This window comes from Ambystoma mexicanum, chromosome 12 (assembly GCF_040938575.1).
Source record: "Ambystoma mexicanum isolate Mex_15411 chromosome 12, UKY_AmexF1_1, whole genome shotgun sequence".
Lineage (NCBI taxonomy): Eukaryota > Metazoa > Chordata > Amphibia > Caudata > Ambystomatidae > Ambystoma > Ambystoma mexicanum.
Genome location: NC_090936.1, coordinates 1,188,011,168 through 1,189,164,600, shown reverse-complemented (window position 1 = coordinate 1,189,164,600; position 1,153,433 = coordinate 1,188,011,168). Strand labels below are relative to the sequence as shown.

The 1,153,433-nt window shown below is 47.4% G+C and overlaps 3 protein-coding genes and 1 long non-coding RNA gene across 4 annotated transcripts; 2 read left to right on the top strand and 2 right to left on the bottom strand.

Annotated features, from left to right (window-relative positions):
• Positions 1-114,255: 114,255 nt before the first annotated feature.
• Positions 114,256-116,922, bottom strand: LOC138514745 (uncharacterized). Its single transcript, XM_069630130.1, has one exon. The coding sequence runs from the start codon at positions 116,920-116,922 to the stop codon at positions 114,256-114,258; it is 2,667 nt and encodes an 888-aa protein (XP_069486231.1).
• A 104,452-nt stretch (positions 116,923-221,374) lies between these two features.
• PPM1H (protein phosphatase, Mg2+/Mn2+ dependent 1H) lies at positions 221,375-847,076 on the bottom strand. The gene is made up of 10 exons (XM_069629843.1): positions 846,641-847,076; positions 621,306-621,471; positions 499,424-499,768; positions 470,001-470,113; positions 456,892-456,976; positions 448,224-448,342; positions 351,885-351,948; positions 304,539-304,646; positions 287,118-287,269; positions 221,375-230,405 (listed from the first exon to the last, which is right to left on the bottom strand). The coding sequence occupies exons 1-10, from the start codon at positions 846,880-846,882 to the stop codon at positions 230,258-230,260; spliced, it is 1,542 nt and encodes a 513-aa protein (XP_069485944.1). The 5' UTR covers positions 846,883-847,076; the 3' UTR covers positions 221,375-230,257.
• On the top strand, positions 473,854-479,139 carry LOC138514374 (uncharacterized). Its single transcript, XR_011281917.1, has 2 exons — positions 473,854-474,003; positions 478,720-479,139. It is a non-coding gene; the product is annotated as an uncharacterized lncRNA (long non-coding RNA).
• Positions 847,077-1,074,674: 227,598 nt separating the features above from the next.
• LOC138513121 (prolactin-2-like) lies at positions 1,074,675-1,151,009 on the top strand. Its single transcript, XM_069627771.1, has 5 exons — positions 1,074,675-1,074,757; positions 1,074,922-1,075,103; positions 1,126,919-1,127,026; positions 1,143,484-1,143,663; positions 1,150,222-1,151,009. Exons 1-5 carry the CDS (start codon positions 1,074,748-1,074,750, stop codon positions 1,150,426-1,150,428), a joined length of 687 nt encoding a protein of 228 aa, XP_069483872.1. The 5' UTR covers positions 1,074,675-1,074,747; the 3' UTR covers positions 1,150,429-1,151,009.
• The last annotated feature ends 2,424 nt before the right edge of the window (positions 1,151,010-1,153,433 follow it).

Genomic DNA, 1,153,433 nt, shown 5'->3' with positions numbered 1-1,153,433 from the left:
CGGTGCTAGGAACCTGAATTTTGCAAAGATCTTTGTGTAGTGTTCTGTTGAATATTCTGGGGCTTTCACAGTACCCCTGGAGCAAACGACGGTGTTCATACCTCCTCCCCCCTAGTGTAAATGCTGTAAGGTACTGGGAGCTTGGGTCAAGGGGCACAGAGAAGAACTTGTTTTTCAGATCCACTACAGTGAAGTGGGTGGCCTGTTTTGGGATACTGCACAGAATTAATGCTTGGTTTGGAACTAACAGGATTTCCTTTTGGACAACATCATTGAGGGGGCAGAGGTCTTGTATCATATGCCATGCCCCCCCCCCCCTGTTGCTTTCTTGAGCGGATATGTGGCCGTGTTGCATGGGGAGTTGGAGGAGACAATTATCCCTTGTTCCAAGAGGGCACACAGTGTTTCCTGAATTCCTTCATCGACCTCCCTGGACAGGGGGTACTGCTTCACTCTGGGCAATATCGCTCCTGGTTTTAACGTAATTTTCACAGGGGTCACTTCTCTCAATAGCCGTACATCATGGGGGTTGGTGGTCCACAAATGAAGGTGCACTTGTTGCATATCGGTGTCATAAAAGGAAGATGGTGCATGACGACAGCCATGAGGGGACTGGGCACTTTCCTGTACTGTACCATCACTTCACATGGGATACTTATTCCCAGAATAATTTCCCTGTCATTGTTATCGTCCATGAACAGCTCCTCATCACTTACTTCACGTAATGGTATATTTGGGCCAATGGACAACACTGCGCCATTGACATCCATGAGTGTGCATTCCTATTGCTACAATCCTCTTAGCAGACACTTGCACCTCTTCAAGAACTAGGGACAGAATTGTGCCAGCAACCATCTCGGGGGTAGCTACGGGGCGCAATACAAAATCAGAAGGCACTCTCCATTCTTTTCGCGTAAGCTCAGGCACTGCTCTAGCCAATACCCTGATCTCATAGATGAACATGCCAGGGTGCACTGGGATCCCTCTTACTCTCAACTCGTTTGCCATTGTGTTTATTAATAGCATTGCTCTGAGGGAGCACATGCCAGGGATAGAAAAAACAATCCCTCTTTCGGTGAATGATATAGTCATACTGAGCTTGATGCGATAGTCCCGACCTAGCAAATTGACAGGGGAACTTTCGTAATAATGTAGGGGTGCCTGTACTCTTTTATCTCCTATTTTTACATCCAATTCTTCTGTAAAAGGAACGTTTACTACAGCCCCAGAGAATCCTTGCATTTCCAAATTTTTGCCAGACACCAGAAAATCACCTTCACTTATGCATGATTTTTTCGCCCACAAGTCCACCATAAGGATGAACTGTTATTCCCTATCTCTGCCCCCACCAATGGTTCCCCTTCTGGATGCAAGGTAGTTGATAGGACTGGACACGCAACTGCTCTCTGTGGGCTGTCCTAGTCGGGTGGATGTCTGTCCCTGGACAGGAAAAGATGTTCTCACCAAGCACCCATGTTCCTTTGTAAGGTGCTGGTGCACCATTTGTAGTGGTGGCGAAGGGGTTTGGTTTCATTAGACCTGCTGTGTGGGGCAGTTGTGTTGTGCTGACATTGTGTAGGTGGGGTGACGTAATGCACTTTACCCAGGTGGTGGTGTTTGCGATTGCTGTGGATGGTGTGGAGTTCCATCATACGATCCCTGGGGTAATCCGTATGGACTCCCTGGGTGCGGATGGCCGCATTGGGGAGGGGCAAATTGAGGTGGTGTGTAGTAAGGTTGGTTATATTGAGAGTTTCCACCCTGCCCACTGCAGCACTCTCGTGAAAAGTGACCCCATGTCCAGCATTGCCCTTGATTTCCTCCTCTGGGGCCTGGCTCTCTGTATACCCATTGTCCGCCATACCCTCCTCCTCTTGATCCCCTGAACCCAACTCATCCTCTTGCAGGCCTTCCTTACCATTGAGGTCCGATATATGGCTGTTGTCCTTCCCACTGCCGTGTCTGTTAGCCATTCTTGCCTGTCTGGCCACAGATACACCCCCGAAAAACTAATGGTGCCTCAGAAAACCCTGAGATGGTAACCTGGTCACTCCAAACGAGGACCAAGATCCTCTTCAATACAATATTATAACATGTAAAGATACTTAACGAAAATGTCCCTTTGTGATTATAAAGTACAATATTTTTCAAATAATATAATTAGAATTTTCATAAGAATCTCCTGTTTTACTTAATTGAATACTTCCCAGAATAAAACATAGTATAGAATACAACACGAAGCAATTTTGTTATGACGTAATTAGTTTGAAGATCATATATATACGTCAATTTATTTTCATGATTGATTCAAAAAAGCATTCAAAGAAATATATGTAACACAATCAAACAATCTTATGTTGATCTGACAATATTTCCTTCATATTGTTCATCAGCAAGTCGATCAACAGATCATACGACGCGTTTTGGGGTCCCTTGTCCCCTTCTTCAGGTATGGATGTTACTTTATAAATTCCCATGACTGATAGAAAAAGATAAAGGATTTCAATCAGTAATTTCTCATGTTATTACCCAGTCCAAGTCCATTTATGCGCATATAGAGAAAATACCTTCACTAACCTTGTTAATTTGGGTTAACTCAAAACCCCTCCTCCTGGAATCTGAATGGGACCATGTGTTACATATCGGCCCCGTTCTGTAGTACCTCCCGTTTCTTGTGGCACATACGGGGGCAAGCGCGTTCCAGAACTTCATTGTGGCTTCGGTATCGGTTGCCATGGCGTCTGGCCGTACGGCAGAGAACGTCGCATCAGCTGAGACGTCACGTGCGCAGAGAACGCCTAAGGAGGCTCCACCCCTGCACCATAAAAGCCAAAGGGACTCAGTGCCTTGTTGCTGCTAATTGTGGCGTTACGCTCCTACGGTTTCATCCCGTTCCAGTGCCTTAGTCCCTTTCCTCTTGATATTTGACTTCCTGGTTCTTCGACCCACCTTTGTCCACTTAGACTGTCCTTGCCTGTTCCTTCAACCTGATTTTTGAACTCGGTTGCTGACTTCGGATTGTCCTTGGATTGCATTTGCTTTTTCCTCCATTTTGATCAGTGAACCTGTTGCCGAACTCGGACTGTCCCTGGATTTCCACTATGCGTTCGACTGTCTGGTGAGATTACTTTTTCTTGCCGCTCTACGCAATTTGAACTATCTTCCTACACGAAGTACCACGCTGCATATTACAAGTCTGCCTCACCAAAATGGTCTGTGTTTGTGTAATTAAGGTAACCCATTCAATTCTCCTGTAACGCTATTAATGAGGAACAGCGCTCGGATCATGTTTTGCAGGCTCTGGCATGTGCAGCTCATGTCATTCAGCATCTCTGCACTATACATGGAAGACTTCAGGTACCACAATGCAATACGATGTTAACTTAAAGCAGTCACATGTTTATGTTTTTACACCACATTGGACAACTTTGGATTTGTGCAAGCTGCCCTATAGGTTGCGCTACCTTCAAGACATAGATACAACCTAGAAGGGACTGTGTGATGACGTCACTTACCTGAGAGAGTTGTTTGGCACAGACATGTATCTTGCAGGTATGCATAATGTGCAAAACATTTAATTTACACAAAAAAGTCCATGTTTTAAATCTTTTAAAAATAGGTTTACTTTGTGATTCAGTTTACTTAGGGCATAGGTACGGACTGATTATTAAACGTGGGGCTTTGAAGAGCAAATTGCCATTGGAAGTGCTAATGACCCAGACTTCAAAACTTAACCAAAAGCATATATTTACAGAGACAAGGTTACTAGAACATTCTTTGTGGTGTTAGCTGCTGCCATTTCAACCAAATACTGTGAACATTGTGATTTTCATGCCCTCTTGAGACGTGTCCACGTCAATCATGACGTCTCAGTCTCACACTGTGGCAAACTGCCCCGAAATGTAACAGGCAACACTGGCAGTATTGAGTGAAGGTACCGACTATCAAGCTGAAGGCTGGAAAAGGTGTGCAGCATCACAGGAGAAGGCGCAAGGCAAGTTTGGCTCCGGTGGTCATCTGAGGAAACTCTACCAGTGAGAGTAGGTATGAGGCTTAAACTTTCGACAGGAGCCCTTGGCTGCCTGACAGTGACAGCCAGCCCCTCTGAAGTCTGGTGTGGGCTTGGGGAGCTTTTTCCTTTGTGTTCTGCATGGAATGTGTGCACCACGTGCTTCAGTCGTCAGCGGCGCGGGCACTGGGGACACTTCGAGGCAGCGTTGGGGACAGCTGGCTGGAGTTGGAATAGGAGCTAGGATAGCGTTCCCTTCCTTCCTTATATCTCCCTTTTGACTTTTTTCTTCTCTCCTTGCCCTTTCCCCATAGTTTTGGTGCCTTCCTTTGTACGGTTTGCATATTATGTGTTTCATTTTCTATAATGTTGAAAATGTTGCATCAAAAAGCATTCCTCAATCCTCATCATACTTTGTTCTATTTATTTCCCATTCTCTTGCCCCACCTCCACTCTTCAGTGTTTCACATCTCGTGCAGAGTATCACTTCTGGCCTCTCCCTCTCAGAGTTACTAACATCATCTTCTGGGGGCCAAGCCACTCTATCACCATTCTTCTCCCCCTTTTTGCTTCCTTTCCTTACCACCTTCCCTTTCTCCTCTCACACGCCACCCTATATTTGCAAAATGGCTTCTGTCATGCTGCAGGGCCATGCGTTTGTTCGGTGTTCACTCCGACTAATGGAGCGGGACACCTGTGTTTGCATTTAATTCACAGATAATGTCCACCTGTAACTGTGAACCAGTCAGCAATGAATTGTGCACACTGGCTGTAATGTTACTCTAAATGCACGGTCGTCGTTTCCTGCACAATATAATATCCGGGTTAAGGAATTCGTCTATAGAAGAACGCCAAACTGACCAACCAGGTTCAAAACCCACTTACATATAAAAAAAGAGCTATAATTGTTTGTCATTGTAACTTTCATTTTTGATGTGGTTTCTCGCCATGTTCTTTAGGGCAGATTTGTGATTATATTTTGTTCCGCTTTTAGTGTGGGCGGGGTCTTTTCTTTCCTGGTTTCGTGGAGATGTAGTACTTACCGTGTTTACCTGGGGCCACAGAATCGAACATCTCCACCAGTGCTAAAAATTGGGCAAATGCTTAATACGGAATGGAGCAGACACGTTTTGTCACAATACGTATTATGTAAAAAGAAAAGTACTTTACATTAGAAGAAAAAGAATCCGACTGATGTGTGCACTAGTTTGTTACATGACATAAACGTGTATACTACATTTGAAGTTAGACAGCAAATATCTACAACAATACATTTTCTTTCATTTAACCCCAGTGAACATTTTTTTTAAATAGGGTTTGGGGCTAAACCTGTTTGCACCATGTCACTTTTTGTATACTTCATAAATGAGATCTATATTAATTTGCTCTATTTTCTTTGCACAAGAGCAAAGTTTTGATAATCTGGCACCAGATCTTTTCTTGGCAGTGCATATGATAAAACACATGGAGGGTGGTCGGGCCGCAGGCGGACAGCAGTACATACCATGATTTCAGGCAAAACTCCAAACGCAAAGTTGCACTCTCTAGAATTGTGGAAGATAAATGAGCACACAGCACCGTTTTCATGAGCCTTCACGGTGCTTCAAAATAATACTACGTCCGTCGTTAATTTTCCGGCAAAATGCAGCTAAGTAGAGCACGCATTAGGCAACAACTGAGACAAGCTGCAGGGAGTGCAAAGGATTACACGATTCTGGCTCGACAAGCTTCCTCTTACAACTGGTCTGAAGTGGGACTGCATGAACATCTCACTCTTTAGCAGGGCTTTCAAAGTTAGTTAAGGTTTTCTAGCCAAATTAAAGGATTTTATACTCTGAACTGCTTTTCCTTTTCTTAATTTTCTTGTTTTCTTTTCTTCTTTTCTCTTGTTTTATACAGTGATGATATATGTAATTTAATATGTACTGCTATTTTAATTTTGTGAAAAGTTGAGTTCTTTGACTAAAACACAATATATATATATATTTTTTTAAAAGCAAAGTCCCCAAGGTGTCCCCTGTCCCCTCCCACCCCCAGATTGTATGTGTCTCCTACGCCCCTGAGGGCATGGGCAGTTTAGGGGAGATGAATGGACACCTGGGCTTATGATTTGTCACTGTCTCACGCTCTCCACAGAGCACATTCTTTCGGAAATGATACTACGGAATTGTAACAAGGCATGGCTGGGCTTCCCTGGGAACAGGGTTTGTGCAGATCTGGCAAGGGGAGGTGACAGTGTGTGCTGTCTGTGCGAGGCGCTGAAGATGGGGAGCTGCATTTCTATACAGAGATAGATTTTCAGACTTAGTCAAAAAGGTGGCGTTGGGCCTAGTTCAAACTGGTGTCTTGCTAGGCGGATACAACTATATTCTGTATGCTGTTTGCTACGCTTTTTTGTAAGAAATAGACACGCGGGGTGGTTGCGCCTCCCCCCTTTTGCTACTATATACGTTATTCACCTGCAGTGACGTCGGAGGGGGGTGGGCAAGGATCGTTTCCTTCCCAACACTTCCCATGAAGGATAGCATCTTCTCATCAATGTCTGGTATATCCACTACACCATCTGGCACGAGGGGCCTGGGACATTCCATCAAGAGTTTGTTCCTGGCCTCCTTTGATAGGGGATTATGAATTCTCTTCTTAATATAGTTGGAAATTTTAGCAGGGGGCTCCCACTCCGCTGACCTTGGATGGATGAGAGAGTCTGGGTCGAACACCTTGCCCTTGCGTTGTGCTTTATTGAAGGGCTCTGGGAAGATGGCTTGCTCTAATCTAAGCTTTCCTCTGATGTTTCGTCCCACTCCCTGTCGTCCTGTTCTTCTGAACTGGACTCCTCATCAGTGTAATACTTGCTCATCTTATCCCAGGACTCACTCTCTTATAACCACTCCTCTTTCTCTGTGGCGTGCCCAAGGGGAGTCGGGCTGCTGCAAGCATACTGGCCTTTCTTTCTTCCACCTTACCCCGCATGACTCCTGTCTGGGATTTCCCCTCTCCCTTGGAGATATGTATTATTAAGATATGGTGGGTCACTGCAGGATTCCTGGGCCTGCCTCTGTTATTACACAGCTTTTAAGTGGGTCTGGGAATATTATTCTGTATTACAGGTTAACTTGGCTATGCGCCCGTCAGATGTGATATGTATATCCACTGTTGACTGTTTTCTGATACACACGTGTGCAATTATTCTTTGCCACTAGTTGGTGCTAGTTCGCCTCTCCTGGCTGTGCATGCTTCCCCTCATGGGCTCTTGGCCCCTCAGTGTGAGTTGTCCGTGCAGCGTTAGCTGTCTGGTCTGGAAACCGCAAGGCTAATTTCTTGTTTGACAAGTGTCCATCTAATTTGCCGCTCTTAACTCTCCTGACAGGACGTACCTCTCCACGGAAATGACACTGTTGTGGCGCCGGAATTGTAATCCCGCTGCTGTGTCTTCCATGTGAGAGCGCCCTCTAAACTGCCTAACTGCGGTGCTGGACCTCACTACTGATGAAATGTCCGCCTCTCACCTGCTTAGGCTCCTGTGGGAAAACCAAATTCAGGTAATTAAAGCACGCAATTCATTGCAAACACACTGAAGTTAAAGTAAGATAAATTAGTACTTGACTGCTGAACGAGCAGCAAAGAAAGAGGAAGGAAAGGGAAAGGATTTCTCTTACTGTGGCTACCATCTACTGGCCTCCTGGTCAAATCGCCTCATTTCTCTGTGAGTGGGCAGACCTTTCCTCCTCCCTCCTGGCCTCTAACACTCAGCTCCTCCTCGGTGACCTCAATATACATTTAGACTCTCCTTGTTCCTTCTCTGTACTCTTCCGTGACCTCTGCGACTCCCTCTCCCTGTCCATCCTCCCCTCTGGCCCGACTCACTCTGCAGGGCACCCACTCGATGTCTTGATCTCCTCTGACCTCCCCCTCTCCATCCCTCTGACCACTCCTCTCTCCTGGAGCAATCACTCCCTCCTCTCATCTCGCCCTCTTTTCCCCCCAACACTGCCACCTACCTTCTCGGACATCTGGCCCATGAAGCGTGTCTCAGTTGAGGATTTTACCGCCACTTTCTCTCCCACCCCCTCCACCTCTGGCTGTCTCACATCCTGACTCAGCCCTGTCTCCGCTCTACTCTTCAAATTCTGATACTCTTGATGCTCTTGCCCCTGTCATGAGGATCCGCTTGAAGTCCAAAGCCAAGTGCAATTCCTGGTATGACTCTGACCTAGCTACACTTAAACGTAAGTGTAGGGCGGAAGAGAGGAAATGGCAAACTGGTCTGTCACCTGCTACAAAGGCAATACTGACACTCTGTCCTCACCAAGAAGAGAGTCCACATTCAAGCCCGTGTCTCTGCGGAATCTAACAACTCGGCCAAACTCTTTAAAATCTGCAAGGAGCTGGCCAACCCTGCTGCAGTCTCTACCCCTCCTGTTGCCTCCCAGGCTCTTTGCAAAGCCCTTGCCTCTCACTTCCTCTCAAAAACCCAGGACATCCTGTCCACCCCCACCCCTCTTCTCCCCTCTCCATCTGTGCTTGCTGACCCTCCTTTAGCCACCCCCCCAACCATCCTTCTTGTCCTTTCCTCTTTTCTCCCCTGATGAGGTCGCTAGACAAGTCTGATCTATGAAAGCCTTGTCAAAAAGGGTTTATCCCTGTTCCTCTAAAACCATCAACGACCACATTTACACCCTCGCTTCGGCCCTTGCTGATTTTTGCAACCACTCCTTTGCCTCAGGATCCTTCTCCTCCCCTCTGAAGCACTCCCTTGTGTATCTGCTTCTCAAGAAACCCACAGCTTATCCTTGTTCAGCTAACTATCGCCCAGTTTCCTTTGCTCCCTTTCTGGGCAAACTCCTGGAAAAGTTGGCCACCTCTAAGCTTAACCTTCATTCCAATTCTGTTGGCTGTCTCCATGACCACCAGTCTGGCTTCAGTGCTGCCAGAAGCACAGAAACTGCTCTCCTGAACATCCGTGAAGATCTGCTCTCCAACCTTGACTCTAACATTCCCTCTGTCCTCATCCTCCTCGATCTCTCTTCTGCCTTTGACACGGTCAACCACCATCCTGCTCAACCGTCTCCGTGATAACCTGGGTATGATATATTATATGGCATTTATAACGCGCCTATACACAAGTGTTTCAAGGCGCGACGAGGCAAGGGAGGGGACAAAGGGAGGACGGACAACGATCCTACTAGGTCAGATGTCATTCAGATCGCACAAGTGCATGGGAAGGGGGGAAAGGAAAGTTCGCAGGGGGAGGGGAGAGGGGAAAGTGCAGTAAATGGGAAGTGGAATAAATAAGACACATAAAACAGCCAGCTAGTGGTAAGTGCAAAGGAAGTGCAGACGTAAGTGCTGGTAGGGGGACTGCAGGGATACAGAAAATGGTCCCCAAGTGTAGGGGTTGCCAGGGAAGCAGTGCAGGTGGGTAATTGACGGGGGCTGGGCCAGAGAACAGAAGGGTGGGCAGGTAACCAGTGCAATTGCAGTCAGGAGTTCAGCATGGGAGGGGAGAAAGCAGAAGCAAAGAGGAAGGTTTTGAGGTGTTTCCGGGAACCTGAGATGGTTCTCCACGAGTTTCAGGGAGGCAGGAAGGCTGTTCCAGAGAGATGCCCCTGCCGAAGAGAATGATCTGCCACCAACTTGTTGCTTGGAGAAGCGACTGACCCTAAGGGAGTTGGAGGCAGATGAGTGAAGAGCTCGTGAAGGAAGGTATTTAGGAAGAGAGTTGAAGGTATTATGGCCCCAGACCCCAGAATGTCTTGTGTACAATGCAGAGGGTTTTGAACTTAATCCTCGCAGCCACTGGGAGCCAGGGATTTCAGTCCTGGAGAGATACGATCCCTGGGCTTGAGGCCAAGGACAAGTCTCGCAGTCCTGTTCTGGATGAGTTGCAGAGGGCGGAGAGTGGAGGCAGGCAGGTTTAGATAGAGGCTGTTACAGTAGTCCAGCTTGGAGAGGACCAGGGCTCTGGAAACAGTGAGCTTCTGGGGGAAGGAGAGGAAAGGAAGAATACCTCTAAGGAAGTGCAGCTGGTAGTGTGACTTCTTAGAGACGTCAGAGATTTGAGGGGAGAAGGAGAGTGCAGAGTCGATAACCCCAAGGTTTTTTGCCTTGCAGGTGGGAGTGGGAGGAGGGCCAAGAGCGGCCGGCCAGAGTGCTGCATGGAAGGCGGGAGTGGGTGTGCTGATGAGTAGAATCTCAGTCATACTGGCATTAAGGCAGAGGTCGTTGGCGGCACACCATTCCTAAATGGCAGACAGGCAGTCAGAGATGAGGGAAGGAGAGGAGGAGGCTGAGGGTAGCCTGAAAATGAGCTGGGTATCATCTGCATAGCACTGAAAGTTGGGACAGAGTGCAGCAATGCGGTGGGCAATGAGTGCCAGGTATTGGTTGAACAGCCATGGAGAGAGGTTAGATCCCTGGGGGACACCACAGGTAGAGAAAAAGATGTCGGAGAGGAAGGACCCAAGTTGGACCTGGGAGGGACGGTTGGAGAGGAAAAAGGTCAGCCACGCCAGAGCCTGACCAGTGATACCCAGGTTATCACAGAGGCGGTTGAACAGGATGTCATGGTTGACAGTGTCAAAGGCAGGAGAGAGATCAAGCAAGATAAGAACGAAGGGGGTGTTAGAGTCGAGGTTAGTGAGCAGGTCTTCACGGATGTTCCGGAGAGCAGTTTCCGTGCTTCTGGCAGCTCTGAAGCCAGACTGATGGTCATGAAGACAACCAACAGATTCAGTGTGGAGATTGAGCTGGGAGATGGCCAGTTTCTCCAGGAGCTTGCCCAGGAAGGGAGTGATGGAGATTGGGCGGTAGTTAGCCGGGCAGGAGGGGTTGGGGGAGGGTTTCTTAAGAAGAGGGTGCACAAGGGAGTGCTTCAAGGGGGAGGGGGAAGACTGATCAGGCTCTGGCCTGGCTCACCTCCTTCCTCTCTCCTATCATCTATCTTCCTCTCTACCTGTGGTGTTTCCCAGAGGTCCAATCTCTCGCCCTGGCTTTTCAACCAATACCTGGCAACTCTCGCCCACTGCATTGCCATTTTCTGCTCAAATTTCCAGTGCTACGCTGACGACACTCAACTCATTTTCAGGCTGCCCTCGGCCACCTCCTCTCCCTCTCTCATCTCTGATTGCCTAACTGCCATTCAAGATTGGTGTGCCACCAATGATCTTTGTCTGAATGCTAGCAAGACGGAAATCCTCCTCATCGGCACACCTTCACCATCCTTTCCCCCCACTCTGTGGCTGGCCTCCCTTGGCCCTCCTTTTTTTTTTTTTTTTAAATTCAAGATTTATTGATTTTGTACAAGTTCAACAGTCACTTACATCCAAAATTCTTCAGTAAATAAGTAGAGGGAGCATGTAAGGCAAGTACCATCTTCATATATCATGTGCAGTAGTTCCTGAAAATTAAACAGTATAATGAATAAAATCAACAAAACCCAGTCTCGCCTCCCACCTTCCCCCCCCCCTCTCTAATATCTCCAAATACGTGATTGAGAAACACCATTAAACAATGAGACAACACCAGAAAGCTTCGAGTATAAATATGATATCCGACCAGGACACATAACATGACCCAAGGAGCCGCCACAACAAAAATCTTCGTTTGTTATCATTATTGGCACAAATCGCAACAATATACTGCACACATTGTCTTTACAAGGCATGCTTGGCTCTGAACTCAGACCAGGCACTTTCGACATCAGTAAGATCTCCGCGTAAAGCGGCGGTCAGGTAGTCCATTCTATAGAGATTCTGGGCAACCCCAAGCCATTCAGTTTTACTAGGGAGCTTGGGCCTCTTCCACACCATAGTGAGGCAGGCTCGTGCAGCCATCAGCAGACCCTGTACCATCCTAGGTGCTTTTACAACTTCGTCCCCTGTTTCGATCAGACCAAACAAGATAAACATTGGCTGCTTCACCCTTTCTTCATCGTCCAGATCCCTGATCCAGCTAAGAACCTCTGACCAGTAGGTCTGGACCATGGCACACCCCCACCACATATGCCAGTAACCAGCCCGCTTCCCACAGCCCCTCCAACAATATGGGCTAACCCCCTGATACATTTTGGCAAGCCTGGTCGGGTCGTACTGCCATCTATACAAAGGTTTTATAGCATGCAGTTTGTACTGGCAGGATATTGAGGATTTCGCAGTGCGTCTGCAGATATTTAGCCACAGCTTTTCGGAGATTTGTCTGCCCATATCTGCTTCCCATCTGCCCTTAAGCACCAATGAGGGGGAGATATCAGTCTCGATCAGGGCCGAATACATAGCGCTTATCAGACCACTGGAGCCCGTACATCGATCAAGGATCATTTCAAATGGGGTAAGATCCCTCTGCAGCTGGTCCTTCCAGATTGACCTTGTCATTACCCCTTTGAGTCTCAAATACAGGAAGACTGAGAGCGTGCCTATGCCAAGCGCCTCCTGGAGCTCTTGTATGGTTATAAAGGTTCCGTCGCGCCATAATTGGCCCGCTCTTTCCAGCCCCGCTTGGTACCACGTTTCATAGCTTCCCGGTTCTGGGATTGCGTCTCGGATCCCTGGTGACCAAAGGTGACCCAAGGGAGATGGCCACGTCGCGACTCCCATCATTTTCCTGCCTGGTTTCCAAATTGCCCATAACGTACCTAAGATAGGGTGGGATCTGACTCTTTCACGCAACTGGGATCTGGGGACCCATAACCATTCGGGCACAATAAAGGGACGAAGGTGATAATTATCCAGCGCTATCCACTGGGGTTCCGAACGTTGCCTAAAGTGTGGGACAAGAACTCTAAGTTGCGCCGCCCTGTAATATGTTTCCATGTCCGGGAGGCCTACTCCCGCGTTGTCTTTGCGGAGCTGGAGTAAGGGTCTTGGAATTCTAGGTCTCTGGCCCTGCCACAGGAAGGACAAAAACATTTTTCGCACATCCATGAAGTATTCCGGGGGCATCCTAACGGGGAGCATCTGGAACAAATATAATATCTTAGGGAGAAAGACCATCTTTATGGCATTTAAACGGCCCATCCAGGAGATTGTGAGCTTGGACCACCGTTGGCTATCTTTCTGTAGAGCGTGTGACAGTGGTGGGAAGTTAGCTCCATATAAGGAGTCAAGGTCGCGGGTGACATTAATGCCCAAGTAACGGAGGGTAGTAAGGCTGACTTGGACTCCTAGCGGGGCAAAGCGTACGATTTCGGAATCCCTACTCTTATCAATCGGGAGGAGGACTGACTTCCCTGTGTTGATTTTTAGGCCGGCCAATGCACCGTATTCCTCAATTATATCAAACGCAGCTGGGATCGAGTCTAAGGGGTCGGTCAGGTGAAGCAAGATATCATCCGCGTATAGCCCCAGTTTGTACTCCCTGTCTCCCACCGTGATGCCCTTAACTCTACCGTCACTTCTTAGTTTCTGCGCCAATGGTTCAAGGGACATCACAAACAATATTGCTGACAGTGGGCAACCCTGTCTCGTACCTCTTTCAAGGGGAAACCAGCGTGAATATCCTCCATTCACCGCCACCGATGTCGTGGGGGAGGTGTACAATGCTTTAATGGCGCGGCAGAGTTTCGGTCCCAACCCATATGACACCAACACTCTTTCTAGAAAGTCCCAAGACACTCTATCAAAAGCCTTCTCAGCATCCAACGACAAAAGAGATGGGTCCCCCTTCATTCCCTGTGCCTTGTGTAGTAAGTGGAGTGTTTTCCGCATGGTATCTGCGCCCTGCCTGCCAAGAACAAAGCCAACTTGGTCAGAGTGTACCAATCTAGGAAGATATGTTTCGAGCCGAGCCGCAATGACTCTAGCATACACCTTAGCGTTGATGTTAAGAAGCGAGATGGGTCGATAAGAACTACAGTATTTGGGGTCTCGACCTTCCTTAGGAATTACAGCCAGGAGGGCCTGAGAGAAGGACGGGGGGGCCTGTCCTGTATTGAGAATATGGTTAAACAAGGATGCTAGGAAGGGGGCAAGGAGGGTGGAAAATGCTTTATAGAAACCCGGTGTAAATCCATCATCCCCTGGGGCTCTCCCTATTTTCAGCCTCTTAATGGCACTCTCCACTTCTTCCTCAGTGACCGGGGTATCTAGGGATTCGGCCTCCGCACCTGTGAGGGTGGGAAGACGCGCTCCCTCAAGATATGCGTCTACGCTTCCTATAGGGGGAGGGGGGTCACACATATATAGATCTTCATAGAAGTAGGCAAATGCCTCCTGTATGTCCTTCGGGGACGTGACCGTCGTATCTATCAGAGTGCCATCAGTCCTCTCAATTCGATCGACCCATCTCTCCGCTCTCTGCGCACGGAGGCGAGCTGCTAACAGAGCATCTGCTTTGTCCCCCTTCTCGTAATATTTTTGCTTAAGGCACTGTAAGGTCTGGGCTGTTTTGCCAGCAATAAAAATCCTCAATTCTTCTCTGAGTTGTTTAGCTTCAGTTAAATACCTAGGTCTGTCAGACGGGGTGGTCTGCGCCACGTTCTGAGCCACGGCGAGCTTCTCCCTAATGCCCCTTTCTATCAGGGCATGTTCCCTTTTCCTTCGGGCCCCTTCCCTTATAAGGATTCCCCTCCAAGTAGCCTTGGCTGCTTCCCACACAGCTACCTTCCCTACCTCCCCTGTATCATTAGTGGGAAAGAATTGCTCGATCTCATTTTCAAAGGTCTCCTTAAAGACCGGGTCAGCCCAGAGGGATTCGTTACACCTCCATTTGGTATTGCGGGGTGACAGCTCATCCCAAGATATATCAATTGCAACCATGTCATGGTCTGACCATGCGGAGGGATATATAGTGGCAGCTTGCAGCACACGTAGAAGATCGTTGGAGAGAAAGATATAGTCGATGCGTGTGAGTGTGTCGTGGGGGAGGGAGTGAAAGGTAAAACCTCTGTCCAACGGGTGTAGATGTCGCCAGCTATCTACAAGGCCATAAAGATCAAGGGTAGACTTAATTTCAGCCTCAGTTCGAGTGTTGGGCGGGTCTAATGCGTCGGCCCTGGTCTGCCTGTCAATAGAGCTGTCCATCCATGTGTTAAAGTCGCCGCCCAGGACCGTGTGCCCCTTAGCCATGTTAAAGACCTTTTCAGAGATTTTGTGAAGAAAACGATTCTGCCCTTGATTGGGTGCGTAGAGCGTGGCCAGAGTGATTGTTATGCCCCCTATGTTACCCACAACCGTGATCGCCCTACCCTCAGTGTCCGTCCATATGTCAAGAATTGTCATTCGGAGGCATTTGCGAACCAGAATTCCCACCCCTGCCTTTTTCAATATACCCGAGCTCCAGTAGGCGAGCCCAATCTCCCGTGACGGGATGGCTCTCTCCTCACCCCTCCGGTATCTCGTTTCTTGAAGGAACAGGATATCTACATTCGATCTTCTGAATTCCCTGGCCACCATTGATCGTTTTGTGGGAGAGTTCAAGCCTTTGACGTTGAGTGTGCAAATGCGTAATGTGTCCCTACGGGGTGCGAGTGCCATCGTAGGTGTAGTTAGTGATCGTGGGCGGCCATTCCATCTGTGCCACGGCACATGTCCTGCCGGCCATCGTTATGCATGGGTCGTCATTATAAGAGTGGATCCCAGAAAATCCCACGGAGGCCAACAACCAAATCGTCTGATGCATACCATAGACCTCAGTGTGGCCAAGGTGCGTCTGCGTATCTGTTGGATCAAGATTGATGCAAAGTGTGTGTTCCTCAACCTCCCCCACCCCCACCCCATCCCCAACACATTCGGCGCCCGATTCGCCCAGGTTGACATCACCCAGCCGAACTCGGAGCACCAGTGGAGACCGCAAAACAGGCGGTCCTACCATAATAAAGTCACATATATCAGTGAGCCCCCAACTTTTGTGTGCACCTAACAATAATTCAATAACAGAGTCATCAACCCTCCCCCAGGAGCTAGCGCAATGTGAGTATTACGCCATATCACATTCCGAGCGTCTGAGACACACAGAGCTAAAGATACCTCACACTTGGAGAAAGTGACCTTTCACAATTTGGCCTGCAGGCCATCTATGGAAGTCTCATAGCAGGAGGTTGACTCTTATGCATGAGTTCGTAACCCCCTCGGCGGGGTAATTTGCCCAGTTTACCTTTTACCCAAGGGTATGCCAAAGCACTTCAGGCACCTTGTCAGTGTTCCATGTCCTGGGAGGTGTTCATCTTTCTGAATTTCCTAGAACCTGGGATCTTCCTCCGCCGTGAAGCCTTGATTTTCCACTCACCACCAGATGTTCCTTGATCCTCATGAGAGGGGGCACCTTCCGGTGAACCTATCAGATCCGAAGCACAGTCAACAATGTCCTTCTCCGTGACAAGTCTCAATGTCGAGCCTTCCCATTCGAAGGTGAGGGAGAATGGGTACCCCCATCGGTACCCGACGCCCTTGTCTTTCAACATTTTCGTGATCGGAGAGCACTTTTTCCTCATTGCTAGTGTGAGGGATGACAAGTCCTGGTAGAGAGAAATGGCGGAGTTCTCCAAGGACAATTGTGAGGCGTTTCTGGCCTTGTCCAAGATTCGTGCTCTGTCCGCATAGTTATGAAATCGAGCCAGGACCGATCTCGGGGCCCCCGGTCTACCTCCAGCCCTATGGATTCGGTCAATTTTAGGTGCGTCAATTGAGTCATCGTTGTAGAGGAGCTTCAGGATAGTGTGTAACAATTGCTTCAGGTCTAGTTCGGTTTCACCCTCTTTCTCAGGAAGACCAAAGACTCGAATATTGTTACGACGCTCCCTATTTTCGAGGTCGTCGACCTTAAGGCGCAATTCGTCTTCTCTGTTCGATATGTCTGCAATGCGGTGATCCATCTGTGCTTCCAGTACGTTCAGAGATGTTTGGTTGTGCTCAACCTGCTCGAGCCTGTCGTCCATTTTGTCCATCCTCTGCGTGATCTTATCTATCCTGTTACCAATATCTGCTCGCATGCCCCTCAGTTCGGCAAGCAAATCAGCTACATCCGCCTTGGTCGCGGCAGCCTCGGATCCTGCTGTCGACATTGTAGAAATCGAGGAGGGCCCTGGGGATCTGGCAATTGGTGAAAACGTGTATTTCGCCAACTTGGTCTTAGGGTCCATGAAGGGCGGCACCCCAAAGCACTTGGCGGGGTGAAAAATGTCCTAGCGGTCTCCTATTGATGTAACGTTAGCACCCGTAGTTGCGGGACAGCGCGAAGGACCAGCTCTTGATACGGACACAGGCCACCAGGGCCTCTCGAGTTTTGTTCCAATATGTACTCGTAGAGTCCTCCTTCACCCTCCTCACCGGCTGCGCAGCCAAAGCGTATCACCTCTCAGGCAGCGAGTGCCGTTCCCGCAACACCGGAGAGGGCCCCCCTGGAGGGTAGGTAGGGGGGAGGATGAGGCCCCACCGTGCCGTCAGGCCGAGGACAGGCCGGCAAAGACCAGCAGTGGAGGGGACAGCTGCCCCGCGATGCAGGGGGGACGAAGGATCCGCTTACCGTGCCGCGGCGGGGTTGTCAGCGAGCCCCAAGAGGGGGCTCCCAGCCGCACTGAGCAGTAGTGCACAGCAGGTTCCTCACGGAGCTCCAAGAGGTGCGCCGGGTCAGTCACAGAAGGCGGCTCTTCCCGCGTATACGCAGGCCTGGACTGGAAGTTCCGCGGGACGCACGCCGCGCCGAAGGCCTCAGAGCGCCGATGTTGATTTCACCACGATGCCGCCTCCGATTTTCTCCGGGTTTTCTCTCATGTGGGGGGGACACCGTCCCACGTCTCTCGCTCAAGAACCAACTCTGGGGGGGTCTCGAAGTGGGGGCTCACTGCCACTTTCCGGACCCTGTGTAGAGCGCTCACACGGAGAGGCGACTCATCCGTGCACCCCCTGGTGGCCAGTCCCTTGGCCCTCCTTTTACCCCCACCTGCGAGGCTAAGAACCTCGGGGTCATCTTTGACTCCACACTTTCCTTCTCCGCCCATATCTCTGAGGTCTCTAAAAAGTCAAACTTCCTACTGCACCTCCTCAGAGGTACTCTGCCTTTCCTCTCCTTTCCCCAGAAGCTCATGGTCTCCCAAGCTCTGGTTCTCTCTTAGGTTTGACAATTTTAACAGCCTCTTTCTAAATCTACCTGCCTCTAATCTCCACCCTCTGCAAATAATCCAGAACAGGACTGTGAGACTTGTCCTTGGCCTCAAGCCCTGGGATCGTATCTCTCCAGCTCTGAAATCTCTCCATTGGCTCCCAGTGGATGCAATGATTAAATTCAAAACCCCCTGCATTGTCCACAAGGCATTCTGGGGTCTGGGTCCAAAATACCTTCAACTATCCGCAAATACCTCCCCTCTCAAGCTCTTTTCTCCTCTACCTCTAACTCCCTCATGGTCAGTCGGTTTTCAAAGAAACGAGCTGGGGGTAGATCTCTGTCTTCGGCTGGGGCCTCCCTCTGCAACAGCCTTCCTGCCACTCTAAAACTTGAGGAGAACCATCTCCGGTTCCGGAAGCACCTCAAGACCTTCCTCTTTTCTTCTGCCTTCGCTCCCCCTCTCCCCTGCTGATCTGGTCTCTCTTGGCACCATGCACCTGGCCACCCTCTGTCCTCCGGGCCCAGGTACCTGCTCACCCTGCCACCCTCCCACATTGCCTCTGGGCCACCCCTTGCACTGGGGTCTGTATCTGTACCCATACAGCCCCCCCTTTTTCTTCCTGCACTTATCAGACCTACCCTGTCTGCTGCCATAAACCTAGCACTTGCAAATTGCTGGCTGCACTACCACTGTTTGTTGCCTTCATTATTTATTTATTTATTATTATTTATCTGTTTCTCCTTTGCTTCGCTCTTTCTACTTCTCCCCCTCTCCCATGCACTTGCACGTTCTCAATGTCACTGGGCCTAGTAAGATTGTTGTTTTGTTCTCCCCTGTTCCCCTGCCTTGCCTTGTCACGCTCTGAAACAATTGTGTACGATCGCGATAGAAATAAAATATCAATATCAAAAGGATGACTAGTGTGGTGTGTGGCCCATTTAACTGTGGGCCCGTTGTCCCTTTAAGAAAGAGTGTCATGACCACGTCATGACACTCCTCAATAAAAGGGCTCTGTTGGCACAAGAGGGGCAGTGTAGCAAAGACCCAGGAAATGGCAACTTGTGTTTGTCTCATTCTTTGGTCCTTGTCTGGCCTACGGTAACAGCCCTGGCCTGGGTGCCCCCGAGCTGAGGCTGCATTCTGCTGGGTGCCGCCCAGCCCTGGTATGAGCACCCAGTGTTCCGGGTCCTGCCAGGTGCCCCCCTGCCTCATGGTCGCTGCAAGCCCACAGTAACATTGTCCAGCCGGGTGCTGCAGGCATATGGTGCGGCCAGCCCTGGTGACCTGTGGTGGGCTACTAACATTGGCAATGAAGGTAGTCTGGGCCCCGCATGCGAGAGCGTGTGGGCTGCTGGAAGCCTGTTGGTCGTTCCGAGAAGCGTGTGAGGAAGCGGCATTGGCCGCTGCGGTTGGCCTAGGGCCCCATGCTGTGCATTTGCACGGGCCGCCTGGTGCCCGTGGGTGAGGTTGAGGCGCCACTGGGCCACCGAACAAAGGAAGAACAGCTGAGGCGGCCCTGAGTAGAAGCAGCGTCGGCCGCATGCATGGTGGAGTGGCGGCCGCGGAACAAAGGAAGTGGCCGTAGTCTGGGAGAGCCTGGGCCCGCAGCAGTGAAGGTGCGGAGAGCGGAGGACTGTTGGAGGCTCCCCGAGAGCCGGTAGGGAGGAGCAGCGGGTCCTTGTGTGCCCGCACAGTGAAGGAAGAGCCGCAAACATCGGGCCACAGCGGTGAATACAAAAATAACCTTTTGGCCGCAACAAAGGAAGGTGGGCGTGGCCCACGAACATCGGGCCATGGTGGGGATCCCAAAAATAAAATTTCAGCTGCAACAAAGGATGGTGGCCGTGGCCCATGAATATCGGGCTTTGGCCGTGAATTAATAAATAACGTTCAGCCTCAACAAAGGAATGTGGCCGTAGCCCATGGACACTGTGCCCAAGGCAGCACAAAAGAAGAAAAGTGCATGGTTTTCTTCGTCTGTGTTGAAACAAAGGTACTGGGGCTGGGGTGCCCATTTATCCCCGAAAGGAGGGGAAAACAGACATGAGGTTTACGAGGGGCAGGGGCCTGATCTGTTGGTAACACACGTGGAGGGTTCCCCTGTGGCTCGGCAAGGCTGTGGTGGGACTGGAAAGAGGGAAAATCAACCCCTCATGACATTTCTACCACTACAAAGATAACCCGGAAGGGTAGCGGCTCCACAAGGTGTGCTTGTGCACCCTCAGGGAATACTAGCTGCCTGAGGCAGGTCAGGTGCCCATCAGCAGTGAGAATAGACTGCGCCACGTCAAGAAACCATCATGGCGGATGAAGAAAATGAAGGAGCATATCGCCAGAATGTGCAGCTTGCGCCCTTCTTTCCATTTGATGTGGTGGGGGCTCTGGCCACTCTAGGACCCCGATGGACAGAAAGGGTGGAAAACCTTGAGCTGTATTTCGAGGCTGTCCAGATCAAGGACAGGGCAAAACACCCAACCCTCCTGGACTCAGCCGGCCAGGCTGTCCAGAGGCTGTTTAAGACCCTGCGGCCCCTAGACCAGTCATATGGCACCCCCATTGCAGCACTGAACAAGTACTTCATGCCCATAGTCAACAGGGATTATGAACGGTTCAGGATGAGGTGCATGAGGCAGAAGGAAGGTGAGCGCCTCGATGCGTTTCATGGAAAGCTGCGTTGCATCATGCTGTCCTGTGCGCTGGATAACTTCTAGGATGACGAGATCAGGGCCTAGATCATTGTAAAGGCCCACTCCCCATTTAACACGTGCAATACCAATAAAAGTGACACCCCCCAATGGGGAATGAGACTAAGAGAACAGGCTGCGAGAGTTAAGTTTCGTTTATGTAAAATTGGCATCCAGAGAACTCTGCTGCCCGAGATTGCTCTGGCAAACACACTTACAATTGATTAAGAAGGCAGAAAACGTCATCAGTGATGTCAGTTATGAATATTACAAAAGTTCATTGTGATTGGACACAAGATCATGATCTATAGGTGGATGTAGGCGCTGCTCCTTCATGGTTGGCTGCTTGGTTGGCAGGAGGGTGAGCGTGAGATACTACCATTAGACATGCACTTAATAATGGTCACGACAGTGCCTTTGAGTATATCATCATAGATCTGTAAATCATGCACATATAATCACAGCATTATTCATTGAGACTTATATGAAGTGCCGGGCTTAGGATCTTGGTCAGTAAGATAACATTGGCTGTGGGGCGGGTCCAGGTGCATTAAAGAGGCTATAAGGCATTCTGGCATTTGTTAGTTCTAGGGTGCAATATACTGCGACAGAGGTCTGGTGTTAGTTGGGGGCAAACTGGGGTGGGCTTCACAGTGGGGTCACATGTCTGGTACATCAAGAGAATACCTTGCAGGGACACAGGATTGTAATGGCAGTCATTTACCAAGAGTGGGGGTAAGAGGGCACAGGCAGGTTTGTGGAGATAGATAAGCTACAAGGCATGGTTCAAGCTCGTTTACACATAGGACAATGATCTCAGAGGAAGAGTGAGATGTTACATTGGTGTATTTGTTGCTATTATCTCCGGCTCATCCATGAGAATGGAGCTGCAAAGCTTTCAAACACAGTGAGATAAAGTGGGGGCCATGAGTACGATGTGCACGGCGCTGCAGTGGGGAGAGAAGACTTTTCGTATTATCGCAGTGAGGCCTAGTCCAAAGATGTAGTGGAGGGTACACAAAATGGAAGCCCAAGTGTCCTGCACAACAACCTTGCATCTGCCACTGCCAATGACACTCCTAGTGTGCATGCGAGCAATGGAAGCGTCCCCCATTATTGTACGAGCAAGTGGCTTACATCGTGCTGAATGTATGATGGGGGCCTAAATGACCCCTCACTCCCACACATTCCCCCCTTTCATTACATCTAAAGTAACAAACTACTTATTATTACTATTATTCTCATTTCGATAATACTCTGCTTCTGTCTCGTCCCATGCATGTGTACCGTTTATTGGCATCCAAGCCCTACATTCACCTCTCATGCTCTGCCCTCTTCTTGCGTACTCATCAGGCATGCATGTCATATATATTCCTCCATCCCCATCCAGGTCCACCCACACCTCCCTGTACCATTGCAGCTCCCGTGGTTCTTTAATTGTTGTGTGATATAGATTATCTACCCTGTCCCCATGTTGGCGAGAGACAGCTGTCATGCGGTACTTTGGTGTGTTTGAATCGCCAGTTTGTATTTGTGCATCTTTCATTGTTGCTACCGTTGTCTGTTTGCCCATTGTTACCATCATCATTTTTGAATTAGGCATAGATTTTGCACAGCATCGGATACCTAGTTTGCACACACAGAAAAATAGTAAAATAAAAACGATGACTGGAACAAAAGTTTTCATCATGATGCTGAACCAGGACAGTATCCAATTGAACATGTTGTCGAACCAGTTGCTCGGCTCTATTCCTCCTTCCTTCAGCATTCTCTCTCCCAGACTGTGTACTGCCGAGATGACGTGGGAAAGGGTCCCATTATCCGCGTCTTCGGACGGTACTAATGTACAGCATGAGCTCCCAATTTTTCAGCAAACACTGCCGTCCATTGCTGTGAGAAGGTCCAGGACGTACCGGTTCTGCATTGTCATCAGGCACAAGGCGCGAAGTTCCATCTTGATCACATTGAATCCCTCTTCAGTGTCGCTGGCCAGTAGGATCAGTTACCAGGGCACTATTAGCAGCCATTTGGCGTTCGTTCGTGCCTGAAGTCCTGGCATTAGGAGGGAGGCAAAGAAAGTTTCTGCTGAATTGAACAACTTGTATTTTGCAGGAATCTCGGCAAGAAGGTTGGATGACTTGCTGGAGATATAGTTTGACCTCTCTTTGCAGGACACTGGGCCTCATCACGACTTGGGCGGTAACGTTAACGCTATTAGCGCGGGGGCTATTAGCGCGACCGCCATAGCCCCCGGCGCTAATAGCGCGGGATCACGAGTTGGGCGGACTTGGAAGTCCCCATTCCCCACTGAGCCCATTCCCCGTTGGGCTCAATGGGGAAATTTCGCGCTCTTACCGCCGGCGGATTTCCCGCCGGCGGTAATAGCGCGAATTTTCAGCGGATTTCCCCCCAGCTCAGAGCTGGGAAGAAATCCGCCAAAGTCATGCTTTGGCGGACCCTTAAATCCGGCGGTATTAGCGCTACCGCCGGATTTAATGGTTACCGCCAAAGTCGTGATGAGGCCCACTGTCTTGTAGCTCATTTTCAGACAGAATGTCGTATGTGGAAGGCTCAGTGGTTGCTGGTTGGAGTGCTACCGATGTGTCAGCCGTATCTCCTGCTGCCGATTTGCCAGCCAAGTGCCATGCTGCCGATATGCCAGCCGAACCTCTCCCCCCCTTGGATACGGCTTTCTGGGATTACCATTAGCACTGAGTGCAGGGTGGCCAGGCTGCATGTACCCTTCCATGGTATCGGTAAATGCAGGTAAGCTTGTTTGCCACACACCCAGTACATGTCCATGAGCAGTAACCCACGTAAGTTTTGCAATGTGCTGGGACCAGACGGGAGTACACGTTTCTTTGATCCATTGAAAGTTTTCTTCAGTTAGTCCTCGTAGTGCCTCAGCTCTGCACGTGATCGTCTCGTCATGCCACTTATTCTCTGTTAACCTTGTCCCTTTGATGACAAAAAATGGTTCTTTGATACAAATCACTCGTTGCGGCTTGCTCGTGCAGGTTTTCTCGTTCTGCAGCATTTCTATTGTAACTGTGTGTGACTGGAAGGTGCTCCGAATTATACATAATACGAGATGAATTAAACATTGGGCCTCTGATAAGGGCACATCTTGAGGTACAAGTATTTTAGGTGTGCCTGATGCGTGCGGTGTGAGAGAGCAAACAGAGCAGCTCTCATTCGTAGCTTGTTTCGCTGTTGCACTCATGTCTGGGTACCATTTGTTTGATTGGTCTGGGTGGCGGGGGTCTTCAATTTCATCTAATCCCAGGCTATGGTACACATCATATCTTTTCCCCTCTGCCCCCCTTTTCTGTCTCCTCTTCCCCATCCCTGTTATTTATCATTTTCACCCTTCTATACTTCATGTTGTGTCACTGGGTTCACTAGCAGTTTGCCAAGCGTGTGTTTCTGGAGTTTCTTGTGTAATCGTAGTAGCAAGATTAAAGTGCATTATAGTGCCTTGTGAGGTAGGTTCTGTGGTTGGTTGCACATCAGTATTTGTGAGGTCCGGCTCACCCTCCCAGGAGTAATCCCCATCATACTGATTGGTCTCATTATCTTTACTTGGTTTAATAGCAGCAAAATAGAAGCGTGGGGCTGTGACAGTATGATTTTTTTGCAATGTAGTAAGATTACTATTTGCAGAGTGATTATGTTTCCACATAGTTTTAACTCCAGCCCATATGAGTGTTGAGCCCTTTCGTATCAGGTTTACCCTGCTCCCCCCCTCTTTCATATTGTTACGCTCACCTGGTATCCACAGGGACGCCACCCAGACGGGTTACTCGCTGGTATGCTTCTCAGCTTTACCCTGATGTGGTCTGCGGGGAAGGTTCTGCCTGAAAATACAGGAGGACTGTGTTCAAGACTGACCGACTGGGGTAAGTATCCTCCCTCCACCCCAGTATGATTTCAGTCCCTCTGGCGCCCTCTCCTCACCTTGTGGTAGAATTAGGCATGCTCTCCGTCCTGCCTTTTTTGCAGGGGCGCGTTGTTTTTCATGGGCGAGTGCGGTCCAGTTACTTCACTGACGCCGGCCTGTTTGATATTGTTCAGGTAGGTCTTATTGCTGTTCTTAAGTTTGGTTGCAATCCTGCATGCCTTTCTTTGTTTAAAATGTCTCTTTTTTTCTCCCTTAGGTATGCAGAGCTTCAGTGTGGCGAACTGGCTTGGTTGAGCCCCGCTGGTAAATGATGGCGCATTAAGGGCGCTATGATGCGGTAAATAAGAGCTATGCTCAGCGCTGCGAAGTCTTGCCTTTGCTAACCTGTGTTTTCCTTCGTTGTAGGTTGCGGTGTTCTTCAGCGCGAGTGGAATGTCCGGAGTGGTGCCAGCCGAGAGGCGACCAGCCAGGTAAGCCTTTTGAGCAGTTCGTAATTTGTAAATGTCTCTACTGCTTTCTTTAAAGTTGCCTCTATCTTCCTCTTTCAGGTCGTTCTGTCCGGGAGGCGTGCAGATTCGAGGAAGCTGTTCTCAGTAGCTGCGAGTGTTTAAAGATGAAGACTGCAGGTAAGATGCTGCTGCTAATGATGTTCTTTTGGTCTCCTTGCAGGTTCTGCTTCTCCGAGGTTCGAGGGAATAGCTGGACACAGTGAGCGTCACGTTGCAAGCTGCAAAATAACACGAAGCTTGTTGGCTTGCTCGGGTGTGGTTTAAATAGCCCCAACAAAATAGTCCAGGTAAAGAAGTTCCTAGGCTACCACACCCAAAACACTAGACCGCATAGCTTGGTTCTTAGGAACCAAGCTATGTGGATGCCTCCATGTTGGCTGACAATACAATAAAGTAGTTCCCAAGCACATTGTTTTTCATGGTGTATGAGCCTGGCGCCATAGGCACGAGGACTGGCCCCATGAGGGCTTTTGAAGAGGATGCCAGGCTCTAGAGGCCCGAGTCCTGACTCCACCTGGCCAATGGGTTTGCCAGAGGGGGTTTTGGCCGAGGGTCATGACACATATCCTTAATTATGAAAGCCACAGTCCAGTACCAGCCCGCAAAAAATAACATCACAGAAAACAATATTGCTGCAAATTTAAGGCCACACTCTACATTATAATATTTACTTATTCTCCGATCCACCCTATCACTATCTAAATCTGTGTTGTTGTCAGTAAGTGCCTTCCTTTCTGCCATTTTTCCACCTGGAGGGGCGATATAAAATTGTTAAGTGCCAAGCATACATTTCATTCTTACTTTCATACATTTCTCTATCCTTGTCATTACAATCATTTTTCACCTTAGTTAATATTTAATTCATTATTTTTTCAATATGCATACCTCTATTCTATTCAGCTACTGTCATTTTAAATTGCATCAACATAAACTCATTTAAATAATGATAGTCACTCTATCATGTACAATGTCTGTTATGAAAATACGAGAGACAGAGAGGAAGCGAGCGATAGGAAGAGAGAGAGAGAGAGAGGTGGGGAGAGAGAGTGAGAGAGATCCCTACTTCTTTTTTACATACACATCAATTATCGTTTGTACACTTCTCTTTTCATTTGTCATAAACTCTGTTATTCACCACTCTCACTTTTTGTTACATTTGTTTTTTGCACACCTGTCTTTTATCCACTTGCAACTTCGTTGCTGTTATTTTGTTGACATTGAGGGATTGCACTATTGCGTGCTCTTCTCACATCTGACGGATGCACCCAATATTTCAATCCCTTTACCTTAACAGCTGTGGGTGTGCAATAGATCACCTCATAAGGCCCATGAAATCTTGGAGAGTTCCATCGCAGCACAAAACTTTGCAAGTACACATTTTCACCTGCCATTAATTGACCTTTTGGGCTGTCTTGGGCTGGCATGGCAGTATCTGTCTCAGCATTTTGTGTGAAAGGTGGTGCGATCTGTCTCGCTATGCTACGTACTGCGCGTGTCATCTGGGAAAGGTTTTCCTTAAATTCATCCCCCAGTACTGTGGCAGCTCTGTGAGCGTCTGAGGCTCCTCTCACTGGGGAAAGTGGCGCATGGAGGCGCCGACCCGTCACTATTTCGTGCGGGCTCAAATGATGGTCTTTACTTGGTTGCGTTCTGAGTTGGAACAGGGCTAGGGGCAAGCAATACACCCAGTTCTTAAGCGTATTACACAGCTTGGATAGTTTGCTTTTGAGTAGGCCGTTGATTTTTTCTACCAATTCCGTTAGCCATTGGGTGATAAATCGAACATAATGTGTGCTTAACACCCAGTAAGGTGGTCACTTCTTTAAATAGATCGTTAACAAAATGAGTGCCATTGTCTAATCTTATTACATCACATATTCCCCACCTTGAGAAAACCTCCCGCACTAGGAACTTTGCGGCACACTTAGCGTCCGGGTGGGGGCATGGCCCAGCTTCCACCCACCTTGAGAATGGACAAACTATTACAATCAGATATCTCGCTCCATTACATCTTTCCCCCATATTTGTGTAGAAATGTGGAGCTCTCTGAATGGGTCCACAGGACGCGGTAACGTTCCTTGCAACGTCCTTAGCGTCATTCCTGAACTGTATGTCTGGCACATTGTGCATTCTACTGTGAATTTCAACAAATGTTCCTGCAAATTTGGAACAAACCAATGTTGCTGTATCTCAGCTGCAATGTGTTGTTTAGTCACATGTATTGGAAAGTGTAGTTGCTGAAATGCTATTTCTAATAACTCCACTGGCATTACTACCTTCCCTGTTAGTTCCTGTCTCCATATTAAATCAGTTGGGGACTGTTTGCAACCTCTCTTCCCCACAACTCTTGTTCTTCTGTCGGTGCACGTTTTTGGAGATCTATTATTTGGCCAATTGGTGTGTGGCTGTATCCCTCCTCTTGTGTATCTGTGCTGGGTGTTTTAACAATGCACTCTGTTGCTTGTGGGACATTGAAATACGCTGCTTCTTCCGCTGCAGCATCGGCTGCTGCGTTTCCCAATGAGATATCGTCTGTGTTGTTGGTATGTGCTTGGCACTTCACCAACGCTAACACTGACGGTTCTGCTAGTGCTTCTATTAGTTCATTTAGTAGTGCTGCATGTTGTGCTGGCGAACCATCTGCCCTTCGAAACCCTCTTCGTCGCCATTGTGACAATCCTGAATGCACTGTTGTTGTAGCATATGCTGAGTCAGAGTATATTGTGACTGCACATCCTTTGGCTGTGTGCAGCACTTCAATTAGTGCTGTCAGTTCTGCTGCTTGAGTCGAGTAATGAGAGGGGAGGCGTTTCTGCACAATAATCTCATACCCTTCTTCTTCCATCCTTACAACTGCTGCCCTCACGTGCTTTTCTCCTGTCTCACTGTCTATTGTTGCTGACCCATCTACAAAGTATATTTCCCCCTCCTGTAATGCATTTTCACTCACCTTGGGAATATCATCTTCCTCTTCCTCATATGTAGCACAATCATGTGTCTGCATGTCCTCAACTGTACATGTTTCAATAATGAATATAGCTGGGTTTACTGTCTTGCATCTCACTACATGAACATTTGGGCTGGATATTATCAATTCATAGGCTGTTGCCCTCTGTGTTTTTAATGTAGATTTTGAACGTTCCAAAATAGTAAAGAGTGAGTGTTCTGCGTATAGTGTCACTGAGCATCCCATCACGATGGTGGCGCTTTTTTCTATTGCGAAGGCTGCTGCATCGAGAGCTTGTTCGCATGCGAAATGGCCCTGCATTACTGAATCTAGTGTACCGCTGTAGTAGGCCAATGGCTTGTGACCTAATGATGTTTTCTGGGTCAAAACTGCAGTCATTAAAATGCCATTGCAGTTTGAAAACAGGTAAAATTCCCAATCATAATCAGGGTTTGCCAAAACGGGTGCATGTGCAATGAGGTCTTTCAACTTGAAATATTGTATCATCATCTCGTCTGTCCAATTTAATAGGACATTATTCGTTTGCGCTTCCTTTGGGGCCTGTAACAGTGGGTGAGTGTGTGCTGCATAATCGAGTATACAGGCACGGCAGTAATTGCAGATGCCAAGAAATGTTTGCATGTCTTTCCCTGTCTGTGGTATCGTCAGGTGGCATATTGCTGCTGCTCTGTCTGGTAAAATCCTTTTGCCATCTTTTGAAATCAACTGTCCTAAATAGAGCACCTCTGCTAGGCAATATTGCAGCTTACCTTTGTCCACCTTGTATCCCTTTGCAGCTAGTAAATTTAGTAAGGTAATCGAATCGGCCCTGCACTGTTCTTCACTTTTACTGCAGACGAGTAGATCGTCCACGTACTGTATTATCGTACTCTCTACATCAATGTTGCCAAGATCTTTGTGCAAGATTCTATTGAAAATGCTTGGGCTTTCACAATATCCCTGTGGTAACCTACAATGTTCATATCTGTTCCCCCCCTAGCGTGAACGCTGTGAGGTACTGACAGCTTGGGTCAAGTGGTATCGAGAAGAAGGCGTTTTTCAAATCCACTACTCTGAAACAAGTAGCATCTTTAGGTATTATACACGAAATGGACGCGGGTTTGGGCACTAATGGAAACTCCTTCTGTATGATGTCATTAAGTGGGCGTAGGTCCTGGATCATCATCCTCCAAGCCCCACCCTCACTTTCTTAATTGGAAAAATCATTGTGTTGCATGGTAAAGTGGATGGCACTATTATCCCTTGTTGCAGCAATGCATTTATTGTTTCTCTAATCCCTTCCTCTGCCTCCCTTGATAGTGGGCATTGTTTAACTCTTGGCGGTATCGCACCTGGTTTCAGTTTTATTTTGGTGGGCGTGACCTCTTGTAAGAGTTCTACGTCATGAGGGCCTGTGGTCCATATTACTGGCAGGACCTTTTCCATGTCTTCTTCAAATATGGTGGATGGCACATAAACACTTATTTCCATTATTATTTCCCCATCACTCTCATTGTCAGTGAACAATTCCTCATCAGGTAAATCGTGCAACAATATATTTGGGTCTATGCATAGTACTGTTCTCCATTCGCGTACATGTGTGTCCAGTCCTATCACTGCGATACGTTTACTTGAAACCTGTACCCCTTCTAGGTCTGTAGACAAAATGGTGCCTGGTACAACATCTGTATTCACAATTGGGCAGAAGACAAAATCTGAGGGAACTTTCCATTCTTTTCTTGTTATCTCTGGCACCACCCTGGCAAGTACCCGGATCCCATATACGAACATGTCCATGTCTATGGGCACCCCTCTTACTGCAATTTCGTTGGTCACGGTACTAATCATCAGCATTGCCCTTACTGGGAACACTCCTGGGGTGGAGCACACTATCCCTCGCTCAGTAAAGGAACTGGTCATGTTCAATTTACTCAGGAGGTCTCTTCCCAACAAATTTATTGGCGAGTCTTCATGATATAGTACAGGTGTTTGCACGTTTTCCCTCCCATCGTTATGTCAAGATCTTTTGTGAAAGGAACTTTTAAAATGGCCCCAGAGAACCCCCTGCAATTCCACATTTTTTCCCGAAGGCGGGAACTGGCCTTCCATGAGACACGGTTTTTCAGCTCCCAAGTCCACCATAAAGATGAACTGTTTGTTGCCTACCTCCACCCCCACTAGTGGTTCCTCTTCTGCATGTAGGGTAGTTGATAGGACTGGACACGTGTGATGCTGGAAATGCATCGGAGGGACAGGGCCTCCGTATCCTTGTCCTTTACTGTTTTTTATCGTGTTCTGTCGTGTTTTCCATGCAGGAGTTTGTGTGGGACTCCTGGCGGTGCAGCTCTCTCTCTTGGTTTGGTGAACAGACCCATGGGATACCCTTATGACACCCATGGGTAGGGGTTCAACCCTGTGCCCCTAGTGTATGTTTTTGGGCACCTGTGGGTGGCCCACAGAGCAGGGTACGGGCTGGTGGCAGCTCCGTGCTGAAATGACTGGTGCCCTGAGTGTCCTCCATTTTGGGATGCCCAGGCCCTGTCATTGGAATCGGTAGATTCCTGATGGGGACAAAATGGCCCCCATTGCCTCTTGCCTTCCATCGCCTGTTACCTTGATCTTCCCGAAGTCCCGGGAAGACCTGACTCTGTCCCTTCCCCCTGACTGGCTGTTGGGTGGAAGTTCCATATATGGTAGTGTGGGGGAAGTGCTGACCAGACTGGCTGGAGTCTTCCCAACGACCGTATGTTGTGGGTACGCCTGTGGGTGGGACCTGGCTGAATGGAGTGTGTGAAGAATACGCATTCTATGTTGCGAGTGTCTAGTATCTGGTGGTTGACACAATGACTGAGACAGCCCTGCCCGAAACCGGTATGAATGCAGTATGAAGTGTTGAATGGCTCGGTACTTGTCCCAATACACATAACTTGTTGTGAGTGTCTGGAAAGAAGTGAATGGCCTGAATGCACTGTGTGCCTGATTGGTTGCCTATCTGCATGAATGCCCTTCGTAGTGATTGGATGCTTCAGTGTGACCCAGCGGAATGAATGGGAGATCAACAGTATATCTGGGGACCTCTCACTGCTGGGAAGTGTATTCAGAAGTGTTCAGAGCTGAAGTCCAAACTACGAAGAGTAACTGGAGTGAAACTGACGCTTGACCTTGAAGCCCTGCTGGAAGAGAAGAATTGCTGTTGCTCTCCTTCGCAATCTGAAAGCTGCTGTGTCTCCAAGGACTAACCCAGAGAGGACCTGGTAAGGCGCCCTCTTCCCGAGCTATGAGGGACCATTGTGCACCAGCTGACCTTTGCCAAAGCTCGCTGGTAGACAGACCTTCAACAGGCTGCCGACCCAAAACGGGGACTGCTGTGGAACTCCAAAGAGAAGCGCCCGGACTGTTGTCTGCCACTGTCGACGTCCGCCGTCGCCGACCGGAGCCGCCGTGCTCCCATTTGCCTAAGAACTTCATTGATCCAAGGACGCACTCGTCTGCATCATTGCCGCTGTATCCTGCTGGAGAAGGCCTCACCGTCGACGTGCCGAGGAGCATCCGCCAGTGGGATTCCCGCCACCCAAAGACCACAGAGTCGCCGACGACTTGACGCCCTTGCTGGGCCACAGTTCTTCAAACTCTTTGCGGTCCAGAACTATCGACACTGAGGTGCCCCGCACGCGTCTTCCTTGCAGGACGGTTACGCTTCCCCCGCCAACGAGCACCTCTAGGAACAATGCGGCCACTTCAACATCGTAGCTCGACCTGCTCTCAGTCAGACGTTCGACGACCCGTGACTCCTGCCTTAAAGGGAGGGCACTCAAGAAGGGCCGTTGATTCCCCGGCGAGGAAGGCTACAACACCAAGGTACTTTGGGGTTGCAGAACTATTGGGAAGTCTAGTGTGAACAATATATGGACTGGGCTTGAATCTTTCTTCTACAGGTTGCCCAGGTGGGGTGGATCTCCACACAGAGCTGTGTCTAGGTATCGGGGCCAGTATTCTGCCAATTGTTCAGTCATCTTGCTTTCCATCCTCGCGCTACTGCTGGTTTCCTCTTTATTTGATCTGTGTGTCATTCTGACCGTATGCACCTTAATGAGATCTGATAGCGTTAGTGGTACCACTTTAGAACTGTATATATTTACCATTGCTTATTTTCGGAGTACAAAGTGAGTTATCGTGATATTGTATATACCTTTGAATATTAATTATATAAAGACTGTGTTGTAACCGATACAGTGTGCGGACATTCCTTTGTGGGTGCTTGGGGACTACACTGTACTTAAGAACCAGCCCGCATCACCTCCTGAGAAGCTAGGCCTTGATTGCTCGACCACGTTTACCAATAATAGAGAATCTTGGCTGGGGTCCTCTGTGTCTCTCCTCTACCATATAGAGAGCGGAAGTACAGACACCCCCCACCGGTGTCTTTACAACACGCAAGTGCTTTCTGTGGGCTGTCCTAGTCTGTATATGTCTCTGTTCCTGGAACAGAGAATACATTGTCCCCCCATTACCGCTGCACCGTGAAAAAGGGCTGGCACGCCATTTGCAGACGTTGCAAAAATGTCAGTGTTCTTCCTTGCCCTTTGTTGTTGCATACCCCTCTGCGGTGTTGGCTGTTGTGGTTACATTTGTGGTTCCCTCTGCTGTGGCTCATTATAGTATTGTTCGTTCTGCACATTGCCTCCCATAGGTAACCCATAGGGACTGCCTGGGTGTGTGGGTGACCATACTGCTGTTCGCTTCACATTGTGGGATGCCCTTGGTAATAGCCCATTGGTTGCATCCTGCACTCTTGAGAAATGTCCCTACCTCCCACAATTCCAACATGACACTTGTGGTCCTCCCCTCAGCCCTGACCCTCCAAATCCTCTATTTCCCATTCCTCCGAATCCCCCTCTCGATCCGCAGTACTCCTGTCCATTTGCAGCCCATGTTGCGGCCATCCTTGCTGGTGCATTTCCTACCCCCTCCTTGCCTTCCCCCTGTGTGTCAGCAGATGTTGTATTCATCGCTGCGACCTTCACGTATTTATTTTGGACTAACTTTGCTTCGTCTGCCAGTCTTCTCTGCACTATCTCTTTCTCTTTCTTTGATCCTCCTACAATGGTGTACTATTGTGCTCTGAATCTCTGGCCAGCCCTTCGCTTCTATCCCAGCTATTTTATCCAAGGCCTTCTGTACCTCCTTCGGAAGTCCTTTTTCAATTATAAAGTAGAACAAGGCGGTGGATTGGTCCCAAGCCGTACCCGTTTCAGATCTCCACAGGTCTTGCACCCGAAGGATGAATTGCATAGGCTCCTCCTCCTCTCACATATTCCATTGCATCACTAAGTGTAAATCTGGAGTGTCTGGAAAAGTTCTCTGCAATGCATCCCATACTTGTGCTCTGATGTTATTAAATCGTGACTCATCATGGCGGTCACAGCTCATTGTAACGCACTCCCACACATCATCTATGGCTGTAGCTCTACTAAGCTGCGGAAACAGGTCCTCAGAGAGCCAGGACTGGGACTTGACTGGATACTGGAGCTGGGCTGTGCCCAGGAATTGGTGAAGGTTCGTGCCTTGTCTATGGACCTCTCCCGGCAGCAGCTCAAGCTGGAAGCACCCATGCAACGGGTGAAGTTTGAGGAGGTGTCAGCCGTGAGCAAAGGGCAAGGAGGGAGGTCAATGAGAAGAGGGGATTGGCCAAGGAGAGAATCTGGCACCACAATATGCTATTAGTGTGAATGGGACCTCCCGAATGCGCAGTATAGCCCGGCCAAAGGACACGTGTGTGGGCGGGGCGGAAAAAAGGTGGATCACTTTGCATAGGTGTGCCCAGCCCTGGCCAACATGGTCGGGCCATTAGGAAGAAGTACGTCAAAGGAGGTCGCAGGGAGGAAGCCCCCAGAGTAGTGGCGGTCCAGGTGACAGAGGACCAAAGGAGGGGACTGTACGACTATGCGGAGGACAAAGAGGAGGAGAATGTGTTCTTTTTGTCCTGTAGCAGCTCAGGTGGTCAGTTTGATCTCGATGCCAGCCACTTGGCCTCTCCCTGGGTGCGCGGACTGGTATGCACCATAGTTTGCAGTGGTGAGTGTTCATGTTCATAGGAGTGGTGCACGGACTGGATTTCACCACAGTAGTGGACCCCTGTATAGGGTCATTGTTTTACGTGTGCTGCGGGTTTTCTTTTGTTATAATAAAGGAGGGATGTGGTGTGTGGCCCATTTAACTGTGGGCCTGTTAACCCTTTAAGAAAGAGTGGCATGACCATGTCATGACATTCCTCAATAAAAGGGGATTTTCTGGCATGAGAAGGACAGTGCAGCAGAGCCCCAGGAAGTGGCAACTCGTGTCTGTGTCATTATTTGTTCCTCGTCTGCCGTGTGCCCACGGCATAGCTCTCAACCATTTGTGTTGCAAAGCGGGTGAAATCACCCGATTTTGTTTTTGGCGGGTGAGACGCCCATTGCAATGAATAGGCGTGCAGGGGGCTTGGCGGGTGACACCCAGCAAAAGCATGTGAGTTGCGAGCTATGCCACGGCCTACTGTAGCAGCCCCAGCCTGGGTGCCCCCGAACCTGGGCTGCATTCTGCTGGTTGCCCCCAGCCACGGTACGAGCACCCAGTGTTCCTGGGTCCTGCAGGGTGACCCCTGCCTCATGGACGCTGCGAGCCCGCTGTAACATTGTCCAGCCGGGTGCTCCTGGCATCTGGTGCGGCCCTCCCTGGTGACCTGTGGCAGGCCGCTAACAACTATGTTATGGACTTGAGGAATGGTGAACAGATGAAGTAATCGCGTTTAAATTACAATCTATCATAAACTAACTACGAAAAAGTATTGGTCCAAGGGAAATGTAGTTTTTGTATTGGTTTATGTTAATTGCTGTTTGATATATGCTGCTTGAGTAAAGAAAGTAGAGCATAATCAAATCCCAGCATCCCGTTTTGACATAGAATCTGTTAGTGATGATTTGGATAGAAAGGTTGAACCTCATAACTTAATTTATCGAGTTAAACTGTTACTTCTGTTGAAAATACAACTTTTTGAACTGTGAACGTGCAATGAACGTTGTTGGTTGATTTCTTGATATGTGATAAATTGCCACAATAGAGATGATGTCAACGCCGCAGAGCACGAGACTACCGTCAACAGCGTGGGGGCACACTTAAAACAGGTGGGCCTGACCCAAGATGGCGACCGCTTTTGACCCTCCCTTTACCGACGAGAGGGTTAGCGGCCTAGTTTCATGCGCATTGCCATCCTGCGGTTACTAGGCTCGCGTCTGACGTGAGGCGGCCGCGCGACTGTCTCTAAGGCGGAGATTGGTGCTGCCCTGCGAACGTGCATGCGTGTGCGCGCTTGCGTCACGAGGCAACGTCCCTTTGGCTGAGCTATGCCGTTGCGGAAGGCGTGGGCGTCTGACGTTTCCCGCGACTTTTCTGGGAGAGACGGAGCGCCGCTGAGACGGGAGGGCGTCGCTGCCGGCATGTCCTTGCGGGGCCTCATTGCGGGAGACCGCCCGCAGGGTGCTGAGCGTGCGAGCTGGGGTTACCCCCATGGGGCCTTACTCGGAGAGCGCGGGGAGGGGGCATGCAGTGTGGGCGGTCGAACGGGGCAGGGACGCCGGGCCGCTTTCCTGTGACTCGAGCGCGGAAGGATTCGGGGCACCCTCGATATAGGGGAGATGCTATGCTCGACCCTGGGGGGGGGCTGTGAGGCGCATAGTCTGGTGGGGGAGATGCTGGGCTCGACGCTGGGGGGGCTTTGAGGCGCATAGTCTGGTGGGGGAGATGCTGGGCTCGTCCCTGGGGTGGAGGGGCTGTGAGTCGCATAGTCTGGTGGGGGAGATGCTGGGCTGGTCCCTGGGGTGGAGGGGCTGTGAGGCACATAGTCTGGTGGGGGAGATGCTGGGCTCGTCCCTGGGGGGGACTGAGGCGCATAGTCTGGCGGGGAGATGCTGGGCTCGTCCCTGGGGGGGCTGGGCTCGTCCCTGGGGGGGCTGTGAGGCGCATAGTCTGGCGGGGAAATGCTGGGCTCGTCCCTGGGGGGGCTGTGAGGCACATAGTCTGGTGGGGGAGATGCTGGGCTCGTCCCTGGGGGGGGGGCTGTGAGGCGCATAGTCTGGTGGGGGAGATGCTGGGCTCGTCCCTGGGGTGGAGGGGCTGTGAGTCGCATAGTCTGGTGGGGGAGATGCTGGGCTCGTCCCTGGGGGGGGAAGCTGTGAGGCGCATAGTCTGGTGGGGGAGATGCTGGGCTCGTCCCTTGGGGGGGGGGGCTGTGAGGCGCATAGTCTGGTGAGGGAGATGCTGGGCTCGTCCCTGGGGGGAAGCTGTGAGGCGCATAGTCTGGTGGGGGAGATGCTGGGCTCGTCCCTGGGGGGGGCTGTGAGTCGCATAGTCTGGTGGGGGAGATGCTGGGCTCGTCCCTTGGGGGGGGGGCTGTGAGGCGCATAGTCTGGTGGGGGAGATGCTGCGCTCGTCCCTGGGGTGGAGGGGCTGTGAGTCGCATAGTCTGGTGGGGGAGATGCTGGGCTCGTCCCTGGGGGGGGCTGTGAGGCGCATAGTCTGGCGGGGAGATGCTGGGCTCGTCCCTGGGGGGGGCTGGGCTCGTCCCTGGGGGGGGCTGGGCTCGTCCCTGGGGGGGCTGTGAGGCGCATAGTCTGGCGGGGAGATGCTGGGCTCGTCCCTGGGGGGGCTGTGAGGCACATAGTCTGGTGGGGGAGATGCTGGGCTCGTCCCTGGGGGGGGGGCTGTGAGGCGCATAGTCTGGTGGGGGAGATGCTGGGCTCGTCCCTGGGGTGGAGGGGCTGTGAGTCGCATAGTCTGGTGGGGGAGATGCTGGGCTCGTCCCTGGGGGGGGGCTGTGAGGCGCATAGTCTGGTGGGGGAGATGCTGGGATCGTCCCTGGGGTGGAGGGGCTGTGAGTCGCATAGTCTGGCGGGGAGATGCTGGGCTCATCCCTGGGGGGGCTGTGAGGCGCATAGTCTGGTGGGGGAGATGCTGGGATCGTCCCTGGGGGGGGGGCTGTGAGGCGCATAGTCTGGTGGGGGAGATGCTGGGCTCGTCCCTGGGGGGAAGCTGTGAGGCGCATAGTCTGGTGGGGGAGATGCTGGGCTCGGCCCTGGGGGGGGGGGGCTGTGAGGCGCATAGTCTGGTGGGGAAGATGCTGGGCTCGTCCCTGGGGGGGGGGCTGTGAGGCGCATAGTCTGGCGGGGAGATGCTGGGCTCGTCCCTGGGGGGGCTGTGAGGCGCATAGTCTGGCGGGGAGATGCTGGGCTCGTCCCTGGGGGGGCTGTGAGGCGCATAGTCTGGTGGGGGAGATGCTGGGCTCGTCCCTGGGGGGGGGGCTGTGAGGCGCATAGTCTGGTGGGGGAGATGCTGGGCTCGTCCCTGGGGGGGGGGCTGTGAGGCGCATAGTCTGGGGGGTGAAGCTGTGAGGCGCATAGTCTGGTGGGGGAGATGCTGGGCTCGTCCCTGGGGGGGGGGCTGTGAGGCGCATAGTCTGGTGGGGGAGATGCTGGGCTCGTCCCTGGGGGGGAAGCTGTGAGGCGCATAGTCTGGTGGGGGAGATGCTGGTCTCGTCCCTGGGGGGGGGAAGCTGTGAGGCGCATAGTCTGGTGGGGGAGATGCTGGGCTCGTCCCTGGGGGGGGGGGGCTGTGAGGCGCATAGTCTGGTGGGGGAGATGCTGGGCTCGTCCCTGGGGGGGAAGCTGTGAGGCGCATAGTCTGGTGGGGGAGATGCTGGGCTCGTCCCTGGGGGGGAAGCTGTGAGGCGCATAGTCTGGTGGGGGAGATGCTTGGCTCGTGGCTTTTGGGGGACATGCTGGACTCGTTCGGGGAGGTGGGGCTGTGAGGCGTAGCCTAGCCCTTATCCGCCAGTGGCTTGTGCCCGTGATATGGTCTTGGGTAGCGCGGTTGGTTGTACGCGGAGGAGGTGGCCCTGCGCGCAGCTCGGAGCCAGAACAGGATCCGCCCGCCTCCGTCAGGTGTCACGTTCGTGCCCTTTGTGGCACATCACATTGTTGGTGTCTGTGGTTCTGTTGGAGCGCCCCCTGCTGCTGAATATGTGGGTGCAGTGCCTGTCTGCGCGGTGTGGTGGACGAGTCAGTTTCCCTGCAGTGCAGACTGCTATTCACCCAGCCACCCACGCCCAGCGGTCTTTCCGATAAAATGCAGTGCTCGGGCCGGTAACGCTGGGTCTCATCGTCCCTGCTTGTCTCCCGTGTGGAGTTGGACCTGTCAATTATTGCATCTCCCCCTAAAAGTGCCGGGCGACCCTTGAAATATCACGTCTCTTTGGGACCTGACCACCCCCTCCCCATTTATCTTATTCTTTTGCAAATGGCGTGCAGCACCGTGTGAAAGATGTCCTTCGGGTGGTGGGCGTGCGCCCTGTTCTCCCTCCACGTGCATGCAGTTCTCAAGGGAGGAGGCCTTCGCGTCCCAGATCTCCTGTTTGGTCCACCGGACACAGGCCAGCCCCCCACCGGTGTATCTTGGATGCAATTACGGATCGGTGCATGCTGTCTGTCCTTACTTTGCGCGTCCTGGTTGCTGCTTCCCAGTCCGTACGTACTGCGAACTCCCAAAGACACGGATCAACGGTCTGACCTTGGAGGGAAAGCCTTCGCTCTTTTTCAAATCATTTTTTTTTTGGTGGAACGCCGTATTGGATGGCTGGGTCCCCACCTGCACACGGTGGCAGCATTTACGACTTGTTCCTGCCCCAGACCGAGTTTGTGTGTAAAGGTCTCTAGTTCTTGGCATTGGGTTGCCCCGATAATGAGCGACTGTCTCCCATGTTCTCTGAAACATGATCAGACGCGGCGAAGTGTTACCAGTGCGGGTGCTTATCTGAGCCCCCTTCATCGGCACTTGATTTCACGTGTTTTGGGTAGAGCGTGTAGCCTGCCTTCAGAACATGACGGTAGGGGGGTGGGTCACCCTTTGGTATTTTTGTCCATGGCATTACTCGGCCACTATGTAAACGGCAGCACTGAACCGAGTAAACGGTGGATGCCTTTGAGTGACACCTGGAGGGCGACCTATTCCTCTGGCAGTGGGTGGCTCGAATGATACCAGATGTTTTGTGGGTTCATGGTATGTTAGGTGTGCATGTATATAAAAGGTGTCACCTATACGTTTCATTCGTGCCTTTTCTCCCCGCCCTTTGGCATTTGTAGCTGTTAACATGTGTATTGGGCCATCAAGACACCAAGCCACCAGGGCTGTCGTGCATGTTTTTTTGTTTTTACTGCATATCTAAAATCGCATGTGGGGACACGAATGTGGCTGTTGCCCATGTTAGCGTTGGGCATATATATATTTTTTTTTTACTTGCTTTTAATCGGAAAGAAATTTAACGATTTTTACAAGAACCCTTCTACAGATGCGCCAAGGTGCTTTTCACGGTCGTTTTTATGATGACACTTCTGAGGTCGTAGTCGATTTCCGCCTTCTCTCTCGGGAATTACGCTGTTATTTAATTGTTCCTCGTATTTCGCTTTCAATGGGCGATTTCACTGTCCCGGCCACCTCTGCTGTTTTCATATGGGCCTGTGTGTTGGCAATCTTTTCGAAAGCAAGGTCTATCAATTTTACTGCCGCTATGGTCCATCTCGTTGTTTCTCCTGAGATTAGTCTATTCCAGACCGCCTCTTCATCTAGCGTCGTCGCCCCTTGCGGACATTATTGTAGATATCTGTCTCTATTTGTGCTGGTTTTTGGGCATCTTAGGACTAGATGTTGCAATGTTTCCACTTCTTTATTTTTGCATAGGCGGCAACTGTTATCCATTTTTGATGATCTAATGGCTAGGATTTGGTGGGTCATCAGCAGGTTTAATCTTGCCTTCAAAAATGTGCTCCTCATCTTCTTATTCGGAAACTTTTTGCAGTAATTCAGCGGCTCTTTCACCCTATTAAACGTAGGTGGAAGGTGGGTGAGTAGCTTATTTGCTCTCGCTGTGTCTACAGTTTGGATCCAATCCATGAGTTCAATTTTTATCTTTACTCGATCTGGATTTTTTTTTTAGCTCTTCTGTGCATGATATTTCGTTTAGTGTTTCTTGTATTGTTGCCCAATTGTTGAGCGCTTTGCAGGTGCCCATTTTCAATTCTTCTGCTATCACCGCACATATTGGTAATGAATCGGCCATTATGATTTTTCTATAAAGTCTCAGCTTGCTTAGCTTTACTGATGTAGCTAACGAGACCAGGCCCAATTCCCTTCTAATTGCGGGCATGGAGGTTGATTTGGGTAGGCCTAATACTGCCTTCCACACGTGACCTTCCAATTTTTGCCATATTGAGTTCGGTAAGTTGAGGGTGGCTTCCATACCATAGGTGATAGACGGCACAACCTTTGCCTTGTAAAATTTTATTGCTGGAACAATGGAAAATTTCCCAAATTTTTTGTCAACCAGTCTAGTTTGTGCCGTGAGTCTTTTGACCTTGTCCCATAACTGATCTTGTGTTGCGTTGTCGCCTGCTGATCTGTCTAAGGTTACCCCTAGGTATTTGAACTTGTCGACTACTTCCAATTTGGCGTTCTCCAAATGCCAATTTGGCTGCTTTGTATTTTTGTTTGCGATTTTTTCAAAGACCATCACTTTAGTTTTTGTTGTGTTGATTTCCAAATGATTTGTTAGTTTGCCAGATTGTTCAGTTTTCGTTGCAGCCCAATTGGTGTTTGGTCGATAATGATGGCGTCGTCTGCGTACCATAGTCTTGGTATCATTTCCAATTTTTGGTGGGAAAGCTCTTATTTTTTTTTCTTCGATCTGGTAATCCCCCAAGAAAGTAATGAACAGGGCTGGAGCTAATGGGCAGCCCTGTTTTACACCTCGCTGGATTGCAATCTCTTCCGACAAGATGCCTTGTTTATTCAGTTTTACTCTGATTTTTGTGTTTTCATGAAGCGCTTTTATTGGGGCTATGATGGACGTTGGGCATTCCCACTTGCTCAGTTTTAGCCATAGTTTTTCTCGATCAATGTTATCAAAAGCTTTTGATAGATCTACAAATGCCAGGTAGATTTTTGGGGCACCTTCTTTTACTTTCGCTTTCAAGATCTGTATGATCAATATATTTATTGTCGTGCCTCCCTTCTTCTGAAATCCTGTCTGAAAAATGTCGAAGCAGGGTGCAGTCTTTGCCCATGTCCCAAAGTGGGTCAACAGCTGGGTTGCATAGATTTTGCCCACAATGTCTAACAGTGCGATGGGCCTATAGCTTTCCGGGTCTAATCTTTCGCCTTTTTTGTACACTGGCACAATTATGGCCTTTAGCCATGTTTCCGGCACCATTTTTGTCTGGGCACAGTGTGAGAAGATTTTACTTATTAGCACTGCCCAAGCATTCGCCGATTGCTTTAGGTCGATATTTGACAACCCGTCCGGTCCTGGGGCCTTAATGTTTTTAAGTTTTTGATGGTTTTTTCAATGTCTGTGGTGCTAGCCACGTTCACCCAAATGGCTGTCATGTCTGGTAATCCTTTAGTTTGCGTTTTCGGTCGCTCAAATTGTGTCGTTAGATATGATTTCCAACTTGACTCGGGGACTTGATTTGTCAGTTCCGGTGGCTTCGAGGGATTTGTTGCTTTGATTATTCTCCAGAAATCACTTGTTTTCTTTGAGCCAAGGCTTTTCAACATTTTTTCCGCGTCTTGTTGGTACATACATAATCTATGTTGCTTTAGCCAATTATTATATTTCTTAGCCTCCCTCTGCCAGTTTTCCCAGTCTTCCTGCTAGTCTCTTTTTATTGCAATTTTTCTTAACCTCCTCACCACTTTTCTTCTTTCAACCACAAGTTTTTCATGTGTGCAATGCATTAGATGTTTTCTTCTGTTGACTCCTCGCTGGTTTTTTGTATGGTATTAGCAATGGTATGTAGTTCGGTCGAGTTTGTGGTGCTTTTTCTTGGGCTTCTTCTGGGAGTCTATCTTGCTGTTATCGTTTTTACATCTTCTGTTAGACGAATTCTAGATTGCTGGTTGTTTATTTCAAGATTGTGTTTGTACATGTGATTTTCTGTTTGTGATCCTGTCCATTTGCATGTCAGCAGATTGTGATCACTGTGTGTGGTTCTTTGAACTTCGTATTCTTCAATTCTAGGTAGGAATTCTGTCGACACAAAGATGTAATCTAGGGTAGCTTTTGCATTCCCACTCTCCCAAGTTGGGATGTTCTTTTGTTTCGGAAATAGAGCTGCGATGTTATGAAAATTTCTTGGTTTGATCAGGGTCTCCCATGCGGCACCTCTCTCGCGGGTCGTGTCTTGACACTTTCCCAACTTTGTTTCTTTGTTCCCCTCCCTGCAATCGGCGTTTAGGTCACCACATATGATGATGTCCGCATTCATGTGGACTGTTTTGATTTAGTCTATCACCTCTGCCATTTTTGCGCAGTACATTTTGTTTGTCATCTTTTGGGGGTTCCAATACGTGTTTATTATGATGACTTGGTTGCCATTTCTCTTGCTATTTGATTTTCCTTCGTCGGTCCATGTCGTCAGTATTACTAGCATCTCATATGATTCATGTAATTTTATCGGTGTTGCCAGGCCTACTCCCATTTTCGTTGCTGTCAACAGACCTGAGGATGGTCGGCCTAACAAGCCCTTGCTTGCAGGTGCTATTTCCACTACGTAGCCGTCTGGGCCGGGTTTTTCTTGTAGCCAAGTTTCTTGTAGACATATGATGTCTAGTGCGCCTAGGTCCACGTCGCCCGGTCTGGTTAAATGCATGTATCCTCTTGTGTTCATGACCCCAGGATGAAACATTTCTTGCTTTCTTTTTGGTCACCATTACTTTGTTCATCCCCCATAGGTGCCGATGACCCCGTTAATTGCTTGTTTTCTGTTTTGCCCATTAAGGCTGCTTTTAGCCATGCTAGCGGGCCCGTGTTTATTGACATCTCCTTTGTTTGTCTCGGAGGTGATTTCTTTGCTCTCTCGTTTCTACTGTGGCGGCTAGTTCTCTCTGGGCTAAAATGTCTATGAACGCGTCTTTGTTCCACTCTCCGGTGTAGGTTATGATGTACTGAGCCCATGTCCTGGTGCTCCGTCCTTGACTGCGTGTTTTGTTGTTGTTTTTCGTCCTTATGGTTTCTTCGGTTCTCTTTTCTGTCTTCCGTTCGTCCATACTCCAATTCCCAATCGATACCCCTTTCTTCTCTATATTTTCCTAGTCTGTTAGATCGATACCGCTCTTCTGTCCGTGAAGTAAAATGGTGTAGCCTTCTTTCTTTTTCATCGTGCTTAGGGTCTTTCTTTTCTTTTTGTGTTTCTCTTTTTATTTGTCAACCCAAACCCATTTTGGAACATTTCAGTAGCTGCGTTTACTTCCGTTTCTTGCCGGATTGGTTATTTCACGTGGATGTATGCCTTTGCGATCTTTCCTCTGATAAGGCTCTACTAACATAATATCTTCTGTTTTTATCATTTTCAGCGCGTTCATTTTGCTCATTAATTTCAAAATCGTCTTCCTATTTATGATCATGTATCCGCTTTTTGTGTCTAATTGCTCAAGTTTGAATATACGTTCTTGTTTTTCAGTTTTCGACATGTCAGTTTTTTTGTTATTCTCTGGACTTATCACCTGTTTTCGGTGTGTTGTTGCCTGCTCACTTATTCTTTGCTCTTTTGAGGGCTTTCTTTCTTCTTCTCTGTTCTTTTTGTGTCTCCCTTTCTCTCCTCATTTGGGTCTCACTTGCCTCTCGACTTCTTTTTGGTGTTTGCGGTTTCATGTTTTGTCTAATTTCTATTTCTTTCTCCTTTTTGCTTTTGTGTTTGCTGATCTGTGTTCACCTCCATCACAGAGTTGTTGGAGGCGGTCTCCCAATGCTGGGACAAATTCATCAAATCTGTCGCTCATCAAATCTTCAGCCGAGAAGGGGGAGCTGCTCTTTTTGTCTCTTTTCCTTTCTCTCTGACTTTTTTCTGAACTTTCCTCTCTGATTTTTTCTTTCTTTTTTTCTTTTAGTTTTTCTGCTTCCTGCTGCTCCGCCTTCTCTGTCGTCAGATCTTTGTCCGCCTTGTCATTTTTTTTTAGTTTCAATATCACTGGAACTTTTTTCTGGGGATGATTTTGGAGTCCCGATTTGATTGGGTATGTTTGTGGGGGTTTGGACCTTTCCTCCATCACTTCCTTTATCTCATGGTCTTCTTTATGTCTCTGTTGTTACCGCATTTTTACTTTCCCGCTCTGATTTTTTTTTGGTTTTCTGGTCCTCCTCCTTTGTCCCCCTTTTTAAGCATTCAATTTGTTTCTTTAAATCCTCCAATTCTTTTTCCCACCCTTTCTTGTAGGCGTCATTTCTTTCTTCTACAGCTGTGATGTATCCTTCTATATGTGTGATTTTTGTGGACATGGAGGCCAGAATTGATGTTTTATCTTGTATTCCTTCTTTTATTGTTTCATATAGTTTGCAATATGGCGCCAATGCTATCGTTATTGCAGACATGATTGTTAGTAGGTCCGGTTTTTTACTTGGGGACTCGTTTTGTATCGGCGTGTCTAATTCACTTATCCTTCTGTTTTTCAGCGATTTTGGTGTACTGGCTATTTTCCTTGGCGTTGCCATTTTTTCTGTGAATAGGCTATCGCTTAACCTCGTTCTGTGTGATTTTTCCTCCAACCTTATACACTTAGGTTTTTCTTTCTGTGTTTCTCTTTGTTGGTTCTCTCTATGTAGTTCTCTTACTTTCTCCGGGGTACGAAGTAGCTGGTCTGAATTCGGGTGTGCTTTTGCCCCATCTGGGCAATCCACGTTTTGTCGTTGATCTTTTGGTTGGAGCACCCTCTCCCGGGCCAGGGCCTGTCTTTGGTTGTCGTCTTCAAGCGTTACGCTATTTCCCCCTCCTTCAGAGGGCTCCTCCTGATGTTTTTTTAAGGTACTTTGCTTCCGTCTTTCTTCTATTTGTCGCCGGATTGCTTTTGCCGCATTCTTTTTTTCTTGCAGGAGTTGTGACAGACCTGTAGCTGGCGGTTCTTCTAGCCCCAAGGTGACCCCGGGGGTCTGTTGGCTGTCCCCTCCGGAATTTACCTCGACCGCTTCCAGCAATTCTGCGTCAGATAGATCGTTTTCCGGGTCTAATTTTCGTTTCTGCTGGTTAAAGAAAAATGCTTTCAATGTTCCTGACAAGGATACTGGCAATGTTCCTTTTTGCATTCCCTCATTTTTTTTTTGCGAGTTCTTTTTTATATTTTCTAATGTAGTTTTCGTTTTTCCTAGCTGTTCACATCCTCTTTCTTTAGTGTTCTTTGTTGTTTTCATTTCGTTCGTCTTTTCTTGTTTTTTTCTTTGCGTTGTTGGTTTATTGGTAATTATCCTTTTTTTCTGTTTTGCTTTTAAGGCTTTTTTCTCCTGTCCTGTTTCCGAATCTGAGTCTGACATCCCCGTTTCACTTTCACTCCAACTTTCTTCTGTGCTGCTTTCTTTCCCTTCGTTACTGATGGATTTGTTAATTGGCACTTGCGTCCGATTGTCTTCCCTTTGTTTTGTCTCTTCTCCTATTACATTCTCACTTATGCCCAATTCCTCATCAGTGTCAACAGACCCTGGTTTCCTGTGTAAACTTACTTGTACGCCTGTTTTGGGAACCTTCTCTATTGGCCAGTTTAGCCTTCTTCCTTCCTCATTTTTTTGTGGTAAACTGTCCACCTCCACACTTTCCCTTTCTTGAGTGGTGGTCAGCTTATTAGCCTGGCTCTTTGCTAATTCCGCTATCTGCGTCCCTTTAGTGTTTTCGTTTGGGCTCTCTGTTTGACCTCGTACTTTCTCACGGCGTTTCTCTAGACCACTTCTCTCCATGTTTCCCATCCGCGTGGGGCTCCTCCCAGCCCGCCCTGGGTCAGGCGAGGCAGGCAGGGCTGGCTGTCCTGCTCCGCGGTTTGTTGTCTTTTCCGATGATTTCTTCTCCCTTCGTTCCCTCCTGTCCTCGGCGTCACAGCGCTCCTGCTGAGGGTCCGTCAATGGCTGCCCTCCGGCTGGCATTTCCTGAAACCCATTGCCTTGAGAGCGGTATGCAGGGCACTGTGACCGGTGACCGGTAGGTCTTGCTTTCTTTCACCGCTTAGGTTTATTTGCGGGACTTGTGGTTCTGTTGTTACTTGTGCGTCTTTCTCCTCTGGTTCGCAGGCGCGCAACGCTGTCGTCTTGCCCACCTCTCTGAGCTCGTTGTTCATACTGTTGTAACGAGACCTCGGCGTATGTAGCTCTTTTTTTTCTTCGTGGGCGGTTTCTTCACCGCCTGGCTGGTGATTTCACGTTCCTTAGACGCCGTTTGCTGTTGTCAGTGTCTGAATCAGCTCCCACCTCGTCCGTTTTTTCATTTTTACTATTTTTTCGCCCTTGCTGTAACGATGGTCTCTCGTATTTCTGGGCTGCGTCCATATGGACTCCAGCAGACTCAACTCTCCTCACCCAACTCCGCGCTCCGCTCTGGTGCAGGGTTTTTAAGCCCTCCCACACGCTGTAGTCGACAGGGGAGAGAGACTCCAGCAGACTCAACTCTCCTCACCCAACTCTTTTTCGGCAGCCGAGGGCACTCCTGGTGAGTGTGGGTCGGGCTCCTGATCTGCTTTTGCGATGGGAATAGTTTCATTGCAAGTTGGGAAAGATGGTGGAAAAAATCCTACTGGGCTTGCATCATCTTTTGGTCACTTGTGCTTCATGCATTTGAACCGACTGGTATCAAAGTTCACCATTATAATTTGTGACGGGGACTGCCTCCGAAGCTCGCGCATGCGAGGGTGAAGTTTCTTGAACGTGTGGCAGAGAGGGTGGTGGTGTACCAAACATGTATAGATGGCGACCCCTAACCCATCGGGAGTAAGAACTGCACACATGAGCAATTTGATTTAATAACTCGTGTGCTTGTAATACTAGGACCGATAAGGTTAGTGGCACCGTTGGTTTGGGACTAAATCACATGTATGTAAAGAAGATAGCCCATTGAGGATTTATGGGCCTAATTAATGAGGGGAACGATGTGTAAATACTGAGACTGGGTGGGGTTTGAAGGTTGTGGTTTTGAGGTGTGATCAGTGATTGGAAACGGAATGTAATGCTTGATTAATATAACCTGTCATGTTTTAACTGTGTAAAAGGTCCGTGTAAACCGAGATCTGAACAGGGGTATTTGGAATAAAAAACGTCTTATTTGGATTTTTAAAACCAGCAGTGTTACAAACTGCCTAGGGCGATTATCCTAAATGGCTCTGTTAATCATCATGTATATCCTCTTCAGAACAGACCAACAGTAGATCTTCTCTGAGGCATGCACGGCTGATGGCCTCTGTTGAGCACATCAACACATTGCAGGCAACTACATCCATCCTTAACTGTTTCTCTCTGGTGTGTCTTTTGTGTGGGTGTGGTTACGACTACCCGGGGACGTGAGTTTGTATTCTCATCACTTTTTAAGATAATTATCTCTAGCATACGGCATAGACTTTCCAAGTTAATGATTTTACCCCATTGCTTAAAAGTCCATGGCAGAGGTCGATTAGCAACCGTGTAATGTGATGAATTGTGAGCGTGCACCCCCTAACCTCTGCCATCTTGTTCCCAGTGCACAGATATGGGAACTACGACGTGCCAGAAGCTGCTCGGCCACATCCCCGTCATTCTCATGTCCCTGTGCCATGCTTCGTCCATGGGAAGCAGGGCATGGGCTGAGCTGGGCAAACACCATTTCCTCCCTACACGGTCTGGTGGGTATATCATTGATGTCTGCAGGACAAGCAAGCTGCCTTCTCGTCGGTCTTAGCATCTAGATTTGGCAAACCTGTTTCACCGCAACTGTATGGAATGGTAGTTTTCCATCTGCTCTGACCACTTTAAATCCATTTTTCTAGACCGTGTCCTTTCAATGTTGGTGCTCCAATTGTGTGTGGTTTCAGCACTGTCCAAATTCAGTGCCTCTTTTTGTATGCTGCTGTCGTCTGTTTGCTTGCTTGTGACGTGGTTGGGTCGTCCATTCATGTTTTGGGAGTGGTTATAGACTTGTATGTCTGCTCATTCCATGGTGTAATATCCAACTTTTAAAGAACCAACATGTTGCACAGTTCACCCTGGTTACTGTCCTAATAAATGTGTGTGCGTTTTCCCCTTAAATCTATGGGCTGGGAATAGTGCAGTGTCCTGGGGTTCATGATATTTAATTCCGTTATGGATTTCTTAATTGAAAATAACAATGTGTTCATGCATGTATTGCCACTTCCTGAAGCGTTGGTGCTTGCTGTGGGGATGCCTGGTTGTGATTTCCTTTTTGTGTACTGGTTAACCACAACGGTATAGGGAACGTTCATCTCCCGTTGAGGTATGATTTGTCTGGTGTGTTCTTGCCTAGATTAAAATGTTATATTGTTTTCATGCATGCTCCCCCTTCTAGTTGGACCTTAATAATTCAGGTAGAATGTTATTGCCCTTATGTACCGGCCTCCAGCTGAGACACTGTATACTGTTATGCAGATCACGGTTGTAGGGTTTCCGTGGGGTAAATTAACAGTGCTTTCAGGAATGAGTTATTTGTTCTGGGTGTAGTGGCGTTGCCTTCATTTATGTACTGTATGTAATGTCGTTTTCTGCTCCTGGTTCAATTAGTCTTGTGTGCTCCAGGCCTAGGTGTGATGGCTTCCTTGAGAGACGCAACCAGTTTTCCATGCACAGCATGCATTTTTCGTACTCCGGGATGTCCTGGTCCTGGCTGAGGTAGTAGTTTGTGCTGTTGGTCGGGTTGTGATACTGCCCGCTGTGGAGATAACTGCGCAAGCTACTGCCTTGCCAGTGCTAGTGACCAAGCTGCAGCTGGAGAAGGCAACTGGGGTCACGGCATCACGATTGTGTCAGTGGTGACAAAACTGGTTTTGCCACAGTAAAACCTTTTCCCAACCGACGCACTACAGAAGATTCTAGGATCATCATTGAAACTTAATAATCTTTTTTTTTTTATTTGTAAAATGTTTAGTTGAATTAGTTTAAAGTCGGCAGGTTTATGGCCGTGAAGACCTGCCATTTGTCTTTTTGGTGCAGCAGTGTGCCAAAACGGATTTTTTTCTCTTCTTTCTCGAACCATTTTATTTTGCAATTGCTTATTTATATAGAGGCATATTATAAAATAAGGGTGATATATATTTAAAGTGTTTGTTTTCATTAAATACATCCGTGCAATAATGTTTTTTCTTCTTGCATACTCTTCCTTGTTTGCTTAAAATTTGTATTGTTTTGGAAGTCCTGGTGGCTTATTGGGTATGGCCTACATCCCAAGAAAAACTGCAATAGGAAAATTGAGGGCACATCTTTTCCCATTGTGTCTGAACTATTAAAACTGACGGTGAAGGATTAGGAGACACTACTTTGGGACAAATGAATGCATAAAGACCTCAATGCAGGGGGACTGGTTTGTAATCGTTGGAGGATTTACTTTACTACACTACTGTCCATCCTTCCTAGGAGACCATTTGGTGGTCAACCACTCTGTTGGCATGCCCTTAGTTTAAGTGTGAGTGTGTTCCAGTAATGGCGAATTAAGTGCCCAACTGGGGAGGCAGACCAGTTAGACATGGTCAAAGCCTTGTTGAGAGGAACAACATGCATTTTGTTTGAGTGGATGGGTGAGATCTTCAACAGACTGATTTGTGCTGCCACAGGACAGCAAGTGTTTTTGTGGAGAAATGGGTATGGGGACTAATGTTAACACTTTCAGTGGTTTAACCATGCAGTGATGATCTTCGTCTGAAAGATTCCCGGGCTCCGCCTTTTGCTTTTTTGGGGCAGCCCTACAGATAAGGGGCGTACCGGCCACTTTTACTCCCTAAAAATAGAGTAAAAATCCTCCAAACAAAAAAAATTCTGACTTTAGGACCGTGTGCTCCTACTTTCACTGAGACAACTCCATGGATATGATTGGGCCAGTAGTGCACATAGTAGCACAGTTACTGCCGGACGGAGAGAAGTAAACGTGTATCCTTTAATGAGTATGGATAACTAGGTGCAAAGGAATAATTATTATAAAGACGCGTCCTTTTTCCAGTTGAACATTTTTACTTGCGTATAAAAAAAAAACCTCTAAGGATTGGACTTATATTTGTACTCCCTGATACATAATTTTAATCACGTCTTTAAAAAAATACGGAGTGAAATACACTTCAAAATCTTATCTGGAGCACTGATTGGGGTATGTAGAAGTGATTTGGTATTGGTCAACATTAGTATTAATACCCCCTTTTTGGGGAAAGTGGTGTTGAATAACTGCTTCATAGCATTTATTGAAGGAATAATGCAGTCTTGAATAATTATAGGAGTATCTTTCTCAAATTAATAGAGGGTCTGAGTTTTCTGTGGGGAGTATAGAGTCGGTGGAAGAGTTGATAAAGGACAGACTGTTACAGACCCCCTTTTTGGGAATGGGTGAACTGAAGGATAGTTGGCCCTCTCGAAATGTAAAAGTTATGTTAATAACTGAATACATAAAATAAATATTGCCAGGAAAGGGATATGTGAACATCTTGGAAGTCACTCACATGTTGATGGTGCCTATCGAGCTATGGTGTGAAGCCAGAAGAGGGAGGAGGGGCAGGGTGCATGATAGACAGTGGTCGAGACATCCAGAAGCGTAGACGTCACTGGTGCCTTTCTCGAGTGTCTGAGGGCTAGGGTCCCTGGTGTTTGGTGGGGAGTTGCCCTTGGTTGGATTTTTTGGGGGGGATATCATCGGCACTTTTTGAGGAGGATATATCCCGCCTCCTTGCCAATAATACCAAAGACTCTTCACAAATACTAATACTGGGTGATTTTAACGATCCAGGGGACAAAAATGCTCAGGCACTAGGTACCAATCTCTCAGAACATGGACTGACCCAAAAAGTTTCACCGACCCATGTCAAAGGGAGGACCTTAGACTGGGTGGCTGACCTGAGCTGCAAAACTTCCATTACCAAGATAACCCCACAACTGTGGACTGACCACCATCTGATCGACTTCTCCTTGGCTAATAAACAATTAGCCAGAGAGAAAATCGTGGCACCACCCTTTCCAACCAAGAGCAAAAAAAGATATTACGTTAGGACAAGCTACTACCACACATCCATCCTTCTCTAAATTCACTCCCATATGATTCAGACCCTAACTTCCTTGTCGAGGTATTTAACAACACTGTGTCTTAAGACCTTACACTATTGCACCGGTCAAAGTAAACAGCAGGCACATCTCAATGCATGGTTTACACCCCAACTCAAAAACCTTGGACTACAAAAAAGAAACCTAGAATCTATGGCGCCACAATCCCTCAGAGGAAAATAAGCTGCAACTAACTGACATTGCAAATAACTATAAAAAGGAAATAATTCACACAAAAAAAGACCTATAACAAAAGAATATCTAATGCCAGTTCTAATATGAAAGAAGGGACTATCGGGATCTTAGGAGACACTATGGTGCACAAGCATTCAGAATGCACTAGCTAACAAAATAACATCACTCATAAAAAAGCCTCCTTGCCAACCCTGGAACCGGAATCCACCTGTCCAATTGTATCCTCCAGCACCTTAGAACCTTTCAGATTCACCAAGTATCCATCCAGGAAACTGACAAAAATGATCTCCTCCTTGAAACCATCCAATTGCCAGGGTGACAACTGCCCGCCCAAATTATCAAAGATGCAGCGAGAGACCTATCTTCATTCATTTCAAAATTAATCAATGCCTCTTTCATAACCAACACTGTCCCAAGCAACCTAGGAGAGCCCTGGGTCTTAACCTCTGCTATAAAAAAAATAAATAACTCTAGCCCCCTCCATCCCAACTAACTCTACAGGCCTATTACCATGGTGCCCTTCCTTCTCAAAATAATTGACAAAGTATCTTATCTGAAATACAGAGCTACCTTAAGACTAAGACTAACCACCTCCTAGGTTCCCGTCAATCCGGCTTTAGTCCACAACATGGTATGGCAACTGCATTAATTAAAACCTCAAATCAACAAGTTCAAGGACAAAGGGAAAACGGCCATGCTACTTCTCCTCGACCTGTCGGCTGCTTTTGACATGCTGGACCATGAAGTTCTGTGCAAACACCTGGCCTCGGCTGCCCACTTCTCGAGGGACGCAATAGCATGGGTCCAGTCCTTTTTAGACAATATAACGTTTTTCCCCAATCGGTATTGGCAGACCTCATTCAGACCACACGTGGTGTTCCACGAGGTTCTTGTGCATTGCCAACCATTTACACTATATTTACCAGGCCTCTATTTGACAAATTGGACAGACTGGGTGTCACCTACACAAACTATGCAGATGACTCCCAGATCCTCCTTCCCCTTTTGGGCAATTTCATTGAAGATACTGCCTTGATAAATAAAATGTACCTCCTCATTTAGACATGGATGGTATCCCATGGCCTCTGCCTGAATGACGAAAAAACCGAGCTCGGAATTCAAACTACTCTGCCTTCAACATAGACCGAAACACAGTTAAGGTTGTTAATTACCTTGATTCCACCCTAACCCAACTGGTAAATTCCTTGGTGTCATCATCCGCCTACACCTGCAAGCTAATCGGGGCCTGCAGGCCATTCTTATCCACAGCAAGCTGCATCATCCTCGCCAACACTAATGCTATCAAAATTGGATTATTGTAACGCCCTATACCTAGGTGCTAACAAATATATTCTAGACAAAATCCAAATCCTACAGAACGGCCCTGAACATACCCAACATGTCTCAGCACTCAGAAGAGAACACCACTGGCTGACAGTCTCCCAGACTTTCAAATGCCTAAACATTGCCACTCCCCCTTACCTAACAGAATTGTTAGAGAAATATCCATGCGTCCCTCAACAGAGGCTAACTCCTTCTGTCTGAACATACCCAGATTCAAGATAAAAAATCTAGAGGTAATAACTTCACTGTGAAAGCTGGCCAGTCCTGGAACGCACTATCCCTAGCTCTCAAAGTTGACCAATCCTACCTTAGCTTTAGGCACAATACCCTGAACTGTCTGTGCTCCAATGACTCATGATCTCTACTGTACCAACTGCCCTGCACATGTCTTACCTATCAGCTATGTGCTTTTCTGCTTTGTCACCTATTGTACAATTTTGCTGTATCTCCACTGTATACACTCTGGTGCCTCTTGCCTCACCATGTAACCTCTTCCTACTATGTAACCTAGGCTTTAAGTATTCTTGTACTCCTTGCGTCCAGTCACCTACGGGTTCGTTGCGCTCTACAAATGAATAAAAAAAAGATTAAGGTGGGAGTCTTATAAACCTTTATTATAAACTATTTAAAATCTCATCAGTTATTTTAATGTCATTGCTAAAACGTTGCCAATGTGCATTTCTCTCCCCATCGCTCACATCTAATTTTTTTTTAAACGGTAGACAAGAGCTAAAATTCAGCCCACTTTAATTCTCAATTGGCCATATATTGAAAAACAGTATACATAGCTCATCTGCAACACCTAAAAGTAGTTTACCTGTCAATGTTTTTAAATTATGGTATACTGATCTTTTCTGGCAAAAGATTTAAATGCAATTTCTCGGCTAAACGCACGTTTTCTTCATGGGTAAAATTCTAAATTATGAAGGGCCAGGATAGCATCTTCCTTTTATAAATTCATGTTTCAGGGCACACTTCAGTCACTATCTCTGGCTACTCTCTTAAGCTTCTTCCTGTTTGGCTTTAGTGGTTGGTGGGATACAAACACCTCTGGTGTGTCTTGTAGTGCTTATAGACAGTGCCGTGTGGCTGCCATGGACTGTAGATGGAAGTAGTAGAGTTCATTTTCAAGATTCACTCGGAGCCCACTGCATTGGCTCTTTCCATTTTCAGGGGTGGCTTTAAGGGGGCCGTTGCCACTGCCCTGTGTTGGGGTCCTGACCTCCCCATTTGCCATCGTCCTGCTCCTCTGCTGATTCTGCTCCTCCTTGAAGCCACATGCTTGTGCCTCCTTCCGCATTCTTACATTCCTAATCTTGCTAGCTTTAATCTAGCTGGGCTCCTATTTTTCTCCGCTTTCCCCCTGATGCTACCAACCAACCCCAACATGATCTATCCAATTTGCCTTCTGGTTTATCACCACTCTCCAAGCTTCCCTTCCCGCCTACTCTCCTGCTGCCAGTTCTTACTCGTGCACATAGACTGCTTGACTGAGTCTGGCTTTACATCGCTATGAACATCTCACCTGGGGTTAGTTTTCCTGTGGGAATTTCACCTGTGGGTAAGTGAGGTGCTCTGACTGGCTGTATTTAATGACATTATCTGGGTCTGCTTTTGGTACTCGTGGCCACTCTTTTGTCATCTTGGTTTTCTCTTTTAACCACTTGTAGGTATGCTACCTCCCTTTCCTGCAGAGAGCATTCACCTTCCTTGCTGGAGCATGTTTGTGCTCTAGGGAAGAACGCCTTGCTGGTAATTAATGGAAAGGCATCATTGAATGAGTTGATGTTTTCCTGTGAGTTCTCTGCTCCCAGTGCAGGGAACTTAGGGTGGCATTTGATTTATGCGGCAGGCACTTTAGTAATTGTTATAGGAGTGTGTGGTAGGTCTGTGATAGTGGGGTCAGCTTGCAAGAAAAATGATCTGTTCTCAAAGTGGGTGGTTGCTACTGGCGTGGCCTTACTGATGCCAAGGTATGAGTTGTCCACATTTGACTGTCTCCTGCCTTAGAATGCGCAGTACGTGTGGGTGGGCAGGGATGCTTCCCCATACCAGAATGGCTTGCTGCATGCCCCATTGCAGACGGAGGACAGTGGGTTCTGTGCACTTGAGTTGGAGCGTTTGTGTGCGTTTCTAGCTGCTGTATCAGAATCCAATTCTATTTAAGTCTGATCATTACAGGTAAGACCAGCCTAAACGAGCATTGCCAAAGAGAACAATTTTGGCATATACCTGGGCCCACCGTTTGAGGGCTGTATCCATGCAGGGTTTTCAGGATGCTCATTAATATTCATGAGTGATAATTTGCATACAATGATTCTCCATGTATACAAATATTTCCATGTGAATATTAATGAGGGAAAACTTGTTGGGATTCTCGGCCTTGAGTTGGACAACCCATAGGAACATTCTAAGACCTTGATTGTCCTGTAAGATTAAAGCTGACTGGGCCTTTGGGTACCAGGTTTGAAAATATGCACCCGGGGCTACCTTTGGACTTATACCAGCACAACTGGGATTCAGGGTCTCTCATTAAACAATCTGTATGAGCCTCCTCCAATCCCATCTCCACCTGTCTTTGCTACTTACCAGAGTTTCGGCTTATGGGTTGTACTAAAGCGCAATCTAATACTCAAAACTAAAAATGGATATGCTTTCATGGTTGGGCTTACTGCATGGACAAGCCATGGGGGATCTTTACCAACTGCCCATACGCATGTTTGTGCTTGGACGGATATTCAATCTTCAGGTGTACTGTGATGCATTTGTTCTATCATGCAGGGTTGCCCAACTCCAGGCCGCAGAGGCTAGATCCACGTCAGGTTTTTGGGACGCCTCTCATTAATATTCATGATATATTGCATTAATATTCAGGAGATACAATGATTCTGAATGTGTGTAAATGTTTTCCTCATGAATATTAATGAGGGATATTCTTAAAACCCATCAGGATCCCGGTCCCCGAGGCCTGGAGTTGGACAACGAAAGGCAGAGTGGGAGGCCAGGGATGGGAGTGGGGGTTATGTTAGCAGCCACCATACAGTCTGTAATACAGGTGCTAGGGTTGATATAAGGGGATTGACCCAGTCTCCTAACCTTGTGTGTAGGACCCCCTATTCTGCCATAGGAACCATATTGTGGCACGAGAATCGTGCAGGTGGATGAAAACGAAAAAATGAGATCAGCACTGCCACACCTTTGAGTGATCAGTCTTATTTCTTCCCTTATGCTGTTTTCTCCTCTTATCTTCTGTAATTAACCTTGTTACCTTCCTGTGCACACGTAGAGTGGTTGCTCAAACGATTCATTGCTAGTGGTTCAGCTGGTAATTTTTTTTTAATAGATTGTCTCTTGAGTAACTCGGGCCCTACACTCGCTAGTGTGGCCTCTCACCCTTCTAGCAGCACGTATTCATTCGCTGCTCGCTTGATGCCTATCTGTTTTTCTTACTAAATTTGTTCGTTGGTTAAATCGCACTTCTTCTCTTAGCGATTCAAAGATAGAATCGTGTTTGTGTACATTTATTACTCTAATCTTGGGCACTGGGACGTGTCAGGGCCTCTGCTCTGTTGCAATTGGCAACCTCAACTTCAGCCTAATGAATAGAAGCTGTGTTGACCGAGGTCTCACAGCCGGTGCAACAAGGACAATTTAAGTGTGGAAGAACAGGTCTTGGGTGAAATGTTCATTATTTAGCTGTCAAGAGCAGCACATGTAAATCTGAGCCACAGGCTTTTTGGGACATGTGTAGTAGCCATGTGCAGCTGGTTCCAAGTATTGTGTGTATCTAGCGGGGTCCCGTTCTAATGATGGGGCATTGGAATCCATGGACGCACATTAGTGCCGTGTGGGAGCCAGTTCGAAGTATTTTCATCCATGGGGTCAGAGTGGGGGTAGGTCTAAGTATGGACCATTTTTTTGCAGAAAGCCTTTTGGAAAACTGAACTCAGAACGCAATCTAGGTTTTCTGTGGAAACAAGAAGGGAGTGCTAGAGAGAGCAGTACAGAGAAACAATGCGCCTGAATACCCGCAAATTCACGTGCCGGGCCAATAAAAAGCGTTAATGACTCGTCGAGATCAGCAGTGATATCACATCCGTGCAATACATGTTGGGAGCAAGATGGCTAGCTAAGTTGCTTGAAATGTAGTTTGGACCTACTGAGGCAAGCCCTTCACTAAAGCTGATGCAGGAGATGGAATGACCAGGGAGAGAACAGCAGTGTGATGACCATGCTTGAGAGGGGATCTCGGACAGGAAAACTAAAAGCCCCCGTTACACACACATCGACCGAGGATACGTCCCTAAGCGTGAATCGGTTCACACTGCTGGGTGGATGGCTCAAGAGTTAAGTGCTTGTCTCGGACATGGAGCCGCCTGCACGTTCGTTACACGTCCTACAGGGCTGACTCGTGGCTTTCATCTGTCTTGGGTTGATCAATTGAGTAGCATTTAGTTGACAATAATCCAAGTAATTACAGCAGTTAGCAACGCATGGAATCCGCTGTGAACAATGAACTATTTATGATACAAAACTCCCAATTTGTCCTTCAGCGAACAGTCTTTGAGGCATGCGACTGTGGAGTCTGATTAGCTCAGCTGGGGGGTGTACACTAGGAGGTTTTCTCCATTCCATTTTTTTTGATCTGACTTATTGGAATTGCTTCATTGTTGAAATTAACATGTATTTGTTCACCCGAAATGGGGTTCTTTTTTTATTTATCGTGGCATAAAGACATGCCCGTGATTAGTGCATAGCAAAGTTCCACATTGCCACGTGCTTTTGTTTTATTTTGCCCAAATAGCCTGCACTTGATAATGCTTTTTCCATCAGAAGCCCATAACCATTCACCTGAAACGCAATTCACAATGAAACGAGCAGTGCAATGTTCTGTGGTCCCCACAGATACTGGGTTCAAGTGAGCAGTGCATTAGCTAAGTACTTCGTTTTGATGGTCTAATAACTGGTAATGAGGTTTTCCCTAAAGTGGTAGCAACCCCACGAGAGACTGGCGTGGCACTCACATCTTGCTTACCTATAACGTTACAGCTGCAACATTTTCTTTTGGCTTATTTGCATGGGCGCATAACACATGACAAAAATGTGCGCTTCGAGAGCGGTGGAATAAGAAACGTATGGATCTATAGGTGGGTACATCTGGGTGGGGCTGGGGAACCCATACTCATGAGAAGCTGTTAGAAAAAGGAGGTTTCTCCATTTCGAAGCGTGATTGCTATGGCGTTTTGCAGCTATGCCCCTTGTGCTGTAAATCGCGTGAACTCTGAGCTAAGGTTCATGGCTCACCTATGTATCTTGATGTAGCTGTGGGTAGCTTTGTGGATCACCAAGACTATCTTGAACTTGATGTAAGAGGTGATAGCAAGACGGGTGACATGCTTATCTGCTTGCTGTTTGAATATAAGCTGGGTGGCATGTTGGGTTCACTTGGGCTTTACCTAACATGGCCACTGTGTTTCTTCCAAGTTGACTAGTCGAGACAAAGTAAAGGCTTTGGTTGAAGTTACTGTATTAGGTGTGAAGTGATGTTTTAGCAAGTCTGATTTAGCAGAACTTGTCCTCAAAGAGGACTCCAAGATTGTTAGCAGATTTTCTTGGATATTGACACACATTGTTTCATGGTGATCTGTAACAGAAATCAGGTTTGTTGATTTGAAGTCTGATTCTCGAAGATTTGCACTGGAGCCAATTATGAGCTCCCCACGAGCATCTCACATTTGCACCTGCTCTGTTTTCCATGATTGTCAAAACTGGAGCAAATTCGAAGATGTAGGGACATTTCTGAGATGCCCGTGTGCAGATTTTGTGAATCACCTCTTCCCTTGAGCATTGGTTTCAACCTGTGACTTTCCAGGTGTTTTGGACTACAATTTCAACAATGTCCTCTTAATTGACGGCTTGCTGATGGGAGATGTAGTCCAAAATACCTAGCAAGCTAAAGGTTGCACACCTCTGCACTTGAGCATCTCAAAGATGTTCCAAACATCTACCGATCTGCTCCAGCTTTTGCTTTGAGAATCGGATGTAAGGGGAACAAGTGCAAATTAAAGATGCTCATGTGAATCTGCTCAGTTGCTCCCGTGCAAATCTAGACCCTTCGCATCGCTCCAACATGGTATCGCGCTTTAAGAGCTACACACTTGAGTTGAGGAACACCCATAGCAGGTGAGCACACAATTTTAATCACTTTTATGTATAACCCTTATGCCTTTGATTTGGAGGATTAAAGCAGTTGTTGCTGCTAGAGAAATTTGTGTTTTCTGCATCAAAATAGATTTAACCTCTTCCTCCCTCACACTCAACGTGATGCGGGAAGGCGCTATCGGCTCCTCCGCAGCACAATGCAGAGTAGTACAGTGGTGATACATTGCAGTACAGAAGTGGGATAATCTACAAGAATCGTTTGTCGGAAGGCGAGATGTGGAGCTAAATGAGGGTTTTTGTGGCAGAGAAATTGTGAATATCATGTAGGTTGTAGCTCCATGATAATGGGTACCCCCTACATGGCGAGCTCAGTCCAATGGTAATGGTAGGCATAAGGATAAATGATAGGATAAGACCAGCCTTTCTGTTTCATTAGTCAAGATAAAGAGAATTAAAGGTCCTCCAGAACAGAGAGAGGAACAACTTTGGAAAAGGAGGGTCAGATTCACCTTTGAGAATTGTCAGCAAATGTAGAAAGGCCATTCCCTGGAAATTATCCTTGCACAGAGAAGGAAGCTCCTGAGTTAAGACTACCATGATGGCGCCATAGTTTGGGTCTCCATTCACAGCAATCTTGTGACCCCATGTGTGTGCATATCCGTCGACTCCCAGGCGACTTTTGCAACATTGAAGAATGGTGGCTGGAAGGTTTTGAAGGAATCTACACCACTGGTAATTCTTTCCAGATCGTTTATTTTCAGCCTTCCGTTACAGAAACACAATATGCCAATCGGGCCTGGTCTACCCCTTTACTGTTGAGATCAGCTCAAACTGCCGAGTCATATCCCTTCTGCATGAGACCATGATCAACCGTTGGGCGTTATCAGTGAGGTGTAGTTTGGGTTACTTGTCTCAGCAGGCACACCTGTCCCATTTGAGGTGACTTGCAACCCTTCTAACTTGGCCTGTGCACTTTGCTGTGGGCACTTAAGAGTGGCCTCTATGTGGAGGTCCCTTCCAAAACTTCCCTTCAATTCACCAATACTCTCCTCTAGACACTTTCTAGTGCTATGTCACCCAACTTTGCTCTCTGCCCTCATTTCTCTCCAACCGCACTTGGGCTGGTCACACCGCTTCTTTCCCCTATGGTGTCCCACAATGCTCAGTGTTTGGCACTTATCTATCTACACCATTCTCATTTCCTCTTAAGTCTTTTAAAGTCTCAAGCCACTTTTACGCTAATGACTCCCAGATAATCATCTCTTTTCCTTCTTAGAGTTCTCGGGTCTCTACTCGTCAATCATGTACGTCATCCTACTTCGTACATCTCATCCCCTATAAAACAAATCCTCCTTTTCCTACATCCTTGCTCTCCTGTTACAAATTCCCCCCCTATGTTTTCTCTCCTTCCTTTCTACCTCGTTCTGCGTGTAAACTTGGAGTCCGCTTGAACTCCTCTTTCTTACTCGTCTCAGATTTCTGCAACTGCTCATGTCATGTCCACCTCTACACCCACTGTATTCTCCCCCTTTTCATTATTTCATGCACCTAAACTTCTAATTTCTTCTATCTTCTCGCTTTGACTTTCTCATCTGCCTACTCTTATCTTACTCTTCTTCACTCTGGCTTTAGTTATGCTATTTGCCTCATTTCCCCCACCTCCCCCTCAGTCTATTTCCCCATCTTTTCTGTCCATCTCACTCCTTCTCTATGGTGCCAGTCTCGTATTCCGATATCACTATATTTTCTTTAAATTCTGTAACGGACATTCACCCTCCATATCCGGCTGCTCTGCTTCCACCGTACTCCCCTTGCTCACAGCATCTTCATCCGTTATCGTCTGCGTAAGCATCTTGTGCCCCGTCCCTTCTTGCCCCTAAACTTTGGAACTCCCTTACTGACATTCGATCCTCCATATCCCTACATTTCTTTTGTTCTTGTTTAAAAGTTCACCAGCTTTCTTCCCTGATACTCTTGGTTTGTTAATTTGTTTCCCCATCATTATTTATTTTTTACTGCTAATGTAAAATGTGTTCAGATTAAGTTCTATATAAATGCCACTAAAACACCAAAATACAACACATCTCTGCCAGCAAAGAAAGACAAACTGAGAATCATACGCAGAAGTTGACACTACTAGGGTGGGTGCACCAGCGGTATTACCCAAATTGACCTTTTGCACAATTGACCTAATTATAGTGGTCCTAATTGACCTTCTGCACAATTGACCTTTATATTATTTTAGTTATTTTATATATGTATTGGGTTGGTTTTGGATTATAAATAATATAAGGGGATTGGGTGGGGTGTTGCAAGGGATTTTGGATTGGGTGTGGGGTTTGCGGGGGGTTTCCCCCTGCATATATGTCCTAATTGACCTTCTGAATTAGGTCAATTCTCACAAGGTCAATTCTCCCGAGGTCAATTGTGAAAAGGTCAATTAGTATACAACCGCACCAACAGCCAGCCAATGTACACCGTTGCATACTGTTTTAGCGCTGCAACCACCAGCAGCATGCATAATGCAAGCAACCGCCACCTATCTTACTTGTGCAAAAGTCTAAACCTGAAGCCTACCATTCACTCGGGGAAGCCGGTCCCCACACTAGGAAACTGGTCTGCCTCATGTACTCCTACTACATCCACCCAAGGTATGCCTAATCCAAGCAACCACCAGGCTTACTGTGCAATGGGCACCAAGGCGCACCAAAACAGACACTGGGGAGGGTGCTCTCACACACTGATGCATCTATGCTGTATCACAGTTGCACACTAGCAAACCTGCACACCGGGAATCAATGAGTCAGTGGCTGCACACCTGTCTTCCCTATTACCCATACAAACCTCACAGCCGCATGCCGCCTAAAACGTCACATTACAACCACCTCCACTCCAACCACTGAGCACATCCGGTTTTCCATGAGGAACTGCCATACACTTATGCTTCGTCTTTTCACTTCACTCACGACGCACATGCACGACATAGACTATGGGTGCACACTGGCACAACGCGTGAAAATAGAAGATGGAGACAACTGCTAAGACCAGAGGACTTACACAGGAAGGGGAAACCCAGTAGTAAATGTAGCCTCAGCGTGCAGCCCCTTCGTTATCCGTCCCCACCCCTGATCTTGCCAAGAAGTTAAATGTATCCAAAACTTAGTTTCTCAGCACTCCGTTTTAATACATTTAACATGTTGCTCAGGGAAGCTGCTGTTTAACACAATATACACAATGGGCGCGACTTTGAATAATTTGTCATATCATGGACCTAGGTAAGCATAATAGATCACGCTTGGGTTTGAATTTCATAAACTTTTGTTTAGTCTTGCATTTCACTTTGTATTCATATATATTTCATGAGAAAGCACTGCCCTCTAACACAAAGACAATTTCCTAGAGAAAAGGGTGTTTGGGCTAATTTGCAGACCCACAATGCCTTGCTGATGTGGATCAGAACTTGAGGTGAACTTCCAGCTATGGCTTATAGGTGGCATTGTGGAACGTGACTTGGCCCAAATGGACTATTTTACAGATATATGTACACCCACTCCCAAAATGTGGAACTTGGGCAGCACTCCAACCAATGGCCTACCCTTGAGTCTACCTTACTTTAAACCTCAGTAGTCGTTTTCTGTATACAAATGGCAAAAGAAAAATGTATCCAGTGAATCGTGGTGGAAATAACTTTGCATTGAAAATGTCACCAAGCAAAAAGTAGTCAAAAATGCATTTCTGCTCAGATAAGGGTGTGGGTTAGAGTAAAGATTTCAGTTAGAATTGGGGTGGTTGTGGGAGGGCTAGTGATGTTGGGGTTTGGTTGGGGTAGATTAAGTGTTGGGGCTTATGGTAAAGCTAGCGCTAGTAGAGCAGTGGTTTGGAATGCTTGGAAAGCTGTTGATGGGCTTGGAGTTAGGTTCACAGTATAGTTTCTTTTTGTTTATTGTGTCGTATAGAGTATGTGCAAATAAAATGCATTTGTGCGCTGATGGTTTAGTGTTGGGGAAAGCCCAAGGGTTAGAGTTAGGGATTATGGAGGGCTAGTAATATCTTGGTTTTATTAGGGGTTTGGGTCATTGTTAGGGTTACAGCCTTGTACGTTTTGTGTATTTAAAAACCTCTCTTTTGGCGACCTTTTCACTGGCAACATTTTCATACATTGCATTGCTTATATTGAATGACTACATTTTCCTGGTGACATTTTCACATAGAACCAAGAAAGCCATTTGTAAAGCACTTTTTAATGGTTCCTTTCACAGCGCAATAGATTTTCAACAATAGCAGAATCAAGTTTTGTTGTAGTGTGTCCCCCAGTAGCATAATTTCTAACAAAGTAAATAAATGCTTTCGTAGAAAATTCCCAAGGACTTGAGTAACTCCACTAAAGTATAACACGTACCAGCACACTGGCTCTTTCCAGTTCTATTACTTCAAAAGGTCTCCTTAAAACAAAGGTGTCAAGCCTTTTTGGTGTATCTTCCCTGGTACTTGCTCTCTCCCTTGCTGGTCTGAAGAGTATAGTCCATGCACAGATCTCTCAGTATAATGATGCGATCAGGTCTCGTCCCCTTTGAAAGATCTGTAGATATTGCTGTTTCTCTGCCACCAATTGCAGCAACAGCTGGACATTTGCTTCACGTGTTAGGCAGAACCACTCGGGCCTTCTGTCCTAGTTTCCAGAGAGTGGTTATCAGGTCTTGAACGCGACCTTCCTCAGCTCTTCCATAACTATCCTCTGAGCCATGCCACATACTCATTCCTCCTCCCATTGTGGGTGTAACCACTAGATTATGGTGATGCTTGGCCGCTGATTCTCACTGTACCCGTTAGATGTTAATTCCTACTTCTCCTCTTTCTCCTGCCACTAGCCTGAGTTCTTCTACCACCACCTGTTGTCCCCTCCTGCCAGCACCTTATATTCCCTTTCCAGCACCTACTGCTGTTCTCTAATTTGTCTCCCTGCCACCTTTTTCCCCCTTACACCATTAAGTTCTTCTGCCACCACCTTCTTCCCTTCCTTCCACCTTAAGTTATCCTGTCAACAAGCTGTTTCCCATCTTCCACATGCTTCTATCACAGCTCTGTTCCCCTGCCACCAGCTTCTCTCCACTTAATGCCACCGTAAGTTCTTCTCCTGCGACTACTGTTCTTCTGCCTCATGCTATTATTTCCTACTTCTGTTGTTCTCCTTCCACAACCTTCTGCTCTCCAGCTGCCTCCACTTATTCTCCATTCTCCCAGTCTTCCTTGAAGTCTCATCTGCTCACTCCTCCCTTCCTCCTATCTCTCACTCGTCTCTCCTTTTAATCGCCAACTCGCTCTGAATTCCCTTCTGGCTTTATTGCAAGCACCCAAACTGTGCGGCATCCCTTTGGGTTTTTATTTTCTGCTTCTCTCACATGGTGGGGTTTTGAGGAGTGTTTTCACCTGGGTGTTACTTTGAACTGCACTAGCGGATTCGCTCCTCGTTATTGCAGGTGCTCTAGTTTTCTGCAGTGACAGAAAAATTCAATGCTTCCAGAGCTGTCGGCTATCTTGGATTTGGAGATCACACGTTTGGTTGTCTAGCTCTGGGAGCGGAGCCACATACGCTCACTGTCCTGGCTGAGTGTCTAATGCAGCCTACTACTTAAATGCAATCATGAAATGTGTCTTCCTTGACCCCTGGCAGTTGCTGGATGATTGTTGTTCGGTTAAGTATATTGGGGAAGAACGCTGGAGTGTTTCTGCCTGAATTTCTGTGTGTTCAATAGCAAATAGCATTTTGTTAGCGCATGTGATGGTCCCGTGCCGGCTGGAGTGGAATAAGTAGGGGTGCCCTGGAGATCCTGCCCATGCCACCACCAGGTCCATCGTGCCCTGCCTCAGAGGCACACGATCGATCCCGAGCCTTAAGTTCAACATAAAACACAGGACTAGTTATGTCCAGTTCTTTGAATAATTTCAAATGAACATTTTAATGAAGAAGCAAGCGTTGATGTTGTTTTAATGTTTTGGGAAATTGACCCCTTCTTCAGCTCTGGGTTAAAGTCAGAAAAGGCTTTTATGTACTACTCAACAAATCACCCTTGAGTAAGCAGAATGTGCTTTAAAACTCCACAATTCCAAATGTTATTACCTTTTCTATTTTGTAGATCCTACGCTGGTCCTGGTTGCTGTCCATACAATGTCGATCTGTAAACCTCGTACATCTTTTTAAAACAAATTGTATGATTGCAGTTTTTTTTACTAATATTTTTTGGTTAATAAAACATTTTCAACCTTAACAATAACTCGTGTAATACACTAACATACACAAACATCAAGAACAATGCAGAGATACCCAAAGAAATCACTCTAAAATTCATATAAAATCAGCTCCCCAACTGGGCTAAACCCATCAATCACGGAGGACTTTTTATCATTAAGAAACATCTTTAGTTTCAGTTAAATCGATCTCCACGATAGCGGATGGAAGCAGGTACCCGAGAGGTAGAGAAACCTAGTAAACATGAATGCCCTAAATTTCCACTGTTAGTACGGTTGTAAACATACAGGATAAGCTGTCGAATGCGTCCATATAAGTTAGAACAAAAGACAACCAAGTGCTTCAGTGTTGCCAATTCACGAATCTACAGATCTTTAGATGCTCATTTCCCATGTGTCCTACTAATATTTCTCTCATAGGATGGATTCCATTTAAAATGCATGAAATCTATTTGAACACATGGGCAAGGAAACTACTTCAAATAAGGAGCACATTCTGCCAAACCTTGGTGTTCATGGCATAGGTGCTTTAGGGATTGAAAATCATCAAAGTGATTCACTGTCAAACATGAATCCTGGAGAAATAACACATTTTTTACTCTTCCAGGATGGTCCCCCAAGTCCATTCAGAACAAACCATGTTGTGATAGTACAAATTCACAGTAATCCCAAAAATAGTTAATTGCTTTTGAAGGCACACGCCCAGTACACGTGTTGCAATAATAATAAATAGCAGTAACACACCCTGTCGGGGAATGAAACCAAGAGATACGTTGTAAGGATAACGAAGTTTATATAATATAGAAAATGCCAACAAAGAACTCCGCTGCCTGAGAGCGCTCGGCCAAAAATTACACGGGCAGCCCATTATAAAACAAATGCTTCACTGATTATGATTTAGGCTAAGGGAGATGTCACATTGCTGGTTGATGGGAGACGTTATACCATGACCTGCTCTATAGGGGATGCCAGACCCCAATTGGTTGCTGCTTCTCAGTTGATCATGGTGCGTGTGGGTCAGCTGGGCTCATCTTGGCGGGTGTTAAATTCCTAACTAAGCTACACAACAGGAACTGATGAATCATGAATAATGGCAGATACTTGAACATCACATGCGAGGGGAGCCTTTGTAAAGAAGAAATAATCTTTTGGCATGCCAGCCTCCACATTCAGGGCTTCATTGATACCACACCACCTGCATCCAATGTCCCCCCTGGGGGCTTGATCTACTGCCTATCTACCTGGTGCCTCACAATATGAACAGACCTGTCGTTATTCGGAAGAATATATTGCTACCCAGGATTAGGCCTAGGGTGGATGTTCTGGAAAAGTGAAGGCGAGGGGGTTAGATGCTTATCATGGAAGGGACTGGGGGGGGGGGGGGGGTCTGGCCTGGTGATATTTTGGGCTGGCGGGGTGGATGCTGAGGGGGCACGGGCAGTTTAGTGGCGATGAATGGGCATTCGTGCTGTGGCCTGTTTCTGTCCCACACTTTGCAGAACGCATCTTGTGACAGAATGATACTAGAGATTTGCAACATTAAGAGGACAGGGAGCAAATGGGCTGCCGTGAAATAAGGCTTGTGTGGAGCTGGCTTGAGGTGCTAATAGCTTGGCTCCTTTGAGTGAGAGGCTGGGGATGCGGTTTCCGCAGCCCTGCAGAGTGGTAATGTCTTGTGCCTAGTCGAAAATGGCATCTGGGCCTAATGCAGAATGGAGTCTCTGTACCGGGACACAGGCGATGTTATGTCTACTTTTATATACTATGGGGTTTGTGCACGTACTGGGGAGGAGGGGTCTCCTCCCCTAGACCTGACCTTGGTTGTGCCTAGGGGTGGGAGGAAGACCACTTTTTCCCAACATGCCCCCTTTACGTTACTTGTACAGTAACGAATACCCTCCTCAGTACTTCTACATTCATTGGCCCTTTGTTCTGCCTCCTCCCATGCAGGACTGGTCTTTACGGGCATCCATGCTCTGCACACGCTTCTCAAGCTCTCCCCATGCCGTGCATATTCTTCAGGGGTACAGGTCATATATATACATCCCCTATCCCCATCTAAGTTCACCCACACCACTTTGTAATTTTCAAGATCCTGTGGTTGTGTAATAGAGGTGCGATAGTAATTGCCCACCTCAACCCCAGTGTGGAATATTGCCACCATACAGTATTTGGGCTCATTGCTCTCTCCTGTTTGTATCTGGGCTTCCTGTGTCTCATGAGGCACCTTTTTGTTGGTATTTCTATTGCCAATTGTCACCATCATTACACTATTAGGAACTGCCTTTGCGCAGCATCAGAGCCCCAACTGGCACACACACAAGAACAGCAAGATGAACACATTGATGGGGATTAGCATCTTCATAATTGTCCCTGGCCAAATGACACGCTACCCAATCATTTTCCTGCACTCTGGCTTCCTTCATTTGTGCGCCAAGTTTGTGCACTGCAGCTATCACGTGTGGTAATGTCTCGTTTTCAGCATCTGCAGAAGGACAAATGTGCAAGAACTCCTGATATATTTGTAAACCCCGCCCTCCGGTGCTGTAAGGAGGTCGAGTATGTGCCGGTTCTGCATCGTCATTAGCTGGAGTGCTGCGAGTTCCACCTTGATAAGATTGAATCCTGCTTCAGTGTCGTTCGACAGCTGGATCGGCTCCCACCCCATGATTTGCAGCCACTTGGCATTTGCTCTTGCTTGGATGCTGGGCATGAGTGATGCAAAGAATGTTTCGGCTGAATTGAAAAGTTTGTATTAATATAGAATCTGTGTGAGATCAGATGACTCTTGAGGTAGTTTGAGGAGTACCTTCTTCGTAACAGGTGATCATGCCGCTCATTCTCCGATAGTATGCAAAAGATGGGAAGGGGTGATGCTGTGGGTGGCGTTTCTGTCTGTGTCTGAGTCACTTGTCCATCTGCCGGCACAGTTCCCCTCTTAAGGGGCTCCTCAGGTACCACCAGCAGTGCAGAATGTAGTGATGCATCCGCACAATAGCCCCTCCGGGATGATGGGAGGTGCAAGTATGCCTTTTTGCCGCCAACCCAATAATTGTCCATTAGTGCCGCAGTGCCCTATCGAAGATCTGGGATGCTGGTCCTGTTGCAATGTTTATTAAACCCCGTGGATATTTTTTCCTCCACCATGGAAACCATTTTCTTCTTGCTGTACCTAGATTTGCTTTTCAAGAGCTGTGACCCACGTGAGCTTTGTGATATGCTCTGTCCATGTTTGTGTGCATGTTTTTTCTACAAAGTTGAGTTTCTCATCCGAGAGGCCACGCAACCCCTCAGCTTTGCACATAAATGTTGACTCTTGCCACTTATTGTCCACGAAGCTCGTACCATCTATGGCCAGGAATGGTTCTTTAAAGCAGTTAGTCCTTCAGTCCCTTTTTGCATTTCCTCTTGTGTGGTGGGAGAAGGTTTTTGGTCACTGCGTGCTTTAAAGGGGCTCTTTATCCTACATAGTGGAAGGTGGATGAGACATTGTGACTGTACTAGGGGTACCTCTTGGGGCTCTAGTACCTTTGGTGCCCCGGATGCATGTGGTATCAAGGAACACACGTAGCAACCCCCAGTGGTCGTTCGCCTTCCTGTTGCACTCATATCGGAGTACCAACTGTTAGATTACCCAGGATGGTGAAGGTCCTCCACTTTATCTAACCCTAAACAATGGTAGGCGTCATACTTGTACTCACGTGCTTGCCTTCTTTTTCTACTGCTATGCAAAAGTGATTCCCTGCCAAGCTTCTACACAATCTGTCATTGTTGCATAGTGACCGGTGTACATTCGATGGTAACAGCTGGACCATTAGGCTACTATATAATGTGGATTGGGAGCTGCTACATGTGGTGCTCATTGTTGGAGGCATTATGGATTGTTCACTGTACAATGGGGGAGCATCAGTGTTTACGCTTACTTGTTGGTATGCCATGGTGTGGTACACGGAACCTGGTCTTGCATTGGGGACTGGGGTGAGCAGGACGTCCAGCATTGAGGTAGACATCATGTTAGGCTGTGAGGTAATTTGCTTAACTGTAAACATGGTTGGGGTGGCAGCGTATTATTTGGTGCATCAGATATATTGTCAGTTCCGTCACTTGCAAGTAAGAAAACATTATAGGCTACTTTCCTTGCATTCTTATGTAACATAGTTAAGTTCAAAGACATATTACTGTTCCATACCCAGTTTACCCCCTCCTGCCTTCTTTTATATGGGAACCCCAGATAAAAGATGCTCCCCAATAAATTCCTAAACCAAACATTAAAATTGTGAATAATATGGCTCTAAAGTGCAACCAGCAATGATAAATGCGCAGGTTGCACTCACCTTATCCCTACTGCTACATATCTGAATATGTTCATTAAGTTGTGTGAACTCCAACATTGTTGCACCTATAGGAAAGGATAAAACAGGGCGGGCATTAATAAGGTATTAGACAGGATATAGAGAGAGAGACCTTTTCTTTTAATATTTACATCATTTATTATGTCTTTTCTTCCTTCATATTTTACATGTATTTGAAGCATAATCATTCACGGTCACCTTCTGAAGGTGCCGCAGTGGTCGTTTGCTTGTTGACTTCACTCTCTGGTGCTACACTATCATGTGATTTCCTGACGTCTGAGAGTTGGATCCAATACTGCAACTCCTTTACTTTTACAGCGAGCAGGGTGCAGTAGATAACCTCATAGGGCCCGTGGAATCTCAGAGTTCAGTTTCCGCACAAAACTCTGTATGTACACAAACTCTCCTGGCATCAGAGGATGGGCTGGGCTATCTTGGGCCGCAGTTCTTGTCTGTTTCACTTTCCGTGGTGAAGGGGGGGGGGGGGCTATTTGTTTTGCTATACATCTTTTCGCTCGTGTGAGCTGAGTGAGATACTCCTTGAACTCTTCCCCCAACTGTGTGCGTCGGAAGTCCTCACTGGTGACAATGGTGTTTGCATGTGTCTACCAGTAACTATTTAATGGGGGGACATGTGGTCCTTGCTAGGCTGTGTGCACAGCTGAAACAGTGCAAGGGGCAGACAGTAAACCCAGTTTTTCTTTAAGGAATGGCACAGTTTTGATAACCTCTTAAGGAGGCCGTTGATTTTTCTCCACAACCCCATTTGCTTACAGGTGGTGAATTGAACACATTTTGTGTTTAATTCCCAACAGTGATGTTACCTCTTTGAACAGGTCATTGACAAAATGAGTGCCATTGTCCGACTATATCACTTGACATATACCTCACCAGCGGACTACCTCTCTGACAAGGAACTTAGCTGCACACTTCGCATCTGGGTGGGCTCGGAGCCCTGCCTCCACCCATTGAGAGAAGAGACGCACGACCAGAATGTGATACCACCCTCTATTGCATCTTTCTCCCATGTCTGCGTAATCTATATGAAGCTCATGGACGGGCCCTACAGGGTGGGGCAGAGTGCCCAGATGTGTTCTTAGAGTCATCCCTGAGTTGTACACTTGGCATGTAGTGCACTCAACCGCCATTTTGCTGAGATATTCTTTAAGGTTCGGGATAAACCAATCTTCCTGGAGATCGGCCGCAACGTGTTGCTTTGAACTCAGGGCGGGGAAAGTGCAATTGTTCAAATGCAATGTACAATAATTCTACCGGCATGACAATCTTCCCTGTAGTATCCTGTTTCCATAATAAATCTGTGGGGGATTGCGGCACCCTCGATTGGTCCATAATTTCTTTTCTGTCATTGGTGCTCTACTCTGCAGCTCTATCACTTGTGCAATGGGCAGAGCATTGTAAATCTTGCTTTTTGTCTCTTCTCCTTTTCTTGTTGGGTTGCATTTTGCGCCCAGGGGTTTGGGAAGATAGGCTGCTTCTTTGGCTGCCATATCTGCGGCTGCGTTTCTTAATACATTTCGTCCACATTGTTTGTGTGCTTGGCATTTCACTAGTGCTACTACGGAAGGTTCTGCAAGGGCTTCAATTAGTTTTATTTCAATATTTCTGTATGTTGTACTTGGTTCTATCAGCTCTTCTAAATCCCCCTCCTTCTCCATCTGGAGATCCCATCATGTAATGTTGTTACGTATGCCGAGTCCGAATATATTATCACCCCACACCTTTGGCTGCGTGGAGGGCATCAATCAATGCTGTTAGTTTTGCTACTTGGGCAGAGTAGTGGATTGGCACCCGTTTTTTTAATTAGTTTCATATTCTCCATCCTCCGTACTGCTGCCCCTACGTTTTTCACCTGTTTCTTGGTTAATGGACACTGACCCATCAATGAAGAACACTTCTCCTTCCTGCCAGGCATGTTCCCGTGCTTTTGGAATGTCATCTCCTCTCATGTTGCACGATCATGTTCTTGCATAGTACATGGTTCTGTGAGGAACGTGGCTGGGTTTACGAATTCACATCTGACCACATTAATATTGGGGCTGGAGAGGGTGATCTCGTACACGGACGCCCTTTGTTTGGTAAGGGTGGATTTTGACCTTTCTAGGATTGCAAACAGTGTTCCACGTATAGGGTGATGAAGCACCCCATGACAATTTCGAGCTTTTTTCAATTGCAAAGGTGGCTGCTGCAAGAACCTGTTCGCAAGCAAAGTGGCCTTGCATTACTGAATTTAGTGTGCCACTGTAATAGGCCAGAGGTTTGTGACCCATGGAGCTTTTTGGTGTCAGAACTGCTGTCATCAGGGTGCCATTAGAGTGTGAGAAAAGGAAAAAAATTCTTGGTCATAGTCCGGTGTGGCTCGGACTGGGGCGGTACATATTAACTCTTAAATTGTTGAATGCTGTTTACATTTCTGTTATTCCAAGTGATGTGTTTTTCTTTCAAACCTTTCAAACCTTGCAAGAGTGGCCAGCATTTGCTGTGTAATCTAGGATGCATGCCCTACAGTAATGGCAGATTCCAAGGAACTTCTGCATGTCCTTTGCTTTGTTTGGTCTGGCCGAGGCGTGCACTGTTGCCCGCCTGTCTGGGATTATTCTTTTGCCATCTTTTGAAATCAGCTGGCCCAAGTACAGGACCTCTGTCAGACAGTACTGTCATTTTTTCTTGTCTTCCTTGTACCCTTTTTGTGCAAGTAGCTGGAGGAGGATAATAGTTTTTCAGACAGCTTTCTTCACTTTCGCTGCAGACTAAGATTGTCTACATATTGAATAATGGTACTCAGAACTTGAATATTGCCAAGATCTTTGTGCAATATCCTGTTGAATATGCTAGGACTCTCGTAGTACCCCTGGGGCAAACAATGGTGTTCATATAGTCTCCCACCTAGGGAAAATGCTGTGAGATATTGTGATTCTGGGTCAAGGGGCACTGAGAAGAATGCATTGTTAAGGTCTACCACAGTGAAATGGGTGGCTTGTTTTGGGATACTGCATAAAATGGAGGCAGGATTTGGGAAAAGATGAAATTCCTTTTGGACAATACCGTTAAGGGGGCAGAGGTCCTGGATAATACGCCAACTCCCCCCTGTCGCTTTCTTAATGACGTACACAGCCGTATTGCATGGAGAGTTCGAGGGGACAATTATCCCTTGCTGTCAGAGCGCATGCAGTGTCTCCTGAATCCCTTCCTCAGCCTCTCTGGACAATGGGTATTGTTTTACTCTGGGTAATATGGCTCCTGGCTTAAGTGTTATTTTTACAGGGGTCACTTCTCTCAATCCTTCATCATGGGGGTTAGTGGTCCACAAGTGGTGTGGCATTTGTTGCATATCTGCTTCGTAAAAAAGGGCGGTGGTCTGCTGACGATGGCCTTGAGGGGGCTCTGTACTTTACTGTATTGTATCGTAATATCACAAGGGATGCTTATTTCTTGTACAATCTCCCCCTCAGTGTCATTGTGAGTGAATAATTCTTCATCAGTCAATTCGCACAATGGTACATTGGTATCAGTACATAATATGATGTGCCACTTGCACCCATGAATGTCCGTGCCAATCACTACAATCCTCTTGGCAGATACTTGCACCCCTTCTAGATCTAAGGACAAGATTGTACCTGCAACCATCTCTCGGGTAGCTACGGGGTGGAACTCAAAATCTGATGGCATTCGCCATTCCTTTCTAGTAAATTCAGGTACTGCCTTTGCTAGCACTCGAATCCCGTAAATGAACATGTCTGGATTCACCGGTAGCCCTCTCACTTTTACGTCATTGGCCTTTGCATGTATGACCAGCATTGCTCTGAGGGAGCACATGCCAGGGGTGTAATGGACAATCACTCTTTCTGTGAATGATATGGTCATGTTTAATTTTCTCAGTAAATCTCTTCCCAAAAAGTTGACTGGGGAACTTTCGTAGCACAATAAGGGTGCCTGCACTACCCTCGCACTGCCCTACCTCCTATCCATGTCCAAATCTTCTGTGTACGGAACCTTTGCAGAAGCATGACTTCTCTGCCCCTGAGTCCACCATAAAGATGAACTTTTTGTTTCATATCGCTGCCCCCACCAGTGGATGCAAGGTAGTGGATAGTACTGGACACGCAAGTGCTCTCTGTGGGCTGTCCTAGTAAGGATAGGTGTCTGTGCCTGGGCAAGTGAGGGTGTCACTCTGAGCACACATGCTCCTAGATAAGGGGCAGGTGCGCCATTTGGGGCAGTGGCAAAAGGGTTATTATTGCACATTGCATGTTTAGGATGATTTTGGGGTGCCTGCATTGAGTGAGGGGGTTGCGGAGTGTGTTATAGCCAGGCATTGGAGGTGGTGACTGTGGGTACTGCAGGGTATTTTCGTACACCCCTTGTAGAAGCCTGTGCGGGCTTCCTGGGTCGGGTGCCTGTACTGGGGTGGGTTGTAATAAGGTTAGTTGTATTGATGGGTCCTCTGCCCGCTGTAGCATTGCCATGAAAAGTGCTCCCGCACGACCAGCATTGCCCTTGGTCCCCCCTTCCCCTCTGGGGCCTTGTCCTCTGAAGCCCCTACCCCTTGGTCCCCGGGATCCACCTCGTCCTCTTGCAGTTCTTCCTTGCCACTGGGGTCTCATGTATTGTTGCTTCCTCCTCACTGCTCTTGCCTGTTGTCTGCCCACACTGCTGCCATTCTCGCCTGTGTGGCTACAGAGACACCGCCTCCTCTCTCTGCTCCAAAGGTGGCGCTGCTGTTATTGCCCGACCTTCACTAACTTTGTATGAGTTTCACTTTCTCAGCTAACTGTCTCTGAATAGTTTCCTTTTCTCTTTCTTTGATCCTGATCCTCCTACAATGGTGCACTATGATGCTTTGCATCTTGAGCCAACCATTAGCTTCTGTTCCTGCTATCTTGTCAAAGGCCTTCTGTACTTCCTTTGGCAAACTTCTCTTTATAATAAAATAGAATAGAGAGATGGACTGGTCCCACCTGCTGCCTGTCTCTGCGTGCCATATCTCTTGTACCTGAAGAATGAAATGCGCAGCATCTTCCTCATCCCCCATAGTGCATTGCATTATATAGTGTAAGTCGGGGGCATCGGGAAAGGACCTTCACAGCGCATCCCAAACTTGTGCACAAACGTTATTAAATGATGCTCCATCATGTGTATCGTTGCTTATAGTTGCACCCGGATAACCCGCTTTGACCCATACTGATTCTGCCTGATCACCCACTGCTGACACCAAAAGGCTTCTAATATCTCCGATGGCAAGGGGCACCCCTGCAGTGTTTTTCTCAAATGCATAGAACAATTTTCCCGTGCCCGCCGTAAGTGGGGGAGAGACTTGAGGTTGTTTTTATCCATCTGTGCCCACGGGATAAAGTGGGGCTGCCCAGCTACTTTGTGGATAAGGGGCATTTGTAGTTTTGATTCCTGTTCCCTTCTTTTTAGCTAGGGCATCCTCCCCATCCTATTTCTGAGCCTTACCATGTGCCCTCCACTTTAGGGGTGGCCCACTGCACTTGCGGTCTCCCTCCTCCTGCACCCTCTTCCACTTTGTCAAAATTTCTCCAATATTCCTCGTCCCTCATGACCCCACATTCTTATACCCCAAATTATCACTTCCCCTTCTCGTTCTACTCGCACTGCCCATATGGGTTTGCTGTGAATCCTGAAAAGGAAATCTCCTGATTTCCATTTATCTTCTGGTATGGGAGGGGTGGCACTTTGGGGTCAGGGTCTTCCCCTCTGATCCTTGCGTTACTTCGCATACAGCTTGCAATCGAGCCAATTCTGTGCGGGTAGAGGTTAATGCTGCATCAAGGCCTCGAGTACTTACTCCAGTGTGGGCGGGGGTGGTGGTCGATGGATCGTAAGGTGGGGTGGGGTGGGGCTGTGCTTGGTGCACTTCCCCCCCCCCCCTGACACAAGTTGGATTTGAATCTCCTTCTGCTGGTCTTGTGTGCAAGGAATAGATTTTCTTGGGCTCCTCCTCCCCTTTCTCCCATGTTTTCTCCCACCATTGCTTCTGGTTCTGTCCCCCTGTTCCCTTTTATTGGGGGCTGGAGTCTCTTCGAACATCCGCCACAGATCGAACCCCTCCCTTGTATTTTGTAATTGTTTCCCTTTGTACTGTGCTGTTAGATACGTAGATACATGCTCTAATGTTCCCTTATCAAAAGACCCATCCTTTGGCCAGGCGTGTGATGGGGATGGCTGAGGGGGGCATGGGTAGTTTAGTGGTGATGGATGGGCATTTGTGGCCTGTTTCTGTCCAATGCTCTTCGCAGAGCACATCCTGTGACAGAATGATACTAGATATTTGCAACATTAAGAGGACAGGGAGCTTATGGACTGCCGTGAGAACAAGGCTTGTGTGGAGCTGGCCTGATGTGCTAATAGCTTGGCTCCTTTGATTGAGAGGCTGGGGATGCAGTTCCCATAGCCCTGCAGAGTGGTAATGTCTTGGGCTTAGTCGAAAATGCTGTCTGGGCCTAATGTAGTCTCTATACCAGGACACAGGCGATGTTATAAGTCTACTTTTATACACTGTGGGATTTGTGCACATACAGGGGAGGAGGTGCCTCCTCCCCCCCTTACCCTCAATGGGCCTATAGACCTTGGGTGTGCCTAGGGGCGTGGGGGGGGGGAGACCACTTCCTTCCCAACACTTTCTCACTTCTGAGGAAAGCCAGATCTTCATATAATGCATTCGGTAGTGGATTTCTGAGTTTAGCATAACATTGCAAGTACCTCCACAGCCCTCTAACTCTCATATACTTCAAACCAAATTCATAACGAATTACTGTAGAAGGTACTGCATTAGGAATAGCAAGAACCCTCTGCCATAGTATAATCTCCAATTTGTGTAAAAGAAAAAATCCAATACCCAACTTGCAAAATCTCTATTCCATGTAGAATTTCTGGTATCACTTTTACCTCGTAAAATTTCACTTTGTGAATAAGTGAAAATGTACAATATTTTTGTCTAATAAACTTCATCTGAGCCACTAGAATATATATTTCATGCCTTAGCTATATGATAATATGACTCCTAACCAGCTTGCAACTTTTGGGAAAGCCCAGACAAACAAAATTGTCTATCACCTCCAAGGAATCATTATTTACCCTCCAATGAAAGTAGACTTTTTTTTACAACAGCAGTCATATACAGAACCTTTGATTTATTAGAATTGATTTTCAAAATGTTAACTGGCAAATTCTGCAAAAAGCTAAAATGAGACGCTGGCGGCTGGCCAGGGTACAGTCCATTGAGATGAAATCATCTGCGTAGGCTAGCTAGGTCAGTCTCCAAGAGCCCAATTTCAGAGACACAAAAGAGGCCAGTTACAAATATTCGTCTACATCCGAAATGTACAGGCTCAATAGGCAGAGACCCAAAACGGATTCCTGCCTCCGTCCAGAGTTGGTAGCAATTTTGAGGAAAAAAAAATATCTTCTTGGTTAAGCCGTACTTATATGTTCGTGTTCTCATGGATTCCTACAGTAAGGCTCAAAAGTACTGATGTGTAATGCCCCAATCATGTAGCTTTGACCAAAGATTAGATCTATTAGCTAAATCAAAAGCTGCACTTAAATGTATGGCTGCAAAAAAATTCTCATACTTTTTAAAAACCAGACAAGCTGTTGCATTATTCCTATAATGAAACCGTTTAGGCTGGCGTTATGGGCTATTCCAGATTCCGTTTGAGCTTTTTAAAATTCTACTAGCCTCAACAGCCCACGATTCAAGATGTTGCAAAGGAATAGCTGCAAAGCCCTTGCTGTCGGCGTCCATAATAGATATGGGAAGGTAATTCTTCGGGTCACTTCGGAAGCCCTTTTTAAAAATGGGTATTCTAAATAAATGGGTCAAGAGGAGGAGAAAACGTTTTGGCCCTGATTCACAGAGCGTTTTTCCATTACAAAACGCTTCTGTGAATTACGCCTTTTTGTAGTCATTATTTCCATAAACAGAAAAGTTAGAATGACTGCCCAAGTAAACCATCTACTAGAAATCAGATTAGGGCCTGGTGCTTTAGAGTCGCTTATTTTACGAATGACCGGGTACACTTTTTAAATTTTATTTATTTGTAATGCGCCGGTAACCCACGAGTTTCGGGGCACAGAGACATGGACACAAAGACAAACAAGACTGTGACGAGACAGTTCCTAATGAAATTAAAGGGTTAGTGGGTCAAGGATGCCGAGGTCAATTAAAGAGATACGTTTTTACTAGCTTACGAAAGCGTAAGTAGTTAGGTTCTTTCCTTATGTGGACCGGTAGGTTGTTCCAAATACCTGCTGTAATAACTGGGAAGGATTTTCCCAGACCGGACCTACGTTTATGTGGCATCACTGCGATCCTGTTTTGATCCGTGGATCTTAAGGTGCGGCTTGGAACATAAAGACGTACTTTGGAATTTTGGTAGCCTGGTGCCTTCCCGTGGATGCATCTATAGGCTATTGTAAGTGCCTTGAAGTGTGTTCTACTCTCCACTTTGAGCCAGTGTAATTCCTTCCTGGAGTTACTGATGTGGCCTGATTTCGATTTGCCTTTGATTATCCTAACTGTGTTATTTTGGATAATCTGGAATGCCTGTATGCCTTTTTTTTGTTGGCTCCTAGCATAAGTGTGTTCCCGTAATCTAATCGAGAGAGGACGGTTGCTCTGGCCACTGTGGCACAGTTGTTCTCTGAAAGGTACGGTCTAATGGCTCTGAGGAGTCTTAAGTAATAATTGCATGTTTTTTTTATATACTGAGTCTGGGCTTCTGCTCCTAGGGATGCTTCCATCATCATCATCATGCCCAAGGTTTTTACCTTCTCAAGTACTTCGATGTTGGCGTCTTTGATCTTAAAGTTTGCGTAGTCATGGGGCAGTGAGTTTCTGGCTTGGGTGGATCCAAACACCATCAACTCGGTTTTGCTGCCGTTCAAGCACATCCAGTTGGAATCCATCCATTGTTCTATGATGTTATATATTCTGATTAGATTGTCGTTGTCCGTTTTATGGTCCCCGCTAAGTTCCATTACCAGCTGCGTATCATCCGCATAGTTGGTAAAGAATATATCTGCCCGATCTAAAATGTAGCATAGATATCTAATGTAGAGATTGAACAGCAATGGGGATATGCTGGCTCCCTGCGGAACCCCACAGAGGATCTCCCTTTCCATGGAGAATGTGTCTCCCCAGTGGACTCGAGATGTCCTGTTTTTTAGAAAGGACATTATCCATGTTTTTGCCGCTTGTGAGCAGTTTTTCCTGATCAACAGTAAACTCAATAGTTTTAGGATTTGTGTGAAATTGATGATACCCAAATGGATGCAGCTGGATCACAAGCATACAATGTGTTAAAGTGAAGTACCCAGTTAGCGTCGGATACCATCGTTAATTGCAACTCTGCCTGATCACCCGACTGTGCATTTACCAACTGCTAAAGCAAAATCTGTATCATTGCTTTTAAGTGAGGCAAGAATTAGCATCTTGTTGCAAAATGCAAGCAGGCTGGTTCTTTATCCAGTTCTTACATATCTGACAACTTTTCATCAACCTGTCTTGTTTCTCGCTTGCAATCTTGTAATTTAATTTTCCTGATTACATTCCTCAGTTCTTTTTTTTCTCTCAGCAAAATCCATGTCAAACACATGGAAGTGGCTTATTGCCCGATCCTTGGACTTGCCAAACTTGGAAAGCACATTTGTCTCATGGGAGAGAAATTTCTTGAAATTGTCTGCATCAAATCTGTGCAATTTCCATTCATAGTTGGTAGATTCTAGGATCACTGTAATCCTCTTATTAAATGTGGGCCAAGCCAAATGACCACAGTTAAAAGTACATCGTAACATGTTATGGTGACACCACAGAGTCGGGATTACCATGACTACTTCATGGAAACCTTTCCAATGTGAAGGCCTCCTTCAGATTATGCAGCATTAAATTTTTCAAATTGAAAATTCAAAACATTTCTCTCTAACATTCTGTAAGTCATTCTGGACCTGTTTGAATATACAATATTGCAACTGTGCTACTGTGCGGCCACAAATCAAACCAGTATTGCCAAATGGTTTAGCTTTTGCAGTGATTTATTGCATGTAGGTTATAGGTAAGAATGCAATACATATCAGGGCTCTACTTACCCAGGAACGTCAAACATGTCTGCCCGTTTGTGTTTGAAGATGCATAGAAATTGACAAAGTGGAAAGCCTTATCTTCACTGCAGCGTATGACAGTCGTTTTACCATGTATACTACTAATGCTATGTGCCAACAAACACTAACTTGGAGATATGTTTGGAACTTTAAAAGTAAGCAGGGTGAATTATGGTGAAAGTGAGAAGGAGTACTCTAGGTAGTACTTAGGAGTGAGCATGGGTCTGTTAGGCAGTAACACCGTTTGAAAATACCCAAACCATCTGACTGAGAGTATGGGTTTGTATAAGCAGGTAGCCCCTCTCCCTGGGTTGGACTCTCTGAAGTTTTCTACCTGTGATGGCAACTTGGTGGGAGAAACGATGCATTTAAATGGCTGATCCATCTTTTTGGATTTTATAATTGTAATCTCTGGTGTCACTGGGGAAAGAAGAACGTGTGCAGGAAATTCAAAGGCCCAACTTAATATGACCAAGAGGAATGAGTAACCACAGCAAAGAAGAATGCATCTCCCAGTCCTCCACTTTACCTGTAGTCAGGGATACCTTAGGCAGATTTAGAACCCAAAGCCCTGACTTGGTTACCCTTAAGTTTTCCTTAATTTGGTGACTTTTTACCACCCCGTGTTATGTCACTTATTAACGCGTTCACTTTGCAGCGATCGAGACATGGTCTACTTTCTGATCGCAGCCACCTTTGTAAAATTGGTTTGTATCTGTTTGACTAGTAATAAACTTTGTTCATAAAGTGTGTAGAATCTGTACTTGTGGAAGTTTATATAATACCGGAGTAGTCGGGAGCTGTACCTCTAGGGAACTTCTGTTGTGCAATCTGTTGTTCCAAATCATTTTCAATAATTCTATCAATTTTATTTTTCGATTGTGAAAGTTGAAATCCTGCGGTAGTTCTAAATAAGCTGCTGTAAGACTTCTTGTTCATAGCGGCTCCTGTCAATGTTCACTGCACCCCCAACTACATGAACAAACTCGCCAATCAAGTTGCTAAAAACCAACCAAGTATTCTCTTAACGTTTCATGTTATAGGATTGCATGCGAACATGGTTCCATAAGTGGTTAGAACTGTAAATCCGTGCACTGCCCAATATAAATGAATACAGTTGAAACATCCAACATATTATGCAATGATTTGATTCAGATCAGCCGACTCGTGTTTCAACCCTCCAGTCGTTCTCAAGGTTCCATGTGGCTGTTCGTTAAGTCTAAATGCTGTGCTCTTCGGACCTGTTCTCATGATTTCTAATAGGTTATGTATTGACTCTAGAAATGGATAAGTATCCTTAATGAATGACACAATGGGCCTCATTACGGGTACGGCGGTAGAGGGTTAATGGCACCGTAAGGATGCCGATGCCCCCCTACCGCCGCATTCCCAGGTCCCTTAGCGGGTCCCACTAGGGCAGGCTGGTTTTACCAGCCACCCTTAGCGGGACTCGCTAAGGGACCAGGGAGCTAAAAATGGGGAAGGAGTTAATAATGGGCCCGTTATTAGCTCCTTCCCCATTCCCATTGAGCCCTATAGGGGCTCAAATGGGAACGGGGAATGGTTTTCAGAATGGGGACATACCGGGTCCTCCAAGGTTGGAATGACCCGCTAAGTCCCCATTTTGACTACCCGGACCCAGACACTGGTTTGGAGGCAGCCATGGTGCTAGCACCATGGCTATGTCCAAACTCATAATGACCCCCAAAATATGGGATTGTTCCCGGGCGCCGCTGCTAGGCGCGGACCTGCAGTGCTAACCACTCTTATGGAACTATTTTACTTGGTGGCAGTTGGGGTCCTCCCACCCAGTACTGCTCCGCAGCCAGCCTCTGTTTGAGATTTAAGTGCACCAACACCCCCTTCACCCTGCTAAGTATCTAATCTTTGTATGCCAACATCCTTCTAAATGTCGTTAGGAGAAATCCCCTTTATCCACAGTTTGTCATGGTTTTTGGTTTTGCCCAATCTGTTATATCTGCTAGGCATGGCAGTTGGTGCAAATCTAGTGCCAAGTCTCTGAAACAGCTTCATGGAGCATTTGGAGAGGATCAGATTTTCATAAACGACATATGATAATCAGATGACAGATATTGAGCATGCTCAGTTGATGGCAATACATTCACTGTTAGCACACAATGGGCCTCATTACACGGACGGCGGTAGCCATGGCGCTATTAGTGCCATGGTTGCCGCTGGTATTTTACCGATTCCGCCTTGGTGAATGGGGGAATTACCGCCCCATTCCAAGGTTGGCGGGGCGGTAATTCCCCATTCACCAAGGCCCTTCCCCATTCTAGCCCCCATAGGGGTCAATGGGAATGGGGAAGGAGCAAATAACGGTACTGCTATTAGCGGTACCGTTATTTGCCCTAAAGTCCCTCAGTGGTTCCCTTCCTTAACGTGTGGTCTGGCCACACGTTTTGGACGGGACCCGCTGAGGGACCTCTTAGTATGGCACTAAGGGATTACCGGTAATCCCTTAGTACCATCCATGTAATGAGGCCCAATGTAATTTTAGACGTAGTCATGAAAAACAATAAATTGAAACATTGTCAATTTCTGAAACATATGGAAGGCAATATTTTGTCACCCAGAGTCACTCCTATTGTCTCTACAATATAGCCAGTATTACTTACACTCAGAAGTAAAGAGAGCATATACCTGCATTTGAATACTTGTCAAAGTAATTTAAAGATCAACAGCATTGACAGGATACTAAAACATGCCCTGGATTTAGCGAGAACTATATCGAACTGGCTTTATACATGCCACAAGATCTGAACAAACATTTAGTGTGTCTTCAAACAGAGTAATTTGTTTTTACCAATAGGACTTTATTGCACTATTACGGTTCACAGCATGAAGAGCTTGTTACCATTACTGAACAGGTACTGATATTTCTTCAGCATGGGCTCTGGCGTGGATTCACATGCTCATGAATATTCCCCATCGTCCGGCTGGGAATCCTCGGTAAAAAAGAGAAGCTGTTTGTCTTTCGCGTGAAAACTGCATGCCTACGCTATAACCAATCACTGTCCTTTTTAGTGAAAATGTCAGAATGATGGCTTTCAAATGTTAGTACTGTTAGAAATGTGATGTTTATCACACAAGAAAGACAGGCAGCGGAATTGAAATGTCATATTAGACTTGATAAATTAGTTGCACTTCAGCAGCTATTGTTGATGCAAAATGAAATTGTATGATTGATTTATGTCATTTCTTTTCATTTTCTTTGTATTTGTTGTACTGTTTTTCTTATTTTCTGTCTGTATAGTGGTATTTTAAAATCGGTTTTAAATTGTTCTTTTAAATCGTGTCATTCAAATTGCTAAATATTGTAAAGTTGATGTAAATCAGCTAAACCAATAAAACAAAAACGGTCCTTTGGGTTATAGTGTCCCCATCCAATGATAGTTGTCGCCCTAAGTTCCACCCCTGGTGGCCATATTGGGAGTCCTCTCATGTTGCTCTTTGAATATTTTGGCTTTTTGAGTTTTTTTCGAATCAAGTTTAGTGTTTTTGTCTGACTTTTTTCCATCGTGGACTGACTATCGATTACTGGCAGCGGGAACCCATTGTTGGCGAAGAAGCACTTTCATCACCGATTTTCTCTAGAGTTTTTTCAGAAGGCCCAGGCTTGAGCTTACTTCGCACATCAATAATGTTGGAGTAGAAGAAGAGTCTCTTCAAGCTCTGCACCAAGTGTGGACTACGGAATGTCTGTCGAGGATCGGTACCTCAGGTGCCTATATTGCCTGCATCCGGACCATAATGAGGAGGGATGTGAGGTTTGTGCAGATTTCCAACGAAGAAGGACCATTGCCATAGGTTAGCAGCGTGGATCAAGTTGGGGGAAGGCCCCTGAATCGGTCTCCAGGCACAATCGTGCCTCGTCCAGGACTGGCCAGTCCCATGAGCGTGAAAAGAGGTTGAGTTCCGTTGAGGATACCGCTTCTCAGAGAATCCAAAAGGAGGCCAAACACTGTGTTACAGATCCTGCATAGGTTGCTGTGGCCACAGGATCTGAATCGGGAAGAACCTGTTTCCCATCTTCCTCTCGTTCCACGGTTAGCCTGCTGGGGGGAGGAGGGTGACTATGCTTTGTGAGGAAGTTCCTGATCCCTTCAAAGCACAGATCCTCTTCCAAGGACAAGGGTGCGAAGGAGAGACTCAGGGCCCGGTCAACGATTGCTTCATTCAGGAACTCCCCTTCGTCGATGACTGCTTTGTCCTCAGCGATGGCGTCCTTGTCGACGACCATGACTCAGTTGATGACCTCCTCAGAGTCCACCCCGTTGATGATCATTGTTACTTTGGCAATGGGGTAGCCCATTACTTCTGTGGTGTCTATGGTGAGGACGACCGCAACCCCATGAGTGGCTCTGCCTCCACGACCTCCTGCTGCTCCGGCCATGATTACAGAGGATATGCCTGTTCATGAACAGGTACACATCATCTCATTCCCCAAAGGATGCATGGAGGTTGAGGGAGCTACTTCCTCCCAATGACTTTCTCTGCAGGCCAGTGAGGGTGTCCCCGGTCCTTGATGGAGGTTTTAGCCCCATGTCTCATGAGGAACCCCAAAGGGGGAAGCCGGCTCTACTGTTGGAACCACCAAGATGTTTTAGTCCAGAGCCGTTGCCCAGGTCGCACCTCAGCCAACGCCCAGGGACAGGTCACTGGACATTCTGACGGCCCTCCACACCTTGAAGTCGGAAATACAACAGAGGCTTCCAACTGCCTCGGCACTACGAAGCCCTACTAGGCCTCTGGTGAGGATCCCTTATAGGGCAAGGTGCCTGCCAAGCCCTACATGGCTGAAGCGGCAATCTAGCCTTTCAGAGCCGATGTGCTAGCTGGTGATTCCGCAGCCAGCACTGCCCCTGAGGCCAAAGTAAAACCTACACAGGCACATACACTATGGAACCGCTATGTGTGGATGAGGCCGCCAGTGCGTCGATCGCGGATGAGGTGGGCTCCTTTCATGGCATGTTTGATGGCCTTCACTCTCTTCAGTCTGGTTCTGAAGGAGGAGGGGTTCCTTTTTCAATGCTGGGAATCGTCACAGAAGTCTTTATGCCCATCCCTCTGCTAGATGATGTTTGAGAGGAAGATTTGACCTTGATGAAGACGCCAAGCACTGCGCGCCCCCAAGAGGGACAGGGTGGAGAAGCACAGGGTCCCAGACTCTGTGGTGTCTGTCGCCACCAGGAAGAGCTCAGGAACCCAACCTCCCGGTACATGGTGCCTCCGGACCAGGATGGGAGGAAGCTTGATGCAAAAGGAAAGCATATCATTTACACCGCGGCTTCTATCACCAATGCCGCCAAAATCCTGGCCATCCTGTCCTGATATGACCGGGAGAGCTGGTATAAACTAGGCTCAATCCTGAACTTCCTGCCGGATGACAAGAAGGCAGATTCCCTGACCCTGTTCCAGGAGGGTGAGGTAGCCTTGGACCATGGCATAATTGCATATTGCGGAATCCAGCTTTACCTGATGGGCAACGAGGGGACCCTTCGGCGCCAAGGTTGGCTGAACGCTACAGACTTCAGGGCAGCTGTGCAGTCCAAGGTGGTGGGCATGCCTTTAGATGGGGGCAATTTGTTTTGAAAGGCTGTGCACGAGACGCTCCAATTGATTGGGACACTGAGACAGAGGAGATCATAGTCCTTTTGGTCTTCAAGAGAGAAGTCTGGCAGGTCCTCCATGGGGGATTCACTGACTGGAGAGATATGGTCTATGGCCTTGAGGCCAAGGACAAGCCTTGCAGTCCTGTTCTGGATTAGTTATAGAGGGCGGAGAGTAGAGGAAGGCAGATTGAGAAGACAGATGCTGTTGCAGTAGTCTAGCCTAGAGAGAACCAGGGCTCTGGATACAGTTAGCTTCTGGGGGAAATTGAGAAAAGGAAAAATACCTTTGAGGAGGTGCAGCTGGTAGTAGGTCTTCTTGGCAAGGTCCGTGATGTGAGGCGAGAAGGAGAGAGTGGAGTCAAAGATGACACCAAGGATTTTTGTCTCACAGGAAGGTGAAGGAAGATGGTTCAAGTAGGATGGCCAGAGTGAAAGAGGGAAAGCGTGGGCAGGCGTCCCAATGAGAAGGATCTCAGTTTCGATGGCATGAAGTCAGGGGTCGTTGGAGGCACACCAATCCTGCATAGCGGATACAGTCAGGAATGAGTCAGGAGAGGAGGCTGAGGGGAGCCTGAAAGAGCGGCATGTCATCCGCATACAGCTGAAAGTTAGAGGTGACGGTAGAGACCAGGTGGGCCAAAGGGGCCAAGTAGACATTGAAGAGCCATGTTGAGAGGCTAGAGCCCTGGGGAACACCCCATGAGGAGAGAGGTGGTGGAGAGAAAGGACACAAGTGGACATGGGGGGGTTCGGTCCAGGAGGAAGGAGATCGACCACTCGAGGGCCTGATCCGTGATGCCCAGGTTGTAACGAGTCGATTGATAAGTATGGCATGATTGACCGTGTCAAAAGCAGAGGAAAGCTCCAGAAGAATGAGGACAGAAGGAGAGATCAGGAAGTGGGGAAGGGGGAGCAGGAGAGCCACACGCTGCAGCACAGGAGAAAGGAATGGTCCCAGGCACTTCCTGAGTAGAATTCCACTATCACCTTCTTCCTTGGGGTTCACACAGTGACTCCTCCATGCACACTCCTCCCATCCCTACACACTGCTTGAGTCCTCAATAATATTGCTGGTATGTTCTTCCAACACCCTTGGTGCTATTGCCAAACAATACAATATCTTCAGCACTGGGTCTGCTCCAACCTTTCAAGAATTTAACCTATTATAGACATTTCCAGAAATTTACTAAACTCACCTTCCAAAGCGCATCTCAAGTCATACTCTTGTTCCAACATGTGTTACACATGCACACGCCCTGTTCATTGCTTCTGAACAATGGCACCTTCGCCCTTGTAATTCGAAATGGATTTCCTGTTATAAATATAGTAGAATGGGCACGAAAGCACAGTGGAGAGACAACCAAGCTCTTGCACAATTTTGAAGTAAATGTTTAATTCCACCGTGAACACAGATAAGTTTAGAACTAAATTTAGTGACACAAGAGGTTTGTGGATACAAGAATGATTTGAAGCCCTGATGAAGAGCACCAAGATCTAAACACATGTTGGCACAAGACTATAGCTTGAAAAGTGCTATGAAAGATAAGTTTTAAATACATTTCTGGAAATGTTTACAATAGATTACATTCTTCATAGGCTGGCGCATATTCTACTATGCTGCATTATTTTGGTCTTGGAGAGAAGTGTTTCAATCTTGCCGTGTTTACAATACCTTTGATTGAAACTTGCCAAGAGGCTATGTACGTTCTTCTTTGACGTTCTACAGTTATGTTTGGTGGTATGTCTAGTGTGCTATCCCTCTAGTTCCAATTGTTTGGGAGGATGTGTATTGTCCACAAGGCCACTGTTTTGTCACAACACGAGGGATCCTTACCAATCATTCGAAGATAGCACTGCTCATGGTTGGGAAGGTTCCATATCATTACATCGTGGTAATTTACTACAAAGTAATGACTTTGACACATGCATAGCTTTTGTTTTTTAATTGGTGGGTGGGGCCGTATGCCTCCCTTCATGAGTACCCCAAACCCTCCCCAACCGCCTTAATTACCCATTTTGAAAATGTAATTTCGTAGTAATTACTTCATAGTAAATTATTAAGCAGTACTTACTATCGATGAATGAAAGCAATATCGGTCAGGAGTGTTTTCGGGGTGCTCTGACAATCCCACTTGCTGTAGACATCATTATTTGGCAATGTTGCACAATGACCCAATCGGAAGTCCAGTGCCCCCCTGCTATCGAGCAGTGTAGCACAGCTTTTGCTTGCACTCACTCTAGCTTGTCCAGGACCCTGCATAGGCCGCCTCCTGTGCCTCCAATGCACACCACTGCCAGGTCTAGCATGGGCTGCTTTACTAACGGCAGTAGTGGCCTCTTGACACATGCCCTGCTATCAATGTATACAGTAGAGGTGGAGCCAAGTACCCTCACCTAAAGCTCCTCCCCCATGCTGCCTATATGTTGGGAACCGTGCAGTACCGGTGAAAATACTGATACTGAAAAAGGATCTTGAAAGTAAGATTCCCATTGAGGAAGCCATACAAGCTTTCACGACATTGTGATGGCCATTTGAATGAAATCCCGGAAGAAGTGTGAAAACTGAGCAAAAGAGAAGCCTGGTGACGTCATACAGAGCAGAGCTGACGCACCCAGAAGAAGAGGCTGAAGAATATAGACATTCCATAGAAACAAAGGAGGAGCTGTTAAAGATGAGCAACATTTCGGGCTCGAGATGAAGATGCTCATGCTACAGAAATAATGAAGAAATCAAGTTATTTTTTATAAGTGTATAGATGCAGTAACGCAAGTAGACAAAGTATTCTTAAGGGCTGGCTATGTAGTGAATAGATTGCGGCGATGAGCCGACGTATATGCATAGGAATGTATGGACTATGGACGATTACACAACGCATTTTAGCAGAGCTGGATCAAGTAAAAAGAAAGGCTTTCCGTGTGTCGCAGTTTGAAAAGCAATCGACATTCAGAGGTGAAGTGAAGGGAGGCTTGGCTTGCCCAGCACCAGAAAGTCAAGGCCATTGTGAACCTGAATGATCATGCAGTAGTTACAGAACGTGTGAAAAGAACAAACTCCTGTCTTGGATGAGGAGCTAGAACATTGAAGATGTCAGAGGTTCATCATTTTAAAGTATTTTAAATGCAGAAAGACTCTGAAACATGGTCTGCAGTTACGTGGATGGATGAAAATAGATACTGCGTTGCGCTGTATCGAAACCAAGAGATAGAGGGTCTCATTACGATTGTGGCGGTACAGTGACAACAGCACCGGTAGTGCTGCCGGCGCCGTTGTTACTGTACCGCCGCATTATGAGTTCTGCTCGTGGGTGCCGCTCTGCACGCCTGGTCAGACCAGGATGGTAGCAACGGTACCGTTATGAACGGTACCGCTGCTACCCTCCTCCCCATTCCCATTTGAGCCCTATGGGGGCTCAAATGGGAATGGGGGCGTACTGGCTCCGGCTCCTGCGCAAGGGAAATTACCAGGCCCGCCGAGGTTGAAATGACCTGGTGATTCCCCTTTCGCCGGAGCCGTGTTTGGGGGTAGCCATGCCGGTATAACCGCATGGCTACATCCAACCTCGTAATGAGGCCCAGAGTATGCTAATACTCTCTCTTATTCTCAGGCGCAGAGAACATTTCCAAGGCCAAGTTCAAAGCCTTAATTGACTGGCAGACTGCAAGAGTGATGATTGATGACAGGCTAATTGGTGGGAAGCTATGGTTATGACCAGCCCACCAGCACCTGGATCTTAGACTACGTGCTGGTTGCATAGATGGAATATTACAGAGGGGTACAAGGGTGCCAACCAATTATAGAGGGACATGTAGTAGAGAGCCCTATAGTTTGTCTAACCAATGGACGTCGTGTATTTGACGTTCGTAGTGACCTACACTAGAGGAGGGCTTAGTTGTCCCACCTGATGATAGAGAGCCAATCACCTTCCCAACAAGTATGGAACGTATACCTAGAGGTTCCCTGTAATCCTATCACATCCTTTGCAACGTTGATTGACGTAAATGATGAAGAATCTTTGGTATATAAGTTATGTTTTTATGAAATGCATTGAGTGAGAAGATCGAGCGAGTTCGTTGATGTTCGTTATGCTCCCTGTTTTAGATAATTGATATTGAAATAGACGCACCATGCCAACTTCCTGAGTCTGTTTGATTATTGATGTTTGACTATGTTCTGCATCCCCATCTATCTCAAAGTATTGTTATCTCGTCTTAAAGGACTTGTGTAGGCACACAAGTTCAATACCTTTAGGCCTATAAGTGCAATGTGATTTGTGTCCAGCTCACTCTGCGATTATCACTTAGCGGCTCATACCAGCAACCCAACATGACCCTCTGAGCTTTTCTTTTAATTGGTGGTCATCAACTACCTACCTACCTGGGTGGGTGGGTGGCCTTCCTTGGGGCTGATGGGTCTCTGATGACTAATGTACCCTTCCACCCCTCTTGCACAGAGTCCATCCCATCACTAATGATGTAAATGCTGTCAAGGAGTACACAGGAGTCCAAGCAAGTTCCCAGTAAGTTCCCAGTAAGTCCTTTATTACTTCTAAACTAAGAGACTATGGGCCTCATTCCGAGTCCAGGGGTAGCCATGCCAGAAAAACCGACAGGCTGCCGCTGGACCCGGAATGAATTACCGCCTCCGGACTTGCAAGACTTACCGGGGCATTACAGCCTCGGTGGTCCGGTAATTCCAGAGGCGGAATAACGTTACTCCCCATTCCCATGGAGTCTGATCGGACTGGTGGCGTTACTCTCGCCAGGTCAGACCTGTACCTTTAGATCCCTCCTCTGTAGAGAACGACATTGTATTGGAGCAGACAGAATATACTCTTTTTTAGTAATCTTTTTAATTGCGCCGCATTTTAGAATTCCAGTGTTCTTTAAATCGAATTTGTCAGATAGATAAGATTTGTTTCTTTTGTCACGTATTCTACTAGTAAAATAACCGTGCTTAGTTGTATTTTGACCAGAACTAGACACTGAGTGACAGCAAGGCAGTCTATTACGTTGTATTGCAACAGAAGCAGTGCAAGTTGAAACAGACTCCTGATTGGACGTCTGCATGCACGTTCACTGTTGCATCGAACTACAATCCCCATAAGGATTGTAGTCTGGAAAGGATTTACTCTAGAAACCTGCCGCAAATGAGTTGGGGCCAGTCTGCGACAAGTACGCGACCAGTATATTTAGGCTAGCATGGGAATTGAGGATGTTCTGCGAGCTATCACGGCCGAAAAAGAAAAATCACTCAGCAGGACAATGGTCCACCACTTTGAAACCAAGGTAAGGGTACAGCAAATGTCATGTAATCATGTACACAAATCACTAGAAACCAAAGTTAGTGATCTGATTACTACTCAACATAAAGTTTCCGCACAGGTAAATCATAATGCCCAGGAGAATAACACGATAATTAGCGATTCCTCGTCTTTAACTGACAGTTAGAATACCAATGCTACTCTGTCCAGTAGCTTGAGTCTAAATAGTGCTAATATCAAACCAACTCAATATTCGCTGCCAGTCTCAGGAGTAGGACAACCAATAGTTAAAGGAAACATATCTCAGCGTGCCACACCTCTGTCTCAAGTCACTAATCCAGTGTCATAGTTACGTTGCTTGCTCCTAAACACAAGATCATTAGTAAAACACTCTACGGAGATCTCCAATTACATTGAGGCAAATAATCTTGATCTTTGTACCCTAACAAAGACCTGGGGTACTAGTGCATCCTCTCCATCTCTTAATCTAGCTATACCAATTGGATATGTAATGCTATGGAGGGATAGACCAGAAGGCAGAGAGGGAGGAGTAGCAATAATTGTGAAGGACTCTCTCACAGTCTGGGAAACACTGGGATTTATACTGGAAGGCATTGAATCAATACACTTGAAAATCAGCATGAATGCCGAGTCCACGATAAACATCTTGTTAATATATCGTCCACCTTCCTCAAAACTACATCTGGCAGAGGCGCTTTGTACTTATGTACTACCTCATTTGAAATCAGTATCCAGATTCTTAATCCTTGGTGATCTTAATTACTGGTTGGGAGTAGATACTGATCTCTTGGCCGCAGAACTTAAACAATCATTAGATAATTTGGGCTTCTCCCAACTTATGACAACTCCCACCCATGCATACGGACACCTTGGATTGGCTTGCTAGTCTTAATATTAATTGCAGCAATGTTGATGCCAGTCCATGTCCAGAGTCACTTGTTTGTGCACTTTACATTGCACGTGCCTTTTCCTATAAAACTTTTGATCAAGCAACCAAAATTATGGCTACGGAATCTTAAACGTATTACAGTTGATAACATTGACCCATTGCTAGATAACAAACTTCTCAACGTTCAAACAGAAATGTCTTCTCAGGACATGGCAGTAACCTTGATAAACAACTTGACCTGTATATCAGATGAGCTGGTGCCGCTAAAGCTAAAAAAGATAAAGGATACGGAACAAAAAAGCAAGGCATGGTTTTCTGCGGAACTCCAGTCAAGAAAACAGAGGTCAGCAAAGCATTCTTTGCGTGGAAAAATGAATGAAACCCAGTACTCTTAGCAAGGTATAAAAACTTAGTATGTGAGTATAAAAAGTCTATTTTTGAAGCTAAAAGAGAATTTCATAATGACTGCATCAATACGGCTAAACCAAATACAAGGAAAGTATTCAAGCTACTAAAGGGACAGGAGACAACTCCCACTCGATTAGACTCCCAAGTTAAAAATTATGCGAATTGGTGTCAACTAATACAAGAAGGCTTACACACTAAGCTACATAAAATTCGGACAACAATGTTAGAAAAAAAAGAATTCCTCTATTCATTTTAGTAATGATTCAAACAAAGGGTTCAGTCATGACCCTTCAGTCCATCAGTTCAACTTTCATCCCATAACGGTGAGTGAGCTAAAAAAAAATCATTGAGTAAATGAAACCCTCAGTGTAGTGGAGATGCTTGCTCTTCTATGATTATAAAAACATGTCCTCCGCGTGTCTTATTGACGCTCTGTGTACTTTCATAAACACCTCTCTGAAGGAAAGCAACATACCAGATGAGCTAAAATCTACGATGGTCACCCCAATTCTTAAGAAGCCGGGTCTGGCAATAGATAACCCACTTAACTTTCACCCCATTTCCAACACGTCCTTTTTACTTAAAATTCGGGATACGGTGGTTTATGGTCAGTTGGCGGAGCATTTGGAGTTATATCCAATTCTCCATCCTAACCAGTCAGGCTTTAGAAAAAAATATGGGACAGAAATCGCTCTTTTGGAGCTGAAAACTAAACTTTTGGGAGAAATGGACAGAAGCGGTTTGTCCTTGATTATTTCATTAGATCAATCAGCGGCATTTGATTTAATTGAACACTCCATCCTTATTCCCAGATTACAGGAGGTAGCTAACCTCTCTCACTCGGCAGCCCAGTGGGTTGCCTCATTCTTGGAGCACAGAAGTAGCAGAGTCTGCTCAGCCTCTGTGGAAGCCACTCCGCTATCAGTGCTGTATGGGGTTCCTCAAGGGGCAAGTATGTCGCCCTACCTCTATAATCTGTTTATGGCCCCCTTCTTCTTCATGCTAGAGGAAGAGAGGGTCGTATTCTCAAACTATGCAGATGACACCCAATGTGTCATCTCATTAACCGGACATCATGAGACGGGTAAGTCGGAGGTAAATAGAATCTTCACACTGATCGAAAGGGGGATGCTGGATAACTTCCTAGCCCTGAATCGAAGCAAGCGAGAGTTACTGATTGTAGTTAGTTCTAAGGCACTAAATAATCTAAATCAAGCGTATAGCTCTTTCAAATTGGGAGATGATCTCATCTCTCCTCTACCTAAAACAAAAATTCTAGGGGTAACTCTGGACCCGTCTCCGAGTATGAAGGCTCATGTCTCTACAGTAGTGGCGGGTGTAGTATACTACGTTAAACTACTGGCTCATTTGAGGTCCATGATTTCTCAAGAAAGTACAGAGACAATTGCCAGGGCAATAATCGGAGCAAAGCTGGATTATTGCTGCAGTCTATTGCTAGGCATTAGTCAGCAAGATCTACATAGGCTGCAGGTAGCTCAGAACTGGGCGGTCAGAGTAGTTCTCAGACTTCCCAGGCACAGCCATGTAACAGAGGCCAGGCGATCTCTTCACTGGCTTCCCATTGAATCTGGATCTCTTTTAGAGTATTGGTTATTACTTTTAAATGCAGGCAACAAGTAATGCCCACTTATCTACAAAACCATATCAAAGAGAAATGTAATCAACAAACCAAAATCTGCTAATACAGCCCAGATGTAAGACCTCAAAGGCAGAAAATGGGGCGATTTGTGTGAATGTGCCTTCCCTATGGAATACATTCCCTGCCAGCCTAAGGAGCCTTAATTCCCTCCAAGTCTTCAGGAAAGAACTGAAAACTCTCCTTTTTTCCTGATACCGCGCCGATCCGGTTTTTACCTGGACTCAGGAATTACACCACTCTGTCTCTTAGCTAATCAGTTTTGATGCAATGTCCTGCTTTGCTATCTAGCGGGGGACCCAGTTAATACCTCTTGGGGTTTCTACCTTTCTTGTCATTCCTTTGTCTTTGTGGTCTGTTTATATTTTATTTTTTATAGTCTGCGCCTTTATGCCTGAGGGCCAATAGTGCGCATAACTAATGTAATGCAATGTAACACCATCCGCCTGCAGAACTTGTAGTTAGCCGGTCCGGAAATGGTGCAACAATCGGATACTAGAGGACACTTTTCCAAGTTGAAGCAGTGTATCAGTACTCTCGTATTTGGGAACCAGCAGGGTGTAAACATTTCATTAAACTGAAGTGGAATGCAGGACAAAGCTCCATTGCTGTGGGATGCAGCTAGTGAGACTGACTGGGAGAGTGTCCAATAAAGGGACACAGATGAAGGGACACAAATGAAGGGACAGGGGTTTGCAGTAGATCTAACAAAGTGAGACTTTACAGAGTGCTGCAAATACATGGGAACACAAAGTTTGCGGGAAAGACAAATTGCTAGAGGGGGGTGGGAACCAGAAGAGCTGGAGCGTGAAACAAAGGGTAAGAAGGTGGAAAACAAGTTAAGGAAAGGAGGAGGAGAGGGACACATTGACAGCTAACCTGGGAAAGTGGCAAAACAGTGACCGAGAAAAATACACAAAAGGAGAGTGAGGGGAAGGAAGACAAAAGAAAAGGAGAGGAATTGTGAACATGGTGTGCATGCCTGAATATGATAAAAAGATATTGTGAAACAGCGACCAAAAGAGAAAAGTCAAGAAAGAACTTGAGTAACGGGTGAAAGAGAACTTGAGGAAACCCTTCAATTAGAAACAATTCACAAGCTAGACAGATAATCAGAGCGAAAGAGAGTCTAAACATAGTCAAAAAACCAGTGACCGACTTACCGAGAGGAAGCATGAAAGCTAGTCTCAGGAAAAAATAAAGAGCACAAGGCAATTACTGAGAAAAAGGGAGAGGATAACTGACCCCCAGAAACCCCCAGGGAGAGAATGAAAGAGACTAAGAGATGTGGGGAGGAGGGCATGTAGGGTATACCACCCGCTTTGTGATGTAAGGCCCAAAGAAGGGGAAAGGGAGGCTCTCGCAGGCTCCTGAACCCATCTCCAGCTATAATACAGCCAACCCTTCAGTGAATCCTAGAGTACACTGAGACAGGAAAGGACCGCGCCCTGCAGGCAATCGGGGGCCCCAGTACAAGGGTTGTCATGAATAGGGGTGATGGGTCCAAAGACCCAGTAGAGGGAGACCATCCAGTAGACACTGAGCTGTGGCTGACCTTAGAAGGGAGACCTACCACTGGGGGGGCTGGCACGGGAGGGGTAAACTACCCATTCTGCAAAGCCCCCAAGAAACCAACCCATTAACCCCTAGACAGACATGTAAAACCAATACTAACACTTTAGTCAAAAGAATATATGTTGCATAGATGTGCTATCCCAACCCACCTATTATTCAAATGTTGGCATATATTACTAGCTGGCATAAGTATACTTAAGTGTGAAAACTGCAGGACACAAGCCTGTACCAAAGAATATGGCAGCGGGACACCAAGCAACATCAACGTCTTCATATGTTAAACACCAGTGCTTTCAAGGAACCCACATGGGAAACAGTGAGTGTGTTATTTTTGTGCAAGGCGTACAGCCTGCCAACCTCTGGAGGCTGGGCGGTTGTGGAGTCCCGTGTGTGAGATTGCATCAGAGCGAACCTGCTGGCAAGACATCAAGAGACGCAGGGTGGGTATTGCGGCAACACAAAGACAAACCTGACAGGAGAGATGGTGGATTGCTGAGCCCGCAGCTGCATGCACAGCCACATATGATATGCCATTAATAACAAGCCTATACACAAGTGTTTCTAGGCGCGACAAGACAAGGGAGGGAAGACAGAGGGAGGAGAAGACAAACAATCTTATTGGCCTTGTGTCATTCAGATCGTGCAAGAACGAGAAGTGCAAGAACGAGAAGTTCAAGGGGAAAGGGAGGGGGCACGTGCCAGGGAGAGGGGAGGGGAAAACAGGGCATAAATGCTCTAAGTGCAGCCAGGGCACTGCAGTGCAGCTCTGGGTAGTGTAACGAGAACAAGGAACTGTAGGGTTACAGTTACAGCTCCTAAGTGCGTGGTAGGTCCGGAGGCAGTGCAAGGGTGACTGATCAAGAAATAGCATGGTACCCAGTGAGACTCTGAGGGTAGACAAGCAACCAGTCGGTACAGCATAGAGGTAGGTCAGCAAGGGAGATAGACAGAGAAAGCAGAGGAGAAGAGGAAAGATTTGAGCTGCTCTGGAGCTTCAGGTGGACCGGCTCCAGTTTGAAAGGGGCAGGGAGACCAATCCAGACGGAGGCACCTGCAGAGGAGAGAGAGAGAGTTCTACCCCCCCCCCCCACTTTACCCACTCGCTGCCTGGAGAAGCATCAAACCCTAAAGGAGTTGGAGGTAGCTGAGGGAAGGGCTTGTGAAGGAAGTTATTTTGGAAGAGAGCATTGGATGTAGTGCAGGCCCCAACCCCAGAAACCCTTGTGGACCATGTAAAGGGTCTTAAACTTGATCCTGCCGCCACCGGGAGCCAGTGGAGAGATTTCAAGGCTGGAGAGATTTCAAGGCTGCAGAGATACGATCTCTGGGCTTGAGGCCAAGGATAAGTCTTGCCGTCCTGTTCTGGATTAGTTGCAGAGAGTAGAGGGAGGACAATTGAGAAAAAGGCTGTTGTCCAGCCTAGAGAGAACCAGGGCTCTGGAGACAGTGAGCTTCTGGGGGAAAGTGAGAAAGGGAAGAGTCCCTTTGAGGAAGTGCAGCTGGTAGTGTGACTTCTTTGTGACATCCGAGATGTGAGGAGAGAAAGAGAGTGCAGTCGAAGATGACACCAAGGTTTTTTGCCTCGCAGCAAAGTGAAGGAAGAGGGTCCAAGGTGGCTGGCCAGAGTGAAAGAGGGAAAGCAGAGGGCAGGGCTTCCAATGAGAAGGATCTCTGGCATTAAGGCAGAGATCGTTGGAGGCACAGCAATCATTAATCGCAGATGGACAGTCAGGAATGAGCAAGAGAGGAGACAAGGCTTAGGGGAGTCTGAAGGAAAGCTCAGTGTCATCCGCAGAACAATGAACGTTCGAGGAGAAGATAGAGATCTGGTGGGCTAAAGGGGCAAAGTAGAGGTTAAAAAATCAGGGTGAGAGGATAGAGCTCTGGGGAACTCCACAGGTAGAGAGAGGGGCGGCAGAGAGAAAGGCTGAAAAATAAACAGCTTGAGGACATAAGAAGATTAGGAACCAATCCCTTTACTCAGTTCCATAGCTTTGGCCTGATAAGTATAAAAAGTATTGGCATCATTTGCTAAGCATGAGAGTTAGTTGTTGGAGTCAAAACGAGAGAGGGATGGTGGATCAGTGCAGGTAAGAAGTATTAAGAGGAAAGAGGAGTGAGGATAAGCAGGCGGCGAGAAGCAAATGAGAGAAAGTGCAAGGAAGAGGTTGAAAAGATCAGGGCGGTGGGGCAGAATGAGTTACAGGAGGGGACAAGCAAAGCAAGGAAGAGTGGAGGAAGTTGCAAATGAGTTATAACTGACGAAGTGGGGGAACAAAGTGGAAGTAAAAGCAGAGGATGATGGACAAAAATTGCAGGAGAAGGGGGAGAGAATAGCTGAGATGGATGGAGAGAGGCTGCTATATAAGAACAAGGAAGAGAAGATATGATGGAGTTGGATCATAAAACCAAAAGGGAGGTTGTACACAGGAGTCCACCATTTGGAGATGATGAAGGAGGAGGCAGGGCCCGATGATGGATTGCAGGGTTTTGAGGAGGAAAGGAGCAAGGGCGGTCAGGAGAAGGAGGATTTGCCTAAGCCAAGGGGCACCAGACAGGTAGAGTGTGTACCACCCCACTGTTAGTGGAGATTGCGGCAGAGTCTGTTAGTGGCAGCCTATGATTAAATTACTACTGCTCTGCATAAGTGCACAGGCGAGTAGAGAATAAGCCCAAAACTACCAGTAAACCAGCAGTTATTCCAATCGTAAAGGTGGAAAAGCTACAGCCGCAGGGGTATATACCCCCTTTGCCTTCTAGGGAAGCGCAGGTAAAGGACAACCTTCTGGAGGGGTGCAAGCTGGTACAGAAGCAAACCAAACAACACTAGTACTGTGGTCCCAAGACGACGTGCCCGGTGGTGACACTGTTGCTCCAGAAATATGGTGCTTTTAGCGGCCTGAAAGTAAACTGGTCCAAATCCACGCTATTTGCACTAAATGCTCTAGGTAGTGGGGTTCCTGAGCCTTGCCCATACAGAATAGCCCCTGATCACTTCCAATATCTAGGAATTAAGATCACGAGGAATCTAGATGATTACACACTGAACAATTTACAACCCATTACGGAGCGATTCACAGGGGATGTGCAGCACTGGATGACCCTGCCCTTGACCCTGTTAGGCCGAGCCGCACTGTTCAAAATGCTGACACTCCCCCGCTACCTGTATGTGCTCCAAAACGCCCCCCTACACATACCTGTGAAAGAATTCCGGAACATAGACAATATACTCAGAAAGCTCTTATGGGGGGGTGGACGCCCGAGAATTGCCCTACGAACACTACAAAGGTCAATATGGGAGGGTGGGATTGGCCTACCAAGGCTACAGACATACTACTGGGCCAGTCAGATGTCGGTAGTAAACGATGCAATGCACGCAGATCCAACACTGCCACATGTACGGGCATCGCCCCCCCTGGAACTGTACAAGGCAATGCTCAGAGCGACCGCCCGAAACATAGCGGCACAGACGCCCCGTATTTGGGCAGAATCACATACCTTCATGGGATGGGGAGACAGAGTCACGCCAATCCAACCATTATGGAATAATGGAAACCTCTACAAGGTAGCCAAATTACCGAGATGGCCAGTATGGACGGGGTGTGGTATAGAGAAGGTGGGCGACATTGTAACAAATGGCGCCATCAGATCCTATGAAGAACTGGCTATATCCTTTAACCTCCTAGAGACAGAAAGGTACCATTACACACAGTCTAACACGCACTCCAGCAGCATCTCCCCACACTAGCTGACATGCCAGATACCACGCCAATCGAACGTAACATACAGACTGCATTCAGGCTAAAGTCACCACAGTAATGTACAACGTCATCACCTCCTTTGCTTCAACGGAGCTGGTGCGGCTCAAGACAAAATGAGAAGCCGAAGTTGGGGAGATATTACCGGAAGACTGGGTGCAGATATTAATGTTCCCCCGGGAGGTGGCCATATCGACCAGACTGCGATTGGTGCAGCTAAAAATACTACATAGAATCTATTACCCGAGGGTAGCCTTATACCGCTGGGGTAAGATAGCGGAACCCAACTGCCTACGCTGCCATAGAGAAGAAGGAACTTTCTTTCACACGCTGTGGGAATGCTCAAATATCCACGATTAGTGGCGGCAATGCTGTGACATCCTTACTAGAGTGCTACACAAGACGATCGATCCCCAGTGACCCGAAATTGCTACTCCTTGGAGCGGACAGTGAAATAGACTTGTCAAGGTACGAAAAGCTCTGCTTCATGACAACAACTGCAATTGCTAAAAGGAATATAGCACAACTATGGGGTGCTGCAGAGACGCCGCAAATTAGCCAGTGGATCACTGATGTACAGGTTTGCATTGCCATAGAAAGGAGAGTGTATAAAGCCAGAGGATGTCCCGAAAAGGCGGACAAGATATGGCACCGATGGGAAGATGAGGTGTGAACTCTGCAACCAGGCTTGAGATGACACTCCTGAACGTAGATTGTGCAGGGCAATAGGGGATCCTTCTCACTAGCACAACAACTTTAATGTGACTTTGTATGATCTGCTTGTTTGAGTATTCCATTGTACGGTACTATTGTTTTAGTTTGTTTTGTGTCTTGGCCCGGTGAGGACCAAAGTTTGTATGTTACAAAACCAATAAAATGTAATATTAAAAAAAAAACAATAGTACTGTGATAACAAAATAAACTAATGTCCAACCAATGGTATTTACGGTTACGGTACTTTAAAAGAAGGATCCAAACAAAAACAAACCACTGTTAACCACCACTGTAGAGGAACACAGAGAATGCAGACTTTGAAATTCAGGGTGCACTCTGTGTTGAAGACAGACTTGCACATGCATTGATGTCTCCAGAAAATAATCAGTTTATTGAACATGACTTTAAAAGGGTAGAGTGTGGGGGTGTTACAAGTCTCTATTCACGTGTTAAGTCAGGCCAGGAGAATAGGGCCCCTCAAATACCTTTAGTTGCTTGTCTTTGGGGCTCAAGAGCATTTGACCACGCCTCTATGCGCTCTGCTGTAGTGCAAGACTGTCCGGACAGGCTGAGCCGTGCTTCCCAATGGTGATTCAGTGTTCAGATGAGAGCACCCGATGGATCAAGCTGCTTTTCGAGATGATGGTCTCCAGTGGGTGAGGTCCACGTTCAAGGCGGATCAAGAAGCGGTAGGTCCGCTGCTTCTACGGGATCGAGGTGATTGTCTTCAATAGGTCAAATTGGCCTCAAGATGGCTTGAAACGCAGTTAAGCCCTTAACAGTGCCAATGGCATCATCACAGCCAGCTCAAAAAAGCATCTAAAGGCAGGAAACAGGCTTTGGGTTGCTTCTCGGCTTCTGGGTGAGCCGGTTCTGTGTGTCTAGTTGCAAGGCAAGTCCTTCCTCCTGAACTTCTTAATCAGGAAGACGTATAGAGAGCACCTGCAGGGTTCTGTCACATTCAGTGAGCACGTCCTGGGTATAGTAGTGCCAGCTGCAGTAAGTCTTGTCCACCCAGTATTCACCCTACATTTTCCCTGGAGATGGTTTGGGGGGGGGGTGGAAGCTAGCCTCTTCCTTCAATCTCTTTGTCATCCCCTCTATAGAACAGGACTTTGTTGCAGACTGTACTCCCAACAGAGTTCCCGGTGAATCCTCCTTTCAGAGTCCAAATATAAGTCAACTAAGGAGAGGGACACTCCTTGCCCCCCCACCCCCAAGACCACAGTAGCTTGGTTCCCTTCTAGTCTTCTTTATGATGTGCAATCCTAAGTGATGTTTCAGAATCGTCTTTCCTGGGGATGTCATACCCAGAGTACTTTGTCTGCAGGGAAGGGGACATAACGTTTGGGAGCCTTGGGAGAATACAAGATGCGGGATCCCTTCTCTAATTGGAAGGTCCACTCCTGGGATACTCTGATCCACCCCCTTCCTCCATCTACCTACATGCTGGCTGCTGAGAGGTGCCAGTAGACAAGCTCATCAAAGTGACATGAGCATTATGGAAATGGTGTCCAATTAGCAAAACGATTGATCTGAGACAGAGCTAGATGCATGTTTTTATTAAGAAAAAAAATCAAATTCTTCGGCTATATCTACCCTCACAGATGGCATTCTGTCACACGCCCCCCTCCAACCGCAGCCAATAAGGATTTAGCTCCTCCCTTCTAAGGGTCTGGCTCATCATCAAGACAAAATTATCTACCAAGGCCATCAGCAGCAGAATGCTGAGATCATGGTTTGTGCTGGATAACCTGTTCAATCACTGTAAGGAAGTGGCCAAATGCAACCACTTTGGATTCTCTCCTTCTACGGCCATTTACCACGGCAGAGGCCTGTTTCGCCTTCATGATTGGGATCGCTGCTGGTTTAGTAGTAGTGTGGGGCTCAGTAGCGGTCTTAGTCACTACTCATACCTGCACTCCTGCAGAGCAGTAGATGTTTCATCGCACACCTGGGGACCCGAGTCTTGACATTCCCAGGTCCAGAAATCAGCGTGATCAGATTTCAAAGGGAATGAGAAACACTAGCTGTACGCAAGTGCTCTCTCTATTTCTTTGCCTCTCTCACTTTAGGCTGAGAGTCACATTGTCAGGTGCTCGTTTGCAAGAGCCTCCCCTGCAGTTGCTGATAGCAGCACAACCAGATAAAAGGGATATCCATGTAACCTGCACCTAAGTGAATATACTGTAACAGCGCCACGATGCCCTAGGGCAGTTGTGCGCTTTATAAATGGAAATAAATAAAAATAAATATCCAGGAGTGGGATGGTGGTGCTCTGTTTAAAATAATAATAATAATTTGGCATTTATATAGCGCTACGAACCCTCAGGTATCTGAGCGCTGCTTATTATTACCCACGGTGTGTGGTGCTCATTTATCGATCTCGGAAGGATGAAAGGCTGAGCGCTCTACTCGCTGTGCCACTTGACCGACTGATGTGGAATGAGAGCAGCAGAGGCACCCCCAAGGTGGGGCATGGTTTGGTATTTGAAGGCCTGTGCGTCCTGCAGGAATGTCTCCATCACAATGAGGGTTAATTGTCCACATTTCGGTGAGGTGAGGAGCACATAGGCGCGCTCATTGGTGGCTATGGTATCCCAGAAAACCTTGTAAGGGATCAGACATTAGAGTCTACAACTGCATTTGCTATTTTTCTTTTTTTTGTAAAAAAATGATTAGTGTTTGTGCAACCCAAGGCCAGCTCGCAAAATTAAACATTGCCTCAGAACTCACAGAACTAACCTATTAGTTTAAATTTGGGTAGAATGGTTTCCAGGAAAAAATTATATTTTGGGTGACAAACTTATGTATATTTATTTAAATGTACTAACATTGTAAACTGACGTTTTAAAATTGTACATTGTTCCTTTCTAATGTGTACTTTCTGTATATATTGTAGTTGTATTAAGAACAGTACACTTGTCTTACTGAGCAAAGCACATAAAAAACCAGAATAACCTTAGAAATTATTTTCAGATAGAAAGTTACCGTTCCAAGATGGACAGCCTCATAGAGGTGAAGCGAATAAATAGCACTAATGAAGGTTCTGGCCTGCTTTGCATAAAATCAAAAAGCATCTTGGGGACATAAGACTGATCACAGAGCATCGAATATGTAATGCAACCCCACTCTTAGAGTGCATGCACACCCACGAGTGGGTTCCTTGGCACTACAGGGGTCTTAATACATCAAATAACATCACCATAGGGCGGTAAAGGTCACATCAATGTCATTAAGGCTTGACAAAAGGCAGCAAAACGCCCAGTGAGTGCAGGACTCCTGAGGGTAGGTAAGGGTTCAAACGGAAAAAAGGAAACGCGTGAGTCTTGTTATGAAAGCAGTGATGTACAGTACATAGGCCTTTTGAAAAGATTCACTGGTTTCACTGGGAGTCAGTAAATTGCACTTAGTATAGGAGACGTGAGCTCGTCGATTAGAAAAAGGGGCATCATGTGGCAGGGATCCATGTGACAGCGACCCCCAGAATTACGACCCCCACATACATATGCGGGGGGAGACCTCCCGCACCCCCCCCCCATTACCATTATATCACATACCTCCCCATATATATGTGGTGTAAGGGGGATCTACCAATTATGGCCGTCGTAATTATGAGGGCGACATTTTGGCCCATTACCCACTTATAGTGTATCTATGGAACAAGAGTGCTTTCAGGTGGTATTATTTGTTCTGCTTTAACATGTACCCTCATTGGGATAGCAAGATGCTTGTCTGCTCTCAGAAAATCAATATGATGAATGAGTGGGTTTATTTTAACTGTAGTTGATATTGTTTCCAGGTTCTGTGTAGAAGATCATAACGCAATTGAAGGGAAAGAAAGACCAACAGGTGAAGGGGGAAACAATGTCTTCGTTAATAACATTATTTCACTTTCATAAATCTGTGGTAAAGTATGACCTTCCAGCACTCTGCCCCCCCACCCCCCTTCATATTGATCCTGCTTATTTATGGGCGGGCAGGCGATTATAGGTGGAGTGCCAGAGCAGCGAAAGGTTAAGCGGGGGGAGGGGAGGAGGGAGGCCTTGTTTCACAAGCATGCAAGTTCTGATGCTTTGGCAGCGCGCCAGGCTCTCAGCGCACCCACTGGCTGCCATCCCTGCGCGACAGTGGGTGGATCTTTAATGAAGGCATAATTAAAATCCCGCCTGAGAAATTGATTTCTTTTATTATCTGTATCCAGGCAGCATAGTAAGCGCCCAGCATGAGCAGACTGGTGCTTTCCCTGCACCTGGGGAGCCAGGCAGGAGATGGGTGGTGCAATTGACATTAATCACCTGGGCTGGGCGGGGACATTCAGTTTCCTGCTGGATCGTGATTCAGCACATTTCTGGCAGCCATGTTTTATTTTTGTAATTTTATTTCTTCAAGCATTTCACATGCGCTTCTGGAAGGGCTGCTTCTCTGCGGCTCTTGTAATGTACTAACCCAGTGCAAAGTAAACTGTAGACCTAATGTATGGCCATTGGTGTAATTGCTTGGGAAGGATTTATCTGGCAAGCCTCCAGAGGAGCAATCCATCCAAGAGGCCAACATCTCTCACTGGGCTGCAGGGGAGTTGCTAGGTCTGGAAAAGACCCGGGGCTACTCTGATGCCGGAACTGTTGGGACTGGGGGCTAGCTGGTCTTTTGGCTGTAGCTCCTGAGATTCTATCCAGGGCTACAACCAAAAGATCAGGGGCTATAGCCCCCTTAGCCCCCCCCCCCCCCTAGAAACGCCCCTGCTGGGCTGTCCCCTTAGATGGCCTGGGCCATGTTATCAAGTCTGGCTGCAAGATAAACTAAGGCCACCAAAGCTTGGCTCCTGAAATGGGGGCCGTGGCCATCGGACGCGACCGAGCTTGTGGCGGCAGAGGTGACATGTGCTTCCGGCTGCTCCCGCTTTGTGAAACATGAAACCGCATTGCCCCCCCAAACCCCTCTTAAGGAGTGTTTGTAAAAGTGCAAGTTTGCTGAACTTCCCCACACTGGGGGAATCCTCTTTAGAGGTTGGGTGTCGCTACTGTTTTCGACTAAAGAGCTGGGTGGAGGCGCTGGCGTGTGTTGTTTCACTAGTCATCATGCTGCCCCAGGTAGTGGCCCAAAATGTCGCCCTCATAATTACGACGGCTGAAAATGTCGACTTTTTTAGACTCCCCCTTACACCACATATAAATGGTGGTGGGGGTATGTTATATGGGGGGGGGGGGGTGCTGGGAGGGTCCTTCCTCCACATATGTATGTGGTGTAAAGGGGGTTTAAAAATAAAATAAAAAATGTAATTATGGGGATCGCAGTCACAGATCCTAACAAGTGTGTTGCCTCTTCCAGCCTTACCTCTGCTTGAACCTGCATCCCTGCTTCTTGAGGGCTAAAATATTAACAAGGGCACACACACCTCCTAATAGAGAATGTTTTGTTGATGTCAATTGGACGAAAGTACGATAGACCAGTTGTATTCACGATTGCAAAGATGGTAAAGCCACAGAGAGGCTTTGTCGGCAAAAAAAGACGGATCGCTAGAAGAAGTCCTCAAAGTAGCCAAGGAAGTAGAGCGCAAACGCATCCAACAGTTGGAAAGAGGGAATGATTCGAAAGAGAGCACCAGAGAGAGCACCACAATGAGAGAGTTCATGCAGCACAATCCAAACAAGGCAATAGGAGCCTGATATGATACGATAGGTTACTTATAACACGCTTAATACCCAGAGGTTTCTAAGCGCAGACCCGGGGATCGAACCTGTGTTGCTCTGTGTCGTCTTGCTTCCAAGGTGAGCACGTTGCCCCTGAGCTATCCTCCCGAGTAGAGGAACTAAGAAAGCCAACAACCAACGGCACCGAAATATCCTGCGGGATTAAAGAAGAAAGGGTTTCAGATGTGACGGTCCATACAACCTACCAAACAGCAGCATGTGCGAGCCATCAAACTGGTATGCAATGGAAGCAGGAGGAAGGCACAGTTCGGCAAATGTTGCAGGACAAGATCAAAGATGAACATGGTAGAGGAACTATGCGATGACCTTGAAGGGGAGCTGGTATGGAAGATAATGATGCAGACAGACCCACACCCATTGCAAAAGTCTGCCTAGCTGGTAAGGCATCGGACATGATGATATACTCAGGAGCAAAATACACCTTACTCCCCAGAAAGATATAAGTCCTGTTAGCGCCAGCAAAAACCTGAAGACGGACATCAATTCAGTCACCTATGGTGGGAGGTAGAGCTGATAGGATGGTTTCCCGGGGAACTATCCTATAAGGACAGAGGAGCAGAAGGCAAGGTGTACGCACAAGTTAAGGGCAGCACACCATTGTTAAGCTGCTCTCATCAGATGCTAGCCTTGCAACTGGACCCCATCAGAGGCTAGCCCTGCAACTGGAGACCATCAGAGGCTAGCCTTGCATCTGGACCCCATCAGAGGCTAGCCCTCAACTGGAGACCATCAGAGGCTAGCCCTGCAACTGGACCCCATCAGAGGCTAGCCCTGCAACTGGACCCCATCAGAGGCTAGCCCTGCAACTGGACCCCATCAGAGGCTAGCCCTGCAACTGGAGCCCATCAGAGGCTAGCCCTGCAACTGGAGCCCATCAGAGGCTAGCCCTGCAACTGGAGGCCATCAGAGGCTAGCCCTGCAACTGGAGACCATCAGAGGCTAGCCCTGCAACTGGACCCCATCAGAGGCTAGCCCTGCAACTGGACCCCATCAGAGGCTAGCCCTGCAACTGGACCCCATCAGAGGCTAGCCCTGCAACTGGACCCCATCAGAGGCTAGCCCTGCAACTGGAGACCATCAGAGGCTAGCCCTGTAACCGGACCCATCAGAGGCTAGCCCTGTAACTTGATCTGTGAAAGCACAAATAAACAGGTTTTGGATTCCATTCACTACAAAGATGTATTTAGAGATGGTGTAATGGTGCCTCAGGGGCTTTGCCCACCAAATCATGTTAAAAACGGACTGATTGCAGCTGTGCAGAAGGTTCGCACTATACCTAGATCGACGAGAGAGAAAGGAAAATCTGAACTCCGTTCCATAGAGGAGAAAAGTACCATAGAAAGAGTACATTGGGCCTCATAAGTTTGGTGGTATCTTGGAGGTAAATCCACCCAAATAACACCAAATTGTATTACCGTTACCCACACTTGGTCCGGCAGTATTCGCGCTAGATTGCAAGCGGCCGAAGGAGGTGTAAGTCCCCATTTATTTTGAGGCAAGAGGACCTCCGCCAAACTCTTTGTTGCACAGCAATGTAGCAGTATACAGTAACACCCTGCATTTTACCCACACCGCCCAACTTGTAATGAGCCCCATTCATCCAACTGGGTATCACCCCTCGTAGTATTTGGGTTACGAGATAGAAAGGTAAGACTGTGCATTGATTTAATAGCATTAAATAGATGAATCATACAACTCTGACAGCCACTACCTAATATTATGGAATTCCCTACATCCTTGGGGATGCCAGCTATTTCTCACCCTTCGATTTAAGGTCAGTATACCACCAAGTCGACCTCCATGCGCACTCATAGAATCTAACTACATCCATCACCTTGAAAGGCCCTTCCAAGGCATTTATATGCCTTTTGGGTTGTTGTCCGTTGCTGCTGTTTTTGAAGGGTTCTATGTGATCACTGCGCCGCCCATAACTGCGACGGCCGAAATGCCGTATCATATAGATCACTGTTCCCGCTCCCTGGCCTGATTGCCCCTTCCTACCCCTCAACCCCACCCCCCCAATTTACCGTTCACGGCAGCACACTTCTGTGTGTGCCGCCTGCACCCTACTATCCCCTCGGCATCAGCTCCTCCCACTAACGTGGGTTAGAGCTGACGCCGCAGGGTGCTTTTCTTTTTTTCGTGTCCCCCGCTTACCAAAATGGTAAGCGGGGGACACCCCCGCAGTCCCCGACTCCCGTTACGGCACCCAAGCAGAGCAGGGGACACCACTGCAACCCCCGACCCAAAAGTCGCAGTAACTGCGGGGGCGCACAAATGAGGGCGACATTTTTGTACAATTCCTTTTCGAAGGATCACGTGCTACCTATTTCAGGAGCAGCCCAGAGTACTTTGCTCCCAGGACAATCTATTGGTATTCAGAAGGGAGGGCAAAGTACAAGTGCAAGTTTGAGTATCTGGGACATGTCATTTCTGGAAATGGAGTAGAACCAAAACAAATCTGGTAGCTAAGATACAGAATACACCGGCACCGGGAAATAAGGATGAATTAAAGCCATTGTTGGAATGGATGAGTTTTATTATAGGTCCATTCCCAACTTTGCCAGATGTGTGGCATCTGTTGCCATAGGTAGACCCCTTCCCATTTTGGTCCCAACCGGCCCACACTAGCCTGCCACCTGTTGATGGAAAGGGAGATGTGCGGCATCCATAGTGTTGTTGTGGTGACATTCACACCATTTGTACAACATCACAGGAGAACATAAATGTGGATCATGTGGTGAATGAAAGGTGGTTGTGAGCGACAGAAGAGACCAAGTGGTGAGGCCCCATATTTCATGCCCCAGTTTCCTAGACACAGAAGAACATACCTGAATCTCAAGCTCTGCACCATGACATGATATGGCATTTATAATGCACCGATACACAAGTGTTTCAAGGTGCGACGAGGCAAGGAAGAGGGAACAGAGGGAGGACAGAGACAACAATCTTACTAGGCCAAGTGAAATTGAGATGGTGCAAGTGCAGGGGAGGGGGGAGAGGGAAAAGTGCGAAGGGGAAAGGGGAGGGGGCAGTGCAGTACATAGGATAACAATAAAAAACAAATACAATAAATAGGAAGTGCAGCCAAGTGGTGGCAAGTGCAAGGGTAAGTGCAGACATCAGGTGTCAAGTGCTGGTAGGGGGCTGTAGGGATACAGACACAGCCCTCGAGTGCAGGGGGCACCAGGGGGGGCGGTGCAGCTGTGCAACTGGCAGGGAGGGCACCTGGGACCGAGAACAGAGGGAAGGCAGGTGACTAGTGCAATTTCAGCTGCAGCCAGGAGGTTTGTTGAAGCAGACCTGCAGGCTCTCTCGAGTGGGGCGGGAGTGCCTTATCATCACTCTACAGATTGCTCCAAGAGTTTTGATCAGGGATTAGCCCTTTATGGCTCGTGCGCTCTAATGGGTTAGTAGGGTGGGGGGGAGCGACTGGACCCCTAGGACTAGCCTGGGATGAGGCCCTGTGATGGCCCCCTGCCAATGTGCCAGAAACCAAGACAAAGGGACCTGTGATCTTCCTTACACCTTCCCAAAGCCCAACCCCACTGGCTCAGGGAGGTACTCAGCCGCACCCCGAGTCACTGCCCGGGCGGTTTCCAAGACCAGGCAGGGACCTTCCTCATAGGACCTGTAGGAATATCTTAACACGCGTGCAGCTGACCCATGTTTCAAGCTTTGATATGCTGTGTGCAAACCAGAGGGCTGATCACACATGGGAACCCCTTCTGACTATATCCGGCCTTTGGAAGGAATACCCAATTAGTGGAGGTGACAATCCAAATGATGGCTCTGCCACAAAATCACTCGGCAGCCACATGTTATATGCTTCCAGCCCATCTAAAGGCACCTTGACATAAATGATGCCAGCAAGGCATGAAGCTTTCTGATGATCCATCAGTAAGACTATATTTGTAAGAAGCTTGCCAAACGTGCAAGCATCGCCTATATTCCTCAACACATGCAACATTGTACTTGTGCTTTAATATTGGCTTGGAGTTATACTTTACTTTGAGGAAGAAACAGCACCAAATAGTTAAGAAGTCAAACACTTGAGCCTTCATAAAGTGTGAGCACAGAACGCACGTCGGCTGTACTATCATGTAGTATCGACATAACTAACACAAGTTGTACTAATTCTAAGATACAGAGGTTAGTGAATCTAACAAATGGAACATCTAGTGAAAAAGTTTTATTTTAAAAAATATAGATTTTCCCCACACGATATTAAGTAGTTTGCTGTGTGACTCTACTCATGCCAACAAAAATCTTGGGGATTGGCACAAAGGCGAGGGCTTAACATTTATTTCTAGCTTTTAAGTGAGCGTTTGGCAAAAGCCCTCTGTTAAGCCATCTTGCAGCCAAATCAGTAGTACACATCTAAAAAGAACCTAAACTAGTGCACCAGTAGTAGACCTCTCAAAAGACCCTTTAGTAAAACTAGTGGAACATTGAGTCACGCGGGTTCATATTCTTACGAGAAATGTGGACTCTTTACTCAAAACATCCACGGCCTCTTTAATATTAGCACACGTGGCAAAGGAGCCAGCCAATCAGGTTACTTGGATCGCGGGCTGAATCCCACAACAGAAGCCCAAGTTGCAAACAACCAGATGGCTATTCCCCCGCCCCGCCGCCGCTTCCCACCCCAATCACTTTATTCTTTTGGTGGCGGCGCAACCACCACCGCTCCAAACTCCTAGGCCACCATGGAAATGGAAAAGGGCTCCATGTCTTCCAGCTCCACGGCAGCCATTTTAGGTATGTTTTTTTATGAATGAATGGGACTCCGCCAGCGCGTCCTGTTCATTCATACAAAATACATTGCTCTAAGCACCTGGGGTTTTGGATTGGAAACCCAGGGTGCTAATAGCAGGAACAATTGATCTGGCCTGCCGGCAGGGGTGTTGCTAGTTCTGGAAAAGATCAGGGGCTAAACTAATGTTGGGACTGGCGGGACTCGGGGCTAGCTAGCATTTTGGTTGTAGCACCTGAGCTTCTATCCGGGGCTACAACCAAAAGACCCGGGGCTATAGCCCACTAAGCCCCCCCCCAGCAACGCCTCTGCCTGCCGGATCGAGTGTTAATGGTGCCGGGCCCATTGTTGAGGCTCTTGCTACGCTCGGGCCTGTAACTTGGGCCCTGTGCCGTTACTAAGCTTCCATATACTTGTAACTGCTGCGCCCTGTTATTCCCGGGTATGACGCGCATTATAAATAACAAACAAACAAACTACCCGATCCGGCGGACCGGATCGGGTGTTTTTGCTTAATTATGACTCTTAATGCTGCCAGATTCTTTTCCCATTACTGCACGCGGTAAAGGGATGGGCGTGCATGATCAATAGCCATGCAGCCCCTCCAGTTATGCCCCATTTTGGAGTCCAATAAATAGGACTCTACTTGGTATTACATCTTACCGCAGGAGGCAGTTTGTAATTCTATATTTGGTGCACTTTCCTAGTGCACCGACAAACTCTTAAGGAGGTCCACGGTCCGAGGAGTCAACGGCTGCCAGACTCCTTGGATATCCGGATGGCGATTTGAGTTTTATTAGCGGAGACCTGCAAGCCAGCTGTGAGATTGGCCGGCATGGAAGCCAGGGAAGCCATGTACTAGTTGAGTAGGATTGGAGGGAGTGAAGGTGTACATGTGTCTCTATTTTACATTATTCGAAAAGTCCTACAGAAGGCTCATTTTACCTTGCACCTAGAATGAAACAAATGAACAGGTAGGCACATGCTGTACACAACACTGGCATTAAACACAGCCTCAACAGAGCCTACATCTTAATATCAAACCCAACGTAATGAACAGTTCATTAAACACAATCACCCGACTGGCTTAATTACACAACCTCTTCTGATCATATGGGTAGCGCCTGGACCCAATAGCATCATGTAAGCGCCAAAGCAGGCCCACTCGTTCAAGATGGCATCAGATCTGGTGATGCAACATGTAATCCACAAATTATGTGTTCTCAAAGTGAACAGTGCCACCCTCCCCGTATTCCCTGTTCCAATGGCCTCATGCCTCTTTCTGGCGTGGTCCACCTGATCGTGTTTTTCATCCAACCGCCCACGGTGAAAAGGCCAGGATGTTTCCATCGGTCTGCGATGTGACGTTTTGTCAACACTAAACCTAACCTAACTAAGTTAGCTAACACTGTGTTATTTTTCCTTAACAGGCGTTAGCCCAAGGTAACACAGTCTAATGTCTGGACCCTGTGTGCAGCTGAGAATTGACGAACCACCCTAAGCGTCTCCCTCCAGAAAGCTTGAACAAATGAGCTTTCCCAGGACACATTCAGGAAGGACACTGGGGTACCATCGCACCTTGGCCACCCACCACCTGTGTTAGGATCAGGTCTGTGCATAAGGGCAGGAGCTAGACATATTTATTTATTTGTATTTGTAAAGCGCACTACAGCCCAAGGGCATCAAGGCGCTGTTGTAAGAAGATGTTTTAGTTACATGAATATGTGGGCATGCTCATGGGTTACAAGGAGCAAGACCGACGCAGAGTAAAACAGAGGGCAGGTACATGGCGATGTAGAGCAATTAGTAATAAAATTAATACAGAGCAAGTTTACATTAAATGGGTGATGGGTTACAAAAGAGGGCGAAGAAGACAATTGTTCTAGGGGCCGGGTTATACAAACAGCCATGTTTTAAGGGCTTTCCTGAAAGCAGTGTGTGAGTCAATGCTTCTTAGGGGGTTTGGTAGGGAGATCCATTGTGAGGCGGCGATGAACGGGAAGCTGGAAACTCCTGCGCAGGCCCTCAAGGTTTTAGGAACAATGACCATGTTGGAGTAGGCAGCTCTTGCAGGTCTGTCCGAGTGGGATTTAACCAATCTGTGGGTGAGATACCGAGAAGCTGTGTTGTAGAGGCATTTGTGAGTGATGGCAAGAGTTTTGTAGGTTATGCGTTCCTTAATGGGGAGCCAGTGGACTAGTCTTCTGGTGGCAGAGATGTGTTCCTTCTTTGAGATGCCTGTGCCTGCCCAGAGGGCATTGTTCTGCATGGTTTGAAGTTTTTTGATGCTCTTTGCAGCAGTGCCAACTAGTAGGGCAGTACAGTAGTCTAATCGGGAGCTGATTATCACCCTGGCAATGGTGAAGCAGTTCTGTTTGGACGAAAAGGGCCTGGCTGCGTTGATCAGTTTTGAGTGGTAGGCCGCGGCAGATGCAATCGCATTTACTTGTTTGCTCATGGTGAGGTTGGAGCCTAGGAAGACCCCTAATATTTTTACTGCCTGAGACACGAGGATGGGAGTGTTATCAATGGTGAAAGCCTTGTAGTTATCGCTAAGTTTTCTCAAGGTAGCCGGGGAGTCAATGAGTAGCAGTTCCGTTTTCTCCCCATTCAGGCACAGCCAGTTTTCTGCCATCCAGGTTTGAATTTTGGTGTATATGGAGTTTAGATTTTCATTGTCAATGTCATAGTCTCCTGTGAGGGGGATGAGCACCTGCATGTCATCCGCATAATTGATGCATGTTATGCCTAGCTCATCAAGGTTTTTGAATAGGGGCTTCATGAAGAGGTTGTACAGAGTCGGAGAAATGCAGCAGCCCTGTGGAACCCCACATTTGATAGTATCTGGGTTGGCGCATGTTTGTTCCTGAAAAAACGTTCATGATTCTGTCCTGGAGGAAGGAAACAATCCATGCGGTGGCATTAGTGGAGAAGTTGGCCGAAAATGACAGGAGGTGGCAAAGGGTGCTGTGGTCCACGAGATCAAATGCTGCTGATAAGTCGAGTAGAAGGGGAAGGGCTGGTTTGCCAACATCCCTTAGGTCATCGATTCGATTTTTAAGATCTAGGAGGGCGGTTTCTGTCCCGTGGCCCGGACGGAATCCTGATTGCCGTAGACCTAGGGGATGATTTCCTTCCAGTAAGTTTTGGACCTGTAAGGAGGCTGCTTTATCCAAATGTTTTAATAGAAAGAGCTCTGTAGTGATGGGCCTGTAGTTTCCTGGGATAGTTTGGTCCAGTGTAGGTTTCTTCAATAGCGGGCGCACCCAGGCTTCTTTAAGGCGTGCAGGGACAAGACCAGAAGTGAAGGACGCACTCGGGAGGATAGCTCAGCGGCAACGAGCTCACCTTGGAAGCAAGACGACACGGAGCAACACAGGTTCGATCCCCGGGTCCGCGCTTAGAAGCCTCTGGGTATTAAGCGCGTTACAAATAACCAATCGTGTCATATCATTGATAAACGCTGTCAGGAACAGGGCTAGAGTGGATGCACAAACTTTGATGATTTGTGCCGAACAGGCATCCCTTTACAGTTAGATGGTTTTATTGATTTGAGGAGAGCAATTACCTCTTTTTTTCATCAACTTCCTTAAAGGAAAAGGAAGGGGATTCGTGGGAGGTTTCATATTGTAGGTAGGCCATTTGTTGGCTTAAGGCCGGTTGATGGGCGATGATTTTGCTTTGAAGAAGGTTGAGTGTGTCAATCACGGCCGATTGGATGGAATTACACCAATCTGTATTTTTGGGGATGGCCAGTGGCTAAGGCGCAGGTGATTTCAGCTCCCTAAAAATAGCAAAGATTTCTTTGGAACTTGATTTTGCATTGGCAATTCTTGTATTGAAAGAGTTACCCTTGGCCTTGATGATGGCTGCTTTGTACCCAATGATGAGGCAGGACCAAAAGCTTCATGAAGCCATGTTTCGCTGATGAATAGTAGGTCCAGGTTATGGCTCGTAATGAGGTCATGAATATCAAGGGCATGAGCTGGGATTGAGCGTGCATTGATAAGTGCACAAGTGAGGAGTAGTGCGGGGGAATAATTGAGAGTGCGGGTGGTAGTTGGCACAGTACTTGGCAGATTGGGGCTGACCTCTAGATTAGGGACAGCATGGGTGTTGGTAACAGGCACAACAGTGGGCAAATCCCTTGATGGCACCCACAAGCACAACAGTGGGCACAGCATGGGTGGCAGTCACAGGCACAACAGTGGGAACAGCATGAGTAGCAGTCACAGGCACAACAGTGGGCATAGCATGAGTGGCAGTACAGGCACAACAGTGGGCATGGCATGAGTGGCAGTCACAGGCACAACAGTGGGAACAGCGTGAGTAGCAGTCACAGGCACAACAGTGGGCATAGCATGAGTGGCAGTAACAGGCACAACAGTGGGCATGGCATGAGTGGCAGTCACAGGCACAACAGTGGGCACAGCATGAGTGGCAGTCACAGGCACAACAGTGGGCACGGCATGAGTGGCATGAGTGGCAGTAACAGGCACAACAGTGGGCACAGCATGAGTGGCAGTCACAGGCACAACAGTGGGCACAGCATGAGTGGCAGTCACAGGCACAACAGTGGGCACAGCATGAGTGGCATGAGTGGCAGTAACAGGCACAACAGTGGGCACAGCATGAGTGGCATGAGTGGCAGTCACAGGCACAACAGTGGGCATGGCATGAGTGGCAGTCACAGGCACAACAGTGGGAACAGCGTGAGTAGCAGTCACAGGCACAACAGTGGGCACAGCATGAGTGGCAGTCACAGGCACAACAGTGGGCACGGCATGAGTGGCATGAGTGGCAGTAACAGGGACAACAGTTGGCACAGCATGAATGGCATGAGTGGCAGTCACAGGCACAACAGTGGGCACAGCATGAGTGGCAGTCACAGGCACAACAGTGGGCACAGCATGAGTGGCAGTCACAGGCACAACCGTGGGCACAGCATGAGTGGCAGTCACAGGCACAACAGTGGGCACGGCATGAGTGGCATGAGTGGCAGTCACAGGCACAACAGTGGGCACAGCATGAGTGGCATGAGTGGCAGTAACCGGCACAACAGTGGGCACGGCATGAGTGGCAGTAACAGGCACAACAGTGGGCATGGCATGAGTGGCAGTCACAGGCACAACAGTGGGCACAGCATGAGTGGCATGAGTGGCAGTCACAGGCACAACAGTGGGCACGGCATGAGTGGCAGTCACAGGCACAACAGTGGGCACAGCATGAGTGGCATGAGTGGCAGTCACAGGCACAACAGTGGGCACGGCATGAGTGGCAGTCACAGGCACAACAGTGGGCACAGCATGGGTGGCAGTCACATGCACAACAGTGGGCACAGCATGAGTGGCATGAGTGGCAGTAACAGGCACAACGGTGGGCACGGCATGAGTGGCAGTCACAGGCACAATAGTATGAATAGCATGAATGGCATGAGTGGTAGTAACAGGCACAACAGTGGGCACGGCGTGAGTGGCAGTCACAGGCACAACAGTGGGCACAGCATGGGTGGCAGTCACAGGCACAACAGTGGGCACAGCATGAGTGGCATGAGTGGCAGTCACAGGCACAACGGTGGGCACGGCATGAGTGGCAGTCACAGGCACAACAGTGGGCATGGCATGAGTGGCAGTCACAGGCACAACAGTGGGCACAGCATGAGTGGCAGTCACAGGCACAACAGTGGGCACAGCATGAGTGGCATGAGTGGCAGTAACAGGCACAACGGTGGGCACGGCATGAGTGGCAGTCACAGGCACAATAGTATGAATAGCATGAGTGGCATGAGTGGCAGTAACAGGCACAACAGTGGGCATAGCATGAGTGGCAGTAACAGGCACAACAGTGGGCACAGCAGGAGTGGCAGTCACAGGCACAACAGTGGGCACAGCATGAGTGGCAGTCACAGGCACAACAGTGGGCACGGCATGAGTGCCAGTCACAGGCACAACAGTGAGCACAGCATGGGTGGCAGTCACAGGCCCAACAGTGGGCATGGCAGGAGTGGCAGTCACAGGCACAACAGTGGGCACAGTATGAGTGGCAGTCACAGGCACAACAGTGGGCACAGCATGAGTGGCATGAGTGGCAGTCACAGGCACAACAGTGGGCACGGCATGGGTGGCAGTCACAGGCACAACAGTGGGCACAGCATGGGTGGCATGAGTGGCAGTCACAGGCACAACAGTGGGCATGGCATGGGTGGCAGTCACAGGCACAACAGTGGGCATAGCATGAGTGGCAGTAACAGGCACAACGGTGGGCACGGCATGAGTGGCAGTAACAGGCACAACAGTGGGCACGGCATGAGTGCCAGTCACAGGCACAACAGTGGGCACAGCATGGGTGGCAGTCACAGCCACAATAGTATGAATAGTCTGAATGGCATGAGTGGTAGTAACAGGCACAACAGTGGGCACGGCGTGAGTGGCAGTCACAGGCACAACAGTGGGCATAGCATGAGTGGCAGTAACAGGCCCAACAGTGGGCATGGCATGAGTGGCAGTCACAGGCACAACAGTGGGCACAGCATGAGTGGTAGTCACAGGCACAACAGTGGGCACAGCATGAGTGGCAGTCACAGGCACAACAGTGGGCACGGCATGGGTGGCAGTCACAGGCACAATAGTATGAATAGCCTGAATGGCATGAGTGGTAGTAACAGGCACAACAGTGGGCATGGCGTGAGTGGCAGTCACAGGCACAACAGTGGGCATAGCATGAGTGGCAGTAACAGGCACAACAGTGGGCATGGCATGAGTGGCAGTCACAGGCACAACAGTGGGCACAGCATGAGTGGCAGTCACAGGCACAACAGTGGGCACGGCATGAGTGGCAGTCACAGGCACAACAGTGGGCACAGCATGGGTGGAAGTCACAGGCACAATAGTAGGCATAGTCTGTGTTAGGGAGAATTCTCATAATGTGCTAATTCCCTTCACCTTAGAGACCCCCAGCAACTTTGCTGGATTTTGAGGACTTGATTTTTTTACCTGGAGAGAGTATGAGCCTTTTTTTCCCACTCTCTCGTGTATTTTGAATGTGTTTTACTCTTGTGTTCTTTGATTATGAAGTTTTAGACAAACTCCATAGGCAGCATCTTTTCATGTGTGTCACACAGCACCCTCAGTGCAGTGGCACAGGGGAAGCCTTTTATGCTGTCTGTTTAAATACCTTCCCTGGGATAAACTACTGTTCCCCAGAGAAAGTAAAGGGAAATTGACTTTACTAGTCTCTTCAAATTCCTAGACCTGGCACACCCTATCTTACAATAGAGTGCTGGAGGGGTTACCTAGTATCCCCTATATCTAGAAACTCATGTAGCAGTCATGGCTGGTGGCAGTGGTTTTACAACAAACTACCATGATTTTTCCTGACCGCGAACATGGGTAGCGTTAAATCGCGGGTGCCATTTTGTTCAAGATGCCGTCTGAGCCCCCTTTGTTTAAACAGGTCCCGGCCTTTTTCTTTTTTTCGCCATTTCTTTTAGGAAAGGTCATTCTAGAGTTTGTCTCTGTGCGCCAAACCAGGTTTGATCCCTTTGTGCCTACGCCTCTGGCGCCCGAGTGTCTGGGGTGGGCAGGAAGTGAGGGAGGTGCCTCAAACTCCCTGTGCTTAGTCTCCTAAGAGACCCAAATGCACTCTGGTGTGATTGGCTAGCTGACTGGCTGACTGTCCGGCAAGGACAGCCACTCTGCTGGGTGAGTGGCAGCTAGGCTGGAATGAATGGGAGGAAAATGGATAAAAGGCCAGTCTTTTGGCTTGGAAGGCAGAGCCAAGCACTGGAACGAAAGAACCGAAGATGAGCTGGAAGAGGACGGCTGCTGCAACTCCTGGACTGTTGGTTTGCCCGGTGAAGCCCTTTTGCAGGCAGAATTGCCAAGTTCATCTCGACAGAGAAGCCCTTCAAGGAGGACTTTTCCCTTTGAGTTGATGGGACCAATCAACTCGACCCGTAAGCCACCTGGATACCATTCTCGGAGCTGGTTGTATTTTCCTCAGAGTGCTGCAGGAAACCGAATAACCAAGGAGAGCGACGCCATTTTGTGTGCTTGCCTACAGCTCCCGGAATTGAAGATTTGTCTTTGCCAGCTTTTTGACCAGTCCCAGTGGAGTGCAGGAGTCCCCCAACATCCTCCATCTTGTCCCCACGACTGAGGCTCAGGAACAGCGAGATCTGCAGGAACTGCCAGGAACAGAAGTCTTCAGCTGCATCTTTTTCTTCATTGTAAGGCACTGTGAAAACCCGACTGAGAGAACTTACCTCTCACTGCGAGAGTGCTTGAAACTTTGGCAATTTACAGGCCTAGTCAGCTTGTGACCCAACATATGAATCTTTCTTTTACAAACTACTTCTGAGAACTTTTGCAAAGTCTTTTCCATTTAACTACCAGAACTGCCTATCCTATACAAGACATTAGCCCATTGACTTTGGCCTAACCTATTGAGTGTAAGAGTTTATTTGAATACTTGCGATTGTTGACATCTGTGTAACATCCTTACAGCTCACATTCCCCTCTTGAGATAAGCCTGGCTAATCAGCAACGCTATCACAAAACTGTGTAGTACAGACTTATACCAAAGGTTGATTTCAAGGGGATTAGGTCCTCCGACGTATTCCATATCTATGACAGGTAATGTCCACAGCTGTGCTGCTTTGGAAAATCTTCGGCTCCTGCGTCGATGACGTTGATGCGCCATCCCCGAGGACCTCCTCTGACGGCCAACGTCACCCGATGTGATAAGTAGGACGCACGACGCCCATAGCCTCAGTTCTGTTTTTTTCCACGAACGTGTTCGCTTCGTGAATCTCGGTACGCCTCGACTCTTTGGAGTTTGCTGTTTTCTTCTCGGTTCGTTGAACCTGTTCGGTTTTTTGTGAAGACCTGTTTGTGGCGATGTCTACTTCGTCTTCAACCCCGCGTCCGGGCTTCAAGAAATGCAGGTACTGTGGGTCCAAGATGTCAGTCACGGACTCGCACAATGCCTGCCTCTGGTGCATCGGGGAGGCCCATGATACGGACGACTGTGTCGACTGCCAGTCGCTCATGGCAAAGGCCTTGCGGGAACGCAAGAAGAAGCTGTCGGTAGGTCGGGTGTCTCAGCCCCGGAAGTCGAGGTCTGCGGGGCTTTCGACGGATGACTTGAGGGGCGACTCTCCGCGTCATCGTCGGAAGTCCAGTGGGTTTCCTTCCAGGAGTCGGTCTCGCCACTCCTCCGCCTCTTCGAGGCATTCCCGGAAGCGCCGGCATCGGTCGCCTTCCCCGTCCTCTTCCGAGGACTCCGCCCGTCGCTGGGTCGCTTATCCCTCCATGCAAGCGACACTATAGGAATGGGCTTCCTTCGGGAAGCAGATGCTAGCGATTCTTGAATCGCAGGGCACCAGTCCGTCCGCGCCTCTGAGTAGGGTCAGTCGGCACCGGTCGAGAGACACCGCTCGTACGCCTTCGGGCTCGGTTGGTCGGCACGGCTCGCGGGAGAGGTCCTGCTCAGACAAGGGTAGCCTTTCTCGCCATGCCCGTTCCAGGTCCCGGTCCTCGACGCGTTTGAGACCGCGTGATCCTGTGCCGTCTTTGAAGAAGACATCGACGCCTGTGGCCGAGGTCGTCAACGATTTCTCTCGAGGCTCTGCCTCCGAGGGGGTCGTCGACGCTGTCGGTGCCTAGGTCGTCGAGAGACACACTCGGAGCTCTGGCTTCGAGGCCTGTGTCGACGCCGTCGATGCTGGCGGCGCTGCAGCTGACGTCGACGCCGATTCGCTCTACGTCGACGCCGATTCGCTCTACGTCGACGCTGTTTCTGTCGATGCCGGCGCTGACTCGTTCGGCACCCTCGACGCCTTTCGAGGCGGTGGTGTCGGAGGGGCCCCGTGGCACGGGGTTAGCCCCTAGAAAGGCTCTGGCTAAGGTCAGGCACTGCTTTGGTCCCCAGAGGTCTTCCTCTCCCCGCCTGGAGTACATTTCAGAGGGTGATGAAGGCGCTGATGACGGCTTGGTTCCGGTTACGGTTCCAGATGAGCTTATCTCGGGCCATAGCCAGTTTGATGACCTGAGGCAGTCACTGCATGATGCCAGTGGACTGGACACCTCTCCGGAGGTGGAGTTTTGTAGGCCGGAGCCTGGCACTCATGCCGATTCTTCATATCAGCGCCTTATGTCTCGGGTCACCGAGTACTTAGGTTGGTCAGCTCCCCCAGGGGAGTTCGTTCAGGGTGATCTCACGGACATCCTTGATCTTGGTCCCCCCACTGCCCGGTTTTGACGTTTCATATGGCTCTGCAGAGAAGGGTGGCGGCGGCTTGGACTGCACCGGAGAGTCTCCCGGCAGTGGGCAAGTCTTTGTCGCGGAAATACCATCCAGCCAGTAGCGACCCCTGCTACTTGTCCAGGCACCCCACTCTGGAGAGTTTGGTGGTGCAGGCGGCTACGGCCCCGGCAAAGCAGGCGTCGTATCCTACCATCCCTCCGGATAGGGACGACAAACGTTTTGACGGCTGGGCGAAGAAAGTGTTTTCTTCAGGGGGTATGGCGCTTCAGGCGGCCAATTCCATATGTCCCTTGTCTCGTTTCACACACACTCTGTGGAACTGTGTTGCATTAGCAGCTGAACATATTCCCGAAGGGGACGAACGGGATAGATTCCTTGCTATGGTTCAGGATGGCAAGGATGCCATGTGTGAGGCCGTTCAGTCGGGTTTGGACTTGGCAGATTGTGTCAGCCGGTCCATGGCGGCGAGCACTGTAATACGCAGGTTTGCGTGGTTGCGGAAGTCTGGGTTCGCTCCTGATGTGCAGTCCCGGCTCCTCAACATGCCCTTTGACGGAGAACATCTTTTTGGCAGCAAGGCTGACGAGAGCCTTGAGAGGTTGCAGACCTCCAAAGCTGCAGCAAAGTCGTTGGGCGCTGCAGTTCGCCAACCTCTGCCTTTTCGTCCTAGGGGACAGCAATGGAGGGGAGGTTCCTTTCGCTATTACTCGTCCTTCAGTAAAGCGAGAGGAGCTAGCAGTCAAAGAGGCCACCGTAAGAGTGCCAGAGGTGGAAACAAGGGTACTCGAGGTGCCAAGGCCGCTCGGGCAGTTGCCTCTTTGCCCTCAGGCAACGCTGCAGCTGCTACCACTCAGTCATGAGGCCAGGTCCCATGGTTCGCCGGTTGGGGGAAGGCTGGCGCAGCATCTTGTAGAGTGGCCAGCCATTACTTCAGATGTGTGGGTTCTGGAGATCATAACCCACGGCTATTGTCTTCCTTTTCGTCAGAGGCCTCACGACAATCCACCTGGGAACCTCTCTTTGAAGAGTCCGGATCCGCTCCTTGCGCAGGAAATTCAAGCTCTGCTGGAGAAAGGCGCCATAGAACTGGTGCCTGTAGCGGAGAGGAACAAGGGATGGTATTCCCCTTATTTTTTTATTTCAAAGAAAGACGGGGGATTGAGACCCATCATGTACTTGCGCGGTTTGAACAAACTCCTCAGGAAGGACAAGTTCAAGATGGTTACTCTCTCTCAAGTCCTCCAGGCCCTTCAACTTCAAGACTGGTTGGTGTCTCTCGACCTCAAGGATGTTTACTTCCATGTGCCGATCCATCCCAAGCACAAGAAGTACCTGAGGTCCGCGGTTGGCAACTCGCACGTTCAGTTTCGGGTCCTGCCGTTCGGATTGACCTCCGCCCTGAGGGTTTTCACCAAGCTCATGGTGGTGGTGGCAGCACATCTCAGGAAAGGGGGGATTCACGTCTACCCCTACCTGGACGATTGGTTGATCAGGGGGATCTCTCCCGAGCAAGTCCTGGATCATCTGTCCGTCACCTGCCACTCCCTTCACAAGCTGGGCTTCTCCCTCAATTTAAAGAAGTCCCATTTGACACCAACGCAGCGGCTTCAGTACATCGGAGCAGTGCTCGACACATCCCTGGGGCAGTGTTTTCCTCCCCAGGTGAGGGCTCTTCACATTCAGCAGATGGTGCACAAGTGTCAACTTGCCCAGAATCTCCCAGCGTCCGAGTTCTTGAGACTGCTCAGCCTCATGGCATCCTGCATTCTTCTGGTGCCAGAGGCTCGTCTGCGGATGAGATCTTTGCAGTGGGCACTCAAGCTCCAGTGGTCTCAGTCCTCCGGCAGGCTGTCGGACCCTGTTCAGGTGCCGCCCTCGGTCGCCCAGGACCTTCTGTGGTGGGCCGTCGAAGGCAATCTGATGAAGGGGGCCCCATTTTGGCTGCCCTGGCCGGAGGTGACGGTCGTGACGGACGCATCCCTCACGGGATGGGGAGCTCATGCCAACGAGTTGACAGTCAGCGGTCGTTGGTCTCCGTCGGAGTCCGGACTCCTCAATCTGTTGGAGCTGAGGGCCGTCAGGCTTGCCCTGAAGGCTTTTCTGCCGACTGTGCGACGAAAGAGTGTCCTGATTCTAACGGACAACACAGTGGCCATGCACTACCTCAACAAAAAGGGGGGGGGGCAGGGTCACTTCCTCTGTGCAGGGAGGCGATGCAGCTCGAGTTCTGGGCCATCCAGCAGGAAGTTTCGATCTCGGCTGTTCATCTGGCCGGAGACGACAACGAGACGGCGGATGCTCTGAGCAGGCAGAGCGCGATCTCTCACGAGTGGGAGTTGGCTCAGGAGATTCTCCTGGAGATCTTCGCCCTTTGGGGGACCCCTCAAGTAGATCTCTTCGCCTCCAGTGTCAACCGGAAGTGCGAAAGGTTTTGCCGCGGGAATTTCCTCCAAAAGGAGCCTTAGGAGACGTGTTCGTGGTGGAGTGGTCATTCCCACTGCTGTACGCTTTTCCTCCAGTCCCCGTCATCCCACAAGTACTGCGGAGGTTACGGAGGTTCGGTTCCTGGATGATCCTCATTGCTCCGGCGTGGGCCCGGAGGACGTGGTACCCGGACCTTCTCGACTTGTCCATCTGCCCTCAATGTCGTCTTCCCTACCGAGACGATCTGCTCTCACGGGAGGGGGGTCAGGTTCTCCATCCAGAGGTCAGGTCCCTCAACCTTCACGCTTGGCTTCTGAAAGGTTGAGGTATAAGGATTGGGACCTCCCTGAAGACATGATGGAGGTGTTGCTCTCGGCCAGGCGGCCGGCAACAAAGTCTCTGTACCGTTGCCGTTGGAGAAAGTTCTGCGACTGGTGCAGAGTTAAGAATGTGGATCCTTTTGAATGTGACATTCCCATGGTTCTGTCTTTTTTGCTTTCCTTGGCCCACAGGGGCTTGCAAGTAGGGACCATTAAAGGTTACCTGGCGGCGCTGTCCATATTTAAGCGCTCGTCTGAAGAATGTTCCTATTTTAAGATTCCTTTAATTTCTCAGTTTTTGAAAGGGCTCACTAATGTGTTCCCTCCGTCACCTTTTCTGGTGCCCGGTTGGGATTTGAACCTTGTTCTTAAGTTTCTTATGGGTGCTCCGTTTGAGCCTTTACATTCTTGCCTTTTGAGGCTGTTAACTCTGAAAACTGTGTTTTTGGTTGCGGTTACTTCCGCTCGCAGAGTGAGTGAGTTACAGGCACTTTCAGTTAAGCCACCCTTCACTGTGTTTCACAAGGACAGGGTTGTCCTTAGAGTTCGTCCTTCTTTTCTTCCGAAGGTGGTTTCGGAATTTCATTTGAGGCAGAAGGTTGTTCTTCTGGCGTTCTATCCTCCTCCACATCCTGGTAAGGAAGAGGAGAGGCTCCATAGGCTTGATCCTAGGAGAGCATTGAGCTTTTATATTTCGCGCATGTCCCGGGTCAGAGTGGACGATCAACTTTTCATTAGTTACGCTGGAAAGCGTTTGGGACAAGCTGTGACGAAACAGACTTTGTCTCATTGGATTATTTTATCTATCTCTGAGTGTTACCGCTTGGCGGGTAAGGACCCTCCGGCTGGCTTGCGGGCCCATTCTACCAGGGGAGTGGCTGCGTCTACTGCCCTGCAGAGGGGTGTTCCTATTTGTCACATCTGTGATGTAGCCACCTGGGCTTCAGTACATACTTTTGTACGTCACTACTCCCTCGATTCCATGAGAGGGCAGGATCTGGCCTTTGGCAAGGCAGTCCTATATTCCGCAATTTGATTGGGCATGCTAAATTTGTGTTCTAAATTCTTTTCCCACCTCCTTGCTTGGTACTGCTTTGGGAGTCTGTCATAGATATGGAATACGTCGGAGGACCCAATCCCCTCAAAGAACAAGTTACTTTCTTACCTGGTAAAGTTCTTTCGATGGGATGGTCCGACAACGTATTCCATATCGCTCCCTCCCTACCTTCCCCGCTGCAGAATTTCTTTTGCGATTGCAGCTTGCGTTCCGCAAGGCCTTGTGTGTCTGACTGGCAGAAAACTGGTGGCACATGTTCTGGGGGAAAAAACTATAACTGAGGCTATGGGCATCGTGCGTCCTACTTATCACATCGGGTGACATCGGCCGTTGGAGGAGGTCCTCGGGGACGGCGCATCGACGTCATCGACGCAGGACACAGACGCCGAAGATTTTCCGAAGCAGCACAGCTGTGGACATTACCTGTTATAGATATGGAATACGTCGTCGGACCATCCCATCGAAAGAACGTTACTAGGTAAGAAAGTAACTTGTTCTTTGCTTACACATGTAGTCCTAGGTGTGTGTAGTGGTCCCAAAGGTACTGCATACAAACTTTGCCTAACACTGGTGGCAGGCGGTGAGGATAAATTGTATAGTTGTTACATTGAGAGTTCTGCTTCACTTTTGTTCGAATAGGAATCTTCACAAGGCTACGCACCACTACAAAAGTAATTTTATCATGCCTGATGTGGATAACTTCAGGCAGGAAGCCCTGATCATTTTAACAGTAGATCAACTGAAAGATATGTGTAAGGTCATGAATCTCCCTGTTAAAGTAAAGAAAAATTAATTGATTGAAAGATTGTTGGATTTTCAAAGTCTGAGAAGTAAGTCTGTTACACCTACTCCTTCAGCAAATGTGGAAAATGTTGAAGAGGATGATTATTATTCAGAGTCTAACTCTAATGTTATTGAGGAGCAAGAAGAGTTAGAGGTGTCTCAGGATGTGAACCCATCTGCACCTCAACAAACTCTTAAGCCTCAACCTTTAGCCACAGAGTCCAGAATCTGTCTCTCTTGAATAAATGAGACTTGGTTTGAGTTCAAAAGACTCCAAATGCAAACTGAAAGTAAACATCAAGAAATCAAACTCAGAGAAATGGAAATGCATCATGCTCTTGAAATGAAGAAATTGTCTCTTGAAAATGGTTCTCTCCCAGGGTCTTCTAGATCTTCCAGTCCTAAGAGACCTTGCATGCCTAAGGAAACTGTGAGTATGTATGAGGAGAATTGGATGGCTGCTTTTGAGTATAACTATGGGATTCAGGGTTTCACAGGGAATCAGTAGATTCTTTGGCTTTTGTCTAGGCCCCCCCATGTTGCAACTGATGCTGTAATGGAGGTGGGGGAACTTGAAAGATTGGAGTATGGAAATGTGAAGCTAGCTTTGATAGCTAGATTTGGGAAAGCTCCTTCCCAGTACCTTAAGAGGTTTAGGACCCTCAAAAAGCATGATGGCACCCCTTGGCCTACCTGGGTGTGTGCATGTTTGAAGAACTTAAATGGTTGGGTAAAGGTTTCAGAGTTAACACTTATGAAGGAATGAGAAATATATTTTTGTTTGAATCTATTTTTGATGCCTGCTCTCCTGAGCTAAGACAGCACTTGGCTGACTCTGGAACTTGATCCCAAGAAGCTAGCAAAGTCTGCTGACTTCTGGGTTGCCAACAGGGCTACTCACAAGGATTCTGGGGCAACTCAGGAAAGGATGATGGGAAGCATCAGAAGAAAGATGGCAAAGAGAATTCTAATACCTCCAATCCAGAAGAGGGCTCTAAACAGAAAAAGGGTAAGCCACAAGGGAACCTGAATCAGGCTAGTGAAACCTCTGGTGCCAAACCAGAGGGAGGTCAGCAAAAGCCACCATTTGTCAAAACATTTGGAAAATGTTATGCTTGTGGGTCTACTGACCATGTGAAAGGGGATCCCAGATGTAAGGGTAAACCTTCAGGGGTCCACACTGCCTCCTTAGCCTTTTCCTCAGCGGGAGAAGTACATATGGCAAGTGGAAACTTTCAACTACTGGCTGAAGACCCCATTGGAGTCTCTGCCAGTGTTTCATTAGTGTCCAGCAGAATTTAGATGTCTATAATTCAATTCCAGATAACACAAAAGAATATTACAAGGACAGTGTACTTGTAAATGGTCAGGAGACCCCTGCCATTAGAGACACTGTGGCCAGCATTACAGTGGAGGATGAAACTTTTTTCAAACCCGAGGATGTTGCTAAGGTACCCAAAGGCCCCACTAAACTTGCTGGAGGCCCTGTCCAAATACCTCCAAGACTACCAGCTCTCATCCAGTGCAACAACATGACTGTAAGGATACCTCTTAGTGTACACAGTGAGGTGCCCGGGAGAGTCCTGCTGGGTGGGGAATGACTTAAAAACTCTTGGAGTTGTATCAAGCACCCCCAGGCCTCCCAGTAAAAGGAAATGGGAGCAGACAAAGAAGGCCAGAGAGAGTACCTTAACAGACTCTTAAGAGGTTGTTACAGAAGAAACTATAACACCCAGTCCACAGGAACAACTAACTACTATTTCCAAGAAGAAGGAGACAGAGAGGAAGCCCAAGGCCTCCAGGAAAAAGCCAGAGAACACTCCTGTGCAACCCACAAGGAAATCCCAGAGAGGACTGTCAAAGTCACACCTGTGACTGCTCCACCAGCTGAGACTGAGTGTGGGGAACAACCAGGAAAGGTTGAATCAGCTACTGAAAATTCAGAGCTGGAAGAAGACCTTCCCCCGGTTGGAGATCTGGATCCTAAAGACCATCCTGAGCTGCAGTCTCTACTGGCAGAAGGTGGCCTCTGTAGGGCAGACTTCAGCAGAGGTCAAAGAGAGTGTACTACTCTTGAAAGACTTCACCAACAGGCAGCTTCCCAGCTGGACGGGCAAGAGCTAGGGAAGCATAGGTTGTACTGGGAAGATGGCCTCTTCTACAGTGAACCTACTGAGTCTATCCCAGGGGACTACAGAAGACTTGTAGTACCTCTAGAGATAAGACAACAGTTCCTACAGTTAGCCCATGAGATTCCTTTAGCTGGTCACTTAAGCTTTAAGAAGACCAAGGAAAGGCTTTCTCTGTAATTCTACTGGCCTAAGTTGGGGTCTGATGTAGATACATTCTGTAGGAGCTGTCACACTTGTCAGACATCTGGCAAGAGTGGAGCCAAGAATGTGGCACCTTTGGTGCCTCTCCCATTGGTGGGAGTCCCTTTTGAGAGGGTAGGAATCAACATTGTTGGTCCCTTAGACCCTCCAACCTCTTCAGGCAATCAATTTATATAGAGCAACGCCACTGTGAGCACAGACGGAGAATCTTCGGGGGCAGTACATGACACGGCCATTAAACGGCATTTGTAGCACACTGGCTACTTATGAACACAGGAAAAGCTACTGGACAGCTGTCCTGGGTCCGGCTGATGTAAGCCCCAACGTTTCCAACGCAATGGGAAATGATAGTAGATGACTTTCTACACCGCGCGATTATGATTGCAAAAAGAATGAACAACCAAGGGTGTTCGCTGTAACTCTAGACTGCATAAATATAGAGTCATATATCAACCAACTCGGACGACTTTTTCTGCACTCCTTTTGTGAAGCTCCATTTTCTGATATATGGATTTCCTCCCCTGCTGTTGAGTCCTAAACACTTTTTTGGATAATTTACTGGACAAGAATAGAGTTTTTGTGGATTACCAATTCACATGTACATGTGCTTATAGCCACTGCATTTATTATTGTGGTTTTACCTGCTGGTATTTATAATAATCTGATTGTAATGATTATTTCATGTTATGTATCCTCACCAACATCAGTAATGGGTGATTTCTGGGTCTGGTAGACGGCAGACCACCCCTGAAGAATTTTGGTTTATTTTTGTTTACACACACATTCAGAAAGAAACATGTTGGGAAAATGATGAATGTATGAATGAGAATGTCTGAATTTGAATTAGAATGAATGTAGTGAGTGACTAGGCTGATTTGAGTGACATTTACACAACACTACCCTGGAGTGACCCCACTCTTTATTCACTCCTGGTTTTCACACGGTTTATTATTATAAATTTTTGGTATCAATGGTGATTATCCTATATATATTTTGTCTATCTGTTCTGCTGTTTTACCTCCAATTGTGAAGAGGTACATGCTACTAGCAGTTGCACTTTATACCAGCTATCTGGTTATTGTTGTTTTTAATGATGACGATGAATTAACTCAAAGTTTTTTAAGAATGATGACAATTAATAAATGACATATTTTTCATAAACGCGTCTGGAATCCAATCAATAATGGGTGACTAACGCCGCAAGCATTGGGACACAATTTGAAAAGGGACCAATTTAAGCCCCTTGGCACTGTTTTGTTTACCGATTTAGGTTTTTCCTAAAAATATAGAGGTTGTGCCAAAAAGAGGGATCCTAATCCTCTTACCTCCCCATAGGTGTTTGGTTGTGGTAGACCATACTACCAGGTATCCTGAAGCAATACCAATGAGGACTGTTACGGCACAGGCAGTTGCTAAGGCCCTACTTGGTGTTTTTACCAGGGTAGGTGTTCCTAAGGAAGTCATCTCTGACAGGGGATCAAACATTATGTCCCACTACATGCAGGCCATGTGGAAAAACTGTGGAGTGACTTACAAGTTCTCAACTGCCTACCATCCCCAGACAAATGGGTTGGTAGAGAGGTTTAATAGAACTATGAAGAACATGATGGGTGCTTTAGAAAACCCCCTTAGAATAAAGTGGGACCTTCTACTGCCATGCCTTCTCTTTGCTTATAGAGAAGTCCCTCAGGAGGGAGTTGGATTTAGTCCCTTTGAGCTTCTCTATGGTCATCCAGTTAGAGGTCCATTGGCCCAAATTAAGGAAGGGTTGGAGAGTGCTCCTTCTCCCAAGCCAGTGAGAGTCAATGACTATGTGCTAGGTCTCCAGAGGAGAATGACACACATGATGACCGAAGCATCTGATAACTTGAAAGCAGGTCAGGCTCTGGTGAAGCATTGGCATGACCAGAAGGCCAACATGGTTGAGTTTACTCAAGACCAGCAAGTTCTAGTTAGGGTACGTACAAGGCAGAGGGCCTTACAGGACACATGGATTGAACCCTTCAAGGTTGTGGGAAAACTTGGAGATCAATTATTTGGTAGACTTCGTAATCCTAAGGCGGCCCCCGGGATATTTCACACCAACCGCCTTAAAGCCTATGTCTCAAGACAAGAAGTGGGAGCTTTGCTTCTAGCTTCTGCTCAGGAGGAGGAGGAGAGTGAACCTATACCTGATCTCCTCAGGGGACAACCTTTAGATGCGAAGATAGGAGTTAATCTCTCTTCTAATCTGACACTGGAACAACAGGAGGAGTGTAAATCTCTCTTATATCAGTGTGCCCCTCTGTTTTCACTATCACCAGGCTTGACCCCTTGGGGCCAGCACAATATTCTCACTGGTGACTGTTTACCTGTTAAAAGCAGAAGTTACAGGATGTCAGACCATGTAAGAGCCCACATAAAGGAAGAGGTCAACAAGATGCTTGATCTCAGGGTAATAGAGCCATCTACCAGTCCATGGTCCAGTCCAGTTGTTCTAGTGCCAAAGGCAGGATCCAAGGAGTTGAGATTTTTTGTGGACTATAGAGCTCTAAATGCAGTCACAAAGACTGATGCCCATCCTTTACCTAGGACAGATGAGCAGGTGGACAAACCTGGTTCAGCCAAGTACCTCAGTACATTTGACCTAACATCAGGCTATTGGCAAATAGCCCTGACAGACGATGCCAAGGAGGAATCTGCATTTTCGACTCCAGCAGGCCTCTACCAGTTTAAGGTTATGCTTTTCGGATTAAAAAATGCACCTGCTACATTCCCAAGGATGGTTAATCAAGTTCTGAACGGGATGGAGGACTTCTGCGTGGCATACCTGGATGACATTGCAGTGTTCAGCCCTACTTGGAAAGAACATGTTGACCACTTAGGATATGTATTACAGGCTCTTGAGCAGGCCCATCTGACCATAAAGGCAAGTAAATTTCAAATTGGTCAGAGCAAAGTGGTCTACCTTGGACATGAGGTAGGAGAAGGTGAAATAAGGCCATTGCCTAGCAAGGTACAAGCTGTACAAGAATGGGCCACCCCTACTACTCAAACCCAAGTGAGAGCCTTTTTAGGTCTCACTGGTTATTATAGGAACTTCATAGAGAACTATGGGTCCATAGCTTCTCCCTTGAATGTGGTCTCCTCACCCAAATTCCCCAAGATGGTCGGGTGGAATGAGAAGTGCACTAAGGCATTTGAAGGACTTAAGAAAGCCCTTTGTCAAGCTCCAGTTTCAATAGCTCCTGACTATAACCAAACGGTCATTGTGCAAACAGATGCTTCCAATGCAGGTACAGGTGCAGTTCTGAGTCAGCTGGATGAGAAAGGTAGGGAACACCCCATCTGCTTCATCAGTAGGAAGCTGAAGGAACTTAAGACAAGGTGGGCAACCATAGAATGTGAGTGTTTTGCCATTGTGTGGTCTCTGAAAAAGTTTAGACCATACTTGTATGGATCTACTTTTGTGATTCATACTGACCACCAACCCTTCAGATGGTTAATGCAGTCTTTTCAAATTCCTAGACCCAGCACACCTTATCTTACAATAGAGTGCTGGAGGGGTTACTTAGTATCCCCTATGTCTAGAAACTCATGTAGCAGTCAAATGCTACCCTTTTCTCTCGAAATGGCTGGTGGCAGTGGTTTTACAACCAACTACCATGATTTTTACCACCGCGAACACCAGTAGCGTTAAATCGCAGCAGCCATGTTTTTCAAGATGGCGCCTGAGCCCCTTTTGTTTAAACAGATCCCGGTCTTCTTTTTTCGCCATTTCTTTTTGGAAAGGTCCTTATAGAGTTTGTCTCTGCGCGCCAAACCAGGTTTGGTCCCTTTGTTCCTATGCCTTTGGTGGGCTTCAGGACAGAAGAACGCCTCTGGTGCCCGAGTGTCTGGGGTCGCCAGGATGTGAGGGAGGTGCCCAAAACTCCCTGTGCTTAGTCTCCTAGGAGACCCAAATGCACTCTGGCGTGATTGGCTGGCTGACTGTCTGGCAAGGACAGCCACCTTGCTGGGTGAGTGGCATCTTGGCTGGAATGAATGGGAGGAAACTGGATAAAAGGCAAGTCTCTTGGCTTGGAAGGCAGAGTCAACCACTGGAACGAAAGAACCAAAGACGAGCTGGAAGAGGACGGCTGCTGCAACTCCTGGACCATTGGTTTGCCCGGTGAAGCCCTGCTGCAGGTCAGAATTGCCAAGTTCATCTCGACATAGAAGCCCTTCAAGGATGACTTCTCCCTTTGAGTTGGTGGGACCAATCAACTCGACCCGTAAGCCACCTGGATACCATTCTCAGAGCTGGTTGTATTTTCCTCAGAGTGCTGCAGGAAACCGAATAAACAGGGAGAGGGACACCAGTTTGTGTGCTTGTCTACAGCTATCGGAATTGAAGACTTGTCTTTGCCAGCTTTTTGACCAGTCCCAGTGCAGTGCAGGAGTCCCCCGAAGTCCTCCCTCTTGTGCCCATGACTGAGGCTCAGGAATAGCGAAATCTGCAGGAACTGCCAGGAACAGAAGCCTTCAGCTGCATCTTTTTCTTCTTCTAACTTACTGTGAAAACCCGACAGAGAGAACTTACCTCTCACTGCGAAAGTGCTTGAAACGTTGGCAATTTACAGGTCTAGTCAGCTTGTGACCCAACATATGAATCTTTCGTTTACAAACTACTTCTGAGAACTTTTGCAAAGACATTTCCGTTTAACTACCAGAACTGCCTATCCTATACAAGACATTAGCCCATTGACTTTGGCCTAACCTATTGCATTGAATTGACTCCTCTGGCAAACCCAAACTATTTGCCCTGTCTAAGAGTAACTAATCTTTTTATCAACCTATGCCTTTTTGCTCCTACTTCAAATGCTCTGAATGCCATTTTACTCCTCCTTCAAAGTAGTTTAAATGCCTCAGAAACTGATAGTGTGAAGTACTGAAGTATATTTTTGTGTGATATTGATTGCCTCCTTCTACCAAATGTTTTATAACTGACTGTGAAATAAATTAATAAGTGTTTTACCAAGAAACCTTGAATGTAAGAGTTTATTTGAATACTTACGATTGTAGACCTCTGTGTAACATCCTTACAGCTCACATTCCCCTCTTGAGATAAGCCTGGCTGCTCAGCAACGCTACCACAAAACTGTGTGGTACAGACTTATACCAAAGGTTGGTTTTGCTTACACCTGTAGTCCTAGTTGTGTGTAGTGGTCCCAAAGGGTACTGAATACAAACTTTGCCTAACATCCTGAATGGCATGAGTGGCAGTAACAGGCACAACAGTGGGCATGGCATGAGTGGCAGTCACAGACCCAACAGTGGGCACAGCATGGGTGGCAGTCACAGGCACAATAGTAGGAATAGCATGAGTGGCAGTAACAGTCACAAAAGCAGGCATAATTAACTGGACCCCTGCGGAATGCTGCTTTAGGTTTGAATGTCTGTGAAGGGGGGATCTTTTGGTAGCCTTGGTACACATACCCTGTGGGTCTCAGTGCCTCCAATAATGAGCTGTAGCGTCACTGCTAGTGCGGATGGGACTAGGAAATGGTGGAACCATAGGAAGGTTCAAACGGGTGGCGGTGAGGGGCGGACCCATGTTACTGCAGTTAGTACGTGGCTGAAGGACCAAGGGGGTGAGCGGTATGTAGAACAATCAAGAGCCTAGCCGCCAGCTCCTCGTGTGGGAGGATGGAGCTGCGGCGGCACACGGAGCACAGTAGGTGCATGCTCTGAGACACCCGGCCCTAACGGTAAGCAGCGGTTGAACGGGATAAGGGGCGGGTGGGCTATTAGGGTGAACCATATTTTAAGGAACACTCTTACCTTCCGCTAATCGTATTTTTGTTGGGCGGGCAGCATGCAGCTTCTCCAAGAAGCGGAGAGCTGCAGAGAGCTTCGGAGGCCTTACCCTCTGGCCTTCCCCGCACGGCTTTGCCTGCCGGCCTCCTCCCTCTCCCTTTAAGGCAGGAGGGGAGGGGCTGGCAGGCAAGGGGAAACAAATCCTGGCCCGGGCGGCCAACAGCAGACTTCGCAGGCATTCTGGTGTTGATTGTGGTATCCAGGGCGGCGGCCATCTTATTTCTGCATGATGCCTCGTGGATCGCGGCATCTTCTGAATGCGAGTGGGAACACTCCAGTGTCCTGAACTCCATTCTCACAGCTGATATGGGCAACAGCTGATTCAAGCCTTGCAGCAGAGCTGCAGAGAGCTTCAGAGGCCTTACCCTCCGGCCTTACCCGGACAGCTTCCTATGCCCACTATAAGCAATTAAACTGTATTAGTATCCAGTGGGGGCATGGCTTAGGCCTCCCAGCCAATGAGGAGGCTCGAAGACAGGTTATTACCATACAGTCATTCTGCAGTTCCGAGGCCCCTCACTGCGGGAGGCCGCCATCTTCCCTGCCGGGTTGCCAGAGTGCTCCCCTTTGCCCCACGCCCATCTTTCTCCATGTCGCCTTTTCCACAGCTTGTGCTCCCTCCCACCCCTTCCCACTTGCCTTCTTTTTCATTCTTTTGTTCCGGGAACACTACTGTTCTTGGCACGTCCCGCTGTGCAACTCGACGCCATAGAATGTGAGAAGGGACTACTTAGTCCCTTCCCACCGATCCACGGTGGCCATCTTAATTTAAGTTGCATAGGTTAAGGCCCCGGCAAATGGCCCCGGGGCATTACCTGAAGCGGTAATGACCCCCACCTCGGGAATTATTGCTTAATTTGTTTTTTTAAATGAATGCACACCCTCGGCCATTCTGCATCCTCAGGTGGGGCACCCAAATCAGCTTCCCACCTCCTGTTCACTTTAGTGATTGCCTTTACACTTTATCTAATTCAGATATACAGTTGCCCACAGTACCCATCGACACAATAGTGTTGTTCACAGCCTGAATCATGGGCTTCTCTGTGGGAACTCAGGCCAGTTCCTGTTGTAAAGAGCAGCCAGCCTGTCAGTCTAGAAAAATGGATACCTCTACTGTGTGACCGCAAACGTATTTTGATGGTCGTGGGCCAACCGTCTCATGCACGATATGACAGAATACAGGTTTCCGAGTTTGCCAATGAACGGCCATTTTGATGTAACAAGAATCGCCATTTTGTTTTCTAACCATTGCTCATTGCTTTCTTTTCTTATTGCTTCGCAGTACATTTTCTGCTTACACTGCTCGACTGTAAAACATTGTTGTCTGCACGTAAAAGGACAAGGCCGCAGGGCCGCGAGGATAACAAGAGTTCGTTGAAACACAACTTAGGCAGCGCCAGGAAGAATGCCCAGCTCCCTCCCGAATGTAGCCTTGAAGCAGAGCACCAAGGCCATTTAATCATTTCGCAGCTGCCAGCCAGTCTCGTTATATGGTAGAATGTGTTAGAATAAAGCAGCTAAAGGCTTGAATTATGCTCTTCTTACGGTCCCCCTTTTGCTGAGCCCCGTTAGAGCGTGTCGGCTCCCAGGACACGAATAGCACCTCATAGATAGCAAGGTCTGGAATGCAACTTCCCCCCCGTATGTAGCTCGCTTCCAAGAACAGAAGCGTTGTGTTCTGTTCAACAACTGAAAGATGCCTCTGCACTCATAAATTGCAAATTGTTACTAGAATAGATGTTTGAAGGTGTCATAGTTGTCGAAAATGTCCATCATCACACCAAGTTCAAAGAAACCCAATAAAGGGGGGTGTTAAACATGTCATAGCTGATTTTTTTATATGCATTTTGTATATATGTAACTGATGTACGTAATTCACTCTCTTGCGTCCCTCGAGGTCTAGAGATACACGTCGCGGGGCGTGAGACCGAGTTGGCCAACGGAGACTTTTGCTTTGCAATAAACCCTAGCTTTGGGAATACAACCTCGTGTCTGGCGTATCTATCGTGTGTGGTGACTCGCCTTGTTTCCATAGACGTAAGGGACCCCTAGGGGCCCCTTTCAAGCCCTACAATGATTAGAAAAAAGTTCTATCTACATACAGAAAGCATCAGAGCTCATATGTCTGCGTCACACTGCAACTGTTCCCAGCACTTCATTTCCAAACCTATGCCTTCTGATCTGCTCAGCGGTGCAGGTGGGTCAAGGCAAATGATGTTACTCCAAAGAGGGGGAGGGGGTGCTTTGTTTTATAGCCTTCTGCTTTCATGAATCTCTTCCAAGTGCTGCCCGCAAGGGTATCAAGTCATTATTTTGCCCAGAAAAAACATAATTGGATAAAAATGTACCCTAGTCTACAAACTGGAGTTTGCTTCTATAATTATACCAGTTCTAGAATATGTTGAGCTTGCTGATAAGTAGAAGAAAAAAATATTGTTGGTCGCAACTGTGTTTTTTCGGGAGATTTAATGACTTGCAAGTGCAGAGTAGGAGCACTAAGTAGGTTTGTCAGCGCAATCAGTGCCCTAATAAGGTTGGCCACTATATCACCACAATCCAATTATCATTTGTTTTCCTTTTCATGGTCATGTTTTGTTCCCTTCCCTTTTGCCTTGTGGGGCTTCAAAACACTATTCTAGCTGTGTAAGTGCCTTATAAATGCCCAATAGATAAGTGGCAGCTGGCAGAGCAAGCTTCCAAATCAAGTGACCCTCCTCATTCTTCGCCATAGGTCAAATTTAAAGTATCCAGGCCGATATTGGGCATCTTATGTTCCAAAAGATTTGTACGAGAAGCGCAATTCCGCTCACTAAGGAGATTGGAAACTTGAGCCAAAAATGTAGTAACGCCCTTACAACATTCCCATTGTAAATGACTTCCCATTCTGCATAAAATGTACAGGAACAGGTCATCAGCATAAAGTGTTGTTCTATGAATCTGTCTGGCTCTACAGAATCCCTCGCTGAAAACATCCCTCCCATACCCAAGGTTCCATAAATAATATTGCCAAAGGCAGTGGTGACAAAGGGCACACATATCGCGTTTCCCCGCCAACATGCCACCTAGATACTGGATTATAATACAATAATTGAACATAGCTCGTAAACGAGGAGTCGCGCCAAACCTTTTCAATATGTCAAACAAAGTTCCAATCAGCACAATCAAATGCTTTATGTACGACTCGATTGACTGTGGCCCAGACGTGTGGCAGAGATAATCCTCCTGATGTTTGTAGTGGGGTTTCTCTGGGGAATAAATCCTGCTCGGTCCTCATGTACAATTTTGGTCTTATTTGAGATAGCCTTTGTGCCAAGATGTTCACCAAACTCTTAATGTTCATACTAATGAATGCTAAGTAAGTGAATCTTCATTTGATCGATGCAAAAGAAATACAGTTTCTTGTAGAGTTTAAGGAAGAATGTCCTTCTCTATATCGTCCTCATAAAGCAACAGTACCTTGGGAGCCCGAAGATCGAAATATTGAGCATACATTTGAACAGGGAGACCATCTTTCTTCCTCCTCCCATACTGTGCCCTCCCCACTTCATTTCAGTCCAGCAGATCTTTCTCCTCAGCAGACACTGTGGGCAAGTTGGCCTCATCTAACAGGTTCTCAACTTGTTCTGGGTACACACTTACCTACTGCGGGTACACTTCTTTGTAGAACCTCATAAACTCCTTGTTAATTCCCACTTGCTCCTGAATAATGTTGCCCACTGTGTCCTTTCTAAGCCCTACCGTTCTGTAGACCATCTCTCTGCAAACAAATCAGACCAACATCTTGCCCACGTTATCCACCTCATCATGTCGTCTAGATACATCGCCTGATATTCGTGGTTACCCAATCATTCAGAAAATGTGAATAGTTCTTCTTGATGTGTCACAATCTCCTTCAGCAATTCTTCCAATTGATATATCTGCATGCTCCAACATTTTAAGGATGACACGTGGTACCAATTAATGTGCCCCGTATTGCAACTTTAAAGGCTTCCCATATCTGTCCTACATCCTTTACAGAACCTTTGTTAACATCAAAGAAATCTTGTATTGCCTTCTTGACAGTGGCATTATATGCCCAATTAGTCGGCAAGTTAACCTGCAACTTCCAAGTGGTAACTGGCATCCTGTCCACTTCGCTGTAAGCAGCAAGGGCTGCGGTCAGATAGTGACTTAGCTAAATCATTCAATTTGGCCGGAAAACCTTGCCGTTTTTGACAGAATCGTAGAAGCTTGTCCCTCGCTTTAACACCCCCATCTCATTTAAGATGCATCTAGCTCGTGGTGCAGAGTACAATCAAAATCCCAGGCCCACAGTTGCCAGTGATCCAAATATATTCTTAAAGGTATGGCTTACTTCATAAGGAATTGTGGATTATCAATGTCCAGGGCATATGTAGATAAGAGCAGCATCGGCAACCCACACAATATACACACTACCCAGCGTATCTACTATTCATGTCATGCATCATTTCCTCGAAAGTTTTGCTCTCCCTAACCCGCAATAGCACTCCCCTTGCAGAAGGCCGAAAAGATGAGCTTACCAATGCCGCCCACTCCATTTCTTACTTAGTTTACTGTGTACCATGGAGCATCATGATCTCAATAGGTCTTCTATGAATGCATGACCATGTTCCTGCTCATTCAATCATCCCAATAATACATTTGACGTTCCAGAAGAGCATTTCATGATCAACCATCAACATTTCTTTGCTAGCTTCTTAACAGATATGTTCACACTTGCATCCCAGCATGGTGAGCCATGAGAATGTAACACGCTCAATTATTTCATAAATTGTCTTGTGTATTGTTGCCTGCATGTGCCACTAACTCATCCCCTCCACCCGTAGAACCCCCTGAACCCTAACTGAGATTGCAACAACTCTGTATAAGAAGCAAGCACTGGGTGCCACTGCTTTCCGGACCACCCTGCCATGTATTACAAGAAATCAAAAATATTTTCACATCTAATAACACTGACCGCTTATGGCAGGTGAATGTCGACGTAACAATTTGGCTCGCAAAACTACCGGAGCCCAAAACCACCGGAGCCCAAGCATCTGGCCAGCTCCTCAACTGAACTCCAGATGTTTCATAGGCCAGGTACCATGGGCAAAAAACTCACTAATCTGAATACAGAAATATAGAAATAGTACGGCACAGCCTATAAGCCTGGCTGCCCCACCTTTTTAATGAAACATTGATTGGCCTTACAGTTAATTCCTATAAACATACTTCTCTTTTAAATTCCCTTCCAAGCCAAACTTTCCCCCTAGTATCAAGTCATGGTTTTAACAGAGTAACAAGCTTCTTTGGGATGTTCAAAGAAAATGGGCTTCCCGTCAATTTTGATGCATAATCATGTTGGCACTAACCATTTGTAGCGGATGCTTGTGGGTCATAATTTCTTCATCTCTTTAAAATACTCAGCCTTTCTGTTTCCGTACCAGAGTCTGGATAACAAGATGTTCTTCTCCGATTGTACTGCAACTGCCTTGCATTTGGGCCTTTGAAAGGAGTTTCATTTTGACCCGATACTGTGGAAACCTAATCATCACCATACCGGGGAGTGATCCCAATGGCCACCACTTAGTGGGGGTCCTGTGCGCCCTGTCCACCTTACTGCCTTTCAGGAGATCACAGTTTTCAAAAAGAGAGGGTATGAGTTGCTCCTGAAAGAATTGCATATTAACTTCATCAGTTGTCTCTGGCAGTCCCAGAATGCAGACATTATTTCTTCTAGAGCAGTCTTCTAAATCACTCCTTTTTGAAGCTTGTTTCTTGACTGTCTTTGCTGGAGTTCCAACAGTATTGCCTTATTGACACTTGGCATATTTTCCAGCATGGAAACTCTGTTCCACCTCTGTGGTTCTTCTGCTTAATAAATCTCAGTCCTAATGCCTCCTGCACCACCAATATGGATGGATAGTTTATGCACCACCAATATGGACAGATAGTCTATTATGAGATTTCTTTATTGCCTTGCAGAATTAACTTCTTCACAATTGTGTTTAAAGGCTTGTTCCTGTGTGCTCTCTCCACCTGCCTTATACCCGTCCACTGGGGCATCTTTAATGATCTGACCAACTCCTTAGCTAAGCTGTCTTCCAATGAGCCTTTGGAGAGTTTTCTTGTGGTGTCACTGCTTCCCCTTTGATATTTAGCACCACAGAAACCAACCACCAACTGCTCAGAGTTCAGTATTGGAACAATCCAAGGATTCCCTTAGAGTCAAAGGGGTAATAAGTAGATCAAGGTCCCTCGCACAGTTGTGTAAGTGAATATTTAAAAGGTAGGTAGTGCACGGCATGGCAATCTGTGCTGAGTGTGGCAGTTCAAGCGACACTGTGGAAGAGTCAACCAGCCAATCTGATGCAGTGAATGCAAATGTATGTCTTACAATCTGGGCAATAACTTTGTGACAACAAATTTAACTGACAAAACCCAACACCTTCTGCACTTTAGTGCAATGTACACCGTGTTCTACCACTTGGATTGTCAGCCACCCCAAGTAGCTTGATAATCTTCTAGAATGTGTATAGTAAGTTATGCACAGTTTTCCACTAAATGAAGGTCTCCTATAATTGCCATAAATAGCCTTTATAAAAACAAAATACAGCCGACTAATTCAAAGCCCCAAAGGCAGATAAGGTACATACGTATTATACATGTAATGCTATATGGTTGCAGCGCTCCAGTCTATACTGCAGCAAAGCTTCAGATCCTCCCAGCTCGCTGCAACGACAGCACTCGGCAGCCTCTACCACACGGTGTGTCATGCTGTGTCCCACAGCATACCGCAGCAGAGGGAGCAGACATCTGAACGTGTGCCCCTGGGAATGCAAGCCAACAGAGACAGGAGCCTGCTCTCAAAATCCAGCCCCTGCCACCGCACCAACCAGAGATGTAGACAGGGTAGGGCCTGAGCGGGCAAAGGACCATCCAAAATCTGTAAATGCCCACTCAGGAGCACTGTGTAGGCATTTACAGATGTTATTGAAACTGCGGTGGGCCCAACTACATTAGCTTCAGGCCCCAGCTGTTAGACAATCCTGGCTACGCCTCTGGCGTCAACCAAAATTCCAGCCGCCCAACACAAAGTATGTGCAATCTCAAGCAGGACAGTCAATGCATACTGAGGGGCACCAAGGTTCTAGTTAATGCCCCACAACTCATGTGGAGGGATCTCCTTAGAGGCCCTTGCCACTAGCTACACAGCAGTGGATTTTCGGAAGGCAGAAAGCACCAAGACTTCAAAGAAAAGTAGTAGGGTATGGCAGAGTCCAAAAAGGGCCTGTGGCATGGCGGAGCAGTGATGGAGTCATGTCATGCAGATACCATCTTGGTTCCTCCTCCACATGTGCATTCTGAGGACATGGAGAGGAAAGATCCCAATTGGACCTACTGAGTGCAATTGGACATGTAGAATGAACCAATGTGGCAGCAACCCTACAAATGAGCTATTTCTTTTTATACAATTGATGTTTGTGATGTAGTCTGCCATATCGAAAGCCACGGACAGGTCGAGAATTATCAGTGGGCCTGTGACCTTGGCCTTAGCAGTTATCTCAATGCTACGAATGGACTCACCAAATGTCGCATGGGGAATCAATGCTCAGCTAATCCAGACCCTCAGGCAGAATGGCACCTCGCAAACCAAGGAGGTTTAAGCCTACCCACAGGGTGGAACTACCGACAGGAAAGTCCTTGGAACAGAAGACAGGCAGCTAGCAACGGGCAAAAATAGATTGAGAGTCAGCAAGTTAGTGGGGCTGTGGAGAAAAGGGAACACTACTAGAGTCGACCCTACAGTGAGAGCACCCCCCTTTCATCCTGTAAAGACTGGAGGGGGGTCTGTACTTCTGCTCTCTATATGGTGGAGGAGAGGCACAGAGGACCCCAGTCAAGATTCTCTATTATTGGTAACGTAGTCAAGCAATCAAGGCCTAGCTTCTCAGGAGGTGATGTAGGCTGGTTCTCAAGTACAGTGTAGTCCCCAAGCACCCACAAAGGAATGTCCGCACACTGTATTAGTAAAAACAGTCTTTATATAATTAATATTCAAGGTTATGTACAATATCACGATAAATCACTTTGTACTTGGTTATCTAAAATGGCAAATCTATACAGTTCTACGTGGTACCACAATTACTATTCGATCACTTTAAAGTGCATCAAGTGTACGGTTAAATGTCATACAAATCAATTTGTAAAGGAAACCTACAATAGATATAAGAGGAAAGCAGTTGGTTAGAACAATAGGCAGAATACTGGCCCCGTTCACCTAGACACAGTTCTGTGTGTAGATCCCCCCACATGGGAAACCTGTAAAATAAAGATATATCACAAGCCCAGCCCATATATTGTTCACAAGAATCTTTCCAATAGTTCAGCAACCCCAAAGTACCTGGTGTTGTAGAGTTCTTCGTCGGCACTTCTCGAGTGCACTCCCTTTAATGCAGGAGCCACGGGTCGTCGAACGTCCAGCGATGAACACGGTGAACTACGGCGGTGAAGTGGCAGCTTCGTTCCTAGGGGTGCTCGTTGACGGGGAAGCGTAGACGTCCTGCAAGGAAGAGGCGTGCGGGGCACCTCGTTGTCGATAGTTTTGGACCGCAAAGAGATTGAAGAACTGTGGCCCAGCAAGGGCGTCGAGCCGTCGGTGTCTCTGTGGTCTTAGGGTGGCGGGAAACCCACCGGCGGATGCTCCTCGGTGCGTCGACAGCCTGGTCTTCTCTGGTGGGATAAGGCAGGCGGCGGTGCAGGCGATAGCGTCCTGGGATCAAATGAAGTTCTTAGGCAACGGAAGCACGGCGGCTCCGGTCGGTGACGGCGGTCGTCGAAGGTGGCAGACAACAGTCCGGGCGCTTCTCTTTGGGATTCTGCGGCAGTCCCCATCTCCGGTCGGCAGCCTATCGTAGGTCTGTCTACCAGGGAGCTTTGGCAAAGATCAGCTGGTGCACCATGGTCCCTCTTCCAACAGGGCTTCAAGGTCAAGCTTCAGTTTCACTCCAGTTACTCTTCAGCTTCTCAACACTTTCCAGTGGTGAGAGGTCCCCAGATATACTATTCTGTCTCTCATCCACACTGCTGGGTCACACTCAGCAGCCAATCATACAGAAGGGCATTCATGCAGTCAGTCAGCTAATCAAGCATACAGTGCATTCAGGCCATACTCCTCCCTCTCAGACACTCACAACAAGGAATGTGTATTGGGACAAGTACCCAGCCATTCAACACTAAACACTGCATTCATACCAGTTTCGGGCAGGGCTGTCTCAGTCATTGTGTCAAACACCAGAAACCAGACATCCACAACAAGAAGTGCATATTGGTCACACACTCCATTCAGCCAGGTCCCACCCACAGGGTGTACCCACAACATACAGTCACTGGGAAGACTCCAGCCAGTCTGGCCTGGACTTCACAACAATACCATATATGGAACTTCCACCCAACAGCCAGTCAGAGTCTGGGCTTCCCAGGACTTGGGGAAAAGAAGTTAACAGGCAATAAAAAGCAAGAGGCCACAGGGGCCATCTTGTTTCCTATTAGGAATCAACTGATTCCAATGGCAGGGCCTGGGTATCCCAAAATGGAGGATACTCCGAGCACCTGTCAAATTCAGCATGGAGCTGCCACCAGCCCATACCCTGCTCTGTGGGCCACACACAGGTGCCCAAAAACATACACTAGGGGCACAGGGTTGCACCCCCACCCATGGGTCCCATAAGGGTATCCCATGGGTCTGTACACCAAAACAAAAACAGGAAGAGCTGCACTGCCAGGAGTCCCAAATGGACTCCTGGGCAGAAAACAATACAGAACACAAATGAAAAAGGACTACAGGACAAGGGCAGGGAGACCCTGTCCCTCCAATGCATTTCCAGCATCACACATCCCTGAGCCTGGAAGAACAGCAATGCATTAACACTTACCCAAGTGGGTGGTTCCGTCCGGCAGCACCACTAAATGGAAGCGCATCAGGGTTGTCAACTGACTTCTGGTTCTGGGCAAGGAATAGAAAGCAGAGTACTGGAAAGACAGAGAAGAGAGGGAAAAGCAAAAAGACAAAGGAACTACCTGGGAAGAGGTGAGCAGAGGTTCTAGACCTCCTGGTTGGTGTTGTCATGGGTATCAGGCAGGTAGTTGGGGCAAGCTGGGTGGAGGTTTGGCAGGCCTGGCATAGGCACACAAAGAACTCATAACAAATCCCTCCTTTCATTCCTTCCTAGTGTTTGTAGTAACTTCCTGGTTACCACTTCCTGTTGCCAAACAGGAAGGGCATGATACCTCATGAGCTCTCTAGGGTTTGGGTGTGGCTGGCTATATAAGCCACACACAAGATTCTTCCAGTGCTTCGTGTTGCTTACTGTGAGCTGTATCAGCAACACACTTGCCGTGCTCTGGATCAGCCAGCATCTGCTTACCTGCTCCGGATCATCCTGTTTCTGCTTACCTGCTCCGGATCATCCTGCTTCTGCTTACCTGCTCCGGATCATCGTGCTTCTGCTTACCTGCTCTGGATCATTCAGCTTCAGCTTACCTGGTTCTTACTCCACGCCGCAGCTATCTCCAGTCAAGAGGGGACTTCTACACCGGCGCCTATAAAAACAAAGAAGAACAGCGTTAACAAGCGCACATCAGTAATGCTGTGCATACTCACCGAATCTTCCTGCGACGCTGGAATCCAGGTTAGTTGCACGAGCGCACAAACCCCTGTAAGAAAGAAGAGACATTATTCATTGCGCTCGCTCCAATAACGCAGACACTTATTTCACTGTGCTCTCTCTCTCTCTCTATGCGGTGCATACTTACCAAAAGCCTCAGTGCAAACTTACCTAACCACCAAGTCTCCAGTAGCGCTGAACCCAGACTCGAGGCGCTAATACCACATAATTTCTCCTGCAAGGGAAAGAGAGAGACATTACCAGGCGGGCGCTACACGCAGCGCTACTCACCCACAAAAATACCGGCAAACAAAGACAATACGGGCAATTTTAGACACTCAACATTCTCCGTGCAACGTTCACTTGTCGGAAGGACTTTCTAGCCAGTGAAGAAACTGGCGCCTTGAACTCTCTGCCTCGCTGTGAAGGCATAAAACAGCGTTTGGCATCTGAACTCAGCCTACAGACATTGGCACCAATCACATGAGTGAATCGCGTCCCTGCAAATGCAGGATGGAGTGAACACCCTACTAAAGATCAAGGTAAGCCCATAGGGGGACATCACAGCACACAGTAAAGAGAAGGGAAGGGCCCAGGGCAATCGGGTGAATTCAAGTCTGAGTGTATACCTTGTATTTGATAGGTATTCCTCTGGGTGAAACGGGGTATTGTAGACTCGGGGTCAAGGGAGGCTCGTCCATCGCTCCTGCAGATACACAGGTGAGTGCGACATGTGTTCTGGTAGACTCGCACCGAAGCAAGGTCATGGCTAGAGGGCTAGCACAACTGAGAAGGAGTCACACACCGCACCTCGCAAGCTTGCACATAGAGACACACAAATGGAATGTTTTGTAAAGGGATGAGGTAGCACTCCTGATGGCAGGAAGAAAAGGAACATGAAGAACAGAGTAGAAAGCAAAACAGAGCAGCAGCTATGTATGCCAGGAGCAGCTGCCAGGAGGAAGGAGGGAATGAAGGAGAGGGGCAGAGTAACACTCAAAATGGAAGTCACCTAAAATGTGGAGAATAAGAGAGGAAGAGGAACTTTGCTGATATTTCAGAATCAGCAGCCGCGTATGCCACGAGCAGCTGCCAAAACTGCAAATCCAGGACAGGGAGAAAAAGTATGGGACCTTGCAGGAAGAAGAGGCAGCCGCGAAACATAGAATGGCAGGAGGCAGCAGAGCAGGTCCTCTGCGTGGGGATGGGAACAAGCATGTTGCATGGCACTCATTTTCATGACCCTTTTGAGGCCACACACATGGAGCATCAGTGTGTCCCCGAGTGTGGAGCTGCCCACACGCTGGGTGTACCCGACAGTATTCCTGCCATTAGAAATGCAGAGGCTTCCACAGATGGCATGCATGGAGAAAAAATAAATCACACCAACCCCTCTACCATAATCAATGAGACATGTACCCAAGACCGCAGCCCTTCCAATGACCAAACAATTCCACTCCAGGACCTCTACATCTAGAGGCAATAATGTGCTGAACCACCCGGGTGCCAGAATCTCAGACAGGCGGTAACAGGCTGGCATGCACACAGGGAGTGTCGGCGTGTCCTCCCGTCCCCCCAGCCGCAGATTGCTCACAGGCTTGGGTGCCGGGAGTGCCCGACAGTTATGATACTGGATATTTCAATAGTGCCTACTGCCACTGTGGGGTGAATTGCCCTTCGGCAGGCTGTAGTCTGAACAAAAATGAGAATACAAGAGCATTACATTGCATGTGAATAGTATTCAGAATTTAGTCAACTGGTCTATAATTAGCAGATATTACTAGTTTAGAGACGTTATACTACCTTTCATAGTAACACGTGTAGTCCATGTTCGATGGTCAAACCAAGAGTCATATTAGTTTTAATTGTGGCCTTCTGTCTCACTAGACGCTCAATATTTCCTCCTCTTGGTGACTAGTGAATATTCGAGAATCCAATGAAGCAGATATCATTAATGTTGCCTATTTGATGGGTTTTGAGCCAATGTCCAGCCAACAGATATTCAGTGTCTGCATTTTTGATCGTTCGGAGATGCTCCATGGTTCTCGTCTTGGGTTCTCTTTTAATACTGCCTGTAGTGTGTTCCGCATATGCACTTCATCACATAGACCACAAATTTGCTTTTGCAGTTAATGAATTCTTCAATCTTGATTTCACAACCATGGATGTTGATCGTATTCACTTTGTCCATTGCTTTATGACATATTTTGCAATTTCCACATTTCAGAATGCTGCTAGGTTCTGATTTAGCCACATTTTGTTTCGCTTCTTTTTTAAAAAATGTCTTTATTTTTATTTGTTTAGTTGAATAATACAACTTTTCAAATACATATCTATATAAAATTCATACTGGTAAATACATTTAAATCTTTGTCAAAGTAAAAGATTTATCATAAAATCCTCTTGCTTCATACTTAACAAATTCTCATAAATAACACAGTTAAACATACTCATAAAATATCAAATTCAATTCATGCAATTAGTAAAACTTATTCACAAGGCCACATATGATGAAAGAGCGATGTGCTTTCTCATTAGATTACGTTCATAGATTCCCAGTGCTCTCCTCTATACACTCAATAGCAGGCAAAACAATATCTAAGAATTGTATAATTGCAATCTGTATTGTGATTCTTAGATTAGAAAACAACTGTTGCCAAATTTGGTACTGAGACATGTGATTCTGGAATAATAGTTTATCCTTAAAACATCTATTTCTCACCCTGCTCACAACTTCGCATTCTACTAATAGATGTTGCAATGTTTCAATCCGATTCACTTCCATACAGTAACGACAATAATTTTTCTCATCAGTAATCATTCCTCTCCTTCTTAGAATGTCTCGTGTAGGCCATAAATTCAGTCTGAATCTCAGTATTTCCTCCGCTGCATAGCGCAAGGGCATTTTTCCAAGTAGGAGGCTGTTATTCCATAACTTTTGAACCCGAACAAACATATGTCAAAGTCTTTGAGAAGCATACACTTTTGGATAGTTTCGGCCCAATCATGCTGTAATATCTTAGTTTTTGCACGCTCAGGATTCTCCATCAAGAGTTACATTGGCCATATACATAGCTTCCATGACATGCTCCCTCCACACCCGTGGAAAGTTATTTTCAGACAGGAAGAGATTAAAGGCTATAGTTTGCAAAACGCACAATTTGTCAACCCCTTCCAACACTTTCCGGAGGAAGGCATATTGCATATGAATAAAGGGACGATAATCCTATCTCATAGCGAATGAGTGCTAAAGAGACACCATTAGGCAACTGCAGCACTCTTTTCCAAAAGATGGATTCCATATTGTCCCAATGCTTGCGTCTAATCGGCATCATGGCTTCGGCCCCATACAACAAGATTGGTGTAACCTTCCTTTTGAAGAACAACATAACGTGTTTCGTTGAGAATTTACCAAATTCTTTGCACAATATCTTGGCTTGGGACACTAATGATGACAATTTGGCCTTCGCTTCACACATATACTAGATTTGTGATTTTCTCTGATGAATCACCACACCCAGATATCTATACTGGCATGTAACGTGCAATTGCTGTTGATGTAAATACCATCTCTGTTTATATATCTTAGACTTCCGACCTGGTCTGCATATCATTACTTGAGTCTTCTCTAAATTTATACTCAAATGATTTTTCTGAGCATACATGTCGAGTTGATTTAACATGTTTTGTAAACCTGTGGGAGTCTGTGATAAAAGCACTAGATCATCAGCATATAAAAGGTAGGGTATTCGTTGAATGCCAATCCGAGGCGGGTCACCTACACAACCTCTCAATGCAACACCAATGTCTAAAATGTAAAAATTGAATAAGAATGAAGGTAGGGCACAGCCCTGTTTCAACCCTCCCTGCGTAGCTATCACAGATGATAGTGTTCCATCAGTGGACACACATACCTGCATCGTTGTATTTGTGTGAAGCATAGATATTAAAGCTACTAACTTTTTGGGGCATTCATGTTCCTTTAGCTTCATTAACAACAGGGAGCGATCGACTGAGTCGAATGCGGCTCTGAAGTCCACGAAAGCCAAATATAACGGGCGCTTTTGCGACAATTGCTGCTCTTGAAGCATCGAGATTGTGAATATGTTGGGGATCGTACCAAGGCCCTTAACAAAACCAGATTGAAAACGATCTAACAAATTCATCTTTTCCGACCAACTCTTCAATTCATTCAAAATCAGCCTGCAATAAATTTTGCCCGGAGCATCAAGTAATGATATAGGGCGATAACTGGCCGGCAGTTGCCTGTCGCCCTTCTTATAAATCGGCACAGTTATTGCTTGAGTCCATGTCCGAGGCAATTTCAGTTCATTATTGATTGAAGTGAATATATGATACAGAATAGTAGCCCATAGCTCTGGGTGTTGGTGCATAACATAATTTGATATTCCATCGGGTCCAACTGCCTTCGATTTACTAGCAGTTTTTATAAGGTGTAATATATCGTCTTCATCAAAGGCTAAGTTGATCGTATCTGTTATGGTTGGCTCTATAGCTGTGCTGTTCACGGTAACAGCGTAAAGATTGTTAAAATGGGCCACCCACAGATGCGGTTCAACAGCGGAATTCTGTAGACTGAACTGCTGCCGACCCAATGCTTGATTCATCACAGCCCACATTTTGGATATATTTTTATTGGCCATGATCCCCAACATATTGACTCCATCAGGATGGTACAATTTCATTCTATGTCTTTTAACCCAATTGGTGTAGATGTTACGTAGTTTTTTACTTTCGGCAGCTCTAAGAGGGGGGAGCCTAATGAGTTTTCTTAATTCAGCGCAATGCGTAACTTTCTTCAACCGCATTGTATTATCGAAAACATGTAAGTGCTGTATCCCTTTGTTATTGGCCCAGGTCTTCTTACTCTGACAAAAGGCTTGTATAGCATTGCTATAAACAATGCCAACACTGCCTAATTTGTTATGATCCTGCGCATTTGATTCACTCAATAGATCCCTAAAGTGTATGAGTGCATCCTCCGTCCATCAGAGCCGATTACCACTTGTATTTACCACTAAGGATCCTTTTCCAGGTGGCTTCGCAATAGGACGGATAGTCTCTTGCACAGCCCATTCCATCGCCAGCATATTATGATCACTGGCCTCAGACTCAATTACCTTAAATTCTTGAACCACTGGCCACAAGGCCTGGTTCACATATATATAATCAATAATAGAGGTCAATTTGCCTTTGTGCCAAGTTGGGCGGGGAGGAATGTCTGAAGAAAAGGCCCCATTAAGCCTGATAAACCCTCTGAAATGCATCAGACTATTCCATTGTATCATTCTTTGATTATTTCAATCACTATTCTCGTCCAAACATTTCAGATTTAAATCACCAGCCAATGTGAAAAATTTGATCAGTTGGTCTTCCACCACGATATCAAGTAAAGTGTTTATATCTCTAAAGAAACATTCATCACTGAGAGCAACAGGATTCCAATAAATGTTTAAAATAGCATGGCTGACAGAATGAGAGATGACTTTAACTAACATCATGAATTTGTTCGGTGTTGCCCATAACGTGGAAATTAAACCCCGTTGTTTTTTGACAGCTACTAAGAGCCCCGCCATAGGTCTTCCCGCAGCTGTCTCAATAGCTGAATTTATATGCACATCATATCCTTCCCAAATCGGTCTCACCGACAACCATGTCTCTTGCAAGAGGACCACATCAAACCTATCTAAGTGATGTTGATTATTATTTAACAGATGCATGTGGCCTCTCGAGTTCCAACTAATCAAGGACAGGGTACAATTCGAAGATACTGGGTCTAGTTATCCCTGCTGTGCATTCCCATAGCAACAGCAGGGCTTATTTGTAGATGCCGATTTACTAACATTCCGAGACATTTTGGTATTTAATTCAGTGTTCTTGTGACGTGTTGAGGTCTCTTGCCTAGATACTTGGTCAATGCTTAAAACAAACCGCAGTTGAAATAGGGAATCCTTCGCCTTCCATATGAGGTTCTGGACAACCCTAGAATGCATCCAAATTTTTACTGCATTTAAATTGTCCTTATTGACAAATTCAACTAGTGTCAGATCTGATGACACACTATCTTCCAATTGCTGCACATCTGAAAAAATTGCCATCACCGCTCTACGGTTTAAATCATATTGTGTGCACGGTGCTGGCCTACAAGCTAAAACTAAGGAGAGTGGGGCAGGGTCTGGTTTATGTTTGACTAATGGAGTTTTTTTTGTTGTCCCTATTCGAGAATTTTCAGGATTACCCGATTTCAAATTGGGGCTGATATCAGCCTTAAATTTTCCCAAGGCACTCTCAATTAGATGCATGACCACTCCAGATAGATCGCTTGCTAAGAGCGAGTCCTCTACTATCGGGTTTCTAATGTCATCCTGAGAAGGTTTTTTACGACTCAATTGTGCAGAATCCGTTCGGGCATGTGTAACACGTCTCTTATTGCTGGGTCTCTTTTTGAATGGGCATCATCAGCCACCGTCTTCTCACTAATCGTATTCTCTTTTGGCGCACTACTAATCCCAGACGGTTGTGAGGCTGAAGTATCTACTGATTTTAAGGTCTCTAAAGGGGTTTGTGCTCTACCTGACATGTATGCATCAACCGCCTGCCTTATTGCTTCTTTACTCAGAGAATTTACAGGCATCTTGTTTGGGCTTTTACTTACAGCTTTTCCGTTTGGCACACATTCAGCGTTTACACCAACCCGAATTACGGTTGGTGTCTCCTCTGACTGTGAGACTATGTTAATTAGTTCATCTAGTGGAGGATAGCTCAACGCATGTTGGCCTGAAAATTCAAAGCCCCCATTCTCTTTTTCTCTAGCCTTTGCTTCTCATATTTATCTTTGATTGCCTTGGAAGCCATTACATTAATATTGGAGATGCTTTTGTTTTTAGGCAATGTAATCGATTTTATAAAACGTTTTGTTGCCGCACTTCCCGGGTGCTTTGTACTTGCTATGTTTTTTGTTAGTTTACCAATGTTGCTCTCCACTGCTTTTTTTGGGATCAATTTCACAGTACTTGGCCTACCCTTTAGTTGTTGGAAAGTATCTCTATCCAACAACTTTTCCTTATTGCAGCGATGTGCAGAAGCAGATGAAAACAAGGGATAATATATTTTTTGTGAGTCCACACATATATCTACTCGGGATTCCCTATTCAGCTTCTTAGGATCTGTTGAGCAGTTTGAAAAGGGATCATCAATTATAGAATCAATGCATGGCAAAACCTTCCACCTCTCATTTTGTTCTATTTGACTTGACCCACTTACATCATTCACTTTGTTTCTTATGTTTTGGTCAGTGCGACAGGAAACAGTGCACACGCTAATGTTAGATTGCTTAATGGATCCATGTACTTGTTGTACTTCCGACCTCAATGTGTCACAAACCGGTAACACCTGCCTTAATACTGCTTCCTGGGCCGTCATTCTTTTCTCCACTGTTTGGTATAAACTCCCCAATGTTTGTATGGCCAAATTCATTGCATGCATAGCAACATCTATCGAGGTATCTATGCGTTGTGAACCAGCCAAAGACTTTGTGCCATGTGTGTCAATTTGTGTTCTATTCCTATCTTGACCTGTCATGGGGGACACAGTTTGGATTGTAGAATGTGATTCTTCAGTAAACATCATAGGGGATTGAGACAGATTCTCAGATAACATTTGCTTAGAAAACACAGAATCATTAAGATCAAGATCGAGGTCAATCACAACAACATCCTTCGATGTTAAATCTATATTAGTACACTCCATGGTCTGTGTGGAAATAGATATAAAATCACGCAATGCAGTGTCCGTGATTGAATCATTACATGTTGTTGCTTTCGCAGCCTGCCCCAAGTTGGCACTTTCTTTAGAATGTACCAAGTCACTCAACGAATCTTGGGGAAAAGGCTGCGCCAGCACACCTACTAAGTTGTCAGATGAAGGCAAAGTCTGCTCCTTGACTAACTTGGTTCTGGCTCTATGCGCCGAGAGGGACCCACTGCAGAACATCCGTATGTCCACGCTGTGAGAACCTCCCTCGGCACCTTTGCTTCTTAGCGGTGTGCAGCCCGCTGATGATGGAGATTGCCGCTCCCCCTCTAACCGATCAGCTAAAAATGCGGGCATGCCTGCTTTCAATGAAATACTGCGCATGGTTCCGAGCTTAGCCTACTACCAGAGCGCGTGGCTTAGGGACGGAAAACTTCTCAGCCACGCCAACACCGAAGCTATCACACGAGACGAAGAAACCAGGAAGTGCAGCCCCACCTCCGCGCCGACAAGGCGAAGAGGCACTTCCTGGCACTTTGCTCGGTGCGCGCGCGCCGTCCAATATGTAGTAAACGTCCCAAGTGGGCGTGGTTTAGCTGTAGAAGGAGAAAAGGAACATTGTAAACATACGCTAGTGCTTAGAAAAGTACAAGCTAGCCTGCTCGGTGAATTACCGAAAGTTCGTACGTAAAACGTCCTTCAATGGAATGCTCCAACAACCAGTGTCTGGGCAGGAGCTCCAATGCAGAGTAGCAGCGAGACGAGGCGAAGAGGCACTTCCTGGCACTTCGCTTTTGCGGCTAGGGTTCACCGCAAAACTAATGTGAGCCCTTATTTTGCCCCTATCAGGTCATTGGAGTCCATCAAGTCCTTACTTGATTCTTTGCATTTTTGCAGGTGTAGATTTCTGTTTTCCTTATAAATTCAGGACTTGTGCTCATAGTGTGGGATACCAGTTTTCAAAAATTGGATCAATCACAGTCTTGGAAATGGTTAGACTTCCATCGGTGTTTGCAGGTATTCACATCACTATTGTGTGCAGAAGCACATAAGAGGTTCAAGATGATCTGCGGTATTATCGTTAAAGGCAGAAGAAGAGATGTGACAAGCTTTCCAGTTGTAATTAACGAGTCCTACAGATGGGCTGTAGTCAGTTCATAGTGTGCGCCACAAAAGTCGCGGGACCATATTTGTTTCGCTTCTCTATAGTACAAAGGTGGCTGGGACTGATTTTATTCTTGATAGTCTGGGCCTTTCTGAAAATTAATTTGGAGTACTTATCTATATATTGTGTAATCATAGGATCTGATCTTAATATGTGCATATGTTTCTTAAGACTTTTCCACACTAAGAAATTGTCTGTACAATATACTGTGATAAATTGGACCTTATCTAGGTTTTCTCCATTTAGCGGTTTTATTTCTAGGGTTGAGTAGCTCATTTCGATTTTTAGCATTTGCCTTTTCTAATGATTTATTTTAGGATTTTAGGTGTATATCCTTGATCTTTAAATCTTTTGGAAATACCCTGCGCTGCCTTACTGTATTTAGAGGTGTCACTACTTATTCTCTTGGCCCTAATGCATTCTTCAGTTGGGATGTTGTGGATGGTTGTTGTCACATGGCAGCTATCAGCATGTAAAATTTAGTTCACAAGACTGGTTTTGGTTTTCATGTCTTTGATGTGTATTTCCAAATCTAGAAATGCTACACTGGTTTGGCTCTAATTGCAAGAAAACAAGATGCCCAATGTATTGCTGTTTAAATATTCAATAGAATGGTTTAATTCATTTTCACCTCCTTGCGGGTTTGTTAGGATATCATCAATGTATCAGAACCATGACGCTGTGTGTTCCCTGTTTGCGTTGCGTGTACTGATGATGTATGCCACTTCTAAATATCCCATGAATAGGTTTGCCACTGAAGGGCGTATTTCACTCCCATGGCCACCCCTTTTCATTTTTTGTATACTTGGTCATTAAATGGAAAGGAGTTATTTGTCATTGCAAAGTCTAACATTTCCAAGTACATCATGCACTGCTCATAGTATCTGATGGCTTCTGGTGGAAATAGTAGTTGATGGCTGCCATATAGCGGTTTATAGGGTGTTGATCTCTAAGGTGACCGAGAAATAATAATCTTTCAGGTTATTTCTGTACATTTCTGAATGAGATGGGTAGAGCATATAATGTAAGAATCGAGATTGAGCAAGACCAGTTGTAGAAAAGAATCAATACATTCTTATAGGTCTTCAGTTAGTAAGCCATTTCCACTTAATATGGGCCTAACCTGTGGTGTCAACGATTTGTGTATATTTGGTAGAAAGTGGAATATGAGAGTTATTGGAGTTTCTTCAATCAACCTTTTTTTCTTCATAATTGAGAACGTGTTTCTAGTACCATTTGTTTACAAATAGATTGAGATGTTCTTTGGCTACAGTCAAGGTATCCGTGCTAGCTTGGGTGTGGCATTCTGGTGTCGAAAGATGTTCTTGGGCCATTTAATGTAGTCTGCTCTATTCATCACTACCAGTTTCCCTACTTTATCTGCTTCTTTGATTACTAGGTCTTTGTTAGTTAGGAGATTCATGAGTGCCTGAACAGGCTTTCCGATGAGGGAGTTGTTCTGATTAGGTTGTGTCATCAATTTGGTCCTTATATCTTTTGTAACTAATTGAAAAAAGGTATCAATATGATGTTCAGTTAGGAAATGTGGTAGGTGTGATGCTGGAAATGCATCAGAGGGACCGGGCCTTTTATTGTGTGTTCTGTCGTGTTTTCCGCGCAGGAGTTCATGTGGGACTCCTGGCGGTGCAGCTCTCTCTTTTGGTTTAGTGTACAGGCCCAGGGGGTACCCTTATGGCACCCATTGATATGTTTTTGGGCACCTGTGGCTGGCCCACAGAGCGGGGTATGAACTGGTGGCAGCTCCATGCTCAATTTACTGGTGCCCTGAGCGTCCTCCATTTTGGGATGCCCAGTCCCTGTCATTGGAATCGGTAGATTCCTGATGGAGACAAGATGGCCCCCATTGCCTCTAGCCTTCCATCACCTGTTACCTTGATCTTCCCGAAGTCCCAGGGAAGCCCCGACTCGGTCCCTTCCCCCTGACTGGCTGTTGGGTGCAAGATCCATATATGGTAGCGTGGGGAAGTGCCGACCAGACTGTCTGGAGCCTTCCCAAAGACCGTGTGTTGTGGGCACACCTGTGGGTGGGAGCTGGGCGAATAGAGTGTGAGACGAATATGCACTTCTTGTTGGGGATGTCTGGTTTCTGGTGTTTGACACAATGACTGAGACAGCCCTGCCCGAAACTGGTATGAATGCAGTGTGTAGTGTTGAATGGTGTGGTACTTGTCCGAATCCACATTCTGTGTTGTGAGTGTCTGGATGGAAAAGAATGGCCTGAATGCACCGTGCACCTGATTGGCTGACAGACTGCTGAATGCCCTTCGTAGTGATTGGATGCTTAAGTGTGACCCAGCAGAATGAATGGGAGATCAACTCTGGGGGCCTCTCACTGCTAGGAATCGTGTTCAGAAGTGTTCAGAGCTGAAGTCCAAACTACGAAGAGTAACTGGAGTGAAACTGATGCTTGACCTTGAAGCCCTGCTGGAAGAGAAGAATTGCTGTTGCTCTCCATCAATCTGAAAGCTGCTGTGTCTCCAAGGACTGACCCATAGAGGACCTGGTAAGGCACCCTCTACCCGAGCTACGAGGGACCATCATGCACCTGCTGATCTTTGCCAAAGCTCCCTGGTAGACAGACCTACGAAAGACTGCCGACCTGAGACGGGGACTGCCACGGAATCCCAAAGAGAAGCGCTCGGACTGTTGTCCGCCACTGTTGACGACCGCCATCGCCGACCAGAGCCGCGTGCTCCCGTTGCCTAAGAGCTCTTGATCGAAGGACACTTTCGTCTGCATCATCACCCGTCTTATCCCGCTGGAGAAGGCCAGGCCGTCAACGCGCCGAGGTGTATCACCCGGTGGGTTTCCCGCCACCCAAAGACCACAGAGATGACGACGACTTGATGCCCTTGCTGGGCCACAGTTCTTCAAACTCTTTGCGGTCCAGAACTATCAACATCGAGGTGCCCCGCACGGCTCTTCCTTGCAGGACGTTTACGCTTCCTCGTCGATAAGCACCGATAGGAAAGAAGCTGCCACTTCACCGCCATAGTTCACCCTGTTCTCCATCGGACATTCAACGACCTGTGACTCCTGCCTTAAAGGGAGGGCACTCAAGAAGGGCCGTTGATTCCCCGACGAGGAACGCTACAACGCCAGGTACTTTGGGGTTGCTGAACTATTGGAAAGATTCTGGTGAACAATACATGGACTGAGCTTGTGATATATATTTATTCTACAGGTTGCCCAGTTGGGGAGATCTCCACACAGAACTGTGTCTAGATTAACAGGGCCAGTATTCTGCCAATTGTTCTAACCAACTGCTTTCCTCTTATATCTATTGTTGGTTTCCTTTACAAACTGATTTGTGCGACATTTAAGTTGATGCACTTTAAAGAGATCTAATAGTAATTGTGGTATCACATAGAACTGTATATTTGCCATTATGGAAAACCGAGTACAAAGTGAGTTATCGTGATATTGTACATAACCTTGAATATTAATTATATAAAGACTGTTTTAACTAATACAGTGTGCGGACATTCCTTTGTGGGTGCTTGGGGACTACACTGTACTTAAGAACCAGCCTGCATCACCTCCTGAGAAGCTAGGCCTTGATTGCTCGACCATGTACCAATAGTAGAGAATCTTGGCTGGGGTCCTCTGTGCCTCTCCTCTGCCATATAGAGAGCAGAAGTACAGACGCCCCCTCCCGTCCTTTTCACTGGCGGCAGTGGTGGGATGCTTATGGTTTTAAGAATCAGTGTATAACCGTGCCACTTACAACGATATCTGCACTTTGTTAAATTGAGGTTTAGGTGTGTAAAAGATAACTGCATTGCAAGCAATGGAATCTATTGCGAATAGTAAATTGACTCGGATGAGCTTAGAGGCTCTCCAAAGTGCTTGTGAAGCCAGGGAGTTAGACTTTGTAGATAAGTCTAGGGCTGAGCTGATAGCTGCCCTGGTGGACTACCAGACTGATTGTGAAACTCTTGAAGGGGGAATGCAACCAATGAGGACTCTGCCCCGGGGGTTGTTGCTGAATCTGTTTCTGGGAATGCCACCATTCCTGCTGCCTCTGTTCCGAACCCCAGCAATTCCTTGGAACTTGAGTTGTTGAGGATGAAATTGGCCTTTGAATACCGCAAGTTGAAATTTGATGCTGAACTTAAGAAAGAGGAGCTGGCACAGCAAGTGGAACTCAAGAATAGGGATTTTGAACTCAAAGACAAGGACACTGAATGTCAGCGAATCCAGTTAGAGAAAGCTTGTGTGGAGACTTCAGCTAAACCAGTTGAGAGTGTCAGGTCCCCAGCAACCAAGTTTATGAAAGATTTGGTTGGTGTGTATGTGTAGGGTTCTGATATCCCCCAATGGATTGAAGCGTTTGAGATGGCTTGTGCAATTCATGATGTTGATAAAATAGATTGGGCTAAGTGTTTGTTAAGCAGAGTGCCTGAGACTGGATATGACTGTATTCTGAAACTGAGTGTGGAAGAAAGGGGTCCGTATGAGTGCATGAAGTCTGCTTGGCAAGACGCCTACCCAATACCTTAAGAGGTTCAGGGATTTTAAGAAACGAGAGACTGTGTCTTGGTTTGACTGAGTGAGTGCTGCGCACATGAACATGATGGGGTGGATTGATGGTTACAAAGTGAAAACGTTTGTTGAATTGTCCCATCTTTTGTTTTCTGAGCATTTTTCGGAAGCCTGTTTACCAGAACTGCCTCAGTATGTTGCTGACCAGAACATTTTGGACCACTTTAAGCTGGCTAGGTTGGCTGACAAGTGGGTCTCCCACCGGGTGTCCCCTAAGGACTCCAGTGGGAAGGACAAGGACAAATAAAAGGGGACCTCTCAGAAGGCTGTGGAGTCCCAGAAGCAATCACAGTTGGGTAAGCCAAAACCTTCCTCTCCTAAAACCCCAAAACATAGTGGGGATAAGTCTGTTGTGGGTGGGAGTAAGAGTAGTGGTCCGCCTGCTGCAAAGCAGATTTCCAGTACCGTACCCTGCACTCCCGGCACTTGTTGGGATTGTGGGGCTCTGGATCACCGAAGGGGTGACCCCAAGTGTAAGGGTAAGGCACTTGGAGTCCAGGCTGTCAGCCTGACCTACCCCTACTCTGTACCTGAGGTGGAGGCCACTGTCCTCCCCATCTCTACCGGGATCACATTAGGTGCCCCTGTAGAGATTTCCCTAGTGTCCCTTGGGGCCTGGGACCAGTACGCGGAAGTACTGGCGACTATCCCACAGAACACCCGTAGGTTTTTGAGTAGTGTTCTCTTGAATGGCCAGCCTTGTACTGGTTTGAGAGACACTGGGGCAAGCATGACAGTGGTGGACAGGACCCTGCTCAAGCCAGAGGACTATGTAGGTGCTCCTCTGAGAACCACCAGGTTAGCTGGTGGGCCTCCCAAATTATCACCTGTAGCCTTGGTCAACATTACGATTGGAGACAAGACAACAAAGCTTCCGGTCCTGGTTCAGGACAACGTGCCTGCAAACATATTGTTAGGCAACGATTTGGTGGCGTTGGGGATGATCACGGATGGTCTACCCATGGCTGCTGCGGCAGTCACCCGTTCGCAGGCCACACAGGATCTGGCTGCGAGCCCGGTATCTTCGCCGACGGGGGGAAATCCAAGGCATGAAGGAAACGGAAGAGTAAGAAGACCGCCTCTGTGGAGGGGACTCCTACTCTTCCTGCTGTTCTGAGAGCACCCATTGGGATCCATGCTCCGGACAGGCTGGGTCCAGTGGTGAGCCCCGTCTCAACTCCTGTGGGGGAAGAGCCAGAAGACTTTCCTGTGGGAGAGGTACTCAACCCGGAGGACCAACCCGACCTTCAATGCTTGTTAGCTGAAAGGAGACCCTCCCGGGCGGACTTCTGTAAGGGGCAGAGAGAGTGCCACTCTCTCGAGGGTCTGAGGAAACAGGCCCTGTCCCAGGCACAAGGAGAAGTGCCTAGGACATTCCAGATTTATTGGGAGGGTGAGCTCCTTCTTAGTAAGCCCACTAAGCCTGAACCTGGTGCCCTCAAGAGGTTGGTGGTACCCCAGATCTACAGGCCCTTCCTGCTGCTGTTGGCGCATGAGGTGCCCTTAGCTGGTCATCTTGGTACCAAGAAGACTAAGCAGAGGCTCTCTGCCCATTTCTACTGGCCCCGGATGGGAGTAGAAGTGGAGTCCCACTGCAGGACCTATCCAACTTGTCAGTTGTCTGGCAAGACTGGAGGTATTGTCATTGCCCCACTGCAACCATTGCCAGTGGTTGGCACACCTTTTGAGAGGGTGGGAATAGACATATTCGGTCCCCTTGACCCTCCCACTTCAGGTGGACATCGATTCATCCTGGTCTTGGTTGATCATGCCACCAGGTACCCTGAGGCTATACCCCTTCGGACTATTACTGCCAAGGTGGTTGCCATGGCTCTACTGCGCATTTTCACCCGTGTTGGATTCCCCATGGAGGTTGTCTCTGACAGAAGATCCAACTTCATGTCTAGTTACATAAAAACCATGTGGAAAGAGTGCGAGGTAACCTACAAGTTCTCCACCTCTTACCATCCCCACACCAATGGTCTGGTTGAGAGATTTCATAAAACTCTCAATGGCATGCTAGGCGCTTTGAAAGAGCCGCTAAGGGGGAAATGGGATCTCCTCCTGCCATGCTCGCTGTTTGCTTACAGAGAGGTACCTCAAGAGGGTGTTGGTTTCAGCCCCTTTGAGTTACTCTTTGGACATCCCGTGAGGGGGCCCCTTGCCTTGATCAGGGAAGGTTTGGAAGCCGCGTGCTTGGCGAGACCTGGAAGCCACCACTCCAGGTCCCGCCAAGCACGTGGGGGACTATGTATTAGGCCTCAGATGGAGGATGACACAGATAATGGGTCAGGCGACAGCAAATCTCAAGGCCAGCCAGGAACCGAATAAATACTGGCATGACCTTAAAGCCTCGCAAGTGGATTGGACTCCGGGACAGGAAATCCTTGTGATGGAGCCTACCAAGCCTAGAGCTTTGGCAGACAAGTGGACTGGACCCTTCAGGATCATCTCGAAGATGGGCGAAGTCAATTATCTGGGTAACATGGGAGTCCCTGGGGTAGCCCCTCGGGTATTCCATGTTAACAGGCTCAAGCCTATCCACAGGCGAGCAGTCTATTGCTAGCTTCAGAGCAAGAAGAGGATGAGAGTGGGCCCATTCCTGATTTGCTGCATAGCAACCCTCAGGATGGCTCAGTGGAGGGAGTGCGTCTCTCTCCCGATCTGACGACAGAGCAGCAGAAGGCCTGCATGGCTTTGCTCCGGCAGTATGCCTCTCTGTTTTCACTGACACCAGGCCTTACACCGTGGTGTAGGCACGAAATTGACACTGGTGACAGTGTGCCTGTCAAAAGCAGGTGCTACTCTATGTCAGATACAGTTAAGAACCACATCCAGGCTGAGGTCACCAAGATGTTGGATCTGGGTGTTATTGAACCCTCAACCAGTCCCTGGTCCAGTCCTGTGGTCCTTGTCCCCAAGGCAAGTTCCCAGGCAGGTACCAAGGATTGGAGGTTCTGTGTGGACTACCGAGGAGTCAATGGCGTCACCAAAACTGACACGCACCCATTGCCCAGGGCTGATGAGCTCGTGGACACCATAGTGGGCACCTTTGACCTTACCTCCGGTTATTGGCAAATAGCTCTGACGGACCATGCCAAGGATAAGACGCCATTCTCAACACCAGAGGGACTCTACCAGTTTAGGGTCATGCCTTTTGGGTTGAAGAATGCCCCTGCCACCTTCCAGAGATTGGTGAATCATGCACTCAGTTGGCTGGAGGCCTTTTGTGTGGCCTACTTAGACGACATTGCTCGTCTACAGTTGCACCTGGGAAGAGCATTTGACACATCTGGATAAGGTGTTGCAGGCCTTGAAAAGGGCTAACCTCACTATCAAGGCCACCAAGTGCCAGATAGCCCAGGGGAAAGTCACGTACCTTGGTCATGAAGTAGGATGGGGTCAAATCCAACCTCTCCCCAGTAAAGTACAGGATGTACATGACTGGGAGACTCCCACTACTCAAACCCAGGTGAGAGCCTTTTTGGGCCTCACTGGGTATTATTGCAATTTCATGGCGGACTATGGAACCATAGCTGCACCACTGACAGCTCTGACTTCACCCAAACAACCTAGGAAGGTTAATTGGACTGAAGACTGTCAGAGGGCCTTTGATGGCTTGAAAGAAACTCTGTGTAGGGCACCCGTGTTGTGTGCGCCTGATTACAGCAAGTCCTTTATTACCAGACTGACACCTGCGACACCGGAATTGGAGCTGCTGTCTTGTCCCAGTTAGATGACAAAGGAAGAGAACATCCGATCATATTCATCAGTAGGCAACTTAAGGGTAGAGAACTTAGGTGGGCTACGGTTGAAAAGGAATGTTTTAGTATCGTTTGGAGCCTTAGGCATTTTAGACCCTACCTTACCGGGTCTACCTTCAAGGTCCAACCCGATCATAAGCCCCTGAAGTGGCTTATGCAGATGAAGGGTGAAAACCCGAAACTGCTCAGGTGGTCCATTAGCCTGCAAGGGCTAGACTTCACCATATAGCGCAGACCAGGGAATAGTCACGATAATGCAGATGGCCTTTCCAGAAGGTATGTTGACCGTCTGGATGAGGGTGTCTATCTCGTGGGAGATTAGGCACCCTAACCTCAGTCTGGGGGGGGCGACTGTGATGCTGGAAATGCATTGGAGGAACAGGGCCTCCGTATCCTTGTCTTTTACTGCTTTTTATCGTGTGTTCTGTCATGTTTTCCTCACAGGAGTTCATGTGGGACTCCCGGTGGTGCCGCTCTCTCTTTTGGTTTGGTGCACAGGCCCATGGGATACCCTTATGGCACCCATGGGTGGTGGTACAACCCTGTGCCCCTAGTGTATGTTTTCGGGCACCTGTGGCTGGCCCACAGAGCAGGGTACGGGTTGGTGGCAGCTCTGTGCTGAAGTGAATGGTGCCCTGAGCGTCCTCCATTTTGGGATGCCCAGACGGTGTCATTGGAATCGGTAGATTCCTGATGGAGACAAGATGGCCCCCGTGGCCTCTTGCCTTCCATCGCCCGTTACCATGATCTTCCCGAAGTCCTGTGAAGCCCTGACTCTGTCCCTTCCCCCTGACTGGCTGTTGGGTGGAAGATCCATATATGGTAGTGTGGGGAAGGGCCGACCAGACTGGCTGGTGCCTTCCCAACGACCGTGTGTTGTGGGCACAACTGTGGGTGGGACCTGGGTGAATGAAGTGTGTGACGAATATGCACTTCTTGTTGTGGATGTCTGGTTTCTGGTGTTTGACACAATGACTGAGACAGCCCTGCCCGAAACTGGTATGAATGCAGTGTGTAGTGTTGAATGGCGTGGCACTTGTCCAAATCCACATTCTGTGTTGTGAGTGTCTGGATGCAGAAGAATCGCCTGAATGCACCGTGCTGAACTATTGGAAAGTTTCTGGTGAACAATATATGGACTGGGCTTGTGATATATCTTTATTCTACAGGTTGCCCAGGTGTGGGGGGGATCTCCACACAGAACTGTGTCTAGATAACTGGGCCTGTATTCTGCCAATTGTTTTAACCAACTGCTTTCCTCTTATATCTATTGTTGGTTTCCTTTACAAACTGATTTGTGTGACATTTAACCATACAGTTGATGCACTTTAAAGAGATCTACTAGTCATTGTGGGTCCACGTACAACTATTTGCCATTACAGATAACGGAGTACAAAGTGAGTTATCGTGATATTGTACATAATCTTGAATATTAATTATATAACGACTGTGTTTTAACTAATACAGTGTGCGGACATTCCTTTGTGGGTGCTTGGGGACTACACTGTACTTAAGAACCAGCCTGCATCACCTCCTGAGATGCTAGGCCTTGATTGCTCGACCACGTACCAATAATAGAGAATCTTGGCTGGGGTCCTCTGTGCCTCTCCTCTGCCCCATGGAGAGCAGAAGTACAGACCCCCCCTCCAGTCCTTTACAGTAGGAATTTAGAAGTTGGTTTGAAATGTGTATCTGCTAGTTTGTCAACGTTGATTGTTAACTCTCTCGCTATTATGCATTGGGGTACGCTGTCCTCCAGTTCTTGTTGCATGAGTGTCTGTGTGACCACAACATCTTGAATAGCAAAATCTGAGGTTTCCATGTACTGGTGTCTCTAGACAATAATGTTGTCTTTGTGACGACATTTAAGTTTAGAGATACTATACTAGCAACGAAATGTAGAGTGCTCGGGCGGAGAGAGGGATTGCTTTGCCAGTGACTATGTGAAACTATGTTTCATGTAAACAAAACATATAAATCCTGCATTTTCACAATATCGAAGTATCTTGGAACTAAAAAGGAGAAGGACACGCAACAATTCAAGTCCAAAGAAAAGGAATTAATGGACAAACATTTTTTAAGCATTTTTCAAAATTTGAGATAGTCCTCAATACAGTACAAGTTGGGTCACAGAGCATTCCATAAGGATGGGGCCAAATACGACAAAGAACAAATGTACAATTTTAGACTTTTGGATTTGGAATGATTAACACGTGGTCCTTACAAGATCCCAATGGCAAGAAAGTACCACATTACTGCAGAAAATTGTGAGCAATCGCATGCTGAGACCATCCAATTGTAAAGTTTATTCTATTTTCTACCGGAAGCAAGTGGAGCTGGTGGAGACCTGGTGCACTGATCTCTCCTTGCTAATTTAAGGAGAACCCCAATAGCCAAGTCTTGTATAGATCAAGGAGATCTACAGCGGGATGTACGGCTTTACTTCTTCTGCATGCTCCCCACCATAGATTCACTTTGCCACTTTGACCTCTTCCTACCTTCACTTCTTTTATTATTCACTTTGTCATTACAGGGGGAGACCAGACTCTCCCCGCTCACTGCTGCAAATGAAATTGCACAGAGGTTTTTTAGTTTTCAATTGCTATTAGCACCTGGAGGGTTTCCCTCTGTGTGCCAATAGCAATAATCCAGCGTTCTGTGGGCTTCACTGGCCCGGTAACGGCACTGAGGCCTGGTGTGAAGGCTCTTGCTTTGCTCGGGCCTGTAACTTGTAACCTGAAAACTGCAGAATGTGGGATTGTTGCTTAAAAAAGGCGGTATACCAGAATAATCTGTATTACCGTAGTCCAGCCATGAAGATAAAAAAGCATTCACCAGTGTAACCGTCTTTGAGAACCGAAAAAGGGGTAATAGTTTAATCAGCTGGTTTAACTGCAAGAATCAGGTCTGTCTGATTCTGTTTACCTGTGGATCAAGTGTCAGTGGGCTGTCGGGGTGGAAGCCTAGGTTCTTAAGCTGGTCTGTCAGCTGTGTGCATGTCCCCAGGCCAAAGGGCCGTACGTCTGGGCTACAACCAAAACTTGCTCTCCTACTCAGTTCTAGTCCATTTATTGAGCACTATCACGTAATTCTCCAATTGTGATGTTATAGGTTTCTGGCTCCCACACAAAGCGAGGAGGACCTGGATATCGTCTACATATATATATAGAAATAAGTTCAAGAAATATACAAACATTTTGACAGAGGATGGAGATGGAGGTTGAAGTGGTTAAGTGATAATCCATATTCTATTGGACCACCACAAAGGTTTGATAAAATTTAGATTTAAAGGGTCCAGTGCCAACATCTGGGAGCTAGTAGTTATATATAATCAAACCTAGTTAAAAGTGAATTCCTGGAAATGCATATAATGGACAGGTCCCAAGAGGATGGTGCAGTCACCGATGATACGTATAACAGGATCTGTGCCCTGACACCACCAACATCTACCATCCTCGTTATATCATCCAGCATGGTGATCACCGCAGTCTCTATTCCTCTTCCGCATCTGAAACCGGCCTGATGTGGATCAAGTAGAATCTCGGATTGGACAAGTGACTGGATTTAAGACATTGTTGACGAAAGCAGGACTTTACCTCCAAAATAGCAGTCACAATATCAGTCTAAAACTGGCAGGATCTTCGTGTTACAGAGTGGCCGTCTTCAGCAATGATAGAATCATGCCCATTACCAGATACATGGCACAACTACCTTGTGGAGTGATGTGTAGAGGACTCACAGTAGAGTCTTCTATCAAGTGGGTATTTCATCATTCTGAGCTGCGATTGAGGCAGCTCCCGAAAGATCCCAGACTTCAATTGAAATATGTAGCAATATCAGAGCATATTTCTTTCGATATTACAGGTAACTGAGTCAGTGCAGAGGTTGATTTTAAATTGTCCATAAAACGAAAACATTATTTTGCAACATTAGGAAAATTGTGTATGTAAAAAAGTCTGCTTAAGTGTAGTGTTCTTGCTGGTGAATAATCTTACTGCCAATAACACTCGTTATGTGATGGCTCATTTTTCTGTTTCTAATTCACCCATGTACCAAAGCCTAGATTTGCTGGGGTCTAAGGTTTCTTTTTTTGTCCAAGTAGGAGCAATGTTATGAAACGCTGCCAGAATAACAGTCTGAGGGTCAATTTCCAGACCCTTGTTAACTAACTGAAGCATCATGTCATGTCATTCATCCTGCCACCTCCCTGCTGCCTGCTCCTTTCTCCTGAAGACATTATGGAGACTTTCCACCTGCCTCACCATGCTGCCCTGCTTTCAAGATCACTTGGGGTAAGCTTGGCTGATTTATGGAGCGCTCGTTGGCGCGATAGCATCGCATTGGAAGAATAAAGTAAAAATGCTTTTAGATATGCTTTATTGATGCTGCTCGCCGACAAATCCATTTGTCCACAAGTGTTTTTACTTTGACTACCTTTGTTCTCTGTTTTTTGGGCATCTTGCAGCCCTGCCTCATGTACTTTTGCCATTACAAAATGGCCTCATTGTTCCCCACTGCATCTGCACTTGTGGCCTGGTCCTGCTCCCCCTCCCATTGGTTGAACTTGGCTTTTAAGCCAATCGAAGAACCGGGAGGTGGGAGCCAGCCACCACTACTGAAGGCCCACAACAAAGGCCCCGTCTGCCCCCTGGCCACCACTGATACGCTGCCACTGCCCCTTCTTGCCCCCATGAACATGTGTGTGCCCCCCACCCCTCCTCTTTCCCCCCGTGAGCCCCACCACACTTCTTAACTCTGTGATCATGTGTGTGCCCCCACCCATCCTCTTGCCCCCTGTGACCTTTTGTGTGCCCCTCACCCCTCCTCTTGCCCAGTGAGCTTTTGTGTGCCCCTAAACCCTCATCTTGCCCCCGTGAGCATGTGTGTGCCCCATCACACCTCTTGCCCCCATCAGCATGTGTGCCCCCCACCCCTCCACTTGCCCCGCAAGAGCATGCATGTGCCCCCACCCCACCTCTTGGCCCATGAGCATGTGAGTGATCCCACCCCTCCTCTTGCCCCTGTGAGCTTTTGTGTGCCCCCCACCACCCATCTGTTATTACTCTCGGAGTTTGTGTGGGACTCCTGACGGTGCAGGTCTCTCTTTTGGTATGGTGTACAGACCCATGGGATACCCTTATGGCACCCATGGGTGGGGGTACAACCCACAGAGCAGGGTACGGGCTGGTGGAAGCTCCATGCTGAAATGACCAGTGCCCTGAGCATCCTCCATTTTGGGACCTGTCATTGGGATCGGTAGATTCCAGATGGAGACAAGATGGCCCCCATGGCCTCTTGCCTTCCATCGCCTGTTACCTTGTTTTCCCGAAGTCCCTGGAAGCCCCGACTCTGTCCCTTCCCCCTGACTGGCTGATGGGTGGAAGTTCCATATATGGTAGCATGGGGAAGTGCAGACCAGACTGGCTGGAACCTTCCCAATGACATATGTTGTGGGTACACCTGTGGGTGGGACCTGGGTGAATGAAGTATGTGACAAATATACACTTCTTGTTGTGGATGTCTGGTATCTGGTGTTTGACACAAATGACTGAGACAGCCCTGCCCAAAACTGGTATGAATTCAGTGTGTAGTGTTGAATGGCGTGGTACTTGTCCGAATCCACATTCTGTGTTGCAAGTGTCTGGATGGAGAAGAATGGCCTGAATGCACTGTGTGCCTGATTGGCTGACTGACTGCTGTATGCCCTTCTGAGTGATTGGTTACCTGAGTGTGACCCAGCAGAATGAATGGGAGATCAACTAGTATATCTGGGGGCCTCTCACTGCTAGAAATCGTTCAGAAGCTGAAGAGAAACTGGAATTGAAACTGAAGCTTGACCTTGAAGCCCTGCTGGAAGAGAAGAATTGCTGTTGCTCTACTTTGCCGATCTGAAAGCGATTGTGTCTCCAATAACTGATCCAAGAGAGGACCTGGTAAGGAGACCTCTTCCCGAGCTACGAGGGACCATCGTGCACCAGCTGACCTTTGCCAAAGCTCCCTGGTAGACAGACCTACAAAAGGCTGCCGACCGGAGACAGGGACTGCCGCGCAATCCCAAGGAGAAGCGCCCGGACTGTTGTCTGTCACCGTCTGCTGTCGCTGACCAGAGCCGCAGTGCTCCCGTTGCCTGAGAATATTTGATCCAAGGACGCTCTCGTCTGCACCGTCGACCCCTTTGTCCCGCCGGAGAAAGGCCTGGCCGCCGGCGCACCGAGGAGCATCCGCCGGTGGGTTTCCCGCCACCTAAAGACCACAGAGGCGCCGACAACTCGATACCCTTGCTGGGCCACAGTTCTTCAAACTCTCTGCGGTCCTGAACTATCGACACCGGGGTGCCCCGCATGCCTCTTCCTTGCAGGACATCTACGCTCCATTGTCGACAAGCAGCCACAAGGAACGAAGATGCCACTTCACTGCCATAGTTCACCCTGTTCATCGCCGGACGTTCGACGACCTGTGGCTCCTGCCTTAAAGGGAGTGCACTCAAGAAGGACCATCAATTTCCCGACGAGGAACTCTACAACACCAGGTACTTTGGGGTTGCTGAACTATTGGAAAGACTCTTGTGAACAATATATAGACTGGGCTTGTGATATATCTTTATTCTACAAGTTGCCCAGGTGGGGGGATCTCCACACAGAACTGTGTCTAGTGGTAGGGACCAGTATTCTGCCAATTGTTCTAACCAACTGCTTTTCTCTTATATCTATTTTTGGTTTCCTTCATGAACTGATTTGTGTGACATTTAACCGTATAGTTGATGCACTTTAAAGAGATCGAGTAGTGATTGTGGTACCACGTAGAACGGTTTAGATTTGCCATTATAGATAACCGAGTACAAAGTGAGTTACCGTGATATTGTACATAACCGTGAACATTAATTATATAAAGACTGTATTTTAACTAATACAGTGTGCAGACATTCCTTTGTGGGTGCTTGGGGACTACATTGTACTTTAGAACCAGCCCGCATCACCTCCTGAGAAGCTAGGCCCTGATTGCTCGTCCATTGCTACCAACAATAGAGAATCTTGGCTGGGGTCCTCTGTGCCTCTCCTCTACCATATAGAGAGCAGGAGTACACACACCCCCCTCCGGTCTTTACCCTGGTGGCAGCGGTGGGATGCTTATGGTTTTAAGAATCAGTGTATAACTGTGCCACTTACAAAATATCTGCACTTTGTTAAATTGTGGTTTAGTTGTGTACAAGAAAATTGCATTACAAGCAATGGAATCTATTGTGAATGGTAAATTGACTTGGATGAGCTTAGAGGCTTTCCAGAGTGCTTGTGAAGCCAGGGAGTTAAACTTTGTGGATAAGTCTAGGGCTGAGCTGATAGCTGCCCTGGTGTACTACCAGACTGATGGTGAAACTCTTGAAGGGGGGATGCAACCAATGAGGACTCTGCCCCTAGGGTTGTTGCTGAATCTGATTCTGGGAATGCCACCATTCCTGCTGCCTCTTTTCCGAACCCCAGCACTGCTCTTCAGGGGGAAGCCCTGAAGATTGAACTTTTAAAATTGGAGCTACAATGAGAACAGTTATCCTTTCAATACAAAAAGTTGTAAACAAAAGCTGAATTGAAGAAAGAGGAGTTGGCACAGCAAGTGATACTCAAAGATAGGGACACTGAGCACCAGTGAATCCAGCTAGAGAAAGCCAGAGTGGAGACTTCAGCTAAACCAGTTGAGAGTGGCAGGTCCCCAGCCACCAAGTTTATGAAAGATTTGGTTGGTGTGTTTGTGGAGGGTTCTGATATCCTCCAGTGAATTGAAGCGTTTGAAATGCCTTGTGCAATTCATGATGTTGATAAGAGAGATTGGTTTAAGTGTTTGTTAAGCAGAGTGCCTCAGACTGCGTATGACTGTAATCTGAAACTGAGTGTGGAAGAACGGGGTCAGTATGAGTGTATGAAGTCTGCTTTGATTGCCAAGACACCTACCCAATACATTAAAAGGTTCAGGGTTTCTAAGAAAAGAGAGAATGTGTCTTGGATTGACTGGGTGAGTGCTGCACACATGAACATGATGGGGTGGATTGATGGTTACAAGGTGAAAACATTTGTTGAATTGTCCCACCTTTTATTTGTTGAGCATTTTTCTGAAGCCTGTTCACCAGAGCTGCATCAGTATGTTGCTGACCAGAACATTTTGGATCCCTTTAAGCTGGCTAGGTTGGCTGACAAGTGGGTCTCCCACCGGGTGTCCCCTAAGGACTCCAGTGGGAAGGACAAGGACAAAGAAAGGGGGACCTCTCAGAAAGCGGAAGAGTCCCAAAAGCAATCACAGTCGGGTAAACCAAAACCTTCCTCTCCTAAGACCCAAAAACCTAGTGGGGATAGGTCTGTTTTGGGTGGGAGTATGAGTAGTGGTCTGCCTGCTGCAAAGCAGGGTCCCAGTGGTTCCAGTACCGTACCCTGCACTCCCGACACTTGTTGGGATTGTGGGGCTCTGGATCACAGAAGGGGGGACCCCAAGTGTAAGGGTAAGGCACTTGGAGTCCAGGCTGTCAGCCTGACCTACCTCTACTCCGTACCTGAGGTGGAGGCCACTGTCCTCCCCATCTCTACCGGGATCACATTCGGTGCCCCTGCAGAGATTTCTCTAGTGTCCCTTGGGGCCTGGGACCAGTACGCAGAAGTAGTGGTAACTATCCCACACAACACCCGTAGGTTTTTAAGAAGTGTCCTCTTGAATGGCCAGCTTTCTACTGGTTTGAGAGACACTGGGGCAAGCATGACAGTGGTGGACAGGACCCTGCTCAAGCCAGAGGACTATGCAGGTGCTCCTCTGAGAACTACCTGGTTAGCTGGTGGGCCTCCCAAGTATTGCTGCATCAACCATCTACCTCGCGGAGAAACTCAGCATCTCCGGCAGACAGCGTACCACCAGAAGACAGGACACAAGCAGACTTGAAATCTGCTGCTGCAAAAAGGACCAGAAAACAAGCCTTCGCGCCAAGACTATGGAACCTCCTCCCTGTCGGCATCACTCGTCCCCACGCTCCTACAATTCAGAGAAGACCTTCCCCTTTAAGGAGTTTGTCCTCCTCAACGTGTCGCCCCTCGCTCCACCTGACTCACTAAACGCTGCCCGCCACCTCAACTCCCCGCCACCCGGTACAGCTGTACCCTTCTGTATCCTAACCCCTGCTGTGTATCTGGTCCGGTGTTACCACTGAAAAGCGCTCCGTTATACCTCTATATTGTCGTACACCTCTGTAATGCACTCTTATGTATCTGTATTGTTGTAAATCTCAGTAAAGTGCTCCGTTATACATCTGTAATACTGTACACCTCTGTAAAGCGCTCTGTTATACCTCTATATTGTTATACACCTCTGTAAAGCACTCCGTTATGTATCTGTATTGGTGTATAACTCTGTAAAGCGCTTTGTTGCTTCTCAGAGCTAGGTCAGCGCTCAATAAATACCATAATATTAAAGCAAAGGAAAGGAAAGGAGACAACGCGAGCTGCTGTGGGGCCCACAGCCAATTGAGAGAGACCGTCTCTCTACCTCCAGAGAAGGCGCACCACCCAGGGACTGTTAATACTGTTGTGTCGGAGTGCCCAGGAGTGGAGCACACAGGAAGTGTTGACGAGTCGGGGAGTGATATGGATTGTCATTATGGAGTGCACGATGGAGATATTGGATTGGTGGGGAACCCTGCAGAACCTACCAAGTGAATTTTACTGTAGGGGCCCTGCAGGAGCAACTGGCTGCTTTATCTCTCGCAACTCTTCCCAATGGTTTATCTCGGTGTTCTGGAATTGCTACATCATAGTGACGCACTGTTTCAGTGACGCCTTATATGTCATGAAACACTACAGCCAACACTTCCCCTAGAAGTTTGTTTGTTTGTTTATTTATTTGGTAATGCGCTCCAAGCCCGTGGGCATCTGGGCGCGGCAGTACAAGATGACTTGAAGCTTAGTTACAGTGCCTGACACAGGCTATTACAGAAAAACAATGGTTGCTTACAGTAGGTGATACAATGCATATAAAATATCAAGTTTAAGCGCATAAGAGCAACATTTTAACAGGTTGTAAGGACCTACAGCCCTCCCCACTTTTAAAGTCACTGCAGCCATTTTGTCTCTGTTCCCTCCTGGATCAAGTACGTCTTTGCTAACAAATGTGCTTTGGGGGGAGGCTTCCCTGGTCTTCCTTAGTGCTGGGCAGCTCCTGGCTAGTTTCAGCTTCTCCCCCTACTTCCAGCTTCTTCCCTACTTCTCTCCTATAGCGGGTTTGGTCCCCTATACAGCTTCTAAATTAGAAAGCTTAGTCCATTCCCATTTGCGTAACTCATCTGTTCTAGGGTGAGTCATGTCTGCTGGGCCCAGGTGCATTGTGGTTCTTGTAGTATTTCTCTGGACAGTGCTGCCTCCCAGGAAACATTATCCATCCCAGGGGTCTGAGGTCAGGTGCCTGTTGGCCATTGTAGTGGTTTTACGATGAATCTTAAAGAATAGAGAAAGCTACCTGGCCAGGACAGAGGTTGACGGGCAAAAGGGACAGAGAGAAAATCACCAATTTACATGCGCGGCCCCCATACATACTGGGATGCTGCGGCAGAGGTCTCCACTTATTTCCCCCACCTGACCTCTAGGTCTGCCTCTGGTGTTGCCTGCCTACCCATGGTAAGGGGGTCCATGCCCCTCTCCCCCAACAGGGTCAAACCCATGACCCTGTCTCAAACGTCAGATTCTATTTGGAGCAGTCCCTGTGTGCAAACTTTTTTTTCCCTCTTTTGTTCTCATAATACACTACAATGTGATTCTACATCATACTCGCACATGCAGATCAGTGATGGAATGACAAATCATTCTTTAGCAGGCAGGTCCCATGGTGTCAGTAGCTCCAGGGTGCTGTCACCTTATCGAATATGTATCATTCTCAGGAACAAGAAACAGCTGGATTCACTCTGGGTATACCAGGTACCCATAGGGTCGTCCGAACATTGTAATTCTCGACCAATTCATCAGCACCCAGGGATGCCAAATAACTGTACACAATATGTTAAAAGGGTCTACAAGCTCTGGGATAAGTGGCCCACAGAAATAATGCGACAGAAACCTGAAAAAAAATACACATGTACCCCTTATCTTGGTTGCGATAGCTCCTACCACCTACTAATCAGCTGGCTTAGGATATGGAAGACGCCTATTCAGGTTTTCATTAACACAGTAGGACCACTACGTATCCTAAGGCAACAGCTCCCTCTAGTGGTGACAACGGACCAATCAGGCAGCCTCTACTGCGCATGACTGCATCGGACAAACATACATATGACCTTTTATTATATTGTTAGATGGGATTTCTAAAGTGTGACTCTAGCTGCACGGAAGCGAAAGAGTGTTACACATAGAAGAGGCACTTAGATGCTTTATAGTGAGGCGGAGAAGTATCAGAGGAGCTAGGATGGGGTATCGGGGGCAGAGGGTGGTGTGCTCCAGAGGGGGAGTGTTGGGGGTGAGAGGAGCAATAAGCATTTGATGAGATTTCCGAGGTGGAACATTGGCCCAATATTAGTTACACCTAGAAATCTTCTATATACACCTTCTGCATGTGCATTTATGAAACGCGACTTAGCTGGCAAGTAATGGAGTGACTTACACTAGGAGCTACAAGTTGGAGTGCAGGGATAGCAGAGGTCCCTGGCTGGGCCGGGGGAGCAAGAGGAGGGTGGTGGACCAGACAGGGGAGCATTGGAGTTGACTGAAGTGATTGGCGGGATGCTCTTTGAAGAGTGTGGTAGTCAGGTCCTTCTTGAAGCATAAGACGGCGGGCCGGGTTTTCCCTGCATTGGAAACTTGTTCCAGAGACAGTAGTCATAGCCATTTAATACCCGTTTCCCGCTCTTCTCCTCTCTTGTAGTCTGTTTCCAGTCTGGCAATGTTGTGGTGGTCCGCCAGCCTCGGGTGAGGAGTTTCTTTGGCACATTTAGAAACACTGAGGACACCAACTTAGGGAGGGGGGGGGTTTGAAAAGATCCTGGAGGAAAGCCAGAGTGCACTTGAGTGCCCTTCCTGCAATATTCCTTGATTGCACTGTGAAGATGAACGCAAACGCAGGCGCACCCAGGTTTGCACGCATCATTTGCACTTTGCATTGGGAGCAGGTGTAAATGCCTCAGCGGGCCTTTCATATGGATTCCCATGGAATCCGCCGGCTTTTAGCAGTTGCTAAATGCTGGTGGATGAATCTATAAAATAAAGCAAAGCTCTAAATATGAAGCTGTTTAAACACTGGTGCTAAAAGAAGTTGCTCTGATGAGAATTCATTCCTCGCAAGTGTGGCAGGAGTGGGCTGCAGTGGTAGCCCCTTAATGTGAAATTCTGCCCAGGCATGGCACGCAAGGGGTTACACCTATACTGCAGGTATTATTGTTCACTTGCGCAGTCCCTTATATATTGTTAAAGCATTGAACAGTATATACACAAATACAGGGTTCAGAATTGAGGGGAGCTATTTAGCTGCTGCTTGTAGCCTACAGGAGCCTTGTTAGTGTAGAGAAGCCCCTCGGCGCTCACACCAGAGAAAATACAAGACCCAGCACACCTCTTGCAAGGAGAACAAGGTTTATTCTCATAAGAGCCAAGTACATGATAGCAAAGAACTCTGCTGCCACGGAGCGCTCTAATGAAACCAACATGGACGGCAGCTTGTAAAGGCGAAAAGTGTCACAACTGATGTACGTCACATAGAGTAGCTGGTTGGTGTGACCCTATACATATGCCGCCTGCTCTATGTGAGGTGCCAGGTCATTGCTCCCAGCCCCTCCTGTCCATCCTCTTCCACATGGGGCTCTTCCCGCTGCCTCATCAAGTGCCAGGCTCGAAAATTAGCAATTAAGTGTGCAACTCATAGCATGCCCTATGCCTAATGTGCACCTGGAACTGCAGACATGGGCGCAGAGGCTACATTCAAGGTCATCTTATCTTACACACCCCAACTCGATCCCAGATGCGCCAGCGTCGTTCCAGGTCTTTCCACCCTGAGCTTTAAATTAGTTACTTTTTCTCCCTGGCACCTTGTAGTACAAACTACAGGGGCCGTCAATATTCTGTTGTGATCTTTAGAACAAATGAGTGTTCAAATAGTTTTTTAGTCTGGGGTCTTGGGCCAGCTGTACTCTGGAATGTTAGGGTCTTGGGGTCGGGGCATCTGGTCACTGTAACTTAAGGTTTGGGCTGGACTGGGTCAGAGGCTTGTGCCCTCCTTCTCGTGGGATAACTGCTCACAGTGAGCTCACAGCCCCCTCATGACCTTGCTGGACGAATCCATTCTTGGTTACATGTGCTAACAGTATTAGACAATGAAAGTTTATGGAACCTTGTGAATTTGGCCTTCCCCACTACCGCCCAGGCTACAGCTTGTTCCCACATACACACGTATCTCTGTCTTGCGCTTGGGTCTACTCTCGTGGCTGCAGTTCAAAGCTAGGCCTCAATTTAAAGATGGCTGCTATTTTCAAAGATGGCGTTCTATGTCTAGTGCACTCTACACCCAGGTTCCCTGTGATCGATCCCCCTAATGCAACTTCTACTGACACTCCCTCCCCCCTATAATCTCCCCGGACACCTACAACACAGACTTGGGCCTCTGCCACATTCAAAGGCTCTACGGGGCCTGGGACAATCACCCCCACTTCCCAACATTAGCTTGATACCAACAACTACCAGGAGCTACTTTTGGCTCCCCAGGCCCACTGATGCTGAGCAAACACATCTATGTGAATTTAACTCTGTGCATTTGGGACAATTTATAAATACACATTAGGACAACATTTAAAGCAGAAGCGGTTCTAAATAATTGCCAAAATGTTATGTTTGCATCTTATGTGTAAATTACTGTTGCGGAACTAGCTTCTCGTTCCCCATTTTGTAGCTGCTGGTCACTGGCTAATGCTGGGTACCCAGGAGCTGCTTTTCCCCCCTGCTTTTGCAATCTTCATTTCAACCCCTGCAAATAAATGTCCTGACCCCTTTTTTCTTACTGAGCCACGTGCAGAGAGGCCTCCAAATCTGCCCGCATGGTGCCAAAATCAAGAGCACGTACATTACACACTACCTGACATACTCAGCACCCACTGTGGCAATATGGTGTTTCTTTTCTATTCATGTATTGGCATAACCTGGCCAACCTCCTAAGCCTTAACTATACATGTGTCTGTGATGTTCAGGTCAGGGCCAGGGTTTGCCACTTGCCACCCTCCAGATGTTTTAGAGTAATAATCACATGATGCCTGACTGTTGAACTAGGATGGCGGCTAAGGGCGATGGAGCAGTGGTTCAAAATGGTATCCAGTGTTTATTTAGGTGTCATTTTTAAAGTATGTCGTTATTTTGGGTGTCGTTGTAAAGACATGGAACCGTTCAAAATATCTGGCAAACTAGGATTACAGGCCTCTGGTCTACTCCAAGACGTTCCACTTCTGAAGCAGGGCGCTCTGGCTGCTACAGAGACAGACCTGAGCGGGGTAGGATATATATAGGACAGGTTGGTCCGTGCCAGGAGAAGAATGGAATTTGCTGGAAGGCGCTGTTCTTTCTCCTGAAACACTAGATCTGTTTTTTGTTAGGCAGCAGCAGATGGACTTTCTGGAAACGGATGTTGGGCCGTCCCGGACATTCATTGGTCTGCGTGAGCGGAGTGTTCCCCGCTGCCAAATGGGATTCTCCAGGAACATTGGACCGCAATCAAAGTCTTAACCACTTTGCTTTCAAGGATCTTTGCTTGAAAGGCAGGGATTTCTCCTCCTATGAAAAGTGTTACAAAAACAAGTATCCCTGTTCGACCGCGTGCACCAATGAATGACAACCGGCCACTGGGGCGACACGTTTCTGCACAAACTGCAATCAAGATTTTTCTAAATTGTATTTAAAGCATTTATTGAGTAGTGGGCATGTGTTTAAGATGGGCGCAACAGGACATGATGCAAGATACAAAGAGAAAAGAGAGGCGAGGCAGTTGGTAGATCTTCAGGAAAACTGTGATGAAAAGAGTCCAGGTTCCCATGGTGTGCCAAAGAAACCTATGAGAATCCACTGGAGAGTACCGCTACCCGAGATGAACTGGCCACACCTTAAACAAGGCACCTATTGCATGTTCTGAAATGTAGTCCACTTTTGCCACAATTACCCAATCAGCGACTGTCCCAAGTGGGTCAGTATCTCAATCTGACAAGGTGAATCTAAAAGTCCCATCTGACCAACTACCCAAGGCGGTTTGTGGAAAACAGTTGTCCGTCCTTCTCCTAGAATCGCACATAGGAGAATGATGTTCTGAGTATGGTTCCGCTCAAATGCTTTAGGGTGTGCCAACATAGAACCGAGCAGCCTGCAAGGGTCTGACCAACATGGTTGGTTTGTATGTAGCGTCACTGCAGGGCCTGAGCTGAAGGAACAAAGAGGCTGGTACATAAAGGTAGTTCTTAAACAACAAAGTTTTATGAAACAGAAATGAATGTGTAACTCCCCAAAGCAGCATTATGTACAAAAGTAAAGCTTCTTACAAATGTTTTAGTGTGGGTGCAACCAGGTCCCATTGTTTAATCCAAAGGAGTATTTTGTTTGTTGCCTTTGGGTTGCAGGTTTTGAAGTTCCTAAATCCTTTACAGTCCACCGCTAGGACCCACAAAGTACAAGATATTTCTGACCTGACTCAGTCTGAGATTCTCTCTGGTTGATTTCAGACAATGAAGTTTGTTCAGGGCATGATCCCTCTCCCAGGGTTTTTGGGGTGTATCAGTGTGGGGCTGTGTCCTTTGACCTCCTACCTTCACTAGGGTCTTGGTTTCCAGGCCAACATCCCCCAGTCTATCTCTGCAATAACCTCCCTGTCATTCGGGGAGATTGCACCATCTCAAATCTCTTCCCACCTATAGAATCTGTCTTGTACTAGACTGGCCTGCAGGAACCCTCCTGTTTTGGGGGAAAAGGAAGCCCCGTCTTCCTTGTGCATTAAGTGGCATAAGGGTATCTCCCAATCTGGTGTGATGGTCCATGCTCTACAGAGGCGAACCCTTCTGCTCCTCTAGACTTCCTTCCCATCTCCTCCTCATTAAAGATCTCCCCTTCCAGATAAAAACCCTCCTCTTCCTTCATTTATCTCTGAAACCTCCATTAATCTTCCTCTACCTCTCCTCTCAAAAGACCGCTCACTCACCAATCTCCTCCAAACATCTTCCGCCAGCACCTTCTCCAACTCCCCTCCCCCTGCACCCCAAACACTGCCAGACTGAGGGATCTGGCTTTTATATTCTTTTGCCCCTCCCCTTTGTTGGTGTGTGTAGTCATTGATGGCCCCTTTGTAGGGTAGATTGGGCTAGCCTGTGATTGGGAGTCATCTGGTTTGAGATTTGCAGAATGGTCTTGGAAATATAAGTGCTCTGCTCCCCTCCACTGGCCTGCTGCATACCCTGGTTTGCCGTTCGTCTCCCTGCCTCTCCAGCACGTGATTTGGACGAGAGAAAACTTTGGTAGGCAAGGGTTTACTATAACGCTTCTGCTATGGAGAGATGGCAAGTTTGTAACTCTTGTGGGGGTGCTGTCGAACAGCTGCCAAGATGGCTGCTCTCTGTTGGAGCTCTGGTGTGCCACCGTTATATCTTTTAACTATCCTTCTTCCTGGGCAGCGCCCGCCTGTAGGGTAGGACTGCTGCTCGAGTCGCAGGTGGCGGGGAACATTTTGTCCTAGTCTGGCGGTGGACAGAGATGCTGCAGCCGCAATCTCCAGCAGGACCCCAAGGCCTCGGTGGGACACTCTACTCCCCCCCTGGGCACAAACATAGGCTGTGCGCATCTGGAGGTGAACCCACATTGCCTGCGGCAAGGATGGCTGCTGGCAGCATGGGCTGGTTGCTGTGCGGTGGCCCTGGTGAGGATTGGTTTGCCCACTAAGCCCTCTCACGTGGGATCAAACTGTGAGAGGGATCTTTGCTGAACCAAATGTGGCCCTGTGGGGGATTGTGCCACGCCAGTGCGCCTGAACATGGGTGCGGCATGGGCACTCGGAGAGAGCATTTGAGTGGTGTGCTCTCGAGGCTGCCGTCTGCAGGATAGACACCCTGTATGCAAAAGTCGAAACTTCCAACACTAAGATTGATGAGCTACGTGGCATGTTATCTGAAGCAGAACAGAGAATCTGTAAAATCGAGGACCTTGAATCGGCAGTAAAATCTTTGTTCTGATCTCAAAATGGCACAGGTCAAGACAGACATCTTGGAGGATCATTCGCGCCGCAATAATGTCCAAATCCTGGGCATCCCGAAAATGTCAACCCTCGGACCACTGGAAGCATTTTTGGAGAAAGACTTGCCCTCGATCGGGGGCAACCCCGTCTTCTCTGCATTTTCGGAGTGAGCGCACAGATCATTGAACCCCAGGCTTGTGCCGGGTCAGCTGCCCAGACCCATTATGGCTAAAATCTTTGACTTCCATGATAGGGATTTTATCCTTGAGGTGGCCAGAGAAAAGGGCGCACTGCAATTCCAATCTGCCTCTCTTCAGATTTTTCCTGAGTTCCGTCCCGCTGTGCCATCTGTGACGATTCACTAGGTGTTGTCGCTTCTCCCGAGGGGAGAACCCTCTTCTATGGGGCTAGGGAGGTGAGATTCCTACCCAATTGTCCCCCTTTGGGTGGTCATATGTCAGAGGAACTCATAGGAGCTAACTCCCTTCCTGGGGACAAGGACGTACACTTGGGTCACAACCTCCCCAAACCATTCACACACAGAATATCCCTTACCCCATTTTTCATCCCTAGCAACAATTGGAAGAGCAGGTCAATGTGTTACTGCAACATCGTGAACAAGCCTTACCTTGAAAACATTGAGACGAACAAGATCTAAGAGCATATGAAGATTTACTGACTGTACTAGTACACAGTGGTTCAGAGCAGGCATAACGATCAAAGGAATTTGGCAATCTGCCAGGGAGGTACTGTCAACAATGTATAAGAGACGCTGGACTAAAGAAATTGCTAAGCCCAGCCGGGAGAGGAGACGTGTGGAAACCATCCAGTGTGGGAGTTTCAAATCCTGTCAGCAGAACGGTTAGATATTCCAACCTCACTCCAGGATTGGTCAATTGTTGGGCACGACCAAGTCATATGGATAAAGACAGCCCCTGTCTGCTTACATTTACGGCATACACCAGTCACTATGGCATCAAGTTTCTTAACTTTAAGTGGAGTGTAATACGTCTGGTATAATTCAGAAGGGGGCTGGGCCCAGATTCATTTGGTATGCACGGGTACCTTGCCTTCAGCTCCCCTTTCATTCAACTGTATAAGAAGGTGGTAGAACGAGATGGGGACAATGATTCTTGGAACCGCTCTCATGTAATCAACTTCCCCTCATAGAACAAATTGTCAAGTTTGGCGATTCCTGCCCTATGCAATTCGCGCACGATAACTTTCTCATTGGTAAATGGGATTGCATCAGTACTGCCCAGAAAAGCGAGCGGAGCGTAGAGGGGATAAAGCACGGTTTTGTTATGTAGCATGTGGTATGTCCACTTGGTATTGTCAGCCGGATCCATGGAGGAGCGGCGACATTCAGCTTCCAAAATGAGACTATTCTGTAAGGTTGTTGGTAGGGCCAGCATTTTTTCTAATTTGATTTGCTGTGGTGTCGGAGGGATTTGGTACCAGTACTCTGCATGATCCATCATACAGACCAGGGCATAGAAGTCCATATTTGGTACATTCAATCGTCCTTGGTTATATGGCGTATCCCACTTTATGCAGGGAGTTTCCCCACCCCAGACAAAACCGAATTGTCCCAAAAAAGTAGCAGAGAGGTGAATGGGTACGTTAGCAGGCAGATAAAAGCACTTAGGAAGTATCAACATTTTAAAGAGTGAAATCTTAGCCATAAAGGAAAGGAGTAGTGTCATTCACCACTTAACCTTGTGTTGAATTTCATGGAGCAGCGAATCATAGTTCAACGAGAATAATTGCGTAGTCGCGCGTGCTATATTTATTCCTAAATATTTAACTTGGTCAGTATATTGGTCGTTTGACACCATCCTTCCAAAAGGTTTATGAGGAAATTGCCCATTACCGCTGAGGTCGAATCAATGAGTGAAATAGGTCGATAACAGAAGTGGCTCAGCTGAGTTTGGGAGAATTATGGCTGTAGACCAGGATTTGGGAATCTGGTGATTAATTAGGATTGCTCTAATCAGATTTGCTGAAAGCGGCACCCACACATCTAAACAATATTTGAATAAGTCCATTATTAGCCAGTCTGGGCCAGGTGTTTTATCAATGTGTTGGTCCTTGATTATCTTTGCAATAGAATTAACATTGACTCTATTGGCTACCTCATATAATCGTTCATAGATTCTCCCCTCCTTCCTGTGAGGCTAAGAACCTTGGTGTCATCATCGACTCCACCATCTCCTTCTCGCCTCACATCTCAGACATCTCTGAGAAGTCAAACTATCAGCTGCACATCCTCAGAGGTATTCTACCTTTCCTCTCCTTCCCCCAGAAGCTCACAGTCTCTAGAGCTCTGGTTCCCTCTAGGCTGGACTATTGCAACAGCCTCTTTCTAAATCTTCCTGCCTCTACTCTTTGACCTCTGCAACTAATCCAGAACAGGACTGCGAGACTGTCCTTGGCCTCAAGCCCAGGGATTGCATCTCTCCAGTCCTGAAATCTCTTCATTGGCTTCCCAAGATTGCACGGCTCCACTTCAAGACCCTCTGCATTGTCCACAAGGCTTTCTGGGGCCTGGGACTGCTCTACTTCCAACTTTCTCTTCCAAAACATCTTCCTTCTCGAGTTCTCCGCTCATCCACCTCCAACTCTCTGAGGATCAGATGCTTCTCCAAGCAGAGATCTATCTCCTCTGCTGGGGCTTCCCCCTGGAACAGCCGCCCTGTCTCTCTCAAACTTGAACAGAACCACCTCTGGTTCCGGAGGCAACTGAAGACCTTCCTTTTCACTTCCGCTTTCTCTCTTCCTCTCCCCGGACTGCTCTGCACACTGGTCACCCTCTGAACTCGGGCCCAGACTCCTGCATGTCCAGTTGCCCTTGCACTGCCTCCGGGCTCCCCAGCACTTAAGGGTCTGTGACTGCAACCCTACAGTCCCTCCCTTCTCTGTGCACTTATGAGCCACCCACTGGCTGCACTTGTGAGTTAACTGCACTTCCCCTCCCCCGTGGCATTTCTCCCCTTCCCTCTTCCTCGCAATTGTACGATCTGAATGATAGAAGGCCTAGTAAGATTGTTATTTTGTCCTCCCTTGTTTCCCTCTCGTTGTCTTTTCATGCCTAGAAACATTTTTGTACAGGCGTATCATAAATGCCACATCATATATCATACAAGCGATAGTTCATTATAAAGAAGTGCAAAATGGCCTGTCCATTCCTCTTGATGAATGTTAGATGGTCGTTGGGCACCCAATTTGCCCTTGGAAGATCCTGCAGCTACAAAAAACAACAAAGAGTCCTACGCTGCTTAGCTAATGCAGTTGCCTCCATATCCCCCCAGATATGTTCTTTCTGGATTTGTTTTCCTTTCCTTGCCGACTCCTTAGCATCACCTCTGAGAGCCTTGAAAAGATGACCGTTACGGTTTGGATTATTAATTGGAAGAGCACAGCTGCCTGTTGGATCTGACATTCCTTGTTGTGACATCCAATACCTAAATCAAATTGATGTCCCCTATACCAACAGTGGTGGTACTTCCCCACCCCTCATCCTTTTCACCCGCACACAGACCAAAACCCTACTGGATCGGTCCAGTCCATCAACCACAGACAAAGGAGGCCTCAAGCGAATCCTACATTACCTCCCCCTCAACTAACCTACTCACCTGTTTAATTTTGTCACCTATATTACATCGACAAGCACCCATACATATTCCGGCCCTGCTAATACCTCTGTCACAATTACCACCCAACATTAAGCCATGGAGTGAGTTCTCTGCATGTCTCGTAACACCTATACTGCTATCACGCACCCCCTCCTGTGTCTCTGACCAGCGACTCTCCTATCAGCTAATTAATTTGGGTTCTCCAGCTGATCGTAAATAAGAATATGTGTTAGACCTCAGGTGGAGGATGACACAGATGATGGTTCAGGCAACAGTGAATCACAAGGCCAGCCAAGAATTGAATGAGTACTGGCATGACCTTAAAGCCTTGCACGTGGAATGGACTCCAGGACAGGAGATCCTTGTGATGGAGCCTACCAAGCCTCGAGCTTTTGCAGACAAATGGACTGGACCCTTGAGGATAATCTCCAAGATGGGCGAAGTCAATGATCTGGTTGACATGGGAGTCTCTGGGGTAGCCCCTCAAGTATTCCACGTCAACAGGCTCCAGCCTTTCCATAGGCGAGCGGAGGTGTCATGTCTCTTGCTAGCTTCAGAGCAAGAAGAGATTGAGAGTGAGCCCCTTCTTGATTTGTTGCATTGCAACCCTCAGGATGGCTCAGTGGAGGGAGTACATCTCTCTCCAGATATGACGTCAGAGCAACAAAAGGCCTGCAGGGCTTTTCTCCGGCAGTATGCCTCTCTGTTCTCACTGACAGCAGGCCTTACACCATGGTGTAGGCACGAAATTGACACTGGTGACAGTGTGCCTGTCAAAAGCAGGTGCTACCGTATGTCAGATACCGTTAAGAACCACATCCAGGCTGAGGTCGCCAAGATGTTGGATCTGGGTGTTATTGAACCTTCAACCAGTCCCTGGTCCAGTCCAATGGTCCTTGCCCCAAAGGCAAGTTCCCAGGCAGGTACCATGGATTGGAGGTTCTGTGTGGACTACTGAGGAGTCAATGCCGTCACCAAAACTGATGCGCACCCTTTGCCCAGGGCTGATGAGCTTGTGGACACCATAGGTGCTGCCAAATTTGTGAGCACCTTTGACCTTACATCAGGCTATTGGCAAATAGCTCTAACGGACCATGCCAAGGAAAAGACGGTGTTCTCAACACCCGAGGGACTCTACCAGTTTAGGGTTATGCCTTTTGGGTTGAAGAATGCCCCTGCCACCTTACAGAGACTGGTCAATCATGCGCTCAGTGGGCTGTAGGCCTTTTGTGTCACCTATTTAGACGACATCGCCGTCTACAGTTCCACTGTGAAGAGCATTTTACACATCTGGATAAGGTGTTGCAGGCTTTGAAAAGGGCGAACATCACTATAAAGGCCACCAAGTTCCAGATAGCTCAGGGAAAAGTCACGTATCTTGGTCATGAGGTGGGAGGGGGTCAAATCCAACCTCTCCCCAGTAAAGTACAGGATGTATATGACTGGGAGACTCCCACTACTCAAACCCAGGTGAGAGACTTTTTGTGCCTCACTGGTGTGATGCTGGAAATGCATTGGAGGAACAGGGCCTCCCTATCCTTGTCCTCTAGTCCTTTTTCATTAGTGTTTTGTATTGTTTTCTGCCCAGGAGTCCATGTGGGACTCCAGGCAGTGCAGCTCTTCCTGGTTTGGTGTACAGACCCATGGGATACCCTTATGGCACCCCTGGGTGGAAGTACAACCCTGTGCCCCTAGTGTATGTTTTTGGGCACCTGTGTGTGGCCCCCAGAGCAGGTTATGGTGGCATCTCCATGCTGAATTTGACAGGTGCTCTGAGTATCCTCCATTTTGGGATACCCAGGCCCTGCCGTTGGAATCAGTTGATTCTGATAGGAAACAAGATGGTCCCTGTGGCCTCTTGCTTTCTATTGCCTGTTACCTTGTTTTCCCAAAGACCTGGGAAGCCCTGGCTCTGTCCCTTCCCCCTGACTGGCTTTTGGGTGGAAGTTCCATATATGGTATTGTAGTGAAAACCAGGTCAGACTGGCTGGAGCCTTCACAGTGATTGTATGTTGTGGGTACACCCTTTGGGTGGGACCTAGGTGAATGGAGTGTGTGACCAATATGCACTTCTTGTTGTGGACTGGTTTCTAGTATGAAACACAATGACTGAGACAGCCCTGCCTGAAACTGGTATGAATGCAGTGTGTAGAGTTGAATGGCTGGGTACATGTCCCAATACACATTCCTTGTTGTGAGTGTCTGAGAGGGAGGGGAATGGCCTGAATGCACTGTATGCCTGATTGGCTGGCTGACTGACTGCTGAATGCCGTTCTGAGTGATTGGTTGCATGGGTGTGACCCAGCAGAATGAATGGGAGATCAGCTAGTATATCTGGGGGCCTCTCACTGCTAGAATTCGTTCAGAAGCTGAAGTAGAAACTGAAACTGAAGCTGAATCTCGAAGCTGAGCTGAGCCCGAAGAAGAAGGTTGACTGCTGTTACCTTCACCGCAATCTGAAAGCCGCCGTGACGTCGAGACTTAGCCAAGAGAGGACCTGGACAGGCACCCTCTTCCCGTGCTCCGAGGGACCATCGAGTACCGCTAACCGTCGCCAAAGCTCCATGGAAGTCAGACTGTCGACAGGCTGCCGACCGGAGACGGGGACCGCTGAGGAGAAAGAAGATAAGCACCGGACATTCCGTTCCCCATCGTCGACCAGGGTTCGCAAGTTTGCTATAACCGCTGGAGGTCCATCGAAGCTGTGTTGCCCAGCAGCGGGGACCGATTGACGCCATGCCATTGACGACCGGTGCCGCATGCTCCATTGATTAAGACATTTTGCTTCCCGGACGCACTCGTCTGCACCGCCGACCGCCTTATCTAGCCGGAGAAGGCCAGGCTGTCGACGCTGAGGAGCATCCACCGGTGGGTTTCCTGCCACCCAAAGACCGTAGAGACGGCGGATGACTCGACGCCCTTGCTGGGCTGCAGTTCTTCACAAACTCTTTGCGGTCGACATCGAGGTACCCCGCACGCCTCTTCCTTGCAGGACATCTTCGAACCATCATCAACCAACACTGCCGGGACCGAAGCTGCCGCCTCGACGCCAAGTTCACTTTCTTCGAGGGTTCTCGACGATCCGTGGCTCCTGCTTTAAAGGGAGCCGTTCAAGAAGGATCCGTCGACGGCCCGTCGTTGAAATCTGCTATTGCAGGTACATTGGGGTGGTAGAAACCTTTTAGAAGGGAATAAGACTAATTGAACAATATATGGACTGAGCTTGTGATATATCTTTATTTTACAAGTTGCCCAGGTGGGGGGGATCTCAACACAGAACTGTGTAGTGCTAGGGGCCAGTATTCTGCCAATTGTTCTAAACAACTCCTTTTCCTCCTATGTCTATTGTTGGTTACCCTTATTAATTGATTTGTTTGACATTTGACCAGAGTACAGTTGATACACATTAACAAAATCTGATAATAATTGTGGTACCTCTTAGAACTGTCTATATGTGCCATTGTAGATTAACTGAGCACAAAGTGAGTTATTGTGATTGTGTATATAACCTTGAACCCTAATTATATAAAGACTGTTTTCACTAATACAGTGTGTGGACATTCCTTTGTGGGTGCATCAGGACTACACTGTACTTAAGAACCAGCCTGCATCACCTCCTGAGAAGCTAGGCCTTGATTGCTCGCCAATAGCTACCGAATAGAGAATCTTGGCTGGGGTCCTCTGTGCCTCTCCTCTGCCATATAGAGAGCAGGATTACAGACACCCCCCTCCAGTCTTTACATATATGTTGGATCTTTTGCAGTGGCTGAAGAAGTGTAGCTTACTGGGCCCCAAATTTGACAGTATGAAAGTCAACTGGTTAGCGTATGCTGACGATATTGTGGTCTTAGACCACACACAAGTCGTACTGCAACGCTTACTATCAGCACTCTGAGTATGCTAAGGTAAACCCAAACAAATCAAAACGTATGGTTTTTCAAACACCCATTAAGGAAATTGAACCCATTTGTTTGGCAATTGGATAACTCGTCTATTCCTGTTTCTAAAGAGCTCATTTATTTATGCTCAAAATGAACAGCTTTTCCCACCAAGACCATAGATTTGAAAGTCCTTAATCTGGTAGCTCAAATGAAGAAACTTTGCTTCCAGTACTGTACATTTTCTTTTGTGCCCCTTATCAAATTTTACATTGGTAAGGTGATCCCAAATATTACATTTGGTATGGAATGTAGTTTTCCGGCCTTTGACATTGACCGGGGCAGGGTAGAAAGTAAAATTTGGAAACAAGCTCTTGCATTACGAAATTGTGTTCCCATTTCCTGTTTAAGGTTTGTGTTGGGGATTATGGAGGGAGTGGAAGTGGGTGTCAACCTATAGGCTTATTTTGGATACTCCGAAATCGTCTTTATATGATGAAATGGCTTTAGCTTTACATAGTTCCACCTATGCTTTCTTGAACAAGTTGAGATTTAGATGTAATGAGGCGTTGGCTGCTGCTGATGCGAACATCAATACTTTAATCTCAAACCCATTGAAAGCAAAGGAAGCACTGCATCGTATGGATTGGATCAGGACTTTAGACAAAATGAGATTATGTAAACTTTCGTCATCACCTATGTTAATTGATAAACCAAGATCATGTGTCCCTAAATATTTAAGGAAATTCTCTGACTCAACCGTACAAATGGATTTTCTGAGGTAAAGAGTCAATCTGGTACCAACTCGGGAAATGTTGCATGTTCGCTATGGTGAAACTTATCCGACAGACATCTGTGATAAATGTGATGCAAATGTAACGCAAACTATTCGTCATCTCTTGGTGGATTGCGCAGTAACTTGGCCGCTTAGAATATCAAAATTTCAATGATTTGTTCATGACCCTTACTTACTCGTCTCAGATATGTTATGTTATAATTTTTGCAACAGTTAAAACACTCCCATCTATTTTATTACAATCCACCCCTCACATCTGATTGGACAAACCCTATACAAAGAAACCCCATCTTTCTCCAATTCTTCCAGTCTCATAGGTCACCAATATCTTAACTACCATCTTCAGATCGTATTCATAGCACACCCCTTCATATTCGTCCGTGGTAGGTCGTGGTTACACATTCATATGCAAAGATAATTAATTTAAAAGTCACAAATTGAGCCATTCAACCCTAGCGTAATTGCACATGGTTCACATGGATACTTCAACAACATGAGGGAGAGCAGAATACACAGGTTCCCTTTGAACTATCGATAGTCATCTCATCCGCCCTGGTTTACTGGCTTCTGTGAACATTCTAATTTATACGACTACCAATTCAACATTCATGGCCTCTGCCACATAATTTTATAATAATTGGTTATTTATAACATGCTTAATACCCAGAGGTTGCTTAGCGTGGACTCAGGGATCAAACCTGTGCTGCTCCGTGTTGTCTTGCTTCCAAGGCGAACGTGTTGCCCCTGAGCTATCCTCCTGAGACTGAGTAAATTATCAAATCACAATGAAAATCGGTCACTTTGGCCTCAAACATCACTTTACCCCATATTTATTGTCGGCCAAAGCAAATGGCCAGACCCCTTCTACAAACTCCAATACACTTAAAAGAGATTAAATCTGCTGTCTGCAAAACTACCAAGCCATAAATACCCCGACTGGTTTTGTCGGCCGACCATCTGTGTGGTTAATTATTGCTTCTCCTTCGACCTCCAAGCCTGCAAAACTAGTTATTTTCAGATGCTCAGAATTCCTCTCATTAACTCCTAGCTGCAGAGTTTGAATACATTTATAAAGAAAATGTTTTAAGAACTGTCTTCTCTCCTCCACAATGACTCTTTTGTGACAGGCCCCTCTATCTCGCATGCGCATTATGAAACTCTGTTACCCAGATTCGAGGCACTTCATTGCACACCATGTCCGGATCGTGTTTATATTTATTTTGGCGGTTTTAGCATTTTATTTTTCTACATGCGTGCAAATCTAATATGTATCAATTTAAACACAAAGTAACACTAAAGTAACATATCCCATTCACACTTCACTATACTGGATACATATGGAATTGCAACATTGCGCCAATTACGCTGCACCCCATTCTCAAATATAGTGCACGCAAAATGAACCCCTTGTTACTGTTGGGACCTTTCTTGAGCCGTCCCCGCCCCCCAACAGTCCCCCATTTAGTTAATACTTTAACTAACAAATAATTTCCTGTTCTTTAAAATCATCTTCTCTGGAAACAATCCTAAAATCCACCTCTTACATTGGTCCCCACACAGGCATACTCCTTTGCTGAACAAATCCAACTCGTCCCCCCCACCATTTCCGCAATCTACCTGCTGCTACACACAATCATCACAACTTGGTGGAAGACACCAAACAGCTTCAGTCCGAGTACCCATGTGATATGAACTGGTAGTGGTGCTAGCTTTGGACAAGGCCACAGTCATCATGAGAGCTGCTTTCCGTCACTGGGCAGAACAACATCATAAGAGCATTTGACAGGAACAAAACATAATAAGAAAGGAAAGACAAATAGGTGGTAGAATCTTCACAGCGAGGCTCACCAAGATGGCACCAAAGAGAAAAGCAAATCTAGCCATAGATAATTTGTAATTCCTGCCTCATTTTGCATTATCACTCTGACCTTGTGTAATGCATTGTCAGACTGAGTCAGGGTCCCATTCTCCGAATCATTGGGGAGCACAAATGTGCAGCACATGCTCCCTATCTTCTGACAGTCCCCCTCCCTCTATAGCTGATAGGTCATCAAGGATATACCCATTTTGTAGGTTAATGAGCCTCAGTGCCTGCAGCTCTTCCTTAATGGTGCTGAACGTTAATTCAGACAAATTGATAAACAACAAGAGTTCGTACCTGGTCACGGGGAGCCGCTTGGCATTTGCTGTGGCTTGGATGCCAGGTGCCAGGAGGGATGTGAAGACAATCTGCGTGCGGCTAAACAGACGGTATTGTTCAGGAATGTACATTAAAGCTTTTGATGCCACTGAAATGTAATTGGACTGCTTGGTCCGTCGCAATAGTCCTCCTTTCCTGTGGTCGGATAGAGTTCTTGATATGTCCAAATACAAGGATGATGGGGGCGCAAGGGGCACAGGAAACAAAGAGGGCACAGATGTGACTTTAGGTATTGGGCATGCGAAGACCAAATGTTCTTCGAGAATGAAAAGAACTGGCACATGGAGTGTGGTGACACTGCACACACCTTGCCAGGCTGGAGGCAACTGCCTGTAGGTGTACAAACCACATGTCTAAAAGTGCGTCTGTACCTCCAGCCAGGTCGGCAATGTGAAGCGTGCGGTTGCAGTTCCCATTTGTGCCAACTGGCACTGTGCCATTGCCCTTAATACACAGAAAAATGGGTAAGCGTCTGTACCTTAACATGGTTTTTCTGGCTCTTTGAGCCATGTCAGGTGCTGCAGATAACCTTGCCACACATTACCACATTCTTGGCTTACTTGTGCCACGCCTTCTGAGAATCCCCTCATTCCTCCAGCTCTGCCACTCCTTACTCCCATCGATGTTTGGAAAAAATAGCCCCTTCTTAACACAATTTGACTCTCTGTGTACACCGAACATTCTTCTGCTCTGTATGATCTCTAGCTGAACATTCTTCGTCAACAGGTAAAATGGATGGTGTGACCGATTGCGCTTTAAACTGCTCTCGGACCCTGCACAAAGCCAGGTGCACTAGACACAGTGCGTCTGCTAACTTTACTTCATTCAGGATAAACACCCTCGGGACACCAGAAGCATGGGGGATGGGTGTAAAGAAGTAGCAAAATCCTACAGATCTCTCTCTCCCAACCCTCATGTTGCTTTACCATACATTATCTGCTGCAAAACCATGTGCATCTACTATTGGGCCTATATCTCCATCGTCCTCATTCATAAAATGAACATCAATATTTCTTTTTGATCAGCGTCACGTATATCATCCTGTGCAGCCCATGGAAATGCTGTACATTCCATCTTGTAGGAGGCTGCCTTCATGAACTGCAGTCCCCTTGCCAAAGAATGCCTGCGTCAGCCATCAACCCTCATTGGCCATTCCTTGCCCGTGTCCATATACTTCCTCCGGCAATAATCGAAGGATGTGCACGGTGCATTCCTGGGATGGTGACAGCACTCACCTCCAAAGCCCCCCCCACCCCAAGGAGAGCTATACCAGGCCCTGGTCGTTCTGGATAATTATGGTGATAACGGGCCACTGAACGTAATGCGTGTACATTAGCTGCTGGTTCCCAGGTCCTATCCAACACGCTGTACCCCTTCCAGTCAATCAGGTAATAATGTTTTTTTCTCACTACTTCGGAATCTAGGATATACCTGACCTCATTTTCAGACTCATCTTCTTGTGTCACTATCGGGGCAGGTTTTGTTGCGGAATCCCGGGTGCCACGTTGGACAGGTTTTAGTTACGATACATGAAAAACCGGGTGTATCCATAAAGTAGATGGCAATTATTATTATTTTTTTTCACTTTGTGTTTATTAAGTTTTACAAATGGCAACATACACATCAGTAAACGTCTAATGACAGAGCGAAACGAAAAACCTTCCCAACAAACTCCAAAGAAAAAAGACAAAGGAACATTATATATCCTCACCCTCCCTACCCATCCACCCGCCCCCCCCAATATTCCCCCCAAACAAGGAGCTACACAGGAAAAAACCAAACAAAGTGTGCACTGGAGATCGAGCCAAAGCCTTAACCGAAGGGCAACACCCTTATGTCCTCTCTCCGACGGTAATGTCCCTAAAAAAGGCCTCAGTACAACCACACTCGCCTTCAAGACCCATCCCAAGTCCAATTAAATTAAAGCTTCAAGGCTTTGCAATCTTCACTTAGCAACACAACATCCATTCCTGCAGGAAAGAAGACATGTTATTGTTGGCTATGGCTGCAGGTTTCTCATAGGTAAAAATTGCCAAAAGTTTATTCAACCATTCTGCTTTCGTGGGGACCTGGGGGCTTTTCCATTTCTGGGCTAGGGCCATTCTCCCAGCCCTCAACATAGCTCTCGTCACCTTGGAGAAGAGCAGCATCTCAGACCCAGGCCTAGGAGTATTCAGTAGAATCTCCAAAGGGTGAAGGGAGGGGGATGAACCCAAGATGTCCCTGATCCAACTGAGGACCTTCGCCAATAACCCTTAATGACCGGACACTCCCACCACATATGGAACCACATTCCTCTTCCTGTACATGCCCTAGGACACATGGGAGATACAGTAGGAAACATTCTAGCCAAAGAAACAGGGGGCCGATGCCAGGAATGCAGGAGCTTAAAATTATTCTCCATGGCTGCTGTGTAAAGATTCCCCTCAAAGGTTACCCTAAATACAGATTCCCAAACTCGATCATCTAAGGACTCACCCGCCCTCTCCTTCCATACTCTTTTAAACCCCTGCCTGCCCTCTAGATTAGTTGAAACCAAAACATTGTAGATCTTGCAAAGAGAGCTCTTCCTGGACCTAGCCTCCACAAACGTTTTCTCAAAAGGAGTCAAAGGACGAGAGAGGGGAGCCACCAAGTCCGCTCGAGTAAGAATGCCCTTGAGCCACAAATAGTCAAAAATAGAAATTAGCTTCTCCGGGAGAGCTTCAGATAACTGGGCAAAGTCAATAAAACGACCCTGAATAAACAGCTGCGCAGCCCTCTCCAGCCCCTGATCTGACCATGACTGCGTCCCGCGAAAGCCCCGGGTCCCCAAATTGAGCGCGGGGTCCCACAACGACGACAGGGGGGGAAGGCCATGAAGAGAGTAGCTTATTGTCCCTATTCGGCTTCCATAGTGCCCAAAGAACCGAAAGGATTGGGTGAGATTTAGCCACCGCTGGCACAGAGTGTGGGGGAGCTCAGAGCAAGTCTCTGAACTTATGTGGATGAACCTGCACATCTTCAACATATGACCAGTATGTCCGCATGCCATCCCTAAGATGTTCGAGCATCGGCCGCAACTGAGCTGCTTTGTAGTACAACTTAATATCTGGAAGGCCAAACCCCCCTGAGCGCCTTTGGAAGCGTCAAGATACCAAATTTCACTCTAGCTCTCTTACCACCCCAGACAAACCGAAGGAGATGGAAACGAAGGGATTCAAAAAAGGAATCGGGAATGATACAGGGGAGAGCCGATAAGAGGCAGAGCAGACGGGGAGGATATTCATTTTTACAGTAACCATCTGCCTGAACCAGGACAGCGTGAGGAGAGCCCATCTGACCAGGTCACTGGAAATCTTGGCTTGTAGGGGGGGGGGATTCAACTCATAGATCTTACCCAGCTCCCTAGGTATGTTAGTGCCCAGATACCTAGTAAAAGAGTGCTCCACTTTCATCCCCAACACCTCTGCCTTACCACTAGTCGCTTGGTCTAGCCTACCCACAGGCATAATGCAGGATTTGGATAGATTAATTTTGAGGCCAGAGAATACCCCAAAGCATCGAATTATATCCAACAAACACGGGAGAGAGTTATGAATCTCAGACATGTATACCAAGATATCGTCCGTGAAAAGAGATAATTTGAATTCGAAGTCCTCACATTTCACCCCAGCAACTCCTTCATCCTTTCTGAACGCAATGGCGAATGGCTCCAATGCCAAGGCATATAGGAGGGGGGAAAGAGGGCAACCCTGGTGAGTTCACCGAGATTCCCGCTTTTGAGGGGAAGCAGAGCCATTAGCGAGAACCCGCGCAGTTGGGCCATTATATAAGGCGGAGACCCACCCACAAAATCTGTCACCAAAACCCATCCTACGAAGAACCATCCCCATAAATGGCCATACCACGCGATCGAAGGCCTTTTCAGAATCCAGCGAGAGGAGATAAGCCTCCGACTCCTGCTCAGACACCTCATGCATCAGACCTAGCGTTTTCTTGATGTTGTCCGAGCCCTGACGCCCGGGGACAAATCCCACCTGATGTCCATGTACCAATGAGGGAAGGAATTCGGACAGCCTATTTGCTAAACGTTTGGCAAAAATTCTGATATCTACATTAAGGAGGGAGATAGGCCTGTAGGATTGACATAGTGAGGGATCGTTTCCCTCATTCGGAATAACCACAATCAGGGCCAACATCATTGAAGGGGGGAGAGACCCAGACTCGAGGGCATCATTATACACTCTAGCTAAGAAAGGGGCCAAAGCGGATCGAAACGTTTTAAAGAACCGGACCGAGAATCCATCGTCCCCTGGGGCTGTACCACTCTTCAGGGAAGTGATAGCATCTGCAACTTCCTGGGGCGATATGAAAAGGTCCAGGGAGGCAGAGCTCTCCTGAGCAAGACGTGGGATTGGGAGAGGGTCAAGGAACCGGTCTATTTCAGCTCCATCCCCACCATAACTCGACGTGTAAAGTTGTTTATAGTACATCTTAAACTGTTCCGCTATTTGAGAATCACCCAACAGCCTCTCACCCTCCGGACAAATAAGAGAATTAACACGCCTGCTCTGACGAAGTTCTCGCAGCCGCCAGGCAAGGATCTGGTCCGCTTTCTCCCCTTTCTCCATATAATGCTGCTTCAGAAACGCCAGTTTCCTCTCCGTCTGACCCACCATGAGTGCGGCCAACTTCGCTCTAAGCCGTTGTAGCCTCTCATGGTCATCAGGGCTCATCTGCGACTTCAATTTGCCCCCCTGGCACAATGGTATGAATCTGCTCCCTTAGTTTACGCTCATCCCTAGATCTTTCTTTCTTTCTCCTAGCTCCCATCTCCATTAGAATACCCCTAACCGTGGCCTTAAATGCATCCCATACACTTCTAATTCCCACTTCCCCCGTATTGTTTAAAAGAAAGAATTCCTCGATAGAAGCTAAAAGGGACTGCCTAAGCTCCTTATCCTGTAGCAAGGAATTGTTACATATCCATGGAGGATGGCGCTGTTCCACAGATGGCAGTCCGAGCACGACCCGAACCAGGTCATGATCAGACCAGGTGATAGTTTCAACACCAAAATCTGTAATACACTCCCGGGTCGCGGAGTCCACAAACACAATCTATCCTGGAGAAGGACTGGTGGACTGCAGAGAAAAAGGTGAACAAAGGTTCACGACCATCATCAGCCTGGTGCGCATCCATCAGGCCTAGATCTTCATTTACCTGACGGAAAGAGTCTGCTAGCCTCATCTGAGGTCCAAGGTCAGAACTGGGTTTAGAAGGTTTCCTGTCTCTATCAGGATGCAAGACCATGTTAAAGTCACCCCCGACTATCAACGCCCCCTCTGCAAATTCCCTGATTTTCTCTCCCAGCCCCTGCCAAAAAACATCTTGCCCTACATTCGGGGCGTATACTCCCACCAGAGTTAGAAGACGCCCCTTCACCTCTCCCTTAACCATAATGTAGCGACCTTCTGGGTCGACTCTCTGGGCTCTGGGAGAGAAATGGGCATCAGGGGAAACCAAAAGCACAACTCCTCGCCTCTTCGCCCCGTATGAGGACAGAAACATCTGCTGAATAGCTTTGGACTTAAAAGTGGGCTCCCTCCACTTTATCCAATGGGACACTTGCACAAAGAGAAAGTGAAGCTTCAGCCTCGCAAACTCCCTCAATACCAGGGACCTCTTGGTCGGAGAGTTCAGACCACGCCCGTTAAGGGACCCCACTGACATTGGCTGAACCAGGTCATCCATTAGGGAAGCCTGATTGTCTATTCAAGGCCCAATGGCGGCCCTCTTGCAGACCCAGCCCCAAGTCACCAGAGCACACACAGAAACCACCCATCAGTAGAAAGAGTCCTGTGAACAAAGTCGCTCCAACCTCCCCTTACCCCACAAACCCAACTCCCTCACCCCCACTCCCACCCACCCCCCAACATATGAGAGTCTGAAAGGACTGCATCAACAGATTGCCAAGCCCCCAGACCACCATGGATCGCCTCCACCTGGGCGATAAAACCCTTAACACACCACAAAATGCTGAGCCCCACCAGCCCCCAGCAAAAAAGACAAGAGTTTATACAACCATTCAAACATGGTTACATTCCAAAAAAAAGTATAGAAATCCGGCCAGCCAGCCGTAAGCTCCCTTCGGATACATTACAATCTCATTGAAGAGAAAGACAAAACTCTGATTCTCCCTCATGACATTGGCTGCCCCGGGAAGGGCGGAGCAATCTTTCTGTATTTCCTATGCCCCTGAACTTGTCTCCGCCCTTGAGCCTCCGAGGACTCCCTTTGACGATCCTGTGGACGCCCATCGCTCACTCCGGGGGAGGATCACCCAGCAACTCATTAATCGCCTTCCGAATGTCCACCTCTGAGGTAAGAGAGTACTTATCTCCATTGAACTCAAATGAAAGTGAGAACGGGTGTCCCCACCTGTAGCGCACTCCCCCGGCCCGCAGCCACTTCAAGGGCCCACAGAGCCTGCGGTGCGCAAGGGTGAGCGCTGAAAGATCTTGGTAGATGGAAGCATTGGCGCCATTCCAGTTGATCAGTCCCCTCTTGCGAGCCAAGGCAAGGATTTTAGCTTTTTCCACAAAATAGTGGAATTTCCCCAAGATAGAGCGAGAACCGTCTGCACGACCACCTGCCCTATGAGCTCTTGTCAATTGTAGGGGCGTTAGTATTGTCTCCACCAAACAAAATGCTAATGATTTCCTTGACCTTCCTCTCGATATCAGCCTGCGTCTCCCCCCTCCTGTTCCGGAACACCCATAAAACGCAGATTTGATAGTCGCTCCCGATTTTCAAGATCGTTCAACTTGAGCGTAATCCTCTCCTCCCTCCTCTCCAACTCTGCCAGCCTCATATCGAATTGAGTTTCAAAGAGGTCAGCTGAGGACTGGTTAGCTTCGAGGGCCTGGACACGGTCTTCAACATCATCCACCTTCTTATCAAGAGACCCAGCCTTTTACCTATGTCTGCCCAAAAACCTCGGATCTCCTCGAGCAGGGCTGCCATGCTGCGGCTCATAGCTTGACTGTCTGATACCTCCGACTGGATGCTGTCCTGCATAGTGAGCTCTGCCACAGGTCGCTGAGGCGAACGCCAAAACCTCTTTAGCACCTGTACTCCGTCCATCAAAAGTGAGGATAAACCAGGGCTCGGAGCAACAAAGGATACCTAGGGACGGGGCGGGAAAGGCAGGGTCACGGCACACTTCTCCTTCCCTCAGCTCCACAGGACTACTTCACAACTCGAGCAGAAACAGGCATAGCACGTGAGGAAGGGCGGCTCGCGGGCGCTAATATCAAGCAGGTCACCCCCTCCTCATAGCCAAGTGCAGGATACCGTCCCAGAGGAACTTCAAGGTCTAAAGCGAAAAACAGGCTGGAAATCCAGGTTACAGGCCAGGGGAACCCGCAACCTCCATAGACTCGACCCAGATCTCTACCCAAAGGCACTTCAGGAGGAAAAGAAAGCAGGCATGCTCAAACTGTCCAGACTGATTCCTCAGTTAGCGTGGGGTCCGTGTCACTACCACAGCACCATGGGACACAGACCCTAGGGAGCCCTACTCAAGCCGACTCTGCTTCACCAAGGTCTCTGGCTCTCCACCACTCCCCGAGTTGTCATTTTAAAAGGGGGCCTTTCCAGTTCTCACACGAGGAGCTGGGGGTGAGAGATCCGCTCAAGGCACAGGATCAAACTGCCTCCGTGCGCGCTCCCACCATCCAGAGGGGGGCTCAGTTCGTAGTAAGCATCAGGGGCCTCTCACGCCCCTCTGGGACCATAGGAAAGTGTCTCCAGCCTTTCCGCAGCCCACAATCCCCGGACAGCAACTCCGCCGAGCTCAGGCCTGAAACGGGAAGGTTCCTCCCCTCCCCTCTGCGGGAATCACACTATCCTCGCCCGCAGGAGCAGCTCCTCACCTGCGGCTCTGGAATGCAGAGTCCCCACACTCCGTGGGTCCTCCAACTCCCACGACCCACCAGACGGCCGCCTCGGAGGGGGGACTCAAGGCCGCAATACAGTTGCGGGGGTGCCCCAGCCCGGGCCCGAGTGCAGCAGCCGGAGCCTCCGCCCCTCCCCCACCGCTCGATGGTCAGCTTTGCGCGCCTCTCCTAGGTGGGCTCGGGCTCCCGGCTTCGGCCGTCCGCCACCCGGGAGGCTGCAAACTCCTGGATCACGGCACCTCCAATCCCCGGGGCTGCGCTCCCCGATATCACAACGCCACCATGGAGCCCCCGGGGGGGTTCGGAAGTGGCTCCAACAGGGCTGGGGGGCCCAGATTGCAAAATAAACGCCCTGGGGAGGAGATCAGCCGAGAAGCTGCATCACGTCTCGGCTTCCCCTGGCGGCTCCCGTAGATGGCAATTCTAATCTGACTGCTACCGGGTTCACTATGGAAACAATGGAATACGGACAAATATATTTTAGGTGAAATCTCTTTGGGCCTTTCAATTGGATATGTTTCGTGACCAAGCACACCTTATCCCGTATGTGGTATGTCGGGGGATCTGTTCTTCGTCCATCCAGCACGATTTAGATGAAGTAGTCAGGATAGAGGCTAAGAGTTGGCCAGAAGTTCAGGCACCTATTGTGAATTTTTGTAAAAGGAGGAAAGAAAAGGAAAAGGAAAGTACAGAGCTGTGACAAAAGGCAGAGGCCAAGCTTGTTCAGAAAAGGTTTGCAAAAATGTGTTTGGAAGGGGCAGTGATCACCAGCTCCATGAAGGGACAGCAACAGGGACACTGTGAATCAGGTATGGATGGTTATGCTGCCAGTCCAAGGCAAATGAGCGGGTTTCCGAAGGGTAGGGGACGATTTCCACGAGAAGAGGGTCATTTGATGGGTTTGGGGCAATGGGGCCCTGATTTAAGGGGCCAATAGGAAATAGCTATAGAGGGTTGTATGCCATTCACTGTTGGTCATGTGGAAGGATGGGCCACGTATCACGAGATTGACGAGACAGGTCACAGTATTTCAACATGGAAGCTCAGCAAATGCAATCCCCAGCCCTGCCATATGCCCCAGGCTCTGTGCAATCGCAGCAGGTACGGGTTGAACAGAACCCAAGGACTGGGGCTGCACAGATCTACGGGAACCCACAGACTATGCCAGCACAGGGACCAGTACAGTCATTCATTACACCAGAGCAGGTGTTTTTGGAGGGAGTCCTTTTTCTTCCCCGGGGCTAATATGTATCAAGAGTAGGATAGCCCACATGGATCTCTGATGTGTCCAGTCCTGTCCGTTACCACCAATCCGGCAAAGGAACCCCAGATAGGTATGCCACCAAGATGTTTGTCAGGTAGGGCCTCACTATGGAACACAAGATGGCCCCCAAGCAGCCCATTGCTGCAGTGACTTATTGGTCTAGGCTCAGGGTGCAGCCCAGGCCTACATAACCATGATTTGGGCCACACCCTGTGCTTAGCGTTTTTCCTGCTTCCCATGAAAGCAGTGCAACGCTTACTTGCGCTGCCCATTTCCTGATTCAACAGCCAGAATACTCTACTTACCTGATAACAGCAACGCGCTCTGGTCCTCAGAGCACTCTACTTACCTGATAACAGCAACGCGCTCCTGCCTTCAGATCTCTCTACTAACCGGACTACAGCAACGCGCTCCGGTCCTCAGAGCACTCCACCTACCCAGACTACAGAAACGCACCCGCTCCTCACGGCATTCAGCTTCTGCAAAGGAAAAACACATGAGTGAGTGGAACGTTTGGTTTACGAAATCGCTTCCATTAGAGTCAACTTACCCAATATCGCATTTCATCTCAGCACCTCGGTGGCTCCGCCGTGCCTCCGGTGCTTCAACTCTGCTCGTCTGGGTCATGGATCCATCTATAGCCATCAGCAGCCCGGTGCGGCACCTGCAGGGACACATGGAAAGAGAACATAATTGTGCAATCCACACCACGCTGAAGAACATTTACACCCTGCCTTACATCGCGCTGAGCCACCAGAGACATTTATTCATAGACTTACCAGAAGAAGCACTAGGTGTGTCGCAGCTGGACTGGACCACATCCCGCCAGTGACGGAACTGGACTGAGGGCCTTCCTTGCACCTTGGGGTGCAAAGCATCATTACAAAGGTGAGCCAGATCCCTCGCCAGTCAGCAAACCTCAGAGACAGAGAGGAGTGAGGAGGAGGTTGAAATAGTTACTAACTTCACCCCGTTGTTGACCCATAGATCCTAATTTTGGCCACAGCTCAGCCTAGCCAGTCATTGGGACAGCTTTGCCTATTCAGATCCAGGGGACCTTCCAAACCACTTTCGACCACGCCGTATGCAGGGCTACTTTGCCATTCTGTAATATTGTGGGGAAGTAGTGGTTTGGATTGTGCATCTGACACCAGAATGCCACACAAGCCACACAGATACCTGAAGGCCAGGTGCTCCCACAGGGCAACAGGTAAGCATTACATTATCATTGGTCCCCTCAATAGGCCAAGAATTGAGGATTTTACCCTTAGTTTCCCGCAGCCAATCCCAATGATATTTTAGAATCTTCACCTTATACCCAGGAAGCACCCAACACAAATGATTGAGCTGCGTCTTCATACTCCAACCCCAAAATATGTCCACAAAAAATAACAAAAATTTTACCTGTGGAACAAAATTTCCACTCAAGGAACCCCCTTTTTTTACCCTCCCTGGTTTCTTAGTCTACTCCCCTCACTCGCTTACACTGCAATCACCTTGGTTAGCTATAAACTTTAATTTAGACTTCTCACACTATTACACTAAAGACAGCATCTTATCCAAAAACACTCACGGGCCAATATCTCCGAGAAATTTCCTTCACTCAAGCATAGAAGGAGTGCAATGTTTTTCACTACAACACCACTGCTCTTACTCTATGGTCTTCTCCACTACGATACCGTCTTGCCCTACCTACAGGAAGTTTCCGCTTCACTACTTTGACTAACCAAGAAAAGCGAGGTGAGAGCTCTGCCTGCACACTCAATACACAACAAAGTATGCCAAGGGTATACTCCAGGAAGGTATCTACGGGTGGACGTATCCTAAGATGCCATCTCACCTCTAGGTGAGGGCTCCCGCCAACCAGACAAGCAAACTGAAGGTTATCAGGACAAACCTCACAATGGGTGTGCTGGTGGAAGATACCACCTCACACCTCTAAAATAACAAACTAGATAAAACATATATACAGTGGACTTGCAACATAAAACAGTTCACTCACTCCTACAAAAGCATTCGCCCTTTCGATCCCTGTAACCAAGACTAGCTTCACACACCAATTCTACCCTTATCAAACCCCTTAAATCAAAGAAACAACCCTCTTTCTCCCCTATTTCCATTCTTGCTTTACCTGCCCAAAAGTGCATTCACGTTAACCCGAAGCGCTCTGATGAGGAGCTCTGTCAAGTCCCCCTGCACAGCAGGACCACAGCACCACGTCCCCGGGGAACATACAGGCCTTTAACCAATATGGTGCCCGTAAACCTCTTTTTCACAGTGCACAGAAAACTGGTCTGGCAGAGAGGCGCTGCAGCATGGTTGTGTGAACAGGAGACCCTCCCCAACATCTTGGAAAGCCTGGGGCCCACCTAGAGACGCCAAATGTGCGGTTGGGACTATAATCACCTTAACCCAAAGCAAGCCCACCACTTGAGAAGCGAGTGCACATTTGTACGTAAAGCAAGTTTATTGTACAGTCGTCCATGGAGGAGCTAGATGACGCTGCAGAGTTAAACTAAACAAGTCTCCCTGAACCACACAAGTTGGCACATTATATACATTTTTCCAACTGTTAAAACACTCCCATCTATATAATTACAATCCACCCCCACATGGGATTGTACAAAACCTATGCAAAGAAATCCCACTTTTCTCCAATTTTTCCAGTCTCATTGGTCACCAATATCTTAACTACCATCTTCAGATCATATTCATAGCACACCTCTTCTTGGGATTCGTCTGTGGTAGGTCGTGACAAGGTTACACATTCATATACAAACATAATTCATTTACAAGTCACAGCTGGCCTGAGCCCTTTAACCCTAACGTAATTGCACAGGGTTTACATGGATACCACAACACGAGGGAGAGCAGAATAAACAGGTTCTCTTTGAACTATGGATAGTCATCTCATGCGCCCTGGTTTACTGGTGTCCCTGGAGCATTCTAATGTATACGACTACCAATTCAACACTCATGGCCTCTGGCCAAATCCTGAGTAAATAATCAAATCACAAGGAATATTGGTCACTTTGGCCTCGAGCATCACTTCACCCCATATTTACTACTAGTCAAAGCATATGGCTGGACCCCTTCTACAAACTCCCATGTTCTTAAGAGATTACATCAGTTCTCTGCAAAACTACCAAGCTATAAATACCCAGACTGGTTTTGTCAGCCGACCATCTGCGTGGTTAATCATTGCTTCTCCTTCGACCTCCAAGCCTGCAAAACTAGCTAATCCAAGACACTCAGAATTCCTTCCATGAACTCCTAGCTGCAGAGTTTTAATACATTTATAAAGAAAACACAGTACATTTATATTTATAAATTCCCCATGTATGTATCTCAGTGTGCATGTATGTTTAAGAACTGTGGTCTCTCCTCCACAATGACTCCTTCGTGACAGGCCCTCCTTCCGCACATGCGCATTATGAAACTCTTCATCACCCAGCTTCTAGCCACTTCATCGCACACCATGGCTGGACCGCGTTTATATTTCATTTTGTGGTTTTAGCATTTTCTCTTTCTATGCGCGTGCAAATCTAATATGTATCAATGTAAACACAAAGTAAAACTAAAGTTATATATACCACTCACACATTTATACTGGATACATATGAAATTGCAACATTGCACCAATTTCGCTGTACCCTCAGTCACAAATATGGCGCATGCAACATGAACCCCTCTTTATCTTTGGGACCTTTCCGGACCACCCAACACAGAGTAGAGGCAGGATAGTGCTGGGAGGAGTGAGATTTGGACGTAAGGGGATAGGATCAGGATGGAGTTGACGGGTTGAGACAGGAGAAGGGAGAGTGAGGGAGAGAGGGAATACCAATGGACTGAGTATAGCAAGACAGAAGAGACTAGGTGGGAGCGACAGGGTGGAGACACGAGATGTAGTATGACAAGAGATAAGACGGTAGGTGAAGGAGAGAGGAGGCAGGCGGATTCGCAGAAGGTTGAAACACTCATTTGGAGAACAAAACCTGAACCAGATTAGCCTGCTAAGTCACATAGGAAGCCAGAGAGATAAGATAAGGCCCCAGCCTTTCGTCCCACCTTGGACAGGGATAGAGACGACAGTAGGGGTTCCTTGGATCTAGTGATTTGGCACTGCAGTACAACCTGCTGCAGTAGGGAGGGTGAGCTGCAGAGTTTGGTGCTCACTCACAGGTTGAGGGAAACATGTAGAGGGATCTCACCTAGACTGTGATGCCCAATAGTCTGTTTTTCTAACACCATTTTTAGAACTAAAACGGTCTTGTGACTTATTGAGCACCTTATCACACTTTCATTCAGCATATGTTGAAAAAGGGGTCATGACATCATCAGACACATGACATTCCGGTGTCAGCTCAACTCTCACAAAGCTTTCTCACATCAGTACCCATCATGCTGCCTTATGTTAAGTGAAAGGACCGATGAGCTGGTCCAATGCAGACTATTAAATAGTCAATTACCAGTCTAAATTAAGAAATGCAGGGATCATGGAATTTAGCAAACACCATCACGAATGTTTAGAGGTTGGCTCAATTATTCCAGCCATTTCATTGGATAAGTAACAAGAGTGGAGGCGCAACACCACTGAACAGAAGAATCCAGATACTGGCGTTTCCCTGCTATGCACCCAGTCTCTGGGGACGTTTTCCAATGGAGATCAGACTGGCCGTTCCATCCAATACTTCAGGGAACACCTGAAGACAGTATTCTTCAAAGAACCGCAAGCCAAATGCTAATTGCTCCACTCAACCCTATCTGGCGAGGGCTGCTGCCTAAACTTTGGGACTGACAGGGAGGTGGGTGAAAGGTGCTGGACCTTGCCCTGAAGCCAGTGGTTGCAGTACTTGGAGGAGGTATATGGCAGATGTGTAGAACACCCCCACAGGAACCCTTCACTCTTAATATTGGGGTGTCTTGAGAGCTATCCCAAGCCCCTAGCCAAACACAAAAACACAGCATAGGAACGACTACCTTGCTCTTGAAGAAAATACAGTTGCTGTGTTTGGAATTCACTGGCAAGTGCAGAGATACAGGTCTACCCCGCCAGCTGCTGATGGAAACATTTACAAGGATCTGCCTGTCCCCCTGCAATCAATTATTCTCCTTCACAACAGCTTCCACTGCTTACCAAATTTGTTCCTGGGACTCAGTTGAAAGTAGGAAATGTAAGCAGGGCTCCAAAGGCAAGGGAAGGACACTTCCCATCCTTCCAATCTCATTTCACAATCCAAGATGGCAGCAGACCTGAATATAAGCACAGGCCAAATCCCTTGCGACCCACCTGACCACAGGCACATGGCCCACTCAGAAAACAGACCTACCTATACTACTCGCATGCAATCCATGCATCGGAGCACCGCCAAGGTGATGCACTAACAAGCTGTAAACGCCAGGTGGTTTAGTCAGAGAATGTGGGGTAATCGAGAAGGAGCTGGAGGTAGTGGTTTAGAGGAGAATGGCAACCGAGAGGTTTATTGTGAGGAGAGCTGGGAGGAGATCATTTTGAAGATTGGAGGAGAAAAGTTACGATCTGGTTATATGGAGGAGGTAGGAGGCACAGAGTTATCATCTGGAGAGGATGATTAGAAGAAGTGGGAAGGGGCGAAACCCCTTTCCAACTGGGGAAGAGGACAGGAAAAAGTTAGATTGGGAAGTAGGGTTGCCAGAGAAACCACAAAGGTTCTAGTGTAACAGGTCGGTCCAGGGAAGATTTTAAAGCTGGGCGCTTGTATGATGTGGTGCAACCTCAGAGGGACAGGGAACCTACGTGAGTGGTAGCCAGAAGGGGAGCATCCCATTGACCAGGACCTTAGAAAAGTGAGGTGGTGAGGTACCAGGGTTTCCCCTAGGCCTGTTCCTAGAATCTGGGTAGAGAGGACTTGCTGCTGGGAAAGCTCCGCCAAAACCTCTAAATTCGGGGAGAGACTTTAAGGGTTAACTCTGGAGCTGTGTGGCCTTTGCTACAGTCTGAGTAGCAACTGGTTCAATACCCCAAAAAATGCAACCAGAAGATAAACTTCATGGTGTTTGACTGTACATTGGGGTAGGGCCAGGACTGGCCCAGGCCAAGCAGTTTGCTCGGCTTTCTTTGGTGAAGAAACCAGACTCCATTGTGTTGTCTAAATAAATGTTACTTTCTTTAAAAACACATCCTGGTATCACACTGTTTGTCCTTCCCACTTGCGCTGCTCATTCTAGCTACGTCTTTGCCTTGAGGTTGTGCCCCCCCCTTCTTACCGTACCAGTCCCAACATCTGCTTCTAGCCTCGCACCTTACCTAGAAGTCCCTTGATGTGTATTTCAGATATATTTGTTATTTATATAGCGCCTTATGCCGAGGCGCTGTACAGACCAATTTTATAATACAATAAAATGAGCAAGTGAATGCAATTAAACAATATAACTTACAACAGGACTCAAAATACAGTTAAGGTTGAAGTAAGAAGGTTTTTTGGGCGGCATGGAAGATTAAGAAGGAATAGACCGCAGAAAGAGAGGGAGAGCATTCCAGTAAAGAGGAGCCGGTAGAGAAAAATAACGGAACCGAGACGAAGCCCATGGGGGACAAGGCACAGCTAAAAGAAAGAGGGTTTGGGACCCAAGAGTACGAGAAGGTACGTAGAAGGAAATAAGAGAGGCAAAGTAGATAGGAGCAAGTCCATAAAGAGAGTGTCCGCTATGTACAGCGCGCTGTTTCTCCCAAGCTAGGTTTGCACTTTATAAAAGCAATATATACATGTATGTAAGTCCCTGGATACACATAGGGCCTCATTCCGAGTACGGCGCTAACCAATGGCGCTATTAACGCCTTGGTTGACGCCGTACCCGGACCGGCAGCGCCTTGGTGGATGGCGGAATTACCGCCCCATTCCAAGGTTGGCGGGGCGGTAATTCCACAATCCCCATTTACCCTTCCCCATTCCCATTCTTGCCCCATAGGGCATAATGGGAGTGGGGAATGCGTTAATTACGCCACCGTAAATTACGGTGGCGTAATTAACATCAAGGGGCCTCATTAGGACCCTGGCGGAGAGGGTATTACGCCAGCGTAGTGCATGGCGTACCTCTCCGCCATACTACGAGTTCCCGTAGCGCCATGGAGGTTTTCTCCGCCTGGTTTTACCAGCCGGAGAAAACCATGGCGCTACGGGACCTCGTTGTTAATTACGCCACCGTATTTTACGGTGGCGTAATTAACTCCTTCCCCACTCCCATTATACCCTATGGGGCAAAAATGGGAATGGGGAAGGGCAGAATGGGGATTGGGGATTTACCGCTCCGCCGAGGTCGGAATGGGGCGGTAAATCCGCCAACCCCCATGGCGCTATCGGCGGCTTTCCGCCATGCTTCGCGGTGCATTTAGCACCGCGAAATCCGCCTGGGTCGTAATGAGGCCCAAGGTCCCTTAGCGCCATGGTTTTTAACACCTGCTAAAAGCAGGTGTTAAAACCTCCATGGCGCAAAGGGAACTCGGAGTATGGCGGTAAGGGATTACCGCCACCGCTCTCGTTAGCAGTGGCCGCTATCCCTTACCGCCATACTCGGAATGAGGCCCATAGACAATGCAAAAATAAATAAAAAAGACGTCCAACTAAAGGACAGCCAAGAAAGGGAAGCGAGAGGCGAATGAATGGAATTCCGAGGACTAAGACCAAATGGGACCCATACAGCAGAATTATAGACCAAGCAAAGAGGTTGTGTACATTCTGAAAGAATCCTTAAGGGTTGGCTGGAATACCAACCAGGGGCCAGATTACAGAAACAAAGTTGCACGCTATTAGCACTAGGGCAAAGTTTGCCCTATTTAAAAAAAAAACTGGGACATATTAGAAAATTATTGCACTATGACAAATGCACCTTGACATTGTATAAGCACCTGGGAAAAAATTGCCCTAGTGCAAGAAAGATACATTTTGGATGCATTTTTCCACCAGGGCAAAGTTTCCCCTAGTGCTAATACCATTCTGTATTAGCACTAGGGCAAACTTTGCCCTGTTGCAATAATGGAGTGAAAATCTATCTTTTTTGCCCAAGAGCAATTTTTTCCCTATGCTAAACCATACCAAATTGCACTTGTGCATGGTGCAATCGTTTTCCAATATGTCCCAGTGTTTTAAAAAAATAGGGCAAACTTTGCCCTGGTGCTAATACCGTGCAACTTTGCCCTTGCACCGGTGCAAAGTTTCTGTAATATGCCGCCAGGAGCGCTAGACAATAGCCAAGATGAGAACAAAAGTAACGCAGAGTTTAAAAGAACGCAGCACGAAAGGAGCACGCTCTGCAAAGGTTATATATGAATGGAAACGAGAGGAACAGGCAGTGGAAGAGAGATGAAGGGAAAAAGAAAGGGTGGGTCTGAAATTGAAACAGGCACTTAGGCCACTCCTTTTCTGCTAGATGTCTTGCCCACACTTGTCCCGCCTTTCGGCCTGATTTGTTTTGTCTGATCTGTCACCTGCGCTCTTATGCCTTTGGGCTTTGTCGATGCGCATTACAAATAAAATAAATAAATAAATAAATGCAGAGGTTGCAAAATGAACCTCTGAGGGTGTAAAGAAAACGTTGAGGTATAGGAGGGGGCGCAGAAGACACGGCAGAAAATAAATAACACCTTGGCATCAGAGGGCTTCCGATACCAAAAAAAATAAGAAGTCCTCCAAGACTGAGTGGCGAGACAACGGGAAGAAAGAGTGGAGGAGAGACTCGGAGAAGGAAGACAAAGAAAGATGTGGGATTCTTCAGTGTAAAAAGGACAGGAATGAGTGATAGGAGAAATAATGGTTTGAACAGAAAAAGGAAGGAGGCGTCTATGTTTTTACTCTGTGTTAATTCACTGCGATCCATTTTGAAATCTTTCTCGTTCTTTTTTTTTTTAATAATGGGGTCCCTCCACACACAACCCCATAAACACTACCCAATCACCCCCTACTTATACATTTGACCGCCAAATAGACATATTTTAATGACTTCTCCAGAAGGTGAATGCATCTTGCATTACTTTGTGGTAATTCACTTAGACAAAGCAACTGAACACCAGCTGGTCACTGAAGAGGCGAGGAAAAGCAGAGGACGACTGCCCAGACCAGGAGACTGTTCCACTGAACCACTATACCCCAGTGCCAGGCAAGCCTGAAGACACAGGGGGTAGCGAGAAGCGTCGAATGAGTCAGCATCAGAAGCTGCAGGAAGGGCAAGCAACGCAAGGGCTGAGGAAAGGGGAGCTTGGCAAGCAGGACTAAAGCATTGGCGACAGAGTAGAGCAGCTTCTGTAGAGTGCATAGATAGACTGATGGGGAGGAAGAAGCGACAGGTGGTGCACCTGGGCATAAACCACACGTCTATGCCATGTACGTGAAGCAACAGCACCACAGAAAGACCGGTGTGCGTGCGTGGACCCAGCGGTGAGTTTGTGGAAAGCTGTAAGCCAACTGCTTCCAAAGGCAAGATTGCCCGTGGTTGCACAGAACTCCTTTGCCCACACAGCCCCCAGGCTATGGAATGTCTCCCACCGGACCAGAGGGCTTGTAGCAGCTTTCTGAAATTCAATCTGGCACTTTAAGACACTCCTTTTCTGCTGGTTACCTTGGCCCACACCTGCCTCGCCTGGTCGTCCTTATCTGTTTTGTGCCTATATGTGTGTCCATGCGCTCTAATGCCTACGGGCCTCGTCAGTGCGCATTATAAATAAAAAAAATAAAGAAATGGATAGTTCACACCAGGAGACCAATTCATTGCGGCGTTAAGAGGGCCGTTCACAAGATGGCTCGACCCAATGGTTGTTCACTGGCCACTAGTCGCAGCCAACTACTGGACACAGGATGTGCTTGACCGGAAGCTTGTGGGCAATTGCTGGACTCTGGGGCAGTTTCGGGGGAAGCTGCGGTTTGACCGCTAGACTGAGGGGGCGATTTACAGGGAGGTAGCAATCTGTTATTTGACTCACTTGGCGGTTCACAGGAAGCTACCCGTTGATTACTCAACACAGGCAACAGTGCCCAGGAAGTCAGCAGGATTGCCGGATGCAAGCACAGTTTGAAGAAAGTGTTAAGTAAAATGCTGTTAGCAGACCGGTATTGTATCTTTCCCCCTTGCCCTCCCCCACCCCCCGTTGTTTTGTGGCGCCTAGAAACACCACGTGTTGTATAGGCACCTTAAAAATATCCAATAAATAATACAAATTAAATTAGTCAGAAAATGACATTTTGATATTTTTTCTGCATTCCTTTTCCTTTTTGGGTGGTCAGAGAGGTGTTTTAAATCCTACCTCCTCTTCCTCCTCCATTTGCCCCATCTCTAACCTCACCAAATCCCTCAACCCTTATATCCACCACTTCTACGTTTCCTAACCTTTATATACACCGAACTCACCGACTCAATTGTTAACATTAAATGTACTTATGTTTTTGGTTCCTTTTTCCCATAATGCGTAAAACATATAATTTATCAAAACATTTTCATCATTGAGGTAATTATTATTACAAATTCTTCCTAACAATTACATACGTTTTCTCACAGTTTTGGATTTTATTTACCAATGTGTTTGGGAACACAGCTAAACAACTGCCTTTCAAATATAAAGCGGAGTGGACTGCAGAGTGGTCTGCAGTCTTTGGTAATCCGTGGCTGTTCGGAATGGAGGACGAAATTCGGTTGCTCTGGAGCGGCCGCCCGCGAGGCACTAAAGGGGATCCGCGTCTGCCACTCACCAAACATTTGCCGACGAACGCGGCCGCTGACCCCACCACTCCCACCTCAGCTAAGCGTGTGCGCGCAAAGTCCGGGGCCGCGGAAAAAAGGCCGGTGGCGGCCAGTCAGCCTCCGTGCTTACATCCAATACACTCAAAACAGTTTACGAATTTGAAGAAAATAGAAATCGACCAACCGAGGAGTGCCTTTGTAAACAATGTGCCCATAGAAGCTGGTCTGAAATCCCCCGCGCCTCTTGTTTTAGCAGCGTCGGTGACTCCAATAGTCTTTCAGATTTCTTCGCAATCAACCCTCAGCCCACTTTAGAAGTCGGGACGGGCGGGGGGGCCTGCTCTAGCTAGTGAAAAGCTTACATCTGTTGAACCTAACACTCGGGGCCCTCCGACGGAGTCTTAACGACTCACATAATGTCCCAATAGAGGTTTTAGTGGCGCTACTTGGACGCTTTGCAGCAACCCTCCCTGCCCTCCATCAAACCACCTGCGCCCCGAGCTAATCAGACGATAAGTATTGAAGTGCATCCGAGGTTGGAAGTTGACGACATATTAACCCCACCGGGAGACCGCTCATACGCGGTATACTCGGATGAAGTCGGCGGGGAAGACGCCTCTGAAAAATTAAAACAACCAAGATGAAAAGGGGAAGCCCGGGGAACAAAGGAAGGTGAGGCTGGTTGATAAACCCCCGGAGGGGGAAGGGGCAAATCCAGGGCGTATAGAAAAGGAGAATGGGGTTCACTCACCTCACCAACTAGGGCTCGGAAGATCCTCCACTGCGAATGAGCAAGGTAAACTTCATCAAAAGAAAAAGAAGACAGATATGGGTGGCCACAAATCGCATAATGCGCAGCAACGTAAAGGAAAAAAGCCTAGCAAGAAAATAAGAAACGCTGCAAAGCGAGCAAAATGCCCTATGAGCAACTTCTAGCTAGTTTCTGCTGCGCTGAACAGGGATACATCAAATACGCTGCTAAACTTAAGTGAATGGAGGCTAGTGTATTGGATAACGAAATTACAGATGCCGAATAGATTGAAGGAGCTGAAGCCAGGATTGCCCCTTCATCGCCTAGCATATTGTCCATTATTGATCGTTCCTCAGAAAGTAAAGAAAATCGGGGGCAAATTACCGAAGAACTGTCAGTAATATATGACGAGAAGGGGGGCGAGGCGGCCTCCCTTGAAAAGACTCCTCTAGTGCAGAGATGGCATTTTGGGAAACCACAAACCAAACCCCATAGTGAGAAAAAGGCTCCATCTACTAGATCTAAGACAATTTCTTCATCAGAGCTGGAGGCCTCCCAAGGCTTGGTGCCCTCAATAGACCCGATAACATCAGAAGGCCAGGGCGTAAATGAATCATCGCCTAATTCTGTATCGGGACACACAATAAATACCTGAATTTAGGGAGCGGGATTACCGGCCTATCGAAAATGAGCAACACAAAGATATATGTGCAGTCAATCTATTTTTGAGGAATTAAATAGCCCCATGGGGTCAGCCCTTGCTCAGTAAATAGACCAAGGAAGGAGAAAAGTAAGTAACAGGCAAGAGAACAAGTGAAGAGGAAAAGTACGGAATTTGTTCTGCCTCGAGGGACATCACCTGAGAGAACTCCATTAAACAGACGCTTAATGAAATTGCCACGCCTACAACAAGAGAAACACCCTCTAAAAAGCCAGACCTCAGGTCTATAATGTCGACGGCCACAATAGCTTTGGCACCCTTTTGTAAGCTGTACGAGTCATTGAATGACACTTTGAAAGACCATACTTCACTTACGCCTTTAATGCATACAAAATCTTATCTTGAACGCTATGTGATGGCAAAAAAGGGGGAAATAATCACAGTATAGAGACGGATTAACTCCAATAACAAAGGATGCTCAAACTGAATATGTGGCCCCTGACATTATGAAAATGCCCAATTCAACTCAAACAGAAGGACAGAGTAGTAAGTCCGGCCCTGGAGGTCGTGGCAACAACCACATTGAGCGAAGCAAAGATCGGTACCTCTAAACGATAAAAGACCAGGCAATAAACAACGTGAAGAAATGAAGTTAAGAAGTCAAAAAAGAAAAACCCAGAATTACATCCCTCAGGAGATACATGACGCGGCGAAGAAATTTAAGACAAACGGTGCCGTTATTTGTCCGTCATCTACCCATTGTGACATAACTCCACTACCTCCGCATGAAGTTCCTAAAAGATTGTGCGGTGAGGCCAAATTTGGTGAATCAACCGCATCATATGGAATTCTTTCAAAGAGACTCTATGGCACCCAAGGCGTTACAGTGAGGAAAGATGCAATCACTAACTCCCACAGGGACCATAGAAAAGTTGACACCCCGCAAGGCCACAAGGGCGATCCCTCGGCGGTATTAAAGGTTTCCAGAACAGAAGTACAAATTATTCATAAGAAAATCCCGGATTCTATGACTAAGGGAAAGAAGGAAAAAAATAGCTGTGGTTTGAAGACGAAGAAGCGTCTGCAGACCTTATGAACATGAGTCTATACACGATTGAGGACTCGGAATCAAAGTTGATAACATCGCCTCAAATTAAAAGAAAAGCAGAGGCCCTGACGGAAGCAGATGCTATTGACGAACACAAAAAGAAAGTCTACGTCCGGGCTTTTCGGTCACCACCCTTCCTGACAATCGCTGATAGATGTAAACTGGTACATGGTGATCAGGCTCCTCTTGTTCGAGCAGAACATAGAGCTAGGATGGCCGAACGCCGGCACCTTCCTAAGTCTGAACAAATTCTGGAGCAGCGACGCAGTTGTGATGGGGAGAATTGCAGACCCTTGCCCAGGAAATCTTACGTGAGCGATAAAAAACGTTTCAAAATATCCCCTGATAATCTAAGGAAATGGAGAGGTGCGGAGGGTGGGCAAGGAAGAGATCCGTAAACATAATACTGATCCAACTTTAAAAGAAGTAAATAAGGAAGACCAAAGATCAAATGTTCCCATGAAAAAAGCGTGTGTGTGAGGAAAATCCAGGACACCAGAACGTTCAAGCTGGAAAGAATATCAAATAAAAAGGATAATCTAATCCTAAATCGTAGTACCTTGTTGAAACCAGGGACATCTCTATGGGGGGGGCAAACGGGGCACCCAGAAGGGCTGAAGTTAAGTTGTGTGTGTTTTTTAATTTTATTTCTGTGTGCATGCAGCCCCAGTCCCATCCCCAGTCCCTGAATCTTGACACACGGGCCGTGGTTTTGATTCCCAATGATGATTCTGACTGAACAACAACAGTGGGGGAGGGGGAGGAGAACGACACAGGACCATGAGGAAGAGTTGTTGACAACAACTATTGCTTGTGCGTTCCCCTCCCCCACCCCCAGGGAATACGGCACGTGCCAGCCCACTGGGCTGGAGTGCGCAGTGCACTGCTGCGCAGCTTGCAGCCGCCTCCTCACCTTTAGAACAAGCCAGCAGCAGCAGGCAACGCATGCTGTTAGGCTTCCGTGGCTCGGGAGTCAGACGACGGTGAGTGAGTCAGTGAGACACCCTATTTTGAAATCCTACTCTTAACATTCTATTTAAAACAGACAGTGAAATCCCCATTACAGGAATGCACGCTGACATTGCCACTTAAAAACAATCATTGGTAAAGAAATGGCTCCAACAATTTGACACCCGCCCCAGGGCCTCCACCCTTTCTGGTTTCAGGAGACGTTTACTGCGGAGCACTTGAAGCCCCCCCATTACGTGTCTAGCGGATGGAGTCAGAAAGGTGCATTTCCCGGTCCAACCGCGCCAACATTTTGACAGCGTTAAGTGTCGTTTCAACTAAGCTGTACTGTTGCAAGTCACGGTTAACTTCGGACAGCCTGAACAGAACAAAGCGCCCCGGCAGCACTCTGTCATAGAGTCTGTGCACCCATGTCTAAGCTGTGTGGGTGGCCCACACCATGCTCCTCTGCAGACCATGTGCCCAGGATGCACTGGCCTTTAGAGCTGTGCACCTGTCTGTGTAAACACCCTTTCCATACCAATGAGCAATGACAAGCTAGGCACCGGGTTTGCCCCTGCCACAGTTTGTTTATGCACAGCCACAGGCATTCCTGTGTGCCTAAGCGCTGTGAAAGGGCTACATTGTCTTGCTTCTCAGCCCTGGGACCCAGGTGGAGGGAAAGGAGCATCCAGGGTTGGAACCTAACCGGTTTTGTTTGATATCGCGCGGATTGCTGACGTTTGAGCGGTTTGTAAACTCTCAAAGTGTTTCCTTTTACACGAGTTGTGATTTAAGGCAGTACGACTGTCCAGACTTACGTAGTAGGCCCCATTTTATTTAAAAAAAATTAAATTGCATGGATGGGACCGCCTCTGTTGGACTGTATTTTGGGCGCCTCTGCGCAATTTTCATGATCTGCACTACGCATTTCTAAAAAGGGTGAAACGTGGCAAATAAAAGGTTAACGCGCTTGTTTGCCCTTCATAGAGCAACAAGTGTAAATGACTCCTGCCTTGAAGCCGCCAGGGAGGCATTTACAATGTATTCCTGAAACATCCAGCTTTTTAGCAGGTGCTAAAAACCGATGGATTCCTTAGTGATCCGATGATTTGCCGCTTGAAAATATCATGTCGTCGTAAAACCGTTCAGGTTTTGCAGGCAGGGCGTATGCACAGTGGAAACGGTTATTCGATTCCATGCCCCGCCCTGTCTCCGCCTGCAGAAATTCTGAACATTCTGTATAGCTTTAGATAGGTGTTAAACCACATGGTTTAGTGCTCATGGGTTTTAGGAAATGCGCCGCTTTGTGTTTGGATTAGGAAACCGGGATTAGACTGCTGGGATTATATGGCTGTTGTTTAGCTCCGTTTCATTTGAAAAGAAAAGAGAGGGTGCATGCTTGTGTTGCTGAAGCTCTTTGTCTGCTCGTGACATATACAATTCATGCAGGTAGGGTGTTGCTAGGTCTCCAAAAGATCCTGGGCTACTAACTTCGGGGCTGTCGGGAATTGGGGCTAGCTAGCCTTTTGGCTGTTGCCCCAGGGCTACAGCAAAGTACACGCCAGTTGGCATGCTCAAAGTATCTCACTCAAGCACCATATATTCGGCAAGCCAGAGGTTTATTTTTTATTTTATAACATTATCAAAGAGGAGGTGGGACTTTATTATTCTACACTGTACACGTTACTCAGGAGTTTGCACAGGCCCGTCACGTCGTATGTGTCTTATTTAGTTCTTGTAGAAATAATGGGGAAATGAAAGTGTGAATTGTCATTCTTATGTTAACAGTGTAGCTACTGGCCTGCGCACACGCAAACACACCAATGCATGCGTGTGCTAATGCGTTGTATCCGTTAAGCAAAACTATGTGCGTTCAGTGCGTGGCTATGCAGGCTTTGGAAAGTCGTGCCTCTGTGGGCGATGCCCCTTGGAGCTTGTAGGACTCTGCACATTAAATGGTGCCGCTTGTTTCATCACTTTAATCAGAGTACGTTCCCACTTCTAGCATGTGCCCCCATTCTCTCTGGCCGCCTCGCCCCCTATTCCCGCCCCGCTCACGGACAGATCCGTTGTAGGACAGACCTGCAATAAAATACTGCCAGCATCTCGGTAAAAACACTAAAAACGACTGCTGCCTGCGCAAATATGCATTTCTGCTTGTCGTTTATCTAGCTCTCCACCCATATCTGTCTGTCATGTATATATAATATTCAGAATGTAAATTCACCAAAGAATGTCCCATGTGATAAAGTATGGAGAGGCATGTACTGTACCCTGGTGCCCTGCAAATCACAACAAACAAGTATGAAAGTGTATGCCTAAATATATATACACTCATGACAGCTTGGCAGTGCACCAGCCCTCCCCTGCCGGCGGGGTGGGGGGTGAAAAGGAGGAGAGTCATCGCAGGCAGGCAGGTTACAGCGAGAAGTTGGGTTTCCTCAACTCTGATCCTAACTGCTCGTAGTTGACAGCAGGTCCAATAGCAGTGTGCAGGATAGAACCAGTGTCCACCGTTGGATATGTGTGATATCATTCCTGTTTGCTGATGGAGAGATAGGGCTGATGGGGTATTCCTCTGTCCCAACTACACTGCCCAATGGAAAAGCATTTTTGGAGCTGGGGAGCCAGGGAGTTCATGAGTGGGACCAAGGCTGGGGGGTGGGGAGGGGTTGTTGCCTAGCTCTAAGGGCTAAACACACGAAGAGCCGCGTAAACACCAGGGGGCTAATTATGCCAATCACACACGTATTTGTACAAACTAGAGCTAGTGTTGGGAAGATATAGGATAGCGTCTAAATCACAGACTGGGATCACAACCCGTGTTCACATTCAACCACAGTGTGTGATCCTGGGCAAATCATTTAAACTCACCATCTGATCTGACAAAATAGGGGGTCTCTAGAAGTGGTTCAGTTTGCAGCTCAGGTTATGAAAAAAACCTCGCTCATGGATTGTGGTGCTGCTGTGACAGTGCCAACCATCTATAAAACGGGGCCATTCTTACACTGCCCACCACAAAGTTGTGTTTCTTTGCAACTTCTTGCATGTTGCTTAATTGTTCACACATCTGGCAAGGGCGTGAGGAGATGGGGTATGAGCTGAGAAAAGAGGGGTGGTGGGACTGCAGGGCCAGAATTTGAATGGCAGCGCATGTGTAGGGAGTCCAACATCTCTGGGAGTGGGCGGGGGAGGCCTGGAAACCACAATGGCACTGCGAGAGTGGAGCACTGGCACCCGGTGGGGGAGCTTGGGATGGAGATGGGGCTGGAGGAGAAACAGGGCCGGAGAGAAACCGATTGTGTTCAGGCGCTGATCCGAATGGCGGAAAGGGGATAGAATGGAAGGGTGGGTCGGTGGAATGCTACAGAGGGCACCCACATATACTGCTTGCAAATCAAATGGCTGAAGATAAAGTGGATTAGTCATGTTTATTATGTGATTAATCCATTACCTGTCAGACGACTGCTTAGAAATAACAATGGTGTCCTCTAAAAAGCACAGAGCTAATTCAAAGCGGTCCCAGTGGAGGGAGTGTTTTGGGTACAGTGGGTCAGGAGTGCTTGCCCATTGCCATAGGGATTAGCATGACCATGGGCATTCAGTGGGTATAGGACAAATAAGATCCAAGGGCTGTGTGTCTCTCATCACATCCCATCTGTCTCGCATGTCCACTTGCCATGCCAATAGTTTTGCTTTATGTGCAGTGCATACAACACCACCTAATAGCCTTAGTGCTTTGACTAAAAAAACAATAAATAAATTAAAAAAGAAAAGTCCCAAGGTGTTCCCTGTGCGCCCCCCCCAAGGTTTTATGGGTCTCCGACGCCGCTGCAAATGGTGCAAAGGAATAGTTTGGAAATGTTTGCAGGTGTCATTTGGGCACGTTTGTCTATATAGTGTCGCTATCGGCACCATTACGCCATTTGTCAGAACAGTTTGTATGTCACATTTGTTAAATACCAAAGATATGCAAATGATCCGGTGATGTTAGAAAAGGTCAGCAGTGATGGAGCCTCTGTACCCTCCACCCTCAGCCCAAAATGCCTTTATGAAAGGATGAGTCCACATGATCACACTATGCTTATTGCAACTGCCCTGTGCTGTCATTTTGCACGTGCTTAATGGCTTAGTAAAACAAGCATTGGCAATGCCAACAGTTTGAGCTTTTTAGTAGTCACGGGAAAGACACATGCCAGGCACAGCTGGAATGGTATTAACTGGTCATTGAAGGTAGCAGGTGCAAAATGGTGTGAGTACCTCCGAGGTACTACCTCGGCATCTAATAGCAGTGCCTGGCAAATGCCTAATACTTACACACAAGCCATAATTAAGGATTTTGCAATACGCAAATCTAGAAGGAAACACATAGTTTAATGTTGGTGGTGTAGAAAGCATATCCTCACTGTCAGCTCATTCTTTCTAGGATTACTTGAATTTGTTTGCCGTGCGGGCATGAACTGAAATGCCAAGTGAATTCTGATGTTTTGTTACATGCTTTTGTCATTTCTGAACTGCCTTATTTATTTCATGTCTTTCCAAGTGCTTGTACTTTTGACACATTCATACAGGCAAACAGGTTCATGTTGAACTGTTAGGTTTTCATTTTGTTTAATAAATGCTTGCTTAAAATCCTTTTCCTTTATTTTTTTTACAAAATATATTTTTCGAAACAAAAACAAAGTGAAATGTCCTTAATATAGCATCCTCTTGGGGAAACAGATCGCTGATGTATAATGTTGATATTTTATTAACAACTAGATAATCCATTTAAAGCTTAGAGGAGTATCTGTTGGATTAGACTCGAGATATGGAGGGGGCATCGTGTCGTGTCGCGGGGGGCGACATGGGTTTGGAGGGGGGTGGGAGTAGGACATGGGTTTCGGGGGCAACATGGGTTTTGGGGGGGAGCCCAAGGCTGTCTGTGCCCCGGTCCCCCAAAACTGTTAAAATGGCCCTGGTTGAAACTATGCGACCACATACCAAGCCTAAGATGTCTACATTCTGACGACGAAGATAGTAGAGCATGCGTACGAAGATTGCAAAGAAGCCCAATTTCTCCACATTGTTCCACCAAAAGTAAAATATTTACTGAGAAAAGCTACAGAGAACTTTAGAACACTGGGTTATGACCTCACTGAAGTCTATCTAGAGGGGTCTACAAAATACCCAAAAAGGACCGACAATTGCGATCAAGGAAGGAGGGCCCCCCAGAGATCTCATCCCGTAAAGCAAATCAGTCAGCCTTCAAGATCTCCAAGCCCGAGATCATGACCACAGACAAGTGTTTGTCAAGAAACAGTCTGGAGAAGAGGTCTCCGACAAGAGAGCAATCCCCATTCGAGAGGATAAGACTTCGAGATGACTCAACAGAGGGTGGTGATCTCGATAATAGCAGCATAGAATTTGCGAGATATCCAAAAGGCCCTCTCCCCCAACTTAAAATAACTTGCGAACATGACATATCAGAAGTTACAAAATTGTCTCAGAATAATGTGGCACTGGAACATCAAGTTAAAAATACTGAAAAGGAGCAAATAAATTGGACATGGACCTCGAGAGTCCATCAAAACCAAAAAGCCAATTAGCCACTGAATAAATGCCATAAAGGAGAGGCAGGGGGGGTGATGTAGGAAATCTAAAACCACCACTGTTTAGGAAGTGATATATACAATGGGGTCTTGGAACACACGTGGTTTTTGGTCCTCTCACAGCTCACTCTGATGTGAAATTGGGAGTGGTTGATGTATTATGTCGACAAAAGACATGGCTGCTTTTTGAACCAAGGCTTGACGGATACGAACTGGCCTTTTCCTCTGCTATGAAAGGCCAAAAAGGCCACCCCTCAGCGGGTCTTCTCACAGCCATTCGATCTGGCAGTGGTCTACATTTGAAGGGTATCATATCAATGTCGGAGTTAACGCAAGCAACTCTAATCTCTTGGGAGATTCCAAAGAAGTCAAAAGAATTGCCAAAAGTAGAAACAATCCTTTTGATAAATACGTATTGGAACTCAGCTGCAACTTCCACTGAGAGTTACATAAAGAGAATAGAAAATCTCTTAGAATAAGCGCGAGAGGCCCATAAAATAGACCACATAATTATTACTGGGGACCTAAACACTGTATATATCGAAGACGGATCAAAATTCAGTCCCCATGGCATCCGCCTTCCACCGCAAATAAGAGAAAATAAATGTAATCTTTTGATGAATTCAAATGACCTCCACAGGCCTGAAACTAGATCATACTTGCGTCACACGCGAGTTTCTGGCCCAAATTGAGAGCTTTAAAGTGATCAGAACCATGAACAGTGATCATAACATTTCAGTCACAACTTGGAAATCAATCCGCTCCAGAACTATGTTTATGTCGGCAGAGGTTGAAAGTTGCAATGGTAACGTCCGCCTCAGATTAAATGAAAAAGCTGTTAAATCTCTTACTGAGAATTATCAGAAGAAAACTACTTATGAGAACTCTGTGAGGCCTGAAGAATTAGACTACAATCCACTACTTGTACTCTATAAAACAAAGAAGACACAACATGTCAACGCGACACAATCCAATCTTCACGTCTACAACAAAACCTTGGTAGAGAAGACGAGATTGGTGAGGCATGCAAAGAGGATGGCTAAGCAGTCAAGTAATCCAAAATGAATTGAGGAAGTTAAAATTATGCAGAAAACGTATAAAACATGGTTGCAGCATCGACATCACCAACTGTATCAAACTGATTCTGAAGAGATGCTTTGCATTTTGAGTGGGAAGAGATCAAGGGACTTCTGGACTTTGATAAGATCAAGTGCCAACGAGACAAACACGGCTTTGCAGAATAATGTGGCCGAACAGATCTGGGTAACCCAGTTTATAGAACTATACAAAAAACCTGTAAGTGAACCGCCCACTACCCTGCTAGACACTGAGATGAGCTGGAAAATTCCAACTGATATGGATCAAATTATTAAAAAAAGATCAAGAAATTAAACAACTCAAGAGTGGCGAGCCCTGACGGGATAACCAATTTTGATTTGAAAAAACAAACAGAAGACTGGGCTGCTTTTGTTAGCGCAGTCTTTCGTAATTGTACCGAAACAAGAGAGATCCAGTCATCAAGGAGGAAAGCACACGTAGTTCCCAAAAAAGGTGCTAAGAATGACCCCCGTCACTACTGGCCCATCGCACTATTGGACACAATTGGGAAACTCTTCAGGTCTTTCGCTTTAGATAATTTCCAGGAATGGATAATGCAATCAGAATACTATGACCCCTTGCAGGCGGGTTTCGTTAAAGGTATGGGTACCACAGCTAATATTCTACTGCTGAGCTCCCCGAAGGCTAACGTATTGGAGGGAAAACCACCTGTTTATTTAGTTTTTCGTTGACCTGGTCCAGGCTTAGGACCAGGTCAACAGGGAAACTTTGTGGAAAAAGCTGGTCCAGAGAAACTGCCCAGACTCCATCCTCGCACCCATAAAGACTTTATATTATTTTACATCAATTAGAGGGACTGAACAGAGCAGGTCTCCTATCAAGTGAGATATCCACTGCACGAGGAGTTAAGCAGCGCTGTCCTTTAGCCCCAGAACTGTACAACTCTTACATAGCAGACTTTATGGATTCCCAGGTGAGGATTAGAGCTTTTCTCCCCACGCTAGGAAATTCAAAACCTCCTAGACTACTTTACGCAGATGACATAATACTAATAGATCAAACATTGGTGGGCCTTCAGAGGCAGTTGAATAACTTGATGGCCTATCTGAAAGAAAACAACTTGGAACTGAACAAAGCCCAAACAAAAGTTATGTTGTTTGGTAAGAATGGGAATATTAAGAAATCTCAAAAACATTTTGCGGATGAGAGCCAGCTGGAGAAGGTGAGGAGCTTCAAATATTTAGGTATCATCTTAAATAACAGCAGAATTGAGCTCCCAATGCAAGAACATCTTGATGTCAAGATCATAACCATGGCAGTCCAAACAAAAGCGGTGAATAGAATGTTTGGCTATTTTTCCTTGCAACCTATATTAGATTTTTTTAAAGCAAAGGTTGTACCCACTCTAACCTATGGAATTGAGGCCATGCCTCTGATACTGGCCTCAATCTGGAAAAAACTGGAAGGCTGCTTTTGGGGGCGAGTTCTCGTCTTGCCACAATCAACCCTAATTGCTCTAATTCACAGTGAACTCAACTTAACCTCTGTTAAAGCGATAGTGGAGCGGAATGGCCCAATGCTTTACAGAAAAATCATTCTCCCCTCACCAAAGGCGATTTTTGAAATCATCAAAAGAGAAATGCAGGAGGAGCTGAATGTTATGCTCACTGATTGGAATTAAAAAATAGGCTGCTGCTGGACAGAGTAGGAAGTACAGAGGAAGAGCTGATTCAAAATATAAGAAAAGTCAACAAGAAGCTACTGGAGTTCGACTGGATTGAAACTCAGGATGAAGCCGCCGGCTACGCACGAACTAAAGATTTCCCAGTAAGACCTAAAAAACTGAATGAGGTTACTCCTTACCTAGCCAAATTTCCAGACCAACAAACTCGTCAAAGTTCTCTTTGGATCCGTCTGAACTTGATGAGTACACATGAGATTCTAGCAATAAGAGGTTTAGCGACCTCCAATAAATGTCGCTTTTGCGAGAATCCAAATCAGGTGGAGACCACAAGACATCTCCTCCTAACATGCCTAGGAGTGACTATCTCCTCAAGGATCTCCATGTCTACAGTGAACAAGAATGGTGGGTTTGCCTAATGAGCAGAGAAAAGACTCAATTGGTAATAGCAGTTGTGGGTTTCTTCAGACAAATTGGCTTGGATGGCCCAAAAGAAAAGGAACTTATACAGCTAAGTGATGCTGAGGAGGAATAACAAACATGAAAAATTGATATCAGCTGCAAGTGCTCCAGTATTCAGAGATCAACAGAAAAAGATATCTTTCCGGAAGTACACGAGATAAAGGGACTGGATTCCATATTTTATTAGTGCTAGGACTTGGTGTAAAGACTCAAGGCTCTGGAAGTTGCTTTCTCTTTGATGACTTTGTCATTTTTGTAAAAATAGTTTTGTACAATTCAATCAAATAAAACAATATATATAATGCTTCTTCATTTGTTTTGTTTAATAACTTGTTTTTTTAGACCTTGTTAAAACATACTGTCCAGTGTTCATGTGTCTAGTAACATGTTGCATTTTTTCGTCGCCGTTTCAAACCCTTTTCCCATTCTGATTTTTTTCCAACACGCATCTCTTTTTTTTTTTTAAATCAACCAGAGGCAGGATTTGCTGTAAAAAAAACACTTGAAAACATTAAGATGTAATATAGATCTTTATTTTTTAAAACATCCTTGAACATGTTCTTTTTCTTTTCTTCAACTGTTTTTCCTTTCGCAATTTACATGTAAAATAATTTTCAAAAACACAAAATATATCCCTCTGTCTAAACAATTGTTTTTGTCCTACGATTACGAAAAAAACAAAAAAAAGGTTTGCTTCCAGTCACACTGAACGATTTTAAACATTGGTCCAAAAACATTGTCATCCAAAAAGGTGCCATTTTCACTTTTTTCTCAGTTTATTTCATTAGGTAAATATGAAACATAAAATCATTGTACATTCTGAAAAACACTACACCCATTCCGTTTTGGCCACTTGAGGTCAATACCAGATTTTAAAATACAAACAAAAACAAAAAAAGGTAAACAACTACAAAAAGAAAAAGGGGAGACGGATTGGAAACCAATGGAAGAACCCAACATGTGGGGGTGCACAATGACCGTCTCCTTCAAGTACATGACTGGTATAACACAACTGGAACGTATACAGTAATGCTTCATCAACGACTAGAGGGTAGCATGTTACCAAAGAATCTTCATCTAGGACATATGTCAACACATACAGAACTATGTACCGGGTTACGGGAAAGACACTTGTCCAGGTTGCTGCAGCTCAAGTGTTCAAGCTGAATGGAGTCGAACGCAAACAGAGATCGAGATAATGAAATTTGGCTAGATCGTCCAGTGATCGTAACAAAATGGCACCTATTACAAGAAAGGAAACATAGCATTGTCCGGTCACATGTAACTCACACTATAAATTAAACAGAACACAATTTCAGTCATTGTGTATAAATATATATACATCTGCCACTTCAGCGTCCAGTGCTATGTCAGCATGATCTGTGATCACAGTCATTCGCTGCGGGTACTGATCATTCCGGGCCTTTGAGGATCACTGCAGCACTCTCCTCCCATACGCACTAGGGTGTAGCGCAAGCGCATTCTGACAATACACTCAGTGATGGAGTACATTTCCTGGCAGATAGGAAATGCACTTACTTATAGGTACCTTGACAATGTGCATTAACACATAGCGTACCGACGCGGGATCTACTCTTGATTCGCTTTCTATTACTAAAAGTTCTGTAAAGTAAGAAAGAAAATAGTATAGTCAACAAAAATACGAAGTACTTTGGTGGACCCCTGTAAGGGGGACTGTGCCTATAAAGAGAACAGGATTGCCTGCCATGTTGGAATAAGTGTACAGAAAGGCTGTGTTTGAACTCCAAGTACCATGGAAGTAGGTGGGCCAAGCAGGATGCCACTAAACACCATATTTCTGAGATATTTTGCTTCAGCTGTCAGTGCGCTGCTGTGGTTGTACCCCAAGACTTCAGCCATACCTTCCAAATGGGGAATAGGAAGGCTCCACCCGATTCATGCCCACAGTACGGGCACTGGCATCCGTTAACTAAACGTAGGTGGTGATGGCACAAGTTCTTCCAATGCCTGAGTCACAGACATGACGGAGCAAACTTTGAAAAGAATGGAGAAAATCAGGTGCTTGGCCACCCCCTTCCCCGACGCTGTACCAGTGAATCCACCGTGTCAGCGAAACTTTGTTGGCAACTCTTACCAATTACCAGTGGTCTAATCTAAACAGATGGACACTGTACATTACACAAAGATTTGTTTCCCAATGGGTGTTCGGCATGGCTGAGGGACTTAAGAGCGTGAAGGGGTCTTCATTGCAATGATGAGATTGTATAAAGAATAGAATGACCCTGATGAAGGTGGCAATATATTGAGGCACCTGGTCGAAACCAGTTGGTCTTCAGTGACGTCATATTTGAATTGATCCTGAATGTTCAAAGGCAGCTATTTTTAGTGTGGAAATTGGTGACTTGTACTATGCACACAGGAATCCTATTGTTTCCATGAAGTAAATTACTTACATTCAGTTTACTTTGAAAATACTTAGAATTTCATATGTATTTGTGGGGTAAGGTGTAAAGGGGGTGGGGAGTGGTTTGGATCGGGGGTGGTAGTGAAGGGAAAGGGGAGCTTTGGTCGGGGGGGAACCCCACCAAAAAATGTGAAGTATTTTTGTGTAAGTAATTTCAACTAAGTAAATTGCATTGAAGTAAATTAGTTTGTTGAAATGCATGGAACCGGCAGCTATACCATTTGAGTTCCGCAATTACTCTCCGAGTATGTAGAGATACATAATAGTGTGACGTTTTTTTTAAGCATTTACATAAATATGTATCATTTGCTTTAGTTGAAATATTTCCAGGCAGTATCATTTTTTGTATGTCTTTAGTATTACACCCCTAATCCTTTGGTTACAGTGGGGTTCTCCTTTCCTGACTGGGTGAGGTCACAGATATGATGGGCAAAGTTTAAAAAGAATGGAGAGAATACGGTGCTCGGCCCCACCACCCACGTTGCATGATGTCAACATAATTCGAGTACACCACAGGCTGACTTCTGACGCATGCCGGGAGCGAGGAGGAGTTGATCAAATTTGGAGTACAGAGGAAGGAGGGGTTCTTTCTTTCTTTCTTTCTTACTGGTGTGTTCCCCCACCCCATAAAGTGATAGGTCTACCTTCTTGGAGAATAATTCGGGTGGATAGTTGGAGCTTCTACGATAGACTGCACCTTTTCTGCCTTACGAACATGATGGCACAAAAACTCAGCGAACACAAAACACAGAGGACGGACTTCACCAATAGCTACGCAGCAAATACATTTAATTTCTGATTTTCTTAAAGGATCCCTGCAAGGAGCGCTCGATAAAGTGCAAATGGCCTGGACGGAGCGTTTGGGTACAGAATGGGGTTTTGCCAGGGTACCTGGAACCGTAAAGCTGGGGCGCACTTCGTAAAATCTAGTAGAGTCAAAAGGGAGCGCTGCTACCAGAGCAAACACATTCGTATTCATGTTTCACAGTCTTGCACCCCCATCCCGCATGGGTAATACCCTGATGTCCTTGGGGGCAACTACAGGTGGGATCGTAAAACCACCCTGAAAGTCCTGGAGAGCGCACAAAGACAGACAGACACACACCTTCAACTGCATCAAAGCGTACAACCCACACACTCCATGCAGTTATGCTCCCCGATGTCAGTGGTCCTCCTTGCCCAAACCCCTCTCTGGCAATCCTTGAGCGTTGCAAGCAGTTGCTTCATCTTACGCAAGTCCTGCCACCATCAGCCATCACCTCGGTGATGATGCAAGGTCAGAAAGGCTGATAATGGCCAACTATTTGCCCCAATGTGCCACGCCTGGAACCAGGTGTAACTTTAGAGTTCCCTTTGGCGGTGGTACGTTTGGCAGCAAACATCCGCAGACAGCGCATCCTCTTTAGTGGTGCGATCTGGAGGATCTCTTAGGGCAGCTCCTCTGGACCCCATTTAGCTTTCCCCCTTTCAACTTTGACAACACTGAGGTTTCCCTTGGCAGAACCACCTGATTTCTAGCGGTTCGACTGGTGGGGCACTCAAATTTAGAATTAAATTGCACAATGCATTCTGCAGCAGCGCCAAGCAACATCGGGGCAAATGTTGGCCTTCTGCGGGGCCTTTCGGTTTTTTCCACAGTGAGCTAGGAAGCTCAACCAGGCCCTGTGACCTTGATTTGGGTGGTACTGGCATAGTGTAGCTTAGGTTTACTTACACATTTACACAAAAAAAACAGGTTTGTATTATGTTGCTAGTAATCTTGTAGATTGAAGATTACTTTCCAAATCTCAGTAACTGGTAAACCAACATGTTTCCTCTTTCCTCACATGAACCCTGGCATCGGCAAGCCCTGCCGCAGGCAATTTCTAGATTTGGCTACTAGTAGCTTGAGCCCGGCCGTCAGATGCACTGCCAATGTATATGCAAAATATACTTTACAGGTTTTTTTTTTTGTCATCTTGTTTAGTGTGGTTCTAACTAATCAGGAGCTCAAGCCCCAAGAAAATGAAGTGACCGGTATCGTGGGGAACAACTGGTTGACTGGCCCCTAGTTCCACTGTTGTCAACCGCCTCCTCAGAGAAGGGGTATGCAACCCTTTGCTCTCCAGTGGTTTTGGACTACAACTCCCATCAGCACTATACAGATCTGTCAATGGGGAGGCATCATGGGAGCTGTAGTCCAGAGCATGGGGAGCGCCAAAGGTTCCAAGCTCCAGCATTAGAGCACACTGCTATCCCTGCGGATCCCGGGTGGAAAGCTTTACAAGGCTTAAGAAGAGTGGAGTGGTCAGAGAGCACAGAGCGAGCTATACAGAATCCGAAAAAGACGAAGAAAAGGAATTGAATGCAAGGTTACGTGGCACCTGGGCAGCCTGCCTGCTGGCGGCCTACACAGCATCCGCAGTTTGCAGCTTCAGAAGCTGCCGGCGCAAACACTGAGCAGAGGAGGCTGATGTGTCAGAAGGACGACCTCTGGAGAACATCAGACTGTGTCTATGATCAATCATGACCCCCCACACCCCCTCAGTCTCTCCTGTGAGTTATGGGCTCCTCCTCTGCCTCGTCCCGTCCATTTTCTTCATTCCTCTGCTTTGATATATCCACCTTCTCCTGCTCCTTCCAACCCAAATGGAAAAGTGATGAAAGAAGCTGCACAGGCCTGAACCCTGGCACGTGACAGACGTGATCTCGCGCCCTGTACAGAGCTGCATCTCGTCCGCGATTGACTAAGTAGCCAAGGAAACGGTCGGCCATCTTTAAGCGTGCAAGATGCTCACCGGCGTGTGGGGGAAGCGGGGCAAGGGCCAACCCAGGAACAATGGTGCTCCAGCTTTACAACTTAAAAGTTGTAATCCACTTTAAAGATACCAATTTCAAAATTAAGAAGGAGGAGGGGGAGTTGCTGGATCCAGGTGGGCCTTCAGTCACGCCTGTGGGCCTGGTCATAGGCAAAGCCGACAGTCCAGAGAACACTGATCCCTCAGGCTATTCCCTCCTTGAAGCATCACTGCCATGCAGAGGGGCTTGCTGGGTAATGTGAAAGTTTAGCAAGTGGCTGGCTACCCAAATGCTCAACAATGCTCTGCTCATGAAAAGGTTGTCCCAACTAGATAGAAATCCATGGTCTAATGGCGACTTGGGTCACATGGTGGCACGCTTCCAAGACATTTAGCGAGAGTGTCGGCTAAACAATGACGAGTGGACAAGCTGTGCCAATGCCAGGGTTTACAACTCTCTGCCCGCCAGGCACTGGGCATCACTTGTTGTTTGTGGGGGCATTCTGGCAACTTTGGACTGCACGCCAGGCAACGTTCTTGTGTTCCTGTGACCGGCACAGGCCCTGCTCACAATGATGAAAATCATAGTGCCCACAGCTGTCTTTGATGCCACCTTGGCAAGAGCCTGGCAACGAGAAGGCTGAGCTCAAATGCAATGCCCAGGCACCGTTGGCACGTCTCAGGAATGAGTCGCTTAAGAATTGGGTGCTCCAGCCTAAGACACTCCTTCCCGCCATGTAATGCATTTCTGTTAATATTACAAGTCACTACAACGCCGAGAGGGTGTGGGAGAGAAAAAGAGAGGAGGAAGAGAAAAATCGACAGACTTAGTAGGGGAGTGGGGGGAGGGGGCATTGAAAGGAGTGAGAGCGAGTGAAAGAGAGGGAGTGTCACTTTCTTTTCAACTCCATTATAAACAAACAGACACCCTTAATGCAAACATGCGAGACACACTGCATAATACACATTAACAAGCAGGTGTATTTCTCCTTGAAACTGACTCATTTCAAAGGGCACCTTTTAGCAGTAAATGGAGCTACACGGAGAAAGCCCTGTTTGCCCAGAAACACACAATGTGGTTCAGTGGAGGAGGTGGGAATTGAATCCGGGTCACCGGAGTCACCAGGGGCCTCTTAACACAGGCATACAGAAAAGGAGTGTCCTCAAAAGTGGAATGGACGGTCACTAGCAGGAGACGCATGTCTGCAGCGTTTTGTTCCCAGTGAATCCTCTTTTTGTGGGTAGCATTCTTGGTTCATGTGTGAAACTCTCCCAAAAGCCTGAAACTTCATGGTAACCTGGTTCTATGGCTACTAAGAGGTTCCTCTTTGGATCCTATCAAAGAAACCACAGAACAAGCCAGTGGAGCATAGGAGTAAACCCCTAGCTGTGTTATGTTTTGCCCATTACCGCCATTGACCCATTGGTAAACGGTGCACCTTTTGGGAAATAGGATAGCCCAGGTGTACAGACGTAAAGTGATCTGGCCGGGATCACACACTGGTAAAAAGTAGGCGGCATGATTTGGGCACAAGTCACATAGTCACTATTCTTCATCTGCTGTCCCCATAGAGGCTAAAAGGGAATTCAGGACACTTCTCCAGCAGGTTGGCACTCTTGAACAAGTTGGCACTTCTGGAAGACCTGTAGGCTTGGGCACAAACTGTCCAGAATTACAGCGGAAGCACACCAGCGCGTGCAATGCCACCTGGCCAAAAACCTGCCAGGACACCATGGAGCGGGAGTACATGGCATGACGGTTTGCCAACCGGGGCCTTTCTGAAGGCAAGCGTGTGGTGGGGGAGGGTAACTGCAGGGGTTAAGGGAGAGTGGGACATGGGAGGTCGGGGTTAAAAAAAACTCCCCTCCCCCCAGAAGTGAACAGTGCATCATGGCAGTGCCGTTGACAGAGCGACCCACCAGTGTTTTGCCATGCTGTGGACGGGATTGGCATCTACCATGCACACTTGATGGTACTGGCATTGATGGCCATTGTAACCTGGATTCAGAAACGTGCCCGTACTCTCGCTCTGCTGAACATTCCATGTGGACTAAATGCCATTGGAACGCTGCTGAGCAGGTCAATGGGGTCTTATAGAAGGTGCAGTGTAAGCCTGCACCCGCAGGCTAGGATTACCTCGACTGATCAGCCGGAACTGGCTCGTCCCTTTTATTGTTTTAGTCACATAGTCACTGACATGTGACATTGGCATGAGCCCTGGGAGATACCATGCTCCCAGGAGGGGTGACACACCACAGAAACCAAGATGAAGAGGGACCCTCAGTGCATGTTAAACGTGCACTTCGCTTCAGGCGAGTACGCGCAGCGGCTCCCATTCCATCAACAAAGCAGCTCTTGGGCCAATTCCTCATCTTTCTCTACAGAGAAGATTCATTGCAAAATTCAGGCCCAGCAGGAAAATGCATCCAACAAATTGGCTTGCCCCCTTGCTTGATCCTTCAAACAGGGGTCTGCAACCTGTGGTTCTCCAGATGTTTTGGACTCCAACTCCCATGATCCCGAGCTAGCAGTCAATGATCGGGGATCATCCTAGCACGAAGCATTGCGAGAGTCAAAGGTCTGTAAGGGCCTGAATGCGGAAGAACAGACATATCCCCACCGAACAATGACCAATACACCAGACAGGGCTGCAGCAGTGGCCGGAGCGCAGACGGAAGGCTCGGATCCGACTGTACACCGGAGATTCAAAGACAAAAGCAGGGAGAAAAACAGAAATGGGTCGAACGGGTCATGTAAAGAAAAACTCACCTTCTAGACCGTTTTGATGCCCCGCGTTCAGCCACGCAATGGACCTACATGGATTGAATAATGACCACCAAAAGCCCAAGACTGGAGGGGCATGGACCACAAATCCGGGAATAAGACAACTACCCTCTACCCATCAAACCCTGGGTTCATAAAACAAGAATGCAGAAGGACCAGGAGTGGGCTGCATATAGCACCCGCATTGAGTTGGAGCTAGGAATTGGGGTTTTGAAAGAGGGCATCATTTTGTATCCCTTGCTTGTATGCCATTTATGGCATGAGGAGTTTGCCCAGCTTCGCTCCGGAAACACTCAACACCAAAAGATGCGTTTGACAGAAATAAAGACAAATCTACTTCAATTTCCTCAGGAATGTCATATGCACATTGATTGGGGGGAGGGTGGAGAGCAGCTACGGGGATGAGGTAATCAACGTTGGAGACAATTCCCCTCCCCACTGCCACGATTGCGTGATGGCCGGATACAGCCGGAACCATTTGTTCTACAAAGTGTCTCTTGGTGTGACTAACTTGCATATTAAAACGCCCAATTCTCAACATGGATGCTTCTGCCCATTGCACGCTCTGCTCATTGCTGCAAATTGGCACATTGACCGGCAGAAAATTGAACGCGTGAATTTCCATTAATTTTTTTAGGCAATTAATGTCCCATCGCTGGCTGCAGAAACCAATATGTGAAGATAATGTAGAAAATCCGAATGCGTGGTTTAAATATTCAAAGTGCATGTACAAGACGTATGCAGTAAGGCCAACCCAGTGTGTGTGTGATTTAGCCGAAACATGTGTCGACCTTTTCAAAAGCTTAAGCCAACTTCAAGGCTGAATACGTGTAAGAAAAGTGTGCATAGAGAAACAGACTAGTTCTTTCCAATGAGAAGTAGTGTTATGTTTTGTCTCATCAATTTACCGGAGACCACAGGAGACCCCTCCCACGCACAAATATATATTAAATAAAATAGAGAAATTATTATAGCGATTTGTAACAAGACCTAAGACTTTCTGTACCCTTTACAAACCTAAAAACTATATATATATAGATATATATATATATATATATTTTTGTCCCTGCCACATTGAAAACCAAAGGAATCCTAGTCCTGGATCAGAATATAGAGCGGTGACAACGAAACAAGTCACTAATCCATGACGCACTAGCAGCATCGGCTCTTGACGAGCACCAAAACATGAATATACTACCGGGAAGCAGATACAACATGACGATACACCACTGAAGGTGCTTGTGCAAAGCTCCTCTACGTTCCCGCCAAAAAGCTCCCCATCCGGCACGTTTTGGGGTACAGGACACTGGGACGAAAGGACATTTCTGCATCATATCCACTGTCCGCAGCTTTCCAACGAGACCTCCGAAGGCCGCTCCTCCCGTTTCACGACAGCGAGTTCCCGTGGATTAAAGGGATGACGTAGACCGAGATATCATCCCCGGAGCCAAGTCGGTCGTTGGATATCCGCCAGCCTCGGTCCTTCAACACCCCACGGGCCCGCATCACCAGATCTTGAGCAGCCAGGGTATACCTGTGGGATGAGAGAAAGAGACCAGCTACCTGTTAGAACAGAACCTTCTAGTGTGTGTGTGTGTGTGTGTGTGTCTTGTGCAAAACTGCTCATCTTCCAATGCAGTAGACGCCATTTTGTACTTTATTTATCCCACTTGTCAATTGTTAAAACAAAACATTTCAAAGCCAAAACAATTCCTTTTGACAGTATAAATCATTTATTATCCGGTTCCACATGTTGCCACACATCCACCATTTAAAATCCTAAATACTACGACCACGATAGTGTAAAAAATACTTCATAAGTAACTGGCTGGTGATGGCTTGGTGGCCAAGTTATACCACATGCATTATTCCTGTTCGCATCCTTATCTGATTCCATGAGATTTAACCCACTTTCCCCTATGGGCTGGCACCTTCTCCCTGGGTGCTAATTTACATTTCATCAGAAGCCATAACTTTTGTGTTGGTTATATCAAACCTGTATACTAAACCTCATTAAATACATGTACAACAAAGTTAAAATGTCTAGTCTAATATAATTCGTTACAAATCTCATCATAAATCGCATTAACCTTTATAATTCACACATCACTACCAAGAAAAGAGAAGCCATTACTTGACAAAAATATTGAATGTTTCTGTATGATATATGGCATTTGTGATGCACCAGAATCGTACCAAAATGTCGACCTGACAATTGTGACAGCCAAAAATCCCGACTTAAAAAAAAAGTTGCCTTTTTCAGCCATCGCACTAATCACAGATCCTGACGCGCCTATACACAAGTGTTTCAAGGCGCGACGAGGCAAGGAAGAGGGAACAAAGGGAGGACAGAGACAACAATCTTACTAGGCCAAGTGCCATTGAGATCGCGCAAGTGCACGGGAGAGGGGAGGGAAAAAGTGCCAGGGGAAAGGGGAGGGGGCAGTGTTGTACAAAACAATAACAAGAAGTGCAGCCAGCAGGTGACAGGTGCAAGAGTAAGTGCAGACAGCAGGTGTCCAAAAGTGCAGGTAGGGGGACTGTAGGGTTACAGATACAGACCCAAGTGCAAGGATTGATAGGAGGCAGTGCGGGTTTGCAACTGGGCGGGTATGGACCTGGGCCTGAAATCGGAGGGTAGCCAGGTGGCCAGTGTAGTATCAGATAGGAAATCAGCAGGGGAGAGGAAGAGAGAAGGCAGACTTCTGGGGGCACACGGGTAAGTCTTTATTGCTCGCTGGTTACATCAAGTTATCTCATAGGAGCCCCCTGGCACCGATCACCCAGGCTTGATCTCTCGAACAGTCTGAGTGTAGACCCTTGACCCATAAACACTCTCTCACTCGTACGTACAACAACATTCTCACAGCATTCTCTCTGGCATCATAAGTTCCATGCATCCATCCAAGCAATATACAACAGTTTAATTAATGGGCATTTATTCAGAATTCGCTTTAAATTCTGCTAAATTGTTTCAAATATTTGATAGCGCACTAAGCAACCGCCTGTATGCGGAACAGAATCGATGGGCACGTGTAGCCAGCTCAGTTGACAGCATCAATGTGGGCCTTTGCATGCATAACTGGCAACCAAACATCACATGTGGCAGGGAGGGAGCAAGGGAAGAATTTTAAATGATTTATTTAATTGTGGGGGAATTTAAATAGTTTATTTATTGAATTGTTTGGGAATTTTTTTCAAATGCTTATGTTAGTCTGTAAGGCCAGGGAGCCAGGCTAGCGTTTTTTGTGAGCTCTGGCCTGTCACATTAAAGCGACCTTTTCCACTTACAAGCGAGTCTGGGTCAGCGCAAAAAGCGGTCTTGCCGTCCACCCATGACAAATCTGAGTGTTATGCGGCCCGGTCGCACCCACATGCAATCATGACCCAACGGGTAATGTCATTAAGTCAGATATAGTGTAGGCCCCACAACAAGCGATCCTGGTAGATGTGAGGTTGTGTTGCACTTTTCTCATCATTAATGGATTGTGATGGGGCAGGAACAGGACTGCAGCGAAAGAAGATTGTGATGGATGAACAGCAGCCTGTCCGATGGCATTCTCGAGCGACAAAATGAACACTCGACTAAGTTGACTTTCGGTGGTAACGAAATTCTTGCAAGACCATCTCATTTGTTCTGTGTTACCCTAGGGTCGGACTGTGGCCAGGTATCGCTTTTCCAAGGTTTTCTTTATTAGCCTCCAAGTACCAGCATGCACTGTATTTTTAGTTTCGGCAACACGATGGTGCTTTAGTGCCACTGATAAATCAACATTGTTGTATTGGAAGGCAGCCAGAAGGGAGCTGGGATGTAAGGTGAGGCACATAGCTTGTGTGTGTTTGGATTGGTATTGACCCATTGATTGCCCCTGTCCATGCTAATCCCTATGGCCATTCCACGCACTAGCTGCCCCTCCCCACCCAAAACAGACCATCCTGGGATATCTTTCAGCTAGCTCTCTTATGCCATAACCACCACCATTGGGCATTATGGGGCCTGCCAGTGTTATTTCTTGGCAGTTTCTGAGTTACTGGCTTAATTGTGTCTGTAAAGGAGCCCCCAGTGTAATACAAATTCCTTACCCAAGCGTGCCTTTAGTCACTTGATTTATAAACAGTATGTATGTGTTCTTGCATCTGTTCTTTGCACTGAAGTCCTGTTATAAACATGCAATCGCAAATCCAACAGTTTTGGCTTTGTGCTGGCATTAGACATTTGCCAGGCATTGGCATCATATGCCCAGATGCTCACCCCATTGTCCACCACTTACCCTCTTATGGCCAGGTAGTACCATTACCACAGTGCCTGGCAAATGCCTATTCCATGCCTTCAGAAAAGCGAAAACTCCTGGCTTTGACAATGCTGGTTTAGTGGATGTGCCTCAGGAGCTCTTAGAAGTTTGGATTCCCAATTTCAGCATAAACTGGCTTTCTTTGCAGTCTCCTTCTCACTCCAGGGGCTCAGGAGTTGGGACTTGGGGATCCACCATATGTAGGGGTCTTTGAAGCCCCCACCTTAGGAAGACTCCTAGTTTCCACATGGAGTATGAACGCTTAGTGATCCCTTTTCCAGACGGTTAGAAGTCCGGCCTCCACTTCAGCAGGTGCTGCCATCTTCTAATCAGTGCTGGACGTTGAGCTGGATTTTCCAGGATCCGGCAAAAAATGTCTCCCTGGATCTTGGATCCAGGAAAATCTTTTTGTAGCATTCAATTGGGTTAGTGTGGTTGGGGGCTGGGATGGGATCCCAGGAGCCGATAGCCCGTCCCCCTAACCTATCGCTGGTGGGGTCCCACAGTAAATCATTTCCATTTTCAGCCCTGCTTTTAAGGTAGGTTTCTCAAGTGGCCTCCTCTTCCTTCCCACCCCATCACATTTCCAGGTCCAGGACCACCTGAAGGTTTCTTCATTCTGGCTTTCTCAATGCCTTCTGGGAACCCATGCCCTGAGTCCCAACATGCATCATCGCGGTTTAGCCTTGGCTGCTACTGCTCGCCTGCTGGTCCTTCGCCACTCCTCTTCACTCTGGTGCCCCGAGTCCGTCTACCAGTCTCCACTTCTCCTTCCCCTGTTCTGTGTGCAGGTGTTGCCTCCTGGTCTCAAGGGCTGCTCTTGGATTTTGGTCCCTGCGCCCTGTGCCTCCTGCACCCGCCTGCTCTCTGCGTTGCCCCGCTGCGGTCCACTCTCACAGCGGATCCTCGTCTCATCCAGGCTAATGAGTGGCTCTGTGTCACACATTCCCAGATCCCACGCAGCACAAGCTTGTTGCCCTCTCTTTCCTGCTTGTCAGCATCCATCCGGTTCCTGGCTAATGAAGACCCCTTGCTCCTAAAGACGCTGATCTTCCCCTACAAGGCACTGAGCTTAGTGTCGCCCTGGAAACCACACTCTGGATGTGGTACTTGGTCAGTGCCTCTATAGCTCAGCAGTTGCCTCAGAGATGCAATAAGACTAAGGGCCTCGGTGCAATACTACCACTTTTCACCACAGTGCCAAATTATACGTTTTGGTGGAAATACCACCTGCGAAATTTCAGAGTGGTAACTACGTAGATTTTTGGAGGAAAAGTGGAGGCTTTACCACCAGTTGGAGGAAAATCGTAAACTTTTCATTCAAAAATACGCACTCAGTAAATCTGCCAGTGGTAATTCAGGAAAAAAAGGAGGGAGGGAGGCGGACTACGTACCTTGTTGCCCAGCGGGGAAGATGGCTGCCTCCAGCCGTGAGGAGGTTAGGAGCGGAGGGATTTCCATGTGGTAATCCTGCTGTTCCGAGCCTCCTCATTGGCTGGGAGGCTGCCACCAACCTCCCTCCCCCCAATCCCCGGCCGGGTACTAACAAATTAGAAGCATCATTGATAGGAAATTAAAATGGCTTGCTTTTGTAAAAACAGGACCTGGTGTTTAGAAACTGCTTCCTGAGGCACTTCTGTTTGGAGTGATCAGTTTCAACAGGGGGTGGGGAAGAGAGCTCTGCTTATAGCCAGGAAGTAACAAAGGCTGGCGGCCATTTTAAGACGTTCATAGCAACTAAGAAGCGTCCCCAGACCAGATGAATGGACCCAGGGAGGAGCGAGAATGTTTGATTGTAACTGCATCTATTAGGGTTTGGTTGCTCGGAAACGAAAAGCATCGATTTTGTCATAATGATCATATTATTAGGATATTTATTGAGCGCAGACCTAGATCCGGGAAGCAACAGAGTGCTTTACAAATCATAGGAGTAAGTACACAGTTTTGGCAGAGAACCAATGTCTGCCTTATATGCAAAGCAGCCAGGTGACTTGGGTGCTTGGAGGCGCAGGTGAGGGAGGGGCACAGCACGCCAGCAACTAGGCCGATACAAAGGCTGGTGTTGTTTTATGGGGTGAATACTGGCTAGGCAATATCCCCCAAGCCTCAGGTAAGGACTAAGGTAAATGACAGGCGTTAGAAATGTTTCACTGCAAACGCATCACTCTGTCCTGCTTGCATTGAACTGGGAACCGAACCACCGAATGAATGGTTCATATTGCAAATGGGAAGAAAAGAAATTCGGACTTGAAACCAGCCCCAGGAATCCTTGGGACAGACATGTCAGGCGGTGAAGCAGGCAGAGCGCGGACAGGGCTCCTTCTAATCAGGCTGGAACGAAGGATAGTATCCATTTAAAACTGCACATTTAGGCAAGATAATATCCGCAGGCACTAAGAAATGTTGAATGACAGCCAGAAATGAATATCCCTGTCCTAGTCACTATTGTGGCATCTCAGAAGGTTGCACAGCTTGACCATACTGAGACAACAGGCCTCGCTTGCCAAGATCTAAAAACAACCAACTCTCACCAACACCCACATGCAGGTGTGAGGTAAACCTGCTTAGCAAGCCCGACAGAAAACAAGCTACACCCAGGAACCTCCGAAGAGAACAGACTCACACCCTCATTCATATATCTCTGTGAGGCAAAGCTACCAAGCCAGACCACCATCAGAGAACAAGCTACACCCAGCAACCTCCACAGAGGACAGACTCACACCCTCATTCATATACCGCTGTGAGGCAAAGCACACCACCCTGAGAGAACTAGCGACACCCACCGACCTCCACAGAGAACAGACTCACACCCTCATTCATATACCGCTGTGAGGCAAAGCACACCACCCTGAGAGAACTAGCGACACGCACCAACCTCCACAGAGAACAGACTCGCACCCTCATTCATATACCGCTGTGAGGCAAAGCTGAGAAGCCACACCACCCTGAGAGAACTATCAACACCCACCAACCTCCACAGAGAACAGACTCACACCATCGTTCATATACCGCTGTGAGGCAAAGCGGAGAAGCCACACCACCCTGAGAGAACTAGCGACACCCACCAACCTCCACAGAGAACAGACTCGCACCCTCATTCATATACCGCTGTGAGGCAAAGCACACCACCCTAAGAGAACTAGCGACACGCACCAACCTCCACAGAGAACAGACTCGCACCCTCATTCATATACCTCTGTGAGGCAAAGCGGAGAAGCCACACCACCCTGAGAGAACTAGCGACACCCACCGACCTCCACAGAGAACAGACTCACACCCTCATTCATATACCGCTGTGAGGCAAAGCACACCACCCTGAGAGAACTAGCGACACGCACCAACCTCCACAGAGAACAGACTCGCACCCTCATTCATATACCTCTGTGAGGCAAAGCAGAGAAGCCACACCACCCTGAGAGAACTAGCGACACCCACCAACCTCCACAGGGAACAGACTCACACCATCATTCATATACCGCTGTGAGGCAAAGCACACCACCCTGAGAGAACTAGCGACACGCACCAACCTCCACAGAGAACAGACTCGCACCCTCATTCATATACCGCTGTGAGGCAAAGCGGAGAAGCCACACCACCCTGAGAGAACTATCGACACCCACCAACCTACACAGAGAACAGACTGACACCCTCATTCATATACCGCTGTGAGGCAAAGCTGAGAAGCCACACCACCCTGAGAGAACTATCGACACCCACCAACCTACACAGAGAACAGACTGACACCCTCATTCATATACCGCTGTGAGGCAAAGCTGAGAAGCCACACCACCCTGAGAGAACTAGCGCCACCCACCAACCTACACAGAGAACAGACTCACAGAGAGGCTTTTGTGCACACCAACTACCCAGACCCCACTGTACCTCCCCTCCCCTCCCATCAAAATGCCTGACTAATGGCCCATCATTAGCAGTTTCGTGGCTACACTCTAATGGGAGGGGCTGCTAGTTGCTAGGTCACTGCTCGCTTTGAGGTAAAAGGAGTATTGCCCTGTGATCTGCATACATTTGCCTCAGTGAGTGTCACAAATAACACCAGAAAATTGTCACTGCTTGCCTTAGATGGGGGGTGGGGGGTAGGGGGGGAAAGGGAGGGGGCACAGGACTTCAGGGGGGGCTGGCCCTCCAGGCCCCCCGCGTAGAGACGCCACTGGTGGTAAACTACACTTAGAATATGGCACTAAGCAGGAGACCCAGATAACAGGAACTAAGAAGCCCTCCGGTTTAAGGAGAGGGGAGGCGGAGGGGGGGTCCGGTGCCGCGAGATGGCATGTACCAAGTAGGCAACCGCCGAGTTTTATGGGAGATGAGATCCGCAATAAACAGGATCCTGGCGGAGTGGTTTCGCAAAGCGCAGTGTTCATCCTTCCCATGGCTTCTTGGCACCGAGTGGCACAGAGAAATGTTTGTATAAGCAATCTGCCCCAGAGGCGTAGACAGGGCATGGCCCACTCCGCAGCGCTGTGTGGGAATTTACAGATGTTAAGTACATTAGCTTCAGAGCTTCAGGCCCCACTTGCCAGACAATCCTGGCTACGCCCTGATCTGTGCAGAAACCTGCAAAGTGCCAATACAGGCAGGGGGGGGGGAGTCATTTTCCAAGTCCTGGAGCATAAAAATGAGGTGTACTAACTGTTGGGGGTCTATCATTGGCCCCCATGCGTGCCCGTGAGCCCCCAACCCGACAGAGCACACACACACACGTCTGTCGGCTTCAGGCTTCCCGGTCGCTCTACTGGCTTCCGGGAACGCCCCGTTTATTAAAGCTGTACACGGCGACGTGCAACGTCACGCCGCCGCGTGCGCAGCCCTTGTGGGCCAACGCCACACTCCTCCTTTTTCAGGAGGAAACACAACTGCAACATTAGTTAAACACGACACATCACACAACAAAACAAACTGCCTGTCCTGAGCCCATGCCCCTTTAATGTCAGCCACCCGGGTCCCATCACTCCGGATGACCCTCCAACTGTCCCAACACATACTCGCTGAGGTAAGCGGGTTTCCCTCGCCCAGCCCTCTGGGGGTACCTCCCGCTCACCTCCGGCACCGGCAGTCCATCAGCAGCAGCCCCTCGACTCGGAGAGGCCAGGGCACTGAGAGGGGGCCCATCATCCTCAGGTATCTCAGCGACACCAGGGTCCAGAGGGGGCTCCGTTCTTGAGTCCCCCAACTTCTTGAAGAAGCTGACGTTTCGGGTGACAGCCGATCGCCCATCTGAGGCCGTCACCATCGACCCCTTCACTGCGACCACATCCAGGGGCTCTGGTTCGTAAGGGAGGGACAGCTTCCCGTGTGGATGTCGGTTCCAGATGAGCACCTCATCCCCGGGTTCCAGCCGCTGGGGACGAAGACCCCGGCGCACGTTCTCTTGGCTGATCCTGGTCAGTCGGTCGGCCTCAACCTGCTGGTCGTTGATCACACCGGGTTCTTTCTCCTGTACCTCTGGCAGTAGCCCGCGGGGGCATCGCCGGAATAAAGCCTCCGCCGGGGCAACACCAGTGGATGCATGTGGAGTGGTGCGATACACTCTCAGGAATTGATACAAGGCCCGTTGGAGAGGCTGACCTTGTCCCTGCGCAATCCGAAATGTCTTGTTCAGCGTTCGCATCAACCGTTCTGCATCACTGTTGGCTCGGGGCCACAATGGGGATATCTTCCGATGTTTGACTCCACAGCTGGCTAGAAATTCTGAGAACCGCTCGCTTTGGAACGGCGACCCGTTGTCCGAGCATACCGTCAGGGGAAAACCATGGGTTGCAAATATCTTTTCCACGGCGACTACCACATGCTCGAATGCCACCGACTCCACAAACTCCACCTCGGGGTACCGGGAGTACTCATCAACTATGGCCAGAAAGTGGGTGCCCACGGACGTGGACCCAAAGTCCGCATGAACGACCTCCCAGGGCGTGGTCCCCCGAGGCATGGCTTCGATGGCCGGTTCTCTCGGCACCGGGGAGGCTGCCTGACACCATACGCACGCTGCCACAAAGTCATCGACCCTTTTCTCCAGCTCCGGGAACCAGACCTTCATCCGCAGCCTTGCCTTAGTCTTGGCGGCACCCTGATGCCCGTGATGGGCCAGAGTGATCACATCACCTACTTTGGAGTGGGGGACCACTATGCGATCCCCTCGGAGTAGGAGTCCCGACTCCGAGAATGATAGTTCGTCTTTCACTTTCCACAGTTGTTCAAGGGCGGTCTTCGCCTCCAGGGTCCGCCCCGCGAGAGCTTCCAAAACGAACTTCCAGGATCCGCTCTGCATCGACTGCTTCAGTATTTGGAAGCACCCATCCTCGGCCGCTGCAGCCTCCAGCTCCGACAGGGGCATCGCATTTGGTGTTGCTCCTTCCAATACCATCCGGACATGGTCGTCCGCCTCTTCCGCGCAGGTGTCTCCCACCACTCCCCCACGCACTCCGGGATGCCGGGAGAGGTAGTCCGCTGCATTGTTAGCTCCTGGCCGGTACACCAGCGTGACCCCGTACTCAAGCAATGCGAGCATCCATCTCTCAATTCTGGCCGGGGGCTTTGAGGACGAGCCCGCCAGGATCGGGAGCAGGGGCTTGTGGTCAGTCACCACAGTCACCGGGCGCCCCAGCACATAGAGGCGAAAATGTCTGCATCCCCACAGGACCGCCAGGGCCTCCCGCTCAATCTGGGGGTAACGCTGCTCCGTTTCCGAGAGCGCTTTGCTGGCATACGCTACGGGACGGAGGCTTCCATCCCGGCCCACCTGAGTCAAGACCGCCCCCAGGCCAAACGGACTGGCATCGACCACAATCTCCGAGGGAAGTGCTGGGTCGAAAAACGCCATGGTGTCCTCCGTTGTTAAGGCGTTCTTGATGTCCTCGAACGCCGACTGCTCCAGTGGACCCCAGTGCCAGGCCGTCTCTTTCTTAGTGAGAGCTCTGAGCGGCTCAGACCTTGAGGCCAGGTTTTGGATAAACCGACCGCAGTAGGTCACCATGCCCAGAAAACTTCTCACCTCCGACACCGATTCCGGGGGCTGTGCCTCCTTTATGTCCCGGACTTTCCGCGGGTCGGGTGACACCCCTCCATCCATAAACACGAACCCAAAGAATTCTATGGTGGGGCGCAGGAATTCACACTTGTCCCTATGGAGGGTAAGGCCCAATGACTGCAGTCTCTTGAAAGTCTTGGCCAGGCGTTTCAGGTGGATCACCTCCGTGGTGGCAAACACCAAAATATCGTCACTGATGTTGAGTACCCCTTCAAGATCAGCAAGGGTACCTCGGATGATGTTCTGAAAGACTTCCACAGCCGAGGACACCCCGAAGCTTAACCTCTTGTATCTGTAGAGTCCCCGGTGGGTGGTGAATGTTGTTATATACCGGGACTCCGGATGGAGGACAACTTGATGATACCCTGCTCTGAGGTCGAGCTTGGAGAAGAATCTGGCCCCTTGTACCTCAGCGATTATGTCATCAATGGTCGGAGTCAGGTGTCGCTCCCTTTTGATGGCCTTGTTGGGCAGCCTCATGTCCACACATATACGAACTGAGTCTGGCTGTTTTGGTTTTCTGGCCACGACAATGGGGGACACCCATGGTGTTGGGCCTTCCACCTTCTCGATGATGTCCAAGGCCACCAGGTTATCCAGCTCCTTGTCGACCTGCTCCCTCAGATGAAAGGGAACTCTCCGGTGTTTCAGGGCAGTGGGTTGTACTGAATTGTCAATGTGCAGCCTGACTGGATCACCGGTCATTCTCCCAATGCCGTTGAACAGGACCGCGTACTTGTCAAGTAGATCGTTAATGTCCTCCAGGTACACTGAGTACGCAAAACTGACTATCCCGAGTGCCTCCGTAGCCGCACAGCTCAGCAGGGTGTTGTTGCTTATAGGGGTCACGTAGAACCGAGCCCTGATCATCGAGCCTTCATGTTCCACCTTTGCTACGAACGCCCCGTCCAGCGGTATAGGCTCAAGTCCACCAAAGGCGAATATGCGAGCTCTTGGCACAGCCAGATTAGGTGGCGGGTCAAGGGCGTCATAATGTCCCCTCGCCATTACATTGACAGATGCCCCTGTGTCCACCAACACGGGAACAGGCGAGCGGTTCACCTCCACCACGCACCTTGGCTGCCTCCTGCTTTTGCCTTTCAGGACCCCCATGCTTGAGACGAAAAAGATGTTTTCCTCCTCTTCCTCAGCCACCTCCATCTGGGTCTCCTCTTCCGCTTGATCTACCTGGGCCACGTTGGACGGCCGGTTTTGGCGCGGAGTCCAGATCCGGGCAGGGCCTCTCGGTACCATGACAGGTAGAGCCGACTTGCACACTCTTGAGAAGTGATCAGGCAGTCCACATCGGCCACATGTTCTTCCTGCGGCTGGGCACTCTGTTGGGTGGGGGAGGTCATAGCCACACTTTTGACATGACTCCCCTGATCTTCCAGCTCTGTCTCGGGGACCTCCATTTGGCCTGCTTATTCCTCGGCCGCCCCGCCAAACAGCGCACACCTCTTCGGCCTTGATTGAGCGTGACCCCGCCTCCATTTTGTTTGCCCGTGCCTCAGCCACTTCGTGACATCGACCCAGTTCCAGTATGCGGGGGAGAGTGATTCCCGGCTCTCTGAGGACCTGTCTCCTCAGTTTGCCGGAGGAGCATGCTTGGATCAGCATTGTTCGTATCATATCATCCGCATCCCCCCACGCAAACCCTTGGGAAAGGCGGCGCAGGCGGCCGTAAAAAGTGTCCAGGGTCTCATCATCCTTTTGTTTGGCCGACAGCATGACAAACCTCTCGAAGTCCACGTTGGCGAGGGGAAGGAAATGTGCAAGGAGAGCCGCTTTGGCCTCACCATAAGTCTGGTCAACCGGTGTCAGCGACTCGAAGATCTCCTGAACCGCTGCTCCTGCCGAGTACAGCATGGTGGCTACCATGCTGTCGTCGTCCGTCACCCGAGAAGCCCTAAAGTACATGTCCAGGCGGGCCACCCACCTCCTCTATCGGGGCCCCAGGCTGGACGGGGGACCCGTTGGATCAAATTCTGGTATCGGTTGTAGGGCCGCCTGGGCTCTCGCTTGAGCCATGATGGGAGCCCCTTGTGGAGCGGCTGGCTGTGCCCCTAGTAGTGCCTGGGGTGCAGGCGCCTGACCTTCGTCCTGAGAGTCTTCCACAGGGTCCGCAGCGTCGCCGTCCTGGTCACTGTCGTACATGGGATTGAGCGCACAGGCACCCCCACTTTAAGTCCTGGGGCCGCAACTCAGATTCCCACCATCACCATGCAGGTGGATTCACCCCCACACCAGGCACAGCAATGGTCCAACTTGGAGAACAGAGACGACGGTGAGGTGTGTCCCCTTCACTGAGCACCACTAAAGAGTCTTGCACACAAAGAAGCACCAACTGCCACCACCTTGTGATGATGAAGAGGATCAAGAGAATGTGTCCTGATGATGAAGGGGCGAGGAAGTGCCTTGTCGCCACCCTGCAGCAATGCACCGCAAAGTAGAGGTCCCAAAAATTAAGCTATGTGGGTGGACTGGACTAAGTAGGCCCTGCCATAGTAGTCCTTGTCCTAGCTTGCACTCGACGTAACAGTCCCAAAATATGAGTAAAACACACAAATTAGGTATGGGCGTGCAGGTTATGCAGTCTGCTACCATGAAATCCAAAAATTAGACCCGGATCACCTTCTTGTTCCGAACCGGAGCCCCGAGAAGTTCCGCGGCCTTGTGTCCAAAATGGCTGCCAGCCGCGTGTGCGGTCCGCAGCCACGGCGTGAAACGAAACGTCCGTGAACGTTCCGTTATTAAGAAAAATTCCCGACGCCTTTCACCGCCGGGCCCGGGCATCCGTCACCACTCGTCGCCACTGTTGGGGGTCTATCATTGGCCCCCATGCGTGCCCGTGAGCCCCCAACCCGACAGAGCACACACACACACACGTCTGTCGGCTTCGGGCTCCCCGATCGCTCTGCTGGCTTCCTGGGACAAACCCCTTTATTAAAGCTGCACGCGGCGACATGCAACGTCACGCCGCCGCGTGCGCAGCCCTTGCGGGCCAACGCCACACTAACCAAGACAGGTGATTTAGGTCTTGTTTTTACACTCTGGGAGATTGTAAATCTATTTGGAGGTTTAGTGGGGGGCACAGGACGTGATAAATTCCCTGCTGCTCTGCGTTCACATGCTTTTGCCGGTAAGATAGCTCAGCGGGTTGAGCGCTTGCTGCTGCATTCTAATTGTGTTCTGCAGGTTCGAATCCCTGTAAGGCCAACACAGCCTTTCATCCTTCTAAGGTCAATAAAGGAGTACCAACTTCGGTTGGGATGACTAATGTGTGCAACTATGTTCTATGTACAGCGCTTCGGTGTAAGCGCTATATAAAATGACACATCACTATCATTTACGCCAGCATGACATTTAGGCGCAAAACCAGTGGATGCCTGTGGAATCTGCATGCTTCGTCCACGTGCTAAATGCAGGCGGTTTCCATAGGAACCCATCGCGAATGTGCTCCGCCATGTGGAAATAACAGGCAGCATTGACACTTTTGGCAAAAAAAGGTGTGCACAACCATGCCGTAAATGAGGCGTTGCCAGTGGTTATGCGTTTCTTGCACTACGTTTTGTTTTGCAAATGATTAAAAGTGCATGTCGGGGTCACCAGTGCACATAAGTGCCAATGGGGGGGTCCGCTCCCTGCAATTGCCCCTTTTTTTAAATGCTTCCTGCCCCACATATTGTTTGCCTATCAACAAATCAATTAAAACAAAATTAACTGAAAAATCACGATCAAGTTGATCACTCAGGGCACAGATCAGAGCCGCGCTTTACTAACCCCTGGTGACCCAACAGGACATGGCCACCTCCCCCATTTCCGACATGCAGTGGTCGACCCTGAAAACCAAAGCGTGTATAGTTATAAGGCAGCCCCCCGCCTCTGCACCTGCCTCCCGAAATATCTGAACCCCCAGAACATCCTACATTTGGGGGCCTAAGGGGGAAATTGACGACACATTGAGGTCATTTCCTTTGAATAGGGGGTTGCACGCGATAGAACACCTTCGTAATTGCAATTAGTCTTTTCGCCACGTGACCTCACGTGCTGCAACCCTGATATTGACTCATAGGAACATGCTCGTTACAGATGTAGTTCTCATTCGAACCCTGGCTCGTGATGTCATTCTTTACAAGCAAGTGACAGATTGTATGTAAAAGACACCGACATGCCCCGTCCTTGCCTGTTCCATGAAACACAGCAATGCTTTTCAGTTTCCAAACCCCATCTCGCATTATATCATTATCGGTAGGTAGTTCAGAGTTCCCAGTACAGAAACAGCTAAACTAGAGGAAAAGATGGATTTTTGAATTAGGGTAGTCCCCCACTTCAGTAAGGGATGGGCTTCGACATGCCCACCCCGCCCCCTACCATATGGCCACAGAGGCCAGTCTAAAGAGGCCAGTTTTTGTCTATTTTATAGCTGGAAAAGCAGTTAGGCAGGGTTCTTAGCAATTGGACAGGGGTGCCCCACCCCCAACACCTCTGTTAGGGCCGAGAGGGGAGTGGGGGGCCGAGAGAGGATTGGGGGGCATGCGGGTCGTGCTGCTGTTTTTGCTAATAACAGGCCCTTTCCTGAAGTGTTGAGCCTGGAGTACGTACGGGGTTTCCCCTTCCTGTGCTCCCGGGACTCCATTCTACGGGTATCACCTTTCTCAAGAGCTCAAGCTGTGTTCTATTTTTAGCCCCCCCCATCCCCACTATCACGCCAGGACCTGTGTCACTATCTGATTGTGAGGTCTAATTTTAGCCCCCGCCGCCACAACACCCAATTACTTTCACCTGCCACTCGGGCTATGAAAACATTTTCCATTTTAGGAATCTTTGCTCACAGACAGCATGCGACCCAGCTGCAGATCAACATCCCTGGTTATCCCACTACTGGCCAGCCCTGGTTATCCAGTACTTGCAGCCCTGGTTATCCCACTACTGGGCAGTCCTGGTTATCCCACTACTGGGCAGTCCTGGTTATCCCACTACTGGGCAGCCCTGGTTATCCAGTACTTGCAGCCCTGGTTATCCCACTACTGGGTAGCCCTGGTTACCCCACTACTGGGCAGCCCTGGTTATCCAGTACTTGCAGCCCTGGTTATCCAGTACTTGCAGCCCTGGTTATCCCACTACTGGGTAGCCCTGGTTATCCCACTACTGGGCAGTCCTGGTTATCCAGTACTTGCAGCCCTGGTTATCCAGTACTTGCAGCCCTGGTTATCCCACTACTGGGCAGCCCTTGTTATCCCACTACTGGGCAGTCCTGGTTATCCAGTACTTGCAGCCCTGGTTATCCCACTACTGGGCAGCCCTGGTTATCCAGTACTTACAGCCCTGGTTATCCCACTACTGGGCAGCCCTGGTTATCCCCCCACTACCGGGCAGCCCTGGTTATCCCACTACCGGGCAGCCCTGGTTATCCCACTACTGGGCAGCCCTGGTTATCCCACTACCGGGCAGCCCTGGTTATCCCACTACCGGGCAGCCCTGGTTATCCCACTACTGGGCAGCCCTGGTTATCCCACTACTGGGCAGCCCTGGTTATCCCACTACTGGGCAGCCCTGGTTATCCCACTACTGGGCTTCCCTGGTTATCCAGTACTTGCAGCCCTAGTTATCCCACTACTGGGCAGTCCTGGTTATCCCACTACTGGGCAGCCCTGGTTATCCCACTACTGGGCAGCCCTGGTTATCCCACTACTGGGCAGCCCTGGTTATCCCACTACTGGGCATCCCTGGGGATCCAGTACTTGCAGCCCTGGTTATCCCACTACCGGGCAGCCCTGGTTATCCCACTACTGGGCAGCCCTGGTTATCCAGTACTTGCAGCCCTGGTTATCCCACTACTGGGCAGTCCTGGTTATCCCACTACTGGGCAGTCCTGGTTATCCCACTACTGGGCAGCCCTGGTTATCCAGTACTAGCAGCCCTGGTTATCCCACTACTGGGCAATCCTGGTTATCCCACTACTGGGCAGCCCTGCTTATCCAGTACTTGCAGCCCTGGTTATCCCACTACTGGGCAGCCCTGGTTATCCCACTACTGGCCAGCCCTGGTTATCCCACTACTGGGCAGCCCTGGTTATCCCACTACTGGGCAGCCCTGGTTATCCAGTACTTGCAGCCCTGGTTATCCAGTACTTGCAGCCCTGGTTATCCCACTGCTGGGCAGCCCTGGTTATCCCACTACTGGGCAGCCCTGGTTATCCCACTACTGGGCAGCCCTGGTTATCCCACTACTGGGCAGCCCTGGTTATCCAGTACTTGCAGCCCTGGTTATCCCACTACTGGGCACCCCTGGTTATCCAGTACTTGCAGCCCTGGTTATCCAGTACTTGCAACCCTGGTTATCCCACTACTGGGCAGCCCTGGTTATCCCACTACTGGGCAGCCCTGGTTATCCAGTACTTGCAGCCCTGGTTATCCCACTACTGGGCAGCCCTGGTTATCCCACTACTGGGCAGCCCTGGTTATCCCACTACTGGGCAGTCCTGGTTATCCCACTAATGGGCAGTCCTGGTTATCCCACTACTGGGCAGCCCTGGTTATCCCACTACGGGGCAGCCCTGCTTATCCCACTACTGGGCAGTCCTGGTTATCCAGTACTTGCAGCCCTTGTTGTCCTAGTATTGTGTAGCACTGGTTGTTGTGAGGGGTCAGTAATGTGAGGCAGACAACTGCTTGTGGTTTTCTCAAAACTAAACATTTCATTAAGCAAACAATGTGAACATAAATCCTTGCCAGTCCTACCCCATCAGGGAATTCCCAGTCTAGTCTAAAGGCTAAGGGAATAACTCCTAACATAAACAAACTGGGCCTCACACATAACAACACATTCAAAGGAAACCATAAATAACATTTACAAAAAAGAGTGACCAACAAATAACCAGTATCTTGTATTACCATCACCTGTCCTGGGCAAATCCCTTCCCCAGGATTGTTCAAAGTCAATTTCCCCAAATGTTCAAAAGGAAAAGTAAAGACTTGAACCAGTTCTTCTAAGTGCCAAATAAAACAAAAGTTCACCAAACAAGAATCCACTGGTGACAGTTCTTCAGCTTTCAGTTGAAAGGCCCCCCTTCCAATGCCAGCCAAGAAAATAGCACCAATGGTAATCCTGGATGTCTTCCTTCCAAGATTGCTTTGCTACAGTTCAAAGAATAGGTTAACAACTTCTCCTTCTACAATTTTAGAGTGGTTCTGACCTCTGCAGAGTATTTGGTATAATGGTCAGGGTGCTTCTTCATGGCTTGTTGCTTTCCTCTTGAAAACCACCCTTCTACTACTGTTACTGTGGGAACAGACTCCTTTGTGCCACAGTGTGCCAATACGTCAACCAACTTCAATGTAACATCCACCGACAGTGTTATACACAAGCACAGTTCTGTCATTTCTGCTTCAACTTTGTACTTCAGGAGTTTTATGCATTTAAAGACAAGACTCTTCGACCTCTACAGGTAGGCAAGGCACTCTTCTTTCCTATGCTCCAAGAAAATGGCAGCCTCTTTGCCTCTTCAGTCTATCTTACTGCTACAAGTATAACCTGCCTCTGCTTCAAGACTGACTTTCTCTCAGTCTCAGCCTTACAGATTATTTGCTCAATCTTACAAGCACCCAGCTCCCTTCCCCAGCTTCATGCACACCTTCTTGGTTGCAGTAGCTGCCCCTGAAGCTGTATTGCCACTTCCAGGTTCAGATAACAAAGGCACACTTGTATCAGACGACACTGGACCTATAACAACTTTGCAGACCAGGTGGATGGGTATAAACAGGGTTTGCTTCACTATAGAAAGGGTTCACCTCCTGGCTTGGGTATTGCTTGTTCTTCTCTTTAGTACAACTTCTGGGTTCAAAGAATAATTGTTCCTAATGCTACACGGTTCAGTCTTCAAAGGAAAAACAGATGTAGGTATACGCGACCACCCTTTAAGGTAGATCTTTAACCTCAAATAACCAAGTGCTTGTATTACCATGTAAAATCACAGAGATGCTTTCTAACTCCTGTCGGGAATCACAATTGGTCACACACGACCTTCCTTTGATGCTGTCAGTACTTATAACAATTGTGAAAGTCAACATTAGGATTTTCAGAATGTTTTAGCAGGCGTTCCCTCTTTAATTGGAGATACGCGACCACTCCGGCAACAGTACGTTTTTCACAACGACAGTTTATACTTGCTTCTACTCTTACCAGCTCTAAAGTTACTTGCGTAACAGTTAACAGCCAGGTTTTCCGAGTGAACCTGAACGCAGAGCTCCACTCACCGGCTCCAGGAACACTGCAGTTGTGGGCTGCTTCTCCTTCCCTAATTCCTCCACTTCTACTACAGCTTTGGGCACACTTGTGATCCACACCCTTCTGCAGCACGGGTGTCTCTGGTCCGGCCACGCCAACTGGGAGTCTCCTTCATGCCTCTGTCCCTCGGCTTGCTTCTTACTACAGGCCTCTGGCTCCAGCACAGTCACAGCTCTGCAATTACAGCCACTAGGCGTACCTGGGAAAACCTCCACTCTCAGCAAGTCTTTCTCAGTGTCGCCACAGGAATGCAGGGTTTGTGAACACAGGACCCTCTCAGAAATTGCAGGTGAAATCTGCTGTCTCCACGTTCTGGCATCCTTTAAGTGATCACACGTCCTCTTGAATTGCCTGCCTCATGCACTTATACTCCTGCTACTCCTCCGGGTTAGGCGCGCGTTATAAATGAACAAACAAACATCTGCCAGCCTTCCAGCTCCTTCCGCTTCCCTCTCCTACTGCAGCCTTTTATGCCACATAGGTGGGGCAATTGGTTTCAGGTGTAAACCATTATCGTCAATTGCCTGACCCCTGTAAGTGCCACTAGGCCTAATTGCCTGTCTTCTACATCTACATGCTTCTCCAGTACTCTTCTTCGTCTCAGTCCCTACAGTATTCTGCGGCATGTAGTTTACTTCATCAAAGTTAGGTTTTTCTACTTCTTGTGAATTCTTTAAGGTTAGAGTTAATTCCCTTAGTATTTTTGACAGAGGGGCGATAGTTTTTAACCGTGATAGAGGAAGGTGATTTAGAGAAGACATTTCTGCCCTTCCTTGTACTGTACCATTGGTATTGAAGAGGAAATTCGATTTTAGGGATAAAAAAAGATACTTTCTTTTGGTATAATATACTTTGCTGTTACAACCTTAGAGTTTCCCACCTTAGATTTAATAGAAGGTTGAGACATTAAAATGACAAAAGCCATAACGTCATCTGGCATAACGGTAAGAATCTCCCCGTCAGAGGAAACATACGGTGGTCTCATTCCCTGGAACCTCCTCACTACGCTGGGCCCTGTTTCTACCCAGGTGATCCTCCGGCAGTACACCACCCCCAGGACTGGGACCAGGAAGCGTCTGCCTTCCCCTGGCCGCCTGCAAGGAGACATTAGGCAGGGTTTCACTGAGGGAATCTGCAGGATTCTTCACATTATCCAGCACTCTGCAGCTCTGGTTATCCAGTACATTGCAGCCCTGGTTATCCAGTACATTGCAGCCCTGGTTATCCAGTACATTGCAGCCCTGGTTATCCAGTACATTGCAGCTATGGTTATCTAGTAATGTGCAGTCCAGGATAGCCAGTCCTGGGCAGCCTGGGTTATCCAAGTATTCGCCTGCCTTGGTTATCCAAGCTCGGCAGCCTAACGTATCCCAATACTGGGCAGCCCTGGTTATCCAGTACATTGCAGACATGGTTGTCCACTACTCAGCTGCCCAGGTTATCCAAGTACTGTGCAGCCCTGGTTGTCAAAGTACTTGCCTGCACTGGTCATCCAAGTACTCGGCTGGCCATTTTATCCAGTAATGTGGAGCCCTGGTTACCCAGTACTGGGATGCCCGGATTATATATTACTCAGCAGCCCTGGTTATTCAGTATATTTTGCATTTGTATTTTATTGACTTTATAAAGCGCTTTTTGCCAAAGCGCCGTAAATGCAGAATTGGAACAAAATAAGTGAAATCAAATAAACAATTTGACGGAAAGTGTTGCTTGATATGTCAAGTGGGAGGAGGCAGTCTAAGTTAGGGGCTACATGATCCAATGTTTGGGAGCGAGGAGTGGAAAGGAGCGAAAGAAGGACCGGGCACAGGGAGGTTTAGGAACTGTTAAAAGGGATTGTCTGTAGAGAAAAGCAAGTGGAAAAGGTAGAAACTCTGTACTTAGCTGCCCTGGTTATCCAGTACTTGCAGTTCTCAGCATCCCGGCTATCCATTCCTCGGCAGCCCCCCCAGCTATCCAGCCCCCCCAGCTATCCAGCCCTCGGCAGCTCCCCCCAGCTATCCAGCCCTTGGCAGCCCCCCTCCCCCCCAGCTATCCAGCCCTCGGCAGGAGAGTATACCAGAAAAGTGAAACTCAAAAATGAAGACTTGGCAGGTGAGTACACCAGGCAATTGGCATTGCATAAAGAGTCCAGGCAGCAGAGTGCAGCAGGCAGCTGGCATTGCATAAAGGAACTTGGCAGGGGGTAAACCAGGCAATTTGTAAGCCCCAAGAAATGGTTAAACGAAAGATTGGCATTTATTTATTGAATCCTGGAAAGCTTGATGTTAAAGAAAGACATTGCTATCCAGACCGAGGAGAAAGTAGCCCTAAAGAAAGACTGTTAAAGACTTGGTTACCTAAACAGGAATCTGTGAGACCAAACAAGACCAAGCAACTGTTTACAAAAGTGATAATAATCTAGGGGAAGGGAGCCACCCTCTGGAACCAAGGGCTTCGGCCTGGGAAAACATTTTTGTTGGAATTCTACTTATTTCAGATGTGAAGATAATTTTCCTTGCACATTGTCATTTGTTTATAGTGTGAGGGTCAGGATCAAACGTTTTAGACGCAAGGATTTTTTTTCTTTCAGTTATTGACATTCTGACACAGACAGATCCTTAGTTTTGGTTTATAGGCATGGAAAATCCTCTTTAGTCTCGGGGCAGAGAGGCATTTTTCCAACCCCTTTTCTTTTCATAAATACCTTTGGTAAAAACATGATAACCTTGGGTCCGGCTCTCATTTTGACCCCTCACATGAGGCTGTGGCAATGCCCGCCCCCACAGCCAGCGGACGCAACAAATGCACTTGATATGAGGACATGGGTCCAGTCCACAGGCTTTGTTCCTTTTCAGGATGAACTGGGAATTACAAGACCATATGGCACACTACTACAGAATATCTTTATTCAACCATTAAACGTATGGAGCATGTTAGAAAGTATAACATTTACAATATCAATGAATAATGTGCTACTAAACCTCCGTCCCTCATAATGCACCAAGAGGATTTAAAAGGATTGTAGCATGCGTTGCTGAATAGGTGTGCGCAGATCCTGTACATAGCTGTTATTGTCACAGTCTGTGTTCAATAAAACCACAAAATCAATATAGAATAATAAACTATCCTGATAACTGAGGTCGTACGTTGTAGATGCATCACAGACGGTGGTCTGCTTTTAGCCTGGCTATCACTAGCAGAGTGCTTAGTTACTTTCCACTATCTGAACGTATCTTTATTTTGGTCACCCTTCACCAATGTGGTGTGTGTTATACTTGTGAACCTGTACTTCTCGATGTAAATAAGCCATTTCAGCTGACAAGCCACAGATGCCACAGCACCACCTGGTAGCCACCCCTCGAAGCTCACCACCATTTCAGCTGACAAGCCACACCACCACCCGGAAGCCACCCCTCGAAGCTCACTTCCATTTCAGCTGACAAGCCACACATGCCACAGCACCACCCGGTAGCCACCCCTCGAAGCTCACAGCCTTTTCAGCTGACAAGCTACAACACCACCCAGTAGCCACCCCTGGAAGCTCACTTCCATTTCAGCTAACAAGCCACAGCACCACCCGGTAGCCACCCCTCGAAGCTCACAGCCATTTCAGCTGACAAGCTACAACACCACCCAGTAGCCACCCCTCGAAGCTCACTTCCATTTCAGCTGACAAGCCACACATGCCACAGCACCACCCGGTAGCCACCCCTCGAAGCTCACAGCCATTTCAGCTGACAAGCCACACCACCACCCGGAAGCCACCCCTCGAAGCTCACTTCCATTTCAGCTGACAAGCCGCACATGCCACAGCACCACCTGGTAGCCACCCCTCGAAGCTCACAGCCATTTCAGCTGACAAGCTACAACACCACCCAGTAGCCACCCCTCGAAGCTCACTGCATTTTCAGCTGACAAGCCACACCACCACCCGGAAGCCACCCCTCGAAGCTCACTTCCATTTCAACTGAAAAGCCACACATGCCACTGCACCACCCGGTAGCCACCCCTCGAAGCTCACTGTCATTTCAGCTGACAAGCTACAACACCACTCAGTAGCCACCCCTCGAAGCTCACTTCCATTTCAGCTGACAAGCCACAAATGCCACAGCACCACCCGGTAGCCGCCCCTCGTAGCTCACTGCATTTTCAGCTGACAAGCCACACATGCCACAGCACCACCCGGTAGCCGTCCCTCGAAGCGCACCGCAATTTCAGCTGACAAGTCACACATGCCATTGCACCACCCAGTAGCCACCCCTCAAAGCTCACCGCCATTTCAGAGCCACAAAGCAATGAGTAGTTGGTATGCAAATTGGGTGGCAAGCTTGCATTCTTAGCTCCATTTGAGAGTACTGTCTTTACCTTACAGGGCAGTGCCATCACATCTTTACCAACCCAAGAGCGACCACTCTCAAGATTGCAGACAACCACATGCATGTTTCACCCTCATTGTGGATCGCCGCGGTGGTGCCGTCCGACATCCCTGTGAGTGGGCAAGTGTTCCAAACACCATCAATGTTAAGGTGGGTAAACACAAGATCAAAACCCTTCTGCTTCTAATCAGTGGTCGAAGTGGATGGGAACGGTGGCCCTCAACTTTTTAAAAAAATTATTATTTTAAAAAGAAACCGTTCCGGAATGTTTTAATTTTAAAATAAAAGTGTAGGAAGAAGTTAAAAGTGGCACTTTGAGTGCACTGCACTGAACATTCCCTTAAACAGCAGGCACATTTGTTTAGGGGTTTGTACTGCGCGTGGGAGGGGCGTGGCGATGGGGTTTGTGGGGAGCGGGGACCAGACAGCAGGGAACATAGTTCCATTTCTTTTCGTACACTTCGACCACTGCCTCTAATGTAAGGGTAGACTAGGCAGTTGGCCGGCATTATCCACAGACCGCCAGGCAGCACTTGGAATGCTCCTCTACCATTCAAAAACCTGTCTCGAGAGCCCAGTCCCCCTCCCACCTCTGGTGACCCTACATTTTAAACCTCAGGAAGACTTTGGCGCGTTAGGATTGCAGCCCAAGACTTCCTGTGCTCTGCAACGCTCGTTTATGGCACACTTCCTGGAAAAAGGTGCAGGGTGGGTCTCGCGCACGTGGCACGTTATGGTAAACATCCTGGGATCCACTTTAGGCGGAATATGCGGGCTGGGGTACTGTTAGACATTAACTGTTCATCTTTTTTTGGGTGCGAGGAAAGACCTTCCATGCAAAGCCACGCCTGAATAACGTGGCTCTCCGTGAAATGTAATGTCTGAGCGATGAGAGCTGCTTCCCCATGTCTGAGTTTGTGTCTGTCTCTTTCTAACTTTATGGCCCTGAAGATAAGGAGGCCAGGCAAGATCCTGGGCCGCATTACGAGTATGCAGGGACGTCATTTCACCAAAATGCCAGGGGTGGCGGAAGTGACATCACACGACCCTTGACCCCCTGGTGACATCACAGGAAGTGATGTCATTTGACCCCACCCCAAAGTGATATCGCGGGATGCGATGGAACGCAACCTTTCATCCGTTGACAAAACAGGAAGTGCTATCACATAGCATTGTACACTACAAAAAATATAGTTACGATAACCCTATAATGTGATGTACATTTCATACCTGAATGGCTCACCATATGTCTCCTTAAGATCAGTGTGTATAGGCCCATGTTACCAAATTACTGTGAATGCAAGCAGACGTCCATGACCAAATGATAATGATGTGTCATTATATAGCACTTACGCTTAAGCGCTTTATATAGAAAAAATATACACCCAATATCACCCAACCTGTGTTGATACTCATTTATCGACCTCAGAAGGATGAAAGGCTGAGTTGAGGCGTTTAAGAACAGACTAAATCAGTGACTCACCCCCTGAAGTGTGCCTGAAATAAACCTTTAATAAGTCTAGCAATTATTGTAAAGAATTCCAGAAACACAAATTATTTGTTATTCCTGTTCTTTCTTATTTAGGGTCAGTGCTGAGTGTTAGACTTGTGTCACTCCTTTTCTTCTTTTTTTTAAGGGGCCTGCACAAGAAAGCCGGCCACTCCAGAACTAAAGACCCACATGGTGCTGGCCGCAGCCCAGGAGCTGGCATTACAACAAAAGAAAAAGATTTTTTTTTTCTTTAGGTCGCAAGGGAGACCTCAGAGGTCGCAGTTGTGACCTCTGGCGACCCCTAAATGACGTCCCTGCGAGTATGGCGGTAAGTGGTAAAATTGGAGGTAACTTATGTTGAGTGGAGGATTTACCTCCAGCAAAACCCTGGAGGTGAATCTTCCCACTCAATGCCAAAAACCCATCGGAATTACCAGTTGTAATTCCACCGGCGGTAATTCTGCCAAAAATCCCCAATGGAGTCCTATTGACTCCAGAAAATGGGCATTTACAACGTCTACCCCCGCTCATAATCCCGTGGTAAATCCACAGGCCCAAGCGGTGGTAACTGTAAATCCGTTTGGTGGTACTTCAGAGGATTTACCTCCGAAATACCTCCAAACTCGTAATGAAGCGCACTGTCTCCTGCAGCCACCAGAGTTGACCATGGCAGAATCCCTGGTCTTTCTTCCTATGTAAAAGCGAGGTCCAGCTCTGTGTGCGATTTCCTTTGTTGCTCATTTAGCGTGCGACCTCCCCCCGATGGGACTTCGAAAGCTAATGCAACTACCATCTCAGAGTTATATGCTCAGTTAGTCCAATAAAAAGCTGTCAAAACTTGGATTTGGTTTAATGGATTTTTGTTAAATGTTGTTAGAATCGTATTAAACAATCTACAAGGGGAGAACATCAAACACTTCAAATGATGTTAGGGTATCGTTCTGGTTTTATTTTTCTGTCATTTTATTTTTTATTTATTTTTTACATTTATAAAGCGTCTAAACTCTCAGGCATCAGAACGTTGACTCATTTTAATGAGTTAATTCTACAGAGGGCTCCTGCCCTACAGGAAAAATTGCCACTTTTTAAAGTTTAAATAAATTAATATACACTGTTGCGCGCAGTGTGATCGATGCAGGTTCCTTAGTCGCGCGGGATCTCTACTCTATATTTAGTCTGAAATCTTTCTGGCAGAGTTCCATGTTTAGAAGCAGAAAAGCCCCCCCCCGCCCCCGACTTATTAACATTTCTGGCATTCCTGTCCATAGTCTGGGGTATTTCAAGCACCCACTCTGCCATGGCTCTTTCTAATCTCTTGTAAACGTCTGGACATTATTAACTGCAGGCATGGTTCCCTGATGGTGTCATGGGGAGGGGAACAGGCAAACTTCTCCTGCCCTGTAGCTGTGGTTAAGTTCAACTTCCCCACTGGAAGACAATTTTCCAAGACGCCCTTCCACGAAACTGCGCACATCTCATCAAGAAACATAAATCCAACTTTGAATGTTCAGGAATGTTTGGTCAAAGCGGGGAAAGTTTATTAGGGTGTGGGGGCGGTAAAATGAAATATTTTCCATTCAAATTTCCAAAGGTAAATTAGCAGGGTTTGTGTGGCACAAAAACTGGTGGAGGAATGGAAATCATCGTTGGACAAGGAGTGCCGCAGGAAGGGACACAGCGCGCACCCCGGACACAGTCTACACGTCTCGGGAGGATAGCTCAGCAGCAAAGTGCTCGCCTTGGAAGCAAGATGACACGGAGCAACACAGGTTCCATCCCCGGGTCCGCGCTTAGAAACCTCTGGGTAATAAGCACGTTATAAATGACCTATCATATCATATAATATAATTGTACTTCCGCCATCAGAGGTTTCAGGAAGTGGGGCTGTTGGACGTCCCAAGTCACTAGCAAGGGCTCACATTTGACCGCTGCCACGGTCCTCTCCACATCCTTTAACATGCACGAAACCAACACAACCACATTCTACCCACAATCTAGAGTCTGCGCGCAACCAGCCAAACCTCATCAGGGTTTGTAACAGTGTGCATTCCGGTCCACAAACTCCCAATATTGCTGTCGAGCAAAGATTCCTCTTCACTGGCTTAAACCCCAATTTACTGTGAGATGACTCCTCAGAACCACCCTCGGGCGACTCGGAATATGTGTTAGGGAGATTTTCTTTTTGCAAATCTTACCCTCTGCCCCGAGCCTCCCAGCACTACCGCTGGACTCACCCAGCACTACCTCTCTACCTCACGGAGAAATTCACTAAGAACAACCCGGTACGAACTACCAGGACCACCAACTACGGGTGCCTAAGAGTCCCTAGGTTTAAGCTAAGAAAAGCCGATGGCAGTAGCTTTCCAGTCATGGCTGCTCAACTTTAGAACTCCCTACCATCCTCCCTGAGAGTTACTCAATCCTTCCATAAATTCAGGGACAACACCAAACGTTGGCTCACTTCCAAAGACCTCTCACGTCGCTAGCACCCTCAAAACGGCCTATCAACCAACAACACAGCCATATATGTACATATGTATATTATTCCTGCACATGCTCTGCATATTTTACCTGTATTATGGACTCTTCTGTATTGTATCATCGCCTGTAATTCTTAGTAATGTAACTAAGAAATCGCATATTCTTGTAGCGCTCAGATACCTTTGGGTGAGGAGCGCTATAACAAACAACCAAACTGGGAGGGAGACTTCATCTCACTCTTCTCCCGCAATTAGTTTTGTTCTGGGAGTACTTATTTTTGATTCTCATGCTTTCCGGTGGCAGCTCCCCCCACTTTATGTGCTATGCTACCTGGGACCCCTTTTGTAATGTCATTTTGCGCTCACTGGTGAGTCCCCAGCCCTACCAGTGCAGGAGTGGTCGTCCCCCGCTTGTGTTTTACTGTTTGCAGCACACCCCATCTTCCACAGAGCGCTGAGGGGACACGTTCCCCCTCTCTTTATTCTATGTAGCGTGTTTGCTACTATCAGGAAGTGTGGTTGGACGCTGTGGAGATGGTGGAGGCATTAGACTCGCACCTCTTTCCCCGCTCTAGTCCTCACTCAATATGGCAGAGTCACGTATAAATCCAGACTCCGCCCATTGCTCGATGTGTTGTATCTGTGTTTTCTACCTTTGTACATCGCTCCGTGGTTACACTGTACTTTCCCTCTTGCAATCTTCCCGTTACAGCCCTCCTTGAAGTTCCATTTACTATTCCGCTTCTATTCTTTTGCTGCTTGTAGTTTACTTTCTCTCATTCCTACAGCCTTATTTTCGTTCTATCCTCTTTGGCGACACTCGCGCTAACCCTTTTACTTTTGGTTTCTCCTGGCGTTTCACCGCAGCCGACCGTGGCTAGAGCAGAGAGTTGCTTATCCTTCCGCCACCCTCTGCACCTTCCTTCCGACTGTCGGCTCTCTATAGCCATTGATTACCACTTTTTCTTATCTTTTCTTCAGGGTACCTTTTGTGATTTTTCCCCCCCGAATCACTGCTACCCTTCAGGCATCTATCGCCTTTCCTTCCTTGTCCCCTTTACTATTGTTCAGCTTAGACATCTAAAGACTGCCCCGTTTCTTTGCCTGTTATCCCTTAACTTGGCGGATTTCCTTTTCTGCCTAGACTATCTTTGTTTCATCAGCTCCACTCTAATTACTCTCTAGCTGTTCTCCTTCTTATTCTTTCTAAGTCTTTTTCCATTATACTGTGAACTGCAAGTCCTTACCTTTTTGTGTTCTGTTTACTTAACTTCATTCCCTGTTTTGGGGATCCATAACTTCTGCACGGAGAACTCGGAAGAGAGACTTGTTTTGGCTGATCCTCACTCCAGATCCTTCTTCCAGTCTATCCCATCCGGGCTACAGAATCTTCCTCAGCCCCACCGTTAATCCAGGGTTTTTTCTGCCTTTCGGCTTTTTCCCTGATTTTGGGGCTGGCTCCCCAGGGTCCTCCGAGGGCAGGGTTTTATCTCTGCCAAGGTGGCCTCCGGGGGAGCCAGACCCTATTTACACGACCAGAAGGACCACAAGCCCAAGGATAAGCTGCGGCAGAGAAAAGGCTAAGTCATAAGACCCCGGTCAAGGTTCCCACTGAAAGATCATCCGAAGAATCAGGTGAGGAGAATTGGGAGGGTGAGCCCGCATCTGACAGCTACTCTCTGGGCCTGCTATGAACAGGCTGCTGGCAGTAGTTACTTTCTGACCTATTTTTTCAAAACATTGTCCTGGGCTGCTTTTGCCACAGTGACAATACACTCAGGGGACCATATACTTAAAATGGCCTCTCAATGTTTTGAGTCCTGTTCATGATGGCCAGTCCTTTGTTGGTCGTCCTTCTATCTTGCCAGGTGGGGGGGGGGGGGGTGAAGGGTGTCCATTCTTCATGCACCTTGGCTGGCTTCTTTCAAGAAGCCTGCAAAGGCTCTCCTTTGTGTCTGCACGCCGGCAGAGAGTGAGGATGGGGATGTCTGCCCATAATCCACCTTCCTACAGGAGCTTGCATAGATTCTGAAAGCCTGGTTGTCAATTAGGGATTGTTGATGAAGGACTGCCTAAACTGATATATGTCATGAACTAACCCCTTTCTGTTGTAGGTTGTGGTTATTTTCTCCCCCCATCATCAGCCTTATGCTAATCGTATTATTGTATATATGTTACATAGTGAATAAGCGTGTATGGTAATTGTTTTCTTGATAACTGTGGTTTAATCAGGTTTTGTTATAAAGGCCTATAATAAATGTATTTTTGATATACAGCTGTCTAAGGGTAATATGTGGCGTTTTACTGTGTGTGGTCATTGTGGGCTTCTGATCACTCTCACCCCTCCTGAGACTTCGTCTTGACCGCCTGCCAAGCTACCCTAGATCGGTCTGGTTTGTCCAGAAAGTTCCCCTGTTCCACTAAACTAGGGTGGCCTCCTAAACCTCTGCCCACCAGGTCAGGGTTTAGAAATCCATTTTAACAATTTCCCATTAGAAACTGGAGTTTATAAATCTTAGAATGCAAAATAAACCACCATGACGGGATGATCGCCTTTTGTGGTAATGTGGGCAAAGGACAGGTTGTATGTACTCTCAGGAGGGGTGTGAAGTGTTACCAGTAGCAACCCAAACAGCAATATTACAAATGCTCCAAAATAAAAGAATAATCAATACAGGCTCTATTAATATACATATACATGTATATGTACTTTAATTAAACAATCAAAAATGCAAATTACTAACTACAAAACATAAACCAAAACCCACCCCTGTAAGAGAACACAGAAAATGCAGAACCTGAAGAAAACCGCACTCTGGGCACTGCACAGGGATGACCAGACATGAAATGACAGCAGTGCCACTTTAAAGGATATGTCCTTTCAGGAAAAGGTGCAAAAAGTGGCTTGTAAGTCACTGTGATCCCAGACAGTGGATTGGGGGACAGGGAATCTTCACGGTACCTTATTCCGGTCTTTGGAGGCTCAACAGCATTCAGCCATACTTCTAGAACCTTCTTGAGGTGGTGATGCACTTTGAGTTTGTGAGCTGCTTGTCTGGGTCCAACACATGATGTGGTCCAAGCAGCAATGGCACGTGGCACGAGTAAGGTGGGGATAGGCAGGCGAAGTCCAGGTCTGTGGAGTTCACAAGCAGTTCAATGTGGGAATCAGGAGCCAGAGGCATTTCGTGACTTTGGGTTGCTCAGAGGCCTAATCCAGTGTCTTCAGGGACAAGGTAAATCTTTCTGTTGTACTCCCACATCAGTGGGCTTGGCTGGCACATACAGGGGCTACTTTCACTGCCAGGGAGCTGGAAACCTTTTCCCAGGTTCAGTTCCCTCGCTGGCTACTCTGACTCTGCCACTTCCTACGCCTGCAACTTCAAAGGCCCTTTGGATTGTAAAGGCCTATTGTGAGTATGGCCTTTGTTTTGTGAGCGCTACTTTCAAAACAAGGTTCCCAGGAGATATTGTAAGGAGAGCTTCTTTGCCTGTGTGGAGACGTTACCGTCCTCCCAGGGGATCAAAGGAGGGCAGCATTTCGGCTATTATTGCACTGAAAACAGTACAGACTGCCATGTTATGAATACAAATTCCCTCACATAGCTAGTCTGAGTTAACAAGGTTGACACTTGTATGACATCAAATTGGCGTGGATTTATTAATTGGATGCATTTAACAGTCACTATACCATCACAAGGTAAAGCTTATTCTTCGAGTTAACCTGCCACCAAACCGATAAGGGAGACAATTATTATATTTTTGATCAGAGGTGAAAAGGTTAAATTGCAACCGCTGCCTGCAGTGATTGTCTGGTCAGAGCAGCTGTGATGAAAGCATATGTGATCTTTGAACCTGCCCTGTGCCACTGTAGAGCCTGCGCTGCAGTTGTCTGGAGACTGGGGCAGCAAAGGACCATGTACGCACCATGCTTTTGCCATGGAGCTTTATGAAAGGAGGTCTGATTAGCCCATTTTAGGGTCAGAAATACCCGTATTATTATTATTTACTTAATAAAAAGCAAAAAAAGCTTGGGCTAATTCACCCTCACCGGATGGCAGTCCGTCACTGTTTGATTACAGACATTATCTTAAAGGCGACACTACATAGCGTCATCGACCTCGCAAGGTTGCAGACAACCACCTACACGTTTCACCCCACACGATTCATTGTGGATCGCTAGTGTGGCGCAGGTCTCGCACCCTAGTGAATGAAGCATTGGGTTGGGTTTTCCAAACTGCATCAATGTTATGGTGATTTAAGAACATTCAAGGAAAAAAAACCCTCTACCTGTAACCTAAGAGTAGAATAGGCAAGTCAGTGGTTACTTACAGACCTCCCAGTAGGACATGGACCCTTATCTACAACTCAAAACTAGTGTGTCGAGAGCCCAGTGCATTTCTCCTACATCCTCACACCCCGGATGACCCTTCACTTGGCATTGTGAGATTGCAGGCGAGGACTATGGGCCTGATTCATGGATGTGTTTTATAATGGCACAATCCCATAGGAAAACGTTCCATGAATCAGGCCCTATGTGTTCTGTGCAGTGCCCATTTATGCCACATTTCCTGCAAAAAGCTGCAAGGTGACTCTTGTACACCCAAGTCTTGTCTGAAATATTCCAGTATCTACTTTATGGGAAATTTGGAGGCAGTTTTACAGTAATATTAAAAGTTCAGACATTCACTTGTAATCTTTTTTCAATGCACGCACCCACAAGGGTACACAAGTAAGCGCTTCTAATGTTGCTGTCGCATTTTCCTTCTTGATATTTGAGCTGCGTCAGTTTATTTTGATGACATTTTAATGAGTTTCTTCTACAAAAGGGCTGATGCCCTGCGGAAATAATAATGTGCCCTTTTGATTAAATGTTGAAATAAGTCTTTTGGAATGTAGATTCTATATTTAGTCTGAACTCTGCCTGTGTATAGTTCTCTCTTTAGGAGCACAAGGGCCTCCCTGATGACATATTAACATAGCTGGCATTCCTGTGCCTAGTCTGGGGTATTTCAAGCACCCACTTTGCCATGGCTACTTCTAATCTACTGTAAATGCCTTGCCAATTATTAACAGATGGCATGGTCCCCTGGTGGTGTCACGGGGAGCGGAATAGACACTCTGTAGCTTTTGCCAGGGCGCTGCTGGAAGGGCAGATTCTGACTGGGCGGATCGGCTCATGTTTCCTCTCTCTGAGGATCACTGCACGGGTTGCCACTGGAGGATCGCATTAAATTCAAGGTGGCTGGCCTGATTTTCAAGTGTATACACAGGTTGGCTCCTGAATACTTAAGTTCTAAAATCTGCCGCTACATTCCCCCCAAGATCGCTCCGTTCAAGTGATAACCTGCTACTGAGAGCCCCACGCTCGACAGGCGTCTCTAGAGGAGACAGACGATTTGCCGTCTTTGGCCCCAAATTATGGAGCAATTTACTGTCGGAGATAAGGGGTTGTCATACACTTGCCCAGTTTCGAAAGGTGCTAAAAACCTTCCTGTTTACATTGTTGCAGGATGGTTAATCAGGTGGTTTGTTCTCCTTCCTTACAACTGTGCTTTCCTTAGGTCCAACTGCCCTTTATACGGTTAAGTCCGTCCTGAGCGCGCGATAAATACTCAAAATCAACGATAACTCTGGCGACGGTCAATGAAACTGCACACAACTTTCCCCCAGAAATTATACATCCAGTTTTGAATTTTTGGGACAGTTTTGTAAAGGTCTGTAATAGTGGGGCAACGTTATAGGGGCGTGGGCTGTCAAACACTGTCACATTCAGGCAGATGGGAACCATTGGTGGGACAGCATTGGGCTAATGGAGCTCCAGCCCCCACCCCTCCTCATTCCCCATGAAACTCTAGCCCATTCCTCTGGGACCAAACACACATATCAAGAGGCAATCCCATCTAATTATTCCAAATATACAGAATAATGGGAATCAAACAAGAACACAAAAAAGGAATTCTATGCCTAATTCAACAGTTATTCAAATCCTGATCTATGCAATAGTGCAAACAATCACAACTGTGAATTGTTATAAAGTTTATTTAATTTGAAATACAATGAACAATTCATCTATTATTTACACACAGAAAATACATATTAAAACCAAAAATGAAAGGATCAATTGATTTATCTAAAATACAGACTGCACAAGAAAGCGTTTAATGACGAAAACAATAGCCGCAACCCCCCCTCTCAACCCAACATAACACGTGCATACATACTTGCATTCATACCACCCTACATATCACAACACATACAGCAAACATTAATGTGCAAAACAGCATAGTATTGTAGATCAACATACAAACGCCACCAATATGGGGATTTGCTTCCCTAGGTATCCAACAACTAAATTGCTGCTATTGGGGCATACAATATTGAATGAGGTTTAAAATGTTGAAGTGTTTGCCAAGGAGTGAGCCATCGTAATGCCAACTAGAGTTTCGGCTGTCGGGAGTTTGACTACCCAGCCTTCCTCAGGGCAAAACCAAATCCGTCGCAAGGGCAGACTGCCAGACTACAGAATAAACATAAACATCACTAAGAGACCAGCCTGTCTTGTGTGGAAACATCCACAATCTCAACAAATAACCCAAAATGTTGTAACCTGAACAATTAAAATCAAGCCAGATGCTAACTGCATTCCTCCAGATTCTCAAAGCTAGACATGCCTGATGCTGCTCCGCCACCTCCTGCGGCAACCAAAAGACAGAAGACAACACCACCCATTAGATGGTAAAATTCCCCAAATCTCTCGGGGGAAAAACACAAAATAATTCCTGCGCATCGAGCAGAGGTCAGCACACCTGATCATTTTCATATAAAATGAATTATAACACGATGGCGAACATTTCAAGGCGAACATTCCTATGGGACCTGCTGATCTTCTGAGCCAGTCATGAGCAGGACACAAAGCAGAGGAGTGTGGGTCTGCATATTTACTTTCCTTTTGTTCTCAGCAGTGCTGTTCTTAGGCGTGAACTGTTAGGCAACCGGCACTGCAATGGTGCATTTCCAACTGAAAGACCACCCCAACCCCCATTACAGCACCAATAAGCTAGCAATCCTGTGTCTGCTTCCAAGGCAAAGGCTGGAGTTAGAATATTATTTTTCAATGGGAAAAACGCTTTGTAAATCAGAGCCAATGTGTGCAAAACAAAAGCTACCTTTTAAGGATTAGTTACTATCCATAACGATGACATGCAATAAAGTGTTCGCTTTTATGTGGATATTAAAGGTTTTTAACCATATATTAGTTCATGACATATACCAAACGACCTTTTTACACATTTTCTTTTAAAGTGAGGTCCTGTTTACTATGACTAAGCATAACAAGCATGTATAAAACCTTTATGCATGATTTTTTCTGCTGTACCATATTTTAAATTATTTGTATGGTGGAGAGGGGGCACGGAACAAAAATGGGCTTTTCCGCAACCTCCATCCTCTGTCATAGGCCTTTCATAGGCCTTTACACCAGCAAGATGTTTTCATGCAGGCCGCAAATGCTTTGGATTCTTATGGAATCAGACTGCTTTTTACACCAGCTAAAAGCATGCACATTCCAAAGGAATCCATTGCAAAAACCGCCTGCCGTGCAGAAACGGCAAGTGGCATTTGCTCAACGTCCACTACATAGTGGAGATTACCAAAATGGCTTGCAGGGGAGCGGTTTGCATGTAAGGGCAAACGTAACTGGTCCCTTTCATGCAATTTACATTTTAAGTAAAGGGACCCCCTGTATTTTTTTAAAAGTTGAAAACACACTGCTGTGTATTCCTTTTGGAAAATGGGAATGGGGACCAATACAAGTAAATTTGCCCCGGCCACACAGTCTCTGAAGGTAACACGCCACAATTTATTTTTCTTCCCCCAGGTCTCACAATCTGGCAGCCCCCTACACCTCCCATTTAGTTATTGCTCGGTCCTGCTCTGGCACTCTTCACACTGGGCCTCCCATCGCCACCATTGCGAAAATAGAAATGGTAAAGGGACTTACTCCCGTTACCATGGCGGCCATCTTGTTTTTAAGTTTTATTTAGGGAAATTGAGCATGCGCAATACGTGCAAAGCGCATTCCGCGCTGCCCCCAGGGTGTAATCTATCGATACAATATGTCCACCATGATCACTCACGTAAACACAATATTTCAACCCTGTGTTAGCCATACGACCAATCGGGGCCATCGACTTTAAATATGCGTGTTCAGTAATGACGCCATCTCATTAACTTCTCAAGGGTTCCTTTGGATTCAGTGGCTTCGCGCCCACTTCATCCACCCACAGAGTCAGCTCCCTTTTTCAATGGCACGGAGTGCTTCCAGTTTGCTCAGGAATACTCTCTCAAGTCCCTTTCTCAAGTTAGCTGCAACTTCCAGAGTGCCACATTATACCTCACCCTGATTCTATTGCAATTCCTTCATGCTTTTACATCCAAGCAGGAAAGCGATTTACGGGAAAAATCATTTCCATGGGTCCTTCATGTAAACCACCAACTCATGTCTAAATGCATGCCAATATGCGCCATTCCACTCTGGAGTGCCCCAGAGGTTGCCATTGCATTCTGGGACTTGTAGTGCTAGATTTCCCCATTGGAAATGCAGGACTACAAGCATGCAAAAAAAAGAAGAAAAAAAACCTGGTCTGGTGGCAGGAAAGTGAAGTGAGGCAGAATTGTATAAGGGAGGCGGAGGTAACCCCCACGAAGGACGTAAAAGTGTGCGCCCTGATGTCTACGGGCTTCGGCGCAGTACAAATGTATACAAAAATAAATTTAAAAAAGACGTTTTTCGAAAAGATTGATGCGGGAGTTGTTCCAAATTAAATATTCACATTTGAAACTGGAGTCATCGCACAAAATCAACTGAAAACCCTTGGTTAGTTCACAGTGGCCTCCCTCTGTGAAAATACTGGGCGTAGTGGGAGTGACGTCACAGAATAGTCAATGACAGCACTGGAATTAACATCATGGATTCATAAAAAGAAAGCACAACTCGTTGGCATTCTGAGGATATTCTTGAAATCACTCAGTCCTATGTCTATCCTGGAGCCCTACAGGCCTCCCATCGACCTGCGGCCAACGACTTCAACCACAGGTGACCTGCTTTTTTTTACAAAATGATGGGCAGAGTATGACTCAGGGGCGGCCTCATGGAACTGAAGCAAACCCACTCCACCGCCTTCATGACTATGACGCGACCAAAGTTCATTTCTGGCGCAAGTCTTTCAGGCTTCCCATTAGCGCCAGTTTATACAATCTGACTATAACCTATGGAGCCAAAAGGTTCGTGACTGCCCCCTGCTTTCCTCAGAAACCACCAAATAACATTGTGTAACTGTTGGCAATAAAAGGCTGTGGTTTTTATTGTATTACATAATAATAACACACAATCATCATCATCATCATAACACATAATGTACACGTTTGGGCGCGGGGTATAGGGTTGTACCCCCTGGCCCGTGCCGCCTTCCTCTTCCCACGACGACGTGGGCCCTGTTCGTTGCCCTGCATCTCTCTTCTTCCCCTTCCTTGTTTTCTCGGGTGGGAGGGTTGTTGGGAAAGAAAACTGTATTTTGCTTACGCAGACTACTTGTTTGGTGCTCCTTGTGGAGTCCCAAACAGGACTGTACTTCCCTGCTGCTTCTGCAGCTCCTTATATTGTGGATTACTAGCCTAAGGCTAGGTCTGCTTGTGTGGGGGCTCCGACAAGCCCCCGGCCGGCTGGCATCTATAGCATTTCGCACCTTGCGGTTCTCTTCTGTTTCCTACCTGGGGGATTCCTGCCTCCTGCCTTTGGTGCTCGTCACCTTCTGTTATTATGCGTGGCCCTTGGTTTCCCTCATCCTACCTACCTGGCACCGTGTTGTCTGTAGGAAGGGCTGGGGAGAGGTGTTGTACTTCTCAGGAGCTACCAGGTTGTTGCTTGACAACCTGTGATCTGCCCCTCTCCCCATTTGTCCTAGTTTGACCCCCAGGTTAGTGGCCCCCGCTTCCTTATCTGCCGGGTGCCCCCTCCGCAGCGCTGTCTAGAACTAGGTATTACATCAATACACACATTGGCAAAAATAAGGAGCATATTGGTTGACCTAAAAATGCAATCGCAGACTGAGCTGCCCATTGGTACATTTAGATCCGATATCACGCCTTTATTTAGTGTCCATTTGTAAGGTGCTTATACAACAAGAAATTGTGTTTGAAAGCGCCCACAGGGCAAAGGGGGAAGGGACCATGGGAACAGCAGGCAAATAAAAAAAGTGATGGCAAGAAAAGAGGCGGTCCTACTAGGCCTTGTGAGCATACAGAATGGGCAAGCGCAGTCAGAACGCAGTGGCTGCATGCATGCATGCATGCAAACACACACGCATGCATGCCTGCATGCATAAATGCATAAGGCGCTGGCTTGATTAGGCATCGAATAACCGTGCTAAAGGGGAAAACTAGAGCTCTTAGAAACACTGGATTAATTAATTTGGTGTGCTTCACTAGCTTATTGAAAATGCCAAAGGATGGGACTAGGAGCAAAATCTTACAGAATGTCCAAAAAGGGAAAATATTCTAGGCTCAGTCATTGTCACCTACCATTGCAAATAGGCAGGAGAATATTTACTTCAATCGCCAAAGCTCAGGAGGACATTTCTATTGCCCTGTTTGGCGGCGATGGGGCCAGGATATGCTGTTCCGAGGGAGTTGCGCGTGGACACGCCTAGACATCTGCTGACCTCATGTGACACTTTGGTAGCTCTCTATCAAAGTTATGTATTTGTTTCTGTTCCTCCCACAGAGAAATCAGGTCTGATCTATTTTGGCTTCGCCGTTTGCCACCAAATAACGCCTATAATTGCTGTAATTAAATTGTGGCTCGCTAGTGACTAAATCCAGCTCAAGAAAGAAGGAAACTAATGGGCTCTTGTAGCTCAAGCACACAATGCATTGAAGTGACGTGATACGAGTGCAATGGAGGGGACGAATAGGACATTCTATAGCAATGACTGTTTCTGTGTAATGATGTATATTTGGTTTTCTATGTGGTTTTTCTGATCCATGGGTTTTAAATGTTATATGTATTTGATATGTACTGTTTTGTATGTGTGTGGAAAGTTTGTATGACTATATCACACCTCATAATAATTCTTTAAAAAACACATCATATAATCCTGGACCCTTGAGTCATGGCATTTAGAAAAAAAAGAAACCATTTTTTATTGAAAACTTGAAGTTGCATCATGCCAACAAACAGTGATTATTATTATTTTTTTTATTTTTTTTTATTTGTTTTGGCTCAACAAGCCTTTACAAAACAAGAAGCAAAATAAAACCTATATTACAATTTATACAAAAACATAAAATAAGTAACAAAAGCTACACTTCTTTTTCATCAACCCTGCCGAATTTTCTGTTTCCTGTATATGCATTGTCTAGGTGCATTTATCCTTAACCTTTGTATATTAGATGATTATTTCACTTTTAATTAGCACCTGGGCTGCTGCATACGACAATGCAGCGTTGGTACCTGAGATAATTCTGTCCCACAGGAAATCTGATACTATATCTTCTTCTCTGCGCACAAAATATCTGAAGAATCTTAAGCGGTTTGACCATGTACCTTCACAATCCATTAGTAAGTGTCTTAATGTTTGTTTGGCAGGGTTTAAACACATTGAGCACAGTTTCTTTGCCATGTCCCCTTGGTTGCTTTTTTCCAAGACCGCCCCACAATGGACGAGGTTTAGCCTCATTCTAAGAAAGTTTGAGCGCAACTTCCTATTGGGGAATTTCATTATATAGCGAGAGACACCAGAGTTCCTTTTCTCCCTTCAAGAAAGCATTTTGGATTGGGTCTGCTTTTTCTATTGTTTCGATCCAGTCCCAGTGTTCTAGTTTTCTTTTTACTTTGAAAGGATTTAGGACCAGAGTCTCTTCATCCAGATCTATTCTCATCAGTGTTTTCATTGTCTTTTCCCTTAGTGAGGTGAGAAGAGATGATTTGTTTTGCAGGTTTTGATGTCTTAAGTCTCCATAAAGCGTCGAGTTTTTACTTGTTGTTACTTCTCGCAACAGGGAAATAAGCTTCCATTCTGCCATACATTTCAACGACTTGAGGCCTAGCTCGAACCTCAAGCTTTTTAGGGAAGCGCAGTTTGGAAGGCCCAGGACTCTTTTCCATAAACGGCCCCCGAAGCTTTCCCAGTTTGTAAACCAAAGTTCTGGTTTAGCTTCCAGGCCGTATAGTAATACCGGGACCACTTTTGCTAGATAGAACTTCACCTGCGGAAGGATAGAGAATTTACAAAATTTGTAATTCAGTTTGATCATTTGTGACGTGGCTTGTGTTATTTTAGCCATGGGCTCAGATTATACCTTATATAGTGCCTGGTGGGCATGGATGTTGTATCCCAGATATTTTATAGTTTCTACAGTTCTTATACGTTCTCCTCCCAGGTTCCAGTTTTTGTATTTTGTTTTTGTCAGGGGATGTTTAAAGATCAGGATGTTTGACTTAGCAGGGTTAACTGTTCGCTTGTTTAACCCCACATACTCATTCAATTTTTCGAGTAAGTGTTGTAGGCCAATCGGTGTTCTGTCAAGTAATATTATGTCGTCTGCACACGCAAGCCAACAGATTTTTCTCCCATTCATAGTTGGACTTGTCATTGCAGACCGTTCTAGGAAAGGGCCCATATCTGCTAAGAACAGATTAAAAAATAGAGGAGCTCCCAAGCACCCTTGCCTGACCCCCCTGTTTACCTCAATTAACTTTGAGAGAAGTCCCATTACATCGAGCCGAACTCTCAAATTTGTTTCCCTGTGCAGTTCCACTAAGATGGATAATTGCGTTTCTGGCATTCCCCACTTTCGGAGTTTCTCCCAGAGGAGAGCTCGTTCTACTTGATCGAACGCTTTTGACAGATCTATCCAGGCTCCATACAATGGTTGCATTTTTCCCCCTTCTTTTCGTTCGTTCAGTATGTTTAAGATCAGGCCGTTTATGGATGTCGAGTGGCCTTTCTCAGAATCCCGTTTGAAAGCGTGATAAGATGTTAGAGTCTTCTACCCATTTCGAGATGTGATTTAGTAACAGTTTCATGAATATTTTGCTTTCAATATCCAGCAGCGCTATTGGTCTACAATTCGCTGCTAATCGGCGATCCCCATTTTTAAAGAAGATGAGAGCCGTTTTCCAGGATGTTGGAAAAGTCTGCTTTTTTAGAATTTCCTCGAAAAGAGCGGATAATAGTTTTGTCCAAAGTGCTGGTTCACTTTTCAGTGCCTGATCGGTCAGGCCATTCAGTCCCGAGGCTTTAGATGTAGAGGAGTTGACTATGATTTCATAGATTTCCTCCTCATTGAAATTGAGTTGCCAAGGAGTATCTGGTTTAATCCTAAATTGACAGTTACTCTCACTCTTGTAGATCTCTGTCAAATACTTGACCCAACCATCTTCAGACACTAGATTGCACAGAGAGTATCCTACTTCCCCCTCAAATTGATTCATTGCTTCCCAAAAGTTCTTACTATTATTTTCTCTAAGTGTGTTAAGTATATGCTCACCATCTGTTTGCATCCGGAATTCCTTCTGCGAGATTGACCAAGATTTATAGTTAGTTTTTTTCTCTTTTTATTTCAGTTTTCATTTTTTCAATCGAATATCCTGCTTTTTTGATGTCTCGCAGAGCTTTTCTATGCTCTCTTTCACATTTGCGTTGGTTCATCAAAGGCATGTAGATGTTTTTGTATGACTTTTCCCGTTAAATCTTCGGGCGCTACAGTTGCCCAGAGAAATTTTGTGAATTGGTGTGGGTCGCATTGCACTTTCCAAATATGTTCAGGGATCTCCTTTAGTCTTCTGTTTAATTTAACTCCCCCGTTTTTATATTTCACAACTCTGATTTTCCCTTTTTTTCCCCTCTAGAATCTGTGTTTCTCTTTCCATTTTTGTTACTAAGATATTTTCAAATGACAGTTCGAGTCTGCTGTGATCACTACCTCCTTCCTGTTTTAAAGTGAGGATGGAAGGTAAAGCGTGCAGGGCTTTTGAAACAAAGATGAAGTCCAAAGCAGAGGATGATTTCCCTCTATGCCATGTTGTATATGGTGCGTGTTCTCCCTCTTGTATGCCGTTGACCATATGAAGGTCCCATTGTTCCATAAACTCCTGCCACATTCTTCCCCTCCTTGCTTTCCCATTATTCGCTTGATGTGTCTCTCCTTTCTGTGGATGTAAACAGTTTGAGTTAAAGTCTCCTGCCACCACGATCTTACTGGAGGCCGAAGTTACTTTTACTTCTTCAAATAGTAAGGCCAAATCTTCTAAAAAGCAGTTCAGTTTAGAGCTTGCAGGGTTCCAGTATATGTTTACAAAGACCCAGGTTGTGGAAATTTCTTGTAAATGTATTTCTGCTCTACATGCATGAATACCAGAAGGATTTTTCCATATTTCTACTGCATTTTTGAAGGTTTGATTCTTCAGTGCTATCAGCAAACCTCCTGACGGACGACCTAATGATTTTTGTACAGCTGGTAAACAAAAAAATGTGTATCCTTCAATGTTTAAAGGGTTTACCAGCCAAGTTTCTTGTAATAGGACCACATCTCCCTGATTGAATGGGTGTGCCCGTGTTTCTTTTGCTCTAATAACGCTGGATCCCCTTGTGTTCCAGCTAAAAACATTTAGATCATTCCTTGTAAAGTTGCTGAGTTCCCAGTCCCAGCTTCTGCAGTACTTGTGTCAGTATTTCTGGAAGAAGCATGAGGATGTTATCTTATCTTTAAATCCTTCTCTAAGCTTCCCTTTTCCATATGATCTGATTCATTTGGAGTTACCTTTCCCTTGTTTTTTGAGCATAAGAGGTTCTGATGATTATCTATGATACTGCTTTCTGTATCATTACATGAGACTTCTAGCCCATAAGATTCCAGCTCTATCGATTCTTGTAACATAGCATTTTTTGTATGTTAGAGTTAATTCTACCATGAATGGGTCGTTGGACATTGGAAATTTAACACTCTCTATGTCTTCATATGCAAAAGATTGAAGAGTTTTTGTTTTTTTCGTTATGCCCAGTATTACTCCACGACTCAAAGATTTGTGATACCCTAGGTTTGAGCGCAATCTCAACCAAACTCTTTGAGTTATATATTTTTTTGATGTACTTTGATCCGGCTGATCACAAACTTTGGATGAGGTCTGTGTTGCTAAAAGGGCGTCATCTTGATATCCAAAACTGTCTAGCTTTACAGACTTCCCTTCACCATTTTGAACTTTGTTTTCATTTACTTTAGATGGCTTTTTTTCTGTCGTGAACATAGAGATGGTTGAGTTTGGAAGAAGTGTATTTGGATCCTTGACAGCCAGTTGTTTCTTGGTTAGAAAGATGGGAGCAATTTTCATGTTATCACACTGTGCTGTAGCTGTGTTTTTTTTTTTATAAATTCTTTTTTATTAGGCAGCATGGCAGCAAAACAACAGGCGAACAGCGCCCAGCAGGTACAGACTGACAATACAGATCATGGAACAGTCATACGGAGATTGCACATTAGATGACTCAAAGAAACGAAAACAGAATTACAAACGACATACGGGGAGGGGAGGCTGATCAAAATAAAATAAAATGGGGGGGAACTCTCAGACTAGTGAGAAAGAGCAGGTGGAGGGGAAGCAGCCGGAGTCATGTCAAGGTCGGACAAGTAGGAGCGGAATCTAAGCCAGATGTCCCTAGGCCTGGAGTGAGTAGGTTGCATGTGAGACCAAGTTTCCTCAGAGTCAGAGGCCCAAGTAACCGCCCTTAACCATTGGGCATGTGTGGGGGGAAAGGGGCGAAGCCAGCAGAGCAGGATGGACCGAACCGCTAAGAGCATGCAGAGGCCAGTCAGTTTTTTAGAGTTACGAGGGAGGCCGGGGAGATCATGGAAGAGACACAATGCTGGAGAAGGATCGATGGGGTGATCGAGCATAGCAGATACCGTCGCGCAAACCGCTCCCCAGAACTGTGTGAGGCGGGGGCAGGACCAGATCATGTGGATGTAGTCCGCGTCATCATGCCCGCATCGAGGGCAACTAGAAGGATGCTCACTGGACATGCGATGCAATCTAGCCGGAGTATAGTGGAACCTATGCAGCACTTTTAACTGAATGAGTTTGAATCGGGAATTAAAGGACACCCGGTGAGTGCGATCGCATATATGTGCCCAGCGGTCGTCCGATATTTCCTCCCCCAGGTCCCTCTCCCAAGACCCCCTGAGTTTAGAAAATTCTGGAGAGGATCTGGACTGCAGCATGGAGTATAACCTAGAGATTTTACCTTTCATGGGTGAGGGGGAAGTGAGTTCCTCAATGGCCGGGTCGTCTGGTGGTAACGCAGGGAATGTTGGATAATTACGCTTAAGGGTCTTACGGAGAGCCGCGTATTGAAGCCAGACACTCCGGTCACTCCTCAAGGGTAGGGGAAGATCAGTCCACTCGATGAATATGCCCTGGTCAAACACGTCCCGCAGCAGCTCATAGCCTGCCTCGGCCCAGCGACGAACAATAAGTTGTGTGACCTGGGGAACCCCCGGGAGGAAGTTCCAGAGGGGAAGGTTGCCGTGGAAGGCGCAGGCTATTCCAAGCAGCTTCCATGTTTTGGCTAATGCAAGGGATGTGCAGGCTAACGGGCTCTGTGAGTCCAGCACCTGAGGAGCGGGTTGTATAACCAAAGAGCGGATTTCGCGGTCACAGACCGCAAGTTTCTCGAGCCGGACGTGGGGGGGGGGGTCAGTTGTATTAAACCAATGGGAGATATATTGGATCTGGGATACTAGCCAATATTTGAGAAAATCAGGGGCACCAAAGCCCCCCCTGGCCATGGGGGTGGACAAGGTCTCATACTTAAGCCGGACCGCTCCCGAGTGCCAAAGGAAGGAGTTAATCGTACGAGTCAGGTCGCGAAAAAAGTCCGCGCCCGGCCACAAGGGTACGTTGGCAAACTTGTAAAGCAGCTGAGGTAACACCACCATTTTCAATAGACCCATTCTGCCCGCGAGAGAAATCGGGAGCTTGTCCCATGCTAAAACCTTAACAGACAGGAGTGTAAGGTATTTCCGGAAGTTCTCTTCGAGGGTTAGTGCCTGCTGGCGCGTTACTGCTATCCCCAGGTAAGTGAATGTGGATTGAGCCCATGTGAATCCCAGAGTGTCAGGGGGGGGGAGAGTGCATTCCGTGAGTGGGAAGAGGATGGATTTCGAGCAGTTCACCCTAAGGCCCGAGACCCGGCCAAAATAAATGATATCTTCCAGCACTGGAGGCAAGTTGAGGGATGGAGAGCGAATGAACAGCAACGCGTCATCCGCATATAGGGAAACTATGTCCGACCTCCCGGCAGTACGGAGGCCTCTGTGGGCGTGGCGATGGCGAAGCATGTCCGCGAAGGGCTCTATGGCTATTGCAAAAACCAAAGGAGAGAATGGGCACCCCTGCCTCGTCCCCCTGGCGATCCCAAAGGAAGGAGAGCAGTGGTCACCTGTACGGACCCTAGCCACGGGGGATGAATAGAGTAGCTTGACCCAAGAGAGAAAGGAGGGACCAAATTTACAGCTCTCGAGAACCCGCCAAAGGAATTGCCATGAAACCGAATCAAAGGCCTTTTGCATGTCCAGCGTAGCCGCTACAGCCTGAGTCTCTGGGCTAATCCTGTCAATTATATTAAATATACGCCGTAAGTTCAGGGAGGTGGACCGCCCCGGGACAAAGCCCGCTTGATCGGAATGAATGATGGACGGAAGGATGGGGGCCAACCTGAGAGCCAGGGCATTTGCGTATATTTTGGCGTCGCAGTTTATAAGGGAAAGCGGACGATACGATCCACAATGCGAGGGGGGTTTGCCAGCCTTTAGCAATACTGTAATCGTGGCCTCACGTAGTGAAGGGGGGAACACACCTGTCTCGACCGCCTCCTCCCACACAGCCAACAGGTGAGGAAGGAGAAGTGATTTATAGGACTTGTAAAATTCGACTGGGATACCATCGGAGCCGGGGGCTTTCCCAGAGGATAGGGAATCGATAGCGTCGGAGAGCTCTTCCAGTGTGAGTGGGGAATCGAGAGAGCCCGGGCCTCAGGGGATAAAGTTGACAAGGGAAGGGATTTGAGAAAGGAGTCGATTTCTTCCACTGATACTTCGTCCGCATTGGAGTATAGGGACTCGTAAAAATTAAAGAATTCCGTGTTGACGTCCCGGGAGGAGACAGCCAAAGAGCCGTCCGGTCTCTCAATCCCGAGAATGTGTGGGGAACCCGTCTCATGTGGGATCAACCTCGCGAGGAATCGGCCAGGGCGCTCGCCCTCCCTGTATTTCCGCGCGATACCTGGGTTGTCCAGAAACCTCTGTTCACGATCAGCCAGGGAGCGAAATGTATCCAGTTCCGTCCCAATGGCCGCTAGGTTACCCGGAGAAGAGTGAAGTGAACATGCAGCCTCCAGGGTCGACAGCTTGGATTCACTCTCGGCTAGGGCTCTCCTAATTGATTTGAGGACTCCGTTTTCCTTGGAAATTGCAATCCCTCTAATATAGGCCTTGAAAGACTCCCACAGTGTGGCTATTGATGGTACCGAGCCTGTGTTTAACTCGAAGAATTCTTCAATAGAGTCCTCGAGCTCGGAATGAAACTCTGGATCAAGAAGGGCAAGGGGTTTCAGTTTCCAGCAGCGGGACCGGCCAGGATCAGGGGCCCAATTCACGGTGATGGTCACTGGAGAGTGGTCAGACAAGGTTCTGGGTAAAATCATTAACTGTTTCACGTCTTTAACCAGGACATTGGAGATCACCCAGTGGTCAATTCGGGAGTACGAGTCATGGACTGAAGAATAAAATGAATAAACGCGAGAGTCAGGGTAAAAGAACCTCCATGCATCCACCATGGCCAACCGGGGCAGAGATGATAATGCAGCATAGGCTGCCCTGGAAAGATGACGGGGCTTGGTCCCAGATCTATCAAGGGCCACATCAAAGATAGTATTAAAGTCCCCCCCCCAGAGAATTGGAACAAGGGGGAAGCCATCTAGAAGGGACGTGACCTGTCTGTAGAACTCAGGGTCATCGAGGTTGGGGCCATAAATGTTCAGCAAAACCACTTCTTTCCCTTGAAGCGTGGCGTGTAATAGTACATACCTGCCCAGGGGGTCAATATGTGAAGAGATGAGGGTGAACCGGAGACTCTTGTGAATAAGGGTCATGACCCCACGACTTTGAGTAGAGAAGTCGGTAAAAAACCTATGGGGGCCCCAGGTTTTGGCGAAACGCACGCATTGTTCCATGCGAGCATGTGTCTCCTGCAAAAAGAGGATCTTGGACCCATGGCGCTCAGCCTGCAGCTGGAGCTGCCTCATCTTTCTATAGTTCCCCAACCCCCGCACATTCCAACTCATAAAGGTTAAGTCCCCCTCTGCCATGGATGTGGTAGTGGTATAGTCAAAAAAGGTGTCCAAGACCAATGGGTGAGTGCTGCACCCCAGTCCGCCCTCGCTGCCAGTGCCAATTTTCTGATAATAAAACCCCAAACATGTCCCACCCCCACCCACATCCCCCTCCCAAACAGAGGAATGACAATCCCAAACCCCCTAAACCAAAACCAAACTAGAGGCATCAGCGCCTGGGGGCCTGTAGGCCGGGCTGACCGCAGCGCTCCGGGCCGCAGCAGGACCAGTAGAGCTCAAGGTGCAACTTCAAACATTGAATGTAACTTAAGCAGGGTGTCTTGCACTTAGCAGTATGGCACATCATTGAAATGAAAGGAGAAACTTGAACAAGCCGAATCCGGGAGAGAGGATCAATGCGGCACCAGCGACGGGGAAGGGCCGGACCCGGCCTCCCCCCGCAGGGCCCAAGGGGGAAGCTGCAGAGTTGTGGACAAGAGAAGGAAGTCAGCCTGGGAAGTGTTCGTCCATAAACTTGGAGGCCTCTTCCGGGATCGTGAAGAAGAACACCTGATTAGCGTGTTCTATGCGCAGTTTGGTGGGGTAGAGCATGGCATATTTAATGGAGTGATCTCGCAGTCTCCGCTTCACAGCCTGGAAAGTCTTGCGTTCTCGTTGGACGGCGGTCGAGAAGTCGGGGTAAAGATGAATCCTCGCACCTCCCAATAAGAGCTCGCCCTTGACCCTTGCAGCTCTGAGTAGAGTATCACGATCCCGGTAGTTCAGGACCCGGGCGATGATGGGACGAGGCGGAGCCCCGGGTTTGGGTTTAGCGGTGAGAGCACGGTGCGCCCGCTCAATAGCGAAGTGGGGGGAGAGCTTGGGCGAATCCAGGAGTGACATTAATGTGTGCTCAACGAAGTCCTCCATTGGCTCGTGCACCTCGCTCTCAGGGACCCCGATGATGCGAAGGTTATTGCGCCTTGAGCGGGATTCCAAGTCCTCGTTCTTCTTCTCCACCTCGAGGACTCGGCTCGAGAGAGCGACAACCTCGGAGCGCAGTGCACCCAGTGCATCCTCGGCGGAGCCGACCCGTGTCTCGACCTCAGACACGCGGCTATCGGTCCTCTCGATGTGGGCCTTGATTGAGGAAATTGTGCCGTTCATATCGTCCAGTTTCGAGTGTAGGGCAGTGAAACCCTCCCTGATAAAGTCCATCATGCCCTGGGGCTCAGGTGCCACTGCGGACGACGACGCCACAGGGGCCCGTTCAATGGGGTCCTCCGGGGATCTAACAGCCGCCTTCGCAAACATGTTGATGGAGCTCTGTTTCCTCGCGCCCCCCTTGGTCATTTTGACAATGGTGATGGTTGAGTGGGGTAAAGGGGAGTCACCAGCAGCCCCAAGAGGGAGACGGGGGGGATCCCAGGCCGTGTAAGTCAATAATCCAGGTGGGGTGCGTGACAAGAGAGGGAGGCAGGAAATATCGTGGCCACGAGACTATGCCGTAGAAGTGTAGGCTGCAGGGCTCCCGCCCGATCAGGAAGGTGTGGAAGACAGCCAGAGATGGAAGAGTAGGGACCAGCGGTATTGACGGAGCCCTTCTGCAGAGTATCACTCCGGGTGGAGTGGCAGGAGCCTCCAGGGTACTGAGGCGGGGAGAGGCCAGCCCCCAGTGAACGATAGGGCCACACAGAACGAGGGATTCCAGCCAAGGTAAATGCAATATGAGGTTGGTGAAGGCCGAGTAGCCCCCCAAGGGGGGGGAGAGCTAGAGCTGGGCCCCAGAGCAGGAGAGCCAGGAAGGTCAGGGCTCACCAGGCGGAGCCGGTCGTCGTTGTTTGTGGGCCTCAGATACCCCACACCGCAGAGAGGGCGGCCCGCCAAGGAGGGGGGACCCCAGAGTCCCGAGGCAGGGTGGCGGCAGCTCCGGCGTGAAAAGTCAATGGAGCCTCCCCAGCACGCACCCAAAGGCCGCGTTGCCCCACCGGCACAGGGTGTGCAAGCAGGGGGGGGGAAGGTCCCCCCGTCCCCCCCGCTGGGTCCCAAGGAAGGAGGAGAGAAGACCACACGGCGACTCCCAAGCTGGGACAGGGGATCAGTCCAGGCGCCTCTCCAAGAATGATGGGGGCGGCGCGCTCCAGGCCACCCGGCACCAGGGGGAACGAAGCTCGGCCCCCCCCAGCAGATCGCAGGTGCTGGAAGGAATTCAGCAAGGCGGATCCGTCCACCCCCAGCCGGGGCCGGCCGCGGCTCACAGGATCACCCCAGGAGGGGGGGTCGGCCCAGCGGGGCCCGAGGGCTGCAGGAGCACCGAGGCGGCGGCCGCAGGATCGCCCCCGGAGGCAGCGAGACCCCCGCAGCACGTACCCGGGCGCGTGCCGTCGGGAGGGAGAGGCTCCGGCGACACCCCCACAGGTCGCGGAGATCCTCCGAAGAGGGCGAGGAGGGCCCAAGATGGAGTGTGCAGCAGGGGGGGGAGAGCGGGACGGCCGCGTCACAGGTCCAACGTCCCTCCAGGGACACGGGGGCAGCCGCCCCAGGCCGCACCGTCCCAGCAGAAGCCGCAGCCCCGCCGGCGGGCCACGATCCCGGGCCCCCGTCGGCCCCGCCGCCGGAAGGGATGAGGCACGCCGGCCCCCACCGATGCCCGGCAGATGTGGGAGGCAGCGCAGCAGGACCCCGGCGGGTACGACCACTCTCCGCCGGGGCCGAGTCTTCGGCGCGCAGGAGCGCCGCAGGCGGGGGGATGGGTGCCACGGAGTCGGGGAAAGCCCTTCCCGGCTCCGATTCACAGCAGGATTGGGTCCGCTGGATCCCCGAAGCCGTGGCAGCAGAATCGTGTACCCCGTACACGGCAGCAGATAGGAAAGGCGCCAAGGAACAGGATTATGAGGTCCGCTCGCCACGGAGCTCACGCATCAAGCGGCCATCTTGCTCGGCGCACAACAGCGCCCCCGTAGCTGTGTTTTTTACATTATTTTTCTTCTTTTCCAGGTGAAGATTTGTTTTCAGGAAAATCGGGTCCCATTTTAGTGTTTTTGTTATGGGATCTTTTTGAAGTAGACCATCTGGTTCGTTTGTTGTTTATCAAGTTTTGATTGTCCTTTCAGAGCATTTTCTGCCATTTTTATTTTTGGGCTATTACTTTGCTCTGTCTCCTCCTCAGTTTGCAGACCGATACTTGCTTTTATGACCACAGCAGTTCCTTCCATTTTATTGCTGTTGCCTGTTTTGATCTTTTCAGGCTTTTCCTTATTGAACTTCTGACTTTGCTTTCCTGCCGCAAACCTGATTTTTTCTGTGAGGCTTTGTAGGTCTTTGACATTACATGCAATGCTATCCTGTTCCTCACTATTGCCATTGGTTATTAGGTTCGTCTTCCGATTTATTTTTCCTTTTGCATTTCCAGTTGTATTTTTTTTCGGCCCTTTTTTTGTTTTTTTTCCACTTTGGGGTGTGTTGATTTTGACCTCTCTCTTCTTGTAAGATGTTTTCTCATTTTCCTTCTGCCTCTTGAGGTCTGTTCACCTGGTTTTTGCCAGTCTTGAATTTTCTCCATTTGACTCCCTTTTACCTTTTCTGGTTCCATTTTTTGTATGTCCTCTTCAGAGTCTATGTCTTCTTCTACTACATTGGCAAGCCTTCGGAATTCTTCCAGTATCGAGTCTGATAGTGGTGTGTCATCAAGCGAGTATTCTTGGATTTATTCTGTAGTTCTCTCTGCTTGGTTTATATTCGGATTTCCTTTCAGTACTGATAAAACCTCTTGCAATAGTCTGTTATTTTGGTTTCCAATCTCACTCTTTTCCTTCAATGATTGCTGAATAGAGGATATGTCAAGTCCTTGTTTTACCATTTCCAGGTTTAGAGCCTGGATCGGGAGGTTCAAGTTTGTGTTAGTTGCGGTCACCAGACCTACTAAAGAAGAGTCACAGAGTGCTATTTCTTTTGCCGTCTCTATAAGTGTCCCGTTTTGTGCTTGCACCTCCGTTTTTAACATCTCAACTCATTGGTCTCAGTCTTTGAGAACAAAGTTCAAAGCTTTCAATGTGTCTGTACTTAGATCTGTTTTTGTTTTCTCATCTTCAGTGTAAGCTAAATCTCTTTGGTCGTTTAAAAGTTGTGTCGCACTTTTTCGTGATTGTGGGTTTTGCGGCATTGGTGATACCACCTTGTCCCCCTCGTTTGGGATGGAGGCATCTTTCTCCAACATTGCTGGCGATATATGGATTTCTGTGCTAGAGGATGGAGTTCGGGGTTGCCTCGGGTTTTCCCAGAGGATGAGTGATTCTCCTTCAATATCACTGTGACTTTTATGTCGTTTTCTCCCAAAGTGATTTTCTATTTTCCATTGAATTCTTTTCGTCGTTGTAGTGTACTCCAAACCCCGCTTCCAGTTGTTTACTATTGCGACACTTGGGTTCTTTTTCTTGAGGCTGTCCGCTGGAGTGCTATGAAGTTCTTATGTGTGTGCCAGAACTTGGATTTGCTGGGGGGTGCTTGGGATTGCGTTCCCCTGGGTGTGTTGTTCCATGGGTATATTTACTTCATGGCTTTCATTTAAGTATGAACCATCCCCTTCGCCCCCCATGTCTTTTGTACTGCGAAGTTTCATTGGGCCCTTTTTTGATCGTGAGCACTTAGCAATAGCAGTATCAGGCAGCCACGAAGCGCTGCCTCGCACAACACAGCAGCTCAGTTAGGTGTTCAAGGCAATGAAGCTCCGATGAATTAGCCCCCCAACCAACGGGGGACTATATGCAAAAAGAACACTCACGTCTGATGATCATGGCGTTTCAAGACAGTTTTAGTTTTTTACTTGTCTCCTGTAGAGACTCTGATAGCCATATATATCCCAGCCGTATGAGACAGGGACCGCAAGATCAAAGGAGCAAGCTCCAACAGTCTCTCGCGGTTCCCAATCAAGTTAGAATCTGTATAGAAAGATGAGGATAAACCTTACCGGGTTTTTCTTGGGGATTAATGGCTAGGCGTTCTGGAATCTCTGCTGTTCCGTAGCTTTCAGTTGAGTGATTTTGTATCAGCAGCCCCTCCTCCACGCACTCCCAGCACAAACAGCAGAAACAGTATAGCAAGACGCGTTGCCCTTGACTCCGCGTTCAGGCTTAACAGTGACTAATAACATGCACAAACAGAGCTGATGCTACTAGAGCTGCAGACTAGGGGTAAGTGTCCCCTGGCTCTTGAGACCCCTCATTTCCCCATTGCATTTTTTACTTTCATTTTGTCAAAACGCAGCACTCTGAGGCGCTCTTGCCCTCTTCTCCACTCCCTTCCATTACCACTTCCTTGTTGTGCCTGGCCCCCTCCTCCCTTACCACCCACGACCCTCCGATTGGCCAGAGTGACCCAATGTTTATTGCACCGAGGTCCCCTGCTGCCTGCAGACTAGGGGTAAGTGCCCCCTGGCTTTAGAGACAGCCATTGCATGTTTTACTTTTATTTTGTAAAAATGCAGTGCTCAAAGGAGCTCTAGCCCCCTTCCCCACTCCCTTCCATTCCTGCTTCCTTGGTGTGCCTGGCCCCGTCCTCTCTTCCCGGCCACCAACCTCTGATTGGCCCTAGGACCTTTTTTTAGGATACCTACTCTGGGCAGCCTCTACTTGGGCAGCCCCTCGGCTAAGGGCCTGAGACAAAGGGCAGCTCCCGAAGAAGCAGAGCCAAACCTTGTTGAACCCTGCGTGTGCCTGTGTAGCCTGCAGCCGCCAACCAGCAGCAACTGACAAGGTAGGCGAGGTCTAGGCAGGGGGACCAGCAATTACTGCTTCCCTTCAGACTGTCTAACCCATCTTATTATCCTATTAACACATTATCCAAAAGACTGTAGTTTGTTGCACATTAATACATTAGCCATATCCAATGCCTTGGCCAATTGTCTTAGTCAGCCTTATCTGGCTTTTATAGAACTGTGAAAATTATCATGCATCACATGTAGACAGAATTATGAAGATTAGCATGTGCCACATCTAGATAGAATTGAGAAGATAACTTATATCACAAGTAACCAGAATTGTGAAGATTAGCCTGCATCACATCTGGACAGTACTGTGAAGATAAGCATTGCACCACATCGAGAGAGAACTGTGAACATTAGCCTCACATCACATCTAGATAGAATTTTACAGATTAACGTGCGTCACATGTAGACAGAATTGTGAAGATTAGCTCGCCTCACATCTAGTCAGAATTATGGAGATCAGCATGCGTCAGAGCTGGATAGTGATGCCACTAACCAACCCTACTAAACAACTAACCCCTCTGCATATACCTCTCAAACTCTAACTAAACACAACCATACCGCTAAACCAAAACAAACCGCACACACTTCACTACACCGCAACAACAAAACAAACCACACATCCTCGCACAACAGCACATGATGGCTACGAACCAAAAAGCACACCTAAGCTCAGCGAACGGTGTAAACCGAACCGAAGTTGCCAACACCACATCACAGCTCTCTTGCATTTTTCAAGCTCAGTCCTACTAACTCACCCTACCCTCCTCCTTTTCAGATCCACCAGAGTGCCAGGGGACCACTCCGGTGGTCATAGTATACGGTATAAATATCCTTTAACATTAACTAGCAAAGTGTGTTATTGCATATAGTAAATTGATATGGGGTCCGAGGGTTGCCTTTAGGAGCTTCATTGGAATAAACATCCTTTGTCGTCTATATGTCCAGTCCCGTTACTACAGTTTGGCGACGAGGTAGCCTAAACATGCTGTGGTGACGTAGATGTACCCGCGCCTGCGCGTAAGATCGTACTACATCACAAATGCAATAAAGGGGACTCTGCTCGACCACGACTGGGCACCTAGTGAGCGGGTAGTCGTGCCAGTAACTGCCCAGTGTCGGTGTGTGTTCATTGCCGCTGGTGAAGCTTCCCTACAGATTGTTCTGCCAAGAATACACAAGGTGAACAGGGTCCTACGTACATATGCAGCAGATCTGGCGGCAGGCTATTGCTGGTTTTGTCACCTTTGGAACAGTTGCTTTTCCTCGCTTTCCTCCAATCAGCAGTGGATGTTTTGTGCAATGCTGAGGATTTTTGTGGCAGGTGTCCCTATTGCAACGCCTTTAGATGCAACGGGTGTTAGCTACGGTTTTGGAACTTAGGGCGCCCAGAGTTGAGATGCACTGGCCACACTGGTAATCCTTTGTGTAAACACTGCACTTAGGTTCAGCTTAGAGCTTGAACACATCGAGAGCCTTGCATTTACTCTGAGCAGTAATTCAGAAGGTGTTCTCGTGAAAGACGTTTTTGAAAAAGATGTTTCCCACATAACACTTTCACCATGTTTACATAGCCATTGTGTTTGGAAACTACAGAATACACACCTTTGTGTATTGCTTCAGCAGGAAGCCATTAGAAACGAGTTCCCTTTCTGAATTAAGCTATCATTCTGGCATTCAGGGGCCTACAGGGTCGGTAATCACTCACAAGCCTGAGCCCAGGTAGGGGCCCCCCAAACAAGGGGGTGATAGCTATTTGGTGGCAGCTCCTGGTAAAGGGGCATGTGTGGCTGAGAGAACATGGGCAGACACTGGCAGCTTCCACCTGCTTTTCCAGCCACCTGATTGGCTGGGGACCCTTCCCCAGGTGTGAATGGACACTAGTAGAAATTGATGATGTTCCCAGACTGTCAACTAACCTCCATTTTGCATGTCCAGCATTCATTTACTGGATATATGATATGATAAGTCATTTATAATGCGCATTTACACAAGTGTTTCTAGGCGCGACAAGACAAGAGGGGGGGGCAGAAGGAGGCCAAAACAACAATTTTACTAGGCCTTGTGTTATTCAGATCACACCAGTGTGGGGAGGGGGAGAAATACCAGTGATGGGGGCAGAAGTGCAGGTAACTCAAAAAGTGCTGCCAGAGGGTGGCTCATAAGTGCAGAGAGAACTTGACAAGCAGGAGCCTGGGCCTGCGTTTCAGTGGGTGGCCAGTGTGCGGAGCAGGCACGGACATCAGTAAGGGAGAGGAAGAGAGAAAGCGGAAAGGAAGGTCTTCAGTTGCTTCCGAAACCGGAGGTGGTTCTGCTCAAGTTTGAGAGTGGAAGGGAGGCTGTTCCAGAGGGAGGCCCCAGCCGACGAAAGAGATCTACCCCCCACTCTGTTTGTAGAAGGGTCTGACCCTCAGAGTTGGAGGTGGATGAGCAGAGGGCTGGAGAAGGAAGATGTTTAGGAAGAGAAAGCTGGAGGTAGTGCCCAGAAAGCCTTGTGGACGATGCAAAGGGTCTTGAACTTGATCCTTGCAGCCACAGGGAGCCAGTAGCGAGATATCAGCGATGGAGAGATACGATCCCTGAGCTTGAGGCCAAGGACAAGGCACGCAGTCCTGTCTCTGGATAAGTTGTAAAGGTGGAAGAGTAGAGGTAGGCAGATTGAGAAAGAGGATGTTGCAGTAGTCCAGCCTAGAGAGCACCAGAGCTCTGGAGACAGTGAGCTTCTGGGGAAAGTAAGAAAGGGCAGAATACGTCTGAAGAGGTGCAGATAAGTGCGACTTCTTAGGGACGTCAGAGATGCGAGGAGAGAAGGAGTGGTTGGAGTCGAAGATGACACCAAAATTCTTAGCTTCACAGGAAGGAGCAGGTAGAGGGCCCAGGGTGGGCGGCCAGAGAGAGAGAGAGGAAAGGAGGGAGCAGGTGTCCCGATGAGAAGGATCTTAGTCTTTACTGGCATTGAGGCAAAGATTATTGGCGGCACGCCATTCCTGAATTGTGGCAAGGCAGTCTGGTATGAGAGAAGGAGCAGACGTGGCTGAGGGAGCCTGGAGGAGAGCTAGGTGTCATCGCATAACACTGAAAGCTAGAGCAGAGTGTAGCGATGCAGTGGGTAAGAGGTGCCAGGTAGTTATTAAAAAGCCAGGGAGAAAGGTTAGACCCCCCGGGGGACACCACAGGTAGAGAGCGAGATAGATGAGAGGAAAGACCCAAGTTGGACCTGGGAGGGTCGGTCAATGAGAAAGTAGCTCAACCAAGGATGATTGTTTTGGCAGTTGGAAATCCAGCCTTGACCATAATAGAAGTACCATTGAGGAAACTGGTTTGCTAGGTCTTCTTGAATAGTTTTGTAGAGAGCAGGTACATTTTTTTAGTGTTTGTCAATAAATCCAGACAGGTTATCACCCATCTCTGTGTAGATGTTCTGTGAGAGATTTGTGGCAAGCAGAACTCTTTTGAAGGGTCTAAGTGAACCCTGATAGTACATTGAGGAGACATGTACATTCAGCTCGGGGTAGCAGCTGTGGGCCATGGCAGGCTTTGTAGAGAGCCAACCTGTTTTCGAAGGTATTTGAACCCGATCAGGATGTCCTCCAGTGACTAACTTGTGATCATTTACTCACTTGAGTGCAACATGCTGAGTGAGGCTTCAGTCACAAAACTTATTGTCTATTTGTCTCTGTAAACCACATGAGGTAGGTCTCCTGCCTGCACTGTGACCTCTACAGACAACACAAGCTGAACTAGCCATTTGTACATGATCATGATCAAAGTGAACCTTTATCTTACTGGTGCCGGCAGCCACTATGGTGGGGAGTGACAACCACATTTCACTATATTTCTGACAGCCCCAGGTTAGCGTATCACCCCAAATGGCCTGTTTGACTTGCACTTTCAGCTAAGCAGCTGAAGCAAGACACGTGTTTACTTTCAAGCACCATCTTGCAAAGGTTGGACGGCTCTACCTACCTTTCACGCGGAGGAGACGGGTAAGTATGAAGTGATCCTTTGGGACAAAGTGACAATTGCTTAGTGGGCGGGCACTCCCCTCTTCATCCACTCCTCATGTCACACAGTGTAATGTTAATGTGTTCTGTGGGTGGGAGCCCCTTGGTATTACGCCCTGTGAACCACTCTGTTTTATACCTGGAACCCTTGCTCCCGATTCGTCTCATGGAATCGGCTGCAGAGAAGTTGGTCAGGAGGGAGGATGATGTGCCTGAAAAATTGTGAATAAACTGGATGAAGGACAAGTCACATTTCTCATCATCCTTGTCATAACAGCTCTACAACCATTTTGGACTCCTAGTGCACGTATGTAATAAATCAACAAAACATGCAAAATTGACCATCAAGCACCCCGTGTAGTTTGAAATCCCTACATGACACACAGGAGCCAACATTATGCGTTAAGATCACATCTCATTCCTCTTGCACTTTGACTTCCAGCTCATCTTTAAGAGATCTCTCGTCTGAAATCCTTTCCTCACTTCAATTCATTATAACCCCCAATCTATCAACTGTTTCCATTAAGCACGATCCCCAGACGCCGATCCAGTCAGAATCCCACCGCACACGTACGTCCTCCCGGCAACCAACCTCTACCTACACAACTATTTCAAGCGTGAATCGGCTTGATGGCTACACATGGAGGCGGACCTGCATTATCACCTTAGAATGAATTGCTGGCAACAATTAAGTTGACCACTTACTCTTCCGTCTCCCAACCACCATCTAGCTCCCTAGAAAAGCCAACCCTTCAGCAACCGTGTTGCAATATCATCACACACTTCTAAATTGGTTGACTGTGCCCACCCACCCCCTGACACTGCCGCAGACAACGGTTGTGTTCACCACCTAACGGGTAATATTGTTCATAATTATCTACAATCCTCAAAATATAGGAAGTTGGAAAAAATGGTTTCAACAACCTCCCAAACTATGATCTTTTATCCATTACCAACAAACCATTTTTGTTGGTTCTCCTTGCCGTGCCACACATTGTGCCTACCATTGATTTCATTAAAAGACAACGCGATGTAGGGTTGAAGGCATCTCATCTTGACACTTCTATACTTGGAAGTATAAATGGGTCTTTAAATAGCCATCATTACACAGCTGAACATTCACTATACGTCACAAACCTGTGAGCGTCGTCGGGATCGCAGTTGGCAAGGAAGTTTGTGGCGGCTTCGGATACTTCTTCATTGGATAACACATCCCAGAGGCCGTCGGTGGCCAGGATCAGCACGTCATCTGCAGCGTGCTCATACTGCAAAAGATTGTAGACTTTCACCTAGGACAAAAGTAGCCATCAGAGGTCTATAAATTAAGGGAAATGATAACATTTCAGCCCTACTTGAAGAACACTTCCATAATCCTCTTTGTATACAGCAGCTGTAACCATCGATGGTGTGGCACTGAACCATTGCTGAAGGCAAACAATGACATAGAAGCACAGTTCACAAAAGTCAGACATTTATAGCACACAACACACAGGTTTTCTAAAAGATTACGTTACTCATCAAAGCAACCAGGGTGGGTTATAAGGCAGAACATTGGTGAAGTAGTCCTAAGTTGACTTCCATCGCTCTACAATTACTTCTAGTCTCCGCTTCTGTTGTTCGGTAGACCAATTACGAGTTTTGAGGTAACGGACGGTAAAATGTGCAGTATTTCCAAATACCTCATGTTTTAGGGCTCCACAGTATTGTGGACTGAGTAAGCAATTTAGGAAAAATCAACCTCATTTTATGTAGAGATACTTACCTCCCTGCAAAAACACAACTGGATGCAATATTTCTCACGCAGTAACACTGCATTTCCCCCAAGAGTTCTACAGGATTAAATCATGGGGAATAACTAAAGGGTCTGCATGACGCCAAATCTTATGACCACTTCCTGTTACTGTATGCGATAACGCTATTTGCGTTTCTAGGTGAAATACCGCCAAACTCATGTGGCCCTCAGGTCAAGCAGATGACCTTCCCTGTCTCCAAAGTCACATTATGTGACACTCTCCAATCCCATTTGTGGGCAACCGGAAATTAGCTGGTCTTCAGGCAGATCTTGAGAAATGGTGGCCAAGCTCTTCTAGAAGACAGACATGAACAGGACCATGGACTGTTTTCACCGGCAGTACATCTCATCATTTCTGGGGGAAAGCGGGGATGGAAATCTAAAGGGCAAAATGAACCATCCATCTGTCCAACTCTCTTCTCTGAGCTTAGTCAGTACATTAACATAACACCACTTATCTGTATGATGGGGTGCTGGTTAAGCCATGTCCAACTCTGCATTTTCCCTTCAGTGGTCATGTCTTCAAAGGCGCGGTGGTGGCTAAGCAGAGATGGACAGGTATCCCACAGCAGTAACATACATCCAGACGTGTTCTAATGCACCAGTGCTTACTCTCAAAGAGTGGGATAGGGAGAACTAACTATCCTTGGAGAGATTGTCTCCTGTCCCTACACAGCAGTGATGAGCTGCCGATCTAAGACAGTGGATAGAAAGAGAAGAAAAACTCCGTTACATTATTGACCTTCATTGTCAGAAGCAAGCTACCAGGATTATTGATGACTGAAAGCGAGAGCACTGTTGAGAACAGTAGTGATGACACCAGAGGGTATGCGACCAAAATAAACAAAGATAACTCTATAGTCGGAGAGAGTTTTTATGTGTGTATAAAAAAGGAACCGCAATAAGGCATCTATCTTTTATTCACCCTTATCTGCAGTTCCTCTCGGGGTATGCAGACACCCATTTTAAAACAGGAAGGTCACTAGGCTTCCTGGGAAAGGAATAGGGGAATCACCCTTAATCGTAATAGCCCCCATAGGGGTCAACCGGTTTCAGCAACATATATTATTTGCCAGACGCATTCATCTGTACCAGATTCACAAAATAAAAGGATGCCCCTTTCCAGGCCCTGACCGAGGACTGGTCTCTACATACTCACAGCACTCATTAACTGACCTTTGAGTCCACCAGGAAACTATCTCTCTTTCTTTGGAACTGGTTTAAGATTAGAAATAGCTTATTTTTCAGGCTATAAGACTAAGAGCCTGTCTTATAAACCAGCTCGCAAGTGACTAGACTTCTGTGGGTGGCCAATTTACTTGTCTTCCTATACCACACATAACCATGGCAGAATAAGTCTGTCCCATTTAGCAGGTTTACAGAACTAGTATTGTAGTTCTAGGTGTGTGGTCATTTTGTATATTTTGCACATTTAGAAATGTATATTTGGAATGAATTGTATTCACAAATATTTGTTCTCTTTTTCATGATGTACGTGGCATTATTTGTGATACTTGTTTTTCTCATTTAGTACATGTATGAATTTGTATGTATGTACACCATTGGTTGGTAAAAATCTAAAATCTAATGTACACCATCTGTTAGTGACCTTCTGAAATTGTAATTAGTTTAATATTTTCTTTGAAAAAATGTTTGCCTTGTCAAAAAATGTCCTAAATTAAAATGGCTACCAAATCAGAATAGTAGTCTACTAGAGTTATTGCCGCCCGTTCCAGATCGGTGCCATTGCCTTTAAATGGGTTAGCCAAAGATATAAACTCATTGTTATATACAGAGCATTGTTTGGGTTCTACATTTACTGGCTTTGGAGGCTAACTCTTCATGAGCCTCACCTGTAGTAAAATAATCACACAGAAATTAGCAGTGTGCAAAACAACCCGTGAGAGTAGGTCAGCTCTCCTTTTGTATACCACTATTCAAGGCCCTGCCTATCGTACCCTGACCACCGGCAATAGGCTGTGACCCATGTGGCTTGGTCTACTGAACCCTTCCTCCTCCTCCAAGCCAAACAACATCAGGAGCGGGTTGCACAGTCTTTCTATCCCCTCTCTCAAGAATCCAAGAAAGAGCCTCCCTCCAATATGCCTGAATACATGGGCACAACACCACATGCAGGAGTCTGTTCGTGCCCAGGGCACCACATCCCCCTCCAACAATGCAGTTCATTCGCCGAATACATCTTGGCTAGCCTCACTGGGGGAAATTGCCACCTATGCAGCAGCCTGCAAGCCTGGAGCTTGTATTGAAGTGCCACAGAGACCCTCCTTACTGCTCTACACATTTCTTGACATCCCCCCGCCCCCTCCTCCGAAGTCCATCCCACATTGATTCCTGGCTCAGAGTGGTGACACAGGTTCTGCTGCGACAAAAGCCTGGTAGAGCTTTGAGGTCAAGCCATTCCCATATTCCCGACTGATTAAAATGTGCTCAAATTGGGCAAGATCTCTGGCTAGGTTACTGCCCAAGCACTTATCTGACCTAATCTCCTTCGTTTGTGAGCAACCCACCCTGAACATCACAATAGCGATGAGGAGTAGGTGGCGCGTGCCTGTAGGTACACGCTAGGAACCATATTGTGTGTAGATGGAAGATTGCTTCAAAGGCCAGGAAGGCAGGGGAGCTGCATCCTTCCAATGTTCTTTATAAAGTCAAGATACACCCCCGTTTGGTAAGAGTGTAGAAACCCTGGCCCTTTTGATTTTTATCAATAAAGCAATGCTGGTAATTCCATCTCCGATTGGTAATCTGCTGATCAGATTCCCCTTTCCTAAACTCCACGCCAAAAGCATAGCCTGCACCCGTGCCCTGCTGCATCAGTAGCCGGGTCTGCAGCACCTGCTCTACAGGTGGCTACAATACATTGCTCCTGCCGGCAATCTCAAAGAATCCGTTTATTCATGTACTTATTTCATGTAAACATTGAATATCTTTATTTCATGAGACAAAATTTAACAGGAATTATTTTTTAATGTATTTTTTAAACACAGAATAATTTGGTGTGCATAAAACAGGAATCGAGGCAATTCTTCACAGGTGCAAGCCACCCCCTCAGAGGCTAGGGAGGGAAGGCTGCTAAGCAAGACCCTCTCTAGGGGTCAGGGAAAGAAGGACCTTTCTGGGAGTGACGCCCCTCTGTGGGACAAGGACTCCTATTCCTTTAAGGAACTCCCTCCTAAGAATACGATATCTGCCAACATGCGAACAGAAGAAAATGATGTGGCGTCTAAATGGCCTGTAACCAAAACTGACAGTACTTTTCTATTATTGGCTGCAGGTAATGCTGGAGACCAGCCGAACTCAGCTGTGGCCATACAGCAACATGCCCCTTTAACGTAAGGGAGCGTGAATAAAGAGACGAAGAACCTTGAATGGAGAATAAAGAATCCTATGCAGAGGCGAGTCTCTGGCGTGCAGGCGTCTTAGAGGGGTGGAGCCGTGCTACATTAGAGGCAGCGGTAGCGTGGAGAGAAGCAGGCAAGCAGTGATGCCGGAAGGCCAGAGCTGAGAGAGGCAACACAGCCAAACGTGAGACAGGAGAACCGTCTTACCTGGCGGTGTGACCACGCTACAGCCGTGCTGGGTCGGGGATCCGCGAACTGATGCAGAGGTTAGGAGAGAACAAAGGAAAGAATCTGCCGTTATGGATACGAGGACTGAGGAGTCTGCCGTGCGGGGCGCATTCGAGAAGCGGACGCCTACGGGCTGACAACACAGAGAAGAGAGGCGAACAGCCACAACCCTGCTGGGACGTTACCATGCTGGAGCCCACCCAGAGATACTGAAGGTACCAGGGTTTCTCAGGGCAGATGGAAGCGCCGGGAATACCACGAACAGAAGGAAAGAAAGAAAGAGGGTTACAGGAGCCCCAGAAACCCGAAAGCTGAATATGTGCTAGAAATACTCAACCCTTCACAGCGCTTAAATAATCCAGGAAGCCAAAAGGGCCCTGGAGGTCCCTAGAGAAAGAAGAAACATTTGGGAAACCACAAAGAGAAGGGTAGCCGGAGGGTTCGAGCAAGTGGGTCAAGATGTAAAGCCAAGGAAGAGAAAGTGGCTCAGGTGGTGGAAAAGGAATAAGAAAATCACTCCTGCAAGTAAAGAACTAGAGACATTCAAATTAAACAGAGACTTGAAACTTTTCCCGAAGAGTTGACAAGGAGAGCGGAAACCCTTTTTGTTTTGACCTATTTGTGAAAAGAAAACCATCTCCAGAGCGAGACACCGAAAGCAATGGCCTGAGAAAGCCAGAGTTAAAATCTCATCGCTCGGGCTCATTTTTATGTTTTGAATACAGTGGCGGGGCTAGATAGCAGATAGGTTACAGGCTGAGGACTGCGTTTGTTTTTTGTTGACTGACGAGAACCCATAGTTTACTTCGTAGCAATTGGGACAGCGAGGCATTTTTCCTTTAGTTTACAATAAATATATTCAAAATGTCATTCCCAAGCCCGTCTCCTCCGCCTGGTTCGCCGCACCGCCCTCTTAAAGGAGCCGATACTACACAGTTGCGCAAAGGATTCTGGGACGTCCAGGTCTCCAAACAAAACCTTTGTAAGATTACAGCAGTCACCCCACCTCCCCCCACCGGCATTCCAGCTATCAAGCTGCTCTCCCTGCCCCTCCAACCTCAAACGTGGAGGACAGAGCTCTGCCAACCATGGGCGTATGCCAGCTCTTGGCTGTCATGGAAAAACCTGCGATAGACTTGCCACCGAAGCCAAGAAGAAATGTAGATTGTAATTTAAAATGTGGAAAGAGGGCACCTGGCCTGCGTGCCAGTCCCACAGACCTGCCTGGGCGTGCGCTGCGCCTGCCACAGTTGCACCTGTGTGGGAGTGGGTGGAACTGTTCCAGGTATGGCTAGACTGCCCTGTGTGCTGGATTGTGGGTCGTCTGCAGTTAGAGACAAGTGACTGAAGCCACTGCTAAACAACTGGTTTTGTGGAATTCACCAAAGAGCATATTTTAGCTGTCTTCCACCTCATGCAGAGCACAGAAGGCCGCCATTTTAAAGGCAAGCTGTACAACATGACAATGCATTTCTGTTCCTGCCTCTTATTTGCCATTATCGCGAGATGTGCAAATTAAAGCTAGTTAGATTTACACGTGGCTGAAATTCAACTGAGCTTTGTGGAAACGCACCATAGCTAGGAAGCGTTTCCTGGAGTATTGGTAGACCTGTCTCAGGATGACGGTTACGTTCCGTGCGAGCTGATATAAAGGACACGCTTCAAACTCTTCACCCCCCCCCCACATGACTGCCGCACAGTGGTCCAAGCCCTTGTGATCTCACACATCGATGGGGAAACGGCTCCCTCACTATGCGTCCGACCACACACCTGCCCCCCTCATGGTAGCTCCAAACGTGCCAGCCCGTCTCATTACAGGGGCACGTAACCTCTACCGTATCTCTCCAACACTGCGCACCCTTCACTAGCTCCCCACCCAGTCAGGATTAAAAACTGCCAGTATCACCTAAAAAAAAGGTTCCGTCATATTTCCACATTTTCAAGACTGAACCCATAAAAGACCGTTTTTTTTCTGCCATTTTTGTATCTGCTTTAAAAGGCCGAAATATGATATATTCCCCCCTGCCCCTTTCCCACCCTCTCCCCACTAGTTTTTTCTCAAAATCGGTAGGGGATTGGGGAGTTCATACCTCCAAACCACTGCTTTTACCACAACACACACTGACTAAACACACACACATACACACAGCCCCACATTCACTTACCGACACTCCTGCGCATGTCAGCCCCTCCGCCTGTGCGGCAGCGGACGTGGCAGTGTGATTTAGAAAGACCACTCTATGCGGTCATAGAGCGGTCTTTCTGAATCAAACTTCTTTTTCTTTTTTTAGAGGTCTTTTGACCTAATACCAAAAAAACAGTCTCAAACGGAACACCAACATGCCTGGCGGCTAAATTCAACACCTCTGGAGGCCTTTGCACCTGACATTGCGAGCTAGTTTAGCAACCTGTTGAAAGTTTTGCTAAGACAACTTGCAAGCAGTCCACCTGACACGCCCTGACCATCTGGAACTAATACCGACTTGCCTCGCCCTGACCATCTGGAACTAATACCGACCTGCCACGCCCTGACCATTTGGAACCAATACCGACCTGCCACGCCCTGACCATCTGGAACTAATACTGACCTGCCACGCTCTGACCACCTGGAACTAATACCGACTTGCCACGCCCTGACCACCTGGAACTAATACCAACCTGGCTCGCTGAAATAAAGAGGCACAAAGTATGGGAGAAGAGAAGAGCTTTATTTGAGGCCCCCAGGTAGCTGCAGTGGAAGCATCAACTGGCGAGGCACTCTAAAATGGAATCTCATATGGCCTCGTCGCCATATGAAATAAAGAGGCACAAAGTATGGGAGAAGAGAAGAGCTTTATTTGAGGCCTGGGTTAATTTGAAATTTGATTTCTTCGAATTCGTTCTTGCATTCAGTGGACCATATGAATTTGGTTGCCTTCTTCAAGATGTTTCTCATGTTTTTGGTCTTATCAGCATAGTTGCTTATAAACTTGGAGTAGTATTCCGTCATCCCGAGGAAACTCCTTAATTGGTCTTTATTTTGAGGCTCGGCGATATTCATTATGGTGTCCATGAGTTTCCTCTTGGGGCTGATGCCGTTGGCGTCAAGGGAATGGCCCAGGTATGAAACTCGGTCGCACTTTATGTTGCATTTCTCTAATTTGAGTGTGAGCCCACTTTTTTGTATGACCTGTAGGACACCCACAAGTTTTGCGTTGTGCTCTTCTTCTGTACTGGCTGATATGAGGATATCATCTTGGAAGCAGTGTATGCCATCAAGTCCTCCAAATAGATGTGACATGAGTCTCTGAAAGACTGCTGCAGCTGAAGCGAGTCCGAATGGCATTCTGTTAAACATGAATGCACCGAGAGGTGTGACAAAAGATGTTAGGTTCTTTGAGCTCTCTTCCAAAGCAATCTGGTGATAGGCTGAGGAGAGGTCCAGAGTTGTAAAGTATTTTGCAGATTTCATGGTCGATAGGAGTTCAGATATATTGGGAAGTGGGTGTCTGTCAACCCATATCAAGTCGACGCACATTCTTATGGAATCGTCCGTTTTTTTTACTAAGACAATTGGGGCAAGCCATTCTGAACTTTCGATGGGCTGTATGATATTTTCATCGCAGAGGCGCTTAAGTTCTTTCTTCAACGCCTCTTTTGTTCCAAAGGGAATACTGCGGACTCGGTGGGCCACTGGGACGGCACCTCTTTTGAGGATTATTCTGTGTTGGAAAACTTTTAGGAGTCTAATCTTGTCGCAGAACACCTTGGGGAATTGTTTTGCTAAATTAGATTTGATGTCCATATCATTATTGAGCACACTCAGCACGGGGATTTCTTCTCCAGGGTGTATTCTTACTCGAAGAGCGGCTTGTTCTTCCCATCCCACAACGGAGGAGCCATCTTTGGCTACAAAGAGTTTGCAATATGTTTCTCTGTCATGGAACTTGAGGTTCACCCACACATATCCCATTATCTCGATGGGCGTTTTTCCATAACCGGTAGCTCTTACACAAGTGCTTCGCAGGTCATGTATCTTGCCAGAGAGTACACTCAAAAAGGTCTTGAGATCCACGATGGTGTAGGGGGAGCCAGTGTCTACCATTACAGGTAATGATATGCCATTGATTTGCATTTTGACCCAGGGACCGTTGCTCTGTTGTTGGGATGTTACAGTGAGTATTTGTACCTTTTGTTGCATTGGACTGATAGATAACATGTCATTGTGCTCTTGGTTGCTTTCGATTACTCTCACAGAGGACGGTCTGATGAAAGGTCGCCTGGTGAGATTGCCATATCTGGTTGTCTTTCCCCGTGTGTTCTTGCAGACTTTGGCAAAGTGTCCAATCTGGCTGCACCTATAACACTCCACAGCGATGGCGGGGCATTCTTTGTCAGGCTTTGCATGCTTGTACCATCCGCACCTCTGGCAGCGCGTTGGATTCTGGGTGTTGTATGGCCTCGCACTGCTTGAGACAAATTTCGAACCCCTTGATGGCGGAGCCTTTCTTACTGCTGCTACTAGAGGCTCATAAGGCTCGGACTCAGGGCTGACACATTTGATTTCCACACTGGTCGTGTGGTCACGTCTTTCCCTCATGCATCGATCTCCCAATTCCATGCTCCTTGCTATCTCCGTGGCTTGGTCCAGGGTGGGATTTTTGGTTTGCCACAATTTTTGTTGGATGCGTGGATCAGCCACATTCAGCACCAATTGGTCTCTCAAATACTCATCACAGACACCTGTGAAACTGCAGGTTGACATAAGCGCCCTGAGGGACGCTATGTATGAATCAATAGACTCGCCTTTGAGCTGCTTTCTGGAAAAGAACCTGTATCTTTCCAGTACTACGTTGGTCTTGTTGCCAAAATGACTGGTGAGTTTGGCCAATGCTATGTCAAACTTGCGGTTGCCATCTCCTCCTATGTTGCCGGGTTCGGGAAGGGTCCTGAAAAGTCTCAGTGCTTCTGCCCCTATACAGTTCAAGAGGGTCGCCTCCTTGAGGTCATCATTGAATTTGCTGCCCCCAATGGCTCTGAGGTAGACGTGGAATCCATCGATCCATTGTTCCCATGGGCAGGTTGGGCTCCCAGGGCATGGAAGAAACTTGGTGGGAGGCGGAACGCCCTGCATGGTGGTGTGCCTGATTCTAGGTTGTAAGTGGTGAGGAATGGCGTTGGGTAGCACCCGTTGCTGTAGTGATAGGCAGAGGTTTGCAGTACTGTTGGCAGTTAGCAAGGAGGCGCTGAGATACAGTCTTTATAGAATTGCTTGCATGGCAGGGTGGGACCCCATTCAGAGAATGCCCAGGTGTATCTGTGCTGCAGAGTCTTTAGGCTTCAGTGATGGATGGTCCTTAGTACAGATTGTGACCTCACAATGGGCTGGGAGCACAGGTTGGCTGGTTCAGGGAAGACCTGATGGAATGTTCAGTTGTGATGTCACAATGGACCAAGATAGTGAGTGATTAGTCCCGGAAAGTCAGAGTAGCCATTGAGAGAATGAAGACTGCTAATGCTGTGTGTGTGTTGCTGGGCAACAGCTGGCAGCTTTTGAAAATGATGCAGGGTTCTGCTCAGGGCAGCAGTGAGGGTTTTACACAAAAAAAATGCCAATAAAAGGAAAGCGTAGGTTTCATTTTGTCCGTTTTACACATAAAATGCCAAATGAAAGGAAAGTGTAAGTTTCACTTCGTCCTCCCCCCTCCTCTGACCTGATAGATGGACAGCTCCTGCTGTCTGAAGCACTTTGGAGTAGGGCAGGAGTGCAATGTGCGCCGCTCTAAACTCCCAGCGTTGAGGAGCGGCACCCTTTACAGTGGAGAACTGAAAGGTGATGTCGAGGCCTCTCTTGGCTGTTCCTCTTGGCTGTCCACAGCTGACAGGCAGGCCGCTGCAGGCGCTGGCAGCAGAAGTCGGCGGCAGCGAAAAAAGGGGGGGGCAGCGCCCAATCAGGTGACCTAATACGCTCCCGGGGGCCTCGGGGTACAGTGCCTCGTCGCCATATGAAATAAAGAGGCACAAAGTATGGGAGAAGAGAAGAGCTTTATTTGAGGCCCCCAGGTAGCTGCAGTGGAAGCATCAACTGGCGAGGCACTCTCAAATGGAATCTACATGCACAAGGTTCTAAGGAGACCTGTGCATGTATTACCATAACACTCGCCCTGACCATCTGGAACTAATACCGACCTGCCACGCCCTGACCATCTGGAACTAATACCGACCTGCCACGCCCTGACCATCTGGAACTAATACCGACCTGCCACGCCCTGACCATCTGGAACTTATACCGACCTGCCACGCCCTGACCATCTGGAACCAATACCGACCTGCCACGCCCTGACCATCTGGAACTAATACCGACCTGCCATGCCCTGACCATCTGGAACTAATACCGACCTGCCACGCCCTGACCATCTGGAACTAATACCGACCTGCCACGCCCTGACCATCTGGAACTAATACCGACCTGCCACGCCCTGACCATCTGGAACTAATACCAGCAGAGACTGGAAAGGCCCTCACCATCCTCCAACTCCACAAAACACAAAAAAAGTGTCTCAACAATACCTGCTGGAAAAATTAAAATCCCTCTCTCGCTCCACCAACAGTACTGCACTACTGTATAACATGCCACGCCCGATGCTTGCACCCTCCCCCCTTTGCTACTCAAGGTTGGTTCACGCTATAAGCAATAGAAAATAAATAAAGCCGAGGAAGGAATAAACTCTGGTGGCTCACCACAACTGGCCATGTGCGACCGTCTTGCCACTACGTACACAAGTGCGAGCCATACCGCAAGAGGTTTCTGTATAAATAGGTGTACAGTCCCCCTCAAATGGGGTTAACGGTGCTGAGGTCCAGGTGCGAGCATAATTGCCAGGAAGAGTATATTATTAAGGAATGATTTCAGTTTTGGGGGGGATACACTTACTCATCACTACGCCGCCAGGTAGTGACCCTCGTTGCTCACTAGGAACCAGGATTCCCTGATTACAGGTCAAGTTCAGGATAACCTAACCTTGCTCTTCTCCCAGGTAAGTGTGCCCAAGATCACAAGCATTGAGCCCTGGAGAGAAATCCTGTGATAGTAACGGCACAGTCAAAGGTCTGCATATGTCAGATGAGTTTTGGTGAACTCGGCACCGCTCATGGTGCGCCCTCGCCCCGCCCCGTCTCCCCCCCCCCCAACCACAGAAATAGCAACACACCATTTCAGGGGCATCTGGTAAACTGATCTCTTGTGAAATTAGAGGGTGCTACGGGGTGACTCGGGCAGCAGGTAAGGTGGTTGAAATCTTTCATACTTTCCCTTTAGAGGGTCTCCACTTCATAGTAGAGACCTAGATATAGGTCAATTGCACTGCCACCGGGAAAGCAGAACAAATGTGCTCTCTGACTTTGGGGGGACTAATCTAGCTCCTCGTTTGGGGTTCAAGCACAAATAACTCATGGTCACCCTCAAATATTAAAGATAACATTGACCAACTGCATGCATATTAGGTCTATACCAACATGGCCAGCAATTAGAACTAATTAGGAGTAGCAATTGCTAGCGCCATGTGGCTGCTGCGCAGTTCTAGCTTTTAACCAAACCCAGTCCTAGTCCATTAAAAGTAAGTCCATCTTCAGTTTTTACTAGTTGTAATAGCAGGGTGTTTGTCCCGGTTACCACATGCTGCAGCCTCAAATTTTCAATGACTATCATTTACAAAAAACCGAGGACTTGATGCATTTGAGGGGGTCAAAGGTCGTATGAGGCCTTTTCTGCTACCCCTGAGATTTATTCAAAAGATGCAACCGAATAGCAATTTCCAAAAGCATGCACTGCTGCTTGTGCATTCATACTGCATAGTAATCGGCTCCTGGCTTGACTACTGTAACTTCCTCCTTGCTGGTACGACATAGCGTAACCTCAACAAACTACAAACTATTCAGAACAATGCCATCCGAGCTTCTATGAGTCTATCCCGACGGGACCATGCCATCCGAGCTTCTACGAGTCTATCCCGACGGGACCATGCCTCTACGCACAGAAAAGATGCCCACTGGCAACCAATTAGAGAACGGATGATAAAGTCCTCTCTATCCCTCATCCTTGCCTATCCAACTCAACTCCCCCTACCTCACGCAGAGAATTTGCCAGAGCAACTCACCCAGACCTAAAAGACTTTGCTACGGTTACAGACTTGCCACCCCGTGCTTCCGATGCACGAGAGCTGGAGGCTCCAGCTCTCCAGTAATTGCCGCTCGGCTGTGGAATAACCTTCCTCTCCACCTACATTCTGAGCCTTTGTACTGGCCTTTCAGAGAACAACTAAAAACTATTTTATTCAAGTGATCATTGTCATTGTACGCCACCCCCGCAACGATTCACCCTTCCCTACCTGCCTCATCCTCCCCTCCCCTCCCACCTATGCAACCAGTTCCTTGATGCCTGCAGGTTTTGCATACTTTATAAATGTAAAAATAAATAAATAGGAAAAAGGCGGTCCAGAATCAGAAAGGGATCGAGAACACAGCAATCAATTTGGATAATCGATCAGTAAACCAGTTGTTAACACTGCATACGTTTGTGCCACTTTTCAGGGCACATGGTCTCATAGTTGCCAACAGGTCGCTTGTTTACAGACACTGTTCACTTTTATCCCGAAATGGGTTTGTAGCCAACTATACTTTGCATGCTGGTCATTGTAGTCCAATACTTGCACAAGACAACGCAGAAACGTGCATTCCAGCATTCAAAGTGTTGTTGGCTATGAAAACAGGACTAGATTAGTGTGACCCCACGACATAGGGGGCCTTTAGTATTTGTTAATTAGGACAGGATGTGAAACATGTCTGTCGTAAGTTTGACCATTTTTTAAATTGTTGTGGTTATTGTGTCTTAGCCACTCATCGACTTTTCACAAATACAAAGTTCAAAATGTACAAAACAAATCCTCCACAATAGACTAGTTTAAAAGAAGAGCAGTTAGAAAAATACCACATTTTTAAGATCACATTTTCCCTAAAATAAAAAAGGAAGCAAAGTTGCAATACAATCAATAAGACTTGGGAGTAAGTGAGGTGCCCTCCCTGCTCTATATCTTCAAAAGACAATATGCTTGGAGAAACTGGATGCCATAGGTCGTTAACACCGCCTCATGGCCTGTTATTAACCTCTCCCAAACAATTTCAGATAACAACCATTCTTCCCTTTCGACAAATTGGCACAAGAATTTCACCCTCAAATCCCCGGTATCCCTACATTCGATGAAAATATGTCTAATCGTATGGGGGGGGGGGGAAGATTCACAATGTGGGCAAAACATTTGGAGTTCCCGATCTTTATCCTGGTAAAATATTACCTTCCCTGTTAGGAGAAGGTTCAATCGAACTCTTAAAAATGTGTGCCTTTTCCTCCAACTCGGGGAGTGCCTCAGGTACCTGAGCAGATAACCCACTTTTTTGGCATGAAGGGAAAGCGATTTAGAAAGAACCAGCGTACGCATACCATCGATTGTCACAATCCAATCTGTGCGTTTCAAGGCTTCCTTCGTCTTCAGTGTATTGGTCACGAGAGTCTAAATGGCACGTTTGCACGCTATTAGTAAATCCCCTACAAGAGATTTCAATTTTGAGAGGAACGATGATGAACACTGTGCCAAGTGCACACCCATGTCCTCATACAATGAGTTATTTAGGGGTCAATAGCAATCTGAGGAGGGAGGTCCTTCTCCATTCAGCGTGGGCCATAGGGACTGTAATCCCAACTTGTATCTGAGACTTGTCATTGGCAAAATGTGTGGGCTGCCCAGCACCCTTTTACATATTTGGCCATCCAGTCTCGACCAATCTAGTTCCCAGACTAATGGCTTAATCGCCACCCCGAAAAGGATCGCCAGGACAACTTTGCCAATTTAAAACCTAATGAGGGGCAGTATTGAGACCTTACAGAATGTGGCCAAAACCTTACGCATTTGAGCTGTTCATTGTGCAACCTTCCCTGTGAAGTTCATTTAAATTTTGGCACACAATGGAGAGGCATGCAGGACAAAGCGCCCAAGTACACCACCTTTGTGACAACCAGGAATATATGTTCACCCAGGGCCCACTTGAAGTTTACTACCCGGCATCCCGGCCTCCTAAAAAACATTATCTTTGACTTTGAATCTTGGTGTCTTAATTACTGCCTGTCATTCTCTGAAACCTAGGCCTTTTTCCAGTTATCCAGGTGTCCTAAATCTAGGTGTTTAATTATTGCTTGGCATTCTCCGATATTTAGATCCTTCTCCCACTCTCTAAGATCCTAAATTTAAGAGTACTCTCTCATTGTAAACCACTTTGTGAAATACGCGTGCCGACGCGGAGAAACTAAATAGGAGCAAACTGCTTTCCAAGCAGGTTGGAAACGGCAAACAAACAGGCAAGATAGTATAGAGTGTACACATGATATCTAGCTTAAATAGGGGAGGGAGTTCATTTGAGGACTGATGTAACTGGCGGTACCGGTTTGGAGTGGCATAAATTTGCATGTATTCTTTCAGAATGGAGGGATTATCCCGGAAATAAGAGGAATGCCCAGATTCAGAAATGATTTTAATTATGAAATATGAGAAGTAGCGGGGAGTACTAAATAAAAAAATACATTTGAAATGGAATGTATCAAAACAATTAGGTCATAGTTTAACCAAAGGAATATAAAACAGTACAGCCAATGCAGAAAGGAAGAGAATGAATTAAATGCACATATAATTTCATTGGTATGGATATAATGGTGAAAGGATTTTTGGAAAGTAAATTAAAACTGAAAAGACATAATTTGGCAAAAGAGGGTCAGAAATGCTAGTTAACAAGGAAGACAAAGAAGATGCATAATAAAGAGATATACACCGACATAATCAATTAAGAAGGACATCATGTATATGTTGTGTATTAAAGGAGAAAATGTAACCAATGAGGCAATGTCCTTCCTCTCCCCATCACCAACCCTTGATGTCGGTCTTATTTTTAATGCAATGAATATTAATTGTACAAACAAATTTAAATATTGGTTTTTGCATGTAATGTTTCATGATTTAGCCTGGTTTTGAGAAAGGCCACAGAGCCGAAAAGCGTGTCATCCTAGAAAGGCTACAAAAGTTCAAAATGAATTAAAAAAACACACCAACTAACATATTGTCTGGCACATCATTGGGAGGTTACTGAGCTTTTGCTTATATAACGGAGGGGTTTTACCCGAATTACTCGAGGGGTGCGACACATATAGAGGATCAAGTCGCGGGGGATCAGATGGAGTAATAAAACCCAAACAAGAGTTTTAATCATACTTGTGTTGATACTGGAGAAAACCAAGCGTTTTTGAAGAATTAGGCATTAGTTGATAAAATTGCAATGCTATAATTGAAGTGTATTGTGTTAGGTGGAAATCGCAATAGGAGTCGACGCGTGTGCAATGACAATAGTTAGATTCATGCAGGCAAGGCAATTTCTTTTTATTCATATGCTGTGTGTGGTTGAGTAATATTTTGGGGAATTCCTGGGCATAAAGCTGGAGACCATCATTGTTTCGATTTGATTTGAATTATTTTAAATAAATTTGAGTTTGCTTAAAAACGGCCGGTTCCTTTCCCATAATTGTGGGGTGGGAATTTGTGAATAGGGGACATGAGACTAGTCGTGTCACCCTAATGAGTGATTATAATTTAAATGTAAAATATAACTATCTTTACATAATCATCAGGCATCATACCAGCTGACCTTCATATCTAATCCCCCATGTTACATGCCTGTAAACTCTGCAAACACCCCGCCTATGGCATCCCTGTTCTGTGTTCCAATGTTTCCTCTCCTGAAACAGGTCACCTTGGCATTATGACTTTCTACACCGGTAGTACCCAAATTGATCGTTTCCAATTGACTGTATGGTAAATCTGGCCAGTACCATTCGATAGTTCTGAAACAATCAATTTGGGTAATCACTACCAAACATGGGGAGCCTGGGTTGCGGGGGTGTCCGCCACTCGCCACGTTTAGTAGTGATGTCCTTTGGGGGTAGCAAACCCGCTCGCTTCCAGAGCTTTGGAGGCAGGGGACACAAAAAAAAAGAAAAGCGGATCCTGGGGTGTCGGATCCAAGCCACGTAGGAGGGACGGATCCGAAGCTGCAGGGTCAGAAGATTAGCAGATGCCTAAAAGGTAAGAAGGGTGGGGTGGGGGGGTTGGTGGGGGAGTGTACGGGGGGGTTTCAGTTTGGCTGGATTTGGCCACAGCAAAATTGTCTTTGCAGCCGGATTGACCACAGTCTATTCGGCCGCAAACAATTGCGCCCTGGCCAAATCGTATACATCCTATACACCCATCCTTGTAAAATGCTTGTTTATAGTATGGCTGTGGTCCATGTGGCTGCTTTTGTACAGTGTTTCCAGGTGAAAGCACTATTCCCCTGTCTAATAAAAATAAATATGAAAATTATAAATAACCAAAAGAAAAAACTGTTAAGAGTATTCAGTCCACTTCTGAAGGCTATATCAAGAAAACATTGGAGAGAGATCAGAGGCAAGCTACCAAAATGATGTGCGATTAGCCCGTAGGTGCTATGAGACTTGAGTGCTATCTTGGGTGCTCAGCCATCAAAACATGCCAATAATCCAGGGGTCTGCAAACTTTGTTTCATTTTAGGCTGACTTCCATGATCCCTCAATATTGATTTTGGTGGTTACTGCTGATGGGAGCTGTAGTCCAAAACATCTGCCTAGTCGAAGGTTGCAGACCCCTGCAATATTGGGACGGCGCTGGGACCAGTGAATTATGACTCAAACAATCAAACAACAAAACAGAAGAAAGCTAGTACAAAAGTAAGAGTTGTGCCATGGAAGCACACTTCTGGAAGTAAATGGCACAATAGGACCTTGTAACATTGGCTGAACATCACAAACTATTCGTTTTAATGAACACATAGTGCATGCAACCTACTCCAAGCAAGAGATTTGGAACCAAAACTGTAAAATAAAAAATCCAATTCAGCGTTAGACATGGGGGAGCAAAAGTAATCGGGAGTTAATGGTAAAGCTGGGGACCATGTTTAATCTCTGTGTCAAGTGTACGCAGGAAAAGAGGCAAAGCGAATGGCTCTGAGAAATCTAACCCAATGTTTTCAAGTTACTTAATCGCAGGGCATGCATAATGAACTGGGAAAGACCGGCATCCAACCTACCTCCGGGACAGCCGACAGGAACGGCTTAATGTAGATATTGGAGTCATGAACCTTGAGGTCGTGATCCCCAAGTCCTCGCGTCACGCCAATTGTTGCCATCACACGAGCCTGTGGACAAAACGCACAAATTCGTAAAAAAGTAACCCCTCAAGGGTATGCAGAGATCCATCATGCATTGTACCCCAAATATGTTTAGCTTGCATCTTAACCTTTGACCTCGTCAAGGATATGCTTTACTAACTGTACCCATTTTGCCTAACTTTGCATTGCCAATGAAGCAATATTGACTAAGGGGTGGAGGAGGGGGCATTCCAATCCCAGTATGTCCCTTACTGGGGCAGGAGCAATACCAGTATGTCCCATACTGGGGCAGGAGCAATCCCAGTATGTCCCTTACTGGGGCAGGAGCAATACCAGTATGTCCCATACTGGGGCAGGAGCAATACCAGTATGTCCCTTACTGGGGCAGGAGTCGGAAGGCACGAGGTGAAGGCGATGATCCTCATTTCTTTACCCTCTTTTGTACAATGTGAAAGTAGCATGGTAATGGGTGCTAAAATCTAGTGGTCATTCTGATGCATCATTTTGTGAGAACGTGGAAGTCTCCGATATATGAAAGACACAAACATTTACCCGGTAATGCTTTGTCTGGTTAGAAACACATGCTGTGCATAGCATATTTTTTTATATCTAATGGTACGTCCAGAGAACTAGGCCTCAGCAATGGCGTTCCCGTCATACTATCCATATTCTACATATTTGCATGCGTTCACAACACCCGTGGGTGCCTGTTCACTTAGCAAACAGTTTGCCCTTGCATTGGAGGCAAGAACATCCATTAAGCGAGTCCTAAACTCTGAAGGACAGTTACTGCAGAGAGATTCAATAACACCCAACTCCACCCTTACCAGGAACTCTACGACAGTGACAGAACACTGGCAACTGTTAGCAGAAGAGATAGCCTACCTACTCTAAAAGGGGACATTAAAGGAGCACACCTCCCACATGAGCATAGGATGGGTCATTTACTCCACACACCTCTTGGTGCCCAAAACATTTCTTAACAATGCACCTGGTCCTCCATCTTCGCTCAGCGAACAAATTCGATATATGGAAGACTGCCACATTCGCACAAATGTATATAAAAACAATACACAATTATCAGGGTGTATTAGCACCAATCTTCTTTAAACGTATGTTGCATACAACAGAGAGTGGAATAATTCCAATATCCCGATCCAATACCCTCACCCCAATCCTTTCAGAAAAATAAAGACCTCCTTAGAGTTTCACCTGATCAGACGATTTCTCTACTAAATGTAGTTAAGTTATGTGCTAAAACACTGGTCAATATATGGCTCATCGAGTCTAACACCAACAACATGGATTTATGCCTGGTAGAGGCTACACCAGTCACATGAACCTAGACATTTCTAGGATAGACCCTGCAACATCCCATAACTTGGATCTCCCGGTGTGCTTTCTATATACAGAAAAGGCTTTTGATTGTGTTGATTAGGATTTTCCAAGGTAGTGCCTGTACAAATCCCTCTGAACACCAGCTCTTTTACATTGGGTAAGGGATCAGGCATTACAATACAAGTAAGATACACAGACAAGGCCAACCCTATTTCTCAGCCCGTCTCAGTCCCTACTCTCCCCCTCGCTCCTTATGAACATCCTCTGCTCACCTCTTGTGCCCCTTACGCTTCCTTTACTCTGGAATGCTCCCTGGCTCTGCACTTCTCCCGCTCTATCTGGATTGAAATCCTACCTTCTAGCTCTCCACCTTTTTGAAGAACCATGTCTCCCCGTTCTCCTCTCCCCCTGCCTCTCTACGACAACCCCAGAGCACTTATCCCTCACCCCTTCATCCTAAAACTAGCACTTCCTCCAGGATCCATTCCTATATCATGCACTAATGTCCTGGTCCCTGGTTCATGTTTCTACCTCCCTGCATCATCTGGTCTTATATTCACACCCTCTCACTCATTGAGGCCTCTGCTTTGTAAATCAATTTATAAAGATTTGGTAAGTATTTTTGTTCCAAAAATGCATTGCTTCCCCTGTAATTTTCATTAAATTAAAATAAAAACATTACGTGTCAATGTGACCCTCGATGACCCTTTTTCTATAGGGCGAAGTAACCAAAGTAGCTATCTGCACCCCCTTTACTATTTGTTCTTTGTATGGAACAATTTTTTTGCAAACTGTCAAAACGATACCAACATTTCCACAAGAATAATTTCAATAAATGTTTTTTTTAATAAATGCGTTGGTTTATACTGAAGCTAATGCAATCTTTATTAAAGAGTCCTCACTAGCCTTAACCTGCGTCAAGCAAATTACAAATCTGAAGGTTTCTGGCTGTAAACCTTTTCTAAGACACTCATAATCACAACTAAAAGAGACACTGCATTAGGTTCTTCAAATGAAGAACAGACAGACTACCTGAGCATTCAAATAAAGATACTGATGGTTAACTAGACAAAGCAGCCTGCCACAATGCATTCTTCTTCCCTAATGGTCATTGCAATGTAAATGGCCATCTTTCCAAGGTTTACTTATTTCACGCCCGTCCGTCATACATCTGGTTTCATTCTTCCAAAAATGTGATTCTGTATGTTCACACTGTATGTGGCAGATGTGACACGGTCACACGCGCCAGGTTAGTGGATGAGATTGGAAGACCCTGCGGGTGAGGGAACGCCACCTGCTCTAGGATGCTGATCCTGAAGGCATTAGCGTTACATTGGGGATTTCCCAGGGCCGCTACCCCATTCATAGCCTTGTGTGTCTCGTATCCACTGCCATCCCCAAGACCCCCGGTGTGGCCCATGGAAGCCGAATAAACCACTGGTGGACCTGTGATCATGGGGCTCCATGAACTGCATACGGACATTAGCGAGTCCCAATAAAAGGCTCCATGAACTGCATGCGGACATTAGCGAGTCTCAATAACGGGCTCCATGAACTGCATGCGGACATTAGCGAGCCTCAATAACGGGCTCCATGAACTGCATGCGGACATTAGCGAGTCCCAATAAAAGGCTCCATGAACTGCATGCGGACATTAGCGAGCCTCAATAACGGGCTCCATGAACTGCATGCGGACATTAGCGAGTCTCAATAACGGGCTCCATGAACTGCATGTGGACATTAGCGAGTCTCAATAACGGGCTCCATGAACTGCATGCGGACATTAGCAAGCCTCAATAACGGGCTCCATGAACTGCATGTGGACATTAGCGAGTCTCAATAACGGGCTCCATGAACTGCATGCGGACATTAGCGAGCCTCAATAACGGGCTCCATGAACTGCATGCGGACATTAGCGAGCCTCAATAACGGGCTCCATGAACTGCATGCGGACATTAGCGAGCCTCAATAACGGGCTCCCTGAACTGCATGCGGACATTAGCGAGTCCCAATAAAAGGCTCCATGAACTGCATGCGGACATTAGCGAGCCTCAATAACGGGCTCCATGAACTGCATGCGGACATTAGCGAGTCTCAATAACGGGCTCCATGAACTGCATGCGGACATTAGCGAGCCTCAATAACGGGCTCCATGAACTGCATGCGGACATTAGCGAGTCTCAATAACGGGCTCCATGAACTGCATGCGGACATTAGCGAGTCTCAATAACAGGCTCCATGAACTGCATGTGGACATTAGCGAGTTTCAATAACAGGCTCCATGAACTGCATGCGGACATTAGCGAGCCTCAATAACGGGCTCCATGAACTGCATGCGGACATTAGCGAGTCTCAATAATAGGCTCCACGAACTGCATGCGGACATGAGCAAGTCTCAATAACAGGAAGTAACATATTTGGTTAACTCATTTTGAGCGAGTTGACCAAATACACACAGGTATATATGTATTGTTGAGGTTTAGAAATGGTGGAGGGGCCTGGGGCAGTGAGGGTGGATTGTTGGAGGACTCTGCCCATACCAGAAAACAAGGGATGCCAACCAAGGTCATTTAAAAGGAGTCGACTGAATTTCCCACAACTTGATTTTCTTTTTATCACACAAACCAATTAACAAAAGCCATCATAGAATCTTCTTGACGGGAGATACTTTAATTGGATTTGCTATTAGTTGTAAATAATTCACATCTGATTTGACAACTCCAGTCATTGGCCCCAGATATCAGTGGATTTGACGATTTAGTTAATCACCAGGTGTATTTAGCCAATGCCTGCACCACTGATGGGTACAGACCATTCCAACATATATTTGCAGATTTTCAGGATGTGTTCCTTAAAGATCGCTTTGACTGTGGTTAGACCAACGTGCATGTCACTACTCCTCCTCCTACAGATCCAAACATGGAACGGGTACTTGTTAAACAATACCAGATACTGTTGGCATCTTTTCAATAGTTTGATGAGATCATTAGACATTCAGAAGATTGTCAAATTATTCACCTAATTCATAGGACCCATAACAAGCCCTAATGCTGGGGATCCTAAAACCAAATATAGAACGGAGACTGTGTGCAGACATGAGGAGGTTGAATAAAAGTTTTGAAGCCCATTAATTTTATAGACTAAGATGTTGCCCAAATTGGACAAGCCAGTACAAACTTTCCTCTTTCATTGGGGAAAAAAAACATAACTGGTAAAGTACTCATTTCTGGTACATGAGTAGCAGGTACGAGTTCAACATGTTCCTAGACAATGCCCTGCCGGGTGCCACAGAAAGTGGAAACTTAACTTATGTTGAAGAAGTTTCGATAAAGTCTCCCACTCATGTCAATCATTTGGTAGATAACCACCACGTGCTTACCAAACTGTGTGAGGCAAGGGCAAAATTAACTCTCCAAAAAGCTCCATGGCATAGGGCCCGGTTTAACTGTTTTGGACTTCAAATCACACCAGAAGGGCACAACCCAAAAATGAAAAAGGTGAAAGCTCTTCTGAAGTTGAAAGATTACATTACATTGAAGGAACTGAGTTTATTATAGCTAATACAAATCTGAAAGGTCAATGAACATTAATTATGCTAGGTTACGCAGATCCTGCTTAAATTGAGAAAATATGCCAAGTGGGAATGGGTGAGGTCCAACAGCGGCACTTAATTTACTTGAAAGTTTGTTTTATGTGATGCACCTTACCTGTCATGTCTAGAAAGGAATACTTCTAAAAACCGGACATTCAGACACCTGTCTAACAGCGGTTTAGTACAAAAAGCATGGTCAAACTAACAAGCTAACATCATATGCGAGTACAAATGAGTTTTGGGTACAACTGAGTTTTTGAAAGTGGTTCACTCGCTGCAAAAAGGCACTATTAGCTACAGCATGGTGAATTCAAAATGTGGGATGCTTCATACAGAGGGAGTAGATGGAATCATGGATAGTAATCGGTCAACTTCCTGAATTACTACTTTAAAAAATAAATTGTATTAATAACCTAGCAAAAAATGCCGTACTTCGTACAGGTTCAGTAGAACGGCATGATAACACTCATCACTTGTTGACAATCACGGAGCAGATGTGGAGGAGAGGTGAGAGTTGGCGTGCTGCAGCATAATGGGACCTTCTGTTTGCTCTTCCAACCGGTCGCCTCACCCTGACGCAGTGCAGTATGCATGGTGCATTGCAGATATCCCAGAAATGGTGCGTCCGAGGGCCTTGAAACATGGTTTTCAAATTCTGTGCCTCGCGTACACATGCTTGAAATGAGCCCACTCCGGCCCTTGTACAACCACCTTGAAGTTTTGCAGCTCCCAGGCAACCGTCTCATGTGTGCAGGGGCAGAAATCCAGGGAATGGGGTGGGGTGTCCACATGTAATGTAGCCAGTGACCACCGGAGGGCTCTAACAGGTAACTGTGCAACATTTGGTGCAGATTGCTGGAACAGTGTGGAATGGTATGAGGAACAAACAGATTTTTGTTATATATGTATATATATATATAGTTTAGCTAAAGTGGCAGCAGTAAAGACAGACAAGTGATCACAGTTCAAGGGTGTTTATTAAACTGTATAAATGGGTTGTAAAAAAGCCTAATCTAAGATGGGAGCAAGCTACAAACATCAAATAATAATAGGGTAGTCCTAGTGGCGTGGTTTCAAAATACAAGGGCTTATACTAAAAAAAAGCTATTGCCAATCCTTACAACTAAATACAGAAAAGTGTGGGGTAAGGTCAGAGCCGGACTGGGAACCAAAAGTGGCCCTGGAATATTTTTCAAAGTGGCCCCATAGTTCACTGAACGAGCGTGCACATGACGGGAGCTCAACCCTCCTTCTATGAGGGGATTTGAGTTTCCCCCAAGAAAATGTTGACTAGAATTAGTCGAAATGAGTGCATTTGAAGCATGTTTTAAACATATATGGATTGAAAAGTCATGTCTTGAATAAATTCATGATCTTTCAAAGTAGATGATAGAGGGACCAGGGACATTCCACATTTTGCAGATGAGAAAAATTAATTCATCTAGTTTAAAGGTACCCAGACAACATGCATCCCTAATCCATTTCATCCTATTCTCATGCTAGGAAGGGGATACAGATAAAAGGCACTATTAAATGAGCACTGGCAATGCCAACAGTGTTGGCTTTTGTGTAGGCATGGTGGGAGAGGAATTTGTCAGGCACTGCTGTAGTCGTACTAACTGGATTGTAGCAGGTGGAAAGTGGTGAGTGTACCTGGGCATATAACAGCAGTGCCTGGTGAATGCCTAATATTGATGCACAAGCTTAAACAGTTGGCTTTGTCAATGCTTGTTTTGAACAGGACTTCAGTGAAGGACATGTATAGTGCTTATAAATCGAGTGGCTGAAGGCAGACCTGGTTGACATTTTTATTACACCGGTAGTGCTTTTGCAGTTCCAATTAAGTCATTAACTCTCAGAAGACTGCTTTGAGAAAACACTGGCAGGCACTTTGAGCACACAGTTTGATGGTAAGGCTTGATAAAACTAGCTCAAAGAGATCACAGGAGGATGTGTTTTGGTTGGAGAGGGGCTGAAAGCAGGTGGAAATGGCCGTGGGGCTTATTATAGCCATGTACAGTCAATAGCTAAATAAATACCTAAACACTACAAGCTTTGTGTCCCACCTCGTGCTATTTCTTCCTAGCTATACTCTAATGCAATAGTTTCAGCTTCTGTGTGGCACTTTAGCCAATTCCAGTGGTCGAAGTGAGCGGGAGCCGTTGGGAGCAGTGCTCCTCTACTTTTTTAAATTAAGTTTTCCTGTTCTTATACTTTTATTTTAGAAAGAAACCGTTCTGGAAGTTTCATTTTAAAATAAAAGTGTAGGAAACAGTTGAAATATGCACTTCAGTGCACTGTACTGAACATTCCTTAAACAGTGGGCACTTTTGTTTGGGGGTTTGTATTGTGAGTAGGAGGGGCCATGGAGATGGGGTTCGTGGCGAGTGGTGCAGGCCAGTAGGGAACATAGTTCCACTACTTCTTTTCATGCACTTCGACCACTGGCCACTGACCACTGGCCAAAACCAATTTCCGGGCCGCCAAATTTCAAACCTTGTGAAGCTTTCTGCATATTGCTGTGGTTATGCCCAATACGTAGATACCAAGTCACTGCACAAGGACCTTCAACCGCACACTAAGAATCCGAAAGAAAGCCCATGTGAGCCAGTGTAGAGGTGACAGTTGACAACAGCTAATCTTGATTTATTCTTCCTCCTCTCCCGTGCAATCGCGCCTACCGATGGCTAATGCATCATCGTGCCATAAATGTGCTTAAAGCATACCATGTACGCATTGCAGTGGCAAATTATTTCACAGAGATGTGCTTTTTCTGGAAACTTTTAAAAAGCAAAGTTGGGAGGGGAACAACAAGAGAGATCCATATTACGAACCATGTTTCCGTGTTTAAATCAAATCCCATATCAATGCATCGGAAGTCGTCCTCCGCATGCACGTGCAGTGTGCACGTTAGGTTTCCTGCAGTGCCCACAATGTTCATCCAAATCTCAGTGCCAAGCACGTTGCTACCCCCTTATTAGAGTTCGCCCCTCTGTATCGCTCTTCTGTTTTCTAGCTAGGTTTGCGCTACACTAACGTATGCTACATACGCACATACTTATAGCGCTTCCCAGTGCAGCGGCGCCTAACTCCTCACTTGACCTTATGATTATGAACCATTTCAGACCCCAATGCCAGTCACATTTATATACTGTCGGGATGGAAAGGAACAAGGACGAATTTCTCATTACGTGCCTGCAGTCGCTCTCATAAACAGCATTTTGCAGCGCTGTGATAGACTTAAGTTGGTACTCATGCCGCCTTACCTTTCTGTGAAAGGAACGAGACCTGCTGCCCTGAGCCAGTGCCAAACAGTCAATGCAGATGGTGCAGGCCCACAGCCTGCCTCATCGTCGAGTCACCAAAACTGTAACTGGCATGCGTTGGGCCGCACATGCGCATGCGAACAGCACACTAGGAACGTGCAGTTTCAGTGATGTGCCTGGCCGATGACTCCCATAATTTGCAGACGCACAAGCCACGGGCAGAAAGGTCACCCAGGCAGCACGCCGCGCAAACTCCACCCAGCCCAGCCTGGCTGGATGCATGGGATTATGTCATGATTTCCCTTTGATTATGTATCCCTCCACCAAGAAAAGAGGCCCTACACCTCGAGGCCTACCGGGGAAACTCCCGGTGTCCCGGTGGGCCAGTCCAGGCCTGGGTAAGGTTCACAAATGAGAAGTCAGGATGAGAGCTTTTGTCAGCACAAGCCTGCAGTTCCATTCTCAGGTACCAGGACCTCTGGTTGTTAGTTCTTTTTCCTCAGAGGACCTGCTGCATGCAAAATAACAACCAAGAGTTCCTTTCCATCACTTGCTGGCCAAAGACTTGACTGTACAGCGGATTTTACTAGACCTCTGTATGACCACTTTGACACACTTCTCGTGGCCCTAGCACAGCCTTTTGGTATCAGTAGTTTCAACAAAAATGAGGAACCAACTAGAGTCTCTCGCCGTACACCCAAGTGGTGTCCGACCCTTTCAGCTGGCTTTCCCCTACGACTTTCACAGTTGTTTGAACTTTCTTTTACTTGCAATTTTTTCTTGTATCTGGAGTCAAGGACGGTACCACGGTAGCAAGTGCCTTCTGCGCTCCTGCTCATCAGTGTAGGCTCGCTGCATGTACCATAGAAATCTGCTGCAGCACACGTTAGCCTTTGTTCGCGGTCTTGCAATTTCTTCCACAGAGGTCTGGTTCGGAAAGGGCAAGGTTGCATCTCGCCTCGTCACGTTCTCGGAGCCTTTCTCCTCCTCCTCATCAACTGCCACCCTGGAATAGCTGTCTCGTCGTGCTGTCTGCCCTGCTCATAGTGTGCTCTCGTGCTCCACCTTTTTATCCCTGTGGGGAAGGGAAATGGCCGTCAGGTGCAAGTGATTCTGGTCAATTGCCTGTCCTTCATGTTGTGACATATCAGGTAAAGGGCCCCAACGTTAGTCTGTTGTGTCTCGTGGTGTGCGAGAGTATTCGTGTTAGGAAAGGGGCGGTACAGAGGTTGAGTATCCTATATAGTAGGATAGGGAAGAGGCGTTATGAGAAGGGAAATAACATGTCTCACTAGTCGTTGTTCCCGCTCCACTCCCCGAGGACGCCCATCCAGGTGATCCTCCCGCACTGGTCCACCCCCAGGAACTGGATCCAATAGCGATGGCCATGTCCTGGCCACCTGGATGACAGATCCCCAGGGACTAATTAGGGAGAAACCTTCTCACAATCCTTTCCTCCTTGTGATGTAGCCACATTTGTTTCACAGAGTAACCGGGAAAGAAAATCAACGTTTCCCTGGTCTTTTCCTTTTTGGTATTCCACAGTGAAACAATAGGGTTGTAGGTCTAGAAACCATTGCATGACCCAAGTATTGGATTCTTTGCATTGGCTAATCCAAACTAGGGGTGAATGATCTGTAACAAGTGTGAACTTTTGTCCTAATAGGTAGCATCTAAGATGGATGATGGCCCACTTGATGGCCAGGGCCTCTAGTTCCAACACAGAGTCGTTTTTTCTCATGGGAATAGCTGGCGATTAGTGAATAATATGGGATGTTCTAGTCCATTGCAAACCAAGGACAGAACGGCTCCTAACCATGTAAGGGAGGCATCTGTCTGTAAGACAAACTCTTTAGAAAAGTCAACTACCTTCAGGATTGGGTTCTGGCACAGAGTCTGTTTCAAGGTGTTATAACATATCTCATCTTCATCATTGCAATGAAGTTTCTGGGGTAAGGCATTTTTAAGTTTATCTGTCAGCCGGGGTGTTTTATCTGAAAAGTTGGGGATAAATCTACGATAATACCCTATTAACCTGAGAAAAGCTCTAAGATCTCTTTTGGTCTTGGGAGTTGGTGTGCCTAGGACGGCTTTTACTTTTTCATGTTGCGGTTGTACATTCCCTTTCCCTACGAAGAAGCCAAGTTATTTTACGGCTGACCTGGACAATCTATACTTAGCTGCAATAGCAGTTAGGCCAGCATTTCTGAGGAGTTTCATGATGGTATAAAGATGGAAGAGTTGGTCCTCCCATGTCTTACTATAAATGACAATATCTTAAATATAAGCCCCGCAGAAATCGGACTAGGGTTGTAGAATTTGATCCATGAGTCATTGGAAAGTGGCTGGTGTGCCGTGTAAGCTAAAAGGAAGAACTTTTAATTGGAACAGTCCCAACGTGTTGAGAATGCAGTCTTTTCCTTATCTGGCCCATGTACGGGAACTTGCCAGTACCCTTTGGTTAAATCTAGGGTAGATAGAAAGGTGGCTGATCAGAGTTTATCAATTAGGTCATCAATGCGTGGTAGAGGATAGGCATCGAAGTCCAAAATGGCACTGACTTGACGGAAATCTATTCAGAATCTCCAGGAATGGTCAGGTTTTGTAACCAACACGATAGGCGAGGACCATGAACTTAAGGATGGCTCGATGATATTGGCTTTCAACATTTTGTTGACTTCCTCAATCACTACCGGTTTGCGGGCTTCTGGGAGTCTGTACTGCTTTAAATTAACAATTTTACCTTCAGGTGTTCTAATATAGTGGTATGTGCATTTTGCTCTGCCGGGTTTTTCTGAGAATACATTGGGAAACGAGACAACGTCTTTTAGATCTTCTTGTTGGATAGATAACTCGGGAGGAATTAAGTCAAATATCTTCGGGACCCAGACAGGCTAGTATCTTGGCCTGGGTATTTGACGGGTTGTCTTTCCATTCTTTCAAGAGGTTTACATGATACAAGTGGATTTTCTGTTTCTGTCTGGTTGGGCTACTTTATAAGTACAGATTCCCGTCTGTTCTATTATCTCATAAGAGCCGTACCACTTGGAAGCCAGTTTATTCTCTGAGGTGGGTAAGAGGACTAGTACTTTTTGTCCTATAAAGAATGATCTTAGATTCACTTTTATGTGATAATCAGACTTTTGTTGGCTCTGGCCTTTTCCATATGAGTACAAACTAAGTCTCTTACTAATTTCATAGGTTCTCCCATTCTGGTGGCGGTCTGCGAGATGGGAATGGGGGCCTCTTCTCGTTCTTCCCAGGTTTCCCTGAGCATGTCCAGGACATCTCTGGGTTCACTACCATAGAGTAGTTAAAATGTAGAGAAGCCTGTGGATGCTCAAGGGGTTTTCCTTACTGCAAATAGTGCCCACAGGATCATTCGATCCCAATCTTTCCCGTCCATATTTACCAGTTTTTGTAAAATCAGCTTCAGGATTTTATTGAATCTTTCATCCAGACTACCGGTTTGGGGATGGTACACCGAAGTTCGCAAGGTAGTAATGTGTAATAGCTCTTTGACTTCAGCCATAAATTTACTCATAAAATTTGAACCCTGGTCTACTAGTATTTCCTTGGGAAAGCCGACTCTGGAGAAATACGGTAGAAGGTGTTTGAGGATCTGCTGGGTGGTATTATTCCGTGTTGGGAAAGCCTCTGGATATCGGGTCGAATAATCTACAATCACAAGGACATATTTATTGCCTAGTCTGTATGTCTCTAGCGGTCCAGTTATGTCCATACCAATTCTTGAAAAGAGGACTTCTATGATCAGCAACGGATTCAAAGGGGCAGGTAATGGGATATGTGTACTGGTCTTTTGACAGATCTCGCATGTTTGCATAAAGGTTGGTATATCAGAGTGAATACCTGGCCAGTAAAACTTTCCACTAATATGCATCTGTGTTTTAGATTGTCCTAAATGCCCTCCGGTAAGATGGGAATACACAATCTCTAGTACGACCTTCCAGTAGCTCTTGAGTATTACCAGCTGTGTTTTTACTAGGCCTTCTATAGACGTCTCTCGTCTATAAAGCAATCCTTGTTATAAGGAAAAAACAGACTTCCCTTATGTAAGGAACTCATGGTGGCAACAGTAAAGACAGATACAAGTGATCACAGTTCAAGTGATCACAGTTCAAGGGTTTTTACTAAACTGTATGCAGGTTGGAAAAATGCCTACTCTAAACCTAAATCTAAGATGGAGCAAGCGTCGACCATCAAATAAAGATAAGGTAGGCCTAGTGGTGTTGTGTCAAATAAAAAGGGCCTATAATGAGAAACCTATTGTCAAACCTTACAACTAATACAAAAAGGGTGCTGGACAGTTTTCAAGAAAGAAAGAACTGTTCTCAAATAATATGTCAGGATGTGGTAGCCTGGGTCTTCCTTCCCCATGTTTTGATCACAGGGTAAAGTGGGATCTTGGAGCACAGCACACACTCAAGCTTCCCCAGCACGTGTCGACAGTTCTGTTCCAGTCCATCAGGAGCCTTGATGGCCAAGTCTTGTTTACCTTGAAAGTCTCTTGCCCTCGAGGGCCTTACGCGCCCAAATACAAAAACAAAAGTTCCTTCAACAAAATGAAAGTTTGTTTCCTGGTTTCACTTATGGTGAGGATTCTTCACCCATGGGTGTCCCTCTTCCGGGCGTGGACCCTTTACAAATCGTATGCTATAAATCAATAACAGTTCCTTCTCTTAATAAACTTTGGGTGATGGCTGGATCTCCCTCGTTCGGCTCGTATCCCTCTCGACTGTTGACCTCCCCCCACCGGGCTCACTATGTCTTTCAACAAATGTTCCTTTATCGTTCTCATACAAAGGGTGCTATTGGCTCACCCCTGGGCCCCCCTCTTCTGGGTGCTGACCCTTCAGAACACTTTGGACGACAGCTTTACCCCCTGGATATCCCTTGGCCGGGCTCAGATCCCAAATGAGGAGAGGGCACTTCCCTTCCCCTTCTCTTGCAATACTTCTTGCTTCACAAATCTGAATGTCTTTTTTATTCCAATTTTTATTGAATTTTATAAGGATCACAGTTTACACATGAAATATTGGATCCGTTAGCTCAACAGCAGTACAACAAAGTACAAAGAAAACAACTGCAAGCGCGTCCTTTAACCTACCCACCGCCCCCCTTCCCCCCTCCACCTCCCCCACTCCACTTAAACGGCTCTTTCGTGTACACCAATGCTCCATTACACCTCTGGGGAATCCTTGGCCTTCCGCACAAATGACAGACCCAGTTTGTTTATTATAACCTCTATGATGGGAAATTCTGGCTTCATAACTCCCCTTCATTGTCATGTTGGGCAAGTACCAACGGTCTATTGAGTATATTTTACACAAAAATCTGACCATTCCATTTCCACGGACCCTGCTTCTCCGTGAATGGGTGCGGTTAAACGATCCATCCGGTATACGTTCCGGGCTGTAATGACCCATTTACTCTCTCGTGGGAAGCTCTCTTTTCCAGTATGTTGCTAGACATGCCCTCCCAGCAAGGAGCAAACTGTGAATCATCCTTGGCAATCTAGTAAATTCTCCTTCATGTTCTTGCAGGCCAAATAATATCAGCATCAGTGTGTTCCCCCTCGCAACACCATCCAGGTCTTTAATCCAACTAAGGAACTCGTCCCAATAAAACTGGACCTCCTTAGATCCCAATCATATATGCCAGTAATCGGCCCTCAATCCACGCTCATGCCAACACATGGGGCTCGCTCCTTGGTACATCTTGGAAAGCCCATCTTGGAAAGCCCATCTTGGAAAGCCTAACCGGGTCATGCTGCCATCTATGTAAAAGCTGATACTGTGTAGTTTGTACTGGCAGGATATTGATGTCTGTGATGCCCACCTACAGATCATCTGCCATGTCTGTGGGGAAAGTTGCCTCCCCAAATCCCCCTCCCAGCGCTGTCCCAACCTGTCTAATGACTTCCTTTTCGTCTCCACTAGGGCCCTGCATAATACACCAATTAATCTCCTCGGACCAAACCTGGTGTCCAAGATCTTCTCAAAAGGTGTCAGTTCCGTATGTAATTTCTCTTTCCAGGCCTCCCTCGTCATCACCGCCTTCAACTGTAGGTATAAAAAGACTGAGAGCAAGCCCAGCTCCAATGCCTCTTCTAACTCCTGTATCGTAATGAAGATGCCCTCTCTCCATAATTGTCCTGCCCTTTCCAGCCCAGCTTCGTACCAGATCTCAACCTCTCTGGGTTCGGAGTGGCGTCCCTGATTCCCGGGACCCAAAGATGACCCAGCAGGGATGGCCAAGTTTTAACTCCTGCCAATCCCGCTCCCGGTCGCCAGATGCTCCAAATGGTGCCCAAAATGGGATGTTCCCATATCCTATGGAGTAGTTTCGACCTGGTAACCCATAACCATTCCCTGACTGTCGCGGGCCTCAAGTAGTGGTTGTCAAGGCCCACCCATTGCAGGTCTTCCCGCTGTCTGAGATGTGGATAAGAACCATAAACTGAGTGGCTTTATAATACAGATGTATGTCCGGAAGTCCCCCCCCCCCACTGTCCTTTGGGTGACTCAATGTACTGAGTAAAAACGTACCGGGGCCCTGCTTGTACCGGGGTACTAAGAGCAATTTTTCTCGAGTTGAGAAACTGTGCTGGGAAAGTTTCTCGACTTGAGAAAAAAAGGAAAACAAAATAGCTGTCAGGGATCGGGGAGAAGACACTACACGTAGTCCATTCTCCCTCTCCATGGCAGCCATTAAAAGAATGAAAAAAAAGTAAACAAACAAAATGGCTGCCATGGAAGGGGCGAAAGGACTACATGTAGTCCCTTCTCCCTTTCTATGGCGGCCACTCGCGGGAAAGAACTCTGGGACGCTGCAGTGGAGCCTTGTCAGGCAGGTAAGGGCGGGCGAGGACCAATGAGCTTGCTTTTTACAAGATCATTGACCCTCGCCGGGTACTAATCAGAGATATAACAGACCATTTCTTCTCTTAACTGGGTCCCCTCTTCTGCAATTTACTATTAACAGTTAAACGATATAGGGGGTGCTAGAGGCTACAGACTACACGGTTGTATTGAACAGCTCACAGCAGCTGAGCACAGACAAGAAACAAAAGGTGGTTTCCAAGACTGTCACTAGACATTGCTGTCCTTTATAGCAAACGCCTCGTTTCCTTTCCTGTACGGCCGAGACATGGGACTTGGATTTTGACTGTGACTCATTCATCATTTACCCCCAAGGAATATGTTCCTTTGCCCCATTGGCTCCTCTGCTGGCCTCCAGTACTAGTTGACGCAGCTCAGTAGAAAGCCAGGAATGTCCCTCGAGGGATTGTAGCAGTAGAAACCCTGACTGGGATAGTTGCATACTTTGCTTGCAAAACAACCGATGCAAAAACCTCACCATAAAATTATGGGCAGTTTAAGAAAATGTCATGAATCTACATGCACACAATTATTTTCCAGTGGAAAAAAATATTATTTGCAACAACTCATGCCCCCTAATAGTCTTGGGTTGGCGCTCAGTAAAACAATTAATTTATAAGAGATCTACTCCTAATGAAGCCGTAAAAACTTATGAAGCATGCAAACTGCCTGAAAAGTATTGTAGATTTAATATATTTTCCCCAAATCCCATTGATGAGTAGCGTGAAGAATAGTTCCATACCCCTAATGGTATTGCAATGCTGCCCTCCCTTTATGAGGTCATGCTAATACTGCTAAAGCAGGAGAAACAGAAGATGACATTTGCGTCCCAGAATCCTTAGAGGGCAAATTAATAGGTCTGGAATTTCACCCTAGAATAGGGACTGGGCAAGTGCACATATGCACAGCTTACAATGAACAAAGATTTGGAGTGTTAGGGGATGTCAATGGGTGAAAATAGTAAAATCAAAGAGAAAACCCCACGAATTACATGTGGAGTGGAATGTTTGGGAAAATACGAGTCAGAACACAGTTCTACAATAATGTGCTGGTTATTGGCATTACAGCCCCATGCTTTCACTATCACACATGGCTAAAACCGCCCAGCGGAGAATGGCGATGTTTTAAGACCCTACCCTTAGAAGAAACAACGGGGAGTGGTACAGAAGGAAGGGAGCTATGCGAAAGTCCCATGTTGCAGACTAGGGGATGAGAGATGAGAAACCATGGGGGCTGGGAGAGTCCCACAGGTTTCCTAGCCTTGTAAACCCTGGTTGTCCCTTAGAACCCCAACATGTCTTAAGAAATGTGATCAGAGTAATGAAAACCAAAGCTGCTAGAGGTTTGAATACCCTACTGAATACCCTACTGAGCACTCATCGGGCTCAGTGGACCAAGTGACACCCAGGTTCGTTGGTGCCACTCTTCAGCATGCCGATGAATCCCTCTTACTTCAAACTGCAGGAGGCAACGGCCGCATGATGGGGGAATCGACATTTAGTACCTCAGCAATCATCAGGCAGAAAGAAAGCAGGAGCACAGACATCACCAAGCCAAGCTGTAGAGGAGGAGATGAATGGCTCCAAGATGGCTGCCGGCACTGCTATAGACTCTGAGGCAATCGAGTTCGCCCTTCAAGCTTGTAGTCCACCCGAGTTTTCACCAATCATTTAGCCTGCTTGGCACACAGCTGCTGTACCTTTCACACCTGATGCACCAATCCACACTCCAGAGAGGATATTATAGGGGTGTCAGTCACGCAAACCTCATGGGAGTTAGGAGTCGCACAGTAAATTTGCAAGACAGGGGAGCGCAGCGAGGAAGGAGAGAGTGGAGCAAGCGAGAGAAGAGGACAAGAGAAGGATTACAAAAAACATCTGTTATCCATCAATAGCGCCAAGATTCCCCTCTGGGGGTGAACATGCGCTCTTCAAATACACGTTATGTTAGGTTAAGGATAAAAACTGGAGAGGATAGAAGATGAAAGAGTGGAGGTGGGGGGGGTAGGGGGGAAGAGATGAAAACAAGACATGAGGGGAGGGATGCAACTAGGAGGAACAACATTTGAAGGAGAACAGGGCAGAGGGAAAACATCCAGAAAGAAAGAGGATGGAACGTGGCCATATTTAATGCCCAGAACAGAAAGTTGTTTCTGTGTCAGTGGAGAAAAGGCCAAGATAAAGGCCAGGACCAAACCGGCATGCTCAGCAAAATAGATCTGCTCAACAATAAAATACGCACCAACCAGAACAGACTGGGCTCACCCCATCACATAGCCGCAGCCCCGCCTCAAACATATCCACCCCATCTCTTCTCTTTCAAGGACGTCTCAGAACCTAAAGTCCTCTTCATCCTAAAAGACCTCAAACCCTCGTAATGCAAAGGCAAGGTGTGTCCTGCCACGATCATTAAGGAAGGCTCCGACATCCTGGCTTCCTTCATCACGGCCTTCAGCAACGCATACTTCGCCTCGGGACGTGTCCCATCAAGGATTAAAGAAGCCTGGGTACTCCCCCTCCTAAAAAAACCTCACTAGACCCCAAGGCCACCAATAACTATAGGCCCATCACGACAGTCCATCTACTAAAAATTATTGACAAAGCAGTCTATCTACAGGTCCAACACTTCTTAGAAGTAAACCACATACTGGGCATATGCAAATCGGGTTTCCGTCCCAGCCATGGCACTGAATCAGCATTGCTGGACTTAAAGAATCAGATGGACGAAATCAGAGACGGAGGCAAAGCAGCTATGCTCCTCCTTCTGGACCCATCGGCCTCATTCGACCCAGTGGATCACAAAATCCTCTGCCACCGCCTCACTACCTCAGCCCGCTTCTCAGGTGAGTCAACATCCTGAATCACCTAATTCCTTGAGGGTAGACTCAGAGTGTTTGTAGAGCATGCAGGCGCTGGTCCCTCCCCCATTCCATGCTGAGTCCCACCGGGCTCCTGCATCTCTCCCACACTATATAACACTCACCAGACCTCTATTTGACATCCTGGTTTCCATCGGCATCGCTTACACCAACTACTCCGATGATACTCAAATCCTCCTCCCCCCTCACAGGCATCTACGAAGCAGACCCCAAATACCTCAATATAGCCTACACCACCATCCAGGCCTGGATGGCAGCAGTCTATGCCTTAACGGGGACAAGACCAAAATCCTGTTAATAGGGCCCCCGGCGACACTAAAAAAAACCTCAACAGCCAATACTCTGATTTCCACATAGATAACATACATATCCCGGTCTCTTCCGCAGTTAAGACCCTAGGAGTGTACCTAGACGCCACTCTCTCTATGTCTCGACCAAGTCAGCTCCATGGTCTCCTCTGCAGCTTTCTCCACCAAATTACTGAAAGCAACTAAACCGTTCTTATCCACTGCGAGTTGACTCGCCATCGCCAGAGCCGCTATAGGCTCAAGGCTGGACCGCTGCATTGTCCTATTCACTGGCACATCCTCCAAAAACCTACAAAAAATACAAGTCATCCAAAATAATGCGCTGCGAGCAGCTCTCAGCATCACAAAGAGTGAACACATCATGACACATGACAGCAAGAAGGGAAGTCCACTGGTTGCACATCAGAGAGCGGGTTCTGTTCAAAACACTATCCATCACTCACAAATGCCTCGCCAACTCGGTATTGTACGATCGGCCCGAAAAAAAGGTCAGACCGTACAATACGACGGAAAAAGGCTACCACCAAAGGTTCGAACACCAAAAGTTCGAACCTTTGGTGGTAGCATTGCAGGGAAGTAAAAAAAGGCTGCGGGGGTGTCCCCCACAACACCCCACTCACTATACTGTGTGGTATAGTGAGCGGGGTGTTGCGGGAGACACCCCCGCAAGACACCCGCAAAAAAAAACAAAAAAAAAAACAGGGGCTGCAAGGGTGTCCTCCGCAACACCCCGCTCACTATACATTACAGTATAGTGAGCGGGGTGTTGCGGGGGACACCCCTGCAGCACCCATAGTATGCAAGTGTGTTCGCATGAGAAAGGTGCAAACTTTTGGTAGTTCGCACCTTTCTCATGCAAACTTTCCGGCTGCGGCAAAATCAGCCGCGGTCGGATCACTTTGAATTCGCCAACTCCCGATCTCTCCCAGAAAATAATCAGAGCCCACTCATCCAGACCCACTAGAACACAGTTCACCATGTGAGGAACTCATGGTGGCAACAGGTAAGACAGACACAAGTGATCACAGTTCAAGGGTGTTTATTGAACAATGAATTCTGTATGCAGGTTGGAAAAACGCCTAATCTAAGATGGCAGTAAGCTACAACCATCTAATGAAAAAATAAGGCAGTTATAGTAGTGCTATGTCAAATAAAAGGGCCTATACTAAGAAACCTATTGCCAAACCTTACAACTAATACAAAAAGGGTGTGGGATAGTTTTCAAGAAAAGAAATTAGTGTTCTCAAATAATATGTCAGGATGTGGTAGCCTGGGTCTTCCATCCCCATGTTTTGATCACATGGTAAAGTGGGATCTTGGAGCACAGCACACACTCAAGCACAGTACAGTCTTGGGCTTCTCTAGCATGAGACTACAGTTCTAATGGCAGCTCTCAGGACAGCTGATGGCCAAGTCTGGTTTCAATTGAAAGGTTATAGGTTCACCCCTGGATTCTTCTCTTCTGGGCGCTGACCCTTCTCAATTGTTTACCACAGTTCCACGTAGGGCAGCGGCTTCACCTTCTGGGTGCTGACCCTTCTTTCCTCTCTTTGGCGGGATTCACTTCCCTTGTTTTCTCAATGTCTTTTCAAACAGTTCCTAGAGGACATCCCTCTGTCAAGTTTTTTTTGTCTGTCAACACTATGTTTCTTGGGACTTTAGAGTTTGCCCCTCTTGGGATTTGCTTCTCTGGTTTCCTCTCACTCTTGGGATTTGCTACCCTTTCTTTCACTTAGTTTTGCAGATCAAAGTCTTTCGATTGTACAGGGATTTTGCTTGACTCTCAGTATGACCACTTTTCTGCTGGCTCTCCTATGGGCTGCTGGCTCTCCTATGGCCTGCTGGTATCAGTAGTTTCAATGCAAAATAAAGGGGTGGGAAATCGGCCAGAGTCTTTCACGCGAGCACCCACATGGTGTCGGAACTCTATGCAGCTGTTCTTGAAGGTTTGATTTGTGTCTTAAAGTTTCACCTCTGGGTCTCCCTCTGTCACACTCAGAACCTTCTTGAAGCTCCTCAAGGTTCTCTCTGGGTCAGGCTCGGACCCCTTTCCAGGTTCACAAAGGCCTCCCTCCTCCAGGATGGACCCTGCTCGCAAAAGTCACAATTTTAAACTTCCTTTGCTCCCCGAAATGGCACGTTGTCATTGGGAGCTGCAGGACCTAAAGGCGGATGTTTGTAGGAGGCCATGGTCTCTCCCTCTACACCTCAGAGACATGGGTTCTCCTGCCTTACCCAGGGGAAGAGTTTAACTGTTGATACCTCCAGGCCATCCCAGCTGCCCCTGGGCCTTGCATTCTGGAGGGATGGTTTCCTCCTCCACACTGCAATCTCCTCTCCGGTAGCAGGGCCCGTGTTTGGCGGTTTTCTCCTTCTCCTTTAAGCCTCCCAAGGTCTCTCCAGCTCACATGGGTGCTCTCCTGCTCTCATGCATCTTCCAGCATCCCGATTCGCTCACAATGCTGTTCTTGGCTGCTGCTTTTATACTCCCAGCTAGAGTTAATTGGAGTCAGGTGTGAATAGCTGTCCGTCCCCTGCCTGACTATCTGACCTCATTCTCGGGACAACATGGAGACTGCCCATAGGAATCCATTGCCCATTGATTTCTATGGGTAATCCTCATGACTCCCATCTGCCTCATCCTCACCCAGTGGATGTCAATGGGGAATGGAATTATGGGAGTTGTAGTATTGTGGAGAGGTAAAATGTGTTTTGGGTTTTAGAGGCAATTTAGATTTCCCCTCTTTTCTCCGTCTTTTCCGTAAGAGAAAATGCTGGTGGGGAGGGGATTTTGGTGACATCCAATAAAGACTTCTGGGATATCGGGTAGGGGTGCACTGCGTCTCGCCTAGGGTATTCCCATGAGAATGACCCCGGACTCCTCTACCCGGGTGACCCTCCCGCACTGGTCCACACCCAGGGTCTGGATGCCCTGGCCACCCAAATAGAGGGTTCTCAGGGTCCAAATGGGAGAATACCCCTAGGTTTCTCACAACCCACAGACTCCTACTTCCCAAAGTCAGACGTGCCAAAGCGTGGGGTGCAAGCTTCTCGTATATTGCAGCCTAACAATGGAACTCGCTGCCACCCTCACTCAGAGCAGAACCTTCCTACAGGGCATTCTGCAAAGCCCTCAAAGGGTGACTGTCCAAATAAGGCAAGCGTGTACTATTCCATGTAAACTGTATGTATATGCCCCTCCAAACGCATCACAGGTTTATGATTTACGTAACAGTGCCACAATGCCCTGGGGCTGCTGAGTTCATTCATTGAACCTTGCTAGAACCACCACCCACTAGCCGTAACTTGCTAGCTTCTATTTTAAAACAAGCATGCCCGGTCTAATAGGATGTTGAGACACGGCACATTGTGTACTGTTTGCAGGAAAAGTACAGCAAGGGCTGTCCTCAGCAACACAATTAGAAGTTAAGATGCACGTAACAAGCAGGTGTTCAAAGAACAAGCACAGATCAGGGAATCATTCCAAAGCCACGTGCCAGAATACAGTGCCTTTGGCACTTCTGTGTTGGTGCATAGAAGAGGGCCCGGCCTGTTCATTCACTTCCCCAAGGCACTCACTAAGGCTCCTGACCTGAGCCTGACCAGAGGCTGCCAGAGCCCATGCCCCAAATCTGTTTGAGTGCACCCTCGCCCCTGCCAAGACGAGTGCTGCTCGCAGGAACCCATTGCAAATACGACCACTTAGATGTCCTCTGTGCTGTGCAACTTGATAATACGATCTGTGAGCATTACGGATAATAGTATCACTCGAAAGACATGCGACTCTAAGATATGCATGCCTGATGGAACTGCATGGAACTTTCACTAGTCTCTAACGGCACACTTGTGATGTAAAAGCGCTTGAGCGACCGTTGGATACGTGTACCCTCACATTTCCCTACTCCCCAATCCTAGCCTTACTGTAGGTAATCTATATCTTAACATTACTATCACCGGCTCCCGCCAGACCCTATTGGCCACTATCCCGCCGGATACATAACCACAGTACACTATATAGCTGTGCTATTTTCCACATTGCTCGCCACCTGCACCTAATCCATGATGCCCCTCTCTAACCTATGGCCTAATATTCAAAGCCCGACTGGATATCTCCACCTTCCCGCCCCAGTTTCATCACAATGCCATAAAAGTCAGAAAGTGCCTCTGTCCTTTCCAGGTACCACCCATCTATATATTTTAGCCTAAATGTGCTGCCTCAATTCTAATTGTTGCTTCACTGCAGTTTAGCCTAAGAGTGTATTCTCAAATCTAGGTATTGCCTCACTGCATTTTAGCCTAAGAGTGTATTCTCAAATCTAGGTATTGCCCCACTGCATTTTAGCCTAAGAGTGTATTCTCAATCCTAGTTGTTGCCTCACTGCATTTTGGCCTAAGAGTGCAATCACAAATCCGGGTATTGCCCCACTGCATTTTAGACTAAGTGTATTCTCAATCCTAGTTGTTGCCTCACTGTATTTTAGCCTAAGAGTGTATTCTCAAATCCAGGTATTGCCCCACTGCATTTTAGCCTAAGAGTGTATTCTCAAATCCAGGTATTGCCCCACTGCATTTTAGCCTAAGAGTGTATTCTCAAATCCAGGTATTGCCCCACTGCATTTTAGCCTAAGAGTGTATTCTCAAATCCAAGTACTGCCCCACTGCATTTTAGCCTAAGAGTGTATTTTCAAATCCAGGTATTGCCCCACTGCATTTTAGCCTAAGAGTGCTGCCTCAAATCTAGTTGCTGCCTCATTATATCATTGCTCTTACTCTCTGTATCTTGGCCCAGATTAGCACCTTAAACCTAAGTGTTGCATCACTACAGGTACATGCCACTACTAGCCATAACTAAGATTTTTAAGCCCACACATCCGCCGGCAGGCGGAAGCCGGCGGCCACCCAAGGCCAACATAAGGCCGTCTGCCCTGTTTGCCCCTGTTCGCTCCAGGTAGCTACTGTTACTGATAGACCCCTGATTCCCCACGCAAAGTTCACAGGCAAACTCCGCATTAAGGAAAAACTTTTTTAATGCACTGAACGCGGATGATCGTATATATACTGGACATTAATCCACGTGAGTACTGTTACTGTTAAACTGCTATGCTATAACTAGCTACAGTAGTGCTCCCCTGTTACCCCTGTCACGTGCTATGCCCCATGCCCTGGATCAGACACCCATTGTCCTATGTTGTGCTTTTTGATCGTTATATGGTTCATGCTATGCCTGGTGTTGTGCCTCACGGTAACCCACAAGTGAATTGTGCCCCATGGTCGCCTACAGACCAGTTTAGAATTGTATTGTGCCCTATGGTCGCCCACAGACCACATTTCAGTTGTGTTGTGCCCCATGGTCGCCTACAGACCAGTTTAGAATTGCATTGTGCCCTATGGTCGCCCACAGACCACATTTCAGTTGTGTTGTGCCCCATGGTCGCCTACAGACCAGTTTAGAATTGTATTGTGCCCTATGGTCGCCCACAGACCACATTTCAGTAGTGTTGTGCCCCTTGGTCAAATTGCTCTTTTGTGATATTGACTGCCCCAAACTGCCCTGATTTACTTTGTGATCTGACCAACAGCGTTTTTGCCCACCTACCTGTACATCAGCCCCCTAGCCCACACCCCAAAGCACCTACATACCTCCCTTCCACTTTTTCCATCTTTCTCACATCCCTCTCCTTTCTGGCCACCTGCAACATGCTGCATGCGCACCCAGACCAACATGCCCACCTTTGCCCTACCCCACCATCTGATCTCATACACAACACACCGTCATATGCACTCCATCCCACATTCAACCTCCTTACCGATCCGGTCGGACACCACCCACTCCACCTCAGGCTCTGTAGACTAAGAACTCGCACCAAACACCTCCTTACTCTCCGCAGTACTCCACACTCCTTAGGAACTACAGACTCAGCTCTCGCACCCATACTTCAGCCGCCCAGACTTCCTTCCCTGACCACGCTCACTACCTTAGCTCGCATCACACTGCATGTGCCACGCCCAAGCCTCACACACCCAAATTCATACCGCCCTCCCCCAGCACCACCAACACACACACTCTACATCCAAACTTAAGATGTGCTCTCATCAACGCGCGCTCTGTCCATGCCCATGCCATTGAAATCAATGACCTTATCACCACCCACAATCTCGACATACTTGCCATTTCCGAAACCTGGCTCCATGAAGCCTCCAGTCCTTCCATTCACCTCGCTCTCCCTGAAAACTATACCATCCTTAGACAGGACCGTAAAAACTTAAAAATTGGTGGCGGCGTCGCCCTCATCTTTAAGGACACCCTCTCCATAAGAATGTGTAATCAACAATGGGACAATAACGCCGATCTCCTCACTGCCAAACTAGCCCTTTCACCTAATTGCACCATAAACTTCTTTATCACCTACAGACCACCAGGATCTCCCCTTGACTACCAAAAGCAACTCCTCCAAAACATAGGCAACAACCTCAAAAGCACCACCAAAAGCATTCTTCTAGGGGACATTAATCTTGGCTTAGCTGACCCGAAGGACAAAGCAGCCGCAAATTTAGCCAAAGAATTATCTAACATGGGGTTCGAACACAAAATTACTGCACCCACTCACAGCAAAGGCAGATCCATTGACTGGCTAGCTGATCACAACTGCTCATCTGCAATTACCTCCATCTCAGCCCTTCCTTGGACGGACCATCACCTCATCCAATTCACCATTCCTACCACGCCCACTCATAAAACCTTAACTCATGCCCCACCCGCTAAAGTAAGAAGCTCCAAAAAACTCACTGCTGCCAACCTCGCCCCTCTCCTTGATACCCCGCAACTCAAGCATCCATTCCCCCTTGACCCTACATCTCTAGCCAACATCTACTCCAGCACACTCACTCAAGCCATCGATTTCATTGCCCCGCTAGAAGAAAAAAAAGGGAAAAAATCAATACACTGCAATTCCTGGTTCACTGAAGAACTATCCGTCCTACGCACTAAGAAACGCAAAGCCCTATCCAGGTGGCAAGCAGCGCCTAACCAATCCTCGCTTAATGACTTTAAAGAGATCTCTCTGACCTACAAAAAAGCCATATTCCTTGCTAAATCCGAATCCTACAACCAGAGAATCACTAATGCCAGTTCCAAATCAAGAGAAATTTTCTCCATATTCAAAGAACTCACTACACCAGCCTCCAGCCCAGACGAAATCAAGGATGAAGCATGGTGTACAGGCATCCAGGCTGCTCTCCTCAACAAAGTTAAATTACTCCAAGACAAAATAGCCTCCCAACGCAAAGCTCTCAACACCCCCACCTGCCCGCCCATACCTCTCACCTACAACTCTCCTTCACAAACACCCCTTTTTGCCTTCAGAGAAGTCTCAGAGACGGAAGTCAAGGACCTCCTTAAAAAAATCAAACCCTCCACATGCAAAGGGGATATCTGCCCATCCTCCGTAATCAAAGAGTGTGCAGAATACCTCACCCCCATCATCACGGCTTTTATCAATGCCTCTTTCGCATCTGGAAGTGTACCACAATGCCTAAAAGAAGCCTGGGTCCGCCCGCTCCTAAAAAAAACCCTCTCTCGATCCTTCCTCCCCTAACAACTATCACCCCATCACCACCGTCCCCTTTCTCCTTAAAATCCTAGACAAAGCCGCACACAATCAAATCCAACACTACCTGGAAACCAACACCATCCTAGGCAAAAGACAGTCAGGTTTCCGCAAAGGCCATGGGACTGAATCTGCTATTCTAGATTTAAAAAATCAAATTACTAAAATAATGGACACAGGCAAACCTGCCCGCCTCCTCCTACTCGACCTTTCTGCAGCATTCGATCTGGTCGACCACAGCATTCTCACATCGCACCTCTCCAATGCTGCACACTTCTCTCACAAGGCTACCACGTGGATCACATCCTTCCTTGAAGGCAGGGCCATGAAAGTGTACTCTGACCAGGATAGCGCCCCCCCCCACCACTATCAATTGTGGAGTCCCACAAGGGTCCTGCACCGCACCGACCCTCTACAACCTATTCACCAAACCCCTCTTTGACTTACTGGACTCCCTCAACATAGCGTACACCAACTACGCTGATGACACGCAGGTCCTCCTCCCCCTCTCTGGAGACTACGACCTTGACTCAGAAGCCCTCCTCAAAATCTACTCGACTATCCAAACATGGATGGCTATCAATGGTCTCTGCCTAAACGGAGACAAAACCGAAATCATCATCCTAGCCCCTAACGAAACTCTAACCAAACTCAGCCCCGATTATTCGCACATGATCATCGACAGTATTAGCATTCCTGTCTCCTCTGCCGTCAAGACCTTAGGAGTCTACATTGACGCGACACTCTCAATGACAAGACAAACCAGCGTCATCGCCTCAGCTTCTGCTCTGACCACCAAACTCATTTACGCCATAAAACCCTACCTCACCACGCCCAACTGCCTCTCCATAGCCAGAGCTACTATAGGAGCCAGATTGGACTACCGTAACGCCCTCCTGGCAGGCACCTCGTCAAAAAACCTAAACAGGCTCCAAATAGTGCAAAACAATGCCCTCCGTGCTGCACTACACATTCCCAAAACTGACCATATCTCACAGGCCAGAAGACGCGTCCACTGGCTCCCAGTCAAGGAAAGGATCAACTTTAAAATCCTCACCCTCACACACAAATGCATCAACCACACAGCACCCGCCTACCTATCTGAAACTATAACCAAGAACTCCTCCATCCGCCCCAGAAGAAGTCATCACGCCAACCAACTCCAAGTACCCACTGTAAAAAGAGCCAAAGCCGGCGGCATTGGCTTCCCTCACATAGCACCTAAGCTCTGGAATGCCCTCCCCAACTCGCTCAGAGCAGAACCATCTCTGTATCTCTTTCGCAAATCCCTCAAAACCACGCTATTCAACTAACTCCACCTTCCCTTCACCCACTTCAGCTCGCACACATCTGATACGAAAAGTGTTCGACACGAAATGCTTCCTGTAATGAAAATTGCTTTGTAACCATCTTCCTTCCATTGTAACCAGACTATGTATGTATTCATGTAACAGCGCCACGATGCCCCCGGGCTGACGTGCGCTTTAAATAAATCCGAATAAATAAATAAATAAAAGATAACCTCATAGGCCTATTTCTAGCCCTAGTCTCTAGCCTGTAATATCCACCCCGAGAACTCGGCCAAAGTTATATCTACCATCATTAGCTCCACGACTCACACTGTGCAACCCTGTGGCCAGACCAGGATCACCTGGTTCACTCTCACCATGTTCCTCTTCTGCGTCATGCAGGATAATGTACCTTGTAGCGGTAACATCTTCATAGCCTTCAAGGATGGCCTAGCCAATCTCGGATGTCCTTGACACTACCCCATCCCTTGCCCCGGCCGCCCTTCCCACCGAGCTACTACTCTCACCATACCTCCTCCAAAGACAACAGCCTCCCAGCCAACACCATCTCTAATAAAACTCTCGATCACCGCAGACCCAGTGCTCCAGGCAGCGTCTCGCCCATTACTAAGCCCAACCACACCAAACGCTATACTAAGCCCCCCACACTGAAGTCCCCAGAACCCTTATGCTGAGCCAACCACAACCTTACAGCCTGTAACAATAGACTAGGCTCCCCCCTACAATTAGTAGGCACTCTGCCAAACTCAACACCAAAACCGATAAGAAACTGAAGGCCCTCAATAAGCCTGAACTACTCCCCCTAAAAGGAGCCTTACTCAATGTCAGATCCCTGGCTGCACACCCTACAGAAATTGCTGACACCATTCTAACTAAAGATCGCGACTTCCTCGCCTTAATGGAAACCTGGTTACATGAGGCGTCAGGACCATATTTATCGCTAGCTATCCTGGCCAACTACTCCATCCTCTGAGCTGACAGACCTAATAGTAGGGGAGAGGCGTAGCGATCATCTCTAAATCACTACTAGGTTGCAGATTAGTCTCCTCCTTATCACTTAAATCCTGTGAGCTACTCACAGTCAAGTTACAAACCTCTCCCATAAGTACGATCACACTTCACCTTATATACAGACACCCAGGCCCACCTGGAACCTTTCAAGAAGACATCACTTTGCTCATTGCTGAAAATTCCAAGCCTCTAGCACAAACTATTATCCTAGGAGATTTCAATCTTGGTTACAACGACCCCAATGACGCCCCAGCTACATCATTAGCCAACGTCCTAACTGAGCACGGCTTCGCTCAACTCAGTATTTTACCCACTCACCAAAAAGGCAGAATTATCGACTGGGTAGCGACTCTTAACTGCAACACCACCTGTAAGGACCCCCAACCTCTCACATGGACGGATCATTACCTCATCCCTCTCGAAATCAACATCAATCATGTAGCTCCTAAAAAGTGCCCCATGGCACCAGCCTGCCCGACCAGAAATAAACGTAATATTACTGCCGAGGCCCTATTACCCCTGGTCCTACCCACCCTAAATGCACTACCGGCTAATGCTGATCTAAACCTACTGGTTGACACTTTCAACGACTCCATGGCCAATGCCATTGATACCATTGCCCCTTTGAAACTACGCAAAAGTAAACAAACAGCCCACTTAAATTCGTGGTACACCCCCGAACTTAAACTACTCATGAGAAAGAAAGCCAAATTAGAACTCCTATGGAAAACAAACCCTTCAGCTGAAAATAAATCCAATCTTAGGAATACATCCACTTTATATAAAAGGGAGATAATTTGCACACAAAAAAGATGCCTATAACGTCAGGATAGATCAGGCAGGCTCCTCCACCAAAGAATTATTTAAAATACTAAAGGAACTAGAAAATCCCAATCCACCCTTAGACACCTGCACGAAAGACAAACCCTGGTGCACCAGCATCCAGAACGCCCTTAACATCAAAATCACAGGACTCCAAACCAAAATTGAGGACAAACGTCAACTCTTCAGCAAGTCTACCAGCCCAAACTCACCTACACCAATCGAAGCTAATGTAGGCTTCACCTTTAAGAAAGTAACAAGTTCAGAAGCCCAAAAAATCATCACCTCCTTAAAACCCTCTAACTGCAAAGGGGACAGCTGTCCTGCCGAGATAATAAAAGACGCAGCCAGAGATCTTTCCCCTTTTATCACTAAACTAATTAACCTATCCTTCGCCAATAACTCAGTCCCCAGCAACCTAAAACAATCCTGGGTTCTCCCACTCCTAAAAAAACAATCACTAGACCCAGCCACACCCACTAATTATAGACCCATCACAACAGTACCATTCCTGCTAAAAATCTTGGACAGAGTCGCTTACCTCCAAATTCAGGAGTATCTAGAATCCAACCAACTGCTAGGTATACGTCAATCTGGCTTTAGAGCTCAACATGGAACAAAAACCGCCCTTGTTGACCTCAAAAGTCAGATTGATGAAATCAAAGATAAAGGTAATGGCGCGATCCTACTTCTCTTAGACCTCTCAGCGGCCTTCGATTTAGTCGATCACGAAATCCTCTGCAGCCACCTATCTACCGCAGCCCACTTTTCCTCTTCCGCCACCTCATGGATACAATCCTTCCTGGCGAATAGAACTATGAGAGTTTTCTCCACAACAGCAGCAGCGGACCCTATCCCCATCACATGCGGAGTCCCACAAGGCTCCTGTGTCTCCCCCACTTTGTAGAACATCTTTACAAAGCCCCTATTCGACAAACCGGACCGACTGGGTGTCACCTACACCAACTATGCAGACGACACCCAGATACTCCTCTTCATCTCAGGCAATTACAGCACAGACGTCACCCGGATTAACAAAATCTTCTCTATCATTCAGGCATGGATGGCCACCCACGGCCTATGCCTGAATGATGAGAAGACGGAACTTCTCCTTGTCGGCTCTCCTAGCAACTTGTCAAAACTTAGCCCTTGCAACAACAACATCATCATCGATGGTAATACCATCCCCATTGTTAAAAGTGTGAAAACCCTAGGCTTTTACCTTGATGCCAACACTAACCTCACCAAACAACTAAACATGACCGCCTCAGCCACTGCCTGCTGGCAAGCTGATTAGGGCCAGCAGACCCTTCCTATCTTCTAATAGCTGCCTCACACTCGCCAGAGCCCTCATACAGTTTAAACTGGACTACTGTAACAGCCTGTACCTAGGAGCCAACCAATCAATAACTAACAAACTCCAGGTACTCCAAAACAATGCACTACATGCAGCACTTAACGTCCCAGGGCGAGAGCACATTTCCACAACTAGGAAAGCGTGTAAATGGCTCTCCATACAACAAAAGATTGCCCTACAAACCATTTGCCTCACATACAAGGCCTTAAACCACCTAGCCCCAGCGTATCTCACTAATAAATTCAGCATGAAATCCGCCACCAGAACCACTAGATCATCCAAATCCTTACGCCTGTTAGTGCCTAGATTCACCTTAAAAAGAGCAGGCGGCGCTAGCTTCACAGTGCTTGCCTCCCAACTCGAACACCTTACCACTCAACATTAAAACCATTGAGTCCTTTCAGATCTTTAGGAAACATGTTATTGGATGGTTACTGAATAAAGAGTAGCATTTACATCCTCTCTTAAATATCTGTGAACTTGCCGATTGCTTAAGTGTGCTTGTAAATTATGTAAATTGTTGTACAATGTAAATGTATATTTCATTCTTTGTAACTGCTTCCTTAAGCGCCCTTCTACCTCCGGGTCTGGAGCGCTATACAAATAAATAAAACAAACAAACTGTGCTTCCTACCAGCCTTTTAGAGACACCAGCCTTGTGTTCCAGCATCACAAACCTTACTTCTTGTCTAGAAGGCTTAGCTCATGAAACCGACTGGACAAAACCAGGGTGACAGGTCTGGTGGCAGCTGGGAATTGACTGAGGTATTTACTATTAATTAGCCAAGCCAATTTAACGACTTGAGTGGGTAACACCTCGGTATAGTGCTTCGCATAGAAATGAGGCGTTGCTTTGTGCTACATGGGCAGAACTAGGCGAGGCCGCTGGTTTAAGGTACCAAATTATGTGAGATCAAGACTTGGGAATATTCACATTCACATATTCACATTCTGGATAAATCATTAACTTGACGAACGCAATCATAATTTGTCCTTACGTTTGTGCGTTTTCATGACATGAATGAGTTAACGTAGCATTTCACTTAATGTCTTTATACATCATGTCACTCTGCAGCGTGTAAAGCTTGTGCTTTGCTTGCTGCCATCTTGAGTTCAAAGTCCTGAAGAAGCACAAATATACGAAACATGCATTGACCCGGAGGCTAGTACCTGATTAAATAGGTAAACATTTTATTGCAAAACTCCTAAGAATAGCAGTCGAATGGACAACTATGGGGGCACTCTTAAACATATCACCATCTACCTTGAAGAAAATCAACCCGATTGAACCTAAACACCCCTGTCTGCGGAACCCTTCATCCTTAATCACCCTTGCTCTGCCCATTTCCCAACAAAAAAAGAAAGGAAATGGAGCATTATCAACTGTAGCCGGATCAGAAATGTCCCCACACACACACAAATTAACGCCACACCCCAGGGTTGAAGCACTCCCTTCAATTCACCTAGTAATTACATTAATAATAGTTTTTTGTTGGGTGCTTCATGCTGGATTTCTCCAACTTCTATCTAAGTGCTGTAATTTTTAATGGTCACTATCGCCCAATCTAATGGTACTCAATGGATGGATCACAGAAGGATGAAGGTGTGAGGCAGCGATGGCTGTATCCGTACCTGTGCAGTGGTGCGGAGCCTGGCCCCAGCCCAGAGACGAGTGTGTGAGGACTTGTCCCTGCGAGATCTCAGCAAACCAAATCGCACGAGATCACATAAGAAAAGTGCGACGAGAGAACGGAAGAAGAGAGACACAGAGAGCAAGGGCTACGGTTGTGCGCAGCGCTCCTCCTGTAAGGAGGCCTGCAGCCGCCATAGTGCAGCCAGGCACCCTGTTGCTGTACACTTAAGAAAAGAGCGTCATTCCATGGTTGCCAACTGGAGCGTCATGGGGGCACATGCATATATATGTTGGGACATTTTGACAGAGACTGATCCATCAGTGCAGCAAAACCAACTGCGCTGATCAACTGAGAACCTAGCCGTGAGTAGTAAGTTCTGTTTGTTACAAGGTGGTAATAAACCACCTCCTCATCATCTTGGTGTTCTCTGTTCCTTCGGCCACCACGAAGGCGCTAGACCTGGACAAGGCAATTCAGAGAGCAAGAGCTGACGAAGAGACGTCGAGCAGAGGCAAGGAGATGGGGGGTCCACGCCAGCCCCGGAATTGGCAATTGTCTAATGGAGTGGACGCCGGGATAAACAGTGTCGAGATTCCAACAAAGAGAGAGGCCCCTAGTGGAGAGAACCCCCGAAATGCTATAGGTGCGCCTGCACCAGGCACTTAGGCAATGATAAAGACTGCCCCGTGAGGAACAAGGAGCGCTCAAGGTGTAGGAGAATCGGGCACATGGCCGTCACCTGCACGTGGGAAGAAAGGAAAGTTACATACATTAAGGGGGACAAAGGCACAAGCGATGAAAAGGAAGCGGAAGACAGATCCCAGTGGTCATGGCAAACTCGACTCGCGGCAGGAGGGAAAAACCCCATTGCACTGTGAAAGTGGTCGGCAATGAAACCAGAGTAATGGCTGACTCAGGGTCGGACCTGACGATCCTCCCCATACACACCTGCAAAAATATGGTAGAGCGTAATTTGGTAGAAATCGGAAGCACCAGACACAAGCCAACAGTCTTTGGGGAGCCACAGTGGACCTCTTGGGGTACATCAAACCAAAACTCGAGTTCAAGGACAGACATACCACGACGAAAGTATACTTCTCAACTGAAGGTTCAGCAGTGCTGGGATGGGATGGCCAGCATAAATTGAGCTTTCGATTGGACCCCAGCACCGATGACCAAGTGCTATTGGTAGTGTCTGTCTGTCTTAGTCTCTCTCTCCCCCATTCGGGATCTGACATGCAGCCCTCATGCTGAGCTGTGAATGCTTCATGACCTATTCCCAAGCGTCTCTCAGTCTCTCTCTCGGGTGCAGCAGGGATGATCGTGCAAGTGGAGAGACAAGCAATGGAGGGGAGGTCAAGGGGGAGAAGTGCACCCAGTGGAACAGTGCCCTGGGTTAAGTGCCGGAAAGCAGGCCCCAAGGGGAACATGCCCAGGAAGTGCAAAGCAGGCCAGATGGCAGTGCAGGAGGGCCCAACGGCAGGTTCTAGGGACTGGGCGGGTGAGGGGGGGGCATGTCTCCTATATGACTCATAGGAGCACCAGGCAATCCAACAGCAGTAGGAAGGGAAGGATAGCATAGGGAAGGTAGAGAGAAGGAAGAGGAGACAAGGAAGGTCTTGAGGAGCTTCTAGAACTTAAGGAAGTCCGTCTCAAGGTGGAGAGTGGAGAGTGGCAGGGAGGCCATTCCAGAGGGGGGCACCTGCAGAGGAAATAGATCTACCACCCAGTCTCTGCTTGGAGAAGCGACTCACCCGTAGAGAATTTGAGATGGATGAGGGGAGGGCTCTGGAAGGAAGGTTCTTAGGAAGAGAGCGTTGGAGATAGTGCGGGCCTCGGCCCCAGAAGGGCTTGTGGACAATGCAGAGGGTCTTGAACTTGATCCTTGCAGCCACCGGGAGCCATTCTAGGGATTTCAGAGCCAGAGAGATGCTGTCACTGGGCTTGAGGCCAAGGATAAGTCTTGCGGTCCTATTTTCGATGAGTTGTGGAGGGCGGAGGGTAGAGTTAGGTAGATTGAGAAAGAGGCTGTTGCAATAGTCCAGCCTAGAGAGAACCAGGATTCTGGAGACAGTGGGCTTCTGGGGGAAGGGAAGAAAAGGTAGAATACCTCTGAGGATGTACAGTTGGGAAATGGGACTTTTTATAGATGGCTGTGATGTGTGGAGAGAAAGAAAGGAGTCCAAGATGACCCCAAGTTTTTTGCCTCACAAGAGGTTGAGGGCGCAGGGCCAAAGGAGGTCGGCCAGAGTGAAAGGGGAAAAGCAGGAGCAGGGGTCCCGATGAGCAGGATCTCTGTCTTACTGGCATTAAGACAGAGATCATTAGAGGTGCACAATGCCTGAATAGGGATAGTGGAAAGACAGTCAGGTATGAGTGAGGAGGCGGCCGAGGGTAGTCTGAAGGAGAGCTACGTGTGGGATAGGGAGGTCAACACCCATTGTCACTGTTCATAATTATACACACATGCTCTAGTTTAAGACTAGGGAGGCCCCTCGGGAGAGCCTGGTCCATATATATATATGTATATATATATATATATATAACATATATATATATATATATATATATATATATATATATATATGTCACAGATTATGGTCTTGGTGTATGTGTTAAGAGGGGGCCAACAAGTTGCGGAGTGAGCTGGAGGGTGAGGAAAAGAGGTACGAGAAGAGCCCATAGAGGAGGTGGCCAGTGAGTGAGGAGATAAGATGGCAAGAGGCAGGGGAGAGGAGGGAGAAGGATAGGAAGGAGGAGGATGCAGGTTAAAGGGGTGAGGAGGGAGAAAAGGGATGCTGCAAGGAGAAGGGCGGTCGAAGAAAAATCAGAGCGAGCAAGGAAAGTGAAGGTGGAAGGAGTTAAAAAAAAGTAGAGGTGTCAAGAGACAAACAGAGGCAGAAGTAGAAAGAAAAGAAGGTGGAAGAGGAGAGGGGAAAGAAGGAAAAATGAGGAGTGAGAAGGAGCCCAAAGAGAGGTGGCTGAAGGGACAAGCAGGAAGTAAAGTGGCCCATACAGGAGGGAGAAAGGGGGGAGAAGGGGTCATGGAGGACCTAACAATGGGGAATGTGCTGGAGTTGGGGCGGAATATCCAGCAGGAAAGAGAGAAATCAATGAAAGGATTGGATAAAGATAAAAAGGGAATGAGGAAAGAGCCCAAGCAGGGAGTTATAGAAGAGAATCTACGGAAGGGGGCAAGGGATTGTCCATTGTCCTGGCTTTACATGAAAAGATCGAAATAAATCCCTGCGAATCCCATAACATTGAATTTGATTTTGAAGAATTCTAACAAATTTAATCGAAAATTACTGTTGGGGGGGGGATCCCACGCTGACCCCCTGCAATTAATCTTCCAACCCCTCCCCCCCATCTACTTTTTCGATCAAATGTGTTAAAATTCGTTCAATAAAATTTGTTGTGTGATTCGCAGTAATGGGAGTCGATGTTTGGGTATGCTACCATTGTCCTCAGGGGGCCAAGGAGGAGAACCCCAGGAAAGTGGAGGGAGGACTAACACGGAGCGGAACAGACGAAAAGGAGCAGAATGCTCACCTGGGGATGTCTATGAAGGCTGGGGGTACAAGAATAGGGCATAGCATCAAAGGGGTACAGGAAGACAGACATAGAGGAAAGACTGTGGAGAGCAGGCACGCGTAGGCACGAGGCCACTGTGACGTGTTAAGGAAGAGGTGTTTGGGAACCGAGCTACGGCCCTAGGACGGCGACGGAGAGAGACTCCGGACAACACACTTATAGATAATGAATGCCTCCTGCCAATTGAATACAGCTATGGGGGCTTGACCCTTACCTTAGCCCAGCCTCTACTGGAGAGTGACCTTACCGTGCTGGAGCAGACAGGCCCCCAAGAGAACCACAGGTAAGGCCTCCTACAACATTGAGGATGAGAAGCAGATGACCAACACCTACAAGGTGAGGAGACCAGGTGTGTGGGGCCCCTTTAGAACAATAGGATTGTGAGTGACCATGAACAGAGTCACCTTTCCTCCATGCCCTCTGGGTTCCGTAGTCTAATACACAGTGACAGATCGAGCACCTACCTGCTTCTTGGTTCTCAAGTACAGTCTCAAGGATATAGCACCCAGCTGCTGCTTTCCTCAATTCACAGGACCGTAGCCCCCAGATCGGTTCTTCGCCCTATTCGCAGTCACAGGGATATAGAGCCCAATTTGCCATGTGTTATCCTTCCAGTAGGATCGTCCCAGGCCCCCGTTCTTCCATCTCCGGGGATATAGTGGCCCAGCTCATATGCAATAGATTTAGTGCCCCTCTCACGTGTAAGGGATATAGTGCTCTCCTTGCAATGGTAAGCAGTCCCTCATGCCACTCAGCAGGGGTGTTGGTAGGTCTGGAAAAGACCCGGGGCTAAGCCAATGGCGGGACTGTCGGGACTCAGGGCTAGCTAGCTTTTTGGTTGTAGCCCCTGAGCTTCTATCCGGGGCTACAACCAAAATAGCCGGGACTAAAGCACCCCATGCCACCCTATCAAGACCTTTACCACTCAACTCTTTATGCATCAGCAGCTTTGCCAGCCCACCATACTTGGAGGGGACCTTAAAGTGGCTTGCTCTGCCAGGCTGCATCTGCAGTCAGGATTCCAGCTTTCCTGCTGTAGTCTTTGAGTTTCGATCTCTCGCTGCAGGTCTTTGTGGTCTGTTGGTTCCTGGAGAGCTGCTTCCCCTCTCCTTTCATTCCACCCTTATGCAGGCCTGTGCTTTCAACCAGCTGTCTCTTTCCTGCTTTCCCGTTGGTCGTCTCCTGTCCTACGTTATGTGGAGCCTTTAGAATGGTTCAATCTCAAACAGGTGATATGCCCCAGCTTTTCTAGGTCCTGGCAGCTATTTCAGGTGTCTGAAAGCTGTGTTTCTCTGTGATATTTTGGACTCCACCTACCTTCAGTCCTGGCCAGCATAGCCAATGGTGAGGGATCATGGGAGTTATAGTCACTGGTGTGGCAGGGAGGGGGGCGCAAAACCATGTACTCTGGGAGCCCTGACAAGCTTCAGAAAGAAATCCTTTCTTTCTGAAGTTGGAGTGTATGCACTCTTTACTGGGCATCTATGATAAGTAAGCATACGTGTTATTAAGCTGCTAGACTGGCATTGTGGTACAGCCAGTTTGGACAGGTTTTCTTATTGTGGCATGGCATTTTTATTGGCAAAACCAACAGGAGTATGTCTTTGCATGGGAATACTCCCATATATTGGCAGAGCCAGCCTGGACATGTTTTCAGCATGTGTGTGCTCTTATATAGGAATACTGGCATTAAATGCAGCCTTTATGAACATGTATGGGTACAACCAGTATGAAAATGTTTTTATTCTGGCATATATTGTGGGTAGGTAGCTGCATCTATTGGATTTTTTGAGTGACACCCTACAAAACCAATTGCAAATGATCAGGCTTTTTATCCATCTTTTCACAGAAGGTGTGCTGTATAATGCATCATTTGAACACAATACAACTATGTTCTCAGGCGGGAGGTGGGGGAAGTGAGGAGGAGAACTGTCCACCCAAACTCGCTTTGTAGGTTCGGGCTCCCTCACTGCGCTCGGTCGATCTGGCGTATTTGTGGGACATGGTTATGCCCCTCCAAATAAAAAAATTCACCAGCCGCTACTAGATGAGTGGCTGGTGGGCTAATGACTTTGAATGTGTGTATCTGTGCAAGGCTGGAGTCCAGAAAGGGGAGCATTGGATCATGGATGCTTTTTCATACACGTTTTACTGCTATTTCTGGGCAAGCCAGCATGATGAAAGTTATTACTTCAAGGAGGAGTTGGGGTGGGGGAATTTATAGTGCAATTGGACAGGCAGACTGGACACTTTCATTCTGTTCCACGGCATTTTATTACTCACATTAGGGGCAAGACCGTTATGATGCAAGTTTTTACAAGAGGAGGGTGGGAGCACTTGTGCAGTCAACAAGTAAATGTTTTCTTACAATGGCGTTGCATGCTTTACAGGTGTTAAGGGCAAAGTCAGCATGAGAAGTGATCTTACATGCTGGGTGAAGTCATTTGTGCAGCCAGTTAAGGAAATGGTTTCTAACTGCAGCATTGCATGTTTTACTGGCATTGAGGGAAAAGTCAGCATGAAGAGTATACTTACATGGCGGTGCAGGGATTGGGAGAGCATTTGTGCAACAGCAATAGAATGTTCTGCCTTTGACAGTTTGTTTTTTTACTGGCATTAAGGGCAAAGCCAACAAGAGAATGTTCGTACGTGGGGATATTGGCAGAGTGAGCAGGAACATGTCTTATGCTATTATTACTGTGCATATTATTACTGGCCTTGCACAGAGTTGGTTAGTAAATTTGGGTGTGAGGGCTCAGGAGCCAGGAACAGCCCCTCCCCCCTTTGTTTCTACGCTAGATGAAAGATTTAAAGTTTGAATCAAACACATAATTGCATTTTTCAGCTAATGCAGTGCGAAGCGTACTCCTGCCGCAGCAGGATTATCCTATGCTTCGTGCAGGCCAGCACAGAGTGGGACGCAATCTGTGCTTTTGTTGCCAAGCTTGGGGGCGAGGGAAGGGGCCCTCAGCATGGCTTGCAGGCCCCTCCCACATTTTGTGTTATGCCACTGGTTATAGCGGCATAACACAACTATAGTTGGCAACCTTCTCCACATTGCCACTCTTAACTCTCGCTCTGCCATCAAACATTCCTCTGATATCTGTCGCCTTCTTGAGGAACTGGACCTCAACGTCCTCAGTCTCACTGAGACATGGTTTCAAGGCCAGCTCTGTCACCAGCTTTGACACACTCCTACCTGACGGTTACAAGATCCTCTCCGTAACCCAGGCCCAACCGTGCTGGGGGGGTGTGGCCCTTATCTTCCCTGAGTGGATCCCTGTCACTCCTACGCAGACCTACTCCTCCTTTGAATGCCTTGTCTGCCGACTCTCTTTCTCTCCTAGCCATTCCCTTACCGTGGCTACTATCTATCGGCCACCTGGTCAAATTTCCTCCTTCCTCTCTGAGTGGGCTGACCTCTCCTCCTCACTCCTCTCCTCAACCACTCAACTCCTCTTTCTTGGAGACTTCAACATCCACCTGGATGCCTCCTGTCCCCCCTCTGGACTCTTTCGCGACCTCTGCAACTCTCTCTCACTCTCTATTCTCCCGTCTGGGCCGACTCATTCGGCAGGGCACACCCTTGATGCTCTGATCTCTTCTGACCTTCCCCTCTCCGTCCCTCTCTCCACTCCTCTCTCCTGGGGTGATCACTTTCTTCTATCCTCCCACCTCACCTTCCCTACCCCACAAGCAAAGCCACCCTCATCACTGCCACCCTCCTTCTCGGTCATCCGACCCATGAAGTGCGTGTCAGTTGAGGCTTTTCGCTGCCACCTACTCGCCCCCCCTTCCCCTGCAGCTGACTCCCACCCTGACACAGCCCTCTCTACGCTCCACTCTGCTATATCTGATACTCTTGATATCCTTGCCCCTGTCATGAGAATCCGCCTGAAGCCCAAAGCCAAATGTAACTCCTGGTATGACTCGGATCTCGTCACCCTAAAACGCAAGTGCAGGGTGGCAGAGAGGAAATGGCGTGCTTCATGTTCATCCTCTGACAAACTGGCCTGCCGCCTGCTCCAAAGGCAATACCGGCTCTCTGTTCTCACCAAGAAGAGAGCCCTTATCCAAGCCCCCATCTCTGCGGCATCTAACAATTCAGCCGAACTCTTTAAAATCTGCAAGGAGCTGGACAACCCTGCTGCAGTCTCTACCTCTCCTGTCCCCTCCCAGGCCCTCTGCATGGCGCTGGCCTCTCACTTCATCTCTAAAACTCAGGACATCCTGTCCTCACTCTCCTCCCACCACCTCCCTCCCTCCCTCCCTCTATTCTCTGCTCTTCCTCTGGCCCCTCTGCAGCCACCCCTCCTCCCTCCTTCTCTGCCTTTCCCCCTCTCTCCGCTGACGAGGTTTCCAGACAAGTCCGATCTATGAAAGTCTCGTCAAAACAGGATCACCCCTCTTCCTCCAAAACTATCAAGGACCACATCGATTCCCTGGCTCCTGAACTGGTTGACTTTTGCAACCACTCCTTCGCCTCTGGAGTCTTCCCATCCCCCCTTAAGCACTCCCTTGTGCACCCTCTTCTTAAGAAACCCTCTTCCGACCCCTCCTGCCCGGCCAACTATCGCTTAATCTCCATCACTCCCTTCCTGGGCAAGCTCCTGGAGAAACTAGCCATCTCCCAGCTTAATCTCCATGCTGAATCTGTTTATCTTCATGATCATCAGTCTGGCTTCAGAGCTGCCAGAAGCACGGAAACTGCTCTCCTGAACATCCGCGAAGAGTTGCTCACTAACCTCGACTCTAACACCCCCTGCGTTCTTATCTTGCTTGATCTCTCTTCTGCCTTTGACACTGTCAACTTTGCCATCCTGCTCAACCGTCTCCGTGATAACCTGGGTATCACTGGTCAGGCTCTGGCGTGGGTGACCTCTTTCCTCTCCAATCGACCCTCCCAGGTCCAACTGGGGTCCTTCCTCTCCGACATCTTTTTCTCTACCTGTGGTGTCCCCCAGGGATCTAACCTCTCTCCCTGGCTGTTCAACCAATATCTGGCACTGCTTGCCCACCGCATCGCCGGTCTCTGCCCCAACTTTCAGTGCTATGCGGATGATACCAAGCTCCTTTTCAGGCTACCCTCGGCCTCCTCCCCTCCCTCCCTCATCTCTGACTGTCTGTCTGCTATCCAGGAATGGAGTGCCGCCAATGACCTCTGCCTTAATGCCAGTAAGACTGAGATTTTACTCTTCGGCACACCCACTCCCTCCTTCCCTTCTACTCTCTGGCCGGCCTCTCTTGGCCCTCCTCCTTCCCCTACTTGCAAGGCAAAAAACCTCGGGGTCATCTTCGACTCCACACTCTCCTTCTCTCCTCACATATCTGACGTCTCTAAGAAGTCACACTACCAGCTGCACCTCCTCAGAGGTATTCTTCCTTTCCTCTCCTTCCCCCAGAAGCTCACTGTCTCCCGAGACCTGGTTCTCTCGAAGCTGGACTACTGCAACAGCCTCTATCTAAATCTGCCTGCCTCTACTCTCCGCTCTCTGCAACTTATCCAGAACAGGACTGCGAGACTGGTCCTTGGCCTCAAGCCCAGGGATCGTATCTCTCCAGGACTGAAATCTCTACACTGGCTCCCAGTGGCTGCGAGGATCAAGTTCAAACCCTCTGCATTGTCCACAAGGCCTTCTGGGGCCTGGGGCCTAAATACCTTCAACTCTCTCTTTCTAAATATCTTTCCTCTCTAGCTCTTCGCTCATCCGTCTCCAACTCCCTCAGGGTCAGCCACTTCTCCAAGAAACGAGTTGGGGGTAGATCTCTCTCCGCGGCAGGGGCCTCCCTCTGGAACAGCCTTCCTGCCTCCCTGAAACTTGAGGAGAACCATCTCCGGTTCCGGAAGCACCTCAAAACCTTCCTCTTTGCTTCTGCGTTCTCCCCCCTTTCCCCAGCTAAATTCTTGACTGTAACTGCATTCAACCTGCAACTGGGCCGCTCTCCACTTGCACTGCCTCCCTGTATTCTCAATTGTGTTGCCTCACTGCATTTTAGCCTAAGAGTGCATTCTCAAATCCAGGTATTGCCCCGCTGCATTTTAGACTAAGGGGATTCTCAATCCTAGTTGTTGCCTCACTGCATTTTAGCCTAAGAGTGTATTCTCAAATCCAGGTATTGCCCCGCTGCATTTTAGACAAAGTGTATTCTCAATCCTAGTTGTTGCCCCACTCCATTTTAGCCTAAGAGTGTATTCTCAAATCCAGGTATTGCCCCACTGCATTTTAGACTAAGGGGATTCTCAATCCTAGTTGTTGCCCCACTGCATTTTAGCCTAAGAGTGTATTCTCAAATCCAGGTATTGCCCCACTGCATTTTAGACTAAGGGGATTCTCAATCCTAGTTGTTGCCTCACTGCATTTTAGCCTAAGAGTGTATTCTCAAATCCAGGTATTGCCCCACTGCATTTTAGCACTGCACTGCGGGACTAACTCTGTATCCCTACAGCCCCCCTTTACCAGCACTTGTCTGCACTTACCTTGCACTTGCCACCAGTCTGGCCCTATTATTTATCTGTTGTTCCACTACGATGTACTGCACTTCCCCCTCCCTTTCCCCTTGCACTTTTTCCCTTCACCCCACCCAATGCCTTGCGCGATCTGAATGACACCTGGCCTAGTAGGATCATTGTCTGTCTTCCCTTGTTCCCCCCTCCCTGCCTCGTCGTGCCTTGAAACACTTGTGTATAGGCGCGTTACAAATGCATATATCATATCATATCATAGTCCAAAACATCTGGAGCGCCACAGGTTGCAGACCCCAGCGGAAGTGCCACTTCTTCCCTGCTTCGCTTAGCTCCGGAAGCGCTTCATGGGCTGAAGGGACGCAGTCAGGCACCTGACCTCGTCAGAGGTTGCAAGTAGGGGCTACGCTGGGCGCTCGCACAAAATGGTTCTCTGGGCTCAAGGCGAGTGGTGCATGCCCCCGGCTGTACCCGATGAATGCGCAGGTGTAGAGGGGTAGGGGCGGGTGATGCCAAGCTCTTACTGCTCACTTCTTCTCCGTCCAAGTGATATGATGTGATATGATAAGTCATGATAAGGCATTTATAACGCGCCTATACACAAGTGTTTCAAGGCGCAACGAGGCAAGGGGGGGCAAAGGGAGGACAGACAACGATCCTACTAGGCCAGGTGTCATTCAGATCGCTCAAGTACATGGGAAGCGGGGAAAAGAAAGTGCGCGGGGGGAAGGGAGAGGGGAAGTGCAGTACATGGGAAGTGGAATAAATAAGATAAATAAAACACATAAAACAGCCAGCTGGTGGCAAGTGCAAGGAAGTGCAGACATAAGTGCTGGAAGGGGGACTGAAGGGATACAGAAGAAACGGTCCCCAAGTGCAGGGGTTGCCAGGGAGGCAGTGCAGGTGGGCAGTTGACGGGGCCTGGGCCAGAGATCAGAAAAGGGTGGACAGTTAACCAGTGCAATTTCAGTCAGGAATCCAGCAGGGGAGGGGAGGAGAGAAAGCAGAAGTAAAGGGGAAGGTTTTGAGGTGTTTCTGGAACCGGCGATGGTTCTCCCCAAGTTTCAGGGAGGCAGGAAGGCTGTTCCAGAGAGAGGCCCCTGCCGAAGAGAGAGATCTACCACTAACTCGTTGCTTGGAGAAGTGACTGACCCTGAGGGAGTTGGAGGCAGAAGAGCGAAGAGCTCGAGAAGGAAGATATTTAGGAAGAGAGAGTTGAAGGTATTGCGGCCCCAGACCCTAGAAGGCCTTGTGTACATTGCAGAGGGTTTTGAATTTAATGCTCACAGCCACTGGGAGACAGTGCAGAGTGTCTCAGGTGTGCATCGAATGAGAGAAGGCGGCAGTGTTTAGCAGGCCAGACGTTAGCCAGGGCGGGGCTCTATCAGGAGTCGGTGCCTGCTCATCATTTAAACAAATAAAAAATACATACAATGTTTTTTTCAAAAAAAGACTGCTTCAGACTGAACTCTCAGCCGGTTAGATCGATACTGCTGGACAAGCTACAGGCTATGGAAGAAGCGCCCTGAAGCACTGTTCGTGTGCACTTTGACATTCTCGTCAAGTAGAACGCCTTGACTTTTAATTTTAAGTTTCACTGTTCCTATACTTTTATTTTTAAAAGAACCTGTTCTGGAATGAATTAGTTTTAAAATAAACGCGTTTGAAGAAGTTGAAACTTGCACTTCAGTGCACTGCACTCAACATTCCCTTAAACAGATTACAGAAACTTTACACCAGTGCAAGTGCAAAGTGGGCACGGTATTAGCACTAGGGTAAAGTTTGCCCTATTTTTAAAAACACTGGGACATATTAGAAAACTATTGCCCCATAACAAGTGCAGTTTGGTAGAGTATAAACACCAGGGCAAAAAAGATACATTTTCAATGCGTTTTCGCACCAGGGCATAGTGTGCCCACGTGCTAATACCATTCCGTATTAGCACTAGGGCAAACTTTGCCCTGATGAAAAAATGCTGTGAATATGTATCTTTTTTGCCCGCGGGCAATTTTTGCCCTGGTTCTTATACTCTGCCAAACTGCACTTGTTATGGTGTAATCGTTTTCTAATGTGGCCCAGAGTTTCTAAAGATAAGGCAAACTTTGTACTTGCTGCAGTGCAATGTTTCTGTAATCTGGCCCCAGGTGTGTGTTTGGGGGTTTGGGTTGCGTGTGGGAGTGGGTGGGGCGATGGGGTTTGTGGGGAGCGGGGGCAGCTCAGCAGGAAACCTAGTTCCACACTTCTTTGCGTACACTTCGACCCCTGAGCCTCACCACTTGTGAATAGTGTTATTCATGAAGAACCATGTGCCTAGTTGCACAGCGGGAAATTTAAGCCCGTGCACCCTGCCCAGGAGGATGGGAAAACAGAAAACTCGAGCACTCAGAAACAAATGTACAATCCGGTTTATTCAGAAGCAGACCGTGTACAGTAGCCAAACACTCGCCATACACCGTACAGGCCTGCCTGACACTAAGATGGCAGGACACGAAATCTGGAGTGGCCCCTGGCCCCATCACATGCTTTCCAACCACATATTGCTCCAGTCTAAGCCATCCAACCCTGTCCATAGCTCCAACTTCTTATCCACACCCTGTTTCCCTTAGCACTATCCACAATCGGTGGCTTTTTAAAAAAATTTGTGGCCATTAGGCGGTGCTTCAGAACCACTTATAAGCCACAGAACTATCGCATTGGACTACAGAAAAGAGGGATGGGAGGTGAGGAGGGGCACGCACCTTGTGGGAGAGAGGCTGATCACCCACCCACTACCTTGCCCATGGCCAAGCCAATCCTTATGTCCATTCCCACCCACGACCTGCCCCTCCTCGCCCAAAACACATGCCCCTGGGATCTCTTTGAGCTTGCCATGTCAAGAAGCAACATCAAACTTTCCACTGTAGATAGTCTGCCAATGTTATTTCTTTGCACTCTTCTGAGAGTTAATGGTACAACTGCACCCATAAAGGAGCACCTGGTGTAATACAAATGTGTTACCCAAGTGCATTTACAGCCACTTTATAATCAATATGTGTGTCCTCACATCTGCTCTTTGCACTGAAGTCCTGTTAAAATAAGCATTGGCAAATCCAGCAGAACAGTTGTATGTCCAGGTCATCAGACCATTTCCCAGCTCTTGCCGTTTTAGTGCCAGGTAGTACCATTATGCCAGAGCCTGCCCATGCCCACCCCCTGCCTACAACAGCGCCACAACTGTGGGCTACACTAATGGTTTTAAATGACACATGCAACTTTGCTATATCATAGCACAGCAAATAAAAGCTGCTCCCAATACCCGACTAAAAAATACATGGGAATGTTGAAAGGTTGAGTTGGCGCTGCTGGAACCAACACAGTTCTTCCTATTAACACACTCACTAGCCATCGGACGGTTGAAAGGCTGAGTTGGCCCTGCCGGAGTTGCATGGAGTTAGTGCAGAGATCTCAGGGACTTGCATATAGTGTGTACATGACCACGTAGGATGAAAGGAGGTACATGCAGTCAGTGCACAGATCTCAGGAACTTGCATATAGTGTGTACATGACCACGTAGGATGAAAGGAGGTACACGCAGTCAGTGCACAGATCTCAGGAACTTGCATATAGTGTGTACATGACCACGTAGGATGAAAGGAGGTACACGCAGTCAGTGCACAGATCTCAGAGACTTGCATATAGTGCGTACAAGACCACGTAGGATGAACCCATTCGATGTTCACTGGTACATGTGTTCTCCCCTCTCGCACAAGAGTACTCTGTATGAGTAACTATTGAGTAAGGACATTCTGGGCACCTTTACACCTGGTAATACTGGAAAAACATTGCCCACTTGTATCAACTCGGACCTCCCCCCGCCCCCCCGGCATGTTACAGGCTTTCGTCTCGTGAATCTGCAGAAACAGACCATTCAGACGTGCAACTCATCCCATGTCACGTGGGCTGTTTCATCAGCAGCTTTTACTTCTCCTGACATGCATGGAAGAGTAAACGAATGAAAAGTGACGTCAGCCTACCAAAATCTCCTCTAGGCGGGGCTGTTGTAGTTTCAAGGCTTACGATAAACGACAAAAGATACTGCGCGATAAGGCGCTGTGCTTGTAATCATTGTTTGACATGTGCATGATATGAAGAAAAGGTGAAGTTCCACAAAAACGGAAAAACCAAACATTTGTAGGGTGCTTAAGCAGACACTATGGAAGTAAACTCGACGCTTCAACAAAAGGAGAGGGTTACTTTGTGGGAGCCAGGGTTTGAAAATTCCGATGTGCTCATTCCCTACTCACTGAATGGGCCTCCTGCGCTGCTCAGAAGAAAGGCACGTGCACACAAAGTATTTTTCAAGGAAGCCCAAAGTCCTGAGGAAGGCTGGAGTAGCAATCTCTGGGACAGTGGTTACCACCGGCATCCATCTCATGGCGGATGTCAAGGGGATGTGCTGTAGGGCACACGGTCGAGGAAAGGGCTGCAAGGACCCGACACACGTAGGGTGCTGAGCTCCTGGAGAGGACCCCGGCCCAGATCTGCTCACAGGGGAGGCACAGTGACTAGAACACAACACTTTCAGAAGGTTTTCAATCTCACAGGGACTTCAAAATACTGAAACACTTTATAGATTTCAATAAAAAACACATGCCGATGTCCAGCAAAAGGATCTAAAACGAAAGGATCGAATGCCTTTTTTTCGACACCAAAAGGACCGAAAAAAGGGTCGAATGCTTATTTATTTATTTAGTTATATTTTTTAGTTTGGTATGCATAAAAAAAATGTTTAAAAGAAAACAGGGGGCTGAGGGGGGACCCCCCCATTAAAAAAAAAAACACCCTTTTTTTCGGTCCCTTTGGTTTCGAAAAAAAGGGCATTCGATCCTTTTTTTTCGATCCTTTCACCTAGAACCACACATTCCACCTGGAACACCTTTCATCCAAGTGTTGATAAGATGCCAGCTAAAATCAGAGGGAAGCCATACAGTAGATGCGTTGCTAACTAGCATCTAATTACCCAGAATGCTCCATTAGCCGCTAGTAAATAGTATGGTCCCTGCCCAGAACAGGCAGGATGAGAGCTTTCGGAGGCTGGCTACGAATTATCAGGCACCATTGGGCTCCCCTTGATGCCGGATGATGGAGCGCCCACCGTGCTGTGTACACATCATTTATTCTTGAAGGACCACAGGCTCACTGACCTTCTTGCCTTCTCCATATATGAGCGGGAACTTCAGGTCTTCGTCCTCAATGGTCTTGTAAGCCCTGTGGGTGGAGAGGGGACAAAATAAGTCTTTTAAACATGCACCCAAGGCACTTTCTGCTGCTTTGCTGCAAACAGGTAACCCTTTAATAGTCTTCACACAAAGAATTTCACCAAAAGAGTGATCAACACCTTTTCAATGGGCGCCATGTCTTTTCGAGAAGCGTTTGTCTAACAATGAACATGTTTACAAACATAATTAAGACATTTAAGCAAAGAACATGTACAGGACACAGCGATTCAGAACTAGGCTCTGCTTTCGACACAGAGAGCATTGGAGCGGTAATTGCCTGGCTATTAGAAAGGAGAGGGACAAGGCCTCTGTCTGCCATTAGGACACAAATATCACCGTGCCTAGTGCAATGTGTACAGCCGTGCCAGATCGTGGGGTAGCAGACACCATTAGATGGCCCGCCGGGGGGGGGGGCTCTGGGGGCCACCTTTGGGAACAGCCACTCATGATAGAGTGCACACAATGTTCTGGGGGCAATGAAGGCACATCTATATTGCTCCTAAACAATTGTGATGCCTGTGCAAAATATGTCATGCCATTCTTGCCTCTGTTAAACAAGTATGCCATATTGCCTTATATGGGGCGGATGTGTCAAATAGGCTGCCTTATCAGGGATAAACCTATGCTGCCTGGCCTGTTCAGCACCACATTTCTCGATCTGCAAATCCATTCAAATCATAACAATGTACACACTAATGTATATCTCAATAAAACTGTGGTAAGTGCGGTATTGCATGCCGGCAGCGGAAACCCACGGAATATCAAGAGCAACTTACCACATGAGTAAACTGAAGCAAGAACAATGGTCACAAAGAAGAGCCTTGTAATGTCAAACATTGGATGTTGGTTCATGGCTACAAGGCAGGCCTATTTCGGACAAGTTACGACTGAGCCTGTGCGGTGCTTAAGGGCACAGCTTCTTTCCCCAAAACAGCAATCAGGCTAAACCACAATTCGAAGGATCGCTCAGTCTAAACAGAACAGCCACAAGATACACCAAATACTTAGACAAATTGGCATATGAGGGATCATTCAAAACTGAAATTCACTGGAGCACCTACAGTTTTACTACAGCACACAGGGCTCCACCTCCATCTGCAGAAACCTCTACAAGTGCTCGCGCTTCGGTATGCCAAGCTTGCCCATTTCCTCTACAAGTGCTCGCGCTTCGGTATGCCAAGCTTGCCCATTTCCTCTACAAGTGCTCGCGCTTCGGTATGCCAAGCTTGCCCATTTCCTCTACAAGTGCTCGCGCTTCGGTATGCCAAGCTTGCCCATTTCCTCTACAAGTGCTCGCGCTTCGGTATGCCAAGCTTGCCCATTTCCTCTACAAGTGCTCGCGCTTCGGTATGCCAAGCTTGCCCATTTCCTCTACAAGTGCTCGCGCTTCGGTATGCCAAGCTTGCCCATTTCCTCTACAAGTGCTCGCGCTTCGGTATGCCAAGCTTGTCCATTTCCTCTACAAGTGCTCGCGCTTCGGTATGCCAAGCTTGCCCATTTCCTCTACAAGTGCTCGCGCTTCGGTATGCCAAGCTTGCCCATTTCCTCTACAAGTGCTCGCGCTTCGGTATGCCAAGCTTGCTCATTTCCTCTACAAGTGCTCGCGCTTCGGTATGCCAAGCTTGCCCATTTCCTCTACAAGTGCTCGCGCTTCGGTATGCCAAGCTTGCCCATTTCCTCTACAAGTGCTCGCGCTTCGGTATGCCAAGCTTGCCCATTTCCTCTACAAGTGCTCGCGCTTTGGTATGCCAAGCTTGCCCATTTCCTCTACTAGTGGCATCGAACCATACACATTGCCAGCCTTTCTAGGGGCGGAATTCACTTTGCAACACAGAGTAGAGTGATGGAACACCTTGCTTCAGCAACTTGCATTGGCCCAAAAGTGGAGCATGAAAATCAGGTGTTCAGTGAAACTGAAATAACATGTCAGTGTTGCAAAGTGGTCAGTATCCGGTCGAGTGGGCTTCGTTGCCACTTTGGCATCAGTGTTTTTCTATTTCGGGAGGTTTATAATGTTTTCACAATATGGGGTTCCTCAAACATTTATTTGCCAACTAACAGTGTAATTTTCAATGACAATTTGAGTGTCTTCTTCTCTCCCAGATGGGCCAAAAGTACTGAGGTAAAAATGCATGTCTGTGGTTTCCAGGACATGGGGCAGCACACACTATCACACTTCCTAATGCACTCAAATGAGTTAAGCATTACTGATATGTTGCCATTGTTTTTCATTTGTTTTATTTTCAATATATAGCACAGGGTTTTCTTTTTTTTTTTTACCGGTCTCATAGTTCTCATTTTAGGTTTGGATGATGGGGTCAGTCAGAAGAAGGAGGCGGACAAAGAGGTGGCATTTCTACTTGTGATTTCATTCAAATAATAAACAAAAGCTTATCTGTCCCCATCAAAAAGGGGGTTTCCCTACCCAACATAATTCTAACTAGGGTGCTCGTCATCAGTGAGGTAGTCCAAATCATTAGTCTGTCCTCTGTCCAAAATCTACCCTAGGCTGACCCTACCACTAAGGGTTGGATCAACCAGCAAAACAAAAAGGGGCTCCAGGAGAAGGACCCCCTTCTCCTGGACAAGTCTTCTCAGCCTTAATAGTCCATCTAAAGATATTTTTTTTAAAAAAGGTAGCGGGTGCCCCTCTCCAGAAAGAACATGGCATGATAACCTGTTCTGAGATGAGAGTTTGCAGCACACGCTTTTTGCTCGCTGTACCTTTCACAGATGGGAAATATACATTTGCATATCAGTCTTTGTCCTGCCCACATGGGCAGTCCAGCAACGAAATGTTATGGCAATTCCTCTCTGAACAAGAGTACCAACAGCAACCCCATACACGTGTTTCAGCCTTGTTGGGCCTCATCAGTGAGTGGAGTTATGCCTCTCTGAGCACAGTGAGAAGGATGTCCACGTCTGGTTCCCCCAGGTAACTCAGGGTGACCAACCCCAAGTTCCTTGGAAACATTTTTCAAAAAAGGTAGCAGGCGCCCCTCTCTAGAAAGAACATGGCATGATAACTTGTTCTGTGGTTTTTTTCCCCGCTTTGAGCATTCGCAGGCATTGTTTTTTGCTCACTGTACCTTTCACAGATGGGAAATATCCATTTGCATATCAGTCTATGTCCCGCCCACTTGGGCAGTCCAGCACCGAAATGCTGTGGCAATTCCCTTCTGAACAAAAGTACCAACAGCAAACAAAAACATTTGTTTCAGCCTTGTTGGGCCTCATCAGTGAGGTGGAGCTGTGCCTCTCTGAGGACAGTGAGCAGGGAGTCAACGTCTGGTTCCTCCAGGTAACTCAGGGTGACTGACGCTGGAAATGCATTGGAGGGACAGGGCCTCCATATCCTTGTCCTTTATTGCTTTATCATGCATGTTCTGTCTTGTTTTCTGTGCAGGGGTTCATGTGAGACTCCTGGCGGTGTGGCTCTTCCTGTATTTGGTTTGATGAACAGACCCTTGGGATACCCTTATGGCACCCATGGGTGGGAGTATGACCATGTACTCCTAGTGTATGTTTTAGGGCACCTGTGTGTGGCCCAAAGAGCAGGGCATGGGCTGGTGGCAGCTCCATGCTGAATTTGACAGGTGCTCCGAGTAGCCTCCATTTTGGGATACCCAGGCCCTGCCGTTGGAATCAGTTGCTTCCTGATAGGAAACAAGATGGCCCCTATGGCCTCTTGCTTTCTATCGCCCGTTACCGTGTCTTCCCGAAGTCCCGGGAAGCCCGGACTCCATCCCTTCCCCTGGCTGGCTGTTGGGAGGAAGTTCCATATATGGTAGTGTGGGGAAGTGCCGATCAGACTGGCTGGAGCCTTCCCAATGACCGTATGTTGTGGGTGGGACCTGGGTGAATGGAGTGTGTGACAAATACGCATTTCATATTGTGGGTGTCTAGTATCTGGTGGTTGACACAATGACCGAGACAACCCTGCCCGAAACTGGTATGAATGCAGTGTGTAGTGCTGAATGACAGAGCACTTGTCCGAATCCACATTCCGTGTTGTGAGTGTCTGGATGGAGAAGAATGGCCTGAATGCACAGTGTGCCTGACTGGCTGGCTGACTGCCTGAATGCCCTTCTGAACGATGTGGTCACCTGAGTGTGACCCAGAAGAATGAGAAGAATTGCTGTTGCTCTACTTCATCGATCTGAAAGCTGTTGTGTCTCCAAGGACTCATCCAAGAGAGAACCTGGTAAGGAGACCTCTCCCCGAGCTACGAGGGCATCGTGCACCAGCTGATCTTTGCCAAAGCTCCCTGGTAGAAAGACCTACGAAAGGCTGCCGACCGGAGACTGGGACCGCCACGGAATCACGAAGAGAAGCACTGGATGTTCCGTCCACCACCGTTGACGGCCACTGTCGCCAACCGGAGCTGCCGGGTCCCTTTGCCTAAGAACATTTGATCCAAGGACTCCCTTGTTCATCACCGTCGACCTCTTCCATCCTGCTGGAGAAAGTCCAGGCTGTCGATGACCGAGGAGAATCCGCTGGTGGGTTTCCCGGCACCCGAAGACCACAGAGATGCTGGATGACTCAACGCCCTTGCTGGGCCAAAGTTCTTCATTAACTCTCTGCCGCAACAACCCATCATCGCCGAGGTGCACAGCACACCTCATCTGCTGCAGGATGTTTGACTGTTCGTCAACGAGAACCGCAAGGACTAAAGCTGCTGCCTCAATGACAAAGTTCACCTTTTCTTCATCACTGGAAACGACCCGTGGCTGCTGTCTTAAAGGGAGTGCACTCAGGAAGGGTCCATCGATTCCCCAACAAAGAACTCTACAACACCAGTTACATTGGGGTTGCATGACTATAGAAGAAGATAAGTCTTTAATAGACAATATATGGACTGGGTTTGTAGTGCACCTTTATTTACAGGTTACCCAGGTGGGGGGGGGATCCTCATAAGGAACTTTGCCTAGTGGTAGGGGCTCAGTATTCCTCCAATTATCTAACCAACTTGTCTTCCTCCTAAGTCTATGGTTGATAATGTTTTGCTGTGTTGATTCGTATGCTATTCGAACGGAGTACAGCTGATGCATTTTAATGGAATCAGAGTAATCGTGGTACCACCTAGAACTGTATATATTTACCATTTTAGAATTGTCGGAGCACAAAGTGTATTATCGTGATTGTGTATATAACCCGTGTATATAACCTTGAACCTTATTTATAAAAAGACTGTGGGCCTCATTACGACCCTGGCGGTAAGGCAACAACGGCGCTGGTAGTGCTACCAGCGCCGTTGTTGACTCACTGCCGCATTACCAGTTCTGCTGGCGGGGCCGTCCTGTACGCCTGGTCAGACCAGCAGTGCAGAGCGGCACCCACTAGCAGAACAGGATGCTAACAACAGTCCCGTCATTAACGGGACCGTTGTTAGCATCCTCCCCATTCCCATTGAGCCCTACAAGGGCTCAAATGGGAATGGGGACATACCGTGTCTGGGTCCCGCAAATGGGAATTACCGGCCTGAAAAGGTCAGAATGGCCCGGCAATTCCCATTTTTCAGGACCCGGACCCAGACCCGAGTTTTGGGGTAGCCATGCCGCTAAAAACGGCATGGCTACTTCCAAACTCGTAATGAGGCCCAGTGGTTTAACTAATACAGTGTGTGGACATTCCTTTGTGGGTGCTTGGGGACTACACTGTACTTAAGAACCAGCCTGCATCACCTCCTGAGAAGCTAGGCCTTATTACTCGTCCATTGCTACCAACAATAGAGAATCTTGGCTGGGGTCCTCTGTGCTTCTCCTCTACCGTATAGAGAGCAGGAGTACAGACATCCCCCTTCGGTCCTTTACAGTGACCAACCCCAAGTTGTTCCTTGCAAACATTTTGTCAAAAAAGAGAGCTTGCGCCCCTCTCCAGAAAGAACATGCCATGATATCCTGTTCTGGGGTTTTTTCCCCACTGAGAGTTTGCAGCCATCGCTTTTTGCTCACTGTACCTTTCACAGATGGGAAATATACATTTGCATATCAGTCTTTGTTCTGCCCACATGGGCAGTCCAGCACCAACATGCTATGGCTCTTAAGATAGTTCCTTGTGATGTAGTTAATCAGTTCCTTTAATTCATCAAGGGGACACTACCACCTTCCCTCAGGTAGCCCCTGTTTTATCTCCAGTTAATTGTTTCCCCACTTCAGTGTCTTGGAATCCACTCCTCTGGATTTCTTTTGCATCAACATCTCTCTCACTTGTACTTGTTTCACAGTCTCTCATTCCACAGAGACCAGTGTCACCGCTCTTTTTTACCACTACGTTATCTACTAAGCACTTCCACTTACATGACCCAACATATAGGTTCTTCTGTTTCTCTTTACTGCTGACTTGCTCTTCCCAATCACTGAGACATGTATTTCACTTTCTTCACTCTTTTTACTGCTTTTGCAATCACTAGGATGAGGGTTGGGAGTCCCTCTGCATTCGTTATATACTCTGCTGCTTTTGCTGTTACTGGAACGAGTATGAGGAGTCCCTTGGTATTCGTTATACACTCTGCTGCTTTCACAGTTACTGGGAAAATGAGAGGAGTCCCTTTGTATTCGTTCTACTCTTTTCTGCTTTTACAGTAATTGGGACGAGTATGATTAATCTTTCGATACTTGCAATACCTATGCTGTTTAGTGCCTTTCTGTGACCCCTACGGGGTCTTCCATTATTCCTGTTGGCTCTTGATTTCGGGTTGGCGTCACTGGTTCTTGAGGATCCTACCAGAATACCCTGGCTTCTCTCTCACAGGATCAAACTTCCCGGGATTCATCTGCTCAGTGAACACGATTCCCTAATGCAGGTCTATCTTTGCATTTCATGCATTTGAACTGGGCCCTCCCTAGTAAAGGATCCTTGATCTTCTCTTCCCCCTTTTCCCCTACCTCCTCGCCTCATAAGCCCCTTCCCCCCAAGGTACTCTTTATTACTCTCTGAATCCCATTCTTTACAGTATTTTCTTTTTGCCATGGAGGACTGATCAGCATTACTCCTTCACTCTTCTTGTTCTCAGTAGATTTGTGTTGGATTCTACTACGGGAAGTGTTATTACAATAGCAAACAGCGATTTGTTCAGGTTGTGTCTTATGAAGTAGTGATGGTCCGAGGAAAGTGGGGCAGGGAGTTCCTGCACGGAACGGGAGTCCTTGTCCACAAGAGGGGAGTCTCTCCCTGTGAGGTCCCGCTTACCGACACCTCTAGGGGGATTGTTGCTTTGCAGTCTCGTCTCCCTAGCCTCACAGGGAAGGGCTCCACTCTGGGGAGAAGTGACAAGATCTTGTGAATCGTCACAATAGTTAGATCTCCTTTATATATTTCTATATTTCTGCTATTTTAAGCCATTAGTCGCTTTTGTGTTTATTATTTTCTGGCTCAACTTTAATATTTGTCATGAGAAAATATTCCCAGACGAATATCAGATGGAGACTATGCCAAGGCTTTGGCAGTAACAATCTCTGTTGACTGCAGCACAATCAACCACATTGTTGCCATTGTCAAAGTTATAAGTGGGTCAAGTTGCGCAGAAGAAATAAGTTGGCCTAAGCCCTCAAAAGTTACTGACTTGCACTCAGTACTGTTTTACTAATTTGTATTTTCCAGAGAGAGGAAGATTGAAGTAAATAGTAATTACTTAGTTTAACAACTGCATTGTCTAGGTAAAGGTGTGGGACATCACTCCCTGTGTGCTAAGCCGATCTGAGAGCCGGTGCAGAGTGAACTCTTCTGAAGCTGGGCACATGGTGGCTATACCAGGTTATTGTGACAGAGATCTAGACACATATAATGGTTATTTCTGTTATCTAATACGCAGATTAACTACAAAGAATTAAAGAGTTTGTACTGATAGACCAAGTCTATGGTGTTTGGAAACATCTGGGCCAGGTAATCTCTCATCAGATATAGAACCTTCTGTCTCTCGCATACAGAGTTCAGTAGAGTTTAGGGACTACTGTAGATAGACGAGTGTTGGTGAGCCATATAGCAACTAAGCCAGAAAAGGCAGCGTTTGGTACACTTTAGTGAATGCCTCACACGGAATGGCCAACTTTTGATTGCCTTTGTCTGCCGTCCAGGTCACGTCTCAATTTCGGAACTGTTCCTGAGGTGTGGTGCAACAGAAACAAGTAATGATGTTTCCAAAAAATAAGCAGGATTTGGGGTGAGAGGGAACAAATACTGGGCTTCATTACAAGTATGGTGGAGCTGGAAGGAATTGGTGGTAACGGAACTTGGCGTTCCAGCAGAGCTTTGGTTGTTGAGCAAGCTATGAGATATAGCAGATGGAACTGTTAAAAGATGATGGTTTTTTAAATGCATTTATTTATATACAGGAGGAACACTGTTCTTTTGATCACAAAAGAACGTACAATAGATAAGAAATCAGATTTGACGGGTAGCAGTGAGCTTCTTACAATGGGGTGAGTTTGAGGGACATTCTGACCAGGTTGTGGAGGAGAGTAAATGAGACAGTCACAAGGTGCCTGACATCCACAATCTTGTTGCCTCTAACAGCCCACGTGCATCAAACTGCATGCATATTTGGACTCCCTCACCCAGATCCACTGGAAAATACGAAGCAAACAACTTCTAAGATGGCCACCGCCCAGATTTGCTCATTTGCCTGACCCTGTATTGCTGTGTGCCTGTCCTCACTTGCACCGGATTGGCTGCTGTATTGGTTTTTACTTTAGCCCAATAGCCGACAGGCTTCTAGGCGGCCTATGAAGTCAGGCCTGTGCTGAGGGAGCTGATAGAGCGCCACAGGTGCCAGGTGCCATGATTCTTTGTGCATTTGAACTGCCTCCATTTACTACTTAGGTGAGTCTAGCCCATGCTCCCTACAGCGTAGATAACCATAAACATTATCACGCTAGGCCCATATAGACTACTGACTATTATCTTGCTGCTACATCTACCAGTCGCAGCGTAATGGACATTGATAACAAATTGCCTTTCTATGCCTAATTTACTACACTCATTGTTGACTGAGACCACCACGCTTAGCTTTGCACATAAGTGTGTGAGAATATGTGGTCCCCACAATGTCTATACGATTAGCACATGTACGACATCTTTAACCTGTTGCCTAGCCATTGATATTGAATGCCTGCATATACAAATCGCCATTGTTGATTATCAATACCATCGCCTATAGTGATAGCTGACTCCTTTAATACTTCCAGCCTTTACCTACACTATCTAGCATTACCATAATGTTCATTTTTGATAACTATACCCTGCTGCCCTAGACATTCTTTAATTCAACTGCAGCTGGCCTATGCACTGTTCAAGTGTCTGCTTAGTTTGATCAGCCTATTGACTTAACCTAGTCTGTACTATCGTGCATGCCTGAACCACTCATTTGGTCCATGTTTACAATGTTTACTATCTTCCTGCACCTGACTGCCCTTAGGTTGATAATGTATCCTATGGACACACACCCCATAGATATGTCCACTAAAAACCAGAAATGCACTCCTAGACTGGATGTGACCTCCCTAAGCACGCAACAGACCCCAGGAAATGAACCCACTCCTAAACTCATTATAACTAACATTCCATGTGACCTTACACAAAGGAACTCCAAGCTACGCTCGAGATTACCCAAGATATACGAACTGCCTGTTAGATACCTTATTACTTGTGCTCATAATAGGAATCATCACAAGGATACTGTAAAACTAAACTACTCCTCTGTAAACGCTGCTACCAACCACAAAGACAAAACAGACAAACACTACAAACGACACACCAGCCCAGCCAAACACAATAGATCTGCATTACCCAGCCCTACCCTTAAAGGAGCACTTATTAATGCCAGGTCATTAATAGCCCATGCCACAGAAATTGCCGACATCATAGAAACAGGCAACTATGACTTCTTAGCCATTACCGAAACTTGGTTACACCAAGCAGCCGGACCAGCCCTGATGCTCTCTGTGCCCACTAATTACACTATTTTCAGGGAAGACAGAACTAACTCCCATGGAGGAGGCTTGAACTCATTGCCAAAACTGATTTGTCAATCGGAATAGAAACATCCCTGCACACCAAATCTTGTGAGTCCCTAACTGTCAAGCATCTAACCTCCAACTCATAAACCATTAACATACACCTCATCTATAGGCCACCAGGACCCATTGGTTCTTTCGAAGAGGACATTTCTATGATACTCTCCGATAACTTCAAAAACGCATCTCAAGCCATTCTATTAGGAGACCTGAACTTGGGCTTTAATGATCCTAAAGACACACAAGCCACAACATTGCCAATGTCCTATCGTAGCTTGGCTATAACCAAAGAGTGACACAGCCTACCCATGAGAAAGGCCGAACACTTGACTGGGTGGCTGACCATAAATGCAACACAACTATTACCTCCATCAGTCCACAAGTTTGGACAGACCATGCGCTTAAAGCCTTCTCTATAGATATTAAAATCCCCCAACCCCAACAGAACAGTATAGCACCTCCAACGCTAACAAGGAACAAAAAAAAAACATAACCACAGACCGGTTATTACCGCTAATTCTACCTACCCGAAACTCACTGCCCGACAATCTTGATCCCTCATTGCTAGTCAACGAATTCAACACAATTATGGCCAATGCCCTTGACAATATTGCCCCGCTAATAAATAAGAAACAGCAAACCTAGAGCACAGCTAAATGCCTGGTTTACTCCCTATTTGAAATCACTAAGGCTAGAAAAGCGCAAGTGTGAACCCTCCTGGAGACTAGCCCCCTCAGAAGCGAATAAAGCTACCCTTACCGACATATCTACAATACAAATCTGAAATCAAGCGAGCTAAAAGAGAAAGCTTTGACATAAGAATAATGCAAGCCAAATCAGGAACTAGGGAACTCTTTACAATCCTAAAGGAACTAGAGAACCCCATCCCGGTACCTGATAACTGTGTCAAAAACAAGGTATGGTGTTCTGACATACAGAAAGCCCTTGGCGACAAAATTGCCACCCTCCAAGCTAAAATTGCTAAGAAAAAACTAAACCTACCTCCCACAACTACCCAAACTAACATACCTTGTACTTCGGCCAAACCTGAATTAAGATTCAACTTCACCAAAGTATCCATATTGGAGGTTGAAAAAAGAATCCTATCACTTAAACCATCAAACTGTCGAGGCGATAACTGCCCGGCGCAAATAATAAAAGATGCTGTAGAGACCTATCACCATTTATCTCAAAACTCATCAACTTCTCATTCTCATCAGGTATCATACCAAGTAATCTTAAGCAATCTTGGGTCCGCCCCCCTCCTCAAGAAGCAATCACTAGACCCGGCCATACCCACAAACTATAGGCCCATCACCACAGTGCCATTTTTACTAAAGATATTGGATAGAGTGGCCTACTTACAGATCCAGAAATTCTTGGAACTGCACCAGCTCCTAGGTTCGCGGCAATTAGTATTCCGACCACAGCACGGAACCGAAACAGCACTTATCTTAAGACACAGGTTGACGAGCTGAGAGACCAAGGAAAAACGGCCCTGCTTCTCCTTCTGGGTCTCTCTGCAGCTTTCGACCTGGTGGATCATAAAGTGCCTGCAACCACCTAGAGTCTGCAGCACATTTCTCAGCCCAGGCTATAGCATGGGTCAAATCTTTCCCAAGCGAAAGAACCATGAGGGTCTTCTCCACCTCAGCTGCTGCAGACCCTGCTCCTATCACGTGCGGTGTACCCCAAGGATCATGCATCTCCCCTACCATGTATAACATTTTTTACTAAGCCCCTGTTTGATGATTTGGACCTTCTAGTGTCACCTGCACTAACTATGCAGATGACACCCAGATTCTCATCCCACTTTCTGGGGATTACAATCAGGATTTGGCCTCGGTGAATAGGATATAGCTCATCATCCAGGCACGTCATGGTCTATGCCTGAATGATGACAAAATGGAACTCATCATTCTGGGGACTACACTGAACATCAAGAAACTTAGCCAAGACTACACAACTTTTGTCATAGACGGCCATACAATTAAAGTTGCCAAGGAGGTAAAAACACTAGGTTTTTTACCTCGACTCCTGCCTCACCTTGGCAAAGCAAGTAAACACTATGGCATCCTCCACAGCCTATTCTTGTAAATTGATCAGATCAGCTAGACCTCCTCTCTACAAATAGTTGCACCACATTGGCAAGAGCACTCGTGTTGTTCAAACTGGTTTATTGCAATGTCCTCTCTTTGGGGTCTAATAAATACATCACGCAAAAAATCCAAATACTGCAAAACAATGCCCTTAGAGCGGCACTAGGAATCTCCAAGAGAGCTCAGATATCAACGACAAGAAGACAATCTAACTGGCTCTCCACAGTCGACAAAATTAAACGCAAAACTGCTTCTATAACATTCAAGAGTCTCAACAACCTAGCACCAAGCTACATAATAGAGATTTAAAAGAAGAGTTGCATCTAGACCCACGAGAGCTGCCTATACGATCTGCCTATCAGTTCCCCCGTTAAAAATGACCACAACTGGTGGAAATAGTTTCCCCGTCAAAGCTGCCCAATTGTGGAACTCCCTCCCACCCACATTAAGGATGGACCAATCATACCCACATTTTACAACAAATGTGATTAAGTGGCTTAATGAAAATTGACCTATAGTCCAGCCTCATGACCCAGTTGACCTAGCAAACAAATTGGACTTTTGAACTTTGTGCGCGCCCGCATTGCATTTGGACTACTTACTGTATTGAATCCTCAGCTGTAATGTATATTTATTACCTGTTGTATTGTACTAATCTGCATTTTGTCTATGTAACCTGTAACCCATAAGCAACTTGTAAGCCTAAAGCCTTTTTGTTCCCGCGCCCTGATACCGTTGGGTCTGGTGCGTGCTACAAATAAACAAACAATACATAAGTGGACATACATAGTTTAAGGGCAATGAAAATTAGAAATGTTTAAGTGCAGGTCGGTGGTACGGCCAGCTAGGCTCGGGATGTGACCATGATGGGTGACGGCCTAGTCTAGAGAGGAGGCAGAGGAAGTAAGGAACAAATGCAGGTTAGAGGCGAGGGAAAATGTTAGCTAGCAGGCCGATGAGAGGTAGGTTAAGAGGATAACTCTGAGGCGAGGAGGTAGGTTTTTAGTTTGGTTTTAAACAAATCTGTGTGGGATGTTTCTCGGATGTCCAGGGGCAGAGAATTCCATGCAAGTGGAGCAAGAGGAGAGAAAGAGCAGAAGCGAGAGGAAGCACGGGGAGGTGAGGAGCCCCAAGGTTAGTCGAGGAGGCAGAGATTACGAGAAGGCTTGCAGAGTTGGATAGAGGAGAATGGATACTGTGCTACCTTACCGTGGATAGACTTGTGAACCAGGAGAAGAAATGTATGTTGTGCTCGCTTCAAGCCTGGGGGCCCCCCCATCAATGGAGTCTGGGTCACGACAAGCCAGATTCTGCCCAATATCTGGACAGGATGCACCTGGCAGTGTGTGACGCACCACAACGTATAGCCAGCAATTGTTACTGGATAACCTTCTCAGTGCCTCTGGGAATACCTAGATGTGTGGATAGGACTAGGAACAGACTGGTTGTTATGGCCTCTCAAACTGCCCCAACTGTAATATATGAGAAAATTAGAGATGGGACAGGTAATGTTGGTAGGTAATGGGATCTGTTGGGAAGGGTGGGCAACTTGGTCATCTTTACTCAGGACTGAATTTTTTGAGGCAAATGATATAGATTTCTTGGTTAAAACCAGCGCTAAGACACAATGGGCCTCCTTATGGGTCTGGCGGTAACCCTGCCGGTGTACCGGCGGGTTGCCGCCACACCCGTGAAAAATTACTGGTTCCGACTTCCCGGGCTTCCAAATCTGGCGGCCAGGAAGTCAGGTGCCGGCAATTCCGTTAATCCCCATTACCATAGAACTCTATGGGAATGGGGGACACAGAAACATCGGCACCGTTGTTAACGGTGCCGGTGCTTCCGTGACGGCTTTGCCTGCTGTGACCGCTGTGCCCCACAGTGTCAGACATGTCGGGCACAGCGGCTCCAGCAGGCAAACCCATCGTTTCCCGATCTGGAAACAGTGCCGGTAAGCTTACCGGCACCGTTGTTTCCGGACCAGCAAACTTAGAATGAGGCCCAAGGTCTTCTGGCCAATGATATGGTCTAGGTTTGTAATTTTGGAGTATGAGGTGCCAGTGAATTGCTCCCTTGTGCTCCTCCAAGTTGCTTAGAGATTTTACCGCAGGCTTAAAGATGACTGAAGTAAAGAAACAGTTGCATATTTGAAGGGCCAGAATTTGATGAGGAAAAAGAAGCATTTTAGGTCACTCACTGGAATGACACCCTGTGCACCACATTTTGAGATAGGTTTAGTACCTGAAGGTAGCAGAGGTACACCTGCGATCACATCAGCCATATTTGTACGAAGCCATTTAGTTCTCTTAGCCAGATTAGTTATTCGCTCGTGCAGACCTCATACCACTGTACCTCCAATAATGGCAGAAAGTAACTTCTTTCACTTCGAGTACCGTGAAGACAGACGTGCATAAATGTGATAGGGATTTAGATCAAGAAACAGATGCCCTGTGATTACCGACATTCGGATTGTCTTAAGGGGATTAAAGGCCTGTCCACGTAGACCCCAAGAAATCCTTAACATTGCAACAGAGCAGGGAATATCTTGGGTACTTATTGTACATGAAGTGCAACAATGCAACAAGGCAGATTTATTATTTTATATGCACTTTCATAGAGATCACTTGATCTGGTCTGTGGCACTCTGCATGTCATCTGCTCTGCTGTAGTCATGCATGGATGGAGCTCCTCTGCTGTGGATGTGCATTCTATGCATGGGTGGAGCTGCTCTGCTGTGGATGTGCATTCTATGCGTGGGTGGAGCTGCTCTGCTGTAGAGGTGCATTCTATGCGTGGGGGGAGCTGCTCTGCTGTAGAGGTGCATTCTATGCGTTGGGGGAGCTGCTCTGCTGTAGTCGTGCATCGATGGAGCTGCTCTGCTGTGGATGTGCATTCTGTGTGTGGGGGGAGCTGCTCTGCTGTAGATGTGCATTCTATGCGTGGGTGGAGCTGCTCTGCTGTGGATGTGCATTCTATGCGTGGGTGGAGCTGCTCTGCTGTGGATGTGCATTCTATGCGTGGGTGGAGCTGCTCTGCTATGGATGTGCATTCTATGCGTGGGTGGAGCTGCTCTGCTGTGGATGTGCATTCTATGCGTGGGTGGAGCTGCTCTGCTGTGGATGTGCATTCTATGTGTGGGTGGAGCTGCTCTGCTGTGGATGTGCATGCATGGAGCTGCTCTGCTGTAGCTGTCCATTCTATGCGTGGATGGCACTGCTCTGCTGTAGATGTGCATTCTATGCATGGGTGGAGCTGCTCTGCTGTGGATGTGCATTCTATGCGTGGGTGGAGCTGCTCGGCTATGGATGTGCATTCTATGTGTGGGTGGAGCTGCTCTGCTGTGGATGTGCATTCTATGCGTGGGTGGAGATGCTCTGCTGTAGTCATGCATGGATGGCGCTGCTCTGCTGTAGCTGTGCATTCTATGCATGGGTGGAGCTGCTCTGCTGTGGATGTGCATTCTATGCGTGGGTGGAGCTGCTCTGCTGTGGATGTGCATGGATGGAGCTGCTCTGCTGTAGCTGTGCATTCTATGCGTGGGTGGAGCTGCTCTGCTGTGGATGTGCATTCTATGCGTGGATGGAGCTGCTCTGCTGTAGCTGTGCATTCTATGCATGGGTGGAGCTGCTCTGCTATGGATGTGCATTCTATGCGTGGGTGAGCTGCTCTGCTGTAGATGTCCATTCTCTTCGTGGATTGAGCTCCTCTGCTGTGGATGTGCATTCTATGCGTGGGTGAGCTGCTCTGCTGTAGATGTCCATTCTCTTCGTGGATTGAGCTCCTCTGCTGTGGATGTGCGTTCTATGCGTGGGTGGAGCTGCTCTGCTGTAGTCGTGCATGGATGGAGCTGCTCTGCTGTAGATGTGCATTCTATGCGTGGGTGGAGCTGCTCTGCTGTAGATGTCCATTCTATGCGTGGGTGAGCTGCTCTGCTGTAGATATCTATTCTCTTCGTGGATTCAGCTCCTCTGCTGTGGATGTGCATTCTATGCGTTGGTGGAGCTGCTCTGCTGTAGTCGTGCATGGATGGAGCTGCTCTGCTGTAGATGTGCATTCTATGTGTGGGTGGAGCTGCTCTGCTGTGGATGTGCATTCTATGTGTGGTGGAGCTGCTCTGCTGTGGATGTGCATTCTATGCGTGGGTGGAGCTGCTCTGCTGTAGATGTGCATTCTATGCGTGGGTGGAGCTGCTCTGCTGTGGATGTGCATGGATGGAGCTGCTCTGCTGTAGCTGTGCATTCTATGCATGGGTGGAGCTGCTCTGCTGTGGATGTGCATTCTATGCGGGGGTGAGCTGCTCTGCTGTAGATGTCCATTCTCTTCGTGGATTGAGCTCCTCTGCTGTGGATGTGCATTCTATGTGTGGGTGGAGCTGCTCTGCTGTAGATGTCCATTCTCTTCGTGGATTGAGCTCCTCTGCTGTGGATGTGCATTCTATGCGTGGGTGGAGCTGCTCTGCTGTGGATGTGCATTCTATTCGTGGGTGGAGCTGCTCTGCTGTAGTCGTGCATGGATGGAGCTGCTCTGCTGTAGATGTGCATTCTATGCGTGGGTGGAGCTGCTCTGCTGTAGCTGTCCATTCTATGCGTGGGTGGAGATGCTCTGCTGTAGATGTCCATTCTATGCGTGGGTGGAGATTCTCTGCTGTAGTCGTGCATGGATGGAGCTGCTCTGCTGTAGATGTGCATTCTATGCGTGGGTGGAGCTGCTCTGCTGTAGCTGTCCATTCTATGCGTGGGTGGAGATGCTCTGCTGTAGATGTGCATTCTATGCGTGGGTGGAGATTCTCTGCTGTAGTCGTGCATGGATGGAGCTGCTCTGCTGTAGATGTGCATTCTATGCATGGATGGAGCTGCTCTGCTGTAGATGTGCATTCTATGCATGGATGGAGCTGCTCTGCTGTAGCTGTCCATTCTATGCGTGGGTGGAGATGCTCTGCTGTAGATGTGCATTCTATGCGTGGGTGGAGATTCTCTGCTGTAGTCGTGCATGGATGGAGCTGCTCTGCTGTAGATGTGCATTCTATGCATGGATGGAGCTGCTCTGCTGTAGCTGTCCATTCTATGCGTGGGTGGAGATGCTCTGCTGTAGATGTGCATTCTATGCGTGGGTGGAGATTATCTGCTGTAGTCGTGCATAGATGGAGCTGCTCTGCTGTAGATGTGCATTCTATGCATGGATGGAGCTGCTCTGCTGTAGCTGTCCATTCTATGCGTGGGTGGAGATGCTCTGCTGTAGTCGTGCATGGATGGAGCTGCTCTGCTGTAGCTGTGCATTCTATGCGTGGGTGGAGATGCTCTGCTGTAGAGGTGCATTCTGTGCTTGGGTGGAGCTGCTCTGCTGTAGATGTCCATTCTATGCATGGGCGAGCTGCTCTGCTGTAGATGTCCATTCTCTTCGTGGATTGAGCTCCTCTGCTGTGGAAGTGCATTCTATGCATGGGTGGAGCTGCTCTGCTGTAGATGTCCATTCTATGCATGCAGGTATCTTGTCTGCAGTAAGCTATGTATTTTCGTTTGCTCTTTGCTCTACTGAAGCTGGGCATTTGTTGCATCTGCTCTGCTGTAGTCATGCATGGATTGAGTTGCCCTGCTGCGGATGTGCATTTTTGGACATAACTGCTCTGTATGTGCATGTATCAAGCGCTACTAAGCAACACCTGGCGGTCTATTCTTTGGAAATTAAGACCAACGGCGGGATAGAAAGTTTTTACTGGCTGTGGCAACTAAATTGTTTCTCCAATTTATGGTGCAGAACCCCTAAACCCCTACTCCCGCCGCTGGTTATCCAACACACAAGTGGGGGATTTAAAAACGCGTGTGCTGTGGATGACGCAAAGCCATTGGGGGCCTAGGGTGTTGCTCCCCATCTTTGCATGCGCCCTTCAGAGATTTGCGGACTGTCTCCGCCTCTTCATCCGACATGGGATGCCCAAAGGTGGTTTCCACTTTCCTGAACTTATGGGTGTGGCGAGTGAGACATGGACTCCAGAAAATAGGTAGCACGTTTAATAGCGAGACTCAGGATGGTGGATCGTAGTGTGTGAGACGAGGTTCTGACATGTATTAGGAAGTGGTTTACCTTTACGTTTAGATTTGTAGCCGATGAATTTGGCATTTTACATTTTGTATTGTGTTTTTTATGTCCTTTTTGTAATTATGTATTTTTTTTTATATGTTTTTATTGGCATTCATATGGTTACAGCCGTGCACATCAATTTTCATTTTTCATGCCTACATTTAGGTTAATAACAACAAATAACTTAACAAACAACTTCCTAACGTACCATGTGTTACTTTATAACATCAGTTGGGTGCAAACTCTTCATTGTCTGGGGGTTAGCTCTTTTTGTACTCTTCATGTCCACCGTTTGGCCAATGTCAATTGGGTGCTGTGGAATGATCAACTGGGCGCACCGTGGGCGATTCCTTCATTAATTGGCGCACTCATGGGGGTTTGTCGTCAGACGGGTGAAACATGTCCCAGATCAACGCTTTCCATGCTAGACACTTGTCGTTACCATCATGTTCCGTTCTGTTCGCTCCCTCCACCCACACCTTGGTCTCTGCCTCGGCCCACCTTTCAAATTCCTTTTGCCATTTTCCATATTGTTGTTATTATGCATTGCTATAGTTTTATGTCTGTAATTACACTTTGCTAAGCAGTAGACTTGAAGGCTCATTAAAATAAACACCCAGCACACATGCCTATGCTTAAAGGATTGAACCCCTAAAGATGGGAGGGGAGCAAATGCAACCCATCACCTGAATCAGAAACTATAGAACCTGGAAACATGGGATCAAATCCCAGGTTCTCCAATTCACCAAATTGTTTGATCCTGGTCAAATCACGTTACAACACTGAGTTTTGTTAACTGCTAACATTGGGATTGCCTAGATTGAATTTTTAATCTATGCGGAAAAAAAAGGCTAAATAAAATGCACGCTTTAAGGGAGTCTGCATTGTGATGAACCAGCAATGATTCCCCCAGAAAACCTGGCTTGGGACCCTTTTCACGTGGCCAGGGAAAGGCAGGCGCTTTCTGATCCTGACCCTGGGGGTGGTGTTCTGCGGGATAATCACATGATGGCGGGAAGCAGGTAAGGAGGAATGGGAAACACCTTTATTCAACTTTCCCCAAAACCCCACTCTTCTAATGGCTTATTGTAAAACATCAGACATTTTGTCATTAGGGACCTCAAGTCCCATAATTCCCCAAGTACTGGGACGAAGAAGAGGGCTACAAAGGTACAATGTTGCAGCAGTGGTCAGATTGTTAATTCAGATGACCCACACCTGAGGGAGACAGAGTCTTAATAGGGCCCCTCAGCTGCCGGCCATAGAGAAGAGCACAGAATGCAAGAAGCATAGGGACTCGTGCAGGCAGCCCAGGCAGAAGCTGGAGGAGAGAGAAGACTCTGGGATCACTGTTCATAAGATATCAACTGCTGGTCCTGAGAGGCTCTGTGTCTCCTGAAACCTGAAGTGCAGAGGTCTTGCAGCAGGAAGCGTGCAAGAGGGAAGCTTTCCTTCCCAGGAGGCTGTCTGCGGTGGCTGGTGTGCACTCAAGGGACTTGAGGATGTCTCTGGTGGTGGGCGTGGACCAGAGGGTCTCAAGCGCAAGAGGCGCTCCAGTTGCGGGTGACGGCGGGCTAAGAGTAGCAGTTTGCTATGTCGTGAGCAGCCACAAAAGCAGAAGTTCGGCAAGCGGCATGGGGATCACAAGCACGCGCCTTACCCGGTGAGTCCACAGGCTGGTAGTGACCCCAGAGCACTCTGTACCCACTCGCATGTGTAAGGCAGGCGTTCAGCGAATAAGCAGCACTCTAGTATGAGTGAAAGTAGCTCTGAAAGTAATACTGAATATCAAACAATTGAAAAGCACCAAAAGCAGCACTCGCGTATGAGTGAAAGTGGTTTTCAAAGTAAACCTGAATACCGAACTATTGAAAAGCAGCCAAGACCATATGTAACAAAAGCAAATGACTAACTTTAAACATGCGAGTTAGAGGAATGCCCAGCAAACCGATGGGGCGGAATTATTAAGACTACCTACAAGCATTGCCCAAGCCAAGAGAGACTAATATACAATCTAGCAGATATTGACAATGGCAGAAGGGGGCTAATGAAAGGTCCATAAGGTATGAAACTTGCTGTCCATACTTTGTACAACATGTGCTAAAAGCTGGTATAAACTCACATTACCAAAGCCAGGGTAGAAGCAGGATCAGACCCTATCCCTGTCGGTATTTGGTAAACAAGAGTGGCAAAAAGGCTGCCCTTCTGGAAAAGGAAATTCAGAAGGAGAGGAGCATTATTTTAAGAAGAGTATTAAAGAGCATCAATGTGAATCTTGTTTTCACTGAAGAGTTGTTAGAAGTTTTAGAGCTGCAAACTGTTGAATACTGTGTAGTTGTTGTGAACCCCTTGCCAGCTGATCCTAACCACAGTGAAGTTGTTGTGAAATGCTGTTCGTACAGGGCAGTATATCCAGATGACAATCCTGTGGAGTCGTCGGCCTGGCATGGGAGTCAATCAGGTGTGAACTGAGGTAGTAGGCTTGATGTGGAAATAAACCAGGTAGAAGTTGATAAAGTGCTATAAAGTGGTCCCGACAGACAATGTAGAGTACACATCTATAGAGCTAATCCTCCTCACACTGTGAATGGCACCTGGTTTCATCCTAATACCACATTGAAGGTATGAGAGACGCTATGCACTCAGACAACCGTATCACATGTACCCTCGAACTGATGCGATACACGTCAGTCTGTAGACCCCACTGGACATAGAACTACAAGTGAATATGAAGGAAGGTTTTAATCTTATCCATTGTACAGTTAATAGAGCTGCAGGGTCAAGCTCTGCAAGAAGAACAGGATTCATGGAAAAGGCAGGTGTGTTCTTTATCCCCTACAGAGGCTATATGGAGACAAGATAGTAGCAGAAAAGCCAGTTATGCCTCTAGCATTATTGAGAGTTGCGCTGGATCAGCTTCACTATCCTGAGCATATAACCAGAGAGAATCTTGCTGCCATAGTTGCAGAAGAATGGTTTTCGTCAAATTTGTAGAGCACGTTGCACAGTTTATTGTGAATTGCATTGTCTTTCAGTAAATTCACAGCAGGTCATACCTTGCGAACAGTAAGAGGAGCAATACCCTGCATCAATGGTCCTTTTCAGCATCTGCTTATAGATTATGTGGATATGTTGCAAACATGCAATGGCCACAGATATATGTTGGTAGTAACGTGTCCTTTTTCCCCGATGGATTGAGGCAGGTCCATGCACGCACCCCGATACCACATGTGCTGCCACCTTTCTCGTACGTGAGGTGTTTCCTAGATGGGGGGCATACAATGTCCTTCGGTCTGATAATGGGCCGCATTTTGTAAATGAAATGTTAACTCAGATAACCTATTAGGCATGAAGCATAAGCATACGTTTTCATCTGCTTATCACCCACAGGCAGATGGTATTTGTGAGCGTTGTTAAATGGACTCCTTAAAGAGAGTATAGCCAAGATAAAGATGACTTTGAAGAAGGGAAGACTCTATTGTCTACCACTTGCTCTATTCGCATTGCAAAACCAGCCTGGCTCAGATCACCACCTGACTCCTCGTGAGTTGGTGACTGGACACTGCATGAGAGTGCTCCTTGCTCCACCTACTCGAATAGAAACGGCTCCCCATAGTATAGCAAAATAAATTAGGGGATGAGATGCATGATTATTTGACAAATATGACCGCTAGTGTTTCTTTTATTTCCCAACAGATCAAAAATCAGAGGGAAGAGTCGAAGAAGATTGATTGTTTGGCCATCTTCTTCAATCTGATCAAACTTTTAAAGCCACCTAGTTTGTCTCCAGGGGACCAAGTGCTTGTTAAGAGTTTTGTTCTGACTTAGAATAACCCCAGTTTTGAAGGGCCGCACCTAGTAGAGGGGGGGTCACCCCCACTACCGTGAAGATCCAAGGAAGATGAGCTTGACTACATCTGAATGACGAAAAGCCTTACAAAGAACAGAACCCTTCTGGCACCCGTTAACAGTGAAGCAAGAGAAAAAGTTCCACGAATGCAGACTAGATCGGATACCAAGAGCCAACAAGAACAAATGAAATAAAAACAATTCAAACTTTCGATCATTCCCAAGTTTAAAGGGATACAAATAACTTTACAGTGTTCACAGCACTATTCCTATTAGGTTAAAGAGACCATGTTTTGAAGCAAGAAAAAGTAGAGCACACAACACTTACCTATAATGTTACACACATTTCTGTATGCTGTTTTCACATATATTCTCCCGCCCTAGTGAGTCGCAATGTTGATAGAGACACCTTTTTTGGAAATCCTAAGACAGCCCCAATTATTCACAGGGTCATCATTGCAATAGTACAATTTCTGTTATATAAAGTGTGGTTATTATAAAAGTGACAGAAGCTAAACGTTGATAAAAGAAAATGGGAATCGTCCATTATATGAGGTGCACATTGCTAAAATACTGATTAACACATAAAGCACAGTACGGCATATGAATTTTTTTGCAGCTTTTCTTTTAGCCACGTTTTGTATAATGTGTAGTCTTTATTTACTTATTCTTATATCATTTTGTCAAATACTGTTTTACAATATAGATGAAGTGTCTAACAATGAGACAGCTGGTTGTATCCCTAACAAAAGCATGAGTGACATTTTCCCTGATATTTCCAGAACAATTAACCGAATTAAGAGGGATGCTGTAGAAGATCATCATGATATAAATACATACTTCGATAATTCAGCCCATTTAAAGAGGATGTGGCATCAGCACCTGAGAGATATGGAGAGGAGAACATCAGACGAGAGCTGCTTTGTGTGTCCTCTCATCCCTAATGCCATGAGCACAGCAAGAACATGTATAGCAAGAGAAATACCTACACAAGATGCAAAGTGTCTCAGTCATCTAGCAGCATGCATGACAAGAGGACAATTCAAAGGTAAATGGGCAACCTTACGATGGATGCCAAAGAGAAGGGTCCCCTATGAAGATGCTTACATAAAAATGCAGAAGATGATAAAAGACTTGAATTGGAAGAGCAGAAAGCTCTTGTACTCATTTAGTGGTCTGAGTGGAGGGGAGATGAGGATTGATGAACAAAGGAGACTGGATTGTACAGACACATGGAAAACACCAGGATTACCAGACCTCAGATATTGGTATATGGACAAGTAGCCACCAGTACAGGGTGGGAAGAAAGAATTATGGGATGCAGTGCACACTTATTGATGACAGCACCAGTGAAGATAGTGAAGATGGTAAATGATAGATGCCTTAAGGAATGGGCCAAGTATTCAAAGTTACTAACATGGGTTGAAAAGGAAGCAGGACCTGTATCCATAATACCGAATACTGCACTGTTTCAGAAACAGTGGTCTGACCAAAGTTGGAGAAAATAAAGGATGCAAGCAAATAATTGAGGTGCCAGGAATGAAAGGAGGAACTGCCGTGTTGATGAACCACTATTGGGCCTGTGGATCAAAAGCTTATATGAAGCTACCTATAAATTGGGTAGGAATATGTTATATAGTGATAATACATGTTCCTGCATTGGTGATCCTCCAAAGTGATCTCCACATAGCGGACTTTCCGAAAATGGTAGCACACCAAAGGAAGAAGAGGTTGCTCAACCACACCCGACAGAAGAGAGAGAACAATTTTTCAGCAAAATCAATAGAGGCTTATCACGACATTCCAGATGATCACAAATTGTTCGATAGGAAAGCAGTTATATTTACAGCTATAATCATGACAGGAATTCAGGCTGCAGTAAATGCCAAGTAGTTAAAAATCACCAGATGGGAGCTGCTACAATTTATTAATATGATGATAAAAGGATTTAATGAAATTAAAGACGAATTGAGGGCCATCAGACTCATGACTCTCCAAAACGGGTATGTCCTGGACTTTATTGCAGCAATGGAAGGAGGAGTGTGCGCCAAGATCGGAACTTCTTGCTGTACATACCAACCTGCCCATGATGGTGGAAATGAAACCCTGACGGAAGCAATAACTATGTAGTCAACCCTATATACTAAAATGGTGGAAGAAGTAGATGAGACCGAAGATTAAGATTGGTTTTCATTTCTATTCATGTGGGTTCCAACCTGGATGGCAAATGCCTTCAAAATGTTGGGAGCAATGCTAGTGTTAGTGTTGCTGGGATTCTGTCGTATGAGAATAAATATAGGACAATGTAAGAAGACAGCGAAGAAAGCTATTGGGGAGAAGATAATGATCGATGTGAATGCTGTGGCTGACAAGCACACATACCAAAAATACCACCCGTGAGCACCTGAAAGGAAGTGTCATTGCACCCCCAGCTACGAGGTTGAAGTATCCCAAGGATCATAAGAACTATGTGGGACGTTGGGTGTTCTGTTCACTGACTGGGAAGTGTTGCTATATGACCTGAAGTGTGGAACACAAAGAATGCAGGTGACCTGAGTTGGTGACAATGATATGGATTGTGAAGAAACCACAGTGTGAATAAAAGGTGAAGAAAATTGAGGAGGCGGTCAAATACTCGACCAGAGGGGGGCAATGTAGGGAAACAGATGTACATGTCCTCTATAGAGACCATCCCCCCACCTCCGTCATATTGGAAGAACAGCAAGAGAACACTGTGCATGGCACCTGATATCATCCCAATACCACATCAAAAGGTATGGGAGATGTTATGCACTCAGACAACCGTATCGAATGTACCCTCGAACTGATGCGGTAGACACGAGTCTGCAGACACCACTGGACATAGAAGTATAAGTGAAGTTTGACAGTTGAAAAGTGATGTCATGAAGAGAAGACACGTGGACGCACGAGCCATATATGAATATCAAAAGAATAAAGATGTGACTAAAGTGACAAAGTAAATCTATATATGCGAATGTGAAGAAAATCATATCATATACACTTAGAAGAGAAGTAATAAGAGATGCAGTAGATTTATATATGCAGAAATGCAAACTAGACCAGGCAACGTAGAAGCTTGCTAAAGTAGGAGTAAAGCAGCCATGTTGAGAAATGGATGTCAGCATCGTATAATAGTAAGTGAGAAACTTAGATAGGAGAAAGATCAAGGCTGCAGACCTGACAGGTGCTGCAATACAGCTTCACGCAAGAACAAAGGATATTGGATTGGCTCAGAATCAAGGATGCCGCAGCAAGAAGCAACTGCAAGTCACTAAAGGAATCAAAGAGGATAAGGTACATACGCAGGACATATTTCTGTTAAATTAGGTAAAGGAGTAAATAATTGTGAGTGCCAAGTATTGTAAATGAAAAATGCAAGAAGCACATGCAAGACGGAGCAACCAAGTCTCCAGAGTCCGAGGAGAGCAATAGCACCCAATATAATTGAATCAAATAGCACTAAATAGAAGGACAGAATGGACAAAATTATGTCTCCTCACAAGTGGTACAGGACCAGAAGACAAGGCCTATTCATAAAGCTCCAGACGAAGATAGTAGTGTACCTTCACTCCCTCCTTCAGCTATCCCTCCGCAAATACCTCCCCTCTCGAGCTCTTCGGTCCTCTACCTCCAACTCCCTCAGGGTCAGTCGTTTTTTAAATAAACGAGCTGGGGGTAGATCTCTGTCTTCGGCTGGGGCCTCCCTTTTGAACAGCCTCCCTGCCACTCTAAAACCTGAGGAGAACCATCTCGGGTTCCGGAAGATCCACAAGACCTTCCTCTTTTCTTCTGCCTTCACCCCCCCCCCCTCTCCCCTGCTGATCTGTTCCCTCCTGGCACCATGCACCTGGCCACCCTCTGTCATCTGGGCCCAGGTACCTGCTCACCCTGCCACCCCCCGCATTGCCTCCCGCCCACCCCTTGCACTGGGGTCTGTATCTGTACCCATACAGCCCCCCCTTTTTCTTCCCGCACTTATCAGACCTACCCCGTTTGCTGCCTTAAACCTAGCACTTGCAAATTGCTGGATTAACTAAAAATGTTTGTTGCCTTTATAATTTATTTATTGTTATTTAGCTGTTTCTCCTCTGCTTCGCACTTTCCACTTCTCCCCCCCTTCCATGCACTTGCGCGTTCTCAATGTCACTGGGCCTAGTAAGATCGCTGTTTTGTTCTCCCCTGTTCCCCTCCCTTGCCTTGTCGCGCTCTGAAACACTTGTGTACGAGCGCGATAGAAATAAAATATCAATATCATTATCAATTTAAAGTTCAGAGGAAGAGAACAGTTAGAAAGGTCAACTGAAGAGAAGAAGCCTTGGCTTGGGGCCTAACTGATGAGAGATGGTAGGCTAATTAGCTACGGAGGGCAGCATTCTGACGTTCCCTTCCACCTGAGTTTCGTTGCTTACGTGCAGCTAATGAGCCGAATATCCAAGGTTGGGGGAGAGTGCCCACAATCATGAGGGCCTATGTAATGGTAGACTATACATTGTCGTAGAAGCCTATCCTCTGCTGATGTTATGCTATTATCAGTATTTTACGTAGTTAGAGGTTGTTCAAGGCGTGCCTTCCAGATAAGGGACATTCAATGATGATACTAACACTTTTATATATAGTTATGGTTAAATTGCTATTTCCATAGGAAGAGCACTTTTTGGGCGGCTTATAACTCCCGCTACCCCTGGACGAATCCTCATTAAAATTTGCAAAAAAAGTATATGGCCCACTCTGAATATTTTTGCGAAGTTTGGTGATGTTAGGTCCAGTGGGGGAAAAGTTATAGGGGGGTCCCAAAACGTCTTTTTTTCCCCATAGACTGAATGGGGGAAAAACCTTGCGCACACCTACAGCCCAAACCACTGGACAGATTTTTACCAAATTTGCGGCAGGAGCTTGGTCCCGAAAGCGTGCTTTTGTAAATTTGGTGACAATCCGTCCAGTAGTTTTCTTTAAAACGACCAAAAGTATGTCTCAAAAAATTAGTGATATCTATGTCCGCTCCGCGGTCACACTTCCCTGTTCGCTCCGCGAACAAGAAATCGATTGGCTAATCCGTAGCGTCATGTCCGCGGACATGTTGTGCATTCACTGATTGGTTGTGGAACAGCGTGAAGTGCTTCAGATTCTTTCGCTGCGCCCGCCATCTTTTGTTCGTGTTTTGGTGTATGCGGACATCGCCGGTAACACATATAAAACAAGACACCATTGCACTTGTTACACTTATGAAATACTGTTTCGGAAGGTGAGCGTTAATGAGGCTGGGATGTGGCAGCAGGAAGTCAAAAAGTGGTGTTTTCTTGTCACCAAAGTCATACAGTAAATTGGAAGTTGGTGCTCAACATACGGTGAAGAATTACTGCGTCTGTGTTACAATGTATTTAGAATAATATTGCAGTCAGACTGGCATCCTAGAGTTTGAAATCTGAGGCAGCCACCTGCACTGTTTGATGGAAACAGCGGTTCTGCAAGTGTATGGGAGTAGCGGTTCTCATGAATGGATTCTCATATGTTGTTGCAAAGTGAGAATGTATTTGTATTCTGAATGAAGGTCACTTGCTTTGCTTTTTTGGTTGCGAGCTCAGTAGGCCCACGCATCCAACTGAACCCATAAGGGTCAATTGTTTTTTGACCTTGAGCGAAAGGGAAAACTCAGTAACAATGCAGGGAGTGAAAGTTTGCAAAAAATACCATTTGATAAGGTTATGTTTCAAAAATGTTTGTAATGCACATGAAATATCAGTTCACGAAGATTCTTTGGTGCAAATACATTGCTGTCTGACTTTACCGAAACCAATGGAGGCGGTAAATATCATGTAAGTTTAATTTTGATGACTCTACACCGGACCGAGTTTAAATTTGTTATTACCAGAACAATAATTTTGACAATATAACTGAAGTATTATCTTTCTGTGCAGTTGTCATTTTTTTTCACTTACTGAGAGTGCAGATTCTCCATGTTTGCAGGCTATGACTAGACTCACCCCTGTTCAACGCTAATATTTCTTCTTTAAAATGTCATGTTTGACCACATCGCTTTGTGTTTCACTTTGCACGTTCTTTTGGTCTTTTTTTAAATCATGAGATGTAATTTTTTAATACTTGAACATTCATTTTGGCTTTGTAACTGAAGTACCACCTTTCTGTGTAGCTGTCATTTTTTTTTTAACTTATGGAGAGTGCAGATTCTCGGCGTTTGTAGGCTGTCACTAGATTTACCCATGTTCAACGGTAATATTTCCTTAAAATGTCATGTATGACCACTTCGATTTTTGTATTAGTTCCCACGTTCTTTTTGTCTTTTTAGAAATTGTTTGCTAAAGGTTGGGTATTGATACATTTTCTCTTACGTTTTCCGACCAGCTACATCCTGCCTTACTGTGCTTGCCATGGATTCCAGATGCCGAGTGATGGCTTCTTTGGACGCCAGATGCAACTGCTCGTGACCGGCTGCCTGTCCGTCACAATTTTGTGGGATGATCGCGCCGGCCCCCTTTGTCCATACGCTGTAGTGGCCATTAGGAGTAACATAACATCTTTTATGGTGGTGTAGGCCAAAGGTCATGGCGACGTATTGGAAATCACTGTGTGACCAAAGCGGTTGCTTTATCGAAAACACATACTTTGTGTATGGGAAAAGAACAACGTGTGCCTCACCATTAACATTTTCGATGACGCCCATAGAAACAATGTTACAATTTGATTGAAAATGGGAATAGTCCGATGGTCTCGGACAGTTTATTGTGAAATGAAACTATTTAACAAATTCTAAAATGTTAATGTTTTCTTTTCAAAACCAGTGTATTATTTCAAAATGTAATGTGCTACATTGTACGTCGCTGTATGTTCATTTTCAGGTTCTGCGTCACGGCACGTAGGTGCTTATGGGCACATTTGGCTCCGGTGGAGAGGAACGTCATCCAAAAAAGGTGTAGAATATCATTAGGGTTGGTTATGTGACGAGATGTGAGAGTGTTTTCGTATTACACAAGTGTCGTGATGTCGTTAAAAACGTAGCGGTATACGTTTATTGACTGAAGGGTTGGCTGCAGCTACGGGGAGTGGGCAGAATGTCGGGGTCATGGTATAAGCTCATGATCCACACAATGTGGCTACTGGCCATGACCAGAAGGGAGAAAAGATAGGATTACAGTGGCCATGTCCACCTGGGACTGGCTTTGTGATAAAGTTGTTCAACATTAGGATACATTTGAAAGGGAAGAAAAAAGTGCTTGTGGTAATATGTTGACAGGGTTTCCTTTTTGCTTTTTGCAGGCTTCCATGGAAAGCAAAGAGGGGCCCTGAATGGAACAACCGCTTTCCCTTTCTATGGTGGCCATCTTGGAAAGGGATTTTGTTTTCTAATCCGGGATGCCCCAGGCGTCCCAGATTAGAACCAAAAATCCTCCTTTTTCAGTAGCGTGCGTTACTGCTTTGTAAATCTACATTGTTAATGGCATTCATTCCCCATTTTAGGGGTGGAAGTGTCCTTTACTGAGAAATACAAAGTAGATGGAGTCTATGCGTTTTTAAAAAAAATAATCTTTTTAAACTGTGAAAGGTGGTTCTTAAAGGAACATTTAGTCATTTAGTTTGTGTACGGATGGATTTTTTTTTGGAAGCACAGCTCAGAAGGAAAGGTGTGGACGGAAAGCAGCAAAGAGGCACAAAACAGTAATATGGGGGGTTACGTGGACGGGCCAAAATGTTGTGCGTTTGTTATTTAAAAGCTAGGGGCACTGTTTCTCATGTTCCTTCATTACAGCAGTGATGTTGTTTCTTGGGGAGGAGGGATGGCCTTAGCTCATGTCGTTTTCAGATAAATAGTACTTTTGCTAAAACTATGCACTGTGTACTGCATTGGCAATGGCTGCACACGAATAGGTGTTGGAGCTGTGCAAGGGAAATGTTGAAGTTGAAAGTTCCTACATCAGTAAAAAATGTATTTCCACACTGTCCACGAGGCATAGATCTTATTAAGTGTGTACAGATTCTCAGACACGTCACCATGCTGTGCGCAGGCATATGGTCATGTGGCATTCTCCACAAGGTGTGCAATGAAGTCAGATGTTCGTTTACATTATGGTTACGCAGCACTACTCGAAACCTATGAAATTCAGTAAAAAAAATGTGTTGAAGGGACATTATGGTTAAGTTGCGTTATTAAAAACCTATGAAATTCACTAAAGAAAAACCGAAAACCCCCTGAAATTTGCCATTGATGACATCACCGATGACATCACATGTGCATTTAGTTTTCATGCACAACCTCCACAAGGGATTGTCATTATAAGATTGGCAGAAATGTATATGCCAAACATTTCATTTCGCAATGCAGTTTTACCAGAAAGTGTCCATAACAAAAGAATTTTAACTTCATGCACACAAAATATTGTAGTGTTTCAGGATTCCTTCTTCTCCTATGTATATGAATCATATGATGTAACTGTGCCCTAAGGAAGGATTGTAGGAACACATGACAAGGGTAAGGTCTACAAATATAGTAATTTTACGTTTTTTAAATTCCTGACTGATAGTGAAGAAAGCCACCTGGCTTACATATGTTAGTAAACAAAAAAAGAGGGACCTAGACATGTGATGTCATCAATGACATTTGTGATGTCATCTTTGATGTCCTGGGTGTTAGTCTTAGCAGTGCACGGTGGTGGTGCGAGTTATGGTTGCTTAGCTTACAATTACTGGCGAATTTTAGGGGGTTTTTGGTTTTACTTGGAACCATAATGTCCCGTTAACAACTTTTTTTTGGTGAATTTCATAGGTTTATAATAGCGCAACTTAACCATAATGTCCCTTTAACAAAGTTTTTTTTTTTACTGAATATATATGTATATATGATCCCTTAACCAATCCTTATGCCCAATAGGTTTTTATTGTTTGCCACGTAGGATGACATCATAGTTGACGTACATCGAGGTATAAAACCCTTTGTGTAATGGAAATGCGTTGAGTGTGTGAGCTACAATCTGTTTGTTCGCCAGGTTACCCTTCTTTATTGAACTAATCATAAAGTCGTATTTTGCCATATTCTTTGAGTCCGTCTGGTTATTTGGGCCTGAGATCATTTATTTGTTTTACTGAAGAAAGAACTTTGTCAATCTGTTGTAAAAGGAGTTGTATTTCTTCATAACGTATCAGTTGTGGCAAATCATTCTGACCAAGACAACTATTGTCGCTTTTGTTGAACTGAAAAACTACCCTGTATCTAAGGAGGATAAATCCGACACTTGTTCAAGGAAGGAGAAGAACCTTCTATTTTCTTGTTGGATCAGTGGAGTGTTGGAACTTTCTGTTGACAAGTTGAAGTTGCAAAGAACTCTGTTGCAAAACAGGACTTCCTTATTTTCTTTTCTTGAACTGTGAAGCAGAATCCTGCTGAAATTTGGGGAAGGGGAATTCACCTAGGTTATAAGGAGAGACTGTCAGTACAATATGAATTCAATGATTATTGTTATGAACTGACATGCATTTCCTCATTTGTTTATTGTATGTATAAGTGTGAGAGACAGATATCCTTTGTTAGAGAGTTTCTTTAGTTTATTTTAGACAGGTAAATCCTCGTCAGGGTAGGCATAAGTGAGACATTTATCCAACCTTCTAATCTAATAAATTTGCACATGTTGAGAAAACCTCACAAAGTTGTCCACCTCACAGCATACAATGACGACGGCCATTTGTCCAATGCATTCATATAACGCAGATCACAGGCTAAATGCCTTAGTTCCCACTCATGGCAACGTCAACTGCAAGCCATTGTGTCCGCCTTGTAAGTAATTGACATAAATTATGCCATGTTTCGTGGGTGGCAAGTAACTATTTCCACCGTAAATGCTTTATGACTCCAGCAGTGTGAGTAATACTTTAGCAGTACTCCCTCAATGCTAAAGAGATGTCAGCAATGTGAGCCTCTTGTAGCCATGCTGCAGAAGTGTGTGCCTCCTCCCACAGAAGTGCTGTAGGATCCTATCAGTACCCTGCCCACGCTTGATGACTCCAGCAGGACGAGCCACCTTCAACAATGCTCCATCAAATGCAGAACCCTGGGGGGTTTTGCTTTCTCCAGCAGTGCTCGTCACTGCATTAGTACTTTGAGTGGTCTTCCTCCCCTCCAGAAGAACATGGACACTGCTGCTACAGGAGCAAGCATTGTACCCTTAGTAAGGAGGGGTTCCAGTTGGGCGATTCTTGTCTAGTAGTGTTGTCTCACTACTGTAAGATTTGGGCAGTGTGCGCTTTTTCCAGTACTGCACTGTAAGGTTACATTAATCCAGCAGTGTGAGTGTTATCTAGCAGTTCCATGGCATTGCTACCACATCCCACTAGTGTGAGCCTTCTTCAGGGCGAGCTTGCAACGCTCCTGGACTTCCTCTAGAAGAGCACTGCCAATGCCGTATGACCCCAGCAGTCCACGCAGTGTAAGGTCCCCAAGTAGTACCACAGCAGTGCTAGAGAACTCCAGCAGCCAGGGCCTTCGCCAGCAGTGCCCCGAGCATGCTACAGGACCCCAGTTGTGTGAGCATCCGGCAGTACCACATGGACACTGCTAAAGTACCCCAGCTATGTGAGCTTCCTCCAGAAGTACATGGCCACTGCTAGATGACCCCAGCACTGTGAGCTTCCCCCAAAAGTACATGGTCACTGATGGTGGAATCCAGCAGTGTGAGCTTCCACCAGAAATACATGATCACTTCTGGAGGACCTCAGCATGTGAGCTTCCCTTAGAAGTAAATGGTCACTGCTAGAGGAATCCAGCAGTGTAAGCTTGCCCATTAAGTACTTGGTCACTGTGGGAGGACTCCAGCGGTGTGAGCTTCCTCCAGAAGTACATGATCACTGCTACGGACATCGCCGGCGGCGCACACGAAGGCCATACAAAGGCCTGTTCCTGCGCCCTGGACCCCTCACTCCGTCCCCTTTGCCAAGGGAAGAGGGCAGGAGCCCCCTCCTCACTGCAGCAACCAGGAAAACAGCTGTTAAGCTGTGCGGCATCACCCGATGCACGCAACAAGGCCTGCCTGACCTTGTCTCGCTTCCCTGCCTGACCCCCACATGCCGGGCGCTTCGCGGCGCGAGAACGAGGCTGAGCCTCGCACTTGAATCTGCTTTCCCGCCGGCAGGCGGATCCGACGGCGGCGCACACGAAGGCCATACAAAGGCCTGTTCCTGCGCCTGTTACGCGCATGGAAGCGCGGCGTGGCCACCCCCCCTGCACAATTTTACTACTCTCCAACCGATAGACTACCACTCGGACAATGAAAACGTACTGTAAGTACATGCCAGCACCGGAGACACTACTGTATGTTTGTAATCTTAACCGCTTTACTGAAATGTGCTCCCGGTCTCAAATACTGGTCGCCTACAGACCACATTAGACTGCTGTATTGTGCCCTTTGGTCGCCTACAGACCACATTAGACTGCTGTATTGTGCCCTTCGGTCGCCTACAGACCACATTAGACTGCTGTATTGTGCCCTTTGGTCACCTACAGACCACATTAGACTGCTGTATTGTGCCCTTTGGTCGCCTACAGACCACATTAGACTGCTGTATTGTGCCCTTTGGTCGCCTACAGACCACATCAGACTGCCGTATTGTGCCCCAGGGTCACCTACAGACCACTTTGAGGAGCCAGCGCTGTGCCTTATGGTCGCAGCTTGCCCTGACACTAATCCAATATGCAAACCTGTTTGCCCCTCATCATGTTCCCGTTCTGCATTCTCCCCAACCACACACCCTGCTTGGGCCACTACTACTGGCCCCATAACAACGGTCTCAGCAAGCCGGCATGCCCCCGGCATCACCCTATCCCATGTCCTACACCGTTCCTTCCCTCTACTCCCCCATTCCCAAACAGCGCAAGTCTTACCCCTAGGACCTATCTGAATACCATCAAGCATCATGCTATCAGCCCTGATCCAATCTCACACCTATTGCCCACTGCAGAGTCACCTCACCACAGCCATACTGAAAAATTCTCTAACCCCGTGACAGGTGCAGCAAGACACTTCTGATTAAGGTCTCGTACTTTCAACCACCCCAACCCAGTCAAATATGAACACACACCTCCCAAACAAATTAGGCCCAGAGTACTTCCCCCTCATCAAAACCATACTCCTAGCCAGAAACCCAACACCACTTCCAAACCAGCCCCGGACACCCCCAATAAATTACTATCCACCTTTAAAGGAGCGCTTATCAATGCCCGCTCCTTAGGGGCGCATGCTATAGAAGTTCACGACCTCATTATGGAATCACAGCTCGACATACTAGTAGTCACAGAGTCCTGGCTCCATTAAAGCATCAGGTCCACTACTAACTCTGGCAATCCCATCCGACTACACCATATTTAGAACAGATAGGACCCACTCACAAGGAGGCGGTGTTGCTATAATAGTCAAGACTAAATTACAGCTTAGATCTTGTCCCAAAGAAAGTATTGAAGGGTATGAAACATTACTCGTAAAATTTCCCATAAATGCTAAAACTACGATTAATTTAATAGTAATTTATAGAGCACCTAGCCCCAACAACCACCCAGAGACTGAAATTCCGTTGCTATTAGCTCCACTAATAAAACCTAGCTCAAAATACATCATCCTGGGTGACCTTAACCTAGGTTTCAATGACAGCCAAGATGCCAAAGCAGAATCACTTCACTCCGCCCTGAAGGACATGGGCTTCAGCCAACTAGTTAATGCACCCACACATATCAAAGGCAGGACTCTTGACTGGATCCTCTCCCTTAATACCCCCATAACCATTGAGGCCATCTCCCCTCTTACTTGGACCGATCACCATAACATTGTATTTACAATCAATCCCTCCGAACCCACACAAAAGAAACCTAAAACCATGATTACCTATGAAACTAGAAACGCCCGTAAACTCACGCCAGAAAACCTCACGCCTCCTCTTTCAAAAATCCTAGATTCTACCTCGATCACTAGTGACAACCCCTGTCTCCTAGCAGACATATATCACAACTGCCTCACTGCAACCATTAATGCTATAGCACCGCTCACCACCAAGGCAAAACGCTCAGACAAGCGATCTAGCTTCTGGTTTAATGATGATCTTATCGCCCTCAGAAGAACCAAACGCGCGTGTGAACATGCCTACAGAAAGCATCCTACTGCAGAGGCAGAAAAAGCCTACCAAGAAATAAACAAAACCTATAAAACAGCTACTATTACCTACAAATCTAATGCGTATAATAATAGGATCAGCAATGCGACCTCAGATACCAAGGAACTATTTGCCATTCTAAAAGAATCGGAATACCCTACCCCAGCCATAAACCCAACCATCCCCAGCAAGGAATGGTGCACCACTATTCAAGACGCACTAACAGCCAAAATTGAACTACTCCAAATAAAAATCACATCCAAAAAACAATCACTAGCCAACAAACCTGCCCTCCTTAATCTAAATCGACCACATCAGGAATTCACCAGCTCCCCATTCCACTTCACACCAGTATCCCAAAATGTAGTGTTTGACACCATCGCCAAACTTAAAGCCTCCAACTGCAAAGGAGATTCTGTCCCCGCATCAGTAGTTAAATCCTGCGCCCACACACTCACCCCCATTATCACCAACTTCGTGAACGCATCCTTCAATACTAACCTAGTACCAGCTAGCATCAAAGAAACCTGGGTCACCCCTGTCTGAAAAAACCTACCCTAGACCCTACTGTGCCCACTAATTACAGGCCAATAACAACTGTCCCATTTCTCCTCAAAATATTGGATAAATTAGCATACAACCAAGTCCAAACTCACCTTGAACAAAACCACCTCCTTGGCACGAGGCAATCAGGCTTCCGCCCCAACCATAGCACAGAAACGGCACTCCTTGACTTAAAAATCCAGATGGATACCATCAGAGACTCAGGAAAACTCTGCATCCTCCTCCTACTCGATCTCTCCGCAGCGTTTGATTTAGTAGACCATAATAAACTGTGCGCCACACTAGCGAAAGACTTCAACTTCTCCACCGAAGCTACTACCTGGATCAAATCTTTTCTTGCTGACCGCACCTCCAGGGTCGCCATAGGTAAAGAAGCCGCCAACCCCATCATAGTACCCATTGGTGTCCCCCAAGGTTCCTGTCTCGCACCAACATTATACAATGCATACACTAAACTCCTCTTCTCAGCGCTAGACGACATGGGTGTCATCTACACCAACTTTGCAGACGACACCCAGATCCTCATCCCTTTATCGGGAGACTACACTCAAGACACCGACACTATCAACAAAATATATGCCATAATCCAAAATTGGATGGCACTAAATAGCCTCTGTCTCAATGATGAGAAGACTGAGGTTCTCATTGTGGGCTCCCAATCCAAAATAGAAGCATTACATGCTGATTACTCATCCATCAACATCGATGGCACAAACATATCAGTACTCAAACAAGTAAAAACACTAGGTGTCTACCTAGATGCCAACCTCACCATGACCAAGCACATTAACGCCCTCTCTTCCTCTACCTCCTACACCGCAAAACGTATTGCTCTCAGTCGCCAATTCTTGACACCCACCAACTGTATCACGCTGGCAAGAGCTTTAATCTTATCCAGGCTCGACTACTGCAACGTACTCTACCTGGGTACCTCAAAAGCCAATCTAAACAAACTACAGCTTATTCAAAATAAAGCCCTTCGGGCGGCCCTTGGATTAAGGAAGTCAGATAACATCTCAAATATTAGAAGAAACCATCACTGGCTCCCCATCAAAGCCAGGGTCACATTCAAATGCATCCACTCTTGTGTCCCCATCTACCTCAACCACGCCATCACCAAAAAAGTATCAAAGAGGCCCCTCAGATCTAACAGTCAACTACTCCTAGCTATCCCCCGCTACAAGACAACCAAGGCAGGAGGCAGTAGTTTCCAATACCTCGCACCCACATATTGGAACACTCTTCCCCTGCCCATCAAAAATGAGCAAACGTTCTCAGGCTTCAAGAAATCCCTGAAAACGTGGCTATTTAACCAAGACTAAAATCCCCTTCCATGCTTCAGGAAATATCACTGTACTGAAGCCCTGCATTAAATGTCTTTGTGTATGATTATTTTGTATTCACATGCACTGCGCTCGATTGGCAATTTCTAAGAAATGTTTTAACCAAGCTGTCTGTAACATCGCCGTGGTACCCAAGGGTTTGGGCGAGTAATAAATGCAATAAATAAAAATAAATAAATAAAATAAATCACTGCAGCAGCATGGCCCCAGAGCAGTGCATTCTAGGCATGTGTGATCTGATGTAGCGGTGCCTTCTATGCATGCATGTGCTCTGTACGTATCTGCTCTACTATAGCAGTGCATGCTATGCCTGTGAGCATCTTCGTCTGTAGCTGTGCATTATATGCCTGGTGGCATCTCATCGACTGTAGTTGTGCATTCTATGCATGGGCAGCACAGCAGCGGTAACAGTCCATCCTATGCATAGGGTATGTCATTGGCTGTAGCTGTACATTCTATACAAGCAAGCAGCATCCGATACAATGTAGTTATTCATTATATGCTTCGGGGCCTCTTCTCATCGACTGTATTTGTGTATTCTATGCATGGGGCATCTCATCTGCTGCAGCAGTGCATGCGATGAATGCAGCAAACTGTTCTGCAGTGTATTCTACTCATGCATGGATCTGCTCTGCTGTAGCAGTATCACGAAGCAGGACATTCCAAGTATGCCTGGTTTGCGGTAGCAGTGCATTCGATGCATGCATTTGCTCTGCTGTAGCAGTGCTTTCTCTGACCATGGGCATCTTTGGGTGTAGTTGTGCATGCTATACATGGGGTATCTCATTTGCTCCATCTTCTAAGCATGCATTTATCTGCTCTGCTGTGTAGCACAGCATTCTATACATGTGTGTATTCTGCTGCAGCAGTGCATTGCATGAATGTATATGCTTATCTGTACCGGTGCCCACTGTGCATGTGCCTGCTCTGCTGTGGCAGTGTCCCGGAACAATGCATTATAAGAATGCGTGTGATGTGCTGTAATGATACATTCTATGCGGGTGGGCTGTGCATTCTATACATGCATCTGTTATGCTCTGTCTTGTATGCATGCATGTATATGCTCTGCTGTAGCAGTAACTCAAACGCGCATGACCTATTGTAGTGGTGCATTCTATGACCATGCGCCCTTTTGGCTGCAGCTGTGCATTTTATGCATGCAGCATCTCAATGGCTGCTGAAGTGCATTTTGTCTGTGCCCGCATCTGCTGTGTTGCAGCAGTACATTCCTTGAATGTTGTCATCTGTTCTGCTCTTCTACATATGCATTTATCTACTCTGCTGCAGCAATGCCCCAGAGCACTGCATTCAATACATTTATGTGATCTGCTGTAGCGGTGCATTCTCCTCTACATGACATGCCTTTCTACAGCTGTACCCTCTATCCCTGTCTCTGCTGTGACAGTTGTAAAGACGGCATGGTATCAAACCGTAACACAGACACAGGTGATCACAGTTCAAGGGTGTTTATTGAACTTCAATTGGGTTTGAAAAACACCTATCAAATCCTAAATCTAAAGATGTGAGCAAGCTTGGACCATCAAATAATAATAACGCAGTCCTAGTGGTGTCTGCCAAAATAAAAGGGCCTATACTAATAAGCTTATTGGCAATGCTTACTTCTAAATACAAATAGTGTGGTAAACCATGTTGTGCGAAAGAAGTGTTCAAGAAATGATATGTCAGGCTAGTCAAGCCGTTGGCTTCCCTTCCCCAAATTTTCAGCACAGGACAAGGCGGCACACTCGAATTTAGCACACTCTCTGGCTTCTCTAGCACGAGGATGCAGTTCAAAACCTCAACATCAGGGCCTTCTGTTTGCCATTCAAAGTCTTATTTCAGAGAGCCTGATGCAACACTACAAGTTCCTTTCTTCTTAGAATTTCACATGTACAACTACTTGGGTGATATTCGATTCACCACGGGTACCCCTCCACCCGGCTCAGACCCACTTTAACATAAAGCTTTCAATTGATCTCCCTTCCGCTGGGCTCGGACCAACTTATTCTACTTTTTCAACCTTTCTTTACTTCAAAATCAAAGACTTTCGATTGGGCAGGGATTTTGCTCAACGCATCGCAGGACCACTTCGATTCACAATAACTCACTCTCTTCTTGATAGGATCTCTTTCTCACTTTCACTTTGCCCATTCTCAGCTGCATACCTTACAGAGACTTTCGACTGAGCACCCACGTGGTGTCGAACTACTCTGTCAGAGGTATTGTTTCTTGCTTCAAAAGTTCAATCACACATCAGAAGTTCATCTTTACTTGCGTCCTTTATAATAAGCGTTTTAACAATGTTCGTTCCAGCGCTCGCCATACAACGCTGCTGCTTGTAACCTTGGCTTCAACACAGACAGGTCTTGTATCGGACTCCCCAACTCACCGGCTGTGTTGATTTCTCTGATGCTGCTTTGTTCTTGGAGCCAAGGACAGTACCACGGCGGCTAGCATTTCTCCCCGCCTTGATTATTGATGCAGGCGGTCCCTGGGTACCTCAGACACACAATGCAGAATTCTTTAGCCTGGTTTCCTGGTCTTGCACTTTCTATTCTTGAGGTTTCCGGCAAGTAACGGTTCCTTGTCGAAAAGGTCAAGGGAACTTTCCTCCTTGCGATTCCCTTCTGTTTTGCCATCTTTCTTCTCTCATTAAACTACCATCTCTAAACTACAGTTTCCTCATGTGCCTTCCCTCACTCAGAGTGATATGATAGGTTATTTATAATGTGCTTAATACCCAGAGGTTTCTAAGCACGGACAGAGGGATCGAAACTGTGCTGCTCCAGGACGTCTTGCTTCCAAGGCGAGCAGGTTGCCCCTGAGCTATCCTCCCGTGTGCTCTCATGCTCCACCTTTTATCCGTGTAGGGAAGCTTAATGAAAGTCAGGTGTGTGTGATGGTCAGTACCGCCTGACCATTGTATTGGGACAAGTCAGGTATATGGCTCGGTTGTTAGTCTGTTTTGCCTCATGGTGGGCTGTCCATGAGAAAGTGTTTGTGTTGTGAAAGAGAGGGCGAGGGGTAGAGCTCCTAAATATCCTAATCGTAGCTGGAAGCATAGTGTAAAGGTGTTATAGGTAAGTGGATACTGCGCCTCACCATCCAGTGTTCCGCTCCCACTACCCTAAGTCTCCTCACCCAGGTGCCCCCCCCACACTTGTCCACCCTGAGGAACTTGATCCAAAAGCAATGGCTGTGTCCTGGCCACCTGGATGACAGATCCCTGGGGACTAGTGGGTGAGACACCTTCTCGTTTTTCACACAGTGTCCCGGAGCAGTGCATTCTAAGAATGTGTGTGATGTGCTGTAATGGTGCACTGTGTGCATGCAACTGTTCTGCATGAATCTGCTCTGCTGGAACAGTGACCCAGAGTATGATCCGCTAATGTGGTGCATTACATGCATGTACCTGATCTGCAAGTATCTGCTCTGCTGTTGCGATGCCTCTATGCATGCATCTGCTCTGCTGTGTTTTATATGCATTCATTTATATGGTCTGCTATATCAGTGACCCAGTAGTGTATGAGCTGCTGTAGTAGTGCATTCTACTCCACATGACAAGCTTTTTTGTAGCTGTGCCCTCCATTTGTCTGCTCTGCTGTGACAGTGCCGCAGAGTAGTGCATTCTAAGAATATGTGTAATGTGCTGTAGCAGCATTCTATAAATGCATGCATGTATCTGCATTGCTGTGTCTTTTATGCCTGCATGTGTATGTTGTGTTGTAGCAGGGTCCCAGAGCAGTTTATATGCTGTTGCAGGGGTTGCTCTATGCATGTATCTGCTCTGCTGTAGAAGTTTATTTTATAACTGGGGGTTGTGCATTCTATGCATGCACGTTTTGTCAGTCTAGAAATACGGATACCTCTACTTTGAGACCGCAAACGCATTTTGGTGGCCGTGGACCAACCGTTTTATGCACGATACGACAGAATATAGGTTTTCGAGTTTGCCAATGAACGGCCATTTTGATGTAGCAAGAATCGCCATTTTGTTTTCTAACCATTGCTCATTGCTTTCTGTTCCTATTGCTTCGCAGTATATTTTCTGCTTACACTGCTCGACTGTGGAACATTGTTGTCTCTATGTGAAAAGGACAAGGCCACAGGGCCGTGAGGATAACAAGAGTTCGCTGAAACACAAAGGTAGGCAGCGCTAGGAAGAATGCCCGGCTCCCTCCCGAATGTAGCCTTGAAGCAGAGCTGCAGGGCATTTAATCATTTCACAGCTGCCAGCCAGTCTCATTATATGGTAGAATATGTTATAATAATATCGCTAAAGGCTTGAATTATGCTGTTCTAACGGCCCCCCTTTGCTGAGCCCACTAGAGCATGTCGGCTCCCAGGACGCGAATAGCACCTGATAGATAGCAAAGTCCGGAATGCAACTCCCCCCCCATATGTAGTTCGCTTCCAAGAACAGAAGCGCTGTGTTATATTCAATAATCAAAAGATGCCTTCGCACTCACAAATTGCAAATTGTTACTAGAATAGATGTTTGAAGGTGTCATAGTGGTCGGAGTTGTCCATCATCACACCAAGTTCAAATAAACCCAATAAAGGGGGGGGGTGTTAAACATGTCATAGCTGATGGTTTGATATGCATTTTGTATATATGTAACTGATGTACGTAATTCACTCTTGCGTCCCTCGAGGTCTAGAGAGACACGTCGCGGGGCGTGAGACCGAGTTGGCCAACTGAGACTTTTGCTTTGCAATAAAACCCTAGCTTTGGGACTACAACCTCGTGTCTGGCGTCTCTATCGTGTGTGGTGACCCGCCTTGTTTCCATAGACGTCAGGGTCCCCTCGGGGCCCCTTTCAAGATGGTGCCCGTATAGGGACCCTCCCCCACCTGTTCCTTCGCGTAACGTTGTAATTGAGAAAGGCAGAGAACGGCAAGGACGGAACGATCGAGCCGGGATCAAGTGGTGTTCGGGGCACCCTGTAAAAGTGATGACTCCTTTGCAGATCCGCACACATCTGATCCCTGGTCGACGTGCCTGGCTAGAGAACAAGGAGGCGAGGGTCCCGAAACGATGCGGAAGCCAAGAAACGCAGCCACGACGTCCTTTGGTGCGTCAGTATACAGACGACTTGATTTATCAGGTGAGTCATTCCCCGATTCAAAGCATCCTGATATTGGTTGAGAGTTGACTTTGCAAAATCAAACGCCCTAGGTAAGGTTGATTAACCAGGGGGAAGGTTGAAACATGCCTGGGGTATTGTCCACCCTAGCTGGGTTTTTCCGCTGTGGTAGACTATCTTTGGAAGATGGCCAAATTGTACCACCTGGGGGAACGCCGGCGTATGACATGTATGTGAAGTATGGAGTGGGTGCGATAATATTCTGTGAGACTTGGCATAGGCAAACCAGAAAGCAACAAGACAATCAGTGGCCGATTAATGGTAGTTTTGAGATGGCGAGGATAGATAACTTGGAAAGGGTGTTGATAAGAAAGAAAGCGCATCCTGCAGCATTGGAGACTATTAAAGACTGGAGAAAGGAAGAAATGCTCCGATTTAAAAGCAGAGCAAAGCATGCGCGCAGGCATAAATCAAAAGGTGAGGTAGCGGAAGAAAAAGAAGAGGAGGAGTGGACTGAGAGTCTAAGAAGGGCAGGCAGGCGTGACCAGTTGAATATAGAAAAGATATACCCACAGCGAGAATTACACATGGCAGATGAATTGATAGAAACTAAATTGACCCATACAAAACAAGGCCCAAGATCAGAAGTAAGACCAGACACGTCCGTAGCTATTGCCCAAACCCCGCCTGTAGCCCAAGCTCCCCCTCCGGTAGCTTAAGCCCTCCCACAGCCACAGACCACACACGTAACACTTCCTATTAGCCAACCAGGCCCACAACAGACACTCGCTGTTCCCATTGTCCCATTCGCACCTCCCGCCTTAGACACAGACTTGGTACTGTCCGTTCCTCCCGGGGTTGAAGTTGAAACCGCGGGGGCAAGAGGTGGGACGGACCAAAGGGAGTGCACGAGGGTAACCCGCAGCGCAATCAGCAAAGAAAGGAAGGTGGAATTGCAGCAACAGGCAGAGATGTATATAGACAGGAATGATGGGACGGCAACATTGGTTTCGATATATGACTTTCGTAGAAGCAACGAAAGACAGGTAGTGTTTGAATGAATGGGTGAATATTTGGTGGAGAAATGGAAACAGCTAATTGGGAAATTACCACCACAGCGATTGTTAGATTTGAATGCATTAGCACGCTGTAGGGAGAGGGATGAAAAAGTGAGAGAACATGTGTATAGACTTTTTGAGGTTAAAGATGAATTAGATAATGACTATGTCGAAACACCTACTGCACCTGTCAAAGTGTTTACTACACCTGCGTACAGGAGTAGGGAAGTCTGGAGACCTGGGAAGGGGGAAAAGGGGTCGCATAATAAACGGCAGCAGTTACCATCGCCGGGGCAGAAGGAGATGGTGAACGAATTATTGTTGCTAAAACAGGTGGGGGCAGAATTGAAGGAATGTCTAATTAGAACACAGATACTATTGCAGCAAGTAACAGGACATACTAGAGGGCGAGGGACCGCACAAGGGAGGAGTAGTTTGAACATGCATGGGGGAACAGTGGGGCCGAATCAGTGTGCATATTGTAAAGAGGAAGGACATTGGCGAGCGCAATGCCCGCAATTACAGAATAGAAATGGGTCTGGTCAGAGGGGACAGCATAGAGGACACCCAGGAGCAAATGGACCAAATAGGAATAGTATGCAGAAGCATCATAATAACGGAGGTAATCAAAACCAAGGCCAAAACCAAAGTGCCCCAAACCAGAATCAGGGACAGCAAAATCAACAGTATGGAAATCAGATGGGGGAAATAGAGGGAAGAGTGGAAATGTTTTCGATACACAGCCAAACACGTATTACAGTAATAGTAATGATTACACATCGGACGATGTGTTATTTCCCCAATAGGACAGCCCAGGACAGGGGTCGGAACCAGTGTCTATTCCCGTGAATCAGAGAGGACCCTACGTAGAAATGAGAGTCGGGAAAGAGGAGCACCGCTTTCTTGTAGATACAGGAGCACAGAAGTGTTCAATAGACCATCACTTGGTTCCGAATATACCACTGTCAGGGCAAAAGAATATTTCCGTAGGGTTCGCAGGTACACCAGTCATAAACCCAGTGTCCAAACCAGTCCCAGTTACCATAGGATCATTTACCAAACATTGTCCTTTCCAGAAAATTGGGGAGAAAATTTGTTGGGATTAAATTTGTTGAAAAAACTAGGTTCTGTTATACATTGCACGGCAGAAGGAGTGTTTCTAACGATATGGCCACACGATGCCCCTGTGTCAGAATTCATGTCCGAAGCGTTACCAGGGGAACTAGGTAAAGCACCAACCTGTATATGGGCAATACATGACAACGATGTGGGATGTTTAAAGATAGAGCCAGTAAAGATTATTTTAAAAGAAGGTGTTACCCTACCGCGAATACCCCAATACAGAATTTTGGTTGAAGGTGAGAAAGGATTGAAGAGTATTGTTGCCGATTTAGTGAAATTAGGGGTAATAGAGGAAATCACAGGCAGTACATGCAACAGCCCGATTCTTCCGGTTCATAAAAAAGGAGGTAATGAGGTACCATACCGTTTCATAATTGATCTACGTGCATTGAATAAGGTAGTAGATCCGCAATTTCCCCTAGTGCCAGACGTCACTACAATATTGACAATGATACCTGTTTCAGCAGAATATTTTAGTGTAATAGATTTGAAAAATGCATTCTTTAGTATTCCAGTGGACAAGGACAGTAGATATTTGTTCGCGTTCGTATTTACAGTAGAACATTAAAAGAACAGTTAGACATGCTGGAATTACCCGTGGGTTGTGTACTTTTGCAATACATAGACGATTTATTGCTAGCTTCAGAAACAGAGGAGATTTGTAAAGAAAGCACTGTATTACTACTGTCACACTTAGCGGCACATGGCCATAAAGCTAGTTTGAAGAAATTTCAGTATAATCGAAAGGAGGTGGCCTATTTGGGCTAACTACTTTCGAAAAGGAGGGAGAAGACTAACGCCAGAACGCATAGAAAGTATTTCTTGTATGCCTATTCCAAAGACACAAAAAGGAGTCAGAGCCATAATAGGCATGGCTTCATATTGCCGACAACGGATTGGTAATTTTGCGTTAATTGTGAAACCATTAGTGAATTTAACTAGAAAAGATGCGGTTATGCCTTTGCAGTGGGATGAGGAATTTCAGAGAGAATTTGATGGATTGAAAACTGCATTATGCTCGGCTCCAGTTTTAGGTACGCCGAACTATGAGAACATTTTTAGACTATTTGTGTGTGAAAGTGAAGGATGTGCATTGGCAGTTTTGACACAGGAACAAGGTGGAAGAAATAGGCCGTGTGATTATTTTTCTTCTGCGCTGGACCTTGTAGCGCGCGCACTACCACGATGTTTGCGATCTGTCGGGCAGGCTGCTGCGTCAGTGAAACAAACGGAAGGGATGGTATTGGGGCACACTTTAATTCTGATGGTGCCACGTGCCATAGACGTTCTATTAAATAGGACACAGACGCAACACTTCACCTCTGCTAGATTGACAAGATATAAGATTATCTTGTTCACGCCCCATATCCAAATTATGAGGTGTAGCGCTTTGAATCCTGCAGAATTATTGCCACTAACCATAAAAGAAATTGGGAAGAATAAATCACCCCCCCACGATTGCTTAATGGTCACTGAGGAAGAAACCAAGGGAAGAGTTGATTTAAGTGATATTCCACAGAAAGAGCCGGATGGAGAGTTATTTTGTGACAGCTCATGTTTTAAATTACCAGATGGCACGACAACTGCTGCATACGCTATCACTACCCTAGAGAGTGTTGTAGAAAGTAAAAGAACCCCCTATAATTCAGCACAAGCCGCGGAAATAATAGCATTAACGAGAGCCTGCGAGATTTCTGAAAATTTGAATGTGAATATATATATACTGATAGTCAGTATGCTTTTGGAGTGGTTCATAACTTTGGTCGACTCTCGGCTGAGAGAGGGTTTCTGACATCACATGGTGCCAGAATTCAACATGGCCCTTTGATTGTACGATTGCTGTCTGCACTCACATTTCCAAAGCGCCTAGCAATAGTGAAATGCGAGGAACATAAAAAAGTAACATGCAAAATAGGAGAGGGAAACGCGTTTGCAGGCAGAATTGCGAAACAAACGGCCACTGATTTGAATACCAAGATGATGAGGGTTCAGACAGAGGAAGTACCCTGTATGATAGAAGACGGAGTTGCGACTGTCAAAGAAATGCAGGTCGAGGCTACGGCTGATGAAATACAGGGATGGGCAGAGGGATCTGCTGAGTTGGATTTGGAGGGTTGTTGGGTGGACAAGGGAACTAGAAACTGGATGTTGCCAAATTTGTATGTGACTGCAATGGTCACAATGGCCCACAGCCCTACGCACATCTGTGCCAAGAAAATGATACAGCACCTTTCTACAGTATGGCAGAATGTAAACATAAAAAAGAATGCAGAGAGGTTGGTGCAGAACTGTATCACGTGTTTACAACACAATGTAGGAAAGGGAACAGTGACTCCAACAGGCAGTTTTGGCCCGCCCTCCATGCCGTTTGAGGTAGTTCATTTTGATTTCATAGAGATGGAAAGGTGCCAAAACTTAAAATACGTCTTGGTGGTAATCTGTGCATTCAGTAAGTGGGTGGAGGCATATCCTTTGAAAGATTGCACAGCAAGGAGTACGGCAAAAGTAATGTTGAAGGAGTATTTTTCCAGATTTGGCTTGCCCCGGGTCCTATGGTCTGATAATGGACCGCATTTTGTGGGTGCAGTGGTATTAAAGATATGTGCTGGTCTCCAGATTGATAAGAGATTCCATAGTTCAAGGCATCCGAGTTCTGCCGGTCTTGTGGAGAGGCACAACGGGATTCTTAAATGAAAGATTAGCAAGATTTGTGCGGGAAGCAAGTTGAGTTGGGTGGATGCATTACCAATGGCACTATTATGCATGCGTACGTCTGTACAGGCTAAAACTGGGCTCTCCCCGTACGAAATCGTAATGGGGAGGCCGGCAACTGTTTGGTGCGCACATCAGCCAAAACGACTTAGTGAGATAGAACATCCTGTGCTTAGTACTTATTGTGGCCTTTTAAAGCAGAAATTGCATTTGATTCATCAGCAGGTGCAGGAGGCATTACCAGTAAGGTACACCGGTCCGGGGAACGCGCTGGAGCTAGGAGACTGGGTGCTGCTAAAAAACTTTGAAAGAAAGTCATCATTAGCGCCCAGGTGGCGCGGGCCCCATCAAGTACTTTTGGAGACGCAGACAGCAATAAGGGTGGATGGAAGGAAGTCATGGATCCATGCCACCCATGCCAAAAAGATTCCAACTGCACTGAAAGTCTTGCCTCACATTGATGACCGGAAAGAGACAGCGGTCCCAGAAACGAAAGAAACTGTTGCCAGTGAGCAGTCACCTAATCTGCCAAAACGAGAAGTGAAACTCGAAACAAAGCCTGAGACGATTGCCAAAAAGGGGGAAGGGCAAAGAGTGCCCCAATGTTGCCCAGCAGAATCGACACCACTGCTGACCGACGTGAAATCTGCCTTGCAGATACCAGCAAAACCAAATCGTGTACCCCTTTGGCGCCCACCAGCACTTGCCAGCATGCCAAAAAACGGATCTGCATCATTGGCGCGGCACACACCAGAACCTGCAGTAGTGCCACAGGCTGACTTCAAGCCTGAATCTGAAAGTGCACCGGCACTGTTCACGGATCATACGATACCAGGAGCAAGGCGATACAACCTGCGGCCTCGAAAGACAAAGTGATCCGCATTCTTTTCTTTGGTGTTTATGTCAACCTCTGGTTCAGCTCATCGACGGAGAAGGAACCAGGGGTGTAGAGGAGAGAAGCGTGAGAATTGTGCAAATCGGACAATTCAAGACTCGCGACTCCTCGGTGCGATCATAAAAAGTACATGTGTCCAGAACCAGAGCAGACGAGCTGGGCGCACATGATACTGAGGCGATAACTGATCAAAGGTCCTCTGAGCAGTATAAGAAGGGCCACGTGATCTCGCCTAAAAACGAATAATCGAATCCAGGCTGAAAAGGACATGCAAAACTGAACTGTGAGAATTCCATTGAACTTATAGACATCAGAGCAAGCGCGACGAAGGGAGATATCCACAACGAACTGTGATACGGAAGAAGAAGGACAACGAGAAACATGCGGGGACCGGTCCAGCCTCCTCCTGCACCACCACCGCTGAGAATGAGTCAGTTATAAAGACTATAAGTTTAAGAAAAACGCATGGTAAAACAAATTGTATTCTGGCACTAACGATAATAATGTGCTTTATGAGCGTGGTAGCACCAATATCGACAGCCCTAATATTATGGTGGGTAGAAACAATACACACATTAGAAATGTTTTTACCAATAATTAATATATCCACTACTGAAAGCCCAGTTCAGGTGATCACTTATACCCTACCCCCAATGGAAGAAAAATACAGGGAAGGTTTTGGAAATAACACCTTACTGCTAATAATGAACATGACGCATGCAATCCTGAAGAAAACAAACTGCTGGTTATGTGCCCATTTACCACAGCATGCCAGGAAAGGAATAGGGTGGTATGTGCAACCATTACCATTAAATTCTGCATGTAGTGCATCTTTAGGTGCAATGTTCTATGGGAAATGGAATGAGAGTAATAGGGGTCAATTAGACAGAACCAACATGAATGAGTTTGAGGAGATAATAATGAAGCCTGTGGGTTGTTCCATTTTCCATAAAGCACAAGTAATAGCCCCAGAGCCCACGAGGAAAAGTACATGGAAGATAACACGACAAAATAGACGAGATTGTCCCCGCCAGAAAAAACATCTGTAATGACGTTTCGTGTAAGAACAGAAGGGGACAAAGACGCAATTCCCCCCATCTTACACGGTGAATTATAGCCAAAAAACTTTTTTTGTCTAAGAAAGGAACATATACTGGTTGTATGAATACAGTGGTACTAAAATGGGAAATAGAACCAGTATACGTAGGTGATCCAGTTTATTTTAATGTGGAGAGAAAGCATACCCTTGGTTGCCCAGAAACTGGGGAGATATATGTTACCTAGGGCTACTGTTCCCAGGAGTATTCCTCTTAGAAACAGCAGCCATGGCCAGACTATCCAAAACTAGAGTCAAGAGGACTGACGAAGGAGTTTTAATAGCAACTGATGTAGCAAAATCATTCATTCCATTCTTAGGGCAGATAGTGAACTCCTATAATCTAAGGCAACTGTCCAGAATCCTAAAGAATACAATAAACACAACAACAGATATATTATTTAACATGACGTTGGAAGAAAGAGGAATAAGGTTAATGACACTGCAAAATAGAATGGCTCTCGATGTAATCCCGGTTGATCGTGGGGGAATTTGCAAAATAGTGGGATCAGCATGTTACGTTTATGTCGAGGACTATTCCCCCACGATCTTTGAAGCAATAAAGAAAATGTACGTTCTAAAGTCTGAACTGCCCACGGGAGAAGGGAGCTGGGGAATAGGATCTTGGTTTTGGGGAATACTACGATCTTGGGGATGGAAGTTGATCTCAATATTAGTAGTGGTGTTCGGAATATTCCTAACGGGCTGTTGTTGTATACATTGTTTACCCATAGTTTGCGCAGAGGTAACTGAGGGATGTACGGAAGGATGCATGCATATGATAAAGAAAAAACAACCTCATGATCGAACTAGCCCAGACCCAAATGAGATGAGAGCAGTGAAAGAGTTGATGGCAATAGATATTGATGAAGACAATAATGTCCACGATAGCATGCGAGACTCAGACATAAGTACTTCAGATTCATCATCACTAGAGGAGGTTTCAATAAATAGATGAGACGTTTGGCATACGTCCAAAGGAGGGTTTGTCAGTCTAGAAATACGGATACCTCTACTTTGAGACCGCAAACGCATTTTGGTGGCCGTGGACCAACCGTCTCATGCACAATACGACAGAATATAGGTTTTCGAGTTTGCCAATGAACGGCCATTTTGATGTAGCAAGAATCGCCATTTTGTTTTCTAACCATTGCTCATTGCTTTCTGTTCCTATTGCTTCGCAGTATATTTTCTGCTTACACTGCTCGACTGTGGAACATTGTTGTCTCTATGTGAAAAGGACAAGGCCACAGGGCCGTGAGGATAACAAGAGTTTGCTGAAACACAAAGGTAGGCAGCGCTAGGAAGAATGCCCGGCTCCCTCCCGAATGTAGCCTTGAAGCAGAGCTGCAGGGCATTTAATCATTTCACAGCTGCCAGCCAGTCTCGTTATATGGTACAATATGTTACAATAATACCGCTAAAGGCTTGAATTATGCTGTTCTAACGGCCCCCCTTTGCTGAGCCCGCTAGAGCATGTCGGCTCCCAGGACGCGAATAGCACCTGATAGATAGCAAGGTCCGGAATGCAACTCCCCCCCCCGTATGTAGTTCGCTTCCAAGAACAGAAGCGCCATGTTCTATTCAATAACCAAAAGATGCCTTCGCACTCACAAATTGCAAATTGTTACTAGAATAGATGTTTGAAGGTGTCATAGTGGTCGGAGATGTCCATCATCACACCAAGTTCAAAGAAACCCAATAAAGGGGGGGGTGTTAAACATGTCATAGCTGATGGTTTGATATGCATTTTGTATATATGTAACTGATGTACGTAATTCCCTCTCTTGCGTCCCTCGAGGTCTAGAGATACACGTCGCAGGGCGTGAGACCAAGTTGGCCAACTGAGACTTTTGCTTTGCAATAAAACCCTAGCTTTGGGAATACAACCTTGTGTCTGGCGTCTCTATCGTGTGTGGTGACCTGCCTTGTTTCCATAGACGTCAGGGTCCCCTAGGGGCCCCTTTCAGTATAAGCGCTGCTGCAGCAGTGACTCAGAGCAGTGGGTGAGCTGCTGTAGTGGTGCATTTCATGCATGGACCAGTTCTGCATGTATCTGCTCTGCTGTAGCAGTGCAATCTATACCGATTGGCTGTGCAATCTATGCATGCATGGATATGCTCTGCTGTAGCAATAACCCAGTGCAGTATATGAGCTGCTGCAGTTGTGCATTATATGCATGGATCTGCTTTGCCATAATGGTGCCATAATACATGCATCTGCTCTGCTGTAGCGGTGTATTTATTTGTATGCCTGTGTGCTGTGCATTCTATGCATGCATGTATGTATGTATGTATATGCTCTGCTGTAGCAGTGACACAGAGGAGTGTTTGAGCTGCTATAGTGATGCATAACATGAATGGACCTGCTTTTCAGCAGTGGTGCCAATATACATGCATCTGCTCTGCTGTAGCAGTGTATTCTATGCCTGTGGGCTGTACATGCTATGCATGCATGTATATACTCTGCTGTTGTTTCTATGCATGCATGCATATGCTCTGCTGTAGCAGAGACACAGGAGTGTATGTGCTGCTGTAGTGATGCATAACATGAATGGACCTGCTTTTCAGCAGTGGTGCCAATATACATGCATCTGCTCTGCTGTAGCAGTGTATTCTATGCCTGTGGGCTGTACATGCTATGCATGCATGTATATACTCTGCTGTTGTTTCTATGCATGCATGTATATGCTCTGCTGTAGCAGAGACACAGGAGTGTATGTGCTGCTGTAGTGATGCATAATATGCATGGACCTGCTCTGCAGCAGTGGTTCCACTATGCATGCATCTTCTCTGCCGTAGCAGTTCATTCTATGCATGCATGTATATACTCTGCTGTAGTAGTGCATTATATGCATGGACCTGCGCAGTGGTGCCACCATGCATGCATGCATCTGCGCTGAGGCATGAGTGCATTCTATGTATGCATTTATCTGCTCTGCTGTGGTTTCTGTGCATGCATTATATGCACGGCCCTGCTCTGCTGTAATGGTGCATTCTATGCGTGTGGGCTTCTTCGGCTGCAGCGGTGCATTCCTTGTCCAATGGTCGAGGAATGCCTGTACGCCTTCATTCCTCACAAGCACGTCCACACAGTGGAACAAAGCGCACTCCATCAATATCAGGAGACAGCAGGGGACGCGGTGCGCCCAGGGTCTCCTCTTCCCCCCTCTCCCCCGCTCCCCCAGGGGCGGAGACAGGCTTCAAATCTTTGAAAGAGGCAGAGTGTGCAGACTGCAAAGCTCCATTTATCAGGAGTGAGTCAGGCGCAGGAGGGGGCAGAAGGCAAAGAGCTCCTGGGCTGGTGGATGAGTCTGGATGGCGCGAGTGAGCTCTCACTTGCTGTCATAACCCGTTAAGTGCCAAGGACCTACATTTTCGATTGTATTCATAGGAAAAAGGTTAAGACTCCTAGTTCAGCTGGTTCTTTGCTCACCCCTTAATATACGTAAGCCAAGGCTGTCCTGTTAAGTTGGGGTGCAAAGTCAAAATTAACGGTGGTTTGAAAAGCTACCTTATTGCATTTCAATTAACTATTAATATTAGAAGCAAACCTTCCCCATCTGATCCTGCAAAACTTCATGGCGGATAAGTAACAAAAACGGGAAAAAAGGTAGTTCCCCTACACAGCCGACCTGTAGTCATTCACAGCATTTCCACCCAAACTCAAAGTACTAGAGGGAGGGGAGGGGTGCAAATTCCTACCGGGAAACACCGCCTTTTCATCCGTAGACTCATTTAGAGCGGCAGTGCAGGGAAAAAAGCTTGGCAATGCGGTGGTAACTGTTACCATGCATTACCGCCAGGGACGTCATTTCACCAAAATGCCTGGGGTAGCGGAAGTGACAGCCCACAACCCTTGCTTGACCTCTGATGACATCAGAGGAAGTGATGTTATTTGACCCCACCCCAAAGTGACATCACGGGAAGCAATGGAGCACAACCATTGGCCCCTTTACAAAACAGTAGTGGCATCACATAGCATTCTTCCGAAGTACTCTACGAAAAATATGGTTACGACATCACTGTAATGTGATATACATGTCATACAAAAAATGTTCGACTTTCCCCATCATTGCAGCTACCAATTGGAACTAGTTACCCCCCCCCACCCCCACCCCATCAACTCACACACAGCATTCAGGAAAGCAATTAAAACACTTCTGTTTGTATAGAACGGATCCCAATACTATCTGTGCCTGATCGAGCACACTAGCCTTTTCGTTCCCTTACCCTTCTTGCCTAAGTTGTAAAGTGAGTACTCTCAAACACCTGTATATCATGGATCACTGTATTCCACTACGATCTTGCTCCCTGAAACCATGAGCAAAGCCTCCTGTACATGTAACTAAGACATCTTCTTGAAACAGTGCCTCGATGCCTGAGGGCTGTAGCGCGTGTTACAAATCCAAAAAATAAATAAATAATAAATATGTATCATTAATATCAGTGTGCATAGGCCCATATTTCCGAATGACTGTGAATGCAAGCAGACGTCCATGACCAAATGATAATGATGTGTTGTTATATAGCATTTATGCTTATTTTATTTATTTATTGAGCATTTTTATGGTGCCTATATAGCAGAAAGTGTTTCCGGGTGCCACAAAAGAGAGTGGGGGAGGGGGGTACAACAGCCATCCAGTCACAGCGGCAGGAGAATACTAGCACGGGAGGGGGAGAGAGAAGGAGGAGGAAAAAAGGAAGGTCTTGAGGAGCTTCCGGAACTTAAGGAGATTCGGCTCAAGTCTGAGAGGGGCAGGGAGGCCGTTCCAGAGGGAGGATCCTGTCGAAGATTAAGATCTACCCCCCACTCTCTGTTTGGAGAAACGTCTGATCTGCAGAAAGTTGGAGCTAGATGAGTGAAGGTCTCTAGCAGGGAGGTATTTAAGCACTTTATATAGAAAGAATATACATACAATATCACCCAACACGTGTTGGTATTAATGTATCGACCACAGAAGGATGAAAGGCGGAGTTGGCCTACCGGGATTCGAATATGCAACCTGCAGAACACACACATCAAAGCAGCAAGCGCTCAACCCACTGAGCTATCTTAGCAACTATAGCTATCTTAGCAGCTATAGTAAAATGAGCAATTACATGTCTGAATTACACTCTGTAGTGGATACAATTAAACTGTTAACGCAGGCCAGTTCATCTCGAGGTATGGTGCAAAGTTGTACACGTTTTTAGGGAAACCCAATGGAACTACCTAAGTAGTCGTTCTACCTTATATTGGGGGTGGGTGAATATTTCAAAACATCAGGAGGTAGTTAACACATATCAACAGTTTACAGTTGTGTTCATTAAATCAAAGCTGTAAATGGTATATTTAAAGTCATATTTTAATTCAATAATTTGTAGAAAAAATACATTTTGAGTTAAGAAATGATGGGACAACCCCATTCATTTGGTACAATAAAACATACACACAATGTCTAAAAAGAGAAAGACTGTTTAGTCGTGACACATTAATTTGTATATTTTGATATCAAATATCTAGAAGCTTAAAATGGATATGTTGATCTATGCAGAAAAAAGATTTTACACTTACAAAAATCCTCGAGCCCTATTATGGGGCAATTATTTCGTCAAGCTAGTAATTGTTACACTAGATGGTTAGATAGAACTCGACATGTTTCAGTTCTCTGGTGATTCTGTGAACTTTCTTCAGGAGTAGTGTCACTGTATCTAAATCATTCTTTACAGTAAAAACAAACATCAGTAGGAGGTGTATTTAATACATTTATCATTCCTATTACTGGTATTGCATGGCGGGGTTGGATCTGCCTTCTGCAACTGTTGATATGAAACAAAAAACAGGAAAGAAAAGGATATAAATATTCCAATTGGTTCTGTAATAATTTCAATTTACAAGACAGAGCTAGAGTAATAATTTACCTAGTCCTGTCGGGAGCAAGTGGCTCTTGAGGAGGTAAGGATCCTGAGTTAAGCAGGTTTTCGATCTCCTAGGTCTATTAATAACTCCAGGTTGAATTATTACACGACCTGCAAAGTTAATATGCATAATTTGGTGAAATTTACTAACAGGTTGGCTCTGTTCATGTGGAGAAGTGCACTGAGGGAACAGTAGGACAAGGCTTACCTCATAAGATGAGAGTTTGGAACTTCAAAAGTTGTTCTTTATAGATAGGGGCTTCGAAAGTTCAAGCCACGTCTAATCGTTTATGTTAAGCGGGTGGGAACGGAATGTTCTCATTAGTTGAAATCGGTAGTAAGGGCCAGAGCCTAAAAAACACATGGGAATAGGATCTATTATAGCGTTTGAGTTTAGCTATAAATTAGTGGTTTGTTGATAGAAATAGAGAATTCCCTTCATATTAATGAGTCGCTTACCTGTATTGGTTATCAGGTGGTCTTTGGCTCGTGTATGACTTTAGGCAGGTATGTCCGTATTCTTTTTTTGTTTTCTGAATGCGGACAGTTCAATTTAAGGTCTGTGTAGACGAGATCCTTTATTGAATCTGTAGATAGGACGTGAATGGTCATTTTCATAGCTCTAAATGTTTCTAAAGCCGCTGGCATATTTCCATTGATATCACGTTTTTTTTAGTTTATATTGATTTTAAATAGATTATAAAAGGTTGGGAAACAGTGGGTTACCTGTTTTGGTTAATCTGTGCATTAGCGTCCTTCCTATTCCTGGATCCTCTGCCTGCCGCTTTCTCGATTGCGGTCGCCATCTTGGGTAGAGGGTTTTATATAGGCTTACTAGTCCTTTTTTAGTTTTTATTAATGCCGATAGTGTTTACTAATACCGGTTGTTTTAAATGTCTAAAACACACTTAGAGCAAAGGGTACAGAAGGCGGTGTTGTGTATAAAGAAATAGATTCCACTATACATTCTCTGAATATCTATCCTGATAACGATAAAACGTAAGCAAGAATGTAATCTAATTACATAGCTTCTTGTGTGTAAGTAGCCACCATGGGATGATAATTAGCTATTGAGGGGCACATTAAACCCTATATAGAAAATTGGTGTCTGGCGCTTAAATCTTGTGCCATCCTATGGCTTCATTTAGCCCTAGTTCATCACTTTTAGTTTGGAAAATAAGTCTCTGTTCTTTTTCTAGTAGAAGATGTTTCTTCTTTGTTATGTCGTTTCCTTTTAGTGTAAGTAGTACTGTCCATTTTATGTCGTCACTTGAATGGTTTTTATCTATAAAGTGTTTTACCATAGGGGCTAGGATGGTTTTATTGCGTATGCAGCTCCAGTGTTCTATAATGCGTGTTTTAATTTTTCGAGCGGTTTTTCCTATATACTTTAAGCCGCATGGGCAGGTTATCATATAGATAACAACTTCTGAATTGCAATTAGAGAATTGTAATTGTTTCCATGGAGTAGATAGCCCTATTTCAATTTCTTTAGATTTGTTAGTGTATTTACACACTGAACATCCCCCTAAAAATGTGTATTGGTTTATAGTGGCTATCGGTCACGGGAACTATTGACAAAGTGGCTATACTGACAGGTGGCTCAACTCTTGTTTTAAGGTTACACGAGGGAAATAGTAAACAGGTTTTTTCAAGAGAAACTAGAAGATTAACTCAACTTGACGATCTACATAAAAAGCCTAAACTCTAAAAAATGGCAGAAGAGAGAACATTAGGGTATAGCGATGATTACGCCGCAGCGCTTATGAACGCTATATCCATAATTAATAATAGTGAACTTGAAAATGCAAGCGAACAGAACAACGAATGGGACGAGATTGTACAATTACGAAAGAGATACATAAGAACAGAACTCCATGGCGCCATAATGGTAGAGTATTTTAAAAATAAGGCTTTACCACAATGCTTAACAGTCTTAAACGAACCACGTCTATTTCTAGATAATCCTAAATTCAAACTCCAATGGAGTTATATAGCCAACCGCTGCGGCCGTGATTGGCTCATTCTAATTATCGACACAGCAAAAGAAATGGCTCAAAAAATAGAAATAGATCTAACCAAAATAGAAGAAGATCTGAAAAAAACAAATTATGCATATTAACTTTGCAGGTCGTGTAATAATTCAACCTGGAGTTATTAATAGACCTAGGAGATCGAAAACCTGCTTAACTCAGGATCCTTACCTCCTCAAGAGCCACTTGCTCCCGACAGGACTAGGTAAATTGAAATTATTACAGAACCAATTGGAATATTTATATCCTTTTCTTTCCTGTTTTTTGTTTCATATCAACAGTTGCAGAAGGCAGATCCAACCCCGCCATGCAATACCAGTGATAGGAATTGATATCCGATGATAAATGTATTAAATACACCTCCTACTGATGTTTGTTTGTTTTTACTGTAAATAATGATTTAGATACAGTGACACTACTTCTGAAGAAAGTTCCCAGAATCACCAGAGAACTGAAACATGTCGAGTTCTATCTAACCATCTAGTGTAACAATTACTAGCTTGACGAAATAATTGCCCCATAATAGGGCTCGAGGATTTTTGCAAGTGTAAAATCTTTTTTCTGCATAGATCAACATATCCATTTTAAGCTTCTAGATATTTGATATCAAAATATACAAATTAATGTGTCACGACTAAACAGTCTTTCTCTTTTTAGACATTGTGTGTATGTTTTATTGTACCAAATGAATGGGGTTGTCCCATCATTTCTTAACTCAAAATGTATTTTTTCTACATATTATTGAATTAAAATATGACTTTAAATATACCATTTACAGCTTTGATTTAATGAACACAACTGTAAACTGTTGATATGTGTTAACTACCTCCTGATGTTTTGAAATGGTGCAAAGTTTGCCACATGTTAAGCCTGCATGCATCTACTTTGCAGGCTTCAGAGGTTGGCAAAATACATACCATTGAGAGGGTTTGTAACTGTGCATTAAAGAATTCAGAGTAGCGCAGGGAAAGCAGCGCTCTCCCACGGCATCCCCTACTCGTACTATTGTGAAACATATCTACACTTTACACAAGCTTTTAGGCACAAGGATTTTGTCAAGTGACCAAGTGCACCGAGATGGAATGTCTTGTGATCATCGTAACGGAGACAACGGCAGCAAGAAACATGCTATAACTGCAACTTGCTAAAAGCAAAATACAAAGCCCGAAATAGATGCTTATTCTAATCTAAATGCTTTTTGGGGGATTTTGTCTGCATTGTGAATTTGAGGTGTTTACGAACAGACTAAATCAGTGACTCACCCCCTGAAGTGTTTCTAATATAAACCTTTAATGAGCCTAGCAATTACTGTATAGAATTCCAGAAAGACCATATTTTTTTTATTCCTATTCTTTCTTATTTTGGGTCACTGCTCAAAGTGTTACACTTGTGGAACCCCCTGTTTCTTATAAAGAGTCCTGAACAAGAAAGCAAGCCACTCAAGAAACAAAGGGGTAGCAAGGGAGACCCCTGGCGTCCCCCAAATGACATCCATGGTTAATGCACCGCTGTACTACACCTTTGGTGGTAAGGTGCAACAAGCTGAGGTAAATCCTCCACCTTACCACCAAAAAATGGCAAGATCGGCGGAATTACCGCCAGCGTTAATCCCGGCGAAATCCGTATGGACTCCAACAAATGGGGACATATACCACCTACGATTAGTACACTGCCGGGCATTTTTTTTTTTTTAGAAGGCTCCCACCCAAATGATCATCTCTTTGTGAAATAAATCATGCTAAAACAGTGTGATCGTTTCTGCAAAGCACGGGCATGCCAGAATAGAGGTTTGGGTGGTATTTTTCCCCTTGCTTAATCAAAGGGGCCAGAGATAGCCTGCAGGAATGGGTGAGCCAGTCAAAATTACTTAAAACCCTGCCAAGCCCCTGTCATGTGTACCTCAGTATCCTATGTCCTGACAGTCTGAAGAAGGCATTTTCCCTGTAATGGAATGCATTTTCAAACAAGGTATTATTGTACCAGTTTGCAGCCCCTTCAATACTCAGATTTTGCCCACAAAGAAGCCATGTAAAGAGGTTTATCTTTTAATTCAGGACCTGCGTGCAGTGAATGCAGCCGTGCTACCGGCTTTTCCCGTTGTACCTATCCTCAGCTTCCATCCTGTTATGCAATCCCTACTTAGTCAAGCACTTAACTTTAGTAGATCTGTGGTCAGCATTTTTCTCCATAGCGATACATCCCGACAGCCAGTATCTGATCACATCTCCACATAAATCTACACAATATAGGTCTTTAAATAGTATACGTAGAAAGCTCTACACTCTTCTCCCAAAAGAAGATCTTGGGGAGAGGGGAAAGGTTATGGTATTTAGTCCAGTCATACTAAAATCAAAAAATCAGGATGGAAACTGGATGGGATTTTGCTGGAGGTGGTCCACGAGTACAAGTATCTTGTCATTAGCTTCAACCAAAATATATCTGGCTCTTACAACATGAATCATCTTAAATTCAAAGGTGCCCGGGTTATAGGAGCTTGAGTAACTTGGCGAAAAAAGGGTGGCAGGTATTCTGTGGGCATTTTGGCACAATTGTACTCTGCAAAACTATTAACCATCCTTATGTATGGAATGGAAAGCTGGGATATGGCCAATATAGCTATGCTAACCTGGAAGGCTTACTTCTGAAGAAACTGCTTCATCTTCTGACACGCACACCCATTGAAATGATATACTTGGAAATGGGTATGGTCTTGTGCATGGCAAAAGCCCAGCTTTCCAACCTGTACACCCATTGGAAACTGGCCAACGCCACTATTGGAAGTTTAAACCATCTTATTTTTGAAGCTGAGCGGACCAGAGGTCCATATAAGCCATGTAGCACTCTAATGAAAATTAGCTCTCCCTCCACTAGTTGGCATTCTATGTCTGTGGAGGACCCTCTGAAGCTTTGTTGTCGGCGTTAGAAAGCTGAGATTAAGAAGAAGGCTGTGGCTTTTCATCATGAGCTGCACATTTGCAAACTCCAGACTAAGAATAATGGCACTCAGGTTCTTGAATACATCATGCAAAGAGATGGGCAACCAGGTTATCTCCAGCAGTTTGTGGGTACCTCTCTGATATGGGACTACTTGAGGCGGAAAATGAACGTGGTTAACACCGCTGAAATCACAGGGGCATGGACCAACATCCCGCAAAACCACCGCTATTGCCGTTTGTGTGGCAAACCTGGTCTGGAAACAGTCAGACATCTTTTGATGAAGTGCGAGTCACTACTTGTATAGAGAGCGAGTGCCCTGAAGGCAGCTGCAATTTGCGATGGCAGAGGAGAAAGGGCGTTGGTTCCCGTTGATGAACCACAACAACGAACCCTGCATTATATTTTTTAGCGTGATGTGGAAAAAGGTAGCATTGATACTGAACGCCCCAGATGTGCACTGAGTGGAGTGGGATTTAGAGGGGATTGTGTGGGTGACCACCCTCTACTAAACTCGCAAACTTGGAGGAGAGATTGGCTGGCTGGGATCTGGCTGTGGGATTTTGAGGGTGAATTGGGTGGAAGCCTGGGCTGGTGAAACTGCATGGAGGGAGAAATGTTATGCCAACAACTGATTGCGAGGTGTGGAAATATCTTGTTGAGTACACGCTCAGGGGGATCAAAGAGAAGGGAGGGGGTGGACATAGCTGTTTGTTTTAATGTTGTGTTGAAAAGCTGTGCTTTCGCTCCTTTAACCTACTTTAATGTACTATTCTTCTCCCGAATGATCTGAAACTGGGTAGATGGCTCAGTGAGTCAAGCGCTCGCTGCAGACATCTGTTTGGCCTGCAGGTCACAGGTTTGAATGCTGCCCATCGTACAGAGGTCTATCAATTGAGAAACAAATTGGATTAGAAGATGTTTTTTTACAGCACCATAGAAAGAAAAAACTGAAACACAAGCAGGCAGACATAAAACAAGATATTATTACAATGAATACATTTGCAGACAGTGAGTGACTGTTTCCCTTTTGTGCCATCTCCAGTGCCAATTTAGGCCTGGGCACCTGGTGTAGCCCTACAGGCTCTTTCAGATCCTCATGCCGGTCTGTAAATTACAAGTCAAGACAGCTCAGGAGCTGGAAATACAGCTTTGAGGAACAATGTCAGTTCCAGGGTGCAGTGGGCCTGCCTCTGAAAAGCCTCTGGGGATTGGCTGATATTTGCCTTTCCAGCAATGACGCCAACTTGGGATTTCTGGCACCAGATCATCTTGGCTCAGGGGTTGACGCTCCAAGTAATTGCAAACAAGCTTGGATCCGCCTTCGAAATGCCGCCATTCCAGGGGAAAGCTTGGCAGCGATGGTGCAATTCTGGGTGCTGTCGAGACAGGAGGGCGCAGAAAGACAACAGAAAGGTGGCACCATCACTATGGCAGATAGCGAGACAGGTGCCAGGGTCCACGCTGCAGCATGCCCTCCTGCAATGCCCAGTGCAAAAACAGGGAAAGTGTTGAAAACTAATAGGTTTTAGGGGAAACAAGTCTAGGCTGCATTTGGCCTACGACTTAACCAGAACTTCACTTACAGCTTTATTGGCAAGACCAGTTTTAACAATATGTCAAATAAATGCTATAGGAGATGGAATTTATAAAGCACGCCCCTGCCATTTGCACGTCCTCACAGCATGGAAGACCGTGTCTACACTTGTTCGCCAGTGGCACGGATTCATGGCATAGGTGTCTAGGATCAGTGAAGAGAAGATTCGTAGCCAGGGCGGGAGGTCGGTACCTATAGGATTTTCTCATGCCCGCCACGATTGTTGGATGAGGCGATAGATACGAGCAACTGCGAGGTGGACGCCTGGTGCTGCCAGGACTGATGAACGACCCTAAGAAAGGCTAGCATACATAGGCTTGTACGGTGGGAGTGTTGGGAGTCACATTGAGGGATTTCGGGTCTGTGCAGGCCACAATTGTCTTTGCAACTTCCAATGACAGCAAGCATACTGTGATGAGTCTAGCAATGTTGCCACTATTTGCCCTGCGAGAGTCTCTCCCCATATGGCTAGTGTTAGGTGAAATTCATTTACTGCTATTTTACCTCTATATTTCTGGAAACCCCCCACTTTTTGCTTTTGTTTCACCCTACTGTCCTGACTTTCTGCTAGTGAAGCACGGCCTGCAGCTGCCCTCCACTGGGCTTTCGCTCATTGTTCTGGTGAAACTGACTTGTCCTTCTGACAGTCAGTACTGGGAAACATTGTTTGCCTTAGTCTTATGACTTTGTTGCCACTTTTGGCAACTGTATTTCAGTGAGCAAAGTACATTACAGTACCGAGCACTGGGGTCCTTGCGGTTTGGTCCCTAGACATCCCTTAAGGATGTTTTGGTAACTGGGCAATGTGCCTAGGAGTAGACTGGTGGCAGCAGAAGCTTTTTCATGATTTTGTATTAACTTTTACCGAGCTATACCACGCTTACCTCGTGTGGCTCATGACTGTGGCTGGAGTCTGTCATGGCCGTGCCACAAGGTGTTTTGTCTTCTCCTTTGGCCATTTTGTCTGTTGGCCATCCTCTTGCTCTTTGTGACCCGGGAGTCTTTATTTGGGCATGTATTCTCCCGTGAAATCCAGTGCTTTTTGCAGGCTAATGCAAGTCACATGTGTAGGTACCCAGGAAGTGAGCTGGGACTGTCTGGTCCCAATACACACTACTGGTGCTAGAATGTCTGGTGTGCACGAGAGCACGAGAGCTGCAGTGGTCCCTGAATGGACCACTGCTGGTGTCCATGAGTGGGGCCAGCTGGGTGCGAGCACTCACTGGACTTTAGCATACGAGTAGGGGCTCCGAGTGCAGACGCGCAGAGCACCTTTAGGTCTGAATTAGCCTCTACACCAAGCAGATCCAAGGACTGTCCGGAAACCGCGCAGAGAAGGTTTGGCACCTCGAGCCCGCTGTTGTCCCAGTAGAGCGCTGCTTTGCGCTTGATCTCCAAAGACCTGCAAAGGTGCTTCGTCTCTTTTGAGTGGTGGAACCAATCACTCTCAACACCTCCTTGGTGCCCTGTAAATGAGCCTTCTCGGAAGTGTCCCTGGGCCCACAAGTGGACTGACCGGCTTGTACCTTGGCACCCCGTGCTGGAGCGTTGCTACATCAAGTTTTGGCTTGAGCTTTGGGAGAACCCAATTCGCGCTGCAAAGCCTCTTCTTGCCAAATCTTGTTGTCCCTGCTGCTTTGGGCCGCGAGAGAGAAGCCTGCATCAGTCCATGAGACTTGTGTGCTCCTTTGTCACTGTGCAAAAGTGGCAGTCGCTACTGGTGACTTTCCTGCCTTTCTTCAAGTGTCCCGACACCAGCTCCATTGGTGCTTTCTTTGTCCTGCATTCGTGATTAGAGATCCACCTCCAGATGCAAATCGGACCTGCATCTGCACCCGCAGCGCCTGCGCTCTTTGAAGCGTAACCAAGGAGGGGATTTCGTAGTCCAGGTGACCTTCAAACCTGCCAAGTTTGAGCCCGAAGTGAGCTAAGGGCAGTGAGTAATCATACCACTGACATGTGGCCCCTAGTTCTTCCATACCTTTTTTTTTTTTTTTTTTTTTAACGCATGAAGGATCCCTGCCGGCCCTAGCTTCGACTTGGGTGGCTCTTGCTTCCTATAGTCGTCCGAAAATTGGGGACAGCTTTGTTCTCCGTAACAGACCCACCTCCAACTCTTTCCTCACACTCCTACGTCCTCTTCTAACTTTACCTTCCCATTGAAGTTCGCCCCTTGTGAGCTTTACGCAGCAACGGGCGCTTTTATGCACAAACATAACATTGAGCACAAGGCTCCAATCTTGGTACAGCTGTCCTTCTTAAGTTAGGGATTTCCATTTCTGGAGTTGGCTATTGTGATCAAGTTTGTTTACTTTCCCTCTTTACAGGTTTTGGCGTGAATCCGCTACCCTACCGCATTGACCAAAAAGTGACTATATATTTTACATAGTGTGTATTTAAGTTGTTGTATTACTGTGTTCTTCATTATTCACTTGTGTTTGTTCTCAGCCTAATAAATTGTATATTTCTGATATACTACTGTCTAAGGGAAATTTGTGTCGTCCTACTGTGTGTGCGCGCATCCAAGACCTCAGATCACCCCCACTACTCCTGAGATTTAGCCTTGACTGCTCTCCAAGCTACCTTGAATTGTCCTGGCTAACCTAGCAGAAGTGTTCCTTTTTTCACTATAAAAGGGTGGCTTCCTGATCATCTGTTCAGCAGAGCAGGGTTCGGAAATCCATTCTAACAGCCAGGAAAGGGCAGAAGTAGGAGGCTTGTTATGGGGGTGGGGGAGTCAGAAGATTCTGGGAGCCAGTAGAAGCCCTTGCTCTGCGATGCAATTCCTGGAATGGTGTTGAAGATCCATGGCGGTGGCTCATGCACCGAGGCATTGGGGAAATGCAAAGTGGAGGTCAAACAACACTTTGTGTTAACAGCTCATGAGCTTGCGAAAGTTAGTCTGAGGGATATGCAAACCGCATGAATACATGAAGTCAGGACAGAGCAGTTCACTGATTGCGTACAAGATTGAGATGCTGAGTTGTGCAGGTTCCATGCCCGTTAAGCCTGACCCCAAGATGGTGAAGGAGGTATTTAAGCCTTCGGCCCACAAGCTCATTGACAATCAAATATTTACTCAACACAGAGAAGAGGTAGCAACACCACACAGAGGAATTACAAGGAAGAGCATGAAACATGGTGGGGAAATGGAAAAGGAGATCCTGGTCATGCAGCTAATAGAAAATGGCTCAGCTAATTTGATGCATTATTGGGAAATTCTGAACAGGCAGAGCATTAAATAAGAAGGCAGATGGAGCCAGGGTAAGAGGGAGTAAAGATGGCCTTTCAGAGCGATGGTGAAGTAGGAGACAAAGCACAGGAGGGTTTGATGAGCCAGAGCTTACCCAGATGTACACCTCAATCCCTGACTGGTGTCAGAAAGCAAGAAGAGCACAGTGCAGAGAACCAACTGTGGGTCACCACCCAGGACCTGGCAAGGGATATAGACCAAAAAGGAAGGCTGGAAGGCTTGCTTCCAGCCCACCGAGGACTGTAACTCAGGTCCTGGCAGAAGCCGGTAGTTACTAGAAGATAAAGACTGTCCCAGGTCAGTTAGAGCCTAGACCTCAAGCTCTGGCAGGAACCAGTCATCCAGGGAGTGGGCGAGAGAGCCAGATTTGGACTCAAGTTCAGGAGCACGCCCCTGGCAGGTTTGTTAGAATAACGTCCGTCTGACAAGCACCCCTGCAAGGGCGGGGAGGATTCCTGGAGGTATGGCAGCAAACCCAAAGGGCAAGGGGAATAACAGTACTTGCTGATACGCGTGTGCGTCAGCGACCTTCAGGAGACTGGGAAGGTGACCCACAACCAAATGGTAACACTATCTGAATCAAGAAGCTCAGACGGAGTCCAAGCAGGCAGTTAAAGGTTCCTTCCTAGAAAACCTTTGAGACTAGGGGTCTTGGGGCTTGGACATTAGGTCCTGTCAGGAGACGCACAGGCGGGCACCCGCGGTAGGTTTGGGGGCTGATATGCTGATATAAAAGGGACGGGCAAGCACCTACAGAAGGAGAGGGAACAAGAAGGAAAAACAGTAAGCGTACAGGAGCAAAGGCAGGGTTGTTGGCATAAACTTGCTTTATTAATGCAAATAAAGAGAAAACCTAACTTTCCACAACTCTTAGAGGGGTCCCTGCCTCAACTAAAAAACCCAAGGGATTGTTTCAAGAGATCCATGTAAATCAATAGTCCACCGCCGGTGTCAAAAACCTACTACTCTCCCTCACACTTACAACTAAACTAAAGAGTTAATGGAACTTGGTCCAGAAGAATGGCTCCAATCTTCTGGACAGTGGATCACAGTTCCAGTTTTTAGGTGGGATCTTTACCTGAAGGAATGACTCCCTTCCCCGGGTCTCAATCCCTTTCCAAAGCACACAACAAAGTTCCAGGATGTAATGCTAAAACAGAAAAGGTCTCAATTCAAACTCAAAAGGTAAGGTTCAAGTTCAAGTTCAAACATCAACATTCCTTATTGCCCAAAGTTGCTTCTTCACTATTGGATTCCTGGAGAATGTCTCCCTTCTCCAAGTGTCTTGACACAAAGCCAGGTGGGAATGACTTCCCTTCCCCTGGCCTTCCTTGGAATTGTTCTCATACTCTTGTCTTTTACTTTCAGTGTTACCAATACCATGGGGAATGCCCCCCCTTCCATGGTCTTACTCCCTTCCCTTGGCCTTTCTTGGCTTTAGTTGCACAGTTCACAATATCAGGGAAAATGTCTCCCTTCCCATGGCCTTCCTTGGCTTTGTTCCCACACTCTTGTCTTTTACTTTCACAGTTCACAATACCAGAGGGGAATGCCTCCCCTCCGCTGGCCTTTCTTGGCTTTAGTTTCACAGTTCACAATACCAGGGATAATGACTCCCTTCCCCTGGCATTTCTCAGGATTAAGAAGGCTTCAGTTGTTGGTGCCATACCAATGTTTCTTTAGTGGCTTGTTCTGGGCAGACCTGCTTCACTACCCTGCCAGGTACTGCCACAAAGAGGAGCAATGAGGATATTCTCCTCAGGTTGCAAATCCCAGACCTGGCTTTCTTCGCTGGATTTCGTTCCCTTTTTACCCAGTTCACTATCCTGCCAGGTATTATAATGATTCCAGGTTGTCCGCATTATCATTTCTGGTTCCCAGACCCTTGTTATGGGGTTTATCTTGTTCCCCTCCAAGACCCAGGCGGCCCTGTACCTTCTGGGTTGCTGCCAGATCTTTTCCACCGCTCTCGGACTCTTCCGACGTCTTTCCTCGTTCTTCTCCTGCTTTCGTGGAGCTCGCAGTGGCTCTGTAGCATTTATTCTTGGGCAAGCTGCACATCTCTCAGTGACCGCATGGTTCAGCAGGTTCTCTCGGCCGGACCCCCATCCTTCTTGTTTTCCGGTTTGCTCCTGCACGATGGACCGGGTATAGATGCCTGGCTTGTTCCTCTTTTGTGTCCCGGTCAGCAACTTCATCTCCTTCCCCAAGCGAGATGTCCTCCTCACTTGTGGTACCTCCGGGGAAGGTCCGACTCCCATGTGAGTCCTTCTTTGCTGTTTAACTGTAATGGATGATGGAATCTAGACTGCTCTTTCCAAATCATTGGATGGCTCGGCATGCCTCCGTACGTCCTCCTCGTCTCAGTGTCTTCATTGGTGGTGTTAGTCCGGTCAGCGCTACTCTTCCTCATCTCAGTGACTGCTGCCTCATCAACCTCACTGACATATATGGGAGAGTGTAACATGGAGGTGTGTGGCGTCGGACAAGGGGGTGTGAAGGATGTCGGCCTCATGGACTGAGGGGAGGCAAAGTAAGTTGGTGGAGGGTGAGGGGTGTTGTACCGCATTCTCCTGAGATGACCTCCCTGATCCCCAGAGGGGGTCTCTCTCAACACGAAATGCTCCCGCTGAGTACCACCTACAGGGGGACTATCGGGTAGCAGCCTCACATCCCTGGCCGCATCGGGGAGAAGGGACGGCATTTTGGGTTAAATCACAACAGACAAGGTAACTCCGAACAATGGAACAGGAATAAAAGGCTGAACGCAATGGTGAACAAGTAAGGATGGCACCACACCCTGCACCCACATCTAAGGGGGCAGCAAGAAGGGCTTCTGTGTCTGGACCCTAAGGCACAAACAGGGAGTGTACTTACACTAGACAAGCCTGTGTGGGTCCAGTGTGAACATAAAATGGGTTCCCTTTGTGTGTGAAAAATGCAACACATTGTTACATGAAATACACTATAGACTGCAGATAGGATGAGACAAAAAAAAGGGCAGAAACTGCCTACTATTGAATGAAGCCAAACTCTGTACAAACTAATACACAGAGGCATGGGTGTGGATACCATAAAACACTATTTTTAGTGTTTGTATACGGTTAAAGAAACTTCAACCTTTATAAAATGTAACACATGAGATATATGAATTCAGCTATTTCAATTACAAATAAAGCATATTTCATATTTAAATTAATTATTACAATAATCAATAAAACATGAATCCTACAGAATTCCCATAATACTGCATTCACGTCTAAAATCACAAATCGGGGCCCATTCATCTGATACACAATCTTAAAAATCAAAAGAAACCTGTAACGGCAATGCACATTGAGGTGGGGAAGCCTTCCCAGGCACTTCCTCCGGAATGCGTCGCTGTCAATAAATACCACATTCTGTAGCGTCTTACTAAAACCTACAGCACATCGTGCAATTAGTGCTTCACAGAATATCAAGAAGTGCCTTAAGGAAACGACAGGCGGCTTCATCCTCCGAGATTAGATGGCGGCGTAGGAGAATTTCACCTTTAAGATATAAATTCCATCAGAAACGTGCAAAGTCCTCCCTGTAATCTAGGTTCGGAAAGCTATGCAGATAGGGGGCCACAATCCCAGGTGTTTTGTGCTCCCAATTAAGCTGTAATATAGATGGATACTCAGTCTGATTGTGGCACTCCAATCCCACTGATATAAGGGAAATCCTCAAGGTCCTTCTTGCTCTTCCCAATCTCCATAAGAATAGAGGAGCATAGATCTCCCAATACTACCGGGGCACACTCATTATTTCGAATCATTGCAGTTCCTAATTACTCATACAGTGTTTTACCGGCAGGATACAATATGTTTCGATACACAGCTAATAACCTCCATTTAACTGTTGACTGAAATGACCTCCGTCCTAGTTCATAATGAATTGCCGCCATGGGCGCAGCATTTGAAACTCTTAGAAACCTGTCCCAAGTTAAGGCCTTAACCTTCTCGAACATATTCAAAGTGTCCGGGGAGAGTAACTCCACCCCATAGATACATTGTGGAACCGATTTCCCCTCGTAAATGCTCACAGATGGCTTGATGGAATATCTATCAAACCTTTGGTTAATTGTACTCATTTGATTTGACAGGATTAGGGCCTTGTGTTTCAATATGTGTTCCGTTAATACCTTGCGAGGATTACTGCAAATAAGAAAACCCAGATGCACTAAATTGTTTTCGTGCGTCAGCATCACCTTCTCCAATCTCCATTTAAACGATGGAATCTTCCTTTTCTCAGAGAACTGATAGACTTTGGCCTTCCCTACGTAGAAAATCAACAAGTTAACCCTAGCAAAATCAGAAAAAGCTCAAAGAATCCTCTGGAGACCTATTGCGGTACGATCAAATAATAAAACATCCCCAGTGTAAGCCAACCAGTCTATGCTAAACAAGCAAGTGTTTGGAGGGGCAAATTAAACTAGGTCTAAATATTCATCCACATCAGAGACGTAGAGATTAAAGAGGCAGGGGGCCAAGATGCAACCCTGCCTCAAACCCGTCTGGGTCTCCATTTTCCTTGATAACAAGTCTTTTTGATCCAATCTAACCTGTATATTAGTATTTTCATGAATACCAATAATGAATCTTAATAAGCCATCAGGTATTTTCTATTTTGCCAGTTTAGACCTTAAGTGGTGACGGTGTACCTGAACAAACGCAGTGGATAAACTATTGACGCAGCATAAACAGAACTATATTTTCCAGATTAGACCGAGATGAAGGTTGGTACTAGGTAATATGGGCTTTTCTAAATCCTGTCTGGCATTTATTCAGCCTCCCCACTTTTGTAGCCCAGTTCTCTAGGTGTTAGTAGGAGGGATGCACAGACCTTACCATCCACTTCCAAGATGGTTATAGGCCGGTAATTCTTTGGATCGGTCTTCACACCCCTCTTAAACACAGGAATCACGTAAATCGTACTCCACGTCTCAGGGAGATGTTCAACGAGGGCAATTTCATTAAACCGAATAGAAAGCACCAAAGACCAAGTGATCTGATCTCGCTTAAACAATTTATTTGAACGCTGTTAGGTCGCGTAGCTCTAGAGTCACTCACTTGCAAGGTAACGTCCACGACCCTCTCCTGGTCAATCTCTAGCTCCTATTTTGCTAAACAGCCCTTAATATTGAAATCTGAAGTCTCCATTATCTTACTATCGGGAGAATAAAGTGCCTTAACATGGCTACCCAATCCGCTTCTACAACTGCATTAGTTTGACTTGCCTCTTGGTCTTGATCAAGCAAATTATTTCCCAAAAAGCAGCAAAATTTCTATCCTTCAGGATTTCGAGCATATGATCTGCATCTCTTTGTAACAATGTTACACAGTGATGTTCGGAAATATGAATATCTCATTTTGCCTGTAACCTCATTTTCGTCTCCATGTCAACAACAGTTTTATCAAATCCCCTTATTTCAAATCTCATTTGCTCTTTAGCCTGCGCAATGCCATTTTCATAGACATGCGAAAAAGCAACCTTACTCTTTCGAGTCAAATTTGCACATGTATTCCGGGGGGGAAACGGATTGTATAATATCTGCAATCGACTGCACGTAATTCCCTAGGTTAAAAGTCGTTAAGCTTCCATTCATATATTGGTCCTCCCAGCAAAGCAGACATTTCCTTATTAAAGCAGTCAATGAACCCGTTGTTCCACTTTGCATAATTTCTACCACAGTTTAGGCCTACTGGAGCCCCACCTCAACAATCGCCACCTCAAAATTAAATTCTAAACACAACATATGGTGGGCGTGCCATTCAATCGGGATCACAGTCAATACTCTTACATTGCTCAAACAAAAATTGGTCTGTGAAAAAAGAATCCAAAACAGATCCACTAGCCGCCCTATGCCATGTAGCCTGTCACGGGATATCCCCAGGTATGGCTCTGTTTAACATACGCAAGCCCAGGGATAACATCATGGAAGACCATTTTACACCACAGACATTTATAAATGGCATAACCATTTGCCATTTGCAAAGGATCTTCGTCAGACTCAATCATAGGGCAATGTGAGTTGAAGTCCCCTGCCAGCAAAACCAGTCTCTTTTCGTGGACATGCTTCCAATCTGAAATTGGCTGTGCCAAATCAACTAAAAATGCTTCCAACTCACCAATACCTTGGTGCCAATAAATATTGATCAAGAGGCTATGCTTAAATACTTTATTCCTACTCATCAATACCTCAACCAATAAAACGCCATGCATGGAGGAAGGTATATGTTTGCCTGCTAACCCTTGACATTGGGCCTCATTACAGGTTCAGCGGTAACCGTGCTGGTAAAACCGGTAGGTTTCCGCCAGACTTGTGAATTTTACCGGCGCCTGGCTTGCCGGAAACACTGGGGCATTACAGCTCCGGTGGTCCAGGAAGTCAGGCGCCAGTAAAATGTTAATTCCCATTCCCATAGAGCACTCTATGGGAGTGGGGAACACAGAAGCACTGGCACCGTTAATAACGGTGCTTCCGTGTAACTCTGCAGGCGGGTGCCGTTCCGCCCATCAGGTCTGACCCTGGCGGACAGGACGGCACCCGCCCGCAGCCTCACAGTGTGCCGGTCTGGTAACAACGGTGCCGGTAGGCTTACCGGCACCGTTGTTACCAGACCGGCACACTTGTAATGAGGCCCATTGTTTTATAGCCACCAGCAGGCCACCCCAAGCTCGACCACTGCTGATTTAATTGGCCAGTTCAACAAAATCAAAATAGTGATCTAAGGTGGGGCATTCAGTAGGCCACGTCTCCTGCAGGAAAATCAAACTAAAACCCCAACCGCTTCAATATTAGTTAAGAGGTGGGCATTGCCCCTTGTATTCAAGAAAATTACACTATAGTTAGGTGGCTCGCTAAAGGTTCTCTTTGTGCCTTGGGTGGTAGACTTTCCCGGATCTTGAATAGCCCCGCCGCCAAGACTAATCGTCCACAACGGATTTCTGGGTGCTTTTATGTTGGGGAAATTCCACTCGCCTGAGTCCCCCACCTCCATTACTCAAAGAAACTAGTCTTTACCCTTGTAGACATGGGAGGGTTGTCAAAATGAAACGTGGTTATATACATATTCAATTAACAGGAACCCCGATCGACATAGGGGCAATGACGCTCAATATAGTATCAAATGATTCTGGAGCCTATGTCTGAAACACTCAAATCCATTCTATATGGGTTACAGAACTCAACTCTTTCAATATCTCGGGTAGAGATCATTCTCAAACTGGAAATTGCCCCAAATATTGTCAAAATATTAGTTCTGTTTAGACATAGTTCCTTTTCGTCCCCAAAAAGACTAACAAGTTGCAACTTACAAGTCAGGTTGCCTGTCTGTAATCGATTAAGTAGTTCCCTTTTAGTCACACACATCTCAACATTTCTCTGACCCAAGCTATAGACTAAAAGCCCCAAAAGGGAAGCAGAAATTAAGAGCAGGAAAGCAGAAACTATGAACGCAGAAAACTGTAGCACAGAAATGGTTCATTGGTAACAGACAAGTGACTGGTATAAGGTAACTAGGGAAAAGAACTGGTAGAAGATAACAGGAACGGTATTGGCGCAAGGTAACAGAGGAAAGGTACTGGTACATGGTAACCGAATCTGGGTAGCAATAGCAATAGCAGTCTGGAAATTTGGACTGCAAACTCACGGAAAATTAGGACTAGAAAAAAGGGAAAAGGTGCAAACACAAGCAAGGGAAACAGTCAGACTTAGCAGGGTAAAGTTTGAGACTAAATAGACCTGGCAAAGCAAGAGACAGCAAGTAACAGAGGAGGCTGAAGGGAAACGGAACAAGTAACAGAGGCTGGAAGCTGTAGGAACACAGCACACGAAGCAGGGGCTGGGAGTTGCTAAAGTCAGCACAAGAAAGAGGGGTGAATGGCTGCAGGGACTATACACAAACGAAAGGAGAAAATAGACGGGCAGAGAAGGGAGGATTGAGCCGGCAGGGCTGAGGAAATTGGATCAAGGCAACAGGGGGGCAGGGTTCATTCACAGGCAAGGAACAAGACAGAATGGTCAGGGAATCAGACTGATTCCAAATAAAATATGGCTGCACGAGATTCACAGTTCAATGCACAAACAGGAATATTTGGCAGGGAAATTATTATCAATCTCCCCAAGAACAAGCAAGAGGAACTTGGCTGATGAAATCCCCTGCACCAAAAACAGAAGAGTCCAGCCATGTGACAAACATTTTACAGCTTTTATTCAAAAATCAACAACAGGTATTGAGACATGAACAATACTCTCTCCTCGATCTTGAGCCTGTCACCAGTTTTGATGCGGTGTGACATCACAAAAATAAATATACTCCCTAAAAACGTAATGTGAATCAGGATTGGTTAGTAAGGTAGACTACATATGCATTGTATAGGGAGTTAGTACATCAATTGGGTAAAACATATCTGGTGGCTCCTCCTGCGACCACCTCCTAAATGTTGCAACTACAAACATTTTGTTTGGTGCGCCATGATTGGGGGATGCAACAAAGTGTGAGCTTAACGTGGGAGGTGGCTAGGGATTCGGCAAAGTGGGTCTCCTTATCCTTGGAGCTTTGGAAAGTTACCAGGCCAAGTGCAACTATTCAAGGTGGTGCGAATGGCCCCCAAAGGTGCAGCATGTTCCCAACAAGTTAACATCTACGACCTCCCAGGCCTTGAGACAGAACATTCATCTTTGAACCTGGTATGATATGATGTCATTTATAACGCGCCTGGACACAAGTACAGGTATTATCTTTGTGTCATCCTACCTTCAGTTGTATGGCAAAATAGCCTGGCTCAAATGAATAGGCTCTGTCTTGCAGGATCAGATCCTGTGCGTAGGGACCACAAACTTGATTTTGTCTGGTTGCATTTATGAGGATTTTCAGCTTGTAACACACGCAGGTAAAATGACCTCCTCTCTGTGTCCTTGGCAAGGCTGTGCACAGTGGCTGCACTGGGAGCCTAGTCTGCATGCTGCAGCAAAGTCAGCAGGTCATGTCTCCCTCGGTGCTCTCAATCTCTTCCAATGCCTTTCCATTCATTTCAATGTGACCTTAGCTTCCATCAAGTGTCAGCAAGCAGTTCATATGTATTCTTGTGCAACTTGCAGTTTCTGCATAGCAAGAGTGTGTCTGTCCTCTATGTAAGTGAGTCATAAGCATGTTCTTCGTATCTGCCAGTAATTTAATCTAAAATGTCTGCGTAACTTCATGCAGCGATGCATATGTGCTTCATGTATAAAGTATCTATGCCATGATGTCAGTCGTGACGTCATCAGCTTTCTTGGAGGTTACAGTCAGTCGACTTTCTCCATCGATTGCAGGTGTATCTCCTCAATAACGTCATCCGGATAGGGTCTAAATGGCTTTGAGTGAATAGCGTTTCTCACATCTGCGATACATCAATGATGGGGATGAGGGACCCAGGAGCGATGCACATCTTTTGTTTCTCTGCCACCGAGATGAGAGTGGGATACGTGCAACGAGAGCCACGTTTAGGTCTCCCTCTTCAAAGTAAGACATTTATTTGACCAACAAAAAGAGGCTAGGATGAAGTGTCAGACGTTCTGATGCAGAAAACATGTAACTATTTAAAACAGACTGTTTAGGCCATATCAAATTAAACTACCAGTTATTCAAGATGGGCAGGCATGAGCCAGGAGAATGTGATAATGGCGGACAAGCAGAAACGACACAGCACTCGCTCATAAAATGTCCAGAGTATGATTCTCAAAGACAAAATGTGAAAAAAGGCCTTAGGAGGATAGGAATAGAGGTTGAGTCTATTAGATATATTTTGAGGGAGAATGGGAATGACAAACTGAATAAGAATTAGATGATACCATGATATGTGTTCGGGACAGGGGAGTGGGAGAAACTAATAGGAAGACCTAATAAACGGTCGGTACAAATTGTCAAAATACTGATGGGGAAACAAACCTAAGATCAAGGAGGAGTAGGAAGGTCAGGGAGGAGCTGTATGATTAGGCTGAACTCAAGCAGTCAAAAATCCTTGGCATTGCCTTTGGGAAAGGAGCCACTTCTGGCATATTCCAGGAGTTTTTGTATAGAAACAAAAGCACAGACATTGCCATGGCGGTTTGGGCATTGCGCTGCTTTGAAATGCATCTATTCTTCCAGTCCCCGTGAAACCAGTGGGCAGTCCAGAGGAGTTTCTGAATTAGGCAACTGGGTTTTCCATATATGTTGCAGGTGCATTATGGGAAAGGTATGACATGTTTCTGGAAATCCAGATTTGGTCAGGGAAGGTTAAATACTGATTCAGAGCGATCTCTGGTGATGGGCAACCAGGCTCCTCGAGTCTGAAGTCAGCCAGAAAACATGTCAGACGAGGGAACATGGGACTTGAACATTAGGTTCTGTTTGAGAACATGGGAACTGGACTTGGACCTATGGTTCTGTGCAGAGCAATCCCTTGAGACACATTTTGTTATACCTCTTTTCTGAGACTCGACTCCACAGAAAAATGCACAGCAGCAGAGAACAACAAACAGAATAACCGTATGCGTTAATGCACGTATGCTGACTGCAAACTTACCTGTAGCATTTTCAGACAGAATGGTGCATTGCTCGGCAGGCATGACACTGCTGCCTGATCCCAAGATGGCGGACCTGCTATTTGAGACCTCAAGTTGCGACAGCTGGGGCAATTGCCAAATTAGATTATCAGAACACACACAACACCTAGACATGAGTGAGAGCACAGGGCACATTAAATGGGCATTGGGATGGTGGTGGTGGAACCATTGGCAATGCGCCCATCATGTACCCAAAAACTGATGGGGAAACGGACCTGCCAACCAGCGCCATCCTTAGAACCATTAATGCCCAAGCCAAAGAATAAAAGAGGACTAAGCTCCAGATTGCGAGCGAGTTAGGACGTTGTCGCTGTGGGTTGGTGTTATTTTAGAGATAGGAGAAGCAGGGGGTGGCCAAGCTAACTAGGCCACACTTCACTAGAGCAAAGGAACATGAGCTGGCTAAGAGCTTGACCATACTATGAGAATGAGCAAAGAGCCTGCTTGGGCCTTACCCCACAAGCTTGCAGGAGCTGGGGAATACTTCAAAGAAAGAGTAAGTGAACCGCCTTCTGGGAGCATGGGACTAAGTTCCCGGCCTAGATACAGAGCCTCAGGCAGAGTTCACCCCTACATGTTTATATGTGTGGATCTGACTGACGGGGGGCCTATGGACTGTATTCCGGCCCCCACTCTACATGTACAGCAAGTGCGTACACATTAAGAATAAAAAAGACTAGCATTGTGACAGTCATTTCTTCAAATGTATTTTTATATGTTCTCTCCCCCCCCATACATACATACATACGGGTAGTGAAAACAAAACACTGAAAGGAAACATCCACCTCAGCAAAAAGTGTGAGGGCACTAGAATATGACGATCACTGCGCTTATCAATTTGACTGTGTGTGGACCCTGCCGCCAGTGAGGGGGTTCCAAGGAGAGCATGCGCCCTTCTATCCCAAAATTGGGTTGAACAGAAACTGTGCAGAACCCTGGTCACAAAGGCGCTAGGTCAATGGACCCTCTCTCATTGACTCCTGCGACGTCGCTGGCATCGGACGCCAGCAACTGAGCCCCTGCATGCACCACGAGCTAGCTAGGCCACCAGAAGGAATCCATCGCCGCAAAAGATACTAGATAAGCCCTTTTGGGCATCATTTTCAACTTCTGCAAAAATCAAAAAGGTAAAATGCCCAGCTGACCATCTTAATAGTTTCTTTGCTTCCACAAGCACTGGCATTGCATTTTACCCCGTGGTCTGTCTGGGCAGGTTTTCACCTAGGCCCATCCAACATTCCAAGATGGCCACCCAAAACACATGCACAGGAGCGCACTGTATCTACAGGCAGCCACCGCAGTGATTGGCTCCACTTTGTTTTACTCAATGGCCTATCAGGGAGCCGGCAGGCGAACGCTGGCCCCCCTACCGAAGGCCCTCACCCAAGGCCCTGTCAGGTCCAGTTCGGAGCTGGAGGGCGCCCCTTTCCATGCCACTACCCCATCATTCTGCCTCCAGGCAAGTCTCCCAAAAACAAAAGAAAACAAACTGCCTGTGACCCCTTACATGCTCCAAACATTGATATTGATATTTTATTTGTATCGCCCTCGTACACAACTCAAGTGTTTCAGAGTGCGACAAGGCAAGGGAGGGGAACAGGGGAGAACAAAACAACAATCTTACTAGGTCCAGTGACGACGTGAACACGCAAGTGCCAGGGAGAGGAATAATAAGGGGAAAAATTGCATGGAGGCGTGAGGGGTGCTGAGCAAAGAAAAAAATAAATAAAACAGTAAGTAAATAAATAGAAGTAACAAACAGATGCCCATTAAAAAACTCCTAGTTTTGGAATGCACCGGTAAGCAACCCGGGTTCTTTTTGATCTGGCCTACACACCTCCCTTGGTCCCTCTACCAATGGTTGCTTCGTTGTTTCAGTCCTTTTCCCCACTAGCCTACCAGTAAATTTGAATTTCTTTGCCAATTGCTATAGGTCTCTTGCTGTGCCTCTCATTGGATGCTTTACTGCTCTTAATGCCTTGCTAAAATCCTACTTTAGGTGTGCTTTACATCTGCGCCTCCTCAATAGTTTTACTGCACTGTTGTGCTTTTAGAATAATTCGAATCTTGGTGTGGTTTACATCTGCACATCTTGCGGCCTGCCCTCGGCTGCTAGGCTACCTGGTGAGGAGAGTTCCTTGGGCAGCCTCTTCTTCTGCCCCTAGCCCCTCCACCTCAATGGCACCCTCCATCTCACCCACCTATTCTAACTGTTACTCTAGCAACTATCCCTCCTCCCTCTCGAAGTCTGGAAGAAAAAGGTTTAAAAAAAAGAAGAACTCCTGGCCTCTAATCCTGGCCTACCTACCGGTGACATCACGTTTGTGCGACTTCCAGACAAACTATCACTGATATCCTGTTCTCTGGCCGCTCTTCAGGCTTATGGACCTCCCATCTGAGCTCTGCCCTATTGGCTCACGTCTCATCCTCTAGGCGCATCATTAACGTCCATCATAATGGCGCTGTCATGGCCCAGGGTGCGCAACCCAATCCGTTTTCTCTTTGACTGGCGCCTGCCGGCCCTCATCAATGAACTTCCTCCCTTCTCCTGCTACTCCTCCTTCCTCTCTCGATGCACCTCCTACACCACCTCCGATGGGTGTACCACCACCCCTGTACCTCTCCTCGGAAAACCTTCAAAGGTGGTGACCGGCTACACTTAGCCACTCTGAATGCTCGACCTGCTGTCAAACATTCCTCCGGCATCTGCCTCCTTCTTGAAGTCTTTGATCTCGAGACGTGGTTCAATGCCAGCTCAGTCACTGCTTTGGACTCCCTTCTCCCTAGCGGCTACAAGATCCTCTCCAAGCCCTGGGCTAACCGACTTGGTGGGGGAGTAGCCCTGATCTTCCCGGAGTGGGTCCCACCCTCTGTCATACAACCCAGCCCTACTCCTCCTTTTAAAGTATTTTCCGCAAGGTTGGTGTCTCGCTGACTCCCTCTCTCGACCTTGCCACCATCTACAGACCCCCCTGGCCCAGTGTCTGTCTTCCTCTCAGAATGGGCTGACTTCACCTCTGCCCTTCGACCTCTAAGCTCCTCGATATCATCCACTCTGACACCACTGTTCCTGCCTCTTCACTCTTCTATGAACTCTGTACCTCACTCTCCCTCCCTATTCTCACCTTCGGCCCTACCCACTCTGTCCGACACACTCTTGATGCCTTCATCCCTGCTGATCGCCCACTCTCCAATCCTCTCACTACCCCTCTATCCTGGTCTGACTACTCTCCTCTCTTCATTTTGGGCCCCCTGGCTCCCTGACCGACCATCCACCAGCACTGCCAGCCTCGTTTTGTGGTCATCCATCTGATGAAATGGGTGTTAACTGCTGCGTTTGCCTCCACCTTCATCCCTCCTCCTTCTCCTCCTCTTGATTCTCCCACTGACTCTGTCCTTGCCAATCTCCATCTTGCTATCACTAACATTCTAGATATTGTTGCCCCTGCCATGAGGATACACCTGAAACCTGCTTTCAAGCGTAACAGCTGGAACGACTCTGATCTAGCTGCTCTGAAACGCAAGTGCGGAATTGCTGAACGTAAGTGGCAGACCTCAATTCTTCCCCTGACAAACTGGCCTGTCGCCAACTCCAAAGGCAATACTGTCTCTCTATCCACTCCAAGAACAAGGCTTACATCCAGACCTGTATCCCTGAAGCCTCTAAACAAGATGGCTGAACTCTTCAAAATCTGCAAGGAACTTGCCAATACATCTGCAGTCTCTACCTCACCTCTTCCTTCTCAGGTGCTCTGTACTGCACTGGTCACCCATTTCTCCTCTAAACTTCAGGACATTCTGACCTCTCTTACTCGGCTCGTTCCATCCCTCCCCCCCTCTCTCTCTACCTCCCTTGGCCTCTTTTCCACCCCATCCACCCTCTCCTCCTATCACAATGGATGAGATCTCTAGAGTAGTCCGCTCTATGAAGGTCTCATCCAAACAGGTGTCCCTTGTTCTTCCAGAGCCATTAGGGCCAACATCTCCTCCCTCGTGCTGGCTCTTGCCGACATCTGTAACCACTCCTTAGCATCTTGCTCTTTCCCTTCTTTTCTCAAGCACTCCCTTGTGCATCCCATCCTAGAAAAGCCTTCTGCCGACTCCTCGTGTCCAGCCAACTAGCGCCCTATCTCTACTACACCCTTCCTTGGGAAACTCCTGGAGAAGTTGGTCATCCCCCAACTGACCCAACAAACTGCGCTCACTGTTTTTTTACATGACCATCAATCTGGATTCCGAGCATTAAGAGACACGGTAACTGCTGTCCTCAACACCCGTGAAGAACTGCTCGCAAATATTGACTAACTCCTGCTGTTCTCATTCTAGTCTACCTCTCTTCTGCCTTTGACACAGTTTACCATACTATCCTCATAAAGCAGCTCCAATATACACTCATCTACCTAGCACCTCTTTCTCACCAGATCTCTGCCTTCTCTCCTCATTTGCAGTGCTACGCCGATGACCTACAACTCTTCTTCAAGCTCCACTCTTCCTCCTCCTCCGCGTCTTCTCCATCATCCCTGGCTTGCTGTCTGCTAGTCAGTCTTGGTGCACCTCCAATGATCTCGGTCTTAATGCCAGTAAGCCTGAAATCCTGTCTATCAGGACACCTGTTCCCCATTTCCCTCCTGCACTTTGACTGTCCTTTATGGGCTCACCTCCCTCTCCTTCCACTGAGGCCAGAAATCTCAGGGTCATCTTCGACTCCTCCCTCTCCTTTACTCCTCACATCTTGGACCTTGCCAAGAAGGCCCACTTTCAACTTCACCTCCTTAGACGCATTCTCCCTTTCCTCACCTTCCCTTAGAAGCTCAATGACTCTAGAGCTCTGGTCATCTCCATGCTCGAGTACTGTAACAGCCTCTTCCTCAACCTGCCTTTCTTCGCTCTGTCCTCTTCAACTAATCCAGAACAGGGCTGCAAGACTTATCCTTGGCCTCATGCCCTGGGACTGTATCTCTCCAGCCCTATAATCTCTCCACTGGCTCCCGCTGGCTGCAAGGATCAAATTCAAGATCCTCTACATCATCCACAAGGCTGTCTGGGGCATGGGACCACACTACCTGCAACTCTCCTTTACTAAATACTCTCCTTCCAGATTCCTTCGATCTTCTGGCTCCTCCTCGCTGATGATCAAACGCTTCTCCAAAGAGAGAGCTGGGGGTAGATCTTTCTCCTCAGCTGGCTCCCTCCTATGGAACAGTCTTCCTCCCTTGCTCAGTCTTGAACCGGACCACCTCAATTTCCGCAAAAAACTCAAGACCTTTCTCTTCTCCTCCTCCCGTGCTAACCCGCCCTCTGTCTCTGAGATTGGCGGCCTGGTCCCTCGAGAGTCCAATAGGGTCCTGGCCTTCTGCCCAATCGCCCCCAGGTCCCACCTGCACTGCCCACTGGGCCCACACCGCCCGTCGGGTGGTTTCACCTCTGCCCGCACTTACTTGTTGGGCGGTAGACCTCTGTCTTTACATTGGTTGTCTCCGCCCATGCACATACCCGTTACCTCCCCAATGGGCACCTCCAGCACTTCCTCTCCTTGGGGAGCCTAATAGCACTTACCCTCACCCCACCCCCCCCTCTTTTCCTTTTTCTTTTCGCTGCACTGGCCCGCTCTGAATATCACAAGGCTTAGTAGGACCGCTGTTTCTTTCTATTTAATCATTGTTATTTCCATTGTTTATTTTCCTCCCTTGTGCCTTGCGGTGCTTTGAAACACTGTTTTGTTGTGCAAGTGCCTTATAAAGGACCAATAAATAAATAAAGAATGGTTCTGTTTTCAACCTCGACACCCGGCAGCACAACCACAGGAAAAAACATTTGCTTCATCATCCGTGGGAACCGTAAAGATGGGGCTTATCTTAAAATAACACATTTGTCCTTGATATAAATAATGGATAGGTGGGTCATATTTTGAAATATGGGGAATGTCAATTCTATCCAAGAAACTAATTAGGAGTAGAATAGGACATTTAATCTAGTGGGACATGCACACAACACAGCACTACCCAGCAGCCATTAGTGTAAATTCACCTCCAGATCTGAGCCACACAGCAATGCATCAGGTCTGGAACCGTATTTACTAAGCGCAAACATACACCTGCAAAAGGCATCACAGCGCTCAACAAATCCCAGAGAAGTCCTACCCCAAACTCAGCCAAGACCGACCCCCTGCCCGAATCCCAGAGGGCCCTATCAAGCCAGAAATAGAAAAGTCTTCAGCTTATTCATAAAGTCTAAGTGGTTCTCAATGGCCCGCAGAGTTGTGGGTAAGGCATTCCACAGGCGTGACGCTTGGACCAGAATGATCGACCATCTCACTTAACCAGTCTGAACTTTGGTACCGCTAATAGATGGATGGAAGTCAAATGTATTCTCCCAGGAACAAACTGGGCCAATTCAGCCCCAATAAAAGGCGGGGTCTGAGACTGCAGGGCTTTGGGAACCACACCTTAAATTGTATCCGCTCCTCCACTGGCAGCCAATGTAAAGCTTGCAGAGCTTGGGTTATAGGCTCTCTCCAACCCAGCATTAGAATAGCGCTAGCCGCTGCGTTCTGGATTCTATGGAGACGCTGAGCACTGTTTTGGGGAGGCCCAAATAGGTAGAATTGCAGAAATCGAGTCTACTGGAAATGTAAGCATTCGTTATCTGGATTTTGTGTGGAAAGGCAAAGAAGCCTAAAGGCCTTTTTAAAGCCTGAGATGGAAGAAACAAGAGCTGGAGACCTGAGAGCTTTGACTCTAAAGACAGACATTTGGCCAAACCCCCAGTTTCTTAACCTTCGGCAGTGGGACTGGGCAGTTTCCAAGTGCCGGAGGACAGAAAACGACTCGTCCAAGTTGCTGCTTCCTGCTCCTGGATATTACTACAGCCGAGACTGGCTGAGGGCGCACAACTGATCAACATTTCTGTTTTTTTAACATTGAATGTGATATATAGAGACACATCCACCTGCTGATCTGTTATAAAGACATCTTCACCTCCTCTCCGTGATATCTTCTCTCACGGTAAGCAAATTACCTGAAAAGCTTGCGCCAGGCAGGAAACGGTCATCGTCTTATAGGGCGGTGCTATTATATGCTTTCTCAACCCAAGACTGACCGCAACACATGTGGCGCAGATTGATAGCCTTCATCTTGTATCTTGTTAACCTTTGAGGGAGCCATCTTCTGTCATATTTGGCAACATCCTTCTCCTTTTTGGGTGGCTCCGTGCAACTAGAAGCCAGCGATTTCCAGCTTTAAAGATGATTCACGTCAGTGCCTCATCTGATGACGTAGTCTGATGCTCTAAATATCATCCCATTTCCCAGTCTCTGACGTTCTTAAGAATAATCCTACACTGATAATTCTGGGCCATCTTATTCGCTGTTAAAATGTACGCAGCACTTCGTACACTGATCTCAATATTGCCAATTCTATCCTCCAATAACACTCTCTGCTCTTTATATCTTTCACATAACGGAGCGGGAGGATAGCTCAGGGGGCAATGCGTTTGTCTTGGAAGCAAGACAAAGTGCAGCAACATGCTTTGGGACTATTTGACATTTTGATATTCGATCGAATTTATTTGACTTTTTCGGTATATATATTTAATTACATTTGATTGAAAAAAAGATTAACAAAATTTGATCAAATGTTTTAGGTCAAATGTGTTTAGGTCAATTATGCTACTACCCAGTAACAGGTCTGAATCCTGATCTCGTGCTAAGAGACTGGTCTCTGGTATTAGGCGCGTAATACAGGATTACATTAATAATGCTCAACCGTTTCTTGCTTTCCAAACTCTTCACAGTCCTCTGATGCAGATCTCCCCATCTTCAATTTCCCTCCCCTCAACCTTGCACGCCCTACACTTCACCTATTTAGAATTGACTCCTCGCTTCTTGAGATGTTATGTTAAAGAACATTTATACTGCACACTTCACCACCGGAGTGCTGCCCTGGTGCTCTGAAAGGCAAGATGCTAGTGTGGGTTAGTAGGGCATAGTGGGAGTAGGCTCAGACAGAGCTGTAGTGTACTGTTGACAGCTTCAGTAACAGAGTTCGTGGAACATACATGCTTTTTCTTGGTCAGTAGCCTGTCATGTGCTGATGTGCGAGCCTATGTGTGGCTTTTTTTGTTGTTGCAATGTAGTGAACTACGTGCGGTTTGCTGTGCAATAGATGTGGTTGCGTTTTGTTTAGAGTTTGAGAGGTGTATGCAGAGGGTTGAGATTTTTAGCAGTTGGGTTAGTAGGTTGCATCATCAAACCTCCTTGCTTCGTCCCTGCCTGTGTCGTTTTATCGTGGCGTTCCATGGAGGCTCACTCATGCAATATTACAATGACAACTCTTCATCACCCGAACCTTTCTTTGTAACACATCCTTCCGATTGGAAAACTGGACCATGTTTAGCCTACACCCTGAATGTTATGGTGGGTTTAAAAACAAAAGAAAGAAAAACTCCTACATTTAATGTGAGTAGAATAGGACATTTTGGTCACTAAGGCACACAATACAGCACCAGCAAGTAACCATCACTGTAAATATACCTCCAGATCTGAGACACGCCGCAATGCATCATGGGTATGCAAATTAGCTGAAAAGCTTGCCCTTTTGGCTCCAGGCAGATCATCATCGTTGTCTATAGGGTTGTGCTATTTTATACATAGATAAATCACTCCAGGAATGGCAGCTGTCAAGGATTCAACCACCAACCACACACGTGTTACTCCTTAATGGTGGATAATCAGTGTGGCCAGTTGATATGCTGGATATTGAAGCACTGGAGTATGTTTACCAAATGCCATCGATATTGTGACCGGCTTTAAAAAAGGAAGACATAATTAAAGGCCACTGTGCAGGCGCCTTGCTTAAAACGACTGCATACAGCGCTTCTAGGGTTATATGCCTTGTGGCGCTAGAATTTCGAGCATTATCCATGCTTGTGTGTAGGCCTCTAGAGCAGACAGAAGCCACGAGGAGGTCGGGAGATGGGTTGCAGGCTTCCAATGTCGCAACACTGTATTCGTCTTCCCACGGGCGATCTTTAGAGTGCCTTTTCAGGTCATGTTTTTTCTTAAATGACTAAACCGTTCCAGCAATTCTGCAGTCTGTCTTCCATGAATGATGACGCACCGTCAGAGTTTCCATGGGGATTCTTTTCATCTATAACAAGGGGCGGTACGAGTTTCTAGAACAATGAACCTAAAAGCAAGAGCGGAAACACATCTGGATCCCATGCAGGCCTCGTGGACAGAGGGTGGGGCATTTATTGCTGGGTAAAGGCCAAGCCCAAGTTATGGCCCGAACCTAGCACCTTGGGGAACTGCTATAACGCCCTCGCCTAAGGCCTACACAGCTGTTACGAAATGTATATAAAAAATACATTAAATACGATGTAAACATTTAAATGGTGTATATTTGAAAACGACTCTATTTAAGAGGTTAACATTGATTGAATAATTATATATGAATAGTGATTTGAGTATATGGGATGCACACCCGTAAGGAGTTTAGGGGGACCAGTTACACCTCTTCCCATTGCAGATTTGACGACTCAGGCTGTCAAAAGGCGTGTGTGTGGCGCAGTTACGTTGCGCAATGACGTACATGTTGCTATCTGGCGCAGTGTTTAGAGGCGGGGTCCAGGGCCCGCCGAAGAAAGGGGGTGCGAGGGAAAGAGCCTCTGGACACTTACCCGAATATGGTTCCCGGGGCACAGCTCCTGGAGATTATGTGGCGATCCAAATAACAGCGTCGACACAGGTTGGAGGTACTGTGTCAAAGCCACAGGCGAAAAGGCCACAAACAGGGGCGTTAGGAGCATGGGGGATGAGGCCAGTGGGGGACTGGATTACAGGGAACTCTGGAAATGTCCTGTGGGCCCATACAGCACGGTCCTCTTTATTGAAGATCCTTTTCCCCGCTCTCCCAGTCACAGCACCCCCTTTTCCAGATAGCTCAATGTGCACGCTTTTAGTTGGTATCACCCACCATGTAAGTCAGTTCACTCGCCTGCTAAGCTCCTTACACGTGCATACACTTCAAATGGGCACTTTAAAAAGAAAATCAGCTGTTTTCACCCACCCTGGGCATACAAAAAGTTGAGAGCTATGCCTTTTTTCCCCCATCGTTCCTCATCTCCAGCATACCTTTGAGGCAAACTATATAATAAAAGGCCAGATCTATGTTTGTCCGATGCTGTCATGCGCAGTAGAGGCTGTCCAAATGCATAGAATGCTCCACTAGAGGGAGCTGTTGCCTTAGGATATACAGTGGTCCAACTTGCATAGCTTTGCCTGTTACAGTGGTCCAATTGGCATAGATGTGCCTGCTGTCACCACTAGAGGGAGCTGTAGGCTTAGAATCTATAGTGGTCCTACTGTGTTAACTAGTCTGTCATAAAGCATCCAGTATATTAATGATCACTATTAACAAATGCATTGTTCCAGTTCATTGTTATGTTGAGCTACTGTTTAATCCATCAACAGGTACAATCTGAACTCAAATCCTTTCCACCATCTTTCCAGTTTTCCTTGGGTGGAGAACCGCCCCCAACTCCATATGGATTCAGATTGCTTGCATGCTGCAATAGGGTGCCACCATGAAAAACATTCCAAGGGTCACTTTTCTTTCCCAGACCACCCCTGGCCGGGGCAAGCCACTCATGCCTAGATGCTGTCCACAGGGCCTCTCACCTCTTCTTCCCAACCTCATCAACCGGGCCACCACCATCAACCCGGACACTTAGTCTCTGAAGATGATACACAACAATTGCAGTCTGGACAGCAAGCGCAGAGCAGGATGCCGGTGGGAGAGATTCCCAGAGAGTATGGACCACTGTTAAACCGCAGACCCAATCACGATCTTGCAGAGTATTCCCTGGAACAAGGCACAAAAGGGATCCATTGAAGATGGGGCAATAAGAGGCAGTAGTTTGGGGAAGCTACACTCACCAGGACCCCAGGGAAGGGAAACCATACCAGAAATCAGGTGGCCGCCATGCGGGTGCCGCCTGATTCCAAGATGGCGTTCACCCATTTGAAATTGTGTCTTGTTTAGCAGTGGGGGCAGGGAAAAGCAATCCAAACGTCATTAGGCATGTACTGTGACTGGGGTACCTGTACCCTGTTGTCAGTGGAAACCCAGGATTGGTGTTCGGCATTGGGCCCTCCTATTGCCCAACTCCATTCCTAGATTTCTACCACCAAAAGGGCCCAAAAGTCCCCCACTCGGAGCTACATTGTCCCAATCCCAGACTGAGGCTGGATATGAAAGGGGCAGGAGCAGACCCACAGGAAGGGAGCTTGGAGAAAGGTCAACAGAGAAATGGAGTGAGAAGAAAACTGGGAAGGAGGAGGGAGAGGGTGCACCAGGGAGAGGACGGCATTGGAAGAGAGCAAGCTCAGAGAAGAGGAGAAAATATGACGATAGCCAACAACTGTTAGGGATAATTCTCATTCTATGGCTAATTTCCCTTATCTAGTGAGTCCCTCAGCAGCTTTGCTGGGATTTCTGGGGTTTATTTTTTCCACTTGGTAAGAGTGTGAACCTTTTTCCCACTCTTACAGTGTAATTGTTGTGTGTGTTGTACTTTTTGTGCTCATGGGCTCTGGAGTCTCTCCCACTCCATAGGCATCATCTTTTTACTGTGTGTTACACAGCACCTTCAGTGCAGTGACACAGGGTTGTCTTTTAGACTTCCCACTGACTCCATTTTTCTGGGGGTGACTACTGTCCTCCAGAAAACAAATAAAGTTGCCATTAACTTTATATAGTCACATTTACCACAGATCCAGTACACCCCATTTTACATGGAGTATTGGAAAGGGTTAACTACTATGTCCCTTTTTATCTGTGCCTCTTGGAGCATTGTTTCGCTCCCTTAACATCAAGAATTGGCTGGTGGCAGTGGTATCTACGCTAACTTTTCTACCGCAGTTATATTATATAACGTGGTATGTTTTAGGCTAATATAGTAGCCTCGAACATGAAACCCGCTTGACCATATTGGTTTTAATTTGGCTCCGGTTGGGTTTCGTCACCATTTCTTCTTGTTAAAATCCTGTGTTTTACTTTGCACGGCAAAACCAGGTTTGCCTTCTTTGTTCACCGTCATTTGGCGGGCTTCTCTAGAGAAGCCCTCCTTTTGGCGCCTAGGTCGGCTGAATGTGAGGGAGGGATGTAGTCACCCCCTGCACAGGGTCTCCTTGAAGACCCACGTCGCACTTTGTATCCATTTGCTGAGGTGGTTGTCCGGGCTGGACAACCCCCCTGCTGTGTGATTGACAGCCAGGCTGTGTGAATGGGGGATTTTGGCATAAAAGGTAGGACTCTTCGGCTGGAAGTCAGAGTCGCCACTGGAACTGCAAGGAACCGAAGAGAAGCGGAGAAGAAGACGGCTGCTGAAACCCCGAGACCCGGTGAAGCCCTGCTGCAGTCCTGAGCTATCGACCCTTCAACGACAAGAGAAGATCCAGTCTGGAGTGTTCTTCCCTTGACCCTGGTGGGATTAACCAGCTCACCTTTCTCCAGCCAGAGAATCCTCTCCTGGGTCAAAATCACTGCACAGTGCTGTAGTGGTCCGGATACCCATCAGAAGAGCCATCTCCTGATTTAAAGGAGCGCACCTTTTATTCATTGTTGCTTTTGCTGCTGCTGGCCTCATCCCTGAGTAGCGCAGATCGCTCCAGACGTCGTCCTTCTTGTCCCCACGACTGAAGCAGCAGGAACCGTGAGTCTGCAGGAACTACCAGGAACAACTGCCGTGGCACCAGCTTTCTTCAGAGGAATAAGGTACTGTGCACATTTGGTCGTTCTCTCCGTCCGACCTTAAGGAATCGGGGTGAACCCTTTTCCTCCACAAAGGCTTGTCCTTTCTTTCTCCCTTCTTATAACCTTTTCTTCCTTTTGACAATATCCAAGTACTCCTGGCAACGTAAATCTCGAACTGTTCGTAACGTGTGATCCTCGGCAACTGAGCATCTGCTCCAGTGACACTGGCGCAGGCCTATTGACTTTTATCTACATATTTGAACAAGTCCTCTGATCCTATTGCTTTGACAAAAGTATTGCCTATCATTTTATTCACTTTTCCCTTGTTTTAATTCGAAAGTATTAAATGTGTTTTAACTTCGGGTGCATTTCTACTTGCGGGTACGCGTTAGTGTCGCAACACCGGTCTGTCAAATCCTCATGTACTTACCTTGAATTTGCTTGAACAAGTGGAATTGGTTGTGTGTAGTGTATTTTTAGTGTGGTTTGGATTGAATAGAAGTGAAGTGTTTTGTGAACAGATGGTTTAAAAATAAATGTACTTATATTTTTTACCTGAAACCTTGAGTCAGTGTTTGCTTGAGTCACAGTAATTGTGGTCATTTGTGTAATCTCTACTACTCCTCATTTGCTCTTGAGATACGCCTGGCTGCTCAGCCACTGCTACCACTTTTTCTGTGTAGTACAGGCTTATACCAAAGGTGAAATTGTACTGCCACTTGTAGTCCTAATCTTGTGTAGTGGTCCCTAAGGGCACTGCATAGGATTCTGCCTAACGACAACGGAGGACATAGCCAGATTGAGGGTGGTGGTGGTGAAGAGAAGTGCAGAGAGAAAGGGTGAGGTCATCCGAATCCGGGAGAGGTTTGATATGGATGAAGAAGGGTCACAGAGGCGGAGGGAATGGACAGAGGTCCAAATCATGAAAGCATCATTGGTCAAGCCAAGAGCTAGAAGGGGTCCGGAGGGGCAGACTGCAAGACCAGCGAGGCCTGAGCTGCGGCGTGGTGCCCGTACCTGTGCGAGAGCAGTAGAGAGCTTCTTGACCTGGGACCAGAGATTTGTAGATCCAAAAAGCCTATGGTCCTATCGGGAGGGCTGCTAAATGTTTTGTAGGTATGGTGGTAGTGACTTTGTGAAATGGTGTAATACTAGAATAGGCTTCACTTACTTTAGTGCGAGACCACCCAGCCATGTATACACCCTATCCACCAGTCAATAAGGTAGCTTTCTGGGGGGCTTCTGAAGTTCCTATCCAGGGGGGCTTGCAAGTTTTGCCAGTGATTTCTGGGCTTTTGGCATAGTCTTTCGGGGATCCCTGCCTTGCGCTTAGTGTAGAGGGTGATCCAATTGAATACTTGATACCAGGAAGGTGGGCCAATCCGCCTTGTCAACAAGAGAGATGTATTCCCCCAGTTTAATTGTTCCCGCACCACATTCCCTGCGACTCATTCAAAGTTAGTAAAACATGCATCTGGCTGTTCTCCCTCCTTACAACTTCTGGAATATGATATGACAGGTTATCTATAACACACTTAATACCCAGAGGTTTCTAAGCACGGACCTGGGGATCGAACCTGTGTTGCTCCGTGTCAACTTTCTTACAAGGCAAGCATGTTGCCCCCGAGCTATCCTCCCGAGACGGTGAGGGTCCGGGGGGGGGGGGTCATACTGCTGGGCTGCATCACTGCTACCTTTAATTCTATAATGACCTTCAGTTGGCCCTAGACACATTCTTACGAGAAGTTTCTTCAGGTTTGATCTTGCTCCAAAGGACCCTTTGGCTTGTGCAACTTTTCCGGCTATGGTGCCTAATTGGGTGGAAATCCATTGCCTGGACATATCATTGACAAGGTCGTCAGCGTGATGTTGCTCTTGAGGTGGTCGAGCAGCAAAAGAGGAACAGAAACCATGTTTGCACACAGTCTACCTCCTCACCAAATTAACTGCTTGGGCGCTTGACCTCCTCTTGACCTCTTTTGGACATACACCTTCACAGGAAACATAGTATAGGGGGATTCAGACGATGTTCTACGGAAAGGCCATCTTCCTGTTGGGTAGATGGATGGCTTGTTCCGCTTACCGCCTTTTCCTGGGCATCTGAGTGATGGGGGTTTTATTGTGCAGTAAACATTAGGCCATAAGTAAAACTGCAAACAATATAGGATAGGTCTTTGTAAACAAAGTGAAGGCCGTAAACTCTCAAGTGCAGTTCATGGTCACAAGGCTCGGTGCCAGTCAATAGTAGGTTCATTGCCCTGGATTGAAGTTCAATTAATATGTGTAGGGAAAGGGATCTACAATAAAAGTCACTCACAGTTCCTTTGGACTGGAGGATACCACGTCACTGAGAATGATGGAGATGGCGACCGCAGATTTCTTCCCTGTTGGTCACAGGCAGATTTTGAAGCCATCGTCATTTTGCCCCCGTCAGGAATTTGATCATCCGCACAGTGGGGTGCACTCACCTGGGCTTTTTTTTTTTTTAATTTGAAATTAAATTGAATGATGGTAGATTAACATCCAGAAAATGGTTGGGGCTAATCCGCACACGTTTTCCTATGCTCACCGCACGACATAGACATGTGTACTCTGGGAGGACACAGGTCCCCCCCCTGTCATATTTAGTTGGGATAGGACAGCAAGGATTACACCATTTCATCTCAGAAGGGGGAGGGCCAAAACTTCAAACTGCCATAGCCAACCTAATTAACTAACAGGCACCATGGATCCACCCTGTCCTTTTGTTTAGCCGTACAGATGGTGGTAGCAATTAACATACAAATAGAGTGCACTTCAAAATGTCCCACATGGGGCCTGGCTGCATAGGTTAACAAAGGAGACAAGAAATCCCAACAACCTGTAATATGCACTATGTGAACCTGAAGCCAGCTGCCACTATTAAATGGACAGTGAAATGAAATGTCTGGAACTGAGTGTATTACAGAAGTCATCCCCGCATGGCAACACCATTCAGAAGGTACGAGTATGTGGATTGATGGTGCCAGAAAGTCTGGTCACGCCGCAGCTTCAAGGGAGACCTGCCGCTTTAATCAGAAACCACAGAGAGCTCCATCGATCAGAGAGACCCTTTGGATCCACAACAGACCGGCAGAAGGGTGGGGCTTGGTATTGTTTTCACCCTTTTACCTTTTCTGTTGCAAAGCACTCTGGTTATGACTTCATGCATACAGGATATTGTTGGTGGGGACCCAGGATTAGTTCATTAAGGTAGGTTTAGCCTACACCAATCACTGTGGCACATTTGCCTTTAAAATAGGGCTATGCCCCTCTTTTGGGCAGATAATCTGCAGACTTCCCAAGGAGTAGCAAGAACCACCATTTGGACCCTGGCTGAAGGTACAGTCTGCCTTCTATCTTCCGCCAGTGGAGAAAGGCCAGGACCTCCAAGAGGGAAACAAGATCCCTCCCCTAAACATCTCCCAGGGAACAGAGGGAGATACTGAATCTATAGTACCCTCAAGCAGCTCCAGAACCGTAACTAGCCAGCACACAGCGTGCCCTTCTGAACTCTGCAGCAAGCTTCCTAGGTGGGAAGTGCCAGATAGTCTCTGAACCAAACCAATGACAAGGCAGCTGCCTGCAACACTCAGCTTTGGGCCGTCCGCCTTAAAGGACGACACATGCCCAGTGAAGAAGCTAGGAGGAGTCCATCGACAAGCATCTACCGACGTTCGCCTTAAAGGACATTTTCAAGCCAGTCGACCCCCTCGAGCTGCAACCGACTGCACCAATGACTGTTATGTCACAGTCACTAAAGTCATCCGAGACGTCTCGACTAGTGCTTCAGAACTGTCGACCAGCACTGAAACAACGAATTCTGACCCCGAGCCGGCGTCTAGGCCAGCATGCAGCAGTCAGTCCAGCTTTGCTCGCCGAACTGCTTGCTGCCTGATACTCGCAGCTGTCTCCCATCTTGAACTCTGTCACAGAAGCTGCAAATCACCCTGAAACAGACTTAAATCTGTCAAGCACAAAACTTCTACAGCACAAGGTACATTGTGGTTCTGTCCATCTGGTCCTCCTCCGAAGGCCCCTAGTAACATTTTACAACCCATTGCTCCTTTTGTTTTGAAACCAAGTATCCTTGAACTATTGTGATGAATTGCTATACCAGCTATCCTCCTGTCAGTATCCAGTATGACCCCATACTCTGTTTCTTGGCTTGGCAAGTGCTGGGTTTTCTTGGACCCCCCCAGTCCACTACTTCCGTTTCCCCACCCGCTCCAGACAGTAACTTTTCTTCTCCTCCACACCTCCTCCGCAGTCTCCTCAGGTGGTTTCCCTCCTTCCACCTGTTGCTTGCTCCATTCTCTAACTTGTTGTATTGAGGATGCGGGTATGAAGGACGAAACTGGAGTCAGCGTTGTAAGAATCAAGTTGAAAGTGTATTCTTCTTATATTCTTCAAGTCAAATGGATCAGGAACCGGGTCCTATCATGAAGCATAAGGAGACAGCACCCACCGGACAACCATTCGCCTGCGGCAGAACCCACAGACATACACAAAACAGTCACATTGCTGGCATGCCCAGGGTCCTAGGCATTATCCCATTTGTGGCATGCATTTACTCAGGAGACAGGCAACCCCTGCCTTACCAGGCTTGTGCCTTCCTCGTGATGATTCACTTCTCGCCGTCTTCCTACTTCTCTCCTCCTCTTCCCGTTGATGGATTACTACTCATTGCCTTCCTCCTCCAGACTTCTATCCCCTCAATCGTCTTGATGGCTCCCTTCTTGTTCCATTCCGCCACCTAACATGGTCTCACCTCCTTCCCCAATGGTTCCTCCTAAGTTCTTTCCTTCACCATCCTCCCGGTCTCTCCCTCGTTGCGCTCATTCCTCTGCCTGCCCAGTCTCATCCTCGCTTGCTCTTACCTCCTCCAATCTCCTAGGCTGATCCCAGCGTTTGACCTCTTTTTATATTCTGGGCTGTGGGTCATTAAGCTTGCTAAGGGTCCAAACGGGTGAACCTTTGGGGGATCATTGACTGGGCTTAGCGATTGGTCATTGAACCCCACCCCAGCTCCAACCCTGGCGAAGCTTCAGAACATTTCACTGATGCTAATTGACCAGTAGGCCAAGTGCATAATTAGCTGGGCTACGCTCCTGGAGTCAGGTGGCACCATCATGGCGGCTGCCCGATTCCGAATTGGTCCCCTTGTTTCCCCGTGTCGCTCTCCTGGCTCAATCGTCTGTTCCTGGGCAGAGCTGCAGCTTCTGTATTCTCAAGTTCGAGGTAGGTGATAAATTGTGGACCACAGCACATACTCCCAGCTGCTCTCTGTAATTGTGCAGCACAAGCCCTGCCAAGAGCTTGTAGAACGAGCTGGATACCCGACTCCTTCCGTGAAGTGTCTGTCTCCAGTAGCGCAGGGGCTTCCGGAAGGAGGAAGGACCTGGTGTATCCAACATGCACCACCTCCGGGATGACATCCTGTAGAAGTGGCCTTCCTCAGCCACATCTCTTTCCCCCCATTTGTGACACCTGATGTCTGCACTTACCCATGCACTTGCCACTTGCTGGCGGTTACTTACTTACTGTTATCATCTTTGCCATGTACTACACTGTCCCTTGCCCCCCTCCAATACACTTGCGCGATCTGAATGACACCTGGCCTAGTAGAATCATTGTCTGTCCCTCCCTTTGTTCCCCTCCCTTGCCTCGTCGCGCCTTGAAACACTTGTGTATAGGCGCGTTATAAATGCCATATCATATCGTTCCCTGGCTTCACACATGGCACTCCATCACAGGCCTTCTCGGGTGACCCACAGGCATGTTAAAATACTGAATCCTCGCGGGATCTTAGTGCGGAGGTAGGGGAGTCCGTTCTGGCACATGACACAGAGTTAAGCAGAGTGAACTCTGGGATATGGATGGACACATTGAGTCAGGAATGGTGCATTCTTTTTAAAAAAAAAACGTTCTTTATTGTGTGCTTGACGTTACAATAAAAAGTAAGGATAGCAGCGTCAATTAGTGCAGTGATACCCCATCAGACAGATCACTTACAGTTATAGCAAGGAGTATAACAAAAGGGGGGGGGGTGCTGACAACGACCAAACACACTGATATTTCAATTGGAACAGTAAAGGAATCAATGACAGTGTACTGGGTACTCAGACTCTGTTTCGTTTCTGTTCAGGGACAGCGAGTAGTTGCAGAAAGGGGGCCAGATGTCGAGTGGTCTACTGCCTGTCAGGGGTAACGAGGACCACAGCTCTTCCTGGTCACAGGGCCATGCTACACACCGCAGATAGTGGGTTACAGACGGGCGAGTAGCCTTCAACCACAGCAACAATCTCCACCGGGCAGCGAGCAGCATACAGAGACTAGCCAGTTTAGGAAAGCACTCGATGAAGTGACCTGAACAGATGGAAAAAACAGACCATGGGGTCTGGTTCGATAGTACACTCCAGTATCGTGGATACACTCTCACGAACACCCACCTAGAGGTCCCCCAGTCTAGGGTAGTTCCATAGCATATGAAGTTACCCTGCTCGTCCGAGTGGCATATTGGGCATAGGGGGTAGGGGTGAGGGAGTAGGTGAGAGGAGATGTAGTCTTGTGGGTGTGTAATGAAATCTGTGGAGGAGTTTGAACTACTGCCCCATAATGTCCTCCATGAACACTACTGCCCAATAATGTCTTCCATGAACACTACTGCCCCCTAATGTCCTCCATGAACACTACTGCCCCATAATGTCCTCCATGAACACTACTGTCCCCATAATGTCCTCCATGAACACTGTCCCATAATGTCCTCCATGAACACTACTGCCCCATAATGTCCTCCATGAACACTACTGTCCCCATAATGTCCTCCATGAACACTACTGTCCCATAATGTCCTCCATGAACGCTACTGTCCCATAATGTCTTCCATGCCCGCTACTGCCCCCTAATGTCCTCCATGAACACTACTGCCCCATAATGTCCTCCATGAACGCTACTGTCCCCATAATGTCCTCCATGAACGCTACTGTCCCATAATGTCCACCATGCCCGCTACTGCCCCCTAATGTCCTCCATGAACACTACTGCCCCATAATGTCCTCCATAAACACTACCGCCCCATAATGTCCTCCATGAACACTACCGCCCCATAATGTCCTCCATGAACACTACCGCCCCGTAATGTCTTCCATGAACACTACCGCCCCATAATGTCCTCCATGAACACTACCGCCCCATAATGTCCTCCATGAACACTACCGCCCCATAATGTCCTCCATGAACACTACCGCCCCATAATGTCTTCCATGAACACTACCGCCCCATAATGTCCTCCATGAACACTACCGCCCCATAATGTCCTCCATGAACACTACCGCCCCATGAACACTACCGCCCCATAATGTCTTCCATGAACACTACTGCCCAATAATGTCCTCCATGAACATTACTGCCCAATAATGTCCTCCATGAACATTACTGCTCAATAATGTCCTCCATGAACACTACCGCCGAATAATGTCTTCCATGAACACTACCGCCCCATAATGGTCTCCATGAACTCTGCCACCTAATGGCTTACACAAACTCTAGTGCCAGCTAATGGATTCTAGGAACTGTACTTCACCCTGATTGCTTCAGTGAACTAACTCTACTGCCCCAAAATAGCACCCATGAAGTCTATAGCTGCCTAATAGCTTCCAGGAGTTCTACTGTCGCCAGGAGAGGAGATCTACTGCACTCATTGGCCAAGCAGCTTCCAGGACTTTAATGCCACTAAATGGCTTACATGAGTTCTATTGCCAGCTACTAATTTCAAGAACTCACCTGACACTTGGTGGTTTCCCCAAAATGCTTTTCTCAAGTGCATCATTTTCTCTATAACTCACTCAACCTCTACTACAGGCTATGGGATTCTGTGAGGTCTACTGGCACCAAATGGTTTCATGAGTTATCCTGCCTCCTAGTGCTTTTCATAAAGTCTTTGGACTCAAATGAGTGCCATGTGATCCACTAAAACCTACTAGAAGTCAGGAGACCTCCCATTGGTACTTCTCTACTTGTTTGCTCTTCGCCCCAACCCTCGAGGTCCCCCCCAAACACCACGAGGTGGGTTCTTACCAGCCTGTCATGTTGAAGTCCCTGAAAAGCATCATCTTGCCGAGCTCCTTGCGCTGGACCCTTCGGGGGAACTCCAGATGTGTGAACTCATTCCCCAGTAAGTGTGGCTGCATGTAGGCCTAGAGTGGGAAAAGGAATTCAAAGGATTAAAACAATAATGCATTCAAGTCATAATTACTCACTCACTTCCTGTTCAAATGGTGGTGAACAGCTGTGTCTGTGAAGCTGGGTGTAAACTCCTTAAAACAAAGAAATAAGAATGGAATGCGTCCTGGACACTCCCATTTTAAATGTTCACCATCATATAGCACCTGGAGGACAACATAAATAATGGTATGGTCGATCTTTACGTATTTTCCTAGGCATAAACGTGATCTTAAACAAGGGTTAGGTACAAAAGTGGACTGGGAACCAAAAGAGGCACTGCAAATAGTTTTCAAAGTGGCTCATTAGTAAACATTTTCAGCAAGGCCAAACCCCTTTCCCATGGGAAATAAAATGGGTTACACACAAAAGAGGCCCATGGTGCAGAGGTCTTCTGGGAAATCTCCAGAGTTCCCTATAGACCAGTCGACCCCTGGTTAGGGTTAGGCCGGGCCCGGCGGAGCATGCGGGTCGTTTTGTTGCCAGGAGTAGAACCAAGCTGTGGGCAGCTTCAAGAAGAGAGAACCTTCCAGAAAGTAGAGCAGACGTAGTGGAAAGCGGGGAAGCTGAAGGCTGCCAGGGGTTGTTATATTGAGGGGGTGGCAGGAGGTAGAGGGTTAAAGGGGGTGGGGTCAGTGTGTGCCCAGAAAGCTAGAAATAGAAATGGGACAATTGCGGAGGGAGTCGGAGGCTGTGCCTCCATTTTCAGTGGCCATCCACACACAGCATACGCACACACAGAAATGAGGACTCCATTTTCTATGGGAAAGACTTATTAAAAAAGAAAAAAAAAAGTATTGCAAATCAATCGTGATTCCCTGATCAAGGGTGGTCCCTGCAGCTCACCTCAACCTGCAAGTGGGCACCCAGCACCCTAGCCCAGGCTTCCCCAGTGCCCACAATGATTCTAAAATAATCAGTGGACTATCGCTGGGTGACACCCTCCTATCTATATCCATCCCTTACCCCAAGGGCCCCATCAAACTCTCCCTTAGAGACTTCCAAAGGGACCTAATGCGTTGGCTGGGTGCCCAGTCTCCTTCCTTTCACAGATTCTCCAGCCTCCCGTTCCCTCCATCTTGGGCTCACCTCCCCCTCCATCTCACCTCCCCCTCTTGTGGGCGGTCAGAAGAAGGAGGTGGAATCTTATAAGGTGCTTTTAAACTGGTCTTTATTAAAGAAAAGAAAATGCCCATCTGTCCCGACTTTTATGGGGTGTTCCCTACCTAAGAAACTGTCTATGGTGCTCGTCAGTCAGTCAATGTCTTAAGGGTCCAAACTAACTGACTGACTGACCCTACCATTAGCAGAATAATTAAGGACAGGAGAATGACTCCCTTCTCCTGTGTTTGGCTTATTGCCAGTTTTTGTTCAGCAGCCGATTCAGAAACAGTCTCTCTTGACTTCTTTGATGAAGTGATATAGTTCTCGGAATACCTGTGTATTTTGGCTTTTCCTTTTTATAGAGTTTCTCTGATTCTTGACTTATGTCACTCTTCCTATGAGTGGTTTAATCACTCCTCTCTTAGAGCTGTACTCTTTTCCTTGCTGAGGCTTGGTTTACTTGGATTGTGATGAGTAGGATTAGTCGTATAACATTTATCCTTCACCTTCTTTGTTTTCTGTTATTGTCTAAAACAGATCTAAGGATCTCACTGTGATTCCCATTCACTTCGCTGGATTTCTTTGTCACAGTCTCTCTGTCCTGACTGAGAAGAGTATAAACATTCCTGTAATGATTCTCATCCACTTCTCTTGCTTTCTTCATTATCGTCTCTTTATCTTGACTGAGACGAGTAAGAACACTTTTGTAATGATTTTCCTTCAATTCACTTGCGCTCGCTGTTATCGTCTCTTTATCGTGACTGAGACTAGTATGAATACCGGATCGCCCGCTTCCCCAGTTACCCGTCAACTGCAGGGATAACATCACTTGGAGTTTTTTTGGTTGGGTTAACCTCTTCACTTGGTAGACCTCTTGTCTTCTTTCAGTCTCCCGTACTTCACAATATTGTCTAAGTTGGCTTTCCGGTGTCCCATGCACCAGGGAGTTACGCGTCTCCAGCCGCGTCGTGGTGTCGCCATCGTTGCAACGATGTTGGTCCACCACGGTCCCTCTGTGGTTACGACACCAGTCGCTCCTTACTCTCCAGGATGTGCCGTGTCCAGCACTTCTCTCTGAGCTCGCCAGCTGATTCGTAACTCTGCGGGTTCTATGGAGTTACCAGTCTCCTCCACTTCTTGCTAGGACGTGTCTTTGGCTTTCTCCAGCAAAACTTCTATCTTTCTCTCTCTGCATTTGGCAACCTCTCATTCACTTGCCTTCTCCTCCTCGTCCCAGTTAAGTGGTGTTTTTGATTTAAAGGGACATGCACATTTTTGGTTTCATAATAACCCATTCTTATTCCTTCTTCAGATCTATCTTGGGAGAATCTTTAGGGAGTTCCTCACTGGAACGGGAGTCCTTGTCCCCACAGGGGGAGACTCTCCCAGTGCTGTACCACTTGCCTTGACCCCTAGGGAGGGCGTTGCAGTGCAGGCTCACCTCCCTAGCCTCACTGAGAGGGCTTCCCGCTTGGGAACCAATTCTGGCGATTCGTCACACTCTCTACACTCCTTCCACTGATCTTAATGGTCTCCCCCAATTCTCCACCCTTCAAATAGTCTCTCCCCTCTTCCTATGCTTCGCTTCCTGGTCTTACCTCTATCCCTCTATTTCCCCACAGTTGGACCCTGATTCTTGAGACTGACACACACCGACCAACCCACCTCTTAACGTGCCCCTTCTCTCTATCCTTCCTTCCCTCTCAGACCCAACTCCTTACCTTCACACACTTTCTATATAATTCAACGGTCTCCTCTACACACTTATCCTCCTTGTACAACTTCCTCGCTCTTTTCCTGACACCCCCCCACCCTTCTCTCCGCCGAACACCTTTCACCCTCCTCTGCACCAACTGGCTTTTTAAAGCCCAGCCTTCGCTCTTGTGGAGTACCCATTGGCTTATTACGATGATCAAACGGATAATGCCTGCACTCCATGGCCTAAACGACGAATGCTAGCGACAGCCTGTTATAGTGTGACCGGCCTGGAACCACCTGGGAATCGTCCGTATATTCGTAAGGTGACAGAACTTTGGAGTAATAGTGTCTTTAAATGTGGAATGTATCTTTAAATATAGTTCATGGGACACAGTTCCTAATGAGAAGCAAGCAAGCATTGGCAAAGCCAACAGTTTTGGCTTTTGTGTAGGCATGGGATAGGCATTTGCCAGGCAGTAGTATAGTGATACTTCTTGGCCATAAGAGGGTAACAAATGCAAAATGGTGTGGGCCCCTAGGCATATGATAGCAGTCCCTAGCAAATGGCTATCTAATAGCTATATAAAACCAAACCAGTTAGCATTGCCAATACTGGTTTTCTTCTCGCCACATCAAGGTTAAGAAGGCATGTTGCCACATCGCATGACAGTAACAAAGCAAGCAAAGAACACAAGCAAGGGCACACATACTGTGTCAAGTGGCAGAAGGCACACTTGGTTAAGACATTTCATTACAGTAGTAGCACATTCACAGCGGAAATTAAGCCATTAAATCTCAGAAGACTGCTTCAAAATAATAACGTCAGGCCGTATACAGCACACATTTTGATGTTAGTGCTTGGTACACCTAGCTCAAAGAGATCCCAGGAGGATGCGGTTTGGGCATGGAGGGGCAGGTAGTGGGTGGGACTGGCCATAGGGATTAGTATGACCAGGGGGGATGAATGTGTGGGTAAATTACCACATAACACCCAGAATCTGTGTGTCCCTCCTCACATTACATTTCCCTCTTATCTTTACTCCAATTCAAAAGTGTTGGCTTATAGGTGGCACTTCAGAGACAAGCGGTACAGAGCACCTTTCCTTTGTTGTTAGCATATCGCTGCTCCGTGTTTATACTGTGGGGGTGTAATCCCATATTAACCTTATGCTCACCCCTTGTGGTCTTAGAATAAAACTATGAATACAGTATCCATTGGTTTACGAGTGACATGTTTCTCCGGCCTCATGACAGAGGGCTCTTATTAAAATTAGTACTCAGCGGGGGACAATCTGATTGGCCCTCGCCGGGGCTTTACCCGACCGGGAATCCCTCAACCGGGATTCCTTTCCTTTGTTCTCGGCGGGGTTTGTGGCAACCCCTCAGCCAAGGAGGAGGCTCAAAACGGGGCAATTCCCACTCCGAGCCTCCACACGGCTGGAGGCTGCTATCCTCCCCCATCGGGGATTCAGGTAAGTGTTCTCTTTCTCCCTCCCCGTTCCCCTGCAAACAATCCCCTCCCCACTCCCCTAACCACCTTCTTTTTTCTACTCTTTCAGGAGAGAACGCGCTGGGAACACTTCCGTCCCCAGCCAGTCTGCTCCCGATGACCGCTGTGGAAAGGGAAAACGGACTCCGTATTCCCCTTCCAGGCGGCCATTTTATTTACTTTTTTTTTCTTTGTGTTCAGAAACGCTACAGCATTTGGGAACAGAAAAACAATGCGTGCCGGGATACTAATAGCAATAAGCACCTCAACGCGGGAGCATAACCGAGTCAGGTAATGCCCCGGGGCCTTCGTCAAGGCCTATAACTATGGGCCCCGGGGCATTACCTGACTTGGTAATGCCCCCGCGGCCAGGGGCTTATTGCTTAAATAATTGCCTGGTGAAGATATTTCACGGTCTGCCGAATGCAGTGCAGATTTCGTTGGTTGATTAGATCCGAGAAGAAAGCGGACAACAGGTGGAACCAACTGATGCCTCTTCTCCCAACCCAGGGTGTTCTGCAAAGGCCCTCAAAGTCTTTTATGAACAGTGCCAGTCTAACAAAGAAGATGTGAACAATGTGGGCTTATGTGGTCTCGTAAAATAGCAAAAATCATATCCAGAAATAAAATGAGAGCGGTCTTTTGGTGCAAGCTCAGGAGGTCTCACACAGCCTACGTTTATAGGCAGAGAACACTGAGGGCATGAGTGGGAAGTCAGGGGTGGTCCTCAATTTTCAATCTCCTGCCCGACGTCCACATACTTGCAAACATGACTCATTCCAATCTGTAGGTGCTTATCCAGTGCTGTTTTTTTCCTTTGCATTCTGGGACTTGCAGTTCCACTTTACCCATTATAAAATTCAGACTACAAGTCCCAGAATGCAAAGGAAAAAAACAACCGGTGGGAACAGGTCATGTTGGCACCTATGGGTCCATACGAAGCTAAACGTAGACAGTTGCTGTTTTTGTATGAGCCCAGCCCCAAAGAAGTTGAATACAAAAGCAGCCACCTGTGTGAACTTCACACAGGCCAAGAGAACCGGAAGTAGCCTTACCACCAAGCCATCAGTGTGTGCATTACACATGTGTGGATACCATGGTGCTCATCTAGTGTCGTGTGCTTTAAGGTATCGGACATGCCAGGTGCCAGACTGCGCGGGGAGATTACATTTCAGAAGGAAACCAGATTCCCTAGTCTGATGTCATGCATGTGCCAGATGTGACAAACCATTTCAGGTGGAACCCCATGGAGAGGGCACATCAGACAAGAGCATCCCTACCCTGGGGGCCTGAGACATGACCAGGGGCTGTTAGTACAGCAACTCCAACTTAAGTGCACAGAGGCCCCAATCAGGTGGATCGGGGACCGCAGAGCTGCCAAGGTTCATACAAGCAAGACGGGCCCCTCAAAACCGTTACCAAACCACCCCAAGCAGACCCGCCACGAAACCCCAGGAAAGTAAATGAGTTTGACAAGTTCTGTTTACCTGCATTTATTGGAAATGATCCTTGCTTCCCGAGGGTTCCTACTGGCTGACAGTGTTGGGGGGCCTACTCCGGGTCACCGGGCAGGCCCCATACACATGTCGGGCTCACTCTGTGCGAGGATCACGCCGCGGTTGTATGGGTGGGGGTCACCCCACCCGCTCCGGATAACCGGAGCTACCCACGTGGCCGGGGGCACCCAGCACACGGCAGCCCCGGCTCTGGGGGCACTCAGGCCGGGGTCGCACCAGTGGCCATGTTCACATGGCCAGGGTATCACTCCGGAACGGCGTTGCCTAGCAGGGGCGCCGTCCTCGAGTCCTTGGGCCCGGCACATGCGGTGTGGCACCAGCATGGTGCTGGAACAAACACAATCACAGGAGTCGCAGTTGGTCCGACTGCCGAGACGGAAGCGGCTCAGAACTTTTATTAAGTTGGTCACGTGGCTACTGCCACGTGACCTAGTACAACATCCTGGGAGCTACCATGCTCCCAGGAGGGGTGCTATGCAACAGACAGTAAGTGCCAAAGATAAGAGCATGCTGCGGTAAGTCAGAATCAGGAGACGGACAACTCATGGTCAGATAAAGACAACCCTGTTCTAAAACCCTATCCATCTAGTCCCTATATTACAGAGAAATAACAAGCATCAAAAGGTTACAGAGTAAAGCTGTCCTCTATCCAAAAAACTATACAGCCTGATCCTAACCTACCACTAGAAAGAAATAGAATGATAAACAGAAGGGTTAAGGGCTTCTGACCCGACTGGCTGCCTTCCAGACCTCGACTGGCTGGCTTCCTGACCCCGACTGGCTGGCTTCCTGACCCCGACTGGCTGGCTTCCTGACCCCGACTGGCTGGCTTCCTGACCCCGACTGGCTGGCTTCCTGACCCCGACTGGCTGGCTTCCTGACCCCGACTGGCTGGCTTCTGACTTGACTGGCTGGCTTCTGACACATGCTATTGTCCCGACTGAATCTCAGGGCCTCTGCCTTTTTAACAGTTCCAGCGTGGATCACATCTCCAAGGGCTCCTCCCTGTGGTATATGGAGAAAAGCAACCTGAAATCGGCTCTCCTCCGCCATCATCTTCCCCACACCACTCCCTCATTCTCTTTCGTTCCCTTCCCCCTACCCCACTTACCCGATTTGGACGACTGCGCATCCCTGCGGGCATCCATGGACATTTCCATGGTGGCCTTCTTTAAGTATTTTGTTTGAATGAACAGGATGACGCGTTAGTGGTAGCACTCGTGGTAGCGCTCGGAAGGAGGATCAAGCTATACAAAGAAAGTGCTCTCAATGATTGGTGCCTCTCAAAGCAGGATTCATGGTATGCCTGGCTGTTTTGCTTGTTAGTGAGGCAGGAGGTCTTCTAGATGATTTGTGATTGGAATGGAAGATGGTTTAACAACCAAGTAGCGTGTGTCTCTGCCTTTGTGGCTGAAGACTAACCTAGCTTGTTCCAGATGGCTGGAGTTTGGCTGTGGATGTCACAGGGATTCTGTTTTGGAGGGAGGCGGCATAAACAAGCTGGGATAGAATCACAGCGCTGGTCGCGGATGTTCTCTGTTTGGAAAGGTGGGAGGGGCAGAGGCTGCAGGCCAGGTTAACATGTTCATTGCAGGTTTGATGACATTGTGTAATCACATTTACATCCATGTTTGTGGACTGGTTTCCCAGAAGATATCTCTTATAAGGACTCGGGCCGGTTGGACGAGATTCATCAAGTTCTCAATGCTTGTTCGGAGATGACACTGAGGAGCAGGCAAGGTTCATCTAAGACACTCATCAGGGATTGGGAGCTTTGTATCACAGGTGGCTTATCAGTGTACATTCGATACATAATGGTGAACATTTCCAGGACTAGCAGACCTGTATCAACGTTAACGAGAAAGAGACGGATGGAAGAACCGTGGTGGACACCCAGTGCAAAGGTACGCCATGAAGACAGAAGGGTCATGATTTGATTGTTCAGCGAGGTTTTGAGAGGATTTATTTGAACAAGGAAAGGAATCAAAAAGGGGCCGCGAAGTCAATTTCAAAACTTTCAAGGACGATGCCCCGGTCAAAAGCGTAGATTTCCAGTCTCATCAGCTACAATATATCTGTGCAGCACCTCGCATCAAGAGCCCCCAAGAAAGACATTCTAGTGCAGACGTGGAGGGCAGATGTAGAGTCATTCAGGGGCTTAAAGTCAGATTGCCGCTTGTTGAACAGGTGTGTATCGTCAATCTTTTTTGTGGTTGCTGAACTGTAAACTTCTACATAGCTTCTACATAAGTGTGCAGATGCAAATTTGTTGAACTAAGAGAGATTTCTGAATAGGCTAAAAAATAAATGTTTTTTAATAAATCATGCTATTTCTATTAAGATATCATGCAGGCTGCAACACAAAACTGACAAATGTAAGTGACTAGGAAAAGAAATATATAAACAAATACAAATATCAAGATCAAACTGCAAGGGCTAGGCTCTGGAGACGCACGGATTTAAAGGTTTTCTTTCTCAGGCATTAACAGTAGTTTAATTGAAGAATTACATAAGGTACTCTTTGGTCAAACTTGAAACAATGGAATAGAAATGATATTGAGCTTATAGTTAGGAGTTGAGATAAGATTTCAAAAGAGTATTTTACTCCTTTTTTGTTGGGGTTTTAGCCTGTATTTTAGGGAGTTAAAGTGGCTGCAATCCACAAGACTGTGGGGCTGTTTAATGCATAACGCAGCTGTTAGAAGAGGCTCCTTACCAAGAACTGGAGCCGCTGGCGTTCCGTCTCGGGCGTGAACTCTGAAGACATTGGATGGATTTCCCCATTTCTGAGGATTATGGCCCTGAAATAAACAGAAGATGCATCAAAATAACCCCTGGTGACCAGGACAGAAAGTAGTACGCTCCTAACACTGGGCCTACAGAAGACGCAGAAGCTGCTCCGCTACTACTGCTCGTCGCTGCGGCACGCAGACCACGGCGTCTTCATCAAGGGTCAAAGGCACACACATAATTTTGTTTGCATATTAAGTCATTACTTCAGTATGAAATACATTACCAGTGGATCAATCACACAGAATTCAGAAGTGATAAAAACAGATGCCATTAAGGAATCATTGAGCCGGTTTCATCACTGCCATTAAGAAAAAGCAAAGTGACCAGATACGCAGCAAGTGAGGTTGGTTAGTGTTTGAATAGTGTCCTCTCTCAGGTAGGCCCATTCCTCTGGATCTGCCCAGTGACACAGATAGTTTCATGAACCCCACCAACTCTCGAAGGAGGTTCAAGTGTCTTTATTAGATGGATTTTGAAGGGGCCTCAGTAAAATCTGTCTCTCGCTCTCCGTCTCTCGCTCTGTGTCTCTCGCTCTCTGTCTCTCTCCGTAGCCCAATCTACTCATAATCAAAAGGTGGTTATTAGCGAGACCTCTCTTGTTGCCCAGGGAATTTCTAGCTAGATCCTATCCTGGGGTGCCACAAGAAGAAAATATCTCAAGATGTGGTGCCTTTCAAGCCCCCCCCATGTCTCACCTGCTCTTAATTGCTCGTGCTCACTCTCCTTACTTTCCTTTCTGTCTACCTCTCACTCTTCTTCCCACTCTCCTCTTTCTCTCTCTCCCTTTGTCCCTTCAATGTTCTTCTGTCTACTGCTACTCTCCCTCACTCCCTACTACTCTCCCCTCTACTGCTCTCCCGTCTCCCCGCCACTGCTCTCCCATCTCCCCTCCACGCCTCTGCCCTCTACACTACACTCCTCTGTGCATAGTCAACCTCTTATTCACCTTTCTCAGTCAGCCTCACTCACACCCCTACCCCTCCCATTTACTCTCACCAACCCCACCATACATGTACTCTCACGACCTTGTACCACTTTCCCACACCAGCCAATACCTCACCTTGCACATGTTCACCATAATATGTCTCCACTCTCCACTGCACCTTCCTTCCTATGCTGTGTGTCTTGGTGCACCTTCTCCTCCCTTGGCCTCACCTGAACAATCCACACTGCCCTGTTTCCTGTGTCGCCCCTTTTCCATACCCCTAATCCCTGGGTCGTGTCATACAGGTATGAGGCTCTGAGCCTATGAACCTCCTCCTGAAACACAGATTCGCTGGAGTTCTGCAATGGCAGCCCCCGACAAACACAGCCAATATCCAAGTTCTTATGTGCAGGGTCTTCAAACGCGGGTATACCAGAGGTCTGCAATGACTGCCCACAAGAAACACAGTCAATCCCAACGTTTTTAAAATGGAATTCTAGAATCTAGCCTGGTAGACAGATTTTAGGAGGCCACCCTTTGCATAGTGAACAGGGAACTCATAGGTTAGCCAAAACCCAATCAAGGTAAGAATGCGTTGCAGTCAAGGTTATTCTCAGAAGTGTGTGAGTGGGGGTCAGGGTCCCTCAATGAGTCCCCACATAGCACACAATAATTCAATTTCGACAGGTAAGTATAACAATACAGCTATTTGTGCTAGGCCTTTAGCACATTGAAAAATTAACTAACAGGTAATACTCAATAATAAACATATATACATTCACCATAGGTTCATAGATGCATTAAAAGTCACTCAACCAGCAGGCATGTATGTGAAATGCGGTAATGATGGAACAAGTGAATTTCCCAAACTTCAGAAGTCCAATCCCCAAGAAGAATGGGACCTTGTGCCCAATCCCCAAGAAGATTGGGACCTTGTGCCAAATCCCCAAGAACAATGGAACCCTGTGCCCAATCCCCAAGAAGAATGGGACCTTGTGCCCAATCCCCAAGAAGAATGGAACCCTGTGCCCAATCCCCAAGAAGAATGGGCCCTTGTGCCCAATCCCCAAGAAGAATGGGACCTTGTGCCCAATCCCCAAGAAGAATGGGCTCTTGGGCCCAATCCCCAAGAAGAATGGGCTCTTGGACCCAATCCCCAAGAAGAATGAGCGCTTGGGCCCAATCCCCAAGAAGAATGGGACTTTGGGCCCAATCCCTAGGAAGAAGAATAGGACTTTGTGCCCAATCCCTAGGAAGAAAAATAGGACCTTGTGCCCAATCCCTAGGAAGAACGGGACCTTGTGCCCATCTCCCAAGGAAGAACAGGACCTTGTGCCCAATCCCCAAGAAGAAGAACGGGGCCTTGTGCCCAATCCCCAAGAAGAAGAACGGGGCCTTGTGCCCAATCCCCAAGAAGAACGGGGCCTTGTGCCCAATCCCCAAGAAGAATTTTTTTTTGTTCCTGGTCACTTTCGCATGATGTCCTTCACCACACTGTGTCCCATAGTTGTGGTAAACTTGGTTTTTTCCCCCTCGCAGGATTCTCAAACTTAGGTGGCATTTGTACCTAATAGGCACTCACTGTCTAAATGTGGTAAACCTGGGCTTGCCGCTCACTTCCTGCCTGCGTGCTCTTGCTTCGTCTGTCCCCCCCCCTTTCCCCCTACTCCATGGTGCTCTCTATCTCGCCTATCTTCTCTAACTGCTTCTCTATTGACTATCCTGCTCTCCTCACTAAATCTGGTAGGAAAAAGTTTAAAAAGGACATCCTGGTCTCCAACCCAGGCCTCTCTATCGCTGACACCTACACTAGTGCCTGCTCCAAGGAAACTCTTACTGACATCCTCTTTTTCGTGCCCTCGCCTGACCTATGGACCCTTCATATGGTCTCTGTGCTCTCTCCTTTCTCCTCTTCTCCCATTAATGGTGGCACCCGTTGGGATGTCCTCTTGGCCTCCTTCCTCTCCTCTAAGGCCATCATTAATGTCTACGCTAATGGGACTGTCCTGGTCCAAGGTCCTCAGGCCAACCTTCACCTCTTTGATAGACGCTTCCCACGCCTCATCAACTTCCTTTCCTCTCCTGCTGTCCCCCCTCATCTGTCCTCGGCTACCTTGCCTCTACCCTCCCTCCCTGCCCCCTCTCTTGCTCCTTCTTCACCTCCCTCTTCTACACCTCCGCAGGGCGTACCTCTGATCTGTACCCCTCCCCGGAAATCCTTCAAGGATGGCAACCTTCTCCACATTGCCACACTCAACGCACGCTCTGCCATCAGGCATTACTCTGATATCTGTCACCTTCTTGAGGAACTGGACCTTGACGTCCTCGGTCTTACTGAGACATGGTTCACGGCCAGCTCTGTCACCAGCTTTGACACACTCCTACCTGATGGCTACAAGATCCTCTCCGTGCCCAGGCCCAACCATGCTGGTGGGGGTGTGGCCCTTATCTTCCCTGAGTGGATTCCTGCCACTGTCACCCCTACGCAGATCTACTCCTCTTTTGAATGCCTCGTCTGCAGGCTCTCTCTCTCCCCTGGCCACTCCCTTACCGTGGCTACTATCTATCGGCCACCTGGTCAAATCTCCTCCTTCCTCTCTGAGTGGGCTGACCTCTCCTCCTCACTCCTGTCCTCAACCACTCAACTCCTCTTTCTTGGAGACTTCAATATCCACTTGGAGGCCTCCTGTCCCCCCACGGGACTCTTTCGTGACCTCTGCGACTCTCTCGCACTCTCTATTCTCCCATCTGGACCTACTCATTCTGCAGGGCACACCCTTGATGCTCTGATCTCTTCCAACCTTCCTCTCTCCATCCCTCTCTCCACTCCTCTTTCCTGGAGTGATCACTTTCTCCTATCCTCCCACCTCACCCTCCCTACCCCACAGGCAAAGCCACCCTCATCACTGCCACCCACCTTCTCGGACATCCGTCCTATGAAGCGCGTGTCAGTTGAGGCTTTCGCTGCCCCCTTCTCGCCCCCCCCCCCCTTCGGCTGACTCCCACCCTGACACAGCCCTCTCCACTCTCCACTCTGCTATATCTGATGCTCTTGATATCCTTGCCCCTGTCATGAGAATCCGCCTGAAGCCCAAAGCCAAATGTAACTCCTGGTATGACTCGGATCTCGTCACCCTTAAACGCAAGTGCAGGGTGGCAGAGAGGAAATGGCATGCCTCATGTATATCCTCTGACAAACTGGCCTGCCGCCTGCTCCAAAGGCAATACCGTCTCTCCGTTCTCACTAAGAAAAGATCCCTTATCCAAGACCGCATCTCTGCGGCATCTAACAACTCGGCCGAACTCTTTAAAATCTGCAAGGTGCTGGCCAACCCAGCTGCTGTCTCTACCTCTCCTATCCCCTCCCAGGCCCTCTGCACTGCACTGGCCTCTCACTTCATCTCTAAAACTCAGGACATCCTGTCCTCACTCTCCTCCTTTCACCTCCCTCCTTCTCTTCCCATCTCTTCTTCCGGCCCTTCTGCAGCCACCCCTCCTCCCTCCTTCTCTGCCTTTCCCCTTTTTTCTGCAGACGAGGTTGCCAGACAAGTCCAATCTATGAAAGTCTCGTCAAAACAGGTCCACCCCTGTTCCTCCAAAACTATCAAGGACCACATCGATGCCCTGGCTCCGGCCCTGGCTGACTTTTGCAACCACTCCTTCGCCTCTGGAGTCTTCCCATCCCCCCTTAAGCACTCCCTTGTGCACCCTCTTCTTAAGAAACCCTCTTCTGACCCCTCCTGCCCGGCTAACTATCGCCCAATCTCCATCACCCCCTTCCTTGGCAAGCTCCTGGAGAAACTGGCCATCTCCCCGCTTAACCTCCATGCTGAATCTGTTGGAAGTCTCCATGACCATCAATCTGGGTTCAGAGCTGCCAGAAGCATGGAAACTGCTCTCCTGAACATCCGTGAGGACCTGCTCTTGAATCTCGACTCCAACACTCCTTGTTTTCTCATCCTGCTTGATCTCTCCTCTGCCTTTGACACTGTCAACGATGCCATCCTGCTCAACCGTCTTCATGATAACCTGGGTATCACTGGTCAGGCTCTGGCATGGCTGACCTCTTTCCTTTCCAATCGACCCTCCCAGGTCCAACTGGGGTCCTTCCTCTCTGACATCTTTTTCTCCGCCTGGTGTCCCCCAGGGATCTAATCTTTCCCCCTGGCTGTTCAACCAGTATCTGGCACTCCTTGCCCACCGCATCGCTGCTCTCTGCCCCACCTTTCAATGTTATGCGGATGATACCCAGCTCATTTTCAGGCTACCCTCGGCCTCCTCCTCCTCTCCTTCCCTCATCTCTGACTGTCTGTCTGCTATCCAGGAATGGTGCGCCGCTAATGACCTCTGCCTTAATGCCAGTAAGACTGAGATTCTCCTCATCGGCACACCCACTCCCTCCTTCCCTGCAGCTCTCTGGCTGGCCTCTCTTGGCCCCCTTCCTGCTCCTACCTGCAATGCAAAAAACCTCGGGGTTATCTTCGACTCCACACTCTCCTTCTCTCCTCATATATCTGACGTCTCAAAGAAGTCACACTACGAGCTGCACCTCCTCAGAGGTATTCTTCCCTTCCTCTCCTTCCCCCAGAAGCTCACTGTCTCCCGGGCCCTGGTTCTCTCAAAGCTGGACTACTGTAACAGCCTCTATCTTAATCTGCCTCCCTCCACTCTCCGCCCTCTGCAACTTATCCAGAACAGAACTGCGAGACTTGTCCTTGGCCTCAAGCCCAGGGACCGTATCTCTCCAGGACTGAAATCTCTACACTGGCTCCCAGTGGCGGTGAGGATAAAGTTCAAAACCCTCTGCATTGTCCACAAGGCCTTCTGGGGACTGGGGCCTAAATACCTTCAACTCTCTCTTCCTAAATATCTTCCTTCCCGAGCCCTTCGCTCATCCGCCTCCAACTCCCTCAGGGTCAGCCGCTTCTCGAAGCAACGAGCTGGGGGTAGATCTCTCTCCGCGGCCTCCCTCTGGAACAGCCTTCCTGTCTCCCTGAAACTTGAGGAGGACCATCTCCGGTTCCGGAAGCACCTCAAAACCTTCCTCTTTGCCTCCGATTTCTCTCTCCCTCTCCCCTGCTAATTCTTGCTGAAACTGCACTGTATCTGCAACTGGGCCACTCTTACCGACCCCGATCCTGGGCCCTGCCACTCTCGACTTGCACTGCCTACTTGGCAACCCCTCCCTGGCAATCCCTGCACTGCGGGACTGTCTCTGTATCCCGACAGCCCCCTCTCCCCAGCACTTGTCTGCACTTACCTTGCGCTTGCCACCAGCTGGCCCTCTTTATTTATTATTTATTTATTTTTTATTCTACTTACCTCTTATTTATTTATTTTTATTCTACTTACCTTGTACTGCACTTCCCCCCCCTTCCCTTTGCACCTTCTCCCTTCCCCCTACCCCTGCACTTGCACGATCTGAATGACACCTGGCCTAGTAGGATCGTTGTCTGTCTTCCCTTTGTTCCCCCCTCCCTGCCTCGTCGCGCCTTGAAACACTTGTGTATAGGCGCGCTACAAATGCCATATCATATCATATCATGCAATAAAGGCAGGCAGGATGGTTACCCTGACCACAGAAAAGATCTTTGCTGCCCATGGACTGCTGGAGGAGGTGTGAACAGACGGGGCAAGAATTTGGTACGTTCATGGACCTACTAGCGATACATCATAGAAGTAGAATGCCAGTGTGATCAAGAATGAAGGACGGAGCTGAAAGGTTCATTTGAACGCAGAACAAGAGTTTTCCCATCGCCCAGTGTTAAGGAAAAAGTGTGAAGAGAGCCCTGTAGCATTCCTAGGAGCATATGGTACCACTCCTCCATCATCAACTGGGATTGCACTGACAGGCCGACTGATCATAGGAACTTTGCCAAGCCACCCCTACCAGTCCGTCCTGCGGCTGGCAAGTGACTGTATTTGGCTATACAGGTGGCTGCCAACGCAATGAAGAGTCAAAGACTGCATGCAAGACTACCATCCCAACATGTGAGAGATGACGGTCCTGTACAAAATAGACACCCTATGCAAATGTTGAGATTGCCCTACGGAAATACTCTTTGGTCTATAAAAGAAAGGATAGGATTGATGGTGGCAGTCAAATAAGTGACAAAAATGTTGACGAGGAACTGCAGTTTCTTCTAGAAATTGTCACCAACGAGACATCACCAGGAAAGAAGTCAAGGCGCGTCAGTGAGGGTGGAACCCGAGATGACGCAAAGATGAACGGGCAAGAGATACTCAACAGGGTTCAAAATCGCCAGGACCTGGGAGCTATTTAGCTCCCGTTTATTGCCAAGGGGAGCCTGCTTAGCTTGAAACCAAGAGTTACCAGGAGCTACTTGTAACTCTCCAGGCAAGTGGTGCCATACAAGCATCGCTACGTGATATTAACTGTGTAGTTTTGGGAATGTGTATAAAAGAGAAGAAAGGACACACTTAAAAGACATTTAAAGCATATTCAATAATATTTAACGGACCAAAAGTTCACGTTTTCATCTCGGGCACTATGTACTAGCCCCTGGTTCCCCAAACGTAGTTTCTACCTAAAGGGTAATACCCGATAACCAGGAGCTGGTTGTTTTTATACTGGTCAACAAATCCTAATTTCGACACCTGCTCAGTACCCACTTAGAACAGATCTCTGCAATCTTTGACTCTCCAGATGTTTGGGACTACATCTCCCATCATCCCTAACAAGCATAGTCACTAGCCAGATGACATGCGAAGTGAAGTCTCAAACATCTGGAGAGCCAAAGGTTGCAGACCCCCGAGGTAGAACATGGAGTAGGGGATCTCACAGATGCGCCAGTGCCAGCTCAATAGAATGTGGCACAAGAGGCACCAGCGTGCCCTCCACATACACGCAGATACCCACAGAGGGGTGGGTGATCCAGGCCTCCACCTCTCAGAGATGATGTAACCTATGGTACGCCAGTGTGGCAAACAGATACCGCCACTTTAAGAACTTACTTGGGCCCACCAGTTGATGTTGATAGTTGTGAGCCATCTCATTAAAAGAGGAGGAACATTCACGGGTAGTAGAGTGAACGCGATGATGCCATCTGCACCCTCGCGTTAGTTTAATAAATGGGCCTGGCTCGCGCATGGCGAGCAGATCCCAACTGCAATTGGTGGGCGTGTGTCGTCTTTGTGTCCACTCCCAGCCTTCATTTTCTGCGACTACACCTCGGGCTAGAGCGCTTTTGCCGATTGGCCTCATTCCAAGTCCGCTGGTGCGGAAATAAGGGTGGCAGTAGCAACTTACCGGCACCCTTTCTGGACTGCCAGACTACGAGATTGCCTGCAGGGGCTGGATCTCCCGGCAGGCCTTACCTGCCGGGTGTACCGGCCCCTGCAGGCATGGTTTTCACAGAAGCAACGGTGCTGGTGCTTCTGTGTCCCCAGTCCCGTGGAGTCCTATGGGAATGGAGACTTCCAGTTTCCGCCGCCCGACAGCCTGGCCCAGCAACACCTGTAATATCCCGGAGGCAACTGGATATCAGGCGGCAGAACGGTGTTACAAGGTCAGCAGCAACCGGCCAGTAGCACCAGTGGGTTACCGCCGACTTCGTAATGAGGCCCAATGTGTACCTATTTCCCTTTCCTGTAACTGAAAGGCTAATCCTTTTCCCAATTCCTCTGTTCTACTTAGTTTTCCTAGCCATGGTCCAGTCTGTCTTGAACACCTTTATCCCCCTCTCGCTACTCCGCTTTGGCCCCCTTTCCTGCATGTATCACTTTGTTCTGGCAAGGCCTTTAAATGGTGCAGTGTGAATGTTCTACCTCTAGCGGAAGTTACTTCTGGTTGGTCATCGTGTCTAGGAATACTTGTTCATTTTCTCCTGTAGAGATTGAATCTTTTTCTCTCTTTTTGTTTTCATGCCCGATTTATTCATTCAAATGCTTAATCAGAAAGTGAGCCATACTGTACGTACAGCACAACCAGAAATTGAGACATACTGCACGTACAGCACAACCAGAAAGTGAGCCATACTGTACGTACAGCACAACCAGAAGGTGAGCCATACGGGACATACAGCACATCCACAAATTGAGCCGTAATGCACGTACAGCACAATCAGAAAGTGAACCATACGGGGCGTACAGCACAACAAGAAAGTGAGCCATACTGCACGTACAGCACAAGCAGAAAGTAAGCCATACTGCATGTACAGCACAATCAGAAAGTGAACCATACTGCATGTACAGCACAAGCAGAAAGTGAGCCATACTGCACGTACAACACAACCAGAAAGTGAACCATACGGGACGTACAGCAGAACCAGAAATTGAGCCGTAATTGACGTATTGTACAATCAGAAAGTGGGCCATGCTGTGTATACAGCAGAACCAGAAAGTGAGCCATACTGCACGTACAGCACAAGCAGAAAGTGAGCCATACTGCACGTACAACACAACCAGAAAGTGAGCCATACATTGTACAGCAGAACCAGAAAGGGAACCATACTGCACATACAGCACAATCAGAAAGTAAACCATACGGGACGTACAGCACAACTAGAAATTGAGCCGTAATGCACGTACAGCACAAGCAGAACGTGAGCCATACAACACAACTAGAAAGTGAGCCATACAACACAAGCAGAAAGTGAGCCATACTGCCCGTACAGCACAATCGGAAAGTGAGCAATACAGCACAATGCGAAAGGAACCAGAAAGTGAGCCATACTGCATGCACCGAACCAGAAAGTGAGCCATACTGCATGCACGGAACCAGAAAGTGAGCCATACTGCATGCACGGAACCAGAAAGTGAGCCATACTGCATGCATGGAACCAGAAAGTGAGCCATACTGCATGCACTGTTGGGTGTCCTGACCCACGTTTGGACTATTAGGCTACAACATTTGGTGCTGTGGGCTTAGGAAATCCAAGATGGCCGAAAAAGCCCACATGTGCGCCAGAATCTATCAAAACCGCGCAGTTGTGCACACTAAAATGGTTGCCTAACTTGCCACCCACCAGTGTGAGCAGGATGGGCCGGGGTGCCATGAGTGAAATGTGTGCCAAAGGAAAAAACGCACTTTAAAATCACCTTTTGTTTCTCTGAATGCCAGCTCAAAATGCCTATTTGCAACACATCCAAAATTCTCACTGAACACCAGCGGACATCTGGCAGAATAAAGTCTTGTGGGCATACAAAATCTGGAAAGAGGATGAAAAGTTATATTCTGAAGTGACTTGAAGGTTTATAACAAGACTGGCTGAGCTGTGGATTTCAGCAGTTTAAGTAAATTTGGACTGAAAGACACTAAAAATCTAAATGTTTAAAAGAAATGAGTGACCTACTTTTGAGTGTCACATAGGCTGCAATTGTTTAAATGTCATAGTTTTAAACTTAGAATCAGCATTCTAGCTGCATATGTAAAAAATGTTAGTTATTTGAATGCAGAAAACTGGGGAACAGAAATGACATGTGGCTAAAAACTGGCTTAAAGAGATTCCAATTTTGCCTGGCAACTACCCCCATCAGGAGTGAAACTTGATTCACAAGTAACTTCCCAGGCCTGGCTGTTTCCTGCTGGCCACACTAAGGATAGGCCATCTCTCTGATAATTGAATTAAGGGGAGCCCCCACAGAATACAGGAGCTCTGAGCAATGCAACCCCCTTCACCCAGGCAGATGGTTTATTGCAGATGTCGTAAAACAGCTTCCTCTTGGCAGAAGCTGGGAGGGGCAGGGTCTCTGAGCTTGGCAGAAACTGGAAAGACTGGTTTCTGTACCATGTGACCTGAAAAAACCACACCCCTTTGGGGCCAGAACATAACTCTAAAAAGATGAATAACTCATAGTACGGACTTGTGAAAATTATTTAAATGACACCATAATTCTTGTGATTTTTCTGCCCACATTTTAAGAGGTTTTTAGAACCGGTGGCATGATCTGGGGGCAAGCTAGCAGTTAAGAGGGTATTACTTAAAATGTATGCATGTTAAAAATCTGACACTTCATCAACTAATGTCCATACTCCTTGCGCACATGTGTGTAAATTTGGGTTAATGTCCGAAATTGCAAAATCAGTTAAAAAGTGCAAATGTTGCCATTTCTGAATGCAAGCACCCAGGAAGAGCAGATTTGGACAGGGTATACCTCCTGTGATATGTGATGGGTGAGTGTAATTTTAAACAAATGTGTACCTGTGCAAATATGTTTTTTTTTATCAAATATAGATTGTGTGCAATTTGACAGGGGAGGATCCTCTGACCCATAAAACCTACAGCATCACTCTGACTCACAGTTCCTTCCCCAATCATGGGAGAGGGGAGAATTGGGCCAATGGGCAGTTGAGAGAGGGGCTGGCTAGTGATGCTGCACACACACCCATTTTCAAAACACATAAAAGCAGACAGTCAGGACAGATAGAGACATTCATTTCCATCTGCTGCGGGACGCTCTGCCGGGAAAATCCATACTTTACCTCCATCAATCTCTAGAGAAAGCTGCAGAAAGATCCAGACTTTAAATCCATCAATCTCCAGAATCCAGAGAGAGAGCAGACCCAGACCAGACCGCTGTTAGCAGAACCAGAGAGAGCTGACCCAGATCACTGTGAAGTGCAGAGACCAGACCAGAGTCCAGTCTAAAACCTGACCAGATCCGTGGCGAGGCCCATTTAATTCAAGAATATAGTGTGAGTACCTAGTAGAACTGTGCAGAACCAATCTCTTAGTTAAAATAATCTAATTCAATCTATTTAATCTAAGTAGAACTGCCTCCTAACTGTCACCTGTCATTTTCTAGTTGCTAGCTGTCACTTGTCTTTTTGAACTTTAAAATTTCAAATCTGAAAAACGACCTTTATTTAATCGCTCATATCTCCGTGACCGTTTGTGCTAGAGACTTGCAGTAACTTTCCTCTGAAAGCTGAGAATCGTGGCTTTCCTACGAACCTAGAACCGCATTCCCCCGATACGTTTGCTGTAATCGCAAAAAACGCACTCGCGAATTTGCCACGATTTGCAAATTTCTCCACGTGTGAAAACAGAAGCTTCTTGCTTTCATTTGCCAAAAATTCGTTTAACCTGCTAGTTACTCCTAGATCCTTGCTAAAGTAAGCCTGAACTCATCCCAAGTATATTTCACTCACCCTGAACCTCCTAGAGGGAATTAAAAGCATTTTAGTATATTTTTCACTTCATTGCCAGCACATATAAAAGCATTTTGGGCCTGTGTTTAAAACTCCGATCTGTAATCTAAGCTTGCTGGGGTGAACTGAATTACATTTGATTGCATTTCTGAGAACTGTGTGCTTTCCTTCCATTTCCTTGCATTGCATAAAAGGGGGGAGGGGATTGCCAGAGAAAAGTGATTACATTGTTTTGTTGAAATCATATTGAGTATTTTCTGTATTGCATTTTCATTCAACATTGCATCCATCTGAACTTATATAAAGCATTCTCTACCACCTTATTCTTCGGTTCCTATTCACAAGTGTGCTACTGCCAGACTATCCATTATTGATTACTGCTCATATTAAGTGTGATATCCAATTATTAATTTATTATAAAGTGTGATACATATCTATATTGTTTAAATTCTCAAATAAACCTTTGTAAATTGCAAAACAGAACTACTTCTTGGCTCAGTGGGGTCAGGGGGATTCCTAGAGAGGGGTGTTATATAGGGGTAGTCATCCAGAACGCATGAACTGGACATAAAGATATATCAATAAGGGTTTCCATTCAGTATCCCAGACTAGGCATTGACTTAGCTGTAGTGTTGAATTGAATCCTCTTACAGCACGAAACCAGAAAGTGAGCCATACTGCATGCACGGAACCAGAAAGTGAGCCATACTGCATGCACGGAACCAGAAAGTGAGCCATACTGCATGCACGGAACCAGAAAATGAGCCATACTGCATGCACAGAACCAGAAAGTGAGCCATACTGTATGTATAGCACAATCAGAAAGTGAGTTGTACAGCACAACCAAAAAGTGAGCCGTACTGCAAGTACAGTTGACAAACTGAAAACACATAGATAAGGCAAAGTGTGTACATACTGCAGCTCTAGTGGAGTAGACTGGGGTGACAGTGCTCGAAGCCATTTTAAGCAATGCACGTGTGTGTGTGTTGCTCACCTGCTGTCCCCAGCGTTGGCCACATAGAGCCTCCCCAGCAAACACACCACAGCCAGGGCCGTGCAGCCCCCGGAGATGCTGTACTTGCTTCTCTCGCGCTCGATCTGCAAGTCCTGAGGAGGGGAAGAGAAACACGAAAGTCAGAATTACTAACAGGCTGGGACAGCGCTTCCCCATCACTCGACTACGTACCACTAGTGCTTGCCGTGTCAAGGTCCCCCGCCTGGCTTTGCACCCCAGAGTGAGAGTGACTCAGGGGGTCCCCAGACCCAGTGTATGATGGGCCTGGGGGCGCAATGGGTGAATATCTTCGCGTCACTCTCCTGTGGTCACGTACGCCTGGCACTGGCCAGTCACATTGCCTTAATCCCAAAAAACTCCACCTCCCAGGCCCCTGAAATATAACCCTATAACCTCCCAAAAAGTCATACCAAAATCTGAAGACACCCAAGTCCCCAGCACAAGGACTGATCGATTTCCCTTTATGAGAAGCAGGTTCCGCCCCCAAAACGCTGAAATTCGCATCTTAACACGCCTTCCCAAAAAGACCCCTCGACGCACAGACCTAGTCTGCCCAAGAAATCACCTTCTCGCGACACCATTTTTTATTTTTTAGCTTTGAACTCGGCAAATTCTTAAAGTTAAAACGCAACTGGGTTGACTGTAAAGGTTTTCCACACCTGCTTAGCCCCCCACAGAGGCAGGGTTCGGCTGAGGACCACTCCCTTGGCTCACCAAGCATTTCTCTGACTTCTGTAGGAACTGGGAAGGAGTTGGGCAAGTTTGGTTGGCCCCGGGCACTGCCGAAGAGGGGATCCCGGGCCAGGCTATGGAGCAGTTTTGAGAATCGAAATGGCAGCTGCCCTTGATATAAACTTAGGCCCGTCCCCCTGTCCATCCAGCTGACCAATCAAGCACGTGGATCTATTGACGCTTAGCCCATGGTTCACTACACAGGGGCAGACACTAAAGGTAGGAAACCCCCCCCACCCCCCGAGGGCGGGTTACTAGCTCATACGAGCAAGGACTCTCATTGGTTGAAGGAGTCGGAGGCTCAGTTTTGGAGAAGGCTGGAGCCTGGAGATCGCTGAAAGGGGAGCAGATCCGGAGGAAGCAGAAGAGATAGGAACATCAGGAGGGGAGATTACCCAGGAAGCAGTGGTGCAGCGGAACGAGTTGGCAGCATTGAGAGGAGACGGTAGCCGTAAGGAGGAGGTGAAGAAGGAAGGAACATTGGGAGGGGAGGATAAACAGGAGGCGATGGTGGCAAGGTAGGAGAAGTGGTGGTGGAAGTAAGGAAGGGTGCGGCAACCTCAAGAGGTGATAAAGAAAGATGGGAAGAAGGAAGGTGTGGGGGCTCGACAAAGCCAGGATGTGAAAGGAAGAAGAGACAGTGATGAAGATCTTGAGCTGGGCAAGGTCTCCCTAGAAGCAGCAAATAAAACAGGGGAGTCTAGAGGCACAGATGCAAGGGGCGGAGGAGAGAGAGAACTCCAGCATGAAAAAGATGCAGACCTCATGGCCTGGTAGTTCTAGCAAAGCAATTGCCACAAAGGAAGAGCGTGGCACTGAGGAGGTGTGAGGGATGCAGGAGTGATCAGGAAGGTAGGATGAGAAAGCAGGAGGCCTGGCTTAGCCAGAATAGTCGGGTACCAGTGGGCCAGGCCGGCTTTAAGAAGGACCAGATGCGGTCCCAGAGGTCGGGTAGAGCAGGGGAAGGACTACGAGATCCACCTAGTCTACCCTAGGGATCCCGCTCCAGCTCTCCCTGCTGACCACGATCAACCATCCGTCTGCAAGATCTGGTATCAATGGTATTTGAGGGGCACTGGGCCCTGGAAAGTCTGTACATAGTGCAATCCAAAAAGGAGGGTTTAGGAATCCTGCAAGGGCGCAACTCCGGAGACTAGGAAGGTGGAACAGCATTAGTAAGAAGGACACCATCGTATCAAGAGCGCCCCGAGACCACCAGGCGATGGTAGTGGGATTCTTTTATTTTGTATTTATAGTTTTATAAGCGCCAAAGCCTGCGGGCATCATGGCGCCAACATGGGAACAATAGACTAAACAAAAGTGACACAGGAAACACAGAAAGAGGAAAAACCAGCCGTCTAGCCGAGTGATTACTTAAAGAGCAGTTTGTACAGCACGGCGGAACTTCAGGTTATTTTATTCCAGTCTTTGGGTACTTGGGAGTTTGTTCCAGATTTCGGCCGCTCTCACAGGGAAGGATCTTAGACCGTTTGCGGGTAATGCTGTTGATCTGGCCCTGGTTTCCTGAACGCAGGGATCTGCTAGGCACATATGAACAGATTAGTGTTTTCATGTAGAGAGGAGCTGTGCCAAAGAGGCAACGGTGTACCAGTGCGCTGGCTTTGAAAGCAATCCGGTCTTCCACCTTCAGCCAGGGTAGATCCCTTCTACTGGCCTGAGATGTGTTCTCCTCTCGGTATGTTTTTCATAATGTACACATCGCTGTTCTAGATTGTCCGTCATTTGGTCAGACAAGCTGTGTATGCCCCTATTAGCAGCGCATTGCCGTAGTCTGGCCTTGAAACTATAGTGGCGCAATTATTTTCGTTGATCAAAGGCCTGATGTGTCTGACCAGGCGTAGATGACACTGCCTCCCGTGTGATACAAGGTCGCCTTTATGACGTATTGTGGGTCGAAAAGAGACCAGGACCTGCTGCCCCTTGTCAAAGATGGTCTGAACTTGATATTTTTGCAGGTTATGCAATAGTTGATGGCATGGCAGATTAGTCCTCCAGGTCCACGCACCTGCAGGGTGCTCCACACGGAGGCCCAACACGTCCAAGAGAATCCGCGGACTGCCACGGTCTCCAGCTCCATCGACGAGCACACTTGGCACGAAAGGTAGTCTAGAATAAAGGGCAGTGTAGCAATTGCTCAGGCAGTCGCTCTACCGGTGGGCATTTCCAGGCTAAGATGTGGGAGAGGGGGCCTCCTGTAGGCTTAGGAGACAAACTGATCCCTCTCCTAAATGGAGGGTACATTCAGAGCCAAGGTGTCAGAGCTGGGGGTACCTATTTCAACATGACAACGCCCGCCCCCGCTTGCCTAACAGCTGGGAAGAACAGTCAGGGAAAGGTGCAAGTGGGTTGCTTAGGTTATGGTAAAGTCAAAAGAATGTCTCAAAGGGAATAGCTGCAGGCTATCGTGTGACAGGCTGTCATCAGAGAGCTGAAACACTAAATGTCCACTGAAAAGCTATTAATCAGTCTTTGGCAGTTGGGCACTAATTTCGGGGAAACCTGAATAAAAAGTCAATGACTCGAGAAGGTGATTGATGGAGATAGCAAGAGGGAGCCCCTCCCCTGACCTGCCCTTTCAACACCGAGAGCCCCATTTCAAATGAATGGTTGAAAGACTCAAACGCCGTCCCTGGGTACATTTCTTCCACATTGAGACTGTGAATTTCAGGTACTAAATGACATTTTTTTTCCACTCTACGGAAATCAAAAAAGGTTGCTTTAGAAAGACTGCTCTAAGCGGTCTCTCTAAAGCAGCCTGGCACGCCCCTTGCAATACACGAGTGCGCGCAGGGGCTGACAGGCATGGCCAGAAGCCGCAGGCATCTCGGGTAACTGTTATATATGTGTCTGTGGGGGCTGAGGGGGCAGGAAGTGTTGAGGGAGAGAAGGTTAATTCTATGACAAGACAGGAGGCTCATATTATGCATTACAATCTTTACTCTGAAACCACAGCAGCAAAGAAAAAACTTTTACAAACAAAAAAGTTTCAACAACAGAACTAGATAAAGTTCAATGTCAATGCATGGGGAACTCCCCAAACCATCATGGAGGATAGGTCATACCCTGCAGGGGACCAATGAGCAGGGACCCTCCTTTATATATGTCCATTACTCTAACGCCAACCCCTCTTTCTTTGCTGCTGACACCACAGAGCTAAGTCACCCCTTTCAGTTGTGTCTTACATTGTTTGTCAGTAGTAGGCTTTATTAGTTTGAATATGGCATATATGGTAAATATGTGTTAATTACCTTTTATTATAAAGGAATTTGTGTATTTGATACAATGTATCTGGATAGCCGCGTGCGGCCGTTGGTTTCATTTTGGTGTCTTTCAAAAAGAAAATATGTATTATGCTCATACATCCTGTTTCAGCTGAAGCAGTGGTGCAATGGTTGAATTTCGGACTACAGTCCATGAGGTTGTGAGTTCGAGGGAGCTCTCTAATTTATTTCTTCTTTAAAAATTTCTCGCGCTTGTAAACTCAGGTGTTTCTAGTGCATTAATCAACTCGCTCCCGGCGTGCGCGAGAGCAGTGTTGTTTACACTGTTCCCTCTTCATTTCGCCTGTTTGAATTCGTGCCCCTTGACAGATTTATGGTCACCTGGGGATTCCAGGTGCTGCAGGCTTTGGGTTCGGCCTGCCCCTGTGGCTTATGTTTGTAACAAAAGCCTCTGTTTCAGTACTGAGCCAAGTTAGCTCAAATATAGAGCTGCAGGTCTCCCATGCAGGAAGACCCCGACCAGCGCATGTTTATTTGTATATTTTAAGATTAGATATTTTAATTGTTATATTTTAAATAATTGTATTTTACAGTGGAGGTATTTGATTGTCACCTTTTTTGCTCAGTTGAGCAGGGATTTCCTAATGGGCATTTGGTTGGTTCATGACTTCTTCAGAAAGATTATAGCACAAACATTTTAATAGTAAAAATGTGGTTTTGTTAAATGTTTGTAATTTCGTATCCCTGGTGACACAACACATTTCCTTACCTTTAGTGCTGGAAAGAAAGAATGTTTACTGATAGACTGTGGGTTTGTTAGGTCAAAGTCTGACCATCCAGCGCAAGAGCCCGATGCACTGCCAGTCTGCAGTTTTATTTTATTTTCTTTGTTTATTTATTCATTTACTTATTTCTTAAGTATGTGCTTTGCCTTCACTGTAGGTGCCATAAGTTCGGTTTCAGGTTCAGCCTGATTCTATTGCGAGGTTACCCCCTCGTGTACTGCTGATTATCACACCCTGCTCGGGCGAGCAGTTGGAGGTGCACTTGCTCAGTGTATCCTACCTTCAACTTGACAGTTTTCTTTTGTTTGGGTTATCTTCCCTGGAAAGGTGCAGTCACCTGCTCGGTGGCAAGGTTGCCTGGGGTTTCTGCGAGGGGTCCCCTTGTATACGGCTGTGTCCACACCCTGCTAGGGTGAGCAGTTGAGGTACACTTGCTCAGTGTTTCCTCCCTTAAAGTGGGCAACTTGGGTAATTACCTTAACTGGCATGCACCATAACCTGCTCGGTTTCAGGCTCTGCCTGAGTTCTAATGCGAGGTTACCCCCTCGTGTACTGCTGATTATCACGCCCTGCTCGGGCGAGCAGTTGGAGGTGCACTTGCTCAGTGTATTCCTTCCTTAAGGTCGGCAGCTTTGTTTAGGTGCTGCATATGGCTGACGCCATTGTTTGGTCTTGTAGGCGTGCAGTAACCTGCTCGGTTTCAGGCTTTGCCTTGTTCCTACTGCGAGGTGCTCCCTCGTGTACTATTGGTTGCCTCACCCTGCTGGGGTGAGCAGTTGAGGTGCACTTGCTCAGTGTACGCTTTGATAAACAATATGTTTAAGTGTTGACTGGAACACATTTGCGTTTTTTCAGAATTGTCAGTGGCCCAGAAAGCTCAGTGAGTATCAGCTTATATAAGGGCCGGGGATTCGGTCCCCTGTGAGGGCGTAACCCCTCTTCTTTGGATATTTTATATATATTTCATATATTATATATTCTTTATTTATTAAGTGCTTTAAAGAAAAGAGTGTGGAAGTGGTTGTAAACAGACCCATATGGGGTTGTACCTTCCTCTCTAACCATCTCTCTGGTGTTATCATTCATCTTTTAGTTAAAAATTCTGTCACCCTTTACCTTAGTTAGTTTCAGGACAACTCAGTCCTTTCCTTAGGTTTTGATTCCCGACCCCAATTGCTCCACCCAATACCTGTGCTGATTAAGCTACAGTATTTTCTCTCAACATGAGGAAGAATAAAGATGATGCGTTATGCCTCTATTGAGGTCTGTAGGGCTTAAGGCTCTCTTTAGTGGGGACGTTTGTTCTCCCCTACTTTTGTCCCATTGGACATTCCTTATTCTTTTGGTTTCTGGTGGAGACAGGGTCAGCTCGAGGGTAACCGTTCAGTTTTTTACATGACAAATTGAGCAACCATGTTTTACTTGGATGGAGTGTTTGGAAACACTTGATGGTATCAGTTAGACGAGTTGCCAAATAATAACTTGCTGGCGCCTGCCTCATGTTTTTCCTCCCAAAGCTTGGCCTATGGTTCAGCTAACCGTCTAACAGTGTGTTGCAACTTCTCCTCTGCTCGAGGAGTACACGCAGGCTTCTGTACCCTCATGAGCGTTGCTTAACCTCTTTAGAGTGCTGTTTTCATATCCGTGCTGACCGTTCTGATACAGGTTCCTAATTTTGGAAAGGTCTACATCAGTCTTTTATCCTGCTGAGATCGATAAGTGAACACCTCACACCACACAACGCTCGTAGTAGTGTTAAGCACCACTCATATACCTGAGGGTTCGTAGTACTGTATAAGTACTGTTTTGCTATGGACAATGTGCTTAGTTTTTCCTTCCCCTGATTCCCTTAGTGGCCAGTCAGCCTCACATGAATACAGTGACTCAGACCTCAGGGTTTGAGGGGACAGTGGTCCCAGATTTCTTCTCAACCTTGCATTTACAGGGCATTGGTAATTATCCAGAGTTCTTTCCCCCTCATTCCCCTTCCTGCCATCCTTGGGGGAGATTGCATCATAATATTACACCTCTGGGAGTATCCAATGGTTTCAGTTTTTTCCTTTTTACAGGAGTTCTGGCGGGTGACCAGTGCAGACTCGCACTGAGCATTTCCCTCCCGTCTGTTACTTTCCTTTGTGCTAATCTCTGGTATTTCAATAAGTTAACTGGAGTCTGTCCAGTCAGGGGATTGGTTAGAGGCGCTAGTGGGTATTTATTTCTCTTAACGGTGTAAAGCGGGGCTTTAATGTGGTCCTCAGGGTAGTTTTCTTTCTGGATTGCAAGGTTTTTCCTTTGGATAAGTGGGGGAGGTTTCTCCTCTTTTGGGAAGGCTCAATATCCCTTGGTGGGATAGAGGGGTCTGGGAGTGATACTATCCCCCATCCACGTTATGACCCTCTATCACGATGCGTTCCAGAGTCTATACATTAACCTTCAGACGGTGTCTGCCGCTACGATTACCAGAGTGCTGGGATATATATTTGGTTGATGACTTGATTATCATAGTCACCTGCATGGCAGGTGGACCTTTGGGGTTTTCACAAGAGTTTGTTTGCAGTAAGGTGCCAGCTCAGGGTGCTGTGAGCTTCAAAGATCTGCAAATTGGCTGAAATATAGGTTGGACCTCTTCTGGTGTACACCTTCAGTTTAACCATTTAGTGATCAGTTCTTTGCAGTTTAGAGTCTTGCTAAGATTTTGGAAATTTGGTGTCCTCCTTCGGTTACTTTTGATCCGCTAGGGGATTTATCACCAGGGAGGAGGGATCAAGGTTCAAGCACCGGGCATACCTACAAAGGAGTTTAGATATCACTATAATGGTAGTGATTGGATGTCGGATACATTTTTTCTTCTTGCCAAGTTTGGCCTCTTAAGGATCAGGTTTATAATATCTGCCTTTTGTCATTGTAGCAGAGTCCTTCTTCAAGAGTTCGGGAGGTCTGAGGGTCTCCGTGTTGGCGGTTTGACGGGTTTAGCTTCTCAGGTGGGGCCCTCTCTTCCATTCTGCTTCTGCCTCCAGAAGACTTCCCTCCTTAGTATACACATATGTCTGAAGACAATTGTAGATTAATTCTATTGCTTTTCAGCTCCGCTCAGGATGGATTGTCCTATTACAAAATTTATAAAAATGATTTTTTACTCCCATTTTACACTTTTGAAGATTTGTCTTTCCCTCTTGGTTCCCCAGTGTAGTTCTGTGACATGCCCTGTTTCTAATGCGATATCTTCCTTTAATGCATGGGATGGAACCTATAAGACTTTCACCCCTATGGGGTACTTTTCTTTATCTCCAGGAGAGCTAGGTGTTTGTTTTCATTGGTTTGCTTTCTAGGTCCCCAAAAATGGTACGAATTTAAGTGTTTTGAATATTTGATTGAACAACATAGGTGTTTATTTCAGATGGTTTTGTCCTAACCTATTAGTATAGGAAAACTTGGTTCAATGTTTTCCCCTCTTTTAACCAGTTGGTTTTGGTGGCCTGTAAGGAACGCTGGATTTGGCACATTCCTGTTTTTCTTGCAGTGGATTTGACTTTGCCTTATAAGACAGCTTTTCGGGCAACCTAGTCTTGGGCAATTCTCTGATTGGTCAACAGATTGATTTAATGAAAGCATTTAAAAAATTTTTCCTTTCCTATTATTTTATTATATTATCTATTATATTGGATCATTTTGTACGTACTAATGAGATGCAAGGGCTTTGAACTTGCATAATATGAGCCTCCTGTCTTGTCATAGAATGACTAATCCCCCACACTAACGTGAGATGGGGGTTTAGATTCTATTAAAGACAAGGAGGCGATTATTATCCCTCCCACCCACCCTGGATATGATATGATATGACAATTGTGATACGCATGTACACAGGTGGTTCAAGTGAGAACATTCTTTGGTTTGTTGTTCTTCCCAACCACCCACCCTTCTTGCTTGTTGTTCTTACAGGTACGAGTTGAGGTTCTGCTCAGGAGTGTGGATCGCAGTTACAAGTTCTGGAGTGCGTGATTTCGGGTGAGAAATCCTATCCAGAAGAACTTCTTCATTGCTTCAGGCTGCGGAAAGGTTGAGATCTCCGGTTTCGCTGGATCCTTTTTCTCTGCGCTACGCAGTTCAACCGTTCCATTGGGCGTCTGGTGCAAGTCAGCTGCAGAAAGAGGGGTTGGCGTTAGAGTAATGGACATATATAAAGGAGGGTCCCTGCTCATTGGTCCCCTGCAGGGTATGACCTATCCTCCATGATGGTTTGGGGAGTTCCCCATGCATTGACATTGAACTTTATCTAGTTCTGTTGTTGAAACTTTTTTGTTTGTAAAAGTTTTTTCTTTGCTGCTGTGGTTTCAGAGTAAAGATTGTAATGCATAATAATCGCCTCCTTGTCTTTAATAGAATCTAAACCCCCATCTCACGTTAGTGTGGGGGATTAGTCAGTGTTTTGTGTTGGTCGACAAATCTTGTTTGTTGTGTGGGAGAGGGCACGGGTGTGCACATAAGTGTGTGTGATCCTGTTTGCATGTGTATGTCTGCATGTGAGGGGAGGGGCGGTTTGTTTGGAAATGTGTATGGCACAGAAGGGGTGGTTCAATTTAAAGAGTAGGGAGGGGGTTCGGATTCCAGTGTCATTTGGGGATTGAGGGAAACACCAAATAGGCCGCCTTCAATATTCAAAAATGTCACATGGAACCGAATTTCTCAAAGGGGGGAACCTTTTATGTAATTTGAGTTTAAATGCGCGTTTTCCTTTGAACGGTCAAGCACGTGGAACAGAAGTCCAGCGTGAGTTTCAGCTTCGGGTCCGTTTCAGGGGATCCAGTTGGAGGATTTTCAGGGCCAAGGTTCCCTCTCCAGGCCCAGTTCCAGGAAGTGCAGCAGCCGCCATCTTGGATGTGGGGAGCTTGAGTGGCTTGCACAAGGACACTGCGAAACCAGTCCCAGGCGTTCACACAGCGCCTTCTGCCAGATTCCCCAGCTGCCAAGCACTGTGCTGATGGGTGCAGAAGGCCTGAGCGGACACTGAGCCCACAATGACAGCAGGCCCCGAGACACCAAAGGCCCCAGGTTTGGGTTGGGCCTTTGGGGACATGTTGCTCGCATCTGCATATTTTCAATGTCCTGAGAAAATACTCCTTGTTCATTTCTTTTACAGTTCAAAACCTTGAGACACACGGATGGTAAACAGTGGAGACTTCATGAAAAGCATTAATTCCCCCCATAACTTCCTTTAATGTTTTATAAAAGTGAAGATTCCACGAAACTGCCTGCAAGCACCTTAGTTTCTTCCGAAATTCAAACTTTTCTAAATTAGCCACCGTCTATCGTGGAAACGAGGCCCAAGAAATCATGACACTGCCCGATGCCGCCCCCTGGTGGCTGCTACTTCTAACAGCAGCGAGCGTTCATTCTTCGGATCCATTTCAAATGTGTATTCTTTCTACCTGTGCGAGTAACTTCTTGGCTTGAAGTCCTAGGTTGAAGAAAATATATTGTTTTAATATCTGTATTAGATTTAAATTTTGAGGTCTAACTCAAGGGGCCCCTCTTCCCGTTCACAGCTTCAAAAAGACCCCAAAAAAGGAAAAAAAAACGGAGGCAACGCGTTTGTCTTGGAAGCAAGCCAGCGGGTTTGAATCGGTCTCCGGCATTAAGCGGGATAGACCAGATTAATTCACTATATGTACTGGTTTTAGGTCATTGCATTGCCTGAATAAACATCGCTGGGAACAGTGGGATTTATTTCTCATACTGAAAAGCCACCCAGCATATTTTAGGACAGGGGTGATTATATAACAAACTGTAGTCCTAGAATTTGTGGGGAAAGTACTGGGCAGTGGGAGAGGAAAATAAAATCATTGATTGCCCAACGATGAGTTTTACTGGTAACATCGGGGATGGGCCTACAGGGGTACAGACACCCAAAGAAGCGAATTCTGAAAACCCAGATGGACAGAAGGTCTAAATCACAAGCCCTACACTGGGGGGATGGGAGTGGGGTCTGGGGCTCGTCCTCACACGCAACAGAGCCTTCAATCTACACAGATGGGTCCTTGCAGGGCCCTTAGTGCCCTTGGACATGACGGCTAACGTAGGGCGACTAGATTTCAAAAGTAAAAAACCGGGACAGGGCAGCTAACATGAAAGTAGGACTAACTCTTGAAAGTGGCTGTCGAGGCACTACACTTCAGTAGAGTTTGGAGGAGAAGGATGTTTAAGTGTTACTGTTCAAAGAAACACATATTCTAATTAATTTATCTCAAACTAACACTATCTTAAATGGTAAAGTGCAGCATTTCTTCTGTGCAAGAATTTGCATTCCTGGTTGCCAGACGTGTAGGCCTACTACAAAAAACCGGGACCACTGCAGTTTCCAATGGGAATATAATCTTGAGAAAGGGGGACAGAGCACCAAATACCGGGACAGTACCGGCAAAACCAGGATGTCTGGTTACCCTATGCTAACTGCCCCCATGCCACCAGGAGCAGATTTTTGCGTTCCGGGCTTTTCATCCACGATCACTCTGTATGCAGGAACATTGGGGAGGGGGAGCGATGTTGGCTAATCCGTCAGGACTCAATAAAGGTGCTTCTGATGACATGGGACCAGTAGACAACTCTGCAAACAAAAAATACATTTTGTTCACTAACAAGTTGTGCACATGACCAGGCCCTCCTGCGGTAGTAAACTCTAACTCTGGCAAGTGTGCCCATCCTGCGGCCCAACCAGAGGCCCATCGTAGACTAGACTAACCAGTGGCACGGGGTAAATGAAGGTCTGCGTCCTATGGCTCACATGATAATTGGGACTACAACTCCCACCAGCCATTGCAAGCATAGTCAATGATGAGCCATCATGGGAGTCATGGTACAAAACATATGTGGAGCCCGAGGTGGCAAATCCCTGGGCAAGAGAATGATCAATCTCTGGTTGTCCTTGGGTGGGGGGGCTAGAGGTGGGCGTCCAGGTCAAGTTTTTAATATAACCAAAGAAAAAGTGAATGACCGCCATGTAGATTCCCTCTATGGAAATTCATCTCATGAATATTCACAATGGGAAATCTGAATGAGCAACAGAGTTTGTCCCTCGAGAATGGTCAGTGCGCACCCATGGCCACAAGCGCTCACAGAGCAAAATGGGGGCAATCCCTGACTCACTTTATAGTGATGAAGAGCTAATGCTAGATTGTATGCAGGTGTGGCGGCTCCGTCAAACGGAGCTCAATGCAGAGAGAGGGATGAGACTATTGAGATACCTCCTGAAGTAACTGGCATAGAAAGTACTGGGGTTCCTCCAGGAGTAAAGTCCTGCACCTGGCTCCCTGGAAGACCTTCAGGCCTCTTAGGAACTAAATGGGGTTAGGTATACTGGTGTGGGAGGCTGGATTGTCCTTGGGCTGAGACTGGGTTCTTCTGTGAGCTGGATCGACATGGTTTGGCCGTGGCAGAATTGTTTGCGGCAGAATTGACCGTAGTCACCAATTTTGCTGCAGCCAAACCCTGCAAATCTTTGCCCCTCCACTCCTCAATACATCCCCTCCACCCACTTACCTTTTGCACATTCACTTCCCTCTGACCCTGCAGCATCAGTTCCGTCCCTCTAATGCGGGTCAGGTCTGATGCTGCAGGGTCCCCTTTTCCCTCTTTTTTCCCCCCAGTCCGCCGCCTCCAATCCTCAGGAAGCGGAAGACACCCCAGCCACCCCCCCGCCCCCAAGGCTAGCAATACACCCCTGCTTCCCATGTTCAGTATTGATTACTTAATTTTAATCGATCAAATGGTACTGGCCAAATTCGGCCAGATCTACCATTCAATCAATTAAAATCGATCACATTGGGCAATACCCTGTGAATTGGCTGCACAGTCGAGCCTCGACTACTCTTCTCTTCCTGGGCTGAATTGACCTTGTCCTGTATAGATGGCAGACTGCGTACCTTGGGTTCAACATCGGTGTAGAGTCAGCTGACCAGCTTACATTTTCCCCACTCTTCACAAACGATGTCCAGTACTGTTTGGGGTTTATGACCAAATAACAACTCGAATGGAGACAAACCCATTGATGACTGGGGCATGTCACGTAATATGAGAATCCAAGGTAGGTCGCAATTTGCACCATTTGGGATCCTAACTTACTTCAGCATTTGTTTTATTTTTTTGTTGCAACGCTCTACCAACCAGTCAGTCTGGGGATGGTAGACCGATGTTCCGATTTGTTTGATCTTCAGTTGCTGACAAACAGTTTTCATAATAGTCAAAACGAAATTCTGTCCTTAGTCGGTGATAATTTCAATGGGGTGTTCCAACGCTGGCAAAACAAGGGATCAGGTGATTGCACACCTGAATCACACTGGTTCCTCGCAGAGGGAAGGTGTCTGGATAGCAGGTTGTGTAATCTACTACTACCAGGAGATATTGATAAACATTACTGGTGGGTTCCAGGGGTCCTACAATGTCCATGCCGATCCGGAGGAAAGGTTCTCCGATTAGAGGCATTAGCTGCATGGGTGCTCGTGGAGGGATGTATGGGCTGACCTTCTGGCAAGTAGAGCATTCCTTGCAATACTTGGTTACATCTCGGAATATTCCAGGCCAGTAAAACCTATTCAAGAGTTTCTCTTGTGTTTTCTCAGCAGCCAAATGCCCCCCTGTGGCTTCGTCATGGGCCAACCTAAGGACCATATCGCGGAGCTCCTTTGGTACTAACAGTTGTTCCGTTTCCTTGCTTACTCACTTTGTCTAATGCCACTCTACAAAGAAACCGGTTTCTCATCTTGAAACAAGGGGAAGTGGACCCTTTCTGTCAATCATGGAGGACTTGTTCCCGGGCTCTCTGTAAAGTAGGATCCTTGAGGGTCTCAATTCTGAATATGCCTCCTTACCATCACTAAACCAGTCTGAGACAACCAATGGCTCTAGATTCGGCCCATTTCCTTTTGAAGAGTTTCACCTCCCGCCAGCTTTTTTAAGGGTGTCTTGGGTTGGGGTTAGTCAAATCGATTTCGGAAAAAGTAGCATCGTCAAGCCACACCAAGTCCTGGACACACTACCTAAATGAGGGAAGGTCAGTCCCCAAGAGAACAGGTTATGGTAGCAAAGGCATTATGGCAACTCTTACATAGAACTAGTGTTATTCACTCATGTTCACCACCTTAGTGGGAGAACTCTTTATGTCCCCCTGAACACATTTCACTGGGATAAGTGGGCCAACACCATGCTTCCACCCACTTACATCTGATCTGATGGCGGTTTGCTGGTTGCTGCCGTTTCCCCGTCAACCATTACGTCCACCAGATATGGGTCCCTATGTGTTCAGTATTACTGGCTTTGCAAGACTCTGACTTCCGTAGGTTCTCGTTTGAGCTTTCAGGGACAGAAACGGCAATATGTCCCCATTCATCACAGTTAAACACTGTGGTTGCCTTGGTGCACTGGGCCATGGGAAACATCTATCTTCTGTACGCAGAGGCTTGGATTCGAGAGGTGGTTTACAGACCCCTCCTGTCTTGGGACCTTCAACAGCCGAGACTCCCTGGTTTGGTTTGGCGGAACCAGCTTTCTGGAAGGCTGATGCGATATCAATGGCCTCTGCTAATGCGGGTCGGTGGTGTTGCCTAACCCAGTGTTGCAGGGGTCCCGGCAGAGCCTCAACTAATTGCTCCAATCATATCTCTTCCATAAGTTCGGCCATGGTACTGCCACTGGGTTTCAGCCATTTATCAGTTAAGTCCTGCATCCGATAATAAAGTTGACTTGGGGTTTCTCTGGCCCGTAGCCGCCTGTCCCTCAAGCGCAATCTATAGGCTTCGTCATCCATTCCAAGACACTCCAATATGGTCCTTTTAATTTCTGGGTAGGCGGTGTCTCTGGAGGGGTAGGCGGCCTGATAAGCCCCCCGCATGGCTCATGTTAGCAGTGGGGCTATGTAATGTCCCCAGCGTTCTACAGGCCACTGAGCATTTTGAGCGACCCTATCGAATTTGCTGAAGAAGAATCCAGGGCCCTGGTACTTTTGCAGGACAGAAGCAACGGGGGTGGCCTCTGGAGGCTCCCAGGACGTCAGTAATGTGTTTGAGTTTCCTGATTTTTCTCTTGGGTTGCAGCTTGGATCTGTATAGCCTGCTGGAAGGCCTGGCGGTCTGCCTCTGCCTGGTGGCTTTGCACTTGAAGTTGTTGGGAGTTGTTGCTGGCCCTCAGTGAGGGTTTTGATGACTCCTTCCATCGCGCGTCCAAATGCCACCTCTGCCACCACTTTGTGAAAGGACGAAAGAACAAGGTTTGGTTTCCCTGAACAAGAGGAGATATAGTGGTCTGCGTAGGAAACGTGCTTCTGTCTCCTGCTTTCCATTCCTCTCTCTATCTAGAATGGTCTCTCCTGTCAGTCCTTTTAATCCTCATATGTCCAGCGGTACGAGTTCTGCATCTCCATCGAAGTTACATCTGTCCTGTAAGGAGTAGAACGTTTCTCGCTTAGTCCAGAGTCAAGTACTGGTTTTATGGTGGGGCCGGGGGTGGGGGGGCATTGACAGCCATTCACAAGTGTTCTTGTTCACGCCTCTACAAACACCCCTACAAGCCCCACCCCTTTCCCCCCTCGCAACCATGCATATCCCTGCGAGTGACTCAGGCTCTCACGCACCGTGGCCTGGGGACCAGAGGTCCTGGGTCGGCTGACAAGCTTGTAAGGAATGGCCGCCGGAACATGACAGGGCATTGTGGTAGTTAGCCGAAAGCAGCAATGAAGTGGGTGTTCTCTGGACGCTGTTGGGAGGTAAGCGCCGACAATGCCCCTCTTCTTCCAGCCTTTCGGGACTGGGCCAGACGTCTCCCAAGGGGCTTGTGCTCCACTGTCTATATGTCCCATAGCTCCGGGAGGCGGCTCTCTGGTGACAAGGCACTTCAACAGTCCTCTTTAAGCATTTGGGGGGCTGCAGGTAACCAGTTAGACCTTACACTTATCAATCCAGGATAGTTGCGAGCACAGTTCACCAGCCAGCAAAGACTCACCCAGGGACAGCGGGGGCCACTTCGGCTGCAGTGCCTGGATGGTGGGGCAGGCAGTGAGACACTGGTGGCAGGGCGTCTGGGCTGTGCCATTTATTTCGCTCCCCCAGGCAGGAGTATCCCCTTACTGGAGTGGCTCCAGCCACTACATCCCCTCACTCACTCGGCTCACCAGCTCAGATCTCAAATCTACATGTCCTGTGCCTGCACCTCACAGATTCCCCAGGCCGGGTGCCACCTCGCAGGTGAAGGGATGAGCCTGGGCTCACCTGTATTTGCACAGGTCTGCCTGCAGCTCAGGAACTCAGCGTCCCCTGCGCGCAGAGAGCAGGAGCCAACCTTCTCCACCATCGCATCGCTCACGGTGCAAGCACCTCCTTTCCTTTCCGGACAGGAGTGCTGCCAAATATGCAACTTGGCTGCAAATGGCACTGGGGCTGCAGGCCTTTATTGATCCTGTCCGCACGAGTGCCCTCTTAGCTGAGGGCCGCGGCCGGGGTGACGTTCCCCTCTATCTCAGGCAGGAGATGGTTTATAAGATGATATCGTCCGGGATCCAACACTTCTTTCTCCCCTGGGGCGGGAGTTTGCCCGATACTGTGCGGGGCGGGTGCGGCCACTTCTCTCCGGGCAGAGGAAACACGCCAACGTGGGGCAACAGCTCCGAAGGCGCAGCACAGGAGCTCCCCTGGGCTTATGCGGAGTGGCAGGTGCCTTGCCAACACTCCGATCCCAGAGCCCAGACAGGTAACCACCATGAAACACCACGAAGAGCGGTCTCGGCACCGAGCGAGGTGGCATGGTGGAGCCACCTGGCAACCAGACAGCAGCTGCAATGCTCCAGGACTCGCCGGGCACCCTCACCTCACTGCAGGGATTCCTACTCCATCGCCACTGTTGTAGCTCGAACTATGGTCACACAGGCCAGCCCCGATCAGTGCTGGCTCACGGGCCATCCCGAGGGTTGCCGGGGGCACCCAGCAGGCACTTACAGTTGCTGTGGTTGCACAGCTGACATCAGTTGCCGGGGCCTACCGGGCTAGCAAATGTGCTGTGGCCACACAGCAGGACAGTGGCCTGGGGGGGCCGCAGTACTGTGGTCACACGGCATCATTACATTACATTCATTTGCACTGCGCACCAAAGGGCCCAGAGGCATACGGGCGCAAACTCTAAAGTAGAAGGTAAACACAACAATAACAAACAGATACACAGAGGTGGACAGGCCGCACGTGCACCAACCAGCTCTGCTCACATGCATTTATCTAAACAGAAAGGGTTTCGGTTTCTTGTTAAACCGGTCCAGTGATTTTATTTCTCTCAGACCTGGCAGAATGGTGTGCCACGCTCTAGGAGCCGCCAGAAAGCAGTCGCCTTTGCTGACCTAGGCAACCTTAGCTCTTGGCACCACCGCAAGTTGGTGCCATTTGGTCCGAGTGCTCTCAGCACCGGTTTTCTCCTTAGTGCTTCTGCGGGCTCATTCCAACCAGGCATGTGTGTGTCGTTAGCAGTCGGCAATACTCTATTCTGGCATCAATGGGGAGCCAGTGCCATTTTTTTCTTGCTTCTCATATATATGATCTCTTCTTTTCAGACCCGCTATAACCCTCACTGCGCTATTTTGAATTACTTGCAATCTCGCACAGTCGCATTTGCATTTGCATATCAGAAGACTACTGCAATAGTCGATTTTTGTACCGATAATAGCCCTGGCTACGGTCTCAACGTTTTTTCGTAAGATACAGTCGTATCTGTGAACGTCCCTTGAAATAGTAGACCGATGCAGAGACAAGGCTTTTCACCTGGGCACGTGCATTTGAATTTGGACCCAGCTATATCCCTAAAGTTTGAACGTTCTGTTTTGTGGCGATCCTGCAGCCTGCCACCTGAAAGTGCAGATCCTCAGGACTAAGCGTCTGTATTTTATTTTCTGTGCCCACCACCATTGGCTCCGTTTTTCCTTCATTTAAGGCTAAGCTGCTTTTGACCATCCAGGATTGGAACATCCCATACACTTTGTTAACGGTGCTTGCATCCTCCTTCTGATAGGGCAAGAACGCATTCCTCATCATTTGTGTTGCCTATTCCCCCCCCCCATCTTCAAGCATCTGAAAAATAGGGACAGTAAAAATATTGTACAAAGACGGCGAAAGGCATGCACCCTGTTCAACTCCAGATCGCAAATAAGCTGAAGTTGCCTCTGCACTGTTGCTACAGGCCCTTATCAATCTGTTGTCCAAAAGGATTGTATCCCTGCTGCTGCCACGTCAACGAAAACGCAGCCACTTCCTTCAATCTCTTAATTAGTAGCGAGTGGTCCACCAAATCAAAAGCGGCAGATAAATCCAGCAGCAGCAGCAGCAGCAGCAGCAGCAGCAGGAGGAGTATCCGATGCCTTTAATCGATTACTTGCCGCATGCTGGATGTTAAATCCAGCACAGCTGTTTCTGTACCATAACCTGGTCTGAAACCTGATTGCCGTGGCAGTCAAATGCTCTAGGATCTGATTATAGATCACGCAATTTAGTATTTTAATCAAGGAAAGTATTAGTGATGGTCCAATAGTTGGATGGCATTAAAGGGTCTAGGCCTGGTTTCTTTAAAGGTGGTGTAATCCATGCACTTTTTAAATCGTCTGGCATGTGATTTTCTTCAAAGAACGCATTCACAAACTTTGTGAGGATCCCTATGAGCGGGCAGGGCAGGGTAGCAGGGCCACGTTCACACAGCGTCAGCCTGCAGGCCAGGGTCGCAGGGACGTGTTCACACAGTGTCAGCCTGCAGGCTAGGGTAGCAGGGCCGTGTTCACACAGCGTCAGCCTGCAGGCCAGGGTAGCAGGGCCGTGTTCACACAGCGTCAGCCTGCAGGTCACGGTAGCAGGGCCGTGTTCACACAGCGTCAGCCTGCAGGCCAGGGTAGCAGGGCCGTGTTCACACAACGTCAGCCTGCAGGCCAGGGTCGCAGGGACGTGTTCACACAGCGTCAGCCTGCAGGCCAGGGTAGCAGGGCCATGTTTACACGGCATCAGCCTGCAGGCCAGGGTAGCAGGGCCGTGTTCACACAGCGTCAGCCTGCAGGCCAGGGTAGCAGGGCCGTGTTCACACAGCGTCAGCCTGCACACAGTGTCAGCCTGCAGGCCAGGGTGGCAGGGACGTGTTCACATGGAGTCAGCCTGCAGGCCAGGGTAGCAGGGCCATGTTCACACAGCGTCAGCCTGCACACAGCGTCAGCCTGCAGGCCAGGGTAGCAGGGCCATGTTTACACGGCATCAGCCTGCAGGCCAGGGTAGCAGGGCCGTGTTCACACAGCGTCAGCCTGCAGGCCAGGGTAGCAGGGCCGTGTTCACACAGCGTCAGCCTGCACACAGTGTCAGCCTGCAGGCCAGGGTGGCAGGGACGTGTTCACATGGAGTCAGCCTGCAGGCCAGGGTAGCAGGGCCATGTTCACACAGCGTCAGCCTGCACACAGCGTCAGCCTGCAGGCCAGGGTAGCAGGGCCGTGTTCACACAGCGTCAGCCTGCAGGCCAGGGTCGCAGGGCCGTGTTCACACAGCGTCAGCCTGCAGCAGGCCAGGGTAGGAGGGCCGTGTTCACATAGCGTCAGCCTGCAGCAGGCCAGGGTAGGAGGGCCGTGTTCACATGGCGTCAGCCTGCAGGGCAGGGTCGCAGGGACATGTTCACACGGCATCAGCCTGCCGGGCAGGATTGTAGGGACGTGGTCACATGGCGTCAACCTGCAGGCCAGGGTAGCAGGGCCATGTTCACACAGCATCAGCCTGCAGGCCCGAGTAGCTGCGCCATGTTCACCTGGCATCAGACTGCAGGTCATGGTAGCAATGCCCGGTTCACACAGCGTCAGCCTGCAGGCCAGGGTAGCAGGGCTGTGTTCACATGGCATCAGCCTGCAGGCCAGGGTCACAGGGACGTGTTCACACGGCATCAGCCTGCCGGGCAGGATCATAGGGACGTGTTCACACAGCATCAGCCTGCAGGCCAGGGTAGCAGGGCTGTGTTCACATGGCATCAGCCTGCAAGCCAGGGTAGCAGGGCCGTGTTCACACGCTGTCTGCCCTGCTACCCTGGCCTGCAGGCCAGGGGAGCAGCGCCATGTTCACATGGCGTCAGCTTGCAGGCCAGGGTAGGAGGGCTGTGTTCACACAGCGTCAGACGCAAACCAGGGTATCAGGGCCATGTTCACACGCCGTCAGCCTGCAGGCCAGGGTAGGGTGGGGTCGCAGGGATGTGTTTGGCATCAGCCTGCAGGCCAGGGTTGCTGGGACGCATTCACACGGTATCAGCCTGCAGGCCAGGGTCACAAGGACCTGTTCACACGGCATCAGACTGCAAGCCAGGGTAGCAGGGCCGTGTTCACACAGCGTCAGACTACAGGCCTGGGTAGCAAGGTCATGTTCACACGGCAGCAGCCTACAGGCGCAATAATGAGATACAACAGAAGTGCCATTCATGGAGTCCGCCGCCGTTCTGGCGAACGTCCCGGCTGAGGCTCATTTTATCGACCGTCAGTGTTGCATGTTAACCCCTCCTGGGAGCATGGTAGCTCCCAGGATGTTGTAATGGGTCACGTGGCACTAGCCACGTGACCAACATAAAAGAAGCGAGCCGCTTCCGGCTCGCCAGTCACTCCCATCGAGGCTCCAGCGTCGTTCTTGGTGCACCATGCTGGTGCTGTGCTGCAGGCGCTGGGCCGTAGGATGGGGCCCAGCTTGAGGACGGTGCCTCTGCTGGGCAACGCCGTTCGGACGGTGCCCCTGTGGGCAACGCCGTCCTTGTGTGTCCCCCAGCCATGTGAGGTGGGCTGGGGCGGCGACCCCGGCCTGGGTGCCCCCAGAGCCGGGGCCGCGGTGCGCCGGGTGCCCCCGGCCACGTGTGGAGCTCCGGTGGTCCGGAGCGGGTGGGGTCACTCCCCACCCATGAGTCCACGGCAGGATCGCCGCACCTGTGAGTCCCGTCGGGTGCCCCACCCCGACATGAGTATCGGGCTGTCCGGTGACCCGGAGCAGCCCCCAACAATGGCGACGAGGGCACGGGCCCCGCGTGCCCGTAAGAAGAATAACGGGGAGGAGTGAGTGTTCGCGGCGTCGGCCGCAAAGGAGGTGCTGCCCCTCCCCCACCCGCCTGCCGCGGAGGGGAGGAGCGGCAAACAAACAAAGGATGGCGGGCCCGACTCCAACGGGGCCCGCGGAGAAGTGACGGTTGTCGGCCACTGCCCCCCACCATGTGGGGGAGGTGTGATCTGTGGAGCCGGCCGCGTGGGCTGCTGCCCCCCCAACGGATTGGGAAGGATGCGGGCCCCGCCGAACTCCCCACTGTGAGGAGGAAGCTGCGTCCACCTCCGCAGCATGGAGATTGCGGGTTGTCACCCGCGGTGGGGAGAGAGGTGCGCAGCCGGTCATGTGGCGAGACCAAGGAAAAGGGCGGGCCCAACTCCAACTGGGCCCGCATGGACATCAGGAGGGGGGAGAGTCGCTTCCCCGTCCCTGTTGGTGATCTGTGGCGTCGACCGCATACGTGTGGGGTGAGCTGCCCCTTTTCTCGCCTGGGGGGATGAATGCCCTGCAGCTTCGGCTGCAGTGAATGGAGGAATAGGCAGCGCCGACTGCATCATGGTGCCCGGCGCCTCCACGGAGTGGACCTGCCCCTCCCCCCAAACATGCGGCGGGCCCACTGTCACCTGAGCCCATGAGGGCAAAGGTGAGCTCCGGGCCGGAGCGGAACTGAAAGGAGGCGGACCCACCACCATCTGGGCCCGCCACTAGAGAGATGTGCTCCGGAGCGGAACAAGGAACAAGAACGAACAATGATGCGGGCCCAAATCCATCTGGGCCGCAAAGACAGTAAGGAGGAGCCGCTGTTTTCCCCCGTGTGGAGAGGGATTGCCAGCTGTGTCGGCCGCATTGAGAGGTGAGCGGCCCCTCCCCCAGCATGACCGCTGGCCGCGCACCACAGCGCTGCAACCCCCCCGTCAGGCCCGAACAGGACAAAGGGAAGGGGCGTGGCCTAAACAACCCGGGGCCGCGGCGGTTAAGAAATAAAAAAAATCATCACAACGCGCTGCACATCAGTGATAAGCGCGGCTGTCGCCGCATGAGAAAATATGTGCGGGTGTGCTCGCTGCCAGCGCCATCCTGCCATAAGGGGTCCCCCAGCCATGGGAAGAGGTGAGCTGTCAATCCCCACCTACAAACCGCGCAGCTGAGGCGCCCCCATCGGTCACGGGCCCAATTCCCACTGGCCTGCAGAATTTGTCATGGTAATCTGTGGACAGATAGGGGGGGGGGAATGCAGCCCAAGCAACCAAGAAAGGGGCAGAATGACCATCCGGCCGGGACGAAGAATACAGGGACCAGCCCCTAGCGGAGAAGGGATGGATGGCTGCTTTTGTGGGGGTTTTGGGTGCCTTCCCAGTCTTGCGGCTCGGACAACCTGCCACCGGGAGTGTGCTCACATCGGCCCTACAAGGGAGGGGAAACAATATGCCTGTCGTCAGGGTGCCAGGATGCCATCACTGACGCCTCCAGACTATAGACTAGGCCGATGTGGACCCTGGGCCTCCCCAGGTGCGGCTTTGCTGGCCCTCGTCTGACTTTAGCGAGTGTCCAGGGTGAACGGTGGTGAAGACCATAACTGGTCTCCTGCGGCTCCACCAGTGCAGAAGAGGGACATCATGATCGACATCCCCATGAGGTCCGAAAGCCTGCCGACACAGCTGCGCTCCAAATGGCCCAGCTGGCGGACAATGTTATGGGGTGTAAATCCGCACGCCTAGAATGCTTTCTGTGGTGCCAGTGGCTCGCACTGGTGTTTGGTGTGTTAGTTGAACCACTCACCAAGGTTAATAAAGTGGTGAACTATTAGTAGAGTGGTCCTAGGAGTAGTAGAATGCAGTGCTAAACTATTAGTAGAGTGGTCCTAGGAGTAGTAGAATGAAGTGCTAAACTATTAGTAGAGTGGTCCTAGGAGTAGTAGAATGAAGTGCTAAACTATTAGTAGAGTGGTCCTGGGAGTAGTAGAATGCAGTGCTATACATTTTGTTTTTTTTGTTATTAAAAAATGGAGTGGTGTTGCATGTTAACCCCTCCTGGGAGCATGGTAGCTCCCAGGATGTTGTAATGGGTCACGTGGCTAGTACACAGTAAAAGAAGCGAGCCGCTTCCGGCTCGCCAGTCACTCCCATCGAGGCTCCAGCGTCGTTCTTGGAGCGCCATGCTGGTGCTGCGCTGCAGGCGCTGGGCCCTAGGACGGGGCCCAGCTTGAGGACGGTGCCCCTGCCGGGCAACGCCGTCCGGACGGTGCCCCTGCCGGGCAACGCCGCCCTTGTGTGTCCACCAGCCATGTGAGGCGGGCTGGGGTGGCGACCCTGGCCTGGGTGCCCCTGGAGCCGGGGCCGCTGTGAGCCGGGTGCCCCCGGCCACGTGTGGAGCTCCGGTGGTCCGGAGCGGGTGGGGTCACTCCCCACCCATAAGTCCACGGCAGGATCGCCGCACCTGTGAGTCCCGTCGGGTGCCCCCCCCCCACATGAGTATGGGGCTGCCCGGTGACCCGGAGCAGCCCCCAACAGTCAGTCACACATTTGTAAAGGGGCAACACCATACTGTTCTGCCCTCCCAACTACAAAAAGCTGAAAATGATGGACTAGACAGAAGTAAAAGGTCATCGAGATCACAGCAGGAAGCTTTGATGAATGAAGCCCAGTCATGACCTTTGTGTATGTGAACTCAGCACCTGCTTAAAAACCGGAGCCTCCTCAGCAGACACCAAGGGAGTAACTGTGCCGGAACGATGCAGAGTTGCACTCCGGCAAAATCGTTCTTGCTGGAGCGCCGTCCCCTCTGCCGCCAAACTCCACCACCCAGAGGCAGTGCACACAGCATCAGCCTGCAGGCCAGGGTAGGATGAAGGAGGCGTGTGCGCCAGGAGATTTGCGGTGAGCACAGGAGACAGTTTCCAGCTCACATCTCGAGCAGAAAATCCCAAAATCGCATCCAGGCGCTCCGAGTACGCGGGAGCGCCGGGGCTCGGGCACAGCCCGGGAAAGGCTATTTTCGTCAACGCCCCTACACTTCTAATCGTTTTGTTTTTTTTAGCCGCCTGAAAGGCACTTTGCTTTTATGCAAATCCCCAAGAGCGACTCCCAAGTGCCCGCCAGTTGCACTTGATTTGGTGCCTTGAGGAGATCTGCTGTTCAATTTGGGCTATGGCCCTTCCCCGCCCACATCTCTATGGCCACTCCCCTCATGATGAAATGTGGGGGATTTTCCACAGAGTAAATGTTATCCATTTCCTGCACTGGCTGCTGCCAGGGTACACAAAAGCACATTATAAGTCCAGGGTGCCAAGACTCTCCGTTGCGCAGCCGTGAAGGAAGAAAGGAGGGCTGCGAAAGTTGGGCAGATGACCAAAAGGCACCTTTAATAATTTGAGGAGGGGTAGGGGGCTTACGTTTCATGGCCGTGGCTTAGCTTCCGCCTCTGTCAGGAGAAATAAAGATTCCATAAGTAAGAACACATGCTCTCTGCACACAGCAGAGGGCGTCAATGCTCTACAAACGAGCCACAAAATGGAAAGCAAGACTTTTGCACCTTGAATTGATTTCTCGGTCATGCTGAGCAGGTCTAACAAACCCGAGACTAAACAGGTGACTTTGCCTACCTCCGTGGGATGCGAAATCGAGGAGGACGTGGGAATATCTAATAGGGGGGTCTGGCCTAATCACTGCGCGTGGTATGGAGAGATCTGGGAGTAGCCCAGACCACGAGACCCTGCAACATGAATTGAGGGTCACACAATATGGTCTTGATTACATGCAGTCTGCATAATGAAAATACACCTCGCTGTCTGTAAATAAACCAATCTCAGTATATAGCAATTCAAAAAGTGAGTAAATCACTCTTACTTTGTAAATAAATCACCTACGAGAAAGGGGTGGAAGACAAATAGCACCATGGTGGAAAACGGGATGCTTTGCATAAAATCAAAGAGCATTTTGGGAACATAACTACAGATTTCTGTCTGTATACTGGTCTTTCTGTTTATTTCATGGATCACAGCACTCACTCCGATAGTACAAGGTCTGGAAACCGCTGCTGTGTCCTCATGTTGCCACTGGGAGATGTGAATGGCGGTGGCCAGTGCACCCTACTTCTACTTTACATCTGGGTCCACTGGGGGATGAGGGGGCGACACGTGACTTGTTGCAGGTTGCTGCGGTCCGCTTGCGCCCACTCTGGTCGGCACTCTCGGTAAAGGATGCTCGTGCTGACCGTGCTTATGCCACCCCTTCGGTCAGGCAGCACTAGAGCGGCTAGTGAGGAGGAGAGTCCTGGCCGCTCCTATTCACGACTGTCTGCAGGCTGCGAGGCAGCATTTTGGCCTTCCTCTGTGTCCAACGGAGGAGTTTGATGTTCCGGGAGCTCCTGGACACAAGGCTACTGGTGGGCCCTAGGCTTGGAATGGCTGGCAATGCACCTTTGTGGCTGTGAGGGAGACTTGTGATGTGGCAAAGGAATCATTGCTCCACTACTCAGAGGGAGAGAGGGAGGTAACAGGATATTTAAGACACGCCACTGCCACTTTATGCTCCTGCGGCATAGTTCGGCGCGCCCAAAGATCTGCGCATACATGGCTGCCACCATGCAAGGCTTAGACCCAGGGGGCTTCCGTGCCCACCGATTCTCCCCCGCAGGTGGGTTATCGCCCCCAGTTTAGGGGGCGAGGGGGAGGATGGTAGTCACCGAATCCGCCCCCCACCCCCGATTATTTTTTTAAAAATAATGGGTGAAAAAGGTGCATCTTAGAGCACACTATTTTGAAAAATTGGCCAAACAGTTTGCAATTGGGTTTTGTTGGGTAACTCATGAAAAAATCCAGTAGATGCAAGTCACCAACAGTGCACAGGAGCATTTCCCAACGCATTTTCATGATGCCTTTGCCCAAAATATGTGCCAGTATAATACATTTTCACCCTGGCTGTGCCCATACATTTCCATGCTGACTGCAACATTATGGTGTATACAAGGGGCTTGGCCTGTCCTCAAAACATTGGTAATGCAATACATTCTGGCAACCATTATTTGAACCTTCAAAAGCATCCAGAAAACCACCTGTCGAGTTTGTGTCACTGGGAAAAGAACCATCCAAGCACTGAGATGTATCTACAGCTGGCCTTTTTTATTTATTTATTTAGGTTGGTGTCATGTGATTTTTAGCGAAGGCAAGTTTGGCTCATTACACAAGGAGTGCTTAGATAGTTATACGAACACTATTCTCTGAATAATACATACAATCAGCAGCAAGAAAAGAGGGCCATAAACATTCCTTTGTTTTATGCCTAATCACATACCCACATAGGTAAGACTGGACTAAATATTACTTCATATCAGTCAAATCATGTGCGATAATTACCAGTTCCTTGGGTACTCTTTGCATAATGTATCCATTGCAACTAACATTTCAAATGCAACATTTTATACAAAATTAATAAAACATTGTGAATGCATATATTACAAACTGACACACCTAGGACACGTGATATATTCTACGTGGAGGTCCCACCACAGGCACCTAAACCAAGAAGAGTGAATTTGGGTTTGTGGCTGGGTGCCAAGTGTCAGGAGTCTGGTGTATTGGTCCACTGTGTGTGGAGCGAAGACCGGAAAGTGGGGTCTACTAAAGCCTGGCGTTTGAGGGATGTCCAAGAAACTGCAACATTATACCCTGTTATTCCCATATAAGAACATACTCGTGTTTGGTTTGCTCATAATGCCAGTAATGATACTATAGGAAAACATGTCCATGTCTGTTCTGCCAATATATGGCAGTACCCTCACATAAAAACATACTCCAGTTGGCTTTACCATTACAAATGCATGCCAAAGTATGAAAACATGTCCAAACTGGCTGCACTAAAATGCCAATTGAGCTACATAACACTTATCATGCTTACTTGCTTTATTAAAGAGGCCCAATACAAAATGTCATACCACAATAAGAAATGGCTAGCCTGGCCGCATTGAAATACCAGTCTAGCTACATATTAACACGTATCATGCTTGCTTTACCAAAGATGCCCAATACAAAATGTTATGCCACAGAAAGAATAATACCACTGATCACAATTGCATTATCAAAGCTGCCCAATCTAAAATGTCATACCACAATAAAAAATGGCTAGAGTGGCTGCTTTAAAATACAAGTCTAGCTACATAATAACACTTTGCTTTATCAACCATGCGCAGTAAAACATGCCATGCCTGCTCCATGGCATGCCAGCACCTTGCAGTCTGACATAATCACAATAATGATGAATTGGATTAAGTGTGATTGCGAGGTGCTGGGGGGCCCAGTGGGCAGATGTGTGTCAGGAGCTGGGGCCCCAGGGTACAGTCTATTGGGCGTAGATGCCAAGGAAAAACTGCCATGCCCGCCCCCTGAGGCCTTGAGCGCCTCTCAGACGCACACTGTGTGCATGGGGTCCAGTCATGGTATGTTTTACGGGGCATCTATCAGATGCCCATTAATAAATGGCATTCCTTCCCTCATTGCCCTCCAGCGCCTCACATGCACATATAATCAATTAAGTGTACATGCGTGGCGCTGGAGGGCTTAGGGGTCAGGCTTGACATTGTATGTGAGGCGTTAGGAATCCTAGCGGACTGGGCTGGCTTTCTTTTATGGGCATGCCAAGAAAGAATGCCAAGCCTGACCGCTAGGCCTCAGTGCCTCACACGATGAATGTGATTGTGTGTATGCAAGGCGCTGGGGGCGCTGCCGTAAGGCATGTTTTTTTTGACTGGACATCTTAACAGATGCCAAGTAAAAAATGACACGCCCGTCGCCTTGGTCCTGAGCTCTCCTGGCACGCACACAATGTGTGTGTGTATGCAGGGCACTGGGGAACCAGGGGGCAGGATGGTATTTTTTTACTTGACATCTAGCATAGATGTTAATTAAGAAAATACCATCCCTGTCCCCTGGGCCCCACAGCACCTCAGACGGAGAGCCGATTTTGGCCAGTGGGGGGTTGTGCAAAATGCTTTTGTTGTACAAACCTCCTACCCCGACTCACCAAAATCCTCTAGGATCAGTACACACGGACACGCACACGCACGCGCACACACACACACACACACACACACACGCTATCTCCTTCACAGTCACGAGCACCCCTCGTGCACTTACTCATGACACAAGCATAAATGCATCCATGCACACATTTAAATAATTTAAAAAATAACACAAATATTTACGCAACATACACAAAGCAAGCACTCAGTCATTAACACAAACACCCATCATGCACTGACTCGTAACATAAGCATACATCCATCCATACACACATTTAAATAATAACTACATGAAAATACACACACATTTACACAACATGCACACAGTAATCACGCTCCTGTGCACACCAGCATCCATCATCCTGCATTCCTTCACCAAACACAAGCATGCACGCATCCATACACAATTTTATTTATTTATTGGTCATTTGTTAGGCGCTTATACAATTAGCAAAATGGTTTCAAAGCCCCACAGGGCAAACAGGGTGGGGACAGGGAAGGTAGACAATTAATTACAGTAATGATAAACAATTGAATTAATAGTACAAACGAATGATGAGAATAAAAGGGAAGGGAGACAAACCTACTATGCTTTGAGTGTTCAGAACATGCACGTGCACGGGGGTGGAGGGGTGAGGGATAGGTGCTGCGATGATCATGGGGAAGTGCTCAGGGTAAGTGCTAAGAGGAGAAGAACTCAAGTGCAACTACTCATGGGTAGGGTGAGCCCAAGTAAGTGCAGTAAGAATAGACAGCGGAAGGGATGAAGGATGTTGGGGGTCAGAGCCCGAGGATACATAAGGGCCTTGCACATCAGACAAGCTACTGTAAACAGGGAAGAGAGGAGGAGAAGAAGAGATAAAGAGAAAGGTCTTGAGGCTTTTTCAGAACTTAAGGAGGTCCTGCTCAAGACGCAGAGGGAGAGGGAGGCTGTTCCCCAGAAGGGGGCCTGCCGAGGAAAGTGAACCACCACCAGCTCTCGGTTTAGCAAACTGCCTTACACGCAGGGAGTTGGTGCCAGAGGAACACAGGGGTATAGAAGGGGAGTATTTGGTTAGGAAGCCCCTCTCCGGGCCCACGTAGCCTTGTGGATGATAGAGGGATTTGAATTTAATCCGTGCTGAGATCGGGAGCCAGTGAGGGCCTTGTAGGGCAGTAGTGATGTAGTCCCTGGGCGTGAGGCCAAGGATAAGTCTCGCTGCCTCAGAAAGCAGTGAAGATAGAGTGGTCACTGGCCCCACAAATAAAAAAACAGAACATAAACAAGCTTACCTTCTGCCGTTGGTCTTTCCTCATGAGATCGAGATGGGGCACTTTATCGGGTATAATCTGCCTTTTAAGTTAATGTATCAAACAAACCGGATGAATATTAAGGAACATACTTGAATCCTATTCCGGTCGGTCTAAGCAGACCTTGGGCACTCTTAGGCACCCGCATAGAAGGTGCTGTGTAATCTGCACAGCACGCAGCCATCCAGTAAGAAAGCAGTTTTTAGACATGGAGCACAGTCCTGCAACGATTTCATCTACATACATCAAACGATACCAACCCACAGCCTTCCAATGGAAGTACCTACCATTTCTTTGAACGCGTTCTCAATGGCTCCGATAATGAGGCATTCGTGAGGAATCTTCTTCTCGGTGAAGAAGCGGGTCTGGGGAGTGCTGGGTGAGCCCGGAGTGCCCCCGGCTCCACGCAGGGAGGCCGCCCTGGTTAGAGTCTTGTTATTGGCCATCGCCGTTTCTGGCTCTTCGCCGAGACAGGTCGGAGGTGGTAACGCAGAGTTCTTCAGGATCTCCACAATGTCCTGCAGCTGTTCGACAATGTGGTGTTGGAGCAGCTTGGAGGCCACCACGGCCGCCCCGGCGCCAGCATGGCCATCAAACAGCGCCCAGTAATGGAAGGTGATGCCATCGGCGTCCTAGCAACAAGGAAAGAAAGAGAAGAGTCTATGACCAATGGGCACCAACCAAAGAAACGTAGCACTTCAGGTGGCAGGTACATGGCAACACTATATACATCAGTGGCCTGCAATCTTTGGATCTCCAGATGTTTTGAACTACAACTCCTGTCACCTATATGCAGCACTGTCAATGGCAAGGGATCATGGGAGATGCAATATCAACAAATCTGGAGAGTAGGTTTCAGACCCCTTCTTTACACGAAGAAAGCAGTTTCTACTCCTTAAGATCTCACCAGAGACATCGTTTTCCAGTGCTTTTATTGAGTGGCCATCAAGCGCAGCCAACTGACCGCCCCATATGCAAGGCTGGGGCTTGAGGGGTATTAAGTGGACAGAGCCATGAAATTAATTTATTGACAACATAAATTCAGCACTCTGCAAATATTGAGCCCTGGATATAATGGTTGCCTTGAAGCACTCGCGCTAGCCATAATTCACTCTTGGCGAGTAAGTGGTGCGCTGTGTATGTGTAGAATTAAGGTGGCAAGTGACTTTTTTGTTTAATTTCAAATTAGGAGAGTCACTGCACCTCCATGGACAACCAGCAGGGCTTCAAGTTGGGTGGGGGAGGGAGATGGCGGGATTTCAAATGCAGCCTGGAGAGGGGAGGGTCCTGCTGGGGGCCCAGAGAAGACCCTTCCTCGCTCCCTGCATGCTGCTGCAGTAGGGCTGAACTTTCCACGCCTGAAGCCATTTGAACACAAAAAGGAGCCCAGTGCAGGAACGAACCCCTGCAGGTCACTAGAAAGATAATCACATGTAAATGGGTCAAAAAAGGGTCTTCCAATTGTCAGAGAGCAGTCAACTTAAAAGGCTAATTCTGTGGACAGTAAATTGTAGAGTATATATATTTTTCAGTTGTTGGTGGCATGTACTAGAAATGGTGAGTGTGGGCCAGAGCCGTTCTGTTTTTAATTTTGTAATTATTTGAAAATGTTTTCTTTTTTTAAAGTGCTCACACAGCCCGCGGGCATTGAGGCGCTGTTGCAGGAATTTTTTTTTTTTAGTTGCGTAATTGTTTTTTCTGTCTTAGTTGCGTATTTATAATGCGCTTAAATACCCAGAGGTTTCTAAGCACGGACCCGGGGATCGAACCTGTGTTGCTTTGTGTCTTGCTTCCAAGGCGAGCATGTTGCCACTGAGCTATCCTCACGGGGGAGATTTCACCCCTTGCCCCCCTGCACATGGTATGCACAGATTGGGGCAGTCGGCACATTAATCCTGTTAATGGGATGGGACATTTTAACGTTTGGGGTACAAGCATAACTAACCAGCACTAAAACACACTGCGCTATCTTAAAGGGACTGCAACGTAACTGGCCTAGTTCGATTAGATTTTTTTCTTTACGTCAGTAGATGTTATTGACTGCTGATTAATTATGCTATTTTTAACCCACTTTTCTGTAGATTTCTCCTTTTCATGATGGGTGTATTTTGCAAAAGATGGAAAACGCGACTGCGTCGGTTGAGCTACCTCCTGAGCTGTAATGGCCACCACCCTCAAGATTCTCTATAAACCTGTTACTTACCCCATGGCAGACAGGGCTTACTTTTAGCCCCCAAACAGTGGTGCAGCACCATTGAGCTAATCGGTCTCCAGCGCCCCCACCCGCCCACACAAACTGTGAGCTGAGGGGCGGGGCTTCCACACGTATTTTGTTATGCATAGATGCTCTGATTACTTACCGGTAATCTTCATTACTCCTAGTCCTAGTCTTCCTCGTCCCAGTACCTACTTCATGAGGTATACCAAAGCAGCAACGGGGAAAAGGTCCCAATGAGACACAGAGCCAAAAGCAGTGCAGCAAAACACACCCACAATAACTCTTAAATCACATCCCCACAGACAAAACTCCAACCACGAAGGAACCAACCCCCGAGTGGGAGAAACTGAACCCATAGCGGTTGGTTGATGAAAATGCCTAGACCAGCCAAGGCGGCAGCCATACAAATCTCTTGCAGAGAAAAACCCTCCCTGCATCGGCCCAGGAAGCCGCCAAACCCCTGGCAGACCGCCCCCGATTGTGCGCAGGCACAGGCAGGCCAGAAGCCACATAGGCCCTAGAGATCACAACCCGGAACCACCGGAAAATGGAAACCACAGATGCGTTATGCCCAGCCCCAGCCGGACCACAAGCAATCAGAAGACTATCAGATTGGTGGAAAAGGCAAACCAAGCCAAATACTCCAACGCGTCCCGCCGGACATCAATGTTAAGCCGAGCCACCTCCTCAGGCGTTCTTGGATCATGAAAGAAGTCAGGGAGAACCAGACCCTGAGAGGTGTGAAAACCGAGAGACACTGAAGGGAGAAACATCGGACCACACCCCGGCACCACCGAGTCTGGCAGCACCCTCAGGAAAGGAGCGTGACATAAGAGAGCCCCAATCTCCCCAAGCCTACGGGCAGAAGTGAGGGCAATAAGAAAAGCAGATTTCAGTGTAAGATGTTTGATATCAATCTCGGAAATGGGCTCAAAAGGAGGCCCGTGAAGGAACCGTAATACAAGAGGGAGATCCCAAGAGGAAAGCCCTTTATCAGCACAAGGACGGGAAAAAGAAAAACCCTGGATCAATTTCCCCACCAACCCCTCCCCATCCAAGTGACCGTCAGAGTCCCCCAAAAGTAATTTCATGGAGGCCTACTGAGAGCGAAGCCTGGAAAAACTGCCAGGCCCCTGTCAAAACCCCTCCTGGAGGAACTGAAGGATAGCAGAGGCCAGAACGCAGGGGAGGGATCCCAGACCGCCCATACCAGTCTCGGAAATGGCCCCAGTGTCTGCCTAACACCTTCAGAGTGGAGGGTCTAAGAGCAACCATTTGGACCCAACTACAGGATCTGAGAACCCCTGAGATATCAACCTAGACTGAGCAATAGCCACACCGCCCATTGCATCTGGTGGAATTCCAACCGCAGATCCCCTTGAAGGGGACACGGCCACCTCGGAACCAGCCAAGGTTCCTAGGACCGAAGCTCCAACAGAGAGGGGAGCCAACTCCGGCGGGACCAGAACGGAGCTAACAACAACACAGTCACCCTGGACACTCTGATGCGCCAAACCACCCGGGGCAGAAGGGGAATAGGCGGAAAGGCATAAGGGAAAACCCCAAGGCCACTGTACAGAGAGGGCGTCCATCCCCCAATCCCCTCAGCCTGAAACCTAGAGCAGAAGAGGGGAACTTCTGCTGAGGCCGGGGATGCAAACAGGTCTAGAACCAGGGACCCTAATCTGACACAGGTCACCGCAAAGACCTGGGCCAACAGGACCAGTTCCCCAGAGGAGTGAAAACCGGCGTCTGAGAAGATCCGCTTGAACATTGTCCACCCTTCTGATACGTGAGGCCACCAGAGACACCAGATGAGAGTCCTCCCAGGTGCCTATCAGCGCTGCCAGAGCATTCAAGGAGTGGCCGGAACCCCTTTTGCAGTTGACATATGCCAAGGCCGTCGTATTGTCCGATCGGACCAAAAACCGCCGACCGTCCAGCAACTCCTCGAAGTACACCAGAGCTTGGACAATGGCACAACTCTTGCCAATTGGATGATCGCCGGCTCTCCCCAGATCTCACAACCCTTGAGCTGAGAGGACCCCCAATGTAGACCCTTTCTGCTGGTGTTGGTAGTAGGAGAGGCCACAGGAGGAAGGACCATGCACACCTCAGCCTGTAGACCTGAAACCCCCCGCCACCATAGCAGGGACACTCGCAGCGCTGCGGACACTGAAAACAAAACTACGAAAGCTGAGATGTCGGGAGCCAGTGGGAGAGAGTATAAGACACCAGGAGACGTAACCGAAGACGGGCTCAAGGAACTGGAAAACATGCAAGACGCCACGTGCCCCGTAACTTCAGCAACAGGCGAGCCGAGACATACTGCCTTCTGAGAACCCAGCCCAGAACAGCCAGCAAGCGCCCCCCCTGCACAGCATCCAGAGTACGCTCTCCCCAGACGTCCGGACAAGCAGTGCAGGGTCTTGAGACCCATAAGCAGGTGACACATCCTAGAAGGCATAGGGACCAGGAACACCCGCAAGTAGAAAACTTGACCCTGAACAGGGAGAGGAACGGGCAAGACGGTAACCCACAACAACCGTTCGGAGAGAACGGATCCCATGGCCAACTACTTGGACCGTGAGCTGGGTACCAAAGTCCTAACCATGCAAACCTGGACAGGAGGAGACAGGAACGGCAACTGATACCCCCTCCAGAAGGAGCCCATTACCCAGGAAGCCGAACCCCACCGGTCCCATACACCTCCGAGAAGATAGAGACGGGGAGCCAGGGAAAACCGCTAGTCACTGCACTTGCACCAGAGGGAAATCACAAGACGTTGAAACAGGCCTGCGCCACAATATAACAGCATGCTTGTCAGCCCACAAAAAGATCTGACCTATCAAAAGGAAGATACTGGACAGCCCAGAAGTCCAGCAGACTATGGCCCCCTCAGCTGACAGAGGAGCCACAAGGCTGGCGTCAAAAGGGCATAGTACTGTCACAAAGCGGGGCAAAGCAATCCATCCCGGGTAGCCGACATCAAAGGCAACCCCCTACCTGAGGTATGCCTATACTGGAAAACCCACTGAAGTGACATCCCCCTCCACCGGCACCAGGGGCTCTGAGAACCCTTCTAAGCACAGACATGTGCCACCATGTGCCCTATCACTTCCCACAAGTCTGAGAGGAGGCGTGAAAGCAACACGTCGGCACCGGGAGGACCTAGGCCCTAAAAGAAGAGACACTGGGAACCCCCTGCATGGCCGTTACTTCCATGATGCATTTTCCATAATCTCATGCCGGACAAGGGAAAAGCAAATCAACTCCTTCGACTTTCCCTCGCGCAGTTTAGAGGAAGAGGACAGGACAAGGAGTCTGCGTACATAGCTAGCACAGACCCAAACACACCACTAACACGCCACATGACTGAGAGGTGGCTTGAGCCCTGTATCCAGTAGCAGGTAGCCCCATGCTCTAGATCGTTCCAATGCGTCGGTCTAGGAAGGTTGAAGGACCGAGTCAGCACCGCTGATACTCGAACCCGAAGTGTAGACTATGCCAGGCCGGTACCCATCCGGCCGCTTGCAGACGTGTCCAAATCTGCGCCGTATTCACAGGCAGCACGCAAGGAATGCAGCTAACATCCGGTGCATCCTGGGCTGTGTGTCTCTGAGGAGCGGGTGGTATGTGACATGCCTGTGACAGTACAGAGCCCCCACACTTTGAAATACTCTGTCACAGACACCCCACGACAAGAAGCAGAGAGGCCTCACAACAAAAAGGGAAGGCTATCCCATACAGCCAAGTGCTTGCCATCATTTCCAATAAAGATGTGTACACAGAGCACGAGGTAACGGCCTTTCGAAGGAGTCAAGATGGCCATACCAGCAAGAGAGGGGAAAACATCAAGCACAGTCCTCCTCTCTCCTTACCTTCCCCCAGATAATGCAGCTAACATCCGGTGCATCCTGGGCCGTGTGTCTCTGAGGAGCGGGTGGTATGTGACATGCCTGCGACAGAACAGAGCCCCCGCACTTTCAAATACTCTGTCATAGTCACCCCAAGACAAGAAGCAGAGAGGCCTCACAACAAAAGGGAAGGCTTAGCCCATACTACCAAGTGCTTGCCATCATTTCCAATAAAGATGTGCACACAAGGCACAAGGAAAACGGCATGTTGAAGGAGTCAAGATGGCCATACCAGCAGGAGAGGGGAAAAATATCAAGCACAGTCCTCCCCTCTCCTTACCTTCCCCCAGATAATGCAGCTAACATCCGGTGCATCCTGGGCCGTGTGTGTGAGGAGCAGGTGGTATGTGACATGCCTGCGACAGAACAGAGCCCCCGCACTCCCAAAGACTCTCTGCCACTGTCACCCCACGACAAGAAGCAGAGAGGCCTCACAACAAAGGGAAGGCTAGCCCATACTGCCAAGTCGAATCAAGACGGCCAAAACAGGAGGAGAGGGGAAAAACATCAAGCCCAGTCCTCCCCTCTCCTTACCTTCCCGGGGCCGTGCAGGACACGGGACACAATGCTCACGCTGCGGTCCGGAGCCCAGCAAAGAACCGAGCGAGGCAATCCAGCTCAACTGTGACCCCAAGCCCCGCAGGGGGCCCAGGAGCAGCGCCGCACCTGAGGGAGCCGAGGGCCCCGCCACACAGCCCCCCCCAGGGGGCCAGCAATCGATGCTCCCTGGTGCCCCGCACTGGGAAGAAAAAGCCCAACCTGCCGGAGGCAGGAAAAATTAAACTGAGTGACATGGATGTGGGGGAGGAGTTATAGAGATTTAAAGAAAAAAAGAAGGTCCTGTGTCGGAGGCAGGTGCCTCATGAAGTAGGTACTGGGACGAGGAAGAGTGGACGTGGAGGTAATGGGAGGGAAGCCTTTCCTCACCTCTCTAACATAAAGCAATTGCACACATCAGCCCCCTTCCGATGTGAAAGAACACATGACATTGTTATATGTTGGCCGTCATCCGTGGGGAGGGGGCTGCTGATGTGCTCTGTTAAGCAGCGAGAGGAGGGAAGTCTTTCCCGAAACTGGTGGCGTTAAACTTGTACTGTGTTCGTGCACAAACGCTGCACAACTTTAAAGCTATTACTTTCAGTAAAGGCTTCCCGCCCACACTCTGCCTACCAAATGCAGACATCAGCCCCCTCCCCACGTATGCGAGCCATGACATTGTTATATGTTGGCCGTCATCCGTGGGGAGGGGGGCTGATGGGCGCACTTGCTTTTTGTTAAGCAGCGACAGGAGGGAAGCTTTGTTGTATGCAAGCTCAATGTGTATGTATGCACGTATGCAAGGAGTGTGTGTGTGTGTGTGTGAAGGATTGCATGAAGAATGGGAGAGTGGCGTGCGTGTAAATGAGCAAGTGTACAGTGAATGGGGCAAGGGTGAATGGTATGTTTAAATGAGTGAGTGAATATTGTGGAAATGTATGTGAGCGCGCGTATGTGGTGTAACGCTGGTCCGAGGAGCTGATTTTGGCGGGTAGGGGGTATGAGAGGGTGGGTGGGAGAGGAACGGTTGGCGGCACACTGTATTACTGCCTGGTCCCCTGGTGGGCGCTTATTCTTAAAGGGTGATACCTAGGCTTTAGTTTTAAAAAATGATCAAAGCAAGTAAATGTGTGTGTTATCTTTCAATCCAATCCCTTGGTTATTCTCACTGGCATATTGCACTTACTGGGGCCCCATGCCGGACAAACCCTGGGATGTAATAGAGGGGGCACAGCTTCCAGGTTTGCCCCAACCAGTTTCTGAAGTGGCTACTCCCATCACCAGTTATCCCCCCACCCCCTGGCGAAATTTAGTTTTGTTGGTCTCCTACCCCCAAATCTTAGCTTTGTGACTGGTAAGGACCTCCCCTTGATTGCTCACCCTGCATAGAGCATTGGTACCCAATCACTTCCACCAGTGATGCCCATGGCTCCTGAGCTGGCATTGGGTAGAGACCCAGCTTGCACCTCGCTGATGACACCCACTGAGCCCAAAACATGTCTGGGGTTGGGTGTGGTGTCATGCAGAAGGCCAGTGACCTTGCAGTTCACGCTGAACTGTCCCTTCAATTTATTTTTTTAAAGATAAGAACAACACTCTTTTTGATCACAAAAGAACAATAGATAAGATAACAGATTTGACGGGAAGCAGTGATCTTCTTCCAATGGGGTGAGTTTGAGGGACTTTCTGACCGGGTTGTGGAGGGGAGTAAATGGAACAGTCACCGGAGGCAATACATAAGTGGAATTACATAGATTAAGGGCAGCCAACATTAGACATTTTTAAGTGCAGGTAGGCAGTACGGGCAGCTGGGTTCGAGATGCGACCAGGATAGCCTGCTCACAATTTCCATTCGGTCTCCTCAAATACCCTTGTCGTTCCTCGCCCTCCCCGTGCTTCCTCTCGCTTCCGCTCTTTCTCTCGTCTTGCTCCACTTGCATGGAATTCTCCCTCCCCCCCCACCGGACATCCGAGAAACAGTCCACATGGATTTGTTTAAAACCAAACTAAAAGCCCACACCTCCTCGCCTCCAAGTTACTCTCTTAACCTATCTCTCATCTGCATGCTAGCCAAAAAACATTCCCTCGCCTCTAACCTGCCTCTGCGTCCACTCTAGACTAGACCGTCACCCATCACGGTCACATCCCGAGCACAACTGGCGTACTGCCTACCTGCACTTAAAAATGTCCAATGATGGTTGTCCTTTGTGTATGTCAACGTATGTTGTCCCTGGCGACTGTGTCCATTTACTCCCCTCCACAGCCTGGCCAGAATGTCCCTCAAACGCACCCCATTGTAATAGGATCACTGATCTATTGCGTGTTCTTTCGTGATCAAAACAACACTGTCCGTGCATGTATATATAAATTAATATTTGATTATGGAGAAAAAAAATAACACATTTTAAAATATAATCAAAGTCATTAGAGAAGTGATATGCCTGAATGCTGTCAACTGCAAACATGATAAGCAAAACATGTGTGTCCTATCTTTAATCAAACGCTGCCTCTGGAGCAATTGATACCATGGCTACTCGGGTAGCTGGTGAAATGGCACGAGATTGGACACCAAGCGGCAATGTGTGCACTGTGCGCACGCCACAGGCACACCGGAAGGCAGGGCGGAGGCACTTCCTCTTTCAGCCACACCACGTGCAGCCGCCCAGAGGCGGAAGTAGTTCTCTGCTCGAGCGAGAATGCCAGACCGCAGAATGTACTTGACCTACCACAGGCGCTGCCATGCAAATGGACCACCCCCGGTCCCGCAGTGAAAGCGTGTAAGGCACTACACCCCAATGAAAGCGCAACGGCACAATGTGTTACGCTATCAGGCTGTGCCAAACCACCACCGTAGTGAGCGCCTGGCTTGTTTGTGGATTGACATACTGCCCCCCCCTCAGGGGTGGAAATGGAAAAAATGTAGTGGAGGAAAACTCTCATCCTTGGAGGTGTGGGGAGGAGGGGCATGACCGAGGGGCATGGCTAGAGGGCAGGCCATGCAATACAGTATCTCTTCATAAAACCCAATCCTGGCGATTTGCATAAAGGCAAAGAGCATTATGGGAACATAAGAATGCCCACAATTTTAAATGTGAAACATGTCTTGTAGTGATTCAGTAAGAAACCCCTTTGAGCGAATAACGGAAGTTGTGCTCTGCAGTTTTATTAGGTTATACTACTCACCCTAACAAACAAAATGTCTGTACATTGCAGGACATATATACCAGTTTGGACAGCTGCAACAAGAGGCTTTGGCTGGTTCTGTATTCCGTTCCCAGTGCCGAGTCTACTGAAAGTGTCTGCTTGTTGAAACAAGGGTTGCTCTAACTCAGCTTCAGGACAGATCTTGCTGGGAGTATCCGGTTCTAAAGTCGAGTTATCACACGCACAACCAAGCCGCGTGGCATGTCCAGGCGACATTGCGGCTTCAGAGGAGATCTGTGAGTGTCCAAGTGCCTGGGTCTGGGGACATGGCAGCACTCCGTCTTGGTCCTGTGCTGGTCCAGCCCTTGCTTTGTGAAAGGAAAAATGAGAAGGTGGTGCAAAGAAAAGGAAGAGGGCGGGGACCGTCATGATAACATGGGTGCATGTTGGTCCTTAAGGTGGACAATCTAACAATAGAACAAAAGGCCAGATGTAGGTTTGTCCGATGCATCGCCTGTTGTCACCGCTAGAGGGAGGTGTTACCTTAGGATGTGTAGTGCTCCTACTCTTGTAGTTGATTAATAGGAAAGAAGGGCATGCCTTACAGTGCTTGTGATTATTGGATGGGGTTTCCAGGAACTGTCATGGGAATCTCAGCTGTCCCCCTGGTGCCATTAGTCACACATGAAATCCTAAACTAGTGCTAGGACGGGCGGGCCACTTTTTCAAAGCTCGTAGAACTCCCCAGCTCTTGCCTGGGATACTGGAGAGTTCTGCAGGGTTGGGACTGTGGAAGAGAAGGTCCGGCTCTTTCTCAAGCCTGGCTCGGTCCTGCGGTCCATGAACTGTCCACTACTGTCCCAATGACTTCTTCTCGCCCAGTCTGCCCATCACATCCTAGTTTCCAACTCGACCCAGCCCCCATACTCTTACACAGTACCGCCTCTCCTTGACACGTGCCTGCTGCAACATACACTGCCTGCAAAGAGCTAGGCTGCTCCATGGAATCAGGGCTTGGATGCATTTCATACTTTGGAAAAAGTCCCAAGTTTAGGTCTCTTGTTAACCCACGGGACCATTTGCGCACTCCTTTCATCCCGTGCAATGCGGTTTAATTTCCATGCTCCAGATGAAAGGCGAGGCTTCTCCAACACCTCCTTTTCTGAGCAGACCACAACATCACAACCAGTGCACAACACCTTGCGCACACACAGCAACGTCCAGGGCACCCTCGGGCAAAAGAACATTAAGTTCTGCAGTCACTGTAATCAAACAGTGTGAATGTTTGCATATGCATAGGTACGGCGAGTTCCTATTAACGATGAATTTGCTGGTTCTACCATGATCCTTTGACCCCCTCCACTCCCCCACACTCATAGCTATCATCGTTGTGCAGGTGATGTACGCTACTATTTTGTCTTGCAGTTGGATTTGTGCAGATTTAACCCCTTAAGTGCCAAGTACGAGTATGCTCGTCCTTTTTGCATAGACTTGCATAATAGTCTGGCCCTTACGTACACGCTGTGCAATATTAAAAAAAACAAGACCTGCACGAGGAGGCTTCAGGCAGAGTTAATAGAAGCGAGTACATGGTCTTGGGGAGGAGCGAGGGGGAATGGAAAGAGTAGGTGCAGCAAAGGCGCGGAGCAGTAACGTGTTCCAGAGCTTTGGTGCTAGAAGTGAGAAGGCGCGGACTCCAGACTGAGCGCCGTCAATAGAAAGTGGGAGGTAGATTGTAAAGAAACGGGGGCAAAGACCACTTAGAGTACCCGCCCCAGTAATCTTGAGGGGGAGGACAGACAAGCGGACAGAAGGCGAGGGACTCAGCAAGGAAGACTGAAGAGCGAGTGAGGGCGCATCAGTAGACACAGAAGAAAGGAGGGGGTGTGGCGGGCCAATCAAGACCGAGCAAAGTTAAGGAGAAGATCTTTGCTGGCACCAGCCAAGCTGCGACTATCTGCAACTCAGCGCGACCATGCGCTACTGTCTGCTCCTCAGCACTCTTGCCTGTTAATGTTACATTAGACCTGCTGCAGAGAGATTCACTGTCCCTGATCCAGGTGTGCACTATATAAATATAATAATAATAGAAGGCCAGGCAGGCAGATGCTGAGCATTACAGAGCGGCGGGGGTGGCACCAGTTTATGTGAGTGGACAAATACAGAGGGATTCACAATTCAAGAGACATTTCATGCAGAGGTCGAGAGTAGCTAAGGAGCCGCGGGGGACTGGGCAGATACAGGAGGTGAACTGAAGACAGGGACAGAAAGGAACATAGAAGACGACTAAGCATCCGTTGCTGAATGCAGGCCAAAGAGTTGGTGGAGAGGAACCTGGGTAGTGAAGACAGAGAAGCTGAAGCGTGACGGGAGAGACAAAGAAAAGAGATGGTAGAAGAAATCATGAAGAACACAAAGGGGGGGTAACGGACCTGTGGGGTACGCTACAGAGAGGGGACAGAGATGAGGTTTTCCCAGTACATGTAGATCAACAGGTGCACCTCAGCAGCTAGGGGGTGGCCTGTGAGTGCCCATTAACCCACGAGAAGAGAGGAGGGTGGTTGATTGCGTGGAAGGCCACCAACTGGTCAAGAAGGAGGGCGAGCGAAGGCTGGAGTTCCGTACATAAGCAAGCGAAGTAGAGAACTGACGAAGAGCGGCTTTGGCCAAGTAGCAGAGTCAAATCTCGACCCAAGTGGAAAGAAGAGCGAATCAGAGTGCAAGTGCTGAAAGTTTGGGGAGATACGGAGAGGCAGAAATTGGGCGGAGGAGAAGGATCCAAAGGAGTCTACTTTAGGGAAGGCAGTACAGACACATGCTTAAAAGGGTTCCACAATATCACAGGATGAGAAAGACTAATAAAAAGAAAAGTCCAAAAGAGACCGAGCCCATTTAAGTAACTTGCGATGTAGGGTGGGCGCGGTGGAGATGGAAGACAAGAAGGGTGCCGTGAGTTATGCAGGAAGCAGTTGGTGGAGAGAAGGAGCATGGCTGGTCAATCTGAGAAGAGCATAGTGTGACAAACCTGAAGGTGTCTCACCTTCTAGTCCCCAGGGATCTATCATCCAGGTGGCAGGACAGGCCCATCGCTTTTGGATCCAGTTCCTGGGGGTGGACCAGTGCGGGAGGATCACCTGGGCGAGGGGTCTTCGGGGAGTGGGATACTGGATGGCGAGATGCAGTATCCCCTTCCCTGTAACACCTTTACCCCATTCTACCAGGCAGGTCGCTCCCCCTTTCCCGACATGAAGACTTTCTCACGGACAGCTCACTATGAGAGAAAACGAACTAACAACTGAGCCGTACACCTAACATGTCCCAATACAATGGTCAGGCTGGGTCAGGCACTTACTGACCACTATACACACCCGACTTCCACTACACTTCCCCACGTGGATTAAAGGCGGGGCACGAGGGCACAATCTGAGCAAGGCAAAACACACAAGGATGCAGCAGTTCCAAGATGGCAGTTTAATACAAGACAAAAGATGGGAAAACCGAAGGGGATCTCAAGGAGGGAAATGCTGTTGGCCTTTTCAATGAAAGACCGTTACTTTCATGAACCTTGAGAATAGGAAACGTAAGACCAGGAATCAAGCCTGAAAAATCGTGCATTGTGTGTCAGAGGTACCCGGGGCTCTCACGTGTCCATAATCAAGGTGGAGAGAATTATTTGCTGCCGTGGTACTCTCCTTGGCTCCTACAACAAAGCAGCTCCAGTGAAGTCAGCACTGCTGGCGAGTTGTGGAGACAGATATCAGTGTTGAAGCCAAGGTCTCCAGCAGCAACATTGTATAGTGAAAGCTGAAGCGAACAGTGTATGAAGCTTATGTGGTAATCGACACAAGCAAAATTAAACAACTGATGAGTGATTGAACTTTGAAGCCGAAATACGATACCTTAGACAGAGTGGTCCGACACCACATGTCTGCTCAATCGAAAGTCTCTGTTACGTATCCAACTGAAAGGTGGCCAAAGCGAAAGAGTGATAAAGGATTGTGAAATTGAAGTGGTCCTGCAACGGGTCAAGCAAAACCCAGTGCACATTCAAAAGTCATCGGTGTTAATAGCATAAAGAAAGTTGATGACAAATGTAAGGAAGGCATAGCATAAACAGTGAAGACAGACACAAGTGACCACAGTTCAAGGGTGTTTATTGAGCTTCAAATAAGGCTGTGATAAATGCCTATCTAATCCTAAATATAAATATAGTCGTGTCTTGTCAAAATAAAAAGGAGCTGTACTAAAAAAAAACTATTGCCAATCCTTGACTCTAAATCGAAATAGTGTGGGAAACAAGGTTATGGAAAAGGAAAATAAGTGTTCAAAATGATATGTCCGGATGTTCAGGCCGTTTGCCTCCCTTGCCCACATTTTTAGCACGGGATAAGGCAGTTCACTCGAGTGTAGCACAATCTCTACCTTCTTTAGCACAAGGATATAGTTTAAGCAATGGCATCGGGGCCTTTGATGCACAAGTCTCCTTGTTCTTTAGATTCTCACAAGCATTCACTTTCAGTAATTCACTATCCACCCCGGATACCCCTCGTCCGGGCTTAGATCACTTTAGCACAATGTTTGTTACTTTGGGTCCCCCTCATCCGGGCTCAGATCCCTTCTATACAATGTTCATAGGATATAACTTTTTCGGGTGACTCAGGGTTCACCCCGGGCCCCCTCAGCTGGGCTCAGATCACTTTAACACAATTAATCTCCCTCTGCCGGGCACGGACCAATGTCAATTTTACATCAAGTCTTGAAGGCTTTCGAATGTGCTCAGGGTTTGGCTTGACTCGTAGCAGGACCACTTCGACTTCACAATTCCTCTTCTTTTAACATTCTTTACCTTTCAGTTGGATACCTAACAGACACTTTCGAATGAGCGCCCACCTGATACCGGACCACTCTGTCTACGGTATCGTATCTCAGCTTCAAAGTCCAGTCACACTTCTGCTGTTTAATTATATTTGCAATGCTTGCCACATATACTTCATACATTGTTCTCCTCAATTTTCTTTCTACAAAGTTGCTGCTTGCACCCTTGGTTTCCACACAGACCAGTCTGGTATCAGTCTCCCCAACTCACTTCACTGGTGCTGCTTTGTTGTAGGAGCCAAGGACCGTGGCAGGGCAGCAAAATCCTCTCCCCGCCTTGACTATCGATGCGGAAGAGCCCCAGGTACCTCCGACACACAATGCAGGATTCTTCAGCTTTGTTTCCAGGTCTTACGTTTCCTATTCTCGAAGGCCCATGAAAGGTTCATCTTTCAGTGAAAAGGTCAAGGGCACTTCCCTCCTTGCAATGCTCTTTGGTTTCACCATCTTCCGCCTTGTATTAAACTGCCATCTTGGAACTGCTGCTTCATTGTTACGCTCACCTGGCTCCCACAGGGGCGTCGGTCAGACCCGGACTGCTGCGGCCTCCACCCACGTGATGCGTAGTGCAGTGATGACTGACTGGATCTGCCCTCCAATTCTTGTCTGCTTGACCCGTAGAAATATTCTCCTACAAGTGGAGAGATGGATTTAGCCACTTGTGGATTTAAGTGATAGCACCCCCACTGTCCTCCCCACTAATCACCTCTGAAGTGCCCTCTCAGCAATCTCACCTTATATTCTTGAAGGATGAGCCCGCCATCCTGCGAAGTACGCAGGGGCGCATTGAAGACGTTGGAAGAGTTGTAGACGAATCCTGACTCCAAAAGGTCCTGGCGAAGAGCCGTAAGTATATAGTTCGTAAGAGTTCAAAATGTCTGGAATTCACTCCTGTCCATTCCTCTTTTATCTTGCAGCTTTGACCCAATAAGAAGATTGACAACTGAAAAGCGCTCCGGTAAAAGTCTGTGTTAGCCAACACTGTCCGGTAAATAATGCCAAGGGTTAAATTTGCTGCTTTCTCCTTTTCTCACAGGTGCGGCATAAGGAGATGTGGCGTGGTGATGAATAATACCTCTGGCGGTAAAATCAGGTAAGCATATGGTGGCTAAAGAGATTGTCTCTGTCTGTTCTCTCTGCTCACTTTGTTGTTTCTTGTCCCCCTTAGGTGCCAGAATTCGGCGATGTAAAGATGGAGACAGCGCCGGATCGAAGAGATGCTGCGTGGAACGGTGAGTATGGCGTGGCGCTGCTGCTGGCGATGCGACGCGTTTAAAACAAGGTCTTTCCTCAGGTTTGAAGATGCGATGAATCCGGGATCAGGTAAGAAATCAGGTAATACTCTTGTTCTAACCTTTGCTTCTTTCCTTCTTTCTAGGTGCTCCAGGTTCGAGGCGGGCGTGGCAGAAGGCTGGATGCTGCTGCTGGCACAGTGAACGTTACGCTGCTGGATGCAGAATAACACGAAGCGTGTGCTGCTCTTCGGGCGTGGTTTAAATAGCCTCCAAAGTAGTCCCAGGTAGGTATTCCTCCCCGACCACACCCGAGTAACAAAATAGTCCCTAAGGTAAAGTAGTCCCTTCCTGGCCTCACATGGGCTTGGATCTTCTTGCAGCATGGTCTGCATCAGGTAAGTGTGCACTTATGAGCCTGGCACCTATGGCGCCAGGACTGCTGTCCCATATGAGCCTGGCGCCATTGGCACCAGGACTGAACCCAGACAGCCCCTAGCAGGGGTTGCTGGGTTTTCTCAAGGCAACATGATGCCTGCTCCCGGGGCTGATGGACATGGTCTGGATGCCCGGGGGTATGCATCATGACATTCATCGTGTGCTTTGCCTTGCTCAGAGTGTGCTTTCGTGCTCCGCCTTTTATCTGTGTGGGGAAGTGTGATAGAAGTCAGGTATGTGTAATGATCAGTAATTGCCTGACCTTGCCTGGCCATTGTAGTTGGACATGTCAGATATGCAGCTCAGGTGTTAGTCCGTTTTCCCTCACAGTGAGTTGTCCGTGAGAAAGTGTTTGTGTCGGAAAAGGGGAGTTGGTGGGGGTTTGAGTCCTTACGTATCCTACCTGGTAGGATGCAGTAAAGGTGTGACATGGAAGGGGATACCGCATCTCGCCATCCAGTGTTCCACTTTTACTCCCCGAAGACTCCCCCATCCAGGTAATCCTCCCACACGGGCCCACGCCTAGGAAGTGGATCCAAAAGCGATGGCCGTGTTCTGGTCACCTGGATGACTGATCTCCGAGGACTAGTGGGTGAGACACCTTCAGATTTCTCACACAAAGTAGATGAAGTTGGTCCGAGCCCGGCGGAGGGAGATCATCTCAGAGCTTTTGGTTGAAGCAAGTTTGTGTTACAAGTTAAAATTGTTAATTGTAATTGGTCCGGCCCTGGGGATGGAGACTGATTGAACATTGGATGTATGAATAACCTGCGAACATCGTGTTAAGTGGATCTGAGCCCGGCTGAGTGGGATCCAAGCTGAATAGTGAATCACGTGAGAAATTTAGTAGGTGTGAAATCCTAAGAGAAAAAGAACGTATTGTTTGTCGCATCAGGCCCTCTGAAAGAAGAGACTTTGAAGGGCAAAGAGGCTTGGACACGGAATGCCCTGATGCTAATGTTTGATCTGCACCCTCGTGCTAGAGAAGCCAGAGACTGTGCTAAACCAGAGTGTGCCACCTTGTCCCGCTGAAAACATGGTGAAAGGAGGCCAACGGCCTGAACATTGTGACATATCATTTTGTGGACACTTGCTTCTTTTCATAACATTGTTTCCCACACTATTTGTATTTAGAGTAAGGATTGGCAATAGGGTTATTAGTAAAGGCTCCTTTTATTTGACAAGACACCACTAGGACTGCCTTATTATTATTTGATGGTCGTAGCTTGCTCCCATCTGTAGATTTAGGATTAGATAGGCGTTTATCTAACCCTTATTTGAAGTTCAATAAACACCCTTGAACTGTGGTTATTTGTGTCTGTCCTACTGTTGATACCATGCCTTCCTTACACTAGCCAAGCCCAATGCTGTGAGCAGGAAGACGGACCATACCCTGTTGGACATCCTTCCTTATTTCTAATCCCAGTGTCGGATCCTATTCTTTGATCCAACAGTTGGACTGCTCTTCAACGAAGGCCAAAACTTGTGTGCAGCAATTTTTATACGTCTTCAACCTGCGTCATCATTTTCCAGCAGATTCTTTCCATCCAGTGAACCACTAAAGCCATCACCTTTGATTGAGCAATAAAACACCTTGTGCGTGTGGGCATCTGTCCTGCACCTACCTCCAGGTGATGGTCATCCAGGCAGCAGGTTTATGGTGACCACTGTAACTTTTGCACATAACTTTACGTTGCAGTGCCCGACATCTTTGGGAAGACTGCCCGATGGAAACAAAGTGGACGGTTTTTGTAAATCCAGTAAAGAGCCCATCTCCGGGTTCGGCCGCTTAGGTCATGCTCGGTGTCTATTGATGAAGGTGCTGGTCCACGTCTTTTAATGTAGATTTCCTCTTTTATGGGGCACTAGAACCTTCCTGACAAATTGATGAAAATTTAAATATCTGAAATTTTCAAGGAACCTAAGGTCTCATCTTCCTTCTTCGTGGTCTAGGGAGGTTTTGCCGTAGCAGATTTAGCCAAATTCGATTTAATCAAATTTATTGTAATTAGTTTTGCTGCAAATATATATGGGGTGGGTTTAGGTGAATAAATAATGTATTGGACATATGAGGGGTCTCCACCCACATATATGCAGCAAGATCTTCCACAATTTCTTTTTAGATTAAATCGAATTCGATAAAATCCTTGACAAGATCACTTAGAACCCTTCTCCAAAGGAGTCCTGCAACAAACACCAAGCATCGCGATTAATAATAATTTGGGTCCTTACATAGCGCTTTATTCCAGCTTCCTCCAGCTTCGGAGCACTGCAATAGCCAGTGCTATTATACCATCTTATGCTACTGAATTTACTGACCACAGAAAGAGGAAAGTCGATGTCAGGCGTGCAGTGGCAGAGGAATGTGGGAAGGGCAGGCTGGCCCCAAGTGAGAGGCGAGCACTTAACTCGTGAGCTATTCACCCAGACAAAACAGAAGTCTATGTCATGTATGGCCCACACGCACTCACTGAAACAATCTATATTAAACCAGTCGTAGAGAGGGGTAACCTCTTATCCTAATGTACAGTCTTTTTACAAATATCGACTAGACATTCAATTAATTCAATCAGTAAAATCAATTTTATTGTGTCATACACATTTAGTAAAATAAACACAATATCAAAAATTGTTCCACACAGAATACATTTAAACAATTTTCAAAAAACACAATTCATTCTAAAAGAAAACCCTAAACTCACCCAACACATTCTACTACCACTCATTCATACTCATTCTCCAATCCATTCATACGCTCCATCTTTTTGTCTCTAACCCTCTTTGGTTAGATGTGAATTTAGCTGCTGGAATTTTGGGGTTTTAGGTCTATTGCTCAATTAACCCATCTGTGTAGATATAAATCTCACAGATCTCAATTGTCTACACGTGTTTCGGTTGTTCCCTCAACCCCAACTAGGGTCCTCTTCGTATGGCAACCTTCTTCAGGACGAACTGACAGCAGACCTTCTGTGTGCTGTCTTTTAGGGTAGGGTGAGCCCAGGTCCCTACACTTGTAAATCAGCGCAGGTGACTTAGATATTGGCCACAGTCCAGATTGTTGTATGGGTCTGTTATATCCCACAGAAATGGCACGACCTTCTGCAAAGGGCGTGCCCTTTATATAGCCACTGCGATGTGGGCTATCCTTTTCTCCAGAGTCTTTCAACTTCCCTGGTTCTTTTTCTATGGCCCCTCTCAACTGATTTAGTGACCTTTTAATTTAGTCTCTTTCTTTTGGCGTTCGTTCCAATTCTAGTGACGGCTCCGTGTGTCTGCGTTTACGCATATCCAAATGCTCTAAAAAACCACGCACTCGCCACAGGCGCTTAGAAGGCAGAGCACTGGTTAAACTGAACTATACACATCCACGTGCAGAACTTGAGAACCACAAATGCGATTGCCCACCCATTGGAGAACGAGAATGTCGATCGAAATTTATCTAGGAAAATGAATTGTGTCCAACAGAACCTTCTGGTCTTAGGATCACATTGTTTGAGATGCAGAACTGTCAGTATGGGTTGGGGTTCACCATTTCGTGGGTCATTATTCTGCGACTTCTTTTTTTCACCTGATCCCCTTTGGTGTTTGGGAGAATTTGCTTGTTACTCTTCCCACTCCTTGCACAGGCGACACTCCCATAATCCTTTTGTGTTTGGGCTATTAGCTGGTGCTTGCAGGTATAGATAGGGAGCAACGGCATACAAGGTCCGCCCAGCTTGTAGGTGTTTTGTTATTAGCCCACCCATCGACTGTCCATGGCCATGCTAATCCCTATGGCCTTTCCCACAGAGTTCCTGCCCCTCCCAAAACACCCCCTCATGGGAATTCTTTGAGCTTGATTTAATCAAGACATACCATCAAACCTTGCAATCAAAGTGCATGCCAGTTCTTTCCAAAGGAATCTTCTGATAGTTAATGACTTAACTGGAGTTGTAAACGTGCTACTGGTTTAATACATTCTTAGCCTGGTCTGCCTGCAGCCACTCAATTTATAAGCACTATGCATGTTCTTCAATGAAGTCCTGTTAAAAACAAGCATTCGCAAAGCCAACAGTGTTGGCTTGTGTATAAGTATTAGACATTTGCCAAATACTGCTGTTAGATGCCCAGGTACTTGCACCATGTTGCAGCTGCTACCATCAATGGCCTGTTAATATCATAATGGCAGTGCCTGGCAAGTGCCTTTCCCATGCCTAGGCAAAAGCCCACACTGTTGGCATTGCCAATGCTTGTTTTTTTCTTTAAATCAGGATGCAATATTCTTTACCCCAGAAATATTTCTGCAGTAAAATGGCACGATTCTGTCAGCAACCTATGACATCACTGCGAGAACATACATTCTGATGGTTAGTTGGCCGGCTAGGAGACCACTTTCCTTACATTTTCAATCTGAAATCAAAATGAAGCAAACATCTAATAAAGAAAGGATGGAGAAACATGGACGTCAACCAAAAACAGATTTCAAATAAGGAGTCATGTTGGGTCTATGTGATTACTGCATGCTCAGTAATGTCAGATACGAAAATACGGAATCCGAAAATGGAGAAAGACCACTCTTTCCCGATTTCCCCCATGTCAGCTGCCCCCTTTTCCCCAAACTTACTTGTCTGCCGCTCACTTACCTTCTTTTCTGCACCTCGATGTCCCTCCTTCTCTTCTAGACGTCAGTACCCTAACTTTGGCAGGAACTACCTCTGCTGCTTACATTTTCTTTGTAAGCGTTACTACACCCCGTGATCCATTTAATGGATTTGGGGAACACCCCCTAACACATGATCCATTTAATGGATTTGGGGGAACACCCCCAAACACATTTTACCATAAAGAGGGAGCAGGGGCCTCTCCCCCCTTGCTCGGTTTTATGGGATTTAGCAATTTCAGACCCAGCCAAATGCACAGTAAAAGCGTATTCAGCATTTTAGTTTCAACATTTTCTGTCAATACCGGGATGTTTATTGCTGAAAAGTACAATCATGCAGCACGAGTGCCAATGCAGTGGAGCAAACGTGCCCACCAGCACTTAGACGAAAGGATAAAGTACCACGCCCACTGGGATTGGACGTGGGTGGCCATTGGTGCATGTGAAACTCTTTTAGACAGAGCAGGATGCAGAGTGTTCCCCTGTTCTGAACCAATTGTTTAACAGCACCCTTCATTTCATTTCAAGGCATTCCAACAAGACAGCATGAGGCTGTAGAATTCAACAGAGCTGCCTAATGACAGATGAGGGCCACAATTAGGCACCTTATGCTGTTCCCCCATTCTGCAAATGCACTGCCACCATTCTGCTGGTAGGTGTGGGGGAGGAGGCGGAGCGCAGATTCCAATTCTTGTGTACATGCCCAAAACAGCAGATGCAAGTAACCTCATTACACTTTAAGAGCTTCTTCGTACATCCTGGTAGATAATCTATTTGATACATTATTTGTAGGTAGGACCGTTTTGCGGTTTCACAGGGCTGTAACGCGCAGGTGTTTTACATTTCTTTTGTAAACATCTTTTTATTAGGTTTCCCAGTATACTCCTAAAAAGAAATCACCAGAAAAGAAGTAAACAAAAATGCCTCCCGCCCCAAATCCTCTCCTCGCCAGTCTTCTCCTCGTAGCAACACAATGGCACAGAGTCTCAAACCTGTACATAAATTATCAATGTCCAACAGTTTCGGTCTCTGCAGAAAGAGCGGGGCTCTGAAATCATCCTTTAAATACTACAATACAGGTAGTGCGGAAGCCAACATTATTTTGCTGTATTGTGTACGTCACCCATTCCAATGCTATCGTAATCCACAATTTCCAAATCCAAACACATACAGTGGGAACCAGAACACCCTTTTGCCCCTCTGGACAATCACCAACAGTGCTGCCAGTCGCATAATCGCCAACGCTTTCCTACCTGGCCTGTCAGGAGGTCTCAACCCCGGCTGCCTAATACCCAGTAGGTAGGCACTCGGTGAGACATCAGATGGACCTTTATGAATCTTGTTGCAGGTGGAATGGCAGAGAACGACCTTAAAGGATGAATGACCTTAAGGATCAGACAGAAGGGGGCAGCACGGGGAGAAGGGAGAAAGAGGAGGGGCTAGAAGAGCCCGGTAAGGACTAGAAGGATGTAGATGAACAACGGAAGATGGGTCCACCTTTGCTCCAAGCAGTACACAGCGAAAGACATCCACCAACATTATACAATGAAGAGGACTCATCCAGGCGACAGCCCATGGAAATCAGCTCACCAGCCGACCACAGAAACAGAATAAGACACTACCGGGAAACAGGGCCACCATAACATAGCACTTGGAAGAAATACGGCCATGAAAGGGCAGTAGAAACACATCATACACACCAGAACATCTCCCAGGGACGGCACTGTAAAAGAGGAACCACCGTTGCCAAAGGAAGAGCTCCACATGAACAGGAGGAGCATGGCCCCTGCCGAATCTTGCGGAAAACCGAGATCAGCATTGGAAATTGGCCCCACGACAAAGAGGACAAACCAGCCCCTCAAAGTACATCTCAGAGGAAGGTGCATCAGACAGAACGTGGCAGCACAGGGAGAAGGAAGGAAGAGGAGGGGCTACTAGAGCCCGCGAAGGACTAGTATGATGTAGTGTAAAATAAAGGCAGGTCGCAACCTCACGTGGCTCTGTCTCGTTTATGATCCTAGGCCCAAGTTGTCAAAATGCAGAACTTGTGGCCCAATTACAGAAGGAAACGACAAATCTGTTTCATGGTTTCATGTATCGTGCCCCAAAACTCCCTTCTCTTTGGTCAGCTCCACCAAATGTGCAACCAAGCTGCACTCCCTCCACAGCCGCTCCAAACTCTATCTGAGGTGTGAGCGTATATACAGTGCAGTTCGGCTGAGGAGTAGTGCCAATGCATCATTGCTTTATACCACATTTCCCTTATCTGAATCGCCCGTGCAAGTTGGGGATGTTCCAACACAAGTATTCGCACTGGTCCCTATAGAAGCTTGGGTTCAGATCCCTCTGCCATTTGACCATATAGGTCCAGTCCTCCATTGGAAGGAACTATTTATAGAGGGCTGATGTTAATCCTTGCAACCCTGAATGGGATGTGAGAAACTGTCAAGAACGTGGTCTCTTAGGTGGATTATGAACCTCTGTCCCCAAGTACCAGTCAGAGAAGGAGAACAGACACTCCCTGACCAATCTTTGGGGCCACAGGTGGACTGGAACCGCAGCACCGGAAACGCAGGTAGCTGTAAAAGGGAAGCAGGTTAGATAACAGATATGCACCTACAATACAGTGGAATCATGCGTGTAAGGGACCTACCTAGTCAGTAGCCCAGGACGAGGACCGGAGAGGAGAGGAATTAGCCACGAGGTAAGTGTGACCTGTGCCCTTAGGATGTGAGGTGCCGCAGAAGACGGGGTCACAAACTCCGATGATGTTGTCCACCAAGAATCCTTGGGAAAACCCAAAGAGATCAGTTCACCAATAATCAGAAGGGAATTTCCAGAAGCAATCCAAAAGTCAAAGCCAAAGATCCAAAATACCACCGGGTCTAGTACAAATCCAAAAGGGGCAAGTTGATGCAGTCCAAAATCCAAAGTCCTAAATCCAAAGTCCAAAGTCCTAAATGCTGCCAATTCAGTAGCCAATCGAAGGGGTTGAGAAGCAATCCAGAAGTCCAAAGCCGAGGTCAAGAGCACAGGAAGACTGAAGAAAAAGAAACAAGTCCAAAACGCCACTCCAGAAGAACAGCTGAGAAGCAGGGGCGTGCAGGAGAGCTGGGCCTTTATAGTGGATTTCCTGGTTTCGTATGCTCAAGTGACCAAACGTTGATCACGTGAGCGGAAACCGCCATGGCTCCGTTGAGTGTCCCTGAGTCTCCATGGAAACCGCCATGGCGAGAAGACAGAGGAGCGTGACAGCGGGGAAAGGCCGCGGGGCCATGGAACCCCCCCGCCGGGACACTGCTGGAGCAACGGAGCGGCCCTTTGGCTGAAAGGAAGGTGGAGCAGCGATGCAGCCCCGGAGTCGACGGGCTTTGGTAAGTGTGCAGGGCCGCCGACTCCGGGAGCGCCCATGCGAGGAGGGCATGACAAACCTCTCAAAAGGAGCGAGTGTCTCAAGCACTGCTTCTTTGCTGGCAGTGGGGGGTGGGGTCCCAATGTCTCAACTGATAACATCTCAGTCGTTTCTTCTGGGTTAGACCAAATGCCTGCTGACAGTCAGCAAAGGGGTTCCCTCTTTGAAACAGGTCTCGTATCTACTTACACCCAGATTCCCTCCAAGCAGAGAAAGCCCCCCCTGTTCCATTCCCAGGGGAAATGTGGGTTCCCAAATATTGGGGTGAAGGGTGAGGGGAATGAAGTAGTGCCAAATTGTCTAGCCAAGGAGTCTCAAGTGTCCCCAAGTAACATTGGAATTTAGCTTTCATACATATTCATTGGCAATCGGGTTTAGGAAGCTGTAGAACATTGTATAGTGGCTGAGCTATCGCTGCTCCTTCTATCTTGGCCCAGACACCCCCCCCCCAGCCAAATCATTCTTTTATAAGCCTAAACCACGCTGCCTCATAATAGGCTCTAAAGTCTGGGAAGGCTACCCCTGTCCTGTCTCTAGAGGCCACAAAACGTTTGCGAGCAACCCTTGGTCTTCTCCCCTTGCATTCAAACTGTAGTGATCTCCTCAACAAAGTATCAAAGAGCTGGGTAGGTATCGGGCCTGGAATAAAAACATGACCCTGGGCAATATGACCAACTTGATCGCTGCTATTCTGCCCACCCATTATATCGAAAGCGGTGACCATTTGGAGAGATCTTCTTTCATTGTTCTTATAAAGGGCAGGGAAGTTGGCTTCATAAAGACTCCCAAGCGTTTTGGCTAATGTTACCCCAGTTATCCAATTTCTCTAGATGCCCAATGAAATTATGAATTGTCTGGGTGCTCTGTGCCTCATCCCCCCCTTAATGATAGATTAAGAATGACAGATTTTTCCAGATTAACCTTGTGTCCCGCTACTTTCTGGAACGTTCCCAATTCCCTCTGTATTGCCATCAATGACCCTGATGGATTTGTCAGTGTCAATAACATGTCATGTACTTTCCTGCCATATGGGATAGGGGATAGTGGCCATTCCTGTTTAGGGACCCTGTGGAGGGCGATCATTTCTGACAACTCTTCGTTTACTTATAGCCTAATTAAAGGGGAGACATAATTCGCCCGTATCCTTCATCTAAACTGTTTGCCATACCATAGGTGTTCGAGGACGCCAAACATGAAAGACCATTGGCGTGTCCTTTTTTCCTACATTTTCAATAAGGTGATCAACTCGCCTCACGTTATGAAGCCAGACTGCTCCATCACTATCGGCCCTGGCAGGAGAGGGTCCAATCTCTTGACCAAGATTTTGGGGTATTTCTTAGCATCTATGTTGGTTAGAGCTATGCGGCAGTATAATACGCACATGGATGGAGCTTTATTTGCGTTGGGAATAAGAACTACCTTAGCTTCTTCCAACTGGTGTCTTTCATTAGCCAAAAGGTGTATTTTACGGAAATGGATTCTCCCGAACGCCAGGAGTAAGGATCGGTGGCTGAAGGATTTGGTGTCGGAGTAACTTTGGGGCGCTAGTAATGGGTGATGTTAAGATTGAGACTTTTGGTCCCATTTCTGGTTACCCCCATCTCTGCCGAATCTGCCCCAGAACTAAGATGTGCTATTGCTCGGAATCGTACAAAAATGTCGACCTGGGAATTGCGACGGCCGAAAATGCCTACTTTTTTATTTTATCCCCCCTTACACCACATATATATGTGGGGGGGTCTAGAGTATGATATTAATATGCGGGGCTGCGGGGGGGTCTCCCCCCGCATATATATGTGGTGTAAAGGGTTAAAAAAAGAAAGTCTGCATTTTCGGCCGTAGCAGTGATCACATAGATCCCTATTGCTCCAGTCTACACTCAGTTTTGGTTGCCACCGCATGGCTTGCTACTGTGTTGCAGAGTCCAACGCTTCTTCAATATGATCGCAGAGGACAGGTCGCCGGACATGCATTGGAAATCTGTGCACACTCCAATGTCATACATGTACATATCCTGTGTCTGTATGTAATGCGAAAATACATAAAGTCTAAAAAAAAAAAAGAAGTTCTCCCTCCCCCCACCCCCGTCAGAATGATCTCCCCTTCTGCAAATCTTTCTATTTGGGTTAGGTGTTCTAGCACACACCTGTCTTAACCAGTATTAGGAGGGTATATCGTCTCCCACTGCAGCTCCCTTTGATCGCGAGAAAGTATCCCTCCTCATCGTTCAATACATATTTTCCTCTATTCAAGATCCTTCCCTGATTGCCAATAAGACTCCCGCTGATTTAGTTGGTGCCGTAGCAAGCTAGATGTGGGTTTGGTGTCTAAACCAAACTCTGGCCATGTCCCGCTTACGTAAATGGGTCTCTTGAGAAGCTGCCACATCTGGCTTCCTGTCTCCCAACATGAAGCCCAACTTTTTCCTCTTGATTGGGGAATTTAGTCCCCTTATATTTTGGTTAAGATCTGTGAATGCTGTATGTGACGTAGTATTGCGTTCGGTGGTCCTAAGTCCACGAAGTCTCGGGTAGACCTCTTCGATCCCCAGATACAATAGGGCATCCTAGGGCCCTAGGTGTAGATTTACCAGGTATCCATCGCTAGCCTCCACCCAAGCCACGTATGATACTCTTCACCCATTCCACCTGTCCCCTCCCTTCCCCCAACTGCCTTTTTATAAGTACCCCCCACCCTTCAGCGGCCCTCTCTCCCCACCTTCTGCCTTCAATTCCCCCTTCTCAAGTGAATTCAAGTGGGGGGGGGGCGGGTGGGGCCTGAAGGGCCCTTCTGCCAGTAACCGGGGCAATCATCGGCCATTCCCAGCGGCTTAGCTTCTGAGACGGATCACTGCTACATGCTTTATCACTCACTAGATCTTCCACTTCCAATTGCAAAAGGTTTGCACCTTCCTGAGATGTCATGCGTCGCTGAACCCCTCCCATGCAAACAGAAGGCCAAACAGAAAGGTGCACCTGTTCCAGACGTCCCTCCCCCTCAGATCCGTCACCAACGGGCGCATTTCTCAGAGTTTTCGGAGGGTGCTTGCCAGCAAATTCTGGTACAATTGGTCCTCTTTGTCATTCACCTGGACGGGGTCTCCTTTCCTCGCTGCCATGAAGATGGTCTCCTTTTGCGTATAGGAAGACAGTGCGGCTAGATCATCTCTCGGTCCGGATCGCTTTGGGCAGGTGCACTGTACTCTGTCAATTTGAATCTCCTCAAGGGTAATGTCCCTCAAAATCTCACTGAAGAGGGATTATCTGATAAATTTCAGGTCCAAGCCGGCAACGTCCTCGCGTAGGTTTGTGATTCGAATATTTGAGCAACGAGAACGGTTCTATAGATCCTCCGCCTGAATCTCTAACATTCTGCGGAGGTGCTCCAAGAGTTCGATATTTGTTTGGATGTCCCCTGACAGATGTTGTATGGCCGACTTGTTGGAGCCACCTCTATCCCAGAGCTGGGCCACTTCACCATTGATCTCGGCCAATGAGTGTGTGAGGTCCATCTTAAGTGAGTGAAATTCCTCCTGAAATGAAGCTATGCACGTTTCCTGAAAAGCGTGCAAGCCTTGTTTTAGGTCATCCTTAATTATCCAGCCTCTATTATATTTGGGGGAGGGGGTTTCTCCGCCGCTGCCATTTCGTCACTCCAAGGGATCTCCACCTGGACCTCCTGGGTCCTTCAGCACCTCTGCAGGGGCCTAGCGGGTGGTTTGCTTCTGCGACTCTGCAACAGGGGCACTCCTTTGGGTTTGCCCCTAAGAATCTGGCGTCTTTAATTCCAATCCGTTACCGCTCTGGAAGGACGTCCTACAGGCTACAACTCCAAACATCAGAAGTGGTTGTCGTGCCCCAGGGAGGTTGAGATCTAAGCACCTCATGGGAGGAGGACAGAGTTATGTGCCCCTTCCAATGCTTCGCCCCGTGCATGGTGGCAGATGTGGAGGAAGCAACTCCCCTTCAAAATCAGCCACTCAGGAGTTCAGGGCAGAGCCTCTGATCCCGTGCAACAGCCCGGAGCCCATCCAGGGGGTCTCTCTCTAGAGACAAGGCACCGAAACTAGCTGCGTCCATCACAGAGGCGTCAGGGGTTAGTCACTTCCATCAACCACCTCACTCCTCGCTTCCCTCTCCCCTCATGACAGCATGGCGAACATCACGGTGGGGCCTTGGCTTGCGTCTTGCACCCATCTACGTACCTTGCTTGGCAGCCTTCTTTCCCATTCAGCGCCCAGACGGAGGCTTTGTAGCAGTGGCCATCGCCATGTTGGGTTGCGACAATCTGGTGCAGCCCCCTCAGAAGTGTCTCTTTCCGCCCTACTATGGTCAGGAACAGTCACACTAAGGAGCGTACGGTTTCCCCTCCCTCAAAAACGTCTATCACGGTCAGGCTCCCGGCTTCTGTCCCGTGCTCGGGTGGAGGAGCGCTCAGCACATCTATTGTGTGCGCTGCGCCATCTTGGATCCGATTATTACACATTTTAATGTTGATCCATCTGGTGATGTCAGAAAGAAAGATGAAAGCCTCCACCCGGGTAGGATGTGAACCTGTAACTGAGAAGCGGGCACTTACCGCACACAACTATCTGACCCGTGTGTAATGGGTTACCCCTCCTGGGAGCATGGTATCTCCCAGGCTCGTGCTCCCTTCTCGTGGCAGTGACCACATGACCGTATTGAATAAAAAGAATGAGCGGCCTCCCGTTCATTAGTCTTGAGAGTAACCAAACATTGTGTGCTGTGTCGTTATTGTGCAGCACAATGTTGGTGCTGCGTAGCTGGCAGAGGGCCTGCCCTGCAGGGCCCTCCACCATGACAGTGCCCCTGCTGGGCAATGCTGTCCCTCATGGCTGTCTGCCATGTATGTAGAGCCCCTGCTGGGCAACTCTACCTTCGGAAGCCGGTGCCCCTGCTGGGCAACGCCGCCGTTTTCTGGCATTGTAGGCCTGGGTGCCCCCAGGCCATGGAGAAGCCCCGAGTGCCCCCGGGCTGACCAGGTCCCCCTGGTCCGGTGCCATTTGGGGGGTGCCCCCAGCCTTGAGGCCATGTCGGGTGATCCCGACATTAAGCAGGGTGATCCCTGCCTGCAATCCTGCTGCGTGACCACAGCCCGTATGTCTGCTGGCTGCCCCCAACATGTCGGCTGGGTGCCCCCAGCCTTGGTCAGCCTGGCCTCCGTGGAGTTGGTTCCGCTACAGGGATGCAACCTGATCGCACAGTTCCACTACAGGTCCTGGTCAATGGCCAGTGGTGGTCTTCATATCTCTTCATGCACTCCATGGCAGTAAAGCCCTGGCTGTACCATTAACACAACAAGCGGCAAAAAAACTGCGGCAAGAGGAAAGCTGATGAGCGCGGGGATTGGAGAGCTTGAATAGATCATTATGGTGCCAAAAGACTAGGAACTATGAAGCAAAACCAGAGAAAACATCCGTGGTTAGGCCAACATTTAGGGCACTCTGTTTTACAATGGGGGAAGGACAATGTACGGTATCTGGAAAATGTAGTGGAAGGTGTCATGTCTTGTGTACGAAAGAAGACGGTGTGGGTTTCCAGTGTAGAGACTCGGTCTTACACTAAGAGCTTGACTGGCGTGGCTAAATCATACAGAAGCGCCAGCCTTTTTTGATCAGATTAGATTGCAGTTGGCCTGTTCCTTTCTACAGCCAATTGATTTACACCAGGTCTGAGTGTCATACCCTTGGTATACACGAGCAGTAATTTTATATATTTCAATATATACATTTCCTATTGGTATATTAATTTTTTTAATGTATCTGGATTTGGCACACAATTATAATCTTTCAGACCACAATTCTTAGGGCCTCATCACGAGTTTGGCCTGAGCCCTTAAATATGGCGGTAATGGAATTACTGCCGCATTTAAGAGCTGGCCAAATCATGAGTTGGGCGGAAAATTACAATTTTCGTCCATTTTCGGTGCTATTACCGCCGCCGGTAATAGTACTCCCCAACTGGGATGTACTGCCCCCCGCAACTTGTGATCCAGATCAAATTGTGCTGGACCTAGTTGCAGTAGCGCTATTAGCGTTGGGCAGTATTACCGCCAGGATTCCGTCCAACTCGTGATGATGCCCTAGACCGTAAATATATCCATTTAAAAATCCATCCCAAAGCTGGCTGATAGTGTGTCAGTAACAACCCAGAAACAGGTAAATGTGGTTTCAAAAAAAGGGGTTGGGGATGGGACCAGACTAGTGGGTAACGTCTCACCCACTAGTCTACTCTTGCATCGATTTCCCGGGGACATGATATCCAGCGGGAAGAAAAGGAGAAACGTGGAGAAAGGTGGAACACCAGTTGTCAAAAGAATTGGCCAATATACTTCTTGTTCCAGATGCCCAACTCAACCTTATTTGACAAGAATTCTCTGAATCTACTTGACTGTCGGCGAGGAAAAATCTACCCGTATACTATATGATTGCCTTCTTCCTATAGACCCGATGTTGACCTTTGTGTGCAGGAAAATTAATATTCCCCATCTCTGATCGAACATATTGCCTGCAACATATTGCAGGACCTCTCCCAGACTTAATTAAAAATAAAAAACAAACGGCAAAGAGCACGACATGTACAGGACGTGCTATAAGAAATCGCTTTTGGGGATTTCAAGGGGAAGGGTTGGAAATCGGACCGGATAAAGCAGCGAGGAACTCAGAAAAACTCTTTGACTGGAAGTGGGATTTGTTCATAGACTCGAGCAATGACAAATATAAGCTTAAGGCTTAAACCCCAGTGCGCCCTTACTGTCACATAAGGGAGCCATGCCCAAAATGTCATGATAGGCTGAAAGCTACAAGCACAAAGGCATATCTTCCATGCTGCCCGGCTATGACACGCAAACTCTAGATGAAGCAGGCACACCATGCAGACTTACAGAGGTGGAAGATCACAGTGAGTAACACCAGTAGTTTTCTACTTCTTGCTGAAACAATGAAACCTAGACTTATGGCAGCTGTAGTTCTGGCATGACTAATGTGGCAAAATGAAATCACAAATTACATCGCATTCAACAAAACAAATCTGGAAAAATGTTTGAAGCACCCTGAAGAAGTCCTGGAAACATTAACGGGCCGAAACGGGTCGATTTGACTTGTATTTACATGTGGGGTAAAATATAGCCCTTGAATGTCAAAAATAACGAGGCCAGGCCAGTATTTAAGAGTGAAGCTGGCTGGTGTCATCCATTGGGAAAGGCAGGCCAGTCCAAAACACCTTTTTCTGACATAAGCCATAGTGCCATGGAAAGAAAGGGGCCTAGCTACATTATACTGCAATGGACAAGTGCACAAGGGGAGAATGACGTGGAAGCTAAAAAGGACGAACAAGGCCTTTGCAATTCATCAGGAGGAAAGAGACACAATTTCACAATATACAATGACAGCCTGGACAAATAAAGACCCATTTGGTTTGGTGTAGATTAGAATGCTGCTTCCTTATGTTACTATAACCTATCTGTGTGGATAAAGTCAACTTATTTCTGTTCATACAGTATGGCAGAAAATGGTGCGTAAAGGACAGAGAATTTAAAAACCCCTCACTACTGGAACCCAGGGGGAAGTAGAGATTGACCGATTATTATCACATACAATTTAACAACACCAAAAATATGTCACATAAAAATACATTGCAAAAGAACTCATTAGGACTAGAGACAAAATAGAGCAATCTAAGAGGGGAAAATATGTATAAATCTTATTTTATTGATAAATATTAAAAACAATATATATTCATACAATAGTGCATCACGGAAAAACACAAAGGACGGCTGTCTATGTAATAGGACATACAATAGGGAGAGTGGAGAATTTATCAGTCCTCCTTTCGCATTTAAAGAATTTGACTATAGCAGTTGTGCTTAAACGCTATTCGAGAAAGAGAGTGTCGACATGTTTCGGCCAGAAGTCAGATTAGATACGTTCTCGGGTATCCATTCGGGAATAAGTGAAATGGCCATCTTCAGGACAAACAATTTCTTTGTGATGAAGCTGATGTGTAGTTTAGATAAGACATCGTGATCTAAAAGAATGTATGCATAATTAGTTCATTGGACAAGATGCATAGTTTTTAAAGATTGCAGTTGTCTTCTATTGGTAATGTTCACATCGTTTGCAATGTATAAAAAGTATTTTAAAAAAGGCAGCACAAATAATCTATAGCCTATACAAAGTAAAACAGGTGTTGTACACTTCAAAAATAAGACGACATAAAACATACGGATAACTCATAGTTGAGTGACAAATAAATCAGAACAATCGCTTACTTGATTCCACATTGTCAAGTGTGCTGGAGTAGATGCAAACGTTCATCCGTCTCAGAGTTATTTTACGTACGTTTGGCGGCACAAATCGTAGGGCCTATGGCAAGGTGTACCACATCCTATTTTTTAAAAAAGAGAACATATAAGGTTATGTTCACATATTTTGTTAAATGTCAAGGGTTTGTAATCATTTAATACAAACAAAAGTCTCGCATAGTTTAGATGTTTGAGAGGGTTTCCATAAAATGAATTGAGGAATAACAAGTTAGTTAATAATGTTCAAAACTAAGCTTGAAGGGGACTTACAAATAGACCGGGCGTGTAGATGTCCAACTGACGGGTTAGTCAACACCCAAAGCGAACGACTGATCCCGGCTCCCTTGCTACCAAGGTAAAAATGCTTTTCTCTTACTAAACATTACTTTTATTAGACCTCTTTCTCGTGTCTGTCTTTCTAAACTAACATGGAGGCGACTTTGCTTCTGAATTTAATCCACTAGGCAGGCACTTTCTAATATCACACAGATTCATCAGCTGTTTCTTGCTTGCATATTTGTTAGATCTCGACGGACGTCGTACATTTGAATTAACCCGTCAGTTGGACATCTACACGCCCGGTGTCCCAATACGACTCATATAAGAGCTCTTTCCTGAGCCATTCATGGGAGTTTCTCGAGGTAATTCACTTAGTATGCGCTCCTTATGCATCTTCCCCCATTTAAAGTTGTTCTTGTGTTTTACATAAGCAATTTATTGGATCTTTCCCCATTTGTTTCCATCCACAGACGGATATATACCTGCAACTCGGGTTGCATCCATTTCTGACCCCCACATGCAGCTTCTTCGTACAATCAAAAGATGCAGTGTTAAAGTAAAGTGGAAGGAACGCTGGTGACTAAACTATTTGTAAGTCCCCTTCAAGTTTAGTTTTGAACATTATTAGCTAACTTGTTATTCCTCAATTCATTTTATGGAAACACTCTCAAACATCTAAACTATGCGAGCCTTTGTTTGTATTAAATGATTACAAACCCTTGACATTTAACAAAATATGTGAACATAACCTTATATGTTCTCTTTTTTAAAAAATAGGATGTGGTACACCTTGCCATAGGCACTATGATTTGTGCCGCTAGTGTGCCGCCAAACGTACGTAAAATAACTCTGAGACGGATGAACGTTTGCATCTACTCCAGCACACTTGACCCTGTGGAATTAAGTAAGCGATTGTTCTGATTTATTTGTCACTCAACTATGAGTTATCCGTATGTTTTATGTCGTCTTATTTTTGAAGTGTACAACACCTGTTTTACTTTGTATAGGCTATAGATTTGTACTGCCTTTTTTTAAATACTTTTTATACATTGCAAACGATGTGAACATTACCAATAGAAGACAACTGCAATCTTTAAAAATTATGCATCTTGTCCAATTTACTAATTATGCATACATTCTTTTAGATCACGATGTCTTATCTAAACTACACATCAGCTTCATCACAAAGAAATTTGTTGTCCTGAAGATGGCCATTTCACTTATTCCCGAATGGATACCTGAGAACGTATCTAATCTGACTTCTGGCCGAAACATGTCGACACTCTCTTTCTCGAACAGCGTTTAAGCACAACTGCTATAGTCAAATTCTTTAAATGCGAAAGGAGGACTGATAAATTCTCCACTCTCCCTATTGTATGTCCTATTACATAGACAGCCATCTTTTGTGTTTTTCCGTGATGCACTATTGTATGAATATATATTGTTTTTAATATTTATCAATAAAATAAGATTTATACATATTTTTCCCTCTTAGATTGCTCTATTTTGTCTCTAGTCCTAATGAGTTCTTTTGCAATGTATTTTTATGTGACATATTTTTGGTGTTGTTAAGTTGTATGTGATAATAATCGGCCAATCTCTACTTCCCCCTGGGTTCCAGTAGTAAGGGGTTTTTCAATTCTCTGTGCTTTACGCACCATTTTCTGCCTCTTGATTAACGTCCCTTCTTGAGAATTGGTTCCCCGTAAACAAAAACATTTTGGGACTTTGCCCCTTATATGCATATCTGTTCATACAGTATGTAAAGAGAAGATTATACTGTGCCTTTCAAATGTAAATATGCTGAATGTAACATGCTAGCCTTTCAGAATGGTAAACTGACCCTTGTTTTTCTGTTTAAGCTGAAATCCCCCATTGAACTGGGAACTGAATAAGGTGTCTGGATCCTGACCTCGCCTTTGGTTTGATGCATACCAAGAATGCAGGACTGGTTGCAAGTGCACGCTTAAATATACAGAGAAAGAGACAACCAATAGAAACCTTATGGTCAGGCTCCCCATAAAAGTGCATTTAGCTCTAAACAAAGACCCTTTGAAAATCTGAACTACAGACCTTTTGAGGTTGGGCCCACCAAGGAGAACGTCTAGTTGTCAATTTAAAGGCTAAGATATACAAAGGTCAAGCTTCCCATAAACTGTACATTAAGCTCCAGTGAAGGACCCTTTGAAGCCAAGCAGAAGAAAAAGTTAAGAAACACGGATAAACCACATGGCTGGTCACATGTTGTAACAAAAATGGAAACTTGAGGGAAATGAAACTTACTGACACGTGTAATGCATTGCCATTGATTAAACATTGAATACAGTTTTTCCTGAATAAAATGAGAATTGTGTGTCCTATCGAGCCCACCCCGGGTTCAAATTAAACAGAGGAAAAAGCCCATTGGGACCCTTTAAAAATGACATTTTTGTGATGTACATAATTTAAGTTATGTGGAAAATGATGATTCTGCTGTTTTCATACACCTGAGAAATGGGAATGTTGGCAAAGGGGTAGATCAAGAAAATAAGGTTTAAATTGGAAATGGTCCCATTTTTAGCTATTTCGGCGCAACAGAAAACCGTGAAAAAATGATAGCTCCGCTCAGGAAGGGCATGCCGAAATAAAATTAGTATGGTCTGAATCGCCTTAAAATATACAACCCAGATATATATCTTCATGGGGTTATCTGAAAGATTAAGGGAGACATCACACGATAGGATTTTTTCGGAACACGAATTTTAAAACTGTCTGTTTGAAATGATGTATCTTTTGCCCTCCCTCAGCCTACATCATGAACTCCTCTCAATGCCTGGTCCTTTCAGCAGGCATGGGGTGTGGTGGGGGAGGTGAAGCGAGCTGGCTAGCCAATCCTGACCGTGCTAATTATGCCCATGTTGCACTGTCAATAGTCCTATAAAAGGGCATGTTTGTAGCAAAACAGGCTTTTTGGACTTTATTCCGGGGGACCACCTGCTGCAGGACTATAGCGAGGAACCACTAGCAGAAAGGCAAGGAGAGCTACCAAGACCATCAGGGAACCCTTTTCTGGAAACTTGGGAGACCTGTTTGGAGGGACCTTGCTGTGGTGGAGACCTTTTGTGAGCTGCCTACCAAAAGATCGTCATGAAAATCTGTTGGGCTTCCTGAGCAAAGGGCAGAGCACCATGTAAGTAGATATTCCAAAGCCATCGAGTGCGTGGGGAGCCACCTGCCTTTATCCCTTTCCATTAGTGGCGGGTGAAACTGGGTTGTGTCACGCTTACCGGGAGACCGGGGTTCGCTGCTCGCGCTCTTCCTTCCTGGCGCCTCTATTCGCGCTTTCGCGCTTGGGGAGGCGCCAGGGGGAGAGCTACGGGGACATGGGCTGCAGCTCCTCGGCGCGTGCGCGTGCGCAGGAGACCGCGGTCACGGTCCCGCGCTTGCGCCGTGGAGCGGTTGCCCAGGATTGGAGCAGCTTGCTGCTCAAGCCTCGCTCTGGGTCCGCCAGCGCCTGGCGACAATCAGGCTTGCGTTCCAGGCCTCGCGGGCGCCGGCGGCCCAAAAAGGGAGAGAGAGGATCAGGAGCAGATCGCGTCTCAATGCGTTCTGTTCCGGATCGTGTACTCGCTCTCCCTTGTTTTGTCCAGCGTTTGCCTTGCCCTTGACTTCTGCCTCTGGATTCCCTTCTCCTCCTTCCTGCTGCCTTCTGGGTTTTCCCCTTGGGTTAGTTGTGGTTCTCTGCCAGCATTTCTCCTTCCCCATTGGTCCCAGTCAGATTTCCCTTCTCTTTCCTGGTTCCTCTCCCTTAGCCTGCCCAGTGCTCCTGCCTGCTTTACTCTCTCCTCTCCTCCCTGGCCAAGCCTGTACCTAGTGGTATACTACCAGTGCCTTTCTTGGGGCTTGCCCTCTCACCTTTGGACTCTCATCACCACAGCATCCAGTGCCAGCTACGGGAGTACGGCTCCCACTCTTTTGGACTCTCATTACCACAGCTTCCAGTGCCAGCTTCGGGAGTACGGCTCCCTCTCTTTTGGACTCTCAATCGCCACAGCATCCAGTGCCAGCTTCGGGAGTAAGGCTCCCTCTCCTTTGGACTCTCAACTTCTACAACACCCAGTGCCAGCTTCTGGAGTACTGCTCTCTCTTCTTTGGACTCTCAATCACCATAGCATCCAGTGCCATTCTTCTGGGTTTTCCCCTGATTACTTTGAACTCTGGAGCCTCGCCACCTCAAGGATTCGCTCCTTCAACTTCTCCTGTCTGTGCTTGCACAGTCCCGACGTCACTGAAACCAGGAGAGAGCAGCTTGTGGCGTTGGGAATCGGCCCATCTTCTACCTAGTACCCATTCTGGGTGGAGGAGAGGCTGGTTGCTAGTGTCACCAATTCTTCTCGTCAGTCTGGCTGCCCCGTCGAGATCAACCAGGAATTCAGGTACGCAACTCTCCCGTGATTCTCACCTTAACAGATTGGCCCGTAGCACAATTTATTAAATCTCTTTCAAATTATTTCCCCATAGAAAACCACCCCCTCTGTTGAAATTCCATTATGTTGGGAACTGCCTGCCTTAATCCTTTCCCTTACATTGTGGGGCAAGGGGGATACACTGTAGACCCTTAGCACGTTTGACTAAAATAAATCCATGAATACCCATATAGAAAATCACAGGATACATTTTCTTAGAGTTCAAAAAAACAAAGTTCATGCCTAGTGTGTTAGAGCTGGTATAGCTCATAAAGACTTGGTTGACTGTTTTCTGGAATCCTTGACTTCTATATAGAAAGGGGGATGGGGGGTCCATAACCCCAAAAGAGTAATCCACAAAACACCACCTTTCAAGTCCTCACAGTGCGGAGGGTGCAAAATGAAATTTCCCATTTATTTTAAATAAGAATTACAAAGCATTGCATCTCATCTGTAAGTGCGTTACAAAACTAAATTGCCCGCTTGTTCCCATTTTTCTCTGACCCCAAATTACCAAGTCCTGCCTTTTATTTTCATTCGTGTTGAAAAACGATTTCCATTTGAGTCCCTTTTTCCCAACCTTGCCTCTTAAATAAAAGTTGAAAAACTATTTTCCCACTGTATTCCTTTCACTAATGTTGCATTTCTAGTAACAAGCACAAAATGATTTTCCCATTGAAATCCCTTCCCACACAGCGCCTTTTTAAATGAGAATCCAAAACGATTTTTCCATTGTGTTTTCACTCCCCGCACCTTGCCTTTAAATTAAGGGGTCATATTTAATTGAGACCTGGAGGGTGGGGGTTGCCGGGAGAAAAGTATTTTTTCAAATTAAGTAATTCCTGTGGATCTTGTATTGTATTGCGAATGTTTTCTATTGGTTACATTGAAATTAAATCTGTTGTAAATTGTTATTGCAGGTTTCAAGATTTCACCTGTGTTTTTGAATAACAGAGCTATTGTTGTGATATTGTATGTGACACAGCATTGTTGGCTGATATTGGCTGTTAGCATTTTGTCAAATGTTAAATAAATATATTCTTCCGGAAACAATCTAAGTGCAACACATGTCGCTACTGCAGGAACACAGACTACATTGCGACAGTGCGACACCTTCTTGTACCATGTCCAGGGACCGCAAATCCCAGGCTCATTTCCCTTCGACCACACAGGCATAAACATCTTACATTAAATGGAGAAGCCTGGTGGAACTGGATGATGAGCGGCGACCACACGTCCCTGACAATAGCTACAGCCAAATTCTTACTGAGTCTGGACCTTGAAGGAAAAGTCTAAACCACAATCACACAAGAATAAAACCGAAAAGACAGATCACAAAGTCTAACCAAGACGTATACGGTCGTCCTATTTGTAAAAATTGTCTAGCTACAATTAAACACAAAACAAGAAAAAGAAAATGTATATATTCTTACTATACACCGGCTGGTTCCTAGTCCATTGGTGACACAGGGTATTTATTGGGGTTGGGTGCGAGAGGGGTTGGAGACCTCACCAAAATTGAATCTGTAATAGCCATCTATGTGTTTGCCAGTACAGTATTTTACAATCCAGTGTAAATTGATTTGACACTCCTCTATTACATTATGCTGACTGCCTAAAATAATGTAATATTTTTAGCAGATTGACAACATTTAAAAATACAAAAAGATCTAGTCTGGGATATTTGTGTGATCGAATTAAGCTTCATGTCAAGAAGTCTGGATGTCACTGAATGATTGGATGTTGGGAACCAGAGTGGTTTCTAAACTCAATATCAATCCTAGAACTCGGAGGGGCTCTGCGGCTTGTTTTGCATTGTCCATAAATACAATGGACGACGCATTTTGCGCGTACGTAGACTGTCGCATTAATGTTTATTTCACTATTTAGCATCACACATGGGTGATGCCAATTGCTATTAATTTCTATTACCCTGGGACCTGTAGGATTAACGTTTTTCATCATCTGGAGACCGTTCTTTGTAGGGTGAACTGAATACATTAAGTGCCAAAGTAGCACATTTATTAATAGATGTATTGACTACCATCTGACACAAATAAGAGCAATGGTTCAGGGTTTGATGAGAAAGATATTTGCTGATGACTAAAGAACTATTAATTACTCATGGGTCAGTGGTTGTGGGTTGAAGTGGACGGCTGCCAAATTGACGATGGGTAAACCTCATGGATGGCTTTCAGTCAAGATCGACAGAAGAACAGCTCGACGATGACTCTGAGGTAGGATGAGACTCACGAGGAAAGGATTATCGTAAACACATTTATTGGCCAAGGGATTCAGTTTCACACCGGAACTGCAGTGGGTGGTGAAATCGGTGGTCCTAAATGCTAAATGTGGTTTTGTCAGCCAGGGATTCCGTAGTGTTGCCTCCACCGGTGAGACGAGACAACTTCTCTCCGATGAGTAGGTTGATAAGACATTTTGGTCTGTACTACCCATCCACCAATAGCCTCTGTAAATACTCCTCAGTCACCTCTAGCCTGGGCTTCAGACTAAGTTGTTGCAGGCTTCCTTGCTCTTTAGCTCACAAAGACCATTCTTGATTTCGAAAAGGAAGGACTGTGGCATGTGTTGTAATGTGATCTTCTGCTCCAGCTTCATGCTCCATAGCTGTGGAACGTGATGGTGACATCACTGGTGGAATGTGTGGGGCTCTGCAGGTGGCCGTTGGGCTATTGGAGAACGGGTGTCAGTGGGGTGTGGGGCAAGCCCAGTGTTCCTCCTTGTCTTGTTATTGTGCCCCCCACCATCCCCGTGTATCTGTGATGGTACAGGACCTGGACAATAAAGCTGAAGTATTTTACCTGGAGTCCACGAGCTTCACTTTAGCACAGCATGTATCGGAACTGGGGGGGTAGGAGGGGGGAGATAATCTGTGACAAAAGATACTGGATTTTAAAAAGTGGTAATTTTGGTGCAAATACGTAGGGGTTACAAATTGATGTTGGTTTCAGAGTTGATGTATATTTGTATTTGCCTAGACAAATATCCTCATTTGGAATGAAAACGACCTTTTAATGTCCTAAAAAATATTTTTCTCTTACATTCTAAAAATGGGGATAAAAGTACTTGGAACTCACAATCTTATCAGGAGCCCTGTTTGGCTGTCCTTTTGAATTGCACCACAGTCAGGCCGGACTGCAATATACGACTAAAGTTGGCCTAGACGGTATTAGCATAATTGACCTAAAAACATTTGACCTAAAACATTTGATCGAATTTCTTTGACCTTTATTTGGTCAAATGTAATTGAATATATATATGGGGTGGGTAAGGATATAGATTAGGTTGAGGGGAAGTGGGGCGGGGTTGCGGGGCATCTCCCCCGCATTTTAGACCGAAAAAAAATTGTCAAATAAATTCGATCAAATGTGATTAGGTGAAACGTTTTAGGTCAAATAGACCCAAACCGGCAGAGACATGCGCAGGCCATAGAAGTGGGAAAAGGTGGTACGTTAAGAGCATATCATCGTTGGCAACGATGGGGGATGAATGAAGGAGTGAAGGAAACGAGCCACTATCAGGAAAGACTGATGAAGGAATGAGGACAGCCGCTCAGTAAGGGACAGCTTAGTTAGTGCGAGTGGGCGAGCGAGAGCCAAGGGCTAGAAGAGAGGCTGCTATGTCTTACGGTTGCAGTGATATGCCATGTTCGGATGGGGGGAAAGGGAGAAGTTGATTTCCAAAACTCTCTGGCCCCTTGATGGACTCCGAGTCGCCTTCGTGTTTGGTCGCGTACTGGGGCAGGTATAAGCTATGGAAGGACTCCTGCCATAGGGTGGAGTGCTGGAAGTTTAACAGATCTACCAGAGAGCTGCGAGGACAAGATGGCTAGAACTTAGACCCAGGCCCTGGAACATGGGAAGCTTAATGAGGGGCTGGGACAGAGGCAGGAACCCGGAATAAGAGGGCAAAAGGAACAAACCAGGTTTGGCAAGCTGCCCCACCACTTACTACTAACCTAGAAAAAAGACCTGGGCTTCTAGGACTGAAGCCCAGTAAACTTGTAGCTGAAATATCCCAAACTCAAGAAAGTGTATCCTCGAGGCAAAGGAAAGTGTGGCGCTTCTACAAAACCATGACAGAAGCGCGGCAAATCACTGTGGCGGAGCCAGCCAGCAACTCCAGGAAGCTCCAGAAAACTCGTGCAGGAAGGGAATAGCACCCAAGAATGGATGGGGAGGCCGCTTGGTTCAGGGCTGCGGGAGTTGCAGCAATAAATAGCGGTGTAAATAGCGGTGCAAGTGCACACGGAATCTTCCAGAAGCCCACAGGTACACAGTGCGTCAGGAAGATGCACGTGGGGTGCGTGCTTCTCTCCAGTGAAAACGTGTGCAGTGGCCACTCACAGCGCCTTCCACCCACAAGACATTTCTCAAGCCCTCGAGACAACTGCACGCAATGTCAATCCAAAGCCCTTCGCCTTTGGAGGAAGAGCCGACAACGCTGTTGCTCCCTATGCAGAGGAGGTGGGCAGAGCGGAATTCCCAAGCTCACAAGCAAAAGAGGGCAGATGTTTTCTTGGCCACTAATGACAGAAGAGGGCGGAGCCTTGATTCCCTCTTTATGGGAATTCACGACCATACTCGCCCTTATAGCTAGGCTGACCAGACGTTTGGTTCTCCCAGGACAGTCCTGGGAAAACGCCCTCTGTCCCAGGAGTTCTTTCATTTTATAAACCCCGTCCCGGCATGGGATGGGTGGATAGCTAAAGTTCCGGTTTTTGCTGGGAACCGATTCCGAAATCGGGCCCAGCGCGACTCTTTCTGCACGTGAGTACATTCACGCCCCCATTTCCTCCCTCTTCCCCTCCCTGGCCACTCTCCTCCAATGAGCACACTCCCACCTGCAATAGGCCACCGACATAGCAGTAGGACTATAGTTTTATCGGGGTCCTATTTGTGTTTACTGTAGTCCTACTTTTATGTCTATGGCCTGTCTCGGTTATTTTTATCTGGTCACCCTACCCTTAAGCACTCAGTAAAGCAAGCCAATGAGGAGTGCCATTTTAACACACTGAAATGTGTACTGTTGAGTTAGGGTTACTTGATTTGGATAAGAGAAAATATTTCATCAAGAGTTGGAGAAGTACTGCTGCCCCTCCCCCTGTACCTCCAACCTCTGGATATTTAGCTGTGTTGCCAAGGGGTAACGCTCTGTGTTGGGAACAGGACGTTGCCATGAAACAAAGGTTCTAGCCAGAGATGGCGTCAAGGCCTTTCAACCTTTCACTTGAAATGGGCCCAGACCCTCAAGAGGAGCCACTATCCACATGTTGGTGGTAGTCCTTTGAAGTAGCAACATACTCCTTTAATTCAAGAAATTCAATGTGCCGTTTACAGGCTGCCTGTGTGGGCACCCATAGGCCGTCACCGCCCGCGGGCTTCTCGCAGTGTCAAGCCACAGTCTACTCACCTTGCTGCTTTTTTACTCTGGTTTTGTCTACATTAGCCCCTTGCTGTCAAAGAACGATTAACAGCTTTTCAGTGAACATTTCGTGATTCAGCTGCCTGCCCCGTCAGAATGTGCAGCTGCCCCCCTCACTGCATTCCTCTGTCTCCATTACAATTTAAGCACCGACCGACTTCCTCAGACACAAACAGTTGTAGGCAAAGGGCCCGCCCAATAGTATGTTGAAATGGGCGCCCACTAACCCAGACCTATCTGACATGAGCGCCTAGAAGCTGGAGGAGTCCGGCATGAATTGCTATACAAATGGCGATGGGGAGAGAAAAGTTTTGAAGGATGAAAGGAAAGAGGGAGGGGGGGGGAGGAGAAAGAATGGCAGGAAAGTATAGAACCTCTCTTTTAGAAGAATTGAGGTCAATGGGAGGTCATCCAAGTCTGAATAGCAAGGGGATGCGCACAGAGTAGAATAATTGGGTTCTGAAAACGAGAAGGGAAGGAATGTGTGAGAATCATGAGCGTAGAAATGACATGAACGATTAAATGAAGTGATGGTGGCAGACAGAGGAACAACAGAGGCAGGGGAAGAGAGCCACCAGCAGAGTTCTGAGGAACCCCAAAGTGGAGAGGAATGGGGAGAGGATGTCGGGCCCACCCGGGGGACAGAAAAACTGCGACCAGACACACGAAGGACCTGGACCAGCCTCTACTACTGCACACGGATGGTTTCACAGAATCGCCACAAGGGGCGCTGTTCTTTAAATAGCTCTTTTAAGAACTGTATTATCTATCCCCTTTCAAGGCCTGTAGGGTTTGTATATTTATACTGCATTTGCTTTAAGTGAAATGGGCGGATGCACTCGAAAGACACTCCTTTATTTAGGCATTTCCGTATTCCTGTAGCTCTGCCAGGCCCTCATGCCCCAAGACTGTTGATGAACATCAGTGACACGTGTGAGCTGTTGGGTGTGTGGAAATGGGGCGACCTGTCAATGTCATGGGATAGGCAATGTGAGCCCATGTAGAAGCAAGGTCTGAGGCAGAGGCAGCGGCAGCATTGAACTGGGCTGCTCCAAGAAACACAAAAGGAGGGCAGTGTTGTAAGGATTGGCTAATTTTTGCAAGAGATTTATTGCCCATTATGGTCGGTTTCGCCATTCACGTGGTTGCCAAAAACAGGTGTGACGTTGGAGTGCAGCTTCTGGTTTTAGAAGCAACTTTTTGATCAATTCCTGTACAACAATCTCATATGTCATTACTGTACTTTTACCATGTTGTAACTAAGCTTGATGAATACTTGTAAACTGCAGTACGCAGCTACCTAGGAGTTTGGTGCGCGTTAGCAAATAAACAAACAAGATGTAACAAGTTCAATTTGGAAACCACATTTGTGGGATTTTGGTAGTGTTACTGACGTAGAACGCGGTCCCGCAGCCCCCGATGTGCGGGAGGGGGGACACCTATACGAGACCCCGGTTAATAGCTGCTTTCCCCAACGAATCCTCACTTGTGTCCAACAAAAGCCTTTGAGCGCGAAACGTTTTGCTGCTCAGCATCACACCCAAATGAATAGTTTTTATCTTATGTGATGTTTAAAGGTTCTTGTCCAACTGTTGCCACCTGCGCGCTCTCTTGGCGCTCTGCCGGATCTGCAATGCAAGGTGGGTGGCAGGGTTTGTTAGTCGGATTGAGAGGGAAGAGAGCTTTGATGTGCAGTTGGCAGCTTCGGTTCGAAGAAGAGCGTTGGCGCGTTTGCGGTCGGTAGCCGTTGTGTGGTGTTGAGGCCTGGTTGTCCATGGTTTGGCTCCATGCTGAATATATAGCTCAGTTCGCTTGCACCATGGTAGTCGAGGGTTGAATGGAAAGTTAGTTGATAACTTAATAAGACTAACAAACTCATTTATTTTGCATAAGTGGAGACTTTCCACAAACGCTCGCAAATATGCACAATAAATGACTTTGTGAGCCTAATTAAGATAGAAACTCGTTTTCTTCTTGATCAACATTCTATTCAATCCTTAGCCAACAGGTACAAGTGAACTGAAATATATATCAAATAAATACGACATCATTTCTGCAGACATTTGACTCTTAGGGGGGGGAAGTATTGTGACCAATTAAAAGAGCACCACATCCAGTGCGCATTGTGTGCTCAAAATAGTTACATGCTTACGTCATTATCACAGACGTGTGTTAAATATACAAATCTATGTCCATTTTTATGTTCCCAAAATGCCCTTTGATTTTATGCAAAGCAGCCAAGACCTAGGGCCTCATTACGACTCAGGCGGTAAGGGGTTTACGGCGGCGTAAACAGCGCCGACCCTTACCGCCTGAGTACGAGGTCCCTTAGCGCCATGGCGGATTTAACACCTGCTTTTAGCAGGTGTTAAAATCCATGGCGCTAAGGGACCATGGAGTTAATTACGCCACCGTAATTTACGGTGGCGTAATTAACGCCTTCCCCACTCCCATTATGCCCTATGGGGCAAAAATGGGAATGGGGAAGGGTAAATGGGGATTGGGGACTTACCGCCCCGCCGACCTCGGAATGGGGCGATAAGTCCGCCTACCACCATGGCGTAAACGTAGTTTACGCCATGGTGGTAAAGTCACGGCCCAGGCGGTAACTTACCGCCTGGGTCGTAATGAGGCCCCTATTGTGCGTTTTATCCCCATAGCCTTTCCCATAGGAGATATAGTCACAGATTTAGGGAGATTAACTCACTTATGTAATAGTTTAAATAGCGAGTGAGAATATTTCATTTATAAACAGTGCATTGTTTGCAAACTGAGCCAGAGAAATGTATTTACAATATGCAAACTGGATTCAACCAAGACCCTCCAAGATCACACAGCGTGACCCAAAAGACACATTTGCAGGGTCTCCCGATTATTAGTATAATTATCATGGGATTTATTAAGTGCTGACTTAGCTTCAGGAAACAACAAAGCGCTTCCCAGGTCAAAGGGTGAGTACACAATGAGAGAAGCAGATTGCAAAGGAATCAATACAAGAGTGTGGAGCTAAATACGGGGGCATGGCAGCAAAGTGCCTACTAGCAACCAGCAGAGGAAACAGGGGCGAGCAAATCGCCCATTCTCAGGTCAGGCGGAGAGTCGAGGGGCTGTGGGCCTAGGCATTGGGGAGAAGCCACACCTTGAAGGAGGGTCTTGAGCTCCATCTTGAAACGTAAAAGCGAGCGGGCACCTCTGGTGTTTACAGGGAGGAGGCTGCCGAGGCCACCGGCACAGACATAGAAGGCCCGTCTTCTGGTACTTTCCTTCCTAAACCGGCGGAGAACAAATGTGTGATAGCTTCATGCTTCAGATTGATTGTGCGAGTGAGAATTGTGTTGGGGGTTTGGGTGTGCACATGCATCCATGCGTTTGGCAGCAGGGGGCTGCGTCATGGGAATCATTGATAGTGACCATGCTGACTTGGTGCTTGTGAAAGATCATCCCGTCTGCCAAATTGAGAATTTTGGAATAGATTGTGGCTGCAGCTTCATCAATGCGATTTACAGTGACCTTACAAGCCCAGATGGTTTTCGCAGCTTCATAAAAAGTTAATTGCAGTTACCATAAGGGCATTGATTGCAGCTACAAATCTTAGTGATTTACACCGGCAATGCTGGGATAGATCGTGGGTGTAGCTGCATAAAAATGACTTACATGGTCAATACTGGCATACGTTGTTAACTCGGGCATTGTGAAAATGTCACATGCTCCTAGAGAATGGATTGTCAATGGTATAGCTTTCCAACCCATTGTTCCAAATTAATTTGCTGTATAATGCACCATTTCAACAGATTATTTAAAAAATGTTCTCGAGTGACCCGATTTCCTGAAATGAATTGGGGCTCCCTTACTACGCTTGCTCGCGTTCATTTGTTGAGTTTAATGCCCCTAAACAAAGGATATTCACCTGCCGCCACTGACCATAAATCATTAACAATATCCGTGCCTCTTGACTCAGGAGCTGCTCGACCCCCTGGCACTAAAAGCTGCCTCCACTACTGCCCTTTGTATAATATATGTTACTTGGCACACAAACTGGCATGTGTATCATTTGGGCGAAAGGTGCCACCCCCCCCCTTTGTTTATATGTTGGGTGTCAGGTGTAATATTTGATTCAGAGCCTCACATTTTCACCGAGTGTAGTGTGAAGGCAACATGAAGGACACAGACAACAGATTCAGAATTTAAAACAAACATTTTTATTAATTTAAAGGTCAGAATGGAAAAAGGCCTAACTTGCCATATGCTAAGGTGGGACTTCCCTACCTAAAACTAAGGAAAGTCTGAGTCACTGTTTAACTGAAGAATCTGTCTGTGTCGAAAACCTATCCTTGCCCTCACAACTAATCTATACAATGTGTAGGGATGTCAGCAACCAAAAGAAACAGAGTCCATTATAAAGTGCTCAACCTCTTCAGCTTGCATCTCCCTTCCAGCCCCCTTCCCCCAAGTAAAAAAACAATCCTAGCGAAAGTCTCAAAGCTACTGGAGTTCAGAATAATGTAGTTTTAACAAGCGCTCTGGGTTCCCTTCCCCAATTTCCAAATAACACAAATCCAAGCACCAACGAATTTTGGCACTTCGTCCTCAATAAATAGTCTTAGGGCTCCCTTCCCCAAGACTTAAGCTCAGCAACACAAAAATGTCTTTTGTCTCTGTAAAGGTCTTTGCCACTCGTGGGCCCTCTTTTTATGGTTGGTGATTTGTGCATAAATTGTAGTTATATTCAAAAGCAACTTCAAAGTCTTGATTAGTTCTGCTTCAAATGTACTTCTCTGATGCGCAGTTTTTGCCTTCACTTATATTTTAAATTCACCTTAGAGTTCAACACTTAATAGTTTTACTTCTGAACTCGATATGTAGGTTTTGCTTTCAGTAAAGTTTTCGCTCAGTTTGGCATTCAATAGATGTAGAATTATCCTAGTTAAGATTTCCTTCAGTTTAGTATCCATTAGGCATGCGCTGTCCACTCTGATACAAAGTATTCCTCTAGGAAAGTTCAAACACTCGCATACAGGGTTACTCCTTTGTTAGAAACACATCAGTTGTGTTTTTAAGGTGTCCCAGCAGCGCAGATCGCTCACCCCTCTGCTTTCCATATCGGGGTTCCAATTCCTGCCCCTCAGGCCCTCCTGTGTCCCCGGCTGAACACAGGGGAACGAGCACTTTGAGTTCAATGAAAAGGGACATCCTCTCGGCACGGCTCCCTTCCCAACGTTTGGTCTGCTCCATGGAGCCCCAGTTCCCACGCCACGCTTCCATAGTTCGACTCCCTCTGGAGACTTAAGCGTCTCAGCGTGCCTCTTCACCACGGTTCCCTGCTGCTTCTCTTGGCCTCTCTGCTTCGACTCCGCCTCTGCTTCCACCTTCCCCCCTCATACCTTGGATTGGGCTCCTTTTATAAACCTGCCGCCCTTTGACAGGCTGCAGGTGCGAATGTTCAATTAGCCCTGGCTGGCCACAATTACAGGGACATGCCTGACCCTTAGAACTCTCAGCAAGTATCTCTCTCTTCCCAGTACCATTGTGGTACAATAGCAAAGTCTTCATTGCTCTTAGTTGTCTCTTCCACGTCCCAGTACTCTCCATTGTCATATGTAAAGGAATAGGGGAAATGACTTGCAATAACCCATGAAGGTTGGTGAAGGGTTCGGCTGATCGTCAAGAGGAAAAGGGGGATATCATGTCTCAGCCAAGGGCACCCTCCTCCCAGTCCCCAAGGACCCCTACCCAGGTGATACTCCCTCGCTTGTGCACCCCCAGGGTCAGGATCCAAAAGCGATGGCCTTTCCCTGGGCACCTGCGTAGAGGACCTAAGGGGCCTAGGAGTGAGACTACCTTCAGGTTCCTCACAGTAGTTACACCGCACCGCGGCGGCATCGGGATTATAATCATTAGGCATGAATGGTGGCCCAGGCTGGCTGAGTGTCTGCCGTGCAGACTATGCTCCTTGGAGTAGCTTGGGTGGGGGTTATCTTCAGCAGTGCTTGCAGGGGAACCCCCTCATTTTCTGTTAGGACACTGGCTGGTGTCATGCTTTGATGATATGCCCAATGAGGCGTACAGTGAATGGGGGATCTTACAGACTTCCTTGTACTTTCTGAACATTGCCCCTCAAACAGCCCCTACAATGCCTTGCCAAAAGCCCCTTTCTTTGTGCAAGGCTTGAGGACGATGACCATACAATTCGAAAGGCAGGAATTTAAGCCCTTTATATACGGATGTCAAAATCTAGTTGTTTATAAATGGATGACTTGTGCAGCCCTGCGAGTGAGCTGTAGCCACGTCAGAGCACCTAGTAGGGAAACAACGGGAAAGCGGACCCTCTAAAAACTGCAGTTCCTTGCCCTACTTTTATTCTGGAAAAATCTCGAAACATCTTGTGGATTCTGCGGACAGTTGAGCCCAATGGAACAATTCTACCTTCAAAACATACATTAATGTGAAAGCGGGGTTGCAATCCGCTTATCACTAAGCCAACCTTCGAGGACCACATCCTTGAACCACCCCCGCAAGAAGATCTATGCTCATTTGTGTAAAGGTAGACAGGACAAGTTTTTGAATTTACTTAGCTAGCTTGGGCTCGTAAACTTCAACCAGTTAGAATTAAATCTGCATTCCAAGTTCACAGGGTGCTTTTCTTCTCATCGTGTCTTATTTATACACAATGTCCATGATTGTTCAAAGCTTTGGACTGCTGATGCTTAAATGAGTCAGAAATCCTATCGGCGGCCATGCACAAAGCTTGAGTGTGGTTGATGAGGAGATCTGTAGGCACAAATATCCACATTTGCAAATGATTTTACAGGAAAATGTCTTAGTCAACTCTCCCACCATATTTCCGAAATTGCAATGACTGGTTCACCCTCCTTTCCTTTCCCAACCTGATAAGTGCCTCACTTATACAAGGAAATACAGCATCTGCCTGCCAACAGCTGAAGTAGAAGGGGAAGTTCTCTTGCAGTAGTGACTGTAATCCAAGCTACAGTCCTGATGAAGCCCAGTAAGGCGAAACATGTATGAGATTGCTCAGGCTCTTACGCAGAGAGGATATGGGCAGCAGTTTTGCATAGACTGTTCCTTTTTGAAGGTGAGAGTTAAGGCTGATTTTCATATGGTTGGACTCGATCTGTAATGGTACAGAGGAGTTTGAGGAATTTAAAGACGATGGAAACATGGGCTCCAGTATTTGCACCACCACCAAGTTTTGCATTCCTGGTTGATGAGATTTTGCCAACATTCAATTAACTATACCAATCTATGCAAAACAACATTGGCCCTTCCATCAACCCCCCCTTCAAATAAGTTAATCTCTCCTCGCACCTACAATCCTCTCAATACCCTTTTCAAGCAGTCAGGGTTTCTGTTAATGAGAACCTGGCCAGTGAAGTTGCCTTCCAGCCACCACGTTCCCAATCCTAGTAGATCTCCTGATTTTGAGTTTCCAATGATGGGCCAACATTGCCGGGAAGCTTGCCCAATGGTGTTAAGACGACTATACAAGCACCTAATACTGCAGCCAAATTCTGGCACGTGAGGACATTGCTCAAAGGAAGAGGACATTAATTTGACCGGGATCACTGTGGGGAACTCGGGATTAGAACTTCCGAATCCTGGTTGTACTGTGGGCAAATGACCCACAAGACCACGTCCTCTCCTGTAGGCGGTCTAGTCGCTCCTGTATCAGTCCAACAGAATTAGGCAACGTCTTAAAATGGAAAAAGTAGTGCGGCAAGAGGAGAGATTAAGTGAGGATTAAAGAAACGTGTCAGTGTTCTGCTTTCCTGAGCAGTGGGTGCACAGCCGTGGACGTCATTTGGGGGTTACTAGGGGTCACAGCTGCGACCCCTGGCATCTACCCTGCGACATCTGGCTTAGCCTTTGCGAACACTGGAGTTTAGATTTAAATTGTTTGTTGTTTTCAACAAGGGACCCCTGTTGAAAATAAACTATTTTTTTAAAAGCGCAAGCCTGCCTAGTTGGCGCCACGGTGTCGAGTGTTCTCTGGTTGCTTAGCAACCATGAGCTGCACTCGTCAGACGCCCGTGGGCTTTACTGTTGAGGAGTGTGGGGCTGTTGTGTTGGCTTTGTCCTTGTCCGGTTAGGTGCGAGGGGGTTGGGAGGCTAGCCATAGCCCATTCTCAGCACTGTACAAAGATGGGCGGTGCAGACCTTCCCGTCCCTCTTTACCTGGGACTCGTGCAGAGAGCGAGGGATGCCTGGGAGTGGTACTTGAGCGGGCCACTGCAGAGAGACCGCTGCCAGAGCTAGCGGTAGATACGCAGTGACAGCACGTTTGCTTTGGGAAGGTGGGGGCTTGAAAGCTCCTCAGGAGATCGTTGATAAAGAGCAAATGGATTATTGTTATTTACGGGTGACCTGCGCCCTGGGGCACGATCAGACCATTGTTTGTGATGTAGGGAACTAAATGAGCAAAGGTGGTAAGCTGTGTTTGTGTGAAGACCCCTCAGAGAGGGTTCTCGTACTCTTTACCACCTGGCGACTGCGGACAGACTATGCGACATAGGTTTTGTGATCTCAACGAGCCCCCAGTGGGCATCTGCCTCTGCTGGCACACACAACCGCCCTTGTAATTTGGAACTCGTTTTCTCCCTGTTGGCAGTTTCAGCTGAGGCACCTGGTTAGTCTTGGGTCTGAATTAGCCTGTAGGTTCTGCTGCCACCCACCTAAACCAGGGACCCAAGGCGCTATGGAACGGCACGGCATCGCTGCTGTTCTGCCACTAACTTTCTCCTGGGATTGTGGATCGTGCACTCTCTCTGGCACTGTTTGGATTCTAATGTCTTTTGCCATCTCTGGCTGCCAATTAATTCCAATAAACGCACCAAAGTACACATTTTGGACCTGCAAGAGTTAGGATGCCTTAGAAATTGTTGAAATCCAGTTAGTGTTCAGCCTTGAAATGGGGCTTAACAAAAGGTGCAGGACTTGTTCCTAAACAGTTTCACAGAGAGGGACCTTGAGGCACAAGCAGGTAAAGTGATTTGTTCAGGATCACACAATGTTGCGTAAGGGGAGAAGTTGGGAGTTACACTACATTTTCAAGGTACCACAATATTTGGCTACTAGGCCACGTCCCCTCTCTGTGTGGCAAGTGAGTTTGCACAGCTTTTTAGGTTTTGATTCAAAGCAAGTTTAAAATCTAGAAAACCGGATCAAAAATCTTAAATGACATAACTTGGAATCACTGACATTTCTCAAGAGTTCTACATTTTTCCTCGCTTTTGCTGAACGCAGCTGTCCCACTGTCTGAGGCTCCGCTTCACAGCTTGGATTGCCTGCACGCCTCCTTTCTACACTCGCTACATGCCGTGTTTGTGTCCTCTTCTGAAGCCTGTTACTATAACTGCCTGCCCCTCCTTCGAAGCGCGGGCAAGTGCACGGTAAGTGCAGAGGGCTGGAGTCTTGCATTTGGTAAGATTGTTTTATTACCATTTACATCTTTCTGCCAATGTGTGTATTCATGGGAAAGCGGGGGGCTACCTCACGCAAAGTAAAGGGTTCAAAGGGGCTGGTCAGCTATTTATTCATTTGGATTTATAAAGCGCCTAGCGGCCCGAGGCATTGTGGCGCTGTTACAGAATATTCACTTAATACAAGATGGCAGATATTACAGAAGCAGTGATACAAATCCTAAATCCTCCTCTTTGTCCAGATGTGGCCAGAACCCCTTCAAATGGCCGATACTTTTTGCCAAGTGAACCTGTTATGGGGCAGCAAATGGCCAGCAAGAAGACAGCGTATTTTTCCTCTGTGCTTGCAAATGAGGGAAATTTGCAAGTGTCGTATCATGAAGTGTCTTGCCAAGCCGTGAAGGATTATATGTGGGGTGACTCGGTTAAAACCTTATCGGCCATTGAAAACAACTCGCTCCGAGTCCTTAACCCGTGCCACAGTTTGCAGAGGTTACGCACCCCCTGAGCTCGCAACGGACGGAGGCAGGGGCTTATTCACGCACATTAAAGGCGACCCCATCTATTCAGCCCTGGCCGGCTGACGTACTTTACTATGGTCGGCGTACTTTTCTAGTTCTCTTTATAAAACAGAGTATTGTTGAAAGCCAAACGTGGGGCTGAAAAGGGTAAGGATGCGAGAGCAAGTGTCATCGAAGCGTTTGGATTTTGTTTTCCTTGGAATATTTCATTATAAATTGTTGGATTTTAAAGGTGGGCACCTTTAATACTTTGCCAGCATAGTTATTGGAAATGCTCCTCACTCTGGTTCTTTTTCCAGTGGTGATTACTTTTTTTTTTTTTTACGGCAAATACCCATTTGTCTTGTGCACTTTCTTCTAAAGGGAAAGGTCAATTGAACTAAATGTGTATATTTCACTTTAAGATATGTTAACTTCCTGTGCATATATTAATGTGTGCCAGCTTTTGTTTTTTGGTGCAGGGGCAGAGATACCCACACTGAGTGACGCAAGGGAGCTGTACCCATCAACAGGTCGAAACAGCACATTTTGCAGCAGGCATAGAAAAAAGCCATATGATTTAAACTCTCTGAGCTATCCAATTGCGACACAATATGCTGTAGATACAATTGTGCAGTTTTTCTCCATTCTTTTGATATCTTTTTAAGCTTATATTGACAACTGTCTTCTGTTTGTCCGTTACTATGTTTATTGGCATTGTTTTAATGTATTTGGTTATGCTAAAATCCTAAATTGTGAACACCAACCTCACGAGTCCTTTGATATAATAATATATAGCACAGCTATGATCAGGTTGGTTGGCATTGGGTGGCATAGCTGGACATTTGAGGATGCACTCGGCATATGAAAGAAGCAACTGGATATGCAAAGCTGTAACTTAGATATGTTGACCATACCTAGGCTGCAAGGCAATAACAGACACGAGCCGGCTGTATCCTCAGAGGCTGCGTTAGTCGCACTGTATTATGGCTGTTGGCCATGCCTAGGCTGTAAGGCAATAACAGACATGAGACAGCCCTACCCTCAGAGCCTTAGTCACACTGTATTATGGCTGTTGGCCATGCCTAGGCTGTAAGCAATAACAGACATGAGACAGCCGTACCCTCAGGGGCTTAGTCACACTGTATTATGGCTGCTGGCCATGCCTAGGCTGTAAGGCAATAACAGGCACGAGCCGGCTGTACCCTCAGAGGCTGCATTAACCACCTTGTATTATGGCAGCGCCTGCGAATGTGGGGCTTTACTTGGCATAGGATTACCTGACCTGACATGTGCAGCAATAAGTGGTATAAATTAGCCATAAAGTGCCATATGAGGCTAAAGTAACATGTGCATGGCAGGGTCTCCGGTTTATGTTGTTTCCACTGTGTCTGCCCCCGTCATAACACGACCCCCCTTCCATGGCATATTAAGGCAGCTCCATTCTCAAAATGTGGCTGGCATCTAAACAAGTCTTATGTGTGCTTTAGTACTGGTTTGGTATTTCACGAAATGAAAACTTTTGCATATTTTTATACCCGTCTGTCACTTAAGGTGCCAAGAACGGGGTTAAATGTCAAGTGATGGCATCGAGTTCAAAGGTCATATGACATCACTTCCTGTGATGCCATCAGGTGTCCGATGTCACTACCGCTACCCCTCGCATTTTGGTGTATTGACGTCTCTGTGCACAGCTCCAGCCGGGGTAAAGTAGATCCCTCTTGTGAGCTTTAATGAGAGCAAAACGGTATTTCACCAATCCAAAATCTGTAAAACCGCCTGGAAAGTATTTTACAAATCTAATGCTAAAGATTTTGCCACAATGCAGGGGTGTGGGCTTGCAAAACAGGGTGACGTTGGTGTGACTGATCCGTCCCACTACAACGGGAACTTACCCAGAGTTCCTTTCGTGTTTTTGCATATTTCAAAGTTCACCCTATGTATGCTTTGTTTTCATAGGTGGTTGGGTCTCTCCTGTATCACACATGCATCTTAAGTCTCCTCTCAGAACTTTTCCCATACCTGGACTTCGGCCCCATCAAGCAATTGTGTTTCAAAGCGCCCAGAGGGCAAAGGGGAGGGAACAAGGGAACACAAGACAATGGGCTGAATTAACAATGATGGGCAAAAGGCAGAGGCGGTTCTACTAGGCCTTGTGAACATTCGTAATGTGCAAGTGCAGAGAGAAGGGACAGGGGAGAGGGGTAAGAGCTGGAGGTTACCCAGAGGAGAAAGTGCCAGAGATCCAGTTGCAGGGCAACAGGTAAGTACAAAGCAGTGAACACTTGTTAGGAGAGTGGTCAACTGCCAGTGCAATAAGTGCAGGCCTGTGAGATAACACAGGCCAGTGGGTGCTCAAAGGCAAGTGCAGGGGGGAGGGCAGAGGCTAAAGGCGATTGGACAGAAGGCCAGGACCCAGAAGGACACATAAGGGCCCAGGCCACCAATCTCGGCGACTGTGGGATTTAGCACAGGAGGGAGAGGGGGAAGGAGGAGGTGAAGAGGAAAGTCCAGAGGAACTTGTGGAATTTGTGGAATTTGAGAAGCTCCGGCTCAAGACGGAGAGGAAGGGGAGGCTGTTCCAGAGGAAGGAGCCAGTTGATTAAAGAGATTGGCCACCCGCTCGCTGCTTAGAGAAGCGCTCGACAAACTGAGTTCGAGCCAGAGAATCGGAGAGATCTGGAGGGAGAATATTTGGTGAGAGCAAGTTGTAGATAGCATGGTCCCCGCCCCCAGACAGCCTTGTGGATGATTCAAAGGGATTTGAATTTGATCCTTGCAGCGACCAGGAGCCAGTCAAGAACTTTGTAACAGTTTGTGCTATATTCCACTCCAGTGTTAACAACACATTACTCATCAAGCACATAGTCCTTCAGGCGTAACAGACGGCCTCAGGATTCCCTCTTTGGGTATTTCCTACCTGCATGCCCTCCGGGCCTAGTCCTCCTCATCTGGGCCCGGATCTGCTGCTCCTGCGAGCCCCCAGACGCAGTGGGGGTGCATATCAGCATCACTCCGCACGGGGCTTGGATTGACAGGATTGGCCGCCGAGCCTCTTGAAAAAGCTGGAGTTTCGAGTCTCTGTCTTGTTCCCATCAGATGCAGTCACTATGGACCCCTTGACCTCTACCACATCGAGTGGCTGTGGGTCATAGGACAGCGATATCTTTCCTTCCGGGTGGCGGTTCCTGACCAGTACCTCATCCCCCAGTGATATGTATGTCAAGCAGCCGCAGTTTCCTCCGGATGTTCTCCCTCTCATTCCTCCTCTGCCACTTGTTCTTCATCGATCACCCCCCGACTCTCTGTCGAGCCGTCAGGTAAGAGGCAGCGCGGGCACCTTTGGAACATAACCTCCAGGGGGCGAAACCAGTGGACCTGTGTGGAGTTGCCCTATATTCTCTCAGGAACTGATATAGGGCTTGCGACATAGATTGTCCCTGCCCATGAGCTACATGGAATACTTTGTTCAGCGTCCGCATGTAGTACTCGGCTTCCCCATTTGCGCTAGGCCATAGCAGAGAGATCTTCCGGTGTTTGACTCCACAATCTCTCAGAAATGCTGCAAAGCTCTCTCTTTGGAAGGACAGGTGTTGTATGTGCACAAATCCTCTGGGAACTCATGAGATGTGAACAATTTCTCCACTGCTGGTACGATGTTCTCAAACGATGTTGATTCAATGTACTCCACTTCCGGGTATCTGCTCCACTCATTAAATCGCCACTAGGAAGTGCGTCTCTCTCCCTACCAAGCCAAAATCCATGTGGACAACTTCCCACAGTTTGGTCCCTCTGTGCATTGACTGGATCTGGGGTTCCTTCTGCAAGGGCGTGGCAGCCTGGCACCACATGCAGTTCCTCACAAACTCATCCACAATCAGTTCCGGGTTGGGGAACTACACCTTAAACCTTAGTCAGGACTTTGTTTTGGCTGAACCCTGATGCGCCAGCGCTATGACCTTGTCCACCAACGCCGACGGCACCACCATTTTCTGGCCCCTCAACAGCATCCCTGACTTCGTAAAGGACAGCTCACGTCTCACCTTCCATAGTTGTTCTTGCGTACGCTTGTCCAGCCCCATCAGGGCCCACTTCCAGTCTCCTTTGTTGAGGGTTTCCTGGAGCAAACAGAAGCATTCGTCAGCTGAGTGGTCTGCCATCTCTTGCACTGACATGGAGTTGGGTACATTGGACTCCACCCCCTTTTTAACATACTCCTCGACATCCATGTCACATGCCCCTCTTTGGACTTCCCAGGGTGCCAGGAAAGATAGTCTGTGGCGTTGTTTGCCCCCGGGTAATACACCAGACAGACATATTCTAGAAGAGCCAGCATCTACCGCTCAATGAATGCGTGGGGCTTTGACGCACCTGCCAAGATGGGTAATAGTGACTTATGATCGGCCAGCACTATCACTGGCCGTCCCAGTATGTAGAGCCGGAAGTGCGTGCACCCCCAGAGTACTGCCAGGGCCTCTCGTTCTATTTGGGAGTATCGTTGTTCAGTGTCTCTTGCTTGCAAACGCCACTGGCAGGACACCACCTTTTGAATTCTGCTGGGTCAGTACCTCCCCCAGTATGAATGGGTTTGCATTGATTTCTATCTGATGCCATGACCGGGTTTTAAGAATGCCACAGTTCTCTCAGCTGCCAGGGCCGCCTTGATCTCCTCGAATGCATTCTGTTCGAGCCCCACTGCCATGTGCATTCCTTCCTGGTCAGGTTTCGCAGTGGCTCCGACAGCGTCGCTAGTTTCCTAATAAAGTGCTTGTAGTACGTTACCATGCCAAGGAAACTGCTTACTTTGGTGACTGATTCCACTGGTACGGCTTCCTTAATGTCCTTCACCTTCTTGGGTCTGGTGGCGCACTCCTTGCTGGAATACAAAACCAAAAAACTCAATCTTCTCCTTGAAAAACTAATTTCTTCTTGTGGAGAGTCAGTCCCAGTGACCGGATCCTTTCTAGCGTATTCTCTAACCTCTCCATGTGCTCACTTTCAGACTCAGCAAACACCAAAATGTCATCACTGATGTCACGACAGGTCGGCCAGTACCCTCCGCACAATCGGGCCGATTCATGGAATAAATGTGCGCCGAATAAGGGACCGCAAGTGGGAAAATCACAGCGCAAACGTGAAAATCGCAGCGCACGTGTGCCAAAGCCGCGCACATTGATTCATGGACTTCAGTGCGTGTGTAAATCCTGGGATGTGCGCAAAAATCGTGGTTGGCGCATGCGGGCACACATGTCATTAAAAGGGGTGTGCTATGCGCACAGGGAAAGCACACGCAGCGCACACAACAAAAGGGGGTGGAACGCGCGGAACGGGGAACAACGCGTGAAAATGTGGGCGTTACGGGGGAAGTACAGGAGGTAAATGCTTGCAACGCCCACACGCGTGCCAACAACACGTATTCATGGAATAGAACAGGGGAAAGGCATGCGCCAAAAAAGGCGCGCTAATCCGGAAACATGTACGCCAGCAGGAAGCAGGCGTAAGCGGCCCCGCACAGCATAAAAGTGCGCGCAAAGAACAAACAAGCTCAGACGCAGAGTATCCAGTGCAGCCCGTCGGTCCCTGTTGGACGCCAACATGTCCTCCCATGTCTGTTGTTTGCTGCTGGAGCTCCATCTGCCTTTCAGGGGGGAGAATGGAAGTGACCACCCTATCAATTGCCTGAGCCATCATTTCACACAATGCTCCCTGTTGTGCTGCTATAGTCTAAATGGAGTTCTCCCACACAGTATTGCCTGGTGGCGCACGGCCACCGCATTGGTGAGCACCACACCTGGTTGGGGCAAGGTGATGTGCACCTTGTTGTGCTGGCACTGCCTGAGGCTGCAGGACTGCATTCCCCCTCTGATCTGCTGGCCCAGGAACAGGATCAGATGCTGTGGAGTCTGACCCTGCATCCGTAACCGCCACAGGCGGACTTTCCAACACTGAAATCCTCATAGAGGGGTCTATCCCCGGTGCAGGTGGTTTGGACAGAACAGCATCCCTGCCAGAAACACTCACCTGCGATTGGCACATATGTCTCACTGTCGGATTCAGCACCTGATTCATAGAGGTCTGCGGAGGTGTACCCAGAGACACCCGTGGACAGTATGGTCTGCAGGAGGATTGGGTTTTCACCCACAACGACCCCACGTCCTCCACTGGTGCCCGGTCGTGGCTGAGATTCCTCCTGGGTCTGCACCATCTCCTCCTCCTCAACAGCATCAAGTGCCTCATCACCTGCAAAAACATGAAAGACAACAAATGGAAACAGGCATGAGCACAATAGCACACACATAGGCCTGACAAGGCAGAGATCCAGTACATGAATAACACATGTCCCACACGACTATAACCCTGGCATGCATGCACTGTCAATGAGTTGGAAGGGGAGGCAAAAAGCACACACTGAGGACTCCAAGATGGAAAAGCAACACATGTGCAGCATGCTGGATAGCACTGGCATTGCACATTAGCCTGTGAGTGGCATGTCCAATACACATACATGACACATGCCATCACACAGATGGCACGTAGCATAGCCATGGTACATTTGACAAGTACAGCCATATGGTAGGAAATCAGTACTGTCACCCATCGATGTGAGATGGACATGATGAGATAAAACATGCAAAATACTGTGACAAAACACGCATGTGCCACATGCTGCAACAGATCCAGTGTTCACTGATACAGTGATGACAGGCAGATGCATACATCAATGGTTGGTCACTTCAACATGACAGAAGACAAAAGTCATGTTCAACATTCAAACGGGGACAAAAAATGATTGCGTGCAGCCCATTACTCAATCAGCCTGAATGGTTAAATCATTCCCATAACCAGGTAATAAATGTGGGCCATTGTGGGGTGTAATCTATGACAGAAGTATGTCACATTTGTGGCAGTATGTCAAAAAATGTGTCCTAAAAATGGCAAGGATTGAAAAAATCAGGCTGAATGAACAGGAAAACATTTTGAACAATGTAGTTGCAAGATGACAGTTGAAGGGCAACTGCAGTAATCTGGTGCAAACTGGCAACTGTGGTCAGAAGGGATACTGTCATACCCAAACCCAAGGCCGGGGAATGGTTTGGAGGGACCACATGGGTGACCCATACCAGTCATGACTACACAGCCTCACCTGGCACTCAATCAGAACACATCACCCAAGCAACATACACATGGATTGCACACACATGCGTGGGCACTCACCGGACAATGCTTCAAAATCTGGTAGGTCTCCCACGCCTCGGATCTGTTCCTCTGTGATGAAGCCTCCAGCGACAGACTCATGTTCAGTGAGTTGGTCCTCCTCTGGTGGAGACCCACCGCCAGTCACCAGAGTAGAGGCATGATTGGAAGCCAGCTTGTTCTTTGCTCTGCGTTTCAGGTCATTCCACCGCTTATAGCAATCATCACCTGTGCGCCTCAGAAATCCAAGGGCACTAATGGGTCCGCGATGGTCTGCCAGTGGGCCCTACGTTGAGCAGGCGTAGTCTTTTACCCTGCAGTCACCACCATTTTGCAGCTATGTGCCAACACATAGGCCAAAAGTGCATCTAGTTCGGCGTCATTGAAGCTAGTGTGTAGCCGTGTCTGGGGTCCCAGCCTGTAGTGCAAGAGCACCCTTCATCTTGGAAGGTGGTGTGGATCCCGAGTGACTTACGCCGCTCTGGTTGGTAGGGGCAGAACCGCAGGTGGACTGGGTACTTGTTTCCAAAGGCACAATGACCAAAGGTCTCACTGCAGGCATTGGCTACAGGGTGATGTTGGCAGGACCAACCTTGGTGTGAAGGACTTGGACCGACACTGTTCCGGCTGGGAGACTCGGAGCTGAGGTGGATTGAGCTGCAGCTGCCCCTGCAGCCGCCTCACCCTGGCTACTTGGGGCAGCAGATGACATTGCTGCCCCAGATCCACGTGTCCTGGTGACAGCAACTTTCACCGCCACACGTGGCTTAGACTTGGTGACACGGAAGTCAGCCTGGGAGACATCCTGTGCCGGTTCAGTTGACAATATGGGCCGGTTTAACAAGGGCTGAGCTGGGATGGTGTCAGCTACATTTCCCACAACCATTGGGAGGGGGGTGGGGGCATAGGTGGCCCTTATTGGTGCTCCACACACTGGCCTCTTGGGCCACGCTGCACATCCTGGCCACGTTCCCCTACCGCGCCCACCTTTTGGAGGTCGGCCACCTTTGCCTCCCTTACTGCTTGGTCGCCTCCCAACCATGGCACTGATGATGTGCGTATGGGAGTTGCAGTAAACAATTGTCCTGGGCAATTGGGGTGAAAGGGGTAGGATACTAGATGGAATTCGTACCCTAGTGCTCTAGCAAGGCTGTCTGTGAGCCCTGGGGGAAGATGACGGGTCACGCAATGCACAGGCACCCCAAAAACAAAATTAAACGTGTCCACAAACCCTGGTAGACCACGTGCGTGGAAAAATGAACCCGCACTACGCTGTGGCACCCAGAAACACAAAAATAAGCGTACGCGTGATACACGCAGCCTACAATGACCTCTGAAGGGGTACGCGACACACGGGGCAACCACAGTTGGAAAATACCTGCGCGACTCACCGTCTGCCTGGAAAAAGAATGTGAAAAAGACAAGCGTGTGCGCGTTGGCAACACCCCCGCCAAAAGAAGAATTGAACGCTGTCTGAGTAAACAGGGAGTACGAACTGGAACCGTTGTGAAGTAATCGCGTGTGGACCGACAAGAAGTACAAGAATCACCCGCTCGCTCTCCACAAAAAGCACGTACAAGAAAATGGCATCCTATGTGTACCTTTTAAGCCAGCCCACACGTGCCACGTCACTTGCGCGCTTATGCGCTAAGGGTCTTTCCTCCAATTACACGCAGTGCCACCCGGACGTGCAGTTTTTTCACGTGTACAATCAACATGCACCTGTGTTGTGGGAAACGCCTGCGTAACGTCACAGACGCGCTTACACGCTAAGGACCTTTCCTTGAATTACACACTGACGTGTAGTTTTTTCACATGCCAAATCACTCCGTATCAAGCTGGCCACGCAACAACACACGGAAGACTACGCTCCTGCCCAAAATGCCATTTTCCTGCCCCCCAGAGCCCTGAGCACGGTCCCACCTGCCATCTGCTGCTGCCTGCCTGCCTGCCGCCCACGTGCCCTGCTATTTGGTGCCTGCACGTCAGCCATCTGCAGGGGTCCAGTTGCTGTGTCCACCCCTGCTGGAACAGAAGACTCCCGACTGGGATGCCATCGCTCCACAGCCCAGCCCCAGGTGTCAAGGAGTTCCCCCCTTCTCACCAGAGTCCGATCTTTGCTGGATTTCTTCGTTGATGCCTTCTTGAGGACTGATCGGGTCATCTGCTGCTGCCTGCCTGCCTGCCGCCCACGTGCCTTGCTATTTGGTGCCTGCACGTCAGCCATCTGCAGGGGTCCAGTTGCTGTGTCCACCCCTGCTGGAACAGAAGACTCCCGACTGGGATGCCATCGCTCCACAGCCCAGCCCCAGGTGTCAAGGAGTTCCCCCCTTCTCACCAGAGTCCGATCTTTGCTGGATTTCTTGGTTGATGCCTTCTTGAGGACTGATCGGGTCTTGATTAAGGCTGCACGAGTCTCTTCCGACTCCAGCGTGCGTTCAAAGTTCCGGGATGCAATGATCCAGGAATCCGGGAAATTAAGAAAGTGCACTACACAGCACACGAGTCCAGGAAGTAAGAAAGAAAGGAGAGGGACTAGGAATGGAGTTAGTAGGGACAGAATCGGGGAAACAATACCGCGAGCTACGGAGGACACGTCTGGTCGCTACTTCGCAATAGCATTGAGATGCGCAGAGCCGCGGGGGTCGTGGTCTATTAGTAGAACACGCTACGTCCAACGTGTAGAGCGAGGAAGGTGTTTCCGGCTGGACGGCCATGTTGGGAGTACCTGGGAGTGTAAGCCCCGTTGAGACAAGGACCAGGAAGTCCAAAAGGGGCGTGTTCTGTAGGTCATGACAGCATGCCTTCTCCGAAGACCCGTTCCTCCAGGTTTGCCCGGGTCTATGTGGTGAAATATTCTGAGCAGTCGAGGGGTCTTGAGATTAGAAAGTGGTTCCCAGGTTCTTTCACTAGGAGGGTATCCCTTCCATTCAACCAGGTATTGAAGCTGACCCCGTTTATACCTGAGTCGCATATTCGGAACACTTCATTTTCCAGTTGGTTGTCGACCAGCAGAGGAGGGGGGGCTACAGGATTTCCGGGAGGATTGGATGTAGGGTTTTAATAAGGATGTGTGAAAAACTGGGTGAATTTTCTTCCAGGAGTCTGGTAGTTTGATCCGGTATGAGACTGGATTTATAATGTCCTTGATGGGAAATGGACCATAGTACCGAGGGGCCAATTTGTTTGGCCGTAGATGTCGGGGTAGTAATTTCGAGGACAACCAGACTTGATCACCAATTGCATAAGGCGGCCCTGGTCTTCTTTTGGAATCTGCATACCTCTTAGTCTGTGTTCTGGCCTTCTCCAAGTTTTCTTTGGCCTCCTGGTGTACGTTGATGAGGGTTTCGATCCAGGAGTCGACAGTAGGTACCGGTGTGGGATGAGGGAGAACAGAGGGTAGAACCAATGGATGGAAACCTTGGCTACAATAAAAGGGACTGGTCTTAAGTGCTGAATGATCGGAATTTTTGTAGGCGAATTCAGCCATGGGTATCAGGAGCGACCAGTCATCCTGAACCTTGGTGGCGAAACATCGAAGATACTGTTACAGAGTCTGATTAGCACGTTCTGTGGCCCCGTTGGTTTGGGGATAATAACCTGATGAGAGGGCGCGTTGGATTCCTAAAATGCAACAGAGATGTTTCCAGAAAGTGAGACGTATTGAGGTCCTCGATCAGATATGATCTTGGAAGGAAGTCCATGTAGAGGGAATATGTGTTCCAGAAAGATTCCAGCAAGTTCGGACGAGGATGGTAGCTTACACAGGGGTGTAAAATGAGCCATATGAGTGAACAAGTCAATGGTAACCATGATGGACGTGTATCCTCGGGAAGGTGGTAATTCCACAATGAAGTCTGTAGCAATGAATTCCCATGGCCTTGTTGGCAGTGTAGGTTGCAGTAGAAGACCCGCTGGTCTCTTGTTATGTTTATTTTGACTACAGATAGCACACGCTTGGATGTACTGCTGTATGTCGGTCTTCATTCCAGGCCACCAAAACTGTCTTTGTATGAGGCGGAGGGTGTTGGTTATGCCACGATGTCCGGAGTGAAGGGTATCATGACAGAGGTTTATTATTCTTTATTGTAATTTCTGTGTGGGAATGACCAGTGCCATTGTCCTTGAATAAATATCCTTGCTTGACTCTTAGATTCTATCGATTCTTCCTTGAAATATCCTTCCACAGATCAGAGGATTGGGTTTGCACTTGATTTCTTCCAGGAGATTGACTGCTTGAGCTACAAAGATCGTGTGGGGAAACATCTTAGGGTAGGCCCTATCTTCAGTAGTTATATAGTCAGGACATCGAGATAAGGCGTCAGCAATCAGGTTTTGTGATCCGGGAACATAAGTGATGTGGAACTGGTACTGGGCAAAGAAGTAGGACAAACGCGCCTGACGACTGTTCCTACACTCCAATGACTGTAGAATTTGAAGATTCGGATTGTCCGTGCGGACCTGAACTGGATGTCTAGCACCCAGAAGTAGATGTCGCCACTCAGTGAAGGCTTGGCGGATGGTTAACAGTTCCTTTTCCAGGATGGAGTAGTGTGTCTAGCTGGGAGTCAGGGTTTGTGAAAGGTAAGCAATGGGGTGTTCCAGTTTATCCTCAAATTTCTACTTCAACACCGCTCCTATGGTGTAGTTAGAGGCATCCGTTTCCACTAGGAATGGTCGATTTATGTCGGGTTGTGCTAAGATGGGGGCTTGTGTGAACTCTGTCTTTAAACGTTGGACTGCCTTATCTTGCGGTGTAGACCAGATAAAGGGGGTGTCTTTCTTCAAGAGAGCAACGATCGGCTGAACAATCTCGGAAAAGGTGGATATGAACTTCCGGTAGAAATTGGCAAGCCCCAGGAAGGATTGAACTTGTTTCACGGACGTGGGAGCGGGCCATACCAGTATGGCCTTTACCTTTGAAGGGTCCATACCAATTCCTTCTGGGCTAAGAATGAATCCTAGGTAGTGAACAGAAGTAACGTGAAACAAGCATTTTTCGGGTTTGGCTAAAAGTTTGTGTTCATGGAGTCGTTGTAATACTGCCTTTACATGTTCTTCATGCTTTAGAAGGTGCTCGGAAAAGATCAATATGTCGTTCAGATAGACAATGACGAAGAGGAATAAAATGTCAGAGAACACCCTATCCATGAAATGTTGAAAAACTGCGGGGGCATTAGCTAGGCCAAAGGGCATGACTAGATAGATATTCATAGTGACCAAAGGATGTTCTAAAGGCTGTTTTCCATTCGTCTCCTTCCCGGACACGGATCAAATGGTAGGCACCCCGGAGATCCAACTTCGTGAATATTACAGCGCCTCTCACAGCTTCCAGGATATCCGAGATCAAGGGCAATGGGTACCGGTATTTGAGGGTGCATTTATTTAAGCCACGATAGTCGAGGCAAGGTCTGAGTTCCTTTGTGTCTTTCTTGGGAACAAAGAACAACGAAGCACCCGCTGGAGATTTAGAAGGTCTTATGGTGCCATTTTCAAGGTTGGTATCCAAGTATTCTCGGAGGGCCTTTTTCTCAGGTTCGGAAAGGATGAACATTCTGCCGAAGGGAATCACTGCTGAGGGATCTGTATCTATGGCGCAGTCTTCAGGTCTGTGAGGGGGTGAGGCCTGGATTATGGCAGTTGAAAATACATCAGCATATCCCTGATAGGCCTCAGGGACTTGTATGATATTGGAAACCATGAGTGGTGTTTGCTGGTCTCTTGGTGGTTCTTTAGGGGGTGTCAAGGAGGGATCCAGGAATAGACAGTGAGACATACAAAACTCTGAGCCTAGGAATAGTGATCCTGCTGTCCAATTGATGTACGGATTGTGCTTCTGTAACCAGGGCATATCCAATACCATAGGGTAATGAGCTGACTTAATAATGTCGAATCTAATCCGCTCTTGGTGATGGTTTATAGAAAGCTGAATCTCTTTAGTCTGCAGGCTTATGGGCCCTGAAGTGAGGGGTCTTCCGTCGATTGCTTCCACTGGCTGCATGGTGCTTCATGTCTCGTATGGAATATGATGACTAACAACCCAATCTTGATCAATGAAAATTCCCATAGATCCGCAGTCTACCAAGGCCAAAATGGAATAGGTCCTATTTTTGGAGGGCGATAGGAAGGCCTGCAGTATCACCAAATTGTTTTGTCCAGGAGAGTTCAAGGATGGAATTGATGTGGAGCAGACATCTCTCTCTTGAAGCTCTGCTCCATCTAAGATAGGGAGCTGGCGTTTCCCGAACGCCGAGGAGGGGCTAGAGGACACTCCCTAACCAAGTGTTTATCTGAGGCACAATACATGCACAACCCCATATGAATCCTTCTCATCCTTTCTTGCGGGGATATAGGTCCACGGAAGGCTCCTATCTGCATGGGTTCTGGTTCAGTGACTGAGCCTGGGTTTGTGTCCGTCTTGGTGGTACTCTCAAAGGACACTTTCAGAGGATGTCTGCCTTCCTTTCCTGGATTCGAAAGTCTATTTGCATGGCAAGGTCCATTAGTGCCTGGAATGAGTTTGGGCGAGCCACTCTGGCCAACTCATCCTTAATCTCCTCATTCAGTCCTCTCCTGAAAAGGGTAAAACTCGCCTCAGGGGACCAATCAGCTTCCTTGGCTAATTGCTTGAATAGGGTTACAAAGGTGAGCATATCCTGGGATCCCTGCTGAAAGTCTAACAGGCGTTCCTGGGCACTATAGCCCTGCTCTGGGCGATTAAACATGGTTTTAAGGGCCTGTATGAACCCATCATAGTCATCTAGGAGAGCATCGCCGGAATTAACGAGGGGTTAGCCCAGGTTAATGCATTTCCTGAAAGGTGAGAAATTATGAAACCCACTTTAGCCCTGGGAGTCGAAAAGTAGTAGGGCTTAAAAGTAAAGTGGACCAAACATGAATCCAGGAATCCATGAAGGGTTTTTGCCGACCCACTGTATTTGTCAACTATGCCGCCCAGCAACACACTTTCTTTTGTGGCAGAATCAAGGGATAGAACCAATTGTTTGAGAGCAGCGTTTTACGCCTTGAGATTCCATACCTCGGTTGATAGTTCTTGCATGCCACGCATCAGGTTCTGAACGTCCGCTTCCATGTCCATATCGAGTTCTGTCGGGTGGCGTCTCAAACTGTCAAGGAGTTCCCCCCTTCTCACCTGAGTCCGATCTTTGCTGGATTTCTTGGTCGATGCCTTCTTGCGGACGGATCGGGTCTTGAATAAGGCTGCACAAGTCTCTTCTGACTCCAGCGTGCGTTCAAAGTTCCGGGATGCAATGATCCAGGAATCTGGGAAATTAAGAAAGTGCACTACACAGCACACGAGTCCAGAAAGTATTAAAGAAAGGAGAGGGACTAGGAATGGAGTTAGTAGGGACAGAATCAGGGAAACAATACCGCGAGCTACGGAGCACACATCTGGTCGCTACTTCGCAATAGCATTGAGATGTGCGGAGCCGCAGGGGTGTGGTCCATTAGTAGAACATGCTATGTCCAACGTGTAGAGCGAGGAAGGTGTTTCAGGCTGGACGGCCATGTTCGGAGTACCAGGGAGTGTAAACCCCATTGAGACAAGGACCAGGAAGTCCAAATGTGGCACGTTCTGTAGGTCATGACACCAGGACCCAGTTGTCCACCCACACCTGCCTCAGGGGTTGCCATGTCGGGGCGAACACCATCAGAGACCACTGGCGACCCCCAGCCAGAGAGGCAGAGGGCTACCAGCTTCAGTGACAAGGAAGTTGGTATCCTGGTGGATCAAGTTCTGGGGCATTATGATGCCCTCTTCACACCATCGTGCGCCGACAAGGAAGGACGGGAGAGGATCTGGGAGGACGTAGTGGTTGCCATCAACGCGACATCAAGCACTTCCGGAAGCGCTGGGAGGACTTCAGGTCCAGGGACCCTCATCAAGGCCCGGCGCCTCTTGAAGGCAGAGGGTGCAGAGGGGTGCCGGGTCAGCCTGACCAACATCCAGATGAGGGTCCTGGAATGCATAAGCCCAGCGCTCCACGTCCAGATCCTTCGAAGGAAGATCCGTCTGGAGTGGAGCGGTAAGTGGCCCTGCATTGCTGTGTGAAACAGGGCATGTTGCAGTGTGCTGGTAGTCAGCTACGTGCCTGTATGTGTTACATAGGCCATGTATGGATGTGTGTGTGCAGGGACATCATGGTAATGCATGTGAGACCAGTAATGTGTGAACCACATGGATGGTGCATGTGTTCGAATGCAACATGGGGAGCTGCATGCGGAATGCACACATGAATGCATGCCTGTCTCTGTTCTTGGACATGGATGGGGGTGGGAGATGGGTGTACATGTCTGTGTGTCTGAGAAGCGTGTGTGGGACTTTGAAACGCCATGGATGCATGACACATGTCCGTGACGATGTGTTGATTCACTTATGCAGTCTAGTCACCGTTGTATCCACTGTGTCTGGTGTACAAGCCCTGATGCATGACCCTTCGGTGATGTGTGTGCATGGGATCAGTATGAGCCATGATGCATGTGAGTTTGAAGCCAAACCTTCATGTCAATAGAGGCCCTCGTACGTGGATGCTGATGTTGATTGCATGCGCCGTGCCTGTTTCTGCATGTGTTGCCTACATTGACCCATGTGTTGTGGAGGGACAGGATGGAAGTGACGTTTGCCAGTGCCACTCATGTGTTATTGCTTCCTGTCTAGGGGACTATTGTACATTACCCTGATGCTCGTGTTCTATGTCTCCCTCTACGCAGCGTCGAGTGAATAAGAGGGCGGAGATGGCGCTGTGGAGCAAAGCGGCGGGGATGCCTCCACCGGGCGGTGACGCAAGGCCCATCCACCCTCCCAGGAATTGCCATCATCCGGGAGCGAGGGGACTGGTGCCGCGTCTGTCACTACGGCTGTAGCGGAAGGGCCGGGTGACCACCCCACAGGGGCTTGCAATGGCGGAAGACGGTGCAGAGACATCCAGGTTGGTGGTCTCCACAGAGGAGGAGAAGCCCACTACTGAGTCGCACATGGGGCCTGGTGGGGGTAGTACCACTGGTGCAAGTGGTGCAGTCCACGGCCAGGGGCAGGAGGCAGCACAGGTCTCCGCAGGTGGGGCCTGTGCGTGTCGCTGTCCCTGTGACTGCACCACCATGCACCAGCAGGGATGCCCCGTCCCAGGCCCGTCGGCAGGTAGGGGGGAGGCCCACGTCATCTGGCACTCCACTACCTGCGGACGAGGAGTCCCATGACCATATGGGCTCCGTCCTGATTGGTGTCGCGTTGCGCATGCATGTCATTCGTGATGACTTGCGTGCTTCCTGGAGGCACCACGCACGCCATCACAACGTGGCACAGTTGGGAGAGGCCATGGTCGGAGGGTTCCTACATGTGTCGTGCACTCTGGCGGACCTCTCCTCCTCTGTGGAGACTATGCGCCAGTCGTTCTTCCTGCCGTCTTCCGGCACAGATTCCCCCTGTGGACCTGGCCCGACCAACATAGCCAGCTTGGTGGAGATCCCATCCCTGCCACAGTAGGGAGTCGGAGGTCCAGCAGGGGTGGACACCCCACCAACTGGAGACCAGCAGATGGAGGATGTGCAGGCATCATCGGACAGGGCACATGGACAGCAGCAGCAGCAGCAGGAGCAGGCTGTAGGTGGGAGCAATGATGGCTCGGGGCCTTCAACATCGGAGGGGCAGGCATCGGCCAGAGGGCAGCAGGACCCTGGAATGGGAGTGTCTTCTGTGTGGCTGCGGTTGGGCCAGCGGATAGATGCGGCGTGGTGGCGGGTGGAAGAGGCGCGGCTCACCATGGTCAGGGCGCCAGGCGTTGAGGCGGGCGTAGTGCCTCAAGGCAACTCGCAGGGAGTTGGAACAGGCCATGACTGCATCCCTGCGAGACCTTGGGGCCAGGGCAGAGGCCTGCCTCCGGGACATTGACATGGAGTTCGATGATGCCCTGGCCTGGAACATCAGAGAGTGAGCCGTTGGACTTGCCCGCCGCCATTGTATATAGTTAGTTAGTGTTAGGTTTCCTTTCTGTTTTTATTTGTTTTGGGATGCTTGGACAATACCCTACGTTTTTGTATATAGTTCTTCATTAGGTAGGTTTTTTTTGTATAGGTTTCATTTAATTTATTGGGCTCATGGACCCTGGATTGAATCGTCATACATAGATGAACTGTGGATTTATGAAAAATAATATTTTTTAAATCACCATGGATCAATGGATTTCACAATTTACGTTTCCTTTGGATTTGCTTTGGTGGATGGAGAGTTTGGACTAACTTTCTTTTGGATTACTTTGGATTGAGACTTCATTTCTTTTTTTCATTTTTGGACATGCATTTCTTTTCTTGTTTAAAATATTTTTCATGTTTTCATTACATTACCTTAATTTTGTGCAAAATACATTTTGATTTATTACTTCCATGTGTGGTATTCGCTCATTGGTTTACTGCATGTCACAATGTGGGTTTACACAATCACTGGCACCCAGTGTGTGTGTGTGTGTGTGTGACGGACATGTGTTGATGTACATAGTTGACTTTTGGTTTGTGTCATGAAATAGGCCTTTCAGTGTGGGGTGGATGGGAAACTTGATTGGGTCTCAAGACTGGGGTGGCGTGCAGTGGTATTTTGGTGGACATGAGGCCCATGAATGTGCATCTTTATGACATGTTGGGGGGGGACATGAGTCAGGGCCTGCTGGCAGGTGCCCATCAATGCTGGATGGGTGGGGGTGCAGGGGGACATGAGTCGGGGCCTGCTGGCAGGTGCCCGTCAATGCTGGATGGGTGGGGGTGCAGGGGGACATGAGTCGGGGCCTGCTGGCAGGTGCCCGTCAATGCTGGATGGGTGGGGGTGCAGGGGGACATGAGTCGGGGCCTGCTGGCAGGTGCCCGTCAATGCTGGATGGGTGGGGGTGTAAGGGGACATGAGTCGGGGCCTGCTGGTAGGTGCCCGTCAATGGTGGATGGGTGGGGGTGCAAGGGGACATGAGTCGGTGCTCACTAGTGCATGGTGACATGTGGGCTGGCTGGGGGGCATGCCCAGGGTGGATGGGCTGCCTATGGGACATAACCAGGGGTGCAGGGTAGTCCCCTGTGGCGTGGGCTGTCTGCAGGGGCTGGGGAGGGGGTAGAGGGCACACCTGGGAGGATCCACACTGCCAATTCGCGTGTGAAACTCCCCGCGCACCCCCAAATACACATACCCCACTCGCACAAGGCCTATCGCGTGTGATTCTCCACGCGCACCCCACAAATACATGTACCCCGCTGCACAAGGCCTATCGCGTGTGTTTCTCCACGCGCACCCCCCAAATACACGTACCCCGCTTGCACAGGGCCTATCGTGTGTGATTCTCTACGTGCACCCCCCAAATACACGTACTCCGCTGCACAAGGCCTATCGCGTGTGATTTTCCACGCGCACCCCCCAAATACACGTACCCCGCTCGCACAGGGCCTATTTCGTGTGATTCTCCAAGCGCACCCCCGAAATACACATACCCCGCTGAACAAGGCCTATCGCATGTGATTCTCCACGCGCACCCCCCAAATACACGTACCCCACTCGCACAAGGCCCATCGCGTGTGATTCTCCATGCGCACCCCTCAAATACACGTACCCCCGCTTGCACAGGGCCTATCACGTGTGATTCTCCATGCGCACCCCGAAATACACATACCCCGCTCGCACAAGGCCTATCGCGTGTGATTCTCCACACGCACCCCCAAATACACGTACCCTGCTCGCACAGGGCCTATCGCATGTGAAACTTCCCACACACCCCCCCCCAAATACACTCAGGCACCCCATCCACCCTAGGCATGCCCCACAGGCAGCCCGTGCCACAGGGGGGTGCTTTTTGGATGCAATTTACCTGGCACGAGTGGGGTACGTGTATTTGGAGTGGTGCGTGGGGCGTTTTACACGCGATTTTGCTACCGCGAGACGGGTACGTGTATTCTGAGGGGTGAGTGGGTCGTTTTAGACATTTTCGTGGTTGGGGGGCTGTATTCTGGTCCACTGGCCTGTGCGCCATGTACGGGATTTGTGCGCTGTTCATGGCGCATGGCGCGGGGTGGGGGCGTAACTGGCGCTGCTGCAGGGTCGCTGCACCACTCTGCACCACCGCTGGTTATGGATGTTAAAATCCATGAATACGCTGTGCGCGGAAATGGATTTTGGCGCACGTGGCTGGCGCAGACTGCCGCACGCGCACACTGTGCACCAGCCGCGTGCGCCACTTGTGCGCCGAATTCTATGAATTACCCTGAATGTTTTGGAATACTTCCGCAGCCGACATACACCAAAGCTGAGCCTCTTGTATCTATACAGGCCTCTGAGTCATAAATGTTGTGATGTATCACACCTCGGGGTGCAGGATCACCTGATGACCGCCGGCTCTCAAGTCCAATTTAGAGAAGAACTTGGCCCCTTTTAACTCTGCAGTGATCTCGTCCAGGCTGGGTGTGATGTGATGTTCTCGCTCGATGGCCTTGTTGGGAAGGCATATGTCCACGCAAATCCTGACTGAATCTGGTTGTTTTGGCTTCCGGGCCACCACAATCAGTGACAACCACGGGGTCGGCCCCTCCACCGTCTCGATGATGTCCACCTCCACCAGATGTTCTCCTTATCCACTTGGTCCCTGAGATTGAATGGGACCCTCCTGTGTTTGAGCACCGCAAGGCGGGTGGATTCATCAATGTGCAGCTTGTCAGGATCCCTTTTTAGTTTACCCATGCCGACAAACACTTCCTCTAACTTCCACAGCAACTCGTGTATTTATATTCTTCACGTACACCCTCATATGTGAAGCTGACAATCTTGAGGGCCTCAGCACAACTTAACAGTGTCCTTGCTGACGTCAGTTACAAAACTCACCTTGCTGGTGTTCGGCCCATGCCCCACTTTCGATACAAAGGCCCCTTTTAGAGGGAGACGTTGTTTGCTGCCAAAAGTGAAAATCCTTATTATGGCCTGTGCCGGGGGCGGTGGACCTGGTAGCTGTTAGGCAGAAACCTGTGCAGTTCCCTCTGGGACCACTGCAAAAGATTTAGGACTACAGGTGTTTGGCAGTAAACCCACTTGGTAGCAGTCTGTACCACACAGATTCACTTGGTAGCTGTGGCTGAGCAGTCAGACTTCCCTCAAGAAGAGTTAGGCAGTATACAGAGTATTCACAATAGGTCAAGAGAACACAATAGGGCAAATAAACACTGACCAGGGATTGGTGTAAAAGAGATATAATTATTTATTTAAAACCACATCTAGAAAAACACACAGGCACTAATAGTAAGCAATTCAAAAACACGGTCACTAAAAGATATAGGGCCTCATTACACGGAGGGCGGTGAGCCATTGCGCTATTAGCGCCATGGCTCATGCCGGTAAAATACCGGCACCGCCTTGGCGGAAAGGGGATTTACCGCCCCATTCCAAGGTTGGAGGGGCGGTAAATCCCCCTTCCACCATTGCCCTTCCCCATTCCCATTTCTGCCCCATAGGGCTCTATGGGAATGGGGAAGGCGCCAATTACGGCACTACAATTTTGCGGTGCTGTAATTAGCTCCGAGGTCCCTTAGCGGGTTGGATTTTAACGCCTGCAAAAAGCAGGCGTTAAATCCCCCAACCCGCAAAGGGACCTCGTAGTAAGGCGGTAAGGATTTACCGGTACCGGTATTTTACCGGTACTGGTAAATCCTTACCGCCATCCGTGTAATGAGGCCCATACACACCCTTAAAAGAATATTAGACAAGTCTTAAGTAAAGCCCCACTTATTTTTAGACAGCGGTGAGCGCTTAACGTAGATGGCACTCTAATAATTCGTTTTAAAAAAGGGAGAGAAAAGCAGAGAATAAATTGAAACAGATCCCAACACTTTTTCACGAACACAAGAGAGAAAGGCAAAGTAACACCGTGAATTCAGAGTCTGTAGGCCGGATCCGCTTTAAGAGGATCAAAACGAAATATGTCCAAGGTCACACGGTTGCAGTGCACAAAAGTCTTGTAATGGTTCAAAAAGGAGTTGGACCAAAGAAAGGGACCACTTAGAGGGTGAAGGCGGCCAGCCCAGTCTAGAAGGTTAAGGGGTTATTATTACCTTGTAGCAATCTTTAGAAAGGGAGGTCTGGTGGACACGGTACCTCAAAGTGGTGAGAACACTCCAGCGGGGGCAGTTGTTCCTGGCAGCGGATGCAAGTCGGTGCTTCGTCCGGGGGGAGGAGAGGATCTCGTCGGGGAGGAAGACAGGAGGCCGTTGCACTGCCAGGGAAGAAACCAGCCGCGGAGTTTCTCAGGTACAAGGAGCGGTCCGTTGATTCGCGGTCCAGTGGTAAGTGGCTATCCGGCTGCCAGGGTGCTTGGCACGGGCAGTTCGACCACAAACTGGTCTGGGGTGCGAAGAGAAGGTAAACTGGTTGTGCCCACCAGTCAGGGGAAGAAGCCTCTCCAGCCGGGCGATCTTCTCTGTCGTCGGGAAGTGGTGAGTTGGTTCCGCAGGGCTCCACCGGTGGTGTCGTCATGGTAGGTTGGCTCAGCTTCTCCCTCGTCGGATTCTCAGGTCCTGTGGCGACTTCTGAAGTTCCAGTCCTCAAAGCCCTGCTTTTATGCAGCATAACCCCATTCACTCAGCCTAGCTGTCAATCAAACATGCTAAGTGGTGAGCCGCACTTGGGCCAATCACACAAGAGTGCAACTTGAGTTACCAAGGTAACTCAGTCCAGGGTGCCTAAACCCCTTCCCACACCCCCTGTGGTACCCAGACAGAGAGGCACCACTTTTGGAGGCTTCTGTGGAGAAGCCCGCCAAAAAGTGGAACAAAGGGCTCGACTTGGGTTGGAATCACAGAAGAGAACACAAACGCCATTTTAGAATCGAGTCCTGGCAAAAAATACCAACCGGCAAATTAATATTAAATAAACCGGCGGTGTGTTCGAGGCTATGAGAATTAAATAATTAAAGTTGGTAGCCTCGAACAATGGGAAAATCCCAAAGGGATATATTCGCGGTCGAATATAAAAAGTAGGTTCCACTGCCAACAGCCAAAACTCGATCAGGGGGGACGGAGACGTGCCCCCTCGACTAACAGACCCCGGGGCAATCGAATTGCCCCGACCAGTACGTCCACAATATGATGGTTTGTACTGGTTTCTGTTAATAATTTGGGACTAGTAAAGCCAATGGTGACTTTACATGCCCTGGGAGACAGTAGTCAGTCCCAGGGTATGGAGTCTATGGTGGGGTGCCACTATGACACCCCTGTGTTACTGCATGGAGGGTGCTGTGTAACACACATAGTAAAAACACATGAAACCCTATGGAGTAAAGGACCCCATAGCCCATAAAACACATTAACAGTCAAAGGAACACCATAAATCATGTCCAAGAGTGGGAGAAAAAGAGTCTCACTCTTGGCAGGAGAAAAAAACAAACTCCAGAAATCCAGAAAAGCTGCTGGGGTACTCACTAGGTTAGGAAATTCAGCCTCAAGAGAGAATTCTCCCTAACAGTAGCCCCTCAGTGTTCCACAGCCATTACGCTCACAGAGGCGCCAGTGTATCAAAACTGGGATCTCGCACCCATACTGCACATCTCGGCTGTCTTTCTGTTACATCTCAAGTCACTGAGGCTGGATATGAGAAATACGTCGTCGTCCTCATCCTCCGGCTAATGCACTTGCTGATCCTTATCCTGGTCCACTTGGGCAAGCCTCAGGAACCGTCTCTCAACAAATGTTTTCATTTTGGCAGGACCTCTTGGTATGACAACCGGCCCCGGGGCTTTACACATGCGTGCAAAGTGGTCCACTAACCCCACATCTCCCACACCTGCGCCCGTTTACTGATCACTCATTCGTATGCGGGAGGTCCTACCCACACAGTGTGCATGGAGCCGGTGTTTCAGGCCCCCCGTCTCTCTGCGGACCCGTGCCTCGCCGACCACCCTGGTGCCTTGCTTGCGACCTATGGCACACACATCCTCCAGATTCACCATCTTCATGGCCTCATCCCTTTGGGAAGCTCTTGTGTCCACCAGCTCATAGGATCGTCCCATATCAAGGATCCACACTAGGGTGAGTCCCGGTTCCCTCAGGATTTGTCGCCTCAGTTTTCCTGAGGCGCATCCTTGAATTAGCTGGTTGCCCACCATCTCTTCCTCAGTAGCCCATGCGCACATGGTTGCTAGGTGTCTCATCCTGCATTTGAATGAGTCTAGCGACTCGTCATCCCTCTGTTTGGCCACACACACCACAAACCTCTTGTGATCAAAATTTACCAATGGGATGAAATGGTCCCTCAGAGTTCTTTGCAGCGTTATAGGAGCCATCCGCCCGTCTCAAGGTCTCAAATAGCATCAGCACAGCCGGCCCAGCCAGCCCAGCAGTGTACAGAAGTGTTGACTTCTTCGCCTAGTCATCCACCTCCCCAACCGCCAAGAAGTACATCTCCAGGCGCTTCAGCCACAAATTCGATTGAGGACGGAGGGCGGCAGGCGCCCCTGAAATGTCAAACTCTGGCATAGTAGCCAGTGCCCTTTGTTGGCGATGCACCTGCGCCATCGCCGGGGCAGCTGCTGCCAGTTTATCTGCCATGCTGGCACAGCACTGCGTCACACTGTGCGAACAGGTACCCCCTTTTGATCGTGCTGGAGGCGCACGTGCACTTCCTTAGCAGGGAAGCCACAACCTCCTTCCACACAGCAATACAGGGCCTGTCTCACATTCCCCTCGTGTGCCTACACAGCTGCGATCGAAGCAAGCGTTTAGAGCTCCTCCGTCAGAACAGCTGATCAAACACGTGGATCCAGGAAAGCAACCTCCTCGTCGCCATTGTTGCGAGGCCTTGCAGGATGGTTGCCCCCGGGTACCCACAGAGTAACAGCCACGCATGCGTTCCGTTTGGGCTCCGCCTGTACAGGGAAACCCCATTTATTCACTGCGACAGAGTTGCGTCATTCGTGGGCAACATGTTGCGTCACTTACGGGCAACACGTGGCTTGTAGGTGTGGTGTTAGGATAACCAAGCTCTTCTAATCTGCAAGCAGGAGTCAAACACCCCTGAAACATGCACGCAAAGTTCACAAAACTAAAGGCATGTTTCCTTCAATGGCAGCCATCCTTTCAAGCCGTTTTATTGCCCGTTTGCATCCGAATGACGAACCAACACTGCATCCTTTAACTAAGTAATTGTGGTACCACAGCGATGTTTTTAAAGTCTAGTGACCCCCATCAGCCATTTCCAATAAGAGTTCAATGCAAGTGATTTCATGGATTACAACCAAATGATATGATATGATATGGCATTTATAACGCGCCTATACACAAGTGTTTCAAGGCGCGACGAGGCAAGGGAGGGGGAACAAAGGGAAGACAGAACAACGATCCTACTAGGCCGGTATCATTCAGATCGTGCAAGTGCATGGGGAGGGAGAAGGGGAAAAGTGTGTGGGGAAGGGAGAGGGGAAAGTGCAGTACATGGGATAGTAGAATGAAAATAGATAAATAAAACGGCCACTGGTGGCAAGTGCAAGGAGGTGCAGACATAAGTGCTGGTAGGGGGACCGTAGGGATACAGAAAACAGTCCCCAGTGCTGGGGTTGCCAGGGAGGCAGTGCAGGTGGGCAACTGGTGGGGTCTGGGCCCAAGAGTCAGAAGGGTGGCCAGGTAACCAGTGCCGTTTCAGTCAGGAATTTAGCAGAGGAGAGGGGGGAGAGAAAGCAGAGGCAAAGAGGAAGGTTTTGATGCACTTCCGGAACCAGAGATGGTTCTCCTCAAGTATCAGTGAGGCAGGAAGCCTGTTCCAGAAGGAGGCCCCTGCCGAAGACAGAGATCTGCCCCCAACTCGCTGCTTGGAGAAGCGACTGACCCTGAGGGAGTTAGAGGCGGATGAGCGGAGAGCTCGAGAAGGAAGATATTTAGGAAGAGAGAGTTGAAGGTAATGCGGCCCCAAGCCCCAGAAGGACTTGTGGACAATACTGAGGGTTTTGAACTTAATCCCCATAGCCACTGGGAGCCATTGAAGAGATTTCAGTCCTGGGAGAGATACGATCCCTGGGCTTGAGGCCAAGGACAAGTCTCGCAGTCCTGTTCTGGATGAGTTGCAGAGGGCGGAGAGTAGAGGTAGGCAGATTTAGATAGAGGCTGTTACAATAGTCCAGTTTAGAGAGAACCAGGGCTCTGGAGAAAGTGAGCTTCTGGGGGAAGGAGACGAAAGGACGACTACCTCTGAGGAAGTGCAGCTGGTAGTGTGACTTCTTAGAGACATCAGTGATTGAGGAGAGAAGGAGAGTGTGGAGTCGAAGATGACTCCGAGGTTTGTTGGCTTCCTTCCTTCCTTCCTTCCTTCCTTAGTTATCTTTTCATTTCTCACACTTCCTCTTTCTACCTTTACTACTTCTCCCTTCCTTTCTTGTTTCTCTCTTTTGTCTTTTTTCTTCCTTCCCTTCTTTCTAAGTATTGGTAGGAATCCATGTGTTACTGTGTTTCTTGCACGGCATGAACTTTATATTTTACACACACATGTGTTTCAAATAAAAGTTAATGTCATTTTTATTTAAAGTAGTATTAATCTTTGCAGACAGTGTGTACTCCTCTGGGTGCCATTATATATCTGTGAGACTTTCATTACAGCTTGACTTTTGAGGTTCAGAAATGGGGTGGAGGGCCCATCACAATAAACCTGAGCAAACTCAAGAGCAAATCTAAGTGTTGGGGGGCTGGGAGGAAGTGGGCCTGGTCTTGGCTGGGAAATCAAGCGCAATAGATTCTGGAATCCTGGAGTTTTGACATAGTGACATAATGACATTGCTATGCAGAGGGCATCACATGGAAGCGTGGCCTAATGTTCACATGTACACCATGTACTGCATTGCAAGTATCTGTGGCCCACGTGTCCGGAGCAAGGTGTGGCTCTGCACCACTGGCGTATACAGGCGCGTCAGTGAAACTGGCGTATGTTTGCACATCCACAGATTGTTCTGATTGCAGAATACGGAGCAAGTTTAGTGTACGCCGGTGCCACACACACAAGCAACCTTAGCACAGACAGGTGGAAAATGCGGGTACGTGATTGCCCATATAACACATTTGCATTGCAAGTGCAACATGCGTTTAACATATGCACATACTGAGTGCGCATAAAATACACACGACTGTAAATACACATGCTAGGTAGGAAACAAAAAAACAGCGCGCAGTTTCGGTTTTTTAGACTGAATCTGTTCCTTGTGCCCAGGACTGGACTGGCCTATAGGTAACTCTGGAGATTTTCTGGTAGGCCGCTGCACCCTGTGCCTCTTGTGTGTGGTATTTCCAAATGTTCCCATAGGAAAAGGGTTGGGCTTGCTGAAAATGTGTAATATGGGGCCACTTTGAAAATAATTTCCAGGGCTTCTTTTGATTAGCAGTCCACCCCTGGCAAGGAGTGCCAGGTATTGGTTGAAATGCCAGGGAGAGAGGTTAGACCCCTGGGGGACACCACAGGTAGAGATAAAGATATCGGAGAGGAAGGACCCAAGTTGGTCCTGGCAGGGTCGCTCGGAGAAGAAAGAAGTCAGCCACGCCAGAGCCTGACCAGTGATACCCAGGTTATCACGGAGACGGTTGAGCAGGATGGCACGATCTGCCTTGTCAAAGGCAGAAGAGAGATCAAGCAGGATGAGGACGCAAGGGGTGTTGGAGTCAAGGTTGGAGAGCAGGTCTTGAAGAATGGCATTCTTCGTCACCCGTAAACAAAACAAGTGTCTGGCTAGTCCAGCAAAAGCTCTTGAGGGGCGTGGCCTGTGTACGGAAAAAATATGCATATTTTACTGCGGCCTATGACAAATGCAAAACGTACGCAAATTCACTTTACATGTTGTTTGCACTTTGCATTTTTCTTCGCGTTTGCTTTCTTGAGATGTGCCCAATTCTGTTGGAGGCTCGTTTTCCATCCAAGTCTCACCCTACGTTTCTACTGGGACCACATCTTACGCCTCAAGACATTTATAAAGCGGACAAAACCTGTGGCCATCAAGGCTCTGTTGAGGTACACGAAGTGGACAGAAGGTGTGGGGGGACGACTGAACCGGGTGGAGCCCAAGGCGAACAACCAGGTTTTCCGCTGTTTGCGGAATGACCAGTGCCAAGGGCAGGGGTACGAAGATGCCAAAAGAGGGGTGGAGGAGTTGAAGAATGAGGTTGTTTATAGTTGGAGAATACTCAGGCGTTCCTTCAAGAGCGGGGGCCTCATCACATTTCTCAAAAGCAGGAGCTGGGGGAGGTGACCGAACACGCGATAGACCACATACAATTTCAAGACTTCGTTTTTGGTAGCATGGGAAATGGGATAAACGCCTCTAGGCGCTTGGTTTTTTTTCTTCTACAGATGGGGTGTGGTCTTCTCTGAACAGTTAAAGGGAAAGGTGCATGGAAGGACAAAGGATCCCATTCTTGCTCTGAAGCCTGTTCAACTTCCCTCTCAGTTCCAAGATGATAGCACTTTGCAAGCTTCGTGACATCGCCAAGCACAGTATAGCACCCTACACGATTCTTGGGAACCCAACAAATCACACTCTGTGATATTGTGCTCATCACGCTTCATTCCACAAAAGACAGTCTCAGGGATGCAGCGCCCTGCATGCTTCTTGAGTCACTGCCAGGGGTATAGTGCCCATCTCCCTTCCAGGAATACAATGCCCACCTCACTTCAGATATACTTGAGGGATACAGTGCCCAGCTTTCTTTGAATCCTCCGCTCTTTCATGTAGGCCAGCAAAGGTTGGCTCCCTGGCCCCTCAAAGTTCTCAGTCTCTGGTTCCCTCAGTCTTGGTTTCGCCTCCTGCCCTGGGTGACAGTTCCGGTCTTCTTGATCGGGTAAGAACTTTCATATGTCTCACTGGGGTAAGGTATGTTTAATGTGGCTTAGTATTGGTGGAGCTCTGCTGCATATTTTCTTGAGCGCTCTGGATGTTTCAGCAAGTTTTCCAATTCACCAGACAGCTCTTCTCCTTCGCAGAGTTTTCAAAAGCCTCGATGGCCATTTTAGGATCAGGCGGGATTCCTACCGCTGGTTTGTGGCTCAACGACTGATCTTCACAGTCCCGTCAACTCTGGTTGCACCGCAGGCCTCTGCAGTTTTAGCATTCCTGGTTTTCTCTCAGGTGTGATACGGTTCTTTAAGTGTCCGAGCTGGTAAGAGGGACTGATGGGCAAAGTTGGCAAAGTACTTTTTTCGGTATTAGAGTTCCATGCAGCCTCGACCTGCAATGCAAGTGGTATTGGATAGCGCACCCCAGCCATTTTAGCAGACTTGTTGCATGCGGCTGCGTAAGAACAGAGAAGAGTTGGAAGTATTACTAGGTTAGAGGTGTGGGCAGATACAAAAAAGGAGGTCTTGAGTTGATGTAATGTGGTGTGTCGCGGAGACCATTTGGTATGTGTTTCATCTGGAGGGGAGAGCTCAAGATGAAGTCAAAGCCTGCTCTGCAAGACCGGGTCAGCTGCGGGCTTGCGGCTACAGATGCGAGGAGTGTCATTTCCCCATGAAGGTTAATGTGTTCTTTTGTTAATCGTCTGACTGAATCCATGAACATAAAAGACAGACTTAGGTACTTATGTTATTATGTTATTTATTGAGTGTGGTGCTAGCATTGAGAAGCAACAGAGCGCTTTACAGAGGTATACAGCAGTACAGATGCATAACGGAGCGCTTTTCAGAGGTATCAACAGAACAGATATACAGCGGGGAGTACGATACAGAGGCGTACAGCTGTATAGGGTAGCAGGGAGGAGAGGGATGGACGGCATCTAGCGAGTCGGGGGAGGCGGGCAGCGACGGGATGGCCTAGCTCTTGGTTTGCTTTCTGTGCGGGAGACTCGAGATGGTACGCCCCACGAGGGCGATTCATGACAGACTTTCTACAGATTTGTACATTAGGTAACAAATGAAAGAGCCTGACTCGCTGCACTAGGTAACAGTCTGGATACGAGTTCATGCCATTCATATGCCTCCAAACAAGTCACAGGTTACACATGTATGTAATTAAATCATGAAATGAACGAATTACATGAGTTTTGACAATAGTGTCATAGGCAGGCTGGGACTCGCCCAAAGGGCAATAAGGCACTGCCCGAACCAAAACCACAAAATGATAGTGTGGGCCAGTTTTTAAAAAAAAAATCAAAGTGGGCAACTTGTTAAGGTCCATTTGGACCAGTTTGATAAGTTACTTCCCCATATGGCTAGTAGTTTTGACCAGTGTTACTAAATGAATCTTCTTTAAACTGCACAATTTGCATCATATTTGATCAAAAACTCCCCATGGGTAATACTCAAACAGTCGGTCACAAAAGGAATGAATTGCCAATTGCAACGGTGGCCCACTTTTCCAATGGTGCCAGAGACAATGTTTTGCCCCCGTCCGACCCTGTTCAAGGGCCAACCAGCCGAATTAAACAATTTTCACTCGTTGTATCTTGCCTACTTGCGTGTTTCGACCCCGCAGGGGTCTGCAACCTTTGGCTCCCAGATGTGTTTGGACTACCATTCCCATGATCTCCTGACATTGACTATGCTGTACAGGCCGGATGGGAATGGTAGTCCAAACACATCTGGGAGCCAAAGGTTGCAGACCCCTGCGGCTGACTCTCCTCATTGGGTGAGTGCTCTGGGAAAACGTATCCAATGTCAATGTGTCATAAAAGTTAAGTGTTTCAACAAAACGTTCTGGTCGTTCTCCAAGTCCAGGGGCTGGATGTCCCCCAGCAAATCCACACAATACGCTTCCTCTCACAGCCCTGGGCTTTAAGGAGTTCCCGCACCCTATTTTTCACATTTCTTTGAGTCTCTTCTATGGAGTTCTCAAGCTTGTGTTCCATGGAGCCTGCACCTCATTTCCTACAGTGCCTCAGGGTCTTTTCTCCTGGACTCTCAGCGCTGTACTTGGAGCTTCTGGATGGATTCCATTCGTGGGCTTGTGAGATGCGAGTCTTCTAAGAAGGATTTGATCCAGAGGATGGCAGGAGACTGCCCCAACGCCGGGGCAGGGTCCTCACTACACACCCAGCTCTGTCATGGTTCGGCTCCTCCAGTCACCTGCTCCAATCTCTCTTTCCACAGCCTTCGGTCTCTCCTCCCAACTGCAGGATTCACTGTGGCTCGCTGCACAGTGGGTCGGGGGGTGGAGCAGGGTCGGACTGGGACAAGAAATAGGCCCGGTCATCCACAAAATAGTGGCCCACCCCTCGCCTCAAAAAAGTGACCCACCCCTCACCTCACGACCCTTGACCTCTGATGACATCACCGGAAGTGATGTCATTTGACCCCACCCCAAAGTGACATCCCGGGAAGCGATGAAACACAACCTTTCACCCCTTGACAAAACACGAAGTGGCATCAAATAACATTGCTCCTAAATACACTAAATTACTGTGAATCCAAGCAGGCGTCCAAGGCCAAATGATATGTTATTGTATAGCACTTACGCTTAAGCTCTTTTTTATAGAACACATATGCACACAATATCACCCAACCCGTGTTGGTGCTCATTTATCGACCTAAGAAGGATGAAAGGCTTTTTGAAAAGAAAATAAATTTGAAAAAAAATGTGTTTTTTCCCCAATTATTTTTCTTCCAAACTGGCTCAGGCATGGCCAGAAAAAGGCCCTCAGGCCCCAGGGATGATTTCGGCCCGACCCGATCCTGGGTCGAGGGGGGAATTTCCTTGTATTGGTTGCGTGGGCTTCACGCTCTGTTTGCCAATTACTTTGCCATCTTGAGTCGGCACACTGTCGGACAAGCCTTTTGTGTGCACAATGTGTATCAAAGTCGGCTCCAGATATCCAGAATCTGACCTATGTGACCTTTGTAGCTCTTGGTTCGGGAAGGGATCTGCAACACCCCTTTGAGGTGAAACCATATTTTGGTGGGGTTGGCAAGCCTGCAGCATCGCACTCATTGTTAGAACACAACCGCTGAAGGAACCGGCTGTTGGGCCATGTTGCAACTTGTAGAGATACGGTTGAGCAAGAACGACTCCATTTTCAGTTTGAGGTTTTCCATATTTTTGCGGTTAGTCAGCATGGACAAGACACCGGAGTGTAAAAAACGGTTTCCATGGTTACGAGTCTGTAATTGACGCGTATATCAAGACCACAATGACACGAAGCGTCAATCTTTCGGTTTAAACTGAAACGTGCTGCAATGTGGGAGTGTTTGTCCCACAGGAGGGCACATTCCGAATTAGTGAGCGATTACCTGGATTAGAACGCAGACAGGGAGAACCAAGGGTTCAGAGACTCAGAATAACAGCCAACGGTTATCAAACAAAATGGAAACCTTTGAAAACATTGCTTCCAAGACGCCCAAGTGCCACTGGTCAAAGGAAATGCCACAATACCCACAAAAAGCTCACAACAGCACTCCTCCCTCACGTGTCAAAGATTCCTTCACAAAGCCACTCGCTGGGTAACAACTCGAGCGCAGGAGACTCCAGTGGTAGAGAGGTCATAGTGGCGCAATCGCCTTGAAGCACAAGGATATTTCAGTGACTTTGATGGCGATACTCTCGGCAGCAGTTACACAAAAAAGGGGTCCCCAGACATTAAGAACCCGAAATGGCATCTATGAATACTCCAAAGTGCACTTTTTTTGGTTGTAGAGTATTGTCGGAAGCGGCTTCTAGCATTCCTACTAGCGTTCCTACCGGTGCGGCTTGACTTAACACATTTTGTGCGGCTTGACTTAACACATTGTGTGCGGCTTGACTTAACACATTTTGTTATGCTTCCGAGTGCTTTCCTCAACCCGGGCGGTGGCGATCTCCGTTTTCTACGCAGCTCCTGCATCCCCTTTTGGATTTGAATTTAGTAGTGATCCCTGGCATTCATGATTTTGTGGTATCCCACCCACCCAATTATTTATAGGGGGCAAGCACACTTCCTTCTTTCAGCTATTCCCAGACTCTTGGGACTCATAGATGTCGGCTGGACTGGAAGGGCTATAGGTTAAGTGCAGTCAGTGCCCTCTGGGACAGGTAAGGGCTATCTTTGCTTATAGCGCACAGTAGCACCATAATGCTTTAGCGCATATGCTGGTGCGCTGTACACAACAGTGGCTAGATTCACAACTGCTGTCAAGTGGAAACGGCTTGGCAGTGTGGCGGATTGGAGGTTGACCGACGACAGTAAGGCACTGGTGGGCGCTACTTGTTCTCTTTTAGAGGAAGCTAGCTCCTTCTTCGCCGCGATTTCATCTGCGGAGTGGTCCAAGTGCTCCAGCAGGTCAGGCTGAAATTGCTTCCCTAGAGCTAAATGCATCTTAGCGGGCTCCGGGAAGCTGGAAGCCCCGCCGAACATGCCTCCAGGGAAAATAACGAGCCATTTCCCGGTCATACACACATCAATTTCTGTGCCAGCGGCTGCAATGATTCTCTCTATCCTCATCTGCAAATTCTGGTTTAGCTTTGTCTAACGGCTCTAATATGATTTTATTTCCCCTTTGCGATACGACCTCTGGACGATGTCAAAAATGCATTCATACAACTATGCCATAGTCTAGAGAAAGAGGCAGGCTCTGTTAATGTAGGGGGTGGCGATTCCCTCTGGGCTATACCCTCATTAGTCAACTCTTTGATTGCCTGTTCCAATGCATCAGTGAACACAATTGTGAAGAATGAGGGTGACCAAATTGTAGGGGCTGCTAATAATAATACGGGTGACGAGTCCATGATGCCCAAACAGTCCCCTCTTCAGTTAAATTCCATGGCACATGATCCGGTTGGCACACCCTCAAGTACAGCGATATTTATCACCCTACTAACCCTTGTTCGGTTGTATGATCAAATGAAGGAGGGATTACTTGCCAACTCGAAGTTGCCAGCAAGAATTGGTGAACATTTAGACACAGCTAACAAGGGTAGGGCCGCACTTACTCCTCCCCCTGAATTAGAGGCTAATTTGGTCAATCCATCTTCATCGGAGTTTTCCTCAGGAGCAATTACTTCGGCGAAACCCTCATGTCCTGCAGCTCCAATTTTAATTTCTCCATCTTCGCCGCCATTGTCTGGTACTGAAAGAGCGAAAATTATATCGGTCACGCAACGCTCACCCTTAATGGATATAGATATATCAAGGCAAGTCTCTACACGGGTCAAAAATCAAAGGCGTGTTGAGACTGAAAACAAAACAAAATAAATCAAAGAAAACGATGCAAACTTGCACCCATAAAAGGAGACACTCAAGGACTTTTCTTCCGGACATAAATTTGGATAATCCCAAAATTGCGCTTTTATCAGGTGATCCTGAACCATTGAAATCACCTACTATTTGAGTAGGTATCCAGAAGAAAAAAAAACGCAAAAAAGGGAAAAATCCCTAATGATGATTCGGTGCCTCATTCTGGCTCCATCAGTATTGTTCCATAGCTCTTCCCTGCAGCCTGTTCTGGACCTCTGGTAGCAAAATAGGTGGCCGGGCCCTTGATGAGTACTTCCCAACTGAATGCCAACATTAGAATGGATTCCAATTTCAATTCTTCCAAGGATGTGTTGCCTGATGAGGTAGTGGGAAACGCCTATAGTAGAGTCAGATTCCCCCGTTTCTTCTGCGGCTTGTCGTATCAGATAGCCGCAGGTAGTTTGCCTTCATCGGGATCTCAAATTGGTGGCCCCACACAGGGTGCATCTGAACATCACAATTTACGGCCTACCTCCAGCTCCTTGTGTACTCCGATTACTTGATCCCTATCCGCCAGCAACTCCTTGGCACTTGTAGTGGAAGGGACCTTTATGGATGCTGTGGTCATTCCCTTAAATAGATCAGTAATCGTGTCCCTATTAAGATCCATACCGACAGACATTAAGGACGATTGAATCCTCGGATATCTATCTGGTGGAGTTTCCGGACGATAAAAGTCTGTACTTAGTGGCCTTGGATCTCAAATCCAAATTAATTCTAAATTTGGTTTATGAGGGGGATGACGTTTTATTGAAAATGGCGTGCAGTAGCACCTGGAGTGTTTCTAGTGCCAAATGGAATTACCAATAATGATCTCAGACCCAAATAACCAGACAAACTCAAAGAATATGGCAAAGGACTACTTTATTATCAGCTCAATAAATTAGGGAAACCTGGCAAACAAAGATTTATAGTCCACATACTCACACTAACAATCTGATTATACAAAAGCTTTACACCTCAATATGCATCAGCTATGACATCATCCTACGTGGCCAACTGGAAAACCTATTGAAGGGAGGGATTGGGTAAGGGAACATATGTACCTATATATTATATATGTTTTAGTGTCATTATTGGATGCCCCTTATCCGATAGGCACGCCTTGAACTACCTCGAAATAGGTATAATACAGATTATAGCAGAATAATAGCAGCGGATTGGCTTCTGCAACATATACCACACTGCTGAATAGACCCCTATGATTGGATGGCTTTCTCTCCCAACCTTGGACTTTCGGCTTGTTAGTAGCACAGAAGCAAAACGAAACTCGGGTGCAGAGAACAACGTCCGACTAGTACCCACTAGCCCAATTAGTCCATCATCTCTCGTCGGTCAAGGCCTAAACCAAGGCTTCTTCTTTGTAGTTGACCTTGCGGACTGTTCTCTGCTCTGGGACTTATCAAGGGAGTGTAGGTACACCATTATCTTCACCTGGAGCTTAAAGAATAGACCTTGTTTTCGAGTTCTGAATCACATGTGAGGAGACCACGATGTTGTCAATTTCGACCTTTTACTTAGTGCTATTTGATTCAATTAGGATGGATGTCATTACTCCTCTTGGCCTCTGGAGACGTGGTTGCTCTACCTCACAGAAGCTTTCTGCATCTTTAATTTTTCCAATACTTGGCACTTGTAGATGTTTTCTTCTTTGCTTAATCTAAGAGAAATAGGTCTTGCGTACATGGCTTATCCTCTCGACTCCCTCTGTGCCTTGTAATTAATCCTTGATGTGGCATTCTTGATCCCAGGCCAATAGATAGTCTCTGTTCCCCACACAAAGCTGTTTTTCCAGCGTCTCCTGACTCTGCAGCCCTGGTCTGTCTCTGAGTTAGCTTAATTGGTTTCAACACAAGTCCAGCGTCCATCTTTTCATCATGGCCGCTTTAGTCACTTTACATTTTCTTCTGCAGCAAGCTTCTATATGTCTCAACTACCTTGCGTTTCTGCGTATGTACATTCACTTCGTTTCTTCTCAATTATCTCTTTGGTGCGCATGATTTCTTCGTATTCGATTACATGTTTACTCTCCTTACTTCAGTTATATCTTTATTCTTTGAGTATTAGCAGATCGTTTCAGTGCGTCGTTATGTCTTCTCTTCATGACGTCACTTTTCAGCGGTCAGATTTCATTTACAGCTCTTCGAAGTTCCGTGGTTCCTGCAAATCTCCTACTACCCTTTCAGTTTCGAGGGTAGATTCGATACGGTTGCCTGAGCACATGTCGTCTCTCATACACTCGATGCAGTATTGGAATGATACCTGGTGTCATGCACAGTGTCTTCCTGTCCTTCATCTAATAGGTCTGAGGTGAGGGGGGCGGGTTCTATTAATGACGTACACGTCTGCTCCTCTACAATAGGTTTTGACATAGCCCCTCTTTCTAAATGGAAGTTGGCTCCTCCAGATTCTTCTTTGCTGCCGCGCACTTCTGCCTTGAACTGGGATTTAAAGTGTCACATTTTGCAAGATGGCTCTAGAATGCTGTCAAAATCGTCTTCCAATACGCCATTACCTTCATCAAATAAAGATTGGTCATGGTTAGCAGCCTCGCTTGCAAATGTGAAAACGCCCCGCACCCTAACAAATCTTTTGCAGAATTGCCTGTAGTCTATCGTCTTGGAACACTAGAGGCCGTTCGAGTTCTTGAAATTCCAAACCCACAGTACACACATTTTCATAGCTTGTCCCCCAGAAGGTATGGTTGGTGGATGTTCCGGTAGGAGATAGTTTTGAGATTCTTTTGGAAAAGGCGTCAAAGGGTCGCACAGGCTGCCCATCGGGTGGTCTTTTTATGGGTGCAAGAACCACCTTTTGTCAAATCAATAACACGTTGGGGGTGTTCCCCTTGAAATCCTACTGCCAATGAAGTTGACACGGAGGGAGTAAACTTACTCCATGACCCATATGCTGCTAATGAACATCTACTGGAACTCTCAGAGAATGGAACAATCAGCTTTCTTGTCCTCATCAGAGGACCTCTTACAGCAGTGACGGAGACGCACCAATTATCATAACGGGAGATATCATTTATCATATTGGGGATTGGTTGGACTCATCACCGAGGACACTCACATTTACTAAATCAAAGGGGAATGAGTTTAGGGAATTGCACTGGCACATGATGATGTCCGAGTGGAATATGCATAAATGAAACACAGGGGGGGGATGTCCCGGGTAATTCTACTTGGTAGTGGGGTAGTCGGTATTCTACGATCGACTTCATCTATGTATCTCAGTCTTTGGTACCGGACATCAAGTCACTGGTTACAAAGCATTTCCAGGCTAGTGACCATGCTTGCCTCTCTTCTGTTTTCCCTTTCATTACCAATGTTTTCTATCCCTATGGGACCGTGTAGGGTTATCCCTTCAAGAAGGAAAAATCGGATTATGTGGTCCAAAGGTACAATTGAAAAATGTAATAGTGCCCTTCTTGCTGCCATTCAATGTTTGGTCACTAAAATAGAACCTTTAACATGGATCATCTCCTCTTTCAACATCTAACTAGTTGGGTGCAGGCCTGTGTGTTTAAAACTGTAACCCACAAACATAAGCAAAAATGTGTTCGTAGAAATTCGTGCGTAGACATATCTATGATAAAACTGTTCAAGACAAAAAAGGTATTGCTCCGTAGAATCATCAAAAGTATCTATTCTGACATCTACCTAGAGCCTGGTGAGATGTGGTCAAGGGTAAGGAAGTGCAAACAGGTATTCAGAAATTGTGTCAAGTCATATAGAATTAATCTGGATATTAGGGACAGCCAAGAGATGCTAATTCTGGTTAGCAAGTTCAACCCGAAGCTTTTCTGGCACCATATTATCAGTGCTGATGTGAGGCACTCTTCGTTACCCTGTGCCTTAGATAATTACATTTAAGGTTCTAAATGGCCAGAGTTCCTGGTTGAAAGGTTTGGTGCCAAGAGTTCCACTTTGTTGGACCACGGCACCAGCACTTGAGGCCCCTGGTTGGGTTCTTTTACAGATCTGATATTGAGAGGAAAATAAAGAAGGGTAAGTCATGAAATGCCATGAGCACTGATAGTTTGCCAAATTGGTGACGAAAGATAACCCTACTCTTTGGCCGCCCATTTTGTCCCAACTTTTTCTGCAACATTGCGCTTCTAGGCATATTTCCTAAATCATGGAGTGCCTGTTCTATTGTGCCTATATCTTAAAAAGGAGACTGCTCAACCCCGGCAAATTATAGGTTAATTGCATTGTTGCATACAACCTCAAAGATTTTTGCGTCGCTTTTATTGGACAATTCTAATGATTGGGTGTCCAACCAAACTTCAAACAGGTTTTAGGAAAGGCTATGGAATCTCTCTTAATGGGCTTCTGGTTACATTGCTTCAAGGAAAAGCAAGGATTCTGAATCAGTCTCCGCTTTCAATGGCCACGGCAGACCTCTGGTGTGCTTTTGATTGTGTCGACTGTGCCAAACTTTGGAATATATTGTCGAAGTGGGGTATCCCAAGCAGTCTTATTTTTATTTTATTGCATACAGGAACATCAACAAAGACATCCCAAAGGGCCAGACTTGGTGAGGATCTGCAGTCCAGTCCAGTGGTCGAGTCCAGGTTGCCAGAAGACATCCAGAGGTCCGTGCTGTGGAACCAAAAATCCTAAAGGCAGTGAACCGCGAAATGTTGAGACTCGACACCTACTTCAGGCACTTCACCCGTCACCGCCAAAAGTCATCCCAGGTCCTCAAAAGTCTTATTTTCATCTACCAAGACTTTTTGGAATCCACAGCAAGTTTTCACCCTCCTAGGACTTCTACAGTCGTAGAAATCGTTGACCAACAGAGACCCCTGAGAAGACCAAAACTGCTGCCCTTCAGAGTGTGTGGTTCCCTTCTTCCTCTTGGACTCGACATCCCAGTGACTCCTTCCTGCAAAGGGGGTCCATCCTCGAGGGGTCCCGTCGAGTAAAGCCAAGACACTCTGCTGCTTCGCCCCCAAGGTACTGGGACGAGGAAGAGCCTCTTCTAGCCTCAGGAATCACCCAGGGGTCCCAGATCTGTCATGGATATCGTCCTCCTGTGGCATGTCGGGTACTTTGGGGGCAGTAGAGCCTGTGGGAGAAAGCAGAGCATTATTGCACATTTTTGGACTGGGCTGTAAAAGACAAGGTAAGGTACTCCCTGACCTTTCCCTTACAGGTTGTTGAGGTGGGGGGATGCTTACAAAGAATTGTCTATCTATCCTAAAGAAAGCATTGTGCCACTGTTATTAACTTCATATTCCTTACTTGATCTAAGCGGTTACACCCCACTTAATTCACATGCCTGTTTAAAACTGTCAGTGGTTGCATCTTTGCTGAGTTTAAGTATTGTGGGGTACCACAGAGAGTGTATATATTGCTGCCATAGTGTTGTCCAAGTGTATTATCTATACGTTTGCATTTTGCTGAACCTTATTTTGTATAGAGAAGCTGTGTTATCACCTAACCTACTGTGTGGACATTTCTTTGTGGGGGCCTGGGAATTCACTGTACCAGCTTGGATCACCTTCTGAGAGCTTAAGCCTTGGTTGCTCGTCCATAGCTACCATATAGAGAACCTTGGCTGGGGTGCTAAGTACAGGTACCCCCCTCCAGTCTTCACAATGCATTACCCCCAAGAAGATATACACATCTTTCTCCTTCATCCAAGACGATGCCATGCACCTGCTCCCTTCCCCCGCTCTATGTAGCACAGTTCCAAAGTAGGCGATTCTTCAAGACATCGGGCACTAGACTTGGAAGTGGCCTCGTCTTCAGTGATTCGGCTCCTACTTCTCGTTGGACCGCATGACACCTCGCCTACCTTGGATCACACTGCACCTTCACAATCCTTCGCGTATATCAGAGACTTAACAGGCCTTTTGACTGCCCATGCAACTACCGGAAACCTTCTGCCCAATATCCCTAAAAACTCAAGAACGGACACGTCCTCCAATGGCAATTCCAGAACGAGGATGGCAAGGGGTGATACGATTGGCGGCTCCAGCATGAGGATGGAAAGGGGCAATACGATTGGCGACTCCAGAATGAGGATGGAAAGGGGCGATACGATTGATGACTCCAGAATGAGGATGGGAAGGGGCAATACGATTGGCGGCTCCAGCATGAGGATGGAAAGGGGCGATACGATTGGCGGCTCCAGAATGAGGATGGAAAGGGGCGATACAATTGGCGACTCCAGAATGAGGATGGAAAGGGGCGATATGATTGGCGACTCCAGAATGAGGATGGAAAGGGGCGACACGATTGATGACTCCAGAATGAGGATGGCAAGGGGTGATACAAGGGGTGATACGATTGGCGGCTCCAGAATGAGGGTGGAAAGGGGTGATACGATTGGCGACTCCGGAATGAGGATGGCAATGGGTGATAGGATTGGCGACTCCAGAATGAGGATGGCAAGGGGTGATAGGATTGGCGACTCCGGAATGAGGATGGCAAGGGGTGATAGGATTGGTGACTCCGGAATGAGGATGGCAATGGGTGATAGGATTGGCGACTCCAGAATGAGGATGGCATGGGGTGATAGGATTGGCGACTCCAGAATGAGGATGGCAATGGGCGATAGGATTGGCGACTCCAGAATCAGGCTGGAAAGGGGCGATACGATTGATGACTCCAGAATGAGGATGGGAAGGGGTGATAAGATTGGCGGCTCCAGCATGAGGATGGAAAGGGGCGATACGATTGGCGACTCCAGAATGAGGATGGAAAGGGGCAATACAATTGGCGACTCCAGAATGAGGATGGAAAGGGGCGACACGATTGATGACTCCAGAATGAGGATGGCAAGGGGTGATAGGATTGGCGACTCCAGAATTAGGATGGCAAGGGGTGATAGGATTGGCGACTCCAGAATCAGGATGGAAAGGGGTGATAGGATTGGTGACTTCAGAATGAGGATGGCAAGGGGTGATAGGATTGGCGACTCCGGAATGAGGATGGCAATGGGTGATAGGATTGGCGACTGCAGAATGAGGATGGCAAGGGGTGATAGGATTGGCGAATCCAGAATGAGGATGGAAAGGGGTGACACGATTGATGACTCCAGAATGAGGATGGCAAGGGGTGATACGATTGGCGGCTCCGGAATGAGGATGGCAAGGGGTGATACGATTGGCGACTCCAGAATAAGGATGGCAAGGGGTGATAGGATTGGCGACTCCGGAATGAGGATGGCAATGGGTGATAGGATTGGCGACTCCAGAATGAGGATGGCAATAGGTGATGGGATTGGCGACTCCAGAATGAGGATGGCAAGGGGTGATAGGATTGGCGACTCCGGAATGAGGATGGCAATGGGTGATAGGATTGGTGACTCCAGAATGAGGATGGCAATGGGTGATAGGATTGGTGACTCCAGAATGAGGATGGCAATGGGTGATAGGATTGGCGACTCCAGAATCAGGATGGAAAGGGGTGATAGGATTGGAAGGGGTCTATTGGAGATTCCATAGAAGTGACCACCCTAACAGTACGGCTGGTAATGGACACTTAATTTCCCCATTTCCGATGGGCTTCTTGGCAGCATTTTTAGGGTGAGAAAGAAAACAGAGGAGGCCAAAGGTCCATAGAAACAGAGTGGGCTTGGGGGACAGATGAGATGCGTTATAGCACTATCGGGCCGCTGTCCTCAAGGGACATGGGATGTGGTAGAGGTTTGAATTTACTGCAGATCACCAAGGACTGCGCTCTGTGCCTGAATGGTCTCATTTCTATGACAGGGAATTGGGGTGGAGGCTGAAATGCAGGGGGTTGGTGGGGACAAGGGAGAGCTGACTGTCTTGTTTACCCCCTCATGTTATTTGTCAATATAGATCAGCATGGGTGAGGGGGGCAAGGGGATGCTGAATGGGGTTGGGTGTAGATGGAGCTGCGATCTATGGAGATGGCCTTCTGGACTTTCCCCTCCATGCTTCTCTTTCTGGATTGGAAACTGGGGCCAATTCTTTACTGTAGCATTTGATGTCTGGAGCTCTCGCTCTACAATTCCCACCAATGGGCGACTCCTCCAGGCAAGCTCAAGTCCTGACCCGGCAGGCAGAGAAGAAAGTCCATCTATCCATCCATCCATCCTGAAACATAGGCAGAAAGAGAGGGAGAGACGGAAGAGAAACCCTGCTGACACCGGGCAGTAAAGGCAGAGCAGAACTATCCCTTAGAAAATCTTGGAGGGAATTTGATAGAAAAGGTCATGGCCTTCGGGTTTTCCCTCCAAGAATATGGTTGCCAGCTGCATTACAATACGTTGGGAAACTTCTGCTGATCAGGGACGTCTGGGCTCGAGCTGCCGAGAGAGCCACAGGGGACAGCTCCTTCCAACTGTCCCTGCCTTCTGAAACCATTTTGATTAAGATACTAATAGAGCGCCTACAATCCATTGTCTTTGTCTGTGCATTGCTGAGGCCATCTCTGACAGCAAATGCACACACCAGTCCATAATCATTAGAAGGGGTTTCATTGTTATACACAAGTTTATGCGACAGGTTGGTTGGGTTTTTGATTGTTAATGCCCCCCCCCCCCCATGGACATGTGACGTTTCATGAAATGCGAGCTTGATCCAGGATTGCCCCCCCTCCCCCCGATGTCCTGGGAGTGTGATGACGTGATACACTCTTCCTGGGAGGATTAGAGTATTATGTGGATCCGACAGGTCAGATGTCGGATATGGTAACAGTATTAAGGAGAATCTGCAGCATCTGATACTCTAACAATCTCATCGATACGCGCATATCCTGTCCAGTCGCCATGTAGGTTATGTCATGAGTATTTTATACTGCACCAGTCACCACCTTATTGGCCCAACAGTGCTGAGGTTGGTTTAGAAAAGAGGGGTGTTGGGTGCTCATCACTAGGTATGGGGACTGTCAGGGCTTTAAGTGGGCCAGGGCTAGCCAGGGCCAAGCACCGGCAGTCTCCAGAAAGGGCTCCCGAGCCAGAGGTCCGCCCAGACCAGCCTCAGCCATGCCCTCCCCTCAGGCAGCCGTGTAGCCGAAGTGCTGCACAGTTACACAGACTACCTGCAGGTAGCAGCACTTTGGAAGTACTGACATCTGCAGACAGCCAGTGTAAAGGTAGTGTCAACTACACGGCTGCCAGATGACTCTGAACTGCTGGAAGGCCATGTCGCAGGGGCGTTGCTAGGGGGGGGCTTAGGGGGCTATAGCCCCTGATCTTTTGGTTGTAGCCCCGGATAGAATCTCAGGAGCTACAGCCAAAAGACTAGCTAGCCCCCAGTCCCAACAGTACCGACATCAGTTTAGCCCCGGGTCTTTTCCAGACCTAGCAACTCCCCTGCCATGTCGCTACTTTTGTTTCCATGTAAAGAGTCATCATGCAGCCGAAAGCCTTTTAAACGAAGCCTCATGATTATTCATTATAATTGTTCCTTTATAACTCGTTTAATACCAGCGAGGGGTCCAATTCAAACCTGTGTTGCTCTGCGTTTTCTTGCTTCCAAGACAAAAGCCTTGCCCATGAGCTCGGCCCTCTAGCCCGCCTCCTGTTTTGGAGTACAGAGTCATCACGCAGCCCTTTCATTCAAGGAGCCCTAGGGGCTGGGCGCAGCAAAGGTAATAATGTCAGCACGCCCCAGCTCCCCTGCTTTCACCAGCCTCCCTAACCCCAATGGTGAGGGGAGAGGGTGCTCTTGTTAGGGGGCGTGGCCTAAGCACACATACTAGCAAACGCTCCCTAATGAGAGCCCCTCCCTGATTTAGCATTCACCCGAATCCACTGGGGAGTGCAATAGTTTGCATGCATCGAGGGAGCGATCAAAGCAGATTGCTGATTGGATAAAGGGCGACTGCACGATAGCCCCGAGGGTTCGTGTATGCACTGCGAGGACAGTTTCTAGAGCTTCAAAGAAATACTGAAAGTAGTAAGTGGTCGAGCGCTGGTCATGAGCTGCGCTCCAGGGTTTGCCCATCCAGCTATCAGAAGTGATAATAACCCATAGTGGACCGTGTGGTGGGTGTGATGTGTGACCCTCCCATGTGTATTGCCCTTTTAAGTTGTGGGTCCCTCCAAATCCGTAATGCCTTTTTAAGATGGGCCGTGACTGTGCCTCATTCTGGGCCTGCACCGTACCGTGTGATCAAGGTCCTGCAGCCCTGTCCTGCAAGGCCCGCGCAGTGTGATCCTGGCCCTGTAGGTCCCCCACAATAGGGGTTGGGGGGGGATCAATCGGAGGGCTTGCCCCATCAAATAAATGGGGAAACGGCCGCCTCGATGAGATATGCTCAATCCATGCAGGACGTTTATAGGGATGTGTAATCTCACACGACTACAGCGCTACAAGGCCATGTTAATTTTATGTGAGAGCTATACAAATTCCAAGAATATAGAGTTACTGACAGCCACGTTGCTTCCATTCTACCATATCAGGGTGTCCAGGGAAGGATGGCGGGGGGGTCAAGGTTATTCTCACTTACGAGTTACACACAGCAGTAATCATGCCACGTGCAGCTATTTGTCTGGAACCAAGGTGGATAGCGCCTACGTCTTTCTGGCGGCCTTATTTGGTCTTTCCAAGAAAGGAGCTAATTAAGAACCAAGATTTTAAGTAGATCTGCGGGGGAAAGAAAGCCCCCCCCCTCGCCTCCAACCACGGAATTCTTTATGTAATCACCCCCCATTTCGAGGTAGGCAAAAACGTTAACAAAACAAATGATGTTTGCAATTTCGAATTGTTTTTCACATCTGTTTATCGTGGATAATGAGGGGTTCTTTTTCCCTAATGCGGTATTACAAGAAAAACGAATGTGGAAACTGATTCGGGATTACAGCGACCTCAAGACAGGGAGCTGGAGCCACAATGCGTTCACCCCACGCCCCGCCCCCCACAATGGTGAAGCGGCTTTCCCTCGTATTATCATGCGTAATGCACAGAAGGAACAGTACTGACTGCCTGAGCATTTTCATGCGTGCCCCCCTTCGGCCCCATATGCATTCCTATCCTTTTATAAACAGATGGTTTTACAAAACAAGTGGTATTTCAGAAATACCGTATGGGGAGTGATATTCTGCAGGTTAGCTTTGAGTTTAATACGGTGGTGCGGTCATAATCCCATATACACGCCCAGATGCCTCAGGGTCAGGTGCGCTTTATAAATGTCAAAATAAATAAATTAAACAAAGAAATCCCGGTCGATCATTAGGATTTCTGAATGCGGTAAAGGTCCTTATTGCACGGCAAGTGGAAATCAAGGTGGAATACCACTAAATTTCAATTAAGGGCTTGTTGCTCAATAAACCTGCCGAGACCGGCACTCGTCTATACCGGGCGACAAAGCGTCGACCCGCCATGCATTATGGACGAGCCGAACCCAGCCCAGTGAAACACCCGAGGGCTCCCTCAGCGGCACCAAGCAGCCAGCAAAGCACTTCTGCTCCAGCCATGTTGTAGGGGAAATGTTGCCCCGTAGTTTGAAATACCCCAATTGTGCACGCACAAGTGGAAATGCAGGGGTAGACGTGTTTTGCTTCCCCAGCCTTGCATGGTCCATTGGGCATGACGAGGGGGGAACCCCTATGCATCCACGCGATATACAAGGAGCAGCGAGGTCGTACCACTCCGTGCACACCAGGAACCAGGCCTCAGGGAGCAGTGTTGATTGACAGCTCCCACACCACCTTGTTTGCAGGGTGCACAGAGCAGGCCTCCTGGAGCATCAGAGTGTGCTAACAGTAGCCCAGATCAGAAGCGGTGGGGAGGTGGGGGCAAGTCAGTGAAGAAAACAAATATGGTGTATTTATACATGTGTGGGGGTGGTGTTTTTGTGTGTGGGTGTATTAAGCGCAGGGTGCATGTGCGTGCAGGAGCGAGTGCCGTCGCGTATATGTAATGAGTGTACAGGCAGGGGAAGGAGGTCCGGTGATTGCGTTGGGATGTGTGGGAGGGTAAAAAAGCTGTTGACAGTGAAACATTGGCCACTGGGCATCACCCAAGACAAATATAACAGGGAAATACTGCCATATATTGGCACAGTCAGCATAGCCATGTTTTTTTATAGTGCCATTATTGGGTACGGCCAGCATCGAAAATTGATTCTTACTGAATAGTTGCATATTCTCCGAGCAAATCCATCATGACAATGAATTGGGAAATGCTCCTGTGCACTGTTTGCAGCCTAGCATGTATTGGCTTTTGAGATGTGCTGCCCTACAAAAAAGTGGCTGTAAAATGAATAATTTCAACCCATTATTTAGCCACCGTTGCACGATCAAGGAGAAACCGCAGGATTAAAGCAGAGTTCTTCAGATCCCGCAAATGTGTGCACAGTGTGGGGCCAGAGGAACCACGTGCCAGCACAGTGCTCCCTCTCTCCCAATGGCTAGCCACTTTAGAAGCCCTCCCGGGGAATTAACACGAGACTCTGATCCTCAGAGGCTGGCCACAATGGCGATCAGCATGGTGGCAGAAAGTCTTCGATCCACCCTCGCCCGTTACAGTGTTCGATCCCACTCTCTGCCAAGCCCCGGCGCAAACCAGTGGAACCGCTTCTGCTGCCAGGTAACTGCAGACAGCGGCGAGATGGCGCTGTGTGAGCTCTCCATTGCACCAACAGTTTCAAACCCCTACATCACACCACTCGCATCCCCACCCAGGCCTAGCTGTGGCGAATGTCGGTGTGCAGACGCTGCAGGGGATCCCACATGTTCAAGGGACTCTTCCCTATGGGAGTTTCCCCAAAAACCAGGTCAGCCGAGTCACTGTTATGTAAATGTTTCATGCTGATGCCAATTCTTCTCCTCCCTTAGGGCTTGTAAACAAACAGTGGTTCTGGTTGTGCCAAGGGAGTGGATCTGGCTGTGCTTGGCTTCTCCTGTGTTGTAGAGAAGGACGGGCAGGGCTGCGGTCGAAGTGGGTGGGTGCTCCTCTACTTTTAAATTAAGTTTTACTGTTGCTTTATTTTTATTTTCATAAGAAACCTTTACGGAATGATTTTGTTTTAAAATAAAAGTGTAGGAAGAAGTTGAAAGGTACACTTCAGAGCACTGAACATTCCCTTAAACAGCAGGCGCGTTTCATTGGGAGGGTTTGAATTGCATGTGGGAGGGGCCAAGGTGATGGAGATGGGGTTTGTGGGGAGCGGAGGCAGGCCCGCAGGGAACATAGTTGCTCTACTTCTTTTCGTACACTTCGACCACTGGGGCAGGGGCTCTTTTGCCCCGCCTAGAGACACTCAATGGGACGGCATCCACCGGGCCCCACCAGCCAGACTTTGGTATCCTCCTCTACAGGAGGGACCCCATTCATCTATCAGCCTATGCCTGTAACCTGTAACCTGTAACCAGCGCCTTGATGCCTCTGGGTTTAGTGTGCTTAACAAATGCAAATAAATAAATAAGATAGCATGAGAAAGTTGAGTGCTCATTTAACTCACGTGAAGCAGGCATAACTGCCATCGGGCCCCAAGTCATGCGTGACACCTCGAGCCAGTCCTGGTGTTCGCTTTTTCTACGGTCTCTGGTGAGGGGTCTGACACCATCTGTCATAGGTGCATGGCAGGGTAACCACAAAGGCTGGTTCACACTCTCTCTTTAGGGGACATGAAAGGTCAGTCGCAGATACGCGCGGTGGGGGACAGAAGGCCGGTGGCTCGATACAGTTAGTCCCAATAGAGAAGGCTACACAGGTACACTGGCAAATGCACACTTTACACTACACGGTTGCACACAATCACTAGAAGTGCAAATAAGGATCTTGGGTTCCGACACCACACAAAGACACTGTGCAGATACAGAAACAGTAAAAGGGCCGTACTGGAGACCCCCGTCCCCCACTCCTAAAGCTAAATTTAAAGCCTACATGTGGTCGCGAACACTATACATTATGGCACTAAGAGGTGGTGTGGGGGGGTTGTCAAGGCTCCGGCCTCATGCATCCCAGTCCTGTTTGGAACCCCACTGCTATTTATTTATTTATTTATCGGTCATTTGTTAGGCGCTTATACAATTAGCAACAACTGTTTCAAAGCGCCAATTAAATGAACTGAGGCAGTGTTCCCCATAAACTCTAGTATACAAGGGAAACATGTCACTCACAGGTAAACCATATCCTTACGTGTAGGTCCTAGAGGGAGTGAAGGGGTTAAACAAGGTAAACATTGTCCAGAGGGCCACCAAATGCCAGATGCCAACCAGGCTTATAATGCCAGACCTACCTTGCCTCAAATACACTCCTACAAACAGGTGGATACAAAAACCCCGAAGTGAGACCCAGAAACCACCCCCCTCCCCCCATTTCCATAGACGGGGGTGCAGTGCAGGCATTTCTTTGTTACTGTACCTAATAAATCGCAGATGCCAGTTAAAAATCCTCTCTTGGGTGTGAAACTCCCGAGACTGAAGGGGGAGGGGGCAATGAAAAAAAAATGGGCAGGCTCAGCTAAGTAACGTTTTAGTCCGTTTAGGGGAAGCTTAAAATGTTTGCAAAGGTTCCCCATAGAAAACAACGAGCCAAGGTCCACAGACAAGCCACTGTAAACGGCGAAAGCAAGGTGGGCACCAGCTCTGCCCCAGAGGTGTAGCCAAAGGAGCCACCAGCCCCAGGCAGCACCAGAAGAGACCCTCCTTGGAGAGCTACAGCTCCAGGGGAGCCCCAGCCCGCCGGAGCAGGAAGGATGCCAAGCAGCGATCCAACCAATAGTAGTCAATGGACAATCACTGTGGAGGGGGCTAGCAAGCCCCCACTACTCTTGGACCCAGGCGACCCCAGAAACTGATTCCAAAGGGCACTCCAGGACCCTGGGATGTGTACTCTCGGTGCCAGTCGATGCGGATTCAACTAGTTCACCATGGTAGAACTGGATACATACAGGGCTAGCACGCCTTACCATACTCTGGGACTTGAGCCATGGACCAGCGATGAAACGAAGAAGACTCCGTGCACCCCCTGAGAGGACCCACCATGCAGGAGCAGCGCCACCACCACCATGGAATGAGGCACCAGGAAGACGGACAAACCTGACCAGCTCAAGGGGCAAGAGCGGGGTAGCCTAGATGGGGGTTATAGATGGTGGGGACCTGTTATGGCCCAAGAGGGAGCGGAGGAAGAGCGGTAGCGACCCGCCACTCATCTAGCCCAGGCAGCCTCCCCACACTTGGCCCAGAAGGATTTCGCAGTGAGCCAGCATAGCAACAGCCAGGAAACTGTACCAAGACGAACACGGGATAGCGAGCTTTTGCCGCAGTAGAAATAGTCGAAGTAGATTTCGTCGAAGAGGATTTTGGCGAATTCTTGTCTGATTTTGCAGCAAATATTTGTAGGGGGTGTGGTTAGGAGAATAATTAATGTAGCGGGTCTGAGGTGGTATGGGGGGGTGGACGCCCACGCATATATTTGCGACAAAATCGTCCCATTAAAAATAAAATAAAAAAGAAATAAAATAAAACAAAAATCAACCACCTACAAGGGCCACACGAAGATGATGGAAAGCCCAGGAGTGTCTTCCAACCGCCTTAAGAAGGAACGGGGGCCATGGGCCAAGCAGCCAGAGACCAGCCAATAGGATCAAGCCAGGTCCCCCAAAGCAGCAGCCAATGGGAGGCATGGACAGGGTCTCCCCTAGACTCAGGGGGCTGCGTTATCTTGCCCTCCAATCACACACCAGGCAGACACACAAAGGTTCAGCCCGATCAGGACCGCCTACAGACCACCAACCATTCAAGCACTCCCAGGCTGGCAGCCGCATGGGGTAGTAGAGCAGTCCATCACACAAGGGGTCGCAGTGGCAGCCCCTCAAGCCACACAAGTAATGTGGTGCCCAGATGCCCATGGGCCTTAGCTTTGCACTTTATAAATATCACACCAATGTCAAGAACACAGGGAAGCCAGGAAAGAGAAAGAACACGCGGGACATGAACTTCTGCCCCAACACCTGCTGAATCAGTTTGCATGCTAGGACTTGTAGTTCCCCCTTCTTCCCAGTACAAGCACGCGACCCTACGAGCCCCGCCATTGAAAGTGAAAAGCCAGGACTGGATCACAATGTAACGCATGACATGGAGCTACTTGGCAGCTAGGCTCCCCTTCTGCCGTCACAGGTTCTATTCCCTGCAGGGTTGACTCCGCCTTTCAACCTTTAGAAGTTAATAAACTGAGTACTAAATCCAACCACACCATTTACCAGAGGGAGAACTCGGGAATGAGCAGGTCTTATTTGCCCACTGGAGTAACCTCCGCTGGGGTCACCAACCTTGGCCTTCATTGCTACGGGATTCAGGTTGCCCAGCCCATCACGAGACCAGCCTCATGCGATGCGAGTGGCCAAGAAGGGTTCTTCTGCTCGCGTCCAAGATCAGCAAAGTGAGTCAGTTATGCCTACAGGTCTCGCAAAGATCAACACCGTGAGTGCTCAACCTGCTGAGCTAACTGAGCGCTAAATGCCATCCATGCACGTTTTTATAACATACCATCTCCTTCAGAGTGAGAGGAGAGAGGGGAGAGGGAATTTTGACATCAAATCACAGCTGAACAGCGCAAATTCCTGGAAAGCAAAAATAAATAAATAAAAAAGAACAACACTAAATGTAGTGTTAGGAAAATACAGAGGGGTGGAATGGCAGTTTTAGCAGGAACCCAATCTCTGGCCGTGGGCAACCTTGACGCCACACTTAGTATTATAATTATTACTGCCCATAGGCACAGCCCATGTGCCAGTTGCAGGTGTGTTGTATCTGCGTGTGACCTTACATGACCCGCATAGCATGTCCAGGGGGCGAGCACTATGGTTATGGGGCTTCAACTGGAGCAGAAACAGAGTTTATTTTTATTTTCTTATTTTATACGGTTTATTACAAACCTTTAAAATATGATTACATCATCGAATCCACACAACATAACAAACATTTTCATTCAACAGCTTGTTGCAGTTTTACTCAGCAGTTTTTTCCGGCCGTTTGCTTAAGCAGTTTCCTTTTCAAAGCTATTTAATTTAATGTCCACAATATCTATAAAAAAGGTAAGGGCAAAAGTTAATTTCCTGTCTGTCTCATCAAACAGGATTTGCCACCACTCGTCAGCATTTAGGAAGGGTCTTTTGTTGATCAAGTGTCCGAGACAGCTTGTTCCTTCCCTTGTGAGGGTTGTGCATAGCAAAGTAAGATGTGTTAACGTCTCCTCACATAGCCCACAGAATCTGCAGATCTTTGTCATGTTTTTATTTTTCTGCCATAAGCTTTTTCGCTCTTGTGTCTTAAATAGATTGAATTTGAATTTAAAGTATAAATCACACCGCCGCGTCTCTGGAAATAATTTTAGGTAGTTTGGGATTTCGTTGTATGCTCGTTTTTCATGTGGTACATTTTCCATCAATTTGTGCGTTCTTCTTTTCTCTTCTGTTGCGATCCAGTCACTTCTCCATAGGTATTTTTTCACCAAGTTTGGGTTACTGTGTAAGGTTTTGGTATCAGTATCAAGATTCTTTAAAATCATCTTGCAGCTCTCCACCTATGAGGTTAGCACATTTAGTTCCTTGGAGTTTTCAATGTTTTTTAAAATCTCAAATTGAATAGGAGTATTTATGTTGGTGATTCTCGAGTATAGATTTAGCGTGTTCCAGCAGATTCTGGCGTGAATTGATATTAGGCCGAGCTCATATCTGATGCACGCCGTCGGAGTACCTTGGGGCAGATGTAATACCTTGGTCCAAAAGGTATTTTCAAGGGAATTCCACAGCTCCCATGAGGCGCCAAATGCACATTCAGCTCCATATATGAGTGCTGGAACTGCTTTTTGTTTGTAAAACGCCAAGGCTGGGAGGAGTGAGTATTGTCCATATTTTTTATGGATAATGCATGCTTGATTTGCCAATTGTTGGCATTTAGATTTAACACTAGCAACCCAAGGTGTGTCATTAATGCTTGAGTTGATGATCATTCCCAAGTATCTTGTCGATGGTGTGCTTTGAAGGAAAGTCTTTTCTAATGACCAGCGGGATTTACTCACTCTGCCTTTGCTTTTGCTTCTAAGATTTTCTAGCACGAGAATTTCAGACTTTGCCATGTTAATGGTAAGTCCGTTAGTTTGAACATATCGCTCTAGTGCATTTAGTTTTCGTTGCAGGCCTATAGGAGTAAGATCTAATACAATTAGATCATCCGCGTAGAGAAGACGGCTTATTTGCTGACCATTTATTTTTGGTGGGAATGACTGGATCTGATCAAGAGTGACATCTATATCAGAGAGAAATAAATTGAAAATTATGGGTGCCAATGGACACCCCTGCTTGACTCCACAGTGGGTAGGTATGGCATCCGATAATTTACCAGCTCTGTCCAGTCTAATCTGTATATTAGTTTCAGTATGTAATTCGCGTATTGCCAATATAAGACTTATGGGACATTTCCAAGCATGTCATTTGGCCCATACCTTTTCTCGAGGAATACTATCAAAAGCTTGAGCAAAATCTATGACAGCGATGTATATTTTTTTGCCCGATCTTACCGTTTCCATTTTTAGAGTGTTGACAATTAGCAGATTCAAGGCACACCCGACTCCCTTAACGAATCCTGTCTGCCTTGGGTCCAGTTGGTTTGTAGTGTGGATCCATTGGTTTAATTTGTGTGTTAGCATTGTTGCGTATACCTTTCCAGAAACATCTAGAAGTGCTATTGGACGGTAGTCCTTCGGATTTCTTCTATCTCCCTTTTTGAATGTAGGGACTACAATAGCACTTTTCCAGGATTTCGGGGTACAGCGTGAGGTCGCAATTTTATGGAAGAGTACATGACAGAAGCTGGCCCATTCATCGGGATTCTGTTTTAATATGTGATTGCTCAGCCCATCTGGGCCCGGCGCTCGAGAGAGATTTAGATTCTTGATGATTGTTAGAATCTCATCATACTAAAAAGTTAAGTCCCACGATGTTACGGGTGGAAATTTTGGCTCTTTTGCATTCTCTTTCTTACAATATACATTTGTATAATGAGTTATCCAGTCTTTTTCCTTTACTGCATTTGTCATGGTTCCTTGTTGCGAGGTACCATGTTGGTTAATGACACTCCAGAAGTCTTGCGTGTTTGTTTTATCGAGCTTTGCTAACATCATTTCGGCATTGCGTTGCTTCACGATCGACTTATGGGACTTTAACCAGTTTTTATACATTTGCATAATGTGTTTTTTTTTGCTTTGTTTTTCTGGAGTATTCGTTATTTGTATAGCTCGTATTTGTGATCTCATTTTACGTTTTTGTTTAGAATCTCTAGATCAAATGTATGTTTTGGTACAAAGCCTGGTCTTTTAAGGCCATGATTTTTTACCTTGAATTGCGCGAGACTATGATCATATTCCAGTACATCTTTTTCAGAATTATACATAGCTGTAATGTCTTTAACATTCGAGTCCTCAAGTTTCAAACGGAGTCTTGACGAATCAATGACAACATCATGTTTCCAATAAGCTCGGGATTCTGATGTTATATTGGCCAGAGTTATTTCCACCAAGTTGTGGTCGCTTTCTTGCTTTTCGTGGACTTGCATGGTCTTTATTCTCCAGTGCAAAGTCTCAGATACAAAGAAGTAATCTAAAATGGATTTCTGGTTGTCTCTTCTCCAGGTCATGTTAGCTGGAATATCCCCAGGCGTATTTCCATTCAGCATATGCATCTTTCGTGCTTCCATCTCTATACACCATTGCTTAGCTGTGGTAGACTCGCTCATGTGCTCTGATGTATTATCTTCTATGCACTTGATGTTTAAGTCACCACAGAGTATAATGTTAGACGCATCAACTTGCTCATTGATTTCGTCGAGCAATTGCGTTATCATGTCAATAAAGCGCGTTGGTTTCATTGTTTTATGTTGCCATTAGATGTTAATTATATGGATTGAATCTGTAGCCCTTTGATCTTCATCTCGTTTGTACATGTGGATCACTTGTATGTACGCGTTTACATTTATATCTTCAGTTATCTTGTATCCTAGTTCTTTCTTGACCAGTGTAATTAATCCAGCCACAGAGTTTATAGCTTAAAATCGAGCTGTGCTTCTTATGCGACTTACATTGTTAGATCACCCTATGCCGGCACAGCTTTATAAATATAATAAATCTTTTTGAAAGTGGGCCTCTCTGTCTGCTATATAAATGAAGGGGAGCCGACTAGAGGGCTCCAGCAGGGGTATTATTTCACGAGGAATCTAACGGTGTGGCTAACGCTCGTTTTCCTTTATTTTAAGTTCTGATGTGGCGTCCCTGGTGATTGAACTTCAAACTGATGTACTTGGAACTGGAGTTTATTTTGCAACCCTTTGTTGTGACAGACAACCATAACAAAAGCTCACAATTTGCTCTACAAACGTGCATGATAAAAGCTGAAACTGCACCAAAGATTAGTACAGGAAATGTGGGGAAATTAAGACAAGAGACACTCAAGAAGCACAAATCCCCAGTGACAAAGGAACACACATTCAATCATCAAGCCACCAAAGGAATGATCTGCCTTTGCAGATCCAGAACAGATACAAGCCAGATAACAGGCTGTTGCAGCCAAAAAGACAGCCCAGGGGGCAGCAGGAGAGCCCAGAACAAAGGCCAACCAGCAGGCCGATGCATCCTGACAGACAGCAAGAGACCTCAGGCAGCACAGGGACAACAGGAGAACCCAGAACAAAGGCACACCAAAGAGGCTGCTGGAGCCAGAAAGACTGCACAGGGACGGCAGGAGACCCCAGAACAAAGGCACACCAAACAGGCTGCTGGAGCCAGAAAGACAGCACAGGGACGGCAGGAGACCCCAGAACAAAGGCACACCAAAGAGGCTGCTGGAGCCAGAAAGACTGCACAGGGACGGCAGGAGACCCCAGAACAAAGGCACACCAAACAGGCTGCTGGAGCCAGAAAGACAGCACAGGGATGGCAGGAGACCCCAGAACAAATGCACACCAAACAGGCTGATGGAGCCAGAAAGACAGCACAGGGACGGCAGGAGACCCCAGAACAAAGGCCAATAAACAGGCTGATGCAGCCAAATACGTAGCACAGGGCAGCAGGAGACTCCAGAATAAAGGCAAACCAAACGAGCTGTTGCAACCAGACAGGTAGCACAGGGGCAGCAGGAGACCCCAGAACAAAGGCCAATAAACAGGCTGATGCAGCCTGACAGGTAGCACAGGGGCAGCAGGAGACCCCAGAACAAAGGCAGACCAAACAGGCTCATGCAGCCAAGCAGGTAGCACGGGGGCAGCAGGAGACTCCAGAATAAAGGCCAACAAACAGGCTGATGAAGCAAGACAGGCAGCCCAGGGACAGCAGAAGAACCCAGAACAAAGGCAATCCAACCAGGCTGATGCAGCCAGATAGGTAGCACATGGGCAGCTGGAGACCCCAGAACAAAGGCCAAGAAACGGGCTGATGCAGCCTGACGGACAGCACAGGGACAGCAGAAGACTCCAGAACAAAGGCAAACCAAACAGGCTGATGCAGCCTGACAGGCAGCACAAGGACAGTTGGAGACCCCAAACAAATTAAAACCCGACAGGTTGATGCAGCACAGAGACAGTAGGAGACCCCAGAACAAAGTCAAACTAAACGGGCTGATGGAGCCAGGCAGGCAGCACAAATACACCAGGAGACCCCACAAGAAAGGCAAACCGGACAACAGCTTGATGCAGCTGGGCATAAAACACCCCAGATCAACATCACACAAGACTCCGGATGAAAAGGCCAGGCAAGTGGAGGCAACCTTTGTGTTTATGCCCTTGCTGCAAAGACATGCAACATTGTGTAAACTGAGGTGTTCTTTGACAATGCTAATCATTTCTAAGTATGCACATCTACAACTATGTATTAATGAAGATTACAGAACTATTTAGCCAATTCTTAGGTCTCTTTGGTCACAGGTGGAAAGCCATGTTGAACGTTTGGTTACTTTGTAGCCCAGGCAACACCCAGTATATCTGCTAGTAGCATGTAAAGGTCACGAGAAGCAATATTAATACGTGTTTGCAAAAGACATACTTAATGCATGATCTGAAGCAATACAAAAAGTGACATAAGCGAACCAAGGAATTTAGCATTTTCGACAAACTTCCAGAGAAGAGATCCAAAAAGAGACATCTAATCAAACAAATTGAGAACATATATATTGTGAGAATAACTAAGCGTGGCGTTTCCATGCCCCATGCGCCGTCCCGAAGGGTCACAACTGCGGATGATGAATGCCAATAGTTCCAACATCGATGATTTTCAGCTACTTTAACGATGTGTAAGTTAGTGAAGTTATGAGAATAAGCTGGTCACTTACGCCGTACACAGCTACTAAAGCCTTAAGCTCTCATCGCGCCACGCTCCAAGGATTTTCAAATTAATAAGGGTACCCGTTTCACACACAAGTGTTCACAGATTTGTACTTGTATTTCGGCTGCCTCTCCAGTGGAATAATATCTATCTGAGTCTTTATTGTGTTTTCAAATAATATAGTATGATTCTGTTTTTGGATTTTGTGCAGAACCTTGAAAAAGCATCATACAGGTGAGAAACACGTGTTGACTAGGTGAAAACAAAGTACAAAGCAATGTTTTTAAACCTTCCATTAAAGGAAAAAATCTTACATTGACTTTAACTTCTGTTTATGTCACTAGTAATGATCGCTTATGCACCCCAGAAGGACATTGTATAAAGAGGAATTCATGATCGGTGGTTTAAACTGGCATCAACAAAAGACCACACAGCAGGGAGCAGAAAGGCAGGGTCCTAAACCTGGGCTTTCATGGTATTATGTTTATTATTGTATTTACTGAGCATGGACCTAGCCTCTAGATGAAATGGAGCCTTCACAGGTCACAGGGGAAGTACACAGCGACCGAAGCAGCTCGCAAGGGGTCAATACAAGGGAGTGGGGAAAAACAGGGGATGGGGAGAGCGTGTAATTTGCCAGCAAGGGATCTACAAGGAACCTCGGGAGGAAACACAGGGGAGAAGATCGACCAGTCTCAAGTTGGGTGGGGAGTGGAGGGTCTATGGACCTAGGTGTAAGGTAGCAGTCAATCCTTGAAGAGGTTTAAGCTAAAACTTTTGAAGGAGAGTGTTATAATGTCTCTTGGGTGGAATTCTACTACCTGTAGAATTCCACCCATCCTATTATGTCATGTTTTCTTATGTTACTCTGTTAATGTTCTACATTCCAGAAAGACGGTTGAGACTTATCTGGAGAGCTGTAAGGTAGGCTTGATACTGCTGGGCTGAGGCTGGTTGCCAATAAAGAAGCTTTACCTACTGCCTGCCTGCTTCTTTTCTACAGAGAGCTCAGAGCACGCTGGGCCTATTCCTACAGCAGAAGTGTGGTGGTGTTGCGTTTCAACACTTTAATTTCTACTTCTCTATTGTGTAGAGAATACTTAAAAGCAAACAAGGGTTACAGTTGCCTGCTGCATTTGAAACATGAGAAATCTTTACCACGGAACACAGGGCCTTCACTCCATCTATAGATCGACATTTCTGAATCCATGACCAATGGGAAGGTTTTACCCGAGAGTCGAGTGAAGTGGAGGACGTTGCATCTTCAACAAGCTCGGCTTCGAGGAATTCAAGAGCTCTGATCCGAATGACCATGGACCTCACGCAGCTCTTAAGCCCACTCTGGAACAGCCTCCCTGACACTCTAAAACTTGAGGAGAACCCTCTCTGGTTCCGGAAGCACCTCAAGACCTTCCTCTCTGGTTCTGCCTCTCTCCCCCTCTGCCCTGCTGACCAGCTCTCTTGGCATTTTGCACCTGGCCACCCTCTGTCCCCTGGGCCCAGGTACCTGCTCACCCTGCCGCTCTCCTGCACTGCCTCCTGGCCACCCCATGCACTGGTGGACTGTATCTGTACCCATACAGCCCCCCCCACCTTTTTCTGCACTTATCAGACTTACCCAGTCTGCTGCCATAAACACAGCACTTGCCACTTGCTGGCTGCACTACCACTGTTTATTGCCTCCATTTTCTATTTATTATTTATTTAGTAATTTATTTTTTCATCTGCTCTGCACTTTCCACTCTCCCCCTTCTATTCACGTTTTCCCTTTTCCCTTTCCCATGCACTTGCACGGTCTCAATGTTACTGGGCCTAGTAAGATCGTTGTTGTTTTTGTGTTGTCCCCTGATCCCCTCCCTTGCCTAGTCGCTCTCTGAAACACTTGCGTACAAGCGCGATACAAATAAAATATATCATATCACCCTCCTCCATCTCCGTCTCAAAGGCACTTACACACATACAAAAGGACCACGTTCTAATGGAACTGGGGAGCAGAGGAGCATCCAGGGCCCCTCGAAGGTCAGCTCAAGCAAACCGTCCACACCAAGTTCCCCTCAAACATACTCGACTTTAACAGTCACAGAGGATTAGCTTGTATTCTACGGCCTCAGTTGTTTTTCCTCTGGTGGCATAGTTGTATAGTTTAAATCCTGCTTTAATATCTTTGCTATAATTTCGCCAAGCACAGATCTCGCCTCTGGCATAGATTTGGGTTGCAGCCATAGGCCTTTGGTCATAGCCAGTTCTACTAACTAGTGCAACATTGGCAGTGGCTACGGCAGAAGGCCATGGAGAAGATACAGAACAAAAAACAATACAACTTTAGTGGAAAATAAAATAATTGGTTAAGTGTCAGAGTTAAGATAAACCAAGTTATTGCATCAAAAAAATAATTCTGCGGTTGTTGGAAGTGATGACGAAAACCATAACACAAGAGTCGTCCCATTGCTAAGCCCCTAGGAACATGCATGAGCTCACATGACGGATCAAGAATGAGATCAAAACTATCATGTTAAACATATTCGGGAGTGATGCAGAGTTAGGATTTTTTGATACTTCCTAGACCCGCCAAATTTCATAGGTTTTTTAACTCTCTCAACTTTCTGGACTTTTGTTGCATTAAAGCGGCACCTTCACATCACTTCAACTAAGGTTTTTTCACAGAATTTACAGGGAGTTCTGTGACGAGGACGAGAGGTGGGCTAATGGAGTACTGGGACGAGGGTAGAGAGGTGGGCATAATGGAATGGACCGCTAATGGGGTACTGGGATGAGGAAGAGGGAGGTGCGAGCAATGCCATGGATTACTAGTGGGCTACTGGAGGAGGAAGGGGATGTTGGGATAATGCAATAGATTATTATTGGGGTACTGGGTCGAGGAGCCGGGAGGCTGGGGTAATAAAGTGCTGTGACGTACAAGAGGGCGGTGGATAACAGAATGGTTTACTAATGGGGTTCTGTGACAAGCAAGAGGGAGGTGGTGCTAATGTAATGGATTACTATTGGGGTACTGGGAAGAGGATGAAGTAGGGGGAATGGAGAGATCTTCATTGTTAGATCATAGGACAACGCTAGCCAATCAAAACACCAGCTCTTGAAAACCTGCATCGGCAACACTCGCGCTTCTGTTCAACACTTTGTTCAATGTCATTAACCAATATAATGCTTTTAAAGCTAATCCACCATTCCCAAAAAGTAAAAGCCCCCCTCATACATCCCTCCCACACATTTTAGGTCTGTTTACGAAGCAATTCAGGCATTTTCTTTTAGAAGACAAAAACAGGGATTGCTACCTAAATACACTCTTCTCCCTACTAGGATTTACTGAGCTTGCCACATGTCTCTATTTCATATTTGTAAAGTATTTACTCTTTTTCCACTCAAACAGAAACAGGCTTTAAAAACATTAACTATCCACAGGTCTCAAACCTTCACAAATCTTCCTGCATTGCCCTACCCACATACCCCCAAGCCTCAAAGCTACCCTAATCCCTCCACATGCATCACTGTAGGGCCGTTTAAAAAAAAAGAATCTAGATGCGAATTTCGATTTTCAAAATGGCGGCTTTTCCGAAATGGACCCAGCAATGCATCGTGGGAGAGAAAACTAACTTTTTGAGTGCACCTCCAATTTAAAAAAGATGACTGGTCGGACTGATGCCAAACCAACAGCGGATTTCTTTCGAGGGCTTTGTCACCAACTTGTTTCCTATTTGGTGAAAATCTGCCCAGCAGTTTGAGCTGTGTGCGTGATCAAAAGTTGCACATTTTCTCTACGGGAAAACCAATGCAAAATGTGGAGAAAAACCCACCTTTTGGACTCTTTATCTCTTTTGAACCATAATACAGATTTGTATGGATCCTTCCAGTTTCAGGGGACCTAGGCCAGACATCCCATTTTGAAAAGATCAGCGCTGATCTGCCCTACGGTTCAAAGGTGATTAAACATGGAATTTCATTTTTTATGGATAAGTTTCACTTTCAATGTAGGGAGACTATTGTTACCCTACAATATATGCTTATTTTGCAGGGTTGGAGATGTAGACTCTAGTTATGGTTAGGTTGCGCCCCTTCAGGAAGAGCACTTTTTGGGTGGCTTCTAACTTTCCCCAAAAATTAGGGGAAATTGATGTCATTTCATTTCCTCAAGGGATCTGAGGGGTGGGGGCAACATTTTTTAACCCTTGATTGACCAACATAGAAAAATATTTGTTGCACCTACTTTTCACCAAAACGTGCACGCGGAGCGGCCTGGTCCCAAAAAGGATGCTTTTGCAAATAGGGTGTTCATCTGTTTGGGAGATTTTAAAAACAGTAGGTACAAAATGAGCGATATCTCTGGCTGGTCCCCAGACTCACTTTCTGACTCGATGTCCACTCGCGCTTCCAGCCAAGGATTTCTGGCACTGTTGCCTTCAGGAGAGGATCTCAGTGGCTGCAGAGTCCCTGCCGGGTCTCTCCCCGTGATAGTGGACTAGATTTGCAGACACCTCTGGGACCCCAGCGATTTGAAGCTAGATCTCCAGATCTTTGCAAGGATCATGGCAGCGTGGGGCATTCTACGGCACCATTGGAGTCCAGGCTCAATGCTCAGTTGCCGTGATTTTTCAATTGGCGGCTGGGCCCTTTCGTTATAGCGAGCGTTTCTCCGCTCCTAGGGTCCGGAGAGACTACGCAATCCTCTGTTCTTCATGATAGGGAGGGTGCTTGCAAAGTCGAGGACACAGTGGGTTTCACTGTTGCCGACAACACTCTGCTGGACGACGCAAGCCTTTATTCTGGAACTTTCCTCTGATTTGCCAATCCAGAGATTTCTGACATAAGTCCTGGACAGGTTGTTGTTCCACACAGCGTGGAACATTGCAGAGCACATTGGAGTGTCCCAGTCTATTTAGCTTCCGCTGCTGGTTTCAGACACAAGGGCTCACCCTACTTCCAGGATTTGCCAAGCAGCCATTTTCTCATGGTGTCATTGCTGTGTGGAAAAGGATTGCAGTATGTGAGAAACCCGAAATTATTCTCACTCCTACTTCCCTTGAATCCTCTACGCAGGTGTCAATGGGAAGGCCATCACTTTTTGATCCTGACCCTGGGGGCCAAGGATCACCTGGATGGAGCGTCCTTGAGGACTGAGAGTGGAATGCCCTTTGGGCGAGACATGGTATCCCCTTTTCCCCTCTTTACCTAGTGAAGACCAACATAACCCTCTCCCAACATTTATGGGCTATTTTAAGCCTGTTCCCCTCAATCTGCCACATGTACACGTGCCAGTACTGGGACGAAGAAGAGACCATCAAGAGCAGTTAAGATGACCTCTTTACACCACTTTGGTACTGGGATGAGGAAGATGCCTACTAAGAGTTGTGAGGGTCAGGCATGTCCCTCTGATAGTGGTCAGTCAGGACTAATGAGTCAGCCGCACCTGCAGACTGGAAATCAAGCTTCCAGAGGAAGAGAGAAGGACGGTGAGACAGGGAGCAAAGTGTGAAGAGGCATCCGTGGCAAGACACTCAGCTGACTTATGGGACCCGCAGCAAGTGAGCTGTGTGACTTACCCAAGCCTGGGAGCTTCCAGACACCTTAGAGTGCAGCGGGAGCTGCCCTGAACCCAGAGCAGAGAGGACACTGCCCACAGACCGACCAAGGCACTGGAGCTGCCAGTGTGTGGAGAGAAGCACAAGGCCAGTGAATGGAGCTGAAGCCGGTAATGTACAGAAGGCCGGTGAGTGTCAGGAGGGCAGAGAGGCTTCGGGGCACTCCAACAAGAACGCAAAGGAACTCTGGTCTACAGTATACAAAACAACAATGTGGTTACTTTGAACAATTAAATGCTCATTGAATACCGAGCTAAAGAAAACCTTTACCTTGAACGAAAGGTTTATTGATTACCGACCAAAAGAGACAAATATTGAAATAAAAAGGTGCAAATCAAATCACGAACTGAATAGAACTTTAAAATGTTGAACAATTAAAGTGCACATTTGAAGGCAGTGCACCTTTTGTGAGTGAATGCAGAGTGACAAGACCACAGATTGGCAAGGGGGTGAGGAACACATGGTGGCAGGGCCACAAGGCTAATAAGGAGAAGACAAGGAAGTGCCAGGTTATCCCAGAAGCCAAGAGGCCAATAAAAGGAGCCAAGTGAAGGTGACTTGGTGCACAGGAGCCAGTGCAAAGTAAACCCGTGCGTGTGTGTGTTCCAAGGAGTCCTGGGCCCCTGGTTGCATGACCTGTAATGGGTGGACTGTGTGGTTTAACAACTGCGCCTACACCAGAGAGCCCTGCATGGTAAACGATAAGAACTCTGAACAACCGCCTTCGGAAACCACTGCATCCAAGCTGGCAAAGTGAGCCAGAAAGGAGGTCAGGTTGACCTGGTGTTTGGTTAAGACTTTTTCCTTATGAGAGACTATAACAAGGTGGCAGAATTGAAGTCTTGGGGAGGGGAACCCCTGAGGCTTACAAGAACCACCTTTGCCGTCTTGAGAGCAGCGTCTCAAGACCCCTTTTGCTTTTGGATTGCGTTACTTAAACTTTGGGGAAGGGAACCCCAAGGATTGGTTCGGAACTGTGCCGCCCTGAACTGGGAGAAGGTCACCTTTGAGACTTTTCCATGGAACTTTCTTGTACTTGGGGAAGGGGAGCTGAAAGTAAGCTGTGAGGTGAAAGAAGTTTGTAACTTTAAGTTGAACACTATTTCCTTCGACTGGGACATCCCTACACATTGGTTAACTGTAGTTGTGAGGGCATGGATAGGGTTTGGACATGGACAGACTTTGAAGTTGAACTCTTTGACTTAGGCTTTCCTTAAGCAACAGGTGATTGTTTTTGCTGCTCGTTTCTGGAGGGGCACCATGGTGTATTAAGCTTACTGCTTAGGTGGCAGGGTGGAGCAAACCATGAGATTGTCAGACTGGGGTGGGTAGTCTATTAAGAGTTCAATATTAAGCCGATTGAGAAGGTTGCACTATTAATGGCGGGTATGCTTGAACGAAGCATAATATACCCGCGTGTGTGTCTCGTCATAGACTACATATTCTGCATACAAAGTGCTATAAGGGAGTATTACAGACATGGAGGTGAGTATTATCCCACCCTAGGCACAACTAATGTCAAGTCACTTTATTCTGTATAGTGCTGTTATTTCTACCGCCAATTGCCTTAACATTAGTCCCTTCATAGGTGAAGAACTCAAGCCGTCCCGAGTTGCGATCAGGGGGAGCATCGCCTGTGACTGGAGAGAACTTGTGGGTACTCAGATGGCCATGCTGGACTTTTCCTTGGCAACATTTGTACTGCCTTTTTGCTCGTTTGGTTCTGCCTGGTGTAGAAAGAGGCCAGAGGTTTTGCTTTCCTCAGCACGGGATTTGATTATGAGGCAATGATTTTATGTTAGCACAATATTTCCAATGTATGTGAAACTACAATAAAAAACCTATGGGTTGCTGGGAAATGTAGTTTCTGTTGGTAAGATTTGGTTGCTGCTAAAAGTTTGAGAAAAGAAAGTGGAGCATAATACTCACCCCTGTCTTTAATAGCATTAGAACTCCCTTATTCTTCATATGGGGAATCTATACTAATTTCAGATTTAATGGAAAAGCTCTAGCATACCACACAACTACGAGTTACCATGTATATAGTTCACACCACACAAATTTGTCTTTTGGCACTCCCAAAAAGGGCTGGTCTTTCCCAGATGAAATGATACACGTTTAATAAACCTAGGAAAAATGAAAGGCTCGGGCAGAGCCGGAAGTTAAAGGGAATCTGTAGTAGGCACACTAACCCACTGAGCTATGTAACAAGCTTGCGAAATTGAACTAGTATTCAAAGTGGAGGAGGAGACTGGGAGCTCTGGGGCATCCAAAAGGACGGATTAGAAGGCCGACAGTCAAGTAGCCTGGGCTTGAAATAAGTCAAAAAAGCACTTGCAAATTGCTTACTTGCAGCGGGATGCCAGTAAGCAATGTGTGATATAAGGCATTAGAAACTAATAGCCGGTGCTGTAAAATAGGTCCAGGGGCCCAACCCCAGACAGACAGCAGCGGCACACATTAGGCACTGTGATTTGCGCACCACTGTCATTCAAAAAAGTGAGCACATGCCCCAGACTCTTCACATGGGCCAAACATACAGAGCACTGATAGTGACATTCTGTGCTCACTAACATTCTGTTTGTAGGAACTATATTAACCAGATGACAGGCTAAACGCCATCACTGTGCAAGGACTCAAACACAAACCAACTACCAACCAGTGACCTAGCAAAGCATATCATGGTCACTCAAATGAGAGATTTGACCTTTGAACTTCTATCTGGAGTTGTACGTTTTCATATGCCTATCACCTTACATTACAAAACCCGTGCTTTGCCAAACCGCTAATCTATTGCACAAATGCACGTTTGCAGGAACACTAAATGAGAAATGGCGTAGACATTTTATTTCTGTAAAATACAGGCTAGATATTTTTCGGTGCAAGGGAAGGCTTGGGGGTTGTGGATGTCCCGGGGTCAGTTTGCTGGAATGAATGGGCTTCTAGTGTTTTCCTGGACAGTCATCTCTGTCGGTGAACGACGACTGGGCCCTGCAGGCGCAACGATGCTGCCGAGGCCAAGGGCGCATCTCCAGGTCATGGAACCATTGACTTCCGCTCGGAGCTTTTAACAAAATCATTGCAGAAGAAGCTCAAGTACTTTCCATGGCAACAGCATCCAAATGTTGATATGACAGCAGACAGAAGATGGTCATTTCCAAAGGAACGACTAATGTGAAGAGTGGCCACCGTTTGAATTCCACTCAATGCTGAGAGGGCAATAATGTTAGTTGGTCCACTCCAGAACTCTCCTGCGCTAGAGAGTAACCAAATCTAAAAATGAGAATCTGTTAACCCTTCCAGAAAACTGTGTGAACACTAGTTTGCCTGATAATGTTAATGTTAATGTTAAAGGTCATTTGTACCGCGCACTATCACCACCGGAGTGGTCCCCTGGCGCTCTGGCGGCTCTGAAAGAGGGGGGGATGGTGGGTTAGTGGGTGGAGGCTGGAAAAGTGCAAGATTGCAGTGATGTGCTGTTGGCAGCCTCAGCCCGGTGGTTCCGTCGGCTGGGCCTGGGGTGTATGCGGCCGGTAGTCGTCGTGTGCTGATGTGCGAGTCTATGTGTTTTTTTGTTTTGTTGTTGCAGTGTAGTGAAGTTCGTGCGGTTTGCTGCGCTAGAGGTTTGTGGTTGTGTTTGGTTTGGAGTTTGAGAGGTGTATGCAGAGAAGGAAATAGTTAATGGTATTCGTTAGTCATCTCTATCCTGGACTGAAACCGGTTGGGCTCGTGTAATCTTACCCGACGGGATGCTTGTACACCCTGAGCCTCAGGAGGTAACGTGCCCGATTTTCCATTCGAGGCCGTTTGAGGATCTAGCTGTCCCCTCCGCCCGCTCCCTTAATAACCTTGCAAGCTCCTCCCCCCCTCCACATGACTAGCGCCGCTGCTATTGTCCATACACCCGGTTGTGTGGTGATTGGTGGTATCTTGTCTGTTCCACAGCCTCGTGGGACCTAGTTGTGGCTGTGAGGGCGGTGGGGGATGGTAAGGGTTGGCTGGAGTAGTTGTATCCGTTTCTCTGGGTCTCGCGGGTGGACCCCTGTGTCCAGCGTCAGCCCTGCTGGTGCCCAGGGTACTTCTGTCGGTTCTAGCGGTTTGTCACTGTCCTTTTTTGATGATTCGTTTGTCTTATTGTTGTTTCGGTTTTAGTCTCCGGTGTTGAAGAGGTAGGTTTTTAGTAATTTTCTGAATTTAAGGTGGTCTTTGGTGTTCCTTATCAATTTTGGGATGTTGTTCCAGGTTTTCGCGGCTAAGTGGTAGAAAGCGGTGCCTCCGAGTTTCTTCTTGATGTAAGGTTTTTGTTCCAGTGATAAGGACAACAGCCACGCTCCATTGGGAGTGTACTGCTGAAAAACCATCTCTACACAACATCTAGACAATGGCTAAAGACTTGGTTGAGACTCTCCCAGGGGCCACCCACCAAAGAACAAGTCAATGGGCTGTGTTCGTGCTGGTAGAGAGTTTCCCAGACCCCCCTCTGTTTTGCATACCAGGTAACTTTGGGTCTCACCCTAAGTTACCAGGAGACTCCAGACGTGGACCCCTTGCTCACTGCTCTTAGAGAGGCACAGCTTCACCTCACCGATGATGCCCAACTAGGCTGAAACAGGTGTATGGGGTTGCTGTGGTACCCTTGTTCAGAGGAGAATTGCCTAGCATTTCGGTGCTAACTGCCCCAGGTCAGGACAAAGAGTGATATGTGGGGATATTTCTTCTCTGTGAAAAGAGCAGTGAGCTAAAGACTTGGTTGAGACTCTCCCAGGGGCCGTCAACCCAAGAACAAGTCAATGGGCTGTGTTCGTGCTGGTAGAGAGTTTCCCAGACCCCCCTCTGTTATCTAGACAATGGTGTTTTCACACTTTGAAGAATTGGGTTTTCACCCAGGAATACACAATTTGGTATAAGGGGTGGTTAGGGATGCTTTCGGTTTTAGAGACGACACTGGGGTGCTTTCCCTCATCAGGGTGCAGTTCCAAATAGTATTTGCCTCTGTCAATAATTAAATAAATATACGTATTTTTAAAGAACCTTTTCTGGAGGGATTTTGCAGATTTTGAGATAGATTTGATTATTTGTTAATTATTTTTGTATCATAATTCGGAGAATTTCGATTTTTGCTCAACATTTCCCAAACTGTATTCATCTCACACTTGTCCCTCATGATTTCCCCTCTCTCTACCCAGAGCAGTCTTCCCAGAAAGTCCTCCACTGTGGTTGTATCAAAGAATGTGAGTGTCTATTACTGTCACATTTCTGCATCTCCGCCCCTAGGTGGCGCTGTCTGCAGATCTGCAGGATGTTTTCTACCATCTTCAGAGCTGACCCTAAATCATTATTTAATATTTCCTTTCACAAATCTGTACATCTAAAAACATGGACTTCAATTCCCATAATGCACATTGTGGCAGTTCTCATTTGCTGGTTTTTCCTATGTATCCGTCTTGGAACCACAATCCCTAGAAGCCCTAGGGATCAGTGCTGCTTTCACTTTCCCAGGACCACAGAGGGAGGAGGAAGATTACCTTCAGGTGTGCTGATCCAGGTGCAGGTTCAGCTCAGGGCACGGCAGTATTTAAGCAGCTGCCTGCATGGAGTTCGCTCCCAGCCCTTAGTGCCTTGATCCTCGGAATGTTGCGGTTTTCTGTTCCAGTGCCTTGTGCTCCCTTCCATCTGTTAAATCTGTGCTTTGGAAGTAGCCGACAGGTAAGCAGCAAGACCGGGCCAGAGATGCCGTCATTAGTGTCCCCAGCTGGCATCTCAACAATAGGCATGTTCACCCTATGGCAGCTCAGATAAATCCACCAGAGTTACTCCAATCAGCGGCTTGTTCCTTACACGGCAGCAGGCAAGAGATGAACGTAGAAGACGGTGGAGGTGTCCTAGGTCCTGCTCATGCATCTGCTTCGCTACCGGGGCCCGGACAGCCATTACGCTACCCGCTCTTTCCCAGGTGTCTGCATGCTGAGGCCCCATTGGCTGGACCAGCAAGGGCATAGAGGTGAATCCGGAGCTGCCGATGGGACCGGCTTCAACTTCTTCCACCACTGGGTAGAGAGTTTCCAGTTTCAGGAGTTCTAGTCACTTTCATTCATTATTGCCATTTAGCCCGATGCGTACCCCGATACTCCACCCGCTGCAGTTCGCCTCCTCACTCTGGTCTACTACAATTCAGGCTTTACAACTTTGGGTTAATACGAAAGGCATAACTTGGTCAACGTAGGTTTCTTTGCTATGATTGAATAAGAAAGGTCTCCCCCTCCCCTGCCCCCCCTTCTCCTGTAGTTTACAGTTGTCAAAACTAGAACCCAAAACTGTGATGGGTGGAAGGTTTTGAATTTGCCTCAATCACTAGCAGTGATCAGGACAACTTCCACATCGCTGCCGTGGGACCCTTGCTTGCCGCGCAACAGGAAACCAAGCTTCACCTCACTGATGTGGCCCAACAAGAGCAACACAAGCCTGGGCAGAGGGCATGTGGTGGGGGCGTGGCCTAGCACTTCTTCCAGTGGTGACGGAACCAATCCTGATTTGCTGATCTCGTTGGCCCCCTTAAGCGAGGGTTTGCCCAGTCATGGATCCCACGTCCGCTGCACCATAGGGGAGGCCCAACACAGCTGAAACATGTCTAGGGGCCCTGGTCTAATGGTTCAGGCTGGACTCCTCCCATTGGTGGTAGTGGCAGGTTGATTTGCATATGGATCGCCCCATTCAGCAATGGTGCTGATGAGCTAAAATAAAATCGCTCTGGAGACGATTAGCCATCAGAGCACTGCCATTGGTTAAGATTAATTAAAAAAATCTTCGACTCATTTTTTGGTACTAGTTTATAGCTGTCTGACATTTATATCTGCGCACCCCCTACTGGGGCTACGTGCATGCACTAGACATGGTATGGGCAAGCATGCTAGGCCACATCTTCACATTTGATGGAGGGACAGTTGCCCGAATGTTTATAGCTGTCTAACAGCACCTAGAGTAAAACAAAATTTAAAAAGAAATCAAACTGGTTTTGGGAAGTGAGATAAAGGGGCAATGGCGGCAGTGGAGGGCAGGAGGAATGGGAAATCTGTTTTAATTCATTTAAGAATTTCCTCTGAATTTATTGCAGAAGCTCTTAAAATGTATTCAAAGCCAATTATTTTTTTTTAAAGGCCCAGTGAAGCAATGGGCAAATTGGGCAGTGGAGTGCAGACAGGGAGAGTGAGATATGGTAGGAGTAACGGTGATGCAGAAAAGGAGGCGTTGGAGAAAAGTCAGAAACTTGACCAAGAGGATGTTTAAGAAAAAAAGAATTAGAGGCTGGACTTTGCTCCAAACGAGCTAAAGGTCAGGACTATTCCAAGTCTTAAAGGGCTTGCTTTAGGAAGACTTCCCTTAAGAAACTATTTTTAGGGAAACCAGATTAGCACAAGGCTTAGAACCCACCCCCAGTGGTCTCACCAGTAGCTCCTCTTCACCACGCGGGCATCGCCAACTTCGCAAGCTCCTGAAAACCCCTCTCTTTTGAGCTGGATTGTCTCCGAACAGTTCCCCAGACTTACTTGCTCATTTAGTTTGCTTAGTACTTAGATGCCCTTGGGCTGTAGTCTGCACTCTATAAATGTTATGCCATCCTACCTGTAGCCACCTGGTGCCGGGTAAGTTTGGAGTCTCCCTTCAGTTAATATTAACCTATATATAGACCAGAGGTTTTTGACTATATCAGGGTCTGGCTATAGGACAGTTAACGGTCAGAGAAATGGTGTGGGGTGGGGGTCTTCTCGGAAGGGCAGCTAAGGCCAAGGTATGTGCTATGGGCGAGATTGTGTTAACAGCAGTGCAATCCAGAGACACATCACCTGACCAGCAGTTCTCTGTTGCTAGTATGTAGCATTTGAAATGCCAATACAAATTACCACTAAAATAAATTAAAAAGAGACAATATATTTTTCCCCTCTAAAAATAAACCATGTATTATTTCAAATATGTTGTACCTTAGTGATAAACTAGTTAGAAGAGACACAAATACCTAAGATGGAAAAATATCCTCGCCACCACCTCCTAACGTCCATATTGTTAGGTTGGAGTTACCCTCAAAACCTCAAGTGTCCACCTACCGGGCTCTCCTTCAGCTGATGTCCCTCCCCATTGGGTAGCGATGACCTTCGCCTCGTGGAGGAGTTCTTGCTTGGCGTGGCCACGGCCCCACTTTTCTTCTTCACAAACATCACCTCGCAGCACGCCTGGTCCTCGTTGTGTGTGCTCTTGCCCGCGTTGATCACTCTAGAAATTAAACCAGACACAAGGTGTTAATGCCCGGCTGCTTCAGCATTGCCCGACCATGGGCTCAGAAAATCACCAGGATGTACCGGTGGGCGGTTTCTCAACATATGCATTTGTGGCCCTTGGCTCACAGTCACCGTCATTGTCCCATTAAGAATAAGGAAAACGGTCTACCAATAACATGCATTTCCCATGGTCAATACCAAACATTTAAATTCTAGAATTTCAATGGGAATGCTGATGGATTTATTTGGGCAAACAAGTGATGTTTCAACCTAGATTTCTGAAACACATGCACAAAAATGACATATGTAATCAATGATATATGATGTATGTCATTTATAACACGCCTATACGCAAGTGTTTCTAGGCGCGACAAGAGAGGAGACAGATGGAGGACAAAACAAACAATCTTACTAAGCCTTGTGTTATTCAGATCGTTCAAATGCGAGATGCAAAAGTGCATAGGGGGCGGGAGAGTGAAATGGCAAGGGGAGGGGGGGAAGTGCAGCTAGGGCAGCGCGGCTCTGGGTAAGTGCAAGGAGGCAGGGGAATTTAGGTCTCCAGATAAAGCCCATCAGTGTGCCGGTCGTGGGGAGCCTGGTATCGGTGAGACTCTGAGGGTAGCCAGGCAATCAGCACAGCAGAAAGGTCGGTCAACAAGGGAGAGAGGGAGGGAGACAGAAAGAGAGAGGGAGGGAGAGCAGAAGCGAAAGGGAAGGTCTTGAGCTACTTCCGGAACGTCAGGTGGGACAGCCATGAGAACTTGTTGTAATCCTTTGTGAGCTAGAAACCCCCCATCATTTCTTCTGCTCTAGTGGTAAAAGACAAACCCTGGTGAGGCAATGTCCAAGACACTTTCACTGGGAACATTACGCAGCCCCAAACCAAAATTACCATCAAGCGCACCCACACAACAGCAGCCCTGCCACTGTCCCCTCAACATGAAACACCAACAAACACCCCCCTCTTCCAATTCCAACCTATCTCAGTCACCATAATCAAGGGTCTCAAACCGTCCTGATGCAAATGGGACATCTGTCCAGCATCACTCTTAAAAGACTGCCCAAAACCCCTGCTTCCACTTTTCGCTGCCATCACCAATTCCCCCTTTGCCACATGCTCTGTCCCTACCACGCTTAAGGAAGCTTGGATCTCCCCTGTACTTAAAAAATCTTCCCTAGGCCCAACGATTCCCACCAACTACCGGACTATAACTATTGTCCCCTTCCTTCTGAAAATTCGAGTGGCCTACCTCCAAATTCGAGACTTCCCCGAATCCTACCACATTCTAGACACTTGGCAATCAGGCTTCCGCCCTAGACATGGAACTGAGACGGCCCGCTTGGACCTAAAAAAAACTAGATGATGCAAGCAATGCTGCAAAGCTCTCACTCCTCCTTCACCTCTCAGCGGCATTCGACGTGGTCGAACACCAGAGACTTTGCCTCCATCTCACAGCCTTTGCCCACTTCTCACCCGACGTGGCCAAATGGTCTTCATCCTTCCTATCAAACAGACCTTCCAGAGTCTTTGAGGGCATTGTGGTGGCCCCCCCACACCGATCTCCTGTGGAGTCCTCCCCCAAGGCTCTTGTGTCTCACCCACCCTTTACAATATCTACAACAAAGCACCGTGAGGGGTCAGTAATGCGAGGCAGACAATGCTTGTAGTTTCCTCATTATTTGACATTTTATTTCAGAGAAGAAGTGCAAATAAAAACTTTGCCTACTCTACCAGGAAGTTCCCTACCTTGTCTAGGATCTAAGGGAAAACCTAGCATATGCAAAACTGGCCCTCACTCTAAACAGATCAAAACAAAACTTAAAAATAAACATAAAACATAAAAGATTACCAAATAACTAGTGTCTAGGATGACTTTTACTTGTCCCGAGTAGATCACGTTCCACCAGGAATGTCCAAAGTCAATTTCATTTAAGGAAAAATAAAGTTCTAAGTCAGTTCAGGAAAAGTTCCAAAGAAACAAAAGTTTACCCAAACAAAAATCCACTGGTAACAAACAGTTCCTTCTATGCGAGTGTGAACTATGCTGGTTACAGTTGCCAGCAAGGTATTTTAAGTGAGTTGGAGTTTCACTCACCGGCTCTGAAATCAAAGGTTGCGGGCGGCTTCCACTTCCCGTCCTTCTGACTTCTGCTACGGCTACTACAGGCGCTCTTGGGACCCACACCCCTCCACAGTACGGGTGCCTCTGATCCGGCCTCGTTAAGGGAGAGTCTCCCTATCTCCTGCTTCCCTCGGCTTGCTTCTGCACACGGGCCTTGGGCAAAGGCACAGTTTAATGTCTGCATTCTATGGGAATCCTGAAGGTGTCTCCCTGGCTAGTACCCGGGGATCTGACGTCCAGGTGGCCAGGAAACGGCCATTGCTATTGGATCCAGTTCCTGGGGTGGGCCAGTGAAGGAGGATCACCTAGATGGGGGGTTCTCGGGGAGTGGAACTGGGACACGGATGGGTGAGACAGTTAAGACTGAAAGTACACTGCAGCAGATGTCAACGGTACACAGAGCATGTCGACGCTGATAAGTGGGAGCAAGGGAAACTCCTGCTACCGTGGTACGGGCCTTGACTCCAGTTGCAAGGAAAGCCAAGCGGTTCAGCACAGCCTGTAAATTGAAGGGGGAGCCGATAAGAGCCGGGCTGTGGTGAATGAAAGACGCAAAGTGGCAAGTTGAACCAAGTTCCAAGAACTGTAAAAGAGTTGAGGGGAGACCAGCTGCAGAGGGAAACGGCACCACGTGGGTGCTAACTTGAGAGACTCTGGTCGGTCCCAGTCTGAGTAAAACTACAAATACAAGAAGGCCATAAGAGAGCCGACAAAATAAAGTGGTCATACAGGAGGTTAAGCAAAAACCCATAGTCTAAAGCTTTTGACTTAAGAACTGTGAGAAAGCAAGGGAAGTGAATCCAGCAAACATTTGTGAATGTGAAGTTGGCAAGAGTAATGCTGATGAGAAGGGGGCAGGTCTAAAGTCCCAAGAAACAGTGTGTTAGCAAGGTTGAACCCGGCCGAGGGATGTCCACTGGAACTGTTCAAAAAAACATTAAAATTTGTGAAGGGAGGAAGGAAAAGCCATAGTGAACCCGGTGGAGGGAGGCTGAGAGTAAAGAGGGTTCAGCGCCCAGTAGAGGGGGACCCAAGGGTGAATAATCCTCACCCTAAGTGAAAGCAGGAACCAACTTTCATTTGTTGAAGAAGCTTTTGTTTTGTTGTTTGAATACATCAGGCCCTTGAAGGCAAGAGACTCAAGTGGAATGAGACTTGGCCATCGAGGCTCCTGATAAACTGGAACAGAACTGTCGGCTCATGTTAAAGCTCGAGTGCGTGCTGTGCTACAGGATCACGCCTTGCCCTGTGCTCAAAACCTGGGGAAGGGAGACCCAAGCTACTGCATCCTGACATATTATTTGTGAACACTTCTTTCTTTTCTTGAAAAGCATCCCACACCCTTTTTGTATTAGTTGTAAGGTTTGGCAATAGGTTTCTTAGCACAGGCCCTTATTTTCATTTGATGGTCGACGCTTGCTCCCATCTTAAACTTAGGTTTAGTTTAGGTGTTTTTCCACCCTGCAAACATTGTTCAATAAACACCCTTGAACTTTGATCACTTGTGTCGGTCTTTACTGTTGCCACCACGAGTTCCTTACAATTCACTGCAAGGAGGCGCACCTGGAAAGACTGTCAGTTTCTCCCGGTCTCTTCCAATGCAGCCACAGCCAAACAGGGTTTGTGAGCACAGGACCAACTCTGAGCGCTCCGTCGTCCCTTCTGTGGTCACACTTCCTGGTGAACTACCAGCCTCGTGTCCTGCTGCTTCTTCTGCTGCTGCTGCTGCTGCCGCCAACCTTTCAGCTCCTGCTCCCGCTTCTTTCTGCTGCTTCTTCTGCTGCAGCCTTTTATGTCCCTCAGGTGGGCTAATTGGCTTCCGGTGAATGCCCTTCATATTAATTACCGGACCCTGCCAGAGACTATTAGGCTTGCCTGATTGTTCTTCAACTCTACGTGCCTCTCCAGCACACTTCTTCGTCACACGTCTGATGGATTCTGGGACATGTAGTCCTTTTAAAGGAAATTAGATTCTCTGTTTTAGGCGGGCAAAAAGCCATCAGAAGGGCAGGGTCATTGGGAAAGTTAAAAAAAGGGGTTCCTCCCAATCTTGCTGATATGACTCCCCCTCCCACCCACCATGTGATCCTCCCGCAGTACAACACCCCCAGGGTCGCGACCAGAGAGCACCGGACTTGCCTGGCCACACGAGAAGGGTCCCAGACAGGTTCCTGCAGGGAATCCCATCAGTTTCTCCACAGCACTTATTCGACCTTCTTGACTCCCTTGGCACATTATATATAGACTATGCCGGCGATACTCAAATTCTCATCCCCTTCTCTGGTGACTGCACTCAAGACACTATTAAGGTAAATACCACTTACGAAATCATTCAATCATGGATGCTCTGCATAGCCTTTGCGTGAATGATGGACAAACAGTGCTACTGCTCATCGGCTCCCCAGCCCGCCTCGGCAAACTTGACAACACATTCAAATCCTTCATCATCGATGGGCACAAAATCCTGGCTTCTTCTGCAGTAAAAACGATGGGTGTCTATCTGGATGCCACCTTTAACACTCGCTACTATGCTCATCAATGCTTGTAAACCGTTCCTTTCCACAGAAAATCACCATCGCTCGAGCGCTCATCAGGTCCAAGCTGGACTATTGTAACTCACTACTCTGTCGCCCCACAGATAAAAAAAAAAGTAAAACCACAAGTCATACAGAACAATGCCCTTCGGGCAGCCATGGACCTGGGCAAACTCGCCCATATCTCTGAAGCCAGGAGATCAGCTCACTGGCTTCCGGTCAGAAAGAGAATCAAATTCAAGGCTCTATCACCCACTGTTGCTTATCCAACCATGCGCCGACGTACCTTACTGAAACTGAAAAGACAAACCTCCGCGAGGGCTCAGCGAGCCGCCTACATTGTCTGACTACACCTAGGGGCAGAAACTGAAAAGACAAACCTCCGCGAGGGCTCAGCGAGCCGCCTACATTGTCTGACTACACCTAGGGGCAGAAACTGAAAAGACAAACCTCTGCGAGGGCTCAGCGAGCCGCCTACATTGTCTGACTACACCCAGGGGCAGAAACTGAAAAGACAAACCTCTGCGAGGGCTCAGCGAGCCACCTACATTGTCTGACTACACCCAGGGGCAGAAACTGAAAAGACAAACCTCCGCGAGGGCTCAGCGAGCCGCCTACATTGTCTGACTACACCAAGAGGCAGAAGGCACTAAGACTGAAAAGACAAACCTCCGCGAGAGCTCAGCGAGCCGCCTACAAACATTGTCCAACTACACTAAGGGGCAGAAACTGAAAAGACAAACCTCCGCGAGGGCTCAGTGAGCCACCTACAAACATTGTCTGACTACACCAAGAGGCAGAAGGCTCCAGCTTCCCAGTCTGTGCCTCTGGAACAACTCCCCCCCCCCCCACACACTTGCGGGCAGAACCTTCCTACCTGGTATTCAGAAAGAAACTTAAAACGCACCCCTTCAATCAACGACGGCATTGTTTATATGCTCCCAACCTCAGTATGCAACTAGCGCCTAGATGCCTACAGGCTTTGCGGCTGCTAGAAATATATAAATAAATAGAAATAGATGCATTTGTACCACCCGCCTTAAAGCACCGGTGTGCCATTGGAAGCAGTTCACTCGATGCCAGGGGCCCCGGAGGCACTTCCTGCGCCTGCCCGGTGGCTGAGTAAACGTGCATTGTTACATTAACCAAGGAGGTGGCGTTCCGATTCCAGGAACGATAAAATCACAATTCAGTTTTCTTTGAATGTCAATGCCCCAAGGAGCGCGTCCCCGCTGGGATTTGCACGTTCACTCGCCCACGTGACAACATTCTCAGAAGCCACTTTAAAGGACGATTAGGATTCGAGCTGTGAAGTCATTTTGCTTTTTGCATCTTTGCAGTCCCTGGGAGCTGTTTGTGGAAAGACTACCTGGAATTCATTCAGTGAATGAAAATCACCATGGCAGGTTTAAAACAGCAGCCCCGCCGATCTTTACAGAGAACAATCTCCTAGTTCTCGTTTCTGAACCCCCCTTCAATGTCTTTTCCCTGATGCACGTTCATCAACTTCTATAGTCTTGTTAAAAACGTTGGGCAATGAAGTTAAAGAAACTGCAGCAATATTACTCTAGTGCAGGGATCTGCAACCTTGGCTCTCCAGTTGCTTTGTACTACAACTCCCATCAGCCCTAGCCGGCATAATTAATGTTGTGAGATCATGGGAGTCGCAGTCCAAAACATCTCGAGAGCCACAGGATGCAGACTCCTGCACTGGTGGCTTCACACAAACCTCAACACGTTATAGTTGATAACCTGTTCTACTTGAACTTCTGGAATGATAACTATTTACATGGTCTTTTGGGGGCCTCGGACCCCCCCCTTCCCCCGAGACCACTAGACAGTTGCTGCGGTCACGCAGCAGGTGCCGCAATCATGCGGCAAGTACATCTTAAGGGGGCACCCTGCTCTGACCGTCATGTCTGTAATCAGCCAGCTGGGGGGGTCTTATCTGGGATCACCCAGACACAACGGATGGAGTCCATGGGGGACACAGACCAGGCATGCATACAGGCCGTGATTACACGGCAGCTGCACAACATGTGAGGTGGACAGCAGTTGCCACGCAGGGAGTCTACTGCCGTACTGCCACACGTCGCGCTTCTTACTGATAGATTTTTATCCATCAGCTGTGATTTTTGGATACCAAGGCTTGAGCCTCATTACTCCATCTTCTCGGGTTGAGTATGTAGTCGTGGGTTAGAGTTCTTCTCGGTCTGTGTGGTCTTGTCACAGTAGGGCTGGTTTTACAGGGTCTTCGCAGTGATGGGTCGCGGGTAGCGGTCGAAGGGGTTTGCAATGGTGGCAGTGAGTCCTCTGATCAGAGGGTTCGGGTTCTCATCCAGTCCTTGGCAGAAATTCTTACACAGCTTTGCTAGATGTTCGCCCAACATCTCGATGTCAAGGTCTCTGTGAAAGTCTACTGCCGCACGTGCTGGCTCGAGCTCCTTTTATTCAGCGTGTTTCAGGACGGCATGACATCATCTTAAAGGGGACCACACCACACATGGGACAGTTACTTTACCTGTCCATATTGTTCATTAAAGTCTCAGAGCACAGGTCCCTTGTTGCGCAGGTATTTGGCCTGGACGGGGCCATCTCGTCAGGAGCAGCACTGGGGTGCATCCGCGTCCAGCCAACACTCGCACTGCTGGGCGCGCTCATCCTCTCTCGTGTGCACCGTGAAGTCTTGCGATGCTGCAGCCGATGTTGCATCACGTGAGACTTCATGGCTGCAATTACATGAAGTTCAAACGTTATGAGGGGGTGGGCAGTAAGTGAGCTCTCAATAGGAGACGGAAAGAAACAAGGGTGGGGCATATCGTAAAGCACCACCTGTTAGCCAACACTAGCAGGGATACAGTGTGGCTTTTGCACCCAGTGTTATTCGCAGGAGGTTTTATGGCGGGGCCAAAGCTCCCAGCAAAACACTTTCAAGGGGCTTTCTAAATTGAAACACATGGGCGAAATGGAGACCGTGGTTTTAGTGTGTGTGGGAGAAAGCTAAAAGTTTGGCCTGTAAAAATGAATGAGATGGGGCAAGGTGTCCTTATGGTGTGAGAAGAGAAGCCAAGACAAAATGAGTACGGCAAAGGGGTCAGAAATGAGGGTTACTGAGGAGGTTACAGGGAAACATAAGTAGCATAAGAACATCAACAGGATTTGGGGTGAAAAGGTGAGTGGGCCAAAAGGCTAACAAGGTGTGGGGCTATGGAGTGGGGGTGTCATGAGCATAAAGATAGCGGAAGCCTGAATTGGATACTGGCCCGCTCCACGTGGTAGATGGCCCAATGGCCAGCTCCATGTGGTAGATGGCCCAATGACCCGCTCCATGTGGTAGAAGGCCCAATGGCCCGCTCCACGTGGTAGAAGGCCCAATGGCCCACTCCACGTGGTAGAAGGCCCAATGGCCCGCTCCACGTGGTAGAAGGCCCAATGGCCCGCTCCACATGGTAGAAGGCCCAGAGGCCCGCTCCACGTGGTAGAAGGCCCAATGGCCCGCTCCACGTGGTAGAAGGCCCAATGGCCCGCTCCACGTGGTAGAAGGCCCAAAGGCCCGCTCCACGTGGTAGAAGGCCCAAAGGCCCGCTCCACGTGGTAGAAGGCCCAATGGCCCGCTCCACGTGGTAGAAGGCCCAATGGCCCGCTCCACTTGGTAGAAGGCCCAAAGGCTCTTCAATGAATTGCCAGAGACTTAAGCAAATCAGTGGTGCCACGGACCCGTCTCAAGAAGTTGTTTTGCTTCATTTCATTAAAGAGTTCTATTCAACATCCCACATAAAAACAACACAAGAACGCCGACCACGCGAGGCCCAATTCTGATGCCGGAGTCCCTTCGCAAAACGGCGGCAGATTCACTCAGTGTAGTTTTTTGCGCCAGATTATTCTCAAAGGTCGCGCGTGTACCGAATGTGCTCCACGTCTGCTAGAGGGAGGAATCCTTGGCTTGGGAATGAAGATCGCAATACGAAACAAATTTGTGAAGGTGTTTGGCACCGCAGATTCCAACGCTGGTCCGACGCTTATGATCTTTTTATACATGCATATAAAAAAAGGTAGGAAATGCAACTAATTTGCAGTTAGTTTATTAAAATGGGTCCGACAACTAATTGTGCCCCGTTATAGCCCTTGCGACACTGCAATGTCTGCGCCGCCATCAGAATCACAGCGGATCTAAGAAGTCACAAAATCACGCAATTATCAGCAGCTGATGACAGAGAAGGTGTGGTCAGTTCGGAATTGGACCCCGGAAACCCACAAAGGCAGCAGGCCTGGTGAGAACGGACTGCTTTGCACGCCACATACTCACTCAACGCAAGGAACTGCCAGGCAGATTTCCTGCAGCGGTGCCCCAGATACTGTCAAAGTGAGACTGCCCGCTGAAGCCGCGCAATGCATAAGCATTTCCATGGCGCATATAAACACATGTAGCTGTGCTCTGCTTTTAAAGAGCTCGGATAATAACGCGGAACACGGTGTCACAGATGGCACAAAAGTCCCTCTAAATCTCAGAGGTGGTTCAAGAGTTTTCATTGAAATGTCAGTGGGCCATATTGCCGTCCCTCTTTGTCGTCTCAGTGGACCTCCTCCCTGACCCAGATGTCCTTATCCCCCAGGTTAGTATATAGCGAGTGTTTCACCCTCAGTAAGAGGCCATTTTTGATAAAATAGTCAAGATTAAAGATAAGATCGAAATCACAAAGAAAAAGATCAGTCCTGAAAATATGGAGACCATGACCTCCACACAAAGACCATGGAAGTCTGAACAACAATTCTCTGAAGCCTGTGAGCAAATCAGAACTTTCCTTAATAACTGAAAAACAAAAGCCCACGAATTGTAAAGGAGACATTTGTCCTGCCTTGGCCATTAAAGCCTGTTCTCCGTATCAATTCCCACGCTCAGTAAGTTTATAAACGCCTCTTTTAAGGAGGGATGTGTCCATAACAGGAGTAAAAATATCTGGATTACGCCAACACTCAAGAAAACTGGCCTCTGTCCCAGGGACCCCCTAAACTATCGCCCAATATTGAACTCTCTTTCTTGCTCAAGATTCTCGATCGAGTTGTGTAGACTCAAGTCCTCACACATCTTCGATCCCATGACATTCTGAATAAGTGGCAGTCTGGGTTCAGAGAGAACTATGGGACTGAGACAGCATTATTGGATCTCAAGTCTAGGTTGCTTAATCACATGGATAAAGGACAGACCACAATGCTTATGCTGCTGGATCGCTCCTCTGCTTTTGACCTAGTAGATCATGCATTGCTAGTCTCTAGGTTGGAGCAGGTGGCAGGGTTTTCGAAATCAGCAGCTCAGTGGGCTAAATCTTTTCTGAGTAAGCGCCAATGTAGGGTAAGCAGCTCAATGGCAGAGGTAAAGCCGACTGAACTTCTGCAAGGTGTACCACAGGGGGCTTGCCTCTCCCCAGTTTTCATAATATTTTTACCATTCCTTTCTTCGACTATTTGGATAGCAAAACAATTGAGTTTATGAAATACGCTGACGACACGCAGTGTGTCGTCCCCCTAATGGGTAACTTTGAAGAAGAGGCGCGTACAATTAACAGAAAATATGGGTTAATCCAAAAATTGATGTGTTGCAATGGTCTTGCACTTAATACCAATAAAACTGAATTGATGTTGGTAGGCACAGAAAATAAAATCCAGAAAAGGGAGAGGGATTATGCATTTATGTTGATAGATGGATGCAAGATCAAAATAAAGCGCTAAGTAAAGACCCTAGGGGTCTATTTCGATCAAACTCTTAATATGAAGGCACAAGTCAGGAGCTTGGTCTCCTCATCTTCATATTGGCGAGAGCCCTGATGGCAGCCAGACTCGACTACTGTAGTAGCCTGTTGGTGGGGTTGCCTGTCACAGAGATTAATCGACTGCAAGTCGTACAGAATAATGCTGTCAGGAACATGATGGATTTGGGGAAGAGAGACCATGTCTCTGAGGCAAGGAGATCTCTTCACTGGCTTCCCATGAAATCCAGAATCACCTTCCGTCTCCTATTAATCACTCATAAATGTCTTAAGAACACAGCACCAGCATATTTAAAAGAAGTTCTGGTAGACAAACATAGCTCCCATAACTTAAGATCTAATAATACTGCCCAACTGTAAATTCCAGTCTGGAAACGTACACAAGTCAAGAAAGGAGCTTTTTATTGTGATAGCGCCTCTGACTTGCAACTCTATTCCCGTTAACTTAAGGGAGGACTCATCTGCATCCATTTTTAGGAAAAAATTAAAAACATTTGTTTAGCTGAAGCATGATCGCCACCTGGTAACCGTCCTCTGATTGCTAACTGGACGTTGTATCACCAAATACTTGCAGATCTGTCGTTTCTGTCAGCGCCCTTAAGCCCCTGGGTCAGTGGTGCGCAATACAAATTCTATAACAGAACAGTATGCTAATCAATACATTGACTGAGATGTTGACTGGAAGGGCCTTGGCTATATCTCACTTAACCTCCCTCAGGGACTTCCCGACTTTCCCTACTCTCACCAGTGGTTAGTAGTCTAGAGGAGTATTTGGAATCTGTGCCCTCTAGACACCCTGCTTGATTCAGTCTTCTTTCAAGCCCCTCTTTCCTCACTCGCTCCTGCACAGTCTTCTCCTCTCTTCCCTTCAGCTTTCCGCTCTCACCTTACTCCTCCCTCCACTTTCTAGGCATCTGACATCTTGTCCATCTCCACCCATGGATGTTACTACCTACTCTTTGCTGTCTCTACTCTTTCCGACTCCACTACTACCCCCTTGTTCCCACCACCACTACGCCCTCGTCCCCAACACTACCCCCCTCTTCCAACTATTATTCATCAGACATCATCCTGTCACTCCATACAGCAACTTTTCCAACCACGCGATCATGCTCACTCACACTGCAGTACCACTTTCATTCACTAATCAATACCTCACCACCTCCAGCAATTTCCTCCACACTCCACCACTCCTTCCTCCCGCCTGCTGGTCTCTTGGACTTCCACCTACTCCTGACTTCAGCCGAATAACTCACCCTTACATTTTCCTACAATCTCTTTTACTCCTTGCCCTCCTTGGCTCTCTGCTCTGGCCAACATGGCCCAGTCTTGCCCTGCTTGGATGTGTTGTAAGAAGCAAAAGCTGCAAATAGTGGTCTCCGCCCCATCCACTTCCTCCGCGCAGAGACTGTGGGTGCTCACCGCGGTTGTAGAGTACCACACGCACAGCTCCTTTGTCTGCCACATACTGGCAGCGCAACATTTCTCCTCTCGCTCTGGGGGTCTCTCTCCGCTGGCAAATCATAGAATGGTGTTCGGTTCGCGTCTGCTGCGGCTGGCGCGTGTCGTTGGATCACTGCTCTCAACCGGGTGCATCGTAGCGGTTCTTCGTTGGGTTGGAATGGCACTAGGAGACAAGAGAAGGGAGGTTTCATCGCAGGAGATTTGGTGCAACCCAAACCTATCACATTTTTTAGGTCGAATTTGGCTGCAAATATATGTGGGGGGGTGAGCAAGGGTAATAATTATGGTGGGGGTCAAACGGGGCCTGCTAGGGGGGGCTCTCCCCGCCCTCGCCTGCATATATTTGGGCCAAATGGCATAAAATAAAATGCGACGGATTTGGATTCGGCCAAACCTCATTGAGGAAATCCCATGGAACCCAAGAGAATCCTGGCAAGCACCTTGCCGAGGAGGTACGGCATGAGAAAAACGTGGACTGCTCAGAAATTGGACTGGCCGAGGGAAGGGTGGAGGGGCAGGAATCAGGCCCTCTCGACGGCCATCGGCAGCCTCTAGATTTCTCCCTGGTAGGCCTCCCACCTCAGGCTGAGAGGAGTTCCCGTCCCCTCTTGGCAAGGCCAGGGCACTGGCTGCATAAACTTTGCCACATCACGACCTCGTTCGCAGGTTCGCAGTCAGTCCGCATAACGTCTGCAAAATATACATGAACCTCCTTTGGAAGCAATCCCACTTTTGCCAAAACAAGTAACCGAGTCCCATGGGATTTACAGCATCCCTCCCAGGGTCACACAGTGTTTACAAGTGCTGGAGCCGGGATTATAACGCAATTCTCCAGGATTCACAGTCAACTAGGCCGCAAGCGCACATAGGGAGATGCTCTGATCTCCACGTGCCTTAAAGGGCCCAGGAAGTGCCGTGAGCTTCATTTAAAAGCCGCCTTTTCTGACAAGCTCCCCAAGCCGGCGGACTGACGGCTTTATCCGCTCACGGGGAATGGCAGCTAACACCAACAGGCTGAAAGACTTGGCGCCCCCGAGTTCCTTCATTCTAAAGCCCAATGCTTGCTGCATCTGAAATGGGGGGGGGGGAGGGGGTCTGTGAATGAAAAATAACAGGGTAGTACAACTTTCAGTTTAGTTATTTAGCAAGAAAGGCCAGTAATCCGAGCCACCGAAAGGAACTGGCCATACGCGAGAGATTACAGAAACGTGGGGTCAAAGGGCTCTTTCCCGGAACGTGAGATTGTTTTGTTATAAATGCAGTGCACCCCAACAGCGCCTAGAGGTGGATCAAGTGCACGTCAAACCCTTCATTAGAAATTCCATCAAACAGCTTAATGCAGGGGTATCCCAAATCCTGTAGTCCACAACCAAATCCACTCCATGTTTTCAGCATATCCACCCACAAAATTACTTTTGCATATAAGGAGTTCTTGATATGATCAGTGGTTACCTAGAAAACCTGGTGTGAGTCTGGTGGGCCGGCTTGGAGACTGCTGGCATAGGGAAAGCATTTTTGTACAAGCTGCAATACACCGCCTCAATTCCCTGTGGGATGTTGACTCATACAGCCATCCTCATATAATCAACCCCGCTATCACCCATCTAGCTAATGGCAACACCTGGCATTAACAGCTGCATCAATCTGCAACATGGTCATGTCAAGGGCTGATAAACAAGGCTACTAAAAAAAAAAAAAAAAAAAAAAATAAATAATAGGATTATCTATACTGATGCATGTACAAAAAGAAGCATGTGCAGGAACAGAGCGAACACGTAAGAAAAACTATGAAGAAGAAGCTGCCAAATTATCTATGCAGAGAAGAAAAAAAAGGCAGATGGAATTAAAAACCCTGCCAGTAAATGCAAAACAACGGCCATTACACAAACGCATAATGTCAATTTGTCCTGGAACACAAACAACGAATGTAATTATCCCTTGCCCCTTCCAGACAGGGGTTAGCTTGAGCTGAAACAGAGCCGCTTCCTAACAAACAACTTTGAGAGTCCACATTATGCTGAACCTGCAGAAAGTTCCAGGCTCTTCTTGAACTGAAACAGTTCGACAGCAGCCATCACTAGGAGGGAGACATTTTACAGACCCCCTTTGTTACACTTCAGGCAAAGCAGGGGGACAGTGGAGAGTTCTAGTGACGAGCAGACAGTATGAAGGACACCGCTGAAGGCAATTAGAAGACGTGTTCTGCTGTGGATCGAGAACACGCGCCTTCTAATACCAGCTTCTGAACCGGGCCAGAATATGTGATGCTGGGCCAATCAGTAGCGCTCCCTTTATCCAAATATCTGCATCGGCCAGAATTGGAGCTCTTACAGTAGTTTAAAAACACTATAAACTACAATATAAATATTGCCTTGCATATCCTCCCATTTTGAAGGTCAACAGGATGCTCTGGTGGTGCTCCATATCACACCACATCACATTTCACAAACTTTAGGTTGTAAATGATAGGGGCGCGCGGAAGTCGCATTGGGGGAATGTCTGCGTTTCACCAGATGCTAATTTAGGTCAATTACGTCCCTGGCGAAATTGCAGGAAACAAATCCTGCAAAAAGCCTACTTGCAGGGTTTTCTCGCTGAAAAACAAGCGCAACACTCAAGCAAAACCTTTTCACTTTTCAAGGAAAAGTGATATTGGTGAAATGTGTTTTACTAGCAAATTTAATCGGAATATTGTGCAATAGCTATGCCGATTTTTAAAACACGAAAAAAAACATTTCTTTAACACTTTTTATATGTCCATATGGAAACGTCCTGTGCAAAAGTGTCCAATTTTTGCGACCTTAAATTAAGTGAAAAGGAGCATAAAATTCCACGACTGTGACAAAATGTGTAGTTGGGAAATTGCAGAAGGTTGCACAGGCCTCGCTCTAAAATAGACACTTCCGTCCACCATACTGTTGGCGCGGGGCACTGCGCGCCTCTCCCGCAGACTCGCTGACGGGAGGAATAATACAGCACTTTGCTTGCTGCCATCCAGGGCCTTTGCATGCTAGAAAGTCTTTCCTCCAACCATATTTTCAACAATTTTTTGGGGCCCTTTTAAGTGGAAATGGGGCTTATTATTTATTTATTTGTCAGTTTATATCGGGCCGGAGCCCACAGGCATCAGGGCGCAGAAGAAAAGTAGCAACCGAAATGGAAGCTAAAGTCCAATCACCAAACAGATTACTCAAAAAGAAGAGTTTTCAGACGTTTTCTAAAATGTAACAAATTGGTTTCTGTACGAATATCCTTTGGTAGTTTATTCCATGCCGTGGAAGCCTGCACAGTGACACGCCTACTATGTGACACAACCATTCGTAGTTCCTCACTAAGTCTAGTGACTTAGTGGTTATGCACTAGTTAAATCGTTCCAATGTTAATGCAGTTTAGCAGACTTAAAAAAAAACAAAAAACAGGTAATAAACTCCATGAGCTCATGCAAGGGCCCTCCAGAGTTTATGTGAGGGCCACACATTGCGCCAGCGTGCACCCCAATGAACTCACGTGGACATGCCGTCCACTTCTTGCAGTGATCATGTGTGAGCGGGTATTTCTATTGTGCAAACCTAGCAACTGTGCAGAAAAGCGGGGCGAGGGCCGGGGTACACGATTATTGGGGTGGCATCCCGTCCAAATAATGTGGGCACCCTCTCAGGTTTTGCAGGGACCAAATAAGATTCTGAAGGCACCCCCAAGAGCTCCCGTGGACAACCGATATATGTCCTGCAAACACACAAAAGACCCGCCCCCCCCCCCGCTGTCAACACATAGCTCCTGGACACAACCAAAGGCTCTCCCGTCAGCACCCATTGCAGTTACTCTATGCACCCAAAGGTGCTCCTGGAGTTAAGCACCTGGCCCACAGCGGCCCCCAAAAGAGCTTTTGTAGTCACCCAACAGCTCTGGTATGCCTCGAAAGAGCTCCTGTAGTCAACTGTAGTGCTTGTATGCGCCTTGAAGAGCGCCTGCCTGCAGTCAACCACTGTAGCCCCTGTATGCACCCCAAAGAGCTCCTGAAGTCACTTGGTTTCTGTATGCACATGGAAGTGCGCCTGCCTGCAGTCAACCACAGTAGGCCCTGTATGCACCCCAAAGAGCTTCTGAAGTCACTGGGTTTCTGTATGCACATGGAAGTGCGCCTGCCTGCAGTCAACCACAGTAGCCCCTGGATGCACCCCAAAGAGCTCCTGAAGTCACCCAGTTTATGTATGCCTATGCACCTGGAAGAGTGCCTGCCTGCAGTCAACCATTGTAGTTCTGGTATGCACCCAAAGGAGCTCCCGTAGTTAACCAGCATAGTGCCTGGAGGCATTTAAAATCACTCCTGCAGTCAAGCAACTCATCGTCTCCAAGCATCCCATGGAGCACATGGATGACCTCCAGCAGGCAACCGTTGGGCCCCTTGCATGGATGTCAGCAATCGTACTCCAGTGGACCCCTGATGGCAGGTCACTGTGATGCACACGTTTCACCTGTTTTCAAACCCTCTGCAGCTTTATTTCTTCACCCATGAATTATCCCTTCTTCCTTTATCTTCTTATTCTCTGCTTTCAAACTTAACTCCCTGGAGCTCGAATTCTTCTAGTTTGCAAGATAGCTCAGATAGTTTCTAAATTCAATCTGCGGGAGACACATTCCAATCTGGGCAGTCCCGTTGGTCACAATCAATTGAGTGCCTTTTATTACTGCTTTCCCCTGCCTTCCCGACAGTAATCCACAGCCATCCTGTACAGCTGGCACCTGGTGAGGAGCTTACAGTGTGTTTGGGGCCCTTTCAGAGGGATTTATCTGTGTTTTCAGTGTGATTTCCAATGTGTTTTTTGTGCTGGATTGCTTCTAGAGGGCACTGCCTTTGGGCCTCCTCCTTGGTTTGTTTCTGTGCTGTTCCTCATTCCTCCCACTCTCCATTTCTTAATCACAGCACCCAGGGAGCCTTGCCCGGGCAGCCGGTGAAGGGTACAGTCGAAGGGCACCTCCTGAAGGTGCCAACCATGCCTGGTACCTTAGACCAGTCAGACGCCTAACTATCCATCTACAGCTTCTTCCACGTAAGGGACTTCTTCATTGAATCTTGCCACTACTGTATTGTGCTACACATGCACAGTGCTCCCCAAGGTGTTCCAACAGAGGGCTTGTCACATTCAATTTCACCACTTTTTGCATTTCACCCACCAAGTTGTCCAAAAAGTAATGAACCCATTTGGAATGATGTCGCTGCATTGGTTACACCACATTTGAGTTTTGTCACTGCATAAGTTGGTTAACATGGCTTCTGAATTTAGCCACATTAGAATTGCACTGATTTGGTTAACGTTGCTTTTGAATTTAGCCACACTAGAATTGTAACCCGCTGCTTCTGAATTCAACGGCACCAGAATTGAACTGAATTGTTTAATGCTGCTTTTGTATTGAGCCACACTAGAATTGCAACCCGCTGCTTTTGTATTTAGCTACACTAGAATTGCAACCCGCTGCTTTTGAATTTAGCCACACTTGAATTACAACCCGATGCTTTTGTATTTAGCCACACTAGGATTTCAACCATCTGCTTTGGAATTTAGCCACACTAGAATTGCAACCTGCTGCTTTGGAATTTAGCCACACCAGAATTGCAACCCACTGCTTTTGTATTTAGCCATGCTAGAATTGCAACACACTGCTTTTGAATTTAGCCACACTTGAATTACAACCCGCTGCTTTTGTATTTAGCCACACTATGATTGCAACCATCTGCTTTGGAATTTAGCCACACTAGAATTGAACTGAATTGGTTAATGCTGCTTTTGTATTTAGCCACACTAGAATTGCATCCTGCTGCTCTTGAATTTAACTGCAATAGGACTGTACTGATTTGGCTTTTGCTGCTTTTCAATCTAGCCACACTTGAATTGTACCGATTTATTTAGATTTAGTTTACACCTGCCATTCTGCACACCGTTCACCAGGACCAAAGCTAACACAGAATATAAAAGGAAAAAGTGACACTAAACTACTCCACACCCAGAGATCACCTGGCAACCAACTAGCCACGTCCTTCTCATCTCCACATCCTCACACCTCTTGTGTAGTACACCTGCCAAAAGGGCTAGTGAAACAGCACACCCCACTCTAATCATACTACAAACCCAATACCTGCAAACAGGGGTGTTGCTAGGTCTGGAAAAGATCTGGGGCTACACTCATGTCAGGATTGTCGGGACTGGGGGCTAGCTAGCCTTTTGGTTGTAGACCCTGAGATTCTATCCGGGGCTACAACCAAAAGACCAAGGGCTATAGCCCCCTAGGCCCACCCCTAGCAACGCCTCTGCCGGCAAATAACAAACAACTCTGACACTGGACGCCGCCACCCTTGCAGACAGAAGTCCAGTGGACATAAAGCACACCCGGAAAGCCCACATTCACAGACACCAGTACCTCCTGGTTCTGAACGCATCAACAGATGAGCACACATTCTATCCTATCCCACTCTCCCTCACCACCCAACCCTACCCACTTATTTACTTTTAAACACAGCCACGCAGGTGCCTGGAGACCATGCAAATGGCAGCGTTGCGTGGTATATATCCACATAACAATACAGTTTTAGGTACAGTATCAATCCGCCATGAAGAACTATATAAAGTGGTTAGATTATCATACCCATGCTTTCACAGCAATTTCTTTCACTTTTTTCTACTGTATTTAAAACATCCATAATTTATATATTGTGATGAAGTCTGGTGCACTTAGGTAGAGGACAGCGACAGGACAGCTTACTCGACCCTCCCCATGGACCACAGTAGACCCCAGAGTCAGAGGGAGCAAAAACAATAAAACTCATGCGCTTGAAGCTCCCTCCAGCCAGACCCAAACACTCAGTACAGGAAGAAGCCTTACCCTTTAAGCAAACAAACTTGCAATACATCAAAGCCACTAGCAAGCACAGAGATACCCCAGATGCAGAGGGGACCATTTCCCATTAGGAGTCATTCAAAAGCACGGAAGGTCACGAGGAAACAATTGCGAATTTAAACTGACTCACAATATATGAGAGAGCCGGAAATTAAGCAAAGCCCAATCTCTCCAGTCAACGCTGCAGCAGTTAGAGTTGCAACACTCCAACTACAAAAACGTTACACATGTTCCAGGCAGCTTCCCAGGCTGACAAGAGGGGGTTCTCGTCATTCACAAGCCAGGTAAGCAAAAGAGGCCATGGAAAAGCAGACAACAAAAACAGAGGCTCCTTTAGGGGGGGAAAGAGTCCTCAGGCAATCTCAGGCCAGTTCTAAAATACAAAATGGTGGCGGGGCATAAAGTAAGCACAGGGGTCAACCCCCTTTTAGCCCACCTGATCCTAAGCAGATTAACCAACCAGAGAACAGCACAGCCCACAGTACAAGTGCAAGTTATAGCCCTAAGCACCAGCCAAAGGGAGCGGGGACAGGACTTCAGAAGGCAGCCAGCCTAGTCATTCAGTCAGTCAGTCAGTGTCAACCTTTGGGAGAGACTCCCATCCTGAATACACCTAGCCAGGAGTGCATAGGGGCAGAGACCAGGAAGGAGAAGACACTGGTGTGTGATTAGGAGTGGGAAGAGTGGGAGAGTGGAGGGAGAGACTCTCATGGAGAGAGTTTGTGCTTAAGGAGGGTAGCAGAAGTATGTGGACCATGAGATGATATGACAGGTTATTTATAACGTGCTTAATACCCAGAGGTTTCTAAGCGCAGACCCGGGGATCGAACCTGTGTTGCTCCATGTCGTCCTGCTTCCAAGGCATGCACGTTGCCCCTGAGCTATCCTCCCGAGACGGTTTACTGACCAGTGGTATCATTTCTGTCCATTGCATAAAGGAGAGCCTGGTTTATTGCAGACAAAGTTATGCTACGTTATCTTATGGTGACTTATACCATGCACTGCTGCTATTTTCATGGTGTCCAGGCGCTCTGCCGGATATAAAAAAAAATAAACAAATGGAGGAGGGGTGGGGGGGGCTTTAGTTAGTGTGGTAGAGAGGGAAAGCGCTAGAGAGCCTTGATGTGCTGTTCGTAGCTTCAGTTCAGAAAAAAGATCAGTGTGTGCTAGTTGGTAAGGGTTAGGTCGTCTATGGTGTATGAGTGTGCGTGGGATGACTTGTGTGTAATTGGTTACATTTTCTGTGGTGTGTTGCGTTTAGTTGGGTGTTGCCGGGTGTGCGCATTTTATGGTGGTTTTAGGTTTCTGCTGCGGTAGAGGTATGTGTGTGTTTTGTTTGCCGTTTGAGGATTAGTATGCAGGAAATCAGAACGTTTTTAGTAGGTGTCATGCACAACAAGTCAGGTACACAACCACGCACCATATTGATTGACACCCCGACACACACTGCTAGAATCCCCGGGTCACAGTCCGCCTCCCAAGTCATCACCTCACCTATGGTGCGAGGGAGTCGTCATCACCGGCGGTTTCGGGCCGTGCGCAGAGGCCGGCCCAGTTTGTTGCCTCGTTTTCATTGGCAACTCCCGTGGAGGCTGCGTTCGGGCTTGAGCACCCGATCACGGTTACTTCCTGGTTTTGCGACGGTTTCCCGATCACATGGTCAAGTTTCTGCTCACGTGACTGGGAGCCGACGCACGTAAAAGCCGGGAAATTCGAGTTGCTCACCGCTTCACAGCTGTTTCACAACTCTGTTTGGCGCTTTCAGGATTTACGTTGTTTGCTTCATCGGATTTTGGACTCAGGATTACGAACCACGGATTTGCTTTCTTGCTCCACGGATACCGTCACTCGGAACTTTGTACGGATTTTTAGTACTCTTTTGCTACGCTCAACGGATTGATTTTGGATTATCCCTTTCTGGCTTTTGATCTTCCAACCATAGACTTCGTGATCAGTTTCAAGTTCCCTTCGACTACGGAAGGGCTACAGGCACCAGCCGGTACCTACCATCTAGGGCACGGCTGTCCGGATCATTGACGCTCCCTCGCATCTGACCCTGGGCATCCTAGCTCCATCCCGCTAGATTTAGGTAAGAACGTTTTTGCACACTCTTTCATATCAAAGTACTGTGTTTGCCTGTGCTAACCCTAACTTCCTTTTAACAGCCTCTGGGATCCTCGGCGTCATCAGATCCAGTGAATCATCAAACCACATGTGGCCTCAAAGCTCGCACAGGGAGTTCCTTTACTCTCTTCCTGTGGGTGATTTGTGGACAGAGGCCCCTTTATTCTTCACTACGCGGCAAGTCACGACAGTAGGGTTACTTAGTGATGGTTAGTGGTCTGTGCCCTTCTACGCGATTGTTGGGTTGGTCTGCCCGGGTTCATGTTCTTGTATGGTGGCTGGTCTTAAAATACTTTCTTCAGTTTCCAGGTTTTGGGTCATTAGGTTTCGTTGTTGTGGGTGTTTCTCTTGAGTTAGCCATTTCCCTTTGACTGTTTCCGGTTTAGCTCAGTGAGTAAAAGAGTAATTCTCTGATTTTTAGGTGATCTTCTGTTGTTCATACATTCTCTGGGAGTGAATTCCAAAGCATTGCAGGGATGCAGGAGAATGCTGGCCCAGCAACTTTCGGCTTTCAGAATGGTTTTGATTCAAGGCGAATGCCGTTGCTGGACCTTCGTGTTCAGTTTGGTTTGTAGATGGACATCTTCCCCTCATGTGAATTCTTGTCCTTGGACGTGGATTGCTCTGTGGGTTATGCAGAGTTTTGAAGACTATCCCTTTTTTGACTGGTAGTCAGTGTAGGATTCTCAATGCTGGTGTGATGTGTTCTCTCTTAGGGAGTCTGAGGAGTAGTCTGGCTGCCTAGTTCTGCATTCGTCATAAAGCGAGATATTCTTTCGAAGCAGAAAAGAGATGTTTGAAATGTGAGAAGAAAACAAGCGGTACCATCTGGGAAGACAAGGAGCGAGATATTGGACAGGCGACAGTGGAGAATATCATTGAGATGAAAGGGGAAGAAGATACCATCTGGGAGATGGACAAGAAAGATAGCTACTGGGAGAGAAGGAAGGGAGAGATTAACAGAGAGGAAGGAGAAGGGCCAAGGCTTAGTATGAGTGAAGGGTTGTGGAGGGGGGAGTGGAGGAGAGAGGTACACTGAAAAGCCAAGAAAGCATCAGAGGAGAGGGTGTTGTTGGCAAGGAGGAGGAAAAGGGACTCAGCCAATAGAGAAGCAGATTGAGCCAGACCATTATAGGAAAGAGAGGGAGATCATCCCCCCCCCCCCCGAGGCAGCGAGAATACGGAGGTTCCAGAACGACATGTTGGTCCAGGGGAGAGTCTACACAGGCAGAGGAATGAGACAACCTCACTAGGTGGGGGAGCAAGGAGGCGAGCCTAGGGCTGGTCAGCTCAGAGACAGGCCAGAGAGGTCATATGCTGGAGAAATGGGAGAGTAGGACCCCACTTCAGCCAACCTCACCAAGGTGCACCAGTTCATCATGGGAGAACCAACTGCGTGCTGTGCCTGGAGGGTATCTCTCCATGTACCACCAGGAGGCCCCCTGAAAAAGCTCGCCTGGCTGTTGTCATGGGTCTGGGGTCTGGGAAACCCCCCACACATGTGAAGCTGAGAGAAGCGGATGACCCTTTCCGTGGAAGTCTCGAGGGGGGGGGGAGGACTCCCCTCCTTGAGAAGAGAAGACTGGATTGTGGACACTTGTTTTGACACTGGGGGGCCTGGTTACTTTGGGATTTGCCCTTGCTGCCATATGCTGGGACTTGTAGAACTTTGCAACACAGAATACTTTATTGGAGAACACCCTTGTGGCAAGTTGGGCGGGTCCTGATTATTTTGAACCCTTGTAGGTAGCCTGAAGGACTGAATTCCTTGCATATTTCTACCTGACGCCAGTGGAGCTTAAGTGAGAGAATCTCTTTTTTTCTTTTTCTTCCTATCTAAAAGATATATCCAGCTCTGTGTCCTCTTTTATCTTGTGACCAGCATCTGATAGAAAAGTCTGTGGGACTTTGAAAGCTTATGCATCTACCATCTCAGCAGAATATGTTCAGTTAGTCCAATACAAGGTAACACATGTGCATTGTGTTTCATTCCCTCCACAAAGGGAATGGAACATACACGGTAAGTTACAATTCTCCCTCTTCTCTTGTTAAGCCTGCGCTATCAAAATACCAAGTCTTTACGTTTTTCACAAAAGAACTGCCACACGAAAAACGAATACCTGGTGTCGGCGGAACATAACCAGAGAGATTATCCAAAGTAATACCTTCACGCTCAGGCACGTGGTCCACAAACTATAACCGGTTTACTGAGCAGGGCTAGAATGTCTGTCCATTGCCTAAGGAGAGACCCCTCTAGAAACGATAGGGCTGGGATAAGGTATTATCTGCTTGCCGATGTTCCCCAAGAGTGGGCCGTCTCCCTTCGGATCACCTCCGCACACCGTGGCACCCGTCAGGGGAGCAAGCTGGAACAGCAGTGAGATTGAGTTATTGAGGGACATCCTAATCATGGTCGGAGTTTCAACTTTCCCTACCAATCTAGTAATCCCCCGAGTGTGACACAGTGTCAACGGTGGAAGGGAGCAACTGCGCCAATTGGCACGGCAGGTAACATTGCTTGAACCAGGCTCAAAGTGAACCCAACAACGAGATCCACCACTGATGTCGTCCAGAGGGAAACTGACTCCTCTATGATTTTCACAAAGACTTTCATACCCAAGTGATAAATGTCTTCATGCGGAAGCCGCAGGTGAACACGTATGCCAAGAGAAGAATTGGTTTCCGTTACGCGGTGCCTGGAATTAAAGAAGGCACTACATACAAACTGCAATACTAATGCGGTCTTACAGTGGATAACCAACCAGAAAGTGAGCAGCTGGACACTTACCCAGCGATCGCTCGATAATGGATCCATTAAAAGATTGCGCTGGATTTAGCATAATATTGGCTTCTTCGGGTGGGGATTAAGGCTTTCAAAACAGCAACCGGGTACCGAGCGGACGATTATATGAACAAACCTCCACATCGTTCCCTTGGATCCAACCACAAGCCACAGAGTTGGCTGCCTTCCAGCTGCGCACTTGAGAACGCCCTGTAAAGCCATGAGAGCATAGCTGAAACACCCACAGCTGGCACCCAACCAAAAGGGCATCAGAGACAGCAAGGGTCGATGCGAGGGATATCTTACCAGGTGAGGAAAACAGCTGTGGGACTAATTGACGACCTGAAGGAGTCGGGCACATAGCTCGGCTTCAGCCCCTCCTGGTACATGGAAACACTGTAGTCACTGCAGGCTAAAGTGAGTAGGAGTGATGAACAGGCCCCTCCCCCATCACCTGTCTCCATCAATAGCAGGATCCACTGTGATGGCAGATACAGATACCAGGCGTTTCATCAATATTTGTGCAAAATTAATCATTTTTGATTTTGTAGTTGCAAGTTGTTGAAATATATGCTGAGGGGGGTCTGAAATATTTCAAATATATGTAGATCCACGCACACCCAGAATTACCCACGCTTTTCCACTTTAATTCTGGCCGGCATCCCTTGGCCCTGCACCCGCACCCACCTGTGAGGCAAAAAACCTCGGGGTCATCTTGGGCTCCACTCTTCTCCTCTCACATCTCTGACATCTCTAAAAACACTATCAGCTATACCTCCTCAGAGGTACTCTACCTTTACTCACTTCCCACAGCGGCTCACTGTCTGCAGAGCCTTGGTTCTCTGTAGGCTGGACTATTGCAACAGCCTCTTCCTCAACCTCCCTCCCTGCGGCCTTGCAACTCATCCAGAACAGAACCGCAAGACTCATCCTTGGCCTCAAGCCCAGGAACCACACCTCTTTGGTGCTGAAATCCCTTCACTGGCTCCCTGTGGCTGCAAGGATCAAGTTCAAAACCCTCAGCATTGTCCACAAGGCTTTCTGGTGCCTGGGACCTACCTACCTGCAACGCTGCCTACCTAAATACTGTCCCCCACGAGCCCTCCGCTAATATACCTCCAAACTTCTGCGAGTGAGCCGGTTTTTCAAGCAGAGTTGGAGGGAGATCTTTATCCTCAGCAGGTACCTCCCTCTGGAATAGCCTCCCGACCACCCTCCGTCTTGAGCCTGTCCTTTTTAAGTTCCGGAAACTCCTCAAGACCTTCCTCTTCTCCTCTTCCTTCGCTCTCCCTCCACCCTGCTAACCTAGCTCTCTGCTCTCTCCATCTCGCCCTCCTCTCTCTACAGCATGCTGACTGGCCGCCTGGTGTACCGCCGAGTCTCACTGGTCCCGGGCGCCACACCAGTCCTCTATCGCACTTGCCTCAGGGCCCTACACCCACCCGCCTTCACAGCACTTAGAAATAACCCAAGAGAATGGCTCTCTCTGCACTTACCCCAGTCTCCACCGACTGGGTGCACTTGGACCTTCCCCTCACTGTTATCGTCTATGCACTTGCACGATCCAAATGCAACCTGCCTGAAGATCGCCTGTATATGCTCTCCCATTATTTGCACCGGTAAAACTGCAGAATCGCCGTCAGACATATTTGCTGTGTCTCAACTGTTGAATGCATTTTACACACTTACTCCGCCTGTGCAGACTATTATTGTATCAGAATGTCAAGGGCACCGAGCGACTGTTTTTCTCCCCCTTCTCCCCAACACACCTTGAGCACTATTAAACACTTTCCTGTGTATAGGCACTATATAAATAAACAATACAATACAATACGCGGTGCCAAAGGCACGGTTCCTTTATAAGATCCTGGAATTTGCACCATCCATTGTACAGAAGGTAAGGGGTATTATTGTAGTGTGGAATAACAGGTACACTAGATTTGGTTTGGAAACGCACAGATGCACAGCGTGTAATGTGTTGGGATACAAATGGTTTAAGGGTTTTTTTAATAACCAGCATTGTGTCGCAGAACAATTGATGACCTGAAGATGGATTTATGCACCCCTAAATCCCAGCAGTCCACTATACAACTCTGCTACCATGAATACCTCCTTATTCATCAAATAAGGACTGTGGCTCGACAAGGAAAAGGAGTTCAAGAGAAAGGAGGCTGCAGTGGTTTTGGTCTTCGTTTTGAATAAGTGGCATGGAGGGGGGGGGGGGCAGCTGGAATTCATAAATCATGATTACTGGTCTACGGTCCGGCATGGTCACGTTTTCCCCAAAAAAACACTGCTTGAGCCCAGACACAGGCCAGTGTCTTAATTGTTAGTTTTCCAAGATGCTACCTGGAAAGCGGGAGTACGCGTCTATTGTTGGTCACCCAATGCAAGAAATGTCTAGCTCAGGAAATCTTTCCTAAATGCTATGCCCTTCTTTGCGCTTGCACTGCCACCATCTTCAGTTTCATGATTTTTTTTCAGCCATCTTCTGTGATGCCCGAGTCATTGTAGCAGCTCACATACCCTGCCTTGCCAAAATGTTTGTATGCAAAGATCATGCAGGGAACTTTCCAAGACCCAATCGGATTCCCTTTAATCATCCAATGAGGGTCTAGTGAGGGTCGCTTGTTTAGCGGCCAAAATCGCGACCCGGAGGGCCAGCGGCTTCAGATCCAAGGTACCGTCCAAAACAGCCAATTTAATTTCAAAATGTGGTTGTAATGGAAAGTTGGTGAGGAGGACACCTAGACATTTCCTGAAGACCACCTTACAGCAATTTCCGGGGGAGTGAATTGGTGACATCCCATCCTAAATGCCAGGAGGTCGCTATGAATGGAGAGAAGGGTGCGGAAAAAATGGGTGATTCTAGGGGGAACCCCATCCTAAAAGGGCCAATTTGGTACACAAAATAAGAAAATTGAATAAAAGGAACGGGAGCAATAAACCTAGAACACGGACAGCACCCCAGCTAATGCACGCCTGGAGAAAACACATCAATTTAACCAATCGGAGTGGGGGGGGGGGAAGGGGTGCCGCTGATTTTATTCCCAAATTTAGCAAACTACCGGGAATATGCTTTTCAGTGACACACTGAAACGAAGTTCAAAAGTGCAACAGATGAAGTACTGACCCTTTGTTTATGGTTTGCAACAAGTTTCTTACTGCGATTTTTGGCTTCTCAACAGTAACTTGAAAACATACACCATGAAGTCATCCAAACACTTCATGTTTTTTTTATGATTGGTCAAGTCCTTAAATGTGAAAATCGAAAACAGCAAAAAAAGTTAAGTGTTAGGGATTTAGACGTATGTCTGGCATTGCGGAAGCCTAACAGAGAAAAAGAAAATAGCTGAATTGATGGAGGGCATCGAGTCCCACCTCACATAACTTCGTATCCACACACGACCGTGCTTTCACCTGAGCCTACATTACACATCATCCCTCTGAAGCCCCTGCACCATTCTCGCCCACCGGCCTCCACCTTCATGAGGGTAGCGGCATAAGGAGCCCCTCTGCACCCCCGTCAGGGCATGTAAGTGCGACAGCGGAGTCAAGGCGGAGACTGTCCATGCAGGCGCAAAACCATGAGCTTGAGAAGCCCAGCCCATCTCTGCCCCAGCTCTAAACTGTTACTCCCATGTGCACCAGTATCACGGGTGCTAAGCCACCACCCATTAGTGCCGCAGCATTCACTATGCCAGAGCACGCAGGACAGTATTAGTGCTCTTGGCCCAGACATCCGGGTCAGACACGTGAACCGGAAGAAGACATGATTACAGAGGTAGGACTGCCAGGGCTATCCTGGACATCCATCACACCACCACCAGCCCAACAAGTGGCAACACAGCACCTGTGCTCTCAACACAATGGCTCTCATTACAGGTTTGGAGGTATCTCTGCGGCACGATACCACCAAACGGAATTACCGCTACCGCCACTTGGTACAGCCGGATTACAAATCGTGGTAGGCGGTGTAAGTCCCCAGTAATTGGGGTCCAAAGGTCTCCATGGGCGATTTCGGTGGTATTACTGCCGATATCGACGAAATTGCCGTTCTTTTGTCAGAAATGTGACGGATTTACCTCCTGCTCTTAACTGGAGATGAATTCTCCACCAAACTCATAGTTGGGTGGTGTGGTAATGTAGCAGTAACGGTATTACCGCCACATTTTTACTACACCGCCCAACTTAGAGGCCCAATGCGTTACAACTTGTTCGCTGCATCACACATCTGTAGGCGGACGGTCACAGCGCAACAATGTTGCGACTACAGCCTCGGAAACAGGTTATCAGGTAAGTACAAACAAAACCTTCTTTATTAATCCTCAGTTGCCAGTCAATTATTATCCATTAAGTACTTCAGCAAGATGCATGACCTTATTGGGTATGTCCCGGCGTGATGACCGACCAAGCTGCCCCTAGAGCAACACGCTATACCGCACTGAGGACTCCCAGTGAGCCCCAGACGTGCCTGGGGTTGCCCGTGGCCTCCTGCAGAAGGGCTGTGGCCTAGCAATTCAGGCTGGACTGTTTCTTTTGGGGAGGGGCCAAGCCTGATTGCGTAGGTTCTTTACTCTAGGAAGTTGCAGAGAGCAATGCCAGTGGTTATGATGAATTCAAAACCACCCAGCATCCTTCTTCAGTTTTGTCGACCATTCTCACTCAGTCCCTCCCGCTCCACACCAACTCACACTGTATCACACAGGTGCGGCACGCTCTAGGCGTTCTGCGTGCCACCATAGCATGAGCTTCCAAGCCCACACGCCACATAGGTGGATGAAAGCTTTGCAGCAGAGATTAAGAGGATGGGAGCTTTCCCTTTTTGAAGGTCAGTGACCCCCCCAATATCTTGCACCCCAACCTGGACTCCATGCTTCACAGAGGACACCCCGGAAGCTATCATTGTACCTTTCTAGCACTTGCTCTCGCCCCCCAATGGAAGAGAAGTGCATTAGGCTGTTGTGTACTTTTGAGAACTTCTGGGGTTAATCGGACACTTCCAACTGCATTTCTCCATCCATCCTTCCGGTCTTCAAATCCTTCCGACAGGACAGTGAGCCAGACTGAAGGGTATGCTACGTGTTTCCCCTCTAGTACTCTCGCTTGAATGGCTGCCACATGATACAAGCTGAAAGCAAAGCTTTGAAAAATACACGTAGGACATTTAGCTTGGGATATCAGGTGGAGTTTAGGCGGCATTTCTAAGCAGAACCTATTGCATTGGAGTCCAGGCAGGAGGGAGATGACATGGGAGGAGTGTCACACACCATTTAGGTGTTCTTTGGCATTTTACCCACCCACTACCTGTCCCTCCCTCCCTCCCTCCCCAAAACACATCCTACTGGGACCTCCATGTGCTAGCTCCATCCAGCAGTAAAATGAACCCTTTGCCTGCCAGTGTTATTTCTAAGCTGTCGGCTAAGAGTTAATGGCTTAACTGCAGCTGTAAACAGCTACTGGGTATAGAGATCATCTTCACATCCTCCTTAGACTTCCGATCAGCCCCATCAGTATCACTTACTTTGTGCGAGATACTCACTGCTAAATTGCAAACCTCCCACACAAGCACAATCACCTTCCACCTCATATACAGACCCCCAGGTCCTCCAGGGGTCTTTGAAGAAGACATCACATCCCTCATTGCCGAAGATTCCAAACCATCAGCACAAATCATGATCCTGGGGGACTTCAACCTCGGATACCAGGACCCGAACGATACACATGCGGCATCCCCAGCCAACGTCCTAACAGAACATGACCTCACACCACTCAATGTACTCCCCACTCATCAAAAGGGCAGAATCCTTGACAGGGTAGCAACGTATAACTGCAATACAATGTGTAAGGACCCCCAACCTCTGGCATGGACAGATCACCACCTGATCCCTTTTGAGGTTGACATCAACCATGCACCACCCAATAAACACCCCCGGGCACCTGCTTGCCCCACCAGAAACAAACGTAACATTACGGCCGAAGCCCTACTACCTCTGGTCCTACCCACCCTCGACGCTCTCCCAGCCAATGCTGACTTAAACCTATTCATTGACACCTTCAATGAGTCCACGGACAAAGCGATGGACACCATTGCCCCTTTGAAACTACGTAAAGATAAACCAAAAGCTCATCTGAACTCTTGGTGCACCCCCAAACTTAAATTACTCAGGAAAGAGAAAGCTAAGGCACATCTCAAATGGAAGAGCAACCCCTCTGTGGAAAACAAATCTACCCTCACGAACGTATCCTCTCTATGCAAAAGTGAGATCATTTGCACCAAAAAAGATATATACAACACCAGGATTGTTCAGGCCGGGTCCTCCACTAAAGAATTATTCAAAATTCTAAAAGAACTTGAAAACCCCATCTCACCTCCAGACACCTGTCTGAAAGACAAACCTTGGTGCACCAGCATCCAAAACGCCCTCAACAACAAAATTACAAAACTCCAAACTAAAATTGAGGACAAACGCCTCAACTTTAAGAAAGTTACCACAGCTGAAGTTCAAAAAATGATCACCTCATTAAAACCATCGAACTGTCCCGCCCAGATCATGAAAGATGCAGCTAGAGATCTATCCCCCTTCATCACCAAACTTATTAACCTATCCTTCATCAACAACTCAGTTCCCAATAACCTAAAACAATCCTGGGTTCTCCCACTCCTGAAAAAACAATCCCTAGATCCAACCATTCCCATCAACTACAGGCCCATCACCACAGTCCCATTCCTTCTAAAAATACTGGACAGAGTCGCCTACCTCCAAATCCAGGAATACTTGGAAACCAACCAACTGCTAGGAATACGTCAATCTGGCTTCAGACCTCAACATGGAACAGAAACTGCCCTTGTTGATCTCAAAAGCCAGATTGATGAAATTAAAGATAAAGGCAATGCCGCAATCCTACTCCTCCTAGACCTCTCAGCGGCCTTTGACCTGGTCAGCCATGAAATCCTTTGTAGTCACCTAGCCACCACAGCCCACTTCTCCTCCTCTGCCATCACATGGATACAATCCTTCCTAGCTAACAGAACCATGCAAGTCTTCTCAACAACTGCTGCTGCAGACCCCATCCCCATCTCATGCGGGGTCCCACAGGGCTCCTGTGTATCCCCAACTTTGTACAACATATTTACAAAGCCTTTGTTTGACCAACTGGACCGTCTGGGTGTCACCTACACGAATTACGCAGACGACACCCAGATACTCCTCACCATAACAGGCAACTATCAAGCAGATGTCAGCCGGATCAACGAAATATTCTCCATCATTCAGGCATGGATGGCCTCTCACGGCCTCTGCCTGAATGATGAGAAAACTGAACTCCTCATTGTCGGCTCCCCCAGCAGCCTGACCAAACTTGATCCCAGCTACAATAATATCACGATCGATGGTTACACCATCCCTATTGCCAAAAGCGTGAAAACCCTCGGCTTCTACCTGGATGCCGAACACTAACCTCTCAAAACAAACTAATATGATCGCCTCAGCCTCGGCCTGTACCGGCAAACTTATCAGGGCCAGCAGACCTTTCCTATAACCCAATAGCTGCCTCACTCTCGCCAGAGCCCTCATACAATTTAAACTGGACTACTGCAACAGCCTGTACCTAGGGGCCAACCAATCCGTAATCAACAAACTACAGGTATTACAAAATAAAGCTCTGCGCACAGCCCTCAACATTCCCAGGCGAGAGCATATCTCCACTGCTAGGAAATCCTGCAAGTGGCTCTCCATACGCCAGAAAATGGACTTGAAAACCATCTGCCTTACATACAAGTCCCTTAATCACCTTGCACCACCCTATCTAGCCAATAAATTCACCATGAAATCTGCCACCAGAACTACCAGATCCTCCAACAGTCTATGCCTGACAGTGCCCAGATTCCACTTAAAAAGAGCCGGAGGGACCAGTTTCACAGTACTCGCCTCCCAACTCTGGAACACCCTACCGTTCAACATAAAATCTATCGAGTCCTTCCAGATCTTTAGGAAGCAGGTCATTAGCTGGCTCCTGAACAAAGAATAGCACCACTGACCTACTCCTGACCCACTCCCCCGCGGGGTAAACTGCTACATGCATTGTAAATTACTGTATATAGAAATTGCATATTGCCAATCTGCATATTGTTAAAAATCTAACTGTAAACTGCACTTCTCTTACAATATATGTATGTAACTCTAGCTTGGTTTTATGTATTAAGTATGTAACACAGAGATTCTCCACATCTATGTAACTGTCTTCTTAAGCGCCCTTCTACCTCTGGGTTTGGAGCGCTATACAAATAAAAATAAAAAAAACAAACACACACATGTGTTAATCACCACTTAATTTCTATCTCTTCCATGCACTGAAGTCCTGGTAAAAACAAGCACAGACTTTGGCGTAAAGCGCTATATAAACATATTAAATACAATACAATGCCAACAGTTTTGGCTTGAGGTATTTCATAGGCACTTGCCAGGTACCGCCATCATACGCCCTGGACCATTTGCCAGCTGCTGCCATCTTATGGCCAGGTAGAACTGCTGCATCAGTTCCTCGCACCTACCCCATTCCACCATCAAACTCCAAAACGGTTGGCTTTGCCAATGCTTGTTCTTTTAATGTCCCGTTCAACCACTGATCTATTTGTCGAACACATCCCTAGAGTATCGGGTCAGTGGTGGTTCTCCTTATGCCCAACTGCCACGATCCGTCATGCTCTAGACTGCCTCATTTCGGTCCCGGCCGAGGCCTATCAGATCTTAAGAGACACATTGTTAATGTCACAGAGAAGACACTGACCGCATTCCCAGTAACTGATATTCAAATGTGGGAACCCCATATCACATTCCAGACAGGATGTTTAGAGATTAAAGAAAGGAATTGCAAAAACAACAGGCCTCTGCTCAAAATGCATGACATGTCTTTTATACTGGTTTCGCCTCAAGAGTGTGTACCCTGGCATAGCACTGTCAAAAACAGAAAATGTCATTTATTCTGGAATGGAAACGATGTGTTGGAATGCCGGCCATCTCCACAATGCCTCCTCTTGGCATTCTCTAAACAAATCAGATGGAACATGTGTGATGCGTTGCCCTCTGGCAAGGGTGTGAAAAGTCTGGCACTTATTTTTAATTTTTATTGAATAATAAAATGATGCAAATAATTCCATCTCTAAAAGGGATATCTGCAGATCTGATTCCCTAGTCATGTGCTCCACGCCCACAGCATAGAGTACTTGAACCCGGTTCACTTCTCCTGTGCAGTTTCAGAGGCCGCAGGTGCCCTCGTGACAGCTGCACTGATATCCAAGTCTCTGCAGCGCAGGGGCTGGATTTAAAATACACACCCTGGTTCCAAAAACTGCAAATATCCTGTCCTGGTGGCATGCTAAAGTGTAGAAATAAGCCTTACCCGAGTTACGGTATGCAGGCCAGCATCACTCAGTAATCCCTGCCAGATTAAATTGATATCACACGCGTCAGCCCTGTGAGCCCAGTTCAGTTGTGGAAGGGTTGTGTTTATTCGCCCAGACGGGCTGATGATCCTGCCTTACTGGGAGGAAGGTAGTCTGGATTGCCTCTCTTTGTTCCTTTGTAAGGGCAGGTAACACCCATCACCCAGGGATAGCCAATCCATAGGACGCTGGCCCGGGAACAGGAGTCAAAGGGCACACCCTTTCACAAAGTACAAGGCCTCACACCAGGATGCTGCATTTCTAAAGGCCTTTGTACTTGGAGAGAAGGGAAGGGGCGGGGTTAGAGTAGTCAGTGGAACTCTGTTCAAGGGATGGAGACTGCCACCATCTTGAATCTCTGCGTCCCTTTCTCTTTCCTGCCCCCCCCACTTCCTCTGGAGCAAAGCACTTTGGGTGTGACGTCCGAAGGGCCAGGTTCACAGATTTCAAGAGCAGGGACCCCCAAGGCAGGCTCGCTTTAGTCCAATCACCTGGAGACTCTTGCCTATAAAAGAAGAGTTCTCCCACCACTTTTTGAATCATCTTAAAGCATCTTTGGATCATCACTTGAGAAGATGTTGCAACCTGCTGGGAGATGTAAGGAACTCATGGTGGCAACAAGTAAGACAGTCACAATTTATCACACTTCAAGGGTGTTTATTGAACAATGAATGTTGTCTAAATCTAAGATGGGAGCAAGTGTCAAATGAAAAAATAAGGCAGTCCTAGTGGCGTGTCAAACTAAAAATGCCTATACTAAGAAACCTATTGCCAAACCTTACAACCAATCCAAAAAGGGTGTGGGATGGTTTTCAGGGAAGGAAAGAAGTGTCCACAAATAATATGTTGGGATGCGGTAGCTTGGATCCCCGTTCCCCACGTTTTGCGCAACGGGGTAAGGTGGGATCTTGGAGCACAGTACACTCTCGAGCTTCCCCAGGCGAGACGACAGTTTCAATGGCAGCTCTGAGGACCGTCGATGGCCAAGTTTAGTTTCCTTTGGAAGTCTCTTGACTTTGAGGGCCTGACATGTTCAATATAACTTAAAACAAAAGTTACTTTAACCAAATGAAAATTCCTTAGGGTGATAATGGTTCACTCCTGGGTCCCCCTCTTCTGGGCGCTGACCCTTCACTTTTTGTATTCCTCCATTTACATTTCAGTTCTTTTCTCTATGAACTTTGGATGATAGCTTCACCCCTAGATCTCCCTCGGTCGGGCTCAGACCCCTCTTAACTGCCAGTACTGGGGTGATGGCTTCACCCCTGGACCTCCCTCGGTCGTGCTCGGACCCCTTTTAAATCTCTCTTGCTGGATTTCTTTTCCCTTAGTTTCTCAATGTCTTTTCAAACAGTTCTTAGTGGACATCCCTCGGCCGGGTTCATGCCCAGCCCTCTAGGTGCGTATCTTTCCCCTTTACGCATCCAATTGTAGCCAATACGGATCATTTCACTTTCTACTGCGTACCGTGTACGCTTTATTAATTCATTTAAAAAACATACTTTCTACCACTAGATGGCACTGTAGCCTTTCTTTTGTCATAGCATTTCTTATGCATGATCATTTCCAACTGAAAGACCACGAGTCCCCTTGTAAATGTGTGACAGTTAAAGAGTAACACAATAAAGCATGCACCCTTTTAAAATGTGGTCATACCATAACATCTAATAGCTTCATATGCTAAAAAGTAAAGTTTACTTCAATGTCTTTAGTTGAATGTTCTTTAACCATACTTAACACAGAGTTTTGTGACGAATTGCCAAACCTAAGTGAGTTTATGGCAGAACTTATTTTTCTGTGTGTTTTTAAAGCGCTGAAAATAAAGTGGGTAAATCAGGATGTTTTACCGTTTGCATCTTATCGTTTTCCATTCAGGATGTGGAAAATAAAAAGGTACAGTGATATTATTTCAGCCCAACATGCTGCTATAAGGATTTCCATGTTGTCATGATGCTTTACTATGCAATTTGTTTATTTTGCAATTAAACTCTATAGGACAGTATTATTGTAGGTCTTGACACCCAAAACTAAAAATTTTGTTCCAAGTAAAACGCGGAAGAAGGTGGTTGTTCCCAAATTGAAAGAGTGGGTTAAAATCAAAGCTTTGCTGTTTAGCGTAACTGTGTGATCCTGGGCACATAATGTAACCTCACCCTAACTTCAATTGCAAAAATTGGAGTGCTTATAAATGATAACGTTTAAACCCTTACAATAGGACCGTTTTAAGTGTAGGAACACATTGGTGTATCCTGGTGCTTCTCTGCTAGTGGCTCCAAAACTGCGGCATAGAATTGCATTATTGCTGCACTGGCCCTCCGCCAGTCTTGTAACACTGTATTTGACAGGCCGACATAGTCTCACCAGCCAGTCAGTCAGTGCACCAGAGATTCTACTATAGTGGACTGTGGTAGAACCAACATTCCATTTTCTCCCCTGTTGCTCCCAACCACTGAAGTTGCTAGGGCCGTCCAGAGTACTGCCCCACACTCTGCAATGTCCCCGTTATGCTAGGATATTGAGTCTTGCATTGCACACCATCTGCCATTTTGACACTTTCTAGGACCTTCAGGATCTGGTGTTTCAGACTCAAAGGAGAGAGCAGTTAACTGATTGTAACATTAAAGATGCACTAGAATAGTCTTATTACAACGGTTAATGAAGGTAGATGCCCCTACACAAGTAAGTTTGCCACTCCTCCACAGTCACTGAATTTAGTGCCTCTCCCAACATTTGAAGGGTTAGCCCACCCCTACATTTTAGCCTAGGTGCACTCCTGGATGGGTACAATTGCTTTTTGTTAGGCAGAGAGGTGAGCCTTTCCCGAAACTGGCAGCGTTAAAGTTTTACTGTGTTTGTTCAGAAAAATGTACTTGAACAAACGCAGTAAAACTTTAAAGCTGTTACTTTCAAGAAAGTCCTCCATCACCTCTCTGTATATTGCGCTTAAAAATATACTAATCGATAGTTTGTCCCCACACCAGACCATGGAGGCAAGTAGGTAGAACAGTGGGGACAGAGCCTCCAAGTTTGCCCTGCCTATTTTAGTGCCCCCTCCCATCACGACTTAATGCCCCCCGCCCCCGAAATGTAGGTTTTGTTGCGCCCCTGCATGGGGAGGGAGGTCAGGTAGGTCGGTTTACTCTCACAAGCCACCAGGCACCCCCACCGCTCCCCTCACAGTGCTGCAATAAAGGGGCAGGAGCCAACACAACTGCAATAATTCCTTTACTTGCTGCACCCTGGCCCATTGCAAACCTGCTCTGTAATGTACAAATTATAATGTTATGCTGGCTGTAGTAAGACGTGCACTTGCTGGTGGGCTATACCACGAGGGATGGGCCGTTACCCCATGCAGGGGTGAGCGGTTCCATTAGCCTGCACCAGAGATGCGGGGTAGCCCGGGAACTGAATATATTTGCCATTGGCACATGAAGGGAGGACATGTGCCACTGGCACATGCAGAAAACTGATGCTCAGTTAGCATGTGCAGAGAGGAGATGTGCTGCTGCATGTGTACAGAGGCTATGCCAATAACATGTGGAAAAGGAGTATGTGGTCTTACATAGCGCTTTTAGCAAAATTCCTTCAGCTTTTAAGCACTGTGGTAACAGTTATTATCCCAGTTCGAATTTTATTACAGCAAAACCAAGCAGAATGCCAGGGGAGCACTGGTGGGCATTGTGGTGGGGGCTGGTGGGGACGTGTTCTAGTCAGGCTGAATAAGGAAAGGGGAGGTGGGAAAATCGGGTACATTTGGCCCCAGTACATTTTGTCCATTTCCAGCACCGATAGTAATTTATGTGAACGGTTATTCTTCATTATTGCATGTCTTGCAAGAAAGAAGCGACTCCTCTGCGGTCTTCCCTCTGTGCCACACCCACTAAGGTTGCGTCAGCCCTCCACGTAATTGGAACTTGGGAAGTGCAGGCGGCCCTCCTGCCCGGTAGCTTTCCACCCTTTCTTTGGATGCAACGTTATCATGTGCTTTGCCAACATTAGCCTGTGCAGAAGGGAGCCCTGCCGTTAGGACTGGCAGAGAGGAGATGTGCCATTATAGCATGGGCAGAGGAGATGCTACGTTAGCACTCACAGAGAAGAAATGTCCCCTAGTACGTACTTAGTAAAGATGTGCCATTTGTATGTGCCAAGAAGTGATGTGCCATTAGTATGCAACAGAAGTGCAATTGGCATGCAGAGCCGAGATGTGCAGTTAGTATGTGCAGGGATGGAATGTGCAGTTAGCATGTGCAGAGAGGGTATGTCCCATAAGCATATGCATAGAGAAGGCGTGTCGTTAGCATGCGCATTTCCTCTGTGCACATGCGCGCAATGAGCATGCATGTATAGAGAGCTGTCCCACTAGTATGTGCGCAGAGACGATGCACCATTAGCAGATGAGGACAGATGTGCCAATAGCATGCGCAGAGAAGAGATTTGAGGTCACTATGGGTAGAGATATGTCCTGTCAACGTGTGCAAATATCAGGCTTGCTAAACAGAACGTGTTCTAGCAATACGTGAAAACAATGTCTGCCATTAGCATATGCAAAGAGATATGCTGTTAGCATGTGCACGGTGTAAAGGTGCAATTTACACATGCAAATGACACAAATTTGCTCTTCAAATGCTAACATCACATCTCTGAAAATGCTGAAAGGAGATGTTCCTTTACCATGTGCACAGACTACGTGTCAAACTCATTAGTATGTGTCAAGAGGAGATGCGTCGCTAACATGTTCAGGGAGGATACATGCCATTATCAAGTGGAGTGATGTGCTGTTACTATGTGCTCAGACGGGATGTGTCGCCTGCATGTGACATGAAGGGCTCTGCGCAAGCCAGACAACTTTGATCTACAACGCTTTTGGGCTACGGGTCTGATTTTACGTATGCATTGGGTATGTGTGTTGGATACGTTTTACTCTCTTGCAGAGGAGAAAACTCATTTTTACTCTCTTGTTTTTGCATTTACTCCCTCATTTGAAAAATCATGCGTAAAATACTCCCACCTCAAAATCTTATCTGGAGCACTGTTCACGCCTGTCAAACACACCGTTTCTCGGGACTTTAGACTTTGCCCCTCTCGTCAGCATCCCTCGGTCGGGCTCCCTCTTGCCACCTTCACGTTCACTTGTTTGCAGGATTCGCTTCCTTTGCTTTCTCACAATTTGTAGATCAAAGGCTTTCGATTGTACAGGGATTTTACTAGACCTCCTGTATGACCACTTTGACCTCTTTTGGTGACTCTCCTACGGCCTTCTGGTACCTGTAGTATCTCTCAGATGTGAATCGACCAGAGTTTCTTGAGTTAGCACCCATGTAGTGCTGGTTTCCCTCTGCAGTTGGTCTCCCCTTAACAATTTGTACAGTTCTTTCACAGTTCCTTTAAATTGGTTCAAACTTGTCACTGTGATTATCAATTAACACAGCCCGGTTCTTATCGGTTCTGCCCTCGACTCACTGGCTGTGGTGAACCACTTGGCTTTCCTCTTCATTGGATTCAAGGCTGGTACCACAGGCGCGGGTGCTTCCCTAGCACCCGCTTATCGGTGTAGGCTTGCCCAGTGTACCGTTGACATCTACTGCAAAACACTTGTGCTATTGTTTGCGGTCTTAGGCTTTCTTCCATGAAGGTTCCGCAGGCCTGGGCAAGGTCACTTCTCTCCTCGCCACCATCTCGATTTCTGCCGTATTTATCCTTCTCTTGAACCGCCGCGCCCGATTAGCCATCTCGTCGTGCTGTCTGAGGTGCTCGTACTGTGCTCTCTTGCTCCACCTTTTATCCCTGTGGGGAAGGGAAAAGGCCGTCAGGTGTGTGCAATTCTCATCAATTGCCTGACCCTGGTTTTGGGACATGTCAGATAAAGGGCTCTCAAACTCTGTACTGACGGGGGCCTCACAACTCCCGTAAAAGCTGCCTTAAAACTACTATTTCACTCAACATGCAGTGTATGTGCACACGTGTCAGCTCTTCAAAATGGTATCGGGAGTTATGAGTGGCATGCTGCCTTGTGTGATCTATGGGATAAAGCACCCCCCCTACTGTATGTTTAAGGATATTGCAAGTCACTGACGAAGTTCCATGAGTAAAGAGAGCGGAGAGAGGTTAAAGTCTGCACTGTATAACGTTATGAACAGATTATAAAAATGTTGGTCATTCTCCCAGAGTTCTACTTTATATTTTCATAATTGTAATATTTTAAAAGAAGACTTACAAATATATTTTTGGGGAATCCATTTTTTTTATTAGATATATATATATATTTTTTTTTTTTTAAAGGCACGGGCTCTTCTCAGGTCTTTCTTTTCTTACTCACCTCTGCTCACCCGCGTGTCAAATCCTTACCCAATATTTACCCAAATCCTCCTTGTCAACTTTTAGGCTTGAAACTTAACGAACAGGTAAACCTTTAGGCGGGTGAATTTTTGGTGATTTAAAATTAGGTAGATTCACAAAAGAGCAATGAACCAGATGCCGCAGCGAATTATGTGCGCCATGTTTAAAGCACATATGCCTCGGCTTTTGCAAAGCACTGTTTGATGTAAAACACTGAAATAACGCCTCCGCGTGTAGCAAGGCCCTCACATCTGCTGCGAGACTTGACGACTGCGAGGCATGCGGTAGGTGGGTAAATTCCAAGAGACGAGCCCATGAAAGTATAAGTACAGCCTCGTTTCCAAAGCCGCCCACGCGCATGAGTGCTCGTGGCATATCCAGCGCAGAAGAAGTCTGAAAACTCACATGTGTGAGATCGCTATTGGGTGAGAGAAGACAAGCTTGTACTTTAGCTCTGCATAGACTTGCTTCTATACCGCCGCACACCTCTGCCACCTTACCCGTATCCTCAATCTCTCAAATCTTGCACTGCCCTCATCACTCATGTGTCCTCCTGACCCACCTTGGCTTCCAGGGCACTGCCATTACCTGTACCTGCCTCCTGCTCATCTGTTCTCCTGGAAAACTGGGACATCCTGGGCAAACCTTTACCCACCAGGGTCCCCCAGGGGTCTGTTCTTGGTCCTCTCCTATTCACTCTTTACACCTCAACCCTTGGCAAGCTCATTTGTTTGGATCATCTGTTCGCTGCCAACTAAATCATCATCATCATCTCCCCCGCATCACTGACTGCCGGACGGCCATGGGCCAATGGATGCCCCATCACTATTTGATGCCCAGTTCTGCCTCGCTCCTCATTTACTCTCCTCTTGTGTTCCCCACGGACATCCTCAACACAAACCCCTTGGCCTACAACAAGTTCTCTGACCGTGATCAAAATAAAATTCATACCTTCTAACTCTATGGCTGTCAGCCAGCCTCAACCTTCTCAACATCTGGAAAAAGCTAAGACTAATCTCCATCCTTGCCCCCAGCCGGCCAGATCCCTGCTGGAGCCTTGGCATTGGACTCTCTTACCTCCTGTGACGAATCCGGAGAATTCGTCCCTTCTCCTCAAGCAGAACTAAGGAGGTGAGCCCACTATGCAAAACCCTCCTTAGCAGTCAGGGCCAGTAGAATCCCAGTGGCGGTGATGCCCCCACCTCTGCGGACAAGGAATGGCAAAGTCGCGGTTCCACCCCACCTCCCTTCCCTTACCAGCCTCAATGTTTGTTGGGTACATGGGCAGTGATCCTGTCCTTAATAGGAAGGGCCCTCTAAGGTGGAAGGCTTGGTGGCTGACCTATGCTCGCTCGCAAATCCAGATATTGCTGACAACCAATAATCTTCTCAGTTCCCAGGAGGAACGTAAATCCAACAGAAGAGCAAATCAGGGAGAGAACATTGAGAAGCAGGAAGACTGAAAGGTCAGTCCATGCCGCGACGTGGTAGATGGAGGCGGACCCTCGACAGAGGAAGGAGAACCACGCTGCAGACATGATGGGAGGAGAGCAAGAGCTCTGTGAGCACGGCAGCAGCTTTGACGAAGGTTGGAACGGCACTCACGGTGGGGTTGCTGAAGCGGGAAGCATGCCGCAACATCACCCTAGGTATCAGTGTTCCCATGCTCGAACACGGTTGTAGGTCATCTGGTCGAAAACAAAAGGATGGAATGCCTTTTGATCGACAGTCAAATAATCGAAAAAAAGGGTCATTTTTTTTATTTATTTTTATTTTTTTTATGGGGGGGTTGCCCCCTAACCCCTGTTTTCTTTATTATTTTTTTTTTTTACCAACCCAAACAAAAAAATATATAAATAAATAAATAAAAGAATTCGACCTTTTTTTTCCGACCATTTGACTGTCGATCAAATGGTCATTCGATCAAATGTTTTCGACCATTTGACTGGACAGCCTCGAACACAGCTGCACTGAATGGGTGACCGAGGAACCGTCAAAGAACTTGCACAAACCAAAGGGGAAGCAAATCTGCAGAACCGGCAGGGCGAGAGATCCCGACAACAACCACGATTCTCACCGCAGGACAGAAGGTATGTGCCTAAGAGGGGGAATTGGTTGGAGTGCGGTGTGGCCAAAAGAAAAGAAGGCTATACACGCTGAGGGCCCACTGAGGGCTGGGAAATGCAAGACTCCATGAGGCAGTAACTTAAACCCGCTGAACCAGGCTGAACAAGCAGAGAACCCAGAGGGGACTAAGAAAAGCCAGAACCTGCGAGGGGATGGAATAAAACTAACCCGGGCTGACGGAGCCCATAGCCCATTTGGGTACCGAGAATAGAAAGAACCCACAAGGGGGTGAAAAAACAGAAATGGACTAATGCAATCTATAGCCTACCCGCAGCGGGGAAAGGAGAAACCCTAGCAAGGGATAAGAAGTGAAAATCTACTGCAGGGCTGAGGCTGAGGCTACAGACTGGACCGATATCCGAGCCATACAAAGGGAACGTTGCTATTGTCGTCCTTGGGCATTTCGACCTCTACAGGTATCGAAACTACATCCTAGGAGGAGGGGATGTGGTTTGGACTACTCGAAGATGGCTCTGTGGTAGACAAACCCCAGGGACTGTTTGCTCTTTTGTTTTTATTTGGCAAGTCCACACAGCAGGGACCAGTAGGAGACTAAAACATTGTGAGGGTCAGAAAACCAGCCACTACAAAGGTTAAGAAGGGGAATGAATCCTTAGCCTAAGCAAGGTCTTGCGCTCTTCGTTTTTTCTTTCGTAAGTGGTAGGTTGGAAGTAGGTTAGTATAGTGTGTTTGGACAGAGGACCGATATTATTCCTGTAAGGCATCCAAACAAGCACCTGTTTATTGTTTTGTATTTTAGGGTTTTTCACCATAGTAAATAGGTACTAGATTGGGTTTTCTTTAAGTTGATCAATGAAGAAATACGTCCAAATGCATGCCATCTTGTCCGTCTCCTGTCTCCCACGTCCCATACTCCCTGTTCCTACAAAACCAAGATATTTCAACTTTGCTACCTGCAGCCCCTTTGACATCTTATTACCCTACACCACCGCTGTGCAACGCCCCCTGCATAAGAAGGCTGTCTGTGCACAACCACTCCATCTTTAGAGTCCTTCTTGCAGTCCACAAATCCATCTACGGGCGGCCCCTAACAAGCCTAGCTAGAAATCAACACAGCCCTGTACAGTAAAGGGAGTGGAACAGAGTGGGCTGGGGGGTCGTCTTTACCCATCGCTTACTACTCCCCTTCCCCCACTATACAATCTATCTTTGTTCTCTGCCATCCTTATGATACCTCTCGCACCTTCCCTCTACTCTCCTCAACACCACTCAAACTCTCTACAACCGGTCAAGTCCATCCTCACTTAGTCGGGCTTCAAATTGCCCTAAAAGGGTACCTACTCTAACTTCAAGGGGCATCTGAGCTGGCAATGGTAGTCTCTTCACCCTCAACCCTCCCATCTCTTATAAGTTAGCCTAGAGGAGATGGGAGGGATACAAGTTTGAAGAGCCACCATGCTATGAATACCATCCCCTACATGTTAAAATGGTGTATGGACAATGCTGCCTTTTTTCTTTGTCCAATTGTGTCCCTTCTACAACTGGTTGATAGATCAGATAGTGGCGCAATTGGACGATTGTAAGCCACCGAGACATGGGAATGCTTCGTCAGCCATACGTGCTCGTGTAAAGAGGTTTTCGTCGAATTTCTCCTTACTATCAAATGAATGCATTAAAAAACAGAAACAAATAAAAAATATACTGCTACTACTAAACAGACATAAAAGTCACTCATCCCCTGGCATGAATGCCAGTCCTCCACATGCAGGGAGTGTGTCACTTCTTAATCGCCAAGAGTGAATGATCACTCGCCAATGGCTAGTGCCAATTGCGCATTTTAAGACCTGGGTTCGGTGTTCGGCTGTGGAACTGGGAGACGATATTTGCTTAACTTCTCTGTGTGATCCCAAACAAATGGCTTTATCTAACTTAGCCTGAGTTGTTTTACGAAGCAGAAAGCGCTGGATTTATGAACAGGTTGACGGTCATTTGCATTCCCAACCCAACTAAAGAATAACTGGGCGCCCGTCGTCACGATAGTTGTCCCACTCAAAGTGTCAGTTCTCGGTCCAAACTAGCCTTTAGCACTAGCAAAAGACATTCACATAAATAGTTCCAGGAGAATTGCTCCCTTCTCTTGGTTCAGTGGGACCAGCCCTATGGGTCTATTTCTGTTAGCCTTTGTTAACAGTTTCTGCACTTGTAAAGTAAAGAAAACCAGGAGGATGACTCCCTTCTCCTGGCCCAACAGTTCAGCTACGGCAACCTTCTCCTGGTTAACGTTGTCAGTTTCTTGGCTGTTTGGTTACCTTTTGCCTTCGGTCCTGATTCAACAAGTATGTGGAAAACAAAGAGAATGACTCCCTTCTCCGGGTTCAGATGGTGCAGCCACTGACTCTCGTTGGAGAACTTCCTGCAACGGTTTTCATCAACCTTTGCAATGCATCTGAATCTTCGCTTAGGGTTTTGCTCAAAGGTCATACACTCCTATGGTTTCCAATGCTCGGTTATTCTTTGCATTTCTTTACCTTCTTCCTGCTTGTAAGAACAAGGGGTACTGTTCCCATAGAGTGCTTATAACACTCTGACAAAGGGGACTTTTCAGCATTGTCCCTGGACAGAGTATGATAACAACCTTGTCTGTCTCCTGCCCTCTCCCCTTACTTGTCCCCCCCACCCCATCACCATCCGAAATGTCGTCAGGCCCAGTACGATAGTCGCTTGTTTTGTTCCCTTTCTGCACCCCTCTCCCTCACCTTTTATTTATCTCCGGCTCTACCAGAAATGTCGTCAGGCCTAGTGCGGTAGTCGCCTGTCTGTTTCCATTTCCTTCCCACTCTCCCCCTCCCCTCCTTATCTATGTCTTAGCTCTTGCACTATCTGAAATGTCATCAGGCCGAGTGCAATAGTTAATTTCACATCCTTACTGTTCATGGCCTGTAAGAATGTCATTGCATTTCCCCTTGTTCCCTCCCTTGCCTTGAAGCGCTTTGAAACACATTGTGTATAGGCGCTATATAAATAATCTATCATATATCATATCATGGTACTCTATGACCTTAGTGTCCCTCCTAAGGCTAATGGGTTGAGGGAGATTGCTCCCAATATGCTCTTCTCTTTTCATCTCCTACACAACTGAGATGAGGAAGATCACTTGTGAGGTCATCTCTACACTTGGTACTTCTGCCACAACTCTGGAGACGAGGGACATTACGCCTGAGGCTTTCTTTCCATTCAATGTTCTTGATACCACCTGGAAGGAGGGTGATTACTCCCGGTTCCTTCTTGACATTCAGCACTGCTGGCACAAAGACCGAGATGAGGGCGATCACCCCTGATGCCTTCTTTACATTCAGCATCCTTCCCCAAACTCCGACCCGGTCTCCCGTGACTCCCGTTACCTTTCCTTTGGTGGGAACAGATCACCAGTTCTTCTTGGGGTGTTGGGTCACTGCATTCTCGCTCCCCGCTGCCTGGCTTTGGCTCTGGTGGATCCCAGCCAGATGGTATCCACAACTTGCTAAAGTGTGGCTATATGTGGATATGTAACACGGGGCACTAAACAAATACATTCTGGGCGCTGTGGTCCCGTCATTGCCCGTTTCACGTAAATCGACATTGCATGAAACAAAAATCACTGGCATTAAACATTAGGGGTGAGTGGTGAAACGATGGCTGTGGAGTCTGCTGCAGGGTGAAATGAAAGGTCTGATACTCGGGTAAGGAAAGTGACATTCTTTACTAAGTTCCAGTGACAAGGTATATACATCAGGTGAGTCCAAGGGTAAGTAGGAAGGTACACAGGAGACATCCACCAGCCTCCTCCCTCACAGGCTGCTTCACGCCAATTGACCTTCATGTAGCTTACAGGGGCACTCACACCATTCCACAGGTATAACATTCCATCAGGCAAGCATACATGGAGGACCAAAGGAGAGGGAACACAAGACACAACCGAGTCCTTGGACTACTCTTAAACACTAGGATGGTAAATATAGCTTCTGGTTGAAAGGTAACTTATGTCTGCTCCAAAAGCTGCAACCGCATGTATTTACACCGCACGACTCCTACCAGGGTAACATTGTGCCTCAAGTGCCTTCTGTTGCAGTGCCATCATTTTACTGAAATAAATATTTCTAAAATGTTAAAGCCCCTCCAGAGACACCCCACCCACCCACCACCTTCATAGACCTAGATGCTCCTGGCACATAGTTCTTCAGGACACGCTCCTGACACATAGTTGCGTCTTCTGCTGGCATCACAGCATTCTGTAGCTGACTTTTACTTGAATAAAGCATGTGCACGCAGAACTTCCCCCCTCGAATAAAAATTCACGATAAAAGAATAACGTTATCTGGAAGTATGTTTCTCAGAATTCGAATTAAGCGGACGCTGCAAAAGAAGGAGAGGCTGTATGATAAAATATGGGGTGTAAATATTCTGCGTATGGAACCGGACTAATTGCGTAAATATAGAGAAAATATGACGACTTGTTGAAATCTGGATATTAGGATAAGTAAATTTGTAATAATTAAATGAATTTGCACTAATATTCATAGATTGAAATGTGTATTTGACAACATATGTAATTGGATGTTTCCCTTTCAGTGTGGTGTATGGGGTAGGGTCTGTTTGTTTTGTTCTTTCCATCCTCTTGTCCTCATCCCTTCATTTAACTTCTATGTTTATGGTTGTATTAAGGGGGGATTATCGTTTGTTTTCTATGAATAGTAATTCTTAAAGATAGGATGTATTAACTGAAATGTATTCTGATATATATTTGTATAATGGTAAATTGAATAAACTAGTTTAAAAAAATAACCGGATGCATAGTACAATAAAAACGATTAGACACATTTTCCGAAATCATTAAGTTGATGCAAAAACACATTCAATGTGGCATCGCCAGGTCCAGATGAAGATGCGTCGTTTTACCCAGATTCTCAGAATTAATGCGAATAGCAGAGCAGCAATTAGAAAACAGCAGCAGATCCGCACAGCAGATGCTTCGAAGGAATAAAGACAACATTGACGAGGGCTGACACACAGTGTGGGCGCGCCGCTCATCAACACGGCTGCTGAAAATCGGGTTTTCTCTTATTTAGGAAAAACAAGACTCTCTCCTCTGCTGCCGAACTAGGTGTAATGTTTGAGAAATTACATCAAGTGCCTTGTCAAGGAAGTAAACACACTTGTGAGCGTCGAAGCAAAAAAACAGCCACTTTTTAGCAGTCATTTCAAAATATGAATCACACAGATGGGGGTCACTAGAGACGTGAGTCAGGGACGTCATTTAGGGATTGCAGCTGCGACCCCTGCTGTCTCCCCTGCGACCCCTGCTGCCCACCTTGCTACCCCTGGCCAACACCTACCTGCAACCAGTAGCCATTGGGTATTTGTCAAGGTCCATCGGGCAGGGGAAAATGGTACCATTCAATTTTGTTGTGACAACTAAAAGATCTTGGTAATATGGGCCTGTACACACTGATATTAACGCACCATATGGTGAGGATATGTATATCATATTAGAGATCTCGGAACCATATTTTTCTTAGTGTACTGGGGAACAATGCCATGTAATGCCACTGCCTGTTTTGTGAAGCGGTGAAAGGTTGTGTGCAGTCACTTCCCATGATATCACTTGGGGGTGGAGTCGAATTACATCACTTCCTGTGATTTCAAGGGCCGTGTGATGTCATTTCCACTACCCCTGACATTTTGGTGAAATGACGTTCCTTCAGGCGAATAGTTAAGAGAATATTAAGTGTGATAATGTTCGTGCACTGTAGCAAGCCTAAACCCAGTCCACACCAGGTAACACCCGTAAAGGCAAGATGCCTGGGTTTTTTCTGGTAAAAAGGTTTTGTGTTGAGTGTGACTCTGTGTTCCGTTTGTTCCAGAACACAATTACGTACGGGTTGGTTGTATTACCTCAGTAATGTCTGTAACCAAAGGAATACTAAATGATCTTGCAGTTGACATTTCATTGTGCTATGGATGGAGACAATGATTTTCACTTCTGGGCACATTTAATTAGGCAAAAAAAGCAAATTGAGTTGTTTATAATGGTATTGTAAAAAAAGACCACGTCTAAACGGTCACATGAACAAAACGCTCTAAAAATGCTACCACCAAAGGTTCGAACACCAAAAGTTTGAACCTTTGGTGGTAGCATTGCAAGTAAGTAAAAAAAACAACAAAAAAAAAAGAAAAGGGCTGCAGGGGTGTCCCCCGCAACACCCCGCTCACTATACTGTGTGGTATAGTGAGCGGGGTGTTGCAGATGACACCCCCGCAGCACATCCGTGAAAAATAAATTTAAAAAACATGGTGGGGCTGCAGGGTTTTCCCCCGCAACACCCCGCTCACTATACTGTGTGGTATAGTGAGCGGGGTGTTGCAGATGACACCCCCGCAGCACATCCGTGAAAAATAAATTTAAAAAACATGGTGGGGCTGCAGGGTTTTCCCCCGCAACACCCCGCTCACTATACTGTCTGGTATAGTGAGTGGGGTGTTGCGGGGGACACCCTTGCAGCCCCTGTAAAAAAGAAAAAAGAAAAGGACCCTGCAGTGCCGGTTCCCGATGACAGAAGTGAAAGGGAACCGGCGCTGCAGGGACTCATCCTGAAGAAAAAGGTAAGTAGGGTTTGTTTATGTTGGGGGTGTGGGTGGGGGTGTGTTGAGGGTGTGGGTTGGGGGTTTGGGTATGTACGTGTGCTCGCATGAGAAAGGTGCGAACCTTCTCATGCGAAATTTCCAGCCGTGGCAAAATCAGCTGCGGTCGGATCACGTAGCTCCGTTCATAACCAATAAAATGACACTGTAAATAGTCTATGACCCCATTTCACCTACAAGGTTTGCAATGACAAAAGGTGAAAAGGAATGAAATACAGAAGGGATTGGTTTTACAAAAACAAACCGATTTGTAGAAAAAATGCTGCCTTTTTTTTTTTTAAGAAAGAAATGGATCCTTATTTTTAAAAAAACATGAAATGATGCATAACAAAAAAACAGTAATCTTCACAAAATGCATTGATCTGTTGAAATAGAAACACCTGTTTAATAATTCTGCCATTTTTAGGATTCTCGGTCCGGGTCGCTATTCAAGAAAAAAAGCCCCCACGCCTGCATTTCTATTTTATTTAAACATTTGTATAGCGCAGAGACCACTGACCATAAGGCTTCGGGGCGCTGACAAACATGTAGCATACACGGGTTATCAAGCCAACAAGAGAGAAGAGCACAAGTAGAAAAGTGTTCGGGAAGCCATCAGGTGTTTAATTAAATGGGTGTGTCTTCAGTCCTTTTCTGAAAACACGATTGGAATGTTCCTCTCTCAGTTTCAAGGGAAGATTGTTCCAAGCCACGGGAGCTACAGAAAAAAAGTCACAGGCCTTAGTCTGCGATAATCGACATGCCGGGACAATAAACTGAGCTTGGTTATTGGATCTGAGATTATGTTTACTCACCTTGGGCCTTAGTTCCTCATTGAGATAGGTGGGGAAAGAATTTTTCAGACAATTGAAAGAGATGGATAGGAGCCGAAAGAGAATGTGTTCTTTAATAAGGAATAATGAAGTTCCCTTCTAGCATTAGAGATATGGTCTGACCTTTCCTTGTCCAGAACAACCCTAACAGCATTGTTCTGCACCACCTGCAGTCTATTCAGTTCCCAATTGGGAGGCCAGTCACCAAGCTACTACAATAGTCTATCCTGGAGCTTATCAGTGCTCTTTCTAGTGTTTCCCTACTGGTTTGTGAAAGGAAAGGACGGGCATGCAAAAGCAGTTTAATATAATAGGAGGACGAAGCCACCAAGCTACCAACCTGTGCTTTCATGTTAAGGTTGCTGTCAAGATAGATATCCAGAGACTTGACCACTATAACACATTAATCAATTACCAATTTGGAATATTGGTCTTCAAGTTTAGAAATCTTGGGATCAGTACCCATAAGCATAAACTCTGTCTTGCTTGTGTTAAGAGCCAATCTATTAGAACACATCCAGCTTTGGATGAGAAGGTAAATCCTGTTGATATTAATGTGATCATCCAAAAAGACACAAGTGATAGGTATGATACACTGAGTATCACCTGCATAGTTTGTAAACTATATATTATTAATGTCCAGGAAATGAAGGAAGGGCTCTGTAAAGATGTTATAAAAAAATGGGAGAAAGACAGGCTCCCTGAGGGACGCCTTGAGTCAGCTCCTTGATGTCAGTGTCTGCCAGATTGCTGCTCACTCTCCAGTGGCGATCTTTCAAAAAAGAGGCAACCCAAGCAGCCGCCAACACTGAGAAACCCGCCACTTCCCTCAGCCTGGAGACCAATACAGTATCGTCTACTAGGTCGAAGGCCGCGGATAGGTCCAACAGCATCAGCATGCTGGGGTCGCCTTGGTCCATATGTCAGCAGAGCTTAAATTTCAAGTCCAGCAAAGCGGACTCTGTGCCATGCTTTTCCCGAAAGCCAGACTGTCTCTTATTCAAGATGTTACCATTTCTCAAATGAGCCAGTAGTTGAATATAGGCAACTTCTTCAAGAATCGTAAGGAGAAATGGGGAATTAGAGATAGGGCGATAGTTAAGAGGATCGTCAGGGGAGAGATCAGGTTTTTTTTATAATGTGTTCACCCAAGAGGGTTTGATACAAGTGGGCACCACACAATCCCTGAAAGAGTCATTGACAAACTTACAGAGGGTGGGGATGAGCGAGGGTGCTCAAGCTTTCTTTGTTAAGGCAGGACAAACATCTCCCTTACAGTTAGAAGGTTGACGATTTTGAATATTACTGTAAGGTCCTCCTCAGTAATGGGTTTGAAAGAGAAAAGGTCATCTTCCTTCCAACATTTGACAGGAGTAATGGTGTCCTTGAGACTCATGATAAAGAAGCTCTAGCTTCTAAAATACCTTTATTGATTTTATTAAGTTTAGCATCCATGGCCTCCTGTACTTGGTTGCAACACCTGGAATCTTTCATAATGGTGTCCTGCATAGTGTTCTTTTTTGTTTCCAATTCTTTGACCACTTTAAAGAGTTCCTTGGGAGTGGACTGAGCATCAACAATCCGATCATCAAGGTAAGCTCTTTTTGCAGCAATCGCTGCTTTTTTATAAGCCCTGACATGACTATTATACATTTCTTTGTCGGCTTCGGACTGAGATTTGTTCCGTTTATAGAGTGCCTTGGTTTTAGCAATTTTGAGTTCTTGAAGATCATGAGTAAACCATAGATTATGTTCCCTGATTACTATTTTTTTCAGAGAAAGGAGCTAGGGTGTTAACTGCATCTTGGAGCGTAACTTGGTAAGACACAGTGATAGCTTCTACCGAGGAGTCATCTTTGATCATGCTACTCAGAGTATTAATCCATGGATCAAGAGCTCCAGGCGTCAATTTTTTAAGATTTCTACTACACATAGTGCTGAGAGCAGGTTTCTTATTGTCGATATTTTTGTCTGAGGTCACCTCAAAATAAATTTTAAAAATGATCCGACCATGGGCAGGTACTCACATCTATGTTGGTGGGGGTGGGATTAAGACAGCCCAACCAATCAAGAGAGTGTCCTTTCACATGTGTAGGCACATTGATGAATTGGGAGAAGCCTAGATTAGATAAAGCTTGGTCTAATAGTTTGGCATGGGGGTCAGTACTGTCTCCTAATCAATAATTAAAGTCGCCCAATAATAGGGCATTAGATAAAGGTTTTAAAAAGGCTAATAGCACATCGGATAGCTGATTACTAAAATCCTTCATGGATTCTGGCGATCGAAAGACAATTAATATTTAATGTGTTCTCTGCATGCATTCTAATTTTCGCATGGAGTACATCACAGTTATCAATATTACAAATATCGACTTTCCACACAATTAGGGAGTCTTTCAAAATAAGGGCCACTCCACCTCCAGTCCCTTCTTTTCTGTCTTGGCAGAAAATATTATATCCGTTAGGTATAGCCTAGGCTAGGGTGGGGCCTGAGGCTGGAATAGCGCAAATATCTATGTTATTTGAAGATATACAGGACGCGACTTCTAGCGCATGTTTCAGTAGGGAGCGTGTATTAAGTAATAAGCATTTTAAAGTGCTTTTGCATATGGTATTATTTTCTGCAGTGGTCCGTACAAGAGGGGAGGAAGTTTTGTACTGTACAGTGTCATTTTATACAGACAAGCTGGGTGTGGTGTGAAGCATCTCGTGCATGTATAAGCTGGGCTCAATTCTGAGTCAGTTTGCTCCTTAGCAATGAGAACCAAAACATCTGTAATCCCTATAATGCTTACCTTGATACTGGACTAACAGAAGCGACCCTGCAGCCCCGCAGCCCCACGGACTGGCACAGACTGGCTACACGCTTTCGTGCTGGCACGTTCGCGCCAAGACTGAAATTAAGTATGCAAGCTACAACTACACGGATGCTGGGTAATGTAGTTTGTCTTACCCCCAAGAGCATGCAGAAACACTAGGTTTCTGATTCAAAACGCTTTCGTGCCCCGTTAGAAATAATGAGAGAGGCTTGTGCAGGTCAAAGGAGCACAGGAAGAAATATGAACAGTCACAAGGTCATTCCAGGTAAATAAAACAAAATGTTAAAAACACACAGTATAAAATCAGAGAGCAACACAATAGCAGAAACAGCATTTCTAAAGTTAAGTGCAGACCCTGTGGTTACGACAAAGTGCAGCCAAGTAAAGAATATCAGAATATACAGAAAAGCCTGTCCTCCGAGTGGCAGTCCATTCCATTGGTTTTTAGCTCCTCTGTGCCATTCCAGAAAGAGGTGGGCTGCAAATAAACAGCCTTGCTCTCACGCTCACAGCCCAGCCTGGACTGCGTGGCCTTGTGCACTGGACATGCAATTCTATGCAATAAACAGCCTTGCTCTCACGCTCACAGCCCATCGTGGACTGTGTGGCCTTGTGCACTGGACATGCAATTCTATGCAATAAACAGCCTTGCTCTCACGCTCACAGCCCAGCCTGGAATGCGTGGCCTTATGGACTGGGCACGCACTTCCATGAGTGTGAGAGCAAGGCTGTTTATTGCATGGAACAGCCAAGCGTGGTCTTGTGCACGTGGCACGCACTCCCATGCAATAAACAGCCTTGCATTCACATTCACAGCCCAGCCTGCATGGCCTTGTGCACGTGGCATGCACTCCCATGCAATAAACAGCCTTGCTCTCACGCTCACAGCCCAGTCTGGACTGCGTGGCCTTGTGCACTGGGCACGCACTTCCATGCAGTAAACAGCCTTGCTCTAACGCTCATGGAACAGTCCATCCTGGACTGCGTGGCCATGTGCACGGGCACACGCTTCCATGCAATACACAGCCTTTCTCTCACGCTCACAGCCCAGCCTGGACTGCGTGGCCTCGTGCACACTTCTGTAGAGGAAGTCTCAATAAAACCTGCACTCCAGTCGTCCATTTTGAAGTACCAGGAACGTTCACACCAAAATATGTGATGTATGATGAGCAAATAAACCAGCAGAGAGCCGCCGTGGGGCTCTGCCCAGTGCCTATCAGAAGAACAATGCCTATTGAAGTACCAATACCGAGAAAACCATGGACAGTAAAGTATCCATTAAGGAAACCCTACCAGCAAATGAGACGAAATGAAGATTGCCTAAGTACTGTCCCGGAAGAAACCAAAAAGGTCTTAATGGAAGACAAATGGTGACATCATGAGGACTCGGACTGACGTGCAGATAGAAGAAGCGATGACCCGAGAATGATGCAAAGAAAAGAAACGCCATGAATAAGGATATCGTGAACCTAAAGTGAAAGGACAATGTCGAAATGCAAAGATGTTTAAAGCTGTAAGCAAGACGAAGGCATCCAACCAGTTTACACTTGTAAATATGCTTGGAACCGCAAGAAAGCTAAGGAAACAGTGCAGCGTGCTATGCTTAGTAGAAGAATAGTGCAGCAAGCGCCATTATACATAACCTACCTCAAAACGAAGCACAGTATTATAAGTGTATTTCTACTTTGCAGAAAAGATTCATATTTAGCAAAACGAGAAGAGACGGCTGAAATGAAACTCGGCAGAGGCAACTGGAAATCCAAGGTCATACTAATAGAAGCAAACAGTAGCTACAATTAATTGAAACTAAGAACAGAATATCCTGCCTCTGAAAGGTCGAGATAAGAAGACGTAGGCAGGTGGCGGGCTAAATGAGAATCAAATACACAAAATTGAGAGAAGAGAGACAAATTCACGGTGTAGGCATCACGTGACTAGCCGAGCAAGAAGCAAGGGTTCACACCTACGCTTGGCTCCTGACCAGGCAGAGATATCAGAACTTTTCCAGACAGAAGATGCAGTCTAGAGGCCAACCACAGTGAACTAATTGACACATGGCTACTAAAGTGATGATTGATTGTAATCATAATCGGAGGAAGGCCGGGTAACTAAGGGGCACCCTGCACCTGGTCGACGATTCTGCGTGCTACTAAGCGAACTGGAAAAGTATGCATGGGGTTGGTATGCATTATCCAATCACAATGGACCAAATAATCTAGGTTCCTATAGTTAGTAGAACCAATGGGACGTCGTACTTTTAGTGACATCTACAGTAGTTATTTTTGAAGGAAAGGCTTAGACGCCCACCTGACAGTGTTTACCCAATCCCCTCACTCCGTTACCATATACAAATATAGTACCTATAGTAAAGCTACTTTTTCCTAACCAGTAGAATTGCAGGTTAACTTTTGAGTGTTACACATCAATGATGACGATTTTTGAGTATAAATGTTACAACTTGTATGAAGTGAGAAGGACGATCATATCACTGCTGATATCCATAACTCCCCGTTTTCTGTACTTGTCATTAAACGGACTCCCTTTGCCAAACCATTGAGTTGTCCTTATTGTTTGGTGTTGGAGTAATTAATCTGCACCCCCATCCATCTCAAGGTGCAGCTATCTCTTCTTATAGTACTTCTGAACAAACCTCGGCTCTATGGGCCGGCAGGGGGTCTCTGAGTACAGTTCCAAGCATTTGACTTGTGCACGGGAATGCACTTCCATGCAATAAACAGCCTTGTTCTCACACTCATGCGGAACAGCCCAGCCTGGAATGTCTGGCCTTGTGCACGTGGCACGCAATTCCATGCAATAAACAGCCTTGCTCTCGTGCTCACAGCCCAGCCTGGACTGCGTGGCCTTGTGCACGGGCACACACTCCCACGCAATAAACAACGTTGCTCTCACGCTCACAGCCCAGCCTGGTCTGCGTGGCCTTGTGCACAGGGCACGCACGTCCATGCAATAAACAAACAGCCTTGCTCTCATGCTCACAGCCCAGCCTGGACTGCTTGGAATTGTGCACGGGGCACGCACTTCCATGCAATAAACAGCCTTACTCTCACAGCCCAGGCTGGACTGCGTGGCCTTGTGCACAGGCATGCACTTCCATGCAATAAACAGCCTTACTCTTACGCCCAATGCAGAACAGCACAGCCTGGACTGCGTAGCCTTGTGCACGGGGTACGCACTCCATGCATTTGACAGCAAACTCTGCAGAGCGTTTGCCCTCTGGCATTCATAACGTGGCAAGCAATGACGTTGCCCAAGTAGGTTTCTAAGCCGATCCACCCATCTCCAAATCATTATGAACAGAACTGGTGTAGCCTGTACTAAAGCCACAATGTTCGATTACAAGACGCATTTATCAATAATTGCTTCCCAGAAGCGACGGCCAAGTTGTCTGCTAGGTGCACAATTGTATCCGACTGAAGAGGAACCGGCCCTGGGCGCTTTCTAGCCTTCCCCCAAGGTGATCCTTGATGAGTCCCTGCCATGGACTTCAATTCTACACCACTGTTCACCAAATACTGCAATTATTCGGTCCCATGGGATAATAATGTTTCCTATGCCGTTCCCCTGCGACTATATGCATGGCGACATTATTGATGGGGTTAATATTATCTGATACCAATTTTTCAAAAGGTGCCTGGGTCCATATTACATAAGTATGGGTTGGTGGCCAAAGTGATGTGTGTGTGTCCCGATTCCTTCTGATCTACAAGCTCGAGTCAACAATGTCATTTAATAGGGTGCCCTGGACTGGGGCTGGCAGAGGCCAGACTAATGCAAGTCTCACATTTGAGTCTCGGGCACAGTTGCTTTATTCAGGCGTTTCTAAAAAAATAAAACTAAAAAAAAAAATAAATAAATAAAAAAAAACATTTTTTTAAACAAAAAGCGCCAGCACAAAAGAAATTCCATCCAAAGATGGTTTAAAGCACATTCTGTGCCACACCCGTTGGTAGACATTCCATGCACTCTCTGGTGGGATTTCCCTCGTCAAGACACTGTGCGGCGGTTCACTGGATCTTCAGCCCAGGGTGCCCTCCATCGCCGCGCTTCTTCATTGCTCCCTGGCATGGTGTCGTGGTCGTCTGATCCGAGGCAATGCGATTCTTCTCCTCGCTGAAGAGTCCTTCCTTCCCGGTCCGACATCAGCCAACCACTGCTCTAGCTCGAGGCCTCCATGCTCTCCGGGTAAACTCTACACCTCCGCTCACAGCGGTCCACTGCGCCACACTCCTACGGTCTTCCATGTATCTCGGCTCTTTTTTCTTACAGTCGCGATCACAGTCGTGTGATCACTCCAGAGCAGACGCTTCTTACTCCATGGGAAGGAAAGCCAGTCAACTCGGAGAGGGCAGGCCAGAATTTGGGACTGTTTTAGAAGATGTATTTTGCAACATTTCAGACACATGACTGGCACCGGGCTGGGATGCCGCTTGTGAACGGAACACTATCGCATGGGCGATATAAATCTTCAGTACGCATGGCGATCTGGGGCCGCCTCATGGATTCAGATCAAACCGTCTGTAGATCAGAGCAAGAGGAAAAACCACATCACTCTTCCTCCAGTGGAGACCCGGCCTGATAAAGTCACACTATAAATCACTTGTGATCAGTTTTAGACGTGAGACTCTGGTTCGTGTGGTCCTGCTAGAGTCCTTGGGGATTTTATCAGTGAATGGTGGTGCTATCCATGGTTTGTGGTCCTGGGCAGGCTTTTCAGCTACCTCAAAGTACCCTTTCAGCCTCACGGGGCAGGGTTCCGAAGAGGGTGGAATTTGTTTTGAATTAATTTTGCAACATGGATGGCTCTGTTTGGTGGCAAGGGAAGATTAGGATTAGTCTGGCTATACTGGGCAACTTGGGTCTACTGGGCAACTTCATCAGAGCTCATGTTCGTGCCCACGACCCGTTACAGACCGGTAGCGTAAACATGAATTGTACAAACTACATTTATGGCTCACAAATAGCACAATTGCCCTTCGTTGAAGATGATTCTATTAAAGTAATTATGTTGATCATCAATTGTATTTGTCCATCATATTTTGTTTTTGGTCAAATGTAATTGATAGTTTGTTTTTCTTTGGAAAGGGAAACAGAGGAATGGGATTCCCTCACCCTCCATTTTACCGAATCCCATTTCATCCCATGGTTCTTAGCGTTTAGTGCAAAATGGGGAGTTTTGGGGATATCCTGCATGCCTCCTCACTCAACCCGAGCCCCCCCCCTTGTATATGGCCAACAACAACCCACTATCTACATATCTGCATCAAAAAACAGTAGGAAAATAAATGAACGGGATCAGGTGAGCTGGGATGTGATCAAAGTGGCAGATTCCAGGACCACCTGCCGGAATTGCTGAATGGGTGGGGCAATGAAAATAACAATGATAATGAATTGATCCCACCATGAGTTTCTTATTGCTGATATTCCATTATCACCCACCATCTGAACGCAACTCGTTACCCAACTACCTCGGCCATTCTTCAATTTCCACATTTTACGGATCTCGTTTGGAGGAACTTCAACTTCCCCGTTCGACTATTTCATCTGCTTCCTTACTTCTCCTGCATCGGGAGATTCATGTGGCATCAAAAGATCCTGCCATCATCTATACGTGCTGTTCGCAGACAGAGTAGGGCCTCAGCGAGCAAGGCCCACCCAATATCTGTAAATGCCCACTCGGCGGCGCTGTCTGGAAATGTACAGATGTTAGTCACTGTGGTGGCCCAACTACATTAGCTTCAGGCCCCACTGGTAAGACAATCCTGGCTACGCCTCTGGCTGTTCGGCGTAAATATCCCCCAATGGAATCTCTCAGAAGAGATACAACTAATCTTTACATGGAAAATCTCTTTAATATACCCACAGATTTACAAAAGGGGGATTATGGCTAGAAAGAGTTTCGGCTCACCTGCTGAACAGAGTTATTCTGTAAAGGCTACTACTTCTTGGTCTGCAACAGGGCCTCCATCTAAAGGGTACTTCAAGCCAGATTAATCCTATAATAATCTGCCCTCGATTTATCAAGCATTGGAGAATTGCTGAGTCACTCGGGCCATGAAATGGAGAGTTGCTGAGTCACCCAGGCCATGAGATGGAGATTTGCTGAGCCACTCGGGCCATGAGATGGAGAGTTGCTGAGCCGCTCGGGCCATGAGATGGAGATTTGCTGAGCCGCTCGGGCCATGAGATGGAGATTTGCTGAGCCGCTCGGGCCATGAAATGGAGAGTTGCTGAGTCACCCAGGCCATGAGATGGAGATTTGCTGAGCCGCTCGGGCCATGAGATGGAGAGTTGCTGAGTCGCCCGGGCCATGAGATGGAGATTTGCTGAGCCGCTCGGGCCCTGAGATGGAGTTGCTGAGTCGCCCGGGCCATGAGATGGAGAGTTTGAGCCGCTCGGGCCATGAGATGGAGAGTTGCTGAGCCGCTCGGGCCATGAGATTGGATCCTGGTGTTTTCATGGCAACTTTCCACCCAGTCTACACTGACTTGGATTCATTTTTTTTAACAATAGTTAGTCACCCCATTCATCATGTGCTTATTTTTCATCATAATAGATTGTCAATTCCTTTATAGATACAATAAGGTGATTGGCACATGCCAATTTCTGTGTTCTTTGTTTTTACATAGGCACATTTAATACCACCCCCTGTCAGTGATCTGGAGAAAGCGTCGATGGGAGCCAGAGTGCGTTAAAGAGAGGGCATGAGAATACAGCTCTATGTGTTTTAACCACTTTAAACAAACATCATTGGGTAAACGATGTGTAGATTTTCTTTTTCTCACCCACTAAACACCCTTCCCAACATATCTTCGGACTGGTGCAATTATATAAACAAACTCCAGTCCTAGAATACGTGGGCAAAATGTTGGATAGTGTCTTGTTTTCAGCGCCCAAATAAATGCATTCAGAAGAAACCGCTCCTCAACATCATGAGGTCTGGGTATGTAACCCTCCCTAACTAGAGGGTAGCAGTTCAGAGGGACTACTCAACTAGGTGGCCCCCGGTTGCTACACATCTAAATGTTCACATGTTGTCATCAGCAACATGGATGCCTCTCTCATACCAGCTTACTGCTCTTTGCAGCTGTACGTCAGGACTCGGCAACCTTTGGCTCGCCAGATGCTAAGAATGACTCCAGACACAGGTTCCCACACACCTGGCTCATGGGAGCTTTAGTGCAAAACCGCTGGAGAGCCAATGGTTGCAAACCCATGCTATACATGAAGGTATGCAGACGACATACACCTACTTTTCTAACATACGTCTTCGTAAAATGCTTCCAGGCACTGAGTAAAGCTGAGCCTTTTGTCCGCTGGAGCCGTTGCGCCATTACAGCTCCTAGCAACAAGCAACCTTTTGCACCCTACTGCAAAATAAGACAGCCAGGAGGTGAATGTGCTTTGAGTGGATACCACTTTTGAATGATATCTGGTCTTTGCATCGAATGCCATTGCATCTAAAACATTTCCATCTAATTCAAATTTTTGGGTGGTACAGGGTTAATTGTTGTTCAGGTGCATTTTAAAGGGTAAAAAAAACAGGAGTTTGGGGGGCCCGCCCCCATAAAAAAATAAAATGAAAAAAAAGTGCTTTAGATGGAAATCTTTTAGATGGAAACATTTCGATGGAATGGCATTAGATGCAAAGACCATATACCCACTTGAAGCTATGGCTGGGCATATTATGAGAGATGAAGATCATTCTTTGAAACACATATGTTAGTCAAGTTAGTCTCGGGAGGATAGCTCAGGGGCAACATGCTCGCCTTGGAAACAAGGTGACATGGAGCACCACAGGTTCGATTCCAGGGTCCGCACTTAAAAACCTCTGGGTATTAAGCGCGCTGTAAATGACCTATCATATCAAGTCAACAAAATCTGAAAGCAAATATTTTATATGCTCTCAGGGAGCACAAGACCTAGACCAAACAAATGGGTCCTTCTGCCGCTAGTGCCACCGACTAGTGTGCGCAGCTTTCCCACCTCATCGAGGACCACTTCAGCGTAAACACGCACAACGCCAGGGGAGCGCGTCCAGAGTCTCTGGTGCATTGTGGAGAATGCCTCGCCGCTGCGTATCCAGGAGACAGGGATCTCGTCTCGGCTACATCCGGAACGTGTAATTGCTATTTCTCACTGTTAACGAGCTTAACTTAACAGCTGAACACGCATTAACTAAAAATATAATGTAGTAATGGAAACGTTGGGCACAGAGGCCGGAATGAAAACGAGGCTACAAGAGGCCGGAATGAACACGAGAGCACAACCAAGAGCGTGAATTTTGATTGCAAGACAATTGCACGTGGAAAAGACAACCTCGTCAATTTACTGAAGTGAACACACAAACTGTAACATAGTGCTGACAAAGGCAATAGGCAAAGTGAAGACCAGCAAAAGAGGAGAGCATACATTAGGATGCGCTTCTTGTAATGTTTTGTTGTTGCCTGAAATGATGCAAGCTTGTGTAGCAGATTTTCGGAGTTTACAGCGTGACAGGAAGGCAGCCTAGGGCAGGCATAGCCGTCTGTGGATCCCTTTAGATGTTTTGGGCTACAAACCTCATGATCCCTTACCATTGACTAGACTCGCTAGGCCCCATGGGGGCTAAGTCCACAACATCTAGAGAAGATGAGGGACTGATGCGCAAGACCCAAACCATTAATAAGTGACAAAACCACAGGCCAGTAAACCTACATGGCAGGTCCTCATCCCTCAAATACTCAAAATCTTTGATCAAAAGCAGCAATGGGAACTCGGCTTGGTGAGCGGATGAGGACAACGCGAGCAGCAGAATATCGCTACTCCCCACTTCCAAAGTCCCATCTTGCTACTCAACTATAAAATCTTCCATGCTCAGAAAAGAGAGCATCCTTTGAGTCACCCGGGACCCCTTCTTACCACTCAAACCGCAGCTCAAGCGCCTTATCTAGTTCTGCGCCATCACCGGGAACATACAGGTTTACCTCATCCATCCCAATATCAGAACGTTTGGGGAGGCTGCGCTCACAGCTAGAACAGCAGTCTTAACCCTGAAGCCAGGCACCATTAAACACAGGTCACTCACATGTTGCGGGTAGCATAGGAGCACATGCCATTGTACTCAGCAAGCTACATCTCAGACACTTGTGTTAGGGGTGGAAGAGCGTGCATCAGACCACTGGGTGAACTACTATTGGCTGGGAGGCTGCTCTTCAAGGGGAAAAGCTTCATAGAGTACAAAGGTTCAGAGCGCTTTACAGAACTCTGTTGGCATCTTAGATTCTACAGAAGAGACTTCAACAGCGTAAGCATTTTGTGTGCAATCAATGTTCTTCGAGACAGGTCTAGCCGCAGAGAGGTCGCCCGAGCTGGGCGACCTAGGGAAACACTAGTAGCTCATCCTGCCATCAAGGCCAATGGGCAGAAGCCACACATAGCTAGATCGGTGTACACCGAAACAAGATTCTGAAGGCCACTCGGTTTTACGCAGAGCCACACGTCGATAGATCGGTGTACACTGAAACAGGATTCTGAAGGCCACTCGGTTTTACGCAGAGCCACACGTCGATAGATCGGTGTACACTGAAACAGGATTCTGAAGGCCACTAGGTTCTACGCAGAGCCACACGTCGGTAGATCGGTGTACACTGAAACAGGATTCTGAAGGCCACTAGGTTCTACGCAGAGCCACACGTCGGTAGATCGGTGTACACTGAAACAGGATTCTGAAGGCCACTAGGTTCTACGCAGAGCCACACGTCGGTAGATCGGTGTACACTGAAACAGGATTCTGAAGCCCACTAGATTCTACGCAGAGCTAGTTGAGGGTATATAGGCACTGGGGAAATAGCATTCGAATTCCTGTATCCAAGCACCAGTCACGATGCCCTGTTCTGTAACCGCCTGTGCTGCTTTAGGGTTCTTCAAGAGAGCCCTGCACGTACACTATTGCAGTAATCCACCCAGCTCAGCGCCACGGACCCTGAAGATGTCCACACTGTGGTGTACGTTGAGGAGTGACATGATCATTTTAAGAAGGGAAGTTGGCAGGAGGTGCTTTTTTATTCTGAGTGGACCCTTGTGGCGGTATACCAGGTTGGTATATAAAGTCTCTTTCTTACTCCCCTGAGGTTGGCGGGGTGTGCATCGGGTCTGGCCAAATGTTGGGAACCCAGCAATGTACATCCTTAGGTGCATTGTGATGTCATTAGGGTCAGCTACGTGGCCTAGACAATTGTCCACAGAAGCTTCAGAGGCTGGTTAAAGGGTAATAGTAATCCAGTGTGGCGAACCAGGAGTCAGACCAATTACTGGCATGTTCAAGGGGGTTTATTCAAATAAAAGGAATAACGCTATCCAGCCCTACCTCTATGAGGGACATGCCCTCCCTAATAAACTAAAACCAACAGAGTTCAAAAGAAAACAGTCCTTACTCCAAATCCTAACGTCTAACTGGCCCTACCACTTATGAAAACTTAACAGAAAGAAGGAGGCCGGAGCAATGTCCTCAGTCTGTGGCTTCTGCCTGGCCCAATCACTTGGATCTCTTGTCCATAGGATACACAAGTTCATCAATGTTGCAAAACAGTTCACAACCTCTCTGCTGGTTCCGTAGATCAGATCTCAGCTCAGGACTTTACAATGTTCTGTCTCCAGGAAGAACAGATTTTCCTTGTACAATTCCACGGCTCTGTACAATTCCACGGCTCTGTACAATGTTCTTGTTTACCAAAACACAGTTCACAACCCCTGTGTCTTTTTGTATCGGGAGGATAGCTCAGCAGCAACGTGACCACCTTGGAAGCAAGATGACACAGATTAACACAGGTTCGATCCCCGGGTCCGCGCTTAGAAAACTCTGGGTATTAAGTGCATTATAAATAACCTATCATATCATATCTATGTACGTTTGTAGGTCAAATGTTGACTCCATACGGTCCATTCCTTCCAGAAAGAAAAGGTTTTCTTAATCCAATACCCACATTTCCTACTTGCTGATTGACAAGGTTATTATATGATATTTAATGATTGGAGCCCTCCAGGTTCTCCATCTCTCCAGTTCAGACTGTCTCTTATTTCATTTGCATTTTATCTCTGTTTTTCTCAGGGCTTTCCAAAGCCCAAGGACTCTCTGACAGGTTTGTTTGATCTCTGTTCGGGTGTGTCTGGTTCCCGTAACCTTTGGGGCTGTCCCAGTCTAACAATTTCTCGGGGGCTCTCCAAATCCCTTTAGCCCTTTGATAAGCTTGTTTTATCTCCATTTGGGTTTTTCGATGCTCCCGTAACACTTATGGTTGTCCGCCTCTCTCAACGGCGTTACCTCTTCAAGAGCCTTTGCTTCTCTTAAAGTCTCTCAGTTTCTCAGGGTTCTCCGAAGCCCTCTGGCTCTCTAATAGACTTGCTTCAACTCCATTCAGGAGTTCTGGGCTTTTGTAACCCTTGTGGCCGTCTGCCCCTCAACAGCATTACTTCAGGTGCATTCACTTCCCTTATGTTAAAGTCTCTCTGAAGCCCTATGGCCCTCTGATGCGCTTGCTTCCTCTCTGCTCGGTTTTATCAGGCTTGCGTCACCTTGTCAGCGTTCCCAGCCTTGATTATCAATGTTCATAACTCAATTGTGTTCTCTCTTCGGGAACGTCCACTTCCATGCTGCTGCTCGTCTCAGTGGCAAATGCATTTTCTGTGTGGAGGTTGGGGGTCTGGGCTTCCTTCTGCAGTCTGGTCTCAGCATCAGTTACCAGGCCCACCACGGCTTCCATGTGGTTGCGCCACCAGATGAGATGGTTGCTTCTCCTTCTCTGTACCTTTCCCGACCTTGGCTTCCCGGTCAGAAAGGGAGCCAGCCTTCCAGCGATAAACAATTGCGTTGGTCTCCATACCAGTGATGGCTCCGCAGTCAGGCATGGCTCTGCCCCTCCATGACGTCTTCTGGTCAGAAGCTCGCCTCTGCATAGGACTCCTTCTCCGGTCGGCAATAGGAGTTGTTCTTGGTTTGAAGTACGTCATTCGAAACAAAGGGGGTGTGTCTTTCCTTTTTGCCTGTGGAGTACAGTTGAGATCTAGCATTACCGGAAACCAAAGAGATTGAGGAAATATCACTAATTGGTGGATTCAAAACAGAAGTAACAGTAGTCTTTCCAATTCCTATGTTGTCAGATCAAGTTCTCTGGGAGTTTCTTATAGGAATGGGTGTCCTTGTCACCACAAGGGGAGTCACTCCCAGTGAAGTCCCACTTGCCCAGGCCCCTATGGAGGGTCTTGCCTAGCGGGCTCACTGGCCTAGCCTCAAAGGGTGTGCCTCCCCCCTGGGGAGAAGGGACGAATAGTTCAGATTCATTGCAACAGCGGGTCTATGGAGTTTTGTTTCATGAGAAAGGGCTGCACGTTCAGTGTGGAGGGATGAATTGTTGATGTATTCCATGCACTCAGTCAGGCGGTCAAAACAATATAAAGTCACTAATGAGGGGCAGTCATTTGTGGGACTTAAAAGTATTGGAGACTGGGTCTGATTCATTTACTAGAAAGGGCCAGAGGGCAGAGGACATATGGGCTGATCTTAGCTGGTACAGAGTGGAAGTAGAGGACATCACCATGGGTTCAACAGATGAAATGAAGCAAAATGACAAGTACTAATGGTCTTCATTTTAAAAACAGACTCTGGACAACGGTGAGCAAACTAGCAAATCAAAACTTCTTTTCAGGAAGGACCATAGTTAATCTGTCCCTCTCTCCCTTGGGTTCTACCTTCTTAGGTGGTGATCAAAGTGCCACTAAAGTGTCTGTGGTTTTAAGTGCCACCCACATCTCACTTGACAGCAAGGACTTTGTCAGGGTGTTAGTCTGCTTCTTCTCCGAAATACCTTTGGAACCACAACCACTAGCTCTTGTACCCTCAGGACGACTAGTCACCCAAAACTTTGTGATCTTCCACTGCACTGTTTAGGCCCTGGTTTGGGCACACCTGGATGATGGGGATGCACTTGTTACTGGACTCCCCATCTCCACCCTGGCACCATTAAAGTTATCTTGAAAGGTGAAGCAGAGAAGATCATGGTCCAGAAGGAACGTGATCAATTTTACACCCATCGCTCAACGAAATACTTTTCTTCCCCATCCCGTCCCGCATCAGGTTCAAGACTCTGCATCTGTGTATCACACACAAGGCTGAAAAAGTCAAACATAAGAGCAATCTTGCTGATAACAGCTTTGCAGCTGGCCTTTACTGCGCCCCCAGAAGCTCCCGTTTAGTAGAGCTAGTTCTCCACTGAGCTCAAAAGGTGAACCCCCTGTCCCGCTACACGCCCAGACTCAGGAACATGGCTGCATCCTCACCTTCAGCAGAGAGCTGAAATCCATCTTTTTGTAACTTTTTCTATCTGCTAACATATGACAGGGGCTCTCAAGTCCTTTTCCATCGCACTTCTCCGCCCCTATGTCCATCACCTCGCATCTCCTCTACCTAATCTCAACTCTTACTACAATGTATCTCGTCACTTCTCCGCCCCTATGTCCATCACCTCGCATCTCCTCTACCTAATCTCAATTCTCACTACACTGTATCTCGTCATTTCTCCGCCCCTATGTCCATCACCTCGCATCTCCTCTACCTAATCTCAATTCTCACTACACTGTATCTCGTCACTTCTCCGCCCCTATGTCCATTGCCTCGCATTTCCTCTACCTAATCTCAATTCTTACTACACTGTATCTCGTCACTTCTCCGCCCGTGTCCATCGCCTAACATCTCCTCTACCTAATCTCAATTCTCACTAAACTGTATCTCGTCACTTCTCCGCCCATATGTCCATCGCCTCGCATCTCCTCTACCTAATCTCAATTCTTACAACACTGTATCGCGTCACTTCTATTTCTTTTCTAGTTAGTTTGCATACTATTTTCTGCAAATCGCTCAGTATGCCTAGGGTGCTAGGTCAGCGCTATACTAATAAATAATACATCCGTAGAAGGGCTAAATAACACTTTTTTATGCATAAGCAAAACATTTCTTCAATTTGCAAGCTACTCGCCAGGCATACATCTGTTGTGTTAACGGGCATTTGTATAGCGCCTGTCACCATTGGTATGGTCTCAACACGCTGTAGGTTGAACACCATAGGGGACCGGAGTCCAGTGAAGTGGAGACAGTCAGAGAAGTAAATAGTGCGTGTGTGCACTCCATATGTGTGCAGCCCTTTTCATGAATGACACTTCTTACTGGCAAAGATAAATTATGCAAAACAAAAGAGGTAATGTCTGGAAGGTTTAGACTGAATCTTAACCTCTGGCATTGCTCTGGGCAACCCTCCAGACCATCGTTCTCAACCTGCCAAGCCATTACAAAAGGGGATAACCATATGCAAATCAAGCTTGGTCCCACCCCAAAAGGGGCAGTCCAGCCCAAACTGCTTGGTCACATCCCTTGTGCACGAGACCACAATCATCCCCAGACATGTTTCGGCCTCATTGGGAGTCATCAGTGAGGAGTAGCTTGGGTCTCTAGGCCCAGCAGGCACGGGACCCGCGGGATTGAATTATGACTCGCGAGTGGACATTTTGTGCCTGTGCATTGCACACAAAGTGAATAGATTAATGTGGCGACTGCATTCAAATGCAACATATGTCAATTGTTAACGGCCATGTGTTGATCGCGTTTTCAGTGAACGTTGGCAGTCACCGGCCACACCTAGCAGAACAGTGCTATGAATGCCAGTGCTAAGCATGAGAAACAGTGACAGCGCGGTCCAGGCCTTACTAAAAACACGCCATGCTGGCAAACGCCATGCGTTTGTATTTATCTAATGAATATGTGCACCGATCACCACTCCTGGTGCCGCATATCGTGCACCGCAACTCAGTATGTGTGAAGAGAGCACGCTATGCCTCTACTGCTTGATGTGAGCTGGATGTCACGTGGGCTTCACCGTACCTGCCCGAAGAGTAACCAGGATGACACACCAAACAAGCGCGTGGCGCTGTGTGCACACTGTGGAAGGGACGGTGTCGGGAGAGTTGAAATACCTCCACATTGTCAGGTCTTCCACAGCGGGTGCATTTGTTAAACCATCCTATTGTAACGTTCCTTGTGGCAAAGCAGTTCATTTCAGACACACCAGCGTTATTGACCAGACTGTATAATCGCTTGCATAGCATGTCCGGGTCCCCGGAAGATTCCATTCAGTTTCATGGGGGAGTTCCTAGTTACAAAATAAAGATGGTCCTAAACGATGGTCCACTCCTTTTCTCCGCGACTAAAAGAACATTTGTCCTGGCTTCCGAGACCTTGTTGTGGAGTGTCTTGCCTCACAAGTGGTCACCGCTCCAGCAGGGGTGGACTGGCCTATAGGGAACTCTGGAGATTTCCCGGTGGGCCTCTGCACCCTGGGCCTCTTTTGTGTGGTATTTCCAAATTTTATCATAGGAAAAGCATTGGGCTTGCTGAAAATGTGTCATATGGGGCCACTTAAAAATTATTTCCAGGGGCTCTTCCGGTCCCCAGTAATTATTTCCAGGGCCTCTTTTAGTTCCCAGTCCACCCCTGCGCTCCAGAGCCACAGTCCGCCATCGTTTTTCCACTGGGACACCTACTTCTGTCGGCTTAAGCCCAAGATTGGCAGCACAGGTGGAGGTGCTGCACCTCTGTCCCAATTCCAGGGTATTAATTCGAAGAATCATAGTGTGAGAAGGAGCCCTCCCTGCCCCTCCGTTAACCAGGGTTCAGCAACCTGCAGCTCTCTAGATGCTTTGGACTCAGAGTCCCATGATCCCTCACCATCGACTATGCTGGTAGAGCTAATGGCAGATGTAGTCCAAAACATCTGGACAGTCAAAGGTTGCAGACTCTTGCTTAAGCAAGCAGGATGTAATAATGACATACACATATCATGTATGCAACGGTAGATGGCGGGTTCCTCCTGCTTGTAAACGCTGTAATAATAGCTATTAGCCATTATGGCACCCAATTTTTCAACAACAGAAGGATAAATACTGACTCGGCCCTTGCTGCGTGATTTTACCAGTTGCAGGCCTAACCCAGCAAAGGTACGTACAGAGTGTTTTTCAGGGTCTCCGGTCACCTAAAAACGTGACCAATATCCAGGATGGGGCAGAGGAGGACAGGATGCAGTGGTCCACGTGGCTTCAGCAGTGGGATCGCTGTGGGCACCATTAACCCCAGTAAAGGAAAAACAGAGACGCGTACGTTGGGCACCGCTTCGTTTAATTTTTTTAAACGAGGGTATGTTTTTATGTTTAGCCTAAATATAGCTGCCAAATAGGAAACCACTACTGAAAAACAAACAGTAGGTATACTTTATTTTACACCAGGTCCAGCCTAGTGTGGCCATCTAGAACCGTTTCATGGCTATGTTCAACCACACATAGTCAAGTACATCATCACATGCCAATGTGCTGCCATCATATGAAATGGAACGTGTCATTTGTATAGCGCCTTTTCGCATTGGTATGGTCTCAAAGTGATTTAGGTGAACGCCCTTGTGAGACCCAAGGCCATGGTGTGGGAAAATTGGTCAGAGGAGTTTAGAATGCGTGGTTGTATTTTTATCCAATGGGAAGGTAGGTAGGGGTGGCCAAGTCCCTACTAGCTACCCATATCGAGCTGGCATGTGAATGTGTGGATGGGTGCTTTGAGGGCATTTGGAGAGTATGCAACTCATTATGTGTCCAGTGTGAGAAATCGGAGTGCATCCTCACTCCTTTACCTAAAATAGCCTCCACACAGGTGTCCATGGAAAGGCCAAAGCTACCAGATCCTGACCCTTAGGGTCGATATGCGAGGGAGGACTACCTGGAGGGAGGTGACATGGGGAGGGGAGTTGGGATAACCGAGGAGGAGACATGGTGAATTAAACACCAAATACTTGGTGCCTGCTGGGTGTGCGGACACAAATATACATAAAAAGTCGGCACAACTGTGTTTCGGCCAATAGCGATTTAGATGGCTGTGGATACAACGGCCTTCATCAGGACCAGGAATTGTGGTCTGGGTTCTTCACAACCTTTCCTGTCGTGTAAATCTCTAACAAAAACAAATGTACAATACTGCGTGTTTTTGTACGGGATAAACATGTATAACCTCCATCTGTGGTTTAAGCAGTATCCCCAGAAGGGGAGACTTACCATGCTTTCGTAATGTAGCACGCAATATCAAATGATGCAGCGCTGCTGGCTGTGGCCACGCAGTTCCACCTGTGGTGCGTTCGTACTAGGACTTTAATTGTCCTCATTTACGGCCCGTTGGAAAACAGGAATAAGGAAAAGCCTTAACTACTTTGGCTGCGTTTAATGCATATGCTGGCATTATGCTTCCTATCCAGAGGGTTAGTCTGGTGAGCTCATGGTATTGCAAGAACTTACCCCATTAATGGAAAGTGTTGTGCCCAGACAATCAGCTGGGGATTCGGCTTGACAGGAGGGTCCTAAAGGGTCCCAATTGATCAATTTGGAAACCTATCTAGGGGGAATTACAAATGATGCGACTGCATGCTGCTGTTTAGGTTAATTTCATTCTACACATGAGTTACAATGGCTACTGTATAACCCTTCCCGACCCAACCCGACACTCCGATGTGGGCCACATGTTTTTTCACCTCAGCAAACGCTGTCCATATTACGCAAGAAAATATGATTTCTTACCTCTGTGTTTCTAGATTGCAAAGTCTCCCGTGCACTCCGTGTCGTTTGTGAGAGGGTGGAGTGCAAATCGGTTTATGAGCCGACGCGTCCGTTGCGCTGGTGACTGGCCACAGCGGAGTGACTGGCCACAGCGGAGAGACGAAGCTTGAAAAGAGGTTTATTGTGGTGGCCATCTTTGAATGGACCTTAGTTAAAGGTTGCCACTGTGATCAGGCGGTCCCTGGGTACCGAAATATTTGTAGGAGTGTAAATATGGTTTAAGCCAGATCTATACATGCAAAACATAGATCCATGATTCTGGTCTGTACTGGAGCGCACAGTCGCCTCAACCTGTTAAAAAGGGGGGGGCATTGGCGCATTTCCGCACTGACATATGGTGGTGGATGTGGAAGGAATGGCCACTACAGTTCGATAGTGCCTACTGTGGATTGAATAAATTGAAGCACTAAAACTCTGAACAAATGGTGTGTTACGGCTCCGAAAACGTTGTGCCCGTGTGGGACCACCTATGTTGTGTGTGTGGTGACAGTGTGTTGATGTGGGCCAGTGCGGGATCAACTGCCAGGACAGTGCGTCAACCCGAGGAATCTCCTCCCCCTGTTGTACCTGTTCTAGCTGTGTGTACTTGCCATCTACGGCTCCTGTGTCACTTATTTCAAATCACTTAACAGTTTACACATTTTACATTCACAAACCTGGCTCTCATGATACCAAGATTGATAGCAACCCTTATTTTAGATGCCCATCAATCACTCAGACAGCACTTTGGTACTGGGCTGAAGAAGATGCCACTTCGGTACTGAAACGAGGAAGAGTTCAGTGAAACAGAAGAAAGACTATTGAACTAACAGCAAGCGGTGTAGTGTTTCACGAACCAATCAGTCTGGCGGGAGGTTTAAAACATCTAAAGACAGAGAAGATGGAGTCGCTGAAGATCGTGCCAGCTGCAAGCTTGGGATCGGAAGCTGGAGGTGAGCGGTGTGACGGGAAAACCGGTGGAGCACCGAAGCCAACTGCAGAGTGGGTGTAGCGGAGAGCGAGGCTGAAGCGAGGCAAGAACCTTGGTCGAGCTGCTGCGGAGAAGAAGCTACGGTCAAGCAGAGTCGCGCAGCAAGACAGACCGCAAGAGACCACATTTTTGTCATGGGGGATAGCTGCATTCTAATGGCAAAGGTGTTGAGCGATGTGTTTTGAAAATGGTGTATGGATGCAGATGTGTGTGGGTCGTTGCCTTGGCTTTGGCCATCTTCCATAAGCATGGAATGTGATATGTACCCGAGTGTTCTGGCTGGCTTCATGGTTTCGTAGATGTGGCATGGATTCTGTCCTGTGGTCTTCTTGAGGTTATACCCATCATCATTCAGTAATTACATTGTTATTGTTATTTTGCACTTATATAGCGCCTTATATACCATTGGTATGGTCTGAAGGCGCTGGTAGGTTGAACGCCCTTGGGAACCGAAGTTCAGATCAGTAGAGAGAGTAGGGAGAGTCAAAAGGTGCGTGTGTGCACCGGATATGTGTGCAGCTCGTGCGGTACACATGTAATAGCTGATTCTTATTGGTAGGTGTGGTGGTTGAGAGATCAGGAGAATGTGTTCGTTCTGGCAGGATTTATCCGGAACGGATGTGGCTGCGTTAGGCCTGAGGAAGACGCCTGGCTGGGGTTGTGAGACCAGCAGTGATTACATAGAATGATGTGGAGTAAGCGGTGGATGTTCGTATGAGAACAGTTATACCGAATGGTGTCATAGTATCTCTGTGTTCTAGTTGAGTGGTGATGTAAAGTAGAGAGTAAGCGTGGGGTGTGGTAAGAACATGGAAGTTCATTGCTTCCCCGGCCTACCTGAAACATCCCTAAGAGGGCAGGGTTGGTTAGGATCCCAGAGGGTTGGAGGGGGGGGGAATAGCCAGATCTTCAGGGCCCTCTAGAAGGCCAGGTGATCCTCTATGCATTGGATGCTAAGGGTCATGGAGTTCCAGATAGAGGGCATTTGGACGGAAAAGGAGGTTCTCCCTATTCTAGTCGATTTGAAGGGAGGAATCACAAGTAGTGCAGCGCCTGAACGCAGGTTTATACTGGGTTGGTAATGGTTGAGTTTCTGTTGAAGGTATTCTGGGCCAATCTTGTGAAGGGCACGGTGGGTGATGCACACGGCTTTGAAAGTGGCCCATCGTGCGACAGGGAGCCAGTGGAAGATGCAAAGGGCGGGTGTGAAGTGCTCTCTGGGGCCAAGGGCAAGGTGGGGCCAAGGGCAAGGTGGGGCCTAGCTGCAGAGTTCTTGATTCATCTGGAGCTTTCTGAGTCGATATGCAGGGGCACCCAGCTAAAGGGAATTGGCGTAGTCTAGGTGGGAGTGGACATTATGCTCAAGTGTAACCACTGCCTAGTCAAGAGGAGACTAGTCAAAGAAAACTGTTGAAGACTAACTACTGCAAATGAAAGGACAGGGGGTGTCGACCTTGCAGTGGACTCCATATCCAAATCGCCCAATTCATTCCTCAAACTGAACTTTGAGTAGACACTGGCACCTTGCTAACATTTAAGGAACGTCAACAATTCCCCAAGAGAAGAGACAGGCTCAAAGAGATCCAATGGAAAAGTGGTTTCTAAGAAGACTGCACAACGTCCCCCCTGTGCCCCCACCCAAACTGTATCCCACCGTCCTCCGCTTAACCAAGCTTCCTTGCTACCTTTCACCAAGCCCGCCCCCACCTTAAACCGCTATCTTGTCTCCCACCTTATTTCTGCCTCGCTTCTCAGGCTCATTTTAAAATCAAACATTGACCCACCCGGACAACAATGGCATCTAAAGCGGATGGATAGATTTTTTTCTGCGTGAGTTTTTTTGCATCTTGTATACTTCTTTGTATGGAAGTTTCCAAGGAACTGAAAGTGCTACTAGATCATTAATTCATTCATTCTACGGTCCACCCTCCTGTGTCTAGGCAGATCCTTGCATGTCTCACATATCGAAGCGCTATCATCTCACATCAGGTACATCCTCATATACTCTAGTCCAACCTTCAGGTTTTCTGGTACAGTCATTGGATAATAATCCAAGGGACACACCCCGTATGCCAGAAGCAGCCTCACATGCCAACATACCACCATCATGCCCAGTCAATCTCATATGCCAGTGGCAAAATCCTAGGGACCTCTAGAGATAGACGGCCACAGCATCCTATGGCCAGCTACTGCCATCATACACCCAAGTTCTGCCGTCACATGTGATGTAATGAAGAGTGGTGGTGCATAGTGCACCAAGGCAAATCCAGAGGCGTTGTTGCTCATGACCCTGCAAGAAATGCGGAGGCTGGCTCTTCGTGGGAGGGAGGGAAAGGCATGTGTGAATCCGGAAGTAACAGAGTCACGGGCATCAGTGAGATTCTAGGTGGGTAGTGGCAGAAACACTTGGCACCAGAGGGCATAGCCCAATAACAATCAGTTAAAGTCAGCACCGCAAGGAGCTGGTTGGCCGCTGTTGCGAGGATGTGTGTGATAGGACATGAGAAGAGAGCAGTGGTGTTGCTTTATTTGTGTGGTCTCTTGGTAGGCAGCTCACTTCCGTCTGCCAGGGTGGATCCTGCCAGTAGTTGAAGATGGTTAGACACTGGAGGCATGAGCTGGTTTGTGGGGAAAAGAGGAGCATTGGGGTAGTAAAAGATTAACTTTTGGGTCCCAGATTAGAATGTTGAGCCATTGTGTCATGATGAAGCATCCTCATTAGTCCGATCCAATTTAAAGGGCCACATCTCCTGCTCTCCTTGAGTGAAGTGGTTCTGGCATGCTGGCGACAGCAAGGGAGAAAGTTGGGTCTGGATGAGGTCTGCAGGAATGGGAGGTCTCTGGTTTTGTTGGTCTGAGTTGCACAGGTTTGGTGTGATCCCTAAGGGCGCCGGGCGAGCGGGTCCTTGGAATACCGAGATGTTCAGGGGTGGTTTCCCTCTGTGCCCAGCTACCCGAGATCAAATTCCAGAGCTTGGTTGAGAGAAAAGGGACGGCCACTCCTCCGTTACTGGAGCGCATTGGTTCGGTCTGGTGTGCTGTGGATGATCTTCCTCAAGGTGGCTTCTGGGTCTCTAACGTGGATGGGGCGAGAGGTAACGCATAGGATCCTCGGCTTGATCGGGAGCAAATGGAGCGAGGTCTTTTTAGCACGAGTCTGGCAGCTGTAATATGTACTCTTCATGGACTGTTCAGTAAGTAATCGGGGATCCCTAGATTTAACGTGTTGGCATAGACTAGTCTTGGAATCCCATGGACCTGTGTGTGAAGGTCATAAAAGGCACGATGTGCTAGATGGTACGGCATTGGAAAGCCGCTTTTTACGATGGATGTAACCTGCGGTTCAAGTGTGAGAGTGCTGCCCATCAGGGGTGCCGTTGCTTTTCCATCTGTGGGCCGATTGCCATTTCTTTGGGTCAAGGGATCTGTGGTGGGTCCAAGGCTGCGTTACGGAAAAACATCAGTTCCGGTTTGGTTACGTCGTTTGCTGTCGTCCACGCATGTGTGGCCATGTGCCAAGATCCAGCTGGATGCAAAGTTGTACTGCCATCATCCGATGCCCAAGTACTGCTATCATGCCCAGACAGATACACACAATCTCGGGTCACAGGCATCAGATGCCAGTACAGCCCCAGAGAGCCCAAGTATTGCCTTCCTGGGTGCAGCAGAAGTAGCATAGCATCAGTTGAAGCACAGGTGCCCCAATACAGCCACAGTCTATCCAGTAAAGCTCATATGCCCAGCCTCATTTAACTAGCACAGCTGCAAATGCCAGGTTACTATCGTCATACCCCAGTGGAAGTCACCTATGCCCCGCTATGGCCATAACAGGCTAGGCACGGCCTGATATAACCAAATTCAGCCTTGTATTTCTGCTTCTATTTGTAAAGTGCACACCACAATGTGGCTTCTTGCCACCAAGCTCCTGAATGGAGAGAAATAGTTGTCGACGGAAAGGGGAGAGGTTTGTCGGTAGAGCACAGCCGGAAAAGGGAGCAGATTGCAATCAGTCGTGGCTATAATTGAGAAAGCTGGACCGACTTTCCAGGACAAAGCAATTGTAGGAATGTCCACGAGGAGACCACTGGCTGACCATAGGTTTTGAGTGGGACACTGGTGAGAGAATTTTGACACTAGAAAAGCTGGAGCTGGTCCATAACAATGAAAGTGTGCGATGCAGGGTGATTTAACCAGACGCTCATATCCGACTGGCGGCCAAGGAAGAGATCGGAGAATGAGCGCCACGCAAGTCTGGTTAGGGGTGTTAGTAACCATTCTTGCCATTGTAATCGGAATTATCTGCAACTGGCAAAGACTACAGTTAGGACGTCCATGTAAATGTTTCCGTAGTCAATTGGCCTATGGTCGTGACCGCAGTGACAGATCAGGAAGGATTTGTCTGAGCAAACGGAGCAGGCCATCTCCTCAATGGATAAGGCAGTGACTTGCTAAATCTGAGGTTTTAAAGAAAGGGAATTATCCAGTTGCAATCCCATATTTTTAACGAGGGGAGACAGGGCTTGAGGAAAGAGGGACCCCCAAGTGAGGACGAGAAGCCATTGTCTCAGTCTTGTTGGCATTAGGCTTCATAACATTGCTGGTCCTTTGGGGCACTGCGGAGGAACAGTTCTGAAGAAAGGGATGGCTGAACCCAAGTCCAGACGGAAGAGGAGCTGGGGGTTCTCAGCACAGGTGTAAAACAAAAATGCCTATAAATAGAGGGCGAGTACAGAGAAATGTTGTCCATAACTTTTGAAAGGGCCACAGAGCGTGGGATCCCACACGTTTGGAGGAGGAAGGGGTGTTAAGGTACACAGACTAAAATCAGCCCCGCAAGAAGGACACTCTCCAGGATAGAGTGAGAAGGCAGATACCAATCTTTTTAAAGCAGTGAATGAGGATGTGCTAATCCACAGTATTGAAGGCAGCCAAAAGGTCAAACAGTATTAGAGCCGAGATACCACCCCATCAGCAGCCGTATGCATCTCCTCCACACCAACTACAAGTGCGGATCATGGGCCACGGCAAGACCATAACCAACCTTGTATCAGGGGAACAATCATTTGGGCCTCACAGGAATTTCAAAGTTGGGGGTGTGACAAGGGGGCTCCAGGATCCTCACTGGGGCTGGTATAAGAGAAACTGGATGTACTTTAGATGAACAGTCTGGATAAGAGAAGGTTTCTGAAGGCGGGGAGGGGAGCGGCTGTTTTGAAGGAAACCAACTGCACCAGTAGTCCGGGACAAGTTCACCAGCTATGATCGGGTGCACACAGCTATTACTACAAGATAGGCTCAACGTCATATACCAAGGTGCAAGTATTACTAGTTAGGTTCAATCTCATGTGTCAAACTATTGCAAAAGGAGCACCACCAACCGTGGCACATGCCCAGGTATAGCCTCACAAGCCCAGGTAAATCTCCACTTGCCTGAGCCCCATATCCCCTGGGGCTGCCATACGCTCAGCCATAATACACCAATAGCACCCAATGCCCAGGTACTGTCTACTTATACCAGGTGCACAAGCAGGCACGTGCGCAGGAGCACATGTCAAGTGCACGCTCATTGGCCAAGTTAAGTCCATCCTACTCGGGTACAGTCCCACTTTCTTGGGCACTGCAAGCATATGATAGACAAGGGCTCATAATATGACAACCATATGCCCAAATGTGAACATAGAAGAGTTCTATGTGTAGGAATAGCGGCAAATGGCCGGTAAATCAAAAATGCCAAGCAACTGGCATTTTATGTCCATGTGTATCCACAGATGCGCGGTGGCATCTACCTATGCCAGATACAGCCTTGTATGCCTAGGTTCTGCAATGGTATGCCAGGTGTATGCCAAGGTACAGCCACCCTTTCTCCAATGCGTTCGCTTATGCCTAGGTACAACATCATGATCACATGCGGAATGTCCAACACACTCGGGCACTTTCTTCAAATGAGTTTAGATACTTATTGATGTTAATCAAGTTGGGCATGACGTCATGCAGGGCTTCGACTAGGAGAGGAGCCAAAGTAGATGTTGGGTCAGATGCCAAGGAGGAGTCAAGGCAGGGACTCTTGGACAGGGATAGTGCAGCACTGGGGTGGACTGCATCATTTATGAGGGTAGAGCCCAGACAATGACAGCCCCTCAGTTCTCCTTCAAAACCAGGAATATCACGTGTGGGGGCCCTCAGGGCTCCCCACTTTCACCCTTGCATTTTGTTTTATATTCAGACCGTTATAAAAGCGGATTAAAAGTGTGGATCACAACTCTGAGATTGCACAAAATCCCTCTACAGGTCAATACTTAGTTTAGACCATGTGTTTCTGCCGTTTCTCGCACTGTATGCTTGCTGTTGATAAACGGACGGGCACAATCGAATCAAGCTCGACCCACCAAAGCCAGAGATAGCAATTGCTGGGTACGCAACCCTGTGGAACACCTACAGAAACGGTCACCCCGCACTGTGCCCGTGTCTCCACCATCGCAGAATGCTAGGAACCTAGGTGCCAAATGTGGTCACAACCCCCAAATCACACAGGTGGCTGAAAACAGGATCCTTCAACCCAAGGACTGGACTATGAAGGACATCGGTCATTGTCTAATGTTCTCAGAAAGGGGGGACGTTGAGATTTCTTTGATTCACTCCACGATGGGGTACACCACTACTCATCAAGCCAGACTCCCTACGAAAAAAGTTTTAGGAAACTATGCGGCTTGCAGAACGCGGTGGCACAAACGCCACTCAAAATCACTCGAAAAGATTTGCCCTGTGCGATTCATCGTTCACTGGCTGATGGGAAAAGAAAACTCTCTTATTCAAAGTTGCCCGTCACTGAGCCTTCAATGCTAAAGACCCAACTTGATAAAAACGTTCTTGAGCCACTGCCAGCCAGTATGACCTTTGCATTCGGCTAACCAGGTACTATGCCATGGGTCTGCAACCTTGGGTCTCCGGAACACTTGGACTACAACACCCATCAGCCCGAGCCAGCATATTCAATGGTGAAGCTTCCTGGGAGTCCTAGTCCAAAACAACTGGAGAGCCACGGACTGCAGACCTGTGGACTATCCCAATCATCCTTTTTCTAGGAAGCCTGAGTGGGAGGGCACCATTTATGGGGTGTGCATCCCCAGTGCGGAAATATCCTGGAATAGTGTAGAGAACCATCTGGAATTCCAAAATAATGGAAAAACCCGGATGTTGAAGAAGCATATATGTGCAGATCTAAATCTTAAATGCCCAAGGTCCACTTAAAACTTTGTATGCCAAGGTACTGCCATCATGCACTGGCTCTAGCCTCATTCATTCAGCAATTGCCGCCATATGCCACGTGAAGCCCTGCATGCCCAAATACAGACCCATATGCCCAGGTATAGCCTTGCACGCCTAGGTAGCACCTCATAAGCCAGGCAAAGCTCTGTAGGTCCTGACACATGCATCACATGCTAGGTACAGTTTCATGTGGTCTAGTACTGTCATTTATGCCAGGGCTACCCGCTTTGTCCAGGTACACACATGATTTCTATAATTGCATACAGCTGCCATTTGCAATATTCGGCCTCTTATCCCCTGAAGATTCCTATGCCAGGTACAGGCTCATATGCCCAGGTGCTGACGCCATAAAGCAGGTGCACTCTCGTATGCCCAGGTGCTGCCTTGCATGCCCACGTAAAGCCATCATGCCAGGTAGGGGCATACATGCCCAGGTGCTCCCTCCACAGATGGCTTCTGAGCAGAACTGGATTGCGCTGGTTAATATGGCAAAGTTGTCGGTAATGTTCCATGATGTCATTCCATGCCTGCCCTCCTTGGCGCTGCTGGGGTGCAGCCGCCTGTACACAGTTCAGGTCCCAGGTAATGAGTGCTTACCCTGCACTGAACAGAATTGCATTCAAGCGCCTATCACAAAAGGTTTATAGGAGATACCAGACGTATAATTCAGGTAACGTGGAGGGTGTGCAAAACTGAAAGGTGCTGGCGAGAAGGTTTAGAATGAATCATTCTTTGTATTTTTATAACGCGCCGGCCTCAGCGCACATAACTACCGGCATTGTGCTTTGTGCAACCCTCCTGCACAGGGTTTTTCAGCCTGGCATTCCACCATAGAAAGGGAAAGACCGAAGGCAAACCAGGTTTGGTCCCAACCCCAAAAGAGGCCGAGAGCCCAAACGGGCAGGTCACATGCGGTTATATGGGATTTACCAATGGAAAATTCAGAGTGGTACACTTCATCGCGACCAAACCCCCCCTTAAAACGCCATTCCAACCCCATCCAGACCCATATTAACTCCTTTACCTCACTGCCCTATATATATTTAATATTTTCAGTGTTTGTCTGTATTTTGGTCACAATGAAATGTACCACATTTGCTTCGGTAAAATGACTGGATAACGTCACATCCTTTCTGCACAGGACCACACGCCACCCCACACGTGTTTCTGCCTCATTTGGCGTCATCAGTGAAAGGTATCGCGGGTCTCCAGGAAGGGTAGTCTTAGGTCCCACTGATGGCTCGAAGGTTTTGAATAAGTCAGAACCTCTGGCCCCCATATTTCTCAGCCTGACATCCCATTACAGAAGTGGAGACCATATGCAAATCAGGTTTGGCCCCAACCCATAAGCAACAGTCCAACCAAAACTGCTAGACTCACCGTGGGGATGCTGTATGGGTCACACGGGGACATTTGGACCCGGTGTTTTATTCAGTTATTTAGGGCATGGTTTTGTGACCTTTAAAGGGGAGGTGGAACTCTTTCTAACGGCGCTACCATCCTTTAAATACTCGTGTCTCTTGAGTTGGTCACATTTTCAAACTCGGAAATTGATTATGTCTGCTGTGTAGAGCAGGAATAAACCAAAACAAAACTCAAATTCTGTCTCTTTCTGAAGACAAAAAAAAAAAAAGCTTTTCTGGTTTTCACTGTCAAAACGTGGCTTTTCTGCTTCACAGAAAAGCTGAAGCACTTAATAAGTGAAGTGCTGAATTTGGAAATAGGTTCTCTCTAGCATTCATGAGGCTGAATTTAAGACTACTGAGTTATATTCTGTAATAGCTGCATTTGAATTACAGTTATTTTTTTTTATCTGGAGCACAAGAAGCAATCCTCTGGATGAGCGTTAGTGCTCCAGGACTGTAATAAGTGGGCACTGTCAATGCGGGTTATGCTGCATTTATTCTGTATGGAATCACGCGTTTAGATTATAAAAAAATCCCCAACAAATCAAGAAAGGAATAAGGAATAAATTGCAAACTTAGGAAATATTTATGCGGAAATATAAGCATACATTTCACCAGTTAATTCAGTGTCAAATACGTTTACCCACTGATTAATGTCAAAGAAGAAGTCTTATAAGATGAGCCCCCGCGTTTACGGAAGATCTTAAATTTGCATTCGGCGGATTTGTACCAATTACTGATAATCCAGGTTGGTTTGGGAACAGAACTGGCTGTGCTGGTTCCTTTCCCCTCCAAGGCATTCACTGAGTAAGCAAATATGGTTGACTTCACACAACAGGAACACTGAGGCAGCAACTTGCAAAAACCCAGTGTGCACCCGGATTTCGTCTTCTACAGACTCAGATCATTCAATCAATGAAACATCCTTCATATCTGCCCTTCACTGGTGTTTTATTTAGCCTGTGGGGCGGGAGCTATGGCGTATGCCAGAGGTTATGATTAATTCTAAACCTTTCAGCCATCAACCTTGTGTCTTGAAAATGTCACCCTGAATGGGACAGGTACAACCGGGCCCGGGTCTCGAGCCTGCTGGGCGTGGAGACCCAGGCTACACTTCATGGACAATGCCCAATAAAGCCGAAACATGTCTGGGCTTGCTGGTTGTCTCATGCATGGATGTGGTCCCTTTTGGGCCGGGACTAAGCCAAATTTGCATGTGGTCTTTCTACTTTCTTGGTGGCATGGCAGGCTGGCCAATGACTGTCTAGAGGGTTGACCAGAGCAATACCAGTGGCTATGATTAATTCAAAACTTTCCAGCTACTAATAGTGTTCCAGGTGAGATGCTAGCAACAGTGTGGCACTAGTGCCAGGCCAGATGCCATTTGATCGAGTGACCTCGGGCCACCATACGTTTTATTAATACAGAGTAGACGGTCACCATCACAGGCCAGCATAAAACGGGAAACCCGATAATGGTTGGATGAAACGTTATGGATGGAATGGGAGTAATAATGAAAAGGGACAGCCAATTGGGCTGCACTACGCAAACATTGAACAGGAGGGGAAGGAACGAAATAATCGTGCCAGGAAGTGGGGTTTCCCACAGCCTCTGGGGCTGGCCTCGTCCTCTCTGGCCAGCTTCACAATGTACGTTTTGGGGTTGAGCCTTGCCCTAAGCTTGTCGGGTGGTCAAGGAGGGTCCCCTTTATTACGAGGGATTCATGTTCGACACAACATATTGATGACGGGGGGAAATCGCAGAAAACTGGGGTAGCGTTGCAAATCCATATGAAACGAGTGGAGTTAAATATATGTTACTTCTAGTGTTACGAGTATTTATAATGTATACATATTAGAGCTTCACACACGTAGAAAGATACAATATTAAAACTGCAAATGCAACACGAACATAAATCCATACAATGGGTGGGTTAATTGTTACCCATGAATTCTAAGTAGCAGGGACATTCTTGACGGAAAAGTGAATGAGTACCTACTAATAAGGTTGCACGAAAAGGGCACAGTTCAGAGTCCTTGCAAGGGAACAGATGTTATCTGGCCCTTTGTGTTAAAATCTTTAGGAGGGCATCAGCCATTTGTTTAGTGGTAATACACATGAGGCCCGAGGCCAGGGCCCGACGGTTAAGTATTTTTCCAGGTCATCAGAGGTTGCATGTGGCCGCATAAATTAGATTAAGGTGACAGGAGTCTGTGGAATGGAGATCGCAATCTATAATTCAAAGAAAATCCTGTTTATACAGACCTCTCTCTATTTGCCAAAATACATAAGGACCATGTGCAACCACACGTAAAATGAAAGGCCTTAGGCCAGTTATTGCTAGCAAATGAATTATGTTTTCAATACTAATGTTTAAGCATGCACCGACTTCATGACCTACTACGGGCAAATCCTAAGAAGAGGTGTGTTTTGAATATGATCTGAAGATACTGGCCATTGAAAATTGAAGAATTGGGAAAAGATGGGATTTCTTTGAAGAGGTTTGGTCCAATCATACTTTGGAGTGGATGGTAAAAAAAAGTATCTGGGAGTGTTTTAAATTGTTGTAGAAAGTATATAAACTGCCATCTGATGTTGTATTGTTAAGACTTGGGTTAGTTTGGTCCTGCAACACCATCTAAGCGCGCCCCTGAGCTTTTGTACAATAAACTTCCTTTATTTACAACCGTGCACTCGCTTCTTAAGTGGTGGGCCTGTTTTTGGTTAAGGTGATTAAAGGCCCATTCCCACATTTGGCGAGCAAGATAGGTGTCCAGGCATTCCGAGACATTGGGGGGTCTTTCTGTCCACACCTCTCAGCTGCGGCCCCTCATGACGGGGACCAGAGTTCTGTGCACAGTGAAAAAGAGGTCTGCAGACACCATATTGATTAAATGTCCGTCTGCTCCCTGGAGAAGTGGTGCCATGGCCTAGCAGTGCGGAATGATTTGATGAGGCACATCAGAGCACCTCAGGGTTCACGTGAATACACGTTTGGGGTGTAAAGCAAGGAGGTAAATATGGGTTAAAAAGGAGTTATCTTGATTTAAGGGGGTTTGTTTTTTGAGGGGGGTAAGGACTTGGAGTGTGAGTGTGAAATCAGTTCACCCTAGGGGACTGCCAGACAAACAGAAGGGGGGCAGATATGGACCAAATATCCACCCCGGGCCCAGATACCCCAGACCCTGCTGTTTCTCAATAAACCTTGCACGTAACCGCCTTTGATTTCTCTCGGGAGCGTGACACTTCACAGTACCACATCCCAGGTCTATCTACTTGGGGACAGGCTTACATGCCCACCCATCACGCCATGCATCAGTGAACGCAACTGTAGGTCTGCGACCAAGGTCACACGGTTAATGTATAAAACTAATAAAATACACACCTTAAATCAAGTAGCATGAACTCGAACTACAGATGCGTGCTCCAGGAAAAAGTCTTGCAAAAGGGTCAGCAGGCAGCTGTTTGATGCCTGCCTTTCCCCCTCCTCCCCCTCCTCCCAGTCGCCTTTTCTCCAAGGATCGCCCATAGTATTGGGCAACTTGCCAGAATTACAAGAGGGAAGGAGGGGCGTGGTTAAACGAAGAGAGAAATCAAAAGAAGCCACAGTATGAACAACTCCACAATCTGGCACGCGCACCTGGAAGCTGAAAGCCGGAAGTGCGCGCGCGTGATGCTCAGTCTTCGTCTTGATGGCAGAGGCGTAGCCAGGATTGTCTAACAAGTGGAGCCTGAAGCTAATGTAGTCGTGCCCACCGCAGTGACGTTAACATCTGTAAACGCCCGCACAGCGCATCCAAGTGGGCATTTACCGAGCTTGGGTGGGCCTTGCCCGCTCAGACCTACCCTGTCCCATCTGCTTGATAGTCGCATTTCCTGGCCCGCCTACAGTGGAAAGGCAGACTGATGGTTTCTGCAACACAACCTGTTCTGCACTTTCCCTGAAAGCTTGTGAAATGCTGATGCAGTTAATGAAATTAAACTCAAAATGGCTGACTCATGAAATCAGCAATTTTGCACGAAGTAATGAGCATTAAAAAACGCCCTACAACCTGCATTTCAGAAATTGGTGTCTACAATTGTGGATTTGGCTTTTTTTTATTGCAAAATGCTTATAAAAAAAAGTGTACAACATGGCCCCATGACATTTTATTTTAACTTTGAAGCAAAATCAGCATTGGCATATTGCAGGCTTGCATGTGATGCCCGCCTCCCAGAGATGCGGCACTCCCCTGTCCTGCCATGCCACCTGATTAGCTCTCACCACATGGCCCCCGTCCCCCAAGACCCATGCCCATGTTTAAGCCCCATTCACTATCGTGGTACACCCAAGTCCCACATCAGTGGAGGCCACACTCAGGCACACCAAGTAGGCATGGCGAATTGCTACAAATACCTCTAATGCGTTGCATTGGGGCACTTAATCGGGGCACCTGCTTAATCTCCTTTTTGTAAATGGGGTCCAGTCCCCCATGCACCCCCTACTTTTTAAATCTATGCCTCATGCCACCTGCTCCCTGAAAAACGAGCAAATCTATACGTCCTTTCATCGGTTCATTTCATTTTCTTTAGAAATGGGCGGAAAGGCCCAGAAGTTCCTCCTCCCCTTTTTGAATAATCTATGCCTCGACAGCCCTTCGCCTTTATTAACCCGTTATCAGTTGTTCCCTGAAAAAGGAGCAAAACAAAAGCAAACCTACCGATGGAAATGCAGAGAAGGAAAGGCAAGGAGCGGCAGCGTAAAGGCATGCCACCCCCAGAGTTCATGAACAACTAGACGGAAAACTCATTGAGGGTAAGAGCAAGTGTAACGCGGCGCGTCACAAAGAGGGAAACTATCACACAGCGCAATTGACAAAAAAGGTCACCTGCACTTGCTGTGCTACACACTGCCACCGCTTCACTAGACAACGGTCATGCAAACATCAAACCTATTTATTGTGGACAGACCACTTTGCCATCGCCTTCAGGCTCACTCGACAACACAACACCCCCCACCTTCCACATATTCCCCCTTTCCACAGCAAGGTAAATCAACCTCATCACAAACGCCACTTGCACCAGTCATACCATCATGATCCTATACTTCCCCTTACTCCTCAACAATTACGTCACCACAATCACACAGGTATTCAACCAAATGACGCCCCTCAAAAAGCCCACAAACAACGGTTCAGCAATTCTTTCCTTACCATCCAACAGGAAAGAAGACACCTCCCAAGATCCTAGCAACATAGATCATGCCTCTACAGCAAGACACCCCTCAAAGACAAGTTCTCCAAATACACAATGGCCATAAGCAGTGGAACAGTGGCCCACTACCTCCACGAGCTTCAAACCACCCCCAACAACACACAGCAAGGTTTTACCATCAATTCACTTTCAAAAACACCCACCACCCCTATCACACCCCCAGCCACCTCAATATGCAACACCCTCATTCACTACTTCAAATCAAAAATACACATCAGACAATGCCCTGCCCTCTACAGACCCGCCTTCCACCCTCCACTCCCAAATCCTCCAACACATGGGACAAATTCCACACCATGGACAAAGACACCCACATTTCCCTCACAGCCAAAACAAAACCAGCACTCTTCCTAGATGAGGTAAACGTGAGAAATTATCCTATGGTGGTTGTGCGCATATCTCACAAGGTGCTGCCAAATAAGAGAGTTGGTTAATGTGTTGCGTGGTATGCAACAGCAGTGGTAGGCCACAGGGGTAATTTCTCAAAACCCCTAGGAGGGATAGTAAAAGTGGAAAAAGGGTCTTCACTGTCTGCGCTCCACACCACTGATGTAATAAAGACTGTTGAATGGGAAACCTGCACATTACTCACCAATAGACGGTATTCGCTAATACTTTTCATAGTGAATCCTTTGAAACACCCATGATAAGCTATACTATATAAACAGACAGAATTCGATAATGAGTGGTTCAATAATGTACAGGACACAATCTGATTAGAAGTAGTGTGCCAACACACACGATTCAACAGTTCCCTGCATATTTTTCAGACAGATATGACATATCTTCTCTGTGTATGGTGATCATAATGATACAATGCCATCCCTATTTTAGAGTCAAGTGCCTTTTGCTCTAACACTCAGTTACTTTGGGATTTTAAACGCCCTGAGGACAACCCGTTTAGGGTTGAAACACGTGTTGGCGGTTTTTTGTTGACACCCATTTATTATTTTCAAATTCCCTTCTTTTGGTTCACAACCTGTAAACTTACAACAGGTTGTTATTGTTAGATGGTTTTATGTTAAAACACAACTGTTCTCTCTGCTGTTTACAGTTTGGAATCACATTGTGTACAGTGACGAATATATATATTTCTTTGTTTCCAATTCCTTTCTTTGGGTTCACAACCTGTGAAAATGTAACAGGCTTTCTAAAACTATATATATATAGTTTCTAGTGCCTATCCAACTGTGTCTTGGCTTTCACTTTCATTTGACATCAACAGTCTTTATTACAGAAGTGGTGTGGAGCACAGACAGTGAAGACCCTTTTTCCACTGTTACTCTTCCCAGATGAGACCTGTCCAGCTGAGGCCGCATGTAACTCTACCACCACCACCCTGGCTCAACATCATCAACTCCTGTCTCTCACAAGGCACCACCCCCTCCACACTCAACAGGACAAATCTTGCTCAAGAAACCATCCCTTGAGCCAACACTCCCCGAAACGACCCCCAACAGTCCCCATCCCTATCCTGCCATACCCCACCAGAATCATGGAAGGTTTTGTCACAAGTCAACTCCAACAGTGCATCACCTCAAACAACCTCCTCAATCTCTTCCAATCAGCCCCCGCACCCCAGACACTGCAACACTTCACACCCTGGATGACCTGCACAGCATCACTGACAAAGAGCACAGCTGTTCTAGTCCTCCTAAACTGTTATGCGCCATTTGAATCCATCAGTCACACCGTCCTCCTAAATGTCCTCCCAGAGGATGAAAATCTCGGGCACTGTTATTGACTAGTTTGCCTCCTTTCTCCATGGCAGGGCACTTCATCACCATGCCACCCATCAATCAAATCACTTTTCCCATTATAAAACTCAGACTACAAGTCCCAGAATGCAAAGAAAAAACCAGGACTGGACAAGCACCTACAGACTGGAATGGGCCATGTTGGCAACTATGTTTATAGGCCTCTTGCTTTGTTCAGCTCTATTAATTTGGGTGGCAGGCTTTGACTGCCATGCACTGCCTGCTAAACCAATCATCATTGGTTAAAGAACTCGGCAACCTCTTGCAAAGATACGGAATAGGACACATTTAAAATGCTGCCAATGTTTCACTGGGACTGAAAAAGACCTACATTTAATTTGCAGCAGGAGCATAGAGGTTGCGTCACACATCTCCTGCCTAGCAAATAGCGCAATAGGAGAACGGTAAGTGGAACAACAATTTGTAATAGGGTTCTGCAGCCTGCAGCTCTCCAAATGTTTCAGACAACAACTCCCATGATCCCTTACCACTGATCATGCTGGCTATGGCTGATGGGAGTTGTAGTCCATTACCCCTGGAGGGCCAAAGGCTGGCATCGCGTAGGCATTTGCCAGCCACTTACATAATGGTACTGGCGGTTCATAAGATGGCAAAAGAGGGAAATGGTGCGATTGTTTGGGCATATGATGGCAAAACCTGGCAAAAGCCCAATAGATATAAACAAGCCAAAACTGTTGCCTTGTCAGTGCTCGTTTTAACAGAACTTCAGTGATGGGAATGGATATGAATCGAGCGGCTAAAGGCACACCTGGCTAAGACAGTTTTATTACATTGGATTTCATTTTGCAAATGCAATTCAGTCACTCAGCAGACTGCTTAGAAATAATGCTGGCAGACCAAAGTTTGAATTTACTGCTTGATAGAGCTCGCTCAAAGAGATCCCAGGTTGATGCCTTTTGGGGAGGAGGGGCAGGTAGAGGGTGAGAATGAACACAAGAATTAGCATGGCCATGGGCTGACAACTGGTGAGTAAATAACCAAAGAACAACAACACGCTCTGTGCCCCCCTCACACGTCTTCTCCCTCCTAGCTGTGCTCCAATGCAATAGTTTTGCCCTATAGTGGTGTTAAGGAACCACCCAACAGCCGAAGCCAAGAGCGAGTGGAGCAGATTCAATAGGCCAAAACACACGGTTGAATGGCATCCTATTAATAATTATACTTCCAGTTTATTTCGTTCAATCTTAACGGCACGTTTGCAGTTTTTTCAGTTGGGTTCAGGTTTGATGACTCGTGCGACTTTTGAATTTGGATGCAAAAATAGCCATCCATGTGCTTCCCCGTCCAATGAGGGGAAAGAAGTAGGAAGACATCCGGGCACGCTACGGAAGTGACTCACTGACATGTCGGTGGCAGTCCCTTGGGGACTATTAATACACACGATTTCCTCCGCTGGGTTTCGATCGCTGCAGGCCCGTGCATCAGTGCTGCAAGGCTGCAGTGAGAAGCCTATGGGGCATCTTGCAAGGCTCGACCCAGAGCTCTGTTGCCTGCTCATCCGCTCAAAGCATCGGCCTCGAACCTCTGGCAACCTCCAGCCACGCCATCTGCACAGCCACAAGCCGGCAGGGGTAGTACTAGGCAGCAGCAGCGGCAGCGGCTAGTGAATTTCTGAATTGGAGAGCCGTTAGAAACATTAGGTAAAACGCCAAACTGTTTGCAATTGGGTTTTGTAGAGAAACTCATGAAAAAAAATCCAATAGATGCAGGTCACCAACAGTGCACAGAAGCATTTCTCCAACACATATGCACGATGACTTTTCCCACAATATGTGGCAGTAAAAAACATTTTCATACTGGCTCTGCCCATACAGCTCCATGCTGACTGCAACATTGTATCGTGCTATTCCCATATAAGAACATATTCATGCTTGCTTTGTACATAAGGCCATTAATGATACTACAAGAAAACATGTCCATGGTTGTTCTGCCAATACATGGCAGTATCCCCACATAAGAACATACTCCAGTTGGCTTTACCATTAAAATTGCATGCCAAAGTATGAAAACATGTCCAAACTGGCTGTACTAAAATGCCAGTCGAGCTACATAACACTTATCATGCTGGCTTTATCAAAGATGCCCAATACAAAATGTTTTACAGCAATATTAAATGGCTAGACTAAGTGCATAAAAGTGACGGCCTTGCTTCATAATTAAATTATAATAACAGCACTTATCATGCTTACTTTGCCAATGATGCCCAATACAATATGTCATACCACAATAAGAAAGGACTAGACTGGCTGCATTGGAATGCCAGTGTAGCTACATAATAACACATATGCTTGTTTTTAACCAAAGATACCTAATACAAAATAACATAACTCAGTAAGAATAATACCACTGATCCTGCTTGCTGCTCAATAAAAAATGTCATGCCTCAGTAAGAAATGGCTAGATTGGTTGCACACAAAATTACAGTCTTGCTTCGTAATAACACTTATCATGCTTGCTTTATCAACGATGCTGAGTAAAAAATACCATGCCTGCTCCATGGCGTGCCAGCGCCTTGCAGTCAGATATAATCACAATAATGATGAATGGGATTGTGTGTATGCGAGGGGCTGGGGGCACTGGAGTAAGGTATGTTTGTTTACTGCCCATCGTTCATAGATGCCCAGTAGATTTGACACACCTGTCCCCTGGGTCCCAAACTCCTCACACATGCACACAATCAATGTGGTTATGTGTATATGCCAGGCACTGGGGGACCAAAGGGGGCAGGTATGGTATTTTTTACTGGACATCTATAATAGATGTCCAGTAACAAAATACCATCCCTGTCCCCTGGGCTTCACAGTGCCTGAGAAGAAGAGATGATTACACACTCCAAGCACCGTTTGATTCACAAGGACATCCATCATGCACTCACTCAAAACACAAGCATACACGCATCCATACACATTTAAATAAATAAGCGTACAATCGCACACATTTAGACAACATACGCACTGCAAGCACCCTTTCATTCCCACCAGCACCCATCATGCACTCTCATAAAACTAGCATACACGCATGCATACAGATACTTAAATACTAAATAAACGAACATACACACACACATTCACACAACATACACACAGAAAGCACTCTCTCATTCACACCAGCATCAATCATCATACATTCACCTAACACCACAAGCGTGCACACATCCATACGCATAATTTTCATTTTTTTTTTTAAATGAACATAAACGTAACTTCTGCCGTGGGTCCGGAAGTTCCAGTGCACCAGTCCCCTGCAAGCATGAGCAGAATCAGGAAGTTTCCTGGTTCCTGCACATGTGTGCAAGGGGCATGAGCATGGGTCCGGAGATGCCCTACTCCAGCCTGCTTTGCATGTATGTGCGAGGAAGCGCGGGAGCGCCCCTTTGCATATACAGACATGCAGTTCCCCAGCCTGCATTTCAAATGAGACATGCGAGGCTGGGGTAGCAAACACCCCCCCATCCTTGCATGGCTCATTGAGCTTGCGCGGCTGGGGAAATTTAATTGAATGGGAAACTTTGTTTCCCTTTCACAGTTAAGAGCACTCCCTCAGCTGAAAGAACAGCTGACGGAGTGCGCATATTTTACTGGGCTGGCTCCTCCATGATGGGTGAGAGGGGGCCAAGACCAGGTGGGTATGTTAGGCAGCCACATACATGACAACATTATCCATTAGGGAGCCACTAGTCCAGTCCCCTTTTGAACTTTGCATCCTGGGACTTGTAGTCTTGGGTCTATAATGGGGAAACCCAGGACTCCTGAATGGAATGGATTATGTTGGCATGCGTGTTAACATTTTACTCCTTCAGGCACACAGTGTAGAAGGACATTGGAGTGGTGTCAAAATTATTAATAACAGCAGCAAGGTGAACAACAGCAGCACTAATAACAGAACGCTTCCTAATAGAATGTTGCATTTTTGTGAAGATATTCAAAATAGGTGCCATTATTCCCTGATATTAGCCACAATGTGGCACCCGCTGTCTTTTTGCATTTTCTTTATAAAGCGCTACAAACCCTCAGGCATGGGGCCTCCTGCTGTGGATCTCTTGAACCTGTGAACCATCAGGTGGTTGCAGTAGGCAGCGCGAGTTGGTCTGGTGGCAGCAGGTATGGAAAGTCTCTGGGCCAGATAGCTAGGGGCAGTGTTTGAGAGGCAGCAGTGTGCAATGGATATTTCTCCTCTGGTAAGGCGTAGCCAGCTCAAATGTAATACTGGACCTTACAGAGTGGGAGCCCTCCCAGAGAACAGGCTATTTTGACTTGTGCTGACGCTTTTGGCAAATGGATGCAACTCATTTTGTGGATGGCAGAGGAAGCCTTCGGTAGGACCCCAGAGGGCGTAGAGTTAGATGCAAGAAACCTTGAGAAGAATCGTGGGCCGGAGAGGAAAGACTCATGGGCTGGTGAATCCTCTGCGAGAGTTTGGATTCCCCCGTGAACCTTGGGGGCATTGAGAAGAAACGTGGGCAGGAGAGGAAAGACTCATGGGCTGGTGAATCCTCTGCGAGAATTCGGATTCCCTGTGAACCTTGGGGGCATTGAGAAGAAACGTGGGCAGGAGAGGAAAGACTCATGGGCTGGCGAATCCTCTGCGAGAGTTCGGATTCCCCCGTGAACCTTGGGGGCATTGAGAAGAAACGTGGGCAGGAGAAGAAAGACTCATGGGCTGGTGAATCCTCTGCGAGAGTTCAGATTCCCCCGTGAACCTTGGGGGCATTAAGAAGAAATGTGGGCAGGAGAGGAAAGACTCATGGGCTGGTGAATCCTCTGCGAGAGTTCGGATTCCCCCGTGAACCTTGGGGGCATTGAGAAGAAACGTGGGCAGGAGAGGAAAGACTCATGGGCTGGTGAATCCTCTGCGAGAGTTCGGATTCCCCCGTGAACCTTGGGGGCATTGAGAAGAAACGTGGGCAGGAGAGGAAAGACTCATGGGCTGGTGAATCCTCTGTGAGAATTCGGATTCCCTGTGAACCTTGGGGGCATTGAGAAGAAACGTGGGCAGGAGAGGAAAGACTCATGGGCTGGTGAATCCTCTGCGAGAGTTCGGATTCCCCCGTGAACCTTGGGGGCATTGAGAAGAAACATGGGCAGGAGAGGAAAGACTCGTGGGCTGGTGAATCCTCTGCGAGAGTTCGGATTCCCCCGTGAACCTTGGGGGCATTGAGAAGAAACGTGGGCAGGAGAGAAAAGACTCATGGGCTGGTGAATCCTCTGCGAGAGTTCGGATTCCCCCGTGAACCTTGGGGGCATTGAGAAGAAACGTGGGCAGGAGAGGAAAGACTCATGGGCTGGTGAATCCTCTGCGAGAGTTCGGATTCCCTGTGGTCACGTGGTGAGGAAGTACTTGACGCCATATAAGCACCCGATTGAGTCCGAAAGCCTGGATACATTCCATAGAACTATGTATAGGACATGTACCAATGAGGCGGAAACGTTATCAAATAGTGTATTGGAATATTTTATGAATGGAAATGTATTATATAGTGACATTTCGTAATCATGTATTGGAGATTTTAAATTACCTATTTTTAGAATGTTTTGGGGACTATCCATACTTGTTGGGGAGGTCTCTTGTCATATGAGAAACCTGAAACAGGGATAGACTGTGCCCTATTGCGCTGGGGAGATAGGAGTATTGGGTGCCAGCTGCGTGGCGAGTAGTATGTGGTTAACCCTGATACCACTACATATACTAGTTAAAGGTGAAAAAAAACACTCGCGCTCTGTGCTTGGCCAGTAAAGTTCTAAAGAATTATCCAGATACAAAGTGTCCCAAAGTCTTCAACTACTTGGTATTCCAGTTTATTGTCTAGTATTTAAGTTAGCAGAAACAGCCAATATGTGTTTCGACTAAAAACTCTTTTTCAAGGAAAATGGGTATCTCTCTGCGTTACCCAAATGGATTTTTTCTATAGTTTATCAATAAGTAAATTGGAGCGTTCCATTGAAGTAAGTATTAAATGATATGGATAATGCGAGAGCCAGCTGTCCCCCTCGTTGGAGCCTCACAAAGATTTGGTAAGGTGTCCTGTATGGAGTCACTTCACGGATGCTCCGTGTGTCTGTCCACTATAGAAAAAACCCATTTTGGTAATGCAGAGAGAGATCCATTTGCCTTGAAAAACACGTGTGGGCTGTTTCTGCTTACTTAAATAACAGACAATAAACTGGAATACCAAGCAGTTGAAGACTTTGGGACACTTTGTATCTGGACAATTATTGTGAACTTTACTGGCCAAGTGCGGAGCACGTATGGTTTTTTCACCTTTGACTCTTATCATACGAGGTTTGATAATGTGTTTTTTTTTTTGGTATATAAAGCCTAATTATGTAGACTGTAAAGATACTAATAACAACATACGTGTTAACGTTTCTTAATTAGGCATGAGCCATAGGAGTTTGACATGAGAGAGCAGTGGCTGAATTAAGATGGCCGTGCTTCAGTATAGCGAGTTTTGGAGGCACGCATTGGCGTAGAGGGGGCCACCCCATTTTGTGTTACGCCACTAGAGGCGAAGGCAGAGACCCGGATGGATTCACGGCGTGACTGTATCGTCCTGTTGATCTGAAACAACTGCTTAATTTACGAAACCTCCTGTGGGCACCGGGTGCAGGCAGGCTGCGCCAGAACATATTTTTGAAGCAGTGGATTTGGGAACCTTTAGCCCCTGCCCCATGGTGTCCACGCCCCATCCATGGCTCCATCCTCGGTTCAATTTTGGTGGAAATTGAACAGAGGAATCATGGAGTGTAGCAGGGCTCGCCAGACCATGCTTGCTGGTTAGATCTGGGCACAATGTTACCAGGGATCTGGCATGCGTAGAGAGGAGTAATACGCTAAGGTATTAAAGAGGTTTTCGGGCAACATTGGCAGATAATCGCCTAGTGAGCAGGTGATGTGGACGGATCTGTTATTTAGGCGAGTGGGCGTTTAAGGTCAATGCAAGGCAATGATTTAAGGCTTCTTAAGATCATGATGCAGTAGTCTGGTATTTTCACAAAAAGGGAAGGATTTTAGCATTTCATCCAACTTCCACAAGTATGTAGGGAGATTGGACGAGTTCCCACTTTAGATAGGTTTAGCAAATATTGAATAGTCTCAGAGTATGCCTGATTCTAAGATGGCGGCTGGTTTTTGTAAGCAATACTTGTGGGAGTCAGTCTTTTCATTGTGTCAGTTATTCCTGGCATTTATTTTATTTATTGATTCGACATTTGTATGGTACCTATACACAAGTTTTCCAGGCACCGCAGAACAGGAATTGGGAGGGAGTAGAGGGGGGTGGGGGGGAACAACAGTAACCATCATACCAGGCCTTGTAGCATTCTGACCGTGCAAGTGTAGAGAACAATACTGCAGGGGGAGGGTACAGGACAGGGAGGGAAGCTAGGTGGAGGAAACACAGGGGGTGGAAAGTGCAGGACGCAGTTGCCTAGGGGGCAGAGCAAGTGCTAAGGCGAGTCACGGAGGGCAAGGGAAATGGTGCGATGGAAGGGGTGGACCAGATTCAGGCTAGTCTGGGAAAGGTGCTCACGGGCAAGTGCTGATTAGGGGTGCTGAGGAGGACTTGTCGAGGAGGGCCTGACTCCCTGTAGGAACTCATACGGGACCAGGCACTAGTCGCAGCGGCAGCACCCATTTCAGAGTGGGCCTCTGGGAGGACTGCATTAGAACGTGCCACAGAAGAACCGACTACATTGCCAGGTTTAGTATTAGCTCGCTTGTTGCTGACATTTTGTTTTCTCTGACTGCATAGTTTCTTTTCCTTTGTTGTCAACATGCATATATACAGTTTCAAAGTTTTGAAATAGTTTGGATGAATGCTGGAGACTCCCAAAACAAATTAAAAAGCAACGTATGTAGCGCTGGCCCGCAGGTCCGGTTTGCCTGCGTTTGAGCTCTTTACATGCATATCCAATAGGAAGCTCTGAAATTGATGACATTCCTTTGGATGGTAACACCGACCTTCTCTCAATCGCCACGACCCGGCTACACAGCAGTTTTGCATGAGGGGGCCTTACGAACTTTCAATATTGTTTATCAGCTGGAACGGAGAGAAGGGAAGAAGTATGGCCATGATAGAGACAATACTTCCAGGCAAAAAAGATTGCTTTCGGATTCTAGATCAAACTTCAAAGCCCTTCTGATTCAATGCAACATCACTCCAATGGGGCAACTTACCTTCCTTATAATCTACCGCCCTCCATTTTACACTCCGAGATACACAGGAAGATTCACTGATGCGGTGACAGATATTTCTGTGGACCAGAATTAACTGGCAATCTTGAGCTACGGCTGGAAAGGTCTACCACCATAGGCAGAGCATTCGGTGCAAACCTAGAAGCCCTGCACCCCCCAAGCACACAGTGGCAGGACCCACCCAGACAGAGGGGAGCTCACTGGATGGAATATTCCACAATGAAAAGCTCACTAGACCAGCCTCTTCTCCACTTCCACAGGGAGATTGTTGTCCAGCATCAACCACCCGGGCACCATGCCCAAGCATATCACGGCCCTGTCCACGGCTACAAGAGCAAGCTGGAGAACCGACATACAGCCACGGATGCTTCAAGGCTGGAGAGGCCCGGGTGGTGCCCCACAAACTGGGTTGAAAGACGCCACGCACTGCAGGGATGGATAACCAGCACCCACGACAAGTCGGCCCAAGAAGAAACCACGCAAACAATCGGAGAAATATGAAAAACACAAAGTCAAATGGCGGAACCTTAAAATCCAAAAAGAAAACAGAAGGATGGAACGAATGTGTAGGAAAATATACGGCCACATCAATAAACTTACCACCGACCGAACTCTGGTTCGCTTCCGACACACACCAAATAAAGCAAGCAACACGCCCACAACAGGAAGCGATCAAAGCAATCAAGAAGAACAGGAACTCATCAGCCTACAGTAACAGACTGTTACCTTCACACCATCTCTCCAAGGCCATCCCATCGCACTACACCAATAAAGTGATGCAGATTTACCATCACTTGGACCACAAGAAGACTACCTAGGACAATTCAAATTGGCCAGAGTCCATCACAAACCCCTCACGCATGGTCTCATTCTCCCATAGAGAAGTATTTCTCGGTACTAGTCCGCACAAGAAATCCAGTCAGTGGTTATCTGGCAAAGGCTGCCTCAAACTGGATTCCACGGCACATTGGAGTGCCTCAAAGTGGTGCTGCGTAGGCAATGCCCCCGATGGCCTGAAAATTGTTGCTGTCCTCTATCTACAAATGAGTCAATCAGTGGAAATAAAAAATCAAGTCCAACTAACGACGACTGCGCATTTTCCCTGATGTGGTTTCCATAAAATAGCATTTTCCTTTTTTTGCAAAGAATTATCTGCAAATTCATGCAAAAATCAAGAAATTTAACAGAAAAAGCAGAATAGAGTATACACTGAGACTGCTGCAAAGATTAGCACTACCAAATGTTTAATCCCAAATATCCAAAAACAAAAAGCAACAGTCCAAGTCCCTTGCGGCCTTACTCTTCATGGAGCGCTGATGGTCAAGTCTTCACCAGAGGAGATCCCATCCACACAGGGCTCAAGGTGTCAGAATTATTAATTTAAACATTTCACAATTTCTTTTGGAAGAAATGGGGGCGGAAGAGCAGTCTACTACTTCAGTGAAACACGCTCACTGTTTTAGCGTGCAAATTGGAACTCATGAAATTGGAGAACTCTTGATAATATGAAAGGAATAGCATTATATGATAGTATTTTTATTGGTTATTTGTATTTTTTATTTTAATTGGTATTTCTAATGCACTTAATACCCAGAGGTTTCTAAGAGCGGACCCGGGATTGAACCTGTGTTGTTCTGCATAGTCTTGCTCCCAAGGCGAGCACGTTGCCCCTGAGCTATCCTCCCGAGACAATTCATAATCATTTCTGATTGGCTAAGCTTGCTTGCATGGCAAACATGTTTCTGAATTCACCCTCTGCATTAACCTGAAATGTCCCAAAGAAAACCTACTAAACTGTTTAGACCAATTAACTGGACTTAAAACAAAGGTGTAGGAAGGGCAGGAGGAATTAAAGTGTGGATCACACGAGATGGTTGAGGAGATCCAGAAGGTGAAAACATGACAAATGGAAGCTTTTACAAGGAAATATCTGATCATGATCCAGGAAAAGTGCTCATATTGTTTTAAGGAAACCACTCATTTCAAGGATTGAATTTGCAATTGCTTTGCGACACTTCCTGGCATCTCAATAAAATGCTCTCCCTCTTAAAATGGGAGAAGAGTTGGCCGAGCACTGGAGGAATCACAGCTTAATAACATTTTGGAGATGCAACAATCCAATTTCTTTAGATTTCTGATGCTAATTCGATTTTGCAACCATTTTCCACAATGTATCTGTGTGATCTCTTTGTTTCAATGTTAACATAAATTACTAATATGAAAAGGGCATATCGTATTGGACCAAGACCTAAGAGTAGCCTTTTCCAATTTGGGGGCAGGCACATAGAATGTCAGCATCACAAAACATTTAAAAAAAACCTCTAAAGTAACAGTATATTTTTCCTCTCCTCTGTATTTTTCCAAGCAAGAAAGAATATGGGTTTCAAAATTGATCTATATGGAACACTTGTAACTTGTAGACATATGTGGGTCTGCCGTGACATTATGAGTCCTCAAGTGTGCCTGGAATCAGGAAAGTTTGCAGAGCACTGATCTGACAAATCACCAAGAGGACGCTTATTCACCAGACAGCTATAATACCATGGCTCGGGAGGATAGCTCAGGGGCAACGTGTTTGCCTTGGAAACAAGATGACAGAGCAAGACAGGTTCGATCCCCGGGTCCGAGCTTAGAAACCTCTGGGTATTAAGCACGTTATAAATAACCCATCATATCATATCCTATACCATCCTACAATAACCAGAATTCATCCACCTCTTTTGGACTTTATGCAACAGCTACAAGAAGTAATTCAACGAGCACTCCCGTCCGGCCTACATCAAAACCCTCCTTAAAAGGCAGCCGACTATCAGCAGCAAGCCTGCCAGCACTTACCCTATCCCCAATCTTCCTTTCTTACCTTATCCTCTAACAGCAGATATTGGACCATGTGACAATCAGTGGCACCTCAGATATTCTGGATTTTAAGAATTATGGATTCATATTTTATTATATTTATAAAGCACTTTCGCCAAAACGCTGGACTAACAGAATGCGGTACAAAATCACGCAATGCAGGGAGAGGACGTAACATTGAAAAAGGCGAGATCAGCTACTACAGGTTGGAGCTCAACAGAGTAAGTTTAAGACGAGAGCGGAAATGATGAAGCGAGGGAGATCAATGAAAGGGGAAGAGAATTCCCGCGCTTGGGGGCCAATAAGGAGAAAGAACGTAAACGCAATTGCTAACACTGAGGCTTTGGGATGCGCTGTAGAAACTGAGGAGCAGAACAGAGAAACCTAAAGGGGCTATGAAAGCTAGTAAGGAGGAAAGAGGGGGATATGAAAGATAGTAAGGAGGAAAGATAGGTGGGAGCACCATGTGTTCTTTAGTATACAATGGTAAGAAAGTGAAAGAGTATACAATTATCAAGAGTCAGCCAAGAAACTGAACAAAGCGAAGAGGAACTACAGGCACAAGCAGGGGAGAAACCAGTGTGGAAAGCAGAATTGAAAACAGAATGCAGAAGAACAAAGCGGCAAGAGGGAAGACCAATAAGGAGGGATGAACAGTAACCGTGGCAGGAGGAGACAAGAGTAGAGATGAGGAGTTTAGTTGCATGAATGGTTAGTTCTGCGTATGTTGTAAAGTTAGAATTAACAAGACTTAAAAATAGCATATATATTAGGGGCAAAAAAGTGGAATCAAAGATAACTGTTAGGTTTAGGGGGCGGAGAACCTAAAAAAGAGAGGGGATAGGGAAGAAATAGCAGGTTGCGGTTGACAGCCCGAGGAAGATGGTAAGAAGAGAATTTCCGTTTTTGAAGCATTAAGATGGAGAAAGTGATCGTTCATTCAGGACTGGACTGCGAGAAGACAGGATGAAATGGTTGAGTGGAGAGAATCAGAAACTTTGTTAAAGGAAACCAGGGTTTGCAAGTCCTCCACATCTAAATGGGATGAGCCTGCTTGGGAGGATAGCTCAGCGGCAACGTGCTCGCCTTGGAAGCAAGACGACAGAGCAATACAGGTTCGATCCCCGGGTCCGCGCTTAGAAACCTCTGGGTATTAAGCGCGTTATAAATTTATTTTTATTTATTTGCATTTTTAAAGCACTCACACAGCCCGTGGGCATCGAGGCTCCGTTACAGGAATTGTTTGTTTTTTAGTTGCGTAATTGTTTTTTATGTCTTAGTTGCGCATTTATAACACGCTTAAACACCCAGAGGTTTCTAAGTGCAGACCAGGGGATCGAACCTGTGTTGCTTTGTGTCGACTTGCTTCCAAGGCGCACACGTTGCTGCTGAGCTATCCTCCCGGGACCTATCATATCATAAAAGAGGAGATAAGAGTGGATAGAAGGGTGGAATAGAAGGGGAAAAAGAAGAGGGCCAAGGACTGAGCCTTGACCCCATGAAGAAGAGGGCCAAGAGACTGAGAACGAGCGACCGTCGAGATAGAAAGAAAACAGTACAAGATAGAGCCAGAAAAACTGAAGAAGAAAGAGTGGAAAAAAGGGTTGGGCGATTCACTGCATCGAAGGCAGCGGATAGATCAAGGAGGATAGTAATTGAGGATACTGTAGAGTGTCTAGCATGATGCAGAGTTGGAAACAGTAAGTAAAGCCATCTTTGTACAATGAAGAGGGTGAAAGCCCAATTAAGAAGGGGAAAGCAGAGGTTAGAGTCGAGGTATGAGGAGCTTGGTGGATAAAAGCCCGCAGGGGGAAAGGGTGCAGGCCGTTTGCCCATCGGGTGTCCCTATTCAGTTGCCGTACCATAGGATCCGGACCCCGCTCCATTCCAGTTGGGGGTGGGATTTGAGTGCCTGAATTGGCTGCAATTTACTGCCGATTCTTGGCCCCAAACACGGCTCCTTCTTCAAATGGACATATACAGAGATTATACAGTGGTTTCCAATCTTTAATCTAAAGAGTACTTTACCAACTCCCGGAAAGCTTATCCATCGCGTCTGCCCTGATGTCCACTCTGATATCACCTGCCGTATCTCTATCTGCCAAAGCACCTGGCCCTGTGCCGATACAAGAACGGAAATTGGGACTGTTAAGGAAAATGCCACTCTTACCTACTACGCTGGAATTAAGTACTGCTGAGACTAACGCCAGTCATCCTAACAATCCTGTAAATCCCCTGGAGAAGGCCCAAACCCAGATTAGTGAAATTCACCAATTTCTGGGTTCAGTTAACACCCCTGCTAGCATGGCCAAACTCAAAGTACAGAATACTAAGGCCCCCACCAAGGCTCATAAGGTCACATGTTTATTTAGTGAAGGCCATGGTCCTGGCCCCGATTTTGCAAGGGACACAGGGCCTTGCTTTATCGATCAATCATCCAAGGTTAATGCTGACACGCTACCCACTGGGGTGCTCTCCAATAACTTGCACTTGACAATCTCCAGTTCTCATCCAATCGCATCTATGGGGAGCAGTGGCCACTTGGTAAACCAAGGAAATGTTGCCTCGCCCCCCAGCCAGTGCATGCTGGAGCTCCACCAAACTCCAGTTATCCCAAACACGACCAAGACTGATGCACCAAGTACGCAGGGGTCCGCACATGAGGGGCCGATGGGTGAAAAAAACTCCCAGATTCAAAATAGGGCGGACATTAGTGATAGAAAGGATGCAGACTGCGCCAGCAGGGCCATCTGGCGAGTCTCACTCATCCACTAGTACATTCTGCCCATCACCCGCCCCTGACCAAGCTGTAAAGGGCAGTCCCGATCAGCTCGCCAAGGGGGGCATGTGTCCACAGAGTGCCAATGCAGTACTGTTTTAATATAACTCTTGGTAGTGAAGACTAGTCCTCTCCCTGTTTGAAATCATTGAGAAGGGAGGGGTTGAGGGGGGGCACACTACATGTCTTAGAGAATGGGTCAAGGGCCTCAAATTCATCCTTGATAGCTGGATCCACTCCGAGTACACTCGGACCCAACAATGTTTGAGTTTGCCAGGGCGGGTGGGGGCATAGCAATAGAAATGGAGTGAATCCTGATATCGTAAGCACCCCACCTGGCAAAGGGAAATGGCCCTCATCAGACCCAACGGTCCTGGACCCTCACTAGAGCATGCAACATCTTGCGATTCACCCTCCGCTACAGACCCCTAATGTGAAGGCAAACAGGACCAACGTCTTAGCTGCTAAGGCAACAAGCAGCTCAGGCTTCACTTCTCCCCGCCCCTACCGCCCCCATTGCCAAATCGAACAGAGTAAAAGCAGCACATGCAGGGGCGTCACTATACCTACATAAGGTTCTGAAATTGGCCCCCTAACAACTATGAATCTAGGGAGGCGAGGCACTCGTAAATAAGTGCACACACTGGATCAGGGTGGTAAGGGGAGGCACTGGTAAATAAGTGCACACACTGGATCAGGGTGGTAAGGGGAGGCACTGGTAAATAAGTGCACACACTGGATCAGGGTGGTAAGGGGAGGCACTGGTAAATAAGTGCACACACTGGATCAGGGTGGTAAGGGGAGGCACTGGTAAATAAGTGCACACACTGGATCAGGGTGGTAAGGGGAGGCACTGGTAAATAAGTGCACACACTGGATCAGGGTGGTAAGGGGAGGCACTGGTAAATAAGTGCACACACTGGATCAGGGTGGTAAGGGGAGGCACTGGTAAATAAGTGCACACACTGGATCAGGGTGGTAAGGGGAGGCACTCGTAAATAAGTGCACACACTGGACCAGGGTGGTAAGGGGAGGGGAGGCACTCGTAAATAAATGCATACACTGGATCAGGGTGGTAAGGGGAGGCACGCGTAAATAAGTGCACACACTGGATCAGGGTGGTAAGGGGAGGCACTGGTAAATAAGTGCACACACTGGATCAGGGTGGTAAGGGGAGGCACTGGTAAATAAGTGCACACACTGGATCAGGGTGGTAAGGGGAGGCACTGGTAAATAAGTGCACACACTGGATCAGGGTGGTAAGGGGAGGCACTGGTAAATAAGTGCACACACTGGATCAGGGTGGTAAGGGGAGGCACTGGTAAATAAGTGCACACACTGGATCAGGGTGGTAAGGGGAGGCACTCGTAAATAAGTGCACACACTGGATCAGGGTGGTAAGGGGAGGCACTCGTAAATAAGTGCACACACTGGATCGGGGTGGTAAAGGGAGGCACTGGTAAATAAGTGCACACACTGGATCAGGGTGGTAAGGGGAGGCACTCGTAAATAAGTACACACTGGATCAGGGTGGTAAGGGGAGGCACTCCTAAATAAGTGCACACACTGGATCAGGGTGGTAAGGGGAGGCACTCGTAAATAAGTACACACTGGATCAGGGTGGTAAGGGGAGGCACTCGTAAATAAGTGCACACACTGGATCAGGGTGGTAAGGGGAGGCACTCGTAAATAAGTACACACTGGATCAGGGTGGTAAGGGGAGGCACTCGTAAATAAGTGCACACACTGGATCAGGGTGGTAAGGGGAGGCACTGGTAAATAAGTGCACACACTGGATCAGGGTGGTAAGGGGAGGCACTCGTAAATAAGTGCACACACTGGATCAGGGTGGTAAGGGGAGGCACTCGTAAATAAGTACACACTGGATCAGGGTGGTAAGGGGAGGCACTGGTAAATAAGTGCACACACTGGATCAGGGTGGTAAGGGGAGGCACTCGTAAATAAGTACACACTGGATCAGGGTGGTAAGGGGAGGCACTCGTAAATAAGTGCACACACTGGATCAGGGTGGTAAGGGGAGGCACTGGTAAATAAGTACACACTGGATCAGGGTGGTAAGGGGAGGCACTGGTAAATAAGTGCACACACTGGATCAGGGTGGTAAGGGGAGGCACTCGTAAATAAGTACACACTGGATCAGAGTGGTAAGGGGAGGCACTCGTAAATAAGTGCACACACTGGATCAGGGTGGTAAGTGGAGGCAACCGTAAATAAGTGCATACACTGGATCAGGCTGGTAAGTGGAGGCAACCGTAAATAAGTGCACACACTGGATCAGGGTGGTAAGGGGAGGCACTCGTAAATAAGTGCACACACTGGATCAGGGTGGTAAGTGGAGGCAACCGTAAATAAGTGCATACACTGGATCAGGGTGGTAAGGGGAGGCACTCGTAAATAAGTGCACACACTGGATCAGGGTGGTAAGGGGAGGCACTCGTAAATAAGTGCACACACTGGATCAGGGTGGTAAGGGGAGGCAATCGTAAATAAGTGCACACACTGGACCAGGGTGGTAAGGGGAGGCACTCGTAAATAAGTGCACACACTGGACCAGGGTGGTAAGGGGAGGCACTCGTAAATAAGTGCACACACTGGATCAGGCTGGTAAGGGGCTGTCTTTTTGTATCTCGAGAGTAAATTGTAAAGTCCAACAGGGTCTGCCAACAGGGGGGAAAACATCTTTGATTCCGTCCAAATTGTCTTCACGGACCCGAGCATGGCCAAGGGGATATGGAGTTTTTCGTTGAGATGCAATCCACTGGCAAGCAGTACAATAGAACTCAAAGCCCATTCCCAGGAAACTACGCTACAGTGGTCTGTGCTTTTGGCAGCAAACCCGGTCCCCGTGGGGAAAAGGACTTTGGGTGATCCCCTCTGGGCCAAACCGCCATAGTAAATGGCCCAATGGGAAGCAAAAGGACTTCCCGGAAACTCACGTTGCAAAGCCCACAAATTGAATAGAGCACTTATTGGGATGCAATTGGGACTTCGGGACTACAGAATCTGCAATAATTTAATCTGACCATAGATTATATGTTTTATGTTCAAATTATGTGTGGTGTCTCATATCGGACGTGAAATACTTTTATGGCTCAAATGCCGAAATGAAGTTGTTGATGAGGATGATGGACTGACGAACCATTCCAGAATCTTGGAGGGATAAGAAAGGAGAGAGATAGGAGGGTAGATTGAAGGGGTCAAGAGAGGGTTTCTTTAGAATAGGCATGATGGTTGCCTTCTTAAAAGAGGAAGCAAAAGTGGCGGTAGAAAGGGAGGAATTGATGAGAGGTCAAGAAAGGAAGAGGAAACAAACCTACACTCTCGGGTGTCTGGGAAAATCTGAAAGACCTAAGCAGATTCTGGCCCTCAAGTGCCCTTATCCTTCATAACCTCTCTGCTGCATTTGATGCAATTAGTCATGAAATCCTGATTAAAAGACAACTGAAGCTGGACTGGATCAAAACAGCATTACGATGGAGGTCTTCATTTCTATCAAACAGGCCAAAAACCTCACCACGTCACCTTTCAGCTCGACTCCCAACATCACATACAGCATCGCACAGGAGTCCAGTCTCTACCCTTCATCTCCAAAACGTACACAGCACTTCCGTTGGACGTCATTTGCAAACACGGAATCACTAATTACAAGTACGCAGATGGCAGCCAAATCATCCACAAACTGAAGTCAGATGCAGCAAATTGACAACCGGACCTCCCCCAATTGACTGCTAGAAGAGCAAAAACAGATTAAACTCAACTGAGACCAAACAGAAATAATGATCCACCCAAGAAAGACAGGCCACACCCCCGCAATCGACTGCCTGGAAGAGATGGAGACTGCCCTGAGCCCAATAAGATGGTTAACAACTTTGGGAAACCTTGGGATCCTCAATGGCACAGGAACCTAAAGTCAAAGCGCCACGACTGCTCTTTGCACTTAGCATCTTTGACATATTTGTCTTTCTCAATTAGAAACTTAGGGATCATTACACTCACACTATCAAGCTTGGATCATGCCAACGCCCCTCTACTACGCCTCCCAGAACTGCCACCAGAGAGCAGAAAATATGACAGCCAGACTATTGCTGAGACTGACACGAAGGGAAGATGGAACCCCACCACACCCCACCTTTCACCGAATTGCAGTCAAGCGCACCATCCATTTAGCACCCTTTATGCTGCCCACTCTGCCTTCAATGGCAAGGGCCCAGGTGTGACCAAGCAGAGGTTGCTCCCACATCACCAGGGCACGACTATAACCCAGAAAGAAAGCCCTAGGGACAGCCAGCTGGTACAACAAAAAATGTGAAAGAGGCCTCATTTGCAGTTACGACGACAAACCTCTGGAACGCCCAGACAGCTTTGCATGCAGGAGAACCACTGCACTCTTTGAAAAGCACCTGCTAACCTAGCTCTTTACGAGGTAATAACTCTACAGGCGCCTCATAGGATGTAGGACTGATTGAAAAATTGGACAAACCACAAGCCTGCGATAGCCGCGCCCGCAACACACATCATCACACCATCAGCATGTCATAACATACCTCAGCTCGGAAAGCTGTGGCATGTCTGGGGTCATGCGTTTCCAGACCTTCTGGTTACGTTAATTAGCAAAGGGTTTAAAATACTACTTTCCCATATCCTCTTATGCCTTCTACTTCCAACTGTGTGGTAGTTTCTCATCTACAAATCAAACGGTTATATCTGCACAATTAATCTGTCATTCTTGCTTCTGCATAATTGCACGCCCACTGACTCACTGCCTGGCTCTACATTTCCGCAAAGTCATATTAACCCCTTTGACCACTAAAGACTATAAATCTTCTGAATGCAGCCACAGAAAACTCTGATTAATTTTAAGTTCTAATCTATCTTTTAAGCCCGTTTCATCCTTTGTGTATAAATTTGTCACTACATTTGTAAATTGACATTTTAACATTTGTTAATCCTGTATTTATTCTACAATAAGGAATTTAACAATGCCTATTCGGGTGTCTTTTTATATTCATATATCCTTTCTTTTTTGTAGAATGTTTTAGTTCTGTCTGCAAGGCCAACAGTTGGCCTACTATGGACTGCTGGGTGATACGAAGGAAGCTTGCCACCAAAACGTGCAATGCCAGACGAGGCCTAAAGAAGACTCGACTTTGAAATGCAGAATGGGTGATCTTGATTTGTTTGTATTTTTGCAAACTTATTGATTCTTGTAGAATACAGCTATGCCGTTAAACTGCATTTGTTAAATAAAAAAAGTTGAACACTTTGCGAGCCTATGTTTGATTGAAGACATCTTATAGCCACATCAGTACTGAATCAAAATATCAAAAATGAATACCTACACCATTTAACATCATAATATAAAGTAGGTAATTGGCGACAGTCACTTCACCCAATATCACTAAGAGCAGCTAACAGTCTGTCATGCAGGTGGTCCTTTAACAGATTCCGTTTAGGTGGCTGGAAGGGTGCATTGTATGCACTGCTTTGTAATTGTGGAAGTTTATTGGGTGCGATGCCATGTTAGCTAGAGGTGAGAAATGAAATGAGGGAATTTACAGGTTGGTTTGCGACATGGGGGAGGATTTGTAGTTTTGTACACTAAATCGGGCAACAACATTTGAGTGCTCTAGCATAGACGCCAAAGATGGAAATTGACAGCTGCAAACTTTCCCTTGAGGTTTTCCAGTACGCTATTCATAAGTCTAACTAGACAATACCACCAGCCTTTCTCAAAAGGGGTACATCCTGGGGTAATCAAAACCCTTTTCATAACTCTTTTGGAAGCATCTTGAAATAATTTAAACTCATCCTGGAGTTGTCGGCAATCATTCACAATTCCAAACCCATCTTAAAGTTCTCATGGAACCAGCCTGAAGTAATCCCCATCCATCCTGACATCATAGGGTCACCCTGGAGTAAATCCTGAAGTTGTCGTGGGGTCATCCTGGAATATTCCCCACCCATCCCGAAGTTGTCGCGGAGTCATCCTGGAGTAATACAAGATCATCACTGGAAGTAATCAGAACTCATCATGGAGTAGTTTTTGTGATGACTCTAGAGTCATCTCATTTAAATATTTCAGCCTACACACATACTTCAGGATGATTTCGGATGATCTTCCTCAACTATCCACAGATGACCCTAGGATGGAGTCATCGGCTGACTCTGGAATGATTTCAAGATGAACTTCCTTTTCGACTAGGGAAGCTCTCCAGGGGAACCAGACTTCAGATAACCAAAATACGAGAAATAAGCAAGGATGCCTAGTGCAAGCACTTATTCAGCTGACCAGGCGAGAACAGGTCTAGGGAAACTTCCCTCAAACTGGGGAGTCCAGCAACAGGGCACCCACTCTCCAGATTCCTCCTCCAGTGCCAGTGAATTAAGGTAATATTTGGTCATTTTGTCTTGCCATACTGCTAAATGAATCCAAACAACTGCAACAAACGTCACCTGGCACCATGATAACACCCCTAAACCCAGACACCACTGAAATAGAAAGAACACATGATCACCCCTCGCCCCCTTAAACCGGCGAGTACAAGAAGGAAACGCCTCTCCGGGACTGCCTACTCACACGCTTAGTAGACGTTCTTCACCCTCACGAATGACCTAGGAAACGCCTCTCCGGGACTGCCTACTCACACGCTTAGTAGACATTCTTCACCATCACGAATGACCTAGGAAACGCCTCTCCGGGACTGCCTACTCTCACGCTTGGTAGACGTTCTTCACCATCATGAATGACCTAGGAAACGCATCTCCAGGACTGCTTACTCACACGCTTGGTAGATGTTCTTCACCATCAGGAATGACCTAGGAAACGCCTCTCCGGGACTGCCTACTCACACGCTTAGTAGGCGTTCTTCACCATCAGGAATGACATAGGAAACACCTCGTTACTGGCCTACACAAGGGTGGTGCAATTAACTTCTTTAGCCCGTTAAGCAAGAAAATCCCCCACCACTACAACTGATTTATTGTTCCAAAGCTTTTCTCCTGCATCAATCGCCACTTTACTGCTCTTACGGTCTCTGTACCTTGTCTGAGAAAATGGCGTCCCATAGTCCGCTAACGTACTGTAGCCAGAGTATGGACTGGCTATCTGGAGTAATCAGACTATGGTACGCCATTCGAACCGGGGTGAACCAGACCATATAGATGGAATAGGATTGTATATGTAGGGGGAGGGGGTGTAATGGCAAGCCGTGGATCATTGGCAATGCCGATATGTGCTCAGAAATCCCCCAGAATTGGCAGATAGCGCTTTCTAAGCACCTGTGGCAAATCCCAGGTAGGTAATCTGGGAATGCCAAGTGACAGATCCAGGAATAGTCTGTTAAAAAGGGAATGTGGGGCTGAGCAATAGGGGAAAAGGACAAAGGGACTAAGGAGGAAGGAAGTAGAAACCACCCCACAAGAGCCAGACATGCACGGTCTCTCCATGGAGACGGATTCGAGCCGCGGCAGATGCGGAGCGGGTGCCTTGGTAACATTTTACTCCTGAACCCCTGATGTGTGTATGCCAGATATGCATGTACCCTAGCATGTCTACACTAACAGACACCCCAGGGTAAAAGGGGTGCAATGGAGCCCAGAGTACAAAACAGGCCCTGAAACACATGAAAAGCATAAAAGAGGTCATGCAATATAGAGAAAACACCCAGGGGCATTATGGAAACATAAAAGCTGGCGCAAGATTAGTTGATCCACGAAACGTGGAACGTGGCCCCCACTAAAATAAAAAGGCATTAGAACCTAACCAATCGTAAATACGAAACGTCCACACCAGAAGGTGCATTTAAGAGTTTGGATAAAAAAGCACTTACTTATGTACACCTTCCGCTACTATATGACGTGAACACAGTGTGCATTTTTGGACTCCACAATACACTCTATATGAGAATATAGAGTCTGACCCTTTTGCAGGAAGTGGATATTTTTTAAAATAACATTACATCCTTGTTATTCATGCACACTTGAAGCTGCTCAAAAATGCACAAGGCCGAGGGTCCACCGAACACAGACACTCAGGAACCATTGCCGCCAATAGCGTGCCTTCCAACCACCAACCATCTTATCCTGCCGTCTCTTCCACCGTGGCACTACATACATGTGTCAGCCAGTGAACAGACAGAGGCCTGGACTGATTCCCCCTCGAACAAAGCAGTATATATATATGTTTATATATAATTGGTTATTTATAAGGCGCTTAATACCCAGGGGTTTCTAAGCGCAGACCCGGGGATCGAACCTGTGTTGCTACATGTCATCTTGCTTCCAAGCCGAGCATGTTGCCCCTGAGCTATCCTCCCGAGACTCCTATCCGACGATCGCTGCGTTTCAATTTGCCAACCATTCCACCACTACACACGACCCCTCCTCCCATGCCCAGCAAAGCTGAATAGCCAGGGCTCCCCTAGGAGAGGATTTGGGGGAAGGACACTTGTGTCAGGTCTCCTAATGCGTGCAGAACACAGATACGTACTCACACGCCAGTGTTAGGGGGGGGGCGGTGGCCATTTTTGTGCTGCAAATACCTCATATATCCCCAAAAAGGGGACATACCCCCCAATGCCCCACCTGGGCGCAACCCCCACAAATGACTCCCACCTAGGAGCACATATCGCAAGACCCCACCCATAAGAAAAACAAGAGCAGAGGCGTAGACAGGGCAAGGCCTGAGTGGGCAAAGGCTGCCCAAAACCTGTAAGTGCCCACTCACAGTGCTGTGTGGGCATTTACAGATGTGAAGTCGCTGCAGCGGGCTCAACTGCATTTGCTTCAGGCCTCGCTTGTTAGACAATCCTAGCTACGCTTCTGCAAGAGAGGCCCCCGATTGAAGGGCTAATCAGGTATAGGTCGCATCTTGTGAGGCGATGTCCCTTATCTGGTGGACGAGCAAGTACTTGAGGGTATCAACGATGGCAAAGCAGGACAAGGCGAGCCGGTGACAGGGGTGAACCCATTGTCCTTAACCAGCTACCCATGCAAGGCTGCTACAATGGGCACTGTGAAGGCTTGGGTCCCATGACCCTGTGCGGCCCAATGGGGGAGAGTGGAGGTGCACAAGGAATTCTGGTAGCCGTTTTGGGGGGGCGACGGGGAAATCCATGAGGCAAAAAAAGAGACCCTATCCCAGAGGCCTCACCTAGGTGGTTGTGCTCCTCCCCTTTTGGCTGTGGTTAGTCATGTGATCTCATAAAGACAGCAGAGGCAGCACATAGTCCCTCCTTTCTTTCCATGAAGGGCAAGAAACAACCCCAGGGTAATTGAGCAGGAAGGCCGAACTAAAGCAAGAAACCAATACACATCAATGAGTCCTACAATACAACCTCCAGAATATTCACCAAATGTATCTGAAAAACAAGATGTTCACTAGTTAGAAGATGCCCTGAAGCGGCTTTATGAAATCATACTAAATTAGGTCACTTCTCCTCAACTTCATCTGCTGTACCCAAGAGGATGACCCCCCCCCCCCCAATGCTACCGGAAAGAGGCGCTGGCTGCGTTAACGTGCAGTACCCAAGAGCATCGCCATCCTCAGTACCCATGCTGCCGGAGAGAGGCGCTGGCTGCGTTAACGTGCAGTACCCAAGAGCATCGCCATCCTCAGTACCCATGCTATCAGAGAGAGGCGCTGGCTGCGTTAACGTGGAGTACCCAAGAGCATCGCCATCCTCAGTACCCATGCTGCCGGAGAGAGGCGCTGGCTGCGTTAACCTGCAGTACCCAAGAGCATCGCCATCCTTCAGTACCCATGCTGCCTGAGAGAGGCACTGGCTTGGTTATCCTGCAGTACCCAAGAGCATCGCCATCCTTCAGTACCCATGCTATCAGAGAGAGGCGCTGGCTGCGTTAACGTGGAGTACCCAAGAGCATCGCCATCCTCAGTACCCATGCTGCCGGAGAGAGGCGCTGGCTGCGTTAACGTGCAGTACCCAAGAGCATCGCCATCCTTCAGTACCCATGCTATCAGAGAGAGGCGCTGGCTGCGTTAACGTGCAGTACCCAAGAGCATCGCCATCCTCAGTACCCATGCTGCCGGAGAGAGGCGCTGGCTGCGTTAACGTGCAGTACCCAAGAGCATCGCCATCCTTCAGTACCCATGCTATCAGAGAGAGGCGCTGGCTGCGTTAACCTGCAGTACCCAAGAGCATCGCCATCCTTCAGTACCCACGCTGCCGGAGAGAGGCGCTGGCTTGGTTATCCTGCAGTACCCAAGAGCATCGCCATCCTTCAGTACCCATGCTATCGGAGAGAGGCGCTGGCTGCGTTAACGTGCAGTACCCAAGAGCATCGCCATCCTCAGTACCCATGCTGCCGGAGAGAGGCGCTGGCTGCGTTAACGTGCAGTACCCAAGAGCATCGCCATCCTTCAGTACCCATGCTATCAGAGAGAGGCGCTGGCTGCGTTAACCTGCAGTACCCAAGAGCATCGCCATCCTTCAGTACCCACGCTGCCGGAGAGAGGCGCTGGCTTGGTTATCCTGCAGTACCCAAGAGCATCGCCATCCTTCAGTACCCATGCTATCGGAGAGAGGCGCTGGCTGCGTTAACGTGCAGTACCCAAGAGCATCGCCATCCTCAGTACCCATGCTGCCGGAGAGAGGCGCTGGCTGCGTTAACCTGCAGTACCCAAGAGCATCGCCATCCTTCAGTACCCACGCTGCCCGAGAGAGGCGCTGGATTGGTTATCCTGCAGTACCCAAGAGCATCGCCATCCTTCAGTACCCATGCTATCGGAGAGAGGCGCTGGCTGCGTTAACGTGCAGTACCCAAGAGCATCGCCATCCTCAGTACCCATGCTGCCGGAGAGGCGCTGGCTGCGTTAACCTGCAGTACCCAAGAGCATCGCCATCCTTCAGTACCCATGCTGCCTGAGAGAGGCGCTGGATTGGTTATCCAGCAGTACCCAAGAGCATCGCCATCCTTGAGTACCCATGCTATCGGAGAGAGGCGCTGGCTGCGTTAACGTGCAGTACCCAAGAGCATCGCCATCCTTAGTACCCATGCTGCCGGAGAGAGGCGCTAGCTGCGTTAACCTGCAGTACCCAAGAGCATCGCCATCCTTCAGTACCCACGCTGCCTGAGAGAGGCGCTGGATTGGTTATCCTGCAGTACCCAAGAGCATCGCCATCCTTCAGTACCCATGCTATCGGAGAGAGGCGCTGGCTGCGTTAACGTGCAGTACCCAAGAGCATCGCCATCCTCAGTACCCATGCTGCCGGAGAGAGGCGCTGGATTGGTTATACTGCAGTACCCAAGAGCATCGCCATCCTTCAGTACCCACGCTGCCGGAGAGAGGCGCTGGCTTGGTTATCCTGCAGTACCCAAGAGCATCGCCATCCTTCAGTACCCATGCTATCGGAGAGAGGCGCTGGCTGCGTTAACGTGCAGTACCCAAGAGCATCGCCATCCTCAGTACCCATGCTGCCGGAGAGAGGCGCTGGCTGCGTTAACCTGCAGTACCCAAGAGCATCGCCATCCTTCAGTACCCACGCTGCCCGAGAGAGGCGCTGGATTGGTTATCCTGCAGTACCCAAGAGCATCGCCATCCTTCAGTACCCATGCTATCGGAGAGAGGCGCTGGCTGCGTTAACGTGCAGTACCCAAGAGCATCGCCATCCTCAGTACCCATGCTGCCGGAGAGGCGCTGGCTGCGTTAACCTGCAGTACCCAAGAGCATCGCCATCCTTCAGTACCCATGCTGCCTGAGAGAGGCGCTGGATTGGTTATCCAGCAGTACCCAAGAGCATCGCCATCCTTGAGTACCCATGCTATCGGAGAGAGGCGCTGGCTGCGTTAACGTGCAGTACCCAAGAGCATCGCCATCCTTAGTACCCATGCTGCCGGAGAGAGGCGCTAGCTGCGTTAACCTGCAGTACCCAAGAGCATCGCCATCCTTCAGTACCCACGCTGCCTGAGAGAGGCGCTGGATTGGTTATCCTGCAGTACCCAAGAGCATCGCCATCCTTCAGTACCCATGCTATCGGAGAGAGGCGCTGGCTGCGTTAACGTGGAGTACCCAAGAGCATCGCCATCCTCAGTACCCATGCTGCCGGAGAGAGGCGCTGGCTGCGTTAACCTGCAGTACCCAAGAGCATCGCCATCCTTCAGTACCCATGCTGCCTGAGAGAGGCACTGGCTTGGTTATCCTGCAGTACCCAAGAGCATCGCCATCCTTCAGTACCCATGCTATCGGAGAGAGGCGCTGGCTGCGTTAACGTGCAGTACCCACGAGCATCGCCATCCTTCAGTACCCACGCTGCCGGAGAGAGGCGCTGGCTTGGTTATCCTGCAGTACCCAAGAGCATCGCCATCCTTCAGTACCCATGCTATCGGAGAGAGGCGCTGGCTGCGTTAACATGCAGTACCCAAGTGCATCACCATCCTTCAGTACCCATGCTGCCGGAGAGAGGCGCTGGCTGCGTTAACATGCAGTACCCAAGTGCATCACCATCCTTCAGTACCCATGCTACCGGAGAGAGGCGCTGGCTGCGTTAACGTGGAGTACCCAAGAGCATCGCCATCCTTCAGTACCCATGCTGCCTGAGAGAGGCTCTGGCTGCGTTAACCTGCAGTACCCAAGTGTATCGCCATCCTTCAGTACCCATGCTACCGAAGAGAGGCGCTGGCTGCGTTAACCTGCAGTACCCAAGAGCATCGCCATCCTTCAGTACCCACGCTGCCTGAGAGAGGCGCTGGATTGGTTATCCTGCAGTACCCAAGAGCATCGCCATCCTTCAGTACCCATGCTATCGGAGAGAGGCGCTGGCTGCGTTAACGTGGAGTACCCAAGAGCATCGCCATCCTCAGTACCCATGCTGCCGGAGAGAGGCGCTGGCTGCGTTAACCTGCAGTACCCAAGAGCATCGCCATCCTTCAGTACCCATGCTGCCTGAGAGAGGCACTGGCTTGGTTATCCTGCAGTACCCAAGAGCATCGCCATCCTTCAGTACCCATGCTATCGGAGAGAGGCGCTGGCTGCGTTAACGTGCAGTACCCACGAGCATCGCCATCCTTCAGTACCCACGCTGCCGGAGAGAGGCGCTGGCTTGGTTATCCTGCAGTACCCAAGAGCATCGCCATCCTTCAGTACCCATGCTATCGGAGAGAGGCGCTGGCTGCGTTAACATGCAGTACCCAAGTGCATCACCATCCTTCAGTACCCATGCTGCCGGAGAGAGGCGCTGGCTGCGTTAACATGCAGTACCCAAGTGCATCACCATCCTTCAGTACCCATGCTACCGGAGAGAGGCGCTGGCTGCGTTAACGTGGAGTACCCAAGAGCATCGCCATCCTTCAGTACCCATGCTGCCTGAGAGAGGCTCTGGCTGCGTTAACCTGCAGTACCCAAGTGTATCGCCATCCTTCAGTACCCATGCTACCGAAGAGAGGCGCTGGCTGCGTTAACCTGCAGTACCCAAGAGCATCGCCATCCTTCAGTACCCATGCTGCCAGAGAGAGGCGTTGGATTGGCTACCATACAGTACCCAAGAGCCTCATCATTCAGTACCCATGCTGCCTGAGAGAGGCGCTGGCTGCGTTAACGTGCAGTACCCAAAAGCATCGCCATCCTTCAGTACCCATGCTACCCGAGAGAGGCGCTGGCTTGGTTATCCTACAGTACCCAAGAGCCTCATCATCATTCAGTACCCATGCTGTCTGAGAGGCGGCAGTACCCAATAAGATCACCATCATTCGGTACCCATGATGCCAGAGAGAGGTGCTGGCTGAGTTAACGTGCAGTACCCAAGAGCATCGCCATCCTTCAGTACCCATGCTGCCAGAGAGAGGTGCTGGCAGTGTTAACCTGCAGTACCCAAGTGCATCACCATCATTCAGTACCCATGCTGCCTGAGAGAGGCGCTGGATTGGGTATCCTACAGTACCCAAGAGCCTCATCATCATTCAGAACCCACGCTGCCCGAGAGAGGCGCTGGCTTGGTTATCCTACAGTACCCAAGAGCCTCATCATCATTCAGAACCCATGCTGCCTGAGAGAGGTGCTAGCTTGGTTATCCTGCAGTACCTAGGAGCATCGCCATCCTTCAGTGCTGCCCGAGAGAGGCGCTGGATTGGTTATCCTACAGTACCCAAGAGCCTCATCATTCAGTACCCACGCTGCACGAGAGGGGTGCTGGCTTGGTTATCCTGCAGTACCTAGGAGCATCGCCATCCTTCAGTGCTGCCCGAGAGAGGCGCTGGATTGGTTATCCTACAGTACCCAAGAGCCTCATCATTCAGTACCCACGCTGCACGAGAGGGGTGCTGGCTTGGTTATCCTGCAGTACCCATGAGTATCGCCATAATTCAGTACCCATGCTGCATGAGAGAGGCACTGGCTGCGTTAACATGCAGTACCCAAGAGCATTGCCATCCTTCAGTACCCATGCTGCCTGAGAGAGGCGCTAGCTGCGTTAACGTGCAGTACCCAAGTGCATCACCATCAGTCAGTACCCATGCTACCTGAGAGAGGCACTGGATTGTTTAGTACCCAAGAGCTGCATCATCATTCAGTACTCATGCTGCCCGAGAGGGGCGCTGGCTTGGTTTTCCTGCAGTACCCATGATTATCGCCATCATTCAGTACCCATGCTGCATGAGAGAGGCGCTGGCTGCATTAACGTGCAGTACCCAAGAGCATCACCATCAGTCAGTACCCATGCTGCCAGAGAGAGGCGCTGGCTGGGTTATCCTGCAGTACCCAAGAGCATAACCATCATTCAGTACCCATGCTGCCTGAGAAAGGCGCTGGATTGATTATCCTACAGTACCCAAGAGCCTCATCATTCAGTACCCATGCTGCCCGAGAGAGGTGCTGGCTGGGTTATCCTGCAGTACCCAAGAGCATAACCATCATTCAGTACCCATGCTGCCCGAGAGAGGCGCTGGCTTGGTTATCCTGCAGTACCCAAGTGCATTGGCATCCTTCAGTACCCATGCTACCTGAGAGTGGCACTGGCTGCGTTAACGTGCAGTACCCAAGTGCATCGCCATCATTCAGTACCCATGCTGCCTTAGAGAGGCGCTGGCTGCGTTAACGTGCAGTACCCAAGAGCATCACCATCCTTCAGTACCCATGCTACCAGAGAGAGGAGCTGGCTGCATTATCCTGCAGTACCCAAGTGCATCACCATCATTCAGTACCCATGCTGCCTGAGAGAGGCGCTAGCTTGGTTATCCTGCAGTACCCATGAGTATCGCCATCGTTCAGTACCCATGCTGCCTGAGAGAGGCACTAGCTTGGTTATCCTGCAGTACCGATGAGTAGCGCTATCATTCAGTACCCATGCTGCCTGAGAGAGGCGCTGGCTTGGTTATCCTGCAGTACCCATGAGTATCGTCATCATTCAGTACCCATGCTGCCTGATAGAGGTGCTGGCTCAGTTATCCTGCAGTACCCATGAGTATAGCCATCATTCAGTACCCTTTCTGCCTGAGAGAGGCGCTGGATGGTTATCCTACAGTACCCAAGAGCCTCATCATCCTTCAGTACCCTTGCTGCCCGAGAGAGGCGCTGGCTTGGTTATCCTGCAGTACCCAAGAGCATAACCATCATTCAGTACCCATGCTGCCGGAGAGAGGCGCTGGCTTGGTTAGCCTGCAGTACCCATGAGTATTGCCATCATTCAGTACCCATGCTGCCTGTCCTGAGAGAGGCGGCAATACCCAAGAAGATCACCATCATTTAATACCCATTCTGCCCGAGAGAGAGGCGATGGCTGTGCTAACCTACAGTACCCGAGAGCATCACCATCATTCAGTACCCACACTGCCGGAGAGAGGCGCTGGCTTGGTTATCCTGCAGTACCCATGAGTATCGCCATCATTCAGTACCCACGCTGCCGGCGAGAGGCACTGGCTTGGTTATCCTGCAGTACCCATGAGCATCGCCATCATTCAGTACCCTTACTGCCTGAGAGAGGCGCTGGCTTGGTAATCCTGCAGTACCCAAGAGCATCACCATCATTCAGTACCCATGCTACCGCAGAGGCGCTGGCTTGGTTATCCTTCAGTACCCATGAATATCACCATCATTCAGTACCCATGCTGCCTGTCCTGAGAGAGGCGGCAATACCCAAGAAGATCACCATCATTTAATACCCATTCTGCCCGAGAGAGAGGCGATGGCTGTGCTAACCTACAGTACCCGAGAGCATCACCATCATTCAGTACCCATGCTACCGCAGAGGCGCTGGCTTGGTTATCCTTCAGTACCCATGAGTATCACCATCATTCAGTACCCATGCTGCCTGTCCTGAGAGAGGCGGCAATACCCAAGAAGATCACCATCATTTAATATCCATTCTGCCTGAGAGCGGGGCTAGCCTTATCTTGTGTAAATCCCACATTTTGTACCTGTAGTACCTTTGGCATCTGTAAATTAACAATGTATACCTACAGTACCAGAGAGCACCACCTTTGCCTGTGGCGCCTGCAACCACCACACCTGTACCTGGTGTATTGCAGGGTACCACCATCGGTGCTGGTGGCATCAGGAAGCGGAGAAGTCTGCACCTGCAGTACTGGAGAGCACCACCATCTGCGCCAATGGCATGAGCAAGCACCGCTATCTGCACTTGCAGTACCAGGGAGCAGCTGTGCCGATGGCATGAGCAAGCACCGCTATCTGCACCCGCAGTACAAGGGAGTGCCACCACCTGTGCAGATGGCATGAGTAAGCATAGGTGCACCTGCAGTACCAGGGAGCACCACCACCTGTGCCGATGGCATGAGCAAGCACCACTATGGAGCGCCCCCACCTGTGCCGATGGCATGAGCAAGCACCGCTATCTGCACCCGCAGTACAAGGGAGCGCCACCACCTGTGCAGATGGCATGAGCAAGCACTGCTACCTGCACCTGCAGTACCAGGATGCGCCACCAGCTGTGCCGATGTCATGAGCAAGCACCGCTAGCTGCACCTGCAGTACCAGGGAGCACCACCACCTGTGCCGATGGCATGAGCAAGCACCACTAGCTGCACCTGCAGTACCAGGGAAGCACCACCACCTTTGCAGATGGCATGAGCAAGCACCGTTAGCTGCACCTGCAGTACCAGGGAGTGCCACCACCTGTGCAGATGGCATGAGTAAGCACCGCCAGCTGCACCTGTAGTACCAGGAAGCACCACCACCTGTGCCAATGGCATGAGCAAGCACCGCTATCTGCACCTGCAGTACCAGGGAGCGCCACCAACTGTGCCGATGGCATGAGCAAGCACCACTAGCTGCACCTGCAGTACCAGGGAGTGCCACCACCTGTGCAGATGGCATGAGTAAGCATAGGTGCACCTGCAGTACCAGGGATCACCACCACCTGTGCCGATGGCATGAGCAAGCACCGCTCTCTGCACCTACAATACCAGGGAGTGCCACCACCTGTGCCAATGGCATGAGCAAGCACCGCTATCTGCACCTGCAGTACCAGGGAGCGCCACCAACTGTGCCAATGGCATGAGCAAGCACCACTAGCTGTACCTGCAGTACAAGGAAGCGCCACCACCTGTGCCAATGGCATGAGCAAGTACCGCTATCTGCACTTGAACTACCAGGGAGTGCCACCAACTGTGCCGGTGGCATGAGCAAGCACCACTAGCTGCACCTGAACTACCAGGGAGAGCCACCAACTGTGCCGATGGCATGAGCAAGCACCACTAGCTGAACCTGCAGTACCAGGGAGTGCCACCAGCTGTGCCAATGGCATGATCAAGCACCACTAGCTGCACCTGAACTACCAGGGAGCGCCACCACCTGTGCCGATGGCATGAGGAAGCACCGCTATCTGCACCTGCAGTACCAGATAGCACCACCAGCTGTGCCAATGGCATGAGCAAGCACCACTAGCTGCACCTGAACTACCAGGGAGCACCACCAACTGTGCCGATGGCATGAGCAAGCACCACTAGCTGCACCTGAACTACCAGGGAGCACCACCAACTGTGCCGATGGCATGAGCAAGCACCACTAGCTGTACCTGCAGTACCAGGGAGCACCACCAGCTGTGCCGATGGCATGAGCAAGCACCACTAGCTGCACCTGAACTACCAGGGAGCGCCACCAACTGTGCCGATGGCATGAGCAAGCACCACTAGCTGCACCTAAACTACCAGGGAGCGCCACAAACTGTGCCGATGGCATGAGCAAGCACCACTAGCTGCACCTGAACTACCAGGGAGCGCCACCAACTGTGCCGATGGCATGAGCAAGCACCACTAGCTGCACCTGAACTACCAGGGAGCGCCACCAACTCTGCCGATGGCATGAGCAAGGACCACTAGCTGCACCTGAACTACCAGGGAGCGCCACCACCTCTGCCTGTGGTATTTTTAAGTGCCACACAACATACCTTAGGTACAGGAGAGGACCCCTATCTGTGTGGTAGGTATATGCCAGCGCCACAATCTGCGCCTGCAGTACCTCAGAAGAGGACTGGCAACATTTGGCCTAGGGGACAATTACAATTTAGTGGGTGATGGTGTCGTGGCACAAGCCCACATTGCAGTGGCAGCAACTTCCAGATCAAGTAAACTCAGTACCAACCTCTCCACCAGCCAAGCATTCTCAAAATAAATACGTATTATAAAACATTGACATTACTTTCGTTTATGCAACATCACTTTCCGTACCATTTGCAGTTGCTTAGAGACCCAGGATGCAAGGAACCTCCCCCCAACATACCAAACGTAGTGAAATTGTTTGATCAGACTACTATACTTTGGTGAAATGGTAAATCTGAGAATTGAGTCCATGTCTCTTGGTGTGCCAGCAACAGCATGCTACATCTCCTCCCTGCCCATCGAGCGTTATAGTTTTGAGGGACCCAAAACAAGAGCCGGCATGGCGAAAGACACATGCCTGGCTTCCCGCTTCCCCACCCTAAAATACAAAACCCTAACCAGTCACCATGTCTACCTACCCACTACACATCAATCTTCAGCCAGTGGGTTAGTGAACTCAATGGAACACATTTAAAGTTAATGGGACGTTCCCATTTCATTTCATCGTTAGGTTTTCTAACGCCTGCCTTTTAAATGTGGACAGAATACCAACAAAACGTCATCGATTTTTTTCTTTTTTTGTGGGGGGTCAACCACCACCAACCCTCCCACGCCTATTTTCATTTTACTATACCCGACCCTTAACCCATTACCTGCCCTTTCCCAACCCCCACAAAAAAATTCGATGAAGTTTCTCGTTACTCTGCCCACGTTTAAAAGGCAGGCGTTGGAAAGCCTGGCGATGAAAGGACGCTATACCAATGGGACTGTGATCCAATACACGATGATTTGTATATTAAGAGAGACATTATATGCACACGTCTTGCAGCTTTAACTGGCGAACAAACTCTGAGGGTGGATGAAGGCAATGAACAGAATAACCAGACAGGTTAGGGTACTAACTCGAAGGTCATTCATTAATGATAACTTCATTTAACAACACATTGCGCTTACTGATATCTATTCTTTTTTTCTGTTTAGTTTACAACATTAACACAGTTACACCTGAAGAAGGGACAGTGCGCTCTGAAACGCGTAGTGCGGTGTCTAAAAGGCGGCTCCACATTGGGAAGACTTTGTTTTGCTGGTGTGGTTCTGCTTGGATGTGACACAGAACTGTGACTGATGCACATTGCAATATGTATTGAATGTAACCAAGATGGTTTGTAAACTCACGGTAACGTGATTGTGTGATGAATACTCTGCCATAGAACGAATGGACAGGAGTCATAAACCGAATTTGGTTTAATGAAATATATTTTTTTGATAAATTGTCCACTTGATTAAGGAATGCACTAAGTGTATTTGTGATTAATTATGTATGTGAATAAGATCCAAATATGCTTTTCTTATTAATAAACATTTTTGAACAAGATAAAAAATTGGTCATATTTCATGAGCGTGCTAGTGAGTGACTGGGTGATGCACCGTGCTAGTGAGTGACTGGGCGATGCACCGTGCTAGTGAGTGACTGGGTGATGCACCGTGCTAGTGAGTGACTGGGTGATGCACCGTGCTAGTGAGTGACTGGGCGATGCACCGTGCTAGTGAGTGACTGGGTGATGCACCGTGCTAGTGAGTGACTGGGTGATGCACCGTGCTAGTGAGTGACTGGGTGATGCACCGTGCTAGTGAGTGACTGGGTGATGCACCGTGCTAGTGAGTGACTGGGTGATGCACCGTGCTAGTGAGTGACTGGGTGATGCACCGTGCTAGTGAGTGACTGGGTGATGCATCAGCCTACACTGGGGAATTGCCATTCTTTACCCACCCAGCACCCCCAAAACAAAAGACCCTCACTTGGCATCCTGACCACCCCACAACACAAGATCCAACCTGGCATCCCGCCTCCCCACCGCACCGGGAAAGTTCCCGCTCCGACCCTCAGAGTGGGAGGCTTCCATCTTCCTTTGGTGGGTAGCAGGTAAGTGTGCTCCCCGCGGCCCCTGCCCCTTCCTCGCCACCCCCACCCCCACCCCATCCCACTTACCTTTACCTGCCTCGTCCCTCTTTGGTCACCAGGAACACTAGTGTTCCCGGCATGCGAGCGGGCCACCATGGAAAGGGAGAAGGGACAACCTGTAGTACCCTTCTCGCAGATACATGGTGACCATCTTTCTTTGGGGGTTTTCTCGAGTTGAGAAACAGTTAATTGTATTTGTAATTGTTTATTTATACAGCACTTATACACAAGTGGAGTGCTTCAAAGCGCTTCAAGGCGCGAAGGGAAAAAAGGGAATACAGTATCATTCTTAGGCCTCGACATTTCTGAATGATCTAAATCCGAATGGTTAACACGCCATTTTCTCAACTCGAGAAAAATTTACTAATAGTACCCTGGTACAACTTGCCGGGGTACTAATAGCAATAGAATCCTCTGAGGCGGGGGGCATTACTGGTCTGGTAATACCTCTGGCTATCGTTAAGGCCCTTGCTTCACTTGAGCCTGTAACGGCCAACCCCCCCACACTTTCCCTCGGGTCCTATTGCTTATTTATAAAACCTTATGAGTAACTTGCCCTACAGGACACACAAAACAAAATAATTGCTGGGCAATCCTAATTTTTCTGCTAAATTAGTATTCAGGGGCTACAGTAGTATATTGTCCTATACATCATTCTTTGAAAGCATTAAGTCACATGATAAAGCAACCTGACACATTATAAGAGAAATCTTACGAGAAACACATTCAAAAAGCAAGTATGCAATACCGTATTAAAAAAAAGGGGGGGGGGGCTGAGCCAGCACCACAGGTTAGGCACAGATCTTAGCAACAGTTACTCATTTTGCTGAGATACCTTTCCAGATGTGAACCGCTGCCACATTTACCCCATTACCCTTCCCTTACACTTAACTTCCAGAACGCTGATCTGTTTTTGCTCCATAATTTACCTCAATCACATTCCCTTGACCTGTACTCACCCCCTTCCACTGCCCACATTCTTCAGCCACTAATTCCTCCCCACGCACTCCCTTTAATTGCCCATCACCCCAAGCACATTCCTTGCCCCTCACCACCTATTGCTGACTCACATGTAGACCACCTTTGTTTTCCACTGTGGTTAGGGTCTTTCTGGTCATTGTGGCAGAGAGAGCGATAAAGAGCGATTGAGAGAGAGCGACAAAGAGCAAGAGAGTGCGACAAAGAGCGAGAGAGAGAGAGAGAGAGCGAGCATGCATGTGTGCGCGCGCACTCTTTGTCAGCCTGTAAGACTATGGTTATATTTATTTGTGACTATGTAAAGTATATGTACAAGGGTGCATATGTGTGTGTTCGGGCAACTGTGCATCTGTACATGTTGTTGCTTTGTATGTGGGGTTTCTGTTGTTCACATAGGAATGTTCTGGTCAAGACAATGGCCCTCTTTCCGAGGTTGGTGCTAGTCATGGCGCTATTAACATCTCAGCAGGTTTGCCAGACAAACACAAGAGTGAGCACTTAAAGAAAATGCAACATACATTTCTTTAACCATCATGTAATAACAGGGTGCTATTAAACTCTTTGTGTAATGACCTCATCAGTGACCAAGAAATTCACTAGAACCTACAGGAAGCTTTTTTACAAGGTGAAGCGGAGGTCAAACTAATAGGGAAGGGACACTTCCTTCCTCAGCAACAAGGAACCGAGATAAACTGCTGAGGATTACAACAAACCATGGGTGGGTGGGGCACAGTGCTGCCAACATTACCACGCAGGATCCCAGTGTCATCCATCTCTCGCTCACTCACTGTGGGGGCCCGCGTGGGCCACCCAGGAGTATTTGCAGAGTTATCGAAATCGATAGGAGCGCCTCACTCAGCCTACGGAGAAGCCGAGCAGGCCTTGCAATACTCAGGACCTTCCAGGAAGGCTGGATCCTGAAGGGCTTCCACTCATTTCCTAACATATTACCACCCTGGCACAGAAAGCAACAGCCCCACCAGCCTGGTGGGCGTAGGGGTATTGTCTTCTCCCCAGCCCGCCCCTGGTACCTCACCTGCCCACCATCTTTTTATAGTGGCGGTCCAGCACCACCATCTGTGATGCTTCACTGCCCCCTTGTATCACAGAAAATGCATCATCTGCAAGTACAGTTCTTATGAGTAGAGACCCCTTAATGTTGCATTTCTATTTTTGTCCTCTCTTGACCTTGTCTCTCTAATTCACACGCCTCCTCTGACCTCATTGACCCCTCTAATCCCTTCATTGTTTACTTTAACATCTCAGTCCCACCACCTTCTCCTCCTCTTCAATGACTAAGGGGAAAGTCAGGAAGGACTCGCTTGCCCCGAACCTTGAGGATGTGAGGACATTGTCCTGGGAGGATAGCTCAGAGGCAACGTGCTGGCCTTGGAAGCAAGACGACACGGAGCGACACAGGTTCGATCCCCAGGTCTGCGCTTAGAAACCTCTGGGTATTAAGCGCGTTATAAATAACATATCATTATCTCTCCCGTCTCTTCACCTATTCATGCCTCTACCATTGGGCTTTCACTGTTCACGTATGACACCCACTCATCACCACTATCCTGCTTGCACATTCACGCCTCCTGGTCTCCGTGTTCAACCATTGATCACCCAAGTACAACAATACACAGAAGCCAACATATTATACTTGGCTTCTTGTGGGGAATTGCGTGTTATGTGAATTTGGGGCGTCGCGTGACAGCAGTGGCAGTTGCTGCGGGGAGCTGGCGGGCTGGATGCGTGTACAATACCTTTGTGCGGGCTCGCTTTGAATTAGCTTGTGAACCCACCTTGCGGCTTCCTCTTCTTTAGAGTGGCGACGAGGGAACAGAAGTGGGCCCGTCACGAAGCGTATGAGAGTCGTGCTACACGATCCAGGAGCGATCAGCTGTAGCATCATAGGCGGCCGCCGTGGCACTGCAGGAGCTCTTCCCTCTCACGGCTCTCTCCGAATCTGAGGCCGGTGAAGCGTGCGACGCCGCAGGGGAACAGTCTCCCCAGGCGAAGCTGAATCAGAGTGAGCATAGGCTACATTATGCTCACGTGGCCGGAAACAGTGCGTCTTGGTCCCTCCCTCCCCCGAACTCCACTGGACAACAGCACAGAGGTGAGAAGTATTAGGGGAGGTGAAAGGGGGAGCCAAGGGGGGGGCGGTCCACTTAATTTGTGATTGCTGATACAGCTGTGGCAGAGCCCTGCACGTTGTAGGAGGGGCTCCAGGAGCAATTGAACTTTCCGTTTCAAGTTGACAACACAAACTCACAATTAAGTAGGAACAGAAATAAAGCACACAGCACCTGGAAGTTTTTTTTTTTTTAGGAGGCTATCAGAAAGAGAAAAGACTATCACATACAGCAGTCACAGTAAATACTTGTGCACAGTGATTCAAGGCATACAACAACTTTTTTCCTAAGGACGCAAAATAAGGAAAACAGGGCACCCCACACAGGGGTTGCAGTCATACAGAAATTCAGTGTGTGCTGTATTAATCTGTCAAGTGGTTGCCTCAAGTGGATCGGTGTGGTTGTCAGGAGAGAGACTACTTCATACAGACATGGCGGCAGCAAGTATGTCCCCGCCTCCACCATTCCTCTCGGAGCCTGGTACTCCGCCAATGAGATGGGACAGGTGGAAGAGACTGTTTGACACCTATTTAATTGCTATAGGTGGGGAGAAATTTACTCTGGTGAGAAAGGAGGCAATTCTCCTTCACAATTTGGGGACAGAGGGTCGTAGTGTTTATGACGGCCTGCCAGAACCTCCACAAGAGGGCCAAGGAGAGTTGGATCGATATACTGTGGTGGAGAGGAAGTTAGAGATTCACTTTGAGGCAAAGAAGACCGTTACATTTGAGAGGCACACATTTTTTCAGAGGGTGCAGGATGTGCAAGAACCAGTGGAGAATTTTATTGCAGCTTTGAGGTCTCTCAGTCACACATGTGAGTCTGGCCCGTTGACCGTCTCTCTCATACGAGATCAATTGGTCCGTTGCACTAATAATCTGAAAATACAGGAAAGACTTATCAAAAGATGTAGCGTTGGATGTAGCTGTAGAAACCGCCAGAAGCATGGAGCAGACACACAAATATAGGTCTACCATGAATTTAGACAAGCAAGAATGAGAGATAGCGGCTGTGAGAGGCTTCAGATGAACAAACGCTAACAGGGAGATTAAGTGCTACAAGTGTGGCAGCAACAGACATATTTCCACTAGTGCATTTTGTCCCGCAAGGAATGTTTCATGTCTCAAGTGCAAAAAGAGGGGACATTTCGCAAGAGTATGTCGAGAGTCCAATCATGTGCAGAATATTGAGTCTGGAGGAAGGTTGTCGGAACAAGAAGAGAACTCACCAGCGCTGCAAAGTAACACTACGTAACATGTGCTGGAAGTAGCGGAGGTTTCCAATAAAGTAAATGCACCCACACATGTATTCTTGATAAATGGTCGAGTTGTAACTATGAAAGTGGACAGTTGCTCACCATGGACCCTGATGTCAAGAAGAACGTATGAGGACTGTCTGAAGGGAGACGCGAGTGATCTGCAGGAGCACAAGATAGAACCATATGCCTACGGCGACGTGAAGATTGAAGTTTTGGGAAAGTTTCCAGCGGCAATAAAATACAAAGGGAGAAGCTGTGATTCAGAAATATATGTGACACAACAAGGTTCGTCTTTGGTAGGATGGGGTGAACAGAGGAAGGTGGGGATAAGAATTCAGGCGAGCGCAGAAGAACCGGTCACAATTGCTGAGATAAAGGACAAATGGGAAAAGGAATTTCCTAATGTGTTTCAAGAAGAGTTAGGAATGTTGAAAGGGTTTGAACATGAAATTCGTTTAAAGGTGGGAGCTATTCCAAAGGTACACAAGGTGAGACCGATACCGCAGCATCTGAGAGAGAAGTTGAAGAAAGAGGTGGACATGCTGTTACAGAGAGGCATTATAGAAGAGAGTGAAAGTTCAGAGTGGTTATCACCGGTGGTGGTAGCTGCAAAGTCGAATGGGGACATAAGACTTTGTGTTGATTTGAGGGATGTAAATAGAAACATTTTGGTGGACAGGCACCCTCTGCCAATAATTGGGGATAAATTATCGACTCTCACAGATGCCAAGATATTTTCAGTAATTGATCTTTCTCAGGCGTACCACCAGATTCCTCTGAAGGAGGAATGTCAGCATTGGACGACGTTTGTGACAGTATTTGGAACCTTCAAGTACTGTAGAATGCCGTTCGAGTTTGCCTCGGCGGCAGCAGTGTTTCACAGAGTGATGGACACTTTAATAGAGGGTGTGAAGAATGAAGTGGTATTCCAAGATGACCTGTTGGTGTATGCCAAGTCCAAAGATGAACATGATAATATTTTGTCTCAAGTGCTTAATAGATTGTCAGAGGCTGGGTTAACGGTGAAAAGAAACAAATGTAAAATTGCAATTGACCGTGTAGAGTATTTGGGGCATGAGATTGATGAGCAAGGGGTGAAGCCAAAGAAATGTTTAGTGGAAGCAGTTTTGAAGGCACCTACTCCGCAAAATAGAGACCAAGTGAGATCCTTTTTAGGGCTAGCAGAGTATTATCATAGATTTGTGAAAGACTTTGACATGGTGTCCGCTCCCTTAAGAATGATACTTAAAAAGGGTTCCAAGTTTGCGTGGTCTCCGGAGTGTAATGAAGCTTTTGAAAGTATTAAGGCTTCTCTAGGATGAGCACCTTCGATTGGGAAGTTTTATTGTAAAGACAAAACTGTGTTGGTTGTGGATGAGAGTGTGTTGGGGTTGGGAGCAACCTTGGTGCAATATGATAAGGACAACGCTGAAAGGGTAATTGCGTTTGCATCGAGAGGGGCAGAATGCAATTACTCAGTGATTGAGAGAGAGATGTTGGCCATGTACTGGGCCATCATTCATTTTAAATATTTTTTGTGGGGGAGGCGGTTCATTATCAGGTCAGATCATAAACCAATGGTCCAGTTGTTCGAAAGTGGAAGGTGGACTTTGGGTTCACCTAGGATAAGTAGATGGGGTCTGGGGCTTCAAGGCTACAATTCTGAAGTATTTATCTTCCAGAGAAAAGAAATGTAGTAGCAGAATGTCTTTCCAGGCTTCCTGTGAAAGATAAGTAAGGTTTAATGGATATGGATGTGACAGAATCGGTGGTTGCAGAGGTAATAGCAGAAGTGGTAAATGCTGTGGGTCAGGAAAGGTGGATTAAAGAAGAAGATGCCGATGAGGAACTTAAGTTGATCAAAGAGTGGACAATGGGAGGATGGCCTACTAAGAAGAGTCTGGATAGAAGGTTTGATGTCTAGTGGGAGATAAAGGAAGACTTGAACATTTTCAGAGGTAGACTAAGGAGGGGACAGAGTGTGGTTCCACCTCAGAGTCTTAGAAGGAGTTTGGTAGAGCTTGCACATCAAGGGAACCCGGGGGAAGGGGCCATGAAGAGGAAGTTGAGGCAGAACTATTGGTGGCCGGGCATTGATAACATGGCGGAGAGATGAGTAAAGGATTGTGTGGATTGTCAATGTAGCGATAAGAGCAAAATGGTAAGAGAGGCACCTTTGGTTCCTATTGTTGTACCGGATCAGCCATGGTCCAAACTGGCAGTGGACATCATGGGTCCAATTTCACGTTTAGGAGGAGGTTTAAGATTTCTCTTTGTACTAGTAGATTATCATTCGAAAATGGATAGAATGGGAGGCTGGTTAAGGAAGTGACGGCTAAAGATTTAATTGCTTTTCTGGAGAAAATGTTTCTTAGAGAAGGGGTACCTACAGAATTTGTTTCTGATAATGGAGCACACTTTGTTTCGGAAGCTATGAGGAGGTTTCTGAGCAGTTATGGTATAAGACATATTAGAACGGTATTGTATCACCCCAGGGCCAATGGCCTTGTTGAAAGAGTCAACATATATCTGAAGGGGGGTTTGCAAATGGCCATGAGAATGAAGCAGCCGTGCAGGGAAGTCTTAAATCTATTGACTTGGAACTACATAACTACACCACATTCGGTGGCAGGGGTTTCTCCTTTTGTTTCCATGAAAGGTAGAGAGCTGGAGACAAGGCTCTGTCCAGGATGGCTAGGGATGGCCAATGTTGTGAGTGTTGATAGAGATCGAATTATGAAACTATGAGCTAGGAGAAGAATAAAGAGTGGTTTGATACCAGAGAGAGTGAAAGTTACAGACTGGAAGGTGGGAGAGATGGTATAGGTCAAGAATCCCAGATTGGTGAGTAAGTGTGTAGAAAGTAAGTTCTTGGGTCCGAAGGAGATATGTGCTGTGAAGGACAGTGTTGTGATTTCGGAAGGAGGAGAAGTGTGGTCAAAGGGGAGGATTGCAAAAGTATGTGATTTGAATGTAGACAAAGAGAAGGATTGGTGTTTGGAGGAGAAAGGGGATGTTACAAGGAAGAGCACAGGGGAGGGTGACTCAGTAGTTAGTTCACAGAGGACAAGGTCAAAGCCTGTATGGTTAAATGACTATGTATACTAAGGAAAGGTTTGAGCCTTTTATACAGTCTATTCTGTTTTAGGTTGGCTTCTCACTTGTGCAGAAGACTTTGTATTTTGTTTTCTCTTTTGTTCCCGTCAATCTATTTGTTTGGTTTGCAAATTTATTTTACCTTTGTTGTGTTTTAAGTTTTGTTGTTTCTAGGGGGGGGAAATATGTGGGGAATTGCTAATATAGAGAGTGCCTCGTGCTGTCACGCGACCCGTGTTATGTGAATGTGGGGTATCGCGTGACAGCAGTGGCGGTTGCTGCGGGGAGCTGGCGGGCTGGATGCGTGTACAATACCTTCGTGCGGGCTCGCTTTGAATGAACTTGCGAACCCACCTTGCGGCTTCCTCTTTTTTACACTTCTGGCACATTTCTAAGCCACAACTGTGCTAACCTGTGACGGATCAAATTTAGGCAAAGTGAAGAGACCAGCGACAAATGCAGATTTGGGGGGCGGTCCCCCCAAATGGATATGCTTGCGCTTGCACGTCATCGTTTCAAAAAACATACGGATGAGCTCAAGACTAAGCCGCACACAACACCAGTTTGCAGTGAGGGCTACAGAAGGTGGGTGCTGTGGAGGCCGGCTTCTGGCCACCGATAACCGTGGAAACCGATCCTTGTATTTCCTATGAGAAAAGGGGCCACTATTCATGGCTTTCAGCCCACAAACAGCAGCTGAAATGCTTTGTGTACGTGGGAAGAAGCTGGAATGGGGGGGAGGGGAGATGAACACAGTCGTTAAGAATGCATTAAAATTGAAAAACAAATATAATGTAGTCCTAATGACTCAGCATATGTGGGAGCATCGCACAACACATTGGGCCATTATATGGCTCTGTCTTATCAGAGCAATGTTTTGCCTTTGGGGTGAAAGACTGGACTCTAGCCAGGGAGGCACCAATCTGTTGCATGCGATGCCACGGCACAAGGTGCCAATCGCATCGGTGGGCCTGAAGGGATGAGTGTAGACGCTTCCTAGACTAAAGGCGGGAAGGAAGGACATTCATTATACCAAATTCACCTTGAGGAACAAGTAGCAGGTGTCCCAACCAGGTGGCCGTACTGGTTACCAACATGCCAGCAACCAATCAAGTTCATACGAATCCAATATGCTTAAAAAGCTAAGAAAATGTACAATTTAAAATGCTCTATTATACAATAGAATAAAACTAACCAATTTGTATTTATTGTGAATTTGGTTTATTACAAAACTTTAAGCACATCGATCAAATAAAAAGGAATTATTAAATGCATAATATTTCCAAAGGAATAATTTTAAAACCGTATAAACAGTAATAACAAGTCAAATTAAAAGTGTTAACCAATTTAGCAACGGTTTTAAATCAGGGGACATTTAGAAGTACAATGCACAAAAGCTACTGTTGTGTGGCTTTCATTAGATTAAGACAAGAGCAAGTTTATTCAGCACAGCAACGCGGGCACGTATGTCGCACGCCCTGCATGACGAAGCGTGACACTCTGACCAATCAAAGCATAAGGAGTGGCGTGCATCTTTCCCCTCACGTGACCAAGCCTGGACGCAACCGACAAGAGGTGGAGGTGCCGCCGCGGAAGGCAACGCTCTAAGCCGCAAGACCGGATGAGGCGTACGTCAAGACTTACTAAAATGCCTCCAAGGTTCACGTCAAGTGATGTCACTTTCCCATTCTTGCGTCATAGTCCCCCAGGACTTGAGCCCTAAGAGCTATGCTCCAGTTAATTGGAGTTCTCCACCCTGCTGCTGATCAGGACCATGGCGTGCGCGGTGGACGTTCGTGCGTACTGGGATACTCCAATGTGGTGTTTACTCATGGGATTCAGCAGCGATTAGCCCCCACATCAGAGCGGAGCGGGTGCCTTCTCACGTCCTCACAACGCCATGGTGTGCAAGTGATAGAAATTCTTTGCACGTCCTCACAACGCAAGAGGCGAGTGATGCAACTGCTCCCACTCTGCCACTTCTGGTGCCGGATTACGGCCTTACAAAGGTGTGCTTGTGCTGCCTGCCCAACGCGTACTTCCGGTGGACACTAACCACCTTGCATCTTGCAACCACCACGATGTTAGTGAAGGAAGGAAATTGTATATCAACCGTGCCAGTGGCGGGTGGGGAAACACCCTCATTCCATAATGCACTTGTTACGGACGTTGAGGATATGGGAGACGCAACGGCTTTTGGCCCCTTCTGGAAAATATGACTGGAGCGTCTTGAAATGTTCTTCTGGTTATGAAGAGAGGATGACGAGGCCACCGGGGAGTCCAAGCTTCTTTTCTATGCTGGCGAAACAGTCCAGAAGATTTACAAGACACTAGAACCAGCATACCAGCATTAGCACACAGCAAAGAAAGTCCTCACCGACTTCCACCCCCTGGTAAATGAAGATTATGCATGATTACATCAAAGACAAGCTCATCAAAACATGCATGCATCCGCTTCAATGCACCTCTCAGGCTCCATGCCTTTTCTTTTACGTATACACAGGAGAAACAATGCTCTTTGATCTCAAATGAATGTACAATAGATCAATCAGATTTGACAACAAGCTTCTTAAAATGGGATGAGTTTGAGGGACATTCTAACCAGGTTGTGGAGGGGAGTAAATGGAGCAGTCACGGGGGACAATACATAAGTGGACATAAGGGCAATGAACAAGTGCAGGTAGGCGGTACGGTCAGCTGTGCTCAGGATGTGACCATGACGGGTGACATGCTGGAGTGGAGGCAGAGGAAGTGAGCGACAGAGGAAGGTTAGAGGTGAGGGAAAAATGTTAGCTAGCATGCAGATGAGACGTAGGTTAAGCGGGTAACCGAGGCAAGGAAGTAGGCTTCTAGTTTGCACAGTAGTCCAGTTTAGAGAAGACAAGAGTGGTTAAGAGATGCCTGGTGGTGTTCAAAGGAAGTAGGTGCCCGATTTTCCTAATATTAAGATTGAAGCAAGCTGCTGTTCCAGATTTGGAGATGAAAGTAGAAAGGGTGCGAGAAGGGTCATAGCTGACGCTGAGGTTTCAAGCTGAAGAAGAGTAGGGGAGATTGTCAGGTGGTAACTGGATAGGCAGAGGAAGAGATGAGAGCTTTTGGCAGGGATGAAGAGCAACTCTGTTTTGGCAGAGTTTAAAATCAGAGAGTGCAAAGCCATCCAATATTTAACGGCAGAGAGACAGTTGGACATTTTGATAGAGAGGTCAGAGGAGAATTTAGGAGAAGGGAAGATGATTTGGGTGTCGTCCGCAAAGAGTTGGTACGAGAACCCAAAAGGAGGAGATTAGTGCCCCAAGAGCAGAGGTGTAGACTGTAAAGAGGAGAGGACCCAAGACGGAGCCTTGTGGAACACCAACAGTTGGAGGAGTGAGTTGACATGCACCCTGCCTGATGAGTAGGATGAGGTGAATGCACTCCTTATGCGGAACAGCTGATCCACAAGTTTGGGCACCAAATCTTGAGAGTCAAGAAAATATCTCTCCAGTGCATCCTGAATGAGGGTGCTCTCATATGAAGTAGCCAACATTTGAGGTGACCATACAGAAAAAGCTCTACGCTCAGTCAGAATGGAAGGAGTGAAAGCCATTCAAATGAGCACCTCCCACCCCTGTCCAGAGGCGGGCCTTGAGGTTGCCGAAGTCGGTGATATCGCCGACAGTAGGTAGGAAGGGATAAGCAAGAATGGTGCACCTACAGCAGGTATTCCACCCACCCCCCCCGCCCCCCAACATGCTGGCCGCTGTCCAGCATCGGTTCAAATCTGTGCACGGTGCCAAAAGCCAGCCGATGCAAGGAACATACCAAGGGTAAAATTACCAACCAAAACAATCGAAGGGTGATGCTGCGAGTACGGATACCCACACCTAGTCCGATACCCAAGAGGTAGATGACGACGTTGACAATGAGGGCATTTTCTTCCTCTCCAACACCTGGTGTTCCAGCGCCAGCAAACACTGCAAACCATGTGGTCCCCTCTAAATACAATCAGCAGATATTCCTGTATTCATCGACACTGAGGCATCAGTTAAAGGTCCGGACAGAGTTAAAAGGCAAAACTCTGCCCCCCCCCCCGTCCCACTGACATGAAACCCTGAATATGAAGATATACCCCCACATAGTTCTTCCCCACTGGCCCTAGATGGAGCTGCCTCCAAGAGATCCCAGAAGGAAACCTTTGGAGAGGGGAGTGTCGGGTAATGGGTGGGAATGGTTAATAACCAAACATTCAAATGTCTGGTGTCCCTCCTCACATGTCATCTCCAAACTATCTGTCCTCTAATGCAATAGTTTTGGCTGACAAGTGGAGCTTAAGAACCACCAAACAGTCAAAACTAATAAGTGTCTAAGCATTTTATTTTTAAATAAATGGCAATAAAGGACCCTATCTTTGCCATGATTACTAATTACCAGTATGACAAAGAGGGGAAGTGAAGTTAAGTGAACTTTAAAATAAGGACATAGTGGGAGGGTTAGGGAAGATGGGGGAAGCACAGGGTGAGAGTCGTAGGCTCGCGATTGGTGGCTCAGGGGAAGGCGGCAAAGGGTAGATGAAGGGGTTTAGCATATGGAAAAAAGAAAGGGCCATTAAGAGGCTCACATGGGGGGCCATGTGCCCCCTCCCTTTGCAGGATGTACAGAGCTTCTTAGTGTGTTGGATACATTTACTCAATATTAATCCTAGCACACAGCACACAGCGAATCAGGAACAGGAAAGAAATATGGAAAAAGGGATTAGAAAAATAGAAATATTTCCAGATAAATCAGATTTTAAAAGGGCCTGAAAGTAACCTTTGCCAGAAAAGAAACCTAAAAGCTTTCGATGGAAATAATTTCCTCACTTCATCCTTTGCCGAGTGCCATAAACTGAATAATAAATGGCAATTATTACATGACCTAGGGGCGGAAGGGATCAGGCCTTAAGCACTCCATAATAACCGGATCCTAAAATATGCTTAACCAGCAGCTCAAGACACTGGAAAGACTATCCTTTAATGTTGTCTTTTTTATTCACCTTGCAATGGTGGTGAAGGAGGGGGGGGTGTGGGAGTGGAGGCCCCGAGAGTCAAATCTTTAGGAAATATCTCAGAGGCTCCATAACGGTAGCAGCAGGCGGTGCAGAAGAACATGGTGGCCGGTGTGGAGGCAAGCAGTTTGGTGAGTATGTCCGCAGGTAAGAACGAGCCAGTCTCATAGTTTGGCGCTATGTTACTAAGCACTCCCCGGTTCTCGGTTTGAAAGCCTATTGAAGCCATCCAACAAGACTGGTAGTACAATCTCTTATGAGAGTGCAAGAGTTATTGGTCACTGGTTTGTGGGGTGTGCTGGTAACCCGCCAACTCAGAAGATGTTTGTGCATAGATCTGGAATTGCTAGGGATGTGGCGTGTAACGACGGCGGGGAGCAAGAAGAGACGGCGTTCACACATTGCCCTGATGCATGGTGTATCAGGGCAATGAGGCGGTGGAGGACTTAAGGCCTTAGGTGACGACTAGATGCTTGCACAGATCACGGTCTGAGCTAGGTATAAATGCACCGGTCCATGCGTGCATGCATAAATGTCAGTGTCGGGGAAGTGAGATAGACAGAGGACTTCCAGGTAATCTTTTCATTCATTTCTGAAATCAGTCTTTGCCAAGACGGGATTTAAACGAGGAAAGATTCTGGTACTTTCTAATATAATGGTGGCATGAAAACATAGCTGGTATAAAGTTGGAATTTTTCCAAGATATATATCCTAAAAACGGTCATACATTTTTCCACTTTTAATCAGTTCAAAATATGTATCTCAAAGTTAAAGATGGAGGCGGAGACGCCCAACCCTGGACAGACAGCAAGGAAGGCCGCTGGTCCTGGAAAATGGAGCCCCTGAGGGTTCTCAAACCGGTAATATCACAGGCGAAGACCCGGATAATGACAAGGGCCTAGCCAGGGCCCGGGAGGTGAGAAATGGCCCCAAGTGAAGCTTACAAGTAGCAAACCCACAGTCTAGGGGAGAGGGGGGTCTCACAAGCCCGCCAGGCTAGTAGTGGAGGGAAGCTGAGCCACACAGAGGGGTCCCACCCCAGAAGCCAAGATGGTTGAGAGGCAGGGGCTGCACAAGAATGAATTAGGGGCCCTGAGAGGCCTACACCAAGACATCCATGCAGTACTCGCAGAGCTGCGCGCCTTCAGGGCAGAGGTCCAGGGCTCAATGGGGGTCATCACTGAACGAGTCAGAAAGGTGGAGGGCAGGGTCGAAGCACTAGAGCACACGCAACGGGCGGCGGACATCCTGGAGTTTGAGGTGGACATGAGAGTCAAGGAACTGGAGCGCAGGGACAGGGAGATCAGACACAAGGTGGATGACCTGGAAAACAGGGAAGGAAGGAATAACCTACGCATCTGGGGATTCCCAGACAAACTCACAGAAACCCCACAAGACCTTGAAAAGTCCCTGTAGCAAATGCTGTGCAAGCTATTCGTTGCCACGGAGTAGAGAGAATCCAAATTTGACAGGTTCCACATATGCGCTGGGTCTGGAGGGGGACTGCGCTCAGTGGTGGCTAAATGCCACTATTATCGGGACAAAGAGGAAACCCTTCAAAATGCAAGGGAGAAAAGGCACAATAGACTGGGAAGGAGCCCAAGTGACAATCTATCAATACTGCTCAATGTACACCATAGATCAACACAAGAAATGCAGGCCCTTAACAAAATGGCTCCAAGAAAAGGGCGCGAGCTACTGTTGGCGCTTTCCCTTTGCCCTGGCATTCAAGCTTAAGGGTGAAGATTATGTTTTGCGATGGGGCGAGGAGGCAGATTACCTCCTTAAGGAACTACAAAGCAAAGAAACACTGCCAGAAAGGGAGAGCCAACGTAAATTAAGGGAACGTTTCAAGAGTGCATTCGCCCAAACCCAAGGAACACAGGAGAGAAGGGAGCTCGAGGCAGACCAGAAAGCCGAGAGTTCGACACTCACCGCCTCCAAGATGAACAGAAACAAGGGCAAGGCTCGGGAGGATAGCTCAGGGGAATTGTGCTCGCCTTGGAAGCAAGACAACACGGAACAACACAGGGTTGATCCCCGGGTCCGCAATTAAAAACCTCTGGGTATTAAGCGCGTTATAAGTAACCTATCCTATCATATCAAGGCAACACTGAGGGACAAAGGGGGACTTTCACAAGGATAAGCTTCCCTACACGTTTAAGTATCCATCGAGGTTGAGGCGGCTTGGCCTGTCGCAAGCCTCCATAGATCCTGTTGACCTGGAGAGATCCTGTTATCTCTACTTGGTTGGGCTATATGCCCTGAATGTTTATGGTTTCGTTTGGGGTTTATAGTTGTGGTTTAGGGAGGGAAAACAGGGAGTGGGAACATGGGGAAAAGGGGGGGGGGGTGGGATGTGACCTATCGCATGCAGCGGGGGTCCAGGATGGGGCAGGAGCCCCAGCCATGAGGAAACACCCTAAAAAAGGATATGGTTGAGCTCAAGGTGGCAACCCTTAACCTCAAAGGACTTAACTCACCAAATAAAGGGTCATTGACATTCAATATGTTTTGGAATCTCCGGCTGTCCATCCCGTTTCTACAGAAAACACATTTTAAGCAGGGGGATGGCAAGGCCACTGAGGAAGGGTGTGGCGGGACAGATGTTCTGGGACTCCAACAAAGAACATAAAAAGGAAGGGGTGGGAATCATGCTGACAAGATCCTTTCAAATGAAAGAGCTCCAGGTCAAGTGAGGATTTGGGCGGAGATTTCTGGCGCTCAAAGTACAAATGGATGGATTCATGTTCACTTTGGCCACGGTATACGCACCCAACTCGGGCCAACTCCCATTCTTGAGTAAGATCCTTACGGTACTGGAGGAATGGGGAGAGGGACACATGTTGATAGGGGGGACTTCAAACTAGTAACTGACCCAAAATTGGATTGGTGGCCAGCGAGAGGAGGAGCAGACAAACAAATGGGGAAAGAGAACAGGGATTTTGCCGCCCTCCTGGAAGACCACTTCTGGATAGATGTATGAAGGACCTCTCACCCCCCAAGCCGGGGGCTACACCTTCTCACCCCCCCCCACTCAACCTACACCAGGATCGACCTCTTGCTGATTCCTAGGGAACAGGAGGCGGCCCTGGTAGCCCCCAAGGTGGAGACAGTCACATGGTCGGACCATGATGTGGTCACAGTGTCCTGGAAGTTTCAGGCAAAAAGAAGAGTCACCTGAGGGTGGCGTTGTAACGAAACCCTACTTGGAGATCCGGTCTTTAGAGAGTTTATGGGAAAGGAAATACACGCATTCTTTGAGACCAATGACACAAGGGAAGTACACCCCAACCTAGTGTGGGAAGCCGCTAAAGCCATAATGAGGGGGCTACTAATAGCAGAAGAGGCAAGGAAAAAACAGGAACGGGTGCTCCTCAAGAGTAAATTAAGGACAGATATACAGGGGCTCAGGGCATTGTTGAACGGCAGGACAGGAGACAGAAAGGTCCTACTGCAGGAGAACAGGGATAAGAGCAATCGCTACATACCACACTAATAGGGGAGGTGATCAACAAAGTGAGATACACTAAACAATGATACTACGAGAAGGGTGACCGGGTGGGGGATGATACTGACAAATGGGCTCCGGGGATGTAGAGGGGACAGGCAGGTGGTGAAGATTAGAGATCGGGAAGGGAAGCTGGTGGACCCGAGGGAAGGGATCCCCAGATGTTTTGCAGAGTAAAACGAGAAACTGTACAGAGAGGCACCAGGACCAGGGGACAACGCGATTAAAACATATTTGGAAGGCCTGGCCATCCAGAAGCTCTCCGCTGTTGCATTAGAAGTCTTTGAAGCCAAGTTATGGCAAAAGAGATAGTGACAGCCAAAGGGAAACTAAAGAGCGGGAAAGCTCCAGGGGAAGATGGCTACAATGCAGATTACAATATAAAAAGTTTCAGGAACTGCTGGCCGGCCCACTGGGGAAGGTGTTCAACGCCATTTGCAATAATGGTAAGGTTCCCCCTTCCTTTTTGGAGACAAAGATAGTAGTACTTCCAAAACCTGGTAAGGATCCTACTTACTGCCATGCGTACAGATCCATATCACTCCTTAACGTCGAAGCTAAGCTCTTCAAACGGGTGCTGGCAGCAAGGTTGGAAAGGTATCTCCCGAGGCTGATGCAGCCCAACCAGACAGGCTTCATCAGAAACAGGCAGGGGACAAATAACCTTCGAAAAAACCCACATATACTTCATTCACTAGAGCCCAGAGAACAGGGAGCGCCAATGCCATCTCTCGATGCCGAAAAGGCTTTAGATCGGGTGAGCTGGTCATTTTTGCAGCAGGTCCTGGCGGAGGTGGGAATGGCAGATAGATGGGCAAGCTGGGTATCAGCCCTGTAATCTGAACCCCAAGCAAGGGTGGCAGTGTGGGGAGGAGTCACAGACATTTAGACTGGGAAGGGGAATGAGGCAGGGCTATCACTGCTCCTATATGCCTTGGTGATGGAACCATGGGCAATAGATGCGAGAGCACAGAGCAACATTCAAGGGGTCAGGGTGGGAGGGGTGGAAAACACACCAACCTCAAACCTCCATCCAGATACTGCTAGAAAGGTTGGAAGTATATGGACAGTTATCTGGGCTCAAGGTAAACCGTGGCAAATCAGTGGCACACCAGACTGGGCCTGGCAGGGACCAGACAGAGCCTACATAAGTAGGCTGTGTTTCAAGGTAGGGGAGAAGGATTCTGCTACCTAGGGGTTGAGACCCAGAGGGACCTTAGCAATCTGTGCAACAAAGATTATTCCCCCTATGGGAAAAAGTCAAGACAGACTTAAGAGTGTTGGACCAGGCTTAACATTTCATGGATTGCTAGACTGTACTGTTTGAAGAGGACAGTCCTGCCCACATTTCCATTTTTGTTCCTGATAGTAATAATCCTTTCAGACTTTAGACACAATCACACTAAGGCTCCTGAAATTTCTATGGGCCCGGAAAAATAACAGAATAGCTTTTAGAGTACTCAAAATGGCAAAGGAAGAGCGGGGGGGAGGGGTTGGGCTCCCAGACCTAGAGCTAGAGGCCTATTATAAAGCGACAAAGTTACGCATACCTATAGACCACCTAGAGCCGCAGTCAGAAAAGCAATGGGTGGCCATGGACAACTCTATCTTCGACCCGGTTTATGGGTACCCCAGAGAGAGATCCCTCATAGAATCCTGCGACACCCCATCCTAGAGGTGTTATGGACGATCTGGAAGGAAGGGAATAACATGAGTTGGATCACGACATGGCCCTCCCTAGTGAGTTGCATCTGGTCTCCCCCTGTGAGAAGCCCGATAGCAGAACCCCTGCAGTTTCAGAAATGGTATGAGGCGGGCCTGAGTAGAGCGGGGCAGATGTGGGACACGGGGGAAGTTCTTATCTCTGGGGAGATTGGAGGACCGCCTGCAGGTCGTTGGACTCTCTCCACTCCGCCACTTGCAGTTGAAGGGAGCTCTCAATGATACACGATGGGGGAAACAACCTGCGTAGAGACGTCACCCCTTTTGAATTAGCACTCATTCAAAATAGAGCTAGAAAGGGCCGCATAGCATGCCTGTATAAGGTGCTCTTCATGGTGGAACCTCTCCAGGTCGCGGTGGCTAGGGAACGATGGGTGAAAGACCTACAAAGAGAATCAACAGAGGATCTATGGCTAACCATGTGTAGAAGGGCCACACACTCCTCAGCATCCCCCCAGTACAGGATGCAGGCAATTAAGATCAAAATCAATATGAAAGGGCACCTGGCTAAACCCTGAAAAGCCCAGGTGGGCATATGTTTAAATAATCGCAAAAATCAGGGTGTGAGGTCACACATTCATTTCGTATTGTATACTTACTAAGTATCAACAGTGTTTCTTGGGTTGCAAAAAAAGGTCAATCAAAAAGTGTTTTGATCTTATATGTTTAATTCACATATATTTAACAAATGTGGGGATCGAGTACCCAGGGAAATTCTAAATTGGCACTTAAAATGTACAATACAGGTGAGTACAACCCAGTTAGGTGGACTGGATTTTTATTTACAGACATGTTTTGCTTTTATTCATCTGAATATTGTGTTTTACAAATACAATGTGAACACAGAACAAAACAAATTTCAGTGAACAGAACAAACGTATATCGGTGTGTGGTGTCAACACTGAATCAGTAATGGAATCGTCAACACTATGGTGTTTCGGCCCAGAGACAAGCTGTTGAGTGAAGCTTATATGTAAAGGCCTTCATCAGGACATGTGGTAGATGGCAACTCCAAGTCCTGGGTTCTCTATCTACAAGTATTAATGGGAGAGATGTTGGTTAGAAATGGTGCGATCTCGGAAAAACTAAGTACATGGTTTATAAAGCTCAAAAAGATGCTTATTACTCAAAGAGAAACGTTATGTGGCAATAAAGTCTTACCGTAGACTTTCCTGTGCTATGGTAAGTCTGATCAGCCACTCTTGCGTGGATGAGAGCCGGTGTATGAATAACCAACAAGAAGGAGTGGCCGTGAGAGGGAGACTACTGCCTAAAACGACAGAGACATGAAAAAAATTCCATGAAATGACTGGTTTGACCGGGTGGGTCATGTGAGGGTAACTACTACAATGTGCGGTGGAGATATTACCCCCGGATCCTATTTTCAGAGTGAGTATTGGTGGGGTGTCTGATTCCCGAAGTGAAAGACTGGCGGCTGGTCCAAATTCCTGCTGTTGGGGTATGAGATCTGCAATGGGGCAGAGTTATAGACAAAGTCAGAGTTTCTATCTAAAGGGACTAATGCATGTGATGGTATACGCATATGTCACCCGTGCAGATACATGCTATACGTTGATGGTGGAGGAAGTCATATCTAAAGAACTCCCCCAGATGCTAACCACTGCAAAACAATATCACGATCAAAAGCCTGTAAATACAGACTCATTTAGTTTTGTGGAATCACATAAATAATGAGTGTGGTGAGTTAACAGTGCCCGTGGTAGCAGTCGTTATGGGTATAAAAAGCCATGAGAGCGCTTCGGCTCGTCTCAATAAGGAGTAGTGTGTGGCAGTTACTTGTTCGCAAAAGTAGCTGAGTCAGGTCCTAGTCCTGCCACTCGGTCTGACGTGAGCACACTGAATGCGGTCATTATGTACATAGTACGTTTGTAGAACAGTGGATATATTGGTGTAGGGCAGGACTATCGGTCATTTTCTTTGATCCAATTGATACAGTTAGATCTGAAGAGAGCGTAGGATTGGGTAGATCTCAGGCCAGGCGGGAGGGAGTTCCAAAGCTGGGCAGCTTTGACCGGGAAGCTGTTTCCTCCGGCCGTACTTAGTTTAAATGGGGGTATCACTAACTGGTTAGAGTATGCTTCTCTGGTGGGTCTAGTGGAGATTTTTCTGTTGAATCTAGCAACTAGGTATTTGGGTGCTAGATGGTTGATACTTTTGAAAGTTAGAGAAGCTGTCTTGAGTTTGATTTTGTCCGCTGTGGAGAGCCAGTTGGATTGTCTTCTAGCCTCTGAAATATGCTCCCTTCTTGGAATTCCTAAGGCAGCTCTAAGAGCATTGTTCTGTAGTGTTTGAATCTTATGCAGCGTATGTTTATTGGCCCCTATATATAGTGCGTTGCAATAGTCCAATTTCGACAGCACTAATGCTCGAGCAAGGGTTAGGCAGTTGGCAGTGGATAGGTATGGTTTTGCGGCTCTAATCAACTTGCAGGTATATGCGGTGCTGGATGCCATTGCGCTCACCTGTTTGGTTAGGGAGAGGTGGGAATCAAGGTAAAACCCTAATGTTTTTACCTCTTTTGCCACCTTGATAGTGTTACCGTCTATGACGAAGGAGGAGTATTCTTCTTTTAATCTATTGAAGTTTTGTGTGTTCCCCAGTATGATGAGTTCCGTTTTGTCATCATTCAGGCATAGTCCGTGTGTGGCCATCCATGCCTGAATGATGAGATAAATCTTGTTCACCAAGGCCAAATCTTGTTCATAATCCCCTGAAAGTGGTAAGAGAATCTGAGTGTCATCCGCATAGTTAGTGTAGGTGACACCCAGATTATCCAGATCATCGAACAAGGGCTTCGTGAAGATGTTGTACATAGTGGGGGAGACACAAGAACCTTGTGGGACTCCACATGTGATGGATACAGGGTCAGCAGCAGCAGAAGTAGAGAAGACTCTCATAGTTCTACCGGTTAGGAATGATTTGATCCATGCGATGGCATGTGTGGAGAAATGGGCAGCTGTTTCTAGGTGGGTGCAGAGCACATCATGATCCACCAGGTCGAAGGCTGCAGAGAGGTCCAGTAAGAGGAGTAGGGCCATCTTTCCGGAGTCTCTCAGCTCATCGACCTGAATTTTAAGATCGATGAGCGCGGTTTCAGTTCCGTGTTGCCGAACTATTACTTCCTTGTGTGTTGCCAATGCCATTAATATGTTAAAATATTAAAATAGGATGGTCGCAATGTCTGTTAGACCAACGAGCAACAAAGCAGTATTACCTATCGGGGCTAATCTGCATGGAAGTTGATATCACTGCTAGTGGTCTAGAGCCGGCGTCTATCTAATCTAGAGATTTGATGCTTTATCAACATCCTGGCTCATATCCGTGGCCAACCTAAACCTCACTCCTTCGTACCACGCTATTATTCCTCCGAGGTGTCTCACTTGTATTGGTCTAATCTCTATTGATGGTCCATCCCTGTACATGGCTGACCTCCTGTGACAGTCTGCCGTTTAACAGATTTAAGGAACACCGCAATCATCATGTCATGCTAATTTCATGTTCCTTTTTTGTAAAGTAGTAAAAGTGAAATAAACTAACCAAGTGTGTACGTGTGCAATAATAAAAGTAACATACACTAACAAAGTAAATATTGAACATCATCAAAAAAGTACAAAAGAGAATGTCCCGGTAAAGTTCTCTAATCTGGTCTATTCTAAGACATTCTTCATAACCATTTCAAGTTCACTTCCAAAACACTTAAATGACATTATCTTAATTAGCATGCATACAAGATCACTTTACTTTATAAATGGTTAATAGTATGCCACAAGGGAGTCTTGTCAAAAATAAAATGTTTGCCAATATACAATTGGAGAGCTGTTATAGTGGCCACGCTGGTGAGTGGTCTTCGCTTGCTGATCAGAAAAAACGATTTAGGTCCCATTCTTTGTTCATGCAATTGGGTGCTAAAGCGTCTAATTGATCTATCCAATATGCTTCACGCGGTCCTCTTCGTTCCTTCATGTCTTGTTTCCAGTCTTGTGTCTCTATAACCTCCAGTACCTGGAATTTCAACTGTGTGACACTGTCTAGCAACTGCTGATGCCATGTTCTTATTTCTGATACATAATTTGTGTTCATTTATTCGTATTCCAATTTGCCTACCTGTTTCTCCTACATAGTACATGCCACACCACTCCACCACGAACGCGTCCCCTAAGGCTCCTCTTGGAGGAAATTCCTGTGAGCAGAACCTTTTGCACTTCCAGTTGACACTGGTGGCGAAGAGATCCACTTGTGGGGTCCCCCAAAGGGCGAAGATCTCAAGGAGAACCTCCTGAGCCAGCTCCCACTCGTGAGAGATCGTGCTCTGCCTGCTCAGAGCATCCACTGTCTCGTTTTCGTTTTCAGCCAGATGAACTGCCAAGATCGAAACTTCCTGCTGGATGGCCCAGAACTCGAGCTGCATCGCCTCCCTGCACAGCGGAAGTGACCCTGCCCCCCCCTTTTTGTTGAGGTAGTGCATGGCCACCGTGTTGTCCGTCAGAATCAGGACATTCTTCCCTTGCACAGTCGGCAGAAAAGCCTTCAGGGCTAGCCTGACGGCCCTCAACTCCAACAGATTGATATGGAGGCTGGACTCCGACGGAGACCAACGACCGCTGACTGTCAACTCGTTGGCATGAGCTCCCCATCCTGTGAGGAATGCGTCCGTCACAATCGTCACCTCCGGCCAGGGTAGCCAAAACGAAGCCCCCTTCATCAGATTGCCTTCGACGGCCCACCACAGAATTTCCTGGGCGACCGAGGGCGGCACTTGAACGGGATCCGACATCCTGCCAGAGGACTGTGAGCACTGCATCTTGAGACCCCATTGCAGAGATCTCATCCGCAGCCGTGCCTCTGGCCCCAGAAGAATGCAGGATGCCATGAGGCCGAGCAACCTCAAGAACTCGAACGCCGGGAGACTCTGGGCCTGATGAAACTTGTGCACCATCTGCAGAATGTGATGATCCCTCCCCTGGGGAGGCGATTACAGCCCCAGAGATGTGTCGAGCACTGGTCCGATGTACTGGAGCCACTATGTTGGCGTCAAGTGAGACTTCTTTAAGTTGAGGGAGAAGCCCAGCCTGTGAAGGGAGTGGCAGGTGACTGCCAGATGATCCAGGACTTGCTCGGGAGAGCGCGCCCTGATCAACCAATCGTCCAGGTAGGGGTAGACGTGAATCCCCCCTTTCCTCAGATATGCTGCAACCACCACCATGAGCTTGGTGAAGACCCTCGGGGCGGAGGTCAATCTGAACGGCAGGACCCGAAACTGAAAGTGCAAGTCGCCAACTGCGAATCTCAGGTACTTCTTGGGATGAATCGGCACATGAAAGTAAGCGTCCTTGAGGTCGAGAGACACCAACCAGTCCTGAAGTTGAAGGGCCTGGAGGACTTGAGAGAGTAACCATCTTGAACTTGTCTTCCTGAGGAGCTGTTCAAACCACACAAGTCCATGATGTGTCTCAATCCCCCCCCCCGTCTTTTTTCGGGATCAAAAAATAGGGGCAATACCATCCCTTGTTCCTCTCCGCTAAAGGCACCAGTTCTATGGCGGCTTTCTCCAGCAGGGATTTGATTTCCTGCGCAAGGAGCGGATCCGTACTCTTCAAAGAGAGATTCCCTGGTGGATTGTCGTGAGGACTCTGCCAGAAAGGAAGACAGTAGCAGTGGGCTATGATCTCCAGAACCCACACATCTGAAGTAATGGCACGCCATTCTACAAGATGCTGCGCCAGCCTTCCCCCAACCGGCGAACCATGGGACATGGCCTTAGGACTGAGCTGAAGCGGCTGCGGCAGTGCCTGAGGGCAAAGAGGCAACTGCGCGAGCGGCCTTGGCACTTCGAGTACCTTGTTTTCCACCTCCGGTACTCCTACGTTGGCCCCTTTGACTGGCCGCTCCCCTCAATCTACCAAAAGAAGAGTAGTATCGAAAGGAACCTCCCCTCCATTGCTGTCCCGTAGGACGAAAAGGCGGAGGTTGGCGAACTGCAGCGCTCAACGACTTTGCTGCAGCTTTGGAGGTCTGCAACCTCTCAAGGCTCTTGTCAGCCTTGCTGCCAAAAAAGATGTTCACCATCAAAGGGCATGTTGAGGAGCCAGACCTGCACATCAGGAGTAAACCCTGACTTCCGCAACCATGCAAATCTGCGCATTACGGTGCTCGCTGCCATGGACCAGCTGACACAATCTGCCATGTCCAGACCCGACTGAACGGATTCACACATGGCATCCTTGCCATCGTAAACAAGAGCAAGAAAGCCATCCCGTTCCTCCCCTTCAGGAATATGTTCAGCCGCCAAAGACACAATTCCACAGAGTAGAAGTGAAACGTGCTAAGGCACACACAGAGTTGGCTGCCTGTAAAGCCATACCCCCTGAAGAAAACACTTTCTTCGCCTAGCCATCAAAACGCTTGTCGTCCCTATCAGGAGGGATGGTAGGGTACAACGGCTGTTTTGCTGGGGCCGTAGCCGCCTGCACCACCAAACTCTCCAGAGTAGGATGCGTAGTCAAGTAGCTGGGTTTGCTACTGGCCAGACAGGATTTTTTTGGCAATGACTTGCCCACTGCCGGGAGACTCTCCGGAGCAGTCCAAGCCGCTGCCACCCTTCTTTGCAAGGCCATATGGAATAGCAGTACCGGGTCAGTTGGTGGACCGTGGTCCAAGATATCCGTCAGGTCATCCTGCAGAAAATCCCCTGGTGGCGCAGACCACCCCAAGTACTCCATCACCCTTGACATGAGGCATCGGTACGAGGATTCAGCATGCGTACCCGGCTCAGGCCTGCCAAACTCAACCTCCGGGGAGGTGCCCAGACCACTGGCGTCGTGCAATGACTGACGCAGTTCTTCCAACTGGCTATGACCAGATAACAGGTCATCAGGAACCTCCTCAGGAACCAGACCTTCATCAGACCCTTCATCCACCTCAGAAATATAATCAAGAGGCTGGAATAACTCCCTGGATGAGGGCACAGAAAAAGGCACGTGTATGGACTTGGCCAAAGCCTTCCTCAAAGTTACCACCGGTCTACGGGGCACCTCCGATAAAGCCACCTCGAAAGGTGTCGACTGAATCGGCGTCGATGTCGAGCGCGGCACCGATGGCTTTGACAAAGGCCTCGAGGGCGGAGCCCCAAGCGTGCCCACCGATGGCATCGGCGCCGAAGGCGTCGATGGCGTCCTCGAAGGCAGAGCCTCGAGATAGTCCATCGACTGCCTCGGCGCCAAAGGCGTCGAAGTATTCTTCGAAGACCTCACAGGCGCTGACGGTCTTGATGGCCCTCGAGGACAGCGTATCGACATCATCGATGCAGGACGCAGACGCCGAAAATTTTCTGGAGCAGCACAGCTGTGGTGATTACCCGTCATAGATATGGAATACGTCGGAGGAACCAATCCTCTTGAAAAAGGTATTTTGTCCTGGTATCACTCGGGAGTATATTCCATTGTTTGAAGAAGCACCTTTTAATCTGCTGACTTTGGATGGAAGCCATTATGCACTACCCACTCAGGAGAGTGCTTTGGAAGCCATCCTACTCTATCTGGGTGGATAACTCACGTGTAAAGCATTGGTTGATGACAGAAGAGCAGCCTGCACTTCACAAGTTCAAATCCTGATGCAAGGCCAATTGAGCCCTTCATCCATCAGAGGTCATTAAATCAAGGACCATTAAAAACAGGGTAATGATTACACCCATTATGGTGTTAACAATTTGTTATCCATCTTAAACTTTCCCCCGGGCGCCAACAGCTGTGTTAATGTCATCCTCCTTTTTCGTCCTGCGGACGATATGCCTGGTTTCAATGATTACATCATCCATTTATTAGCCCCGCTAAACAAACAAAATTGTTAGACGGTGTTATTAGGTGACCTAAATCGATGGTGTGGAGATGCCTCCAATAAAGAAGCAATTATCTTGGGGCAAAATTACTATCACAAAGCAATGTATCTCGTCGGACCACTCTTTTGTTGATTTTCGGGTTCAGCTTCCCGGGAAGCCAGCTCTTAAAGTCAACAAAGCTAAAAGAGTCATTAGTAGGAATTCAAAAAAAGTTAAAACTGATGATCTTACCAGCTGCATTAATACCTTTATTAACTCTCCTACAGACTCAAACACTCGCTGTGTTCTTGGTGCCTCATATAGAACATTTATCACTCACAAAGTCCAAAACTGAATGGTTAGGCTATGTCATGATCGTTGGTTTACACCCGCTTTAGATGATCTTAAAAGAAGAAAAGGCAGGCTGAATGTACTTGGCTTAAAATCAAGACCGACATGAATAAAGCAGTATGGAAAACTCTGGAAAGGGCTTATAAACTGCCAATTTATGAAGCAAAGACAATTTTCCTTAACAAATAAATTGCTAATGCTGAAAATAGAAGCTTTTGGAAATCCTGAAAAAATTAGAGACCTAAGGCTCAACCACAATCATTCGCTCCAACTAAGGAAGTGTCTTTTGCAGATAAAATTAGCACAGCTCGTAAGAAAAATGAGGGATCTGCATACAGACACACACCACAGGCCACTGGAAGTCAAGGCAATCCCTACCCAATCAAAATGTTCCTTCAAATCTAGTACCGTGGCTAAGATGGAAATGATTCTTGGGAGGAGGCGCCCTACTACCTGTATTGGTGACATTATTCCATCCCGGCTCATTTTAGGGAAGGCAAACATTTTCTCCCTGTTTATTACACGGTTTCCGAATGCTACATCTGCTCATAACAGTGTTCTAGATACTAGCAAGGAAGTCAAGATGAACGCGCTCTTTAAAAATGCATGTTTAAATCCTAGGGAAGCTGCTAAATTAAGACTGATTATGAATATCCAATTTCTTCTAAACGCTATTCACAAAATTGCCACTGTGCATTTCCAGTAACAACTGGATGCCTCCCTTACTCTTGATTTGAGGCAATCCAGTTTTCAGCCAAATTATGGCATCTTACTAGATCATTTGGATAGGGCAAAGACCGGGTTGCTAGTGTTATTAGATCGATCGGCGGAGTTCGATGAATTAGACCATAAGCCCTCCTAACAACGTTAACGATGGGAGACTGCTCAGAGAATGACGAATGTTTGGATTAGTTCCTTTTTAAACATCAGAAGACCTATGGTACACTGCGGGTACTGTGGTACTATTGGACAGTTGTGGGGGAAAGGGCTACGACTGGCCTATCTCAGGGGTCCGATACTCCACTGGACACCCTCTCAATGCATTAAGGCAGGTGTTGAAGAAATGGACCGGGAATAACAAAGCAACATCTACTTCTAGGAGTATTTGTACATCAAGTAGCCTTCCGTCAGTTAAGTATGCACCGCACCACCATCATTGGGGCTCTCGTGACGTACTTCTATGGAGAAAGATCGAGTCGGCCACGGACACGTTGACATCACATTAAGTGTCCATTGTCCAATCAGTGCCTTGCAACGGTGAGTGTCTTGAGAGTTCTGATACAAACCACAGATTCCTGGAATCTCAACCAGGACAAAAATAGAAGTAGCAATTGTGCACGTAATGATTAAAAACAGACAAAAGGCATCCTCGAGAGAGGCAATTCCATAAGAGCAGAACTAAAATATTCTCCATTATAGTCCAATAGCGGATAGGAGCCATTGGAAGTCGCTTTTGAACACCCACAAATGATCAGAGGAACTGGAATTTCCCCGTCAATCATGCTTTTTCGATTCATGTTTCAGATCTTTAAGCACAGTTAGGAAGCAGGGCCTGGAGACCGTACTCGCTTTCAAGCAACAAAAGAGGGGGAATTTTCCATTACCGAGGTTGAAACTCGCATCTAGAAAGGTCCCCCAGCCCTTTGCGATTTAGCAACAACAAGCTGTACTCGGTGAATTATACGCCGATCTACGGCTCCGGGGAACAAAATGAACATTGAATGCGCAGGAGCTAAAAGCAGCACCTGGGTATCCGGCATTCAACTGTGACCAGCAGCTACCACTGGGGAACGAGGGGCTAGTGCATAGCGCTCTGCAAATCCAACTACCACATAAGATGCAAACTTATCATTTTGTCAATTATTCATGATCTCTTATGCTTTAAATGTTGTATGGGTGTACCGTAATGTTTATCGATTGTCCCAAATACACAGAGTTAAATTCACATAGGAATGCTTGTCTGGCATCAGTTGACCTGAGGGCCAAATGTAGCTCCTGGTGTGAAGCTAACCAGGCTCCACTTGGCTATAAGCAGGAGCAAAATAGCTCCCAGCTCCCTTCAATTTCGAACCCTGGGCTCACTCACGGTCTCGCACACGTTTACCTTTTCGCTAATCCCTCCCTGTCACTCTCTTTCTCTCCATGTCTCAGCCTGTTTCTATGTCGTTAAGTTTTGTTGCTGTCAGGGTAAGCATTTGCTGGAGCCATCCAAGCCACTGCTGACATTTACGGAACCAGACGAAAAAAATGGGGGGATGGTGGGAGGAGGGGGGGGGAAGAGCTTCACTATCTTCCTTCTGGCAAATACTTTGGCCCCCCTGAGAGGTGTCAGGCATGCTGCAGCATGCATGCCTGACTCAAAGGACTCTGCAAATTCAACCACATTATCCCTGGCCTCACCGAACGGCACTGGCTCCCACTGCAGGTCGGTATCATCTTCAAATCCTGCTGCATCATTCATAAAGCTTCCACGCTGACGTGCCCAAGCTACCTCACTGAGAAACTCATCATCGCAGGCGGCCTACGATCCACCAATAGTAAGAACACGTGCAGACCTGAACTCCACTGGTGCAGGGAAGTCAGGCCTTCTCTGTCTATGCCCCAAGACTCTGGAACTCTCTCCCCGTCAATATCAGGCTCACACCTCGCATTTATATTTCAGGAAGGAGCTCAAGAACTTACTCTTCAAGGAATGGTTCCTCCCAAACACCTGTGTTCACACACCCTTCACTCCATTTGAAATAGTTTTCTCTGTACCTCACTCTTTTCTCCATTGTTTGCGTGTAGATCCCTTGCTACCCATTGCCCCCCACTCTTGTCGTTAGCTCTCCGCTCCCAGTTTCTTTTTGTATCCTGCACTTCCGTGCTTAAGCAAGCAGGCTCATGACATCATGGAACTACCATCTGCTGGCTGGGTGAGTGTTCCATGAAAAGAGTTGGCAGAGAGAGGCCCAATATGGGAAGGGATGGATGACCGGTGGCTACTCATATATACTTGTTAAAATGACTACTTATATGTTTTCTGTAACCAATAAAGAGCCTTACGTCTCAGGGTCAATTAATGATTCCCACCGCCTCCACTACTAGGGTGGTCAGAGGATTCTGTAGAGGCCAACTGAATGCCCCAGTCAACGCCCACTGCCCTGGAGAAGGACTGCTTCACCTCCCAGCAGTTACCACAGCCAGTGGGAAGATTTCTCATAGCGGATGACAGTATAGCCCACCAATCCCTGAGCTGTAGCTGCCAGTATTCAGGTGGAATCATTAAAGGAGCAGGCGGCGGCCTTCGCCCAGAGACGGTGCATTAAGTTCCCTGGGAAAGCAGAGCAGCTGGACAGCAAAAGATAACCGAGAGGAACACGAGTTGGCAACCGGGTACCAAGGCTTGATAAAGATGTAATAGTTACACTGCTATCACCTTTGTATTGTAGTGGTCATTTATATAGCGCCTTTGGCCCTTTTCCCATTTGTATGGCCTCAATGCGCTTTGTGGTAGGAACGCCATCAGGGACCGAAAAATAGGCATGGGAAAGTTCCTAGAGGAGGCTTAAAATGCCTGTGTGCATTTGGCCAAGATTTTGAATTAGGAGGACTGGTGAGGCTCCGGTAAGCTACCCAAGCTGTCAGGCATGTGGACAGGTGCTGAGGGAGGTCAGGACAGAGCGCTAATGCAGGAGACTCGATATGTCTCCAGCTAGACCAACATTTGTTGTAGGTTGTCAATGTATTCTAATGGCAGAGGTGATGAGGCAAGTCTGGTGTTTCAGTGCCAAATGGTTATGTGACCAGCTAGACCGAATTTGTCGTAGTCGTAGCTGCATTCTAATGTGCGTGGATGGGTAGCCGCGCCTGAGGCAGGTGTCCACCAAAGTGGTGCGTTTAAAGATACCTTACGCTCGGAGCTGATCTTTGATGTCGCTGTGTCATCCAGTCTTCTGCGATGGTCGCGCAAAGCATATCCAAGTGTATTTTCACCGATTGTATTCATTCGTAGGTGGGTGAGCATTTGGATCAAAAATTCTGTACTGGGGGGCAGGGTGGCGTAAAAGAAAAAGCGGTGGAATCCCCGATAAGGGCGGTTTACAAGGGCTAGTAGCGGTTGAGAGGTTTGGAAATGGTCCATGTGGGGGAAGGGACGGATAACATTAGGGAAGACAGAATGGGCCCAGTACAGAACGAGAGTGCAAATAACGGATACTATATACATATGGTCAGATCGAAATATGCTGTACAATAAGAAATTAGAGCATTGCCAATTTAAAATAAATTATTTTGTTTTAATCAAGGGAGGTTGGCCTCCAATAAAGTTAAAAATCGATATAGAAAAGCTGGGGAAGAGGGCACTTGCGCAACCCTCCGAAGCATACATGCCAACATGCTCCATTCCACTCAGGAGATGCCACCTCACTCCTGGATTTCTTTATTTCTATACTGGCACTATATTTCTAGTCCTAGATCAATAAGGGGGAAATCCAGGACTACACGTCCCAGAATGGAAGGTAAAATCCAGGACTACAAGTCACTTTCCATGTCTGGGGATTGAGAGAGCTGAAAAAATTCACCATATTTAACATGTGCTCTTTAATTCAGCTATTCTGCTCCCCCAATTGCTCAATTGTACGTTGGGCGAATGGAAATAACTGCTTCGATGCAGGATAAGTCCTAAAAACTCATATTTTGTCTTCTCTTGCCAGTTCATTATGCCCGCACGTCCCTCTTCTGTTTTTACCCATGTTTACATTTTCTTGTGATTGTACGGCTTTTGGATATATTTTACTCAGCGCCTTTGGCGAAAGGCGCTCTAGAAATTCAATACAATTAATGAAATGAGATGGTGACCCGCAGACCCATACTACCCGCTGTAACCTACAGGACCTCGGTCCTCGGAGTCCATTGCAAACTCACTGGGGAGGGGTAACTGGGGTGCTGGGGATGCGGAATTGCCAAAGCCACATTCTCCTTTCACTTCCGGATCAGCAACATCAAGTTTCAGTTCTACCACTTTCACTTCCTCGAGGGAACTCCTGAGGTTCTTTTGTTCAAGCCACATACTTGTGGTGGAAAGTAGTATGGTTTCTCAATGCCGTGCAGGAGCAGCACGAGTTGGGGTGCTGATATGCACAGCTGCATGGCTTTATGCAGGATCCCATAAAACATGCACCTGACCGGTGGTATGTCTAGGCCAGATTGCGAACTTCCAGCAATGCTGGAGTAATGTGTCTATCACAGATCACCATGAGAAATGCTCGAGTAATGGGTCTATCCCAGATCTCCAACCTCAAACTAAGGTCAGTGACCACGGACGGTGTCCTGAGCAATGCTGGAGTAACGCGTCTAGCCCAGATCACCAACCTCAAACTAAGGTCAGTGACCACGGACAGTGTCCTAAGCAATGCTGGAGTAACGTGTCTAGCCCAGATCTCCAACCCCAAACTAAGGTCAGTGACCACGGACAGTGTCCTGAGCAATGCTGGAGTAATGCGTCTAGTCCAGATCACCAACCTCAAACTAAGGTCAGTGACCACGGACAGTGTCCTGAGCAATGCTGGAGTAATGCGTCTAGTCCAGATCACCAACCTCAAACTAAGGTCAGTGACCAGGGACAGTGTCCTGAGCAATGCTGGAGTAATGTGTCTATCCCAGATCACCAACCTCAAACTAAGGTCATTGACCACGGACAGTGTCCTGAGCAATGCTACAGTAATGTGTCTATCCCAGATCACCAACCTCAAACTAAGGTCATTGACCATGGACAGTGTCCTGAGCAATGCTACAGTAATGTGTCTAGCTCAGATCACCAACCTCAAACTAAGGTCAGTGACCACGGACGGTGTCCTGAGCAATGCTACAGTAATGTGTCTAGCCCGGATCACCAACCTCAAACTAAGGTCAGTGACCACGGACGGTGTCCTGAGCAATGCTGGAGTAACGTCTCTAGCCCAAATCACCAACCTCAAACTAAGGTCAGTGACCACGGACAGTGTCCTGAGCAATGCTGGAGTAATGTGTCTAGCCCAAATCACCAACCTCAAACTAAGGTCAGTGACCAGGGACAGTGTCCTGAGCAATGCTGGAGTAATGTGTCTATCACAGATCAGCAACCTCAAACTAAGGTCAGTGACCACGGACAGTGTCCTAAGCAATGCTGGAGTAACGTGTCTAGCCCAGATCACCAACCTCAAACTAAGGTCAGTGACCACGGACAGTGTCCTGAGCAATGCTGGAGTAATGCGTCTAGTCCAGATCACCAACCTCAAACTAAGGTCAGTGACCACGGACGGTGTCCTGAGCAATGCTGGAGTAATGCGTCTAGTCCAGATCACCAACTTCAAACTAAGGTCAGTGACCACGGACGGTGTCCTGAGCAATGCTTGAGTAATGCGTCTAGCCCAAATCACCAACCTCAAACTAAGGTCAGTGACCACGGACGGTGTCCTGAGCAATGCTGGAGTAACGTCTCTAGCCCAAATCACCAACCTCAAACTAAGGTCAGTGACCACGGACGGTGTCCTGAGCAATGCTTGAGTAATGTGTCTAGCCCAAATCACCAACCTCAAACTAAGGTCAGTGACCAGGGACAGTGTCCTGAGCAATGCTGGCGTAATGCGTCTAGCCCAGATCACCAACCTCAAACTAATGTCAGTGACCACGGACAGTGTCCTAAGCAATGCTGGAGTAACGCGTCTAGCCCAGATCACCAACCTCAAACTAAGGTCAGTGACCACGGACGGTGTCCTGAGCAATGCTGGAGTAAAGTCTCTAGCCCAAATCACCAACCTCAAACTAAGGTCAGTGACCACGGACGGTGTCCTGAGCAATGCTTGAGTAATGTGTCTAGCCCAAATCACCAACCTCAAACTAAGGTCAGTGACCAGGGACAGTGTCCTGAGCAATGCTGGCGTAATGCGTCTAGCCCAGATCACCAACCTCAAACTAATGTCAGTGACCACGGACAGTGTCCTAAGCAATGCTGGAGTAACGCGTCTAGCCCAGATCACCAACCTCAAACTAAGGTCAGTGACCACGGACGGTGTCCTGAGCAATGCTGGCGTAATGCATCTAGCCCAGATCAGCAACCTCAAACTAAGGTCAGTGACCACGGACAGTGTCCTAAGCAATGCTGGAGTAACGTCTCTAGCCCAGATCACCAACCTCAAACTAAGGTCAGTGACCACGGACGGTGTCCTGAGCAATGCTTGAGTAATGTGTCTAGCCCAAATCACCAACCTCAAACTAAGGTCAGTGACCAGGGACAGTGTCCTGAGCAATGCTGGAGTAATGTGTCTATCCCAGATCATCAACCTCAAACTAAGGTCAGTGACCAGGGACAGTGTCCTGAGCAATGCTGGAGTAATGTGTCTATCCCAGATCATCAACCTCAACCTAAGGTCAGTGACCAGGGACAGTGTCCTGAGCAATGCTGGAGTAATGTGTCTATCCCAGATCATCAACCTCAAACTAAGGTCAGTGACCACGGACAGTGTCCTGAGCAATGCTACAGTAATGTGTCTAGCCCGGATCACCAACCTCAAACTAAGGTCAGTGACCACGGACAGTGTCCTGAGCAATGCTGGAGTAATGCGTCTAGTCCAGATCACCAACCTCAAACTAAGGTCATTGACCACGGACAGTGTCCTGAGCAATGCTACAGTAATGTGTCTAGCCCGGATCACCAACCTCAAACTAAGGTCAGTGACCACAGACGGTGTCCTGAGCAATGCTTGAGTAATGTGTCTAGCCCAAATCACCAACCTCAAACTAAGGTCAGTGACCACAGACGGTGTCCTGAGCAATGCTACAGTAATGTGTCTAGCCCGGATCACCAACCTCAAACTAAGGTCAGTGACCACGGACAGTGTCCTGAGCAATGCTGGAGTAATGCGTCTAGTCCAGATCACCAACCTCAAACTAAGGTCATTGACCACGGACAGTGTCCTGAGCAATGCTACAGTAATGTGTCTAGCCCGGATCACCAACCTCAAACTAAGGTCAGTGACCATGGACAGTGTCCTGAGCAATGCTGGAGTAATGCGTCTAGCCCAGATCACCAACCTCAAACTAAGGTCATTGACCACGGACAGTGTCCTGAGCAATGCTACAGTAATGTGTCTAGCCCGGATCACCAACCTCAAACTAAGGTCAGTGACCACGGACAGTGTCCTGAGCAATGCTGGAGTAATGCGTCTAGTCCAGATCACCAACCTCAAACTAAGGTCATTGACCACGGACAGTGTCCTGAGCAATGCTACAGTAATGTGTCTAGCCCGGATCACCAACCTCAAACTAAGGTCAGTGACCATGGACAGTGTCCTGAGCAATGCTGGAGTAATGCGTCTAGCCCAGATCACCAACCTCAAACTAAGGTCAGTGACCACGGACAGTGTCCTGAGCAATGCTGGAGTAATGTGTCTAGCTCAGATCACCAACCACAAACTAAGGTCAGTGACCATGGACAGTGTCTTGAGCAATGCTGGAGTAATGTGTCCAGCCCAGATCACCATGAGCAATGCTCGAGTAATATGTCTAGCCCAGATCTCCAACCCCAAACTAAGGTCATTGACCATGGACAGTGTCCTGAGCAAGGCAGGAGTAATGTGTCTAGCCCACATCGCCAACCTCAAACCAAGGTCAGTGACCACGGACGGTGTCCTGAGCAACTCAGGGGTAATGTGTCTAGCCCAGATCACTAACCTCAAACTAAGGTCAGTGACCACGGACAGTGTCCTGAGCAACTCAGGAGTAATGTGTCTAGCCCAGATCTCCAACCTCAAACTAAGGTCAGTGACCATGGATGGTGTCCTGAGCAATGCTGGAGTAATGTGTCTAGCCCAGATCACCATGAGCAATGTTGGCGTAATGTGTCTAGCGCAGATCTCCAACCTCAAACTAAGGTCCGTGACCACAGACGGTGCACTGAAGCGCAGCTAGCGTGGGAATGGGTCAAGATCTAGTGGCTGTGATATCACGGTCCGATCTTATTGCATCAGGTATGAAATGGGAACGTGGCAAAATTGTGAGGTGTGGACCCCCTGAAACGAACAAAAAAAACGAGGGGCTCTTAGTTAAAATGAAGGTGGTTACAGGGCTGGCCCCCGTGAAAGGACTATGATTAGAGAAGGAACAAGCACCACCCACATGGGACTCAGTTCCCCCTTCATCCGTGGCGGCAATGGACGTAGAGTGGGTCCGGCCAAAACAATCCAAAATATGCAGGGGATATGAGGGGTCCCAGCCAAATTGAGGAGACGCACCTGTCGCATAAAACACCACCAGCGAGAAAGACACCTGCGGTAAAATGAGCCTAATACAGTGGAACTCTGAAAGGGAGTATGGGGCTGAGGCGGTGGGCTAACCAGCCACCTGAATAAGTCTTTGTGATGGCAGCAACCAGCAATCATGGAGTCGAATTCTCAGTTCAGGAGTATCTGTGCTGCTCATGTGCTCCCCTGGTCAAAAGGAAAAAAAAGCATTTCTTAAACCAAGGACTAAGCAAGCAAACTGCTTTCAAAATTCCTTACTCAAGAATTTCCTAACCTCCACCTAAAATTCCTTAATCAAGCATTTCCTAAGCTCTCCCTGTGTATGTATCGAGAATGACAAATGTAAATGAGCTGAATAAACAGTCAGTGAGCAGGTTTTAAGCAGTTTACTCAATGCTTAGAGGATCAATGAACTGCTTGTAGAAGTGAAATGGTGATCACTGCTTGGGAACTGTTATTTAAGCATTGGTGGTGCATGATAAGTGCTTGAAAATGACAAGCGAGCCTTTCTCCTGGTCTAAGGCAGCTTAACTCCATCATCATTGCTGTTCAGGGTACCTTTCCCAGGCGTTTTCCTTCTCTTTGTTATAATCTGGATATCAGCTCAGCCTGCACAGGGTGGGCGAGTTTTTAAACTTCTTGGAGAGATTCAATCCTCATTCGCTTACCGCCGACTGTCTGGACTCAGCCCATCGTTCAACATCCTTTAAAAAGATGCAGTCTCCCGACCCCGCCTGAGCCAGGCCTTCTGCGATGGAGTCTTTCTTCAGCGGCCCACTTGGTGCGGTAGTTCTCCCCTAGTGTATTGTCTTGCAAGTCAATGAAGGGTTGAGTGACTTTAAAACGTTTTCAACATTACAGATAAGCTGGGGTTGTCTGGTCTTAGAAACCATGTAGATCAGTGCCTCTCATGTCTCTTCCATGGACTGTTCTAGGTGCAAGCATCACCCAGATCCTAACACTGTTGCTGCCCATCACCGCTGCTTCCTAAATGAAGCCAACACAGTCAAGTAAGGACAGAGTTTCAAAGACCCTTGCGAGGAGCGCTCTACCATCACACAAGTAAGGTACACATCTCCCTAATTATGCTGTTACCTTCTTAGAAACAGGAGGGAAGTGTAACTTGAGGTGAGGAACGCAGGCGATGTGGAGTGATCAGCACTGCAACATAAACACCCTTAACTTGGGGCATTCATTGCAGCACTGCAACCACCGTGCTTGAGGGATGGGCAAACTCTTTGTGTGATGACTTTCCAGTGTTAACCCTTTCACCTGGTAATCCCGAGCCCCACTTCCACAGAAAAGGTTTGCCATTGTGGTGCACCCCATTGCTCGGTCTGTGGACACCAATGTGCCTCTGGTGCGCTCTGTAACAGCCTCTTTCTAAATCTTCCTGCCTGCACTCTCCGTCCTCTACAACTCATCCAGAACAGGACTGCGAGACTTGTCCTTTACCTCAAGCCCAGGGATTGTATCTCTCCAGCCCTGAAATCTCTCCATTGGCTCCCAGTAGCTGAAAGGCTCAAGTTCAAGACCCTCTGCATTGTCCACAAGGCTTTCTGGGGCCTCTGGCCACAATACCTCCAACTCTCTCTTCGGAAATATCTTCCTACTCGAGCTCTTTGCTCCACCACCTCCAACTCCCTCAGGGTCAGTCGCTTCTCCAAGCAACGAGTTGGGGGCCGATCTCTTTCTTCGGCTGGCGCCTCCCTCTGGTACCGGCTCCCTGCCCCTCTGAAACTTGAGGAGAACCATCTCTGGTTCCGGAAGCACCTCAAGACCTTCTTTGCTTCTGCCTTCTCTCTTCCTCTCCCCTGCTGAATTGCTGTCTGATACTGCACTGGGCACTTGGCCAACCTCTGAATTCAGGCCCAGGTCCCTGCCTGTCCAGCTGCAAACCCGCACTGCCTCTTGGCACGCCCTGCACTTGTGGTCTGCATTTGTAACCCTACAGTTCCCTCACCCGCACTTACTAAACACTTGTCTGCACTTCTGAACACCCGTACTTGCCACCCGTTGGCTGCTCTACTTGTTTCCTGTTCCTTTGTCCTGCACTTGTCCAACCTCCCACTCCCCCCCCCAGTACTTTTCCCCTCCCCGTTCCCCTGCACATGCGCGATCTGCATGTCACTAGGCCTAGTAAGGTCGTTGTTTATTGTCCTCCCTCTGTTCCTCCTCAATTGTCTTGTCGCTCCTTGAAACACTTGTGTATAGGCACGTTATAAATACCATATTATATCAATTAAGGGGATTCTCTCATGCTTACGGGGTAGTGGCACAATACTGACAATTAGGCGTTGAGGGGTGGACCACAGCACCAGCCACTTCCTGGGACAGGATGCCATCTCTGCTGGTGTACAATCCCAAGCCTTTTTGATTTTTGTTAATGGAAAATAATGCTGTTTCTCTCTCAGAAGTGTACTGTGCTAAACAGGCCCCTTAGTGCGTGTTGCTCAATACTGCAAAAAGCACAGTGCACATGGAATCTCTCTGCTGGACACCCTCTACCGAGTTACCAGCACCTGTATAAGTGGCTCCCTATTCCGAGTCCTCACACAATCTAAACAAAATGTAAATCACATTATCTTTTTTCTAAAACTTCCCAGATTAAAACTGCCAATAACATAGCTCAATGATTCCAGGGCACGTGACCGGTATCAATGTGTATCCTGACGTCCATTCACAGGTTCAAGTCCCAGCACAGCAGAGAAAGCCTTTTCTCCTACTCGGGTCTATAACGCGAGCACTAACACACTGAGCAATACTGCCATTAGTTATCATCATAGCTCACAGAAGCAGGCCGGCTGCTTTACAAAGCAATCTACTATAAAAAGGGTCGGTATCTAAGAATATGCAATTCAATATTGATCACCTGTACAGCACTACCAGCAACAACTGTTTCGCAACACCGTGAAAAAACAGAAGAAATACTGATACTGTGTTTCCTACAATTGGCAGATGGTAAAGTGGAGCTTATTCCATTCCAGGAAGTAGCTAAAAACCGAGTGCAAGTTTGTAGGGTGTAAAAAGCAGACCAGATGGCCAAGGTACACAGTGTGCGGACTGTGTAATCCGGCCGCACGGGCCAAGCGATAGTACAGGAGGCAGCGTGTGGTGCTGGGGGGTTGGGGGGGGGTGGATAATAGGGCACCAGAGGGAGTCTGGTGCCCTTACAGCGCAGCACCTGTAACCGAGCGCGTGAATTTACCCAGGTAGTATTTCAGCTCTGATCAGGCAACAAGGAACACCACAAAAGGAGCCACAAACCCACACACCAGAACAAGGAATAGGTAGCCAAAGGAGAGAATGAGCAAGCAACCCAGAACTGCGCGCTCCCATGATTGTCATGCGACACGCGTCATGACGCAGAGCCCTGAATAAAGGGCCCCGCTTTGCGTCTTTACGGCAGTTCGGAACAAGGCCAGTGGACCACCGTAATGCGTCTGTGCCTTCTTGTGCGTCCTGCTGCGCCAACCTCTTCGGCCTACTCATTGCTCCACAACACTGGCGACGAGTGCTGTGAACCCACCCCACACGTGTGCTTCCTGAAGGAGGATCCTGCTGCACCCAAGCCACTGCTCCGCACGGGGGGCTGTCCATCTGCCTGCAACAGGGTCTCTTCGTGCTCCGGCACGACTGTAAGGTGTCCCACCCTTTATGCAGCATCCCACTGTGTTACACTGGCTCAGACCAGAATTTATGGAACGCTAGGCGCGTTCAGCACACCCTGGTCCCTCAAACCCCTTTTTTTACAGCGCGGCTCTTGAAGGAGAGCGCTCGTGTGCGGTCACCTTGTTCCCCCTGCCACACTGACTGCTCCCCGAGTAGTGCAAGTCTGGTAAGCGCCAACATCGCTGCCAGACACGTCTCAGAGGGGCAGCGGCGCCCAAAGAGCGCCTGTGCACCCCACTAAAGGCCTTCTCCCCAGCTAAAGCACTGGGGCACGGCTCCATTCGGAGTGCCGGTGCACCCCTACTTCAACACCCATGCCGACACCCCACAGCCGGCGTCATGTCAGCCAAAGACGCTGCTGCAGGACGCGCTCCTCCACGCCTACAAGGTGGGTCATCTCAACAGCAAAGCTTGCTCGTACCCCTGTGTGAATTTGACATTGATGGGGCCCCAACATCGCTTGGGCCTCGATGGGAAGTGTGGCGGGAGTGCCTAGATATTTATTCAAATGCAACGGGGGAGAAAGACTACCTCATGAAGAAGTGCACCTTGTTATACTCAGCCGAACCTGCAGTCCATAACCTTGTCAAAACCCTGCGCCCCGCAAATGACTCATGACGCAGCCGTCAAAGCACTGAAAGACTACTTCACCCCGATGGTAAACACTGACTATGAGAAGTTTGTGATGCCCACAGTTATGCAGCAGAGTGACGAAAATTTGGACAAATACCATAGTCGTCTCAGACACCTAGCCTCGACATGCAGGTGTGAGAATGAAGAGGAGGAGGTAAGACTCCAAATTATCATGGGGTGTCAGTTAGTTAAACCCCGGAAGAAAATTTTGAGAGAACCAGGCATCACCCTCCCCAGAATTCTCTATCTAGGGCGTACTCATGAGCTGGCGGATGTAAGAGCCTCTAAAATGGAGTCGGCCCTAAAATCAGTGAAGCTGGAAGAAGTGTGCATGGTAGGTTGGCAACCTCCAAGGAGCCAAGGCACAAGGAATGCATGGCAGTAGAAAAAGCTGCAAAATGTCCTACCGCCCTGCCCGCAATGTGGGTATGACCTTCTGCATTGCAAAATAGCACTCGGCAAAAGGGTACACATGTACAAGGTGTGGAATCCCAAACCATTTTGTGAGAGTGTGCAGGGCGTCAGCCACAGTGCAGAGAGGAAAGGAACGACCCAAAAGCTTCCTGCAAGACAGGACGAGCCAATCCGCCAACACAGCATCCACCGGTGCGCATGGAGATCCTCCAGTCACGAGTCAGAGAAGAAGTGGAGAAGGTTTTCTTTGTGTCAGCGAGGCTAACAGTCAGAGGGCATGGAAAACACCAACCCTGGTGCGCAGCGACTGTCCTAGGTTCCCCAGTCCACGTACTCCTCGACACAGGAGCATCAGTAAACGTAATGGCCAAATAATAATACCGGACATTGCCAGGCCCGCCGGCCCTTCAGGACACCAGAGTGCACATTTTCACCTTTAGAGGAAAGACTCCTCAACCTCTGGAAGGTGTTTTCATTGCCACCGTTCAGCATCACGGAACATCCATTCAGGCCAGGTTCTATCTATGTCACCAAAGTAGCAACACACACGTTAGTTGGCTGTGCCACAGGCGAAGCCCTTGGCCTTGTCCACTTCGCCCACAGGGTATTCACTCAGAGAACCCAAGCATAATCCAAGGACGAGCCTATACCAGCGTGGCACAAGGGCGATATCCTGCCAGAGACTTGAGAAGACCCCCCAGTGCAGTTCAAAGACTATGACCCGAGCACCTGAGGTCTTACCACTGGACAGACCATGAGCTGCTCAACGTACAAGAACAATGTACTTGAAATGTTTGTTTGAAATTCACACTATGCCGGTTTATCAGTTGTAACTTGATGTAAAGGCAAGTGGCCCGTTATAAAAAATAGGAGGTGGGTGGTGTCATGTGACATGCGTCATGACGACCCGCAGCATGATGCAGAGCCCTGAATAAAGAGCCCCGTTTCGCGCCTTTACGCAGTTCGGAGCGGTGCCGGTGAACCACCACGATGCGTCTGTGCCTTCTTGCGTGTCCTGCTGCGCCACAGGCTCAGGCCTACTCATTGACCCACAACGATGCACTGCTTCAGGCACTGGCCACGGCCTCACATGCATGCGGTTAATGTGTTTTTGGTCAATAACACTGAACATTTTGGGTGCACTCCTCCTTTTTGAAAGCTTGTGTAGGCCACCCTTCGGTTCTTGTGTGGTGCTCTTATAATTTAGGCGATGGCTTTCAGAACTGAAGTTATGCTATCACAACACATATCTATCCTCCAACTTTCTCCAGACGGCAATCCCTATAAGATGCTGTGACACACATCCATCCTTACACAAAGCGCCTCCCTTTCCACCAATTTCCCAGATAACCAAATACTAAGCTGGCGATTTGGCACAGTATAAAAGCGGTGGGACATACCAAAATATAGGAACCTTTTGATAGGAAATTGATGAATGTCGGTGCGGCCTGCACAGACCTTGGTGGTGTCGCGTGTTGGGGCTAGCAGCGCGCCTGCGCAGGCCAGAGCGTACCATTCACTCTTGAATATATCGGTTATTGCGCCAACTCCTTAGTAGCATCTGGGTATGGCGGCCGGGCGGAGAGATGAGTGCATATATCCGCGCCAGAGGGCTGAGGTTGCGAAAGACATACTAGATACTTCTATTGGAGTAGTGCAATCCGGTTCAAAGGATAAAGGTCGGGGAAAGTGATGGCGCGGATCACGTGACATGCTTTGGGAGGGTGGCACGTGATCAGCCCGAATTCCAGTGGCTGCCTGCTCATTGCAGTAGCAGGTAAAGAATTGTCCTTTAAATGGCAGGAGTGCCCACCTTTGCAAACACCCCCACTTTATTGATGGACTTGTCAGTGTCTAATAAAACCAGTTCAGGTCGTTTACTGTCACTTGTTTGCAGAAACGTTCATTCCAGTTACAGCCGGGACGCCCTTTCTAGATTTCCACGGCCATGTGTTTCCAGATAAGTCCACGGCCATGTGCGCTTCATCCTGGCCGTATAGGCGTATGGTCTGCTGGAATTCGCACCGGGGCCCGCATATTTAAGCAAACGTAAAACGACAGGTGGCTGGGTGATGCCACCCTCACAGAGGGGAGGGGCTTATATCGAAACAAGAGATGGCACACCTCTTGAGGCAACTGGGGGCATATAATACAAGATTACTTTAAGCTTAAATTGCAAAGTGCACAGTAGTGTCCATACAATTATACAGGCAGGAATAGTAGGCAAGTTGTAAAGTGCACAGTAGTACATACAATTATACAGGCAGGAATAGTAGGTAAGTTGCAAAGTGCACAGTAGTGTCCATACAATTATATAGGCAGGAATAGTAGGCAAGTTGCAAAGTGCACAGTAGTGTCCATAAAATTATACAGGCAGGAATAGTAGGTACGTTGCAAAGTGCACAGTAGTGTACATTCAATTATACAGGCAGGAATAGTAGGTAAGTTGCAAAGTGCACAGTAGTGTCCATAAAATTATACAGGCAGGAATAGTAGGTACGTTGCAAAGTGCACAGTAGTGTACATACAATTATACAGGCAGGAATACAGAGTTATATAGTGGGCGATGAAATGGAAATCACTTAAACTACCGAGATTCTGTTTTTAAGTCGATTGGGGTACGATGAACAAAAAGCTTTCACTGCTCAGTTTGAAATAAATATTCAGTTATTCAGTTAAAGCCAAGTAAAGGATGTTTGGGCAACTTCAGTCAAACAGCGCTCTGAAAATAAACTTTGGAAGGTCACTAACCATCGTTGCTGCAAAACACCAGGAACCGTTCATTTAAGAAACAGTTCTCTTTCTCCTACTTCTTTTCCTCCTCCAAACTTTCCTCCTCTTCCTGCTCCTTCTGCTCCAAACTCTCCTCCCCCTCTCCATCCCCCTGCTCTCAGCCCTCCTCCCCCTCGCCATCCCCCTGCTCTCAACCCCCCCTCTCCATCCCCGTGCTCTCAACCCGCCTCCCCCTCTTCCTCCTGCTCCCAAACCCTCTTCGTCTGCTTCCTACTCCTCTCAACCCTTCTCCCAAAATCTCTCCCCCTCTTCCTCCTGCTCCCAACACTCCTCCTTATCGTCCTCCTGCTCCCAATACCCCTCCTCGACGTCCTCCTGTTCCCAACACTCCTCCTCGACGTCCTCCTGCTCCCAACCCTCTTACTCTTAACCCCCGCTCCTCGTCCCCCAAACTTCTCCTTCTGCTCCCAACTCTCTTCCACCTCCTGCTCCCAACCTCATCCTCTTCTTCCTCCTTCTGCTCACAACCCTCCTCTTCCTGCTTCTCCTGCTCTCAACCCTCCTCTTCCACCTCCTACTCCCAACCCTCCTCTTCCTCCTCCTGCTGCCCCCAAGCCCTTCCATAACTTAGGGTCTGGCATTTAGAGCAGAACAGCTCATGTACAATAGACAAAAAGTTAGTTTGCATCCTGTATGGGAGATACACCTGCGATATGCTGTACAGTAACTCCCAGTTCCCCAGAGGTGGCTCCTGCTTACTGGCTGATGCCCGGTACCCAGGAAATGCTTTTAGCTCATTCTCAGCAAATCCTTATTTCGACCCTAACCCCGTAACAGTGTGTCCTTCATATAGAAACCATTATGCTATAACTGCACCAGACACAAAGGACTAATGCTGGATAGTTCTGTTTGTATGGCTCCAGAGGTCCTGGGAAGTCCAAGGCATCTCCTGGTAGCTTTGGGTGTCAAGCCAAGAAGGATCTTAAAGACCATCTCCAACCGCTAAATGGCTCCCAGCTCCCAACCATTTCGAACCCCGCAGTGAGAGAATGCAAAGGGATACACTGCCAATGATGATCAATGAAATACCAACATCTTGCGGGTGTGAAGCCAGGTGACGCGACCACTCAAGCGGGAAGATGCACTGCAGACAGGCAAGAGCAGTCTCCGGGACTCGAGGCCCACCCTTTGTGCTAGGGACGGCATTATGTAATCAAACAACAGTCTAGGATCATCTGAACCTGCACACAGCCAATCCCAATTACTGGCAGGATCTGAACCTGCACACAGCCAATCCCCACCTACCAATCAATCCCAATCACTGGCAGGATCTGAATCTACACACGGCCAATCCCCACCTACCAATCAATCCCAATCACTGGCAGGATCTGAACCTGCACACAGCCAATCCCCACCTACCAATCAATCCCAATCACTGGCAGGATCTGAATCTGCACACAGCCAATCCCCACCTACCTATCAATCAATCCCAATCACTGGCAGGATCTGAGTCTGCACACAGCCAATCCCCACCTACCAATCAATCCCAATTACTGGCAGGATCTGAATCTGCACACAGCCAATCCCCACCTACCAATCAATCCCAATCACTGGCAGGATCTGAATCTGCAACAACCAATCCCCACCTACCAATCAATCAATCCCAATCACTGGCAGGATCTGAATCTGCAACAGCCAATCCCCACCAACCAATCAATCACTGGCAGGATCTGAATCTTCCACAGCCAATCCCCACCTACCAATCAATAAATCCCAATCAGTGGCAGGATCTGAACCTGCACTCGGCCAATTCCCACCTACCAATCAATCCCAATCACTGGCAGGATATGAATCTGCACACGGCCAATCCCCACCTACCAATCAATCGATCGATCGATCGATTCAAATCACTGTCAGGATCTGAATCTGCGCACAGCCAATCCCAATCACTGGCAGGATCTGAATCTGCACACAGCCAATCCCCACCTACCAATCAATCAATCCCAATCACTGGCAGGATCCGAATCTGCAAAAGCCAATCCCAAGCACCCAATCAATCCCAATCACTGGCAGGATCTGAATCTGCATATGGCCAATCCCCACTTACCAATCAATCCCAATCACTGGCAGGATACGACTCTGCAACATCCAATCCCCACCAACCAATCAATCTTAATCACTGGCAGGATCTGAATCTGCAACAACCAATCCCCACCTACCAATCAATCCCAATCATGGGAGGATCTGAAGCTGGACACGTCCAATCCCCACCTACCAATCAATCCCAATCATGGGAGGATCTGAAGCTGGACACGTCCAATCCCCACCTACCAATCAATCCCAATCACTGGCAGGATATGAATCTGCGCACAGCCAATCCCCACCTACCAATCAATCAATCCCAATCACTGGCAGGATCTGAATCTGCACACAGCCAATCCCCACCTACCAATCAATCAATCAATCAATCCCAATCACTGGCAGGATCTGAATCTGCAACAGCCAATCCCCACCTACCTATCAATCCCAATCACTGGTAGGATCTGAATCTGCAACAGCCAATCCCCACCTACCTATCAATCCCAATCACTGGCAGGATCTGAATCTGCAGCACCCAATCCCCACCTACCAATCAATCAATCCCAATCACTGGTAGGATCTCAATCTGCAACAGCCAATCCCCACCTACCAATCAATCCCAATCACTGGTAGGATCTGAATCTGCAACAGCCAATCCCCACCTACCTATCAATCCCAATCACTGGTAGGATCTGAATCTGCAACAGCCAATCCCCACCTACCTATCAATCCCAATCACTGGTAGGATCTGAATCTGCACACAGCCAATCCCCACCTACCAATCAATCCCAATCACTGGCAGGATCTGAAGCTGCATATGGCCAATCCCCACCTACCAATCAATCGCAATCACTGGTAGGATCTGAATCTGCAACAGCCAATCCCCACCTACCTATCAATCCCAATCACTGGCAGGATCTGAATCTGCAGCACCCAATCCCCACCTACCTATCAATCCCAATCACTGGTAGGATCTGAATCTGCACACAGCCAATCCCCACCTACCAATCAATCCCAATCACTGGCAGGATCTGAAGCTGCATATGGCCAATCCCCACCTACCAATCAATCGCATTCACTGGCAGGATCTGAATCTGCACACGGCCATTCCCCATCTACCAATCAATCCCAATCACTGGCAGGATATGAATCTGCACACGGCCAATCCCCACCTACCAATCAATCACTGGCAGGATATGAATCTGCACACGGCCAATCCCCACCTACCATTCAATCCCAATCACTGTCAGGATCTGTATCTGTACACGCCAATCAATTCACAACAACTGCCTTTAGGGAATCGATCTTATCCAGCCCCAGCCTGATCACCGTGTGATGGAGTCATTCATCAACCAGACAATTCATTATTTAAACTGCTAACGAGCAGTATGTGTTGGTCTTTGGGAACAAGATTCTGGGCTCGGAATAGGCGGCACACTGCGGGACATGTCGTGGTCCAGTAAATTTACATTCATTCTCAGGAAAAGGCAACAGGGCCACGTGGGATAGGGATTAAAAGGCTGATTAATGCCCCAAGAGATTTCCGATGGGATTACTCCATCGTAGGGGGACTAAAAGCAAACCTCTCCAAATACCAGCCTACCGTCCGACTCATCAGATTAGGCCATCTCTAAATCTTGATCACTTGATCCGTTGGGGAAAATGGAGCGAACAAGACGTCTGCGGCATAGGCGTTTCAGATCCCAACATCGAATTTCATTTCACATCGTGCATAGCAACCAGCTGCCAACCTGTGCCAATCAATGACTTAAAGCAGGTGATTTTATCACTCATGCTCCTCTGGGCGGTGTCTTACAAATCGAATAACCCGCAAGGCAGATCAAAGCAATCGCAAATTGTCCCGTAATCAGCTAATCCTGCTTTTTGGGCTCAAATCATGTTGCATTCTGTTACATAATGGCCCGCATTTATAATCTGAAACACAAAGTATGGTACAAGAATGGCAAATGCTGTGGTAAACAAATACTAAAAAACAAGAAAAAAAAAGTTAAACTACGAAATAAAAACGTGCAACCTTTACTGTGAGCAGTTTTGTCGCTAACGTTTTCCTTTTCAATTTTTTAATAGTAAAACAACAACAGCAATGACAAAATACAAAGAATACATATTAATATCCTCAAATCAGTCACCATATATGAATAAAAAGGGGAGGAAAAGAAAGAAAAAGGGGATGGAATGGAGGGAATAGAGTCAGACATATAATTCATTAAAATCACTCCAAATATTTAAATAAAGGGACCCTTCCCTCTGCTGGAGAGAAATTGACACGCCATGTAGTCCATCAGCAGCAGTATGATATGATATATGTTATTTATAACGCACTTAGTACCCAGAGGTTTCTAAGCGCGGACTCAGGGATCGAACTGGTGTTGCTCTGTGTCGTCTTGCTTCCAAGGCGAGCACGTTGCTCCTGAGCTATCCTCCCGAGACAAGCTCCCAGTAGGCTTGAGATCGCTCTTCCAAAACGTTAAGCTACCAAAAGAGCTCTATAAACCCAGAAGAGCTTGCCAGTAGACAGATTAGTGTCAGCCGGAAATCAGCCCAACACACGGGAGCATGGACGTACGAGGGAGAGAAAAGTCCAGCACACGATCTATACGTTGAAGGAGTTCTCCCCAAAACAACTGAACTTTCTGACAGAGCCAAAACCTATGCAGTATGGTACCCACATCCCTCTCACAGTACCCACAGATATCATTCTGACTTAGCGTGCAGCGCCAGAGTTTCCATGGGGAACAGTAAACAGAACGAGATCCTCTGCCGAGTGTACTGCAACTCTAAATCCATCTTACACAAGCTGGGACCCGCGCATGTACGACTCCACTCAGTATCAGACCCCCTAGATCTGAGCCCCAATTTCCCCTACCATGCCGAGAGGCTGCCTGGATCTCAACTGGCGTAAGAAGTTTATAAAGCAAGGAGGCAGAGAGCAGCAGACTCCTAGCTAAATGCAGAGTCATAGGTGAGCCGCGCGAGGTAGCATTCCTAGGTGAGAAGAACTCCTCAAAAAGCTTAAAGTGAAATACCAATAGGTTTCAGATAATTGCAGCTAATATTAAAAACCGTAAAAACTCAAAATCAAGCATGGATTGACCTTTTATAGACTTGCCCTAATCTCCACATACCCGCTCGCTGCCGAGAGATCAAGAGAGAGTACGATTATCCATCTTCACAGCTGGGCTTTTCCATAGAGAGGAATCTGCACTCAGGAGGAACTGCTCACCTCGAACCGCGTTACTCTTTTTACAATCTCTCAAGACATTTATTTTGTTTATTGAACATTTGTATGGTGCCTATACTGCAAAAAGTCTTTCCAGGCGCCACAAGACAAAAAGCGGGGGGGGGAGGGGTCAGAAGCGAAAACAACGAGCACGGTCCTACTAGGCCTTGTGACATTCGGATCGTGCAAGTGCAGTAACGAAGTGCAGGGGGAGGGGGCAGGTCAGGGCAAAGGGATGTGATAGGGTGAGGAGGGAGAGGTGCAGGAGGGATGGGGCCACAGGGGTTGGGCAAGTGCTGGGGGGAGCTCAAGGAGGGCAAGTGCCAGGGGAACCAGGGGTGGGGGGGGGTCAATAGTGCAAGGACACGGGTGGGTCAGACTCAGGCTAGTCAGGGAAGGGAGCCCGAAGGCAAGTGCTGGTAAAAGACATGTTTAACAAAAAGTGGAGTCGAGCTAACCGGAACTTTCTTTTCCATGTACAGTAAGCAATCAAGCGTTGTTGGATGCTGAATCCCCCTCAGTGGTGACCCAGTTTGGGAAATCGTCATGATCCGACTTGAGCCAGTGATGCACAGTATGCAGCGTGATACTGCCGTATTCTAGGGAAGCCAAAACCACCCCGGTGCACTGGTCTCATAAGGATGTCCTTCGGAATCCTCGATTTTCCTTCGTCCTCCCATAAAACCGTATTGAACAGTTTATTTCTAGTATCAGCTTACCTGAGAGCGGTAAGAGGGAGCATGCTAAAAAACCTATTTGGAAAGCAAAGACATTTTGATTGCATGAATCTTATCCCAAAGCATGGTATTTAATAGTTCCCACTTAAGACACAGGGGGCCTCATTACGACCCAGGCGGTAAGTTACCGCCTGGGCCGTGACTTTACCACCATGGCGTAAACTACGTTTACGCCATGGTGTTTGGCGGACTTACCGCCCCATTCCGAGGTTGGCGGGGGCGGTAAGTCCCCAATCCCCATTTACCCTTCCCCATTCCCATTTTTGCCCCATAGGGCATAATGGGAGTGGGGAAGGCGTTAATTACGCCACCGTAAATTACGGTGGCGTAATTAACTCCATGGTCCCTTAGCGCCATGGATTTTAACACCTGCTAAAAGCAGGTGTTAAATCCGCCATGGCGCTAAGGGACCTCGTACTCAGGCGGTAAGGGTCGGCGCTGTTTACGCCGTCGTAAAACCCTTACCGCCTGAGTCGTAATGAGGCCCAGTACCACAATCTCCTCAAGTTTAAGCCTGATATTTAGATCAAGAAGCAAATCAAGATCCCAAGCAATCTGAATTCCCAAGTATCTAAAACCACCATCAGCCCAAACATCACACCCTGCATCAAGAAGCCCCCTCTGACATGAAATCAAGGTGGGAAAAGATCAAGGTCTTAGATACATTGACCGGATAATCAGAAACTTGACCAAACGGCTACAGAGTCTACATCAACTGCCAGAAGGAACTTTCAGGATCTGAGATCAACATCAGCATACAAAAGAACCTTTGAAATACAACCACCAAGCGAAATACCCTTTATGCCCCGTTGCTCTCGGATCACAGCAGCTCACGGTTTTGTAAATAAATCAAATAGTACAGGTTACAAAGGACAACCTTGACACGTACCTCTCTGGATGGCGAAGTGTAGCCATTAACTGTCGCTGCGGCCCTGGCTCCATTATATAGAGCACCTGAAAGCTGCTAAGGTTTCGGGCCACAGTTTACCTTAAACAAACCCCAGAGCAGAAATATCCCGTTCAACCAATCGAACGCTTTCTCAGCATCAATGCCGATTGCTGCATAAGCAATCCTGAGTTGAACGACATTTATCAGCTCCCTCAGATTATCAGAGCTATTCCTGGCACGAACAAAACCGTTTGATTCTTGTGGACCAATTTTGGCAACAGACTATTAAGTCCTCTTGCGTATATTTTAGCTAAAGGTTTGATGTCCGCGTTTAGTAAAGATATTGGATGAAAATGTATCATGATAATGAAAGCAGCCCGCATAGAATCAGTAACTGCTTTGTTTCTAATAATTTCCACATACAACTGCACCAAGAAAGGGTTAAGAGTAGGACTAAGGTTTTGTAGAATTCAATCGGGTATCTATCTGGTCATGGACATTTCCCAGCCGATATCTATTCCATAGAGTCTACAACTTCCTGGGAGTAACTTCCGCATCAAGGCGCAGAATATCATAATGGTCCAAACTGGGATCATCAATACGATTCAAGTACTCGGACACTGGTGGCTCCTTAATGCACCCGTTGTCGCTCTACAGGGAGGCATAAAACTTCCTAAAAGCATCACACATTTCCTAATTTCTTTGCAAGAATGACCGGTATCAGGTATTAATATCCCCAACAAAAATATCGCTGTAAATATGGTTGTTGGTTCGCCATAGGCAATATTTTTATTGGGGATATTATGTGGGAGCGGGAGTTGCGGGGGTGTCCCCCACACATAAAAAAATGCAGGGGTTGCAGGGGTGTCCCCCGCAGGGTCCATTGTGAATTTCGCCACCAAAAATGGTGATATTTTTGTATCGCGATATTTCTGTGGCGGAATTATCCCATGGAACCAAATGGCCCACCCCATCATCCGCAGTAAAGAGCACCTGCCTACCTTTCTCCCTAAATTCAACCGGCACGCTAATAATGTACCAGACCCACCCCACCCCTCGCTCCCAAAATGCCTGCTTAACATCGAACAAGTCATTGGTGCAGCTCGCCATCAAGAAAGCGTTTAGAACATGTTAGACATGATCGAAGCAGAAGGACAGCGATTGTATTGTTCTTTCGCTAGTTTACATGTACTTTTCAGTTTAAGTAGTTCCTCTGCACGGTTTCTTTTTGTAAGACACAAAGCTAATGATTGTCCCTCATAACAGTGCTTTTAAAGCATCCCAGACAATAGATAAGTTGTCAACGGAGCCCAAATTATCTTGTAACATGTGCTGACATTTTGCAATCAATAACCTTAATAAAATCAGGATCCATCGTCTGCTCCCTCTCAGCCCTTCCTAATGATCTGTCCAGAGCTAGTTCAACGTAGGCACGAATCGAAATCCCAGCACTGCCTACGTCAGCACTACGCACATCTCCCCGACTGACCAGGAAAAAGTCAATTTCGCTAGGAAGCACCAAGTGGAACAGACTGGAAGGCTTATTGCCTGCTACTTTGGTTCCAATCACGCCAGACATCATGCAGATCCCACGTGTGCCTAAGTCTCGCGAGTCCTTTACAAGCTTTAGCCTGCGCAGAAGAGCGGGCCTCCTGCGATCTCTCTAGAGCTGCATCGAAAGTGGAATTACAATCAGCTCCAATAATGGTCTCTATATCACCCATGTTTCTCAAAACCCCATCTCATTGTTTGAAAAACTTCTCCTGTGCCACATTCGGAGCATAGATGTTCAATATTGCTCAACACATACTCTGCACCCGCAGTTTAATTGCTACACACCTGCCCTCTGAGCCAGTCTCTGCCCAGTCGCTGTGCACCGCAGACCTCTTTTAATCAGAATGGCTACACCTCTGGCGTTGCTAGAAAATTATATTTGACTTATTCCAATTGCAAGTGAGTTTCTTGTAGCAAACCAATATCTGGCTTTTTCCCATTAAAACAATGTTCTTCCTCTTAACAGGGTTATTCATAACCTTAACATTCAAGATCAGAAAATGTAAGCAATTAGACATCATGTATGATGTGAAGCAAATTTGCATAAGCAGCAGGCAGCGTTTAATAATTTGCACTAAGTGCAAAAGGACGGCGTAAAGGAGATTTTGCCAGCATTTTACACCCCCCTTTTGCACTACGCAGCGCAAATGAGGAAAATTGCAGGGAGTGGGGCATTTTGTAATGTAACAGGACCAGCCCCCACCTCCACCCCTGGGAAATGTACACCCACGAGGAGAGCAACCTGAAGTGTGTGATGATAAAGTGAAAATGTGCAAATAATTAGAAAGTGGTTTGTAGGTCATTGGGGACTCCACACTTTGGTCGACTATCAAGCTGGTCAAATTATATTTTGCCGCCTTTTTATACCACTTCTTTACCACAAAAAAGATAGACGGTTGGCTAATGTTAGGTATATAGCTAGGGTGCTTGAAGGGGTAAGCAAGGAGAGCTGCAGGCGGGGGAAATAGTGGGAGTAGTCCCCCTCCACATTCAGCATAAAAAAAGGGGGGGATACACAAATTGATAAAATGGGCAAAATAGCAACCAGTTGAAGCCGAGCTTTGTAGATCAGGTTATTGTGGAAGCTGCACGTGTTCTCCCGATTGGGTCAGGGCCCACTGATGAATGCAGATCCTCAAAGCACCCCGTTTCCCCCACCAGAAAAGCCGGCGCAGCTCAAGCTATATATATATATTTGTGAAAGAGTGTATGTTCGAGGTGGCTCCAGCCCCATAACAGTTGGTGGATTGAAATTTTGGCCCGAGGTCGGCACACCACTCTGGGGTGTACTGGCGATAGTCAAATCTGACCAACCCCACCAATTTGCCCTGCACAGGGCGGGGTCCGGCCCTGTGCCATCAGTAGAGGCGATTTCGGGAAATTGCTGATTTTGTGATGTTTCAATAATAGGAAGGGATTACACAATAAAGCATACACAAGCCTATAGCAGACCCCCACGTGCATACCCAGGCAACGCGGGTGATCAGATAATTCCCGGCTAGGTTTTCTCATCAGAAATCTAGAAATTACCAATCCCAAGGCAGGGCTATGCAACCTTTGGCTCTCCAGAGGTTTTGGCCTACAACTCCCATCAGCCCTAGGTAGCTCAGTCATTGGTGAGGGATGAGAGTTCTAGATAGACACCTGGTGCAGACCCCTGTTGCAAGGTAACACTCCCTGCACAGTACACAACTCCCCCGTTGGGATCCACAAGTCACAGAAATGAACAGCACGAGTGGGTTTCAAAGAAATAACCCACTCCCTCAGCTGTGCACTGTGGCTAGCATCCGCCAGTGACGCAGCACTGAACGGCCAGCCTCAGCCTCGTGGAGCGGCTGCATAGCAACACAGAGCAGGGGGAGGGGCTGCGGAGGAACCCCGGCTTAGCAGTGGCTGGCAACACCATGAGCAAGACACGTGCAGGCCCACCGGGCGAAGGGCTGACGAAAGAAGCCAAGTTCAAGGCGTAGGGACGAGTCACAAAAGCGTGGACCTGAGGTTTGCAAGCAGTCCACGCCTCATTTGCCAAGCAAGAATGCCTTCCCCACCAGTCAGGTCCCCTGTGCAAAAGCTGCCCGTGCTACATGCAAAACACACAGGCTTTCAGAAGACGCGACGGGGTCCATCTGAAGTCATATGGGGCGGTGGTAAGGGGTGCAACCCCTCAGTCCATGTAGAGCAACCAGTGTCCTCGCCATGCCAAGAGAAAATACCAATAAGATAAAATGGTAAATGGGTTCTTCGGAGGGCGCTGGGGGCATAATACAGAGAACCGAGATCCCTCGCGCCACCAGAGAACTGGCTCACCGCAGAGCGCTTCTGATATGCCTTCATCTACTGCATGCTTGCAGAGCGCTTCCGACACGCCTTCTACTGCATGCTTGCAGAGTGCTTCTGACCTGCCTTCTTCTACTGCATGCTTGCAGAGCGCTTCCGACGCGCCTTCTACTGCATGCTTGCAGAGCGCTTCTGACCCACCTTCTTCTACTGCATGCTTGCAGAGTGCTTCTGACCTGCCTTCTTCTACTGCATGCTTGCAGAGCGCTTCCGACGCGCCTTCTACTGCATGCTTGCAGCATACTTCTGACCTGCCTTCTTCTACTGCATGCTTGCAGAGCGCTTCCGACGCGCCTTCTACTGCATGCTTGCAGAGCGCTTCTGACCCACCTTCTTCTACTGCATGCTTGCAGAGTGCTTCTGACACACCACCTTCTGCTGCATGCTTGTAGAGCACTTCTGAGACACCTTCTGCTGCATGCTTGCAAAGTGCTTCTGAACCTCCTTTATCTACTGCATGCTTGCAGAGTACTTCTGATATACCTTTATATACTGCATGCTTGCAGAACGCTTCTGACACGCCTTTTTCTGCTGCATGTTTGCAAAGTACTTATGGCATGCCTACATCTACTGCATGCTTGCACAGTACTTCTGACATGCCTTCGTCTATTGCAGGCTTGCTGAGTGCGTATGTCAACTTCCTCTACTGCATACTTGTAAAGTGCTTCCACAATGCCTTCATCTACTGCATGCATGCAGAGTGCTTCTGATACACCATCTACTGCATGCATGCAGAGTGCATCCGATATGCCTACATCTACTGCATGCATGCAGAGTGCTTCTGACATGCCTTCATCTATTGCAGGCTTGCCGAGTGCTTCAGCCAACTTCATCTACTGCATACTTGTAAAGAGCTTCCACAACACCTTCATCTACTGCATGCATGCAGAGTGCTTCTGATACACCATCTGCTGCATGCATGCAGAGGGCTTCTGATACGCCTTCATCTACTGCATGCAGAGGTCTCCTGATACACCATCTACTGCATGAATGCAGAGTGCTTCTGATACACCATCTGCTGCACGCATGCAGAGGGCTTCTGATACGCCTTCATCTACTGCATGCAGAGGTCTCCTGATACACCATCTACTGCATGCTTGCAGAGTGCTTCTGACACACCACCTTCTGCTGCATGCTTGTAGAGCACTTCTGAGACACCTTCTGCTGCATGCTTGCAAAGTGCTTCTGACCCTCCTTTATCTACTGCATCCTTACGGAGTGCTTCCGATACACATTCATTTACTGCATGCTTGCAGAGTACTTCTGATATACCTTTATATACTGCATGCTTGCACAGCGCTTACAACACGCCTTCATCGACTCCATGCTTGCAGATTGCTTCTGACATGCCTTCATCTACTGCATGCTTGCAGAACGCTTCTGACACGCCTTTTTCTGCTGCATGTTTGCAAAGTACTTATGGCATGCCTACATCTACTGCATGCTTGCACAGTACTTCTGACATGCCTTCGTCTATTGCAGGCTTGCTGAGTGCGTATGTCAACTTCATCTACTGCATACTTGTAAAGTGCTTCCACAATGCCTTCATCTACTGCATGCATGCAGAGTGCTTCTGATACACCATCTACTGCATGCATGCAGAGTGCATCTGATATGCCTACATCTACTGCATGCATGCAGAGTTCTTCTGACATGCCTTCATCTATTGCAGGCTTGCTGAGTGCTTCAGCCAACTTATCTACTGCATACTTGTAAAGCGCTTCCACAACACCTTCATCTACTGCATGCATGCAGAGTGCTTCTGATACACCATCTACTGCATGCATGCAGAGTGCATCTTATATGCCTACATCTACTGCATGCATGCAGAGTGCTTCTGACATGCCTTCATCTATTGCAGGCTTGCCGAGTGCTTCAGCCAACTTCATCTACTGCATACTTGTAAAGCGCTTCCACAACACCTTCATCTACTGCATGAATGCAGAGTGCTTCTGATACACCATCTGCTGCACGCATGCAGAGGGCTTCTGATACGCCTTCATCTACTGCATGCAGAGGTCTTCCGATACACCATCTACTGCATGCATGCAGAGTGCTACAGATACGCCTCTTCATCTACTGCCAGCCTGCAGAGCACTGCCACCTCTTCATTTACTGCCTGGTTGCAGTGTACTACTGATGGCCCTACTGCATACTTGCAGAGTGCTTCCACCATGCATTTGTCTGCTGCACATCAGCAGAGCGCCATTGTCATGCCTCATTCACTGCAAGGGATGCAGAGTACCCCTGGCTCTCCTTTGTTCACTGCTTACCTACAGAGTGCTTCTGGTGTGCATTCTATTCACTGAATGCATGCAGAGCGCTTCTGGCCATCTTTGTTCACTGCATCCTTCCAAAGCGCTCATTGCATGCCTGCCGACTGCTTCTAGCAAACCTGTATTCACTGTCTGCATGTAGAGCGCTTTGGACATGCCTTTATTCACTGCATGTGTGCAGGCCACTTCCGACATGCCTACAGAGCGCTTCTGACACTGCAGGGATGGAAATTAAGATTGTATAAGTAGGAGCTAAAAGTAGCTCCTGGGTGGCCAGGAGCTAGTACAGTGTTCCCAAATCTAACTTCCACAGGATACGGAACCATTTTCTGCCCATTATTTATGACCCCCTTATCCTCTAAATGCTGTATAGATGTGTCCTAATGTTTATTTATAGATTGTCCCAAATGCACAGACTTAACGTCACATTTGTGTGTTTGTTCGGCACTAGTTGGCCTGGGGAGACAAAATTATCTCCTGGTAGCTGAAGGGGTCAAGCTAATCAGGCTCTTCGAGGGTACAAGCAGGAACTAAATAGCTCCCAGCTCCCCTCCATTTCAAACTTTGCATGGATGTATTCACTGCATACCAGGAGAGCACTTCTTGCGTGCCTTTGTTCACTGCATGCTTGCAAAGCACTTCCACCATGCCCTCCTTCACTGCTTTCAATCAGAGCACTTTCGATGCACCTGTATCCTCTACATGCTGCCATTGAGCCTTTTGTTTACTACATGCAGAACTGAAACCGCCACCATCCAAGTCATTGACAATGGCCGGCACATCATGGACACATGGATCCCCGGTCTATGGCCCAGCTTGATCGCTCGGCCATCGTCAACACATTGGACCACAAAGCCCTGATTCAAGTCTCAGATACCTGCATGGGGTTCATTGAGTCAGCGTAGCAAGTGTTCTCATCCACTATCTTCCCCCATCATCTTCAACATCTACATGGAGCATCCGCGGGATCTCCTATCCAACCTCGATGTCGGCATCCTCGAATAGGCAGCAGAGACGCAGCTAAACCCATGAATGAAATTCACCACTGAAACGCTGCCTTTTCCTTTAGCAACATTGGAAGTCAAGCCCCTACTCCACACATCAAACTTCAAAGATGGCATACAAGCTCTGGCTTTAATACAACTGGATGGGCGAAGCACTCTACCAGAAGGTATCAACACCTTGATCGTGCCTTCCTAGAAGCAGTCCACCACTCCACAGTAAGCTTACTCATAGACGCAAGGAAACTGGGCAACAACATTACCACAGGCCCAATGTGCGGATAAGGGCAGCTACTCATAGCCTGCATCGTCTTCGAGAGCCTAAAACTGTATACAAGACTACAAAGGCTCCCAGATCCCTCAACCCAACATGAAAATAAAAGATCATAGGAAGACCGTGCAAAGCAAGGAGCCTCAAGATAGCCAGCCTGAACGCCAAGAACGGCAAAAATAGAAAATGAACCAGAAACTGATCTTCTCCTGCTATGCTGCCAAACTATGAAACCTACCAGCCCGATCACATCAAGCAGGCCCCTCCCTCCCACATTTCAGGAAGAAACTGAAGACCTTGTCCTTCAAAGAACATTTGGTTAAGTACAGCTCTCTCGTCTACCCCTTCCCGATTCCTACTTGATCCCACTCCCTCCTCTTAAGATACTCCTTCAACACTTCCACTCCCACCTCCAGCTCCACCTAAGGTTATCCTTCTTCCACTCACTGGCAGCCTCCTCCAAGAGTTGCACAACACTGTTCCTATATAGGTCCAATATACACCCATACACACATGGCTATTTTGCAGGCTTGTTAACTTCAGAATGGGATTATTATAGATTCACTTCCACAAGGACAACTACAAAGGGTACGACATTCGTTCATCACAGTTTTTTTTCCCGCTGCACTTTTTGCAAAAAAATGTTGCCTGAAAAAAGCAAATTGAAAAATACAGGGGTTGTGGGGTTTAAGGGCATATAAGGGGTGGGGAAGAGGGAATAAATAATAGGGGACGGAGTGATTGGGGGGACCCCCCCCCAAATCATTTAAATACATTTTTCTTTCAGGCAAAACCTTTTGGTATAAAAAATGCCACGAAATAAACCTGGGGATGAATGAACATAGAACCCTGCAAAGTTAAGTCTTTCCTTACTTTCCATTAAGACCTCTCTGCTCCAGTAGAAATAGACTGGATAGAGAGGTGTGAGAAACCTGAAGGTGTCTCCCTAGCTAGTTCCCAGGGGATCTGTCATCCAGGTGGCCAGGACACAGCCATCGCTAGTTGATCCAGTTCCTGGGGCTGGACCAGTGAGGGAGGATCACCTGGATGGGGGATCCTCGGGGAGTGGAAGTGGGACACCGACGGGTGAGACACAGTATTCCCTTCTTATAACACCTTTTCTCCAACATACCACTTAGGATGCTCAAACACTCTACCCCCCCCCTCCTTTTCCGATGCAAACACTTTTGCATATCATGAAGGACGACGGACTAACACCCCAGCCATTTACCGGACATGTCCCAACACAAGTGCCAGGCAATTGACCAGAAGCGCACACACCAGGCGGCCCTTTCCCTTCCCCACAGCAATAAAAGGTGGAGCACGAGAGTACAATACAAGTAAGGGAGACCGTACAACGAGAGAGCTAACTCAGCATGGCAGTTCAAGAGGAGGAGAAAGACAGCGTGAACCAAGAGGGTGACAAGGAGAGAAGCGACCTTGCCCTTTCCGACCAAGGCCGTGAAATCTCCCTAGAAGGAATGTTAAGGCCGCGAACAATAGTCAGCGTGTGTTGCAGCAGATGTCCATGGTACACGGGGCCCTCATCCGATGATAACCAAGCAGGGGAGAGATGCGTGTCTCTGTAGTACCAACCTTGACTCCAGATAGAAGAAAGGTCAAGTGGTTTATCACAGCCGGTTAGTCGAGGGGAGAGCCAATAAGAAACCGAACTGTGTTGAACGAAAGTAGCAAATGGCCAATTGAACTGTAAAAGTACAAAGAACTGTTGATACCAGAAGTGGGGAAACCAGCAACAGAGGAGTCAGGCACCACGTGGTTGCTTACTCAATAAACTTTGGGCGATTACCCAATTGTTGAAACTACCGTTACCGGAAGGCCTTGGGAAAGGCGAGAAAGGGGTCAAAGTGGTCATACATGGGTCCAGTAAAATCCTCTCTACAGTCGAAAGTCTTTGACCGACAGATGATTGTGAAGCTAATGGAAGTGAATCCTGCAACGTAAGAACTGATTGGGAAAATGTGCGATTGACAAAGTTGGAACGAATGAACCCGAAAGAGGGATGCCGATAAACAGGGGGCGAAGTCTAAAGTCCCGATAAACCGTGTGTTGACAAGAGTGAACCCGGCAGAGGGATGTCCACAGTAAACTGTTTAAAAAGACATTAAGATTCGCCAATGTCACAGATGAAATTGTGTTGAAAGCAGTAGTGAACCCGATGGAGAGAGGATGACATTCGAGAAGGATCTCAGCCAGGAAAAGGGGAATCCAGGGGTGAAAATCTCCCATCATACAAGCAGAAAGGAACTTTTGTTTATTATTTTTAAACACATTAGGTCCTCAGAGGCAAGAGACTTTTTGTAGAAAAGAGACTTAACCACTGAAAGCCCTTATTGCTGAGAGCGGAACTGTTTTTGTGCTGGGAAGGCTTGAGCCTGTGCTATGCTCCAGTATCCTACCTTGTCCGGTGCTGAAAACGTGGGGAAGGGAGATCCCCTGACTTCAGCATCCCGACTTATTTGTGAACACTTCCTTCTTTCTTAGGAACATTATCCCACACTTCTTTTTTAGCGCAAGGATTGGCAATAGGTTTTTTAGCATAGGCCCTTTTATTTGACAAGACACCACTAGGACTGCCTTATTATTGTTTGATGATCGAAGCTTGGTCCCAGATTTAGGTTTAGATTAGGCGTTTTTCCACCCTGCATTCATTTTTCAATAAACACCCTTGAATTGGGATCACTTGTGTCTGTCTTTACTGTTGCCACCATGAGTTCCTTAAACAGGACACGGGTAGTGGGTGTGCCAAAGGCAAGCCTGACTACACCCGCCTAGGCCGGTTCAGACCTGCAGTCCAAGGCATGGGAAATTTGGTGAAATTAGCCTAGTAATCATATTTGTAAATGCCAACTTTGGTGTGAAGATGCTTACCCTGACACAAACATAGTTACATTGATTGACCAGCCATATCCAATACCCAATACTCAGCGTGTGGGTCTTCCTTTCCAGATTACGGACTCCTGCCATTCAGGTGCGAGTAAATTCCTGAATAATCCCCGGTTTGGCATGCTTGTTAACGCACACTCCATGATCAAGCAGAAAGACAATATACAGCATTTAAATCATAGGTCTAAGGCCCAAGTCAATCTTTTGTCCAAGACTTGGTTTACCGACTTCAATCTTCCGGCTCACCCCAATCGTCCAGCTATAAAATGATTTCTCAAAACCAGACAACGGGTCAGAGTGGAGGTATGGTGTTAATATACAAAAAAGGGTTTCTACTAAAGCAGATATTCTCGCCATCAAATAATGGAACAACATCAACTATCCCTCACTGATGCTTGTAATTGTTACTTATACACCGACCACCTGGCCCCTCCACTCGATATCCGGAAGACAAAGCCAACTTGATGCTAAATTGCACCCAACTCCAATAACCTCCATTTTTGGTTGGGCCAAAAAGATGTCAGCAAACACGACATACGCTGGACAGTATAATATTCTGTGTTCTGGGATCACACATGTAAAAGGCCACACACTAGATGTTATATTTCATATAGATGACTCCCTTAGTAGCACTATCAAACTTCCCCTGTTGGACCGTTTGGCAATCACTTTTTTTAAAAGAATTCAGGGAAACTTCCAGATTCCCACCTCAGTTCATCTTCGGAAAAAATGCGTCATGCAACCCAGTTAATAATGTCCTTGCTCTTTAACCTCTCCGTTTGGAATGGGACCCCCTCAGCCCCCCAATCGCCCGATGCATTGATCCACTGGCTTCAGTCATGCTTTCATATACCTGCTCGATCAGAAGCTCCAAGTGTCTTCAGGCAAAGATTACAGGCTAAATGGTAAAGATCACAGTTCCTAAAGTTAAAAAGAGAATTGGAACAACTGGGAGGCGATCATAGGACTCCTCGACGAAAGCTTCTCTGAATGCTGTATAAGAAATAGATTTTGCTTAAAAAAGGGTTGTCGTTACAGTGATCATATTCTGGTTGTGAATAACAATCAAAAATAACTTTTCAAAACAGTCCATAAACTATGCACTCCACAAGCTCGCCCATCTGTTGCTCCGCCTACCCCTGAGCGCTTATGAAGATATTCGTTTAAACATTTCCACAGATCCACTCCTGGAGCTTCCACCAAAGGCCGATCGGCCCCACCGCTCTCCACCCATTACCCTGGGAGCCATTTATGAGTTTGGTCAGGAACAGCAAATACACGGACCAGATCGCTAAACTATATAAAGAGATCGCGCATTCCCAAGCTGTGGCCAGTCCTCTCCTGCAGTCGATCAACTCTTCAGTGACATCTGTGGCGGTGCCCACCGGTCTGGAGAAAGGCATAGTCCCCCCCATCATTGAAAAAGGTCAGAGCAGAAATAGGAGATTTAGTGAACCCTCACCCATTGCTCATCTCCCCTATCCAGCTAAACCGCTTGAAAAAGCAGCAAGTTTGCCATTACAGACTTTCCTTGAGACCCACAAACCTCTGCCCCCCCCCCCTCAAGGCCCTGGAGCGAGCGCTTATTAAACCCGATAGAGAGAAGGACCAACCCTGTGCCTCTGTGTTGGGTGACCTTATGTCCCGGGTCGACGCGGGCAAGACTACTGCCCTGGTGCTCCTGGATCTGTCTGTGGCCTTCACTACTCTGTTACCTAGGGTGTAAAATGTGGGCATCGTGGGCACTGCCTTGCAATGGGTCCCAAATGCGTACAACAAGAGGGGTTTGTCCTGACTGGGAAAGTCTAAGCTGACTACAATATATTTTTTGCAGTGTAAGTTTAAAGACAGTATCCTATCTTTGGGTGTCGCAATTTATATAGTTACCAAAGATAGCAGTACATGAAAAACAGCAGTAATCATCCACATGTACAAGATCATTATTAGTTTATGCAGGACAAGCTTTTATTAAGTGGCTTGTCCTTATTTCTTTAAATATTTTATGGAAAACTTGTAAATATCATACAAAACAGGGGGGTTTGCACATATTTCACCCCCAATGGAGCTGTGCTTCATTGTCTGACTACAGAGGTCAGACGGAGCGCCGTATTCTCCTATACATTCGAACAAAAGGCAGACGTTTGCAGATCCTTTTGGATCCAACATTCTGGACCTCCCCAGCACGCCACTTTACAGCCATTCGGCGTATAGCAGTAACAAACCACCATATTGGGGTGGGTTTGCAGCAATACCTAAAGGGAACTCCACTCCGTGGCTCCATGAAGAAGGCTGTGACCCATCAAAGCCGAAACGTCCTGGGACCCCCCCACAACATTAGTGGGGAACTCCACTCCGTGGCTCCATGAAGAAGGCTGTGACCCATCAAAGCCGAAACGTCCTGGGACCCCCCCCCCCACAACATTAGCGGGTAGGGATCCCCCTTGAATCTTAGTTAAGATCTATTTCAGAGACGTCGATCAAATACCATTGTTTGGTCACCCTTTAGCCTGGCTATGTTACAATCAGAATAATATAAAAACAGAATGTACTAGTGGCAACATGATGCCTTTATACTACTGTCATATTTTGGATTAATGTTAATATGCAGCACATGCTTGTATGAACTGACTTTATTTTCTGTTTCATGCTTTGCATCTTTATTGTCTTACACTTTATTATCCATTGGGGGTGAAATATGTGCAAATCCCCCCTGTTTTGTATGATATTTACAAGTTTTCCATAAAATGTTTAAAGAAATAAGGACAAGCCACTTAATAAAAGCTTGTCCTGCATAAACTAATAATGATCTTGTACATGTGGATGATTACTGCTGTTTTTCATGTACTGCTATCTTTGGTAACTATATAAATTGCGACACCCAAAGATAGGATACTGTCTTTAAACTTACACTGCAAAAAATATATTGTAGTCAGCTTAGACTTTCCCAGTCAGGACAAACCCCTCTTGTTGTACACATTTGTTTCCAGCCCTCAGTCCTGAATCTGGTTTGGGCTTTCCCTCCAGTATATACTGTTTGCAATGGGTCCCAGGCTGTTTGGAAGAGCCATCGGCTGCATCACTCCCCTCCGATTTCTCCCATCAACAACCCCCGGGGTCCCTCTGGGCCGCCTCTTCTTTTTAATATGTCTATTTTGGCAGTGTGGGTTCCAGGCAGCAGCCTTCCATTTATATAAATGCCGGCTTAGCCATTTCTTTATTTATTAATTCATGTATATAGCGCACCTAACCCGAAGGTATCTAGGCGCAGTTCTTGAAGATTACAGTGAGGTTACGGCAGGAGCAGACTTTATTTACGGTTACAACAGGAGGATGGATAGATGGCTACCTTTTCAATATGTATGGTTACAGTTCCATCTTAAGGAGTGTAGGGTGGGTTTACGATAGACATACGTAGCAGATGGTATACAGGCAGCTTTAGGTAAGCCGTGTGATTGTATAGTGCATTCAGGACTTTAAGCGCCCTCTACCCCATTAGAGACAGAGGAAAAGGAAATCATTAATAACTAGTACACACACACCAGTTGTGTTAGTTATGTTAACTGCTCGATTTGCGCCACCTTTGAATTCTTGTGCATTTTCCGGCACATTTCGAGTTCTTCCGCTCTTGCCGTCGTAGATCCGCTGTATGCCGGGCGGGTGCAGCTGAAGTGGAGCTGCAGAGGCACGATAAGCTCCAAGGCCGAATCAGAAGCTACAAACGATAGCCCAAGGCGTTGCCCTCCCTCCCCTGTCCATTGCCCACACAAGATAAGGAAGGCTAATGCTTTTTATCCAAAGCAAAATGCACACGTACATCAAAAGACAAAAAGAAAAAACACCACATTTTGTAAACAGAGGTTACTGAGGCCTACAACCGTTGGGCATGCAGACATTTAGGTATACATACTCATTGCAAAGTTTATAGCACCACCCGCTAAACCTTAACTCACATTACTCCACTAATTGACAATACCATCACTTGCCGCAAAAGGACGCCATTTCCTCTACGCGGTTGGCATTTTCAATTTTGATGCTCAGAAGCAGAGCGTTTTTGAAAACTATTGTGCAGTTGAGGGAGGCTTCCAAATGGAAACAGCCAGCTCAGAGGAGGCTGTTGAATTTTTTCCAATTGTGTCATGTAAATATTGCTTAGTAACGAGGGTCACCACCGAGTGTACTGAGAAATCAGAACTACCATGCGGGGGGGGGGGGGGCAAATTTGGAAGCTAGAGTGACAGCCTGAACCAAAAGTTACTTGTTGAAATTGGGTTCAAAGCCGTACAATAAGGCAGCCTAAGAATACGTATGCCAGCATTGCCACTGTTAAATACACACTTTGGGCCTCATTACGACCCAGGTGGTAAGTTACCGCCTGGGTCGTACCCTTACGACCATGGTGTAAACTATGTTTACACCATGGTGGATGGCGGATTTACCGCCCCATTCCAAGGTGAGTGGGGCGGTAAATCCCCATTTCCCATTTTACCCTTCCCCATTCCCATTTTTGCCCCATAGGGCATAATGGGAGTGGGGAAGGCGCTAATTACGCCACCGTAAATTACGGTGGCGTAATTAGCACCATGGTCCCTTAGCACCATGGATTTTAACGCCTGCAAAAAGCAGGCGTTAAAATCACCATGGCGCTAAGGGACTTGTAATCAGGCGTTAAGGGTCGGCGCTGTTTACGGCGCCGTTAACCCCTTAACGCCTGACTCATAATGAGGCCCTTTGCCTTTAGTTACGTTGACGTATTCGGGGCAACTAGGGCGGGACGAACAAGGTAGTGGGGAAAGGGAAGTGACGTGGGAGGGCGGAGGATGGGGCAGTTGGAATCTCGTATAGCAATAAAGAAAACGTTTGTAGCAGAGCTCCGCGTCCGCCCTTTTCTTGTTGCGCTGCGCGGCAGTCCCTCGCGGGGACATCACAATGGCGACGAAGGTGGGATGAGGAGCAGCGCGTCCCCCCCCCTGTCGAGAGAGAGAGAGAGACACGCACCGCCCCACACACCCACGACCAGGAGCAGAGCGGTCGCCGACGCGAACGCCAGCCGCAGCACAAAGAAAGCACGTGGAGACGCCGGAGCCCGGGAGCCCAGCCCGACCTAAGCAGGCGCAGGTCACAGGACGAAACACACGGCAGGAGCAGGAGCTCACCCGTGCCCCACGCTTTGATCGTGCCCCAAAGCAGAGGCCCGGGCCGCAGCGGTGAATGCACACGGAAGCTGAATGCCCACCCGCGCCCTGAAGCAGACGATAAGGTAAGGTAAGGTCACGTGCGACACCGCTCCATGCCTGCAGAAAAGAATCTGCGTAGGCAAGGCACACGTGGGGAGGGGAGAAAGCCCTAGTAGTATTACCAATCCGTGCCTTCAGAAAGAATCGGCACAAGCAAGGCCCACATGGGGTTAGCACGGGGTGAAGAGGAGCAAAGGGAGCCACCCACCAGGCAGGGTACGGGAAGAGTACCAAGGACAACACAAGGCACAAGTGGATGGTGCTAGTGCCTCAATAGGTGGCCATCCCACTGCAACCAAGAGGTCTCCACGCACAAGGAGGACACGCGCCCGCCATCATGTCAGATCAAGATGCTGGCCAAGACACACAGGCCCCAGTAAATGGGGCCCCCAGCACCAGCAAACCCGGCACACAATCACGTGCCATACCAGTTGCCAGACACACTGGCAGCACAGATGCCTGGTGCCTTTGATGTAACAGACACAAGCAATATGGGCCCCAGATGGACTAAATGGATAAGGGACTTCAACCTTTACATGGGGGCCACGGGACCTGTAGCGGATGCAAGGCAAGTGTGTCTCTTGAAGCTGGCCGTAGGCTCTGCCACCCGCGACATCAAAGACGAATTGCCCCATGACTCCATGGATTCCATACAAGATCTCAAGGACGCCCTGGCAGCATATTTCGCGCCCCACACCAATGTGGATTACGAAAGACACTTATTTCACACCACGAAGCAGGCCAAGGAAGAGACAATGGACGCACACTGAGGCCCTAAGGTCTCAAATAACATGAGGGTGCGAGTCCCAAGCCTTCTGAAGGAAACTGCTCCAGAAATCCTGCACGCTAGAGGAAATACTGGCGCTGGCCAGGGTTGAAAGAGCCATTGACTCTCAAGTGGAATGTTTTGGGACCACCACAGCGGGAGAAAACCTAAACAAATTACACAGAGAGAGAAAATCGGAAGAACTGCTCTGTTACAAGTGTGGGTTCGAGTACCCACACGAAGGGACATGCCTGGCTGTGGGGCAACGCTGCACATCGTCTGGTGAGGAAGGCCACTTTAAGGCAGTGTGTAGACTGTTCAGGGATCGAGGGAGAGAGCGGCCTAGAGACAACACCGCCCGCACGAGGAGTCGCTATGGAGGAACGCCCAGCACTAACCCCACCTCAAACACCTCCAAGGCCCAGAATCAAGCCCTGAGCGATCAGAGCGAGAAAGATTCTGGTGAGGACCGGCAGAAACGGAGGGAAAGGAGAAGATTTGTGATGCGTGCTAGACCAGAGAGAAGATCACGACTACACATACGTACTTGGTAGAGCAATCACCTACCAAGTCGGATCCCAGTTCATCAGGGAGTGAACAAAAAAGAAGCCATATGTCTACGCCTTGGGCAATCCCACAGCGACGGCCCACAGCCCAACACTCATTAAGTTACAGGAAAGACCAACTGAATTCCTCATAGACACCGGCGCCACTGTCACCCGTGGTGAATGAACAAATATACGCCAAACTAACCCCAAAACCAAAGCTCCAGCCGGCCATGGTCGACATCTACGCTTACGGAGCTAAAACACCTCTAAAGTGCATAGGACTGTTCAGCGGGCTCTGCCGCTACAAGGGACAGGAGATGAAAGTTCCAATTCATGGCCTGGCCACCGAAACAGACAGCGGCTGTGTTCTGAGCTTTAAGGCAGCCGCAGATATGGGCCTAATACACATACTTTACAACATCATGGTTCACAAGTACATAGATCCCGTTGACATGATCAATAACTTATATCCCAAGTTATTTAGGGGAATAGGTAAGATCAGGAACCGGCAAGTACACATAGACAACTCAATATGCCCAGTGGCTCAACCATATCGTGGGATCCCTGTCAACATTCAGAAGAAGGCGGAGATGAGCTAAAAAAATTGCTGGAATAGGACATTATCGAAAAAGCCACGGGATGAACCACCTGGGTCTCCCCAATCGTCCCCGTCCCGAAGAAGGGGTCCGAAGCCATCAGGTTGTGTAACATGACATGCGGTGCCCGAACCAAGCAATCAGAAGGGAAAGATACCCCGCGCCACGAATTACCGACATGATCCACCTGCTGAACGGGGCAAAGGTCTTTTCAAAACTGGACCTACAGAAAGGGTACCATCAGCTGGTACTACACCCGAGAGCCGCAACATAACCACGTTCGTCACTCACGTTGGCCTTTTCAGATATAAGCGACTGAGCTTCGGGGAGTAGTCAGCCGCAGACATTTTCCAAGCAGAGGTTCACAACATAATAAAGCACATCCCGAACTGTCTCAACTATTCTGATGACATCTTGGTGTTCGGAACCGACGTGAACAAGCACAACAAGACCCTCATGAAAGTGTGTAAAGCCCTACATGATGCAAACCTCACACTAAATAGAGGCAAATGCGAGTTCCGAAAGAACACACTAAAATTCTTTGGCCATGTGTTCTCAGACTCTGGGATGACCCCAGACCCGGATAAAGTGTCAGCCCTGAACGACACGGCAGCACCAACCAATGTATCTGAACTTCGGTCATTTCTAGGTCTAGCCAGTTACTGCAGCAGTTACATCAAGGACTTTGCATCGGTCAGCGAGCCGTTAAGGAAACGGACACACCAAAACAAGAAGTTTGAATGGACCAGTGGCTGTCAAGGGGCCTTCGAGACCATAAGGGAGAGGGTCGCAAAGGCGGAGAACATGTCATACTACGATCCCAACCGGAGTACAGAACTGACAGTCGAGGCCAGTCCCGTCGGCCTAGGCGCCATCCTGGCCCAGTTTGATCCAAAAGAACCGTCACATAGGCATATTGTGGCTTATGCCAGTCGCAGCCTGTCGAACACAGAACAAGCATACTCCCAGGCTGAAAAAGAGGGGCTGGCCGTCGTATGGGCATGCAAACACTTTCATTTGTTCCTGTACGGGAAGCCATTCCAAGTGGTCACGGATCATCAAGCTTTACTATTTCTCTATGGCAACCCACAAGCTAAAATGCCACCACGGATTGCCCGGTGGGGGTTAAGACTTCCAAGATTACGCCTTCGACATCATCCACAGGCCAGGGAAGGGTGAAAACCCCGCAGACTTCCTGTCAAGTCGACCAAAGGGTGAGAGCATGCGCGAACCATCAGTAGCAGACAGCTATCTCAGATACCTGGTCCATCAAACCGCGCCGGAGGGTGTCAACATGGAAGAACTAGCGAGGGAGACGGAGAACGATCCCGCATTCCGCATCATATGTGAATTATTAGAGTCCGGACAGTGGCGAAGGGCCAAAGAGAGAGCAAAAGCAGCAGGGGGCCAAACGTGGAAAGATGTAGAACGACTCCTCCTAGTGAAAGAAGAGCTGGCTGTGTCGGAAGATCACCTCCTACTCAAGGACTTCAAACTAGTGATCCTGGAAGCCACGAGAACGAAAGTCATCAACCTTGCACATGAGGCCCACAGAGGCATCGTCTCCACCCAGCGTATGCTTCGCCAAAAGGTCTGGTTCCCACACATGGATGCCTGAATAGAGGCCGCATTAAGAGCATGTCCCACATGCTGCCTCATTACGCCCAACCGACATCCCGCACCCCTGCGAATGGGAGGCAGTGGCTGCAGACTTCTTTGGGCCCATCGAAGGAGGGAAGTACGTCCTGGCAGTGATGGACGAGTATTCACGATATCCAGAGGTACAGCTGATTTCATCTACGGCTGCCCACGTCGTCATTCCGGCACTGGACCACATGTTCTCGGCGTATGGCGTGCCCAAGGTGCTCAAGACGGATAATGGAGCTCCATTATGTGGACATCAATTCGCTCAATTTGCGGAATATCTAGGATTTCGGCACCGAAAGGTCACGCCTTTATGGCTACAAGCCAATGGGATGATCGAACGGTTCATGGCTAATCTCAAGCGTGCCCTGCAAGTCGCGCGTTTCACGCAGCAACCGTATGAACAAGTACTAAATCAGTTATTGCGGGACTACCGTGGGACACCCCACAGCACAACAGGGAAGACACCTGAGCTCATGTTTGGGCAAAACACGCAAACCCGACTCCCACAAGCGGAAGCAATCACCCCACGACCAGCATTGGACACAGAGGTCAAGGAGCGAGATGATGCTGCCAAGAACAAAATGAAGGTGTACACTGACGCCCGCAGGAGGGCTCAGCCATCCCAAATAGCAGTAGGAGACATAGTGGCAGTTCGCCAGCCATCGACCCACAAGCACACGCCTGCATTTAGGGAAGAGCCCCTCCTCGTCACACAAAAGAAGGGGTCAATGATCACCGCCCAAGCGTCAACAGGAGCGGTAACCCGTAACTCCTTCCACTTCAAGCAGTTTCCGCAAGCTGGGACGAGACGTCTGCGTGGTAGAGTGCAGGCCCCACCAGACGAAGAATCAGGTGACCAGCAGGTGGATGATCCGTGGGAAGCTGATGAGTCCGAGCAGAACATAGAGGCAGGAACTGTCGAAAGCAGGACGCCACCAAGGGCAGGACTGGCACGACCACAGCGAATCCGGAGCAGACCTCGCAGGTGGATCGAAGAAATGGACTAGAGACTCACCAGACCGCCGCTTGTTGCGAAGAGTTTGTTAACTGTTTAAAAAGGGGGAAGATGTCACGTTAACATATCAAGGGCAACAAGGGCGGGACAAACAAGGGAGTGGGGAAAGGGAAGTCACGCAGGTGGGCGGGGGATGGGGCAGTTGGAATCTCGTATAGCAATAAAGAACACGTTTGTAGCAGAGCTCTGTGTCCGCCCTTTTCTTGTTGCGCTGCGCGCCAGTCCCTCAAGGGGACATCACACCTTTTACCAATGCTATGTACTGTAAGAATACATGCTCATATTGACTGTGCCAATATATGCCAGCACTGCCACTACACAAGCACACTTGTGTTAGCTTTATCCAATACAATAATGCGAATCTTGCCACGCTACGTTGTTTTCATTCTGCATGTGCAAAGTATTTACTCGTACTACCACTGTAAGCATCCTCTTGTGCTGCCTTTGCATTTAATGCCAGTATCACGCAAGTTGGGCATCACATGGCACGCTTGCCACGTTCGACCGCGCCCCACAGGATTGCCCACAACATGGCACAGGTACCAGCCACCTGTCTCACCCCACAGACTTATATATATATATAGACACATAAATGGTCCACCACCTCAGATCCCTCAGACCTGCTCTTCTTCTTGGGCATGCCAGGTGCAGCAGGGAGGGAAGCTGATCGACACTTCCCTTTCCATGTCCCTCCTCCAGCCCAGCCCATAGAAGGACAGGAGGAGAGCATCCAAATAGAAATCCCCAAAGACTTTGTATGGTCTGCGCACTCTTGCTCCCTCTACTGGCGGCATGGACGAAGTTCTTAAAAGGGGCTGCAGGGCTTCGGTCCCTGCAGACACCAGGCAATCAATTCTTTCATGCACAGCACTTGTGTAGTGGAGTCATGTGCATGAAAGAATTGGCAATGACGCGTACATAGCGAGAGACACAGCGCCCGATGCCCCGACTACCACCCGCCCAGCCACTAATGCACCTGGAATATTAGGAAGTAGAAGTACTGAGCATTGTAAACAAAAATATATGTTTAAAAGTGCCGCAACACATGAACATGAGCTTGAAATGGCTTATAATTGGGATCAACATTTTGTTCTGAAATATGTGGTGATAGAATGTCAAATGTAGCTGCTTCCAGAGGGAAAAGAAATAGAAGATCAGGAAATTGGGACAGGAATAGAATCAGAATTTACCAACTTGCTTTTTGATACCATGTCATGGATTGCTGAAATGGACGGGGGGAGGGGGGTTTGTGGGTGTGGGTGTGCAGTCCAAGTGCATTAACTCTATTAAATGTGTGCATTAGCTGTTGGATAGGTATAGTGTATTGCAAATAAAAATAAATTGTTTAAAAGAAAATAAAATATCAAAAATAAAAATATTGGTTTGTGCAAAGGGTTCTTGGTTGGAAGAAAATAAAAGCAAAAACTGGACACCTTTGCCGAGTCCCACAAGGACGCAAAGTAGGGGTGTGTCACCGTTCCTTGAGCGGACTCGGAACATGACGCATCGGTTGCACCAAAGTAAAAAAAGAAATAAAATGCATTCTCCTTGAGCACCAAGGATCACCCTGAACCCCGGTTACCAAGCAACTGTGTTAAAAGCCTTTCACATAATGATGGCCTCTTGTCAGAAGCGGTTTCGGAAAGGAGGCTCTAAACTAAGACAAGAAAACCCCACCCCGGCTCTTTGATGGGAACTGGTAGGAAAAGGAAGCGGAGAGTTGCTAAATTGAAGGCTGGAAACTTTGTGGTAGTCTAATTGTGAAACAAAAAGTCTGTGAATTCAACTATTTTCTTATGAGATCGCCGCCTCGTTCGAGATACGGAGAAGGGCCTGGGCTCCGTGTATTTATCATTTGCAGAAGTAGCTGCTAAAATCTACTTAGAATCTCAGGAAAGGAGTCATAAATATCAAAGTAAATGCTAAAACAGTGGCTTGAATTAGAATTGGTCATTTGGTAAATTTGTGCGGTGGGATTTTCAGATGACACACTTAGCGGACAGATGTGTCCAAATCCAGTAGTTGGGGTGGTTCTAAAGGGTAGATCTATCCTCAAGAACATTTGCATTAAACGGTCTTACGTGAGCGACAGAAAGCAAAGCCGTGCTCATCGTTCTCAATGCGCCATGTGTTCCTGTCCCCACAAGTGATTGTGGTTATATTGTGTGCTAATCGAGTTGCTTTCTTTTTCAGATTGTTTGTTTAGTTTCGTGCACCACTGGCTTAGCCTGTGGTCAGTCAGTTGGGAGGCTTGTTGTTGTTACGTAAGAGAAGTGTTCTAATGTTCCATGTTCTCTCTGTGCCTATAGAAGTTACTCGCTGCAGCTTCTGCCAGCACTGTTGGAGGAGCTGTGAAGGATGGAGGGCCTTAAGCAGACATCACAATTAAAATGCTTTGAAAGCTACTCAGTCTGGCTCCAGTGTGCTTTGGATCGTGCAAGAGTCCATCATGAATTCATTGCAACTTAGAATTACGCACCCACCCGATCTTATTTATCATCCAAGATTGAAACACTTTCCTATTCCTTCTTACTTTCCATCTGCCTCTACTCACATTTTTTCTATATCACTTTCTACTCTGCCTTGATCTTCCTTTTTCGCTCTCATCGGACATTGTTACTAGCAATTTCTTAAAACGTGCCACCCGGCCGCTGCTCCATCTGGTCACCTTCCATCTGCTCTCATTCCAACTGGTTAGTCATCATTAGTCCGTACTTAACCATTCTTTGAAATCTCTTTTTTCGATGATCTTTCCCACGCTTGTTGAACACGCTATCATTATTCCATCCATGAAGAAACCTTCTCTTGATCCTTCGATTGCTTCTAATTTTCGTCCTGGATCTTTGCTACTCCCTTTTTAGAATTCTGCAGCGAGTAGCATATTGTCAACACCCGTCTTTCTTTGATGCCAGTTCTCGTCTTCCGGTGGTTAAATCAGGCTTTCAACCTTTTCACTCCATGGAAGTTTCTCCTCATCATGTTGCCAATTCTCTTCTGCGTGCTTGCCATGCGGAGCACTCGTCACTGCTTGTACACCCAGATCTCTCCGCTGCTTTCGGCACAGTGGATCACACTATACTTCTGTCCAGTCTATTCGTTAGGACTCTCGCTGACTTTTTCACTTCATAGACGACACACTGCATGTGAGACTGATTATTTCCTCTTTAATATGCCATAAATCCACCAGTTTCCTAAATTTCATGCTACAACATGTATTACTACTCCTCTTCTCCAGTCTGGCTTACTACTCTTTCTTCGTGTCAATCTTCCCGCAAATGCTCGTGGACCCTCTTTGCACAATCTTGCAATCTTCTCTCCATATTTTGTTTCATTTGACACCACAATATTTCAGATCTTCGCGACAATATTTCAGAGCTTTGTGAACTTCTTTGCACTTACGTATACATTTTAGCTTTCTCATTACTGTGTGCAAAACTGTTCATGGTCTGGAGCCATCATATCTCCGTTCTTTGATATCCTTGTAACATGGCGGTTCTCTTGCCTTGGCTTCTGAATGTTCCTCAACCCCTTGAGCCCAATCCCACTTCCATGCTTTAATTTTACTTCCCCTAAACATTGGAATTCTCTCTCCTTTCATGTTTGTGCCACCACTTCTGCTGATTTTCACTCCTTACAAAGATATTTCTTTCTTCTCCTTATTGTTATTTGATAATTTTCTTTCTTCTCCTTATTGTTATTTTTGAACTTGTAATATGGTTCATTTCATCCAATTCCTTTATTTGTGTACTGCCTATTCTATTCACTTGTACAGTGCTTTTTTACGAAACCCCTATAGAAATTCAATAAATACAAAAATGTAAACAAAGATGCAGATTTAGCAAGTGCGGTAAGAACAGTACATTTCAGAGAGTTGAACGAGATCTGTGTAAGCGTGAAGCTCAGTTTGGGGGGTGAACTGAAATGAGTGGTAGAAAATCTCTGCATCATATGTCGTTATAAAACCATACGTTGACTTTTGGAAGAGTAATGTAGGCGAGCAAAATCCCAACCCAATAGAGCACCTTAAAATGGAGTATGGGCAAGTGCCATCGAGGATACTTGGCGTGCGAGGAATTAAGTGCCCAATAATAGTCAACTCTCGAGCTGCCCAATGGAAGAGACTGACAGGGTCCTCCTGTCCTGTTTTCATACCCACTATTAGACATAGTAAAGAGACTACAGCTGAAGGAGGAATTCTGCAAGACGCTCAATAATTGCACAATTTTGAAACTGGCTAAATTATGTCATGACAAAATGGACTGCTGTATAAAGACAACGTTATTTTCTGTGCTCCAGAAAATTAACATTTCTAAATCTAAAATGGTTGCCTATGAAACCTGATTTAAAATGTTAAGATTACCAATGGAAAAATATTTTTAAAATGCCTAAAGTCATTGATAACTGTAACGATTGGACATTTGTAAGAAAGCAAAATAAATGTTAAACGTTTGTAAACGGAACTCTTAAAAAAAAAAAATAACTTTCTTGCGATTCTGTGCATCTTTACAGTCAAGCAAAGGAATTCTTAAACTGAATAGGTTCCTGTGAATTCATTGCCTTAATTCGCACCAGTTCTTTCTTAGTCTACAATATTAAGCGGACACATAACTCAAAATCACAACATATTTTCAATGTGTTCTAAATGAGACCCGCCATCACGTACAGAGACCTTGCTCGCTGACCCAACAAAATGGTGGCCAGTTCTCACAACCTGACAGACCAGAACCTGTTTAAACGTGTAGTTAACATCCTGCAAATAAAATAATGTCAATCAACCTTCACCAATAAGGGAACTAGTTCCATCAACCCTAGAGATTTCTTTTAAAAAGGCAGCGCACCAATATGTAGGCACTTCAAAGATCAGAGTTTCACTTTTCCTGAAGGGGCTTAAAGGCCTGGCATTTTCAAGGTCAACGGCAAAAAGCATTTTTGCAATTTGATATTTCGGCTGGATTCACACTTTCTCACAGGAGCAAGCCTCCACATAAAAGTTTGAAGTGGGAGTATTTTACTCACTCGTTTTTAGGTTAGGTGTAAAACAAAATATATGAAGATAACTCCAATTCTTTTTGGGAATTGACTAAAAATATTCACTTAAATACTTTGACTAAAAATCAGATATTTTCATGGCTCAAAATGTGCACTAGCGGCATCTGTGCCCTCCACACTGGCAGCAGGCCCCACCATGGCATCTCCGGTCTCTCCAACCGCAGTCGCACTTTTCTTTGCCTTACGTAGTGTTTTTGTCTCCGCCTCTCCAACACGCACAGGTTTCCCCAGGCACAGCTCACTGAACTGAGGATCAACAGGTCTCTGGCCGTTTGAGTTTCCAGATTCCCCTCAATGTGCAACTCCTATCTCCTGCTGAATTACCAAAGAATCCCGCGGTCGGTCAGATGATCATTGACAGTGAAGAAACACTTCTCGCCTCCCTTTATATACGATCCATCGATGGCGCTTCCCCACACCAAGTAAATGTGCGTCATCCCCGCCAAGGCTAGACATGCCTTCCTGCAAATCGATCTCCAGAAGCAACACAAGTCCCTCAAATATTAGATATCCTGCGAATGTCAGAAAAGTCAATATTTGATATTCATTAATATGTGCATTCATTTAATGTTATCCTAATACGCAGGTACATGCCTATGCGATTACTACATCACTTTTCCATTGCTAACTTGAGAGAGGCCACCAGTTATTTCCATGTGCACACTGTCATTTGGGTACACTATGTGGGCATGGACCGATTGCATACCATGAGCACTGGTCTGTACATGCACGTATTAGCTTGAAGTGATTTGTGAAGCCTCGTAATTATGGCTCCACGCCGCTACGGTGCCTGGGCTGCCATTCGATCAGATTGGACTATGAACATTGAGGCGTTCAACTTGCAAAAATGCCCGGTGATGGGTTCAGGCTTCCATTTACGTATTTGGTGTTTTGCATCTCCCAGCGTGCTAACAAGATGCTTCAGGGTGCTGTGGTTGATGGGGAGGGGAGGAAGGGAGATGCCCAATAGTTGTTCATCAGAGGTAGGGATGGGCGCAAAAGCTGCCCACAGTACTGTGGCAGCAAATTACTGAACTGGCAGAGAATCCACCATCTGGTTCCATGGTATGGACATTGTGACCACATTCCCCCGTGACCTTGCAAACGCAATCACATTGTGATTATTTTGCCGCCTTTTTTAAAGGATAAAATCTGCATCATTTGTGATTTGATAAAACACAAAGATGAATCTCCCCTGCCACACTCCCCAACTTGGTAGAGTCTCAACCTAGTGCCTTTCAATTTAATAGAGTGACTGACGCTATGGTCCTAGCTGCACTGTAAAAACTTGAATCTGCCTCCCCTACTGACACCATCCCTCTTCGCATCCTACAATTGATCTCTCACAAAAAACGATTTCTCGGTTTACGGCAGCACTCCAATACTCCTTTTCTATTGGTGATATTCCTGGGCCCCTTAAACATGATACTATCTCTGCCCTTTTGAAAAAGGGACACCTTGACACGGGAATAGCTGAGAACTACCGCCCTATATCTCTGCTCCCAGTTCCTATGAGACTGATGGAGTCTATCATAACTCCCCAACTATCTACCTTTTTAGAAGCTAATCACCTCCTCCAGCCCTTTCAGACGGGCTTCCGTCCCGGTATTAGAACATAGTCTTTAATGGTGGCTCTCATGGATGACATTGCCCTGCTTCAGGACCGCAGAGAGGTGGGAGCTTTGATTCTCCTTGACATCTCTGCGGCTTTTGATACCGTTGACCATCTGAAATTGCTCCAATGTCTTCAAAAGGGCTGGAATCACAGGCGTCCCTTTGAGCTGGTTCTGCTGTTTATCTAACTGGTTTCAAATGGACTCTCTTCCGACTTTCACTTCATGTCCCACTGCTCTAAACTGCAGGGTTCCCCAGGGGTCGGCCCTCTCCCCTCTTTCGTTCAATGTATACATGCGCGCCCTAGCCAATCTGATTACCAGCCACGGGGTACACTTTCTCCCAAACTGACGACACGAACATTCTCTTTCGCCTCAATGTCCGATCGTCTGATCCCCCTCACAAAGTGAAAGACCGTTTATCCGCAGTTAGGGATTGAATGGCCATCAACTGGCTTATGCTCAACAGAGGTCTTACTGGTTGGGTCCAATAACACAGGAGAACCCTGGTCTTGCAAGTACAGGCCTACCTCACTTGGGCAATGCCCTGAACCTACTCCAGTAGTCAAGAGCCTACGGATCAAAGTTATGTCCTTAGGCTCCAGAGAGGCCCAAATCTCTTCGGTTTGCCAACTTGGACACATCAAACTGAAGGTATTACGTTTTAACTTTTCTTCCGTCTGAAGCTAGGACGAAGATTGTAACTGCATCCATGATGGGATCCCTAGACTATTGTAATGGAATTTATCTAGGCCAACCTGAGGCTTTAGAACGTCTACAAATTCTTCAGAATGCAGCTGCTTGCCTCGCTCTCGGAGCTCCCAGGCTCTCACATTCTCAAGACCTACTCCACCATCTTCATTGGCTCCCCATTAGGAGTCAAGTTTAAAATCCTTTGCCTTGTTCACCGTGCCATCCATAGCACAGGGGCTGAATTTCTACAATCTAGGCTTGTGCCACACAAGCCTAGTAGACACTTTCGCTTGGCTAACCAATCGCTACTGAGCATTCCCAGACTCCGCAGGGCCAGAGCTGGAGGAAGATCCTTCTCGCTCCTTGACCCCACGCTCTGGAACACCCTTCCGCTCAAACTTTGTAACATTCCAGAATACTTTCCTTTTCGAAAGAACTTGAAAACCCATCTGTTTTAGTCTCGTCGGCTTTTGAAACTGCCTCCCTCGTCTATTCGCATAGCCTTGATGGCAGTCAGCAGCGATAACAGCCAACATGCGCCCCGTGACAAACAACCTCAGAGGCCCCGACGGGTCCCCTCTTCAGCGCCTAAGTGAATTGATAAAAAAGGCATGGATTGCGATGGGGAACCTTGATGGAACACGAGGCCCCGGAATAGGACCGTCCACCTACTACACTGATCGGGCATGGTTCAGTGTTCACGTGCTATGACATAGACCTGTGCACAACCAGCTCCCATCTCTGTGGCCAAAAATCAGCATACTGTATTTAGCAAATAGCTGCAACGCAGTGTCGAATTTAGAAGCAGTAGCACTCAGGGCAGTGAAAGAAAAATGTAGCGCCTGCCCCATGTACCCCTGGTCAATGCCAGGGGGCTTGGGGAGTGGGAGTGCCACTTTTTAAATATTTTTATCTCCCCGCTACTGCACCGGAGCAGGGAGTTAATCACTGGAATAGGATGCCAATGCAAAAGCATCAGCACCCTATTCTAATGAAAACCGCCCCACTGCGGGCGGCGAGGTAATCCCTTCAACAGGGTGCCGATGCGAAAGCATCGGCACCCTATTCCAAAGAAAACCGCCCCACTGCGGGGCGGCGAGGTAATCCCTTCAACGGGGTGCCGATGCGAAAGCATCGGCACCCTATTCCAAAGAAAACCGCCCCACTGCGGGGCGGCGAGGTAATCCCTTCAACGGGGTGCCGATGCGAAAGCATCGGCAGCCTATTCCAATGAAAACCGCCCCACTGCGGAGCGGCGAGGTAATCCCTTCAACGGGGTGCCGATGCGAAAGCATCGGCAGCCTATTCCAATGAAAACCGCCCCACTGCGGAGCGGCGAGGTAATCCCTTCAACGGGGTGCCGATGCGAAAGCATCGGCAGCCTATTCCAATGAAAACCGCCCCACTGCGGAGCGGCGAGGTAATCCCTTCAACGGGGTGCCGATGCGAAAGCATCGGCAGCCTATTCCAATGAAAACCGCCCCACTGCGGAGCGACGAGGTAATCCCTTCAACGGGGTGCCGATGCGAAAGCACCGGCACCCTATTCCAATGAAAACCGCCCCACTGCGGGGCGGCGAGGTAATCCCTTCAACGGGGTGCCGATGCTAAAGCACCGGCACCCTATTCCAATGAAAACCGCCCCACTGCGGGGCGGCGAGGTAATCCCTTCAACGGGGTGCCGATGCTAAAGCATCGGCACCCTAGTCTAATGAAAACCGCCCCACTGCGGGGCGGCGAGGTAATCCCTTCAACAGGGTGCCGTTGCAAAAGCATCAGCACCCTATTGTTATTAAATGCTCCCCGCTCTGGAAAGCCTGGGGCCAGCACAAGAGCCGGTGGCATTTAATTTCAACAGGGCACCTGTCGTGCCTTCTCCCACCACGCCAGCTCGGGGGAGGGCTTGGAAGACTCCCCCGAGCTGGCGTGGCGGGGGTAATGGCGTCCAGGGCGGTCACCTGGGCGACCCTGCCCTAAAGCTGGCCCTGCTGCAACGTACTGGTCGCAGCGTGATTATGCAAGACAGTGATCCCCTCTTAGCCAGTCCGGGCCATGACACTTCCTGATATTTAAGCGCTAATCGAGCACAACGTGTCGCTCTGTAAAAACAAGAGCCCAGCTCAGCGTAAACGCGCTCCTGTGAGATTTGTGCACTTTGCTTGCTCAGTAAACCAGCCAATGAACGCGCTCCTGTGAGATGTGTGCACTCTGCTTGCTCAGTAAACCAGCCAATGAACGCGCTCCTGTGAGATGTGTGCACTCTGCTTGCTCAGTAAACCAGCCAATGAACGCGCTACTGTGAGATGTGTGCACTCTGCTTCCTCAGTAAACCAACCAATGAACGCGCTACTGTGAGATGTGTGCACTCTGCTTGCTCAGTAAACCAACCAATGAACGCGCTACTGTGAGATGTGTGCACTCTGCTTGCTCAGTAAATTGCCAATGCATAATTCGGTTTCCAGGAAAGAGGTCTTGAGCACGTGGGCTGGGGATTAGAAAGGCCGATTTCTCCTCCAGCCAAGCGCTGCTTACTCTACGCTATAAAAACGGATCAAAACAAACGAAATCCCGAAGGCGCCCGCAGTCAGTTGCCGCAGTCACCAGAAGCGGCTGTGAGCAAATCAGGGCTGAACAAACAAATGCCGTTCCATTTCCCTGCACACATCCAGCGCCTACAAAGAGCCTGCTGAGGGGAGGCGCACGTTTAAAAGCAGCGTCACACTAGGCAATCATTTAGGGAAATCGCTTTGCCATACGTTTGAATACTCCTACGGGATGAACGAAACAAAGTCCGTCCACCCCCAGGAATTCTCCCATTTACAAACAAAAAAAACAATGCTTAAATTGGTGTTGAAATACATGTTTCCCGGTAGGCTTGGGCACCCTGGGCAGGGGTGGAGTGGCCTATAGGGAACTTTACATGTTTCCTGGTAGGCTTCTGCACCTTGGGTTCGGGTGGACTGGCCTGTAGGGAACTCTGGATGTTTCCCAGTAGGCCTCTGCACCCTGGGCAAGAGGTGGACTGGCCTATAGGGAACTTTGCATGTTTCCCGGTAGGCCTATGCACCCTGGGCAGGGGGTGGACTATTTCCCTGTAGGCCTCTGCAACCTGGACAGGGGTGGACTGGCCTATGGAGAACTCTGGATGTTTTCTGGTAGTCCGCAGCACCCTGGGCAGGGATGGAGTGGCCTTTACAGAACTCTGCATGTTTCCCGGTAGGCCTCTGCACCCTGGACAGGGGGTGGACTGGTCTATGGGGAACTCTGGATGTTTCCCAGTAGGCCTCTGCACCCTGGGCAAGGGTGGAGTGGCCTATAGGGAACTTTATATGTTTCCTGGTAGGCTTCTGCACCTCGGTTTCGGGTGGACTGGCCTGTAGGGAACTCTGGATGTTTCCCGGTAGGCCTCTGCAGAGTCTGCACCCTGGGCAAGGGTGAAGTGGCCTTTAGGGAACTTTACATGTTTCCTGGTAGGCTTCTGCACCTCGGTTTCGGGTGGACTGGCCTGTAGGGAACTCTGGATGTTTCTTGGTAGGCCTCTGCACCCTGGGCAGGGGGGTGGACTATTTCCCAGTAGGCCTCTGCACCTTGGGCCACTTTTGTGTGCTAACCTATTTCATTTCCAAATGGTCTCATAGTAAAAGGGTTAGGCTTGCTGAAAATGCGTTCTATGTAAGGCCACTTTGAGAATGGATTTCCAGGGCCCCTTTTGGCTCCCAGTCCACCCCTGCATGTTGCACTCCAGGCGAGACGGCGATGAGGGCACCACGCAAACATGGCGCCGGCCGGCAGCATGGCGCCAAGGGTTTGCACACTGCAAACGACTGATCCTTACACAGGGACTTGTATCCTTGCAGCATCACATGAAATCAGCACGAACAGGTGCTTTAAGCTGGGGGCTGCGAGGGCGGTTGGGGGGGGGGGGGGATTAGTCGGTATAGAAAGAGGCTGAATCTTAAAAGGCAACTGTCAGCTTGGAAAGGAGATTACACGGTGGCATTGAACAGGCGCCCTTACATCTTTCTTTATGGGGAGGGAGGGACACCACACCTATATTAATTCATGAATCCAAAGCAGCGTTCAGGAGGCCCCGGAATTCCTAAGGAAAATACATACTTTATTAATTCGCATTTGTTGAGCGCACAGCAGCCCAGGGGCATCGTGGCGCTAGTTACAGGCATTTATTTATTTCTTAGTTGCAGGGAATTGTTCATGGTTAACAGTTAGGATAGTCATCATCACTGGTTACAGACTGATTTACATAATTACAGATAGTACTTCTTGCTTACATTTACATAGACATTTGCCTGTGCTGGAGTGGGATTAAATGAAGAGGGGGGTTTTCAAGTTTTTTTCGGAAGGCGAGGAGGGAGTTTTCAGCTCTGATGTCGGCAGGTAGAAAGTTCCAGGACTTGGCGGCTGTGTAAGGGACGCTTAACGCTCCAGCTCTTGCTTTGTGTATGTGGGGGGGTGTCAATTTGGTTAGCTTAGCGAGTCCTGACTGGTCGTGTGGAGGAGGTTTTGGTGATGGTGTCTGATAGATAAGAGGGTGCAGTGCGAGTGAGACATTTGTGGGTGAGGGTGAGGAATTTGAAAGTCATACGTTCTTTTACTGGGAGCCAATGGGCTTTGTTTCTGGCATGGGTAATGGGATCTCTTTTAGGGATGCCGAGTGCTGCTCTTAATGCATTGTTTTGAGTGATTTGGAGTTGGTTTATGTTTTTAGCGGTAGTACCTGCTAGAAGTGCGTTACAATAGTCTAGTTTGGCAACGATGGTTGCTCTGGCTATAGATAGGCAAAAAAGTAAAGTTACTTATGTCTATTGGTCCGGCCGACATTAAATGTATAGATATTTTAATCTGTGGAGTTTTACTGTGTGTGCTCATTGTGGGCTCCCGATCACTCTCACCCCTCCTGAGACCTAGTCTTGACCGCCTGCCAAGCTACCTAGATTGGTCTGGCTTATCCAGAAGGTTCCCCCGTTTCACTAAACCGAGGGTGGCGTTCTAAACTTCTGCCCGCCAGGTCAGAGTTTAGAAATCCATCTTAACATTCACCCGTAAACGCAAGTTAAAATGAGGAACAAAAGACAAAGTCCAGCTGTAAGAAATAGCCCTGTGTTAAACCCTACGGGCCTGATTCATGGAATGTTTTCCTATGGGATTGCGCCATTATAAACACTTCCATGAATCAGGCCCTATGTGTTTTTGAATATGTTATCAGTTATTGAAATGTTAGCACGTTATAAATGCCATTTCATATCATATCACAGTCCACACAGAGATCAACAGAAGCAGACAATTTGCAGGGGGGCAGACTTGAGAATGATACAAAGTCGTGGAATTTAGTCTTGACATTTTGAGAGAAACCCTGCACCATCGAACCAATACAAAACCTGCCAAGGAAAATAGAAGTCTTTAGTTAAGGCAAATTTAAGTCTAACACATAATTCAACACGATAGAGGACTCATGCTCAACATCACCAATCCTCAGTGTAGTTAACAGTTTCACTATATTATATTAACTTCGCCTCACTCACCAGGCTGGGATACACTACATTTCACCAAAATCAGAGCACATTCCCGCTGACATCACAGGAAGTGACGCCACATGACCTTGTGTGCACAGTTAATTAAGAAGGGACAGCACACAGCCTTTGACCCTGATTAAATCACAGGACGTGGAGAAGCATATGATTTTACAAATGTAAAACAATTATATCACTCTGAATTCTTTTAGATACTGTTAGACCATTTAATGAGCACGGCTGCTGTTGGGGGTTTGTCCTTACCCCCAATCGCGATGCCCATAAGCCCCCCCAGCGAGTACAAACACACACACACACGTCCATACTGCTCAGACTTCCCGGTCGCACTGCCGCGGCCGGGAACGCCCCTTTTATTTATACTGCACGTGGCGGCGTGCAACATCACGCCGCTGCGTGCGCGTCCCTTCGAGGGGCAGCGCCACACTCCTCCTTTTTCGGGAGGACAACAAATGCTTTAATGTTACACACTCCAACCCAAATAATTACAATAACACAACACTTGAAAACAGTTTCCCCACACACACCCCTTTATTAGCATCCACCCGGGTCCCCCTACTTAACAGTCCAAGGACTCAGGCCGATCCGATAAATGTCCCAGCACATAGTCGCTGAGGTAAGCGGGTTTCCCTCGCCCAGCCGTCTGGGGGTACCTCCTGCTTACCTCCGGCATGGGTAGTCCATCCACAGGCATCCCCCGGGCAGGGGACTCGGGTGTGCCGGATTGGCCTCCTCCGTCATCAGACACCTCCATTAAGTCTGGTTCATGGGGAGGGTCTCCTAGCTTCTTGAAGAAGCTCACGTTACCGGTGACGGCCGACATTCCATCCGAGGTGGTCACCATGGACCCCTTGACAGCCACAACGTGCAGCGGCTCCGGCTCGTATGGAAGGGAGAGCTTTCGATGGGGGTGTCTGTTTCGGATGAGGACTTCGTCGCCTGGTTCCAGCCGCTGCGGGCGGAGCCCTCTTCTCATGTTTTCCTGCTCAAACCTCAATCGCCGGCCTACCTCTACCTGTTGGTTATCAATCACCCCCGGATCCTTCTCCCCCATCTCGGGCAGCAAACCCCGAGGGCACCGCTTGAATAGCACCTCGGCCGGGGCCAGCCCCATGGAAGCATGCGGGGTGGTGCGGTACACGCGCAGAAACTGATAGAGGGCTCTCTGGAGGGACTGTCCCTGGACAATTGTGAAGGTCTTGTTCAGTGTCCTCATTAGCCTTTCGGCTTCTCCGTTTGTCCTTGGCCACAGGGGGGGTGATCTTCCGGTGCTGTACCCCACAGCTCTCCATCAGTTCCGAGAACCGCTCTCTCTGGAAGGGCGCCCCGTTGTCAGAGCACAACGTGTGGGGGAACCCATGGGCCGCAAAGACCTTCTCCACTGCCACCACCACGTGCTCGAAGGCCACAGACTCCACAAATTCCACCTCGGGGTATCTCGAGTATTCATCGACGATCACTAGGAAGTGGGTACTCATCGTTGTAGATCCAAAATCCGCATGGACTACCTCCCAGGGTCGCGTCCCTCGGGGCATCGCCTCTATGGCCGGCTCTCGCTGCAGAGGAGACGCCGCCTGACACCAAACACAGGCCGCCACAAAATCATCCACCTTTCACTCCAGCTCAGGGAACCATACCTTCAGCCGTAGCCTGGCCTTGGTCTTTGCTGCGCCCTGGTGTCCATGGTGAGCAAGGGTGATCACGTCTTTCACCTTGGACTGGGGAATGACTATCCGGTCACCTCTGAGCAGCAGGCCGTATGCCGAGAATGATAGCTGTTCCAAGAACTTCAACAGCTGCTCTAGTCCCATCTTGGCCTCTTGAGTCCGCCCCACCAGGAACTCCAGCACCGACTTCCAGGAACCCTGCTGCATGGAGAGTCCCAGAATTTGGAAACACTCGTCTCCTGCTGCTGCCTCGAGTTCCTCCAGGGGCATCGCATTAGGCGTGGCCGCCTCCACCACCATGCGGACATGATCATCGGCCTCTTCAGCACATGTGTCATATTCTCCCCCCCCCCCCATGTGCACCCGGGTATCGGGATAGGTAGTCTGCCGCATTGTTTGCCCCCGGCCGATACACCACTGTGACCCCGTACTCCAGGAGAGCGAGCATCCACCGCTCAATCCTTGCCGGTGGCTTGGATGACGACCTTGCCAGAATGGGAAGCACAGGCTTATGGTCCGTCGCGACCATCACCGGGCGTCCCAGGACATACAGCCTGAAGTGTCTACAGCCCCAGAGCACGGCCAGCACCTTGCGCTCAATCTGCGAATACCTCTGTTCCGTCTCAGTCAGCGCATTGCTGGCGTAGGCCACCGGGTGGACACCCCCGTCACGATCTGAGTAAGCATGGCGCCCAGACCAAATGGGCTGGCGTCCACAATGACTTCTGATGGTAAAGCAGGGTCAAAGAACGCCATGGTGTCTTCGGCCGCCAGCACACCCTTGATGTCCTCGAACGCTGCCTGCTCAAGCGGGCCCCAGTGCCAGGTGGATTCTTTCTTCGTCAGGGCCCTGAGGGGTATAGATCTCAAGGCAAGATTTTGAATAAACCGTCCACAGTAAGTGACCATGCCGAGGAAGCTCCTCACATCGGACACCGACTCGGGTGGCTGTGCCTTTTTGATGTCCTGGACTTTCTTGGGATCCGGCAACACACCTCCCTCTTTGAAAACAAAGCCCAAGAACTCAATGGACTGGCGCAGGAATTCACATTTTTCCCTGTGAAGGGTGAGGCCCAGCGACTGCAGTCTCTCAAAGGTCTTTGCCAGCCTCTGCAGGTGGTCCACCGCCGTCCTAGCAAACACTAGGATATCATCACTAATGTTCAAGACACCCTCTAGGTCAGCGAGGGCACCTCGGATGATATTCTGAAAAACCTCTGCTGCCGAGGACACACCGAAGCTAAGTCTTTTGAGCCGTAGAGTCCCCGGTGAGTGGTGAACGTGGTGATGTACCTTGATTCCGGGTGTAGGACCACCTGATGGTAGCCCGCCCGGAGGTCCAACTTGGAAAAGAAGCGAGCACCCTGCACCTCCGCAATGATGTCATCAATCGTCGGGGTAAGGTGCCTCTCCCTTTTGATGGCTTGTTCGGCAGCCTCATATCGACACAGATGCGGACAGAGTCAGGTTGCTTGGGTTTCCTCGCCACGACAATCGGGAACACCCATGGAGTCGGACCCTCCACCTTCTCGATTATGTCGAGGTTAACAAGATTGTCCAGCTCCTTGTCCACCTGCTCATGAAGGTGAAAGGGTACCCTGTGATGTTTTAGGGCGATGGGCTGCACAGACTTGTCTATATGTAGCCTCACTGGTTCACCGGCCATCTGTCCGATTCCATTGAATAGGACGGCATACTTGTCAAGCATGTTGTTAATATCCTCCAGGTACACCGAATAAGCAAAACTAACAATGCTGAGGGCCTCGGCCGCTGCACAGCTCAACAGGGTGTTCGTGCTTACCAGCGTTACATAAAATCGTGCGGTGATCTGCGAGCCATCATGCTCCACCTTCGGCACGAAGGCGCCGTCCAACGGGATGGGTTCCAAATCTCAGAATGTAAAGATGCGAGCTTTCGGTGTGACCAATTTGGGAGGCGTGTCCATGGCGTCGTAATGCCCACGGGCCATCACGTTGACTGATGCTCCCATGTCTAATAGGACCGGGACTGGTGACTTGTTGACCTCCACCACACACCTCGGCTGTCTCCTGTTCTTCCCTTTTAGGGCCCCCACACTGGAGACGAAGAAAATGTTCTCTTCCTCCTCTTTGTCTACCTCCTCCACCGGGGCATCTTCCTCACTCTGGTCCACCTGAGCGACATTCGGCGGGCGATTCTGGCGAAGGAACCCAGGCCGGGCCTCTTGGCACCATCACGGGCATGGCTGCCTTGCACACCTGGGAAAAGTGATCGGGCAGCCCACACCTTCCACATGTCCTTCCAGCCGCTGGGCACTCCGTTGGGTGGGGAAGGTCGTACCCACACTTCTGGCACGACTCACGAGCTCTGTCACGGGGTCCAGCGCCAGGTCTTCTGGTGCCTCTTCCACCTCGCCACATGGCAAACACCTCCTCCGTCTTAACTGAGTGGCACCCAGCCTCCATCCTGGCTGCCCGAGCCTCAGACACCTCATGGCACCGCCCCAGCTCAAGAATGCGGGGCAACGTGATGCCCGGCTCTCTTAGGACCTGCCGTCTGAGCTTGCCCGAGGAGCACGACTGGATGAGCATTGTTCTTATGTCCTCTGCGTCGCCCCACGCACATGCCAGCGACAGGTGCCTTAGGCGTCCATAAAAGGTGTCCAAAGACTCATCCTCCTTTTGCCTTGCAGACAGCATCACCAATCTTTCATAGTCCGAGTTGGCAAGGGGCAGAAAATGAGCCTGGAGTGCCGTCTTTGCCGCGGCATAGGAGCCATCCCCTGGTTGAAGCGACTCAAATATCTCCTGGACCGAGGGTCCCGCCGAATACAGCATGGTTGCCAGCATGCTGTCATCATCTGTCACCTGTGCGGCCCTAAAGTACATATTGAGGCGGTCAACCCACCTTTTCCATCTGGGCCCAGGCTGGATGCCGGAAGCGAGACGTCAAATTCGGGGATGGGCTGCAGGGCCCCTGGGGCTCGTGCTTGGGCCATGACGGGAGGTAGTGGTTGAACAACCAGCTGTACCACTAGTGGCGTCTGAGGCAATGGAGCCTGGCCTCCCGCTTGAGCCTGAGGAGGCTGCTGTTGAGCTGCTGGTTGCCCACCGTCCTGAGGAGGCTACTGTTGAACTGCTGCCAGTCCACCGTCTTGACCATCAGCCCTGTTCATGGGCGTGAGTGCACAGGCACCCCCAGCGTGGAATTTAGGGGCCGCAACTCACTCCCACCACCACAACACAGTCCTGCCACACACCCAGGCAAAAGAAATGTCCAACCTGTGAACGAAGATGATAATGATGATGGCAGAGTGTTCCCCTCCGCAGACTGTCTCATGCACAGACACAGCAGCTGGATATGATGAAAAGGATGAAGAGAATGGAAAATCCACAGCTGCAGCAGTCTACACTGATGATGAAGAGGATGAAGAAGGACAATTCCCCAGCATGATGATAAGGATGATGAAAGACGAAATCCCCAGCTGCAGCAACACCTTGTGGGCACAGATGTTCCAAAAATTGAGCCAAGGAGAATTTGGGCTAAGCAGGCCCAGCCAGTGTAGCCCTCCTCCTCGTTTTTGCTCGATGTTGGAGGCCCAAGGATCAAAATAAATAAATAAAATCGAAAATTAGGCATGGGTATGCAGGTATGACTGCCTGCTGACAGTGTGTCCAAAAATTTGTCCTGGATGCCACTCACCGCCCAAACCGGAGCTCGGTGAAGATCCACGGTCGAACTTCAAAATGGCCACCAGCCGCGTGGTCGAAGCACGGCCTACGGCATGAAATGAAATTCAATCAAAATTCTGCTCCGGGAAAAAATAAAATTGATATCTCAATCACCGCCGGGCCCAGGCATCATCCCCCACCTCGTTGCCACTGTTGGGGGTTTGTCCTTACCCCCAATCGCGATGCCCGTAAACCCCCCAGCGAGTACAAACACACACACACACACGTCCGTACTGCTCAGACTTCTCGGTCGCACTGCCGCGGCCGGTAACACCCCTTTTATTTATACTGCACGCAGCAGCGTGCAACGTCAAGCCGCCGTGTGCGCGTCCCTTCGACGGGCAGCGCCACAGCTGCCACCATTTACTGTGCCACAGAATGCCTATACTGCATTGTCTTGCCAGCTCCTGAGTCTACCAATGTACGCAGTGCCTCTTCTCCCATGAGTACTCTAGAGACGTTTGCCCGAAAGCTGGGTCTCACGAGCACATGGGCATACCTCTCAACTCACACGCTTTTGGCGGGTGTCACCCGCCTTGTAAACAGCTGACTCACCTGCCAAGCCTCCTGCAAGCCCATTCGTTTCAATGGGCCTCTCACCCGCCAAAAATAAAATCGGGTGTTTTCACCCGCCTTTGCAAACCAATCGGTTGAGAGCTATGCATGGGTTGCACGGGCAAACATTTGTTTGCAACTGCAACTTGTGCACACCCAGAAAGACACCCATATGATACATTTATAACAGGCCCCTGCAACATTTGTCTCTTCGAATGATTTGGACTACAACTCCCATCATCATGGGCCAGTAAAGTGAATGGTAAGGGATCATGAGAGTGGCAGTCAAAAACATCTGGACACGTGCAGGCTACAGATCCCTGATTTATAACTTCGCAGGGTATAGAAGAGCAGGCCTCTATGTGTACTCTAAATGAAGTCAGTGCAAACGATATGGAATTCTGGGACACAGGGGAAATGCACAGGTGCATACTGCAACGTGATTGGTCAGAGGCTGCGCAGCGTGGATAGGATGCGTGACGCGCGACTCTCCAATGGGTTTCCGGATGCAAACAGCGTTTCTCCTCCAGGCCTGCTGAGGCCGGGCCCTACTGCAAGAGGACACACACACTGGAGAGAGCCTCTGACGAGAGCAGGCAATAAGAGCACACATACAAATGCAAACCTCTTGAATTTCAAGGACTTTGCTGTAGCCTGTTCCTTCGTACAACCACCCCTCCTGGCGCCTGCCCTTTCCGAAGACGTAGAATACGCGTGCAGAATGTCAAACCTTGCTTTCGGTTTAAAAATCACAAAAGATGGTAAATGTCCTTTAAAAGGAAAGGGCATTCACTGGTGCGACATATAATGAAAGTATCACACTGGAAGAATAATTCATTTGCTCTTTTCCGAGGTCTTTTGCAGGTCGAAAGAAGATTTGAGGGCATAAAAAGGGCAAAGATTAGAAAAACAAAAGAGAGAAAAGGTTTTTAAAAAATGACGCAACAATTAAAAATCATTAGTACTAAGTCGCATTGTGGTGGAAGAGGAGGGCACGAGGGGAAGGCAAACTACAGAAAAAAATCCTTTTTGAAAAGGGCAAAAGAAAACATTTTTGGCAGAAGTCCAGTGTTTGCTTTCAAAAAAGGAATAACGTGGGTGTGACGTCGGGAGCACGATTTAGAATGTTAAAATCAGTGCTGGTATTGGGCCGGCTCTCGGCGGATCCGAGATCCGGCACCAGATATGGAGCCCCATCTCGGGATCCGGCCAGAGTCAGCCGCCCAAACCCATGAATCGCGCTGGAATACTTAACAAAAAAACAAAAAAAAGCACCCGCAACGGCAGCATTGCCTTTTACCGCGGCTTTGGCATTGGTGTGTAATGCACAATGCTTGCCATGGGCGTAATTTTAGTGGGGGGCGGGGGTGTTTTCCCCCCCCCCCAACTTTCATGGGATACTACTTTGTCTACATTCATTTGAATGGGTCTCCTTTTCTTCTGAGGTCATGTCCCCCCCAACATTTTCAGCAAAGTTTCTCCACTGATGCTTGCAACGTGTACAACTGAAAGGAATGGCTTGCACATGTAGCGAGCATTGTTTAGTTATTCCAGCATTACTGGATGTACACTACGAGCCCCGCCCCCTCTAGACCACGCTCCCTCTGGCATCACACCCACCCACCCCCCGCAAGCTTCTCCCCCACCCCGCACTTGTGTTGTGGGATCCCCCACCACATTTTTTCCATTTCCACCACTGGTTAAAATAAAATGCATGACCACAGAATAGGAAACGTGAGAATTAGAAATGGGGTAGAGGAAAATGGGACAGGGGAATGACAGGGCAGCAAAGGAAACACACCATTATATGCACCTAGAAAATATATATGTTCATACATAAAATTTGATCGATGTTATTGTGTCAACTGCCTGAGCTTTTTTGATTTGTATTCAATAATTAATGCGGGTAATTCTTTTTCTAAAGTGAGATTCCACTTTCATAATCTTCTATGCTGCTGGACTCTCTCCCGACAACCCCAGATCCTGCCCTGCAGTGGCAACAGAACAGGTACAAAAGGTCACATGTGCTTTCCTAAACAGCTGGGGGAACACAAAGTTCCAACACTCAGGTGTGGCTTTTTAATCGTCTGCACCTCTGTTTTCTGTTTCAAAAGATGACAGATTCTTTACCCAAGCAGCCCGGTAGAAGCTACACCTTAAACATAAGCCGTGTCAGGTAATATAACATGATGGCTACTGAGGTTACACAATTATACAGCCACAAGCATTTGAATGTCATCATCAGCTTGGTGAGGTGATTCGTAATGGTATGCTGGGTATGTATTAGCTGTCTGGCCTGTGCCTACCCACCACAACCCGTGGAACCTAGCCCAGGAAGCTGCCTCTAATTCACCTGAGGAAGGTGTGACAAGGGCGCCAGTGGTCCAGGGATGAATATCGGTTTCTAAACCAATCAGCCCCACACCTCTAGTACACCACAAGGGATCCAAACAGATTAGAAACACAAGTCAATTATAAACCTCCTTGTCAAATTTTGATAACGTGGACGAAACAGCAGGCTTATTTCTGCAAGGTCAAGGTCGTAGATCATTGGTTAATTGCCACACAGCGAAAATACAATGATTACCCAATGATAAAAGGGACTGTCCAGTAAAGGTTGTATACAAATATTTACATTATTATTTTCAAAAAAGGACAGTTCTAGCAAACTACAAAATACAACCTACACTGTAAAAAAATGCAGAAGACAGTTTCAAAGAAGGAAAAGGGGTGCACACTGGACACTGACAGGAGGGTAGTCGGTATAGTAATCGCAATAGTTTGAGGATACTTGGTTGCAATACAAAGAAAGCAATGGGTTGTAAAATGTCACTAGGGGCCTTTGTAGAAGGACTAGGGGGAAAGAACAACAATGCACCTTGTGCTGTACGAGTTCTTGGTGCTTGACATGGTTGAGTCGGTTTCAGCGCACTTTGCAGCTTCTGCGACAGAGCTCAAGACGGGAGTCAGCTGCGGGTATCAGGCAGTTGGGTGAGCGAGGCTGGACGGATAGCTACAGGCTGGCCTACACAGCAGCTCAGGGTCAGAATCGTCTCAGTGCTGTTCGGAGATTCTGAAGCACTGGTCGAGGCGTCTCAGACGGCTTAATGACTGCAACGTTACAACAGTCAGCAGTGCAGTCGGTTGCTGCTTGAGGGGTTCGACTGGCTCGAACATGTCCTGTAAGGCAGACGCTGGTTGATGCACTCCTAGCTTCTTCACTGGGCTTGTGTCGTCCTTTAAGGCGGACGTCCCAAAGCTGAGGAGAGTGTTGCAGGCACCGGCCTTGTCCTTGGTTTGGTTCAGAGACTTGGCACTTCTCACCTAGGAAGCTCGTTACAGAGCCTAGCAGGGCATGCTGTGCGCTGGCTGGGTAATGGCGCTACTGAAGGGTCCTCTGGACTAGGCAACTCCCTCGGTTCCCTGGCCGATGTTTAGGGGCGGAATCTTGCTTCCCTCTTGGATGTCCTGGCCTTCCTTCACATGCGGAAGATGTAAGGCAGACTGTACCTTCAGCCATGGTCCAATGCAGAGTTCTTCTTACTACTCCTTGTTAAGTCTTCAGATGATCTTCCCAAAAGAGGGGCTCAGCCCTCTTTTCAATCCAAATGGATCGCAGGGATTGGTGTAGGATAACCCCTACCTTCATGAAACAATCATGGGTCTCCACCACCCATCTCCTGTACGCACAAGGTCATAACCAGAGTGCTTTGTAACAGAAAAGGTAAAGGGGTGAAAACATGTAATAATAAGTCCCAATGCTCCAGATAAGATTTTGAAGTAGGAGTATTTTACTCCCCATTTTTAAACTTAGAGAGAGTAAATGCAATTTCAAGAGTGTAAAAATGACTTTTCTCCTTGGCAAGAGAGTAAAATGTATATGACATCCAGCCAACATGTGCAAAAGCTATATGGGAATCATTGCTATGCAGCAGCTTTCTGCATTGTGACAGAATACACCTTTCATTATTTCTCCAAGGTCTGGCCATTTGATCTCTCCTGTATATATTTAAATGTTGAAAACACAAAATCCTAGCCAATTACATAGTAAAGAAAACATGAATTGTATTGTGTGTTTTGAGGTTCGATAACATAATTGTCTTTGATGTTTAATGAAAGTCCTAATTTCCTGGAGCTATTACTATCTAATGGTATGCCAAAGTTATGATACAACAGTGCAAAGAGGCAATGATGCCATGTTGATTTCTATATATAATCTCATGGTCAAATGGTTATTTATATAGCGCTTTTGGCAAAGAGCTGTACATAGAACATATTTATCATAATTATCACCAAACTGAAGTCGGTACTCTTATCGTCCTGGAAAGGATGAAAGGCTGAGTTAGCCATGCTGGGATTCGAACCCGCAACCTACAGATCATGCACAGATCGCAGCAACGAGTGCTCAACCAGTTTGGCTAACATCCTTCAGAGGTCGGTAAACTGAGTATCCACTAAGGTATAATAATCACAGTGCCTAGATGTTGGACAAACCATGTATGAAGCACTACATAAAGTTAAATACCTATCTGGATTATCACAGGGTCAGGTGTTGCTGAGTTTCTATTTCAATTACAAATGTAACTTTCTTTTGATTGTTTTAGGAACAGCGCTTGCACTTCCCGGAGAGACAGGTTTTGAATGTTTTAATTGTAGTCTTGAAGATTTGAGATGCTATAACAACTGTGATTGGTGCAGTGACAATCACTCATCCTTGAGCTGCCACTGACCATTTATAGTAACGTACCCCATTGACTGCAAAGTTGATGGATGTAAACTAGACCCTGCATATGCATCATTTTGCACACTGTCTTTATAGTTATAAGTGGAAAAATGATCTGCCTCTGCATGATTATGCACAGAGCACAGGAACTCTGAAAAATACAATTGTGCTATACTGGTTTGCTTTCACTGAAAAAAAAAACAATTTGTTACAAAAGATGAATTCTTAATTGCAACTTAGCTTTCCATCTTATTAATTATACAATCCTGAAAGGGTAGCAAAATAAATATGCAGATGAGCATCAACACAGCAGAAGCTGAATGGAAAGAAACAGTCCTTTTATCACAGTGTGAAGTTTATTTTATTGAAAGGCTTCAGAGAAATACATTCTGTTTCAGAGGCTTTTCTCCATGGGTTGCAATTGCGTCCGCGTAGATAAAAATCCAAAGAAGCGTTCTGGTTTCTGTCAAGTAACTTGACTTTTGCACTGCTCTCTGCTCTAAATGAGTGTGTAAATGTACACAGGTAAATAATAAAGCCGTTGTATTTACAAGATTTTCATGCATAAAAAGGCCTAGTATGCATCTTATCTGGAGGCCTGCTAGGTCCCACCCTTCTTCCTGTCTGTTGTGGATAAAAGGGTCTCTCTGGTCAATGGAGCACTCTGTGGTTCCTGATTAAAGCGGCAAGTCTCCCTTGAAACTGCGGCAGGACCAGATTTTCTGGTGCCGTCAATCCACATACTTGTACATTCTGAATAGGGTCCTCCTGCGTGGAGGACTAATGTAATACACGCAGTCCCAGGCAGGACATTTCACTGTCCATTGATATTAAGGGTGGGATCTGGCTTCAGGTTGGTACAGTGCATATAAAAGATTATTGGGGTGTCCCGTCTCCTTTGATAACCTCTGCAGCCAGGCTACATGTGGGCCTGTTTGAAGTACACTATTAGTATGTTAATTGCTGCCACCATCTGGAGGGCAAAACAAAAAGGACAGAGTAGATCCATGGAGCCTTTGTTAGTTAATTAGGCTGGCCATGGCAGGAGGAATGTTTTGGCCCTCCCCCTTCCGAGATGCATCATGTACTCCACCTGTCAGATCCCAACAAAATTTGACAAGGGGGATTGCACCTGTAGGCTGTGTCCACCCAGAGTACACAAGTCTATGTGTATGTCATGCAGTGAGCATAGGAAATGTGTACAGATTAGTCCCACATATTGTACTGAGGTTGATCATTTCATATAAAATTCAGAAAAGCCCAGGTGAGTGCACACCCAACACGCCGATGATTGATTTTCCTCACAGAAGGTCAACACCGTCCTCCAGGGAACAGGAACCCTCCCCAGGAGATCCTCTGGGAACCAGTACTTCAAATACAGTGCTGCCATGGCAATGCCTTCTCATACCAGGGTGCGGATTACTGGACTTCTTGTGATGTCGGCAGAGAGATGAATCGATGGGAGTTAAAGGCCAGAGGAGAGGTTCAGACCACATGGGTGTCTCACCAGTTTGGTTTTCGTTAGAGCTCCTAAGCTTACTCTCTCCCTCTCCACATCCTGCAGACAAGGTAATCTGGATATGACAACAGGAGACAAAAGGCCTGGAAAGGGCCCTTGAAAACAGTCTTGCTATAGACCATTTCGCTGTAGCATTTTACCTATGTAATGGGGAGGGCAGGGCCCCTCTCAATTGTTTCATCATTGGACCCCTCCCCTTAGTGGTTTCATCTTTGTACTTCAAAAGTAGAAGGATTCGCCTGAAAACTGTTGGGCATACAGCCAATTCCAAAGTCCTCTTCCACAGCCGGTTACTCGTACACTAGAAGTATTGTGCAACCAAAAGAGCGTGCACGCATAGGTACTGTGGATCAGAGTCAGGTGCATTCAAATCACTACATTATTCAGTAGAAGTTACCATTATGATATAAATATAATTACAGTATTGATAAAAAGCATACAGGATAGCATTCAGTGTTTGCAATCAAAGCACGTAGGATGCAATGTTCCCCAAAGCGCTATGCACCCAAAGGTCGGTGCTTCCAAAGTATTTGGCATCCTACAACCAAATACAGATACATTTCACACCCAAACCACAGAGCACTACACACCCAACAACTATGTACTGAACATTCACAATGAGCAGCAACAAAACTACTGTGCGGTCCAAAGCAGCGTGCATGTACACTCAGGGTACACTGCATCATACACCCCACACCAATAGTGCAATTTTTGGATGATCAAGAGCTTGCAATAGTGTGGGAATATTGTTACTTGGAGCACATATTTACCTCGGAAGTAGCAAATTGCAGTATACATTTGATAAGAGAGCAAGGCTACGCAGACAATGGCGGCCCTAGTCTCTTTAATAAAGAGTTAGGAGGGGGTCTCACTTATCCCCCTCATTAAGGCCTCTAGGAATAAGATCCCGGGAGTGGTCTTGTTTGGGTTAGACTAGAGCGCGATACGGTGTGTCACGAAAAGTGGTTAGGCAAGTTAGAGGGCAAATTATGGAGAAGAACATTGATACACCTACAGAACATAGCAAGTCAACACATGTGAACCGAAGATTACGTTTTATTACTGGGTCTATTCAGTTCCACAATTTAGAGTGAAGGTTTTCTAAAGGATTTGTTTTTTAAGACATCTGAATGAAGAGAAGCGTACAGAATTGATCTGCTTGGAGAATTGATCTGTTTGGGTTGTTTCCGTAGATAGGCAGTGGTCGCAGTGTACGAAAAGAAGTAGTGGAACTATGTTCCGTGCTGGTCTGCACCCACTCCCTACAAGCCCTATCACCACGTCCCCTCCCACACACAATACACACCCCAAAACACTTGCACCTGCTATTTAAGGGAACCTTCGTGCAAGTTTCAACATCTTCCTACACTTTTATTTTAAAACGAAACCATTCCGGAACGGTTCCTTTTTAAAATAAAAGTATAGGAGCTGTAAAAGATCATTAAAAAAGGTAGAGGAGCACCGCTCCCGCTCACTTCGACCACTGTAGATAGGTCAGGAAATAGACCGGACAAAACCAAGTGTATGGATAAAAACAATGTTTTGTTTTTGGTTCAAAACAACTTTTCACAACATACATTTAAATTACAAAAATGAAGTCATTACACATCATACATCAATCAATTTGATACAAGAATTACTAAAACCAAACAGACACAAAATATTTACATCCAGATACTACCAAATTCATTATATAATTAAACCAAAATTGATCATATATGTCAGTAGAAAATGTACCAGCATCCCAAGCGATCATGTCCTAGTACATATCAGGTATATCCAAGATGCTAATAAGGCCCTCAATAGGTTTCCATATTCCATAAAGTGATATCCGTGCGGATATGCTTTCAGTGCACAGGCAATAAAACCAATATATGATATGATATGATATATGACATTTATAACGCGCCTATACACAAGTGTTTCAAGGCGCAACGAGGCAAGGGAGGGGGAACAGAGGGAAGACAGACAACGATCTTACTAGGCCAGGTGTCATTCAGATCGCGCAAGGGAAGGGAGAAAAAGAAAAGTGTGGGGGGGGATTTGGGGGGAGTGCAGTACATGGGATAATAAATAATCACATAAAATAAATAAGAACGGCCAGCTCGTGGCAAGTGCAGGGTGAGTGCAGACATAAGTGCTACATAAGTGCTGGTTAGGGGACTGAGGGATACAGAAACAGTCCCCAGGTGCAGGGGTTGCCAGGAAGGCAGCACAAGCGTGCAACTGGCAGGGCTAGGGCCCAAGTGCAGATGGGTGGCCAGGTAACCCGTGCAGTCTCATTGTCGGCCAGGACTTCAGCAGGGGAGAAGGGGAGAGAAAGCAGAAGAAAAGAGGAAGGTTTTTAAGTGCCTCCTGAACCGAAGATGGTTTTCCTCAAGTTTCAGGGGGGCGGGGTGGCTGTTCCAGAGGAAGGCCCCAGCCGAAGAGAGAGTTCTACCACCAACTCGTTGCTTCGAGAAGCGACTGACCCTGAGGAGTTGGAGGCGGATGAGCGAAGAGCTCGAGTGGGAAGATATTTAGGAAGAGAGAGTTGAAGGTATTGATGCCCCAGAAGGCCTTGTGGATGATGCAGAGGGTTTTGAACTTAATCCTCACAGCCACTGGGAGCCAGTGTAGAGATTTCAGTCCTGGAGAGATACGATCCCTGGGCTTGAGGCCAAGGACAAGTCTTGCAGTCCTGTTCTCTATAAGTTGCAGAGGGCGGAGAGTAGAGGCAGGCAGTTTTAGAAAGAGGCTGTTGCAATAGTCCAGTCTGGAGAGAACCAGAGCTCTGGAGACAGTGACCTTCTGGGCGAAGGAAAGGAAAGGAAGACTACCTCTGGATGAGGTACAGCTGGTAGTGTGACTTCTTAGAGACGTCAGAGATGTGAGGAGAGAAAGAGTGTAGAATCGAAGATGACCCCCAGTTTTTAGCCTTGCAGGTGGGAGCAGGAAGCAGTTTGTAGGTTTACCACATCATCGACTAAGCGACCAAGATTTCTAATATAACCATCCCGTAGTTTTCTACACAGAGTGAGCACATGTCTGTTTCTGCCATCTCATCGATGATTTTCAATATCCCACACATTCGTTTCTCGGTGGTTAAACCCATACTCTGACCATGCACTGCAAGTGCAGGGAGTTCTCCTAGTCTCAACGGTAGGAAGAACCTTCTCCAACGATGGTCAGGGCACATTACCAGGCATCTCTGCACGCGATACCTCACTCGCGTCAGCCCTGCAAACTCAGGGGAAGACTTAACTATCGCCAAGTGATGATCATTTTGACACCAGTCTTGTGCTCTCAGTTTCTCAATGAAACTTTGCTTGAGGTTATGGAGGTCCATTAACCAGTCGGGCTCCCAGAATATTTCTACAAATAATTTCCTGATCGAGTCCCGATACTTGCTGACAATAAGGTATTACTTAACATCAAGCCCAACAGTTTTAACAACGTGCACATAAGATCTTTCATAATTTTCCCATACAATAGACCTTGCCTTTCACAGTCTGGACCAACCAGGGACAACACTCCCAGTTCCAGCCTTAAGGCTCCCGTAGGTATGCTCTTTTCAAATACTATCCCTCCAACACATTTAGCCATTGAAATGTATTAGCATCGAATGGATTACCCTCCCGACCGTATAATATCGTAGCGCAAAAGCCCTGCTCATACACCATCACGAGTCCCTTCATGCGATACCCAGCAGCATCTCAAACAATTTTCTGTGCCGTAAGTTTTTTACTCACGCTCAGATTTTCATGCGTTTTCTTGATGTTAATGCCCCCCTCACCCCAAATAACAAAAACCATCAACCTGCTCAATGATGCCCATAATGCAAGGCAAGGATTTAGGTCGACATTTCCTCCAGCTGAACCACATAGGTCCAGGCCACGTGTGCCCATATGACACATCTCCCTCCTCATAGTGCATTCTGAATCTTGTATCGTTCTATCATATTTCTTCCGATAGGTCTTTCCCCCTTCAAATGGTAGCACCCAGTCTGTAGTACGATGCTGCTTTCCACCCTTCAAATGGTAGCACCCAGTCTGTAGTACGATGCTGGAGGAGAGCGACTTGAACCAAGCTTGAAACACTTGTGTATAGACGCGTTACAAATGCCATATCATATCATACCATACCATATCATACCAAGCTGCAAATCCATCTGTCACATGGGTAGTATAGCTCAGTGGAAACGCGCTCGTCTTGGAAGCAAGACGATGCAGAGCAACACGGGTTCGATTCCCGGGTATGGCCTTAGAAATTTTGTCGGTATTAAACATGTTATAAATAACCAATTATAATTATAAAAATCCAGTGACAATTCATTGTCTCTGCAATATATGAGAGTTTATTTATAACTAATACCCAGAGCTGTCCTCCCGAGACAACCAGCTTCCTTCTTCAAAACCCTGCTCAATTTAGACAGGTTTGCAGCTGTCCAAGAGACCCTGTTTCTAGCACATCACCCAGTAATATTGGGGTATCTACAAAGTAGTCGCCCTCCTGCAGTTTTAGCATAAGGGCCGAGTGGTCACTATGGCCATTTGCCCGGACCGCCATCCCCGTTACATGATGGAGCATAGAACTGGTACAGAAAAAATAATCTAAGGCTGCGATACAATTCCGACCAGTCCATATATCACTCCTAAGGTTCTTCCGTTCAACATACCCACCTCACATTCCTTCATAAAGGTGTCTGGATAATGAGAAAAAACATTTTTTTTTATTTTTTTTTAAAACAAAAAAAACAAAAAGGTGTTCTTGCATGATTGGTATATGAATATGCTTCATGTTGAAAAGAATAGTTTAGCAAAGGAATACAAGAAGGTACTGCCCGCAGGGCAAAAACAAACACTCCAGTTCCCGAACAGGCAGTGGTCGAAGTGAGCGGGAACGGACGGGAGCGGTGTTCCACTACTTTTCTTTTTTACTGTTAACAGCCCCACTACCTTTTGCAAAAATGTTTACCATTCTGGAACTGCTCTTTGTGAAGTTAAAGCACACTTTACTACCGGATATCAGTTACAGCTAAACGGAAATCTGTTTCAACTCAATTGGCCGTCAACCAGCATGATGGCCACCCTTGAAAAATGTGGTGCGTGTTGCTCCCTTCCTTCCTACTCTGTCCCCCGCCGGAGTCACAGTTCCACTACTTTGTTGGTGCACTTCTATCACTGGGAACTGGGATTGGAGAAGGACACGTACGCGACTGCGTCTCAATAGACTGAAAACCATAGAAGTCATGGGAGGCCGGGTCAGGGCGGGGAAAAGAGAACCATTTTCTCAAGTACGTAAGAACGTAGAGATCATTGAATCAGTAAGAGATCTTTTCAGGTAATGTCCCAAGTTTAGCACCTGGAGAAATGTGCTTTGGAGAAATTTGTGGCAACATTGAGCGCCTCAGTGATAAAAGAGCTCAAGGCCGGAACAACGAATGGTGATCAGAGCCCATTGATTCTCAATAGTTCTGGGATAAGATTGAGAAATGATCAGGTCAAACTAACAGAGAGCTAAGAGGGCCATGTTGATCGAAGGAAGAAGGGGGTTAGATTATCTCCATGCGGAAGGGAAGAAGGGGGGTTAGATTATCTCCATGGCTAAGGGAAGAAGGGGTGGTCAGATTATCCCCATGGCTAAGGGAAGAAGGGGTGGTTACATTATCCCCATGGCTAAGCGAAGAAGGGGTGGTCAGATTATCCCCATGGCTAAGGGAAGAAGGGGTGGTCAGATTATCCCCATGGCTAAGGGAAGAAGGGGTGGTCAGATTATCCTCATGGCTAAGGGAAGAAGGGGTGGTCAGATTATCCCCATGGCTAAGGGAAGAAGGGGTGGTCAGATTATCCCCATGGCTAAGGGAAGAAGGGGTGGTCAGATTATCCCCATGGCTAAGGGAAGAAGGGGTGGTCAGATTATCCCCATGGCTAAGGGAAGAAGGGGTGGTCAGATTATCCCCATGGCTAAGGGAAGAAGGGGTGGTCAGATTATCCCCATGGCTAAGGGAAGAAGGGGTGGTTAGATTAGCTCCATGGGTAAAGGAGGAAGGGGTGGTTAGATTAGCTCCATGGGTAAGGGAAGAAGGGGGTTAGATTAACTCCATGGGTAGGAGAAGACAGGGTGGTTAGATTAGCTCCATGTGTAAGGGAAGAAGGGGGTTAGATTAGCTCCATGGCTAAGGGAAGAAGGGGTGGTTAGATTAGCTCCATGGGTAAAGGAGGAAGGGGTGGTTAGATTAGCTCCATGGGTAAAGGAGGAAGGGGTGGTTAGATTAGCTCCATGGGTAAGGGAGGAAGGGGTGGTTAGATTAGCTCCATGGGTAAGGGAAGAAGGGGGGTTAGATTAGCTCCATGGGTAAGGGAAGAAGGGGGTTAGATTAGCTCCATGGGTAAGAGAAGACGGGGTGGTTAGATTAGCTCCATCATGGGTAAGAGGAGACAGGGTGGTTAGATTAGCTCCATCATGGGTAAGAGAAGAAAGGGGTTAGATTAGCTCCATGGGTGAGGGAAGAAGGGGGGTTAGATTATCTCCATGGCTAAGGGAAGAAGGGGGGTTAGATTATCTCCATGGCTAAGGGAAGAAGGGGTGGGTAGATTAGGTCCATGGGTAAAAGAAGAAGGGGGGTTAGATTAGCTCCATGGGTAAGGGAAGAAGGGGGTTAGATTAGCTCCATGGGTAGGAGAAGACAGGGTGGTTAGATTAGCTCCATGTGTAAGGGAAGAAGGGGGTTAGATTAGCTCAATGGGTAAGGGAAGAAGGGGGGTTAGATTAGCTCCATGGGTAAAAGGAGACAGGGTGGTTAGATTAGCTCCATGGGTAAGGGAAGAAGGGGGTTAGATTAGCTCCATGGGTAAGGGAAGAGTGCCAGCAGCAATGACTTCAATCAAGATAGGGATTGAAACAGATACTCTTTTTCCTAACATTAACAGAAGTGGTCTTGTAAATATGTCTGGCCGGATGACATTTGTATTATTAGTTAAGCACCAGTTTTAATACATTTGGATCATTTTAAATAAAATGGGAGATTAGAAATGAAACTGGAATTGATGCACTTTCTTTTATGAAACTAGATGTGCGAACAGTTTATTTTATAAACCAAAAGAAAACACAAGAATCAGTGGTATAAAAATGTATGCAGAGCCCCCCTTTGATTAAAAATGCTGTTGCCAAGGCCCAGCCCCACTAGTGTTTCAGTGCCCTCCAGATGCCATATCTGATTATATTTTCTAATAAAAGCAGTCACCGTACTACACTGCTCCCTTTTAGAAGAGCCCTGCCGCCCTCCCCCACCCGGACATCCTTCCGGCACCCATGGGTGGGAAGGTCACCCCACAGTTTGAAGACCACAGCAATAAATAAGATGTGAAATTAATTGCCACCCTCCCATAGAGGGTACTCTTACCACGACGCATAGAATTACCCTGTTGCCAGTGTGTCGCAGAGGGAGGGGACCAATGGCAGATAGAAACCCCCAGCCCTAGCAGCAAAAACAACGAGACCCAGAACAGCACAGCAGGTGGTAGCCCTTCCTTCATGTACATGCCAACTCCTGAATGTAAACAATCCAAAATCTGTTGGCATTGTGCCAACTCCTTTCTCCATGTACATGCCAACGCCTGGACGTAAACAAGCGCAAAACTGTTGGCATTTTGCCAACTCCTTCCTCCAGGTACATGCCAACTTCTGAACATAAACAAGCCAAAACTGTTGACATTGTGCCAACTCCTTCCTCCATTTACCTGTCTACTTCTGAACGTAAACAAGCCAACATCTGTTGGCATTGTGCCAACTCCAAAACGTAAACAACTCAAAACTGTTGCTATTGTGCCAGCTTTTTCCTCCGTGTACATGCCAACTTCTGAACGTAAACAAGCCAAAACTGTTGGCATTGTGCCAACTCCTAAACGTAAACAACTCAAAACTGTTACTATTGTGCCAGCTTTTTCCTCCGTGTACATGTCAACTCCTGAACGTAAACAAGCCACAACTGTTGGCATTGTGCCACTCCATGTAAATGTCAACTCCTGAATAAAAACAAGCCAAAACTGTTGACATTGTGCCAACTCATTCCTCGATGTACATGCCAACAAACGTTGGCATTTTGTTAACTTCTGAACGTAAACAAGCCAAAACGGTTGGCATTCTGCCAACTGCTGAAAGTGAACAAGCCAAACTGTTGGCTTTGCCAATGCTTTTGTGCAGGCATGAGGTAAGCCTTTCCCAAACACTGCCACAATGGAACTACCTGGGCCTGAGGTGGCAATACCTGGTAAATGGTGTTAATACACAGGCAGGTTATAGTAGTACCTTGCAAACGGTTGGCTAATGCCTTTAAGATTGCCAAAACTGTTTGCGTTGCCAATGCTCGTTTGAAAAGGAATTCAGTGCAAGGAACAGACGTAAGGACACATATTGCTTACCATCACGTGACTGAAGGCACACTTGGTTTAGGCATTTTCATATTACACCAAGAGCTGGTTTACATCTGCAATTAAGCCATTATCTGCCAGGAAACAGATTATAAGTAACACCGGTATCCCCTTAAAAAACACAGAGATAGCTTGAAGATGTGTGTGTGTTTTGGCTGGTAAGGGGCAGGTATTGGATGGGAATGGCCGTGACTGTAGCATGACATGGGTGGCCAATGGATGGGTAAAGATCCAAAGGCTGTGTGCCCCTTCGCACAACCCCAGTACACTCCTCTCTTCAGTTCTTTTTGCAATCGTTTTGGCTACTATGCAGCGCTTACACCACTTAATAGCCAAAACTAAAAAGGGTCTCTACCTTTCACATCTGGGCAATCCTAACCCCAACACCGTTCAATCTCCTCAGCTTCGGAAGACGAATGCCCTCACTCATGAGGTGGGCGTCTGCCCCCTCCCCAGATCAGATCACAATATCCAAGGCCATGCAGCGTAGAACTGCCCCCACCCTACTGATACAATAATACCCAGCCAGCATTGACATGAAACGCACCTTCCACATCTGTGCATACATCCTCCAGGATGTGCCCCCTCCCCCCACAATCTGTATATTGCACCGACAGAGGCCTCGTGACAGGTGCGACGCGCCCCCGTCCAATCTGTGCAGTGCAAGGCGATGGTGGGCTCGCCCTCATCCACGAGTCATGGCCAGGTGTGACAACACCCCCCCCTCACATGCAGCCATGCCCAAGTCTGCCCCTCCCCCCAGGTGGGGCAGCCGAGTACTGCTCACCACTTTGCAAAGCACATGCTCCATGCCAGCCTCGGGTGTGCCCCAAGACCACCCCGACAGAGACAGCTCACGCTTCATGTGCCCCAGCTGTGTCCCCCAAACCCAGCGCTATCACTGCCCTTTTATATTCTGGCCCCTCATCGTTTTAGTAACACCCCCCCCCCCCACCAGATTGCCTATGTTGCAGGGCAGGTGTGTTCGAACGTGCCCCCCCCGCCCCCAAACTAGACCATGCTCCAACTGCGTAGTCCGTTCCTCTCCAAGGCATCCCCCCCGTGTCTTGCCCCCATGCCACCCCCGCCCTTGCAATCTCCCCCCTCCCCTGGCTGTGACCCCCCCCCCTTTCCGCGTCCACCGCACTGATGACTCACTCTGCATATGGCCCGTTCTCAGGGCAGCCCCGGGTGCCCCCCCCCCCCCACACTGCATATCCCTTTCACGCCATTCTGCATGGCCTGTGACCCCCCCAGGTGTGCCAGACACTGACTGAGCACAGCAGTTTGGCAGGGCACCGCAGGTGCGCCACCCCCATTCTGCATGCCCTGTGCTGCCCAGGTGTGCCACCCACACTATGCGTGGCCCTTTCCCCGGGCACCCCGGGCACCCCTGGCTCCCCCCACCCCACCACTCACTCACTCGGCATAGCCCGTGCTCCAGGGCAGGCGCCGGCTCTCCCGCAGGATGAGGATGGGTCTGGCGATGTGGTCGGCCGAGCACTCCACCTCGTCGGCCGAGAGCCCCAGGAAGGCGGGCCGCACGTACGGGAAGCGGGCGGGCAGGTCGGGGCCCCCGGGGCCGTGCTCTGCGCCGCCCGGGCCGCCCGCTGCCATCACGCCGCCCATGAACGAGGCCACGGCGGAGCGCAGCCGGCTCAGCATGGTCCGGGGGCCCCGGCGCTCTGCGGGGGCGGCAGGCGGGGCTGCGGCCGCTTCATGGGGAGCGGGAGGTGCGCTCAGGGCGGCACAGGTCCGGCAGCCGGGCGAGAGCAGGAGCCGGGATCATGTGACCAGCGGGAGGAGCCGCTCCTGTCATTCCCTCCCCTGCCCATCCTATGCACCTCCCCCGGCATCGCCGGCCCTGGGTGTGGCCCACGTGGGACCCCCCCAGAGCTGTCATTCCTTTGCTGCTCCTCCCCTGCCCACCCTGACATCGCTGCCAACCCCTGCCCCCGCACCCCCTATCTGGGGTGTGCTAAGAGCAGCACCTGCCAGGCTCGAGCTGCCACCCCTCTTCTGTCATCCCTCCCCTGCCCATCCTATGCACCTGCCAACCCTTACTACACAGCCTCACCGGCGCAGAATGCCATTCCCTCTCTGTCAATCCTCTGCTACTCCTCGCTGCCATCCTAGGCACCTTCCATGACACCCCTTGCAGTTCACCAGCCACCCCACCATACCAGACTGGGTATGCCAGGGACAGCCTCTGCAGACTGCCATTTCCTGTCATCCCACCTCTGGCCATCCTAAGCATCTTCCAGGACATCCCTTCCAGTTGCTCCACCAAACATCATATGCTTATGGTGTGCCAAGAGCAGCCCAAAGATCAACTGCAAACACAACAGTAGTGTAACATGGGCTCTCCGCCACCTGACTCCAGTGCCATCTACTCCACCGACTCGCTCCCCACTGTAACTTCACTCCATCCCATCACTACAATCCACAGTCTATGTTCACACCATTCCAGTTTTTGTTTCCTGTGCATGTTACACATCTCCTTTCTTTATACAGAATAGTTCATCCTACCCACCTACTCCCATTGGTGGAGACTACCAACATTTTAATTTTGTTTTCTGAGCGTACTCCCTTGTTGCACTCGTAGGCTGTTTGGGGTACGTGTGTGACTTGCTACGATTCAACAGTTTCCAATGCAATATTTTCACAGATGGGTGGTAACTCTCTACCAGTTATATGAAATCAGAATAGATATGACATAAATTCGTATTTGCTTTCCATTTGCTCAGCGCTTCATATGAAATCCTACCGGTCACTGTATGAAATGTGAACCTGTGTACATGTATTACCCGTAACCATTTTCTTCTAATTACCTCCCCAAACTGTGCCTTGTGGGTGTCCTCCTTGATGACTCGGTTGATTCATTCTACAGTGCCATTCGCTTGTGGATGGTATATGGAGCTTGTTTTGTGTAGTATACTTATTGCACTTGAGGTGAACCTCCATATCTGTAGAACTTAATTGTATAAGTTATCCGTGTGAAGTCCAGTGGGGTCCCTCGCTCTGAAAAATATATTGCATAAACTCAATTACCCCAGTCAATTATCTCACTCAATTACCTGCCTCTATATCGTACCCTACCTATAACTAGACTGCTGTACAGAAGTCTTGTTGCCTCCTGGAACACACGCCACTAATGCAAATGTGCACTTTTCCATTGTAGGTGTGGTACACTCATCAGTGTCACCCTCAATGTTTGTCATTTTGTTCCTTTTGTTCATTTGACAGAACAAATACCTTCAAATTGCCCTCTCAGTTTCAATGCCTTGCCCAGGCCACCAAAAATGACACCTGATTCTCTACTTAGACTTACTCATCCGTTGGTGTCCTATATCAATAAATGCCCCCCTCACCTGTTCTGGCAGTACTCTTCTGTCTCCTCTCATGACCATTTCATCTTCCAAATATAGTTATTGTTTGCAGTTCCACAAGTGATCCTGACAGATGCCGCTCAGCTTTTCCTTTGTCTTCATTCTGTACTCCATTTAATCCTGGAGTAACTTTAACTCATTTTCTTCTCCTGTCATTTTTCCTAATCATTTCCCTTAATAGAGATTTGTTGAATGGTGGGAACTTGATCTAATCCTTCTCCTTGTCCAATATTTCATTTTTTACATACTTACCAAAATGTGTATTTGCAATTAATAGGCCCTTGCATCCCCAATACACCATGATTGCCTTAATAACAGTAACATTACAGCTGCCCCCAGCCACCACAAAGAACTGTTGTGCACAGACTGTCTACAACTATATACTATTAACATCTTCTTTTTCGATCAATGCATACCTTTTCTCAGCTCCTTTCAGTAACCTTGACGTAAATGCAATGGAGTGTACCCTGTTTGATTAGCCAGCATGAACACCGACTTAAGGCCCTCATTGCTGGCGATCACCAAGGGTTCTGATAATCTCTCCCAGAAATTCATGGACCACAACGATATTCAGAGGGACGTACACTCTGTTCGGTACACACCACTGAGCTAGTGGGTGGGCCGCAACCACTTTGTGCTACTCTTAGAAAAAAGAAAGCGATGCTCACAACCTATCTGTAGAACTCAATAGACTCTTCAGACCACCATTGTCTACCCATTCAGTCAGAAATATTTCACTGTGACAGAGCACAGACCCATGTTGGAACATTTCTACAAAAAATAGATGATTTGAATACTTTAAGTTCTAAGATTAAGCAAGGTCACAATGCCTTCAAGAACCAGCGTAATGTTCTTGTGGAGTTATCTGTTGGGGACGGACCCCCAGGTATGCCAGAGGGACACTGGAAGTCCGCAGACATGGAGGGCCCAACACCCTCCCCCAGGATACACAGAGGACTCAGTCCATGGCAAGTTCAAACTGCGGTTTATTACAGACAAATCCATCAGGGATCAGCACAGGAACAGAAAATATTCATGCATAGCTCGCTCTTCCTCCTGCGCAGGCCGGTTTTACTCCCAAATGGCATCAGCACTTCGTCACAATCTGGGCCTCTTTCCAGAAAACCTATCAGGCCAAGTGATTGAGTATTGAGTATGCTATTACCTATATAGGACATTATAGATGTTATTCTACTGACCCTCGCATTTCAGGTGACTGGGCTGTTCCATCCCCAAGTCACTAACTATAACATTATTGCAGTGTTGTGGACTTACCATTGGTTCTTGACCCTTTGCTACCTACCCCTTGGGTACTAAACTGTGATTGGCTAGAGCTGACGTTCCCAGGCCTGGGATCCGCAAAGATTCTCAGCTCACTGTGTACCTTTTCAAGGTAATGAGACCGATTATGTGTCTGTATTGTCACTTGTGTAAACCATCTTTGCCTTATGAGAGTGCTCTGCTGACCGGCGTAACACGTGGTTCATATTGTTGCATACTGTTGCATACTTGTTGCAGTCCATGTCTGGCTGTTTGGGACCAGCTCTTCTTTCCCACCGCTGTCCATTGTCTGCTTTGGCTGAGTCACTGTTCAGAGACCACGAATTTGAGTCGTGTAGCTCTGAATTATGAGGATTCATTCGTATTTTCTGCAGCTCCTCTCTTTGTTGTCTAGGGATTGGAATGTCATCCGTATCTCTTGACCTTGGTGGCGGGTCCTGTTTCACATGTCTTGCTCTCTGTCCAGCCTGAAGCGGCTCAGCTCGTCTCATGCTCAGAAGCCTGAGGCCTGCTGTTTTTTTCCTAAACCTTATAATGCGGTTTCTACAGTGTCCATGCTATGCTACATTTCCATAGGTTAGTAACACTTGGCTCTATCAGGTACAATAGGTGCTCCTTCAGTTCCATAGGGTTATTTGTGTGTAAGCATCTGCAAGCTTTCCTCAGGATCTCTTGCGCCTTGCGGTTTCTGCGTTGCTGCGTTTGGCTAATAGCAAAAATAATAAAAGCAATGACAGTAGTTATATGTGTCTGCCCTGTAACTATAGAATTGTTACACTGGTGTTTTTTCATGTATTTGAGTGCGTGTTTGTGTCCCGAAGTGCATATGGCACGTGTGCTTCATGTCTAACGCTGCTATGTCGTGGTGTCTCTAACGATGTCAGCAACATGGCTTCTTGGTATTTTAGTCCAAGCTGTCCATACTGGTGTCTCTGATCATGGCCTGTGGTTCATCATCCATGCATGGATAGATCTGTATGTCCCTTGGTTGTCATGGCTGGCTGAGGGGATACCTCTCAACGTACTTGTCAATCATAGGTCCATTAGGAATTTGTCCGAAATAGAACGGGTGAATGCAGTGTTTTCTTCCATGTCATGAATTTAGTAGAGGGGTGGTGGTGGCAGGATTCTCCATCCATCTTCAGTCCCCCCTCTGGTCGACCTGTTGACCACATCCTTATACAACAGTCCTTTTAGTCTTGGCTGCCATATCTTCATTATTCCTCTGAGGTGCCCTTAGTAGTCTGTGTGGTCATCGAACGACCAGTTCATGTAACAGCATACTCCTTCGGGGTTACACCAAACCCACTCCCCTTAATAGTACTTTGCATCAAATGGGTTGTCCAGCTTCATTGCTCCAAGTGGGAACAGTTCACATTGCGCAATCCTTTCTCTTATTTTGTTCCTTTCTGCCACAATCTCACCCTTTGCTCCTCATATATTCCCATCCATCAGGACCTGCATTCCTTTTGCATCCTCTGCTGTTTTCTTGCACCTGACCATGCATATTTTAATCCCACACATCGATGTTGCTGCTAGCACTAGTGTGTCCATTATCACTTTTAGTCCATCTGACAGCCACGATGGCATCCATGACCATATGTATGCTATCCAGCTCTGGTCCTTTCCTGTCCCTCCTGCTTCTTCTTCCATTTTGGCATGCATCTGCACCAGTTGCGCCACTGCATCTGATAGTGTTCCGTTATCTTCATCGTTGGCTGGTATGATTGTGCAAAAGGAACTCCCTATCTTTGCGCAAACTCCTCAGGCAGAGCTGTGAGGAGGTCCAGAACGTATCTATTCTGCAGCGCCACTAACCTTATTGCTGTGAGCTCTTCCTTTATTCTGTTGAACCCATTCACTGTTGAATTAATAGTCACCATCAGCTCCCAGCGCGTGATCTGTAACCACTTTACGTTTGTGTACGCCTGTACAGAAGGTTTTATTGATGCAAAGAACTTTTGTGTTCTGCTGAACAGCCTATGTTCTGCTGGAAATTCATCTAGTGCTGTCTCTGATGCTTCTGAGAAGTAGATTCCTTCTCTCTTTACTCTGTTCAATCCTGCTGGATTTGCTGCCTTCTCTGCCTTGGCTGTTGGTGCCACCCCAATCGGCCACCCCAATCGATCTCTTCTTTCTTTTGTCATTGTCCATTTTCAGGGAACTCATCGAGATTCATGTCCTTGCGGGGCACGACTAGGCATGGCATGTTGATGTGTACCAGTGAGCAAACACCTCCCCAGTCGGGTGGCAGCTTCTTGTATGCTTTGGATGCCGCACGCCCAGTAGTGACCCATCAGTACTGCGGTTCCTGCCCTCATATCTGCGTGTTCTTCAATGCTTCTGCATCCAACTTCAACTTCACCATTGTTCTGGTAGCACAGTGCTGGTGTCTTCAGAGGTATTATCGGCATCGGACAAGCTTAATTTCCCACCCATGTCAGTAGCTTTGCACTCGCCTCCCATTCCTTCAGACACTTCACATTTTTTTCCTGTACCTTGTTCACTGGCGACTGTGCTAGTGTCAGTGCTTTGCTTCCCACCACTCCATCCTTCCATCCATCCTCTGTGTGCACTTGACCATACATTGTGCTCTTGCTGCCGGTATTCAGTTGCTATGAACATTCTGGAGGCACTCATTGCATGGGGGATTTAGGAGCAGACATAACAGCTCTCCCTTGTGGTTTCCTTACCTACTTTAGTCATGTGCTTGTACCACATGTTATTAGACACTCAAGCGGTGTCAGTGAGATAGATGTCTACCCCCTTCATGTCTGTGTCAACACTGCGCTTACCTCTCCTTACCTTATCAGCAGTGTTCTCCTGTCCACCTGATATGGTCGTTCCACCTGCTCGGGTTGGGGGAATGTTAGTAGAGGGTAGAGCGTTAGCACTAGCAACGTAAATCATTTTCCAAAATACGAATATAATAACACTGCTAGGAATAAGTAGGACCAACAGAACCATCACATTTTTAAATAATATGTCATTCATTTTCACTTATGCTGCTCAATCCGTGCAGCGTGAAGATATAGTTGCCCGCCTGAAAAGCGCAAAGAAATGTGTTATTTTGTTAGTATCCCCCGCAGACCAAATAATCCCTTATGGCAAATGCAAAGACTTCTTCCCACACTTTTCTTACTGATGGGTCTCTCAGTGTGGCAAGGACAGGAGGATTGCCATGCTCAAGCTGTGGGTATGTTTGGGCGCAATACTCTATAAAGGCAAGATAGTACACTCCGCGGGGTCAGGCTCTGAATCTGCTGAGTCTTTTCACAGTTTGGACAAATTGGTTTGAGAAAGTATCTGGGTGATGGGCAGAGGGCAACATGGACAATCATCAACAATTACATCAGCTTTCACGTTGGTTATGTGCGGAAAAGAAAAATAACAAACAGACAGTGTGCCCTAATCTATGTCCACACAGAGTCCGTTCTTTACTTCGGCTGCTCGTGAGTGTGCGACCATTGAATGACCTCCTCTCAGGTGTGTAAGTTTGGAACGCGCTTGTAGCTCTCCTATGTGCTGAACGTTGGCCCTGTCAGCCAAGTGGTTCCGGACCTGCTTCCCCTCGAGTTTGACAGCACAGTCGGCCACTTTCTCCACGATGTGCGGACCCGTAAACTGTGGCGCATTCCAGCACTGGACAAAATTCCTCAGGAGGATGATGCCCCCACATTCACAGGGTTTATAAATCCAGAGTCTTGTGGTGCGCTGTCACAGTTGCTCTCTTTGATGTCTTCTGGGCCTTCCCGGTCTCGTTGTATCTAGCAAGAGATAAAAGAAGCACCAGCCACATAGTCATGCATTTCTTGCCCTAACACATCTGCGCTATTCTCACAGTCCTTCAGTGCTCTTGTGGGAGGAGCCAAGGGGAGATGCATGCACCATCCCGGCACCACCTCATCGGGAGTTAAATGGTGGTCATAACCAGGCTTATTGCGCAATGCAAACAGTGCGAGTGTTAAGCAGTGCAGCCAATTCTTTTTTGTGCTCTGATGTGTCTTGGCTATGCACTCTTTCAGGAGGCCATTCAGGCGTTCACACATCCCAGTTGCTTGCGGGTGGTACACACAGGCGAACATGAGTTGAATTCTCAACAATGCTGTGATGTGCTGGAACATTTCATTGGCAAAGTGAGGGCCATTGTCAGACCGTAGGACCTCACACACACCCCATCTAGGGAACACTTCCCTGACCAGGAACTTAGCCGCTCTAAGGGCATCAGCATGTGAATGGGGGCCTGCCTCAATCCACCTGGAGAATATGCATAGAACCACTATCATGTAGCGATACCCTTTGATCATGTCTACATAATCCACATGTAAATGCTGGATTGGGCAAACTGGCCTCGGCATGGCTCCTCTCACAACTCTCAGAGTATGCCCTGCTGTAAACTGCTGACAGATCAAACAATTGCTCACAAATTCAGCCACGTCTTCCGGCAAATTAGGACAGAATCATGATTAACTAGATGCGTGTGTCAAGGACCTCCTTCCCCATATGTGTTGGATAGTGCAATTGCATCAGTGCAGTGTTCAACAATGCTAGTGGCATCACTACCTTTCCTGTGTTATCCTGCCGCCAAAGGGCATCTGTCGGAGACATTGTGCATCCCCTCCTTGTACCCAATTCCTTTTCTTCCTTGGGTGCAGCGTCCTGCAACTCCATAATCTACGCTTCTGGTAGTACGTTGTACCCTTCCTTAAGTACCATATTCCTGGTGCACTCTCACGCATTTGAAGCTCCTCCTACTTCCCATGGCTCCCCAAAATATACTGTGCATTTTTCCTCAAAGTCTGCTGCTTCATTTCCCCTGTTTTTGCTTAGTGTTTTGCGTATTGTCTCTGCTCTTTCTAGGGTGATCTGTCAGCCATTTTTGGATATCGTCTGTCCAATGTATAGCACCTCTTCCTGACAGTACTGTCACTTGGCTTTGTCCATCTTGTATCACTTGTCAGCTAACACAGTTAGCATGTGTACTGAGTCCTTCCTACACTGATCTTCTGTCGTGCTACAAACAGTGCCTTAACACAAAATTTGGGCCCCCCCCCTGCGAGCCATGGTGAGGGGGCCCCCCAACTCAGCAACAAATCATGGGTCACGCCACACTTTGGGCCAGCCTAGATTGTCACACTTGCGCAATACTCATGAACATGCTGCTGAAGGGGTATGCCGCACACTGCACTAGGAGAAAGATATAAATATGTGTTTTAAAGGAATGGTTCACCCAAAAACTTTTATTGCAAAAAAAGATGGGCAATGATAAAAAAAAATAGATTGGCACTTTTTTTTGTTAAGTCCCTATGTAAAATCTTGAGCAACTGAAGCTCAAAATTTACAAAAGGAAGCACATGGGGGCATCCATTTTGTGAAATCAATGCCCGCCTGTGCTTGCTTCTGCTTTTGCGGCACTAATGAAGGAAAAGCCAGCCAGCTGTAGTAAACAAAAGCTACCACTGGGTGGCTTTTCCTTCATTGGTGCCGGGACTTGGAGGATGCAGACCGGAGACTACAGGCAGAAAAGCTGCAGCTGCATCTCGGTAAGTGCTATTTATTTTTAAAAAATAAGCACTAGCTGCGTTTTTCTTTCTAAGTTTTCCGGGCTGGAGGAGCCCGGAAAACGTAGAAATAAAACTGCAGCTTTAAAAAGTTTGTATTTCTGTTTGCAGTAGCTTTTGAAGCTACCGCAAACATAAAAACAACGTTATTGTGTGTGAAAACGCTGCAGTTTTTCTTTCTAAGTTTCTCAGGCTCCTCCGGCTCGGAGGAGCCTGAGAAACTTAGTAAGAAAAACCACAGTGTTTTTGAAACACAACCGCGTTGTGTTTCTGCCTGCCGTGGCTATCACTTTGGATCTCCGGTGCTCCGGAGACCCAAAGTGAAAGCCAAGGCAGGCAGAAACACAACGCGGTTTTGTTTCCATGCTGCAGTGTTTCTGCCTAAAGCTGTTTTCCCATTTGGGGCTCTCTGGCTCCCCAAATGGGAAAGCAGCTTTAAGCAGAAACACAACACGGTTGTGTTTCGAAAAAATGCTGCGGTTTTTCTTTCTAAGTTTCTCAGGCTCCTCTGGCTGAGAAACTTAGAAAGAAAAACCGCAGCGTTTTCAAACACAATAACGTTGTATTTATGTTTGCGTTAGCTTCAAAAGCTACCGCAAAAAATAAATACAACATTTTTCAAGCTGCGGTTTTATTTCTAAGTTTTCCGGGCTCCTTCAGCCCGGAAAACTTAGAGAAAAAAACTGCAGCTGGTGCTTATTTAAAAAAAAATAAATAGCACTTACCAAGATGCAGCTGCAGCTTTTCTGCCTGTAGTCTCCGGTCTGCGTCCTCCGAGTCCCGGCACCAATGAAGGAAAAGCCACCCAGTGGTAGCTTTTATTTACTACAGCTGGCTGGCTTTTCCTTCATTAGTGCCGCAAAAACAAGCACAAGCGGGCATCGAATTCACAAAATGTATGCCCCCATGTGCTTCCTTTTGTAAATTTTGAGCTTCATTTGCTAAAAATTTTACATAGGGACTTAAAAAAAAAGTGCCAATCTATTTTTTTTATTGTTGCCCATCTTTTTTAGCAATAAAGATTTTTGGCCAAACCATTCCTTTAATGCAATATACAGCACACTTTCTGAGATAAATTGGCTATAAAGCCAGAGTGTTTGCAATTGTTTTGTAGGGTAACACAATCCAATACATGCAAGTCACCAACAGTGCACAGGAACATTAATGCTTTGCTATTAAAAATGCCATGCCACAATGAGAACATGTCCAACTGGCTGCACAAGGTAGACCAGTGTAAACACGTAATAACATTATAGTGAAGCATGCCAGGCCACATTTAGACATACCTAGACTGGTTTCACCCAAATGCCAGTCGAAGCAATAACACTCATCAAGAGGAAAGAACACAGTAAAGCGTGTGTCTGCGCGGCCTCTAACAACATGGCCAAACCCTTTAAAATCTGCAAGGAACTGGTCAATCCTGTTGTGGTCTATACCTCTCCTGATCCCTCCCAGGCCCTCTGTACAGCTCTGGCCTCTCACTTATCTGCTAAATCTCAGGACATCTTCTCCTCTATGTCCTCTTCCTCTTTCGGCCCCCTTTGGCCATCTCTACCTCTCCTCCTCCTTTCTCCTCTTTCTCTCTTATAACACCTGACGAGGATTCTAGACAAGTCCGATCTATGAAAATGTCGTCCAAACAGGTGCTCCGCTGCTCCTCCAGAACCATCAAAGACCATATTGACACCCTCGCTCCAGCCTTGGCCGATTTCTGTAATCACTCTTTCGCCACTGCAATGTTCCCCTCTCCCTTTAAGCACTCTCTTGTGCACCCACTCCTCCAGAAGCGTTTGCTGATCCTACCTGCCCGGCAAACTATTGCTCAATCTCCATCACCTCTTTCCTGAGCAAACTCCTGGAAAAGCTTGCCATCTCCCAGCTTACTCTCCACATGGAATCTGTTGGTTGTCTCCATGACCATCAGTCTGGCTTCAGAGCTGCCAGAGGCATGGAAACTGCTCTCCTTAACACCCATGAAGATCTGCTCTCTAACCTTGATTCCAACATTCCTTCTGTTCTCATCCTTCATCTTTCCTCTGCTATGGACAGGGTCAACGTCGCCATCCTGATCAATCAACTCTGTGAGAACCTGGGCATTACGGATCCGACCCTAGAGTGACTGACCTCCTTCCACTTGGACCGCCCCTCCGCTCCCAGGTCCATCTTGGTCCCATTCTCTCCATCACCTCTCTCTACCTGTGGCGTTCCCCAGGGCTCTATCCTCTCACCTGGTTTTTCAACCTCTACTTGGCCACTTAGTCCTCCCTGATCTCTACCTTCTCCTCTAACTTCCAGTGTTATGCGTATGACTCAGCTTTCCTTCAGGCTCCCCTCAGTCTCCTCTCCTCTCTTGCTCATTCCTGACTGTCTATCCACGATTCAGGATTGGTGCACCTCCAACGATCTCTGCCTTAATGCCAGTAAGACGGAGATCCTTCTCATTGGGACCATTGCCTCTGCGTTTTCTCTCTCACTATAGCAGAACGCCTTGGGCCCTCTTCCTTTGCCTTCCTGCGAGGCAAAAAACCTTGGTGTCATCTTCAACGCCACACTCTCTTTCTCTCCTCACATCTCGGACATTGCCAAGAAGTCCCACTGCCAGCTGCTCCTCCTCAAAGGAACTCTCACTTTTCTCACTTTTCCCCAGAAGCTCACTGTCTCCAGAGCCCTGGTTCTCTCTAGGCTGGACTACTGCAACAGCCACTTTCGCAATCTGCCTTTGTCTAGGCAGATTGCAACTAATCCAGAACAGGACTGCAAGACTTACCCTTGGCCTCAAGCACTGGGATTGTATTTCGCACTGGGATTGTATTTCTCCAGCCCTAAAATATCTCCACTGGCTCCCGGTGGCTGCAAGGATCAAGTTCAAGAACCTTTGCATTGTCCACAAGGCTTTCTGGGGCCAGGGCCCACACTAAATCCAATGCTCTCTTCCAAAATACCTTCTTTCTCTAGACCTTCACTCAGCTACCTCCAACTCTCTAAGGCTTAGACGTTCCTCCAGGCAGAGAGTGGGGGGTAGATCTCTCTCATCTGCAGGTGCCTCCCTCTGGGAGGGCCTCCCTGCCCCTCTCAAACTTGATCAGCTGAAGTTCCGGAAGCAGCTGAAAACTTTCCTCTTCTCCTCTGCTTTTTCTCTCTCCCTCCCCTGCTGACCTACCTGTCTGCTGCACCGACTGGCTGCTTGGCTACCCTCAGAGTCTCTCTGAGTCCAGGCTCTTTCTTGATCAGTCACCCTTGCACTGCTTCCGGGCCTACCATGCACTTAGGGGCTGTAACTGTAACTCTGCAGTCCCTTGTTCTCCTTGCACAACCAATAGCCGCTCTGCCCTGGCTGCACTTACTCAGAGCATTGCTGCCCTGTTTTGCCCTCCCCACTCACTTGCACTTCCCCCCTTCATTTACCCTTGCACTTCTCGTTTTCGCAATGACACAAGGCATAGTGAGATCATTTGTCTTGTCCTCCCTCTGTCTTCCCTCCCTTGTGTACACTTGTGTACAGGGGCGTTATAAATTACTTGTATCATATCATAACATTTTATCACAGATGCCCAGAAAAATATACAATGCCGCAGTAAGAAATGGCTAGACTGGCAGCACCCAAATGCCAATCTAGCCAGGTAATTAAAGTTAGCAGGACTTCTTTATCAGAAATGTCCATTTAAAAGAAAGTCATACCAAACTGAGGAATGTCTGGACTGGCTGCGCCAAAATGCCTCTTTAGCCACTAATACCACATATCATGCCTGCTTAGCCTGGACATGGACAACCATTCTGATTTATCACACAATCCTGCCGCCCCACACATCCCCTCTCCCTCCCACCCACTACCGCAACCTCCACAATCAGCTCTTTGGCCCAGAATGACCTCCACGTCCCTCTTCCTTGTCCCAGAGTTCACGTATGAGGCGCCTTGTCTCATAGGTAAATACTGGGATGAGGAACAGTGGGACTGGGAGTGATGAAGATACAGGTAGCTAAGTCAGGCATTACCTCCATGTACCTCTACCTCTTCCCAGTACTTGTGTATGAGGCAGTGCCTAACACACAAGTCCTGCCTCATACATAAGTACTGGGATGAGAAGGAATGGTTCATAGTGATAATTTCGAAAAAAAGTTTCTACAAACAAAAGTTTTGAAAACAAAGTTTCGAAAAACAAAGCTGTGACAGCCTATATTTAACATGAATAGTGCATTTCTTTCAAAACCAATCCGTCGACAATAGTCATGGCCTGGTTTCAATTAAAATTCCCTTTTACATATTAAAAGTAGCATTTCAATGCTTTTTTTGTTTGTAACTTTGCAACGTTAGATGCAGCTGTCCAGTGTTGAAATTACAGCACTGGACAGCTCCATGTAACGTTTCAAAGTTACACAAAGAAAACGTTTTAATGCCAATATACACAAAAACCTTGAAATGGTACATGGAGCTGTCCAGTGCTGTAATTTCTAGACTGGACAGCTCCATGTAACGTTTCAAGGTTTTAGTGTATATTGGGGGTTCTCCCCCCCATCCCCAACCCTAACCTATGTCGACGGCACTTTTGATTTTTCTTCAAAGAAATTGTCATTCGAAAGAATGGTATTTCGACAAAAAAAAAAAATGAAAAAGTTTGCCATTCGAAACTTTTATGTTCGAAAAAATGACAGGACACCGGAAGAATAGGGCTAGGAGTAAGCAAGGCGTTAAACACAAGTAGTGGGGCAACACCATTGAGTTGACTGGGCTTCAGCACTACCCCCCTGAAATTTTGGGCTATATTTACTCAACCTGGCTAACCTTTAGAGCAGTTGCCGGACCGAACAGGACACAGATGTTAAAAGGCACCTGGTTTTTGCTGTTAACAAGAACCCAGCAATTACCAACGTAAGGCATTTCACTGTTAGTACCTGCATTCAAATGCCACATTGCTTAGACAATTGAAATCTTGATGTGGGTTTAGTACTTGCATGCCAGGGGAGTGATTGGAAGGGTAGAGAGGGACCGGAAACTTAAAGGAGAGAGTTAAATGCTTGTAAGATTGAATCTACACTAGAATAGTCTCATTAAAATGCGTAAATAAGTTGGATGCCCCCACACAATAAAGTTTCCCCCTCCCCAGCGCCTGTGAAGTTAGCGCCTCTCCCAACATTTGAAGGGTTAGCCCCCCGAAATGAAGGTTTTGTTGTGCCCCTGTACACAAGCACACACACCATTCACCATATACACACCCAGCCATCCATACATTTAAGTGTGTACCCTTTCACCATACAGGCACACTCAGGCAGTCACCCGTACATTTAAGTGTGCACCCTTTCACCATGCAGGCATACCCAGACAGCCAGCCATACATTTAAGTGTACACCCTTTCACCATACACACACAGGCAACCACCTATACATTTGAGTGTGCACCCTTTCACCATAAACTCACACACGCACACGTCATGGAGTTGAGGGGAGCCCCATTACTTCAAAAAGAAATTGGGGCTCATTACGGGTCCAGCAGTAACCGTGCCAGAGCTACCGGCGGGTTGCCTCCGGACACGTAAAAAATGACTAGCGCCTGGCTTCCCGGTGCCACTGTGCTATTTCAAGTCCGGCGGCAGGGAAATCAGGCGCCTGTAATTTCTTTAATCCCTAGACTCCACGGGAATGGGGACACAGAAGCACTTGCACCGTTGTTAACGGTGCCGGTGCTTCCATGATGGGTCTGCCTACCGTGGCTGCTGTGCCTGGCAGGGTCAGACCTGTCAGGCACGGCAGCCCCAGCGAGCAGACCTGTAATATGCCGGTCCGGAAACAACAGTGCCTGTAAGCTTACCAGCACCGTTGTTTCCGGACCGACATGGTCAGAATGAGCCCCATTGTTTCTTTTTTATGTCACTATAACTTCATTAAGAAATTATTTCAGTTAAGGACCGAACCATAACCAAAATCATTTCTTTATGAAGGCTAAGTGACTTCAAAAACAAACTATTTCTTTTTAAAGTCATAGGGCTCCCCCCGGCCCATGACATGGAGGCCTCCAGCCTAGGGTCTTCCATGTCATGGGGTAGGGGGCCCTCAGACTTCAAAAAAAAAGTTTCTTTTTATAGTCACTCTGCCTTCATAAAGAAATTATTTCTGTTACAGAAATGTTCTTTATGAATGCAGAGTGAATTTCAAAAGAAACTTTTTTTTAAGAAAAAAAAATATGTATATTTTTTTTAAGTGGGGCCCATTCCCAGGACCGCGGGTGCTGCGGGGCCCCTGTTACACCAGTGGCTACAAATCAAAATGTCATCTACATTCTGTAAAACTGTGCTCTCCATCTGTATGATGCTTAAGTCCATCTGTATCAATCTGTTAAAGATAGATGGTGACTCACAGTACCCTTGTGCGAGACGAGTATTTTCCAATTCTGGTTTCTATACATAAAGCTGTTCAAGTCTTGTGAGTCTGGGTGTAGTGGTACTGAGAAGAATGCAATCTTCAAATCAATAACTGTGAAGCGGGCATCTTCCTCCAGAATGCTGCACACAATTGTCACTGGGTTTGCAGCTGAAGGATATTCTTCTTCTACAATGTGGTTAACAGGTCTTAAATCCTGTATGAAACACCATGACCCCCAGCTCCCTTCACTTTCCTCATAGGATACACTGAGTATTGCATGGGGACTCTAATGGTACAAGGATGCCTCTCTCAATCAGGGCAGTGATTGCCTCATAAATGCCCTCATCCAGCGGTGTTGCTAGGTCTGGAAAAGATCATGGGCTAAGCTAATGTCGGGACTGGCGGGACTCGGGGCTAGCTAGCATTTTGGTTGTAGCACCTGAGCTTCTATCTGGGGCTACAACCAAAAGACCCCGGGCTATAGCCCCCTCGGCCTCTCCTAGCAACGCCTCTGTTCTCATCTGCTTCTTTAGTTAGGGGGTACTGCTTTACTCTTGGTAAGATTGCTCCTGGCTTCAGCTCGATCTTCACTCCCCCTATGCTCTAAATTTGATGTCATAGGGACTTGTGGTCCATAGGGTGCTGGGTACCTTGGCCATATCCTCCTCCCAGAATGCTGGTGGCACCTTGAGCACCATTGCAATTCTCTATGGTACTTGCATGTAGTGTATTTGTAACCAATAGTACACACTCATTTGGACACCATATCTATTTCTAGTCTTTCGTCCCTGAAAAGCTCTTCGTCTGTTACTGTGGTTAATCTGCACCCCTCTGCCAGTGCGATCACTGCTCTCCATGCCCTTCCTGTGTCATCCATCCTGTGCACTGCTTTCCAATCCTCTCTCGCAACCACTGCCTCTATTTCTAGTGGCACTATGGTTCCTTCTTCCTCATCCATTGGTAGCTCAGGCCTGAATAGGTACTCGTTTGAAACTCACCACATCTTCCCTGCAATTCCTGGAAGCCATACAATGGCAATGTCAATTCCATACTGGAACATTTCTGCATCCACTGGCACCCACCACTGTACCATGCGTCCGCAATAGGCTTGAACAATCTGTCTTACATTGAGAATGTGTATTCCTTGTGTGGAGCACACTATTCCCCTGTCTGTGAATGAGATGGTCATGTTCAGTCTCCTCATAATGTCTTGTCCCAGTACGTTGACAGGTGTCTGTCGAGAGTAAAGTAGAGGCAGTGATAGATTGTAATCTCCTATGGAAAGTGAGATGTTGTCTGTGAAAGGAACCACTTCCCAAGCTCCAGAGAATCCTTGAGTGTTCATGGCATCGCCTGACAATATAAATGCTCCTTCAGGAAATGCAGGACCTACTCGCCCTTGTGTCAACAAGAAAGGAAAATGTTTTGTCACCTATCACCACCCCTATGTGAGGTTGCTCCGCAGGCTTGGGTGTGATCGATGGGATGGGACACATCAAGTTTGTCTGTGGGCTGTCCTATTGAGGGTACAGGGACATCCCATTTCCTGTAAAGGGTTGTTCCCTAGCATGGTAACTCCTCCCAGTTGTCTGACGGGAACTGTCGCCATTGAGTCCACGTTTGCTGCTGTGTCATTGTTCTGTATCTGTGCTAATTGTTGTGTATTCCCTCAAATCCGTGGTGCTTGTGCATACTGCGGTACCAGTGCTGGCATCTGTGGTACCTGCATTTGTATTTGTGTGGCTTGTACTTGTGCTTGTGTCAAACTCACACTCAGACACAGGGCTTATATCTGAATCCTCGCATGAGGTATCGAAGAGCTGTACTTGCTGTTTATTTCTTCCTTTGCCCTTTGTGTTCGTTTTCTTTTTGTAGAGGTAGGGTCTGCCACGGGACGACACCACAGTGGTCTGTGAGTAGCCACATGACCAATGGCCCCGGTCCCACAGCAGCCAAGAAGGGGAAAAAAGCCTGTAAAAAACCTTGAGGATTATCTGGTGGAAAGCAGCCAAACGGTAACCCCGAAGCAGGATTGGAGCCAGTCAATTCCGGAGGAAGAGGTGATTCGGCAGAGGAGATATATGTCAATGTCCAGGAATCAACGATGAGAAGCAGCTTTGTAGAAGAGAGCAGCAGTGCCAGATGAGAGGAGGGTTGCTGCCAGAGGAATGAGTAGAATGCTGAACAGACCACAAGTAAGCGTGCAAAGAGAAAGAGCCAGGACGGACACAGGAGGAAAAAGGGGAAAAAGTGAGAGGGAGCGAAGAGAGAGAGAGAGAAAGAAACGAGGAAGGAGGGACTGCACTGGCAGGGAGCCGCAAGAGGGTAGAAGCAAGGAAAGGCATTTGCCAAAAAGGTAAATTCACTGGAGCGTACACAACAAAGCAGAAAACACACACAGTTGCAATGCAGCGGCTGTCGGGACTGGGAGGGCTAAGAGCTCCTGTCAGCAGCCATGTTGAAAAAGACTAGACCATGAAATGATGACAATCTAACAGGAAAAAGGGAGTGTTCTAATGGCGCTGCATCCTCCATCGGTCCCAGGTTCTCCAAAGGGGTGAGCGCATGACAGTATGCCCCCTTCCATACAAGGGAAAACCGGGCTTGCCTGGATGTGCACGATGAACCTATGGACCAGAAGAGGAGCATGAACAAAGGCATCCGGCTCCCAGGAGTTCTCAGAGGTGGGGTATCCTTTCCAGGAAACCAAGTACTCCAATCTTCCCCAGCGAAAACGTGAGTCTAGTATTTGTGCAACTTCATATTCTTCTGAGTCTATGTCCTGTTGCTGTGCTGATCTGTATATTGGTGTGGTGGTAAAGCTTCCTTCTGCAGGTCATAAAAGAGAGGAATGGAAAACTGGGTGTGTAGAGGAGGTCCCAAATAAAGCCTGCACTCCAGTCGCCCATTTTGAAGTTCCAGGAACGTTCATATCAAAATTTGTGATGTATGATGAGCAAATAAACCAGCAGAGAGCCGCAGTGGGGCTCTGCCCAGTGCCTATTAGAAGAGCAACACCTATTGAAGTACCGATACCCAGAAAACCATGGACAGTAACGTATCCATTAAGGAATCCCTACCAGCAAATGCAAAAGCAATAGCCTAAATACAGTCCCGGAAGAAACCAAAAAGGCCTTAGTGGAAGACGAATGGTGATGTCACGAGGTTCCGGCTGACGTGCAAATAGATGAAATGACAACCAAAGAATGACACACAGAGACGAAACTCCATGAATAAAGATATCATGAGCCTAAAGGGGGAGAACAATGTTGAAATACAAAGAAGTTCAGGCTGTAAGCAAGATGAAGATATTCAACTAGTTTACACCTGTAAATGTGCTTGGAACCGCATGTAAGCTAAGAAAACAGTGCGGCTTGCTATGCTAAGTAGAAAAGTAGTGCGGCAAGTGCCATTATACATAATCTACCTCAAACGAAGCACTTCATTATAAGCTTATTTCTACTTTGCACAAAAGCAGAACCAACCCAGGTTACTAAAGGCCAAACGCAAGAAGATTCATATTCTAGCAACGCGAGGAGAGACGGCTGAATCGAAACTCGGCAGAGGCAGCTCGTGCCAGGGAAGCCAAGGTCATACCAATAGAAGCTATGAACAGTAGCTACTTTTAATTGAAACTAAGAACAGAATATCCTGCCTCTGAAGGATTGAGATAAGAAGACGAAGGCAGGTGCCGGGTGAAACGAAAATCAAATACACAAATTGAGAGAAACGAGACAAATTCACAGTGTGGGAATCACGTGACCAGCCGAGCTCAGAGAAGCAAGGATTGACACTTACGCTTGGCACCGGACCAAGCAGAGATATCAGAACTTTTCCAAACAGACAATGCAGTTTCGAGGCCAACCACAGTGAACTAATTGACACATGGCTATTAAAGTGATGATTGATTGTAACTGTAATCGGAGGAAGGCCGGGTAACTAAGGGGCCCCTCGCACCTGGCTGACAGTTCTGCGTGCTGCTAAGCAAAGTAGAAAATGATGCATGGGGTTGGTGCCAACCCAATAACAATGGGCCAAGTAATCTAGGGTCCTATAGTTAGTAGAACCAATGAGACGTTGTACTTTTAGTGACGTCTGCAGTAGTCATTTTGAAGGAAGGGTTTAGATGCCCACCTGCCAGTGTTTACCCAATCTCCTCACTCCGTTACCATATACAGATATAGTACCTATAGTAAAGTTACCTTTTCCTAACCAATAGAATTGCATGTTAACTTTTGAGTGTTACACATCAATTATCTCTCTCTCTAGAGGAAACCATTGGGATACTAGGGATTGGTCCAAAGTTACCTCAGGAATGTGGAATTAGTAGCCACTGGAGTAGAGTTGTTAGTGTGAAGGGGCCGTTCGAGACTACTGCCCTTAGTTTCCTTTCCTGGAATACTAGAGGGAATCATCATCTGTTTACTAATATTGATACAGTGGCCATGTTAAAAAACAATGATTGCTTTTTTCCTCCAAGAAACATGGCTACTCTTGAGCCCCTCGATAGACGGTTATGATATTCTGTCACAAATGCTAAACCCAGCCAGGGGGGAAGACCTTCCGGAGGCCTCCTTATTGGTATAAAATCCACCCTTGGACTATTGTCCAGGATCTTACCAGATACACCCTTACGAATTTTGGCACTCAATGTTGACCTTAAGGAGGAATTGCTCTCTACCCTTTTCATTACTACTGGCATCCGGGGATAGCTCCCTTAGAAGATTTTCTGGGAAAACGTACAGATATTTTCTTGGATTGGAGAAACTTGCACATCCTAGGGAAGGTTATTTTAGCAGGAGACTTAAACTCTGACTGCTCCTCCAATTCCGAGCTGGATGAGGGAGACTTAGGTGATGATCCTGGAGATCCCTTAGGGGTCATACATCTTATTGGGGTAGACTTTGGAATCTTTGCCTGACTTCGGCGGGCTTGACATGCCTTAATGGCTATTTTGACCAGTCGGGCACACTCCCACCAATGTGGCGTAGGGGAGCCTTTTCGTCAACTTTGGATTACGTTTTTGTGGATGAATCTTTGGCTCCTTCGGCCTCAAAGGTGAAAGTGATCTTTAACAATTGGAGTGATCATGGGACAGTGGGGGTTTCCCTCTCCTTTCCTGCCAGAGATACTATCTCAGGGGGGCCTATCAATTTAAGAACAATAGGATAGGGTAGTGGAGTTCATTGGTCTCCGGCAAATATCAATCTTTTCAATCAAAAATTGCTGGAGTCCTTGAACAATACCTCCTACCAATGGAAAATAGCGGTCTTCACAAATCAAGGATATGATATCTTTTTGAAAGATCTTTTTTGTATAGCCCAGGACTCCCTAATAAAGGGCATCAACAAAAGAAATCATCCCCATATTTTTAACAGTGAGGTGGCCCTAGAAAAGGCTAGGATGTGAAAGCGGTTTAGAGAGACTCAGATTCTTAAAATTGATAAAAAATTGAAAAATACACTTACTAGGGTGATCAGACAGAAAGACAAGAATTTCTGTATTTCTAAAAAAAATCAAATGCTACAAGATGATGCAGAATTGATGCTCAATATTCTGGTAAAAAGGGACCTCATTGGGTTTTTCGGGGAGCAATTAATGGGCAAAATCCAGTCTCTGCCCTTAGTCAATTGAATAGGGTTCCGGAGGCTGAATGGGTCGACTTCTTCTCTGATCTCTATAAATATGAGCATAATGCTTGCTATGATTATGAAATCGGGAAATGGGCTAAATCTATGCCTTGGGAACCAATTGACGACTATGAAGAGGTCCTCACCCTCATATGCAATGCAATAAATTCTAGGGCGCCAGGGCCAAATGGTCTTACGAATAATACCTTCAAAGGGCAGCCAGAAATATGGGCCCACATATTGACAAAGCTATTTAATAACATGGTTGATGGTGTTATTATCCCCCCTAGTTGGCAGACTGCCCATATTGTTCCCATATTTAAGAGAGGGGATAGAAGTCTGGCTAAAAATGATCGACCAATTGCTTTGATTGACGCAGATTGCAAGCTATTTTCCTCTCTGCTTCTATCCCACCTTAATGCTTGGATAACAAAGAACCATATCCTTAATAAATGCCGAACTGGCTTTAGGGTGGGGCATTCTACGAATCTAAAGGGTCTGATTGTCACAGCTCTGCAGACCTCCACTTGGAGAAACTGGGGGGGAACACTTTATGTTGTCTCTATTGACCTGTCAATTGCCTTTGACTCGGTCATTAGAGGTCGACTTTGGGCCAAACCCAAAAAGTGGGGTATTCCAGAGGGAGTCTTGAAACTAATACAGGTTATGTATGAAAATTCAGGGATCCACGTCAGGCTTAATATGCAAGGGAACCTATCCAGAAGAATTAGAACTTGGATTGGGGTCCGTCATGGTTGCTCTTTGGCTCCCTGCCTTTTCAATCTTTACTAGCAGATGTGGGTGAATTCCTCTTTGAAGCAGTGCTGTTGAGTGCTAAACTGGGCGTTCTTAGATGCTCGATGTTGGCCTATGCCGACGATTTCCTCCTGTTTGACCATACCAAAATCGGGCTTCAATGGTTGATCAACAAATTCCAACATTATGCTTAACTTAATGGGCTTAAGATCAACCCTAGTAAAACCTGCATTTTGGTAATCTCAAAAGGTATAAAGATCAAAGCCCTAGATTGGCAAATAGAGGGGAAACCCATTCAGAAAGCACAAAAAATTCTATACTTGGGCTTTGCAATCTTGGCCCAACCTTCAATCTCTGAACTTAAACGAGTGATTAAGCACAAGGTAATCCTGCTTTCTATCCAGATGTCCAAATTAGATGGAAAATATGGAAGATTCTTGGTAAAGCCAGTAGTGGATTTCTATGAAGGGAAGGTAGTCCGTAAGTTACTATATGGCATGGAGCTACATTTTAGGGATATTCATCCAGTCTGGGACATAATAGAAGGAATTATTTGGAGAAAGGTCCTGAAGGTTGCCAATAGTATTCCGGTGGTAGGCATTTGATATGAACTGGGAGTAGTCTTGCTTAGAGCCAAGTCTCTGTGGCGTTATTGGCTCTATTTCGCTCATTTCTGTATCATACTACTGATACCCTATATGTACACCTGTTCATTCTTTTTCTGACCCAGGAGGGTACTGCGGGGTATGATTACTTGAATACATTCATGATCTGTGACAGCACCCTAAGTTACCTCTCTACAGATAGGGAAACACTCATGACCAACCCAGATAAAGTTAAGAAATTGCTTTACACTCTAGACTGGTCTAATACGATTGAACGTTTACATTCGTACCCCTCCATGTGTAATATCAAAGATGAACATAGAAAAAGAGGTAGTCCTTCTTTCATGATGTTTCGATTCCCCAATCGGTTCTATCGTTCCCTTCTCCTCAAACTTAGGTGGAACTCTTTATTAACTAAGGAGGTCCTGAGGAGAAGGAACATGATTGATGACTCTAATAGTCATTGCACATTCTGTAATAAGATAGGGGTCTTAGAAACATCTCGACATCTCCTTTTAGAGTGCCTCGAATTTACGAAAAATAGGAACCTTTATCTGAGGAAATTTCGTATTTCGGGGCTCTTGGGAGATGATGATTATATATGTCAGATGTGTATCTATTAATAACTTATCGGAAGGGCTTGCTGTGGCCAGCTTCATTAAATCCTTGGATCTGACCCAGGCTTTGGCTTGAGAGGGGTCTGTTAGCCGTGGAGGGATATTATGCCTGGCTTCTTTTCACATGGATGGGTTTTACTCCCCCTGTTTCTCTTTTTATGTCCAGCCTGGCTATGTTATGCATGAATTTGGGCTAATTTGACTCGCTATTTATGAAACCGTTCTTTTTAAATCATGTATATACTGAATTTTGCTATCGCACTTATACTGTAATGACAATTTTACATGATTTACTTTTTCTCTTCTTTTAAATGATTGGCATTGTTAATAATTAAATATATATGTAAAGGTTTCATATGTAAACCAGATACAATAAAAAAAAATATGACGAGTTGTGAGTATAAATGTTACAACTTGTATGAAGTACGTTGGAGTTGAAGTGAGAAGGATGATCACAAATCAATGCTGATATCCATGACTCCCCGTTTTCTGTACTTGTCATTAAATGGACTCCCTTTGCCAAACCATTGAGTTGTCCTTATTGATTGGTGTTGGAGTAATAAATCTGCACCCCCATCCATCTAAAGGGTGCAGCTATCTCATCTTAAAGTACTTCTGAGCAAACCTCGGGTCTATGGGCCAGCCGGGGGTCACCGGAGTACACTTGGTATCAAAGATTGATGGTTATCGATTATCGATTAGAATAAGACACCCATTGACCATCGACATAAAGTAACTCTAGGTCTTTGGCAATATCACGAGTCCTTTGCCATTCGGCTGGGTAGACCGTGAAGCTCCCCGTAGACAGTGGTAGTGTAAAAGAAATCTGCAGACCAGGGTCTGAAGGAACCCGTGTTACCCACCTAACCTCTTCCCATTCCTATGGGTAGCTGAGCAGGCGAAAAGCCGAAGAAGGCGGTAACAAAGGCAGTGATTCCGACGATCCAGAGAGGAAAAATGCAAAGGGTGATGAAAGCAGAGTATTTTGGCAAAAGTGCATGCTGTAGAACAAGTAAAGGGAACAGGTAACGGAGGGAGGTGGGAAAACAAAATATAGCTAGAAGTAGAGAAGAATGTATATATATATACGGGGATAATGACTCAAGGATAAATAAGTAAATAGAGGTTATCGGGGAGGCCCTCCAAGAAGAGAGAGGTTACCGGGGAGGACACCCGAGAAGAGAGAGGATTTACCTTAATGCCTACGCTTTTAATACAAGCGGCTAGAATAAACGTGTACCCATAGATCCAACTAAAGGGGAACAAATAGACTACCACAGCGATTAAAGACGCTGTGAAAGGGATACGTTTAAACTCCATGAAGGGGTAATGATTAGAGGCTGAGACACCTGTGACCAGCTGGTGTTCGTCTAGTCTGTTAAACGTCTGTTTTACATGATGTTTGTTGTGACGTCACAAGTCGAAACATTTTCATTGAGAAAACTGATTTAAATTTTATGCTCTTGAATAGCTGAGGTAATATCGCATGCAAATTGATGTTTTTTGAATAAAATAGAAGATGTAAAATTTTGTGAAAAAATTTGGATTGGAGCTTGCAGTGTTTGGTGCACGCTTATATTGTTGGAATTGTTTAAAGTCACGTGAAGCCTTAACAAGTGTCATATAGAGAGAAAGGGAACAGACTTAATCATGGAAGACATAACTCCATTTGCACACCTATACAAACAGTTGCCGAAACATGCCCCTAAACTGAAAAAATATAATACAGAGTGGGTAAAAGGAACTGCCCACACAATGTTTATGCCATGGCCAGAAGGTGGGTCCTTATCTAAAGCTGTTTTGCAACACATGACGACATATTTGTACGCCACATACACAGGCAAAAAGTTAGACAAACGCCTCGCTGTTCTAGAACTTTGGAAAATGTATGAACAGGGAAAGGACGAGGAGCCGCCGATAGATTGAATACTTAATGTATGCACAGAGGGGGGTGAGACGCCTACTGTGCCACCCGTCCCATCTGAAGCGAAGGTTGAAGAAAACAAAGACGAGGGATTATACCCGCTGAGAGAACTTAAAGCAGCTACAGGGTATAGTAACCCTGCATATGAGTCACCTACGCAAAGTAGTGATCAAAATCAAGGTAAAGAAAAGGATAAGGATATCACCTCCATGGTCTCAAGGGACAAGGAGAGACGTGATGACGAAAGAAGGGATCAGACACAGACAAGTGCATCTCTCGACAAGGAGAGAGAAGGAAAAAGATGGTAAGGAAGCAAAGATAGAACTGATGAGATAGTATTTGCAAAAAACAAATGGATGGGAGGGCAAATTTTATTGAAAGTCGATGGCGAAGGCATTGATGATGCAAAACAAAAGGAGGGACTAGACAATGTACAGAGAAAGGAGAATGAGAAGGAATTGAGAGACGAAAGAATAAGGAAGAAAGATAGACAAAAGGCGAGAAAAGTAATATCGTGAGGAGCAAGATAGACAGCTCGATCGCAAACAGAGAGCAGCCAATGATCAAGACAGACAGAAGCAGCAAAGGTCAGAGGAAGAGCAAAGAATACGAGAGAAAAGAATAAAGAGACGAAGAGATGAGGAAATCGGAAGGGCAGATGAACGCAGAAATGAAAAGAAAAAGGAAGAAGATAGGGTCAGAGAAGAGGCGAGGAAGCGCATAGAATTTGATGATGATGTAGAACATAAGCGAAGACAGAGAGCACGCAATCTCGAATATCTGGAGAGAGAGGTTAAAAAACCTGATCCTGTAGTAGAATGGGAAGATATAGAAGAATTCTTTCCTACATACGATCCAGTTCCAGGCAAGAGTAGGGCGAATATGGAAGATGACTTGGACACCAGAAACATCAGAGAAACAATCGATAGAATATATGATGAAATGGGGCTAAAACAAATACCCCAAAGGGAGGGGGAAGATGAGCGCCTGGAGAGCAATCAGCTGTACGACACTGAGGATGTCTCCCGAAGTAGTGGGAATAGAGAACTATCCCTGGATAGACTAGAAATAAGTAGGCACAAAGAAGACACATGAAGTGGCACTAGTTGGGCACAGACAATGTCTGACTCATAAAGGGAGGAGCGCGAGGAAAAGGAGGAAGAGAGATGGAGCGAAAGACGACTCCCAAGGGAAAAAGGAATAAGATGGTCAGACACTAGCGAGTCTGCACCGAGGGCATCAGAGTCAGCCACACAGTCAGACTGACACAAAGAAGTATCTCACGGTCAGAGGGGGCTGTCATCACTGTCCTATGTGGACAGGCTAAGAACATTGCCAGGCAGACGGCGATGCAGGGATATTACCCCTGCAATAGACAGGAAAACAATGAGAGAAGAGAGAGAGAGCTATGCATCACAATTTCCGTTACTCGAGAAAGGGGGGGCGAGACCACAATATATTCCATGGCCACACATGGATCGAGAACATTTGAAAAACAAGCTTCCAATGCTGACATCGGGGGCCGGAAAGTGGATATACGAGTTAGAGAAAATGACAGGAGGGAACACGTTAGCTATAGGGGATATCAAGGGTCTCCTAATCGCCGTACTTGGTGAGAGAGCAGACGATGTGTAGACACGGGCAGGCTACCCTGGTGTAACCACAATTAATAACACACATGACGGAGCTCCATTTAACAATTATAGAGCCGCAGTATGGAAAGCACTTTGAGTGCTGTATCCAGACACTTCTGATATAGGAGCTATAATTACACGAAAAATGAAGGAGTCTGAGGATCCGTTAATTTACATACAGAATTTTCAAGACGCATGGGTACTCGAGACTCATGAATCTTGGACGAAATCTATACCTATGTTCCACCATATTTTGTGCCAAGGGCTACCAGAGCCGGTACTGAAACAGCTCAAGAAATTGGTAGGAATTGAGGCTAAACCTTGGGCAGAAATACAGCTGACCATCGCACACTATTGCAGACTGCTGCAAGAAAATAATCGCAAAAAGGAAGCTGCACGAAAGGGTGAGGAAGCGAAATTGGTGCAGAAGAAATTGTCAAAGTATGCTCTTGAGGGAGCCATGATAACTAGCACAGCTGAATCGAGCTAGCAGCAGGTGACTAATCCGCAGCAGAATAATGAGGGCAATACAGAGTTTTACCCACGGGGAAGAGGAATTAGGGGAAGAGAATGGCAGAGTAATCAGGGAAGTTTCCAGAGTAATCAAGGAGGTTTCCAGAATATGCAAAATGGCAATCAAGATATGTCAAATGGGCAAATGATCCGACCTCCGCCAGTATGTTGGTTGTGTGGGATGACAGGGCATTTAGCGCGCACATGCAGAAACCAAGGCATGATGTAGAACGGCCAAGGGACAGGAGCAGGCATGGTGAATCCACCTGCATTCTTACAGCAGGGTGGTGCACAGAATCACACGGTGCAACAACAAGCGCCAGGAGCACAACAAGGTGTGCAACCTTAGAATATGGGGAGTTTTCCAAAAGGGCAATCCTAACAGGCACCGATGCAACTGTCACAGACAGTGAGTACAGGACAGACAATGAACCCTGGAATGGGAAGTAACAATGGGAATGGGGGAAATCCACCAGCACACAGTGGGCCAAATTTGTATATGGACTAGGACAGCTCACTGGGAACCCTGATGTGTTCTATCCTATCAGTGACACCAGACCCTCACCGGGAGCCTAGAGTGGATGTCGTTATATGGGATAAAGAATATTCCTTCTTAGTTGAGATGGATTCAACACGCTCATGTATACATGAAGGCAACTTTTCCTTGTCCGGCGAGGCCATAAATACTCAGAGTTTCACAGGAGCCACCAGTCATGTTCTCTTCACAAATGCACTTCCAGTCTGTATAGGAGAATGTGAAATGAATATGCCTTTATTATATTCACGTCAGACCCCAGTAAACATTCTGGGTCGAGATTTAATGACGAAGTTAAACATGACAATCTCATTCACGGAGGAGGGCATAATATGTTCGACTCCAGGAATGCACTATTCATCTATATGCAAAATGATCAGAGCATACGCAGGACACACAGCTATGAGGGCTATACCATCATAGCTAGACATTTTTGCATATGGTATGTGTGTGCTAATGGCAGGGCTGCCAGGCCTTGCAGACAGAATCATGAGAACCCCAGATGAGTTCCTATTTAGACCAAGAATACCCATGCACGAGGAGAAGGGACAAGTATTTCCCTTAATGATACACACAGCTGCAGTACGAGGGAGAGTGGCCTTGATTGACGGTTATGATGACAAATGCTGACAATGATGCGCAGTAATCGCCATTGAAGAAGGATATCGATTGACTGACGTCACAGATGATGATCTGTTTGAAGGACAAGCAGATATGGGAGAGACAATGATAGAAGTGAGTCTCACCTTTTGGGTGAGAATGTTCAAAAGGGAAGTGCCTCAAAGAATGATGTTGGCACGAAACCGTCCTGAATATTTTGATGGCGACATGGCCCAGGTGCCTGTCTCAGTGTGGACCACAGGCCCCTATGACGTAGGCCTATTGAAAGGAGTGGGAGAAGTAAACATTAAATTGAAACCAGGAGCAATTCTTCCAAGAGCACGACAATATCTCATGTCCAGAGAGGCAGATGAAGGAATTTGTAGGAAAATGTCAGCAATGATGGACCAGGGAATCTTAGTGACGTCAGAGTCATCATGCAATACTTTGGTTTATCCGATCAAGAAATCAAAGGGGGGGTCTTGGAGGCTTATCCAGGATTTACGCCCAATAGATGATATTGTTGAGGCCGAGTTCCCTTTAGTCCCTAACCCAGCTACAATTTTATGTAATATATATCTGTTGAGGCAAAATATTTCACAGTGATTGACTTGAAAAATGCATTTTTCTCAATCCCGTTACACTGTGACTCACAAGATCTGACGTCATTCACGTTCAGACAGATGCGTCTGAAAAGCACTAGGCTACCCCAGGGGTACTGTGAGTCTCCTTCTATTTTCAACAGAGTCCTGCAGATGGACTTAAGCAATATTGCATTAAAAAGTGTTGTCCTGCAATATGTGGATGACATCTTAATCTGCAGCACGACAGAGGAGCAATGCAGGGACGATTCTGTCCAGCTACTGACTATACTGGCTGAGAAAGGATATAAGGTTGACAAGGAAAAGCTACAATATTGTCAACAAGAAGTGCTATACATAGGCCAGCTGACACATGAGGGAAAAAGAGTGACCCCAGAAAGGGCTGAAGCCATACTGAACACAGCTAAGCCACAGACACAATAAAACAGATGCAGACTATGTCAAGGCATGGGTCTTCGACTATAGCTCTTACACTAAGCCTTTACTTCAGGGCCTAAAGAAGGCCCAAGTGACAAAAGAAAAGATTGAATTGTCTGAGACCATGGAGAAAGGATTTGCTGAACTCAAAAATGCCATTTGCACAGCACCAGTTCTAGGGATTCCTAATTATGCAGAGGAAGTTTACCTGTTTTCACACACAAATGACAGTGTTATGACGGCAGTACTCACAGAGAGAACCACATTGGGGTACAAACCACTGGCATACTATAGTGGGAATTTGTACCCAGTAATGAGGCCATTTCCCTTGCGAACAAAGTCTAGCTGCCGCAGCGTTCGCCATAGAGAAGGCTACAACCATTGTGATGGGATGCTCCATGATGTTCTACGTCGAGCACTCATTATTTGCTATTCTAGAAAAGCCAAAGGGCACACTGACATCTCAGAGAGCTTCTGCTTATGAAGTGATCATATCAAATCCATCGATTAAGATAGTCCAATTTAAGATAGTAATCCCAGCTACATTTATAGCAGTACCAGTCACTGAAGGAGAGCCAATACATGACTGTGCAAACTATGAAGAATTCTCTGATGAAATTCCCAGAGTGAAAGAAAATGCATTGGCAGAAGGAGAAATCGTCTTTATTGATGGTTCTTCGAGAATCGATCAAAACAATGGGCAGAGATATACAGGCGTTTCTGTGATGAAGCACACAGCAAATGGAGAATTTCAAGTACTTATTAGTGCGTGAATACCATCTCACTACTCAGCACAGGCTGCAGAATTATTGGCGTTGATATTCGCCATTGAGAATCACGCAGACCAGGAAGTCACAGTGTACAGTGACTCTGCCTATGTAACATCAACAGTACATGCAGGCTTAGTGCACTGGAAAAGGAGGGGCTACCTCCGAGCAGATGGCATGCCAGTGCAGCACGCAGCCTTATTGGACAGTTCAGCTCCCAGTGGGCATAGCGGTCATGAAATGCACCACCTACATGAAGGGGACAGATTTTATCTCACACGGAAATCAAGCAGCAGACACGGAAGCCAAACGTATGGCATCCAAAGGTGAAACTATCATGGAAGTGGAAGTCATCCATATCAATGAAAGGATGATGGTTGCACGAACTACACCTGAAGGATATAACAATCTTGGGCAAACCCAGTTGATGGAACTCCAAGGGGAGGTACCACAGGAAGAGAAGAATCTTTGGAAACGTTGAGGGTGTTCTTTAAACCCCTCTGACAGCTTGTGGTGACAAGACAGCACTGGTAAACCAGTGATGCCTGTAGCCCTGTTGAAAATAGCGCTGGACCAGTTACATCATCCAGCACACATGCCAAAATTGAATCTAGCAGCAACACTCGCAGAAGACTGGTTCATTCCAAATTTAACCGAGTACTTTGCATTCTTTATAGTAAACTGTAAAATCTGCCAACAATTCACAGCTGGGCACACATTAAAAGTGATTACGTCGACATGATTCAAGTATTTAACGGGTACAGATACTTAATTGTTGGGATGTGTCTTCTAGATGGATTGAGACAGGTCCCTGTACACACCCAGACTGTACCTGTGCGGCCAAATCTTTAGTTAGAGAGGTGTTCCCCAGGTGGGGGGTGTGCGAGATCATGAGATCAGATAATGGGGCTCACTTTGTAAAGGAGACATTCAAAACTTGCTGCTTGGTATAAAGCACAAATTCTTATCGGTGTATCCTCTGCAAGGTAATGGGATCTGTGAGAAGCTCAACGGCTTATTAAAAGAAAGGATAGCCAAGTTGAAGCTTACTCTAAAGAAGGGATGGCTGCACTGCCTTCCTTTGGCACTGTATGCACTTAGGAACCAACCCGGTTCCGACATCATCTTATGCCACACGAGATAGCCACAGGAAGAAGATTGTGCACTCCCCTGACACCCTGAGATAGAGCTAGATGTGATGCTCAGTCAACAAGAGAAATTTTAGGGTCTGAAATGCAAAATTACCTGAATTACATGACATCTTGCCTTACTGTAATTTCAGACCAGCTGCTGCGACGACGAAAGGGGTGCAGGGCAGCACGGAACACAGAAGGAGATACTACTACAGACACAGTTTAAGAACTTTGTGTACCATCCGTTTTCCCTGGAGACACCGTCCTTGTAAGGAACCATACAAGGTAGGATGAGCCAAGATTTAACGGTCCCTTCACAGTGGAGGACTGCACTCCCTCTACAGTGAAACTAGAAAGCAGGAGAGCTTGGATATTTCTGGGTGATATCAAACCCTACATCGGAGAAGACCCCCTGCCTGAACGCCAACGAAAGGAGTCTATGAGCGACAGGGAAGAACCACAGCATGTGCAGAGATCCATGACGAAGAAAAAGGATGCATGACCAGCCAGACAAAGATAAGGAACTTCTTGTAAATTGTGGCTTAAAAGTGGACACTTCCTCTAAGCAAAAAGGCTGATAAGGACATAAACAAAGGACACTGTGTGCATCCTAGTTGCAGGGTGAAGAAGAATTTTGCACACATAAGCCACAACATAGTCTGTTAATTTTGAACTTTGGACTGAGGCACACTTAGGGCCTTGATAAAAAGGAATATGCCAAATTTTGATCAAGGACACATCATTTGGAAGAAAATACAGTATCCAGACTAATGCCACACCGAGACCCTATTTGGAATTACTTATGGTGTCCCACAGTAGTGACATCACTGAAGACGTGGTAACATACTTTAATCTAGTGGTAAGAGCATACCCTTCATTGGTGGGAAGGCTCACCAGTGTCACTGACTTTCTTCAAGATCCTGAAAACGAAAAGACAATAAGAAAATTGCTTACTGTATGTCAGGGTTCCATTAGATGTCTCTTCGTCTGATCATAGATCGGTCCCGCATAAGATTAAACATCCCAGAATCCACAGAAGAGTGAACAGTTTTCACTGTAAAGCGGGACTCTCTTTAGCTCCTCGGAGTCATGGTTCGTCTCTTTCCCCGCTCCCTTTCAGGAAACGCTATGGGTTGCCTTGGAGATGCTGGCGTCCTTTGCATTCATGTAGGTGTTAAGGGCTATGATGCCATGTTATGCGTGCGGTCAGCTGACCGGTATTTAAGCCCTGCCCCCGCGCACGGCGTTGCTTCTGAATTTGTAAATTGTTACCTTGTCTTCTAGCTCCTTGAATCCCTGGTTTTCTTTGTGACTTTCCTGCCTTGTTCTTGTCATTGCCTTCGTCTTACCTGCTCATTGCCAGACCCGGAATGGCCACGGACTGCATTCGCCTCATTCCTCACGTCTTACCTGATTATTGCCTACCTCGGAATGTCCACGGACTGCCTTGTCCTATTCCTCACGTCTTACCTGTTGCCAAGACCTAAGTCTCTTAGATTGCTCCAACTACAATCAGTGCTACGTCTTTATTCTCTTACCACCCAAAGACTTTAAGGAACAGAAAGGACTTTCGCGCATCGGCGCAAGGATCAAAGGACATTAGCGCATCGGCGCAAGGATCAAAGGACATTAGCGTAACAGCGCAAGGATCAAAGGACATTAGCGCAACGGCGCAAGGATCAATAGACTCCTTAGGCGTCCTTGTGCTGGCGGCAATAGGAAACAGGACATTGTGTTTCCAGGACTACCACCTCCTTCCCAAAACTACATCTGCTGTTCCTACCCAGAACACTCACTTGGTAAGCACATACAGTTTGGTTCTTCCTTTTTCTTACTCTTCTGTCCTCCTGGTAACAGTGACCTTTTTTGTTTCAGGATACTCACCATCTAGCTTGGAACTATTCAGTCCCATTCTGATTTTCTTGCTTGTGAGTATCAATTCTTCACCTTGTTTTGAGATTACCTTGCCTTTAGCCAAATGTTAATACTTGGTTAATTTTTCTTGCAGCCAGCTGTCTGAGTACCAGGGTGTACCAATATGTTCAGGCAATACTCACCTCAATCTGTCATTTTGTACTCTTGAGGGGTATATTGTCAGAAAGACGCAATTGCATCACGACGTGTCAAGCCACCACTACTGGATTTAGTCCTTAGGCCCTAAGATATTCAGAAGCCTTTAAAAATGGAAGAAGCCGCTGATCATTTAGCGGCTTTATCCAAAGTGGTGGCTGACCTCAGAGCCGATATGACAGCAGCACATGATGCTACTCAATGTCGTATCAATGAGTTACATGCAGGCTTGCAGTCAGGAGTTGGAGCACCTAGTCCTGGAGCGGATTCACCTTCAGGAAGGGCTCAATCAAGAACTGAGTCAAGTCCTGTCTACATGGCAGCCCAGTTTCCGTTGGCTCCTCCAGAAAGGTTCTTAGGGGATCCTAAGACCTTTCGAACATTCATTAATCAGTGCTGTTTGCTTTCCGGATGCTACTACAAAGGCAGCTTTTATTTTCTCTACCTTGGGGATACTGCTGCAGTATGGGCCAATCCCCTGCTGGAACAGATTAACCCACTCTTGTATGATTGTGAGACACTGATTACGGCTATGACCTGTGTTTTTGATACCAGATATAAATCACAGGCAACGGACCTGTAATTGTTTTCTTTACAACAAAAAGACAAATCATTTTTGGAGTACTTGGCAACATTTAACCAGCTCGTTGCAGAAACTGATTGGCCAGATGAAATGAAAGCTGCTTTGTTCAATAAAGGTCTTTCAGAAAGTTTGAAGGATGTTCTAGCAACGGTACCGGTTGTGCCTAGTGGTTTCCCAGAACTGGTTAACCTTGTGTTACAAATTGGATCCAGTTACTACTGGATTTAGTCCTTGGTCCCTAACACTGTAATTGCTCAACAATTTCTCTTACTTCCTGAATGCAGTGAGGAGAAACCAAATGTCTCAAGCAGAGAAGGAAATAAATGGGCTTGTCAACACATTGTTCTTTCGTATAATCGAAGACTGTCCAAATCTTGTCGGAAGAATGACAGACACATTCACGTTTCTTCGAGATCCAGCGAATACAGAACATCTAAGCCACCTCCTAAATAAAATTGTGATCCTAATTGCACTCCACACGAACGGACAGTGCAGACATTGTTTACATAGAAAGAGAAAGCATACAATCCTGAAACTCAGCAAGACAGGATGGATGTCCCTGTCATTATAAGACAGCAGGTTGGCTCACAACGTCCTCTTTCGTCTAGTCACGGACTTTCCAGAGATAGTGGGGAGGCCGATCGATGTTGACGTCCTTACATTCATCAGAGATCCAGCTAATGTTGGCTCTTGCATGGAATCGTACTACAAATAGAACTCTCAAACCATCAACACAACTATCTGAGGAGATTCTAAAAGCTTTCCGCCGAGTGACAGATCGAGGAAGCAGTGTCAAGGGTTTCACATTCGTCCATTTGTTGTTATTTTGTCTCTGTTCTTCATACTGACCAGGATACAAAATGTCTTCGGGACTGAAGCAAATCCGAGGCGGGGACTGGGAGTTGACCTACTTTGAACATGCCCAGTAAAAGGACTGGTCAAAGTGTTATTTGATTTGATTTTTTCCCATAGTTTAGCAAAGGATCTGTATCCTGAAATAAGAGACAATTCACGCAAGAGGAGGGACACTTGTCGGATACCTGAACCTCTTAAACACAGAATCTGACAGACAATAGAAGCATAGTAAAGGGTAGACATTTGGCAAATGATCGAGATGGGGATCCAGAGCAGCAATCTGGTCCTCCCACAGGAGGAGAGATGCCCACGTTTCTCTGGAAGTAAATGCTGCCGCCTGACCTACAGGGGCATAATGTATTTGTGTATCATATTCATCATTATTTTACTGTCATTAACGATCAGAACTGCATTTTTTATTGGTGCACAAAGCATTCCAATTGCAGTGCACCCACCTAATGATGCACGCATGAAACCCACAAAAGCACCCAGACCTTACATAGTCATTCCAGTTCCTAGAAGATCTGATGGTGGAATTAACGAACTTGAAATGGATGTGATTAGCAATAACACACATAAACTTGTGGTGACAAACAAAAAGAAAAGCTGCAGACAGGTTCGGCAAAGAGTGAATGAAGAAAGATTACTGACAACCACACACATGCAAACACTGAAGGCACATGCAACAGGCTTAGTGTCAATGACTGCAGAACCACAATCCACAGCATTAGAGAAGAAAAGACTGCACGCTATAAGAAGCTCCACAACAGATGAAGTAAAAAGACAGTTGGAAGAAGCTGAATTCCTGAAGAAACAAAGGGAGCAAGAGAATTAACAAAGAGAGACAACATTGCCTAGTATATATGTTCCAGCGAAAGGGACAAGCACTAGTTCCACAGTACAACCATATACCAGACCAATGCCAGAATGGATACGAACATTTCTAGCCAGAAAGAAAAAGGTGTACGAGGACCAAGAAAGAGCTGCCAGACTCTTGTCTACTCAAATGGCACAGATGAGGAAGCCTGCACCATGGACCATGATGTCTGAGAATCCTCCAGCAAGAAAAAGCCATACAGATGCATTCAGGGATGTAGTTATAGCAAACTACATGAAAACACTAAGAATTAAGAGAAGCATGCATGGAGATGACAACAAACTAAATGACTACCTACATAACACAGCACATCTGGGAAATAACATTTGGTACCAACACATGAAAGAAGTTGGAAGACGAAAGTTCAGAAGGGGAATGCTTTGTTTGTGCACTCCTACCATACATCATGGGGATGTCTAAGATCTTCGTAACTGTAGAAATTGATGTCCAGACAGCACACTGTCTGTCGCACATAGCCATGTGCAAAACTAGAGGCCAGTTTATGGGAAGTGATGCTTCCCTAATATGGGCAACTGAAACAGCCTATCCAGATGAAGATGATTATGTCCAAGATATAAAGACAAGAAACAGAGCTCAAACTAGAAATCACGTTATCAGGTACAAGAAGCGTGGAGTCAAAGGAGCAGAAATCAGAAGAGAAGCAAACCAGAAGCAAATATCCAAGGAATAACTCCAGAAGAAGCCCAAAATTGGAAAAACAGAGGCCAAATGCAGATTTGGGGAACAGTGCTTTCACCAGACAAATGGAAGAAAGGAGTAGCAATCTGCAGAGCATGTATGGTCCTTGGAGCCTGCAAAGAAGCAATTGAAAATTCACAAAGGCTATGCAAACCATTATGGCCAAAGCTCGCACAATTTCTGACATGGGTCGAAGAAAGAGGAGTACCCTTACAGATAATACCACTGGAAAGCTGAAAATTGTGCTTCAGGAACAATGGCACAAGAAAGATGGGAGAGAATCAGAATTGTGGATGAATCGTTGATGCCCCAGGCATGGCGCACGGAACTGCAGTGATTATGGATCATTATTGGGCATGTGGATCCAAAGTATACATCAGAATGCCGAGAAACTGGGGTGGTATATGTACCCTAGTGAATGTCCATGTTCCAGCACTGGTGATCCCGAAAAGTGACATGAATATTGACAGTTTCCTGAAAGCAGATGCTCACCTGAGGAAGAAGAGATCTGTAGAACTGCTAACTCGAATGAAGAGGGAGAATTATTTCTCTGCTAAATCAGAAGAAGCCTTCCATGCAATCCCATATCAACACAGGCTGTTCAGCCTCGCCTCATCAGTGTTCACAATGATTTTCATGCCAAGAATCCAAGTTGGAGTAAATACTAAATGGTTGCAGATAACCAGATGGGAATTACTGCAGACCATCAACACGACCATAAAAGGATTCAATGCAATCAAGGAAGAGCTAAGAGCCATCCGATTGATGACTCTCTAGAACAGATATGTCCTTGACATGATCACAGCTATGGGTGGAGGAGTTTGTGCAAAAATCGGAGAATCATGCTGCACATATATACCATCTCACGATGAGGAGAATGGAACCTTAACAGAAGCCATAGGTATGCTGACAAACCTGCAGAACCAGATGATCGATGAAGCTGATGAAGTTCATGATGACAGCTGGTTTGGATCACTATTCTCATGGGTCCCACAATGGATGGCAGATGCATTCAAATTCTTGGGAGCCCTGTTAGTGATGATAATGCTAGGATTTTGCGTCATCAAGATAATAATCTCTCAGTGCCAGAAGACTGCGAAAAAAGCCATAGGGATGAGGATCATGATTGATGTCAAGCCAGGATGGAAGCCCAAAGACCTGACTGATGAAGAAATAAGAGACTTCATGAAGGCCAGCATTCGCACACCAGAAGGAACAACGTTTCTCTATCCGAGAAAATATAGAAATTATTTGGGAAGATGGGTTTATTGCAGCCCAAATGGACAATGTCAACTGATGACATGGAATAAGGACGAACATGTAAGGACAGCAGGAAGCCTGAGAGAAGTAATACAAATCTGGACTCCAAAGAGACACTTCTTCAAACCGTCATGTACAGATCCAGAGGACGAAGAAGGGATTAACCCAGTTGATGGAGTGAAGATGAATACAGAAGAACCGAGTAAGATGATTCCAAAAACGGAAGTGAAAGTGGTCAATGAATCGCCCAGAGGGGAGAGTGTAGAGGAGGTCCCAAATAAAGCCTGCACTCCAGTCACCCATTTTGAAGTTCCAGGAACGTTCACACCAGAATATGTGACGTATGATGAGCAAATTAACCAGCAGAGAGCTGCAGTGGGGCTCTGCCCAGTGCCTATTAGAAGAGCAACACCTATTGAAGTACCGATACCCAGAAAACCATGGACAGTAAGGTATCCATTAAGGAAACCCTACCAGCAAATGAAACGAAATGAAGATTGCCTAAGTACAGTCCCGGAAGAAACCAAAAAGGCTTTAGCGGAAGACGAATGGTGACGTCACGAGGGCCAGGCTGACGTGCAAATAGATGAAAAGACAACCAAAGAATGACACACAGAGATGAAACGCCATGAATAAAGATATCGTGAACCTAAAGGGGGAGAACAATGTTGAAATACAAAGAAGTTCAGGCTGTAAGCAAGATGAAGATATTGAACTAGTTTACGCCTGTAAATATGCATGGAACTGCAAGAAAGCTAAGAAAACAGTGCCGCTTGGTATGCTAAGTAGAAGAGGAGTGCGGCAAGCGCCATTATACATAATCTACCTCAAAAGAAGCACTTCATTATAAGCTTATTTATACTTTGCAGAACCAACCCAGGTTACTAAAGGCTAAACGCAAGAAGATTCATATTCTAGCAACACGAGGAAAGACGGCTGAATCGAAACTCGGAAGAGGCAGCTTGTGCCAGGGATGCCAAGGTCATACCAATAGAAGCTATGAACAGTATCTACTTTTAATTGAAACTAAGATCAGAATATCCTGCCTCTGAAGGATCGAGATAAGAAGGCGAAGGCAGGTGGCAGGTGACACGAAAATCAAATACACAAATTGAGAGAAACAAGACAAATTCACGATGTGGGAATCACGTGACCAGCTGTTACGCTCACCTGGTATCCACGGGGGTGCCACACGATACTGGATAGAGGTCTAAGCCTCTATTTCTTGGACCCCTCTCTGCTTGGTTATGTGCCAGACATTGGGTAGCGCCTATAGCAGGAGAATGGAGGTTTAAGAAACTGGTTCTGTGATGGGTGAAATCCCCTCCCTTGGGGTTACTGCTCACCTTAGGTTTTTGTGCTTTGAACTCTCCATCCTGCGTCTCTGTGCAGGGGTGCGTGGTTGGTGCGGGTGTTCCATGGACCTACTTGCTTCACTGGTCCGTGTGCCCTTATGTCGGGTCGAGACCGGCTGTGACTCCTACTCTGCTTGCTGTCTTCAAGGTGAGTTATAATGTCTTGTCCGTCTTTATTCTGTCTCTTTCTTTCCCTACGTTTTCTCTGTCTTCTCTGCGTCTTGCTCCACCAGGCTGTTCCCTAACAATGTATCTTTTTGTTTTCACAGGGATGGTTCCAGAGTTGCCGCGCCGATGGCAAAGACCACAGTGAGTTATTGATGCGCGGAGCGCTGTACTGTTTATTGGTGTTAATTGCTAACCTGTGTTCTCTTCTCTTCTTTGTACAGGTTGCGGTGATGTTCCGGAGTGATGAGCGATCGAAGCGCTGCTTGCCCAGGTAAATGCTTTGTTAATGCTGACCTTGTTCCTTCTCCCTTGCAGCTTGCGGTGAAACCCGGAGATGGGCGAGGTAAGAGAAGCGCAGGATGCTGCCAGGACTTGCTGCTTGCCCAGGTAAGAATTGGTATTAATGCTGTCCTTGTTTATTTACCTTTGCAGGTTGCGGCAAACTCCGAAGATGGGCGAGGTAAGCGAAGCGCAGGATGGATTCAAGGCTGGTTACTTCATAGGTAAGTGTTCTTGCTCGCTAATGCTGTTCTTGATCTTCCAGGTTATTAATGGAATCCGGATCAAGGCATCAGGATCGGCCCACCGGAGAAGCTGATGAGCAGGAGCTGGACACGGTGAGCGTTACGCTGCAGGAGTGCAGAATAACGCGAAGCATGTTCTTCTCTTTGGGTGTGGTTTAAATAGCCTAGGTAAAGTAGTTTCAGGCCAAGTAGTTCCAGGCCCAGCCACACCCAAAACACTAGACCGCATGGCTTGGTTCTAACGATAGAAGTAAGAATTCGGACGAATTCCGGCTGAAAAAAAGCTATTCGGCCCTGGCCGAATAATGTCTTGCTATTCGGCTCTTGCCAAATACTTTGACATTCTCATCTGAATACAATGCAACATGAACTCAGAAAGGCAAATATAGACTTCAGTTGTTTTGCAAAACTGAATAGATTTAGGCCAGACAAATTGCTATCACACAGCTGAAAAATATCTTATATTGTAATCTGCTCTTTAGGGCATGTTTTGTTACAGATTCTTAGACACAAAGGTTCTCAAATTTTATACTTCGCCTGCAACAATACAGGAACATATTTTCTTTTGGCAAATGTTTATATGCAATGTGCACTTTTCTCAGTTGGAAAAAACAAACTGAAAGAAATGTGCATAGATACTTTCAGTTCCTGTCATGTCACTTCCCATTGCGTAGCTCATAGTCCCTACTTTTCATTTCTTAAGGACTTGAGTCCTGAGTTTAACATTATTTGATATTTTATCAGAAGTGAGCAGCATTTGTTTGGGAGGGGGTAAATAGTTGTGAGATGGAGTTCACACATTTCAGATTTCCTCTTGACTTGTGTTCTACATGAGCCAACATTAACCATTTAATACATTTCTATGTGAGCTGCAAAGAAGTTTCGATACTCGACCACATCGACTTTGCAACTGGATAGAGAATGCAATGCTTTTGATTCACAAAGTGAAAGTGCTTGCCATACTGCTGCCCTGCAGTTTGCAAACGGTGACCCGTCGTGTGCTGTTTTGTGTCATCACTCCCGGGACCCCGCCCTTTTCCATATGTCATCAGCTGCATCCCCTAAGATCGACACTAATAGTCCCTTTATGTCTCCCACTGCTAAACTATGTCCTGCAGTCATTTTTTCCATCTCATAGATCCACTTTCCAGCCCCAGCACTCAACGATGGTAGCCTACTCTTCACATTCTCCTTCTCCGCATGCTTCCATGGTATGAACTGAGGTTGCACCCCTCCTCTCTCTAACAAGGGCATCTGTGTGAACCCTGCCTCCTCCTCATGCGTTCTTCTAGTCAGCCTGACTTGTCGGTCCCTTCACTCACTCTCGATGCCTGCACGTACATCTATTGGCTCTAGTATGCGTACTCTGGTACTCCTGGGAGGTCTCTAAGCCTATCGATGTACGTAGTGGTGTCATGTCGGGTATGCAAGTCGTTTGCCCACCGTGCCTGCTCCTCTGAGCTGCCGCCTCCTTCTCCCTGTGTGTGTGTCCTAAACTCCCATGACACTTGCTTGTCTGCCCCCGCCCCCATTGATTGGGATCAATATTGTTCCCCCCTCTCATCCTCATTGTCCCTGTCTTCATTATAAGTCCCTGTGTCTATGTTACTACAGAAATCGTCTGCGCAACTCAGCCTCCACGATGTCAAGTCTGTGTTAGGTTTCATGTTGATATCAATGTCCCTTAAGTCTTACCTGCTTCCTCCCCCCAGGTCCCTAGGCCTGCTCTGTCTCTCTCTCTCTTGTGCTCCTGCCCCATGAGCTTGTGCTACCTGGCTTTGTTTGTCTGTCCTCCTTAATTTTACCATTCCCCTTGTCCTCCGCCCGTTGTGTCCTTACAGCCCGTATTGCCCTCTCATCTGCCTCTCTGCATGCACGTTCCTTTGCAAATCTATACACCTGCAACTTCCTCGGTTCCCTCTCCGCCAACTTGTGTTTTTCCCACTCTGCTACTTCACTTCGCCTCTCGATCTCTTCCACTTCGCGTGTCTTTCTATCCTGCTGCTCACACTCTGCTCTCTTCTTTTCCTTGAGGTCTCTTTGAATCCTCTCCTCTCATTCCCTTTCCATGTGCTCCTTCTCATCCTCCTTCCTTCGTTTTCCTTCTCTCCAACTTCTCTTCTCTCCTCCTCTCCCTGTCCTCTCGTTCTCATTTCTCCTCCCGTTCCTTCTCTCTCCTGTCCTCCTCATCCATTATCTCCGCCCAGTCTGATGCTTCGCTGCTTCTCTTCAGCCCCTGCATCGCCTTAGTCGGCCCTTCTGACTCTCCATCTGTTTTCCCTTCCAGCTTCAGGAGTGTCTGCCCTCCTATCCATTAATTTGTGGCTATGCTCTCAAGCCCCTCCCTGTGCCCTTCTGCGCCTCGCTGCTCGCCTCTTGATCAGTAGCTGGCAGCCCTTCGCCTTTCGGCCTCTCCTCCTCAGTATATTTTGGTGGCTTATATGTCGGATTCGCGTAGCCCTCTGCTGCCCTTAGTTCTCATATTGGGTACATCCCCTGCTCATCATCTGTGTCATCGGATATTACACTAGGATTGACATGGGCAGGGGGCGGAGGGATGCACCTCTGGCTCCTTCCCAACCTGCTGCCTCAGCATCCCCTGACACCTCACGGCTTCCTCCTCGCCCCCCTGAAACATGCGCCACAACTCGAATATTGCCATGCGTTTTGTTAAATTCCTTCGCTTACATGTACTCTGTATGTGTGTCAGTAGTGATTGCGGCACATCTTTGGAGAAATTCCACAAGGTGGCCATGGTTTAGTTAACTTTCTCTCTGTACCTTTGGACCACTCTATGCTGTGTGAGGAGAAACCTGAGGGTATTCTCCCAGTAAGACCTCGAGAATCCCTTATTCAGGTGGCCAGGACAGGGCCATCGCTGTCGCATCCAGTTCCTGGGGATGGACAGTGGTGGAGGAACACCTGGGTAGTGGAACCCAGAGTTATCCTAGGGCGAATACTCATGTTGAGACGTGCTATTCTACTGAGGAGGAAGAAAAGGGGGACGAACTACCTGCGGTTTTCTTTGGTTATTCCATTTCTACCTCCCTTCCACCCATAGGAGATCCCTTAGTACATTCCTATCAACCCTACACCTCTGATAAAGCAACTACAAGTCCAAACCCTATGGCATCTCAAAACCGCATCTCCCAGTACCCCTGTTTCCCTGTTCCCTGCCTGCATACTCCCGGCCATTCTTTTCCACGCCCCTGTAGTCAGTATTTACCACGTTTCCCATTTGTGCAGAAGAAACACTACCTTCCCACAACTCCCCTTGTTTAGTTTGTGAACCCTATCAATCCCATCCCTTTGATTGTCATCTTCCCCACCCAATCTGCTCGGATAAAATACTACCAGTCCCATAATCCCCTATGTTCTGTCATCCGTCCCGGTTATTCGCGTCCATTTCATAAACCCTACCCATTCTGCTCTTCTCAGTATTTCAATCAACCCCTATCCTATCCGGTATCCAGTCTTTGCATCGAAATAGTTAGCATCGAATTACTATCCATCAAAATGTATTCATTGAAATGCTTTTCCATCGGAAAGCATATTCATTGAATGAATTTTGATGAATTTTTAGGGTTAGGGTTTGGTTTGGGGTTAGAGTTAGAGGGGTACCCTTGGTGGTTGGGGGTGTGCGGGGTACCGCTCCAATAAAGTTAGGGTTAGTGTTACAGTTAGGGTTGGGGTTAGGGTTAGGGTTGGGTTAGGGTTAGGGCTGTGGGGGGGTGCCCTTGGGGGTTGAAAGGGTGCAGTTTATGTATGGGAATTCGATGAATCATTTTTCGATGGAAATTATTCGATGCATCTAATTCTCGATGCAAAGAATTTGATGCAAAGACCATAAACCATCCTATCCTATCCCGTAGGACATTTCGATATCCCGTAGGACATTCCAATATGAATACTGTTTTCCTGACAGGTCCCAACCTGATGGTCAAGCAAAGTCAGGCAATTAAGTTGAACCACACACACACACACACCTGACGTCCCTTCATTTTCCCCACAGGGATAAAAGGTGGAGCAGAAGAGGGCAGTTTGAGCAAGATGAAGGCGAGTACAGCAGACAGAACGACTAGACGGCTACCGAACGGCAGTTCAAATGAAGGAGAAAGGTGGCGGAAGTCGAGAGGGTGGTAAGGAGAGAAGTGACCTTGCCCTTTTCGCCTCAGGCCAGCAGAACCTTTGTCGAGGAAAGACAATGAAAAATAGCATCACTGTCCTGCAGCAGATGTGAACGGTACATGGGGCAAGCTTATGCTGACAAGGCGGAGCAGAGGAGACTCCCACGCCCATGGTACCAGGCCATAGGAAGGCTGTCAAAGGAATGCAAAGTGGTCATACGTGAGGGTCGAGCAAAAGTCCTGTACATTCGAAAGACTTTGATTCGTGAATTGGCAATAAAGCAAGGTATGTGAATCCCGAAACCTTTGAAATGTATAGAAGTGAACATTAAAAGTAAAGAGGGGTCAGCCCAGAAGAGGGGGACTCAGGGGTGAGCCACTATCACACTGCTCGAGAGCCATAGTAAATCCGGTGAAGGAAGGCTAAGAATCGAGAGGGTCAGAGCCCGGCTGAGGGGGATGCAAGGGTGAAAAGTCGTCACCCAAAAGTGGAAAATTTGGAAAGGCAAGAGTGAACCCGAAGGAGGGATGTCAGTGATGACGCTATCACCCAAGTACTAGCAGTCAAGAGAGGTCCGAGTCTGGCAGAGGGAGATCCGGGGGTGAACTTGTCACCTGAGTGATGACAGTCAACAGAGGTCAAAGCCCTGCAGAGGGAGATCCGAGGGCTAAGCTTTCATCAGAACTTTTTGTGGAAAACAATATGTGAAGGGTCAGCCCAGAAGACGGGGACCCAGGGGTTTGTTAAAGGAACTTTTGTTTTGTTGTTTAAACACCTCAGGCCCCGAAGGCAAGAGACTTTCAGAGGAAACAAGACTTGACCATTGACAGTCCTGAGAACTGCCATTTAGAACTGCTGTCTCGTACCATAGAAGCCTGAGACTATCTGCCATTGGAACTGTCTTCTCGTGCCAGAGAATCCCGAGACTGTGTGCCATTGGAACTGTCGTCTTGTGCCAGAGAAGCCAGTGCCAGAGAAGCCAGAGACTGTACTGCGCTCCACCAGCTCCCATCCTACCCCATGGTAAAATGTGGGGAAGTGTGACCCAAACTACTGCATCTTGACTTATTATTTGAGAGCACTTCTTTCTTTTCGTGAGAACTATCCCACACCCTTTTCTGAAATAGTTGTCAGGTTTAGCAATAGGTTTCTTAGTATGGCCCATTTTTATTTTGATACAACATCACTAGGACTGCCTTATTTTTCATTTGATGGTCAACACCTGTCCCTATCTTAGATATAGGTTTAGATTTGGCGTTTTTTCAACCCACACACCATTTTTCATTGTTCAGTAAACACCCTTGAACTGTGATCATTTGTGTCTGCCTTAGTTGTGTCACTATGAGTTTCTCAAAGCTAAATTTGTAAATCCTTTCCCTGTAAGGCGGGAGTGTCTTACACAAGTACTTCCCTTGATACATGTTTTTCATGCCTTTACCTGAACACAAGTCGAGGGTTTGAATAGTGCACTGTTCAGGGAGGAAGGTACAATATAATGGCAATACCTTTCAGTTTCTACGAGCCTCTCGGCTCCACAGCTTATCAGGCGTGCTCCACGCACCACACCTCCACAATTACTGCCTTCTCAGCCACACCCACAATCTTGCGCATGCGCCTTCCGCGCACCGCAGCTGGTTCTCCTTGTCTGCCAATCCCAAGTTTCCAATACAAGCTGCTCACCCTCTCATGCTCTCTGTGTCCTATGTGCAAACCTATGGGTGATGTCATCAATCTATTGAAAACGTTGTTGTTGATAAAGAAGAGATGTGAAGTAGCTGTCTTTTCCAAAGAGAGGTTATATTGAAATATTCTCTGGAGATGTGAAGACAAAGACTTTGTGTTCTGATAAGCAAGTGAAAAAAATGTATTCGGAAGAGTGATGAACCTTGATAAGACAATCCAAGCACCAAGTGAAACCACCACGGAGTGAAGGAACTTTGTATTGGAAGCAGAACTTGGCTATTGGATTATATATTTTTTTTAGGTTTTCGTTTTGGAAAAAAAAGTGATTTTTAGCAAAAAAAGGGGGTTGTGGGGGACCCCCCCCAAAAAAAAAAATATGTGAAAAAAAATAAATTCGATCCTTTGTCCTGTCGACCCTTTGGTGTCAATCCGTTGACCTGTCTACCCTTTTACTGTCGATCCTTTGACTGGCAACCAATAATATGTAAATTGTGACAGGAAAATAACCACTTATTGTATACAAGATGGCTAGAACGCTCAGAGAAAGGTAGTCACCCAGCCGTTTAATGACTGCAAGCCATGTAAAGCAGATGACGCTTGGTCAAGAAAAAGTGTGCTTTTATAAACATGGAATCTGAAACAATTGTAAATATGCACACACAAATCTAAAAATGTTTATATACATACACAAGATTTTCATCAACCAATGTATCAATTTTAATAGTAATTGTGTTATTTATGTAATTGTGTGCATTTGGTAAAAGGTCAGTAATGGGGAGGCCACCAGGGGGTGCAGGCAAGATGGACACCTGATTGCAGTGCTCCGGCACCTGTCCTGAACAAGTGGGGAGTTAATGCAGAGTTGACTGCCCGGGAACCATGCTGACGGGGGCGCCTGGCGGCGGAGGAGTGGTGACTGCAGCACAGTGTGGGGAGTATTGGAGCCCTGACAATTGAGACCCGCCCGGTGAGCTAGAAGGTGGGCTGTGAGGTGGAGAGAAGTGCAGGCCTGGCAGATGCAGAGGAGGAGACGGCTGTGTCGGGACAGTAACCCAGCAAAGAAGCAGCGCTATACCGGCTGCGGCTGACGTGATGGTAGGTAGGCCCCCTACAAGAAGAGGTGAGAGGGGGCCATCCGGGGCTGCTGGAGAGAGGATAGGAGACGCCGGGTGGTGAGGAGGGGGAACGGCGGCCCACGGCGGTCAATCGAGCCGCTCCGACAGCTCAGAGTTAAAGGAAGGAGTTGGCAGTACTGCACATGGTAGCACGTAGCGATTGACAGGCTGCCCGCTCCACTGAGACCTAGTGGCGGGGCCTGGGGATTGGAGGGCAGCACACTGAGGGAGCACCAGATCTGTGTGGACAGTTGGCAATGTTGTAGCAATGAGCTGATGAGGGCCCAAAGGAGAAAAAGAGCAGCAGCAGAGTAGTTGTGTAGGAGCTGCTGACAGTTAGAGGGGACACGTGAAGTGGAGTGGAGGGACCCCTTTGATCAGGGGCAGAGGGTTTTAATGCCTGAGAGCGGACACGGGAGATTTTCACGTGAGCAGGGACTGAGAGTGGCAAACATGGGGAGAAAGGCTAGGCCAGGGCAGTTAGCCTTTGGATGGGCAACAGACGGTCAAGTGAAGAAGAGGAAGACCACCCACTGAACGGAGTGAACTGGGGAAGCGGCAGAGACACCTAAAGACGGTGGGACTGTGAGAAAGTGAGGAACCATCAGCACACAAGGGTAGCGCCGGGTAGATGGGTTGGAAAGAGAAGCTTTCCCAGTTCCAATATCCTGATGAAGGAGACACGGAGAAAGTAAAGGAAGTGGAGGTCTCACCCCTGCTCGGCAGAGATCAGGACCATCAAAAGCGACATCCAGATGATCCTGGAAGAGATCTGTGGAATGCAAACTGATATTGGTACCAAAGTGGCAGACCTATCAGCGAACATGGTCACACTGGAGGAACGGCTGGATGGAGCGGAGGCGATCCAGGCCTCCGCTGGGGTGCTCAAATAGCAGATGGAGGTCGGTTCCAGGATATCGAGAGGAGAGAGATGGAGATGGGTCTCAAAGTGGATGATATCGAAAACAGAGAGAGGCGTAACAACCTCTGTTTTTTCGGCTTGAAAGAAAGGGAGAGGGAGCCTCTGGCTGGACTTGAAAAGAAGATCCAGGAAATCAGTGGGATGGTCCTGTCATCAAAGGAGGGGAAATGTGTAATGCTGGATAGAATTCACTGGGCTGGAGGAGGAAACATAGGACCCCACTCAGTGCTGGCTAAGCTACACTACTACCGTGACAAACTGAACATCCTAGAGAAGGCCAGGCACAAGGGAGCTATTGATTACGAGGACTCTAAAATGACCATATTCCAGGACCTCTCGACCCAGACCCTCCAGAGACGGAAAAAGTGTGGCCCTCCCACCAGGTGGCTTCAGGAGAAAGGAGTAAGATATAGATGGGGACATCCCTTCACACTAATATTTGAATGGGAAGGACAAAGATTTCACCTGGTGTCGGAGGAGGATATTATGATGGCCACAGATGATTTTGTGGATCCCCGAAAGGACAACACTGGAATGGTCAGAGAGCAAGGGACAGCAGAGAGACACAAGATTCTTGGCCCACAGGCAGAGCAAGGATGACACAGAATGCAAGGGGCATGGAAGATCCAGAAGCTTCATACCCCCTCCCCTAGAAGGGAGATGACTTGAGGGTTCATAACAAACCTGTTGCAAGTTAACTGTTCCGTGGGGTGATGGTACCCCGTGCCGGGCTATCAGAAGCCCAATGCCCTGTCCCCCAAGATGGAGTTTATTTAAGGAGGGTTGGGTTGACAGTGAAAAGTTGTTTATTTTGCAGGGGTTGGTGTACCCTGTGTTTGGAAGTAGGTTGGGGTGTTTGTTCACATCGGGGAGGGTGGATGTGAGGGGGGTTTGTGTGAGGGGTGGGCGGTTTGGGTCGGGGGGGATTGTTCTCTTGTTGTTGTTTCTCCGGTTTCAGAAGTGTATGTTGGGTGAAATGAGGGAGGGCCTGGTGAATTGCAGGGAATAGGGGTACTGGATCTAGTGGGGCTCCTCGAGCAGGGGAGGTGATTGAGAGTGGCTTGGATATTGTAGGTGGGGTAAGAGAAGGGGGATCATTGTGGACAGTTCGGGGGCATCACCATGGTTCCCCGGCCGGTCTGCCTGGAATCTTGACTCAGGGATTCTGGGATCGGGTTGGAAAATGGATTGGGTGGTGCCACAGGATTTGTAGTGGGAGTGTGTGGGTGGAGGGAGGCAGGGAGGGTGACGAACATTACGGCGAAGGCAGAGGATAAATCCCTGGTGGGACAACAAAGTGTCAAACCAGCATAGTTGGGACGCACGGTCGGACGTCTCATTCGGGATCTCATGCAGTGGTTCTTAGGAAGGGTGAGGAGGGGGAACCTCTTGAGTTCTGTGAAGGGTAAACAGTGAATGGTGAGAAAGGGCTATGGCTGAGGTGAGGATAACCATGCCAAATGTGAAAGGGCTAAATTGCCAGAGATCGCTCACTAGCAATATGTTCCGTAAGCAGTGCTTGGTGATCCTTTTTTTGCAAGAGACCCACTACAAGCAGGGGGCACAATCTGCTATAAAAGGTAAGGAAATAGACAGGAATTGTTGGACCTCTCACAGGGACCGCAAGAATATAGGGGTGGGTATCTTATTAGAGAACTCATTCAAAATGACAGAGGCCCAGAAAAGAAGGGGATTTGTGGGCCGAATTCTGGGTATAAAAGAACTCGAGTTACCCAGGCCATCTTATACACCCCTAATGTGGACCAGCTGGGGTTTTTGCACCAGATATTTGGGATGCTAGAGACCCGGGCAGAGGTAGCCACTGTATTTGGGGGGACATTTCAATCTGGTGTCTTACCTGGCGCTTGATAGGTGGTTGGCTATGGGCGGAGGGCCAAGAGTGGCGGGCACAGAGAATATTGCCTTCCGGAATCTCCTGAAGGACCACTACTGGGCAGACATTTAGCGGGGGCACTTTCCTGGCCCAGTTTCCTGGCACTTTTCTCACCCCCACACCAGACTTATACCAGGATAGATTTGCTACTTGTTCCGCAGGACAGGGAGAGCGAGGTGAGGGTGCCTACATTTGAGGCAATCACCTGGTCCGACCATGAGCTGCTTGTGGTGGAGTGAAAGATACCGAATCCTAGGTGGCAGTTCCCCTGGTGGTGCAACGACACAGTGTGGAGGAACCGGGTATTCTGGGACTAACTAGGGAAGGAGATGCAGGTGTATTTTGATGTCAATGACAATGGGGAGACAGGCATGATAATGTTCTGGGAGGCGACTAAGGCCACGTTCAGGGGACTCCTCATTGCTGAGGGGTTGCGAAAGAAAAGAGAGAGAGGGTTAATTGAGGCTAGGCTTAGGGAGGAGCTGAAAACTCTGCGGTCTCAACTGATTTGGAGGGATGCCGGCAGGGAGAAACTCCTGGGAGAGATGAGTGAAAAGAGGCAAGAGCTCCACACCGTATTGCTAGGCGAGGTGGTAAAGAAGTTGAGGTTCACACAGCAGAGGTACTTTGAATGTGGTGACACGGTGGGAAGGCGTCTGGCAAATAGAGTGAGGGGGTGCAGGATGGTGAGCAGAATAGGTGTGATCGGGGTTCAGATGGGAGTATGGAGATTAATCGGGACGACATTTCATCCTGATTCGTGAACTAATATCAGGAGCTCAATACCAGACCAGCAGAGGCAGGGGAGGAGGTGATGCGTGGTTTTCTTGTGGACCGGAAGCGTTCAAAGCTCACGGGAGCAGAGAGGGGCGTTCTTGAGGGGAAGGTGACACAGGAAGAGGTGCTGCGGGCGATCCAGAGATTAAAAGCTGGGAAGGTCCGGGGGAAGACAGGTTCAAACAGTACCAGTCCTTAATTGCGGCACCACCGGCTAAGCTGTTCAACTCTGTTGTGGGTTAGAGCATGATACCAGCGACGTTCCTTCGGCCTTGAAAGAAGTCTTCCCAAAGCCGGGCAAAGACTTAACCAATTATGCCTCATAAAGGCCTATATCCCGGTATAGGCCGATTTGACCGACAAAAAATGGTCGCAATGACCAAAAGTTCTAAAAATGCTACCACCAAAGGTTCGAACATCAAAAGTTTGAACCTTTGGTGGTAGCATTGTAAAAAACAGGGGCTGCAGGGGTGTCCTCTACATCGGCCCGCTGAATACACTTCATGGTATAGTGAGTGGGGATTGCGGAGGACACCCACGTAGCCTTCCTTTAAAAAGAAAATGAAAGAAAAAGAAAGGTGGGCTGTGGGGGTGTCCCCCGCATCGCCCTGCTCACTATACTTTATGGTATAGAGAGTGGAGGCTTCGGGGGGCCCCCTGCAGCCTTCCGTTTAAAAAAAAAGAAAAGAAAAGAAAAGGACCCTGCGTGAAAATGAAGGTAGTGGGGTTTGTTTATGTTGGGGTTTGGGTGGGGGTGTGCTGAGGGTGCGGATGGGGGGTGTTATGGGTGTGTTGTGTGTGTGGGTGTGAGTATGTATGTGTGTTCACATGAGAAAGATACAAACATTTGGTAGTTTGCACCTTTCTAATGCAAACGTTTCGGCCGTGGCTAATCACTTAGATTCCTATATCCCTGCTAAACGTTGATGCCAAAATGTTTGCCAGGTTCCTTGCATCGCATTTGGAGTCCTGCCTCCCTCGACTGTTCAAGCCAGATCAGACGGGTTTCGTGATGCATAGGCAAGGGGCTGACAATATGTGTAAGACGCGTCATGTTCTTAATACTGTGGTGGTGAAGGAAGAAGGGGCATTGTTGCTGTCTCTCAATGCAAAGAAAGCCTTCGATAGTGTCCCTTGGGCCTTCATGCGGGAGGTCCTCTCGACCACAGGGATGGACTCGAGATGGAATGGGTGGAAGGCGGCTTTATATTCCAGCCCCATAGCCAGGGTGGTGGTCAACAGGTGTGTGTCATAGGCCTTGCTGCTACAGCGGTTTACGTGACAGGGATGTCCACTATCCTCGTTGCTCTTTGCATTGGTCATGGAGCCCTGGGCAGTGACAGTTAGGGAAGGGGCTGCCAGAGGCCCAAAAGACTTCAGACTTGCCCCCTCACTCCTACAATTCAGAAAAGAACACAAGACCCGCCTCTTCCAGGTGTCTCTCCTCCTCAACACCTAGGTCGTCATGTCGCCGCTTGCACCACCTGACTCGCTAGACACCTTTTACCCTTCTACTCCCACCACCCTGTACAGCTGTACCTCTCCTCTGTGCCTCTCGGTAACCTACCCCCGCTGTATATCTGTTCTGTTGATACTCATGAAACCCCTCCGTTATCCATCTGTACTGTTGTATACCTCTGTCAACTGCTCTGTTGATTCTCGAAGCTAGGTCCGCGTGGTTCTATGTTCATTCATCCCATTTTGTTTTGCAGCACTTTTTGACAAAAATGTTTTGCCCAAAAAATATCATCAAATTATTCTTTTATTATATGGGGTGTCCCTCAGCCAACCCCCTCCCTGATTATTTTTTACCTATACACCACCCCACCCTACCCCTTATATGCCTCCCCCCGTATATTCTTTTATGGGTTTTTTTGGCAAAACATTTTCAGCAAAGAAAACTGGTGATGATTGAACGTCATAACGTCGGTGCTCAATAAATACCTGAATATTAATAATAATAATAATAATATTCATAATAATAATAATAATAATAATAACACAGAGAAGAACCTGCGACCGACCGAAGAACACAGGCAAGCCCCTGGGTTGCAAACGCATTCCTAAAAAATGCATTGGTGACCACAACCCGTGACAACAAAAACGGGTTACCTTGTACATGCTCCTATATTGAATTTGCAAACGTAATCTGTGATAGGTGCAAATATTGAACTGTTCCAATTTGTGGAACATGATCTGTTGGGTATGGGTGAGGTGTGGCAGTACACCCGCAGATGATCAGACCATACCTACTGAGCACTGTTCGTAATAGTGTTATAACACAAATCCACTGCAATCTTAAACATAACATTAATGAAACTACATATATGCAATCTTGAAACAAACTGGCAATTGTTCCCAAATATCACAACCCCATGTATTGATATTGGTTGTGTAATTGTACATCAATATGGGACAACAAATATTATTGCAATTATGATCAACGTAACAATTTAAGTTGGTACTATCAGTGTAATCCTCATTATTTGACTGGTGAAAATGTACATTAATAAAAAAAGGGGAAACACTGTTACTTCATATGGGAGTCAATCCTATGTATCATTTTTGTAAAACACCGTAGCTATTAACATTGCACCTCATTTCAATCATTATACACAATTGTCTCACATGAATAAACATTAAGCAGCCTAATGTTGTGCCGTTCCATGTGTATGTTACCACATATTTAGAGAAATACATGAAACTAATGGTCCGAATTGAGTCCCCTGGATACAGTTCGATATTTACAAATCAATCTGGCCTCAAGTTGCATAAGCCTGAGTTCAAGCCCCCCCCCCCCCTTTGTGGGAGGCTCACTTGAGCTATTCCAGTGAATTGTATGTCCTTTTTGTTGTCCATTTGGTGGACTTCTTGCCATTGCTAACGGATATTTGGTCTCTTGTTTGGACATTGATGACAAGTGTTCTCTTATTCAAATTTTCAAGGGCCTAATAGTGCTGCCAATATATCACAAGCCACATATACAAATAATGCAATAAACCACAAATTCGGTATTACAATTGATAAAGCAATTAATGTGATATTTCTCCAATGGACCAAAGTCAAGTGTAGCTGAATCATAAGCATGTCTGCACATATTGCAACCACCACATTTGTGGAAGCCATTTGGTCGGCCATCAATTAACCATGTATCCCTCCCTATCGGGTTCGACATAAAAGATGGACACAAAATGTTTTAAAAATAATTCTAGGACGGGGTTCTAGCCATTATGCTAAATCTCGGTCTAGATGGAGCAAATGCCTGTGACGCATGTATATATTATTGCTCTCAGCATTATATCTAGCGCTCAATCTTAATTTGTTGACTTGTGTATTGGCTGTTCTTGTTTTAGGTGTCAGTAATTCGGCACTCATCATATTGGACACTCCTTGTTCAGCTTCATTTATAATTGGGGTCTTATAGCCCCATGCTCTGAATCTCTCATGTATCAATGATTTTTCTGATTCAAAATCAGCCCTTTTCGATCAATTTCTTTTGGCTCGGATATACTCTACTTTCGGAATATTTTTGATTACCGAATTCTTGTGACAACTTTGTGCATGCAAGATAGCGTTCACAGATGTTTGTTTCCTAAATGTTTTGGTCTTAAATTCCTCATCCGTCAGAGAGATATTCAAATCCAAAAATCAATAGTAGAGTCACTATACTGGTACGTAAATTGCAGAGCCCAATCATTCTCATTCAAAATGTTTACAAATTTTGTTAAGCATTCAACAGTCCCACTCCAAATAATAACATCATCTATAAATCGTTTTCAGATATATATCGATGTCGAAAATTGACAATTAGTGAAAACATATTGAAGCTCGAACTGGTGCATGAAAATGTTGGCCACGGGAGGTGCAAAACTAGCTCCCATGGTGATACCTATTAGTTGTTTATCATAGGTGTTGTTAAATTCAAATACATTATTTTGTAATACACATAGTAAGAGTTCTTTGATCATTTCAATATGTAAATGAAATCAGGCTGATTTCCTTCGTAAAATATAATTGATGCTCTCAATGGCTTTCTCATGGTCTATAGACATGTACAGCGCCTTGACATCAAGTGTGACCAACAAAAGGTTAGGCCGATACGTCAAATCCTCAAGAATGTGTCCCGTACATAGGTCGGTGTTGCAGAATGAGGCATTCATTAACATAAATAGAAATAGGTTCCACAATGCCCCCCCGACCACTGATAATAGGTTTCCCTTCTGGTATATCATCAAAAGCATTGTGAATTTTGGGGAGGAAGAATGCAGTTGGCATCGTAGGTCATTCAACAATTAAGTATAGTTTCTCCACATCAGTAATAATCCCTTTGATGTACCATTTATCAATAAGAACATTGACATATTTTTTCTAATTATTGATTGGGTTAGATTGTAGGATTTCATAGCACCCGACTGAGTGGAGATGTTGTAGCCCCATACTTATATATTCCTCCTTGTTCATGATTACAACATTCCCCCCTTATCTGCTTCCTTAATGATTAGAGAATCATTATATGTTAGTTTCCGTAGTGCCAATATTTGTGATCTGGTGAGATTGGTGGTGTTATATTGGTTATGTCTCATGCTGTTGTTAGCTGGTAAGTGAATATTATTGGTCATTGCTTGGTGAAAAGTGTCTATGATATTATCTTCAGAAAAAAGGCGTAAATTTAGATTTCTTTGTGAGTTCTTTTATTTTAAGATTTTGTTGCTGGATATCCAAATCCTTCAATATATCTGTTATGCAGAGACGCCATTTCACCAAAATGCCAGGGGTAGCAGAAGTGACATCACACGACCCTTGAGCCCCTGATGACATCACAGGAAGTGATATCATTTGACCCCACCCCAAAGTGATATAGCGGGAAGCGATGGAACACGACCTTTCACCCGTTGACAAAACAGGAAGTGGCATCACATAGCATTGTGCACTACGAAAAATATGGTTAGGATATCACTATAATGTGATGTACATTTCATACCTGAATGGATCACCATATGTATTGTTAAGATCAGTGTGTATCGGCCCATATTACCAAATTACTGTGATTGCAAGGAGACGCCCATGACCAAATGATAATGATGTGTTATTATATAGCACTTATGCTTAAGCGCTTTACATAGAAGAAATATACACCCAATATCACCCAGCCTGTGTTGGTAACCATTTATCGACCTCAGAAGGATGAAAGGCTGAGTTGAGGTGTTTGAGAACAGACTAAATCAGTGACTCACCCCCTGAAGTGTGCCTGAAATAAACCTTTAATGAGTCTAGCAATTATTGTATAGAATTCCAGAAAGACACATTTTTTGGCATTCCTATTCTTTCTTATTTAGGTTCAGTGCTGAAAGTGTTAGACTTGTGGCCCTGCTTTTCTTCTTTTTCTTCTTTTTTAAGGGGCCTGAACAAGAAATCTAGCCACTCCAGAATTAAAGAGCCACATGGTGCTGGCCACAGACCAGAAGCTTGCACTGCAAAAAAAATATATATATATATTTGTGTTAGAGGTCACAAGGGAGACCACAGTGGTCACAAGGGAGACCTCAGCGGTCGCACTTGTGACCTCTGGTGACCCCCAAATGACGTCCCTGCTGTTATGCTGTATTCCCTGTCTGATACTGCATCTTCCAGAGACATGAGTATATGTGTCATGGCCACAGGGCCTAGAACACAAAAACCACACCATCTAGTGATGGGGGCAATGGGTCACTTGACTCACTTATGTCCCTTTGGGACTCATAAATATAGGGTCCCTGGCTGGACTCAGTCGTGGCACCTTTGGCGCCAGGCTCATATAGAAATGTGAGCAGAAACACTTTATTTCAGTACAGGAGTGCTTTTATTTTACTTCAGTGCACACTTTATTTCAATGCAGGAGTGCTTTTATTTTACAAGAACTTTCCAGGTGCTGAAAGCCTTTATTCCAGAGAACATCCCCATGTGCTGACTTATCGGGTGTGGTCCCTAGGCCTGGTCTTCAGGTGCTGACTCATCGGGTGTGCCAGGGTGTGTCAGGCAGGCTGAAACTGGTGGGCGTGGTTTCAGAAGCTCAGCTAGATAAGCTATATATATATATACTGTGCACTCCTGTGCAACTTGACGCTCACTGCCGATTGGACCACTTTACTTACCTTACCTTTGAAACCAGGCGTTCTCCTGCATACTCACCTCCAGGAAACCGGTGCTTCATCGCTTCATCTGCAGACTCATCTCCTGACATCCAGTGATCTTGGAGGGCTAGAGACTTTGTCAAACTTTGGTTGGTAAGTATACAAACGATTGTCCCTATAGTCTCTGTCATCTCTCAAAAATGTTCTTGATTCCCTAATTTTCACCTCATCTTGATGTTTTTTGAGTATGTTGTACATAGTTTTTAAAATGTTATCAATCGTTGCACTTGGTGTATCAAACAATTCAATTAATTGTTTCAGTTCATCAATTTGTTTCACTATGCGACTATGTTCACGCTAAGCATGTTCGACCAATAGTTTGATAACGTGGTGTTAGTTCTAATATCATTTATTATATTGCATTTATTTGACAGGCATTAGAATTGATCGAGCTAGTATCAATCATTTGGTGAGTTACGGATCCGTGTCAAATGGTAATTTTGCCCACAAATTGATTATTTAGCAGCAATTTAGGAACCCTACTTAACTGAGGATACATGTGATTTATGTTCATTTTTACAGTTATCGGAACAATCCAGAGAAGTACAATTGGTAATTATACCTTTATAAAAAATGGGTTTCGCTGGGAACATGGTGTGACGCACGGCATTTTCGATCTCAGACATATAAGTACAATATAGGTGTGCATATATACATAACTAATTGAGTGTTTTTATTTTTGTTTCTCTGTGTCTATGTGTTTTGTGTTATCTCATCCCCTACAATTTTGATTGTTTCTCTTGTCTCATTTTTAACTGCATGATTATATGATTTGCATACCAATGAATTGTATTGGTTATCTGGTCACAATGGAATTATACATACGTTACGATCTGTGCTGAACCACTTTTCTTTGTGCACCCTTATATCTTGATGCCTGTGTACTTTTTAATGGTTACCCATGATTGTGATTCATATTATCAAACAAATGTATATATTGTATCTCAGCCTCAGAAGAAGAGCCAAGTCTCGAAACACGTGTCAGGCTGACTGTGCTTTCAAATTAAATATATGTACAATTGTGCATAAAAATTCTGATGTTTGGCGCAGTTTGATTGGTTAACCCTTTTGAATGTTGCACTTGAATTGTGGAGTGTAGGGCAAGACACCCACAGATTACCAATCAGCCACAGCTTTACATACACTAATTGACATTCTTGCAAGCAATGGGGATCTCTGTTCTTTTTTTTGCCCCTGTCTGACCCTTATATATGGTGTTGGATGTGGGATTCTGAGGTCCACTTGATACAGGGTGATGAACCCACAGAATCATTCTTTTTTCCCCACAACTACACTGCCAATAAAACCCAAACGTACAGCAGAGGATGATTATTATGATAAAAGAAATCCAGGGGAAAGAAATTAGTCTACAAGTAATTCCCGAAGATCAGGTCTCTACCATCAAAACCTTGATACTTGAATATTGTAATCTTTGGAATCAACAATAGCGATGTTAGTTAAGGAACAAGCGGGCCTTAAAACGATGGTTGCTATAATAGTTGATATTATCTTGTAGAACTCTGATTCCCGCAGAGCACAGGTGATTTTGCCGACTCCTACAAAGGTGACATTGAAGCCATGTGCAGTTCAGGATAGACAGCAGAAAAATTGGGGAGGCTAGCTGCCTTATGAATAATTTGGTTGTTGACTCACATGTTCCATCTACTAGTGCTGGAGCTCGGGATTTTCGTCTTCTGCAGCACTTTCTGACTGGGAATATGAGGAAATGTGTATTCCCCCCGATGAAACATCATCTTATAGAGGAGCAACCTATGGTATCATTGGAACATGCTGCCAGTATCGATGCTAAAGCGCAGGAGAGAAAATTAGCAATGAGAAAAAATCCAAAGGGACATTTTAAGAAAAAATGCTTAATCACTAACCAGTTGGCTGATTTTACTTTGAGAAGCACTAGATTAAACGGCCCTATGGATTTGGATGCAAGGTCATGAAAAAGTTTTAACAACGCCTTGCTTCCTTATAATCCCTAAAACATCCCAAATGACAATGAAGGCAAATAAGATCCACTTTGATGGAAAGAGTTGTGATCTATGTGTACCCCAGGCAACTTTAAATCCAGCGACTGTAAGTTTCATCCCTCAGCCAAGTAATGTGGGAGTATCTTGTTCTATGAATGTGTCATCAAAAAGAGCATCCATTGAGGGAGAGGATTTAAAAGCATTGGGAAGATGGGTTTTCTTACAGGAAAAAAACAGCAACAATTTATAGCCCATTTTTGAATCGCTCATATTTATTAACGTTCTTTGGTAAAATAAACCAACTAAGTATAATAACTACATTAGCTATTACTAAAACTGAATTTCCCAGGATAGGCAGTGACAGCAATTGGCCCTTAATAGAATTCTCTTGCCCTTTGTTGGTTGCCCTGATAAAAGCAAATTTAGAGTTGTTGGAAACTACGGGTCTTTCTCTTAATATATGTCGGAAAACAAATAAATTGTGCAGTTTGCAGAGTATGTCTCGGGTCCTACGAAGGTTGAAGTAAAAACATAAAAGTCGGTACTCATGAACTCTAATTTACCAACAGTGAAGAGTACAACACATTTAATTGGATATCGGAGAACGTGCAATGTGGATCTAATTGACACACACCAAAGAAAAATATGCTAACATGTTTGTCCTGGAATACAAGTGGTTAGTGTTTTTTTATGGAAACCAGAGGACTTTGCATATGTAAATGGTGTAGACCTATTATTGTTACAAGAAACCTGGAAAATAAAGCCCTTTTATATGGATGGCTATGCTATATTGCATAGTTTTGCAAGTCAGTCCATTAAAGGTAGAGCAATCAGAGGGTTGGCCATAGGTTCTCGTGGGGCGCATTGTTACAGATAAATACTGGACTAGTAGTTCCCACTATGTTCTTTCTGTGATGTTTCAAGTCTCTGCTTCTCTTATAGAGAAAATCCTTGTATTTAGTGTTTATGATCCACCCTCAGGTATTTTTACTGCAGATATTCTAAGGGCAATTAGGCACCTGCATATGCAATGGTATAATCTAAATCCAATGGGTGGCATAATGATTGCAGGTGACTTGAATGTGAAAAGTGTACACCTGACTCCTGCTGCATTGTGCATTCGAGGGCAGAAGTGGCGACAGTTAATGAAGGCATTTGAGTCGACATGTCTCGCGTTTAAGAATACAGCTAAAAATGCTACCATGTTTACTTGGTCAAATGGAATTAGTCGCTCTGATATTGATTATGTAATTTTTAATATAACTAGGACGAATGGCTGTTGTCCCATTATACTCCAAGAAAATAATGCGAGTGACCATAGTACATTGTCCTGGCAGGTTGGAATTGCCACGGTACCTCGGCCCATCTACCTTAAGGAACACATTGGGGTGAATAATCAGGGCAACAGGTTAAGGTGGACATCTACAAAGGTGAATGAAATAAATCATATGATCCTGTTCAATCGTAAACAATTGGTAATACAACTGAAGCCAAACGAATGGCAAATGGATATACTGATTCAGAATGTTACATGTTGTACTTTTGTGGACAAGTCATAATCCTTTGATAACTTTGATAAGCTACACTCAACCCCCTTTGACATTTTGATACATAAACAAAAAAATTAGAGCTAGGACCTGTGTACATGGTAGTGCCCACTTGTCAGAAAATATGTAGTGTCTTAAAATTAGGAATTTGAGAACATGTTATAAAAATTCACTGTGCCAGCACAAATATTTGCTGAAAAGTGCTAAATGGTTAATTTTCTTGGGATTACTTAAAACCCAGAATAAGCACAAATTCTGGCAACAATATACTGAGAGTAAGGTTATTGATACATCAATGGAGTTAACTCCGTTTGCCTCCGTGGTATGGGTCTCGTATATTAATTAAATATTATGTCATTGAGAATGATTTAGCTGTGGAACAGTTTTAGAATGTACGAAGCTGTTCAAACTTACTGGAGTATGATTCTGAAGATATAAGAAATATTGTAAAATTGAAATCTTCATGTGCTCCGGGACCTGACAGTATTACAAATGTACTTTACAAGGGTAATCCAATTTTTTGCTCTGAAATTCCTTTTAATGTATTTAGAGAGGTGGAAGTGTTAGGAATAATGCCTAATACATGGCAGGAGTCTATTTGTATTCCCATTTTTAAGAAGGGCACAAAATTGAATCCAACCAATTATCGCTTGTTAGCAATGCAGGATTCAAGTCAAAAAATATTTGCCTCAATATTATGAAGGAAGCTGTTGAATTGGGATAATGAGAAAGCACTTTTAAAACCTTTGCAAGCGGGATTCCGAAAGAACTATAGTATTATCGAGTAACATTCTAATGATCCAATACCTGATACTAAGAAAAATCTATATTGCTGCTATGTAGATTATAGCTTAGCTTTTGACAGCGTATCTCGTCCTTTGCTGGGGAATAAATTAGTGAAGTGGGGGATTGATTCCTGTTTACTATATTATATGAAGGTATTATATACAAACACATCTGTTACTGTAAGTATAAATCAGAGGGGTGAATTGACCAGTCCCTGCAGGGCAAACCGAGGCTTAAAATAGGGATGTGCTTTGGCCCCTACATTACTTAACTTATCCATGGCCGATCGCCCTGATACCTTAAATGCAATACGCAAATTCCCACCTAAAATAAACACTGTTCCAACTAGTTGGCTCGCATATGTGGACGACACCGTTTTATTTGAATTACCACCGATAGGATTGCAAGGATCAATTCATGGGCTGGCTTTGTATGGAAGAGCAAATCATATAACCATTAATACGATGAAGACTAAGGTCATGCTTTTGGAAATCTAATTTTACCTGGAAAGTAGATGGTAATGTACTAGCCTTGGGTGAGAATTACTGTTACCTTGGTTTCCATATTAAAAAGAATCCCAGTTCACTACTTTATGGTGAAATGTGTATTCTGCCTATCTGGAAGAAATGGTCTACTGCTAAGCAATATGTAGGGAAAAACAGAGGATATATTATAATGGCACTGATTGAGATATACAGAGTGACTATTGTGCAAAGCTTAATGTATGGTTTAGCAGTTTTACCCAGAACTCATGTTAACTGGTTGGAAAAAATAGAAGCGAAAATCCTACGAAGGACAATAAATCTTCCTTCTTCTACCGCGGTTGAAGCTTTGAGGTTAGAGTATTGTCTCACCTCCCTTGTCACATGTTGGGCGTGCAGCACACTCTGTTATGTTTAAAAATGATGCCAAGCAACCTTAATACCTACGAATTACTGATCCTGTTGGGTAACAGTGATTATTTTGCGAGTAATTATGAGTTTCTGACAGAGATTAGAATATTTGCTAGGTTTGGAGATTACTTTTGAGGAAGCGCTGATATGTCCTACTATTGATTTTGTTTAGAAAAATAAATTGAAAATTTGCAATAGGATTATGAATATTGAAAAGTTATCAAAAACCAGCAGATATACAGAATATGCTACACAAGGTTTTGTGGTGGATACACCATTTTCTTATTTGACTAAATTGTGCTTTGAAAACCTTAAAGCAATTTATTTTAATGCTGCGCCTCAATTTGCTACAAACAATGGACCAAGTGGGAGCTTGGCAAGGATCACCGCGTGAAACTCGCTGGTGTCGATTATGTGGCGAGGCTATTGAAACAAGCAGACATGTCTTAATGTCTTTTCCTATATTGGAGAATTATTACAAAAAAGGATATTCCAACACTTGCACTGACTTCAGACTGATAAATTCAGATCAATTTTAGAAAACTTTGTTTAGAGCTGTCTCAGTCGTTGTTCATCTTCTGCTTTTTATATCTGGAAAGAGATTTTGAAATTAGTTGGATAAATTAAGGATTCTAACATGAGAGTTAATACAATTTTATTGAGATATTGATGAGGTATTATTTTATATATATATGCATTTGTCTGGATTTAATCTTTTTAAACAATATGTAATTTATAATTACGTGTTTGTGTAGTTGCTTTTCTATTGTGTTTAAGGCTTGTTTAATAGCCAAATTACACATTAAAGAAAATAAATAAAAATAAATAAAATAAAGTCTTTGCCACTAAACATGCCAACACTGTGTCATATCGTACTTCTGCACCCTCACACTATTGACCAGTTATTCTATGGGTATGGCTTCCAATACTTCAGGAAGAGTTTTCTTCCTAGCCAGAAAGACAAAGTGTTTTGTATACAGCCTCCTAGTTGTACGGGGGACTCATTTGGGATCAGTTTTGTTTCTCTGAACCTTTGACGGTAAACATTTCCATCAGCCCCACCCAATGTAATAGCCCCTTCTAAACATCTTCAAAGGATGTAGTTCCTAGGGGATTCAGGGTTTGGTTAGAGGCCTGAAATTCTCCCTTTAATAGGGGTGCCAGAAAACATATCTTCAGGTGTTCATTCCACTAAAATTGGTGGGCCAATCTTTCGAACTTCAGGAACAAACTCCCTAGATCTTCTCCTTCATGGTAGGGCTGTAGTACACCATGAGGGAGGATGGGTCTTTGCTGGTGGATGGTTAGTCTGTCTATCCCCTCTTGGTGTCTAAGATATGACTGGATCTGGTGGTTCTCCAGTCGTTCTAATAGAGGCTCTATGGGATTCAGACTGTTTTCTTTGGGAAGTTCTTGTTCTAAACTTTCTTCGGTACTTGTCCCTCTTGACTAGAAATAGTCCTGGTCTATTATGAGGGAACTAAACAATAACAATCCCTCAGATATTTGAAGAGGATTCTCCACTGTACTCCACTCAATACTTTCCCTCTCTACAAGGGGGTGTTCAGGGTCTTTAGTATCACTAAGGGAAGGTTCAAATTAGAAAAAATTAGAGATGTAATATTGACCATACTATACTCCCCTGAGTGAACCATTAGATTGAGCTGCATCGCTCGATTTGACTCGTCATTACTATCAGAATCAGAGCAATCAGATGAGTCAGATGAAGATGCCAAGACCACTAAATACAGAGAGCAAGAGAGATTAGATCCTAATATCTTATCATTTTCTCTTGTCACAAATAGCTCACTCTCTCCACCCAATGAGGCCACCTGTAGACCAATGCACATCTTCAAGAGTGAGTCATTATTGTCGATGGTTGGAGAAACAGCTAAATCTTCGTAGCTGATAGGCGCAGAGGTAGCTTCATAATTACTCTGGAGCAAAGCTTTAGAGGGAGTCAAATTTATTTCAAGGGGGGTTTCCGTAATCTGCTGGATGCCACTGTTCGTTATCGGCTTTGTCGTTGGCAAATAGTCTGTCATTTTATTCATTTATTTTTATTTGAAGGAGTGCTATTCTCCTTCCTTCCTACACAGGCCGCTGTACTGCGAAGACCCGACCGGCGAGGGGCGTTGCGCTTCGTTATGCACAACATGTTCTAAGCAATGATGCTTACCGATCAGATAAAGGGTTTCTCCTATCTCCTCACTTCTCCACCACCAGGCTCCAAACATCGAGTTCCTGATTTTCTCTGGCACACCGCAGCCACGATAATATCGTTTTTCTAAGTGGGGGTCTGGAGGTCAGCTAAACAGCTAAACCCTGGCTCCTCCTTCAGCAAGGAAAGAAAAACAACACTCCTGACTGCACAGAGTGCAGTCAACTCAAACCAACTCTGCAAAGACTTTTATTTATAAAAGTAAAAGAAAAGGAAACCCGATCTTGCCCAATTACTATGAGGGGTTGCGCTGCCTCAAGAAAAATACTAAGGGCTCCATCAGGATGTCCGTAAAGTAAAGTGTCCACCGTCCTGAGTCCAAACCTATTTGCATTCCTTAGACTCTAAACTAATTAACGAAAAACAGGGTGTTTTCTTGATCCCTAATATGGTCCCTCTCATTCTGGATACAGACCCAAAGTGTTCACTTCTTGATACGAGTGAATCTTCAACTTAAAGGTTTTATGTTAGATGTTCCTTTAATTGTATATCAAATGCAGTTCCCAGAGTGGTATCTGGTCTGGTTCACTATCCTGCCAGACCTGACCATAGTTTCCTTTCATTCAAAAACACACAATGTCCAAAATATCTCCAGGCCACCAACGTGGTATCAAGTCTGGTTCACTACCCTGCCAGACTTGATTGTATATTTTCTAGTTCTAAAAAGTGTCTCTCTCTTTGGCAAAGGGTCCCTGATCCCTTCCCCTGGCTTCTTGTACTTCTTTGCATCTATTGCTTTGGTCCCAGCCCTTTGGGCTGTTTCGGGATCTCAATGATTGGTTCTGTTGTTTGTTTCTCTTTTATCTGGGTTCCAACCCCTCTATATTCTTTTAGGACCTTCCTGATTCACTATGGGGACCAGTACATTGATTATATACTTCTTTGCCTTTTGGTGGGTCCTCAACCCCTATTATAAACTTCCCGTGCAGTCTTTGTCCACTTCACCATGGGCCCCAGACCCTAGTGTGTTCTGGTGAGGCTTCTATGTCTTCAAATGGTTCCCAGACCCTGATATTCTGGTTCTTTGGGACCTCCTCCCCTATTTCACACACTGTCCAATTGAACAGTCCTGGTGTACTTCCCTGCCAGGTACTGTCCCAGATTGGGCAAGTGCCAAAGTTTGTCTCACACTGTATAATTCCTGCGTGATCCCTCTTCGTCTCTCGGGATGTTAATGTGTCTAGTTTCAGTCTATGCAGCGCCCTCCGTATGCCAATAGCTGGTTCGACCCTTTCCCTACCTTTGGGAAGTGTGGCTGTGGGCTCCGGTCTATCTTAGAAATAGAGCAGGGTTTCCTTGCAGTGGCCGAGTTCAGCATCCGCTCCTTCGTGGCTCCTCAGCAATTGCTCTCTCCCGCTGCCGGTTGCATGCCTGCACTTGCCGTGTTTAGCCTTCTCTCTGCGGCGGCTCCACAGCACGGGCTCTCTCTACCACTGTCGGCTGCCACCTTGCCCTTCTGACTCTGGCTTTGCTGGTCAGGTTCCCTGTTTCCCCACCACCAGCCAGATCCCTCTTGCATGGACCTCTTGGAGAGAGTCATCTCTCCTTGGCATCATCTCTGCCTCTTTTCTTCAGGCCCCTGCCATGGAACCAGAGTTTTTTTTCCTACTCCTCCTGGGCTGGCTTGACTCTGGAAGCAGTCCTTTCTTGCTTTTTTTATCATTGAAGCTGTCTCAGGAAAACTATACTGCATAGGTTGGTTCAACAGGGGGCCCATGCCTTCTTGGCTCCTTTTCTTTCTGTCAGTGATGCTTTGTATTCTGTCTGGGTAAGCCTCACTCTTCCTCGACCCAGTATAACCACTAGTCTACTGAAACACATGGGGGTGTGGGGGACCAGAGGGGACTGAGTGAGGTACAAGGACAATGAGGATGGTAAAGGAGGGGGCAAATACTGCTTTCTACCAATGCCATTTGTTACTCGTCCCATGTAGGACTTCCCTCCCCATAAGATCCACCCGCTGAGCACCACCTGCAGGGGGACTATCGGGTCACGGCCTCACCTCCTTGGTCTCATAGGAAGGGGCTCCCCCCGTGGGAGCAGTGACGATACCCTGGCATTCGTCACAGAAGTCTGCCTCCCTCCTTACAGAGGGCAGTCTTACAACTGAATAAACCCTCCTTTACGGCTGCTCATGATGCTGCTCAAGTCCATAACAAAGCAGCCAAACATCCAAGGGCCATACATCGGGGTGATGAGGGAATATTCCCCTCTAGACACCTAGGAGGAAGAAGAGTCACGAGATAATCTTCCCATCTGGTATGGGAAACCCAGTGGGAGAATAAACCCCAAAGCTGTGGCCATCTTCCTCAGAACCCTAGGATTAGCCCTAGTGGGAGAAGCCCCAGTGGGAGAAACCCCAGTGGGAAAAGCCCCAGTGGGAGAAACCCCAGTGGGAGAAGCCCCAGTGGGAGAGGCTCCAGTGAATGGGGAAGGGAGTATGATGAATCCCCTAGATGTCGTCACTTCTCCTTTAAGGGGATACTCTTCCTATGAGGCCAGGGAGGTCCACTACCCGATATTCCCCTGGGGGTGGTACTCAGTGGATGGAACTCATGGGGAGGGAAACTCTCTATGGCATTAGTGACAACCTGGGGAGAACATGGTACCCCCATAGCCCACCTAATGTTAACACTCCTTGCTACCTTCTCCCACCAACACCTTCCCTAGTGTTCCTCTATGTTTTTGTCATACCATCAATATAGGAAGTGTGGATTCCTCAAGGGACATGTATGCCTCATGTAACGAGATGAGGGAGAGAGCAATTGACTCAATGGAAAACCTTAAGATCAGTACTGGAACGAGGAAGTGGTGCGGAAGCATAAAGAGCACTCATGAAAACTTAAATGCAAAGTCTAGTGTTTCCCGAAACCTGATTAGACAGAACCGATTCAAAACTGAAGAGGGAAACCAGGAAGGAGAGAGAAGCACTCCCCGGAGGAACTGCGAGACGGGAAGCAGACCGGAGTGGGAAACAGAGAAGGTTGTTGCTGGGGACTCTGCCCTGGAAGCAGAGCTGGTCCTATCTGGTCCACTGTGGAGAGACGGACCAGAGCGATGGAGAAGCAGGCGGCCAGCCATGAGAAGCAGCTAGAACGCGTGATTTACAGGAGACACGCAGCCCACGAGGAACCAAATGGTACGGTGCCGCCACAGCACACAGGAAAGCAGCCAGGGCTGCCAGAGGCCAGAAAGGAGACAGTGAAGAGCCCACGACAGACTGAAGAACACTGTCAACACCCTTTCAGGTACCTGAGTTGCTGGGACGGTTGGTGGGCCTTCAGAAGATCTGACAAGTGTCCGAACACGGGTCAGGGACCCGCACCTATTTATGAAGAGTAACCTAAGTCATCTTCATAATCACAGTACCTGGTAGGATAGTGAACCAGGTCTGTAACACCAGAATGGGAGAATCCCATGGTTCTGGGACCCATACCCTTTTATGAAGAGCAACCCAAGTCATCTTCATAATCTCAGTGCCTGGCAGGGTAGTGAACCAGGTCTGCAGAATCAAGAGAAAAGAAGCTCATGGGTCTGGGACTCACACCTTCTTATGAAGAGTAGCCTAAGCCATCTTCATAGTCACAGTGCATGGCAGGATAGTGAACCAGGTCTGCAGCATCAAGAGAAAAGAAGCTCACGGGTCTGGGACCTGCACCTTCTTATGAAGAGTAACCTAAGTCATCTTCATAGTCACAGTACCTGGTAGGATAGTGAACCAGGTCTGCAGCACCAAAATGGGAGAATCCCATGGGTCTGGGACCCATACCCTTTTATGAAGAGCAACCCAAGTCATCTTCATAGTCTCAGTACCTGGCAGGATAGTGAACCAGGGCTTCTGCAAAAAGACAAGAGAAACACATGGATCTGGGACTCAAACTCATAAGATTGGGAGAACACGTGAACTGTGAACATTCGAAGCACAAACCAAGTCTAGGGAAGAGAAGCATTTTTCCCCCTATACATAGTGAACTGTGAATTGTGAAATCAAAAGGGGCAAAGAAGTCATGGGCAAGGGGACAATCCCCCTGGCAGTATGAACTGCATACTAAAGTCTGGGAGGGGCTTGGGGGAAGGGTGGCATTGCCCCCAGCCTTTGTGAACAGCGAAGCCAAGAGACATCAGGAGAAGGAAGCAATCCCTCTTGGTGTTGTGCCTCATGAAGACAAGAAAGATCTGGAGAATGAAGCCCTACCCCCTGCTGGTGTATATCGTGAAGCCAAAAGGAAGGAGGCAAGGGGAAGGGAGTCATTCCCCTGGCACTGTGAGAACACTGAGAATAAAACACCTGGAGAAGGGAGGCATTCTCTAGGACCCCAAATAATGAACATTGTGTATGGTGAAGTGGAATAGAAGAGGGCTCGGGGAAGGGAGTCATTCTGCTGGCACTGTGGAGACATTGAGAACAAAATACCTGGAGAAGGGAGGCATTCTCCAGGAACCCAGTAGTGGAGCAAAACTGTGGACAGTGGGGAATGACATTTTAGTTGGAACTTTGCCTGTAGACTGGGATCTGGGAACCTTACAGCATCACAGGCTGGAATGTTGGTTGTTTCCTGGGAAAGGAACTGCAACCTGGGGAAGGGAGTCATTCTCTCCGGTGAAGTTCCCACCTACGATTGGAACTGTGGCTCATTGTTCAGAAGAAAGGAAGACCCACTACATCTTTTATATTAGTTACAAGTGTGAGGGACAGAAGTAGGCATTTTGACACAACAGTGGACTCTTTATTTACTTGGATATTCTAACCAATTCCTTAGTTCCTTAGCAGAGGCAGGGGAACCCCTCTTAAAGATGGGGAGAGATAGGTTTCCTCTTCATGTTTACGTAATTAAACGTTTATACCAACAAGCATGCCACCTGTGTGCCAGTCTCCTCCTTCTGCACCCTTACAGACTTCAGATGTAGATGTCACAGCGCTCTATGTCAAGCACGAGTAGTTCATACAGTCCTGATTCTCTCTTTGTATTCTGTACTTATAGTCAGAAAGATAGCTCAGCAAGTTAACCACTGACTCAAGGCATTCATCCGTGTTCAGCCTGCAGAACACAGACTCAAATACGGAATGGCTGACTCAGGACGCGATCATTCTGAGGTCGATAAGTTAAGCATCATACAACTCTGCAATACGAAGGGGTAGTAATCCTGCTTAAAAGCTTTATAAATAATACTGATATTATTACTTAAAATACAGGATTTTTATTGGGGAAACAAAACAAAAAGTACTGAGGAATTAATGAAGTAACAGGACTGAATGTACTACTCGCACCTGGCATTCAGCAGCTTGAGATCTCACACATGACAAGGGACGCCTTGAGATCTCACACCTGCTATAGGGCAGCATGACTGAGACCTCAGCTTGAGCATCAGTTTCAGTCAGCGAAGCACATTCAAGTGGTGGGTCATGAACAAGGATAACAAAATCAAAATAAGGAGAAATGAAACTGCATCAGAAAGGGGGTCTTTATTCAAGGCCATGGGATTGAACAGTTCCACTGAACTGACAACATAGATCTCAGAGTGGCACTGTTACACAAATATAAAAAATAAAGGTAACAGGCGCCCCTCTCTAGAAAGAACATGGCATGATAACCTGGTCTGTGTTTTTTCCCCACTTTCAGAGTACACAGCCATCGCTTTTAGCTCACTGTTCTTTTCACAAAGGGGGAATATGCATTTGCATATCAGTCTTTGTCCCGCCCACAAGGGCAGTCCAGCACCGAAATGCCAGGCAAACCTCCATCGAACAAGAGTACCAACAGCAACCCCAGACACGTGTTTCAGCCGTGTTGGGCCTCATCGGTGAGGTGGAGCTGTGCCTCTCTGAGGATAGTGAGCAATGGGTCCACGTCTGGGTTCCCTCAGGTAACTTAGGGTGACCAAGCCCAAGTTCCTTACAAAATGAAAAAAAGGTAGCAGGTGTCCCTCTCTAGAAAGAACATGGAATGATAACCTGTTCTGTGGTTTTTTTCCCACTTTGAGAGTCCGCAGCCATCGCTTTTTGCTCACTGTACTGTTCACAAAGGAGGAACATCCATTTTCATATCAGTCTCTGTCCTGCCCACAAGGGCAGTCCAGCACCGAAATACCAGGCAAACCTGGCTCAGTTACAACTGTGCTTTTGCACAGTTATAAAAAGTTCAGTCAGCAAAAAGTTAATTACAACGTGGCATGATCCTTTTTACACACATTGTTCACACCATAAATGCATAATTCTTAAAACAGCATTCCTCCAGGCCTAGCGTTTTACATAGCACGACACCACATGTGAGAACAACACTCCCTTCCTTGTGCTTAATGCCCTGCCCCTAGCATCAAATAACACAGTTTCCTAAAACCCTTGGTCACCCTTCTGTTGTGACTGCTATACAATATCCACCCAGCTTGTTTGCGCATGGTCTTTTACAAACGATTCTTTGCAGACCTGAAATACTGCTTTTTGCTAACACGACAAAATGGCCCTCATTACAACTTAGGCGGTAAATCGGAGGTAACTCTGCAAAATTGGAATTACGGTTACCGCTGTGTTGATCAGCGGAGTTACTGCTGAATTACAACCTAGTGGGTGCACGCTCTTGCCAGTGGTGGTAACGTTAATTCCGCCTTGCAGTTACAGAAGAAACCTGACCCAAACACAGAATTACTGCAGAGAATTAGCGGATTTACCATTACCGGTGTGTCCGTCCACGGGATTTCCATCTTCTGCTTTTCCGCCAACCTAAATTCCGTTGGCGGTAGTACGACACGGCCTATAAAGGAAGCACTGTTGTAGCCATTTTGGAAATCACAATCCATCAAATATCGTCAAGACAGAGTGCCATCCAGGAGTTTATGACAAGTGGAATCATGTCAGGTGGAAAGGGGAACTCAAGGGTGCCGGTTCTGAGAATGCGGAAACCTAAATTCAGCAAGCAGGAGCTCACTGTATTGGCTGAGCAGGTGGTGGCTCACTTGGGTGTGTTTTATGGAGATCAACACCGTCAGACCCCTAGAAACGCTAATAAAAACAATATGGGCAGACATCAGGGACAAGGTGGTGGCCGTAGGAAATGCCCAACACGATGAGATGGACACGAAAAGTGTTGGAACGACCTCAAGTCCAGGGTACAGAGCCTCATTGCTATACCACGGAGGGCGACAGCTGCTACTGGAGGCGGCACTGTAGAACCACTCGTGCTCACACCCTGGGAGGAGATGGTCGCCGGCATCATCCACATGGTTGGCATCGCAGGTGTGGGCACTGTGGAGTTTGGAGCCAGTGGCCAGGCAGAATCTGGTGAGTACCTGTGTGAAATGTGCATCCATCCATGGACAACCCTGCATGAATACACAATCCAGGCCAGGTCAATGATCACTGTGATACCAGTCAGCAAACCAATGACCACATACAAGGAAGCCGGGTAGGAAGTGGGGGGGGGGTGACATCCAACTATCACCATTGACATACAAGCCCGAAGGCCCAATGCACACCCACAGCACACAGTACAACGCCCGCCGGCACATGGTGACCAACCATGCACATGCAACGCACACATCACGCAACCATATGACAATAGCATGTGCATGAATGTCAGAGACACAGCCCATCAGCCGCAATGTGCAATGGAGGCACTCATTGCACACTCCGTGCCCATCATCACGTCCACCTGACTCACACACAAATCAATGCAGTGCAAATACCTCACTGCTGTACCACAATCAAAGCCTCAACAGTCCTGACACACATCTGTACAGGACACCCTGTTGGTCAACCCATGCCAGGGTTGCACACCCATAGTAAGCAGTGCACTCCACACCTATCACCTGGTTGCCCCTACACAATATATGGTCACAACACAATGGCACACACATGATGCATGCCCCCCCGGAGGAACAATGCACAGCGATAAAATTGTAAAAGTGAAAACCATGCACCGCAGCAACAGTGTGTTAATGGACATGTGTTAATGGATGTCTGAATTATACCCCAACAGGCAGTCAAGACACCCAGGAACGGGATGGTGTTGCCTGATACTCCAGGACACCAGCACCAACCAGCGTCAGGAAGCACACCCTGCCAGCCAGTCCTGTGAGTGGGACAGTTCCACCCAAAAAAGGCACCTTGTGAGTATGCAATCCACAGGCGCAACAAGCGTTGGAAAGGGCACAGCCATGGTGAATCCATAGAAGACTATCACGAAAACAGCACCACAGGCCACAGGGCAACACACAACCACAGATGCGTGACTGTAGCTCCTCATGTGAGACACAGTGCGTATCAGGTCACAGCTGGCACAGCAGACGTGCTGTCAGACTCTGCATCCCCGCTTCAAGTTCACCATATTCCCCTGCCTGCCAGTGCTCCTCAGAATCCTCTCCCCTGCGAAGCCTCTCCCCATTGCACACCCCACCTTCCCATCAGGAATCACGCTGTGCCCGCCAGTACCATCATGATTCCTCCTCCGATGGCCAAGCTGAGGCAGGGCACCATTTACCCCCTCCACTGCAGCAGGCCAACCATAGCAGTAGCCATTCACCCCAGCCATTGCCTGGCCCCACAATGCAGACCATCTGGCACCGTCTCCACAGGATGGAGCAGAGGCTGAAATGCACTCCATGGCCCAGGAACAATTGGGTCATTCTCAGTCCATGCAGGACTGTATCCAGGGGGCAGGCAGGCGGTTGTAAAATCCATGGACAAGCTGTGCAGGAGCACAAAGCACAGCAACGCAAGCCAGTTTCTGATGAGCCAGAGGGTGCATGCATTGGCTGAACAGTTGTCTTCCTCCCATGAGGCCATGGCCAGGGCCATCCACCTAACCATGGACCATGTCTGTGGAGCCACACAGGGGAGTTCACAATCCATTACCCCTAATGAGGATCCATAAGCGAGCACCCCACCCAGGCGCTCACAGCACCTTGCAGCACATGCCGCAATGGCTGCTGACAAGGAGGACAAGAGGTTGCGCTAGTGGATTCATGTCCAGGGGCTAGGTTGAGGGGTGGGAGCTTGTGTTGGGGATCAGTGTGTGGGGTGGTGGAGGTGGGGGATCAACGTGTGGGTGGATGGTGGAGTTGGGGATCAGCATGTGGGGTGGGTGGTGGAGTTGGGGATCAGCGTGTGGGGCGGGTGGTAGACTTGGGGATCAGGGTATGTCATGTTCTAAATAAATCACTGTTTGAAGATAGTGTTCGTGTAAGGTGATTATTCTATGGTTGAGTAAGTTGTGTATTCAGTACCTCACCGATGCCCTCACTGTTGCATAGGTGCATAGTCAAGGCCAATTGTCCATGAAGTCCTTGTAAGCCATCAGGCATTCCATCACATCCCAACGTATATGCCCTGTGCTGACCTGTTTACACCTTCAGAAACATCCTCATCCGAGCCAGGGTGTGATTGGGCCTCATCTGGTGGCATTTAAATGTGCCTTCGAGTGCACACATAGTGCATCTTTGCAACGATGAATACTATCTTGCCTACTTCATCCGGTTGGTACATGAGGGCACCACCTATGGGGCGTAGGCACCTGAATCTTGCTTCCACAAATCCAAATGTGCACTCAATGCATGGCCTTTTCCTCCTCTGTCCATCACCGTAGCCTGCCTACTGTGGTTTGCCATGGTTCCTCACATGCATCCTCATCCATAGTGATGGTGGATGGCCGGATTCCCATGCAAGACATACATGGACTGTGTGTGACTTGGTGTGACTCTTCAAACAATTGCAGTCAGTTACATTGCAAGATTCGGCAGTAATCAAGGATTTGTTAGTGTAATGTCAGCTGCAAATCACTTTTTAGTTATGGTGTTGCAGTACATATTGAGTATGATTGTGGCGGGAGGCCTGAATGCGTTGTGCTGCCTTGCATGGCAGGATCCCTGTGTCATCACATGAGTACTGTCTGTGTACCGGGGTGGGTCAGTCAGTGCACTAGGTCTGTTCTGTGCACTTCTGTCATTGCATCATGGGACTTTTAGTAGTTACACTTTGCTGAACATTATGTACTCCAGGTGTGTGACTGTGGTCCTGTGCATCAAGTATGCCTACTTCTTACCAATGAGCCAGGTGAGCTGTCCTCTGTGTCTCTGCATGAAAGCTGGCAGGGTGATTTTCCTCAGTATCATGGTATCATGTGTGGCCCCGGGGTATCGTGCGCAGCAGTGGGTGATGTGTGAGGTCAGTGTCACATGGCATTTGCACATTAATTGATTGCTACTGTTTCCTGTATGCCTGCTCAGTTGCCTTGGGGGGTGTGGGGGGTTACAAATGCCAGAAGTGTGCAATCCAATGCCACTATGGGAAATGTAGTTGAAACGTGACTTTGCTGCATGCACCTGCAACTGGGTGATGTGCATGCATCATTAGCGCACCCATGCATTGGTCCAGCACCTTAGCAAATGCGGGCTGTGAAATCCCATGCAGTGTACCCATGGTGTTCTGGGATTCACCCATGGCACAAATATGTAGGACCAACGCCAACCTCAGCGGGGGGTGGTGGTCGTTCTGGTTCCAGTGGCACTCTGGATATCGGCCTGGATCACTGTGAGGAGGTCTGTGATGGTCAGGTGGTCCAAACGGTAGAGGGTCACTGATTGGCTAACCGTTGGTTCCATGGGGGTGGGCGGACAAGTGGTATGGGTGTACCCCACGCCATGCTCTCCCGTGCCTTTGTGGTGCCTGTCTCCTTCCCTGCTGGGGTCTTGCATGCTGCCATAGCTGTATGTGGAGCAGGGGGTAGTGGTATCCATAATTAACATCTGCATGTGGCTGTATGTTGGCTGGATGTGTGTTGGGGGAGGGTGTGTCCCTTATATACTCCTCCTGAGGTGATCTGGTGCACCTGCGCCTAGATTTCAATGACCTGTCTCCATTTACCGCCACCATTTTGGTGGAGGTATATCCTCTGTGTTTTTGCCTGTGATTTCTCCAATTTTTGGAGGAAATTCCAGCGATTCCCAACTTGTAATTAAAATAGTTTTTTTTTTGGGAGGTAATTCTGCAGACCGCCTTGGCCCCGGGGCTGATTCCGCCAATTGTTGGAGGATTAACTACTTTAGCTAATTCCGCAGGAGGAATATCCGCCGGTGGAATTAATGCCAATTCTGTGTAACTCAGAATTTGGCATAGTGGTAAAGTTGGCGGTAACGGATATACCTCCAAGATTACCGCTTACCGCCAATCTCGTAATGAGGCCTAATGTGCTTTACAAACTTGTTTTTCTTACAAACCCCAAACATTGCCTTTTGCCCTCCAGGTAGCCCGGAAGGTTTCAATATTCGGAATTCATGTCAATATTAAATTGAATTGTGGATATGCCAGTTTGCGCCACTAAACTTACCAGCACTTGGTTTGCAGATTCACGCGCACATGTGGCACGGTGACTAATAGACCCTCAACTATCCATTACACTTCCCCTTCATAAGCCACTTCCCAAGCAGCCCACTGGAGGTTTTATAATACATACGTGTTTGGCTAGATTAAAAACGTATATCACTACTATTGCAATAAGGTTCTGAATTTAATAAAGCAAGAAACGGAGAAATAGAAAAAAAAGATGGAAAGAAAGTCGGAGCCTAAGAAACAGTGGCCACAAAGATGTCAAACTGAGTGGATTTAATTTATTCCAGGATTTTGGGGTGAGCGCCTTCTGCTATAAAGAGTATCTACTCTCTGCGGTATCTTTTCTAACCACCTGGAGAGGCGGAGAGGGAGACACCTCAGCCTGCTCTCTAAACCAGTTCTGTAACCCGCTTGTTGTAATGTTTTACAATCACAAAAACAGTTCATAATTTAATCTGCCACAATTCTAACACCATGGAAAAACTCACTTTAATCTCCTTTCATGACAGTATTAAGAGAAGTAATCTCTTCCAGGCAATTGCATATAGATGTAACAGGCTACAACTACCTGGAAAAGGCTGCCTGAAAACAAAGCGTCTTTTAATGTCTTTCATAGTGCCCCAATCGTGGCTAGAGCGAAGCTAAAGTCTGCAACTTTTGGCTCTCTATAGGTTTTGGACTACAACTCCCATCAGCCCCAGCCAACATAGTCAATGTTGAGGGATCATGTAGGACATAGTCCAAAGGCTAAATATTGCTGGCCCGGTGTTAGTGGTAAGCGGAAAAGAAGAGACTGTTGCTTCTCTTTGCAATATATTCCAATTACTTAGGACCAGTAGGGACCAGGCACAAGTCGTGGCAGGCGCCAGTCCTGGGGAAGAGAAGGGGGTCATGTGGAGAAAGCCATGAAGGATAACAATTCATACTACATTCAAGGTTTTTAGAGGTTACCTGTGATGGTGCCATGGAGGTTATCATCCAACAATTCATTGCAGAAAATGACTTTGCACATTAGTCAAGCTCATGACAGAGGCATACAGATTTATGGAGGATTACTGCATGTTTGCCAACATGATCCATTTCAATCTGTCGATGATTATCCAGTCCTGGTTTTTGTGTTGTATTCTGGTACTTGTAGTCTGAGATTTATACTGGGAAAAGCAGAACTACAAGTCCCAGAATCCAAAGAAACAAAACAGGACTGGATAAGCACCTACAGATTGGAATGGATCATGTTGGCAGCTATGTAAGTACTCTAGTTTTAGGGCTGGAGGTTGGCTCATTAATTACTGAGTGCTCTCCTAACGATTTCGTCTTGAGTGCTTTTCTGAAGTTTGCGTGGGTTTGTATCCTTAGTTGCGAAGGGCAATGGTAGTTTGTCCGTGGGGTAGGGAGGGTGCTTTAAGTAGTATTCAACATCATGAAACAATATGCGTCTATAACGCCATCAGAATCGCAAGAGGCAGGGGAACCATTCAAAGACGTGAGGCCTGTGTAATTAATTAAACGAGTGGCCTAACAGACATGGTTGATCTTTTGTATCTGGAGCAAAAGTGAGTAAAATCTCTTCTAAAAGGTGTGTTAAATGTATTATAATGAATGGGGCCAAAGTAAACATTGGTTCTACTGCCTAGGGGAACCTCACTTGCCCCTCCCATTCTCTTCTCTACATTGGTTCCGCTGCCTTGCGGAACCTCTCTTGCCCCTTCCATTCTCTCCCCTCCATGGGTCCTCATGCCTAGGGGCATCTCGCTTGACTCTCCCATTTACTCCTCTCCGTGTGTTCTCCTGTCAAGGGGAACCTCTCTTGCCCCACCTATTCTCTCTCCTCCATGGGTTCTCCTGCCTAGGGGAAACTTTGAAGGGTCAGAAATGTGAGGCGGGCAACTTTGTGAAGGTTTTTCATAAGATGCCATTTTATTAACTTTAACAGGTTTGATAAATGCCCCACTATCCCTACCCTAAAGAGAATTTCCCTGCCTATCAAAATAACTAAAGGAAAAACACTAACAAAAGGATTCAAAAGAAATAACACATTCTTGTTTCACCACTGGTAACAAATAGTTCAACACAACTTCTTCTGAACAACCAAAAACCTTCAACAGTTCATTAATAGCAACAGAAAAAGTTTGTAAGGATGATTTCACAATGATCCACAACATCCGGTAGTGGCCTTGCCACTTCATCTTCTCCCCAGTCTTTGACCACAACGTAGTACTTCAGCAATTTATGCCTGGTCCACTCACTTGCCAGGCCTCACACTACCAGGTCCCTTGTCCTGGTATACTCTCCTGCCAGGACTTAATGCTTCTAACTCTACTGCAAGTACTTCTGTGGTAAAGTTCACTCAGTAACAACTTAGCAAAGTCTTTTGACCTTCGTCAGTTTCAGTAATGAACACTTCTAATGAGACATGAAACACATTGGTGCCGTTTATGCCACATGAAATGCAGATTATGCTCTTCTCCTCCTGAATACTGGCTCTCAGGAGGGAAGCTCTTCTGCCACAACACCGTCTTTTGGTTTTCAACAATTTTAGTATCAACAACTTCAATATAGGCTACGTCTGCTGGGAAAATATAAAACACGTGGATGTTGTTTGTTTCACCCTTGGTATTGCTACCTGCAAGGCAGATTATGCTCCTCTCCTCCTGAATACTGGCTATCAGGAGGGCAGCCCTTCTGCCACAATTGTATTCCCTTTCTTACACCAACCAAATGCTGATGATGGCTCTTTATCACACTTGTTCCTCAAGGCTTAGACAATGCTTGTTTGGGTCTTTATACACTACTGCCTCTTCCTCTCTGTGGCAATAGGATGTACCATTGGTTTGTTTCTTACTTGCCTTCTTTAGAAGTTGGCAATATTGGTTGTTGGTAATGTCTTTTAATATTGCCCTCTTTTAGCTTTGGTAATGGTGTTTTTTGTTTCTTTCACAATTACAATTGACCCCAATGTTCTTATGCTGACACTTTAACTGGTAAACCTTATGTATGCAAAATTGTCTTTGGTTTACATTAGTTTGGTATTCAAAAGTATCAAGGCTGGCTAGCTGGTGATTATGCAGCATTCCGGCGTCACATACAACTAGTGAACTCACTGGGTGCTGCATACGAGTCTGCTCACTCCGCTGCCTTCTTGTCTTCTGCTTCCTCTGCTTCCCGACATCAGGTAAGACATTGCTTTTTCATTCCCACGGCCCACACCGATCAGGAAAGGAGCATTCCTCGCTCCACGAGTACTCCGGTGCTCACCTGCTACCAGAGCACACATTACTTGGGTGAAATCTTTCAAAATAACTGCTTCCCGCCTCGCAACTTCTGCATACAAAGTCCTCAGGGGGAAAGCTTCCCAAGGCAACGCTTCCCTCACAAATCCGGCATCTGCTTTACACAAAGCAGTGGCCCCGGCATCTCGACCTTCCTGCAACTTCTGCTGCCAATACAATGTGGAGTGTCAACCAGTACTCCTCCTTCGGGCTTCCTGTCTCAGCTTCACTGACCATGTCTGCTGCTTTATCTCTGATTCCTTTCACCCCATCTTCCCTCATTCTGCCCTATGCAGGAGTGTTTGCCTCTATGTATGATAATTGTGTGTGGATTGTTGCAGTGAGGATCAGAGATTTCATTCATCTTGTAATCAAAAGCCAGTTGCCTGCGTGGCTCCATGGACAAACCCTTGTTTAGGCAAGTCCACCATCTTGCTTTTCATACCTGTAACTCAGCGGCTGCTGTATGGACCATGTTTGCAGAGAATTCGCCCGCTGGGCTCTGTGGTATGTCCAAGCAATGACATGTGATGCACTGAAAAATGTTTATACCACTGTCTTTATTACTGGTTCTTAGGAAGGGGTTGTGCCAAATGCCTAAAGGTTCTACGGTGTAAAATGGAGCGATAAGTAACCCTCTGGAGTAAACCGTACCACAATAATATAACATAATGTGAGGTTCTGTACCAGGTGGCCTAGACCCTTGAATATCAATGTTCAATAAAAATGTTCTGTGAGGAACCAGGATTGAGACGCGTAAACAGAGGACTCATGGTGATTGGCATACACTTTTATTTAAAGGTCGAAAGGGGTTGGAAAAATGCTTCACTGTCCCTAATCAAGGAGGTATTTCCACCCCTCAACCAAAACTAAGGGTCTGTTCTGTGTCAAGATGTTCAAAGCAAAAATAGCCTGTGCCTGAAATCCTATCCTAGCCCTCTCATTCTAAGAAGTGACTCTAAGGTGCTAAGGATATTGTCTTTGGCTCTCAAAGTGCACACATTGTCAAGCTCAACAGAAAAAGTATAAATCCAACAAAAAGACTCCAACAGGATAATGTTCACAGTTCTAGGGAATGACTTCCGACCCCGGGTTCTTCTTCACCAAAAACAAAAGTTCAAAAGAATCACCAAGTTCTGTATCTACTCCTGGGGCAATGTCTCCCTCCCCCCAGGTCCTTTCAAAATTTAATGCAACTCATAATGTCGAACGGGAAATCATATTATACCCTCTAGATCGTATGTATGTATATATATTGGCCTAGGCAAAGTCGCTCTGCGAGGAAATCTGCGTTGCAAGGTCCTGACCTTAGATCTGTGTTAGCTGCCATTTTAGGTTCATCCGCCATTTTAAATTCTCACTCTAAAGTCACCCTGTGTTCTAAGATGGTGGACAGTGTCGTTTTGAATGAAACATGGCCGTCTTGACCTCTGTGTACAAGTTAATGTGTAAACTGCCCGCAGGCCAAATGTTAGAGTCATGTACTGAGACCTCGTCCTTCGTTGTGTATAGAGGATTACCTGTACCAACAGAACTAATCCATGAACATATATCGTGTACAATACTGTTTGAACATCTTATGTGAACACTTGTTTTACTATATTGTATAAAGATATGTGCAAAGGCTCAACGTGAAATCCGAAGACACACTGTTGCTATTGTAACTTGTTGGCGAATGTATTAAGGATAAACCCTAAATGTATGGATGCATAAATTAGGAACGAACACGGCACAAACCCTAGATCCGAGATTTATTAACCTGCAAGTGGGTTGGACATCATGTTTTGGAGTGTATAAAAGGTGCAACTATTCTGATGTACAGCCCCACTCACTGTACACACCGAACAGGGCTGGTTTTCGCTGTGTTGTACTGAGGGCCTGATAGCTATCTGTTGCGTTGTCCTTTGAAACTGTTCATTTGTAGAATAAAGATCTGTGTATCTTTTGAACCCGCGTTGGGTGTATTTCCTTTTGGGGTTCTCAGCCTCGATATCTTCTTTTTGCTTTCACAATAATCCTAAGGGCATGAATCTTCCTTGGGATTCTCCTTTCAGCATACCATATTTTGAATGCAGGTTTCAGACTCGCAGAGTGTTAAGGATTTCAATCAGGCAATACACCCGGGTCTCAGCCTAGTATGCAATGCACAAATGAAATACCTATTTTATTATCTCTATAGGTTCAATATTCTGAGTGATATACCACTCATATCACACCCCTTCTCAAAATACCCCCAGGTCACACTGGACCAGGAATCAGGCTGATTGGTAAAAAGCACATTCAACTTATTTCTTTTAATCCGATTTTCACCTGCAGTAAATACCCATTTTAGTCAGCAGTAGTTATTCCTTTGAGTGCTGGAGTTGTTTGTAGCATGACTAAATGTATCCAGCCTTTGTTTATAGTCTTTCTCTGGACAGCTGTTTCTGGCTACTTGTAGCAAAGAATTAGCCCCCGCCCCCTGTGGAAAATGAAAACGAGGGTTCCTGGGTTGCTTTTTCATAGATACATTTTATAGGAGCTGTCATTCCAATGAGGCCCGGTTCTACTGAGCCACACTGGATGATCCTGGGCATTGCAGAGCCCTTTAATCTCAATGATTCAGTAGAATGAATGGATCTGGTGCCAAAAACAGCACTTTTTAAGGTTAGGAAAATGTAATTTTCAAAGGCATTTTCGGGTTTTCAGCACAATGATGCTGTTTCATCCACTTTGCTCCATGTTGACTGTGGCAGAGCCCACTGGCATGTTCCTGCAGTGAGAACTCTGTTTTTCTCCCCCCCCCTTACTGTGTGTGGCAGGGTGTGCAGCCTTTTTTTTGTTGTGACACAAACACAGTTTTGATGTTTTTGGCTTGCACAGGACTCAGCACAGTCATTTTGGGCTGTTTCTTTCACCCTTGCAGTAAAGTGATGTAGTCAGGCACATTGGAATGGGTCAAAATATCCCACAAGAGTACCGGGTATACTCTCCTGTGAGGTTCTCTTTCCCTTTTAATGTAACTCACAAGCCTAAGGACATGCATCTTCCTTGGGATTCACATTTGCTGTTCACTACACACACTTGATTTCACTTGGATTTGCCTGATATACTCTCCTGCCAGGATTTGCTTATAACTACAAAATGCATGCTCCCCGTCTTTGGGTTTGCCTTAGTAGAAATTATCCTCTTCTTCTGATTCACTTCCAATTTTAAACAGCTTGGCTCACTAGCCTACCAGACTTTCTCTCTTCTTATTCACACTTTCTTTCAGCCATCTCTTAATGTATTTCCACAGCAGGGCCCATTGCCTTCTTACAACAAGGTTAATATTGGCTTTTCTTTGCCTTCTAACAAGCAGATCCTCGTTCGTTACTGGTCATTCCTTCAATCTCGACACAACATTCACACCTATGCGCTATGGATCCCCGCTCGCTCTCTATGTGCTCACTGAGCGGCACGGGTGCTCCTCGTGTCGCTCCATCCTTCTCCTTCTCCTTTCTCCTTCCGAGCCAACAAATTACTCATGTGCTTTTTGAAGATTTTTTTAAAAATTATTATTATTATTGAGCCGGCCGGCTTCTGCACCGCCTCTCTCTGCTTTCGGGAGCTTCGACTGCATGCGGGCATTTGACATGGCACTCTCGTCGTCTCACTCAACGCGCTTGGTCCCAGTGAGAGCCTTTGTGCTGTGTTCCTCAGTTTGTCTGCCTCTGGGATTCTGACCGGTGTCAGAAAACAGTTGTGAGGTTCTCTCCCTCACGAAAGCCTCTCTGCTGTCTTTCTTTACGTCTCCGATTTCTGTGTTACGTTCGGCATCAGCATATGTTGCAGAGTGTCTCTCTCAGCTGTGTAGATTTTAAAGTTCCAGGAACTGCTCAATAGCTTCCAAACATTAGACTGCTGCGTTGGCTTGCTGCCTCTGGCTCTCCTCACTACCCCATCCCTCCTCCTCATCTAAGTAAAGTAAGGATGGATATTGAAAGACATTGTTAGCAGACTTGGCAAAGTGTTGAAGGGGATTACTACAATACACCATCATGGCATAAGGAATGGAGGGGGTATCCCTGAAAGTGAAAGGGGGATACTACGTCTCATCTGATGATGCCTGTCCTCCCCCTTGAGGGTCGCCTCCCCTCATGTGATTCTCCCTCGCATAGCCACCCCCCAGGGTCAGGATCAGGTAGCGGCTGGTGTCCCCTGACCAAGTGAGGAGAGGCTACCTCTGGGAAAGGATTGATGACATCATCAGATTCATCACAGTTTTTAATGCCATAATTATAAATCCTTGCCCCGCTCTGGGATCCCTTACTCTACAATGCAATGTTCAAACAATGTGGCCAACAGAAAGTCTTCAAACCTAATTTTAGCGAGTCCTTCACCTTCTGGCTACACTATGCTTCTAACAAAACATGTTCCAAAGTTTGTCCAAGAAATGCTTCCATCAAATCTAATCTCTTGACTCTAATCTATCAAAGCAAAACAATAGAAATCATTCAGGCAATGCCCTTTTATGGTTTACTCACCATCAGCGGTGCCGGTCCGAGGTCTCCCAGCACCCTGTGTAAGATTTTTTGGGTGTGTGCCCCGTTCCCACTAGGAGACCTGAGTCCGGCATTGTCAGTGCCACCACCCCCCAAGCACAAATACATATATACACACATGCGCACAACAACAAAAAAACGTTTTTTCCACTTACCTGCTCCTTCTTCGATCTTCGCCTGGAAGGCCGCCACTCCATCACCCATGTCCAGCCACTGCCCACTTCCACAAAACACACAGGAAACCAGGAAGTAGGGAGTGCCTCCTGGTTTTCTGTCATGTGCAGTGGGGTTGGGGCCGGAATTACAGTAATGTTCTAGTGGCAGCGCAGCGTGGTCTGTGCTGCAACTAGAACAATGCTTTCTGAAGTCTTAGCGCACGCACTCTGACTTCAGAAAGAAGTCAGATAATGTATTTCTGGAGTCAGAGCGCATGCACTCTGACTTCAGAATGCTTGCAGGGCAGCTTAAGGGGCAATGCAATGTGCCCCGGTGCGCTTGGTGCCCCTGTACAGCCGCACCACTCTATCGTTCCTTGAGCAGGCCCTGACCATCGCTACTCTCTTCATTCTTTTGGACAGCACCTTCCTTCAGGTATCTCTGTCCTGTCTCTTTGTCTTTGTCACTGGACCAATCAGTAGGTCCACCCTTCTCTCAGCAGCATGTTCTCTGCTACATAAGCCTCTGGTTTAGCCCTATAGAGAATGGTATGCAGGTTTGCCAAAGCCAGCACTACCTTCGTCCAGGTAGGGTGGTGTCCATTGTTTCTATGTTTCCACTCTGCTCCTCTCTTTCTTTCTCTTTTTCCTCTCTTTCCTCTGGGGTTTAGATGTTTGTTCAGGTCCTTTGGATTGGTTGGGGCTGTCAGTGTTTCTTTTCAGGGATTAGGATTGGTTCTTTCCCTTAATTTCCCCTTAGGAATTTTTTTTATCTCCCTAAGGCTCTTACCTATCTTGGCTTAATGGGGACATTGCTTTTATCTGTGCCTTTTTATGTCTATAAGTGTGGGTGAGAGCATTGCTGCCATCTCGGAAATCGTTTCATTTCGGCATGGCATCTGCAGCGCTGTATAGCCACGTCTGTCGGATGTCTCTCCACTCGATCACAAGGTTTCCCTTTGACAGTTTAGTTCCCCAACGCACATTAATTGGCAAAAGAAAACCCCAAATTCTACCCTAGAAGAAACTGTCTGTAAAATAAATGTTTGGATAAAGTCAGGCATGATGAGGAGAGCGGATGTCTTAATGAGTACTTTCATCATCTGAAGGTCTCCTCTGATGTGTTAGTCCATGCCCTTTTGTTGGATTTGAAGGCTTTGAGTTGATCTGTGAGGTGTTCAGTGATTGTCAATAAGTGAGGAATGGATGGCCTGTAACAGCTGGCCAGTCGCAGGAAGGCTCATGGATCCTCCTTGGTACTGTGCGATGCGACCTTTTGAATGGATTGCATTCGGCCTCTTGACGTGTATCCTTCCACTACCAACCTAGAACCCTAAGAACTTTACCAAGGGTTTGTTGATCTGAACCCCTGTTTTTGGAGTCTCAGATAGTGTATATGTTCAGCCCAGGACTTGGGATATTCCTGGTGTGGGAGGTTGAAGGACCTGATCCAAAACCCTTTAAAACATTGCAGGCAAAATGAAGTGTTCTTAAGGTCCTGCGGAGCACGATGAATTTGCCAATAGCCCTTGATCCCGTTGGGCATGTAGATGTATGTGGTTGCCCAAACTCCTTTGACGTTCTCATGTATGTGGGGCATAGGGCTGGCAGCAAACCTGGAGATTTCATTCATCTTGTGAAAATCTATGTAACGACACCATAATCCGTCTGGCATGCCGACAAACAATATAGATGAAGATGGTATTAGCCTATTAGACCTAAAACATTTGATCTAATGACCAATTTGATCGGGTTTTGCATGGGTGATTTAGCTTTCGGGGCAATTTGGTTGCAGATTTTGCAAAATACCAACTCTGTAGAGCAGGGGTAGGGGGTGTGTCCCCTGCTCCCCATGTTTGATATTTTGCAATTTCAGGGTGGGGCGGGGTGCCCCCCACTTCCTTCAAATTAGAGGTGGGGGACCAAAAAAAATGCATGTACATTTAAATTGGGCTCAAGCAGATAAATTGCGGTCAGTTTGCCGCCAACAAAAGAAATGTGCTCAAACATACCCAAACCGATGAAGACCAGTGCCTCTGAGAGGAAACAGTGAGCGCTCCCTCAGCTGCACAATGCATAATGCAGCTGAGGGAACGTTCCTGGGATGGCTTAAACTGTCAAAGGGAAACAGGGTTTCCCTTTCACAAATGTGTTCCCCAGCACACATGTCAAATGGACCATGCAAGGCCAGGGGCATTTTGGTTCCCCAACCTTGCATGGCCCTTTGTGGATGCGGGCTGGGGCACTGCACATATGAATGTGTGTAGGGGGTGCTCCTGCGCCTCTCTACACTTTAAGATAGATTGGGGGGCTAACAATGGAGCTCCCTGGCTCCAGCACACATGTGTAGGAACCCAGAAACTCTCTTTGCTTCCAGGTTACTGTTCGTGCTGCATATGAGCAGGAGGGCTTTCATGGAGGGGCCGGCAAGCAGAGCAGAGTCTAGACCAGGGCTGCAGGTAAGATGCATTTTAAATGCATTGTGTAATGTGTGTGTTTGTGAATGAGTAAGTGTATAATGTATGGGTGGCTGGGTGTGCGTGTGAATGAGCTAGTGAATGGAGTTTAGAAATGACTATGTGAATGTTATGTGAATGTTGGCAATTGTGTTTGTGCTGGACTGTGGAGCACATTTTGACAGGCAGAGGTGAAGGTGGAGGGAAGGTGGGGGAGTGCATATTATTCATTTTTAATGGACATCCATGGTAAAGCAAGCATGAAATGTGTTATTACATGGCTAGAGTGGCCTTTTGGTGCAGCCAGTCTAGAAATGTCTTACTGTGGCATGGTAATTGTTTTGACTGGGCATCTACAATAAAGCAAGCATGATATGTGATATTTTATGGCTAGGCTGGCCTTTTGGTGCAGCCAGTCTAGAAGTGTCTTACTGGGGCATGACATGTTTTACTGGACGTCCATAATAAAACAAGCATGATATGTTAAGTTATGTTACTTGGCATTTATATAGCGCTCTATATATCATTGGTATGACCTCAAAGCGCTAGTAGGGTGAACGCCCTCGTGAACCGTAGTTCTGGTCACTAGAGAGAGGTAGAGTCGTAGGGTGCGTGGGTGCATCAGATATGTGTGCAGCTGATGTAATTGCTGGATGGTACCTGTATTCTAGCGTTAGGTTTGGTGCTGAAGATATCAGTTGGATGTGTGCAGTCTGGCGGGTGGACACCCAGACTGGGCTCTAGCTGCGTTAGGCCTGAAGGACGCATATGTAAGCAACAAGGCCGGAATGTGCTTGGCTAGCTGCGTTTTATTAGGGTGATGAGGTGTTCATGGGGTCGTATTCGTATGTGTACAGCTAGGCCGAATTAATCAGGGGTATAGCTGTGTTCTAGTTATATGATGGCGTATAGTAGAGAGTAAGTGCGGTGATGTGATCTGATGGTTATCTTTAAAGTACCTGAGACCAGGCACGTGAGCAGGATGGCAGGGAACACAGCGACACACGGACACGTAGAGACGGGGGCTGGCCTTACAGCAACAGGAGGGGGGTGCGGATGTATAGCAACAGCATGGGGAACAGGAAAGCAGGGTACACAGTGATACAAGGGGCATGTTAACATTTAAATGCACATTTCTATCTAGATGCGATTCAGGATAATGTTTGCGATTTCATTCACAGTTCAATCTAAGTGAGGCACATGCTAACATTTGCAATTCCATCTATGCGTGGGACATGATAACATTTACAATTCCATCTAAGTGTGACTCATGCTATCATTCACAATTCCATCTAGGTGTAGGACATGTTGACGATTGCAATTGTATCTAGATGCGACTCAGGCCATTGTTTACGATTCCATCTAAGTGTGGGACATGGTACTATTTACAATTCCATCTAAGTGTGGGACATGCTAACATTTACAATTCCATCTAAGTGTGGGACATGCTAACATTTACAATTCCATCTAAGCTTGGGACATGGTACCATTTACAATTCCATCTAAGTGTGGGACATGCTAACATTTACAATTCCATCTAAGCGTGGGACATGCTACCATTTATTATTACATCTAAGCGTGGGACATGCTACCATTCACAATTCAATCTAGGTTTGGGACATGCTACCATTCACAATTCAATCTAAGTGTGGGACATGCTACCATTCACAATTCAATCTAAGTGTGGCACTTGGTGACATTCATAATCCTATCTAGATGCGACGCAGGCTACTATTCCATCTAAGTGTAGCACATGCTAACATTTGCAATTCCATCTAAGTGTGGGACATGCTACCATTCACAATTCAATCTAAGTGTGGGACATGCTACCATTCACAATTCAATCTAAGTGTGGCACTTGGTGACATTCATAATCCTATCTAGATGCGACGCAGGCTACTATTCCATCTAAGTGTGGCACATGCTGACATTGAAAATTCCATCTTAGAATGGGACATGGTAACATTACAATTCCATCTAAGTGTGGGACAGGTGATATGCCTGGACTGGCATTTTGGTGGAGAAGGTCTAGCCATTTCTTATTATGGCAAACCTTTCTACAGGGCATCTATGATAAAGCAATCATGTAAAGTGTTATGACATGGGTAGGCTGGCATTTAGGTGCAGTCAGTCTAGTCATTCTGAAATATGACATGACATTTTTTTCTGGGCATCTATGGTACAGTAAACATGGTAAGTGTTATTATATAGCTAGAATGGCATTTTGGTATAGCCAGTCTAGTTATTTTTTACTGTAGCATCGCACCTTTGTCTGTGCATCTATGATAAGTAAGTGTGATAAGTGTTATTACAAGGCTAGACTATCAGTTTGTGGCAGACAGCCTAGCCATTTCTTACTGTGAAATTTGTGAGACAGGCATGGTATCAAGAGAGATGACACAGACAATGATATTCAAGTATTCAACTGGTCAGGATGGGTGTAACGCCTGTCTGGCACCATAACTATGGTGGGGATTACCCTACCTAACATAACTAAGAGATGTCCCTGTCCAAAGGTCCAAAACAAAAGTCTGTCGGTGTCAGAAACCTATGCTTGCCCTCATGTCTAATATCTAAGTGGGGTGCAGGGGTGTTACAACTCAAAATAGTGTCCATATCTAAATATGGAGCGGCCTTAGCTCCCTCTTTGATGTTCAGAGGACCGTTCCAAGCAACGTGTTCTCCAAAACCCAGGGTTCCCTTCTCCAAGCTACAAGTACAGATTTCTCAAAGTAAATTCAAAAAAGAGCTCGGGACTCTGCACCCAACCTGTGGGCACTGCTTCTTCATACAAATGCTTCCAGCATGGATACATTAAACACAAAGCTCATACGTGCTGTTCCCGAAAAGCTCCGGATTCCCATTGCCAATCTTGTTGTACTGATTGAAGACTTGTCTTTCTTTTATTTCTTGCTTCTAGGTTTCTTTCGTCCCTGCAGTTCACTATAGTTCCTTTTCCACTTTGTTGGGGCCTCCTGGTCGCAGCGCAGTTTACAGACCACACGATCCACCCACTACAGGTCGCAAAACCAGTTGCCCTCGCCCAAGCACTACGTCCACCTGCGTTAGGGTTGTTGGGTCATTCCCTTTGAACATGTATACATAGACGTGACCACTCGGTGTCATTCTTATTCCTTTGCCCCCTGGTTGGTCTTCCATTCATCTCATTTTCCCACTCGGGTTTCATCAGAGGCTTTTTAGAACGTGCTACCTGCATGCGCCACTACGACACAATGTGGCGTCACTATCTTTCAGACGCGCACCAGGTGTCTTTCATTTATTAACACTCATCAGTCGCATAATGGTTCTGACTCTCTTTCTTGGTTCGCACAGTCAAGCTTTCACTGCCTGCCCCGTATACACCCCTAGACTGTTGCTTCCAGTCAGAGAAACGAGCACCTTTCCTCCACAGCACAGGTACCATCTGCTTCCACGGCTCCCTTCTCTCGCTCTCTACGTTTGTCTGTTGACACAGGTCCTTCGCCACGCAGTGATACTTTGTAACACAGTGTCTTTCTCCAGCCTCTTGGCATCCCCTTATCCTCCGGATTCTCTTGGGCTGTTCTGGCCTTCCTGCTCCTCTCTCGTTCCACAGGCTTCTTGCCTCGCACCAGCTTCTCTCTCTCTGCTTTCTGGTCCTCCACCTTTTATACACCTGGACCCCATCAAGGGTTTCCAGGTGTGATTCGTTGGCCGGGTTTGCCTGCTTCCAATTTGGCCAATGACTAGTACATGCCTGACCTTCCAATCCGTAGTCTTCAGACTACCTCTTCCTCGTCTCGGTCCCATAGTGGTATGTCCCATAGGACATTCGTACTGCTGCTTGATGCATCTTCTTCGTCACAGTGCTTTGGGCGACTCCAGGGGAGGAAGCAGGATATAGACAGCAATATCCTTTAAATGTTGCAGGAGGGTGAAGTATGTCACTGTTAGAAAGGGGGGGGTGGCATCTTTTGCCCTTGTAGGCCAGATTCCCTCTTATAGATTTGTGTGGGAGTATATGGGGGCTAGTGAATTGATATTTCTGATTACAAATATAGTTGTTTTTTTTAATTCCCCAAGTAGGTTCTGGGATAGGGGAGCAGGTAGTGCTTCCGGTTGTTTCATTACTTGGGATCGCCTCTTTTGTAGCCTTGTGAAAGGGGGGGAGGATAAAGGATTGACAATATCCTAAAATCTCGGGGGAAGGTGGGGTAGGCCGTCACCCTGATCTAGTAAGTACTGTGCCTCGCCTAAGGGTATTCCCCCTGAAGTCCCCAAACACCCTCCCCTCAGGTGATCCTCCCTTGCTTGTCCACCTCCAGGTTTGGGATCCAAAAGTGATGGCCCTTCCCAGGCCACCTAAGCAAAGGATTCTGGGGGAACAGAGGTGAGAACACCCTCAGGTTTTTCACACATGGCATTCTTCAGTGGGCATCAAGGTTAAAGCAAACATGATAAGTATCATTACATGTCTAGGCTGGCCTACATTGTACCACCAGTTTGTAATTTTTCTTATTATGGCATGGTATTTTTAATGGCCAAGCCAACAGGATTATGCTGTTACGTGGGGATACTGTCATATATTGGCAGAGCCAGCATGGGCATGTTTCCTTATAGTATTATTACTGGCATTATTCACAAAGCAAACATGAGTATGTTCTTATATGGGAATACTGGCATATGTTTATGCAGCCATCATGGACATGTATGGGCACAGCCAGCTTGTAAAGGCTGCATTACTGGCATAAACAGTGGGCAAATGCATCATGAAAGTCTGTCCGGAAATGCTCTTGTGCACTGTTGGTGACTTGCATTTATTGGATGTTTTGATTAGAGTTACTCTACCAAAAAAACAATTGCAAACTGTTTGGGCTTTTTACCCAATTTTTCACAGAAAGTGTGCTGTATAGTGCACAATTTTAACCCATTTTTCAAAAAAAGAGAGAGAACCACCCCAAAACATGTGTTGGTCCGGGCTCCATCCCTACGTTCGGTTGAGCTGGTATATTTGGGGGAAATATTTACGACCCTCCAATAAAAAAATTGACCAGCTGCCATTATTTAGCTCAACCTCAGCCTCATTTGTCCTTGGCCTGCTTCACCTGAGCCCCATCTGTTCGCCTCCACCTTCTGCCTGCATGCCTCAGCCTTACTTAGCCAGCCAACCGCTCCTCAGCTCAATCTCTGCCTCCTTTTCCCCTCACTACTCGCCGAACGCCTGTGGCTTTCCTCAGCCCCATGCCCCTGCCCTAGGTCTGCCCTTGATCGGAGTATTTGTACCTGTGTATGATAATTAGTATATTACGTGAACTGGTGAGGCGGGGTCAGAGATTTCATTTGTTGGGTTCTAATTGGGAGACTCTGCACCACCTGACTCTCTGCGTACCAAGGTTTCTTTAGGCTCCTCCGCCATCTTGCTTTCTACACCTCTGCTGCTTCTGTGTCCACCTTGTTTGCAAACCTTTTGTACTCCACAGCAACCACAACATGCAGTACACCACAAGACGACGCCCGATCGCAAATGGAGGGTCGGTCAGACATACAACTACTATTCCCGGCTCATGCGTCTTCTGTTGACTGGGGACACCTTAGCTGACAGCAGGGCCCGGATCTGATTCTCCATATAGGTAGAAGAGTTCTTAAATGGAACGGCATCAGATGTCGGCTCTATAGCAAAAGGCCCCTGCCAGGGCCCTTGAGGGAGGGTGGTTCCCCCCATATATACCTCCTCCTGGCCAAGCATCATGGCAAAGCTGCATAGTTGCCAACATGCTCCATTCCAATCTGTAGGTGCTTATCCAGTCCTGTTTTTTTCATTTGCATTCTGGGAACTGTAGTTCTGCTTTTCCCATTACAAAACTCAGACTGCAAGTCCAGGACTGCAAAACAAACCTGGGCCGGATAAGAAAAGGGCCCTGTGACCACACATCCACCACACCCAGGCACAGACATGGGACTTTGTTACAGTCTCTGGAGGATAGCTCAGGGGCAACGTCCTCACCTTGGAGACAAGACGACACGGAGCAACTCCCCGGGTCTGCGCTTAGAAACCTTTGGGTGTGAAGCACGCTATAAGTAACCTGTCATATCTGTATGGGGAGCCTGGCTTTGGAAGTGACTTATGTAAGCAGCCTTTCAGCTTTCTGAACCCCAACTTCCAATGAGAACTAAAGCACTATCAAGGGCTCGATTAAAAATATTATATTTATAAAATAAAAAGTGGTTAGCTCTGCATATAATTCATTTGCTTGAATTGTGCCATCAGGTAGAACTGATGTTAATAGAGCTCCCCTTGAATTCATGTTGTGACGTGTACATACGCAGTATAAAACATTGTGGCTGGGAAACCAACAGTTCCGAGCTTAGCTGGTCGAGTTGTTGTGCAGCAAGCCACACCCGCGGTGAGCAACAGTCAGGTCTGGATCCTGTTTGTGGAAAACCAGGACTTAATGTGCTGGTTAACGCGCCTGGGGAACGCTCCAGACATGAAAGGGCCGCCCTGCAAGGCAGCGCCCACAACAATAGAATGAAATTACCTGGCGCAGTCAGGTGTAAACAGAGACTTGATTAAACGCTTTGACATTTCAGGTATCGCCTTTGTAAAGGACTTCAGACATTTGAAAGCCAATGCAGGAGAGCTGGGAGAAAATGGTTGGCTGAAAGTATATTTTGGTTAATTTGACAGCCATCCACGCAAAGCAAGTCCCACTGAGAGGCACACAGGTCTTGAGTAATCACAGAGTACGTGACACCGTAATTGTGCAAAATGATCGTGTCCTGTTCCAACTTGAAACATCAAATGAATGTTTTTTTTCTTTTTAATTGGAAATAGAACTAAGACCCTATTTTCGGTCATTAGGTGAGGTCGAAGGTGACTGGAGGGTTACCTGATGACTCCATGTTGCCAGTGTGGGAATGTTTACGTTCATATAGCCCCATAACTAAATGCATGTTTGGTGCTGGGTTCCTCGCTATGCGGCTTAACTCAGGCGGGGGTAGCTCCACGAGAACCAAGAAGGGGCACCCAAGGGCGGGACAGTGTGACCAGTGTTGAAATGTCCTGGGCACTGTGAGGGATCAAGAGTAAGACTCGGACACAGTAATCAGTTTCAATACACATTTGGTGTTTTATCGATAAGATTAAAATAAGAAGGGTTGGGGGAAACCTATCTGTCCCTAATCTTAAGAGGGGGTTCCCTGCCTCAACAAAACCAAGGAACATCTGTGTCAGGATGTCAAACAAAAGAGCGCTGCCCGTCCTGTGTCCAAAAATACTAAACTGAGAATTACACTCTAAACTCAGCATAATGCGCAAAAGAGGATTCTGGTAAGCTATGTACCTGTAGCTTCCTTACAAAGTTCTGAATGTAAAGTTCTTAAGGTGCGGAAAGGAAATACAAGTTCTAATCGAGAAAGGCAGCCTCCCTTCTCCTATGGTTTCTCTGTCCTTTCACTGTTTATCCAGCACTTCCGTATAAAAGTCAATAATGTTCTACTGCTTCCTTCCTCCTCCCAATGTTTCACTCCACTGTTTCTAGGAGGACAGCTTCTCGCTTGAGGTCTTCTAGTTCGCATACTTTACACGTGGTGAGAAAAATACTTATTTTCCTTAACATCTTCTGTTTTCCACATTCACTACTTTAACATCTTTCCACTTCAGATCAGTGGAATAAGACATCCCTTTCTAATCCTCCATTTGTTACACTTACTTCCACATTTCAACTGTACTCAAGGAGCCTGACCTTTCCGTTGAGTTTCCCTTATGCGCACAGTTCTGGACAATATTACATTTCTCTTACTCAATCCTCTTTCTATGCCTGGTATACTCTCATGCCAGGGTATTTGTGACTTTTTTTTATTGATCTTTCTCTCAAGCACTGGCTCTCAAATCCACCTTTAACACTGTTCGCTTATGTATTAATCCCTTCTTTGAAATACTGGGTCACCGCCCCTTCCTTAACAATGTTCTCATCTGTGTCAGTTTCTTTAATATGTTTAATTGGGCTCCACCGCGTTATCACTGCGAAATAGCATTTGCTTTCCTGCGCCCTGGGAACCCATTTGTTCTCTTTGTGCTTACTGTGCAACTTTGGCAGTTTTCGCTTCTCTTCTTCTGCTTCTCTCCTGGTCCGCTGACTAGGCATGCATCCCGCCAGCACCCGCTTTGCCTTCCTTCGCTCCAGGTGGCTCCAGCTTCCTACGGTCATCAAGCGGTAAGCTTCTTCTGGCTCAGTCTCCCTGCACACCGTTTGTGTCAGCCTCCGTGCTGATTCTTACAATTATGCTGTCTCTGGTGTCCCGCTGGCATCAGAACAAGTTACAAATAGCTTCTGACTATGCCTCTCGCTCAGTCAGGTGTGGCAGTTTAAACTTCCCGGCATTGGCCCATATTTTCCAAAGACTAGAACGCGGCGTTGGCTTACCGCTTTCTGGTCATCTTCATTGTTCCATCCCTCTTCCTCGTCTCTGTACTAAAATGGGGGTGGGGGTAAATAGGGTGATCGTTTGGAAAACGTGGGAAATTAGTATCTATGTTACAATATGATATGGCATTTGTAAGGTGCCAATACACAAGTGTTTCAAGGGGCGACAAGGCAAGGAAGAGGGAACAGAGGGAGGACAGAGACAACGATCTTACTAGGCCAAGTGCCATTGGGATCATGCAAGTGCAGAGGGCGGGGGAGGGGAAAAGTGCCTGGTCAAAAGGGAGGGGGCAGTGTTGCACGTGGGCTCAAAACAATAACAAGAAGTGTTTCAAGGGGCGACAAGGCAAGGAAGAGGGAACAGAGGGAGGACAGAGACAACGATCTTACTAGGCCAAGTGCCATTGGGATTGTGCAAGTGCAGATGGTGGGGGAGGGGAAAAGTGCCTGGTCAAAAGGGAGGGAGCAGTGTTGCACATGGGCTCAAAACAATAACAAGAAGTGTGGCCAGCGGGTGGCAGATGCAAGGGTAAGTGCAGACAGCAAGCGTCCAAAAGTGCAGGTAGGGGGACTGTAGGGTTACAGATACAGACCCAAGTGCAAGGATTGCCGGGAGGCAGTGCGGGTGTGCAACTGGGTGGGCAGGGACCAGGGCCCGAAATCAACGGGTAGCCAGGTGACCAGTACAGTATAAGACAGGAATTCAGCAGGGGAGAGGAAGAGAGAAGGCAGAAGCAAAGAGGAAGGTTTTGAGGTGCTTCCGGAACCGGAGATGGTTCCCCTCAAGTTTCAGAGAGGCAGGGTGGCCATTTCAGAGGGAGGCACCAACTGAAGAAAGAGATCTACCACCAACGTGTTGCTTGGAGAAGCGACTGGCCCTGAGGTAGTTCGAGGTGGAAGAGCAAAGAGCTGGAGTAGGAGAGAGAGTTGGAGGTATTGAGGCCGCAGGCCCTAGGAGGCCTTGTGGACAATGCAGAGGGTCTTGAACTTGATCCTTGCAGTCACTGGGAGCCAATGCAGAGATTTCAGTGCTGGAGAGATACGGTCCCTGGGCTTGAGGTCAAGGACAAGTCTTGCAGTCCTGTTCTGAATGAGTTGCAGAGGGCGGAGAGTAGAGGCAGGTAGATTTAGAAAGAGGCTGTTGCAGTGGTCCAACCTAGAGAGAACCAGAGCTCTGGAGACAGTGAGCTTCTGGGGGAAGGAGAGTAAAGAAGAATACCTCTAAGGAGGTGCAGCTGGTAGTTTGACTTCTTAGAGACATCAGAGATATGAGGAGAAAAAAGAGTGTGGAGTCGAAGATGACCCTGAGGTTCTAAGCCTCACAGGTGGGACCAGGAAGAGGGCCAAGGGAGGCTAGCCAGAGGGTGACAGGAAAGGAGGGTGCAGGTGTGCCAATGAGGAGAATCTCCGTCTTACTGGCATTAAGGCAGAGATCGTTGGCAGCACACCACTCCCGGATAGCAGATAGTCAGAGATGAGAGAAGGAGAAGAGGTGGCAGAGGGGAGCCTGAAAATGGGCTGAGTGCCATCCGCATAACACTGAAAGTTGGAGCAGAGAGCGGCAATGCGGTGTACGAGAGGTGCCAGGTATTGGTTGAACAGCCAGGGTGAGAGGTTAGACTGCCTGGGGAACACCACAGGTAGAGAGTGAGATAGAGGAAAGGAAGGACCCAAGTTGGACCCTGGAGGGTCGATCAGAGAGGAACAAGGTCAGCCAGGCCAGTGCCTGATCAGTGATACCCAGGTTATCACAGAGACGATTGATCAGGATGGCATGGTAGGCCATAAAGTTATGTTCTGGCTATCTGCGGGAGGACCTCATAGGGGAAGATCAACTCCATAGAGATAGGAAAACATGGAACCAAAATAACCATATAGCCATAACATAACTTTATGGCCTACCAAGCCATCCTGCTCAATTGTCTCTGTGATAACCTGGGTCAGAGTCAGGTGGCTTCTGCCTTTCCCTGGCCACGTAAGAGAAGCTTCCCTCCAGAGAATTAGTGATGATATTGTTAAATTCGTCGCTGCACACACAGAGGACCCGATGCATGTAAGGATTGCAATGGCGTGGGGGCAGTGGGTCTATTATGTCCAACAACTGCAGATTTGCACAATCTCAGGCTTCCCAAGGAGGGGGCAGCTGTGCTGCATCCCCTACACCACAGGGTTGGTCATGGATGTAGCTTTGAACCCGGGGTGGTCAGGCTTTGAGCTCCCCCACAGAGCCTGGGGTTCACTGTCGGTGTGTATGTGTTGGAACAGGGCACAGGAGACGGGAGAATTGCCAGCAGAACTAAATGAGGGTGGGCTTTGAACTGTGGATCCTGTGGGAACAATGCCCTGCCGCAGGCTGCCTGGAGGTCCATGAGGACTGCTAGGACCTTTATGGCGATGGGATGGCTTCACTGGTGTGGGAGGTTTGATCTATCTTCTTCTGAAGCTCATAGGCTCACCTGTCCTGGGAGTTTATACAAAAAAATCCAGCCTTTCCTACCCTACTCTACCCGGCCTTCAGGTATCTTAGCCTGACAAATGGGCAACTCAGTGATTTCGAATCCACCCACGAGGTAAATCTTGGGCGTCTAAGCTCAAATGTTTAGCACCCATTACCGAGCATGAGATAACAGTGACACTGCACCGTCCATAACGTTTATTTTCATTTGTCACACTGTATGCACGCCAGGAAACCATTGTGAAGCTTCAAGCATAGTGAGGGGACATTGGAGACTGCATCATTTAAACCTCAGAGCACATTTGTTTATTGCCACATTGTATGCCAGCCAGGAAACCTTAGCTGCAGCGTTGGAATCATTAAAACGCCCTGGTGCTACTTAGAGGCTGCAAAACACGTCTTCAGACTCTGCGCTTAAAATACAAACTAACCCTGTTTCCCAATTATGTGTTTTCAAACCTCTCACTTCAATACGCCTTTTAAAATAACCATTAATTTAGGAAACTAGCAGTGCCCACCTTAAAACTGCTTAAACCAAACGGAATGTTTGCATGTGAAAATAATCTGTTTCCCCCTTTGTTTCTGCTAAATACAACTCTCCGAATGTATACTGTTTCCAACCCCTTGTGTCCCCTACTTCCAGGAGTGTTTATGGCCTTTCAGATAAGAAAGTAATTCCAGGCCCAAATTCCATTCATTCTGTTCCTCCAGCCAATGAAATGTCTTTGTTTTGAGAATGATCTGTGCTGTGGCTTTCCTTTACAAATCCTTTTACTCTGTCACATCTGATGAAGAAGTCTGTGGGGCTTCGTAAGCTAATGTTTTGTTCCATCTCTACATAGATTCTTCAGTAAGTCCAATAAAAGATATCGAAATCTGCAACTTGTGTCCTTTGTGATGAATTCGAGGATGTCATCCCTTCTTCCCTGGGGGGAGACCTTTCCTGTGGGGCCAGGGCATGCGTTCGCAGTACAAACATCTGCCTGGGGGCGGTGCATAGGCAGAGGATCACCTGGGAAGGGAAGCCCCTTATGAGACTAGGGATGACCATTTTCAAGAGACACAGTATTACCCCGCTGAAAGTCCTTCAACCCCTTTTCAGGTACTAAATTCCCCTTCCCTCTGTCCTGATAGAACTGATATGTTTTATTATGAAACCAATCCAACTCATTAATTCATTCGGACTAAAGATCTAACTAGTATTGACATTGAAATATTACATCTGAAACCATGTACCGAAACAATAGGTCGGCGAGGATGAACATCACTCAGGTAAACCGAAGAGAGCAGTCTAGTCCTTTATTAAAAAATGATTGGTTCAGGACAACTCCTCTTCCCAACGTGAGAGTTTAAATGTAATGCAGTCAAAACCCAGAGAAGCATCCCTCCGGGCGGATATTGCCGGGAAAACAACACTGTCTGCTGTGAAGCAGAGAACGGAGATGTGAGACCGACACGGAAACGAGACGCTGTTTTCTGAAGAAGGGAAGATAGCGATCACAGCACGGGAGTTGGATATTTGGAAGCTTGCATACCGATAGACCAGGGGCGTAGAGACACATAAAATCTGGGGGGGGGGGGGCAGGGGATACCTTGGGACTTTGCTTTTTTTTATTTATTTATTGTGTTTTAGTCAAAGAACTCAACTTCACAAAATTAAAATAGCAGTACGTATTAAATTACAAATATCACTGTATAAAACAAGAGAAAAGAAGAAAACAGAAGAAAATTAAAGGATGCAGCATCAAAGATCATGCCTTTTATATGTTGCATTTCTGGAATTTTCATGTGACTATGAGCTCATGGTACGAGAGAGGAAATAACAATTACTTCCAGTGGGCCACAGCTAGGACGCCAGCTTGTTAAGAGGCAGATCACCTGTAAGTGGATTCCAGCCAAATAAAGGAGTTGTAGCCTTTTCTACCAACTGCAAGTTGCTACTTTTTTGTGTGGGGCAAGGAGACGTGTGTGTCTCTTGGAATGGAAGGATGTGGGTTTCAAAGAAAGAGGACGTCTTGCTTGTACCTCTGAGTAAGCCCTGTTATGGGAGTAGAGGGACCAGGTGTGTGATGTTGCTGCTTTGACTGTCCCCCAGGGGTGGGGGGTACAGCAAACAAGGAGGACTAGTGATCGCAAGCCCACCCCCTTATAAGAGCTCTCTAGGTCAGCGGCCGGATGTGTCGGACCCGTGCGATGCCTAGTAGGTGGGGTGTATGTGGATCAAGGGGGGTGGCCAGAGGGGCAGCCCGCTATGTGGGCTGCCCCTCTAGCGCCCCTGCGAGGGCCGGCGAGACTCTCACGATGAGTCTGGTCCCTCTTATTCCATCTCATGCTTCAGAGCCGAGCCTTTCCTTGCCTTTGTTATTCTGAATGCAGAGCTGGACTCTGTTCCTTTTTTGTTTAACATTTGCTGCAAAGCCTGATCTATTTGCTTCTCTCATATGTTACTAGGACGGCGGAGCATGGGTCCTCTGCCCTGTTACACTACTCAAAGAGCCCCTCTGGCCTTTCTTGTCTCACTGCTTGCATACATACCTCCCTGCTTGAACACTCAACATATTCTCCCTAACACAGCAATGGCAGCTGCAGTCTGTCTTCACTTCTATTTGTTCAGTTTCTTGAATTGGCCTCTTATTTCTGCTTTTCTGTATGCAGGGGAAAGGCATTTGCCAGTCACTGCCACAATGGTTCTACCTGGCCATAAGAGGGCAACAGCTAGCCAATATTGGAAGAACATGGGCATATTATGCCAGAGGCTGGCAACTACTTGGTTAAGACATTTTGATCACGCCAGAAGCTAATTTCCAGCTGCAATTAAGCGATTACCTTTTCGACTTCTGGCTGTAAATAACATTAGTATCCCCTGGAAAGCACAGAGGTTGCTCAACAGGGTTCCTGGAGCACGAGGGGTACCCTACTCATGGGCATGGATGATTGGAGGGCAGTCTTGCCCTGGGTTGGAGCCTGGCCCCTGCAGCCATGATGGGGGGGCTATTACTTTTAGTTGTACGTACCCTTTGAGGGCAGGCAGACATTGCCTCCTGCCTTTGCCCACTAACAGCTCTGCTTTGCAACTTTATCACAGATACCTGTCAGGTGGCATGCAACTCAATGTTACTAAAGTTATCAGCCTCAGAAGTCTGGAATCCTTTGCCACATCAACTAGGATACAGGCTTGCCACCTGAGACTTACCCATGTCTGAGTCGGCATCTGTCGCCCAGTGTGAAAGACACACCTAGAAAGAGCAGGGCACGGTGCCCTTGTGGGATTTTGCGCAATCCACACTGATGGGTTTAAGCACCTGTTTAACGCGAGATGGCAATTAAGGGCATTTGCCAATGAACTCAAGAAGCACAGGACACCCTCTTACCAGCGACATGCCATGCTCACTCATTCTGATCATGAATTGCCATTTATCTGGGGTCATGTTAAATGTATTTATTTATTACATGTGTAGCATCGCGCAAAACCCCCAAGCATCAAGGTGCAAAGTAAACTGCATGGAGTGGACCACTTCCATTGGCGCAATTGTTTACTTTTCTGCCACAAAATGGAAGATTTCAGCGTAAAAGGCGGGTGAAATCATCTTGATTTTCCACTCTGGAAGAGTGTAAATACCTCGCGCAATTAGCGTTTGCTGGCGGAATTGACAATGGCTTCCTCTGAACTTTACCAGGTTTCATTTCCAGGCAGATCCCAGAGGAATCCCTTTCCTTATTTCCAGCATGAGAATCCATGCTGGCAATAAGGTTGCATTTGTCTGGTGGAGCGGGAAATACAGGGGGTCCTGGTGTGTCCACTTGGCTCCCAAACTCCACCCAGAAAATGCACGAAAATCTGGCCAATTAGAAAAAGCAACAGTACTAGTGTTTTCCACCACTTTTTCTGAACCAATTGACCTGGAAAATGCTATGTTGCATCGGAAGTTGAATACATTCGCTCCTCCCATTATCCCACCAGAAGATTAAGCCAGGTGCTGAACACGGGTGTTACATATACCTGTGCACAATCTGCATTTGGAGCATTAACTAACTGAGCTGCCTTACAAATGATATCCCTTCTGGGGCTTTACCGTCTCAAGGACGAGTGACATACTGGTGGGTACATGTGACATTTAGTTTTGCCGGGTAACTCTTTCAGAGCGCTCTTTATTTTACAGTTCAATGACAAACTACTATCAGTCGCGCAAATAAATAGATATACAGCCGTGCACACACACCATAAATGCGAGGGAGGTTTCAGGGACTGACCTCGCTATTTATACTACTAGACCAGCCTAGGAGAGTCCACTGATTCTCCCCTGCCAAGTGTCAGAGACCAACATGGGGTGACCAGGGCCAGTGGCGTAACACAAAATGTGGGGCCCCCCTGCAAGCTATGCTGAAGGGCCCCCCCCAACTCGGCAACAAATCACGGGTCGTGCCACACTCTGGGCCGGCCTAGATTATCACGCTTGCACAATATCCACAAACGTGTTGCTGAAGGGGTATGCCGCAGACTACTAGGAGAAATATATAAATATGTGTTTTAATGCAATATACAGCACAGTTTCTGAGAAAAATTGCCTTAAAAGCCAGAGTGTTTGTGATTGCTTTGTAGGGTAACACCAATTCAATACATGCAAGTCGCTAATAGTGCACAGGAACATGAAAGCTTTGCTATTAAAAATGCCACGCCACAATGAAAACATGTCCCACTGGCTGCACAATGTAGACCAGTGTAGACACGTAATAACATTACAGTAAAGCATGCCAGGCCTGATTTAGACAGACCTAGACTGGTTGCACCAAAATGCCAGTCGAAGCAATAAGACTCATCAAGAAGAGAGCACACATTCAAGCCCGGGTCTCTGCGGCTTCTAACAACACGGGCAAAACTCTTAAAAATCTGCAAGGAAATCTGCACTGGTCAATCCTGTTGCAGTCTCTACCTCTCACGTTCCCTCCTAGGCTCTCTGTATGGCTCTGGTCTCTCATTTCCCTGCTAAAATTCTGGACATCCTGTCCTCCATCTCCTCTCCCTCTTCCTCTCTCTGCCCCCCTTTGGCAATCTCTACCTCTCCTCCTCCTTTCTCCACTTTCTCTCTGACGAGGTTTCTAGAGAAGTCCGATCTATGAGACTGTCATCCAAACAGGTGCTCCCTGTTCCTCCAGACCCATCAAGGACCATATTGACACCCCTGCTCCAGCCTTGATCAATTTCTGTAATCACTCTTTTGCCACTGGAACATTCCCCTCTTCCCTTAAGCACTCCCTTGTGCACCCACTCCTCAAGAAGCCGTGTGGCGATCCCACCTGCACGGCAAACTATTCTCCAAATCTCCATCATCCCTTTCCTGGGCAAACTCTTGGAAAAGCTGGCCATCTCCCAGCTTACTCTCCACACTGAATCTGTTGTCTCCATGACCATCGGTCTGGCTTCAGAGCTGTCAGAGGCATGGAAACTGCATTCCTGAACAACCGTGAAGATCTGCTCTCTAACCTTGATTCCTGCATTCCTTCTGTCCTAATCTTCCTTGATCTTTCCTCTACTTTCGACACAGTCAACCACGCCATCCTGATCAATCGACTACGTGAGAACTTGGGCATCAAGGATAAGGCCCTGGAGTGGCTGATCTCCTTCCTCTTGGACTGCCCCTCCCAGGGCCAACTTGGTCCCTTTTTCTCTGCCACCTCTCGCTCTACCTGTGGCGTTGCTCAGGGCTCCATCCTCTCACCCTGGTTTTTCAACCTCTACTTTGGCTGCCCACCTTGGGCCCACTTCCTTCGCCTTCCTGCGAGGCAAAAAACCTTAGTGTCATCTTTGACTCCACTCTCTCTTTCTCTCCTCGGATCTCGGACGTCGCCAAGAATTCCCACTATCAGATGCACCGCCTCAAAGGGACTCTTCCCTTTCTCACTTTCTCCAAAGCCCCGTTTCCCTCTAGGCTGGACTACTTCAACAGCCTCTTTCACAATTGGCCTTCCTCTACTCTCCGCCCTCTGCAACTAAGCCAGAACAGGACTGTGAGACTTATCCTTGGCCTCAAGCTCAGGGATCGTATCGCTCCAGCTCTGAAATCTCTCCACTGGCTCCTGGTGTCTGCAAGGATCAAGTTCAAGATCCTTTGCATTGTCCACAAGGCTTTCTGGGGTCGGGGCCCACACTACATACAACGCTCTCTTCCAGAATAGCTTCCTTCTCGAGCCCTTCCCCATGCTACCTCCAACTCTCTAAAGGTTAGATGCTTCTCCAGGCAGAGAGTGGGGGGAGTAGATCTCTCCTCTGCAGGTGCCTCCCTCTGGAATGGCCTCCATGCCCCTCTCAAACTTGAGCAGACCACCTGAATTTCCAGAAGCAACTCAAAACTATCCTCTTCTCCTCTGCTTTCTCTCTCTCCCTCCCCTGCTGACCTACCTGCCCGCTGTACCATCTGGTTGCTTGGCTACGCTCAGAGTCTCACTGAGTCCAGGCTCGTTCTTGATGAGTCACACTTGCACTGCCTCCAGGCCTACCACGCACTTAGGGGCTGTAACTGTAACCCTACCGTCCCTTGTTCTCCTTGCACTACTCAGAGCCACGCGGCCCTGGCTACACTTACTCAGAGCATTACTGCCCTGTTTTCCCCTCTTCTTTGCAGTTCCCTCCTCCCTTTCACCTTGCATTTCTCGTTCTCACACTTGCATGATCTGAATGACACAAGGCCTAGTAAGATCGTTTGTCTTGTCCTCCCTCTGTCTTCCCTCCCTGGTCTTGTCATGCCTAGAAACAATTGTGTACAGGCGTGTTATAAATGCCTTATATCATATAATTTTATCACAGATGCCCAGAAAAATATACAATGCTGCAGTAAGAAATGGCTAGACTGTCAGCACCCAAATACCAGTCTAGCCAGGTAATTACACTTAGCAGGACTGCTTTATCAGAAATGCGCAGTTAAAAAACAGTCATACCAAACTGAGGAATGACCAGACTGGCTGCACCAAAATGCCTCTCTAGCTACTAATACCACATATCATGCCTGCTTAGTCTGGATATGGACAACCATTACGATTTATTGCACAATCCTGCCCCACACACATTCCCTCTGCCTCCTACGCCCTACCCCAACCTCTCCTTGGCCCAGAATAACCTTCACGTCCCTCTTGCTTGTCCCAGAGATTATGTATGAGAATTCTTGCCTCATAGCTAAGTACTGAGAGGAGGAAGAGTGGGACTAGGAGTAATAAAGATTACAGGTAGCTAAGTCAGGCATTACCGCCATATACTTCTACCTCATCCCAGTACTTGTGTATGAGGCATTTTGCCTCATACACAAGTAATGCCGCATACACAAGTACAGAGACGAGGAAGAATAGGGCTAGGAGTAATGATGATTACCAGTAAGTAATCAAGACATTAAACACAAGTAGTGGCGTAACACTATTGAGTTGACTGGGCTTCAGCACTCCCCCCCTGAAATGTTGGGCTATGTTGACTCAACCAGGCTGATCTTCAGAGCAGTTGCTAGACAGAACAGGACACAGACGTTAAACGGCACCTGGGTTTCGCTGTTAACAAGGGCCCAGCAATTATTAACGTAAAGCACTTCACTGTTAGTACCTGCATTCAAATGCCACATTTTTATAGGCAATTGTAATCGTGATGTGGGTTTAGTACTTGCATGCCAGCGGAGGGATTGGAAGGGTAGAGAGGGTACAGGAGACCACTCATTCTCACAATAGTCCATAAGTGGGTGCTTTCAGACTTAAATGAGAGAGTTAACTGCTTGTAACATTGAAGCAGCACTAGAATAGTCTAATTAAATGTGTAAAGAAGTTAGATTCCCCCTACACAAATAAGTTTGCCCCTCCTCCACCGCCCGTGAAGTTAGCGCCTATCCCAACATCTGAAGGATTAGCCCACCCGAAATGCAAGTTTTGTTGCACCCCTGAACACAAGCACACACCATTCACCATATGCACACACGCACACCCAGCCATTCATACATTTAGGTGTGCACCCTTTCACCATACAGGCACACCCAAGCAGCCACCCTTACATTTAAGTTTGCACCCTTTCACCATAGAGGTGCACACACACCCAGGCACCCACTCATACATTTAAGTGTGCACCCTTTCATCATACAGTCACACTGGCAGCCACCCATACATGTAAGTGTTGCACCCTTTCACCATACAGGCACACCCAAGCAGCCACCTGTACATTTAAGTGTGCAGCCTTTAACCATAGAGACACACACACCCAGACACCCACCTATACATTTAAGTTTGCAGCCTTTCACCATGCAGGCACACCCAGGCGGCAACCCATACATTTAAGTGTGCAGCCTTTCACTGTATACACACACACACACACCCACACCCAGACACCCATACATTTGTGTGTATCCTTTCACCATACACTCACACAGGCAGCCACCTACACATTTAAGTGTACACCCTTTCATCATACACTCACACATGCACACGTCATGAGGTTGAGCGGAGCCCTATTACTTCAAAAAGAAATTGTTTCTTTTTGAAGTGACTCTGCCTTCATATAGAAATTATTTCCCTTAAGGACCGAACCATAATGGAAATAATTTCTTTATGAAGTCAGAGTGACTTCAAAAATAAACGATTTCTTATTGAAGTGATAGGGCTCCCCACCCCGTGACATGGAGGCCTCCAGCCTTGGGTCTTCCATGTCATGGGGTGGGGAAGCCCTCAGACTTCAAAAATAATGTTTCTTTTTGTAGTCACTCTGCCTTCATAAAGAAATTATTTCTGTTACAGAGTGAATTCAAAAATAAATATTTTAAAAAAAGAAATAAATAAAAAATATATTTGTTCTCATTTTTTTTCTCCAAGCGGGGCCCCCTCCCAGGACATGTGCTAGCGGGGTTCCCTGCACCGCAGAAGGTGCGGGGGCCACTGTTACGCCAATCACCAGGGATAGACACAACATCACACATACACACAGTGCTGTGGCAGAGACACAGTGCATTGCACTGTGCACGACACACCAAACATATTCTGGGGGGGGATAAATGCCATTACACCCCCCCCCACTTAAAATTGTGGGAGGGATTTGTCCCCCCTGACCCCCCATTTCCTACGCCCATGCACTGGGGCGTCTTACAGCATCCATAGTAACGCAGAAGCGAGAGCAGACCACAAGAAGGATGTGGAACGATGTGGAATAACAACTGATTCGAGAGCAAGTTCAAGGGCTACCAGAGCCTCGAGACAGAATTTCGCTGCACAGAAGATTCAAACCAAAAAAGAAGGTACGTGGGCTGGTGGAAATTGACAGAAGGTCCAGGGAAGCCATGTGAAGCACATAAAGGACTGAATGAGGGTCAGAGACTATTTTGGACTGATAAACTAAGTGAAACATGGAAAAGAAGTGGGGTAGATACCCCAGTCATTAATAAATGCATGATAAGAGGATACACGCTAAGTGAAAACTCAGCTTGGCAGGAGAGTGAACCAGGTTATTGCAGACAACAATTGCGAGTCTGGGACCCACATCCATATGGAGTACAAAGTTTAAGGGAGTTTTAGACTCTGTGTGAAAGCAAGATTGGAAACAAGGAACGGTACGCTTGGCAGTAGAGTAAACCAAACAAACCCAAGGTTTCATTGCGAATCTGGGACCCACACTCAAAGGAGTGACCAAGGATAAAAGGGTCTGGCACCCGTGAAGGCATAAAAAGGCAAGACACAGACAACAGATTCAAAGTTCAAACAGGTCCTAACTTGCCCTATGCTAAATTGGGGTTTGCCTACCTGAATGAAACTAAGGAAAGTCTGAGTCAAAGAGTTCAACTTAAAAATCTATCTGTCTCCTAACCCTCTCCTTGCCCTCACAACTAAATCTATACAATGCGTAGGGATGTCAGCAACCAAAGAAAGGGTGTTCAAAAATAACGCTCTGAGCTTCATCCAGCTCACTGCTTTCTTTCAGCTCCCTTCCCCTAGATGAAAACCAGTTACAGAAAAAGTCTCAAAGTTACCTTTCTTATGTTCAAGATTATACAGTTTTTAAACCATCCTTGGGGCTCCCTTCCCCAAGTTTCAAACAACATTATACAAACACAAAAAGGGTCTTGGGGCTCCGTCCTGTAGCCCTCAAGTCTCAGGAATCCCTTCACTAAGACTTTCCTTTCATCATCACAAACAGGAGAGTCTCCTGGCTCCTTTCTTTATTCCCTTGCCCCAAAAAGCGTTATTTGCTTTGTTGATGCTAAAAGATTAACTTCAGGATTTCATTAAATTCATCTCGCCAATGTATATTCATGCACTTGAAGCTTTCAATCAATTTGATATTCACTGCGCCTTTCTTTTGTTCCCTTTTTAAAGTTCTGTTAATTCAATCTTCCTTAAGTTTGAAGTTCCATTCAATTCAGTGTTCAACATGTAATGGTTTTGCTTAATTTTTAAAGTTGCATTCACTTTGAAATTCAACTTGCAGTAGTTTTGCTTAAAGGGATAGTCCAGTAAAAAATGTTATTTTAAAAATAGATAGGCAACATTAAAAAAATAATACTAGCACTTTTTTTTTTTAAAACTTCCTATGTAAAATTGTGAGCTATTCAAGCTCAAAATTCGCAAAAGCAAGCACCTGGGCGCATCCATTTTGTGAAATGGATGCCCGCCTGTGCTGGCTTTTGCGGCACTAATGAAGGAAAAGCTAGCCAGCTGTAGTAAACAAAAGCTACCGCTGGGTGCCTTTTCCTTCATTGGTGCTGTACGCGGAGGACGGGGACCGGAGACCAGAGCAGGAAAGCTGCAGCTGAATCTCGGTAAGTGCTATTTATTTAAAAAAAAAAAAATAAGCACTAGCTGCGGTTTTTTTTCTACGTTTTCCGGGCTGGAGGAGCCCGGAAAACTTAGAAATAAAACCGCAGCTTTAAAAACGTTGTATTTATGTTTGCGGTCGCTTTTGAAGCGCAAACATAAATACAACATTGTGTTTGAAAATGCTGCGGTTTTTCTTTCCAAGTTTCTCAGGCTCCTCCGGCTCCGGCCTAGGGGAGCACCGGAGACCCAAAGTGAAAGCCAAGGCAGGCAGAAACACAACGCGGTTGTGTTTCTGCCTAAATCTGCTTTCCCATTTGGGGCTCTCGGGCTCCCCACGGGGGGCCCGAGTGCCCCAAATGGGAAGGCAGATTTAGGCAGAAACACTGCAGCATTTAGCATTTCCCATTTGGGGCTCTCGGCCCCCCCGTGGGGAGCCCGAGAGCCCCAAATGGGAAATCAGATTTAGGCAGAAACACTGCAGCATTTAGCATTTCCCATTTGGGGCTCTCGGGCCCCCCGTGGGAAGCCAGAGAGCCCCAAATGGGAAATCAGCTGTAGGCAGAAACACCGCGGCATGTAAACACAACCGTGTTGTGGTTCTGCCTGCCTTGGCTTTCACTTTGGGTCTCCGGTGCTCCCCTGGGGGAGCACCGGAGACCCAAAGTGATAGCCACAGCAGGCAGAAACACAACACGGTTGTGTTTGAAAACGCTGCGGTTTTTCTTTCCGAGTTTCTCAGGCTCCTCCGAGCCGGAGGAGCCTGAGAAACTTGGAAAGAAAAACCGCAGCGTTTTCAAACACAACGTTGTATTTATGTTTGCGGTCGCTTCAAAAGCGACCGCAAACATAAATACAACGTTTTTAAAACTGCAGTTTTATTTCTAGGTTTTCCGGGCTCCTCCAGCCCGGAAAACTTAGAAAAGAAACCGCAGCTAGTGCTTATTTTTTAAAAAAAATAAATAGCACTTACCAAGATTCAGCTGCAGCTTTCCTGCTCTGGTCTCCGGTCCCCGTCCTCCGCGTACAGCACCAATGAAGGAAAAGCCACCCAGCCGTAGCTTTTGTTTACTACAGCTGGCTGGCCTTTCCTTCATTAGTGTCGCAAAAGCAAAGGCCAGCAGAGGCGGGCATCCATTTCACAAAATGGATGCGCCCATGTGCTTGCTTTTGTGAATTTTGAGCTTGAATCGCTCAAAATTTTACATAGGAAGTTTTAAAAAAACAAGTGCTAGTATTATTTTTTTAATGTTGCCTATCTATTTTTCAAATAACATTTTTTACTGGACTATCCCTTTAATTCTAAAGTTCCATTAACTTCGAAATTCAACATGCAGTAGTTTTGCTTAATTCAAAAGTTCCATTCACTTCGGAATTCAACATGCGGTAGTTTTTTTTAATTCTAGAGTTCCATTCACTTCGGAATTCAAAATGGAGTAGTTTTGCTTAATTCAAAAGTTCCATTCACTTCGGAATTCAACATGTGGTAGTTCTGCTTAATTCTGAAGTCCATTCACTTCAGAAATTCAACATGCAATAGTTTTGCTTAATTCTAAAGTTTCATTCACTTCAGAAATTCAACATGCAGTAGTTTTGCTTAATTCTAAAGTTCCATTCACTTCGAAATTCAACATGTGGTAGTTCTGCTTAATTCTGAAGTCCATTCACTTCAGAAATTCAACGTGCATTAGTTTTGCTTAATTCTAAAGTTCCATTACCGTTCCATTACCTTCGGAATTTAACATGCAGTAGTTTTGTTTAATTGTTACGTTTTAATTCAGTTCGGTATTCAATAGGCATTGGTTTGGCTTAAGGTTCAGTTTTCATTCATCCTAATATGATATGATATTTTATTTATATCACGCTCGTACGCGAGTGTTTCAGAGCGCGAACAAGCAAAAGGGAGGGGAACAAGGGAGAACAAAAAGAAAACAGTTATCTTATTAGGCCCAGTGACATTTAAGAAAGCGCAAGTGCGTGGAAAAGGGAAGAGGGGGAAAGTGCATGGAAGGGGGGAGTGGAAAGTGCAGAACAGAGGAGGGAACAGAATAAATACTAATTAAAATAAAATAATGAAAGAAAGAAAGAAAGAAAGAAAGAAAGAAAGAAAGAAAGAAAGAAAGAAAGAAAGAAAGAAAGAAAGAAAGAAAGAAAGAAAGAAAGAAAGAAAGAAATAAGGGCAATAAACCATGGTAGTGCAGCCTGCAAGTGGCAGGTGAAAGTTAGTCAGATAAGGGATATCTGATAAGTGCAGAAGAAATGTGGGATCGGGACTATGGGTACAGATACAGAACCCCAGTGCAAGGGGAGGCCTGGAGGCAGTGCAGGAAGGTGGCAGGGTGAGCAGGTACCTGGGCCAGAGTGACAGGGGGTGGCCAGGTGCACAATGCCAAGAGAAGAAACAGATCAACAGGGGAGAAGGGGGGCAAAGGCAAAGAGGAAGCACTTGAGGTGCTTCCAGAATCGGAGATGGTTTTCCTCAGGTTTCAAGGTGGCCGGGAGGCTGTTCCATAGGAAGGCCCTAGCCGAAGACAGAGATCTACCCCCAGCTTGTTTCTTTGCAAAACGACTAACCCTGAGGGAGTTAGAGGTAGAGGAACGAAGGGCTCGAGAGGGGAGGTATTTACAGAGGGATAGTTGAAGGTATTTTGCACCCAGGCCCCAGAAAGCCTTGTGTTCAGTAGTCATTAGTTTTACTTTAATTGAAATGCCCAGCACTCAGTGACGTTTGAAAACTTTCTTCTTAAGACATGGGACCACTCAGTATTCCTTGCATTTCATAATTCAACAATGCAAACAATCTTAATCCAGAGACCTTCAAAAAACACTCTCTTCTGAGACATGCCATTACTCTGTAACAATGGAAATGTTCAATCATTCGTGCACTGGGTTTCTCATCTGAAAGAAGCTCACTGGCGCTTTAATAGCACTCGCATCAGTGCACAGCATACACACATCTGTTTTCTGCTTCTGCTGTCAGGGCTCCAACCACTGCCCCTCAGATACTCCTGTGCTGGCTCCTTGACACAGGGGAACAAGCACTTCTGAGGAAAGGGAACAGTACAGCCTCTCCACACGGCTCCCTTATCTGCCTTGAGTTTACTCCACAAACCCCTGGCTGCCACACCACGCTTCCTGAGACCACCTCTCTCCCCAGTCTTAAGCGTCTCCGCGTGCTGTACAGAGTGAACCAACCCACAGCAATTCCCTCCAACGGCTTGTCTCGCCTCCAAAAAGGTTCCCTGCTGATCACACAGGCCCTCCTGCTGTTTCTGTTCTCTGTGGTGCTCTCTCTTTGTCATTTTATACACCTACAACCCTTCTACAGGTTGTAGGTGTGCTTTAATTAAGCTTGACTGACCATGGTTAAGGGAGAATGCCTGACCTTCACACAATTTTACAGGCATCTTCTCTTTCCCTGTACTAAAGTGGCGAAATAATATAGTGTTCATCACTCCTAGTTGCCTCTTCCTCGTCCCAGTACTGTCAAGTGTTACATGAGGGAAAATTAGGGGGACTGGCTTACATTGACCTATAAAGGTTGGGAAAAGTTTGGGTTTGTCATCAATAGGGAAAAGAAATACCATGTCTCACCTGGGTGTACACCATTCCCACTCCCCAAAGACTCTCCACCCAGCTGATCCTCCCTCTCTTCTCCACCTCCAGGGTCAGGATCCAAGAACAATGGCCTTTCCATGGCCACCTGAGAAGAGAATCCAGGGGGTTTAGGAGGCAGTATACCCACAGATTTCACACAGACCCTATAAATAATCAGAAATAACAGGGGCTGGAGCTGTAAGGCAGTGGTCGAAGTGTACGAAAAGAAGTAGTGGAACTATGCTCCCTACTGGCCTGCACTGCTCCCCACAAACCCCATCACTGCACCCCACCCACGCAAAATACAAACCCTAAAACACACGCACAAGCTTCAACTTCTTCCTACACTTTTATTTTAAAACGAAACCATTCGGGAGGTTTCTTTTTAAAATAAAAGTATAGGAACGGTAAAACTTAATTAAAAGAAGTAGAGGAGCACCGCTCCCGACCGCGCCCTTCCACTTCGACCTCTGCTGTAAGGGGGGTTTGTCATAGAGCTATTACCTAACTTGGCGGTAATTTAGTATTGCAGTAAATTGGCAATATCTTAGTGTTGTGGTAAATCACTGGTGAGCATATTCATAGCACTGCCCTATATGATGAGACAAACCTTCCTCCTTTTATAATTATGCTCTGTTTTAGGGTTGACTGTAAGCATGTATATCTGAACCTTACACATTTAGTAGGAACAAAATATTATCATATGTTGTGCTGATGACTTATATACGACTTCAGCCTACCGTGCTGACCGGTTCTGTCCAGCTCCCAGCATGTACAGCTGAACACAATCACACAAACACACCGGCTTGCTTTTATGGTTCGCTCCTTTTATTTCTTACTCTACCACCGGCGGTAAATATCTTCCAACTATGGTGCATGTACTAAGGCACTTCCTAGTTACCTCCCCTCATCTAGAGAATATTCACCAGAGACATAAGAAAATCATTACACCAACTCTGTTTATACCACTTTTATGTATGTGTTAAAATCATGTTATTTACAATAGAAGCATAATTTATTTCATAACAATACATTTGTGGATTCTTACCAATGCATCAACACTGCCGTGGTTATCTAAGAGACGAAATATGAATCACAGTCTAGTACATGTAAAATATTTGTAACATTAGCTTCTATCATTTGTTCTTGAGCATGTGTAAAAAAAACATTGACCATTTTGTTAAAATAACCCCTTGTCCTAACTGATGGGAACCCGCACAGAAAATCGTCCACACTCCTCAATTTTTAACAGCCCCTTACATTAAACTATGAAGTTTCTGTGCCTTATCTGGAAAACTCCCTCTCGGTCGTGGTTATCTGCAATGAGTTTTGCGAATTCTGCACTGCCTTTTTGCGACCCTGAAGGTAAGCCTCCGAGTCTCAGCAGCAAACAATGCTGGGCCAGCTCAGTGTTTTCCTCTCATCTCTTTCTTCTGACAGCCAGCAGCAAAAGAGAACCCCACACACTTTCTCATACCTCTATTTATCTCTCCTGCCTGTCATTCAAAACCAAACCTGCCCTCTTTCTGACCTTTTCAGCAATTTCTAGAATTCTGAACTCTGTCCAATCACCTACCAAGAGCTTGTATGTATCTTCTTACTTACTGCATGAACAATAACCTCTCTGAATGGAAAAAACAGCCCATTTATTTCTGCAGCACACATTTCTTTTTTACAGAACGAACAAACCAGAATTTTCCATCTGTGCTCACTTGTATTGCATTGCAATGTTAACAGGAGGACTAATTTGTTTATTTTTTTATTTTTTTAAACAATGTTATTGATTTTATTCAACAAAAAAAACAACAACTCAAACCAAACTTACAGTGAATGCATAATGGCAATCACAAATAAACGTACATTGCTATCATCAAACCCACTGCATCTCCCCCTCCCTCCCCCCTCCCCAGCCTACTTCCCCTTTTTTCAGTCTCTTCCCTTTACACTAGGGATCCTCTTCAACAGAACTCAGTGAGTCATGTGAAGGCCCAAATAATTCCGCAATCAATTGCCTCCAACCCGATAGGGTTCCGGCTTCTTCCTCTGTCTCCCCTGTACAAGCTTCCTGCCATACAACTGTTTCAGCCTCCGCCCACTTCTGCAGATCCTTCCACCATGTTTCTATTTTGGGTCTGTGACATGCCTTCCAACCCATCGCAATTCTCCTCTTTGCTAGGACATAAGCTAGGTCTTTCTGTTAATAACTTATAGGATACCAATCAAATGATCTATTTCTCACTCTTGATGTTGGCCGATGGGCAACACAATCAAAGTACAGCCTACCTTGTCTTCGGAGCTGCAGGAAGTGATGAAAGTTCACCTGCCGCACTCTCCTCGCACTTGTAATTAAAGCTCTTGGAGACCACAGCAGGGAAACCCTCGAAAGGGAAAAAACCCTGGGCTGCTTGAGAGCGCTGGTCAATAGAAATTGGGGTGCGTGGCTAGAGAGCGTAGTTTGATCCCCAATGTCTAGCAGGTGTATTCTACTTCACGTGGAGGTAACTATAATATAAGGAGAGAATTACTAAGATGTTCTTGACGGAAAGGTATGTCAAAGGATATAGGAAATGAGGATACCTTTCCGGACTGTATTTCTGTTAGAACGGGAGAATAGACGGATGGGAAGTCCTGCTGTTTGAAACACGATTGACTCCTTTGGGTAAAAGAGTAAGGAAAAACAGAGGTTAGAAAGAAGGGAGTAGGAAGTCTTACTCAGAATACCTATTGAGGAGTTTAGTTTACCTAAGATGACGAGGACAAGGTTCGTGACTTGTGGAGAAGGGGTTATGGGAAATGTAGTCTGATACCACGAATCCTCGTTAGCAGAAAGGAACACAACCTGAAAGGGTCGAGAATAACTAACAGCAAAAAGTAGCCTGATGGGAGTCAAGTATCTGACGAGGTACGCGACCTACTTGGAAAGAATCTTCCTTAACAACGGGGAACGCTGCTTGAAAGGGTTCCTGCGATAAGCTCGGGGCCGTGGGAGTACTCTCTGCGCTCGGTGGGCGCGGAGGAAAAGAAAACCTGGAAATATAAAGGAGTTGAAAGGTAAGAAGCAGAGGAGTTGCGGAAAGGTAGGGAAGCAGGAGGAAAGTTCAGAACTATTCGATTACTCACGTAACGTAGCTACAGTAAGCAGTAGCAACGCACCCTCCTCCTGGCTTCTGCTTCAGATGTACCGTCTCCAGGAAAGAGGGAGGAGCCTCTTGTCCGCCATTCTGCAGGACTAGACTGTTACTCTCAGTTCGATGCACCATTTTGGAAGAACTATACGTCAACTTGGGTTTAAAGCGATATGTTGACGAGATGTGACGCCAACGGTGCCAAACCGACCAAGTCCGCCGTCGATGCATAACAGTATGCCCCCTTCCAAGGGAAGAACCCCCCGGTTTGCCCGGATGATTTCTGTAAAACAAGCGAACCAGGCGCGGGGCATGAACCGCTGAAGCGGGTTCCCAAGAGCGCTCAGCCACGGAATATCCCTTCCAGTCCACCAGGAATTGAAGAACCCCGCGATAGTAGCGGGCGTCACAAATTCCCGACACCTCGTATTCAGGGGCAGAGTCTAGCAAAACAGGGGGAGGCATACCAGAGTGTTTAGGATGAAATTGACTCCTCACATCCAGTTTCAATTGAGACACATGAAAGGTAGGGTGAATGCGACTCCATGACAATGGTAACTGTAAACGATAAGCCGCTGCTCCCTTCTTTTCCAATACAGTGAATGGGCCATAAAATTTAGGTGACAATTTGGAAGGGACCAGTCTTCTGGGCAGGAACTTGCTTGCCAACCATACTTTGTCTCCGATATTTATAAGCGGTGCTGGAGTCCGGTGTTTGTCCGCTTGCCTCTTGCTTGCTTCTTGGGCAGCTTGTAGGGCCGTAACCGCTTTGACGTGTCCCTGTCGGATTCCGTCAGTGAGTTTCTCCAAATTCGGAATAGGCAGGGATTGAGGTAGAGAAGCAGGAAATACTGACGGATGAAATCCATATGTACAATAGAAGGGGCTGGAACGGGTTGCGGAATGTTGTGCGTTGTTATACGCAAATTCTGCTAACGGTAGAAGTTCCTTCCAATTGTCTTGGGCCGACGATATGTAACATCTGAGGTAACCCTCTAGGGTCTGATTGAGATGCTCAGTTTGCCCATTGGTTTGTGGGTGGTAGCCCGAACTCAGAGCTCGTGAGATCCCTAAGGCGTTACACAGGTGGCGCCAATAGTTGGAGGTATATTGCGGACCACGGTTTGATATGATAGTATCAGGGAGTCCATGCAATGAAAAAATACGGTCCAGAAAAATTCGAGCCATCGTACTTGCTGAAGGTACGGAAGAGAGAGGAATAAAATGAGCCATCTTGGTCAGAGAGTCAACCGTGACCATAATCGTGTTACAACCCTCTGACAAAGGGAGATCCACTATAAAGTCAGTGGAGATTATTTGCCATGGCTTATTGGGGAGTGGCATTTGAGTCAATTCACCAGTGGGGGGTTGACGTGATGACTTGGTTTGAAGACAGACCGGGCAGGAACTGATGTACAGTCGTACGTCCTGTTGCAGAGAAGGCCACCAGAAATGTCTCTGGATCAATTCCGTAGTGTTTACAAAACCCCGATGTCCAGCAACACGAGAATCATGACAGAGTCGTAAGACTTCTTTTTGCAGGATTTCCTCCGGAACAAACATCTTTCCATCTTTGAACAGCAATCCCTTGTTAAGTGTAAGACCATGTCGTGCGATAATCTCGGGGTTAGAAGGGACCCACATCTTGCTTCGGTCTTTCATCCTTTGCAAGAAGTTATGGAGGACTGAAATGAAAAGCGTCTTGGGAAACAAAGGTTCAGGTTGAAAAGCAGTCTTCTCCCAGGGATCCCATCGAGTGGGTCCGCCCTTTGGTTGTTTCTTCCTGGAATGAAGGTGAAAACGATGCGAAAAGGAGAAAAGAAATGTGCCCATCTCGCTTGTCTGCTGTTGCAGGTTTGCGTGTATTGTAAGGTGCGGAGGTTTTGATGGTCCGTTCTCACCTCAACAGGATGTTGTGCTCCTAATAAGAGATGGCGCCATACCTCAAAGGCACGTTTGATGGCCAAGAGTTCTTTCTCGAGGACTGTATAGTTCAATTCCGCAGGGGTCAGAGTCTTGGAAAGATAGGCGATGGGTTTCTCATTGTTTCTATGGTCCGGTTGTAAAAGAATAGCGCCGATGGCGTGATGAGAAGCATCGGATTCCACAATGAAACGTCTCCTTTGATCAGGGACCGATAAGATAGGTGCAGCAGTAAACAATCCTTTCAGGTCTTGAAAAGACCTTTGTGTTTCAGAAGACCAATTGAAGGCAACTCCTTTTTTCAACAAATGAGTTAAAGGCATGGTAAGCTTAGAAAAATGGGGTATAAAGCGCCTGTAAAAATTTGCGAAACCTAGGAATCTCTGGATATCCTTTACCGATCTTGGTGAGGGCCATTCAATGATGGCTGACACTTTTGTTGGATCCATAGCGATACCCTGAGGGGATAGAATATAACCCAAGTAGGCGACAGTTGTTTGATGGAACTCACATTTCTCCAGTTTACATAATAGGTGATTTTGTTGTAATCGATGTAGGACTTCACGCACATGTCGTATATGTTCGGACAAGGAAGGAGAAAACACCAGTATATCGTCTAAGTAGACGATAACATAATGAAGAGAAATGTCTGAAAAAACATGATCCATAAACCTTTGGAAGACTGCGGGGGCATTTGCCAAGCCAAAGGGCATTACACGATATTGAAAATGTCCAAAGGGCGTTCGAAACGCTGTCTTCCATTCGTCTCCAGTACGTATGCGAATCAGATGATACGCACCCCGTAGATCGAGTTTAGTGTAGATTTGGGCTCCTCTGATCGCCTCCAAGATGTCTGGTATAAGCGGCATGGGGTACTTATCAGGTACTGTGATTTTGTTTAGTCCTCTATAATCGATACACGGACGAAGTTCCGTTGTGTTCTTCTTTGGAATGAAAAACAAAGACGCGGCCGCTGGGGAGGTTGATTCCGTGATCAAACCGTTTTGTAGATGGGTATGAAGGTACTCTTTTAAGGCTTCCTTCTCTTTGGTTGATAGGATATACATGCGACCGAAGGGCAAGGGACAGTCGGGAAGCAATTCGATAGCACAGTCGTCCCTTCGATGTGGTGGGAGAGATGAATATTCTGACTGAGAAAATACTGACTGGTACATCTGGTATTCTGGGGGTATTGAAGAAACCTGATTAAGTATCTTGCTGGAAATGCAGTCATCTGGAGATCTTTTTGTTTCTTGACAGTGATGAACACAATGTTCTGAACCCAAAAAAAGCGTACCCGCTGACCAGTTGATGTATGGGTTGTGTCTCCTCAACCAAGGTTGTTCCGAGTATGATCGGATAATGTGCAGTGCGAATTATATCAAGGACCACTATCTCCTGGTGGGCAGATATGTGAAGACCAAGGGAACAAGTCTGTTCCTTAATAGGGCCAGATGTTAATGGACTACCATCTACACTTTCAACTGGGATTTCCACGTATTTGGTTTCTCTGGGTATCCCATGATTTCTAGACCAAGAGTCATCTATAAAGTTACCTGCAGTGCCACTGTCTATTAATGCGGATACTCTCTCTAATCTAATGTTCTTCCAAGACAAGGATACTTCAAGAACCACCATGGAATTATTGATGAAGTTGGGAGGATGAGACTCCTTCTTAAGTAGGGAACCGGTAACTGAAAGAAAGCCCTGCCCTGTCGTTCCCTTTACGGTCGGGCTTTGGCGTTTCCCGGTTTCCTTAGTGGAGCCACAGTACATTCTTTCACAGTATGGGTGTTGGAACCACAGTACATACAAAGTCCCTGTGTCTTTCGCCTAACTCGTTCTTCTGATGAAAGGGGGCCTCTGGTAGTCCCCAACTGCATAGGTTCTTCAGATGAAGTGCCTTTGTTTGAGGAAGTACCACCTTCTGTCAGCTGTCTAAAAGTACATCCCTTCCTTCTTTCCTTATTCCGTTCTTGTAGATGAAAATCCAGTTGCATTACTAAGGAAATGAATTCGGCCATGTTGTGTGGTCTCGCTACTCTGGATAACTCGTCTTTAAGTTCCTCAGAAAGACCTCGCCTAAATATGGTGATCTGAGCATCGTCTGCCCAAGAGGTGTCTGCAGCCATTTGTTTAAATTTGGTTATGTATGTTAGGATATCTTGATTTCCCTGTTTTAAATCCAATAGCTTCTCTTGGGATACAATGGTAACTTCTTGTCTCCCGAACATACTTTTAACACTATTACAAAAGGCGGGATAAGATTCGAGAATGGGATTGTTGTTGGTCACAAGAGGAGTGGCCCATGCCAAAGCGGCTCCCGTCATCTGGGCGATCATGTGACCTACCTTATCCCTGTCGGTAGGAAAAAAACGCTGCTTTGAAAGTAAATTGGACTGTGCAGGATTCTAAGAATTCCCTCACCATATGAGGGTTTCCATCAAATCTGCCACAAGGCAAGGGACCCGGGGGAACCCCTGAACTCTGTCCTGACTGCCCTATAGTCTGACGTAAACTGAGATTTTCTTGTTTAAGTTGTTGCATTTCCGCCGATAGTGCTTGCATGGCAGAAACCAACTGTTGCACTTGTTGCTCCATAGTAGGGCTACACTCGATTGCGTTCTCCAACCGCCAACACTAGGTGATATTCAGGCGTTGCTATCTGTTAATAACTTATAGTATACCAATCAAATGATCTATTTCTCACTCTTGATGTTGGCCGATGGGCAACACAATCAAAGTACAGCCTACCTTGTCTTCGGAGCTGCAGGAAGTGATGAAAGTTCACCTGCCGCACTCTCCTCACGCTTGTAATTAAAGCTCTTGGAGACCACAGCAGGGAAACCCTCGAAAGGGAAAAAACCCTGGGCTGCTTGAGAGCGCTGGTCAATAGAAATTGGGGTGCGTGGCTAGAGAGCGTAGTTTGATCCCCAATGTCTAGCAGGTGTATTCTACTTCACGTGGAGGTAACTATAATATAAGGAGAGAATTACTAAGATGTTCTTGACGGAAAGGTATGTCAAAGGATATAGGAAATGAGGATACCTTTCCGGACTGTATTTCTGTTAGAACGGGAGAATAGACGGATGGGAAGTCCTGCTGTTTGAAACACGCTTGACTCCTTTGGGTAAAAGAGTAAGGAAAAAAAGAGGTTAGAAAGAAGGGAGTAGGAAGTCTTACTCAGAATACCTATTGAGGAGTTTAGTTTACCAAAGATGATGAGGACAAGGTTCGTGACTTGTGGAGAAGGGGTTATGGGAAATGTAGTCTGATACCACGAATCCTTGTTAGCAGAAAGGAACACAACCTGAAAGGGTCGAGAATTACTAACAGCAAAAAGTAGCCTGATGGGAGTCAAGTATCTGACGAGGTACGCGACCTACTTGGAAAGAATCTTCCTTAACAACGGGGAACGCTGCTTGAAAGGGTTCCTGCGATAAGCTCGGGGCCGTGGGAGTACTCTCTGCGCTCGGTGGGCGCGGAGGAAAAAAAAACCTGGAAATATAAAGGAGTTGAAAGGTAAGAAGCAGAGGAGTTGCGGAAAGGTAGGGAAGCAGGAGGAAAGTTCGGAACTATTCGATTACTCACGTAACGTAGCTACAGTAAGCAGTAGCAACGCACCCTCCTCCTGGCTTCTGCTTCAGATGTACCGTCTCCAGGAAAGAGGGAGGAGCCTCTTGTCCGCCATTCTGCAGGCCTAGACTGTTACTCTCAGTTCGATGCGCCATTTTGGAAGAACTATACGTCAACTTGGGTTTAAAGCGATATGTTGACGAGATGTGACGTCAACGGTGCCAAACCGACCAAGTCCGCCGTCGATGCATAACACTTTCATTTTGCTTACATGCTTAAGCTTACGTGGTCTGGGAAAACCTCCTATCAAACAAGCCCATGCAGTATACACCTTCATATGGATCCCTTTGCCTTCCATTTTCTGCGCTATTTCCCCCCAGTAGCTCTCTATCAATGGGCACGCCCCAAAACATATGCATCATTCCCGCATTTTCCTCATTACATTTAGGGCACACCTGCCGTCTGGCATTCTTAAATTTAGCTATCTTTTGAGGCATTAGGTACGCCCTGTGGGTTATGTACAATTGTATCTGTTGTAACCTCGCATTTCTTGATACCTTTTTATGATATTCTTGTGCTCTCTCCCACAACCCATCACTCATTGGGGTCCCTACTTCCTCTTCTGTCCAGTCTAAGTTGACCCACCTCTTTGCCCGCCTGGGACATTATCATCTCATATAGCCTAGATGTTTCATGTCCCCCTTCTGCTATGTCATATATCGTATCTATAATGGCATCCGGTTCCTCCGCCAATACCACTTCCGGCCAGGTGTCTTTAATTCGTTGCACCACCCCATGATACATGATGTATTGCCCACCATGCAACCCCATTAGTTCCACCAGCTCCCCCAATTCCAATATCCTGCCCTCCTGCCACACATCCCCCATCGTTGCTATCCCCACCGGTTACTAGTGCCTTCTAATCATTAGCCTTAGCTGCTTTTCGCTTCCAACCACCGCGACCAATGGGATCTGTGGGGAGCACGGAGATGGTTTTTTCATTAACAGGCACGCTCTTCTCCATATCCTCCAACCAAGACTCATCATCCCCAGGGGGCCTTCCAGCTGCGATTTGGGCAGCCATATCATCTCTTGCAGAAAGTATGTGGCGCAGTCCCTCTGAAACAGCCCGTGTTCTAAGGTAGGCTCATCTGAGAGCCATTTAGCTACGTATTGTATTTGACTAGCTACATAGTAAACCTCCCAGTTTGGTAATTTAATTCCTCCTCTCTCGTATGGATTTTGTAATTTCCACAGGGCTACCCTATTCCTCATCCTGTGCCATAAGAATTCCCTGCATATGCCACTCAGCCTAACGAAGAATTTCTTGGGTATTGAGTATGGGATGTTCGCGAAGCAGTGCAACAATCTGGGCAGTGCCACCATCTTGAGCATCGCCCTTCGTCCCATCATCACCAAGGGGAGCTTTGCCCAAAACTTCATGCTACTCTCCAGTTTCTTAACTGTTCTTTCTGTGTTGTGTTTATGTTCAGCTTCTACCGTATGATATATATCTACCCCCAGATATCTGAATGTGTCAACCTGCCACAGTATCTGTAGAATCGGCAACTGCTCCAGCTGGAGCCCTTTATACCTACCCAGCGGGAACATGCAGGACTTACTTGGAGTCACATCTATACTTGATAATTCTGCAAACCTCTTCATCATTTCTAATATATATTGGAGGTTCTCTTCTGGGTAACGCAAACACAGTAACATATCATCTGCATACAATGAAATTAGATGTGGCGTCTCCCCAATGACGATGCCTATCGCATCATATTGCTGCCTTAAATAGATCACCATGGGCTCCAGGGCTAAGATATACAGCATGGGGGACCATGGGCAGCCTTGCCTAGTGCCTCTGCTGAGTTGCCATCTTTCGGAAACTACAGCTACTGTCTTCACTCTAGCAAGTGGTGCACTATATAGCAGTTTAACCCATTGGAGATATCCTGGTCCCATACCATAATTGGCTAGAGCCGCGGCTAACCAGGGCCACTTAACCGAATCGAATGCCTTGATCGCATCCAATGATACTATCGCCATCTCGCTTGCGTCTCCGTTGGTATGTTCAATAACCCGGAGGAGTTGCCTCATGTTATTTGAGATGTTTCTATTCGGGACATATCCTGTTTGATCTGGATGTATCAATTTATTAATGACCTTCTTTAGTCTATTCACTAAGACCGCTGTCAGAATTTTGCTATCTTGATTTAACATCGACAGGGGCCTGTAGGACCCACAGTCGCTACCAGGTTTATTGGGTTTGGGAAGTGGTATAATGACCGCTTCGCGTAAGGATTCCGGTAAGTGCCCAGATTCATATGCCTCGTTAAGCATCTCAAGTAGTGGGGGGAGTACCTCTGCTTTATATGCCTTATAGAACTCGCTTGGGAGTCTATCCGTTCCTGGGGTTTTGCATGTGGGCAGTTGCCTCACTACCTCCTCTAATTCCTCCAGGGTAATCGGGGCATCTAGTTCCTCCCTCTCCTCCTCACTGATCTGGGGTAGTCCGATATCTTCCAATGTGTCTCTTATCTCTATCTCTGTGCTGTTGCTACCTGCTTCATCCCTATACAGATTGATTGATTGATTGATATTTTATTTCTATCGCGCTGGTACACAAGTGTTTCAGAGCGTGAATATCCCTATACAGATGCCTATAATACTCTGCAAATTCCTGATTAACCCCCTCTTGTGTGTCTATTATTCTCCCATCTGCCCTCACTATCGTTGTAATTGGGGGCCTAGGGCTTTCGTTTTTATATAGCCATGCCAGGACTCTCCCCGGTTTATCTCCTCCTGCATGCTGTCTCTCTATATACTTTTTATAATTAAGATTGCATAGTCTTTCCCAGTATACAGCACATTTCTGTTGCAGGCCTAGAACTATCTCTGAGTCTTCTTTGGCATTACTAGCCCTTTCCGACATCCTTTCTAGTTCCGTTTCCGCTTTCTGCAGATCAGTGAGGATCTCCTTCTGCAGTCCCCCAGACTTGGCTATGGCAATCCCCCTCACCACCACCTTAAAGGCCTCCCAGAGTGTGCCTGCTGTCTTAACACTGCCAGTGTTTATCTCAAAGTAGCTTATTATTTCCTCTCGCATATCTTCTCTGAATACATTATCTTTCAGCGCCTTTGCACGCAGACGCCACGTGGGTATCCTTCTCGTTGGGGGTCGGTATTGCCACACTAACATCAGTGGCGAGTGGTCTGAGGGGACCCTCGCTTTGTATTCCGCATGCGTTATTTCAGTAATTAGTTCATGCGTTACAAACACGTAGTCTAGTGTATAGACCCTGGAGGGCCGCATAGTGTGAGTACTGCCTCCCCTGTGGATGGCGTGACCTCCACGCATTGTCTAGTCCAAAATCTGCCAGTAATGACTGCAGTACCTTGGCAGCTGGAGTGGTTCTGTCTACCCTAGTGTCCGACCTGTCTATTTTGGGGTTCAACAGACAGTTAAAATCACCCCCCCATAGCACAGCCTCCCCCACATTACCACTAAGTTTGCTATACAGGGTTCTAAAATACGCTGACGTGTCTTGATTCGGGGCATAGGTATTTACTATACATATCTCTTTGTTTTCCACCAGTCCTTTCATGACCCCCATCCTGCCATCCGATTCCGCTACCGAGCACAACAGTTGGAACGGGACATGTGGGGCTACCCATGTAATTACCCCTCTTGCATAAGCTGAATATGCTGCCCCCACTACCGTCCCTTTCCATTTCTTCTGTAGCACTTCCAGTTTCTCCTGCCTTAAGTGAGTTTCTTGTAACAAGGCTATGTCCACTTTCTGTCTTCGCAGGTACATCATAACCTTGTTTCGTTTCAGATAACTGTTGAGCCCCCTAACATTCCAAGTAACTATTTTAAGGTCTCCCATGGTTCATATTGTTTTTCCCAGAGTGTAGGCTCACCCCCCAATTTACCACCATCCCCAACAACAACAAACCACTGCACACCCCCCTGCCATCGCCCCTCCCTCTCCAACTTTGACCCCAACTCCAACGAATGCCCAGCTCCATCCCTGCAGCACATATGGTGCCCCAGACGCATATTACTTATCTCTGCCTCCATCTTCCTGGACATCCGGTTCTTGAGGGCAGTTCTGCGTGTCCAACCATCCCATGGCTTCCTCTCGGGTGTCGAAAAACAAGGTCCTGCTTTTATGAAATACCTTTAGTTTCGCTGGGTAAAGCAACATGTACCTATGGCCTGCCTCCCTCAGTCTCCTTTTCACTGATCCAAAGTTCATGCGGTTGCGTTGCACCTGCAAGGTATAATCCGGGTATGCCGTTATGTTCGCTGCTCCTCTTTGAATTGTGCCACCCTTCCAAAAGTGTTTGAGGATCTTTTCTCAATCCCGATAGTTTAGTATCTTAGCGATCACTGGTCTGGGGGTGTTTCCCAGCGGCTGCTTCCTCGTCAGTGCCCTGTGCGCTCTCTCTACCATGAGCCCCTGGGACAAGGCACCCCCAGTTATCTCCTGCAGAAGCATGGACTTGATGTTTTCTGTGGGGTTTGTTCCCTCTGCTCCTTCTGGCAATCCGACAAGGCGAATGTTGTTTCTCCGAGCGCGTCCCCCCGCTTCCTCTGCCCGGTTTTCCAGGTTACCCACACGTTGCACTAGGGCATGAAGTTCTGATTTGTGAGCCGCACAGGCCACCGTGTTCGGGCCTACCTCTTTTTCCAGGTTCCCTGTGCGCTCCGCCAGTGACCTTACGTCTTGCCGGAGAAGGTTAACGTCTTCTTGCACTTCTCCCACTTTCAGTTCTAGTGCAGCCTTCAGTTCTCTCATTGCCAGGCCCAGCTCAGTTTCCCAGGCCACCTTTAGATCTGCTATCGCTGCAAGAATCTCTTCTTTGCCCATTGCATCTGAGCCCCCTTCAGGGGTCTTGTCTTTCTTCCTGGACCCTTCTGCGCCTGGTGGTGTTTTTGCTAAATCGTCTAATGTGGCTGTTTGCCTTTCTGTCTAAGGGGTTTGTTAGACATCATAGTGCTCAGAGTGTACAGGCAATTATCGAAACTGGAGTAACTGTGCGGGACAGATTAAGAAGGAGGGTGGGCAATACACAGACCTTCCCCAGGGTTTCAGACCCGCTTACTTGCCTTCACTTATGTTGTATACAGTCTGCAGTTCAGCCATGACCGATATGCAGCGGTGTCAGCGAGGAGCGCTCCCAGTGTCCCCAAGCACAGTTTCCAGATAATGCAAAAAGCAGCGGAGCACGACTGCTTCAGCAAGCTCTGCTCTCCACCAGGGGGTATGTCAGGGTTGTTTCCTTCCAATACAAAAAAGGCTCCTAGCGCTCGTAGTTCTGCTTACTAATGTTGTTTTAGCCATAGCCACATGGTGCTTGCACTCAACTGTGCCTCTGCTGTATTGTCGCCTCCTGCTCTCGTCTCGAGGATCAGAGCACCCGAGTTACTTTTTATTTTATGTCCACACGGGGTTACCGGCCATACCAACGTCTGTACTGCCTGTCAAGCACCGGCCCGTTCCCCTCTTTGTGTGCCACCAAGGTGCTCTTTCATGTGCGCACCACGGGCGCTCCCAACTCCATGTTATGGCTGACTGGCAACCTTCCCCTCAGCTAAACAGCTGGGCAACTGTACACTTGGGCGCTATTCATAGGAATCACCATCCATTTCGTGTTCATTTAGCTACATCCCCCAGCCCTTCCATTGTTGATCTTCAGTCCATCCGCCCAGCATTTCTTGCCCTTCTCCACTCTGTATGGGTATATCGTGGGACACGGTGTGTTCACTCCCCAGCGGTTCCTTTCTCCCAAGCTCTGTCTGGAACTCGGGAGCCACTTTTCCAGTTTCCGTGCACTCCGCAGCCTTTCGCTTCTTCCTGCTCCTCCGCTCAGGGCTTCAGAGGGCCAGTTCCACGCACCCTCGCTCGTGTGTTTATGTTACCACGAGATATGTGGCGTCCCGGCAGGGGCTTCCCTAGTCTGCCGCCCGCCTGCAAGCTCCGTGCGCACTTCTCCTCCACCCCCTTGGGGGCCCGGGCACTCCCATCAGCCGCGGTCCTCCGCCAGTTTCCTTCACCGCTGCTGTGCTGTCTCTGACACAATGCGTCCACCGTGGCACCGCGTCGGAGCTCCCTCATACACCTCCGCCTCCTGCTAGCATCCCGGTGTCAGCCAGTTGCCCGTGCTTTCTCCAGCTGTGCCGCGTAGGCTCCTTGTCCTCGTCAATTTCGCAAGTCCCTTTGTTCTATGCCGCCGGCCATTTTGATTTTCTCCCTTCCGTTTGATACTTTCACTTCATCTGCTTGTAACTTTGTATCCGCAGCTTCTCCAGCTCTTCGATTATTTCTATGCGTGCACCTGCATTTCATGCCTCAGACATGCCGTTCCTAGGTGCCAATGATCAATTTTTTCACTGTTTTATCCAAGGATTGTTTCGGATCGGCAGGAGCTCCACAGGAGACACGTCCCTTTACATGGCCTCGTAGCCACGCCCAAGGGGACTAATTAGTTAATGGGATATAATTTAATAAGAATGGTTAGTTAATTAATCTGGTTTGCTTCTTTAATGCAACTTTACACAAATGGCAATTCATATACAACATGAGTCATTTTATATAAGTGCTCCGTGCATTTTGAATCTGCTGCCTTTTGCATGCTTCTTTCTGGCTGCTTCCATTGAGAGCACTGCGATAGCCTCTTACATTCCCTCCTTTTCCGACAGCTGTGACTGCTTGTGACCTCATAGCAGGAGGAATAACAAACAAATTCACTAAACTGCATGTGTTACAGGGCATCTCCCCTTTCCCATTGTTGTCAGAAAAATAACCGTTGAACAATAATACAATAATTAAGCAAAATGACCCTCGCGGCGGGGGCATTACCGATTCAGGTAATGCCCCGGGGCCCATTCGCTAGGGCCTTAACGAAGGCCCCAGGGCATTACCTGAGTCGGTAATGCGCCCGCCGTGAGGGTCATATTGCTATTAGTACCCCGGCCCACATTATATGCGTGACCGTGGCACTAAAAGCATTTTTTTTCTGTCCCAAAAAGCTGTGGCGTTTCGGGACGGAAAAAAAAAAACGACCAAGAAAATGGCCGCTGGGAAAGAGAAAACGGGAGTCCATTTTCTCTTTCCATGGCGGCCTTCGGGAGCGGACGCGCTGGGAACATTAGTGTTCCCAGCGCGTCCGCTCCCGAAAAAAAAAGAAGCAGAAGGTAAGTGGGGTTGGGAGGGCGGGAGGGAGGGGATGGGGAGAGAAAAAAAAATAAACATACCTTCGTCCCTGCCAGGGGACGATGGAAGCCTCCAGCTGTGTGGAGGAGCGGAGTCTCCACACTGCTGGAGGCTTCCATCGTCCCCCACCAGGGACGCAGGAGCAAGAATGAAAGTGGGGTGGGGTAGGGAGGAGGGAGGGAAGGAAAAAAAAAAGCTTACCCGAGTCCCCAGCGGGGGGCGGAGGCAGCCTCTCAGCCATGGGGAGGCTCGGAGCGGGGATGGCCCCGCTTCGAGCCTCCTCATTGGCTGAGGGGCTGCCACGCCCCCTCGCCGAGGACAAGGCAGCTGGAGTCCCGTGTTGCATTCTGTTTGACTCTCGCCGGGTACTAATAAAAATAAAAGTATGTGTATTTCTCAATGAATAAATGTCCATGTTCAAAATGTCTACATGTAAAGTACATGGGGAGCCCAAAAGCCCCAAATGGGAAAACAGCTTTAGGCAGAAACACTGCAGCGTTTAGCATTTCAGAAAACAACCGCGTTGTGTTTCTGACTAAAGCTGCTTTCCCATTTGGGGCTTTCGGGCTCCCCAAGGGGAGAGCAGCCCCAAATGGGAAAGCAGCTTTAGGCAGAAACACAACGCGGTTTTGTTTGAAAATGCTGCGGTTTTTCTTTCCAGGTTTCTCAGGCTTCTCCGAGCCGTAGAAGCCTGAGAAACTTGGAAAGAAAAACGGCAGCGTTTTCAAACACTATAACAGTGTATTTATGTTTGCGGTAGCTTCAGAAGCTACCGCAAACATAAATACAACGCTTTTAAAGCTGCGGTTTTAGTTCTAAGTTTCCCGTCTCCTCCAGCCCGGAAAACTTAGAAAAACAACCGCAGCTAGTGCTTATTTTTTTAAAAATAAATAGCACTTACCGAGATGCAGCTGCAGCTTTTCTGCCTGTAGTCTCCGGTCTGTGTCCTCCGAGTCCCGGCACCAATGAAGGAAAAGCCACCCAGTGGTAGCTTTTGTTTACTACAGCTGGCTGGCTTTTCCTTCATTAGTGCCGCAAAAGCAAGCACAGGCGGGCATCCATTTCACAAAATGGATGCCCCCATGTGCTTCCTTTTTTAAATTTTGAGCTTCATTTTCTCAAAATTGTACATAGGGATTTAAAAAAAAAGTGGCAATCGATTTTTGTTATTATTGCCATCTTTTTTTGCAATCACAATTTTTGGGCGAACCATTCCTTTAAGATGTGGTCCTGCAGTGGTGTAGGGTCTGCAGCAAGTTGAGACGCTGTGGCGCTGACTAGGGAATGCCGAGCTGTGTATTGCAGTTTAAAAAGGGACATGCACATATGGGATTAGTGTCTGACATAGTCAATTTGAAAATCTGACCATGGAAGGGTCAAACCTCTTTTCATCAATGGAGCCCTATGCATATGTGAAGCAGGTTTGAATTGTGCACATACCAGACACCCTCTGGTGTATAGTTCCACATCTTGGGACATATGTGGCTAGTAGGCATAGTCCTTCAATATTTCTAAAGTTTTTTGTGAACCCCTGTGTCCTGCAGTTATCGCGTCATGTCCATGGTGTAACATCATCCCTCGGAACGATAGAGGCACCACCCATTACTTGACCTGTTACACATTCCCTAATCATCAAACCATCCTGTAGCTTAATTCTCCTTTTGATCTTTCACAACACTCTCAACTCTTCCTTTCCTTTGTAATTGTTTTCAGACCGAGGATTTTGTTCTGGAGCTACCAAATGATTATAGAATATACCTAACACTAGCTCTTGTTTTTGGTCCTGATCTGGTATATCATAACTCCCTTGTACAACAGGCTGTTCGACCTCTTTTGGAGATTTGGAGCGTGTAACCACATCTACCTGTATTTCACCAATCAGGTGTTTAATGGGGAATAACTCTCTCATGACCGCCCCAATCTTGGCTAGTTGATCTGCTTTGTCATTTCGCTCCTTATCCTCCCCTGGTTTCTGTAAATATCCACGGATTTTCCTCCAGTGTATTATTAAATCATTCTCTGATACTAATTTATCTATAGATTGGATCATTTCCTCATTTTTAAGTGGCTTTTTGTTATATATGTGAGCATACCTTTTGCCTTCCAGCCAGGCAAATACTCCACAAACCTGTTTCATGCATAATCAGAATCAGTCACTAGGACAATTTCTCTAAAATTTATTTTCAATTGCGTTAACAACTGCCTTATAAATGGCAACTAATTCTGCTATTTGGCTACTCCTGGCTCAAATTCTTATCCCTATACTGGGAACATCGTCACACCTCAACCAGACCTTTACTATCCCTGCCACCAGTTGTTTTTCAACATTATTTCCACATGATGCGCACATCCATCTATGTACACTGTCGGCAGATCCTTGCACACATTTTCATTAAATGCTTTGTGTGAAGACTGTTCGAATTCATTCAAATTGGGTTTTATTTCTGTTTCATCAGATGTATATTCGGCTGCATAATCATGCAGATCCGCTATCCCTTGAGCAACTGGGCTCTGTTTATCCTGACAATATTTTATCTCCAAAGGGAATCCTTGTAATGCCAATGTCCAGGAAGTAATTCTGGACTGTGCCAAATTACCTGATCTAATTATTTACTTTGCAAAAATTGCAATGGTTGGTGATTTGTTTAAATAATTACTTTCTCTCCCTGAATAATGGGACAGAAATGCTACAACACCCAATCAGTGGTCAGAAGAGCTTTCTCACATTCACTAAATTTGGTTTCAACCTGAGATAATGCCTTGCTCGCATAGGCAAAAGTTTTGTGATTGATATCATGTCTTTGAGATAATACAGCTGACATACACTGATCTGTGAATCCTATTTCCACAAAGAAATCCTGGTTCTTTATGGGATAGGCCAAACACAGCACCTTCATGAGAGACTCTTTCAATCTCTCCACCACTTCAGATTGCTCTTTTTCCCATTTCCATGGTACACTTCAGTTATTTAGTTAATGGTTGAGTGATCTCGGCGTAATTCTCAATAAACTTCATGTTATATCCTGTCATCCCTAACAAACTCTTCAACCCTTTCAAGTTAGTAGGATTTCTCAATTTCTGTATTGTTTCCACCTTTCTCTTGTGTGGATTCAATCCATGCTCAGTCACTTCATGGCCTAAGAAGTTTACTTTCTTTTTGCACCATTGTGCCTTCTGCAAAGACACTTTGGCTCCTGCTTTCTGTAATTGGCCAAGCACATGTCTAATCTCATTAAAATAACTCCTAGGCTTTCATTTTTAATCAAAACATCATCTACGTAAACTAGTGGTCCCATTTCTGTGGCATCTGGGAGTGCTTTTCCTAAAAATATCCCAAATTCACCCTTACTGTTGACATACCCAAATGGTGTTCTGGACCAGGCGTATTGGGTTTTATCAACCGAAAATGCAAACAAACTTTGTATGTCCTCAGCCAGTGGCACATACCAATACCCAGCTGTAAGGTCTAACATGGTAAACACCTTTGACCCATGAACCTGTGCGAGGCCTTGATCAATAAATGGGAGCAGCCATCTGGACACCGGTACTCTTTTGTTTAATTCTCTCAAGTCTGCACACAGACGCCATTGACCATTTGGTTTTAACATGCCCAAAATGGGAGTGTTTAAAGTACTATAAATGGGCCTGATATTTCCTCTGGATTCAAAATGTTTAATTATCTCTGCTAATAACTCCAAGCATGCCAATGGTAACCAATATTGATGCACACATATTGGACCCCTACCATATCCCTCTGGAAATGTGGCAACATGCAAATCAGTTAGGCCGCAATCATAAGCGTCGTTGGCAAAAACCTCTTTAAATTCCATAAATATTCTTTTAACTCATTCCTATCTTCTTCATTGGTACATGCATCTTCAGCCTGCACCTTTTCCTCTACCATTTTTGAAAACTCTGGAAAATCCTCCAATGGAGGAACCTCTGTGCTATCCTCTAACCATGTGACTGTGGGCCTCATTACGACTCAGGCGGTAAGGGGTTTACGCCGCCGTAAACAGCGCCGACCCTTACCGCCTGAGTACGAGGTCCCTTAGCGCCATGGCGGATTTAACACCTGCTTTTAGCAGGTGTTAAAATCCATGGCGCTAAGGGACAATGGAGTTAATTACGCCACCGTAATTTACGGTGGCGTAATTAACGCCTTCCCCACTCCCATTATGCCCTATGGGGCAAAAATGGGAATGGGGAAGGGTAAATGGGGATTGGGGACTTACCGCCCCGCCAACCTCGGAATGGGGCGGTAAGTCCGCCAACCACCATGGCGTAAACATAGTTTACACCATGGTGGTAAAGTCACGACCCAGGCGGTAACTTACCGCCTGGGTCGTAATGAGGCCCTGTATCTTTTTGTAGAGTTGCCACCTGTAAATATTTTGGAATATCAGCCTCCATTTCAATAGGCTGATTTTCTGTTTCCTTTTCACTTAAATCAAATAATATGCAATTCTCTTGGTGACAGCACACTTTCTCATTGCAATCATAATGATACACAGACTGAACTTTAAATAACTTTTTAGGTTGAGAATCCAGAGACTCTGGCAATTCACCCTGCGCATTCATATATCTCTCGGGGATGCTCCCAATTACTGTATAGTTGAAATCTGCAGTGTAATGTGATTTTTGTATTGCCATTCCTAACACTGAATTCTTCTCTAAATAAATATCCTGACACCCTTTATTATTTACCATGATTTTGATGGGCCCATTCCCAATCTCCACCAGTGGTGTATATTCACATTCTTGTCCTTGCTGCTTCATGGATTCATTTATGCACACAAATGCATCAGAATCTTTTATCTGCTGTCCATGGGGCCTCATTACGACCCTGGCGGTAAGCGGTTTACGCCAGCGTTAGCTGCGCCGACCCCTTACCGCCAATTATGAGGTCCCTTAGCGCCATGGCGCTAAGGGACCATGGAGTTAATTACGCCACCGTAATTTACGGTGGCGTAATTAACGCCTTCCCCACTCCCATTATGCCCTATGGGGCAAAAATGGGAATGGGGAAGGGTAAATGGGGATTGGGGACTTACCGCCCCGCCAAGGTCGGAATGGGGCGGTAAGTCCGCCAACCACCATGGCGTAAACGTAGTTTACGCCATGGTGGTAAAGTCACGGCCCAGGCGGTAACTTACCGCCTGGGTCGTAATGAGGCCCTGTCTGTGTTTTAATCTTATAGTGACTTGTCTGGTAAATTCAGGAATGGTAACATCCTTCTTCACCCGTAGCTCAATTGCATATGGCACCAACTGCACACAATGATAAGCCTGTCTCTTGTCTTCAAACTCAAATGCAGGTCCCACTAGCCTGGACCACACTTTTTGATTAAGAAACTCCAATACATACACATTGTGTGCATAATGTCATTTCCCACATAAAAATCATTCTTTGTCCCATTTACTATCCATACATTGTGACAGATAGTTTCGGGTCAATGGTAATTTTTAGCATGCATCTTCCTACAATTCTATTCCGAGTCCTGATCGTCCGACCCAAAAATGTGTTGGTTTTTAATCCTGAATTTTGGAATCTCCTCCCTTTCCATTATTCGCTGGAATAGTAGTTTCTCATTAATGAAACTTCTTTCCTGTTCAAGTGCTAAAGTGGCTTTTATCATTTCACAATGACTATTTACACCAATAGGGATCTATGGCTGCCCATCTCCCATGTGTATTTCAGAGAGTGTCATAATAGGTTTTTCTGTGGTTACCTCAGGGATAATATTCCATTTGCACTTCTCTTCCTTTAAGTAAAAGCGCAATGTATTTTCATCTATTTCGGTTTGCCATTTTTTGCTAGGGTCCAAATAAATCTCCATGGACTAGATCTCTTTTTCATTTTGCACTTCATCCTTACACACCAGGACAACAGTGACACTAAGCCCACAGCCACTTTGAAGGTACACCTCCATTGCATCATGTGATTTAGCAACAGTATGGCATTAGTTTACACTGTTGTTTTGTGACTTTATTTTCTTAGGCCTCAATGAGACAATCTGTTCCCGTCAAGAATGGGATTTCACTGATAGATGTGATCAATATGTCCTGCCTCATCCTGCGTTTTCCTATCTATATGTCAACCTCAGTGACACCTTCGATAGGTATCTCCTTGTCATTGAAATTATGCACTGGGCCTTCATTTTGTCTCACTTTGATGTGATTTTGTGGGGATCTTCCTGCATTGATACTTTTTGCCAACTCTTTGGACATGATCGTGGCCTGTGCACCTGTGTCAATCATTGCAGACGTATTGCACTTCTCTTCCACAGTAATGGGATCATAATACCTGTCCTCAATGTCTTCCAATACACACAGAAAGTGTGAATTTGTGCTAATTTCAGGACTCACTTTTCTCAGGCCCTTCTCACTTTTTGCCAAGCACAGTGGCAAGCGAAAGGATATATTTCCCTCCTTTTTGCCCCCTTGATTTTGAGAATCTTTGTCTATCTCTCCATGTTCAGAAGTCATCTGGAGTGTAGCCACTGTTCGCCCCTCTGTTCGGGGATCATCACCGTTCACACTACAGTTTTTTTGCTCAAAGCCCTCACCAAAATCATGTGGTATCTTATCATTTTCTTGCTTAGAATACTTACTTACATTTTGTGTGGTTACTGTTCTCTTAGTCTCTTGGAATATGTGTGGCTTAAAATTCTCTTCAGGTGACTGGCCTGTACCCTCCTTTTGAGCACTCATTTTTTCTGTCTGCATTTCATTTGTATTTTGATTATCAGGGGGAACTGTTTTAACAATCAAACCTACCCCTTTATCAGGTGTTTTATCATGTGATGTCTTTTTTGAATCTGTCTCTTTGCTCTTTTGGATTTTCTTGTTTGTTTTCTCCTTTCTCTGTTTCATTTGCACACACTTCGATAGTCTGATTCAACGCTAAATTAAACCAAACATCCTTTTTATGTGCAGGTGCATCCCTTGCCTCATTCTCATTTGTGCTCATCTTCATGTTTAAATCAGCAAGCATTTCAGGACCGTTACAAAAACTAGTTCATGGGATTCTGTACCTTTATCATTGCAGGAGCTATGAGTTATTATCAGAAGGCACCAGATCGCTTCTGCGACCTTCTGCACCATTATTTGATGGCTGTTTTTGAACTGCACAGAGTTTTCCTATTTGTTCAGACAACATTTTAACTTGGGCATCAAGACATTGGGCCTCTTTACGACCCTGGCGCTAAATGTTTAACAGCGCCGTAAAAGGCTGCGGAGCTGTTAAACACTTAGCGCCTTACTGCGAGGTCCCTTTGCAGGACCCAACCTTAACGGCTGGTCTACACCAGCTGTTAAAGTAGGGACCCGCAAGGGGACCTTGGTGCTAAGTATGGTACCGCAATTTGCGGTACCATACTTAGCGCCTTCCCCATTCCCATAGAGCCCTATAGGGCGAAAATGGGAATGGGGAAGGGCCATGGTTCAATGGGGAATTACCGCCCCGCCAACCTTGGAATGGGGTGGTAATTCCCCATTGAACCATGGCAAAACCGGCACCAACCATGGTGCTAATAGCGCCATGGTTTAGCGCCGGTGTTGTAATGAGGGCCATTGAAATCTGTCCATTTCTCTAGAATCTTCCCTTTGCGGCCTAGGCTGGTACTGATTATATTCACCCTGGTTGAATCTATTCTGGTATCTCTCAGGAGATTAATTTCTATTTGAGTGGTTTCTGAACTCTTGATTCATGGGAGGTGGGGAGCGCGGTGTGACCATTCTTTGGTTGTGATTCACTGGTGGTGGTGATTGATTATAGTGGCGCGGTGCATAGTTCATGTTTTGTCTTTCATTTTGTGGGAACTGTCCCCTATGCTGATTTCCATTCTCAATGAACTGATCCACATATCGTGGTCTGTCCTGATTGCCATATAACATATTGTTGGAGTCAAATCTGCTTTGTGCCCCCAATGTCTGGTATGGACAATTTTTTCTTTGATCTTGATTTTGTCTTGGGTTGTTATTCATGCCTGGCATATCAGGCCGGTATCCTACCCTAGGTCTGTCTCCCATATATGTAGGACTAATGTCCTCTATTGCTCGGATCATGTGACTGAAACATCGGTGTTTGGGATGGCAGTCTCTGTGGCGCACCTCTCTGATCAAGATGTCATATTTTTTCTGACCTGAGTTTGGGCAGATTCAAGTGGAATCTTCGCAGATTTTATGTCCATTACTGTTGGTGTGGACTCTTTAGATTTTGCCTATTTAACTCTACCTACCTCTCCACTCTGCCAGTATATGACCTCATATAGTTTAGTCCCTTGATCTACAGTCCATTCCAGTGACTTCTCGTGATCAAACTCACAAATTAACTGTGATATAATGTCTTTTTGTAAACCATAAACGTAGACAGTCTTAAATTCAGTCGAATTAGGGCTAAAAGATACATCAAAGCGCGAGAATGCTCTTTTTAATTCTTGGAGAAACTGGCGAGGTAACATATTTGCTTTCCCTGTCGTGGTGTACGCTGCCTTTTTTGCATCCTGCAATGACTGGTATAGGGAGAAGTGACGCCTAACCTCTTTTTCAAACTCTGCCTATGACATATTTTCTTGTTCATTTAGACCCCTGATAATGCTCGCAGTAGCAGCATCAAGAGTTAGGTGAAAATGCTGTCTATATTGTTCCCTGGGTATTTGCAGAGCTTTACATATCATGTACTGTTTCCAAGTGATCCTCTATGCAGCAATCGCCTCACTTTTTGAATGCTTTAATCAAGGCCTTGATTGATTTCATTATTTTGAAAGAACAACTTGGCACTATATTTGGACTAGAATTATTCTGTTGTTCATTTCTTTTCTCAGGTGAATAGGACTGATGGCAACCACCGGCGGGTGAGTCAAACCCTGCAAATGTGTTACAACCTGGCCTAGCCACCGGTATACCCACTGGTACATTGTTCCCTTGTGTAGAAGTGGGGCTAACTTCAATCCCATTGAATGTGGTGCCTTGTTGCTTTTCCTGCGATTTGAAGTTACATATTTGCTGTTCCAACTCTTTGCACTTTTCATGAAGTCGGTCTGCTTCTATCACCCATTTTATTAATCGCATCCTGCATTTCACGTATTTGCGTTTGGCATTGATTAAATTCCCTGTCCTTTTTGTCATTTTCCTGTAACATTTTAGCCATCTCTTGCTCAATAGCCTGGAACTCACTTTCTTTCTTTATACTGTCCTTTTGGAGTGTTTGCATCTCCAAAATAATATCCTTTTTATCTTGCCTGATGTCGCTTACCACCCTTTCAATTGTTTTAGCTCTTGCTCGCTCTCCTCTAACGGTTTGCTTCTCTGAGATAGTTGTTTTTCTAATTCACTGCATTTAGATTGCATTTCTTTATTGCATGACTCTAATTCCGATTTTAGATTTTTCTTCTGCTCAATAGCCTCATCCAAATTGTAATCTATTCATTATCTAAGCATCATTTACCTGCATTCGTAAAGATCGATTTAAAAGGAACCAGGTCTTGGCACAGAGCCTTATTAAACAGTCTTTTTTCTGCATTTCTGTCTGCAGCTTTAAATAATCCCAAGAGGCAGACTTGGATTATGCTGCCTTCTTCAAAAATATTACTTAATGGTTCTTTCTGCACTTCTCCACAAATGCGGTCACACCAAAGGACAGCATTGTCTGATGACCACACCACATGCACAAATACTTTGCCTACAGGTATTTCACCAGTTCAGAAAATGTGGCTTCAATTTGAGACATAATGATACTAATCTCACAGAATTAGTTCCCTTTAAATGCACAAATGGCTGTGTGGAACACACTTGCCACGCCCAATAACCGCTTCACAGACTGTTCCCACAGGACCAACGCACCATATTTGTAAGGGGTTTTGTCATGGAGCTATTACCTAACTTGGCAGTATTTTAGTATCGCTGTAAATTGGTGGTAAATTGGCAATATCTTAGTGTTGTGGTAAATCAGTGGTGAGCATATTCATAGCACTGCCCTATATGATGAGACAAACCTTCCCCCTTTTATAATTATGCTCTGTTTTAGGGTTGACTGTAAGCATGTATAACTGAACCTTACACATTTAGTAGGAACAAAATATTATCATATGTTGTGCTGATGACTTGTATACAACATCAGCCTCCCGTGTTGAATGGTTCTGTCCAGCTCCCAGCATGCACAGCTGAACACACTCATACAAACACACCGGTTTTCTGGCTTGCTTTTATGGTTCTCTCCTTTTATTTCTTACTCTACCACTGGCGGTAAATATTTTACCACTATGGTGTATGCACTAAGGCACTTCCTAATTACCTCCCCTCATCTAGAGAATAATCACCAGATACATAAGAAAATCATTACACCAACTCTGTTTTTAGCGCTTTTATGTATGTGTTAAAATCATGTTATTTACAATAAAAGCATAATTCATTTCACAACAATACATTTGTGGATTCTTACAAATGCATCGACACTGCCGTGTTATCTAAGAGACGAAATATGAATCACAGTCCAGTAAATGTAAAATATTTGTAACATTAGCTTCTATCGTTTGCGCTTGAGCATGTGTAAAATAAAATTGAACATTTTGTTAAAATAACCCCTTGTCCTAATTGATGGGAACCTGCATAATCGTCCACACTCCTCAATGTTTAACAGCCACTTACATTAAACTATGAAGTTTCTGCACTTTATCTGGAAAACTCCCTCTCGGTCGTGGTTATCTGCAATGAGTGTTGCGAATTCCGCACTTTTTCATGCCCCCAAAGATCAGCCTCGGAGTCCCAGCCTCATCCAATGCTGGGCCAGCTCAGTGCCTTCCTCTCATCTCTTTATCCCGACAGCCAGCATAAAAAAAGAACCCCACACCCTTTCTCCTACCTCTTTTTATCTCTCCTGCCTGTCATTCAAAACTAAACCTGCCCTCTTTCTGAAGTTTTCAGCAACTTCTAGAATTCTGAGCTCTCTGTCCAATCACCTAACGAGAGCTTGTATGTATCTTCTTGATTCCTGCACGAACAATAACCTCTCTGAATGGAAAAAACAGCCCATTCATTTCTGCAGCACACATTTTTTATTTTACAGAACAAACAAACCAGAATTTTCCATCTGTGCTCACTTGCATTGCATTGCAATGTTAACAGGAGGACTAATTAGTGAATGGGATATCATTTAATAAGGATGGTTAGTTAATTAAGCTGGTTTGCTTCTTTAATGCAACATTAGACAGATGTCACTTCATATACAGCATGAGTCATTTGATATAAGTGCTCAGTGCCTTTTGAATCCTCTGGCTGCCTCCATTGAGAGCACTGCCAACAGCTCTTACAGAGCCCAATACAAGAAAGAAAGACAATATATGAGATAACTGGGTCTTGGCAGGAGAGTACGCCAAGACCCCTCAAGTATTGCGGGTCTGGGTTCACACTCAAATAGAAGGCTGGAAACAAAGGGGTTCAGAACACTAGGACTGGGAACGTGTTGTACTTAGTTGGAGAATCCTTTGTGTTTTGTGTAAGAAGAGACTGGAAATACATTTGTCCTTTTGAAGTCTAGGTCAAAAGGAGCAACACCCTTCGATTGCGACAATATTTTATTGAATCCTTTGAAAGCCCACCTGGCTGAAAACATGTATGTTGCCCCGATGAACACTATTTTCTTTAGAGTGAGATCACCCTTGCACCATTTTGTGCAGCATTTTGTTAGTTTATAGTGTGAGGGACAGCGATAGGTTTTGGGGACGTGACTGAGACAGACTTTATATATGTGGATGTCCTGACTGTTTTCACTACTTCATTTGAGGCAGGGAAACCCCTCTTTAGATTTTGGGTTAGGGAGGCCTGTTCCCCAACCTTTCTTGATCAATAAAGGTCTATACCCCAGAATATGCCACCCTTGTATCCGGGCCTTACTACTGGTACCTCACACCTCCTTTAAGTGAAATTCTGTTCCCATTAATCACAGTACTGCCTCATGCCAGACTGCATTGTCTTCTTTAGTGGCCCTCCCATGCATTACAGTTTCCTCCTGAAAGTACTTTACTTTGCTGAGGCCTTGCAATGTCTGTGTCATTATTCTCTGGAAGATGGAGGCTGCTGAGTACTGGCCAAGTGCCACCCTGTACATTGCTACGCGCCGAAGAATGCGAGAAAGGTTTTTGATCTGGATACAGTTTCACCTGGTGGGTGGTGCTGGTCATGTCTAGCTATGAACATACCTTGGCTTCTCATAGTGATAGCATTGTCTCTGTGATGTTGGGTGACACAAAACTGTTGCTCATAACTTCCTGATTTAGAGCTCTGAGGTCCATGCACATCATTAGTTTGCTCGATTAATTTCATCTCGTTACAACTGTGTGGCTCAGCCACTCGTATGATTCTACTGCCTTTATAGTTTCATCTTTCCATAGTCTCCTTTTAAGTTCAGGACCTCAGGGGCAACGTGCTCACCTTGGAAGCAAGATGACATGGAGCACCACAGGTACGATCAACGGGTCAGCGCTTAGAAACCTTGCATATCATATCCTCTCTTACTGTCACGGGAACTGGTTTGAATTGGTACGGCTCCTTCTTTCATTTTGATTCCGTTCATGGAACATTTCATTGTTCCTATAGAGGCAACAAACACCTTAGTATGGGCCTCATTTTGAGTATGGCGGTAAAGGCTACAATGGCACCGGTATCGCTACCAGCACTGTTGCTAACGTACCGCTATACTAGGGGCTCTGCTCGCGGGTGCCCTTGCAGCCACCAGGTCTGACCTGGTGGCCATACCGGTACCCGCGAGCAGAACCTGATGGTAGCAATGATACTCACACTGGCCTTTGATCTCCTTCCTCCTGTGAAGCTGCTGCTGTCTTGTTCTCTTCCTTTACTTTCACACTTAGTACTCTCACTGGCCTTTGATCTCTTTCCTCCTGTGAGTAGCTGCTGCTGTCTTCTTCTCTTTCCTTATTTTCACACTGGCTGTTGATCTCCTTCCTCCTGTGAGTAGCAGCTGCTGTCTTCTTCTCTTTCCTTACTTTCACACTTAGTACTTTCTCTGGCCTTTGATCTCCTCCCTCCTCTGACTCGCTGCTGCTGTCTTCTTCTCTTAACTTATTTTCACACTCAGTACTCTCATTGGCCTTTCATCTTCTTCTCTTTCTTTACTGTCACACTCAGTACTCTCACTGGCCGTTGATCTCCTCCCTCCTCTGACTCGCTGCTGATGTCTTCTTCTCTTAACTTATTTTCACACTCTGTGCTCTCACTGGCCTTTGATCTCCTTCTTCCCCTGAGTCACTGCTTCAGCCTTTTTCTATTGCTATTTTTTTCACGGTTCACACTCTTCAATGCTTTCCGGAAAATGTCCTATTTGTTTACATTTCACAAATCTTTTCCCTTACACAGGACACTCCCTCCTGCTTGCCATGTGGTTTTACATTCTGCATCTGAAGTGCTCCCTCTTTTGTCTGTGTTTCCTGTACCTTTTCTTCTTTCTCTGCTTTCTTTTTCTGCTCCTTTAAATGCTATTTCTCTTTCTGGTGGTTTCCTTTTCCCTTTGATCCTGTAGTATGTTCTCTTTTCCTCAGTGTGCCTTCCTCTGTGGAGTATGCCTTCCTCTGTGGAGTATGCCTTCTTCTGTGGAATATGCCTTCATCTGTGGAGTATGCCTTCCTCTGTGGAGTATGCCTTCCTCTGTGGAGTATGCCTTCCTCTGTGGAGTATGCCTTCCTCTGTGGAGTATGCCGTCATCTGTGGAGTATGCCTTCCTCTGTGGAGTATGCCTTCCTCTGTGGAGTATGCCTTCCTCTGTGGAGTATGCCTTCTTCTGTGGAGTATGCGTTCATCTGTGGAGTATGCAGTCATCTGTGGAGTATGCCTTCCTCTGTGGAGTATGCCTTCCTCTGTGGAGTATGCCTTCTTCTGTGGAGTATGCTTTCATCTGTGGAGTATGCCTTCCTCTGTGGAGCATGCCTTCCTCTGTGGGGTATGCCTTCCTCTGTGGGGTATGCCTTCTGCTGTGGAGTATGCCTTCCTCTGTGGGGTATGCCTTCTTCTGTGGAGTATGCGTTCATCTGTGGAGTATGCCGTCATCTGTGGAGTATGCCTTCCTCTGTGGAGTATGCCTTCCTCTGTGGAGTATGCCTTCTTCTGTGGAGTATGCGTTCATCTGTGGAGTATGCAGTCATCTGTGGAGTATGCCTTCCTCTGTGGAGTATGCCTTCCTCTGTGGAGTATGCCTTCTTCTGTGGAGTATGCGTTCATCTGTGGAGTATGCCTTCCTCTGTGGAGCATGCCTTCCTCTGTGGGGTATGCCTTCCTCTGTGGAGTATGCCTTCCTCTGTGGAGTATGCCTTCCTCTGTGGAGTATGCCTTCCTCTGTGGAGTATGCCTTCTTCTGTGGAGTATGCGTTCATCTGTGGAGTATGCCGTCATCTGTGGAGTATGCCTTCCTCTGTGGAGTATGCCTTCCTCTGTGGAGTATGCCTTCTTCTGTGGAGTATGCGTTCATCTGTGGAGTATGCAGTCATCTGTGGAGTATGCCTTCCTCTGTGGAGTATGCCTTCCTCTGTGGAGTATGCCTTCTTCTGTGGAGTATGCGTTCATCTGTGGAGTATGCCTTCCTCTGTGGAGCATGCCTTCCTCTGTGGGGTATGCCTTCCTCTGTGGGGTATGCCTTCTGCTGTGGAGTATGCCTTCCTCTGTGGGGTATGCCTTCCTCTGTGGAGTATGTCTTCCTCTGTGGAGTATGTCTTCCTCTGTGGAGTATGCCTTCTGCTGTGGAGTATGCCTACCTCTGTGGAGTATGATTTCATCTGTGGAGTATGCCTTCCTCTGTGGAGTATGCCTTCCTCAGTGGAGTATGCCTTCCGCTGTGGAATATGCTTTCGTCTGTGGGGTATGCTTTTCGATGTCGAGTAGGCCTTCCTCTGTGGAGTATGCATTCCGCTGTTGAGTATGCCTTCCTCTGTGGAGTAGGCCTTCCTCTGTGGAGTGTGCTTCTGCTGTTTAGTATGCCTTCCTCTGTGGAGTATGCCTTCCTCTATGGGGTATGGCTTCCGCTGTGGAGTATGCCTTCCTCTGTGGAGTATGCCTTCCTCTGTGGAGTATGCCTTCTTCTATGGGGTATGCCTTCTGCTGTGGAGTATGCCTTCTGCTGTGGAGTATGCATTCATCTGTGGAGTAGGCCTTCCTCTGTGGAGTATGCCTACTCTGTGGTGTATGCTTTCCTCTGTGGAGAATGCCTTCCTCTGTGGAGTATGCCTTCTGCTGTGGAGTATGCCTTCCTCTGTGGAGCATGCCTTACTCTGTGGAGTGTACCTTCTGTTGTGGAGCATGCTTTTGTCTGTGGAGTATGCCTTTCGCTGTGGAGTATGCCTTTCGCTGTGGAGTATGCCTTCCATTGTGGAGTATGCTTTTGTCTGTGGAGTATGCTTTTTGCTCTGGAGTATGCCTTCCTCTGTGGTGCATGCCTTCCTTTGTGGAGTATGCCTTCATCTGTGGAGTATGCCTTCCTCTATGGGGTATGCCTTCATCTGTAGAGTATGCCTTCTGCTGTGGAGTATGCGTTTTTCTGTGGAGTATGCCTTCCTCTGCGGACTATGCCTTCAGCTGTGGTATATGCCTTTTTCTGTGGAGTATGTGCTGTGGAGTATGCCTTCCTCTGCGGAGTATGCCTTTCGCTGTGGAGTATGCCTTTCGCTGTGGAGTATGCCTTCCGTTGTGGAGTATGCCTTCCGCTGTAGAGTATGCCTTCTGCTGTGGAGTATGCGTTCGTCTGTGGAATATGCCTTCTCCTGTGGAGTATGCGTTCCTCTGTGGAGTATGCCTTCCGCTGTGGAGTATGCTTTCGTCTGTGGAGTATGCTTTCGTCTGTGGAGTATGCCTTCCTCTGTGGAGTATGCCTTCCTCTGTGGAGTATGCCTTCTTCTGTGGAGTATGCGTTCATCTGTGGAGTATGCCTTCCTCTGTGGAGCATGCCTTCCTCTGTGGGGTATGCCTTCCTCTGTGGGGTATGCCTTCTGCTGTGGAGTATGCCTTCCTCTGTGGGGTATGCCTTCCTCTGTGGAGTATGTCTTCCTCTGTGGAGTATGTCTTCCTCTGTGGAGTATGCCTTCTGCTGTGGAGTATGCCTACCTCTGTGGAGTATGATTTCATCTGTGGAGTATGCCTTCCTCTGTGGAGTATGCCTTCCTCAGTGGAGTATGCCTTCCGCTGTGGAATATGCTTTCGTCTGTGGGGTATGCTTTTCGATGTCGAGTAGGCCTTCCTCTGTGGAGTATGCATTCCGCTGTTGAGTATGCCTGCCTCTGTGGAGTAGGCCTTCCTCTGTGGAGTGTGCTTCTGCTGTTTAGTATGCCTTCCTCTGTGGAGTATGCCTTCCTCTATGGGGTATGGCTTCCGCTGTGGAGTATGCCTTCCTCTGTGGAGTATGCCTTCCTCTGTGGAGTATGCCTTCCTCTATGGGGTATGCCTTCTGCTGTGGAGTATGCCTTCTGCTGTGGAGTATGCATTCATCTGTGGAGTAGGCCTTCCTCTGTGGAGTATGCCTACTCTGTGGTGTATGCTTTCCTCTGTGGAGAATGCCTTCCTCTGTGGAGTATGCCTTCTGCTGTGGAGTATGCCTTCCTCTGTGGAGCATGCCTTACTCTGTGGAGTGTACCTTCTGTTGTGGAGCATGCTTTTGTCTGTGGAGTATGCCTTTCGCTGTGGAGTATGCCTTTCGCTGTGGAGTATGCCTTCCATTGTGGAGTATGCTTTTGTCTGTGGAGTATGCTTTTTGCTCTGGAGTATGCCTTCCTCTGTGGTGCATGCCTTCCTTTGTGGAGTATGCCTTCATCTGTGGAGTATGCCTTCCTCTATGGGGTATGCCTTCATCTGTAGAGTATGCCTTCTGCTGTGGAGTATGCGTTTTTCTGTGGAGTATGCTTTCGTCTGTGGAGTATGCGTTTCGCTCTGGAGTATGCCTTCCTCTGTGGTGTATGCCTTACTTTGTGGAGTATGCCTTTATCTGTGGAGTATGCCTTCCTCTGTGGAGTATGCCTTTATCTGTGGAGTATGCCTTCCGCTGTGGAATATGCTTTCATCTGTGGAGTATGCTTTCCACTGCCGAGTAGGCCTTCCTCTGTGGAGTAGGCCTTCCTCTGTGGAGTAGGCCTTCCGATGTTGAGTATGCCTTCCTCTGTGGAGTAGGCCTTCCTCTGTGGAGTATGCCTTCCTCTGTGGAGTATGCCTTCCTCTGTGGAGTATGCCTTCCTCTGTGCGGTATGCCTTCATCTGTGGAGTAGGCCTTCCTCTGTGGAGTATGTCTTCCTCTGTGGAGTATGTCTTCCTCTGTGGAGTATGCCTTCTGCTGTGGAGTATGCCTACCTCTGTGGAGTATCATTTCATCTGTGGAGTATGCCTTCCTCTGTGGAGTATGCCTTCCTCTGTGGAGTATGCCTTCCGCTGTGGAATATGCTTTTGTCTGTGGGGTATGCTTTTCGATGTCGAGTAGGCCTTCCTCTGTGGAGTATGCATTCCGCTGTTTAGTATGCCTTCCTCTGTGGAGTATGCCTTCCTCTATGGGGTATGGCTTCTGCTGTGGAGTATGCCTTCCTCTGTGGAGTATGTCTTCATCTGTGGAGTATTCCTTCCTCTGTGGAGTATGCCTTCCGTTGTGGAGTATGCCTTCCTCTGTGGAGTATGCCTTCCTCTGTGGAGTATGCCTTCTTCTGTGGAGTATGCCTTCCGCTCTGGAGTATGCATTCTGCTCTGGAGTATGCCTTCCGCTGTGGAGTATGCCTTTTGCTGTGGAGTATGCCTTCCTCTGCGGACTATGCCTTCAGCTGTGGTATATGCCTTTTTCTGTGGAGTATGTGCTGTGGAGTATGCCTTTTATGCCTTTCACTGTGGAGTATGCCTTCCTCTGTGGAGTATGCCTTCCTCTGTGGAGTATGCCTTCCTCTGTGGAGTATGCCTTTCGCTGTGGAGTATGCCTTCCGCTGTGGAGTATGCCTTCCGCTGTGGAGTATGCCTTCCGCTGTAGAGTATGCCTTCTGCTGTGGAGTATGCCTTTGTCTGTGGAATATGCCTTCCTCTGTGGAGTATGCGTTCCTCTGTGGAGTATGCCTTCCGCTGTGGAGTATGCTTTCGTCTGTGGAGTATGCTTTCGTCTGTGGAGTATGCCTTTTGCTGTGGAGTATGCCTTCCTCTGTGGAGTATGCCTTCCGCTGAGGAGTATGCCTCCTCTGTGGAGTATGCCTTCAGCTGTGGAGTATGCCTTCTTCTGTGGAGTATGCCTTCCGCTGTGGAGTATTCCTTCCTCTGTGGAGTATGCCTTCCGTTGTGGGTATGCCTTCCTCTGTGGAGTATGACATCCGCTCTGGAGTATGCATTTTGCTCTGGAGTATGCCTTCTGCTGTGGAGTATGCCTTTTGCTGTGGAGTATGCCTTCCTCTGCGGACTATGCCTTCAGCTGTGGTATATGCCTTTTTCTGTGGAGTATGTGCTGTGGAGTATGCCTTCCTCTGCGGAGTATGCCTTTCGCTGTGGAGTATGCCTTTCGCTGTGGAGTATACCTTCCGTTGTGGAGTATGCCTTCCGCTGTAGAGTATGCCTTCTGCTGTGGAGTATGCGTTCGTCTGTGGAATATGCCTTCTCCTGTGGAGTATGCGTTCCTCTGTGGAGTATGCCTTCCGCTGTGGAGTATGCTTTCATCTGTGGAGTATGCTTTCGTCTGTGGAGTATGCCTTTCGCTGTGGAGTATGCCTTCCGCTGTGGAGTATGCCTCCTCTGTGGAGTATGCCTTCAGCTGTGGAGTATGCCTTCCTCTGGGGGGTATGCCTTCTTCTGTGAAGTATGCCTTCCTCTGTGGAGTATGCCTTCCGCTGTGGTGTATGCTTTCCTCTGTGGAGTATGCCTTCCTCTGTGGAGTATGCCTACCTCTGTGGAGTATGCCTTCCTCTGTGGAGCATGCCTTACTCTGTGGAGTGTGCCTTCCGCTGTGGAGTATGCCTTCCTCTGTGGAGTATGCCTTCTGTTGTGGAGTATGCTTTTGTCTGTGGAGTATGCTTTTGTCTGTGGAGTATGCCTTTCGCTGTGGAGTATGCCTTTTGCTGTGGAGTATGCCTTCCATTGTGGAGTATGCTTTTGTCTGTGGAGTATGCTTTTTGCTCTGGAGTATGCCTTCCTCTGTGGCGTATACCTTCCTTTGTAGAGTATGCCTTCAGCTATGGAGTATGCCTTCAGCTGTGGAGTATGCCTTCTGCTGTAGAGTATGATTTCGTCTGTGGAGTATGCCTTCCTCTGTGGAGTATGCCTTCCTCTGTGGAGTATGCCTTCCTTTGGGGCGTATGCCTACCTCTGTGGAGTATGCCTTCCTCTGTGGAGCATGCCTTACTCTGTGGAGTATGCCTTACTCTGTGGAGTGTGCCTTCCGCTGTGGAGTATGCCTTCCTCTGTGGAGTATGCCTTCTGTTGTGGAGTATGCTTTTGTCTGTGGAGTATGCCTTCCTCTGCGGACTATGCCTTCAGCTGTGGTATATGCCTTTTTCTGTGGAGTATGTGCTGTGGAGTATGCCTTCCTCTGCGGAGTATGCCTTTCGCTGTGGAGTATGCCTTTCGCTGTGGAGTATGCCTTCCGTTGTGGAGTATGCCTTCCGCTGTAGAGTATGCCTTCTGCTGTGGAGTATGCGTTCGTCTGTGGAATATGCCTTCTCCTGTGGAGTATGCGTTCCTCTGTGGAGTATGCCTTCCGCTGTGGAGTATGCTTTCATCTGTGGAGTATGCTTTCGTCTGTGGAGTATGCCTTTCGCTGTGGAGTATGCCTTCCGCTGTGGAGTATGCCTCCTCTGTGGAGTATGCCTTCAGCTGTGGAGTATGCCTACCTCTGTGGAGTATGCCTTCCTCTGTGGAGCATGCCTTACTCTGTGGAGTGTGCCTTCCGCTGTGGAGTATGCCTTCCTCTGTGGAGTATGCCTTCTGTTGTGGAGTATGCTTTTGTCTGTGGAGTATGCTTTTGTCTGTGGAGTATGCCTTTCGCTGTGGAGTATGCCTTTTGCTGTGGAGTATGCCTTCCATTGTGGAGTATGCTTTTGTCTGTGGAGTATGCTTTTTGCTCTGGAGTATGCCTTCCTCTGTGGCGTATACCTTCCTTTGTAGAGTATGCCTTCAGCTATGGAGTATGCCTTCAGCTGTGGAGTATGCCTTCTGCTGTAGAGTATGATTTCGTCTGTGGAGTATGCCTTCCTCTGTGGAGTATGCCTTCCTCTGTGGAGTATGCCTTCCTTTGGGGCGTATGCCTACCTCTGTGGAGTATGCCTTCCTCTGTGGAGCATGCCTTACTCTGTGGAGTATGCCTTACTCTGTGGAGTGTGCCTTCCGCTGTGGAGTATGCCTTCCTCTGTGGAGTATGCCTTCTGTTGTGGAGTATGCTTTTGTCTGTGGAGTATGCTTTTGTCTGTGGAGTATGCCTTTCGCTGTGGAGTATGCCTTTTGCTGTGGAGTATGCCTTCCATTGTGGAGTATGCTTTCGTCTGTCGAGTATGCTTTTTGCTCTGGAGTATGCCTTCCTCTGTGGCGTATACCTTCCTTTGTAGAGCATGCCTTCAGCTGTGGAGTATGCCTTCAGCTGTGGAGTATGCCTTCTGCTGTGGAGTATGATTTCGTCTGTGGAGTATGCCTTCCTCTGTGGAGTATGCCTTCCTCTGTGGAGTATGCCTTCCTCTGTGGAGTATGCCTACCTCTGTGGAGTATGCCTTACTCTGTGGATTGTACCTTCCGCTGTGGAGTATGCCTTCCTCTGTGGAGTATGCCTTCTGTTGTGGAGTATGCTTTTGTCTGTGGAGTATGCTTTTGTCTGTGGAGTATGCCTTTCGCTGTGGAGTATGCCTTTTGCTGTGGAGTATGCCTTCCTCTGTGGCGTATGCCTTCCTTTGTAGAGTATGCCTTCAGCTGTGGAGTATGCCTTCAGCTGTGGAGTATGCCTTCTGCTGTGGAGTATGATTTCGTCTGTGGTGTATGCCTTCCTCTGTGGAGTAGGCCTTCCTCTGTGGAGTGTGCCTTCTGCTGTTTAGTATGCCTTCCTCTGTGGAGTATGCCTTCCTCTATGGGGTATGGCTTCTGCTGTGGAGTATGCCTTCCTCTGTGGAGTATGTCTTCATCTGTGGAGTATTCCTTCCTGCATGGAGTATGCCTTCTGTTGTGGAGTATGCCTTCCTCTGTGGAGTATGCCTTCTTCTGTGGAGTATGCCTTCCGCTCTGGAGTATGCATTCTGCTCTGGAGTATGCCTTCCGCTGTGGAGTATGCCTTTCGCTGTGGAGTATGCCTTTCGCTGTGGAGTATGCCTTCCTCTGTGGAGTATGCCTTCTGTTGTGGAGTATGCTTTTGTCTGTGGAGTATGCTTTTGTCTGTGGAGTATGCCTTTTCCTGTGGAGTATGCCTTCCATTGTGGAGTATGATTTTGTCTGTGGAGTATGCTTTTTGCTCTGGAGTATGCCTTCCTCTGTGGCGTATACCTTCCTTTGTAGAGTATGCCTTCAGCTGTGGAGTATGCCTTCAGCTGTGGAGTATGCCTTCTGCTGTGGAGTATGATTTCGTCTGTGGAGTATGCCTTCCTCTGTGGAGTATGCCTTCCTCTGTGGAGTATGCCTTCCGCTGTGGAATATGCTTTCGTCTGTGGAGTATGCCTTCCTCTGTCGAGTAGGCCTTCCTCTGTGGAGTGCGCCTTCTGCTGTTTAGTATGCCTTCCTCTGTGGAGTATGCCTTCCTCTATGGGGTATGGCTTCTGCTGTGGAGTATGCCTTCCTCTGTGGAGTATGTCTTCATCTGTGGAGTATTCCTTCCTCCGTAGAGTATGCCTTCCGTTGTGGAGTATGCCTTCCTCTGTGGAGTATGCCTTCTTCTGTGGAGTATGCCTTCCGCTCTGGAGTATGCATTCTGCTCTGGAGTATGCCTTCCGCTGTGGAGTATGCCTTTCGCTGTGGAGTATGCCTTCCGCTGTGGAGTATGCCTTCCTCTGTGGATTATGCCTTCAGCTGTGGTGTATGCCTTTTTCTGTGGAGTATGCCTTTTCCTGTGGAGTATGCCTTTCACTGTGGAGTATGCCTCTGCTGTGGAGTATGCCTTCATCTGTGGAGTTGGCTTTCCTCTGTGGAGTATGCCGTCCTCTGTGGAGTATGCCTTCTGCTGTGGAGTATGCCTTCCGCTGTGGAGTATGCCTTCCCCTGTGGAGTATGCCTTCCGCTGTGGAGTATGCCTTCTTCTGTGGAGTATGGCTTTCGCTGTGCAGTATGCCTTCGGCTGTAGAGTATGCCTTCTGCTGTGGAGTATGCTTTTTGCTCTGGAGTATGCCTTCCTCTGTGGCGTATACCTTCCTTTGTAGAGTATGCCTTCAGCTGTGGAGTATGCCTTCAGCTGTGGAGTATGCCTTCTGCTGTGGAGTATGATTTCGTCTGTGCAGTATGCCTTCCTCTGTGGAGTATGCCTTCCTCTGTGGAGTATGCCTTCCTCTGTGGAGTATGCCTACCTCTGTGGAGTATGCCTTACTCTGTGGATTGTACCTTCCGCTGTGGAGTATGCCTTCCTCTGTGGAGTATGCCTTCTGTTGTGGAGTATGCTTTTGTCTGTGGAGTATGCTTTTGTCTGTGGAGTATGCCTTTCGCTGTGGAGTATGCCTTTTGCTGTGGAGTATGCCTTCCTCTGTGGCGTATACCTTCCTTTGTAGAGTATGCCTTCAGCTGTGGAGTATGCCTTCAGCTGTGGAGTATGCCTTCTGCTGTGGAGTATGATTTCGTCTGTGGTGTATGCCTTCCTCTGTGGAGTATGCCATCCTCTGTGGAGTATGCCTTCCGCTGTGGAATATGCTTTCGTCTGTGGAGTATGCTTTTCTCTGTCGAGTATGCCTTCCTCTGTGGAGTAGGCCTTCCTCTGTGGAGTGTGCCTTCTGCTGTTTAGTATGCCTTCCTCTGTGGAGTATGCCTTCCTCTATGGGGTATGGCTTCTGCTGTGGAGTATGCCTTCCTCTGTGGAGTATGTCTTCATCTGTGGAGTATTCCTTCCTGCATGGAGTATGCCTTCTGTTGTGGAGTATGCCTTCCTCTGTGGAGTATGCCTTCTTCTGTGGAGTATGCCTTCCGCTCTGGAGTATGCATTCTGCTCTGGAGTATGCCTTCCGCTGTGGAGTATGCCTTTCGCTGTGGAGTATGCCTTTCGCTGTGGAGTATGCCTTCCTCTGTGGAGTATGCCTTCTGTTGTGGAGTATGCTTTTGTCTGTGGAGTATGCTTTTGTCTGTGGAGTATGCCTTTTCCTGTGGAGTATGCCTTCCATTGTGGAGTATGATTTTGTCTGTGGAGTATGCTTTTTGCTCTGGAGTATGCCTTCCTCTGTGGCGTATACCTTCCTTTGTAGAGTATGCCTTCAGCTGTGGAGTATGCCTTCAGCTGTGGAGTATGCCTTCTGCTGTGGAGTATGATTTCGTCTGTGGAGTATGCCTTCCTCTGTGGAGTATGCCTTCCTCTGTGGAGTATGCCTTCCGCTGTGGAATATGCTTTCGTCTGTGGAGTATGCCTTCCTCTGTCGAGTAGGCCTTCCTCTGTGGAGTGCGCCTTCTGCTGTTTAGTATGCCTTCCTCTGTGGAGTATGCCTTCCTCTATGGGGTATGGCTTCTGCTGTGGAGTATGCCTTCCTCTGTGGAGTATGTCTTCATCTGTGGAGTATTCCTTCCTCCGTAGAGTATGCCTTCCGTTGTGGAGTATGCCTTCCTCTGTGGAGTATGCCTTCGTCTGTGGAGTATGCCTTCCGCTCTGGATTATGCATTCTGCTCTGGAGTATGCCTTCCGCTGTGGAGTATGCCTTTCGCTGTGGAGTATGCCTTCCGCTGTGGAGTATGCCTTCCTCTGTGGACTATGCCTTCAGCTGTGGTGTATGCCTTTTTCTGTGGAGTATGCCTTTTCCTGTGGAGTATGCCTTTCACTGTGGAGTATGCCTCTGCTGTGGAGTATGCCTTCATCTGTGGAGTTGGCTTTCCTCTGTGGAGTATGCCGTCCTCTGTGGAGTATGCCTTCTGCTGTGGAGTATGCCTTCCGCTGTGGAGTATGCCTTCCCCTGTGGAGTATGCCTTCCGCTGTGGAGTATGCCTTCTTCTGTGGAGTATGGCTTTCGCTGTGCAGTATGCCTTCGGCTGTAGAGTATGCCTTCTGCTGTGGAGTATGCTTTCGTCTGTGGAGTATGCTTTCCTCTGTGGAGTGTGCCTTCCGCTGTGGAGTATGCCTTCTTCTGTGGAGTATGCCTACCGCTGTGGAGTATGCCTTCCTCTGTGGAGTATGCCTTCCGCTGTGGAGTATGCCTTCCCCTGTGGAGTATGCCTTCCGCTGTGGAGTATGCCTTCTTCTGTGGAGTATGGCTTTCGCTGTGCAGTATGCCTTCGGCTGTAGAGTATGCCTTCTGCTGTAGAGTATGCTTTCGTCTGTGGAGTATGCTTTCCTCTGTGGAGTGTGCCTTCCGCTGTGGAGTATGCCTTCTTCTGTGGAGTATGCCTACCGCTGTGGAGTATGCTTTCCTCTGTGGAGTATGCCTTTCTCTGTGGAGTATGATTTCATCTGTGGAGCATGCCTTCCGCTGTGGAGCATGCCTTCCTCTGTGGAGCATGCCTTCCGCTGTGGAGTATGCCTTCCTCTGTGGAGTATGCCTTCCTCTGTGGAGTATGCCTTCTGTTGTGGAGTATGCCGTCATCTGTGGAGTATGCCTTCCTCTGTGGAGCATGCCTTCCGCTGTGGAGTATGCCTTCCTCTGTGGAGTATGCCTTCCGTTGTGGAGTATGCCGTCATCTGTGGAGTATGCCTTCCTCTGTGGAGTATGCTTTCCTCTGTGGAGTATGTTTTCCTTTGTGGAGTATGCCTTCCTCTGTGGGATTCTTGCACTGTAGCATATTTTCCTGCATGTGGGCACTCCAGCACCCCATCATTATTGACTCTCTAAGCATCAGGCCCCAGGATCCCAGCTCTCTGTTATTTATCTTAACGCTGTAAGGTAATCATCGCCTGTTTCTAGGCCCTGGCTTCCTCTGGCAGTGAGGCGATCTTTGCCTCAGTGCTTTACCCTTGTTGTGAGACCTCCTGTTCAGCCTTTTCAATGCTCCCTCATAGGGTCTGTCTTTATTTGCGCCATCATGTTCTTACCTGGCAAAGTCTGAAATGTCCTTTGCTCTTCGTTCCCCGGTGCATTCACTGGCTCTGCTGCTTTCGCTTCTCACTAGACTCTGGTAATAATGAGGCGTCCTGCTTTACTTTGCCACAAGGGAATATTGGGAGTGCTGTGGTGTGCTGTGCCTTTTTGTTCCATTTGTTCTTGTATTTTAGTTTCTGTTTCTCCCTTTTGACAGTTTCATCTTGTACTGTGAGATGATGCCGTTGGAGATCTCTTCTTCTGTCACCAAATCGTAGCAAAATCGTTCATAAATATATCACAGGAGCCACTTTAAAAGAGCACTTATCGTGTGCCTCTATATATAGCAGCAGTGATGTAAAAGGGAGTCAGGAGTTCCCGTCTGCTCCCTTGCATTCCTCTTGCAGAGTGTGCGCGCATAGCGTGCTGCTCCCTTTTTAGGCCCCGCCTCCATGCGGGATGACGTCTGTCACGTTGCACTTGCACGCAATGCTCGTGACGCCACTGTTGTGGGGCTGACTTGTGGGCACACGGGCCAGCCGGACAGTTGCTGGGGGCACCCAGCCTACATTTACAGTGCCCTGGTCACACAGCTGGAGACAGTGGCATGGAGGCACCCAACTCTCACATACTGATCTGGGAGCACCCAGATCAGTGGGGGTGGGGGGCTGCAGTACCGTGATCACACTAGGTTAACCTGTAGGGCAGGGAAAGAGTACCGTGATCACACTGCATCAGCCTGCAGACCAGGGAAGCAGTGCCGTGATCACACTGCATCAGCCTGCAGACCAGGGAAGCAGTACTGTGATCATACTAGGTCAACCTGTAGGGCAGGGAAGCAGTACCGTGATCACACTGCGTCAGCCTGCAGGCCAGGGAAACAGTACCAGGATCAAACAGCGTCAACCTGCAGACCATGATCACGGCATCAGCGCCTGCAGACCAGGGAAGCAGTACTGTGATCACACTGCATCAGCCTGCAGACCAGGGAAGCAGTACCGTGATCACACTGCATCAGCTTGCAGACCAGGGAAGCAGTACCATGATCACACTGCATCATCCTGCAGGCCAGGGAAGCAGTGCCGTGATCACACTGCATCAGCCTGCAGGCCAGGGAAGCAGTACCGTGATCACACTGCATCAGCCTGCAGGCCAGGGAAGCAGTACCGTGATCACACTGCATCATCCTGCAGGCCAGGGAAGCAGTGCCGTGATCACACTGCATCAGCCTGCAGGCCAGGGAAGCAGTACTGTGATCATACTGCAGTACTGTGATCACACTGCATCAGCCTGCAGGCGGCAGTACCGTGATCACACTGCATCAGCATGCAGGCCAGGGAAGCAGTACCGTGATCACACTGCATCATCCTGCAGGCCAGGGAAGCAGTGCCGTGATCACACTGCATCAGCCTGCAGGCCAGGGAAGCAGTACTGTGATCATACTGCAGTACCGTGATCACACTGCATCAACCTGCAGGCCAGGGAAGCAGTACCGTGATCACACTGCAGTACTGTGATCACACTGCATCAGCCTGCAGGCCAGGGAAGCAGTACCGTGATCACACTGCATCAGCATGCAGGCCAGGGAAGCAGTACCGTGATCACACTGCATCATCCTGCAGGCCAGGGAAGCAGTGCCGTGATCACACTGCATCAGCCTGCAGGCCAGGGAAGCAGTGCCGTGATCACACTGCATCATCCTGCAGGCCAGGGAAGCAGTGCCGTGATCACACTGCATCAGCCTGCAGGCCAGGGAAGCAGTGCCGTGATCACACTGCATCATCCTGCAGGCCAGGGAAGCAGTGCCGTGATCACACTGCATCAGCCTGCAGGCCAGGGAAGCAGTACTGTGATCATACTGCAGTACCGTGATCACACTGCATCAGCCTGCAGGCCAGGGAAGCAGTACCGTGATCACACTGCAGTACTGTGATCACACTGCATCAGCCTGCAGGCCAGGGAAGCAGTACCGTGATCACACCGCATCAGCCTGCAGGCCAGGGAAGCAGTACCGTGATCACACTGCATCAGCCTGCAGGCCCAACAAATGAGATAGGAGACAGAATTGCCATTCATGGAGTTGGCTGCCATTCTAAAGCATATGCCGACTGAGGGTCCTTTTATTGGGAGACAGTCATGACACTCTCTTAAAGGGGACATTACCACATTCCTCCTTTTTCATAACAAACACAATAACAGACAGATGTTATGCATGTTAGTCAATTTCCCAGGCGCAGGTGCATTACAAATTAATCTGTTACTTGCATACAATTACCTACACCTTCTCCTCGGGCAGTTGACCACAGGGTCGGCAAACACATCTCGAGGGAACCTTTATTACACTGGGGAGGTGGGAACTCCCCCCACCGAACAACACCGTGACCCGCTACTAGATCCCTTTTAAGCATGCACCCCATTTGCAGGATTTCAGCTTCACATAGCCATCATTCTTAGCACATCGATAACGTGGGGGCTCACAGCATCAAATGGACACATTTACTGAGTCCTCTGTGAGCTTTTGGGGCCATGCAGGACGACAGCTTAACATCGCACTCACCATTGTCTGTGGGGTGGAGGGGGGGGGGCATGATCTGCTTCTGACACACACTAGGTATTGTGGCCACAAGGTTAGGCGCAATTGTGGGGTTCGGGGAGCTCCTGACACACGCTGGGTATCATGGCCACAGGGATAGGCACACTTGTGGGGTTTGGGGACCACTAACTTGGGGCAATAATAACAGCTTATCAATTCAGGAAAAAACCTGCTCTGCCCGCATGCAAGTAAAGCCGCCCCTGCTGATGCCGGGGACCACATCTGCACCCGGGGCAGCATGGGCTGTAGTCGCTTGATGGTTGGGCCAGCAGCGGCAAGACACTGGTAGCAGGGTGTCTGGGCCGCGCTACATGTTTGATTGACCTTTGGAAGGTGTGTCTTCATTAAAATACTCTCACCCTCATTTTGACTGCCTAATCTCCCTGCTTTTAAGGTTTCTTTATGCAAAACAGAATATGCTGCATTTCTGTAGTTACTTTAATGCTGACTGTTTTCCGCTCATTTCCGGGTTACTTTCGGACCACTGTTGTGCTTTGAAGGGTGCTGTGATAACATTCCAGTTGGTATTTCCTGATGGCACTTGCAGGCAGGTGTTTTTCTCCAGTGCATTTCTACTTCCGGGGCAGTGCGCAGGTTCTTGTATTACTGACACAGTGCAAGGAAGGCCTGGTGTTACTGGTGAGCAGCGGGATCCAGCGCACCTGGGTCGCAAGCCTGTCAAGTCCAGCACGTGCAGTATCCCAGGCTCTGGTGAAGCCAGTACAATGTGCAGTGCACAGGGTGCAAGAGGCCCATGTGCTCGGAACCTTGATGAGCATAAGGGTGGCAGGTCCACGTTAGGAACAATGTGACATTGACAGGGTGACTCTATTGTAGGTGCTGCAAACTCCACCTTGACGCCACGTGTCCTTTTTTCCTGATCACAAAGCCAGGACAGGCCTTAGAGGCAGCAGCGCCCCGGGTAGAAAAATAAAAATATGGCTCGTCCGTGCACCCATGTCATGCGGGGTTGGAGGAGTGGCGAATTTTCCAACAGGCACGTGCCGCTCCTTCTCCCATCACGCCAGCTCGGTGAAGACCTTGAAAGACTCCCCCAAACTGCCGTGGCTGGGGCATAATGGCACCCAAGGCGCAGAGAGCACACACAAACACTGCTTTTTCCTTTTCAAACCTCCTTTTGCAGAGCGCACACAGCTGGTACCTTTAAGATATGATAGGTTATTTATAACGTGCTTATGACCCAGAGGTTTCTAAGCGCGGACCCGGGTAACCACCTGTGTTGCTCCGTGTCGTCTTGCTTCCAAGGCGAGCACGTTGCTGCTGAGCTATCCGCCCAAGACTTAATTATGTTTTACAGCTCCAGTCCGGAGCACACCTTATACACCCTTTGATGTCTCTGCTCCATACCACGGAGCGCAACATCGAACTTTCTCTCACTATTTGCTTTTGAAGCTCCGATCTCGGAACATGCAGAGACTCACAACCTTCTTTTTTTTAAAGCTCCATTCATGGAGCGGGTAGACTTCACTCTTTTTCTTTTCGCTCCGTACTTGAGCGCACACCACGGACACCTTGCCAACAAGCGCAGGCAGCCGCCTCACTTCTATTCCTTGCCCTATTTATTTTGGAAAGCTCCGATCACGGAGCGTACTGCGTCATTAGTTTTTTTGTATTTCAGGCTCCGTCCACAGAGCACCCTTTCACCCCACATGTGACTCGGGTACACCCGAAGCGGCAGGCACTTTTGAAGCTCTGATCACGGAGAGGCACTTTTGGACCTCCGATCACCAAGAAAAACGGAAACATTTTTTTTTTTTAAAGCTCTGTTTACGGAGAGCCTTGGATACACCACACAGTACCGCCTCATGGCCTGGGCACACTTCCAAGGAAGCGCTCACCACAGCGGGCCAGAGCCCTGCCCGTCAGCAGGGGGCCTCCCACAGCCTGAGGAGCACAACGCTGACATGCGCCACCCGAAGAGCCGCTTCGGCAGGCACAGGACTTCCACGCAGCAGGCCGTGAAAACCTTCATCGCCATTGTTGTGGGGCTGACTCGTATGCACACCCTCTAGCTGGATCGTTGCTCGGGGTACCCCACATATATGTTCAGTGCCGTGGTCAGATGTTTGGATAAAGTTTCCAGGGGCACCCGGACCTACCAATGTACCATGATCGCATGGCTGGACAGTGGCTGGACATACTGATCTGGGGGAAACCAGATCAGTGGGGTGGTTTCAGTACCATGGTCACACTGCATCAACCCAATACATGAGATACGAGACAGAAGTCCCAAAAGACAACATTTAGGTGTTTCCACCCAGCAATGCCCGATGCTCTCATATGGCTACATCATTTAGGATGGTACAGTTTCTGTGATTCTTAAAATGTCTTCAGTCATTCACACTATATCAGACATAGTTGAAAACACATTTTAATCCAACGTCAACCGATATTCAAACCGGCTTTAATGAGGCAAAACAGTTCCTAGGTCAAAATATGCCACAAAATCCGATGCATTTCGGAGTCACGCTCCATCATCAGGGCTTCAATGTAACAGAACCATAAGTCAAAGTGACCTTTATGATATTATAGTGTGTATAATGTGCCTACCGAAATCAGCCATTGTCAGTTTCCGAAAACAGAAAGAGAAAAGACATATCATGGTAAAGTTAGAACATATTCAACACTGTTTTTCATGCATGCTATCTATAAATACATAATTCACTCCTTCATACCTCAATGTTGGACCGTTGCCGCTATGAACCAGATAATAAAATAAAATACAACTGAATCGTATATATGGTTGCTATGGCAACCAACTGGGGCGACGCGACACGTCAGCAAACATGCTGACATGTCGGCGCCTCGCGTCCCGTCCTCCCATGGAAACAGGAGGGCGGGAAAAGGTCTCTGTTTGTGTTACTATAGTAACATAGCAACTCCTAACTACACGTACGTATTACAGCTCACTACTACGGTCCCTATCCACCAAACAACTGTTCCATTTATCGGTGGTCCACTGTGTTCGACAACCTTATGGAATTATAAATAATCGCACTGTGCACACAGACGTAAGCAGATGAATAATCACCTTAAGGGATACAAACCATGACATAGACGATCTATCATATGTCACATGTGAAGTTCTAAAAACAGTGTGATGTCCAGTAAATTATTTCCAATGCCTATCCTATGTCCAGAGTTCTACAGGCTGGAGGGACAAGATTCTATCCATCGATGTACCGATTACCAATATGTCTTTTTCTCAGAACAAACATACATAGCTGTACCCAAACATGTCAGTTAATTTAAACAATATGTACATAATCAGACATGAATTTCTTTACATTAGAAAATACATGGAACATCTATCAGGTAACAGTGATCCCAAAACCACCCTGTGCAGGCTCATCACTGTTCTGTCTTCAAAGTTCTAAAGGATGCTATTATAAAGAGCTCACATTCGTATGTGTTGTTCACATTGCTAGTATACATTTGGCAAGGTTAAACAATCATAGGCAATCGTGTGCGTCTTACTTTGTACGGAAAGCAGATGATATACATAGATAAACATAGATTGCTATATAATCTCAAAAGTATCTAGTAGCAAGGGTCTCAATGTACCCAAGTGCTGTGCATTATAGAAAAAATGCTAAATTAGGTTCTTCATTCAACCCCTTTGGTGTGAGGGTCACAAGTCGATCTATCCAGAGAAGGATTCCCTCTGGTCAAGTCTCCTTTGTACATTTTCATGTGGATCATTCTTATCAAGCACTTCCAATATTTGAAAACGTATCTGTGCCAGATTGTGTCGTTTTTCCTGCCAATGCCTGGCCACTGGAGAGTTCACATTCTTGTTCAGGATCTATGTCCGTTCCAACGAAATTTCGCCGTCCTCTTCGATTGGCCAACATAATAGAGACCACATGGGCATTTGATGGAGTATATTAGACTTTGTGTATCACATGTCACGTAATCTCTTGGGCTAACTTTCTCTCCAGTGTGTGGATGGTTAACTGTTGCTCTTTTTTTGTACATAGCCACGGTTGCTACAATGCAAACACTGGAAGGTTCCCTTCCGTGCTGTTAACACTCTTTGTTTTTTTGATCTTGTCTGTACCAACCGGTCTCTAAAGTTCTTGCTCCTTTGATAAGCAAATGTCCGTAGTTCCTTAAATAAATGCTCCACACGTTGATCACAGGTAAGTGTTCTCCACTTCTATTTGATTATGTTTTTGATTCTACTACTTTGGGTAGAATTTTTAGATACAACTACCAACGGTGGTTCTACCTTCTCTTTTACACTTGTTGTAGGCAATTAATCCCTGCTTTTCTGCTCTATTCTGCTCTTTGCCATCTCCACTTCATCTGTCTTGTATCCTCTGTCCATGAACTTCTTGCCCACCTCTGTTAATTCTTTTGTGTAATCTTCAGGATCACTCACAATCCGTTTCACCCTCAACATTTGGCTCCATGGTACATTTTTAATTAGGCTTGGATGATGTAAACTAAGCCTGTGAAGAAGGTTATTCCTGTCCATCTCCTTAAGGAAAAAATGTGTTTTATATCCATCTTCTGTTGCTTCAATATTTACATCCAGAAAGTGAATCCTCTTCAAATACTCATGAGTGGATTAGATTCTCTGATCGACTGTGTGCAGATATTCAAAAAAATCTTTAAGTTCGCTCTCTGTGCCCTTCCAAATACCAAAAATATCATCGATATACCTTATCCAAATGACCATATATTGTTTCCAGACTGGGTGCATTAAGACATGGTCTGTTTGAAATGTATGCATAAACATGTTTGCATAAGCAGGCGCCATCGTGGCACCCATTGAAGTTCCTGCTACTTGTAGAAATAATTGATCTTTGTATCGAAAATAGGTATTTTCTGCTATAAATTGTAACAGAGCTACAATGAATTCTTTCTGTGCCAGGATGTCACCTTCCTTCAACAGTAGCCATTCCACTGCTTCAATACCTAAATCGTGTGATATTGAAGTGTACAAACTTCTCACATCCACTGTAAATAGAATGTGATCCGGATTCTGCTGGATTCTGCTGAGATGTTGTAAAAAATGAGTTGTGTCCTTTATGTATGTGCTGGTTTGTTGGACAAGTGGCTGCAAAAAATAGTCAATGTACTTCCCTAAAGGTTGCAGTAAGCTGTTAATGCCTGCCACAATGGGCCTTCCTGGTGGATTGTATGGATCCTTGTGCACTTTGGGTAATGTGTAGAAGTTAGGTATACGTGGGTGATCATTTCTTAGGAATTTGTGCGTGTTATGATTGACCCATCCCCATTCTTCAGCCTTGTTCAGCAGTTCTTCAAAATTGTGCTTGATGGATACCGTGGGGTCCATGTCCAATGTTGCAGGTGTATTTATCTTCCTAAACTGGCTGCTGCATTGCTTGTCGTAATCTGTGGTATTCAAGATCACCAGCCCCCCCACTCCACCTTATCGGCCGGTCTGATAGTTATCTTCTCGTCACTGTATAGATGCTTGATAAGAGCCAGTTCATGTGGTTTCAGGTTTCTGCGTCCTGACTGTTTGAAGCTAACTGATTCAAGGTCCTTGATAACCTGTTTGTGGAAAATCTCAATAGATGGGATGCAGGTCGGTTGTGTGAAGCTGCTTTTAGTTCTAAATTCTTTATATCTTGAATCTTCTATTTCAGGCTATGTTTGCTCCCCTAACTCATTAAAGAATACCTTAAGTTTCATTTGTCTAATGAATCTATAGTTCAACCTTTGTATCGAGCAGGGTACTGCTGTATGTCGGAACAAAACTGAATGGTTTTTGTAGAGTCTCTTTCTCTTTTTCCGTTAGAATCCTCGTTGACAGATTAATAACTAGGTCTTCCTTTGTTGTTGTCTCGTCAACCCCCTTCTAGTTCGTCTGGTCTGCTTCCTAAAAAAGCAACACCTGATGTTGATGCTGATGTTTGCTGTAGTTGTTTCTCCTCTTGGGTTCTTAGCTATCCGGGATCCGTTGTCTACTTTGGGATTTGCCCGGTCTCCTGGTGTTTCTGACTCTCAGCTTGATGTGTTACTGGAGTTATTCTGTCGTGGTTTTCTCAATGGTGGACCATACTTTTCCATCCAGGTGTACACCTCTTCGTTCAGGTAGCCATAGGTGTTTCTCTTGAACCTTCTGATTTTTTTTGCTTCCAATTCAGATTTGTAACTTGCCAATTTAGTATTAAGATCTATCAAGATCCCCTCTAGATCCTCCTCACTCAATGTTGTTGTTAGTTCTTTTAAGATCTCTTGTATTTCTATGTCGATTGATTTTCAAATTTGACGCCAATGATTGTATAGTTAAAAGGATAAGGTCGAGTGAACACTTATTGAGGATTGCCTCGGTCATGACACCCTCAAAAAGGGGACAGTACCACAGCCACTACACACAGGTTTGTGTTTCCAATGTAATTTCTTGTGCTTACGTTTTATTGCAAAGAAACACCTTAATTTTTTTTTACAGCATCCACTTTTGTCAAAAATAAAAATACACACACACACACACACACCTGGAGACTGCCTTTGTATTGCTTTTTTAATCCAAACGCAGGGTTGACGTGCTCTGCCTGGCAAGGCAACTTCACTGCTTGTGGCTTAAAATCGTTGTTGACTGTTTGACGCTGCTTTACTCGTGATGACACATTGCCACCTACTGGCCATTGAATGTATTACAGACAACAATGTGAATTGTTGCTTGTCCAGTACCTACTTAAGCTGTGATTACTTCTCATTTGTTAAATAGCTCGTGGTGCAGTCTCCAATGCGTCCAAATGCCGGACAGCCCTGAATGCGTCTGACCAGCACAGATGCCACTCACAAGGACCTCTTCCCCTGTATGCTGAGACTGCCTCCCTGATGATAGGATGAGCCCCGGAAACGTCTGGAGAAGATCAGTAGTGGAAAGGTATATTGAGCAGGGAGCCCTCCCCGCCTGTACGTTTGAGTCAAGTCCACATGCCACAACGCCGCCATAACCATGGCTTGAAATGCACCTCCTGGTCAGAGCCACATTAGCAAAGCACTGTGGGTATGCAAATTAGCTCCAATGCAAGCCTTTTGCTCCAGATAATTGCCTCTGTTTTACAGGGTAGTGTTATACACAACCTATTCATCCCGAAACAGACATTGGTCAAGACTGCACACCTGAAGTCACCTTTATTAGGGACCCTAGTGTAGTATAGTCGGACACTTGTGGGTGGTCGTTGGAGCATTTTTAATAAACACTAGTAAAGTTATGGTGGGTTTAAAAAGGGTTGAAAAAAACACTTCCACATGAAATTTGAAAGTAGAATGTTCCATTTGGGACAAGTTACCCATGCCACAACGCCACTTAGTAGCCCTCCCTGGAGGTATGTAGTTGTTTGCGGTCTTGAGAAAAGTCCCGGTTGATTCAACTATGTTCCAGGCACGATTGTGTGCTGATTCCTGGGAAAACACATGTGCAAAATAACTTGAAAGGCTGCAAGACGTCAGCGAAAGGTCAGGGGACAGGGTGGGGTGGTGTAAGGCTGCATGATGGGGGCTGTGGGGTTGGAAAAGGGGAATGAGGTCCTCTGCATCAGTGACACATATCCAAATAGGACAGAATATTAACCTCTGCAGTAATTTATCTCAGTAGGTTAATGCACCTAGCGTGGATATCTGTGTGTGACAGGCAGGCACCAGGTACCCTGGTTTGAATCTGGGTAAGAAGAACTCAGCCTTTCATCCTTCTGAAATGGATAACATTTGAACAGTTGGCGTGTGCAGTTGTAAGGTTTCATGTAGACCGGCTGAGGCAGTCACATGTCAGACATGCCTGGGTCTGCTGTTCATCATTCAGAGGTCAGTACACAGATCATATATGCCTATTGTATGGAGAAGTGCATGCATTAGACGCAGAGGAAGTTTCATCCTGCTGTGTTTGTTTCCATGGCGGCGACTGAGGATAATTGTTTTATAAATGGCACGGTCAATGGCTGCAAGTCCATAATCTCTCAAAGGCCAGTAGGGCTGAGGCAGAGTCAGTCACGTGTCGAGCACCCATGATGCAAACTTTCATCCTTAGCATGTTGCCAAAATAAATACCATGTACAACTGTCCAATCTTGAACTAAGAACTTTCCTAGCCAATGTGCCTTATGTATGATATGATCGGTTATTTATAACACCCAGAGGTTTCTAAGCAGGGACCCGGGGATCGAACCTGTGTTGCTCCATGTCGTTTTACTTCCAAGGCGAGCACATTGCCCTTGAGCTATCCTCCCGAGGATTTTAGCACCCTGGTGTAAATGTTTAAGGCCCCAGATGTAAAGGAAACCATGTTTGTGCTCTGTACAGAGCTTCATGCCACAGTAAAGCCACCTCTAAGCACTGAGGACCGCGGAGGGAGACGTTGAGACTGCAGGGCAACAATGTAAGCAGGAGTGTGCCCCAAGTGCAGCACTGAAAGGACCCTACACCCCGAATGGGCACACGTGGGTGACCCTTAAGACGCTTTAAGGTTAGGCTGGCTTTCAGTGTGCAGCTTGCCAGCAGAGGATACAGCCCTGGGGCTGCTGCCCGCGCAGCCAGGTGCCATGCCAGCACACCTCTGAGGAGTCCCAACGAGAAGTGCATCTTCTGGGCATTTTTGGTACTTTTTTTTTTTTTGGCGTGAGTGTTTTCTTTAATTATTACTCTTTGTTTGCTCAAAGCAAAGAGTTCATTTTGGTTCCTATGCTAAATAACCAGCCAGGTGCAAGCAATCCGTCATGTAGACGCTTTGCTTTTTTTATATCTTTTCGAGAGTCTCGGGAGGATAGCTCTGGCGCAATGTGCTCTCCTTGGAAGCAAGAGGACACAGAGCGACACAGGTTCGAGCCCCAGTCCGCGCTTAGAAATCTCTGCGTATTAAATAACCCATCATATCATATCCTGGGCAGGAGAGGGGCTGGCCTCTTCAAGGCACTCTTTACAGCAACAGTTCACCAGCCAGCGTGACATTGCCATGCACGTCACCCGAATCTCATATCTATTCATCCGAGCCGTAACTCACCCATTACAGTGAAAATGTCGGGGGTTCTGGGTTCGGCCAAGTTTATTTGCCCACGCTTAACCATAACTAATGTCCCATAAAGTAATGATTATCAGTGATTTTTTTCATGTTTTTCAGTTCTATACAGTATCATGCAACGTTGCCCAGGGCTAGGGCCATCCCATTGGCTTCATTGACTTGCACAGAACCTTTGGCCCTACCCCGGGTCCCTCTGAGGCCCACGATTGGCCCCACCTGACCCAGCCGATATGTGCAGTTGTCTTGGCCTTTGGCTCTGCCCAGTGGGTACTTTGCTTGTGTGGGGTGTTTGGCCTCGCTTTGAGAACCTGCTAGTGACCTGATATACTGACTGGGCATAGCTTGTGGTCCATTGGGGTGGCACATTTGGTAGTGGATAGGCTCTCCGCTCTTGGCAGTATGCTGGGTACCCTGCAGCACCTTATTGGGCCATAAGGCATGGCCTGCAGTCATGTCCTGTGGCCGCTTTGACCTGGGGCAGAGCCTTGGTCTGTGCCATCCCCAAGCCACCCTTAGTGGGCACTGGTAATGACCATCTGTGGCCATCCCAAGCCACCCTCCCCATAGAATTGGCACTGGCCATGGACTTTGGCCATGGTCAGTGTTGCCTTTACCTGGTGCATGTCCTTCAGCCATTCTCAGCCCCCCCTCGCCCCCAAGCCACCTGAAGTGGGTGAAGAGATGTAGGCCATGGCCTGTGCCACTGTGTTCCCTTGAAGTTGCCATGGGCAGTGCTCCTGATGACGGGGCATGGTCTTTAGCTATGCCTTGGGCCTGCACAAACTACTCAAAGTGTAGACATGGGTAGTGGTCATTGTGTCAGCCGTCAGTCGTCACATGCCATGGCCATGTCCTGGCTCGCCCAAGCCCACTCAAGTGGCCCCTATCCATGGCCTACAACTATAGCCAATGATTACTACTCCCCCGAAAAGGGCCACCCAGGCTTGCGGGCATGATCATCGGCACACCCTGGGGCCTGCCAGCCTCCTGCAGTGGGCTGCGGCCATAGCAGTCACCACTATCACCCCCAAAATGCAATCCACAAAAAGTGGCCATTGGGCCCAGTGGCTAATTTGACCCTATTGGTGACCCACGGGATACCAGGTGGATTTGAGGGCCGTCTCCACATTTTGCGTGTGTCCCATCTATGTACTGACACCTGGATGTGGTCTTTTGATGTGCGTGGCAGACTCTGAGTCACCAGTGGGCTGCAGACACAACCAGTAGCCTGGAGATCCGTTGGTAAAACAACTACTTCTGGGTGCATAGTGCACCCATGTGTGGACCGCTTTGCCCTCCCTAGAGTTGGTACAAGCCCAAAAGTGCTATAGGCCAGCCCTCAGCGTGGAGGCAGGACCAGAGTCTGACAAACGTCCACGTGCCACAATGCAGTCCCCCCCCCCCGGCATCCAAGCAGAATTGGCCTCCTTCAGGCACCAATCTGGTTGCAGCTCCTTAGGTTCACGTGCCTGGACCCGGAAGAGGGCGCCACACTTGGGCCATGATATGGCCAAAGAGCGCTGTGCAGGTCTGCAGTCTGTTTAGAGCGAATTCAAATATCTATGCTTTAATTAATGCTGTGTGGTTACAAACTAAACTTCAGAATATTTCCAACAAACAATACAATCAGGAATGCAAAGCTTGATCAACAAAACACCAAAAGTTACCATTACTCCTACTAAAATAATCACTAAACTCTTTCTTTCAAGTTCTCTAAAATCCCAGTTACAGCAACAACGCCCAGTGTTTGGTTGACTCTATTATCCTTTCTTTCTTGGACAACCGGCATTCTTTCTTTTTAAATTCAATCTTTAGCCAGGGTTCTGTAACCCCCTCCTATGTAGTCAATTAAACTTAAGATGAATGTAAGTCCGTAAGACTTTATTCGGAAAGCGTGACATGGATGGGATTACTGTTCCCAGCTGCTTGGGAAAAATCACAAAAATAAGCTTTCACTAACCAATCTCTAATCATGTTTATTCCAATCCCATAAAAAAGTTTCTTTTTTTTTCTTCCTTAGTTAACAAAAACAGCTTGCCCTACTTATCTCAATTTGATCCAAAGCCCAACTATCACGAATGAGTTGTTGTCCACCTCTGGGCAGGTTGGAGGAAAACCGCTGAACGGATTTGCGCCCTCTCCTCCAAAAAGTTGGGCGCCGCTCCATCTAGTGATTTGGGCCTTAAGTGAAAGCAAACTTAACTCTATCGGAAATGAATGGGTGAAAAATGTGTTTTGGACTCCCCATAACTTTGCCTCTCCCATTGAGGGAGCCTCCCAGAACTTTCCAAACAAATTCAAAGTCGGGGCAAGATTTTTGAAAAGTTTTATGAAGATTCGTGGAATGCTGTAAAAAGTTACCAGTCCCCAAAAGCGTGCTCCTCTATGAGACCTTCAACTTCCTCCTAACTGTCGCTGACTTTCTTAAAGGGACATTGTGGACGTGCCATCAGAACTACAATGCTGCCAGTGCCACCGCACGTGTTGTGAAGTAGCGGTGAAGCGCGGGTGAAGGTTTGATTGCTTCTCTGTTGGGCTTGGAATAGGGAGTTGGTAAATTTGGGCTGAGTGTTGGTGCCTTTCGCATTGGCCTTCCCAACGTTTGTAGACTTAACATTTTGTTGTGTTAGGACTGAGTCTTTGTACCTTAGTATTTCCAGACATGTGTAGACTTTGGTTTTTTTTATAGGTGTCAACCGTAACTATTTAAAATCTTGCTTCTTGCCACTGATCCCATCTCTTTTTTGTTTGTTCCGCGATGGATGGAAATTGATTGTTGTTTTGCCTAATGTGGTTCCTTCTATCCCTCTCAGGGAGTGTGCCCATGCATTCATGCCACGCGCGTCATCCCGACTATGATGGAAGCATATGTTTGTTCCATAGGGGTTACAGCTAGTGGTGGTGTCTGCTTGTGGCGTCATGCCTCATTCACAACACAGACTGCCGCCCGCGCCGCCCCAGTCCACGGTTTGTGTATCCCTAAAGTTGTTGCAAGCTGGAACATGTGTTTGGTGGAGTCTGCTTGCGCGGACAAGCCTCATCCACAATACAGACTGCCTCCCCCCCCCAATCTCCAGTCTCTGTACACATAATGCTGTTGCGGGTTAGTTCATGATTGTGGTGGTGTCTGCTTGTGCGGTCATGCCTCCTCCACAATACAGACTGCCCCCCAACCCCCAATATCTGCAGTCTCTGTACACATAATGCTGTTGCGGGTTAGTTCATGATTGTGGTGGTGTCTGCTTGTGCGGTCATGCCTCCTCCACAATACAGACTGCCCCCCAACCCCCAATATCTGCAGTCTCTGTACACATAATGCTGTTGCGGGTTAGTTCATGATTGTGGTGGTGTCTGCTTGTGCGGTCATGCTCTGATTACTTACCGGTAATCTTCATTACTCCTAGTCCTACTCTTCCTCGTCACAGTACTTACTTCATGAGGCACCCGCCTCCGACACAGGACCTTCTTCTATTTCTTTAAATCCCTATAACTCCTCCCCCACATCCATGTCACTCAGTTTCATATTACCAAGCCGGAGCATGGGACCTTCCCCGCAGGGAGGGTGAGGAGGGTCGTCAGTACTGTGACGAGGAAGAGTAGGACTAGGAGTAATGAAGATTACCGGTAAGTAATCAGAGCATTACCTCCACGTCCACTCTTCCTCGTCCCAGTACTTACTTCATGAGGTATACCAAAGCATCAACGGGGAAAAGGTCCCAATGAGACAGAGCCAAAAACAGTGCAGCAAAACACACCCACAATAACTCTTAAATCACATCCCCACAGACAAAAACTCCAACCACGAAGGAACCAACCCCCGAGTGGGAGAAACTCAACCCATAGCGGTTGATGAAAATGCCTAGACCAGCCAAGGCGGCAGCCATACAAATCTCTTGCAGAGAAAAACCCTCCTTACATCGGGCCAGGAAGCCGCGAAACCCCTGGTAGACCGCCCCTGATTGTGCGCAGGCACAGGCAGGCCAGAAGCCACATAGGCCCTAGAGATCACAACCCGGAACCACCGGAAAATGGAAACCACAGATGCGTTATGCCCAGCCCCAGCCAGACCACAAGCAATCAGAAGACTATCAGATTGGTGGAAAAGGCAAACCAAGCCAAATACTCCAACGCGTCCCGCCGGACATCAATGTTAAGCCGAGCCACCTCCTCAGGCGTTCTTGGATCATGAAAGAAGTCAGGGAGAACCAGACCCTGAGAGGTGTGAAACCCGAGAGACAACTGAAGGGAGAAACTTCGGACCACACCCCGGCACCACCGAGTCTGGCAGCACCCTCAGGAAAGGAGCGTGACATAAGAGAGCCCCAATCTCCCCAAGCCTACGGGCAGAAGTGAGGGCAATAAGAAAAGCAGATTTCAGTGTAAGATGTTTGATATCAATCTCGGAAATGGGCTCAAAAGGAGGCCCATGAAGGAACCGTAATACAAGAGGGAGATCCCAAAAGGAAAGCCCTTTATCAACACAAGGAAGGGAAGAAGAAAAACCCTGGATCAACTTCCCCACCAACACCTCCCCATCCAAGTGACCGTCAGAGTCCCCCAAAAGGAATTTCATGGAGGCCCGCTGAGAGCAAAGCCTGGAAAAACTGCCAGGCCCCTGTCAAAACCCCTCCTGGAGGAACCGAAGGATAGCAGAGGCCAGAACGCAGGGGAGGGATCCCAGACTGCCCATACCAGTCTCGGAAATGGCCCCAATGTCTGCCTAACACCTTCAGAGTGGAGGGTCTAAGAGCATCCATTTGGACTCAACTACAGGATCTGAGAACCCCTGAGATATCAACCTAGACTGAGCAATAGCCACACCGCCCATTGCATCCGGTGGAATTCTAACCGCAGATCCCCTTGAAGGGGACACGGCCACCTCGGAACCAGCCAAGGTTCCTAGGAACGAAGCTCCAACAGAGAGGGGAGCCAACTCCGGCGGCACCAGAACAGAGCTAACAACAACACAGTCACCCTGGACACTCAGATGCGCCAAACCACCCGGGGCAGAAGGGGAATAGGCGGAAAGGCATAAAGGAAAACCCCAAGGCCACTGTACAGAGAGGGCGTCCATCCCCCAATCCCCTCAACCTGAAACCGAGAGCAGAAGAGGGGAACTTCTGCTGAGGCCGGGGATGCAAACAGGTCTAGAACCAAGGACCCTAATCTGACACAGGTCACCGCAAAGACCTGGGCCAACAGGACCAGTTCTGCAGAGGAGTGAAAACCGGCGTCTGAGAAGATCCGCTTGAACATTGTCCACCCTTCTGATCCGTGAGGCCAGCAGATACACCAGATGAGATTCCTCCCAGGTGCCTATCAGCGCTGCCAGAGCATTCAAGGAACAGCCGGAACCCCTTTTGCAGTTCACATATGCCAAGGCCGTCGTATTGTCCGATCGGACCAAAAACCGCCGACCGTCCAGCAACTCCTCGAAGTACACCAGAGCTTGCACAATGGCACAACTCTTGCCAATTGGATGATCACCGGCTCTCCCCAGATCTCACAACCCTTGAGCTGAGAGGACCCCCAATGTATACCCTTTCTGCTGGTGTTGGTAGTAGGAGAGGTCACAGGAGGAAGGACCATGCACACCTCAGCCTGTAGACCTGAAACCCCCCGCCACCATAGCAGGGACACTCGCAGCGCTGGGGACACTGAAAACAAAACTACGAAAGCCGAGATGTCGGGAGCCAGTGGGAGAGAGTATAAGACACCAGGAGACGTAACCGAAGACAGGCTCAAGGAACTGGAAAACATGCAAGACGCCACGTGCCCTGTAACTTCAGCAACAGGTGAGTCGAGACATACTGCCTTCTGAGAACCCAGCCCAGAACAGCCAGCAAGCGCCCCTCCTGCACAACATCCAGAGTACGTCTCCCCAGACGTCCGGACAAGCAGTGCAGGGTCTTGAGACCCATAAGCAGGTGACACATCCTAGATAGAGACGAGGAGCCAGGGAAAACCGCCAGTCACTGCACTTGCACCAGAGGGAAATCACAGGACGTTGAAACAGGCCTGCGCCACAATATAACAGCATGCTTGTCAGCCCACAAAAAGATTTGACCTATCAAATGGAAGATACTGGACAGCCCAGAAGTCCAGCAGACTATGGCCCCCTCAGCCGACAGAGGAGCCACCAGGCTGGCGTCAAAAGGGCAGAGTACTGTCACAAAGCGGGGCAAAGCAATCCATCCCGGATAGCCGACATCAAAGGCAACCCCCTACCTGAGGTATGCCTATACTGGAAAACCCACTGAAGTGACATCCCCTCCACCGGCACCAGGGGCTCTGAGAACCCCTCTAAGCACAGACATGTGCCACCATGTGCCCTATCACTTCCCACAAGTCTGAGAGGAGGCGTGAAAGCAACACGTCAGCACCGGAGGACCTAGGGCCTAAAAGAAGAGACACTGGGAACCCCCTGCATGGCCGTTACTTCCATGATCATTTTCCATAATCCCATGCCGGACAAGGGAAAAGCAAATCAACTCCTTTGACTTTCCCTTGCGCAGTTTAGAGGAAGAGGACAGGACAAGGAGTCTGCGTCCATAGCTAGCACAGACCCAAACACACCACATGACTGAGAGGTGGCTTGAGCCCTGTATCCAGTAGCTGGTAACCCCATGCTCTAAATCGTTCCAATGCATCGGTCTAGGAAGGATGAAGGACCGAGTCAGCACCGCTGAGACTCGAACCCGAAGTGTAGACTATGCCAGGCCGGTACCCTTCCGGCCGCTTGCAGATGTTTCCAAAATCTGCGCCGTATTCACAGGCAGCACGCAAGGAATGCAGCCAACATCCGGTGCATACTGGGCTGTGTGTGTCTGAGGAGCTGGTGGTATGTGACATGTCTGTGACAGAACAGAGCCCCGCACTTTCAAATACTCTGTCACAGTCACCCCACGACAAGATGCAGAGAGTCCTCACAGCAAAAAAGGAAGGCTAGCCCATACTGCCAAGTGCTTGCCATCATTTCCAATAAAGATGTGTACACAGAGCACGAGGTAACGGCCTTTCAAAGGAGTCAAGATGGCCATACCAGCAAGAGAGGGGAAAACATCAAGCACAGTCCTCCCCTCTCCTTACCTTCCCCCAGAGAATGCAGCTGACATCCGGTGCATCCTGGGCCGTGTGTCTCTGAGGAGCGGGTGGTATGTGGCATGCCTGCGACAGAACAGAGCCCCCGCACTTTCAAATACTCTGTCACAGTCACCCCACGACAAGAAGCAGAGAGGCCTCACAACAAAAGGGAAGGCTTAGCCCATACTGCCAAGTGCTTGCCATCATTTCCAATAAAGATGTGCACACAAAGCACGAGGAAAACGGCATGTTGAAGGAGTCAAGATGGCCACACCAGCAGGAGAGGGGAAAAATATCAAGCACAGTCCTCCCCTCTCCTTACCTTCCCCCAGATAATGCAGCTAACATCCGGTGCATCCTGTGCTGTGTGTGTCTGAGGAGCGGGTGGTATGTGACATGCCTGCGACAGAACAGAGCCCCCGCAATCCCAAAGACTCTCTGCCACTGTCACCCCACGACAAGAAGCAGAGAGGCCTCACAACAAAAGGGAAGGCTAGCCCATACTGCCAAGTCGAATCAAGATGGCCAAACCAGGAGGAGAGGGGAAAAACATCAAGCCCCGTCCTCCCCTCTCCTTACCTTCCCCCGGGCCGTGCAGGACCCGGGACACAATGCTCACGCTGCGGTCCGGAGCCCAGCAAAGAACCGAGCGAGGCAATCCAGCTCAACTGTGACCCCAAGCCCCGCAGGGGGCCCAGGAGCAGTGCTGCACCTGAGGGAGCCGAGGGCCCCGCCACACAGCCCCCCCCAGGGGGCCAGCAATCGGTGCTCCCCAGTGCCCCGCACCGGGAAGATAAAGTCCAACCTGCCGGAGGCAGGAAAAATTTAAACTGAGTGACATGGATGTGGGGGAGGAGTTATAGGGATTTAAAGAAATAGAAGAAGGTCCTGTGTCGGAGGCGGGTGCCTCATGAAGTAAGTACTGTGATGAGGAAGAGTGGACGTGGAGGTAATGCCTCCTCCACAATATGCCAATATGCGTGTAGGTGACGGCCGCCCCAATCCGCAGTCTGTGTGTCTATAACGTTGTCCCGTGCTGGTGCATGTTTGTGTTGATGGTGTCTGTGTGTGCGTGTGGGGGGTGGGGTGGGCATGTGTTGCTGAATAGTGTGGAATTTCATTTTTCACAGTCTCATTTACCCGCGGTTGAAAGTGCATGATGTGATGGGGTGCGATTGTGTGTGAATAGGTTTTTTGTCTCTTTTAGCATACATTGAGAAGTGCTGTGTCCTTCGGCTGTGTCAGCATCTCAGAGCGCATGCGCAGGTCACCAGCGCTGCGCATGCTCTTTCATCCGCTTTCCCACTGGGATTTTAGAGGAATTCCAATGCGAAATGCATTTCAGGGGAGCAACCTGACATAAATATTGGTACGTTTAGCCTGTGTGCCAGCAGGCGCTGAGTGCTAGCAGGCAGAGTAGGAACAATGCTGGGACGAAATCTTAATTGATGTCATTCTTGCCCTGTATCAATTGATATATCGGTGTTAATTATTTGAAAAAGTCGTTTACGTCCATGGAGGATTTGCTTAGTGAGCTGCGGTTTGATAGCTCATAATTTAATTATTTTGTTCACAGATTGGTAAAGGTCAATGCTCTTTGCGACCCAATTATGTTCTGTCCAATTAGTCATTATTGTTTACACTTTGAGGCTTATTCTGTATAATTAGTGGCAAAAAGGTTTTTCACACTGGAGATTAAGGCGAGCTTCAGTGCGCTAGTAGAAAAACAAAATGAAATGATTTGCAGTTATTCATTATGGGAACCTAAATCGGATTATGCTGGTAAAATAGCTCAGCGGGTTTAGCGTTCGCGGCAATGCCAACTCAGCCTTTCATCCTTCCAAGGTCAATAAATGAGTACCAACTTCGGTTGGGATGATAAATGTATGTAAATATGTTTTCTTTAAAGCGCTTGGGTTTAAAGCGCTATATAAATAACAAATCATTATCATTAATCATTATCATTATCTAATAAATGTTAGATTTAGTAGAACACGGCAGGGGTCCCCCGTCATGTTGTGCACAGGGCTCATCATTTAAGAAAACGAAGGAATGGGTCCATGTACATTAATGGTGGATGCAAAGTAGTAGTCAAAATCATGTTTGTGATCGGTGACGAATCTAGCACTATCACCACTGATTCCCTGCAGAGAAGCTTCCCTTGCGTGGCCAGGGAAAGGCATAAGCTACCTGACTCTCACCCTGGGGATGGCTATCTGCAGGAGGACCATGTAAGGGAGGGTAAACTCCAGGGAGACAAATGAAAATACTGGATCAAAATAATCCTGCAGCCATAATTCCTAATGATACCCATGTACCTTTGCAACAAGCCTGTATCGCTTATTGTGGTGCGACAAAGAATTCCTAGGTTTTCTCATCCAAACACCTTGTTTACCCTTCCCCCTTTTTACTACTGAGACGAGGAAGAGGGATGGAGCAATGAAGATGATCAGAAGCGGTAAGCCAACACCGCGCTCTAGTATTTGGGGAAACTTAACCAATGCTGGGAAGTTGTTTAAAACTGCCACGGATGGTCAGAATACGAGAGAGAGGCAGAGACGGAAGCTGTTTGCAACTTGTTTTGATGCCGGTGGTGAACAGATTGTGAGAAGCAGTATGGAGGCTGACACGAACGACATGCAGGGAGACCGAGCCAAAAGACGTTGACCGCTTTATGGCCATAGGCAACTGGAGCTAACAGCCTAATGGAATGCACGCACACTCAGCGGACCGAAATGGAAGAAGGAAAGACGCGAGGAACGTCAAAGCTACCCGGTAGACCCAGGGAGAGCAAATGGGTTACCATGGCGCTTGAGGGTGAATACCGCATCACACTTACAGCACGAGAGAGAAAAACTAAAACCATTGAAGAAACTGATACCAATGTGAACAATGATAAGAGAGGGTCGGTGACCCAATAGGAGGAATTGATATACATGCGAACAGTGTTAAGAAAGGGTTGGTGGTCCAATATATCAAATCAGGTGATCCAATATTGGAAAAGCATTATTTCGTGGATGAAAGAGAGAGTGAATGGAGAGCAGAAAATCCCTGGCAGGTTAGTGAACCAGGAAAACAGTGAGTGTGGAACTCGCACTCAGGAGAGGAAGATAACAAGCTGTGATATCCTGGCAGGAGGGTAAACCAGGAGTGAGAAGAGAAGTGAATCTCAAATTGTGAAACAGTGATAAACTAATACAAAAGGGAAACATCATACCTATTTTTTTATTTGTTATTGTGTCTTAGCCAAAAATAACAAAATCTTGACTTTTTGCACATTCATTTTTACAAGAATATCAGAAATATCGACAATTGGATAGTAGAAATAAAATCATGCAAAAAAACAAATCACATACAATCTTAAAATAGTAATTTTCCAATCAAGGTAAAAAAGAGATAAAAGAGAAAAAACCACTAAATCAAACGTAGACAATACAGAGACAATCCTCAGTGCGGGCACCCTACAATTATACATAAGATAAATATAGATGAAACGTATTATCTCAATGCGGCCTCTTTTGGATTTCTTACTTTTCAATGAGGTTTAACTTTTTCAAGACATTCACCACTTCATCTGTAAGAAATATCTGTAAGAAATAGTTCATTTCCTGAAGCTAATCTTTGCCAGAAGATATTAGTGTCTAACGACCCAACATTATGGACAAATCTTTGCAATCTCTGCAGTCTCAAATCCCAGGTCCCTGGGCATGTCAATAACACATGTCAGAAAGACTGTTTTTCAGCTTTATCACGTTTTTGGCAAACGTCAGTCAGAAATGCTACCTTATCTCTAATGTGCTGGATTTCTAACGTAGGCAGAATATTGAATCTGAGTCTAAGGAAATCCGCTCTAGTTCTTGAGACTTCCTTAGAAAAAACGGCAAGAAAGATCTGGGTTTGTCAGTTGGAGTAAAGGATTATGATATTTTTGCTAATCTCATCTTCTCTATTGTCCTTATCCAATCCCTTCTTTTCATGGATTCTTTTGTTTTAAGAGGGTTTTGGATCATGATTTCCCTTACTATCCGATTGTGCCAGTATATCGTTGCATTTTTCCCTTAATTTATTCAGAAATCTATTATCTGCCCAATGTAGTAATATTGCCACATCCTCGTAAAGGGATGGTACAAGGGGATCAAGGATCAGGCTATGTAGGGACATCCATTTCCATTGTAACCAGGCCAGAAGTGAAGTAAAACCAAGTTCATAACGTATGCAAGCTATTGGGTTGCAATTTGGAAGACCAAGCATTATTTTCCATAATGTGGCTTCAATTTTGTCCCAATTGACCTGAAAGCTTTGCAAATTACATTCTAGTCCAATTAGAAGGGTTGGAACTATTTTTCCAATATAACATTTTATAAGTGGGAGAATAGAGAATTTGCAATATTTTATGCAAATGTTCTTCATTTGTGATCCCATATTTACCATCTTTAGATCTAATATTGAGAGTAGATGGGTTTTGGTGGGAAAGGCTCTAATCTGTGATCCCAAATAGGTTACCTCATTTACAATGGGGACAGGTTGGTTGTCCATATGCCAAGTAAATGCTTTAGTGACCTTCTGAGGTTGTTTAAAAATCACTATTTTGGATTTATCCTGATTTATTTTCAGGCCATTGCATTTTGAGTATTCAACTAAAGCATTATGTAGGTGCTGTAAGCCAATTTGCGTGTGATCTAACCATACCTCTTTTAAGGATCAATGAGACATTTGCAAATACCCTGGCTGGAGAGCATACCAGGGGCAGAAAGAGGGTCAGAGTGTACGAAACGGAACATTCAAAAGGACTGTGTATTTAAAGGAAACTCAAGGGAAGATTCATCCCCCTGGAGTAAAATTGAACTGTGTTAAAATGCTGAATCTTGAAAACAGAAGGAATCAAGGGAAAGAGGTAGTTTCCTTAAAGCCGTCAAAGTATAACAAGTGGAGAAATTCAAGGAAGCTGGATATTCGGAGAAAAACAAAATGGAGGGCAGGAGCACACCATTTTATTTGTAACAGTGGAACGTTGTTGACTGTTGTTTGTAGGCACCAGATACACAGTGAAAGGCTAGAAGAAACAGGGCAAGGGAGGCCCATTTTTTTCTAGCAGAACTTTTATTTCTTTTGTATTCTGCCCCCTAAAACTTTATGTTCAGAAATTTGAGAGAAAGCTTCAGGTGCCTAGCTTACAGAAATCCTGTTGTACACATTATATTGCATTTAGAGTGTAAGGGTCACTTTAGGGTTTTTGGACACAGGACAGAGGACGTTCGTTTGTTTAACATCCTGACACAGACGTTCCTTAGTTCTGATGAGGCAGGGATACCTCTCTTAGGTTTGGGGATAGATAGGATTGCTCCCAACTTTATTATTTTGACAATAAAAGTTTATAACCAACACTTAACATGCCACTGTGTCCGAGTCTTACTCTTGATCTCTTTACAGATCATAGAGTATCTGAGACCTAATGAGACATTTGCACCCGGGAAGACAGTTTAGCCAATCAGGCAGCTGGAACAGCAGGCGATAATACACATTCTCTGCCCACTATTCCAGCCATCTGAGGCTCTGCCCCAGTTAGCACCTTTTTCTGTTTAGTTATTAATATGGGGAGGCAACACAGAGCCTCTCCCTGTTGCCTTCCCACCTCCCTCCCCACCAAAAATAACCCCAACCTCTTCCCCACCCTCCCCACTTACCTGCTCAGCTGGAGCTTTGTGTTCCAGGCCCAGTGCTCCTCCTGTCTCTCGCCCACCATAGACATGGAAAAGGGACTTAGTCCTTAGTAACTATGGCAGAAGCCATTTTGTTCTGTTTTTTCCGCTTGGGAGATTGGCTGCACAAGCAGCTCGAATCTCAAGAGGGAGATAAAGAACATTTGCAACCCGATAAAACCACATTGTGCGAGTGGCTTTCACCCCCGTTCAGTGTGGAGTGGCCATGGTCGGTAACGGCCCACCAGCCCGAGCAAAGGTAGGCCCGAGTAAGGTGGGAAGTTGAAAGCCATATTCTTGAGAAAAGTACTGTATCTTCATTCAAGCCAAGTCATTGTTGCTGTAGCTTTTGCATAATTCTGGCAACGGATGACTGGACAGTGAGCAACACTTGTTTACACATAGTTTACACCCACAAATTTGATCTGTTCCAGGACATGTCTAGAATGGTACTGTTTCCAATGCAGGGACAGAGGGTATTTCGGGCCACAGTTCTTGATATCCCTGAAATGTTCCTAGTTTGTAGCTTTTGATTTCTAATGGTACTTACAAAATACTATTTCTGACCAATACTGTCAATAATATATACACTGAAAGTCACTTGGAATTTAATAAAATGCTGTATGTGTAGTCGTTTTGAATTTCCATACCCTAAGTCATGTACTTTGTTTGGTGTCCCTGTATACATATTGCAATAACTGCATTTTCTGGAAGTCCACATGTGGTAGTGGTCAGCCATGTAGTATCCAATGATAGTGGTCACAAAAACCTTGGACTGAGTAGATTGTATTGGTTGGGTGCATTTCTGAAGGTGCTAGATGGTCTAGGCACAATTACATCAACACGTCTTTGCCCAGTAAATGTAATTTCCAATTTTAAAAAAATTATGGTGGAGCAGTCAAGGCTTTCCTGTATTTAATATGGCAAACAATATGACCATGATTGAGCCTTCTTGAAAGTTGATTTCTTGTGTAATTGATTATTCTGTGAGATCTGTTTGATTCTCTTTAGTGCTGTGTTCATAGCTATACCACTATACTTTCTTTCTTTAAACTGTTGATGGCCATACATTCTTTGCTTATGAACATATGCTCCTCACTATGCTTTCTGCCGGTGCTAAACAGTTCAACCGAGGGGATGTTTTGTTTGAGTGTTTTAGAATGGGCACTTCTTACATGAAACACCTCATTGCTTATAGATTTCTTTCTATTCATCTTTGTTGCCAGGGTATTGTTGGTGATATTAATTTGCAATCTAGAAAACAAGTGTGCTTTTTGCTGACTTCCAGGTGGATATCAGATTATACTGATTGTTGTTTAAATTATCAGTGAAATGAACATGTTGTTGTATGGTACCATTTCGCAGGAGCTAAATAGCATCTACGAATATATGGCAATAAGTTAATAAATTGCAGTTATTCAGTCCTTTGCATTTGTACACTTGATGTCATTGAAGATGTTACATGAATACATTGGCAAAGCCAGGGGTAAATTTAGCACCCATCGCTGTCCCTTCTCATTAGTATAATAGCATTGAATTCACAATTGTTGCACTGGAGCAAATCAGAGAGGCCCTTGAGCATCATTGATTTTCTCCTGCTATCTTATACCTTATTCACAAAGCCTAAAACTGGAGCAAATCTGGAAACGCCCTTGGTAAATCTATGTGAATCACATTTGCATGTAACCATATCAGAGATGCTGCAGGCACATCCAGACTTATTACAGTTTTAGTCTTTGAGAAACAGATATCGGGTAGCAGGCCTGCATCAGAAATATGCCTGGGCATATCAGATTTGCTCCAGTGCAAATCTTTGAGGCCCCATAGTGCTTGGACAAACAGAATATGTAAATATGCAAAGTAAATATAAGCATATTGAAAATTATATTTTTTTGTGCATTGTAACAAATAGATCAGGTATCTAAGCATTAATAATGTTTTAAATATCTAGATGATGTTATAGACTAGTATACAATGAAACAATATGAAATGTCACCAGATAGCATTCTGCTGGACAATGAAGTTTTAGTAATTTCCATATAGCATTTTCTGTATCCTCACTATGTGATGAAGGCTCTGAACTAAAGGCTTGAGATGTGAATCTAACACTCAGACCTTGTTTCCACAAAGTAGGTATAAAAACTAATGAGGATGAAGAGGATAACAATTTAAAAGATATTTCATTTTGTTAGTATTTAGAGTATTTAGCAGTCCCTGGGTTTCCTAAATGTCTATATTCTCTTGTACCTGTAATAGAATTGTAGTGGGTTCCATAGTGAGATTACCACAATGAAAGGTATCATTTTGGTGCCCAATTTCCTCGCTGGTGTAATTGTGCCTATTGATTAGTGCTATGTTTCTCCCTTAGTAAGGCTCCTTGATTCCAAGATTGGCCTCTTTTTGTAATTTGAAACGTACCTGTCTTATATGGTAAGTTACAGTTTTTACCAGTTGGATGCAGGTAACCCTATATTGTTTATTTTATGAGCCAGTTTCTGATGATCTGTGTGCATGCATCTTGATGGCCTGCTAACTGCCAGTACTGCCGTCTGCCAGACCCCCTGGTCCTCTAACTCCTACTGATTTAAGGTAAACTTCCAAACTCAGCTGTATTTCACCTTGCTCACATAAAACGTGTGTACGTACTCTTCTCTTGTGCCTCATGAACATTAGCGCCATACGGCTCGCACGAGAGACTTCTCCACGCCAGATCTCCTTGTCCACGCTACGCAACAAACATCCCCTCCGAGGCGTCCTTCTAAGTGACCACTACGCTTATACTATTGCTTTGGTGTGAATTACTACCTCTTCCGCTATTGTTCATATGCATGCCGCACGGCACTTTGATGATTACCACCCGCACAACTGTGATGTCTACCTACCAGCATTCGATTCTGTACTCATCTAGGCGGCCCAGCCTCTGAGTCACTGATTACACCTGCACTTGTACTCTCTTAGCCAGCATAGTTAAACTTCTGCTTCTGAGACCTGATTGCATTTGCTCGTGTACCTACTTAGCATGCTTAGCTGAATCATTGCTATTGAGTCATTGACTACATACATCATATTAGCATTTAGTATCTAGGTGACTCTTACTACCAGATTGTCCCTACATGCTAATACTCCTAGCATACATCGTGCTTTGTACTTGTTACCAACGGCTCTCACCGACTACTAATGTGGCACTTTAGATAGGCCTCCTTATACAACTATGTATCTACCAGTGACTTACACAGTCCTACTGAGGACAATCCTACATCTACTCACCATGCTAGATGCTAACCTACCTAACACCCTGCCTCCGTTGACATTGGTAACACATCTGACTACCTCTGTATCACGTCCATGTGATACACTCATTAGAAACCTCAGACTCCGTGCCAGTCTAACTAAACTGCATGAACCTCCCCGTAGGTCTCTTCCCCCTACCAACATCAAAACTAACTTCCAGCAGATCTGCAATCCTCGCTATACCAGACCACCTCCTTCACCTAATTCCAACACCTACCCAACTCAGAACATTAAGCCTACTAACACACCCACTACTCCATCCCCCCAAGCCACAGAGGTCTCTATCTCCCCAACTATCGTTGGAGCACTCCTGAACGTGAGATCGCTTGTTGCCCACGCCCTTGACATTGCCGACCTAATTTCAGAAGGCAACCTTGACTTTCTCGCTATTACAGAGACGTGGCTACACAATGCAGCAGGACCCTCGCTCATGCTAGCCATCCCGGATGGCTATACGATTATCAGAAATGACCGAGAAGGTGCAAGAGGCGGCGGCATCGCCATAATCTCCAAAACAAGCCTCTCACTTAGACTAGTCCCCACACAATCGATCCAATCTTGCGAGACCTTATCCGCTAAACTCCAGATAAATAATAATCAAACTCTCACCATCCACCTTTTATATAGACCCCCAGGCCCCCTAGGCACCTTTGAAGAGGATCTCCACAACCTTCTCACTAATAACCTTAAACCTTGTTCTCAAATAATCCTCCTTGGGGACTTTAACTTCCAAGGATACTAATGCAACAGTGGTAGCCAATACTATTCACGCACTAGGCTTAACTCAAAGAGTGGACAAGCCTACGCACCTCAAGGGAAGAACGCTAGATTGGATAGCTGACTGTAACTGCTCAGCCACTATCCTATCCATAAGACCCCTACCTTGGACAGACCATTCTTTAGTGTCCTTTAACCTAGCCACTGCCAGACCCATGTCCATAGTCCTTCCTATAGCACCGCCTTGCTTAACCAGAAATAAAAAATGCATTACGGTAGAGAAAGTGATCCCAGCTATATTACCGACCCTCAATGCATTATCAGCTAATCTAAGCCCCAGCACTCTAGTACAAGAATTCAATAATATCATGCTTGTCACCCTAGATAAACCGGCACCTCTCAAACTCAGATCAAGTAAACCAAAAGCCCACCTAAATAAATGGTTTACGCCACAGCTAAGAGACTTGCGCATCCTGAAAAGAAAATGTGAAACTACCTGGAGGCTCTGTCCTTCAGTCCACAGCAAAGCCAAACTAACCTCTCTCTCCACACTCTACAAAAAAGAAGTTTGCCAGGCCAAACGTAACTCGTATGATGACCGCATAGCCAACTCTAACTCCAGCATGAAAGAGCTCTTCTCTATTCTAAAGGAACTTGAGTCTCCTACCGCCACACCGGACGCTTGCACCAAGGACAAACCTTGGTGCACAGATATCCAGCATGCCCTAACAAACAAAATTACTACTCTCCAAAATAAAATCCAACAAAAAAAAGAAGTACTTAAAATTCAGGATTCGCCCAAAACGCCCAACACCAATAATCTATTGGCTCACAGTGATTCCTTCCACTTCTCTAAAATGACCACCTTGGAAGTAGAAAAAATTATCCTGTCGCTTAAACCTTCCAATTGTAAAGGTGACCTCTGCCCAGCACAGTTAATAAAAGACGCTGCCAGATAATTATCGCCCTTTATCACCAAACTGATTAACGCCTCCTTTGCCTCAGCCACCATCCCTGCCAACCTTAAACAGTCCTGGGTACTCCCCCTACTTAAAAAGCAGACACTAGACCCCCTCATCCCTACTAATTACTGCCCTATTACGACGGTACCATTTCTTCTCAAGATTCTGGACAAAGCCGCCTATAACCAAATTCAAAAGCATCTAGAACTACACAACCTCCTAGGAGAGAGACAATCGGGCTTCCGCCCCTTACATGGAACCGAAACTGCCCTTATTGACTTGAAATCCCAAATTGACGAGCTGCGAGACAAAGGGAGAACAGTACTTCTGCTACTCCTTGATCTCTGAGCCGCCTTTGATTTGGTGGATCATAAAGTCCTCTGTAGTCACTTAGATTCGGCTGCCCATTTCTCCCCGGAAGCCATCAGATGGATTGAGTCATTTCTGAGTGAATGAACGATGAGAGTATTCTCCCCCTCAGCATCGGCAGATCCCACCCCCATCTCATGCGGTGTCCCCCAGGGCTCCTGCGTTTCCCCAACTCTATACAACATCTTCACCAAGCCCTTGTTTGATGATTTGGACCATCTCGGTATCACCTACACTAATTACGCAGATGATACACAGATCCTCCTCCCGCTTTCTGGGGATCATGCGAAGGACACGGAATTGGTGAACAAAGTATATCTTATCATCCAGGCTTGGATGGCCACTCATGGCCTCTGTCTGAACGATGATAAGACAGAGTTGATTATCCTGGGCACTCAAACTAATATCAAAAAACTAGGTCAGGAATTCTCCTCATTTAACATAGACGGGAATATCATCCAAGTGTCCAAGGGCGTAAAAACCCTGGGATTCTATCTTGATTCTACCCTATCTCTTGACAAACAACTAAAATCCCTTGCCTCTTCCACGGCTTACACGTGCAAATTAATAAAAGCCGGTAAACCTTTCCTTTCCAATAAGAGCTGCTTAATCCTGGCTAGAGCCTTAATACTCTCCAGGATTGACTACTGCAACGCTCTCTACACCGGAGCGAATAAAACTATAACGCAAAGACTACAAATATTACAAAATAATGCCCTGAGAGTATCACTAGGCATAAACAAAAGATCCCACATCTCTGCCGCCAGACGCCATCACAACTGGTTGACCACTGAGAACAAAATCACACTTAAGATGTTATCCCTGACCCACAAAGCCCTTAATAACTCCGCCCCCAAATACCTGGTTGACAAATTCCACAGGAGAACATCCCTCAGACCGACTAGAGCTGTCAATTCCAACTGCCTGACAATACCGAACTTCAGACTTAAAACGATCGCAGCTAATAGTTTTCAGGTAAAGGCTGCAAAGACCTGGAACTTGCTACCACAAGACTTGAGAGTGGACTCACCCTACCCTTGCTTTAGAAAAAATGTCATTGAACTCCTCACCTCGACTGACCTCAGCTGACCTCACATGACCTATGTCACTTACAACCCTGATTGCCCTCAGTTGAACCTGTATATTTGTAACTGTGTCCCATGTATATTTTGTAATTATCTGTGTCCTATGACCTCATGGTATTTTCTACTGTACATTCGGCCATGATGTAACCTGTAACGTGATTGACCTTTCTCGAATTTGTAAACTTTGTAACTACTGTATTTTATATTGTACGCTATGCTCCGATGTAACCTGTAAGCTTTGCATTTTCTTGCCTCTGCGCCCTGCTACCCCTGGGTCTGGCACGCACAAAAAGTGAATAAACAAACAAACAAACAAACAAACTACATGGAATTGTGTTAAATTTGGTGTAAAACTGTATGCTGGTTTGAGATCACTGTGTATGCAGCACCTCTTTCAATGTTAACTCCACGCATGATGCTTCCACGTTCTACATACTCTTCTTCGATTTCCAAAGAAAGCAGCAATTGCATTTTGGAAATATCTTGCATAGTATTTTCAGATATAGGTATGGAGGAAGAGGTTGTGCCAACTGCTGCTATTTTATCTAAGAAGATTTATTTCATTGCAGCTTCTGTACAAACTCATACAAATGAACCCCTAATTCTGTGAGCTTAATGGACAGATGAAAACGTGAATCTGTTGTTCAAGGAAGGCATTACAAGGAAGACATAACTCTTTTGAATAACTTCAAAAGTTTACTGAATTACAGACTGATTTTGTGTAAAGGTCCTGAGGTCTGACCCTGAAACCATTGGTAAGAATAAAGACAAGTCACAGAGCTGTCATTGTTATTGTTATTGTTATTTTGCATTTATATAGCGCCTTATATACCATTGGTATGGTCTGAAGGCGCTGGTAGGTTGAACGCCCTCGGGAACCGAAGTTCAGGTCAGTATAGAGAGTAGAGGGAGTCCAAAAGTGCGTGTGCGCACTAGGTATGTGTGCAGCTGGTGCGGAAATCGAGTGGTAGCTGCTTCTTAGTTGTAGGTGTGGTGGTTGAGAGGTCAGGAGTATGTGTTTGCTCTGGTCGGTTTTACCCAGAACGAGTGTGGCTGCGTTAGGCCTGAGGAGAACGCCTGGCTGGGGGGTGTGAATCCAGCAATGATTACTTAGAGTGATGTGGAGTAAGAGGGAGATGTGGATATGAGAACAGTTATACCGAATGGTGTCATAGTATCTCTGTGTTCTAGATGAGTGGTGGTGTAAGAGGGAGAGTAAGCGTGGGGTGTGGTAATGATGTATGTTTTCAAGTGTTTCCTTCATTCCAAAGCATATTAAGCATCGTCAGTTGTACATATTCGTCCGTTCCTCATATTCGTCCGCTCCACACATTCGTTCAGTCATTATCATATCGTCTAGTTCACACCCTCGTACACTTCTAAACGCTGCTGGGAACAGTTCTGAATTCAACTTTCACAGAGAGGCTATTGGGTGCAACTTTCAGGTGTAACTGGGTATGCTTCTAAAATGCTATTGGGTACACTTCTAAATGCAGGTGGGAACGGTTTTACAATCAGCTTTCAGATAGGCTATTGGGTGCAGCTTCTAAATGCAATTGGGTGTATTTCTAAAATGCTGTTGGATACACTTCTAATTGCAAGAGGGTACAATTCTAATTCAACTTTCTCTGAGGAGGTGCGGGGTACAGTTCTAGTTGCGAGGGGGAACAGTTCTTAATTCAACTTTCACAGAGAGGCTATTGGGTGCAGCTTCTGAATGCAATTGGGTACACTTCTAAATGCCGTTGGGTACACTTCTACATGCAAGAGGGAACAATTCTAATTCAACTTTCTCAGAGAGGCTATCCGGCGCAACTTCCAACTGCAATTGGGTACACTTCTAAATGGAGGTGGGAGCAGTTCTAATGTGGGTGGTAACAGATCTAAATTCAACTTTCACAGAGGCTATCGGGCGCAGCCTCTAAATGCGACTGAGTACACTTCTAAATGCAGGTGGGAACAATTTTAAATTCAACTTTCACAGAGAGGCTAATTGGGGACAGCTTCTAAATGCAAATTCTAGTGTATCTTTCTCAGAGGGCTATCCGGCGTACTTCTAAATGCTAACATTCACAATTCCATCTAAGAGTGGACATGCTAACATTCACAATTCCATCTAAGAGTGGACATGCTAATATTCACAATTCCATCTAAGAGTGGACATGCTAACATTCACAATTCCATCTAAGAGTGGACATGCTAACATTCACAATTCCATCTAAGAACATGCTAACATTCACAATTCCATCTAAGAACATGCTAACATTCACAATTCCATCTAAGAACATGCTAACATTCACAATTCCATCTAAGAACATGCTAACATTCACAATTCCATCTAAGAGTGGACATGCTAACATTCACAATTCCATCTAAGAGTGGACATGCTAGTATTAGGGCACTCTATGTTATTGGTAGGTAAGATAGAGTGGCGGGGGTTTTCTGGAGTAGAGTGGAGAGGACACGACTGCAGTGCTGCAAAGAAGAGACGAAGATACGAGATGGAAGCAAAACACAAGTTGCAGTCTCCCCTGTGGAGCCGCAGCCAGGTTTCTGACAGTGGGTAACAACACTACACTGTAGGGGAGCAGGCGAGACAAAGGCGATCAGAGAGCCGGAGAGGGAGAGTAGCGTACAGACACCAAGCGCCACTCAGCGATATAGTCTATGAAGGAGCATCGAAAGCATCGAAAACTCTGATGGCAGGATTTTAGTGAGGAACGGGAGCAAGGATATTGAGAGTGTAACAAGGAGTGATGCATGCTGGAACTTGAGGTTCATGATTCCTAGAGCCATTACCAAAGTGGAGGCTGATAGAGAGTACAGCCGTTGGAACTTGAGGTAAAAACTTCCTATAGTCAAACAGGGGACCTGAGTGCGAAAGCGTAATCTCAAGGACTTAAAAGACATTACGTAAGTCATTTTCAAGAGAAATTATGCCCAGTAGAGACAAAGGGCTAAATCCCAAACGACATTGTGCGAATCAATACCAAGGGGAATGTTAAACCTTGAGACTTGAAGCCCACAACCCCAAAAGACATTGATCAAGTGAATATGAAGAGGAACTTTGCACAGTGGGACGTGGGTTGCAGAGTCTCAAAAGACATTGGGCCTCATTACGAGCATGGCAGTGCAGGAAAACAGCGGTAATACAGTGGTAACTCTGTTAACACTGCATCACTGCAGCATTACCGCACCTCCGTACTGCAACTGTGTTGGGGAGGCAGAGGAAATACCTCCAGCAAAATGCTCGAGGTTATTCTGCTGCCTTACTCCCAAAAAACAGCCAAATCGGCAGAATTACCATTGGCAAAATTACCGCTGGTGGTAATGTGATGAAATCCACATGAAGACCTATGTACTTCCTAAATGGGAACTAATAACGCAAAAGCACCACTTGTAATCCGGCGGTAATTTCTTTGGATCAGGTGGCATTTACAGTAATTTCGTGTGGGGGGATTCCAGCAGATTTACCACCGTAATACCGCCAAACTTGTAATGAGGTCCATTATAATTGAGAAACACTGTGACTGCTCAAAGAAAAATAGTCTAGCGGCAGACCAATTAATATACTAAATAAAATCTTTGAACTCCATTCTATGAACCACAGTACAACTTTCACCATAAGTGCCACATGTGTTTGAAGCTGGGAAACTATGTTTTTTGCCAAATTTGCTAAACCTTTATAGACAATGCCAAACATTACAGAGGACAGTGCTTTCTCATTTACCTTTTTAAAGAGGATACATAAGGGGTAATCATGTTTTATCGTCCTACATTGTTGTGAATGTGTGTGTATTACCGCGAGGCTGAAGGCCTAGTGGTTTGCAAATGTCACTCAGAGCCACAAGATGGCATCATGGACATGTATTTATTTATCACATGTTAAATATATATTGGCTTCACAACGATGGAAATACTTAATTCATGGAGCTGTTCTGCACATAAAGTAACTGAACACATGATATAAATATGAACAGTATTCCATTACTGGCTTGTCATTTCACCATTGCCTGTTTATAGTACAGGGTTTGGTTTGCTTTAGTAAGTGGCGAAAAGATGATTTTTTTCACAGAGGACACTTGCCAGCACCCTCCTCAAGGAGCCTGCCAAGGTGCTTTACAGGTGCATCCATGTGGTCCAAGATGGCCGTCATGATATTGTGTGTGGGATTGGTACCTTGCGGGAGAAATCACTTCACCTGGTGTACTCTCCTGCCAGGACTTTCTCAATTTGCTCACTAGTATTTGGGTGCGGCTCCCAGACTCGCAAACAGGTGGCCTGGTGAACTCTCCTGCCAGGACTTCCACAATATGTAACAGTTACACGCTTTTATACTTTCTTCATTTAACCATTGGGTATTTGACCCTCTTTCACTTGCTTCATTCAATAATTGACTTGGTGTTCCAGCTCCCCTGCTTAGGGTCAACCAGTTCATGTATCTGTCCTTTATTGGTGTGCGGTATACGGCATGAAGTGCCCCGGTGTCCCAACTCCCCTCTCTGGAGTCGCCGGTCTCTCCTGGCTGCTTCAGCGTTCTCCGCAATCAGCAATTTTTGCCCAGTGGTTCGCTTCCTCCTTGTGCTGGCACCTCTTTGTCTCTCCAATATCTGCAATGTCTCAGCCTTTGTTCCACATCTTCCTATGCTCTTGGCCTATGCACGGCAACCCTTCGGCTTCCAAGCCACTCATGACGGTACCTGTAGGAGCTCTCTTGCTCCCAGCTGCAAGTTGCTTCCACTTGGTTTCCCGACTCGCGTTGGGAGTAGTAGTTCTCCGTTTTTCTTGCTGCTTGATCGTTTTAAACGTCCCGGCACTTATCGAATCCATCCAACAACAAGGGCGCGTTTCTGTTTTTTTGGCTTCAGTGCTCTACATTGCTCTAGTGCTCTTCCTCGTCTCAGTCCTTTCACTACAAGGGTATGAAAGAAACTTGTTGTCAGTGCAGATTGTAGGTTCTAGTTCTATATTACAACAGGCTATGCAGGACTGGGGAGTCAAGGGGTTGGTGCCATACCCCCAGTGGAAAGGGGATACCATGTTTCAGTTAGCAAGTCCACCTCCCTCGCATGACAGTTGTCTCGCCCCATATATCCACCGCCAGGGTCAGGATCAGGAAGGGGCTGCCTTTCCCTAGCCATATCGGAAGAGACTTTCCCTGGAGATGCAGTGATGACATCGCTAGACCCATCGAAGGTATAGTGAGCAAAACTTGAATTTGGTGCAACTCTGCAGCAGCTCCAAAGTTCAAACGTGGTATAATCCCGCAGTAGCAAAATTCAAAGGTCGTGCAACCACTACAGCAGCAGAGTTCAAATGTGGTGTAACCCCAACAGTATCAAGATTTTAAAGTAGTGCAACCCCGCAGCAGCAACATTCAGATGTGGTGTAACGCCAGGAGTATCAAAATTCAAACATGGTGCAACCAACGCAGCAGCAGAGGTCAAATGTGGTGTAACTCCAATAGTATAAAGATTTAAAAGTTGTGCAACCCAAGCAGCAGAAACATTCAGAAGTGGTAGAGCCTTACTGTAGTGACAATCAATGTGGCGGGTTTCATAACAGCAAAGGTTATAGGCAGATAGATTTCACAGTAGTAGTAGTATACAAACACTAGTATGTTACCTTTTGCAGATGGTCCTCTGGGTCGATGGGGGGCTGCAGGGCAGGGCTGGGCACTAGGTGAACAGGCAAAACGAGAAGTTAACCTTTTACACTGCCCTTCGCCAGCTGCTCGGGCACGGCTGCCTGGGCACGGCTGCTTGGGCACGGCTGCCCTAAGGAACTGGGTTAAAGGCTGTTGTTCTGGGTCTCGTGACCCTCACAACGCCACTCTGAGGTGAGGAGGGCGTGTGCTGGGAGGGCTGGTGGGTTTGGAAGGGGGAGCATGTCTGAGTGTGGATTGTGCTGCAGAAGCCTTTTCCAAAATTATTTGGTGGGCCGAAAAGGGCACAAAGGGGGTTGGGAGTTCTGGTGAGCAGGGCCTTATCTCATTTTACATCTTCCTTGTGGCTGAAATGCTGGGGCTTGGATGGTTTTCCCCGGGGGCTCGGCCTTGATGGCTGCTATTCTGGGTCCCGTGACCCTCAAAACAACCAATCGGAGGTAGGGAGCATATCTGAGCGTCCATGGTGCTGCAGAAAACATATTAACCTTTTCCAAAACTATATGGTGGGCGGAAAAGGTCACACAGGGGGTAGGGAGCCCTGTTCAGGCAGGGCCTTACCTCCTTTTGTGTTTCTAGTTAATGTTGTTCTCTGTATGTAGCCTGCATCACTTTCCTTGCAGAATTGTTCCTCATTTTCTGTTAAGCTGTTTCTTGTGTTTGACAGTTTTTAGGTTCTCATCTTTCAATTTTCCTATTTGCGTTTTGCCTCTCTCTTTCTTCTCCATTCTCACCTTTTACCTTCTGCCCACTGTGAGAAACCAGAGGGTGTCTCACCCCCTATTCCCCGGGGATCTCTCTCTCAGGTGGCCAGGGCACAGCCATCGCCTTTGGATCCAGACCCTGAGGGTGGACCAGTGCAGGAGGATCACCTGGGTGAGGGGTTTTCAGGGAGTGGGGGTGAGGCAGCTAATGGTGAGACGCACTATTCCCCTCTTTTTGGTTCACCTAACCCATCCTATTTTTTAGGGTTCTCTGAGGTCCCAACTACCCCGCCCCCTTTTTATTCAAACACTGGTCAGAGGAAGAGTGTGACTGAAAGTAACAAGACTAACTCTCATACATTGTACTGGACATGTCCCGTTAATCGGGTCAGGCAAAGTCATGCACTTGACTTCAAGTGCGTACACCTGATACTAATTAGCTCTTCTCGCATGGAAAAAAGGCAGTACCTAGAGACACACTCTGAGGAAGGCGGAACACGAGTACGAGCAGCATTTCCGGGGCGAAGGCAAGCCTACTGGAGCAGAGGATGGACCAAGGGATGAGAGCAGCAGGTCGAAAACCCCAAGAGTTCCTTACTGGAGGTCGTTGCCTCCGACAGGCCATGAAAGACACATGGAGAAGGCCAAATCCTGCATCAGAAAGCTGCACTGTGTTTCAAGAACGCTAGCAACCCTCCCTGGTGAACGGCAGAGTTTGGGAGGCGAGGCCAGGCCTGTGGTACTAAGCTTGACTCGTGAATTGGAAATCGTAAAACCAAGAAAGAAACGCACACAGCGGGTGAGTTGGCAAGCGACCTGAGAGACCGGTTTGTGTTAAAGATTGAAGTGACACCGTTATATCGCAAGTGAAGGCTGCCCACGTGTGGATGAGACATGAATAAAAGGCAGACTTGTGAATGAACAGTGAAATAAGGACAGCTGTGAAATCAGCGGTACTGAGTAACAGAGTGGTCAGGTGAAAGGAAGTAGCCCACTCGAAAGTCTCTGTAAAAGGTGCATTGTTTGTAACAAGAAAGCAAATGAACTGCAAAAGGAAAGTAAGCAAAAGTAACTCCTAGAGAAGGGGAGAGTGAAAGTTGAACCTTGGACAGTTAGTCGAAGTGGTCTTCGACATCCAAAAGTGGTCTGAGCCCGACTGAGGGAGACCCAACATGTAATAAGCTTCGCGAAGAGAGCCCCTTTCAAGTCTTGTTGAACATTGTTTGAGGAGGGCTGAGCCCGCAGAGGGGGGCCTATGTGAATTTCATCTTGAGGTCTGAGCCCGACAGAGGGGGACCAACGTGAACTTTTGTTTTGAAGTAGTCTGAGCCCGATAGAGGGGCACTAACGTGAACTTTTTGTGAAACGTTGTTTGAAAGGTTGCGAAGAGCCACTCTAATGTGGAAGGCCAAGCGGGCCTTGATCCACATCTTGAACTGCTCATGTTTTGAAACCCCGAGCCAGAGTGTGTGATCTTGCCTACAGGGATCGCCTTACTCTGTGCAGTCTAACGTGGGGAGGAGAGGTGATTGAGCCACATTTATTCTTTTGAACACTGATTTTTACTTTACATACATTTATCCTTTATACACTTTTTGTACAAGAGATAGGGCAGGCATAAGGTTTTGTTATCATAGGCCATTTTGATTTGGCAGACTCCACTAGGACTGTTTTGTTTATCGTTTGATGGTCGAGACTACTCCCATCTTAGTTATAGGGCAAAGTAGGACTTTTTCCAACCCCATAAACTTCAATAAAGGTTTCACAAACTGTACCTAGTGTGTCAGTGTCATACTTGCAATACGATGCCTTCCCTACGCTACTGACATTGTGATTGTGTAATTGATTCCAACTGGTGGTTCATTTCGATCAAGCTCTGTGGTTGGGTGACTCACTGAAGCAGGACAATGAAGCCTTCCGCTGAATTAGGTTGTTATGCATGCTGCAATGCTGGTTTACAGCCTGGGGCTTTAATACAGGCGGCTGCCATCTTGGGTTCATCTATTTAGCAGCTGTAGCACTGCTGATTCTGACCGGCGGGTAAGTGTTTTCTTCTCTTCCCTTTGCTGCCTTCTGCAAACTCCAGCGACACAGGCTTGAGGGCAGCAGTTCTGGAAAGCACGGTGAGCGAACATTGTCTCCACTCAATACATGTAATCAATTCCACATGTTCTTGCTTGTGGAGATCTGTAGCACAGGAACTCTGGGCTGATGCAGTGGAAGAACCACTGTGTCTCTCAAAAGCATTCATCATTCTGCCAACTCCAGTTCATCTCTTGTAGAATGTGACCAACATTGTTTGCCAGCATATTATCTGAGCCTACATTTACACTGTGAGGGTCATATTGTTTAACTTGTACAACAATGACTGAACAGGGAGCTTTACATAACCATGAAAGGGGTCAATACAGAAGAGTACATAGGCCAGTGCTCGGTGTGGTCCATGCTTGCTCAAGAGCGTCATAGGTTTCCCCTTACACCCACCTCAGGCACACAGAGATCTTGGCTAATGGCTTCAAGGCCAATTCTGGGTTCCTTTTTTCCTTTAATAGTCTTCTGGGACACTGTACTTGTCCCCTTCTCCTCCTGCCTTATAGACAAGGGGCCACTTGGGAAATATGGTCCCTGGTATATTCTTAAAGATGTACACGCACCTTTTAAACTGAGGCTGGCGATGGACTGCTGAGCCTGGGGAATCCTCTGTGTACCCCACTCCTGAGCCTGCATCATAGAGCAGGTGGTGGCCGCCGGCTCCCATGGCCAGTCTAGTCCCATTACCCAGCCATCACCATGACAGTCTGCCAAAGATGTCACTAGTAAAAAAGGTCTCATTTAAACTGTGACAAGTCCTGTGAGATCATTACCTGTGTAGTAAGGCCGGACTGTGTGTGCTTTATGTGTGATGTGCATGTATCCGTGTGTCTTTAAGATACATGGATGGTAGAATGTTTCGTTTTATAGAATGTAGACGGGTAAGCCGGAATGTGTAATGGTATGAACAGTACAGCAGCAGTTGGAAACTGGTGGGCACCAGGTAAGTGTAAGACCCAGAGCTTGAGTGATTCCCTTGGAATTATTAAATTCTGGTTACACATTCCCTACTTAGTGTGAGAAACCTGAAGGTGTCTCCCTTACTAGTCCCTGGGGGTCTGTCATCCAGGTGGCCAGGATACAGCCATCACTATAGGATCCAGTTCCTCGGGGGTCTAGTGAGGGAGGATCACCTGGATGGGGAGACCTCGGGGAGTGGAAGTGGGACACAGACGGTGGAGCGCAAGACGAGCAAGGCAGACTGCACAACGTGAGAGTTAACTCAGCACGGCAGTTCCAGAGGAGGAGAAAGACGGAGCATACCGAGGGTGTGACAAGGAGAGAAGCAACCTTGCCCTTTCCGACCAAAGCCCGTAAAACCTAGGCAGAAGGAATCGTAAGACTGTAAACAATAGCCAGCGTGTGTTGACCTCCAACAGTACACAAGACCCTTCTCCGCTGATAGCCAAGCCGGGTTGAGACACTTGTCTCTGTGGTACCAACCTTGACTCCAAAGAGAAAGAAAGCCAAGCGGTTCATCACAGCCAGTGAGTCGAGGGGAGAGTCGATAAGAAACTGAACTGTGTTGATTGAAATGTAGCAAACGGCTAATTGAGCTGTGAAAGCATTAAGAGCGAATGATGCAAAAGGGGGAAAACCAGCAACAGAGGAGTCCAGCACCACGTGGGTGCTCACTCAGGAAACTCTGGACGATTACCCGATTGTTGAAACTATCATAACCAGGAGTACTTGGGAAAGGCGAGAAGGGGGTCAAAGTGGTCATACACAGGTCTTGTAAAATCCTCTATACAGTGGAAAGTCTTTGACTAACAGATGATTGTGAAGCTAAGGGAATTTAATCCTGCATCGTATAAGTTGAATGAGAAAGGCACGATTGACAAGATTGACAAGAGTGAACCCGAAAGAGGGATGCTGATAAAAAGGTGCCAAAGTCTAAAGTCCCGAAATACAGTGAACTCGGCCAAGGGATGTCCACAGCGAAATGTTCAAAAGGACATTAAGGTACGTGAATATCACAGAAGAGATTGTTCAATCTTTGTTCGGATACTTTACACCTGTCCGGCCCTCAAAAGCAAGAAAACATAGCTATCGGAGGTCCTGGTATCATTAAGGAACTTTCAAGGGATCTGTGTCTGGAAGAAGGGGATTTAAGGGGGAAAGGCATCACCCAACATGCAAGCAGAAAAGAACATTTGTTTACTATTTGAAATACATCAGGCCTATGGCGGAAAGAGACTTTTTGTAGAAAAGAGACTTAACCACCAAAGGCCCTGATTGCTGAGAGCAGAACTGTTAGCTCGTGCTGGGAAAGCTTGCACGTGTGCTGGGCTCCAAAATCCTACCTTCTCCCGTGCTGAAAATGTGGGGAAGGGAGACCCCAAGTACCGCACCCTGACTTATTATTTGTGAACGCTTCCTTCTTTCTTATGAACATTATCCCACACTTCTTTTTATATTTAACGTAAGGATTGGCAATAGTTTTTTTTAGTATAGGCTCTTTTTATTTGACAAGACTTCACTAGGACTGCCTTATTATTACAATTTGATGGTCGAAGCTTGCTCCCACGTTAGATTTAGATTAGGCATTTTTCCAACCTACATATACAGTTTAATAAACACACTTGAACTGTGATCACTTGTGTCTGTCTGATGTTTAAAAGACTGACCTCTACACGGTGTTGAAGAAATCTACATATTTAGAGCGTTAACCTGAAGAATGTTCACCCACTGCGGGGTTTGAAGAACAGAAACATGTTGCGAAATGTTTTTTATGACACATTTAGAATGTTTAATGTTGTTATGTATTGTCATTTGTGGTTTTGATTTTTTGAGGTTGTTTTAGATTAACTTTTATGCAAAACATTTGCACACTGTGTTTGAAGTTTGGGTCGATGTTTTTTAGTTATGAATATTTTGATTAAACGAATTATAAAAAAATACATTTTGGAAGAATAGTTGCATACAGTCTATTTTTTCAGGACTAAGTGTGCGGAAAATCAGTGATCCTTGAGTCTGGTTGATGAGATGATAATGGTAAGAAATTGAGTCTATCTCCTTCTTTACAAGTACATGAATATGTTCCCCTTGTGGTGGAGTTAGATGTGTTTTCAAAATAGGGGTAGTGGTTGATAAACCTATTTGAGTACACCATATTGGACCTTGAACCATCATGGAGTGGCAAGAGTCAATCTATGACTTCCTGCAAGTTTGCACTGGGGCCACTCAATGATTTTGTAACAGGCCTGTGGTCTACATCCATGTGTGTGTATATTTAAGACTGTGAGAGCTGCAACCAAAGGGGGGTTCTGGGAAATGGGAATTGGGAGGCCAGCCAAACCTGTGAGTTCTGAAGAGAAGAGGCTTCATAGGAGAAGGAACTCGAGGCGGGGGCATGAGGAGGTCAAAGGACATTGGGTAATGTTTGCCTGCTCTTCTTACCAATAATACACCGCTGGTGAGACCGGGTAACCCTCGTTAAATAGAACAAAGTGGTTCTGAACAAGAGCTGATTATATTGTTAGCAAACACAACTAAACGTTGGTAAGTGGGATACAGTGGGCCTAGAGTCTTGGGAACATACCCTTCAGTAGGTAAGGGAAGGAGCCTATCCCTAGCTCTTTGTGTTTTGGGGCACCCCATTCAGGAACTACTGAAAGAGGGCTTTTCGGTAAGGCAGATTTGGCAATAGGACGCCCAGTGGTCTAAAGCTATGCACTGGGTGTTGTAGCCTTCTCCATAAAGCCTGTGTGTGAAGCCGCCCCCCCCAACCCCCAGCACCTGCTATAGTGTTTAGTTACTGCATATAGTAGTGACATACGGGTAAACAGGAGCCCCCCCCCCTCATCCTCTTTGGGGGTGATTGGCCCAGAGAGAAGAGGGCACTCTAGTCCTGCTATAGAGAATTGTGTATAGAATGATGGGTACTCCAGTAGTGTCTCTGCTGGGAACCACTCCACTTGTGATGAGTGGGTGAGTGTGTCTCACCTGTGAACAGAGACATACTGAGTGCCTCAGAGGGACCCCATGGTCAGTGGTCATGCAGGACACATGCAGTGGGGAAGATGTCTCATGCTTCCTGCCTGATGCCAAATTGCCAAAAGACCATGTGAGAGGCAGAGCTCCACCCGACTGATGAGGTCCAACCAGACCGAAACACGTGTCTGGGGTTGCTGTCGGTACTCTTGTTCAGTGGAGAATTGCCTAGCATTTCGGCACTGGACTGCCCCTGGGCAGGACAACGACTGTTATGCAGGGATGTTTCTCCTTTGTGAAAGATAGTGAGCTAAAGAATCTGGGTAAGTCTCTTGTAACCAGGGCTAATGTCTGTCAGAGAGACTCCCAGGACCCCCTTGTTTTTTGCATATTTTAAGTAACTTTAGGTCTCACCCTAAATTACTAGGGGAATCCAGACGTGGACCCCTTTCTCACTGTGCCTTAGACAGGCAGAGCTCCACCCTACTGATGAGGTCCAACCAGACCGAAACACGTGTCTGGGGTTGCTGTTGGTACTCTTGTTCAGAGGAGAATTGCCTAGCATTTCGGTGCTGGACTGCCCCAGGGCAGGACAAAGACTGATATGTTTTGGATATTTCTTCTCTGTGAAAGATAGTGAGCTAAATAATCTGGGTAAGTCTCTCGTAACCAGGACTAATGTCTGGCAGAGAGACTCCTAGGCCCACCCTTGTTAATTTGCATTACCCAGAAAACAATGAAGTGCTACAATACGGAATGTTTCTGGGCCCCACAGGTGGGCATCAGGCTCCTTTGTGGCTCTTATGTTTCTCCCTCTACGAACACCCAAAATGGTATTGAACTAGCAGAGTAAAGGTATAGTGGTATTTCAGTATATGGCAAGGGTCACTCTCAGCTGTGAGCAGTAGGCTGGCACTGGACCAAGAGAGCCTGGACCTGGTTAGAAGCCATTGCTCTACTCACCTTCAAGCTGCAACTAGGTTATAGTGCTGTTGCATCACTCAACGGGCGAGGATCTGCACACACTCTTCTGTCATCTCCAGTCACTGGGTGTCGTAGCTGAGAACGCCAAATGGCTATAATAGAGCCTGGACTGAAGGTAGCACATTTCCAAGCTCTCCTACCTCATTATAGCCTCCACATCTTCTCAGAGGGTGCTCACATCCCATTCATTTTATTACTGGCAAGGAGGCCCACCAATCAGAGAAGGAGGAAGGACGTGGAGCATTACCTCAGAATGTCTCGTCCCGTTTCTAGGTATTCACAGATTGTTGATCTTGAATCACCCGGTACTTGGACTCTCTGGTCTCTTGTCTAGGCCTACAAACGGTGCCTGTTAGGAGACTGGACCATACTCAAGTGCCCGGCGGAATTAGAACTAGGAGACCACCCAGAAGTATGCCCTGGTGTATTGCAGCGTCCTTCTCCACCAGTGCCCTGTTCCCTCCCCACTGAGGGAATGACCAGAGCTCACTGTAGCTTTGCCACTCCTCCCCCCAGCCATGGGCAGTGCTCGAGGGAACCTTTAATCCTGATCAATGAGATATCTGCCTACGCGGGGGCCTCTGAGGACTCCCACTTCTCATTTGGGCTGCCCACTCCTATGGATGGCCTTAACCTCCTTCACAGCCTAAACAGCCTGCAGAGGGTTTAATGTGTGAATATAGGCCGACTCCGTTGTCCTACTGACCTGCCTCGTACCAAGGGATCACAATGTATAACCTGAAGATGGGCACCAACTCACACACCCTCTTCTTTCAGGAGCCTGGAGGGTGGTGTAATCGCTCTCAAAGCCTCTTCAGCCTTGTGATGGAGGAATGTGTGAGTTATGGTAACATGATGCACTCAGATCTCTATCAAAAGCGGGGTCCTCCTGGCCATGTCCCCTCACCAGTAGTGGTGGGGACATATATCTCTGATCGACTGGGAGGTGGGAGTGATTTTTGACACCAGTTTGACCAATATAGATATTGATTCCCCGACAGAATGTAATGAGCCAGTTTCCTTTAAGGGAAACTCTAATATCAGGGTAGCATGAGGGGAAGGGACCGCGTGCCACGCGATCTGGCCATAGATACATGGAAGGGTGTAATGCTAACCTCATGGCCTTGTAGAGTGGTAGTCCCAGTGACCACACAGATGGCCACAAGAACAGGGCTTATCCCAGGGCCTCAGAAGAGAAGAGTGTCTTGTCAAGTCAAGACCTGGAGTAGTGGCCATTTAATAGTCTTCATATACAATGGGGAAAGGATATTGAATCATTTCCAGAGGAACAGTAAAGGAATAAGGAGTCGGAAGCACCCACAAGAGACATGCGGATACTTGTAGCTGACGTTAAAGAAGCTTTCCATAGAATGAGATATATGATACTTGATATACACTGTTTAATTCTACATATAAGGGCCACTGCTTTGAAGCCTTTTGACCAGTTGGCCCGTGTAAATAAAACACCTAATAAATTAATAATACAATATATGAGCAACATGTCATTGTGGTCCCAGCACAGTCATTTCATTGCAGAATATTCTCCACATACATTCTGTAGTGAAGAAAATTGATCTAAAACAAATTCACTTAGAATATATCATTACAAAAAGGTACAGCTAGTAAGTTTGGAAATTGGGGGAAGTTTTTTTATGGGGGAGAAGAGGGTTAGGGAGTTAGAGGGTTCCCCCCCACATTTTGCTGCTGCTCTGAATTTAAAAATAGAGACAATTAAAAAATGAAGTATTTGGGGATGAAAAAAGCAAAGGTAAAAACACACTGAACTGTAACCAACACTTTGGAAACCTTGCTGCTACTGTGGAGATGTCTAAAGTTTGTAAACTGTTCTCAAGGGGTATGGAAAATAGTGTATGAAATCATAGGGGAGACCAACTGACCTCTATGGAGTCCGGCATCTGACCTGATCTTGGTTAAAGAAAGATTTCTATGTCTGACTCCCTTTTCATCCACCAGGATTTACTTTCTGCAAAAAACATTACATTGAGGAACACGATTGGCCCAGATGGGCCTTTAAACAGTAACCTTTTTCATGACTCATCTGAATTTCCCAGCATTGGGTTAGTGACCAACACAATACAAATGAGAAGACTTGCTGTGTGGAAAAAATACCAGGTTTATTGATGTTTTACATATGAATGAATTAAGTCTAGAATGGTGGTGAATGGTGGTGACGGGTGAGTGGCTGTGGTTATCACCGTTACGTCGCGGCTTGATGGTGGCGCGTCTTCCGATTGGAACGTCGCAGTATGTAGCAGTTACGAAGACCCTATTACATTACACAGGGTGGAGAAATTGGTGCTACTGCCAGAAGACATTTTATAAATAACAGGGAGGATGGAAGGCTTGCTTGTTGACCCACCAAATTTGCAGCCCTGTCGGGTGTTCTAGACATCCACAATGAATATACACAAGTAAATTGTACATACTACAATGCATTGCAATGGAGAACATTTGAATATTGTTGTGGTCATGCTGAAAATCCAATATGGACTTCACTATTTGGTGAGTTTACAAGTCCAACTCCAGCAGGGGAGATCCTAATTATGGAATTGCTGTAGAACACATGCATGTAAAGTTTCTTCTTTATTTGAAGGAATACGTTTCGAGTATATAATCAACATTGTCAGTCTTTGTATTATTAAGATATTGGTACAAAAGCAACCGTGCAATGCCAGACTCATGAACATGCAGGTAAAATCTATGGAATGATTGGCACTTTATCCAGATGAAGTTCTCTCTGGACACATGGAACCTCTACCACCTTTCTACAGTCCAGCCACTTACACATGGTCATGCGCTATGAACAACCATCAACTGGCAATAAGGAAATTATAGAGGACATAGTGTGAAGGATGACTTACCTTAAGAAGAGGTTGCATTAAAATGGAGTGCAAGCTGCAGAGCTGTTTAGGGAATGGCGGGAGTGTCCCCTGCCATAGAAGCTGGGTGGTGGAGAGAATTGCCCTGTCTCATTCTGCTGGTGGCACTGTCACGTAAGTCCAGGAATGCCAGGGTATTAAAGCATATAGAGAGCGAAAGGCAGAGAAGAGGGTTTGTGGGTGAGAGCAGCGAGGAGAAAACCTACTGGGCCATCTGGTTAAAATGAAGTGGGTGTGGCTGAAGAGTGAGCAGGAAAGGGGATGGATAGATGATCAGTGGAAAGAGTTGAATGTGGCAAAGTGCCCTTGGGGACACTGTTTATCGGGAGGTGTAACTGATACAGGGGGGAGCAAAGCACAGCAAGGTCTGTGATTTGTATCAGAGAGAGCAAGGGTGATCCCAAATTATAAGATTGCGATGGGGAGGCATGATGGGGGCGCCTATGTGTCTGGGATGAGAAAAGAGTTGCCTTGTTTGCAAGGACCAGGCTGACCTTGAAGTTATCTGCTGAGTTCACGTTAGCGGCCAGGTGCACATCAAATGGTTGGGAGTGAAGACAGGGTGTTGCCTTTTAAGTTTAACCAATTATCTTGCAGCGCTCCTAGGTGAAGAGCTTGCCACCCACATGTGGAGAAGACGACGGAGCCAACAACACATCCAATTGGCGGAGGGTCTGTATGTATCCATTAGCAGTAGACAGGCGGTAGCCAGTGAGGGTGGGGGATTAATACTATATAGCGAATGCGTCATGAATGATTTTTGTGTTTATAAGTTAAACTCTATTTTGTTGAGAGAAGAGAGGTCTGTGGTGGTGGACTTATAATACCCTGTCAACTTTTTCTTTTTTGTATCCAAAATCAAGCTCTTATTCTTCTCGAAAAAAGGGTGCACTCGTTTTTTTCCCTAGTGGTTTGTTTTTTCTGTTTCTGGTTGTTGTGGAGTTACCCTTCATTATTAGTGAACCCGATGTGATCCCAGACTCTCCTGTGAAGATGGAGGATTCCTGGCCGCACATCCGGAGGGCCCGTGCCCACCTGCAGTGACCACACAAGAGTTTACAGGAAAGTCTCTTCTGTGTTATCAGAATTCCTGTTTGTTCTTTGGAGTGGCGCGCTGTCTACGGATTGTGCAAGCCGGTAACTGGACCCCATGACGGAGGATTTCGGTTGAAAACAGAGATTTAAGTGCACCTCCTTTGGAGGACAACAAGTGGTGTATGGGAAGGTAGCATGAGGATTTGAGAATGTGAAGAGTGGTGCGTATATTTGTGTGTATTGACAGCCTAGAAAACCACGTGGTATAGAATATATGTGAAGATGTTTTTTTATAGAGGATTGTGGTGCAACAGGACTCTTTCCTATGACACTAGATAAGATGACAGTGCTGTGTAATGGAGTGAAAAGGACACAGATAGAGACCCTGGGTATTTAGTGGGTCTGCATTTTCTCCACCTAATATAAGGTGCCGCGAGAATGAGACGAAGTTCTGGGCACGGCCCCTGTTGGCCTGGGATCTCCTTGCACAATATAAAGGGGCGTTGGAATGAAAAAGTAGATTTTTTTGTGATTTATATTGTTGGTGATCTGTTTTCATGATGGGCAAAAGCAGAGGGCAGGCCTATTGTGTTGTGTCATAGGAAGATTGAGAAGAGTGAGTGTGTGTGTGTGTTCATAGTGTGCAAGGGAGCGAGTATTGAGGGGAAGGGATGGGCGTTGATGGGGAAGGACATTGGAGAAGGGTATTGTTTGCTGGGTGGGGAGAGAGGGCAGTGGTGACATTGTAAAATAGTGAAACGGGGCAGCTATGATGGAGCCGGCAACCCAGTTGGAATATATGTGCAAGGTTCTTCCTTTGTATTGAAAAAATATTCCCAAGTATCGTAAGGAATAGCTTGCGGAGACAATCGCAGGCATACATAAGCCACGGCCAGAACAGGGGACAAATAACAGAGACATACTAAGTCATATGTTTTCATTTGTGACAGCCAAATATAAGGAGAAAAAGTTGAAAAATAAAACGTAGTTCTTATAGTTATAGAAAATGGAGGAGGATTTGGAGGATGCGCCTACAGAATCTTTTAAGATTGTGAGTGAGGTGGTCACCTCTTGTACTCCGACAACAATTACTCCCACTGCCCGATCACCTCTTGTACTCCGACAACAATTACTCCCACTGCCGAGTGCTCCTGCTCCCCCTGTCAAGGTTGCCCAGTGTCTCCGGTTAGGATGTTATGCCACACCCGCTGCATCAGGATACACAAATCCCATATATGTCCCATTACCTACCACAGCTCCCCAGCCTCCCACGCCAGCCCAGTACTACAATCTTCCTAACTCTATAGTGTCTACTGCCGCAAGGGGCAAGGTATCACCAGAGACCACCAACACAAAACAACAGAAGGTGTTAGCAGATGCACTAAAGAAAGTAGAATGTGAAATGGCCCAGGCTAACATTGGCTAGGTGAGTTGGGCAGCGCCTGCTAGTGGGAACAGACGAATGGAGGACGGGAGACATTCTGTTTCGTATAGACAGTACAGCTATTAAGGATCTACACATAAAGAAGGACAGAGAGGAGAGGAAGAGGCAATTGAGAGTTTGGATTATGATACAGTGTGGTCAGATGACGAGTATGATCGTACAACGGAAGGAGAGGAAGAGTGGAATACTGTAGACGAGTTGGAAGAGGAGGAATGGCCACCTGTCATCTCTATTGAGTGGAAAGTTTGTGGGGATCTAGGTTACAAAACAGGTATGGGTGCATGGCGGTGGCTACGAGATCGTGGTGGGAAAAAATAATGTGGTAGAGGTGGTAGGAGCACAGTTTCCATTATTACGCAAGGGACCTGGGAGAGCGCATTACATACCATGGGCCCATATGGATAAAACATTCTCATAAGGGCACTCCCTTCTCTTACCGCTGGAGCGGGAAAGTGGATATATGCTTTTGAGAAGTAAACAGCTCAGAGAACTCTGGCTGTAAGGGATTTATAAAGCTTGTTTTTTTCGATTCTGGGAGATCAGGCTGATGACATATTGGACAAGGCCGGTTACCCGAGTGTGAAGTTGAGTGACAATAGTCAGGTTGGGGCACGTTGTAATGACATTAGGCCCCAAGTGTGGACCATGTTGTAGCACACATATCCAGAGACGGCCGATCACCAATCGATCATGCAGAGAATGATGCATGATGACAAGTACCCCGCTCAGTATATATTGCATATACAGGACATGTGGAGGGCAGAAACAGGAGACTCTTGGGATCAAGCGATTCCAATCTTTTATTGTATTGTAAAAAGAGGACCTCTGAGGGAGGTACAGAAAGCACTCGACAAGATAGGGAGTTTGATGCAAATGGTTGGGCGAAACGGTTGAAAGAAAGGGAGAAGGGCAGTGAGCTCAGGCAGAGGAAGAGAAACTGGTTCAGAAGAAGTTAGCAAAGGTTGCATTGGAAGGAGCTGTAACGACAGTGAGGACAGAAGGATCAGCAGAGTACAGGGCAGTTTAGGCTGATGTGCGAATGGGAGATGACAGGGAATGGGAGTGTGGCCCCAGGGTGGGGAGGTGTAAACGATTGGATGGGTGGGTACCAAGAGGGATTTCTGGGGGAGGGGTTTCAGCAAGGAAGGGGGGGTCTTCCGGGGCCTAGGGAGGGCGAGGAGGTTTTGGAGGCATGGGCCGTCGAGAATGAGGAGTGGGTCAGTGTTGGGCATGCAGGTGAATGGGCCATTTTTCAAGAGAGTGCAGAAGTAGGCAATCATTTGCATACCCTTAGCAACAGATGTATCCATATACACTGGCACATCTGACCCCATACCCCCAGGGATATGGTCAGTTACCCCCAGCAGTTCCTTATGGTGCACCAGTGCCCGCCTGCACCCCTACCCTCATTTCCATAGTCACTGGCTCCAGTAACATGCCACCATATGCCATGAATCAAGGACAATAGCAGGGCCCTGAGGTACCGAGCAGTAATGCTGTGCCAAATGGCACAGTGAGTCCTTATCAAGGGGCCACAGTGATAGGAGGAAATCCATTTGTCTTTCCAGGGACAAACACATATCCAGATTAGGACAGCCCACAGAGAGCTTTAGCATGCCCAGTCCTATCGGTCACTGCCCACCCAGAAGAGGAACTCTTGGTGGGCATGGAGATAGGAGAGAAACCATTCATTTTTATGGTAGACACAGGTGCGACCAAATCATGCATTAGTGAGGGAAGATTCCCTTTGTCAGGTGAGGTTATGGACATGCAGGGCTTCTCTGGGACAATTCAATTGGTTCCTTTTATGAAAGAATTACCCATTAAGATAGGCAGCAGGGAAGTGTGGGCCCTGTTGTTCTATTCTACTGCAACCCTGATCAATCTACTGGGAAGAGACATTTTGAATAAGCTCAGCATGACCATCTCGTTCACTGAAAGGGGTGTGGTGTGTTAAACGCCGGTATGTGTTCTGGGAGGGTGATGTTGACTTTGCATTCAATGGGAATTGAATCTGCAGCAAGGGCAATACCAGTAGCCCCTGATATGATCATATATGGTTTACATATGGTATCACAATATTGCTCAGTTCAGTAACCCAGGTGGTTCACCGATACTGGTGTGTGCCCTGTGAATTCTTGTTCCGGCCCTCCCAACCTCAGGAGGTAGTTGCAGGGACAATCATCATGCTTGACTTAGAGGGAATGTTGGTGTCAAAAGACAGAACTGGGTTGATTGCAGCTGATTCTGATAATGGGGAATGGCGCACAGTGTTGTGCATTGACCTTACAATACCAATGAAAGATGTTTCAGATAAGCTCCTTTTTGAGAACAAAGAAAATGAGGGGGAGATAATACTGGAAGTATGCATCCTGTTTGAAATAATGATTCAATTCAGGCATGTAGCCTTTTCCATGTTATTGTTAGGAACTGCCCCCTCTTTTGCTTCAGAAGACTTGTCTCAGGTACCTGACACATTGCGGATGAGTAACTCGCATGATGTAGGGCTCTTAGGGAGTGTTGCACCAGTACGTATCACGTTGAAACCTGGTATTGTGTTGCCCATGGTTTAGCAGTATTCCTTATCAAAGGCAGTGGAAGAAGGGATTTATGACACCATTATGGCCCTCTTGCATCAGGACATTATTGTCATGATCTCTGCTTCCAAAAGGTCAGGGTTTTCCCAACTCCCTTGGAAGCAGATCCATAACCCAGGTTCCGAGTGCCAACCAGTCCCAATTGGGACCTTTTGGACCCAGTCCTGGCGCCAGTGGCACCAGGCTCATAAATATGCCCAGTCCCAGCGCTGGAAGCGCCGGGCTCATAATGCTTGGGTGGACTTACCTTCAGCAGACCATGCTGCTTACTTGCCTGCCAGTTGAGCCTCTGATCCTCTTCTGTTTGGAACTACTTTTCCTGTTGGGTGGGGCTGGAGCCACTCCCTAGATTCAGAACACTGGAACTCTTCGGGAAGGCAGGAACTCTTTTCTTACCAGGAACTCTTTTCTTACTTAGGCGTGGCTGTGGAAGGAGACACCTAAGCACTACAGGAGGCTATTTAAACCACACCCGGTGGATGAATCTTGCTTTGCGTTATTCTGCAACCTCTGCAGCAGAACGCTCATCGTGTCTTCTGCATCCGGTCCTGGGCCTAAGGAAAAAGGCTTACCATCCTGAATCCAGTCTTCAGCAACACCTATAAAGACAAGAAAGAACAGGTTAGCATTCCGGCTGTAAAATGTTATCTCCACTGTTCCTGACTATACCAAAGAGTTTTATCTTTTTTCACATTCTAATGGCCAACTGATGACCACGGTTTTGACACAACACAGCACCATGGGCCACAAACCCGTAGCATATTACCGTGACATGCTGGTTTCCGTTATGCAGGGACAGTTTTGTGTGAACAGGCATTGGCTTCTGCTACTTTTGCCATTGAGAGGTCTGTAACTACTGTCATGGGGTGTTCATTGACATTATACATCCAACACGCTGTCTTTGCAATGTTGGAAAAGTCTAAATCCATACTGACTACGCTGAGGGCTTCTGCGTATGAAGTGATGCTCTCAAGCCCATCTATTCACGTTGTTGATTGTAAAACCATGAATACAGCTACCTTTCTGACTGAACCCATTACTGATGATGATGAAGTACACTTTGTTACAGAAGGGACAGGGACAGGACTGTGGGCTTACTAAATATAAACACAGGGGGGGCGTCCTACCCTTAATATTTCATTGTTCATATTTCATTTCAACAAACAATACTCTAATTTGTCATGGTTTGTACACATATCTCAACTTACGTGCACCAATCGTGACTATGCAAGATACAGGAGCAAAAGACACAATTATTCATTCAAATTCATTCAGTATTTATTGGTTTGCTGTTCATTTTTGGTTTTGCAAAGTAACAGTCTTTTAGAGGTCATGGGTACTTCCCTTGTGACTATCTCTGGTCTCGCTGTCTTTCTCCTTGTTGTAAACTGCCATCTTGGAACTACTGTTTCCTCGTGTGGTTAGCCTCACTCAGAGTGTGATTTTGTGCTCCACCTTTTACCCATGTGGGGAAGTGTGATGGAAGTCAGGTGTGTGTAATAATCCGTAATTGCCTGACCTTACCTGTCCATGGTGTTGGGACATGTCAGGTATACGGATCTGGTGTTAGTCTGTTGTTGCTCATCGTGAATTCCTAGGTATCCTATCAGGCAGGATGGGGAAAAGGTGTTATTGGGAAGGGGTTACCGCGCCTCAACCTCTAGTGTCCCACTTCCACTCCCTGAGGAATCGTCATCCAGGTAATCCTCCCGCACTGGTCCACCTCCGGGAACTGGTCCAAAAGCGATGGCCATGTCCTGGCCACCTGCATGACAGTTCCCCAGGGACTAGCAGGTGAGACAACTTCAGGTTTCTCACAGATGTCAGGTTACAATCTATTCATATTCGGCTTATGTTACTACCACCGTTCATTCAGGCTTGTCAAGGAGGATGAGAAGAGGGTTTCGCAGAGCAGATGGGTCCCCAGTTCAGCATGCAGCTCTGTTAGATTGGTTGATCTGTCACAACCCACACTTGCCCTCGTCGACAAATGTGCCACTCACACCAGTGGTGTAGACTTCGTCATGCTCAGGAATGAAGCAGCAGACACAGCAGCAAAATTGTACCCATATCTGCCAGTACCAGAATTTCCCAAGCATCTGGCATTCGTAGAAATGCAGTTAGAATTGTAGGTTCCATATACTGCACTACCTGACACAGAAATAATTGAGATACAAGGTCGGGCACTACAAAGTGAGAAGTTGGTATTCCAGAAACAGGGGTGTGTGCAGTCCCGAACTGAATTCATGTGGTGACAGACTGATAGAGGGAAGGTGGTGATGCCCCAAATTTTAGCCTTAGCGCTGCTCAATCAACTCCATTACCCCACTCACCTGTCCAAACAGTATATGCTGCGGATATACAAGAAGATTGGTATGTGGTCAATACTCAGGAATTGTTATCTATGTTGAAGTCTAATTGTGTTGTCTGCCAGATGCATAGTACTGGACAGACATTACAATTATTGCAAGAAACTTTGCCACGTTTTGAGATCTTCACGTAGACTTTGCAGTATGGGTGAAAGATGTGACACCTTCCGTTATGTTATAGTTGTGGTCTGTCCGTTCATCCATTGGATTGAGGCTGGTCCATGTGCACATCCTGATGCCACATCAGCCACCAATATTTTCATGAGAGAAGTGTTCCCCTGATAGGGAGTGTGCAATACCTTTAAACATGACAACAATATTCACTTCTTTAATGAGCTGTTCAAGGAAATTGCAGCTCCTTTGGGAAACAAGCAAAATATCTGTTCCATTTATCACCTCCAAGCCAATGGCATTGTGGAGAGGATGAATGGTTTATTGAAGACCAAACTGTCCAAACTGTGAGACACATGGGGGTATTCTCCCATGTAGACCCTGAGAATCCTCTATTCAGGTGGCCAGGGAGGGCCATTGCTTTTGGGTCCCAGCCCTGGGGGTGGATTAGTGAGGGAGGATTGCCTGGGGAGGGAAGTCTGGGGTTGCGCCCATGGGAGGACCCCTGTTGGGACACGGTATCCCTAAGAGATAAGACGCAAAGAGGAAGAAGTCCCTGAAGCCTTCATTGGATATGCAAGTCCTGCTGTCACTGATCTAAGAGGAAGGCAATAGTATTGTACCAGAATAGAAGCAGGCAATGCAGTGGGTCAGGAGAGACAAAGGTCTGGAGGGAGCCGTGCCACCAAGAAGCCAGATTGGGAAGAATTGTAATCTGCTGGCCATGTCCAGGCTGGTGCTCATTCCCCTGCGACATGTGCCAGTCCCAGGGGTGCCTGAGGGACCCTGACCTTGACCAACATATCCTGATGAAATAGCCCACCAGTGACTGCGCTTCAGGGTGAGTTTCTTGACAGAGAGAGAGAAAGAGAGAGAGAGAAAGAGAGAGAGAGAGAGAGAGAGAGAAAGAGAGAGAGAGAGAGAGAGAGAGAGAGAAACTCATTAGTGGGTGGGTTGCTGGAGAGGGTCCGGTGACAGAGCAGCAAAGTGTGAAAGGCAAAAGAAAGCAGAAGAAAAAAGGTGGTTGAGCAGCGCGAAAGCAGAACAAAAGCAGAGGTCGATCATTTTGAAGAATGGGAAGCAAAGAGCGACCTTAAAGAGAAAAGAAGAAGGTGCAAGGAGCATGGCAAAGTAAAAGAAGTGTGCAAGTTTGCACGACAAAGTAAAAGAAAGATGCAAGAGGCACAGCAAAGTAATAGCAGTGTGCAAGAGGCACAGAAAAGTGAAAAGTGTACAAAGAGTGAATGAGGCACAGAAAGAAAATGGTTCGAGAAGAAAAGTACAGAGTGCGAGGAGAGGGGCCCAGAAATCAGAGTGGTTGTGCATGGGAGGAGCAAAAGCCTGGCATTCTCAAAAGTCTGTAATATTGCCCTGTGAAAGAACTGTACTTTGAGAGGTACATTCTGACAAGTTGAACTTTTAAGTGAACTTTTGTTTGAGACTAGAGGGGTCAAGGTTTGGGGAAGTAAACCTTTAGAAGCCGGAATGAAATTGTGAAAGGAACCATGAATCTTCCTTTGAGACACGAGGGCCTTGGCTTGGGGAAGAGACCCTGAAAGGCCCCAAAACTGTAAGAGATATTGTTGAAAGGACAGAGGCCTACACCATGGGAAGGGAACCCCGAGAGGCCTAAAAGGAACTGTGTCTTTTCTAAAGCCTTACCTGGAAGATCCTGAGGGCACCCCTTTTGCTTTGAACTATTTTTAAACTGACAGAACTAAACCTGACGATAATGCTACCTGAAACCAGCCTTGGTTTGCATTTCGTTTTGAACCATCATCTTTCTTTAAGAAGACCTAATATCACATTTGTTTTAAGAGTGAGGGCAAGCATAGGTTTTGACACAGACAGACTTTGGTTTTGGACTTACAGGTGTTGATGGCCCTTAGAAGCATCAGTTGAAGGAAAACCCCCATTAGAGTTAGGGCCAGTTAGGCATTACAGCAACCATACAAAGTTTTATAATAAAGGTTTTCCAACTGTTATTTTTGAGTCTATGGGGGTCATTCCGAGTTTGGAGGTAGCCATGGTGCTATTAGCACCAAGGATGCCTCCAAACTCGGGTCTGGGTAGTTGGAATGGGGACTTACCGGGGCATTCCGACCTATGTAGACCAAGTAAATCCCCATTTCGAAAACCATTCCCCATTCCCATCTGACCCCCATAGGGCTCAATGAGAATGGGGAAGGAGCTATTAGCTCCATGGTCCCTTAACGGGTCCCGCTAAGGGCGGCTGGTAAAACCAGCCAGCCCTAGTGGTACCCGCTAAGGGACCTCGTAATAGGGCAGTATGGGGTTAACGGCACCGGCATCCTTACCGGTGCCGTTAACCCCCTACCACCAGGGTCGGAATGACCCCCTATGTCTCTCTCTTGATATCATGCCTGCCTCACAAAACAAGTGGCACTGAAGAGGAACTGGCTGCATTGTCTCCCTCTGGCCCTGTTAAGTCTGAAGACCCAGTCCTTTAAGAATCATCACCTCTCACCACACAAAATAGTGACAGGGAGAAGTATGCACACACCACCAGCTCCTGCGCGTAGTATATCTGATGCTCACAGTGCCGTGTCAATTTTAGAGGATTAGTTGCATGCGTATTTAACTCAGTTAACAGAGTCAATTACAGACCTTTCTCAACAGATTCCTCGATGCCGAATGGAAGAAGGTAACAACAAAGCTGCATCGGAAACTGCGAACTTGCCACCATTGCAACTGTTCCCTGGTGATGAGATCTATGTTAAGAACTTTCTCCGCAGGCGGCGTGAGCCTCTGTAAAACCGCCTTTACACTGTGGTGTACCCTACTCCGTTTACGGTAAAAGTGAAAGAATTGTGGTACTGAGTACATTTGTCTGATGTTAGGAAGGCCCCACAAACATTGCCTCCAGCTAGCATTTTATCAGAGTGATTTTGAGTTGGTATTTTTAGTTTCTGTAACTATAGCATCTGTGTTTTTTCTTTTTTTGAAGTTATTTGCATTTTTATTATCCGAACAGCGTCTGGACAGCTGATTCAACCGATTCATTGAAGTGATATCAACACTACATGTTTTAAGGTTTTTTGTAGACGAATGTGTGGATTTTTCTTTGGATTCTTTTTATACTTATCTAGTGAAGTTATATGGTTAGGTCATATTTTGTTATGCAACAATACCAAGTGATGATTATATGACTACTGTGAGGAACCTAAAGGGTTCCTTCCATATACTCCCCTTGTATCCTCCTCCCAGGGGGCCAGGGAAAGGTCATTGCTAGTGGATCCAGACCCTGGTGGTGGATATGCGATGGGAGGATCACCTGGGTGGAGGGACCTTGGGGAGAGGGGAGAGGGTGCCTTTGGGCAAGACATGGTATCCCCCTTTCCCATGTAAGAAGGAACCCTACCCTCCCTCTGCCTTCATAGTTTATTGTCAACCTTTACCTCTTTCATACATACAAAATGCCCCCCAATCATTTGCCTTTAAGACTGGGACGAGGAGGAGCCAGCTAAGAGTTATGCACACTTCCATTCATTCACACCACTTTGGTACTGGGACAAGGATGAGGACTACGGAGGAATACCATTTGCATGGTCAGGCATATCCTGCTAATAGATTCAACTGTAGTCAGGCAAATGACTTGTACTTGCAAGTTGTTGTGATTCTGGATGGGATTATATCTTGTATTGTATTTAGTTGCTATGTAAAACGTTTCAATAATTTTGGAATTTTAACTTCTTGTGGAATGTGTTCAGATGTATGTAATTTTAAGGTTTTGTAAATAAAGTTATTAAAAAAAAGACACACAGGTGTATACAATTGGAGACCAGCGTGAGAAAAGTAGAATCCGTCCTGGAGAGACAGACGCGACTGGCAGAGCTGGAGCAGGCTGGAGAGGGGCCGGTGAAAAGCATGCTGTGTGTTTCAGATGGGTGAGAGATGCCGGGGCCTGAGCGGGCCACGAGAGGGTTACGACACTTCAGTGCCCTGTGTCCATAGCCGGCCACTGCAGGACGGTTCGAAGGTTAGCAAGCACTACTCCACAAAGCTCCCAAAGAGCACAAGCAGAGTGTGCAGAAGACAGACAGAAGACAGAAGATCCCTGGAGGGGCGGCCGTACACCGGTGAGTGTGAGATAGGGAACACTCATAATGGGGCGGGAAAAGAGGCATTTGAAAATCCTGAACAAACTGAAACTTATAATAAGTATGTTTGAAGACCGAATTGAGGAATTATGAATACCGAACAAGCTGCAAAGTACTTAAAGATGCAACCAGAATTATTTAATACCGAACTGAAGGAAAGATATGAAAAGTATATGAAAGCAGAGTACGAATGAAAGTGAAGTGATGAGCATTTGTGAACCAAGTGAAAGCAAAGTGATGAACACTTATGAACAAAAGGAAAGCAAGTAAAGAGCACTTACGAACAGAATGGAAAGAGAGTAATAAGCTTAATGGATAAGGTGAAAGCAAGGTGGTTGAAAAGGATGAACACCACAAAGTGAGTTGTATGAAATGCACAGTGTGGCAAAGCAAAGAGACTGTCAAGGAGAAACAGAATTGAATGTTGATTAATGACAAAAGTTTAAAGAGAGAAAACCGGTGTTGGCAAGATAGTCCAAAGAGAACACATTAGTATATCAAAGTGCTGTGGTTTATTGGCTGCGTGACCTGTAATGGGTCTACCGCGTGGTTCGACAACTGTGCCTAGACCGAGCGACCTCTACTTGGAAAGAGCCAAGGAAAAGCCAGGATACAGAGGTTGCATTGTATAACAAGTGCTGAAGTGGTTGAAGAAAAGAACAATCTGTATGAACAATTGGGTATCCAGGCATTGTTTCGAAAACATAGTTTTGAATGCCAAAGTTTTGAGAAAATAATGCATCGAAAAAATCAATTTTTTTGGAGGGAAAGGGTTTTTTTTAACTAAAATGGGTGTTAAGGGTAAAAAAAACGGGGGTAAGGCCACCCCATCCCCATTAATTTTTAAATTTTTTTTAATGCCTTTTTTTTAAACTTTGCCATTCGAAACTTTGGCATTCGAAACAATCACTAGGAACCAACTATTGCACAGCCTGGATGCTTACAAAGTTACACTAGAAATTGTTATTGAAAGCCAAACATTCTTTTTGGAACTGATTGTAGTTTTGAAGCTGGGTGAGCTGACTTCCTGGGAAAGGGAACTCTGAGACTTTGTGAACTGTTTTGAACTCTTGGGGAAGGAAACCCCAAGGGCTTTTTGGAACTGTTTTGAACTTGGGGAAGGGGAAGCTGGAAAACAAGCCAGGAGCTGGAAAAAGCTCAGAACTTTATTTGGAACAATGTTTCTTTTGTTACTGACATCCCTACACATTTGTGAGACAGGCATGGTATCAAGAGAGACACAGACTCAAAGGTATTCATTTTAAAACCTTTATTTACAAAGGATCCTGGGTTGGTGGAATGCCTGAATGGCCCTAACTCTAAAGGGATGGCTCCCTTAACTGATGCTTCTAATGGCCATCGTCTAATGGTCTTTTGAAAAGGCAGAAATTGTGGGTCAACACAAATGGCAAAACCAAAATTGTTTCAGTTGATCCTCTCACCAGGTGCAATATGGTGAGTGTCACAAAGATGGATTCACTCATGAGGGCTGTTCGTAAGACCTTCTCCACAGGGCCCTTACAGTGAGTTCAAATACGTTCAATGAATTTGAGCTCCTTGGGGTTCCCTTCCTCAAGCTTCAACTTGTTCACTTTCAGCTTTCAAAACAAAACGCAAAGTCTACCTTCCTTAATAGGCCTCTCATGGCTCCTTCCCCAAGCTCAAGCCTCTTCGAGCTTTCAACACAAAACACAAAGGGCCTCATCATGAGTTGGGCGGTATCCCGGTGCTAATTGCACCAGGATATAGCCCAATGCAATTAGCGTTACTGTAACTCGGTCTGGCGCAATTTGTGCCTGATCACGAATTGCAAGGGGTAGTAAGTCCCCATTCCCATTGGGTCCATTGGACCTAATGGCATTGGGCAGGTCTGTTATCGCCGGTGGTAATAGCACTGGCGGTAATAGCACCGGCGGTAATAGCAATGAAAATGTCCTTAATACCGGCGCATCCACCTCCAGCTCAGAGCCAGAGGTGAATGCCCGGGAACACGGATTAGGCAGAGCAGTAACTGCAGCAGTAATAGTGTTACAGCCCCATTTTCCTGCTCCGCCCAACTCGTAATTAGGCCCAAAGGCAGTTTTTTCAATAGGCCTCTCAGGGTTCCCTTCCCCAAGCTCAGGCCTCTTTCATCTTTCAAAACATAAAACACAAAACCAGTTGGTCAGGATGTGCCTTTTTCTTCTGTATAGTCTTTCTTGCATATCATCCTTTTATGGTGTAGAGTCAGAGGTTTTTCGAAAATTCCAGGCTCTTTGCTTTTCATCAGTGCAACCACTCTGACCCTTTGGCCCTCCCTTTGTTTCTTACTGTTCCTTTCTCTTACACTTTTTATGTTAAGGTGCTTCCTGTACCTCTTTCCCTTTTTCCCGTGCTCACTTGGACTGTCACTTATCCCATAGCCTTGCAGTGCCTCTTGCATGCTCCTTTTGTTCTTTCATGCACTCTTTTCTTTCTTTACGGTCGCTCGCACCCTTTTCCTACTGTCCTTTTCTTTCGTGCCTCTTGCACCTTTCCCCACTGGCTTCTGACCCTCTTTTCATTTAAATCGCTTCCTTATCCAGATTCCTTTTACTTCTTATTTCACACACACACACGCATCTCGCGCTTACACTGTTACTTGTATCTTTGCTGCAGACTTCCCGTCAGCTTCAATCAAACGCTCTTTCAAATGTGATCCTCTTTCTTACTGGTTTCTAGCATTACCTTGTATCGCGCTCTTCGCAACTCGGCTCTGCAATGCTTTCAGACTCACCAGAGTGACTTCTGCGCTGACGTTCCACAACGGTTCTTCGTTACGAGGTCAGGGTCTCACTGCCTGCCCTTCGGACACTCCTGGACTATCTCACCAGCCCAGGGAATGAGCATTTGCATACATAGATTCAGCAGGGGACCAGCATGCCTCTCAGCTCCCATACATGGACCCTTCTTGGCTCCCTGGAGACACGGCTCCCTTGCCATTCTTCTGCTCTTTCGCACTGCATTTCCTCTGAGTCTCAGCATCCTGGTCTCTGGCCTCAGGTCCTGGGCAACTCTGGCATCTTTGCTCTCCTCTCAACTTGCTTTCCTGCTTGCTCTCATACTGTCTCATACATCTGTGTCAGACCACACCTTTTATAGTGAAAAGACCAGTCAAGTGGAGTCAGGTGTGAATGGTTACTCTTAAATGCCTGACCCTGCCTAACTCAATTAATGGGACAATTTGAGTTCTTTCTGTGGTAGGATTCCCTTGTTTTCCCCATATTATTCCCATGTGTTATCTTTACCGATCTTCGTTGCGTCTTCCTCGTCTCAGTATTTTTTGGATATGGAGGTTCGGGGGATGGGGTGAGATTGGAGATACCCCATAAAGGCTGAGGGAGAGTAGGTTGGGGTGTTGTTGGGACTGTGGAAAGACCATGTGACCCTCCACACAGGTGATCCTCCCTCTCTTGTCCACCCCCAGGTTTGAAAAGTGATGGCCCTTCTGTCAAGTATTGGCAGAACTCATCGGTGTTAGGACACCGTAATTATCCGGCTTCCACGGCTTCCACGAGACCTAATACTTATGGATCTCGTATTTGCCGACGAACAGTGGTTATGGTCCCTTTAAGACCTCGTCTGCCGGGAGCTTGGAAGTTGGCATGGAGACGATGGCGTCCTCTCACGGCTTTCAGTTTTCACCGTGCACGCTGAAGAACGTATGGTGCTCATGTGATTCCTATTTAAGCCACGCCTGTACGTTTTGCCGGCGCTTCTGAATCTTGTATTCTAGCGGCTTGCTTTACTTCGTATCCAGGTTCTTGTCTTTTCTGCCTTGTTTTCCCCGTGTTCCTCGACCTCGGACTGCCACCGGACCTGCCTTGCTTACTCCCTTGTACTTTTGCTGCCAACCCTGCTCTTCGACCTCAGATCGTCAACGGACCTGCCTTGCTTACTCCTTTGTACTTTTGCTGCCAGCCCTGCTCTTCGACCTCAGACCGTCAACGGACCTGCCTTGCTTACTCCTTTGTACTTTTGCTGCCAGCCCTGCTCTTCGACCTCGGACCGCCACTGGACTTACTATACCTTGCCGGCCAGCTTTTTGTACTGTTTCCTGCTTACGGTTTCCACTCCTGCATTGGAACTTTGCACCACTGGTACACGGACTAGAGACTGCCTTAAATGTACCTTTAGGCGTCCTCGTGCCGTCGGGTTAGGTGTTGCTCTTTGGACATCTGCTTGGATCCGCCTCCTGTTTCCTGCTTTGCCTTCACTTCTGGTTGATTCCTTGTCATTTCGTATTTGGGTTTGCCACAAACACTTCCACATTACTTCTTCTCCTTCCTGGGGATATTCTGACATTCTGAAGAACTGCACAGGTTAGTGGTTGGTTTCTCTTTTGATGTCTGCATTTTGGCATAGAATTGCACAATTGTGATTGTTGCTCTTATTGCAGTTGTCTGGGGGTCTTGCCTGTACACCTTGAGAAGACGTCTCATCCCAGTATCCTGTTCCATGTGGTTCTGGGTTCTTCGTTGGCATTCCATCTTTCCGCCAATCAATTGTTCTGGTTGTTCATTGTACCAACTAGTTCGGTAGATTGGCGAGAAGAATTCCTCGGCTACACTACGAGGGCAAGAGCGCTACTGACATATTCAGAAGCCATCTATATAAATGGATGCCAATGAGTCTTTGACAGCCATCATGCAACTGGTGGCGGATTTACGCAATGAAATGGCTAATGCCCATGCTGCCACCGAAAGACGCATTGATGAGCTGCAGGCTGGTTTTCAGCCCACCGGTGCCGGGGCGCCTTCGCCCGCTGTGGCATCGGGTTCTGGGCTACCTCCTGCCTGTTCTGACACTGGGCCAGTGTACATGACTGCTCAGTTTCCCCTGGCACCGCCAGAGCGGTTTTTAGGTGACCCTAAGGCCTATCGAACCTTCCTTAACCAGTGTAGGTTACACTTTCTATGTAGGCCAGCCTCGTTTCCGGATTCTACCACAAAAGCGGCCTTCTTGTTGTCACACTTGGGTGGTACGGCGGCGGGATGGGCCAATCCACTACTGGAAGAGGGCAGTCACCTCTTGTACAATTGTGACGCTTTGATTGAGGCTATGAGTCAGGTTTTTGATACGCGGTATGCCACGCAAGCCACCGACTTACAATTATTGGCCTTACAGCAGGGGACTTCTACCCTTTTGGCTTACTTAGCCAAGTTTAATCAATTGGTTGCCGAAACTAATTGGCCAGAGGAGAAGAAGGCATCCCTATTTTATAAAGGGTTGTCTGATTCCCTTAAAGATACTCTATCCACAGTACCTGCAATCCCTACCGCTTTCCCTGAGTTGATTGACTTGGTACTGCAGATTGACTCTAGACAAGCAGAGAGAAGGGGGGAACGGAGGCCGCTTCCTCCTCTTACGACCACCACTTCCAATCCTGCCCCCGGGTCCTCAGAACCAATGCAAATCGGAGCATTGCGGGGACCTTTGTCAGCAGAAACAAGGGAACACAGAAAAAAGAATGGCCTTTGTTTCTATTGTGGGTCATCAGATCATTTACTACGATCATGCACTAAGAAACCTGTTAAGAAACAGGGAAACGCGAAAGCCCGGCAATGGAGGGGGTTCAGTTGCCGGGTGCTTCTTGCAGTGACCCCCTCATGTCTACACCCTACTGTTTATCCGTTACTCTTGCTTCCACCTCCCTCGGTCGGTGGGTGGTTCCAGTTGTTTTGGACTCAGGTGCCACGGGTAATTATATTGACGGTGCTTATGCTCGAGAGCTGGGTATACACATTGTTTCCAAAGACTGCCCCGAGGTCGTGAATGTGGTCGATGGCTCATCCCTGGTTTCTGGTCCTGTGACTGAGCGTACTGCTACTTTGGTCATGAGGACGGAATGTGGGCACACTGAAGAAATCTCTTTTGATCTGATTGCCGCTCCACAGCTTAAAGTTATCCTGGGGCTTCCTTGGTTGAAACTACACAACCCCGTGGTGGACTGGCAGTCGGGGGAAGTGAGCTTCCTTTCGGAACATTGTGACCAGTTCTGTTTGACATCAGTTCAGAAAACCTCTAGCCCAAGCCATGCACTCATGGATTCTGCCTCCACGATAGGGGCTGTTATTAACACTCAATTACGCCCCCAGTGTATCGAGAATATCTGGATGTCTTTGACGCAAGTGGGGCAGAAATCCTTCCTCCCCACAGGCCTTTTGATAGTCCTATAGAATTGGTTCCAGGAGCCAAGATACCATCTGGTCGGATTTATTCGTTGACACCCAAGGAGGATGTCATCCTTAAAGAATATATCGACAAATCATTAAAATCAGGCTTCATTCGGCCTTCGCGTTCTCCGGCAGCTTCCCCTCTGTTTTTTGTTCCGAAGAAGGAGGGAGACCTTCGCCCTTGCATTGATTATCGGGCCTTGAATGCTGTTACGGTCAGGAACCAATACCCGATTCCCCTGATATCAGTCTTGCTCGATCAGCTCGGCTCGGCCAAGGTCTTTTCTAAGCTAGACTTACGTGGGGCGTACAACCTTGTACGCATACGTGAAGGGGACGAATGGAAGACCGCCTTTAAAACTAAATATGGTCTATACGAATACACTGTAATGCCCTTTGGTCTAAGTAACGCCCCGGCCACTTTTCAGTTCTTCATCAATGAAGTCTTTCATGACATGTTGGATCAATATTTGATTGTTTATCTAGATGACATCCTGATCTACTCCCCCAACCATGAAACCGATGTTGTTCATGTCAGTAGAGTCTTACAACGTCTGCGGGACAATCATCTGTATGCTAAACTGGAAAAGTGTCTCTTCCACGTACAATAGGTTGAATTCCTTGGCTATAACATCACCAACAAAGGGGTTAAGATGAGCAGATCTAAGGTCTCTGCCATTCTGAATTGGCCGGTTCCCAACAATCTGAAGGCGTTACAATCCTTTTTAGGCTTTGCGAACTTTACAGACGTTTTGTTCAAGACTTTTCAGCCATTGTTTGTCCCCTTACGGCTCTGACTAGCTCTAAGAGATCTTTTCATTGGAATGGGGAAGCTCAACAGGCTTTTGATTCCCTGAAGTCCGCCTTCACCTCAGCACCTGTGCTCCAGCATCCGGACCCAACCCAACCATTCATAGTCGAGGCTGATGCTTCGGATGTCGCTTTGGGTGCTATCCTGTCTCAACATTGCCCAGATGATGCAGGTTTACATCCAGTAGCCTTTCATTCGAGAAAGTTAACGCCTTATGAACGGAATTATACTATCACGGAGCGCGAATTGTTGGCTATCAAGGACGCCTCCTTGGTTTGGAGGCATCACTTGTTGGGTTCTCGAGTGCCTGTCCAGGTGTTCACGGATCATAGGAATTTCTTGGCTCTTCACTCAGTGAAGTGCACTACTGCACGGCATGCTCGTTGGCATGAGTTCTTTTCGATGTTTGATTTCACTATTTCCTATCGTCCTGGTTCTCAGAATTCTAAAGCAGATGCTCTCTCTCGTCTACATGGACCCGCCAAATCCTCTCACGCCACTGGTGCACCTTTGTTACCCACTCAGGTGGTGTGTGGTTGCTCCTTACGTCCGTCACTTAAGTCCTTTATACAGGAATGGCTTCGAAACGATCCACCAGAAGTAGCCAAATACAGACTGGAGATCGTAAATTTATTACCCTATAACCAGGGTAAAATATTCCTGCCTACTCCGGGGACGCAACGTACTGCTATACAATGGTGTCACGATTCGTCTCTGGCTGCTCATCCAGGTGTTAGGAAGACGGTTGATCTACTAAAAAGATGGTGTTGGTGGCCATCTTTATTGCAGGATGTCACTGATTACATAAATACTTGTTCGGTTTGTGCTCAGTGTAAGACATCACATGGCAAACCCGTGGGTTTGCTACAACCTATGCCTCTTCCAGATCGCCCTTGGTCCTCCATTTCCATGGATTTCGTTGTGGAACTACCTGTGGTGGAAGGTTTTGACACTATTTGGGTGGTCATCGACTATTTTACTAAAATGGCACTGTTTGTACCTTGTCAGGGGATCCCTACTGCTCCTAAACTGGCGGATCTCTTTCTGCGGAACGTTTTTAGGTTGTTTGGTCTTCCTTCTATGATCATCTCCGACCGCGGACCTCAGTTTTCTTCACGCTTTTGGAGAGCCTTGTCAGCTGCTTTAGGTATTGAAGCTCGGTTTTCGAGTGCCTACCATCCTCAGATGGATGGGCAGACCGAACGTATGAATGCCACTATGGAACAGTATATAAGATGTCTTATCTTTCAGCGCCAGGACGATTGGCTTTCTGTACTGTCAATGGCCGAAGTTGCTTATAACAATTCGCTCCACACTGCTACACAGGTTTCTCCTTTCTTTGCCCTTTATGGACAACATCCACGTTCCTTGCCTCTTGCCCCTGAATTGCCGACTCATAACCCTGCTGCTCTTGCCTGTGTTAGGGACATTTCCGGCACCCATGTCCAGGTCAAAAGACAGTTGGTGGAGGCTCAGAACAGAACCAAGCTTTATGCAGACCGGCATCGTACCCCCGCTCCGGTATATCTCCCGGGCATGAACGTGTGGTTATCAACTCGCAATTTACGCCTGCCTGGTCAGAGGAAGTTACTCCCACGTTTTGTCGGTCCATATGCTATATCGCATGTCATTAACCCGGCAGTGGTTCGTTTGGTTCTCCCACGTTCGTGGAAACTTCACCCAGTATTCCACGTGTCTTTGATTAAACCGTGCCATCATGATACCCGTCTCCCCTCTCATCCTCCACCTGTTAGGGTTCGGGGTGCTGTGGAGTACGAGGTTTCAGCGATCTTGGACACCAAGGTTCGGAACGGTAAAAGACTCTACTATGTTGACTGGAAGGGTTATGGTCCGGAGGATCGCACCTGGGAACCATATGAGAACATACATGCCCCGGTTTTGTTATCCCGTTTTTGGAAATCTCGGAATGTGGGGGCCTCTTTGGGGAAGGAAATTGTCAAGTATTGGCAGAACTCATCGGTGTTAGGACGCCGTAATTATCCGGCTTCCACGGCTTCCACGAGACCTAATACTTATGGATCTCGTATTTGCCGACGAACGGTGGTTACGGTCCCTTTAAGACCTCGTGTGCCGGGAGCTTGGAAGTTGGCATGGAGACGATGGCGTCCTCTCACGGCTTTCAGTTTTCACTGCGCACGCTGAAGGACGTATGGTGCTCATGTGATTCCTATTTAAGCCACGACTGTACGTTTTGCCGGCGCTTCTGAATCTTGTATTCTAGCGACTTGCTTTACTTCGTATCCAGGTTCTTGTCTTTTCTGCCTTGTTTTCCCCGTGTTCCTCGACCTCGGACTGCCACCTGACCTGCCTTGCTTACTCCCTTGTACTTTTGCTGCCAACCCTGCTCTTCGACCTCAGACCGTCAACGGACCTGCCTTGCTTACTCCTTTGTACTTTTGCTGCCAGCCCTGCTCTTCGACCTCGGACCGTCAACGGACCTGCCTTGCTTACTCCTTTGTACTTTTGCTGCCAGCCCTGCTCTTCGACCTCGGACCGCCACTGGACTTACTATACCTTACCTGCCAGCTTTTTGTACTGTTTCCCGCTTACGGTTTCCACTCCTGCATTGGAACTTTGCACCACTGGCACACGGACTAGAGACTGCCTTAAATGTACCTTTAGGCGTCCTCGTGCCGTCGGGTTAGGTGTTGCTCTTTGGACATCTGCTTGGATCCGCCTCCTGTTTCCTGCTTTGCCTTCACTTCTGGTTGATTCCTTGTCATTTCGTATTTGGGTTTGCCACGAACACTTCCACATTACTTCTTCTCCTTCCTGGGGATATTCTGACATTCTGAAGAACTGCACAGGTTAGTGGTTGGTTTCTCTTTTGATGTCTGCATTTTGGCATAGAATTGCACCATTGTGATTGTTGCTCTTATTGCAGTTGTCTGGGAGTCTTGCCTGTACACCTTGAGAAGACGTCTCATCCCAGTATCCTGTTCCGTGCGGTTCTGGGTTCTTCGTTGGCATTCCATCTTTCCGCCAATCAATTGTTCTGGTTGTTCATTGTACCAACTAGTTCAGTAGATTGGCGAGAAGAATTCCTCGGCTACACTACGAGGGCAAGAGCGCTACTGACACCTTCCCTGGTCACCTGAATGGGAGATCCTGAGGGAGTGGGTGGGAGAATACTGTCAGGTTTCTCACACATTGTATATCTTTAGTTGTGAGGGCAAGTATAGGTTTTAGACACAGACAAACTTTTGAATTGGACTTAATGACACAGATAAGTCTTAGTTACTTTAGGTACGGAAATCCCACCTTAGCATAGGGCAAGATAGGCCTTACTCCATTCTGACATAATAAAAAAAACATTTTTTAGAAGTGTGAGTCTGTTGTCTGTGTCTTTTTTCATGATGCATTCACACTACCGAAGTGAATTTTAAATCGATGAAAACACATGACACAATAATATGGAACTTAAAGTTTCAGGTTAGAAGGGATTTAGGTGCGGAAAATGAATATAAACATTATAAAGGTGTAGCGTTCGATACAATGTTTGATGTGCACCATCCAGAATTCAGTAATATGAGGTACAGTCATATGAACTTGGCAGGGAAACAGAGGTAGAACGAGAGATGTTATGTCAGCTCCCTGATCCCCAACGTGTCTGGGACTCCTAAAATGTTAGTACCCTAAGAAATATTGCCCTTGGAGGTCCAGTGTTTGGTGCATTCTGCGTTGTGTTGGGTTCGTAGTCTGTTCCAGGGGCACAAGGTACAAGTTGTACTAATGGACAAGGACAAAGAGAACTGCATCAAAAAATGACAGTGCACCCCAATGCAAGCCACAGTCCATGTTAAAATTGAATGGAGTACTGTTTGTGTCGAACACTTGGGAGAAGGCAGTGGTGAATTGCGTGGCAGGGAGTTGGAGAATATGTGATATGGAAAGTCCATAAGAACTGTTTCAGAAAATGACTGCATGCAGACCAAAACTAACATGGATTGAAGCATGAGAAACACCAGTAAAAGCTCAACCAGGAGAAAACTCATTACAAGGAAAGCGGTAGAGGGTTAACAGTGCCGGTAGAGCTGCCGACCCCGTTAACCCTCTACCACCTCATTACGAGGTCTGCTCGCGGGACCCGCTAAGGACGCATGGTAAAGCCAGGCATCCTTAGCGGCACCCACGAGCAGACCAGGATGCCTACAACGGGCCTGTCATTAACGGGCCCGTTGTTAGCATCCTCCCCATTCCCATTGAGCCCTATGGGGGCTCAAATGGGAATGTGGATGTACCAGGTCCAGGTTCCTGGAATGGAGGAATACCGGGCCCTCCAAGGTCGGAATGGCCCGGTATTTCCCCATTCTAGGAACCCTGACCCAGTACCCAGTATGGGAGTAGCCATGCCGCTAAAAGCGACATGGCTTCCTCCATACTTGTAATGAGGCCACGTCAGTTCTGTTTTCGAGGGCATACAACTGTTCCTATAGACACAAACACCAAGTGCAACAAGACAATGTTCATACCAGATCTCGCAAAAGAAACAGCAGCTTTGATGGACTTTAACTGGGTATGCGGTTAGCATACCTGCATCTCCCTCCTTGCTGGCGAGGCATGTGTGCATTAAGAACATTGCACCCAGCTATCCTAGTGGTGCCTGAAGCTCATTTGATAATAGCATCTCAAGCATTGCGGGTCGCAATCTATCTCAGCCTCCATTCAACCACCCGAAACGCAGAAGAAGAAGCGGTCGGTGAAGCAGCGAAGGAAAAGGTCAAACTACGTGTCAGAAGATTCATCCAAGTTACTCAAAGCGATTCCAGATAAATACTGGCTGTACACTAAGACAGAGGGATTCTTTGCGTCAGTCTTAGTTCCAGGGATCCAAGCTGCAGCAAACGCCAAGTGGTTGCAGATTTTCTGGTGCAAAGTGATGCAGTTGGCTTATGACACTGAACAAGGTTTAAATGCAATCAAGAGCGAGATGAGAGCAATCCGTATGATGACGCGTCAAAACCAATATGTCCTGGATCTCCTGACGGCCATGGAAGGCGGTGTGTGCAAAAAGATATATACTTCCAAATGATGCTGAGAACGTGTCCCTGGCACACCTCATAGGGGTCCTGCACAAGTTAAAGACTGATATAGAAAGTGAAGCAGGGGTACAGGCCGAAGATTGGTTTGCCACATTGTTTTCCTGGGCACCATCCTGGCTTGCGGCAGTGATGAAGATATTGGTTCCAATCGTGTTACTCCTGTTGGTGTTGTACTGCACGTGCCAGATGATGCTTAGATTCTGTGCAAAGACTATTCCGAACAGTGCAGTGATGATGGCTGCTATTGGGTCAGGAGTGGCTCTCCCAGGTACAGAGGATGCGCAGGCTGAAACAGAGGATCCAAATAAGTCACAAATGGTGAGGATTGCGAGGCCCATGGATCCCCCGGTGACATGGAGTTCACCCCCACTGGATCCAGAGAATTACATAGAGCACGGGGTCGATTTTTCAGTTGATAGGGATGATCTTCACCTCACATGTACCCCTGAGAAATATGCCCATGATGGGGGATGTTTGCGTCATGTACGTAAAGTATGGGTGCCCACAGACGATGATTACAGAAGAAAGGAATTAGCTGGGTTATTTGATAAAGTATTAACTAAAGGGGGGAATGTCGGGATGCATGTCCAGATCACTGCCCCTCCTAAACGATTCAGATTGTGGAAAATATGTTAAAAAGTGGAGAGTGTGGTGTAGGGAGGAGGGGGGAGCCCATGGGTGGAAGTAATTGCCGGGAGACACATGTATTTAGGAGTTTATACAGAGGAAGACTAAGGGCCTTATTACACGGAAGGCGGTGAACCATGGCGCTATTAGTGCCATGGTTCATGCCGGTAAAATACCGGCACCGCCTTGGTGGAAAGGGGAATTACCGCCCCATTCCAAGGTTTGCGGGGCGGTAATTCCACCATTGCCCTTCCCCATTCCCATTTTTGCCCCATAGGGCTCTATGGGAATGGGGAAGGCGCTAATTACGGTACCGCAAATTGCGGTACCGTAATTAGCTCCACTGGTCCCTTTGCGGGTTGGTTTTTAACGCCTGCAAAAAGCAGGCGTTAAATTCCCCAACCCGCAAAGGGACCTCGTAGTAAGGCGGTAAGGATTTACCGGTACCGGTAAACCCTTACCGCCTACCGTGTAATGAGGCCCTAACCATTGCTTTGCCATAGTGTTATTTCGAATTCATTGCATGTGTACAACACTCACAACACAAATTAGTGCTGCATTCAAAGAATAGGCCTGTATCCTTGCAGGCTGTGTTGGAGACAAAGAACAATAAGGCCTCATCTCTCGCATGATTATTGCATTTAATTTCCCAGGCGCTGCAAGGAACATGCACACACACGCAGATGAATGCATCAAGTTAAGCACTTTCACAATTAGGTAGGAATGTCATAAATTGAATGGGAGACGGCTGCAGCCCAGTACGAAGGTCATACTCCTGGGAGCCAGGGCAGAGGTCTTGTGCTTCCAAAACAGGATCTGAGGTTTAGGGCACTATTGCCCCCCTCAAGAATGGTCATTCTATTTGAACTACCAGATGTATGGGAATAATGCTCTTAAAATCTTCATGAACAGGGTGGATTAGTGGGACACCAGGTCTGTTTTTACAGAGGGGTAACTGATACAGATTGAAGAAGAGTTTAACATGGTCTGTGATTTGCAACAGGGAGAACAAAGGGTGATGCCAAATTATATGATTGCGATGGAGAGGCATGATGGGGCGCTTACGTATCTAGGATGAGAAAAGAGGTTCCTTGTTTGCAAGGACCAGGCTGACCTCAAAGTTATCTGCTGGGTTCTTGTTGACGGCCAGGTGCACATCAGGTGGTTAGGAGTGAAGACAGGGAGTTGCCTTTTAAGCTTAACCAATTATCTTGCAGCGCTCCTAGGTGAAGAGCTTGTCACCCACGTGTGGGGAAGATGACAGATAAGACGATATGACCAATTGGCGAGGGGTCTATATGAAACCATTAGCAGTAAATAGGCGGTAGCCAACTAGGGTGGGAATTAATACTGTATATCGAATGCGTCATGAATGACGGTTTTTGTGTTTGTAAGGTAAACTCCATTTTGTTGAGAGAAGAGAGCTCTGTGACAGTGGGCTTATAATACCCTGTCACCATTTTCCTTTTTGTATACAAAATAAAGCTCTTGCTCTTCTCGGAAAAGGGTGCTCTAGCTTTTTTCCCTAGTGGGTATTTTTTCTATGTCTGGTTGTTGCAGAGTTACCCTACAATGATTAGAAGCTAACTAATGGCCCAGCTAGGACCAGAGCTTTGTGAATCTGGTCATCAGAGAATTATTAGAAAGAAAGAATGGAACATAGAGGAAGAAGAGAGCTTGACGTGGACATCCCTTATGCGTGTTCTGTGACAAAGTCCCTTGTCTTCTGTTGGGGCCATCTAATGGGGTGACCAATAAGGATTGGTCCTTCTCTGTCACAGAGGATGGTGGGCTTGAGGGTGGCATGGGGAGAGTCCCTGTTAGTCACTGCCAGTGGTCAAAACACTACTGCATGCAGAACCTCAATACGAGGGCCCTTTAGGAAATGTAGCATTGTGTGGGGAGGGATAGCAGTTTCCCAACACAGTCTATCAAGGATCCCCACAACAGCACCCAAGGGTAAATGCCATGATAACATGACTAGTAAACAGCACCCCTTATACATTTAGCGCACATAGGAACACAGGCAGGGTTCAGCTCCGGAAGCTGAGTCCTCGCACACAAGTGCATGAAGACCCATGATCCCATTCTAAGAGGACTGACCAGGCTTTTAAAGCCGCTTCCCGCATCATGAGGGAGTAAATACCAAAAGTTTAGGAAACAATTGAAAACCTTCCTGTTCAAATAACTTCTGTACCACGCTCCCCTGGCTTCTACCTTTTCTCTCCTTCTGTTGTCCCATCTTTTTTTCTTGTTGTCCTGTGTGTGTTTGTAGGCCCCTGTTGCCTGCAGGCTTTCGGTGCTTAACAAAAAAATAAATAATTCAGAAGCAGCTGATCCCAAAACACAAATTGCACAGAGCCAATCCGTAGTCATGCACGATCAGAGCACACAGTTGCAGACCCTGAGGGCGAGTCCGGCCCAGGAGGAAGCAACCTTCCGGGTATAGAAGCAATGGCCCAAATGATTGGTGTGAGGGTGTTTGGAGAAGTCAGAGACCAAGTTTGGAGTGAGTTGGCGATTTAGGAGAGAAGTAGGAGAAGGATGCTTGAATCAGAAAGTGTAAGAGTCTGGGAGTCTGGAGAAGAGAGGGGGAGAAGGAACATCAGGAGGTGGTAGGAGGAGAGTATCAGGAGATGGTAGGAGGAGAACACTGGGAGGTGGCAAGGGGATAGAATCAAGAGGTGGTGGCAGGAGAGAATTAGGAGGTGGCAAGGGGAAAGAATTGTCAGATGGCAGGAGAAGAGAATTAGGAGGTAGCAAGGGGAGAGTATTAGGAGGTGGCAGGAGGAGAACACTGGGAGGTGGCAAGGGGATAGAATCAAGAGGTGGCAGGGCGAGACCATTAGGAGGTGGCAAGGGGAAAGAATTGGGAGGTGGAAGGAGGAGAACACTGGGAGGTGGCAAGGGGATAGAATCAAGAGGTGGCAGGAGGAGAGAATTAGGAGGTGGCAAGGGGAAAGAATTGTGAAGTGTCAGGAGGAGCGAATTCGGAGGTAGCAAGTGGAGAGTATTAGGAGGTGGCAGGAGGAGATTGCTGGGAGGTGGTAAGGGGAAAGAATTGGGAGGTGTCAGGAGGAGTGAATTAGGAGGTGGCAAGGGGAGAGTATTAGGAGGTGGCAGGAGGAGAACACTGGGAGATGGCAAGGGGAAAGAAATTGGGAGGTGGAAGGAGGAGTGAATTAGGAGGTAGCGAGGGGAGAGTATTAGGCGGTGGCAGGACGAGACCATTAGGAGGTGGCAATGGGAAAGAATTGGGAGGTGGAAGGAGGAGAGAATTAGGAGGTAGCAAGGGGAGAGTATTAGGAGGTGGCAGGAGTGTGTAGCTGACAATGTGACTCCCCCACCCCCACAAAGAAAGCGACGGAGACATGGAGTGAGGCAGAGTGCGAGAAAGAGCTCAAGACCATCGTCTCCAAGGAATGGCAACTCCTTGAGGCTTGGGTCCGCACCCCCTCCATTCCCCACCTAACCTGGGATTCTGCAATCTGCCCCCCCCGACCCCCAGCTTCCTCCCGTGGTTGCATGTAGGTCTCTTGCCCCCGGATTTCCTGCGCTCCTCTTCCCATTGTTAGCTCTTCGCTCCTTTGTCTCTGCTTCCCTCGCCGTGTACTTCCTTCATGTAAAGGGCTCCATTGCTTCCCAAAGCAAGGCCCGCCCTCAATAAATACCGCAATATTAATGATGATAGAAGAAAGAGAGGGAGATAATGAAGAGTTAAGGGAGAGAGAGTGAAAGATAGAGAGAGCTACGCCAGGTGCCGCTAGTGAATTGAAGCAATGTACCTGAAGATGGACTCACCTATAGGGAAGGTTGGGGATCTGCAAATTCCTGATGCCACATGAAGTCCTAACATATGCATCAGTCTGGCACGCTTCCTACAGGCCAGTTGGCCTCTGATTTGGACTTTTTGGCGACTGTTTTACCGAGGCTTGTCTCGCTCGTAATTGGTGCTTAAGATCAGACACCTTCGCGCCAGACACTCAGAGGTGTAAGGAGAATACTCCTCTCTGAATACATTTCACTAGATCTGGGCATCGGTTTTTTTGGACTGTGATATTTATTGTGATTTTGCCGACACGTGTTTCGGCCTCAGGGGTCATTATCAAGGCTTGTCTCGCTCGTAGCCTTATGGAAAACCATCAGCCTTAGAAGGAAACATGCAGCATGCCAGATTTTTGGGGACCAGCATAGGAGGGTCTTACTTTGCCCCCTCCCCGACCCCCAAGATCAGCCAAGCCCGAACACACGGTCCTGTTTCTTTCATCCCAAGAAACATAACAGGCCGGGCGCTTGGTAGCTTGGGTACGATTTCTAGAATGGTCGGGAGACCGGTGGATGTGACCCGATTGTGGATTCCTTGATTCCTCATTCCTCCCTTCAGTCACTCAGCTCACTTTGCATCTGTCCAACGAGGTTTGCTTGCTCAGGTGGTGCTAAGGCCGCTTGGACATTTTTGGCTTTGCATGCCAGAAAGTCCGTTTTTCGATTTTGTTGCAGCGAATGAAGGCCAGCGGACAAGGTTGTGTTCATATTTCAATGTTGTCCACATCAGGTTTTGTTTGGAAACTGTTTTGCCCACTGAGGTGTCACAGGCCGCAGAGACCTGTGATGGCCGGCGTTGCTATCTTCTAACTCGATAGTGATGTTGAGCTAGGCCACAGTAACACCTGCTGCTGTCGCCATCCGTTGAGACTTAGATGAGAAGTCACCGGAGAAGCAACCAGGCTATCACTGGCACTTTAAGAAATGTATAAGGGTCTTTGCGAACACCCAAGAAAGTAGTGGGGACAAAGCTTCAAGCTGGACGCACGAATAATCCCCTGGACGGAGTATGTAGTCCTGTGGACGCAAATGAACCCATCACTCACGTGCGTATAGCGCAGGCCCCCAATCGCCTGAGCGACCCCCCTGGCACTTCATTTCTCATCGCTAATTAGCTGCCTATTATAGTGGCTTGCAAAATAAGCGCAGAGATGGGCTAGAAAGCCACGTACGCACGAGCTATTCGCAAATGGGCCGAGGGAGCAGATTTCTGCCGTCACCACATGCAGGGCGTCCCTCTCTGGACTCCCCCTGCGCCTCATTTGCTCTGCTTTGCCCCCGGCAGTTTCCCGCTAGTGCGTAAGGAAGAGGCAGGCAGTGACTAAGAAACACGCATCCCTGTTGCTTCCGTTCACCCCCTGATCCGCAGAATGAACCCCACTGACCGTCCCGTGCCTATATATACCCAGAGCAGGGGTGCAGGCATGCCTGGTCACATAGCAAGCTTCACGAGCCTAAAAGCCAAAAGGGAGGCAGCAGCTCATTCTGGGGTCATCACAGCCAGAAGAGAATGGACACAGGTAGGTCAATGATCACTGATTCAGCGTGAATGCCGCAGACCCCTGCTTTCTTGTGCTTTTACGAGTGTAATATGTTTAACTCTGCATCCAGAAGAGTAAACGATGGTTTTCTATAGATGTGAAACTTTGCAAGGGATGACTTTAATCGCACCCGCTTCTTCCAGGCTTGGCTTTCCTTCCTCTGATGCTGTGCCTGGCCCTGGAGCCCTCTCGCGTGGAATTAACACCCATCTGCCCTGATGTGGACGCCGACTGCCGCATGCTGTCCGTCGCCGATCTCTTCGACCGGGTGATCCAGCATTCGAGCAGAATCCACAGCCTCTCAACAGACCTCTACGTGGACCTGGTGAGAGCGCGTGCGCGCCTGCCTGAGCAGTGTCCCGGCGGCGCAGACACACATTATTTATTTATTTATTTATTTATGTGCTTGTAGCGCGTCGGTAACACGCAGACATCAGGGCACGCAAAACATGAGACAGGCGTACAGGAGAATGATATAAGCGAGAGTTCACGGAAAATTCAGGATAACCGAAATCAACTCATTATTTATTTATTTATGTGCTTGTAGCGCGCCGGTATTGCAGACTCTTTACCAAACAGCGGGTATTCGGATATTTACGCTCACAGGAATATATGGCAGGATTGCCCAATATCTGCATTCCCAGCTCTCATATCCCCTCTGCCTGCAATCGGGAACTCTGAGACTTTGAAATGTGATATGCTATTTCATATTACAGAGCACTGCGTTTTTTGTGTTTTAGTTTGCACATACTTTAAGAGAGTGTTATTGTTGTCATTGATAATGTTCCTTTTTCCAGATTGTGCTGTCAAGTGTGTATTTATGATATGATATTTTCTTTATAGTGCGCCTATGCACAAGTGTTTCAAGGTGCGACGGGGCGGTGGGGGATGGGGCAACAAGGGGGACAAGACAACTAACCTACCAGGCCCAGTGACATTGAGATCGCACAAGTGCAGGGGAGAGGGAAGCAGAGAAGTGCGGGGGGAGGCGGAGCAAGTGCAGGAAATACAAGAAAACAAGAAGTGCCGCCAGCAGGTGGCAGTGCAGGGTTAAGTGTAGAAAACAAGTGCTAGATAAGTGCAGGTAGGGGTGGTTTAGGGTTGCAGATACAGCCTCAAGTGCAGCGTTGCCAGGAGGCAGTGCAGGTGTGCAATTGGGAGGGCAGGGACCTGGGCCCGTGGTTCAGAGGGTAGCCAGGTAACCAGAGCAATATCAGACAGGAGAAAAGCAGGATAGGGGAAGAGAGAAGGCAGAAGCAAAGAGGAAAGTCTTGAGTTGTTTCCGGAACCTTAGGTGTTTCCGCTCAAGTTTCAGAGAGGCAGGGAGGCTGTTCCAGAGGGAGGAGTCAGCTGAAGAGAGAGATCTGCCCCCAACTCGTTGTTTGGAAAAGCAACTGACCCTCAAGGAGTTGGAGGTGGAGGTGGAGGAGCGAAGAGTTTGAGTAGGAAGATACTTCAGAAGAGAAAGCTGGAGATATTTGGGCCCCAGGCCCCAGAAGGCCTTGTGGACAATGCAAAGGGTCTCCAACTTGATCCTTGCAGCCACTGGGAGCCAGTGGAGAGATTTCAGGGATGGAGGGATGCAATCCCTGGGCTTGAGGCCAAGGATAAGTCTCACAGTCCTGTTCTGGATGAGTTGCAGAGGGCTGAGAGTAGAGGCAGGAAGATTTAGAAAGACGCTGTTGAAGTAGTCCAGCCTATAGAGAACCAGAGCTCTGGAGACAGTGAGCTTCTGGGGAAGGAGAGGAAAGGAAGAATACCGCTGAGGAGGTGCAGTTGGTAGTTTGACTTGTTTGAATAGTTAAAACAACTTGAGAGCAATTTCATGTATATTCCCAAACACACACATTGCCACATGTGTAGCAACGTCTTGAGAAATGGAGAACTTACAATGAAATTAATGCCTTTTGCATGTCTTTCGTGGTAATAGTTTATAATAAGTGCTCTTTACATGTTTGATGTTACTATTATCACTTTTTTATTATCTTTATTATTGTTTTGCTTAGTACTACTACTAATAATAGTGGCAGTCGTAGTGCTAAGAGACTATTGTTATTAGCAGTATGACTGGGCTCCGTACTATACTTGCAAAACTAGTTATCATGATTGCATGGTGATTCCCTTTATCAGTGCCAGGGGTAATAGTAGGACCAGAGTCATTCTTATAGTTATTATTATTCTTTATTGTTCTTGTTGCCACTGCTGCCATTAGTAGTAATGATATTAGTAGGGGTGGGAGGTGCTTCGCTCTTGCCCTTCTTGTGGTTCATTATTACTGGTACTGGTGTGATCTACCAGACATCCAGTCTGTTCACTGATTATTAGTGCCCATTGAGACTGGTATCATTATTACTGGTACTGGTGCGATCTACCAGACATCCAGTCTGTTCACTGATAATCAGTGCCCATTGAGACTGGTATCATTATTACTGGTACTGGTGCGATCTACCAGACATCCAGTCTGTTCACTGATATTCATTGCCTATTGAGACTGGTATCATTATTACTGGCACTGGTGCGATCTACCAGACATCCAGTCTGTTCACTGATTATTAGTGCCCATTGAGACTGGTATCATTATTACTGGTACTGGTGCGATCTACCAGACATCCAGTCTGTTTACTGATAATCAGTGCCCATTGAGACTGGTATCATTATTACTGGTACTGGTGCGATCTACCAGACATCCAGTCTGTTCACTGATATTCATTGCCTATTGAGACTGGTATCATTATTACTGGCACTGGTGCGATCTACCAGACATCCAGTCTGTTCACTGATTATTAGTGCCCATTGAGACTGGTATCATTATTACTGGTACTGGTGCGATCTACCAGACATCCAGTCTGTTCACTGATAATCAGTGCCCATTGAGACTGGTATCATTATTACTGGTACTGGTGTGATCTACCAGACATCCAGTCTGTTCACTGATTATTAGTGCCCATTGAGACTGGTATCATTATTACTGGTACTGGTGCGATCTACCAGACATCCAGTCTGTTCACTGATAATCAGTGCCCATTGAGACTGGTATCATTATTAGTTGTACTGGTGTCATCTACCAGACATCCAGTCTGTTCACTGACAATCATTGCCCATTGAGATTGGTCTCATTACTGGTACTGGTGCGATCTACCAGACATCCAGTCTGTTTACTACTGGTGCTGGTCTCATCTACCAGACATCCAGTCTGTTCACTGATAATCAGTGCCCATTGAGATTGGTCTCATTACTACTGCTGCTGGTCTCATCTACCAGACATCCAGTCTGTTCACTGATAATCAGTGCCCATTGAGATTGGTCTCATTACTACTGCTGCTGGTCTCATCTACCAGACATCCAGTCTGTTCACTGATAATCATTACCCGTTGAGATTGGTCTCATTACTACTGCTGCTGGTCTCATCTACCAGACATCTAGTCTGTTCACTGATAATCATTACCCGTTGAGATTGGTCTCATTACTACTGCTGCTGGTCTCATCTACCAGACATCCAGTCTGTTCACTGATAATCATTACCCGTTGAGATTGGTCTCATTACTACTGCTGCTGGTCTCATCTACCAGACATCTAGTCTGTTCACTGATAATCATTGCCCGTTGAGATTGGTCTCATTACTACTGCTACTTTTCTCATCTACCAGACATCCAGTCTGTTCACTGATAATTATTGCTCGTTTTGGCATCAGTAATACATTGTATTGCTCATTTATATTTTTTTGAACTACTGGAAATCCATCTGAGGAGTGGGGGGGGGCACTCACTAGGGTTTTTACAGACTTTGGGCCTCATTATGTGGTGGGCAGTAACCCGCCGGTTGCTGCCGACCCCGTAACACTGTATCCACCACCTGACATCCCAGTGGCCCCCGGCATCGTTAGTAACCGTGCTTACACATACACACACACATTCACACACACTCACACATATACACATACTTGAATATACACACTTACACACTTACACACACACACTTACACACACACGTACACACACACTTACACTGACACACTTACACAAACACACACACACTTACACACACACACACACCCTTACACACACATTGGCACACACACTTACACGCACACGTACACACACTTACACACACTTAGCTAGTGAGCATCAATGTGAGTGGCCGTTGTTAAGGTGTTCAATTGTTTCATCAAAGGGAATTACTTTGTTGTAATGCTCGCCAATGAAGTTACTTTGTGGGTAAAAAAATTAATATATGTATATTTGGGGATAAGGAATGGGGTGGGAGGTGAAAGAAGCAGGTATGGAGGGAACACCCATTATAAATCACTAAAATAACAAAGGAAAAAAATCGAAGTAACTGCATCGAACTAAATTACAACAAATGCACGTCGATGAAACAGCGTAGAACTTGGAGGGAGGCTACAGGAGAATAATGCCCTTTATGAGCAACGCCCATACAGTCATAGGTTTTGAGGTATTCAGAAGCGAGCGGGCATGTCCTTGGTACACTTACCTCTGCACTTAACTTACACCCAAATGGCAGGGTTAGGATTGGTGCAATGTGTGTGCAAAAGCCGTCCACCTGTTAGGATCTCTGCAGGGTGTGTGTGGGAAGGCGTAATATGTATGTTAAACATGGTTTTATTCGGGAGAATAATGAAAGTCCCAGGTAAAAAGCCTGCAAGCCATGGCTTGGTCTTAGCGCATGCGCAATGTATGCACTGTGCAGAGTGCGCGCGCGCCTGCTTACAGAATTGTTTGCAAGGGCTGTGTGTATCGGAAGGAAGGCCATTCGGGTCTGCACGTGTCTCTCTGCTTGGCTCGCAGATCGGTGGGAATACCCGCACCAGGGACCTCTCACGTCTACAGGCAGAAACAAGGCACTTTATAACATAAATACCTGCTTTTCTTCCTTCATGAATTTGGACCATAGTCAATACAACTATTGCTTTCAAAGGAACGGGCCAAGTGATCTTTTAATCCGTTTCTTTTTTTTTAATAATGGTCGAATTACTGAACGATCGACTTCAAAACAGAGGGGCCTCATAAAATAACAGCGTTCACACTGGTAGGTCAATTCTTTCTTTCTGTCGCTGCATTAGAAGTTGACATTTCTAGTTTTTGGTTATCGCATGGACCTAGCGCTATGAAGCAGCAGAGCGCTTTACAGAGAGCCTATATTCTAGCAGGAACTGGAGCATCTCTTGCAGGATGTGACAGGGAGCTAGCTGGACACGGGCAGTGACGGCTGTTCAGCTTCCCACCGACAGTGGAACGATTCCAAGCCGTGGCTGCAGGTGTTGGCTGTTCTTTGCCTGGGCCTATACCTTGTGACTCTGATTGGAAGCCTTGAGAAGTGCCCACTCACAGCAGCGTGAACATCTGGATGCTTGGATATCTGACAGGGCGAGCGTGGTGGACTGTCTCAGCGGGTGGACCTGTAGAGCGTCCGCAGGAAGCAGAATGAATTGCTAAAAGCTTGATAGGGCATGGCTGGCCAACGCCCCAAAGAAACAATTCTCATTTGACAGGACAGTTAGGGTGACCAGATAAAAAAAAAAAAAACAAACAGAACAAAATGGACGGGCGATAGAAATAGAAGCAGGAGTACAATACAGAACTCTGATAAAACTGCAGTCCTACTTCTATGTCGGTGGCCTGTTATAGTACAAAGTAGGAGGGTGTGTTCAAAGGCACAGAATGAAGATTATCCAGCCTAGAATAGTGCAGGGAGTCTTGATTCAATTAAAGGCAAAGAGGCGAGCATAAGGCTCTCACAGCAGCCACATGAAATAAAACACTCGAGAACTAAGAAAGAACACAATTAAGACAACATTAAACTGCGTTTTGTAGTTCTAATGAAAACAAAAATTGCTTCTGAGACCACCGTAGCCCTACTCCTCCAGGACTTCCTGACAAAGTCCTTCCTCTTTTTTTGCACTCACTGCCGACCTTCCCTCTCGACTGTACTGCAGCCTCTTCTGAACTCCAACACATAACCAACATGAGGGGGCTAACCAAGACGAACAGTGCTCCGTCTGAGGGTCCCTCCTTCCTTTGACCCTTTAATGAGTCTGCCTCTGCTCCGCACCTGCAATTGTATCAGCATTTCCTTAAAAGGATTAGGGAGGGATAAAAATGTACAAAGACAGCAGTCCGCACTTTTGATCTGGGGATCTCCAAACAGCCCTTTAAGATGAGTAGCAGTACCCTCGAGATAGATGGGGATGCAGAATCATACTCATGCAACAAATAATCAAGACAACTCAATAGTTTGGCGAAGTGAGTCCGTTTAATGACAAGTTCATATAACGGGGAGTACAACGAACATCAGCAATCGCTCGATCTTCTAGCTCTTTTCTTTTAGAAAAACACAATATTTATAGCAAAAACTTGTCATTGCTGATGTACAACCTGCGCACGTACTAACGTCATTCTACGTGGCAATCTTAAAAACCTAACATGCAATGTGATTGGTTATAGGAAGGTAAATGAACATAGGTACTATATCTGTATATGGTAACGGGGAGAGGGGATTGGATAATCAATGTTAGGCGGGTCAACTAAGCCCTCCCTTCAAAATGGCCACTATGAACGTCACTAAAAGTATGACGTCCCATTGGCTCTACTCACTGTAGGACTCTAGATTACATGGTCCACTATGATTGGGTTGGCATCAATCTTGGAGACAAAAAACAATGGTGCATCTGCCGGCAACTTGGACGGGACAATGTATCCTTTCTGTAGGCACTCGCCTAAATATTTCTGTAGATCTTTTTTTTCTTGTATCGTCAAGAAATACAGCCGACTGTGTGACATAGGTTTTCCTGGAAGCTATTCGATCCCACAGTCATACTAATAATGCAGGGGTAGGGATATCAGTTCAAGCTCTGCGACAGCCTTGTTGAAAGCAACGTATTCTTCTGGTTTTGCCTGAGACACACACCCCAAGACCGGAAGAGTAGAAAAGACAAGTGTTCGAGTATTCATGTCTTGCAAAAGCAGCACCCAGCCATCGCTGTGCAGCTTCAACGTTACAGCAGTCAAGCTGAAATGCGGATTGTGTTGACAGAGCCAGGGGAGGCCGAAGATCACTGGAAAGGATGATGCTTGTGTGAGGTCAAATGAAACGTCCTCTTTCTGTGGTCCGATAATGATCTGAACCGGGGCAGACTGCATAAAAAAAGGACCAGATGGCAGGGGTGTTTTGTCAATGACCTCCACACTGGCATGCCTCAGGTTTGGGTTCTAAGTGGATTCTGGCTCTCTGGGCAAAATCTTCATCAATGTAATTCCCAGAGGCTCCACAGTCCAGCAAAGCATAGGAGGAAACTGGGGTAACCAAAGTATCATCCGGTAGAATGATGTTCACGGTAAGACGGGATGGGAACCTAGGTGTGACTGTGGGCTTGAGAAGGTTTATGATAGGAAGAGATGGGCTTGTTGCTACCTTCTGTTCTCGTAACAAGCCCTCTATTTTCCCGCTGGTTTGTTCAGCTTGACGGGTCAAAGCGGGTATGTTCCCAGGAAGTGCCCGCTACCACCGCAATACAGGCCTAAGCGATGGAGTCGCCTTCTCCTCCGTTCAGCGTTGGAAAATGGCACACATAAGGCACCCACTTGCATCGGTTCCTCAGTATGTTCTTGTGTCAGAGGAGGTGCCGGCAATACAACTGGGCTTGATCGGGTGGACTCGTTTCCCGCTCGTCTTCATTCCCCTCGCATTTCCTTTACTTTTTTCACATATGAAACTGCTCCCTATCAATTTTTTCCCACTTCCCCACCCTTTTCACACCCTCTATCGGCCACAAAATAACCCCAAATGTCATTTCCAGACTTTTTTCTCACCGCACTGTCCGCCCTGTCCGTGGACAACGGCGGTGGTCCACGGATCCAATATGGCGACCGTTTGAAAAATGATGATGGACCTCACGTTTTTGAACATCCAATCAGCGTGCGTCTTTGACGTCGGCAGACACCAAGCCACCCTCTGATTGGTCCAGAGGCGTCCGTAGACTGGACCCAGATATCACAAAAAAATGTTTACCTTATTTTTGAAAACACTACTGGACGGATTTACACCAAATTTGCAAAATCACACTTTGGGGACGAAGCTGATGCTCCTGGCGCAAGTTAGGTGAAAATCCATACGGCGATTTGGACTGTAGGTGCAAGCACATTTCATTTTCCTTTGTGTCTATGAGGATTTCAAAAATGTTTGGGCCCCTCCTATAACTTCGACCCGCCTGCATGAAACCGCACCGAACCTCGCATAATTCTTCCGAGGTGAGTTTGGTGAGGATTCGTTAAACGGCACCAAAGTTATAAGCTGCCCAAAAAGTGCTCTCTCTGTGAGTTGAGCAACTTAACCATAACTACACGTCCGCTAACGTGGGACGTGTAATATATGCACGCTTATTCTATTTTCCCTTTTTTATGGTGTTATGTTATGTTAAAGGTACTTATATAGTGCACCGTCACCAACGGAATTGGTCCCCCGGTGCTCTGGCAGATCTGTAAACAAGAAGGAGGGGAGGTAGGATTAGTTGGGTGGAGGACCAGTAGGAGAGTGGGAGAAGTGGTGTGCTGTTGGCGGCTTCAGCTCGGTATAGACCGTGTGCTGAGCTTTGGTGCAAGTATCGGATCAGCGAGACCTTGTGTGCTGTAGGTGCTGTTTACGTGTTGTTTGTGTGTTGTTGATGCAGTGTGGTAAAGTGTGTGCCGATTGCTGAGAGAGAGATGGTTGTGTGAGTTTTATGTGGGTTGAGTATGCAGAGATTTGAAAGTTGGGTTAGTGGGGTCTGTATCCTGGTGCTGATACTTTTTGTTCCGTTTGAGTTGTATTCCTGTGGGTGGGATTGTTGCTGGTTCTTTACAGGTCATCTCACTGTAGTGTGTGATAGTGTGTGATAGTGATAGTGATAGTGCGGCGCAGACCCAGCAGTATCCTAATGAGCATTGTATGGTGTGATAGGTATGTCTGAATCTTTCCTTCGGGTGTGTGAACTGTCATAGGTGCTACCTATTCTCTTGTTATCTATTGTGACATTGGTCTGTTGGAGCTTGGAATGGTTCAGGTCCACGGTGCTGTTAATGAGACGTTCTAGTACTTCGTCTTGGTCAGCCTATGTATACAGTCGTTAGTTTCCTCCTATCATGACTATCTCTCAGTTAGGTGTTCGTTTTTTCATGGAGCGCCTTCCTTAGAAGCTATTGTTTGATTGTTGCTTGTGTGTGATGGCCCAGCATGCTCCCCGCTGTATCTTAATGAGCATTGTATAATGTGAATGGTTATGTCTGTATCTCACCCTCTGGTTTAGAGCTGAGGGATGGGAGTTCCCTATTCCCTTGCTATCTGTCGTGACTAGGTCTGTTGGGCATGGCTATGGTTTGGGCCAGGGTGCTATTGATGAGTCATCCTGGTACTTCCGTCTTGGTCTTGCTATGTATTCGGTCTTTGGGTCCTAATATGGCTGTCTCTCGGTTAGTCGTTTGGTATGTCGTGGAGTATTTTTCTTAGAATCTTTTCCCAGTTGATTTCTTGGTGTGGATCAGGATCCGTCTCTTCGTTCATCAATGTTTTAGTTGTGCGTGTGTCCCTGTGGGCGGTCTTCTAGTTATGACGTGAAGAGCCATGTTTTGAATAGTTTCCTGAATAGTAGGTGGTTTCTTGTGTTACGTATGTGCTTTGGATGGTCGTTCCAGGTTTTCAGCACCTGGTGAGAGAAAGAAGATCCTCCAAAAGTTTTTTTACTGTAGGGTTTCGTTGCTAGGCGGATGTCGTTGCTTGATCTGAGCGTTCTTGTTGGTTGATGTAGGTGCAGTTTGTCTCTCAGGAACTCAGCACCTTGATTGTGTACTGCACTGTGCGTGATGCACATTGTTTTGAATTTTATTTGTTGTTTTATTGGCAGCCAATGTAGTGTGTTTAGCGCAGGTGTGGTGTGTTCTCTCCAGGGTAGTTTCAGAGGCAGTCTGGCTGCCGCATTTGTATGCGTTGTAGTTTTTTTTAGAAGCAGTTCACGCATACCTCAGTAGAGGCTGTTGGCGTAGTCTACTGTGGACATGACGAAAGCGATGATTGTGGTTGTTTTGTTGGTGTACGATAGGAACTGTAGGAGCTGCTTTGATGCTCGCAGGAGAAAGAAGCATTTCTTGAGTAGAGAGTTTACTTGCGGCTCTAGGGTGAGATTATTGTCCATCAGGACCCCCAGATTTTTTACAACCGGTGAAGGTGCTGAGGTTGCCCCGAGTTCCCTTATCCAAGGGATGAAGTGGCTTTCTCCTCCCTGGGATACTCTCCACAGAGTGTGTGTGGTGCAGTGGAGCTGTGTGGCAGATTCACAAGCTTCTGCTCTTAGTCGATGTGGGTTCCCCATAGTGTTCGTGTCACTCAATCAGTCTGCATATCTACCGATATGGAATGCACTTCACGGATTCCTACAGTTCACTCAGCCACCGTGCCAGGACAGCTCTCTCATTGAATTTGAAATGGCAGTCCTCTCACGCGCGACTGACATAATCAGCGTCTTTCTTTTTTGAAAAGTGGGTCAGGCTTGCCCATCCATCGGTGTGTCAGAGGAGGATTGTGAAGCAGGCACATCATGCCCGGCTTATGCACCTTCTCCGCTGCCTGATATGCGGACCAGAGCGCTCCGGGCTACCCCTGTGCCAGGCTCCCATTGGTGAAACTGGCAACGGCATGCCTTGGTGGGCTGGTCCTGGGCACTGTGCAGCGCGCCGCTGCAACCTCAACGTTAGCTCATATATGAACACTATGCCACAATGCCTGTCAGGCGTGATGATATATTAGCACAATACTTGCTAAGTGCATAACCTTACCCTTTCATATGCATACAACATACCGAAATGATCTCCGTACTAATCTCTCGTGAGAGCAGCAAAGAAAGAGTAAGCACTGTGTGAAGGAGGGGCTTATAAGTCCTGGGGGTGTAGGGCTACGGTGGCCTCGGAAGGACATTTTTTGATTGGAACTCCAAAACCCAGTTTAATGTTGTCTTAATTGTGTTATTTCATAGTTCTCTAGTTGTTTACTTTGATTTGCTGCTGTGAGAGCAAGCAAAGAAAGTTAAGCATAATGCTCGCCTCCTGTCTTGCCTTAGAACTTGCATTGGAGGAGAGAGGCCAGGGAAGTAGGGAGAGGAAAACAGGCAGACGGGCGCTGGGCTCGATTTCGAGATTTGTCAATCGTTTCCCGACAAAAACCATGACCATAAGTCCATAACCTCCCATCGTTGCAATCCTGGGACAGTGCTGGCAAAACCGGGACGTCTGGTCACCCTAAGGACAGAGTCCTACAGAGCGAAACACCCCATATTTGACATCTTGTGTGTTTCTGCGTTGTCTCAGTGCACACCCTTTTGCCAAGAAAGCTACCTACAGGGGCTAATAAGTGGCAGAGGCTGAGCCAACCTCCCAATCCCGGGGGGCTGGGAGGACAACTTAAAAGTGGGTTTTGAGGGATCACCCATTGCTTCATTTGTGATCCATAAACATCATCTGAAAATGAGGCTGCTCTCATATTCTAATGCCCCTTAATATTTCCATGCATGACCATATATTGTGGGGGGCCCTTCATATTCCCAGGTTCAGTCTTGTGGGCCCAGTCAACATATGACAAGAAAGCCTTCATATGCCCATGTTCTAAAATATAACGATAAATGCCACAAGCAGCTTGGTATGCCCTGGTTCAGCGCTGCATGCCAACGTACTACTGCTTTATGCCCAGAAAGTTCTGAAAGGACGAGGATGAGCCTCACATGCCAATGACCAGCACCATACCCCACCTTTAATGATCACATGATCATGCAGTATCTTGTATGTCCATATACCCTTATAATATCCAAGAACAGCTTCATATTCCCAGGTTCAACTTCACAGGTGCAGCCTCAGGTGCCGCATACTTGACACGCACAGCTATAAACTCCCATGCATGCTTACAGCTTTGCATGCACTTGTACTGATGCATGCTGGAAATGGCATCAAATGCCCAGGTGCACCCTCAAATGCCTATGCACTGCATTGCCTAGATCATCACACATTCAGGTGATGGATTCCAAACTGCCCCAGACAATGGCAGTGCCAGCTTCCGCATTACCATGATAGATGCAGAAAAGGCTGCATTAGTGCAACCCTCCTTCCCTCTCAGGAAGCGTTCAGGCAGAGCCGTGCACGCTCCCCTCATACTCATTAAAAAGGAACAGTGCAGGCAGCAGCCGTGCAAACTCCCCTCATGCTCACTAAAAAGGAACAGTGGAGACAGCATAGGTACAAGCTCCCCTCATACTCACTAAAAAGGAACAGTGCAGGCAGCAGCTGTGCATGCTCCCCTCATACTCACTAAAAAGGAACAGTGCAGGCAGTAGTTGTGCAAGCTTTCCTCACACTCACTAAAAAGGAACAGTGCAGACAGCATAGGTACAAGCTCCCCTCATACTGACTAAAAAGAAACAGTGCAGACAGCAGCCATGCAAGATCCCCTCATACTCACTAAAAAGGAACAGTGCAGAAAGCAGCCATGCAAGCTCAACTCATACTCACTAAAAAGGAACAGTGCAGACAGCATAGGTACAAGCTCCCCTCATATTCACTAAAAAGGAACAGTGCAGGCAACAGCCGTGCAAGCTTTCCTCACACTCACTAAAAAGGAACAGTGCAGCCAGCATAGGTACAAGCTCCCCTCATACCGACTAAAAAGAAACAGTGCAGACAGCAGCCATGCAAGATCCCCTCATACTCACTAAAAAGGAACAGTGCAGAAAGCAGCCGTGCAAGCTCCTCTCATACTCACTAAAAAGGAACAGTGCAGACAGCATAGGTACAATCTCCCCTCATATTCACTAAAAAGGAACAGTGCAGGCAACAGCTGTGCAAGCTCCCCTCATACTCACTAAAAAGGAACAGTGCAGGCAGCAGGCGTGCAAGCTCCCATCATACTCACTAAAAAGTAACAGTGCACGCGGCATAGGTACAAGCTCCCCTCATACTCACTAAAAAAAAAAGTGCAGGCAGCAGCCATGCAAGCTCCCTTCACACTCACTAAAAAGGAACAGTGCAGGCAGCAGGCATGCAAGCTCCCCATATACTCATTAAAAAGAAACAGTGCAGGTAGCGGCCGTGCAAGCTCCCTTCATACTCACTAAAAAGGAACAGTGCAGGCAGCAGGCATGCAAGCTCCCCTCATACTCATTAACAAGGAAGAGTGCGGGTAGCGGCCGTGCAAGCTCCCCTCATACTCACTATAAAGGAACAATGCAGGTAGCAGCCATGCAAGCTTCCATCATGTTCATTAAAAAGGAACAGTGCACACAGCATAGGTACAAGCTCCCCTCATACTCACTAAAAAGGAAGTGTGCAGACAGCAGAGGTACAAGCTCCCCTCATGCTCACTAAAAAGGAACAGTGCAGGCAGCAGGTGTGGAAGCTCCCCTCATACTCACTAAAAAGGAACAGTGCAGACAGCATAGGTACAAGCTCCCCTCATATTCACTAAAAAGGAACAGTGCAGGCAACAGCCGTGCAAGCTTTCCTCACACTCACTAAAAAGGAACAGTGCAGGCAGCATAGGTACAAGCTCCCCTCATACTGACTAAAAAGAAACAGTGCAGACAGCAGCCATGCAAGATCCCCTCATACTCACTAAAAAGGAACAGTGCAGAAAGCAACCGTGCAAGCTCCTCTCATACTCACTAAAAAGGAACAGTGCAGACAGCATAGGTACAATCTCCCCTCATATTCACTAAAAAGGAACAGTGCAGGCAACAGCTGTGCAAGCTCCCCTCATACTCACTAAAAAGGAACAGTGCAGGCAGCAGGCGTACAAGCTCCCATCATACTCACTAAAAAGGAACAGTGCAGCCAGCAGCCGTGCAAGCTCCCCTCATACTCACTAAAAAGGAACAGTGCAGGCAACAGTTGTGTAAGCTCCCCTGATACTCACTAAAAAGGAACAGTGCAGGCAGCAGCCATGCAAGCTTCCCTCATGTTCACTAAAAAGGAACAGTGCACACAGCATAGGTACAAGCTCCCTCATACTAACTAAAAAGGAACAGTGCAGGCAGCAGCCGTGCAAGCTCCCCTCATACTCACTAAAAAGGAACAGTGCAGGCAGCAGTTGTGCAAGCTCCCCTCATACTCACTAAAAAGGAGGTGTGCAGACAGCAGAGGTACAAGCTCCCCTCATGCTCACTAAACAGGAACAGTACAGGCAACAGCCGTGCAAGCTCCCCTCATACTCACTAAAAAGGAACAGTGCACACAGCATAGGTACAAGCTCCCGCGTTACTCACTAAAAAGGAACAGTGCAGGCAGCAGCCGTGCAATCTTCCCTCATGTTCACTAAAAAGGAACAGTGCACACAGCATAGGTGCAAGCTCCCCTCATACTCACTAAAAAGGAACAGTGCAGGCAGCAGCCGTGCAAGCTCCCTTCATACTCACTAAAAAAAAGTGCAGGTAGCAGCCATGCAAGCTCCATTCATACTCACTAAAAAGGAACAGTGCAGGCAGCAGGCATGCAAGCTCCCCTCATACTCACTAAAAAGGAACAGTGTGGGTAGCGGCCATGCAAGTTCCCCTCATACTCACTATAAAGGAACAGTGCAGGCAGCAGCCATGCAAGCTTCCCTCATGTTCACTAAAAAAGAACAGTGCACACACCATAGGTACAAGCTCCCCTCGTACTCACAAAAAAGGAAGTGTGCAGACAGCAGAGGTACAAGCTCCCCTCATGCTCACTAAAAGGAACAGTTCAGGCAGCAGGTGTGCAAGATCCCCCCACACTCACTAAAAAGGAACAGTGCACACAGCATAGGTACAAGCTCCCCTCATACTCACTAAAAAAGAACAGTGCAGGCAGCAGCCGTGCAAGCTCCCCTCATACTCACTAAAAAGGAAGTGTGCAGACAGCAGAGGTACAAGATCCCCTCATGCTCACTAAAAAGGAACAGTGCAGGCAGCAGCCGTGCAATCTTCCCTCATGTTCACTAAAAAGGAACAGTGCACACAGCATAGGTACAAGGTCCCCTCATACTCACTAAAAAGGAACAGTGCAGGCAGCAGCCGTGCAAGCTCCCTTCATACTCACTAAAAAAAAAGTGCAGGCAGCAGCCATGCAAGCTCCATTCATACTCACTAAAAAGGAACAGTGCAAGCAGCGGGCATGCAAGCTCCCCTCATACTCACTAAAAAGGAACAGTGGGTAGCGGCCATGCAAGTTCCCCTCATACTCACTATAAAGGAACAGTGCAGGCAGCAGCCATGCAAGCTTCCCTCATGTTCACTAAAAAAGAACAGTGCACACAGCATAGGTACAAGCTCCCCTCGTACTCACAAAAAAGGAACAGTGCACACAGCATAGGTACAAGCTCCCCTCATACGCACTAAAAAAGAACAGTGCAGGCAACAGCCGTGCAAGCTCCCCTCATACTCACTAAAAAGGAAGTGTGCAGACAGCAGAGGTACAAGATCCCCTCATGCTCACTAAAAAGGAACAGTGCAGGCAGCAGGTGTGCAAGATCCCCCCACACTCACTAAAAAGGAACAGTGCACACAGCATAAGTACAAGCTCCCCTCATACTCACTAAAAAAAATGTGCAGGCAGCAGCCATGCAAGCTCCCTTCATACTCACTAAAAAGGAACAGTGCAGGCAGCAGGCATGCAAGCTCCCCTCATACTCACTAAAAAGGAACAGTGTGGGTAGCAGCCGTGCAAGCTATCCTCATACTCACTATAAAGGAACAGTGCAGGCAGAAGCCATGCAAGCTTCCCTCATGTTCACTAAAAAGGAACAGTGCACACAGCATAGGTATAAGCTCCCCTATACTCACTAAAAAAGAACAGTGCAGGCAGCAGCTGTGCAAGCTCCCCTCATACTCACTAAAAAGGAGCATTGCAGGCAGCAGTTGTGCAAGCTCCCCTAATACTCACTAAAAAGGAACAGTGCAGGCAGCAGCCATGAGAGCTCTCCTCATGTTCACTAAAAAGGAACAGTGCACACAGCATAGGTACAAGCTCCACTCATACTCACTAAAAAGGAACAGTGCAGGCAGCAGCCGTGCAAGATCCCCTCATACTCACTAAAAAGGAACAGTGCAGGCAGCAGAGGTGCAAGCTCCCCTCATGCTCACTAAAAAGGAACAGTGCAGGCAACAGCCGTGCAAGCTCCCCTCATACTCACTAAAAAGGAACAGTGCACACAGCATAGGTACAAGCTCCCCTCTTACTCACTAAAAAGGAACAGTGCAGGCAGCAGGCGTCCAAGCTCCCCTCATACTCACTAAAAAGGAACAGTGAGGGTAGCGGCCGTGCAAGCTCCCGTCATACTCACTAAAAAGGAAAAGTGCAGGCAGCAGCCATGCAAGCTTCCCTCATGTTCACTAAATTGGAACAGTGCACACAGCATAGGTACAAGTTTCCCTCATACTCACTAAAAAGGATCAGTGCAGGCAGCAGCCGTGCAAGCTCCCCTCATACTCACTAAAAAGGAACAGTGCAGGCAGCAGTTGTGCAAGCTCCCCTCATACTCACTAAAAAGGAAGTGTGCAGACAGCACAGGTACAAGCTCCCCTCATGCTCACTAAAAAGGAACAGTGCAGGCAGCAGCTGTGCAAGCTCCCCTCATTCTCACTAAATAGAAACCATGCACACAGCATAGGTACAAGCTCCCCTCATACTCACTAAAAAGGAACAGTGCAGGCAGCAGGCGTGCACGCTCCCCTCATACTCACTGAAAAGGAACAGTGCACACAGCATAGGTACAAGCTCCCCTCATACTCACTAAAAAGGAACAGTGCAGGCAGCACCCATGCAAGCTCCCCTCATACTCACTAAAAAGGAACAGTGCACACAGCATAGGTACAAGCTCCCCTCATACTCACTAAAAAGGAACAGTGCAGGCAGCAGCTGTGCAAGCTCCCCTCATACTCACTAAAAAGGAAGTGTGCAGACAGCAGAGGTACAAGATCCCCTCATGCTCACTAAAAAGGAATAGTGCAGGCAACAGCCGTGCAAGCTCCCCTCATACTCACTAAAAAGGAACAGTGCACACAGCATAGGTACAAGCTCCCCTCATACTCACTAAAAAGGAACAGTTCAGGCAGCAGCCGTGCAAGCTCCCCTCATACTCACTAAAAAGGAACAGTGCAGGCAGCCGCCATGCAAGCTTCCCTCATGTTCACTAAAAAAGAACAGTGCACACAGATAAGGTACAAGCTCCCCTCATACTCACTAAAAAAGAACAGGGCAGGCAGCAGCCATGCAAGCTCCCCTCATACTCACTAAAAAGGAACAGTGCAGGCAGCAGTTGTGCAAGCTCCCCTCATACTCACTGAAACGGAAGCGTGCAGACAGCACATGTACAAGCTCCCCTCATACTCACTAAAAAGGAACAGTGCAGGGAGCAGCCGTGCAAGCTCCCCTCATACTCACTAAAAAGGAAGTGTGCAGACAGCATAGGTACAAGCTCCCCTCATACTCACTAAAAAGGAACAGTGCAGGCAGCAGCCATGCAAGCTCCCCTCATACTCACTAAAAAGGAACAGTGCACACAGCATAGGTACAAGCTCCCCTCATACTCACTAAAAAGGAACAGTGCAGGCAGCAGCCGTGCAAGCTCCCCTCATACTCACTAAAAAGGAAGTGTGCAGACAGCAGAGGTACAAGCTCCCCTCATGCTCACTAAAAAGGAATAGTGCAGGCAACAGCCGTGCAAGCTCCCCTCATACTCACTAAAAAGGAACAGTGCACACAGCATAGGTACAAGCTCCCCTCATACTCACTAAAAAGGAACAGTTCAGGCAGCAGCCGTGCAAGCTCCCCTCATACTCACTAAAAAGGAACAGTGCAGGCAGCCGCCATGCAAGCTTCCCTCATGTTCACTAAAAAAGAAAAGTGCACACAGATAAGGTACAAGCTCCCCTCATACTCACTAAAAAAGAACAGGGCAGGCAGCAGCCATGCAAGCTCCCCTCATACTCACTAAAAAGGAACAGTGCAGGCAGCAGTTGTGCAAGCTCCCCTCATACTCACTGAAACGGAAGCGTGCAGACAGCACATGTACAAGCTCCCCTCATACTCACTAAAAAGGAACAGTGCAGGGAGCAGCCGTGCAAGCTCCCCTCATACTCACTAAAAAGGAAGTGTGCAGACAGCAGAGGTACAAGCTCCCCTCATGCTCACTAAAAAGGAATAGTGCAGGCAACAGCTGTGCAAGCTCCCCTCATACTCACTAAAAAGGAACAGTGCAGGCAGCAGCTGTGCAAGCTCCCCTCATACTCAACAAAAAGGAAAAGTGCAGGCAGCAGCCATGCAAGCTTCCCTCATGTTCACTAAAAAGGAACAGTGCACACAGCATAGGTACAAGCTCCCCTCATACTCACTAAAAAGGAACAGGGAAGGCAGCAGCCGTGCAAGCTCCCCTCATACTTACTAAAAAGGAACAGTGCAGGCAGCAGTTGTGCAAGCTCCCCTCATACACATTGAAACGGAAGTGTGCAGACAGCACAGGTACAAGCTCAACTCATGCTCACTAAAAAGGAACAGTGCAGGCAGCAGCCGTGCAAGCTCCGCTCATACTCACTAAAAAGGAACAGTGCACACAGCATAGGTACAAGCTCCTCTCATACTCACTAAAAAGGAACAGTGCAGGCAGCAGACGTCCCAGCTCCCCTCATACTCACTAAAAAGGAGCAGTGCAGGTAGCAGGTGTGCAAGCTCCTCTCATACTCACTAAAAAGGAACAGTGCACACAGCATAGGTACAAGCTACCCTTGTACTCACTAAAAAGGAACAGTGCAGGTAGCAGCTGCGCAAGCTCCCCTCATACTCACTAAAAAGGAACAGTGCAGGCAGCAGTTGTGCAAGCTCACCTCATACTCACTAAAAAGGAAGTGTGCAGACAGCACAGGTACAAGTTCCCCTCATGCTCACTAAAAAGGAACAGTGCAGGCAACAGTCGTGCAAGCTCCCCTCATACTCACTAAAAAGGAACAGTACACACAGCATGGGTACAAGCTCCCCTCATACTCACTAAAAGGAACAGGGCAGGCAGCAGCCGTGCAAGCTCCCCTCATACTCACTAAAAAGGAAGTGTGCAGACAGCAGAGGTACAAGCTCCCCTCATGCTCACTAAAAAGGAATAGTGCAGGCAACAGCCGTGCAGGCTCACCTCATACTCACTAAAAAGGAACAGTGTACACAGCATAGGTACAAGCTCCCCTCATACTCACTAAAAAGGAACAGGGCAGGCAGCAGCCGTGCAAGCTCCACTCATACTCACTAAAAAGGAGCAGTGCAGGCAGCAGCCATGCAAGCTTCCCTCATGTTCACTAAAAAGCAACAGTGCACACAGCATAGGTACAAGGTCCCCTCATACTCACGAAAAATGAACACTGCAGGCAGCAGCTATGCAAGCTCCCCTCATACTCACTAAAAAGGAACAGTGCAGGCAGCAGTTGTGCAAGCTCCCCTCATACTCACTGAAAAGGAAGTGTGCAGACAGCACAGGTACAAGCTCCACTCATGCTCACTAAAAAGGAACAGTGCAGGCAGCAGCCGTGCAAGCTCCCCTCATACTCACTAAAAAGGAACAGTGCACACAGCATAGGTACAAGCTCCCCTAGTACTCATTAAAAAGGAACAGTGCAGGTAGTAGCCGCGCAAGCTCCCCTCATGCTCACTAAAAAGGAACAGTGCAGGCAGCAGTTGTGCAAGCTCCCCTCATACTCACTAAAAAGGAAGTGTGCAGACAGCACAGGTACAAGTTCCCCTCATGCTCACTAAAAAGGAACAGTGCAGGCAACAGTCGTGCAAGCTCCCCTCATACTCACTAAAAAGGAACAATGCACACAGCTTAGGTACAAGCTCCCCTCATACTCACTAAAAATGAACAGTGCAGGCAGCAGCCGTGCAAGCTCCCCTCATACTCACTAAAAAGGAACAGTGCGGGCAGCAGCCATGCAAGCTTCCCTCATGTTCACTAAAAAGGAACAGTGCACACAGCATAGGTATAAGCTCCCCTCATACTCCCTAAAAAGGAACAGGGCAGGCAGTAGCCGTGCGAGCTCCCCTCATACTCACTAAAAAGGAACAGTGCAGGCAGCAGTTGTGCAAGCTCCCCTCATACTCACTGAAACGGAAGTGTGCAGACAGCACAGGTACAAGCTCCACTCATGCTCACTAAAAATGAGCAGTGCAGGCAGCAGCAGTGCAAGCTCCTCTCATACTCACTAAAAAGGAACAGTGCAGGCAGCAGCCGTGCAAGATCCCCTCATACTCACTAAAATGGAACAGTGCAGGCAGCAGACGTGCCAGCTCCACTTATACTCACTAAACAGGAACAGTGCAGGCAGCAGGCGTGCAAGCTCCTCTCATACTCACTAAAAAGGAACAGTGCACACAGCATAGGTACAAGCTCCCCTCGTACTCACTAAAAAGGAACAGTGCAGGCAGCAGTTGTGCAAGCTCCCCTCATACTCACTAAAAAGGAAGTGTGCAGACAGCACAGGTACAAGTTCCCCTCATGCTCACTAAAAAGGAACAGTGCAGACAACAGCCGTGCAAGCTCCCCTCATACTCACTAAAAAGGAACAGTGCACACAGCATAGGTACAAGCTCCCCTCATACTCACTAAAAAGGAACAATGCAGACAGCAGCCAGGCAAGCTCCCCTCATACTCACTAAAAAGGAAGTGTGCAGACAGCAGAGGTACAAGCTCCCCTCATGCTCACTAATAGATCAGGCAACAGCCGTGCAGGCTCCCCTCATACTCACTAAAAAGGAACAGTGCACATAGCATAGGTACAAGCTCCCCTCATACTCACTAAAAAGGAACAGTGCAGGCAGCAGCCATGCAAGCTCCCTCATACTCACTAAAAAGGAGCAGGGCAGGCAGCAGCCATGCAAGCTTCCCTCATGTCCACTAAAAAGGGACAGTGCACACAGCATAGGTACAAGGTCCCTTCATACTCACTAAAAATGAACAGTGCAGGCAGCAGCCGTGCAAGGTCCCCTCATACTCACTAAAAAGGAACAGTGCAGGCAGCTGTTGTGCAAGCTCCCCTCAGACTCACTGAAAAGGAAGTGTGCAGACAGCACAGGTACAAGCTCCACTCATGCTCACTAAAAAGGAACAGTGCAGGCAGCAGCCGTGCAAGCTGCCCTCATACTCACTAAAAAGGAACAGTGCACACAGCATAGGTACAAGCTCCTCTCATACTCACTAAAAAGGAACAGTGCAGGCAGCAGCCGAGCCAGCTCCCCTCCTACTCACTAAAAAGGAACAGTGCAGGCAGCAGGCGTGCAAGCTCCCCTCATACTCACTAAAAAGGAACAGTGCACACAGCATAGGTACAAGCTCCCCTCGTACTCACTAAAAAGGAACAGTGCAGGTAGTAGCCGCGCAAGCTCCCCTCATGCTCACTAAAAAGGAACAGTGCAGGCAGCAGTTGTGCAAGCTCCCCACATACTCACTAAAAGGAACAGTGCACACAGCATAGTTATAAGCTCCCCTCATACTCACTAAAATGAACAGTGCAGGCAGCAGCCGTTAAAGCTCCCCTCATACTCACTAAAAAGGAACAATGCTGGCAGCAGGCATTCAAGCTCCCCTCATAGTCACTAAAAAGGAACAGTGCACACAGCTTAGGTACAAGCTCCCCTCATACTCACTAAAAAGGAACAGTGCAGGCAGCAGGCGTGCAATCTCCCCTCATACTCAAACACTAAAAAAGGAACAGTGCATGTAGCATAGGAACAAGCTCCCCTCATACTCACTAAAAAGGAGCAGTGCATGCAGCAGGCGTGCAAGATCCCCTCACACTCACTAAAAAGGAACAGTGCAGGCAGCAGCTGTGCAAGCTCCCCTCATACTCACTAAAAAGGAACAGTGCAGGCAGCAGCCATGCAAGCTTCCCTCATGTTCACTAACAAGGAACAGTGCACACAGCAAAGGTACAAGCTCCCCTCATATTCACTAAAAAGGAACAGTGCAGGCAGCAGCCATTCAAGCTTCCCTCATGTTCACTAAAAAGGAACAGTGCACACAGAATAGGTACAAGCTCCCCTCATATCACTAAAAAGGAACAGTGCAGACAGCAGCCGTCCGTGCAAGCTCCTCTCATACTCACTAAAAAGGAACAGTGCAGGCAGCAGCCGTGCAAGCTCCCCTCACACTCACTAAAAAGGAACAGTGCAGGCAGAATAGGTACAAGCTTATTTTACTGAGAAACTATGTCCAGCAAAGGGAGCAGCAGTGCTAATCTTTCCTTCCACAGAACAGGCAAAGCACAGGCAGTGGCAGTGCAAGTGCCACACCCACAAAACAAGCTTGTCATAGACAGCAGTCGCGCAAGCCCCCTTACCACGTACCATCTCCAGCACAGATAGCAAAGTGCATGCTTCCCCTCGCCAGCACATGCAGCCATAGTGAAAGCTTCACCCCCACAGAACGGGCTCAGCATAGGCAGCAGGTGCGCAAGCTTCACTTCTGCATAACAAGTCTAGCACAAGCAGCAAGAGTGCAATGCTCCCTCCTGCAATATAGGTAGAGCAGAGGACGCAGGAGCACAAAGCTCTCTCCTGCAATATAGGTAGAGCAGAGGACGCAGGAGCACAAAGCTCTCTCCTGCAATATAGGTAGAGCAGAGGACGCAGGAGCACAAAGCTCTCTCCTGCAATATAGGTAGAGCAGAGGACGCAGGAGCGCAAAGCTCTCTCCTGCAATATAGGTAGAGCAGAGGACGCAGGAGCACAAAGCTCTCTCCTGCAATATAGGTAGAGCAGAGGACGCAGGAGCGCAAAGCTCTCTCCTGCAATATAGGTAGAGCAGAGGACGCAGGAGCACAAAGCTCTCTCCTGCAATATAGGTAGAGCAGAGGACGCAGGAGCGCAAAGCTCTCTCCTGCAATATAGGTAGAGCAGAGGACGCAGGAGCACAAAGCTCTCTCCTGCAATATAGGTAGAGCAGAGGACGCAGGAGCGCAAAGCTCTCTCCTGCAATATAGGTATAGCAGAGGCAGCAACCCTGCAATGCTCTCTCGTGTAATGTAGGTAGAGCAGAGGCAGGAATATTGTAAAGCTCCCTCCTGCTATATAGGTAGAGCAGAGGCAGCAAACGTGCAACACTCCCTCCTGCAATATAGGTAAAGCAGAAGAGGCAAGAGTGCAAAACTCCCTCCTGCAATATAGGTAGAGCAGAGGCAGCAGGAGTGCAGAGCCAATAGTGCAAGTTCCATGTGCACATTAGCAGATACATCACAGGCAGCAGAGCAAACTTCCCTCCCCCAATCCACAGAACAGCAGCACCGGCAGCAACAGTGCAAGTGTCCCTCACAAAACAGTACAGTTGCCTTCCACAATATAGGAACAGTACCAGCAAGAGCAGAGCAGGCTTTTCATGCACAATGTGTGGCATCGGTAGAAGGCTCCCTTGCACAGAGTACACGGCACAGCACAGGCAGTAGTGCATGTTTTCATTACACAACACAGATAGCAGCAGTGCAAACTTTCTTTATACAACCCGTGCAACATGAGCAGCCGAAGTGCAAGGTTCTTGCAAGAGAACAGGGACATCAGCTGCAGCAGGGAAGGCGACCACACAGGTTAAATGGACTGCAAGGGTAACAGGTAGCAGACGCAGTAGTGCTTTCTTCCCTCATACAGCTAGTCCAGCACAGGCAACCACATTGCAAGTTTCCCTCCCACAGAACAGGTAAAGCACAGCCAGCTTCAGCGGCTGTGCAGTGTTCACTCCCACAGAGCAAGTGCTGCATATGTAACGTCAGAGGCCTCTGTCTTAGTCAAGCCATTTGACGGATTTCTTCTTAACCATCACACATATTATTATTATTATTATCATTATCATGGTATTTATTGAGAAGCAACAGAGCGCTTCACAGAGGTATACACAGTACAGATGCATAATGGAGCGCTTTACCGAAGGTATACAACAGTACAGATGCATAACGGAGCGCTTTACAGAAGGTATACAACAGTACAGATGCATAACGGAGCGCTTTACAGAAGGTATACAACAGTACAGATGCATAACGGAGCAGTACAGATGCATAACGGAGCGCTTTACAGAAGGTATACACAGTACAGATGCATAATGGAGCGCTTTACCAAAGGTATACAACAGTACAGATGTATAACGGAGCGCTTTACAGAAGGTATACAACAGTACAGATGCATAACGGAGCACTTTACCAAAGGTATACACAGTACAGATGCATAATGGAGCGCTTTACCGAAGGTATACAACAGTACAGATGTATAACGGAGCGCTTTACAGAAGGTATACAACAGTACAGATGCATAACGGAGCAGTACAGATGCATAACGGAGCGCTTTACAGAAGGAATACAATAGTACAGATGCATAGGTAACAACAGAGCAGATGTCCAGCAGAGGGTAGGATACATAGAGGCACGGAGGACGGGTACAGCTGTACAGGGTGGGAGGAGGAGTGGTGTGGACGTCGTCTAGCGTGTTAGGTGGCGCAGTGCGTGACGTGATGGACTAGGTGTTGAGGAGGAGAGACTTGAAGATGTGGATCTTCAGTTCTTTTCTGAATTGTAGGAGCCTGGGGGCGAGTCTGATGCTGACGGGGGTGGGGGGGGGGGACCCATAATCTTGGGGGTTAGGCAGAGAAGGATTGTTTTCTGGCACTTTTTGCAGCAGTGGATCTCAACTCATACTGTTGAGACTAATCACAGTATGGTGGGTTGAGTTTTGCTCCCGCCTCTCTGTCACTTTTCCTGGAGTGCCCAGGAAGATCTAGAGAGGGGTGGAGATAGGGGAATTGATCAGAAAATAACAGTGGCAGGCCTGTTGCAAGTTTATCCAGGGCTCTGATGCCGCCTACTCTATCAACCGTTCTGATACCAGATCTATGCCAAACTCCAGAAACTCCATGGCTTAGAGGCAACTTCCAAACCCAACGCCGCTCACCGCTCTTCAGTGGGTTTGCTTCAAAGACAATAATAACTCATTTTATGGGTAATGGGGTGATTCTTTGAGGGATAAAATGCAAAGACGGCCCCACCAGAACTCAAATTCATACTGTCCATGCAGGCTGCACACAGACAGGGTCGGACTGGGCCATACAACTGTCTCGGGCACCAGTGAAAAAGTGTCCCACAGTTGCAAATGGCTATTCATTCCTTTTGTGACACAGTTTGAATAGTACCCAAGGGGGAGTGTTTTGATAAAATGTGATAGACATTGTTGCATTTTAAAGAATATTTATTCAGCAACACTGGTCAAAACTATTAGCCACATAGTGGAGTAACTCATCAAATAGGCCCACATTGGCCCACAAAGTGCCATATTCTGACCAAAAAAACAGGCGCACAACAGCATTTTGCATTTTCGGTTCGGCCATGGGCCTGTTACCAAGAAGGTCAGTCCGACCCTGCACACAGAGCCTCCAGATCTGTAGATATGGACATATGTGTGCACCGGGCCTTATGAGATCAAGCCACTTATTGACATAGGTTCTGCTTTCCCTTCCTTCACACAGCAGTAATCTGCACACAATGTAATTGCCTCTAGTAGAGCAGGTGAGCGGCTCCCTAATTGTCCCACCCATCGCGGCCTCCATTGACACTTTTCCCCCAATACGAGGCAGAAAGGGATCTGCAAGTGCAAGGCCTGGGTTCTTAGGTCATATCAGTGTTTGCTGTCCTGTATTTTTAATATGAAAAAAATACAAGTACCAGAATACAATAGTTTGTTGCCCCCCCCCTGCACTGGCATGTGACAATTTGAGATGTCTGTTAGCCATCCTATTGGTTGTAATACTTTCAAAACTTAGGGACACACCCAAGAAATGTTTGAGTGATAAATGCAGTGCTCGAAGCGAGTAGGAGCGGATAGGAGCAGGGCTCCTCTACTTTCATTTGAAGCTTTCACTGTTCCAATACTTTTCTTTTAAAAAGAAACCGGTCCAGAATGCTTTCGTTTGAAAATGAAAGTACAGGAAAAAGTTGCTGGGCCTCTTCGGGACTCAGGCGGTAGCCCTTAACTGCATCAGTAATGCTATTACCGCTGCATTTAAGGCAGTGTCGTAACACAAAAAGAGGGGGGGGGCCTGCAAGCCCTGCTGAGGGGAATCCCCCCCAAATGTCACTTCCCTCACCCCACTGGGCATGGGCAGCATGGAGCCCCCACACCGCAGGGGCTGCAGAAGCATCCATTACACAAATGATTTAAGGGTTGACCCAATACTGAGTATGGCCACATTTGCGCCGGCAGTATGGGCAATATCAGTACTATTAGTGCAGCACTAATTGTGCCGGTGCTAATAGTGGTGAATTGGGACCTATCGGAAATGGGGATTTATTGCCTTACCGCTACTCATGATCTGGCACCAATAGCACCAGCCCGAGTTGCAGTAACACTATTTGCGTTCACAGTATCCTGGTGCAATGACCGCGGGATACCGCCAGCCAGTCTGCTGCTCGTCAGTGTAAGTTCTTGACACTGTCTGCATGAGCGGTATTGGAACCTGTGCCTTTAACAGTGGATCTAGCCAGTGGTGGAACTACAGGTGCGGCATGCATGCACAATGCCCCAGCAAGCCACAGCTCTTTGCATCCAAGGGCTTTCACTGAGCCACCCCTGACTTGGCTGTACGTTTTGAGGAGTCGATTGTAGTAATCATATTATGAAGCAGTGAACGGCCATGCAGTTCTGTTAGCAGACAAGTGCACCGCATGGTCACAACATGGCGAAGATGAGAGCATGGGTTTCAATAGTGTGCTAGTTGGGTTATCATCCTATAAGAGATCCTATTTGAATATCAATGGTTTAATTGGTCGAAATCTCAATGCAGAGCAGAAGGTGGGGGCAAAAGAATGGGAGCATAAAACAGAAGGCCACAGCTCTTAAGACGCATTATTGGAAATCACATTTAATTGTCCTGCCAGGCCTTTCATTTGCCTTTTGTGCCCATTTAACCAACTTCCCGAATTACCATGGGATTGTTCGTGAGGGTCGAGCCTTCTGGCCTCTGCCTTTTGTGCATGCTCTATACCCTCCTTGTCCTTCTTTTGACTCCTTTTACAAAAATTCATAACATGTGCCTGCATTTCCGGCCAACTCTTGGCTTCCATCCCGACTACTTTATCCAAATCATGCTGCTTTAGCATGTTGTAAAAAAGTACCACATTCTTGTCCCATGCCTCTCCCGTCTCTGCCCTCCACATCTCCTGAATGAACTGGATCGTCATCCAACTTTATTGTTTTAGCTAGAATAGACTTTATATCAGTTGTATCGGGATACATAATCCACAGGGCCCTCATATATGCACCAATGAACTCGCAGATACCCCGCTCTCTGCCAAAGCTCATCTGACCGTTCCCACATCAGAGCCGTGAACACGCTTTTCATATCCCCTATGGCCAACATGACACCACCGGTGTGTTTCTCTAATGCATAATTCCTCTTCCCCGCCCCGTCAGTGAGTGAAGGGAGTGTCTTCATCAAATTATTCCCATCCATGGGCGACCACAAGATATAATACGCCTTTCCTAGACCCTTCTGCAGCAGTGGAAACTGAGTTGCACCCGCGTTTACTGGGGCTTCCCCCTTCTCTCCCCTGCTACTTACCATGGCCATGCGAGTACCACAGTGCGTCCTAAGACCCCATGGTGTACTCTCTGATGCTGCTACTGGAACGGGAGGTGAGGCTGCTACACCCTGCTCTCCCCTGCTACTTACCATGGCCATGCGAGTACCACAGTACGTCCTAAGACCCCATGGTGTACTCTCTGATGCTGCTACTGGAACGGGAGGTGAGGCTGCTACACCCTGCTCTCCCCTGCTACTTACCATGGCCATGCGAGTACCACAGTGCGTCCTAACACCCCATGGTGTACTCTCTGATGCTGCTACTGGAACGGGAGGTGAGGCTGCTACACCCTGTTCTCCCCTGCTACTTATCATGGCCATGCGAGTACCACAGTGCGTCCTAAGACCCCATGGTGTACTCTCTGATGCTGCTACTGGAACGGGAGGTGAGGCTGCTACACCCTGCTCTTCCCTGCTACTTACCATGGCCATGCGAGTACCACAGTGCGTCCTAAGACCCCATGGTGTACTCTCTGATGCTGCTACTGGAACGGGAGGTGAGGCTGCTACACCCAGCTCTCCCTGCTTGACATCCAATTCCCATTCCCCTTTGTCTCATTCTCCTGTTATCACATCCCCTGGCATTTCTACAGGCACGGAAGCATAATCAGCACTACCGTAGGGTGCGGCTCCAATTCTCTCTTCTCGGATCCTGTACCCATGGCAATATTCCTATTCTCCGGGTCCACATTGACCTCTTTGATGCTCGATTTATGCAACTTAACAAGAACTTGTCCATGCCTCCACCCTCCTTTGTCTACGTCCTTTGTCTGTCTATTCACCTCTTCCAGGTCTTCATTTCTCTTCTGCCGTAACAGCACTACCTCTTCCTCCACTAGCCGCAGCGCTTCTTCCAATTCTTTCCGCTCCTGTGTCTCTACTGCTGTAGCTAGGAGTGCTTTAAATCATACATGGTGGCAGTCCCTAGGCATTTGATGACAGCAGCTGGGAGTGCTTTAAATCATACATGGTGGCAGTCCTTAGGCATTTGATGACAGCAGCTGAGAGTGCTTTGAATAATAAATGGTGGCAGTCCCTAGGCATTTGATGACAGCAGCTGGGAGTGCTTAGAAACATAAATGGTGGCAGTCCCTAAGTATTTTATGACAGTAGCTAGGAATGTTTTAAATCGTACATGGTGGCAGTTCCTAGGCATTTGATGACAGCAGCTGGGAGTGCTTTAAATCATACATGGTGGCAGTCCCTAGGCATTTGATGACAGCAGCTGGGAGTGCTTTAAATCATACATGGTGGCAGGCCTTAGGCATTTGATGACAGCAGCCGGGAGTGCTTTGAATCATACATGGTGGCAGTCCCTAGGCATTTGATGACAGCAGCTGGGAGTGCTTTAAATCATACATGGTGGCAGTCCTTAGGCATTTGATGACAGCAGCTGGGAGTGCTTTGAATCATAAATGGTGGCAGTCCCTAGGCATTTGATGACAGCAGCTGGGAGTGCTTAGAAACATAAATGGTGGCAGTCCCTAGGTATTTTATGACAGTAGCTAGGAATGTTTTAAATCGTACATGGTGGCAGTTCCTAGGCATTTGATGACAGCAGCCGGGAGTGCTTAGAAACATAAATAATGGCAGTCACTAGGTATTTTATGACAGTAGCTAGGAATGTTTTAAATCGTACATGGTGGCAGTTCCTAGGCATTTGATGACAGCAGCTGGGAGTGCTTTAAATCATACATGGTGGCAGTCCCTAGGCATTTGATGACAGCAGCTGGGAGTGCTTTAAATCATACATGGTGGCAGTCCTTAGGCATTTGATGACAGCAGCCGGGAGTGCTTTGAATCATACATGGTGGAAGTCCCTAGGCATTTGATGACAGCAGCTGGGAGTGCTTTAAATCATACATGGTGGCAGTCCTTAGGCATTTGATGACAGCAGCTGAGAGTGCTTTAAATCATACATAGTGGCAGTCCCTAGGCATTTGATGACAGCAGCTGGGTGTGCTTTGAATCATAAATGGTGGCAGTCCCTAGGCATTTGATGACAGCAGCTGGGAGTGCTTTGAATCATAAATGGTAACATTCCCTAGGCATTTGATGACAGCAGCTGGGAGTGCTTTGAATCATAAATGGTGGCCATCTCTAGGCATTTGATGACAGCAGCTGGCAGTGCTTTGAATCATAAATGGTGGCAGTCCCTAGGCATTTGATGACAGCAGCTGGGAGTACTTTGAATCATAAATGGTCGCCATCTCTAGGCATTTCATGACAGCAGCTGGGAGTACTTTGAATCATAAATGGAGGCAGTCTCTAGGCATTTGATGACAGCAGCTGGCAGTGCTTTGAATCATAAATGGTGGCAGTCCCTAGGCATTTGATGACAGCAGCTTGGAGTACTTTGAATCATAAATGGTGGCCATCTCTAGGCATTTGATGACAGCAGCTGGCAGTGCTTTGAATCATAAATGGTGGCAGTCCCTAGGCATTTGATGACAGCAGCTGGGTGTGCTTTGAATCATAAATGGTGGCAGTCCCTAGGCATTTGATGACAGCAGCTGGGAGTACTTTGAATCATAAATAGTGGCAGTCCCTAGGTAGTTTATGACAGCAGCTAGGAGTGCTCTGAATCATAAATGGTGGCAGTCCCTAGGCATTTGATGACAGCAGCTGGCAGTGCTTTGAATCATAAATGGTGGCAGTCCCTAGGCATTTGATGACAGCAGCTGGGAGTGCTTTGAATAGTAAATGGTGGCAGTCCCTAGGCATTTGATGACAGCAACGAGGAGTGCTTTGAATCATAAATGGTGGCAGTCCCTATGCATTTGATGACAGCAACGAGGAGTGCTTTGGATCATAACTGGTGGCAGTCCCTATGCATTTGATGACAGCAGCGAGGAGTGCTTTGAATCATAAATGGTGGCAGTCCTTAGGCATTTGATGACAGCAGCTGGGAGTGCTTTGAATCATAAATGGTGGCAGTCCCTAGGCATTTGATGACAGCAGCTGGGAGTGCTTAGAAACATAAATGGTGGCAGTCCCTAGGTATTTTATGACAGTAGCTAGGAATGTTTTAAATCGTACATGGTGGCAGTTCCTAGGCATTTGATGACAGCAGCTGGGAGTGCTTAGAAACATAAATAATGGCAGTCACTAGGTATTTTATGACAGTAGCTAGGAATGTTTTAAATCGTACATGGTGGCAGTTCCTAGGCATTTGATGACAGAAGCTGGGAGTGCTTTAAATCATACATGGTGGCAGTCCCTAGGCATTTGATGACAGCAGCTGGGAGTGCTTTAAATCATACATGGTGGCAGTCCTTAGATATTTGATGACAGCAGCCGGGAGTGCTTTGAATCATACATGGTGGAAGTCCCTAGGCATTTGATGACAGCAGCTGGGAGTGCTTTAAATCATACATGGTGGCAGTCCTTAGGCATTTGATGACAGCAGCTGAGAGTGCTTTAAATCATACATAGTGGCAGTCCCTAGGCATTCGATGACAGCAGCTGGGTGTGCTTTGAATCATAAATGGTGGCAGTCCCTAGGCATTTGATGACAGCAGCTGGGAGTGCTTTGAATCATAAATGGTAACATTCCCTAGGCATTTGATGACAGCAGCTGGGAGTGCTTTGAATCATAAATGGTGGCCATCTCTAGGCATTTGATGACAGCAGCTGGCAGTGCTTTGAATCATAAATGGTGGCAGTCCCTAGGCATTTGATGACAGCAGCTGGGAGTACTTTGAATCATAAATGGTCGCCATCTCTAGGCATTTCATGACAGCAGCTGGGAGTACTTTGAATCATAAATGGAGGCAGTCTCTAGGCATTTGATGACAGCAGCTGGCAGTGCTTTGAATCATAAATGGTGGCAGTCCCTAGGCATTTGATGACAGCAGCTGGGAGTACTTTGAATCATAAATGGTGGCCATCTCTAGGCATTTGATGACAGCAGCTGGCAGTGCTTTGAATCATAAATGGTGGCAGTCCCTAGGCATTTGATGACAGCAGCTGGGTGTGCTTTGAATCATAAATGGTGGCAGTCCCTAGGCATTTGATGACAGCAGCTGGGAGTACTTTGAATCATAAATAGTGGCAGTCCCTAGGTAGTTTATGACAGCAGCTAGGAGTGCTCTGAATCATAAATGGTGGCAGTCCCTAGGCATTTGATGACAGCAGCTGGCAGTGCTTTGAATCATAAATGGTGGCAGTCCCTAGGCATTTGATGACAGCAGCTGGGAGTGCTTTGAATAGTAAATGGTGGCAGTCCCTAGGCATTTGATGACAGCAACGAGGAGTGCTTTGAATCATAAATGGTGGCAGTCCATATGCATTTGATGACAGCAACGAGGAGTGCTTTGGATCATAACTGGTGGCAGTCCCTATGCATTTGATGACAGCAGCGAGGAGTGCTTTGAATCATAAATGGTGGCAGTCCCTAGGTATTTGATGACAGCAGCTAGAAGTGCTGCTTTAAATAAAAAATGGTAGCAGTCCCTAGGCATTTGATGACAGCAGCTGGGAGTACTTTGAATCATAAATGGTGGCCATCTCTAGGCATTTGATGACAGCAGCTGGGAGTACTTTGAATCATAAATGGTGGCCATCTCTAGGCATTTGATGACAGCAGCTGGCAGTGCTTTGAATCATAAATGGTGGCAGTCCCTAGGCATTTGATGACAGCAGCTGGGTGTGCTTTGAATCATAAATGGTGGCAGTCCTTAGGCATTTGATGACAGCAGCTGGGAGTACTTTGAATCATAAATGGTGGCAGTCCCTAGGTATTTGATGACAGCAGCTAGGAGTGCTCTGAATCATAAATGGTGGCAGTCTCTAGGCATTTGATGACAGCAGTGCTTTGAATCATAAATGGTGGCAGTCCCTAGGCATTTGATGACAGCAGCTGGGAGTGCTCTGAATCATACATGGTGGCAGTCCCTAGGCATTTGATGACAGCAGCTGGGTGTGCTTTGAATCATAAATGGTGGCAGTCCCTAGGCATTTGATGACAGCAGCTGGCAGTGCTTTGAATCATAAATGGTGGCAGCCCCTAGGCATTTGATGACAGCAGCTGGGAGTGCTTTAAATCATACATGGTGGCAGTCCTTAGGCATTTGATGACAGCAGCCGGGAGTGCTTTGAATCATACATGGTGGAAGTCCCTAGGCATTTGATGACAGCAGCTGGGAGTGCTTTAAATCATACATGGTGGCAGTCCTTAGGCATTTGATGACAGCAGCTGAGAGTGCTTTAAATCATACATAGTGGCAGTCCCTAGGCATTTGATGACAGCAGCTGGGTGTGCTTTGAATCATAAATGGTGGCAGTCCCTAGGCATTTGATGACAGCAGATGGGAGTGCTTTGAATCATAAATGGTAACATTCCCTAGGCATTTGATGACAGAAGCTGGGAGTGCTTTGAATCATAAATGGTGGCCATCTCTAGGCATTTGATGACAGCAGCTGGCAGTGCTTTGAATCATAAATGGTGGCAGTCCCTAGGCATTTGATGACAGCAGCTGGGAGTACTTTGAATCATAAATGGTCGCCATCTCTAGGCATTTCATGACAGCAGCTGGGAGTACTTTGAATCATAAATGGAGGCAGTCTCTAGGCATTTGATGACAGCAGCTGGCAGTGCTTTGAATCATAAATGGTGGCAGTCCCTAGGCATTTGATGACAGCAGCTGGGAGTACTTTGAATCATAAATGGTGGCCATCTCTAGGCATTTGATGACAGCAGCTGGCAGTGCTTTGAATCATAAATGGTGGCAGTCCCTAGGCATTTGATGACAGCAGCTGGGTGTGCTTTGAATCATAAATGGTGGCAGTCCCTAGGCATTTGATGACAGCAGCTGGGAGTACTTTGAATCATAAATAGTGGCAGTCCCTAGGTAGTTTATGACAGCAGCTAGGAGTGCTCTGAATCATAAATGGTGGCAGTCCCTAGGCATTTGATGACAGCAGCTGGCAGTGCTTTGAATCATAAATGGTGGCAGTCCCTAGGCATTTGATGACAGCAGCTGGGAGTGCTTTGAATAGTAAATGGTGGCAGTCCCTAGGCATTTGATGACAGCAACGAGGAGTGCTTTGAATCATAAATGGTGGCAGTCCCTATGCATTTGATGACAGCAACGAGGAGTGCTTTGGATCATAACTGGTGGCAGTCCCTATGCATTTGATGACAGCAGCGAGGAGTGCTTTGAATCATAAATGGTGGCAGTCCCTAGGTATTTGATGACAGCAGCTAGAAGTGCTGCTTTAAATAAAAAATGGTAGCAGTCCCTAGGCATTTGATGACAGCAGCTGGGAGTACTTTGAATCATAAATGGTGGCCATCTCTAGGCATTTGATGACAGCAGCTGGGAGTACTTTGAATCATAAATGGTGGCCATCTCTAGGCATTTGATGACAGCAGCTGGCAGTGCTTTGAATCATAAATGGTGGCAGTCCCTAGGCATTTGATGACAGCAGCTGGGTGTGCTTTGAATCATAAATGGTGGCAGTCCTTAGGCATTTGATGACAGCAGCTGGGAGTACTTTGAATCATAAATGGTGGCAGTCCCTAGGTATTTGATGACAGCAGCTAGGAGTGCTCTGAATCATAAATGGTGGCAGTCTCTAGGCATTTGATGACAGCAGTGCTTTGAATCATAAATGGTGGCAGTCCCTAGGCATTTGATGACAGCAGCTGGGAGTGCTCTGAATCATACATGGTGGCAGTCCCTAGGCATTTGATGACAGCAGCTGGGTGTGCTTTGAATCATAAATGGTGGCAGTCCCTAGGCATTTGATGACAGCAGCTGGCAGTGCTTTGAATCATAAATGGTGGCAGCCCCTAGGCATTTGATGACAGCAGCTGGGTGTGCTTTGAATCATAAATGGTGGCAGTCCCTAGGTATTTGATGACAGCAGCTGGGAGTGCTCTGAATCATAAATGGTGGCAGTCCCTAGGCATTTGATGACAGCAGCGAGGAGTACTTTGAATCATAAATGTTGGCAGTCCCTAGGTATTTGATGACAGCAGCTGGCAGTGCTTTGAATCATAAATAGTGGCAGTCCCTAAGCATTTGATGACAGCAGCTGGCAGTGCTTTGAATCATAAATGGTGGCAGTCCCTAGGCAGTTGATGACAGCAACGAGGAGTACTTTGAATCATAAATGGTGGCAGTCCCTATGCATTTGATGACAGCAACGAGGAGTACTTTGAATCATAAATGGTGGCAGTCCCTAGGTATTTGATGACAGCAGCTAGGAGTGCTCTGAATCATAAATGGTGGCAGTCCCTAAGCATTTGATGACAGCAGCTGGCAGTGCTTTGAATCATAAATGGTGGCAGTCCCTAGGCATTTGATGACAGCAGCTGGGAGTGCTTTGAATAATAAATGGTGGCAGTCCCTATGCATTTGATGACAGCAGCGAGGAGTGCTTTGAATCATAACTGGTGGAAGTCCCTATGTATTTGATGACAGCAGCTGGGAGTGCTTTGAATCATAACTGGTGGCAGTCCCTAGGTATTTGATGACAGCAGCTGGGTGTACTTTAAATCATACATGGTGGCAGTCCGTAGGTAATTGATTACAACAGCCAGGAGTCCTTTTATGGACAAGCATTATTTTCAAAAGGGTAGGTACTCACAGTGTTGCCAGATTTTTGCCACGACAAGTCCAGGTACTCACACAGATATCGCCATTAAATGGCCATAACTTATTTCTCTCCATAAACCATATGGTTTCCCCCTATTTCTGACCCTGCACGCTCTGCCCAAGTGTTGATATAATTATTATGGCACTTTTATTACCTTGGACCCCTTATAAAGCCAAGGAGGTGCCATGGGGATGAGGGTTATTGACAAAGCCCGGGTGAGAGTGAGTCACACAACTCACACAGGGGCCACCAACACAGACGAAGGACTCAATGTTATTATGAACTGCAAACAGGGTGGCCATCTTTAAAGGGAATGTTATTACTATACATTACTGCAATAAAGGAATGGTTGGATGACTAAGATTGTTTTCTTTTTTGTACAACTAAAGACACCCTGTTTTAGCTTATTTTAAATTGTATTTGATTTTACCAAAAACAATGCAATGTTGTACTGTTTTGAATATATAATAGACGGGTACTTTTTATTTGCAGAACTGTTCTCATATCTATCAGTTACAAACCCTGTCCAATCAAACTTGAGTCAGAAATCCTTCTTAACGTTGGAGTATAGACTTCACCTTCCCAACCCCCATTGCTGGAGTTTAGGCAGGAAGGCCTGGGAGTGGGTGGGACGCTACATAGCCCTTAGCATGTCTGTGGGTGTACATATTCCCAAAGTAACAATATTGACTGGACCACAAAACATATCTTTAACACATACTCTTAAAGGATTTCTATCTTAAAATATGTATTCCTAGAAGTACCATTGCTAAACACTATCCAAATCAACGGACCAATCCAGATTATAATTAATTGGTCAAAATACCTAAGGAACCCGCCCAGGAGTGGCGTAGCAGACTCAAGGGAACTGAAAGTTCCAAATCAAGCATTTTCAGCAAATCTTTCTTTTGTTGTGAAAGTTGGTTGGTTACATCTGTCAATTTCTTATTAGTAAAAATAAAAAGGCAGTAATTCGATTTTTCTTTCAATGTTTACATTTTTCAGTTTGCTTGAGAGTGCTACATGGGTCGTGGAGAGGTCAACTCAGGCATTTTGGATAACAGACAGCCAAAGGACACCTGCAGGCTGTGTGTCCCTCCTCATTTGACTTATCCTTCCTACCTGAACTCCCATGCCAATAGATTTGTGTCTGTAGGCGGTGCTATGACCAAAAACAAAACAGCTGTCATGAATCGCCGATTCCGCCCCTCCTGCACAACATGGTCCCTCAAACACTGTAGTATTGCAATCATTGTACTCGAAACATGGCCGACGTCACGGGGAAACACGCGGTCTAGTCTCCCAGAAATGCCTGTTGCTTCCTTGAAAACAAACACGCCCCGCGTCTCAGCGCGTCTCAACGCTAAGTTTGTTTGTGCTGTTCATACCGGCAAGTTGCTACTCTGATTCCATCCATTGTCCGCTTCCCTAATCCTTCCCTTCCTTCGGGGTGGGCCTTCCCTTCCTTCCCGGTGTATTGATCTGTTCCGCTCCTCGCTAACGCTGCTACTCGGAGTCGTGCACGTATCTTTCACAACTTCCTGGATTGTTGCCTTCCCTCTGGGATTGTTACCTGGTCTTTCCTGGAATCCTTCCTAAAACTCTGAACGCTCCGGACCATCGTATCCTTCCTCGGCAGGAGCCCAAACCTTCATCAAAACATTACCTGCCTGCATACTGGCGATGGAGGGGACACGCACCTTCTTGTACAAATACAGAACTTCTAGAAAGAAGGAGAAATCTGCGAACCCAAGAAAGGAAACGTCAAGAAACAAACAGTTGAGCCAAGAGTCCGAGGACTCAGAGTGTGACATTTTGAGATGCCCACAACCTAACATTGAATCCAACATGGAGACTGCTATACAGGACCCCATGAGGGGAATGCAGGAGTTATCAACAGAGGTCCAGAACCTGAAGGCTGAGAATGCAGCATTAAAACACCTTGTTCTGTCCAGAGACTGGGCATATCAGGAGAGTGCTTCCGTAGGAGGCATTGTGGATAAATATGATTGAACCTCTAAGATATTGCGCCCTTTCCTTGATTCATGCCTGGTACATTTTACATTTAAACCTTACTATTTTTCCACGCCCAGGGCTAAGGTGGGTTTCCTAATCTTCCACCTTTCCGGGAATGCATTAGCCTTGGTATCCGCAGGGGACCCATTACTTGACAACTATGACGGTTTCATAGATGCCTTTAAGGCTATGTTTGACCGTCCTGAACAGGTGTATTGTGCCCAAGAGAAATTATTGGAATTCCAGCAAGGAAATCAAGATATGCTGTCCTATGTAACTCGTTTTAAACAATTGGCTGAGGAAGCTGATTGGACCCCCGGAGCATGCTTTACCTTGTTTCGGCGTGGGTTAAATGAGGAGATCAAAGATGAATTGGCAAGAGTGGCCCGTCCAGGATCCTTCCAGGCCCTTTAAGACTTGTCCTTGCAAATCGAGTTTAGGATACAAGAAAGAAAAGCAGAGAAAAGAAAGACACAGACTCCTCTACAGAAACCCTCTACAGAATATCCTATCCCCAAAGAGCCTGCTACATCTAACTCTTCGGAACCTGAACCATGCAGCTGGGTTCCTCATGGGCACCTATCACTTCTCAGGAAAGGGCTCGGCAGATCAACAGTGGACTCTGTATGTATTGTGCCTCTGACAAACAGCTGGTAAGAAACTGCCCAGTAGCCCCGCTAAGGCGTTCGGGAAATGCCAGCTCCCGATCCTGAATGGAGCCCAGCTTCGGGAGACTGGTCATTGCTCCGAATCTTCTCTTTCTTTGGACTCACTTCCGAAAAAACTCCCTGGTGATACTCCAGGTATTCCAGTCAACAGCTGACACTGAAATCCATCCTGTACTGGCTCCGGTGGATTATGGTGCCATGGGCATCTTCCTGGATCACGAATGGGCCTTGAAGCATGAAATCCCGAGAGAATCCAAAGGCGTCATCCAGGCAGTAGAAGGAATAGATGGGAAACCACTATCATCAGGACCCATAACTCAACAAACCACGGAACGTTTACTTTCTATACACAATCACCAGGAGTTGCTGCAATTTTATATAATAAAAGCAGGTCATTACCCAATGGTTCTGGACATGCCCTGGTTGCAGAGCCATAACCTGTACATCAATTGTGGTGCTGGATCTTTATTCCTAGGATCTGAATTTTGACTTTCACATTGTCTTTCCCGGAAAAGTCTGCATACCATGTCCACAGAAAACAAGACCCCCCGGAACAGTAACTCATCACCATTTCCAACATCACTCAGGTACCTGAAAATTACCATCAATTCTCAGACGTGTTTTCAACAGCCATTATTCAGTCCCTACCTCCTCATCGACCTGAGGATTGTGCTATCAACACAGAAGAAGATGCAGTCATTCCCTTTGGAAGAATGTTCATTCTTTCTGAACCTGAGAAAATAGCCTTACGAGAATACTTCGATACCAATTTAACCAACGGAACCATTCGTCCTTCCAAGTCCCCTGCTGGGGCCTCTCTATTTTCGGAGCTCCGACCATGCTTGGATTACCGAGGTCTCAATCAGTGTACCCTCAAGGACCGTTATCCGTTACCACTCATTTCTGACATATTAGAAGCTGTACGTGGTGCTGTTATTTTCACCAAGCTGGATTTGCGGGGTGCTTACCATCTGATCTGCATAAAAGAGGGCGATGAGTGGAAGACGGCCTTCAGAACACCTTTTGGACATTTTTAATTTCTAGTCATGCAGACAGGTCCACTGTATTTATTATCATTTTTAATATCTAGTCATGCCATTTGGTCTTGCTAATGCCCCAGCAGTGTTCCAGCGCTTTATGGATCAAGTCTTCTCAGACATGTTATTCCTTTTTGTAATCGTCTATTTGGATGACAACGTTTACGGGAACATAATCTGCTGGCCAAACCTGAAAAATGCATATTTCATGTGTCTGTTATATGGGTTTCGTGCTAAGTCCCCAAGGAGTAGCTATGGATCCTGCCGAGTCTAGAGGATGTGGGCAGAAAACATTCCTACCATTCCATTTAATGGGGGCAAAATTACAAAACTGACTTAGCAAATAGTGCACCTACATTCCTACAATTAATAACATTTCACAGGTAGCACAGCTGAGGGTCCACCTAACAACCTCTGAAATGTCAAGGAATATGACTGCTTCTGGAAAGTGTCACTTCTATACGCAGCTCAGAGTGCAGGTGTAAGTAGAATCGTGAGTATAAATATGAGTATGGCTAAGAGTGGAGATTTGGTACCACAATTGGATTCAAAACTAAACAGTCAAAAAAAGCAACAATGAAGCAAGTGTGGGGTGGTGCTTATGTAATCAGTGCTTTGGCCTGTGAGCGACTGCGGCTACGATTAGAGATGAGTGCAGGTGAGTAGATCTGCTGCAAATGGTCTTCAGGGGACTGCAACCTGTGGCTCTCCAGACATACTGGACTACGCCCCCTATTATCCCTCACATAGACTAAGCACGGTAGGGCTGATGGGAGTTTTAGGCCAAAACATATGCAGAGCCAAAGGTTGTAGACTCCTGTTGTAAGTGGAGGAATGAGTTTAGCTAAGAGTTAAAATGTAGATGAGAACATGAATAGACATGTAAGCGGAGGTAAGAGTGGAAGTGCGAAGGGTGGATGTCAGTAGAGAGGTAAGTGGGCAAAATAGTGGAGATGAGAATTGAAGCGAGTGGCTGTAAGTGGACCTGAAAATAAAGCTGTGAGAGCAGATAGGAGTGCAGATCAAAGTGCATCTTTCAGTGAAGCTGTGAGTAGGGATAAGTGTACAGCTTGAAGGGACGTTGTGAGTGAAGATAAGGATCAATGTGAAGCTGTGAGTGGACATGAGAGTGCAGATCGATGTGAAGCTGTGAGTGGACATGAGAGTGAAGATCGATGTGAATCTGTGAGTGGATATGAGAGTGCAGATCGATGTGATGCTGTGAGTGGACATGAGAGTGCACATCTAAGTGTATCTATGAGTGATTTTACAAAGGTAGCGGGCGCCCCTCTCTCGCAAGAACAGACATGATAACCTGTTCAGTGGTTATTAACCACTTGAGAGTTCGCAGCCACTGCTTTTACTCACTGTGCCTTTCACAGATGGGAAATATCCATTTGCATATCAGTCTTTGTCCTGCCCAGGGGCAGTCCAGCACCGAAATACAATGGCAATTCCAATCTGAACGAGAGTACCACCAGCAACCCCATACACGTCTTTCACCCTTGTTGGGGATCATCAGTGAGGTGAGGCTGATGCCTCTCTAAGCACAGTGAGAGGGAGACCACGTCTGGTTGCCCCCAGGAGACCTAGGGTTACCAATCCCAGGTTCCTTTAAAATAATTTTACAAAGGTAGCGGGCGCCCCTCTCTCGCAAGAACAGACATGATAACCTGTTCAGTGGTTATTAACCACTTGAGAGTTTGCAGCCACTGCTTTTACTCACTGTGCCTTTCACAGATGGGAAATATCCATTTGCATATCAGTCTTTGTCCTGCCCAGGGGCAGTCCAGCACCGAAATACAATGGCAATTCCAATCTGAACGAGAGTACCACCAGCAACCCCATACACGTGTTTCACCCTTGTTGGGGATCATCAGTGAGTGTATGGGGTTGCTGGTGGTACTCTCGTTCAGATTGGAATTGCCATTGTATTTCGGTGCTGGACTGCCCCTGGGCAGGACAAAGACTGATATGCAAATGGATATTTCCCATCTGTGAAAGGCACAGTGAGTAAAAGCAGTGGCTGCGAACTCTCAAGTGGTTAATAACCACTGAACAGGTTATCATGTCTGTTCTTGCGAGAGAGGGGCGCCCGCTACCTTTGTAAAATTATTTTAAAGGAACCTGGGATTGGTAACCCTAGGTCTCCTGGGGGCAACCAGACGTGGTCTCCCTCTCACTGTGCTTAGAGAGGCATCAGCTTCACCTCACTGATGATCCCCAACAAGGGTGAAACACGTTTATGGGGTTGCTGGTGGTACTCTCGTTCAGATTGGAATTGCCATTGTATTTCGGTGCTGGACTGCCCCTGGGCAGGACAAAGACTGATATGCAAATGGATATTTCCCATCTGTGAAAGGCACAGTGAGTAAAAGCAGTGGCTGCGAACTCTCAAGTGGTTAATAACCACTGAACAGGTTATCATGTCTGTTCTTGCGAGAGAGGGGCGCCCGCTACCTTTGTAAAATTATTTTAAAGGAACCTGGGATTGGTAACCCTAGGTCTCCTGGGGGCAACCAGACGTGGTCTCCCTCTCACTGTGCTTAGAGAGGCATCAGCTTCACCTCACTGATGATCCCCAACAAGGGTGAAACACGTGTATGGGGTTGCTGGTGGTACTCTCGTTCAGATTGGAATTGCCATTGTATTTCGGTGCTGGACTGCCCCTGGGCAGGACAAAGACTGATATGCAAATGGATATTTCCCATCTGTGAAGGGCACAGTGAGTAAAAGCAGTGGCTGCGAACTCTCAAGTGGTTAATAACCACTGAACAGGTTATCATGTCTGTTCTTGCGAGAGAGGGGCGCCCGCTACCTTTGTAAAATTATTTTAAAGGAACCTGGGATTGGTAACCCTAGGTCTCCTGGGGGCAACCAGACGTGGTCTCCCTCTCACTGTGCTTAGAGAGGCATCAGCTTCACCTCACTGATGATCCCCAACAAGGGTGAAACACGTGTATGGGGTTGCTGGTGGTACTCTCGTTCAGATTGGAATTGCCATTGTATTTCGGTGCTGGACTGCCCCTGGGCAGGACAAAGACTGATATGCAAATGGATATTTCCCATCTGTGAAAGGCACAGTGAGTAAAAGCAGTGGCTGCGAACTCTCAAGTGGTTAATAACCACTGAACAGGTTATCATGTCTGTTCTTGCGAGAGAGGGGCGCCCGCTACCTTTGTAAAATTATTTTAAAGGAACCTGGGATTGGTAACCCTAGGTCTCCTGGGGGCAACCAGACGTGGTCTCCCTCTCACTGTGCTTAGAGAGGCATCAGCTTCACCTCACTGATGATCCCCAACAAGGGTGAAACACGTGTATGGGGTTGCTGGTGGTGGACTGCCCCTGGGCAGGACAAAGACTGATATGCAAATGGATATTTCCCATCTGTGAAAGGCACAGTGAGTAAAAGCAGTGGCTGCGAACTCTCAAGTGGTTAATAACCACTGAACAGGTTATCATGTCTGTTCTTGCGAGAGAGGGGCGCCCGCTACCTTTGTAAAACTATTTTTTAAGGAACCTGGGATTGGTAACCCTAGGTCTCCTGGGGGCAACCAGACATGGTCTCCCTCTCACTGTGCTTAGAGAGGCATCAGCTTCACCTCACTGATGATCCCCAACAAGGGTGAAACACGTGTATGGGGTTGCTGGTGGTACTCTCGTTCAGATTGGAATTGCCATTGTATTTCGGTGCTGGACTGCCCCTGGGCAGGACAAAGACTGATATGCAAATGGATATTTCCCATCTGTGAAAGGCACAGTGAGTAAAAGCAGTGGCTGCGAACTCTCAAGTGGTTAATAACCACTGAACAGGTTATCATGTCTGTTCTTGCGAGAGAGGGGCGCCCGCTACCTTTGTAAAATTATTTTAAAGGAACCTGGGATTGGTAACCCTAGGTCTCCTGGGGGCAACCAGACGTGGTCTCCCTCTCACTGTGCTTAGAGAGGCATCAGCTTCACCTCACTGATGATCCCCAACAAGGGTGAAACACGTGTATGGGGTTGCTGGTGGTGGACTGCCCCTGGGCAGGACAAAGACTGATATGCAAATGGATATTTCCCATCTGTGAAAGGCACAGTGAGTAAAAGCAGTGGCTGCGAACTCTCAAGTGGTTAATAACCACTGAACAGGTTATCATGTCTGTTCTTGCGAGAGAGGGGCGCCCGCTACCTTTGTAAAACTATTTTTTAAGGAACCTGGGATTGGTAACCCTAGGTCTCCTGGGGGCAACCAGACGTGGTCTCCCTCTCACTGTGCTTAGAGAGGCATCAGCTTCACCTCACTGATGATCCCCAACAAGGGTGAAACACGTGTATGGGGTTGCTGGTGGTACTCTCGTTCAGATTGGAATTGCCATTGTATTTCGGTGCTGGACTGCCCCTGGGCAGGACAAAGACTGATATGCAAATGGATATTTCCCATCTGTGAAAGGCACAGTGAGTAAAAGCAGTGGCTGCGAACTCTCAAGTGGTTAATAACCACTGAACAGGTTATCATGTCTGTTCTTGCGAGAGAGGGGCGCCCGCTACCTTTGTAAAAGTATCTATGAGTGAAGCTCTGAGTGGACATGAGAGTGCAGATCTAAGTGTATCTTTGAGTGAAGGTGTCAGTGGACATGAGAGTGCAGATCGATGTGAAGCTGTGAGTGGACATGAGAGTGCAGATCGATGGGAATTTGTGAGTGGATATGAGAGTGCAGATCGATGTGAAGCTGTGAGTGGACATGAGAGTGAAGATCGATGTGAATCTGTGAGTGGACATGAGGGTGCAGATCGATGTGATGCTGTGAGTGGACATGAGAGTGCACATCTAAGTGTATCTTTGAGTGAAGCTGTGAGTGGACATGAGAGTGCACATCTAAGTGTATCTTTGAGTGAAGCTGTCAGTGGACATGAGAGTGCAGATCGATGTCAAGCTGGGAGTGGACATGAGAGTGCAGATCGATGTGAATTTGTGGGTGGACATGAGAGTGCAGATCGATGTGAAGCTGTGAGTGGACATGAGAGTGAAGATCGATGTGAATTTGTGAGTGGACATGAGAGTGCAGATCGATGTGAATCTGTGAGTGGACATGAGAGTGCACATCTAAGTGTATCTTTGAGTGAAGCTGTCAGTGGACATGAGAGTGCAGATCGATGTCAAGCTGGGAGTGGACATGAGAGTGCAGATCGATATGAAGCTGTGAGTGGACATGAGAGTGCAGATCGATGGGAATTTGTGAGTGGATATGAGAGTGCAGATCGATGTGAAGGTGTGAGTGGACATGAGAGTGAAGATCGATGTGAATCTGTGAGTGGACATGAGGGTGCAGATCGATGTGATGCTGTGAGTGGACATGAGAGTGCACATCTAAGTGTATCTTTCAGTGAAGCTGTGAGTGGACATGAGAGTGCACATCTAAGTGTATCTTTGAGTGAAGCTGTCAGTGGACATGAGAGTGCAGATCGATGTCAAGCTGGGAGTGGACATGAGAGTGCAGATCGATGTGAATTTGTGGGTGGACATGAGAGTGCAGATCGATGTGAAGCTGTGAGTGGACATGAGAGTGAAGATCGATGTGAATTTGTGAGTGGACATGAGAGTGCAGATCGATGTGAATCTGTGAGTGGACATGAGAGTGCACATCTAAGTGTATCTTTGAGTGAAGCTGTCAGTGGACATGAGAGTGCAGATCGATGTCAAGCTGGGAGTGGACATGAGAGTGCAGATCGATATGAAGCTGTGAGTGGACATGAGAGTGCAGATCTCAGTGTATCTTGAGTGAAACTGGTAGTGCAAATAAGGGAGCAGTCTGAAGTGAATCTTTGAGTGGAGATAACAGAGCCGATTTAAGTGAAGCTGGGAGTGGAGATAAGAGTGCAGATCCTATTGAATCTGTGCGTGAATCTGTGTGTGGATATATCATTGTGGATATGGGGGGATATGTGGACTTATGAGTTCAGCTGTGGGAGGAGTTATGAATTAAGCTGAGAGTGGTGGAGCGGTTTGTTTAACAAATGCTGCATTCACCAAACAGTGAACATGGTACATGGTTGAATCTGGTCGCTATTCGTAGTTGCTGGTTCGAAGACTCAGTGAAAGCAATTTGCAAACAGTGAAAAATTCTCAAAGCGAGACTCATTTCCCTCCACATTATCTGGAGAATTGCGTAGTGCGAAAAAAGCAAACAACAAATCTACGTTTCACTGTAAATTTGCAGCTCCATTATGCAGAGAAAGGGGATCTCGGTGCCACACTCATGACCAGCACGCTTCTGCCTCAAACTGATAGGGAACGTGGTTCAGATTCTCAAATGATGGCTCCTTGTTTTCAGTCAAAGTGGTTTTGAGCAGAATATTCCATACATTAGTAACAATTTTAGGGAGAAGATCCCAACTGCTGGAGAAAACCTTATTTTTGGCTTGGAATACTGAGCCAGAGGGTGCATATTCTTTACGTGTCATCACAGCCCCCCCCCCACCAACTCTCACCAAAGATGAAGAATGGTGTGCTGATTTCCAAAAAGCCCAGCCAAACAATATACTTTCTTTACAAAAAGAAATCGCTGCAAAGAGGCTCTACTCAAAAACCCACCCCTACCCACCCTCCTACCCATTTCCCCATCCCTTCTAGATTTTCACTTCCAGAATGTCTCTGAAACAGAGGTTGCTGCCATCCTTAAGAGCTTAAAACCATCCGGGTGCAAAGGGTCCCTTCCAGCTTGAAGGAAACCTGGGTCCTCCCGCTCATTGACAAATCCACGCTGGACCCTTCGGCACCCAACAACTACCGCCCCATCATAACAGTCTCCTTACTCCTAAAAATCAATGACAGGGCAGACTACATCCAAATTCAGCGTTTCCTTGGGGACAAGCACATTTTAGGAATGCGCCAATCAGGATTCAGACCAGGTCCTGCAATGGAATCGGCCCTCCTAGACCTTAAAAATCAACTGGATACATTCAGAGATGAGGGGGAAAGCAGCCCTCCTCTTGCTCATGGTCCTCTCGGCCGCATTTGATCTGGTCAACCATCAAATACTATGCCATCACTTAGTATCAGCTGCCCATTATTCACATGAGGCCACGATGTGGGTAGCATCTGTCCTCACAGACAGAACATGCAAAGTGTTCTCCAAAACAGCCTGTGCCCACCATCCTTTGTGGAGTGCCCCCAGGCTCCTTTGTCTCCCCTAACCTCTACAATATATTCATGAAACCCCTCTTCGACCTCCTGGACTCCATCGGCATCTCATACACCAATTACGCCGATGACACCCAGATCCTCGTACCCCTCTCCGGCAACCACTCTGAAGACTCAATCATACTAAATACTATCTACTCTACCATCCGAGCTTGGATGGCTACCAACAGACCTTGTCCAAATGGGGAGAAGACAGAGCTTCTGATGGTGGGGCCACCATCATTAATCAAGAAACGTAACTCCTCTTACTCCACCTTCAACATTGACGGCCTCAACATCCCAGTATCCGCCGCGGTGAAGAACCTGGGCGTCTACCTCAATGCAACACTGTCTATTATTCGCCAGGTGAATGCTATTGCTTCCTCCACAGCTTACACCACTAAGCTTATCAGCGACTCCAGGCCTTTCCAATCTCCGAAAAACTCCCTCACCACTGCCAGAGCTCTCAGTAGGTCGAAACTCGATTATTGCAACGCGCTATTTGCAGGAATCTCGGCACACCACATCTGCAAGCTACAGGTGATCCAAAACAATTCCATCCACGCTGCACTCAACATTCCGAAACATGATCATATCTCAAGAGCCAGACAGGATGCCCACTGGTTGCCAATCCGTGAAAGACTCATGTTCAAAACGTTATCCATTACTCATAGATGCCTCTCCAACAGAAATTCACAAAAGCCCAATCCTTCAGGCTGGTAAAATGGGCCGGGCCTACACCCACAGACCCACCCAACCAAGGCTCCACTGAGTGCATGGGGGCAGCTTGAGCTTCTCAACAGTGGCAGCCAGACAATGGAACACTTTAGCACCCGGCTTAAGAGCTGAACAATCCTACTGGGCCTTCAGAAAAGCACTAAAAACTTGGCTGTTCAACTAAACCTACCATCTGTTCATCCTGACCTTTATGTGTATGTAACGGTATTGTAACAGCGCCTCGATGCCTGAGGGTTTTTGCACGCTTTATAAACGTACAAATAAATTAAATAAGGAAACAAATAGATTTGTGGCAACACTATTAATCTTGATAAAATGGGCACATAATCAACCTCCATCAGCGAAAGATTATTTTTTTTAACTGTTAATATAATTGTTAAGCCTGCCTGAGGACTGAACAGGAAATGAAACTTTAGGTTTTGGTACTTGCCTCTCCCCTCTCTTACAGGAAACAGCGAAAAGAGCCCGCCACAATGGCAGAAGGTGCGCCACACAAGAACAATTGACATTACATTCAGTCCTTTAGCAATTTCTCCCATTCAATGAATTTGGGAATAAAAAGTGTGTAGCTTTTATTCTGCAACCTTCCAGCGGTTTTCACTTACACTAGAACCGACTCTCTTAGTGCGGCCACTTGAGTGGGGTAGAGGGGTGCCTGACAGCATTTTCAGAACACCCACTGATTTGATGGAACATAATGTGGTCTGTGATTTATGGCTCTTGAAGACATTTAGGAAGGGACAGAACTATTTAAGTTTATTGAGACGTCTTACTTTGTTAGCAATAGTGGCCAATATGCTTTTCCATAAACTGTTCTGAACAGCGGGGGGTTCATATAGCGCTTAGTGCTGGTCAACCAACAGGGTTAAGCACTATACTGAAAATGTACCATCTGTATACAAAGAGCTCCACTGAGGTATTGGTCAGCATTTCTCTTCGGTTCGAACCTCGGCAAGGTCAACTCAACCTTTCATCCTTCTGAGGTCGATACATTGAGTACCAGTCGGTGGGATAATAATGTCAGCTGTTATTCCAGCGTCCTAAGTTAATAAACAACATGCACAGTAGGGAGAATGTTGATCAAGGTTCATGGGTGATGTGTTTGCCTAAAGCAGGTGCCCTTCTAAAAGAGATGGAGTTTACGGGCAGGCATACTGGTGATGTTTTTGTTACTAGGTAGTTCCAACAGGGAGAGGCAAGGAGAGAAAACAAGCACTGGCAAAGCCAACAGTGTTGGCTATTGTGTGGGAATGAGTTCTGACATTGAGTTACTACCTGCCCACACCATGCCAACAGCTGGAAATGGTGTGATTGCCTGGGTACATGATAGAAGCATCTGGCAAATGGCTATCCAATACCTTTCGCAAGCCAGAACTGTTGAGTTTGCCAGTGCTTGTTTGAAGAGGGCTTCACTACAAGGACATGACACCTCTGATAAATCAAGTCTTGGTTAAGACATTTTTTATCACACCAGTAGTGCACTTGAATCTGCAACTAAGCCATGAACTCTAAAAGACTGCTTTGAAATAATATGTTTAGGTTCTCACAACACAATGTTTAATGTTACTGCCCGATAAAGCTGGCTCGAAGAGATGCCAGGAGAGATGCCAGGTGGATGAACGTTGGGCAAGAAGGAGCAGGCAGTGGGTGGGAATGACAGTAGGGATTAGCATGGCCACAGGCAGGCAATGGGTGGGAAAATAACTAAACAACACCCACAAGCGTGCGTCCCACTTCACATCCCAGCTCTCTCTTAGCTGTATTGAAGTGCAATAGTCAACATTTAAACAAAACGGAAATGAGAGACAGTGACTTAAGGGGGAAGGCAACAGACTGCTTGAGCAGGGCTCCGGAGCCAATAGAGAGGGTATGCCCATATGTGGGGCCCCAGCTTGCTGCGCCCTAGGGAACCAAGCTGCCTCTCACTGAGGAGGCCCAACAAGGCCGAAACATGTCTGGGGTTGCTTGTATTTCCATGCTGAGAGGACCTGGCCTAGCAGTTCGGGATGGGCTGCTACCATTGGTGGCAGTACCTGACTGATTTGCATATGGCTGGACCCCTTTTGCAATGGTGCAGATGGGCTATAAAACTGTGGTGTGGAAGGTTGCCCAGAGCAGTGCCAGTTGGTTCAGATTAATTCAAAACCTACCAACCATTACTTTTTTGGTTGTTGTTTGTCTCACTATGTGAGAGAAGGTATGCCCAGACATGGGACCCTTGCTTGCTGCACCATAGGGAACCAAGCTGCACCTCACTGAGGAGGCCCGACAAGGCTGAAACATGTCTGGGGTTGCTTGTGTTTCCGTGCAGAGGGGACCTGGCTTAGCAGTTCGGGCTGGGCTGCTACCATTGGTGGCATTACCTGACTGATTTGCATTTGGCTGGACCCTTTGGCAATGGCGCATACATGCTAAAAAACAGTGGTGTGTAAGGTTGCCCAGAGCATTGCCAGTGGTTTAGATTTATTCAAAACCTCCCACTCATCACTTTTTTGGTTGTCGTTTGTCTCACTATGTGAGAGAAGGTATGCCCAGACGTGGGTCTCTTGCTCGCTGCGCAATAGGGAACCAAGTTGCGCCTCACTGACTAGGCCCAACAAGACCGAAACATGTCTGTAGTTGCTTGTGTTTCCATGCAGAGGGGACCTGGCCTAGCAGTTTGGGCTGACCTGCTACCATTGGTGGCAGTACCTGACTGCTTTGCATATGGCTAGACCCCTTTTGCAATGGCGCAGACGGGAAAAAAGACAATGGTGTGGAAGGTTGTCCAGAGCATTACCCAAAGGTTCTCACAGTACAATGTTTAATGTTACTACCTGATAAAGCTGTCTAGAAGAGGTGCCAGGAGAGATGCCATGAGGATGTGTGTTGGGCAAGAAGGGGCAGGTAGTGGGTGGGAATGACCATAGGGATTAGCATGGCCATGGGCAAGCAATGGGTGGGCAAATTACCAAACAACACCTACAAGCATGCGTCCCTCCTCACATTCCATCTCCCTCTAAGCTGTATTCAAGTGCAAAAGTTAAAAATAAACGTAAATGAGATGCAGTGACTGGGTGTCGGGGGGAGGCAACAGCGTGCTTGTGCAGGGCACTGGAGCCAATAGTACGAGGAAGGGAGTAGCTGTTGACAGAGTTAGCCAGATTTGGAAAGTGGATGGCATGGCCGTTCATTGATTTCAAGGCAAGAATTAATTTGACAAGGGATTAGTGTAGAGTACAGAGCCATTCTGGATGGAGGCCGTGAGTGAAGGTCAGAGAGGAACGGAGGATGATGTAGAGGTCGCTGGTTGCAAAGCTGAACATTGTGTTAAAGGTGAAAAGAGGAGAGAGGAAGTCTCTGGAGAAGGCTGGAGAAGTAGCCGAGTCCAATGAGACAAGGGTAGAGACGAGAGCTTAAGTTCAGTGGGAGTGAAGAGGCGGTGTGAGAGGGGCTGGATTTTCCTGATACTTACTACGTTGAATCTTGCCACATTCCTAGTGGATTTTAACAAGTGGTAGAGTTTGACAGGACTCTCAAAGAGGACCCCAGGGTTGCAAGCTTGGGGGATGGTGCGAGAAGGTCAGGAGCAAAGCATACTGAAGATGGAAGGAGGGATGTGCCATTTGTTCTGGTAGGGGTTACCTTCCAGTTGAGTGTAAGACAAGGAGTCTGGGCATTGTCAGGGAATAGCTGGTAGGATAATGAAAGGAGGAACCTAACCTACCAAGAGGGCTGTAAAGAGTAAGGAGTAGTTTCCCAGCAGAAGATGAGTGTGCCATTTCAGGTGTTTGTGTTCCAGAAGGTGGAGAATGATTGGTCTGAAAAGGTCTGTCTTAGATGCTGAGGTTGTAAAGGGTAATAAGGAGTGAAGGTAGTCGTCTGTGTCAAAGGGAGTTACCCAGAGCAATGCCAGAGGTTAAGAATACTTCCAAACCAGCACCATTGATTGGAGGGGGTCATGTGAAGGTCGCTAGTGATCTGAAAAAGACCACCTGTTTATGGATTTTGGATTTTGGAGGAATAGAGGCAAGAGCAGGACAAGACAATATTTGGTTGAGTTGTAAGTGTCGGGGGGGAGGGGGGGAGGTGTTTGAAAACAGGTTGTACCATGGCTGGAAGCAGGAAGCAAAGAACCCAGTTTTGAAAGAAAGGTCAAAAAAGAGTTGATGTGGGAGACCTTAAGGGTTAGCACGGTCTCAATATTTTGGAGGTGCAAAGTGACTCACAGGGGGACACCACAGATGGGCTTCTTGGAGAACGGGTGCTAGTTCCGCTTGTAGGGTAGTAGAGAAAGACCTAAGGGAGGAGAGAAGAGACAGGGAAGGCCTCGTATTTTAGAGCTCAGAGAAAAGAGGCAGATGGCAAAGTTGTTATCAGACAAGAATAGTAGGTAGAGCAAAGATGGGGGGTCACATGGCTTGAAGAGTAGTGGAGAGGTCGGGGCCGGATTAGAGGGAAGTGAGGAAGCTGATAACTACTAAGCATATTCTGCTTGAAATAAACTACACATTATTCTTTCTCGTCCATTGATTTGAGCGTCACTTATGGAGAAATCCCCAAAAGTGATGGGTGTAACTGCGTGTCCTAATGTTTTTTAACCAGTTTCAATTCCTCTGTGTACCATTCCATTTCATCGTTTCCAGATGTTTTGTACTACAAATCCCATCATCCCTAACCAGCATAGTCAATAGCCAGATATAATGGGAATTGTAGTCCGAAACATCTGGAGAGCCATAAATTGCAGACCCATGATCTATGCCATTACAGAAGGGCGACAAAACATATGTAAATCCACCAGACGCCACCCCCAAAGTCGTCAAAGCAGCCAGGACTGTTATGTAGCATTTCCTTCACAGGGCAACAAAAGCGTCCCCAACAGTCTATTGGGCCTCATGGTAGAGGCACGTCATAGGACCCTCATGGTCCCATTTTTCTTATATAACTACAAATGCCCAAATCCACTAAACCATGCAAAATACATGTTTAGTTAAAGGTCCGGTTGATTGCCTTGGTTTGGTGTAACCGCGCTGTGGTTACTAAGACCCATCTGCTACTAGTGAGACTGCGCAGTGCTCTTGCAATGTCCACAATATGCAAAGGTTCCCTATCACAATTCATTGTGTGTAGATTGTTCATATGCATATTCTTTGTGGATAGCCTAAAAACCTGGTCTGGAATGTACTATTCAATGTGTCCTCGATGCCAGTTCTTTGCGTTAATGGGTCTGATCACTTTTCAAGCAGTCATTCAAGAAATAGCAAGTGTTGACCGACTATAACTTGGACACTCCTTTTATCCTCAGGAAAAGTACTTCCGGTCAAGCAGAAACGACTTGGACAAAACTGCTCACAAGTGCCACACTTCCACCTTCCAAACTCCGAACGGCAAAGAGAACGTGCAAAAAATCCCAGTGAGTACTTTTTATATGTTATGTTTATTTAATTTATTTTACTGGGCATTTGTTAGACACTTATGCAGCAAGTAAATTGTGTTTCAAAGCGCCCACAGGGCAACAGGGAGGGAACATGGGAATGAAAAACAAAAACAATAGAGAAAGAGGCGGACCTACTAAGCCTTGTGAGCAATCAGAACGTGCAAGCGCAGAGAGAGCGAGGGAAGAGGGAGGGGAGGGTTTCATTGTATCAAGGGGAGGTGCAGAAAGGGATGATGGGGGCAAGTGCTAGTTGTAGTAAGGGGGGAAGTGCTGTGAGTGAATAGCTGTAAGTGCATAGGAGGAGTGGCCACTCGATTATGAATAAGTAAGTGCAGGCCTGTGGTAACATAGGCTGGAGGGTGCCAAGGCAAAGTGCTGGGAGGAGTGGAGGCTGTAGGTGATTGGGTGTGGGAGGACAGGGGCTGGGAGGACACATAAGGGCCCTGGACACCAATTACAGCAACTGTGAGAAATTAGCAGAGGGGGGAGGCAGGGAAGGAGGTGGTGAAAAGGAAAGTCTTGAGGAGCTTCCGAAATTTGAGGAGATCCGACTCAAGAGGAAGAGGGATACTGTTCTATGGGAGGGAGCTGGCTGAGGAGAGGGATCGGCCACCAGCTCGCTTTTTAGCAAAGATCTTGGCACACATAGAGTTGGTGCCGGAGGAACATAGAGATCTGTAGGGAGAGTATTTAGTGAAAGCAAGTTGCAGATAGCGTGGTCCCCAGCCCCAGAAGGGCTTGTGGATGATGCAGAGGGATTTGAATTTGATCATTGCAGCAACTGGGAGCCAGTGGAGAGATCTTAGGGCTGGAGAGATGCAGTCCCTGGGCTTGAGGCTAAGGATACGTTTTGACGCCCTATTATGGATTAGCTGCAGGGGTCGTATGGAAGAAGAGGGTAGATTAAGGAAAAGGCTACTGCAGTCGTCTAGCCTAGAGCGAACCAGAGCTCTAGAGACATTGAGCTTTTGGGGAAAAGTGAGGAAAGGAAGAATACCTTTGAGGAGGTGGAGTTGAAAGTTGGACTTCTTGGCAGGGTCCTGAATGTGAGGGATGAAGGAAAGAGAGGAGTCCAAGGTTTTTGGCTTCAGAAGAAGGAGAAGGGGGAGAGCCCATAGAAGAAGGAGAGAGTGAGGGACAGAAAGATCGAGCAGGGGTCCCAATAGGGAGGATCTCAGTCTTGCTGGCGCTGAGGCAGAGATCATTGGAAGTGCACCAGGACTGGATGGCAGATAGGCAGTCAGGAATGAGGGAGGAAGTAAGAAGAGGATCAGAGGGAAGTTTGAAGAAGAGTTGTGTGTCATCTGCATAACACTGGACATTTGGGGAGGAGGTGTTAATGAGGTATGCAAGCGGAGCAATGTAATTGTTAAAGAGCCAGCGGGAAAGGTTGGATCCCTGAGGGATGCCACAGGTAGAGATTGAGGTGGGGGAGGAGAAAGAGCTCAGAATAACCTGGGACGGACGGTCATTGTGGAAGGAGGTCAACCAGTCCAGTGCCTGCTCCGGGATACCTAGAGTATCATGGTGTCATGATGCCTACCCCCGGGCATCAGGACCAAGGCCCTCAGCTCCGGGAGCAGGCACCCAGACATTTGTTTAAACCTCAGCAGCCCCGGCTAGGGGCTGTCTGGGTTCAGTCCTGGCGCCTTAGGCACCAAGCTCATCATAGAAATCAGTCCTGGCGTCATAGGCGCCAGGCTCATAGACTTTACTTACCTGATGCAAACCATGCTGCAAAAGAGTCCAAGCCTACATGAGGCCTGGATGGGACTATTTTGTTACAGGGACTATTTTTTACTCGGGCGTGGCTCTAGGGAACTTCTTACCTGGAACTACTTTGGAGGCTATTTAAACCACACCCGAACAGCAGCACATGCTTCGCGTTATTCTGCATCCAGCAGCGTGACGCTCACCGTGCCTGCAGCCAGCATCTAGTCTTCTGCCACGCCCGCGTGCCTGCAGCCAGCATCCAGTCTTCTGCCTCGCCCGCCTCGAATCCGGAGCTCCTAGAATAAAGAAGAAGAAAAGGACAAGGTTAGAAAACAAACTTATTTCAAATTCCTCACCTAATTCCAGAACCATTTCATCTCCGGACCTGGAAAGTACATCAGTCCTGCACGCGTTGCTTCGCCAGCTCCAGCACGGCGCCATACTCACCAGTTCTCACAGCATCTTTCGATCCGGCACTGTCTCCATCATTTCTTCACCGTAATCCGGCACCTAGGGGACACAAGAAAAAAACAAGGTGAGCCAAGGGAATCAACAAATACAACCTCTTACCACCATAGACTTACCACCGGTGGTATTATTCCATAACTCTCCACATTTTCATATGCCGCATCTGTGAAGAGGGAGAAAAACAACACGTTAATGCATGCAATAGTTACCGGACAGCGTTGGGTAACACAGACTCTAACCTGAACGCCAGCAGCAGCTACGAGACCTTCTTCTCACGAACTCAGTTGCAACTTAGGGAAGGAAGGGGACAAGAGTGAACATCGGGCACATTGAACTCTTTGAACTTGATACTTACCAATCCCGCCAGGGACTTCAGAGCCAATACTTCCCGGAACTCTCCCAACGCCTTCAAACCAGTGAAGTAACTGGTATCTACGCGCCCCTGCAAGACACGCAGGATGGAGAGCTCATCTTTTACGAACATAAGGAAAATACTTCTTCGGGTCCAGCAGACAAGACTAGGCGGGCCAGTCCAGACAGTCATCTCTGCACTACGCATCACGTTGAAGGAGACCGCAGCTGTCCGGGTCCGATCGACACCCCTGTGGGGTCCAGGTGAGCGTAACACATGGATTCGTTTTTTGAGGATGGAATGGTTGACGGTTAGGAGCGTCGGAGCAACGCCGCAATGGAATTATCAAGGCAGGTAGGTAATACAATAAAATATCACAGAAAATTCCGTTCGCTTCAAGGTTTCAAATCTAGAAGATAAAATATATTGCAGCACCGATTGAAATTAGCAAACCCTTCACTATCGATAAAATAAATATTCACTAAGCAAACAGTATTATTAAAAGCACCTAAGTTACAGCAAGCTACATGACACACACTGCTCTACACAGCATACTTCAGGCTAATGGTCAGGGTGCGCCTGAGGGAGGAGGGGAAAGATCCAGTAGCAAAAGAGTGGTTGCAGAAATCAGCAAGCACAAGGGCGCCGATGATGTCCTTAATGGTTCATTCATAGAGCAGACAACTCTGGTGACCTCATCAGGTGTGATAGTAGAAAAGGAGGAGTGAGATGCAAAGGGAGGGTTCGAGGCCATAGGAGGCAAGGGCATGGGGGAGTGGGTGGGAGAGAGGGATGCAAGGTTACTAAGGATGTCTTGAGTTTTTCCAGTGAAGTGTGTGGTCAACTGGCCTGGGAGGGAAGAGGTGAGGAGGAGACTGCGGAGGGGTTGGCTAGTTCTCTGCAGATTTTAAAGAGTTCAGCCATGTTGTTGGAGGCACCAGAGACACAAGCTGGATGTGGGCCCTTTTCTTGGTGTGGATGGTGTGTCTGTATTGCCTTTGGAGCAGGCGACAGGTCAATTTGTCAGAGGGTGAGCCTCAGGTCTGCCCCCTCTGCTTCAGGTCTGCAAGTTCGGAGCCGTACCAGATGTTACGCTTAGAGGCAGGTTTTAGGTGGATACTCATGACTGGGCAAGATTAGTAATGGCAAGTTGGAGGTTGCTGAGGGCAGTGTCGGAGGTAGAGTCTGGAGTGGGGAAGAGGGGTGAAGGTAGATGCGAAGGCAGCAACTGGCACTCGTTTTATCGGACCGATGTTTGTGAACGAGGTTGGCAGGGCTGGTGGAGGTGCGGTCAGAGGGTTGAGAGAACCCAGGTGAGAGGAGAGGTGAGAATGGTCTGACCAGGAGAGTGGGGTGATCTGTGGGGGTGGAAGGTGAAAGATCAGTGTGGATGAAGGAATCAAGAGTGTGTCCAGCCGAGTTGGCAGGGCCAGAATGGAGAATAGAGAGGGAGAGTGAGATGCAGAGGTCACGCAAGAAAGTGGATACCGTGATTGAGGAGCCAAGGTGGATGCTAAAATCGCCCATGACAAGGAGTTTAGTGGTGGTTGTGAGGATGGAGTAGAAATCAGCCCATTCAGAGAGGAACAGGGTGGTAGAGCCATGTGGCATGTAGATGGTGGCAATGGTCAGAGAAGAGGTGGGAGAGATGACCAACTTGCAGACCAGGCTTTCAAAGGAAGAGTAGGTCTGGGTGGGAATGAGGGTGGAAGTGGCCCACTCGGGGAAGATAAGAGCAACCCTCCCCCTGCACGGTTGGTGCAAGGCTTGGAGATGATCTTATAGCCATCGAGGAGAAGGGAGTCAAAAGCAGTGACTGAGCTGGCCTTGAACCATGTCTCAGCAAGAGCAAGGATATTGAGGTCAAGGTCTTCAAGAAGGAGACAGATGTCGGCAGAGTATTTGATGGCAGAACGAGACTTGAGTGTGGCTAGATGCAAGAGATCTCCACCTTTGAAGGTATTCCAAGAAGGGGTACAGGGGTGTGGTGCACCATTCGGAGGGGGGGACCGAGAGAGTGGTAGGAGTAGCAGGAGTAGGGAGGAAGTTAATGAGGGATGGCAGGTGCCGATCAAAGCCAAGGAGGTTAGGTTGAGGACCATGAACCAGATAGTGCCAGTGTGATAGACATTAATGATACACCTTGATGATACAGAGCCCCCCAATCAGACTTCCCTTTTGATGCCACCATTAATGGGAGAGGATGTAAGAGGAGGTAGGGTAGAGATGAGATGAGGGGTCCATATATGTGGAGAGGGGACAGAAAAGAGGATATCAGTAAAGATCTGTCTGGAGATTGTGTTGACTTCGGTGGCTGTGATAGGTAGGCCAGGGTTAGTGGCCAGGATACCTTTTTAATGCTTTTTTCTTATGAACTTGGTGAGAGAGGGAGGTTGGGTAATAGTATAGGACTTATAAAAGACGTGGGAGGTGCTGAACGCCATAGTGATAGGGGAAGGAGGAAGAAGGAAGAGGGGCTGCACAGCAGAGTACGAGCACAAGTCACCAGGCAGCCTGGTAGCCAATGGAAGCAAGAAACAGATGCACTGGGATAGCAATCAATGCACACAAAGCAGTTGTAGGGCACCTAAGTTCAATGTTGGTACAGGGCACTCCAAACACACACAAAACGAAATTGGTAGCACAGATGGAACGGCGCCTAATTTCAATTTTGGTACAGGGCACTCAGAACACACAAAAAATGAAATTGGCAGCACAACTTGTGGAATGAGTAGGGTTGAGTGATAGTAAGTAGGCAAGGAAGGTAGAGTCTTGTAGGCACAACGTGGTTCAACGGCTCTTAGGGGTTAGTGGCGAGGCAATCCCCCATGCTCAGAAATTACTCACAGATAATCTTCAGGGTGCAGTGAATTGCAGCCCAGGTTCATTTTGTCACAGGCTGTCTGCCTGTCTGCTGCTTCATGCTTGTGGCGGTAAAGGATAGGGGGCCCTCTGGGCCCTCCTGGGCTCGACAGGGACAGACAGGGCCTTTGTCGAGGCCTTTGTCGGAGGCCGGCTTATGCCTTCCCGGCAGCCTGATTGGCTATTTGCAAATGGGTAGAGCCAATCACAACAGCAGTAGGGCAGGCGATCGAGGAGCTGCACAGCAAATGGAGGTGGCGGCCATGATGGAAGAGTGTGGCCCAGGGGTGATGAAGTGGCTCTCCAGGGCAGCAAACCCCTGAGCATGCTCGCGCAAATGTTTTGGATGGTCAAAGCCCAAGAAATATGGTGAAAATGCAGATTGACTTTCCAATTTGCTTTGTATGCAAATTGCAGCGCCACACATGCGCATGAATGAAAAATGAAATAAAACGTATTCTTGGCAGATGCGGGTGCTTGATTCGTTACTTGGTGTTTGTTTGTTTGTTTGTTTTTTTGATATAGCGCAAAACCAAACCCGAAGGTAGAAGGGCGCAGATATTACAAGAATACTTGAGAACTTGGTTACAAGGTGATACATAAGTAAAAACAGTTGAGACATATATTTACAAATGTAGGTAAGGTGAAAACATTAAGGCAAGATGAGATAAGCACGAGGCAAGCGGGTGAGCATAGATGGCATAGTCAGGAGGGCAGGTTGTTCAGTCAGGTTATGTGTCGTTAGTACGTAGCCAGGTGAGGGCCTGGCGTCTGAAGCTTGGGTAGGATTGGTCAGTTCTGAGATTGGCAGGGAGTCTGTTCCAGGTTTGGGCTGCTATGACCGGAAAGTTGGAGCCGCCGGCAGTACTTTTTTTGTATCTGGGCACCATTAAGGTGTCTACGCTGGCCCTTCTAGTGGGACGGTTAGACGATCTCTTGGTAATTCTTTCTGTCAGGTAAGGAGGAGCTAGGTTGTTGAGGCATTTGGATGTGAGGGAGAGGGTTTTTAGGGTAATCCTGTCCTTAATTTTTAACCAGTGGATGTTTCTGCTGGCGGCGGATATATGATTTCTGGATGGGATGTTTAAGGCTGCTCTTAAAGCGTTATTTTGGAGAGTTTGTAGTTTATCAAGGATGTATTTGTTTGATCCTGCATACAGGGCGTTGCAATAGTCCAATCTGGATATGATTAGTGCATTAGCCAGTGTGATGCAGCTGGTCTCGGATAGGAAAGGTCTGCACGCTCTGATTAATTTACAGGTATACGCTGTGGAAGATGCTAGGGTATTGATTTGCTTCTTGAAAGTGAGTTCTGAGTCAAGATACACCCTTAGGGTTTTGACTGCAGGCATCACTTTAATGACATTGTTGTCGATGTTAAAAGAGGTATAGTTGGGGTCAAGTTTTTTAATTATTGTCTCCATGCCAAGGATTAGCAGCTCCGTTTTGTCGTCATTCAGGCAGAGGCCATGGGATGCCATCCATGCCTGAATGAGGAGATATATCTTGTTTACCAAGGCCGAATCTTCGGCATAGTTGCCCGAAAGGGGGATGAGGATCTGAGTGTCATCAGCATAATTTGTGTAGATAACACCCAGTCGGTCCAACTTGTCGAATAAGGGCTTGCATACTGCTCTGGGAAGTGATTCCTTCTCCTCGTGGTCTCAAGGGCTGATGGTGGAGGCCGTGACCACCTGAGCGTGAAGAAAGTGAAGAAAGATAACGTGCACCACTGCTATTTACAGGGTCTCCAGGCAGCTGAAATTGTATTGTATTGTAGTTGTCATTTAAATAGCACCTTTTACCATTATTATAGTCTTAATGCACTGGTAGTGGGAACGCCCTCAGGAACCGAATTCCAGAGTGTTGGGGGACATGGAGTAGGTTTAAAATGCGTATATGTATTTGACCAAATAAGGCTTAGCAGGGCTGGCCAGGCTCCGGTAGAGAGTAACCCATGAGGTCAGGCATGTGGAAGGGTGCTGAGAGGAGTCAGGGGATGGCGTGAGTGCTAGAGACTTGCTTTGTGTTAGCGTGCCCAAATTTGTCATAGGTCGTCACTGCATACTGATGTCAGAGGTGTTGAGGCGTAGTCTAATGTAAGTTGGTGGAAAATTATGTGACCAGCACGACCAAATTTGTCATAGTCCTTACTGTATTCTGATTTCTGCGGGCAGCCATTCCTGCGGCCAGTGACCACCGGAGTGGTGCGTTATGCATACTTAGAGGATTCGGTAGTGATTTGTTGTATGTGCGCCGGATCAGCTAGCGGATTCATCTGTTGATGCTTGCAGCTGCGATAAAACTGTTAGTGATAGCGACAGTCTATGTTTCAACAAATTGCAAATAGAGGAGCACAGGGTATACTTACAGGCTCTTCTCGGTGGATACCCTGGCAAATCTACCCAGATATTGTGCGCTTACTGAAACTTCTCAATTGTTACCTTTACCATGGGCAGCCAACCTTATAGTTCATCCATGTGTGATACCCGCCCGTCCCTCAAGTCCTTCCAGTGCGATTCCCGATTCCGGTGCTAGTTCTTGTTTGCCTTCTCAGAGTAATGCACGAGAAACGCCCACCTGGCCTTCTGGTGCTAGACATGGCCATGACACAATTCCTCCCATGAGAATTCCCTGCCGTACATCCCAATCTGTCCGAGTACGATGGTGGTTATTCTATCACAACTACTGCAAGTGCGATTTGCCTGTTTCCTGTACATGCCAGGTGCAGTGACTAATCAATCCTGTGACATTTCATAGTGTGAAACACGCGATGAAGGTCTGTGTTTCAACTGGTGGTGCTTGTGGGAACCAGGGTCATGATTGGTGCTTGATAGTATGTAAGTGGTCCGGGCAGCTGCTATAACGGCCGGTGCTGCGAGGTTGGGGCCCCGTGAAAACAGCCAGCGCCGCCTGGTGCTGTGTTCATATGCTCAGATTAGGAATTGGAAGGACAGGGCCGGGTTTCAGGATAATGCTGCAGAAAGCAAGGTTGCGAGGACTTTATTGAAGACAAGGTAGTTCTCAGTGTGGTGGATGTGTGGAGGAAGAGTGTTCCAGATGGTGGGAGCTAGTATAGAGAAGGCCGAGCCACCAACTCTGGTGGAGTGGTAAGGGGACTAGCGAGGAAGAGAGCTGAGCCCAATCAGAGGTTTCTGGGGGGTTGGTAGTGCATGATTTTATTCTGTAGGAACTCTGGTCCTGTGTTATGGAGGGCTCTGTGTGTGATGCACATGGCTTAGAAGGTCGGTTTTAGGCTGATAGGGAGCCAGTGTAGTACTCTGAGGGCGGGGGTGATATGTTCTCTGTGAAAAAGGGCAAGGAGCAGTCTGGCTGCTGGGTTTTGGATTCTTTGGAGTTTCCTGAGCTGGCGTGCTGGGACGGAGGGGAGTTGGCGTAGTCTAGGCGGGAGATGAGTATATGTAGAATTGTTTCATCCAAATGTGCCAAACCTTACAGAGTGAGCTGCAGCTTGTGCACGAAAGTCAGCGTCAACGTTAATGCTTCTGGCTTTTAACATGGCGGTGGGGCCACAAAGGGATTTTTGAGCTTGGGATTGACCAATTAATGTATGTTTACAAACTGGTGTTATAGTAATTCTACAAAATCAAATCCTTCCAAGCTACTGGTGACACCTGGCTCTAGGACAGTACGCATGAAAGGGGTTAGGGGAGGACACCAGGAACCAGGAGGTTGTGATGTATTGTGCAGTAAGTGTCTAACACCACCTTTACACCACTTGCAAATCCTTGCCACCCCAATGTCACTAGCTACTATGGCACAAAATGCATTCCCATCAATTCAACATTACTTCCTGCCAGTGGGCCGTGGTCCACCAAGGGGCCTGTGGATGTGTTAAAGTTTCAGGGGAAAGCTCTGTCACTGCGTGTCACTGAGGCGTGCACATTTTGGAAGGGAATTATCACAGTCATAAATAACATCATGGGTCAAGGTGTTCAATTTAGTCCTGACAACCACAGGCGCTGATCCTTTGCCCTGATAACCTGTGCTACAGTGCTTGCTTTCTGATTGTCTATAGGCTGTGGATTCGACTTACTTTCTTGTCTCTCTAGCTGGCCTGATATCCTGGACTCCAATCCTTGCCTTCTGATTGTCTAAAGATTGTGGGTTCGAGTTAGATTCCTGTCTCTCTAGCTGGCCTGATATCCTGAGCTCCAATCCTTGCCTTCTGATTGTGTAAAGACTATGGCTTTGACTTAGATATCTGTCTCTCTAACAGGCCTGATATCCTGGGCTCCAATCCTTGCCTTCTGATTGTCTAACGACTTTGGCTTCGACTTAGATTGCTGTGTCTCTAGCTGGCCTGATATCCTGAGCTCGAATTCTTGCCTTCTGATTGTCTAAAGACTATGCCTTTGGCTCAGATGTCTGTCTCTCTAGCAGGCCTGATATCCTGGGCTCCAATCCTTGACTTCTGATTGTCTAAAGACTATGGCCTTGACTTAGATTCCTGTCTCTCTAGCTGGCCTGATATCCAGGGCTCCAACCCTTGCCTCTGGATTGTCAAAAGACTGTGGCTTTGACTTAGATTGCTGTCTCTCTAGCTGGACTGATATCCTGGGCTCCAATTCTTGCCTTCGGATTGCCTAAAGACTGTGGCTTCGAATTAGATTCCTGTCTCTCTAGCTGGCCTGATATCCTGGCCTCCAATCCTTGTCTTCTGATTGTGAAAAGACTGTGGCTTTGACTTAGATTCCTGTCTCTCTAGCTGGCCTGATATTCTGAGTTCCAATTCTTGCCTTCTGATTGTTAAAGACTATGGCTTTGACTTAGATGTCTGTTTCTCTAGCAGGCCTGATATCCTGGGTTCCAATCCGTGCCTTCTGATTGTTTAAAGACTGTGGTTTCGACTTAGATTCCTGTCTCTCTAGCTGGCCTGATATCCTGGACTCCAAACTTTGCCTTTTAATTGTGTAAAACGATGGCTTCAACGTAGATGTACGTCTCGCTGGCAAGCGAGGTTGCTACCTACGTCTTAAATTTCTTTGACTAATTCTACTATTTCTGTCACTGTGCAGGTGGATTTCTGGAGTCACGGCTACTGTCTCCCGAATATCTCACTACAACCATCCCCAGTAGCAAGGGAATGTTGGCCTATCAAGTCACTTTACTTGGTATCCCGTAGAAAGCCTGATGTTCGTCATGCGATATTGGATCTCATCGCCCCTCGGTGAGGGGGTTCATTGCCTCGCTGTCCAGCAGTTCATTGTGTTCAAAGCCCTACACATGGACCATTGATTTTTCAAAAGTAGTTCCCCTTTACTTACTGGAAAGTCTCCAGAGTTTTATCGCTCTAATAGTCTAAATGCATTGTTCCGGGTCTCAGGGCAGGTGGTAAAAACGCTAGCTCTGGCATTGCCGTCGAAACCCCGGGTTTAGAGGGTGCAGGAGGGAGGCATTTGCGTGGTCAACAGAAAAACACAGAATGCCCCAGACAGCATTTTCACAGTGGCACGCCAATGCCGGCATATTCATGCACAACCACATTTTTAGGATAGACTTTTAAAGGCAAAAGATGGTGAGAAGGAACGCCTCCCCCTGCACTGGGCCCCTCCCTCGAAACCCTCTCTCTATTATTAGGGAACTCAAATATCAATCCAATTTCTGGAAAGCAGAAGGAAACCTATTATAACCAGGCTGACCGTTTTCCTTTGGGTTATTTGGCTCAAGATCTCTGGGTCTTATCACAAAGTCAATTGAGAGGCATAGGACTCATATGTAAGAGTTTAAAAGAGGTTTTATTGATGCCTAACAAACAGAAAGAGCTCAAGTTAGCTGCACGATAAGAATAGGCAAACAAATACTCCGGTGGCTTCTCCTGAAGTCGAAATAAGCGAATAGCAAGTCAGTGCATTGGTCCCCCGACCTGGCAACGCTTGGAAGATGATTCCCCCTTGACAGTTTGAGGTTCTTTGGGCCCTCCTTTCTCCAGTCTTCTTGATGGTGTCTTGTACTTTGCAGGCTTAAGATGTGAGGAGTAAAGAGGCCTCCCCAACTACTCACCCAATCAGGGTGACCGTGGCAATCGCACATCTTGGTGTTGGGTCTCAGTATCGCTCTTCTTACCCCTACTATCCTTTTCTTCTTCATAGCCTCCAGAGCCTTTTTCTCACTACACTCAGACGTTGACCCCTCTCCAATGCGTGGGTGTCTCTCCTTCCCGAGTCTGGGATATTTCTACTCTGACCCCTGGGGTATCCTTTTTCACAAATTCTGGGCTACCTCTACTCCCAACTTTTGGGTTATCTCTTTCCAATATCTCTGGGGTATCTCTCTTCCCAGTCTGCGGATTATTTCTTTCTCCTGACGACAAGGTATCTCCCTTCTCCAGCTGTAGGATATACCTCTCCCCAACTACTGGCATATCTCTTCCCCCATCCTCTGGGGTATCTCATTCCTTCATCTTCCTAAGATGTTCCACGCCTATTCCAACTTCTCCCAACCATTGCATGTCTCTTTCCTGATCCTCTGTGTTCTCATCATTCTTTCATCTTCCTAAGATGTTCCACGTCTGTTCAACTTCTCCCAACGACTGCCATATCTCTTTCCTGACCCTCTGCATTATCCCGTTCCTTCATCTTTCATGATATTCCACGCCTGTTCAACTTCTCCCAACAACTGGCATATCTCATTCCCAATCCTCTGGGTTCTCATCATTCTTACATCTTCCTCAGATGATCCACGCCTGTTCAACTTCTCGTAACCACTGGCACATCTCTTACCTGATCCTCTGCAGTATCCCATTCCTTCATCTTCCATGATATTCCACACCTGTTCAACTTCTCCCAAAGACTGCCATATCTCTTTCCTGATCCTCTGCAGTATCCCATTCCTTCATCTTCCAAGATATTCCATGCCTGTTCATCTTCTCCCAACAACTGGCATATCTCTTTCCTGATCCTCTGCAGTATCCCCGTTCCTTCATCTTCCAAGATATTCCACGCCTGTTCAACTTCTCCCAAAGACTGCCATATCTCTTTCCTGATCCTCTGCAGTATCCCATTCCTTCATCTTCCAAGATATTCCATGCCTGTTCATCTTCTCCCAACAACTGGCATATCTCTTTCCTGATCCTCTGCAGTATCCCGTTCCTTCATCTTCCAAGATATTCCACGCCTGTTCAACTTCTCCCAACGACTGCCATATCTCTTTCTTGATCCTCTGCAGTTACCCGTTCCTTCATCTTCCAAGATATTCCACGCCTGTTCAACTTCTCCCAACGACTGCCATATCTCTTTCTTGATCCTCTGCAGTTACCCGTTCCTTCATCTTCCAAGATATTTTATGCCTGTTCAACTTCTCCCAACGACTGCCATATCTCTTTCTTGATCCTCTGCAGTTACCCGTTCCTTCATCTTCCAAGATATTTTATGCCTGTTCAACTTCTCCCAACAACTGGCATATCTCTTTCCTGATCCTCTGGGGTATCCCGTTCCTTATTCTTCCTAAAATATACCACGCCTGTTCAACTTCTCCCAAGCACTGGCATATCTCTTTCCCAATACTCTGGGTTCTCATCATTCTTTCATCTTCCTAAAATGATCCATGCCTGTTCAACTTCTCCCAACCACTGGCATATCTCTTTCCCGATCCTCTGGGGTATCTCATTCCTTCATCTTCCTAAGATGTTCCACGCCTGTTCAACTTCTCCCAACCCCTGGCATATCTCTTTCCCAATCCTTTGCATCACGTAGTGGGTGGAGGCACCATGCCCCCTTAGTTACACCCTCCACAACCTCTAGAGCAAGGCAGAGAACATCCCTGCAGTTTACTATTGATTGACACACGTGTACGCTGTGTTTTGCACTATGACGTGAAAATATTGAAAATTTGGTGGCGCAGAGATGCCTACGTGTATGTCTACACGTAACGGCCCCCGTCGCCAAATTACTAATTTGACTATAATGAGCTCCAAGGAGTAATAAGAGAAATTAGTCATTGGAGAAAGCAGGGAGTTCAGAGCTCCGGAGGGGCTCTGCCCACACAGCAGATGCATGCGAGTTGCACTGGAGCCCTGAAGTACAACGTCAATTCCAGACACCGATAATGATTGCAGAAGTCAGTAGATTCACGGCAGAGAGTATCTTTGGAGGAAACTGTGAGTTCAGAGCACAGGAGGGCCACTGCTAACAGAGCACATATGTGGGTGTGTTACTGGAGTACACAGTGAGTTCAAGGCACAAGGATTAATTGAAAAAAATGGTAAATTCAAGGCAGATGGAGTTCTTGGAGAAAGCAGTGAGTTCAGAGTGCAGGGGGGCTGCTGACACTCCAGCGAATAGTGTGCAAGGGTCACTCGAGTACACAGTGAGTTCACAACACAGGCAGCCATTGGAGGAGACTGTGAGTTCTAGACTCGCCACAGAACATCAAGGGAACTCGGGAGAGAATCCCAGAATATACAAAGAAGAGGTTAGGGAAAGACTGGAAGAGAAAGGCATCCCAAAGGAAGGTCTTGCAGCTAAAGCAAGCAACGATAACAGTGCAACAAGCAGCAGACGAAACCGAAAGAACACGCCTTTAGGAGCCAGGGAGCACTGGGTGACTGAGGAACTGCCTGAATAGCCAGCTGACCTACACCCGCAGGATGCGGAAGTGAGGTCATGTAATCTCATCCACATCCGGTGCTCTTGGCCGCAATCAGGGATAACTGGGAAGCATTAAGATTCCTTCTTCCACTCTTGGTCTCAAAGCTTGCCCACAACTACCAGAATCCTACAGCAACATGGCCCTAAAAGCTGGAATGTCACAAGTAATGGATGGGGTCGGAACACTTTGCAGGGATGTTTACAGATAAACACAATTGGATGGTAAAGGTGTTAAACTTGTATTCATGGCACAGGCAGAGTCTACGAAGCACCGCCAGTGGAGGTTCCTGGTGGCAGGATGGTAGAATTACACGGGTGGTCTGACTGGGCACACCTTGCTCTGGATTAACTCACTCCATGCAAGACACTAAGGCTTTTACATTTTACAGAAACCTTTCACAACTCGCTCTTACTCTCCAACCCAAATTTCTCAACAACATATCTCGTCCCGCTCCACACCGCTTACCCACGTATGTAGATTTGAATTCACTTTTTTATCCCGGACATCCAACACTTACATTTACAACGTTTGTAGATAGGTTTCTAAAATAATATTGAAATGTTGTGAATATACAAAACTACAGTATTATTGGCATGTAACTTGTCCATTCAGACACCATCACACTACTGACACGCCCACAACTCTGCAACGAATCCCTGCGAGCATGATTCTGCGAATCACCAATATTGGTGAATGTGTTGTAACTCACTCACGAGTAAGTTAATACTGTTGTCAGGAATAAACAAAATTACTGTTGTGAAAAGGTTTTTTTTTTATTCAGCACCATAATATTCTAATAGCTTGTTGACACTTCTCAAAAGTGAATTGGTCTTGAAAACCTTCTCAACAATGGTTTCTGAGTTAGCACCCTGACGATCGATAACAGATCTATGCATGTTGATAGTGCTCTGGAATATTGATCGATAACATTTCTATGCACCTTGATAGCTCTCTGGAATATCGATCGATAACAGTTCTATACATGTTGATAGCGCTCTGGAATATCGATCGATAACAGATCTGTGCATGTTGATAGCGCTCTGAAATATCGAACGATAACAGATCTATGCATGTTGATAGCGCTCTGGATTATCGATCGATAACAGTTCTATGCACCTTGATAGCTCTCTGGAATATCGATCGATAACAGTTCTATGCATGTTGATAGCGCTCTGGAATATCGATCGATAACAGTTCTTTGCACCTTGATAGCTCTCTGGATTATCGATCGATAACAGTTCTATGCATGTTGATAGCGCTCTGGAATATCGAACGATAACAGATCTATGCATGTTGATAGCGCTCTGGAATATCGATCGATAACAGTTCTATGCACCTTGATAGCTCTCTGGAATATCGATCGATAACAGATCTGTGCATGTTGATAGCGCTCTGAAATATCGAACGATACAGATCTATGCATGTTGATAGCGCTCTGGAATATCGATCGATAACAGTTCTATGCACCTTGATAGCTCTCTGGAATATCGAACGATAACAGATCTATGCATGTTGATAGCGCTCTGGAATATCGATCGATAACAGATCTATGCATGTTGATAGCGCTCTGGAATATCGATCGATACCAGATCTATGCATGTTGATAGCGCTCTGGAATATCGATCGATAACAGATCTATGCATGTTGATAGCGCTCTGAAATATCGATCGATAACAGATCTGTGCATGTTGGTAGCGCTCTGGAATATTGATTGAGAACAGATCTATGCATGTTGATAGCGCTCTGGTTTATCGATCGATAACAGATCTATGCATTTTGATAGCACTCTGGAATATCGATCGATACCAGATCTATGCATGTTGATAGCGCTCTGGAATATCGATCGATAACAGATCTATGCATGTTGATAGCGCTCTGGAATATTGATCGATACCAGATCTATGCATGTTGATAGCGCTCTGGAATATCGATCGAGAACAGATCTATGCATGTTGATAGCGCTCTGGAATATTGATCGATAACAGATCTGTGCATGTTGTTAGCGCTCTGGAATATCGCTCAATAACAGATCTATGCATGTTGATAGCGTTCTGGAATATCGATCGAGAACAGATCTATGCATGTTGATAGCGCTCTGGTTTATCGATCGATAACAGATCTATGCATTTTGATAGCGCTCTGGAATATCGATCGATACCAGATCTATGCATGTTGATAGCGCTCTGGAATATCGATCGATACCAGATCTATGCATGTTGTTAGCGCTCTGGAATATCGATCGATACCAGATCTATGCATGTTGATAGCGCTCTGGAATATCGATCGATACCAGATCTATGCATGTTGATAGCGCTCTGGAATATCAATCGATAACAGATCTATGCATGTTGATAGCGCTCTGGAACATCCGAATTTCTATCACAACGTTTATGAACCGGTGCCTCTCCTTTCTCTTTCCATGTTTCAGAGGGAAGAACTTACACTTTTAATTATGAGTCTCCTGGGAGCCTGGAAGGGGCCACTCTCAGAATTTCACCGGAATATTGGGAATTACCGAGACCTGTCGGAGACCGGCCAAAGCAAGGCCCAGGAGATCGGTCATTTGATGTGGGAACTGGAAATGGGTCTTGAGAAAGTAGCCGCAAAGGTAAGAATTCTTTATGTAACTCAACCTCTCCATCATGTGTAGACACTTGGGCATCGGATGGGTTGTGGACATGTTTCTCACATGTATACAAGGCCTTCGGATCATCTCCTGCAATTGTTCTATTTCTACTACACAAGGACCATGCAGGGAATATGCTTGTATGGTGCCTCCAAGCATTTCCTGGCACCCGGATCACAGGCAGGCCTGATTACATTAATCCAGATCAAAAGTGATGGTTATGAAGCTTCCATTTAATCATCATCAGGGACAATTGCCCTGACAAGCTTCTGTGCCATTGTCAGGGCTTTAAGTGGGCCGGGGCCTGGCGGGGCTGAGCCCTGGCAGTCTCCGAAATTTCATTTTGAGGCGGGGCCCTGCCGGGGCCCAGTAATCTCCCCTGACAGCCCCGGCCACTACACGAAAAGGCATTTTTTTCTACAGCCTGAAGCTCTCGCTCGTGTGCGAGAGCTTCAGGCTACAGAAAAAAATGCCTTTCAGCCATAATGGTGGCGCCGCACCTGCGAGGCATCCCTTTAATCAAGAGATTCCCGTCGGCCGGCGCCACCATTGTGGAGAAACGTGAGGCCGCTGGAAGCAGAGGCCTTGCTTTCTAAATACTGGAGCTCCTGCGGATTTGCGGGAGTTTCAGTATTTAGGAAAAAGGCCTCTGATTCCAGTGGCCTCACCCTTTCAGCCTTAATGGTGGTGCTGCCCCTCCCCAGCTGGCGAGGGGCAGCACCACCATTAAGGCTGAATAGGCGAGGCGCTGTCCCCTGCCAGGCAAGCCCCACACAAAATAAATGCAGAGATCAGCACCCTCTCCCCCATAGGGGAGCGGGTGCTAATCTCTACAAAAGGCTGCCTGGCAGGGGTGGCAGTAGCCCATTGAGCCGGGGCTCGTCAAGGGGGCGTGGCCTAACGGGCCATCAAGACCCCCGCTGTTAGGCCACGCCCCCTCGATGAGCCCCGGCTCGATTTGTGCTGCCACTTAAGGCACTGGCCATTGTTATTTAGTCGGTCGCATTTCGCAGCACTGTCTTGTGACCCCACATCTTGAACTGCTGCTGCGGGTTTGGGATTTCATTGCGATGGCCACATGAATGCATACATGAAAGAGATCTGTAAAGTGCAAACCAGCCAGGGAAGCGACCGAGCGCTGAACCTCAGCTACGCACCCATAGGGTTAAAGACAGGGAAGCGACCGAGCGCTGTACCTCGGGTACGCACCCATAGGGTTAAAGGCAGGGAAGCGACCGAGCGCTGTACCTCGGCTACGCACCCATAGGGTTAAAGGCAGGGAAGCGACCGAGCGCTGTACCTCGGCTACGCACCCATAAGGTTACAGGCAAGGATGCGACCGAGCGCTGTACCTCGGCTACGCACCCATAAGGTTACAGGCAAGGATGCGACCGAGCGCTGTACCTCGGCTACGCACCCATAGAGTTAAAGGCAGGGAAGCGACCGAGCGCTGTACCTCGGCTACGCACCCATAGGGTTAAAGACAGGGAAGCGACCGAGCGCTGTACCTCGGCTACGCACCGATAGCGTTAAAGGCAGGGAAGCGACCGAGCGCTGTACCTCGGCTACGCACCGATAGGGTTAAAGGCAGGGAAGCGACCGAGCGCTGTACCTCGGCTACGCACCCATAGGGTTAAAGACAGGGAAGCGACCGAGCGCTGTACCTCGGCTACGCACCCATAGGGTTAAAGACAGGGAAGCGACCGAGCGCTGTACCTCGGCTATGCACCCATAGGGTTAAAGACAGGGAAGCGACCGAGCGCTGTACCTCGGCTACGCACCCATAGGGTTAAAGACAGGGAAGCGACCGAGCGCTGTACCTCGGCTACGCACCCATAGGGTTAAAGACAGGGAAGCGACCGAGCGCTGTACCTCGGCTACGCACCCATAAGGTTACAGGCAAGGATGCGACCGAGCGCTGTACCTCGGCTATGCACCCATAGGGTTAAAGACAGGGAAGCGACCGAGCGCTCTACCTCGGCTACGCACCCATAAGGTTACAGGCAGGGAAGCGACCGAGCGCTGTACCTCGGCTACGCACCCATAGGGTTAAAGACAGGGAAGCGACCGAGCGCTGTACCTCGGCTACGCACTGATAGGGTTAAAGGCAGGGAAGCGACCGAGCACTGTACCTCGGCTACGCACCCATAGGGTTAAAGGCAAGGAAGTGACCGAGCGCTGTACCTCTGCTACGCGCCCATAGGGTTAAAGGCAGGGAAGCAACCGAGCGCTGTACCTCGGCTACGCACCCATAAGGTTACAGGCAAGGATGCGACCGAGCGCTGTACCTCTGCTACGCAGCCATAGGGTTAAGGGCAGGGAAGCGAACGAGCGCTGTACCTCGGCTATGCACCCATAGGGTTAAGGGCAGGGAAGCGACCAAGCGCTGTACCTCGGCTATGCACCCATAGGGTTAAGGGCAGGGAAGCGACCGAGCGCTGTACCTCGGCTATGCACCCATAGGGTTAAAGGTAGGGAAGTGACCGAGCGCTGTACCTCGGCTACGCACCCATAGGGTTAAGGGCAGGGAAGCGACCGGTCGCTGTACCTCGGCTACGCACCCATAGGGTGTTTGGGATGGGGGCGGGGTGCACGGGAGAGTTGGCATGCCTGAGGGCAGAAGAGAAGTAGGGTTGCTTATTACTCCAGAGGGGGGCAGAGGCTTCAAACGCACAGTCCCGTTATTTCCAACCAGTAGCACCTGCTATAGCATATGCTGATCTAGTGCTCCCCTCTTTCTCTCTCTGTGTTTCCTTTTCTCTTAATCTCTCATTTTGTCTCTCTTTATCTCAAACTATCTTTCTATCTGTCTTTCTCTCTCTGCTTCTCTTTTTCACTGACTCTTTATATTTCTGTCTCTTTTTCTCTCCTTCTCTATCTTTCTCTCGCTCTGTCTCTCTTTATATTTCACTCTCTTTCCCTCCCCTCTTTCTCCCTCTCTCTCACTATCTTTCTCTGCCTCTCTGTCTGTCTCACATTATATTACTCTGTCTCTATCTTTCTCTCTCTCCCCTGTCTCTTCCTATCCCTTGCTATCCCTCCGCAAATACCTCTCCTCCCGAGCTCTTCGCTCCTCTACCTCCAACTTCCTCAGGGTCAGTCGTTTTTCAAAGAAGCGGCCTCGGGGGTAGATCTCTGTCTTCGGCTGGGGCCTCCCTCTGGAACAGCCTCCCTGCCACTGTAAACTTGAGGAGAACCATCTCCGGTTCCGGAAGCACCTCAAGACCTTCCTCTTTTCTTCTGCCTTCGCTCCCCCTCTCCTCTGCTGATCTGGTCTCTCTTGGCACTGTGCAACTGGCCACCCTCTGTCCTCCGAGCCCAGGTACCTGCTCACCCTGCCACCCTCCCGCACTGCCTCCGGGCCACCCCTTGCACTGGTATCTGTATCTGTACCCATACAGCCCCCCCTTTTCTTCCTGCACTTATCAGACCTACCCTGTCTGCTGCCTTAAACCTAGCACTTGCAAATTGCTGGCTGCACTACCACTGTTGGTTGCCTTTATTATTTATTTATTGTTATTTATCTGTTTCTCCTCTGCTTCGCACTTTCCACTTCTCCCCCCTTCTATGCACTTCCCCCTCCCCCTCTCCCATGAACTTGCGCGTTCTCAATGTCACTGGGCCTAGTAAGATCCCTGTTTTGTTCTCCCCTGTTCCCCTCCCTTGCCTTGTCGCGCTCTGGAACACTTGTTTATATTACTCTCTCTCTATCTCTATCTTTCGTTCTCTCTCCCCCCTCCCTCTCTCTCTTTCTCACTATCTTTCTCTGCCTCTGTCTGTCCCTCTTTATATTACTCTCTCTCTATCTCTATCGTCCTCGCTCTCTCTCTCCCCTGTCTCCCTCTCTCTCCCCTCTCTCTCTCCTTCTCTCCCCCCTCTCTCTCTCCCTCTCTCCCCCCTCTCTCTCTCTCCTTTTCACTATCTTTCTCTGCCTCTCTGTCTCTATCTCAACTCTTCTGTCTGTCTCTCACCCTCTTTCTCCCTCTTTGTGGGTATGGGTCACGGTGCCAGGTGCGTGTTCGCTAGAGCCACCCAGGCATCGCTGATGATGTGTTTGATGAAAAGGGCTCTGTGCTTGAAGTGCATAATGCACACTGGGCTTGGTGCTCTTTTCACTTTTCACAATCCCCCCCCCTCGAAACATTAAAGTGCTTGTAACCACGAACCATATACACTCCTTCGGACAGCCTCAGGGTTTGGATGTGAGGATAAAATGTCTCCAACATCTGTTGCTGCATGTATGGCGATAGGGCCCAATGGGGGCTGAATGTCAGAAGAGGAATGGCTGAGGGGGACGCCGGGCTGAGGGGAGACGCCGGGCTGAGGGGGAAACTGGGCTGAGAGGGAAGCTGGACTGAGGTGGGACGCCGGGCTGAGGGGGGAAGCCGGGCTGAGGCTGGATGCCAGGCTGAGGGGGGACGCCGGACTGAGGGGGTAGGGCGGGCTGAGGCGGGACGCCAGGCTGAAGGGGGGAAGCTGGACTGAGGCGGAACACCGGGCTGAGGGGGAAGCTGGACTGAGGCGGGACGCCGGGCTGAGAGGGGAAGCCGGGGTGGGGCGGGACGCCAGGCTGAGAGGGAAGCTGGACTGAGGCGGGAAGCCGGGCTAAGGGGGGAAGCCGGGCTGAGGCGGGACACCGGGCTGAGGGGGAAGCTGGGCTGAGAGGGAAGCTGGACTGAGGCGGGATGCCGGGCTGAGAGGGAACCTGGACTGAGGCAGGACGCCGGGCTGAGGGGGGAAGCCGGGCTGAGGCGGGACGCCGGGCTGAGGGGGAAGCTGGGCTGAGGAGGGATGCCGGGCTGAGGGGGAAGCTGGGCTGAGAGGGAAGCTGGACTGAGGCGGGACGCCGGGCTGAGAGGGAAGCTGGACTGAGGCGGGACGCCGGACTGAGGGGGGAAGCCGGGCTGAGGTGGGACACCGGGCTGAGGGGGGACACCGGGCTGAGGGAGGACGCCAGGCTGAAGGGGGAAGCTGGGCTGAGAGGGAAGCTGGACTGAGGCGGGACACCGGGCTGAGAGGGAAGCTGGACTGAGGCGGGACGCCGGGCTGAGAGGGGAAGTCGGGGTGAGGTGGGACGCCAGGCTGAGAGGGAAGCTGGACTGAGGCGGGACGCCGGGCTGAGGGGGGAAGCTGGGCTGAGGCGGGACACCGGGCTGAGGGGGAAGCTGGGCTGAGAGGGAAGCTGGACTGAGGCGGGATGCCGGGCTGAGAGGGAAGCTGGACTGAGGCTGGATGCCGGGCTGAGGGAGGAAGCCGGGCTGAGACGGAATGCTGGGCAGAGGGGGAAGCTGGGCTGAGGAGGGATGCCGGGCTGAGGGGGAAGCTGGGCTGAGAGGGAAGCTGGACTGAGGCGGGACGCTAGGCTGAGAGGGAAGCTGGACTGAGGCGGGACGCCGGGCTGAGAGGGAAGCTGGACTGAGGCGGGACACCAGGCTGAGGGGGAAGCTGGGCTGAGGCGGGACACCGGGCTGAGGGGTAAGCTGGGCTGAGAGGGAAGCTGGACTGAGGCGGGACGCCGGGCTGAGAGGGAAGCTGGACTGGGGCGGGACGCCGGGCTGAGGGGGGAAGCCGGGCTGAGGCGGGACGCGGGCTGAGGGGGAAGCTGGGCTTAGAGGGAAGCTAGACTGAGGCGGGACACCGGGCTGAGAGGGAAGCTGGACTGAGGCGGGACGCCGGGCTGAGGGGGAAGCTGGGCTGAGGGGGAAGGACACCGGGCTGAGGGGGGATGCCAGGCTAAGGGGGAAGCTGGGCTGAGGAGGGAAGCCGGGCTCAGGGGGGAAGCCGGGCTGAGGCGGGACGCCAGTTTGAAGAGCAACACCAGGCTGGGGGGGACGCCGGGCTGGTGGGGAAGCCTGGCTGAGGAGGGAAGCCGGGCTGGGGGGGACGCTGGACTGAGGGGGAAGCTGGGCTGAGATGGGAAGTCAGGCTGAGGGGGGACGCCGGGCTGAGGGAGGAAGCCGAACTGAGGGGGAAGCTGGGCTCTGCATGCTTAGTTCCTATTGCATAGACATCCCCAAAAGAGTTATATATTTTATTTATTTGAATTGTGCAAGAGTTAAAGAGAATCAAATTCTTAAAATGATCAATGAAATTCGTCGAAATTCATGCATGTCCAATGCCCACTTGTCAGGTTATGTGTTATGTATAAATAAGCGATAATGATACATTTCCTTAGTGCTTTTTTAAGATGTGTTTGATATAGCTTACGATTGCAATTATCAAAGATATTTGATAGAGTTATATAGATTTTGTAAAACATGTATGTAGAATGGAATAACCCTAATATAGAGATTTTCTATATTTGAGAAAGTCTGAGCTCCACATAAACATTTGCCCCTCACTTTAAAAGATATTGACATCTTCAGAGCAGGTTTGATTTATGAATTTAAATTGCCTAACTGGACAGGAAGAACCTTCCATTTCCGCCCACGTGTTCCTGCAGCATGTACGCCCCGCTAGTGTCTCCAATTGTTGCAATGTTCACAGGCCGCATCACAAACTCAGCTGTAATTTGCTAATGTCATTACCTTCCCTCTCCAGATGCAGTCCCTGGGAATCATCAGCAACTCGTTGACCGGAAGGACATTGCTATCGTCGTCGTCGGCGGCGGCAGCGGGATTGTCGACTGAGGAAGACGCGCTCCTGAACGACTACCAGCTGCTCCACTGCTTCAGGAGGGACACGAACAAGGTGCAGAGCTACCTCAACGTCCTCAAGTGCCGGACTGTGCCGGAGAACAGCTGCTGAACGGAGTGGGTACGCTCAAGGAACCGGGAGGCACCGGAAGGTCACATCTAGAGAGCTTCCATGAGCCGGTTCAGATGATAAAACAGCATCAATGTAACTGTATGATTGTGTTTTATATATGTATGTATTGCTCTGCTGTATGGTCACCTTGTGGCCACTGCTGGGGGCTTGTTATTTTGTTCATGTTTCGGCCACCGGGAAAGTTGGAGATGAGTAGATCAACATCTTAAGGGTCTGTCCCATCTGGTTTCAGGTTGTATGGTGTTTGAGGGTCATGGTGCACATTTAACGATACATTTTGTAAAAACTTGCAACCGTGTTTGCTCAGCAGGCCTATGGCAAACATGTTTGTAAACCATGTAATAGGATTGAGAGTTTCAATTTACAAATAATTCAGATTGTGAGTGGTATGTGGCCTGGTGGCAGGACAACTGCGTGTCATATCATGGTCATTTAAAGTTGAACTAATGATGTGGCACCAAAAATGAAAGTTACAAAAGTGTGCATCAATTGCACAAAGGCCAAGACATTTGTGTTTGCATTGATTTCATATAATTACATTTAATTAAAATAAAGTTTTATTTTTCTCACTACAAGTCCTCCGTTTATAATTTCTTGTTTCTAAGGTCTGTCTGAAAAAGCAGGGGGACTGATATCACCATCATCGTTCTTTTGTATTGTATCTGATTTATTTTCAGATGTGTTTGCAGTCAGATTGGGACCAAAGAAGGCTATTTCATGAGAAACTGTGATTGGGATCCGAGAGGGCTAGTTCAGGGGAAACTGTGATTGAGATCAAAGAGGACTATTTCAAGAGAAACTGTGATTGGGACCCGAGAGGGCTAGTTCAGGAGAAACTGTGATTGGGACCAAAGAGGGCTAGTTCAGGAGAAACTGTGATTGGGAACAAAGAGGGCTAGTTCAGGAGAAACTGTGATTGGGACCCGAGAGGGTTAGTTCAGGAGAAACTGTGATTGGGACCAAAGAGGGCCAGTTCAAGAGAAACTGTAATTGGGACCAAAGAGGGCTAGTTGAAGAGAAACTGTGATTGGGACCCGAGAAGCTAGTTGAAGAGAAACTGTGATTGGGACTAAAGAGAGCTATTTCATGAGAAACTGTTATTGGGACCAAAGAGGGCTAGTTCAAGGTCTTCCTAGATGGCAAATAGGGAGAAAAAGAAAGACATTCAAAAGCATTTGTGGGTTGGTGAGAAGAGCACATCTGATTCCCATAATATCATCTACGCTTCTGCACAGTGCTCGTAAACACAAATAAACATCAAACTGGGATCACCAGGCCGACCGTGCCACGCCACCCCTCCCGAAGGCTACCAGCATTAGATCACTTCTACCCAAGCCGCCACCAGCCTCTCGTTCTTTTTTTTCGCATCCTGTGCCCTTATTTGTGTTACGCACCCACACGTTGTCCTTTCCTGACCTGCCCCCCTCTGGTTTCCCTTATCCCGACCCACTTACCTGTCCACCGGTCCCTAAGCCATAGCTGCCACACCTCCGGCGGCTGGAATAACGACATTGTCTCCGGACGGACTCCGTATTTACATTTTAAACAATTACACATTCATCAAAAGTACTCTGGCAGAGAATAACCCAGCCAGGTGAACAAAGCCAGTCTGGAATCTAATTAGCTTTGCTCCCTCCCCACCACGCACCTACTCATTGGGTTTTGACTGCTCCTGGTGTGCGGATCCATGTTTCAGACGCATTGACCTCATTTCCATGGTCATGTAAGGTTCTCTTCATCTTCACTGAACCTTATTGGGCAGAGTGGTGGTGAGACCGGGCAGGCACCGAGTACCTGCAAGGGAATTGCACAATACAATACTCCAGGAGGACCTCAACATATTTGGTCCTGTCGCCCTGAGATTGTGACGCGCAGTCGCACGATTTTCCCTGAAATTCAGGAAGTACACCAGACATCATGGGGTCTAGCAAGAGCACCCGTGACAAAATCTTTAGTACCGGCCAATAGTGCGCTCACATGAAAACGTAAAGATTTCTGAAAGGTAATACTCAAGAGAATTGCATGAAATATTATCAATCCTCTGGCGCAAAAATCATAGATTTGAACTATTTCCTATGAATATTGCATGATTAAGTCTCATGCATGCTTCATGCAATCAATTTCTAAAACAAATCTGCCTACTCTGATCCATGTACATAATTTGCATATATTTGAATGCATTATCATATCTCCAGAAGAAGATTTATTATTTAGGTCCAAATAGCTCATCGTGCAGCATTCGAACACCACCTTCAGGACCACGTTACTCCTCTGAAAATAAATCGTACGGCCACCCTTTCCTTAGCGGGACGTAGCCTGCAACCGCGAGCGCAACACCAGCCTTTCCTGTTTCCGGCTGTCAGTCGATTGCAGGCACAAGGTTTTTGATGTCGCGTCTCATTTCTTGGGCATTGCCCTTTTTGACAATTTACTTTTCTTTTATGGACTTTATTTTTTCCTTCATTTCAATTTTCTACCCTTTTTCGAACCATGGTCTCCCTCTCCAGCACATGTCGCTGACATGCAAACAGATAACACACACATGATTCACAGGTAACAATGGTGCCATCGTCTCTAACAGCAACCGGACACAAATCCTACACGAGAACACGCATGTGTAACCCGAAGAAAAAGCAGGGATCTAAACCAAGCGTTTGCTGGAATCCCGCCCTGAGGATCCCATCACCATCAGGTCTGCATCTCAGGAGCAACAAGCGATAAAAAACCGGGACAGGGCAACCAACATAAAGGTAGGACTGACTCTTGAAAGGGGCTGTCAAGGCACTACACTTCAGTAGCGTTTGGAAGAGAAGGGGGTTGTTACTGTTCAAAGAAACCCATATTATAATTAATTTATCAATAACTAACACTATGTTAAGTTGTAAAATGGAGCATTTCTTCTGTGTGAGATTGTGCATGCCTGGCTGCCAGCTATGAAGACCTACTACCAAAAACAGGGACCACTGCAGTTTCCAATGGAAACA

Excerpts from the sequence above, each read along its gene's own strand:
- LOC138514745 (XM_069630130.1), bottom strand. The coding sequence starts at position 116,922 with ATGCCTACTATTGTGCCTGTGACTTCCACCCATGCTGTGCCCACTGTT.
- PPM1H (XM_069629843.1), bottom strand. The coding sequence starts at position 846,882 with ATGCTGAGCCGGCTGCGCTCCGCCGTGGCCTCGTTCATGGGCGGCGTG. Across the intron at positions 621,472-846,640 it reads TGGAGCACGGGCTATGCCGA|AGTGATCAACGCGGGCAAGA; the intron begins GTGAGTGAGTGG and ends TTTAATTTCTAG. Across the intron at positions 351,949-448,223 it reads GACTTCAACATGACAGGCTG|GGCTTACAAGACCATTGAGG; the intron begins GTAAGAACCCAC and ends CTCCACCCACAG.
- LOC138513121 (XM_069627771.1), top strand. Across the intron at positions 1,075,104-1,126,918 it reads CAGACCTCTACGTGGACCTG|GAAAAGTACTTCCGGTCAAG; the intron begins GTGAGAGCGCGT and ends TTTTATCCTCAG. Across the intron at positions 1,143,664-1,150,221 it reads TTGAGAAAGTAGCCGCAAAG|ATGCAGTCCCTGGGAATCAT; the intron begins GTAAGAATTCTT and ends TTCCCTCTCCAG.